We start from the raw sequence: 976,125 nt of genomic DNA on the forward strand, positions 1-976,125 counted from the left end.
CAAGGAAGCAGGAGCTCTGAAAACAACTCACCCAGAGCAAATCTCTTCAGTTCGTTTTCCTGCTTCACACATTTCCCCAAGCCAGGATCCCAGAAGCTGTGGGCTGACCTGGGGTTGCCCTATTAAATGTATTTATTTCTTAGAGCCGAAGAATATTTGCTGAAAGCTGGATTATCACTTGGTCGACCACCAGCAGCTGTTGAAAACCAGGGCATAAAAGCTTGTTTATGTCTTTAATGGCCCACTTAATGATGAAGCAAGTATGTTATTCATAATAAAATGCCAAGGAATAATCTTAATACCCAATGCATGGCGCTAGTGAATTAAGAAACATCTGCTATGTCATAAAAGGACATTTTATTTGGGGTCCACATTAAAAACATGATTCCATGGAGTTCTACTGATTTATATTGTACACAACAAATTATGATGTCTTGAAGTAATTATACTTTACAATTAAACCTACAAGGGCCACTCTTGGGAAAAAAAAAAAAAATCCTGCCTGGTCTTCTGCATTCAAGATCATTTCAGCAATACTGTGGTCTCGCCTTGACATATTTCACCAAAGCAAGGTTTAAAATATCTCTGGGCATTTGTGTCTCTCCAGGAAGATAACCAAGCTGAATGGTACTCCTGAAATCACCATTGCAGAATAAAATGACTATTTGGATTCAAGAAGAAAAGTGTTAAAAAAGAAAGTCTTTGCCACCTGTCTCTTGTCTGATTCCAACTTGGGAGCTTATTCTTTTTTTATTTTTTGCTTTTTAGGGCTGCATCTGAGGCATATGGAAGTTCTCAGGCTAGGGGTCGAATCAGAGCTATAGCCACTGGCCTATACCACAGTCATAGCAACACGGGATCTGAACCGAGTCTGTGACCTACAGCACAGCTTATGGCAATGCCGGATCCTTAACCCACTGACTGAGGCCAGGGATCGAACCTGCGTCCTCATGGATCCTAGTCCTGTTTGTTAACCGCTGAGCCACACAGGGAACTCCTGGGAACTTATTATTATTTTTTTTTTATGTTACCTGAGGGAGGAAGATCTGGAACGTGGGCTTAGTTGGGAGTGAAGAGGATGACCGCAAACCCCCGCTGGCTCTGTGTGTGTGTGTGTGTGTGTGTGTGTGTGTGTGTGTGTGGCGGGGGGGGGGGGCAGGGAGGTACACCCCCAGAGGGAGAGATGCCAGGAGTCGGAGACAGATGGCCCTAGAGATGTCCCTGGAGGGAGGAAGGTGCTGAAGGGACAGGGTGTGGCCAGCCCGATCCCAGCCCCCACGCCCTCCGCTCCAGATGGCGTCTGTCTCCAACACACCCGCTATCACACCAGGAAGCCGCGTGTCACCACCTCCATGCCCAACACCACTCAGGAGTCCAGGGACAAGTCTATTGCTTCCTGGAGCTGGGTCCTCGGAAAGGCATATGTAGCAGAGGAAAGATGGGTTATTTTAAAAGCTGGCTGCTGGTTGTCCAAAGACAGCGGCTCTTGATCGGGGCTGCTTTGGGGTATAACCTGGGCAAATGAGCTTTGCCAGACTCTATCCCCTGGGGTTCCATTTCACTGGTCTGAACACACACACACACACACACACACACACACGCACACACACACACACACACTTTCTCTCATATACACTGGTAGTTTTTTAAATGCTTCCCCTGCACCTCATTCTCATGGACTGCCAGGGTCAAAAACCCCTGCTTTAGGGAGATTTTTTTGGGGGGTGTGATGGGCAGCATTTTTGTGAGACCAGCACCTCCATAAAGTTTTTTTGGTTTTACAAAATGAGGCTGCCTGCTGTTAGGTGGAATATTAAACGTTAAATGGTTCTGTCACGGTAGGCAATAGTGCTATGGTTCCTCAAAAAAAATTAGATATAAGAGTTGCCTTCTAGCACAATGCGTTAAGGATCTGGCATGGTCACTGCCGCAGCTCGGGTTCGATCCCTGGCCCGGGAACTTCCATATGCTGTGGGTATGGCCGAAAAGAAAATGAAACCTAGAATTACCATAAGATCCAGTAATGTTTTGGGGTGGATTAAAAGCTGGGTCCTGAGAAGGTATCTGTACACAGATGTTCCCAGCAGCAGTATTCAAAGCAGCCAAGAGTGGAAGCAATGCAGTGCCTATCCTATCAGGGTCGGATGGGTAAACAAAACGTGGTCTATCCGTACAATGGAATATTCCTCAGCCTTAGGAAGGGAGGAACTGGTGACACATGTGACAACACGGATGAAACTTGAGGACATTATGCTGAATGAAAAAGGCCGGTCACGAGAAAACAAGATCCTGTGTGATTCCATGTGTACGAGGTACCTGGAGGAGCTAAGTTCACAGAGCCGGAGAGCAGAGTTGGTGGTTGCCGGGGCTCAGGGGAAGGGGGTTTTACTGTTCAATGCGGACCACTTTTCAGTGTGAGAAACTGGTGGAAAAGCTATGGAAATGGATGGTGATGCTGATGGCACAACAAGAAGGTATTTAATGCTGCTGAATTCTAGGCTTAAAAGTGGCCAGGATTTGGTTATGCTTATTTTACAACAATTTTACAAATTTTAAAAGCGAGGCTGCCGGGCTACCCAAGAGCTAAAGACTCCGCATAGTAAAGCAACACCAGTAACACAAACTTGGGTCTTGGTGAAGGGCCAGTTAGTGTTTCAGGCTTTGTCAACTGAAGATCTCTGCTGCACAGACTCACCTCTGCCGTGGAAGCACAGAAGCATCTAAAGATGATACATAAATAAGTGAGCCTGACTGGGTTCCAAGAAGACTTTGTTTACGGACACTGAAATGTGAATTTCATATCATTTTTGCAGGTCACAAAATATTTACTTTCGTGACTTTTTTTCTCAGTCATTTAAACACATAACTGTAAAAACCATTTACTTAGCTTGGCAGGCTGTACCCAAACAGGACTGGATTTGCCCACAGGTCATACCAACCACTTGCCTGGACTCGATTCTTGGTACCCAAGGCCCTAGAACTTTCCATCCAGTTGCCTAGCCTATTTCCAGGGCTGCTCAGACCTGCCCTCCCATTGTTGACGGTGCCAGGGCTGCTTGTGGGGAGTGTGGACAGAGACGACGGGAGGGGAGTCAACACACGTGCATGAAAACCCTTCCCCCGCACCCCCTCCCCCTTCCCCACTCGTGGGTGTGCAGGGGCTGAAGGAGGTGAGCAGCAGGTCTTTCCCAAGGAGCTAAGATTCTCTGCTAGAAGCTTCCCTCTGGAAAAAAATAAAAAAGGAGTTCTCGTTGTGACTTAGGGGAAATGAAAGCAACTAGCATCAATGAGGATGCAGGTTCGATCCCTGGTCTTGCTTAATGGGTTGAGGATCCGGCGTTGCTGTGACCTGTGGTCACAGACTGGCTCGGATCTGGCATTGCTGTGGCTGTGGTGTAGGCCGGCAGCTGCAGCTCTGATTCAGCCCCTAGCCTGGGATCCTCCATATACCACAAGTGCAGCCCTAAAAAGACAAAAAAAAAAAAAAAAGCTACCTTCCAGGTGGTTACTAAGTTCTCTTTGTCAAGGTGGATAGATAGAATGTTTTCGAATATATTGATACTTAATCTGTATAAAACTTTTAAGTCATAGGACTTGCAGTAAGTGAGCCTCTCTCTGTTTGTGTTCCAGGCTGGAGAGAGGTTAAGAGCAGGTCTACCCGCTTTGATTCTGAAGCTTGCAGCCGGGTCCATTTCTCAGAGCAGATGAGGTGATGGCACTTTGGAGCATGATGGGAACAGTTCTGAGATGGGAGGGGGATGTGGTGGCAGGATCCAGCCTGGCACAGAATGACAGGCACAGAAAGAGGGGGCTGTTGGCAGGAGCCTCAGGCCTCCTGGTCAGAGGCTGGCCTTACCTCAGGGGTGGGCGCTTAGGTCTTTGGGTTTGGATATTGAAGAAAAGGGGTGCCATGAAGGATGTGCACATGCTCAGGCCACCAGAAGACCCTCAGCATCTCAGCAGCCTTGTTGGAAGCTGCCCTGTCTGCAGCTGGCCAGGCTGCAAGCCTGGTGAGACACAGTCAGAAGCTTCACTCCGCATTCCCAGAACCACCACAGGTCTCTCTCTGGGCCGCTTCCAGCCTTTTCTGCCTAGCTCATCTTTTAATTCTTTAAGTGCAGTGAAAGCTTCTGTCCAACTGCCAACCTTTGCCCAGGTGGAAGCTGGCAACCAAGAGGGAAGATGCATCAGTAAAACTGCTCCAGGGACAGGTCCCAGCTGCATGGAGCGAGGTGCTCGGGGGACCAGACAGGAGTGGAAACATCCCAGTGGTCCCTTTGGCCACCCTGCCACCAGAGCCAGCATATGGTAGAGGCCGAGGTGGGACAGTTCAAGCAGGCCACTGCAAAGGTGGCCTTGATATACACCCATGGAAGAGTGGCCCATCCGTGCTAAATACATTGCAGGCATCTGATGGTTACTGAAAAACAAAAGCAAGCAAACAAGCAAGCCAATAAACTCACCTCCCATGCTACTCAGGTCTTACAGAATCCAGTGCACACTTCTAGCCTGTACTTGAGGCCTCTGTGACCTGGCCCCAATCCTGCATCTCCAGCCTCATCTCCCAGGAGGTCACCACACTCCTCCAGCAAGACTCATCCACTCAGTTTCACAACCCAACTGGGTGTAGCCCAGCCACTGTCCCTTGGTTCACGCTGTCCCAACCCCTTAGAATTCCTCCTCTTATTTTCAAGGTCACCTTTTAGAACATCTAGGCCCCAGCTTGTTCATCAAACAAGAATTTCATCTCTCCTTCCTTTGTTTGAACCTCAGGGTCAGCACTGTCTCATCTGCCTTGGGTCTGGCTGTTAAGCCAGACAGTGAATTGTGGCTGTATGACCCGAGGGACTTGCACAACCTGTCAGAATCGTTGCTTCCTCCTCTGTAAAATGGGAATGTTAATAGATGTACTAGCATCACATATTGTCTGAGGTTTCAGTGAGAGGATACAGTAGGTCTGGCTCAGTCCATGGCGGCCACCATCATTAATAGAGATATGTGGGTACCTACCAGGATTCCCACTAGACTGCCGGTGATTTAGGGCAAGGACTGAGGCTCAGGCACCACATAGATGATTCACATGGATGGGCCCTTAAGAAAAGGTTGCTCCCTTGAATTCCACTCTATATTCTTGAATGGACCTTGCCAGGTTACAAAGCCTGAGTCCTTCCACGTATATGACTCCTCCTGCTTCTCAAGAAAGGGCTCTGCGGCTTTCCCATCCCTCTCCTTTCTCCTCACTTGTGCCTTCTAGGTCAGTACTTCCCAAATCCAGTTCTTTGCATCCTCTGCTATGATTTTTGCCATATTCAAGTGCATTACTTAGATTTAAATTTATCTGCACTCAACAGCTCCCAAATTACAGTGTTTTTTGTTTGTTTGTTTGTTTTGTTTTGTTTTTTAAAAAGGGAACAAATGTTTCCATCATTTCCAGAAGTATGGAAATAGTCAGTCCAGGGCATGGTGTGGTGATAGGAAGCCAGGCCCCTTCTATCCTGTGGCTCCACCATGTATGGCCACCACTCCACAATCATCATGGCCCCTGGAGTTCCTGTAGAATGTAGGAGGCACAGAAAACAGGGCCCCTTCCTAAAGGACACATTTCAGAACTTGTATATGCAACTACTGCTATTTGTAATTGGTTGCCCAGAACTTAGTCATAACGTATTTAGTTACAAGGGACCCAGGATGACCTAGTGATTATTCTAGAAGGGCAAATGTCCAGGGGAAAATGGGCGCTGTCTTTCAGAGAAAGAAAGAATGGTGACTGGGGACAATGAGAAGCGTCTACACTATTGTGAAATACCTATAGTGTTATCTCTTTTACTTTAAGCTTATTATAAGTTTATTAAAGTAATACAGGTGCATAACTGAAATAGTCAAATAACGCTAAAAGGTTTATAATGGAAAGATAACATTTTTCGCTACTCACCCCACTCCACCTTTCCAGAGGCATCAATTTTAATTCTTTTAGTGGTTTCTTCAGGCATTAACCTCCACATTTCTAACATAATATGATGATACAGCTATCTCTGGATTCATTAATTTTAGGCTTTTTGTATTGACTTTCTACTTTGGTAAATAAGGATTTGGCTTTCTTTCCCTCAAACACACACACCACACACACACACTCCTGGCCTGCATCCTCTCCTCCAGATCTTCCCAACAAGATGATATAAAAATTTCCAGTTAAAGCAGCATCAATTTTTTTTTATTATTTTGACTGTGCAAATATCATTCATTGTGGAGCCTAATGGACTTTCATAATTATGTTTCTTTTTTGAAAAATGTATCTCTTCTTGGAATCAATAATAGATTTTTTTTCATTTTCTTAGTTAAAAAAACTATTTAAAATTCTTCCAATTTCCTCCATTAGCTGATTAATAGACTTATCTATGAATCACTATGTCAGATCATCTATTGTTTTCATTTTTCTTTCTTAGGGATCCTCCTTCTGGAGTCCTCTGTCTTCCTGCTCCAGTCTGGACCAGTTACACCATTCTGGTATATGGCTGTTAATATTACCTCATCCCAGAATTCTCTTTGCTTCTTGCATGTGTTACATTTGTTTGCTGGATCCTAAACTCCCTTCTTTGATGAGGTACATCTTCTAGATGTGGAAGTGACTAGAGGAGGTCACATGAGGTAAATGTTCTGTCTGTGAGAGGCCTTGATTCTACCTCAACACATGCTATTTGGGCTGGGTATAGAATCCCAGGTCGAAGATGCTGTTATTCAGTGTGTTGAAGACCATTTATTCTCTCTCCTGGTGTTAATATTCTGACTTCCTTATTCCTCCCAGTCTTTTGTGTATAACATGATTTCTTTTCTTCTCTCAGAAGGTCATAGGGTCTTTCTCATTGGTGTTCTGGGATACCATGCTGAGGAGCTTTTAAAAGGTGGACCTTTTCAAATTCACTGTGAACTCTGAGTGGGTCCTCTCAGTCCACACAAGAAAACTCATGTGCTTGAGTTCCACAGATGTCCCTTATGTTATTTCCTTGATAAATTTCACACCTCCATATTGTCTTCTCTCATTCTTTCTAGAAGATCAGATAGTCAGATGCTGGACCTCACAGTTAGAGCTCATAATTTAAAAAAATATTTTCTTTCCTTTTTTTTTACTGAAATATTTCTTCCATTGTACCTTCCAACCCATTAATTGTATTTATTATTTCTTCCACTATGCTTTGAGTTCATAAGAGTTCTTCTCTCTTCTTTGATTGAACCTTAAAAACAATAGTATCCTGTTCTTACGTCACAGGTACAATAAATTTTCATCTCTCTGTGAAAGTTAATTATAATATTGTGGCATTTTCTTTTATTCCTTGCATTATCTCTGATATTTCCAAATTTCTTTCCTTTTGGTTTCCGGTTTGGTCTCTGTCTTTCTTGGTGGGAGTTTTCTTTTACTATCTATGAATCTTTTGCAGCCAGTTTATATTTAAGGATACAGCACTAATATGGAGATCCCGTCATGGCACAGTGGTTAACAAATCTGACTAGGAACCATGAGGTTGTGGGTTCTATCCCACTCAGTGGGTTAACGATCCAGCATTGCCGTGAGCTGGGGTGTAGGTCACAGATGCAGCTCGGATCCTGCATTGCTGTGGCTCTGGCATAGGCCGGTGGCTACAGCTCCAATTAGACCCCTAGCCTGGGAACCTCCATATGCCACAGGAGCGTCCCTATAAAAGCCAAAAAAGACAAAAAAAAAAAAAAAAAAGAAAGAAAGAAAGAAAAAAAAGAAAAAAGAATGCAGTACTAACTAATAAATTCAAACTAAAGGTTTCAAGTACCTAGAGAGCTTGTTGATTGGTAGTTGCTTAGAAAGCAAACCAGCTTTTTAGTGTCTTCCTATGTGTTTTTTCTGGTTCCAGGTTCTCCAGAGAGGAAATTGACCACCCTTCGCCTCCAACTTTTACGTTATCAACCTGATGGTGCCTTCTGGGAGGTAGGTAAAGAAAATACACAGTGAAGATGCACTGTACAGCTAACCTGGCTTTTACTTGATGCACGTATTTCTATTACAGCACCTCATTATCATTCTAACTTGGTTATCACTTCTCTATCAGATTTCTATTTTAACATATTGTGGTTTATCATCACAGACGGCTTTAAGTTTCAGCTGAGATGGAGGCTATTGGGTTTCTCCTTCTTATAGACATTGGGGAGTGAGTCGCAAGAAGAGGAGGAGAAGAAAAGTACACTGTTGTTTTCACTCTGAAAAGTCCTATGCTATTGTTTAATTTATATTTGTCTTTGATTCATTGTTTTTGCTTAAATGGGAAATATTTAAATAGGAAATTTAGATCACTATTGCAAAATGGCAGGCTGGAAAGAAATTATAAAAATAAAGAGCAGGAGTTCCTATTGTGGCTCAGTGGTAACAAATCCAACTAGTATCCATGAGGATATGGATTTGATCCTTGGCCTTGCTCAGTGGGTTAAGTATCTGACATTGCTGTGAGCTCTGGTGTAGATTGTAGACACAGCTCGGATCCTATATTGCTGTGGCTGTGGTGTAGGCCTGCAGCTGTACCTCCGATTTGACCCTTAGCCTAGGAACCTCCATATGTTGCACGTGCGGCCCTAAAAAGCAAATAATAATAATAATAAAATAAAGAGCACATAATGTAATACTATTAATTCTAGCAAGGTACTATTGCTTGTGGAAAGTTTTGGGCTTGAGGTCTGCTCTCTCTTTGCTAAAGAGGCAGGCTAGCAAATATTAGGAAAATGTCGCTAATAGAAAGACATATGAATTAGAAAGAGATGCTAATGCCATAAAAAGAATGAAATAATGCCATTTGGAGCAACATGGATGGACCTAGAGAGTATCATACTCTTCAGTGAAGTAGGTCAGAAAGGAAGACAGAGATCATATAATATCACACATGTGGAATCTAAAAAAATGATACGAATGAACTTATTGACAAAATAGAAATAAACCCACAGACAGAAAACAAACTTATGGTTACCAAAGGGGAAAAAAGGCAGGAGAGGGATGATTATGAATTGAGGATTAACATATGCACACTCTTATATGTAAAACAGGCAACTAACAAAGACCTACTTACAGCACAGGGAACCATATTCAACATCCTGCAATAACCTATAATATATACATATACGTAAAACTGAATCACTTTGCTGTACCCTGAAACTAACACAACATTGTAAGTCAACTATACTTCAGTAAAAATAAATAAATAAATAAATAAATAAGAAAAAGGTACTAATACCAAATGTAGAGATTATCTTTTGTTAACCAGACTAGAAAAAAAAAAAAAATGGGAATAACTGACCTAATCCATAATTCAGGGTTATTTAACCCTCTATCCCTTACCTCTTCCCTACAGACCTATATAGCTTTCTTGTCACTGTTTAAATTTCAGCTCCAACTTCTTCTGAAGGGTCTTTCCTGGCCGCTCTCACTAATATAACCTCTGGTCATAACTCACCACCCTGTTTTATTTGACTTATTAGCCCTTACTGCTATTTCAAAGGACTGTATTTGTTTCCTTGTCCATATTCTGTCCCTTCCACATCCCCGCTGGAGTTTAAGTGTGATGAGAGCAGAGACTTTGTCTGCCGCACTTAGTCCATATAGCCACACCTAAAATGAAGTTGGAGACATAGTAGAGGGTCAATAAATGTCTATGAATTGGATAAATGCATGACTGAAAAAAATAAGAACTGCATTTGCTATTCAGTCTCACGCTTCTGCACATCCCCAGTGCCCTGAGAGTCCCTGCTTTCTCTTCGTTCCTCTCTTATCAACTCTGGTCCTTCTCTGTCATCAGTTTCAACCACTAGGCTCACTCCCATGGGCTAGGAAGAAAAGCAATTTTTAAATGGTGGCTGAAACCAAGTTGAAATGTGCCCACAGCCCCTCACACTGCCTCTCATCATCTCTCATGAGGGCCAGCATCTCACAATGACAGATGCTGGTCAATTAGGCAGAAATACTTTCATCCTAAAAAAGAGAGCAAAAAAGGACTTTAAAGACCCAATGGTATTTTTGGCCAACATAAGTGTAATTCATTTTTTCACCAGACAAAATGGATAGAAAATGAATTCCATTAAGAGCTGAGCTTTTAGGTTGCCAAACCAACAAGTCAGTTTAGGGAAGACAGCAAACTCACAGTTTTTCTTCTTCTCTCGTAGTTTATGTTTTATTTAAATTAAGTTAACAATGACAAGCAGAGAGAGTTTGCATACAATTTTTGATTTCCAGTTAGTCTTCAAGCATGGGATGACCTAGCTACCCTGGGACAGATTCCCAGGTGGATATCACCATGGAAACCAAGCAGTGTCCACCCCTTTCGCAGGGGCATCAGACCTTGAGTTTGCCACAGTTCTCACCTGGCCTGCATCTGGGCAAGTGCTAAGTGCTAAGTCTTGCTCCTCTCTGTGCCCCTGGCTCCTAAGTGCCAGGGACACAGGCAGAGCTCAATAAATAATTATAGGATAGTTGGATAAAGTACCTTGTCTTTGTAGTCAATCTATTGACTCTTATGCATTGGTCTTTTTAAAAAATTGCCATTTTCTCAGCATAAGGATTTTCCCTTAATCAATAAGATATCTCTCTAAACTTATTTATAAACAGCATCTTCAACCAGAAATAAAATAGTCATTATTTTTTTAAAAAAGGAAGCATTTACTCTGTTTTTCCATAACCAGATTGACACACTGCCTTGGATGCCATTTCCAGTGCAAAAAGGACTTTGTTTCCTTCCTGATGAGTAAACATAGGAACATATTATCTAATATAAGGTGTCTGTGTTCACCTGTAAACCACATTGCTAGAGCATCTGCATCTGGAGGTCAGAGGCCCTCCCAGGCCATGGAGAGCGCTGGACAAACAATGGCATTTCCATGGTGACGGCAGGGGGCTCTGGATTCTGTGTGTGCTTCCTCCACACAGGCCAACTCCTCTCTGAGTGATGGGTAGAAGGTTGGGTGGCCTTGAAGAGGTGGCTCAGAAGGAATAACTGCAGGGGATCCCAGGGCTTTTTTGAATATCACCCAGTAAGAACGTCAGCCGCCATCTTTCACCAGTAGAGTAAGTTCCAGCTATTGAGACACTGTATACATTCATTTAAGGTGACTTAAAAAAAACAATGACTTGGCAAACCTTAGAAGTGTCAGAGTCCTCTCTTTAATTAAGCGCCTTCTTGTGGAGGTGAACTTGCTCCCTATTCTTCTGAATATTGAGCTGGAATGGGGGAAGGCTTGTATCTACTTTGCAATTGTAGTATGTGGGATAAGGCATGACAATTAAACTAATAATAAACTAATAACAAACAATAATTAAACTAACGATAAGAAACAATTAAACTTGTGCCTGCTTTGCAATTGGGGTATGTGGAATAAGGCAGAATAAACTAATAAGTGCTAATAATAGCTTTGTGATTATAATATGTGGAATAAGGCATAACAAACTAATAATAAGTAATACATTTTGTAAGTGATTGACTCTTTTCTATATAAATAAGACTCAGTTCATAATAATCCATGGAACAGTCTCACTGTCTCATTTGCCTTTTTGAGCAGGAGAAAAAAGGATGTGGTTATGATATAAGAGGAATTGCCCACGACCCAAAGTCCAGCTTATCACTGCCAAAAAATGTACTGAGTAATTGTTCCCAAGGTACTATTATTAGTCTTGATCTGTTCCATTACTACAGAGATTAACTTCTCTGCCAATTTTTTTAAGGTTAGCCAAAACCCAGGTCCACTTGTGAAAACATGATATTCAAGAATGTCTTAACAGAAAACAATCCTAAATACCACTGCTCTTTTTCATAAATGGCAGAGTATTTGCCAGTTATCATTTTTGACATTATCCATTATGTTATTATGTCTCTTACGTAAAAATATATGCAAGAAATTTCTCCAAGAATTTAATGCCAGGAAAAAATGTTTCCCTCCAGATAAACATATAGCTCCTTCTGATCAGATCCTGAGATGAAATACAAAGTTCTTCTTGGCTGATTGAAGTTCAGAGAGGTGAGGAAACTTGCCCAAGGCCACTCAGCCAGCAAGCAGAGAACCAAGAGCTGTGGCATAGTTCGCAGACATGGCTCGGATCTAACATTGCTGTGGCTGTGGCTATGGCTGTGGCTGTGGCCAGCAGCTACGGCTCCAATTCGAGCCTAGCTTGGGAACCTCCATGTGCTGTGGGTATGTCCCTAAAAAAAAAAAAAAAAAAAAAAAAAAAAACCTTGGCAGCTGGAAGCTGGAATTTGAAACAAGCTGGAATTTCAAATTTCATATCAACTTATAGCTGAATGTGGTGAAATGAACACAAAATGAGGAACCTAAACATGTGACTTCTAGACATAGTTCTATCACTTATAAATTGCATGCACCTAGAAAAACTTACTTAACCTGTCTGAGCCTCAGTTTCCACATCGGTCCAATGGTAATACTAATATCTGCCACCCTAGGGCAGCCTTATCCGCCATCCCCCATTATTTTCTCTTGAAAGCAGAAGTCCAGCTCTGGAATCCTCTGAACATCTTGCTATAAACAATAGACGTCCTACACTCATAAGCCATCAATAGTGGAGCATTCTACTTCCGGTCATCATAAGTTACCTTAACTCTTACTGTGAATAATTGAACATCAAAACACTTTGAAAAACTAGAACACCCTACGATAATTACTATGTTTATTCCCAATCCGTCTATTTCTCCTTTTGTCTATAAGCATCTTGACTCCTAACTCTTTATTTCTGCTTCTCCTATACTGATTTAAGTGATTGTATAGAAATTCAGTGCTAGTAACTAGTACTATTATTGCTGTGGCTGTTGGTGTATACAGTATAGCTACTATTCATTGACAAGTCACTCTGAACTTAGCATCGTGCCAGTGCTTTATGTGCACGGTCTCCTTTCATCAACACAAGAACCCAACGAGGGAGACATCATTATCTCCATTTACCAATGAGTAGATTGAGGCTCAGAGAGGTGAGGAAACTTGCCCAAGGTCACTCAGCCAGCAAGCAGCAAAGAACCAGTCTGAATGGTGTTAGAGATCATTCTCTTAACCAACTTTTCAAATATCCCTCGTTTGGGAGCTGTAAATGACAAAGCAATCCATCTATCCATAAGGAACCCCCATATTCAGCACCAAATCCTTTTAGAACACCAGACTGAAGTGTGATTCATCCAGGGGTTTTATGAAGGCTCAGCCTGTCCAACTTTGCACCTCTGCCACGTCAAACACTAGACATTCCTACCACTGTGTTTCCACCATTAAAACTTGGCAGCTGCAGAGTCCCCTTATCATGGCTCAGCAGTCAGTGAACCTGACTAGTATCCATAAGGATGCAGGTTCGATCCCTGGCCTCGCTTAGTCGGTTAAGGATCCGGCATTGACGTGAGCTGTGGCATAGGTCGCAGACACGGCTCGGATCCAACATTGCTGTGGCTGTTGGGTAGGCCAACAGCTACAGCTCCGATTCGACCCCTAGCTTGGGAACCTCCATGTGCCGCGGGTATGTCTCTAAAAATAAAGCATAAAAAACCAAAAAGACTTGGCAGCTGACTGCACAGGTCAGGTAGAACCTGTACTAGTCAGGAAGGAAGAAATCCAGACTTTTTCAACAAAGCAAAGAAAAAAAAAAGAGAGGGGAAAAGGCAAATCAAGTTTGCTATTTTCTCACGAGCCCTAAACATTACAATCCAAATCTCAGAATTGGTTATGGTTAGTTAGCAATGAACTAAATTCCCACTATGCTGACATCCCCGTGATCCTTGTCTTGCATAGCTGATGAAGCCATCCAGCATAGACAGTTGTCAACAACCACTAGCTCAGATACCTGCTGACTTGACCAGAAACCCTTATCCTAAGCAGAATGACACCGGGATCCTCAAGGAGATGCTAAGAGAGAAGTTTTCCATCAGATTCATTCTTCTTCCTTTTCAGCAGGTCAGACTCCATTTTTTTTTTCCTGCTCTTTTGGCCACCCCCTGGCATATGGAGTTCCCAGGCTTGGGATCAGATCTATGCACAGTTTCAACCCATGCCACTGCGGCAACGGTGGATCCTTTAACCAACTGTGCTTCGCCGGGGATCAAACCTAGATACTGGTTCCGCAGAGATGTAGCTGATCCAGTTGCGCCACAGCAGGAACTCCCAGACTCCATTTGACAGGCGAAAAGGCGAAAGAAATAATCCTACTCTGTGAGTCTGAAACTGTCTACTTAGATACACACTAAGATAATGTTCTCCTTTTATATATATAGATAGATAGATATATAAAATGAGGGGCTGCTGTCACTGAGTGTGTCATCAACTGCCTTCTGGCAGAATCACCAGCCTCGAAGCAGTAGGGAGTCGGAGACTGGGGGAGTTGAGATTCAGAAGCTCTAAACAGAGGCGATGGGAGAGATTAGGCTCCTATGTCAAAAACAAATGTCAGGATAGAGGTTCTGGAAGCTCAGTCCCAAAGGCATGGTCAAATGCCAAGAAGGCTTAAACACCAAAAAGAGACCAGTGGCCTCTTGAAATGGGGCTCAGGAGAGTGTGGCCAGGAGCCGGTGCTGATAATATAACCAAGGCTTCCAAGGGTGCAAGGGAGACAAGCAGGTTGCCCGGGGAAGAAGTTCCTGGTAACAGCCCTTGTTCTAGGCAATAGTGCTGGACATGTGTGCTCTTCTAGAATGATTTAGTACTACCCAGGGTCTGTGTGGAACCTCGCACTGGGTGCTGGAGAGCTGAGAATGCTCTGGACAGCTTATAGGGAGACAGCCTTAAAGGAGCCCCCCAAATAGATCTTTGCACCTATTCTTGTCACCAGGCATCTCTTTGTCCAGCCATCATCATTTTGTAAGAAAACTCTTCTTACTTTGAGATGCAAAGCTCCTACCCTGACCCCCTCCTCTGCCCAAGCGTTTGCAGACTGCCTACCCCAATCCTTCCTGTTCCTGCCACATCCAAGAGCTGGAGAAGGCTTTGGCCAGGCCATGCTGCACCGGGGCTGGCCAGGCACCGTCCTGGCTATGAACAAGGATGAGACACCAGGGGGACCCATGGGGCACTAGGCCCCATGATGTTCAAAGTCGCTTCTGTTATCCCCCAGTTTAGGTCAAGCAAAGGAGCTCTTGTGAGTAATTCACAGAACGCCTGTACTCGGAGGCATTGCACAATCTCATTACCATTAATTTTTGCATATTTAACTACAGTTTTTAATTAGATGGTATTTTATTATTCATGCACATAATTTGAGTCCAAGTCGGGCTGCTCTCTTGGAAGAAAGGGGAAAAAAAAAAAAGTGGGGGTGGGTGGGTGGAATTCTGGTGTATTGGAAGTTGATCCTGGCATTCCTTCCTGACTGGTGAGCGAGCATGGCAGACCGTACGTCTGTAATGGTTCCCTTTTAATTTTGCTAATAGCTATCATGTTATGTACCTTTATAAATTTGTTAAATTCAGAGGGCTGGGAGTTGTCTCTGTATGCGGTAACTGTAAATAGTTTACTCTGTTTGGTTTGCACAGACAAACTGTTTGCTCAGGCTCCTTGATGTATTATTAAAATGGGTAATGGGCCCCTGGGAAACCATCTAGTTATAGGCCTTCATTTGCAGAATAAACCATGCGTTGTTTTCATCTTTACTCATGATTGTTAATGGCACTGATGATGAGATGGGTGGATTTTTTTTTTTTTTTCCTCCACTGCCTTTATCAGCCCTGTTTTATTATGCAGGCAAAATGGCCAGGCTGCTGATTTTGTCTGAGGTTTTCAATTAGTCATTTGACTGAACACATCTGTGCTGGCATCCACCCAGAGCCGGACTGCAGCTATTACGGGTTTACACCTGCTGAACCATGGCCATAAACGCGGATGAGAATAAACCTACAGTGGCCTTTTAGATATGGTTGAAAAGTTGTAATGTTGCGGTGTTTTATAGCAGTGTCAGGACAGTGAGATCTTCTCCACCTTTCAGGCCCAAGAACCCACCACGAAATTCCACCCCACTCAGATGACTCACTTACGAGTTGGTTATTAATATCGGGTTGCTGTTTTTGCAGCCCCGATGACTTAATCGGCTGACGTGAAGGAGATAAGATTCTATTTGTCCTGCAGTTGGGCATGGTCGGGGTTTAATTGTGTTGGTAAATAGAGTCTGGTGGCTGCTTTGGGGTCTCTGCAGATGCCTCGGAATTATTCCTCAGCCGTTTGGCTCGTGACTCGTACGTCTCCCACCGAAATGAAAGTCGCTTCATGGCAGAGCTGAGGCCTTGGGGCTGAAACGGGAGGTGTGGTAGTACTTTGAATACTCCAAAGAATCGGTCGTTTTTCATGGCGGAGGAAGCCAGGGCAAAATTCTGCAAAATAAAAGGCAATCTCCTCCCTGCTAGGCGCCCATGTATTTTAGGTGAGACATTACTGATTGCTAAATATCTAGAAGGCCTCTTGGCTCGGGATCCCCAAGGATCAGTCAGCCAGGTTGCAGAGAGCAGTTACCAGGTCACTGAGAGAAGGTTCACGGGTGGCCACTGGAGTTCACGGACATCTGCGGAAGCAGCGGCTTTTCTGCTGGATCCCACAGATGCGCTGGGGGCTGGAATAAAACATTGCCCTCACAGTGGGAAAATCTGGAACAAGGTTTCAGACTTTCAGGATGACAAAAGATATTGGCTTGGTAGCCAGAATGGAAGTGCTGGCCATGACACCATCTCTGTCCCCGAGGGATTAAGCTTTTGTTAGTCTCACTGTGGCCATGTCAGTATGAGGCCACTACATTTTACCCCTCGTAAGCATCTGTGCCACTGGGCCGAACCCCTAACACCTGGTTGCTACGGAAAGATCCTGCTACTTTATGACCCATTCCTCTCTCTCACCGTTTTCCTGACTAGGACTTGGTTTCATACCAGCTAAGTTCATTTCTCTGAGGTTTATTCTTTATTGTGTGTTTGTTCTACTTTTCCGGTGAACTCTGAGCCATAGCTAATCACCATCATCTCATCCCATCCCAAACGTACTGAGACTTCATAGCAAATGCTGTGCCACAAACACTAGGTAACACATAGGATTCTAGGAGATTTCCTTGCATTCATACTTTAAACCTTCCTAACAGCCCTATGAGTGAGGTGCTATTATTGCCACTCCCATTTCAGAGATGGGGAAACTAAGGCACAAAGAGATCAAGAAGATTGCTGAACATTGCTCTGTGAGTAAAGGAAGGAGCCAAGAATTGGGGCAGGCAGTCTGGGCCAGAAGCTATGTTTCTTAATAGCCACTATGCTACACAGTCACTAAGCGTTAGAAAGGTTTCTCAAGCTATGGGTTTGAAATATCAAGCCTAGATCTTCTTGCTGGAAAAGTACCATGGGTGGTTCGAACTGCCTTTTTTCACCCATACCCCTTATTGGTAGATAGTTAGATTGTCCCAGTTTTTCCAGTGTTCTAGGAACGTCTTTTGCATCTCCTTGGGCACATACGGACAGATTTAGGAGTGCATTTGCTAGGTCATGCACACTTGAATTTTCACTAGACATTGCCAAATCACCCTCCATGATGGTTGAACCAACTGGCACACCTCCCCGCTGTGTGTGGGCAGAACTCTTTCCCCACACCCTTGCCGGCATTTTGATATTATCAAAGTCTTTTAGTTTTGTCAGTCCGAATGCACTTGCCAAGGCTGACATTCTCAGCTATTTGTGAAAACTGAACCTTTGGATTTGCTATTTGTGAAGTTAAGCCGTTTCTTAGCCCCTCTATCCTCACTCCCACCTTGGCATCCAAAAAAATCAAGATGCTCTATGTTCTTTCAAATACAAGACCCCAAGTTTTTTCTCCTCTGGTTGTATAGATGCAATATCTGAATAATTAGTTGTATAGCAGCATTTTTCAGCCTCAAAACTTCACCAGTAGCAATTTGAGTTGGGAAGCAGTGTGATAGTTAAATGTGTAGGCTCTGAGAGTTCCCTGCCTAGCTCAGAGGTTCATGAACCCGACTCGGAACCATGAGGATGCGGGTTTGATCCCTGGCCTCACTCAACGGGTCAAGGATCTGGTGTTGCTGTGAGCTGTGGTGTAGGTCACAGACACGACTCTGATCTCAAGTCATTGTGGCTGTGGTGTAGGCCTGCAACTGTAGCTCCAAGTCGACCCCTAGCCTGGGAACCTCTATATGCCATGGGTGTGGCCCCAACAAGAAAAAAAAAAAAATGTGTAGGCTCTGGGCTTATGCCACCTGGGGTCAAATGACGTAATTTACTGCTTCCTACCTGTGGGATCTTGGTGAGTGATCCTTCCTACGTAAAATGGGAACGGTCATAACACCGCCCCCTAAAGTTGTTGCAAAGACTAAATTTAAATAAAATATGTGTAGTAAATGTTGTTTATAGTAAGTGTTGTTATGTCCATTATAAACTCTCTGCTTTATAGTAAGTGTTGTTGTGTCCATTATAAACTTTATACAACAAATGGACTTAATAGTCTAGTGAACAGAGAATGTATTTCTATCTCTATCTCTGGTTTGAGATCTTTATTTTTGGCTGCGCCCACAGTATGCAAAAGTTTCCAGGCCAGGGATCAAACCAGAACCACAGCAGCGACAACACTGAATCCTTAACTGCTAGGCCAGCAAGGAGCTCCCAAGCTATTTAAAACAGCATCTTTTTAAAGACTGCAGCATTTGAAATGGTAGGAACTGTTAGAGTTGTTGAACTCAACCCTTTGCAATAGCCACAGTGACTTGAAGACAGGCGCCATGACTTTTTCCAGTCCCCAGGGTCCAATCCAGTGCTTGGCACCTAGTGGGTATTCAGTAAATGCTGGCTAGATGGGTGGACAGACAGACACAACATGGCTCATTGGCCTCAGAAGGCAAAAATCTGTATTTGTTCAAAAAGCAAGTGCCCGGGCCCCATGCGTGACTCACTGGATCAGAATCTCTTGGGTAGAGCCCTGGACTCTGCATTTGACCAGCTTCCTCCATGATTTTGATAAAATCAAGTCTTGGGTTTAAGACTGGAGATAACCCTGGCTCTGCAGAAAATGATTTCCAGCATGATTCCTTCCCCGGCGTTGGTATTTGATAAACATTGTGGGTTGAGTGAATTAAACATCTCAGGTGGTAAATATAGGATTTTCACACTCACTGGTGATGGAGGCTCTTTAGATCCTTCCAGCTGCGGTTCCCGTGATGCAAGTCTCAGAGCCCATATCCCAATGCCAAGCTGGGCTCACCAGAGGGAAGGCCAAGGTCCCCTGTGGCAAGTTCACATCTCCTACTGTCCCTCCAGCCAGCCTCAGGCCATCTGCTATCACCCAAAGCTCTGAAATGACTTCCTGCCAATACCTGGGACCTCCAAATTTCACAGATACTGTTAAGCAGGCTCTAGAGTGAATTGTTTAGAGCTCAAGGTCAAGCTCATTTCAGCAGCTGTCCCATCACGTCCCCTGTCCTCACCAGACCCCCTAGATGGCAGACTGCAGTCTGTCTGAAGCTCAGGGTGGTTCCTCCCTCCTTGGCTGCATCCTTCTCTGCCCATCACTTTCTCCCTGGACTAAAGGCCCTGCCACCTCTGGCTTGGTTTGCATCCTTGGCATAACTCCTGCTCCTCCTTCTCCCTCTCCCCACCCTGAACCAATGCCCCTAGCTCCCCTCTGCAGACACTGCCATATCTTTGGGATTTTGAGTTCTTAAGAACTGCATCCCAGAGTAGGTCATTCCAATAAAAGGAGCAGAGTCCTCAGAAGTACAAGGCTCCACACACACTTAAGGGGTAATATTGGCCTAGCTGCCTTAATTTTTTTGAAATCACCATTTTGCTTAATACACATTTTCATTGTTGGAAGATCCAGTCCTTTCTTGAAGCTGTTTTTAAAATATTGAGGATTTCTGGATTGTGTTCAAATGAATATCAAATGCATGTTTCCAACAGTAGCTGGCAGTGGTAGAGCCCTTTCTAGCTCTAGGCAGAGCGGGGAGCGGTGGGTACATGCTAATGCCACTGGCTCTTCTACAAAAAAACAAAAAAAAACCCCAAAGGGTCCATACAGAGAGCAAACCCATTTTACAGAGGAAGAAAGTGAGGAAGAGAGTGATGCAATAATTGTTCAGTGTACGATAGCTAATAGGGAGCTGAGTTGGGTTCAAACCCACACGTCCTGGCTCCGTGCACCACAGGTGACAGTGGAAGGCACCAGCTGTCACATCCTCGCATGCCCTCGTGACCTTCTTTCCAAGGTAAACATGCCCAGAGCAGCAGAGACACAAACAGGGCCAGCCTTGCTGGGGAGGGAGGCCAGACCAGTTAGACTGGCCCAGGGAGAAAAATTCCCAGGCCAGTCACCACTGCAGTGACGGTGACTACAGGGACAGCAGATGGCCTCATGGAGAGGTCATTTTAGGCCCGCAGCCGCCCCTTCCTCCAGGTGTGGTCTGCGTCACGGCTCTCCATATGGCCTCGCAATACGCTCAGGTCCCCACATTGGGCTGCGAACACTGGGGTCCGGCGAGCCTTCTTCTCCCCGTGTGGCCATCCGGAGGTGCAGTCCTAGCACATGAAAGCAGGGGGCCCAACAAAGGGAAAGTGAAATTTCCCTTGAGCTATTTGCCCTGGCTGACTAACCCGAACCTTCCTTCTCAGGATGAAGAACAGCTCTGATGCTCTGATGTTGAAAGCATCAAAGGCTGATCCCCTCAGCTGAGCGGTGACACACAGTTGCTTGGCAGCGAGGCCTCTGGAGCTCCCACCCGCATGGTTTCCGAAGCCCAGACCTCCGACTCCACCCCTCGTCATTAGCTGCCAAGATGCCTCGATGTAGACAGCGGCTATCGGGGCTGCTTCCATCCGGCCCTCTGCCTCCCCTGCGGACCATGGTACCGCCCTCTGACCCTGTCACCTCTGACTAAAGAGGACACAGACTCTGGCCTTTCCTAACACCCCTGCACTAGCCATCAAGTTCAAAGCCCATGGAAGGAGAGCCTGGAGAAATACAGATCAGCTTCCAGAAGACTGGATTACATGGTTTCTTGAAAAAAAATTTTTTTCAACAGTTTCATCTTTTTTTTTTTTTCCTAAGGGCAAAAAATGATCCATGTTCACTGTTGACATTTCAACAATTCAGAAAAGTCTAAAGAAGAAGGGAGAGATGGCCGCAGAGCCACCATGAAAATAATCCCACTGTTACCTTCTGCTGACAATGGGCAGCTTAATGACCAAGAAGCCTGATGCGAACACTTAGCCTAACCTGCACCCCCTCTTTAGGTGGTCCCGTGATTTTCACCTTGCCCTCTCAGCGCCTTCCTAAGGCATCTCTCCTGATAAGCCATACATTCTGAACCTCTTCCAAAATTTCCCTTAAAATGCAAAGGGAAATGCCAAATGCATTTCAAGCTCTGCTTTTAAGCTAAATTGAATACTGAAAAGGTGGCTGGGAACCAACTTCGGACAGCCCCAAGCAGCTTTGTGGAACGAACGCCTACAGTTCGCCTAAAGCATAAGCATGACCACCACCACCACCCCCCCGCCTTCGTTTTTAGAAATTAATAAAGCTTTTCCAACACGCCCTTCGCCATTCCTAAGAGCGAAGAGTCAAATCACGGTTTTTATTCCCAGCTCACCACGTCAAGTAAATAGAAGCTTACAGGAGAGACCAGGAGACGATAAGCAATTCCCACTGCAGAGAATTCTTAATATATAAATTCATCTGGCAGCCGTTTAGTATCAACTGGCAAAACCAGGAACAATGGGAAGCAGCCAGGCCTGGCTCTGACGAGGTCAACCATCAAGGTTATCTATATTCAATTACTGGTATCTACAAACTTGCATAGCTGTCAGCTGGTCAGAGCCCCAATGAAAACTCACCATGCACTCAGAAAGCAAATATAGTTTCCGAGGAGAGCCTCAAATTAGCTCTGTGAATGACTTGGCTTCAAACGCGCAGAAGCCATCATCAGCCTTTGGGGACATTTCTGCCAGCAGCGCCTCAATGTCTAAATTTGGGCATCATCTTATAAATCTACGTTCCCGAGGTAGGAAGGGACTGGAATTGCTCCTTAACCCTGGGCAACAATAAATTATCTCACTTAACAATAGATAAACTTCAGACACTTTTCCTGTCCCTGGGACCTATTGTGAGGTAACTGCTAATCGCCAGCATCTCTTCTCCTCATCAGCCCCTGCTAAAGACCTGTTGGTGGTGAGGAGACGGAATAATTTGTTTTGCCACCCCTCCTCCGGAACTATATATCATGGGTGGAAACAAAGCTCCCCAACCACAGATAGGTATCTGTTTCCTTGATCTGAGTTCCTCTTCCCATCGAGGCGATGCCAGGGGAACGCACGTCCAGTGTGATGTGTCCACAGCCTGGAAGCAGGACCATCCCCCTCCCAGGGCTGCCTGGGATCAGGGCAAAGGTCTGCTTCTCTGGGAGGAGCATCAGCCACATCCTGCCATGGCTCCACTCACACCTCTGTTCTTCCTGGCAGGTGCCTTTCAAACTCAGGTCTCGTTTCAGGTCCCCATGGAGATTTCCTGACCAGGCAAGTCAGGGTTAATCAATGCCTAGGTCATTTCTAGATTAGCCTGTGGAGCCCATAAATTGTGAGCCTTTAAAAAAAAAAAAGAGATGTCTTTGATTTTATTCTTGGGCCAGGAACATTTGGGTGGTTACTCTTCCTCTCTCCATCCCATGCTTTGTCCAACATCTGCCGTCTTCCGGATGTGCATAGTCCCCCTTCCCTTAGCCCCATTCCCATTTCCTCCTAAGGCTGGAATGCCAGCCATGGGCTCACAAAGTCCCTTTAAGCTGCACAATTCAGGACTATACATTCATAAGCAGAATCTGTCTAGATGAATAAGACCAAGCTTTGAAACAGAGGTCAAAATATGATTCCTTTCATAAGAAACTATTTAACACTGGATCGTATAGGAAAGAAAAGCCTGGATGGAGCAACGTCAGTCTTGACTTTCAGTCAGACCGGGACATGATATGCTCCCCCCTCCAACTTGGGTGCCTGGGCTCAGTTACACAGAACTGGCACATGTCCAGCTGTGAAGGTTGCATACTGCACAAGAGCTCAGCTCTAAGGGGATGCCACTCACATACTCTTTGTAGAGTTCTGTATTCGTTATGACAGTTTTCTGGCAGATGACATAATGGATTTTGATCAAGCAAAATAAGTACAATATTTTGATAGATGGAAGTAAAGTATCTTAAGAAAGGGGACCTGTCTTTCACTGGCACAAAGGCACCAGTTGGGACAGTGGCCATTCTGCATCAAGGGACCCACTTCTTCCCCCTGAGGCTCACATGGCCCCTTATTTTGTGGCTCCCTTTCTACATGTCAGGGAGGAAATGTGTTATGATGAGTTGATCTGCTCATGGGTCTGTCTCCTCCCTGGGAATCTCCTTGTCTGTCCTTGTAACCCCAGCACAGAGCCCGGGTCCCAGGTTCATAAAAGCACCCAATACTCATTTGTTGAAAGAAAGAATGAATGAATGAATGGAATTCTGTATCCTTCTACTCATATCACAACGTCAGTGATACAGCAGAGGAAAAATAAAATTGTTTTCAAACCAAACTGATTTGAGCTATACCTCAGAAACCTCCAAGTTTGCCGAACAGAACCCGAGAATATTCAAAATGGAGGAACATCTTTTTCTTTCGTGAGCTGATGCTAGGAGGTTATCCGAAGGACATGTTTCATTCCATGTTGCAGGGGTCAGTAGGGAAGGGGGAGACAGACGCAACCCAGGGGACATGGACCTGTCAGAGTAGGGATGGCGGTGGTAAGCCTTCCTTTTTGATACTGGCACGCATTTTTCTTAAAGCATCGGGAGCAGGAACAACATTCTTTACAAGTGGTAACTTAGGGACGGTGCAGAAACTCCACACTGAGGAGCTTGAGATCCACTCCCCTCAGACAGTCGGCATGGAATGTGTGTGTGTGTGTGTGTGTGTGTGTGTGTGTGTAACCGAATAACTTTGTGAGTCTGTTTCTGTTCTGCCAATAAGTTCCCGGGCTGCTATACACCTGAAACTAACACAGCATTGAAATCTATACTTCAATAAAAAATAAATAATAAATAAATAAGACCCCAGGGAGCTCCCTTCCCCCTCCCACCATGCGAGGATACAGTGAGAAGACGGTCATCTGTAAACCAGCAAGCAGGCCCTCCCCATACCCTGAATCCTCCCTCTCCTTGACCTTGAACTTCCCAGCCTCCAGAGCTATGCAAAATGAATGTTGTTTAAGCTCCCAGTTTTTTGAATGAAATTGTACCTTTGTACTTTTATTACAGAAGCCTAAACAGACAAAGGCACCTCGTCTTCTTCGCCTTCTCCTTCTTCTTCTTTTGTCTTTTAGGGCCACACCCTCAGTATACGGAAGTTCCCAGGCTAGTGTTCGAATTAGAGCTGCAGTGAATGGCCTGCACCAACCACAGCCACAGCAATGCAGGATCCGAACCTCGTCTGGGACCTACTCCACAGCTCACAGCAACACCAGATTCTTAACCCACTGGGTGAGGCCAGGGATCCACCCACATCCTCATGGATACTAGTTAGGTTCCTTAACCATTGAGCCACAACGGGAACTCCCACACCTTGTTTTCTTTATTTGTTGTTTTTTCCTTGCACACAAGGGCTGTGATGAAATTCTTTTTTTTTTTTTTAATGACAGAGACAGGTGCTTTTATATCATCTTATTTTATTTCTTTATTTTTGACCAGGCACTGTAATGAAGATGCTGTGAGGGGGAAAACATGGAGTCCTGCCTCCAAGAACTCCCCACCTAGTTGGATCGAAAGGGAAGAAACCTCGCCTAGCGTGATCAGAACTGGAATGGGAACCATGTGACGCTCAGAGAGGAGGGTGGAAATTAATTCTGCTCCAGGGAGAAGGAACAAGCTGAGCCAGACCTGCCTGGACAAAATGGGTGAGAGTTTGCCAGGTCAATAAGGGAGGAGGTGAGAAAGGGATTTCCAGGAAGAGGACCAGCATTGGCCGCACTTGGAGTTCTGACACGGTGGCATGGGCGCTGGCGAAAACCTCGTGGGAAAGAATCAAACCACCTGTGTTTCAACAGCATCTTCGTAATTCATACCTGGAGGCCCTGACACTCATTACCTCACTTCTGAGAATTTTCATTTTCATGTGTACGTTGGATGTAGGATGATGCCAGCCCACAAGGGACAGTGCGGCAGGCAGTGAAGGGCTCAGAGGTTGGTGCCAGACTGCCCTGCTGACATCCTGACAGCACCAGCTTCTGGCTGCGTGTCCTGGGACAATTTCCCTGGCGTCTTTTTGCCTCATGTTCTCATTTACAGATAGTGTCATCTTGATACTTACTCACTGCTGTTATGAAGATGAACCGGATTAATACATGTCAAGCATTTAGGGTAGTGTCTGACATGCTTCTTATTTTTGTAAGGTTAGAAAAAAGTGCTTATGAAATGCTTCCTCTGATCCAGATTCTAAGTTAAACGTTGCTAAGTCCATGATACCCAGATCTGATAAAGTCCCTGCCTTCCTGAGGCTTAAATTCTAATGAGAGAGGCAGATCCCCCCAAAGGGCAAAGACTCAACCATTGTGAGCTGTGGCAGTTCTTACAAAGGAAACAAATGAAGAGTTCAGACAGGCCAGGGGGACCCACTTGAGACAAGAGGGCAAGGAAGACCCCTCTAAGACCGGAAGGAGGTTGGCTATCAAAAGAGTGATGGTTGGGGAGGATGGAGAGAACTCAGAGCAGAAGGAGCAGCATGGACGTCATCCAGCGGCAGGTGACTGGGGTGGAGAAGTCGAGAGAAAGGTGTCCAGACAAGGCCAGTGACCCAGACAGAGGCCGGGCATTCCAGGCCTCTGAATAGGGTTCTATCCAACCACCCTGAAAGGTACTGAAGGATAATGTAATTCAGGAGAGAGGTATGATCTGGCTCATGTGTTAAGATTATGTTGAATGTTGGGGACAGTGTCTTAATTATCAGATGCTACCATATTGCTGTGCAACAAACTACCCTCCAAGTTAGTGCCTTAAAACAATGCTATTTTTATGGGCGATGAAATGTGATTTATCTAGCCTGTGCTTGACCATGTCATGCAATTGACTGGCAGGTTGGCTCGGCTCGGTCTAGGGTGGCTTTGGCTGCGATGACTCCTCTCTGGTCCATGGGATCCAAGGCAAAGAGCAGATAAAGGTAAAGCTTCTTAAGACTAGCATCAGAACCCCACATCATTCTACTGGTCAAAGTAAGTCACGAGGTCAGCCCAGATTCAGGAGATAAGGAAAAAGACTCCCCCTTCTATGAAAGAAGCTGCAGGGTGAACATAGGCAGGTATAAAAAATCAGGACCATTTTTTGCCTTCAACCTACCACAGTGGGGAGTGGCAAGTCTGGGAGGGGAGAGACCAGCAAGGAGCCCGTGGAAGGAATCCAGGCAACAGTCAATGGTCCCTACCCTAGGGAGGTGGACGTACTGATGGACGAGGGAAAACTATCAAAGAGGAAAATAGAATCCACACGGAATCCTTACACCTGTTGGACACACAGACATCTCAGTAAATGGTTGCCTCCCTGGCTTTGACGTCTGGAGAGCAGTAAGAGGTCTAAGGTCAGGTGCATGACTTGTTTGTGGTTTGTGGTGGGGCAGGACAGAATGGCTGCAGGGGAGAGGGGCGTGGGCTGAGAGTGAAGGTGAGATTGGGATAATGGCACTTTCAATGAACGAAAGGTTTTTATAAACAACTCGGTCATAGAACTGAGGCATCTAGAGGAAGAAAGGGAGAGAGGGAGGGAGAAAGAAGGAAAGCAGGAAGGAAGGAAGAAAGGGGGGAGGGAGGGAAGGAGGGAGAAAGAAGGGAAGAAAGGAAATAAGAAAGAAAGGAAGGAAATAAGGAAGAAGGACAGGGAGGGAAGTGGAGAGGGAGGAAGGGAGGAAGGTCAAAGCCTACAATCTCCCTTGATACAGAAAAAGGCATCAGGAACAACCAAAGCTAAGAATTTGCTGTATTTCATCAAAAGCATTGCACAGTATCTTCTGTTCACTGAATGCTTGCTGTGCCTGGAGTGCTTTGCAGACATGATCTCATTGTAACTCATTTGTACCACATCACAACCCTCTTGGTCATATGCTGATACCAATACGGAGAACACGGTTGAGGAGCAGGCGTTCAAACCCATGACTGTCAAACTCAAAAATCTACTCCATCCTTGTGGGTAGTGTGGTGGTGGTTGTGGTGTTAATGGTAGAGATATTAGTGGTGGTGGTGGTAGTTATTTTGGTGATAATGGTGGTTGTGGTGGTAGTGGTCAAAGCGGTACAGTGGTACCATGGTGGTGTTGGTCATGGGGGTGGTGGTGGTGGCCATGGGTGGCAGTGGCAATGGTTTTATAATAATGCTGATGATACTATTTTTGATGATGCCAGTGGCTATGTGAATGATGACAGAGTCATTGGTTTTGGTGATGGTGATGATGGTGGTGGAGGTGATGGTGGTGAAGGGGGATGGAGGTGAGACACGAATAAAATGCTAGAGGTTATCTCTACTAAAAGACATACCAGGAAACTGCCAGGAAACACAATCATTTGGAAGAGGGACACCAGTAGGAAACTTCCAGCTTATGCTGCATTTCTAAATAATGGTTAGGACCAGGGAAAGGCCAGAGAAAACACAAGAAAATCACACTGGCTCTGGGGCTGTGGCCAACATCGTCTTTGTTGATTGCTCTTTCTCCACTCTAAAGAAGAACCACCTCACTTTCTGCCCCACCCAATAAAATGGCTCGGTAAATATAATTACTTGCACATCTAATCGATAGCGGATTGCTCCTGGCCCCTGCCTGTTCAATATCAGTGTCTGGGATCACAGAATCTTGATACTTCCCTCAAGATGCCAATTTCTGCTTAATGTTAGATAAACCACATCTATCCACCCCACCTGCTAATGAGATTTTATTGTGTCATTAATAATACACATCTTTTTAGAAGTGTGTTCCCGACGCATATAACGTGAAATATGAGGTTGCAACTATTCTACACTTCCCAGTCATAGAACTCCCAACTGCCAATTGAACAAGCCCAATCAATGTTGAATTAAGCAAGCTCAGAAAGTGATTATGGAATTCGAGAGACAACCAACAGCTAGGCCAAGAGAAGCTGTTTTTCCATTGATTTTTCTAAGAGAGAGAGAGAAAGAATTAAAGAGCCATCTCCATTCCTGTGAAGAGGCCTGTTAGCCTCTTGTAACAGCAGCACCCCCGGAGGAGGTTAGTTCTTTGCTCTGAGTTGGGTCATGAGGACCTAAGGCGCCCAGGGCTCTGAGGTCTTTGAGATGCTCTAACATATGAAAACCAGAGTTCAGACTTCTCAGTTCACCCTCCTCATCAGAAACACGTTGCTGACGGCCGGGGTGCCTGCTGGCAAAGTGCCTCTGGACACAGGACGTACACGTGTGAGCAGCCCGATGCTCAGGGCAACTGTCTCCATATCACATCCCAGGATGGAAAACACCAATTAAGTCCAACTGCACCACGAAGAAAAAACATCTGCAAGCGAAAGCAGGACACAGGGAGGGTATCACGGAGTGGTTAACAGTCCCAGTTTCCCTGATTCGGAAAATCACATTCATTTTAATGGCCTCGCTATTGTATTCATCGTAGCAAGAATTTGGCTCACTCTCCTGGGTTCCCTTGTTAGAAAAACTTTCACTTGGGGACAAGGCGATCATTAGTTCCATCTTCTCAGGATTTGGGGCTCTTCAGTGATTGACGGGCAGAGGCTTCATGAGGAGAGGTGGTCTGTAAATAGTCTGTAACTCACCCTGAACTCACCTATAGTTATTTCATTAGGAACATAATAACTAGCAAGTTTCTAGGCAGTTTGCAAAGCTGGGTGCCCCATATCCTAAGAGAGGTGGAGCATCCGTTCTGGGGTGGCGTGAATGGATTTGGGGTTCTCATGCACAGGACAATCTGGACTCTGGCAAGTACCTCTATGTGTTCTGATGTTGGAGCTGACTGTTCAGATCTTATCCTCAGAGAAAGGTCTAGGTGAATATACATATATAAATATGTATATATACACACACGTAGGCACACGAGGTGTTCCAGCCTCTTAGGTCCACAGCGAGATCAATGCCACTTTATACACAGCTACAGAATGAAGCGTGAGTGTCATTTCATGGGCCTCGGCTGAGTGTGACATAGGAGTGCATGTTCCCTGGTTTCCTGATTCAGTCTTTGCCAGACACTAAAGTCAGCTCTATACAGAGATCAAACAGCTGTTCAACTTCTCCACACTGGCCCCTCCAGGCAAGCCTCTCTTTCTAGGTCCATCTCTTTCTCGCTCTCCTCTCTTTCCCATCCCCTCTCTCCCTCTTTCTCTCAACAACAACAACAACAACAAAAAGACAGGCTATGTCTGCCCATTGACTGGCTCTCCAATTTCATGATCATTTTCTGAGATTGCTTAATATAACCTTGACTGGGGTCCAAGAGTCCCTCTACAGTTTGAGTTGCTATGGTTCAAGAATATTCTCTTTTTTATTTTGTTTTCCAATACATAGTCCCTTTTTTTAAATTCCCAATGGGTGAGCCATCCTCCATCTCTTTCTCCTAAATGACTATGGCCTTCTTTATTCTTTATCAAAGCCCTTTTTTCGGCTATTTCGTTGGCCATAGAAACAACTGTGGGAGCCTGGTAGGTATCATTTCAAACAAAAGCCATTCTTCCCAAAATGTGCCAGGAAAGTGAACTGTGTGTGTGAGCTGCTACCTTTGTGTAACAAATGGGAGACACAAGGCCATGTATTTGTATTTGTATTTGTATTTGTATTTGTATTTGTATTTGTATTTGTATTTGTATTTGTATTTGCAGAGAGGAAGCCTTTGGGCTGGAATGATCATTGAACAGGGATGTAGAACAAGACGCTTCACTGAATATTCCCTGTGGTTGGATTTTTGAGTATGGGACTATTAAAAAAAAAAAAAACAACTAATGATCATAAATTTTAAAAACAAACAAAAATGTATTGACTTGGGTTGTTCCATTGGCCTTTGGGGGTTGTTATGACCATGTAGAATACTTTCAGTCAAAGATGGGCAAAAATTTTAAAAGTGGGTCAGTATGTTTCGTGTTCTGCTAAACCCACAAATTAACTGGGGGACTTTACAGTGACCGGTTGGCTGCCTTAGAGTTGGGCAGATGCAGCCTGGGAGAAACCCATGAGAAACACATCTGGGACAATATTTTGTGCCGGGGAGTGGGAGAAGGTAGGAGGTGTTAAGGAAGCCACAGGATGCTGATTTTTTTTTTTTTTTTTTTTGTCTTTTTAGAGCCACACTTGTGGCATATGGAAGTTCCCGGGCTAGGGGTCAAATTAGAGCTGTACCTGCTGGCCTACACCACAACCACAGCAACTCGGGATCCGAGCTGCATCTGTGACCTACACTACACTGGATCCTTAACCCACTGAGCGAGGCCAGGGATTGGACCCGTGTCCTCATGCATACTCATCGGGTTCGTTATGGCTGAGCTCCAGTGGGAACTCCGGATACCTGATTCTGAGAACAGCACTTTGGACTCAAATTTGGGGAAACTGAGCAAGGGGCGTCGGTTTCCTCATTACTCTCAATGATGGCAAAATATTTCCAGAAGCGGGTGTGGGTCCCGAAGGCTCCTTTCAGCCAGGAGTCAAAGGCAGTCTATTCCACTCGCACAGGGAGGGCGGGGCAGGGCACTGCTGCTGGTCTCCAGGAGAAGATACTCGCCAAAGGCATAATTTAGCTGAAATTATGGATCTCTCCAAACTCCGGCTGTGGACCAAGCAGCCATTAACCAAAGACCGCCATTCCCTCTGCTCATTTGCTTTCCATCTAAATTTTTCCACACTTGTCCAAAACACTACCCCTCTAGTCTCCCATTTTATGTCAGGAATCCCACGTGGACAAGACACAGATTAGGAAAGGCATACAACTTGTGTTTTTCTTTCTTCCTTTCTTCTTTCTTAAGGCAAAGGTTCAAAAATGCATCTCGGTTGGTCTAAAAACAGCACCAGGATTGATCCACTTTGTTTCTGAGGGCTGCAATAAACACCTGCGTGAGGAAGGGGGAGGTGGAGAAAGTCAAAACAAAACAGCGGATTCAGCGGCCAGAGACGGTATTTATGTGTAAGTGATACTAAGACTAAGCCGGGTAACTCAATAGTAAAATGGGTAGGTTTTAGGGCTGTTGCCATTAAGAAAATAACACTAATATAAGACACATGTTGGTGCTGGCTGGGACACATCCCCAGAGCTCCTGCACAGCCCAAAGTGGGGATCAAGGCTAAGAGTTCAACTCCAGCTCACAGTCTCTGCTGTGATCCCAGGTCAGGATCTGGTAATGTAATTTTCTGCCAAAGCAGGGGAGCCCGTGGGTTCCCCATGACATACCGGGAGGTTTTGTTTTGATCTATTAGATCATGGAAGCACTGACTTCTAAGTCTGAGATTTTTAAAGTTTTGCCTGGTCCTTTTTTTACAAAGGTAGTCCAGAAAGGTTAAGTGACTTATCCAAGGTCACACAGTGAATCCATAGCAGAACCAAGACCAATCCCTAGATATTAAGAACTGTTTGGGAAAAAAAAAAAAAAAAAAGGAGCTGTCTTGCCATCAATGTGGCCAAAGAAATAAGGTAGACCATACACCATCTTAATTTAAGCGCCATACTTGATCTGGGTATCATTCTGATTCTGAGAGGTTCTTTTTTGAAGTCTTCTCTCTTTTTGTTTTGCTCATGTTTGGGGTCTCAGCTTGAAGGTCACCACTGAGGGGACTCTCCCCAGTCATCCAATCCCAAATCGCCCATCCTCCCCCACTCACCTTCTGTCATCTTCCTTGTTTGTTCCCCTCCCTGAAATTATCCTGTGTGTTCGTCTGTTTACTTATTGTCTTTCTCTCTTTCTAGAATGTAAGATCCATGAGGGCAGGGATCCTGGACCATTTTGCTCAATGCCTATTCCCAGTGCCTGGCACAGAGTAGGTGTTCCATATATTTGTCTGCAGATGTGAATAAATTCCACTAAGTGGTTGCAACTTTCCCTTCCTTAAAACCTCCATGCCTCCTTTTTAATACATCTTATGGCACCCACCCCACCCCGTCTACCCCCCAAAGTTTAGAAGGCCTTTGAAGACAGATATATTTATATCTGCAGAGGTGTTAGGACCGTGTCCCGCTCATGTTGGTTCTAAAATTTAATTGAGACAGGCACCTAGATCAAGCAGCTTTGGAGTCGGTCTGAAAATAAAAGTCAACTCACCATTTCTGGGCCGCTGAGCTAAAGGAAGGTGTGCATTTAAAGAGAGACTTTCCACTGCAACCAAGTAATATGTTTTGGTCTCTCCCTCTCTTCTGGACTTGAACCTGGGCTCAGCCAAAACAGTGTTGAACAAAGTTGTCTGGACCAAGTGCTTGTTTGTGTCTCCTAAACAGCTACTCCCAGCTGGCTTTATTTAAGGGATCACAGGATAAAATTTCATCACAACCTCCGGTGAACATGATGAAAGATTGCTTCATCTCTCGTCCCTGGGGCCTGGTGCTCAGAGGTCCTTTAGCCCAAGAAGGGACATAGGACATCGGAGGAGCTGTCACCTCAGCAGAGAGCCCCACCCAGAGGCAGCATTGACTGAGGCTGCCAATAAAGAACAGTGAGCAGCATCCTTGGAATCAAATGGATCTGGCTTCTAACCTCAGCTCTTCTTTATAGGATGCCTGACCTTGGGGGCCACTGGGCCTCGGTTTCCTCATCTGGAAATGGGAATAGTATATCACTTACAAGTGGGAACAAAAGGGTAAGTGTTGGGGGGGGCACTGAAGAAAAATAGCCACTTAAAGGGCAGTCATCACTGTTCTTAAGGCCACTATTAGTTCCCCATACTGTCTTTTGTATTTAAAATACAAGTCCATTTCTATGCCTACAGCTCATATAGCCTGAGCTTTTTCCTACCCCAGGGTCTTTGCACTTGCTGTTCCTTGGCCTCGGAAACCTGGTCCCACTTCCAACCCCCATGGCATGGCTGCTTCTTATTCCTTTATGCAGATCTCAGCTCAAACGGCACTTCTCCAAGATGCCTCCTCCAATGGCCTAATCTAACCCGTCTCTATAGCATTACCCTGCTTCCCCTCCGCATGCCTCCTTTTCCTCTGAAACTGCCCCATTTACTCCATTGTTGACCCTTTTCTGCATCAGCACCTACGAGCTCCCTGAAAGTTGGGACTCCACCTGCTTTATTCACCTCTGCATAATAAGTCCTTGCTGAATGACAGCCTAGATAAACAAATGCATCATAGAACTGAGAGGCAGACAAGCTATATGATGTGCGGACCCCAGTGTGGAATGAAAAGAGGAGTCCCTTATTTGAAAGTATTAAGAATTTTCCTACTATATAGCACAGAGAACCATATCCAATTTCTGGCCATAGAACATGATGGAAGATAATATGAGAAAAAGAATGTATATACATGTATGACTGGGTCACTTTGCTGTACAGCAGAAATTGACACAATGCTGTAAATCCACTATATTTTAATTTTAAGAAAAATTAAAAAATTAGAGTTCCCGTTGTGAACAAAATGGAAACGAATCTGACTAGCATCCCTGAGGACACAGGTTCAATCCCTGGCCTTGCTCAGTGGGTTAAAGGATCTGGTGTTGCCATGAGCTGTGGTGTAGGTCACAGATGCGGCTCAGATCTGGTGTTGCTGTGGCTGTGGTGCAGGCCAGCAGCTGCAGCTCTGATTCCACCCCTAGCCTGGGAACCTCCATATGCCATGGTTGAGGCCCTAAAAATACCAAAAAAAAAAAAGGCAAAAATAAAACTAAATGAAATTATTAAGAGTTTCAAGACTGTGATGACAGAGTATTAAACCAGGCTCAAGAGCTTCCCAACAATGGCCCAACTCACAAGCTCCTGAGGCCAGCCCTGCCCAGGAGGCCATGGCAGACAGCTGGAGGTCTTTACTGATGGGCACGACCCCTGGAGAATTCTCAGATCACACTGTAAAGCCAGGCCCAGCAGACACTCTCAGGTCTGACTTTCCCCACTCCTCCCCCAGCCCAACATCTTCCAGCTCTTCCTCCTTATTCCAGAAGGTTCATTCCCAATAGGGCCTATCTCTGCTCCCAAGACCTTCAGTGGGATTCTCCCTATTTCCAGGGCCCCCTGTGGGAGTGTTGCTTCAGAGTAGACTCACATAATGAGGAGCTTTGGAAGGACAACCAGTGAGAAAAATCATCCCACCCAGAGGGACAACAGGTCCAAAACCTCTGGGATGGCAGAGAATGAGGGAGGGAGGCCCAGGTATGGCACTGCCATGTACAGCTGTGCAGGTTGCTCACTGCAAAAGTCCCTTCAGAGTGATGGTTGAGAACTGAAGCCCAGCCTGTGCTACTGTTACCCAGCCTGATGCAGGGCAGCACTTGCCCAGAGAGAAGCTCACCCCTTTCTTTACACAAAGACACTGCCCCCCGGACGAGCCACATGACCGCCTGCCTGGAGGGGGTGTCATTTTCAAGTGTGCTCCAAAGCCCTGTAAAGTTTTGCAACTGTGTGTCCCTGCCTATGACCAGACAAAGGCAGCTCTCTGACTTGCCGAGGGAGCTTAAGAGTGAACCAAAGGCCGAAACCAAAAACAACCCCCCTCCAAAACACCCTGAGATCCTCCTCCTCTACACCCAATTAGGCTTTCCCCAGACACAAACAGACACAGACACAAACATGAAGATCGTCAGCAAAATCCGCAAACGGTGGTTATGGAGCTATGACGTCAATATAGAAATGTAGCAGACAGAGACCTCCCGCCTGCTGGCCGGCAGGACACCATATGTGTTCCTGGGAACCTGGCAAGGTCTCCAGTAGTGCAAATTGATGCTCTGTGTTTGGAGGTGAGATTAGAAGGAAGAAGGCGTCAGAGAGCTTTGGTGCAGGTTGAGATGGAAAGCTGACTTTTGGGGCTGTTTGCAGAGAGGAAGCCAGCGTTCACTGCCACTTAGCTCTGTGTGGCTTCCTGAGGATTCTCTAACCCCTGAGGCACTTGCTGGAAGACTTCTGTGCTCTCTTTTTGGCTGCGACCCTCTCAGGATGAGAGGCACAGAGGAACAAACAAGTCCTCACTCTGTTCCCTTTTTTAAACCTGGCACAGGGGACTCTGCTGTCAGTATGGTGGCGGGAAGTCCAGCAGTGACTTCTCAGGGCCTTGCAGGATTCCAGCACCGAAGGGGCAGGTCTGCTTCCAGTAGAGACCTGCAGCCTCTGCGCCTCCCATTCAATTCTCTTGAGAAAATACTACACCCACCCTTTCTTTAGCTACCTTTTTAAAGTCCCTGCTTTTTATTTTTATTATTTATTTATTTATTTATTTTTAGGGCCTCACCTGCGGCATATGGAAGTTCCCAGGCTAGGGGTCGAATTTGAGCTACAGCTGCCAGCCTACACCACAGCCACAGCCACGCCAGGTATGAGCTGCATCGGTGACCTACACCACAGCTCACGGCAACACTGGATCCTTAACCCACTGAGCAGGGCCAGGAATGGGACCCACATCTTCAGGGATACTAGTCGGGTTCATTACCCCTGAGCTGCAATGGGAACTACATGGGACATGTGCTCAGATAGTCAGAGCTGCAAAAACAGCCAAGGGGGTTATTGTATCTGACTTGATTTTTAAGTGCCCTGTTCCACAGTTTACAGTTGAGCAGGGAGGTGACCGTGACCTTTAGTGTGTTTGCGTCAGGAACTCTGCATACATGGTATCAACTAGTTCTTAGAGCAGTATTGTCAGATGGAGAGTGAACCCATTTTACAGATGTGGAAACTGAGGCCAAGGAAAAGCCTACGTATCAAGGGCTAACTCCCCTCTGGGCAATGTAATAACTTGCATATTTCATGTGTCCACAAACTTGTGAGATACAATTATTAATTCCCATTTTATAGGGGAGGAAACTAGCGTTCTAAGCAGTTAGGAATAGACTCAAGATTCATATAACCAAGAAGTGGTATTTCTGAGATTCGAACCCAAGGACCAAACGCTTTTGGTTCTGCCTCCCTCTCAAAGTGAGGGTATTATAAAGAGACCATTCTGGGCTAATCCCCTGAGGTCCAGAGTCCGTGCTAAGGCAGGGAGACTCTTCCCCCCTGCTCTGATTAAGAATGGAAGTGAAAGGAAAGTTCTTTCACTTGCCTGTTTGAAAAGTCAAGTGGTGACACTTCACGCGCTGCCATCTGGGTGGGAAGAGCCTACCCTCCTGCCCCGTCCACAGCAACGGGCGCTGAACAAAGCCAACAAGCCGACGGCCAACATGCTCCCAGCCCCTTCTCAACCCACACACACCCTGAACCATGAGATTTACAACTGCCAAGGGCCTCGCCTTGGACAGCAACCAGCCCGGCATCATGATCCAGGCCTCAGAGGCTAAACCCTCAGATGGGAAAAACATGCTGTCCTTTACAAGTCCATCCCCTCGCTCGGTTTTATTAACCAGAAGGCTGAGATCTGACTATGGGTTTGCAATACCAGTTACCAGCTGGTGGAATCACAGAGCAAAGCCCTTTCTCCTAGAACCAGCCTGAAGACCACGCCAAGCCACCAGATGGGCAGTAAAATCTTTTAAACAGCTGCTGTCTACAGCGATGCTACTACTGGAGTTGTGAGTTTCTTTTGTAGGGATCACGGGCATGCAGAGCCCTGCAGACTGAAAATTAAAAATTCCAGGTTACAAAGGCCGGGTCATCTTCCCAGACTCTTGGGATCATGGCTGCTTCCTAGAGTTTGGCTGGGAGAACCCTAGGCTTTGCTATATTCAGGGGCCAGGACGTGTCACTCTTTCTGGTAAGAGAGGATACCTCGGCCACTCTGACATTCATCGGTGCAACACTTGCCCTGCCTCAGCAGGTGTTGGGGCCATTGCACAGATGGGTATCTTGAGGCTTTAGAGAGGTTCAGGATTTGCCCAGAATGACACAGCTGGAGAGCAGGACAGATGAAATTCAAAGCCTGGGCCCTTACCTTTGGGGAAACTCTCCCTGCTCAATGACTCCTTCCTGCCCTTGGAACAGGTGTGGGGTTGAGCCAGTCCGCTAGGAAAGAGGACCTGTGCCTCCTGGGTCATCTGCCTTCACAGTAAATAGGCTGTCAGTTTTCCCAGCTGCAGAACAAGAATGGTAAAGAAGATCCCTAGTGTTGTACTGAGAAGCAACAAGATAAGAAATGCAAAATACTCAACACAGGGCTTGGCATACAGTCCAGATCCAATCAATGTTCTCGAGGCTCTTGCATTGTCTTATGGTGATGAGATATAAACGGTTGACGGCAGCTCCCGGTTCTGTCCTTGGAAGAAAAATCCCTGGGAAAATTCTGCCTTGCTTTATTTTTAGAAGCCACACTAGTCCCCTCTCTCTTCCACCGTCATTTGTAGAAAGTTCTTAATATTCAAACCAGATCCTGTTTAACCTTTTGCCCAACGTAGCTTTACTTACTTCAAACCCCTTCGGCTCTCTGAGGCCTGGCTTCCTTCAGGCTCAGGCTGTAAATGTTTGACTTTGATTTGAGATACATGACAATAAATTAGGGGACATTTATCAAAGCTGCTTTTTGCATAAATTACTGCATTATACAAATACACTTAGCAGGATCCTGCTTCTTTGATGTTGGGAGCAGAGATTTATGTGCGATGGAGTTTTTATTTATCTGCCCTGTTCACCTCTTACAAGAGCTGGACATAGTCTTCAATTAGTTCCATACTTCGCGAAATGACACGTATCTCTCGCAACTTGAGTAGAGGGAACAAAGACGCTGAAGCCCCATCCAAGTGGCCTTTTTAAGGAGATGAGAAGCATTATCTGACCCAGAGTGTCTCTAAATTCTTTCTCCTGAGAGTAGATTGAACAGCATTTAAATCGGTTGCTCTGGAATCTTTCTCCACCCTTTAAAAAAAAAGGTGAATAGAAGGAAAGGCTTTCTTTATTGTCATTAATAATATTATTTTATTATAAGAGCCACAGAAACATGAATACCTAGCCTCCAGATTCAAGGGGATAAAAGGACACGTGCGTCCCCTTGTCTCGGGCTTCTGAATTTCTAAATGTAGCTCCACTGAGTGTCTCCCATAGGAAGAAAGATTCATGTGACCTGGTGGAGTGTAGCTCAAAATTTTAGATTTCACAGGTTATTCAAATTTTCTATGCATTCATTGAGGTGACCCTAAAGTGACCATTTTTGCCCCTTTGGACATAAGATTATTATTTTTTTTAATTATTTTTGTATTTTTGGCTGTGCCCATGGCATGTAGAAGTTCCTGGGTGAGGGGTCAAACCTGTGCCAAAACAGTGACCTGAGTCACAGCAGTGACCTGAGCCACAGCAGTGACAACACCTGATCCTTACCCTGCTGAACCACTGGGCAACTCCTGACATAAGAATATTTTAGGAGTTCCCATTGTAGCACAGTGGAAACGAACCTAACTAGTAACCATGAGGATGCAGATTCAATCCCTAGCCTTGCTAAGCAGGTCAGTGATCCGGCATTGCCGTGGGCTGTGGTGTAGGTCACAGACAGGGCTTGGATCCCATGTTGCTGTGGCTGTGGTGTAGGCCGGCAGCTGTAGCTCTGATTCAGCCCCTAGCCTGGGAACCTCTATATGCCGCAGATGTGGCCCTTAAAAAAAGAAAGAAAGAAAGAAAGAAAGAAAGAAAGAAAGAAAGAAAGAAAGAAAAAAAAAAGAAAGAAAGAAAGAAAGAAAGAAAGAAAGAAAGAAAGAAAGAAAGAAAGAAAGAAAGAAAGAAAAACTACCACTCTTGTCACCATTCTTTCTTAAAAATGATGCACTAGTCAGAACTCAGGATTTGAAGTTGGGAGATGCTGGTGGAGTCATGACTCAGATGAGCAGCCAAGTCTGAAGGGAGCAGGACAACCCTTTGGAGTAGTTGTAGCTCATTTTTAGACAGAGGGCTTCGGGGCTCTTCCTAGCCCAATTCTGCAATATCGGGTAGGTAACCCTTTGCCCCCCCTCTGAGGCCAACGAAGGTGGGACAGACGTCTGGGGCGGGGCAGTTATGGGCGTGGCCCCACCCAGGCTGGGAGGAGCTCCCAACACAAGGAGGCGGGGCTGGCAGCAGCCAGGGGACGCTTCCAACAGCCACGGCACGAGTGTCCAAGGCCACCCCTTTCCACACACGGAAATTTTGGATTTGACTCCATTTTTTCACTGGGCTGTGGCAAAAATTCAAGGAGTTCATGGGGCAAAGGGTATCTAGCCTGGCAGCTGACGCCTAGTAGGTGCTCAAGTTCCACTCTTCCCAAGACTGTTCCACCTCCTAGGTATTGCTTTCTTATGATGATAATTTAAACAAATTTTAATTTTAGATTTACAGAGTTATTCCGAAGGTAGTTCAGAGTCCCACACCCTCTTTCCCTATTATTGTCTTCCATTATTAGCATGTCCATTTGTCATAGTAAATGAACTGATATGGATATGTTATTATTAACTAAAGTCCATTTTTTGTTCAGATTTTCTCATTTTCCTTGATGTCCTTTTTTCTATTCCAGGATCCCATTCCATACTATGCGACATGTACCTGTCACGTCTCCTTAGGCTCCTCGTGGTTGTGACAGGTTCTGTTTCCGTGACCTTGACAATTTCAAGCAGTACTGATCAAGTTTTTTTTTTCTTCTTTTTAGGGCCACACCTGTGGCATATGGAAATTCCCAGGCTAGGGGAGCCAATTGGAGCTGCAACCACTGGTCTACGCCACAGCCACAGCAACACCAGATCCAGGCCACATTGGCCACCTACACCACAGCTCACGGCAATGCTGGATCCTTAACCCACTGTGCGAGGCCAGGGATCGAACCCACATCCTCATGGATAGTAGTCAGGTTCTTAACCTGCTGAGCCATGATGGAAACTCTCTGGTCAGGTGTTTTTGCAGAATGTCCCTCCATTGGGATTTGTGTGATGTTTTTCCTCGTGATTAGACTGAGGTAATGTGTTTGGGGGAAGAAGACCACAGAGGTAAATAGCCTTCTTGTCCCATCACATTAAGGGTATTTACTACCAGTTCGACTTAACATCATTGACGTTGACCTTGATCCCTGGGCTTGAAGGCGGTACTGGTGACGTCATTCTTTCTTGTCTCCTTTTCCATACTGTTCTCCCTGGAATAAAACTACTTAAGGATTGGGAGGCTATGCTTTACCTCCTTCAGGGCAGAGTATCTACGTAAATCATGTTTAATTCTTTTGCACAGAAGATTCTCCCCTTGTTTATTTACTTATTCAATCATTTATTTATATCAGCATGGACTCCCGGGTATTTATTTTATACTTTAGGTTATAATCCAATACAACTCGATTTTGTTGCTTAAATTGTTCCAGCTCTGGCCACTGGGAATTTTTTCACTTGGATCCTGAGTTTCCATCATGCCTCAGCAGGTTAAGAACCTGACTACTATCCATGAGGATGTGGGTTCGATCCCTGGCCTTGCTCAGTGGGTTAAGGATCCGGTGCTGCCATGAGCTGTGGTGTAGGTGGTACATGTGGCCCGGATCTGGTGTTGCTGTATTGAATACAGTCCCCTCATTGTGGGTTTGGTTTTCTGGTTGTCTTTTGTTTTTCAGGGTTTTCTTATTTTTGGTACTAGAGATGTTCCAGGTTCATGTGGTATATTTCATGCCCTGGTCCTGGTGTCTTAGAATCAGCCATTTCTCCACATTCTGGTACATTTTGTTGGAGAGTGATATTAAAAATCAAGATCTGGGCACCAGCTATACATACTACTTTTGGGATGGCATTACTCCTAAGCCCTCTTACTTGACAGAACAAGGAGATACACACACACACACACATACACACACACACACACACACACACATCCTGAAAGCAACCAAAAGTTTTAATATATGTATTAAAACTTCTACATCTTATATTATACTTATCTATATTAAGCTAAACATGTGTTCATTCCAATGTCTCCAGCTCTAATCTATCACCCTATAGCTTATTCTAGTTCCTTCTAGATTCTTTATCTATAACCTACTCCAAAAATGAAAAGCCGGGCTCCTGCCATCTGTCAGCCAATTACTTCACTGTTCAGTTCTGACATACAATTCTGACATATAGGATTTCAGAAATCTTAACCCATGCCTTTGTGGGAAACAACTTTATCAGCTAGAGTTGAGTGCTCATATACACTTCCTCTGCCGGGAGCCTTTCAATTCTGCTAATTTCCAAAGTCATCATCTTATTCCCCTGTCCCCTTCAGTGAGATTGTTTCATACATTCATAATATTGTTAGATTGTAGTGTCATATTCTGCATTCCACTTCGAGATCCCTCAACCTCCTAAATTATTTTTTAAAGTATACATATGTTAAGGTTTCTCTGTGCTGCAAAGTTCTATGGGTTTTGACAAATGCATAATATTGTGTCTCGGCCATCACTACAGCTTTCAAAATTGTCTCATTGACCTAAAAAATCTACCATGCTTCATCTATTCAACCCACCCTCTCCCATGCTCAAAACCCTGGCAACCCTGATCTTTTTAAATATCTTTTTTTGTTTTTCCAGAATGTCATATAATTGGAATCATATAGTATGCGGCTTTTTCAGGTTGGCTTCTTTCACTTAACAATACACTTAAGATTCATTCCTATCTTTTCTTGCCTGACTGTTCCTTTTTTTTTTTTTTTTTTTGTCTTTTTTTGTCTTTTTAGAGCCGCACCCGCGACATAGGGAGGTTCCCAGGCTAGGGGTCAAATCAGAGCTGTAGCCGCCGGCCTACACCACAGCCACAGCAATGCCAGATCCGAGCCACCCACGTCTGCGACCTACACCACAGCTCACAGTAATACTGAATCCTTAACCCACTGAGCGAGGCTAGGGATTGAACCCACAACTTCATGGTTCCTAGTCGGATTCGTTTCCTCTGAGCCATGATGGGAACTATGATTGCTCATTTCTTTTTATTGCTGAATAATATTCCACTTATGGATGTACCACTGTCTGTGTATCCATTCACCTCTTGAAAAACACTTGGTGCTTTCAGGTTTTGGTGATTATGAATAGTTATTACCATGCGATAACATGTATTATAAAATAATTTTCTAGTTATTACAATGTAATTTTGTAAGAAGCTACCAACCCTCTTCCAAAGTGACTATAGCACTTTGCATTCCCACCAGAAATGAAAGAAAATTTCTATTGCTGTACATCAAGCTATTGGTACTGTCATTTTTTTGAATTTTAGTTAATCTAAGAAATACGTAGTGATATCTTACTGTTATTTTAATTTTCAAGCCCATGCCAACAAATCATGTTGAGTATTTTCATATGCGTATTTGCAATGAGCTTAGCTTCTTTGAAGTATCTGTTCAAATCTTTTGCTGATATTTAAATACGTGATTCATGTGTTCTCATTATTGAATTTTCAGAGTTCTTTTTTCTTTGTCATACTCTCTGGGCCAGCTCCATCTATGCTTCCCCCACTTCCCTGCATCTGCATCATCCTGAGTTCAGGACACATGGAATTTTCCATCCCCGCCCCCCAACTTTACTCACTCAACTCAGAAGAATAGGAAGGGCAGGGGCAGCTCTCCAACCATGACCAGCAGCCAGTCTGGGAGCCATGACTGAGTCTGAAAGAGTTCAGCCAGGCTGCATCCAAAACCCTCTTGATGTCCTTGGGTCCCTCACTGAACTTTGCCCGCCCCATTGCATGGGCACATGTTAGGAACACAGACTCTTGGGCTCCTCTCCAGACCTACAACCTGAATCAGATCCTCCATTTTAATGGGATCTTCCAAGTTGTTTGGAATGTTCATGAAGGTTGGAGAATACTGTCTTCACTCAGTGATTTCTCAAATCATGATGGAGCATCTACCATCTGGCAGGTGTGGTGCTGAGCGTTGATTCGTCACCAAACCGATCGTGCCTGCTCTCAGGAAGTTATTCTTGAGTGGCCACTCACATCATCAAGTGACTCCATTAATAATCGGTGGGTTGACTACTATCATGAGTTATACCATAAAGAAAGAGCGTATTTGGGAATCAGAGAGCTGAAGGGGAGGTAGGATGGAGCTAGGTTAGAGTCAACATGGATGATGAATCCATGTGCATGGTGGGTCGTGAGGAAGAGAAGATAGCTGGCAAAGATTCCCAAACTTGTGTGCTCTGAGCACCCTACGGAGCATGTCCAGGGGTAGATATTCTGTGTAAGACTCTGTCCTGGAAGCAACATGACAAACCCAAGACCCAAAAGGATGGCGAAGTGGGAGCCCAAACCCAGCTCTCCTGCCTGCCTCCCCAGTCTAAGCCCTTCCACCACTCAAGCCACCCCATCCTGGTCACCAGGAATCCCCCAAGATGACACAGAGAACCAGACCCTGGCCATCGGGCTGGCTGCCAGCCAGCCTGGACACACATGCAAGTTATTTTCATGGGGCAGCAAATTCTGGAAAATATGTGGTTTAGAAGCAACATAATTATCATCCTCTAAAATTAGGCTCATAGTCTAAACAACCCCCAGTCTTCCTTCTGCAAAAAAACAAACAATCGCAGGCAGGAAGCCTGCAGCGATGCGGGTCATGTTGGCCAAGAGGCCTGCTGGTCTCCCCACTGAGCTCAAAAGGCAAACAGCATGCAAAAATGTAAATATTATATTATTTTTACAAATACCACCTATTCCATTCTCGCCCCAGCTGGCTCTGTCTGTCCACCCTGGCGCCCTCTGGGTACCGCGCCCCGCTCCGGCTCCGCGCTTTGGCTGTGAAATACGTGGATGTGTTTTTTCAGAAGCCATTATCTAAACTGCTGATGTAATAAGGCCCTGGTATATGAAATTCACTTAATAACTCACGCTTCGTTATTTATTGTGAACCTGGGTGCCTTCTCCTCGATTCCATTTCCCAGCGAAATATAAGTGCAGCTTTCATCATGAGCGCCTGAATTTATGGCAAACAGACCAAGTGACATTAAGAAAGCCGCACAATCCCTTCATTCAGCCTTTAATAAGGAAGCCAAGGAAAAATTATCCTAGCTGGTTTGCGGGTGACAGCACAAGAACTTTCTGGAGTCCGAGAGTTAGCACCGCGCCTCCTTGTCAGCCCATTAAAAAGCAAAGCTGGCATGGCATGATATTAGAACCATGTGTGAGAAGGAATTTCTCCTCTGGTAAGACATTCCAAATACTGTCTCCGAGCCAAAGACTTTGGTGTTAGACTAATTTAAGCAGTATGTTGAAATCAGCGCTCCGAACTTTGATCATACGGAGATCGTTTGTTACAAATTGAACTAACCCAGTCTCTATTTCTGGCGGATCAGAACTCTGGATTTGTTGAATTAAATGCCTCATTTAGTGCCGTTTGCACATGAAAAGGAACACTGCGCTCAGGAATCTGATAGTGAATTTTTCACCTAACCAACAGGTCTACTTTTTTATTACTTTTAAACCTAATCCATACTCCGTCCACACTGTTCCTAATAACCCCAAGGCTGTTCAGAGTGAAGTTTTAAATCAACTCCCATGTCATTGGGGGCTGGAGGGGGTTGAGGGGTGGTGGCAGGGCAGCGGGGGTTGCTGAGCCATCCTTGAATTATCAAACCATGTAATAAAGAACATATTGGAAGCCGGTACCAAAATAAAAGGGAGAGGGGGGAAAGAAGGCAAAAGCAAAATAAATTAGTGTTCGGTTGTTATTTACTGTCTAAATAACCCAGTTTCCTTTCATGACAACTGTGGGCTAAAATAGCAAAATGATTTTGCAGACCTATGATTTTCGTACTGTCGCCCGTCTGGTCCAGCTGAAAACTGCAGGGACGGAGGTGAAAAGGTCACAAAATAGACCATTTCCACATATGGCTACACTTTCTTTTCATTTTTGAAGTTATAATATCTTTAACTGTAGATAATGATATTATAAACTGTCATTTAGTGCATTTTAAGTATATTACATACATGAAACAAAGATCTAGAAAGAACTGCAGCTGAAGTCTTAACAAAAACATTGTGACTCAAATCCGCCGCGCGGGAGGCAGGTATTGGGTTTGCTAAGAACATCAGGAGCGGATAATCACAAACCCAGACTGCGAGGGGGCTCCTGGGCGTCAGTCGTGATCCCCGCCAAGACTGGGCAACGAGGATTTAATAGCAATTAGCTGTTCATTGTTAACACTCGGGGGTCAACAAGATGCTTTGTAGTACGGTTTTATTTTTGCATCATGTGGTTCCTCCACAACCTGGTCTCTTAAAATGTCCCTCCTGTGGGTGGAAGGAGGGGAGAGTTTGCCATCTCTGCTTTGGCTATTAAAACAGCCCTGACATCTCAATGAGGGCTTAAAAAAAAAAAAAAAAAACCTACATTTCGGAAGATGATTCTTTCCTAAGCCTGGTGGGCAGTTAATTCATACATACTCTCTCCTCTAGGCTTAAACATCCTCTTGAATGAGGATGGCCTTCATTTACAAGAAAAATAATGAAAAAAAAAAAAAATCACGGCTCGTGTGTGCCAGAAAGATCAACAGATGCCTCCTTAGTTTTATTGGCATGAAGACGAAGTTGATTGGCCCACCCCTTCCCCTGCCCCCCAATTCTTTGGAGAAAGAAAATGGTTACGAAACAGATAACGATAATAAATGTTTTATTGGTGAAAAAAGAAAGATCAAATCTTTAATGAAATCAGGATGGGCTTTAGAGATGAACTCCGTCTGAACTCGCCAGGATTCATGGAACTTCAATTAAAACAATTTCAGAAGGGCAGCTGACAGCAAGGCGCTTGGAAGTGTAATTAAAATTGAGCAAGATTTTAGCACCGGGTTTTCCAGCAGGATCCTGAGGATGGGTGGTAGCCCAGGGGAGGAGGGTAGAGAGGATGAGAGGCTCCGTGAGGTGGGGTGAAGCGTCTCAGAAACACAGGTGAGAAATCCCACAGAGGCTAGAAGCCTAGGCATCAACTCACAACATGGAATTTTAATCTGCTATTTTCACCTTCATCCAGGTGGTTGTAGAAAACTGGCTTCTTCGGCTGGAGACTGACATTTTTTCAAGCTAAAAATAGCCTTTGATGGAGTTCCCTTTTGGTTCGTCGGGTTAAGGATCAGCCACTGTTGCAGCTTGGGTTGCTGCTGTGATGTGGGTTCAATTCCAGGCCGAAAAGAAAAAAATTAGTTAACTTTGGTGAACTCACATACAAAGACTCCAGTTAGAGGATCATTAAGACCACAATATATTGCAGTTAAAGCACAGAGTCTAGAGCTTTGGGTTCAAATTTTGCTTTTCCACATACCCCCTGGGTGACCTTAAGCAAGTTACTGAACCTCTCCAAGCCTCATTTTCCCAGCTGGGAAATGGGTTGGTGGTAGCATCCAGCTCTCGGAGTTGTTGAGAGGCTGTCCCATGTCAAGTGCTAATGCAGAGCCTGGTATCTAGTTACCACACAATAACGATGAGCAAATATTGTTATTTATTAGAGCTGAAAATTAGGGAGGTTAACTCCAGAAGTTCAGCCTCACCTTTTAAGAGGCAAAACCTTCCACCAGCTGTGGCACCAGCACAGCAGGGGCGAAATGAAAAGTCCAGGGGCTCCCATCATGGCACAGCAGAAACAAATCTGACTAGTATCCATGAGGACCCCCTGGCCTCCCTCAGTGGGTTAAGGATCCGGTGTTGTCTGTGTAGGTCGCAGACGCGGCTCGGATCTGGTGTGGCTGTGGTGTAGGCCAGCAGCTACAGGTCTGATTCGACCCCGAGCCTGGGAAGCTCCATATGCCCTAAGTGCAGGCCTAAAAAAGACAAAAAAAAAAAAAGGAGTTCCTGTCGTGGCGCAGTGGTTAACGAATCCAACTAGGAACCGTGAAGTTGCAGGTTCGATCCCTGGCCTTGCTCAGTGGGTTAAGAATCTGGCATTGCCACGAGTTGTGGTGTAGGTCGCAGACGCGGCTCGGATTCTGTGTTGCTGTGGCTGTAGTGTAGACTGGTAGCTGTAGCTCCGATTCGACCCCTAGCCTGGGAACATCCATGTGCCAAAGATGCGGCCCTAAAAAGACAAAAACAAACAAAAACAAAAAAACAAAAAAGGGAAAGTCCACGCAGTGAAATGTGGGGCCCCGAGATGCTTTGCACGTGGGACGTAGTGACTTGGAGGGAGACAGGAAGGGAGGACCAGAAGGAGGCAGGGAGGAGAGAGGGAAGAACGAGGGAGCTTTGGTCCAGGACACTCCGGCCCCAGCTCCTTTCTGTCGTCTTAGATGAGTGAGAATTCTCTTCAGACAACAAACCTTCCTCTGACCTGAGCTGGCACGAATGGGCTTCTCTTCCTTGACCACCCAGAGAGCTCTCCAATCACTCTCAAGAGTCTCATTAAACGTCAGGGAGCAGGTTCTCTGCCTGGCCATGGTCACAGATACCCAGTTCCATGTGGACCGTGGGAGCAGGGTTTGCATGTGGCACCCCCAGGGAGTCCTGAGAAGTGCCTAGAACAGACTAGCACTCACTAAAGCACCAAACCCAACAGGCAGCCCTTGGCCAAGGCTCCAATGTGTAAGGGATCCAGATAGCAGCTCTGCAAGGTGGGAAGAGATTCTCTATTTGCCCCTGAGTAGTGCGACCTGACTCAGCAGTTGCCCTAAGTTTTCTGTTTTGTTTTGCTTTTTAGGGCTGCACCTGCGGCATGTGGAAGTTCCCAGGCTAGGGGTCGAATTGGAGCTGCAGCTGCCCGCCTACACCACAGCCACAGCAAGTTCAGATCCTAAACCCACTGAGAGAGGCCAGAGATCGAACCTGTGTCCTCATGGATACTAGTCGGGTTGGTAACCGCTGAGCCACAATGGAAACTTCTGCCCTAAGTTTTATAACTCCCAGAGGCGGGAACTCCACGGTGGATTTGGGAAACTAGCTCTCAATTTTATGTTAAGTCATCTTTCTTAGTGGTATAGAGAATCCCAACCTGTGAGTAATAGAAAAAAAAATTTAATTACCTATCGTTTGGACTGTCTTCTGTGATTTTTTTTTTTTTAAATAGCTGCTGCAGCAGAATTACCCTCCAAATTATATTGAGCCCAGGTTATTAAAATGACTTTCGATTCCCTGAGAATGCACAGTGATAGACAGCCGGGCAGGATTGCAGAGGCGCTAAGATGCTTTCCCCTCCTTTTTCAAACTTCTTGCAGATAAGCCACATGCAGATAACTGAGAATTGACCATTTCCATCTCCAATTCATCCATGTCCTCTGGTGTCTGTAGTTCCTCCTAGACTTCCCCGGGTTTCCAGTACGAACCAACAGTCTTTTAATACTCCAAATCCATTAGTCGCTTTTCTTTTCCCCCATGAACAAAGGAGAAATGTTTTCGTGCAACTTTATGGAAGCCATCAATCTCCCTGAGAGGCTTGCTACGCTCAACAGAATCCACATTATAACTTATGCAAAGCAGGGGATGGAGGCGTGGGGGGGAAATCCCGCTTTCTTTGAGCAGTAGCAATGCATTAAAGAAAACATGCATTTCTGCTGAAATTCATATTGGTAAATGGATTTCCCATCTGAAACATTGTTTTTCACTAAGAGAAGCTTTTAATCCCCTTAAGTTCCTTTCTAATCTGCCTTGGAAGTGCTTGTCTCAGGAATATAACAGTGATGATATAACAGATTTAATTTATTAGAACGAGACAGCAGCCAGCCAGCAGAGTACACAAGAGTGCATGCCCGCAGCCGGCTGAGTGGAGCTGTCATTCCCGGATGGAGGAAGCTTGTCCCATCTCCCCTGAATCCAGCCCCCCTGCATGGCCACGCCCTAGTTCAGAACTCAGCTCCCACCCCCTTGTCCCCCGGCACCACACCCCCCGGCTGGCTCTCTCTAGAGCCAATAGCCATCTTAATGGGGCAAAGCCCTTTATTCTCCAAAGGCCAGAGGACGTTTGAAGACAAGCCCTTGCCTGCTTCTGCTGCCCAATCCTTGGGAGAGTAGGTGGTGGGGTGGGAGTGGGGATGACCCAGCCTGTAGGGTCAAGAGACTCAGGGAGATAGGCACCTCCCACTGCCTAGTCTGCTGGGTCTCCCCAGGGAGCACACAGCCCCAGTGAGCAAGAGACAGAAGGACAGGAAGTGCAAGGGCCACCATGACCACAACCCACCACCCCTCCCAACCAAGACAGGGAAGAAAATAATACTAAAGTCAACTCTCTCTACTCAATCCCAATTCGGCTTGATCTAGGGAAGCAGCCGGGGATCCATGCTGGTGGCTTGGCCTGTGGCATTCTCCACCCGAGCCAGCTGAGCTGAGACAGCTGGAGACATGGGCTGGCTGAGCCCACTTGGCTGGGCTGGGTCCAAACCATTGTTCGTGATGGCCCCGGGTACATCCATACAAACCTCCATCTCCTCTTCCTCAGAACAGAAGGTGGTTGATTGACTCACTCAAGTTGTGCTTAATAACACCCTCCAGAGCCACCTTTGACATGGCGGTAACACTCTTTGAGCCCCATGAGAGTACAGGTAATTTCAGCACAGGGCCTCAGCGTCCCTTTCTAAGTGACACTCAGCTGTCACACACACAGTTTGACACCACAGTGGTCAAGAGTATGGCCTCTGGGAGGTCCCACTGTGACTCCGTGGTAACAAACCCGATTAGTATCCATGAGGACGCGGGTTCGATCCCTGGCCTCGCTCAGTGGGTTAAGGATCCGGCATTGCTGTGAGCTGTGGTGTAGGTCACAGATGCGGCTTGGATCCCGAGTTGCTGCAGCTGTGGCATAGGCTGGCAGCTGCAGCTTTCGATTCAACCCCTAGCCTGGGAACTTCTATATGCTGCAGGTGCAGCCCTAAAAATAAAAAATAAAAAACAAAAACAAAAACAAAAACGAAAAGAGTACAGCCTCTGTAATCAGAAAGCCCTATGTTCAAATCCCTGCTCTGGCACTCATATGGTGGGAGATGGCCCTTAAGTCATTCGACCTTGCTGAGCCTCTGTTTTCTCCTCTGTAAAATTGGAGCAGGACCACCTACCTCCAGTGAGAAGTAGATGACCTCATGCTGTGAAATGCCGAGCGGAGCGCTTCTACATATTGAGCGCTGATAAAGTGTAACTAGGATTATGTGTATAAGTTTATCTATTGGCCTGTTCACCTCCTCTGTTCATTCATGAGCTTCTCCAAACCTTTCCTGAGCACTTACGATGTGCCAGAGTCTGCTAGACACTCTGAATTTGGGAAGGAGAAGTAGCAGGGGATGGAGAGATACCCAATAAACGTAATCCTTGATGGAAGTGCATGTTGCATTCATTCTTCTGTTTACAAATCACATGCCCACATTGCTATTCACGGCAGATATAATCACTTCCTTTGCACAGATGCGCAGGCAGATCCAGGGAGGTGAGGGGCTTTGTCAAAATGCCCGAGCTGTACAGAGCCAGGATGGAAGGGTGGCGCTAGGCGGAGAGTCTCAGACAAGCCTCCTCCCATATAGTTCTTTGAATAGGATTTTCCAGAAAATAAGATCCTGAACCTAGTCCGTGTAGAAGGGGGTAACACAAAACCACATGCACAGGCCCCCCGTGGACTCAGGACATACCCCATCCCGTGGCGAGTGTGTGCTTAGGTAGGAAACTGTATCCCATGCTCCGTGGGGGCTGGGGTCTGCTGTCTTCAGGCGATAAGAAGGCGGCCGGGAAAGAGAAGAAAACAGGGAACTTGACGCTTATTAAAAGCACTTGCTCACAAGCTGTGCTCAGGCCCACATGGTGCCCAAAGCCGGGAACCCAGCCTCAGCAGGGGTCAGTGCCCCGTCCTGACAGGCGTGAGCTGGGGAGTCTGGACTGAAGATGGATGGGGGCGTGAAACACGCCCGTGACAGCGGTAATCCACACGACCTGAGAATGCGGGCTGGTATTTTGGCCACTTCCCCACGCTTTTTATGGGCCCAGAGTGGGGGGAGGGGATTTTCATCATTTCAGACATAAATAACTCCAGGAACAGTGTCGAGATCAGACACCTCAAAATTAACCACTCTGTACAACACAAAGCCTCCGGATTTACCTCTCAGTTGCAGAGCTGCCTGGAGTCAGGCCAGGCTCCAAGGCAGGAAAACCAACCTGGCACTTCCATCACAGCTCCCTCCCCGGAGAAGTGGGGTCCTGCTCAGCTGGATGAGCATAGCGTTTGTATCACTCCCTTTGCCCTCACCCTGGGCTGATGGCCCTGCCTCGTTCTTTCTTTCGGAGGCAACAGAAATGACCAGATCCACGCTCTCTCACGCCCCACCCCTCACCCCCACAAACGTGCCTACACTTGACCTCGACTCCCTTTCTTGCTTCGAGATGTAATGGAAGACGACTTTCCTCCCGCCAGGAGCCACCTCCTGAATCCTCGTGGCCTGAATCCCTTCCCATCTCAGAGTCTGCCCTTCTGGCTCCCCATACTCACAGCATCCTTCTCACCTACAGGGACACTTCCTCAGGGTCACCCATCCACAAAAACCAAATCGAACCAAACCAAACATCTACCTCCATCCCTCGTCTCCACCCATCTCTGTCCTGTTTTTCGAATTCCCATCTTGGCAGAATAGCCTACAATGCTGCCCCCAAACCCCATCTCTGCTTCTTCAACCACGTCCAAGTTGACTTGGCCGTCACTCCACCGAGGCTGACGTCAAGTTTATCCACAACCCCCTGCTCTCCAAGGTAAAGAGGACCCATCTTCTTCTCTTCCTTGACCTCAAGGTGGACCCCTCGCTCCCTCCGGAGGCACGCTCTCGTCTCTCGACAGCTTCTGTTTCCAATCGCACCTCTCCCTCCCTGTTGCTCCTCAGTCTTTTGTGGGCCCTCCTTTCCCACCAACCTCTGGAGGCAGGAGCCCTCAGTTCTGTCCTCAGTCTTCGCACTGCTTTGTTCACTCCGTCTTTAGGTGAGCTCACCCATTCCATGGTTTTAAATACCATCACCCTCGATGTACTACTGACTTTCAAAATGACAGCCCCAGCCCAGAAAGTTCCCCTGAGCTCTAACTTACACATCTGAGGCCATCTCCACGTGGCCATCTCATCAGCTTCTCAACATCCCGTGACTAGGCAGCCACAGGACAAGAAAGACAACAGATCTTTTAGACAATAGATGTTTTAGACATATCAAAGATGTTCATACTCATTGAGAGTTAAGAAAATGCACATTAAAACATATATTTTTCAGGAGTTCCTGTCGTGGCGGAGCGGAAACAAATCAACTAGGAACCATGAGGTTGTGGGTTCGATCCCTGGCCTCGCTCAGTGGGTTAAGGATCTGGCGTTGCTGTGGCTGTGGCTGTGGCCAGCAGCTGTAGCTCTCATTGGACCCCTAGCCTGGGAACCTCCATATGCCTCAGGTGTGGCCCTAAAAAGCCCAACAAAACAAATCAAACATATATTTCTCACAGGTCGTTTTGGCAAAGAGAGGTCAAACATTAAAAGGCACACAGTTGATAAGGATTCGAGGAAAACGGTATCTTTGTGAATCGGTGGGGGAATATAAATGGGTATAATTCCTTTGCAGGGCAAATTGTCAATATGACAATTTGAAAAACACAAAATCCAAATAAAAAACACACATCCTCTTTGACTGAGCAATTCTACCTCTAGAAATTTATCCAATAGATATAGTTAATTCATACAGTTAAGAAATGTATTTATTTCTAGTAATATTTATCCAACAAATAGAGATATGCTTGCAAATGGAAACCAGCTAATACCAGCAATAAGAGACAGGCCACATAAGTGAAGCTAAGTTCCACAGTGTGATACCACTTAACTGTTGCAAGAATGAAAGAAATCATTTTTTTGTTTTTTGTTTGTTTGTTTTGTCTTTTTAGGGTTGCACCCAAGACATGTGGAAGTTCCCAGCCTAGGGGTTGAATTGAAGCTACAGCTGCTGGCCACAGCCACAGCCACAGCAATGCCAGACCCAAGCCACGTCTGCGACCTACCTCACAGCTCATGGCAACACCAGATCCTTAACCCATGGAGCGAGGCTAGGGATTGAACCCTCGTCTTCGTGGGTACTAGTTGGGTTCATTACCACTGAGCCACAATGGTAACTCTGAAAAAAATCTTTATAAGGAAATACAGAAGATTTTTCAAGGTATAATTCCAAATTAAAAAAATTAAGATGTATAATATGCTATTAGATGGTATTTTTAAAAGGTGATGGAGACAAGGCTTTCATAAATGCTTACATAAATACAAAATATTCCTGGAAGGAGACACACAAAACTTATAACAGGATTGTCTTTGGGGCAGTGGAACACGAGGAGACTAGTTTTTAAGGCATTGGGATCTTCGCCTTGACACTTTCTGTGCTTTTTGAGTTTTTTTTGTTTTTTTTTTTAACCATGATCAATTATTTCATTTGCAATTTTAAAATCAAGTTATTTTTCCTAGCTTGGCTCCTTCTCTTTTTTCAGCTCTCCGATGAAATGTCGCCTCTTCAGCAAGCCCTTCCAGACCATCTGAGTCAGTCTCCCCTCAGAAAAGCAGCTCCACTTTTAACTTCTTGAAATATTGGAGTTCTAGGAGTTCCCTTTGTGGCTCAGTGGAAATGAACCTGACTAGTATCCATGAGGACTCGGGTTCAATCCCTGGCCCCGCTCAGTGGGTTAAGGACCACATGTGGCCATGAGTTGTGCTGTAGGTCTCAGATGTGGCTCAGATCCAGCATTGCTGTGGCTATGGTGTAGGCCGGCAGCTGCAGCTCCGATTTGACCCCTAGCCTTGAGAACTTCCATATGTACAGCCCCAAAAAGACAAAATATACATTATTTATATTATAGGAAGATTTCAATCAACAAAGATCTCTGCTCCCCTTGTTGAGCTATTTCCCTGCACACCCCCATCTGAAATGATGCCTGCAACACCATCACTCTCATCCTCTATCCTGCTTCTTTTTTTCATTTATCACCACCTGAAATATTATTCCATTGTTTTCTTGTTTGTTTATTGGTGGCTTTCTTTCATTAGAACGTCAGCTCTAGAAAAGCAGGAAATCTTGCCCATTTTGTTTATGGCTCTATCCCCAGGGGCTAAAACAATGCCTGGCATCTCACTGATGTTCAATAAGTCTTTGTGAAATTAATGGATGGTTCTACTGTTAGGAACAAAACACACAAATAAAAAGAGGTTTAAAGGTCATCGATCTAGAAAAAAAAAACGTCTTAGGCCGGGAGTTTAGTGCTGGGTCTAGAATCCAGTTAGGTCAGCACTAGCCTCCCCCCACTCCCCTCCCATCTGTACTGACGTCAATTTGTGAAGCAAAGGCCCTGGGACAGCATCATACAGCACCGAGCGGCAGGGAGAAAATGAAGATGTCAGGAGTCGGTGACCTTTCAGAAAAAGCCCAGGAGTGTGGAGCAGGGGGAGAAACAGCAAGAGGAAAAGGTGAAGGAGGAGAGGATGCTTAGCAAATCCCCAAGAGGAAGTGCTTTTCCTTGTCAAGGAACGGCCGGGCTGCAAGGAGAAGAGACATAAGAGAAACTGGAGGACATTTCTATCACCTGGATGGACCCGAATTCCTGCTTCTCGTGGATGATGCACAGGTGTCAGAGCGGACGGCAGCCAAGGGAAGAGATGCATGAATCATTACATTACTCCCCCCCCACCCTCTGCGGGCCCCCCCCCCCCGCCAATCCAGCTAAAGGCAGGAGAGCCATGAGTCAGCAAATCCCTAGAACTCAGCAAGTTAAGTGGACAAGCTTGCGTAGCAGGCTGCGAGCCAAGGAGACTGGGGTGTGCCAGGGATCTGTCCCCTCCCCAGATCGGCCTGCCCCTGGGAACCAGCTCCTCTGGAAGAGGCAGCCGGCCCTCTCTGACCCTCTGTGCTGGAGATGGGTTTGGGGTAACGCAATGGCCCAAGATTCTCATTGACTTCAGAAAACCGTGTTCTCAGCCGTGGTGCGTGAGGCCCTGCATCGATCCTGCCGGGGCCTCCCCAAACCTCAGGAAACCTCATGTTTTCTAAATTGTACTTTTATGCTCAGCAAGCCCTCAGGCTACCTGGTTAAAAGTTTACATTAAAAAATCCCTCGTAATTGGTTCGTTTGAATGGTGCCCTCTGCAGAGTCATCAAGGCAGGCCGCGTTCATTAGCAGCCGTTCACATAAAATCCAGGCAGGAAAACGTCAGTCATGCTGGAGCTTCAAAAACCATCTCCAGGCTTTCTTGAGACCCACCAAATGCCACCACACATAAATCCAGGCCAAGATGAACTTGTGGTGGCAGCTTCTAAGCAAAGGTCTCTCCACCTTGGCACTCGGGCTCTTGGGGCGGGCTCATCCTTTCCTTTTGGGGCTGTCCTGGGCTTTGTAAGATGTGTAACAGCATCCCTGGTACCCACTAGATGCCAGTAGTGGTCCCCTGTTTATGACAACCAGAAATGTCCCCCTGGGGTGGGGGTGGGGGCACCCACCTTACTCCTAAGCTTCTATCCATCTGGACCACTGAAATCTGGGAGGAAAACTCACCAATTCAGCAAAGATGTTTCTTAAGGGTCTTCTCTACACTTGGTGTGATGCTAGGCATTGGATATGATCAAAATTAAAGGGTGTACTCGGCTCTAAGCATCTCTCTTGAAAGAAGGATAGACCAAACCTTTAGTTCTTTCTCAAGGACCAGGGGCAAGTTTTCCAGGGCCAGGTTTTCTGACAGGAGGCGAGGGCGGGGTGAGGTCAGGCTGTTTTCTTAGGAGAGGATGGGTGGGTGAGGGCTTGGGAAACGCCTCCGAAGGGAGGCCTCCGACCTCCCTGTTTTTAGCTCCTCCTGTAAATGAATGTCGCCAGCCTTGAAAAGAGTACAATGGGTGTAGAGAGTGAATCATCTAAGTTAATTATAGAGATCACTGCGGAGCCGTGCAAAGCCCGACTGAGCTTAGCCTGCAACACCAGGCAGCAGAGCAACCACCAGTGATGATGTGCACGTTAATAATTGGCATTGACACAGCCGCAAAGCACTCCCTGCTCCGGGCCTATGCCAGGAAAAATAGAGACCCAGTCAAGAAAAACACAGTAGCATTTATCACACCCTGGAGTGAAAGGCAGCCACCATTTCCCCCCACTGTGGTCTTTGAGATTGACTGGAGGGCCCGGTGGGGCGTTGCTGAGAGGATAGATGGATTTGGGGTGGAGGCGTGTGGGTGGGGAGGGGGAAGCCCAGGCAGGTGCGGAGGGCAAAGTGGTGCACTGAGATGGAGGAACAGACAGACGCTCAGACATGTATCTTTTTATTGCATGAAGGGTTCATTCAAGTGACAGTATGTGGCTGCAATCAGGAGTTGGGAGCCAAATGGGTCAAAGGGAGCTCCGCTGTCTCCTGGCTGCATGGCCCTATTTGAATATTCCAGCCCTCAGTGCCTTCGTGGGAATGGGTAAAGTCCCTACAGGACAGAGACATTGTGAAAATTAAAGGAAGTGACACAAGTAAAGCATTTAGAAAATTGCCTGGTATATAGTATGCACTCCACTGAACTATGCTTTATGCACTTAAAGTCATATTCCCTAAAATGAAACATCATCATTTAAATCAACTATCCTTGAATATTCAAGCTATCAAATAGTATAACACAACCCAAACGCTTGCTTTCAAAGACTTTATTTGCAACTCTCAAGCCTGCTAATGGCCTCCTAAAACCATCACCTGGTGACAGCCTACAGAGTGTTCAGTCAGAGACCCAAAAAGCCCTGCAGGGAGTTTTCAAGGGCTGTTCACTGTAGAGGGCAACCACAAGCACATATATCTGCATTTGTCAATGTGAGCTCAGCCAAAATCTTTCCATTTTAAAACATTTGGAATTCTGTGAAATCATATTTGGCATACACACTCTTTAAATAGTATACATCACTGTACACATGCTACAGCCATACTCATAGCTGATTGCCCAGAGTTATTTAAAAATATTTTCAATGGTCATTTTTATATTTATTTAATTGACTTATTTATTGTCTTTTTGCCTTTCTAGGGCTGCTTCCCAAGGCATATGGAGGTTCCCAGGCTAGGGGTCCAATCGGAGCTGTAGACACTGGCCTATGCCAGAGCCACAGCAACGTGGGATCTGAGCAGCGTCTGCATCTACACCACAGCTCATGGCAACGCCGGATCCTTAACCCACTGAGAAAGGCCAGGGATCGAACCCGCAACCCCATGGTTCCTAGTCAGATTCGTTAACCACTGAACCACAACGGGAACTCCTCAATAGCCATTTTTAAATGGACACAGTTCTTGCCTTACTTTCTTAATTAACTCTTTTTTTTTTTCCTGCTGTACAGCTTGGGGATCAAGTTACTCTTACATGTATACATTTTCTTTTCCCACCCTTTGTTCTGTTGCAATATGAGTATCTAGACATAGTTCTCAATGCTACTCAGCAGGATCTTCTTGTAAATCTACTCTAAATTGTATCTGATAACCCCAAGCTCCCAATCCCTCCCACTCCCTCCCTCTCTCTCCCATTGGGCACCACAAGTCCATTCTCCAAGTCCATGATTTTCTTTTCTGTGGAGATGTTCGTTTGTGTTGTATATTAGATTCCAGTTATAAGTGATATCATATGGTATTTGTTTTGTCTTTCTGACTCATTTCACTTAGTATGAGAGTCTCTAGTTCCATCCATGTTGCTGCAAATGGCATTATGTCATTCTTTTTTATGGCTGAGTAGTACTCATTGTGTATATATACCACATCTTCCTAATCCAATCATCTGTTGATGGACATTTGGGTTGTTTCCATGTCAGAACCTAATCTTCATTTAAGATGAAATCCACTGTGTCTCATTCTATTTTATCTTCCCAACAGCCCTAGGATATGGACATCATTGTCCCAGTTCATAGTCAAGGGCATTTTGTCTCAAGGAGATAAACTATCTGGTTCAAAGCTACACAGCTAATAAGTTACAGAAGTAGGATTCAGTTACTAGAGAAGTGCAAATCAAAATTGCATCTAGGTATCACCTCATACTGGTTGGAACGGCCATTATCAAAAAGTCTACAAATAATAAATACTGGAGAGGGTGTGGAGAAAAGGGAACACCCCTACACTGTTGGTGACATTGTGAATTGGTGCAGCCACTAAGGAAAACAGTATGGATGTTCCTTAAAAAACTGAAAATAAAACTACCACCTGATTCAGCAACCTCACTCCTGGGCATATACCTGAAAAAGATGAAAACTCTAATTTGAAAAGATACACGCACCCCAATATTCACAGAAACATTATTTACAGTAGCTAAGACATGGAAGCAACCCAAATGTCCACTGACAGATGAATGGATAAAGAAGATGTGGCATGTATACACAATGGAATATTACTCAGCCATAAAAAAGAGTGAAATAATGCCATTTGTAGCAACATGGATGGACCTAAAGATTATCGTACTAAGTGAAGTAAGTCGGATAGAGAAAGACAAATCTTATATCACTTATATGTTGAATCTAAAAATAGTACAATAAACTTATTTACAAAACAGAAAGAGACTCACAGACATAGAAAATAAACTTATGATTACCAAAGGGGCAAAGGTGGAGGAATAAAGTCTGGGACTGACGATACACAGAACCATATATAAAATAGACAAACAGTAAGGGTTTACTTATAATGCAGGGAGCAATATTCAACATCTTGTAATAACCTATAACAGAAAAGAATCAAAAAAGAGTCCCTCACTCACACATTTGTTGGACCAGGTCACTCATTCATTCTATATTGAGCATTCACTTTGTACTAAACAACCCAGGCTGGATTACAAGCTCCTTGGAGTGGCAAGCTTTACATTAACAGGAGCACAGTACCCTCCCTGAACCAAGAGCTCTACTCACGGAGTCATGTGTTAGCTGAAGATGACAGGTTGAGAGGGGAGAGAAAATGGTTTACTGGGTGGAGATAAAGGACTGAACAATGAAGCGAAAGTAGGATGTACCAAAGGCCAGTTCCAGGGCTGGCTGAAGGCTTAGGGATGGACGTTGGCCAGAGAAGAGCAAGGAACAGTAGGCTGAGGCCACTGTGAGGGTCATACTTATGGAGGATGGTATCTGCAGTGAGGAATACATTTTAGTTAAGATGCTAGGCTGAAAGAAACACACGAACTCAACTGAAGCTGACTTAAGTCAAAAAGACAATCTATTTGTTCTTGTAATTATAAAGTCTTCAGATATGGCTGGATCCAGAAGCTAAATGATGTCATTGGGCCTCAACCTTACTCTTTCTCCCTCTCAGCCCTGTTTTCTTATATATTAGCCCATCTCAAGCAGGCTTTTCTCTCACAGTGACAAGGTGGCCTATGGCACTCCACACTCCCCAATGGTATCCCAAGCCACCATGATGTCCTTCAGTAACCCCTATGGAAAGAGTGTATCTCTTTCCCCTAGATATTCCCACAGAGAGTTCTGGGATTGAATCTCTAAATTACCACTGGGTCCTGTGTCCATCTCTAAATAGTTACTGTGGCCAAGGGATTAAATATTCTGATTTGCCAGACCTCGGTCACATGGCCACTCCTTAACCAATCACTGAGCTGGATAGGGGCTACCCCTGAACCAATCACTATGAATAGCAGTCTTGATTGGTGGGCCCATGGGTCACATGTCCAGACCAGGAAGTAGAAAGTGTGGATTCAGCCCCTTGGACCCACGTGAACTGTGTGTGAAAGAGGGATAGGCAGATCTCTCCAAAAAAAAAAAAAAAAAAGCCTATAAACCTCACATGATGGGCAGCCATGGAAAGAAGACTCTGGAGCAGGTGCCAACATGCTGAAGGCAGCAATTTCCAAAGTCTCAATTAGCCAACCAGCCCCATGCTTCCATGTTCTCTAAAGAGAGGAAGCCCCCTCTGCCCAACCTGGAGCATGTGACTCCCACCTCAACAAGCTGCTGCCAGCTTTGACCACTCTTTGCCCAAGCAAGGTGATCCCACTAGCCTCTGGACCCCAGACCCCTTGGAAGCTCTGAGAGCCGAAACTGCCCAAGCCACCCTAGGGCCCTGACACCCTGGAAAGAATGCCCACTCACCCCCTAGAGCCGGGAGACCCAGGCAGGGCTGCCTACAGAGCTCCCACTGACCCCTGCCCCCACCCCCTCCAGCCCCACAGCCCCTCCAGCACAGCCTAATCTCTGGAACAGGTGGGAGGCCTGGGTCCCAGCTCTCAGTTTTCATGGCCAGGAGCACAGCAAGGGGAAACTCATTACATGGGTTTAACAGGGTTTAAAAGGCGTTAAAGAGTCCTGTGGGCCAAATTAAGGGGCCTCAACTTACAAGCCAAGTTATGAAGAGATCTAAGGTATGTTTAGGCCATGATCAGGAGCCCCAAGCTTGGTCTAGCAGAATTGCAGTGAGAAACATGTGCTCTCCAGGGGGTTCCCAAACAGAAGGGAAATAACAGGTGTTGGAAGCTGGGAGGCTGGCCTGGGGCCTGGGGGGTGGAGAAAGCAGAGGAGCAGCGCTTTCCCTTTCTTTTATGGTATGTAAAACCAGGCCTAGTCATCAAAGGGCAGCTGGTTAAATGAATTAAGGTATAATTAAGATCTGTCTTCAGTCTGGGATACTACACAACCATTAAAAAGAATGAGGTATAGGAGTTCCCTTGTGGTGCAGTGGGTTAAGGACCCAGCATTGACACCACTGCAGCTCGGGTCCCTGGACCGAAAACTTCCACGTGCCATAGGTGCAGCCAAAAAGAAAAAGGAAAAAGAAAAAAAAATTAGATAAGAATGCTATATGCCTGTAAGGTTAGGCACAGAATAGTTTCCAAAAAAACATTATCAGGTTAAAAAAATAAAGAAGATGGAGACTAATGTGTTAATAGGCTGTCATTGTTTACAGACACCATTCAGGTTGAACAGGATGACATTTTACTTTTGTAAATCAAAATCCTCATGTTATATGTGTAAAATACATTTAACTTCCTTGCTGGTATATACAGAGAGAGTATCTTTGGAACTTTACACAAGACACTGATAACCACAGATTCCTCTGGAGACACCCCATGGGACTAAGGTTCAAAAGTGGGAGAGAGAACCACTTCTCAGGGCATAGCTTTTCTAGTGCTAGAATCTAAGTTCTTTGCCTATTTTGTATGTGGGAAAAAATGTTCTCAGAAATATATCGAATGCTTGCGCAATGCAAAATATATGTACACTATGATCCAGGGCAGTCCCCACAACGCTCCTGGGAGGTAAGGACCATCAGCTGCCCCATGTTCCAGATGAGGAAACTGAGACACAAAGGGTTGGAGACTTTCTAACGTGGCCAAGCGGAATGCAGAGTCAGGTGTGTTGGTTCCAAAGGCCAAGTCCTCGATCGCGAGGAATGCCAAGTTTCCTCCCGCATGATCAACTCAGGCCAGAATCTCCTGGATTCTGCCCCAGTTCCCCTCCCTAAACAGCCTCTGCAAGCCCAACGATCAGCAAAGGGTTCTTCTCTCTTCCTCAGTGGTCAGTCTGCCTTTGGAAGAAAGGTCCCATCAGGGCCGAGGCCCTCCTGCAGCAGACGCTCATTTGAGGACCTAGCATCAGGGGTCTACACAGAAAGCCATGGGGGTGCTGAATCGGGGTCTCCTGAGACAGCAAAGGCTCCAGGTGGGCCCCCCCACCCCCAGTGACTGCTCTCCTCACAGACCAAATCCCAAAGAATCTTCAGACCGCTTTCACCTGCCCCTTATATGGGGAAACTAACAAAAAGTGCTGTGGACCACAGCGTTTGTGTCACAAAGCCCCGCCTACTTCTGATGTAAGCATGGGAAGAATATTACTGTGGGCAGGCAGAACCTTTCACAAAGACTGTCTCATTTCAGCCATGCCGTGGGCCCATGATGTGCATTCCAATTAACAGATAAAGAAACCAGCCCAGAGAGGCTGAGCAGCTTGCCCTGTGGTGGCAGAGCTCTTTCCCACCATGGGCTACTCTCTGCCAAGGCCATTACTTTGGAAGGCCATCTCATCACAACAGCTTGATGTGGGGCCAAGATGCAGAGTCTGGAATCAGTCTCCAGCTCTCAACGGCATCATGGAAGCAATAAAGCGATCAGATACAAGAAATAAAGGCCAGTCTGTTAGTTCCCTAAACCACGTCCTCTCCACGTACTTACTCCAAGCTCCTCTCAAGGAAGACAGTGGCTGATGGGGAGGGTGGCCAGGGAGCCTTCTGGTGGTGGCTTGTCCGATTTCTCTTTGGGGTTTAGGGAAGCTTAGGAGAACATTTCCAAAGGTTTGAAGCTGAAAGGCAGGTCTAAGGGATCAGTGTAGTCTCTGCTCTTGACTCGAGGACCCATCGCCATCATTATGCAAGTCCAGAGTGGGTGGGAGCAGCTATCTGAAGTTCTAAAGAAAGCAGCAATGCTCTTAATCTTTGATAAACCCATCTACTCACTCTTCTCAAGGTCCTTGGATGGAACAGGTGTCCATGAACCAGCCTGTTAAACAAATTCTTTCCACCTATGGGGTCACCTAAGATGCAGAATAAACATGTACTCAGGGCACCAGTAAAGCAAGGCACTAACAAGCACCCTCGCTAAAAACTAAGGCTTTGCTATTTGATTTTTTTTTTTTACCTTTTTTAGGGGTGCACCCATGGCATATGGAGGTTCTCAGGCTAGGGGTCAAATCAGAGCTGTATGCCACAGCCACAGCAATGCCAGATCAGGCTTGCATCTGGACCTACAACCACAGCTAACGCAACACTGGATCCTCAACCCACTGAGCGAAGCCAGGGATCGAACATGCACTCTCATGGATACTAGTCAGATTCATTTCCTCTGAGCTGCAACAGGAACTCCCTGCTATAGGATTTTTCTAAGGGAAAATTGGATGTTCATTGGATGCGTCTAGTACTTATTTTATATATGGCAAAGGACACAAACTCTTGTCACTGTAGGACTGAACTGCAGTATTAACTACGGTCATATCAACTGCTGTAACAAATAAACCCCCACAATGTATGATGGGTTCAAACACAAGAGAAAATTTTTTCTCACTAGTAGAGTCTGAAATGGGTATTCCTGGTCAGTGCATAGCTCTCCTCCAAGTGGTGACTCAGGGATCCAGGCTTTTTGTACCGTGTGCTCTGCTGTCTTCAACACACGGCTCCCAAGGTTACCATGCCCACTGACGTCAAGCTGCAGAAGGGGAAATTGTGGAGGACTGCATATGGGAGGGGCTCAGAGGCTGGGCTGAAAGTGGTACACATCCATTCAAATTCTAGTGGCTCAAACTCAGTTACATGACACACCTAACTGCAAGTGAAACTGGGAAATATCATCTAGGAGAACACAGGTTTGGGAGACAGCTGGCCAGTCTCTAAAACAACCTCCAAAGGTCTTAATTTGAGTCTAATCGAGAAGCTGGTATAGCCTCATATCTAGGCAAGAAGGTAGATGGGGAGAAGGAGCCATATCTTCACCTCCCTTCATCTGGGAAAAGTAACTCTTCAATGAAGAACGAATAGGGAATTCCCACTATGGCTCAGCAGTAACAGACCTGACTAGTATCCATGAGGATGAAGGTTTGATCCCCAGCCTCGCTCAGTGGGTTAAGGATCTGCCGTTGCTGTGAACCGTGGTGTAGGCTGGCAGCTGCAGCTCCAACTGGACCCCTAGCCTTGGAACTTCCATAGGCCGTGGGTGTACCCTAAAAAAATAAAAATTTAAAAAATAAACAATGAATGATAAAAACTACTCTAAATGTAATATATTGACCTAAGAGGAGGACAAACTATCAAAATATAAATTTAACATTAGACGGAAAGGGATTTTCCACTTCAAAATCCTTTCCTTTAAGAAGTCTTAGCTTGATACCTACTCTAAGCTAAACTTTCAGCTAGTCTTTGGACAGAGAATGTTACGCAGTCAAGGAGCCCACATTTTCATGAGAGAGGCAGGCATTAGGCAAATAATGCCTAGAGGTGTGGTCCCCTGTCTAGGTCTGGGTTCGTCCAGAAGCAGCTCTAGAGTCAAGTGTTCCAGAAAAGGTGATATGAGGAAGGCCATCCCAGGAAACACAGTTAGGGGAGTAGAAGGTAAGAAACAAGGCATGCATCTTCCAGACAGGTACCCCAGCGGCAGCCAGAGCTCAGTGCCATCTGCGGAGCTCTGGGCAGCCACAGAGAGCACACACCTGGAGTGTCCCCTCTAAAGGGGCAAGGGAGCTAGCGCATTGATACACCAGCCATCACCAGCCTTGGGGCACGCTAGCGTCTTGGAGCTTCCAGCCCATTGTGTCAATGGGCAGAGCAGACTCCCACAGCCCAAGGAAGGCGCCGGCAGTCAGAGGTTGGGCCACCCAGCATACCCTGACGTGGTCAGGGCCGAGAGCTCTGGGCGGGCACTGATGGCATCTGCTACGTCACCCAGGTGCCTGGAATAAGAAACACAAGTGCAACAAAATGAGAATAAGATGATCAGGCAGAGCTGCAGGGCTGGTGGGCTCTGGAGCCAGACCGTGTGGCTTTCCATCCCGGCTCTTGCACAGGGCAGCTCCGTGACCATGGGCAGGTCCACAACCCTCTGCCTCAGTGTCCTCATGGGTAACAGGGGCAAATGAGAGTACCTGCCTCCTAGGGTGGCTGGGCACGTGAAATGGGACAATCCCTTAGAGGGGCTTAGAAGAGCGCCCGACTCCACGCCCATCCATGCTCTGCCCAGCCCGCCGGCCTGGGCTCCCCTCAACCTCTCTCCCCAGCAGGGGGCTGCTTCTCTGAGTCGGTGGCCACACCACTGCAAATCAGGTGGCACTTTCAGCCTCTCCTCTGGAAACCAAACTTCCCATGACCCAGGGACTGGCAAAATCCCCAGCCTGGCCGCCCTCTGCGCTCAATTGATCCCGCCGGACACTCGATAGCCCATTTGAACGTGATGGCATTTACTTCTCTGTTTGTCGGATTCCAGTTTCAGGCCAGTTCTGAGCACCCGGCCAGGGGGAGAACAATGCCCCTCTGTTCCCCCCCACCCCACCCCCAACCATTCATGTCGACTTTTGTTTCAGCCTAAAATAACACCAAGCCAGAGGGTATTTTCTTAACACCACCAAGCCCTTGGAAAATGTGGCGGGTTGTGGCTGCTCGGGGTCCCCAGCTGATAAGGATGTCGTGATGTGTAGGTGAACTCCCGCTCCTTCAAGGGCCGGGGGTGACCCTGAGATGAGGGCCACGCTTATCTCCCAGGACATCTCGGAGTGACTGGGATTCCATTTCACGACAGAGGCCCTGGGGGCTGAAGTTATGTTATGTACTTATGAGCAAAGTGGACTATTCCTGGGTCGGGGCTGGAGTGGATTACGGCTGATCACTCGGCCTAAACCAGGGACATCTGAGAATGTTGAAGAAAGGAAAAGGATTCTGCAAACCCAAACAAACATGGACTTCAAGCAGTGGCTCAGGCACTCAACGTTTTAACAGGCCTGCCTGGGTGAACACAGGTCCTGTGAAAAGCGAGCTCCCCGAGTGGAAACCTCTTCAAAGTTTTTCGCCAACCTGCTGGGAATGGCTCTCAGCACAACCTCTTAGCAGCTCCATAAATCATAGACCAGCAGCTTGATGCCAAAAGGTGCTATTAAAAAAAATTAAAAATTGACTTGTCCAAAGGGCCTTTAAACAACGTCCCCAACCCGCCACTTTCTTTATTAAAGTTCACAGAAAATAAATATCAAATTTCTTTCAGCCTGAATTTTCTCTCCAACTAGAATCATAGAAGCTGGAGATGGAGGGAAAAAAAAAAAAAAGAAAGAAAGAAAGAAAAAGGAGGTGGGGGAAAGGACCCTCTTGGGTTACTTTTTCCATAATTTGTGTAGTAAGAGGTGTTGCCATGGTCTTTGCAAATTCACTTTCCCATCTGCTCTACAGAAAGCAAGCAGAACCCTGCAGACGGACTATTGAGCGCAATCCCAATTCTAGAAATTTCTAAGAATGTTGCAGAACCGCCCAAAAATGAAAGAAAAGCTTCCCTTTAATTACAGACAAGCTTTCTATTTAAGTTCAGCCCAGTTGTGAAATGGAACTGAACTTCCTTTCTGATTCACTCTTCCAAAACCTCATGTTGACTTTATCAGAAACAGATCTGACACCCTCATGGTGCTCCCTGGGTCAGTCTCAATCCTGGACCTGCGTCTTCATTAAAGCTCATCTGTTTGGTTTGCTTAGGAAGAAATCATAACAGATCAGGTTCAATTGCCTCTCTGCTCATGGGGAAAAAAAATGTACTGACCTTTCTCTTGACTTATTAGGGCAACCAGAGGCGACAAAAGTCACAACACACAATATTTTCTTCAAAGGGTCCCAACCCTCCCGTGGAAAGTCACAGCGCTGAAAGTTGCCAGGCTTCCCTGTTTGCTGGATTCTCAGAGCCCTGGCCCCGGGGATGTGTAAGAGAGTCGCTGGTTCCCATCAAGGCTTGCTCCTTGCCGTTGAAGATGCTGGGTGACAGCAGATGTCCCCAAAACTGAAAGAAACAACTCAGGTCCCCCACCCCCACCCCCTGGACCTTGGCATTAATGCCTCCTTTTCTCACTAACCTTAACTAAGCCACTTAAAAAGAAAAGTGGAGGGGGGGCATGGGGAAATCTTTATAGATCGCCATCAAAACCTGACCACAAATGGTTCCAATTTGCCGCAGTGATTAAATCTATGTGAGTTTAAGGGTTTTCATTCAGGTCATTTGCTACTTTGGAATTTTGCTGCTTGCCTTGCTAAGAAAACGAACTTATGAGTCACCGGTAAAGGTAAAAAGAAGGCAGGCAGTTACTAAACAAACTCCAAGCAGAGCTTAAGTGGATACAGAAAATAAAGACTCCGAGTTCTAAATATGGATCTAAGACGAGTGTAGAGGGGATTAGAGCCGCCTTTGTGCCTGGTGGGGCGGCCCGAAGCCGGCTCGCCTTTTCAGAGCCAGCAGCCTGGGATCAAAGTAACAGCCACCAGTTTGTCAATATGCTAAGCTGGGTGTTTACACAAAAGTGTCAGCGCGCGCTTTCCACCACAAAGAGGCTCATACATTCGAAGATTAATTACTTCCAAAACAGAGATTGTGGGTAAATACCAGGGCCTGGCCTCCTCAGGGATATTTGCCTGGTCCCAAGCTGAGATGTGCTGCCAAAGGCAGGGAGCTGGGGGCCAGCACTGAGAAGCTGATGGGGGCCAGCTTTGAGAAGCTGATGAAGGCCCATCTTCACCCAAGTCCTTTTTCCCAGCACACATGGTTTCTTGGTATTTCACGTTCCCTGGAATACACAGACAGGACTCCAGGTGGTCGAAAGCCTCATACATGACACTTCTCTTCTCTGCATCTTTCTCTCCTTCTCGTACACCTCCATTCTAAGGTAAGTTTTCTGAGTTGCTCCCCTCCCACTCTCTCCTCCCTCCACTACCAGCACATCGTTCTATAGGCTACCATGAGTAGCGGAGAAACTAATGGGCTGCAGAGTCTTTGTGAAACACTTCCCACCAAGCCATTTAGGCTCAGCTTCAGTGTCCTCCTCTGTAAAATGAGCCCAAGAAATGTGCTTGCCCCATCTGCAACACGACCTGGTTAGAAGATTTAAAGGAAAAAAGCAATCATAATAGAAAGCAGTAAGGTCATTGTGATGATAGCATATTTCTTCATCAGCATTCTGATAGGACCGTGTTTTATCAGACATTGAAAACTGGCCTGGATCTGGACAGCACACACACGCATATGTGCACGTGCACATGCACATGAACACACACACAAACACACACACACACACACACACACCGCGCGCGCGCGCACACACACACACACACACACACACACACACACACGGACACATCATTGATAACACCAAAAGCCAAGGCTGGGGTCCAGGATAGTGTCCTCAGAGTTTGGTTCTCAGACCACATACATTAAAATCACTGGAAATGCTTTTTCTAAAGGCAGGTTCTCAATTTCCAGTTTGATGTTTGCTAAATGAGATGCTTCCATCACTGGTGGGACAGGATGGCACTGGGTAGTGTGGGAGGGACTATCCATCATTTTTATAGCCGTCCATGTATTTTAAAGAGTATTATAGCAAACATGATAGCACAATAAGATTATGGGATTTCACAGTGTAAGTGAGTATAAAATTAGACCTATAAGAAGAAAACAGCAGTTGTTTTAAAGTATTGCCTAAGTAATTCAATTACAGGGAGAAGAAAATGATAAAAATCATGGATGTTTGAATCTGAAATCTCCAACTCTGGAGGTGAAAGAATCTGTATTTCTCAAATTTTCCTAGGCTAGGAGAACTCCCTTGATGTGAACTTCAGGGTCCATAAGCAGGTGGTTTCGTTATTAATTCATTTGTTAAAAGGGAAAATGACTTGGCAAGGGGCAGGGTGCCTTCCTGAGCTCCGATGATGTAGCTGATACACTGGGCCCTGGGTGGCTGCCCCCAGGACTGTGGGAGCTGCCAGCACCAAGAAGAACTTGCAAGGGAAGTATTTTTGAAGTAAAGGGGCAGGTGCAAAAGAAACCTTTCCCCAAACGCTCGCTGGGACCCCCAGAGCTCTGCTCTTCTGATCCCAGTGTGGACATTTGCGCCCTCCCCAGGGAAACCGAAGGTCTCCCAAGAAAGCCCACAGGGTCAGAAGACTGAGGAAAGGAAGGCTGTGTGCCTCTGAGTCCCACCCTGGGTCTCCAAATTCACTCATTCATTCATTCATTCATTCGTTCATTATTCAACAACAATTTACTGAGGACCCACTATTTGCCAGGCTCGGTTCCAAGCACAGAAGACTCTGTGAAGAACAAAACTGATGAGGTCCCTGCCTTCAGGAAGCTCCCAGGGTGAGACAATAGGTTGGCAGACAAACATATAAGCCTGCTAAGGAAAGATCATAACATCAACTACCAAGGAAATAAAAAGGGTAACTTGATAGGCAAGGGTCGCTGAGGATGGCTTTCTTCAGAAGGACAGCTGAAGAGCCAGACAGAGGGAACAGCAAGAGCAAAGGCCCAGAGGCGGGAAGAGCCAGGCTACAAGTGTGGCCACAGTGTAGCCAGGGAAGGAGCGGTGGAAGGAGATGGGGAGGATATTCCAAGTATGGTGAAAGCCATGGAGGGCTCTGGCTGGGGAAGGAAGGGTCCAGATTGACATTTAGGACATCTGTCCAGCTGGCTGGCTGGCTGGCTGGCAATTACACACTGGCCTTGCTTTGCCCCAAAGGCCAAAAACGAGTTCCTGCCTTTAAGCCTTGGCACTCCCTTTCCTCCTCTGGAAATTCTCTTGCCCCTGAGAGCCCCAGAGGGACCTCCTTCTGGTCTAGCCTCCAATGTCTCCCCATACCAGAGAGGCCATCGCTGACCACACGATCTATAAAAGCACGCCCCGTCCCCAGAGCTCCCTGTCCTCTCCCTATGCTGCTGTTTCTGTTTCTGTAGCATTTAGCCACACACAGCACACATATGCTGATATGTTTACCTTCCCCGGTCAAATGTAAACATGCCCAGAACATAGTCAGTATTCGATAAATATTGGCGGAAGGCATTGAGTGGCCAAGAGGATGGGGCTGAATAATTAACCGCTCAGCACCCTCGTTTCTCCTCTGTCTTCATAAGACCCACCCTAGGAGAGGTTCACATTCATTCATCAGCTTTCTTAGTTTCTTCATTCACTGAGAATGTAAGAGATATTTATTGAGCATCTTCTATATGCCAGGCACTGTGTTAAAATCAAATGAGTGTTGAACCCAAGTAGCTAAGGTAATTGATAATTTGTTAGGCTTCTTAGGTAATGGATTAAAAGAACTAAGCAAGCACCTACTCTGTGGTACCTGGAGTGATGCCCACAGAAAGAGGTAGCCAGCGGCATCATTCACAGAGCCAGTGGACTCTTCTGTCCCAAGGCCAAGCCGGATCTTGATTGTCAACTCCACTGTGCTTGATTGACGACTCTCTCCTCCCCCACATCCATTTCCTCCTTCTCTTCCCTGTCCTGGGTCTCGTGGTGCTGACCCCAGGTGTCCACGCTCTCTGGCTCCCAAATGGCCAATGGGAAGCACAACCAAAGGTCAAGAAGAGGACAGAACAACTCTTCCCTGCTCTCTTCTTGCTTAGGGCTGTGAGCTCGGGCCATAGCCCTGCCTCTCTGAGGTTGCATGCAGCTCCTGGTGGGCAGCTCCACCCCGTGGATCCTGCCCTGGCAGAGCTCCGATGTCTCCATGCCTCCCCTGCCCTTTACCCGACTCGTCTCTGGGGCTTGTCCTCCCTTAATCATGCCCTTAATGTCCCTGAACACAGGCCCTTCGCTGAAGACCCTTGAACAACATCAGAGTTGGTACCTCTTTCCTACAGGGACTCTGACCAGTAGACCCACTATAGCAATGAACAGTTCAGAAAATGGTCTGTGTGTCGGTCTGTTCAAGCTGCTCTAACAAAACTACTACAGACTGCGTGGCTTATAAACAACAGGAATGTATTTCTCACAGTCTTGGAGGCTGGAAGTCTGAGAGTGAGATGCCAAGATGGTCAGGGAAGGCCCTCTGCTGGGTTGCAGACTTATTATATCCTCATATGGCAGGATGGGTGAAGGAGTCCTTGGTGGTAGCGGGGTGTCTCTTTTAAAAGGGCACTAATCTAATTCATGAGGGCTCCACCGTCACGATTATGCTCCTCCCCCAAGACCCTACCTCCTAATACCACGACATTGGGAGTTAGGATTTCAACAGCTGAATTTCAAGAGGGACACAACACTCCGAACACAGCGCTCACATATATTTTAAAATACAGTGTGGCAAGTATGGAGAGATAGATACATATATACAAACTTTATGTCTCCTCCTCATCCCTCCCTCCTAGTATTGAGAAATAGCCCACTGGCTGAACTTTGGACCTACCCTGAAGGGCTCCTCCCCTTACCCATGGCCCAGCCTCATAGTTGTGCCCCCTTCCCCTCCTACCCACACTGCTGCTGCCCCAGTGATTCCGTAGACTGGCCTTAAGTGCCCGGTGCCCCTACAGCTTCCTGGAGGCATCTACAGCCACCGGCATGCTTGGCTTCCTGTCCTCCACTCACGGCAACAGCTGTACCCATACCTCAGTATCAAACTCATCTGTCTCCTTCCAGCTTATAGATTGTATCTTGTCCTTAGGCCTGTGGGTAGAATAAAAAGTAATCTTGCAAATCAAACTGTCATTTCCCAGTTGGGGGAGCAGGTGCTGGGTGCATTCATTCTTCAGCATTTATGCATTCAATGTTGGTCTCAGGTCAGCAATAGGCCAGGTGGACACAGTGCCAGCCTCTGGAGACCCAGCCATGAACTGGCCAGGCAAGGACTAGGACCTTGAGAAGCTCTCTTGAGAGTAGAGGGAAAGAAAGGGAGAGAGAGAGAGGTACAGATGAAACCAGCAAACCTGTTGGCTGAGACCATATTTCTTGGCAGGCAGAACTGCCCGAAGGGGAACAGCAGGTTCCCTCCATTCCAGGATGGGCGAGCCAGCCAGGGGACATTCTGCAGAAGGGGGACGGCCCTGGGCTGGTATCTGAGGACCATCACCATCCAGCCAGATCTTCATCACCCACTTGGCTGCTCACTCCTGGGTGTTGCTCCTGAGGGAGCCAGGGAGCTGGGAGCAATGATACTTCCGAGAATTACATTTGCATGTTTAATTCCAGGAGGCGGGGCAAGCGGGGGGGATGGAGCTGCATGTTGTTCACCAAGAAAATGAGTTGGAAGTCCTCACTGGTGGCCGGGAGCTGGTTCAAGGTTGCCCCACACCCATTCTTTGATTTATCTCCCATTTCGTGTCCATGATTGCGAAACAGGGACGGTATTATCGTTTCCCGTCTGCCCACGACATCTGATTAGAGCTAGGGCTGAACAAATCAGTGTGCTCAAAACCAGCCCATGCCTGGAAGCGTGCTTCTGGGTACAGGGTGCCCTGTGGCAGGGCGTCACCCAAAAGACTCACCCGGGCAGCGATCAGGAGAGCAGATAAGATAGTTGGGTCCTGCAGTCACAGTCTGTTCAGAAACCCCCCTTTGACAAAAAAATATGAGAGGGGTGCTAGGGGAGCACCCCTGGGACACTGGAGGTTGAAACCTATGCAGAGAGACGAGACGGGCATCTGTGTGAGGCCGAAGCTCCGAGTCCTAAACAAAGAGTGAAACAGCAGCCTCGCCTAGAACTCGAGGCCTCTGTCATTTAATTCCTGTAGCAGGTGACATTTCAGAGGCCACGAGGTACCTAAAGAGAGACAGTCAGGTGGGTTTCATAAAGATGCTGGCTTTTTGAGCCAAGGAACGGAAAGAGGGAAAAAATGATATTGACTCAGCCCCTGGAGGTTAAAAGTAAATACTGTCAGTGTAAATAATTAGGCTTTTAAAGGGAGTATTTCACACCATTTCGGGGGCACCCACAGGAACTGGGAAGGAGGAGTTAGGATGGGCATCCATCACGGAAGGTGCCGCTTCCTTTTCCACTCCATCTTTAGGGGAATTAAAAAGAGAATGGAGAGAGGTGGCTAGGGGTTCAAAGGCCCCCTGACTTTCTGCAAATTTGGGGCACCTTATACATAGGTGCATATTTCTGATGTGGGCAGGGGGTTGTGACTCTCCCTCTGAGGGTTTAGAAGAGCCCGTCTCTAATGTAAAAACAAGTAATTCGGAATGGGGGGAGATGGGTATTTAAGTCCACATGGGCTAGAACTGCACCTATCTCAGTTGCCACTGAATTCTGGGTAACACGGAGCCTGGCACAGAGAAGATGCTCTGAAAATGGTGGAATGAAAACCAAGAAACCAAGTGACAAACAGGCACCCACATTGGTCCACCTATCGCCCCGCACCATCCGCCAGCATCTCTCGGGCAGCTCTAGGGAAAAAGTATCTTTTGTCCCTTAACCCATTCCATCCTCCCCACATCGCTGCAAAGTCGGAGCTGTTATCCCTCTTTACAGATAAGGAAACTGGCCTTTCCGGAGGTGATGGGACTTGCCCAGGCCACCCAGCTGGTCAGGAGCATCGGTAGGATTTGAACCCAGAGCCACCTGCACAAATGGTTGCAGTTCTCCAGAGCTGAGGTAGAGGGCAGCACCTGGTCCTGTTCCAGAAGAGGCCCCATGGATGGGCCCAGGCCCAGATACCCAAATTGTTTGGCAGCATGGTAGCCTCAAGCCAAGGCCTGGAGGAAAAGCCTATCCCTTCTCCATGGGACCAGCCGCTTTTGGGAGAAAATGAAACCGTTTCTCCAAGTCCACTCCACATGTGCTAAAGCAACACAGGGCCCAGCTAAGGGGATTGGAACAGGCCCTGCAGCTTTCCACAGAGCAGCCCAGCTCTCCCCGAAGATGCTCCAAGGTGATCAGGATGCCACGGATGGTGGTGTCACTTTCAATGAAAACCACACAACAGGCGCTACACTGCTGTGCCTGCTGCCAAGGCCCCCACTCTCCCACCCTGTGGGCAGCTCCGAAGCCCCACCTTGAACTTCCTATTTGCCAGCTTAACAGAGAAGTCCTCAGGAGCAAGCAAGGCTAGGTGCTGGATCTCGAACCAAACAGTAGAGAAGTGGCCGGGACAGAAATTGGTGCCTTTGCATCTCAACAGTAGGGAGCAACTTGCTACCCTTTGCAGGATTCTCCGACTTGGCAAATGGACCTCCGACTTGCCTCCCCCGTCCCCCAGTCCCTGCCCATCCAATGCACTCCCAGCAGATCTCCTTGGTGGCTTGGGAGGGGGCCACTGGGTATAAACATCTGTGCAGCTGATGGAGCCAAGGCGGGCAGGGTGTGTCAGGAAGATGGTGGTCTTGCTGGTCTCAGCATCCAGGGGGACGAGCTGTCCCAGGTCCAGCATTGACGGAGCACTGTCATCCCTCCCGGGCAGCGCTGTGTCTCCGTGGATGTCCACAAACTGGGGATTTGCAGAAAGAACCAACTCATATACAGATAAACATTTTCTATGTCGATCCATGTATACATTCTTGGAGATTTATCAATGTGACTTGGGGGTGGGGGGGAACCAGCCTGGCCCATATTTGGCTCCTGATTTGAGAGGGAGCCTGTTAGCATCACCTAGGGTGAATGACTTGACTTACCGCTCTGTGGTCCAGCATCCTTAGGTTGCAAATTGAGTGGGAGTGAAAACCGATGGATAGTACCTACGGCAGTATATTTAAGTGCTTCTAGCAGGGCTGGCGCATCCTTAAGTCTTCTCTAGTGATGCTTACAAAATTGAAGATATTATTGTTCCTAAAAATGCTAAATTTTCTTATGGTAAAAGAGCATTGGGAGATGTTCCTGTTTTCTGGTTCAGTCTTGGGAGATTGTACCTTTCTAAGCATTTGCTCATTTCTTCTAGGTTGTCCGTTTTACTGGCGTATCGTGGCTTGTAGTCATCTGTTATGACCCTTTGTATTTCTGAGGTGCGGCTTTTAACTTCTCCTTTTTCGGTTTCTGATGGTATCGATTTGCGCCCTCTCCCTTTTGTTTTTTTCTAGGTGAGTCTGGCTACAAGTTTATCAATTCTGTTTATCTTTTCCAAGAACCAGCTTTTAGTTTCATTGCTCTTTTCTATTTTAGTTTTTAGTCTCTACTTCATTTATTTCTGTTCTGACTCTTTAGGATTTCTTTCCTCCCACTAACTTTGGGTTTTGTTTGTTCTTTTTTGAACTCCTTTAGGTGGGAGGTTAGGGTATTTATTTGAGATGTTTTTCTTGTTTCCTGAGCTAAGATTATATCTATCGCTATACGCTTCCTCCTTAGACCTGCTTTTGCTGTGTGTCCCATAGGGTTGAGATGGCTGTGTTTTCATTTGTGTCTAGATATTCATGAATGTGTACGTGGTGTGTGTGTGTGTGTGTGTGTGTGTGTGTGTGTGTGTGTGTAGAAAATATTAAGACCCGGGCAGGGAATGAAGGATACAGGAAACCTGGGGAGGTGGTGTGAATGCCCGTAGCCTGGGAACAGCAAAGTCCTGGCTGATTCTGTCAGTCTGCCTTCCCGCAAAGATCCCAGCCTCTCCTCCAGTGCCGACGGGCCTGGTGACACACTGTACCCAAGGGGCCTTTATGAAACTTAGCCACGCTCTCCAAGGGGCCTCCCGGCTGCTTGGAGGCACACAGGGGAGGCGGGGGAGGGGAAAGGGCACCTACTGTTTCCCCAACACGCTCCCCCAGCTTATCTCTGCTCTCTCGGCCCAACATCTCTCTCCTGCCTCCCACCAGAAACCTAGAGGGAGCTCGCTGGTGGGCGTGACCCGACCCAGCTGACATGAGACAGCAAGAGATTCATGGAAACCTCAGCCCTTCCCACGCTGCCCACACTTCTGGCCCTAAGAAAGCAGCCTGAAGTGCCCAGATCCCGTGAGACGCTCAGCCAGGGGCTCAGCACAGCCCTGCAGGTGTCACAGAAAGTCCCCGGGGCCTCACACCTGCTCACCAGCCCTGCATTGATGGGTCTGAGCTCTGTTCCTTCTGTGTCCTCACACAGCCCCTGAGAGGTGGCCCCAGCGGCATTGCTACACCTTGTTTTTGGAAATTTGGGGGATACCCTATCACTGCCTCCAGCGTCCCCTCAGACCCAGCAAGGATTCAGTTTCGCATGTAGCACCAAATGTCCTTGGAGGGGATCCAAGATGAACTTGCCTTATCTTGAAGTCTGCATGACAATCAACTGGGCCGTGGCAAAGTTCCATCCCACGCAGAGAAGTCAAGCCACTCGGGGTGCTTACACCCCCCACCAGATCCTTCTGAGGCAGGGGTAGGGACTGACCACCTGGGGCTGGTGGGGGTGCTCAGGTCTGCCCCACTGGCCAAACATGGCCCGGGGCTTCCTCACCCACACCCGACTGAGACCCCCTTAGGAAAGGAGAGCTGGGATCATGACAGAGACCATGGGGAGCCCCAAATCTCTGGGAGCCGCTGAAAGGCTGACAAACAGAAAATAAGCCTGAGAAAGTCCCTGAACTTGGGATGGGTGAGGTCTTAGCTTTCGAAGTCAAAATGGTGTGGAAACTGGGCATAGGAAGGAGTGAACAAACGGACCAGGGGAACAGAAAAGAGCCCCCCCCCCAAGAGATGCCTTTATGCATCAGTACAGTTTCCAGTAGAGATATTTATCAACTGACTGTGGGAAAAAAAGGGCCTCTGCCATAAATGATGCTGGGAGAACCAGTAAACCATGTGTTGGGAGGAATAAAATTAAATTATTACCTACACACACACACACAGAGAAATTCCAGGTCAACTAAAAATATGGTCTAAAAAAATGATAAAACCAGAGCATCGTGTTACATGAAAGAAGCCAGTTACAACAAGACAACGACTGTATGATTCCACTCATGTGAGGTCCCTAGAACAGTCCAAGTTAGAGAGACAGAAAGTAGAACCGTGGTGGCCCGGGGTTGGGAGGAGGCAGGAATGGGGACTTACTCTTTCATGAGGACAGAGTTTCAGTTTGGGAACCAGAACGCGTTCTGGAGGGGCTGGTGGTGACGGTGTCCAGCTGTGTGTGCCTAACGCCACCGAACGGCACACTTCAAAATGGTGACGATGGCAAAGGGTGTGCTATGCGTATTTTACGACGCAACATAATACATTTTAAATGTCGTATTTTAAACATCGTCCGATCAGGCGAGCATATCATCTCGGTTTTCATAATCTTAGGGTGAGGACGTCCTCCCGGGTGTCTTAGCCAAGATGTGAAATCTAGAATCCAGAAAAAAGACCCTCAGAGTTAAATTTACAATTGCATTAAGATAGGTGAAGATAGCTAAGGAATTTTTTAATGGCAGTGAGGAGAAGAACCAGAGGATAATGAGAGGTCTCCCGCTGGGGCGGGGAGGGGGCGAGGGGGAGTTCTGGTCCAGGTGCTCCTAACCCTTGGCCACCTTCACCCATTCGGCCTTTGCATACAAGCCTATTTTACTGTTTGCCTCTTTATCCTTTAAATTCTTAATCAACTTAAGCGAGGAATGCTTTACATACAATAAAACGCCCACACTCAAGTGTCCGCTCCCAGGAGTTCTGACAAGCTGAACGACGCAGGGAACCATCTATAGGTCAGGATTTGAACCCTTTCCACCATCCGCAAAGACGTCTCGGGTCCCTTCTCATCCAGCCTTTCTCCCCCATCCCAGGGCTTCCGTGCTGGCTTACTATTGCAACAATTTGCCTTTTCTGAGAAAAATCACCGAAATGGAACCAGAGAGTATGCAGCCTTTTGTTTCTGATTTCTCACACGTACAATGCTTTTGAAGCTCATCACACTGTGTGCACCTCGATGCCTTGTCCCTTTTTTTTTTGTCTTTTGTCTTTTTGTTGTTGTTGTTGTTGCTATTTCTTGGGCCGCTCCCTCGGCATATGGAGGTTCCCAGGCTAGGGGTCAAATCGGAGCTGTAGCCACGGGCCTACGCCAGAGCCACAGCAACGCGGGATCTGAGCCGAGTCTGCAACCTCTGCAACCTACACCACAGCTCACGGCAACACCGGATCGTTAACCCACTGAGCAAGGGCAGGGACCGAACCCGCAACCTCATGGTTCCTAGTCGGATTCGTTAACCACTGCGCCACGACGGGAACTCCCCTTTTCTTTTTTTAACCAAGTAGGTCTCCATTTGTATGGCGTTGCTGCCATTCCTTTATCTGCTCACCTGTTGATGGACGTTTGGGCTGTTTCCACCTTGGAGCTATTATGAGCCATACTACCACGAACATCTGCATAGAACATATGCTCTCACTTCTCTTGGGTAAATACCTAGGAATGGAATTGCTGAGTCATATGGGAAACGTGTGTTTAAAACTCGTTTTTAACTTCAATTCATTTTGAAAGAAAGCTCAACATCCCTCCTATTAATGAAAAGGCGGTATCCCTTGCCATAAAGCAAAACTTACCATAATAATAAACCCCTCAAGATTTAAATAGACACAAGGCTAATATGTTTTGTATGCAAAAGATGGGTCTGCAATCTTATGCAAAGCAAGGCTCTTCTTACCAGCCTAAGAGATCCTTTCTCCTCCAAAGGCTCTGGGCCTTAGGTTAGTCCTAGGCTAAGCTTAGGTTAACCTCAGGTTAGGTTAACCTCAAGTTAGGTTAACCTTAGGTTAGTCCTCTCTTTGATAAAGGAGGGAGCTAAAGCTGTTGAAGAGGTGTTAAAGATCAGGCCAGGTTACCTTTGAGGGAGGGAAGGACACGGATGCTACTTACTGTCACAGAGGTGTGCCATCTGTAATCACTACCTGAGCAGGAATGAAGGGAGAGCCAGTGATTTTGCTCACCCCTGTGTTCCAAGGAGAAAGCGCTTTAGCTACACATAGCTGTTTATTTAACAAAAAATTGTGAAGCATTTATGATGGGTCAGGCACTGTTGTGAACACTTTTTAAGTATTACCTCATGAATGAGAGAGAGGGATAGTAAATGCACTGATGAGTCCTGCAGTTAGTAAAGAAGGCTGCTTAGGAAGTTCTCGTCTTGGCGCAGTGGTTAACGAATCCAACTAGGAACCATGAGGTTCTGGGTTCAATCCCTGGCCTTGCTCCATGGGTTAAGGATCCAGCATTGCCGTGAGCTGTGGTGTAGGCCAGCAGCTGTAGCTCCGATTCAACCCCTAGCCTGGGAACCTCCATATGCCATGGGTGTGGCCCTAGAAAAGGCAAAAAGACAAAAAAAAAAAAAAAAAAAGCTGCTTACATTTCTTTAACTTAGGATTTCCCAAATGTATTTGATCTTGGAAAACTTTTTGTACATAATACCAATGAACATGCCATGGAGCGCCATGCAGATCAAGGACTCAAGCTGGGTCGTCAAGGATGGTGGACTTGGGGTGGTTTTTGTCTAGGAGAGCATCGAAAACAGGTCACAGGCTTTTGTGAGGGGCCAGATAGAACAGATTTTAGGCTTTGTGGGCCACAGGATCTGTGTTGCAGCTACTCAGCTTTCCCACTGCAACACAAAAGCAGCCACGGACAAAATGTAAATTGTCTGTAAACGGGCACGGCTGCATTCCAGCAAAAGCGTATTTCCAAAATCAGGGAGCTGGCCAGCTGTGGCCGGTGGGCCCTAGGTTGTTGACGTCATCCCTTATCTGGGATAAGGAGATTTTAAGGCAAAAGGCAAGGGGAGGGGTGATCCAGTGTGGAGAACAGGACAGAACGGGGAGCAGGCAGAGGGTCTGCGGGGAAATGAGGCGTCCGTCTGGCTGGAGGAGGTCCCAGGATCCGGTTCTACAGGTAGAGCAACAGAAGCTTGGAGGTCAAGCAACTTACCCAACTGGGACCCCAGCCGGATCACCTGATTCTGTGCAGGCTGCAAGATAACCTACCTACACGGGACAGGCGTGAGAAGACAGTCCTGCAGGCAGACTCCGCCCCCTCCGTGGACGGAACTTTATCCAGAGGCCTCTCCATCCTCTGCGGCCCACCCAGTTCCAGTGGCCCTCCTGGTCCATGCCAGGCTGCCAGCCTGTGCCGCCACCTTCCTCCTCGGCTCCGGGAGATGAAAGAAAACCTCGCCTCACCCAACAGGAAGATATGTGAATTAACAAATGCCAGTGCCTCGGGTGCCCACGATAGAAAAAAGAGATCCAGAGAAACACTGATATTTATTTATCTGGTGTTTTCTTTCAGATCTAGCAATGTGACAATAACACGTGTCACTGTCAGCCCAGGCCCTGCTGGCAACACCTTGAAAACTACGTGGAGGTTCAGAAAATAAACAGCAGTCGCTCTGATTCCAGTGATAAAATACCAGTGTAAGCAGAGCCTCCTGGGATCCATAATCTGGAATTGTCAGGGGATAAGAATTGTCTGTCTTTTTGATAAAAGATGTCAGCTACCCTTCTGGGTTTTAAACAGAGAGAAACACTTCTGATTATGAGACTGGTTGTATAGCGTGAAGTCTGTTGAAAGGATCCGTGAGTGCAAGGAAGGTGCTTCCTGGCCCATCAATGTCCTTAAAATTTCCTTACCAGAAGAAAATTCAGCCAAATCAGAGTTACAGAAAGTACACAACTCTTGTTTTGCCTTGTTTTGCTCTGAGCCCCTTGCCTCGTGAAGGCTGAAGTTTCCTGATTACTATTCAGTTCAAAACGCCTTCAAAGACTGCTCCAGAATCGGCAATTATTATTTTTTTTTTTAAGGCTTAGGACTAATTAGCTTCATGAAAGATTGTTTTGTTGTTTGCGGTTTGTGGTTGTTATATGGCTTGTTTTGCCTTGAAAAATGCTGCAATTGCTTTTTTCTTTCTCAATTGAAATTCAACAGGGGAAAAAATAGCCCAATTAGGAATCATCAGTGGACTGCCTCACACATAATAAGCCCGAATAAATAAATATTTATTGAATGAGTGAATGAGTGAATGAATATTAAACAGCCTCACATCCTGGGATGGACTAGGGATTCAAAATAAGAATTTAAATAGCCATCTGTACCTGTTGATCAAGGCAAGTGAGAGGATCAGTCTTATTAATACCGGTCAATACAGGACACTGTGAAAGGTCATTTATTCATTCAACAAACCTTCAAGGAGCATTCACTCTGCCCCAGACTTCTGCTAGCTGCAGAAGGGCGCCAGATGCCACAGTCCTTGGCTGCCTGGAGCTCATATTCTAATGGGCAAAGCACACAAACTAAGGAAAGAATTTAGGTTTAATGAAGTGCTGCATTGGAGCTTCACAAGCAGGTTAACTGCTGTGGTTAGGGCATCTGGGGAGCCCCAGTTCAGGAGATACCATTTAGTCTGGGCCATGAAGGATGAGAACGCACCAGCCATGTGAATCATGAATGTCTGTGGCATACGAAATAAATGTTACTCAGACTGTACTAGTTTTCAGTGGCTGCTGCAACAAATTGCCACAAAGTTGGTGGCTCCAAAATAACAGTCATTTCTCCTCGAATTTTAAAGGCCCCAAAGTCTAAAATCAGTACTGAAATTAATCTGAAAATTAAGCTGAAATATAAAAAAACTAGGCTGAAATTAAGGTGTGGGCAGGACCCTACTCCCTCTATTCTCTAGGGGAGAATCCTCGCTTGCCTCTTCCAGCTCTGCAGGCGGCCAGCATTTTTTGGCTTGTGGCTCCATTCCTCCAATCTCTGCCTCTGTCTTCGCATGACCTTCCCCTGTGTATGTCTCTCCCTTTTTAAACCCTCACCAGAAGGGACTTGCATGTCCATAGTTCTGCCAAGAGTCCAGTGAAAACGAGGTAGGCTTTTTCTCTCCTGTGCCTTTAACTCATGATTCAATGCCAAAGCCACTTCACCTGTTCAGATCTCTGTCACAGGCAGACGCCACTTCCTTGCTGCTAGCTAAAATCCTCTTGAGTTAATCAACATGCTTGTGGTAGACTCAGGCTTGGCTCTCTGCTCAAAGACCAGGTCATGATGGAACGTTTTTTAGAGGTCATGTGATATATTCCTTTAGCACCAATTTCTTTTTTATTTTAACTTTAATCTCTTTCATTTTAACTGTAATTTCTTTCTTATTTTATTCGTAGTGGTGGGGGGAGAGAAAGGGGATACACCTGCAATGTATTATGTTGTTCATCATTTTCCAAACAAATAATACTCATTATAATTTTATCTTTTCAGGATGGCCCTGGAGTCATTAGGATGAATTTCTGTTGTTGCAAGAGAGCAAGGCTGTACCCTAAAGATTTTGAAGTGTTGTCTCGGAGTCCCCACACTAAATGTTCCCCATCTGCAAGAACAAAATTGCTTCGATCATTGATTCTTTTCCCACTCGGGACTCCTCCTCTGCTCCATGCACCCAGGGTCCCAGCCTTGTGACTTCCATATTGGAAACACCCAGCCCTTTCTGGAAACTTGGCCATGAAGAGATGAGTTTGGGCCCCTGTGATCTGTGCCAAACACAAATGGATGTGTCACTGCCCTCTCTCCACAGTCACCCCCCTCTCCTATCAGCGTGCTTAAAACCATCTAATAGTTTCGCTTTAGTTCTTAGCTAAAGACTAACCCCTTCCATGGCCTTAACAGCCCCAGCCCGGCCCAGCCTAGTGAGGCCCCTGCTGGCTTCCTCAGACCTACTTCCTCCCCAGCCTCTTCAGGCCCTTGTATCTGCCCCTGGGCCTTTGCACCTGAAGTTCCCTCTGCCAGGAATGTTCCTCCTTCCTTATCTCTCTCTCGGGCAGTGGGTTCTTCTCATAATCCAGATCTCAGTTCAGCACCAGTTCCTCTTCCTCGGAGAAGCTTCTCCTGATTTTTCCACCTACAGGGTCCCAAAGCACTGGTCGCTCTCCGCTGCAGCTCTCTTCCCAGATGAACAAGTTATTCCCTCTAGCTGAGGTCACTCGCTCCTCAGGGACTTGATCTGTTCTCATCACTGCTGTGTCCCCAGTGGTCACTGTAGATCTGTTGAATGAGGGAGAGAAGGAAAAAAGAAAAAAAGAAGGAAAGAAAGAGAGAAAGGAAGGAAGAAAGAAAGGAAGAAAGAGGAAGGAAGGAAGGAAAAGGGAGGAAGGAAGGAAGGGAGAGAGAAGGGAAAGAAGGAAGGAAGGAAGGGAGGGAGGGAGGAGTGAGCTGCTGCAGTTCTAGATCGCTAATGTCAGATGACCTCTGAGAGCACTGCCTCTACTGCCCATAAAAGAAGATGAATCACCTTTCCTCCTGAAGTCTGTCTGTTTCTAGGGAACATGGGGCCCCATCTTCTACCACGCTCACAGATCTGTCCCAGCCCAGGCAGGCTGGGCCCGCTGTTCTGCAAGAAAATGATGGAGTCTTGCTGTCCTGTGCACGCGGGGCACTAGCCCCAGCCCATGCCAGAGGCCCTGCCCACTGGAGTCCCCAGTCCCAGGGGACAACCCAACGCTGTATCTCCGTTGACCAGGTTCCTTGTCCCTCTAGTTCCACAGGCCCTCTGACAAGGTCAGGTCCTCCCAGCCATGCTCCGAAGCGGATGGGAACCAAAGAGCCATCTGGTTGGATAGTGCCTACAGAACCACACCACCGCCCCAGCTCACCCAGCAGAGGGAAAAGGAGGGGCAGCGAAGTTGATGGCTAGAAGAGGGTTCCTCCCAAGGTGTTTGAGTCGCCATCCCAGAGTGCGGGGGCACAGCCTGATCGGGCCCGGAGGACCATCTCCCAGGAGCAAAAATGGGAGGGTCTGACCCAGTGCACAGGATGTGGACTCGAGACAGAGGCTGCCTGCATCCTATTGCAATGCTGTGACCTTTGGCATTTACTTAACCTCCAGAGCCTCAGAGTCCTCATCTGGAAAATGGGCTTTAAAAAAATAGCACCTATCTCATAAGGTTGATGTGAAGTTTAAATGCATTGACACAGGCAAAATACTAGGGCCCAACACATACCGAGGTGCTATAGGGGCTCTAAGAATAGCTATTATGGTTGTCATGAGCTATGACTGTTATTGGCAGAGTAGACGTGCTGCAAATTGCATTCTCCCCCTAAACATCAGAATGATCAAGGCATAAGGGGGGTTGATTCATCCAGTTTTCCAGGCTGGGAGACAATCTCTGTACATGCTAATTTTTAAACATTACGCTATTTATATTTTGTCAATATTTGCAAGCTGGCTCAACCCCTTTATGTGTCAAAAGGATGTTTCAGATCCTATAGGGTCTTTGAAGGGCCTGCCGTCTCCCATGACCCTGATGCAGGCAACACAGTGTGAAATGATCATTGCAGCTCAAGTTCCAGGCTCCCCAGGTTCAAGTCCCAGCCCCGCCCTTTGCCAGCCTCACTGTGGCCTCCCGTGGACCTTTCTCTGACCTCATTTGGAAAATGGGAATAATGTTAGCACCTTTGCCATGGAGCCATCATGAGGCTTTAATAAGATAATTGACTTGAAATCATTTAGCATTTGTCCCGGCAAGGAGAAAGGACGTGATAAATGTCTGCCATTTGTTAGAATTGGATAGACTTCGACTCGGCAAGGCACAGGGTCCACCCACAGCGGCTGAAGACGTAGAAGATGCAAACTGGATCTTTAGGGGTTTAAAACTAAAACCCCATGCCCTCTTGTCTTCCTACCCGTCACCTTGCTCATAAAAACCAAGAACTCGAAGAATACTGGGTGACAGGAGTCCGCTTGGCTGCCTGAGTTCTGGGTCAATGGGAGTTTGACAATATTGGAGCAACTCAACACTCGGGCTGTGGACAAAGCAGCCCTGCTTGGCCACAGTGAAGGAGATGTGTCATTTTGTTTGGAGTCAGAGGATGATATCCCCCTTTGCTTCTGGACCTGCATCGAATTCCGGCCAAAGCACACACCAGCTGCCCGCCCCCCGACTGGCCCAGCCATGCCTCTGTCCTGATGAGAGGCAATTTCATAAATTCAAACGGGGCACGTTTCCTCCGTCATCTATTTAGCTTAACAAGTTAATCAGAGCGCACGAGCCCAATTTGTCACCGTGCTGTTTTCTTTCGCTCGCCGCTCTAATTGTATAAATATGCCCAGAGGTTTGATGAAACTTCTAACATATCAAACAACAAATGGCCCACTTACGGAGCCTGCCGTGGCTGTTGTTGAAGCAGGACATTTCTCTCCTGAAGCTGGTGGCTCCTGCCCAACCTGACAGTCTGGGACAGCTGGGTTACCTGGTCCTTGGATTCAATCAGATCCTAGGGCCTGGACCACGGCAAGTGGGGGAGGGCAGGGCGGGGAGGGGAAGGATGCTGCCGAGCGCACTGTCTCTGGCTCCTGGGCTAACTCCAAACAAGGACCAAGTCCTCTCCCAGATCTCCTCTCTCTTTGGGATTAGGCAGAAGGATGATGGCGAGACTCGGGGGCTTGAGAGCTTTTGATTCCTCTGGGGTCCAGGGCTTTCCTCTCAGTTTCTCATCTGAACCGCTTTCAGCGCCTGATTTATTAAGAGCCGGGTGGTGAAGCTGTTTGGCTGGTCCCTGGAAACTGATAATAAATCTGAGGCGTGGATCACAGGTGGTGGAACTCTTTGCGTTGGTTGGCGGAGAGAAGTCTGCTAAACCGACATGGGATGTGTCTGCCTTTGGTCCTGGAAGTGTGACTTTTCGGGATTTCCTTTTTTATTTATTTTGATTCCCTCCTCTTGGATTTAAACCTTCTGTCTCCTCTCCGTTCGTGTTAACATTTCAACCTATAAATTGAATTTTAATAAAGGAGGTGTCTAGCAAGGAGATAAAACTTTCTTGAAGACAGAAAACTGCTGCCCATTTCCCCCCCCCCCCATCTTTCACACATTTTGTCTCCAGCCACAGATGTTTCCTCTGCCTTATCGGTGTGCTAAAAAGAAATCCAATACGCTGGGGCTTTCAAATTTTCTGCCACTGAAACAAAAGGCCACAGGAGGGGAGAAAGGCCTTGAGGGAAGTGGGGAAGGGCCAGGTGTCTGGGAGAGAAGCAGGGACTCCTCTTACCCTGGCTCACCCCCACCCCCAGCTGAAACCATTCAAATAATAAATGCTCCACCCACCTGTCGGGGTGAGGCTGCAAATGCCACCCTGATGTCACCTTCCTAATGTTCTTCCATGGCTCCGGTTACAGGCTGTGCTGGGACTGTGAACTTGGCCCCAGTGGAGAGCTGCCTTCCCGCGCTCCACTCCCCTGCCTTCCTCTCCAGCAATTTCCATTCTCCCCATGATGTTAACTGCACAGCCCTGGTCCAGGGCCCAGGGTCCTGAGCCATAGGCCTTCCTGCCACATCCAGGAAGTCCCCCAGAATCCAAGTGTTCTGTCCCCCCCATCCCACTATCTCTAATGTCACCGAACCCTCAAAGCGCTTTATTTAGGATGCTACTTTGAATGCAACCAGAACCTCTTGTGACGCTCAGACTCTCCTGTGTCACTAATCACATCATGAGTTACCCAGACCTCAGGCGTCTCGGAGGTGGCCCCGCCCCCATTCTAGCCACTCACTACATTGTCCTGTCACCAAAACTTCCTACATGTGTTCCCAAGGGCCCCCCTCCTTCTCTGGCTACTGCCACTACCTTCATTCACATGCTTGATTCTCTCATTAGACCCTGGCATGGGCCAATACTTTATTTTAACAGTCAGATGTGTATACGGTGTGTAGTAGAAAATAAATCACTTTTTCATTGATAATAGTCTTTTTTGAACAAAAGCATCAAAATACAGAAGTAAGTCCATCTGGATTTTGAAAATGTATATAGCAGAGACAGCCTACTCAGTGTGTGGATTGAGCAAACAGGTTAAGAGCACATGCCTGAGTCCAAAACCCAGCTCCTTGCTGTGTGACTTCAGGCAAGTTCCTTAACCTCTCTGTTCCTCCCAGGATTACAGTAGGATGAAGTGAATCGCTGCTAACCTTACACAAGGCGAGTGCCATACAGTGTTGCTGCATCACCAGTGGGAAAGTCGAGACTAGTGCCTGAGGCTCCTTGGTGCCTCCTGGAGTGATGCTTCTAAAAGCTGAGTCCCTTCCTGTTGCCTGCAGGATCCAGTCTGAACCTATCCCAGTGCCCCCCCACCCATCTTCCATGGCCTACCTCCCGCTGATCTCTGAGGCTCCTTCTCTGCTCTTTGTCATCTGTACTCAGAGATCTTGCAACGTCACACTCCTCACTGCCCCCAAACACAACTCATTCATTCATGCCTCAGTGCCTTTGCACTCAGTGCACCTTCTGCCAGCCATGCCTGTCTCTCATCCTGTCCCTTGGGCAAGCTTCTCCTCCTCATGTTTCGTTTCCTCAAGGGATCTTCCTTTCCACTTCTTCCCAGACAGGCTTAGACACTCCGAAACATCCGGGGGGGGGGGGGAGCCAAAAGCAACTCCTTTTAAAATCACAAAGCTGGAGTTCCTGTCATGGCTCAGTGGTTAACGAACCTGACTGGCACCAATGAGGACGCAGGTTCAATCCCTGGCCTCGCTCAGTGGGTTAAGGATCCGGCGTTGCTGTGAGCTGTGGTGTAGGTTGCAGATGTGGCTTGGATCTGGCGTTGCTGTGGCAGTGGCATAGGCTGGTGGCAGCATAGGCTGGCGGCTACAGCACCCATTGGACCCCTAGCCTGGGAACTTCCATATGCCGCGGGCACAGCCCTAAAAAAAGAGAGAAAGACAAAAAAAAAAAAAAAATCACAAAGCTAAAAATATTCACGGTTAAAACATCTAATTTTTAAAAAATCATAAACCAAATCATACGTTCATAACACAAAAGGGTTTGGTTTAGAATTTATCTTGGAAAAAAAAAAGAAAGGAGAACTATTTCCCATAAGTGTATCTGATGTTGAACCACAGGTAGGCTATCACTACAACTGCATGTCAGCTTTGAGAGCTCACACAAAGCAACTCATAGTTTGTAGTTTTCGTTCCTGTAAGATTGTGTGAGGAGTCAGTCCGAGAGTTTTCACTCCATTTTGCACTTCGCCAGCAGGATTACTTTCAAAAGCCATCTTTGAGACACATCAGAAGATTTCATTCATTTTCTCAAGAAATTCTCGATACCTTGCTATGCGACTCGGCCCTCTCGCCCAGCACGCACCCCGGCTTCATCTCTGTTCGTTTTCCTTTTTCTTTGGCCAACAGCTCTGCCTCTGCCGCCTGTCCTTTGAGAACCACGCCACGTGGCTCTCCAGGATCCTCTCCTCAGCTTCCTGAGCCCCTGCGTCGTTTACGGGGCTGCTGGTTTCAGCGTGGGGTTCATTTGAGGGCTGTTAGGTTCTGTGTGTTAAGACGTTTACGACACAGGGTTACTTGAAAGTGAATACGCAAGATCGCTGTCTCTCTTCCATTTCTTAGCATCCACTGTGTTGTACCTGGACATTGGTACCTTGGATGTGCACCCACAATATGCCTCCAGAGCCCCGTATCCCCCTTTCCACATCGGCTCCTTTGACTCCTCTCTTCTTTCCTCCAAGCTCCCCATCAGCGCTGCTCCAACACTCCAGCTACCCACACCCTTCCCTCCTCCTGCTCCTCTCCATCTTCAAAGGCTTGCTCTCGAGGAAGGCGTTTCTCCCTGACAAGGTCAGGCAGGAGCGACACATATATATTTAATCATCATGCTAAGTCTTGTCAATTAATGTAGCTGCCCCAGGGCCCTGGGACAAACGGCTGGGATCAAGTAATGCCTCCATTATAGAGCCTACCGTTGTGGGTGACCTGCGTCTGCCCCGAGCCCAACCCAAGGGGGTGGAGAATGCGTGATGTGATTTCAGATCTGGTCCAGGATGGATTTCAGACACATGGGAGCTTTCCTCATCGTGTTCAATGGTCTAGAAACCATCCATGCAGCCTCTTCTATAAGCCAGGGCTTATCCTAGAGCCCTGATGAAGGAGGAGCTTGGGCCCCATAAAGGAACCTCGAATGGTGGAAGCGGGTAGGGCAGGGGTGGCGAAGCTTCTTTCTCTGTCAGAAATACCCACTGCCCCAGGATGCCTCCCTCTACAGTCCTGAAGAAGAGTATGAACCACAGTTCTGACAGAGCCCATGGAGCTTTCGGAAACACCAGACATGGGTCATCAAGGGACAGGTCTCTAGTTTAATAGATCCTGCCCTCTTTCAGTGGAACAGCCTTTCATTCACTCATTCATTCATGTATTCATTGAGTCAGACCATCAGTCAACACCGCCCATGATAGAGGGGGGCCAAAGTTGGCTGGGTCCATCCTTTTTGTTTTAATTTATTTTCTTAAAGTATAGTTGATTTATAATGTTGGGTTAGTTTCTGCAGTACAGCAAAGCAGTTCAGACATATATATATACACACACACACATTCTTTTTCATATCCTTTTCCATTATTCTCCATTCACAAATATAGAATATAGCTCCCTGTGCTCGACAGTAGGACCTTGGTGTTTATCTGGTGGGGTACATCTTAAAGACAGAGCTGGGCACATCAAATGGACCTCTTACAAGGAGCAATATTTCTGTAAGGTAATCACTTTTACGACATCAAATTTCCTTTTGTCCTTAAATTTTTATTATGGAGAATTAGGGCAACTACAAAGGTTGATAGAACATAACCAACCTTCACATAGCCTTCACCCAATCCCATCGATAAATCAACTTTTAGTGACATAATAGCTCATGAGCACATCCACTTGTCAAAATTATTTTCAGACAGTAGATGTTAAGCACGATACCTCCTAACCACGTCACTCTATCCCACACCCTTGGCCAGAGCTAACTACCATCCTTAGTTTGGTGGGTCCCCTTCCTGACCTTTTTCTTTTTTTTTTTTCTATTTAAATTTTTTTTAGTAATGATTTTTATTTTTTCCATTATAGCTGGTTTACAGAGTTCTGCCAATTGTCTACTATACAGCAAGGTGACCCGGTCACACACACGTATACGTTCCTTTTCCTGACCTTTTTCTATAGATTTTTGTGCATCTATGTACCAATAGAAATACATCATATTGATTTGGGTCAGTTCTACAGTTTTGGTTGGTTGTTGTTGTTGTTGTTGTTGTTGTTGTTTGGCTGTGCCCATATGTGAAGGTTCCCAGGCCATGGATTGAATCCACACCACAGCACTGACCTGAGTCCTGGCAGTGATCATGTTGGCTCCTTAACCTACGGAGCCACCAGGGAACTCCTATAGTTTTGTTTATTGGTGAAGTGTTGCTTTTATATAATTTATTTCATACTTTTGGATCTTTCTGCATCTTGGTGTTTTCACCAACAGAACATCTCAGAGAATTTTCTAAACCTGTGCAAAGTGTTCTACCCTTTGGCTATTACTGAGAGCTCATGCTGACCAGAGGCGACCAGGGACATCAAGGAAATCCTGGGCTGCCACAGTGAGTCATTTAACCATTGCCTTAGGATGAATGTTCAAATTGTTGCTAATTGCCTATTAAACAAGGCTGCCATGAACATCTTTGTGCAGTGTCTTCAGTTCATGTGCAAGTACTTTCCTAAGTAGATAGACACCCAGATTTTGAATTGCTGGGTCAAGGAGCAAGGCCATACAAAATTTCTTTTCTTTTTTTCTTTTTCTTTTTTAATGGTTGCATCTGCAGCCTATGGAAGTTTCCATGCTAGGTGTTGACTCAGAGCTGCCGGGGCCAGCCTGTGCCACAGCCACAGCAACATTAGACCTGAGCCTCATCTGTGACCTATGCCACAGCTTGCAGCAACACCAGATCATTAATCCACTGAGTGAGGCCAGGGATCAAACCCACGTCCTCACAGAGACAACGACAAGTCCTTAACCCCCTGAGCTACGATAAAAGCCCCTAATTTAATTTTAGTAAATCCTGCCAAATTTCCTCAACCAAGTTATGATCTCATTGGAATAAAAAAATGCAATACTGAAATTATTAAACTTAAACACTCTTTGTGGAGTTGTTGTGACTCAGCGATTTACAAACATGACTAGTATCTCTGAGGATGTGGGTTTGATCCTGGGCCTCAATCAGCGGGTTAAGGATCCAGTGTTGTTGTGAGCTGTGGTATAGGTCCCAGACTCAGCTCTGATCCAGCATAGCTGTGGCTGTGGTGTAGGCCAGCAGCTGCAGCTCTGATTCGACCTCTAGCCTGGGAATGTCCAAATGCCACAAGCCCTAAAAAAAAGCAAAAAAAAAAAACCCCACAAACAAACAAACAAAAAATCAACTTTTTGCAATCTAGTAGGTGAACAAATATATGTAGCTGAAATTTTAATATGTATTTCCCTGTTAACATATGAGTCTGCGATGTTTTCTTGCTTTCTTTCTTTTGGCCATTTGTATTTGCTCACATTATTCAATGACGATAAGAACGTTTGAGGGAAAGACACAGCCTGTGGCAGCCACTACCTCCCCAGGGTTCATTTTGTGCCTGCTGTCCTCTCTGCTTACCATAAATCCTCTGTGATCCCCAGTGGTCCCACTGATTGAGCATCGTGAGTTCTGTGGTTGAGAGTAAAAGCAGAAACACGGGACATGGGCCCTGACTCCTGGGATCTGAGGAGAGTCCAGGAACCTGAGCGACTGCTCTGCCATCTTTAATCAGGGACAGTTTCTTGAGAGGAGAAGCTAGACTGGCTGTGCTGAGGGCCCAGACCAAAGTCCGGACTCCCAGTCCTGGTTCCTCGCACCTGCAGGGCCCTGCACGGAGCTGCCGCGCCCACCCACAGCCTCCTGCATTAGGCGGCTGCCTGCGAGGACCCACTCATTCCCCCCCCCCGCCCCCGAGAACTGGCACCAGCCCCAGAAGAGGGCACAGCTGTGAAAGAAGCTAATGTTACAGGTAATTTTGGCAATTAAGACGCATGTTCAATTAAATAGATTTATATCGTGTTACTTGGGAGGCCCAGCAATCTGGGGCAAGGCCCAAGTAGACTTAAGCACGGAGAACCCCAAGTTCCAAGCCCAACCCCTCCCCCACCTCTTCTGTCCAAAAATTACTCTCTCACTCCCTGCCCAAGAGCTGGCAGCCAAAAGAGCACTTGACCATGTGGCTTCCTGCCCGATGGCCCCATATGTCTGCACAGAGCTTGGCAACCCATCTGCTATGTGTCCTTTCCTTTGACACTTTAAACCACTTTTTGGGGTCCCCCCATTTTAGAGATGAGGAGACTGAGGCTCAGAGAGCTGGAGAATCTTACCCAAGAATGCACACGCGGTAACTCAAACACAGACGCGATGTTTTACCATCTACAGGTCTCTCCTATATACCAGTATTTAACATTTCTCATCCTATTTTTATTTTATTTTATTTTATTTTATTTTGTTTTATCTGTATGTCAACTGTACCATTAATTAATATTTTGCATCTACTCCCTTGGAAAAACATCTATACATTCCTCTAGGAGGACTATTCAGGAAATTGTGATTTGGATGTATCAGCTCTAAATGTTTGCTTATATGCCCCTGGTGGCTAAGCTCATACTGTGTGCCACCCAAAGTCTCCTGTGTAAGGCCAGGATGCCACCTTTGTGTCTCCTCTTGGACGCGCCTTCTGATACCGTGCTATTTTCTTGGGAAGGGCATCCCTCCTCCTCGGAGGCCGGCCTTCTGGTTGGGAGTTCGGGTGTAAGGGATGCATGAGGTCTGGTGTCAGGCAGATCTGAATTCAAATCCTGACCTTGCCACTTCACTAGCTTTCTGAACTTGGCCAGACTTCTTAGTCTCTCTGAGCCTCAGTTTCCATGTCTATAAAATGGGGCCAATCATCATTGTCTCCTGCAGGGCTGCTGGGGTAACTCAGTGAGATATCGCCCAAGATGAGCCCAGCACTTGGCAGCTCCCCTCGTGATCTGTGATCTTCTCTTCCTGCCTGTAAGAGGCGGGGGCAGAGTTCAAGTGCCTGATCATCTGCAAGGGCCAGGGTTCATAGCTTTGGGGTGATGGTCCCTCCAGGTTAAGCATGGGGAGTCTTTGGGCCATGCTGAGGCTTGGACTCTGACCTCTGCTTGGTTCAACTTTGAGCTCAATCCAGGCGGGAAAAGTAATGACCCAGCCCAGCTGCTTTGTCCACCTCCCCATAACCTGCCCAGTCTACAGGGCAGGCGAGACTGGGAGCTGTGGGTGAGCCCGAGAGAGACACAGGGTCACTGCCCTCCCTGTAGCACCCCACGCAAACAATCCAGAGCACAGCTACCCACTTTGGTGGTGGGCTCCATCTGGGGTTCTTAGGAAGCCAGCACCCCTACATATGCTTAAGAATAGAGTGTGCGGATAGGGCCACGTTATGCTGCTGTTTGTGTCTTTAGACTCTCTTGCCCTTGTGGGCCCCTCCCTACAGTCAATAAAAATATTAAAACTTTGGAGTTCCTGTTCTTAACCTCAGCAGGTTAAGACCCCGACTAGTATCCATGAGGATACAAGTTTGATCCCTGGACTTGCTTAATGGGTTAAGTTGTAGGTAGGTTACACACACAGGGCTCGGATCCGGTATTGCTGTGGCTGTGGCGTAGGCCAGCGGCTGTGGCTCTGATTCAACCCCTAGCCTGGAACTTTCCTATGCCACAAGTGTGGCCCTAAAAAGAAAAAAAAAAAAAAAACTTGAAACTTATTTTACAGCAAAGTTGCTATAAAGACAAATTGAAGTGGAGCTGGAGTAGTTATTGCCTGCTTATTACCACTATTTTCATTTTTTCCCCCTATGGAAAAAGAAACTAACCTGAAAATCTTTTCATGCACCCTTAGACGTAACCTGGACCTAGACATCCTGCCTACCTGAGGGATGAGCTGTCTCAGGGTGCCAGAGCATCAGGCTGACAGCATCCCGGAAGTGATCCCCTCAGGGTTGAGCCCAAAAGGCAAATGCCTGTGGAGAAGAGACTCCCAGCATTGCTCTCAGGTGCTCCTGGGTAACCCCGAGTTTCCCAAACAGTCTCCCCTAGATAGAGGGACCAGAAGGGGCAAATGCCCCACACTCAGTCTAGGGCACAGACCCCAGATTCTGGCTACATCCTCCCGTGTCAAGGATGGAAGGAGAAACCCAGCCAAGGGGAGGAGCTCAGGGGACACGCCAGCCCTAGGGACAAATCCCCTGCACCCAAAGCCAGGATGACCCTCAACAGATTTCCACCCAAGATATTTATATGGCCCCCCAAACCATACCCCCAATACAACTTCAGATGAGCCTTCCACCAGACTAGCTCTGTGCCAGGCTCTCGTGGGATTGCTTTATGCAGAGCTCTTTGTGGAAAAGCAAGTTGCTTCAGCCCAAAGGGGGGATTTGTGACAAGCTTCAGGGTGTTTCGGGGAAACCAAAGGAGGAAAGTATTGCTCCTTTGATACTGGAGCCAGAGAAACATCCAGAGGAGCATCTGTACTTCTATACATTTCATCCTGCTTCCTCTGCCATCTGGTCCAGTGGCAAAATACGGCCACCCCATGACTCCCAAGTCTATGAGTTGCTGTTTAGACACCCTCAGACACCTCTATGCTGTCTCTTTATCTCGAATTTCTCCAGGAGAGAGAAGCTGATTGGCCCGGTTTAGGTCTGGGGTCCTGCCAAGGAGTCAGGAACACCCAGGGTAAATAAACAGCACTTTTGAGTAAATTTGTCCTGTGGATGAAAGAGCAATTTCCATAGAAAGGGGCAGTAGGGGGTCACAATGAACTGGGAAGATGCCTCAGGAGTTCGATCAGGTTTAGTCCATCCATTTGAATCATTCAGTCCATGAGACGCAGAAGGAATGCAAGTTGAGTGGGTAACAAAAATGCATCCAGTGTGCTGGTTGAGTCCCTCTTGGCAAAGCCATTATCAGTGATGTTGCTTGCAATCCCTCAACCAGAGTGTGATATTTACCCCAGAGCTGCCCCTGGGGGCCCGGGCACAAACATGCAACCAGGACCAGCCCGCACATAGCCCTGGGGTGCGGGACCCTTTCCAAGCTGAGGTTGGCTGCCTTCCAGACACCCCTTCCCCGTGAGCCCCTAGGTGGGACGCAGCAAGAGGAGAGCAGATGACGGCTGGGTGGGCCTCAGGCACAGGCTGGAGGTGGTAAGTGCCATCCAGCACTGGGCAGTGGCTGAGCCTTCAAGCCAAGAGAGGCTGCAGCCAACATACCAGCATCCCAGACGCCGAGCAGATGACACCGCTCCTCTGCCATCTCTCCCAGGGAGGCTGCCAAGTCCCCAGGCCCAGCCAGTGCTGACATTTAAAGCAAAGTGTGTGTCAACCATATTAAACATTATACCAAGCTGTGGGTTATTAAGTACAGGGTAAATTGACCACAGCAATTAAACCGAGATTAGGGAGTGATAAAGCCAGAATCCCAGGCCACCAACACTGCAACATACGGAGGCCTGACTATGACAAAGTGTGAAAGCCACATCAGACACTTGGTGACACGGCCCTAGAAGAAAACTCACCCAATCGCCCCAATGCCGCCCTCCCCGTCTTGCCATCTTTGTTCGGGTCTTCTCTTTTCGACAGTCTGAATTGTCAGGAAGATGCAGCTTATACTCATCTTCCAGGAATGACGGGGGACTGCCAGGTAAGGCCAGGGGGACATGTCTTCAATGAGTGTCTGACCTGCTGTGGTTGGATGCTCTCTGCCTCCTCCCAGCCCCTCTGCAGTCTAAATGATACACAGATGTGGGGGTCCGCCCAGAGCACCAGAGGCAGGGAGGGTGGCCGTTCTCACCCCCACTGTAGGCTCCTGGCAGCCTCCGAGCAATACCTGGCGGACCCCACAGCAGGGCCAGCCAGGAAGGTCCAGGTAGGGCCAATCCTGTCCATTATCAAACAGGCAGATTGTAAGGGTGCAGAGAGGGTTTCCTGGCCCTGGGACCCAGACCGTATCTTGAAACAAGCATGCCCTGCCTTTTGAGTCACCCTCTGGGTGACAGAGCAGTGGGCTTGCCAACAGCCTCTTGGCCTGTTCTCCAAGCCTTTGGCCGGCCCCAGACATTTAGATGGTACTTGCCGTGTGTGCGTGTGTGTATGTGTGTGTGTGTGTACACATGTGTGTGCATGTGCGTGTGTGTCTTGGGGCGCGGGGGCGGGGGGGGTGCACAGTGCTGGGGGCAGAGGATCCAGGGAAGGCTTCTCCTCCAGGGCTGAGTCTGAGCCTGGAGCCCTCAGAGAGCTGCCTTTATCCCCCAAGGATTCTCCATGTCCCAGAGCAGACTTAGCTCCAGGAGCCTTGGTGGGTCAAGGCTCAGTGGTCAAGGCCATAGGACATGGAGTCAGACAGACTATAGTTCAAATTCTGGTCCAACCTCTTGCTTGACCTTGGACAAGTGAGTTATCTGCTTCCTCTCAGCCTCAGTTTCCTCATCCATAAAATGGCCCCAAACGGAATCTCTTTGGGTGAGGATGTAAAATACATATCCAAAGTGGGGGACGGATTCCACACCTAGAAGGGTCTCAGCTTGTGATGGTGGTGGATGATAATGACGATGGTTCCAGGAGAACTTGGCATTGAATTCTGTTATGACCCCTGACCACGAAGGTGTGTTTGTGTTCCAGGTTCTCATCTAAAAAAAAAATGTTGCGGGGGGCGGGGGTGGTTCCTTTCATGGTCAGAAGCCTGCTTGGTAAACTCAAGGATCCTTTGCTCTTTGTCTGCTCTACTCTATAACAGAAAGCAGGGAGTGCTCACTGCAGGCTGTCTGTGGTCTCAGACTCCTATAAAAACCAGCTTTTTAAGGAGTCAGTTAGCTGCTAGGAGGCCCTGGGGGAGCCTTGGGGGGGGGGTGAAGAAAGGGAAAACCCAGAGCGCTCTCTTTCTGCCTCGGCCGGATTTCAGGAGAAACTGCATCTTCTCTGTGACTCGGGCTTCCTGCAGGCAGCCAGCCATGGCTGCCTCCACTGGGTGACCCTGGTCCCAGGGCTCCGGAAACTCAGCCTCTGCCCTTTATCCCTCCAGCCTGGAAGGATGAGAGTGGAAGCTGCATCCAGCACCTCCCGATCTCCAAGTTACCATGCCACCCCTTGCTTGGCATCTCTGCTCTTCCTCTGGCTGTAGCTGATTCCTTGCATTCATCCCCCGCTGTTGAAAACACGTGAGAAGTTCATGTCTTCCTGGATGGATCCATTCCCTTCTCTGAAGTGTATTTGTTGCACTCAGAGAGAAGAGGGGCCTGGAGACCGTCTCAGCATTTCGACTTTGAATGGATCTTGTACCAAAAAATATACACTCAAGCTCTAGCGGGGGATGACCTGGGACTATTTGGTGGACCCTGCCACCCCCAAAGCCCAGAGAGTGCTAACACATAGTAGGCATCTTATAAATATGCACTACGTGGAGAAACTAATGATCCAAAGAAAGAGCCTATAGGGAGGCAGCCCCTCCTGAGGGGGAGGGAGTGGCCTGATCCTTGTTGGTTGATGGAGGGAACAGCAAGACCTTTGTCTCAGCTGCTTCTTTCTTAGTAGAAATAACGATGCTGGTGGTTAGACAGTTAAAGAAGCAGATTCCATGGAAGCTCCCAGAAAGGCCAAAATCAACCCCTGGGTGGAGTCAGATAGAGTCAACTGTTTAACAAGCTTTCTGAATCGATGCACCGCACTTGGCAGCCTCAGTTCTTTTTTTTTTTTTTCGGTTTATTGATGTATTGATGAAATCATATCAGAAGGAATGAAAGAAAATAGAAAACACAAGGCCTGTGTGACTGATGCCACTTGCTTCAGACGGGGGCTTTTCAGTAACGTTTTAAATTGCATGGTGTGGCCTTCTGAGTTGCAAAAATAGAATATTACACAGTAGGTCATTTGTGATGTCCTTGTAACTCAACTCAGAAGAAATGCAGACTAATAGCATCCGGAAAATTGTTGCACAAGATTAAAGGAGAGATAACAGAGGCGAATAGGAGTGGATTGTAAGGTGTAGCCTCAGGTCTATGAAACTTCTACCCCGCCCTTGTTTCCTTCCTTCCTTTGCTCCTCGAAGTGGTGGGGGGGGGGGAGTGGTGGGGACACCATCTTGTTTGATTTAATGTATCCCCATAAATTGCCCAAAGTCCTCTGCAGCTGGAGGCAGATCTAAACAAATGAATGTGATGATACCGTAACCCAGAGATACTGTGGGTTGGGGAAATGGTTGAACCCAGTGCACTGGGCCGGTTTGCAAATGGGCCCCTGTGGTTAAGATACCACTGGCCAAGCTTTCTGAGCATTTTTGGGTGCTGAGTGGTCAGGAAGGATGAGGAATCTCTGCCCCAAACTGAGCAGTTTCCAAATTATCAGAGCCTTGGCTCAACCATAAAGAGGTATATATTTGGTTTCCCCAGGAAGGGGGGAGGTGGGGCCCTCAGGCTCTGTCTGGCTCCCCAGCACCCCACTGCCAGGCACAGTGGAGGTGATTTAGAAGGGCTCCAGGTTGCATCTCTACCCTGAGTCACAATTTATCTGCCCTTTGACCTATCCAGAAGCTTCCCGCTCTCAGATAGTGATCATGCTGAAAATCTTCTGATAAACTAATTTATACTAAAGTGTGACTAGTCCCATATGAGCTTAAGGTATTTGCCTGTGAATATGAAAGTTGTCTTACAACCCGGGTCCTTTGAGTTGGACTCAGAGGACTCTAGAACACCACCAGTGGAGATGTAATCTGGGAGATTTCTAGAAAAGGGTTCTTCCCACTGATAGTCTGTTGACTTACCCTCCAAGATTTTTTCCTGATTACAGTTCAGCCACAGCAGGACCTTGAACAAGCTATATCTTCTTCCTGAGGCCCTGCTTTTCCTTCTGTTATTTGAGTGGGTTGAAGAAAATGGCCCTCCTAGGACTTTTGCCTCAAAAGTTGATTCCTTGAATCCAAATTTCTTAGCTCCACTTTTAAATCTTTCTGCCCCATGACCCTAAACTCAGCTTTAGTATCCATCACTCCTGGTACAGAAACCAGACAGGCCACATTAACAATGCTGTTAATAATCATATAGGAGTTCCCACTGTGGCACAGCGGAAACCAATCCATGAGGTTGCAGGTTGGATCCCTGGCTTCACTCAGAGAATTAAGGATCCACCGTTGCCATGAGCTGTGGTGTAGGTCACAGACTCGGCTCAGATCCCAAGTGGCTATGGATGTGCTATAGGCAGCTGCAGCTCTGATTCCACCCCTAGCCTGGGAACTTCCATATGACGTGGGTGTGGCCCTCAAAAGCAAATAATAATAATCATCACATAAAATAGCTGGTGTTTCTTGACTCCTTAAGAGCCAGACATCACTTTAAGTACTTTTTCCACTGGATCTTTACAACAACTGTAATAATATCATTCCCATTTTATAGATGAGGAAACAAGGGCTTAAGTCACTTGTTCACACACAGGAAGCAAGGGGTGGGGCTAGGGTTCAAAGCCAAGTGGTCCATGTCCTAAGCCAGGACATCACGCTGGGTAGATGAGTTCCCTGGACAAATCACAGGTACTCCTCTCACTGTACAGAAGTGAAAACTAGGTTCAGAGCCATTAAGTACCTCGATCAATGTCATACGAGCAGTAAGGGGCCTCGGAGCACTGCCCTTGGACTCGGTCCTGTTCCCACTTGATGCCAAAGGCTGCCCTTTGGCTTCTGCACAGCCCCTCCCCCATCACCCTGGAGGTGCCCCTCTCTCGTTCCCCCTCCCCCCCTTCTCCCCCCCTACTTCCTCCTCTCCCCTCCCTCTCCCTCCCTGCCCCCATTAGTCTACCTGGCCTGCCTTCCCATCGCTGACCTGGAAAAGCATCCGAAATCCTGAATAAGAAGGGGGGGAAAGAGGGTCTGGGAGAGTCAGCAAAAGCAGCTAGTTGCTCCTTTTCCATGAAAATACAAATCGAGAAACCCAAAGTCTTTTCATCTGACCCAAAAAATAAACTTCCTTTCTTCTAGGCTGGGGTGGTAGATGCCAAGTTCCACCTCAGGCCTTTAGAAAACAAAACCAAACCAAACACAACTAAGCCTTAAACCTTCTGTGATTCCGTTTATAATAAAAACACCGACTTCCCCTGTCCCCCTGGTGGGGCGAATTGCTGTGGTTAAGAGAAGCTGTTTTCACAGTCCGCTAATTACCCCCTTAAAGATGGCTGGTGATCTAACTTCCTGCCCGCAGCGTGGCCTGAGAGGCCCCCGCGTGGCTCCAGGGGGCTAACTGGAGGAGAAGCAGGCCCTGGAGAGGTGAGAAGCGCAGGACAGAAGCTCCCGGGACCCCTACCTCACAGAGCCTAGAGCAAGAGCCCCAGAGGCAGAAAATCAGGCTTCTAAACCCCTTCTGCCAGCTCCTGTCTGCACAAGTGACATTATCCTTCTGAGGCTCAGTTTCCTCATCTGTAAAATGGGGGCACCAATGAGAGAGTCGAGTGAAAGCGTAGGATCTGGCACAGGATGCCTGCTTAGTTGGTGCCTGATTAGTCATCTCTTCCTGTCCTGCTTTCCTCACCTGTCTAGATGACCCAACACTGAAAAGCCTGACTGGGCAGTAACCATTGCCAGCTTGTTCTTCCTCAGTCATAACAGCCATAATGAACATTTCATGAGCACCACCTGCCAGAATCGGTGTCTTAGTGGTTTATCTTATTTAATCCAAGGAACGACCTTATGCGACGTCCTGTTATTATGCCCATTTTACAGATGAGGCAACTGAGGCTCAGAAAGGTTAACTTACTCAACAGGAAGTGCTGCAAAAGAATTAAAACACAGTCATTGGTTCCCACCAGTCCCATGGGCGGGGGGCGGGGGTCCCTGTAGAGGTCAGAAGAGTTTAACTTTTGGCCTCCCTGGTGGTTGGAAGACTGGCTTGAAGAGAAAAAAACAAGACTTACTTTTCCCAAGGTCCAGGGCTGACCATCCCAAGTTGCTGTGGCTCTGGCATAGGCCGGCGGCTGCAGCTCCAATTAGATGCCTAGCCTGGGAACCTCCATTTGCCTCGGGAGCGGCCCTAGAAATGACAAAAAGACCAAAAAAACCTGATAGCAAATATTCTAGGTTTTATGGACCTTATGGGTGTTGGTTACACCTATTCAATTCTGCTGTTGTAATGTGAATATAGCCATAGACAATAAATACCTCAGTAAGAAGACCGGGCTGTCTTCCAACAAAACTTTATCAAGACAGATGGTGGTCCTGACTTGGCTTTCAAGCTATAGTTTGCTGACGCTTAACCAGGAGAATACAGACTAATAAAATAAAGGAAACAAAATTACCTGGTATCCTATCACCCAAAGATAGCTGATGTTAGTATTCGGCTGTATATCTTTCTGATTTTTCTCCGTGCATATTGATTTCATTTTCAAAACAGAATCATTATCTCAATACAGTTCTAATCTTATTTACCCACTTAATAGTTACAAGAAACTTTCTGCCACTAAATAGTCTTCAACATTATTACTTTCAATAGCTGCGAAACATTCCATCACACAAATGTATAAGAGTTTATATAACTTTTTCTATTGCATGATTTTTCTTCCAATTTGCATCTTTTCTACAAAGAATCAGGGCTGATACTTAATTGCCTTGGCATGAGTCTTGCCACCCAATGCTCTCCAGGATACATCTGCTCTGATTAGCTGGTGCCCTTGTCCTGAGAGTCATTAAATACTTTGAATCTCAACCCTATAAACAATATGCAAGTGACTACCAACAGAACTAAGTCTTAGTACAATTTAATAATTATTTACTTAGAATAAATTCCTGGAAGAGCACTCGCTACTTACTAAGTATTAGAGCTTTGGACATTTTTGACAGCCTTGTGAAATCAACTCTGAGAAAGGCTATGATAATTTTTTTTTTTTTTTTTGTCTTTTTGCCATTTCTTGGGCCGCTCCCACAGCATATGGAGGTTCCCAGGCTAGGGGTCTAATCGGAGCTGTAGTTGCCGGCCTACGCCAGAGCCACAGCAACGTGGGATCCGAGCCGCGTCTGCAACCTCTGCAACCTACACCACAGCTCACGGCAACGCCAGATTGTTAACCCACTGAGCAAGGGCAGGGATCGAACCCGCAACCTCATGGTTCCTAGTCGGATTCGTTAACCACTGCGCCACGACGGGAACTCCCTACGATAATTTTTAATCCTACCAACAGACTCGGAGAGTTTCTCTTTCCTACAAAGGATCTTTTTTACAAGTGAATTTCACAACTGATCATGATTTCTTAAACTCTTAAGTGACATCCAAAACCAGGGTGATCTAGTCTCCCTCTTGCACATGGCACAGAATAAACTCTCGTAACACATGCCAGGCATGCAACTTTTGCCTCAGCCTTTCCTCCACGTGGGCTCCATGGACACTCAGAGCAGGAGGCATGCTTAGAAAAGAGAATTCTATGGTCAAATAAATGTAGGAGATGCCAGGATTGTCATCCCTTTTTTGGAGACTCCCAGAGGTCACCAATGCATTACGAGCATTGAGAACTGCAGTCCATTGAGAACCAGTTACTTCCTTAACCTAGAAGTTCCCCAGACAAAATCTGCTCTTCAAGTCATGTCTTTTAAAGGCTCAAACAACCAGTTCTTCAGAACAATTTGGGGCAATCTTGTCCAATGTGGGTCTCAAAAGCATAACCCTCATCACTGTAAACTAGCACAGTGTTCACACCCAATAATTCTGCCACTAAACAGCATATGGTAAACACAGCAGAATAAACAAGAAATTACAATTATTAGCAAGGAAGAGAAAAAATGTCAGATGAGGACAAGCTTTAAAAAGTGAAGACCCCTGGAGGTTCCTGTTGTGGTGCAGTGGGTTAAGAACCCAACATAGTGTCCGTGAGGATGCTGGTTTGATCTCTGGCCTCACTCATTGGGTTAAGGATCTGGCGTTGCTGTGGCTGTGGCATAGGCTGGCCATTCCATCCCAGGCTTGGGAACCTCCATATGCTGCAGGTGAGGCCCTAAAAAAAAAAAAAAAATTAGAAATTCTAGAAAGAGGGATGGTGACGGGGACACACCTGAATGGGAAAGCAGCTTCCATAATCTGAAAAAAGGGGGCGGTGGCTCATAGAGCGTGAGGGACATCATTTAAGCCTCCCGGGGGACCACAAAATTGAAGGACTCATTACCCCACCAATTCAAGGAACACTGAGGCAAATTAGTGGATGTCAGGTTCAAAGGGGATTGCTTCAGGGAAGCTCAGGAGTTGGGGCAAGAAAACAGCTCTGCCCTTTGGCAGCTGACATCAGAGAAGGAAATTACCGTGTTCATCCTTGAGTCCGCCCGTCATAACTGAGTACTTTCCCCGAAGGTCTCCAAGTCCTTGCATCCCTTAATGACCCAGCTCATGCGCTTCCATCACTAACTGCTCAGAAAGATCCTCCTCACGCCCATGGAAGCCCTTCCTCTTCGTTCCTGCCTTGAGCTTAAAAATAATCCTTTAGAATTCCTTGCTGCTTTTATTTATTAATATAAAAGGAGGGGAGAACAGCTAGACTGTGTGGAAGATCCCAGAAAATCACTTTTTTTTTTTTTTTTTAGGGCCGTACCTGTGGCATATGGAGATTTCTAGGCTAGGGGTCAAATCAGAACTATAGCTGGCGGGCCACACCGCAGCCTCAGCAACATGGGATCCAAGCCACATCTGCAACCTACACGGCAATGCTGGATCCTTAACCCACCGAGCAAGGCCAGGGATCAAACCCACATCCTCATGGATGCTAGTCAGGTTTGTTACCACCGAGCCATGATGGGCACTCTGGAAGATCCCTCTTGATACTGATTTTTCAGTGATCTTCCCAGAGTAGCTTTGAATTTTGAAATTTTCATAAATGGTGTTTAGCATTCACTTAAAAAAGGGCAAAGCTGGAGTTCCCGTCGTGGTACAGAGGAAACGAATCCGACTAGGAACCATGAGGTTGCGGGTTTGATCCCTGGCCTCGCTCAGTGGGTTAAGGATCTGGCATTGCCATGAGCTGTGGTGTAGGTTGCAGACCAGACTCAGATCCCGCATTGCTGGGGCTGTGATGTAGGCTAGAGGCTACAGCTTCGATTCGACCCTTAGCCTGGGAACATCCATAGGCCATGAGTGCGGCCCTAAAAGGTCAAAAGACAAAAAAAAAGAAAGAAAGAAAGAAAAGAAAGGCAAAGCTTCCCAAGACACCCCGGTACTTCGAATGGTTCCTGAGTAAGTAAGTTTTATTAAGATGATATTCATTCAAGCTCATAGGTCCTCTCTCCAGAGGCCCCTTCCATAACAGGGCAGCTCCCAAGAACACCAGCACTGAACGAAGTTTCCAGGCACTCTGGCCGCATAGTAGATACAGCCACAGACTTCTTTCCAGAGGTCAGCGTCTCAAGGCCCCCTCCTGAACTTGCGAGCTTTCTCTACCTCAGCAGAGAAGATGGAGCATTTCGAAAGTCCTGTCGTTTTTATCCCAGAGAAGATGTCTCTTATCCAATCCATGTTGCTTTATCATGCAAGAAATGAATCCAAGATAGGAAGGCATTCACCTCCACATTTCAAAGTTAACGAGGAGCATGGCTGGGATTAGAAGCCTACGTCTCCTTCAGCAGAGACCTCTCTCCGTTCCCTCCTCTTCCTCCTACACTCCTCACTTTCGTCACCTCTGTCGGGGCGGTGGATGGGCCAGAGGATCTACGAGGATTCTTCTTGTGAAGATGCAATCTCTGGACGCTCGTCTGTAGAAACAATGAAACTCCCCTTCTAGGATTTTTTTTTTTGGGGGGGGGGTCTTTTTGTCTTCGTTGTTGTTGTTGTTGTTGCTATTTCTTGGGCCCCTCCCACTGCACATGGAGGTTCCCAGGCTAGGGGTCCAATTGGAGCTGTAGCCACCGGCCTACGCCAGAGCCACAGCAACGCGGGATCCGAGCCGCGTCTGCAACCTACACCACAGCTCACGGCAACGCCAGATCGTTAACCCACTGAGCAAGGGCAGGGACCGAACCCGCAACCTCATGGTTCCTAGTCGGATTCGTTAACCACTGCACCACAACAGGAACTCCCCCTTCTAGGATTTTTTAATGGTCCTTGTCTTGGGTGTGTTAAACCCTTTGGCTGGATGTGGGCATTTCTAGAACACACTCTCCAAATGCCTAACAAGCCTCTTCCAAAGATGCCCTCCTTAATTATGCAGAAAGCATCTTTCTGGCTCGCTTGCCAGATAACATTGCAGGGACTAAAGCAAAACCCGGGCTTGTTTCTCCTCGCTTCCCTTCACGGCACACCCTTAGCCTGGTTTTCAATTTCTCCCATCTCCACTGGTATTGGCAACACTGGATTAGTAATGCTAAAAAATTTATCTTTACAACCTATTGTCTTAGGTAAGATTGTATCAACAGCTCCAGATGGACCAATCTCTAAGAATAATTTCACTTCCCCTTATCATTGACAGGAATCACATTTACATATTCTACTGGTGGGCGAGATAATGCGGCGATGATTAATGTTCCCTGATGTACAGATACCTGTAGACTGTTTGATCAATGTCTCCCCAAGAAAGTGTCTTTCATTCTGGAAGCTCAAAGTCCAAAAACCGCGCTGTGATTAATGCAACTAAATGTTTGGGGTCGCCAGAAGCTGCAGGCTCTGTTCCTGCGTCCCCGTTGTGCTAAAGAGAGGTCACAGGAAACTGGATTAGTCATGCGGAGAAAAAGTCTGTGGGGCGCTGGTGCGGGAGGGGGCTTCGAATGTCCCCTGAAAGAAAGAAGCAGAATCGCCCCGGAATTTCTCCTCCGGGGAACAAGGACACACTCAGTCTTTTCATGCAAATATCGCTCCCTTTTTGAAAACCAAGTGGGTCTCGATGCTGTGTGGTGACTGGAGCTGGGAATCTAGTCTGATTTCTTTCACGCATTTGTGAACCAGAAAGATCTGGCTTCTCCAAGGTACCCCTGAGAGAGGCAGGGGAACCAGCGGACAGGAGGCAGACGAAGCATGAAGAGAGGAGTTAGATATTGTACGTTGTTCTCTTAATCCTCCAGACTTACTTCAGCATTTGCTCTGCGAGGCCTGGGTAGAGGATTCACAGCTAGGGGGCCAAGGACTAGTGTCCGGAGAGCAGGCAGATTAAACAGGGACTCTGAGGCCAGCCTGCATGGCCCTACATCTCACCCCTTCCTTCAGCTGGAGGACCTGATGGCAAATCCAAATCCTCCCCTGCCTCAGTTTACTCATCTGGAAGCTGGGTAGTCATGGGCAGTCCCCTCCAGGTTGCTGGCAAGCTTCCCCAAGGAAAAATATTCATGTGCTTTGTTCGCTGCCGGGCACTTAGCAAGAATTCAATAGGTTCTGGCTATGGTTATTGTCATCATTAATTCTAAAAATGGCTTGTTGAAATGTTTCTTGCTCACGCCTGCCTCATGCATGCTCCGTGCAAACAATGAAGTGAGGTTTTCTTCAGGTACTGCCTGGCTAGGCTCCTCTTGCAAGGAGCGCTATTTTCCATTGGAAAATATTTTTAAGGAAATTATATTCAATCCAAGTACATTTACATAATAATATGCAGATCTAAAACCTGACTAAGCCAGGCTGCCCCTAGCTGTGGGAGCTGAGAAGGCCATATTTAAGAATACAAATGACTTGAAGAATAGGTTTCTGCGCCCTGGCCCGCTCCCAAGGAACACACGTGGGTTGGTGATTAAATGGCAAGACTGGAAGATTCCAGAGGAATTAAGAAAGAGAATCCAGAATGGCACACTCTAGTCAAATCCAGAAGATGGAGTCTGGGAAGAATGAGCCTGAGATGGGTGTGGTGGGAATTTCTCAAAGGAGCGGGTATATCGGGGAACCCCATTAGACTCATTCTTTCATTCAACAAACATTTACTAAATGCCAGGAACTGTTCTAGGTGTTGGAATGATGTAGTAAACAGGTCAGACCTGGTTTCTGCTTTCATGAAGTTCACATCCCAGCAAGAGAACAGACAGGACCAGCAAAATAAAATAAAACAAAACAAAATAAAATCGAATAAAATAAAATAAAAATAAATAAGGTCACTTTGGCCAGGCATGAATGTGAAGCCCGCCTTCCTCCTCCCTCTAAGAGCAATGAGATGCTTCACAGAGAGGCTGCTCTGGGGCATTTGAGGAACCTGGATGCTACTCTCCTTTTTTCTGCCCTACATGACTTCGGAAAAGGCACACCCTTGTGGGAGCCTTCTTGTCTTTGTAACGTGAGACCTATAACTCCAAGTTTCCAACACAGAATCCTTTGAAAGGCAGGTCATTCAACAGTTACAATAATCCAGCCCAAGTTTAGCAAAACCCTGATTTGTCTGCTGCCCAGGCCCCCATCCTAAGCCCAAGGCAGGCATCACCAATCCATCCTGTATCACCTCAGCTACAGTCTAACTCTAGGCAGACCCTATCAATCAATAAGAGTGGGCACTAGCGGGCTAGCCCTCCGCCTTTACCGAGGATGAAATTACAGAAGTCTAAGAAGATATACGCTTTCCTTGCTCCCTGACACAGTCAGAGGATGTAGTTATATAGTTGCTGCATTACCCAAGAAAGGGAGAGATCGTTATATGATGGGGCACATCGTTGCCTTACAATAGCCATATCCCCTTCCCATGAGCAACCCTGCCTACCAATGGCAGGACAGGTCTCCCCAGATGGAGCCCTCAGGGACTTGAAAGGCTGGATACTGTGACCCGGCCTTCTCCTCAGCACTGCACAAACTCCTGCTCTGAACTTTTACCTCATCCGCAGCATTGGTGAGCTTTGGCGTTAGACCAACCTGAGATTAAATACCAACTCCATCCTTTGCCAACCAAGTGATCTTAAGTTCTCTAAGCCTTAGTTTCATCATACGTAAAATGAGAGAAATGACAGAATTCAACTAACAGGGTCAGCATTAAGTGAGCCAGTGCTTTCAAGGCCTCGTGCAATAAGGTATTTATCACTATCCTTATGATTGTTGTTATCTGTTAAGAAGAAAGAAGGAAAGAAAGGAAGGAAGGAAGGAAGGAAGGAAGGAAGAAGGAAAGAAAGAAAGAAAGAAAGAAAGAAAGAAAGAAAGAAAGAAAGAAAGAGAGAAAGGAAGGAAGGAAGGAAGGAAGGATAGAAAGAAAGGGAAAGAAGGAAGGAAGAAAAGAAAGAAAGCAAGCTGCAAGAGAGCTTCACTGGGACAAAAATGCCTATTGCCTGCTAAATAATGCAGCGTGTTTGCCCTTTCAGACTGCAGAGGTTTAGAAGAAGGTTTATGTAATTTTGCATTTTTCTCCAACAGGGAGAGAGAGCCAGGAGGGAGGGTGGCAGCAGGGGGACATGTCTCTAGCAAAAAGAAAAAAAAAAGAAAAAAGAAAAAAAATCCATATCCAATAAATGGGAAAATTATTTAAATAAGCAATCCTGAGGAAAAAAATACAGAAGCCAATTTTATTCATAAAACAACGGATTTACAGCATTCTAGCTAAGAGCAGCTTTTAACTCAAGCCTCTGAGATCCTATTTATTATTCAGCAAAATATTCAAGATTAATAAAGGTATCTTTAATACTAATATAGCAGCAAGAGCTAATATATGTAAAATAATTATTATGAAAAGTATTATCAATATTTGGGGGAATAATGTACATGCATAATGAATGAATTTTGCCCCTGGGTTTAGGCTTATATCTTGGCCTGATTTTGCATGGAGAAATTCTGCATTATAATGAAAGGCAAAATGATCACACATTATAACTGCAAGTTTTTTATCACTGCTTAGAAGGATCCTAAAACTGTCACCTAACAGGAAATATATGTATATATTCCACATAAGCTTGTATATGATGAGATGTATCATTCTTTGAAAGGCAGGAAACACCCAAACACTCAACTGTTTTCAAAACGACAATTATCAGCCCTGAAGAAGTAAATAAGAAAATTTTTTTTTTGTCTTTTTGTTTTTTAGGGCCACACTGGTGGCTTATGGAGGTTCCCAGGCCAAGGGTCGAATTGGAGCTGTAGCCGCTGGCCTACACCACAGCCACAGCAACGCCAGATCCTCAACCCACTGAGTGAGACAGGGGATCGAACCCATGTATTCATGGACACTAGTCGGGTTCGTTAATCACTGAGCCACGACGAGAACTCCAAGAAATTTTATAATAGCCAAATATCACAAAAATCGACCAAATATTAAGCAAAGAAAGTGCTGTTTAGATTTCTTTTTTAGTCTAAACTTTCCTGAAGCTGAAATCCTCAAGTATTTATCAAACAGCACATACAAACTAAATCAAATGACACATTTATTTTCATCTTCATGAGCCATTGAGGACCTCTCAAAATTGAACAGAAGCTCTGCCTCCACCTCCACCCTCATCTCTAAAGCAAAAACAAATTTTATCCAACACGCATCTGGGCCTCCCTCTTGCACCAAACCCCGTGAAAATGCAAAGAAAAACCTGGAAGTGCTCTTTTCCCTCTAGAGCAGAGAATCATAAAATCAAATATGAAAGGGGATCTTAGCGATTAGCTGCCTAATCTACTCCCTTATTTTATAGAAAAGGAAACTGAGGCCTAAAAATGGCAAAATTATGCAAAGCTATGTTTCCTTAAGCAGGAAAATTTCCACCACGCCCCTCCCCCAGCAAGTTCACCAGGGCAACCAATGAAGCTGCAGTGTCCATTGATGACGTCAACTGTGTCCAAGGGGGATCTACACCTCCTCCGCTGAGGCAGGGCTGGGGTACCTTGGGGGCCAAGTCGACGTTACCCTTCACCACTCTCAGCACAAGACCCCAATTTGAACAACAGATCAACTGACCTTTACTCAGAACTTGGCACAAAGTACGATGTTGGTTTTACCCAACAGCCTCTGGTCTTCCATTGACATTTCAGTCGTGAAGGCTTCTACCCTAAATGATCCCTCAGTCGAGGCAGACATGTTCACCTCATCTAAAGAAAACAAGTTTCCAAACATTTGCTAACTCTGGAATTTATGTGTAAGAACTTACGTTTGAAAGGTTTTATTTTTTATGTTAAATGACTACGCTATAAATCTCACCAACTGCATAAATCAGACTTGACGCCAGCCCCATGAGTGAGGCTGGGACCGATTTATGACGAGGCATGAGAGAGGAACAGTGTGTTTTATTTGTTTTACCACCTGGCATTTACACGCAGAGGAGCCCTGGGGGAGCTGGCCTGTAAGGGCCAAGGAACAGTCCACAGGGCTACAATAAATCCACCTGTGACTGGCAACCCACCTTGGGTTAAGAACTTGGACTCAAAGAACCACAAAGGTAGGCGATCTGGTGGAAGATTCTTGATTCTGAGTAGAAACACGGTTGAACTGGGAGTCCAGTGTGACAGTTGTCTTGCCCAGCTTCAAACACTGCTAATTACTGTTGCTAATAGGGAGAGTTCTTTATCGGCTTTTTCCATCTTTGTTATTGGGAAATTCAAGATCAATAGTAACATTTTAACAGACATATTATGAATTTTGAAATTATGAAAATTTGCCTTCAAGAGTCTCCAGTCTTGGAGTTCCGTCGTGGCTCAGTGATTAACGAATCTAACTAGCAACTATGAGGTTTCGGGTTCGATCCCTGGCCTTGATCAGTAGGTTAAGGATCCAGTGTTGCCGTGAGCTGTGGTGTAGGTCGAAGACTCGGCTCGATCTGGCATTGCTGTGACTGTGGTGTAGGCCGGCAGCTACAGCTCCGATTAGACCCCTAGCCTGGGAACCTCCATATGCCACTGCAGTGGCCCCCCCCCCAAAAAATGGCAAAAAGACAAAGAAAAAAAAAAAGAGTCTCGAGTCTTTAAAGGTCTCTCCGTGAACCCTGTCTCTGAGATAACAGCCATTTATGAAACAAATATTTAATGAACATCTACTATGTGACAAGCATATCTTCTTGTGGAGTTTACCTTCGAATGGGAGATGTGGAAAATAATAGAGTAATAAATCAGATGAGGAACTAAATTTTCCAGGGAAAAATAGAGAGTGAGGGGAGTGTTTATGGAACAGGATGGTAAGTGGACATTTCATGAGAGACAGGAATGGAGTAAAGGAAAGAGCCACAGAGATAACAGAGCTAAGAACATCCAGCCAGGGCAAAGGCGAGAGGGAGAAGCACGGGTGACATCTTCAAGGAACACCAGGGAGAGAGACCAGCGCGGCTGGCGAGGACCAGGTGAGAGCAGAGATTTCCTCCATATCTGTCTGAAAGTAGTTCATTCCCATGAAACTTTTCGTAAGTCAAAACAGCGTCTAAAGTGAAGAAGCAATTAGCTTAGGACACATCCTGCTAAGGGTTACGCTAAATAAACCAGGAAAAGCACAGATGTTTGATCAAAGCTCTGGCAGCTGGGTGCTGAGATGCCGAGTGTAGTTCTCAGGAAAGAAGCTTGGTGGCGCCACCCTCTCTCTGCTTTGGGTGAGTGCTTCCTTTACTATCGCTCCTGCAAAACAAATGCTGAAAGCAGTTTTCGCTTTTCTCATTTTTCCAAAAAATCCTCTTCAGATTTTCTTCACTTATCAAAAACAGTAACGAATGTAAAATCTTTTGTAAAATGGAAGTGGCATAAAGCAAACTTTCAAAAAGCAGGAGATGCTGGTAATACTACAAGAGATCCGAGGCCATTGGGGACCAAAAAAAAAAAAAAAAAAAACCATGGAAGGATTTGGACTTTACCTAACAGTGAGATGGGAAACTTAACATGATGTGACCTATGTTTTCTGAACACACCACTCTCTTGCTGGAGGTCAGAGCATCAGGAGGCAAGGATAGAAACCAGGAGCCCAGATAGCATACTATTGCAACAGTCCAAGCCATAGGTGATGCAAGGGTGACAAATTCCCTTACTCTACTTTAATCAACTTGCACCTCATGCCTATTTCTCACTAACCATATAGACAAAGTTCCAGATAAACCCAGAGTCTGAGAGCTCTGGATAATTTGGTGGAAAGGTCAGTTTCTGAAAACCAAGTGTTAAGTCCTTTTCCTTCTGAGACATATTAAGGAGACTGCAGTTCCATTCATGGTAGGATTTCACTCGGTTCAGGATGCATCCTAGGATTGTAGCATTCTTTCTGATGGTTTACCTGAGACCAAGTTCTTTGCCTGGTAGTTTCAGCTCTTCGGAGAAGTCTGCTGTAGACCTGTTTACCAATGTGTCAAGAGGATAGTACTAGAGACCTCACTGGACTTAATTAAAGCCAAACTAGACTTCATAGAAAGAGGAGAGAGAAAGAGCACTGAAGAAAGAGAGAGGGTGGGGCTCCTCTGCCACCTCCTCTTCCTGCAAATTGGTTTTTAGTCACGTGATCGTATTGGGAAGAACACTTAGGTGTGATTACTAAGGGGGGGGGTTGCACCGCCAAGACAGTGAAGGATGGGGCCAAATGGGAGGGAATGGGCAAATTAATGATTAAGGAAGATTTTTTTCTTCCAGGAGTCGTGTCCAGCCTGGCCTCCCAGATTTGAGCCATCGTTCACTGTCAAGAGAGGCTGGGAGATTGATTCAATTAAGATTAGCAGAGTCGAAAAAATGGCACGGGTTAGTTTTGATTAGTGATGTTTGTCTCTCATCTGGCGGTAGCTGGTGGCCGGAACACAGACGGAGTTCCATTCTATCAGGTCACGGGGGAAGGCGAGGCAGGCTTCTGAAGTGGGGTGCATGGACCAGACCCTGGGGTGGCGAGGTGGCAGTTCTTTGTAATTTTCTTCTGAGGTCTCTTCCATTTGTCCTTGGGGATGATTTTCTTATAATTAGCTCTGTTTTCTAAAGGAACCCGATGGAGGCGGGAAAACTCTGAAATGTGGGGGTCATGGCAGGGTACCATTCCTGGGAGCAAATGAATGTAATTGGAGCTCTCATTAATTCTGAGGCGATGCCCAGGTGCCCTCTTCGCTCCATCAGGAGGGCGGTAGAACGCGCCAGGAGATGCGAGCATGTTTGAAACAAAGAGGGGCAGGCGGCTCCCGCTTCTGCTGGCAAAAAAAAAAAAAAAAAACCTTCCCCGGGCTTGGGGGTCCCCGGGGTGAAGAGACGCAGGGGACACGTCATTCTCACCTCCTCCCACGGCCACACCAAGAAACCAAAATGCACCGGCACTGTTGGTGTCTGCCCCTCGGGTCTCGGCGTGAGAGGAGCAGCCTGCAAATGCCTAAAAAAAAGTGCCTTGCAATTTACTGCTGCCTCTAGATTCATATTCAGACCCTGTTGCTGGATAAGTTTAATGAAAGTGGTACTTTCCATGAGGTCCCTGGTGGCATTAGTTCACATTACAAAATCATTATACATAATTTGACACTATTGTGCACCGTTAGCTTAGAAAAGGAGCTTGTTTTACAGCTCTGGGGACAGAGGTCCCTCCAGATAAGGTTGGGCTTATGAGAGAGGGAAGAGGCAAGAAGGGCCTCCCTCTGGTTAGTAATGAGGGCTTTGATGTTCAATGCAGCTACTCCCTTTATGCTCATCAAGACAGATATTTAGTCCAAGGAAAAAAAATAGATCCAAGTTACTCTCTTAAAAGGAGCTGTAGACCATGCCCTAAACGCGACTCCTCTTAAAAGCAAATATTTAATCTGTGTTTTAAAGGCCTCTCCCAGGGCCATCAACCCCCAATGGATTTTGTGGTTGTGGTTGTTATTCAGAAAGCTCTGGTTCCTGGTGACTTGGCACAACTCCTCACACACTGTTCCACCCTGTTCCACGCAGCCACACAGGGCTGGCGTTCATCTGGTCTGTGCAGGTCAAGCCTTACCACTTGCTAAAAATATAGATGTTTCCAGGCCAGTAGGTAAATGGCCTCAGATGGAGTGCCTGTGTTCACGGCCTGGGGGACCCTAACCCTTCTCCTGGGTCTTCTAAGTGTCCTCAAGACCCTGCAAGGAATGGGCTAATGCCTGGGGACCTACCACGGGACATGCAGAATTATGCCCCCCATGCGTATGTTGATGTCCTAATTTCCAATGAGACTATGTTTGGAAATACCTTTAGGGAGGTAATTACAGTAAAATGGGGTCCTGAGGGTGTGACCCAAATCTCACAGCACCCGTGTCCTTATAAGAAGAGGAAGAGAGATGGCTCTCCAGTGAAAGGGCCGTGTGAAGCCCCAGTAAGAAGACAGCATCTACAAGCCAAGGAGAGCGGTTTCACCAGAAACCTGCCCTGCTGGCACCTTGATCTTGGACGTCCAGCCTCCAGACTGTGAGAAAGTAAATTTCTGTTTAAGAACAGCCTATGTTCTTTCTCTATGGCCGCTAGAGCAGACTAATGCACAGATTGTTCTGATGTGTTGTTCTCGTGCCTCCTACCATTTGGTTAATATTTTATCATCACATGCTAACACTCTTTCCTATATAAAGTCACCACTTTCCTTTAGCTAACTTCCAAAGGTGTCTGGTCCAGAATCAACGTTAGTTCACAACCCAACTGCCTGGAGGAAATTTTGGTCTCAGATATTATCTGGACTCTTCTCTCTTGTTTGAACGCCCTGGCTCATGGAGCTGGTCACCTTGTCCCCTGGAGCACCCCCTCTGATTGCTATTTATCCCCTGTCCCTTCTCCCCTCCTGAGCAGATGCACTCTGGCTTCTGAGAGCGGCCTCTCTTCCCCACCACCTCGTCTGACAGCCTCCTAAAGACTGGCCTTACTGCTCCTGGCTTTCTCCCTCCCACCCCGCCCTTTCCCTGCAGTCAGCGTGACTTTCTAAAACTCTGAGCGTTTCGAGGTCCTGCGTGAAACTCCGCAGTGGCTCTCCATCCGCCTCAGCTGGACTCTGACATCATGTGCAGGTCCCACAGGGTTGAGTTTCAGCTTTCCAGCTTCTGTGTATGCTTTTCCTTGTGCCTAAAGCACACTTCCATGCCCTTCCCCTGGCAGCTCTTCTCCAGCCTCCCAAGGAGGGAGCCCCTTGCACGAGTCTGCTGGGTTGTCCTTCCAGTGCCCTTGGACGCTTCCAGGGACATGGAACTCAGCCCCTCCCATGGACCCCTCTCGCTGGGATGGCTCCTCTGTGGAGAGGTCCAGCTTGTGATGGATCTGGAATCGCCTCCCCATCAACTCCCCTCACTGGTCCTCCTTCCTCATCTTCCTCATCTCCCAACAATCTTTCTAGCCTTTGAGGTTCTTTTAGTTCCATGGGGCTGAAACGTCACCCTCATTCGCTGCTGAATTCCTAGTGCTTAACATGCCTGACCAAGTAAACATATACTGAACAAATGAAAGAAGAGTTAGAATTGGATGGCAGAGCTAGAAGCAGCCTTAGGGAGGCTGGTGTTCCACTTCCTCATTTTACAAATGAGGACTCAGCCAAAGAAGGAGAATGGCCCAAGGTCTTAGGCCAAGAGAGTGGCCTGGCCAAGCTAGAATCTATAGGTCCAAAAGGACTAGGAGCAAACTGGCAAATTCCAGATGATTTTCAGATTATCTGAGTAGGGCGTGGATAGGTCCTTTCCCCAAAGTCATTCCCTGGGATCACGCAACCGTAAGACAAGGTCCATGCCTGGCCCACTGCCCTTTTTTCGAGGAACCAGGCTGTGAGATTAATGAGAGTTTAAATGGTGTCGTATCCTGGGCATTCATAACCTGGACTGGAGTGCAGGAAATCCTGCTTGTCTCACCCAGGGAGACAAATGTGCTCTGGAAAATTCCCGGAGGGGAGGAGGGCATCACAGGAATCTCCATCTCCACGGGCAAGTCTGGCCTAAAGCAGACAAGAGAAAGGGGTCCAGGGTGGTTCCTTCACATTCCAGAAATTTCCATCATGTGCTGGTGGAATGGGCATTTCTTTTTTCTTTTCTTTTCTTTTCTTCTTTTTTTTTTTTTTTTTTTTTTTTTTTTTTAGGGCATCACCCATGACATAGGGAAGTTTCCAGGCTGGGGGTCTACAGCTGCCGGCCACTGCCACAGCCACAGCAATGCAGAATCCCAACCGTGTCTTTGACCCACACCAAGCTCGCGACAATGCTAGATCCTTAACCCACTGAACGAGGCCAGGGATCAAACCCACATTCTCGTGGAGACAAGTCAGTTTCTTTACTGCTGAGCCATGACGGGAACTCCCCAGAATGGGCATTTCAAAGGGCGGACAGAAGATGCTGCCGACTCTCACCCTCCAGAGAATGGCTTTGCCCCCAAATCTCTCTCCCCTGCCTGACTTTGAGGTACAGCTCCCTCCAACAGAGGCCAAGCCAAGGCTGCCTTTGGAGACTCAAAGAAAATCTCCTACTTCCCAACCGAGTGAGAGGGAGGGCGAGTCTCGGCGTAAGAGAGAGAGACCGCTGGATCCCAAGAGAGACAGATGGACAAAGAGAGTCTGATTAACACAAAGCAAAGGAGTAGAAAGGGAGACAGGCGCCCAAAGTCTTTGGACTACAAATAGAGAGGAAAAATTTATTCCACGAAAACCTTAAAAAAGGGAAAGGTCAGGAGTTCCTGTTGTGGCTCAGGGGAAATGAACCTGACTATGATCCATGAGGTTGCGGGTTTGATCCCTGGCCTCGCTCAGTGGGTTAAGGATCTGGTATTGCCACGAGCTGTGGTGTAGGTCACAGATGAAGCTCGGATCTGACATTGCTGTGGCTGCGGTGTAGGCCGGCAGATGTGTTTGGTGCCCTCCTGGGTTAGCAGTGCCTACGTGCTCTCCACCTCACCCCTTTTTGTGCTTCCATTTCCATATTGTCAATTCTCATAACAGGGGAATAAGCATAGTATCTGCTTGATTCTGACGTGAGAATTAACTGATACAGCAAATGCCTGGGATTTAGTAAGAACTCAACAAAATGTAACTTTTGATGCTGCTCTGATCTTTACTTAAGAAAAAGAACTCCCTTTCTTCTTTCATGTTTCTTTCCAAGACCCGTGATGTTGGGAAGCTTTACAAGAATGCCTTTTATGGGAGTTCCCTCTGTGGCACAATGGGATCAGCAGCATCTTGGGAGCACTGGGATGCAGGTTCAAGCCCCAGCGGGGCACAGTGGGTTAAGGATCCCCTGTTGCCAAAGCTGCAGCTCAGGTCGTGACTGTGGCTCAGATCTGATCCCTGGCCAGGTAACTCCATATGCTTCGGGCAGCCAAAAATGGAAAAAAAAAAAAAAAAAAAAAAAAAGAATGCCTTCTGTAGTTGCAATAATATTCACCCATATCCTTGGGTTGGTGTGGGGCTGAATTAACACCTGTAAAGCACCTAGAACAGGTACTGGTATAAAGCAAACACTGGAGTTCCCGTCATGGCTCAGCGGAAACCAATCTAATTAGCATCCATGAGGACTCAGTTTCAATCCCTGGCCTTGCTCAGTGGGTTAAGGATCTGGCGTTGCCATGAGTCGTGGTATAGGTTGCAGACATGGCTCAGATCTGATGTTGCTGTGGCTGTGGCCTAGGCCATCAGCTACATCTCCGATTCAGCCCCTAGCCTAGGCACCTCCATATGCCACGGGTGCTGCCCTAAAAAGACACCCACACACATACAAAAAAATAAAAAAAGAAAGCAAACACTAAGAGCTGCCTCTTTCATTATAGAGAGCCAGGTCTAGACACATCTTGTATGCCGACTTTACTTCAATTAGCATTTATATATTTATAAATAACTTTTACCTCCGCATCCAAAGGCTTATCCCATCCCTCCAGGCTTCATTTCCTGCAGGGTTATTTGGGTGGTTGCTGCAAGTGAGTCATTTTTGAGAATGGAGGAGCCAGCGTTCTGGGAAGATGGCACCAGGAGAGCCATTTTTTTCTGGTGTCCCGGGGGAGAAACTTCTTAATGGAGACCTCGCTGACTTTTTCCCTCCCAGATCAGCTCAGAGCCCCTCTCCCTGAAGGCGGTGAAGGCAGGGCTCCCAGAGCCCTCTGGCTCCATTCAAAATCCCCTTTTCAGAGCCGTGGCAGTTTTATGGCCTTTAATGACCCCCTATTGTACCCTGATTGCCAATCAGGGCACACGTAATGACCAAGCAGCATCACTTAGCCCTTATTCCGATGACAATGGCCAGAGCGGCCAGCTCGCTGTTTTGACATGAGCGGGGTCACAGGGAAAGTTTGCGGGCGGGTGATTTAAGTTTGAGGCCGGACCAGCCAGCACCCTGGACTCCTCAGTTGCTGGGACTTGGACAAAAGAATGAACTCTGAACTTTTCCTTTGACGGATGGAGGTCATTAAAAGCATGATGGGGGCCCCTTCAAAGGCAGGTGTAGACCAGGCTGTCCCTCAAAGCGCCTAATAAAGAGAGAACAGGCGATTGTGTGGGATTCCGAGAAGGGGGACTTCTGAGAGATTCAGTCAAGTGGTTCAAAGAAATCAATGAGCCGCTCTGGCCGATTGACAGGGGCCAGAAGTGCCGCGACATTCCCTCTGCCACCCATTCAATGGGTGGCTGCCCCAATTGTTCCCAAACAGGGGCCCCCACAATAAATGCTTGGGGTCTTTTCACGGGTGCCCTGGGCTCTGGGGCCTTAGACCAGCCCAAGAATCCAGAGAAGTCTTCGCCACCCACTCCCATTTCAAATTCCATCCATTTTTTTTCTTTCTTTTCTTTCCTTTTAAACAGGAGTGTTCAGAGGACTCCTTATTTTATTTTTTATTTTTATTTTGTATTACTTGTTATGGCCACACCCACAGCAGGCATATGAAAGTTCCCAGGCCAGGGATTGAACCCTCACCTCTGCAGCGACCCGAGCTGCTACAGTCGGATTCTTAACCCACTGCGCCACCATGGGAATGCCAAATTCCATCCATTTTAATAAAGTATCGTGAGACCTCCAAACAGCTTAAAATATGAAAGGCTTCTTTTAAACATCTGGAAGATAACATCTAATTACTAGATGGTGCTCTAAGTTATTAACATGGAATCAGAGCTAATCCCACCAACACAAATAAACAGCAAACAAAAGCACTGCATCTAGAAGTATCATCTCCACAGAACCCAGAAAAGCCCCCAACACAGCTTCCCAACCACACTGCACCCCCCCCATCCCCATTCCCACCAGGGCACAACCAGCTGGGACCACATGCTGCCCCTGGAGGGGCAAATCCAGAATGGTTGACCTCCTGGCAGTCGGCAGGACAAGCCAGCTAAATAGATTGACTGCAAATGGCTCGAGTCATCGAAGTTCAACCATGAAGGGAAATGAAAGCTTGGGGAATTTCACCTCCCTCTTCTATTTTTTTCAAAAGGTGTTTTTGCTTTTCGCAAAAAGGGTCAGAGATGTTGATCCCAAAGGTCTGAGCGGGAATATAAATGGATCTGGAGAAGCTGGAAGCCAGGTCTTGGGGGAGTGGTGTGCTGAATGGCTCATTAGGATCTCTCGCCAGGCACCTTACACACACATGCACGCAGGAGGCCGAATTCGGCACCCCTTTCCCGCCAGGGCGATGCTCATGAAGGGTAACGCGATCAGATGAGAAGGCGGCACACAGACAACCGCAAATCCCAGAGGAAGCAGCTGTGCAGACAAATAAACGAAGGTCCCGCCTCCCTAAAATGTATCCACGAGGCAGAGCCACATCCTTTGCATTGTCCGAGGACAGATCATTGCGGGTTCTCCTGCAGTTGGCGGTGTCAGCAAGGCTGAAGGAAAAAGTGATGACTCGCAGCCCGGGGAAGAGGCACCGCCCGGAAGCACCCAGCCGATGGAAGTCCACTTTAACCCTCTCATCCCTCCTTCTCCAACAATGAAATTGAGACAAAAGAGCCTCACTGAGTCATAGAAAGAAAAGGCTCAAGAGCCTTGAGAAAGAATAAGCAATTTCCCTCTCTCCAGATCCCTAAGGAAAATGGTCTGATCCATCCTAGCAATTCCCCATAGTGTAACATACATCTTCTGAGCATCTACAAGCAGTAGCCTGGGTGCTGGGCTTAAGCGATGAACAGGATGGATAAAGTCCCTGTCTTCACTGGAAGATGGAGCATCCACAGATAATTTATCAAATCATGAATATTTTAAGAGCTACTACAAAGGGAAAAAAGGGATGTCTTGGAAGGACCTAAAACAGAGGTCGGTGCCAACCTGGTGGGTTGGAAAAGGCTGAAGGATAACCAGGGCTTGGATGCTAGCGGGATGCTGGTGTGAGCGGAGGTGGCTCTGGCAGAGGGAACAGTGTGTGCAAAGGACCCACGACAAGAGGGACAAAGTGGCTTGCGCTTACATGACAAGAGCGAAATGACCACAGGAACAGAGTAGCAGAGAACTTTCACCCCAGCTGCCTCAGTTCCTCCTCAAAGTCTAAACATCAGGGTCTGAACAGAAGGTGGGCACCCCAGGCAGGGAATAGAGGGACAAAAGCTACTATGGGCTGCTGAGTGTAAGACTCCACTGCAGAGCCAAGTTGAAGAAGTGGCAGGGGTGGGGGAGGGGGAGGGGAGGGAGGAGGGAGGGGGAGAGGAGGAGGAAGACTAGAGAAGCAAGTTGAGTTGTTTAGCAGATTCAATCTCCACAGAGGTCATGGCAGAAATATCTGGAAATATCTGGAAGGCGGTGGTCCATCCAATTCCTGGTCCTGCTAGGTCTGCACTGAGGCAAAACACCCACCCAAAGCTTCTGGCTTGAGTTCATCCCATCTCATCCTTTCAGGACTATCAAGAGGCAGTGCAAACAAACTCTGGTGTCACCTCCCTCAGTTTAGGGATAATCTAAAACTCTTGCTTCTAACCATCGACGGCTAAGCTGTTTTACCTAGTAAAAGGTAAAAGTAAAATCTGCTAACTTGACTTGTACTGAGAACTAACATTTCCTCACGGTTTTCCATGGATCAGACGCGTGGTGCCCACAAACTTTAGCCCCGTGTTCCACGAAATGGGAGGTGTGTATTGTTATCATCATACCCATTTTGTGGAGGAGGAGACTGAGGTTCCAAGAAGCTACTCGGGCAAAGTTATACACACACATACACACACACACTGCTGAAAAGAGTGAAGGCGGAATTTACACCCAGGTGCGCTGACTGCAGCATCCTCTCCTGGGACCGCTGCACCCTTCTGCCTTTCTCCTGGGAGACAGGAAATACTGGAGATTCGCCTCACACGCAACTCTGATGGTCCTTTGGATCAGGTTTATAGAGAGACACGGCAATCGGGCGGCCGGTTTCTGAGCCCCGCGGGGTGGGCATCATCCAGATCAGAGGACGAAAGGACCGCTCTGCGCCCACGGCTCTGCGTGGCCCTGCCTGCTTTGCAGGAAGCATCGCAGGGAAATATGCAAGCGTGTTTAATTGCAGGGGCTCAGGCAATTTGTTTATCTCCCTTAAACACGGCCAGGGTGGCTCCCGTTTGTTATCTGGGGTGTGAAATGGAGGCTGACAACAATTAATACCTCCTCCCTCTGACGGGAAGCTGTGTACTTCCGAGCAGGCCGCGGAGGAGGCGGTGGGCCGAGCCGTCACTCAGCATCGAGGGGGGGCGGGCGGGCGGCAGAGTGACAGCGGCAGCTGACGGCCCCTCCCTCGGCCTCCGGAGAGGCCCCCATGATAAAGCGTCCTGCTTTGTGGTGTAATCAACTTGCTATACATGCATTACCTCCTAATGAGCGCCGTGTTTAAACAAGTGTATAGAACACATCTGTCCGGGCCTTGAGACTCCAGGCTCTGTGACCAATTTCAGCATCTGAAAGTTAAATTAATGGTAAAGGGTTTAATTGTGAGTAAACAATACCGCATTAAGGAGCAGTAAACACAACAGTGGGGACCCACTGACCGGCTCTGGCATCACAGATGCGGCTGCCTCCGTGTGACCGTTAATAGTCGCCCCGCCCGGACTTTCTGACAGTGTCTCGAAGCCCATTTGTCATCTAAATGGTCCATCCCTTTCTTAAACATAATTTTGGCCCATGGTCCATTCACCCGGTCTGCAGGGTCTATGTTCTTCGGAAGGTGGGCCAAAAAAAAAAAAAAAAAAAAAAATCCCGAGGCCAGTGGGGAAGGCCTGGAGAAGATCCAGCGTCTACACTGGGGTGTAGGGTGGGGTAAGAGGGGGACCAACACCCCCTTATCTCCAGGCAGCCAGCGACCCTCCGTAGAACTGGGCCGCCTTAAACTCCAGGCTTCAATGGCAATGATTCCAAACCTGGTTTTAAAACACCCTAGGGTGTCTCCAATGAACAAAGGATGCCTCAAAAGCAAATTAAGTTCCCTTTAATTAAAGATCATAACATACGCCACAGAACATTCCGTCACGGTAGGGGAAGGAAAAGACTGTCACATGAAATAATGGGGCTCCAGCAACTCAGAAACACCAAGGAATACGAAGTGAGGGCTCGGCACCTTCCGCGTGCGTGAGCAGCTGTGGTCAGCGCCACCTTGGGACCTGAGCCTGGCCCTCCGTGGGCGCGGCAGGGTGGCCGGGCTCTCCCCACGGTGTTGGGAGCCAAGGCTTGGCCTCTGGAAGGAGAAGGATACAGGTCAGGTCTTCTTTGTCTGCCTTTCTCTCCATCACCTGCAACAGGTCAGGTGGGAGGTGTCTCAGGGGGCCGAGTCCCTAGAGGCATGATTTGGAGGCCACCAAGAGCCCAGAACTATGGTTTCCTGAGGGGCAGGGGGTCCTTCTCTGTGCACCTTTTGTCCTCCGCACCCCAGAAGGCCTGTGGCAGGTAAGGCAGCCACTGAGAACGTCCCTCCTGTTTGCCCTCCCTGAAGCCTGGGCAAAGGAGTGGGCCGTGTGCCACAGAAGACTGCATCAGTGGAGGTCCCACTGCAGCTCAGCGGGTCAAGAACTCGACTAGTAACCACGAGGATGTGGTGGGTTCAATCCCTGGCCTCGCTCAGTGGGTTAAGGATCTGGCCTTGCCATGAGCCGTGGTGTAGGTCACAGGTGTGGCTCAGATCTTGCATTGCTGTAGCTGTGGTGCAGGCCGGCAGCTACAGCTCCTATTCAACCCTAGCTTGGGAACCTCCATATGCTGCAGGTATGGCCCTAAAAAGGCAAAAAAAAAAAAAAAAAAGATGGTTGGGATTTGTGACCCCAGCCCTGAGCAGAGGCGCCCTTGGCGTGCTCTTAAGAGTCTTTCTCAAGGACCTTCCAGAAAGTGGGGCTGAGAATGGCCAAGATCAAGTGGCAAAGGCACTAAGCTTCGTTCTTGCTTCCTTTAAATGTAGACGTGCGTGGTTTCAAAGGCAAAATAATCTCATGGTTGCACACCCAGACTCCAGAGCCCGTCAAATCTGGGGTTCTGCCCCCTTTGCCTCTTGGAGCCTCCATGCCCTCCTCTGTGAAATGGGTTGTTGAGGGATGAATCCACCTGTACACACAGAAGGCGTCAAAGGGTATGTGGCAGAGAGTAAGCGCTTGATAAATGTTAGAAGCTGTTAGGATGGGGTGTGTGACGTGTACCCCTTTTAATGAGACCTAATCTAGCAGACATGTGGGAACGGCTGCAGGAAAAGTAGAACAGCCATTGTGTCTGGATCACCCTGAGCCACAAGGTCTCTAGCGGCCACTGGGTACGTGCACTTAGGCTTTTCCTCTGCACTGCCAGGCCCACTGCTCTCCGCAGCCAAGGACCCAGGGCAGCCCTGGCCCTCTGGCCACCAGCAGTGGACGTGGAGGTAAACGCCCTGCCTGCCCCGGGCTGACGCTTCCACACTGATCGGAATGCCAGAGCTCAGTGCCCCTGAGCTAGAAAAAGAGCTTCTTGCCTCCTAAAACCAGCTCCAAGTCAAACTAGCCCTCTAGCTCCAAGTCAAGCTTTCAGAACTAAATTCAGAACTAAATTTCTTAGAACGTTTTCCCAATGTATTGACTGTATTGAGTTACTTTGTATGTTCTGAATACAGGTAACTGGGAACCTCACATTTTTTCTTCTTCTTCTTCTTCTTTTTTTTTAGGGTCGTACCCATGGCATATGGAGGTTCCCAGGCTAGGGGTCAAATTGCCAGCCTACACCACAGCCACAGCAATGCCAGATCTGAGCCACCCATGTCTGCGACCTACACCATAGCTCATAGCAACATAGGATCCACAACCCACTGAGTGAGGGCAGGGATCAAACCTACAACTTCATGGATCCTAGTCAGGTTCATTTCTCCTGAGCCACAAAGGGAACTCCCATCCCATTTCTACTTCGCCAGTGATTTTTCCCCCCTTTATAACCCTTACTGGTTTTCTGTATTCGGGCTAGGCCAATCTGTGTACCTCTTGGAGAGCCTAGAATTTCTAACTATGAGTGGTGACAGATTCACTGGAAGAGGGCACTAGGGGACCTGCCTGCAGTGGCTTTGGGAGCAACAGATGGGGGGGAATGGAGCAGGGATGTGATTGTCTGTTTCTGCTGAAACCCTCTTCCCCTCTCTACCCCTCCCTGTCCAGGCCACCCTTTCAGTGCCAACCTACGGAAGCGCTGCTTCCTTCAAAAGAGGCCTGAGAAATGATTGCCTGGCTTTGGGGTACAGACTGGATAACAGAATGTCATCGCCGCTCAATCGGTGTTGCCATGTTTTTGCTGTGGGCTCTTGGTTGGAAATTATTCCTAGTTCAACATATGCCTCCTCTTGTTCCCTGTCTGACAACCAAGCCCATGACACACAGAGACAGAGAATGACCGGGCGGAGACGCCCCATTGGTGATGGCGGAGGCCCACGGTGTTTCCAGAAATAGTCAGAACCAGAACACATCACCCACCTGGCCTGGCCTCTCTCTACTCCTGCCAGTTTCCCCCAGTCTCTGGAAGAAGGTAGAATGAGTCCACGCGGAGGTTTCAGCACTAACCCATAGGCAAGCAAAAGATGTTTGCAGCCCCTGAAAACGTGGAAGGAAATTTGGAAACATTCTTCTTCAGCGATTTTTTTTTCTCTCCAATGTTGTCTCTGCTGTGAAATTCTAACTTGAGATGAACCCTTTGCAGAGATTAGGACCAAAGCCCTAATGTCCTTGACCTCGGTGTCCTCCATGATGCACCGTGTGGTCTATCTGTGTGGTTTCACACCACAGAAGAGGGAAAAATCACAGCGCCTGCTCTGACTCCATTTTCCGGTTGCAGCCCAGAGAGGTGCATAGCCTGGCAGGAAGTAACACAGCAATTAGCGGGCAGATGTCTCAAACATCACTGCGGTGGCGCTGGCGCTGCGGTGAAATATAGACCCACCCCAAACACCATCCTCATCATTGTCCTCTATACCCCAATCAAATGAAGGTCCCCCCCAACCCAGGTCTTGTCTGGAATATCTTTAAAAGGGAAATTCACTCATTTTCTCCCCTCTCTTTTTTGTTTTTTAAACACAGGCCCCAGACTCAGGTGCTCTAAGCAGGAAGGGGAAACGTACCCCACCCAGGCAGCAGATACCGTGTTCCTCCTGCCTCTGTGACTTCAGCTTGTCTTTCGAGACCATTTTCACCACTTATTGATTTTGTTTTCTGCTGGTCTATGAATGACAACTTGAATTAAGACAACGCAGGCTGAGAAGCCACAAGGCAGTGCTAAGTGTTGTCCTCTGCTTGGCGGCGAAATGCCTCACAGCGGCCTCCTGCCCACCCCTGCCCTCCCAAGGAGCTGGGGGCAGGCAGACCCCCGCCCCGGGGCCCAGGGGGGTCAGGACACAACTCTGAGCTGGAGGGAGAGAACTGACTTATTCAGAGCAGGGGCTGTGTTTGTAAGTATGTAATAAACGGCAGCTCAGGAAGAGCCCAACAATTCGACCCTGCTGCTGCCTCCACCAAGCAGAAAAACCAAGCATCCTAGTTCCAGTTGCTCACACTTACAGCGAGAAAACTCACAAAATCAGCCTTAAGTAACTCAACTCTCCCTTCCAAAGCTCCCCACCCAGGACAACCCTCAGACAGAAAGGCCCTTTAACAACACCTTAAAAGGTACATTGATGGTGTATCTTAAACCTTACTTTATATTGTAAATTTAAAAAAAAATAACTTTTGCTCTTAAATTCAGAAATTCTTTTTTTGTTTTTTGTTTTTTTTTTTTTTGTTTTGTTTGTTTGTTTGCTTGCTTTTTAGGGCTGCACCTGCACATATGGAAATTCCCAGGTAGGGGTCTAATTGGAGCTATAGCTACTGGCCTACACCACAGCCACAGCAGCATGGGATCCAGCTCACGGCAGCCCCAGATCCTTAACCCACTGAGTGAGGCCAGGGATCAAACATGCATCCTCGTGGATACTAGTCGACTTCTTAACCCGCTGAGTCACAACAGGAACTCCCAGAAATTCTACTTTCAAAAGTGCCTCCTAGGAACATCAAGTTCTCATGGGTAAGCTGCATCGGAGAACATGGTTTACAGTGCTCCTTACAATAAAAGCGGAACCCTCCAAGCACCCGGCAAGAGGGAATCGGTAAAGTGCTTTTGGCACATCTGTGCAATTAAATGCTGTGAGGATGCTGAACAAGAGTTATTTACATGGAAAGATATTTTCACTATATATGGCTAAGTAAATAAGAAAATTAAGTAACGATATGTATAGTTCAATTCTTGAAAACAAAAAATCATCATGGAACTTTTCTTACATGTTTTACATGCAAAAAAAAAAAAATGAAAATTGAAATAAGCCCAAAGATTCAGCCTTGAGAAGTTTTGAATTCTCAGAAATCTGACTGACTTCTGGGTGTATTCATTTATCATCAGGAAAAAATGATGAAGCAATTTCCTGCTGCATGAGCTGAAAGATGGCCTCAAATCGTGCTCCCAGCTTTCTGATGTCACCCTGAAGAGTGTTCCTGTCATGACATATTTGAAGCCCTCACCCCTCAAATAGCAGCAACACAACTAACATGGGACACTTGGCTGTTTTCGCACAACTTCCGACACCCAGTGGGAGACACTGCATGGGTTAGACTAATTTAGGAAGCCCATTCTCACAGTCAATTGGGAAAGAAAAAGACTGGAGTTTTTTCTCTTGACCATGTCTTCAGAGAAGACAGGCTGAGAGAGGGAGGGAGGGAGGGAGACATTGATTGATTGATTGATTGAATGATTGATTGATTGATTGAGTTGAACCCAACTTCAGACAGTGCAAAGCTCATCTCAATAGCTTCACTCTATCCCCAAAGCAAATACAAGATCCTGAGTGCGGGTCAGACTGATAAAAGATCTCCTCTCCACCTCCCATCCAAAAATCTCCCAGGAAGACATTTCCATGGGGTCATGGAAAAATTTGGAAATCTGATGGAAGCTGTAATCCTCTCCTAGAAAAATACACAGCTTTGCACACAGCTCAGGGGCTTAGGGACCATCCATGGAGCTTCCATGAATAACAATGGCCGGTAAGTGAGGGGAAGTTTCTCATCAGGGTGGACCTGTATCCACTTGAACCCAGCACCAGTTTTGAGAAGTGCTTGCCTACCCACTTCCCCCATCTTCACGCCCACCACCAAGTGCCAGGGACCCTGGGACTCCCCGAAGCAGGCCAGATGAAGGCCAGTGGGGACGGGAAGATGATGGGGAGGCAGTGAGCAGAGGAAGGGCGATGCCCCGCCCCTCTCCAACACCTCCCGCTCTGGTAAGGAGGGTGCCATCCTGTGACTCCACAGCTGCCTGGCAGGACTTCCCCCGAAGCAAGAGCCTCTTCTGTGTTTCGGCAAGGGTGTTAAAGAGAGCCCATTAGAGGGGACCACAAGTCAGACCTCACGCAGGCACCATCCTCCCAGATTGGAGACCCTGCCTTTCTGATCCTCTCTCTGCCGAACTGGGGCCAGCAACAAAAGGTGTTAATAGCCTGATGAGGAGCTCGTGCTGATAGATGACCCATTATGGTGATCGCTCTTGTGCGAATGGCAAATAGGTTTGATCAATTAGATTTTAATGTAAAGTGGGGCCTGGGGGAGAAAAACAGCAACCGGGAGAGGGAAGACCCTTTGTTACTAATGTGTCTGAAAAAAGCACTTAATTGAGGTCATAATAATATTAGCAGTTCTCATCATCAATAATTCAACCTTATTTATTACTAGCCGATAAAGTCCTGTCAGGTGGGGAATGTAGGGGGCTTTTGTTAAAGACAGGATACATGGGGTTTCATCTCTCCCTCTCTCTCACCAGCTGCAGCTGCTGGACCACAGAACATCTAACGCTCACAATGTTTTCTAGCGACGCCTTCTATATGTAGAAATGGGGAACGGAAAATAGAAGTTTTCCACGAGGTACAATTTCACCCTCTCCTGCATCTCCCCAACTCAAAAAAAAAAAAATTATTTTTAACCCTTTGCTCCTTAACAGCTAATAACAAATTCTGCTTCAGACATCTGTCGGGAGAAAAACAATTTCTATTTTCGCATGATTTAGGACCCTCAAGAATGACATAAACATAAATTCTGCCTTTTCACACACTTTTAGTCACCTGCGGTGTGTTACCTTTTAAAGCCGAAGAGAGAAAGCGCGTGAGAGCGGGTGCTAAATGAATGGATAATTGTACAATTAAAGATGCTAGCTCCAGTGTTAAAATTTAAAATGTATTAGTCTCATAAAACCGCCTCATTAGTCTCCGTGTCTTAAAGGACATACTTGTCCATAATGAGGCAAATGCAGGAAATGGCACAGGGGTGAGCGCAAGGGGAAGGAGGAGATATTTGAGCTGGCTGCCATTTCATTTTTCAGAAAGGGGGAGGAAAACACTTAATAAAGATAATTGGGCTGGTAGTGCCTGTTCCCATCTGGAATCTCAACACAGACAGACCCCAGGGCAGACGATCGGTCATTAACCAGGAAAATAACCTATTTGGAAGGGATCCGTTTGTTTTATAAATGATGCTCCACTTGAGAACAGCTTAACTGCAATAATAATAAAAGTTCCTCGAAAACCCAGCCAGGGGACGGTGCTGAAATATCGATCCGGCTTCTGCTGATAATGGCTGGACTTGGCTTCCGCTCGGCTTGCAGGAAACAGCTTTTGAAGTTTTGCTTTCCTTTCTTTCTTTTTTTTTTTTTTTTAAGTCTAAATAGAATTTACACTGCCCTTCAGTGATCAGTGGCTATTAGAGGCCCTGGTTAGGAGATACCCGACGCGTGGGGTCAGAAGAGGTGGCCCCCGGTTGAAGATGGAAGTGGGGAGGGGGCTCTGAGCCCAGGGGAAGGGAGGTCAGCCCTGCGCTCGGTAAGTGGGAAACGGAGGGCGGCTGTGGGGCCGTCCTGGCGGCGAGGCGGCCCGGGGACTAGGACTTGGAAGGATTAATTCCCCCCCAGCCCCAGCCTGGCCATTGTGCTCCCCGCAACACGCACGCACGCACGCACACGGCGCACCACACACACAAGGCAGAAGCAGTTGGAAAAGTTCTTCCTGGAGGCCAAACTGGAATCGTAGAGATCAAGGCAGTGAGGAGCAGCCCCGCGCCTGATCCCACTGCCCTGAAGGTGCAGCCAAGGGGGAGCAATTACTATAATTAGAAATAAGGGTTCAGTGGCAAAGCTCCTCTGATCCACCTATTTCCAAGGAAGGTTGCTTAGCTGCTTAGGAGGGCGTGTGAAAGCCAGGTCTTCTGAGACAAAGGAAAACGGAGAGGTGGGGAGGGGACCTACATGCAACCTGCCTTTCAAGCAAAAGGAGGCGTCTGGGCTCTGAAGGATCCAAGTCTGCATCACTGGTTCTCCAGCAGGAAGACTTTTCACACCCCAACCCTCCCCCCGAGGGACATGTGGCAATGTCCGGGGACACTTAGGGCTGTCACAACTGGGGGTGAGGCACTATTGGCACCTGTGGGGGTAGAGGCCAGGGAGGATGCTGAGCATCACAGAGCGTACAAGACAGTCCCACTTCCACGCCCCACCCACCTGTGCAACCACCTCACCCAGCCCGATGACAACAGTGCCGAGATAGAGAAGTGCCCGCCCCGCACCCCACCCCACCCCCACGCATCTATTTGGATCTCACTCACTCGGGGAAAAAAAAAAAAAAAAACGACTCTCCAGTTCACTCTGGCCCTGAGAATGCCAGCCTCTGCTGCATTCCCCCTCCCCGTGAGTTTCACTGATTAACTAGTTCCAGAACAAAACATCTTTCTTTGGAGTTCCTCAGGAGTCCAGTCCAAACATCACTGCAGCCTTAAGGTGTCGATTTCAGCCTGGCAGCCGAAGTTGGAAAGAGGATGAGGGTTCATCCGTGACACATGTTACCCACGTGCCCTCCATCTCAGGACATCGCGTCCTCCATGACCCGCCCCCCCCCAAGGTCACCGCTTGATGGCGCCATCTATGAAATGGGTATAAGAGTTGTGCTGCCTCCTAGTGTTGCAAGGAGGAAATGCAGAAACATTTAGCCCAGCATATAAGGTGCTCAAAAAAGAATGGGGGAGAGAAGGAAGGAAAAGAGGGAAGGAAGGAGAGAGAGGAGAGAGAGAGAAGGAGGAGGGGGGAGGAAGGAAGGGAAGGAGAAAGAGAGTGTTGTTTTCCAGCTGCTGTCAGGTACTGCACTGGCAAAAACCCCCACCATGCCAAACAGCCATGGGGTATCCATCACCCATCAAGGAACAGCTGCCATTTTCTAGTCATAAAGAATCAGCTAATGCACAAAGCTCTTTGGAATTATCATCCCCATCATCTGCAGAGCTTAAGTGTATGTCTAAGTAAAGCCCCGTTCACCTTTCTGCTGCTTCCTCTACCTTGATGCTAGAAAGAGAAGGGGGAGGGCGGGCCACGGCCTTACCAAATTTCTCCCTGCATGCCCGACTGTTTCCTCCTGACAGCATTTGACTGTGCTTATTATTTCCAGCAAAGCCCTTATCATTTTCAATGTGAATTTCAAATCACACTGATCCAGCCCTTCTTAGCTAAAGTCAGCTTTATCAACCACAAGAGATGTGGGATTTGAGAGAGATCTGAGTAAATTCACATTGTTTGGATAAACTCATTCAGGGAGCTCAACAAATCAAAGCCGAAATGGATATGTATTCCAAAGAGACTGAGAACTGCTGGGGGAAAAAAAAGAAGAAGAAGAAGAAAAAAAAGTTACTATTAACATTTTTATTTCTTTCCAAAAACAAAAAACAAACAAACAAAAAAAACAACAGAGTGGTCCCTTTATAATGAGTGTGTTCACAGACTCTTTTTGAACCATTAGTAGGATACCAGGTGAAGTCCTAGGAGCTGTGGGGCTTCTTGACAGGAGAGGCAAGATGCTGGAGAAAAATCATATCCCCACCCCCCCCCCACCGCCCCCCCCAACTTAGGTCAGCGAGACCACTATCAAATATGGTAATGGGTGAATTTATGCATTATCCCATAATTTAAGGAACTGTGTGGATCATGTATATTTAAAACTATTTCTCTGTAGTTTTAATTATCTCAGTCTGCAGGGGCAAAAAGAAAAAAAGCAGGCAGCTCCCTTGCCTAAGACCAAAATGAAAGCACTTGCCTGCTGACAGCTAAGACGTCTGTCCTAGCTGGTTGAGATTTCCTACAAAATTTGCATTGGAAAGGCAGCTTTAAGTATACTTAAAATAAAAAAAAGGGGGCATTTGCATCTAATTTGCTACACTTGCAGTATTAGAGTTTTATCTGAATAAAGACACGTCAACTGGATTTATATAGTTAAGCTGATAGCTGGGAAAGTCAACACCGAAAACATCAGCTAAATTCAACAAAGTTGGAGAGCAGCTAAGAGTATTTACAAGTTTGGGTTTTTTTCCCCTCCCCCCATCTACTGATGACTTTAAAACTGTAGCAATTATCTTCTGGCAATTACAAGGTTTTAATGAAAGGCATTTTTATAGGTGGACCCCCTTCTCTCTCCCCCATCAACACACCCAAGCATGTTTAGTAAATGTGGTGTTTCTAAAATGTGGCGTCATAGGGATCTCGGTGGCTTGGGGACTCAGACGGTTTCGAATCCTGACTTGGCCACTTCCTGACTGTATGACTTTGGGCCAGTACCTCCTTAGCCTTAGTTGCTTCATCTGTAAAATGGGGACTGCAATCGCTGTCCTTCGGGATCTCTGCCGTTGGGCAGTCTGCAGACTGCACAAACATGCTCTAGCAAGGGGCCGGTGGGGGCTGAAATCCAGCCCCCAGCCCCCATCCACTCGGCAGCCAGGCATGTGGCTGGACCACCTCATCCCACTTGGCCATTGATGCCTATGAAAACCAACTACAGGAGAACTCCCAGGAGCTACTGGCACTCCAGCTATTTGGGGTGGCTACTATTTTTTTTTTTTTTTTTTTTTTATGGCTACTATGGAAGTTCCTGGGCCAGGGACTGAATCCGAGCCACAGAATAAATAATGCAGTGTGTGACCTTGAAGGGACACTAATCCCATTCATGAGAGGGAAGCCCCCCTTAAAGACCCACTCTCCACAATACCATCACATTGGGCATTAGATTTCAACATGTGGATTTGCAGCGACCCAAAGAGCCTCAAACACCTCCAATTCAGGAATCCCAAGCAGCATAAATAAATAAGCATCTGTGCCTAGACAAATCTTCGTGAAAAAAACACCAAAGACAAAAAGAAGATCTTCAAAGCATCTTGAACTAAAAGAAATACTACCTACTAAAGGGCAGCAACAAGAATAATAACTGACTGCTCAATAACCGCAAAAATCATGACACATAATGAGCATTTAATAAGTGGAAGCTATCGTTAAGAGTGATCATAATGGTAATAACAGAACTAGAAATATTCAAATCGCAGCTCGGCTGCTGCCTTAAGTGTGTAGCCTGGAGTAAATCATCTAACCTCTGAAAGCCGTGGTTTCCTTGTCTTAAAAACAGGTTTGGGAGTTCCCGTCGTGGCACAGTGGTTAACGAATCCAAATGGGAACCATGAGGTTGCGGGTTCGATCCCTGGCCTTGCTCAGTGGGTTAGGGATCCAGCGTTGCCGTGAGCTGTGGTGTAGGTTGCAGACGTGGCTCGGATCCGGAGTTACTGTGGCTCTGGCGTAGGCCGGCGACTACAGCTCCGATTCAACCCCTAGCCTGGGAACCCCCATATGCCGCAGGAGCGGCCCTAGAAAAGGCAAAAAGACAAAAAAAAAAACAAAAACAAAACAGGTTTGGTCAAGATGATATAAATAAAATCATTGGCACAGTATCTGGCACTCAGTTGATATAAAATTAATGCCGGCCACAAACTCAAGCCCCCGTTGGGCTGGAGCAGGAGGAATGTGGGTCAAGTTCATCTCAAAGGACCCCTAGACATTACTGCCCGGGAACCTCATGTGAAAGCTCAGTTCAGCTCTCTACCCACAGAAAAAAGAAGTTCTCTGGGAAAGGCCAGCCCAAAGGCAGACATATCCAGAAATTCCAAGAAAGAAAATGTAGTGGAAACCATTCTACGGAGTGGTCCCAGGCCCTCTATCTCTGCAGGCAACACTCCCTACACCTAGGATATGTCCAGGAGAGGAAGGAACCCAAATTTCATCGTGGTCCTTGCAATTACATGCTGCTTGTTGGGTTTCCGAGGGACCCACAGTGATCACAGTGGGACCTCATAGAATCTTGGAGAAGTTAGCCGAGCAGGTTCAGAAGCAGAGACTCAGGAAGCAGAAGGCCTGTCCCTGGCCCAGAGGGCACATACGAGGTGGGCAGAGCTCGAATCCAGGCCTTCCAGCTCCTCTTGCTATCTCCCAGCTGGGCCCTGGCCATAGGCTCCAAAGCTCTTCCATCACGTCTTAGAATAAATGACTCTCATCTTTCAGGTCTCAGCTCAGATGTCCCCCCTGCTCCGAGAAGTCTTCCCTAACAACCACCTCTCATTTAACTCTCCACCACTGCACCCCTTGCACTTCCAAAACAGCCCTCTCCATCCCTCCTAGTCACATGCTCTTTGTGGTCGATTTGTTTAATGCCTTATTTGTCAGAGCATCACCCAGTGCTACCAGAGTGCGTGGCATGGGGTGCCCATTCAATACATGTCTGTGGAGTGAATGAATTTAAGTTGAGTGAACTCATTAAGTTAAGTGAACTCATTTATACTGTTATCTCTAATTATGTAAACAGCTATAACATCACTTAACAGGGGTCAAAAACTATATGCAATATTTCTTCTTACAGCCCTCTCCACCCCACCCTGAGCCATGCTCATTAGACAAAACAAAACAAAACAAAACAAAATTGAATGAATAAAGGAAACAGTTCATGAGTAGGTCCAGGTGCCATATGCCTCTCTTGCCTGCTGCCTTTTCTCATTCTAAGCCCCTCTTGGACTAGAAGAACCAAGACACAGTAGGAGTTAAAATAAGTCCCACCCCAGAGGCCACCTCTCACCTCCACATAATCATTCAATTAAGTGAATCAAATGAACAGGAGGATATCCATCAGATGCCCACCTTCTATAAACATCCTCCTGCTCATCTACCTTTGTTTTCTAGGAGTCCCATCCTGTCTCTGGATGGTACAGAGGAGGGGACGGCATGGAGGAGAGAGGAAAGAGGCGGAAACACATTGGAACAAAAAGAGAGAGAGAAGAGGGAGAGAATGAAACTGTCAGGTTGGTCACACATTTGTCATTAAGTCAAAGCCGAATCCCAGTGTTTGTGTGAGGTGGAATTATCTCATTCTTTTAGTCTGTGAGTCTCTGTGATCCACCAGTCAAGTATGTGATTGGATTTCAGCTCAACAAAACCTTAAATTACACACCTATTGTGCCTGGGCTAAGCCTAGTTTCACAGCAGTGGAGAAGGCTTCTCCCGGCCTCCGTGGCGGTGTTCGATCCAGCGCGGTTCTCATCCGCTGGTTGATGAATGAGTAATAGGATTAGAGTCTGATCTCAAGCAACATGGTAATTGTCATGTTGGGTGTGGGGACAAAGGCTGGTGATGGAGAAGGGCTGCAGAGTGGAGATAGGCCTGTGCCCCCCACATGTGCCCACTGACATGGAGGGACCAGCCAAGGGCCTCAGGGAGGGCGAGACCAAGCCTTGGGAAGATGCCAGCTATATTGACTGAAGGTCTACCAGGCTCAGTGACGGTGCTGGGCACCTGCACAGGTGTATTTATCTCATGGTATACTCAAAACGGCTCTCTGAAATGGGGGACGGGATATCTTTTGGATTTTTCCTATACCTACCCCCCACTTCTGGACACAGGACCCCCCCTTCCATGGGGAACCACCATCTCCACTTTCAGAGGAGGGTTCTGATAGAACTAACTCCACCCCCAGCTACCAGAGAGGTCACGTGACCACACCAGGCCAATCAGAGATGCTGGTGTTCGTTGCAGAACCTTTGCCAGGACCCCCAGGCCACAGGCAGGCATGATCTTTCCAAGGAGCCAGAGAAAGGACCCGGAACGATGCTGCCTGGGAAGGGGAAAATGCGGCCACCTGGGGAGATGACGTTAGGTAGTAGAATTTGGAAATATGGGGCCACGTTCTCGTTCTACTAACACCTCTAACTCTAAGACTAAAGCCAGATCTGCCCATTGACCTTTTCAGCCAAAACAACAACAACAACAAAAAGCCAGTCAGTGCCCGTGTAGGCTCAAGATAGTTCAATCTGATTTTTCTGTCCAAGTGAATTCTCGTACATTTTACAAATAAAGAATCAGGGCTTATGGAGGTCAGGCCATCTACCCAAGGTCACAGAGCTAATAAAGCAGCAGAGCTGAGATTTGAGCCCAAGCCTATTTATTCTAAGCCCTGTGCACTTTCCTCTGCACTGGCCATTCCCACCAGAGGGCCGTGGGCCTGCTTCGTGGAAGGACTCAAAGACTCTGATACCATGAGGGGAGAGAAAACTAGCAGCCTGGGAGACCCCGGGCACATTTTGGGGTGAAGAAGGTCCCTTTCTGCCTCTGTCTAGCCATTGTTCTCATTTTTTCTCACTCTGAGGCCAGAGTGGACAGATATTTGGAACAGTGAAGATAACAAAGGCTTTGGAGACTGCCTTACATTCAAACTCTAAATCAGCCATTTATTTTGGCTGTGTGACCTTGGACAAGTAACTTACTGTCTCTGGCCATAAATCTCTCATCTATAATGTGGAAATAAGTAAACTTGGGGCAATTATGAGTATTAATTAGAAAAGATAGGTGTTCAAGGAGCAGAAAATCTTAATTGCTGTGACTTAAAGAAGGATGTTTCTTGAATAACATGACATTAGGACTAGACACTTCCAAGGCGAGTCCCATGGGTCTGCAATCCACTTGGCTTTCTTTCACCTTTTTATAGTCACACGTGGGCTGCAGTGGCACAAAGGGCAGAACCCTCAGGATAGAGGACCTCCATCCCCACACCTCCTTTTTTAAGAGAGCACCCAGGACACTTCTCCTTACATTTCATTGGCTAGAACTAGATCACATGACCACCCCTCACTGCCCACCACAAATCTCCTTACATCTCATTGGCCAGAACTGGATCACATGGCCACCCCTGGCTGCAGGGGATGCTAGGAAGACACCTATTTGGGAAAAGGGAATGAGGTGCCTATCTCTTTTTATCTTCCGGTCCTCTATTCACAGGAATAAGGAGGAGGAGAGGATTCTCTCCTCCAGGGAAGTAATCAGTAGCAGTCGCCAGATGATACACAGCACTCTAGGCCGAATCTGACACATATAAAACACTCCGTAACTAGGAGTTCCTGTCGTGGCCAGCCGTAACAAACCCAACGAGGATCCATGAGGACGTGGGTTCGATCCCTGGCCTCGTTTGGTGGGTTAAGGCCTTGCCGAAAGCTGTGGTGTAGCTCACAAATGCATGTCAGATCCCACGTTGCTGCGGCTATGGTGTAGGCCAGCAGCCACAGTGCCAATTCTACCCCTAGCTTGGGAACTTGCATATGCTGCAGGTGCAGCCCTAAAAAGACAAAAGAATGATAATAATAAAACAAAACACTCTGTAACTGGAGTTATTCTTATTATTACATGCAATGTTCTGCCAATGGCATAGAAAGTGACCTTTCCAGCACCCTCCCCCTTCCTAGTGCCCAGCTTCAGGAGGCACAGCATCTGCAGGCATTCAGCCCTGCCTCTCCTCCTGCACCCACATAGCCAGCCAGCTCATGCTGGTAGAGGCTCAGCCGCAAGTGGGTACCCTCTCCATTGCCCCAGAATGCAACGATCATAGCACTTTCTGCAGAGAGAGATCTGAAGACAACAGAGAAGAGCTCTGAAGCTGAATGTTCCCACGGAAGGCAGATTTGGAAAGTCAGGTGCAACAGGAGAACAGCTCAGTGATCGCTGGAGCCTTTCTGGAGCTGTTGTCCTCGAGGTTGTTTTGAGCTGCAGTTCCCAGCCTCCTGCTTCTTTTTTTAATTAAAAAAATTTTTTTTTCTTTTTATTTTTTTTTTAAACCCACACCTGCTTCATGTATTAGTTTCCCGGCTAGGGGTCAAATCAGAGCTACGGCTGCCGGCCTGCACCACAGCCACAGTAACTTGGGATCTGAGACTCGTCAGTGACCTACCCCACAGCTCACGGCAATGCTGGATCCTAACCCACCGAGTGAGGCCAGGGATCGAACCTGCATCCTCATGGATCCTAGTCTGATTCTTAACCCTCCAGGCCATGGTGGGAACTCCCACTGCCCCCTGCTTCTGCGATGCAACCCCAGCCCCTTCCCACACCCTCATCACCACATCTCTTTGCCTTCTTTAAAAGAAAGATAGCTGCATCCTCCCATCCAAAAAAAAATACTGAGGACAAGACACTAAGGCGAGTCGTTCTCTCCCGGCATATACAAGCTAGAGACCCATCCCCTAGTCTCTCCATGCTCACTGGGTCCCCAAGTGACTGGAGCTTTCATTCAGTCAGTCATATACTCACGATTCATATGTTGAGTGCCTCCTAAGCATTGGCTTCATTCTAGGTGCTGGGGCTCCAGCCAGTAATAAACCATGCATGCTGCTTGCCTCACCTTTGATGGGACATGTCCCCAAATCTCCTAGGGATATCTCCAGGGATGCTCCCAACATCCCATTTCTCCCCCTTGGTTCATGCTCCAGTCCTTCTGAGCAGAAGCATCACTAGGGCTCCACTTCACATCCCCTAGAATGACTGTGATCAAAAAGATGGACCATGACACCTATTGGCAAAGACGTGGAGAAACTGGAACCCTCACATGTTGCTGGTGGAAATGTAACCTGATGCCGTCACATTGGAAACAGTTTAGAAACGACTCTGAAGGTTAAGCACAGAGTTATGCTACGACCCAGAAATTTCACTCTGAAGAGAACTCACCCAAGAGACTTGCAAGCATACGTCACCCAGAAACTTTACACAAGTGCTATTAGCATTGTTATTCATAAGGACCGAAAAGTGGAAACAATTGAAATGTCCATAGACATTTATTCAGAAGCAGGAAGCACGGCTACACCCTACGCCCTGGATGAACCTTGAAAATACTGTGCTGAGTAAAAGAAGCTGGACACAGAAGGCCACATATTGTCAGATTCTCTTCACTTGAAAGACCAAGAATAGACAACTCCATCAAGACACAAAGTAGATGCATGGTCAGCAGAGGCTGAGATGAGGAGGGGATAGGAAATAACTAAGTGGCGTGGGATTTCGTTGAGGGGTGATGAAAACGCTTTGGGCATGATGGAATCAGACAGTGGTGACAGCTCCACAAGCTTATTTTTTTTAATTTTTTTTTTTTTTGGTCTTTTTGCCATTTCTTAGGCTGCTCCCTCGGCATATGGAGGTTCCCAGGCTAGGGGTCAAATAGGAGCTGTAGCCGCCAGCCTATGCCACAACCACAGAACGCGGGATCTGAGCTGCGTCTGCGACCTACATACACCACAGCTCACGGCAACGCCGGATCCTTAACCCACTGAGCAAGGCCAGGGATCGAACCTGCAACCTCATGGATACTAGTCGGATTCGTTAACCACTGAGCCATGATGGGAACTCCACGCAAGCTTATTTTTTAAGAAAGCAGAGTTCCCATTGTGGCTCAGTGGTAATGAACCTGATTGGTATCCGTGAGGACTCGGGTTCGATCGCTGGAGTCACTCAGTGGGTTAAGGATCCAGCATCTCTGTAAGCTGTGGTGTAGGTCACAGACACAGCTCGCATCCCGAGTTGCTGTGGCTGTGGTGTAGGCCAGCAGTTGCAGCTACGATTCCACCCTTAGCCTGGGAACTTCCATAAGCTGCAGGTGCTGCCCTAAAGAGCAAAAAAAAAAAAAAAAAATTAAAAATCTAAAATAAAAAAGCACTGAGTTGTATACTTTAAAAAGGTGAATTTTATGATGCTATGTGAATTATATCTCCCCACCACAAACCCCCAAGCCCATCCTGCCACCCCCAGCCCTGATTGTCCTAAGATAATAACCATTTAGCTGGAGAACCAGCAGCTGCCCCATTTGCTTGCTGTCCTTGCTGGCATCAGCCCAGACTATGAGTCCTCCTGGAGGGGTCTGATGCTTCACACTAAAGCCCTCAGCCTCCTGCAGACCCTGCTGCCAAGGGCTTGCTGCTGGCAGCCAATGCCTTTCTGCCCACCCCACCACGACCCCCCTGCCCTCAGTCCCCTGCTTGACAAGGCTGCCATGGTGAACACGTGGCATGTCCTTGGAAAGGACATGGGATGGAGGCCGCGGTGGCATCCTGTCACTGACCAGCGTGGCCAGACTGTGTGATCCCAGGAAGAAGAGGAGGAGCATGGAACAGCCACCAATGCCCCCGGAGGTGACTTTTGTCACAACCCTCGCCCCCATCAGAGCCAGCGCACTTGCATGGAAGAGTCACCAGGGGGGTTCACATCAGTTCTTTCGCTCTTTTAAAATTATTCTAGTGAATCACACTGTCGTTAAAGAGGTGACCGGATAAGTTGTTGTTGTTGTTGTTGTTGTTGTTGTTTTTCATATACAAAAGCTGAGCTAGGAAGGCCAGGGAGTGCTCAGTCTGGTCAAACTTATAGGAAGACAGTTAACAAGACCCATCCTCCTTGGAAGTCGCTAATGCTTTTTAGCAGCATTTTCCCCTTCCCATTAGAAGTATTATCTTCATTTTTTATTCTTTAGCTGTCACGGCAGCTGAAAAAAAAAAAGCTCAATTCCCACATTCCCAAGGTTAAGGACTACGCTTCCCAATAAAACATCAGCTCATTTCCCTCTCAAAGACCCCAGGGCCCCTCGCCACACAATCTTCAGACTTGTGTGAGGGGCTCCCTCGCCTAGGAAAGGCTGTGAAGACCCGAGGAGGTTGTGTCTGGGGAGTAATTCTAATGACTGCCCACTTTCTTCGGGCACAACAGAATCGCTGAGTCTAAAGAGGTTGAGGTGGCCGCCATATTGGCATGGGGTGTTTCTGAACCTTGAAAACAATAGTATCAGGATGGACCCACAGGAATCCATGTGCCCCAAGCTCAAGGCTACTGTTCCCAAAGGGAGATCAGCCAAATGAAGGATGAAAGGATGCACACAGGCAGGAAGTTCTCCAGCTCCACGTCAGGAAGGGTATTTGCCCTTGACTCTGCCCTTCTCCCCGGGGTCACCACTAGGCAGCCAATGGAGAAACGCTTAACCTGGATGAGCACCTGTTGGCATCTCCAGCACTCTGGGTTGGAGGATGGGGCAGCCCAGGGTCCACACGGAGTCCATTAGTTCCTGTGACACTTCACTCTTGGTCTTGCATGTCCCAGTATCCAAGGGCCTCACTGATAAGACAGACACTTTTTACATCAGATTTACTTTGCTTCCTCGGCAGGTGTGAAGCTCGAGAAAGAGCACAAATGAGACCCAATCATGCTAATGTTCCAAGATGCCACGAAAACCTAAAGGAGGTACATCAAGAAGGAAAAACACATTTGTCAAAAAATTTTTCAACGATGTATGAAATGACCCTTGGTGTGAACTCAGTGCCTCCTGAGAGTCTGTGTGCATCTTGCATTTCCTCTCTTCTCTGGATATTCCAGAACAAGCTTCCAGATGAGAAAGCCTACAAATACTCCAACATCGAGCTGAGTTATTATGACTTTACGATTTCTTCCCGCTCAAACAGTTACTTAACATCTACACATCTCAGGCCCCAAGCCAGACCCTGGGCTATGGATGTGAAGATAACACAAGCCCTGACCCCCTCCAACAAGACACATAAACAGACATAAAAAAAGACATAAAAAAGATACATAACAGTGGCAGAGGCTCTGGAAAGATTTCAGGGTTTACTGGGGACACGACTATGTGCTGGGAAATGTGAGGAAAAGCTTGAGAGAAACGAGAGCCCGTTGCTGTCAAGAAACTTGTTGGGGGTCATACACACCTTGGTTTCAATAGCAATTTCTATGATGGGGTGACCCGGGGCAAATGAGTTAAATACTCCCGGCCTGGATTTACCCACCCGTAATAGAGAAAAGAGAGCTGTATCTACTTCACAAGGCTATTTAATTGGAAGAATTAAATAAGCAATACACACAAAGCATTTAAAATGGTGCCTGCCAAAACATGGAAACAACCTAAATGTCCATCGACAGAGGAGTGGATTAAGAAGATGTGGTACATATACACAATGGAATATTACTAAGCCATTAAAAAGAACGAAATACCAGCATTTTTTGCAACATGGATGGACCTAGAAATGATCATGCTAAGTGAAGTCAGCCATACAATGAGACGCCAACATCGAATGCTTTCACTGACATGTGGAATCTGAAAAAAGGACAGACTGAACTTCTTTGCAGAACAGATGCTGACTGATAGACATTGAAAAACTTACGGTCTCTGGAGGAGACAGTTTGGGGGGATGGGGGGATATGCTTGGGCTGTGGGATGGAAATCCTGTGAAATCAGAGTGTTATGATCATTATACAACTACAGATGTGATAAATTCATTTGAGTAATAAAAAATAAATAAAAATTAAAAAAATGAAATAAAATGGTGCCTGGAGTTCCTCTTGCAGCTCAGCAGGTTTAGGACCTGACATCGTATCCATGAGGATGCGGATTTGATCCCTGGCCTCCCTCAGTGGGTTAAGGATCCGGCGTTGCCACAAACTGCAACATAGGTCACAGACACAGCTCAGATCCGGTACGTCTGTGGCTGTGGTATAGACCGCAGCTGCAGCTCAGATTTGACCCCTAGCCTGGGAACTTCCATTTGCCACAGGTGTGGCTATGAAAAAAAAAAAAATTCAAAAAAGATGGCTCCTGCACATAGTCAGTGTGCAATAAATGAAATCATGCTATGTTGACTCTTGAATAATGACTGAATGTTCTCCGTGGGGTGGGAGAAGCGGGGGGATAGGTGGGTACGGGAAACACTTGTGGTCAAGAAAGACCCAGAAGCCTAGTGCCTTGGAGAACTGAGAATCGGAGAAGGGCCATTCCTTCCTGGACCCCACCTCACTGCCGCCCACCAAGCTTCTGTTCATTCTGTCCTCATTCGCTGGAGTCCCCAGGATGTCACCCACCACACTGACCTCCACCTAAAAAAAAGCCTCTTCCTGGCCTCACTTGAAGGAAAGCCCCTCCCGGGCAGAGACTGTCTCCTCGACCCCACTTGCCCTGGCTGCCCAGAAACCTGGGCCATCCGTCTCCTCCAACAGCTGGATTTAAGTCCAAACTGGTTCTGCCCCAGCTAAGTGGGTGCTCATACCCATTACGTCCCCACCCGACGGCCTCTCCTCCAGTTGATTCAGGGAACAGGTGGCCTGGAAGCCACAAAATGTGGTCCAACAAGTGATGTCCAAAGAATGTGACCAGGTCGGTAAGGGGAGCCTTGGGGGACAGCAGGACGCCGGGCGGCCCTCCTCCCAGAGAAAATGCCCCTTCCTCGCCGTCTTCGTGGAATGAGAGACTGTTGAGCTGGTGAATAACTTCCCTGAAGAAATTCTTCTGCCACATTTCGCCATCACCAGCTGGTGTTTCTTGGCAGCTGAAGCAAGATAATAACCGTGTTGAAATCGCACCCACCGCCTTGTAGGAACAGGGCATGACTTGTTAGCTCTGCACGCCCACGTGGCCACCATCTCGGCTGCCCCATCTCTTCCCCAAGCAGCTGAGGGGGAGCTCACCCCCGGGGGCAGTTTCTTCAGCTTTCCATCAGATAGGAGGGTGATGGCATGAGCCAGCCCTGAAACAAATGGCCATCAGCTGGCCACCAGCTCCCCCAAATACCAACCCCAGCTCCTCTTCCAGGAACCCCTCCCACCCTCAATTCCACCCCAGTGTACTTGGAGACACTTGAAAAAAAAATCTGCTTAATAAATTACCTCCTCTACATGACCTGACAATAGCCAGAGATAATCCAGGGCTATTAGAAGGCTTGTTTACAACTCATCTAATTCCAGGTTGTGCACATCCCAGCAAGTTAGGAAACGTGTCAACCCCCCCCCCCCCCGCGAATGGCACAACTTGTATTCACAAATTGTGTGTAATTGATCCAGAGACATTATAGACATTTAAAACAAAAAAGCCGGGCCTGCGCCTTCCCGACCTCTCCCTCTGGGAATTAATCCCTAAGAAAACTACAGGGAACCATGGGCAAAAAAAAAAAAAAAAAAAAAAAAAAAATTGCACAGGTCTGTTCTTTGCAGTGTTGTTAATAAAAACAAGAACTTTAGAAACAGCCTACTTGCACAACAATAAGGGATTAGCTAAACAAACCTTGGAACATGCATACAATGAGATACTAAGCGGCCACTTATAATAATATTGCAGAAGACAGCACGGTGACATGAGAAGGATATTAATTATCTATCATTAAATGAAGGCGCAAAAGCAGGTTACCGAGCACTAGCTACAGTTAATTCCACTAAAATATTTTATATAAATATATTTACTTGAATAGTGTTTGAGAGATGCGTGTCCTTAACAGGCGGACAGACTGGTTTGGGGTTTGAATCGGATAAGCTATGTGACCCTGGGCAAGTTATACAACCTCTCACTAAGCCTCAGCTTCTTCATCTGTAAAATGTTGAAACATCCTACTTCACAGAGCTATTGTAAAGATCACATAAAATCACCTATGTAAAGTGTTCAGCTCCATATCTGACCCAAAATAAACATTCCAGACCTGGTGATTCTTGCTATCATCTTTGTTACGTAAAAATGCGGGAGCTCCTCTCGTGGCTCAGCGAGTTACAAACCCCGCTAGTGTCCATCAGGATGTAGGTTCAATCCCTGGCCTTTCTCAGTGGGTTAGGGATCCAGCATTGCCACAAGCTGTGGCATAATTTGCAGGTGCGCTCAGATCCCACGTTGCTATGGCTGTGTCATAGGCCAGCAGCGGCAGCTCTGATCAGACCCTAGCCTGGGAACTTCCTTATGCCAGGGGTATGGCCCTAAAAAGACTGGCGGAGGAGCCTGGGGCGTGTCCCTGTAAAAGAGACTATGCTATGAATGGCTCAGAGATCGTGGAAGTCAGTGTATTTCAAAAAACCAAGATTTAAAAAAAAAAAAAAAAGAAGAAGAAAAGAAAACCCAGAATTGATGGCCATCACCTTGGCCAAGGGACCCCAGAAGGTCAGAGACATAATCTCAAAGCTCTAGATGTCTGGGCTACTTGCTACAGTGTTCGAACCCTCCTCACCTGGGCCACCGTCTTCCAGTCCACCTCAGAGTCCAAGGAGGCATCCTGGGCACGTTGGAGCCTCTTTAATTAGACCTGGCCTTCTAGGTCACAGAGGGTGGGGCCACAGGGGCTGGGGACAGGGGAAGGGCTGGGGAACTACTAAATCCAAAACTAGTCTCCCCACAGAGCAGAGTGGAGTCCAATGATGGGGCCAGAGGTTCCTTCTTCTCAAGACTGCTAGCAGCCCGGGGACCAAATGCTGAGGTCAGACCTAGACCCGTGTTGGTGTTGGGAGCCGGACTTGATTCTTAGACAGAGAAACCCAGAACCTAGGGAAAGCCCTGTGGATGGTAGAGCCGCCTCCCTGGGGCTCTGGAGGAAGGAGAGGATGCTGGGAGGAGGCAGGGACCCTTCCCATCTACACGACATTACCATATTGAGGCCCAGAGGTCTCTTCACTCCCCCGGACAGGAACTCAGTAGCAACTGACGGGAGACCCAGGAGTTTTCTACCTGAAACCCTGGCAGCTCCCCATGGCCCTCCACTCCACCCACCACCCTAGGACAGCGACATGGTATGAGGAAAGGAAGGACCAATCCCAGATTCCCTCCAGGAAGTACTTTTAGAGTCCTCAGTGGCCAGTGGAGCTCCTGGTGGCCACTGGAGCACACCTGCCTTCTAGAACCTCCACAGGGAGCAAATGTAGGCCATGCTCAAGAGCTGTTTATGGCTGATCAGCATTACAAAGCCATTTCTAAGGACCGCTCAGACTCCTCAAACCACCTCCCTCCATGCCACTGCTTAAAAATAAATCATAAGGACTTCCCATCATGGCTCAGCGGTAACAAATCCAACTAGTATCCATGAGGATGCAGGTTCGCTTCCTGGCCCCACTCAGTGGGTTAAGGATCTGGCATTGCCGTGAGCTGTGGTGCAGGTCATAGACATGACTCTGATCCCACGTTGCTGTGGCTATGGCTCTGATTTGACCCCTAGCCTGGGAATTTCCATATGCCGCAGATGCAGCCCTAAAAAGACAAAAAATTTTTTAAAAATTAAAAAAAAAAAATCACAAGATACACTTCACTAGGATGGCTGTAATCAAAAAATGGAAAATAATGTGTGTTGGTAAGAAATTGCAAACATCCTACCCTGCTGGTGGGAACAGAAAACGAAACCTAGAATCACCATATAACCCAGAAATTCCACTCCTGAGTAAATACACAAAAGAATTGAAAGCAGGGACTCTAGCACATGTACATAGATGATCACAGCAGCATCATTCCACAGCCCAATGGCTAAAACAACCCAAGTGTCCATCAGTGGACATTGTTTTAATGTGGTCTATAAAATGGAATGCTATTCAACCAGGAAAAGGAATGACCCATGCTACAAAAAAAAAAAAAAAAAAAAAAAATCTCGAAAAATCATGCTAAGTGAAAGACACCAGACACCCAAGGTCACATATTGTGTGATCCCACCTATACAAAATATCCAGAATAGGTAAATCCACGGACACAGAAAGCACATTAGTGACTGCCAGGGACTGGGGTGGGCGGGAGCTGGGAAATGACTGCCTCATGGACATGGGGTGATAACAATGTTTTGGAACTTGGTAGCAGTGATGGTTCCCCAACATTTGAAAGTACTAAATGACGATGAATTTTAAGTATGAAATTTACATGACTTTCAAATGTAAATTTCATCTAAAAAAAAACCCCCAAAAAAAAAACCAACCCCAGCCTGCAAGGTCTTCATGCTGGACCCTGTGTTTTACCCACACAATCTCATTTCATCCTCAAAACAGCCCCATGAAACAGATTTATGACCCCATTTTACTGATAAGAAAACCGAGGCTCCAGGAGGTGATATAATTTGCCCAAGGCCTCACGGCTCTGCTCGTAGCTCCCTGCATTGAGGCTGTCTCCAGAATTGCCTGGAAATTCTTCAGGGCTGAGTAAGAGAGCTCAGCAGGGTGCTGAGTCAGGCATCCTGACCTGAGGGGCGGTGAGGGGTCAAGCGGTCTCATGGATTCCCCGCAGCGCTGGGTGCTGGGATGCTGAGAATGACGGCCGGCAACTGGCCAAGGAGGGGCTCATGCTGCCTAAAGTGGAGCCTGGTCGGTATGAGAACTGTGGGGGGCTGGGGCTGGGGAGGAGGCTGGGGAAATCAAGACCCTGCCCCCGGAGAACCAAGCCTCTCGGCGGCGAACTGTCCTTGGTCTTTCAGACCAACTCCGCCTTCACCTCCAATCCTTGTCATGGAAACCTAACTCATAATAGGGGCCACCCAAGGAAGTCCTTGGATGTCATAGCCACTGAGTGCCCCCCTGGGTCTTTAAAAGGTGCATGTTCTCTTTCTCCTTCTCCGCTTCTTCCTCCTCCTTCTTCATTCTCATAGCTAAGAGTTACTGAGCTTGTACTGTGTGTCACATCCTGTCCCGAACACTGAGTGTGGATCTCAACCCTCTGAGATAGGCTGCTGGTCATGCTTGTTGACTTGACATCATCCAAACCCATTCCTTTCCACACACACCCCCAAGCCCCAGCCCACTCCACTTCACCCCTGCTGTGGTTAGTCTAAACCAGGTGAACCCATTCCTCTTGCTACCTATAGGATCATGGATATGGAGTTCCCGCCATGGCACAGTGGAAACAAATCTGAATAAGATCCATGAGGACTCAGGTTCGATCCCTGGCCTTGCTCAGTGGGTTAAGGATTTGGCATTGCCATGAGCTGTGGTGTAGGTCTCAGATGTGGCTCAGATCTGGCATTGCTGTGGCTGTGGTGTCGGCCAGCAGCTACAGCTCTGATTCGACTCCTAGCCTCCATATGCCACAGGTGCACCCCTAAAAAAGCTAAAAAAAAAAAAAAGGTGCAACCTGATTTCAGCCAATGAGGCATGGCGGGAAGACTGGGTCTTCTGAGAAAGGTGTCCTTGCTCGAGGAAGAGATGGTCCCTTCTCTTCTCCTAGACATTTTCACATCTGGATATGGTGCTGGAAGCTGCTGCCAAGCATCTTGGGTGCAGGATCTTCAGACCAGGATCCTTCATAGTTAGATCTCCAGCCTAAGGATGAAGTTAATATGAAGTCTGTGCTTTTCACTGTGAATCTGAGAAAGAAAGGAAAAAAAAGGGAAAGAAGGAAGGAATGGAGGAGGAAGGGAAGGAGGGTGGAAGGAAGGAAAGGAGGGAGAAAGGAAGAAAGAAAGGAAGAGAGAGAGGGAGGGAGGAAAGAAAGGAGGGGAGGAAGGAAAGGATAGAGGGAGGGGGGATGAAGGAAGGAAAAGCTGCATCTGAATCTTAGCTTCAGGTACTGTGACAGGCAGCCTGCCTTTGGGTCATTTGCAACAGCATCTCGAGAAGGGCCCTGGGAAAGGAAAACCCAGGGCATCTGGGGAGACACCGGCCCAAGCCTTTCCTGTGCATTCCCTGATAGAGTCAGGCAGTGCTGGTGCCCAGAACCCAGCACTCCCCCAGGTTTAATCTGGGGACTGAGTTTTGGGGCAAGGGGCAGGAAAATCCACTCTGAGTCCACTAGCTCTTCACAGTGGCAGCCACTGCTAGAAAAAGGCTTCATGCCAGGATGAGTTGGGTCTTAACAGCTGCTAATTGGTCATAAGGCAAATGGGGGAAGGTGTTAACGAGCAATCCATTTGGCTCCAAGTGAATGGACTATAACCCAGAAGGATTTGATGGGTCTGCCTCTGCTTTTTTTAAGAGTTTCCATTTCTGGAGTGGCTTGGTCCTAAAATGGTCTGCTGTGGCCGAGGCTGTGTGATCATGGAGGAAACACCTGAGGAGGCTGGGACTCAAGCACCTGCAGTCCACCCCTCCCATCTCCCTGTCTTCCAGCTGAGCATGGGCTCTTCCAAGACCTAAGTCCACCCACCCCGGTCAGTAGCATCTCAGGCCCTTCCTCTTGCCCACCCTACTTACCCTGGCAGCGGAAGTTATCCCACTCTCATTTCTGAGCATCCAGCCTCATTTCTGCCTGGGGCCTTATCCTGAACTCTTCAGAGAATGAAGAGTATTCTTGAACTGAGAAGGATCATGTCTAGCATCTAGAATTTTTTTTTCTTCCTTTCTTAGTGGTTCTTAGAGCAATATATACGACTTAAAAATTCAGCAGGAAGAAGCTATAAAATAAAAAATGAAATACCCTCTTCCCCATAATACTATTCCTCAGAAATAATCACCATTAACATTTTGATATAGAGCCTTCCCGATGCCTGGATGGAGAAATCTTACTTTTGCTAGTAAGTATTTCAGGGATGAATGTAATGAGTATCCAAGAAGGCACCACCCATCATAAGAAATACAACATTACAGACAAAATGAAAAGCCCCGGTGTCTCTTCCTTGTACTATTCCCTTCCTCCCTCCCCCAAAGGTAATCTTTGTCTGGAAATTATTTCTATACCCCTGTTATACTTCCACTACATGCACGTATCGTCTTAAAACAATATATAACACTATTTTATTCAATGCTACTCGTTATAGAAATAGCGTCATAATATATGCATCCTTCTGCAGCTTTTCCCCTTCTACATTGTTTGCGGACTCTCCATGGAGTTACATTGTGGCACTGTTTTATTCTTTTCTAACCCAGTATCATGTCTTATGAAGTCATGGTACCACAATTTATTTCACCATTCTCCTGTTAGGAAATACTGGTGTTCTTCTACGTTTTCCCTTCACAAACAGGGTTGCAGTGACAATCTTGTATCCATCTCCTTGTGCACATGCACATGGTCCTCCAGAGAACAGAGCTAGTGGACATGTCTGTGTCTTGGTATATTCCTCTTTATTGAACATCCGCAACTGGCTCGTCGAAATGGCTGAATCAATCCGTATTCCAACCACCAAATATGAATGAGCAGAATCACTTCAGAGAAGAATGTGGCAATATCCATTGGTGTATGAAAGTTCGCGTTGCTGCACATTCTCCGCTGCTAACATGGTGTTGTCCACACTTAAATTTTTGCTCAATGACTGGGTGTGAACTTATTATTTCATGGTTGTTTTCATTGCGTTTCCATGGTTACGAATGAAATTGAGGGAGTTTCCATCGTGGAGCGGCAGAAATGAATTCAACCAGGATCGATGAGGTTTCAGGTTCGATCCCTGGCCTCGCTCAGTGGGTTAAGGATCTGGCGTTGCCATGAGCTGTGGTGTAGGTCACAGAGCTGGCTCGGATCTGGCGTTGCTGTGGCTGTGGTGTAGGCTGGCAGCAACAGCTCTGATTAGACCCCTAGCCTGGGAACCTCCATACGCTGTGGGTGTGGCCCTAAAAAGACAAAAAGAAAAAGAAAAAAAATTTTTTAAACTACTGAAATTGAGTATCTTTTATATGCTTACTGGCTTTTCCTGTTTCCTCTTCTATGAATTGCCTTTTCATACTTTGTTCAACTTCAGTGGACAGATAGATGATAGATAGATGATACATAGATAGATAGATAAATGATAGGTAGAGATAGTTTTAAAAACAATTTTCAAAATAGCATGCCATAAAACATTTCCTGACATATAAGAAACATGTGTGCATAATCCATATTCCATATAATATTCTGCAACATGCCCTTTATACCCTTACTACAATTTATACACCTTACCAAGCTACTACTTTTTCATATTATTTTACAATAGCATAAAATGGGTCACTTCTCAGTGAATTAGTGATATATATCTATATATACATATATATAAGAAAGAGTAAATGTGAATTCAATCAAAATTCAATGAAATAAATTCAGCATTAAATCTCTTCTAGATTTCATTCCTCCGCTTAAAAAAAATTAAGAAAAAAGTAAAAAGTTTAACAATCACAAAAGTAACCTGAGAATAACCACTTTGGAAATGTTTGGCCAAACCTACTAAAGTAAACACGCCCCAATCTATGACTCAGCAGTTTGGCTCCGGGGAATCCACCCAACAAAAATACGTTTACAGAGCTGTGAAAAGACACGTGTGAGAAGGTTCACAGCGGCTTTATTTGGAAGTAACTTAACAGTGGATGTGACCCAAGTATGTACCAGTGGATACGTACAATAATGCGGATGAATCTGAAGACATCGTGTTGAACCGGAGACGCCAGACACAAAAGAGTATATATGTTCTAGCATCGCATTTATTTGAAGTTCAGGAACAGGCGAAACTAATCTACGGTGTAAGAAATCAGGAGTTTCTGTTGTAGCTCAGTGGTTAATGAATCTGACTAGCATCCATGAGACACAGGTTTACTCTCTGGCCTTGCTCAGTGGGTTAGGGATCAGCCTTGCCGTGAGCTGTGGTGTAGGTCACAGATGTGGTTTGGATCCCAAGGTGCTGTGGCTGTGGTATAGGCCAGAAGCTGCAGCTCTGATTCAACCCCTAGCCTGGGAACCTCCATATGCTGCAAGTACGGCCCTAAAAAGCAAAAAAAAAAAAAACCTATGGTGTTAGAAATCAGGATATTGATGATTTCTAGGAATGAGAGTATTGAACTGAGTCATAAATATATTCGTACAAATTCACGAAGTTTCATCTTTAAGAGGTGTATACTTTAGGATGGACCAAGAGAGTATTGTGCTTAGTGAAATATAAGTCAGAGAAAGACAAAACTCTGTTATCACTTGCATGTGGAGTCTAAAAAAATAAAACAAATGAAGGCATCGAAGAAAATAGGAGCAGACTCGCAGATATAGAGAACAGACTAGTGGTTAGCAGTGGGGAGAGGGGAAGGGGGAGGGCCCAGAAAGGGGACATGATGAAGAAGTACAACTACCGTGTATAAAATAAATAAGCAACAAGGATATGTTGAACAGCAAAGGAAAATAAAGCCATTATTCTTAATAACTTTAAATGAAATATTATCTCTACCTGAAATAAGTTTGTTATAAACGCTACTTCAATTAAAATTAACCAATTAATTTAACAGAACACTATAATAAATATCATTGCCACTAAAAAAAAGAGATTTACTTTAGACCTGTTATGCTATAATCACTTTTTTTCTTAAGGAAACCACCTTGTTATTTTAATTTAATGTTTGTTTGGATTAAGCCTCAAAAGGAAGGAAGGAAAGTAGTTTTATCGAGCGTCTGCTAAGTGCGAATCAATAAACTAACCATTTTTTATAAGTTCTTATAATTCTAAGTATAATTTTTAAAACTGCCTCCCAAGACACAGGTATGATTGTCCCTTTGTTTGCAGAGGAGCAAACCGAGGCATGAAAAATATAGGTAAATTGTCCAAGGTCACAGAGTCTCTGAGCTTGTTCGAATTGAAACTATAGCAGCTGACTCTATGTGAGGCATTATTCTAAATGCCTTCTGTGTATTATCTCATGTTATCTGCCATGTGATCCTACACAGTAAACACCATTACACATTCCCATTTTACAGATGGGGAAATTGCGGCACAGTAAAAAGACGTCCCTGAGGTTGCACAGCCAATAATTGGAGGAACCACGATCTTCTCATTCTGTGGGACACATGGTCCAGTTCTGAGTTTTCTAGCTCCAAGGCAGTGAGTGGAATTTGCCTCACTCTGGATGACACTGGGGATTCTCTCGCTTCAGTGACTCTGGCAGCTGTTTGCTTTGTTTCAAGATCTTCTGGTGGAAGCTTGTGTTTATGTGTTGACTTCTTTTTCACACTCACTCATCTGTTTAGAAAGTCAGAAAACAGACCCATTATGCATTGAAGCCCAAACATTCCAAGATAAATTAGCAGGAAGGTCCCCCCAAGGCAAAGGGGAATGGGCAGGGAGACAGCAGGAGATGGACAATCCCCACTGGCTGCCTCTGCACGGGGCCAGCCCTCACCACCCCAGACCCCAGGGACCCCAGCACAGATAATAAACTAGCAGCAAGAGGCTCGTGGCTACATGCTGGCTGCAGAATTGGATCGCACCTCGGGACCACAGTTTCCTGGGAGATACGGTTTGATGGAGGTAAACTTTGGGAGGTGGGGAGTGGTGGTGACAAAGAAGTGATCCTTGAGGTCAATGCGACCAGTCAGCCATCCTGGGCAGAGGGTGAGTGATAGAAACATCTCTCTCACACGAGGAAAGAAGGAAGAAGGGATCTGTGAGGGGGCGGGGAAGGAGGGAAGATGCTGGAGCGCCCACCTGTGCACTGGCCAATGAGCTATCCTGTTATACGGCCCGTGATCCTTGGCGCTGCTCTTCCCAAGCCACAGCATGCGGCTCTGTGACAGTGGTCCATTCTTTCACATTTCACATTTCACTCAGGGCACCTGTGCGCTTCTATGAGAACACGCCCGGGCCAGCCTCTTGGAGGATGAAAGGTGGAGTAGCACTGAGTCCACCTGCCATCTGAGACCTGTGAGAGAACCCATCCAAGCAAGCAGGCCCCTGCCAAACACAGTCCAGTGAGTGAGCACCTCCCCCCTCCCGCCACCATGAGCTCAGGGCAGTGGAAGCACCCCACATCCTCTGAGCACACACACACACACAAATGTTTCTGGGTCTATGCTGCTGGGTTTTGGGTGGTTGTTATGCAGCATCACTGTAATCACAGATAACAGACACACTCCTCCGTATCTCATCAGTCACCCATGGAAGCCCAGTTTGTTTGTTGGTTGGTTTGTCTTTTTCTTTCTTTCTTTCCTTCTTTCCTTCTTTCTTTCTCCTTCCTTCCTTCCTTCTTTTTTTTTTTTTTTTTTTGTCTTTTTTGCTATTTCTTTGGGCCACTCCCGCGGCATATGGAGGTTCCCAGGCTAGGGGTCTAATCGGAGCTGTAGCCACCGGCCTATGCCAGAGCCACAGCAACGCGGGATCCGAGCCGCGTCTGCAACCTACACTACAGCTCACGGCAATGCCGGATCGTTAACCCACTGAGCAAGGGCAGGGATCGAACCCGCAACCTCATGGTTCCTAGTCAGATTCGTTAACCACTGCACCACGACGGGAACTCCCCTTTTTCTTTCTTTCTTTCTTTCTTTCTTTCTTTCTTTCTTTCTTTCTTTCTTTCTTTCTTTCTTTCTAGCTGTCCTTCTGCATATGGAGTTCCCAGGCCAGGGGTCAGATCCAAGCTGCAGTTATGACCTATGCCCCAGCTGCGGCAACGCCGGATCCTTAACCCACTGTGCTGGGGCTTGAACCTGCATCCCAGCACTCCCGAGATGCTGATCCCATTGCGCCACAGTGGGAACTCTGAGGCCTGGTTTTAAGACGACATTAGAACCACGCCTCCTGCTTCCAAATCCCACCCCCGATCCTTATCTAGTCGTGTGAACTTGGGCAAGTTATTTCATCTCTGGGTGCCTCAATGTCCACACCGAAAACTGCTGTTGATGATGTAAGAACCTGCCTGCTAGAGCTGTGATGATCAAATGAGTAAACTGTGTAGAATGCTTAGAACGGCGCTTGGGCATAGCTAATGCTATAGAAGTATTTGCTCGTTAGAGTCCACTGTCTGCTAAATACATTATGAATCCATGTTACTCTAACCTCTACTGGTATCGCTCTAACCCAGGATGTTTACTGGGTGGTTTTCTGCCCCCATCCCAGTCCCATGAATCCACTCTTCAGAATGAAGCCAGAGAAAGCTTCCCAAAGTGGAGACCCAGTGATGTCACACGTTGATTAAAACCCTTTGTCCTTGGGGTCATCTGAACTCACCAAATGATTACAGGGAGGAGCCAGACCCAGATTAATTCTCTGGCCTCCTGCTTTCCCAGTTGCTCACACTTGTCCTCAGTAATAAGAGTCATGGGAGCCACAGTGAGCCCACTTACTCTATCCAGGCCTGATCCTAAGCATGCTGCTTACATGACATCATGGCAGCCTCATGAAAGAGGTTGTAACCACCTTGCATGATAGATATGATAACCCCTATTTACAGGTCAGGAAACTGAGGCTTGACATGGCCAGCGTCACCCAGCCCACAGCACAGAAAGGGTGCAAAGCCCGCCCCTGACTTCCCGCCCATAGGAGCCAGGCTGCTCTGGAGACACATCTTCTTCACAGGAGTTAGAAACTCTTGAGGAGACAAAACTCCTTTCCGTTCTGCCCTTGGCATTGGGCCCAGGCCCCACTTGGGCTTGACTCCAGAAGGCACCGGAGGATGAGGAAACATCCTTGTCATGGTTATGGATTTTCATTCCGTAAAGCGCAAGGAAGCTGGCAGATTCGGAGGCATCGCAAAGAGCAACAGCCGAAGAGCTGAAACGGCGATGCTTGCTGAACCCCCAGCTAAGCTGGCCTGTGACTGATTTTCCTCTGCACCTTGCAGCCTGATTCATCATAAGCCTTCGGTGCCACCGGCAACATAATTAAAGCAATGCTTATAAAGAGCTTACTGTGTGCCAAGCAACTTCCTGAAGCATATTCCATATGGACAATTTCATACTGGGAAGTGGGTACCATCATTGTCTCTCTTTTATAGAGAGAAACTGAGGGTCAGAAATGTGAGAACATTTCCTTGGGGCCAGACCCAAACCCAGGAAGTCTGGCTCTGGAATCTGTGCTCGTGACCACTGCACCACATTATATCTGGAGAGACTCCAAGACAAGTTATTCCAAAAGGGGGCTCCACGGAGACACTCCAGAGGGTGGGAGGGTGAGGGAGCCCCAAGGAGGAAGAAGACATCTGGGTTTGAGGAGACCCATACAGAAAGGGCCAAAAACCTGGGAGCGTCCATGGGGCACAGACACCAGGACCTACTTCTTCTCCACTCCCGGACACAGGAAGGATTATAATTCCTTGCCTCGAGGACTAGTCGAGGCCAATGAGACGTGAGCAAGCTCACTCTCCAGCCATCTCTTCTTCCTGTGCAAAGAACTCTGAAAGATTCTAGGGACGTAATTGGAGCCCCTCCCTCAATGTGAGTCCCTGAGTGAAAAACCACATGGAATAGTGTCCCCTCTCCGCTCCCCCCCCCCATTTCCACACCAACCCACCTCAGACATGAAGTGTGAGTGAGTAATAAACCTCCACTTGAAGCCAGGGACATGTGACATGAGGGGCTATTTGTTACTGCAGTGTAACCCAGCCTCTCCTGACTAGTATATAAGAGGGCCAGTCATGTGAGAAAGGAGGAAATTTCAGGTCTCTCCCACGCTGGCAAGCTTTAGGGGTTTATGTGTCACAAGGAGGGGGAGGGGGGAATTCTGAGAAACTGCCGGGTCTCCTTACTTAGATTTCAGTGGGAATAGTATGTTCTTTCTGCAGATGAGCAGACAGAGCTTTCCAATCTGACTGGAACACGATCCAAATGTTAAAATTAGAGACAAAACTTAGTGGCAGAGAAAAACAGCAAAACATGATCCTTCATTAGGCCAGGTTGAACTAGAAACTTCCCCTTGCTTCAGTGGTAACTCACTGGGGAGGGGGAGGGGAGAGAGGACAACAACATCCTATCAAACATGGAGCTGATTTGGCAGAACCAGGATGAATGCCCATTTCCCATTCCACCACCAGCCTCTGCTGGGCTGAACCTGTCTGGCCGAAATCTGGTCTCCTTTGCCCACCAGATCGGCTTCACAAATGCATTTCAACGTATGTCTTCCCAAGCTGAACCAAGTCCCAGAGAGAGTTTGGAGATACTGTTTTGAGGCTTATGTCCACCTCCTTAGTGGGAAGAGAGGCCCTGAGTCTTCTCTCCACCCCACCTAGATTCCCAAAGGTTCCTGGATACCCTCCTGTCAGCCAGGTTAGACCCCCAAACCCCTGCTTCCCCATGACAGTCAGAAGCCCCAACCACTGTTACCAGCAGAGCCACATTGGAAACTACGTGTGAAAAATAAGCCCTACAAGCCTGTGGAAGCTAAATTTTGCTTGTATTTAGGTTTCATATGAGATTCTGGCCGATGCCGGGCCTTCAACCTTTTATGAATTTGGTCCCAACTAGCTAAGCATCCGTGGAACCACCAACAGCTTCCAAGGGCTGCAAATCCAGAGGGAGAAAGAGATAAGAAATCTCTTAAAATGTGCCATCTCTGGACAATCAATGCCTACGCAAAGACACAGGTGCCACCATCATTGACTTCCTCTCTATTCCAAATCCTTCTCCGTTTCTGGGGCCAGGGCATACAAATCTGGGTCTTCTCCTGGTCCATGTTTTAATCAGATGAAGAGCTCAGCTCTGCCTCATATGGGGATAAGGAGAAGGAGGCTGAAGATACTGGTGGCCTTCCCAAGGCTTTGGGCTCCCAAACCACAGGAACCTGAGCTGCCTCTTCTTTAGAGGTGTCTAGGGAAGCATTTGTCTAAGGAAAGTCTAAGCATCAAGAGGCTACAGCCAGAGTGATTGGCGTGTGGGTCCCTAGCAGTGCCCTACACACAATGGGCTCAGAATCCATGCATCACCAGTCATGGCACAGGTGAGCTCTTTCCCTTTGAATGGTGTGTAGGCACCAGGTATAGCCACCATCTTGGATCTCATATGGATCTCATATGGGAACCAATCTTGACTCAATGCCGTTCCCCAGCGCCCCGGACACACTCTCCCTGGATATGAAATTGGAGGCTCAGTTCACTCCATCCTTAGAATGAAATGACATTAGAAGAAAAGTTGCAGCTGGAGGCTAGGATGAAAACCAAAAGTCAATAGTTTTTCATGGGAGTTATTCCAGCCCCCAAGCTATCCTGCTTCCCTGAGGCAAAGCTGCCTAAGAGGATGACACAAGACCGGAGTTCCTGTTGTGGCACAACGGAAATGAATCCAACTAGGAACCATGAGGTTGTGGGTTCGATCCCTGGCCTTGCTCAGTGGGTTAAGGATCCAGCGTTGCTGTGAGCTGTGGTGTAGGTCACAGACGCGGCTCGGATCCTGCGTTGCTGTGGCTGTAGTGGAGGCCAGCGACTACAGCTCCAAATTCAACCCCTAGCCTGGGAACCTCTGTATGCCATGGGTCCAGCCCTAAAAAAAAAAAAAAAAAGGCAAAAAAAAAAAAAAAAAGAAAAGAAAAGGATAACACAATACCTAAATCTTCACATAATCCATACTGAAATGAGCACTTGCTCTATGCCCAACGCTGTCCTGAAAACTGTTAGACACAACCAAATAGACTGGGTTCCCATGCAGGCTATGTGGGCACACTGATGTTAATCAAAGAATCATATCCATGAGATAAACATATAATTAAAAGCCAAAGTTTGCGTTACAAATAAACAAAGAATATGTTGCAATTAAAAATGAAAAGTGAGACGTAGCTCTAGGTGGCTGAGGGAGAGGGCATCAAGGCTGGTCCCTCTGCTGAGGCAGTGACGTTCTGGAGAAAGCCAGGCAAAGTTGGCCAGCAGAGGGTTTTAGGCAGAGAAACCAGCTTATGTGCTGATTCTGACATTAAAAAGCACCTGAGGCTTTAAAGCAAGAAAGAGAAGACCATGGTGGCGCAACAGGTTGCTGAGTTGGGAGAGAGAGTGCAGGTGAGACCGGGGAAATATTGGGAAGTGAAATGTTCAGAATCCTAAGAAGTAAAAATCTGAACTGTAGCCATCAAGGGCCAATGCAGGGCAGATCCTAGGGCCCCACACTGACCTCCAATGACGCTGCTTAGTTGCCCAAGTGAATTTGTTTCTTGGGGCTTTTGTCTCCTACTGAGTGTCTGAAACCAATCCATTTTTTTTTTTTTTTTTTTTTTGCTTTTTAGGGCCTCATTTGCAGCATCTAGAAGTTGCCAGGCTAGGGGTCAATTCAGAGCTATAGCTGCTGGCCTACACCACAGCCATGGCAATGCAGGATCCAAGCCACGTCTGCAACCTACACCACAGCTCACAGCAACACTGGATCCCCACCCACTACTCAGGGCCAGGGATCGAACCCGTATCCTCACAGATACTGGTCACATTCATTTTCACTGTGCCATGACAGAATTCCTCTTTAGCAAACATGTTGAATGCATATGTGCCAGGCCATGCGATTCAACAGGAAATAAGGCATTGTCCCTGTCTTCAAATTCCTCCTCAGCTAGTAGCAGAAGTTTTGTCCAAAATTCAGATAATTATAAGACAGTGTGTGAAGTGTGACCATCATGGAAGATCATGGAGGCCTTCCTGGAGGTGGTAATACTTCCACATTTTGGAATTTGCTCTGAGGAAGAAAAGGTCATTCCAGGCAGAGGGTACAAAGCATTTATAGGCATTTGGTTCTAATCTGTGGTTAGCAATCTCTCACACACTAAAATCACCTAGGAAGCTTTGAAAAACTGGGATACATAGGCTTTGCCCTGCAGAGAGTCTGATTTTATTGGCCTGGGCTGGAGCCTGGATGCTGATTCTAAGGTGCAGCCAGATTCGAGAACTCTGTTCCAATTAGTCCTTAATTATAATCACAACCTTGGAAGACATTGCCCATATGTCACCCAAGAAGCCTATCATTTTGCTACCAGGATGTTTGGGATCTGCCCCCAAGGCCAGAGCAGTCATGGGGTGACCTCAGGACAATTGCCCCCAATGCCCCAGGCTGGGGCAGGACAGTTTACTCAGCGATCTCATCAGTCATGACAAAGAATTTCTGGCTGGGACAGTGGAAAGTGAAGGCGGATCTAAAGCAAAGAATCCAAGGAAACAGGAGCCGGGCAGAGGGGGTGCCGAGGAGTCTTCTGGCCTTCCAGGCTGCAGGTGCCCACCTAAAGGCTGGTCTCAGCCACGGATGCCCGACTTCAGGCATTCCCATTCCAGATTGGTGATTTTGCCCTAGCCCTGCCCTGTGTTATTTACCTACTCTCTCTCACGGCTGAGTTAAGTGTATTTCAAGAGAAAATGTTGATTCAAGTGCATCTTGGGACATGAAAAGCCAGTATTCTCTCTCCTCCGTAAAAGGCAACCTTTAGAGTAAATCTGACACTTCCCACTACTGCTCTTCAAGTCTGCTGAGAGGCTATTACCTACCAGCACCCCTGTGTCTGAAGCCTGCTCTGTCCTTGCTTTTGTCTTGTGGTGTTTGGTTGTGGTAAGATGCACGCAACGTAAAATGTACCATCTTTCACCCCTTTTTCCGTGTCCGGTTTGTTCAGTGGCATTGTGTGCTCTTGTGCACCTGTCACCCCCCTTCATCTCTAGAACGCCTTCCATCTTCCCCAACTGAACCTCCACATCCATTCAACAGAACTGCCCGCGCCCCACCTCCTTCACCCAGCCCCTGGCAACCACCCGTTTTATTTTGTCTCTATAATCTGTTTTTGTTTAAAGAGAGAGGAAAAAGAGTTGGAAAGGTGGTAAGGGCATCTTAGCACCAAACTGAGATGCTCTTTTTCACTTCATTACAATCAAAAGAGGATTGAAAGGCAACGCAGTTGGCTCTAGAGAATTCTGTGTCCCAGTGTCACCCAGCACAGCCTAAACCCTTGGTATTCATCCCAAGGAGGCAAACACTGGTCCCTGTTTTTTTCTAGATCTGTCACCTTCCAGCAAACACACAATAAAATCGGAATCTAACTCATCATCGAGTACAGGGAGGAGAACGGTCCCTTTAAATGAACCGTCATTTCCTTTCCTGCTCCCAACGAGGTGGAGAAAAATGATTCCCATTTTCCCAAAGAGGAAACTATAGCTCATCCAGACAGTGACTTACCCAGAGAGACACGAGTAGCTGCGCCAGGACTTTCTGATCCGATGCTAAGCCTCTGTCCTTTCCACCTCATCATACTGATCTCCGTGGGCAAGTTTCAGGAGAAACCAAGCCAGAGAATGTGAACAATGACGGAGACCAAAAGCAGAGTGGCTGCTGGGAGGCTCTGTAAACAACCCTCACTCAGTAAGAGGACTCCTAACCAGCTCCTTAGACTCAATCAGAGCAGTGCATGCCCAAGAAAGGCTCTTCCTGATGCAGAAGCAGTGCTGTCACTTTCTGGCTATGGGGCCACCAAGCTGGCCCTTTGATGAATGCACCTAGGAGAGGCTGGCCACCCAAGGACGTGCCCTCTGCACACCCCCGAGGGCGCGACCCTGCTCCTTCAGGGCTGTGCATGCTCCTTCAGGGCTGTGCATGCTCGTTCTGCTGGCCTTTCTGCCCAGCAGGTTGCTGATGCAAGTGGATTTGACATAAACACAGCTCTCTCCCAGCTGAGCTCCCCTGTTGGCTGACTGCTTCCAACATCCTCCCTGGACCCATCACCTCCATCTTCTGTGTTTGTTTAAATAACAGCCAGGTAGAGACCTCAGTTCAATATCCTCCGAGATGCCAAGCCTGGAACGGTTTCCTTCCAGCCCGCCCCACCCCCGACAGCAGTTGCTGTGTTTGCAGTGTCTTCCAGATCAGTTCTTTGCCCAGGCTCCATTTATTTGCAAGGCTGGGATGGATCCATATGAATAAAGCTTGCCCATTAGTAGGGATCTCATGCATTTTCAGGCTGAGGGATGCAGCCAGGTACCTGGCCTGACCCTTCAGCTGCCTGCAGCCACTTTATAACCAACGCCCTCCCCAGCATGGGCTGGCTTGCACACATGGGCCTCCAAGCCTTCACACACACAAACCTCTCAACCAAGAGATCATGATCCTGTCCCTGATGCTGTTCTTATTTTTTCAAAACCTACTATTGCCTTCCATTCATCTTTTGGGAGGGACGCTCTCCTCAACTATAATAAAAAACTGACTTTCTAAAAATCAGTCTAAAATCTATATTTTGCACAAAGTCAGGCTCCAGTCTGAAGGCCTGGCGTGCCTGCTACACATGGGGCCTGGGACCATCTGTCTGCTGGTATATAGGGAGTGAGGGGAGCCTCTTTCACCCCCAACCCTTCCGGGGCTGTTCTGGCCACATATGTATGCCCTGGAGGTGGGGAGCAGGGACCCCGGGTCAAACAGACCTGAGTCCAACCAGAATCCCCTGTTCCTGGGCCCTTCTGAGCCCTAGTCTCCACGGTCCTCTGGCAGAGGTGAGAGGATTCAGGAAATTCTTACAAAGCCCTTAGCCGAACTCCTAACACACAGTAATCACCAGATACCATGGCCAACACTGGAGGATGTCTTCCTCTCACCATCCATCCCGCCCTCTCTCGCTGGCTGATCGATCTGATTTTGTTCAGGGTGGCCCTGGGTCCGCCACTCCACTAATCATGGCAGGCTGGGTGCTGGAGAGCTGTGCTCCCAGAATGCCTTGCAGCTGGAGGGGGTCATGGGATGTAGATCTGACCAGTGGTACAGAAGGGGGCGTATGCCGCCAGCTTTCTGGAAAACTCTTCCTGCTCAGCTCCTCCCCTTCCTGCCTTTAGGCTGGTGGCCGTGTGGTGACCAGAGTCTAGGAGTGAAAGGCCAGCACGCTGAGAGCAGCAGAAGGGAATAGAAAAAGAGCCTGGGTCCTCCGTCATCGGGTTGGACGCCTTGCCCAAACTGGATCTGCCCTTCTCCAGACCGCTCGTTATGGAATATGATTGGATGGTTGCATTGCTTCAGCCTATTGGTTGGGTCTTAAACTTTATCCTGCCATTTGCAGCCGAAAGCATTTCTACTCGTTGTTCACAGACCTCCTCATCCTTACCTTTCTGCCAGGGGATCTGGGAAGAACCTAGCAAAACGGATTTCCAAAGGAACGTACTCTACGTTTTTAAGATAATTTTTTGTCTTTTTAGGGCTGCACCCTCAGCATATGGAGAGTCCCAGCCTAGGAGTTGAAAAATGAAAAACTCCCATTTTTAAGATAACTATATTCGCGACTCAGTAGTTTCAGTGGTTCTAAGATACCAGCTTCAAAACTGAGAGTAAGGGAGTTCCTTCCCATTGTGGCTCAGCAGTAACAACCCCGACTAGTATCCGTGAGGATGCAGATTTGATTCCTGGCCTCGTTCAGTGGGTTAAGGATCTGGCGTTGCGGTGAACTGTGGTGTAGATCACACGCAGCTTGGATCGGGCAGTGCTGTGGCTGTGGTGTAGGCCGGCAGCTGTAGCTCCGATTCGACCCCTAACCTGGGAAGTTCCATATGCTGCGGGTACAGCCCTAAAAAGAAAAAAAAGAAAAAAAAAAAAGTAACCCCCAGCCTAGGCTGTGACCACTGAGCAGACAGGGGCTAGCCCAGGGCATCTCTGTGGGGAGGTGGCCTCCTTCCCACCATGATCTGCCCGGGATTCCAAGGCCCAGTGTGGTGAGCAAGTCCCTTAGTGTTTCCTCTATACACCTCTGTTCCCTTAGCTGCAGAAATGGGAATCACGCTACCTACTTACTAAGTTGCTGACAAGTACCTCCTGCTGGAGGAGCAATCAGCACCTTGCCTACATCCCTGGGTTCCAAGGCCCTCCTTCGCCCCAGCACCTGCTGTCCTCCTGAGCCTCATCCCTCTGCTTCTACTGGACACTCCAAAGCCCAGCCCCACGGAATTCCCTCAGCTGTTCAGACACACCACGCTGTCTCCTCCACGCCTTCACGAATGCCGTCCCTCCTGCCTGAAAAGCTTATTCCCCTGCCCCTCACCTGGCTGGTGCCTGCTCCACTTCAGACTCAGCTTAAAAGTCACTTGCCCTGGAATCTTTCCTTGATCTCCCCCCGCCACCCCCCCACACACATCCTTTTGTTAGGAACCCTCGCTGTGGTCTCACTGTCTACTTGACAGCTACCTTCCCCATGGTCTGGGTGCTAAAGGCAGAGATGAGATCCCCCAGCCTCACCATTGGGCCTCTCCCATCCATCACAGGCCTGACACATACTAGCCACTTCATAAATAAGTGTTTATTAAAGGAAGGAATACTCCCGGGAAATAACACATGTAAAAAAAAAAAATTAGTACAGTTCCAGGCACTTGACACATGCAAGCAGTAAATTCACATCTACTGAGAGACAGCACTCCAGCAGTTGGTAAGCACCCGTCCCATGAAGCGATCCTGCCTGGGTCTGAATTCCAGCTGAGCCATTTATGAACTGTGTGACACTGGGTAAATCACTTAACCTCTCTGAGCCTCAGCTTCCTCATCTGTCAATGAGAATCCCAGTAATAACAACTGTAGAGAATTATTGTAAAAATGAAATCGGTGATAAAAATTAAGTATCAGGGGAGTTCCTGCTGTGTCTCAGCAGGTGAAGAACCCAACTAGTATCCATAAGGATGAAGGTTCAATCCCTGGCCTCACTCAGTGGCTTAAGGATCTGGTGTTGCCGTGAGCTGTGCTGTAGGTCGCTGGTGCGGCTCAGATCCCTAGTTGCTGTGGATGTGGCGTAGGCTGGTAGCTGCAGCTCTGATTTGACCCCTAGCCGGGGAACTTCCATATGCCGCAGGTGCAGCCCTAAAAAAGAAAAAATAAATAAACAAGGTATCAGTACGTAGAAAGTGGTGGCTACTATTGTTATCATGACTGTTATTACGCCAGAGCTATCCAAATGAGTGCTGGAGTGGACCCATCTGCTAGGGAACCCCTCACCCGGGTTTTCACCATCACCCAGATTCTGCCACCTCCATGGCTGCCCACTCCACCCCCCTGTCACTCAGGCCACCTACCCAAGCCAAGGTTTGCCCTCCGCCCGCCCCCAGTCCTCCTGTCTGTCCACCAGCAGTCACAGACGCACTCGCCTGATTGATAAAGTCCCTATCTGGTCATTTACGATCTGGCTGCTGCAAAGGCAGCTCCTGCCAGCTCGAAAAGCAATTAATCTGCAAACAAGCTGGGCAACAGCAGGCCTGGGCATTGCAGTCTCGGGCCGCGGCCGCTCCGGAGAGCAGATAAGGCTGCAGTCGGCTATTTATTGTACATTTTAATTAAGTGCTTGTTAACGACAGTTATTTTAACAGTCATAAAATTACTGTTGTAATGCATTTTGTTGGAGGGAGAATGGTGGGGCCGCAGGACTTTATGAAAGCAACCACAGATTGCCTTCACTTTAAATCAAAGAATAAATTCTGAAGAGGAGGGACGGAACTGTGGTCCAGGCCGAGACGCTAATGGTTATTTAATGCCCTCATCAGTGTTTGTAAGTCCCGAGCATACGGCGCGGACACAACAGCCTCCAAACCCTCTTTAACACTTATTTGAGATGACAGGAAAAATGAAACCGTTTGTGCTTTCAATGGAAAAGCAATCATTGGTACATTATATTCGCCTTGCCCTATCATGCTAATGCATGGTAAAAATGTCACCAAATGTATTTAAGGGCCTGATGGACTGTTACCGTTGGATCCCTGGTACTGGACTGATTAATAAAAATCTTCAATTTGTATGTAAATGCAGCGAGGCCTCATATCATCCACATACCTGCACCCAGCGAAAATAATAAACTGAAGTTTAATGCAGCAATTATCAGCATTTATGGAACTCTTAAAGCAGTGGCGGCCCTTGGAAGCAGGCGTGGAGGGAGATGGCTGGGGGTGGGTAAAGATGTTCCTTCTAGGATGCCTGGGCGTCTCCCAGGGGCCAGCATAGGCTAAGCTGGTCATGTCACACCGTGGTACCCGGCTCTCATCTGAGGGGTGAGCCAAGTGAATTGAGGCTGAATTGAGGCTGCTGGCAAGACAATGTTCCCAGAGGTGGCTTCTGTCCCACTAACACCCCCATCTCGGGACACGTGTTTGTGACTTTATCTACTCTTATTTGGAAGAAACCCAGCAGAGTGTGAGACCACCTGCTGGGCCAACCCCCCTCTGCAACGCCCCCCCCACACCCCATGTGGTAATGAGAAAGAGATGCACCACATGTTTGCAGGGACATCATAACCCAGGTACAAATGGCAACAGTGACAAGAACAGCCAGGTAAGCCTTGCTCTGTGTCAGGTACAGCGCTAAGCACTTTACATAATTCTTAATTCTCACAATGTCTGTGCCAGAAACTGGGTCGCCAGTTCACCAGACCCACATCTTTCTCCTCCTGGACACACAGATAAACTACATTTCCCAGACTCCCTTGCAGTCAGGTGTAGGTATGGCATTAATTCGGATTGGCTGAGAAGCAGACATCATGATGGGATTAGACAGGCAAGGGTTTTCTTGGGAGGGGGTGCTTTCAGGCCACAGGAGGGTCTGATTCCTGTGGGAATAAATTAAGGAGAAAGGAAGACTGAGGAGGGAAAGCCTCAGCCTGCATCACACCTCCAAGAAAGTTTCTACCAGGCCAACAGGAGGTCTTCTCTTCCAGCAAGAGTTGCCCATTGGAGGAATCCCTGGTCTTTCCAGAATGGGCCTGGCTAAGTCCTCTGCCATGATTAGTCTCTGCCTGGGAGCATCCCAGGAGAAGCATGTCCTCCCTGCCCCAGAATGTGATAGAAAATCCAGAAGGACAACAGCTGGGGACACCTATGTTCGTCACATTAGGAGACTTGAAAGGTGCAGTTTCATGGCTGAGGAGGCATTTGGCTGAGTTCTAGCTAACGGAATGTGGGCAGGACTGCTGTGTATAACGCCACCCATGGGCCAGCCTCCATGCGCACTTCTTGTCCAGTTGATACACACAAGTATGGGAACCTTGGAACCACGTGTTGAAGAACCCAGGATGGGAAAAACTGACCCATTGCCTGCAGAAGAGCTACCCCCCAATCAGAAATACCCACTTAGGACATCACCTGAGTGAGAAATAATCTTCCAGGTGTTAAGCCACTGAGATTAAGGCTTCCTATTACAGCAGGTAGGTTAAACATTAACCGCATGAATATCACGTCTGCACAAAGCAAATATTCTGGTCTCCATTTTTCAGGCGAGACAAAATCTAGAGAGGTAAGTGACTTACCCAAACTTATACATTCCGGATAGGGCAGAGCTGGGATTTGAATCCAGATCTATTTGTTTCTGGATCCTGTTTCCTCTCTGCTTGGCCAGAAACACATAGACCAGGAATATGAAAATATTTTCAACACTTGTGCACCTTCCAGACATTGAGATGCTCTGTTCCCCCCTCACCAGGGTCCCCCTGAAAAAGGAAAGAGAATGAGCCCCTAAGGGAGCTTCAAGAGGCTGGAAGCCTGTGAACTTGAGAGTAAGGAAAGGGTAGTGGAGATGGATTTGGGGTGGCCAAGCTGTCTTCCAGCTTACCCCTCTCTCTGGCTCACGGCAGCCCTAGGATAACACCAACCTCCTAGCCAGAGAAGGAAAACCACAAGAGCATAAATCAGGATGATTATTTTGGAGGACAATTGGACAACAGCTACCAGTATTTTAAAGAGAGATTCTCTTTGAGCCAGCAAGTCCATTTCTAAGAGCCTACCCCACAAGAATGGCAGTACCAGGGTGTAAATACTATTTGCCAACAGACTTACTGTGCATAGTGTATGGTATCAAAAGGCTAGATAGAATCCAAGAGTTCATCCATAGGTCCTCAGCTATATAAAGTATTATCACTTCTCTTATTGATACAAGAAGCAGTTACTCAAAAGAATGGGACAGAGCTGTAAGGACTGCCTCGAGAAAATATACGTTAAGTGGGAACAGTTACAGAACATTATCGTGATTCTATTTTTTATAATAAAAAGAGTTATCTTTGTTAAAGCATGGAGAAGGGTATGGAAAACTTCCCCAAACAGTTAAGAAGAGTTCCAGCTGAAGGGGCAAGAGTCTGATAGCTAAAAGAACTATCATTTTTGTGACGTCGTCATCATTTATAATAAGCAAGAACCACTTCCCTAATGGAATGGTGTTTAAGAGTTCCCACTGTGGCTCAGCAGTAATGAACCTGACTAGTATCCATGAGGAGGCAGGTTCGATCCCTGGCCTCGCTCCGTATGTTAAGGATCCAGTGTTGCCGTGAGCTGTGGTGTAGGTCACAGACGTGGTTGGGATTCCACGTTGCTGTGACTGTGGCACAGGCCGGCAGCTATAGCTCCAATTCAACCCCTAGCCTGGGAACCTCCATGTGCTGCAGGGGCAGCCCTAAAAAGACAAAAAGGAAGAAAAGAAAGAAAGAGAAAGAAGGAAGGAAGGGAGGGAGGGAGGAAAGAAGGAAGGAAGGAATGGTATTTAAACATTATTTTTTTCAGGTCCAGTCATAAAAAGAATGAATGAATTTGTTTAAGAAGGCTGAGTAGACACCAAGATGCCAGGATCACCCCAATGCAGGAGTGGAAAGTGAGGCAGTAGATAATGGGTGGGTTGCTTCTGCGCAACCGGGACTTGATCTCTCCTGGGACCCTCTGAGAGCATGTGCAGAGCTCATCAGAGCTGTCCCACCGAGGGGTGAGGAAGCTAGACCATCTCTGCCCACCTCACCCCCACCGTCTCGGGGGTCGCCACTGCTCCTAGAGGTGTTAACTGAAGTGTACGGCAGCACTTATCAGCACGGATGCGACTCAAAGCGGTGGCAGCCCTTGGAAGCCTATCCACCCAGAGATGGAGATGCTCCTCCTGCCAGGAAGAGCCTTCAGGCAGGAAAGGCAGGAGCTTAAGATAGAAAGCCGTGGCCCCTGGAGGAGGCCCACGGGGGCTGCAGGTGACCTCCAGGGCAGGCTGCGGAAACCTGGATGGGACCCCAACAGCCTCTGCTCCAGTGGGCTTCCTTTGACTTCCACCATGTTCCACGTGGTTCCGAGGCCACGCTAGGACCCAGGAAGCATGTGGGGACTCCACTAAATATAAGCATACATTCAGTATATACATAAATTAATAATAGTATAATATATAATAATCATATAATAATAATAGCATATCACCTATAGAAATTTTGACTAGCTTAGGAATTCCCCCTTCCCCAAAAAGAGAGGGTTTTTTTAACCCTCAGTTCCCAATGCCCAATGACTCCAAACCAGAAACACTAATAGCATAACTAAAAAAGCGAATGACCATGCTTGGAGAGCAATGATTACGTGCCAGCCCCCTGCCAGGCATGATCTAACCCAGTCCTCAGAGCCCACGGCTGGCAAGCATGGTTGTGGTCTTGGCTATGGTCTGGCCTCTTGATGGTTATCAGTGAACAGGCTGAGCTGTGTTTAAGGGATGCGCATCACAGCAGCCCCTCAAAATTAGAGAACAGAGTTAAGGCATTTGATCGATGCTATTTTGAAAATCAGTGAGGCAGGCTTGAGAGTCTCCAAGCAGCCCTTGCTGAATTCTCTTAGGCTTTCAGTGCTGGTCGCATGCAGAATTCCATTCCCCTGTCTCTTCCAGAGTTTGGGGCTTCTAAAGGTGGATATGGGCACTACTTGGCACCCCCCCCCCACTTCTGCCATGGCCATGGAGCTTGGCTCCACGTGGACTTCCGCAAGCTCCATGCAGTTACAAGCAGACGGCCCCTCCCTTGACCCTGCCATATCCTTCTTGCTTCCTACCCTGGGACTTCTCTGACAGGGCAGGCCTTTCCCAGCCTCCAGGAACCCAGTATTTGCCAGGCTTGTGCTCCCCCAAAATACTGGGGGCCACTCATGACCACAGGGGTGGAAACTGATGGGAAAATAAATCTTCCCTTTTGGGAGTTCCCATCATGGCTCAGCAGATAAAGAACCTAATGTGTAGCCATGAGGATGCAGGTTCGATCCCTAGCCTCGCCCCGTGGGTTAAGGATCCAGTGTTGCCATGAGATGTGGTGTAGGTCACAGATACGGCTCAGATTTGGTGGCAGCTGCGGCTGGGATTCAACCCCTAGCTTAGGAACTTCTATATGCTGCAGGTGGAGCCCTAAAAAGAAAAAAAATCTTCCGCTTTCATTCCCACAGAGACAGTGCTGAGACACGGTCCATGACGTGTCCCTGGCTTGGCGTTCCCAGTCTCCTCTCTTCATTCCCACTCTGTCCTGGGCTCCTGTGCCCTGAGATTTTCCCAAATAAACGACCTGCACGCCAGCCTTTGCCTCAGAACCTGCTCTGGGCGTAGTCCAGGCAAAGACAAGATTTTAATCAGAAATAATCAGTTCCCAAAGGGCTACAGGTTGGACCTGGGTTTTTAAGTAGAAAATAGAAATAGCTTGGCAGAGAGAAATGGGATGAGGAACCCCAGAAAGACAGGGAGAGAAATTAAGCCAAGAGAGACACAGAGAGAGGGGGGGAAAAAAATCTCAATCTGCCCGTTAGCCCACTGCGTCCCTCTCCTTCCAAGCTCCAAATTGCCTTCACTTTCTCAGAATTCCAATCAAGCCTGCTCTTGAGGAAGCAATTTCTGCCAGGGTCTGGTCTCCCCACCTCCCAACCCAGGAGAAGATCACAAAACTTGAGTTAACAGAACCCCAGCGGACCTTAGCAATTTAGCTGGAAAAAGGAAAAAAAAAAATTCTACTCACAGGTCACTGTAGTGTGCTGATTCTGAGATAAAAGAGTCACTCACCATAGGGACCTGCAGGAGAATATAGCCAGGACATGGCTGGGAGCTTTGTGACAAAGGAAGAGATGGTCGGGTCTCTACATCAAGAGACCCTCACCCAACCAGTGGGGCAACAGCAAAACCACACACGATTGCTCCCTTTCCCCAGCGACGCACAAACAAGAAAAGAAGACTTCTTCCCCCGGATGTCAAAGTTAATCAATTGAAAAGACCCGGCTGCCTGAGCCACTGGCTCCATCAACCTCTCATATCCCTGGACCTTCTTCTCCAGCTTGGAGTGGGAAGGGGTCTTGGCTATGCATGGCCACTCCCAGCAGAAGGTCTAGGGCTCACCATTGTTGGTCATCACCGTTACCACACCACAGATTCAGAGTATAAGAGAGGTGGAGGAGTTCCCGCTGTGGCTCGGTGGGTTAAGGACCTGGCATAGTGTCCATGAGGATGCAGGTTTGATCCCCAGCCTCGATGAGTGGGTTAAGGATCTGGCATTGCCATGAGCAGCAGCATAGGTCACAGATGCTGCTTGGTTCCCATGTTGCTGTGGCTGTGGCATACACAGGCCGGCAGCTACAGCTCTTGTTCGACCCCTAGCCTGGGAACTTGCATAAGCTGCGGGTGCATCTATGAAAAGAAAAGCCAGAGTTCCCGTCCTGGCACAGAGGAAATGAATCCAACTAGGAACCATGAGGTTGCCGGTTTGATCCCTGGCCTCACTCAGTGGGTTAAGTTTCTGGCGTTGCTGTGAGCTGTGGTGTAGGTCGCAGATGTGGCTCGGATCCTGCGTTGCTGTGGCTGTGGGGTAGGCTGGCAGCTGTAGCTCCGATTCAACCCCTAATCTGGGACCCTCCACGTGCTGCGGGTGCAGCCCTAAAAAGAAAAAAAGAGAGAGAGAGAGAAAGATGGAGTCACTGACTGGGTGACTGGGTGACACAGCCCCCAGAAGAGCAACAATTTGTGGATTTTGGGGGGGGTAGTAAAACACACAGAACAAAAAATTTACCTCCACAACCATGTCTAAGTCTATAGTTCAATGGCCTTAAGTATATTCACATTGTCATGCGACCATCCTCACCATCCAGCCACAGCACACTTTTCACCTCGGAAAAATGAAAATGTGTAGCCATTGAACACTAACTCCCTGTTCTCCTCCCCAGTCCCTGGCAACCGGCACTTTGCTTTCTGTCTCTAAGATCTTGACTTAATTACCTCATATAAGGAGAATCATGTAGTAGTTCTTGCTTATGACCAGCTTATCTCACTCAGCATCATGTCTTGAAGGTTCCTCTGTGTTATCCTCTATGTCAGAACTTCCTTCCTTTTCAAGGCTGAATCATATTCCATTGCACGTACCTACCTTTTGTTCACCCATTCATCCATCAACGGACGTGTGCATGGTTTGTACCTCTTGCCAGTGGGAGCAATGCTGTTTTGAGCAAGGTGTACAGGAATTTTCTTTGAGACTCGACTTGCAGTTCTTTGGGGCATATGGGGAGGGGACATTTTTGTAACTACAAGAGGCCCCACAGGAAATCCAAAGGAAGCAAGAAGAACAGTTGTTACAAACACATACGTTGCTATCGGAGAGAACTGGCTTCCAAGCCAGATTCCACCTGTTACTCTATGTACCACAATATAATTGAAAACTTGCTGGGCACTTACCAAGGAAGGACTCGGAGCAAAGAGCTCGTGTGTTCTCCAACCCTTCTAGCATGTTCTTTTGACCAGAGCAAACATCAAAGGACATGAACATGACTCAAATCCCGCTACTCAAGGGTCATGGTCATTAACTACCACATTGGTGGGAAAAAAAGAGGTCCTCATTTTACAGATGAGGAAGCTGAGGCACAGAGAGGTTAGGTGACTTCTCCACAGTTACCTAGAGCAAGGATCCAGGTCCATCTGACTCTAATATCCCTACACTGAAACCCAACACTGCTTCATTCTCTTCCAATCTCTCCAGGGCTCCAGCCACTGGAAGCCATGCTCCTTCTCTGGCATAGATGGAGCAGGTGCTGTTAGCCTGGGAGGGCTATGCAGCAGGACAGCAATTAATTAAGCACATGCCCTCTGTCCAGGGCAACAGATCCCCGCACTCTCCTGCATCCTCACCCTACAGAGCACCTCCTCTCACCAAGAAGAAGAAAAGCCAGTGCCTGAAATGACTGCAGATTCACTGACCACCAGTCACGGCCCCATGGGAGGCAGAAAGCAACTCTAGAGGAAAGACACTGGAAGCCTGTAGGCAGGGTCTGTGAGGCTTCACTCCTGCCCTTACAGGAATTTACAAAGCTGTCTGGACAACCCATTTTGTTGTCATTGCTGCCATTTCAGGTTGTGAGCAAAGGACTTTGAAGGCATCAGGAGCACCTCTTCCCAAGAAGCAATCTGTCGGCTACAGCCCCATGTCCATGCTGTTCTGAGCATGGTCACCTGCCCCCAACATGCTTTCCAAACAGGTACTCCCGGGGCACTCAGCGTGACCCCAACCTTCCCACACCAATTTACACTGATGAACTCAGGACCTTGGGAGAGGGGCGTGTGTATACACACACGGAGACCTAAAGGACCCATGTCTATATCTGTAATATGTTATCACTGTGATGAACACTTGTTTTCCCCCCCTCAGCTGTGAGCTCCATGAGGACAGACATGGTGTCTGGAGTACCCAGTGCCATAGCTTCAGCCCTGAGCACAGATTGCACAGAGTAAGGTAGGAAGGAATAAGCAATCAACTTGCCTTGTCTCCATGTGCTTCCCTCCCTGCCTCCAACTCCCCAGGCCTTTTGTCCCTGGCTCACTATATCAACATTCTGCTCAGCCACAAGCCAACATAGACCTCAAAGCCTCCAGATCACAGAACATCTAGCCTGGTTCCTGCTTTGGGAGAACTTACAATCTGGTTGAAGAGGTAGAATGGAAAATGACATCAAATATTAACCACCTAACATTCGAAATATCTGTTGGTTGGGTGTCTTAGTTATAAGAAACAGAAATCCAACTCAAACTGACAGAAGCAAATAAGGAAACTCTATGGATTTCAGGCATGGCTGGATCCAGGACATCTAGCAGTGCACAATAATGTCATCAAGCTTATTCTCTCCCTCTCCCTCTCCAACCCTCCTGCATCATCTAAGTCTTCCCTTTTTGGTGGCAAGATGACCATCTTCATCTCCAAGCCTATCTCCCGAAAGTTCTGCTTCCCCTCACCCAAAGAGAATCTCTTTTTCTCAAGAGGTTCAGGGTAGAAAACAATAGCAACAGACTTTAGTAGCATGGGACTAAATGTGTGTTGTGCTCAATCTCAAACCCATCACTGTGCCTTGTGGCAATAAGTATACTTATTAGCAAGGTCTGGATCACACTGTCACCCTTGGAGCCAGGCATGATCTATACCATCCCTAAATCAGGCCTGAGGTTGAGAAAGATTGTTCCTTAAGAAAGCGGTGATGCTGACACCAGAAGTGGAAAATGATCTTGGGCTAACAGCAAATCCCCATTAGAGCAGAAGTCAACTCCCTGACGCCCCTCCCCCCCACCAGCTTCCCACACTCCCTGCATCCTTATTCTTTTGTCCACTGCCATATTGGAAAAGCAGAGACGTGGGTGTTATTAGCCTAATGCTATTCCACTTAATAGGTGAAAAATCTGGGCCCCTGTCCGGTAGGATGGTTTGCCTAAGGTCACAGAGCAAGGTTCCGTCCTTAAGAACGGACTTAGGCTGATGAATGAAGAACCTGGGGGGTGGTCCGGGAGCTCTGGGACTGGCACGGTAGATTGAGTTGCCAAGGCAGGGTCTTAACTTAGGTTCCCCAAAGTAGAAAAGCTGCCAAGCATGAAGAAATGCCAAGGGAAGGTTCAAGAGGACCCTCTGCAGCCCAGTTCCTGAGAAAAGGGCTGGGCTGCAGCGAGTCCGCTGGGGGGAGAGGAGGTGGCCAATCCCAGGAAGCACCAGGGGGAAACTGAGGACAGTCAGGAGAGGGGGTGTCAGGAGCAGAGAGGTCACCCCTGGGACTCAGCCCCCGGGGCCCTCACAGAAAACATGTAGACCCCCCCATTTGAGAATCACCCCACAGAGGGGAGAGAAAGCGGGGCTGCTTATCCAAACGCTCCTGCCCCTCATCAATCAGCTAACCAACTATACATAAAAATACATAATTATACATAAAAATCCTAACATAATGGCATTGTATGATATTCCGTATGCATTTTTTTTCCTCTTTTTTTTTTTTTTTTTTATGACCACACCTGCAGCATATGGAAGTTCCCAGGCTAAGGGCTGAATAGGAGCTGCAGCTGCCGTCTATACCCCGGCAACACCAGATCCAAGCCACATCTGCAACCTGTAATGCCAGATCCTTAACCCACTGAGTGAGGCCAGGTTTCGAACCCACATCCTCATGGAGACTATGTTGGGTTCTTAACCCGCTCACTAGGCCACAACGGGAACCCGCTGCATTTCTTAAATGCATTTGCTTGTTGGTGGCAAATGTCTACAGTGAACCGCAGTCCTCTTGAACCTCACCTTGGCATTTCTTCTCTCAGCAATGTTGGAGGGTCTCATGACAATAGAAGGGGCCTCCTCCCAGACTCTGAGGGGCCCATACAGCTGCCCTGGGCCCCCCCTGCCGGTGGGACTGGGACATAGGGTTTCCTAAGATGCTGGGAACATTCTGGTACACCAGGCCAGGATTTGGATCCTGCCAGAGTCTCAGGTCCTCAGCAGCCACTCTCTGGGCCTCAGGTGGACTTGATGGAGTGGCTGGATCATCAAAGCCAACCCAGGGTCTGACTCAGGGCAATAGCCCATCTGGCTCCCCAGAGTTCCCCGGGCAAGCCCTCTGCTGAGGGGCTCAACTTCCCTCCCTGGGGGCTTGAAGTCCAAGGACCCAGCACTTGGACACCCTCTCCTTTTAAAGTGCTCTTCCTTCCTTCCGGCTTTTTCCACAATGGACAAAGCCCCGTTATCATTAATCACCCAGGGGCCTCCAGGGACGGAAACTACAGGGTTTCTAAGCCTTGAAAAGCCCGCATCAAAAGCACCCCGATCCATTTGGATCCCGATTTGCTCTCATGGAAGCCTCATAGTCAGTTCAGAACTTGTAACGTGGGGAGAAATGAGAGGAGGTCAGTGGGCCGGGGGTCGGGGAGGAGAAGCTGGGAGCATCCTCCAGGCTTCACCATCAGGCTGTTTCACCTGCAGTTTCTTTGTCCCACATCTCAGAAGAGAGGGTGACCTCAACAGCCTGGTGGAATCAATTACACGATCCGCAGGACCCAGGGCAAAATGAAAATGTGGGCTCCTGGTTCATGGTTTATAGGACTTTGAGGAGTTCCTGCCATGGCTCAGCAGGTTAAGAATCTGACCAGTATCCATGAGGATGCAGGTTGGATCCCTGGCCTCACTCAGTGGGTTAAAGGATCCGGTGCTGCCACAAGCTGCAGCATAGGTCACAGATGTGGCTTGGGTCCTGCATTACTGTGGCTGTGGCTGTGGCCTAGGTTGGCAGATTCGACCCCTAGCTCAGGAACTTCCATATGCCCCAGATGTGGCACTAAGAAGAAAAAAAAAACAAAAACAAAAACAAAAAAGGAATTATTAGGACAGCAATAGTAGAGCATCACAGCTAGTACACAGATCTGCTGCCCACCAGGCCAGCCCTGCTCAACGGATATTTTTCTTTCTTTCTTTCTATTTGAATGGTCACACCTGTGACTTATGCAAGTTCCTGGGCCAGGGATTGAATCCGAGCTGCAGATCTGACCAATGCTGCAAGGTCAGATCCTTTTAACCTACTGTGCCAAGCTGAGGATCGAACCCCTGCCTCCGCAGCAACCAGAGCTACTGCAGTGGGATTCTTAACCCTCTGTGCCACAGTGGGAACTCCCCCAACAGATATTTTTAACCCAGTGACTGGCGCCCTCTCCCTGGGCTACCTCCAATGCTCCCCCTTCCCAATAATTGCCTTCCCATCTCCTTGTTTTCGTCTATTTTGTTTTTCATTTTCTTATGCCCTGCAAATACTTGTTTCAATTTGTTCACATCTGTGTTTATATATGGTCCCCCCGAAGAATGTAAGTTCAGAGAGGGCAGGGATCCCACTGACCTTGTGTGCCACATGTCCCTGGTGCCCAGCATAGGGTGGGCCACAGAGGGAGCCCTCAGTCGATATCTGGAGACAAGCTGGCTGAGCCACGCCATCATGATTGGTGGATTCCAGGGGCGAGGGGGGCTTGGCGCCAGGCTCACACCCTTCCTGGACAGTGTCAGCATCAGCCCTACGGCTGCTTTGCCGTTCAGCTCTCACAGCCGCATCGCAAAACCTGCACAGCTTGCCCTTTCAGCCGACTTTACAGGAAGAGGATATCCTGCAGAAATTAAAGAAATGTGGGATGTTTAACAAAACCCCATAAATAAGCCCCTGGCATGCCTTGATGACTGCCTGCCACTAGGTCCAAATGTCATGTTTTATTTCCACTCAATGGTCAGAAAGGGAAATCACCTACAAAACACCCAGCCCCCAAGCCCGTTCCCCAACACCGCCCTACAGTGCCTGCAAAACTTTGGCAGATTGTTTAGCAGTAACTACTGACGCTGAATATATGCTTATCCTAGGTCCCAGTCCTGGGTAGATATGAAAGAGAACTGCATACATACGGCCACCAAAAAGGTGTGTGCCAGCAGCACTGTTCATGAAAACTACCAAACAACAGTAGAGTAGATACATAAACTAGAGATGGGATCCTACGCAGTAATGAGAATAAAGAATCTACAGCCACAAGGAAAGGGTATGGATGAATCTTACAAACATGGTATTGAGCATAAGATACTAAGAAACAAAAAATATATGATGTGTGGTCCCGTTTTCATAAAGTAGAAAACTCGGCAAAATTAATCCCTGCTATTCGAAATTAGGCTGGGGGTACTCTCGGAGTGGGGGGGGGGAGTGGCAGGGGTAGAGAGTGTGACCAGAAGACCCAGGGGACTCCTGAGGGACCACCCTCTTCCTTTTCCTGATGTGGATGCTGGTTATGTGGGTGTTTTCTCTTGGTGAAAATAAATACATTGTACATTTATGATACATGCCTTTCATGTGTGTGTGTGTGTGTGTGTCTGTGTCTGTGTGTCTCTGTGTAATTTTTCAATAAGATGAAAATGTTACTGAAAAAGGAAACAGCCTACATGTCCAGCAAAGCATGAGTTATATGTATGAGCAGATCCCAGTAAGATTTGGCAGCTGAAGCCAGAGGCTTTGAGTGTGAATCTTTCTTCTGCCCCTTACTAGCTGTGTGACCTCAGGCAAGTGATTCAACCTCTCTGTGCCCCAGTTTCCTTTATCTATACAATGCGGGGAAACGACAGCCCCTACCTTAAAACATCATTTTGAGATTTTGAGGGAGGTAACTCTTGTAGAGGGTTTAAAACTGCATCTGCACATAGCGCGAGTTTCATACATTTGTTGCTTTTTATGGATAGAAATATGCTGATGGAGGTAATAATATATCCACACATAATAATAAATGGCAAAGATGTTTAAAATATGTTAAATACATAATGATAGGCCTAAGCACTTAAGTATGTGTTCTAAGCACTTTATATGCAGTAAGTCATTTCATTCTCCTCCTGGAATTTTACAGATGAAGAAACTGGGGCACAGAGAGGGCAAATAACTTTCCCAAGTTTCCTCAGCAAATAAGACGCAAGGCTGCGATTTGCGCCCACGCTCTTATCCAATAAACTGGGTAAAGATGGAACCCAGGTTATAATCCACAGCCACATGGGAGTGCCCATGGAAGACCCTGTGAAAAAAACCGAAGAGCCATCACTGGTGCCTGATGAGTCAATAAAACAACCCTCTCCACCAAGAGGTCGATTTAATGAGGAAAAGACACACGCTCCCAGAATCCTTTGCTGGTGAGAAGGAGGTGAGGCCACGGATCTGGGAGGAGGAAAGCCACAGTTACCTAATTAAGAACTCACTTTCAGGAGTAAACCCCAAATGCAGATGGCACAGGTGGGCACAAACCCTGCAAGAGCCTGGGTTTTGCTTTTTTTTTTTTTTTTTTTTTTTTTTTTTTTTTTGCCTTCCCTATTCCCTCAAAGCCGAGAGGAGCCAGGGACGGGGCGGGAGGTTGGAACCCACACGCATCCCAGCATGCCAGCCTGTGCCCTGCCGAGCAACTTGACTTGTCTACTGCTTCTAAACAGCTGGAAAAATGTCAAACTGTCATCAGTGATTAAAGTGGGATTTTTCCAAAGGTTTCAAAAATATTTCAGAATTCAAGACCTTATTCCTCTTCCAGACAATAAATCCGAGCAGCCGTCCCGGAACAGATGCATCATGGGACGTGGTTTCCCCGCTGGAGCGCCTCTCGGGGTTGCCAAGATGGAACCGGGCAGGCTCGGCCTGCACTGCGCTCTCCTGGGCAGCGTCAAGCAGGTATTCTCAGCTGTATCCACCCACCCTAGATGCGTGGGCACGCATGTGGCGCCCAACGCTTCTCCCGGCTGGGTATAACCCTGAGCAGTGACTGTGGTGGTTGCATCCGCCCACCCAGCAGCCCTGCAAAAAGCTCGCGAGGACCTGACCTGTGCCTTACCCACCTCAGTGCAAGATCAATCCGTAATCTTCAGGACTCCACGCAAAACAAAAACACGGGCCCGTTGTTCCACAGCGACTTGAGAATTTCGAGATGGCGTCAGCGGAGCATTAAACCAAGTGCTTCTACGCATGCGGCACTGGGCACAGGTCACAAGCCCGTGAAACCAGCCCTGTCTGCGTGCGTGGGAAGCTCCTCAGAGCTCAGTGCACACTGAACATACGTTTTGCCAGTGTCCTGACCTCCTCTGAGTTACTTCTTCTGGCCCGTGGACTTTTCTTCTAACATTTGCTGAGTGCTTACCAGGTAAAGTCTTATTCTTAGCACTCGTGTTAGTGCTATCCTTGTATTATTATATATAATTAAATCATGCATGTAAACATGTAATTATATCATGAATAATACAAATACAAATTATATCACATTATATAGTATATAGTATATCATATAATTAGTTATATACTATATATATACTATAAGTATATTATACATACTATAAATATATTAGGTATACTATAAGTATATTATATATTATACTTATATATACTATAAATATGCATAGTATAAATATATAGACTATAAGCCTATTATAGTATATACACTATAAATATATTAGTGACTTTCTCCTCAGTAAAATGCCATGAGGTGGGGAGTATTACGGTCACAGATGAGGAGACTGAGGCATGGAGAACTGAGTCACTTGCCCAAAGTCAGAAATGGAGTCTGATTGCAGCACAGGAAGTCTGGCTACAGACCCTCCCATGTCTTATTCTTTGCATCCTCTCCCTCGTCCACCCCAGAAAGGGGCAAACATTCAATGCACACCCCTAATTCCATCATGTGGACCACATTGCCGAGTGTCCCCCTGGGCCAGGCCCTAAGTCTGGCCGTGGAGAGCAGTGGTGATGGGCCTTCCTCCACACTCCAAGACTAAGGTGGAGCAGTGGCTGGCAGTCAGGGGTCCCTCTTGGGGTGACGTATAAATGCTCAATCACTGGTGTGACATAGAAACTGACCAATCAGAGAAGACCCCAGAGGCTTGGGTGGGGGTGTGTGAGGCCTGCTATGCCTGTCTTATGCTGTTTGGTTGCTGGATCCTGGGGCCTGAGAGAAGGGGGTCAGCTGGGGCAGCAGAAGAGCCCTGGGAGGCTAAGGGTAAGGTGATAGGAGCCTTTTTGTATTTTAATAGCCAACAAACCGTGCAGACACAAAACAGCTAAACATCTGCCTGCTTCCAGCTCATGGCCTCATGATTACAGATTTCTCCATTGTGTTCCAAAAAGTGTCCTTCTAATTCCAATCTCTAAAAGGCAATTTAAATCCATAGATGCTTAGCACACCTACGGTGTACCATCAGCTTAGGAGGTGCCCGAGGGGAAAGTAGATAAAGGAATAAATAAATTCTGGACTGTGATTGAGATTGGGCCTAGCACACAGTAGCTGCTCCGTTAACACCTGTTAGATTGAGCTACATTGAAACCAGAGGCCCCACTCCTCAACATACAAGTCCAGCTAGGACCATTGTTCTGGACCTGAAAGTCACTGTATTAGTTACCTATTGCTGTGGAATAATTATTCCAAAACATAGCAGCTTAAAACAAGGATCAGGAGTTCCCATTGTGGCTCAGTGGGTTTAGAACCCTACTAGTATCCGTGAGGATATGTGGGTTCGATCCCTGGCCTCACTCAATGGGCTAAGGATCTGGCATTGCCGCAAGCTTTGGCATGGGTTGCAATACGGCTTGGATCTGGTGATGTTCTGACTGTGGCATAGGCCAGTGGACCCCTGGCCCGCAGGGGAGTTTCCATATGCTACAGGTGCAGCCCTAAAAAGAAAAAAAAAAAAAAATACAAGGATCGGCAAACTTTTCCTTAAAAGGCCTGATAGTAAATGTTTCAGACTTGTGAGCCATACGGTATCCACTGCAACTACTCAACTCTCGGAGTCTGAAAGCAGCCATAGACAACAGGCATTCCTGTGGTCCAATAAGACTTTATTTACAAAAACAGACAGCCTGCCCACCTGCAGTTTGTCAACTTCTAGCTTTAAAGAGCAAACATTCAGAGTTCCTTTGTGTCTCAGCGGGTTAAGAATCCGACATAGTGTCCATTACGATGTGGGTTCGATCCCTGGCCCTGCTCAGTGGGTTAAGGACCTGGCATGGTCACAAGCTGCGGCATCAGTCGCGCATGTGGCTCAGATCCAGTGTTGCTAGCCCAGGAACTTCCATATGCCACAGATGGGACGGTAAAAAGAAAACTAAAAACAAACATTCTGTGAGTCAGACTCCAGGGGCAGCTTAGCTGGGCACTTCTGGCTCAGTGTTTCTGATGAGGTTGCTGTCAAGTGGTTGGACGGGATTACAGTCCCCTGAAGACAGTCCTCTCCAGTCAGCAAGGACTGGAGAACCCTCTTCCACCTCACCCACATGGTGGCCAGCAGGCCTCGGTTCTTTGCCAGGTGGCCTCTCCATCAGCTGTCTGAGCATCCTCACGACATGGCAGTTTGTAATTTCAGAGAGAAAAAGTGGCCAGGACAGAAGCCATCATTGTTTTACGACCTTGTCTCAGAGGCAGCATTCCATTACTTCTGGGGTCTTCTCTTCAGTAGAAGCAAATCGGTAAGTCTAGCCCACTCTCAGAGGGAGGACCCACCTGGCCATGAATCTCAGGAGCTAGGGATCGCTGGGGGCTGTCTTGGAGGCTGGCTGCCACTGCCCATCACCTTGCCCTTCATTCAGCAGCCATCCTTTTTTTTTTTTTTTTTTTTCTTTTTGCCTTGTCTTGGGCCACTCCCAAGGCATAAGGAGGTTCCCAGGCTAGGGGTCTAATCAGAGCTGTAGCCACCGGCCTACGCCACAGCCACAGCAACACAGGTATCCGAGCCACATCTGCAACCTCCACCACAGTTTATGGCAACACCAGATCCTTAACCCACTGAACAAGGCCAGGGATCAAACCCACAACCTCATGGTTCCTAGTCAGATTTGTTAACCACTGCGCCACAACGGGAACTCCTCAGCAGCCATTCTTTATGCACCTACCACCACACCTTGGCCAAGCACTGGGAATACAGTGAGATGAGACACAGGCTGTCCCTGCCTCCTTGGCACTGTCAGTATAAATTTTTTCCTAAAACTGTATTATTTGATAATACAAGAGAGAAAGAAAAACAAATAGGAAAAAAAGTTTAGGAAAGATCCCATTATGATTAAAAAAAAAAAAAATCCAGGAGTTCCCATTGTGGCTCAGTGGTTAACGAACCCGAGTAGCATCCATGAGGATGTGGGTACGATCCCTGGCCTTGCTCAGTGGGTTAAGGATCTGCTGTTGCTGTGAGCAGTGGTGTAGGTTGCAGATGTGGCTCCGATCCCACGTTGTTGTGGCTCTGGCATAGGCCAGCGGCTACAGCTCCAATTCGACCCCTAGCCTGGGAACCTCCATGTGCCACCAGTGCGGCCCTAAAAGACAAAACAAAACAAAAAATAAAAACAAAACAAAACAAAACAAAAATTCTATGAACACATAAATGTCCACCTAGCTCAACCAAGAATCCCTAGAATAGAGATTGAGTTCCTGCTGTGGTGCAACAGAGTGAGTGGTGCCTCTGCAGTGCCCAGACACAGGTTTGATCCTGCGCTCAGCACAGTGGGTTAAAGGATCCAGCATTGCTGCAGCTGCAGTGTAGGTCGCAGCTGCAGCTTAGATCTGGGGGGAAAAAAAAGAGAGGTTAAAACCCAGATGCCTACTGGAGCCAGCCAGGCAGCATGAAAAACTGAGCTGCTCCATGCAACAGAGAACGTGGGTCCCGTCTCAAGGGAGCTACTAATTCCATTCAAGTCCACCCTACTGTAGACCTGCTGGACTTTGGGTCTAATGCTGCCAGAACCGATTTTTTTGTGTGTGTGTGTCTTCTGAGGGCCGCACCCTCAGAGGGCAGCACACGGAGGCCCCCAGGCTAGGGGTCCAACCAGAGCCACAGCTGCGGCCTACACCAGAGCCACGCAACACTGGATCCGAACCGCATCCGTGACCCACACCACAGCCCACGGCAACGCCGGATCCCCAACCCACTGACCGAGGCCAGGGACCAAACCCTCAACCCCATGGTTCCCAGTTGGATTATCAGCCACTGAGCCACACAGGAACTCCTGCCAGAACTGATTTTTCAAAAAATGCTCAAAATTAGGATTTTATATTAAATCTAACTTTTAAATATGGGCAATAGTGAGAGATGGTATTTCCAATCACCTATTCCCTGTCTGTCTCAGCTTAGTTTTCCCCAATCTCGGGTCCTGAGGCAAAGGCTTACATGCAGGTGGCTTATACGAGAAATGATCCCAGAAGTGAAAGAGTGAGGAGAAAAGCCGCAAAGAGATGTACTCTAGGGCTGCTCCAGGGCTGGATGCTGCTGGGACTTTCTGGGGGCGCTGACAGCAGGCGTCTTGGAACTGCCGCTCTGGGAATGAAAGAGGAAACATATATCCACCCACTCCCTCCCATTTGGTTAAAGGTGGCCCCACAGGTGTCAGTTTTCCCGCACTTCTCAGTGGCATGTGTGTGGGTGCCGACAGCTTCCCGCTGACATCCCAGGCCCATCCATCAGAAAAGCAAGAGGTCCATAGTGGGGGCTGTCAGGCTTGTCAAAGCAGAGGCTGGAACAGGATAGAGCTGAAAGGATTGGAAGTGATGCACAAGAGGTATCCTCGGTGTGGCCCTCCTGCAGGAGGCAGATGCATCTTCATTCTGTTGAACCCAAGCTTGGTCACATGATTCCTTTGGCCAATTAATAGGAGCAGAAGTAACACAAGACACTTCCGAGCAGAAGCTTTAGGAACTAGCATGCAATTCCCCCTCCTGATCTCTGTCATGACATGCAGCAACACATGCAGCTCGGTCCCTTGGGTCCTGAAGTGAAGATGACATAGATTAGAGCCAGAGCCAATAACACATAGAGTGGTGACTCTCGGTCATTAGGGTTTGAGGATTGTTTGTTACTGTAACAAAGCCTAGTCTAAGCTGATGCATGCAACAACCAAGCATAAAAAGAATTTTATTTATTTTTATTATTTTTTATGCTCTTTTTAAGGCCACTCCCTTGGCACATGGAAGTTCCCAGGCTAAGGGTTGAATCGGAGCTACAGCTAGTGGCCTACATCACAGCAACTCAGAATCCAAGCCGCGTCTGCGACCTACACCACAGCTACGGCAACACTGGATCCTTAGTCCATTGAGCAAGGCCAGGGATTGAACCTACATCCTCATGGATACTAGTCACGTTCTTAACCTACTGAGCCACAATAAGAACTACCTAAAAAGAATTTTAAAACAACACAAAAAACAGCAAAAAAAAAAAAAAAATCCAAAAAATAACAACCAAAAAAACTATGCAAGATGATCAAAATATGCAGGTGTTAGACCAGGATACCATTTTGTCTTAGAAAAACAAAACTCTAGCTTGATAAATGGACTGACGTGGTCTTTGGAGTTCACTTTGCAAGCTGTGGGTTTGGGGAGGGTGGTCTCTGCTCTGTACCATCACATCTTGACCTTGGTGCCAGCCATCAGCAGACCAGGAAGCTTATGAAACGAGGCCTCCTTCCAACTCCTGCATGTTAACAGCATGGGGAGAGAGTGAGATGGATGTACCAAGCAGAAAGGATGGGTAAAATGTGTCCCTCAGGGGGGCGGAAAATGGAAGGGAGGCATCAGACTGAAGGGCTGAGTCTCATGACCTCTCTTTCCACCGAGAACAGAGACTCATAGCTTTACTCTTTGTAAATTCAATAGGGCTTGGTCAGCTCCCCAGGTTTAGCAACATCACCAAATAAATATCGACCCACAGGCTGAGTACAGAACTACTGACCACATGAAGCTCCTTCCCTGCACAGGGCCTTTGCACATGCTGTTCCCCCTGTTTAGAACAACACCACGCAACAGAAACATAATCCAGGCCACAAATGTAATTTTAAAATTTTCTGCCTGCCTCTAGAACGTAAAGAGGAGCGGGTGAAATTAATTCTAATGATAGTCTTTATTTAACTCAATCTATCCAAAATATCATTCCAACATGCAATCAATATTTTTAAACATGAAGGAGATACTTTACATTCTTTTCTTTTCAGACTAAGTCTTTGGAATCTGGTGGGTGTTTACTCTCTCAGCTTATCTCAATTTGGGATTTCAAGTGTGCTGCATTTCAAGTGTGCTATAGCCACATGCGGTTGGTGGCTACTGTATTGGACAGAGCAACTTTAATTTTTTTTACATTATATTTTTGATTGAGTTTGCTTCTTCTTAGGGCCGCACTAGCGGCATATGGAGGTTCCCAGGCTAGGGGTCCAATCGGAGCTACAGATGCTGGCCTATGCCACAGCCACAGCAATGCAGGGTCCAAGCCGTGTCTACAACCTACACCACAGTTCACGGCAACACCAGATCCTTAACCCACTGAGTGAGGCCAGGGATCGAACCCACCACCTCATGGTTCCTAGTTGGGTTCATTTCCACTATACCACGTTGGAAATCCCAGTGCAGCTTTAAAACACACCTCCCCCGGAATCTGACACCTGGCTCCATCTCAGCTAAAACATCACCTCCTCCTCACAAATTTGTGACTGTGCCTGTAAAGTAACAGTTCTTTTATTCCCCATCACATCGCTCTCTATATTCATTTCCTAAGGTTGCTGTAACAAATTATCACAAACTAGATGGTTTAAAATAACAGGAATGTATTCTCCCATAGTCCCTTTTTTTTTTTTTTTTTTTTTTTTTTTTTTTTGGTCTTTTCTAGGGCTGCTCCCACCGCATATGGAGGTTCCCAGGCTAGGGGTCTAATCATTGGCACTATAGCCGCCAGCCTACACCAGAATCACAGCAACGCAGGATCAGAGCCTGTCTGCAACCTACACCACAGCTCACAGAGATGCCAGATCCTTAACCCACTGAGAAAGGGCAGGGATCGAACCAGCAACCTCATGGTTCCTAGTCGGATTTGTTAACCACTGAGCCATGACGGGAACTCTCTCTCCCATACTTCTGAAGACTACATGTCTATAATCAAGGTGTTGAAAGGGCTATGCTTTCTCTGAAGGCCCCAGGGGAGAATTCTTTTGTGCCTCTTTCTAGCTACTGGTGACTGCCAGCAATCTTTGGCCTTCCTTGGCTTATAAAGGCATCATTCCAACCTCTGCTCCTGTCTTCACATCACCTTCTTCCCCTCTGCCTCTATCTCTATGTCTTTTCTCCTCTTCTCATAAGGACAGTGGTCTTATTGGATGACGAGCCCACCCCTACCCAGGAGGAGAGGCAACTCCAAGATTCATCTTAATTAATTACATCCGCCATGGCCTTATTTTCCAATAAGGTCATATTCTGAGGTTTCGGGGAAAGATACGAGGGTGGGAAAGACACCCACCCTCCCCTTCGGCCCACCCTGTATTGTTTGTGCTGTTTTGTAGAACTTAACACATTTGAATTTATCCTGCTGGTTCTCCTCTTTGGCATCTGATTGCTCCACTAAAATTCAAGCTCCACGAGAACAGGGCCCTAGGCTGGCCAGCTATCCCTCCCAGCACTTTGCACAGCTCCTAGCACATGGAAGGCACATGATGAAGAGCTGTTGCAAGGAGAAAAGGAGAGAGAGAGAAAAGCAGGATGGAAGCCGACTTTGTGGTTTGACATTTTTAAGATGGTGCATGGGAATCAAGAAAGGGCTGACATAAGGAGGGGGGAGCAAGGGGGTCCCCAGGGGGCTTCCTACCAGTGGCTATTCAGGGACCAGCCTTTCTAGTCTTCCCAGAAGCTTTAGAATTGGCCCGGCTGGGGCTCCTGGACTCTCTCCTCCGGACTCCTGAAAACCTGCCCTCAACCTGGTTAGCTGGCAAGGCCAGCACCAGGAAGAGGGGTAGAGAGAAAAGGGAAAGAAGAGGCATTTACAGCACCTGCCCAGGTCACATTCTGTGCCATTTTCTTCCCATTGGAGGATTGGCATCTCCTGCAAGGGTGTTCCATCCTCACGCCTGAGGATGCAAAAGCAGCACTGCCACTCAGCTGACTGTGGGTAATGGAAAGAAGTGGCCAGGTCAGGATCGGAGCAAATGGGAGTATACAGATAAGTGGGTCGCTGCTCATCTCGAGGTGATTGTGCTCATAAAGGAGTTTCCTATCTCTCAGTCCTCTGGTTTTTCAAACAAACTCTGAGATCTAGATTTTTAAAGAAAATCATCTAATTAGCAAGTGTTGGCAGGCAGTTCAATTTGAAAAAATTCTATGGGGGAGTCCCCACTGTGACACAGCGGAAACGAATCTGATTAGGAACCATGAGGTGGCGGGTTCGATCCCTGGCCTCGCTCAGTGGGTTAAGGATCCAGCGTTGCCATGAACTGGGGTGTAGGTCGCAGATGAGGCTCAGATCTGGCGTTGCTGTGGCTCTGGCGTAGGCTGGTAACAACAACTCTGATTAGACCCCTAGCCTGGGAACTTCCATATGCCAAGGGTGCAGGCCTAGAAAGACCAAAAAAAAAAAAGAAAAGAAAAGAAAAAGAAAAAATTCCCCCCACAATGCCTATGACCAGAAGTAACTGCTGATTTGCAACCCCTGGTGCAAGGCAATACCTGTTGGCCTTGAAGAATCTGAAATTTCCTAACAGCGTGGATGGCAACAAAGCAGAACGCTGGTCTGTGAACTCATGCAGGTAAACTGAAAGAAAAAAGGCAAGGAACATGTCCAACATCCACAGTTCAGTCCAGCAAACCAGAAACCTTCTCCCCCAGCTCCAGCCTGGTCTCTTGCAGGGGTAATGGGCCTTTGGCTGGCTGTATTTTCACCCAAGTCCTCTCCAAATATTTGCATGACATGTGAAGATTAAGGGAAAGGAAAAGCCCAGCAGTCTCATTGCCCTTTTCCTCCAGTCAAACCAGGGACCAGTCTTCAAGTATCCCCCTCCCAAACACCCAATGTCACCTCCACAAATCCCCCCAAAGACCCTGTTCTTCCTCCCAGAGGGAGGAATATCAGATGGAGTTCCAGACTTTGCCAAGCTCTCTAAGCTGCAGTTTCCCCTTCACTAAGATAAGGGCTAGGTCATACTCCAATTTCATGCAAATTAGAGAAATCTGCTTTTTCTCCACTGCTGCCCTGAGCCGAGGAACACAGTTTGATGAGCACAGAATAACTGAACATCAGGCTTTTGTAATTCCTCATCTAGGTTCGCTTGCTCAGTGAGTGGGTACTCTTGTTCAGTGAGCAGCCTGCACAACCATACATGGCCACCTTAAGCTAGTCTCTCCCTTATTGTGAGAATTAAATGATACTGTCCGTACATGCCACATTACCACAATTTTTTTGGTAAACAGTAAGAACTCAACATGTTATTTTTTATTTTGACGCAGCTGTTAAGGTCCTCGAATAATTTTAGATGGTGTGGAAAGAGAATGAATTAACATTATTGAATAGTGAGAAACATTCCTTTTTCAATTCTCTCATTTCTTCTAGAAAGATACAGTATTTGACACTCCCAACACTTGCTAATACACACGCACGCGCGTGCACACACAATCAGACCTCTAGAAGTCGTTTCCAAGCAAGCTACATGGATAAAGCATTTCTTGATTGGTATTAGCTGTGTTTATCTTTTAAAATATCCTTTTATGGTGAGAAATAGCACTTTAATTTACAGAGGTAGTATCAAGTTTTCTGTCCAAAAACATGGATCTAATTATTTTAAATAAGTCAATCTAAGGAGAAACTTTAAGCAAATAATAGTAGAGGGGGTACCAGAGGTTTTGAAGTTCTGGAGACTCTACACAATTCCAGGCAAGTCCAGGTCTTGACATTTTTACTTTTAAACCAAGAGCTCTCAACTTTCCCAGTATGAAGTTGGAAGAGAAAGCGGGGGTGGGGGGGGGGGAATGGGGATTTGTGCAAATATTTAATGGCCAGAGGTTCCCTACTCACTGTGTCTAGAAGGAGGGTTCCAGGCCCTTGCCCTTCTGGTTTCCCAGCAAGGAGTACGTCCATTCGCTCCCAACCCAACTCAAGAGTTTGCTCCTGCAGAGCTCCTGACTTTCAGAAACCCTCACCTCTCACCTCTCCTGAGGTGTGCCTGGCTCCTGGGTCCTAAGCTTTGCAGATCTTCCCAGGAGGGCCTAGAAGGACTGGGTCCTCTAAGTTCCGCTAAGCCCAGGCAGAAGCGGACTCGGGACACAGCCCAGGGGCCTGCCGGCAACTTTCCCCCACCAAGCACAGCCACTGCTCGCTCCAAGATTAACGAGGAGTGAGCGGGGCACCCTACACAATGCGGCTGTTTGATCCCGCGACTCTCGGAATCGCAAACAATTTATTGCCATTAGACGACGTTGTCAGGCGCTAATTTCCTGGTGGCGCTCTATCACAGGCCTCGATACACCAGGGCAGGGGGCTCCGAGGCCCGTGGGCTGGGGGCGCCGAAGGAACTGTCGCGAGCCAGGCAGGGGTTCCCCTAACGAGGCTTTAATGAGAGGAGAGCAGCCGGCCTTTGTGAAGAAGCCCAAGGAGGCGGCGGCCGGACCGGCGCTCTGCGAAGTCACTTCCTTCCCCAAGCCCCGAGCGCCATGAACCCCGCTGAGAGCCAGCTGCGGCCACCAAGCCGGCTGCCCACTGCGGGCACTCTTGAGCCCGGGCCACCCTCGCCGGTTCCGAACTGCAACTTCGGCAGGAAACGCAGCATCTCCATGCAACAATGCAAACGTGCTCATTACCATCTTGTCAATATGCATGAAGAAAATGCGCTAGGCTGGCCGAGCCCCATCGCCCGGCTCTGGCCTCAGCATCCAATAAAGGGACATATTCATCTCCCAAGATGGATGAGGAGGGGGCGCCTCCGGGAAGGCAGATCCACGAGGGGGAGGGGACAGAACCTGGAGAGGAAGAGCAAGCAGAGGAAATAGGCGCGCAGAGGAGAACCTGAGAGACTGACCAAGAAATCGTCGTGGATAATAAATTAGGATGCAAGAGAGGGAGGAAAGAAAGAATGAGAAACGAGGGCGAGGAAGAGCAACACGGAGAGTCAGGGAGAGGGGGAAAAAAAAAAGAGACATAAAATAAGGAAAGAGGGAGGGAGCAAAACTGAGAAAAGTGAGCTGTAAAGTGGTCCAGAGGAAAAAAGAAAACAGCAAAAGAGGGAACGGAAGGAAGAGAAGAAAAATCAGGGACCCAGAAATCAAATACAGTAGAAAATGGGAACACAGACGGATAGAGAAAAGCAAAAGACAGGGAGGGAGTGAAACAGCTCGGGTCAGGTGGAAAAGGATGATCCCGGAGAGGTAAAGAAAAATACCATCCCTCGCGCCGAGGGCCAGGTTTCCCGATCCAGGCCCTTCTGAGCGCTCCGCTCAATGGCTACTTGGAGACCCAGGGACGCGGGCCAGTTGCGGGAGGCGCAGGGGAGGAGTGGGAGCCAGGGGTCTGCCGGCCTGCCTTGCGCCCCTCCTCGGGCGGCCCGGCCCGCTGCGGGTGCTCGGGCCTGGCTGGGGGCCCACCCCGCCCGTCGCGGCCAGCCTCTGGCCTGGCCATTCCAGTGGCCTCTCCCTCACCGAGAGTAAAGTTGGCAAAGTTTCTCCCAAAGTTTTCCCGTCGCTTCTCTGCACGCAGGGAGGGGCTCCGAGGCCCCGGCAGCTGGTGGGGAGCGGCAGCCTGTTCCGGGGGCGGCTCTGGAGGCCACCGGCCCGCGCTTCCTGGGTACTGAGGTCTGCATTCCTCGCCAAATACATATCCCTCCCGGTGCGGACACCAGGCCACGCACTCGGGCGTCCACGCGGCTGCTAATAGCGGAGAGAGAGAGAGAACGCAGAAGAGAGAGAGGGAGAGAGAGAGAGAGAAAGAAAAAAATATTCTCAGCTCAATTTAAGTCTCATGGAAAGGGCTTACAACTGTAATTAAATCATTAAATTCTTGTCTACGCTTCACAGAGCGGAGAGAAATTAACTTCCCACCAACCTCATTTTCTATTTGAACATGAAATAATGATTTTCTGCCCGTCTAATTACAAAGCCAACATCTGATCAAGCCAGCATCCAGAGGGGATTATCGCATGCACGAGTATTAGACCTCATTACCAGCTTGAGTGCAAAATTATTACATCTTGTAATTGGATGGTGAGATTTATATACAGATCGGCCCGGTTTCTGTAAGATTGTAATTACAAGCTTCGTTGGTTAGCTACTTATCAGAACTTTGCAGGAAAACAAAACAAATGACTGAGGAAAACGAGCATTTCATTAACCTGTAACCCGAGCGCGGGGGGAGGGAGCGGTGGGAGCGTGCGCCGCGGCGTCTGCAGGAAGCGGAGGGATCGCGGGTCTGCACTGGAGCCGGGGGACTCGGGCCTGGAAGGGAAGGACAGAAGATGGGCCTCGGCGGGGAGACAGGGCTACAGAGGCGCCCCCAAAGACGGGCACGCGCGGGCACCGTGGGGCTGGGCCAGGAGGGTATAGGAAGGGGGCCTGCTGGCTCTTGCCTCCTGTACAGAGCGCGGCGCAGCCCCGGAGCCTGGCTGGTCACCAGCCCAGGACATACGTCAGGCCGAGGCTCCAGGTGCGAGACCGGGGAGCGCTGCTGTGTGAGCTAAGCGAGTGGTCTGAACACCCTCGCGCATTCCCCACGCTCTGGGCCGCGTTCAGAGAGTCTGCATCAAGGTTTCGAAGTGCTTTGTGCTCTGAGAATATTGGAAGAGAGCGAGATGGTGGAGAAAGGTTTGCACGAGGCGCGTTTTTTGCGCACAAGCCTTTCCCAAATCAACTTCCCATGCACCTGCCTTTCCTCCCTGTCTAAGTGTGTCACTTTGACCCCATCTTTTGAATTACAAATCCCTGTAAAAGCCTTGGCTGTCCTCGGATCCGAGATCTCAGACGGGAGCCGGCTTCATTGGCCGGATGGAGGTAGGGAGAGCGAGCGCCACGTCGGGGCTTGGCTGCCTAGGATTCTGAGTCCCGACTTGGGCCGCGGATTGCCCAGGCCAGGGCAGGGCTGATATCAGCTGGAGACTAGGACAGCGGAGAGGCCGCTTCTGCTCACGATATAGGATGCCTGGAGGTATCTAATTAATCGAGGTTCTTGGGTCAACATCTGGGTTGGAAGCTCACTTTCTGGGTCACGGGCCCCAGGCCTGGAGTGGCTAGTTCACTGAGAACAGCCTCGCCCCTTTCCTGGCCTCTTTCCCGCCTTCCCACAGTCCAGCGAAGCCAGGTCGATAGCTGGTTAATGCAGATGGAAGAAGCCTCTGCAGGGTTCATTGTTCTCTCTTTTACTTCTGGAAAAGCTGAGTTAAATAGTGGCCCAGTGCAGCCTCAGTTTCCCCACCTCGGAGTCTCCCTCTTAGCCCCACCCCGGTCAGGTGCCGCAGTTGGTGCAAACTCTAGTATTTCAGGGCGGTGGAGGCTCTGGGACTGACGTCTAGGAAACGCTCCAGGAAATAACGTTACCTTCAACTTTGTAATCCTGAGATTTTTCTCGAGAAGGTGAGCCCATGATTCTGTATGCTTTTTCACTGCAAACGAAATCAGACACCTGGGGAAATATTTCAAACCCAGAGCTTTCCCCTGATATCTGCCCTTCTGGTGAGACTCCAGCTAAGGCCAACGTCCAGCACCAAGAAGAAGCAGGTGGGGAGGGAATAAGAGAAACAGCTTGACCCAATTCGAGAAGGCCACCGCTTAGTTTCCCCAATCGAACCCCAATCCTAGCTGCCCCCAAATTTGTGTTCTCCCCAATTTTCTCCGACTCTCAAACCTCCTGGAGTCATGGGCTCGAGGGAAGAATGGTGGAGAGAGGCAGGGGTGGGGTGGGGGTCAAAACTGGGTGCCAGTGGGAGTTCATTCCGGAACGCAGCTCCCCAGAGCTGCTGAGACCGGAGATAAGTCAGGAACAAGGCTTTCCAAGCCCTCCACTCTGGTGGAATTCGGCTTCGATTCCTCTATCAATCAGCGCTCAGCGGGCCAGTTTCCGCCTCTTAGCCGGGGCTGGCAACTCCTAGGCAGTCTACGCCCCGGTGTTGTTCCCGGAGCGTTCCCGCTGCAGGCCTGGCCTCTGCGTCGTCGGTCGCCGTGGCGGCCTAAAGCGTTTAGCCCGGAGCCGCGGCAATACCGGGAATTTCAATCCCGCACTCCCCAAGCCGTGAAGGTGGGCGCCCGGATACGGGGATTTCAGGTTTGATGTAGGGAATATCCCACTGTAAAACTACAAGGCTTGCCTCCCATCCCCACCCAAGCGGGTGGGAGGATCCTCGCCGCAAGAAAACAGGTCGGTCTGGAGACCGGGGAGCAGAAGAAGGGGTAGTGTCGAAACGAAGAATCTCTACGGACCGAAAATTCCAATATACAAAGTTCTCCAAGCGCTCTCCAAAAGTTCCTGGGGCCTCAGCCACCCAGCTCCCTGCTCCGCCCCCACCCCACCCACCCCAGCTTTGGGCGCCCGTAGGCTCCACTGTCCTGACGTCGCTCCCCAGATCCCCGGGGAGTCCACCCTGCGGCGCCCACACCCGCGCCGGGAATCCGCCATTTCTAATGAGAGATTCGCACCCTGACAGCCGTGCGGCGTTAACGTGGTTAATTTCAAGGTTTGGTCCTCTGGAGTAGGGGGCTGCTTCGCCTCCCTGGGCAGTGAGATGGTCCTTGAAGACTGGACTAGAACGCACCCCGCCCGCGCACTCGGCAAGCTCCCACCCTACGCCTCTGAGAGTAGCCCGGAGTCAAGAGGTGCGAGCTGGAAAGGGGGCCCGGGCAGAGTAAAACCCCAGCGCCTGCCCGAGACCTGGTCTGGACCCGACCCAGGCCCCGCGCGCTGGAGCCGACGGAAAGGTACCGAGAGGCGGGAAGCTGGAGGGGCGAGCTGACCCTGTTCTAACCCCGTCCCCGCGCCTCTCGCTCCCCCTCCCGCCGCAGGCCAGAGGGGGCGGGAAGGGACTCTGAGAGTCCCTTCCCGCCCCGCCCGGCCCCGCCCTGCGCGCAGTATCCGCGGGGGTGGGCGGCCTAGCCTGCAGGCCGCCCAAGCGATTGGAGACTCGCGAAGGAGACGCAAGGAAAAGTCGAATAAGAGGGCGCAACGTCAGACCCGAGATTTGGGGAAGGGCGAGGGAGGGGGGAAGGGCGGAGACGGACACACGGACACAGATACAGACACGCACACCCCGCACGGCAGGCGCCCAAAGTGTCCGCAACTTTAGGCTGCCTTAGCTCAGGGCGCAGAGGCAAGGGACAGGGGTGCGGGGCGTGTAGTGTGAGTATAGAGAAATAGATTTTCAAAAGAAGAAATGGAGTGAAGAGAAGAGAAAGGGGAGAAAAGGGAATAGTAAGAAAAGGAAAGAGAAGGAGAAAGAAGAGTTTTGTAGTGTCCAGGAGCGCGAAAGAGCCCGAAGGAGCGGAAGCGGTCCTGGGGGAAAGAGGAGCGCTGAGAGGGAGGGGAGGGGAGAGGAAGGGCGAGGAGGGGGAGTGAAAACTAGAGGAGGGCGAAGGAAGCTCGGAGCGACACTGCTCAGGGAGAGGAGGGCAGTGAGGAGCGAGGCGCGGGCAGAGGCAGCTCCGGCTGCCGAGAGGAGGGAGCGCGGCGCAGAGAGGAGGGGCTTGCGGGCCCGTAGAAATGTCAATCAGAGCCCGGAGCCCCGGGAATCTCCGCCAATCTGTTCGGACCTGACCTGGCTCCTTGCCGCCGCCGCCGCCGCCGCCGCCGCTGCCGCCGAGCAGATCAATAGGCGAACGCGGAGTGCAGCGCAGCGCGGGAGGCAGCGCGGCCCCAGCCCGGCTCAGCCCCTGATGAGCGCCGAGCCCGCGGGCGGCGCTGAGCTGGGCGGCCCGGGGGGCCTGGCCCCCTCTCCGTCCGTGCCCCGCGGGCCACCATGTCCTTCCCCCAGCTCGGATACCAGTACATCCGCCCGATCTACCCGCCCGAGCGCCCCGGGGCCGCCGCCGGCGGTGGGAGCGCCGGGGCCCGGGGCGGCCCGGGAGCCGGAACCTCAGAGCTGGCCGCCTCGGGGTCCCTGTCCAACGTGCTCTCGTCCGTGTACGGGGCGCCCTACGCCGCGGCGGCCGCGGCAGCCGCCGCTGCCCAAGGCTACGGCGCCTTCCTGCCCTACGCGGCGGAGCTGCCCATCTTCCCGCAGCTGGTAAGTGCCCGGGGAGCCGCGGCTAGGGGGTTGGAGCTGGGGCGCCGAAGGAGGTGAGCCCGCGAGAGTAGATTAGCGGGGCCTGGGCCGGGAGGGTGGAGGCGGCGACTGCCAGCGCTCATCCGCGCTGCCTTGGCGCGTGTCCCTTCCTTCTCCTGTGCGTACAGGGCACGCAGTATGAGCTGAAGGACAGTCCGGGGGTGCAGCATCCGGCTGCGGCCGCCGGGTTTCCGCACCCGCACCCCGCCTTCTACCCATACGGCCAGTACCAGTTCGGGGACCCGTCCCGTCCCAAGAACGCGACCCGGGAGAGCACTAGCACACTCAAGGCCTGGCTGAACGAGCACCGCAAGAACCCCTACCCCACCAAGGGCGAGAAGATCATGCTGGCCATCATCACCAAGATGACCCTCACCCAGGTGTCCACCTGGTTCGCCAACGCGCGCCGGCGCCTCAAGAAGGAGAACAAGATGACATGGGCGCCCCGCAGCCGCACCGACGAGGAGGGCAACGCTTACGGGAGCGAGCGCGAGGAGGAGGACGAAGAGGAAGATGAAGAAGACAGCAAACGCGAACTGGAGCTGGAGGAGGAGGAGCTCGGGGGGGAGGAGGAGGACACTGGGGGCGAGGGCCTGGTGGACGACGATGAAGACGAGGAGATCGATTTGGAGAACTTAGACGGTACGGCCGCAGGGCCTGAGCTGGCCCTGACTGGGGCAGCGCACAGGGACGGCGACCTCGGCCTGGAATCCATTTCAGACTCCAAGAATAGCGACTCAGATGACAGTTCCGAGGGCTTGGAGGAGCGTCCACTGCCCGTCCTGAGTCTGGCCCCAGTGCCACCGCCGGTGGCCGCGGCTCTGCCATCTCCTCCTTCGCCCTCAGCGGGCCTGGACCCCTGCGCTGCTGCACCAGCGCCCGCCTCGGCCTTGCAGAAACCCAAGATCTGGTCCCTGGCCGAGACGGCCACAAGCCCGGACAATCCGCGCCGCTCGCCTCCAGGCGCGGGGGGTTCTCCCCCCGGGGCAGCCGTCGCGCCCCCAGCCCTGCAGCTCTCTCCCGCCGCCGCCGCAGCCGCAGCTCACAGACTCGTCTCAGCGCCGCTAGGCAAGTTCCCCGCTTGGACCAACAGGCCGTTCCCCGGCCCGCCGCCCGGCCCACGCCCGCACCCGCTCTCCCTACTCGGCTCGGCCCCTCCACACCTGCTGGGACTTCCCGGAGCCGCGGGCCACCCGGCTGCCGCAGCCGCCGCCTTCGCTCGGCCGGCGGAGCCCGAGGGCGGAACAGGTGACTGCTGAGCGCAGGATGCGGAGGGAGGGGGGCGAGTCTGGAGGTCGCGTCAGGGCTGGAGGAGTCGCACAGGTCCCCAGGGGCGCAAGGCGCCGACCACTCCGCGTCTGCCTCCCCGCGGGCCTGGGCGGCGGAATGGAGCGCTCTAAAAGCCCTCCTTTTTCTTCCCCGCTTCCCTTAGATCGCTGTAGTGCCTTGGAAGTGGAGAAAAAGTTACTCAAGACAGCTTTCCAACCCGTGCCCAGGCGGTAAGAGACCCCGTTCTGGGGAGGGGTGTTGGGACCGGCAGGCGGGGCGGGGGCGGGGGGGAGTGCAGAGGAAACTCGGGCTTTTGCCCGGGAGGGGTTGGTGGGGGAGCAGCTAGGACAAGCTTTTAAAAGGGAATGAAACACAACCCACCGTCGGCCCCGCGGGCCCAGAGATGTCTCCACAGTCCCAATCAGGCACCCGGGCTCGGCAACGGGTACCTCGCTTTGGAACCCCGAGTCCGGCCCGTCCAGCAGGCCAGGCCCATGGATCTGGAGCAGGCGGTGGCTCCCGTGCAGCCCACTTTCTTCTCCTCCCGGGACCAAGCGTCCTGACGCCTCCCGCCCATCTTTTAGTGAAACCGGGAGACCAACACCTACAGCTGGACCTCATTTCGCCTTCAGACGCCTCCCTGCCCCGGCCTCAGCCCTGGGTTGGGTCTCTCGGTCCTAGGCAGCTTCGGCGCCCCAACTCGCTTCCTGTGCTACCACTGCCTCTCTCTTGCAGGCCTCAGAACCACCTGGACGCTGCTCTGGTCTTATCGGCTCTCTCCTCATCTTAATTCTTTTTTTTAAAAAAAATTTAAATTGTTGTAATAATTGTAAAAAAAAATCGCTCTGTATAGTTATGACTTGTAAGCATGTCGTGTATGAATACCTAAAAAGAAAACTCAACAGAAAAAGAAAGAAAAGAAAACAAGTCCCCCGCAGCCCTCCCCCAGTGGCTTCTGTACCCCACAGTAGCTGAGTTTGTGAGGTTTGTTCGGTTGATTTGGGGAGGGGGGGTGGAGTTTCCGTGAGAATAGGCGTGTCTGACATTTTTTGTATATACAGAAAAAAGTGTACATATGTGTGAACCAAATTGTACAAGAAAGTATCTATTTTTGGCTAAATAAATGAGCTGTTACCACTTTGACTATATCCTGCCTGTCTGTCGGGGCTGGATCTGTTTGGTGTCTTTTGTCTTTTGTTTTGCTCCCCCCGCCAGCATGTTCGAAGAGTCTCTGGAAGCCGTGGAAAAGAGGGTCAGGCGAGAGTGGACCCCGTGGTCAGAGGAGAGCAGAGGCAGAGGAGAGGCAGCAGTGGCCCAACTACGAGGTGACGAGGTGACGCTGGAGAAAAGGCAGCTGGAGAAGTACCCCAAGGTGCAAGAGAGAAAGGGCAAAGGGGACAGGTGGGAAATGGGTCAAGATTGCCTACAAGGAGCTGGGAAACCGGGCCCAAGCCACCAGTCCACTGGAGCAACCGAGGGGTCTTGGGATCACAGAGCAGAAAGACTCAGAGAAGGAGCTGGATGCCCCCCCCCCACACACACACACACAATTGAGACACAATTAAGACTTTCTCAGTCTTCTGTAAAGGGCTGGGCATGCTCTGCTTAGGCCCCTGTCCAACCACATGGCACCCCCAGACTGCTTCCTATAGATGCAGGGATGGAGGATGGAAGTGATTTGGGAGGATATGGGGGAGCGGGAAACCTACAGGTACACACCCTTGCCTCTTGGTGACTTCGCCTGGACAGTATTGCCACTTGGGACATTTAGGTCCAGGTAGCATCTGTGCGTCCTGACACCCCCAGTGGGTTGAAAACCCAGTGGGTTTTCTGTAGGTGCCCTTAAAGGGTAACTGTCTGAGTTCCTGGCACTGCTGGGGGTTCGGGCTGCTGCACCCACCAGTCTGGCCTGGATTCCGGCTCCTGGCTGGACTAGGGTGGGCGGGCCAGGGGAGGGAGCCAGGAAATTTGGGACTGGAGCTCCCTCTACAGGACAAAAGGGCCGATTGGCGCCTGCCTTTGAGGCCTCTCCAGCCAGGCCTGACTTCTCATGCTCTCCACGCCTTCTTTTTCCTCTTGTGGTTGGCCAGCCTTGCCCACCTTTGCCTTGGAGAAGTTGTAGGGATGTTGGAAGAGTGGCACCTTTGAGTCCAAAGTGGGGGTATCATTTCTGCATCTCCCTCCCCACGGTGAGTTAGTAAATTCATTCATAGGGCAGCCAGATGCCTGGTGCTGCCTGGTGGGGCATGTGACAATCTCTTGGGTCCTTGGGGAGTTTGAGGAGAGCAGGCATGCAGGAAGTCACAAAACAAGGCATGACATTACACACCTTGAAGATTGGGTGGAAGTGGAGGGGGTCTGGCAAGGACTGGTCCATGCAGACACAGCACCCACTCCCCCAAGGTGACTCCCACTGAGGCTGGGGCAGGTGGGACGAAGGATCTGTGGGCTGGCATGTCCTTCCGCAGCCTGTGGGGCCCACTGAGGGCTGGTGAAGCAGAAGCAGACAACCAGCACAGACCCTGCAAAGATGAGGCTTGCTCCTCCAGCCCCTTCCCCAGAGGCCAGAGACGTTTCAGGGTTCGGTTTTGGCCCCTTCTCTGGTAGCAGGTGCAGACTGTGGCTCAGCCCTGGCCTTGGGTACAGAGCCCTGACATGGAGTCTGTTTCAGCTGCCTGGGCCTTGGGCCTTGGAGGCCAAGCCTCTGGAGCCGGGCAGAGGCCTCTGATTAACACGAGTATCTTTACACGGTCGACAGCCTCAGAGCCCCTCAGCTAGTATCTGACGAGCTCCATCAGCTTCATCAGAGCTCAGACCAAATTACCGTCTCTACCTCCTGGGAAGCTCTAGGCAGCCAGTTAGCTTCTCTGCACCCTATTTCCTTCTCTGTAAAATGGGAATCATGACTCTTCCCTGGCAGGGTCATTGTGAGGCTGAGACAAAGACAAAGCCTGGCCAGGGCTAGCATGGGGTAGGAGGGGTAAGTAGCTCTAGCCTTAACATAATTCCAGCGTCTCAGACCCCACTACTCAAACTCTGCACAACATTCTGCCCCGGCCCCTTCCCATCACCCATAAAAGCCAGGTGTCTGTGTTTGGGTATCTCGGGACCCAGCTGGACCAGGGAGAAAGGACACTCTCCAGGCAGGAGTCCAGCAGGGGAGAGGGTGGGGACAGAGGCCAGGAAACCTTTGATCGCCTGTCCTTGGTATCTCTCCAGGGAAAATCCTAGGGTTTGGTCAGTTTTTCAGGCCATCTGATTCTGGCGATAATGGTCCTTGAAGGAGACAAATCCCTGCCCCACTGCAAGGGCGGGATGAGTGATGCTGGAGGAGAGTTGAGGTTCGCCTGGGAGAGGCCCCCATGGGTGTGTATCCTCTTTCCCTTAGAACACACAGCCCCTTCAAGGAGCCTCAAGTTGACCCCAACAAGATACCATGTTCAAAACAAAAAGGACCCCCGTAGGCTTTTCAGCTAAAAGGCGGAAGGGGAGCCCACTTTTTTGCCCCATGTTCATTTCATCAGGGACCAGATTCTTCAGCCTTTTCCAAGGACCTCCTCCCTGAGTCCCCCCCTCATCACCCCCTCTTTCAGGGATCCTGGGAACTGCCTCCTCCATCCTTTATTACCTGGCCTTAACATCTAAAAAGGAAAAAGAAAGCTAAGGAAGATTGAGAGAGAGAAGGAAGCCGAGAGAGAATGAAAGAGAGTGAGAGAGCAAAGGAAGCCAGTGAGAGAGAGAGAGAGAGAGAGAGAAGGAAGCCAGAGAGAGATTCTCATCCTTGGTCCTGATGAAGCTTCAATTAGAAATAAAATGTCAATCACTCCTCCTGGAAGGGGTTCCTGCTGTCGGGGCTGGTTATGCAAAGCACCCCGAGGTGTGTGGGATAATCAATTAGGTCAGAGGGAAGAGTATGTGTCCCTGCTTCCCTCATTATCTGCATGGAGCTGGTGGTGGGGCGGGGGCGGGGGTGGGGGGTGCTCACGGGGCGGGGGAGCCTGAGGAGAATACAATTATCTCCCTAAGTGATGGCCCACCTCCGGGACCAGCGAGGTCATGGTTTCCCATGGAATTTATTCTTGGTGAATACAGCAAGGAGGAAGCGGGGTCCAGCCGGAAGGCAGCATGGAAGGGCCAGAGGGCTATGCAGCAGAGGCTTCGGGAGAAGGAGGAGATTCCTGGAGTTCCTGTCATGGCGCAGTGGTTAACGAATCCGACTGGGAACCATGAGGTTGCGGGTTCGATCCCTGGCCTTGCTCAGCGGGTTAAGGATCTGGCATTGCCATGAGCTGTGGTGTAGGTCGCAGACACAGCTTGGATCCTGCGTTGCTGTGGCTGTGGTGTAGGCCAGTGGCTACATCTCCGATTCGACCCCTAGCCTGGGAACCTCCATATGCCACAGAAGCGGCCCAAGAAATGGCAAAAAGACAAAAAAAAAAAAAAAAAAAAAAAGGAGAAGATTCCAGCCACTCACCTGCCCTAGGGGAGGAGTGGGGAGGAGGAGCCACCTCCTGGGCTGCTACTCTCTGGACACCTGGTGGGCAGGCAGGGCCAAAGGGTCCTCTTCTTAGGCTTTGAGTTCTGGAAGGTTAGAGCGAGGGATTGAATGCTTGGGTAGGAACTGGGTGTCAGACTTGTTCACTAGTTTGTTGGGACTTTTTCTGCCAGGAGCTTGCACTGGGCTTAATTGTTTATAGCCCTCTAGAAATGTCCTCTGCATGCCAGCATTCCTGGTTGTCAGCACCCTCTACCTCCATCAAATGAAAGTGGGCACTTGGGAGTTCCTGTGCTGGTACATCGGAAACGAATCCTACTAGGAACCAGGAGGTTGTGGGTTCGATTCCTGGCCTTGCTCAGTGGGTTAAGGATCCAGCATTGCTGTGAGCTGTGGTGTAGGTCACAGATGCGGCTCAAATCTGGCATTGCTGTGACTCTGGCGTTGGCTGGTGGCAACAGCTTGATGGGACCCCTAGCCTGGGAACCTCCATATGCTGCGGGTACAGCCCTAAAAAGCAAAAAATTAAAATTAAAAAAAAAAGAAAATGGGCACTTGCAGGTATGTAAAATTGGCGTCTGTGGTTAGAGCCACCTCCAGCTTGAGTGGGGGCAACCTCACCCTCCCTTGAGTTCCCACTTTCACCTTCTGCAACTTGGAGCGGATGGGATTAGACAAATTTATCCAAACTTTCTTGCAACTCCAACATTGTCTAGGATTAGGCATGAATGAATGAAGCGTAGACAGTTACGGGGATGCGGGGGCCCCATAACCTCTCTAGAGGCCACCTCTTGATCCTAACTGGCCACCGTCATCTGACCCAGCTTGACTGCATTAAACATGTCTGTCTATTGTGTGACGAGCTAAGTTCTGAAAGCAGCTGCCACTCCCCCTCACCCCAAACAGAAGCTCCAACCCCTCCAAGGCCATCCTGATGGTCCGGATGGAAAACCCCACAAGGCCCCTCTTCCTGAGCGCAGAAGAGGTCCTAAGAGCGGGTCTCCACCAAGGGGATCCCCTCACTTCCGGGACAGATGGTGATGTCTGGAGACCCTGGTGTCATGACTCGGTAGGGATGCGAATAGCATCTCATGGGGTGGAGACCAGGGATCCTGCTAAAGGTCCCCCAAGGCGCAGGCCAGTCCCTGCCAGGAAGAGTTATCCAGGTCAACACCGAGCCAAGATTGAGAAACACGGCATTGGGGCATGGGGAGAGGCGTCTGGGGCAGTCACCAAAGGTGTTTTCTCCCAGAAACCACAGCTTTGTGGAGGGAAGCATTAAAGCTGGGCGCTAAGTGGGGTGTTTTTGTTCCCTAAAAGCTTTTGGCCCTGGAAGGGGGTCATTGGGGTGAGGGAGCGCAAACAGGAAACGAGGCCGGCCTGGGAAACAGAAGGAGCCAAAGAGGAGGGGTCAGCTCAGCCTGGCTGCCCAGGTTGCCCCTGGAAGTGGGACTCTCTCGGGGCCAGAGGGACAGCGTCTGCCCCCAAGAGGATGTGTGTCTGGAAAGTTGGGGCCTTTCTCCCTGGATATTTATATCAGGAGCAGGTTCCGGAATGGTGTCACTGATGAAAGCCTGACTCCTGGGGGTTTTGCCTCACAGCGATTGCCACCTCTTAGCTGCTGCCAGCCCTTCCACGCCCATCAATACATCTGTTTATTTAATTGCTTGTGTTACCCCGGAGTGCGTGCGTGCATGTGTGTGTGTGTGCATGCGTGCAAAGGTATGTGTGTGGATGGGTGGGTGTGTGTGTGGGTCCCACATCAGGGAGCAGGAGGGAGACAAAGCCAGGGGAAGGTCTTACTCCGGAGCCAGAGCCGGCAGCTAGGACACGGGAAGGCGGTGATTTCATGGCTTTTGTCCTGCGTTCTCTCACTGCTCTAGGCCGCTAACAAGTGGGCCACGGCCCTCAGGGCTTTGGAGTGCACTCATCTGAGAGATTGTGCTCTTCTCAGCCGCTCAGATTTATTTTGCCAAAGTTACAGGGCAATTATGGAAATGCGCCCTTTGAAGCCGGGCTGATTTCTCTTTATTTCCTTCTCCCTGACAAAGCAGCTCGCTTCCCTGCCTCTTGTGGGCTTTTTTTTTTTTTTTTTTCTTTTCTCTCTCATCCTCTCCCTCTCTCTTCCTTTCCTTTTCCTTTCTCTTTTTTTTTTTTCTTTTCTGATAATTATTAGATAGTGGGAGTTTCCAGGGGGTAATTTACAAAGAATCTTTTAAACGGGGATAAAAATATGTACAGATGAAAAGAACGTCACTCTCATTAAATGTTATGTTGGGGTGTTTTTAACGGGATTTGACGGCCAGGAGGAAAGAAATGAACTCATGAGACGAAGACGGGACCTCTCACACCCAGGTGGTTGTGGGTCTCTGACACCCTTGCCAGCCTGAGGCCCACGGTGGCCTGGTAGGCCACCTGATTGGCCCATAGACTGTTCCAGCCACCTCCACCCCGCCGGGGCTCCTGCCACGCCCCTCGCCTCGAGCTCCCCAAGTTTCACAGGACAAGTGCTCTGCTCCCCTTTGCTCTCACCCCCATATGAAGAAGAGGCCCAGACTCGAGAGAGCTGTGTTTTCTGGGTTGTGTACACTATTCATCACTGTAGCTCGGAATCTGGAGTCTCTGTGTGAATTCACCCCACTCACTTCTCTCCTCCCGCCCCACTTGGTTCGATGTGACACTGGGGTGTGCAGAGAACGTGTCTGAAGCCAGATGGGGTCCACCTGGAGAGGTGGCCTGCTAGGCCTTGGGGGGGGTTGGGGGCCTGGGTATCTATTTTTTAGAGTGGCTTTGAAGCTGTCTCCATCCATCTTTTTGTTTGCTCCTTCCTTCCTCTCTCCCTGTCGTTGAAAGGAATGGCTCATCATCGGTCCTCAGACCCTAACAGGAAATCTCAGCGCTTTCAGGAGCCAGGACTGGGCTCCTCCGAAGACACTCTGGAGTGGGGGCCGATTCCACGCTCACTTCCTTTACCCCGATTAAATAAAATACAATTGATTAAATGGAGTGAAGTGCTTACTATTTGATAGGCCCCATGGTAAGCACTTCCCATGCATTTTATTTCATGTTCACACCGAAGGCACAGATGAAGAAATTAAGGCTTGGGGGAGAGGGAGGGAGCTTAAGAACCTCTTCTGGCAACAGGAGCCATCTCCACAGAGTGAAAAATGTCCAGGCAGAACATTCCATGTGGGCTGCTCCCATCTGAATCAGAAGGGGAATATACATGGGCTTGTGCAGGATGCTGGTAGGAGGACAGGCCTGGGCAGCTGGGAGTCAAGGACCTGAGGAATATTTTTCAGTTTATATCATCCTTTGGTCTTTGGGAACTCTGCGAATAGGTTATCTCTTCACAGAGCTTCCTTTAAATAACTGAAAGGGGCCGGAGGGAGGGAGGGAAGATGGAAAGGAAGGGGAGAGAGAGAGAGAGAGAAAGCCATTTCTCTGGACCTCACAGCAGAGCTGAGAATCATCCATCACTCACTGGACACCCACAGATACTCATGAAGCACCCATTTGTGCCGGACCATGCATTTCAGGGGTGGCCGCCCAGCGAGGACAAGTCCTGCAATCAGACCGCCTGGGTTCAAATCCCAGCTCTATCCCTGCCTAACTGTGTGGTGTTGGGCTACTGACTGGACCTCTCTGAGCTTTGCTGCCTTCATTTATTTTTTTTCCAGGGCTGCACCCGTGGCATATAGAAGTTCCCAGGCTAGGGGTCGAATCAGACCTGCAGCTGCTGGCCTATGTCACAGCCCCAGCAACTCAGAATCTGAGCCACGTCTGTGACCTACACCATACACCACAGCTCATGGCAATGCGGATCCTTAACCCACTGAGCGAGGCCAGAGATCAAACCCGCAACCTCCTGGATCCCAGTCGGGTTCATTACTGCTGCGCCACAGTGGGAACTCCAGCTTCCTTTAAAATAAAAAGGATTATACATTTCCCTCTCCCATTGACTGTTGAGAGAATTAAATGAGTTCATCCACACTTCGCACAATGCATCGCGCATAAGGATTTGCCTTGTGCATGAAAATTATTTCATACATTTCAAATATTATTTTCATCAATGATAGCAACAACCCCAGGCAATAGGCATGGTGGGCCCCAGTTTATGAATAGGGAAAACCAAGCTCAGCCACTTGTTCCCTTTGGCCAAGCTTTCTGACCCAAGCTTTGGGGACTCCAGGATGGGCAAGCAGCATTCTTCTGTGCTGGGGTCTGCCTCTTACTTGTGTGTCTGCCCTTGGGATGCTCTGCAGCTGGGGCTGCGCTTTGTTCCCACCCCACCCACCTACCTGATGCACTTGAACCTGACCCGTCTTGGAGGGGCCAATGTCCTGTGTAGCCCTGGCATAGGAGCTCTCACTGCAACCCACCCTCTCCACGGAAGGCAGCGGGATGCAGGGGCATGTGAGCGGCTGTGTCGGAGGGATAATGCTGAATCTGTTGCCTTCGATTTTATCCTTTTAAGTAAGAACAGGACAGGATGAGGTTCTCTTTTCCTGTCTCTAATCCTGGAGGAAAAGGCTTTCAGGATCGTTACAAACCAACATTTTGCTGTAAGAGGCCATCCACGTGAGTAGAAGGAAAGCGTGTCCTACTTCCAGATCTCTGCTACTCCACGCGTGTCACCAGACCAGCGGCCTCAGCATCATCCTGGGAGCTTGCTGGAAATGCAGACAGATTCTCAGGCGCCTCCCAGATCCACCCAATCAGAATCTGTATTTTCCTTGGACTCTCCGGGTGACGAGCGTACATTTTAAAGTGTGAGAAGCGCTGGTCTAGATGCTCTTCAGGAAAGCCCGGGGTCCTTTCAGAACAGAGATGGGAATAGGCTCTGAGCCATGGACCTCTGTGGGATGCCCAGGGTGGAGGATGCTGGAGGGAGGCTGTGGCACAGGGAACGGAAGGAAGGATGAGAGACGTCAGGGGAGAAGGATCCGAAGGCCAAGTGGAGGCTGATTTGCCAGGACCGAAGATGGATTGTGCCCAGTCCTCCACCTTCACACATGTTCCCTGTCGCTGAGAGTAGCACTGGCTTCCTCATGGCCACAACCCCTGCCCACATGCCCTTCCAGAGTCCACAGCATGGGGACATATGTAAGTAGGAAATGTGGGATTTTATTAATACCAACTGATTTCTTTCTTTTTTTTTTTTTAGTCTTTTTGCCTTTTCTAGGGCCACTTCCCACGGCACATGGAGGTTCCCAGGCTAGGGGTCGAATCGGAGCTGTAGCCACCCGCCTAGGCCAGAGCCACAGCAACGCGGGATGTGAGCCACGTCTGCAGCCTACACCACAGCTCACGGCACCGTCGGATCCTCAACTCACTGAGCAAGGCCGGGGATCAAACCTGCAACCTCATGGTTCCTAGTCGGATTCGTTAACCACTGAGCCACGATGGGAACTCCAATACTAATTGGTTTCTTACAGCCTACCTCACAGTTGATCCCCACTAAACCTGGGTCTGTTTGTGAAGGACAGAAGGAAGAGGAAGCAGGAAAAAAGAGAAAGGAAAAGAGGAAGGAAGGAAGGAAGGAAGGAAGGAAGGAAGGAAGGAAGGAAAGGATACTGGTCGGGCTTGTTACTGCTGAGCCACAAAGGGAACTGCCTTTTATATCTTACTTTGTATCTTAGAGAGGAGTCGGCCTCTTACCGCACAATATTCCCTGTTTGTCATGCTACAAAGGTAGTTTTTCCCATAAATATCTCCAGATAAAATGGACACTTCAGCACCCCTCTTTATCCTCTGGCCTGGATATCTCCTGGGACACTGCTGGGTATCTTGGAGGTCTGCTGCCTTGATTCAAGAAGCTTGGGCACATGGGTTGATAAGAACTGGACTCCAGGGAGTTCTCTTGTGGCTCAGGGATTTAAGGATCGGGCATTGTCATGGCAGCTGCTAGGGTTGCTGTTATGACATGGGTTTGATCCCTGATCCAGGAATTTCCACATGTCGTGGGCATAGCCAAAAAAAAAAAAAAAAAAAAGGAACAACACCCAAAAAAAGAACTGGACTCCAGTGTCTTCGGAGGATGACACAGGACAGAAGAATGGGCTCAGATTCTTGGGGACCCATGTTTGCTTAAAGTCATGTAAAGTCATGTTCCCTTCTCCTTAATTGTCCCTCTCCTTCCTTTTTACAACTTGAACCTGAGCTGGAGGAAGCATCTTTGGGCTGGATATTACCTTGGTGCCAGGGACATCCCAGGGCCTACAGTTGGTGAGTGCTCAGTAACTGTTCACGGGTTGCACGGCTGCTTTGGAATTTAGCAAACAAATGAGGTTTTCCTAAAAATGGATTTAGGTGGTTAGGAAAATCACTCACAACTGTTTCATAAAATAAGAAATGTTGGCCTTTCTTGTGGCACAGCAGGTTAAGGATCCAGCATTGTCACCTGGATTGGGTTGCTGGGGTTGCTGCTGTGGCTTGGGTTCAATCCCTGGCCCAGAAACATCCACATGCCGTGGGTGTGGCCAAAAAATAAAGAAAATAAAAATATTAAATATAATTCTAAACAGAATTGGGGGAATATTTCAATAGTCATCAAATACAACTTTTGGGGGAGGGTCTTTTTAGGGCCTCACCTGCGGCATGTGAAGGTTCCCAGGCTAGGGATATAATCGGAGATACAGATGCCGGCCTACACCACAGCCACAGCAACACCAGATCCGAGCCGAGTCTGCAACCTACACCACAGCTCACAGCAACGCCAGATCCTTAACCCACTGAGCGAGGCCAGGGATCGAACCCACAAGCTCATGGTTCCTAGTCAGATTCATTTCCACTGTGCCATGAATGGGTACTCCAAATACAACTTTATTTTTATTTTATTTTATTTTTTGCTTTTTAGGGCTGCACCCACAGCATATGGAAGTTCCCAGGCTAGGGGTCGAATCAGGGCTGAAGCTGCTGGCCTATGCCACAGTTCACACCAACGCCAGATCTTTAACCCACTGAGCGAGGCCAGGGATAGAACCCACGTCCTCATGGATACTAATCGGATTCGTTTCTGCTGCGCCACAATGGGAACGTCCTCAAATACAACATTATATACCATTACAAGGTGTAATCATTATACAAGACGAGGAAGAGTGACCCTTCTTTGGGATTCTCCATGTGTTGGGGACTTGTCCCATTGTGCCATATAAAGTCGGCATGAATGTACGGTTTGCAGGCAGCAGCCACTCCAGTGTTAGTGGTTCTGTGTCCTCTCCCTGCCCTGCCTGAGCACCCTAAATATGTACCCAGTCCTCCTGACCACTCATATCTTACGGTGCCATCAGAAGCTTTTATGAGGTCCGTCAGTGCGGTTGGGGCTGGGGTAGTCTGTCACACGCTCTCACTGATTTTCCTAGGATATCCCTTTATTTTCCACCTAACAGTCAGGCCAGGAGGTCCCCACACCGAAGTCTGTCCACCCGGCAAGGCCCCCGACCATCTACGTCCTGGAATATAGCCGAGGAACAGGATAGCGTGGCCCAGATGGAAATAGTACTTGGGCAAAGGCCATAGACTCAACCGCTTGCTCCACAGCATGCAGAAGGGCTCTTGCCAAAAATATAATTATCCAGAAATGTGGAAGGAAGACACTGCGGGAGAGAGGGCTGAGCAGAGAGGGCAGGGGAGGGAGAGACAGAAAGGCCGGCAGAAGCTCAGCCCGTCTGATGGCTGGGCAGAGTCCCTCTCCATGGCCCGGCCAGCTGCTGCACAGATATGGGGGCTTAGGAGGCACCGGGCACTTGACTGGTCCACAAACTAGAGGCCCCTAAGGATGTTGTGTCAACCATTCTGCCTTTTCAGAAAAGAGAGGGCTCCTTCCATCCCATGCAATTGTGGCCGGTCAGACTCACTCTGCAAAGGGAGGGAGCATCAGATGATCTGCCCCAAAGTGAGACAGAGGAGGAAGCCACCCCCAGCATCGCCCTGGACCTCAGATGGCACACTCTGACGGGAGCATAGCACGGGCTCCAAGTTGGCCTGCGGAGAAGCCACAGTAGAATGGTCTCTTCCTGCTGCCTTGGAGATCTTTGGCTCACAGGCTCTCATGCAACTGCTGAGCTCATTCTGGTCAGTGTCCAGTCTCGTCTAGTCCTCACTGGCATGCTAATGACAGAAAAGCTGGCATTTCTCTTTGCTCAGGCAACACCCCCTCGAGATACAATATGTGGTTATTAATGGCAAGTTACGGGACACGTCTGAATCGGTATTTGCATCGCCAAGCCAGAGAGTGCGTCACAACACACACCAACACGTAGGTGTAACATTTGAAGTATTTAACAATGGGGTTCAGGAAAGCCACATGGCCTTCCCGCCGGCTCATCTTCTGCACGGCTGTGCAAAACCGCTGCCATCACATCCCGCTACCACCTAACATCTGCTTTGATACACACCGAGGGCTTATATCCTTTAATCCTCTAAACCACCCAGGAAGGTCCATGCCATCATTGTGCCTACTCTGCAGGTAGGGAACTGAGGTCCCAAGGTCAGAATGAAGTAAGGAGCCCAGGTGCCCAAGGTTGAGTCCCTTCTGCTTCAAAAGCAGGCACTCTGAAGACAGCCTTACACACTTTCTTCTCTGGCTACTGCATTGAATTACCACCGAAGCTCTCGAGAAGCAACATTTCAAAGTATAAGGAGCATCGGCAGGGGAGTTCCCATTGGGGCTCAGCGGGTTACAAACCCAAATGCTATCTGAGAGGATGTGGGTTTGATATCTGGCCTCACTCGGTGAGTTCAGGATCTGGCGATGCCGGAAGCTGCAGCATAGGTTGCAGACGAGGCTTGGATCCTGTGTGGCTGTGGCGTAAAACGGCCGCTGAAGCTCCAATGCAGCCCCTAGCCCAGGAATTTCCATAAGTTGTGGGTGCAGCCCTAAAAAGCAAAAAAAAAAGCACTTAAGGGAACTATCCCTATCCAAGACACGGGGGAAGCATTACTGGGGAAGGATACATTACACTGAAAAGATCTTCCTGCGCGCGCTTAGGGAAGACAGGAGGAGCAGTGGGTGAGGAAGGAAGATGAGTGTGCAGAGCAGCCCCTCGAAGGCTGAGTCCGGCCCCCTCACCCATGTCCACACCAGGACCCAGACAGACACGGCCTCAGCTAGTCCTGGAGACATGGTCGAAGCCCCTGTGGAGGGCACCCCCTCCTCTTCTCTCCCCGGTGTGTGATGGACGAGGAGGTGGTTGGGAAACCCATTTGCCCAGCCCTGACCTCCACCCGAGCTTCCTCTGTAGATCCACACTCAGAAGGAAGAAAAGCCTGGGGAAAAAGAAAGAGAACCCTGAAGGCGGCCAGAGGACTGGGTTCCAGTCTCAGCCTCAACGCTCATGAGCATGTCGGCTGGCTTGGTGTCTTCCTTTTCATTTTTAAATTTTGACCCACTTTTAGATTTACAGAAAAACTGCAAGAATGGTACAAAGGGGTTCCATTAACCCTACACCCAGATGCCCCAAATGTGAATATTTTACCTTGTTTTTCTCTCACCAGATAGATTTAGACATGTACAAATATTTACCTTACACATATATAAATATATAGATTTGTCTATATTTATAATACCTCTGTATTTATAATATATACTTACAAATATATAGATATATCTATATTTATACATACATCTATAATTTTAACATATACTTTTAAATATATAGATATGCCTATATTTATACAAGTAATATCTATAAATACAAATATGTATATAAATATTTATATAATTACGTATCTACATAAATACACACCACATATACATGTGTATATAAAGGTATGTGTGTATGTATATATATATATAAACATTGTCCAATTCCAGTCCAACATGGCAGAGTTCATTAGATCTTCCTGCTTCTTTTTTTTTTTTTGCTTTTTAGGGCTGCATCTGCAGCCTTGTGGAGGTTCCCAGGCTAGGGGTCGAATCAGAGCTGTAGCTGCCGGCCAACACCACAGCCACAGCTACAGCGATGCCAGATCTGAGCCACGCCTGTGACCTGCACCACAGCTCATGGCAACACCGTCCTCATGGATACTAGTCGGGTTCGTTAACCACTGGGCCATGAAGAGAACTCCCATTCCCTCTTTTCCAAACAAAAGGGAGCAGCCTACTTTAACAAGATATCCTGGTAATCACCAGCACTAAGTCCATAGATACCAGCCTTGTCAAAATAGAACTTGGGTCCGATCCCTGGCTTCTCTCAGTGGGTTAAGGATCCAGCACTGCCGTGGTTTAAGTTACAACCTCATGGGCACTATATTGGATTCTCAGCCCACTGAGCCACAGTGGGAAATCCATCTTCAACCAGCTGTATAGAACTCCATCGGGTAAATGCACCAAAAGTATGCAGGCGGTCTCATATGTGTGGATATTCAGATGGTTTCCAGTATTTTGCAATTACAAAAAATATAGCAATGAATACACCTTGTGCATAAGCATTTTTACATTACTGGGATGCCATCCACTTTTTTTTTTTTTTTTTTTTGGCTTTTTGCTATTTCTTGGGCCGCTCCAGCGGCATATGGAAGTTCCCAGGCTAGGGGTTGTATCGGAGCTGGAGTCACCGGCCTATGCCAGAGCCACAGCAACGCAGGATCCGAGCTGCATCTGCAACCTTCACCACAGCTCACAGCAACGCTGGATCCTTAACCCACTGAACAAGGGCAGGGATCGAACCCGCAACCTCATGGTTCCTAGTCGGATTCATTAACCACTGCGCCACAACGGGAACTCCGCCATCCACTTTTAAGTGTTATGTATCAGTAAGGATAAGATCCAACTGCATGTAATAGAAAATCCAAAATAACAGAACCTACAATGAGTGATTGTTATACACATGAAAGAATACTGAGGTAAGCAGCCCAGGGTTGTCATGGTGGCTCCATGGTCATCAGGGACCCAGGCTCTTTCGGTCCTTCCATTCCTCCAATCTTACTATGTTGTTTCCATCCTCAGAGTAACCTCATGCATTAAAATGACTGCTGATACTCTTGCCATCACATCTATGCCCCAGAAAGGAGAAGGGCAAGAAATGCCTTCCTCAATGGTCATTATTTCTGGAGACATCCTGCAAGTCTCTCCCAACAATTTCTAGCTTCTCACTGGCCAGAATTAGGTCACAAGGAAGGTTGGGGAAAACGGTCTTATAGCTGCCCACTACCACCCTCAGTGATTAGGGTCTTTTGGTGAGGAATAAGGAAGACTGGGCATTGGCTGGGCAAGTAGCAATCTCTACCATGTGACCACAAGGCACTTTTCAGCCCTCCGTCTACCGTACAATCAGTAAATCTTTTGTGTGCAAGAGTGAACGAAAAAGTCACCTCTTTCCCTAGGGTACTTGGGACAATTTTAGAAGCATTGTCATAGCCCTGAGCCAGGGCAGGGCCCTCCCCGTCTTGGGGACCAGGAATGGTCCCCAGAGAAAGCAGCCTCTCGGGACCATCCCTGTTATCTGAGCCACTAGGAGGGTCAGGTGTTTTCATGAGAAGAGGAAATACAGTGATCCTTCAACAGGCCCAGGAGATAAGCCCAGAAGCCAGATGCCACTGTCTTTCACCAGAGGCGAAAGTAACAAGGTATTCGATGTTAGCCAGAGAGCCAAATGTATGACAGACATTAAAAAGCACCCCAGTTCATCCCAGGGGGATGGGGATGAGGGGGGGCAGTCATTTGAAGCAGCCTTAAGTACAAACCAAATACTGTCCAGGTGCCAGAAGGGCAGTGTTTGTGTGCAAGTTGGGGAGCAGAGGCTGGGGAGGGATGAGCTTAGCTGGGAAGGAGGAGCTGAGATTGAGCAACAAGACACAGCAAAGGGGGACCCCCGCCCCAGGGTGACACAGAGAAAGGCACTGGGGTTCTGGAGCCCAGTAGCACTGAATTCATGTGCCAGCTTGATGGGTAATGACCACAAAGTCACTTCCTCCCTCTGGGGCTCAGTTTTCTCATCTACAAACTGCTTGCTAGCATGGAGCAAGCGGCAGGGATTAAAAGATGGAATGAGGAGCTCCCGCTGTGGCACAACAGGATGGGTAGCATCTTGGGAGTGCTGGGACATGGGTTCAATCCCCAGCCCAGCGCAGTGGGTGAAGGATCTGGCATTGCCACAGCTGCAGCTTAGTTTGCGGCTAAGGCTCACATCTGTTCTGTGGCCCAGGAGCTCCATATGCCTGCGAGGCTGCCCCATAAAGAAAGAAAAGGTGGAATGAAAGCAAGGTGCTTATTTCATTAATAGTTACTATCACATCACTGAATGTGAAGGCTCTGGGTCGATCTCTCCCAGGCATGTAGTTGCCGAGTTCCCAGGATGGAGGACTCAGAGAAGGCGGGAGGGCAAGCCTGCCTGGGGAGGGGCTGAGCAGGAGGCCCCGGAGAAGGGCAGAAACCCACAGTAAAGGAGTCTCCTCTCACTTTGGTTGAGCCTCATCACCCCCACTCCGTAGGGCCAGAAAGATGGCCTCGGGGGCCACCAGAGGCCACTTTGCCTCAAGATCCGGGAGGATATTTTACGTTGCCTTTCTCACGTTTCAACATGTTGGGTCAAAAGGACTTTTGTCCCCAAGGTGCTATTCATTAAGAAGCCACTTTCCTCATTCACAGGCCTCCAGGGATGGTAACATATAATTTGGTATTGTCTCAATGTCCACTGGACGTGCAGCCCGGGACGTGTCTCAGCCTCTAGAAACATCCCTCCTTTCTCCCCTGAGGGCTGTTTTGAGAAGTTGATCAAAGGTCTGTTCTGAATGGTGAAAGAACATTTCTTTACGTAAAGAAGAAAGAAAGGAAGGAAGGAAGGGTGACCATTTATTGAGCAGCTACTATGTGTGTTTGCTTTACACGCATTGTCTCATCTCACTCCAATAACCACCCCATGGGTGTGGAAAGCAATAATATCACCCCTCTTTTCCTGGAGACGAAGTAAGACTCAGAGAAGGTAAGGGGCTTGTCCACGGTCATGGATCCAGTAAGCAGCAAAGCTGGGATCCAAACATGGTGCCAAGCAACTCAAGCCTAGGGTCTTAAAAAGTCAGGCCCTTTGGCAGAGGGCCTTTCAAAGGCTGAAAAGCAGGGCTTGAGTGGGTGGGCGTGGGGCAGGTGTCCTCAGAGATGGGCCTCCTTCAGGTCCCAGGAGCCCCCTTCTCCGAAAGACCTGGCCCTGTCCAGGGACAGCCTCGGGCACAGGGCAGCCACTGCTTGAAATCCAGACTCCCTGACTTTGCTTCTTAGCCACAGTAGAACCGGATTATTTTCATTCCCCCACCCCCACCCCCTGTATCCATGTTAAAGGAAAGCAGAGCCTGGGCCCCAAATTTCATTCAAAAGAAAGGGTTGCCCTGGGATAGTCCATGATGGAAAAGACTATGTATGTAATAGTCTATATATATATAACAGAGCGGAGTCACTTTGCTGTACAGCAGAAATTGGCACAACATTTTACAACTTACATCAACTATACTTTAATACCTTAAAAACAAATAAGGGACTGTTCAATCTAATTAAGATGACTTGGCAGTTTTGAAAGATGTATTTCACACGTGTGAGCGTGTGCGCACACACACACACACACACACACACACACACCCTCTAGGCACACCTACCAGATCATCCCCAGCCATAAGCTCTGAAGCCACCTTAGAGCCACAGCAGCCTCTGCCAGCACCATGGCTCCATCCCAGGGTTTGTGGACTGTCAGCATGTCCTTTCTGAAGTGGCTCATTCACACGTGGTAAGTGAGTCACTCAAGCCCTCTCTTTGTCCTTCCTGATGAGGGCCTTTTTGTTTTTTTGTTTTTTGGTGTTTCTCTTTGTCTTTTTGCCATTTCTTGGGCCGCTCCCGCGGCATATGGAGGTTCCCAGGCTAGGGGTCTATTCAGAGCTGTAGCCACCGGCCTATATACCACAGCCACAGCAACGCGGGATCCAAGCCACGTCTGCGACCTACACCACAGCTCACAGCAATGCCAGATCCTTAACCCACTCAGCGAGGGCAGGGATCAAACCTGCAACCTCATGGTTCCTAGTCGGATTCATTAACCACTGAGCCACAATGGGAACTCCTGAGGGCCTTTTTGGACTTCCACTGCTCCCTGGTTCCTTCTATGCTCCAGACAGGAAGGTGATTGCAACCTGGGAGCAACTATGAGTCCAGCACTAGGGATGGAGTAAGTGGGGGTGTGGACCATTTATAATACGTATCATATAAACTATGGTGATGATAAAACTGTAACTGCCCACGCTGCCCTGAAAATCCTCACGGCATCCCCCACGAAGATTAGCCAATTGAGGAAGGTGGTCTTTTCAGCTCTCCCTTCTCAAAGTGGGGTCCGTGGGCCACCTTGGCCATCCCCTGGGAGCATGTTAGAAATGCAGGCTCCACACTGACACATACATAATAAAGTTTCTGAAACTCGGCTCCAAGATACGGAAAACCTAGAGGTATCACCCCAGGTCCAAGTAGCTTAACTTTCAGGGCAGAGAACCTCGCAAAATAAATAAACAAACAGTTCTGCAGGAAGATATGTCTGAGAGATATTACACGCTATGTGCCTCTCCAGAGTACACAAAACACATCAGCACATTAGAGGTCCTGATAAGTCCTGCATTCAAGAAACATGTTTACTTTTTCATGTAACTGAACCCCTCCCAAATTTATCTGACCACAGAATATGCTTTTCACAGACCACCCATCGGTGGAATATGTTTTGAGAAACAACAACACCCTTCCTTGTAAGAAAGGCCACCACTATCCCTGACGTTGTCTTTAGGGGAAGGCAGATGGGGTGTGCATACAGCATTCCATTTTTAATAATCAGTTCCAAGACCTCAGGATGTATAAATCAGGAACCTATTTTGAAGGTGACAAGAAAGCTTACATCAGTTACCTTAACTAGGGCCACACCCTCATTGCTTCAGGACTCCAGTCTGCATTCCCACGGTCCCTGGAACTCCATGTCCCCAGTCAATTTCCTTACACAGCGAGCCTCTCTGCTAAGGACTCTGCTCTTCTCCCAGGCTCCAGAGCAGCGTCTTACCCCCTCCTCCCTTATCAATCCCTCCCACGCCCACTGCCACAAGTTCATCACCTTTTATCTCTGCTGGTTCAGCTCCTCACACCCTGCTCCTTCCCACTCTGACTATCCTGGCCTCCTGCCCTCTAAGCCCCTCCCTGACCTGATTTCTCCATAACGCATCCTACCCGCAGACCTAGAGGGATTTCTCAATGCACAGATTCGCCAGCTCACATCATAGCAACAGCAGCGTCCTTGCGGCTGACATGGATTAACCACTTGGTTTGCTCAAGTTCTTATTATTCCTATTCCGAAGACTTGGAAATCGAAGCCCAGGGAGGCTAAGTGACTTGCCCGAGACCTGGCGTTTAGTAAAGGATGGCAGGAGAACTGAAGGTTGGGCAAGACGGCGCCAGGAGCGGAGGGCTTCCCTCTCGGTCCCGCCTCCCTTCGGGCTACCTTGACCTTCCACCAGCCCTGCTTGTACCTTCTGTCCCAGTCACGCCAAGCCCATCTCTGAGGTGGAGGATGGCACGGAGACCCATGTCCACCCATCAGCATCATCTTGAAGTCTTTGCTCAAATCCGTTTCCCCCATCCCCCCACCCCCCCTCCACAGCTGCCTTTATCCCTGGGATCCTCATCACTGATACGAGATGGGCAACTTTGAGGCAGGGGGCCAGGTCTCACCCCTTTGTGTCTGCCTGCCCTGGACCACACACAGGGTCCGTGCGCCGTTTTCTCCCACAGCCCATTCTCCCCTCTGCTTTCAAGCATTTGGAGAGAGCTTTAAAACATTTTATTATGGACATTTTCTAACACACCACAAATAGTTCTAATAAACAAAATCAAATGGTTTGGTGAACCTCCATCACCCATCCTCAACCATTAGCAACATTTTGTCAGTCTTAACCCATCTGTTTATCCCCTTCGTTTTTGCTGGAGATTGGAAAAAAATCTCAAACGTCATGCCATGCCACCCACAATTTCCACAGCGCCTAGCTCTAACATATAAGCACGTTCAAAACTGTAATTATGATCCTGTTATCACTAACAAAGTAATACTAACATATAAAGGGTGTTGACAAGCTTTGGACCTTCAGCCAAATCTGGCCCCTCTGTTTTTATAAATAAAGTTTTATTGGAACTCAGGGACACTCACCTGCTTTCCTATTGCCTGGGGCTGCTTTCAAGCTGCAACAGCAGAATAGAGCAGTTGTGACAGACACCGAACCGTCCACACAGCCTGCGATTTGCTTTCTTGGCCTTATAGAAAGTTTGCTCTCCCCCATACATAAAATCTGGTCTGGGGAGTTCCCATCGTGGAGCAGCAGAAATGAATCGGACTAGGAACCATGAGGTTGTGGGTTCGATCCCTGGCCTTGTTCAGTGGGTTAAGGATCCGGCGTTGCCGTGAGCTGTGGTGGAGGTCACAGATGCAGCTCAGATCCCACATTGCTATGGCTGTGGCGTAGGCCAGTGGCTACATCTCCAACTAGACCCCTAGCCTGGGAGCCTCCATATGCCTCAGGTGCGGCCCTAGAAAAGACAAAAAAAAAAAAAAAAAAAAAAAAAAGTTGTATTTGATGACTATTGATCTACAAAAAAAAAAAAAAAAATGTGGTCTGCTTTGAAATTTCCCGAATTGGAGATCATTTTATTTTTTTTTTCTTGAAGCACAGTTGATGTACCATATTGTATAAATTACAGGTGTACAATATGGTGATTCACAATTTTTAAAGGTTATACTCTGTTTAGAGCTATTATCAAGTACTGGCTCTGTGCCCTGTGGTGTACATTACATCCTTGTCCCGTATTTTAAATCCGATAGTCTGTACTTCCCGCTCCCCTACTCTGCGCCCCTCCCCTCTTTGGTCTCCCCACGGCGAACCCTAATTTGTTCTCTATATCTGTGAGTGCGTGATCTTTATAAATCACAGATCTGATAGTATCGCTCCCCTCCTTAATTTTCACTGGCCTCTTGTTGCCCCTGGGGTAGAAGATCAAAGACCTAGCAGAACTTTCCAGGATCTTACTGTCCACTGCTCCTGCCTAGCCTTACGTGTCCTTCAAGCCCATACTCTCGCTCTGTTCCAGCCCGTCAGCCCTCATCCATTTCCGCAACGACCCCTTCTCAGGGCCTTTGCATGCACGCTTCCCCGGCCCAGAGTTGTCCCCCACTCCCCAGCCACCATCTTTGCTCAGTTAACCCAACTCTTCCCTGAGTTCTCAACTCACACCCACCTCCTCCAAACTTCCCTGAGTCCCCAGAATCCTCTTCCGTGGACAGGGCTGTTCTTTCGCTCCAGATCATTGGCGCACTTGTAACTATGCATTTCCTCTTCGGTTGTGTGACCCCAGTCTGTCTCCCCGCTGGACATTAAGTCTGGGAGGGCAGCTAGTGTCTTCTTTCTCATCCCTTCCCTTGGTGCCCACCCCAGAGTAGATGCTCAATAACTATCTGGCCACTGGATGAGTCAATCCATTTATATTTGTTGAAATGAAATGTCCCAGGATAAGGAGGCAAACTACTTGAGCATGCCTGGAAAATTTTTCCCATCTTCTCTCTCAAACACAAAGACAGAAGTGGGAAGACAAAGATTTGGGGATCACAAAACAAGAACATGATAGAGCAAAACTGTCATCCTGCGTCAATGGCTTCACTGGATATTTTTATGTTTTATTTGATTTTATGGTAATTTTTAGGGCTGCTCCTGCAGCATATGGACCTTCCCAGGCTAGGGGTCAAATTGGAGCTGCAGCTGTCAGCCTACGCCACAGCCACAGCAATGCCAGATCCAAGCCATTTCTGCAACTTACACTGCAGCTTGTGGCAATGCCAGATCCTTAAGCCACTGAGGGAGGCCAGGGCCCAAACCTACATCCTCGTGGATACTAGTTGGATTCTTAACCTGCTGAGCCACTACAGGAATGTCTTTATTTTTATTTTTCATTACAAAAGTAATATAAATGTGTAACAAATGACTAAAGAGCATAATGGCAAAGTGCCTCCATTCCAATTCTGAAATCACTGTTAGTGTATTTTTCCAGGCATTTTTATGCACCTATAAATGTACATATATACACATTACAGGGTAGATGCTACATACACACGTATATATACCCACCGGCGCTCGTACACACGGGGAGTCGTACAAATAGAGGAGTCCTCTATGCAGGTGCTTCTGAATATATGCTCTCTGCACACAACCATCCACCACTGCATTCTCTAGGATGGCCAGTGCACCTTGCAGTACAGCTGGAACCAGGGTAACACAAGAGAGGCGCCCTGAGTTTTCACAACCCCATGACCATCTTTTTAAATTTTGCACCCTAGGCATCTCATTTTTCTCACCCCACCCCTGGCCCTGGCCCTGCTTTGCAATACAACATCTTCTTATTTAATCCTCAGAGGACATCTGTGTTATAGGTAGGTATCCTTCTTATGATTCTTCCCATGTCACAAATGGGAAAACTGAGGTCAGAGAAGTAAAGTGATTTACCCAAGTGGATTCAAGATTGAACCCCAGGCTCCCCAACGCCAAAGCCGGGCTCTAAATCACAGAGATCTGTTGGATTCTCTGATGGCTGGAGAGCAGCACACATGAAGTCTGTACCTGGCAGACTGCTCCACCATCCACGAGAAGGGTGCAGCGGCAAGAACACATTCTGGGGAAGAAGGAAGAGCTCTGGGAGGAGGTGGCATTTGAGATCAGACATGAAGGATGGCTAGGATTTCAACAGGTGGCACTTTGGGCAGGAGGAGGAGGGGCAACCGAGAGGAGGACACAGGAGGTGAAGGGCCTGGAGGTGGGAAGGGCAGGGGCCCCTCCAGGTCACCTGCAGGGGAGGGAGTGGAAAGAGGCACCAGCTGAGGGGTGTGCCACCTGGGCTGGGGTGGGAGGGCTTCACCCAGCTGTGCCCAGGTGCACGGTGACTTCTCTTGGGGCCCTAGTCGGCACCAAGTCCCCACGGTGCCCGGCAGCTGCCCACATCTGTGGGCCTCAGACTGGAGCTGGCCATTGCCCCTTCTCCCTGGAGAAGCGGGAAGCGAATCAGGCAAGGACCCCCAGGCTGCCTGGAGAAATCTCTGTTGTATTTTGGCACCAAAGCATTCAGCTGTGAAGCATGACTCAGAAAGTTCTAGTGAGTCACCGGGCAAGGGCAGAGTCCCAGGGGGGCACCTGGGAGGAGGTATGAAGGGGGTTCGGGGGTTTCTGGGCTCGGGGGGAGGCACAACAAGGAGGCAGGGGTGAAGGGACTGAGAAGATGGCCCCTCTTCCCCCTTCCCTCTCCCTGTGCAGACGTCTTAAGGTCCCCCTCCCCAAAAGCTTAGCAACTTCTGAGGACACCTGGAAGGCCCAGGTTTCAGGAAAACAGGCTCTTTCTCAACGATGTGTGTGCAGAGTGCCCTCCCTATGGATCATCTGTGGAAAATAGTTAATCCCTTAATGGGCTCCAGAGCCACCCAGCTCGTTTCCCAGCTGACTCCCAGCGAGCACCTCCCAGGGCGCCTGCCCGGCGCGGCCTCTCTTTTGAGATCGGCGTCCTCAGCCCAGAGAAGCAGGTTGGAACCAGGGTAGAAGCAGCTGGGTCCACACGAGCCCCTTCACCCCTGCTCCTCAGCTCTGCCCACCGACTGCTTCATCACCGTCCCCTGGCCAGCAGGGGCCCCGGAGCAGACGTCATTGTGACTACCGGGCCACACTGCCTGGCACACAGGAGCCGCTTGATAAATACGACTTCCAGAAGTAACCGGACGTCTTTCAAATGGGACCTCTGCTGGGTCTCCTGGCACCTGATGCCTTGATCACCTAAGATTTCTCATGGGCACTTAAAGCCATTCAGTCTTTCCAAGAACCCAACCCAAGGACCATGTCTTCGTCATTATAATAAAATGCATATAACATAAAGTTTACCATCTCCCCCTAGAATGTGCAATTCAGTGACATCTCATACATCCGCGATGCTGTACAACCACCCTCACCTCCTAGGTCCCAGAATATTTTCACCACCCCCAAAAGAAACCCCATAGGCCATTAAGCCTTCCCCCCACAGCCCCAGGCAACACGCATCTGCTTTCTACCGCTATGCATTTGCCTGTTGTGGACACTCCATTCAAATGGAATCATCCACTGTGTCATCTTCTTGATCTCCCTTCTGTCACTTTAGCGTAATGTTCTCAGGGTTCACCCATGATGCAGCCTGTGTCCGCATTTCCTTCCTTTCTATGGCCAAATACTCTTCCATTGTGTGGATATACCCTAGGTCATTTATTCATCCTTAGTGGACATTTGGGTTGTTTGATAAACCTTCGGCTACTTTGATAGAGCTGCTATGAACATTTGAGCACAAGGTTTTGTTTGAAGGCCTATTTTCAGTTCTTTGGGGGTAGATACGGGGGGGGGGGGCGGGGGAGTTGCTGGATCGTATGCTAATTCTCCGTTTAACTTATTGAGGAACTGCCAAATCCAATCACCACTTCAGCCCCAAAGGCATAAACATCTTTTTCATAAGACATTCTGAAAACACATGCATAGGCAAGAAAAAGTTAAAATCGCCCCCAGTTTGGGCCCTCAAAGATAAGCATGGGTGAAATTTTCTGAATGTTTCCCCCCAGGATTGTTTAGAAGGCCTGGATCGATCCAGATTGGTACCTTTTTTAAACATTTTATTTTACTGAAGTATAGTTGATTTACACAGTTATGATAATTTCTGCAGTACAGCAAAGTGATTCGGTTATCGATATACATTTCCTATTCTTCCCCATATTTCGTATTCTGTTCCGTCGTGGCTTATCATAGGATATTGAATACAGTTCCCTGGGCTAGACAGCAGGGCCTTGTTTGTTTATCCATCCCATGTCTATATAATAGCTTGCATCTGCTTATATTACTACATGTTTCATTGACATTTACGCAATAACAGAAATGCCATTTTATGCCACTTTCTGGGTGACGAGCCTATTTAAAAAATGGCAGCCTTGCCCCCCTCCCCCCGCCTTCTTCCCTGCGGTACCTTATCCCCTAGCACTCAGCATCACCCGGCAAACGCTCTTGTGTTTATCAGAAACGCTGTCAATGTTGGGACTGCCAGTGGCTTTGTTTCCTGCCCTGCACGCGCGAGAGATGCGCTGAGTGTTTCCTCAATGAGTTAATGTTTGTGAATGAATGAAACATGGCTGCCACTTTAAGACCTAGACTAGGTTTTAAATACCTTTCCTGGAACACGCAGAAACGGCTGTGCCTTGCTCCCCATTGGTCACCAGCCACACCCCGAGTCTCTGCAGCCCTTGTCTTTGTGATGGAGGATAAGGAAGGCATGGAGGCCGTTCTTGGGTATTCCATGGGCTAGAACCAAGTCCCTGCTCACCGTTAAACTTTCTGCATACTATTTTTCAGGGAGGTCCCCTCTCCTTTTCATCCCAGGCTCTTGGAAAGGGCTGGAAAAGACAGTCCTGAAAATCTCCTCAAAGTCCAGAGCCCATTTGGTCCTCATTTCAGGACGGGTTTCTTCCGAACTCCAACCAAAGCCAAGGGTCCCCAAGGGGGACCATGTCTCTGCCTCCACCTTCCTGTCCACGTCAGAGCAATTCTCCCAGCCACCTTGTCACAAGCCCGCTGGCTGCTGATATTAGATACAGATGATGGCAATTAGAGGCCGAATCTCCCTGGCTCCTGGTAGAATATTGAGACAGAGCTACAGCTATTTTAAGATTTTAAGCAGATTTATACTTAGTGCTTCAAAGAAAGCCAGCCAGCAAGGAAAATATGGTAACTGTTGCTTTAAATTATAGCTATCATTACTTCAAAAGGAGATTCAATCAGAAACCACTGAAGACTAAAACTATTTACATCTCCTGACACTTAAAAGCAAGTGAGCAGTTTTAACATGTCAGCCTTGGACGGGTTGGCTGCAAAGGGAGAGGTACCTCATTGGCCTGCAAAGAAAAACATTTTCAAGGGAGCAGGAACTGAGAAGGGATCTTGGGGTTCTCCCAGTGGGAGCTTTTCTCCCATCTCTCCTGTGACCCAGAAGGGATGTGGGTGTCTGGGGTATGCGGCTCTGGCCAGGTCTGCAGACGGCAGTCTCCAAACCCCGGGGAAGCCTGACTCTCCCCAAAGCCAGAGGACTGCCATTCTCCGTCTGGCCTCTGGCTTTCAGGTCCCTGCCCTGGGGAAATCCTGCCATATCCTATTAATACAAGTCCCAGGATAGGACCGTGCCTTGCTTCCTCCGAGCTGGACCGCATAGACTGGACAGGAGGGCTGGGTCATATATCGATCAAATCAGAGCAGTAGACAGTGGTCAGAAGCATCAGCTATGGAGACAGACTTCTCTGGGTTAGAGTTCAGGCTCTTTCATTTACTGGCTGTGTGACCTGGGACAAGCCACTTAACCTCTCTGAGACTGAGCTTCCTGGTCTGTAAAATGAGGCTGATGCAATCCCACATTTCATAGGATTGTTGCGAAGCTTAAATGAGACTGTAGGTGTGACGCACTTCATTCGTTAGGATGATGCAAGATGCTGGAACAAAGAGTCATATAATTTCAGTAATGTAACAAAATAAAATTCTATTTCTCACATGACATTCGAGGTGTAATCCACAGGCAGCATTTCTCCCTGCGATGATCTGCAGATTTGGATCCCTCCAGACCATGGGCTTACCGTCTCCTAGGGTTACAGGTTCCTCTGCTTCTAGCCTCAAGAAGAGGAAGCAGCAGTGTGCCAGGTCCTGAGGACCCGAACACTTCACAGTTTACAGTTGGAAGATCACTTAAGGCAGCAATCACCCTTGCTCTCTGTGTGTGAGTCACTCCTTCTGAGAAGCATTCCTTTACCCCCTAGTCTGAACTAGAAGTCCTCCCTACATGCTCCCTATCACTTGTGCTTATCTGTATCTCCATCTGTCACATCTCCTGGCATGTAATTTGTGGGCAGAGCCTGGGCTCCTGATGTCATAGCCGCATTCCACGACTTAGCACCTGGCAGGCAAGAGGGGTTCAAGAAAAGTTGGTTGGAAGAATTTAGCAGTGAAAACCAGAACCTTGCCACACGACAGGTGGGGATTAGAAAATGTTATTAAACAGGTGATTAGTAAATGCTACCAACTGGCAAATCTAGAGAAAGGATATACAGGCATTCTTTATATCGGAGGCTAACTATATATGGCCCATGGGCCAAATTCAGCCTACCACCTGTTTCTGCAAATAAAGTTTTATTGGAACCTAGACCCCCTGTATGCAAAGGAGGCTGGGAAATGTAGTCTCTAGGTGGGTTACTGCCTCCTGGGAGAGGAACTCCACACTGAACCAGGAAAAGCTCTCAATTTTGATGGACAGGTAAGGGTCACCAGTCACAAGGACTTATTATACTAATACCCATTAATACTAATATTATTTTAATAATTAATGTTTTCAGATGCAATCTTTCAGTTATAAAAATGAGATCCAGGGAGATCTCTGACTTATAGGACATTACAGCGAGTAAGTGGCAGAGCAAGGATTGAAAAAGAACTCTCTTGGCTTCTGACCTTGGGAGCTGGGAGAGAGCACAAGAAGCTCCCACTCCAGGCTCTTGGCTTTAGATGGTAGGGACTTTAGAAGGTTCCCTCTCCAGGTTTTAGGAAGTTAACATTTCAGGGCTGATGACAATTTTGCAGGCTGGAGGAAGGTCAGCTTTGCTTTCTCCCTAGGTTCGGGAACCAGACCTTAGTACTGGGCACTGCTCATCTGGAGCCCCTAGCCCACCATCACCCCCTGCCCCCCATCCTCCAAACACTTCCTCCAGCAAGAAAGAGTCACAGCAGGCACAGGGCTGGACCAAGGCCCATGTTCTCTGGCTGAGACTTGGTGCTGGTCCATCCCTGGTGAGACGCTTTTAGAAAAAGGCACCTTCTCTCTGCTCTGACCCGTGGCCCAATCTGCCTCCATCCTAAGGTGGACGAGGCATGTTCCTGGTGGTCTTGGGTTCACTCCAGCCCTTCCCTTGCCAGGCAGGCCTTATGCGCACCCTAAAGTATTGTGGGTGAGGGGAGGACGAGGGGGGAAGGTGTTGGTACAAGAGTGAATTAGATGCTGTGTGTCACCTGGGCGAATCCCTTCCCTCTCCAGGTTACTTCTCCTCCCCCTCTGCCATAGAGATGATGCCAACTGTTCTACCACCGTCGTAGGGATATAGAGAGTGAGAGTGAAAATCTAGAAACATGGCAATGTCTTAGACATCTGTGGATTTTTCAACCTCCCCTAATAAATCCCATCTTCTTTTACTAACAACACCTTGATTTCCTTCCTTTGGGTGCATTATGTCTCCCCCACAGTGGATAGTCTTGGTGGGACCATCTATCAAGATGCCCCGCCCTCAGTGGGTGTGGACTTGACCCCAGCTCAACCAATCAGATTCTTCCCTGGGACTTTGAATCTTAAGTGGAAACACAGAGGATCGAAGCAAAAAAAGAGAACAGCTGGAGCAGTAGAGGCACCCTGCCCCCTCCACCCACCCATCCCCGCACACATGCCCCCACACACACTGGCGTCTGAATCCTACAGCACCTGCAACTCGTCCCTAAAGGGTTACCTTTTCTCCCCAAATAGACCTTTAGCTCTTGAGAGCAGGAATAATATGTTAGAATTCTGGGTCTTTCTTTGCCCCAGCCAAGCCTGCAAAGCAGGGATGGAGGTGGAGGAGTACCAGTTTCAGCATCAGGAAGAGCTGGCTTGCACTGCCCACTCCAGCATCACCAGGCTGTGCTGCCTCGGGCAAGTGCCAGAAGCTCTCAGAGCTCACTTCCTTACCTCCACTGACCCACGGAGCTGCTCTGAGGACCCCATGAGAAAACATAAATAAGTTACATAATGCACCAAAAGGGGCTACTGCTACTACCACAATTATTATTGACACTCAAGCCTGAAGGCAAATCAATGTTTTCTTAGTCACAAAATGGACTGTTCTTTTCCAGGGGCTGGTGGCATCAAGGGAGATCTTAGGGAGAACACCAAATTCAGAGAACTATCTTCGAGGCTTTGCCACTCCGATTGCTCTGACAACTTCTCAGCACCTGCTGTGTGCACAGCAACCCATCCCATAGCCTCATGTTTCCAAAGAAGCTTTTTGGAAGCGAGAAGGTCCAGGTAACAGATAAGTCCCTTTCGGTTCCAGATTTTTTTTCAAGAATGACGAGTGGGGCGAGATATCCCATCTTCTCAATGGATATGGTTTTCACCTATTTTTCTTTTTTTTTTTAATTTTTTTATTTTCCCACTGTACAGCAAGGGGGTCAGGTTATCCTTACATGTATACATTACAATTACATTTTTCCCTCACCTTTTGTTCTGTTGCAACATGAGTATCTAAACAAAGTTCTCAATGCTATTCAGCAGGATCTCCTTGTATATCTAAGTTGTGTCTGATAAGTCCAAGCTCCCGATCCCTCCTACTCCCTCTCCCTCCCATCAGGCAGCCACAAGTCTCTTCTCCAAGTCCATGATTTTCTTTTCTGTAGAAAGGTTCATTTGTGCTGGATATTAGATTCCAGTTATGTGATATCATATGGTATTTGTCTTTGTCTTTCTGGCTCATTTCACTCAGTATGAGATTCTCTAGTTTCACCCATGTTGCTGCAAATGGCATGTTGTCATTCTTTTTTATGGCTGAGTAGTATTCCATTGCGTATATATACCACATCTTCCGAATCCAATCATCTGTCGATGGACATTTGGGTTGTTTCCATGTCCTGGCTATTGTGAATAGTGCTGCTATGAACATGCTCACCTATTTTTCTGATGGGGCACCTTTGCTGGGGCGGGAACATATCTTCAGGGTGTCGAGAGGCCCTTAAACCCAAGGAAGCCTCACACTCTGGCTGGGTTCTGGGCATGGGAGCACTGATAAAATGTCATCACATGTCCCAAAAGGCAGCCACTGATCCCCAGAAGGCCAAGCCAAGCGTGAGACCCCAGACTGAGGAGAGCGCTGGCCCTGGTCTACACGGAAGAGAGTGGCAGCTCAGGGCCCCCAGGGGACAAAAGAGGCAAGGTGGGTGGATTCCCAAACCACAGGGCTCCAGGCAGAACCTGACAGTGTGGCCAGCTGTGTGCTCCACCCTCCTCCAAAGCCACCCTCCCTTCATCTCTCCCTGTCCTGTGGCCCTGGGGTCTGATCCAACCGATCAGGATCAAAGCGAGCCCATGCACTTCCTGCTCGCCTCCCTGCTGGGGAATTTATTCTCTGGTTCCCTCCCTGTGGGGCCATGGGACTGGCTGTGGCATTAACAGATGGCTCGAGAAGGCTCTTTCTTTTTTTTTTTTTTTTTTCTTTTTGGCTTTTTGCTATTTCTTGGGCCGCTCCCGCGGCATATGGAGGTTCCCAGGCTAGGGGTCGAATCGGAGCTGCAGCCACCGGCCTACGCAAGAGCCACAGCAACATGGGATCCAAGCCACGTCTGCAACCTACACCACAGCTCACGGCAACGCCGGATCGTTAACCCACTGAGCAAGGGCAGGGACCGAACCCGCAACCTCATGGTTCCTAGTCGGATTCATTAACCATTGAGCCACGACGGGAACTCCGAGAAGGCTCTTTCTATAGATCCTCTCTCCCGGATTCTGATCACTGCTCCCTCCCCTTGTCCCTATGGGCCTAGAGGTGACCATAGAGCCACTGAAAACCCTTGCCTTTCTCTGCATCCTTGCACACAGCGCTTTTCAATGGCCTCCTGGAATGATCCAGTTTCCTGCAGGGGGGGGCCTACCTGCTACCAGCTCATTCCAGGTCCTGTTGGCCATGATGGGGACCCCCCCTTCCAACCTCACCAGAGAGGTGACTATGAAATTGACTCCACTCAAGGAGGGCTTCAGGAGAGACTAGGGACCTCACCCCTGCCAGGCGGTCAGGGCCCCCAGGCAGCCCAGGAAAGCCCACTCTAGAAGTAGCTGACTGCCATAGATCTTTCTAGACAAGATTCTGCAAGTGTCTCAGCCACAGGGAAGATGGGGAGGGAGGAGCAGAGGTAGAGGCGGGGTCAGAAAAGGGCTGAAGGAGGCGGCTAGCCCTTACCTCATCTCCTTACCCCCCAGGGAATTCTATGTCTCTGCGATCGTAAAATACTCACCTGATTTAGGAGGCATCGGTGACAAAAGAAGTGGCGTTACCACAAGCACTTTGCACAAGACAGTCGTCTTCCTGAGACGCCGTGGCGGACTTAAAAGGTGGCTGACATTTTCCGTTACGTATCTTTTCATTAGAGGCAACTATCCCTTTAAGCAAATTGTTGCAGGGCCTGGAATGTGGCAATTAGTGATCTAATTAGTGTAGGGTGTAATTTGGGAAGGTTCATTATGTCACAGACATTGTGACTCCTGGGTATTACTAAAGGATTCATGTGTAGCCCTTGAAATGATTTTCTCATGAACACACATCATGTCACCCATCGAATGTGTGTGGAGCCTTAAGATGACTGGACAGATATGAAACGCCAGCTTTCCTGGGAACTAGGCTTCCAGACAGTAATAAACAAGTGAACAGAGAGGGGGAAATCCAGTTAAAAACACTGGACCCTTCCACTCTGTTACCCAACGTCAGAATAGTCACAGAGGACAAATGTGGCATTCGATGAGAACCAAGAAGCCTGTGACCCCTAAATATTTTTCATCTCATGAAGCCAGAAAGCCTGAGAAACGGTTGCCTTCGAGTTTTTATTCTTTTCTTTTGTACTCTCAGTCCCTGCAAAGGACGCGCACCTGCACGATGCACAGTCACAAAAATAAAACATGCTGCCGACCGAATCACCGCTTCATAAATGTGTCACTGGGGTACGGCAGAGACTAGCTGGTGGCTGTCCACCTACATTTTCCCCTTCCTCCTGGGAGCCCAGCTAGACTACATTTCCCAGGCTCCCTTGCAGTTAGGATGGCCATGTGACTGGGTTCTGGCCAGTGGGGCCGAGGTGTATCACTGCCAGGCCTGGCCCATCAAACCTCAGTACCATACACCATGCTTTCTCTTTCTGCTGCCTACTGTCAGATCCATGGGGGCTCAGCAGGTGCAGGGGATGGCAGAGCCACCAGACAGAAAGAACCTAGACTCTGAATGACTAGGGGAAGAGAGTCCCCTCCTATCTGCTGCCAGCAGGATAGGGCACAGGTGAATACTAAACTGTGTGCTTTAAGCCACTAAGCATCATGTGCTTTTACAGCAATAGTTAGACCTCTGACTAACACATGCTTATGGGGCTCCCCATTACATCAGTGTTTCTCAGCTCCATCAGCCAAAATCTTGAAGGTCTCTACTTTCCACAGTTAGTGTTAGAAAAGCAATGGGGGAGTTCCCGTCGTGGCGCAGTGGTTAACGAATCCGACTAGGAACCATGAGGTTGCGGGTTCGGTCCCTGCCCTTGCTCAGTGGGTTGACGATCCGGCGTTGCCGTGAGCTGTAGTGTAGGTTGCAGACGCGGCTCAGATCCCGTGTTGCTGTGGCTCTGGCCTGGGCCAGTGGCTACAGCTCCGATTAGACCCCTAGCCTGGGAACCTCCATATGCCACGGGAGCGGCCCAAGAAATAGCAAAAAAAAAAAAAGCAATGGGTTTCTGTTCCAGTCTTTTCAATATTTTTTTGAAAAGAACTAGAGAAATTTACTAGCTTCCAAAACTTTCAACTTACAAACATTCATGGACATGAATAAAGCTGAGTGCCAGAGTCAAAGATGTCAGGTCCCATGAATGTTAGTGGTAGATATGGTGCCAGGGAATTGAATTGCTTGGCTTCTGATTAGACGGGACTAATTGCTGGAGCTAGAAGAATGTACCATTCTGATTGGCCAGGCCTGGATCACATGGCCATCCCTAAAAGAAATCCACCTCCCTAGAACCAAAGGGACTGAGAATAGGGAAGAGATGGTTCCTCAGGGCAAACCAAGGGGGTGTTATCAAAAGAAAGGAAATGGATCAAGGCAGGTGAAAACTAGAGGTATTGGTTGGACACACATTCAGGCAAAGACACTAAGAAAAAATTCTAGGCACTTGGGTGGTTTCCATGTCCTGAACTGGTATAAGAATTTGTAATATATACATGTGAGATACACACACACAAACACACACGATGGAATATTACTCAGCCATAAAAAAGAATGAAATATTGCCTTTTGAAGCAACATGGATACAACTAGACATTATCATACTAAGTGAAGTAAGTCAGACAGAGAAAGACAAATATCATATGATATCACATACATGGAATCTAAAAAATAATACAAATGAATCTCCATACAAAACAGAAAGAGACTTACGGACATAGAAAACAAAATTATGGCTACCAAAGGGGAAAGGGATGAAGGGAGGGAAAAATTAGGAATTTGGGATTAACAGATACAAACTACTATATATAAAATAGATGAGCAACAAAGACCAGCCATGTGGCATAAGGAACAATATTAAATATCTTATAATAACATGTAAAGGAAAATAAGCAGATATGTATATATATATACACATATGAATTCATATATATATGAATAACTTTGCTGTACACCTGAAGCTATTATAATATTCTAAATTAATTATACTTCAATTTTTTAAAAGTACAAGAAAAAAAGAAATAAAACAATTCTAGGGACTTGGCCAACATCAAACCAAAGAGCATTCAAAGAGAACAAGTCACCCTCCTCTATGTCAGCCTCCCCCCGCCACCGCCCCTATGGTAGCACAGGACAGCCTGTCCACAGGGCAGCTGTTTTGGGTGCTGTGACCCTCAACCTGCCAGCAACTGTGGATAATTATAACCACAGAGCAACCGCGTTCCCTAATGCATAGGCCATAAACCTATCGGTTGTCCAGAGTCTGCAGAGGGATTTCTAAAAGGCCATTCATCTAATTAATAACTGGTCTGCTGCCAACTTAAGTGGTTTGGTGCTGTTAACCGTAAGCATGTTTTTAATGTAAGGAACTTACTCCCCTGAGCTGTCTTCTCTTTGGAAAATATGACCAAGTAAAAGGCTGAGATTTCACAAGCTGAGAGAATCACCTGGCATTAGCTGCCTACTGAAGAGTTTACCTGTGCTGCCAAGTTTATTTTCAATATCAAGCCCCAAAGGACTGAACCCATCTTTCATGGAAAACATGTTGGGGGGGGGAATCCGGACAGCACTGGTCCTTGGGCACTGTATTTTGTTCTGGCTCACAGCATCAGGGGCCGGGGGTGGGGTGGGGTGGGGTAAGACCTCCTGGGTGACAGGGTTGCCTACATCAGTGATTAGCACCCATCTCCTTTGTGCTTCTTAATAAAGAGGCATCTCTAGCAGGTATCATTTTGGGGAGGCATTAGTGTCTTGGTTTGTGGAATGTTTCGATGGTCTCAAGAGGTACCTTGGTGCTATGAAATAAGCTGTGGTCCTTTAAAATTCATATGGTGAAGCCCTGTCTCCCATTGTGTTCACATCTGGAGACAGGGCCTTTGGGAGGTAATAAGGTCATGAGGATGGAGCCCTCATGATGGGATTAGCGCCCTTTGAAGAAGAGACACAAGGGAAAAAGAGCTATCTTTCTCCACTGTGCAAGAAGACATCTAGGAGCCAGGAAGAGAGCTCTCACCAGGAACCAAACAGCCTGGCAGCTTGACCTTCTCAGCCTCCAGAACTGTGAGAAATGTCTGTCTGTTGTGTAAGCCACCCACCCAGCCTTTGGTATTTTGCTATAGCAGCACGAGCGGCCTGAGACACTTGGCTAGGTCCTTTTCTGTCTGCCTGTCACCCCTCTGAGCCCCACGCAGGTGGGAATAAAACTAGCCCTTCTTCCTTAGAGAACAATGGCAGTAACTTCTTCCCCAACCTTCCCCTTAGGGACACTTGCAAAATAGTCTCAAAAATGTTCTTCTGAGCCAGGCACAAATCAGAATTCCTCCAGCTCATGGTGATTTAAAAATATGAGTTATTGAAATGTTTAATTTGGTCCAAAACTTGCCTCAGCTGCTTGATCTGATAGATTAAAACAAAAGGAAAAAAAATTTTTTTAAATCCTCCTAGGACTTTTCCAGACTTTTTCTGCTTTTGCCAGGCTGTGATCTAATCCTAGAAACCTCTTAAGGACTGGTTGGGCCTAGTTAGAGTTATTTAAGGCAGGCCGGCCGCTTGCTCTGCAAGTGGCACTCAACACCTACGAATAATCAGATGCCTGGGCCCTGGGCGCTTATATTTAAATAGCAGCTGCACTTTATGACCTCGAGCTGGTTTAATCTGCCCTATAAACATTTGCAAGTTTCAGGAAAACCCTTTGCATAGACAGAATAGAGTTGGTTTGGGGAGAATCGATTCGGACAAAGGCTTTTTCTAAATGGAAATCAGCTTTATAAAGATGCTAAGCATGTTAGCCATTTTCCCTGAACCGTCCAGCTGTTTCGTCTAACTGCTTCCAGAAAAACCAGACCCAGAAATGCTCCAAGAGGAAAGATTCCAGCATGGCTGAAAAACAAACACAAACCCCGTCCTCCAGTCCCTCACTGGAGGGGCCGTTTCTGGTTGAGCCTTTGCGCAGCGAGCCGGCGGTCACACCTGCTCAGGTGTGCGGTCAGAGGGGTACCTGCCTCTTCCCGAGGCTAACTCGCCCACCGCCCCATCCCACTCACTCTCGCTGGTCCGCAGTCAGACCCAGATGTAAAAGAGATTACAGTGTCTATATTTTTTTAAGGAGAGGAAACAAAACACCCCCCTTTCTTCAGCGTTCCCTGCAGTGAAACCAAGCCGGTTAAAGAGAACAGAACCCAGGGGAGATTGTCACAGGAAGTCGGTGCCCAACAGCCCGCACGGGGCGATGATGGCTCTGCCGCGCTGGAAACATCTGGAGTGCGGGGATGTTTCTGTCTCTCCATGAGGTGGAAAAACACGCACAGCAGAGCCGGCTGCCAGGGACCGAGGGAAGGCTCCAGACCTCCCAGCTCACCCCAGACTTCCGAGGTTAATATTCCAAAGGGAAGGGCTTCATTGAAACACGGTGTTCTGTCATAAGCCCTCACTTTGCTGAATAACTCACCTGATGCTTTTTAGCAATTCTGAGGCTGGGGACAGACAAGGCCTGCAAACAGAAGATACTACCCCAAAAGCAGGGACTCTGTTCCTTTGTGGCATCACATACATGGACCAGTGCATCCAAATGCATGACGCTTAGATGATCTCTGTAATAAAGCTGCCCACGAGGGCAGGATAGTGACCCGCACCCCCATTTAATGGATGAGAAAACTGACACACAGTTTAAGTGGCCAGAAGAAAGACCTTCAGGGAAATCTCCTGCATTGGGCCTGGGGCCCCCATGACACCTCCACGCTCCTGGGATCAAGTAAAGGCACCTGGTCATTCTTGCTTGTTCCGTCACTTTCTAGGGATCACTTGTGTGATCACTCGTGATCACGTCTCAGGTACAGGTCATCCTGTCGCATGTTTCCATGACATGAAGCTATAATTATACTTGCCTCATGAGTCAATATAAAGTCAATTATATAATTATGTAAAATTCTTAGAATAGTGCCTGGTACCTAATAAGAACTCAGTAAATGTTACCAATGGTGATGAGGATTTTGAAATATACCCCAAGTTTCTAGAAAAGACTAGGCGTAAACCTGTCCATCAGAATCCCAGATAAAAGAAGGTTAAGATTAGATGCTACTATGGGCCTTTTATTTCTTCCCAATGTCAACTATTTAAAAAGGTTAGAATGTGACCTTCCCTCTTCCATTTAGAACAGACCGATCACATTGGAAAGAGTCAGAAAAGCTCTTCTGCTCTCCAAATGGCCAGTTAAAGAATCTCCCCCTTTGGCATCATTCAGAGCTAAGGCAAGTAACAGCCCACTTTCTGCTTAGGGAATAAAGAAAATCTGGAAGCCTTCGCCCTACTTCTTTCTCTTGGTATCTAACGTTTGACTGTTTCTTTGTGATCAAGAATTATCCAGAGGCCCAGTGGCAGAGGCAGCTGGCACTCCCCATGTCTGTGTTCTCCTTGTCTTCCTGGGCATGCAGCCATTCTCACTGGTAGCTGTGCCATAGTGCTGACTTCTGGCTGACAGATGTGAGCAGAAGTGATGCGTACCACTTCCAGACCTCCTCTATCCACCCCACATTTCTCATGCACCAGCAGAATGGAAGCACCCCCTGGACAGGAGAAAGGTTGAGATTCCAGATGGAAGGAACCTAGGTCCCCGAGTCACTACGTGGAGGAAAGCTATCCATCAATCAAGAGCTCTTATTTGGGGTCACAAATAACAAATAAACTTATATGACGCCCTTAAAATTTAGAATTGATGGTTTTATTTTTTTTATTTGACTTATCTCACATTAAAAATTTTTATTTTTCCAAGTACGTTATCAAGAAAGTGAAAAGAAAACCCACCATGGGTGAAAATATTTCCAAAAGATATATCTGACAAGAACACTTAGAATATATATTTGGAAGATACCAAGAATTCTTACCATTCCATAAGAGACAACCAGATTTTAAAGCAGACAAATGATTTGAGTAACATTTTTCCAAAGAAAATAGCCAAAAGACCAATAAGCTCAAGAAAAGATGCTAAACACCACTAGCAATCAGGGAAAGGTAAATCAAAACCACAATGAGGTATCATTTCACACCCACTACAATAAAGCAGACAGACAATAATAAGTGTTGTCAGGACGTGGAGAAATCGGAATAAGAGTGATGGTTTTAAAAGTTAGCCTGCCTTTGAGCAAGATAGCCCCGCAGTCGTGGCAAACTCTTAAAGCAGTGACTTTAGAGCCAAGGTCACAATGCTAACTGGGGATTTGGGCTCCAACTTTTTGTCCAAAGCTCTCACTGTAGAAAGCCTATGAAAAGATGCTATTTACCAGTGTCTGAAACATAACAGGCTCTCCAAAGTCAGATGGATGGAGGGACAGAGGGATTGATAGATGGATGGAGGGATAGTAGATAGCTGTAGGGTTGGGAGAGTGGCAAGGATTGGTGAGTGGATGGATAGATAGATGGATGGGGTTAGTGGATGGATGGATGGATGGATGGATGGATGGATGGATGGATGGTTGGATGGATGGATGGCTGCGTAGGCAATAACACTATGGTTACCTATCTGCTAAATTGTCTTCCGTTCACAGAAGAAATGGTCAGTGCACACCCCTCAGAGAGACACACAGTCCTGTCCGGGGCTGAGAGGCCTGACCAAGGGCAGTGGGAGACTTTGGAATCACTAGGAAAATTAACCTTTCAGACTCACAGGGATCCAGCTTCCGTCTTCCAGCAGCCACCCAGTCCCTCAAGACAAGACTGAACATACCCCAGTCTAGACAACAGCTTTCTAGACAGGCATTGGCCAAAGAAGAACACAGCGTCTTTATCACTGGCCCCCTCCCCACTGGCTCACCCCCCTCCCCCAGAGTGCCCGCCTGGTGCCCAGGTGCAGAATGCTGGGGCCCGGGATCCTCCCTGTGCAGGGCTGCAGGGGCTGAGTTCCCAGGTGTCCACAGGGACGGCTGGGCTTCCCTCCTCCCAGGGCCGCGCCAGCCTCTCTGCCTCTGGCAAGCAGGCCCTTGAAGCCTGTCTTTGTGTCCTTATCAGGGCTCCACGGCAGGCCCAGGTGCCAGGCCTCATTCACTCAATTACCGTCTGCGCAGGACACAATGCTCTCTTCTGAAAGCCTACACTGGGCGCAGATAGAGACACTTTCATGGCAAGTGTTCAGAGCTAAATCCTCTTTTGATACTGTCAGAAACTCCCTGCCAAGCTGACACTGTATGTTAGAGGGAAAGGAGCTCCCCGGTGCAGAAAGCCGAAATTAAATTAAACAGGATATTAATACCTAGTAGTTAAGGAAATGATATTTCCTTTTTTTGATTCCTCTCTCTGTCAGTGCCAAAGCCAAAAAAAAAAAAGAAAAGAAAAAAGAAAAAAATGCATCCTAGCTTGGCCGAATCAGCCGGGCCAAGGGATTTTAAAGGCAAAACACCAACATGATTTCTCTCAGGGAAGACTCTTCCATGAGTTCCTTCTCCACCCCACCCCCAGCCAGCCCCCCAAAATCCAGTTTCTCTATGTTCGAATGACATGCCCTCAATTGAATCCCTCTGAAGGAGAAGGAAATTGAAACTCGCTTTCAGTCATGGGATTATGGCTGGAGTTTTTTATTCTCTGTTTTCTAAATTTGAAAAATTGGGAAAATAAATAAAAAGTCAGGTCGCATTATTTTATGCTAGAAGTTGTGTTTATAGTTTAACAAAGAAAGAAAGAAAGCTCCCTTTGAGTCTGCAGTCCTGTGAAGTTTCTCCATCAGCTGCTGGACTACAGATCATCAATAATAATAACGGCTCTCCTGTTATTGCATCCATATTGAAGAGTGTTCTTTTGGCATTTTTCGTGTGCCAGGCCCTGCGCCAAGCGCTCGATGTGAATCATTTCATTTCATCCTCAAGACAATTGTGTCAGGTACATAACTACCTTCATTCCCATTCCCCCAACGATAGGCGCGCATTCATGATCACAGCAGCGTTATTTACACTAGTCCAAAGCAGAAACCCCCCAAAGGGCCATCGACAGATAAATAGAACCAAAATGTGGTCGATACATACAATGGCATATTAGTCCGCTTTAAAAACGAAGGGATTCTAACACCTGCTGCAAGTGGATGAGGCTGGAAGCCACTGGGCTAAATGAAAGGAGCCAGACACAAAAGGACAAACACAGCTTGATTCCACCTGTATGAATTACCTATAGGGTAGTCGAACCCCTAGAGACAGAAAGTGGAAGGAAGGCTGTCAGGGTTAGGGAGGGAGGGGGAGGCGGTTAGTGTTTAATGAGTCCAGGGGTTCAGTTTGGGATGATGGAGAAATTCTGGATGTAGAAGTGGTGACGGTTGCACAACATCGTGAATGTGCTTCATGACACTGAACTGTACACTTAAGAACGGTTAAAAGGATAGGAGTTCCTGTTGTGGCTTAGGGGGTTAAGAACCCAGCTAATATCCACGAGGACACAGGTTTGATTCCTGGCCTCGTTCAGTGGGTTAAGGATCCGGCGTTGCCGTGAGCTGTGGTGTAGATTGCAGACATGGCTCAGATCCCGTGTTGTTGTGGCTGTGGTGTAGGCCAGCAGCTGTGGCTCGGATTGGATTCCCAGCCTGGGAACCTCCCTCTGCAGCAGCTGTGGCTCTAAAAAGAAACAAAAAATGGTTAAAAGGATCCATTTTCTGTATGTACATTTCACCACAGGAAAAACATAAACAAACAAAAAAGAAAGAATACTCAGACTCAAAAAAGTGAAATGACTTGTCCAAGGGCCATGGTGAGCTCATCTGTGCCAAAGCCATGGGCTCGCCCTGCCAGGACTCCTGCTTGTCCGTGATAAAGCGCAGACGTGATCATGATAAGTCTCTCTTCTCCAGACCCTCCAATGGATTCCAGTCACTGCCTAAAAAACAATTCAAGTCAGAATACGGCTTAGAAATAAAAGGGGATAAACTACAGACACGAACTACGCCAACACAGACAAATTTCAAAAAACGCTATGAAAGAAGCCAGATGGAAGAGATTCCATTTGCACGGAATATCCGGAAAAGGCAGAGCTATGAGGACAGCAGAAAGTAGACAGTGGTTGCCTGGATCGAGGGTGGAGGGGAGGGGGGATTAACAGCAAATACACATAAGAGATCAAACCGGGGTGATGGAAATGCTTTAAAACAGATTTAGAACAATGGTGCCACCACTCGAGAAATTCACTTTAAAAAGCATTGAGTCACACACTGGAAAAGGGTGAAAGATACGACATGCGAACTATGCCTCAATAAAGTTATCTAGCGAGTTCCTGTTGTGGCTCAGTGGTAATGACCCTGACTAGCATCCACGAGGATGTGGGTTCAATCCCTGGCTTGGCTCAGTGAGTTAAGGATCCAGCGTTGCCATGAGCTGTGGTGTAGGTCACAGACTCAGCTCAGATCCCTTGTGGCTGTGATGTACGTCGGCAGCTGCATCTCCAATTCAACCCCTAGCCTGGGAACTTCCATATGCCATGGGTGAAGCCCTTTTTAAAAAGCAAAAAAAAAACAAAAAACAAAAAAAAAGTTATCTAAATAGAGTCCAAGTTCTATGAGGCCTTGCAGATGTCTCTCTGATACCTTTCTCCTACTTCCTTTCCCCTTGCTTGCTCCATTCCAGTCACACTGGCCTCTCTCTGTTCTGTGAATACACCAAGTACACTTGGGCCCCAGGGCCTTTGCACTGACTGCTCCCTGATTCTAAAATACATTCCCTCAGATAGCCACACTGCTTCCTCACTCCCTCAGAGGCCACCAAATCAGAGGGCCCTTTCCCAACCCCCTATTTAAAGCAGCCCTCCTCATCCCTTTGTCCCCTGAACCAGCTTCAGACTTTGTCGTTAGCGTGTATTGCCACCCCCCGACCTGTTATATCTATGTTTACTTGCCCCACGCAGAAATGTAAACTGCACAAGAGCAGAGGCTCTGTGTTTGTTCAATGCAGGATCCCCAGAGGCTAGAACAATGCCTGGTCTGCAGTGGACTTTCAATATACACATAAATATAAATATTTTGTCTTTTCAGGGCCGCACCTGAGGCATATGGAGGCTCCCAGGCTAAGGGTCAAGTTGTAGCTGTAGCCGCCAGCCTACACCACAGCCGCAGCAACGCAGGATCCGAGCCACGTCTGTGACCTACACTACAGCTCATGGCAACACCGGATCCTTAACCCACTGAGCGAGGCCAAGGATCAAACCCATGTCCTCATGGATACTAGTCGGGTTCACTAACAACTGACCACGACAGGAACTCTAACATTCAGTAAAATAGGCTGAATCAATGGATGAACTATCAATTAAGAAAAGCAACTTCCTCGATAAATAGCTCCATTGTGTTGGGAAAACCAGCTCCTTCCCTCCCTCCCTTCTCCCCTCCCTGGTCTGCCGGACTCCACAGTGCGGGGTGGACATCTCCAGTCACCCCATCTTTACTGAAATCTTGGGGAACTCATGGACATTAGTAGCTTCCCAGAAAGGCGTGGTCTTTCTGATGAGCCACCCCTTGGCATAACTTCCTGGGCATTCAAAGTCATTATCATCCTGAACATAGACCCCTGTGTTCAGAACTTGAGCCGAAAGATCCAAAGATTCCCCCAGGCCCGTCCTTATCCTGGACAAGCTTGCAAAGTCCACCACTGAATCTATCGGAAGGAAGCCACTGTTTCAGCCAGGGGATTCTCCCAGTCCTGAGGAACTCTGGCTGCCCCCTGACTTCCTGTCCTCTCAGGAGACCCAGAAATGAGCGCAGCAAAGCAGAGCTCATTGCCCCTCGGTGACCCTTGTAAATCACATCCAGGTATAGAAAGACTTTAGAGAAGGGGGGCTCCGAGGTCAGAGAGATTCCAGAAATGCTGAATCTATAAAGGCTCTGAGAAGTCCCGTAAGGGAACTTGGTTTGACTGTTTATCTCAACCTTTCCTAAATGAACTTGACCACAGGACCCTTCTCGCCTCTCCCTTTCCTGGTGAACCGTAAAACATGGTAATGTTCCTAGAACCTCAGGGCAAACTTTGACAAATGCTGGTTCCAGTCTAAGGCTCTCAGTTCCCAGGTGAGAAACCTGAGTCCCAAAGGAGGAGACGAGACCTGCCCAAGGTCACAGAGCTGGGACCAGAAGGCAGATTTCCCAGGTCCCCCTCCCATCCTTTCATGATTAACCTTTGTTTTTGGATGCTCCATAGTTACGAGGCATCCACAGAATAAATGCACCCAGTTTCCCAGAGTCCACCCTTGAAGATGGTGGAAACAGGGAAAGAGATACATGTGACCCTTCCTGCAGCACTGTGACCCTTCTGTATGCACCAGCATTTATTGAGCACTTACTAGGTACCAGGCATTATGCCTATTGCTTCACACACATCAACTCTTTTCCCAGAACACTAGCCCAGCAAGGAAGTACCACTTTACAGATGGGGAAACTGAGGCTTGGCAAGGTCCACTGACTTGCCCCAGACCACAAGGCTAGAGAGCCTTGGAGCCTGGCTTTACGCTCTGGCTGTCTGACTTCAGAGCCCACGTTCTCAGCTTCCTTGGGACCGGCTGCCTCTTCAGTCCCCACCGGAGCCTTGCTGCCCCCCCCCTAAAGTTAAGGTCTTTGTGAACAGCCCCTTTGTAAGCTCTCCCCCCTGCGTCTGCAAATGGACAGATCCGGGAAGCTACAGCTTTTGTAGCTTCACTTTCTTTTATGTGTTCCTGGGGGAGGGGGCTGGGGGAGAAGTCAGGTGCCTGGACCAGAGTTGAGGCTTGTTCTGAAAAGCCCGTCGCCTCGCTTGCGGCTGTGTGGCCATTAAACCGTCAACGGTACAGAACACTGTTCTCTGGACTCCACATCTGCAAGGGCACTCTCACTGTCTCACTGTTTGTTTTCTCTTTTCTAGTAAAATTGAGCTTCTCTGACAGCTTCCTGGCACGCCAGGAACCCTGCGGAACGGAGACCAGCAGAAAGATTGATCCCTCATAAATCAGTACGGTGCAGTCTAACAAGTAATTATGTGATTGCAACAAGCGCTGTCAGAGGGGGCAAACCGCGGCCAGGAGCTGCTCTGTTTGCCTGACACGAGCTTTGTAGGTGTTGCTGGAGCTGGTTTTTTTCAAACGAAAAGCAAATGATTGGAATTCATGAAACATAAAATAAAATACAGCCCCAAGTGGAAGGAAATGTTGCCTCACCTGCCTTCCCTTAGTCTCAGCTGAATGAATGCATTTGTCACAAGATGGTCAGTGCACAGGGCAGCCGGGCCAAATGCTCGGGTCAAGTGCACGGCTATGCTTTTACCACGTGCTTTGCACTGTTCTAAGTGCTGCACGTTCTTCGGCTTGCTGATCTCCTTATGACTCCGTGAGTATATACTCTACGCATGAACCTTACGAAATTGCCATTGACTGTTTCTGATCCACAGGCATGGCAATTGCATGTGGTTGGATCTTATAGCATTGGTCCCATTTCATTCATGAGTAAATTGAGGTAAGAGAAGGGAAGTCACTTGCCCAAAGTCCCAAGGCAATGGAGCCAGGATTCCAACCTGGGCAGTTTGTGGTTTGAGGCCCTGCTCTGAATTAACGCGCCCCCCCCCCCCCCCGAGGTCCATCTGGCTGTCAGAGTAGTTCTGTCCCTGGTCAGGCACCAGTGGGCTTTGTTTTGTTAGGAGGATGAATGGTCTGATAGATCAAAGAGAGCTGCCCAGGAGCCTGACCCAACGTAAGGCCAGCAGCCCAAAAAAGGAACTTCCTGATGCCTCTTCCAGGCAGCCTGAAGGATGAGTGGCCTCAGCTGGCTTCCTGACTAAAGAAACGTCTGGCTTCAGACCCCAACTGAAACCCACCAGCTTCTTTCCTACCGTCCTAGAGGGTTCTAGAGAGTGGATAACTCCAAGCTGAGCCAAGGCCAAACCCCCAAAACCACAGCCTTGAAATCCTCGGGCACCCACTGGCCCCAGATCATCCAAAGAGGGGCTGGGACCAGTACACTGGTCACTTTCAAATGCCAAGCCAGAGGTGAATGATGAACCCAGGCAGAGGACCAGGGTTTGCGCTGCGGGGGCAAAGGGTTGAGTGCTGGATAAACCTATTATTACTATTATGACTATTGTTATTATTATTTTCAACTCTATCAGCTTGGCAGTGACCATCAGCCATCGGTTCACTAGAAGCCCTGTGCTCAGCCCCTGAGGTGCACAAGAGTTCTGAGCAACCACATTGTCATCCAGGCACCAGCTGGTGACCACAGACCGTTCCAACATTCCTTCCCCATCCCCAAGGGACATCTGGGCCCAAGCACACTCTTATCTGAAGCATCTCAGGCTCCCACACCCACGCTCCACTCTTAACTATTTCTGATTTAATAGTTAACACGAGGCCTCCGAACGCAGCCCCAGTGGGCTGTCGAAAAGGAAGGAACTCTGAACCTCTTCTATTCCTCTTCGTTTTGCACTTTTCTCCCCGGTTTTGGCATCCAGGGGATGGGAGCAGGGCTTCAGGAGTTAATATTTGAAGCACCTTCTCTGGTAGCACCAGCGCCCCGCGTCTCTTTTGTGCAAGTTTAATAAAAATAAATTTCGAATATCAATAAAGTACGGCCTATTTTTCTTGGCATGTCCCAGCCCCGCTCCATCCTTCTCTTGCAGAAGTCATGCTACAGACAGATCCCTTTTCCACAGATCACTGATGTGGTGCCACAAGGACTGCAGATGATTTGCTAAAATGCTCCAAAGGTATTCAAATTTCTTTAAAGAAGAAATTCAATTTATGTGCATTTATATTACAATGTCTGTCAGGAAGAAAGGTTATAATCACCAGCATATTTTAGATTTACATTTTCTTCTGTACATGAGGTAATGGTATTAGAGGGAAATTCTGAAGCTTAAGAGTTGAATTGGACGCAGGGTCCTATTTTCATTGCTGCTAAAAGCAGGTTTTTGAAGTTCTTGAGGAAAGCATATGTTAGCATATGTTAGGGAAATAGCACGAACAGGAGGCTGGGTGGCTGAGAGTTTAAAACATTTGTCTTTCCTCCTGGCCTCTCCAGGTGGGGCACAGATCGGCTTTTTCTCTACGCCTTGAATTCTCGGGAAGCATTTGGAGTTTCAGCACCTGACATGGGCTCAGGAAGGCAAAATCAGGGCTGCATGTGTGTATTCCGGGGGCACTAACCTTCCTTACCCTGGGGGTGCTCAGAGAGCCACCACGAGTCTCCAGTGAGGACAGAAAGGAGTGAACCACTAACTTCCCCTGGGTATTTTTAAATTACTTCCAGGGCTTTCTCCTACATGCATCATAGATGCCCAGGAAGCTTCCGGCTTCAACTCTTTGACCAGCAGATGGACCAGTACAAGCAAAATGGCAGCTGGTCCTGCTTCACGTAAATAAAAGCCTGGAGTCTCCGTTTCCTGTCTGAGATCCAAAGCTGGTAAGAGACAAAATCAGGATTTCAATCCAAGAGGTTTGGTTCCACAAGCCCCTGGGTTAATCTAGTTGCCTTGGGCCATCCAGGCGGAGACCACATTTAGATTTCTTGAGCCATGCTCCCTAAACCAGCATCTGTGGAAGTGGAGTGTCCCTTAGTGATACTGACCTCAGTGACAGCAGCTCCTCAGCATCTCACCCTTCTGCTCCACAGCGGAGACTTGGATACCTGGCCTCACTGCTTCCAGATCATGTGTTGAAAATATTTCAGGGAGAAGTTCCCTGGTGGCTCAGCAGGTTAAGGATCTGGTGTTGTCGCTGCCGCAGTGCAGGCTTCATCTAGACCCAGAACTTCCATATGCCAAGGCTGTAGTCAAAAAAAAAAAAAAAAAAAAAAAAAAAAAAAAAAAAAAAAGAAAGAAGATTAGGCGAGGGAAGGAACATTTCTCCAACTTCTCTTCCATGATTAAAAATATGTATTTGGTTTGATATCTATTTTTATCTAGATATTATCCCTTCTTTTATTGTGTTTCCTCCTAAAACAAGAGTAATAACCATTGAGTGTGGAACACTTGGGAACTATGTAAAATATATAGATAAAAAGCTGAGGGGAGGAAGCTTAAAATAAATCCTAGTTCTATCTCAAGAGGTTAGCATTGTCAACATTTTGGAATATATCTCATTGCATATTTTATGTACATCTACGTTATAGGTATAACATATTTTATATAAATTATTTTGTAAAAATGAAATCATACTCAGTTGTTTTATTGATATATTGGTTCACAACAGATTTTGAGTATCCTTTTGTGTCGTTGAATAGTCTTCTGCAACAGATTTTTAACAGCTGGAAACCATTCCCTTCTATGGCTACACCTTAAAATATTTAAGGAATCCCCTCTAATTGGACATGTAGGTTATTCCCTATTTTTCACTAATACAATTGTTGCCATGACACATTTGTGGCTTATTTCACTCAGCATAATGTCTTCAAAGTTCATCCATGTTGTAGCAGGTGTCAGAATTTCATTCCTTTTTAAGTCCAAAAGTATTCCTTGTACGTAGATAACACACTTTCTTCATCCATTCCTCTGTCCTTGGACACTTGGGTTGTTTCCACCTTTGGGCTGCTGCGAATAATGCAACCTCATTTCTGCTACATTCTGGAGATGAAAGCCACCCCCAAGGCCAGCCCAGAGTCAAGAGGGTGAAGAAATAGAGCCCATCAACGGAGGGGAGGGCCAGCGACATCACCTTGTGAGGCCCATGGATGCAGGGAGACCTGAGTCCTCAGGGCCGTTGTGTAAGACGCATCAACCAGAGAGGCGGACACTCGCATTGACGGCCAGAGGGAGCTGGACAGGAGCACAGTGACATGTAACAGGTTCCGAGTGCGAAGTCCAGAATGGTTGGTTCGAAGAATAACTCGCACATGTGCAGGAAGGGGAAAGTGAGTGTGTTTGTGGCACGGAGATTTGGGCTGAGAGAACTCTGCTTCCCCCTCATTCGGAGACCTAATGAGTTTAGTGCTGTGCTTATGAGTTGAATAGAAACAACCTCTGTGTAATGAGTGAGCTGGTCTGTGTCGCATTTGAAGTGATGAGACAAGGGGGCTGCCTGGGAGCAGAGAGCCTGACTTCCAGCTTCCCCAAGTCCTAAACAAAAACTAGCCGAACTACCCATCCTCAATCAATCCCACCGTCCCTGTGCTTACGTTTTCTCAACAGTAAAATGGAAATCCTGACATCTAGCTTGCCATGCCTAGATGAACTAATGTTTGTGAAAGTCACTTAAAAAAAAAAAAAAAAAAAAGGAAAAACATTATTTTGTGTCGCTCCTTCCTCCGTTCCCCGGGTGATCGCTTTCAAGCAGCCACATGCTCTTTTTTGGTGTCCAAGTCTCCCTTTCTTCCCATCTGGGGTCGCTGACAATGGTCTGGTCTTTGCTTTATCTGATTTCTCTCTGAAGTATGGCCAGGTGCCCCCCAAAGACTCAAGAGCTAAGTTTACCAGGATGCTTCCTGGTACATTTCGATTTCAAAGTGCACGGCAGGTTCTGATGCATGTTAAACAGTAACGAGGACCACAACAGAAGTGGCCCGCGGCCCCGACCTCCTGTCTATCTTCCTGTTTCCCCGCCAGGGGGTGGATGAGCAGAGGCCCCCAGGAGGCCGTTCAGAGCAGAATGAAGGCCGCCTGCCTGGTTGCTACCCCTCAATGAGAAGGCCCTGGATGATAAGGCAGGAGGAGAGGCCGTCTCCCTGAACCTCAGTTTCTTCATCTGTAAAATGGGGGTGATGCTGGGCCAGGATTAAGGGTGAGGTGAGTGAGGCCGAGCAAGGACAGGGTAGAATGCTATCTTATTTAAAACATTGGGAGTTCCCGGTGTGTCGCAAGGAGACCTCTGGCATCTCTGCAGCACCAGGATGCAGGTTCGCTCCCCTGCAGGTTCAATCCTGGGCAGGGCACAGTGGGTTAAATGATCCGGCATAGCCGCAGCCACAGGGTAGGTTATAACTGCAGCACTGATCTGATCCCTGGCTCAGGAACTCCATATGCTGTGTGGGGGCCAAGAAATAAATAAAATTGTGATAATACGCTCATCATGAATTGTTTGCATTTGCTCTTTTGAAGTGGCATGAAAACACTCTCTTGATGATTGAGTTTGGGGCACCCCAGTCAATCGGGGGCCCTCTGTGAGTGCCTCACTCGCCTCACCTTAGTCTTGGCCCTGCAGAATAGTGCCAATCTCCTGGGGTGACTACAAGGATTAAAAGAGGTACTGAACGGGAATCGGTGACAGGCACAGTGCCAGAGAAAGGCGATCTGTGGTTCCAATCACTGTGTTCATTTTGTCCATTCCTCTGCCTGGACCAGCAAATTGTGAGGCTGAGAGAGATCACACAACGTCCAAGGCAGCCGGCACTTAACACTGGCATACCCGTCCTTTTTCCTCCCTGCAGACTGAGTCACAGAGGCAGGAAAGTCCTTTATTTTCTCAGTCTAGACAATGTTTTTCTTTTTCTTTTTTAGGGCCGCACCTATGTTATATAGAATTTCCCAGGCTAGGACTTAAATAAGAGCTGTAGCTGCCGGCCTACACCACAGTCACAGCAACCCTGGATCCTCAACCCACTGAGCGAGGCCAGGGATCAAACCTGCGTCCTCATGGATACTAGTGGGGTTTGTAACTGCTAAGCCACAAGAGGGTGTTTTTCTTTCTTTCTTTTTTTATTTATGTTTTATTTTTTAATTATTTATTTATTTGTTTATTTTGCTTTTTTTCAGGGCTGCACCCGCAGCATATGGAGGTTCCCAGGCTAGGGGTCAAATCAGAGCTACAGCTGCCAGCCTATACCACAGCCACAGCAACACAGGGTTTGAGCCACATCTGTGACCTACACCACAGCTCATGGCAATCCCAGATCCTTAACCCACTGAGTGAGGCCAGGGATCGAACCTAAGCCTCATGGTTCCTGGTCGGATTCATTTCCGCTGCACCAGGATGGGAACGCCAGGATGTTTTTCATTTCATGTTGCTGCTCCCAGAAATGGACTCTGTCCTGGGATAAGCAAGGCAGCCTCTCCCTACTGCCCCCAAATTGAGGTCAGGTACAACCACCACCATCCGGTCCCCTGGCACTAGGTGCCAATGACAGCAGAGGCCACTCTCATGGATCTGATGGGCTATACTTCCTCCCTCCAGGCCCCCACCAGGTGGGGCCCGGGACTTCTCCCCTGCAGGCTCCAGGCCCATCTCACTCTGTCCCTGCAGCCCCGAGCACAGCCTGGCACAGAGCAGGCCCTCCTAGAGCGCCGATGGGATGAAAGAAGTTTCAAGAGCTGGAAGGAAAGAACGAAGGCACACGAGAGCCTTGATTCAAATCCAGCTCTATCTTTTGAATATCACTTTTCTCCTCTGTAAGCTGGGGTCAGTCACCACCCCTAATAAGAGAATTAAATACTTCTCTTTAAATTATCTAAATAAGAGAAACACCAAATCCGGTGTACGGCACCTCAAAAATCCTCAGTACGTAGTCACTTGGACGGGTGTTTCTTTCACATTTGAGAATCCCAAAGAAACAGCTCAGGGTTTCACAATAGCAGCACTGCTGACATTGGAGGCAGGAGAATTCTTGGTTTGGGGGGCTGTCCTGGGCATCATAAGGTGTTTAACAGCATCTCTGGCCTCCACCCTCTGGAGACCCAGGAGCAGAGTCCCATGTGATCACCCCCAAAAAAAGTCTCCTCATGGAAGCAACCTCAGTGTCCATTAACAGATGAATGGATATGAATGGATAAAGAAGGTATGGTACATATATATACAATAGAATACTACTCAGCCGTAAAAAAGAACATAATAATGTCACTCCCAGCAACATGGATGGATCTAGATATTATCATACCAAGTGAAATAAGTCAAACAAAGACAAATATATTATAGTGCTTATATGTGGAATCTTAAAAAAAAAAGATACACATTATTTATTTACAAAATGGAAATAAACCCACAGACATAGAAAACAAATTTATGATTACCAAAGAGGAAAGCAGGGGCAGAGGGATAAGTGAGGAGGCTGGGATTAACATACACACTCTACTGTATAAAGGAGACCACCAACAAAGACCTACTATACAGCACAGGGAGCCATACTCAATATGCTGTCATAACCTATAAGGGAAAGGAATCTGGAAAGGGATAGATAGGTAGGAATGTATAACTGCATCACTGTGCTCTACACCTGAAACAAACCCAACCCTGCAAATCAACTATACTTCAATTGGAACAAAGTCTCCAGACATTGCCAAATGCCCCCTGAGAGGCGAACTTGCCTCTGGTTGAGAAAGTGATGTAGCCCACTGACCCAGATTTTTTTTAAGAGAAAAAGAGATGATTCTTATGATGTTCTCATTTTCTCAGGACTCGGCAACAGAAATGAATTAAGATTGGGAGTTCCCATTGTGGCTCAGGGGGTTAAGAACCCCACTAGTGTTCATGAAGATGTGGGTTTGATCCCTGGCCTTGCTCAGTGGGCCTTGCTCACTGGTATTGCTGTGAGCTGTGGCCTAGGTCACAGATGTGGCACAGAGGCAGCTCAGATCCGAGTTGCTGTGGCTGCGGTGTAGGCCGGCAGCTGTAGCTCCGATTCAACCCCTAGCCTGAGAACCTCCATATGCCACAGGTGTGGAAAAGAAAGAAAGAGAGACAGAGGCAGAGAGAGAGAGAGAGGAAGGAAGGAAGGAAGGAAGGAAGGAAGGAAGGAAGAGAAAGGAAGGAATTAAGGTCGAGTGGGAAGACACTAAAATGATAAGAAAAACAATAGTAACAACATTATGAGACTAGACAACATTATCTGAGTGCTCGGCAGGCTTCTAACCCGCTTGATGCCCTGTGGGTACATCACCTCTGAGACTGAGCGTGTCCCAGCAGGGTAGCTGTTATGATTCAATTTTCCAGATTAGGAGACTGAGGTTGGAAGGATCGGATGACTTGCCCAGAGCCACAGAGCCGTGAGTGGCTGGTCTGGAGTTCCAACCAGGTGGCACTGACTCCAGGAGATGCATCTTTCCCACAACTCCATTTTTGTGTCTTTCACGCGTCATTTTTTTTTAAATTCACTGTTTCTTAAATTTTTATTTTTTATGGCCACACCCATGGCATAGGGAAGTTCCCAGGCCAGGAACTGAATCTAAGCCACAGGTGGGACCCATGCCACAGCTGTTGCACTGGACCTGCAATCAAACGTGCACCTCCGCATTCAGGTTCTTAACCCACTAATGCCACAGCGGGAACTCCTCAAAGGTCTTTCAATCCGTGTTCCAATTCCTAGTTGAATAATCTCCATCTGACCGTCTCTCTCCCTCTCAGCCCCCCATCCCCCACCGGATGTGCAAGAATGAAAATATCTGGAGAAAAAAAAAAATGAGACGAATTTCTAAAAACTTCCAACCCAAAGTCTGGAAGGCTCTTGCCTGGGTGATTAAATTAAAAGAAAGTATGCTTCGCCAGAAAAGGCCCCCGCCACACTGAATTCTTGTTCATCATGTTGTTTTTGGATGAAGAGCAGGATCCTCTGAGTACGGTTGGAGCTGAGACGATTCTGCCCCCATGAATCTAGAAGCAGCACCCAGGCTCTGGGGGTCCCGGGGGACAGGAAACCTTTCTCTGCATTTAATTTCTTTTTCTCTTTCTTTCTTTCTTTTTTTTTGCCTTTTCTATCTTTTTAGGGCCGTAGCCACATCATATGGAGTTCCCAGGCTAGGGGTCACATTGGAGCTGTAGCTGCCGGCCTACACCACAGACACAGCAACATGGGAGCCAAGCCGCGTCTACAACCTACACCACAGCTCACGGCAACGCCAGATCCTTAACCCACTGAGAGAGGCCGGGGATCGAACCTGCGTCCTTGTGGATACTCATTAAGTTTGTTAACCACTGAGCCACAACGGGCACTTCTACATTTAATTTCTGAAGCTCCCTTAGGAAAGCATCCCTACTGGTGCCCTCCAGGGCCATCCAGCCATCACTCTGCAGTTTCCAGAACACACAGTGACAACCAAGAGGGGCTCGCCAACATCAAGAGTCCTGTCACACTACTCAGAGTGTGGTTCCTGGACAGGCAACAGCACCCGAGAGCTCATAGAAATGCAGATCCTCAGGCCCCAAGCCCACACCAACCAGATACTCCTCTGGCGGACCCCAGAAATCTGTGTTTTCTCAAGCCTTCCCGGGGATTCCAAGGCCACTGGTCTTGTTACACACCAGACTTCAGCCCCTCTTCACTTCTCAAAGAAAGAGTCCTCTCCATCTTGGCCAAGATGAAGAATTTGGGATCCGAGAAGGAGAAAGGAGTTATCTGAAACCTGGGAGTTCCTGCCATGGAGCAGCAGAAGCGAATCCCACTAGGAACCACGAGGTTGCTGGTTTGATCCCTGGCCTCACTCCGTGGGTTAAGGATCCCGCGTTGCCATGAGCTGTGGTGTAGGTCACAAACGTGGCTCGGATCTGGATCTGGCGTGGCTGTGGCTGTGGTGTAGGCTGGTGGCTACAGCTCCAATTAGACCCCTAGCCTGGGAACCTTCATGTGCCGCAAGTGTGGCCCTCGAAAAGACAAAATAATAATAATAATATTTAGCCAGCTTCTGGGTCAGGGAGCCCTTATTTTCCGTTGCCTTTTATAATGGGTCTCCACAATCTAACATGTCTTCAAGACGACATTTTCCAACTTTCCAAACCACAGTGGACGTCTGCCTTGTAGAGGCCATTCACTGTAGCCCAAAGGGGCCAAGCTTTGTAACACCAGGAGTCAGCCACTGACGGCAGAGAACACGTGGTCGTGGATGGCTCCTGATGAACAGGAAGGACCAAAATCCAGGGAAAGCGAACAGCAGAACCCAAATGGTTAAGTGGCAAGGGGGAGGCTGGGTCCCGTGCCAGCTCATGGTGAAGTGACACATGTTTTTGCTTTGCGTGATCAGTTTTTACTTTTAACATTGAAGATTAAAATTAAGTGCATTACCATAGATCAGTTTACAGGGATTTGGTACATCTGTTTTGGAAATGTAAAACAAGACTGAGTAACATCATTATATGTATTACCAGAATTGGGGAACGGTATCACTAACAGCCTGGACCGCCTCCACGCGCCACCTCTCCATTTCAGCAATCCTCACCCTTGGAAGATGTTTGCCCATGGCTGGTAGAAGAACTCCCCTCCAAAAAATTAAAAAAAAAAAAAAAAAAAAAGCATTGAGGCACCAATTCGCAGCCCAGACCCTCCGGGGGCCGGGCCCCCAAAGCAGCCACCTCCCCAGCAGAAGCCCCAGCCAGCACCCCACCCCCAGCCCGTGCCTGGCCTGACACCCCACACGGTGCCTCGGTTGCCAAGAGTTTGATGCTGACCTCTGAGGTCCGGCCCGAAGGGAGAAGGCTGGCAAGTTCGATTATTGCTTCAATAATGAGCGAATGGTTTCTGGTTTGCTATTTACACTGCTCTCCGGGAGAGAAAACAAGTCTTCCAACTGAAGTCCTCCAATTTCTACTATTTATCCAAGATTACACATCTAATCCCATAATAAAACACCGTTCCTGCCCAGAAAGCAGAGTGATTGCCTACAGATGTGCCCAGACCAAACACGTGCACATCCAAAACGGCCACCAGCGGGAGACCTTATCTACCCTGGGCCGGTGACCGAAATGGCTCATTAGCTTCTGGAACTTTCCGAGGGGAAATCCCAGACAGAGAACGAAAAAGGCAGGGGCAGGCTGGCGACAGAGGCCTCGTAGCTGGATGGGCTCCCCAGGGGATGGGAGGCCACACTCTGCCTGACTTCAACTAACACCTTGTAGGCTGATGAAGTTTGGCCCCAACTGCGTGCCTTCACTGACACATGAAAATAAAATACTTTCCTCACGCGCCTGGCCCAGCATCAGGAAAATACCTCATCTGAATTTTTATTCCGCTGACAAATGATGTGAGTCCCAGCCTTCATCTACTAGCTTCGATTCAATATCTGAGTATGGCCAAGATTTCTTAATTTGCCCATTTCTCTTGGTACCGTTGAGAATGAGAGCTTCGGAGGAAAACATACCAGGAGGCAAAGAGGGATGTCTACCTGCTCATCGCGAAGCCCGGGAAATTTCTGGATCACGTCACATAACCATCTCGCCTGCCCCTTGATTTGTCTCTCAATATGCTGTTTAAAAATCTAACCCAATCACCAAGCCCAACAAGCAGTGGGTTGATTATTACTTTTGATAGAAAGGTTCATAACATTCCGTAATGTGTATGCATTTTTTATTCCGTTTGGCTACTAGACACTGAAACCATTTGGGACTTTTATTAAAATGCATTCAGCTGCTCTTTAGGATGAGGTTAATGTGGGATTTATGCCTCTGTGGTGTGCGGTGCACAAAGCGGTAATAACGCTTGTTTAGTACTTAGTGCACGTACAAAAACAGTCGGCTATACACATCGAAGGAATATAAAGATGGGCTGAAAAAGCACAGAATAGGGAGGGATTTCTTCAAGTTGGGGGCTTGCCTAGGAAACCAGGCAAGGAGGGGGACTTGATTTTCATGGAAAATCGAATTCTCAGGTTCATGAGACAGGCTGGGGAGTAGCAGGTGGGGAACCCCAGAACGAAGCCCGGTTTGATAGACCCAGGCTTGTGAGAGGGACAGAGGGACAAGGGGCCAGGAAGCCAGGGGCCCAGGGACAGACCCAGTCAGATTTCAGGTCTCAGGCCCCTGTAGTCTCCAAACCAGATGGACCCAAGCAAGATGGGGATAAAAATTGCAAGCAACTTCCTAATGGTCTGCTGGGCATCTGGGCAGCAGGCAGAGCATGTGTGTTTCCTACAAGCATTGGTGACGTGCTGCTTCAAAGAGAGGAAGTGATCCGGAAAACCCCTGGAAACCACCCCCAGACTATGGGATGGCCAGTGTCCTGCTTCTCTGCAGGATCAGAGGGGTTTTGGGGACCTGTGGACGGGAGGGGTCCTCCCTCCAGCTGCATCTCAGCCTGCTTCCCTGAGGCCAGGGGGATGCCCGATGAGGATGATGGAGCCCATTCTTCAGCTGCTGCCACTGAGTGTTGGAAGGATTGGACTGGAGGCTCTGCTCTCTGCTTCCCACCCCAAGGGAGGGCAGGCAGGCTGAAAGCAGAGGCCAACAGGGGCAGCCAGCCGCCAGCATCTCCCTGGCAAGACCAGCCCTCTCGCTGGTCTTCCTTCTTCTGCTCTTGACCTTTGAGCCATCATCCCCCAGCAGCTCCAGGGACCATCCGAGACTAAAAATCAAACCAGGTCTCTCTCTCACCACCTCAGACTTTTCCGGGGCTTCCCGCTGCACACAGAACATCCAGCATCCTTCCCAGAGCCCACGAGGCCCCGCACCATCTGGTTCCTGCCTCTTCCATCCTTCCACTCTCCCTCCCGGCTCACTCTGCACCAGCACCCTGGCCTCCTCTCTATCTCTTCTCTGTTCCAGGCTCAGGACCTTTACGCAAGCTGGTCCCCTGCCCAGGATGCTGTTGCTCCAGACACCTGCATGGCTGCCTCCTCATTTCCTCCGCGTAAAGGTTTCCTCCTGATAGAGACCTTATCTTGCCACCCAGTCAAAAGTGAGTCCCATCCCTCTCTTTCACAGCACCCTATTTTTATGGCATTTTAATCAGTATTGCATGCAGTGTCACCTTGTTGCCTTCGTTCATTTAGTGCTGTTTTTTTTGGCTCTTTTTTTAGTTGAGTTTTTTATTAAAGTATAGTTGATTTACAATGTTGTGCTAATTTCTGCTGTACAGCAAAGTAACCCAGTCATATATATATGTATATACACACATTGCCTTTCTTTGGGGTGGGAGGTGAGCCACACCCAAGGCATATGGAGGTTCCCAGGCTAGGGGTTGAATTGAAGCTGTAGCCGCTGGCCTACACCACAGCCAGATCTGAGCCACGTCTGTGACCTACACCACAGCTCACGGCAACGCCAGATTCTTAACCCACTCAGCGAGGCCAGGGATCCAACCTGTGTCCTCATGGATGCTAGTTGGGTTGGTTACCGCTGAGTCCCAATGGGAACTCCTGCATTCCTTTTCTTATATTACCTTCCACCATAGTGCATTCCAAGAGATTGGATATCGTTCCCTGTGCTATACAGTAGGACCTCATTGCTTATCCATTCTAAATGGAATAGTTGGCATCTACCCAACCCAAACTCCCAGTCCGTCCCACGTCTTCCCACCCACTGCCCCCTGGCAACCACAAGTCTATTTTCTTACGTCTCTGCGTCTGTTTCTGTTCTGTACATAGGTTCATTTGTGCCAAATTTTAGATTCCACATATAAGTGATATTATTTGGTATTTGTCTTTCTCTTTTTGACTTGCTTCACTTAACATGAGCATCTCTAGTTGCATTCATGTTGCTCCAAAGGGCATTATTTCACCCTTTTTATGGCTGAGTAGTATTCCATTGTGTACATGTACCACATCTTCTTTATCCATTCATCTGTCGATGGACATTTAGATTGTTTCCACATCTTGGCTATTGTGACTAGTGCTGCAATGAACATAGGGGTGCATGTATCTTTTTGAGTTCCAGTTGTGTCCAGATGCATGCCCAGGAGTGGGATTGCTGGATCATATAGTAGCTCTATATTCAGTTTTCTGAGGACCCTCCCTACTGGTCTCCATAGAGATTGTTGTTGTTCTGTATTCAGCTTCTCTGTTCCAGGACATAAGCCTTTTGAGGGCGAGGGCCATGCCTGCCTTGTTCACGTCTGTGTGCCAGCTTCTGTGTGAGCGGGGGCCAGGCAAGCAGTAGGGCTTAGTAAGTAAAGAGTTGTTGGATGGTTGAAGGGCGGTGGTTACCATGCACCAGGCAGTACAAGTACTTTACAAACATGATCTCATTCATTCCTCATGACGGCCCTGTACACAGGCTGCTGGACAGTTACCACACCCATGTGCTGGACACATACCACACCTCATACAGATGAGGCAATAGATACAGCCAGACAGAGCATTTACCAAGACCACACAGCCTAGCAAGAGGGCTCGGTGAGGACTCATGCCAAGGGCCACTTCTGACCCCAGAGTCAGTATGCTTGACCCTTAGGCTATACGACCTCCATTTGTGGATGACCCCAAGGAGGCTGTTGTCTGCCGACTGACCCAAGTCAAGGCAAGGCTGTTTTATAGGAGTCCTCGAACCCCCTCCTCGCTTTCCCAAACTTGAGACTGGTCTGGATCCCCCGCTGCAATGGGTGCCACATATCAATTTAGCTTCAGTGAGATCCAACGAGGCGAGAGCGTGAGAGAGCCTTCTCCTCCCTGCCCCTCCCTCTGGGAGCCCCCAGCTCACCCCAAACCACCTCCTAGACCAGCTCAGGGGCCCCTCGCTGTACCTTCCATGCCCTCCACCCTCAAGCACGTGCTTCGTCTCTCTCGCCACGCCCATCCCCTCTCCCCACCCTCACCCCCACCCCCTGGAGAATGACTTTCTCTTCCAAACACACACAGTCCACGGCAGGTCAGGAGAAAGTGATGGAAAGGGAACTAAGCTTGACTGCCAATCAAACTTTTAAAAACAGGTCCTCTGGCTTCCAATGGCCTCCACTACGTGCCTGTGGCTCATCTGAGGAATTATTCTGGGGCACCATTTGCTCTCCTTGGCACCATATCTCCAGCGTGCATATTAGACACATCCCAGGGCGGGGCGTTTTGCTTGGTTGCACTGGATGACGGATGTTCCCATAGCTGCAAACAAGACACTTTTGCTAAGAAGTTGGGGCTGTCGGAGAAGCATGAGGACCTTATTACTGGTGTTTGAATGAAGAAAGAGGAGGAAGGCAGCAGGGATCCCGCTCGACAGCATCAGGGCAAATGGCATGTCTAAGAAAGACAAATAGAGTAAGCCTCGGCTGGTATCTTAACAGGCAAGGCATTTAACTGGAACTACACCAAATAATTAAATTAAAATTGGCAGAGCCCCGCTGTGTGCACCACTCTAAAAACAATGCTAAAAGCCAGCATGGATTGAGGGCTTGCTGTATGCCAGGTATATATATTCCTTCCCTCAATCCTCTGTGAATTTTTCTTTCTTTCTTTTTTTTTTTTTTTTCACTTTTTAGGGCCTATGGAAATTCCCAGACTAGGGGTCCAATCAGAGTCGCAGCTGCCGGCCTACACCACAGACACAGCAATGCTGTGGGATCCAAGCCACACCTGTGACCTACACCACAGCTCATGGCAACACCAGATCCTTTAACCCACAGAACAAAGCCAGAGATCGAACCCTTGTCTTCATGGATGCTAGTCAGATTCGTTTCCCCTGCGCCACAACGGGAACTCCAATCTTTGTGAACTGGTTATTCCGATCCTTACAGATGAGGACACCGAGGCAGAAGAAGATTAAGTTCCATTCCAGTGCTGGGAATGGAACCGGAGGGCCGAGTGACATCCATCGCGCTGCCAGCTCCTGTGCTAAAAGCCTCCATCCTTTCAGACGAAGCCATATTTTGAAACCCAACTGCCCCATCACCTGGGGTGCTCTTTAAAAAAAAAAAAAAACACCCCTGCCCAGACCCCTGCTCCAACAAATTAAACCAGAATCGCTGGCAGTGGGCCCCGAGGCATGGGGATTTTTCAAAAGCTTTCAAAAGTGATTTTATGAGCAACCAGTCTTGACGCCCACTGCTCTAACTGAGTATGGTCGTTCTCAAAGTGGGGTTCTCAGACAAAGCAGCAGCAGCAGCACCCAGGGACTTGCTAGAAACACAAACTCCAGAACCTACTCTAGACCCTCTTGAGTCAGAAACTCCGGGATGGGAGGGCGTGCGGCAACTGATATTTTAACCACCCCTCCAGGCAATTCTAAAACATGCTAAAAATAAACAACCGCTGCCCTGGACGTGGGTTAATATCTCTCTGGGATCCTGAATTCAGTGTTGTTGGATATATACACAGAAGTGTGACGGCCGGATCATACGGTAGCTTTAGTTTTAGTTCTTTGAGGAACCTCCACACTGTTTTCCAGTGCAGCTGCATTATTTAACATTCCCGCCAACAGTGCTCAAGTGCTCCAGTTTCTCCACATGCAACCCTTGGTGTCTTCCGGTTGAGGGGTTGTTGTTTTTTATTTTTTATAAAGTCATCCTGACATGTATGAGGTGATAGTTCATGGTAGTTTGGGTTTGCATTTCCCTGATGATTAGCAGCATCTTTTCACATACCTGTTGGCCATGTGTGCATTCCTAAGAAGTGGAAACAACCTCAATGTTCATCAACAGATGAATGCATCAAAAAAATATGCAGTAGCCGTACAGCGAAATACTATGCTGCCTTCAAAAAGAAGTGAATCCTGCAATATGTAATGACATCAACAAACCATGAGGAAATTATGCTAGTGAAATAAGCCAGCCACAGGAAGACACGTACTGCATGATTCCACATACATGAGGTATTTAAGAGTCAAAAATCATAAAATTAAAAACTAGAATTGTGGTTACCAGGGGAGGAGGCAAGAAGGGACAATGGAGAAATATTGATCAGCAGGGATAAAGTTTCAGTTAAGTAAGATGAATAATCTCTAGAGCTCTGCACAGCATGGTACCTAGAGTCAACAATAACGTACTCGACATTTAAAAATTAAGAGGGTAGATCTTACATTGTGTTATCACAATTTAACCAAACACTGCTCTTTCTTTTTTTTAAATTTATTTTATTGATGTATAGTTGATTTATAATACGGTGTTCATTTCCACTGTACAGCAAAGTGATTCAGTTATACATATATATATACACATTCTTTTATATACATCCATCTATATATGTACATTTTACCATATTCTTTTCCATTACAGCTTATCACAGGATCTTGAATATAGTTCCCCGTGCTAGACAGTAGGACTTTGTTGTTTATCTATTCTCTATATAACAGTTTGCATCCTCCAACCCCAAACTCCTGATCCATCCCTCCTCCAACCCCCTTTTCCTTGGCAACCACAAGTCTGGTCTCTCTGTCTGTTTCTAGTTCACTGATGAATTCATGGATCACTGCTCTTTCTAGACTATAAACTCCATGCAGGTAAGTTTGGTTCACCCCCGTGTCCCCAGCCACTAGCACCAAATTACAAAATGAATGAATGGTTACTTGCTACACGATGCCGATGATCCTCCCATTACATTCCGAAAACTTGAGCCGGTAAAGATTTAGATCCTATTTGCAAGGTTAATTAAGGATTCCCTTAGTTATCTGTATCGTTGCGATTGAAATCATTGCCCTCCAAAGTGCTTAGTGAGTCTGTGTATTTTTTTCCAAGCAGGCTACAGCCACGAGGAAAGGAACACTGCCCACGGGGGTCATTGCACAGGGATCTGGTTCCTGCTGCTTTAGTCCTGGTTAAGCAGGTAGATAGCTAATCTCCCAGGCTGTTTTCTTCTCTGCCATCATCACCCACGCCCCCGCAGAGGGTGGAGGGCCACACATTACTGACAGAGACAGGGGAATTTTTCCTAACAGTTGAGTCAATCCTGCCTTCTTCTGCCCAGCCCAGCCCCCAGACTGAGCCATGGCATCATGAGAGAGCATTAACTAGCCTTCCAGCTCTACTCATTAAATGATGGAAATGCGCCCTATCTTTGTGCAGTAGCCTGCGTCTCTCACAAGTCCCTTCCCATAGCCCGACCACAATTTTACTGGCTGTGAAAAATGACCTGGAATTACAACAGGACTGCAAGGGAGCCATGATTAAATTTGTCCCCACAATTAATGTGGCTGTGATTGGCAGGGGGAGGGGTGGGAAGGCTGGGAAAGGGGGTGTTTGGGAGCAATCAACAATCAATGGTGGGAAGGTGACCTGACACCAGCGTCTTCTGCAATTGTAATCAATAGCACTCTGGCTTCCGCCAGCGCCTCTCAGCCTCTGCTGCTTCATCTCGATAGAGTTTATTCTTGTATAAATACCTGAAATAAATAGCTCGAGGAGAACACCCAGGGATACTTTAAATTACATCCGTATCGTGCAAAGGCAAAAGCGAGTTCCACTGGGGAGACTCTGTCTCTCAGAACCAAACAAGCTTCTCCTTTAAAAACCTCGTAATTGGTTATTGACACACTCCGCAACTTTGCGGTTAGGCTGCATCCCGATTATCATAAGCATTTCCAATTTGACAGAACCCGACTACAGTGAATATGCAAGCTCTTCTAATTTCCGACGCGGTGCACTGGAGAGGGTGAGGAGGGATGGTTTCTCCGTTTGTGATTTGAATAGGACGGTGCCATAGCATCTCGCAGCCAGGGCTATTTTCCGGGATCATGGGCCTGCCCGAAATCCCAACTGATGATGCTCTTTAGGAATTGTAACAAAGATAAGGGCCAAGAGTTTCGGTGTTGCCCCGTTGTCCCCACCCCTGCATCTGGGAAGTGGGAGGGAGGAGGTTTGGTTGAGCAGTCGTGCTGTGGACAACAACGCGGCCCTGTGGATACGGGTCCGTTTGCAGATTGGCGAGAAGCAGCATCAATTACATGCAGATCAATTCAATCACAAACCCTACAGCAGATGGAAGACAAAGGCACTCCTGGAGAGGCTGGGGCCTGTGCAGGGCCTGCAGGGAGTGCCGGGCAGGCAGAACCCTTAGGGACCCTCTTGGAACTGCTCTTATTGATGAGCTCTGCCCTGCTGGGAAAGGATGCCGGAACTCCTGGCCTCTCCTGCTCCAGGGTGGGGTGAACTGGCCCACTGCTCACTGCTGCCACCAAGCCTGTGTCACCCGGAGCCCCAACTACTGGGAATCCTTCTGGGAGCAGCCTGGTCCCTCCCTGCTTCCTCTCTTGCCCACCCCGATCTGTCCTCCCCAGGACATCAAAATGGTCTTTGAATAGTTGTACGTCAGATCTAGGTGCTCCTTTGTTTAAAAACTCTTCCCGGAGTTCCCGTCGTGGTGCAGTGGTTAACGAATCCGACTAGGAACCATGAGGTTGCGGGTTCGAACCCTGGCCTTGCTCAGTGGGTTAAGGATCTGGCGTTGCCGTGAGCTGTGGTGTAGGTTACAGACGCGGCTCGGATCCCGAGTTGCTGTGGCTCTGGCGTAGGCCGGTGGCTACAGCTCCGATTCAACCCCTAGCCTGGGAACCTCCATATGCCGTGGGAAGCGGCCCTCAAAAAAGGCAAAAAGACAAAAAAAAAAAAAGAAACTCTTCCCATGGCACCTGGGGTGACAAGGCTCCTGAGGAAGGGGTCCAGCCCACCTCTCCCACCCGTCACAGGCTACGCTCCGATTCAGCCAGCTGTGCCCTTGAGCACACCAAGCTGATTCCTACCTCAGGGCTTTGGCCAAGCCTATGACCCCACTTGGACCACTCTTTGTGCCCCCCCTGCACCTTCACATGGTAGGAAGTAAGGTGATGTGATGTCTTATTACATAATATGCCATATGTGGTAAAATAATATATGGTGTATATACATAATACATACCATATATATGGTGTGCATGTGTGTATATTTATACCTGTATTTACCTCTGTAGATATCATCTTATACCTGCCTCAGCTCCAGTGTCACCTCTTCAGACTGTCACCTTCCCTGACTTCCTGTCTAGTTCACCTCCCAGACCTTCCCTCCATCCCCAAGTAGCCATTCCCATCACATCACTATGGCCTATTTTGTTCACAGCATGATCTCAGACTCTGCTCTCTTCCCACCAGAATGTTAGGTCCATGGGGACAGGGACTCCTCTCTCCAGCTCCTTGCTCTGCCCCCAGCCTCTTGAGGGGTGCCTGGCCCACCGTAGGTGCTCAGGAAATAGGTGGTGAAAGAGTGGATGAATGAATGAATGAGCTGTAAGAAGGAAGCTCTGTGACTAGACATGCATCTGGATGCCCTACGTCCTGCTTCTGCTCTCTCGACTCTCCGTTTCTCCACTTGCGGGATTCTGCCCCGCCTTCCATGAAACTCCCTGAGCAGAGATGCTGGCCATGCTGAGCACCCACTGCCAGGCCTTTGCTTCTGCTTGTTCCTTCCCCTGCCTCCATCCATCTCTTGAACCCTATGCTCTTTAGAGGCCCAACTGAAGACCCAGGAGGCCTCCTCTCTCAATTGCACCATCAAGGTGTGTCTGGTCCACATAAGAAGGTCTGAACCCTGATCTTCCCAAGCCCTACACAGAGTGGTCCCTGGGCCCTTCCATGGCCTCCACCCCCTCCAGCTCCTTCCAGTCCCTTCCATCCATTTGAGAAGAACCCTCATGGGGGGAGGAGAGCAGGGCTTCACGTTTCCCAGGGTGGGGACTCTTCTCCCTTCTTCTGGACTCAGCTTTCGGAGAGGAGAAAAAAGCAAGGATCGTCCCCAGAGTCCCTCCTGCCCAAGCACTGTCCCTGGAACCCAGGCTGGCACAGGTCTCGCAAGCTCCCGCACGACTCACTGCCCACTCTTCACAGACCCTGGGGACGACCTGTGGTCCCGGCCACCAATCACAGAGAGAGCAGGTAGCCTCGGCGAGCTCAAGAGAGAGGAGCAAAGCCACCAACCAGCACCTACTAAAGATGAGGCTTCACTGCCAAGGGGCTCTGAATGTGACCCGCGACCGCACTTCAAAAGAGAGCAAAGCAGGACACCCTCCCCATCTTGGGCTGCCACGTAGAACTCGAGCTCACGGGGGTCCACGCAACCTGGGCCAGTGCTCAGAGCCCCTGGCTTTTCCACAATTGGGAAGTCACCTCTTACACCCCTGGATGGGTCAGTCCCCTCATCCACCCCCCACAGCCTCAGAACCACCAGTCTCGTTCCCCAGAGTGAACACCCAGCTCTGGCTGGGTTGCTTCTGTTCTCAGGGCACCTGCCTATTGCCCTTCCTCTGCCTTTCTGAGGAGGCTACACTCCCTCAATCCAAAGGCATTGTCTGTCCCTGTGCCTGGAGCTCCTGCTGTGAAGAAAAGGGAAAAATACAAGTTTAATTCTTAGCAGGGCATCCTCTTCAAAGACAGGCAGCAGTGCAGATTATGGCAATGTGGGCTTGCCTTGTGAGTTGCAGGGGAACTTTCACCTCTCAAGAGATAAGCGTACCAGCACCACCCCGCCCCAAATACCACCTTTCCTATATTTCACCATTAGGGATTCATTCCTTTGTGTTGATCAGGTGCTGTATTAAAATACAGATTACCTGGGGGAGATCCATAAGTCATTCATTCACCCGCGCAAAGGGGAGGAGACCATGGATCAATAGTTCTCCACCCTGGCTATAAATTAGAATCACCGGGTCATGTTCCAAATTAATTGAAACTTCATCTCTTGGAGACAGGGCCCGGGCATCTGGAGTTAGAAAAAGCTGTCCAGGTCACTCTGATGCAGTGTGAGCATCAAGAACTACTTCCTTGGGCCAACTTTCACCTGCTGAAATGTACCAGGAGACACCCCATTGATCAGTGTTTGCAGTCTGCCCACCAGAAAGGCAGCTACTGTTCAGTCTGGGGGCTGCAGTGGTTTTTCCCCAGCTGAACTCTCTCTGCCGGCAGGTGTGAGATGGACGTCTAGCCTACCTGTGGTTTCTCAGTGCTCCCGGCATAGGGACGGGGGTCAGGACTCTGGGTTATATGGGGGGAAAGAGAAGACCTAGGTGGTGATAAAGTGAGCATGGATGTGTAGCCAGGACACAGAGCAGGAAAATCGCCAGCACACAGGCAAGATGTTCCAACTCGGGAATCGAGAGCAGGTGGCCCACACCTTGCAGTCCCACTGCCCCAGCCCACAGCCCGCCTGGAAGGGTCCAGGGAAAATGAAAATTAATGGGATGGGGAAGGTAATCAGCAGTGAGTCCCACTTTTGTTAATAACCTCCCTCCATCACAGGTAGAATGAGACAGAGCATCCATTCAAGGCCAGGGTCACCTTCGGAAGGGAGGGTGGGAGTCTTTGAAGGGTTTCTCTCCAGCCTGGGGCTCCCCAGGTCATGGATGGTCTCAGGAATGGAGTGTCCCTTTTGAGCTTTTGTGACTCGAGGGTGTATTCAAGATTGGCCCCATGAGGAGTTCCCATTGTGGCACAGTGGGAATAGAATCTGACTAGTATCCATGAAGAAGCAGGTTTGATCCCTGGCCTCACTCAGTGGGTTAAGGATCCGCTGTTGCCACAAGTTGTGGTCTAGATCGCAGACATGGCTCGGATCCCGCATTGCTGTGGCCGTGGTGTAGGCTGGCAGCTGCAGCTCCAATTTCACCCCTACCCTGGAAACTTCCATCTGCTGCAAGTGCAACCCCTAAAAAGCACGCGTGCGCGTGCGCGCACACACACACACACAAGATTGGCTCCGAGGACTGAACAAGAATGTCCATCAGGACCCAGCACTGAGAAGATGGCCCCACCTACCGCTCTGCCTTTGCTCCCTGATTCTTGCCCTCAAGTGTCTTTAACCTGTTGTTTCCAGCTCCTGCTGCCTCCTCACCATGGCCAGAGGCAGCAGAAAAACAGATGCTTTGGGATCAAAGCGGCTGCAAGCCGGTGGGGCGGTCGTCCGTCTCTAACCCCTGACACGTCCACCTAAGGCCCCCACATCCAGCCTGATGATGATAAATCTCACTGCCAACCACCTCTGCCCTGCCAGGTACCTCAAAGTCACAAGGCCTTGTAGACAAACACCTCTCCCAAGGCAGCTCTTTGTCTTCAAAACCATTTCCATTTCGCCTGTGCTTACTCAGCCTCCCCACAGCACCGTGTTGCTTGGTGATGGGTGAGATGGGCAAACAGGAGCCTCCCTCAGCAAGACTTTGATGTGTGCTGTTGGGAGCTGGGAATGGCCTGGGTCCTGCCATGGAAACTCTGCAACGCGGCTAATGCAGCTCTTGCGGGAGTCGGGGGGGCGTGATGGCCAACCTTGCCCATGAGGTCACGGAACACCAGGGAAAGGGAGGCACTTCCCTCATTTCCCATGTGCCAGGCACCCTGAGAAGCCATTTCCAAATAGTATCTCATTCATTCTGCACCCCAAGCCTTGACTAAGTAGGTAGAGTTTTCTGGTGAAAGCTTGGATTCTGGAGCCAGAGGGTCTGCTACTTATAAGCTGTGTGACCTTGGGCCAGTGACTTAATCTTTCTGGACTTCAAATCTCCATAGCTGATCTGTAAAATGCAAACAATCTTACATATATGATTGTTGTGATATTTCAATGAGGTAATATATATATACAGAAAGAGGATTTAAAACAAAGCCAAGTGGGAGTTCCCATTGTGGCTCAGTGGTAATAAACCCAACTAGTATCCATGCAGATGCAGGTTCGATCCTTGGCCTCGCTCAGTGGGTTAAGAATCCCACGTTGCCGTGAGCTGAGGTGTAGGTTGCAGATGCAGCTTGGATCCGGCATTGCTGTGGCTGTGGCAGCTGCAGCTCTGATTTGACCCTTAGTCTGGGAACTTCCATGTACCATGGGTGTGGCCCTAACATGACCAAACCAAACCAAACAAAATGAGAAACAAAGTCAAGTGTATTCGTCTGCTCAGGCCACCATAATAAAATACATCAACTGGGTGGCTTAGACAACAGAAATTTATTTCTCACGGTCATGGAGGCTGGGAGGTGTTAGGTCAAGGCAATGGCCCATTTTGTGCCTGGTGAGGGCTCTCTTCCCGGCCTGCGGCCAGCCGCCTTCTCACCCCCGCCCCATGGCCTTTCCTCTGTGCTCACCAGGAAAGACATGCAATGTCCCCTCCTCTTCTCGTAAGACACAAACCCTGTTGTGTTGGGGCCTCACCCTTGTGACCTCATTTAACTTTTACCTCCCCCGCGCAGGCACTATCTGGAAATACAACCATATTAGGGGTGAGAATTTCAACATATAAATGGGGGGTGGGGGGGGGCAGACGCAACTCCGTCCACAGCAGCAGGCACATAGCACGGTCTCCAGATGTTACCCCTCTGGGTCATTCCCGCCATTTCCCCAGTTCCCGTGAGAATGCGGCGGCCCAGAGAAGCTGCAATGCTTGCCCATAAAAACGGTGGAGTCCAGATCTGAACCCAGCCCTTGGCTGTAACCAGACACTAAATGCTTGACCCTGCCCCCCGAATCTCACAGGCTCTTGATCCCCCGAATTCTCTTCAACCAACGGCCACTCCCATGCACACTAGAGACACTGTCACGCCTCTGGGCCAGCAAGCCGAGATTGCCAGGTTGTGGGCATGGGCTGGGTGCCAAGCCCTGAGCCACCACCCTTCCTTGGCCACCCCCCTCCAGCCGCCCCCCTCTTTGTCCTGCTTCCTTTCCTGGCCCCTGCTTTGTCTGCTGGCCACAGGGTCCACGACATCTGGCAACCTGCTCTTGCTAAGTTCTAGCCTCACTTGACCAAAGTTTGTAAAAGGGCACCTGAGAGAAGAAACAGTCTTATCTCGCCAGAGCCCTGCTAAAATCCCAATAAGCCCCCTGCGAGCCGGAGATTGAAGTGCGATTTTGGCATCTCTCCTCTGGTGTGGAAAGAGATTACACTGAGTCATATTTCAAAAAGGCACGCCTGACACAGTATAATCTCTGGTCTTAACTCCCCCTGACCTTGAGAGAGCAGCAATAAAGCAGGGGGGCCGCAGCGGCTGGGAGCAGAGATTTAGACCATCAGGAAGAAGCCAGGGACGCGGGAGCATCCCCTCGGGGGTGGGCTAGCAATACTGCTGCTTGGGGGGGGGGCAGGGGGCACTCCTGAACCTGTTCAGAAGTGGCAGCTGTAGGATTTCCTCTCTGACTGCCCCCATCAGGGACGGCTGGGCGGCCCTGTCTTCCTGGGACCCCGGCTCCGCCCCTTCCCCAGCACCTCATAGAGTCAAGCCCGAAAGGACCCACCAGGAACCCCCCTCTCATCTTCCCCCACCATCTGCTTCCACCCACCCCACCCCATCCCCCCCAACTTTCTCCAGGGACAATACTGAAGCTGAAAATGTGGCCAGAACAGGCATCGATCTGTTTATCTATCACTTGCTAATCAAAAGTTTCCTGCCTCCTGTTAAAATACCAATGATTTCCTTTGCGGAATCAAACAGGTCTGTTCTCAGAGACGGAGCAGTGGGGACAGTTTAATTACCGCCTTTGACGCTCCTTCCCCAAATACCAGCCTTTCCTAAGTTACATGATGAACACACACCGGGGGAAGGATTAAATCAACAAGCAGGAGCTGACGGAGGCAGGGCGTCTCCCAGGGAGGCAGGCTTCCCCGTTATACTCTCCAGCCTTTCCTGGGTCCAAGGAGGCCCATCGTTTTACACTCTGAGTCCCTTTGACACATAGTAAATGCTGTGGTTAGACCTTGGGTTTTTTGTTTTTTGGTTTTTGTGTTTTTGTGTTTTTTTAGGGCTGCACCCGCGGCACATGGAGGTTCCCAAGCTAAGAGTCGAATCAGAGCTGTAGCTGCCAGCCCACACCACGGCCCCAGCAACTCGGGATCCAAGCCACATCTGCGACCTCCAACACAGCTCACGGCAACGCCAGATTCTTAACCCACTGAGCGAGGCCAGGGATTAAACCTGCATCCTCACAGATACCAGACAGATCCGTTTCCCCTGAGCCACGACGGGAACTCCGACCTTGGGTTTTAGAGTCAAAGGCTGGCCCTACACTCCCAGTCTTAGTTCTGGCCACTTAATTTCCAGGGGCCTCAGTTTTCCTGCGTGGGCAGTGGGACTATTAAATGTCCATATGAAAGCCTGCTGTGAAGATTACATCGAATGAAACAGGCCATGGATGGACTTTGAGGGTGTTATGCCTAATGGCATAAGTCAAAGACAGAACTGCCTAATATCACTTATATGCGGAATTTTAAAACTACAACAAACTAGTGAATCTAACGAAAAAGAGGGGAGAGAAGGAAAGGGGGAGGAGGGACATACAAGAGGCGAAGACAAAGAGGTAAAAACTATTCTGTGTAAAACAAGCTGCAAGGAAGTATCCTACAACACGGGGACTGTAGCCAACATTTTTAATGACTGTGAATGGAGACTAACCTTTGAAAACTGAATCCTTACATTGCACACCTGTAACTTAAATAGATTATATGCCAGCCACACTTCAATAACAAAATAAAAATAAATTTAAAAATCATTGGTAAGGGAGTTCCCCGCATGGCTCAGCAAAAACGAATCCAACAAGTAAACCTGAAGCTGCAGGTTTCATCCTTGGCCTCACTCGGTGGGTTAAGGATCTGGTGTTGCTGTGAGCTGTGGTGTAGGCCAGTGGCTACAGCTCCGATTGGACCCCTAGCCTGGGGCCCTCCATATGCTGTATCGTGATAAAAAAAATAAAAAAAATAAAATAAAATAAAATAAAATAAAACAAAATAAACAGACTGTCTCCTTTATGCATCATTGTATGTCCAGTGCCTAGAGCTGTGCTGCCCACAGGAGGTGCTCCAGAAAATTGGAGAATGAGCAGTCATGACAGGCACAGGGAAGGACACACAGGAACAGGAGAGGAGGCTGTTCCTGCCTGTCTGACTCCGCCTTGGAAAGATGAAATAAACGTGGTCCTTACAGGGGTGCTTGCATCTGCCTCATCCGGCCTTGAACTCCCAAGCAGCCCTGCAGAAGGAGGCTGAGTGCATCCACGCCAGTCACGGGCCCGCGTCACAGGCGGGACCAGAGGGGTGGCTCCTTGCTCCCTCTCCCACTGCCAAATGCAAGTGACAGCAAACCAAGGGCTATTGCATGATGCCATTTATGGAAAAGAATACACATAAAATTGATGCTTAGATTTCATATTTTCAGAGAAAAATCCAAATTATTTATAAAAATAGAGAAAAATAACTCCCCATTTCTGGCTGAAAAATAATAAGGTCCACGACCACCACCATCCCCCTGGTCTTCGTTTTCCTCTCTCTCTCTCTCTCTCTCACACACACACACACACACACATACACACACACACTCCTCTTCCTGTACAGATAATCTCCCACCTTCCCATGTGGATGGAAAGTGGATTTCCCCTGCAATTTATCACCTGCCCCTGATGCCAGGCTGGGCTCTTTAGTCAGAGAACCAGCTGGAAGCCATGTCCCCAAATTGCTGACTATCCCCTTTTGTTGTCGGTGACATCAGGAAACCTGACATTGTTTGAAGGTTAAACATGTCAAGCCTGAGAAAGGGGGCCTGGGTCAGCCTTGGTGACCATGATGGTGGCTTCCTGGTCTTCCATGTGTGTCATGAATATGTCAGCAGGAGGAAAAAGGTGCTCCATCTATGCCTGGGTGCTCCCTGCCAGCACCCCTGAGGCACAGGGGACAGGGACCACTCCTGCGGATGCTCTTCCAATCAAAATGCAACCAGAGGGAACCTGAGATTCAAGGAGTTTCTTCTCTCCCCACACAGAGCCTCCAGTACAAACTAGATGTCCCATTCCTCCAGTCTTTCCCCCAAAACATCACAACCCCCCACATATGAGAACAAGGAGGAAGACGCTTTTCGGGGACTCAGCGAGAAGAGATTAAAATGGTGCCACCCGGAATTCCTGTTTTAGTTCACCGGGTTAAGAACCCAACATAATGTCCATGAGGATGTGGGTTCAATTCCTGGCCTTGCTCAGTGGGTTAAATGTCCAGTGCTGGCATTGCTCGCAGAGGTGGCTCGGATCTGGCATTGCCGTGGCTGTGGCGTAGGCCTCAGCAGCAGCTCCAATTCGAGCCCTAATCCAGGAACTTCCCTACACCACAGGTGTGGCTGTAAAAAGAAAAAAAAAAATGGTGCCACCCAATTCAACAAATATGCACCGAGGGCCAGGCCCACATGTGTCCATACAGATGGGACAAGAGCATCCATGTAGGTGTAGTGACCCTCAGAGCAGGAAGTCCCGTGAGGGAGCAGACAACTTAAAAGGCAACTACAACATAGCACAAGGCTTCTGGGGAAGGCCGAGGATGATGCAACCCAGAGGGCATTTTCGGGAATCAGGTGGGGCTTTGGGAGAAGGTGGGAGGTTGGCCCCGGAACACTTGCCACTCAAGACCAAAGGGTCGGCAGGGCCAGGTCACCCAGGGCCTGGTGAGCCGCATTGAGAAGCATCCCCTGAGGTCAAGGGCAGTGATGTGATCTTATTTGCGCTTCGCTCTGGCTACCAGGTGGATTATTTGAGAAACGACTGTGAGGGGAAGATGGTTTGGCTCCAGCGGTGGGAGTGGCCTGCCTCTCTGCCCGTGACTGCCACTGCCACCCATCTCATTAGACAGCCACAAGGGGCTGCGCCGGGTCCCTCGAGGCTCTCCAATCCGCATCTCCCTGAGCCTCTTCCTCTTCCCCCATCTCTGGTTCTCTCCTTCTCAGCCCCCTTCTCCTTGGTCTATCTTTCCTGCTGCCCCCGCTCCAACCTCACTCCCCTCCAGCTCTGCCTCTCCCCCTCTCCAGCCACTGTCTCTCCCCTTCTTCATATCCATCATTTCTCTATTCTGAGCCTCCCTGGATTTCTCACCTTCTCTGAACCTCGGGTGGCCACAGACACAGCGAGCTGGATGTCATTTATTTGTGTGAGGTTCCCCCCTCCACTGTTAGCACACACACAATTCCCACCCAGCTCATAATGTAAATATGACCTTTCTGATACTCATTATCAATTAAAGGAACAAATCCTCTTCTCCGAGATGCTCCGAGCCTCACCCAAGACCTTTCCAGCTGAAGAGCACAAAAGGGCTTTCATGAGCTGCCAAAGCATCTCTCTCCCATCCCTCAGAGGCTGTGAGGCTGGGTGGGGAGGCAAGTGCAAACCACAGGCTTGTCAGACGGGGCAGACAAACAGAAACAAGCATGGCCCAAAGCCCTTCAGAAGTGCTTGTGCCTGTGGACTGCCCTGGGCAGCAAACCCCTGGGCCAGGCGCAAGGAGTCAGGGGACATGCGGAGAGTCAGCTTTCTGTGCCTTTTTCCCTCTGTGGCCCTCTGAGGCCCTCTGCGGCCCCACCAGGCCCAAGCCAGGCTTCTCTTCAGGTCCCTGCCTGCCAAGCTCCGACCACTAGAGCTCCAGGTGCCTCTCTCCGGCTCATCCCAGAAGTTCCTTCCTGCCCCCACTGATGGGCTGAGGGCCTACTTTCAGCCAAAGACGGTTCTCAGCCCACAGGACGAGCAGCTTCTGGCCCAAATTTGCAAGGCAGGCACCTGGCAAATTAAAAAAAAAAAAATTATACATTTTATATGTGTTTTGACAGCAAGACGTTCGACATGGAACTGTATCCAGGCAGAGCCGGGCAAAGCCAGGACAACCTGCCAGAATGGAACATGGCCTTTCTAGAAGATGGCCTCAGAGGTTTCCCATGGCTGCATCCCCAGAGCCTTTATCCCAGACTCCCTGACACCCCAGGCCCACTAACCACCCAGGAAGAAACCCTCCAGACACCTCTCCACTTGCTTTGCTGTTACAGCCGCGGATCAGTGGCTGCTTAGTGAGGGGTGACAATTCCCATCTCACCATCTGGGCCCGTCTGGGGCCATGCATTGTGCATCAGAGGCCCCCAGTCATGCCAACAGCATTGGGTACAGTGGTCGCCCAAGTCTGGTTCCCATTCCTGGAGCAAAGCTCCCACCAGCATCCAGAAGAAGCCGGGGGAGCCCAGACTGCTGGGATGAAGGGCACAGTCCTGATGCAGGCGGACGGAGGGAGGGAGAGGGCGAGAGAAAAAACTCACCACCCGCAAGCTGCTGGACAATTCGGCCTCTGTGTCTGAAACAACCCAAGCTGGCTTAGATTATTCACTCCTGGCAAGCAGTGGATTCTCAAAGCCTAAGCCATCCGAGAAGAAAGGAGGTGACCACTCGTGACCTTGAACCAAATGTCTTCCCGAGCTCTCCGAGGCCACAGCAGCATGGAGCTCCGTGCTCCTCCCATATCTGTCCCTGCCTTTCCTCCCAGGCGGACAGGAAAGCCAGGTCCACCAGGCCTTCAAGTGCTGCTTTCTAGAAAGGCCCATGGCTCCCTGCAGGTCTTCCGCTCTGGAGGGACATCGCCGGTCTGACCCCAGGCCTCCCTGCTCAGAGTCCAGCCTCTTCAGGTCTTCCCTCCAGGAGACATGCTCTGGTGACCCTGTAAGGCAGTGCAGGGACACTGCAGAGGTCAAGGTCAAACCAGGCTAAGAGGAGGAATGGATACGGGTGGGTACACAGTGCCTGGGGAACACACTTGGACACACACACACACACACACACAGGAGCAATGGTGTGTGGCTGACAAGCTGGCGGAAGCAGCATGGGCTCCCCCGTTGGGCCACACACTCCCCCAAAGCCCTTCTTTATTTAAAATGGGACATGCATCTGGGAGTAAATGGGGGAAAGAGACTCTGGAAAGGCTTTCCTCCAGCCCCCTGCCTCGGACCAAGATTTCCTCCTAAGGTGCCTACTGCCCGCCCTCCGGGTGCATCTCCCGCATCTCCTGCCCCGACAGCATCTCCCCACATTCGGAACATTAAGAACGAGCTCATTCCACGCAGAGACACACCACCAGGAATTTACCCCATGGACACACTAGATAAAAGGTTCCAAAATATATTCATGGCAGCATTACTTACAAGAGCAAACTAGCTGTATACAGCTTCAGAGTCTGTTACCAGGGTCTGGCCGAGTAGAAGGACATGGAGCCAAGGCATTACCACGAAGCAGGGACTGTGGCCATAGAAGCAGCGCATCTCAGCCCCACCTCCTCAGGGCTCTTATCGGATCTTTCCTAAGAAGGTAAGAGGAGGCATAGTGCAGCCATTAAAAATCATGCTGACAAATTTTAGATTGAACCCTAAGAGCAAAGGGGGGGTTACAAAAGGTGATGTGCAAACTTATTTTGAGGACGTGGGTGGGTACGTGCATCTGCACGTGAAAGAGGATTTGGAAAACACCATGAGAGGAGTAAAAGATATTTTTTCTGAACGAGTGAGACTGGGTTTGTTTTTTCTTTCTGCTTCTATTTAAAAAAAAAAAATGCTTTTGTAATAAAAGTCTGTTTTAAAACTAGTCGCATACCTAGCAAATGTCAGAAGTGGGATTTGAACTTATACTGCTTGCCTGTATCATGCTGCTTTCCATCCTGGCACCAAATGTCTTCCCTGGTCCTCCCTTTACTTAGAAAGCCTCCCCCCCTCACCTCCGGACCCACCATCACCCCCCACCTCACTGGGCGACCCACTCATAATTTCAAGTGCTTTAACAGGTCTAGGGAGGCATCTTAGGACTTGTAGGTTGATAAAACCTGAAGTTTCCTCTTTTTTAAAATGTTTAAATAAAAATTTATTTTTAAATAATTTTTTATTTTTTTAACTTTCTAATTTTTTAAAATTATAGTTGATTTATAATATTCTGTCCATTTCTGCTGAACAGCAAAGTGACCCAGTCATATATATATATATATATATATATATATATATATATATATATACGTATATATATACACACATTCTTTTTCTCCCATTATCCTTCATCGTGTTCCATCACAAGTGACTAGATAAGAGTTCCCTGTGCTAGACAGCAGGAGGTCATTGCTTATCCACTCCAAAAAACCCTAAAGTTTTCATCGTTCTGTTGGCTTCCTATTCTAAATGATCTGCTAAGCCAGCCTTAGCTTTTTTGCTTGTAGACACTAAACCTTAACCACCATATCACTCACCAATAAAAAAGCCACTCCCTAGCAGCACCACGCCTGCTCCGTGTCCTCTCCCGACTCCTTCCACGCATCACGCCTGCAAGAACCAAGAAGAGTGAGGACCAGTTAAAGCGAGATAGTCTCGTGTCAAATCTGTCAAGGTGTCTGGGCAAATTTCCTCTTGAATTTACCTAATTTCAGCCCCCCTCACTCTCCCCCAAGGGGCTTTTGTCTATCAAACACAAGCAGGAAATACGAGTCAGTCAGCTCACTTTGGCCCAAGCCCAAATGAAATTAAATTTAAAAAGTAATAAAATAAAATGAATGATGGTCATCACCTTGCCACAGCTATTTCCCAATAACCAGGTCTGACAAGTAAAAATTCACAGCGCAGTCGTAGCCATGCCCAGCCCATGCGAGGTGATCCTTACTTCTCAGTTCTATGGACTCAGAATGTCTTCATCCCCGTGAATCTGAAGTCAAGTCTGTGAAATGCGAATTGTGCAGTGTCTTCATGAATGAAATCCCACCAGGAAAGGGATTCAGAGAGATGTCAACTGATGCGGTGTTCCCCAGTAGCCTAGTGGTTAAGGACCCAACATTGCCACTGCTGTGGCTCAGGTTCGATCCCTGGGGACTTCTGCATGCTGTGGGTATGGCCAAAAAAAGTCAACTGAGGGATGGTTCCCCTTGGAATTTGCAGCTTTTAATAATAAAACAAATCTTATCACAAGTCTGGGAATACTTTTCCATAAAGAGTAGAAAGCAGAACCCTTGGAAAGGCACACACATCATGAAAGATGCTAAAATCCTGAAATCATTAACTTGAGGAATAACAAAGTTAATGTTTGAGGGGCAGGTCCTTTTCTGGCACAAACTCTGGAATTTCAAGAGGACCTCAGGTTGTAGAGCAGTGATACCTTTAGTTAGAAAACTCACTCTGGGTTCAGTACAGCAGAAAGGGTTATCTTTCCTGGACCTAGGACTTCCTGGGGAAGCTCATGCCATAGAAAATGAGAACCAATCTGCAGACCTATGATGCTAGAACAATGAAATGGGTCAATGTGGGAGAGGAGGGCTGTTGTCCACTCAGATGGGCATCCGGCCTAGCCAGGGAACTGATGCCCGAATTCTAGGAATAAGAAGCCAAATGAAAGTGTGAGTAAAATAAAAAGAGCTAAGGAGTTCCTTCTGTGGCTCAGCGGAAATGAACCTGACTAGTACCCATGAGGCTGTGGGTTTGATCCCTGGCCTCACTCAGTGGGTTAAGGATCCTGCATTGCTGTGGCTGTGGCATAGGTCGGCAGCTGAAGCTCTGATTCAACCCCTAGCCCGAGAACTTCCATGTGCTATGGGTGCAGCCCTAAAAAGCCAAAAAAAAAAAAAAAAAAAAGAAAGAAAGAGGAGTTCCCGTCGTGGCGCAGTGGTTAACGAATCCGACTAGGAACCATGAGGTTGCGGGTTTGGTCCCTGCCCCTGCTCAGTGGGCTAACAATCCGGCGTTGCCATGAGCTGTGGTGTAGGTTGCAGACGCGGCTCGGATCTTGCATTGCTGTGGCTCTGGCCTGGGCCAGTGGCTACAGCTCCGATTGGACCCCTAGCCTGGGAACCTCCATATGCCGCGGGAGCGGCCCAAGAAATAGCAAAAAAAAAAAAGAAAGAAAGAAAGATAACATTAGCTTCATTAGAAAGTTAATGAAGAAAAGCTTCTTAAAGCTTTGTAAGAGTTCTGTAAAATGTTGAAAGCATAAATTAGACCCTCTCTGTCATTGAGGCACAGAGTGTGGGGCAGGGGGAGGAGCAAATACTAGAGGAATGAAAGAACTTGGGAGACAGGATAGCTCGCATCTACAGTGGAAAAATGGGACAGGACTTCGTGTGGTGGCTTCAGCAGTGGCAGCGGTAGTAAAACCATCAAAAGTAGGAGACAAGGAAAATTGTGGACTCCTGAGGGTAGCTGGGAAGGCTGGGGTGTAAATACAGGTGAGGCACCTCTGGCCACTCCCGGAAGGAGCTGGAATGAGTCTGCGGGCAGGAGGAGGGTCCACAGAACAAGCAGAACCAGACTTAGAGCAAGAAGATCGTGGCCCTTCCTGAGGCCCTCTCGTTAGTACTCTCCTGGCATGAGTAGCCCAGGACCCAAGGGCGTTGGCTGAACCCACACACCTGCCCTCACTACAGGACCAAAGATTTGGTTGGGTTCTAGAGTTCCCACTGTGGCTCAGTGGGTTAAGAACTTGGTGTTATCTCTGTGAGGATGCACGTTCGATCCGCAGGCTCACCCAGTGGGTTAAGGGTGGGCATTGCTGCAAGCTGCAGCATAGACTGCAGATGTGGCTTGGATCGGGTGTTGTCATGGCTGTGATGTAGGCCTGCAGCTGTAGCTCTGATTCTAACCCTATTCCAGAAACTTCCATAAGCCGCAAGTGCAGCCATTAAAAAAAAAGTTGGGTTCTATGAGGAATTCATCAGTCAAAGAACCCAGAAGCCAAGCCAACCATTTTTAATGAAGCACCTCCTGAGACAGGTTAATGAGATTCTCTGGCTGATGAGTGAGTGCTGTCAGAATCACATGTGGGAGGATGTGGGAGAGGAAATAGAGGAGGGTTATGTGAAAGAGAACTCAGTCACATCAAGACACAAAACAAAATAATCCAGAACCCACCTCTTTCAGACCTTACCTCTTCCTTCTCAGGTAGGGATCTGGCCTGCTTCCCTTTGGTAAGGCCAAGTCTTGAAACAATTGGAACATAGTTTTTCTTTCTGTGATACCTTTTCTTCCATCCCCCATCCTCCCGAGACTCATCCCAAGCTGTCCCATTACCTGAAATATCAACTGGAATTTGCTAATTAATGGAAGATTCTAAATAGTATAAAATTTTTCCAGATTCAAAGGAGTGGCATTTTTAATGGTGGGAACTCACATGGGCAGGTAGCAGTGAGAACGAAATGAGTTGATAGGTGCAAAAACTTGAGGGAACATGTAAGGCAAGACCACAGGATCCAACCATAGGATCTGAACCTCCAGGACCTGTGACCTAAGGATTAGAAACAAGAGCTCCAAACACTTTGTTCTAGGTGTTGGTCTGTCCCGCTTTATAATGGAACAGATCTGAACCCAATCAGGCTGTGTCTTTCTAAGTAGGTGGCTTTTGAGCCTCAGTTTGCTTTCTGTAAAATGGGAACAATGAGCTTCTGAGAGTTGTTGGGAGACTTGAGAACACAGCCTAGTCCATAGCATTAGTCTCTTTATGGCTAAAATTATTCCCCTTCCCATTACTCTGACACGCACCATTCTCACTTTGCAATTCAAATAGCTTCCTAAGAGAGGAGGTGAAATCTTTCTCCTGGCCTTGCCCCTTTAGTGATATCAGAATATATATTTGTCAAAATTCTTTGGTGGCAACAGCCACCCAAATCAAGCTGGCCTAAGCAAAGCGGGAATTTACCAGTTCATATAACTGATTATTTTAGGGGCGATATGGCTTTCTTGCTTCAGGCATGGCTGGATCCAGGGGCTCTCATGCTATTATTAAGACTTAATTCAGAGTTCCTTGGTAGCCTAGTGTTTAAGGACTCAACATTGTCACTGCCATGACTTGGGTTACTGCTGTGGCTCAGATTAAATCCCTGGCCTGGGAATTTCCATATGCCACGAGTGTGGCGCAAAAAAAAAAAAAAAAGTTCTTCTATCTCAACCTCTTAACTCTGTTTTTCTCTGCATTGAATTTATTGTCTACGTAGTGGTTCTACTGGCAGCTCCTTAAGCTAAGAATCTCTGCATAAAAAGAAGGGTCCTTTTAAAAAATAATTGTAGAAGTCCTAAAACCAATACCTGTGGCCAGAGTGGTGGAACGCTCTAATTGCCCAGGCCTCAGTCACATACCCTCTCCCTCTCCGGGAGACAAATGGATGAAAGCACTGGGGGGGTGGGGCTCTCCCTAAGGAAATCAGAATTATGTTAACAGGAGAAGGGAAAGTGCTAGAGACATCAATAACAGAGGTGCTCGGTCAACCTCTTGAAAAGAAGAAAAAATCAAGAAATGAAGGAACTTCCGGATTTCCAGGCAGAAGTTGAGGAATAAGCCCACTCTCTCTAGGACGCGTCATGAGATACCAAATAGAAGGAACCAGAGTCAAAGTCCTAAAAGAGCATGATGTCCACCAGCAAGAACTACTTTTCTATTCCTAGGAAACACAGAGCTTAAGCTAAGACATCCAGAAGAGAAAATGGATTAGTCAAACACATCCCAAGGGAAGGCAAGAAAAAGAAAGCAGAAAGGTGGGAGAGAAGCATCATTAGGCACCTGGGACACTGGATTTGAGGCTACCAGCTTTTCCTTTTCTGGAGCCTATTAAAATGTTTCAGACCAAAAAATATATATTCATTGGCTCCAAAATATGAAAAGAAAACCAAAAAATTGAAATTAATAGGTATTTAATGAAAACGTCTGCAAACCCAAATATTATATCAACCTTATTAGTGGCTAAATTTAGCATTCATAAAAATTCCATTATATTTGGACAACGGTTTGAAGGTGTAGAGATCCTTCTTTCTTTGCAGGAATTCCTAGGTGCCCGTGATGACGGCCGAGGCAGCTCAGCCATCAGAAGTGGAATGGGGCACTCATAGCCAAATCATTTCAAAGGCAAAATGATTTTTAAAAATCTGGTCAACCGTCTTAGTGACCGAGGCAGGTGCAGTTGAATACATGTGGTGTGAGGCGGGGTCTCCGAGAGGGTGCCCAGGCGTCGAAAGAGACACGGGACACTGCAGAGCCAGCGAGGCAGCAGCCAGGGGAATTCTGCTCGGCACCATCCCCCAGTCCCCCTCAGGTGGCCCAGGTGGCCCAAGCCCTGCCCAGCTCCCAGCGCCTCCCTGGTTGAGCCCCCATCTCTCTTTTAAGCTTCGATCATAGCAACAGCCCCGAGCCAGACCCCTAATTGCCAGCTTCTCCTAAGTGCCAGGAAAAAAAAAAAAACAAAAACCCTCTCCAGCCCTCTGCCCCCTCCCCCTCACAAGCCCAGCAAAGGGGGTGGGGGATGGTCAGGCAGGTTCAAAAGGTGAAATAAATGAATCTTTACACATTATAAGGACCCAAGCAACATTCTCTGTGGCATTAGTGCCTGAAATGGCAGCAAGTAAAAGCAGGTGTGCCGGGCGCCCTGTCAGCTAACGACACTGATAAGCCTGCCATGCCCGGTTCTGCTTCATTTCAAACAGACTGCTGGAAAAAAAAGGAGGGGAAAGCCAGAGCAGAAATAATTGCTGGAGCTTCCAGTGAGCTGAGAGAGCCTGCAGGCAGAGATCAACTCGCCTGATTTCATCCTCTTCCTTTTATTTCTATAACCTTAAACGTTCTGCTATTATAAAAGTCATCATGTCGGCTTTCTCCCCAGCCTCTCCGGCTGCCCATTTTCAAATTGTATCAATTGGTAAGGCTTTGGGGCTCTAGGATTTTCATCTTGATTTATGGTTTCTGTGCTTTAAAGATGAAGCAAACTCTGTTGGCCTGATTTTGAGCATGGAGGCACACCGTCCTGGGTGAGTGTTGGTAATCAGATCGTCCCCAAATGGTGTAGAAACTAGCCTGGTATCTGTCTCTTCTTTCTTTTTTTTTTTAAAAAGTAATAGTTATTAAGGCAAATAGCAAGTGAATAGGTCATGAATCTTCGGCTAAAGTGGGTGAAGGGGAGTCTTGGATCCTGGGCAGTAATTTGGGGTTGGGACAGCAAGCTCTCAGGTCATGAGGCCATTGGTGACTGCTGGCTTCAAAACTGGGGAAATAGTGATGAGAGGTAGGCAGACAGCAGGGACCTCGCCATGGGGTCCTTCTGAACTGCCACTTTCTAAGTCAAGAAAGAAAGGCCCTGAGAAACAAGAGCCATGCTGGGCTTTTTAACCAGAGGAGTCCATAAACGGGAAAGAATAAGAAAATTAAAAAAACACAAGCCTGGAGAGTTCCTGTTGTGGCTCAGAGGTAACAAACCCAACTAGTATCCATGAGGATGCAAGTTTGATCCCTGGCCTCACTCAGCAGGTTGGGGTTCCTGCATTGCCATGAGCTGTGGTATATGTTGCAAACACAGCTCGGATACTGTGTTGCTGTGGCTATGGCATGGGCCGGCAGCCGTAGCTCCGATTTGACCCCTAGTTTGGGAACTTCCATATGCCACGGACGCAGCCCTAAAAAGAAAAAAACAAGCCCAAACTGCCAATTTCAGTAAGTTCATAGGCTGGCAGCGAGAGCTCAGGCTTTGCTGTCTAAGTACACATGCCAGGATGGGGGGTGGGGGCAGCGAGTGGGTTATTAAAATATTATCGGGGTGGGGTTCCTGTCGTGGCGCAGTGGTTAACGAATCCAACTAGGAACCATGAGGTTGCGGGTTCAGTCCCTGCCCTTGCTTAGTGGGTTAAATATCCGGCGTTGCCGTGAGCTGTGGTGTAGGTTGCAGACGCGGCTTGGATCCCGTGTTGCTGCGGCTCTGGCCTAGGCCAGTGGCTACAGCTCTGATCGGACTTCCATATGCCGCAGAGCAGCCCAAAGAAATAGCAAAAAGACAAAAAAAAATAATAATAATATTATCGGGGTACATCCTGGGAGGGCTGCTGAACAAACAGCAACTCCCACAGCCCTCTTCATGCACCATCCATCAGGAACTCTAGAAGCCACCACCTACTGGCTTGGTCATGCCCAAAAGTGTGCCCAGGTCTCACACACACACACACACACACACACACACCCTGGGGCAGCAGGCAGTAAACTAAAAAAGGAAACAGGAGGCGAGAGAAGAGGTTACCCGGATGCAGAGCAAGAGATGGAGTTCTCCACTGGGCTCTGACCCAGCATCTTTGGAGTGAGTTTGGAGCCTCAGCGAGCTGGGTGCCGTGCGGTAGAGGCACAGGGAAGCCTGCTGCATAGGGATCATGGATCAGATCTGGGTGCCACCTGGCCCAGATGCAGCCAGACACACCTATAAGTTAATCACAATGAATTATCAATGGGACTCTCGGGGATGGAGGTGGCAAAGACCTATGAGCCCCACCATGGGTGTCCCCAGGAACGGTGATGGAAGGTGCCCAGGGTCCCTGCCCGAATACTTTCCAATTAATCTCAGGGTGCAGACTGCAGGCCTATCGAGTCTCAGCATGGCCTTTCAGAGCCTCCCATGTCACGCTTTCCTGAGACTTAAGCCTCTTTCAAACGCTTGCTAACAAGGGAGGTGGCCCTCCCGGGTCCAGGTAAAGCTGTGGCAAGAACGAAATCTCAGTGCTACCCATGAGCAAGGAGAGAGATGGAGAGAGAGAGAGAAGAGAAAGAAAAAGGGAATGCTAATTGTGCCAGGCACGCTGACAGATTTGACAGAAAGTGTCTTCATTGAGAAACTGCGATCTGAAGTTCCCCCTTGTTCCTTCAGAAACCGGAGGAGAGAGGCGTGGGGGAGCCTGACAGGAAGTGCGGATTCTGAGACTTCAAATGCACGCATTAGAAAAAACAAGCAACACCTGCAAACAGTAAGTACTTATTTATATTTTATGGAGTGTGTGTGCTTGGGATTCTGACAGGGTTTTAAACAGAGCCCAGATTAGGCCCATTCAGAGGCGAGAATGTCCCTTTTAAAAATGCATTACCCCGCTGCCCGGGCAGGTCGGCCCTGGGCTCCGCGGGCCTCAGGTGAGCCCTGACCCCGCCCGACCCGGTCTAACAAAACACACATGCGGGGCGGCGCGGGGCGGGCACCGCGCCTGGGCCCCTCTCTCAAGGTCAGCGCTCACGGGCGCTGGAGGGTTAGTATTCCGCAGGCTTCTCCCTCAGCTGACAGAGCCGCTTTGAACTTTTCCCTTTTGAACAAATAGGAAGGGAAACCGCCAAGAAACAAGTGCCGGGAATCATAGAGAAAGAGCGTGTGGCAACTAAATAAATAAGCCGCAAATAAATAAATAAGTGGCCAGCCGTGCGTCCCCCGGCAAATAAAAGGCCTTTCCTCTCTCCGATTTCCAGTGTTCCCCCGCACTGGATCCCGACGAGAAACTTGAAAATAAAAACAATAGGATAAACCTGCTATCTTTTTTTTTTTCCCTCCCCTCTGAAGGCTGAACCCTTTCTTTTTGACAACAAATAAGAGGCAGTTGGCAGGTATAGTGTGCTGTGCACCATAAAATATTTAGTAAGGCAATAACGACTCCCCGGACAGCTTAAGAAAACCACGATTATATTCAGAGAGAAAGCCACGAACAAACAGAGGGGGGGAAATACAAAGAAAGATAAAGGAAGGCCTTTCATCCGGACTTCCTGTCCAATAAGGCAGCCAGGCTTGATCCATATGTTTTGAGAAAAATCAAAGTCACAACTATCCAAAATGTCAATTGCTCCGGTAAGGAATATTGTCTAACATTTTCTATTACACCGTTCGAGAATTTGCCTCCCAGCGCAATTTGGAAGAAAAAAACTCTTTTATTCCGAAAACACTCAAAGAAAAGAGGAGGCTGGGGCGGGAGGGAGGGAAAAAAAAAAAAAAAAAAAAACCCTCAGAACAAGGCGCGTTTCAGTACGGTGTGTAATACAATAATGCTCTCGGCTCCCAGACCATCCTGAAAGCCGATCCGCTGATGAAAGTGAGTTCTCCTCCACACCTCTCATATGTGCTGTCCTTTCTTTGCAGACACTCCTGCAAAGGCACTTCCTGGACAGTTGGAGGTAACACAGCCATCTCCGTGCAGCGGGAAACCCGAGAGACCAAACTTTTAGCAGCCTTAATATTTGGATAATCCTGCCTCATGATTTCAGGGTGGATCCTGGAACGCTTTACCAGCTCCTCCACGTGATAGGTACCTGGACCCTTGGGTGACCCCCTTTAGAAGGGGGCGATGGTAGGACGCTGGCATGTAAACAAACATTTGATTGCTGCCTGGGCAAAATGTAAACAAAAGCCAAGCACCTCACCCAGGAGATGGGGCCGGCAGTGTTTCGTTTGACAGAACTTGCCATTCGGCATCTCCTGGATTTGCCTCCTCCTCCACATCCTGGAAATTCTAGAGGGAAAAATCACGCCTGAGTGACTGCTGTCTGTGGCTTGTGGAATCTTAAATAGAATGAAACAGGCCTCCGACAATCAATATTACTGACATATTAATCTCTGCAAATAAACTGTTGTTTGCGTCAAGGCTGTCTCAGTCCCCCAAATCATTGTGTCACTGCAGTTGAGGCCTTTGTGCCAGTGTGGTGGTATTTTTTTTTTTTTTTGTCCGGGTCATTTACCTGTAGGTAGCACTCCGATTGCCCAGGGGGGATTTGGTTTCATAAAATAAAATCAGAGAGCAGGCCTGACCTTGCTCCCTGAATTCTCTGCTAGGGCTTTCTCTCAGCTTTGGAACAAACACTTGCCAAATGCCGAGAAGAGGCCCTTCGCCAATGTGGAGAGAGAAGGCCAGAGGAGGGCAGGTGATAGGTGCCTACGTTTTTGTCCCAACTCAGAGTTTATCAGAAATAGTTTGGAAGCACAAGAGAAGCCAGGCATTCCACGTCAAGATTTCCAAATTCTCCCCTATTTTTCCTTAAGGAATGGGAAGTGTACATGATACATCCAAAACTCTCCCAAGATTCCTAAAAGAGTGTGTGTGTGTGTGTGTGTGTGTGTGTGTGTGTGTGTGTTTATGGACAGACTCCTATCCAGGACTGAAATTCACCCAGTTTGCACCGGTATTAAATACTAGGATATTTTGTACCAGTGGATAAATAGCCATTTTTCCCGCAAGCCCTTTAATGCCCATCGCCCTGCCCTTTCCCTAGGGCCTCCTCCTGACCCTTAATGCAGCACCTAAGGGGTTAGCACCTGGCCAAGCAAAAGGACCTCCTTGATACCTGGCCAGGTGCTGATTGGTGGGGCCATTACCCACCGTTAGTAAAGATTTTGCTATCGCTCAGGGCCACCACATTCATCTCCCAGTCTGAGGTCATTCGGCCTGTCCTTGGCTGAGTTCCTGCAGAACTTCTTCAGCAGAACCAGAAAGGCATCAGGTGGGTAGAGCCTGTCTGAGCTCTCCCCTCCTTGGGACCAGGTTTCCGATTGCCCTCCGTCTGAGCCACCGCGCCTGGAGGTGCCGGACACTCAGGAGCCACAGAGCAGGCAAGCAAAACTCAACCACTCCTTTCCCAAGTCACAAGCAGTAAACAGCAGCAGAAATCAACAGCCACAAGGGTATAATTGTCATTAGTATGTAAATTTTAAAAGCTCGGTCAAAAATATCAATACCTCCCACTTAATTTATTACTATATAAAGACGGATGGTAGTGAAGCATGGCATTGATTTTCAGAGCCCTTTAAAAAAAAAAAAAAAGCAAGAAAGAAAATCGTCCAAGACAACTTAACACAAAATGCTGTGTCTCAAAATTAATCACCGTGCTTTTTTCAAAAACACACACTTACAAAAACACTGTACCCACAGCCTCTGCGGTTCAATTTTCTTTGATTGCCTCTCCTGAAAATGAAGCAACGGCATAGGGCGTTTCTGTAAAGAGCCCTCTCAGAATGGATTAGATGTAAAGATGGGTGAGCATTTTTACTGTATCGACAGCAAACCATTAGGCAGCCACACTCCAGCCCGGCCACTGAGAGGAAATCGAAAGGAAGAGTTCTCTGGCCGGGCAGGACAGCCCGCCAGCTCCCGGTCCCTCGCCAGCCCGAATGTCACTGCTCTTCCCCCCACCCCCCGCCTGCTGTAATTATGCCATCCGCCTCATATTTACCAAAGTGTTAGTAGGGAGAGTCATGACCACTAAATAAATAAGTGGATTCCTCAGCAGGTTTAAAACTGTTCTGGGGAGCCTGTAATCCTGGGAAATGTGTGTGTGTCTGAAATGACGCAGGGCTCAGAACATCGTCAATCGCTGCACCGTTAAAGGAGGAGTCGTGTCCCTGCTTTTGACAGGTGGAGGTGTGGGCATGCACACAGAGGGAGAAGCGGGGTGGAGAGAAGACGGCGAGGGAGCAAAAAGGAAAAGAAAGCAATAAAGACGTAGAGACGTATTGATGTGGGAATGTCTCTACCGTCAAGCCACTGGGGTTATTTTTGCTGTTTTTTTGTTTTGTTTTGTTTTGTTTTCCGGGAACCAAGGCTGCATCTTTGATTAAAATAGGGGTTGTGCTTTTTGCAGCCTAGATAGGGTTGTGCCTCTCTACCTCTCCTAGAGAGCTAAGATTTCTCAGAGAATGGGAACGTCCATGTTTTAAAGTAATAAGATAAGGATATTACTTGGCTCCTATTTCCTGAATGCCAGAGCTTGTTTGCTCACTCTTTTCAACAAACCCTGTGAACTACGGATTATTGTCTCCGGCTTTATGATGGCATCTGAGGGAACATTTTTTTATCGAGAGGTTCCACCAATAAGCAGGCTGCAAGCCAAGGGCTGTACCTCACAGTCATCAGACTAGAAATATGTACCTTTTCGAGAAGCATTTTGTCCAGAGAACCCCAGGCTCCACTAAGGACTGCTGAGCAGGGTCTGTGCTATCAGGCTGATATTTCTAATTTATCAGGACGCCTCCACCATCGTTCAGCCAGAACATAGTTCTCGCCCTCACTCTGCTTGCAAAGTAGAGGACTGTGGTTCCAAATGAACATGACGTTGCTAGCCGCCTTCCTGCCGTAATTGGATTTAATTCATTATCTTTCATTTCAGTAAAATCACAGGAAAACACAGGGATGCAAATGTGTAGGCTAATTGCTTATGGAAATGCAAGTGCCATCCTCACTATAAATTTACCCCTCGCATGAGGAAGACACAGTTGTGTCATTATCCTGGAATTTTGACAACAATATGTAATTATAGAGAGAAGCAGGTGTAATTAGCAAGTCTTTCCACAAAGCAGGTAGCATTCTTGGTTAAATATTTACAGCTGCGCAAACAGCCGGTAATAATGAGAGTTTTCTCAGCCACACGTTTCAGAGCATCCGACAAATATTATGAAAAGTGGTCATTATCAGCCTGGCGAGCACCGCTTTGCCTTCTTGCTTGTGAGCGATGCTCCTGCGCGGGTTTGCAGGACGGGAATCCAGGCTGAGTCGGCAGTGAGGTTTCAACAGTGATGAAAACACAGAGCTAAGACCGTCTCTTCCCTTGTTGCTGCCGAGAGGAGCAATTAGAGCTGCATATTTAGAGATGACATCAGCCAGGACTCCTGCACACACAGAGGGAACGCATCACGTTTTTTTCCCTTCTTTTTTCCTCCGTTCCCTTTTCTGTCCAAAGGAAACCCACGGCAAACTGCAGAGATGCCAAAAGCGGCGGGCTCGCAAACTCCAAACGGCTCACCAAGGGCCAGCCTGGCCTGCAGCAGGCGCACAAAATAAAATCAACGCAGCCCCCCACCCTGGGCAAACACCCTCTGTGGCTCTTTATTACCAAATGATTTGAACTTTGACCCCACCTGAACAAAATTAATATTTTCCTCCCAAATATTTAAAAAATTCCTTCTGGGGCTCTAGAGGAGTCAGGGAGTCTGCGAGCCGTAATTTGACATCCGCATTATTCTGAGGCTAATACGGAAAGCTATTCACAGGCTTATTTGGAGATGTGTCAATCAAGATATCGGGCGAGATGGACGCGGGCTTAGGATTGCAGAGAGCTTTCAGGGAACCACAAGATAAAAGGCAGGCAAGCTCTGATGAGTATGTTACGTCTTCATTCTTGATGACATTTTTTTTTTCCTTGAGAGGGGAATACAAACCTAGGAGATCGGTGTCCCAGGGACGGGCCGTTTTCCACACCTGTAAAAACCCTCTAACGTTTATTAAAAATGATAACCATAGACAACAAACATGGTGTCGAAATGCGCCTCTGTTAATTTCAACACGCTGATTAAGATTTTAAGCAACGCTTCTAAATTAGGCTGTCAGGCTGCCGTCCTCTACGCAGGGTTGAGGTTCTGATCTGGCGCGGGATTGTCTGAGCCAAACAGCCTTTCGGAGTGCATGGCAAGCTGGGCTAGCCCCGTTCCCTGTCCTTTTCATTCATTTTCGGTGAGGTGGAGGTGATTCAATTAGCCCCGATTGTCCAGGAGATGTGGCCCAAAATAACACGGCTGGGCTCTGATAGCCTCTTCCCAAGGTATTTCCCAGCTGACAAGTAACAATGTTAATTACCCATTGTTGTGATCTGAAAGACACTGGAATTTTAATTATGTATATTTGGAGGCATTTTGTTCATATGAGAAAAAAAAAAAAATCAGCTGACAGTGTTTTCCGCAGAGGGAACTGTCATCCTTGCTTGGAATCTCGGCAAACTTAATGCCTGTGATGTGACAGAGAAAAGTCAATTCCATCCAAGGCCTGAGCAACTTGGGGATGACTTCTTTTCTCAAGAGACAGAGAATAGGACTTCATCTCTGACACTCCATGTCCCTCAGCATCCTTCTCAGGAGGCCCTGATAGCCAGCGTGCTTGGCCATGTCTGCTCTGCTTAAGCAGAGGGGTCTGTAGTCACGGCAAACACACACCTCCAATTTCAATACCTATGAGGATCAACCCATGACCAAACAGAAGTGACATCAAGCACCTCCGAATGTCCCCCGGATAAGCTGGAAACATTCCCCGCTAGCTCCCCAAACTCGATTTAGAAAAATTCTGCAAGCTGGAAAAATAAAATCAAGTTCTCTTGGAAGCTGAGGAGAATTCAGGGACCCTCCCATTGCCCAGGAGAACTGTTTATTCCAGAAAGATGTTCTCTACGGCTATTCCTTCATCCCCCATCGCTATGAACCTGTCAAATGTCCAAGAGGCGCATGGTACCCCAAGGAGAGCCTGTGGGTGTTTATGGGGATCAGGTTGGACTTGATCTCAAAGTTGGACTCAGTCTCCAAGTTGGACTTGATCTCTCAGGGGGATCTGATGGTGTGTCTCAGAGCCTTGGGAAAACTAATGGGGTAGGGGGGAATCATGTAACTCAGCTAGGAAAGAATATAAAATTTTATTATGATGTTAAAATGAACAGTGATATATTATGGACTAGAATTTAAATTTATTGATGTTTAAAGACAACACAGGGTACTTGAAAGAAAACGTTTCCCTGGAGTAATGACCTCACCCTTGCCTGCATCCTACCCCAGACTCTGGGAGGATGGTTTCAGTTTACTCTCCTTTGCTTTGAAAAAGTCTTGGTCCTCAAAGAGTTTACAATCTGCTGCCTTTTTTTTTTTTTTTTCCCTTGCTTCCTAGTCTGGTAAAAAAAAAAAAAAAAAGAACCAAACCAAGTTGCAGAGGACCCAGGCCTGCCAATGGGGTAAATTTTAATGCAAAGAACCAGAATGATGAGCAAGAGAAAGCTCTGGGGTGAGAGGAGGGAGAGCGTATGCTTCACAAATAGATCATGGATACACGGGCATTCCTGTCATCTCTCAGAGGAAACAAATCCAACTACTATCCATGAGGATGTGGGTTCGATCCCTGGCCTCCCTTGGTGGGTCAGGGATCTGGCATTGCCGAGAGCTATGGTGTAGGTCACAGACATGGCTTATATCCCATGTTGCTGCGGCTGTGGTGGAGGCCAGCAGCTGTAGCTCTGATTCAACCCCTAGCCTGGGAACTTCCATATGCTGCAGGTGTGGATCTAAAAAGAGAAAAGAAAGAAACAAACCAAAACAAATAGATCACACCGTCAGCCTAGAACACATCTGGACAAACTGAATCTGCAAGGTAAGGGAGCTCCCAGAGACCTCACGCTCAAACCAATCCTATTTGCAGTAGGATTTCGGCAGCGTTGAGAACAGCCCGAATAAGCCCAACGACTTATTAACAAGCCTTATTAACAAGCCTGCCACAAGAGGACAAAGGAAAGGAAGAGAAGTAATTACCATTTATTGAGCAAGTACTACGTGCCAAAGTTATCTTCTCATTTGATCACAGTCACAAACCCATTTTCCAGATAAGGAAACCAAGGCTTAGGGGAATGGAGCCACTTGCCCAAGTGGACCCAACTAGCAGGTGACAGAGCCTGTGTCTCCCTCTGCCATACTGCCTGCCTTGAGAGCAGCTGCGTACTCCAGGTGCTTGAAATTTGGGCTGCCTAGAGGTCTCCTTGGAGAAAAGAACGAAAACTACAAAGAGACAACCGGCAATGTCACCAGTGGGTCCCATGGGATGAAGAAGAGGCCCCATTGCTTTATAAGTCATTCATTCATTCATTCAGTCACTGTGTTCATTCTTGCAGATCCAATAGCGAGCAGCAAAGATGCTTCCTACCTTCTGGGAGCTTACAGACCAGCCTCTTCATCAGACTCTGGGCTCCTGCCAGGGACCACATCTTTCACCTCCAAGCCCGGGCCTAGCCCGGAGCCTGGTCCACAGCACAGGTTCCATAAATGTTTTCATAGATAACAAAATACCATCTATCCCAATGCCTCGGGTCTCACATGAAAGCCCTTCCTAGCAGGTGTGCCCCATTCAGGCCTCAGCCTGGGGTGCTCACCTTCCCTCTTGCCGAGGCCTCGGGGGAGAGGGCCCGGCTCAGCCAGGGAGGTACCGGTTAGGCCGGCATTTGCTCAGGGATTACGGGGCCCCTTCCAGGAGAGGATTACCTTGTGTCCAAACCCACCGGGCAGGGGAACAGCCCTCCAAATATTTGCTGAGAGTTCCTGACCTTTACCTCCTGTCCCACAGGGCGGGCACGTGAGCTGGGCCGCTGGGGTGAGAGGCAGCTCCTCCCTCCCTCTCGCTGCCATCGCTTTGGTATTCAGACCAGGCCCAGCTGCAGGGGCAGGGCCTCTGCTTAGTCATCACTCCTATTAAATAGGGATGCCCATGATGCAGATCAAGGAGGATTTAGTTTTTCAACAAGTTAAACTGAAGAATCTGACCATGCTTCTGAAGACACAGCATTCTTCATTCAATTAAAGTTTTTTCCTAAAAACAACAATAATAATAATAATAAGGATGCCTAATGCCCCCCTGTTGACTCTGCCAGGACCACGAATGCCCTGAGTGGCCTCACTTTCATCTGTGCTCTTTAAGCAAACGTGCTGTCCTAGGAGCCCCTGCTGGGAGGATACTGCTTATGTTAAAGATGAGGGTGGAGGGGAAACCAGCTCTGACCTGCCACAGGGCAGCACGGGGGCTCCTGGCCAGACCTGCCCATCATTGAGCATCTGGAACCAGACACAGGATGTGGAGAGAGGCCCGTGGCTTCTGGAAGCTCAACATTTCCCCTCCCTCCTCCACCTCAAGATGAGCCACTCAACTAGCTCAAAGACATGCTACGAGGATGTCGGCCATGCTGGGGTCCTCCCAGCAAGCAAAGCCCAAGGTAGCAGGGCAACAAGGTCACTGCTGACCAAGAGGCACCACAGAAGAGGAAGAGGCCGGGCAGAGTCTCAGACAGACACCCGCATCCTAGCCTTCATCCTGCAGGTGAAGGGAGGGACCGAGCCAAAGGAGGAGGCCCCGGAGCTCCTGCAGCCTTAGGAACTGTGGTGCACCGAGACACAACTGCCCAATAACATACAGGATGCCCAGTTAAATGTGGGTTTCAGAGAAAGCACGCATCATTTTTTGACAACTTTTTTGCAGTACCTTTGATGCATAAAAATTGTGTACGTCTTCTGGCAGACACAAACTGCTATATACAAAATAGATCAACAACAAGGTCCTTCTATATATATATAGGGAAATGTATTCAATATCTTGTAATAATATATAGTGGAAATATATATATACATATATCTGTATAATTGAATCACTTTGCTGTGTATGGGGAACTAACACAACATTGTAAATCAACTGCACATCAATAATAAATAGTAAATAATTATATATCTCTTAGGTGGATAATTTATTTTTTATTTTAAAAAAAATTTTTTAAAGTATAGTTGATTTACAATGTTCCTTCAATTTCTGCTGTACAGCAAATGGACCCAGCCACATGGACATACATATTCTTTTTTTTTAATTTTCATACTATCTTCCATTGCATTCTCACCTAAGAGACTGAACACAGTTCCCTGTTCTGTACAGCAGGACCCTATTACCTAGCTGTTTTAAATGTCATAGTTTACTTTTAATTTTTTTTTTTTTTTGGCTGTGCCCCTGGCAGACAGATGTTCCCGGGCCAGGGATCAAACCCACACCACAGGAGTGGCCCCAACGCCAGATTCTTAACCTGCTGAACCACCAGAGAACTTATTTAATATTTTACTTTTTATTAAAGTATCCTTGATTTACAGTGTTGTGCCAATTTCTGCTGTGCAGCAAAGTGACCCAGTCATATGTGTGTGTGTGTGTAAAATTCCTTTTCTTATATTATCCTCCATCATGTTCTATCCCAAGACACTGGCTATAGTTCCCTGTGCTGTACAGCAGGACCTCATTGCTTATCCACTCTAAATGGAATGGTTTGCATCTGCTAACCCCAAACTCCCCGTCCATCCCACTCCCTCCCCTCTCCTCCTTGGCAACCATGAGTCTATTCTCTCTCTCTGTGAGTCTGTTTCTGTTTCTGTTTGTAGATAGGTTCATTTGTGCCATATATTTATTTACTCATTTATTTTTGATGTTTCCATATATGTAGACCTTGTGAAAAGATCACCGTAATCAAGTTCAATAACCTACCATCACCTCACAGAGTTACCATTTTTGTGTACGTTGAGAAGGTTTAAATTAGAATCTATCTTCTTGGCAAATTTCAAATATACAATACAGTACTGTTTTTTTGGTTTTTTGTCTTTTGCCTTTTCAGGGCCCCACCTGCGGCCTATGGATGTTCCCAGGCTAGGGGTCCAATCGGAGCTGCAGCTGCCGGCCTACACCACAGCCGCAGCAACGCCAGATCCGAGTTGTGTCTGTGGCGACCTACACCACAGCTCATGGCAACGCCGGATCCTTAACCCACTGAGCAAGGCCAGGGATCGAACCCACAACCTCATGGTTCCTAGTTGGATTCATTTCTGCTGCGCCACGACAGGAACGCCACAATACAGTATTGTTAACTACCATCACCATATTAGATCCTCAGAGTTCAGACACCCTGCATCACTGAATTATTGTACCCTTTGGCCAAAAGAAAATAGCAGTCTATCCATACAATGGAATATTATTCAGCCTTTTAAAAGAAGGAAATCTTGTCTATGTGACAACAGGGATGAACCTGGAGGGATTTCACTACGTGAAATAAATCAGACACAGAAAGAGAAATGCTGTGTGATCTCACTTGCCTGTGGAAATTCAAGTGGTAACACCCATAGAAGCAGAGACTAGAAAGGTGATGGCCAGGAGGAGGAGTAGGGGTGAGGCTGTAGAAATGAGGAAGTACTGGTCCAAGAGCACACCTTTTTTTTTATTGTGGTAAAATACACTTAACACCACAGTCATCACTTTAACCGTGTTAAAATATACAATTCCGTGTCATTAAGTGACGTTCACATTCTGAGTAACCATCACCACTTTCTTTTTTTGGCCGTACCCATGGCACAGGGGAGGTCCTGGGTCAGGGATGGACTCAAGCAGCAGCTGCCACCTATGCCACAGCTGGGGCAACGCTGGATCCTTAACCCACAGCATGGGGCTGGGGATCAAACCCAAACGGCTACAGAGACAATGCATGGGTGTGGCCCTAAAAACACAAGAAGACAAATAAATAAATAAACAAACAAACAAATAAAGGAATGAGATGTACCAGTTATCTAGCGCCGTGTAACAAATTACCCTAAGACCTAGCAACTTAAAAATAAGAACTATGTATTATCTCAGGTCAGGAATCCAGGCGAGGCTTAGTTGGGTCTCAGCATCTTTGAGAAGGCTGCTCTGGGGTATCAGCCTGAAGAAGACCCAACCTAGACTATTCATTGGGCCCCATGGAGACCCTTTCTCTAAGGTGGGATGTCTCTTCTCTCTGAAGAACAGCAGGCCCTTGTACCAATCTACCTCCCTGCCCACACACAACGGCCTTTCCCCTCGGGCCAGAAGCAGTGGACGTCTCTCTCCAGCTATGCTGGTCCCCCTTGTCTGGCCACCACCATGTCCCTACTGCACCCAGCCCGGGGCTGGGTGCCAACACAGGTGCCTTGTTTCTTCTTCCTTTGTACGCAGGTTACAAGAGGGCTGGAAGTCAGAGGCCCCGCCAGGGCTGAGGGCTCAGAGCCTCTCATAAGGGGAGGTCAAACAAAATGAAAACCTACCTCCCTTGCCCCATCATCTGAATTCCTACATTGGCTATGACATGGCTAAGGGGGAAATATTGGATTTATTTTTATGAGTTAGTCATCACCCTAAGGCCCTTAAGAGGAACCGCGCAAAGTGAATCCATTCAGAAGGTTGGAAGGTCATCGCTAACTTGTAAAAATAAATCCAATATTTTTCACTCTGTCTTATTAGATTTATATGATGCAGACATCCGAGGGAAGTTTGGTTCTTTTTTTAAAAAATGGTCATTTTCCAGGGCTATTTAGAGTATTTCTTTCTTGACTCAACCAAATACCCATTCCATCTCCAGGCAGAAGCTGATCGTTTGGCGGTCTGGCAATTTCTTGACTTAAAAAAATAAAAAAAAAGGATTTTGAAATGAGTACCTAAGAGTCTTTACATCTCTCCCTTCCATCACTCCACCTCTACAGAGACCAGCACAAATATTTCTAAGCCTGAAATTGCCAACCATGGAGGTTGGAAATAACTGAAAATAGTTGATGGATGGTACACCATAGGTTCAAAAATTCACTTTTTATCTGAAGAAAAAAAAAAGGCAGTCATGTAGGATCAATGGCCTCACTGTCATCAGTCAGAGAAACGAGCTGTGGTACCCACATGCTTCTCTCTCAAGTTCCCAGGCTGCTACTGCCTTGGCCAGCATCTCTCAAATGAGAATGAGGGGTTATTGGATGCTCAGGGGTTTGTGGGCAAAGTCCATCCTGGCTTCTGGACATTTGCTCAAGCTCACTCCCCTTCTCCTCTCTCCTTCCTCACTGCCCGAATATTTACTCGCTCTAGCAGGAGTCTGACATTTAATTATAACCATTTCCCACACCCAAAACCAGTCTCCTCTGTTTGCTAGAGCTGCCATGACCGAGTACCACAGGCTGGGCGGCTCACACAAGACAAATCTATTTTCTTCCAGTTCTGGAGGCTGCAAGTCCAAGGTCAAAATGTCGGCAGGTTTGGTTTCCTTGGAGGTCTCTGTCCTTGGTTTGCAGGTGGATGCCTTTTTGCTAGGTCCTCATGTGGTCTTTTTCTCTGTGTTTGCTTATATCTGACATTAAAACTTCCTCTTTATAAGGCAATCAGATTGGATCAGGGTCCACCCTAAGACCTAATTTTTTTTTTTTTTTTTTTTTTTTTTTTTTTTTTTTTAAGGGCCGCAAGTGCAGCATATAGAGGTTCCCAGGCTAGGGGTCAAATCAGAGCTACAGCTGCTGGCCTACGCTACAGCCACAGCCACACAGGATCAGAGCTGTTTCTGTGACCTACACCGCCTCTTGAGGCAACACCAGATCTTTAACCCACTGAGCAAGGCCAGGGATCTAACCCACATCTTCATGGACACTATGTCAGGTTCTTAACCTGCTGGGCCACAATGGGAACTCCAGGAAAAGTTCTTTAAAGGGAAAGAGAAAGACTACATTTTCTTCTACACATTGTCTCCCTAGATCCTAGCAAGAGACCTGCTCCATAGGATATTCCATCAGTTTTCTCTAGAATGATGGTTTCACCAGCCAGATACATTTGGGAAACACCAGATGAAAGCCAACAGCAAAGTTTTCTAACTCTGGGCCTTGGCAGCGCTTTGGTGAACTGACGTGTCTCAGGAAAGGCCCAGAGAGGGAGCTTCTCTGTAAACAGCTTCTCTGTATTTGTCTGGGACTAATATTCCCAAATGCAGGTAAGAGCCAGACTGAGACGCTCCTCTTCTCCACTGGCGTAGTTGCCTAGATGCAGAGCTTCCTGTGCTGTGCGGAGGAAGAAAACTACAAAAGGGCCTAAGCCTGATGACAATGGCCGGAGAAGCAGCTATGAAGATGGGGAACCTGGAGGTTTGCGAAAACTGTGGTCCCTCAAAGCCCATTTAAGGGAAGGGCTGATGGAGGGCTGTGTCACTAGAAGGCACCCTATGGAAACATGGTTGGGGAGTTCCCATGGTTCCTCAGTGGTTAACAAATCCGACTAGGAACCATGAGGTTGTGGGTTCGATCCCTGGCCTCGCTCAGTGGGTTTAGGATCCGGCATTGCCATGAGCTGTGGTGTAGGTCAGCAGCTGTAGCTCCGATTGGACCCCTGGCCTGGGAACCTCCATGTGCCATGGGTACAGCCCTAGAAAAGACAAAAAAAAAAAAAAAAGAACATGTTTGGGGAGTTGTCAGTGCTGTCACTTAGGTCGCTGCTGTGGTGAGGGTTCAATTCCAGGCCCGGGAATTTCCACATGCCACAGGTATAGTTTAAAAAAAAAAAAAAAAAAGAATGTTTTCAGTTACATTGGGGTGGGAAGTTAATTTGCAGGGGTTTGTGACTGGGTTTCCAGCAGATGTCTAGGGCAGGTAAATTGTCCTGGGGCGGGGGCATGAGCAGGAAGTGGGGAAGGACAAGGAGGGACGAGAGACTGTGGAGCAGGGAGTTGGGGCTGGCCGAGCCATAGTGGCTGGTGGGCCTGGGGAGTCAGGGCCCCAAGGAACCCTGAAGACCAGCTCACCTAAATCAGTTGTGCCCAAGCCTGCTCCTGCCCCTGGTGCCACCAGATAGACCCAACCTCATCATCAAGAAGCCAAATCCACTTTTCTCATTCTGGAAAAAGAGAAAGAGAGACGGAGAGACAGACCAGCTCCCATCTCTGCGGGCTTCATTGCAGCCCTCCCTTTGATGAGTGGCTGGCGAACGTGCACAAAAACAAGGGCAATTTAAAAGTCGGGGAAACTCGGCTTTCAATAATTCCCCGCTAGGTTTCCGGCTGCAGAAGAGTAAATAACACAACGGCTACAAACGCTGGGAGCGAAATCGCCAATAACGGCTCCATGCTTATGATAACTTTCCCAATTTTCTGCAATCTCCACCGTTTCTCTCTTGACTTGGGTCTGTATCCGATTTTTTTTCCTCTCTCTTTATTGAACATCTGCCTTGGGAGCCACTGTCACAAAAAGTAATAAACACATCAATCCAAAAGAAAAAGAGAGGATTGTGCAGTCCCAACTACTTAACCAATCAAATTGGCAGCCGGCAGAATGAAATGGGGGCGGGGGCGGGGGGGTGGCGGAGGGAAGAGCTAAGAGACCCGCTTCCCAGAGAACATTTCTAATGACGGTACCCACCCGAGGCAGAGGATGTACCCAAGGTGCACCGGGGCTGCCGAATAAGTTAATTGCAGTTTCTAACACTAATTATAGATTTCAACCTTTGTTGAGATTTCAAGCCCTGGGATTAATTTGTAAGTCTTTCATTCAGCCAAAATTTGACAGCTTTTGCTTGCTTCGCCTCTGCCTCCTCCCAAATATAAGGGAACAAGGGGAGGGTTTGTCTTGGAATAGAGAATGCCTTTCCTTAAAACAGAAACTCAAACAATCATATCACCTCTTAAAATCTTACCCGTGGATTCTGCAGATGTGTACTGGAGAAGGCAATTACAAGGTTCACTGTCCCGCAAGTTTCCCCCCCCTCCCCACCCAAATCACAACAACAAAAAATGATGCCTGAAAGGGAAACAAAAGCAATTTATGTTTTCTAGTCATCGTCCCAGAAATAGCCAAAGATTGCTTGCATACGGAACAGATGAAATCAAATCTTTCACTACTGCTTAAAGAAAAAAAAAATCCTATTACAAATTACATTTAACTCAGGTGTGTATAGTTTGCTAGTTCTTATCCAATTGTAAATTAGACCAGGGCTGCCTGTTGGGAGGGAAAAGTGGCTTTTGAAACATGTCTTATTGACTGAGTATAAATTACCTGCAGCAGATTTGTGAAGCAAATTTGAAGCAGGAGATGCCTCCAGGCAACATTGTATTGATTGTAGATTGATATTCAGCTGATTTTCAGGTGAAAAATAAATATTATTTTAGCAGCAATTTAATTAACAAATCATCGCCCAAATGGTAAGAATATGCTGTTGTCTAATACAGGGGTTTAAGCTTTTTGAAAAAAAAAAAACAATTATCTGATAAGTGCTTTGTTTCCCTTGTAGATTAATTGTCTTTAGTTATTCCTCCAAGTCTCTCTGTGAATCTGCATAAGGTAAAATCATGCTCATGGGCACTCTGTTCATTTTTCTTTAGACTCTAGAAGTGAGATTTTTTTGTTTCTTCCCTGCCCCTGAATGCAATGAACATGCTTCTCTGAAGCACTGGCAAAACCTGAGTTGTGCTGATTTTAGCAGAGCCCTTGTGGGACACTTGGAAGCTGGAGGTCCCAGCTGTCAAACCAGCTCTGTCCTCAAGCTGTCATATGACTTTGGGCAGATTCTCTTCATTTCTGCCAGCCCTGGTTCCTCTGTGGATTAGCTTGTCCCTGAAGTCATGGTGTTCTGATAAACAACCAGCTCTTGGAGGGGGAAGGTCCCTGACTGGTAGTGTCTGCCCATTCCCATGGTGTCAATACGCCCACTGTTGCTGATTTCAAGCTACCAGTTTGACATTACTGAATGCATAGCTGGGACGAGATGCCTCAAGCCACCTCAAGCCAGCTCCAGCTGACCATGGCCCATAAAATCTCTTCTGGTTCAAGAATTCCATCAGTTTACCCATGTGACATATATAGATGGCTCACCAGCTTTTTGAGAAGGAATAAAAACAAATTTTAAACGCACATACACAAGAAGAGGATTAGAGCTTTCTTTTCTGATAACTCGGGAATTATTTCAGGGTTATCATTACGAACATCAATGTGATTTCTCATCAAGTATGTTCAGAATATCCAGCTGTTCTCACTTCGTTCTGTTAGAGGGGAAACAAAGTCAGACAATAGCAAAATCATCTAATACGGAGATAATGTCTATAAGGGTTCCCAGAAGTTCTCTGATGAACTGATTTTCTTTTAACTATCTTTTTTCCCTTGATACCAAAGGACTATATATGTATTGAAGAGAATGCAAGTGAATTCAGGACAGTGAAAAGAAAAAAAAACATTTAAATCTCTGTAGTTAGCTCACCCAGAGAGTCACATACTGCTATGTTATTATTCAATTATTTCTGTCTCCTTTCTCTCTCTTACACACACACAAACATTATTTTTTATGAAAACAGCATCTAATAAGGTTTTGTGACTTTTTATTTACTAAACAATGAAAATATTCCCATGTCATTAAATATTCCTTCTTTACGTTTAAAGGCTGCATCACCAAGCTTTCATCCATCAATCAATCCTTTGCTTTTTGGACCTCTAGGCTGCTTCCAGTTGTATGGTAATGTAAGACCACTGTGTATTCAGCATCTTGGACTGAATCTTTGTACACAGCCATAATGATTGCTGATGAATCAATTTCAAGATCAGGAGATGCTGCATCTACTAATGTACTTGTAAAAAAAAAAAAAAATCAAACTCGACCCTGAAAGAAACCTGTTATCATGAACTCTGTATGAGATCAGAGAACGCCCATGGCCTAGGGAGAGGCCCCACATTGATTGAGTGATATTGTGTGGTGTGATTCTGTTTCTCCCACAAGGCAACGAGGAATCAGCAGAGTTGGTGGGTGGCATCTTGACAGGTGATATCACTGCTCTCCATAAGGATGACCATGGACATGAGGCAGGGTCCAAGAAGCCAGGTCTCCACTTCTCTTCCCATTTCAGAGCAGCCTGCCCAGGAAGCGGAGGAAACCTTGACAAAAGCCCACAGGACCATCCTTTCTTGGAAGGGCAATGTCAGCAAGAGCTGGCTTCCTACTCACAGGCAGAGGGCTACAGACACGTTAGAATCTCCTGCAGGCCCAAGAAAAAGACCACCTGAAAGGCATTAGAAAGTCCTCTCAGGCCTTCCCATTGTGGTACAGCAGTAAGGACCCCAACTAGGGTCCATGAGGACACAGGTTTAATCCCTGGCCTCACTCAGTGGGTTAAGGATCTGGCATTGCCATGAGCTGTGGTGTAATTCACTGATGTGGCTCAGATCCCATGTTGCTGTGGCTGTGGCACAGGCCAGCAGTTGTGTTGTAGCTCCAATTCGACTGGGAACTTCCATATGCTGCAGGTGCAGCCCTAAAAATACAAAAAAAAAAAAAAGAGAAAAGAAAGGAAGGAAAAAAGAAACCTCTCTCTTGCCATATAGGCTTCTCTCAAAAAATAGTCAGCTTTAGGACATTTCTGACTTGCTTTTTCAACAATATTCAAAGGACAATGAATCCAGAAACTAGAGCAAGCGGGACGGGAAAGAAACAATCTGAGATAAGGGAAGAGTGAGCAGAGAAAAAACACAATTGATTAATTAAAAACCATCATCCGAACAGCAGGTTGGATACTGCAGAAAATCAATTTAATGAGGTAAAAGACAAATTCAAGACATTTTCTATTATACACATGGGAAAGTTTGAGAGATACCGACTTACAGTGACAGAGAAAAATGATCAAAGATGTGTTTGAAAAACTTAAAAATTTGCCACTACCAGAAGACAAATGGGGTATCTCTCTCTAAATTTTTTTAATAGAAGGAAGAAATTAAACATTGTATTTTTTTAAAAAAAGGAACAAGAGGAAATCAACAAAACTTAAAGCAAAATAATAGAAAACCAAACATTAGTCATTATACCTAAATGGATTATTAAATACAAAATCAGATAAATGAGTTAACTCTATTAAATTCAGAGATTCTCAGAGTAAAAAAATATGCTATTTAATTAGATAATTCGAAGACAAAAGGACTCAAGAATATTAAATAAGCATATAAAAATTTGAATAATATAATAAGGTGGACTTAATATATATATATATCAGGGAGTTCCCATCGTAGCACAGCAGAAATGAATCTGACTAGGAACCATGAGGTTGTGGGTTCGATCCCTGTCCCTGATCAGTGGGTTGGGGATCCGGCATTGCCGTGAGCTGTGGTGTAGGTCGCAGACGCTGCTCAGATCTGGCATTGCTGTGACTGTAGCTCTGATTCGACCCCTAGCCTGGGAACTTCCATATGCCACAGGCACAACCCTAAAAGACAAAAAATAAAACAAAATAAAACAAATATATATATATATATATGTATCAAATTATATTCCCTACAAAGAAAGACCATAGTCTTTTAAATTTTCCACAGAATATTTGCAAGAATTATCTTTCAGCTATTAAAAATGACCTTAATCAGTTCATAAACAAATGTATGTAGCTCCTGATAGGTGGTTTTAATATTGAGAATCAAGCCCAACAGTGATCTCCCCCTCCTTTCCAAAATCCCAAGAGAAATTTTTTTTTAATTTTTTGGCCACCCCACAGCATATGGAGTTCCCAGGCCGGGGATCACATCTGGGCTGCGACCTATGCCACACCTGTGGCAATGCTGGGTCTTTAACCCACTGTGCTGGGCCAGGGATTGAACCTATGTCTGCTCAGCTGCAGAGACACCACTGATCCGGTTGAGCCACAGCAGGAACTCCCCAGTGGAAATTTTTGAAGTTAAATAGCTTTCCCCAGAGTCAGAGTGGTAGAATTGACTCTTGAGTCCAGAACTCTTTTTTTTTTTTTTTTTTTTTCTGTCTTTTAGGGCTGCACCAGCAGCATATGGAGGCTCCCAGGCTAGGGGTTGAATCAGAGCTGTAGCTGCCGGCCTATGCCACAGCCACAGTGGGATCCGAGCCGCGTCTTTGACCTACACCACAGCTCATGGCAATGCCAGATCCTTAGCCCACTGAGCGAGGCCAGGGATTGAACCCATGTCCTCATGGATGCTAGTCAGGTTCCTTAACCCCTGAGCCACAACGGGAACTCCACTGAGTCCAGAACTTCTAAGTCCAGTGTTTTTGTTCCTTCACCCATGACCGTAAAGCCTTGACCTGACTAATCAGCTTTATGAAGGAAGAGCCTTGGCCATATTCACGGGAGCTGAGACTGTTCTAAAAGACGGAGCAGAACTAACAGGAGCAGCTATTACACATGAACTTTTCTGTTGGGGGCTCACCCTGGTCTTTGACTCATTCTTCTCGTTAATTAAACCAGAGAGCAGTGGGAGCTGTCACTGCTCCTGCCCTGTCCCAGCCCAGGGAGCCTGCCTCCTGGTCCATCCACGGGAGCCGAGGAGGGTGCAGCAGGCAGCCCATCACTCAAGCAGGGGCAGCCCAAGTGATGTCACCATGCAGGGGCTTGGAAATGGGTGGGCAGAGGCCCCAGGGAGGGAGGGTGTGTGCCCTCTTAATGCACACGAGGTCTCCAAACCTCTCCCGTGTGACTTGCCTGCGGCTGAGGACGAGGCTCTCTGAACTCCAGAGTTGGTTGGCTTTTTAGTTCGGGGGCTTGGCACAAAGATTTATGTTCCTAGTGTGACCGTACTCACCATCCATCACGATTAGTTACAATAAAATCTCTCTTCGTGTTTTTAAAAGCCCTCTGAGTTACATTCCATTATGCAGTTAACATATCGCAGATGGTCGGGCCATTGTTCAACCAGAGAACCATTTTTTGATCTCTGAAAAGGAGGGCAGGGAACCAGCACTTGACCTCCCCAGAGGCCCTGGAAACCCTGAGCCTGGCGTAGAGGAGAGAGAACAAAGAAGGGGGGGGGGCTGGCTCACCCCCGAAGACCCGGTGGTCGGGCTGAAATGAGTGGCTGCACAAAGCAGAAGGGCTTGGGTTACCGGCCTTTTTCTTGAGGGAACTTAACCTGGATGCCCTCTGGTCTCTAGAATATCGAGTCTGTCTTCTCCAAAGCAGCGCCGTGCTGCCTCTGAGCGAGGCTCTCCCAGGCTGGTTCATATCTGACTCATTCAATTAATGTGGGATCAAAGACCCCACTGGGAACTGAAGCGACAGTTATATGTTGGTGAAGGGACAGTTATATGCTGGGCCCCCGCCCCAAATCACTCCCTACCTCCTCCACCGCGGCCCACCCTGCTCTCAACAAATGGCATGAGCTGCAGGCCCAGACTTTGTGGTGCATTGTGTTCTGCTCCCAAATAATCACTCCTCTGCAGTAGCAGGATTCTTTGGTCCTGCTCCCCCTGTGAGACTTGCAGGACATCTGTGGGAGGAGAATGAAACCTCCCCTTGGAGTTCCCGCCCTGGCTCGGTGGTTAATGAATCTGATTAGCATCCATGAGGACGCAGGTTCAATTCCTGGCTTCGCTCAGTGGGTTAAGTATCCCGAGTTGCCGAGAGCTGTGGTGTAGGTCGCAGATGTGGCTTGGATCCCGAGTTGCTGTGGCTGTGGCGTAAGCCAGCGGCTACAGCTCCAATTCTACCCCAAGCCCAGGAACCTCCATATGCCGCAGGTGCGGCCCTAAAAAGCAAAACAAAACAAAACAAAAAAAAACTGCCCTTGACAGGAGCTTGGCCATGTACACAATGATCCAATCAAATAACGCAAACTCACAAAACACCCAGAGCCCACACTGTGTGGCACACAGTAGGCCATCCGATGGTAGCTACAAATAGCCAGGAGGCTCCCTGTCTTTGGGCACAACTGCTCATTAGAAATAACTGCCTCGGCTCAACTCCCAAGCAGCCAGGGATGTCAGAGGCTCCTGAGAAAAGTATTGATCCACTAACGACCCACCTAAATCGCTAGAAAGCCATCTGCAAACAAAACGCACTTGAGAAGTCAGTTGTCACCAGCTCCTTAACCTTTCTGGCCGGTGGGGTCAGACGGCAAACTTCATTCCCTAATGTTGTGGTCCCCTGCCCCCTTCCTGAGCCTCTGAGCTTGCTGGTTAACAGCTTTGGGGACAGGCTGCTAACCTCTCCAGACCCTCCACCTCCCAGCTAAAAAGGAATAGAGCCCGAGGCGACCCTGGAGAGCTCCCAATCAGATTCATTTTCTCTACGTCCTAACAAATGAGAGGGAGGCAAAGGGCTTCATCTCCCGCTTATCAATTGCATGATCCATCCTGGGGATGCGGCCATGAGGCTGGGAGCGTGACAGATCCATTGCATTAGGCGGTGAATTCATCACACCGTCCATTCAAGCCCAGCCCTGCTCTGCCTCCCAGTCTCTAAGATCTACGCGAGGCCACATCCACTGGCCGAGCCACACAGAAATGGACTTGAAGGGTCTCACTTGAAAAACCTCCGGGGTCCCTCCTTGAAGGCCTTACTTTTTTTGTTCCTATCACAGATCTGGAAGTCTGGCTGTGCCCAGGTTGCTGGTTAGAAGCTGGTTGGAAGCTGGGAGAGGGAAGTGGGCCAGCAGAGACGGAGGAAAGCAACAGTCTAGCTCTAGATTCCACACATCGGCCGTCAGGGATCTTGGTCATATGAGAATAGCACGGTCTCTGAACAGGCCAGGGAATCGCCCACATGCCAGAGTGCCACCGTCTGCCCAGCACTCCTGTTGGGTCCTTTCTGCTCTGGAGCAGACTGGGCTTCTGAGGGACCCTTTGAGGACTCCAAGTGGCTCTATCCGTGAATTCCATCAGAGCCCAGAAGCAGGCTTTGTCAGAATCCCAAGCCTCTCAGAGGGCAAAAGCTGGTCATTCAAAGAGACGAGGGCTGCTGTGGCTCAGACCATCCACCCTGCGGAGAGCAGACAGAGGGGCTGCCCCTGCGGCATCAAGACTAGAAGAACCCAGCCCAGGCCTGGGTGCAAGGCCAAACTGGGAGAGTCCTCTGCCACCCAAAGCCCAATCTTGATGGAGGAGAAAACTATCACTCAGTCTAACCTTGACCCAGAAGCCAAGAGGCCAAAGGAAGATTTGAAAAAGCCCACAGAGGAGTTCCCACAGTGCTCAGCCGTAATGAACCTGATTAGTATCCATGAGGACACGGGTTTGATCCCTGGCCTCGATCAGTGGGTTAAGGATCCAGCTTTGCCGTGAGCTGTGGTGTAGGCTGCAGATGCAGCTCAGATCTGGCGTTACTGTGGCTGTGGCGTAGGCCGGTAGCTGCAGCTCTGATTCAACCCCTACCCTGGGAACTTCCATATGCTGCAGGTGCAGCCCTAAAAAGACCAAAAAAGAAAAAAGAAAAGAAAAAGAAAAAGCCCACAGAGGAGGACTGAATATGTATCTCTTTTTTAAAGAGTTTTTTTTTTTGGGGGGGGGTTGGTTTTGTGGTTGTGGGTTTTTTTGTTGTTGTTGTTTTTATTTTGGTTTGGGGTTTTTTTGCTGTTTAGGACTACACCTATGGCATATGGAGGTTCTCAGGCTAGGGGGCAAATCAGAGCTCCAGCTGCTAGCCACAGCCACAGCCACAGCAACACAGGATCTGAGCCACGTCTGTAACCTACACCAGAGCTCACGGCAATGCCAGATCCTTCACCCACTGAGTGAGGCCAGGGATTGAACCCGCAACCTCATGGTTCCTAGTAGGATTCGCTTCTGCTGAGCCATGACGGAAACTCCCAAAAGAGTTTGAAAGCAAATAAGAACTAGTTGCTCCTCTCAAGTAGGTGAGAGGAGCCATAACTGGCTATCGCCCTGACCCAAAATTTATCCCTTGAACGTCTTCCCTCCCCACCCTTGGAAGCGGTTTCCCCGCTGTGTTCTCAGTGTGAACCCTCCACATCCTCCCTCAAGACAAGAGCATCTGGAGAGCCTCAGTCACCTCAAACAGAAAAAGATCACAGGACTTCCAGAGTTCCTGTTGCAGCTCAGCAGAAACAAGTTTGACTAGTATCTACGAGGACATGGCTTCCATCCCTGGCCTCATTCAGTGGATTAAGGATCCAGTGTTGCTGTGAGCTGTGGTGTAGGTTTCAGACACGGCTCAGATCCCGAGTTGCTGTGGCTGTGGCATAGGCCAGCAGCTGGAGCTCCGATTCAACCCCTAGCCTGGGAACTTCCATATGCCGAGGGTGCAGCTCTAAAAAGAAAAAAAATATAAGGATCACAGGACTTCCCATCGTGGCTCAGTGGGGTAAGAATCAGACTAGCCTCCATGAGGATGCACGGGTTCGATCCCTGGCCTCGCTCAGTGGGTTAAGTATCCGGCTTTGCCACACGTTGCAGCGTAGGCCACAGATGTGGCTCGGATCCTGTGTTGCTGTGGCTGTGGTGCAGGCCAGCAGCTGCAGCTCTGATTCGACCCCTAACCTAGGAACTTTCATATGCTGTGGGTGCGGCCCCAAAAGACAAAACAAACAAACAAACAAATAGCAAGGAGATACTACTTCATACCTCTAAGGACAGCTATCCTCCAAAAGATGGACAGTGATAAGTGTTGGCAAAGATGCGGGGAAACTGGAAACCTCGTCTCATAGGCTTCGGATGGGGACGTAAAGTGGAAAACACTTTGGCGATTCCTCAAAACGTTCAACATAGAGTCAATCTATGAAGAACAACTCCACCCCTGGGTCTATGTGCAGGAGAACACGAAACACATCCCCACAAAAACTTGACCACAGAATGTTCCAAGCATCATTATTCATATGACCCCCCAAAATGGAAACCAAAAAAAAAATCCATGAATTAATGTATAAACAAACAAAAGGGGGGGTCTATTCGTATGATGCAATATTATTCAACCATAAAAATGATGAAGCATTGATACGTGCCACACAGAGGAGCCTTGAAAACATTACGCTGAGGGAAAGAAGCCGAGCACAAAGGCCACATGCATATAATTCCATTGATATGAAATGTCCGGTGAGGGTAAATCCATAGAGACATAAAATAGATGCGTGGTTGCCCAGAGGCTGGGTGAAGAAGAGAGGGGGTGTGACTTCTAATGGGTACAGGGTTTCTTTTTGGACTAATGAAAATGTTCTGTTAGTGGTGATGGTTGTACAACTTTGAGAATGCAGTAAAAATCACTGAATGATACAGTTTCAGAGGGTGAAGTTTATGGTATGTGAATTGTATCTTAATTAAGAAAAACACTTTGGCAGTGATTGCAAGGATTGAAGTCAACTTAACCTAGAGAAGGATGCACCTGCTCACTTCCGCAGATCCTAAGACGGTGATGGGAATTACTGTAGGAGCTTGAGTGAGGGCGTGGCCCTCTGGCAGAGCCGCCTCCTGGACCTGGCTTTCAGAAAGAAGACCCAGGAGTTCCCGTCGTGGCGCAGTGGTTAACGAATCCGACTAGGAACCATGAGGTTGCGGGTTCGATCCCTGGCCTTGATCAGTGGGTTAAGGATCTGGCTTTGCCATGAGCTGTAGTGTGGGTCGCAGGCTCGGCTGTGGCTCTGGTGCAGGCCGATGGCTACAGCTCTGATTAGACCCCTAGCCTGGGAACTTCCATATGCCACGGGAAGCGGCCCTAGAAAAGGCAAAAAAAAAAAAAAAAAAAAAAAAAAAAAAATCAAACAAACAAAAAGAAGAAGACCCAGAGTTTTAAGAGCAAATAGATGACCGGAGCTGAGGAGTCCAACCTTCCTGCAGTCCCAGTGTCACTGGCTGCAGTTCCAGGCTGTACCTCCCAGCAGTGGCAGGAGGTGGCACCCCCAGTGTCCAAGTCCAAAGGCATCCTGCTCAAGAGCCACAGCACCCCTCTGGCTGTCACTTGGGAGCACTGCCAGAGCCAGCAGCTGGCACACTTGAAGGGGGAATCTGAAAGGCCTGGCTGACCAGGCAGATAATTATGATGTGGACCAATTTCGAAACCTTCCTCACCCACAGGTTCTGTGGTCTCCATCACAGAACCTTAGCCCCACATGAGTCCTCAAAGATTCAGACCCACCACTTGGCAAGAGTTCTCAGAACATCTCAGAATGTTAAGACTCCATTTCGGCCCAATTCAAGGCTTAGTCCCAATAAAGATGCTGAGTTTTATGGTCAAGCTTTCTGTGTTAACTTCTGGATAAAGTCATATAATCATGCCATCATTGAAAGAGCTCATGCAAAAGAATCAAACTCCAAATCCGGTAAAGAGAACAGCAGCACAGTGACTTGATGGAGCCGTGATTCAGGATGCGGCTTGTGGGCGCGGGGCCCTCTTTCTGTGAGGCATTCCTGTCTGTGTGATTTCAGGGGTGCCCCACCCCCAAGCATTTTCCTCACTGACTTTTGTACATGTGCCATCAGCAGTAGATTTCTCCGGGTGAGCCCCTCCCTGTGTTTAAACAACAAATACTCCTGGGAGGTCTCCCTCTCTTGTTAGTGTAAATGAGCCCTTTGGTGGGGAAGGGGGGTTGTCAGAAGAGACATTTGGAAAGGGGCATAAGACACAGGAAGAATAAGCATAAAAGACTGAATTCAGCCATATCATAGCTTTGCTAAGGGCTGTCTTCATATCTACAGCCAAGCTGAATGCATTTTTTCTGATCTGCAGGGTCAGTGACTTCATTCTCCTGCAGCAAAGAATGGGTCAAGAAGAATTTGGGACCACTTTATACCCATTAAGTTGGCTAATGTTAAAAAAAAATAAACAACGGAAAGCAGTAAGTGTTGGCATGGATGTGGAGGACTTGGTACCCTGTCTGTTGCTGATAGGAATGTAAAATGGTGCAGCTGCTGTGCGAAATGGTATGATGATTCCTCAGAGGTAAAATTAGAACAACTGTATGGTTCAGCAAGTCCACTTATGGGTATATGCTCAAAATAATTGTAGTCAGGTACTGGGACAGATATTCGTATACCAGTGTTCATAGCCGCATTATTCACACTATCCCAAAGGTGGAATCAAATCAAACATTCATCAATGGATAAAGGAATAAACAAAATATTATTCACCCTTAAAAAGGAAAGAAATTCTTTTTTTTTTTTTTGTCTTTTTGCTATTTCTTTGGGGCTGCTCCCACGGCATATGGAGGTTCCCAGGCTAGGGGTCGAATCGGAACTGTAGCCACCGGCCTATGCCAGAGCCACAGCAATGCGGGATCTGAGCCGTGTCCACAACCTACACCACAGCTCACGGCAACGCCGGATCGTTAACCCACTGAGCAAGGCCAGGGACCAAACCCGCAGCCTCATGGTTCCAAGTCGGATTCGTTAACCACTGCACCACAACGGGAACTCCAGAAAGAAATTCTGACATGTACTACAACATAGGTGAACCTTGAGGACACTATACTGTGTCAAATAAGCCAGTCACAGAAGGACAAATACTATACAATTCCACTTACATGAGATATTTAGAATAGTTAAATTCATAGAGATAGAAAGTAGAACAATGGTTGTCAAGGCTCAGGGGAAAGGGGGATGGGGAGTTATTGCTTGATGGGAACCAAGTTTCAGTGTAAAGAAGATTACAAAGTTCTGGAGCTGGGTAGTACTGATAGTTGTACATCAGTGGGAATGCATGTGATGATACTGAACTGTATACTTAAAAATGGTTAAACTCATAAATTTTATGTGATGTGGTGTGTTTTGCCACAAAAAAAAATTTTAAAGGAAAGAAAAAGAATTCAATAGGATAATATCCAAAATATACAAAGAGTTCCCAGAAATCAATAAAAAAGGATGATTTGGTTTTTTTAATGACAAAGGATAGGAACAAGCTATTCTCAAAAGAAAACACTGAAATGACCAGTATGCATAAACAAATGTTAAAAATATCCTTCCTACATTAATGTCTTAGAAGCAACACTTATTAAAACTTCAGATGCTTGAAAAAAAGAAATCCTTCCTAAACCCTCTCTTTTCTTCTTTTGTCATGCAGATTATTTGAAACAGTAAAATGGTCTACCCACGGTGTTTCCTTTGTCTTTACTCTTAAATCCACGGCAGTCACTCTCCAGTGTAATCTCTCTGGCGAAGGTACCAATGGAATCCGTTGGAAGGACCGGGTGGATGTGGAAAACAGGAAGCGCCATTTGATTGGAACCAGAGGTTTGGCGGGTCTCAAGGAGGTGAAGGGTCCAGTGGAGAGATGAGAGATGAGACTAGAGGGATGCTTTGGGACCTGATAGGACTGGATGTGTGTTTACTCTTTAAGAGAAAGCTAGTGCTGACCACTGCTGTGGATAACAGGTTACAAGGACCAAAACTGGAAGAAAGGCTCATGGGAAAGCTGCCACCATTGTCCCAGGGGAGATAACAAGGAGCAGAAATAAAGGGTTGGCCAATAGATAAAGGATAGGGATTGTGAGGCTATTATGAAGCCACAGACTCATCAAAAGGAAGGATGGAGAGTGGGGGGCAAGGACCAAGAAAGGGCAGAAGACAAGCCCCAAGGAGTGCCTCAGAGGAGCACGTGGTCAAGCCAAGGAGAGAGAGAGAGATGGGGAGAGAGATCTAACCTACGATGGCCAAGGTTAAAAGACACTTTATCCATTCACAAGCCCTTCGTATTAACCCCGGGTGATTTTCAGGTTTTGAAAAAAGACCAAGAAAAGAAAGCATTGTCACTAAATAGCACGGTTTTTTTTCAAGGGTCTGCCTGCCAATATGCTACAGTACATGAAAAGCTAGATGCCTAAACAGTATTATTTGGGAAGCTATCTGACCAAAAGAGAAATCCAAATGAACTCTCTGATGCCCCATAAAATAAGTCGGTAAATATTTTATGGGATCCCTCTCCCTTCAAACATAATCTTTATAAGCCAGACGTCTACTTGGCTCCCGACCTCTGTAGGAAACAGTTGCTCAGAGATCACGGCTTGTCTTTGCTGTAGCCTGAGTCCAGTTAATTGTGGATTTGATTCAAATGATAGCATTGCTGTGGCAGAATGAACCTGTCTTCACCACATTGATTCCCCCCACCCCACCCCTTTTCAGCTGGGAGCCCTCCTGAAAGAACAATGGATTTATAATATGAGCAAAACAAAGGAGTCGGGAATGAACAGCTCTTGGAAATAAGTAGGTCAAGACACAATCAATTTCCAAATCTAAAATTATGTTTGAAAAATGTACCTTTAATACCGGAGTCAGCTTCGGCCCTGTGGGGCAAAGCATGTAAAGTTTAAAGTTCCTGAGCGGCTGCTTTATCAGGTAGCCTGAAGTTTACCCTGGAGGTTAAGCAATAAAATGGAAGCAAAAATAATTTAACAGTTTTGCAGTTAGTTTAACCCAGCAAATGGCATGCACCTTCCTGGAGCTTTTGCCATGCTCATAAAGCTGCAAGATGCATTTCAAAGCTATGAATTTGCTAAATAGAACTTCATTTCCTCTTCTTATTAGAGGTAATTAAATTTATTAGACGTCAGTAAAAGCCTTGTAAACAGAAAATATGAACGCTTATAAAAGTCTGCCCTCTCTTTTCAGCCTAGTAATTAAGATGCAAGGAGAAAGCAGCTAATAACAGCTCGTAATTTATGAGGTGTCATTCACCCCCCCAAAAAAAACTGAGACATATTGTGGAGGTATTAAAGACTGAAATGAAAATAATACCCACTGAAACACATTATTTATTAAATACATAACCACTCAGAGAAATAAACACATCACACAGCGAACTTGATATTTCTGATGGAAACAGTATATACATCACCTCCTGCTTTGGATATATTACCTATCAAGTCAAATCCTTAAATCAAAGTCACAGCTTGTTTAAATGCAAACGGCCCGTGGCAGCCCAGCGAGCCCCAAATTTCCACGAGACATTCACCTTGATGTCAGTTTTCAAAGACTGAGTCACTGTGAAGGTTTTTCATGATGATGGTTTTTAACATTCGCCACAGAAAAGAAATCCCCTGGCAAGCATTAGAGAGAGAGACACAGGAAGGAAGACAAGGAAAAGATTCTAAACAGAAGAGCAGGACTGATCAATTAACAAAAACGTTTCCCACCCTCCAGCCCAGATGAACTTAGAAGCCACTGCAGGATCAGTGCTCCCTCCAAAAGCAATCTCTTTCTATTGCAGCTTAATAATGTAATTTATGTCTTCATCAACAAGTCCAGCCGAAGCCTGTACTCTGAGCTCCTTGGAATAAAAGGTGATGGGAACTTTAGATGCCATAGTTCATCAAGGCAAAGATGCCCTTGGTGCATTATTTTACGTACGGCTACGAAAGAAAAAAGTAAAACACTGCTCCTTAAACGGGCACGCCATCCTTGTAAGATGCATCCTGATGTCAGAAACATGAAAACGAGGCATTTTAGAACTCACTCAGTACAATCCATAAAACCAGAGGAGGTAAAGATGAATGTCTTTAAAACTAGTATCTTGGTTATAGTATGTGAATTCTAACTCAGTACAGCTGTTATTTTTCAATGTGAGTTTGGAAATGCTGAAAATCCAAATGCTAAATGGTGTAGAAGGTGGTCAAGAAAGGCCTCACTCTGAAGGTGACAGTGGAAAGAAGGACCTAAAGAAGGTGAGGGAGCCATGTGGGTATCTGGAAGAAGAGGGTTCTGGCAGAGCCAAGAGCATGTACAAAGGCCCTGGGGTAGGTGGGTGCTGTTGCTGGGAAGCCAGAGTGAATGAAGCAGAGTAAGAATCAGAGGTGGGGGTGGAGAGCGTCATAGGAGATGCGATCAATGAGGCAAGAGCAGAAATAAAAGTTTCCTCCAGGGGAAAAATGTTTCCTCCAGTTTTCCATGAAGTTGAACACAACCTTTTAAAGATCATTAAAGAATATTAAGATCCCACTTGGAGTTCCCTGGTGGCTCAGTAGATTAAGGATCCAGCATAGTCTCTGCAGTAGCTCGGGTCACTGCTGAGGCTTGGGTTCTATCCCCAGCCCAGTGCAGTGGGTTAAGGAGCCGATGGTGCTGCAGCTGTGGCATTGGTCGCAGCTGCAGCTTGAATTCAGCCCCTGGCCTGGGAACTTCTATATGCCTCAGGTGCAGCCAAAAAAAAAAAAAAAAAAAAAGGAAGAATTGTTTAAGAATCAGGTAAACTGATTCTTATCATTCTTATCATCCCTGCCATCTTTGCAGGTGGTCCCATCCAAAGCCATTGCTGACTTTGTTCAGAAGGGACATGCTCATTGGACCAGCTCCATGCTACAAAGTGCTTGAGGTCAAACTGCAGGATCCTTGAGAGGTGCCTTTGCTTTTTCATCAGGGATCAGAAGTTGCTTTTATACAATAAAAAACAACCTGCTCCCCTTTACTAATTATCCCCCAGCACCGAAGAGCAAGATTTCTCCCTTGAAAACCTAGGTTTCTCTTGTTTGAGCAACTACTCTTGTGCTATGCTTTGTGTGCTTTCTCTACTTTTTTTAGCCCTCAGACAATCTTCTGTCACAGCTGCTGTTAGATGTCACAGGTGCTGTTAGTAGTCCCATTTAATTGAAGGGAGGCTGGGACACAGAGAGGCTAAGCAACTTGCCAGTGGTCACACAGCTCTGTGTGTGTGTGTGTGTGTGTGTGTGTGTGTGTTGTGTGTGTGTGTGTGTGTGTTGGAGGTCTGCTGGGACTGGAATCTGTCCCCAAAAGCCCAGGTATCTAATCATTCCGCTATAATGCACGGCTCTTATGCAGCTGTGTCTGGAAGTAACTCTGGCTCCTGCATTTACCAGATCTGGTATCTTCTATGTTTGGTGGAACCAGTAATTTGGATGGCATTGAGAATGGTGCTGAGGTCAAGCTGGAAAAGCGGTGGAGTGCCCAGGCTCTAGATCTACACTCCGTTGGTTCAAACCCCGCTTCTGCTAACTACCAGCTGTGTGATCTGGGGCAAGTGACAGCCTCTCTGTGCCTAAATTTCCTCACCTGGAGAAGTAATAACTGCCAGATGGGGTTGCTGTGAAAATGAGAGGTATTTATGGGAAGCACTTAGAACACTGCCTGGCCCTTATGGTTGTTATCGTTTTGTCCATGGGTTTTAAAGGACACTTGGGAGTTCCTTTCGTGGCTCCGTGGTTAACAAACCCCGCTAGGATCCAAGAGGAAACGGGTTCAATCCCTGACCTCGCAGTGAGTTAAGGATTCGGCGTTGCCATGAGCTGTGGGGTAGGTCGAAGATGCAGCTGGGATCCAGTGTTCCTTTGGCTGGGGTGTAGGCTGGCCAGTATAGCTCAGACTCAATCCCTAGCCTGGAAACCTCCATATGCCACAGGTGTGGCCCTAAAAAGCAAAAAAAAAAAAAAAAAAAAAAAAAAAAAGGACCACTTAAGACCACTTAAGAGCCCGGTTAGGCCACCGTATCCCAACTAGGTTTGGTTGAGAGGTCATTTCAAACGAGTGGAGATGCAGATGGGATTAAGATGGCGGAACAGAAAGACGGGAGTTCAGCTTCTCTCAGAAAAACAACAAAATTCCAGCCGAATGTGGAACCACCTTCACCCAAATGGACTGGAAATGTTCAGAAAGAGACCCTACTCCAGAAGACAAAGAGGAGGCCACGTCAAGAGGTAGGAGGGGCGATGACGCCATAGAAGCAACCCCATACCTTCCGGGGGGGAAGCCCACAGGTTGGAAAGTAACTGGGTCACAGAGACTCACCTCCGAGAGAGTTCTGAGCCCCATGGCAAGTCCCCACACCTGGGGATGTGGCACTAGGGGCAAGAGCCCACGGAGCATCTGGCATTGAAGGCCATTGGGACTTGGGCGCAGGAGCTCCCCGGTACTGGGGGAGACGGAGAGCCCACTCTTGAAAGGGGCACACGGACTGGCAAGCAACTCTATTGCAGAAGTTCACCCACGGGCGTGAGCGTTCTGAGCCCCACATCAGGTCCCCACACCTGGGGACCTGGCATAGGGAGAAGGCGCCCCCAGAGCATTTGGCGCTGAGGGCCAGTGGGGCTTGTGTGCAATAGCTCCCCGGGACCAGGGGAAATGGAGACCCCACTCTTGAAAAGGGCACCCAGGCTTTCACGTGCACTGAGTCCCAGGGCAAAGGGGAGTCTCCATAGGAACCTGGGTCGGACCTGGCTGCTGTTCTTGGGGGCCTCCTGGGAAAGCAGGGGTGACTGTGGCTTGTTGTGGGGGAAGGGCATTGGAGGCAAAGCTCTCGGGAATATTCCTCAGCTGTGTTTCTCTGGAGGCGGCTATTTTGGGAAAACCAGGCCCCACCCATTAGCGCGGAGAAGCCCAGGCCAAACTAATCCACGTGGGCTCCCAGCCCCACGCAGCAGTAAACAGGCTGCCTAAAGACCCCCCCAGGCACACAGCCGCCTCTCATCTCACCCAGAGACAAAGCCCCACCTACCAGTGGGCAGGCACCAGTCCCTCCCATCAGGAAGCCTCCTGCAAGCCCCTGCAGCAACGTCAGCCGCAAGGTGGGCAGATATCAGAAGGAAGAGAGGCTACAGCTGTGTTGGCTGCAGGTGACTGGAAATGCCTGTGACCTTGTCTGAAAGCATTTCATCCGATGGAGAGCAGTCTCCTTCGGGTAGGATCCTTGAGGACACGGCGGCAATGCCCAGGGGAGGCTGGGTCTCGTGGGATGGGTGCGGTTCTAAGCCACAAGCATGACGGAGCTCTGAGTTTCAAGAGGGGTGTTGCCTCTTAGATGTGAGAAATCATGGACGGGGACCTGAGAGTTTCCGAGGGATGTGGCACGTTGGGAATGGGCACAATGTCTTGATCTTTTGTCCAGCCTATTCACGTCTTAAAAACTTTTCCTTTGGGAATAATTAGGGATTCCCTGGGAGTTGACCCCCAAACTGTACAGCGAGGGCCTCTGTGCCCTCCAGCCAGCTTCGAGGGACAGTAACATCTTAGAGAACCAGACTGCAATAGAAAACTGTCCTATGGTATCAGAACCAGGAAACCTCAACTTGCTACCTTCCATAGAGCTGATTCAGATTTCCATAGTGGTGTGTCTGTGTGTAAGCAGTTTTACACAATGTTATTTTGTGTGTAGATTCATGTGACACCCCCCCCCACAGCTGCCCCCAGTCAAGATGCAGAACTGTTCCATCCCCGTGAGTCTCCCTGTGCTCCTCCCTGAAGGCCACTTCCCGTCCTTGACCTCTGGCGACCACCCCTCTGCCCTCTGCACTGTTGTTAGTTCAGGGGGAGCAGGGGAGTGGTAGATGCAAACTATCACATTTGGAAGGGATAAGCAATGAGGTCCTACTCTACAGCACGGGGGACTCTATCCTATCTCTTGGGGTAGAACATGATGGAAGAGGGTATGAAAAAGAAAAAAAAAAAAAAATATATATATATATATATATATATCTGGGTCATTTTGCCATACAGCAGAAATTGACACAACACTCTAAATCAGCTCTACTGTAATCAAAATTGAAAAAAGAAAGCAGGGAGTTCCCATCTTGCTGCAGCGGAAACGAATCCGACTAGGAACCCTGAGGTTGCAGGTTCGATCCCTGGCCTCGCTCAGTGGGTTAAGGATCTGGCGTTTGCCATGAGCTGTGGTGAAGTTCGCAGATGCGGCTCGGATCTGGCATGGCTGTGGCTGTGGTGTAGGCCAGCAGCGACAGCTCCGATTAGGCCCCTAGCCTGGGAACCTCCATATGCTGCGGATGCGGCCCTAAAAAGACAAAAAAAAAAAAAAAAAAAGAGAGAGAGAGAAGCAAGAAAGCGCAGGAGTTCTGTTGTGGCTCAGCGGTAACACCAGTGTATTTGTAGAGTGGCCTTATGACCCCAGGGTCAATGGGATGTTAGTCTTGCCAACTCAAATCCATGTCCACTGAGCCCTTCCAGTCTTCCCTCAGCGTCCATTGGCCAAGGCAGTTTGTCTTTGGTGATCTTGCTCTTGGAGCTGCATGGGGCATGGACCCCATGTGGACGGTTTGTCTGTTCCTTCCTAGGGGTGCTCTCTGCTTCCTTTAATCTTAGGCAGAACCTCTGTAGTCCCTGTTGCCATGCCCTGGCCACCAGCTCAGATGCTTGACTATGGCATCAGTACCCCCTTGGTCCAATGCCCCTTCATGACACCATCTTGGCTGATCAAATACTCCCCAGCTTTGGAGTTCCCATCGTGGCGCAGTGGTTAATGAATCCGACTAGGAACCATGAGGTTGCAGGTTCGATCCCTGGCTTTGCTCAGTGGGTTAAGGATCTGGCGTTGCCGTGAGCTGTGGTGTAGGTTGCAGACGCGGCTCGGATCCCGCGTTGCTGTGGCCCTGGTGTAGGCCGGTGGCTAAGCTCTGATTGGACCCCTAGCCTGGGGACCGCCATATGCCGCAGGAGCGGCCCCAGAAAAGGCAAAAAGACCAAAAAAAAAAAAAAAAAGTGCTCCCCAGCTTTATCCTTGTGTCTACTGCTAAGTCCCACTGTGATCAAGGCCAGCTCACCTAGACCCAGGGCCAGAGCCATGAAAGAATTCAGGACTCGCTGCCAACTTAGGCATGGCTGCAACAAGGTGAGAAGTAAGTTTTGGGAGATAAGTTGGAGAGACGTGGCAGGTCAATTTCAAACAGCCCTGGAAGCTGTGGCCAGGAAATCGTAGGGGCAGGGGGCATAGGGGAGATTTTAAAGCAGGAGGTGGCGATCATGGATTTTCGCTTTAGCGAGCAGCTAGCCAGCAGATGTTTATTGAGTATCTATTATGCGTTCCATTTAGCTGGATTGATAGCTAATACATATTAAATGCTTTGGGAGATATGAAGTGATCTTCCGCGTATTATGAAATACAATAAAGTGGAAGTAAAGATGGGATCTTGTGAGCTCTGCCTTCTGGTGTTTTCTAGTCCGATACGGAAACCGAATTTGACAAGTGAAACAGTGTCCATCAACACTCTGCTGTCAGCACAAATGAAAATGCTCAACAAATGAAAACAGAGTGACTCACAAGTGACTCAGGGATTCAGGCAGCAGGTGAGGCCGTGTGACAGTAAAGACCCAGGGCGTTCCTGGAGAGTTTGGATGTGGTGGGGGCGGGGGGGGGGGGCAGAAATCATAGGCTTTAAGGAGGTAAAACAGAACTGGTCAGCATGCTGCCTGACCGAGAAGAAATCAAGGGACAGCCAGGCTCACCTTGCAGCTTGTTACAGTGATAACGTTTGACCCTAAATGAGCTGTTGGGAATTCCTTCATAGAAACTCTAAGAGCCAGAGGCTTCTGGGTGGTAAGTCAACCACAGAATAAGCTGCAGCTGTGTTTTACTGGCCCTTTATAATGACACATTAGTCAGCCCTGTGAGGTAGAGAGCTTAGAGCATCTGCCATCTTCCTGCCACCCACCTTCAGAAAAAGAAAAGAAAACAAAAGGGAAAAAATCAGAGACCAGATCTTCACCTCTCCTAATGAGGCATTAGAATAACGTTAGGATCATCTTAGCGCTGTTAAAGGAGCAGGAAGCCTCAGGAGTGCTCAGAAATGATTCTTTGCCTGTCTGTTCAGGGAAGATCATGCTTGCAGCTCACTCCCCTGCACACCTGCCCTCTGTCCAGAGATGCCTGAACTGGAAAAGGCAGGCAGCAGCTCCACCCTCTTGGGACGGCTCCCCCTAATCCCCTCCCTGCATCACTCAGGCTCCCTTAATGCGAGAAAAGCCATAGATTTTGCTCCTATTCCGTTTGCCCCATAATGGTGCTGCCCTCGAATGCTTTATACCATGATGCCATATTCCGTGGTCTTGGCATGGGTGTTGGGATTGTGATACCATAATAAGATTTATCATTTTTGTACGTGTGGCGTAATTACGAAGTACTAGACATGATGTGAATTGCTTAACACGAAGGATGGCTGGTGATGGATACAGCAATCCTCTGAGCTGGGCCAGGGGTCAGCAAGCCTTTTCCGAATAGGGCAAGATAGTAAATATTTTAGCTTTTGTGTCTCTGTCACAATTCCTCAACTCTGCCCTGGGAGTATGAAAGCAGCCATGGGCAATGTGTCAACAAACAAGTGTGGCTGTGTTCCAATAAAACTTTATTGACAAAAATAGGCAGTGGACTAGCTTTGGCTATGGACTATAATTTTCTGACTTCTGCACTTGAATTTACTATTGTGACTTTTGCTTGACCCGCCAGTGTTTGGCATGATGAATCTTGGCTTCTGATTTGAGTATTCTACACCACAAATTCCAATGGCTTGGTTGAGTAATTATAATCACCAAAATTTTGTGGACCTTCATGGCTTGAAGGAAAAGGAATTAATGGCACACAAACTGTTTTCTAGACTCACACAATTTTTCCTTTCTGGGCTGCAGTTGGAGGGATAAACCATTCCTGAACTTGTAAGCGATTTGGAACCATCGTCTTTTTCCACATACTTTAAGTTTATTTGGGAGCTGGGTTGAAGAAAGTTCATATTTTTCCCAGATCTCAAGATATACCGGAAACTTGAAAAACAATTTCTGTAATTCTTAAATAGCTTAATTTCTTCTCTCCAGGATTTAATTGCCCCATCTGTAAAATGGGTGCAATGCATCCAAACTTTTCTTGGGGATACGTGTCTTTGCAAATATGGTAACAAATGCTTCCTTAACTAAAATACTCTTATTCTTGGGCTCTGTATTAAAATGAGCAAGGGGGCTGAGGCCAGAAATCCGGAAGGAATTCCCACTGTGGAGCAGTGGAAACCAATCCGACCAGTTTCCATGAGGATGTGGGTTCAGTCCTTAGTCTCTCTCAGTGGGTTAAGGCTCCAGCATTGCTATGAGCTGTGGTTTGGGTCACAGATGTGGCTCGGATCCTGTGTTGCCATGAGCTGTGGTATAGTTTGCAGACATGGCTCAGATCTTGTGTTGCTGTGGTGTAGGCCGGCAGCTGTAGCTCTGATTAGACCCCTAGTCTGGGAACCTCCCTGTGCCACAGGTGTGGCCCTAAAAAGAAGGGAAAAAGAAAAAAAGAACAGAACTTGGAGGACGGGAATTTTGTGTTCCCAGCACCGAGTATTTAGGTATTTAGGAAGGAATCTGTGAATGTTGGAAGCACCCATTTTAGCTGAAGCAGCAGAAGGGTCAAGAGAGGGCAATATGGCAGCTAGAGGCGGGCTCTTTCATGTTCCACTCCACAAACCATGCCCCAGCAAGAATGCCCCAGACACAGCCACACTTCTGTTGCTTGGTGCCAGACAGGGACTTGCGCGGGCCCAGGGCTGTCACATTCACTTCCATGTTGGCCTCAGCTGGGGCTTCATGCTTTCAGAAAAATTTCCCCCACTGCCTTCCACTTGAGGTCCTTGGCAAGGACGCCTCTCCCATGCTGCACGCACAGCTCACTTAAAGAAATGGGAGAAAGCTTGGTCTGGGTTGGTGGGGGGAAGTGGAGAAAACCCAGAAAAAAAATAAACCACCCAACCCAGTCTAAACCTTGGGAAATGTACCAGGGTCTGCATCTCTTTAAAAACGATATACAGACATTTCTCGTCGAAGTGAAACCATGCTTTTCACAGAGAACTGGAGACAGCGGATGAAGCCATAGTCATACACAGTTAGTTTCAAACTTATGTTGCCGCTCACAGGGAGAAATCAATGTACAGTATATTAAAAACAATCACCGCGGCCCTTCAATGATCCAATAGTTTAGCTTTGAATGCATTCAGGCTAATGGGGGCTTTAATGGCTTCTGACAGATCATGCCATTGATCAAGAGGCATGTACGAGAGACGCTGCCTCCTAAACTCGGTTTTGATTTTGAGAAAAGAAAACGAAACGTCCATGGTAAACAGGGCTTGATTGTTCTGTGTTCAGCGAGAGCCCTCTCGGCCTGACCCTGGCCGAGGAGCCGAGGAGGAAGGACAGGGGGAAACGGGTATACCTGGCTTGCATCTTCCTTGACTCTAATCAGGGAGTAATCATCGGGAAATCTCTGTCTGAAGAGCTGGGGCAGGGGGGTGGCGAGGGTGGAAGGGTGACCAGAAATACTGTTTTCTGTGTTGGATAAGTTATGAGCCGAGCATTAGCTGCCCTGAGACATTGACTTGGCCCTTTTGAGGCTGTGGGGTTGGTAGGTTAACTGTGCTTGCTCCAAAAGAGAAACGGAATGTCCTGTTTGAAAGGATAGGAGGAGTCTTCAGGTGTGGGACGGTAGACCTCTCAAGAAACAAAAGACAACTGCCTCCCTAGATCCGGGTGTCCTCAGCCCCAAGGTTACTTTAGCAAAGGCTGAATATTCCTCTACTCCGGAGAGGTATTTCTTCAGGGTAGGTGGTGTCCAAAAAAGTACATAATATATATAAATGTAATATATATATTATATATGTAATATATATTATTACATATATAATATATAAATGTAATATATATTATTACATATATAATATATAAATATAATATATATTATTAAATATATAATAAGAGGCTTAGCCATATTCTTTGAGGCAATTCTTGGGCAAGAGGGGTCTGCACTTCCCCGTGCTCTGGCTGCTTTTCTGTGGCCCCAAAAGGGAGCCAGATGTCACCGTGTGTCAGACTGGCCTGGCCTAATCAGAACTGATAAATGTATGGAGGAATTCCCATAGAGGCTCAGCGGGTTACGAACCCGACTAGTATCCACGAGGCTGCAGGTTCGATCCCTGGCCTCGCTCAGTGGGTTAAGGATCCAGGGTTGCCTTAAGCTGCAGGGTAGGTTGCAGATGCGGCTTGGATCCCCCGTTTTGTTGTGGCTGTGGCGTAGGCCGGCAGCTGCAGCTCCAATTTGACCCCTAGCCTGGGAACTTCCATATGCCGCAGGTGCGGCCCTAAAACAAACAAAAAAGAAGTGATAAACGTATGGAAATGAAAATTAAATAAATAATAACCATCCTACTTCTTTGGGTTTGCCTAAGGCTGTGGCGTTTAACAAAGTCCTTCCATGTGTTGTCCCCTTGGAGAGGTGCTGCCTTTGCAGCGCTGGTGGGTCTTTCCTGTCAACTTCATGCCGCTTGCAGACCCCCTCACTCCCTCCGTGACTTGGAAGCTGAAGGACAAGCAGGGGACCTTTGAAACTGGCACCACTAAAGGATGCCCTGGGGTCTCTATTTAATCTTTAGGACAAGACCCGGGACCAGCTTCCAGGGGTGGTCACTCAACCAAGCAGGTTGGAATGGCTCTGAGCACATGGGCTCCAGAGCCACTGAGCTTTTCTTAAACTTCCCAGAGAATGGCCTTGACCTTTTGGTCCCCTACTGTGGGGCACAGTGCTGTCCTAAGCCAGCACTTCCCATCTCTCAGCAGGAAGCTCCAGCACTTTACCAGATTAAAAACAACGGGAAGATCCGCCTGCTTGAAGCTCTTATTTGTATTGGTGCCATGTTTAGTCAGTGGCTTTTGTAAAATTGATGAATTTTGTCTAAAGGCAAGTGCAGACAGGCAAACAGATCTGTATCTGCTGTTATCCATTTAGCTTGACACACATGTGCAGGGGAACTATTTTACCTCGATTCTTTCAGGACTGATGAAAAGAAAATGCAAGCAAAGTCACGAACTGCATCCATTGGAAAAGAATCACTGAATCTAATGCTGGGAGTTAATTAATGCTTCCCACCCCTGGAAATAGACTGACCCTGGTACTTAAACATTCAGAGTCAATAAACAATTGTTGGACACAGATCATCCATTAAAAGGTGATGGCAAGAATTTTTTTTTAAAGCAAATCTAAAATTGCAAGGGGTGACCTAATCCTGTTTGTAGTAATGGGGAGTACGGAGGGATCATTTTTCATAGTATCTCATTTATAAAAAGGTCCACGCCATCTGCCGAGAGAAAAATGGAAGCTGTGAGAGGCAAATGGGATAGAATGGGGCGGTAACATATTGTTCTTCGACTAAGTAGGAGACAGGACGTGCATCATTAATATGTATGATGGTGGTGACGGACAGGTCGGAGGAGCTAGGCATTATATAAACAAAGACTGGATCACAGAGAGGTCAAGTGCCTTGCCTGCCCGAGTCACAGCGCTACAACTGTTATCACAGGAAACTGGGATAATGGCCATCAGAGCTGGGATTTTACTGCAGACCCCTAGATGCCAGGTCCGCCTGGAGGCATCGCCATTCATATGCACATCAACCTAGTTCATCTTCGCAACCCCCTTAGGTGGTGGTTACCCACGCTCATTCCCATTTTGCAGACAGGAAAACAAAGGTGTGAGGGTGTGGCCCTCGGGTCCCACCTAGAACCAGGACTCTGCAGTCCTACCACTGGGTAATCAGAAGATTGCAAAGTGTTGATCAATGGCAACAGGACAGATGGAGCAGGGGTGCCAAGGGGACTAGCTTTCAGTTTCGGGAGGAGGATTTGGGCATGAAAGCTGGACTTTTGTGACGCCTCTACAGGAGGGCGCAGGGAGAAAGGAAGGGGGCACGAAGGGGCAAGAGGTGGGGGGCAGCCCTGTTCAGAGGCCAGGTGAGGGTGAGGTCCAGTCCTTCTAGGCTGCAGCATGGGGCCAGGGGCGCTCACTCTTTCTCCCTGTTAATGAGAGAGAAACGAGAAACAGACCCTTTGCACACTTTCCTGGAATTCCCAGGCAGACTGGGAATCTACCGGGGCCTCTTGGGTGAGCGAGACAGCCAGGTGTACCCCTTTTCCGACCACCCCTACAACCGCTCCCCCAGATGCAGGAGCAGGTTTGCACGGGCACCCTGGCCATCCTGCAGGAAGTCATCCCTGGCTGCCTCTCTGGCCCCTCCCCTCCTCCACCTCTCCTCAGCCTCTTCAAGCTGCCTGGCTCTCCCTGCAGCCGCAATCATTACAACACTCCTGGGCCTTCCCTCCCCCTTTATGGTTGTCAAATTGATTTCACCACCGAGATACCTATGGCTCCCAATGAAACTTAATTAAAAATACCATTTAATCACAAAGTAACAAAGGCAAACTGGATAAACGGCATTACCACTTCAGCGCATTTTAATCCGCACTGCTCCTCTCCTTCTCAATCTGTTTGGATGAGAATTGCCTTTTCAAATAAGAATTCCCCCTGTCTTCCATGGGCTTGCCTCTGACAGATCTCCAAAATAAACAGTATTTAGCATGGCAAGGATCCAAATGTATGCAATTTGCCCAGTGGTAAAATCAGCCTTAACTAGAGCAGGAGGAAAAAAAAAAAGTTGCATTCAAAAATACCTTCCCTCGAAACACACAACAAAACCCAAGCGTGGGGTGTCCGTTAGACAAGGATGATGGAATCTCATTTCCAGCATCCTTCGATTTAGTTAGTGATGGATTTGGGAGCTTATTACTAAAATTGTGTCACGAGCGATGTCATGACCCTTCCTCCCTTCTCTCTGGCCAATTCCCCTGGGCTGGGGCTGCCCATGAAAGCAGGAGGGGTGGGCACCGAGCTGTGGGGGCTGCAAAGCAATGGGAGGATGGGGTTCCGCCTCACACTCTTGGAGGAGCCGACAGCACTTCCTCTCCATCTCAAGATCTGGCCCCAGGAAGCGTGGACTCCCTGGTTAGAAAGCTGTTCATGCCTTTAGACTGGGACCCTTTGGAATCCAGACAGCAGCCAGAGCCACCATCTAAAAACATAGGAATCTCCTATTAAGTTACTCCGCCCTTCTGCATAGAGCGCTCTGGTGTTTCCTGGAAACTGGACATCAGCGCCAAAGGCTGGTGCTGCCTCCTCTCCAGCTGCATCTCCCTCACTCCCCTTAGTTTGGCCATAGAGGTCCTTTTTTTCCCCCTAGAGCATCCCACTCTAGCACCTTCATCCCCTGTTCCCTTTCCTGGGTAGCTCTTCCCTGCTACCCCCTTTCCTGACTTCTAATCGAGGCTGCCCTTCCTCAGTCCTCAGCCAGACTCCTTCTCCTCACCCAGTGGATCCCCTTCCTGGCACTTACAAGAATCTGACACCATCCTGCTATTTATTTGCTGGTTTATCATCTGTCTCTCCACTATAGTTAAGTACCTATCAGGTTGCTGTGTGCCCTGGCATTGGCATGGGGGTGGGCACACAGGAGCCCTGGGAAGCCAGGGACCTGTTCTCCGATGCCCAGGGCTCACCACGCCACTGCTGCAGTAGGTGGTCAGGGAAGACGTGTGGGAGGGGAAGTTGGCAGCATCTTAGTGCAAATGGAGCTGTCTCTACAGGTCACTTTTCATTCATTCTTTCCCCCCTTCCTCCTTCCTTCCTTCCTTATGGCTGCACCTGCAGAATTTGGAAGTTCTCAGGCTGGGGGGGGGTGTCAAATCAGAGCTGCAGCTGCAGCCTATATGGCAGTTTGCAGCAATGCCGGATCCTTAACCCACTGAGTGAGGCCAGGGATCGAAACCACACCCTCACTAAGACTACATCGGGTCCTTAACCCATGAAGCCACAGTGGGAACTCCTCTTTTCTGAAGAAAGTTGGGACTCGGGGCAGGGGAGACTCAAAGGAAGTAATGGGGGCTACAGGGTGGTCCTGGGGGCAAAAACCTTCCTTTTCATACACACACACAGCCCATGTCCCCTGGAACGTCCTTTCCTAGTTCACGGGGAGGAGTAGCCCTCCCGTTGGCCCTGCAGGAACTGAGTTGTCAGCACCCCTAGAAGCCACCCTCACCCCCAATCATCTCTTGTTTCTCCTCCTTCCACCTTCTTGAAACCTCCTGGGAGAGCAGAGCATATGTAACCCTCAGACACACTGGTCTCAGGCTCACTGAAAGCCATGGCCTCTTCCGAGAACACATGGTCCTGACAGGGCTAGAGTAGGCACAAGGGGTTGTGGAAGTCCCAATAGGGGATCATAGATAAGGAGGGAAACCTGGGGGATGTTGGGAGACCACTGGTAAGTTCGAGAAAGCCATCAAAACTAGGCAGGCTTGCTTGACTAGCAGAGGTGCGAGAATTGCCTCAGGTCATTTGGTGAGGGATGGGATGAGGCCTGCATTCAGATTCAGACCAAGGGCAAGAGTTTGAGGACAGCTGTTCAGCTGATTTGAATACACTTTACTGGATACTAAGGAGGAGCTACTACTCCCAAAGGAAAGGAAGAGGCAGGCCTTTCAACCCCCTCTCCCCTTGGATGTTAAAACTGGCCCACTGGATCCTTTTGGCAGAAGCTTCCTTGCCTGCCGCTTGTATCTCTCACAAGCGTCCTATCCTAATAAGTTTGTTTCTTGCCTATCACCTTGTCTCGCTGAATTCCTTCTGCATGGAGGCACAAAGAACCTGAACCTTAGTGAGTCCAGACACAGGGTGAGTAATTCTCATTTAAAACCGTGGGTTTAAGTCCCAATCTGGCTTTAGGTTGGGTTCGAGTCCTGGCATGTGGGTTCAAGTCCCAATCTGGCTTTAGGTTGGGTTCGAGTCCTGGCATGTGGGTTCAAGTGTGTGTTCTGGCTAGGTTTAGGCTGTTAGGGCTGTCAGTTTCAATCTCACATTTCGTTTCAGAGGCACTCCAGGGAATAGTGTCACCAACTCTGACCACTCCCCCAACAGGAGGACTCTGAGAACTCTCTCCCCTGGGGGCCCCGCCCAGGCTGAGGACGCAGGCCCACCCACCAGGGTGCAAGGAGAAAAATCACAGGACTTCTCTTGGTTTGTGTGTCCTTATAATATTTTTATTATTTATGAATGTTTTACCATGTCCATGACACATGAGTTACAAGCAGTCACAATATAGCTCCATAGTAACACACAGATAATGGGGTACGCACGAAACACTATCATTTTTTTCTACACTAGGGGTGCAAGCGAGCAGGTTTGGAGCTGACGTGAAGGGGTAAAGCCAATCAGGTTCACAATAAATGTAGAAATAGGGAGAAAGGGGGGCCACAGAGAGTTCATACCTTGCCTGAGAGAGACAGGATGCTACTAGCTCTCTGCCAGGCCGGGGTGGAGGGGTAGGGCTACCAGGTGTTCTGAATTCTAAAGAGAATGCACACAGTTTTCTTTTGTATGAAATCTCCCAATTTTAAAATATTGGTACCGGATGAACTAGAACAAGGAACAAACGTCGTGGGGGTTAACTAAAACACTAGGCTGCTCTGCCCTGCCGGTGACCTCTCTGTGCCCCTTACGCCTTATCTACATGATTTCATTTTTTCTCTCCAACGATCCTGCGAGGCAGTGCTTCATTTTGGCAGCGCCCATGGCACGTGGAAGTTCTGGGGCCAGGGATCAAACCCGCACCTAGCCGTGACCTGAGCCACTGGGTCCTTAACCCGGTGAGCCACAGGGGAACTCATCTCTCTTTTACTGATCCAGAGATGGAGGCCCAAGGACATCGGGGAATTTATCCAAAGGTCTCAGAGTCTCAAGTCACACGATGATGAAACCTCAGCTGCTTTGCATAATGTGATCTCTCTGGGGCGAACTCCACGTGAATGACTGACTGAACCTCTCCTTGAACCAGTGAGATGCTGACGGTGGGAGAAGGAGTCTGGCTCTCTGGCTTCCCAACTATGGCAAACAACTATAGGAGGAGGCTGGGGAGGGGGGCTAACTCGTCTCAGGATTTCTGAGGGTCCTCAGAGGGTGGGAGTCAGGTCCAAAAGGGAGTGATGTGTTCATGGCATCACAAGACAAGACTGGCGCAAGGATGGAGGAAGGGAGGGGAGAATGCCTACCGCAGCTCAGCTTACTGATAGATAACAATACTAATATTTACTGGGTATCTAACTACGTGTCAGAAGTTGTTCTAAGTCTGTAGCTAAGTCAGAAGCCATTCCTAAGTCTGTAGATAGGTTATTTCGTTTCCTCTTCACCTTGCGAGTCGGTGGTGCCTGGAGTATCCCCATTACACAGATGAGGAAACCGAGGCACGATGACACAACAAAGGTCACAAGCTAGTGGGCATTTGGATCCAGGCACTAGAAAACCAAAGCCCAATGAACCTCTGTATCGTCTCTCTGCTGCTCCAACATCATCGGGATGGGGTACGAGGGTTCTTCCCGCCTCAATTCCACCTGTCCTTATGTGTGACCGGGGGAATTATAGAAAAATACATGGTATGCTGGCTAAATCCCAGAAGCCATGGAAATAGGGCCGTGTCTCTTCTATTAAGTAGATCATGGAAGCTTCCATAAGACAGGAGGTCAACTTTATTTTAATTTTCAACACCTCTCCATTTCTGTGTGTAGGGTACAGGACTCAAAGCCCAGGCTTCTTACTGGGGGCTGTCTTAAGAGAAAGAGTTCACTCTTCCATGAGGCAGTTCTCTTAATTTATTTCACCTGTGGGGGGAGCAGCTCCAGACACGTGGAAAACAATCTCCTGCTCTCAAATTTTTGATAGAAATACTGCAGGGAAGACTTTCTAGAATGACAAAAATGTTCTGTTTCTAGCATGGTAGTCACTAGCCCATATGCAGCTCTTAAGCATTTGAAATGTGGCTTGTGTAACTGAGGAATTGAATTTTTTTTTTTTTTTGGTCTTTTTTAGGGCCACACCCATGGCATATGTTAGTTCCCAGGCTAGGGGTCGAATCAGAGCTGCAGCTGCCAGCCTACACCACAGCAACAGGGGATCCAAGCTGCGTCTGCGACCTACACCACAGCTCACGGCAACCCCGGATTCTTAACCCACTGAGTGAGGCCAGGGATGGAACCAGCATTCTCGTGGATACTGGTCAGGCTCATTACCACTGGGGCACCACGGGAACTCCTGAAATTTTAATTATAATTAAAATTGAATTTAAATTCAAGAAGCCACATCTACCTAGTGGCTGCCATATTGGACTGCATAGCCTCTAAAGGGTGTGGTTGAAAAAAATGGGCTAAACGTCTGAGTTCGGACTTCCCTTCAGTGACTCCCTGCCAAGTCTCTGAAAAGGCCTGAGAAGGAGGAAAGTAGGTTAGGTGCCACCACAGGCTTCCCAGGCCTTGCAAGCAGAGTGCCTCCCATTTAAAAACTAAGTGGGGAAGAGTTTGCGGGGAGATTTCTCATTTAATACCAAATCACTGTCACACTGGGTCACTCTTTAAGCATTTGAGTATTCACGGGCCCCGTGTGCTAGCTGTTTGCCACTGGGTCTCATGTTCTGTAATCTCAAGGCCGAGTCTACCCACACTGCCCTTGCCTAAGCCCCGGACAAGGTTGGAGGAGAGAAGCCAAAACATACCCTTTCCTCCTCCACCTGAGACTTGGGCTCTTTCTCTAGGGTTTGGCTTCCAGAAGCAGACCTCTGAGTTCAGCCACAGTGTCTGTGAGATCAAACGGCAGAGGCATGGAGGGATCATCCTTTTCCCAATACGGCCGGCATTCTGGCTTCTGGTCCACAGGCAGAGTTCGGGCAATTCGGGACTGGCACCTGGGAGAGTAAGAATAGGCAGTTAATCCCTTGGGAGGAAATGCCCGGAAGACCCAAGCCCACGGGTAACTTGGGGCCACACTGGCCGACGCACCAGGGACGATCCGCCTTGATGGTGGTGGTGATTCGGAGGGATGCGTTTGGGAAGCGAGAGCAGGTGTGTTTATAGGAAGAAAGACGTGTTCTTCATGGCGCTGGAACTTGTTTTTCTTTCTCCCCCCAATTCCCAGATTTGTATTATCTCTAATGGCTTCGCAGAAGCCAATCATCGCAGAAATTCAGTTACTCTGCCTTTAAAATGGTGAATTATTTTTTCATTATCTCGACTGTTATTTAAAGTGTGTGATTAAGCCATTATCAGATTTAAATGTTTGTGGGATTTCCATGTATTACTAGATTACTGGGAAAGATTAAATTGAATTTACTGCATTAAAACGTCCAAGAATAGATTAAACAATATTACAGACCTGGGATTGACTTTGGAGATTCTGGAGATTTACAAGTGTCCCAGCTTGCCGTGCTCAGAAAAAGGCACTCCAAGGAGAGACCGATTTATAAGGATATATGCAAATAGAGGTTAATAATCATTTCCACTGATGAATAGGTGGGGAAAACTTCCACAAAATTAAATTAAGAGGCTAGCCAGAGTTACTCCCTAAGGAAAACACTTAAATCACGGTTTTTATTAAATGGATTATTCATCAATAGTAGAGAAATTAATTATCATATGCAAGTAAATGATAGTCTCGCAGGAGAAAAGTTGGGGCAACATCACGGCACCTCGACAGGCATCTACCTCTCAGAGAGACCAGCTTAGTGCAAATCGGTCTGGGAAACCCCAGTGGCTTCGGCTTTACTTTTCTGAACAATAAGGAGCAGTGCGCGGAGAACAGGAATTGCAAGAAGAAACCAAGAATTTCTCTATCATCTTGGAGCACGGGGCGTGGGCTCCAAGCACCTCTGGAAGAGCTGCGTGGTCCTTCCCCACCCGCACGCCCACCTTCTCAGCCTTGTTCTCCAGAGAAAGTGGCCATGCCCACCGTCTGTCCTCTGCGTGGGACAAACCATGGAGAGACCAGAGGATGGACTCTCCGGGCCCTCTTTCCAAGCCTGATGGGGGAGAGGGCGCCTAACGAAGAGACATCCTCTTCTCTGGGGAATTATTAATGGTGAGCGGATTCCCCACGGGAAAACATACTTCAACTTTACACCTATTTTCTCGGGTGGTTAATTGCTCTACCGGCATCCTGTGCACTCAATCCGTCGTACATTACACATAACATTCCAATATATCTTCAGCTCTCCGCATCAGGCCCTGATAATAGCGTCTGTTAACATGCACTAAGTACTATTATGTAGCACATCACTTCATAAATAATAAGATTAGCTGACCTCAGGGCCCCAAGAAGAGTAATGTGTTTAAATGTTCTCATTATTTATTTAAAACAAGAATTAAGGCAACAGAAGCTGCTTTTGACAATCCTCTTAGCATAAATATTAAACTGTTTGCACTGATAAGCCCACACAGCACCGGAGAACAGAGGGGGCGTTCTGCAGACGACTTCCTAATCCTAGGTGTTCGAGCCGCTGCCGTGGTTCTCCGCGGTTCTAGAGGCGGCCTCTAAATCACAGGAAAGGCACGCGGGGAAATTAATATTCAAGGGAAGCTGCGACTCATTACAAAGGAACTCTGCAAAGCTTTTACACTGGTGCTTTCTCTCTGCCTTGGGGAGTAATGCTCAATTGACCAGGTAGGGAGAGTTATTCCAAATTGAGCATTTCCAGCTCGCGGTGGATAAATGATCTGTGCACCCATTATCCTGGTTGGCAGATTAAAGGGCTATGATAAGTGTTGATCCACCTCGGATATCATAAGGTTTGTCAAAAGTCAATAGAGATGCTTTTTCACCTGTCGAGTGGGTTTGGCCCCCCTCATTTTGAGAGAGTATTAAAAATGTGAACCCAGAAGTTTGTGTTTGCAGAAGTTTGCTTACGCTGTACTGGACAAGCTTCTCGGTTTTCTTTTGGGTGAAGTTGCTCCGATTTTCTGCCACTGATCTTCCATGGAAGGACTGGCTGGGGCAGGGACTGGCCGCCTTCTCACACAGGCCCTGAGCGGCTAGGAGTTGCCCATACCCACTGCCTCGCTCCGGGCTTACAGCTAGAACCCCGTGTGGGATTTCTTCGGGGTCTTAATTCAGATCCTTCTGGATCCCTTAAAAAAACTCTTCCTTGAGGCCCAGCCTTCACTGCCAGACTCTCACTGGTCATGAACGGGCCCGAAGGGGGCTCGCTGTTAGAAGAAATGTATTCACCTATGAGAAAGGATAGTCACCCCCCAAAGCAAATCCTGGCGTCTGATGCCACATCACGCCACATGGTGGGACTGAGAGAGAAAGGCTGGAGAATGACCTGAAGGCATATCCCCCTTTGAGCATTTCTCTGGCTCAAACCATTCTGCCTCTCTTCCATTGGAATGTTCTCAGGTGGAAAAGCACAGTGGTCAAGAGTGGGAGCTGCGGGTACCCTGGGCAAGTTTGTTTCTTTCTCCCTTCCTTCCTTCCTTGTTTCTTTTCTTCCGTCCTCCCTCCCTCCCTTCCTTTCTCTCTTTCCAGGGATCGAATCTGAGCCACAGCTGTGACCTGAGTCACCGCAGACAACGCGGGATCCTTAACGCACTGCGCCCCAGCAAGCGGGAACTCTGGGCAAGTTTCTTATCTGTCCAGTGGGAATGAGGAGCAGGAGGGGAAGGATGATCATAGTACCTAACTTACAGGCTGGGTGTGAAGGTTAAATGAATGAATGCATGTGGAGTGCTTAGCACACTGCCTGGCACACGGAAAGCCCTCAATAATTATTAAAAACAATTGTCACCACTGTTACTTCTTCTGCGAGTCCCAGTGACCAAGGGAGGCTGCCTGACCCACCTGTGGCCATCCCCTCCCTTCAGCTCTCCAGAGCCAGTGGCTTCTGGACCGGTCCTTGCTAGGGGAAGCGCTGCAGGTAACAGAAGCAGCTCTTTCCCACTTGAATCAAATTGAGTCTGCAGCCGAATCCCATCCCAATGTGACATTCCAGGACGCCGATGCTTATATATTCAAGCTGCTACAACTCTCCAGGGACGGGCGAAACGGCTCAGATTCAGAAAGACCTAGCAGTTGTTCCCAAGACCCAGAATTCATAAAAGGCGCTGTCGTTGGACTTTCTGAGTGGCGGGCGTTTCAGACCGACTTGGGATGAACAGGAAATAAAGGTGCACTGTTTCTCAGCACACATACTCCTCAGCTCTCGGTAAAATCAAGGGGCTTCGAGTTGTCTTTAGAAATGTTTTAGGAATCCTGGCAGTGGAGGCCATTCACTGCCTTGTGTCTATTCCCCCTTTCCCAAGGAAGATTCTAATTTTCCCATGGAGGATCCATCCCGTCCCCAAGCTTAGCCACAGGGTTTGGGTGGGACTGGCTCCACCTCCACAGCCAGGGGGAGAGCCTTGACTAGTTTCACCTCATCAGCAACCCCATTCTCCCAGCCCCAGAGAGGGGTTGGGGGGGGGGCACATGACCCAGTCTGGGGCAAGACTGAGGGAGTAAATCAAAGGACTGGTCTGGGAGCTAAAGGAAAAGACCTCCTTATCCTATTAGCATGTGGGATCTGGAACCACCACAGTCACTTTGCTACCACGCAGCAAGGAGCTGGGTTCTGGGTCACAAGGTTTGAATAGCTGGATTGAGCCTCCCCTGAAGTCAGGTAGGCTTACTTTTTCATTTATTTTATTTTTTTGCTTTTTAGGGTCACATCTACAGCCTATGGAAGTTCCTAGGCTAAGGGTGGAATCAGAGCTGTAGCTGCCAGCCTACACTACAGCCACAGCAACGCGTGATCCGAACTGCATCTGCGACCTATATCAGAGCTCACGGCAACACGGGATCCCTGACCCATTGAGGGAGGCCAATGATGGGACCCACATCCTCATGGAAACTAGTCAGATTCGTTTCCACTGCACCACAATGGGAACTCCTAGATTTTTTTCCGTTTCACGAGCTTGTTATTGTCTGCGTCAGGTTCTACCGGCACTTGCAACCCAAGGTGTCTTGGCTGATATGCCAGCCATTCATCCCATCTCTCCATGACCTCTCACCTTTTACAGCATCCATTGTCATGGTCCTGCCTGCCAAGTGGATGCCGATGTTCCTGCTAATGTGGCACTACTGCTGATGTGGTGCAGTGTGTGCAGGGATCATCTGGGTTGGAGACATCAAATCCCTGGCCTTTGTTTTAGGTTGAGATAGTATTTCTATTGGAGACAAATTTCTACCCAGAAAACAAGAGAGTGCTGGCATCATCTACACTGGCTTTTGCATGAAAAGAAGCCAGTTTTTGGTTTGTTTCTTTTGGCTGCACCAGCAGCATGCGGAAGTTCCTGGGCCAGTGATCAAACCCAGGCCACTGCAGTGACAGTGCTGGATCTCACCCGCTGAGCCACCAGGAAACTTTGAAAAGAAGACAGTTTTAATGACGAGAGCTGTATGATCTTTCTAAAGAAAGCTAAAAAAGCTTTTCTAAACTCAGTGTTCCAAGGATAGTAGATCATTCTGAAGCCGACTAAACAGTAAGAAAACTCAGCTAAACATTAAGACAGTTAAAGTTTCCCTCTTTCGATCTTGTCCTTTCCACTCCCATCCTGAAGAAAAATCCTCTTGCGAATGCTTGGGGTTAGCAAATAAACTTGGATCTACTCAGAAAACTCTGCTTCTTTTACGGAATATTACAAGGGGAGCAGAGGCAAATTATATATACTTCTTGCTCCTTCCCAAATTCACATTATTTTTTTAAATAATGATTTTAATTTTTTTCCATTATAGCTGGTTTACTGTGTTCTGTCAATTTTCTACTGTAAGCAAGGTGACCCAGTTACACATACATATATGTACATTCTTTTTTCTCACATTATCCTGCTCCATCATAAGTAACTAGATATAGTTCCCAGTGCTATACAGCAGGATCTCATTGCTTATCCATTCCAAAGGCAATACTTTGCATCTGTTAACCCCAGATTCCCAAACCATCCCACTCCCCACCACTCCCCCTCGGCAACCACAAGTCTGTTCTCCAAGTCCATGATTTTCTTTTCTGTGGCAAGGTTCATTTGTGCCGTATATTAGATTCTAGATATAAGTGATATCATACGGTATTTGTCTTTCTGACTTACTTCACTGAGTATGAGAGTCTCCCGTTCCATCCATGTTGCTGCCAATGGCATTACTTTGTTCTTTTTAAATTTACATTATTTCAACTCAAAGGACTGTAGAAGCCACCCTCCAGACTCTTGCTACTTAGGAAAGGTTCTCCCCAAATGACCTAGCAACGTAACAGGAAGCAACTGAAAGGTGTCACACTGGCTGGCCCACCCCTAGATTGCCCAGAGGTCCTCGTCTTCTCCCACAGGTGTCACTCCTGCCGGGCCCCACTGCCGGCTGATTTCCCCAGGGCTACACTTCTGTTTGGATGGTCGGGATTGCAGCCACATTAGTGAAGGACAGTGGCCATGCTGAAATTAACCACTTTAGCTAAAGTGTGTGTTAATTATGGGTATGCAAGCAGTCAATAAAAGGTTAATGCAAGAGTCAAAGGATAAATTTCTCCCCTTATTGCATCACTTCACAGCCTAAATGACTAACATTACACTTTGTGTTTTTAATCAATAGGTTTTACAGTAATGTGCTGGCCATTGATTTTAAGAAAACACATACGGGCTTCCTCCTTGTCCCTAAATTTTGCGACAAATAAAGGACAGGTAACCTTTTCATTCCTCTTGAGGAAATGATACAGATTCGGGAGAAATGGTTCCTGCTAAAAGACTCATGGGGATAAGCAAGCTTAATAAAAAGGACAAAAAACCAGAACTTGATGGAGAAAGATTACCAAATGCAGGCCACAGAGGCGAGAAGAAAAATTAAACGCCGGAGAGAGAATTCTTTAATGCTAAAGAAGAGAGTAACTACTGTTAAAATAAGTTCATTCTATATAAGCATCCCGAAGAATCTCAACCCACAGCACTGTTTCACTCAATGTGCCCAAGAAACTGAGCCAGATGGGGAGGCAGAGGTATCTGATTCTCATTTCTTGTGAGGGCTGCCCTGCCCCGGCTTAATCCAATGGCAGGTGGAGCTTGGGGGAGGTGGAGGGGGGGCCCTGGATTCCTGGCTGGCTGCCTTTTCCACCACATTCCATCTCTCCTAGATTCCTATTTGGACCCAAATGGGCCCTGTCCCTTGACTGCTCAGCTATTCTTGCCAAGTTCAGATAAACCAGGAGATTCCAAACCAATTCAAGGAAGAAGGGAGCAAAATGGTTCTTCCCCCGCCTCCCCCAGCACTTTTAGGACAATTATTCCCACAAGTGAGGGACAAAACTTTTTCTTCTTTGCATTTTAATGACTTTGAGGTTCTCAGAGCATAAGTACCTATTGTCTAGAGGCATAAAAGATACATCTTCATCTCTTAAGAGCATAAACTACTTCTAATTAAACAGCTGGCCATTGTTGTCCTCAGGGCATCAGTTTTAGGAATCCCCTGTGGGTACCAACACCCATGGGAACTCCAGTCCCTTACAGTTGGCCCCCTGTAGCCTCAGGTTCTGGGTTGACAGGAGGGCCAACTGTGTATTTACTGAGAAAACACTCCATCTATAAGGGGACCTGCTTAGTTCAAACTTTTTCAAGGGTCAACTGTATTCTGGGGGGACCTTGAGACAAATCCCTCAACCTCTTAGTTTCCTCTGCTGTTGCATGAAGTTGATGTTTCACTGCTTCACTAGATTATATAAAGATAAAATTAAATAATGTATACATAGAAGCCCTTTAAAATATGTAAACTACCAACACAAATGCAGCATCATACCTCAAGAGCCCCTTCCTATGTAACACAAGTCCTATTTTTATTTCTTCCCTTTTTTACGGTCACACCTGTGGCATATGGAAATTCCCTGGCTACTATGGGTTGAATGGGAGCTACAGCCACAGGCCTACACCACAGCCACAGCAACACCTGATCTGAGCTGCTTCTGTGACCCAGGCCATAGCATGTGGCAACACAGGATCCTTAATCCACAGGAGTGAGGCCAGGGATTGAACCCGCATGCTCATGGAGACATCAAGTCCTTAAATCGATGCGCCATAATAGGAACGCTACCAGTTCGATTTTTAAAACACAGCCGATTAGGCAACACTGGCTAGGGGGAGCCTGTAATGGTTAAAAATAAGTGTGTGTGGGGGGGAGAATCAACTACATGCATCCAGATAATAGAATACAATGCAGCCATTAAAAATAATGTATCAGTGGAGTTCCCTGGTGGTTTAGTGGATTCAGGATCCCGCGTTGTCACTGCTATGGCTTGGGTTGCTGCTGTGGCATGGGTTCCATCCTTGGCCCAGGAACTTCTGCATGCTGCAGCCAAAAAGAAAAGAAACTTAAAAAAAATAAATGTGGAAGACATCACAATTCTAAAGACTAGAACAATTTAGACTCACAACTTCATCAGAAGATAACCAAGGACTGAAACATGGCACTCTTCCTCAAGTCAGCATTTTTTTCTGGAATTTTAACGTGTGAGGAGGAGTTGACAGTCAAGTTACTTAGGAGCCTCTGTTAGGGTGTCAGAGAATACATTCCCCCAAACAGTGTCAACCAGCACGGAGGCCTCACTCGGGCAGAAAAGCCTGAGGTGGTATCACATCAAGTTGACCTTTGACCTGCAAAACCTAACTGCCGGGAGAAGCATGAAAAGAAAGGGGGAAAGAACGATGTTTTAAAGGGACAGCACTCTCCTCAATGGCCTTCCGTGCTCTGGAGGGAGCCGGAGACCACATGGGACCTGGTGTCCTCCAGTCTCCGTCTCTCCAGGCCCAGCAGAGTCGCAGCATCTTGCCACGCGGAGCGATCCCAGGGTTCAATGAAAAGTTACTTTTTTCATATAACACCGGATCTAAATCCCTGAGTGCTTTATGTATGATTTCAAGGATTCCGCGAATGACTCTGAGTCTCCATAACATCTACTTTAAACATGACATTTCAAATCTCCCCTTCAGAGGCCACTCCGCTGCACCGTGTTCACGGTCTCGCTATGCTTCCCCCACACAACCTGTCTGAGGGCTGAGAAGGGCGTGCAGTCCTGTTTATAATCATCCACCCTGGACACGCCAAATCCTTTAAGAGACGAGTGAATGGCTTTATCGTTTGTCTTCTTGGACTTTTGGTTACTGCCGTCGTGGCTCTGTGGACAACTTGGCAGAGAAAGAGCCATCCTGTCACACCTGTCACCATGGTTTACTCTGACAAAGCTGCTTTTCTAAAATCAGCTTGTGTGATGTGTATACCTCAGTTTACCTACGGCAGAGCCACGCAGCAAAACCAACTCCTGAGAGCTCCAACAAAGGACACCCTCGCTTTCTCTCTGAAAGGCTTTTCACCGCTTGCCTCTCTGCCACATGCTCGTGTTCCCAGATCAGTAAACTCAACACACATCAGAGTGGGGAAAGACCACACTTTGGCCCATGGGTCAGCTGGTCAGCTTTTTTTGGGGGGGGCGGGTGTCAATACACCTTTTTAGCAGGTAGTAGTTTTTCAGCCATGACCACTTGAGAAGCCAGACTTGACTTTCGGTTCTATAAGGATCTGCTTTTGGCCTCGCATTTCAGAGAAGAAGGGAGAAGGCTTAACATAAGATAGTTTGCCTAGATGCTCTAAGAACCAAACATCCCCCAGATGCTTTTGAACACAGGATAATGCCATGCGGTCACCTGGATAACCAGCCATTTTTGCAACAAACCATTGCGCCCATTCAGCGTGGAGGACCTGTGGTCCAGACCTTAGTCAGTCAGCATGTTTACGGAGTACCTACTGTGAGCCTGTACTGTCCCCTCAAAAGGAGGAAGAGGGAACAGCCCTGGGAAGAGCTCAGGCAAAGCCGGGCTGTGCAAACAGCTGTGTTCTCCACATTTGTTTGGAACCCAGCATTTTCTTTTTCTTTTTGTCTTTTTGCCTTTTTTCTAGGGCCGCTTCCCGCAGCATATGGACGTTCCCAGGCTAGGGGTCCAATTGGAACTGTAACCGCCGACCTACACCACAGCTCACGGCAACGCTGGAGCCTTAACCCACTGAGCAAGGCCAGGGATCGAACCCACAACCTCATGGTTCCTAGTCGGATTCGTTAACCACTGAGCCACAACAGGAACTCCGGAACCCAACATTTTCAACGTAAACAACAGTTCTCCCAGATCCCAATTCTTCTTGACACCAAAAAATATCTACCATTTCTCTGAAAGATAATATTACTATACTATATAGCCCCGGAACCATGAAGAGCAGGGCGTTTGGTTTTGTTGAATGACAATATTTCGAGTTTCAACTTGGGATCCAAGGAGAAATTTCCTCTGACAAGGGTTTTTTCAGTCATCCTGCATATGGAACCAGGGCTTCGTCGCACTTCAGATCACCGCTAGGAGCTCCTCTGATCTAAGGCAAAGGCTCCCCCAAAGAAGAGAAGCCCCTGGGGTGAGGGATGAGGGGCTCAGACAGTACCTCCAAGAGGTCGGGAGAGGAAGAGACAAAGTTGAGGGGCTTCTTGCTGGTATAAACAGCAGGGACACTTTTTGGCAGTGGAATGGCTCAAAGGCATCGCTGCTCTGGCAGGGGCCGGGAGGCTGCCTCTCCGCTTTCCCCATCATCTGTACTATTTGCTGCCTCCTCTGGGGTATCTTCCCAACCCACGTGACGGTACTGTGTGACCCTCACATCCCCTCACCCCTCTCCTCGTTTCTCAGAGGTTTTCACTGCTGCAAGTGTCAGGCAGTGTCTACGTCTTCTAATCAAACAGAAAAGGAGGCCCAGAGGATTGACTAACTTGTCCAAGGTTTCACAGCTAAAGAAAGAATAGGGTCTGGATTCAGCAAAATGGTCTGATTCCAAATCTTGAACCCTTTGCACTATTCCAAAATAAAAGCATCAAAAGAATCATTTCCGGTCCTTGCTATAAACAGTTTTCCAAGGGTATCTAGCCCCAAGCTAGGCTCCCCCAGGGAAGTTCCTGTCCATGTGAATTTTCACAGGTGACTCTTCATGAATACATTTTTTTCTTTTTAGGGCCGCACCTGCGGCACATAGAAGTTCCCAGGCTAGGGGTCGAATCAGAGCTACAGCTGCCAGCCAACGTCACAGCCACAGCAACACCAGATCCAAGCCATGTCTGAGACCTACACCACAGCTCACAGCAAACACCAGATCCTTAATTCACTGGGGGAGACCAGGGATCGAACCCTCATCTTCATGGATACCAGTTGGGTTCTTAAACAGCTGAGCCAAGCAGGAACGCCCACAGGTGACTCTACATACTGGACCAGTTTGCAAAAACGCTGCACCATCTTAACCTGCCACAGAGGACCACGAGGTGCTGCAGGTGGAATGTGGGGGTTGGTGGGGGGCATCTTTGGGTCCATAGAGAATTCACATTAAATTCACCTCCATGTCAGAGGATACTGGAGTTAGGGTCAGTTCTTGTAGATCCTCAACTTGACCCCCTAGGCAGGCAACTGGTGACTTTGCAGGGTCTGGCATGGAGATCAGGCCCCCTGGAGTCCTTCCCCCATCTCAGGCATATGCCGGTAGGCCCGGGGAGCCACTTACCACGTGCGACTGCTTGGCCCACTGCTGCGGTGTAAACCCAGGAGGTGGAGGGTTGAGGACAACTTTATCCCCGGCTTCATTTGTCGGCTTGTCAGTTACATAATGAGAGTGATGAATGGGCTACCTTGACAGCTGAACATTTAGGAGCTGCTGACCTTTGATCCCTGGTCACATGATAGGGTCACCTGAAACTTGCCTGACTTCTACCTGGCCCAGGGTAACAATATAAAGGTCAAATCAGCTGGACTATTATATGAATCGCGTCTGAGGCAGCCTGGTTGGGAGTTTTAAGAGAGGCCGGGTTGGGTTCCCCAGCACACAAAGCTGTGGAACCACTGCAGAAATGTGCTCGACAAAAGATATACAATTTCAAAGCAGTCTAGAGTAACTTTCCTTGCAAGGGAATAGAATGAACTCATTATTTTTAAAGGGCAACAATGAAAACAAACACTTTGGAAGAAAATATATTCTGCCGGTGACTCTGCCATTGGGAGAGAAAGCATACAAGCATGTGCCTTAATGAGTGATATTAATGCTATACCTGCAACATGGCAGAAGGTCCAATTTGATGCAATTACGGGAACAAAATCCCCACCGGGTAGTATCAAGCCCTCCTTTCAGCCATGGAATATGGTCTCTCTGCTGTCCTCTGTCAGCACAGTCCCCCACAAAGGACCCTGATGTGCACCAAAGATAACCCTTTCCAAACTTCGTGACTTCCCCGTTGCTTGAAACTTAAGTTTGCACGGGACGGTCGCAAACTTCAGAAAGACTCCAGAATAACTCACGGGCAGAAATTCAAGGCAGCTGTGATTTTCAGATGTACACCAACGTTTTAAAAAGTGTTTCTTCTCGCAGACCTGAAGATTTTGCTTTTTGACTCTCTGGTTAAATTCCATTTACTGAGCATCAGAGAACAGCCGTCACCGAGGTAATAAACACGGTTACGAAAACGAAAACTCAAAGGCCAACGCCATTGATTTCCAGCAGTTAGAAACGTCATAACCTATGGAAGAAGCAGACATTACAGGCGAATCTGATTTACATCAAGAGCTTGTTTCCTCCAAAGGATTTCTCCCTGCAAAATCAAAGACCGACAGACAGACTGCCATCGCAGTGTAATCCATTCATACTCTTGAGAGATGAGCAAAGCAAAGGACAATGGCTTACAGAAGAAAAGGCCAGCTGTTCTGCCTTTGGAATGCTCATTTGAGTTGTAAGCTGTGAAATAAATTTGAGTTGATGGTTCTCCCATCTGCTCACCTGTCAGTCTATTTCCACTGTGCTGCTGTTTTTAGAAATACTTCCGTGTAACCTGCCTAATTGGTTTTTGGATGCCGAGAAACATTTCCCAAGTTTATTTTAACCTTAGACAGTACACGAGGCTACTGGGCCTTTGCTTCTCTTCTCTTCTTTAAGAACATTCACTAATAGGTCAAGAGCACTTACACAGAAAACTCGGTGGAGCCCCAAACCAACAGTCGGAATGCAGAATTACAGAGAAGATGGTGAGCCAAAAGAGAATGCCAATTGATCAAGGGCATCCCAGTCTTCTGATGAATTTATGCTTTGCGCTGGTTTGAAAGCTGAGTTCAGGTCAAAATTCTTACAATGGAAGGCAGCTATGCTCACCACTATATCATACTAAGTGAAGTAAGTGGGACAGCAAAAGAGAATCATATGATATCACTTATGTGTGGAATCCGAAAAAAGATACAAATGAACTTATTTGCAGAAAAGAAACAGACTCACAGACTTTGAAAAACCTATGGTTACCAAAGGGGACAGGTGGTGGGGGTGGGAGGGATGGTCTCGGGGTTTGGGATTGGCAATAGGCACGCTGAGGTGGATGGAATGACTGGCCAACAGGGACCCGCTGTGCAGCGCAGGGAGCTCTACCCAATAGTCCGTGATCATCTATGTGGGAAAGGAATCTGAGAGAGAACGGATGTGTGTACATGGATAACTGAGCCACTCTGTGGTACAGCAGAAACAATCACAACGTGGTAAGTCAACTCTGCTTCAATAAAACTTTATTAAAAAAGGAAGAAAAAAAAATATCTTAGGATGGTCCATGCGTCCCCGCATGATCCACCCCTTTTCCCACCCCTATGCCGTGACCTCTCTTTCCACTTCGCTGTTCACTTCGCGCAGTCCTACTGGCTTATCTGCTCTTCCTTGAACAGACAAAGAACGGTCTCGGGGCTTTCCTATCTCCTGCTTCTTCAGCCTTGAAAACTCTTCCCCTAAGATAACCGTGTGGCCCGCTGCCCTACGCCTTCAGGCCATACTGCCCCAACACCATCCATCCAGTGAGGCCTTCCCTGACTGTCCTACTTAAGTCAGCGACATCTCCCCTTCCTCCGCACCCAACCCCCCACACGCCCCGCTCCCCACCTTCTCCTCCTGCCCCATTTCCTTCACAATACTTGATACCATTTGGGGGTATGCGTGTGTGTGTATAGAGTAAGCTCCCTGAAGGCAGGGATTTCTCTTTAACTCATTGCTGCTGTATCCTCCAAGCCTAGAGCACTGTAGCCACAGTAAACACAGTGGGATGCACAAATGGCTAAAAGCAACTCACATGCTTCCTTAACACAGAAGTCATCTCTCCGCAATATCACCAATTTTACGATAATGACAATATAAGTACAAGGCACCATCAAAGGAGAAATAATAGTATTGTTATTACCCATTGACAAGGGAGACGAGACTGTAGAAAGAAAATCGGTCTGGGAATTCAAGACCCAGCTCTGCCACTACCCTATCCTGTGACCTTGGGCAAAACATTGACTTTCTGCTCATCTGAATCAGATCTATAAAATGAAGGGTTCGGTGAGACAAAACCTAAGGCTATTTTCATCATTAAAAGATTGGGATTTTATATCTAAATATTATGGTTTACCTGCACATACTTTATCTCAGGTGACCCTCACTCCTCACTACTCCGGAAGAAAATAAAGGTGTCCCAGCTGGGTAGATTAGAACACGGAAGCCTTGCTCCAGGTCACGTGGCTGGTAAGTCACGTTGCTGGGATGGAACCTTGGGTCATTTGCTAGTTCAGTGTTTTTCCATGAAACTGTGCTTCCTCTGTTTGTAGAACTGGAAGAATATCAGTCACTGTTAACTCTGATTCAAAACCTATTTTTGCAGGCAAATTCTAACCCCCTTGAGATAACACATATGTATCAAAGATCCCACTGGGAACTATTCTACTCTAGCCCAAGAATCCCTGGGTTCTCTAAGCTGCCATTTCATTTCAAGATTAGCCATAATAAACGGCTCCATCTGCCTATGGATGTTTTATGACAGGAACAAAATTATATTTCACTGTAGCTCTTTGGCAGAAGGGTAAGAAGTCTGAGCAACTAACTGTAGCATCACGACTGTTATGCTAACAAGGCCCCTGAACTCCAAAGACATCAGAAATGCCCTCATCTTAAATCCAAAGCAAATCTGCATTTTACACCCCTAGGAACTGAATGACACTGTTTCTGCAGCTAACGTTTAGAAATTAAAATGGTGTTTCTTGGAGTTCCTGTTGTGGCACAGAGGAAACGAATCCGACTAGGAACCATGAGGTTGTGGGTTTGATCCCTGGTCTCGTTCAGTGGGTTAAGGATCCGGCATCACTGTGAGCTATGGTGTAGGTCACAGATGTAGCTCAGATCTGGTGTGGCTGTGGTTGTGGCTGTGGTGTAGGTTGGCAGCAACAGCTCCGATTAGACCCCTGGACTGGGAACCTCCATAATGCCGTGGGTGCGCGGCCCTAAAAAGACAAAAGACAAAAAAAAAAAGTGTTTCTCCCATATAAATATCTATGCTACTAGGTTCAGTGATCAAGGAGGACAATTCCATAAACTATAATGAAAAGGATTTTTTTTTAAAGAATGCGTATACACGTATATACATATATATTTATATGATAACAGAATCACTTCGCTGTACACCTGAAACGAATACAGTATTCTAAATCAATTGCCCTCCAATTTTTAAAAAGGGATGACAATTCAATGTAGCTCACTAAGGGCCTGCCTGCTGATCAAGCCAGGATTGGGGCAGAAGAGGTTTGGTTATTGCTACCTGTGCACATGCGTGCAGGGGTGTATTCATTCATCTGCTCATTCATTCAACAAATGTTTACTCAGTACGAAGATCTATAGATACTGGTGTCCCAAAGTTCCAGGTTTGGTGGAGGGTACATTCTAGTGGAGGAAGACACACAATAAACATGTGTATTAGTTATAAACTGCTTTGAGGTGCACGCAAAAGGGACTAGACATTAACAGTGGCTGATGAAGATGGAAGCTTATTTTTCTTTTGCATTAAAGAAGTTTGAGGAGGTCACATGACAGCAATCCACAGACATCCGAGACCTGGGTCCCTCCATCTATTTTTATGGCTCTGCCATTCTTAGCCGATGGCTGCCATCCTTGAGGTCACCTTACGTTCGAGGTGCCTGACCACCTCACCTGGAAAAAGGAGAGAGGGGGGAAAATACGCCCCTAGACCCTTTTTCTAAGGAAGACATCCAACCAACCTTCACCTTTATCTCACTAACTAGAACTCAGTCCCTGGGCTGCAGAAGAGGCTGGGGTGTGTCAGATTTTTGCTTTAGTTATGGTTTTTTTTAGGACAGTGAATCAGAGCTGCAGCTGCCAGCCTCTACCACAGCCACAGCAGCGTGGGATCTGAGCCATATCTGTGACCTACACCACTGCTCGTGGCCATGCCAGATCCTTAACTCGCTGAGCGAGGCCAGGGATCGAACCTGCCTCCCTGTGGATACTAGTCAGCTTCGTGACCAATGAGCCGTAAGGGGAACTCCAGGAGTGTCAGTTTTTAACTGGATGTGCTGCTCGCTTCTCTCCTCCATCAAAGCTGGGATTCTATATTCAGGAAGAGGAAAGAATGGCGACAGGATGAGAAACTGGTATTCTCTCCACACGATGTAAGCAAATCGATATTAAGGTAATTTCTGCTAGAGATAAATGCTCTGGAGCAAATCAAACAGGAAATGAATAAGAGGGAGATTGGAGGGTGGGGGAGGGCTCTGATGGGCATCTATCTGGGGGAAGAGGATTGTAGGTGACAATGAGTCAGGCATGGTCCAGGGACAGTAGGAAGGCCACTGCAGCTGAAGGATGGTGACCAAGGGAAGCAGGACCAGGGTCTTGACGCTACTGCACAGACTGATTTTATTCTAAGTGCGGCAGCAAAGCCCTGCAGGGTTGATTCAGGGCCGTGATGGGATTTCGTCCCCTGCTCTGCAGAAAACCCCTCACTCCTTTACGAACTGGGTCATTTCATGAGAGTGAACTTGTATGTTCAACCTCCTTGCAGTGTTCGGTTCAGGAAGCAAGATACCCTCCTTAAGACCCTTCCCTGGCTTGATGGGCCCTCCCCAGGCTGCGGGGGCGGGGGTGTCGGGGGAGGACACTGAACTTGACCCTCCTGATAGCTTTGCTGGCTTTGTTCCTCTTTGTGCTGGAAGAGAAATGCAGAAATACTGCCAAAGCCTCCCTGTGTTCCTACGTTCACCGAATGTGAATCTTTGGAACGCAAGGCAACGCAACACGCATCCAGTGTCTGCTGTCCTTTGCCTTGTGGGGGCCGTGGATTCAGCCTGGGGAAGGGTAATACTAGAGGCTGTGGGCCATGGAAGACGGGGCAGGCCTCTGAGTCCACGCGGGGATGGCTTCTAAAATGACTGGGTTGGAAAGAGTTTCTGAAAAATGGCACTTCAATAGAAAGCCGACTGAATTCTGAAATGCTCCAACTGAAGTTGCTGCTGGGCTGCGGGCAACGCCACCGTGGACAGAGCCCACCGGCGCCTCGGAGAGGAAGGATAAGTTGCCCAGAGACTTGCCTTAGGGCTGCATGTGGCCTCCAAACCACAGGTTAACTGGGTGGGTTGATTCATTAATCATCACAGCCATGGTGCTCCCACCCGGGCGTCTGCACGGAGAAAGCAGGCAGAGAGACCGGCCATTATCTATTTATCGCTTACAGTCTAGCACGTGCTCGTCTTCCAAGGGCTGGCGCATCCTCTCCCGCTCCAGGGCTTTGAAAGCTTGGATCTGGAGTTCCCGCACTGCCTGGGAGGAGCGCATCCCCCCAGCATGAGTGTCTGCTGGTGGGGTGACCTTGGGAAGGGCACTTGGGCAGCATTTTGTCATCTGTCAAGGCGAGACAGTCACAGAGCCCTGGAGTCACGTCTGGCAAATACTCACGCGTGGACCAGGGCTAGCTGCCTCATCTCAAAGCCCCTTGGATCCGGGAAGAAGGCTTTTCCCAACGGGGAAAAAGAGCGAGGCCATGTCCTTGCCTGGTGCCAGTGAGAGATGGAGGAGGAGTGAGGGGTGGAGACAAGTGTCTCTTTGCAGGAAAGACACCCTTAGGCCCTGGAGGCGGATCCCGGGCCCTTTCTCATTTGCCAAAATTCAGAAGGTCACAGGGAATCAAAGGACGACTCTGCTTGTGCAGAATGTCATTAGAGAGGAGGCTGGGAACCAGAGGCCTGTTACAAGTCACCTTTCCGGCGCCTGCAAACAGGCCGATTAATGGAGAAGTTCGGCTCCTGACTGAGCGTTACAGGAGCAGGGTCAGCTGGGAACGGGCCAGGGCTCGGCGGTGAGTCAGGACGGCGCAGCAAGGACCTGATTAGCGGCTGTCACCTCCTGCCCCCCGTGCCTGGCCTGCCAGGGAGCCAGGCTTCTCAGCAGACTGCTAAGTTAGAATTTACACTTTTTGGAAGAATGCTGCTGCAGTCAGGACCCACATGGGAGCTGGCACAGACCACAGGCCATTATGCTTTCTCGGCAGCCTGAGCTGATAGGTGAGCTCAGAGCGAGAGGGAAGGAACTTGCTGTTCCTAATTTAAATGGCTCTTTCTAGCTGGAGACTGACTTGCCCGGGTCCTAGTGCCCAAAGGCAACCCCCAGTAAGTGACGGGGCTGGGGTCCTATGTGTAAAGTGCCCTCAGCAGCTGGCCTGCCCATGTGTCATGAGGGGACAGGTCTCAGACAGCCTTCCCTCCACAAACAGTTCTTGCTCTGGCCTCCAACCGATGCCACAAAGTATACCATTCATTCGTTTTGCTCAAGTATATGGTGGAAAAAGAGGAAAAGGGCATTTGAAAATGCCAACTGCTTCAGAGTTCCCATCGTGGCTCAGCAGTAACAAACCTGACTAGCATCCACGAGGATACGGCTTTGATCCCTCATCTCCCTCAGTGGATTAAGGATCCGGCGTTGCCATGAGCTGTAGTGTAGGTCGCAGACACGGCTCCGAGTTGCTGTGGCTGTGGCGTAGGCCAGCAGCTGCAGCTCTGATTCATCCCCTCGCCTGGGAACCTCCATATGCCTCAGGTGCAACCCTAAAAAGCAAAAAACAAAAAACAAAACCCAACAAACCAGGTAACTGCTTCTGGGAGGAGAATATTTTAAGTCACTTCTCGGCTAGATCATGCTGCTTCCTGATGGGGCAGAGGAGCACGGGACATCTGCCTTCCCGGGGGGGAGGAGGGGGCGGTCGTCGGGAGCCCAGTTGTACCTTCTTTACTGGTCCACACAGGGTTGACCACGTGACTGGCCTTCTGGGAGAGATTCGTTCAGGAGGCCAGCAAATACAGACTAGAAGCAATTTAATTGGTTCCAAGTTAATGTCCTTTTCCACTTGGTCTCCTGTAAGCACCTGGGAGTTATGGCCACTAACTTAAAATGATTTATAAAGTTCTTTCCCAGGAGAAAGGTCTTTGGACAGGCAGCGAGTGAGGCTGTGAATTATGCCTCCAGAGCGGGTATAGTACAAGGATGAAGGAACAGGTTCAGCTGTAAAGAACCCGAAGCTCTCTCTTAAAGAGGGAGGGGAGTCTCGTTTTTCAGCAAAGGGATTTTTGACAGTCACGGCTAGCTCTCCTGGACTTCAGATTTGCCAGAACCTCTGTTTCCAGGAACTCATTTCAGCTCATACCTTCTCCATTTTAACACACTTGCTCAGCATTCGTGGCAAAGTTAGGAGACTAGAATCCGGGTCTTGGGGTCCCTAGTTCACTGCAGGTTTGCTTGTTTTTTTTTCTTAATGTGATCATTGCTAACCACCATTTTTTGAGGATCTGCTTTGTGCCGGCTGGCATGCTAATAAGGGCTTTATTGTAATCCTCATAATGCTCTGAGGTTACAATTTTGATCCCCATCTTACAGATGGGAACACTGAGGCACTGAGGGGTGATGTAATCTGCCTGAGGTCACAGAGATTGTGAGTGTTGTGGCCAAGCTATGAACTTGGCCCTGTGCTACAGTTCAAACCACCGCCATATATATAGCTTTTTAGAGCTGAACCCACGGCATATGGAGGTTCCCAGGCTAGGGTCGAATCGGAGCTACAGCTGCAGGCCTATGCCACAGCCACAGCCACATAGGATCTGAGCCACATTTGCCACCTACACCACAGCTCATAGCCACGCGGGATCCTTAACCCACTGAGCAAGGCCAGGGATCGAACCCGCATCCTCATGGATCCTAGTCGGGTTCGTTAAATGCTGAGCCATGAAGGGAACTCCACTGCCGTATGATGTTATTAGAACAGTACACACTCACGGTCTTAAATCCAATGATACAGAAGCGTTTGTATGATGAAAAGGCAAGAGTCTCCCACTCTAGTTCATCCCACTCCTGGCTGTGTTGCCAAGGATGGTTACCTTCTGTCTCTCACCAATGCACACATACCGCCATTCCTTGAATTTCCAACTTCACGTATTATCTGTTAGCTTCCTGCAATGTTACATAAGCCTTCAATGTTCCTTACTCTGTGCACGGGCAAACAGTGTTTGCCATAACTAGCCTCCAAACAGACCATGCCTTCTGCATGCATCCACATCCTAAAGCTCTGCTGGTCCTCTTTGGCATTTGCTTTATGCAATAGATTGCAGCACAGGTGACACCAGCACAGTTCCTTTAAAAGGTCCGGCAGCTTCTGCTTTTGTGCTCTTGGGAGTCTTGAGCCTTAACGGAAGGAGTCTGGGTGTCCTTCGGGAGAGGCCACGCAGAATGGCCACGTGGAGAGATGGAGGCACAGTGATCCCAGAATCCCCAGCTGAGCCCAGCCTTTTTGCTCCAGCCGCTGCCTGACTGCAGTCCCAAGTAAGACCCTCAGCGAGGCCAGCAAAAGAAACTCCTCTCCAGATGAGTTAACCCACAGAAGACCAGGGTGGTATGTAAGAAGTAATAACGACAGCTGTTTTAAGCTGCTAAATTTGGGGGTGATTTGTTAGGTAGCAAATAAAATTAGTGTTTGCTGTATTTTCAGTTCCTTCATTGGACACTGTTGGAACTTTAGGATGTGCTTAAATTCTATATCTGGTTCCATTAACTTTTGTTACCGTGGTCAAAAAATATAACATAAAATCTGCCATTTTACTCATTTTTAAGTATACACTTCGGTGGTATTTACTGCATTCACAATGTTGTGCAAGCGTCACCAGTGTCTATTTCTAAAATTTTCTCACCGCCTCAAACAGAAATTCATTAGGCAATTTCCCATTCCCCCTTTCCCCAACTCCAGTCACCTCTGATTTATTTTCTGTCTCTGAATTTTCCTATTTTAGATAGTTCATATAAGCGGAATCATAATGATATTTGTCCTCTGTGTCTGGCTTAGTTTACTTGGCATGATGTTTTTAAGGCTTGTCTAGGTGATAGCATGTATGAGAATTTCATTCCTTTTTATGGCTGAATAATATTCCATTCCATGTATATAACGCATTAAGTTTATCCATTCACCTGTTGATGGATACTAGGGTTGTTTCCACCTTTTGGCTCTTGTGAATGATGTTGCGATGAATACTAGCATACAAGCACCTCACTCCCAGTTTTCAATTCCTTTGGATACATACCTAGGAGTGGACTTGCTGGGTCATATGGTAATTTTACATTTAATTTTTCAAGGAATCGACAAATTGTTTTCCAAAGGCACTGTATGATTTTACATTTCCACCAGCAACATACAAGGGTTCTGATTTCTCCACATCCTTGCCAACACTTCTTGTTTTGTTATTTAAACAAAAATTATTACAGCTATCCTTGTAGGTGCAAAATAGTCTTCTCACTGTGGTTTTGACTTACATTTCTCTAATGACTAAGGATGCTAAGCATCCTTTCAGGGGCTTATTTGCCATTTGTATATCTTCTTTGAAGAAATACCTAATCACGTACTTTGCCCAATTTTTAATCAGGGTTGTCTTTTGGTTCTTGAGTTTTAGGAGTTCTTTGCATATTATGGTATTAAACTTTTATTAGATATATGATTTGCAAGATTTTCTCCTATAGGTTGTCTTTTCACTGTCTTCTTTTTTCTTTTTTTTATGGCCTCACCTGCAGCATATGGAAGTTCCTAGGCTAGGGGTTGAATTGGAGCTACAGCTGCTGGCCTACACCACAGTCACAGCAATGCCGGATCCGAGTCACATCAACGACCTATATTGCAGCTTGTGACAATGGTGGATCCTTAAGCCGCTGATCAAGGCCAGGGATGGAAGCTGCAGCCCATGGACACTATGTCAGGTTCTTAACCCACTGAGCCACAACAGGACCTCCCTTTTCACTTTCTTGACAATGTTTTTTGACGTACATAAGTTTTTAATTTTGATGAACCTATCTATTTTTTTCTTAGGTTCTACTAACTTTTGGCAGAATCTCTCAACTCCTCCTTTTAGAAGATAAGGATAAGAGTGCCCAGTATAGAATGAAGAGACTGAGCCAGTCAATAACCTGAAACGAAACTACAGGAATAAGATACCCATTCTTTCATGAACTCTGGCGGGATCTTTTCTATCTACGTGCCATGCCTAAGTCAGTTGTTGGTTTCCACCCAAGCAAAACCTCAACCTGGCAACACTGTCAACCCAATTTTGAGTTATTCCTAAACCTAATAGTAATCAATCTGAATTATTTCAAAAATATTTAGAATCTTTACATTCACTCAGATTGGAAGTTTTCATTCCGTTCTTCTACAAATGCATAAAATCTGACCGTGTATATGCCTTACTTCTTCCATTAACCCAGAGGAATCTGGTGGGCATCTCAACACCTATCCAATTCTGGTCCAGAAGACCCAAGTATCTGAGATCCTTGGTAAAAATGTTCATGGGACTTAGCCCTCAAAACTTCTGGCAAATTTTTTTTTTTTTTTGTCCTTTCAAAGCATTTCCTGCTATTTTCTATTGGATTTGTAGTAGGCACAGGAAATGGTTGTTAAGACCATGCACGCAGGCACATCCTAATTAGCAAACCATCCTTTTCATAATCACTGACACCTCTGTATAGCATGAGTGTTGGCGAACAAGGCAAAGGGAGCACCCAGTACCACTCAGGAGAATTTCCCAGGATGCAGCTGCAGCTCAGGGGATGTGGTCTGACCTTCAGTATAATTCAATCCGTGTAACAAGAAACACACCATGATGACGGTCTCCTTGCATAACAAGCTTTCCTTGGGCATTTCTGACAGCTGATTATCATTCTTCCCCCATTGAAAACATTTAATCCACTGCCATTTGGGATGTGTCTTTATTTGCAGGGCACTTCTGATACCAAATGTCCCATAATTGTTTTGGTCCTTAGCATCAGAAAGGAAACGTGGCTTGGCAGAAAACATTTTTAAAAACTCTTTTGAGCTATCAGGTCATTATAAACATTCTCAAAACTGTATTTGCAAAAGCCAGAAGGCTGATAAAAAAAATGACACGCTCCATCTCACTTCTAAACAGATAATGGTGTTTTGCAGAACTGCTTATAATTTGAAAGACTGGAAACAACCGAAATGTCCATTCCTATGGGAAGGATACTCTGGTACATTCAACCTATGGACATCTCTGCAGCAATGAAATAGAACAGATTTATATTATACGTTCAAACTCGGGAAGATTTCCAAACCTAAGATATATTACTGAGTAACGAAAGGAAGCTGGGTATTGATTGGTAGAGCCAATGGTTATTAGCAATAACCATTTATGTAAAACAAACAAAGAAAACATTTGTCTACAGTCCATATATATGTCGATACATGCAGGGAATGTTTGGAAGGGTGAGAAGGCCTGAGATTGAGAGTAGTGGTCAAAAAGCACTTTATAAAATTTTAATTTTTTTTAACGAAGTCTATGTGTTTGCATATTCCTCATGTAATTTAAAATAGATAACGACGCAAACTGATGGCGAAGAGAACAAAGCACCTTAGAGCTCGGGATGTGAATCAGCTGTTAAAGAATCTAACTGCCTTCAGTTCTAACTTCCTTTCTACCAGTCAGAATTCTGGGAAGTCAGCAAGAAGTAAATTCCTGGCTTAGTCAATGGAGGCGTTTGAAGTCAACCAGGTAAAACGATTCCTTTGCATCTTAAGGGAGAATTGACCTACAACATTCTTAGCTGTTTGAGTGAAGGTAGGGTCCTTGGAGGACTGGAGTTGGAAAGAGATTTCTTTCTTTCTTTCTTTCTATTTTTTTTTTTTTTTTGGCCGCACCCATGGCATGCAGAAGTTCTGGATCCAGGGATCGAAGCTGCGCCCCAGCAGTGACTCCAGCCACAGCAGTGACAACGCCTGATCCTTAACCTGCTGGGCCACAAGGGAACGCTGAGAAGGGATTTCTACAAGACTATCTCATCTTCCCCCACACTTCTGCCATCCCACTGAAAGTGAAGCCTGGCAAGGGGGAGAGGAAAAATAAAGGGCTGGTGGCTCTACTTAAACACCTAAGCTTTAGAAAACTTCTTTCATCTACGTGTCTTTTAAGAAAACTGTCAAAGCAACAAAGAAGCTGAGTGGAAACAGATGTTCTTCTACCCCAAATGCTCTCAGGAATGGCTGCAGATATTCATGTTTGTTTTCTGAGTAACTGTACCAACCAATCCTTCCGGTCCACCATCACAGCACCTGGCGTGTCCCTCGGGCCCCTCTGGGCACACGTGCTGGGACAGGGCCTCGTCCCCGCAGCAGCGGAGGTTTCCAGCAAGCCCTTCCCACAGAAGAAGGCCCGGGGCTCCCCGTCTCTACCTAGCTTCAGAGCATCCTGCAAGAGCAGCCCCAAGAAATGCAATGGCATCTTATTCTCTGGCTGATTTCACTTTTCTTTTTTTTTTTTTCCTCTTTGGGGAAAGGGCAGCCCACTTGAACTCCTCTGGGACATGAAGGGTCTCGGGAGCACAAGCTCTCCCCCCTTTCAGTTCACGACCCCTCCCCGAAGTCTCTGCTTTTAGGCACCTTAGTTGCTAAAGGCATTTAACTTTAATTCCATTTGACTTCAATTGTGTCCAAATTACTGTAAAAAGGAAGAAGACAACAAGCTGTAAATATGAAGAGAGACAGAAAATCATTGAGAACCCTGCCTTTATGAATATTTGATGAAGAAAGGTTAGATCCATAGCTGGTAAATTATAAGAAATTATGTCCGTCATGTGACTCTGTCAGCAAAGGTTAATACAAATGGGTTGGGACTTAGTTGGGATGACAACGCAGATTAAAAAAGATTTGTCCTGTCCTCACTGCAATTAGTTTTTCTCCTATTATTAGTGTAATAGAGTTGATCATTAGGATTATGGCAACAGAACAACTGCTCGGCGAAATGATTTTGTTTTTCAGACCAGCATTGCATTTTCACAATAAATTTTTCATCTCTGCTAATCTTGCCCTTAATTGTGTGGTTGCTGTGGGCAGGATCCAATTATTAACTCTTTTGATCCTACAATGCCCTTGCCATCAAGTACACTGATGACATGCAGACTGAACGGGTGATCCTACATTTTTCTGCAGCTGGATACATGGCTCTCGTGGTTCATTTAGTGCAAGCAGAAAAATGGTTATTTTTGCTCGAATAACAGCGCCAGTCAAGTGTGAAATTGTATATAATTGTGTTATAAGATTCTGCCCAGGTTAAAGGGCTTCTTGGGGCTTCCATGATGAACCTCGTTTCTCAGGTATTTATGATTCGTTTTCCACTTTGAAAAAAAAATCTGAATTAGGCTTAGCATTCTCTGCTTGGAGGAGGCCTTATTGTCGTCGTCGTTGTTGTTGTCATTTTGCAAAGGGGATTAAAGGCATCATCCTGCACTCCTGGTACCGAGGCAGAGAATGGAATTGATGTCAAGCACAGTAAGCTGGGACACTGAACAAATAGCACCGGAGACCCCAAGAGCTGAAGCAGTGGCTTGGGTTTCCAAAGGCACCGAGACGCCCTTTCAACCAGGTTGAAGAGCTTGGAGACAGAAGCCAAAGAGAGGATGTGGTAAATAACAAGTAAAGAAAGACAAACCAGAGGGCAGTCAAGTTTCTAGCTATTCCACACCGGGCTCTAAATAAGCAACTGATAGACCAGCTGCAGTGACATGGTGCTAGCTCAAGGTACCATCATCCCGCTCCTTATAGAAAACTCCAGTGCCCTTACCTTAGGTCCCCCTGCCTTGTGACACCAACACACTGTGCATCCCATACCTTTCATTAAGGTGCTGTGTAGTTTTCTTAAACGAGGGATATGGCTGATGGAAGGTTTAAAGATGGGGACAGGGTGAGGAGGAAGGCGAATAGGATTTTTGCCAGGGAGGGCGTGTCAAGGAGGGTAGATGTAGAGAATGAAGGGTGCTGACCACAGAAAAGGAAACAAAAGAAATTAAAACCTCAACGTAAACATGGGATAAATGCTGATAAATCAAGAGACCCTAGAGGCCTGATGCAGAAGCCAAAGTGTTTTTGCAAGTCGAGAGTAAAGCTGGAAAAAAGCCATGGATGACGAGGGGAACGTGGTCTTGGGAAGGGTTAAGTGTGACAGCCAAAAGAATAATCGACCTGTCATGCCCGGAGCAATCTCACTGTAGAAGCTGTGTCGAAGCAAGGTCCACCGAGACCTCCCCCCAACCAGAGCGTACACTCTGCCCACACTTACAGTCATCCCAAAGTAGGAAATTTAACACATCAGGGAGCTGGCCGGATTATCAGATCAACTAATCAATAGCATCGACAATATTTCTGCCTAAAAGCATGGGGGAGCAGTAAGGAAGGCACCAAAGCAGACAGGATCTTTGCCAATACATTACCTTGGACCTTTGGCTTCTGCCAAGGGCTCCAGAGACACATGACTTTTCTTCCCAAGACCCGGGATTTTCTGCCTAAGTGACTCTGACCTGCTTGAGTTGAGTCCATTGCATCCTTCAGCAGGAACGGGGACCCGGGACGTCTGCAAACGGCCCAGACCCAGTCTCCCAGGTCTCTGAAGCCGCCTGTCGGGTCATGGCTCTCGGCACCCGCTTCTGTAAATCTCAGCTGTGTGTATGTGTCACGTCGCGGGACTCGGTGGAACAAATGGCTTCTCCGCGTATCTGGATGGCTCCTGAGACTTGAGCCACCTGAAGGGTTCTCTTCCCTCTGTGTGACCTACACCTGGCGGCTCTGAAGAGACATTTTGGGCTCTCTCAACGCACTGGATTTAATGCTCCAGAAAGTAACCAGATTTCACTGAGCATGAAGCTAACTCAGACAGACAAAGAAAATACACTCTTCACATCCCCGCGTCTATAAAAGAGCACACGGGGCCATGCAGAATCCAACTCGCTGAACTCATGCCAAACATGCGCCGTGGCATCTGACCGTCTCCCCCGAACCACGGCTTTTGATGTACCAATGTGGATGCCAGCCCCCAAATATCAGGAGGATACTGAGAACCCCAAACTGAGAAAACACAGATGGAGCTGATAAAGACTTAGAACAGGACAGCCAAGGGAAGGGGACTGAACATGTACGTCTTTGCTATGGACCAGCTACTTTATTTAATTTTCTTAACTCTGTATAGTCATTCAAAGTTTACTAATGAGGAAGCTGAGGCTTCGAGAAAGAGGCGAAGTAACTTGTCCAAGGACACTGAGCCCGTCCATGAAAGAGAGGGATTTAAATCCAGGCTTGCCAGGCTCCCAACCACTCCCCAAAAGTCTGTGTACCACCCATCCAAGGAACAAAAGACAACGTAGCCAGTGCAGGAGAGGCAAATACAAACTGCCACACACACACACACATGAAAACTTTCCAGAATCCTAAAGAATAAGATGGCTGGGCAGTGGCATACTTTGGAAGAAACACTGCTTTTGCTGTTTGTTCTGATCTCCGACGGGACATCTAAATGGGATGTAGACATGGGGCTTCGAGAGGTAAAATGCAGAACGTATATGGACACGGAGCCCTGGAGCCCACGTCTGTATCAGTCACTGGGCTCTCGAACTCTGACAAAGCCAAGGTTTTCTAAAACTGGCATATTATTGTAGTCTGCCCGGCTGCGCTGTAACTATTTCAAGGACTATTAAATTAAACCCTGGAGACAGTTTCCCTTAAGATAAAGAGCATGCTTTTTTATTGTGCCATCAAAGGAGACCAGAAAACCTGAAGCTTTCAGCTTTAAAGACAACATAATGAGATCAGAGATTTTGCTTGCAAAGAAATTAACTTTCGGTTAATTAATGAAAGTAACCTTAAACAGCGGGAGTGTTGCCAACAACCAGGACGCTATAATAAAAAGGAGGCGGGGAGATAATGGACTGCTTTCAAGGGGCCAGGGCTCAGCAGCCCAGAAAAGAAATTTGATGAGGATGCTGCTTGTAAATTTGATCTCAAATTCTTAAGATGAACAAATAATAGTCTTATCTGTAATAAAGTCTGCTACAAATGCTTTCTTTCCCCCCATAATTTTCTGTTCAATTTAGATAGAAGATTTAATTAGATGTTGGTGAAACACCAGTTATTTAATAAAACCCCTAATAAAAATCTAATCTATGGTACATAGAAACCACTGTAATGTAATCGCAATTTAAAAAAAATACATCTTAGAGTATTTATTTTTACACTTAAGGAAATATATGTATGTGACATGTTCTGTTTTCCACTCAAAATAAGGGCGAAGAAGACAAACCCAATTAAAAAAAAAAAAAAAAAAGCTCCCCAAAGGGAACTTTCTTCCTTCTCATAAAGTTTGTTTTAAAAGGTTTTCTTTTGTCTTTTGCAACCAAAAAGGGTTCCTGGAGCCTGAATGAAGAATGGTCCCTCCCACCTCATAAAGTTTTTAAAGTAAAATTTGCTTATCCTGAGAAACCAACTTTTAAAGATTCCTAAAATTGCATGGGAAACAATACGGGCTTCTAGACCTGTGACATCTAATTGTAATCTTACTGTTTAGAGACTACGGGAATCCTGAAATTTCCAAAAGAACGTGTTCCACTAATGGATCAAGAATCACCCACCGCACACAGGAAGGTGATGTTGAGGACATTTTGAGAATATGCCTGAGCTTCTAGAACCTTCACCAGAGGCAGAATTCTGAACTTGGACACCCGAGGCCCCCCCGAGTTTTCTACATAAAACTCTTACATCGGTGGGAATGTTGGTTTCCACGTGAAGTTGCTCCTATAAGGTTCCAGCCTCTGCAGCAAGGATGAAGTGGTATTGGAGCCAACGTTTTTGTAACGCTGCTGGCCTGCTTTCTAGAGGTTTACTGGAAGGAGCTGGAGAGCCTGGAGGGAGTGAACTCAACAGTTCAAATCGCATTTCCTATGCACCGTGTCTTTTTACCTGATGTTGCATAGATGTAATTTCCCAGATACGCACAGTGGGTGGGGATGGAGTTGAGCTGAAGGAGAAGCTCGAACTCCCCCATCTCAGGGGGCACAGAGATGCTGGTGGAAATCAGTCCTTTTTCTGCTGTGTCTCTAACTGACCCCGCACCGAAACTCACATGCCTTGGCAATGAACTCTCTGTGTCCTTGGCCAGCGCCATGTGGCATCTCTACTCATGTCTGATTTGAGAAGGTTGCCGTTTAATGCATCTGGATGTTGTGATCATCCAGATTTAATCATCAGGATGGGGTTCCAGTGGCTTCCGCTGTATATAAATTTAAGTAATGGCCCCTCCTCTTTCAAAGGAAGGAAAGTCCATAGAATTTGCCCATCTGTTCTGCAGGGCTGCTCATTCTGAGTTTCTGATTAGATGCCTCCTTCTATCCTAGGCATGCCATAATCTCCCAACAACGCCGCAGTGTTCGGGGGCATTTCCTGATTGATAGTGCTTGTTATTTTTGGTTCAAATCTAATTCCTCTTTGGCTACTGACCCCGGGGCAGGGGGTGGCAGGGACTGAACATGGTCAGCACTTATTTCAAAACACTGTGCATAAGAGGCAGTCAGTGGGGGCCTGCAGGGCACTCTGGGGCACACAGCCACTCAAGAATGTGTCCTAATAGGGTGTCAGACTGGCTTGTTTTTTTTTTTTTTTTTTGGTCTTTTTAGGGCCGCACCCATGGCATATGGAGGTTCCCAGGCTAGGCATCGAATTGGAGCTGTAGCCACCAGCCTACACCACAGCCACAGCAATGCCAGATCCAAGCCTCATCTGTGACCTACACCACAGCTCACGGCAATGCCAGATCCTTAACCCACGGAGTGAGGCCAGGGATGGAACCTGCTTCCTCGAGGATACTAGTCAGATTCGATTCCACTGAGCCACCACAGGAATCCCCTCAGAGTGGCTTTCATTTCTGTGTCTGCCACACTGATACCTATGGCTGCCCCAGGTGCTCACACAAGCCCCGCCCCAGACTGGACTGGAGCACAAGGGCAAGTGGGGACCTGCCACAGGTTTCTGGAAAATGGAAGGAAGCCATAGGGAGAAAACGATCTGAAAAATATCTCATTGACTCCTTTGGGAAGGGGGCACACAGGACAGCCCCACCAGCCCCTACGACTGTGTCTTTCTTTCCAGTGGGCCCCAACTCCCATCATGCACCTTCCTCCCCTCCCCTCCACAAGCTGCTTCTCCTCCTCTGCCGCCTTGCCATACCCAGAGACAAGAGACGCATACTTTTGTTAGAAAAAAAAAAAAAAAATGTTGATGTGCTTCCAGGTCTAAAAAAGCAGAAGAGGGGGAGAAAAAAAATCTCAAGCCCTTTTTAGGTAGAAAACACAGAGGCCTTTCTGAAGCTTTCTTAAATATTAACATTATAATGAGGAGACATGGCGTTTCGCTCCGCTTGCAGGTTTCACACAACATCCTGCCTCAACAGGATCTTTTGGAGCCTGTGACGCCTCCGAGCCTGAGCTGTTCTTCCAGAGGCATGATGGCTTTTGTGGTCTAATAAGCAAACAATGCATAAGTCAAAGTATATTCTTGCAGGAGAAAAATGACGCAAGTGCTCCAGGCCAAACTGCACCGAAGTCGGTCCCTCGTCCTGTGGATTTTGTTAAAGAGACATCTCCTAACAGGACAAGGGTGATGGCCAGCTCTGGTGTTCAAACAATTACTGCTCAGGTGACAGAAACCACAGTCTCGTTGTCTCTGTGTTGTCCGGGAAGCGGCTGAGGGCCCTGGGTGATGGGCCTCTCAGACAGACAGTCAAGGCAACCCGGCTCTGGTGTTTTGGCGTCACTAACAGACACCCCTCACTGCTGGCAGCTCAGTCTCTGTGGTTGAGACTCTGAGCTTTGACGGCCAAGAGAAGCGTGGGGTGGAGGCCTGACCGTGTGACCGAAGTTGGGAAAATGTCGAAATCTTGCCGAATGTCCTCATCTGCACGTGGGATTCGAATACATCTTTGTCATGGAGCTGCAGGGAGGGCTCAGTGAGGTCACGGGTGTAAAGAGTACAGCGATGCAATGCCTGGCACAGAGTAACCAGCTCCATCAGCGACAGCTAGTCTTCGTAGTGTAATATCTACCCTGGCACTTGGTGACTGCGAGCTCTGACTGATTTTTGTTTGTTTGTTTCTTGTCTTTTTGCCTTTTCTTGAGCCACTCCAGAGGCACATGGAGGTTCCCAGGCTAGGGGTCGAATCGGAGCTGTAGCCGCCGGCCTAATCCAGAGCCACAGCAATGCGGGATCCAAGCCACGTCTGCAACCCACACCACAGCTCATGGCAACGCCGGATCCTTAACCCCCTGAGCGAGGCCAGGGATTGAACCCACAACCTCATGGTTCCTAGTCAGATTTGTTAACCACTGCGCCATGACGGGAACTCCAAGGTCTGACTGTTTTTGTGACAGTCATTCCATCACTGTCAAGTCAAGAGCACTTCGACTCCCTGAAGCATGATTAGCAGCCCTGTGCCCTATTCCGAAGCATGAGGACCATCCTGTGGTTGGCCGGGAGAGCCACATGAGATGGCTTAAGGCTCTGGCACAGAGGGGACAAAATAGTGGGTCAGGGGTGATGTTTTGCTCCCAGACATTTGTTTTGGCCCAAACAGTCTTGGCTTTTGTAATTAAAAAAGAAAGAAAGAAAGAAAGAAAGAAAGAAAGAAAGAAAGAAAGAAAGAAAGAAAGAAAGAAAGAAAAAAAGAAAGAAAGAAAGAAAGAAGAAATATAGAAATTTTTGCTCAACCACCCAGATTTTCGGCTTTGTCTGAAAAAACTGAAAGATCTGCTTATCTGGGTCAGTGTTCCCCCAGGACCATAAGCGGCAGAAGCTGAGTAGCAGCTGCCCCCCCCCGCCCCCGCTTTAGATGGGACAGGCGTGCTCAAGTCTGAAGTAAATCCCACCTCTCCACGCCTGGCCGGCTTCATTCATCTCTATTACCAGGTCCGGCTCCAGTTCACCAGGCTGTAAAAGAGTCAGCCTATTTCTCTGGCCATTAGTCACCCACTGGTTGTCTGTCTGGCTTTTCCACCAGGCTACCATTTTGTTTTCTAAATTGTCAGTTTAGAAGGGCCTTGGACTTGTGGTTGCCGAGGAGGGAGGGATTGGGAGTGTGGGATTAGCACGTGCAAATTCTTATATGGAGAATGGGTAAATCATAATGTCCTACTATATTGCGCAGGGAACTACAGCCAATATCCTGAAATAAACCTTAATGGAAAAGATTATAAAAAGGAATGTGTATGTGGGGTTCCCGTCATGGCGCAGTGGTTAATGAATCCGACTAGGAACCGTGAGGTTGCAGGTTCGATCCCTGGCCTCGCTCAGGGGGTTAAGGATCCGGCGTTGCCATGAGCTGTGGTGTAGGTTGTAGACACGGCTCGGATCCCGCATTGCTGTGGCTCTGGCGGAGGCTGGCGGCTACAGCTCCGATGAGACCCCTAGCCTGGGAACCTCCATATGCTGCAGGAGTGGCCCAAGAAATGGCAAAAAGACAAAATAAAATAAAAAATAAAATAAAAATAAGAATGTGTATGTACGTATCTGAATCAATTTGCCATATGGCAGAAATTGACACAACGTTGTAAATAAACTATACTTCAATAGTAATAATAATAATGAAAGTGCCTTGGTTCCGAAGGCACTTATTATTATTATTATTATTATTATTATTATTATTATTATTATTTGTCTCCTGAGTCGCCCCGCTCCGCAGGGGTTCCTTGGTGCCGTCGACATGCTTTTCCCAGGGTGACCATCAACAGTTGGCTTGCCCATCAATTGTTTTCATTCTCTACCTCCAGTCAAACTGACGGCTATATTTCCTTCCGTGGTGTCAGCCCCGGCTTCACCTGAAGGCCAGTTCAGATTCCGAGAATAGAGGGAGATATCAGATCATAAAGCCCAGAATCAAGTTCATTCTTGGTTTGGTCATCCTGTGCCTATATTTCCTTATTATCACTGATTACATCAGCAGGCACCGGATTTGCCAGGCACTCATAAGCATTACTCCGTCTCCACGGACACACTTAGCATATCCGACAGCCGAAACAGATCACGTTTCACACCCTTGCCTCTCTATCAGAAAATGTTCTCGATAACAATCATATAGAAATCAGCAATAATAATTTGCTTGATGTAGCCTTCCATTTAAAACAATCAATGAGCCATTAAAGCATACACTTCAACTTCGGACTATTATTCTAATTCAGTCAAATATGTTACATAGGGAACGAAAATTTTCATTTACCAAACAAAAACCATGACACAGAGCAGTCTAGAAACTATTTCACCATTTTGAATTTTAAACAAAAATAACAACTTCGAGTGGTCACATGACAGGGGAGAGGTGAAGTAGGATGAATGTTTGTCTTAATCACAGTCTAAGGCTGTTCATTTCCAATCTACTGTTTAGATGGAGGAGTATGTGGCACCATGGTGATGGGAGACACACAGCACACGTGAAGCCAGGCTCATTCAAGGCCAAATGGTAATGAACCAACTCCCGAGATGAGCAGGTGCGGCTGAGTCCGTGTGTGTCAGCTGCTGACTGTACACCTGAGAAGTCTCTGAATGAAGGTCTATGCGGAAGACAAGGTTTGTTCAAGGATATGTTCAAATGTGCTATTTTGAAGCTTACGTATCTGTGGGTAAACTTGAGCCGTGATGCAGACATCATACGGATGTTTAACTAACAACATTTTCTGAGACCGGAGTATTCTATCACTGCTGCTGTTTAGAATGGACAGAGAATGGGGATAATGGGCAGCAGAATGACTCTTGCCCATTTTATTACTGTTTTTTGATCTTCTACAGACAGTTCAGCCCTTTATTGTCGGCACGGAAGGTGGGGGGTAGTGGGGTGAACTGCTCCTATGGCCCCCCCTTGCTAGGTCACGGCCCATCTCTTAACCTGCTGTCTGCTTTACACGGTTCAGGCATTCTGCTCTAGTTTCTGGATCCTTTTTGGCCTAGAACCTTGGCCTGAGTCTTTGTCTTTGATCTTCTCTTCCCAAATCCACTCATCTGGATTCTTTTTTGTGCGTGTGTTTGTCTTTTTAGGGCTGCACCCATGGCATATGTAAGTTCCCAGGCTAGGGGTTGAATCGGAGCTGTAGCTGAGGGCTTACACCACAGCCACAGCAACTTGGGATCCGAGCCACGTCTGCAACCTACCCGTGGCAACGCTGCCTCCTTTAACCCACTGAACAAGGTCAGGGAAGGAACCCGCATCCTTACAGATACTAGTTGGGTTCGTTACCGCGGAGCCATGATGGGAACTCCCCCTCTCATCTGGATTCTTGATCCCACTGCCTGCCCTTCTGACCTCCCGTCCTTGTCTGCCTCTTCCTCCCGACCCAGCTCCCCACACCAAACCCCTCACCCACCCGTGCCCTCGCTGTCTGCTTTCCTCAGCTCACCGTCCTTTGCCCTTCATGATTTCTGTGAACATGAACCCACACCCGACTGAAGGGCCTTGGTGAGCTTTTGTTCCTGGCTAGCTGAACTCCTGGCTCAAACTCCACAGGGTCTCGCTACGGCCTACATCTCCAAGTGGGATCCCATGATAAGCATCATTTTGATGGGAGTAGCTGTGGGGTGGGGGTGGAGAGGGGGCAGCTAGGGATGCACCCTTGGCCCCAAGCCTGACTCTGTGGTGCGGACAAACTGCCCAAGGGTTGGATGGGTTACAGGTAGCAGCCGTGCTTACCAATGTCAAGGCTAAAAGAGGGGACGACCCTGCAGGTGCTGGGCTGGGTCTGGGATGGAATGCTCTGATTCCACACTGTGAGGACGGGGCTCCCAAAGGCGGCTTTGGCATTTGTGATGGCCATTTCTTAGGAGAGTATATTGCCCGATAGCAGAATTTATGGTCTTGGGTTCTGAGATGTCAATAAAATCACCTAGCCACGTGAGGGCTTTCTCCAGGACAGTCTAATATAGAATGCTTATCTTCATCGGGCACAACAGCAGCTTTTAATATCCCACAAAATCTGCAAATCAATCCATGATTTTTAAGATTTCTTGGGGGGAAGTCTTAGGCAACTTGCAGTTCCTGTGTAAATGCTGGCAGGGATGCTCATTAACCTTATCAGTTAATCACACATGTCAGTAGCCACACAAGCCAGTCACCTGAAATTGTTTTCCTGGGCTTTGGCTTCAAACTTTGACCTATTACTATCAGAAACAGAGCTTTCCAAGAGGGTAGTGGTTGTGCCTCATCATTCTGGAGAACCAAGACAGAGGTTCAATACTTAATTCTAAATCCTCAGTAGCCAATATTAACATGTGGGCCCTCACTCACATGCAATAAGGAATAATAATGCCAGCGTTCATCCCATTTCAAATAATACAAAGGGAGCATTTTAAGGTGTAGCTCTAACAGGCTGCAGGACGACTGTATGCTATTTATTTAGCTCCTAAAATCTAACAAAATATCAGCATCCAATCATATGTGCTAATGCCACAAGATAATTTATATGTACATAATATATACATGGCACACATATACACACACATGGGTTTTATATATATTCATAAACATATGTATATATCAGGACAGAGTTTCAATGGGGGGGTTTACATCAGTGTGTTTGAAGAACAGTATTCAAATGATTTTTTTTAATATTCTTTTCCACACATACTTATTTTGTGCAATTCCAACGTCACGCAGTTCTGTATAGCTGTTACTTGTTTCTAGGATGCTGCTTTGAAAAATCTGCGCCACCTTCCAAGATGTTATGAAGGGACTCCTTTATTCTCATAAAGAGGAAAAAGGCAGGTTAATCATCTATTGACTCCTCTGTCTTATTACTGGCATAAAGCTCGGGCTTCGGGAAATTTCCGCTTTTTAGTTACCTAACAAACATACATCGGCAGGAGGTGCAGATAAAGATCGAAAGATTAAGCTTTGTCACTCAAATGATAATTAAAAAGAGTATTTTAAACACACTGTAAATATACACAAGCCATCATAAAATCATCAAAACCCTGCCAGAGCTCACCACCTCCAGAGTATATGGATTATCAGGAGAGGGATATTGATGTTAAGTCCTGCTTGTCTTGGAAGATTGTCATTAACTGTCCCAAGCCTGCACTCAGCCAGCCACCTGAGCTGGCGGAAGACGGGGAGTCTGGCTTCACACATTCTGGTGGCAGATTAGTGGGATTTGGGACAAGCAGTTTAATATGCATTTAATTGTGATCCTTTTCTATTCCATTCCAAGATGCCTTAAAATAGATTATTCCAAGCACTTCAACCACAGAAATCAAGATTCTGTGGTCCTGCTTTTTTGAAAATAATTTCAAATACAGGAAAGATTCGGTAAAGCAGATTAATTTCTACTAAACATTTCATTTATGACATGTCATAAAAAGACACATGAGCCCATGTATATTAGAAGCATGCAGGAACATCACCTTTCATAAAAAGAAAAGCTTGTCATCACAATCTTATTAGGATGTCATGCATTGTTAAACTGGTAAAATATTTCTGTATATTCCAATTAGTGCGACCATTTACTGGCACAGACATTACAGAGAAAACTATCTTCTTTAAAAAAAAAAAAACAAACTCCTTTCCATTGGGACGAATCCTTTGTTTGACAATTCAGAGAACGTTATTTAGAGATTTTAATTGCTCAGTTGATCTGTGGCTGCATCTCAATAATCAAAACAATAAAATTGTTGGGGTTTTTTTTTTTTTTTTGACAACTGTAATAAAATGCTGGTAGTGTCCTGGGATAGTTAACTCGAGCTGGATTGACGCTGTCAGATTCTCTTCCATATATCTTTTTTATCAGAGGCCAACAGCCATTTTTTTAAAAAAGTACATTAATAACATTGCCATAAATAAGATACACCAAATACAACGTCTACATGAACCATCTGATTATCTATAAAACCTCACTTAATTATCTAGGAAAAGGGGCGAGATGTATATATATTTTTTTGGGGGGGGGGCTGTACCGTGGCATATGGAAGTTCCCTAGGGATCGAATTTGAGTTGCAACTGTGCCCTATGTCACAGGTACAGCAATGCTGGATCCTTAACCCACTGTGCCAGGCCAGGGATGGAACCCATGCTGCTGCAGAGACAATGCCAGATCCTTAACCCACAGTGCCACAGAGGGAATTCCCAAAAGGAGCCATGATTCTTAAGGAAAAAGAAAAAAATTCTTCAAATCAATGAGAAAAGGCCAAACATTTCAATAAAAATGAGTAAAACACCTGGGCAAATATTTCATAAAAGAAGAGATGTAAATAACCATGTAATAAACAACCTAAGAAAACACATCTACTTCATTAGTAAGCAGAACCATGTAAATGAATCAAGGAGACGCTGTGTTCCTAATCTACTGAATTAAAACAGTTTAACCACCCCCCCCACACACACACAGACACACAATTGCCTGTGTGGTTGTAAAGGTACAGGAAAACAGGTAACCTCATAGACTCCTCAGGGAGGCTCTATAATTGGTTCAACATTTTGGAAGAATCTTTTGGCAAAATGTGTCAAAAGCCTTTAAGACGCGCATATGCTTTGACTCAGTAATTCAATTTCTAGGAATTTATCCTAAGGTGATAAAAACTCACACAAAATTTTTAGCTAAGGATACCTATCCTAGTGTTTTCTATGAAAACGAAGAAAATAGGCAACAACCTAAATGTTCAATGGCAGGAGAAAAATTAAATAAACATGGCATATCTATATAAGAGAATTCTCATCGCTCTTAACAACCATGTTCCCGGGAATGTTTAAAGATATGAAAACCTACTTAAGATAGTAAGTGAAAAAAATTCTAATTGCCCTTTAAAAAGTATATGCCTAACAGCAAGGACCTACTGTACGGCATAGGGAACTATAATCAATATCTCGCGGCAACATATAACAGAGAAGAATCTGAAAAAGAGTGTGTGTGAGAGAGACCGAATCACTTTGTTGTACACCTGAAATTAACAACACTGTAAATCAACTCTAATTCAATTAAAAAAAAAAAAAAGTATACGGCATTGCCGTGAGCTGTGGTGTAGGTTGCAGACGCGGCTTGGATCCCGTGTTGCTGTGGCTCTGGCGTAGGCCGGTGGCTACAGCTCCGATTGGACCCCTAGCCTGGGAACCTCCATATGCCGTGGGTGCAGCCCTAGAAAAGGCAAAAAGACAAAAAAAAAAAAAAAATTAAAAATTAAAAAAATTTTAAAAAGTATATACGTGTGTAGGTATGCACTGAAAAAAGATTGGGAGAAAATACACTAAAAATATTCATAGCTGTTATCTCCAGGTGCTAGGATTACCGGAGATGTCTCTTCTGTTTTATCCTTTAAATTAGAAAAAAATGATTTCAATGAGTGCAGATTATATGCTAACTTAAAACATGGTCACTGAAAAAGCAAACTCAGAAATACTGTGTTTATTTGAAACTGTTTCTTACCTTGTTTTTGAAATAATTTACCTTACGGAAAGTACACATAGCTCTTCTTTTTTTTTTTTTGAAGAGCCTAGGCTGTCTACACCGTGGCGAATTTTACAGATATGTAAAAATAAGCCATTGTGAAAGGCTGGCAAGGGTGTAAGTGGCTGTTTGGATTGTCAGGTCTCAGGTCTGAGAAAACGATTTGTTCATGACACAATGTTAAGCGTGCTGGACGGAATGTAGGACGCCCGAAACGTGACATTTGGTGCCAAGGAAACTGAGCATTTGGTTTGGCACAAACGACCAGCTACTGCAACAGCCGATAGCACAAACAGAAATCAGCAATGAATGTGCACTTCATTTTGATTTAAAAGTTGTACAGCGGGGGAAATGCTTATTTTAAATACATTCAAAAGAAGAAGAGTTCTTCCCACCACCATCGGCTTCCCCACTCCTACCTCTCGACCCCCAAACCCACAAACGGTCCTGACTTCCTTTCTCAGGGGCCACAGAGCCCTGGCATGAACTTGGGGACCATACGCACCGCTGAAATCCTGGGCCAAACTTGACCGTGAAGATGAAGACCGTTAGGACCTCGTTTAGGTGAGATGTTTCAAAGTCCTAGGATTTTTGCTGCTCTGAGAGTGCAAAATGCATTAATTGGCTGGCTAGAGAGTCAGAGCAGAGAGACATCCTAACTTAAGCTGCCTCCTGGCCAGCATCCCTGCTTCGACATTTTTTTCTTGTCTGCTGGATCCCATTTGGGAAGAAAGGCATCTTGGCCCTTGAGAAGGCCCTCTGTTCTGGTCGATGTGAAGGATGAGGAGGCAGAGAATACATATATGCGAGAGGGACTAGGACATATACCAGAGGAAGAAAAATGAAGCTGAAGCAGGTCAATGGTTATTGGTTGATTGGCTGAGCACCTACTATGCGCTCCGTGCTTTCTCTCATTTGGGTGTTCTCTCATTTGATTTCGCATACCAGAGAACATCCATCGCCAGCCTCCTAAGGTCCTTCTCTCCAGAAACTCCAGCCCGGAGAGTTCTTTCTGACCATCCATATCAAGGCATATTTCAAAACACACCGTTTAAGACCGAGCTCAGCCACAGGATTCTTCATTTGTAATATCAGGGAATGGTTTAGACCAGCATCCAAGCAGAGGGTAAAAGGAGCCAGCTCTTCCTTCTGACCTAAAGAGGTGGGAAGCCCCTCTACAACAGGAGACCCATTGTGGCACCTCCTCCAGCCAGTCTGGCGAGGGGGCTGATTCACGGGTGGGAGGGGGCACGGAGCTACAGCCCGGGCAAAGGAAGATGAACAGCCCGCCTCTGAGCCATGCCTCGTGCGCGTGCACGAACCGGAGACTTCTGAGTTGCCTTTTGTTTCAAAGCTCAAATTTCCAAATTCAGATGCAGAGCAGAACCTGTCTTTCCCTTCCCCCACTGGAGTCTGCCAGTCCCCCCACCCCCCGCCCCCAGCTCGCTAAGCGGCTGCAGTATAAATGACTAGAAGGAATGCTTTATGCTTGGCCACCCCTCCAGCAGGAGACAACTGGCTTTCTCCGTGGTGTTCAGCGAGCCCCACAGAGCCACCGCCGATGCCTCATTAGAACGCAAGACACTCCCGCCAGCCCTGGGCGCTGGATGCTGGCCGCCTGTGGTCTGCATCTGTAGTCATGACAGCCGGCCCAGACTGTTGCCTTCCACTGAAGACCAAGTACATGATCCACTGCAGTTAATCAATAGGATAATGGAATGAATCAATAGGAAAGATTTTTAGAAGGTCTTAATTAAAGAAACACTTGCAGATACAAATGATGTCTTCAATCTATTGATAGTGCCAAGGTGAAGGGTTAAACACAAACAAAACCATCAACTTTATTTTGCCGGCATGCCTTCCACCGGAGAACAACCCAGCAGCCTCCTGGCCCCAGGGTCGGCCCATTAATCAGTCCCTTGTCAATTCCATGGCCACACTGTATGGGAAAATTAGGCTATGATCAAGAATTTTAATTACTAAACAGCGGCTCAAAACAACAATGAAAAATAGATACACACCCCGTCTGGCCTTCCTTGGCCCCTAGAGTAGGCGCAGCATTCCCCCAGAAAAACCAGTTCTGCAGGCAAACTCCCCTTCTGATGGGAGGCACAGAATTAGAATAATTAAAGAAGGCCTAAATTGATGGATCCCATTTAGGCAGGGGAATTCTCCAGTGAGCCTTCTGCTCAAACATGTTACATCAATATTTTTGATTCCCTAGACGGCCCTGCACTAGGTACTGGTTTAAAGAGACATCAATCTGTGATGTCAGCATTTATCTAATGAACCTTCAAAAATCAATGTCCAGGATGGCCTGTTACATGCCGGCACCCCATTTGTCCACTCTCCTAGCCTTGCTGGCGAAAACCTAAAGCCGTAGCAACAGGAATCATGGACTTCAGTGGTCAGGTGGGCTGGTTAGACCCGAAAAGGCTGGGACTATAGAATCGGTTTCAACCCCGAGACCTCCAAGGACACGGGAACAAAACCAGGAAGACGAGAGGCCCTTCTAACCTTTCCCCAGGCCTCCCGACTCCAGCCAGGCACACCCGAAATCCATCTGCTGCTTCAGATCATTTCTCCCTCGAAACGGACCCTTCCCTCGTGTCGTTTCCGTTCCCTTTACGGTTGCCTGACAGGATTCTGGTCCCATTTCTGACAGCTCTGGTAATGTTCTGCTTTTTGGGTTACTCGACTGGGATTGCATTTAGCTCCACTCAACAGGAGGCCCGTGCTTAGTTCTTCTCTTGTTAGTGTTTATGCTCAACTCATCCTCACCCTTCTGTTAGCAGGACGCCTTGACACGGATATCTTGACACCCTAACAGGCAGAAGAGAGGGCCTAAGTTTGTTGCACTTCTTTTCGCCTCTTTAAAATAAATTGGCCTGTACGGGCTGCCACGAGGCAGAGCTATTTCAAGGCCGTAACTCCGGGTGACAGGTATGCCATTCACCAGGCCAGCATCCGGCTTGCCTGATCATCTCTGCTTTTATTCGCTGCGGTTCTCTCTCTCTCCTGACCGCCGGAGTCAGTCCTGAGAGCCGTGTGGAGCTCAGAGAGTGGTATGATGCGTTGTGTGGGCTGAATTCGCTGGTGCACGATTCCTGTCTGTCTCCTGGAATCCAGCTTTCAGCAGCCCCCCTCGTGCCAAGTTTGAGTCCAATTAAACTACAATGAGAGGTACCATGATTTCATTTGCTTGGATTGTCACATTTCAGAAGTTCAGTAGCCTGCAAAATGTTCGCTGTCTCTCATTAAGCCGGTTCCAGCAACTGTGTAAAGTCTCTAATTTAGCTGCTTTTTATACTCTGCTTTCAGCCCTGAAGATGGCTGCCTGCAGGGACGGAGTCCTCCTCCCATCCGTGGTATTAGAAAGTAGTTCGGACCACAAAAACGGAACAGCAAAACTCACCCCCTGACAACAATGAGATGATGTGCTCAGAGTTCCAGTTGCATTTTCCAGCGTTTCTCTGGGAAGAGTTCCCGCTTTAGGGAGGAGGTGTGTGTACCTGTGTTTGGGGGAGGGGTACATTCTACGCCAAAGGACTCTCTGGTATGGTGATCATATTTTCAGACCCACAAATAAAGACCTGTAACTTTTTTTTTCCTGGTACGAATGTTCGTTTCTTTAAAAATCTTAGCAAGGAGTTCCCTGTGGAGCAGCTGATTAAGGACCTGGTGTTGTCCCTGTAGTGGTTGGGAGTTCAGCCCCTGTCCTGGGAGCTTCTACATGCCGCAGGCATGGCCAAAAAAAAAAAAAAAAAAAAAAAAAAAAATCCTGGAAAAATATAAAAACAAAATTTAACTCAGATACACATTTAAAATAAATTGCCTTTTTTTGGCCACACCCATAGCATGTGGAAGTTCCTGGGTCAAGGATCGAACTTGTGCCACAGCAGTGACAATGTCAGATCTTTAACCTGTTAAGCCACAAGGGAACTCCCCAAAATGAATTGCCTTTAATCAAAGAGTGCTCTAGGAAATCAGGTTTGTTTTGGAAATCTGATATGTATTAGACACTGACTGGATAGATCTCATTTGAGTCCTGGTTGGGCTTAAGAGGGAAATAAAAAAACACCACTCCGTGCATTGTGAGCATGCTAATTTCCATGATGACTCTAGTTTGATAAGGAAATTGCTACACAGATGCCAAATTGCTATACATAATGACATTTATGGTTTATTAAATTGAGTACTAGATGCCAGGCATTAAGAGCTTACAGACAGAATCCCATTTCATCCTCTCAATCACCCATTTTCCAGATGAGGAGACTGAGGCACAGAGAAAGTCAACTTTCTCAAAGCCACAACTGGCAAGAGAGAGAACCAAGACTCAAACCCAGACCTGTCTGACCCCAAAGCCCTTCTTCCCAACCATTTTACACTTTCACTTCAGTGGCAAAGGCCAGCTCAACCCCCCATTGATTCACAGAATACACACTGGCAGGTGCGTGGTGACAGGAGTCACGTCTGTCCTACTTCCCTTGGAGCAGAGATTAGCACGGCCACTGAGTCAATTTCCCCCTCGGCTAAAGCACACACTTTGATGGACAGGAATCTTCCTGAGTTCCAATCCTTCAACTAACCTTATCATTCTGAAAAATAACACCTTTGAGTAGGGTTCCTTTTCTAATTCCAAAAGAAAATTTAGAAAACGCAGAAATGCCCAAAGCAGAACATTTAAAGAACCTACAATTCCACCACCCAGATATAATCACTCCTGGTGCAAATTCTCTATGTCCCTCCCCCCCTTTTTTGGGGGGGGGTCTATGAAACTTATGATTTCCAGTATTATTTGCTCAGTGTTCGGCGTTTATCTTAATGAATACACAAACCCACCCAGATTACACGACATGACTTTCCTATGGATAGATGTGTTTATAATCACCAGATTAAGTGAAACCCCTGCTTCTTTTAAATGAGCTGCCATCTCAAGTGGCTCCACAGAGGCAAAACGTGGAACTTTTCTCTTTAGGCCCGGTGCTGAGAATAGCCCCAGCTGGCTGAGAACCGAAGGACCCAGAGGCCCTGGGTCTGGCTGCGTGTGCCAAACTCTGAATCCCAGAAGCTTAAAATGTAAATCAGAGTCCCTCCTACCAGCTCAGGGACCCATGGATCTTCTAATATTCCTTAAGAAAAAAAAATGATGGGAAAAGCTCAACCTAAAACTGAAGAGATCAGTTTAATGATGTATGCGTAGAAAAAAAAATCATCCGGATCAAAAAACGCTTTCATTTTCCTGGGTAATTTTTTTTTTGAAACATATATGGTTGATATTCTTGCTTAGACGATGGAAATGATACTTCAGCCTACAGCCGTCAAGGGTTTACAGAAATGGGGGCTGCTGCTCTTTGCCTGGCCCCGGGAAGGGTGTGATGAACACAGTCTGAAATCAATATCAGGGAACAGTTACTGCATCTCAATATTATTTGCCGAGATGGGCTGTTGGAAGAGGATGGAGGAAGAGAGAGGTTTGTCGATAGCTTTAACGAAGCACTCCACAGCCATGCACAAAGGGAGGTCAAATAACTATCAGCAGACCAATCCCCATTGTAAGTAGTAAAAATGATAAAATCAATATTATTAAATAAAAAGTTAGCACTGCTATTGAACCCTCTCACGATCTTGGCAGCGCCTGGCTGAAAATGAAGGAGGCTATTTTCCAATCTCTTTAGGGGTAAATGTTTAGGATCTTAAGCATGTGCAAAATGTTGGGGGGCCCGAGAGGTGTATTTTTCACATATCACCTGAGCCAGGGGAACATCTGAACAATAGGCCCAGGTAACTGTCACCTCAGAAGACAAGGATTCTTCTCACCCAGGGGAACATATATACTCTGAGGGCCACTAGAGGCTACATCCTTTAGAGCTGGGACTTTGCTCCTCTGTCCTTCAGGGGGACAGAGGTCAGGCTGGCTCAAGGCTTTCCGGGAGAAGAGAAAGGTCTTCTTTGCTGTTCTTTCAAGTCTTGAGATCTGGAAATGCACCAGAAAAAAATCATGGAGGAGAAAAAAGAAAAAAAAAAAAAAAAAAAAAAAAAAAGAAAGAAAGAAAGAAAGAGAAAAGGAGAAGGGGGAAGAAAACAAGGGCATTCAAGAGCAGAGGACTGACCCGTTCTTGTCAGCCCAGAGGGCTGTGGGGAAGCGTCTCGAAGCCAAGGAGGCGTTCTTTGCTGCTGGCACTGGGTGGTTTAATTGTGTAAACTGAAGGCGGCCTATAGCAGGTACCGAAAAAGATAAATTTAGACGAAAGATAGTCCAGCCAAAAATTCCTGTGAAAGCAGCAAGCTCCAGTCATATCTGGAGGAGGAAATAAAAAAAAAAAAAAAAGAAGAAGAAGAAGAAGAAGAGGAGGAAGAATGGGTAAAACGGAGTGACAGCCCGTCGGCAAGACTGCATTTGCTGCTCTGACCTGCATTTAAACACAGCGCTGCTTTGAACACCTAAAGTTGGCTCCCTTGTTTGCATTTCATAGAAACTACTATAGAAAGTAAACAAGAACCTTTGGTGAATTATTTAGCATACAAATAAACTGGCAGAGAAGGCTAAGTAGGCCTATATGAACTAAGTGGATTGAAATATTCATCTGTAAATAACCCTCCAATCTGGTGCTTTCACGTACAAATACTACATGGAACATTAGACACAACTAGCTTCTAGGGATATTTAGGCTCACTAGAGAGCAATTTTTATGTCTACTGGCATCTGTGGGTAGTGATATGGACTGACTGTTAATATAACCTACATAAAATTTATGTGAACACTCACGGAAATAAGAACACACTGTCAGACAGCTGGTGTCTGATGCGAAGCACATGCGGATTTTATATGCACTGCGTAAACTAACCTTTGCAATAAAGATTTAGCAGGTTTATTAGTTTAGGAAATCGCTATAATTAAGGATAATTCATAATGGCCGCTTATCCACTCTCCAGCAATAGCTAGCTTAATTTAGGCTCCATTTCTTTGAGCCATAAATAAGTGAGCTGCTATCTTCTGCACAGATGTGGCATTCAACCTGTTCATGTTGGCTGGTTTTGGCTTGTGTTTTAATCAAAAGCATTAGTAGATAAGACTCTAAAAAGCCCAGGGTTTGAAATAAATTAGCAAGAAATGCAGAGGCAAAGTTTTTTTTCCAACTGCTCAAAAAAAAAAAAAAGGGGGGGGGGGACCTCTCCCTCCAGAGGTAAAACAATTAAAAATAAATAATCCTTTTAAATGTCCTTAAAGGAACTTTCATTTACAAACCCAAGGAGAGAGAAAGTGACGGAGCAATAACATTAATGAAGGCCCAAGAAATATGAGTGTGAGCTCTCTACAGTATTTCCATTTAACTGTGCATGTAATTAAAGCCTGACCTTTGCAAATGCAGCACACTCTGCCTTGCTGCAGCTTCCCCCATTCGAGATCCAAGCAAGGGCTCCGGGGATGGGAGCTTTCCACGGTGCGCTAGCCTGCCTTCAGAGACTGCTCTGAGGGATGGCTGCATCTGTGATCTGTCCCTAGTGACAAGGACCCCTTTCCTACCGGTCCTTAGCAACACCTGACCCTCTTCTTCCATTCATCCACACCTCTTTGCGTTACAGCCCCATGCACTCCGCCAATACTCAGGGTATGAGTCAGCAAAAGGCAAGCAGCACCAGAACGTGGGTCCAGATTATCAGCATCCCCAAAGCCAACTAGTCGGTGAGCATGCCCTAGGCGTGGGGCCCTCTGCTAAGCCCTTCCTGGTCTGGTCTGAACAGCCAGCCGAAAGAGACCTTCTTCTTGCGAGATGTCCCCTGGGGCACAGCAGCTTGATTGACGTGGGAATTTGGAATCCAATGAAGAGTGAAGCTCTACGGAGACTTAAGAGGAGCTTTGTTCTTGAGAATTTCTAGATCGAGCAGTTAATCCTGGTGTCATGGAAAGGGTGTTGGTCTAAGAGTCAGCAGGTCTGGGATGTATTTCCCAGCTGTGTCACTTGTCATCTGCGGTGTCCCCAAGACAGCCAGTCAGCCTCCCTAAGTTTCAGCCTCCCCCTTTGCAAAGTGGGTGATGGGCACCTGTCCCTCCTGCTGCAAGGACCGCTATAGGGACTCTGGGAAACACTGGCCCATTAATCTCCTGTGACAGCAAAAATGGTGAATGCCAGCTCAGCCACTTCGAAGTTGGACCTCTCCATCTCTGAGTTTTCCTGTAGGAAAGCAGAGCCCATGAGAGCTGCTTGGTCACGTCACCAAGTTAAGAGGAGCAGGAGAAATCACTTGCAAAAGTGGTCAGTCGACTGTGAAGTTCAATGCTTTCCAAGTTATTTGAGCCAGGTCTCCTCCTGATGGTTTCCAAAGGTGCCGCTGGTCCGGAGCTCCACATATACCCACGGCCCCTCAGGAGCCCTTGGCCAGAGGGGGATGGGGAGGACGATTTGAGGAGGCCGAGGTAATGCCAAGGGTTTGATAGGCACGGTACAACACACGTGGGCTGGGCACATCAGTTTTTAAAAATTATATCTAAATATCAAAATAATTTAATATCAAAATAATTCCGACAGGAGGTCCCATCATGGCTCCATGGTTAACGAACCCGCTAGTGTCCATGAGGATGCATGTTCGATCCCTGGCCTCACTCAGTGGGTTAAGGATCTGGCATTGCTGTGAGCTGTGGTGTAGGTTGCAGATTAAGCTCGGATCTGGTGTTGCTGTGGCTGTGGTGTAAGCCGGCGGCAGCTACAGCTCCGATTCGACCCCTAGCCTGGGAACCTCCATATGCCGTGGGGGTGGTCCCAAAAAAACAAAACCAAAAAAATCAAAAAAAAAAAAAGAAAGAAAAGAAAAGAAATTTCCGATTCGTGGGAAAGACCTAAAGGCGCCTGAGCTGCCCCTGTGAGTACTGTGACCCAGTGAACCTGGGGAAAGCCTGTGATAAGGTCAGTTTAACTCTTCAGGAGAAACTTCTCCCTTGAAGACTCTCCTTGAGAAGTTGGGTGTGGAGCTAAAACTGAGGAAATGAGCATATCGGATACATTTTTACCGACAAATTCTAGTAGTCAGTGTCCTGCCCATGAAGTTGGCATAGACACAAAAAAGCAGCAAATACGGAGAACAGAAAGGGGGCCTGGGACAAGCGTTCGAACACCTCAGCTATTTATGGCCTTGGTGCCCCAAGGACAGTGACTGCTGGGGCCACCCCCTGAGAAGAGGCGGGCAGGAGCCAGCCGGAGAACTTGCAGGGGAATCTGTACAAATCCATGTGAGGAGATCTGAGCCAGGGAAGGGCCCCTGGCTTCCACTTCATGGCCAAGACCCTGAAAAGTCATGTGACCTTGGCTCCCAAGTTAAAAAGAGCTGAGAGTTCCCTTCAGTCTCCTGAGCTCTGGGTATCTGGCAGGCGCACCTGCAGCCCCACGATGCTAAGTGCCCCATCCTCTTTTTTATTCACGTCCAGGTCTATTTAATCAGGTGTGGGTGGTGAGATTTATATCCCATTATAAAAGTGATGTTGGCAAAAATAAAAATCGAATGCCCTGGGCTGTAAAACAGCCCTGGATCATAGGAGGGGGGAGCGAGCGGGGTCAAAGAACGGGCTGGCCCTTCCCCATACCAGCATTCAGACTGAAAGTATTAGCCCAAAATGAGGAACATATTTATCAGGAAAATCTTTTATTCTTTTAAAATAGAGTTTCCTTGAGGAGTCAAAGTTCACAGGAACATTTACCATTCTGGGGCACAAATTGACATCTTTAATAAGGCTTCTGGAAATTCAGAATTTAAATCATGGTTAGAATCAGAGGGTCAAAACCTGTCACACTGAGAACCTAGGGTCAAAAAAAAAAAATGTTTTCATTATAGCTGAATGGCTTTTAAACCTTTTTAGCCTCCAAAAAATTACAAACCAAAATAAAGACTCTTCAAACCAACAAACAGGCCCCAGGGTTTTCTAAAGAAAATATCTGGTTTCAAGGGCTTGCCTGGACAGGAGACTAAGTGTTTAAATACCGAGAGCTCAAACAGAAGGAGTAACAATAAAAAGTAGTAGCAGTGGCATTAATAGCAGGAATGGTTTCAGCGACATTAACCACTTTTGAGGGAACAAGAATTGCAGAAATACCAAGACTCTGTATTAAGCTCCTGAAGTCAAATTAGCAGGGGTGGGTAGAGCTGAGATAAATCAAGTCCATTTCCACCCAGGACAAGGGGAGGTAGCAAAACATGACAGCAAAGGAATAGAGCACAGGACTCATTTGGGGAAAAAAGAAAGCATATTATTGTAATCCTTTCCATTAAAAAAAAAAAAAAAAAAAAGCATTACGTTAAAACAGAACAAGGACTGGCTAGGTGAGACTCCATACCTGGAATACAACCATCGTACGCATGCCAGCAACTCTGAACAATGTCACTGAAACATGGATGCTCAGTGACGGGTTTTCATCCCTCCCCCGCCTCCTGCCAAAGTGCACCTAAGACATGGGACCCGCTCTGTCTGAAGCCTCTGGATCCCCAGTATGCTTCTGCCCATCCCTGGCGTCAAAACCATCCTTCTAGAGAAAAGAAAGGAAAGAGCTCGAAATGGCTTCTGTCCCGAGCCCGGATGGTGACCGGAGGAGGTTTTTACGTGTGTCCTACGTACCATGTATGCTAATTTTTCACCTCAACTCTCTTGCAGAACTTTCCAGGAAGATGCGCGGGCAGAGCCAGGCACTCATGACCTCACGAATAATTAAAGCAAGGACGGCATAACCTGCACGGTAACGACCACGGAGTGAGAACCGTACAACACCGAGCCGTTTGCACCTCCGGAGCAGTCCCGGCACAGAGCAGCTTCTTTTTTTTTTCAAGCGATTCCCTCTGCGTTTCCTTCAGTGAAGGAAAGCAGATTCCCCACCAGCAATAACAAACCTCTCCGGCACAAGAGATAAATCTGAGGCCCTGCTTCCTCCTGCCCTCTGCCTGGTGCCACTGACACCCGACGGCTTTGCAGTCATATTTTGCCAACTATCAACACTTGGCTTCATTTGATTTGCAGATGGGGACCCCTATTGGTATGAAAAAAATTCCAGGGAAAATGGAAAAAGGAAACAGCCTTCTTAACCAAATATGCCTGAACTTACCAATAAAAAGACTCAACATCCACAGTTGCATTTCACCCAGAAAAATACCGGCAGAGGGTTGAAATCCTCTCTCCCCACATGGGCCAATGGGTGCAGCAACGGGTCCGCCAACAGGCGCCCCTCTGGGAAAAGCCTCGCCCCCTCCCCAGTGAGGCTCTGAAAGTCAACCTCCTGGCACAGCCCACAGGGGCGCACGTGTGCACACGTACGCATGCATCCTTCTAGCGGCCGGTGTCACCAGGGCTGCCGTCCATCTCTTGGCTGACAGATCTCCGTGTTGGGCAGGATTTCCAATCCTTCATGACTATCTATTTGTCACTGCAGGTGAGTGGTGGCACTCAGCCTGATCCCCAGCCACTTTCACAGTTACTTATCTGTCTTTATGGATTCATCCTGTGTGTCAAGCCGGCGCATAACAGCATTACTGTCAGGGTGACAAAACTGTCCCCAGAGTGCCACAAATGATTCTCTCTCCTTACGGCTGCTGGTGGGGGGGTGGGGGGGAGCGCGGTGACACTACCTCGCCTTTCCTGTCCTTCTCTGCCCGAGCAGCCTGGTTCCACACCTCCTCCTGTGGGGAGAGCTGGCCAAGGATGGGGTGAGCGGCTTGTGTGGTCTCTGGAGATTATAGGGAAGGGGGGGGCAGGGCTAGATGTTCACCCCTTCGGGCAAGGCACCCATGTTCTTGTCACCTGCTCAGAGATGAGGCACCCAAGGGTTCAACACCTATCACTGCAGAGGCCTGAGAGGGGACCACCCCCACCCCCCAACCCCCGTCCCCCAGCACCTTCAATTCCCAAGGCCTGTCACTTGGCCACCCGCCCCAGCACGCACACAATCCACAGTGAAAGAACCACAAGGCTGTTTGCTGCCAAGCCTGGAAATCTGAACTACCAGGGCACGCTGAGATCTGAACGCTGTCATTTTTTAGGGCAGAAATATTAACTGGAACTAATAATAAATAAGAACTTCAAGGGTACGCTGGATTTGCCAAATGATTTGTAATCATTTTCGGGAGCTGACGGCTTCAAAAATAACATCTCATTTCTTTTCTGTTTTGAAATGGAGCCCCGGTTCCATTTTCCTCCCCACGCTTCCTTCAGAATGTAATTTTGACAGCAACGTGGTGCCTGTGGCCATGTTAGTCGGAAGGAAGGTTTCGGCTTTTCCTTTATTTTAATCCCACACCAGCGTGCCAAAATTAATGCAGCAAGGGGAACACGGAATTTTTATTGCCATCAGGAACTTGCCCGAGGATCCCACGTTAAGTTATGTGAGTCCTAACCCAGGCCCACGATCCTCTCACTGGCCTGCCTAGTGACCTTCTAGTGCCACCCAGCAGTTTCGCAGATCCCTCCAACATCAAGGTCAGTGGGGCCTCGCTCTGATCACCAGGGCAGTCGCCACCCTTATGTGGGGGCTTCCATAGGTGCCACCGAAAAAAAAAAGTCAACAAGATACTCAACTCACCAGGTAGGGTCGGCGATGAAATCTAGTTGGAAGGCTTTGCTTTCCCACTGAAAGGTCAACCGAAATACAAGTGCACGGGGGCGGGAGGGGGTGCGTGCGTGTGCGCACTTGCACACACACACACACACACACACACGAAGGCAGGGCCAGTTCAGACGTGCCTCATGCTCGGCTTTGTTCTGACCCTGATGAGCGCTCACTGTCTTGAGGGTTTTTTTTTGTTTTTCGTTTTTTTTTTTTAAATAAGTTCAATCTGATTTCTGACACTGGAAAAACAAACCTAAAAGCAATTTAGAAAACACCTGCCCGTGAAGTCAGATGGCAAAATATCTAAAGCTTCTCTCGAAATCTGTGACCTCAGAGGCTGACATGGTTTGATGGGAAATTTAATGTAATAGGCTGCGAAAGCCAAGAGGCCTGTTGTCAGCAATGAAGTCTGAAAGTTAGCAGAATTAATAACACTGTACAATGGAAGAGCCCTCAAGGGACAGGGCTGTGCGAACCAGGGCAGTGGGGGAAAAAAATGACTTTTGAAGTCATTTCACTATGACATTCTGTCATCACTGCTAAACGGAAATAAAAAATCATCCGAATCGCCACATGTTTCTTTGTGTGTCCTTCCCTTATCTAATATAAAGTAATAACACCCCACCCAGGCTGGGAACGGACCCTGAGGGATGCCGAGCGCTCCATCTTGCATCGCTAAACGCAATAAGAATAAATGCAAGTGGGAGTCTGTTTAGCAGAGAGTGATGCCTGGTCCGCTGCCCATCGAAAGCCAATAAATCTCAATGCTTCAACAAGAGATGAAAATAGTTATCTCATCATTGCAGTGCCAGGGCGAAATTTTCTCTGAGCCAGAGTATTTTTATAGATGATTTATGTCCGGGAAGGATAGTTATTTAGCAAAATGGCAGATAATGATGAATAGAAAGTAAATATGAATAGCAGCAAGGGAGTGGGGCTTTGCCGCAGTGATAGACCAAACAAAATACCTCCATAAAGTACATGCCACAGATAATTGCCATTACACTGGAACGAGCATCCCTGGCTGGCTGGCTGGCGGTGAAATACAAATGAGCCCATCTGATTGAGGAAGTGATGGGGTTTTTGTTGTTGTTGTTGTTCTAGAAGACACGCCCCAGGAGTCTGCTAATTTTTCCTGAAAGCGTACTTGGTGTCCTGAGGGTAGTGAGGCGCACCAGCTCCCAGCTAGGTTGACTGGCTTCAAATCTTCCTACTTGTAAGCCTTGGGTCAATTGTTTACCCCTTCTGAACCTCAGTTTCCCCATCTGTAAGATGGAGAGAACAGTAGTGACCTCTTAGGTGTGTCGCAAGGATGAAACTAGGGATTCTTGGGCAGAGAATTAATATTACATAAATATGAACCATTAGCTGGGGACCAGCCACCCAGAGAAATATCACGCTTTTAATTTTATCCCATCTTTTCCAGTCACTGACTCTCCGTGGAACCCAGAGTCAGCTGGGAAAAAAGGAGAGTTATCGGGGGGAAAATCTGCCCTCCAAAATTTCCAAAAATCACTCCCCTGATTGAGGGGAGGCCAACATTTTTCCAGCCCCTTTTGGGGGTCCTTCCGCCATCACGAGCCTTAATTCTCAAAGCATAGGAAATGGTCACATCATCAAGTTGAAAGAGAAGTAGGGGCACAAGAGAAATTATTCATGGGCTTACAACGGAAAGGAAGTCTATTTGAAAAATAAACAGAACTGAATTTTTGGAGCCTTTGAATAAAAGATAAGTTGACTGCACGCAGAATGTCAAAATGGAACGGAAGGTTTTTTTTTTTTTCAACACTTCTTTTCTGTACTGAAGCACTACACGAGGAAGGAGAAAAAAAAAAAAAAACCAACTAATTATAGTTTTAAATGTCCAAAACGCCATGTCCACCAAAAGCCCGATGCTCATTAGTAGTAGTAATTAACTTTACAACTGTCAACACAAACAGCACACGGGCTGACAGATAGAGAGGAGCTCTGAGGGTGCTAATAAATCCGGAAATAACAACTTGACACACAGATGCACAAAAGGATGCAGGTGATAAAGAAATGTTGACATCAAATCTAATTATCTTCCGAACGGCCAACTACAGCACGAGCCCCAGTAATGCTCTGTTATTGCTGGTGATGAGCCCCACTGGAACAGGGCTTAACCACTGCCTACAACCCGGCTTTTACAGCCCTTGTCAGAGCTGGTGAGGACAATATCAAACAGGAAATTATGAGTGCCATGACCCCTCCAAGTCAAAAATCCAGTGATGAATATGGGCTCGGCAAGGCATAGCAGATTACCCCCTCACGAGTTCTAAAGCTGGGATGATATATGACATTTTTATCAGGCACTTTCTCAGGAATGTCACCAAGAGGGAAAATAAAGGCCCTGCAAAGAGGCGACTAGGTGAATTATGCAACTGTAATTGCCGATCATAACCTGATATGAGTTGAAATTGCTCTGTTTTCATATTGAGATAGCATAAAATTGTCGGGAAATGCAATGGCTCCTTAATGTGGGCTAGATGAGTCTAATATTCTGATCATTTTTCACTCGGCTGCAAGGTAAATCGAGCTTCCTTAACACAGCCACTGTGGCCCAGGGCAATCGAGGGGCCCAATTTTACACTTGAATTGAGCAAATATGTGTAAACTACGATTTTTCATATTTTCTGCATGCATAAGAAGATGAAACATCTTTATCATCCGTATTGTCTGGCTGAGCTTATACAAAATATTAGTTTATCTCTCCTACTTTGGTTCATTCCATAAGCGAGACACATAGATCTGAAGGACAGGCAATATCCCATATATAAAACAAGTCCATCTTTCATGCAGTCTCATTTCACAAGTTCTTCTATTTAAAACAACAACCACCACAACGAAAACAGACACTGCCACAGCGTACAAAGGAAGAAATTTTTTTTTTAAGAAGAGGAAAATTATCCAAATAAAGGGCCTACACACAACCAACCGTTTCTTCGTTCTCCTGTTTGTGTACAGGAGGTGGGAAGAGCCCAAATAACCCTTGGTTTCTCTCTTAGACCTCTTCCCTTGCCCCACTTAAATCAGTTACACCTGCAAGGGGATGGCATCAGCGTTTTATTGCTTTCCCTGCTGTGGCCTGTGGCAAATGGAAAAAGAATGTGATGGCTTTCTTCCTTCTCAGGGTCATCCCTACACCTGGGAGCATCTTGACAGTATTATTGGGGTTCTCTGGTGCCTCGTCCTCTTCCTTCTCGTTCCTGAGCCCCAGGCCCTGGAGGGTAGAGGACCCAGGCCTAGCAGAACTGCTGCTTCTTTATTGCAATGCGAATTCTCAAAAACAAACAAAAAATCCCCCCCCCCCAAACCAGGGGAGTTCCTGTTGTGGCTCAGTGGGTGACGAACCCATCTAGTATCTAGGAGGAGGATGTGGGTTCCCTCCCTGGCCTGGCTCAGTGGGTTAAGGATCTGGTGTTGCTGTGAGCTGTGATATAGGTCACAGCCACGGTTTGGATACCACACGGCTGTGGTTGTGGTGTAGACAGGTGGCTACCACTCCGATTTGACCCCCAGCCTGGGAATTTCCGTAAGCCACAGGTGTGGCCATAAAAAGAAGGAAAAGAAAGTGAATTCTTCCCTCCACCTCTGTTACTCATCCTCAGGCCCTGGGCCAGCCAGACACACCATCTAGGTGCCAAATGAGCTGGGTTTAGCCTCGAGGGTGAGGTCCTGGAAATGGGGTCTCGTGATGAATCGGCCATTCTAAGGGCCATTAGGGAAACGTCCCCATGGAGCCGGGCTCTTCCCATTGTGATTTAGTACTGACCATCAGTACATTAGGGCTTTGTGGAGTTCCCTGGCGGTCTAGCGGTTAAGGGCTTGGCATTGTCTTTGCTGTGGCTCAGGTTACTTCTGCGGCTTGGGTTCGATCCTTGGCCTGGGAACTTCTGCATGCCAAGGGCACAGCCAAAAAAAAATCTATCTTAGGGCTTTGTTGGCTGATGTCTCTACGCTCTTGTCATTTGCTAGAGGTATGACACTGGCAGACCCAAGACACGACCCTTCCTCCTGCTGTGTTCAGTCTCAAGCCACAGCGACACCAGCATTTACACACCCAGCAAACATACAAAGCATTAACATAATCTCGAGGTTTGGGGTTCTTTCAAAAATCATCAAACCATCTGTTTCTAATCCAGAGACCCCTGGATAAAAGAGTGTTAGTGACAGATCACAGAGGGATGAAGAAAACTGACGGACTGGGAAGAACCATTCAAAATGCGTCAATTCAGCATGGGATGCTGGTACCCCAGGGCCGAGAACTTATGGCACTTCTTCGGTCGTGGCTGACCCACTCTGAAATGGCTCAAGGCTCTACGCATCAATGCTGAACAAGGTTTGCTGGAAACGTCTAAAGGGAGGCTAAGCTAAGGTACAGTTGGGAAAAGATGTTTCCTGGGCTGAGCTTGTGTGTGGATGAGGCCGCTGTGTGCATCCTGGGTGCTCCCCTCCGCCCAGTCCCCACCTGCTTTATGGTAAGCCCACTACATCTGTGGGGACGGCACTTCAGGGCACCCTGTGCACACGTCCATGCCCCTCTCCTAGACTGGAAGTCCTCAAAGGCAGGGACCTTGCCTTATTTGTCTTGCTATTCCCAGCGTCTAGCATGGTCCTTGGCAGAGTTGGCATCCACGAGTACATACTGAACACGATGCCCATGCTAATTGGCTAGTCCACTCAATATCTATCTCTGTGTAGCCAATTACCCCTTCAATTAGGGGCTGAAGACAATAAGCATGATGATCTCAGAATTTCCGATGATCCAGACTTTGGTTGAGAGTCTCTCACCCACTGTGGTCAATGTATCAGTGGAGGCTCGATTTGGGCTAGGAGATACACTTCTAGACCCTGCCATGGCTGTTGGCTGGAGGCCTCAGTTCCTCACCACGAAGCCTTCTCCATAAGGCTGCTCACAGCATGGCAGCTGGCTTCTCCCGGTGTGAGTGGTCCAGACAGAAACTGAGAGGGACCATGATGCCTTTTAGGACCTTGTTTTCCCCTTTATTCTGTTGGTTAGAAGCAGGTCACCAAGTCGAGCCCACACTGCAAGGGAGAGGATCACATACGCTGTGAGCACCAGGAGCACTGGGGGGCTGTCCTGGACGTCGGCTACCACTGTTAGATTCTACGGTAACAACGGATTCAACCAACATTTAGTGAGTTCCCTCTATGTAACAGATCCTGTGCTAGGGGCTAGGGATGGGATGGTTATTGGAAAGTATATGGCTCCTGCCCTCGCAGAGTTTACGATCCAGGAGGGAAGCTGGGTGTTAAACAATCATGTCCCATATGGGAAGTGAGGAACGGGGATATGGGAGCACAGGGCACCCTCAGCTTAAGATACTAAGCTGGAGCCACAGGCCATGAGACAGACTGTGTTATCATCCATGCTATTAGTATGCCCTGGCCATCATGTTGGCTCCTTCCCAAATAATTATACATTGTCTTGAAAATACAGTGCTCGATTATGAGGGCAGGGGAGCCCCTCACAGGCAGCAGGCAAGAATCTGAGATGGTTATCAGCTCCCTCTCTCCGGCGAGGAACTTCGGGCCAGGAGGGCAAAGACTTGCTCAATTGCGCCGTAATAACTTTATATCAAAACACCTTCATTCTTCAGAGAGAAGACAAGTCACAGGTGGAGAAAGAAAATCTGCTTTCTGAGCCCTATAGATGCCCCTCTAATCACGAAATAATGGGGGATCGCACTGTGCCTGTAAGTGATGTGAACTCAACTAAACTGAGGCAAAACCTTCCTGTGTCACCTACATACTATTTGAAATTTAAAAAAATATATATATATATATTTTTCAAGTAATAGAAGGACAAGTGAGTGAAAGTTATTTTGGGGGGGAAGGGGGATTCTGTTTTTCTTGTTTTGTGTGTGTGTGTTTTTTAATCCAAGGATCGACTTCCTTCTTCCCAGGGAATCTTTATTGAATTGCAACTCACTCGATATTATTAAGAATTCTGATCAGAGGTAAACATGCAAAACACTCAGCTGAGGGGATTAAGACTCTTTGTTAGTGTTTACATTATCTGTTTTTAATTCCTATATATCCTTTCTTTATCTCGGTGTTTCAACACTAATTGCAAAACAGTCCTCACTTGCAGTAATGAGTTCCGGACCCGGGCAGACCTCCACACACAGCTCTGCGTGTAGATAAGGCGGCCCCTTAACAAGGCTCCGTATCTGGATCAAGGTCTTTTACTGCTTTTCCACCTTCTTTGGCTCATCTGGCCTTCCCGTGGCGAAGCCAGCTCACTAAATCACCGAGTTCAGGGTGATAGCTTAGTCTGCGGAGTCTCTAAACTCAGCGGACCCTAATGAAATGGAGGTGCTGTTCCTGGCTTCTTGAGATACTTCCTGACTTCAAATGGATCAAGACAGAGCGGCCGCATACAAGAGTAGGGATTCCACCTGGTACCACAGCAGGGCTGAATCAAAACCGGACCCTACCCCCCGGCCCCCTTAATCCCAGTTCCCTGGGAGGAACGAATGCTAAATTAGGCTTGTCCTAGAGATCTCAAGACTCAAGCAAAACGGAATCTCCATCTCTCCCTTCCATGAATTTTCATGCGGCACTTTGGGTAGATCACGCTCCCCGAGTTCCGCCTGCATTGGAATCAGAGTCAAGTGCTGAAGAAAGAGGATGAGCTTTCATGTGAATCGGGTTGGTTCGACTGCCACCTACTTTTCTTTTATTTAGCAAGAGAGGAACTAACTTCCGTCGTTTCCCTCCGCTCAGCCACTTCGACGATTACAAATGTATTTTCCTCTTTTTTCATTACCATCTCACCTGCACACTGAAATGGTACCTATTCCATCTTCCTGTCTTGTCTCTTCCTGTATGCCCCTTCCAGGGACTTAATTCAGAGACGGTTGCTAAGCAACTATACATCATAGCAGCCAGTCACCAATTACTAATTGTCCTCAGCACTTTAGCCTTACAAACCTGGACCATCTGTGACAATGGCAAGGAGTTTCAATGGCCACAAACACACCCAGAGGTTTCTTGGCTCAGTGAAGGCAGAAGCACTGAAAAACGAGGTACCAACCTCACGGCAGTAACACAGACTTCCGGCCACCCCTATCACCAAAGCGCAGAGTTATAAACCCATCAGCTTGGCACTGTGCTCTGGTTCTGCTCAGGAAAGAAATGGGAAGTACAGCTGGAAATATCTGAACACAGGCACTGATGGAAAAGTGGCTACCGGCGTTTCACACTCACTCACCTTCCTCCCCATGGCACCACCCCGGTTCTACAGTTTCTAGTGGAACGGAGGGTCTCTCAGTAATCAAATTTCAGCCTCAATTTTATGGTGAGTGTAATGGAGTTAATTTCTCTAATGCTAGCAGTTCATGGAAGGGGGTCTCTTGTGGCCGCACAGACCTGGGATTCGCAGCAGCTGTCAGAGACGCCGCTAAGGAATTCCTTATTAGCTAAGATGCAACCAGGCAGAAAACTCATTACGCAGTGCTAAATATACTTAATCACATCTATTAGAGAAAAATGAACTTGATAATTACAACAAATAACTAAACTGCAGAAAGTGTTCAAGGAAGGGGGGAAAAAAAAAACCCAACAACAACCCACACCAGGATCTAGGTATACAGGGAGTGTGAGCTGTACAAGACTAAAGGGAAACTGGGAACATTCAGCTTTGTGTTGAAGGAGAAACCAGTCTCAAGGTAGGTGGAGCTGATTTAAGTTGCCTACGAAAATGACAAATTTACATTTCAAACGTGCCCTTGTTTATGGCGTATATGTAAAATTTTAATTAGAAAGAAATCCTCCGAGGGTAACTGCTTTGTGTGAAGACTGGTTCCTGGTGCCCTGGTGGAGTGGGCAGGGCTGTAAGGGAGCCCACAGTAAATTCCCTTTGACAAACAGAGATCTAAAACATCGCAGGACACACTGGACTGCCCCAGAGCCTCACCCATGTTGAGGGTCAAATCCGTCTTTTCTTCTGATCACGAAATGGAAGTCCCCGAATTGGGGGAACATTTGTCATCCCTGGCTGAGGAGTCCACATGAGGAGACCCAGGGGAAATATCATCTACCCATTTTCCAAGTGCCTGACTCCACTCAGGCAGTGTCTACCACCAGAGGTGGTTCAGGGCATGACCACGGGACCAAGGTAACACTGAGCTGAGACCCAGCAGGAGATAATCTTTGAAAACCCAGAGAAGGGAGTTCCTGTTGTGGCTCAGCGGTAACGAACCCGACGAGTAACCCTGAGGATGTGGGTTCGATCCCTGGCCCTGCTCAGTGGGTTAAGGATCTGGCGTTGCCATGAGCTGTGGTGTTGGTCGCCGACGTGGCTCAGATCCCGAGTTGCTGTGGCTGTGACGTAGGCTGGTGGCTACAGTTCCGATTCGACCCCTAGCCTAGGAACCTCCATATGCCGTGGGAGCAGCCCTAAAAACCAAAAAGCAAAACGAAAGCCTGGATAAGACGGTAGGTAGACTTAGGAAGAGGCAGAAGAAAGACAAAACAGGGGCTCTCCTGTCCTAGGGTTAAGGAGAGCCCTAAGAATGTGTGACAAGTGAGGATCAAAGCTGGCTGAAGCAGGAGGAGTCCCTGACTCTTTTGCAACTTCCTCTCTGCAGAGGGGCAAGGTGGACGCAGTTCTTAAGCACAGATGTGGCAGGATGGTTTCATCTCCCTCAAGTACGCTGAGCAAAAATACACCTCTGTGACCTTTGCCGCTGATGGCTGCAGTAGCAGAGACCCACCCATTCTGAACACAAGGACAATCCAAAGTCAGGGCGGTTCATCCACACGGATAACTGAGCAGCTTCTTATGATTCACCTTTTAAAGGGAAGGAAACAGAAGCAGTGAATGTGATTCCCCTGCGACACTCAAGTGTCGCCATCACAGAGGCCTGCTTCCCTGTCTTACGGGGTTGGTGCACTGGCCTTTGGCATAGAGGAGGGATACTCTTGTTTGGGGGCATCAGCTCAGTCTCTGACCTTGTCCTAGCTGCCGTCCAGGACAGGTCTCCATTCCAGACGCTTAGCCGAGGGCTTCCCGTGCAGCCCACCCTAGACTCTTAGCCCCAGGGCTTCCCTTGCAGCCCACCCTAGCCCTGGCATCATCCCACTCCCCTCGCTTTCATCAAGGCAGCCAGGCTAGGGACGCCCCCAAGGGATGTGCGAGCTGCTGGCACCATGTGGTGACCAAGAGGGGAGAGTCCGACTGACCACGAGACCAACACTAAGGAGGCAGAAGAAGCACAGGGAGCAGAGGAACACGGTCACGGCCACGGCCACCTCACTGGAACCCAAGGTCATCCTGGACTAAAGCCAGATATTCTTGACCTTTCCAAAGCCATGAGCCACTGAAGCGTCTTCCCCGTGACCTCTCTACACATCTCAGCTGGGCTTTTCCCCCTGGTTTTAATGGAAACCCTGATAGAGCATCACACACCCACTCTGAACCACCATGGTTGCCACGGACTCAGTCTGCCCTTGACCGAACAGACGAGGGAGAACCACCTGACTTAAGAGGAAAGACTGAAGCCAGGTGACTGAGGACTCTGCATTCGGAATTCTATGTTCCAGATGCCCTAGGAATGAGCATTTTAGAATCTGGGTCCCTGCCCAGTGGGGTCACAGGGCACCAGCCCTTGGAGCTGGTAGAGAGCTCAGAGCATGTGGGAGCACAGCAAAAAAACACCAGCCATCCAGCCCCACTGCGTTTCATCACATATCAATTTTTACTGAAAAGAAAACCATACAAATTTAATCAGCTCTTCATATGGAAATATTTAACTTTTTTTTTTCCCCTGGAGTCGTTTGATATTATTGTTTTAAGAGTTAGGATTAAAAAAAATATCAAGATGTGTGATAGTGGTGGACACAGAAAAAGCATCCATGGCTGGCAAGAATGCAAGTCTCATTTCCAGTAGACTCAAGTCTTAAATGCACTGGCGTCTCCGTCAATTGCCTGGCTCAATGAAGAACATATTACATGCCCATAACCATGAAGTTTAAGACAAGAATGATCCATCTTGCACAGCCCTCACCCGCGGTCAAGGCAGAATGCTATTATCGGTGAGAATAATATGATCTCAGCAAAGCTCCCGTTGCCCACAAGTTTAGGGAGTATTCTGTTTTGGCTCTGAGGTTTCTATTTGCTCCTTCGCCCTTCAAAGATCTTATCAAACAGCCCTGTTCCAGAACTTCTAATCTCCAAAAACCTATAACATGGAGCGCTCTTACATACGTACCTATTAAAGAACTATGTTCTCTCCCAGTAGTCATAAAATGTAAAACACCTCTTAAGAGACTTCCTTTGTTTCCCAGCCAAGGGCACAGGAGACGAAAAGAGGCTGCCTTTTAAATCTAATTTTAAAACATTCTATTAAATACAATGAAGTATGGACATACAGAGTGACTGAAAAACGAGCATGGCTTTTGAGATCCCGGAGCATTCTTAAGTGCAAAAGTGATGTAAGCTGTAGGCCAAAGCCAAGAAGGTTTCCATCTCAGAAATGGGTCATCAGAAACACAGGGGTGAGGACGATTGACTGCATTGGGAAGATCGGGGTACCATCTTCAAATGCACTGGGTACATTTGAAGACCCTGCATGACTTGGGCCAGTTCGTGAGAAGGGCGAGTCGGCTAACTGCAAAGCCCAGCCCGACCCCAGCTGGGACACCTGTCCAAACTGACCTAAGCTATTCCCAATGACAGGTTCTAATCCTTCGAAACATCCAACTCTGAGATGCCTGCAAAGCCGTGACGTGTGCTGGAGATGCAGCTATCAGACCACCGATCCACATGCTGATTTATTTTCTCAGTGCTGTTTTGCCCGATGGCAGGGGGACTCTATTTACTAGATGCCATGCTATCTGCCAGGTAGGCAGAGTTCATCTCACAGGCTCCTGCGAAGATTTCTTCTGGCCTTCATCGTGTTAGTGACATTGACCTCTGCCCTTGAAGGAGAGGTGGTGAGAACTGTTAGGAATGGAAAAGACAGAAGCCTGTTCTGGAGAGGAGGAGCGTGGGGAACCCAAAGCACAGCAAATTTTATGTCAACGTTATGGATCACGCTTTTTTCGGGGGGAAAAGAAATCCCATTTCTATTATGCAATCAGGAAATTGAAGATGTCTATCTCCAGATAACCCGCTGCTTGCGGTGCGATTTCAGTTGGAAACTTGCACGTAGCAGAATGTTTTCCTACTGTCTGTCTTGGTGTTTCTGTCACTTCGCATTGACTTTTTTTGCTCTCTGTAGCAAATAAATCAGAAAGTTAATAGTTGTGTTGATTTGTTGGAGCTTTTTTTTTTTTTTTTTTTTTTTAACCTTTAAAAAAATAAAGAGAGAAAAAGAATAGCTTTAAAGGGGGGAAAAACTGATCCCAGCGTGTTAACAACTCCATCGCGGTTTCAGGCTGCGGTCATGCCAACTGTCTAGTAAAAAGAGAAATTCCACTGTAGCAGAAGTAATAAAATCTTCTTTTAAAGCACAAATACCATGCAGGGAGGAAACGTAAACCCTTGCCCTGGGACGAGGAAGATGGGGGTGGTACCCAGGAAAATATGGACTGGAGTACTGGGGATTCGCGGTCAACGCATCGCTTTGAAGACTCTTTCACCAAAAGCAGCTGTTTCCCTGACCCAGGACCTTCTCTTCCTCTTAATCCATCACCCAGAGGGCTGTAGAAAGATGCAAGCTATTATCTGAAGCTATCTTCATTGTTATTCATATGACAAAATATTTATCACCCACTCTGCTTTTTCAAAGAGGCTCATCTCTGAGAGGGATAGCTGGGAGAGTCCCATGAGCAAGGCGGCGGCTTAGGGCAAGCCCAGTGTGACTGCCCTGGGAGAGGCAGGAGGGGACGGAGGAGAAGAAACTTCTACTTCATAGTCACCAAACCACTATCATCCATCCCCAAACCAGAGCACCGAGAGCACTTAACCAGAGTCTCCTATCTGGATTTCTAGATCTCATAATTGACAAATAATTGACTTGCCTTAAAATCAGGGTCAAAGCTCCCCCAATTACCACCCTCGGTGATGAACACACTGGGCCACTGTTCCCCAGGCAGCCTGGAGGAATCCTGTCCGCCCCACAGGCCCCCACTCAGTTACTCCAACAAAAGGCAGCAGTTGAATGCAGAGAAAAAGTCAAGTGAAAAGAGCTGGGATCCTGTGACATGAGGCATTCAGCAGCCAGATTGCTTTCACACAGTCACTAAATATCTCTGATGATGGCCAGACTTAGACGGAGGTAGGGGGTAGGGTGGGGTGGGGTGGGGTGGGGTGGGGTGGGGTGGGGTGGGGGGCGGGGAATCCATTTGCCAGGTACCGCTTTGACGCCAGCACGCTGGAGGCAGACGGCAGGGCCAAATTCCTATTTCCCGATTCAGGCTCTTCCTGACAACACCCACATCCCCGATGCACCACAGCAGAATCCTGGGGAAAGAGCAGGCCGAACAAGAAGGGATCTCTAACAGTCTCTCCCCCCTGATGGACCTACCCTCTCCCCTCTCCCGAAAATTCCACCGGCGGGGAAGGAGGGGCAGCTCCTGCGGAAGCAAAATGCAGCTACAGCAGCAGCAGCAGCGGTGGCAGCAGCCCCGAGCCGCCTGCTTCACACGGGAATGAATTAAACGCCCAGATACAAAGACGTGTATTTCAAGTCATCTGGTCTTTCCTTCCAGCCCTCCCACCGCACGGGCTGTATGTAAACATTACAATTTCCCCCCCTCACCACTTTGGATTTAATTGTATTCCTAATTGAAAATGAAAATTAATTTGCTTTTGATCAATTCCAGGTGGCAGATCAGCCGGCAATGGGAGCAGAGCGGCTTTTTTTTTTTTTTTTTTCTTTTTTTTTTTCTCTCCCGCTCCGAGTGACCACATGCACGTGCCCATCAACGCCGGCCTGCGCAAACAGGCGGCGGCCTCTTTTTGCCCAAGATCTTCTCGTGTCTCCCCTCCCTCGGCTGATTGGCACCATTCAATTTTTAATAAAAGATTTACCAAAGTGACGATACTCGTGGAAATAAACTGCTGACAGACTTGCCGAGTTAAGTACATAATTAAGGCTGTGGAGGTACAGATGTTGAACAATGGCGGCCTTACAGCAAGATGCATGCGGCGGATCACAAATAACCCGGCATCTGGTTTCTTTATCTAAGTACCTTTCTTACGGTTTGGATCTTAATTTTTTACAGTTGACAGCAGTGTTATTTGAGCCCGTCAGTGGCATCTGGCTGCTGGGGGAGGAAAAACGGAAAAAGAAAGAAAGAAAGAAAGAAAGAGAGCAAGAAAGGGGGGGGGGAGCCCCCTCCATGCACTTTAATTAATTGTGGAGAAATTACATGGTCCTTCAACCGTGTAGTTTGTCATCAGTACACATTACAGATTTATATTAGATGTTTCTCCACAGTGTCAGGAATAATTAAAAGGGGGTAGGAAATGATGCCAACCAGCAATGCTTTACATCAGTGGTGAAAGTTTTATATTTATTACAGCCAAACAATTTTAGAAGAAGATGTCAACTCAGAGGCTTGACTGTGCGTGGAATACATATCAGGCTGGAGGGGAAGCCAAGGCTGCTGGAATAATGAGAGAGGGCTCATGTTTAATCCAACAGGCCGACCAGAATTGGTGTGGCGTGCCAGAGTTGTTAATGACACCGCGTGCCCCTTTTTTCTCCTCACAACATTCACCCCCAACAATAAGTAACATAATGCTTTTTCCCTTGGCCTGAAATGATGTTCCTCTAATTGTTCTTTCTGATCCTAATAAGAGGTACCAACTGTACGCAGGTTACTTTTTTTTTTTTTTTTTTTTTTTTTTTGGCTCGATGAATTTGTGCCACATGCAGGGCTTGGGCAGCGCGGGTGGAATTACTTAGTAAAAAGATATCAAAAGGACCTTGGCCTTCGCTGAGGATGCGATTACCACATCCCTGCCAGGGTCTTCCATGGAGGGGGCCAGACCCAGACGAGGGTCAACAGGAAGGGTGATCACCATCCTGCAAGGCCCCTCTGAGCGTCCTTATTCCCTGGGCCATTGAGCAAACCTGGGACACGCTCATTTACCTTCTCCAGAGATCACAGTCAAGGACAACATTTAGAAACCAAAGGTCACCCAGAAGCTCTTGGGAACATTCTATGTCAAAGGGAACGGTTGTCCTCGAGACATCCGTCTTCCAGTGAGCTCTTCCCATGGAGCAGATTCCCTTTTGCATCTCGAGCTCATCAGGCAGCACGTGACGGGGTGATGGTTAGACGCCCTCAGCCCTCAGCCATTCACCGAGTGTCTTGCAGGGGAGTCAAATCATCCCCTAATATGCGATGCCTGTCACTTCTCATTTAGTAGCTCCTTGCCCTGGATATTGTCATAATTTCCATTTAGCTTGCGTGGCCCCAGAAGTGGAGACGTCTTGGGAATCACAGCCTCAGAACAGTCTCCCCTTTGCTCCCAGGGACTCAGAGGAGAGCAGAGCGCCAGACCAGGAGTCCCTCCTCTGCGTCTGTGGGTCTAAGGGGTGGGAATCCGCTTCCTTGGAGCCCTCATGAGATGTGGCAAAGAGCAACGGAGGCCTGCTGGCAATGGAAGCCTCAAGGACGTGCCAGGTGGGTCTAACCTGGAGCATGTGCTTCTACCATAAAGTGATAACACCCTCAATTATGTAAACGGTCTAATAATAATATCCTTACATTTACAGTGCTTTAAAATTTTCAAAGCACTTTTGTAAGTACAATTTGATTTTACGAGTATCTGCGTAACTCCACGTGGAGAGAAAACTTTTTTCCTTCAGTCTTTTTTTTTTTTTTTTTTTTTTTTGTCTTTTTGCATTTTCTAGGGCTACTCCCGTGGCATATGGAGGTTCCCAGGCTAGGGGTCCAATCGGAGCTACACCTGCCAGCCCACACCACAGCCACAGCAACGAGGGATCCAAGCCGCATCTGCGACCTACACCACAGCTCACAGCAACGCCGGATCCTTAACCCACTGAGCAAGGCCAGGGATCGAACCTGCAACCTCATGGTTCCTAGTCGGATTCGTTAACCACTGAGCCACGACGGGAACTCTTTTCTTAAGTCTTAAATGCAACACACCCGTCACAAATTTCCCCTCTGCTGATGGCTTAGCAAAAGTCCATGGGAACGTCTCTGGGGGCCCCGCCCTCCTCTCTGACTAGTCCCATCGCCTGTCCCTCCACCTTGAACGTGGCTCCCGCCCTCCTCCCGTTCTTCTCAGACGTCCAGCCCAATCCTAAGAAACTGGAACACTAGCTCCATGTCTTTACGTGGCTGCCTTTTTGTCTTGGAGATCTCAGCTTAAATGTCACCTTTCTGAGGAGCGCTCTCTGACCTCTCTATCTAATATTACCCACCCTTCTCCCCCCATTTCCCAAGTCACTGCCCGAAATGATCTGATTCGTGTATCTGTTTAACATGGGTCTCTCCCGTTGACATGTAAGCACCAAGAGAGCGTGGAGACACACAATGTGAGGGGAGATTTCTCTATGTGCTTTAAATGATTAGTTTCAAATAATCTAGGTGTCAAATTTTTCTTTAATTCAGCAGAAAGTCTTTAATCTGGTTAGGAGAACTGAAATTCTGACCATATAAATGATTTTTCTTCATCCCATTTGGGTTTCAAAGCCACAGATGGAATCCTCCCTTGGGGAGGGGGGTGAGCCTAACGGAGCTGCCCAAATTTAAAGAGATGCTGACCTGAAACCATTATTATTGGAAAGAATAGAATCTGAATGAAAGGTCAAGCCACTGCATCCTGGGTCCCTAAAAGGATTATTTTCAAGTCAATTTTTTTTCACTGTTAGTATTAAAGCCGTTCACTTGCTAGTCATGAGGTCTGAACTCTGATTTGGACTGAGCTTTGCAGGGGCTCAACCACATCCCTGCTACAGGCAGCTCCAGGGAGGAGCAGCTGAGTGCAACTGTGGCCATGGTCAGAGCTGCTGGCTCCCGGCGCTCCTGCCTCCAACAGCAGGTACCAGTGGTCATCGCGCACACTGAGGTCTGGCTGGGATCCGAAGAAAGCAAGTTGAGATTAGAACAGGTGGATGGGAGCCTAACGGAGAAAACAAGTTCATACAGGAAGTGAGAGGCCTAATAAGTTACTAAGTCTCCAGAGAGAACCTGGTTAGGATCCATCTTCCCGACACCTGCACTTCTTTTTTTTTTTTTTTTTTTGGGGGGGGGTTTATTTTTTCCATCTGAGCTGGTTTACAGTGTTCTGTCCATTATCTACTGTACAGCGTGACCCAGTCACACATACATCCATACATTCTTTTTTTCCCACATCATAAATGACTAGATATAGTTCCCAGTGCTACATAGCAGGATCTCATTGTTTATCCATTCCAAAGGCAATAATTTACATCTATTAACCCCAAATTCCCACTCCATCTCCCTCCCCCTCTCCCTTGGCAACCACAACTCTGTTCTCCATGTCCATGAGTTGCTTTTCTGTGGAAAGTTTCGTTTGTGCTATATATTAGATTCCCAGATATAAGTGATATCACATGGTATCTGTCTTTCTCTTTCTGACTTAACTTCACTTAGTATGAGAGTCTCTAGTTGTATCCATGTTGCTGCCAATGGCATTATTTTGTTCCTTTTTATGGCTGAGTAGTATTCCATTGTGTGTGTGTGTGTATCTCACATCTTCTGAATCCATTCATCTGTGGATAGACATTTAGGTTGTTTGCATGTCTTGGCTACTGTGAGTAGTGCTGCAATGAACATACGAGTGCAGGCTGACACCTGCATTTCTTGAGGATGGTGTCTGGTTCATCTCTGTGGCTCTTTTGAGTACCTAATACACCCAGCACTCAAGATATATGTAGTGGAGTTTGGAGGACAGGTCTCCCTTGTCAGCTCCACGAGGCCAAGGCCATGTCTCTCCACTACCCAGAACAGCAGGAAGGTTTGCTGAATGAAAAATGTCAATCAGTGAATAAAATCAGTCAATGAATGAATGAGCCAGGTCACTCCTGCAGGGCTAAGAGGCTTGATAATCCGGTACAGGAAGAGATGCTTCTCCCTTGAACTTTCCATGGTTTCTTTTCAGAAAGCGAGGTGTTTTTCCTTCTCCACCCTCTCTATCAGCTCTGACCCAAAGATTCTCCTGCTTTTGGAGTCGTAGAGGAACCTCAGAGGTTGCTCCTGACAACCTGTCCTCCTCATCAAAGTCATTAAGCGTTACCTTCATTAAGCCACAGCCACACAGCACTCTGTTACGAGCTGGACAAGCAGCTAGAAATAGCAGGTTCCTGAGGTCTGGGAGCTAATGGCTTAAAGGCACCTGACAGGTGTGGTGCATGTAGTGTCAGCTCGGCTCTTGATCCCTTTCCTTCACTTCTCCTGCTCCTTGACAAACCAGTTTGCCCTTTTCAAGCGAAGGAAATGAGCAGTATAAGCAAAAGGCCCCCCTTTCCAAGGTGGGCCCTTCTGCCCTAAAAACCCTGGTGGCTGCTCTTTTTGTTGCATGGACCAGTTATACCTGGACTGTCATGAGGGTAGATTAAAAATCGGACGGTGCCTATGGGATTTCTCCTCTAGTTTTGCAGACAGGAGTAGATAATGAGGTTTGGGGGCTACAAGGCAACCGAGAGGGTGGGGAGGAAGGCACTTTCCAGGTGGAGCATGACCTTATTTTTTTGGCCTCCCCTGCGGCATGCAGTAGTTCTCAAGCTAGGAATCGAACCCGCGCCACAGCAGGGACAACAAACCACAGCAGCGACAGTGCTGAATCCTTAGCCCCTAGGCCACCAGGGAGCTCCCAAGTGGAGCACAATCTTGATGCATCCAGTATCACTGCAGAAAGCACTGCAGTGAGTCCACCATCTGGACTGTAACCAAACTGGTGCCTGTAAAGATCTGAAATGTTCCATGCTTCTGTCACAGGCTCTGAAGCCGACAGGGGTCAAGTTACATGCTGTGGGGTTCCCGCCAACTCCTAGATTCTGATTCTATTCGTGCTTGAAAACATCTCATCCTCTGATGGACTCTGCTGGGTCATCTTTCTGGGGCCGAGTCTCAGCTTAGACCCTAATTTAGTAGAGCTATAGCCACAGTGACAAGGATTTCAATTTTAATGTGTTCACTAAAGGTCCCAGTGGTGCCTAAAAAACCAAAACCCAAACCAAAAACCAGGCCTTATATTGGAGCAAGTTCACTTTCGTGAGCAAGAACATTAGGTACACAGGTTCAGGAAGCTCCAAGAGAAGAAGAGGAGTAGGGTGTATTCTTAGTAAATATATTTTCCAAAGTTCTAAAAATAACTTAAGGCCAGTTTTAAGGATAATTTAAAAGTATACATAATATGGAGTTCCTGTTGTGGCGCAGCAGAAACAAATCCAACTAGGAACCATGAGATTGTGGGTTCGATCCCTGGCCTCGCTCAGTGGGTTAAGGATCCGGTGTTGCTGTGAGCTGTGGTGTAGGTCGCAGATGTGGCTTGGATCCTGTGTTGCTGTGGCTGTGGGGTAGGCTGGCAGCTGCAGCTCTGAATTCGACCCCCAGCCTGGGAACCTCCATATGCTGCGGTGTGGTCCTAAAAAGAAAAAAGGACAAAAAAAAAAAAAATTAAAAAAAAAAGTCTACATAATAACATACATAATAACAAACCTCACTGACATTCCTGTGCATTTTACATTTTTCTGAACATAAAGACTATATAATCATTAAGGGGCTGTTTTCCTTTCCTGGTACATCATAAGCATTTCCCCATGTTTCCATGTTGACTTCATAAACAGTACCTATGTTTTTTCTAGAGGAGAAGAGTCTATAAAACCTGAAGTAAACCATCTAAATAAGGGACTATAAATATAAATCCCTTGTAATTCAGAAACTCCTAGGCAATAGGAAAAAAATTAACATCTGAAGTGTGTCCCGCCGTGATGCAGAGGGAGAAAACCAAGTAAAGGATATATTAGATGCTTTTACCTAAAAGCAGGAGCACGGGACGCTATTCCCCAGCTTTAGGAGTTCCGGGAAATTAATCGCTTTCCCTTTGCCTTCGTTTCCTCAACGAGACACAGAGGGTAGGGTTGGGTGAACTTGAAAATCCTTTCCTGCTCTAAAATTTTTCATGCATGCCTTAAAGCAACTTTATTTGGAGGAATACAAGGAACTTTAGGCACGTTAACGCGCTCCTGAAAGGAGTGGTACAGTGGAAATACAGTGGGTTGTGCCCCTCGTTCCTCCTTTATGGGAACTGACCCCTCCAGCGTGCGTGGCTTCCGTGGCGGGATGCTGGCGGCCGTGTTTGTTCAGGGTGACCTCGCCCTCCCACCCTCCATCCCAGCCAGAGTGGACTGTTCCAGAAGCGGGAGCCACCTTCCTGCCGTGTGGGCAGAGAAGCAGCAGAAGTGGGTGTGCCGAAAGAAGGGAGCACACAGACGTGGCGAGATGCAGGCGTCACAGGCGGAAAACTCCCCGTCTATTCCTACGATCAGGTTTAATGAGACATTCGGTATCGCGGACAAAAGTTCGACCGAAACAATCGCGTCCCTTATTTCCCTGGTATATCTCACCCAGCAAAAAAGCACTCATGGTTGACCGTCTTCATTAAGTGGCCTCAGTATTTCTACACATCTATATACCTCTTGTTAGTTTTAAAAAAGAAACAAAGCCGTATTATTTGCTCCATCCATGGAAGAGAAACAGAGGCAATGAGTTTGTAAAAACCCAAATAACTCGGACATGTACTGGCTGAGCGAGAACGCCATCCAGAGACTTGCTCAGCACAAAGACTGTTTGTTATTTTTTTCTGATCTCCATAGCTTAACTTCTATTTTACAGGATGGCCAACCATAAGAAAAGGAGCTAGAACACTCCAAACTGCAGCAGTTTCAGAAACGAATTCATTTCTGAATGAGCTTGGAGTTCTGGGCAAAAAGAGGCTCAAGGTTTTTAGCTCTGACTCTCGGATTTATCTTCATGACCCAGGGAGCCTCTCAAATCATTCTGCCGTCAATGCTCGGGACGTGGATTCCCGGCCCCAAGAAACGGGGTCTGGCCTCTTGGTGGTATTTGCTCGGTCCGGCCCTAATGAGTGCCCTCTTATGCATGCAGAGATGTTAATAGAGATAGGCAATGTACAAGCTGGGAACCGAGTCCAGCCTGAATGTTGAAAACATTAAAGAGCTAAATATTAGATTAGGACTAATGTGATAAATTCAGAATACGGAGGGGCAACTGGATCCTTAAAATAGGATAGACAGCTGAAAACACGAGCTTTGCTTGTGCTTCGCCTTAATCTACCAATCCATCTGAGGGTTTAATCTATCAGGTATTGAATCCTATACCAGAGATACTTCCTTCAGTCCTCGGGGGAAGGAGGCAAGGCAGAATTGGCTCCATATGGAACACGTGATCTTTGTCATGTTTCCAAATTCAAGCTTTGCAGCTCCTGGATGTGATAATTGTGTTTGTTCATCACGCCGTCTCCATCACCACACATCCCAACCTCCAAACAAAGAAATTGGAAAGGGAAAGATGTAATGGCCACATGCCTGGCACCCGGGTATCTACATACGACTGAGTTCGGATTTAAGAAGAGGAAGTGAGGTGAAGGCACAAAAACCTCTGATGATCCCAGGTATTTAATTTAAAAGCACGAACCTAAACAATGTACTCAGGTTTGTTGGCCTCAAAACTTGCTCAAGGTCTCCCATTAGTGGCAGGAAGCTGCTATGTCAAAGACCCTGAAAAATTCTTGCAACGCACGGGGACAAGGGTCTACAATTAAGTATTCTCCAGTGGGCCTCAGCATGACAGACCATAATGGCTCCCAAGGAACCCTTAAAACCGATCACGTCAATGAGCTCCCCCAAGTGTGGGGATTAAGAGTTATGGATTAGACCTCTTAACCCTTCTCCTCCCCTCAAAATATCTTAAAGACCCTTAGTTCCCAGGGGAGGGGCTGTTAGAGCCAGCATGTGGTTAAGAGATCTTTGTGAAAGACCCCATGCAGACATAGCTACAGGTCATTGGATGGAGACTATGCATTCAGCTGAGACCTCACCCGCCCCCCTCCACCCCGACCATGTACCATTAGCCAGACAGAAGGGCCAGAATCACAGTGACCCCACCAACATGAAGAAGAGGCCTCGTAGGTAGGGGGGCTCTCATGTCCTTTCTGGATGTGAATAGCTCGGTGGTCTTGGAAAGGACACCTGTCTTCTTGGGGTTTTCATTTTCACATCTGTAAAGGACTGAGGTGGCGAGTCACCTTGCAAGTCTGTATTCCAGAACACCGAGAAACAGAAACAGAGGATTTGACCAAAGAGAATTATCTGTTTTATAGGGACAGGAACAAAACTGACAAATCAGATCCTATCCCATCAATCAGGCCCTTCCTACTGATTATCAGTTCCTTTGAGAGAGGTGTGAATTCTTTCAAACCACAAGGAAACACGTGTCTCAACTCCATGGTTACAGTAACACACAAAAATGCTATCAAACAGATGATCCCAAACTCTTATATACAGAGCTACAGACACCAGCTTACTAGTGAAAATTATCTCAAGCCAATTTATGTGAAAATGTGAAGTCTGTTTGTAAAAAAGTATATACAGCTCCAGAAGAATTAAAGAAAATTTAGTGGCTAGAAAGCATTAATGACTTTCTTGCAAGATCCTAAAACTACTAAACTAGCTCTGATACCTGGTCTTATGTCCACACCATCCTATTGGTCTCAAAAGCTCAGTTCATTCCCCACCTGTGGATGCACCGGTTCCAGGGTACAGGGCTATGCACAGCACAGCGTTTGGGAAACTTCTGGGATAATGACTGTAACAGAACTGGAAACATTTATTCCCGAATAAAAGCTTCCTTCTCCCAACGTATGCATGCCAACAGGCTACACTGAGACTGCAAAGTGAGGTACATTTTTTCCGGGGGGGGGGGGAATTTTCCATCACCCTTTTTCTTCTGTAGCCAGGGAATTCTTTTCATTTCAGAATCATAAAGCTCTTATACTCTGGTTTTAAGATGGAAAAGCCATGGGATCTTTTATTAGACAAGTGCTGTCGAGAGCGGCTTCATTTCCTTGTTACACAAACATCTGCCTTCCCAGAGAGAGGAAAGCCAGTGTTTATTGTAAAGTCTATTTAAAAAGGTGATTTCCCATATACCACTCAGCAATAGGGGAAATAACCACCTTTACTTTTTTTTTTTTTTCTTCTTTTCAGATTTTGAAATGGTTTCAGAATTTGGCGAGCATTGCTACGCCTCCTCTAAGTGCCAGGGGGCCCTTGCAACACAGCTTTTTACCTTTGCTGAGAAGAGAGGCTGAGATGGCTCAAATGCAGACAAGGCAACACAATACTGGACACACTGTACGTGAGACACCTGGAAAGTTGTAAGGACTTGAAAGGCGGTTCACCTATTAAAAGGTCACACCCCTCTGGGCTCACAGGACTCAGGTGTTTCTGACCAATATGGAAGCTTCCCAATATCCTGGAATGGGATGAATGCAAACTTCATCAAGACAGTTTTATACTGGTGCCTGCACTCAATTCAACCTTGTGCCCAGCTCTAGATTTCTTAGATCGAGGCAATGGCCTTGGCAGGAGGTACAGGGTTTTTCCGCTCCATTTCTCCTCGCTCTCACGCTTGAGGGTGTTGCCCCAGAAATCCCCCAGCCCCACGGCCTCGACTTCATTTCTGTGGTGTACAGAAAGTGGCCAATTCTTCCAAGATGACATAAGCTTAGTCACCTCCCTGAAGAAAAGCTCTAGTTCTTGAGAGACAATAGCATCTCTGGGAACAGGTGACAAAAAGCCAGTCGGGAATGGACAGGCCATTGGCCAATTCATCAGTTTCTGAAAAACAAGGTGCCAGGAGAACCTTTTAACCGAAATAGGAACAAAGAGGGCATCTGGCTGTTAACTGGTAGGGGCATCGATAAGCTCTGAATCACAAGCCCTGGTAGGAAGATAGAGACGGCAATTACTAACCCATAGTAAAATGTCACCATCACACAAACATTTGGACATCTGTTTTCTTTCAATTACTGGCTTTGGACTTTTAAGTATTCTTCTATCTCAGGTTGCTGAGTTGACATGAAGATTAAAGTAATCCTTCGTGAGATAATGTCATAATTTTTTCAACCAGGAGAATGTCAAGGCAGTGCTTCTTTCTTTGCATTCTAGGTCTTACCAAGAGCTATTTCGGATTTTTAATTAAGCCTTTTGTTTTGAGATAATTTACATTCGCCTATAAGATACAGGATAGTTATACCCTATATTCCCTTTATCCAGATCCTGCCGACACCATAATAACATATTGAAAACTTGACAGTACGGTAAATGGAGATAGAGAGACAGTGGATAAATGGATGGTATATTATCAATCACGACCGGGATATTGACATTGCTATCGCCAAGATACGGGAGAGTTCCATCACCAAGGAGAATCCTTCCTATTGACCTTTTCTTACAGTATCAACCTCTCACTCCCTCCTCCACCCTTGGAAACCACTGATCTGTTGTCCTCCATTTCTGTAATTGTGTCATTTAAATAATATTAGATAAATGGAGTCACACAATATTAACATTTTAAGATTGGAACTTTTTACTCAGCCTATATTCCTTCGCATCCATTCAAGTTATTGCACATATCCGTAATTTATTCTTTAGGTTTTTTGTTTTTTGTTTCTTTTTTTTTTTTTTTTAGGGCCACACCCTGGGGATATGGAAGTTCCCAGGCCAGGGGTTGAGTCAGAGCTACAGCTGCTGGCCTACACCACAGCCATAGCCACGCAGGATCCAAGCCATGTCTGTGACCTACACCACAGCTCATGGCAACGCCGGACCCTTAACCCATCGAGCGAGGCCAGGGATCGAACTGCATCCTCGTGGATACGAGTCAGGTTCGTTACCACTGAGCCACAACGGGAACTCCTCTTCTTTTTTTATTGCTGAGTAGGGTTCCATGGTATGACTATACCACAGTTTGTTTAACTATATGCGACTTACATAGCTGTATCCTTAAAACGTCTCCCTATCCTTAAACTAGTGTCAGAGTACACAACCCCCTCCCTCTAAATGTCTGTTTACTTCCAAGTTTAATATCGAGAGTCACCCTTGACTCTGTCCTCTTCTTCACCTCCATATCCAATTGGTTAGGAAGTTCTCTCACAGTAGAAGTCCTTTGATATTCATCTCTCTCTTCTGTTCTCACTGCTCTGTCCGCACCCGCCCCCCCCATCTATGGCCACATCACCTTGTTTCAGGAACACTGCTTTTCTCCAAACGCAATCCACTGTACACCCCGCCACCAAATTACTCTTCCTAAAATATCATCAGCATCATGTCATTCTCAGCCTTGAACACCTCTGAAGTCTTCCCAGAACTCAGCCCTCTCTTAGTTCCTCCTGCCTATTTGATCGAAGTTTCCTAGACATTCTATTTCAATCAGGCAGCCCAATATGCTGAACCTGATTTGTACTATCTTATCCTGACCCTCTTAATGAATTCTACCTAATTGGCATGATCTCTCCCCATCTGTCTACATCTTACCCAACCTGAAATTCACCTTTGCCAAAACACCTTTCCTATGTGGCTTGAAAGGAACCCGCCCTTTGAACTTGGACCTCGATAATGAAATGACTGCCCATCTTCTTGGGTCTGTGAGGCTCAAGGGCACTTTCTGTGAGTTTTATGAGAATTTTTAAATCTTATGCCTTCATTTTGCCAGTATCATTGGACCAGATTTCTCTTTCGCCCCGAAATTCTGAACCTGAAAGGCATTTTTATGGAATAATACTTCTTTTCTGAACATTTCAGGGATTCACAACTGGCATCTATAGGAGTCTACTGTTAGAAAGGTCTAAGAACATCTTTCTTCTAAGAGAAATCTATAAATGCACCTGACAATCATGTACTGTCACGTGACATATCTTCCCTAGTGTTGTCCTGAACTGTTCTTTAAATCCTTTATTAGAGTTTACTTTTCATGTTCCTAAGTCTTATCTTCCCAAACAGATGGTAAACTCTCTGGGGACAGGGATTATGTCTTAGACGTCTTTGGATTCCTGATGCACCAAACATAATCTTGCAAAGAGCAAGTGCTTGGTCAAAACTGGCTGCTCTGGTTTGACTATGGAGGCCTGGATGCTGGAGGGGAATAAAATAACGAGGACACAGTTTCACTGATACCCAAGTGAAAACTGTGGAAAGGGAGGACTCAAATTGTCCGAATGGGTGGGAGCCTCGTGGGCATTGCTGTATCGCTGTGTTGCTCGGAAGTATTTCCTCTAGAGTCCCAGGACTCCCAGGTGATTGCCTTTTTATACAACAAAGGTTTTCATTATGCCTTTCTCCCAAGAAGACAATAAAAATCAAGACCATTTATCAAAACCGAAGCCCTTCTTTCTCCTAACTGGGAAGAGGTACCAGAATGAGAAAAAAAGGTGTTGAATCTGGTAAATCCTTAATCTGTGTTAATGTCCTGCTAGGGCAGAGAGAACCCCAGAAGTACCGTTCATCTCCCATAGGACCAAGGTGGTCCTGTGTGTCATCCTATAGACGTCATTAGTAGCAAGATGAAGCCAGAGAGAGATGTCAAGGAGACAGGATTAGACGGAGCAGAGAACCTCAAAATGGGATTTTTCCCACTTGAGAACTGCGAGAGGAGTGGAAAATTAATTGGCCACCAGCCATCCACAGTGCTTCATTGATTACCTGAAATCTTTCCTCATGCAAGTATGCAGAGTTGATTTATATGGATTCGGAGAGTGTACTTTATTGTGTTAGTTATGAACTTGGGCAGCCATCGCCAGCACAAACGAAGCCAGAGGCTAATTTACCAGAAGAACGAATATTCTTTAACCAGTGCCTTTCCCGTTGTTATTACCTAGAGACAGGAACAGGATCAAGGGAGGAGGACTCTGGCACAGGCTGCCAAGGGGACGAGAACTAATCCTGTGCTTCAGGGACTGTCATTCGTCATCACAGAAAGGGCCCTGGCCAGGGTCACCGAGAGTCAAAGATCAAGGCTGGAAATCGCTAGGGTTTTACACACTGGTAACAGATAAATATGGAAGTAAATACAGTCACATGTTACTTTGTCAAAGATCATTCCAGAAAATGTGCCGGGGCTTTGGAAGAAAGCCGGGAGGCAGTTAGAAGACCAAGGATGAACTTCTTGCAAAATAGCCTGCCCTGATGCCTCGCGTCTCAGTTAACCAAAGGAGACAGGGAAGGTAGCTTTCATAAGAAAATAACTCAAGCTGGGGCAAAGGGGAGAAGCTTTTCTTCCTCCGCAGACTGTTCTTTGTTCAAGGGCTCCTGCATGTTCAGCATGAAAGTTAATTAACACGCAGCACACTGCTGCCTGGAACGCCTTCCGTAATTACACCCGGAGTCTAATTAGGTAACTCTCCACTCTCCCTTGTCGAAATCACCCGGGCCACCCTCTCTCGAAGGGTGGCCTGCATTCATCTAGCGAAGCTTGCAACAGTGCCTGTGAAATTGAAAAGGCGTCACTTTCGCCGTGTGAGATACACTAACAGCCTCAATGAGTTTCCCCTGTGCCTTTGGTGTAGAAGCGGAAACCTTGAGAGAAAGGTGCATCTTCCTGGATTCCTTTGGATTTTCTTGCGGTGTTCCACGCTTCGAGACGAGCATGCCAGGGAGAATGACGTGTTACTGATGACAGCGTCAGGCCATCACTCATTGAGGTACCTCCCTGTGCTGTTATTTACTTAACTTTCATAGGATGAGATACTGTTAATATTAACTCTGTTGATGGAATTATGAGAGATTTACATGCACTCCTTAGACTTCTGGAATTTTCCAAACATTTGATAACAAGGAACTATTATCTCTATGCACCCAAAAAGAGAGGAAGGAAAAGAAAACTGGTGAAGGACTCTTCCCCGAAATGCTCCCCTCCTTAATTTCTCCACAGTAATGTACGAATGACTACACAATATACTGAGTGTAACGTATTAGTTCGAGATTTAATCCAGACCTTAAAATACTATGTACAATGAAACACGAATCTCCAACAAAAGCTTGCATTTATACTATCAAAATGAACACAACGTGCAAGCTTTGCTGGGAATCACCCTAAGAATGGACAACTCAGTCGAACAGGGTACAGACTGCAGTGACATGTGACACGACAAGGGTCATCACCAGTAAAGGTTAACAACAGATGACGTTTATTTTCCTCTCTGATGACTATTTGTAAGTGACACTATAAACCACCCTTGGGATTTGTCACTTGGCTTGGCACACCTTTGTTCTCACGTGAAAAGGCCAAAGGGAACACCACGTCCTCAAATCTGTTGATCCCACGAATAGGAAGTTCACAGAAGCTGAATACCACCCAACGTATTGTGGAAACTGGTGGGAGGGGAGGGAGGATGCGGGGTAGTGAGAAGCAGAACTTAATTAGCTGCAATGCCTGGGTCCAATGGAAGGATCAGCCGTGCTACCCAACTGGTGGGCCAAGTCAAAGGGATCGGAAACAAGTCTACTGTTGCCAAGTTCACACTCTGCCCGAAGCGACTGTCACCTAATGATAGATTAGACAAATCTGATTGCTCTATCAAAACATTCATCTCAAATCTTGATTAGTAAGCCTATTGAATTATGATTAATTCACAAGGGTGCTGCTGACAGATAAGATACTTTATCTGACAATGTGTACTAGTTGCTTTGCCTGAAGCCAAAAAAGAAACACACACAACAAAACACAAACTCCTGAAGTTGCTGGTAAAATAAACAGTACCGAGGACGGCACAGTAAGGATGAGGAAGAGATGGTGCACTTTTAATTTAGTACAGAGCTTGTTTGTGAGAACCCAGCCTTGACACCAAAAAAAAAAAAAAAAAAAAAAGAACAAGATGGACTGGGAGGCTGGTGGTTCGGCGGGTTAAGGACCTGGCATTGGCACTGTTGTGGCTCAGGTTGCTGCTGTGGCGCTGGTTCGATCCCCAACCCAGGAACTGCTGGCACGCCGTGGGCACAGCCAAAACAAACATGAGGGATTAAGGGAGAGAAATATTCTGGGAACAATATACTGCAAACAAGAGAACCCCAGGGAGCCCTCTTGCCTTTTTCAGTGTGTACGAGCTGGGAACCTGGGGTTGCTAGAGGAGGCATCACCCTCAGTTGAGTTAGTGATATCCCAGTTACGCAGGCCAGAGGCAGAGCAGAATTTGCCAGGCTTTTTCAACGCTACCATCCAGCGACTCTCCTTGTCTCTGAGAGGAAGACCCCTGCACACAGAAATCTTCAGCAGACCTGAACTCTTCAAATGTTCAGAAGGTGGGTTTGCTGTTGTTGTTATTGTGAGGGTTTGAAGTGATGAGGCGGGAAGGGACTAGTACTTCTGCGCTCTGTTTTCTTAAGAACGAGTGCTCTCACGTAGTTTGCTTTCTTTTTCTTTGAGCTTTGTCTGCGGCAAGGAAACCCGCAAACCAATATACGCTCAAGTTTGCGTTTCGTACTTGATGACGAAATGACTCAGGAAAACCTCTAACAGTATTTCTCATGCCCTTATCAAGCCAGCTCATCCCAAGCCCAGACCTAAACATCATCAATCAGCCCCCGGCCATACATAGCTCTGCCAATCCCCCCAATTCAGCTGTTGCTCGGGGATGCGAGGTACATCGTAAGAAGATGCTAAGTATTCAAAATCTCGTGTAACTTTAGAAGGTATCATTATCTTATCCCCACCTTAGGATTTTTCCAAAAGCCTAATGTCCTATAATCATGTTTCTCTTTAGCTAGTATTAACCTTTCGGTGACTTCTCTCTGTCTCTGTCTCTCTCTGTCATAACTACCCTCTGTTAATCAATTTGGCACTGCAGATGGGGTCAAGGAAACCTACTTCCTCCTTTGATAGCCTCCAATGTTTCTACTCTTGGGGATAAAAGTGCTTTAAATGGAGTTATATTCTAGGAAAATCAATATATGATTACTGCAAAGATTTGTATTGATTGTCCTGTTGCATTGCAAAAAGGCTCAAGAAAAATGGCACGGCACATTTGCCTTCGATTCCCGTTCCGCGGAGTTTGTTGTGAATGTTCTGGGCCAGAAGAAAATGTTGGAACTTTATTTAATGACTTAAAGTTTTCATCATTCAACTCACTTACTTTTCTCTCTACCTGAGAAAACGCTTCATTATAACTCTCCTGGCTTCTCGTCTATCACAACGGGTGACATCAGGGACTCTCAGGAGAAAGCTGAAGAGTGGCTACTCCCCAAACGGGGTTGTGGTTCCCTTTTTGGCATCCATCCTCCTCTTCACCTTCCCTTACAGCATCCGACTTTTGCTGGGCGCAGTGCCGTACTCAGCTGAAAAATATTTCTGTTCTCTTTATCAAAAGGTGTGACGGTGTGACTAAGTTTGGGCTAATGGCATCTAGGTGGAGGCTGCTGGGTAAGGGCTTATTGAGGAGGTTCCTTAAAAGGAGGATATGAGGTGACTCAACCGTCAGGCACATTTGTTTTCCCCGCTTTCTTCCTTCTTCCAACCTGGAATGTAGATGAGATGTCAGGAACTGGAGCAGTGCTTTTGTGACCATGAAGAAAACCTGAAGATAGAAGCTACATCAAATGTCTGGCAGAGCAGAAAGACTGAAGGAGCTGTGAACACTGGTGATGTGGTGGAGCCTCCATAATTTGGGGATTTCTCTCACACAAAGGAAATACATAAATCCCTTTTTGGTTGAAGCTATTGTCTTTCAGGTCTGTAATATCTGTGGCCTAATATGAGTCATTTCTCCTACAAAATGCCTGATTATGTGAGTCCTTAATGTCATAATGACCAATAAAAAGGTAGTTACATTTATCCTTAGGGCCGTTGACATAGGCAATGGCTACTGGGTGGTCCAAATATTTCCTGGTGTCTCTGGACCATTTAGCAGCTTTTTAAATCATCAGTGTTGAGGAATTACTATAGTAATAGTCTTTAAAAAGTTCAGTATACCTTTGCTATTTTTAATACACTAAAAATAGTATACGGTGCAGCCTCGATTTCTTATTTCTTCTTCCCAGTTTTCTTTTGGGAAATTTCTTCCCCAAGTAGTGAGCAGTCTTAGTGGGACAGTCTGTCATCAAAGTTGTCTGGCCTCTCCTAGCCAAGAAGCAGGCACAAGATCCAGCCTGGGCCCCGTGAGACTTTGATTCTTGAGTGGAGTAGAGTTTATTCCTTCCCCATGAGTGTACACACTTTCCTGCTGCCTGGATCCTGCCCCTTCTCCTATCTGCATTATTTTTCCATGGGTGCTATAAACTACCCTGCAGCCTTTAAAAAAAAGAACCTCTCTCTCCTGCCCCCCACCTTTTTTTTTTTGCTTAAGTTAGCCAGTATTCGCTTCTGTCGCTTGCATCCAAAGAATTCTAACTCAGAAATTATCATCAGAAGGGAACTAGATGGAGTTCCCACTGTAGTGCAGTGGGTTAAGGATCCGGCATTGCCGCAGCTGTGGTATAGATGACAGCTGCAGCTCGGATTTGATCGCTGGTCCAGGAACTTCCATATGCCATGGGCGTAGCCAAAAAAAAGAAAGGGAACTATGAGGCAGCTGCCTTCCTTTTGTTTAAAAGAAAGTCTCAAGAAAGTAACTTCCAGCCTCTGCCTTAGGTAGGTAATACCCAGGGCAGAGTCTGAACAGGGGCTCCGTGGTCACACAGGGCAAACTGCTCTGACTCCCTGCTTTGGAAGGCACTGTGCTCAAGTCTCAATAAGATGCAGCAGATGCACCGCATCAAAGCCATCCCATGGAATACTAACTATCCATCAACAGAGGACTGGATAAAGAAGATGTGGTACATATATACAATGCAATATTACTCAGCCACAAAAAAGAACAAAATAATGCAATTTGCAGCAACATGGATGGACCCAGAAAGTATCATACTACGTGAAGTCAGAAGTCAGACAGAGAAAGACAACCATCATAGGAAATCATTAATACATGGAATCTAACAAAAAATGGTGTAGGGGAACTTGAAGAATGGAGGCAGACTCAAGGATTTTGAAACTGGATTTGCAGTTGCAGGGTGGGGGAGGGATGAATTGGGAGGCTGAGATTGACATGTACATCCTATTATATATCAAGTAGATAGGTAACAAGGATCTACTGTATAGCACAGGATAATCTACTCAATACTGTGTAATAACCTCTACGGGAAAGGAATCTGAAAAGAAACGGATATATGTGAATGGGTAACTGACTTACTTCACTGTACACCTGAAAGTAATACAACTTTCTAAGTCAGTTATATTTCAATTAAGTTTATTTTTAAAAAAATACAAAAAAATTAAAAAATAAAAGATGAGATCTGTTCTGTTTCTTTGAAAAAGAAGGAATGTGAAACCAATTTTCCAAAATTAAGGGACCCAGGAACCCAGCTCTTGTCTTAATTCAAAACCAACAGACACCTGACATTATTTAATCAGAGCCCAATACTTCAAAGTAGGAAACTTGGGTTCTCACTGAATATAAGAATCACAGAATCAACACACCCTAACCTTAAGGTTTCAAGGCCCATTTAGAGAGTTCTGGAATAAGAGGTATTTTATTATTATAAATTGAGAGAAGGAGCTTTCAAAAGCCTCTTCTTTATAGACAGAATACTCATTACTACCAAGTTCTTCCTAATGGCTCATCGCCTAAGCAATGTAAATTTTTCATTGAATACAGACAGAGTTGCTGATTATGGAATCTACTGATGACTTAGTTCCAAAGGACCACTGCAGCATTTCCTTTAAAAATGCAGCTTAAATAGAAGGTGGTATGAAATAAGGAGAAAAGGGTAATTTTAGTCATAATAATAGGAATGCTCATAAAAGGTCCACCTTGACTGGAGGTGCTTCTCCTGTTCCACATAACCCTTGGTACTGTTTATAGACCTCATTGATCTAAGTATCGATATGGAATATACCAGAATGCAACAACCACGACTAAAGTAATGATAATAATCCATGAAGCAAACACAACACTATCCCCTTTATTCAGGTGGGGAAAAAGATGTTTAGCTGAGGCAGAGAGGTTCTGTAACTTCCCCAGGGTCACTGAGTTTGTAAATGGAAGCACCAGGAAAAATCTCACTACTACTGCGGTAAAACTGAGTATTTCTCCTACACATAACTAGTCTAGGAAGCTATTTGGGAAGGCAAAAAGCCACACACATTTGCCAGCCAAACTTCACCTACCTTGATTGGATAAAGAGCCTGGCGTTAATAAGTACACCTTTGTAGTTAATAAGTACACCTCTAATAATATTCCAGAGAAAGAGTCTGAGTGAAGAAAATACCTCAGGAGATTTTTCTTACAGCATTATTTACAATAATGAAACCAAGGAGAAGTAACCCAACTTTTCAATAATGGGGCATGATTGAATAAAATACACTACTTCAATTTTATGGATTATTACTGTCATTAAAACGCATAATAACTATTACAGCCTCATGCCACATGGGAAACATGGGTGTTAAATCAAAAAGCAGGATACAAAATTATGCGTATTCGACAACGATACCGAAATTAAACACTGTAGTCATACAGCTCATGGCTGAAAAGTGACTTTCCAAACACAAATCCTTGTGTGTTCAGAGAGTTCGGACCCTGGCTAAGTCCCAGCCCTCAGTTTTTTCTCTGTCATTTACACACTCTCAAGAAGGGTGAAAAATGACGCAGGAAAAAGGCTTCCCAGAAAGGAGGAGAAGCGGCACCCCGTTTCCAGGGCCCCGGGATGCGTCTGGGTCTGGAGTGGGCAAGCCTATCATCGCCCCTTCGCTGTAGATTAACCAGAATGCTCCAAGAAGGAGGGGAAGCTTAGCCACGCCAGGCTCTTTATCCAGTCAAGGTAAATGAAGTTCGGCTGGTCAGGAGAATAAATAAGATTAGTTATGGGCTCCAGGTCATCCGCTCATGGAGGTCAGCGAGTGTGAGATTATTATCCTTGGTAGAAGAGCAGCAAAATAGCATTAAGGAATAAATTAATGAAAAAGGTAGGAGATTATTTGAACTAAAGCCCTAATCAGTTTAGAGATTTCACTCAACTGCTCTACTGGCCATCAGTCAAGCTCACAAAACAAATATGCTTGTTCTCTTAAGTAATGCCAGGAGATCTCCCTTTCTGGCTTCAAAGGCATCCAATCTAAGACAAGTCATGAATAAAGTTACGCCAGTTAGCTGTTACACCTCATACAAAACCCACCGAAGCATTAAGGTGCATGCTCCTAAAAACAGTAAAGCCGACTATTTATCCTAGACGCATAATTGCTAGTCCTATTCGGCCTCTGATTCCAAATAGAACATCATTCTCTATCCATTCAGAAACAGCGAATTCACCAATGTGCAAACTGCATATTTTATTAAATAAACACAAACTGGGAGATAATGACATACATTTGTTTTCATTACAAGGAGTAATGCAATATTTCTCCAAGGCTTACTGCATTAGCATTTCTTGCCACGTTTCAAATGCCTTTGAACTTTCTGAAAAGCTACATCTGTTAGCTCCCGTGTATACAGCCGAAAGTTACCGAGTGAATTAAGTTTTAATATAAATGGCTTTGTTCACTATTAAGATTGATGTTGGACACACTGTACTGTAAGTTGCAAACTGCAATTACAATTCGTTGCAATTATCTGTGGTTGTTAATAGCACAAGATAGCATGTCACTTTCCACCGAGTGTATAATTTATCATTTGTGTGTTTTTTTCCTTCGTGAACTCTTGCGGTATTCCAAATGTATAATCTTGTTGTATTTATTTCCCAGTGGTCCAACAAAATGCACAGCAAGTGCTGACTAGAACAAACTAAAAAGCACTGCTATTGACAAGCCGTCACTTGAGCGGTAATGAACATTCGGCCTCCACTTTCACCTCAACAAACCGGCAGCTTTAATTTATGATAAAGCAAAGGAGAGGCAACCTCTAGGTTTATTATACCCTCAGTGCTGTTTCAAATAAAGTAATTAGAAGGTCAAGAGACAGGTCTGGAAAGCCAAATATAAATGCAACCCTTCTGTACCGACATTAAAAAAAAAAAAAGCCTAGTGTGTTCAAAGAGCATTTTATCCATCTTTCTTCTCCAGAGCGGGGAAAGTCAATTTTTTTTTCAAGACTACCGTAACCAATCAGAAACAGTGGCAACTCCGTTCTTTCACTCTCTAATTTACTCCATATGGACCACGAGCAGCACACCTAAGAGATGCTGGCCTTGGGAGAACACGACTAACTAGTCCCCCCAAACTGTTCTGAGCTGTGGACTTAGGACAGGTGATTAGGAATTGTATTCTTTTAAGTAAAGAAAAACTCAATAGGTAAGATGATGGGAAGGTTCTGGAGAAACCCTAGTAACAGGAGTGCATGTGCTCGTGTGCGCACACACACACACAGACACACACACACACACACACACACCCCTTTAAAAATTGATAGAAAACTATTTGCTTAAATTTTTTTTCTGGGAAAAAACATCTGCGGGAAAGGAGTTGACGTGGAGAAAAATTACCCTTTTGATAGAGTTCGTTTTCAGCGATGGATGAAACAATTAGAATAAAGCAGCAGGCTGTTTCTAAGGCATTGTCTGTAATGCCATTTTTCGTTTTAAAGGCTCCTAATTCTACATACATCGTAGTCTGTTTACCTTCCTCTCTCTACCTTTTTTCTCCTATATAACAATGACAGTACCCTAAAAAAAAAAAAAAAAAAAGAAAAGGCTGTGAGACCCAATGGACCTTGACTTTACAGCCAGTCTCCCCTCTGAGGAGTAAGTTAGAGGATGTTAAGGACCACACTCACTCTTCTAAGCCAGCTGCTTTCAAACATCTTCATCGGCGCATCCCTTTGGTGAGAGAGAAAGTCCTGGGAATCTATGCCATTTCTGCCCATTCGCCTACCGTTTCAAACACTTCTCCTGGCCCCTAAGTGAATGGAAGGGGTAGGGAGAAGGGAGGAGGAGGGACGGGGAGGGGGAAGGAAGTACCAAGGGAAGGAAAGAGAGACGGTGAGGGCAAGAGGGAGACCAAAGCAGAACCCGACCAGCTTCTGTACAGGTAGCTACAGCGCAGCTACCAAATGATACACATCATTCTCCGTGTCATAACCTATAAAAACTCTACTAGCTACCTGAAAGCTATCAACACTCATCTTGATCCACCCCCCTCTTGGGGGACTGTGGAGCATACACGCTCCCAAAGCCTTTCTGGAATAGCATTTTGTTGTGTCATTTTTGCTTCCAGGACTTTTTTTTTTTTTTTTTTTTAACCATTGTCTGTTCAAGGAGTTAGGATAATTACACTTGATTACGTAAGTGGTGGAAATGTATGTAATCTCATAATTAGAACATGTAATTATGTGATAAAAATCCTTATGAAACTGTTAAACAAAAACAAAAAGTGCATAAGAATAGGAGCTTCTTTTCTTTTTTCTCTCTCTCTTTTTTTTTTTTTTTTACCTCCACCCAGAAAAAACAACTGAAGCAATGACTTCCATCATGGTACAGGAGGAAACGGGTAGCTTTGGGGCCCTCATCTACCTGGAGGAAGGAATGGGCAGCTTTGATCCAAGATCACCTTGCTCTCCCTGGTGCCAAGTAGTATTTGCAAGTCAGGCACTAATACAGAGACAACATCTGTATCATATGATCCAACCGTATATATGAAATGCAAAACAGTACTGAATTTCTGAGGCATAGAGCATCTAGGCTGGTTTCTTCAACCCAGGGACATGTTTTCTTCTGCCCTTGCCTTTCAGAATTTTTTTACTCATTTCTTTTAGACTATAACATACTGTTCCTAAATAATCTATACCATTATTGGGGAGAATGTGTGTAGAAATAAACTAGATTATTTTCAAAGTACTCTTTGAGGCAGGAATTTCAGCCATTTCTGCCACGAGCTAAAATAAGAAGTGTGCGACTGGCCCGAATTCCTTGTTCCCCCTCTTCTTCCCTGGTCTTTCCCTGGAGGTGCTAATGAGCAGTGAAATGTTCACCACGCTGAGCTGCGCGGCGGAATAAGATGCTCGGGGCCTGAGTGGTTTGGACTGTAGGGCAAAGCTTGTTTCATCGGGCTCTAAACCTACAGTCTCAGCAGAAGCCCTGACTACGGTATTACGAGATGTCAAACCTTCTCTCAAACAGGAAATTCTCCAGTTTCTACCTCTTCCCCATAGGAGACCTCAGCATCAAAGGCATATAAAAATAGAAGAGTTACTGGTTTCTGTCTTAGGGGCCCAGGACTGAGGTGGGTTTTTAAGAAAATGTAAAGGAAACACAGAGCATAATCATGGTACCTGGGGACCTTGCGAGTACTGCCCAGCACAGGTCAAAGCCCAGGACCTGCATATATTTTGCATATATCCATTAAATGCATAAACTGTTACTAAAGCATTTTTAATGGTTCTGAGAGTGTGCCAGAGACTGAGGAAAGGAAATCAGGGTGTCCACGGGAGGCACTGTTGGTTACCTCCCCAACAACCACTTCCTACTTCTTCCTTGCTAATAGAACCTCTATTTTATTCAGGCATTCAACACTCAGAGGAAACGGACTCCACTGCCTGCTCAGGAAGAAGTCTTGGTTAATTAGCCAATAATGGTGTTTCCACATCCCTTGCCAGTTTTCGGTTTAGACATTGACCCAGATCTGGGGCAATGAGACCAGAGGGGAGGTCAGGGGGGAGTTCCTATGAAGGATTCTCTCCCTCTTAAGGAGAAACTGGAGGAGTTGATCTCTTTCCATTGCTGTTGCTTCTACATCTGGATGTGATGCCTGGAGCAGCTGCAGCCATTTGAAACATGAAGGTAAGCCGGTATGAGGGTAAAGGTTACAATGGCAGAGCTTAAAAGAGAAGAATCCAGATTTTCAATGACACCATTGGGCCTATGATCATCGCAACCTACAGCTGTCCTACTTCTGGACTTCCTGTAACGTGAGATAATAACCGCCCTTGTTTAAGCCGATATAAATCAGAGCACAATTTGATACTGTACCCATTTGTCTCTTGTGGAAGGCTAGCATTTCTATTTGCCAGCACAAGGACAGATCTGAATCTGCATCTCGTTCACTAAAACTAAACTGGTATCTGCACATATTACTAGCGGTTTTTTAAAAATTGGTATCATGCTTTAGGAGAGCAGTTTGTCAATATGTACCAAGAGTTTCAAAGAGGCTTATATGTTTTGATACAGTATTTCTTTCACTTTGGGCAATTGATCTCAGGGAAAACATCGAGACATGCATACTCTCTATTTGATAGAGCATGATCCATCCATTAAATATGATGATGAAAACTGCTAGTAAAGTGAAAAATAACTATGACAAATGAAAAAGAAAAGACCGCAATAATAATAACACTAAAACCGCAACAACAAAACTCAACATGTGTGTAGGTTTAAAAATGCAAAATCTACCAAAAAATGGTTACAGAGTTGATGTCGTGGTGGGCGATCGGGGGGGGGGGGGTTATTTTTTCTTGTTCTTTCATTTCCAAATTTCATATATATATTTCCACTCTGCATTATTCAGCTGCTTAGTACAATTTGTGGGCAACGCTGATTGAAAACGTCTGGAGAGGGAGATTGGGCTAGCCTGGGGAAAAGACTTGAGGCAGATGCAGAAAACTCATTAGCACTTGGATTTCTTCACAACTGGTTGGATTTTTTTCCTTTAAATTGTAACTTTTCTTACTTCCTTTCTTTCTCCCTTCTCTCTCTCCCTTTCTTCCTTCCTTCCTCCCTTTCTTCTTTTTTTTTTTTTTTTTTTTAAAGGAGGTGATTATTCGATGATTTAGGTAAGGTGAACAAGGATAGCTAACAAGTTACGGGATGGTGAGCTAACACACCATCACTGAAAGAGGCCCACTGGGGAAAATTCCTATTTCTAAATAAGGGAAAGAAAATGCCAACTGCTTTGATTCAAGTGTTCTGCTTCAGAATAAATTTGCCCAGAAGCACAGCGAGGTACAAGGTGGGGACTGGGAGGTAGGAGGGCATTTTTAAAAAAATAAAAGCAGGGACATAGATGCTTCTTCTGGTTTAAGCCAACAATGGCACTATTGACAGGCTCCCAAAGAAGCTCACAATATTCCACATAATTAAGAGAGATTGTTGGCATCAGAGGGACCAGAAATGTTCTGCAGATTAACTGCTGACTTCATTGCTAATGACTGCCCGATTTCTTTAGACTAATTGGTGCAATCTACATTTTTTGCAGCAAAGATGAAGTATCAACTTGATTTGGTGTCGATAAAAAATTGATGGATGCTTCTGACTGCTACTTCTCAACAATACACGGATTATTACTACTATAATTATCATAAATGACAAAACATGGGCAAGTGGTGATTACAAGTCTAATTCTATCTTGAGGTTTTAATGGCATAAACCACTCAGGCTTTACACTCATGATTTACTGCATCATCAAAATCCCTGAAAGGATTACCCTTGGGTGAATGGCACTCATTATCTTACCAATAATGCACTGGTTGGGCCCAACATGGAACAAATAATCAAGACAGTTCTTGGAAAAGCCCATTTAAAATATTTAAATCTCTAGTTTGAGAAGGAGGTATGTACCTGCCAAAATCTGCTCTTCATTTCTGGATGTTCTAGTTGTACTTTGCTCTGACATGTATAGAGAGGGACTGGGTACCTCCATGTCCCACAAGAGCCTACTAATCTGTGTGCCAAAGCCTGGAGATGCAGTTATCACCTCGGTTATTGCCAACCAAGCACCACCAGAGTGCCATCGACCAGGCACAAACACTGAACCTGCAGGAAGGGTTTCGGGGGGCGGGGGGACGGGGAGGCGGGTATTTGCTGTTATTTGGGAAAAATGCACAGACATCTTATGCTACAGTAAAAGACATTTAGGCTGCTCTGCAGAGACAGCTCCAGTACTGAGGAGACTGTAGCCAGGAATTGCAAAATAAAACGCCCCAAAGCCCACGTGGGCAACCAAAGAGTAAGCACAACGAAAGAAAGGAGCAGTGGCAACCAGGCAAGAGATAATTACTGCCAAGTGATGGCTACCAGGCAGAAAGTGACCAGTATTGTCTAATCTTCTGTTGTTGTTGTTTCCCCAAGAAAAGTCAGGTGTCTTCATTTGTATGTGAAAAATCCAGGTTTTAAAATGTTGGCAAACAACTGCCTTTTTAAACACAATGGTTAAGAGATTGGATTCTGGGACCAGGCTGCCTGCAGTCAGATGTTGGCTGTGCTAAGATTTGGGACACACTGCTTAATCTGAATGTCACTTTGCCTCACATGTAAATGAGGACAGTAACTGCCACCCACTTCATGGAGTTGTTTTGAGGGTGAAATGAAGGAATAAAAGAAGGTTCATGACACCTGACACACAGTGATTGCTCAACAGCTCCTATTGTACCCGAGGCTGGATTTGGCTTCCTGGTTCGTAGTTTGTGACCTCTGCTGTAGGAAGAAATGATATGCGAGGCAAGATAGAAAACCGGCCAAGAGCAACCGCTTGAGGCCAACCTCGTGAGCTGGAATTCTGTTTTCCCTACTCGCTGGAGGCTGACCCTAAGTCACTCCGTGAAGCCTCAGCTTTCTCATCCGGCAAATGGGGATGACAGAATACTTGCTTCAGAGGCTTGTGAGGATAAAATTTAAGAATCTACATAAGCATTTAATATAGGATCTGGCACACGATAAACAGCCAAGAAATAGGAAGAGTCGTTATTCACTTTTTTTAAGTTGCATGTTTCCTAAGTCTTAACATCTTTTAACCTTTTGTTAAAAGCTCGCCCGAACTTTCTGCTCTTGTCCTAGTCCCTGGGTTATGGACAGAGCTTTATTATTTTATTCTTAGTTACCAGCCACAAGAAATTCCCTTTTGAAAATAAATGTCTATTGCTTTTTAAGGTGTTACCTCAGTGATTACAATGGTTACCAAGTGCAAAGAACTGCTCTGTGTGTAAAACAGAGCAGGGGATTACAAGTTCTTGGGAGTGGAGGCTGCTACAACACTTTACATGAAACATAACTGTCTCTGTAATATGGAAATTTCTGACAGCATCCAGTTCAAGGACCTCTGCAGGTGAAATACCCAGGACATGTCTCTCCACTGAAAAATGCCTGAAAACTGGAGTTCCTGTTGTGGCTTAGCGGAAATGAATCTCACTAGCATCCATGAGGTTGCAGGTTCAATCCCTGGCCTCATTCAGTGGGTTAAGGATCCAGAGTTGCCGTGAGCTGCAGTGGAGGTCACAAATGAGGCTCAGATCCAGCATTGCTGTGGCTGTGGTGTAGGCTGGTAGCTGTATCTCCAATTGGACCCCTAGCCTGGAACCTTCATATGTGGTGGATGCAGCCCTGAAAAGACAAAAAAAAAAAAAAAAAAAAAAAAAAAGAAAAAGAAAAGAAAAGAAAAAAAGCCTGAAAACTCATACGTATCTTAGAGCACACACTTCATGCAAGCTAGACTTGGGCCAATGTCATGAAAATGGCATCCTCTAGCTGAGCCATGGGCGTAATGACTCATTTCGGTCAACCAAAAACCTCTCACACACCACACTAAAGGAGGTCCCTCACCACCACCCCGTTTGTCTCCTGGTGCAGCTCACATTGGGGGGCCCCTATAAATTTCCTCTCTAAAACAGAGTTTCAACCGAAGCACTGCAGGCCCCTGAACACCAAAGCCCATCTATCACTAGCAAAGACTAATAAATGCATTTCCTTTCAAATACTTGTCAAATACGATACAGATGATTCTGGAAGTGTCACCAGGTGCACACGGCCCAAAAGCGGACATGCTTCTAGTCACCACAGTCCACTATCACTTCATCATGACTTTGAAATACCCTCGCCAGAGCATCTTATATGTCACAGCTATTTGGGAAGACACATTACGGATATGATCTGGTATCCTAAGACCCACAAGGCTGTCAGGTATAGACTTCTTCCCGATAGCAAGTTGGGCTCTGTGACTCACCTGGAAACCTGTGGGCCTCTCCAAATCTCAAATCATTGAAAGTGAGTCAATTTAAAAAAAAAAAAAAGTCTGTGTTGTGCAACTGAAAGTTATTGGAGAAAAGGATATATATATATGTATTTGTATTTATACAAAACCGAGTCACTTTGTGGGTACAGCAGAAATTAACGCAACACTCTGTAAATCAACTATACTTCAAAAATGTTTTTAAAGGAGAAAAACAAATACCATATGATATCACTTTTATGTGGAATCTCAAATATGACACAAATCAACATAGCTACAAAACAGAAAGACTCACGGACACAGAGAACAGATTTGTGGTTGCCAAGGGGAGGGGGTGGCGGGGGAAAGTTTGGGATGAGCAGATGCAAACTAGTAGACATAGGATGGATACACAACAAGGTCCTACTGGATAGCACAGGAAACTGTATATTCAACATTCTGAGATAAGCCACGGTGGAAAAGAATCAGAAAAAGAATATACCCACGTCAAACCAAGTCACTGCTGTGTAGCAGAAATTAACATTGAGAAGGAAGGAAGGAAGGAAGGAAGGAGGGAGAGAGAGAGAGAGAGAGAGAGAGAGAGAGAGAGAGAAAGAAAGTTAGTTATTGGGAAGTTTCCAAAAGAAATTTCTCCTTTAAGTAACAATCTCCGTAGCTTTCTCCTTGTTTTATATTCCTAGTCCTGGCTATCACAACTGGGTGTAAGTTCACTTTGTTTTCTTGGAGATCACTGAAATAGTAAATGGAGTCATATGCAGAGTGTCATCCTCAGTGACGTCAGTGTCATCGCCTTGTGAACGTGGAGATCGTCTGACAAGGGTCAGAGGTGAGTGAGATTAAAGGGAGGTTTCCTCTGGACATACTCTACATACTCTAACCATCCGCCCGCCTTCCTTCCTCGCTCCCTGCTCCAAAAGACTCACGACTTAAAAATGCCCCAATCCAACAAGAGATATCGCTTACTGTCGGGGATGCACATACCAGAGGAAGTGCTGGGGATAAAGGAAATCTGTGAATCAGAGAAAGATGTTGGTATGCAAGATTGAAGATATACCAGCTGGCCCGCTGCTTCAGCTGGTTTCCAGAGGCCAGGAAGAAATTAGTCTCACAGTTCAGTGGAAAGAACACCTGGCCATTCACCCAGAGGCACAAATTCACTCTTGAACAGGGTTATCTTTGTTTCCACACCAAACACACCTAGGAATTAAGTTATTTAAAATCTCGTGACTCTCCCTGTCCTAAATCGCTTGCGTTCATAAAACGCAGGAGGTGGGGAAGAGGGGGCAAGGGGTTGGTTGTAAAAATATGAGTGTCACCAGGACTCATTTTTAAAGGCTAGGATGGGTCTCCCTCTGACCATTACAACTGGCTTGGGGCATGTCTTATTGATTTCCCATGTCCATTTCACTGAAGATTTACAAATGTGAAGAGCTAGGGCCGAAGGAATTGTATGAAAGCCAGAGAGTGGGCACTCTGCCTACAACCAAAAAGACATTTGAGCCACTGAGGCTGAGAGGGAGGGGGACATTAGCTCAGGGTTCCCCTTGTCCTTTGGGGTCTGTGCAAAGCTCACAGGGACAGTCAGAAATAAACTCAAGTTCCTCAATGGCGTATCCGGGTGGGAAATGTCATTTTACAGCTGAACCTTCAACTCGGACACCGACTCTTCTTTCTCCAAAGAAGGGTCAGGTTGAGTCTTGCCGTGAAGCGCTGAGCAGCATCGCTGGTGGGGTGAGTCATGGAGGAAGCTACGTGTTGGTGGAGATTGCTGGGCTGGACGCACAACAGAAAGGCCAGATGTGTATGTAGGAGGTGGGGGAAGGGGGAGAGGAGGGGACAGGGCGATAGCGGAGGAGGTGGCAACTTGTGAAGACAGAATGTACTGGCAGATTCCACTAGCAGACCCAGATTCCCTGAGCAGACCCGAGGTGGAAGGCAGCCGGGGCACTGGGCTCTTGGGAGATACAATCTTGAAACCACTATCAGGTGCTGATCTTGGAGAAAATCCCAGCCTGCTGAGTTTATTGCTTATTTGTTCTTCTTCCCAGTAAAGTTCCATCCTCTTTTCTTGACCTCTTTGTTTCTTTGACCTCCACTTTCCTTTTTGCTCTTATCTCTCAGGCTCACCAAACCTTGAAATCTGTGGGGTTTTTAAATAATTATCAAGGTTGAATTCACACCCTTTAAGAACAGTTTGCATTGAATTTTAAAATCTGGAAATCTTTTTGTTTTGTTTTGTCTTTTTTAGGGCCACACCCATGGGATATGGAGGTTCCCAGGCCAGAGGTCGAATCAGAGCTGCAGCTGCCGACCTACACCACAGTCACTGCAACGCCAGATCCGAGCTGCGTCTGCGACCTATACCACAGTTCACAGCAACACTGGATCCTTAACCCAACCATGGATTGAACTTGCGTCCTCATGGATAACAGATTCTTTTCCGCTGAGATGGGAACTCCTGGAAATCATTTTTAATGTGCAGAAGTTACAAGAACACACCCCCAAATGACCATCTATTCTGTATCTGAGCCCATCTATCGTTAGCATTTCTCCATAACTGGGGGGGGGGGGGAATTCTGTGGTCAAATACGCTGGAAAATATTTATTTAGACAATACTTATCAAGTAGTTTCCTAAATTGCAGTTTTTCCTCAGAGCCTTTAGTGGGCTCTGCTAATGGGCTTAAGCTCCAAGAAAGGGGAGGGGAGGTATAATTCCCCGTTGCCCAAATGACACCAGATTGGATCACAGGATTAGCATCCCAGGGAACATCCTTTGGAAGCGTGAAAAGAGCTCGTACTCTCAAAGAAGCTAGAAGAATCTTTGAAGCAACATGCAAACAGCTGCAAAACATCATAGCCCAAGTCCTTAAGTACTGATCTGGTATTAAGTAAAAGAGTTAGGATTATTAACCCAAGAAAAATCAGAAAATTTAAGAGGAATAGAGCTTGAGCAGAGTGTTTCTGCAAAAGTGTTAGCAGGTTCATTATTACCCAGAAACCTAAATTAGCTCCCAAACACTCGCTGGATCAGGTCTAGGCTTATCAGCAGTAATCAAGCTGGGAGTCTAACATTTACTGAGTATCTATTAAGGGCCAGGTGCTGCTATCTCTTCAAAAACCTTGTATAATCTCCTTGAAAAGTGTGTAGGGGCCTCAGCTCATTCACTTTGGCCTCCACCGTAGCCTTGGTACCAGCAGGTACCAGCATAGCATCGGACACCTAGTAGGCACCCAATGGACCTTTCTGGAATCAGAATGAATCTGTTTCATAATGTGACCATAAATTCCTCAGATGGGTGACATTTAAATGTTTCATTATTCGACCAAAGAGATCATTAACTGCGGGCCCACAGGCTGCAGACAGTGTTTGATTTGGCTTGTACAAGGTTTGAAAATAAATTGACAAGAATGAGAATTTCCCATAAAAATCCAGATTTCCAGTTTCCTCTTCTGAAATATCAGAAGAGAGGGCAACATGGGCACTTCCATGAGGGCAGCGCAGCATGGCGGCTGAAGCCGAAGGACAGTTTGCCGCTGTCCCCATCACCCTCTATTGTCTCCATATCACTAGGCCCTGTCTCTGGTGCCAGGGATGCCTGTGCTGGGACTCCTGGGCATTGTAAGCATTTGAGCTTGTGACCTCTGATCTATAATAATAATGATAATAATAATAACCAGCTTAGGTGGGGCTTATTGTGTGCCAGACACCGTTCTCAACACCTTCAATTCATTCACAACACCCTTACGAGGCGGGGTACTCTTACCCACTCTTATCGTCTCCATTTCACCGCTGATGATCCAGCAGAGAAGGGGCAAATCTCTGCTCTCGGTCTCAGACGTAGGACGTGGCCGTAGCTCAGCGCGCAGGCATGATGAGCAAACATCAATGTCAATGGGATGTGGAAGAGAGTTCTAGCCAAAGGATAACCCATCATGGGACACGGTGCTGCTTTTAGCGGCAGAGTGGGCTCTGAACTCAGACCATGTGACTCCAGAGTCATGCCCTTCACCACCACCATCCACTTGCCTCTGTCACACACACACATATTTTATCACGCAACGGTTTCCGCATTTTTCAATGCGAATTGAAATGTTCCTCTTGTATTTCCACGCCCCCCACGCCAAACTGTACTGGCCTCAATGGTATAAAAGGCATCGTATTACTGCTGTGTTTTACTTTGGCAAATTTTTTTTTTTTTCAAATGCCCTTTGATTTCATTTGCTCAGGATGATCTGCGTGAGTAAATATATTTATATTTCATAATTCCCCTCACCTCCATTAGGAAGCGAGCCAAAGTCTGGGTCCCGGAAAGCAAGCCCAGGATTGGCCAAAACTGCCACCAGCTGTCAGCCCCTGCGCGGCTGAGGATGGATGTCAGCCTTCACACTTCTCACAATGGCCAGCCCCGCGAGCTTGCGTTACACAGACTGTAGGCTGATGGCTGGAGTGCACACGTATTGGGTTTCATTAGTTCCCGCATTCGGTTCAGTGTGGCTTTACCCACACAGCTGGCTGGGAGCCTATCCTTTCACTTAAATTAGTTCTAGTTCTCCGCAGTTTTGATTTACTGACAAAGCCCTCTCTTTATCTAGCAGTGGCATAAGGGTTTCGTCTGGGTGGTAGAGACACACTGTGTTTGTCTGAGTGTACAGAAACCGTGGTTGGTACAATTGGGCCAGTTGGGTCACAGCATTTCCACATGGGGCACTGACTAGAGAAGAGCATTTTAATTCCAATTAGTCCATATCAGCAAAAGAGATGTATGTTCCATTATTTCTTTACTGGGGTTCTGATTCATAAAATATCTTAAGGAAAACACACTTTACGTTAGCACGTCTTTGATTTCTCAAGGAAACTAATAAATAATCAACAAAAATATGATTAAAGACTGCGTGAACTACCATCCAAAAAGGAACTCTAGCCGGCAAAGAATCTTTCTGATCCAAACCTTTTTACTCCTAGAAACAGAATTCTTACTTAGCCTTTCAAAAGCCTGATGAAGGCTTTGGCTAAGTTTTGACATAAGATTTTCATATTCAAAATATCTGCTGAAATAAGGGGAGAAGGGATATGAATCTTGAAACTGCATTAGTCTGAAAGAGAGCTTAGTAAGCTAGAAAGGGAAATTACTTCTCTGTAATTGGAATTCTCTCCTAAAAAATCCCTTTGAAATCATGTTCAGCCACTTTCCCATCATGGGTCCCAGAGATGCTGACTTTAACCCTTTCTGGAACTACCCATCATGAAAATCATTCGATGTTTATAAACTGCTCTGGGAAGACATTCCTGAGCAATGGTCTCTGTCATCAAAGAACTTCATGATGAAGGAGCAGTTCCCAAGAGTCCTAGACACATTTAATAAAATTTCCTCCATGATATCTTCTCCCACTAGGACACTGATGCTTACATATACGTATCACATTTATCTTGGCCATAGAGTTCTAGGACAGATCCAGAAAACTCCCCAATTTGAGTGCCTTTACCTTTGAAATGACATAACTAAATTCTGCTCCAGCACAACACTGAGCGAGGCCAGGGATTGAAGTTTTGGAAGGCAGGGATTGTGTTTGATCCTTCTTTGTGCCTGTATGTAGTAGTTGCTCGATAAATGCCTCACAAATCACGAATGTGAGAGCTAGCTGGGCAAGCATGGCATGTTATTTAACTTCTATTCTTTTCAGGTTTTCTCATCTGTAAAATGGTAATAACGTCCTCCTCAAAGAACTCTCACAAGGACTAAATGAGTATGTATACGAGTAATATGCACTACAGGTATGATATTGGTACAGTGCTTGGGAAACAGCTATGTCAAATAGCAATTAGTATATTAATATAGCTAACAATGTAATATAGTAATTACATATACAACATTGTATGTGTGTGTATATCTACTTCTATCAATACATTCTCCTCCTTTTTACAACTACCTTGATGTGAAGATAAGAAATCTGGTTCTGCCTGGAGATAGCTCTAAATGCTAAGCAGCCACTGAATTTCCATTAGGCAACATAGTTTCAACACATTGGAGTTGGTGCCTGGTATCAGAACCAAATGAGTGTTCATCCCACCCATGAAAAATTCTCATACATGTATGTGACATATCCCTTTTGTATGGTCCTCTCTTGTTAAGGATGCAAATTCATTAAATGATATGTGGTGCCTAACATGGATGTTTCATAATGATTTAATACTTCTAGCCTACTTCCATGCAGTGGCTCAGTTCATAGTAATGATATGCAAACATCAACTTCCATTTGATGTGGAAGATAGTTCTAGCCAAAGAAAAACCTAACATGGGAAATTCTGCTGCTTTTACTCGCAAAATTTTTTAATAGGGTCATTTCCTTACCTGTGACATGCAAAGTAAAGATAATCAAACACTTTCTGAGCCTATTTCTTAATTATATTTATTGAAATATAATTCACGTTCAATGTGACTTACCCACTTAAAGAGTATATTTCAGTGACTTTTTTTTTTTTTTTCTTTTTAGGACCACATCCATGGCATATGGAGGTTCTCAGGCCAGGGGTCTCATCGGAACTAAGCTGCCGGCCTATGCCACAGTCACAGCAACGCCAGATCCGAGCCACGTCTGCGACCACCACCACAGCTCACGGCAACACTGGATCCTTAACCCACGGAGCGAGGCCAGGGATCAAACCCACAACTTCATGGTTCCTAGCTGGACTCACTTCTGCTGCGCCATGATGGGAACTCCTATTTCAGTGACTTTTTGTATATTCCTTTCTGCCCACTCGGGCCTGATAACCACTAATCTACTTACTCTGTCTCTTACAGCTTAGCCTGTTCTGGACATTTCACATAAACAGAATCTCACTGTATGGTATTTTGTAGCTGACTCCTTTCATTCAGTATGTTTTCATAATTCACCCACACAGCGTATAGCATGTATCAGTACTTTACCTTTTTATTGCTGAGTAATATTCCATTGTCTGGATAGACCACATTTTGATTACCTGTTCATTATCTGAGGAACACCTGGGTTGGTTCCATTTTTCGCCTTTAAGAGCAACACTCCTCTGAATACCTCTGTGCAAATTTTGTGTAGATGTATGTTTTTATTTCTCTTGGCTAACTCTGAGTGAAACTGCTGAATCACATGGTAACTCTATGTCAACAATTTAAAGAATTCCTAGACTGTTTTCCAAAGTGGCTACACCACTTTATATCCCCGCTAGCAATATACAAGCACTGCAATTTCCCCCCTATCATCAACACTTGTTATTATTTGTCTTTACGATGACGTGTGTTTTTTTGAGAGATCACGGCAAAATTTTTGTGAAGTATCAGTGCTTTAAAAAATAATTGTAAAAGTCACTGTTTATTAGGAGTTTTAAAGATCCGAAGTGGTTCGGGAATTGTAAGGGGTAATGCGAAAATCAGGGGAAAGAGAAAACCCTTTCCATAAACAGCCACCAGGGGAACAGAAGGATGAAAAAGTTAAAGTGGAGTACATGCTTTTGCTTAGAATTTGTTAAAAAATACAAGTAGTTCACAACCACATGAAGAGACTATAATACTTCTGTTGGTGTCTTCTCCTAGTCTCCTTCCATTTGTTTGCTTTTAGGTGGTAAAAAGGATGTATTCAAGTAGAAATTTGTTGTCTTTTCCCTGAAGTATTTGGAACACAATGTTACCAATCATGTGGTCCCAAAGAAACCCTTCCCAAGGCTAAATGCTACTAGGGTTTGAAGGCTGAGCATGAAGCTGGTGGATTATACATTGTCTGAGAGCACAACCTGGTTATCACACGCTGAAAGGCAAGTTCCCAAGGGACACTGAGAAAGATTAAGTCTTGGGAGGCTGGTTCAGATAAAAGTCATAAAGAACAGTGGGTTGGATTAACATGCTTTCCCATTCCTAACTCCAATTTCGTCATTTCACAGCCAAGTGGAAGAAGGGGAAAAGCACAAAATCTAATGGTCTTCAGAGATGAGTCTTATCTTATGCCTTGGGAGCAGGGCAAAGGGCAGGGCTATCAGATTCTATAGTCATCAGAGAAAGCAAAGATGATGAAGAGTCAAAATTACACTCAAAAATCCATCAAAGTTGAACTCAAATATTTACCTGTCACTTCTAGGTCAATATACCATTTTTCAGCAAGTCCAACACAGCTAGCTTTTCCTCCATCATTGGAACTGATATGGTTCAGTTAAGCACCAAATGTTCAGTTAGGCAACAAACAGTTGCCTGATGTTTTGGGGGCCACATTGCACCAAAAAATGCATAACTTCAAGGTGTCAGAATAGGAGGATCTGCATCCACTGAGAGGCAGGCACAGATTCCTGACTCCTGTCTCATACTTACTCCAGGGCATGTGCCTGGAATGGGATGGCAGGGGAAAAACTATTTATACTGCCATTGCTATTTTTCTTCTCTCTCTTGTTTAATATAAGCTAGTTAAAGACGGGAATTGAAATTAGTTGCAAAAATCCACAGTTTAGACAAAAGTCATCTTTTTGTCACAGATTGCAAAGGAAGAGACTCCATTGCTAAAGAGACTTAAGATCAAGAATTTAGTAATAAAATTCCAGAGTCCAGAAAAGGCTCTGGACTTTTTCAGAAGTGGAAGACTATTTAGATTTAATCTAACATAAACCCCTCATTTTATAGCTGAGGAGAGTGGGATCCAAAGGTATTTCGTGACTTATCCAAGGTCACAAAGCTGATGAGTGGCAGAGCCCAGCTCAGCGTGCAGACGTCCTGACTCCTATTTTATGTTGGTAGAAAGTCTGATGAATCAAAGAAACTGCTCAAAGGTAAAAATATACCTAGTGGCTCCAACTTTACTATTCATCACACATTATACCAATTAAAATGCAATATATGGGCGATTATTGCTGTGCTTTAATCATATTGTGTTGTCTACAACATACTGATGGACATGTGTTTTGGAAAATCAAATAAAACCACAGAGTTGGTTGTCACCGGCTCTATTTCCTTAATTTACATAGTCTCAGCTTGCCTTTGGGGAATTTATAGACCAAAGCAAACCTGTCCCCTAGAGACGCTGTGGAAACAGTTCTTAAAGCAGAGTTATTCTCTTTGTTGTTGCGGAGTCACTTATAATCAGAGAAATCGGAATGGTAGCATGATTCTGTAGGATTACATGGCAACTTCAGTCGGACTAGAATCTCTCCTGCTTAGCAGTCCCAGGAATCACCAGTAGCTGAGAAAAACATCCATAGTCCAGGATCTGACTTGGGCCCCCAAAGCTAGGAGGATTTTTTCCCCTTGTAAGTCTATCTCTCCTCCACTCTCTCCCCAACCCCCCTTCCTTTTCTTTGAAATTTGAGTATGACTTCTACGCCTGGTGACCTGTTGGAATATACTTGCTTGTTTGCTTTGTCTTGTGTTTTTCTTAATGCAATAAGTTGAAATGTCAACATGAGGTGACAAGTAAATCCTCAGTCAAAATAAGTTTGCAACCAAACAGGAGGAGGAAAAGAGAAAAAAGCATATAGAAAGCTGGCTGTAGAGGCTGTTGAGTGGCGGCCAAATACATGGCCAAAGCACTAATAGAGCACAGTATTTATCACACAAGATCATTCCTGTTCACTGTTCAGTAGGCTGCGCTCTGGATCTTTTCCTTTGAGATTCACCATTTATTCTGACATTATATCTAATGCAACAAGTAGGTAATGAGCGATCATGGCACACTGTCTGGATATAAACTCTGGTGACGTTTCTTGAAGCCAGAGGTACCTCTAGGAAGAATGTCTGTCAATCCGGAGCTGGGGTCGGGTGGGGGGAAGAGTCTATGTCTTGGTTTTTAAAATTTCCTTGTGAGGCAGAAACTTAGCAAAGTAACGACGCCCTCTAGAATTCAGACATGGAGAGAATCCAGACACCCGTTCTAACCTGCCCCAGAGTTGAGGAGAATCCAGCCAATTTATGGCCCAGGCTCTATTGGAGAGAAACAAAGGTCACAGAGTTGTTGGAGTTCCTGCTGTGGCGCAATGGGATGGGCAGCGCCTTGGGAGCGCTGGGACCAGGTTCGATCCCTGGCCTGGCACAGTGGGTTGAGGCTCCGTTGTTGCCACAGCTACAGCTGTGGCTCAGATCCGACCCCTGGCCCAGGAACTCCATGTGCTGCAGGGTGGCCAAAACGGGAGAAAAAAAGAAATCAAGAAGGTCACAGAGTTGAAGGTCACAGAGAGGGGACAACACCCGTCACCCAGTAACCAACTGCTTTCATGGGGTCTTTAGCCAAAGCTCAAGAACTACCAAGTGTCCTGAAAACAAAAATGCGTCCAGTGCCAGATTATGAAAAAGTCACCCCTTTAAGGAGTTTCCCCATTGTCATCATAAATTCTGCCTCTTTCTTCCTCGGTTTGTTTGGTTGTGTTGGTCCCATGGCAGCTATGCTGAGAGGGATGAGTTACAAAGCCAAATCCCAGTGTTTGTTAAGGGGATTTATGCATTAGGTTCTCTGAAACTTTACCCGGAAAGTCTTCCTCATTCCTCTGTCGGGTTTCCGGAAGAGAGCAATCCCCTCGGCGTAGCTCCCTTTGACTCGGTGCTGGATGTGGGCACATATAAATCCTGCTAATGACCGCTGCCCGTGGCTGACAAGTTCTGGTCTTTGGTGAAAGCTGGTTTCTCAAAAACTGCTTTTTGTTTATTTCTGAAGAGGATTTATTGCAGGACTCTTTCAGTAAACATCAGTCAGCGTTCCCCATGAGGGCTGTCAACACCCTTTGTTTGATTGGGTGCTCCAACTAGAGGGATCTAAGTCACACCCGCAGATGTGGGATCCTAAACATTCCAAGATTTAGAATTTAAAATCATCCCGGGTAAAACCTAAGGGCTCTGCTTTGGAAGTTTCCTTTCTTTGGAGATGGGAAGGAGCTACCTTTTTAGCATATTCCGCTCTTGAGACACAGAAGTCTTGGTTTTCCTTTGGGATTTAACACCGTGTAGGGGAAGGGGGCGATGAGGGTGCTTGGGCACTGGCTGATTTAAGTATAGGCCTTATCTTCTGGCTCTAGAGATATTGATTCAGGGATGAACACATAAATCACTCAGACTACGGAGGCACGGTAAGGGGCTGGGGCTTCTGAGAAAAAAAAATTTTTCTTCTTTTGTAGAATCAGTGGTGTGACAGTGGATGGGAAGTCTTGGAGTTGCAACCAGAAGAGGCCAAAGCTGCCACGAGGAACCTGAGAATGCAACCAACTAAGAACTTAAAAGAGTAGAGAGATGGATCTTGATGATAGGGTTAATCCCTGCACTAAGCTATGCCTGGAGCTAGTTACCAGGCACTTTCGATGACATGAACTACTAAACTCTACTTCAGTAAATTTGAGTTGGGTTTTCTGTCTCTTACAAATGATACCTAAATTCAGTAAGTAGACTCAGGCGTGCGTGTGTGTCTGCGTGCCTGTGTGTGTGTATAGATATAGATAGAAAGAAAGATTAGATGATAGATAGATAGATAGATAGATAGATAGATAGATAGAAAGTCTCTGATCTAGAGCCCTACCTGCTCCTAGAACATGGAACACAATGCTACAATAATCTTGACATTCTGAACAGAGATCCTGGCAGAAGTCTTTTAAGATTCCACCCTCCTTGTAATCTCAAGCACACCTTGCTTGCCCTCCTATTACCCACGCCTGCTTCTGGACCTAAATCCTCCCTCACCTCCGCCTTTCACCCTTGGCACATACACATGCTCTTGACTTGCGCATCTTTGTGAAACGTCTCCCTTTACTCAGACCTCCTTCTAGTTGCCACCCTCTAACTATACGCTCTTTCTCAGGCAAGCTTTCTGAAGGACTAGCCTCTATCCACCCTTCCCAGAGCCTCAGTTCTGCAGGTGGTTACATCAAAAAGAGGGTCTGGTCAAATATATCGTGGAGAATGCTCCAGGCGGTAGCCTCCTTTTGCATAGTTACAATAACACGCACATATGAAGGGCTCTGGAAATTCTTGCAGGAATGAAAACGATTCAATTTTATATAACCCAATGTTTCCCGAATTTCTTTGACCATGGTAATCACCTCTCCTCCTTTTATTCTGCTTAAAATCATTTAATATCCCAAGGATCTAGAGTTATTAGGGACACACACTGGGGAAATTTTGTTTTATACTTATTGCTTTCATCACTCACTTCCCATTTATTCACTTAAAATTTACTGTAAAATATTTTTAAATACCAAAAGAATACAGAATACGTGTAGCTATCACTTTTGCCCAACCTTAATGAAAAAGATCTAGATCAAAGGTGGCGAAGGACATGGTTTTCAGATGTTCCATTTCTCTTGTGCCTTTTCACCTTAGCACACGTCCCCTTTGTCCTGAGTGCCCCTTCTCTCCTTTCCCCACCCTTCTTCACCTGCCAAAATCCTACTCCTTCTTCAATACTCAGCTATCAGTACTTCCGGGCAACCCCTCCTGACCCCTCCTGCTCCTCAGCCTGTCATGGTTCCATGGTCTCCTCTGAATGTACCCCTATCAAAAGACAGCAATGCCATTCACAATAGCCAAGACATGGAAACAACCTAAATGCCCATCAACAGATGAGGAGATTAAGAAGATGGGGTACATGTACATAATGCAATACCACTCAATAAAAAAAGAACAAAATAACGCCATTTGCAGCAACATGGATGCAACTAGAGATTCTCCTACTGAGTGAAGTAAGTCAAAAGGAGGAAGACAAATATCATATGATATCACTTACATGTGGAATCTAAAATATGGCACCAATGAACTTATCTACAGAACAGAAACAGACTCAGGGACATAAGAGAACAGACTTGTGGTTGCTAAGGGGGGCAGGGAGGGAGTGCGATGGATGGGGAGTTTGGGGTTAGTAGATGCAAACTATTCCATTTAGAATGGATAAGCAATGAGGTCCTGTTGCACAGCACAGGGAACTATGTCCAATCACTTGGGACAGAACATGATAGAAGATAATATGAGAGAAAATAATGTGTATATAACTGGGTCACTGTGCTGTATACAGCAGAAATTGACAGAATTTGTAAATCAACTATAATAAAATTTTTTTAAAAAGATAGCAATGGTCACAATTCTTATCTCATTGCCTGCTTACTCACCAGACTCCCTTACTAGACTCAAAGTTCCTTATGGATAGAACCTGTCTTTTATTTTCATATGCTCAACATCCTGCCTAGTGCCAGGAGGATCAGAGATCATACTTCCCTGTCTTTGAATGATGACTGTTGCAGGTCTTCTGGGGGTCTTCCCTGCACTTAATAGAAGGGTACAAGTCAGTCACCAAATTTCTTGACTACGAGGTTGTCAAGAGTTCTCTGTATTCCACCCAATCATTGTCTTTTCTCTTAGGATGCTATTTCCATTTTTATTATTCCCTCTAAAATCAACTGAATCAGCCAGGGTGTGCGCTGCTCCAAGTAGCAGAAAACTGACTCTCAAAAGCTTAAACCATCAGGATACTTATTGATTTAAGAAGAAGCCTGGAGGTGGGAGGTTTAGAGGTGGGTTGTCCATGGATCCAGGCTCTTTCTGTCCATCTGTTCCACCAGCACTAGTGTAATAAATAGCTTTTGGGCCTCACACTCATCTTTTGCGGTTGAAAGCTGATTGCTAAAGCTCCAGCACCGTGTCCTCTCGCTGGGTACCAAGGCAGGAAGCCTCTGACAGTGCAGAGGATAAGGCTCTTTTTCCCAGGAAGGAAGTCCTTCCTAGAAGCCCCGGCAGACTCTGCCTTACATCTCCTGGGTTAGAACTTGTCCCCTGGTCTCCCTATTTACATGGGAGGCTGGGAAAATGAACAGGTAATGCCTTATTTGCTTAACCCAACTCTGACTTACCCTGGGTCTGGCAGATTGGCTGATCATCCCTGAAATTAAGGGCCCTCTATCCACCAGCGGAACAAAATTGGATTCTCTTAGTGGGTAAAGAAGCAGGAAAAGAACAGGGGATTGGCTGCTGGATGGGCAATTGCCGGACAGAACAACACTGGTACAGTGGCCAGGGGATCTGGCTGTGAAACCAAAAGACTCACATTTCTAAGCTGAGGCTTCTCACTGGCCAACCACGGGTTCTGGCACAGCTCTTGATCATCCCTGAGTTTAATGTTCATTAGCTCTAACATGAGGTTTCCTCAACAGTATCATGTGGGCTGATTAATGACTTTTAAAACAAGGGGAGAAAAAGAACTTCTATCCACCTTTTTTTTTTTTTTTTTTTTTAATCTCCCACAGCATGTGGAAGTTTCCCAGGCCAGGGATCAAATCCAAGCCACTGATTCTTAACCCTAGTGCCACAGCAGGAACTCCAATCCACCCAAATTCCTGTGAGGCATCTCTTGACATTTCTTTCTTTCTTTCTTTTTATGGCTGCACCTGCAGCATATGGAAGTTCTTGGGCTACGGGTTGAGTCAGAGCTGCAGCTGCTGCTGGCCTACACCACAGTCAGAGCAACGCCAGATCCGAGCCATATCTGTGATGGCACGAATCCTTAACCCACTGATCAAGGCCGGGGATTGAGCCCGCATCCTCACAGAGACTATGTTGGGCCCTTAACCCACTGATCCACAATGGGAACTCCTCTTGACATTTTTTTCTTTTGTCTTTTGTCTTTTTAGGGCTGCACCCGTGGCATACGGAGGTTCCCAGGCTAGGGATCTAATCGGAGCTATAGCTGCCAGCCTACACCACAGCCACAGCCATGCCAGATCCGAGCTGCATCTGTGACCTACACCACAGCTCATGGCAACGCCGGATCCTTAATCCACTGATTGAGGCCAGAGATGATGGTTCCTATTCGGATTCATTTCCACTGCGCCACCATGGGAACTCCCTCGACATTTCTTAAGGCAAAAAAATCCCACGTGCTCTTGTGTTCATTTGAGAGTTCCTGTGCATCTCCCTTGCGCAGTTTGGGTCACAGAGATCATTAAGACAATCTCTGCCCTCAAGAGGCTCACTTTTGGGTGAACGAGACAAATATGGACACAAATGGCTAAGCTTAACGTGATAAATGCAAGAATTAAGAACTGTAGAAAGTTCCATGGACCAGAGAGGAGGCCAGTTTGCTGGTCAGAGAAAGGATGCTCTCCAGGTGGCCGTGTGCCGCTGTGCAGGCTGTGTTTTACACACACGGCATGGGTGCAGGAGGAAGCCCTAAATACTGACGCCAAAGGGCCCTTTAAAGGAGAAAACCTCTGCATTGGAGGCAAAGAACAAGTGCAGTTTGCTGGTGGGGCTGGGAGGGGGGGTGCAAGGTAAAGCAGGAATGAAGGGATGCACAGAGCGAGGACATGAGCGGAGGAATGGATACCTAAATGTACAGGAGATGGAAAATCTGGGAGACGGTAAATGCTTGGGAGCAGACTTACCATTGAGGGAGGGGGGAGGGTAGCAGAGGAAACAGAGAGGAGGCTGGAAGGCAAAAAATAGCTTTTAAAAACCTGAACCTACCTTACCCCTTCGTTGGCAACTGAAAGTCAATGAAAGTTTTAAAGCATTAAAAGTAACTCTTCCCTTCAAAGGTTAGAGAGGCCAATCCCATTTGCAAATTACACAGCTACTCAACTGCAGTACTCCTAAATTATTACAAACCATGTTTAATAAACAAAGAAGTTATTATAATGTGAGTGAAATAACTGTCCACTGCGTTTCTAGGTTTTTAAGAACCACTGCTGAAAAGAAAACCTGTATTTTGTCCTTCCATAAAACTGAACAGGTTAGGGATAGACCCCATAAATCCTGCAATTATTTCAAGCACAAAGCCTCGCTTTACTACATTATCGCTTTTTAAGTAACACATCACCAGATTCTGGTTCCCAAAACCACTTTGGGGGAAAAGGCTTTCCTAAGTGACATCATCCCATTTTCCAAATAAAATGAAAAACTAAAGGGTCACATTCAGAAGCAGGAGGATTGCTGCACCTTAAGAGCCCGCTCTGGAGCCCCTTATGGCTCTGAGAGAAACAAAGAAATAAATTAAAAATATAAAAACCCCCACCTACACATCGTTGAGCTTAAAAGAGGTGGGCTGGTTTTCCCCAAATCCATTAATAAAATAAATCACCGCATTTCATATTCACAGTCATCTCAGAAAGTTCTCTTCTTAATTGCTCTATGGCATCATGTTTTATTTTAGTAAAGTTCAGGTTTTATGGCCAGGGACTAATGGGCACGGAGTCCCTGAAGAACTTGTTTTAAAACATCGACCAGTCATCCATAAAAGGGATATTAAAACAGCTACAGAGGCTAAATAAGAATTAAAAAGTATAGCCACTTATTTTGAAATTAGAATCCTCTTTCACATTCAGGAATATCATAAAACGTGTCATAAACTTTCTACCTTCATTCCAAAGTATTGTTGTAAGAATCAACGGTGAGGCAGATCTGACCCTTCTATGGTTTAAGCAGTGCTCATTAAAATCGAGTGCTGTTTTTAGGCATTAGGAGAGGCATTTTAAAATTATAAAGGATTACAGCGTCATGAAAACCTTCCAGGAAGAGAAAAAGAAAAGAAGAAACAGGGGAAGGATCTAAATGAACAAGGCTGTTAATAAACTTATAGCATCGGTGGATCAAAACCCATAAGCTAGGCAGGCTCAAGTCCTAGCACAGATAGGGGTGGAACTTGCGGTCCAACCGGGGACTGTAAAATGTACTCAGATGAGAGCTGTGTGGGTCTCTGGGGAATCATTTTCTGTCCGCCCTCGTCGGATGGATTCCAATCTTGAACCTTTTTTATAACCAGGTAGCATCCTTCACTTAGTTACTAATATACTACGGTCTTGACAAAGGCTTGGTGTCAATGATTAGTGAAGTAGCCCCATTTCGCAAGTGGGAAACTAGCCAGGGGAGAATAAGTCCAGTCTCGGTCCAGTGCTCGGATAATGGGTTCCCGTCCATCTCTTCATCTGGTGGCCCAGAGAAGGGGAAGGACTGTTCGCCCAGGAGGGAACATCCACTCTGATAAGCTGTGCGGGCCCATCACACACACAATGTGGAAAGGACCTTTCAGGCTCCCTTTTGAAAGAGGGCACAAAGAGAACGAGGAGGGCTTTTCCCAGCGGGCGCACTCTCTGGCCAAATAGGACACACACAGGATGTGCGACAGAAAGGAACCATCTTTTAGTCAATGTGATCTCTGAAAAGACTGGAAACAGAGATGGCAGGAGAAACCCAGGTGAGTGCCAAGAGCGAGAGACAGACAGAGATCCTCGGGCCAGACAGCAAGCTCAGCGGCAGGGCGGGCAGAGACCCAGATGCGACTTTCTTCCTAATTCGGCAGCACCTTCCGTTCCTCTAAACAGTTTTCAAGAAAAGCATCTTGAACTGGTTTAGATTAGTCACCACCAGGCACATTTGTAAAGATAAAAAGAACATGGTTGTTTTCCTTCCTCTAAAGGGGGCTGGGGGGCGAGGACAGGAATGCGCAGCCCGGTCTCAGGGAGGAGAGACAACAAGAGGCGTCGGGCTGGTTCTCATGCCCACGCTTCCAGACGATCATGCCAGCTGGCTTGGAAACGTCCAACTCTCCCAGGGGTCCTCCTCTTAACCCTTCTTGGTCGCAGAGACAGCCAAGTGGGGGCTGGGGGGGACGGCGGGTGGCGGCGGAGGGAAGGGTGTTTTTCTGCCCCAATCCTGCAGGGTGTGGCTGCCCATGAGCTTGTGTCAACCTTCAGTAGCCCAGCTGAACCCTCTGCTTTAGAACAAAACAATTTCAGTTTTAAAGTGTTTGAATGACTTTAGCTAAATCTGAGGATTTGCCTATTGAATCTGGAGCTGTTCCCTTTCAACTCTGAATGAAGGAAGAATTATGAGACTGGAGTGATTCAATGAGAGTTATCTGTCCTGGCACTCAATCAAAGGGATTAGGATTTGGAAAGAAAAGCCTACAGGTGATCCTCCAGGAAGCATACCAAGCAGTTATCAAAAACATACAAGTTCAAAGCAGCTCAATTTTCATATGTTAAATGTACTTGGATGCAGCCCCAGGCTCCTTTCTAGGTTAAAAAAAAAAAAAATTGTGTTAAAGCTGTTTGTACTTGCATACTTAGCAGACGAGGGAATGAAAAAGCATGTGGTACGGTAGTGCCGGGTCCACCTTGCCCTCGTGTAACACAATAAATCAATCTTGTTCTCTTGGCGAAACATGATCTGATACTGTGTCCAGGCTTCCCAGACTCATCCCTGACTCCTGCCATCATCGCAGACGCTCACCTACCTCATCAATGCAAATGAGCTGTCACAACACAAACGCCCGCCAGCTCAGCCACCCGGCATCAGCAGCTTAACAATTAACAGTGCGGACCAGTCACGAGTCTTGGGCGTTGTTTTCCCAAGCGCCATGATCTGGGTTTAAGAGCGTATTACCTGCCTAATAGCTTAGCTTGGGCACAAAAGGAGAAAAAAAAAAAAAAGATACATACTGAGATTTAGGTTACATTTTGGGTGGCCTTCCTGTATCAGCAAGTCATCGAGAGATACAATTTGTATTGTTCATGAATGTTCTGCAGGGCACACACAGAAGGATATGACCGCCTTTGCTGTACCCCAAAGACTCTGGAAAAGTGAATGCCTAATCTCTATAAGAAAGTAAAGGGAGAAAATATTCACTCCCAAGAAATGTAGGCAAAACATGCAACAGACCCATAATACATGCTCAACAAATGGCCATAACGGGATGAGAAGAGACAGCGCCTGATTCTGCTGTGTCCATCCTCTATGGAAGGGAGGGTCAAGGTCAAACCCCCACAAGCCTGACACTGACTAATGGGTGGGCAGTGAGGGGCAGGACAGAGCCCGGCACCAAGAGGCAAGAGCATGGGTCTCTACTCCCCCTGCAAACCCTCACTGAATGAGGACTTTGGAGAGTGACTCTGCCTACCCAGACTTTGGTGGCCTCATCTATAAAATGGGGACAAAAGCCTATTCACCTCAGGTAAGAGGCTAGTAACTGGTCTTTATTTAATGTGCACTATGAGGCATTGTGCTAATAAGCATTCTACAGGTATTAGCTTTTCACCAACAACATGACAGGTTAAGGTGGGGTTTCCCTGGTGGCTCAGTGGGTTAAGGATTCAGCATTGTCAAGGCTATAGCTTGGGTCACTGCTGTGGGTTTGATCCCTGGCGCTGGAACTTCCACATGCCACAGGCACAGCCACAGATTTAAAGAAAAAAAAAATTAAGAAGACTAAGAAAATAAATAAAAATAAAAAGATATTAGAGGGTAAGTATTAAGACTAGTTCCATCTCAGAGATAAGGTAGCTGGGAGTGAAACAAGGAACCTGCTCAAAGCCACCATGCCAGTAATGGGCAGAGCAGAGAATGAGACCCAAGACTCTTGGGATAGAGGGTCACGTTCTAATGTTCTACCCAACTGTGCCTCCCTAACTAGAGGAGCGTTTCTTGAATGCGAGTTGCCTTTTATGATGACCACTGCTTCTAGCCTCCTGGGCCAGAGACGCCCAGCACCCTCCTCAAATTCACCCTCTCCCTCCCTCTTGGTAGTGGATTGCAAATCTCATCCCCCTGCCTTTGCGAGGTCAGCCTGGGTCCCATGCGGTCTTCCCGCAGGTGCCCAAGTTGAGGCTTCCCTCCTTCTGGCTTTAACTCTTGCAACAGGCCACCTTTCATGTTGTTTTTCCACATCTTTGCTCACTCTTTTCCTGAAGCTTCAGATGCCACCTGTCTCCCTGGCTTACCACAATCCTCTACATTTCTCCAGGCCCAGGTCAAGTGAAGCCTCCCCTGACCCTGATGGCTCTTTCCGTTGTGTTCCCACAGCATATCAGCTGACACTTTATTCAGTATGTATTCCATTTTCCCTGCCATTCTATTTCTCCAGAAGAAATCCCAAACCCCTCACGAACTCAACTATAAGTACTGTCAAGCACCATGTCTCGTTTATTTTTACATGTGTGGCACCTCGGTCTTTCAAATACAGTCTTCCTTTCCTCCTTCTTTCCTTCCTTCTTCCCTCCCTCCATCCCTTCCTTCTTTCCTTTCTCTTGGCAGCACCCATGGCATGCAGAAATTCCCAGGCCAGGGACTGAACCTGTGCCACGGCAGTGATCCTTAACTGCTAGGCCACCAGGGAACTCCTCAAATGTAGTTTTCTGGACTGGGAAAAAGGGGATGTGGGGAGGAAGCCTATCTTAAGAGTCTTTTTAGGTCACAGGTACTTGATTCGAATGATAGAACAAATAAAACAGAGATAACAATAACAGCAAAATCCCTGGTATATGAGCCATGGAGAAGTCCAGTGGGTAAAAATCTAGGCCTTGGTGCCAGATTGTCAAGGTTAAAATCCTAGCTCTACCACTTATTAGTCATATAACCTTGGACAAGATTCTTAGTTTCTCTAGACTTCAATTTCTTCACTTCAAAAAGGGGGGGGGTAGGGGGAGAGATAAATTAGGGATTAAGTATACACACTACTATATATAAAATAGGTAAACAATAATGACTTAATGTATAGCACAGGGAACTATCAATAAGGGAAAAGAAGCTGAAAAAGAATCTGAAAAGGTGTATAACACTTCACTGTACATGTGAAACAACACAACATTGTATTAATTTCAATTAAAAATCATTTAAAAAATGAGGGATAACAACAATATTCCATGAGTTTTCTCTGCATTTAGAACAGCACCTGGCACACTGTAGGTGCTTAGTAAGTGGTACACAGATCATTGCAGAGATGGAAGCTTTCCTCTCCTTGCCATCTCAAATACTAACTTCTTAAAACAGACATGAGAGACGTGTGAGCAATATAACCCATGCTCCCTCTTTCAGAATCAGAGAAGAAAAATCTCTAACAAGCTGGACATTGCAAACTCCACCTGACTTTTTTTTTTTCCTTCATAGCTCAGCTTAGGGCCCCCACGTAAAAGAGCAGGGCCATAAAGCTGGCTCCTCCTGGCTTCTTATTGTCTTGGCCCTGAACAATCAATTTGAAAGTACATTAAGTTATTTAACAGGTCACCAAGTAGCAGGAAGCTAAAAGTTTAACCATATTTACAAGGAAGAATTATATGAAAATATTTTTATGGATGCTATAAAAACCACCATTAAAAATGACTGCATTGAAAAGCTGAACATGCATGCAACAAATGGGCAACTCTTAAAATATTACCTGGTTCCAGACAGTCCAAATTTTGTGTCTCGTTAGCAAATAAGATAAATGACTTGTCTGAAATGATGTTTTATAAATCCTATTAACAGGCTATAAGGGAGGCAATGGCTCCCAAAACAGGAGAATTAATTTCTGAGTTCAATCCCCACTGTACACACAAAAGTGCGGGGGGAAGGGGGGCACTTATTGTTGATACTGCTTTCAGACTAATGTGCCAATAACGCTCTCTAACAATTATTTTTTGGTCACGCCCACGGCATGTGAAAGTTTCTGGGCTAGGGATCGAACCCACGCCACAGCAGCAGCCCAAGCTGCTGTAGTGATAACACCGGATCCTTAACCCGATGTGCCACAGGAGAGCTAACAACTACATTTTACACTTTTCAAAATACTCGTGCTCTCATGATCTCACTTGATCTTCGCAAGAAGCCTATGAGGCAGGTTGAGCAAATATTATTACTCTTGGGTTTTTTTTTAATGTATATAATAGAGAAGGGTAAAGTGGCTTCCCCAAAGTCCGTTAAAGCAGTGCTAAGTTAGAGGCTCGCAGCTCCCTGACTCTTTCCACAGTACGTGGCGTTCTAAGAGCCAGTGTTTACGAGGTGGAGGTACATGCATCCCTGTCTGCTCAAACCCACAGAATGGGGGAAGCTCTATTGTCATTTTAAACTCTATATCCAGATAAATTAAAAGGCATTTGGTTGTTCTTTTACTTAAAAAAAAAATTGAAGTGATGTACTCTCACCAGCACATAAATAATGGCACAGCGCTTTGTATACATTATTTTTTTTATTTTCTTATTTTAAGAGCGAGACGTACTCCAATGATTGGGGCAATTTTGTTTTTGCCTTTTCTTGCCAAAAAGAAAATATGGCTTTAATAGAAGTTTACATCTGCGTGGTATTACATGCATGTAAAACAGATGTAACCTAATTACATTTTCATTTAAATTGCTAAATAGCTACTTAAGTAAAAAGCTAAAATAACATACAAACAACAGTTACTATAATAACAAGTGTACTTAGAATTAAATGAAAAGGATCAAAGCTACAGCATATAAAATTTGAGTTGGTCTTTCAAAAAGACAGTGACATAACAACGCTGCCTTCATTTACTCAGTAATTTAATGTCTCTACAGCTCAGCCTAAAGACACAGCACAGCTCAGCCTAGACCCGTGGAAGAAAATCCATCGAGTTTTTACAAAGGCTCTGGGTTTCATGAAGATTAGACACACTCTACTAGAGATTATATAGCAAAACCCTAAATTGGAAATTAGAATTCCAGGGCAATACAATCAGCCTGATTATAGTTTTAAGCAGACCTGTGTAGGCTAAAATCAGAAATCAGCTCCCAACTTGGAGACCAGAGGCCCTTTTTGTATTTTTAAAAGAAGACATTACATAGCAGGCATTGCATATTCATGACCCATCCCTTCCGTGTGCCACACAAAGGCTCCAGAGAAGGAGCCCAAGCATTTGGGATAATCCTCAGCTCGGGGAGGGGAACACAGGATCACTCTTCACAAAGGAGTAGAGGAAACACCACGTGTCGGTCTGGGACGGCTGAAATCCTAAACGGTGGACTCTGGAAAAACTCAACCTGGTTTAACCTAGATTTGCTGGGTAATGTCCATGCCTAGCTTTTCCTTTTCAATTTCAATCACATTTTTAACTACAGTGAATTTGAAGCCTTTGGAGATGGTGGTTGTTATTTTAAGCAGCCAGGGAGGAAAACTGAACTTTTAGAGTGTTGGAGCAGTCTAAACCTATTTCAAAATTAGAACAGTCTATCCCGAAAAGCAAAGGATTTGGAGTAGGGCTGCATTTTTCAATTACTCCCCCATTAGCTTTCTTCTCTAAACTAGACCAGCCAGTTTTTCTGAATTTTGCTCAGGAGTACAGAAAATAAAAGACTTAAGATCCAGTCAGCCCTTTTTGATCATGGGTCTAAAATGTTTAAGAAGAATTTAAAAAAAGAAAAAAAACACCAAAAACCTAAATGGAACGTTCCTGCTAAAACATGAGACTCTTCAAGCTGAGAACTTCCTTATCAAAAGCAGGGCCAAATTCATTTTAAAGTGAGCTTTAGGAAGTTCCCACGTGGTGCAGTGCATTAAGGATTCAGCATTGCCACAGCTGTGGTGAGGGTTGCAACTGTGGTGCGGGTTTAGTCCCTGGCCTGGGAATTCCCACATGCCATGGACATAGTGAAGAAAAAAAAAAAAAAAAAAAAAGAGCTTCAAATTATAATACCCCAATATACTGGACTTTATTAAACACATAATTAGCTTCTGGCTCCCTTTTGCATTTTATTCAGCAAATATACTCTCTAAAGGTGGGAAAGAATGGGAAACCAAGGGTTAGAGGTGACAAACTGATAGGAGGTGTGAAAAAAAGAAAAGTCATCCAGGGCCGACATGTGGCGTCAGCCTTGGCATTTATTTCCTCTACACCACCTCACACATTTCAGTGGGTGAAGAAAGCCCTTACGAACATGCATACTGTCTCTTACGTTCTACAAATGCCCTGTACTTGATCTTTGTTGTTTGTTTGTACTTGAATCTTAGCAAAGACTTAAAAGGACTCCCATTCGTTTCACGTTTAGTGAGAAAGACAGTCTTTTGCTTTTCCCTCGCTAGGCCTACTACATCCACACTGAGGTGGCCCCCTGTCTGAGGCTCCAAAGTAACTGTGAGGTGTGTTTGTGAAGAAGACGGGAAACACTTGGAGAATCTACTTGTTCCATGGCTGTTCCCCAAAGCCGGTGCACTGGCTTGATCTTTTCAGACAGGCTGCTGGTTGCTTTCTGCAAAGAGCAGTTCATCAAGTTTCACAATGTGTTGAGAACAGGTTTGCGAAAGGCAAGTGAAGGCTTGTCATGGTTTTGTAACCAATTATTTCATTTGTATTTTATAAATCGGTCATAAATGTCACTGACTAATTGCTGCCCTTTCCCCCTTCCCCTGCCCAGACATCCCGTGGAACAAACAGGCAACCTTGTATCACTCTTGCCAGAGGCCAAGAATTAATGGCAGGTTTTAAACTAAACTTCATCTGTTTGGAAGGACATCAGTGGCAGCAGAGGACACACTATAATTTCTCTGCTCACCACCACTCCTCCCTGCCCTGAAAAACAAACATATTTCCATCGCTACACCCTCTGCCCAAGAAACTCAGATGCCAGCAAGACACCCCAAAAGAAACAGTATTAAAATAATCGTCTCACAACATCACTGAATTAGCCAAGGTCTTTTCTCGTCTATCTGATCATTACTAAACCCGCCATTACTCAAACGCACGCATTAAGGGATGATTTATCTGTTTGACTGTGGTACAAACACTCTCTTCTGTTGATGTTTAGTGGCTCTGGGAAAGGCAATGTGAATAATGTCCTGCCTCTGAATGAACTCTCAAGAATAACCACATTCCAAAGGTTGATGGGCGGGAGTAGGAGAGAAAGTAATTACTTTGCGATGGGTTAAAAGTCAGTAAGAAAAGAAAGCTGAGGGCAGCTCTGCCCTATAAACATTTCTGGAACGATACTCTCTTAAGTCAGTCTGGACAAAAGATCTATGTCATTAAAAAGAAATGACATGAATGTGACAATCTGCTCTCAGTCTCAGAGGAACTCTGCCTTCTGCACAGAAGAAGCCACCGAACAGTCACAATTCCAAGTGTACCAGCCTATAAACGCCTCCCGGAAAAGAAGAAGGTATTGCCACTAAGCCTCTAGCTCCACCTTTTGCAATTTTTGAAAGCTGAAATCACAATTGTGTGGCTTGCAGATAATTCCAGCCTTTGGCACATTTGAAAACATTTAAAAAAAACGAGGTACCAAGATTTTTCTGTAAGTCCATTTCATATTTTTAAAAATCTGGATTTCTGGCATCTTTTGGAAAAAAAGAAATTGGACCAGTCCACAAGAGTGGGCCTGCACTCCCTCAAGGCAGCTGGTTGTCCTACTGAAACCGAAGGTGTTATTCTTGGCTCTGTCACATGGCACAGGACTCCCTGAAGCATGGCACCTAGTCTGCTTCGCTCCCAGACACTACCTGTTGGTTCCTGTATGGACCTGAACTTACCATTTCCGCTCTTTCGAGTGACTATTAATTAACTGCCCAGCAACTACAACTTTTCCCTACTTGAAGGCAGAGGAAAAGGGATTTCAGAAGCTCTAAGTCCTATCTAGCAATTCCAACTGTGACCAAAATTCCACTCCACTGAGTCAGTGTTTGAGTTTCGGAACAACGTGCCACAGCCCCTGTATGCTCGCCTGAAGACATCCCTGGGCCCTGATCCACTCAGACTGGCTGACCACCAGGCCAGCAGCTCCTCTAAAGAGCACCTAGTTCCCCAGGGCTCTGGAGCATGTTTTAAAGGCAAACTATGAACATGAACCATCCTAAGCTCTAATGGAAAAAAGACACTGTATTCTTATTTATTCTTATTACTCCAAAATTAACTTCGTTCAAAGTTGAACTATCCGACATGCATTTTCAGCCCAACTCTTCTAGAGTTATGATGGAGAAAACCCCATCATTCCTCAGGTTATATTTTTTATAATGAGGGCCACAAGAAATGCAGAGAGAAATCTCAGGATCTTTGGCTATAGAAATGAATGTACATATTTTGCACTAGCTAGCAGTAATTACTTTACCATGTGAGGCTCAGGGTAGGTAGTAATATGCAATACCTTTCAACTTGGAGCCATCTCAAAAACAAACAGAAAAAAAACCTGACCTCTGACCCTGTTTTGAAGCATCACTACCCGCTTGGGTAGTGTTTGCATGTTGAAATATTTATTTCCTTCATAAAAAAATCTATGTGAATATCCAATCTCTCAGCAGTAAAGAGTCTGATTTCCATGTTAGCAGAAGCCTTAAGTAATTTGGGGCTATGATCTAAACACTACAAGCTTTACCCACCTAAAACTTTGCCAGCTCTGAGCTGCATATTTTTCTTACCGGCTCCTCATTTGCAAAACATAGTGGAGACGCAGGTGAAAGGTGATGAAGTTTCAACAGCTGCAAAGCCCAGTTAGAAAACTCTGTTTCCTGGGCAGAGCTTCCAAGAGAGTAACATTTCTGAGCCTTCTGTCGCTTGAAGACATGAATTTGTACCAGTGAGGATGAACAAGTTCTCGCTAGCAGGTGTGATAATAGTAACTTCTAGATATGCAGTGGCGGAAAATGAAGCCTTCTGACCCCAAAAGGCAAGCCTTTTTTTTTCACCGAAACCCCTCCGATTATAACCCGAGCGCACTCGACTACCGTGAAGATGAGTTTGACGTCATCTGTTCCTAGGTTACGATGCTTGAAGAAAAAGGTCTAATAAAAATACTTCATTTCCCCCATGGAAGAAGGAAAACATAAATCTCACATAAAGCACTCTACTGCATCATATTCACAAACTTGGATGGACAAATGAAAAATGGGGCTACCGAGGGGCGCCATGCCCTTTCATAAGAGTGCAGCCCTCAAGGTTGCTCAACAATAAGGTTGAGCTTAACCCCAACACCTCCTTCATCATGCTTTCTAATAACGGAGGGTAGTGGCGTGAGCCTTCGCTTCATTTCTCAATGAGGTTCAGGACTGAAGTATTGAAATGAAGCTCAGAAGGGCTCTTAAGAGCAAAGGGGCTTCAGGTTTTCCTTCGTGTCTACTGACGTTATTCAGAGGAAAGTGGCTTCATTTTTCTTGGTGCAACGATTTGGGGAAAACAAAGGGATGTAGACCTTCACCTGTAGATGCCTTTAGAACTTGACCTCCAAATTTAACAGTAGCTCGCCAGACCGAAAACACTGGGGAATCCTGCCTGTCTCACTGTGAGTAGAACTGGTTACACTCTGTTTAGACTTGTGTAGAACATAAATCTGTGGCAGCTGAGAATTCTGTAATTCCAAGATGTAGCAGAAAACAGTTTTCGCATCGAATCCTGTGTTAATTATGGTCGCTTTAGGAAACAAACAAAAACCAATGTGGCAATAAAAAAATATATACCAATTCTATCTTCAGCTATTTAAATACAGAAGTTTCTTAAGAAATTTTCTCTTTAGAACTTAAGAACTTTCTATTTAGCCATACTGATAAGAACACACCTAAATAGCAGTTCCCGTCATGGCTCAGTGGTTAATGAATCCAACTAGGAACCATGAGGTTGCGGGTTCGATCCTTGCTCTTGCTCAGTGGCGTTGCCATGAGCTGTGGTGTAGGTTGCAGACACGGCTCAGATCCCGCGTTGCTGTGGCTCTGGTGTAGGTCAGTGGCTACGGCTCCGATTAGACCCCTAGCCTGGGAACCTCCATATGCCATGGGAGTGGCCCAAGAAATGGCAAAAAGACAAAAAAAAAAAAAAAAAAAAAAAAAAAAAAAAAAAGAACACACCTAAACAAATATTAGAGCAAAAGTATGTCCTCAACAGACGGTATTGCCAGTGACTGCCTAATGCCCACTTTGGGTTTACAAACAAAAGGCTAAACCGACAGCTTGGAAGCTTCCTAACCTGCTTGGAAGGAGAGGCCCTTCCATAAGTGGCACAGGCTGTTGATCAGGACCTCAAGGAGCCTTCTCTGGACCTTTGGGCAAATTAGAAAAAAATGCCCCCTATGGGCAAACAAAGGGTCCAAGTTTCTCTCTCCAAAGAGAGGGGAGTGTGCCTCGCATTTTAGCACACACACACCCCTCGCTCATGTCGGTGCCCCCGCCTCCCCTTTGCTGGGAGCCTGTAAGCAGCATCTAGCCCATCTGCCTAGTGCTGAACCTGAAAACAGCATAAATAGGCCTCTTTCCAGACACTCTGGTTTCCAGGTAACAAAAGTCTTATCAAATAATCTCACCAGAAAGCAGAAGTCAGTGACTATTTCACAACTGTTTGGCAAAATGACCCCAACAGCACCACGCTGGCAGAATGAGGACTAAATCCAGGGATTCTATTCAGAAAAAAATGAGCAGACACAACAGAAAAGAGCAAAGTCATGTGGTTTCACTTCATGACTAACCAGTTCTTCTTGACTAAAGGGTGGGACTGGTTCTATCTTCTTCATATTTTGACTCATGAAGGGCACACACGGAGATGAGATCAGCAGGTTTGGTTCTTTCAGTGGCACAAAGGGAGTCATATGTGCATATCGTCAACCTAGAAGCCAGGCTTCAAGGTCCCGAGATCAGACTTAGGGAGGCAATATGCTTTGGCCAAACGCTCCCTTTGGAAGCAAATATACTCCCAAGGAGACAGCACCTGAAGGCCTCGCAGAAGACTGCGAGCATGGAAGGAGCTTTAAAATTTACAGAAAGAGCTGGCTAGGAGGCTACGATTACTTATTATAGAATTATTGTTTAGGGACAGTGAACGCTCACTGGATCTACAGAGATGCTTTAGTTCTTTTCTTTACCTCCATATCGGGATTTCCCCCGAGATGAGCTCCAATTGCGAATTATATACCAGCACCTTGATAATGCGTTGAGAGCCATCATAACTATTTACAATTGACAAGTATGTCTCAAAGGGAAGGAGAAAATGGGCAGAAGACACAAGGAATTTGCGCACACACAAACATGGCCAATAAACATGAAAAAACATTCAACCACAGTGGCAATAAAAAGATGAAATAAGAGGTTACTTTTACTCGAAAATTCTTTCAAATGGCACCATTCCATGCTCCCAAACATGAGAAGGGAGAGGTAGTCTCAAAAGCTGCTGATGCAAAGATAAATCGGTACATCTTTTTGGAAATCAAATTGGTCATGTTTTATTCAAAAATTCATTGCACACATACTCACGACATACTGTGATTTATTAGGGACTTAAAATACACATTTCCTTCCACCTTGTAATTCCATATCTGCAAATCTGTTCAATAAAGGACCCAAGATTTTTATAGAAGGACATCCTTCATGATATTTGAAAGTGAAAAACAAAACATGAGGTTAAATAAATTATTGTAATTTTTGAGGGAAATTATTCTTGAAGTGCAATAGTGAGAAAATGATGATACAATTTGTTCTGTGAAAAAGATAGCGTACCCAAATTTAAAAACAGAAACATTGCTAATCATAAACCAAATGTTAACAGTTCTGGATAGTAGACTTATGCAGGACTTTTATTCTCTTCCTGTGTGTTTCTATATTTTTGGAATTTTCTATGATAAGCATTTATTACCTTCAAAAGTAATAAAAAGTACTAAGCAACAAAAAAGGAATTAGCTAAAAAGCAGATGTATTTAGAGTCTCAAAAACATAACTGAACAAGAAAAACAATAAAACAGTGGTGTCAAAATTACAGTAGTACATGTGGGTGAAGATTTCCAAAGCCTCGAGATATATACATTTGAAGGCCCTGAAACAAAGTTCAAACCAGAAGGTCCATTAGAGATCACCCAGTTTAATCTCTCCATTGTACAGTTGTGGAAACCAAGATTAAGTATTGCCATGGCTAGACAGGGCACTGCAAGCTAGAGACTAAAAGCCTAAGACTTCTGCCTTCCAATCTATGCTGTTACCTTGATACTAGGACTGCAAATAGGTTTCATCTAAATTACAAGTGCCAGTAGCGGCTGTTTGATGTGTTGTGTTGATAAAGCTCAGGAGGAAAACCAGCATTAATATCAGGGATATCAGCCATGGGCAGGAAAGAGATGGTGGGGCTAGGTATGACAACTGTTTGACCTTCCTGCAAAAAACTACATAATACTGTCCTCTCCAAACCAGGTGTTTGTATCCATAAAATAGGAAATGTCCATTTCTAGGGAAACATTTGATATAAATTAGGAATAAATAAAACTATAGCTTTAACAGGGAAAGAATGAAGAAAAAATAAAATTTCTATTTTCCAACTGAAAAGGGGCAATTACCGGTTTCATAAAGGTGCAGCATCATACTTCAAGGAAATATTTATACTCTCCATAAAGAAGCTGGGAGGGAAAAGCAAAAAAAAAATAAATAAATAAATAAATAAATAAAAAAGTTGAAAGAGAAAACTCATGCCTTTCCTCTGGAAAGCTATAAATAGAAATAAAGTTCAAAGACACAGGGACGTGGCATGCAAAAGCCTTGATGCTAAAATAGCCAAAAGCCAATCAAGCCTTGGATAAACTTCAAAAGGGTCAACTTCACAGAAAGGTTAGTAAGGAATGAGTTCTCCTGAGACCTGTTAACTAGGGTCTCTACAGGGGAAAGCCATCCATAGGGAACTCTCACCTATGAAAATGGATATAAAACTAGTAAATACCAGTAAATCAAGTCCATCTGTACACTTACGTCAGAATCAAGTAAGGTCTATTCCAGGAGTGCAAGGATGGTTCAACAATGTAAAATCTAATAATGTCATCTACCACATTTGCAAATTAAAGGAAACAAATATATGACCATCTCAATAGACAATCTCCTCAAAAAAAACAAAACAAAACAAAAATAGATCCAATTAAATGCAATACCCATTGAAGAGAACAAAAGTTTTGTTACTTGATTAAGGATAATTACCAGAAATCTCAGCAAATCTCAGACTCGTAAAACATTAGAACTATTATTACTACCAACAACAAAAATATAAAGACACCTACTATTCCCACTACTATTCAATATTATTCTGAAAATTTCAGCTGAGACAGGAAGAAAAATCAATTAAGTATTTCTGCTGGAAAGAAAAGGGCAGCATTATATTTCAGATTACAAAATTCCTTATCTAGAAATTCCAAGGGTATCAACTGAAAAACTACCAGAACTAATAAAAGCATTTAGTAAGCTAACCAAATAAATATAAAAAGTCAACAGCTATCTTACATACTTGTAAATCCACCACAATAGTAATAAATACTATGAAATATCTAGAAATAAACTTAGGAAAATGTGAAGAAAAATTTTAAAACTCTACTTAAGGACACAAAAGATGCCATAAATAAAAGATACATCATCTTAATGGGTGAGGAAACCTAATTTTTTAGAAGTTCTTTAACATATAAATTTATGAATTCAATGCACTCATAATAAAAATGCCAACAGAATGTTTTCAGATGGAATTTGACTGATCCTAAAATTCATCTAGAAGAAAAAGGCATGAGAATGGCAACAAAAGTGTTGTGTTCTTTTGTTTGTTTTTAATGCGGGGGAGGGGGAGAGCAGGCCCTATAATATATCAAAGCATAAATTTGGGTAACTAGGCAAAAATATAAATCAACTAGAATTGACAGTGCAGACATTGATAAATACATTTATGGGAATTTAGTATATGAAAAGTGTCTTTTCAAATTAATAAAGAATGGTTTATTCTAAAAATGTTGTTGCACCAACTGGCTTCTCCATTTAGGAAAAAAAAAAACAATAAAGTTAACTTTTACCTAACAGCCTATTATTTCACAGAAGTGAAATTTACGTAATTAAAGAGGTAAACATTAAAAGCAAAACTATAAAAGCACTATAATAAAATAAAAACAAATTTATTTAAAAATGATGGAATAAGAAATGTCGTCTTAAGAAAGATATAATATACAAAGACTATAAAGGAAAAGATTAACATATTTGATAAGAATATCTGAAAAGAATAACACATTAAGACACATTTAAGATAAAAGATATAATAAAATCTTCAAAATTAAATAATAAGCGTCAGACTGAGAGAATACATTTGTAATATAGAAAATAGAAAAGAATGATATACAGAACATATAAAGAGCTAAAAATGAATAGGAGAAAGATATACAATAGAAAAAAGCATCAAGATTATGAACGAGAAATATGAGAAGAAAATTTAAATGTTCAATAATAATGTGAAAAGATGTTCTCCAGTGATCAGGAAAATGCACACTAAAACCACGAGATAGGAGTTCCTGTCATGGCTCAGTGGTTAAGGAATCCAACTAGGATCCATAAGGTTGTGGGTTCGATCCCTGGCCTTGCTCAGTGGGTTAAGGATCTGGCATTGCCATGAGTTGTGGTGTAGGTCGCAGACGTGGCTCGGATCCCGTGTTGCTGTGGCTCTGGTGAAGGCCGGTGGCTACAGCTCTGATTAGACCCCTAGCCTGGGAATCTCCATATGCTACAGGAAGCGGCCCTAAAAAAGACAAAAAAAACAAACAAAAAAAAACCCCACGAGACAGAATTTTTCACCTATCCAAGTGGCAAAAATAAAATAATCAAGATTGATATATTGCTATCAATTCTTTGAACACGGTGGGAATAGGAATTGGTACAGCTCCTTCAGAGACAATTTAACAGTAACTAAAATTTTAAATGTGTATACACTTTAACCTATTAATACCATTTCCTAAAATCTATGCTATAGAAATTATTTATACATGGACCAAGAGGCATGAAGAAGGGCATTCATTACAATATGGCTTGTGATAGCAAAAAAAAAAAAAAAAAAAAAAAAAAAAAAGAAAAAAGAAAGAAAGAAAAGAAAAAGAAAAAAATTCATACATCATCAATAGCAAGGTAGTTAAATAAGGCAGACTATACCATCCATATTATGGAATATTGTGCAGCAGTCAAAAGGAATTAATTAGAATTCTATTACTAATATGAACAGTTTTCTAAGTTAGTTTATACTGAATAATCACAAGCTGTAGAACTACATGGTTTGCCCTATTTTGTAAAAGTGAAATGAGAAAGAAGGAAGGAAGGAATAAATGGGGAAAGGAAGAAATAAAGACAAGACACTGCACAGGAAAGAATGAAAAGAATGAGATAATACCATATATTTCCTGTTGCCACATATATGTGTGCGCAAACACAAGAGGCAGATCTAGAAGAGTACACACCAAGCTGATTACGTGACGTGTTGCAGGAGAAATGAATACTTTTGGTGGAGAAAACCAAAGGAAGTTTGCTTTCGGAAGAGACAGCATGGAGCAAGGATTACAGGCAGACACTGGAGCAATCAATCTGTGCCTCTCCTATTTCATCTGTAAGTTGGGGTCATAATAGTATCTACTCATCCAATGACTATAATCAGTAAATGAATTAATATACCCCAAGCACATGTCTGGCATTTAGCAACTACAATAGAAATATTAACAGTTAGAGTGAGTTGTATAAAATTGCTGACATGAGAATGTTTTAATGCATAAAAACAGTAATTTTATATGGTTCAACTTGATGCTCTTATTTATATTTTTTGATTCTTTTAAATACACATCACATGCCTTTTTTTAAGGACTGCAGATTAGTAGAGCACCGAAGAGCTGGAGGGAGTCACTATGTAAAGACATATTAAATAGTTTCAGTATCTCTGTGTAGAAAGATTGCATCTTTAGGGAAGAAAACCAATATTTAGACTAACTTTGCCAAGTAAAGCTTGAGATATGCTTCAAAATCTACTTTGCACATTTTTCCATATAAATCGATTGGACCAAACCCTTATACAAATGACTATCTGCTATGTAGTAATAATTTGATTAAACCTGGAATTTCAAAGAAATATTAAAAATTGAAATAATGCATAAATCAGCACAAAATAAATAACATATTTTCTTTTGTCAAAGTATTAGACACCACTTTATCCTAAATAAACAGCATGTTTTAAATCTGTTATGATTATAACATCCATATAATATTTAGGACACAGATGTAACACACACACAGACACAAAAGAATGTTTACAATACTTGAAACCATACGAAGTGAATCTTTATATTTTAAAAAGGTTAGACTGGCCTTAGTTTTAGTTTTCCAATGCTAATATCAACTTTTCAATGCACTCTCCATAAAAAACTTGTGAAACCACCTCAGCTGAAGTCAATTTAGAAGGAGGAAAATATCCATAAATATAAAAACAAATCTCTAGTATTAAATACACAAACAACTCAAGGAGAGGAGAGATTCCTAGGAAACGTTTCTATAAATAGTTTGACATTATTACACAATCTTCTCTGCATATCTGGTAATGGAAACATTGCTACGGGTGATTGAAGAAATAAGCAACTTTGACATTTCTGGATGTAACTTGAGGAGATTATTTCATCATAAAGGATTGGTATAGAATATACTAACCAACAACTCAATATCAAAACTCTCCTTGCAACTCTAAAACAGTGCAGAATGACATTTAAGATAATCCATTTATCACCATCCAATACAGGCTGCTTGTTCACAAAATGTCAGTGACAAGATAGAGCATTCCGATTCCTGGGCAGTGGAGTGCCTGCGACGAGGAATCCTGAATACAGCAGCCCCTGCATTTCCTTACATGAGACTGCCAGACCTTGGACGGCAGCTCTCAGGGTTTTTGCAATTTATATGAGCAGCTGTACAAATGAAATGCTTTCTCTTTTTGTCACACTGCAGAAACAGTCCCCTCCAAAGAAAATGAAAAGTCTGCGTGTTCATTTGGAGGCAAGCAATTGACTTGTGGTGAGTTCTCGGTGTTTTTTTTTTTTTTTTTTTTTTTTTGCTATTTCTTGGGCTGCTCCCTCGGCATATGGAGATTCCCAGGCTAGGGGTCGAATTGGAGCTGTAGCCACTGGCCTCCGCCAGAGCCACAGCAACGTGGGATCCGAGCCACGTCTGCGACCTACACCACAGCTCACAGCAACGCCGGATCGTTAACCCACTGAGCAAGCGCAGGGACCGAACCCGCAACCTCATGGTTCTTAGTCGGATTCGTTAACCACTGCGCCACGACGGGAACTCCAGTTCTCGGTGTTTTTATTAGCCATCCTGAAAAAGCTCAATGCTTCAATTCTCAACAGGAGCAATGCTAAAAACTCCTTATTCATGTTTCGGAGTGGTTTTGTGCAAGGTACCTACCTCTGTGCTTGTCACCGGGTCCCTCTACGATCAGCCAGGAATTATCAACATTTTATTGGTGAGGAAAACGGAAGTTTAATTTTCATTTTTTAATTTAAGGTTTAATTTTTTTTGGTCAAGGTCTCATAGCAAAGCCAGAACCGTTCAACATTGGAGCTCAAATGATCCTTTGGGGTAAAATTAAGAAACCTCTAGTTCAGAGAGCACGAACTGATGATCTGCACGCCCTGAGATTTTCTAAAAAATATCTGAATTTCTGACTGTTCTTGAGAACGCAGCCTCTTTGGGCCCACCTTCGGCAGAGAAGCAGCTGGCTGGAGCTCATCACTGTTGCCATTAAATAAATCATGTGTTCCCAGCTTAGGACATCGTCCATTTCACTCATTTGACACTTACTTTATCTACAGCAACAGGCATAGATCTGAAGTAATAAGTGCAATGAGTTTTGAAAAAATGGGGAGCTCCGACTGTGGCTCAGCGGGGTACAAACCCGACTTGGATCCCTGGCCTCCCTCTGAGGGTTAAGGAGCGGGTGTTGCCGTGAGCTGTGGTGTAGGCTGCAGATGTGGCTCGCAACTCACACTGCTGCGGCTGTGGCGTAGGCCGGCAGCTGTAGCTCCAAAGCGACCCCTAGCCTGGGAACCTCCATATGCCACAGGTGTGGCCCTAAAAAGACACAAGAAAAATGTATATGCCTGTGTAACCATCACCTAATCAGGATATCCATGTCCACCCCAGTCCCAAGTTCCCTCATGCTTCTTTCCAGTTACTTTCTTCTTTCTCTTCCCTTCTCACTCAGGTTTGTCACCTGCCCGTCAGCATCTGACTTGGAAATTCCCGACCTACATCAAATCTCTTCGGATTCCATTCAGGGAAACTAAACCCTAAGGAAAGGCAGGGCCAGAAGTAGAAGCGAGGTTCCCAACCTCCTGATTTCTATCTGCCCCATCTTCAGAACGAAGCCCTCTCAACCTGTTGCCCAAGAGTTGACCTGAAAGAAAATGCCAAGATACCATCGTCATGGGCTGTAAAGATACACGCGAGATGAGTGAATAATGAAGGCTGTTACTTCACTGGGAATGAATCAGGTTTGGAAGTAGCAATTAAGTAGCAAAGGGGAATAAGTTTAGACAGAGACTCTTCTGGGAGGGTTACTGTGACCTAGATTTGAGCAAGTTTATTCCTGGCAGTGGCAATGGGTCTGCTCCATCCCCACCACAGGGAGAGCATCTGGGGTCAGCCTCCTGCTGTGTAGCCTTGCCACTGTGAGACTCTGAAATGGCAGGAGCCCAGAGGCAAAAATAACCTCTGCTCTCTATGCCAGGCCACCTGCCTCTCGTCTAGGGCTGATGATCTTTGTTTAGGAGGCTAAGTGCCATGTGGGTTCTTGAACCCTGATTTTTTAAAAGAACGACATGGATGAAATTGAGCCTGAATGCATTTCTGCGTGGAGTTGACTCAGTGCCTGTCTTTCTTCATTAATCACTTTGGTTAATTAAGTTTCCACCTGAGGGTAAGGTATATGCAGAAAAATAGAAATAAGGTATATTCTCACTTTAATATTTAAGAGGTCATAGCATCCCCAGGGCCAAAGTAAGCAGTTACATTTGGCTTTAAAATAGCCAGTGGATACCAGTATCTCAACTGCCCCATTAGGAGACTTTTCCTGCACTCGCCGTGTACCTCCAGAGTGAAATTCCTCCTTTTCTTAAAAGTCTGCAACTCCTTCCCAAGAAAAATGGCTCAGAGGGATGGACAGCCCTGGAAGGCAGAGCTGCCTTCAGATGCCGTCATAAGCACAGCCCGGAAGAAAGACATAGGCTATTTTTTTCTCACCAAGATTTGAGTCTATAGCCACTGAAGAGATGCTGGAGCTGAAAGTAACCAATGAAAGTAATCTGGTCCAGCTCCTATGTTTTATAAATGAAGACACTGAGGGCCAGAGAGGTGAACTGGTTACGAACTATACTTTTTTACACGTCCTAGATCTGAATATCCAATGCAATTTAATAATATAGAGGACATTGTTTTGGTCCCAGGCAAAGAGGTGCAACTCCATTTTGCCGATGAGAAGACTGAGACCTTGCATAATGCAAAACTCACTTTCATCTAGAAAAATGAAGTCTGATGTGGGAAAAAATACTTCACCTCTCTGAGCCCCCGTTTCCTCATTCGTGTGGGAATAATAATATTTTTTCCTAGTAGGACTGTTCTGAAGATTCAATACTATGTGAAGAGTGTCAAAAAGTATTTTGATAACCGATACAGTTTTGTTGTGGTTTTTAAGCTATTTTTTTAAAGGGCAGAGCCAATAACAGCACCCTTGTCTCCATATGACTGGTCCAGGGCCCCTTCCATGAGGTGAGGCTCCAAGAATCTCCTATACTGTAGTTAGAACATGCACGAAGCGCAGCAGTAAAGGACAGAAGGGGGGAGGCGACAGACAGAAACCCTCTAAGACATGGAGATTAGCTGTTACCAAAAAAGGGCACCAGAGAATCATCATTCAAACTGGTGACTGCATTTCATCATGGAGGAGTGCGGATGGGATTTTATTAGCGGGCTCTGCCAAAAACACATTGGCAGATACAGCCCTGAGCTTGTGGTTCACCAGACACACAAGAGCCCCTCTTCAGGAAGGGGACCCTGTTTAGGCCTTGGCCCAAATCCAAGTTAATGCACAGTTAAAAGCAGCAGTTGCAGCAGAGCTGAGATAGGGGGTCCTCTGGAGGAGGGGCCGGCCAAGAAGGCTCTTCCCAAACTACTTATCAATTGTTAACAGAGACAACTTTAAACAACACACACAAAAGCAAACGAAGCCTCGACAAAATGTAGCCTCAGACACTACAGATGTTAGAGAACAAATACAATTAGTCAACGGATTCATGGGAAAATCTAAAATAAATGCAAATTCAAACACCAATGGGGTCTAATTTTCACCGACCAATTGGGGGGTGGGAGGGATTTCTAAAACAGAATAATGCTGGCAAGGATATATTGAAAACTCATATACTCCTATTTTGCTGATTGCAGTGCAAATTGGTGCAACACTTTTGGAAAGCAATTTGGCAACACATACTGAAAGCCATAAAAACATTCATATCTTTTGATTCAGCAATCCGCCTTTCAGATTCTAAGAAACTAATCCAAAATAAGGAAAAAGTAGTATGAGTAAACACATAATGGCTACATTGCTTATAATGGTGTCAGGCCAAAAGCAACTTAAACGTCCAACAATAAGGAATGATTTTGCATATTTAATACATTTCCTTGATGGAATAGCTTGTAGCCATATAAGGAAACTGCCTAAGTGAAAAAAAAATAGGGTCCTATGATTGCAACTTTTTTTTTCTTTCTTGGCTGCCCCATGGCATATGGCATTCCCCGGCCAGGGATCAGATTCAAGCCACAGTGGTGACCTACGCCACTGGTACAGCAATTCCGGATCCTCAACCCACTGTGCCGGGCCAGGGATCAAACTTGCATCTCAGCACTCCAGAGATGCCATTGATACCGCTGTGCCACGACAGAAACTCAACAACTATTTTTTAAATAAGCATATAAAATGCATATCTAGTAGACAAAGACTCAAAGGGAAACACCCCCAAAACATTAGTACTGTTTGTGGCTGAGTTTCCTTCTATTTATTATAAATGTTTCCATGTGGTCAATGTATTAGTTAGGATATATCCACTTTGATAATGTCACTGTATTATGTCCATCTATGTGTGCAAACTAGCTGCCCAGAAAGCACATCTTACTAGAGAGGATTTTATCTGGCCGATACTGTGTTTTTTGTTTGTTTGTTTGTTTGTTTGTTTTCTGTTTTGCTTTTTTGGGCCACACCTGTAGCATATGGAAGTTCCCAGGCTAGGGGTTGAATTGCTGGCCTACACCACAGTCACAGCAACATGGGATCCGAGCCAAGGCTACACCACAGCTCACAGCAATGCAGGATCCTTAACCCACTGAGCGGGGCCAGGGATCAAACCCATATCCTCAGGGATAGTAGTCAGGTTCATTTTCACGAAGCCACAACAGGAACTCCTGGTGGATACTGTTTTAAAATGGTGAATTACCTGCTGATATTAAAAACGCCAACAGTTTCACATCCATGGCTTCTACTGAAAAACATCTGAGGATTCTCTATATCCCACAAAGTAGAAACTGGTCAGAGTGAAGAAGCAACTGGCCCTCAAAAACAGTGTAAGCCCTGGCCTGTTTGTCATGGCTGCCACAATTCCCATTTGCCCCAAGGCTGTTTCACTCTATCATGTCACCTGCCCAATTCCTAGGCCATATGCCTAAGAGAAGAAAAAAAGAAAAGAAAAGAAAGAAAATGATGATGGAAAATGGTACCTAACCTGCATCCCCTTTTAAAGGTGAGTCACCGCACGGTAAGCTTAAAATTTGGCTGGACCATTACATTACCTGAAAATCACAGTCCAATGTACTACTCTCCCCTCCACGGCACAGGCAATTCCGGAGCCTTACCTACCAAGAAAGAGATGGTTGGACCCATCTCATTTTTCACGCCCGGCCCTGTTCCCGCCCCATCTCCGCCACTGCAATTGGTCTCCTTTTTTCCTTGAAGCTAGTCCCTGGCAAGACCCTGGGCACCCTCCTTCTCCAAGCTTAATAGGACTACAGAGGCTGACGCACGTTTTAGACAGAAGTTCATAGCCACGCTGCTTTTCCACATTACAAATCCAAATTATTTTCTGAGTTTCTCGAGACAGAGAGCCAGCAGGCTAAAGAAGATGCTTCCTCTCCCCCTGTATGTATTTGAGCTGTGATCTGACAGAACTCTGGCTCTTTCTGCTGCAGGCAGATGTTGGCATTTTTCTTTTCCCAGGGGCAGAGGGCATAGGAACAGAGCCTGTGAAGTAAAATAGAGAAGTGGCATCGGAAGATATAGGTGCCATCATATCCACTGCCTGCAACTATACACACATACATGCATACAGCATGATGAGATCAGGAGCTTGCTGTTTGTACATCTCCACCGAAACGTCACAAATTACCACTAACACGACATGTCACACTCACTTACAAAAGCCTCTGCCAAACCTGTGATCTGCGTAGATAAGTTAATTAGAAAACAAACAAAAATTTTTAAGGCGTGTTTTACTATTTTACGTGTCTGATCAAATAAAAGCCGAAGGACTAATTCTGGACCGAGGTCAGCAAACACGAGGACTCCAGGCAAAATGTCCTTAACTGTTTCCTAAAGCTCAGAAAACTCTTCTTCAGGCTGTAACAGAGAAGATTTATTTCAGAGAAAGGACAAATGCTGTCCTTTAATTAACAACATCTATCTCTGGGACAAGCTCATCAGGTATACAATACAGAAGATTCTTTGAATATAAAAGACAGATGGCAACTTCACTCCTGGGACTTTCAAGGCTGCCCCAGAAAAACACACAATTTTAAAAGGCTTTGAGAATCCTCCAGGGAGAGCCAGGCAGGAGACACGAACGCTTCATTGCCCTATTTACAAAGTAAAGCAGAAAGTGTCGCCGAACCATCCAGAAACACTTGAAGAAGAGCCGGGCAAAGCTGAAGGAGGAAAATAAGCATGTCTGCCAGGCAGTCAGGCTGTGAGTCTCGTGAAAGGTCCCTTTCCTCTCAGCCTGAATGGCACCTGATGAGAAGGGGTTTTAATGGGAAGGGCTGACAGACACGCTGGCCACGTGATCACAGACACAGCAAAAGGCAACTTTCAAAACTCCCCCTTTCTTTTTGTTTTTTTTTTTTTTTTAATTGAAGTACAGTTGATTTACAATGTTGTGATAGTTTCTGATACACAGCAAAGTGCCTCGGTCACGTTGAGAGTATAGTTTTTTCAGAACCTTTTCCATCAGAAGTTATTACAAGATATTGAATATCTGATGCCCTGTGCTATTCCGTAGGTCCTTGTTGTTCACCTGCTCTATATGCAGTAGTGTAAATACGTTTTGCTGAAAATGCCCAACCGGGCCGTTTCTACCCAGCTGAGCACCAGGTTTGCAGGGTAAGAAAGGAGGCTCGGATGAGGTCCCCAGCCCGAGTGGAATGTCTCTCCTTTTATGGTTCTCATTAATCTGACTCCACACACACATGTGTCGGTACAAGATTCCTACAGCATGTGTTAGACCGGCCTAACTGGGTGCTAACATTATAAACCACACATCAACACGTCCTGCCCGGGTGTTAATGTCTATTAATGTCCTGCTGGGGAAAAGGCTCTTAGAGCCATTTCAGAGCCACAATTCAAGACGGCCTGCCACAAGTTCTAGTCTCGGCCTGCTGACGTTAGACGGCGTATCTCATTAACAGAATTTCTGGAGGAGGGGGGTTGTGAACCGCGCTGTGCTGGGTTTCAAGTTGCTGAGATGATCGCCATAAAAAAAAGCTTAAAAAGACACATAAATCTGAAGGAATTTAGGGTTGAGGACTTAACCATGTGGAATTTGGCTACGGATACCCCAGATACCAAATTAGGCTTCTCTTCTGCCGAACTGTGATGGCTTATAACACAAGGATACGGGGAGGGAGAGAGCTTGCCAACGCCATGGTGAGTTTCCTTGTCTGCACGTTTTCTATGCTGCCTCTGAAATGGTGTACATTTTCTTCACATTGTATTTCCTAAGTTCCCAAGAGCATATATAATTTGCTTATATATGCAATATGTATATATGTACACCACTGACGGAGGTGAATAAAGTGTATGCTGTGGATTTCTTTTATACAAGGTGGTAAGAATGCACGCACCCATATACACGTTTATGTGAAACCAAACGAATTAAATGACAATTTTAATCATTTTGTGGCATTTCCTCAAGCTTTGCTTGCCATCACATAAAGTGCATATCTAAGCCACAACTCCATTCCTGGGGAGGGAAAAAAAAAAAAAAAAAGACATACACACAAGCACAACCGTCAAAACCGGATTTGCCCTTCTCTAAATTAATCCAATTATTCAAATGTCAGTTATATCTGTCACAGCCTGGCTCCTTGGGCCGAACCAAACTGTTAAAAATTAAAACTGTTTTACTTCGTTTAGTCTTTCTGCCTTTTTAGTGTAAAATCCACGGTCTCGACAAAAAGTTGTGGGATTTGACACCCAGTGCAACACAACCCTATTGCTGTCATCCATGCATAATTCACTTTGGAAATATGCACTTGCTTTAAAATATTACTAAAATATACATGTAACATATGCTAATTTCACTGCGTTGGCTTGTAAGCTCCAGCCACTAGGTTATATGTAAACTTCGCCAAGTGCATACACTGTACATAAAGGGATTATAAATGAAAGGAAATATCTGTGTCCCTAGCTCTCTGTCTCCAGCCTTGGCCAAACTGACAGCCCCAAATCCCAGCACCATCTAACATGCCCTTCCCGTGGAGAAGACAGCCTGTTCTCAGAGTCTTAATTACATCCCAGCTGACTGCCCAGCATTGCCAAAATCAGGCAACAAACGCTGGCCCTTCACTCACAATATGGTCGGCTAAACAGACTCCTGGTCACACAGAAAGAAACTTTCACAACATGGAGAAATAAAGGGACAAGCAGGAGATCAAGGGAGAGCATAAATAGTAACCTAGGGGATGGCAGAGACAGAAACAATTCATCCCCACCACGCAAAAAAAAAGGGGGGGGGAGAGGAAAGAAAAAAAAAGGAAAACCTTCTCTTCCCAGAATCCTTGGGCACCACCGAGCAGCAGAATTTTAACAAAGCTATCCTTATTACAATGAAATCAAAGCCCTTCTCGTCCAGCCAAGTACTGCTGCTCCTCAAGATGGGCTGCTGATACCAAGACTCAGTAGATTAATGATTGTGAAGCAAGACTCACCCGCCCCACACGGATCAGGCCATTATAATTAACAGAAGAACAGCATGCAACATTCTACCATTGCAAATGGTATCATATGTTTTCCTGGCTGGCTTTTGGGGAAGGGTTTAGCTCATTTGACATGGCCAGAAGGTACTAGCATCTTATGTTCATAGCTACCTCTCCCTCACATCGACCTAGCATAAAATGAAGTTTCTTTCTGGTTGTGACTACATCACATGTAGATGACAGCCAGGACGATCACCAAACTTAGATGCTCCTTCTGGTTTGGTCCAACTCTAACTATCGTCTAAGGGCATAACTACAATTTGCTTTAGGAAGCTTTGGAAGGCAGTTGTTCTCCAAACCACAGACATCAAGACCAACAAAAGAGTTTGAAAGAGGGTTAACAGAAAAAGCTCTGCCCTATGTATTAAAATGTTGTATGCTGAGAAAACAGTAATTTCAAATATGAGCTGCAAATCAGAAATCACAGAGGCAGGTGCTTGGAATTTGACTCATTGATTTGAGTACTGAAATTGTGTTTTGGGGGGTACCATGAGTTCAACACAATGGGAACAGTGCCCCCCCTGGCATCCAGTCATGTAGCAACCCTGGTTGGTCTGCAATTAAGCTGCTTCTCACAAGGGCAACTCCAATGTAGTATGTTGCAAGAAGAATAGGGCTATGGATTTAGCCATTTAAAAGACAGAGGAGCCTCCTGAACAAAGGAGGGTCAGAGAGCTAGTCAGCCAGTAAAAATAACTCATATACGGTAAGTACAATTTCCAAAGCACTTCAACTCACATCTTTACGAAGTTTCAACTCTGCAAGGTTGGTATTATTCTTCTGGTTTTACACAAGAAAACACAGAAGGTCAGATAAGTGAGATGCTCATCCAAGAGAATGCGGGTTTTGACCACAAAATTCATACTTTCCCAATGCCCTGTGTTATTGCTCCAGAAAGTACAGAAGAAAGACAGAAGGAGGATAACTAAATATTTCAGATGTATCGTGTTGGGTAAACGAGGAAAACACAAGTAATTTTACTCTACAGTAAGAGTAGGAGTCAGCAGGTATGCACTGCAGGCAGGTGGCAAGGAAGCTCAGGTGTTGAAATGCAATCCTTTCTAATACCGTCCCTCCTTCCTACCACAGCTGCCCTTGGGTGGGGAAGATGAGGACACCCCTGATGCCTTTATTAGGAGTTTCAAAGAGAATAGCTAACTACCCAAGCATGCCACCAGTTAAATAATGCTACGGCTATCACTAGCACCACCACTAACTCCCTCTTTGTAAAAGAAGTTGATACCACTAATCCCTATTATATGGTGACAACATGATGGGATGTTTAACAAAAAGGGATCATTATCACAGAAAACAGTGTAACAACAAGGAAACTATTACAATTGTTAGGGTAAATGATTCTGGGACTCAACAGGATTTTTCAGTTGTTATTTATTTTTAGTTTTACCTTATGGAAAATGCTTAGTTAAAAAAAGAAAAAGCTTCATTATAATAGATCTGAATTCAGCATGGCGTAGCTAGAAATCATAATCTAATGCCTCCTATGCAGCCCTAAAATTAAATCTTTATACTGTTTTATCCTTTGAGCTGGTCTAAAGCTATAAGACAAGAAAACAATGGATTCAGTATACCTGAACAGTGCTGAGTAACAGCCATTGCATGATTCATGATTTTCTATGGAACTTAAACGCAGATTTGGAATCCTGCTTCCATTACAGAAACAGACTACATTCAAATTGCATCTTGAGAATTGATACCAAACATCCTTTGGGGATAAATTCACTGCAATTTCAAGTCTGGGAAGGCAACCAAGATATTTAATGGAAAGAACATGGACACATTTAACATGTGCTTCGACAAGAGATTTAAAAAAAAAAGAAAAGAAAAGAAAAAGAAAGAAAGAAAACAACTTTAAAACCCAAGCCAAAGGGAAGGATTTCCAATTATGCTGAGAGGAGGACATCTCCCTCCCCCCAGCAATCTCCGTATCACTAATAAATGAAAAGAGAATAAAACATTTGTTGTGTTCTGGTTCCCTTAAACATAAGTCTTCCTCAAGGCTCAGGCCCAGGGTTGGCCAACTATGGCCCATGGGCTAAATCCTGCCACCTGTTTTAGTAAATAAAGTTTTACTGGAACACAGCCCCGCTTATTCATTTATATATTGTCTATGGCTGCTTTTGTGCTTCAACTGCAGAGAAGAGCAACTGTGACAGAGACCATGTGGCCCACGGGGCCTAACATATTTACTATCTGACCTTTTACAGAAAGTTTGCCAACCCCTGGCCTTGACAAAGGCCTACTGTGAACCACATGGCAGGGAGCTCGACCAATCCCAAAGAACTCACCCTATGAAAACTGGTTTAAGTTGAAATGGGAAGAAATACACTTTGTTTTATATCCTGGCAGGGTCTCATTTTCTTCACCGTGGCACACAGTGACCGAAGGCCTAGCACGAGTGGGCGTTATTATCAGGAACAGCTTTGGGGAATCTCAGCAATCTGCTTGAAGGTCCTTGCTGAAAGTTCTACTACTTTCCAAGATAAGAGCAATTCATCTCAAAGAGGCACACATCTAAAACTGGCAACCATGGCTTTAGAGGCAACAGGTCCGGGTTTGAGTCACACCTTCTGAAATGACTAAAAAATGTTAAATGGGAATCATGACTTTGGCTTTCAGAGACCCAGTTTCTTCACTGGTAAAGCGAAGAAAAAAAAAAACCTCTGAATTAATGTGTGAACGGCATGAGTTACAGTGTTTGCAAAGCACTTAATGCAACGTCTGACGCTTTCTCTAAATTGACTGTATGAGAGAAGAAAGGAATTATTTTGGGATTTGCAGAATCAACTTCCAGGAGTCCTTCCTTTTTATCCAGGATTCTCACCTCACCCAAACATCTGCCACCTTGAGATTCTTTTTACTCTAGCGACTTTGTCTAGAGGTGTCTGAATTCCTAGTACAACAGAAAAGAGGCTCTGTTGTCCTTTCATTTTGCCTTTTGAGAGCCCAAATCTCCGGCATCTTCTCCGTTGCCCTCGTCACAGGAGTCATCCACATTCTGACTCTTAGTTGATATATATTGTTATAATAACCAGCTGCCAAGCAAGCTCTTATGTAGGCTCACTGGCTCAGCTCACTGCCATGTTTTCCATGCAATCCACACAAAACAGGTCAAACAATCTAGGCCCCCAGCGTAATTCAAAACATATAGAACAAGAAGTCCAGGTAAGATTTGGAGAAAGGAGCTTATCACTCATGCTAGTGAGATACAGGGAGAAGTATGAAGCGAATTCTGGATCTGAAATGCACGTGTACAGCTATTATATAACATCTTTTATTTGTGTCATTGTGGTATCATTAGGATCCTCAAATACCAAAGACAAGAATAAATGTGATTTGGAAGGACCTCTGAGAGCAAGACAATGTTTGCTTGCTAATATATTGCTTAAAAAGACCCCAAGCTGTTGTAGCATACATTTGGTAACTTAAGAAAATACAACAAAGATTAGTCTTGGTTTGGTTCTGATAAAAATGCTAATTTTTCCTAGTGGATTTGAGGCTAAGAAAATAAATCTCCCAGAATTAAAAAAAAAAAAAATTCTATACTTAATACTGTACACGTATTCTGTACACTGCATATACAAATGAAAGACCAATACTTTTTTCATCCTCTCACTGGGGAAAGAAAATACATATTCTTTTCATGGTGTGCTTTGCTGTCAAATACAGTTAACTCAATTTCAGCAGATTTGAATTTTCAAAGTAGCTTTTTTTTTTTTTTTGGCTGCACTTTCAGCTTATAGAAGTTCCTGGGATCCCAGTATCAAACCTGAGCCACAGCAGTGACAACACCGAATCCTTAACCTCTAGGCCAGGGGGAACTCCTCAAAATAACAGATTATTTAAACAAAGCTTATGAATATCTAAAATAATGTGGACCGCCATGCACCGAGTATGTCTGAGGTCCAATGAGCTAAAAGGTCTTGAACTTGCAATAAGTTCTCCACCATAGACAGTATGATACTGGCCATCAGCAGTCAAAGGACAGATGTTACATGAGCAGTGAAAGCACCTGATAACTTTTCACGGGCTTCCCAGGTAGACTTGTATCAGGAGACCCATGAACCAGTCTGCAGACTATCCCCAGGAATGGGGGTAGGATGATGAAGCATAATCACGATAATCACAAAGCCCTAGGTCCATCTTCCAGCACTCTGGGTTCGGTCTTCTCCCATTTGCCTTCCATGAAAATATGCCGTGGAGCCTGATTACTGCTTCCTGGTGGGGACAGTGACAAACCCTTTGGATGCTACAGAGGTGACTATGTATACATCTAAAAGAGGCTTGCTCTGTCATGGTCTTCAGGAAGAAATTAAAGTGACAACATCACCAGGGTCTCTGTCCCCCCAAAGCATTCACTTGAAGGCAAGCACAGGACTTCCATGACTCAGCGGATCCCAATTTTCATTTTGGGTCCCGTCTGAAGCCTTCACCATTAGCTCTGACCCAAAGCTAAGCAAGGAAATGCTATAGAAAAAATGGTCTCCTACGTTAACTACTACAGAAGCGGGGGCCTGAGAGACGGGGGCACGAAACCCTGAATATGGTTTATATGCTATCACAGCAAGACGACACGTAAATGCTTTCCCCTAACTCTGGGAAGAGACCCAGTGAAAGAGGTTAACAGAAATAAGGAGACAGTGAACATTAATGGGCGGTGAGGACCAGGGATGCAGATGCTTTGGGAGGCTGACAGGCATCATACCACCACCCTACTTGTCCCGGTAAGTTCTCATGGAAGTGGCTCTCCTTGGGGTGTTTGAGAACTATCGGCTCAGAGTGGTAGATTCCAAAGGTGCCCCGTGAGAAGTCTGGTCCCACCCTGCCCTTTACCAAAGTGTACATGATTCAAAAAAGACTCAATGATACCACCAAGGATGTGTCACGAATCAAACCGGTGCAAATCACTGTCAACATCAGTCATCATAACTGGATTCCCCAAGGCCCGTTCCAACATATGCTAACTGAATTAATAACAAAAGATTGAAAGACAGATTTCAGGTAAAGCTGATAAATGCCCCAACCAGACCTAAAATTGGCATGTCTCTGATAATAATGAAACACAAGCCAGTGCATCTGGCTAGCAAAATCCATCCTCCCGGCCGCGAAAAGAAGTTAGACTCTACCTTGGAAGAATGCACAATAGGACTCCCATGAATTAGCTCAAAGAATTTAATACCTGTTGCAATTTTCTCCAATTTAGTCTATGAAATAATAACACAGACAGCAATTACCATAAAGAAAAACTTCAGGTGCAACAGCATTAGTTCAACAGCTGGGATCAAGTGTCAGCCCAGAAGAACCAATTTCATTCATTTTATCTCCAGCTCTGGAGACATGCTGCTACTGGCTTTAATAGTCAGGAATGTCTGTGGGCTAAATGACTCTGCTGAGCTAGTCAAGTGAGGGCAGCCTGCGACAGTTTAATTGGGCTGCTTGCTAGAACTCTATCTGGGGGTTAGAAGCGGTGGTATACAAACAGGCATAAAGCATAAAGCATCACCCAACGCTGGGCAGGGCCACCTGCAGGAGGAAGGCAAAAGTGGGGAGCTTCTGGCCAGCAGGATCTCTCCTTGACACTGGCATCGGCTTGGCTAAGGTGCGCTGGCACCGCGGAGCTGCTGCCGCAGGAGAAAAGTGGGGTTCAGAGAGCAAGTCATCGTTGGTCTTGTATTGATTTCTGGACACTGTGTCCTAGATCCATTCCAAGATAGCATGACAGGTGTCGGTTGTGTGCTTGCGAGAGACACAACAGACTAGCGCCAAGCCACCCCACTGTGTTCCGATCGGATTTCCTCCCAGATTTTTTTTTTTTTCCAGACAGGGTGATCCAAACAAGTTTATCATCGAAAAAGAAGGTTAGGGGCTGGTTAATCAGCCATTTGTCTGGCCTGCTCTGCATCTGGGAGTCAAGGGGTTGACATCAAGCACAACTGGGCCCTTTGGTTTTATCTCAGGTAACCCCCCGTCTCTGGTAATTGAACCCATTCCTCGCGGTCAGAGTTCCTGTCACTCATATTCAATGTCTGTCATTACTGAGAAATGCTTCCTGTCATATTACACTGACAGAACCACTACGGCAAGGCCAGCGCGATTCCCTCAGCCCCAGAGCCAAGACAATGGGAGCCTCTTTCTCAGACCAGTGATGTTTAACATTTTATGCGCTGACACCGGGTCTGTAAGCACAATATAATGAAAGTCGAGTCAATGGGAGATAAAAATTCATACTTTCCCCTCCTTCGGGGGCTGCCAGGCGAGATCAGAAATAAAACAAGTTGGCAGCTCCGACCAAACCACCGCACCGGTGCCACGGCAGGCGTCTGCGGAGTGCGCCATGTGGATTTGCACAGCGGCACACTCACAGCCGTGCACACGTGCGCCCGTTTGTCTCTGACGTGGCTGGTGTAAAAAGTCACTTGTCCCTTGGCGGGCAGGAACCACTGTCGAGGGGTCGCTAACCTTCGAAATCCAACTCTTCTCGGAAGGTATTGTGACACTATTCATGCTCTGAGGGGAGGCCGGGCAGCAGGTTGAACAAAGAATGGCTCCATCGCTCTGTCTGGAATCTCGGGATGGGTTCTGAGGACGAGGGTACCCCTGACGAGGGCTCTGCAGCTCCCGGTTCACTCTGGAGTGCCATCGACTCCTGGTTTTCAAGGCCTCCAACCTGCTTTTCCAGCCTTGCCGTGTTGCATTTCTTCCCATGCAGTTGACACAGAAATCTCCGTGTTACTCCCGCCTTATCACACTTTGTGCTGTTAGGCCCGGCCTCTGCACGTTGCCGTTCCATTTGGGAAGTCTTTTCCCCCACTCCCTCCCCCTTCGAGCACCCCCTATTCACCCCCCACCTCCTGCTTCCCCCTCCCCCCAGCTCTCAGGCTACCTGCTCTATGGCGATGGCTCACACCCCTCAGATGCTCATCACCCTCTTGTGGTTAAGAGCTTGGGCGCTGAAATGACACTGGGGGACTCTGACTCCTCCTTCTGGCATTTAAGCAAGTGTGTACATTGTGCCTCAGTTTCCTCAGCTGTGGGATGGGGCTAACGGCAGTCTATCTCACAGGGTTGTTGTGAGGATTCAGCAAGAGAGCCCCTAGTAACAGCTACAGTGCGCGTACATGGTTTCAAGACACCGCCAGTAAAGAGCAAACACTCAGTGAGTCCCTGCTTTAATGACAATAATGATGCTGGAACAACAATATGGGTATTCTCCAGGCAGTCTGTTTACATTAGTAATACAATATCTCATTTTCCTTTGCTGGTTTCCCGTGTGCTCTTCCACTTGGCAGAGAGCCGTGGGCACCAGCATCATCTGAGAGCTTGTTAGAAACGCCAATGCTCAGGCCCCACCCGGAAAGGGCTTGCAATCTGTGTTTTACATGCTTGCAAGGTGATCCTGATGCTGATTCTGAGAACACTGGCCCCGGGCTTGGGCTTGGGGACCTGGCGTCCCAGCTCCTCTCTCTGCCAGCCCTGTGACCCTGGGAAAGTTGCTTGACATCGTATTGCCTTGATTTGCCCTCACTAAAATTAGAGACGCAGAAAAAAAATACTGACCATTGTAAGAGTTGCACTAATTCACGGAAAGGAGTTAAAAAAAATTTCGTGCCAGGCACAGAGAAGCCCTCAGTAAGAACTAGCTAGTACTATTTTTCACTCAGGCTGAAACAGGTTACTGATATGCGTAAAGCACTCGGACGTTTTCGTAGGAGTTTGATGAGTTATTTCTGGCAGTGATATTCATCTGATGCCAAGCCTCCTGAGGGCAGAGACCCTGCCTTATTCATCTCGAACTCCCAGGACCTCCGCCCAGGCTTTGCTCCCTGGAACTCCGTGGTGGATCCAGAGGCCTAGGCGGTGGGCTGGCTGTTTACTTGGGGTTGGTGCTCTGCGGGCCAGAAGGCAGAGAAACAAGACATTTCACTTTGGCTTCAGCGGCTTTCCCGAGGCCACCAGCCTGTGGGCCAATTGTCGTTTGCACAGATCTTTCCTTCCCGGTTCAGGAGGCTGCTTTCACTAAAGGTCGCACCCCCTAAGCCTAGTAACTTTGGATTTAAAAATCATTTTGACTTGATATTTTACAGGGAACATGGCAGGCTTAGTGAGTTTAATCTCTCGCTCTCTTTTAATACACCGGAGGTGGGACACCTTTTAACCTATCTGACAAAGCTTTAAAAAAGCCTCTGCTTAGAAACTGACTGCAGCCTGAAGCAGAATGTAAAAGCTGGCCGCGAGCTCTCCACGCTGGAGGGGGCAAGCCCGCAAAGTCACAAGCACTCAGCTCTCCTCTGGCATAAACCAAACTGCACTCACCAGCTCCTCTCCTCCTCTCCTCCTCCCTGGAGAAAATCAAAACCGGCCGAGGAAAAGAAAGCGCTCTCCTGCCAGGGAGCGGGCCGTCTCTGAATGGTCTGCTTCACTGATCTCTTCAAATAGCCAGGTACGAGCTACACCAAGAGGATTAAGAAAGCTCGTTTTGCAGCAAAGGGATGAACTACCTTGCTTGGGGAAAGTTCCCATTTTAGACGAGTGCCAGGACCGTAATAAATAGTAAAGGCTGGCTGTTGTTTATTAGGAAAAAAACTGTGCTGCTACACTTACTATAAATAGGACTCATATAGCCTGTCCGATAGTGAACCCTGTAAATATTAAGTCTATGAAGATCTGCTATTTAGCTAATAGAAGAGTTCCTCAAACATAGAATCATAAGCTAGAAGCCATGAGCAGTTAGCAGAAGGAAGTGTTTCAGCATCTCTCCAGAAGGCATTGCTCATCATCCAGACAACAAAAAGTAGGTAGTGGGGTGTTTTTTTTTCAACAGTTACATGTATCTAATAAATAGATGAACAAACGTCATATCTTGATGAATGTTTCTACTATCATTCCTTGTAGCAACAGGTTAGTGGTGACTCCAGATTTTTTCTCCTACCCCCAGGAGTGGAATTGAGGGGGACATGAGAATGGAAGAAGCTATCTATTGCTCTCTGGAAGCAACACCAGCTAAATCCTGGCAATGGGGAGAAAGGCTGAAATGACCATGGCAATAAAAAGCATTCACGTTTCTCTCCAAAGGCATTACTGCTATCAAATTGGGCCCAATAATATGTCACATGCAATCCCAGCAGCAGCGTCCCACACCCTGTTCCCTCTGCTGTTCTAGAGCCAACCTCCAGCTAGAGTCTTAGATTCTGCCTCCTCCTTGCACAGCCCAACAGTAACCATTTCTGGAGCCCTACAATGAACCACGAAAAATTCACACAGGACAGCTTCAGACCTCAAAGCGCCACGCTCTGAAAAACAAAAATGAATTCCATTCACCAGACCAAGTGGGGGCAGGCCCATCACAACGATATTTCTAATGCTGAAATATTCCATTGCCAAATGTTCCTGTCAAACCATGGTTTAATTACCTTGGCCCCCATGCCTCTTATAATCACCTGTCATTAGCAACAATGCTGGCATCTGTTTACACGGCTGTCAGAAATGCCAGCCCAGCTGAAGCCAGGGGAGAAGAAAACTTTTATGGGGCTATTGGCCTCCGTTGGGCAGGGGGTGGGGAAGTCCCCTTAAGGTTGACCTGTCTACACCCAGGGCGATGATCGACCCCTCAACAGATAACCTAAGGACAGAACCCCTGAAGCAAATCTACTTCGGATAGACACACATTTTAAATAGGGTTGTTTAGCGATTCTCAGACCAAAGAGGAAAATGTTGGTGATTCACGGCTGTAGGATGTGTCCTTTTATGGCCTTTCTGGTTCCCTCCAGGAAATAACACCAGAGATAATGTGGTCTCCATCCCCATGTCTTGGGGCTCTTTCCACCCCTGTGCGTGCCTCAACCCTACAAGGTCACACCTGACACCTCCTTCTTCCATTAATTCTCCTTTTCCTCCTCCGGGGACAAGGTCTGCCTTCCTGACCACTTAGTCGCTGCCACGGCCTACTCGATTTGAGAGGATTTTTCTCCCAGAGACCGCCTGCATCAGAGGCCACCATCTCCCCAGAGTCCTCTTTCTTCCCCACATCCCTAAAAACAAACACACGGCGCCTTTTTGTTTTGACATTTTAGCACATCAACAGCGAGCGGGCGAGGGAGGCAGCGAATGAATCTCTCATAGGGCTGCTCAGAAACCCGTCACATTTGTAGGTAGCGGTTAGTGGTTTTCAGGTCTTGATGTTCTTCTAACGGGTTACGCTGGTTTGAGGTGAAGGTCTGTGGATAACCATCTTTATTTCATTTTCTCTGAATTCAGTTGCATCACCTCGAAAATGGACACGGGGGCCCTCTGCCTCTGGATGACTTCTGGGAGAAGAGACAGGAAAAGACACTCTACAAAGCACCAACACACAGTAGGTGCTCAGTACCTGCTGAGCTCCATTCTGATGCCCTTTCTTCCCATTAAAAACCTTCCCAATGCATATGATTACTTATTTCAAGGAGCTCATGATTTAGTTAGAGTTGATGCCATTCCACTCGGCATTTATCTCACAATCGATTGCATCTGCTTTCTGATAACTACAGTAAACCTTGATTCGAAGACCTATCACAGCCCTGGACACAGGGTGGGGCACTTTCAAAAGGCTTTGTAAGTGGAATTTGGATTCGTTTCTGTGCTCAGGATGGAATGGAATCGTTGCCCCACCCTAAGGGCTGACCCCTCCTGCTTCTCCAGCCCCATCTTACGTTCTTTCCTCGCTACGAGGTCAAGTTTCCTTAGCTGCCTGAACATTTGCCCCCGCCTTCTCCTTGGTCCACTAATTCTCAGAGCTTGGCTTTAAGCAAGGCCCCTGCTGCCTCCCTTCAGGCTCGGCATCCTGTGAATTCCACAGTGAAGGCTGCGGGAGGCCAAGCTGTACGCCTTACCCCAGCCGAAACAGTGGAGGCTCTTTAATCTGCCTGCGGAAATTTTCAGAATTTTAGCCCCTTCTTTAACTCCTACCGGGGCCCTTCCTGGCCGCACACTCTCTCTGGAGTTCCGAACTTCCTTTTTCAGCCTGCCTCCCTCGACCTTTTTTTCTTTTTGGCTTTCATGTTCACTGATCAGCACGTTCACTGACAAGTATCTCATTACCCCAAGTTTCACGGCTGGGCAAGGTGCATCATCTTACCTTAAATGACAAGATAACATTATTTTGTTTCAGGAAAAGATTCAAAATCCTATCCCCAGAGGTTAACGAAAAAAAAAAAAAAATCATGCTTCTTTTCAAATGAAAGTCCCCTCCACACATTGCTACAATTCTAACAACTCCCTTAAAAGAAGACTGTTTCAGGAGTTCCTGTTGTGGCACTGCAGAAACAAATCCAACTAGGAACCACGACGTTTCAGGCTAGATCCCTGGCCTCACTCAGTGGGTCAAGGGTCCAGTGTTGCAGTGAGCTGTGGTGTAGGTCGCAAACACGGCTCAGATCTGGCATGTCTGTGGCTGTGGTGTAGGCCGGCATCTGTAGCTCCGATTCGACCCCTAGCCTGGGAACCTCCAAATGCTGCAGGTGCAGCCCTAAAAGGACAAAAAGACAAAAAATAAAAATAAAAATAAAAAAAAGAAGATTATTTCAGAGGTCCCTGATGGCTCAGCAAGTTAAGGATTGGGTGTTGTAACTGCTGTGGCTGTGGCGTGGGTTCAATCCCTGGCCCGGGAACTTCCCCGGAGAACTCTGAATTTCTCTTGACAGTGACTTTAACCAGTCTAGTTACTGACTCCTAATCCTAAAATGCGGTCACGTAGAACCGTACCGCCGCCCCCCGCCCCCACCCCGGCTTTTCCCTCATCTCTTTTATATTTCAAAATGGGTTAGAGAGAAAACTGGGAACCTTCTTCACATAGATCAACAATCTATGAACCCTTTTCCTTGACAAGGATTAGAGCAGCTCCTGGGCCCTACTTTCGACAGGACCCCAGCCTTGTTATTAAGTTTGACGCTTTGGGTGAAGGAAAAACAGGCAGTTATTTTACAGATGTGCACGGGGGGAGCTACGAAAGGGCATTTTACTAGCTCAATATGGCCAAAGAAATCAGCCATAGCTGGCACCATCACACGTTGTTGTTTCAGAAAAATGTGCTGTGGAGAATTGACGCTGTACCTATAATTTTAAAAGATTTGCTCATTTAAACCAACCGGCAGCATTTGCTGCCACATAATGGAGAAATTCACAGGACGCTGGGCCCCCTCATGGCTTCTGTGGCTATAAATGCCCCTTCATGCTGGATTTTTTATATTTTAGTAAATTAATAGTTTACTGTTCCAAGATTCCTACGTGTTTATATTATTGCTTTTCTAACATAAAAGTTTGCAGTTGTTATGGAAACATATGGGAACATTTGCTGCTAAATTTTAAATGCATTTTCTACCCCTGTTACACACCTGAAATGAAGCCAAAAACTCTCTTTGCTTTACATTAGAGTGAAATTCAAACGGGTCTGGATGACTATAAATGGTTACTGTTTGTCTTGGCTCCTACCTGTATCAGATTTAGACGGAGGAATCTTAGGGAAGAAATTACACGGGATAAAATGGATATTTCTAAATTACAAGGCCTGCAATTCCAGTGGCTCCAAATATCAGCTTTCTGTTTCATCTCAGCCTGCCAGAAAGAAAATGGTGGGGCCAGACAATAAAAGGTCGACAACATTGACTCTCCAGAGCCAAATGCTTCTTGTTCTGATTAGGCTGCCGGAGGAGGCGGCCGATCCTGATCAGCTCAGTCTTGTTAGCAGATTGAATGGTTGTAGATGACAATGGTCCAAGGCATGAGTTTTAGCCCGTGGCTTCAAATGACCAAAGCACACATTCTTTCCACCCATTTTCTTCTGCAATTTTCCTCTTCGAGCACCTCACGATGCTCAAGTAATTGCTCATGATGACTCTTGGCCCCTGGGGAGGATGGCTGGGAGACACGTATTGGACAGTTTTCTAAGTAGCCCAATTACCCTTTTTGCCTTCATACCCTAACACTTTACCCAAGTGAAGTTTCCTCTCGCAGGTGGGACGAGTCATAGATACCACTGAAAAAGCCTAGGCACTTTGGTCCAGAAAAAATATCAGATGAGAATTCTTGCCTGTTTGAGCATTTTTTTTTTCCCCCTGCAATTTCCAATCAAGACAATCCAAGAGTCATGGAAGAACTTCAAGTGTGTGTACTCCGTCTTGCTCTGGGACCAGGAGGCCTCCTTCCCACCTCTGTCTTGGCCCTGTGGGCTTGATCGTTTGTTCATTTCATTTGATAAGAGTCAAGATTCATTTTCACAGGGGCACGCTCTTTTCTTTCTGGGACTATAACGAGGCTCTTCACTCTTCTTTTTTCATTAACTGAAAAAAAAAGGGGTAATAATCTCCCAGCCCCCACCCCTTTTTCATTAAAGTCAAATAAAGACTTTCAAGTTCTAAGGCATCTGTTCTAACATCCAGGATGCTAGCTGAACCAAGGGCTGGGAATATAGGCAGAGCAGCACAGGTGAGAACCCTCACAAAACATGGATAGTGACTGCATTATTATATATATCATACATATCATAATATGTAAATAATAAATACAAGTTAAACATCATTTATATTATGTATATAATTATATACAGTGTTTCGTGTTTCTTGACCTTTCTTCTTCTTTTTTGTCTTTTGTTGTTGTTGTTGTTGCTATTTCTTGGGCCACTCCCACGGCATATGGAGGTTCCCAGGCTAGGGGTCAAATCGGAGCTGTAGCCACCAGCCTACGCCAGAGCCACAGCAATGCGGGATCCGAGCTGTGTCTGCAACCTACACCACAGCCCACGGCAACGCCAGATCATTAACCCACTGAGCAAGGGCAGGGACTGAACCCGCAACCTCATGGTTCCTAGTCGGATTCGTTAACCACTGCGCCACGACGGGAACTCCTGACCTTTCTTCTTTACTGAACAGAGGGTACTATTTCTTATCCCAGCAAGATGCAGAAAAAAGCAATCATTAAAAAGAAGACACCAGAACCTCACTCAAGGGCTCAACTCCTGCTTTGGCCACTTACAACCTGTGTTATCTCGGGTAAATTCCCTTGCCTGCCTTTCTGGGTCTTAGTTACCTTAACTGAGCTGGCTCCTTAGTTTTACGATACCCCATAAGGGGGTTCCTGTCATGGGTCAGCGGAAATGAATCCAACTAGGAACCATGAGGTTTTGGGTTTGATCCCTGGCCTCGCTTAGTGGGTTAAGGATCCGGCGCTGCCATGAGCTGTGGTGTAGGTTGAAGATGTGGCTTGGATCTGGCATTGCTGTGGCTGTGGCATAGGCTGGCGGCAACAGCTCCAACTGGACCCCCAGCCTGGGAACCTCCATATGCCACAGGTATGGTCCTAAAAAGACAGAAAAAAAAAAAAAATACCTCCATAAAATGGAGAAGAAAGCAGTACTTCCATCCCTAGGTTGGCAAGAAAAGTAAGGAAGGAAATATGGAAAAATTAGAATAGTACACGACATACATATAGTAAAGATTTCTTAGAGGGTAGCTGCTATTATTAACGATGATGATGAGATAGCTGTTTCTTAATCCCTTCAGTTTGCAAGGCCAACACTTCCTAAATTTTGATAACCTGATCCGCCATCATGATTTTTAGGGCTATTCATGAACCCACCTACACTACTGTATTTCCAGCATTTTCATTTTATTTATTTTTTTGGCCACACTGACAGCATGCGGCAGTTCCTGGGGCAGGGACAGAAATCATGACACGGCAGTGGCCCGAGACACAGCAGTAACAGTGCTGGATCCTTAACCACTAGGCCACCAGGGAACTCCTCGGCATTTTTCTTTAAATCAAGTTAAAACAAAACAAAACAACAAAAACTTGTTAGTCTTGTTTTCAATGTGACTTGGGAATCATGGATCCAAATGCCAATCATACTTTTCTAAATCTAAAGCAAAATACCTAATGTCTAGAAAGAAAAGTAGTTTTTGGCGCATGACAAAGTCGTTCTGTGTGCCACCAGTGCACTCTGTGTTACACTGCAGGGGCCTCGGAGGTAGGCCTTGGTACATTTCGGAAGGACCTACCTATGCATGAAGTAGGAGACGGTTCAGATTGGACAGAAACCCACTATCACCACTATCTGTGTAGACAGTCCACAGACTTGTCAAGGGACCCCATGTGGATGGCTGTCACTAAGCTGACTTCACCTAATACATATTCAGGTCTGAAACATGTCTCAGTGCTGAAGGACTCAAAAGGATCCCCTTTCATTAGCCTAAGTTCCTAGTAATATGTTGGCAGGTGGTCTACAACAGGAGAGGACCTTCTTGGGGGAAAAAAAAAATGATACTATATCCAGAGGTCTTGTCCATTCTCTGCAGACCACATTAAATGTAATTTTGGCCCATTTTCCTGTGATGCATTTGGTGCAGGAAAAGATTAATTACTTATGAAAAATGAGCAAGCATCTCTATAGGAAATATATTATTGCAGTATAGGATGGGACATAAAGGTTTACACTTGCACCGTCAGTTCAGCTATAATAAATGAGATGCTCTATGTGATGTATAATATGGTAAAGAAAACACAGCTGTTTGCTTCTGGAAGAAAGGGCATAGGTGCATCGCACCCGAGTCTGCAAACGCCTAATAAGCCCTCAACAACAAAGCTGCATCCCTCAGAACAGGGATGGCTAAAAACCATTATCCATGGGTAATTAACTATGTCAGGACATTGAGGTCCTAACATGAGGTCCTCATAATTCCCCACTAAGGGAGAGACAGTAAAACATTATTATAATATATAGCTAATATTTAATAAGAAGACTGTTCTATTTGTGTGCTATTAATGCAAGCTGTAAGTTACAGCAGCATTTGAATTACTATTCGTTCTTCTGGGCATTCAATCTTGAAGGGCAAAGCAGCCCTTTGAGCTGAACCGTAAAGAAATACTTCCACTGGGGATTAAAAACATTTTAAGTATGTTTATAATTTGTTCGGTTTATTTTCCCCCGATCTTATGACGATCTCTGTGATGGACAAAAGCCATCACTAAAATAACCAGCGTTAAGGAAGTTCAAAGCTACACGCTGGTGAAACATCTCCAGTGTGTTCCTTTGAAATCTGGAGAAGAGTCCTCCATCCTTTTGCTTTCTCCAAGGATCCTGGTCATTTTGAGACTCTCCCCTGTAACACAAAGTATTTAAATTTCTCTGTAACAAGGCACTTTGACGCTTGAAGACAAAAGCCTCTTTCCATTTATTAAGATGACTTCCTACTGTGTGGGGCTGTTCTTTACCTCATAATTAAAATAGCACCTGAACATGACCATCTGTGAATGTGAATTAAGTTTTTACAAAATGTGAAGATGCTGTTCTTTTCCTGCCAAATGCCTCTAAACCTCATATATAATTCGTGTGACATACTCCTCCACCAAAAAAAAAAAAAAAAAAAAGCTTAAATAAACTTTTACTCCAAAAAAAAAAGGGAAACGAAAGGAGGGAAAATAGGGTAAACATTTTGCCCCTCACTGAAAGCATCCACGTATCAATAAGACCAATACATTAATGCGCAGCTCTGTAATTTGCTCAAAGAATGAATGAGCTGTCAGGCTTTGCCGTTTCTAGGATTCTGTCAGTTTATGGCAACCGAGAGACACAGTTTGCCACTTAATTTTGCTCTTCCTTTTTCAAATACACACATTTTGGAAAAGACATTATTTATACAAAAGGCTGCCAAGATACTGGGTTAGGATGGATGTGGATATACAGACTATTTCACAAGCTAGTCTTACTTAACCAAAATAAAGTCTCTTTGGGGGTTTTTTGCACAAACTGCAAATCCATAAATGTGGAGATTATAAACACTGATACAGACATTTCTTCCAGAGGGTTTTCTGACCCGATGTTAACTTGACATTAGAAATTCATGTTTCTTTAGAAATGTGGGCTTATTTTAGTGAAATGGTTCCTCTGGTACAGTTGGGGCTGTGAGGTCAACAGGGCTCCATTCTAGTAACCCTTATGAAATATTTACAATGAAATCGAACCACGCATGCGTCGCGACTGATTTTCACAGCCGCCAAGGTGTAGGCTTCCCTTTTTCTTTTTATTTAAAGGAAAGAAATCCTTTTTATATTTTCCTCTTCTCTAGACGATCAAGCCCGCCTGTATTTAACAACTTCCCAGGCCACACCTCCGTGTGGCCAGCGGTCTGAGCAAACGAGCCCGAAAGATGATGCTGACCACATGACACCCTTGCGCCATCAAAGAACAGCTGGGTTCCCCCACGGCAGAGTGGGCAGAAGGCCCAACCCCGGGGGTGTCCTAGGAGAAACGGTGATCCCCAGCTTTGGCGTCCCTGCCCCCGCTCCCTGGGAATCAAACCCTTCATCAGATTCAAACCTGCCGACATTTCTGCAGACACCCTTTTTATAGTGACAGTGAGGACTGTATACACCTCATTCACTTTTGAAAACGCCCACATGTTTCCTCTGTAAAAGGAAAGATGAAAGACTGCCAAGCTAAAGGCATTACAAAAATAAAAAATAATATAAAAAAAAAACCCCACAAATATTTCCTTGAAACAAGAACCAATATGGAGGAGAATAATATTACAAGGACACAGGAGGTGGTACCCAGTCTGCATCCTGGAGGCCTGGATTCACTGCCTCTATTCTCGAGACGGGGGAGATGGTTGAGAAGATTTTTCACTCGAAGCAGGCAGGACTTGTGTTCTGTATCAGCATCCTAGCGGCCACCAACCAGTCTGCACACATATATTGATTAGCATGAAGGACAGGTACAGCTCTTTGAGTGACTGCTAACATTCAGATCGTCAGGGAACGTCATAAGCCTGCACGCACAATCGGCATTTTCCCCTTCTCTTGCAAAGCAGGAGACCTAGCTAGTAACACGGATCTAGCCTCCCTGCTGCCCACTTTAGACTGGGTGTGAACTTCTCTGTTCAGCTCAATCCCACCTCTCCATCTTCATTCATCCAGATTATCTGCCAGGCCCCGTAGACATCTGAGTTTGCAACCTCTTGTCTGAATGCACTAGAAAACTCACAAGCAGCCAAGACGCAAGCCACTGTTCGTTGACAGCTCAGAAGAAGACTTCCTTGGCAAAGCCCAGTGGCTCTTTGGGCATGATTTCACCATTTCATATGGCCTTCTAAGCCCTTAAGACCAAGTCTCCAAAAAAGATGAAAACTCTAATTCGAAAAGATCCATGCACCCCTGGTGTTTATAGAACCACTCTTGACAATAGCCAAGACAGGGAAGCAACCTAAGCATCCATCAACAGATGAATGGACAAAGAGAAGGTACATATATACACAGTTGAATACTACTCTGGCATAGAAGAGAACAAAATAACGCCATTGGCAGCAACACAGATGGACCTAGAAAGTCTCATACTAAGTGAAGTAAGTCAGAGAGAGAAAGACAAATACCACATGATAGCACTATGTGGAGTCTAAAAAATATATGATGTAGAGTTCCCGTTGTGGCGCAGTGGTTAACGAATCCGACTAGGAACCATGAGGTTGCGGGTTCGGTCCCTGCCCTTGCTCCGTGGGTTAACGATCCGGCATTGCCGTGAGCTGTGGTGTAGGTTGCAGATGCAGCTCAGATCCCGCATTGCTGTGGCTCCGGCGTAGGCCAGTGGCTACAGCTCCGATTTGACCCCTAGCCTGGGAACCTCCATATGCTGTAGGAGTGGCCCAAGAAATAGCAAAAAGACCAAAAACAACAACAAAAAAAAGATATAAATGAACTAACTCATTTATGAAACAGAAATAGACTCACAGACATAGAAAACAAATTTATGGTTACCAAAGGGGAAAGGCGGGGGCGGGGGGAGGGTGTAAATTAGGAGTTTGGGATTAACAGAAACACACCACTATATAGAAAGTAGATAACCGACAGGGATCTACTACACTGCACGGGAAACTATACTCAGGATCTTGCAATAACCTCTAATGGAAAAGAATCTGAAAAAAAATATATTTATTTATAACTGGATCACGTTGCTGTACACCCGAACTAAAACAACCCTGTAAACCAACGGTACTTCAGTGTAAAGCAAAAGAATCACAGTAGCTTAAAAAAAAAAAAAAAAAAGCAACAAAATAAAAAACTCGGTCTCCTCATAGTCACACAGCCCAGGTGTGATGGTCTTTGCGGCCCTTGGTGCAAAGGCTGGCAAAATATGCTCTAAAAGTACACAGGGAGAGAAATCTCGGGCTCGGGAAAGGCCCGCTTTACTTCCAAGCAGAGGTGCCCCTCTGTGCCCAGCCGGCACTGAGTGTGTTTGCCTCACTCAAACTCGCCCTCAGATCTCCTCACACGCACACGTCCTTTTTTCACCCACACTCTGACTTTTCTGCCACCGCCCGTTTCCAGGGCTGCGGGAAAGAGGCTGCGCTTAACACGGCTCCCAATTCTCAGAGGCCCCCTCAAAGCTTTTAAAGCGAGCAGAACATGCAGAATTTCAAATGAAGAACCAACAGCAGAAAGATCATTTACAGTAACTATACAAACAAGCTAAATGAAAGACTTGTGTTCAGTCATTAAAAATAATAATGCCGAAGCCCCGAGGGCTGCAATGTAAAGCTTCTGCTACTTCGTGTGAGGAAACAGAGAGGGAGGGTGTTGATCACGCCGGGTAAGATAACCTGCTCATTTATTTAGCAGGCGATTTGAAGAGGACGGTCCCGCGCAGGCGCAGCTGCGCAATCTCACGTTATCAGACGAGAAAAAGCCACTGCAAATAAAATGCCTGTTGAAGCCAAGGGCTTTTGCCAGACGGGAGTCCCTCGGAAAGACCAGCACGGAAGGGCGGGGAGGCCCGGCCCCTGATAACTTCCGCCCCTCTCCTCCCTGGGGTCTCCAGAACCAAGCCCTGTAACTCCAGTTATAGAGTTCTCATCTCCCACTTTGCAGATGATGCCTAATATCATGACAACAGAGCAGAGGCAAGGTCTCCGGACCTGCCTACCTACCACAAGTTTCTGTAAAATAATGAATACAGACAGCTTAGGGCCCATCCACCTGTGCGGCTTGCCGCTTCCTGCCTGCAGAGGGAAACCACCAGGGATTGGCAGAAGGTACTTGTCTGACAGGGCCAGGACAGCCTTCCTCCTCCGTGACAGCCTGGGCCTCCCCTCTTAAACTTGACCCACCGTAATTCCTTCACAATGCGGCAGCCAGGCAGCTGACAGTAGCAGCTGCAGCTCCTAAGCGAGATGGATGGAATTTTCATAACTAGTTCCCCAAGTTACATTTTACCTTCAAGATAATTTATGAGCTGCTCCGGAGCCTTGAAGAGACAATATGCTTGCCATAAAATTAACTGTAACAGTCTTGTAGGTTATAATTAACACTGGGAGGGTAGCACCAACTGGATGAAACACATGGCATAATTGATGGTGAAACTGGAAAGGGGGAGAGCTAACAGTATCATTACAGTGCACGCCGCCTTAGCAAAAACCCTCTGCTTTCCAGGGGTTAATTACAATTGCTTTCCAGGGCCCCTGTTCTGGTAGGGAAGAGGCCAGAGCTGCCCAGGGCGGGGTGGGGATTTTGCTGGCAAGGCCACGGGGCACCTGGACCGATGCAGAGGCTGGGAAGAGAGGCAGGACCAACCAAGAGGAGGAGGCTGGGCATCTGGCAGGGTGCTCCCCGGGGTTCAGAACCAAGCCTGCCTCCCAGACAGGACTTCATTTTCTCAGTAAACCTCATCTCTTTCTGGTGAAGAAAAACATCTGGATGAAAAGAAGGGAATCAGAACTTCCAAAACGCCCTCCCAAGGTTAGGCTATCCACTCGGAATACGACAGAATGGCAGCCTTCCAACTTAATGCGGGCCTCTCTTCGTAAAAAATCAAGAGGATCCATTTAACCTCAGGTTTAGGAAACCATAAAGTCGCACCCTGTCCAGAAGAGAGGATGGGGAGGAAGCTAATCAGAAAAGCCACGTCAATCATTGTCCTCTTGGAAAGAAACACTCAACCCTTCCTTTCCTGCATGGATACTGAACAGCCTGATCAATACCTGCCACACACACACCCCACCCCACCCCCCGCCGCACCCAAACACTAAATATTCTAAACATACTGGAATCACTTAAATGATTTCAATAAGCGATGTTAAGGTGATTGACCTATTTTTGTTGTTTGGTTTGTTTGTTTTGGTTTTTTGTCCTGGGACAAGAGACTGAAAATCATGCTGATAAATGATGCAACAGTGTCCCCTACAGGCCAACAGAGCTACTCATCACTCCCCCCCCAACCCCCAACTTCCCTAACTGAAAGCCGGAGTTAAACTTTTATCTATAACCTGGAATATACAGTACAGAGGAAATTTGTAAAATCCACTGGGGACACCCCTGAGATAAAATAAAATTACTGCTCTTCATGTGCGGTAAAATGTTTCCTAGATATAAACATACTGTACAGTGGTGATTAACCCATTATAGAGAAGATAAATGCTACCTGCTTCCCCTAAGGGAACCTACTCCAATCAGCCTTGACTAACCCGGCTCTGAAATTACTCCACTTTAGAGGATTTACAGATTCTTGGAGGCTAAACTTTGATGTTCTCATCCGTGCCCCTACGCCTCCACTTTCTGAAAGATTGTAACCAGTATAAAGGAGATGACATAGCTATAAAGGTAATCACTTCCCTTTAAACGATTTATGGTTGGAGACTTATAAAGTATGAGCTGGAAACTACTTCCTTAGAGAGAGACCGAGGCACCTACACTTAAAAAGCCTGAAACCCGTTTAGGTACCAGAGGAAGTAAACATTTACAGATACACGCCCGCCTATCTCCACACCAGGAAGGATCCTGGAAGGCCTCTAACCCTTACTTCGTGAGACGCAGGTCAGGCACCACGAGAACACGTGAGTGGTGGACCACGAGGGAAAGCCTGGTTACTGCTCTGGCTGCGGCCGCACAGCAGAGGTCTGAGCTGGGCTGTCTTGGCTCAAATTCCGTCTGGACTGCTTATTAGCTCTGCTACCTTGGGCAGTGACTCTGCATCTCTGCCTCCCTTTTCTCACCTCTGAAAGCATTTCAAACTCTTTCTGGCACTTAGTGAGTTCTCAATGTTAGCCGCTAATACTGCTAAACTGAGCGCCACTACAGATTTCAAGGACAGAGGAGGTGGAAAGGTGAAGCCATTGGGAATGACACCTACCCTCCCCTGGATCTAATTCAGAGGGTCCTGCCTTGTCAGAGCTGGAAGACGCCTTCCAGGCCACCTGGATGAAGCCTCTTCTTTTGTAGATGAAGTTGCTGAGAATCAGTGTCTGTGTGATGCCGAGTCGACTATCACCTGGAGACAGGATTCAAACTGGTCTCCTGGCCTCTGTCTGCCAATTTTAGGTGACAGTCCTTACTCAGGACAGGGCCTGACACGGGATGAGCTCTGTCTATTGTACCTTCCCATACTACCTCGGCAATAGCAAGACCCTCCCATGAGGCCAGGATTTTCCATGGGGACACTCTCTCAAAGGGACAGGCCAGTTTGGATACCTCTGGTGGGACTGTGCTTCACATTTTTGTTCTGATCTGAAGAGGCGGGGTACTTTGTAAGGAGCACTTCGTATGCACCAGGTATTTGCTCCAGGTGTCCGAACTGGAGTCTGGGCATCAGCCCTACGAAAACCGGTTCAATGCTTATTCCCTCAGGCAGGTTACAAAGGAGACAACTGGGGTTCAGAGGGGTCGAGTGACTTGTCAAGTTGATTGTAACTTGCTGGAGTCACAGAAGTGGACCCAAGATTCCAACCCAGGCCATCTGACTCGGAATCTATGCTCCCAACTTCTAGGCCCTATGAATACAATTTACTCTGAAAGAAATCATGTCTCCCGCATGCAACACTGAGAACTTGATCTCTGTGGAGAGAAGGCAGCCCAGATTTTATCCTATGACCCATAACCACAGATCAATTTCTCCCCTATTTCTTTTTCTTTTTGTTAGGGTTGCACCATGGCAGATGGAGGGTCCCAGGCTCGGGGTTGAATCGGAGCTGCAGCTGCCAGCCTACACCCACAGCCACAGCAATGCAGAATCTGAGCCATGTCTGTGACCTGCACCACGGCTCACAAGGCTAAGCCACGCCGGACCCCTAACCCACTGAGCAAGGCCAGGGATCGAACCTGCATCCTCATGGATACTAGTCGGGTTCATTTCCACTGCGCCACGACGGGAAACTCCTCTCCCCTATTTCTCACTCACACTTGGAGTCAACACAGTTTCATAGTGGAGCTGCATTCTTCACAGCGGCCGGGCATTCAATGACTTGCACGAGAGCGCTGCCAGAGAACCTGCCACGTTCACCCCTGGGACAAGGGTTTCCCCAGAATCCCAGCTTACCCTCTTTCGGTGCATCATGATAGTCTATTGTATACTGTATTTCCCCAAGTCCGGTGTTACTCATCTCTGTAACCTCAGGGCCTACACGAGTGCCTGGCACCAGGCAGGCACGAGACAAATATCTGCTGAATGACTGCATGACAGACAGCTCGCTCACAGCACCCATAACCACCATCTACTAAGGGCTGGCATGCAGCATCACGCGTACCCCCGCCCCCAACCCCTGGGAGATACGCAGAGCTTCCCTGGTTCACTTTTAAGAAGTATTTAATGAATCCAATGTGGCCTGAATTTAAGCCTCCCTTAAAGTGAAGGCCAAAACACATACTCTGTTGTGAAGTCCCTGGGACGCAGGGTGTGGACTATCTCGGGAGAAATTAATGCTGTGGACTCTACAGGATGGGGATTTTCAGATTACTGATATTCTACGGATATCTCACAAATCAGGCCCCCCACAATGAGAGCTGCAAGTTTTATAACGACTGATCATCTGATGATGAAGATCAGAAGAGAACATTTTACCTCTATCTCAACCGAATGCCTAGATTTTGGCTCTGCTCAGTGTTACTGAATACACAGGACATGGCAGCTACATGTATTTTTTTAAAAGTTCGGAAACACTTTTTCTCTGTCGTTCCACTAGAAGAGAAGCTCCGTGAGTGGAGAAGTCTCCTCCGTTTTCTTCACGGCTGTGTTTTCAGAAGCTGAAACAGCGTTTGGCAATTAGCTGGCCCTTAGTAGGTATTCGTGGAACAAATAAATGAATGGATCCATGTTTTCTCAAAAAAAAAAAAAAAAGAAGAAGCACTGCCTTTAGGAAGCAGTCAGCAACCAGTCATGGTCAGCAAGCTGCCAGGAGCAGGGCTCACCCCGAAGCCTATGTGTTGATTTTATAAATAAGCTGTGCAGAAGTCAGTTGGCTTTTGTCCCCCGTAAAACTGTTCCGATAATGACAGGAACAATGGTCATAACATTAACAACACTTGCCTCCTTAAGATAAGTTGCTGTATCTTGGATAAAAAGGTAACCCTATATCTAGACGTGTTTAATCCTTGCTCTAAATGTATACAATGTTTCAATGCCAACACATTTATGAGGAGGTTTTATGGAGTTATTGGATTTTATGGAGTAATCTGGTTCAGAGATACAAAGGACATTCTTCTGCTCAGGGCAGCAGAAAGCGGGAACTGCAATTATTTAAGGAGATGGGACAGATGCATTAAAAAGAAAAGACATGGATGGCAAGGAGGCGGCTGGTGCCTCCCTGCTGCTCCCCAGAATCGCCTTCCTTGACACCTCACCCCACCCGGAATGCTGCACACAAATTCAGCCCACTGCAGGGGACAGCTACCTACCGAACTGGAGAGGCCACACCTTGCAGTTTCCAACTAATAGGGCCAGAGGCAGCAGCCGCGCTCTCTAGCATGAATGAGAGCAGCTGACATGGAGAGATGACTCAGGCACGTGCTGTCTTGGAAGATCACGACCTCACTCTCATCATCCCATAGCCCATCCTAAAGTTAGCGGTTCTACTCTTGGGACCACAACTTCCTAGGGTGGGAACACAACCTAGGGTGGAAAACAAATTCTGGACCCATGCCTAGCTGCCCAGGCTGAGCTCATCACTGCACTGATACCATCAAAGCCACATCAGGACATCAGCAGATACCCGGCAAAAAGCAGCCACCCTCTGAAACGTGGGCTAGAAGCCATATTTAGCTCAGCTTTGCCCCTCTTGGCCTGAAATCTATCTTTTTATCCAGAGGAAGGTCTCCAGGGAGGCCCTTTCCCCTCCCTTTGTTCTTCCTTTCTCCACCCATTCTATTTCACTTCCAGGGAAGGGCAGGAACTCAGGAATGGCTTGATCAGGGAGGAGACCATGCCTTTTTGTCCTGGTCCCAGCTCAGTTCCATGCTGTTCACTCCTGGGCTCTTCCTCAGGTACCCAAGTCAGCAGGTACACATGGCACCCTTCCTCTCGCATGCTGGAAGCAAGGGTCAGGTGTGCTGTGCTGAGAGTGAAACACCAGAGACGGACCTATCAGAAATCTCTCCTGATATCCAATTTCCAGGTTTCCACCTCAAATATAACCCCTCCCCCAAAAAAAGCAACAGGCCAATATCTCAAATGGTCATCCCTCTTCAAAATTAAGAAGGAACACATACATACTTGTAAATACAGGAATGGGTTGAGAAGAAAGATTTTTTTATTCAATCAGCCACTGAATACATGTAAGTGCCAGGCACTATTCCAGATGCAGGGGATATGAGATGAACAGGCAGTGAGGACCTGGGTTCACACAGGGCACTGTCCTAGCAGGGGAGACAGCTTCAAGTTACAATGACCTGGGGTTCAGATTTTACACTTGGTGAATAGACAAGATACCCTCCCTCATGAAGTCTACATGCTGGGACCAGAGAGGAAAGTATAAACATAGAATCAAGGGCATATATAATCCATGTGGGGTGACTCCTGGTTTTTTTTTTTTTTTGGTCTTTTTAGGGCTGCACCTCATGGTATATGGAAGTTCCTAGGCTAGGGGTCAAATCAGCACTACAGCTGCCAGCCTACGCCTCAGACACAGCAACACCAGATCCAAGCCACATCTGCAACCTACACCACAGCTCAGGGCAATGCCAGATCCTTAATCCACTGAGTGAGGTCAGGGATTGAACCCGCATCCTCATGGGTATTAGTCCGGTTCGTTACCACTGAGTCACCATGGGAACTCCAGGGGGTGACTCTTTATAAGAAGAACTGCAAGCTCCTTGGAGCAGACTCCACTGGTAACTCGTCCATCAGTTTCCTACAGTACCCCACACAAAAAAGAAGGAAAGGTGCATGCAGCCCCTGCGTCCTTATTAAGCCCCCCTCCTTCCCTACATTAAACTACACACTGTCTCAGAGCTGAGACTCTTCCATAGCATCTTGCATTTCCCACAACATCAAACAGGTGACTTTTACATAACAGCACTCACTAAATCATGGTTTATCATTGCTACACTGGACTGGGCCACCTTGGCCTCGTGTTGATCCCACGAGTCAAACAGTTTTACTTGTTGCACCCAGATCAGAGTTCTGAAGTTGGTTCGCTTAGAAAAACAAATTCTATTCCTTACAAGATCTGGGTTATAACTAGATTTTGGAGTCCTCACAAAGATGTCCAAAGAAGATCCATCCTGGAGGTGAGTGGTGATGGCTGGGGCTGTGGAGGATACAGGAGGATGGTCCATGGAAGGATGTTTGGTGGTTTTACTTGTCCAGAAACATGCACACTTGGCAGGTTCTGGAGACGCCCAGGTCCAATTTGGAGAAGACGAGTATATAAAGACATGTAGGTCTAGAGAGTGACTTTGAACTGGAAGTAATTCTAAAAGCTTTTCTAAGAAACTGTCATCAACTTTTCTGTCTTTTTTAAACTGTCCTCAGAACCATTTTAAGACCATAGAAAGTGGTTGTCAAGGACTGTGGGGAGAAGGGGACTTGGAGAGGGGTTGGTCACAGGTCCAGGGTTTCATGCTGTGGTAATGAAAATGCTTTGGAATTGGATAATGGTGATGGCTGTGCAAAAGATGAATACACTAAAAAACAAAACGCAACAAAAACCTTTAACTGTATACTTTCAAATGACTGATTTCATGGTACATGAATTACATCTCAATTTAAAAAACCTGAATGATCTAGCTTTCATCTGATTTTTTGTATTTGCACCTCACTCGGCCAAAATTTAAAGGGAGTGCTTTCAAGCTAAAGCTCAGTTCATTCTAGAAGCATTCCTCATCTCCCGAGTTATCCGTCACCTAGCTTTCTGCTCACCCTCAATCCCCATGGACATACAGTCACGTGAAAATCCTAAGAAATACTAAAAATATCCTAACAATATGCTCACTTCGGATGATGTATAGAAGGTTTTCATCTCTATTTTATTTTATTTTATTTTTTTTGTCTTTTGTCTTTTGCTGTTGTTGTTGTTGTTGTTGCTATTTCTTGGGCCGCTCCCGAGGCATATGGAGGTTCCCAGGCTAGGGGTCTAATCGGAGCTGTAGCCACCGGCCTATGCCAGAGCCACAGCAACTCGGGATCCGAGCCGGAGTCTGCAACCTACACCACAGCTCACGGCAACGCCGGATCGTTAACCCACTGAGCAAGGGCAGGGACCGAACCCGCAACCTCATGGTTCCTAGTCGGATTCGTTAACCACTGCGCCACGACGGGAACTCCTCATCTCTATTTTAAATGTTAACTACTGGGTGAGGCGTGTAGTACGTTGACAGTATAGTTCAACATAAGGGGTTTTCAGCAGCACAGCGATCCTAGACCCCAAAGACAGCGACAACTCAATACTCCCTGGGAGGCCGGAGCACCACGCCGCCCTGTCGTGGTAACAAGGGCGCCACCGCTTTCCTTCCCACTGTCTTCCACAGCTCTTTCTAGGAACTTGCTAAATTCTCACCCCCAGATCAATTCCCAAATTGGCTGCCGAGCACAATTTAAGAATTTATCTCACGCACAGCACCTCACACAGTATTTTGTAGAAAGCAGGCATACAAAATACACAAAAAATGCTCCTGGAATAAAATCATTCTCCTTTCAGAAAGGAGCGGCATGGGATGGATGTGCCAACCGTCTCTGCAGAAGGGCACAGAGACTGGTGAACGCCAATGTCACTGGTCAGAAACCAGGACACTCAATGCCCACAGGAAGCGGGGACAAAGCTTTAAATAGACGACGCTTATCAATTAACACGGAAGGGAACATACAGCTTGTGACCTACCCACTGCTGGCACTAATTCACATCGCTATGATGTTTCTTTGAAAAAGCAATAAAGGAAGGAACACACATATCTACTCAATGAACGTGAGGGCGTTCTTATTTTTACAGAAAAACCTCCAAGTAGCTGTGAGAATAAACCAGCGCCCAAGAGTCATGTGTTTAATTCAGTATCAAAAGACATGAATGCAGGGCGTTCCATGGCCAAATGCTGAAATGGATCACAACTTTTTTGTAAAGCATTTTTGTTAACGCCTGACTGAGTTACATTCTCTAGACTAAGCACGCAAGCAGGAAAAAAAAAATAATTTGCTTCTCCTTCGGACAGGGTCAAGGCAAAGGAAGCCCCTTCCCTGCCTTACGCTGACGACAAATAATTATTCCATAATAAACATGCCCTCAAATTTTTCAGTCATCTAGGAAAGACGCTGGGGATTGGTGTAAAATAAACAAAGGCACTGATTCCTACGATTTTTTTTTTTTTTTTTTTTTCCACTTAGAGCAACAACTTGGGCCTGGACATTGAACTGTACCTTTTCTTCAGTGCACTTTTCAAATGATAATTTCTTCCACTGTCACCATTAAATCTTAATCCATTCCAGCTCCTTGCATGGGTCATTGAGTCTATATGTACTGCTGTTATTTTAAAATGTTTCCCCTTGGTAGGGAAAGAGGGGGAGAAAAGATGTTGAGGGCCAGATGGGCCTCTTCACAGTTCATTTATCAAACCTAATACGCTGGGCTCCACCCTCCTCTCACTCACGACTGCGGTTAAACTTCCATATAATTTGGTAATCATTTTCATTATCAGAGAGTGACCCTAAAGCAGCCTATCCTGGGACACCCGGCCCCTGCAGCTGCTCTTTTTCTGCCTTTTCCTACAGTAGACCCTAAGAACCTCCGAGTTTATTAGCTGCAGACTGACCTTTGGGCTGCAGAGGTCAAGAAGGGGTCAGATCAGAGGGCTTGCCCAGTTCTTTAAAAGCTATAACAAGCTGTCCATCAGGCAGAGTGGACTGTATAAACAAAGCCCAATCTTCAGAAATTCTGTACCACTTCTGTTAACACTTACCCTGCATTCACACGGCTTCTCCCGACGTCCTGCGGATCATTCAACTCCGGGGAAGTGAATAGACAGCCCTAATAAGCCTATTTGGAGAGGGTTGTTTATGGGATTACCGGGCTCGGGGAAGGAAACCCGCAGCACTCAGATGTGCCTCTAGAATCCCAGGGTTGGGTGACACTGTGACAAACTCGGTTACCCCCGAGTCAGGCAGAATTGACACTTTCCTCCAAAAGCGAAATTACAGGGAACATATGCTTTCAGTTTAAGAGACTTCAGCGGGTCCCACATAAGGGCTCGGCTCCTGGCCTGAGCGCGAGACAAATATTTTAAAACCAAGTTACAAGTTTCGCTTAAAATCGGCTCCCTAATGTCATTAACATAAATGACCCTGCTGAAGGGGGCCGGCGGGGCGGGGGGGGGGGCGGGGGGGGGAGCCTTTATTACCGCAGACGCATACTGGAGTTACTGCGGGCGGCGGTGGCGACGGCGTCTCAGGTGACCTGAATTTCTCGAAGTTGTACTCCTAATGCATTCTCTAACGTGCAATACCGGGTAATTAGAGTCATCTGTATTTAACTTGCAGAGGAAAAAAAATGTCTATTATCTAATCTAACTGATCCCCTGATAGCTTTGATGAGAGTAAAATACTGTAACCCACTGCCTGGCCCTGGGCGAGCGCTAATTATTATCTGTCAAAGCACATTTTTCCTCGTGTAATTCCAGAGTACACACCAGGCCAACCTCGGCAACACAGGCAGCTCGGTGAGCGCTGCCGGGATGTTTTATAACTTTCACCACCGCGCGCCTGATGGCTATGCGAGGCGATGCCTGATTCCAGACGGCCAGAGGAAGCTTTGATGAGGAAAAGAAAGGTGCATGGTAAGCCTCTGTTTATACAGATCATATGGATGGGTCTTTCAGCTGGGTCACCGGGATGGGAAACATCAAATGGGGCTGGGGAAGGATTATGGTTATTTAATACGCTGAGGACACTTCTCTTCTGAGCTCTCAAGACACCACCCTCTTGAAATTTGCTTTCAGGTGTTTAGTTTTAAGGGGGTCTGTGCAGTGTCAGCTGCTAAGCTCCTTCTCGTCTCCTCCTCTGCCACAAAGGGCTCGAGAAGTTGTGTTTCAGATGCTAGACTACATCAACTTCAGCCCTGGCTCCAGCTCCTGATTAAATTGTTAGCAGTTAAGGGCCAGAGAGGCTGAAACCAGACTCCTTTGAAACAGGCCGTCTTGGCCATGCTGTCTGAGGCGCTGGTGTATTAGGAAATTATTGTTACCAAGCCAAAGGCACTCAACAGAAAACATCCATTCTCAACCCTTCATCTGGCTGTGCTGGCTCTGGAGGGGGTGGGAGAAAGTTTACAGGGGAATTCCTTTCTTTCTTTCTCTCTCTCTCTCTCTTTCTCCCTTTCCTATTTACTAAGAATCGCCAGGGGGAAAAGCTAGAAAAGGTCAAAAAGAGAGAGCGAGAAGCCTCTCAGATGTCCCTTCACTGATACTGTTATTTAATGAATATACATACGTCCAATGGCAACACAAAGAAAATTTAATTATTAAAACTTCGACTGAAAATCATTTCATTACTATAGTTAAAACTATCATTTACCCCGAACCCCCTAGAAAAAAAGGGGGCAGGGGGAGAATGTCATTGGGAATTTTTAAATTATGGTTTCAATGCAAGTCTGAATTTAGAGACAACACACGTATTTGAAAAAGCAGCTTCCCAATACCCAGTCAGAATGGATGGTCCACACGCTGAACTGCCCCCTTTCTTGGAAAAGACTCATCTTCGGCCTCGTTCAGGCCAATCTATTTTTATGATAATTGTCACTAGTAAAGCCATCAATTATTGTAAATTCTGTTGCATGAACTCATTTGGAGACTATTACGGCTATCAATAAACGTTCTTAACTCCCAGGCACACAGAATTTTTGAAGCATCATGCTGACAGGAAACCCAGCATCATTTTCCTGATTCCTCTCCCTCTTGCTTAGAGACAGATGGTCATTCAACAATGCACATGACACACCTAAAGGGTAACTTTAGCATGCGAGGGAACTAGTTCCAGGCTTCTACCCATCTACTGTTTTTCAAAGAAGAGCAGCATAATAGGATATTTAGTCTACAAGCATAAATTCTGTAAAAGCTGATGATCTGGAAAAAGTTGCTACCCGTAACAGCTTTCTAACCACAGGTTAGAAAGTCCACGTGGAAAGAAACTAGGTGGAAGCCAAAGTCACGTCTACTTGGTCACTTCTAAACATGAGGTTGATGAAGAGACTACTTGCCAGCGATCTGCCTCCTGAGAGGTGTGACAGCACTGCGTGGATTTCCCAGACACCTGCCCCAACTAAATGGCAATACTTGAATTCTAGACTGTCAATGAGAAGGTGCTTCAGCATCAGGGTCTTATGTTACCCGATGCTCCAGATGCAAACACTGATGCTAAAGGTTAGATTCAGGGATCAGTTCATATACACACACAGAGGCCATCATGGATGGTTACAACAAAGGAAGGTACCACGTTCAGGAAAGCTACCTTTGGCTGAAAGCATCTGTACCACGCATCTTTCTCAAGGCCCCTCCGATGAGAGGGATGTGACCGGCCCTCAGGACGGGCTTGGCCACATAAAGCTGTGGTTTTCCAGGAACAACAAATCCCGTTTCGTGACAGAACTAACCTGGCATGCCACTCCCTCCTCAGGTTCTGGCGAGTGGTGAGCACGGCTAGGATGGCAGTCAGGATGTCACTGCTCTGTTCCACAGGGGCCCCCTCTCTTCTAACTTCACGAAGCACAGCATGGGTCTGGAAGAAATGATGCCCCAAAAAAGAGAGAGAAAAAGTGAAAAATTAATAATAAAAAAAGCCCATAAGCAAATAAGGACAGTAAATCAATGGCTTTTTTATTACAGTTCCCCTGCTAACAAATCAATACAGTAAATGATGGTCAAAAATGGCCAGCATATATTTTGTATGTAATCAATGTACATGGCACATAAGGTAAACTCTAAAGCTCCATTGCCTTAAGTAACACATCAAGGTACTGTGCATTCCTGCTCTCATTTTCCCTGGGAATTGCCGACCAAGAGCTATTGTTAGACATGATTTTCACGTAGGCTTCACTGTGTGTTGTTTGTTTGGCCTTTTAAAAAAGGGCCGTCTCTGACTTTCCCTCTCTCTGGTTCCTGCCACCCAGCTGAGGCTTACTGACTGCACTGCTTCTCTTATTTGAATCCTTAACTTCTATTTCCAACCATGTCAGAATTTTTTTTCTTTTTTCTTTCTTTTTTTTTTTTGGCTCACTCACTTGCCTTGCTTGTTGCAAATCAAGAGTTTGCAAAGAAAGAAACATTAAGAGCAAAACAAAACAAAATCAAAGAATAGTGCATCTTCCTGCATATCTTTCCAGCTTTGAAAAGCCACTGCATATTTCAAATATGTACAGGGATTCTTGTGCACAGTAGACTTATGATTTGAGGAAGAATAATTTATTCTACAGTGAAGGCTATGGTCCCTGAAAAAAAACTTAGGCTCACGGGTAAGTACAAAAACACTCATGCCTCCACCTAGCCCTGGGACATGTCAGATGCTGCTTTTTAGAAGCAGTTGAAATCCAAGCATATCCCACCCTGCTCACTCTAACAAGTAGCACTGCATCAAAACTCAAATCTGCAATTGTCATTTCCACTTTATCCACAACTCACCTCTGCAGGCGTATTTTAAACATACAAATTTCTGCAACACTAGAAAAACAATTAAGAAGACAATGGAAAGGACTCTGCTGGGGCTTGAAATCTAAGTCAGAGTTCCCTTGGGGCTCAGCGGGTTAAGGATCCTGCATTGTCACTGCTGTGGCTTGGGTTCGATCCCTGGCCTGGGAAATTCCACATGCCACAGATGCAGCACGTGAAAGAAAGAAAGAAAGAAAGAAAGAAAGAAAGAAAGAAAGAAAAGGGAGGGGGAGGGAAGGAGGAAGAAAGAAGAAATCTGAGCCAGCAAATGCCTTTCAAGTTTTGATCACGGAACTTTCCATCACATGTATTCATCTTTATGTAACTGGAGTAGAAATCTTTAGGCTTTCTATATGTTTTCTTGTTTAAAGAGAGCAGGGCTTCTTTGGAGATGTTATAACAAAACCAAGGTACTAAAGGGAATAAAATCGCCACTGTCTCTGGTTGCTTGGTGTCTTCCTTATTTAACTGATGCCAATGCCTTCATTTACTTGAAAAGCAGACACAAAAATCTGATTGTCACGTATCCTGAAATGCTCCTTCTTTACTCCTTCCTCTCTGCTTTTCCGCGGTGTATACCTGATACCTTCGTGACAACCTTGAGAAGAGGTTGTGGTGAGCGTTTGCTGTTCCGATTACCTTCCATCCATACCCCATCACCCTCTCCTGTAACCACACCCAGATCTCCTCGTGGAGAAGTCTTTTACTGTTTGTAACCTTAGATGGACCATCAACCAACGTGCCCTGCTCTCCCCTCATCAAGGATGTGGACCAGGCCAACCTAATTGTCTTTTCCAGGATTTAGACACTTAAGAATGACAAAGTGGCACAGTGGAAATGAATCTGACTAGTATCCATGAGGACGTAGGTCAGATCCCTGGCCTTGCTCAGTGGGTTAAGGATCTGGCCGTTGCCATGAGCTGTGGAGTAGATCACAGATATAGCTCAGATCCTGCGAGGCTGTGGCTGTGGTGTAGGCCAGCAGCTGTAGCTCCAATTGGACCCCCAGCCTGGGAACCTCCATATGCCTCAGGTGCAGCCCTAAAAAAAAAAAAAAAAAAAGCATGACAAAGAACAGAGGAAAATGTGGAGGCAATTTATGGATTTCCTTAGTTCCTACCACCTGTGGTTCTCAAAGTATTCCCAGTTTCCTGACCTTCCCGAGTACAGATCCTTCTTTCTTTTGATACCTTGAGTTATCCAATATCCTTTCAATAAACTCCCATTTTGTTCAAATCCAGCGGAATCTGTTCCTGGTTGCTTAGAGGCAAACACCCTGATACAGATAAGCCTGGAATTGGTATCTCCATGGTAAAGGATCCAAGAAAGCCTGACGAGCACCAGCCAGGACAAGGACCCTGGTCTCTGCCTCCAAGGCCCAGAATTACAGTCTCTGTACCCGCAATATACCTAGTTGGACACTCACTGAGTTCCTGGGGCGATCACATTTTTGGCCCTCCAGCACAGGGAGGAATGAATGCTGGGGTTTTCTAGGCGATTCTACTGCAAGAAGCCCAAGCTCCAAATGGCTAAAGCAGGAGTTGCAAGTTCCAATACCCTTGAGCACCAGGAAGGTAACATGAACGAGTTAAGTAAAATTCCTGAAAAGAGCACACGCTCTGCCTAAAAAGACAGCTGCTATTCAGCACCCACCAACTCTGCCGTTCCAAAAGCTGTTTCCGTGGTGCCAGATTCATGAGTTTTCAAAATAAACAAGAAATCTAGTTGTTGTTGTTGTTTAATGTGAAAACTCCTGATAAAATTTTAAATGTTAGATGGAGTTCCCACTGTGGCACAGTGCATTAAGAATCCAACTGCAGCGGCTTGGGTTGCTACAGAGGTGTGGGTCCAATCCCCAGCCATTCGCAGTTAAAGGATCCAGTGTTGCGGCAGCTGCGGCTTGGATTCAATCCCTGGCCCAGGAACTTCCATAAGCCATAGGTGTGGCCGTTAAAAAAAAAAAGTCAGAAACAAAAATGTTTTATATTTTACTTTCATAGAATTTTTAAAGGTTATGTTCCATTTACAGTTATTATAAAATATTGGTTATATACCCTGTGTTGTACAAAACATCCTTGAACCCATTTTGCACCCAGGAGTTTCGCTACCCCATGTTGGCCCCCTTAAATTTTTACAAAATACCGTATGGGCTAGACAAAAAACAACAGTGGCTACACAGAACTCAGGCAGCTGCCAATTTGCGACCTCCACTGTAAAAGATGCCTAATTTCAGAGCGGTCCTGCATCAATGGGTAGCCTGATGATACCCCTGCTCCTTGCCTGTGATAACCTACTTCGTGTACTTAACGTCCAAAGGGACCTCAAAAAGTCATGCTATTTATCGCTACGTCTGCAGGTACCCAAACACGCTTCAGATAGAGAACAAAGTATGTATCTAGATGGCTCCAAAAACACGATGAAAATAAAATTATTTCTCCATTTGGCCGTATGAAGATAACTTTAAGAAAAGTCATGTATCTTTTCTTTGCCTTTCCAATCGTTTCAGTTTTATCCAGAAGCCCTTGTTTTCCATGGATCCTGAACAGCCTCTAAGGGGGAAGGAGGAAGGACGGAAGAAAGAGAGTTTCGTGAGAGCAGGAGACCGTGTCCATTTGGTTCACCATGGTATCCCCTCTTCCCGCTATTATTAATAATAAATGCTTGTCGAATTAGGAATAAAAGAAGGAACTTGGAGTTCCTGTCGTGGCTCAGCGGTAATGAAACTGACTAGCATCCATGAGGATGCAGGTTCAATCCCTGGCCTCACTCAGTGGGTTAAGGATCCAGCGTTGCCATGAGCAGTGGTGTAGGTCGCAGACATGGCTAGGATCTGGCATTGCTGTGGCTGTGGCACAGGCTGACAGCTGTAGCTCCGATTCAACCCCTAGCCTGGGAACCTCCATATGCTTGCTGCAGGTGCAGCCCTAAAAACACCAAAAAAAAAAAAAAAAGGCACCTGAAAAACAAGTATTACAAAAACTAAGGGCAATAGAGGACGGTCTTGAGAGATTATTATTACATAAGGTTAAAACTCATCAAATAGATACACTAAGAAACAGTTATGTGCTCAGTCAAGAAGCCCTCTTCACTTCACAAAAGGATTCACTTCGGGGTCTATTTAAATAACTCGGTTCCTCCAGTTGAGAGTTTCCCAAACTTCAGTCATTTTAGCTCAGTCTCATAAATCTTGCTGGATTTGTGTGTAAGGTATATAATACTTAATATTTTTCTTTGGGAAGTTCCCCGATGGTTTCTGGTTAGGACTCAGTGCTTTTACCACTGCAGCCCAGGGTTTAATTCCTGGTCTGGGAACCAAGATCCCACATCAAGTCGCTGCATACAGCCAAAAAGTGCGTATTTTTTTCTTTAAATTGGTCTATATTTTAAAAGAGAAAATGGAGTTCCCATTGTGGCTCAGCAGTAAGGAACCCTGCTAGTATCCTTGAAGATGGGAGCTCACTCCATGGGTTAGGGATCCAGTGTTGCCATGAGCTGCGGTGTAGGTTGCAGATGTGGCTCAGATCCTGTGTTGCCATGGCTGTGGTGTAGGCTGGCAGCTGCAGCTCCATTTCGAACCCTGGCCTGGGAACTTCCATATGCCCAGGTGCAGCCCTAAAGAAACAAAAAGGAAAAAAAAAATAGAAAATGAATTCTGTTCAAAAGAAAGATGACAAACCAGTGTTACTGTTCATAAATGAGACGATAACCATAAAAATAATATATTAAAAACAAAGTTATATGTTTATTTCATTCTAGATGGATATGCTTGCTTGCTAAAGGTTCTGACTAAAGCTTGCTTCCTCTTTGTAAAAGAAGACACTGCCAAGTGCCAGGAGAATGTTAGAGACATATCAGTCTAAATGAAGACCCCCTTGACATAATCGCAGGGATCCAGGGACTGAAAAGGAGCCGAAAGAGAGAACGACTTTCTCCCTGCGCAGTGTCCTAGAGCGCCACCTAGCTTCACCCCAGGTAATGCCGTAGTCCACGTCCCAGGCTCTGGATGCACTCTCCTATAGCAATGGCTTTCCAACACTTCACAGATAAACCTCTCTTCTCCCTAAATGTATTCTTAAATAAAACTCAATATACAAAACAAACTGGAGCAGCTGTCACTGAATCTTTGAAGCTATGGAGGACATGGAGGTTCTCCCTCTGTCACGGGGTATCTCTGCAAAACCCCAAGGAGCTGAGAAACATAATTTTCCATCCTCAAGCCAAAAGTCTTTAAAAGAGCAGACAAGTTTTTAAAAGTTTATACACTGCTGGTGGGAATGCAAAAGAGTGCCATTCCAGTAAAGAGTCTGACAGTTTCTTATAGAGTTACATGCGCACACTTAATATATCACCAACAACTCCATTTCTAGGGATTTACCTAAAGACATAGACTTATGTTCATACAGAAACATGTATACAGATTTTTTTCCCCCCTTGGGGCCGCACCCACAGCACATGGAAGTTCCTAGGCTAGGGGTCGAATCAGAACTGTAGCCACTGGCCCACACCACAGCCAACAGCAACGCCAGATCCGAACCACGTCTGCAACCTACACCACAGCTCACAGCAACGCCGGACCCTTAACCCACTGAGCAAGGCCAGGGATCGAACCTGCATCCTCATGGATACCAGTCAGATTCATTTCTACTGAGCCACAACAGGATCTCCTATACAGAGGTTAATAGCAACTTTATTCGTAATCGCCAAAAATTAGAAATAACCTAAATGTCCTTCAAAGAGGGTAGGGATAAATTCAGTGATTCAGCCATACAATGAATCGCAAAGTCATTACGCTGAGGGAGAGAAGCTGGTCTCCAAAGATAAAAAACTGCATGACTCCATTTATCTGACGTTCTGGAAAAGGCAAATTGTAGGGACAGAGAGCAAACCAGTGAGGAAATTTTTCAAATGATGGAACTATTCTTGTATCCTGATTGTGGTGATGATTACAGGAGTTTATACATATGTTAACACTACAGAACTGCATATCCAAAAAAGTCGGCTTTATCGTAGGTAAATTTTATGAAATTTAATTTTTAAGATTCGTTTTCATCACAATTTTAGGACAAGAAAAAATTAAAGAAAAAGTTGTCATAGAAATACATCTAAAAGGTAAGTGGTTATTAAAACTACAGGAAAACGCATCTGGATTATAAAACAAATTCTGTTGCAAAAAATTTTAAGATAGTGGAAAAGGATGGGTGAAATTAGATTAAGCATTCACCCTACATTGAGAATGGACCCTAAAATATAAATTATATATAATTTAATTAAAGGAAAGATTAAATACAGATTATATATAATTAATCTAAAATATAAACATATAAAATATAAATTTCATAAAACTTAGAGTCAAAAGAAGTCCTCACACAAAAGGAAATTTGCCAGCACCAAAGAGCATTCTTTTTAATAAGTATTACATATTTATATATAATAAATATAATATATATGCTTAAAATAGTGTTGGCTCCTCAAAAGTTGACTTTACACAGGAAATGTTAATAGCTCATCTTCCCATCAGTGGCAATGCAGAACTGTCTTCAAAAAAGTACCAATTTTTAAACAGTCTCCTATGACCAAAAACACATTCTCCTCCTCCCCCCAAAAATATAGGGAAAGTCAACCACAGGTTTAGGCGTCATGCTCTAGAGGTTAAATTTCACTTCACTAGTGATTCTTTTTCAGCCAAAATCTATGGAAATGCTGGCTTATCAGGAAAAGACTAAGGCTACTCTTAAGAGAGCTAGCTGTCCAAATCCCAGCTGTCGCCTCCTAGTTAGAGCCTTTTCTACACTGCAGAATGAGATGACCACAGAACCTGCCAGTGTGTGTGTGTATGTGTGTGGGGGGGGGGATTCCTGAAAGGCCTTGTTCCCCAATACTATGCCACTATGATGGTGACTTCATCTTAACTCACTCACCACCCTTGTGCCAAGCTGTGTGATTTTAGCAAGAGGATTCCTGAGAATGTCTATGACTTTAAATGAAAACTTTCAAAAGGAAATCGGGCAACCATTGGAACAGCCACAACCATAAGGAGCTTCTACCAAAAGCCAGAGGCATCCTCTTTTGCCTAGCCCCAGTGGGAGAAAAGCTTTATCCTTCGAGGTTGGGTTTTATTTTTAGAATCAGCCCTGATTTTACTGGACTTCTCTCCATTAGGAGACTCTCTCTTAAGTGACCACCCAACACCTGCCCTATTTTGTTTTGGTTTGGTTTTGTCTTTCTAGGGCCGTGTGGCATATGGAAGTTCGAATCGGAGCTGTAGCTGCCAGCCTATGCTACAGCCGTGCCAGATCTGAGCTGCGTCTGCGACCTACACCACAGCTCACAGCAATGCCAGATCCTTAACCCACTTAGCAAGGCCCAGGATCAAATCCGCATCCTCAGGATACTACTTGGGTGTTTTCTTTCTTTCTTTCTTTTTTTTTTTTTGTCTTTTCTAGGGCCACACCCTCGGCATATGAAGGTTCCCAGGCTACGGGTCTAATCAGAGCTATAGCCAACGGCCTATGCCACAGCCACAGCCACGAGGGATCTGAGCCGCGTCTGTGACCTACACCACAGCTCACGGCAAAGCCAGATCCTTAACCCACTGAGCGAGGCCAGGGATCAAACCCACAACCTCATGGTTCCTAGTCGTGTTCGTTAACTACTGCGCCACGACAGGAACTCCACTTGGGTTCTAAACCTGCTGAGCCACAACAGGAACTCCCTGCCCTGTCATTCTTAGTCTCCTATGAGGGTTCCTCATTCCGGGACCCTCACCTGTGGTTGGCCCAGGTCTCTGCCCTTGGTTCTCCTCTCATCTCTCCTGCTTGCTCTCCCTGTGGGTGATCTGCCCTACCAACGGCTTTATGGGTATCTGAAGACTGAAGACGTCCACCAGACGTCTACCTTCAGGGCAACCTCTCTGCCCAGCTCCAGCTCCTCAGAGCCTACGGCTGGCTAGCTCTCCTCCAACAGCCACCGCAAACATGGCATCTCAACCTCCACCTGTCCGCATCTCAACTTCGGTTTTGCTCTCAATGACCTTCGTCTTCATCAACCTGGTCCTTCTCCTTCTACTGCCCTAGAATGACACACGACACCACGATCAGTGCGATCACCCAACCCAGACATCTAGAAACCGTCCGAGGCTCCTCCCTTTCCTTCCTCTGCACTCCCTATACCCCAACATCAGCTCCTGTCATTCCTCTCTTCAATGGCTCCGACTTATTTCTTCCCCGCTGCCACAGGCTTCATTCAGGCCGTCTCTCACCTGGACCATGAAATGGCATTCAAACCAGTGTGTCTGTGTCAATCTTACCTCTTTCATAAATTTGGCTGCTACAGGAGAAGAACATCAAGGTCAAAAGAGACAAAGAGCTGAGTTCCTGTCATGGCTCAGGAGAAACGAATCCACCCAGCACCCATGAGGATGCAGGTTCGATCCCTGGCCTTGCTCAGTGGGTTAAGGGTCCATGTTGCCATGAGCTGTGGTGTAGATTGCAGACATGGCTTGGATCTGGCGTTGCTGTGGCTGTGGTGTAGGCCAGCAGCTACAGGTCCGATTCGACCCCTAGCCTGGAAACTTCCACATGCCATGGTGAGGTCAGAAATAAAGAAAGAAAAAAGGAAAGAAGGAAAGAAAGAAAAGAAAAGAAAAGAAAAGAAAGAAAAGAAAAGAAAAGAAAAGAAAAGGAGACAAGAAGCTTCAACCTCCAAAACCCCACCTAAGCCAGAGCAGCTCTGTTTATATATCCTTCAGTTATTGCATTTGAGAGACCCCCCAATTTTTTTTTAAAAGTTCATATTCCTTAATCTGAAAAAAAAAAAACAGAATTTTTTTTTTTTTTAAATCTTAACATGGCCCTGCTTACTTCTCAAATCTTAGTTCCTCCTAGCTTCTATTTCATATAAAACTAATTTCAGTTTCCTGAAAATACATGGCTAATCTATTCTATATACTTACTTGTACCTGGATGGATAACTTACCAGTAACTACCAATTCTTTAAGAAACATCTCAAATGACACCTCCTCTGTGAAATCTTCCAGGAACCATGACCTTCCACCAAATTAAGTAGAGTGGATCACCCCTTCTTATGTGTCACCCCTAAGCATCTCAAAAACCATGGCATATTCCACTGCAATTATTCATTCCTCCCCCAGCGTCTGAACTCTATTAGAACAAATAGTTGTCCATACCTATTTCTCCTTAATATCTTCCAAGGTGCCAAGTTTGGCACCATGTCATTGAAAGCAGACCCTGGCTAGATGCTTGTTGAACAAATGAATGAATAAATGAAACCAAATGACGTGTCAGAGCATGTCTAGTGAAAATGATGACAAACCAGTCACAGTACTATTCAAGATCAAAAACAGTATGTGAAACAAGCTTTGGTTTAATTCAAACCGTTCCTGAAGATAAGTCTAAGATAAAAAAAAAAAAGGTTGTAAAACCTGTTTTAAACAATGGCATCAAGAAAAATCCAGTATATGCAATCAATCCCTAGGTGACGACTTAGATGGGCAATATTCATCTGGATGGATGTCTCTGAAAACATGTAATTTTACTACACCAGGATCACATTTAATCCATGCATACTCTCCTAATAAGCCAAAAGAAGAAGACTCACTTTGTCCATTTCAGTAGAGAAAACTAGTTTGGACTCTGGCAACCCACAACATTCTAAGGACTTCCCAGAATTCCACAGGCTCAAAACTTTAAGCATGAAGATGAAGTTAAAAAATCCAGAACTTCGGGGGCTGGGGGTGGGGGGGAATGAGATATTGAGAATGAGGAGAAAAAAAAATCAAAAGCAAAATTCTCAGGTTCCAGGAAGCCTTGAATTTTAAGTATAAGTTTCGCATCTTTCTTGGGGCAAAATCTCCCAATTCTGAATTCATTCAATTAAAACAAATTAAAGCAATTCACCGAATTCTCGTTGGTTCTATTTTTACATTCAATAACTTTCAGTACGGCCTATTTCTAGGGCACCAGAAAGCAAGCATATGTGGACATATGTGCCACACCCAGAATGTGTAACCTCTAAGGTTTTCAGACAGGAATCACTTTGAAGTAAAAGCAGAGTTACTGTAGTTATTCACGACTAGTAATGGTACATAAGTCTTCAATTCTTTTGGTTCCTTTGTGATTTGGAGTAACCGCTTCCCACAGGTCTTCAGCTCCAAAACCTGGACTTCATTCATCCTTTGTACAAATCAGAGAACTTGGTCTAAGCGAATGCCTGCAAACAGGGGGCAGTCCGCAAATCCGGCTGGTGGTCCCTCCGCTTAGTTCACTGGGGGGTGGGGGTGGGGGGGAATCTGCTGCTGTTTTGCCAAAATCCACATAAACACCAGGATGCCAGAAGTGCACACCTTTTCCACTTTTCCAACATCTCCCGACCCTCAGCCCCACCAAAAAAAAAACGTCCTACAGTCCTGGTGGGAAAAATGCCATTCCTAACACTTTTTATGTGCAGAGCTGCCTCATGTGAGGGTTGTATTTCCCCTCTACACACACGAATTACAAAGATATGCTCGGACTGATAATAAGGGCTAAAGGTTCAACTTGTGAAGAAACTTGGTTTAAGATGTTATCAGCTGGGAAAGCTATTTCCTCACATCGGCATTGCCACGGGCTGTCAAAAACCCAACCCGGGCTCCCCTCTTCAAAAGTCCAGGAACACGTTTTTTTTTTTCTTTTTTTCTTTCTTCCCCTCCCCCGCCTTTTTTTTTTTTTTTTTTTTTTTTTTTTTTTTTTTTTTTTTTAAAAGAAGAAAGGCACAGAACCCACTGAGATAGCCTTAGTCCCATCAAAGAGAGGTCGATCCCGGGTCTTCCTTCATTTACTGATTGTCAGTTTAGGATGGCCCTTTTGTGAGGCCTCCGCAGCGCAATGCTGAGTGATGCCTTCACATTTTCTAAACTGGACTGGGCACCGCCGACGATTTCCAGCGTGCCTGGATCCACAGCCCAGCAGAACAAATAAACATTCCTCCCAGCCTTTGTGCCTACTTTATCTCCCTCTCCGGGAGCAAGAGGGTTTGGGGGTGCTAATGTTTACACAATGTGAAAACTTTCTTCCCCCTGTTTCCGGAATGTGAGAAGACACATCCTGGATGACCTCGGCTGAGAGATAACACCAAGTCACCACTGGGTGCCCGTCTACTGGACCACTTAAGGCTGCCGTCTTCAACCCTCCCTCCCCCATGCCTCACGGCCTTACCAAGGAGGACGGGAGATAAGCTGGGCTGTCTTGCAAGAGAGGCACAAAGGCAGAGGTCTCCAAACGGCTGCCAAGAAAGCAGCCTTTTATTTCCACCTACAGAGATGTTTGGTCTGTTTATCGCCAACACCCACTTTCTGTGAATGAACATCTCAGCAGAGTTTACCAAATGCATGCTCAAAAATATACCCACAAGACATATTTTGGTGTTTTTCTCCTGTGTCCTATTTTTTGTTTCTTTTTAGGGCCACACCCGCTGCATATGGATGTCCCAAAAGCTAGGGGTGGAATCGGAGCTGCAGCTGCCAGTCTACACCACAGCCACAGCCAAGCCAGGTCAGAGCTGCATTTTCAATCTATACCACAGCTCATGGCAATGCGGGATCCTTAACCCACTGAGTGAGGCCAGGGATCAAACACGTGTCCTCATGGACACTAGTCGGGTTCATTACCGCTGAGCCATGATGGGAACTCCCCGCCTTGTATCCTACCGAGTTGAGGGAGCTGGCTGAGTGGAATCGAGAATGTCTGTGGGAAAAGAATTCAGGGAAAATGTTCCTTTGAATGGTTTCCTCACCTGTCGAAGGGTATGTGTAAGCACAGCACCTAGAGCTCTTGTGACAATGACATGAGATCATCCAGCGAGAGCACTTTGCCCAATGCTTGGCACATACAGAATCTCAGCACATATTAGAAACTGTTATGACTCATCAGCAGCATTAGATGTTGAAAAAATTGGGGGAAAAGAACACCGAAGGTAAGGGCTACTGATTTTTTTAAACCCTGACATACCACAGCCATCAATGTGAATAATTACTTAATGTTTTTCCCAAAGCACTTTCATAGTTCTTTCCATTTTTCACCTCCTACCAGTATAGAAATCACTATACCTGATGGTTTCACTAAAAGCTACAGAACCACAGCCACCTGCCTGGCACTGCGAGAACTCTCAGGACAGTCGTGGGAGTGACCACTGGGATGGCGAGGCCGCTGGAGGAAGAGGCCCTGCCCCAGATGTTGAACCTGGGGTGTCAGCCAGTGAGCTGAAGGGTCTGAGGCCTAGACCCTCAGAACCGAGTTGGCAACTTTGATGTGGATGAGGGTGAAAAATGACCCACGTGTGCGTCAGAGAAGGCAAGAAGGGAGGGAGGGAAGGAGAGAGGGAGGGAGGAAGGAAGAAGGAGGGAGGAAAAGAGGAAAAGAAAGAAGGAAGGGAAGGAGGGAGGGAGGGAGAGAAAAAAGGAAGAAAGAAAAGGAAGAAGGAGAGAAAGCAGGAAAGAGAAGGGAAGGAAGAAAGAGAAGTAACGAGAGGAAAAAAGGAAGCAAGCAAGAAAAAAAAGAACAAAGCAAGAAAAAAGAAAGAACAAAGACAAAGGGAAGGAGAAAAGAAGAGAAAGAAAGAAGAAAGAACAAAGCAAGAAAACAGAGAAAGAAGGAAAAAAGAAGAAAGAAAAAGAAAGAGGGAAAAAGACGAAGAGGGAAAAAAAAGCGTTGTTTATAGAAGCCAGCTGCTTGGGCCCTGGCGCCAGCAGCCCCTCATCCTGCTATTTTACGCCTGCAACCCCACTGCCCCACTGGCACAGGTACAACTAAATGTTGACTTCAATGCTTCAGAGAGCACTCGACTGATTTTGAACATGATTAATTGCCAAAGACATGGCTGGCCATATGGAACAGAGAAAGCATCAAGTAATTCATACTTCTGTATGTGATCGCTTGGCCCCTGTTGTTTTAATGTACAGGAAAGAGCTAGTATAGCACAGCCCTGGTGTCTTGCCCCTGACAGCCCATTAAGAAATCTCAAAGCACCTAGTCGAAGTTATGCTGTTGGCTTTTCAATAGCAGCCTAATAAAACAGAAGCCAAGCTTTCCAACCAGTCTTAAATCTTTCACATACAGTACATTAACTAGTGGGGCTAAAACAACGGGCTTCTTATGATAGGAAATGGGATTTGATTTCTAGGCTCTGCATACTTACTGAAAGCCTCTTTTTGACCTTTATGGAGTTTGCAACATCATTGTTCTTCCCCCCCCTGTTTTCCAAGGAGCCTAATAGATGCGTGCGTTTCAGCGGCGTCTACACTTAGTCACTATTACATGCAGCCTCTGTAAGAAAGCTGATTCAGAGAGGTGAAAGAAACAGCGTAATTATTCCTGCCCAGAGAGCCCGGGAATCATTCTGGCTTCTGAAGCGTGTGCTTTCTTGAGAAACAAGGAGGAAAAAAGAAAAAAAAAAAGAAAGCTCTCCAGGAGGGGGAAAAGCCCCACAAACACACCCTCACCTCCCTCTCCCATCACTCTGTGAAATGAATCCCTTCGACGTGGGAAAGAGTATCCATTCATTTTCCAGTTGTTCCACTGCTGGCTCTGGGTGACACTCCACTCCCGGCAAAGGGGGAAGGTGCCAGCCACCTCAGGTGCCATTCTATCCCACCTTACAGCCGCTTGGCTTTACCTATTACAGAAATCTTTGCAGACTGTTCCGTTCTGTCTATAGGGAATAGATATACATTTCCACAATGTTTTCCTTTCAGGGATTTCCAAATGACAGCACGAAAAACTGTAACACCCTCAGTAGTTTCCTTTGTCAGTTCTGACACGGGTTGGTGGGGATGACTCTGTTGGCACTTCTCATTAGAAGATATTTATATAATGTCTCATGTCTCGGGATTTTTAGGTGTTGAAATTATTCTTGCACCAGAAGACCCCATATATGGTCAATTCCACTTGACTGCCTATTCATTAGCAGGGCTGTAATTGCCTCTACTGCTGAAATGAGCTAACAGCCCACTGAGAGCTCTAAGCCAATGGGAAATTCGCTGCCTCCCAGCTACCCTGCCCTGCCTTCGAAGGTGCTGGTGCTTTCCAGAACGAACAATCCAACTGATGAACAATACCGTGAAACACTGAGCCTGAGCAGGACTCTTGGAAGAAAGAAGGAGCAAAAGCCTTGAAAGGGACTCAGTGATGTGGCGAGGACACAACAGCAAGATTTCTACAAAGACAAGAGAGTGTTTCCATTGACTGCTGTCTTCTGGGGATTTTGTTGTTATGAGAGCATGCTCTCGAAGGTATGAAGGTAACGCGATTCCCATTTCACAGACGGGAAAACTGAGACTGGGAAGGTGAAATGAGTAAAGGCACATTAGTGGCAGAAGTCCTAACATACCGATTCTTTACACTTCTAGCTGACTGCTCCCCTCAATAGAAGCCCTAATAGGTAATACATAAAAGGGCTATGGATAATATTTTATATTACATACATACACCTAATAAAAACTAATAACACATAGAAGTACCTTTCTCAAGTCTTATCCGTGGAAACAAACCTCCCAGAGCTGCAAAAACTTCAATAGAGAAAACAGAAAGGCTTGACGACAACCACGGCACAGAGCGGCACCACTTGGATCTAGAATTAAGTTCGGCCATACATATACATCTCACATAATGAATACGACGATGACAGCCAACCTCTCTCTGGTGACTTCCACAGGGCCTTGCCTTATCTCGGTCTTTTCATCAAAAGCTATTCACCCTACAAATAAAAGCAAGAACCCTCCCGATGCCGCCACGACACACACACACACACACACACACACACACACACACACACACACCACACACCACACACACACCACACACACACACACACACACACACACACACACACACACACACACACACACACACACACACATGCCCACAGTTCCCAGCCGCCAGGCCTCAGACTCTCACTGCGCTCATCTATTCGTTGTCGGAACTGTTCACTGACGGTGAAGAATGACTAGCGACACCAAGCGCTAAGTAATTGAGCCACGGATGATGTTTGGCCTCAAAGTGGCTCAGCGCCTTCCAATCCTTGGGCCAGTGAAAAGTTACCCAAGATCCCCATCGGATCAGCTCCCTCCCTCCCTCCCCCAAACATCAGCAGCACAAAGGCCCAAGTGGTCTGTCACGCACACTGGATTATATGAAGTGTAAAACATTGGGGGAGAAGGGGAGGGGGAGGGGGAGGCCTTTGAAAAGGGAACCGGGGCGGGGGGGAGAAAGAAATCACACTTGCAAGGGGATCCAGCTGACAGCTCGGTCCCTAACAAGTGAGACAAGTGAATATGTTTGGGAACTTTGTGATGCAGGAAGAGTGCGGGCCTTTTGTCTGCAGCCCTACAGTGTGTCTTTAACCCAACTGCTGCCTGCATCACTGAACATATGTTTTCTACACAGGAACTGAAGCAGAAAAGGCTCTTTGTTATAATTCACTCCTTTGTAGATATGGGCTCCCCCGCCCCATCAGCCCACCCCTTCTCAGTAACATCCCAACCGCAAGCCCTCGGGAGAGCACAGCCCGAATGCCCAGCTCAGACCCTTCGACGGAACCCAGACCGAGAGCTGCTCCCCACAATGGGAGACTAAGGGCAAGAAGTGCATTTAGTTCGTGTTCACTATGTGTCCGGCATCTCGACGAGCGTTCTATCAACATGGTCGCATGTCATCCAAGACACAACCGTATAAGCGGCACCTTTCTTTTTGACAATGAGGTAACCGAGGCATGGAGAGAGTAGAGGACTCGCTAAAGCCCCAAGGGAAGGGTCCCATCTTAGACATGTGAAGCTGGAAATGCCTGGGGGACATTTAGTGGACAGGGGTCTGGAGCATGAGAAAAATCTATGTCGGAAGGGAAGATCTGGGGAAACCACACACACACACACACACACACACACACACACACACACACACACACACATATGCGTGCACGTAGGCACGCGTACACACCAACCATTCTGCACTTTATTGGTTTCTTTGGCTGTGCCCCCAGCATGTGGAAGGTCCTGGGCCAGGGACTGAACCTGCGCCATAGCAGTGACCCGAGCCACAGCAGTGGTAACACTGGATCCTTAATCGCTAGGCCACCAGGGAACTCCGATTCGTGCTTTAAATCGTCGCTGTATCTGAGTTGGGATCTGGATGGCACAGAATTTAAGTGAAGCATATACAGCAGGTAACGAAGGAAATACCACAGGTGGAGAATCAGGAGGCTTCTCTTCCCCTGTGGATTTTAGGATGAGGAGAAAGAACGCAGGTTCTGGAGTCCAACAGTGTTTGTAGCTGAATCGGCCGTGGGCAAGGGACATACCCTCTCTGTACCCATTTCCTCAGCTGTAAAATGAGGGTATTTCTAGCCCCTGGTCAAAGGGCTGACAGGCTTCAATTTTTACACACGAGGCCCTTATCGAATACTGTCTGACAGGCGGTGAACAAGTGATAAATGTTAGTGACTTTAGAATACGACTCACTCAGAGCCACGGTAAAGCTACCAAGATTGTCATTTTTCTGCTACCTCAGCCTTTATTTTTACCTCTCTCCCTGCTCGATGGGAACCACCTCTACCATGTAAGCGGGCACCTCGAACCCAGATGCCTTCTGGGTGGTGACAATGATGGGGATGGTGATGAGAGTGACGACGAGGAAGGCGATGATGACGATGGTGCTGCCGCAGCAGCTCACACTACTGAGCACTTGCTCCATGCCACGTACTGCTCCCATGCATTATGTCCCTGAATCCTAAACACAAGTCTCTGAGATAAAAGTATTATCATCTCCATTTTATAGATTAAAGAAAAAAAAAAGTGAGATCGAGAAACATTAAGCAATTGGCCAAGTTTTACACCAGGAGGAAGAAAAAAGAGCCAAGTCTAACCCAGGCATCCAACTCCAGGGACCAAAGCCAACCTGTGTGTAAACTGACTTGCACTTTACAAAGTGCTTGCATGAACATTATCTCATGTAATCCTCATAAAAATTATGTGAGTTAGGCACACCAAGTACTATCAACCACCTTATTCCAGATCAAAGCTCTGAGGCTCGGCTACACTAGATAACTCATTCAATATCAAAATTAGTATAGGAAGGCGTTCTGTCGTGGCTCAGTGGAAATGAATCAGACTAGCATCCATGAGGATACAGGTTCGATCCCTGGCCTTGCTCAGTGAGTTAAGGATCCGGAGTTGCCATGAGCTGGGGTCTCAGACATGGCTCGGATCCCACGTTGCTGTGGCTGTGGAGTAGGCCGGTGGCTACAGCTCCGATTCAACCCCTAGCCTGGGAACTCCATATGCCACGGGTGCAGCCCTAAAAAGAATAAAAAAAAAGTAGTATAGGAGTCAAACTATGACTGGAAATCAGGAGTTCCAATGCCAGGCCCAATACAATTACACATACAGAACACACTTGTTCTGAAGGCTAATTCCCACATAATAAATCAATCGATCTGCGTCTCAGCTATAAGGCAGCCGTCTGTAAGGCCCTAGTACCTGGCCATCGGGAGCTTGTAATCCAGGTAGGGAAATGAAATATATACATGGGTGGAGGGTGACCAAGGGAGTTAGGTAAATTAACTGCCGAATTGAATAAAGCGCTTGGAATTGATGTTGATTTATAAACCAGTTACCCTACTAGACTGTCCTGCTCATGGCCTAGCACAACCTTAACATGATCATTTAATCCTGATCTGCTAAGTACTCTTATCCTTTTCATTTTGAGGCGATGAAAACTAAAACGTGGATCTGTGAGGAGAAAGCCATAGCCAGTACATTTCACCATATACACCTGCCCACCCTTTACAAAAAAATCATATTTTTCTTAAGATTCCTCAGGTCAGAGCTACGTCTCCCTGAAAGGGAGGAGCTCATGCTATTGACAAGGTGACTATTAAAACTCTAAATGAAGTAACAATCTGGTAGGGGAGAGAATTCAGTGACGGTCACATGGGCGGAGGCGCTGCGCTTGTCCTCAGATAACATCGACCTGAGACAAATGCGACCCCGCCGGGGCCCCTCTCCGCAAACACCACTGTCTGCCAAGGCTTCCATGGCAGCATCACTTGCTAGTTGGCACATACCTACTCAGCACGCGCACACACACACACACACACAATTTAGGGATGTAGTTGTCAAATAGAAATTCAGGACCTACTTAAGTGCCTACGAAACCAGCACTTTAAGTACATATTAACCGAAGCATTACTGGTAGCTATGAAAAGGAAAACACCTTTCAGTGGCCATGTTAAAATATCATCAGAAAGGTATCAGTAACAATAACGAAAACAACAGCAAAAACTACTGGGATGTTTTTACCATGTGCCAAGCAAGCCCTGTCCTCATCACTTTTCATGGAGAGTCCGCATTACATCCTCAGAACAGGTCGGGGAAGCAGGTTTTATTGCCATCCCAGTTTATATAGAAGAAAATTAGGGCACACAAATATTAAGTAACCAGTCTCAGGTCACACAGTTAGCAAGTGGCAGGGTCAGGATTCGGGCCTAGGCGGTGTGGGGGCAGAGTTTACCCCTTTACCCATGAAACATAAACACTGACATAAATGACCTGGAACACTTTCTAGGCTACAGCATCTCATTTAATTCTTCCAACAACCCCACAAGGGGTTGCTGGTATACGAGCAAACTCATTTTACAAGCGCTCAATCACTGGCCTGGAGTCTCATTGCCGAGGATGGCAGAGCAAGGGTGGTTAGGGGAACTGGGGTGAATGAGACTAAATTTTGGATGATGATTTCGTAACAGACTAGGGGGTTCAGAGAAGAAACAGTAGAAGAAACAGTGGCTCACTTCCTGACTGTCTGGAGTCCTACTTGGACCTGAGGTCACATGGAAGAGCATCAGTTTTTTGTTGTTGTTGCTGTTTTTTGTTTTTGTTTTTTTGTTTAGGGCTGCACCCGCGGCATATGGAGGTTCCCAGGCTTGGGAGGTCCAATCGGAGCTATAGCTGCCAGCCTACACAACAGCCACAGCAACACAGGATCCAAGCCACGTCTGCGACCTATACCACAGCTCACAGTAATGCCAGATCCTTAACCCACCAAGCGAGGCCAGGGATCGAACTCGAAATCCCATGGTTCCTAGTCGGTTTTGTTTCCGCTGCACCACGACCGGAACTTCAAGAGCATTGTTTTTTGAATACAGAGGAAGAACAACACATGGGTGCCAAGCCTCGTCTCTATCAAACTATCTTTCCACCCAGATCTGGCTCAGATATCTCAGACCCTTCCCAGCTATGGTGGCCACGTCAAGGAGGAAAATGACAATATCATTTAGGACTTTTTTCACCCTTTCTCACACTTATGAATATCACATATGAAAGGAATATAAGTGTCAGATGGGGACAATAACTTCTGAATGCTCATCTTATCTAGAAGGTTCTTGACAAAAGGCCTCCACTGAGTCTGGCAGATGTGATCCTGTTGACACATCCAGCCGCCACTGACAGCAGCCATCGTGAGACCTCACGTAGGGCTTAAGCAACTGAAACACAGTTTCTTTCTGCTTAGGAACTCACTGTTCACGTCAGCAATGAGTGTAAGAACATGACTGAGGAAGTTCCCTGGTGGCTCAGCAGGTTAAAGATCCAACATTGTCACTGCTCTGGGTTGGATCACTGCTGTGTGGCACAGGTTCAATCCCCGGCCCGGGAACTTCCACGTGCCTCGGGCACAGCCACAAAAAAATGTTTCTTAATTAAAAAAAAAAAAAAAAGAATATGACTGGAGAAGCATCTACAAATTCATCAGAATTTGTGCCTGAAGGTTATGGAAACGAGATTTTCAACTCCAGACTTCTCAGGACTTTTAAAAGAAAACTATCAGTACACTGCATTCCCTTTCTTAAAGCATTCCGACTCTGATTTGGAGTAAAAGAAACAATCAGGATAGCGCAACACAAATACAGAGGGACACAGGCATGGGGCATCTGGGACCCACCATCCAGCCAGTGCAGTCATGGGAACCTGGGCAGTGAGTACTCCGCCTTTGCCCTTTACCTCATCTTTTAGTGCCTCCCGTTTAGAGAATTCTGTGTTCTAGAGCTATAAGCTACATCTCACTCATTTTTAGGGAAAGAAAGCAATTATTCCACCTTTGCCTATTCACACCTGGTAAAAAGCTACGCCCTCAATGAAACAGGTATACACTGTGAAGCGTTTAACCTTAGCTTTAGAAAAAGGTAATGCGGTCACTACAAAGTGGCTCTGAGAGCCCCAAGGATAACAACAACAACAACAAAAACCCCACATTTTTGTCTCGAGTGATACCATCTCAAAACCTGCTAATACGACTGCTGTTGGCATGAATTCCTACTGAACTCTAACTGGCTGCGCTCACAACAGTTTTATGCTTTGATAAGCAGATATTATTGGCTCATCTTATAGAGATAATTGCCTCTCCTGCCTTGTGTAGTGGTTATACATTCCATACCCAGAGATTAAACCGTTGTAGAAAACCCGTGATGGGCACAGTCCTTTCATGCTGAAATGGTCTCCGTGAGACTGAGTGGGGACACTTTAACTTCGGGGGTGAGACAATGGGTTTTCTGAAAGGATTAGAAAAATGGGCAACAACTGAACCTCCTCCTCCCTCCTGTTCAAGTCTACCACCTGCTGCGGCATTTTTGTTTCAGCAACAATGAAGCCTTCATGTTGGAGGCTCATATTTAATGTTTGCTGAACTGGCCCCTTTCGTTTTGGTTAACTCTTAAGGAGCAGAAAAAGAAAGATTTCTTGCCTACCCAACAAACAGACCCAACAACGGCCTTTCCTGATTGGCCCCCCAACGCATAAAGGGCCAACGAATACATAAACGTGAATAAATAGACATGGGTCTTCAGCCCGCCTCCCTTCCTACGCCACCCCAGAGTCAGGAGCTACTCTATTTATATTTAATAAAGTATTATGGGTCACTAAGAGCTGCATAACATTTGTGATTTCATGGTCTACTACAGTAACAGGTGCTGCGGTCAGCAGGAATGTAAAGTGTTAAAAAAAAAAAAAGGTTGGGGGGGGATCATTTCAGAGACATTAAGCAGCTTTCAACACTGACAGCAGAAAGGGAAAAATTTTAAGCAATTTGGTCGGGTCAGTAAAAAGTAACACAGGTCACAGGAACAAAATGGTACCCCCAAATTCTGCCCATTGATAAATGGGCCTACTGTCTCGTGGTTGGGTGCACAGGCAAAGGCGGAGCAACTGTTGTATGAAAACGAAAATATGCTTTCTTTGTGGCCCTCTGACAATAAGTTACTTCAGCTGGGTGAGCGCTTGAGGCCCCCATTCTCCCCGTGTGCGCGGCTGGGGTATACATTAATGAAAACAAAAGGGTCCATTTTCATTGTAACCATGCAGAAGGGTTAAGCATTTGACCTTCAAGTATGGTGTGCTTGTGCTCCGTGGAAAGGTTCTTGACAATATCAACAAGAATTACTGCTGTTCGAGAAAGGGGACACAATTAAAAACAATCTCAGATGCTTGTTGTACAGCTGTTCAAGTTTCAGCTCTGCCTGACCTCTAAGGATGCTTACATGTTTAACGGAGACAATTTAAGATATTTTAGGCAGTCCCTTAACCATTCGCCATCCCCATCGTGCCACTTGGGAGCACCTATCCTTAACCACAAAGCACTTTTCCAGGAATGAGATTTTACGCTGTGGGGTTTACCCTGAAAGCCGTGCGCCTCCCCGCTCTGTCTTCTCCTTGCTATCTGACCACCCTGAGAAGCAGCCAGGCCAGATCCTACAGGGGACTTGGCAGGAGGCCCAAATGTTTGACTCCAGAGGACATAATTCCTTTAAAAGAGTTGGTTGGGTTTTTTTCATTCCAAACCTTATCACCCTTGACTTTCCAAAAAAAAGATGTTACCCAAGAAGAGTTTTCTTGCTAAGCCATGGGAACACAAAGTATAGTCACCGATTTCCAATCAGCACGAGAGAGAGAGAGAGAGAGAGAGAGAGAGAGCACGGAGGCATCCCCAACACGGCGAGAAAGAGGTCAAGAGAAAAACAAACCAACAAAATGACACGGGCACTTCTTCCCAGACAGCGGAGAAGAGGGTTTGAAAAGAAACGGCGAGGTGAAAGACGAACGCCTTTGTCTAAGCTCAGGGAGACCACTCTCTTCCTGCTGTTTGATCCTCTCACAGGCGGCAAAGGGCTCTGAAAGTCCCCCACAAAGAAGGGGGTCCCTGGGAAGTGACCGCGAGAGGGTGGTGTCCACCGCTGGGCAGGGACAGCGCTGTAGAGATGAGAGCCCGCTGCCAGGACCGACGCCCACCCCAGCCCCGGGCCAGCTCCAGACCTGGGGAGGTGAGAGGGCCCGCTTCTCCGGAGGAAAGGAGGTCCTACGGAGGTGAAAGGAAGGCAAGAGACAGGCCAAAGCTCAGCAAGAGCCGGGGACAGGCAAAGTTTTGTTTGTCAAACACCCTCTAACCTCTCAAGCCTCTGGGCTTTGCTGTTGCCCCCCACAGAAAACCTACACGGTTTGCAAAGATTTCCAACATTTCCAGTGGGAACAGTTTCACGGGCCAGGGTTTTTCCTTCAGAGATTAAGGTTTATTTTATCCCTGAGGTCACCGGCTCTGCGTGTAAGGGCCTCTTACAGTCACATCAGACACAGGGACGTGGTCCTGCCCTCTGACTCACCCGATACACCCAACTTGTATTCGTCAAATCAAGTCCGTTTTTTTCAGAGAACAGAGCTGCTGGAGTCTTTCCAAACTGTGGGGTAATAATCACTGTCCTTCTGACAAGACAGACGTGTTTCTTTTGCAGAGTCAGCTCCGAAGAGAGATCACAAAAAGAGACTGAAAAACGGCGGCGCTAATCTTTATTTTCTAAAAGGCCACACAATTCAGTTCTTCAGTTGAAATGAGGAGACGCAAAACAGACGGGGAAAAGAAACAAATGATCACCTCAGCCCATCCACTAGAGCCACCCACCACCAACCCTAGCCCTCGAATAATGATAGGTCACACAGTCACAGAGGCCAGAAGCGGTTCCAAAAGAAGCTTGAGGTGCAGGTCCCTGGAAAGAACTCAGCATTTCCACTAACTCTCCTTTCTTCTGGCTGGATCTTATGCTTCTGACCTCAGTGGGAGACCTGACCTGTCAGGACAGAACGTCAGGATGTACTAGGCCAAGAAGCTGGTGGGAAACTTCAACTGGATCATGCATCACACTTCATCCCAGCTTGACCTAGGAAAATGGCAGGTAGGATCACAGAAGGCATCCTTGCCCGGATGTTGAGATAGCATCTTCTCACCACCGCACTGTTGCCAACATTTGGACCCAGGGGCAGGTCATTTCCTGGCTCTCAACAAAAGATCCTACCTTCTGCATCTGCATTCAACCTAACAGGGTCCCTTGCTGATGGCGCTTTTGCCCTGGCAGGCAGGGATCATTTGCTTTTACCAAAACAAAAGGCACAGCATGGAAATGAATCCCTCCCACACACTCCCTAAAGGGACAGGCTTAACAGAAAAGAAGTATATTCCCACTTCGAGGAATGGAAAACGTAAACAAGCCCCTTGGGTGTCTTATTCATAATGATGCTAATGAAAGACACTCCTTTTCCACTCAAGTATGTCAATGCATCTCTAGAAGCCCTAACATGTAAAACCACAGAACACACTGGGGAGGGCAAGAGACTCATCCTAAGAAAAGCATGTGATTATCGGAGGCTAAAGCATAACCCAGGTATCCTGGCTTCTGGCTGCTCAACCCTTCCAGAAATTACTAGCTGAGGTTTTCCTCGAAATTGCAATAATCTGATCCTGCTGCTAGTAGCCCAGCTACACTCTAATAACAGCCAACCCTTTTCCTTGGCTTTTCCACAACAGACACGTATTTGTGCAATAATGAAGATATGTCTGTCCCTTTGGGGGTCGGTTTCTTCCACGCAATTTGCAACAAAACGCACCCTGGATTTTAAGAGCACGATCCTGTAATTTCGGTATTGATTTTTCGTTTTGCTCCACAAATACTATCACAACTTTCTAACGGATATCCAGCATGAACAGTTTCCTTGGCCTCAGAGACCAAATTAATCACGAAATCAACAATCCGTTTTTATGCCATAGAGTTCAATGTTCCTTTCCAACATAAATTGCAAAAGCCACAGCCGGTGCCCAGTGCCATTCTGGAGATGCATGGCCAGGTTGCCTCTCATTTGTGATTGAATACAACAATGGCTTGGCAAATTAGAATGTTTATGGCTGTCGGTCACCTTTTATTTAGTCAAGCTACTGGGCAACTGAATGTTTACAGGCGGACTGCTGGAGGAACTCAGGAGAAGGCTAACTGTGACGCCCCCATCTGGCTAAAACATGCCTCTTCTCAGGCACCTCAGGTGGACCTGTAAAGTCCCTGCTGCACAGAACTGCTCTGAGAAACTTCTTTGCACATCAGATCACAAAAATGTACAGACAGGTCCATCTGTCTTCTCCCACCTTGTCCTCCTGCCCTTACCGTCCTGCTGGAATTTTCCATGCTGAATTCAACAGGAGGGTCAGGAGGGGTGATCACTGTCCTTCTTGACAAGGCAGGAGTGTGACTTTCACGGAGTCAGCTCCTAAGTGGGCTCACACTACTGAATTCTCTGCGGGGTTTGACACGAATGCTCCTTCAGTTCTCCCACCTCCTCCTGGTTATCTTCAAACCTCTCTGCCGACTCTCCGGGTGTTTCACTGGCGCTCCTGTGCTTGTCTTTTATTTTTTTTAAATTTTTTTTTTTTTGGTCTTTTTTTGGTTTTTTTTTTGCCAATTCTTGGGCCGCTCCTGAGGCATATGGAGGTTCCCAGGCTAGGGGTTGAATCGGAGCTGTCGCCTCCGGCCTACGCCAGAGCCACAGCAACGCGGGATCCGAGCCGCGTCTGCAGCCTACACCACAGCTCATGGCAATGCCGGATCTTTAACCCACTGAGCAAGGGCAGGGACCGAACCCGCAACCTCATGGTTCCCAGTCGGATTCGTTAACCACTCAGCCACGACGGGAACTCCCTGTGCTTGTCTTTTATACCGGATCGGCCCACACTCTGCCTGTGATGCCCCTGACTCTTTCATCCGCGTTCTCTGTCCCTCACTCCACTTACTTCTGCTGTCTCCGTGTAGACGGCTGCCGCGTGCCAGGAGCTTTCCAGCATGGATAAGCACATGGGAGAACTTCGCCTGGCACACGACAGGCATGGCAGGAATGTCTACTGAAGACATGCATCCAAAGCCCAAATTACCACTTGGCTCTGGCATCTCTACCAAGCTCCAAACCTGAGATTTCCAGATCTTCTTAGATGCTCTGCTGGCTCCTCAAACTCAGTATGTCCCTAAACATCCTCCTCTTCAGTTCCTTCGCTTGGGAAGTGGTGTCATCCGCCGCCCATCTAGTAACTAACACTAGACATCTTGTAAAACTGCCCGTGACTCTTCCTTGTCTCACATCCCTAACAGCCAGTTAGGAAGTGCTAGGTACCTCTTTGAAAACAAAACTCTGGAATTCATCCTTCTTTTGCATTTTCTCCATTACTGCCCTGGGTCAGAACCTCATTATTGCTCGCCAGAATATCTGCAATAGGTCTCCATGCCCCCAGCCTCTCCTCCCTACCATCTACCCACCGTGCTGCTGCCAGTTGTTGTTGTTGTTGTTGTTTTTCATTTTTTAAGTTTTATGGAAGTAGAGTTGATTTACAGTGTTGTGATCCTTCCTGCTGCACCATAAAGTGACTCAGTCTTACCTACACACACATCCCTTCTCTCTCAGATTCTTTTCCCACACAGATAATCACAGAACGCTGGGTAGAGTCCCTGAGCTATGCAGTGGGAACCTGTGGGCCACTCATTCCACAGACCTCAGAGCGCACATGCCAATCCCGAACCCCCAGGCCACTCCTCCCCATCCCCCCACCCCCCCACTCTGAACCACTTTCCTATTCAAACATCTTTGAAACCAACTCCCACCATGATCTCCAGAATAAAAGGCAAATTTCTCAGCACGTCATGCAAGGCTCGTCATTTGTTGGCTCCCTTCGTTCCTTTTCACATGCTCTCTAGATCCTAGGTGCCTGCCCCTCACTCCTCCATCCCACCGCAAACGGGTAGGGGAAGCACGGGTGACAAGGCACTACATCACTTCTGCAAGCGTGCCCTAGTATTCTAGCGCTGTGCCCGGGTGCCTGTGGTTGGCCCTGCCTAAAATGAGACCCGTCCCTCCTCGTCACCCGTGAAAACGCTAAGAAAAGTCAGTTCCCGCTTCAAGGTACAATTGAAAGGCACCTCTTCCATGAAGCCTTCCCCAGCTTTCCCAATCTGACTTATTCTCTGGGGCGTGTGCATGACATTTTGTTTCGACCTCTCATTTGACAGTCCACGTCATGCCTTATGTTTATGTGTGTCCTTAACATGCATGTAAACTCCATGGGAGTAACAACTGTTGATTTTCTCCAATGCCTGACACATTAATTTTTTTTTTTTTTTTAGGGCTGCACTCGTGGCATATGGAGGTTCCCAGGCTAGGGGTTGAATCGGAGCTACAGCTGCCAGCCTACCCCTACAGCCACAGCAGTGTTAGATCCGAGCCGCATCTGCAACCTACACCACAGTTCATGGCAACGCCGGATCCTTAACCTACTGAGTGAGGCCAGGGATTGAACCCGCAACCTCATAGTTCCTAGTCGGATTTGTTTAGCCGTGCCATGACGGGAACTCTGACACATTAAATCTTTAAAAAAAAAATTCACTTAGATTGAACTAAAAGCCTTACCTGGATTTTGCACCCCTCTAGTAGATGCCAGCTGAAAACTCTACTAGAAAAGGATGGAACAATTAGGAAATGGCAATCTGGGCACCATCCCAGGCGAGCCGGTCAAAGCAAGAGGGATACGGGTCTCTCAGAGAGGGACTCGAAGTTATCTTAATTTTAGCCCATAGAGAAAACAAACAGATACTCTCCTGGGGGCTCGAAGGTTATCGCATTTCTCCCTCATGCTCGCGACATGTTTATAAACACAGAAGGCTATAATAAAACTCACATGAGAGACAAAACTCAACTCCAGCGAGTGTTTACATTCTAATCAGGACAACAAATCACTTCTCACCAGGAGATTCTAACTCAGTCAGCAGGACGATTCTTGTACCTGCGCCAAGGATATGATGGGCCAGGGAGCCTCTTGGTCCCTTCAAGCTGGATGGTAACTCTGGGCATCCACACGAGAAGAATAAGAAAGAAAGGCATCTCAGTGACACTCCTTTTTTTTTTTTTTTTTTTTGTCTTTTTGCCTTTACTAGGGCCGCTCCCGCAGCATATGGAGGTTCCCAGGCTAGGGGTCGAATTGGAGCCGTAGCCACCAGCCTACGCCAGAGCCATAGCAATGCGGGATCCGAGCTGCATCTGCAACCTACACCACAGCTCATGGCAACGCTGGATCCTTAACCACTGAGCAAGGCCAGGGATCAAACCCGCAACCTCATGGTTCCTAGTCGGATTCGTTAACCACTGAGCCACAACGGGAACTCCTCTCAGTGACACTTCTAAAACCACTGTCCAGAATCTGCAAGAGGAAAGATGGATGGACCCTTGATATTTCCTGATTTATCACATGACTCTCAATCCAGACAAGCATAGGGTAGTGCCAAGAACAATAGCCTTTGAACCTCCTGACCAGAAAAGGATGGTGGTCAAGGTTCTTGGAATTGCTAATATATGGCAAGGGAGAGAAAAATGTGACCACCCCCTAGGAGCCCTGGCCCTTCTTAAAGCCTACGGTGAATGATTTTGGAAGATAGTGAAATTAGGAAAGGAATATTACAGGGGGTATAACTGAGGTTCAGAAGGCAGCCTTATTGCAGAGAACAGTACCCAAACTAATACTATGGAACTGGCCTGGATTCCAATAACTGGGAGGAATCTGTACAAAGAACTGCATGGCTATTCACATTCTAGTTGACAATATGATCAACAGTTCCCAGTTCTTTGTCAAAGGATGATGGTATAGGAGATACACAAATCAACTACCAAAAATCCCTTCCACTCTTTTTTTTTTTTTTTTTTTTTTTTTGGTTTTTAGGGCTAAAACCTGCGGCACATGGAAGTTCCCAGGCTAGGGGTCTAATCGGAGCTACAGCTGCTGGCCTACACCACAGCCACAGCAACACAGGATCCGAGCTGTGTCTGCAACCTACACCACAAAAACACAGCAACACCAGATCCTTAACCCACTGGGCAAGGCCAGGGATTGAACCTGCAACCTCATGGTTCCCAGTCGGATTCGTTTCCACTGTGCCACAATGGAACTCCAAAGTATTTTTATCTTTATCCTAAGAGCAACTGGAACCCATGAATGAGTTGACATAGGAGGGGGCATGATTAGATCTGCAAGGGAAACCATTGCCCTGGCAGCTGTAGCTCCAATGCGACCCCTAGCCTGGGAACCTCCACATGCGACCGATGCGGCCCTAAAAAGACAAAAAAAAAAAAAAAAAAAAGAAGTCTCGAGTTCTCTTTGTGGCTCAGCGGTGACGCACGGCTCAAAGGAAAGCTCTCCACCCCTCCTTTACTTGGAAATAGAATTCTAACCACTCCCTAACCACCTCAAAGTCCTCCTGGAATAATAACCTCTGACCTAGGAACTGTGTGGGCAGGCAAAAGGCTTCAACTCACAGTTTGATGGCCACGCAGAAAAGGGCCCAGGCCAGACAATGAGGCCCTGTTTCAGTGACCTGAGGAAAAAGACTGACAGGTGAAGGAAGGACAAAGGTGAGCAGGAGACGCCAAGGAGGCTCATTCATGGAAACTCAGACCAGAATCCAACAGGAATGCAACTTTAAACAGAGAATCAGGCAACATGCCATGTCTCCAGGGACAAGGAAAACCACCCCCACCTTCCCCTTCCACTGATGAAAAGAGCCATAGCATTGGGCCCTATGACTTGGCAGGATAAGGGGCCACCTACCTCTCGTATAAAACTCAAGTCCACTGCAGGATGACATCACTGGAGGCCAGAGTAACTGCTCGGATCACCCGGACTGACTCAGCTGACTTGGCACACAACTCCATGGTGAAAGAACAATTTCCCACATTTACCAGCCCAGGAAATATGAGTGCTCCTTGCGTGAACCTCTAAATCTGTCAGGGTTCTTTGGTTTTAAGTACCAGCAGAGAGCTTAAGTTAAGATTCTTATAGGGATTCAGAGGGCAGACTCTGGCCCCAGACTGCCCCTGCTCACTGCAGACCCCAGCTCTGTCGCTCACTACTTCTCTGACCTTCACAATGTCACTTCACCTCCCCGAGTTTCAGTTTCTTCACTGGTGATTCTTCACCCATCACATTTGCAAAAAGTCAAAAAGTCTGTTAATACACTGTGCTGGTGAGCATGTGCGGAAAACAGGCACAATGTCCCACGGACTCTACCTATGAACACATAACACATAAACATACATACATACATATACACACACATATATAAACTCTGCTACAAACTCCACCTATGGAAAGCAATTTGACCATCCTCTTACCTGAAAATACATATTCTTTGATCCAACGATTCTATTCCTAGGTATCACTACAGATGTTATATGTGAAAATCTATGTACAGGGATAGATACCTCATTTTATTGCACTTCACAGATATTCTTGTTTTACACATTGAAGGTTTGTGGCAATCCAGCAGCAAGCAAGCCATTTTTCCAACAGCATTTGCTCACTTTGCATCTCAGTCTCATATTTTGGTGATTCTCTTAATATGTCAAATATTTTTATTATTATATTTGTTACAGGGTTCTAGGATCAGTGATCTTTGATGTAATTACTACAAAAAATTATGACTCACTAAAGGTTCAGTTGATAGCAGTGTTTAGCACTAAAGTACTTTTTAATTAAGGTATGTACACTCATGGACATTGTTTTAAAAATATTCACATAACAGGAATTCCCGTCATGGCGCAGCAGAAATGAATCTGACTAGGAACCATGAGGTTGTGGGTTCGATCCCTGGCCTCGCTCAGTGGGTTAAGGATCCGGCGTTGCCGTGAGCTGTGATGTAGGTCGGCAGCTGTAGCTCTGATTTGACCCCTAGCCTGGGAACCTCCATATGCCGCAGATGTGGCTCTACAAGCAAAAAATAATTCACATAACAGACTATGACAAACATAACTTGTATATGCACTGAGAAAACAAAAAATCTGAGTGACCAGAGTTCCCGTCGTGGCTCAGCGGAAAGAAGCCCAACTAGTATCCATGAGGATGAGGGTTCGATCCCTGGCCTCACTCAGTGGGTTAAGGATCTGGCATTGCCATGAGCTGTGGTATGGGTCGCAGACGCAGCTTGATCCCACACTGTTGTGGCTGTGCCACAGGCCAGCAACCACAGCTCCAGTTCGACCCCTAGCCCAAGAACTTCCATATGCCATGGGTGCCACCCTAAAAAGCAAAAAGCAAAAAAAAAAAAAAAAAAAAAATTGAGTCACTAATTTTACTTCAAATTCACTTTATTACAGTGGTCCAGAACCGAACCCCCAATGTATCCGAGGTATGCCTGTATTAGGATATTTATTATAACATTATTTACAGAAGCAGAAAAGTAAAAACAGCCACGGGCTGGTTAAATAAATGATATAACCATACAATGAAAAGCTATGCAGTCATTTAAATGAAAGTGCAAATATGAAAAGATCTCTAAGATACAGTGTTAATTCATTTTTTTTAAAAAAGCACATAAATATCTGTCAGTATATAGACAGTCTCTGGAAAAGTACAACAGACATTTGCAAATAGTGCTCATCTTAGGGGGAGAGGAAATGAGGGGACGCAAAATGAGGAGAGGAAAAGACTTACTTTGCACTGCATATGCTTTTAGACTTTCCGAATTCTCTACTGTGTGCTTGTGTCAGCAAACAGTCCTGGGAGAGCTGGGCTCAAGGATCTAGCTCAGGTCACATGCTGGTGGAGTAGCCAGACTAAGGTAAAGCACCCCCACCTGTAGCCACTAAAGGAAGCTGGTTTCCAGGAGACCCCTAGAGGCTCTCAGAGAAGGAGGAACAGATACTGGATTAATGAATACAATTGTCTAGCTCAAATGAAAGAGCCTAATATTGACATGCCCGGCTCAAGCACGGGGCAGAGAAAAAGACTCCAGAGAAACACTCATCTTATCATAGGGTGCTACCAGCATCCAGCTCAAGGTTGGTGCATGCGTCAGAGAAGGCCCAGCCCCTGGGAGACTTGGCGAAGGGTGGACAATACCCAACGGGGAACTGGGAAATCTGGGTTCTATGTCCACCACTATTTGGCTCTGCTGGCCCTAGACAAGCATTTTCTATCTCTGGAGCCCTTCCTGAGCCAAAAGAAAGAGAAGGCAGTAACCATCGCGGCGGTCCCTTCCATCTCAGACGTTCCAGGAGTCCATGGTCGTTGACCTCAGCTTGTCAGAGCCTGGCAGCGAGGGTACCACCAGCACAGTCAATAAATAAAGAGCGCAGGCTAAATGCTCCAGCCTGGAAAGTCTAGGACAAATATGAGTACATCTCTGCTGCCAGCTTCCCTGGCATTGTGAGATATGAAAGGAGAAGGCATTCGGAGAAGCAGCAAGTCCACGTGTTCTCTGGGAACGCGCCACGGCCTGGGTCTGCCTCTCCTACGGTTCTCTGGTAACGTGAAACACTAGCCCCAGAATATCATTTCTCCATCTCACTGATCGCTAAGGTGGCCTCTACATTAACTCCAGACCGTAGGTTCCAGAGCAGAATCAAAGTTACAGCGATCTTGCAGGAGATCGCTGAACAAACGCACACGCGTGTTATTAATCACTTGAGAATTAACACCTTGCGCCTTGGAAGTAATAAAACCAGTCACTGGAAAATAGCAACATCGCAGAGAGGGGAAACGTGAGCGTCCCGCAGAAATCTCTGTAAAAAGGTGGGAGAGACCGGAACGAAGCCACCCGCTACATTCCCACCAGTGACTCAGCCTTTCAGGTGGTGTGACCGGCATGGCAAAGTGCAAGGGCAAACACAGGACGGCGTGGGGCACACAGTCACTCCCGTGGCGCTATGAGCGAAGAAGGGGGAGACAGGCGTGGGAAAGAAAACGCTCTTTTTTCAGCAGTGGAAATGACAGATTACCACACCCGCTCTCCTGAACCCAAATCAGATCACTGGCGAATGACACTTTGGCTGCTTTTCAAAATACTTTCATGCAAGTACTTAGGTCCTCACGACTGTGGCCTCTCTGAGAGGCAGTAGAGATGTTATTTCCTCCAAACCACAATCCCAACCCCGAAAAGAAATAAAGAAAACGAAACAGACCTAAGGTTCCCAAACATGGAAGAGAATCACAAATGGTTCACACCAGAGAAGACCTGCCCCCTTACCGAAACCCAAAATTATTAGGCTGGTGTTCAATTTTTGAGAAAAAAAAAAAAAGAAAGAAAAGCGTTTGGATGGAAAATGCCGCAACACATTTGTCATTTGCCATCTGAAAATGGAGTGTTGCTTGTTTGCTGTATTTAGGATGCGGATAGGTCTTGGAGTTGCACAAATAATACCTTGACTTGTTTCCCAAGCAAAATCTTGGCCAATGCGAGATAATCAAATAGTTTCATTTCATTTCTAGTCGTACATGTTTAGCGCTTTGCTTCCCAGGACTTTGATAGGAAGCCAGTCAGTAAAGGATGAGAACATCGTACTTTCTAGAGAAATGTATTAGAAAAAGACAGTCCTTGCAAACCTTCCCAGTCATGTCTCTCAGTACTGGACTCATCCCAAGCACACTCCATCAAGTCCAAGCAAATCCGTGAGCAGAGCCTGTGTTTCCCACGCCAGCATCTCTGATTCTGCCATCTTTGAATATTCTCCACCCAGATCTAGCTCTCAAAATCCTCCGCATCCCCAAAGGCCTCTGTCGGAATCCAATTTTGTCCTTCGTTTTCCCTCCCTCTGAATTACCAACGGCTTGTGCCTTAGCAACTTGGGAGACATAAGTCTTTGCTTTTTATATAACGTCCCACTCCCTGCCCAAAGTGGAGCAGATGAATGATTAAACGACGCAGGTGAAGCAAAAACATGCTACTGCTGCTTCTTCACTCTCTTAAAAAAAGTTTTCAAAAATATCATTATTGTCCAATTTTCTAAGGTATCTTTCATAAAACTATCTCAGCCTGGAGGTATAAAAACTAAAATGCAAAAGGGGGAAAATTCTGAATTTCTAGATTTAAAAGCTAGGAGAAACTGTCTTCACACACCGCCCTGTTTATGAGAATATTCAATCAGGTTTTCCAGAACATTCAGCAAAAAGGTCAGGTTCCTTCAGAGTCTTATTTGCCCTCCAAAATACATTCAAGCCTAGTCCAGGCAAGAAAGAAAACAACCCTGCTTAATTAACTCAACTACTAAGCCGGATTCTTTCTCCCATTAAAGAAGAAAAAATTAAAACATGGGACTTGACCTAGAGATTTTCATACTAAATGAAGTCAGAGAGAAAAACAAATATTATACGATATCGTTCTTATGTGGAATCTTAAAAAAAAAAAATGATACAAATGAACTTAACTACAAAACAGAAAATAGACCCCTAGTCATAAAAAATAAATTCATGGTTACCAAAGGGGAAAGGTGGCGGCGGGGGTGGGGGTGTTGGATAAATAGGAGCTTGAGATTAGCAGATATATAATATATAGTCATACTAGTATATATAAAATAGATAACCAACAAGGACCTGCTGTATAGCACAGGAACTAGATTCAATATTTTGCAATGACCTGTAAGGGCAAAAAAATCTGAAAAAAGACAGACATATATGTACGTATAACTGAATCACTCTGCTGTTCTCCTGAAACTGACACAACACTGGAAATCGACTATACTTCAATTAAAAAAAAAAAATCAAAAAGAAAAAATTAAAAAACAGGTCTTGAGAAGCCCAGCAGACCACCCTGTGCTGGGTCTACCTGGCTACATGCACACTCTCTACGTTTTTCCTGTCTCGAGATGAGCACGAGATGGGGCATTCCAGAACAGCCAGCCGGAAGACCTGAGCATTGGCAGCAAATATAGACCTCAACAAAGGCAGGGGAGGAGGGGGATGGAGAGGGGAATTTTCCACCCCCAGTGGCAGGCACCCCTAAATGCTCAGTACGACTTGCATCCCCCAACTCCCCATTTCACCCAAGGAGCCAGGTCAGCCTCACGGCCTCGGCAACAGCACTTCTGCTGCTTATAAAATTATGACCAAACTTTTCCCTTTGTTCTGGCAAAAGACTTCCTGTGAGAAAGCAGTCATCCTTTAAAGCTTTCCAGTCCAAAGGTCTCTCCTGGTTTGTATTCCCCCCCCCACCCCCAGCCCGCCCCCATTCCCATCCCCCAGAGGAAAAGCTCAATCACATCACTAGGCATTTTTTTGGTTCCAAGCTGCACTGGGTCTCAAGGACTCCTGGTGAGTCAAGAAAACTGGTCATCTGAACATCCTTTCCTGGGATCTGTCTGAAGTGTAGACAGGCAGCAAAGATGAATATTAATATGCTTTCCATCATCAAAAGCTATTGCATACCCAAAGGATGATAAATATTTTAATCAGTTTTCAGCTTGTCTAGCGGAAGTCAGTTTACTCCTCAGAGATTTCCCTAGTTCTGTGCCCCAAACCTGTCCGGTCTGGGGCGCTTTCCCTATCTTACTTGGGAAATTAGGCTTAACAAGTCTAAGCTTTCTTAGGGAACTCATTGGATTTTATGACAATTGTATTCTATTAAGTTTGTCAAGAATAGGGAAATTTAAAATATGAAGATGGTCAACAAATGAGACAAAAACCCCATGATTCTAAGTTTTAACAGCACTGTTTCTTGGGAAAACTTAATAACCTACTTATGTCTCTCATTTAAAAAAAAAAAAAAAAGAGTTTTCATATTTGCATAAGTCGTCTGCCTATGACTGCTCCATCTTCTCAGTGCAAAGGCCAAGAAGGCATGAAACAGGACGTTCTGGTGCATCCTCTGTGCTCTTGATATTATTATTTCTTTTTAATGTTCAGGATGTTTCAGGGGTATCGCTGGGAGGGTTATGTTGGTTTAAAACTAAAATTAACCCCCCAATATTCCTATAAAGCAGGACCTAACATTTGAGGAAAATGTACAGAGTTAAAAAAGAATGTGTGAAAGCCCATGCTGTTTAGCCTGAGAACGAGGAAAGAGCAGGGCTGGGACCCCTGACCCAACATGAATTCATTTCTTTTTTTTAATCTTCTTTATTGAAGCATAGTTAATTTACAATGTTGCGTTAGTTCCAGGTGGATAGCAAAGTGATTCAGTTATACACGTGTATATATGTATTTGTCTATATGTATATATATTCTTATTCAGATTCCTTTCCATTATAGGTTATTATAAGACACTGAATCTAGTTCCCCGTGCTCTATGGAAGGTCCTTGCTGTTTATCTCTTTTATATACAGTAGTGCGTATCGCTTAATACCAAACCTCTACTTTTGTTAACAAGTTAAGTGTGGAGCACCTACTATGTATCAGGCACCGTCCTAGGAGCTGCGGAAATAACAGTGAATAAAAACAATGTCCCTGCCCTCAGGAGGATTATAGAAACAGAGTCAGACTGTAAATACATACATGGTATTATGGCAGGTGGGGGAGAACAGCAGGAGGCAAAGTGGCAGTGCCCTGCTCTGTCTGCAGTCAGAGAGAACTTGGTTAAAGAAACTCTCTCCAAGGAGGGACAGGAACAGAGAGATGGGAGGGAAGTGAGTCAAACAAATAACAGAGGAAAGAAAGTGCCAGACAGGGAAACGAATCCGACTAGGAACCATGAAGTTGCGGGTTCAGTCCCTGGCCTCGCTCATTGGGTTAAGGATCTGGTGTTGCCGTGACCTGTGGTGTAGGTCACAGACATGGCTCGGATCTGATGTTGCTGCGGCTGTGGCATAGGCCAGCAGCTGTAGCTCTGATTAGACTCCTAGCCTGGGAACCACCATATGCCACAGGTCAAGGCCCTAAAAAGCAAAAATAAATAAAATAAAATAAAAGAAGAAAAAAGAAAAAGAAAGTGCCCTACAGAAGCAACAGCAAATGCAAAGGCCCTGGGGCAGGAGGCAGCGGCCATGTTCTAAAGGCAGTAAGGAAGGTGAGTGGAGGAGGGGGAGGGCAAGACTGGGCTGGGGGGAAGGGGTGGACAGATCCTAGGGGGCACTAGGCTGTTTACAAAGAAGCTGGATTTCTGAACCTGATAGTGAGTTGGGGCCAAGGGACTGAAATAACTGGACATATTTGAAAGGAACACACGGATAGAGGTAACGTAAGTGGTAGAAGCAGGGAGGTTATTTACACTAAGGTGGTAGCAGAGAGGGTGGTGAAGGGTGGTCAGATGGTGAATCTAGTCTGAACATAGAGCTAACTAGATGCACTGATAAATCAAGAGAACACCAAAGTTTTCAGCTGGGCATCGAGAGGCTGCAAATCATGGAAATGTGCAACACCGGGAGGAAGGCTAGGGGGGAACCAGGGACTCGGTTCAGTTTTGGAATTGTTAAATTTGCAGTACTTAGTACTGATGGCTGAATGGGGCATACCTTTCCCAACCAGGGTTCAGGTGCCCCAAGATATGAGATTTCAGTACCAAGAAAATACTGTTATTATAGACACTGGCATATCCCATTACTTTCGGCCATTAAACAAATTCACTGTTAACTGCAGGAAAAGTTGATGACATTAAATAAAATACAAGCCCTCTTAATCCCCCAGTATCTGTTAAAGGAGACCTGATGCCTAAGTCTGGGCATTTCATAATGGCTCATTTAAATTAATAACACCTGGAGTTCCGTCGTGGCGCAGTGGTTAACAAATCTGACTAGGAACCATGAGGTTGCAGGTTCGATCCCTGCCCTTGCTCAGTGGGTTAACGATCCGGCATTGCCATGAGCTGTGGTGTAGGTCGCAGATGCGGCTCGGATCCTGCATTGCTGTGGCTCTGGCGTAGGCTGGCAGCTACAGCTCCGATTCGACCCCTAGCCTGGGAACCTCCATATGCCGCGGGAGCGGCCCAAGAAATGGCAAAAAGACAAAAATTAAAAAAAATTAAAAAAAATAAATTAATAACACCTAAGTCAAAGGGATACATATTATGAAGTTACCACCTGTTCCAGGTCTTTATAACCAGAGCAGGTATGTCTTAAACACTGAGAATTAATTTTGACTATGGCCCTAAGACTCCAGATTTTTATTTGACAGCTAATTTTGTCAATCAATCAAAACCAAGCTGGAGACGATCTGAGATGTTTATACACATCAAGGAAACCTTTACAAATGAGACTGTCACCGGTGGTTCCAGATGGACTGAGACCAGATAAAGAAATACAAAAAAAAAAAAAAAAAAAGTCAATCATAATTTACATGTTAGGGAAAAGATGGTGTTAAAAATATCATCTACAACTGATCACACAGATATTTCTAGGAAGAATGAAAAGGCAACAGATCAGTTTCCTTTTTTTTTTTTTCAAAGGTTATTTTTTTGCAGATGTCGAGGAGAGCAGGACCATGGTTATATTATCCTTATTGCATACGTTCTGTGTTCCCAGAGCTCTTTGGTAAGTCAGGTTTTTGGCACTTAGAGCACATTTCTCCATAGAGACATCTTTGCAAAATATGGAAAGAGTCCCAGGCGCACACTCCCAAAGTATTTAGCCTTCAAAGTAAAAGAGAAACGTTACTAGAGAGCCCTGAGCTCCAAACCATGGCGAGTCCCTTTTGCTTCAGGGCTGATCCCAGTTCTAGAGGGATGGACATGAGGGCTGGGGGGGAAGCGGAGGGATGCTGGCACTAAGGGAGACATCAGTCCAAGGACCTCTAAGTAAAGGGTCCAAAATTGAGGACCTTCCTTCTAAAATCACTACTGGTGATGCCTGGAGTGTGTATAGTATTTTTTATATACATAGTTTACAAACTCTCTCATTTGATCATCAAACCACTTTTCTTCAGAAGCTAACAGTTTCAGGGACCATTCAGTAACCAACGCGGGAAATAAGATCCGAAGATCTTAAAAACATTCTCAACAGCTGGCATACATCCTTGGGAAATCTTGCTTCCCTTTCAAAACTGTAGGTTTGTCGTTTTGTTTAAAATGTGATTTCACTCATCTAGACGGAGATTCTTCTAGAATATTTCAAAGATATTTATAATAGGATGACAGACTGGAGCTGAATTTAATGTCTCATTCCCCACCCCACCCCACCGCCCCAAAATACTGGAGGAAATAAAGTAAACATTTGTTTTAGGCTGTGTCTTTTCTAGGAAAAATGGTAATCTTTACCACCCCAATCTGGCACAAAGGTTTCTGACTTCACATCTGAAATGCTAGGATGGTCTGCTAGTCGAAGCAGTCGGAAATAAATTCCAGCAGCCAAGGCTACACAAGTTCCCCAGGGAAAACTAGCAGAATCTTCATACGTTTACATCAATCTGTTCCAACGTAGTTAAAATCAAATAAAAGCACAGGATGTATGTGAAGTGTGTGTATGTGTGTGTGTGTGTGTGTGTGTGTGTGTTTATTAACAAAGGCTAGCAAAATTTAGCCAAAATCTGTGAAGCCAGGCGAAAACAGAAACCTTGACTATTTATTCCAGTTTTCTCACCACACACAAACAAGAGTTAAGAGAGATGGCCGGGCTCTCGCTTGGAATTTCCTAGCGCCTGTCACTTTGTCTCACCATCGTCTACATTTTTAGCCTTGTTCCCATTGTGTGCTGAGCAGAGGCACTGGAACAATGCTCTTAACATTCCTGGAATGTAACAGGCACATCCTAGTACTTGGTGCCAATAGAGCGCCACTCTCACACTGCTCACGGAAGGGTTAAAAACAGAAAGTCCTACCCACTGGTTTGCTCTGATGTTCCTGGAGATATTGTCACTGGATGTATCCTCAGTAGAATTCTATTCAACACCTCTGTCTTTAAGTACAAAGCTGTAGGCTGTAGCAGCTTTAAGAAACATAAGTATCCCTTTTTTCTGCTGCACAGTATCTGTGTGTGAAATTCTCTAAAGGGGTTTAAGTATTTACCCTGAACACTATCAGACGGTTTCTAAAATTTTCCTTATCCAGTTGCAAAAACACTTCAAAGAGAATCATAAACATCATCCTTTGTGCTTTCCATGCACATCCTGTTTCTAAGGCTGAAGCTTGAATTCTCTTGGAATTGTAAATTTCTTCCCAAAAAGACAGGATTCACAACACTTTGGTTTTTTTCTTCTTAATTCATTATTAAGGCTGCGGCAACACCAGAAAAAATTGGAAAAATCTGAGAGAAATCCAGAAGGCAATCAAAGGAATCAAAATCTATTAGACATTCATTGCTAGATTATATGTAGAATTCTACCCCCCAGATATTTTACTCTTAATAGAACCCAGTGATGTGGAATTGGAGGGGGGTGGGGTGGGGAGGGAGGAACATGGAAAGAACCAACCTTCAGTTAACATGTTGAAGATAATAAAAAATGTGAGCCAAGGATGTTTAGCCACTGTTGCTGAAAAGCAACCTTTTTTCCCTTTTCTCCAAATTTCCACAGAGGGTCCCAGAGCTCATCTCTGATGACATAATTTGAATTTTCGGGTGCTTGGGACTCTTCACCGGCCTCCAATCTGTGCTTCTCCTGAGTCATTCACTGTCCCAGTCATAAAAGGGAATAGGGAACTTAAATTTTCATTTAAAACCACTAGACATACAACCACTATGGAAAATAGTATGGAGGTGCCTCAGAAAACTAAATATAGAACTACCATATGACCCAGCAATCGCACTCTTGAGCATATATCTGGCCAAAACGTTCCTTGAAAAAGATACATGCACCCGTATGTTCACTGCAGCACTAGTCACAATAGCCAAGACATGCAAACAACCTAAATGTCCATTAACAGATGAACAGACTAAGATGTGGTACATAGACACAATGGAGTACTACTTAGCCATAAAAAAGAACAAAATAATGCCATCTGCAGCAACATAAATGGAACTAGAGACTCTCACACTAAGTGATGTAAGTCAGAAAGAGAAAGACAGATACCATATGATATCACTTATATCTGGAATCTTATATATGGCACAAATAAACCTTTCCACAGAAAAGAAACTCGCAGACTTGGAGAACAAACTTATGGTTGCCAAGGGGGACGGGGAGGGAGTGGGATGAACTGGGAATCTGGGATTAATAGATGCAAACCATTGCCTCTGGAATGGATAAGCAATGAGATCCTGCTGTATAGTACTGGAAACTATATCTAGTCACTTGCGATGGAGCATGATAATGTGAGAAAAAGAATGTATATATGTAGGTGTGATTGGGTCACTTTGCTGAACAGTAGAAAATTGACAGAACACTGTAAACCAGCTATAATGAAAAAAATAAAACTCATTAAATAAAAAAAATCAAAAAATGTTTTTCATTATTACAGAATAAAAAATAAATAAATAAAACCTCTAGACATCTCACACCAGATCCTAAATTACTATAATATACTCTGCTCCTCTATCAGACATGCTGATTCTGAAAAATAGGAGACAGGATTATATTAGCAAATATAATTCAGCATATACATGAACACTAAAGAGGAGAGTTACATAAATATAAAATATATCAATATAATACATATACACATACAGGAAATGTTGGTGACTTCACCACTAACATGGACAAAAATATACATATATTTATACCACTCTCTTCCTCACATCCCCCCAAATCTTTAATCCTGGAAGAAAGTTTAAAATGAACTGAGCTAACTGAACTATGATAGCAAAAACCAGGGTAGGGTCGTATGGATTTTAGCGTAGGAAAAAGCAGCCTTCTTCCTCTACTCAGCTACAAAGAATTTAATCTAAAGCACTGTGATGATAGCTTCATTAATCTCTCCAAAAACAAACAAACTGCTCTTCGTTTGGGCTCCGTCATTCCCCACCTTAGTGTAACTCATACGAAGAAGGGCTCAGCCAGACGGCTACGGGCAGGCCCCCGGCCTGAGCTTTCCCAGATGATTTGCACAGGCCAGAATGACAAGCGAAAAGGCGTGACTCATCTTGAAATTCAGCTATTATAACTAACTTGTAAAGGACAACTTTTACCTGCCTAAGTACCCTTCTCTCTTAAAACTTCAACAACAAGAAACTGGTAACCGTATTGAGCAAAACACCTACGCATTTTCCACATCTCTCTGCTCTCTGGTGCCAAATTTTAACATAAATGGGTAGAATTAAATGTAGCCGATAGCTTGCCTGACATAATTACATGTTGTGTTTTACACTGCTTCAAAACGGATACATTAAAATAATCCAGTCTTGGCTCCCACCCACTAAAGTCAATAAAGGTTATTAAGGCCAACTGCCATGTAAATGCACCCCATCCCAGCGTGAGGAACTGTCAAGACAGGAAATGCAATTCAAAACGTTCAACAGGACCAGGAGCCACCTTTCTCTTCTAGAAGAAAGCAGCAGCAGCAGCAACAACAACAACAACAGCAACGAAAAAAGCAGGAGGAAATTTCTCTCCAGGATAGAAATCACCCATACCTCTGAAAATGTTTATTCTGGAAACTCTTCTAGAATATTTCTAGTGGATTATACCAAATTGACCTTTCCTTTCTTAAGGCCAAAAGGAAATGAATAAATGCCATCAATTTAGAGGACATCACACCTAGCATTCTTTTCTGTATCTCTGTGAACTGGATAGTGTTCAAACATTTTTATAGGTAAAATAAATGTCAGTTTTGCAAAGCGCGATATCAGACCCTAAGAGACAGATGGCCTATCCGTTGCATCTCTGGCTACAGCAAGCTTCGTTCACCTCACAGGACAGTTCGGCTTTTCATATATATTTTTTTCTACCCAGAAAGCAAAGCTCATACAGTTTCTTTCAAATGGTAACGCTCTCTTACACTAAGAGTCTCCTCATCCTATGCTAATCCTGGATGTGGGGTGGCGGCGGGCTGGCTTTAAAAATAAAATAAAGTAAAAGAAAATACAAATATTTGAATAGTGTCCTCTGTTCTAATACCTTCCTGAAGAGAAAGATGAGAAGAAAGACGAGGCTAAAGTCCTGGGTTGTACGAAAGGGTTATGTTGCTTTGGGTTTGAGAGCTCATAAATTCATGAGGTAATATTCAGGGAAAATGTGATATTTTATCAGAATGTCATTCAAATATAAGGTTTAACATTTACATCACAAGAGCCTGCCCAGGGTAAAACTATCCTCAGGGAGGGAAATGGCAAGAATAAACAGTGTGATAAAAAAAAAAAAAAAAAAAAAAAAAAAAAACCATGGTGCTTGCTTGGATCCGGGGTGGGCAGTAGAGGCGAGGGGAGTTTCAGACAGCTGACTAAACTTTTAAAAATATGTGACTGGTTATGACACGGGAAGCAATTATCATTAACAGAAGAGCATTTTCCGTTCTTCTTCTATATCCTACCTGAGACTACGCTGTCCGACCACAAAGGGAAAAAATGAACACAAAGACAGAGAGAAATTACAACCCAAGTCTCTTCCCTGGTACCAGGGCTGTCAAAGGTTGCTTTAATCATAAGCAAAAGGTGAAAAGTAATGTACATATTGCCTGAGGTTTTTTTGTTTTATTTTCTCGCCAAAAGAGATCGATGCTATATTGCAGAACAGACAAACTACATTCATTAGAGAAGTCGTTCCACCACACACACATACACACACACACACACACGATTTTACAATTCAAAAAATGGAAAACGATGGAGAAGAATCATTTGTCTAAAAGGATAATAATTCTGAGTCATGTATTCCCTGGAAGCAAAGTGAGTACACTCAGAAAGGCCTTTTGGATTAGTCTAATTCTTCAGAATCAAAATGTGCACCAAACACTGCACTTTTTTATGTTAAATTGCTGTTGAATTTGTTAACCCACAACTGATTTCCTGTGTTATGGAATCTTGGAGATTACAGCTAACTTGAAGCAACAGGGATAATTCTTGACAGTTAATGGTAGATTTGTCTGCATTTTCCTGAAAGGCTTAGCATTTGGGGGCCTCAAACTGGTAGCTCAACATTGCCCCCTAATGGTTACAACTGAAAAAAATAGGAGGTGGGCTAGTACCAAAGTAGGAATTTAACCAGCCAGGGCCAGTGCCACCCCCCCGCCCCCACCCCCCGAGTACACAAATACCAGATGGCACTGCAAGAACAGCCACGGAACTGTGGACTTTTCCAATGATTATTCTCTTCTGTCTCTTCCAACAGCAAAAGTAAATTATTATGAATTTGTAAGTCATTAAAAAAACGCTTGAAGCAATGCTTACATTTAATTTAGAAGTGCCATTCTTTTTATCTTGGCCCAAACCTTCACTCCACTGATAAAGATCATCCTGAGACTGGCTGAGACACTAAGGCCATTGATTTCACTCAGGACACTTAGTAATGCCACACCACCCGCAAGGAAACTTGCTCTGGAGAGTTCCCAAGACTGCTCTTCTTTTCAGTCTTTTTACACAAGAGTTATAAAGAGAAGATATTCTATCTAATATGCCATTGCCATCAAATTAAAAAAATACACATAACAAAATCTTTTACGGGCATTCATAATGAACATCACTGGTAAGCTCCCAAAACCAAAGATTTTGCTTAAAAAAAAAAAGAAAAGAAAAGAAACCCTTGAACAAAAGCAATTCACAAAATAAAAATGTTGACAATATCAGTGAGGTTCCTTTCTTATTTGTTTGCCAATTCTAATTCATAGGATTGTCAAATTATAATCCCAAAGTCAAGCTGCTGTCAACGTTCAGCAAGTAAAGAAGTTCTAACTTAGGTGTCAATGGATGAGACCAGAATTACACAGTGAAAAAGAAATTCCATGGAACTGAAGCTGTCTTTATGTATCCATCCCATACAATGGAGCATACTCTACATGGGCTAATTTTAGGAACCGAGAGGAAGTTTCAGCACAAACTTTTTGTTACCTCCGACCCAGTTTTACGATGTCCAGTTTTTCACTGATTCATGTCTTTAAAGAAATCCACTTTTGTGATACTATTAGTACACTACAAGGATTAGAACATTCTTCCCCCTGACATATATCCATGAAAAGCCACAGTTTAAAGATTTGAGGAAGTGTCTGGAAAGCAAGGACTTCTGGATTTCTTGACCCAGACGTTCAAACTGAGGCCCCTTCAAGGTTGTGTCTTGCTATTTTTATTATTATAAAATAGGGATTAGCCACCCCTACCCATTTTTGCAAATTAGTTCCCTGTTCTCAGCACATCTTCAAGTCTGTGCAGTGGTCCTATCCCAAGAGTTTAGCAGGCTTTTATCACTTTTCCACTACTATTTAAAGGAAGAACGGTGAGGTGGTGCAGACCCCAGAGCCAGTCTTCCTGAGTTTCAACCCGAGCTCCCCTACTTTGTTGTATGACCTTGACGAAGTTAGGTAAAGCTTTTGTGCTTCAGTCTCTTGCCGTGTAAAGTGGGGGGGGGGGGAATACCTACTTTATGGAGTTGGCATAAAAGTTAAAGAAATATACATACATTTATATATGGTTTTATATATGAACATAACTGTATACATTATACATAGTTATATATAAACATATGTAAACATAACTATATATGTTATATATATATAACATATATAAATTACATATCACATTAGGAACAGTGTCTGGTACTTAGTAAGTATTTGCTATTATTACTATCATTGAAATTGAGATTTCAATCAAGGCCTCCAAGTGGCCTCAACTTGCCTTTCTACTACATTTCCCCTGAATTCCATGCTCAGGTCACACTGCACTTTCCCTCTTCTGATCTTGTTTCACAGTTCCTAGAGCCTAACGCTTCTCTCTGGATGCCTCACCTGACCCTCCTCTCCCTACCCGAGGGCCCCAAAAGTCACATCTGCTGTTGCACGACAGCCCCAGCTTCTAAATTTAACACTCCCTCCTCTGAAAGGTGCCCTTTTTTTTTTTTTTAAATCTCCATTACAGGATTTCATTTTAGCTAATGTAACACCTGGCTATGTTCATGCTTCTCTCCTTGTTCAGCTGAACGGAGTGGTTAAGAGCACAGGCTACAGAGCCAGACTGCCTGGGTTTCAATCTCGCTCTTGCACTGACTCTGTGACCTTGGGGGAGACATTTAATTTCTCCAGGCCTTGGTTTTCACGTCTATAAATTACGGTTCCTAACAGGTTCTGGACCTCATAGGACTGCTGGAAGAACTTTGAAAGTTAATACAGGGAAAAGCCCTTAGTATAATGCCTGGTACATATAAAAATGCAAATGAAGTTTAGGGATTCTTGTTGCATTGTTCGCATCTTCGCTTCCCAGCCCTTGTCCACACAGCACCACCCATGCAGGAAGGAAACGCTCAATAAATGTTCTTTGCATGGAACTGAGCTGGTCCTGACAAAGTCCTGGCTGTTCCCATTACCTTATCAAGAGTAACCTGATGCGATAATTTAGAATAATTAAATATGCATTTACCTATGCAAATTAGGCAGCCGAAGCTTAACAGAGCCCACTACCTGGGAAAATCCAGTCCCCAACCTCCCGTACTTACCGCACCTTCCATCTTCTTCCAAAGCTCTTCCAGCTGAGTCATGGGTTGACACCACCAATCGGTGCACTTTTTGTATCGATTGCCTTGAAACCAAAACTGTCTCAGCCACTCAAACTCGACCTGGGGATCATAAAGACAAGACTATGGTTAGACGCCCCCGTGACGGACAATCGAGGACGATACACTTCGTCGCTCAATTCTCCTCCAATTAACTTCACAGCCATAGGATGAGAAAAGGTGAGAAAAGCTCTGCCTAACCAGTTTCCAATAAACCTTGGAGTCTCTGGAGCCTTTCTGCAAAGTCAAGAAGAGAGTAGTCTGAAAGCTTAGTGAGACAACCCAGGGCAGGAGGGGGAGGGGGCTTCCTGTCACTTTCATCCCTCAGACGTGAGAAAACTATAAGTCAATCGACAACAAATCCTGAGATCCTAAAATATACAGCAGCCTGCACTGTATATGATGGGAAAGATATAATTAAACAAAATGTGTTTTCATGAAACATCTTTATTATAGGCTCGTATTAAGAGAAAAGCACGGGCACATATCAATTTTAAGTTTCTTAGATCTAACATAAACAAAGAATTTACCAATGGGCCAGGGGGAGCTGGTGGTCATGTCAACTTATATAACTGTACAACATAAAATTAATTATGGAGGTACACATGAAAACTACAGAGCCATTCAAATTGTCATTTTCAATTCAGTCAAGGCCAATGACAATAGGTGAAAAGAACAGCCAAGACACTAATAATTTCTTCTCCTTCCTATAAACCGACTATGGTAAACCTCTATTGTTTGCCTCCCTAGCATTTGTCCTGCCTTTCTAGCCAAACCCCACTATTCCTTTGGCAACCCATTTCCTTCCCCAGTCTCAGTCCATGTGGTCTGGGTAGAGCTCCAGATCTAATGCCTGGTTGGAACGTGCAACCCAAGTCTGAGTCAACCAGCCTATCACCTTCTTTAGTCAAGAACTGGATTTAGTGGAAACAGGCGTATGTTCAATCAGAATAAATCTTGAGTCTGTCAGAAGATACAGGAAGAGGATTCTGCAACCATTTTGCAGGATGGGAAAAATGGAAGCAACACAGTAGGAAGCACTGCAAGACGAACAGATAAAAACCAGGCCCTGGTGACATCAACTGACTCTTTATCAAGCTATTCCTGAAGTCCATTTTGCTTAAGCCAATTCAGACTGAGTTTTCTGCTTCCTGAAACTGAAATAATCCCAACATATGAAGATGAGAGGCTGAGTAAAGCTTTGAAAGAATACAAAATCATTTCCTGTCTAGTCTCTACCACTCATCCTTGACTTGAAAATACAATTGCACTGTCAAAGTAGAACTTCATTCATCCCAAAGCTCTTTTTACCTCTGCCCTCTAAAGAGTTTTCACAGCTTAATGTTGGGTCAGTTTAATGTTCGGTCATCTGGCTTTGCTAAAGCAATCATGTTCCATACACAGGCACAGAGCTATTATAATCTTTACCTGTTACCACAAAGAATTTTCTGGTTTATTTATCCATATTGAACTTTCTTCAGGCAAACAAAAGCAACTTGTGAAGATTTAACAATGGTGAAAATGGCTCAAATAACTAACCTGAGAACACCAAGTCCTATGAAAGGGTTTTAGTTTACATTAACTAAATGTTTGTTTGATATGTAGAACTGATTGCAGTTAAAGCTGTTTAAACAAAACAAAACAAAAAGGAATGTGGGCAATATTCAGACAATGGTTGTTAAACCTTATCTATGGTATTAAAAGACAGTGGTTAACAGAGGGAAACTTGACTGCTTTGAAAGGAAAATGAATACGGGTGTAGTTCAACTTCTCTGAAGATACAGGTTTAACAACATTATTTATTACAAGGGGAAAAAAGGAGGTCTATTTAATAGATTTCACATGAAATGTGTTCGCACTACAGGAACAGCCTCTCAGCAAAGCATCAAGCCCTATTTAGAGAGAGTTGAAAATGTTTTTCTGTCTTTGGGCTGGTTATTTCCTTTATGAGAACAAAACACATAAGCCTTGGCAACCATGACACCCCAGGAAATGAAACAGATTAGCATATGTAATTAGCTCACTCAGCCTGTAAAGGTACCACCAAGTCTGAGTTTCAGTAAATGAAAACTCCGAAGCAAGGAGAGGGCATACTTGGAAACCTGGCAATTGGGCAAAAGAGCAAAGAAAGACTCTCTCATTTTAATACATTATGACTTTATCGTCCTCCTTAGATGCCCAACTCTCTTGTGAGGCAGAGAGTGTCACAATTAAGATTAAGGGCTCTGGGAGATCCCTTCATGGCTCAGCGGTAACTAACCTGACTAGTATCCATAAGCACACAGGTTGGATCCCTGGCCCCATCAGTGAGTTAAGGATCCAGCATTGCTGTGAGCTGAGGCGTAGGTCGCAGACGCGGTTCAGATCCTGCACCGCTTTGGCAGCTACGGCTCCAATTGGACCCCAGGCTGGGAACTTCCATATGTTGCAGGTGCGGCCCTAAAAAGACCAAAAAAAAAAAAAAAAAAAAGAATAAGGGCTCTGGAGTCAGTTCGGAACTGGGCTCCGTACTGAGGAGCTCTGGCATCTGTAAAATAAGGATAATTACAAAATAACCACATAGGTTTGTGGCGAGGATTAAGTGGGTTAATAATGAACAGCCGACCATATGCCAGGCACTTGCTAGATGCTAAGAATACAGACTGAACGAGGCCCTGAGGCCCAGCACTTATTGTCCTGAGGAATCGCACAATCCTATGAAATTTTCTGAGCCAGAAAAGTTTTAAGATCCATGTCAATACATGTTCACCCCCGCCGGAGGCCAGTGAGAAAAAGTTCAATCCTGAAGACTTATTCCCAATGGAGTTGTTTTTTTCTCCCCCCATGCGTTGGGAGTATTGCCCACGAGATACAATCTTTGTGAGCATCAAACCCCTGGCATGCATTTCAGTCAACTCCATAATCTGACTTTTTCTTTTCAATGTCGAGGGCCAAAAATATTTACAGGATTTTAATCAAATGCTATCCTCCCCAGCTCTCCCACTGCCAAGAGAAGCAGTTGGCTCCTTCCTTAAAATGAATTAAGGAAGCAAAAAATATTTCCAGCTGCTTGATTCAGTTTGAATTACCAAAAAAAAAAAAAAAAAAAAAATGTGGTCCACTCCCCTGGCCCACACTGTGGGGATGGGGGATGGGAAAGGAAAGCTGGAGGGGCGGATGCAGCACAAAAACCTAAGGGTCAAGACGCCAACAGAATGGAAGCCTTATTACTTCAAAGCTTAAAAAATAAATAAATATAGGCGTTCCCATCGTGGTTCAGCAGAAAGGAACCTGACTAATATCCATGAGGACGCGGGTTTGATCCCTGGCCTCGCTCAGTGGGTTACGGATCCAATGTTGCCATGAGCTGTGGTGTAGGTCACAGATTCGGCTTGGATCTGGTGTTGCTGTGGCTGTGGTGTAGGCTAGCAGCTGTAGCTCTGATTCGACCCCTGGCCTGGGAACCTCCATATGCCGCGGGAGCGGCCCAAGAAATAGCAAAAAGATAAAAAAAATAAAAAAAAAATAAGAAATCAAGTTTTTAAACAGAGTCTCGCCATACTGACTGACTGATAATATTCCAGCCCTGACATGGGAGGGTCTTCATCCCTTCTCCAGAGTGTATACCTTCCCAGGAAGCTCACAGCTTCTGGAGTTCTCTCCAGGTGCTCTTGGCATTCCTGATGCTTATAAGCCAAACTCCCAGATTTCAGACATGCACCTGATGGAAATCCACAACTATTCAATCTTTTGCGCCATGACCATCCAGAGATATGTAATGGTCAGGGGTGAGCCGAGAGAGCTTGCAGGATCTTAAGGGTCTTCTGAACCATCCGAGAGAAATGAAAACATGTTGGCCATAGTGATAGTTACACAGCGGTGACCCAGAAAGACGTCTCTAAAACCAGCCTAATTCACCCGCCCCTGCCTTCTTCACGGAAGAGTCAAAAACGAGGTCAGTCAAGAAAAGCGTTCATTCTAGAAATGTCTAGAAGGGGAAGCACAAACAGAATGCAGCCGCCTACCTGAACCTTCATCACTGAGGCACTGGGCAGCAAAGCGCTAACGATTCCAATGTCATATTTCTGAACCAACACAGGACCATAGAGTTGGAAGTCGTTTCTGTCACTCTTACAGGTAAGCAAATGCCACCTACTTCTGCCAAGTTAGTCTGGGTCCTTGATTTGGTCCAAGGTCAGTGTATGCATTTCTCTTGAGATGTGGGGCTAATACGCCCACTGAGGTCAATGTCGCGCTGTAATAACTGAAATAAGTTATTTCGCAGGGAAAGACATTAGACCAGGAAGAGATGTGAAGGTCCAGTCTACAAAGAGCTAACCTATGAAAGCCCTTTCGCAGTAGCTCTAAGGAAGAGGCAGGTCTGATCAGAACCAAAGGAGAACCAAATGGTGACCTCAAATAGGACATTCTCCTGGGGGAAATTTACTAGGTAACAAGACTGAATTTGACTCTTTTTAAAAAGAAAAACAGACTATTTAATAAACACAGAGGAAGATTCTGCTTATACCTGACCAAAAATCTTTTAAGCATCTTAAATTGGGGGGAAAAAAAAAAAGTATCTTCTTAAGGTACCCAGTTCTAATCCTCGAAGTCCCCAAATTGCTTGGTTAGAAACCATCTAAGATAAGGAACACCAGCTACTTCTAGAGCCACACTGCCCCAAAGTCTGCAGACCTAAACCCAAGGGCTTCATCCTATAACTAGTCCAGCAAAGGCCTTTAAGAAAGAGGAAAGCAAACAGTAAGAACCGCAGGAACAATTATGAACATTCCCGTTCTCACTCAACAAGAGAGCAGAGAAGACAGTGACTGTGCCAGCTTTTGCGGCGAAAGAACTGTATCTGATGATGTGCCCTGACATACAGAATGGCATTCAGTCTTAAAGGAGCTGACCTTGAAGAATCAGAGATGTTCAGATGACAATACTCTCCTGTCAGATACGCAGTGTGATTTTACAGATGTCCCCCTGCCCATCACAGTCAGTGACCAAAGAAGGCCAGAAAGGACAGGGGAAAAAAACTGCCCATATCCATGCTGAAGAACACACCCATTCTGCGAGCCTGGCTCTGAAACCTGCACGGTTCATCCAGAAGGCACAGCAGAGTAATAAGGCAGAACATTGTTAACCATGTGAGCTCGCGGGGCCCACACATGCTTGTCTTTTCTCAGGTTCTAGCTCTCAGCAATGTCTCCAGCAGGGACTGATGGGAGAGAACACGGGACACGTACCAGGCACAAGGAAGGGAAGTTAAGGCAGGGTCCTGGGTTCAGCTTCGCATCGAATGGGATTATTAGTTCCCCGAAAGGCAGAATTTCTTTGCCTTTGGTTCTGGAGATGAGGGCGATGTTTCACCAAGTGGGGAGCAGCTCATTACATGATGAGATGCCTTTTTATGGATTTGTACATGATTTGTACTGGGGGAAAACCACGCTCAAAACCCTTCCACGGCTCCCCGTGACCCTCAGAGTAAAAAGGACAGTCCTCGTCCTTATGGACACCTCCAATGACCAGTACACTCTGTGGCTTCCCAGCCCCCTGGCACCATCTCCGTGACCTCATCTCTCGTAACTCACAGCCACACTCCCACCACTTACACCAGGCTGGCCCTGAACTAATCCAGGGACACGCGCATTCTCCCCGCCTGCCCAGCCTTTGCAGGGGTTTTTCCCTCTGCCTGAAACGCTGTTCCCCGGATACCCACGTGGCTCCCTCCCTCACCTTCATCAAGTCTCCGCTCAAAGGACATCTCATCAGTGGGGATGTTCTCCACTTACCTCCATCTCCATTACTTTGCCCTGTTTGGTTTTTTTCGACAGCTCTTATCAACTTCTCACATACTATAGAATTAACTGATGTAGTCTGTTTATTAGATATGGTCATCTCCCCGGACTAGAATGTCTACGTAATTTACCAACGCATCCCGAAGCACCCAGAAGAGTGCACATGCCAACAATTTATTGAAAGGATGACTGAGAACGTTTTTGTGTTCCATGTTCTCCATCCATCCTTCTAATTATATCAAAGAAAAGTCTGTGATTGAAAATAATCTTCAATAACTCTCCACTACTTGGTAATCTCTTTTCTCCTTTTAATGTTTTTTTTTTTTTTTTTGCTTTTTTTGGGGGGGAGATAGTATTTACCCACCATAAAATTCACCCATTTTCAGTGTAGAACGCAATGGCTTTTAGAAAGTGTATGAAGCTGTACACTCATCTCCCTTCTTAACATGACGAACAGAGACTGTAGGCTCAGAGCCTTCTCCAGCCAAGAGCATTTGCTGGAATAGAATAACGTTGCTGTTTTCACTGACTAGAGTTTTCCGGGTACTTTTTCTTTTGAGCTAGTGGTATTGGCTTTCCACTTAGAGTGGCAATAAAAAGCTTCTTCTCTTAAAACAAAAATGTACATAAAATATGAGTTGATTCTTTAAAAAGTATTGAAGAGGAGTTCCCTCGTGGCCTAGTGGGTTAAGGACCTGGCATTGTCACAGCTGTGGCACAAGTTCAATCACTAACCTGGAAACTTCTGTACGCCATGGGCGCAGACCAAAAAAAAAAAAAAAAAAAGTACTGAAGAGATAATAATTTACGTAGCCCAAAGATAAAGCAAAATGTGAAAGGGTAATAATGAAAATATCAAATTTGTGAAACACTGACACATGGGATCCACACCCACAGACTCTAGAATCACAACTAATTTCATAAACAAAAGGCAAGGCAACCTGCTCCTAGGGTCTCCCCTCAATTACCATCAGTACTTGCTGGAAGATTATCCCTCATGGGTCTCTTTTTTTCTTTTTCTTTCTTTTTTTTTGCATTTTTTTTTGTTTTTGTTTTTGGTTTTTTTTTTTGTCTTTTTAGGGCCACACCCATGGCATATGGAGGTTCCCAGACTAGGGATCAAATCGGAGCTACAGCTGCTGGCCTACGCCACAGCCACAGCAACACAGGATCCGAGCCGCATCTGCAACGTACACCACAGCTCACAGCAACACTAGATCCTTAACCCACGGAGCGAGGCCAGGGATTGAACCTGTGTCCTCATGGATACTAGTCAGATTCATTTCTGCTGAGCCATGATGGGAACTCCAGGTCTCTTGTGTTTCGATGAGTCTTGCCTTTTGCTTCAGACTCTCATTGCAAGGATGTCTCTGTAGTGAACACCCTTGAATGTTAGAGTTTCTCCCTCCAGAACAAAGGGCAGGTTTGCCAACAGACTTCAGCATCAAGATATGTCTTGATCTGGAGCAAAGGACAGGCATTCTTACTACCTATTATAAAAGAGTCAGGTTCCCTCAGCCCAGCCAGGCTCCTCTCCTAGAATGCAACTCCTCCACCTGCACAGACTATCTGACCCATCACCCTGTGAAAACAGAAGCTTGCAGAACTGGCACAAAGATGTGGATGCCCTGGCTACTGCTACTGTTGTAAGTAACGAACTGTCCTTTGCCTCTGGCCGAGAAGCCTCGTGACTTACAGTCACAATGCAAGGTAGCCAATTAACTTGTCAGCTTGCCAGTAGGATAGAATCTCTCTAGTTCTTGAAAGCCCTTACCTCGTTGTGGATTTCTTCTCCTTGTTTCAAAACCGCAGGCTCCAAGGATTTCAAAGAGACTTCACCACTGTCCGCCTCATCACGGACATTCTGCAGGGCCAACTGGCAGCGCTGTAAGATGTAATCCAAGGTTCCCGTCGAGCACTGCAGAGACACAACCAGCCCTCAAGATGGTAAGCGGACTCCAAGTGCACCGCGCCTCTCTTCCCAAGGACGTCTATCCCCCTTCCAGGCACTCACCAGTTGCCCTCAGCTCATAACTTAAGAATGACTAGAGTAGCTGTCTCCATGGGCTCTGTGCTGCCAGCCTGGCCTCACCTGGGCTACTCACCTTGCTGCTTTTTATTACATGGGCCTCATATCTCTAAAGCCCAGTTTCTATATAAATATATACTCAATACAGCACCCAGAGCTGAATCCTACATATAAAAGAAATGTAATAAGTAGTTATTGGAAGAATATCTAACGAACCAAAAAGTCAAAGACACTGACATGATCTCAAGCGCCTTGCACCCAACAATGGGAGAGAAAGGTAACCGGACTGTGGAACTGGTTCAAAAACACACAGAAGAGCAAAGGCAGAAAGAGAAAGAAGTGGAAGTTAAAAACACAGGGCAAAGGATTCATTTTCCTTTTCTGCAAAAAGCACACACCAGACAGATCCAAGCCCTTGGCAGAACAGATTCTTTAAATAATGGAGAATATGGGGCTCATGCCCTCAAGGCATGTTCAAAGGCGTAACTTAGTACCTGGGTATCAGCAAAGGCACAGATAACTAATCCATCCTTCTCTGAGTCTGTGGGAGCAAAACAGAGGTCAAATGGACAAAGTCCCTCTTTGAATGAGCATATGTCAGAAAAGAAGAGGATGCAGGTGGAGCGTGCATCCGTTTGTTTGGATAATGACATGATTTCCTAGAATGATAAAAAGCAAGCTATAAATACCCTTTAGACCCAATGAGGGAAATGTCTCCCCAAAGTACTTTTATTTTAATATTTAGAATTTAAACGGATCCCTTCAAAATAACCTTGAAGGCTAATCCCCTGGTACAAAAATTCTTTGCACAGTTACTGCCACTTTATACAATGTGACCTGAGGATGCCTGGGGAGAAAAAAAAAAAAAAATGAACAGTTTTGGTGCCAAAAACAGAAGCCTGACTAATACGTATTTTCATATGAAGATCCCAAAGCACTAGGAGCAGAAGGGCAGCCGCTCCGATTTGCCACAAAGAAAAAATTAAAAAACGGAATTGAATTACCACTTGCTTTTGTCCCACAGGCACCCTTACATTTTTTTAATGACATGCTGTCCAGAAACATTTTCTACTTGAGCCTTTACTTTCCCAAGTATGGAATTACCTACATAAGAGGTAATTAATTGAAATGATATCTACCATAACAAAACACACACACACATACACACCCACAAAACCCCCACAAATTTTCCCACTAAAAAGGGACCAGTTACATGAACAATGGTGGAGCCATACTTGCAGCCAAAGAAAAGGAGGAGGGGTGGACACATTCTTTTTCACCTGATGTAAAGAACCTAAAATCAGGCCTAGGGGTTTTTTTTTTGGGGGGGGGGTTCTTGAGATATAATTCACGTGTCGTAAAATTTACCCACCTAAAGCATAAAATTCAGTGTTTTTTGGTATATTCATGGAGATGTGCAATCATCACTACAGTTTATTTTAGAATATTTTATTACTCCAAGAAGAAGCCCTGTACCTTTTAGCGGTCACCCCCTCCCATTCTACCAGCCTTCCCAGCCCTAGGCAACCACTAATCTGCTTTCTGCGTCTACAGGTTTGCACACTCTGGATGTTTCATAGAAATGAAATCAAACAATATGTGATCTTTTGTGACTGGCGTCTCTCACTTAGCATATTTTCAGAGTTCATCCATGGTGTACATGTGTCTGTTCCTGGCTCCTGTTTATTGCCAAGTAATCACTCAAGTGCACGGATTCGCTGCCTTTTGCTTACCCAATCACTGGGGGATGAATCTTCGGGCTGTTTCCATTTTTCAGTTACTATGAACACATGTAAGTTTTCATTTCTCCTGGGGAGATACCTAGGCATGGACTGACTGGGCAATATGGTAACTCTGTATTTAACCTGTAGAAGCAGCAGACTATGCTCCAAAGTGGCTGTACCATTTTACATGCGCTCCAGCAATGCATGAGGCTTCCAGTTTCTGCACACCCTCACCAAGCTGTGATTCTGATTACAGCTATTCTAGCAGGTATGAAGTGGTATGTCACTGTGGTTTTGATTTGCATCTCCCCGATGACTAATGATGTTAAGCATCTTTTCATGTGTTTATTGGCCATTGGACTATCTCCACCAGAGACATGTCTATGCAAGACCCTTCACCTTTTTAAAAAGTTGGATCATTTATCTTTCTAATCACTGAGTTGTAAGAGTTTTCTAGATATTTTAACTATGGGCACCCTGGAGGATATAGGATTTGCAAATATCTTCTCTCATTCTGTGAGTTGTCTTTTTCACTTTCTTGATGGTACCCTTTGAAGCACAAAAGTTCTTAACTTTGACGAAGTCCAATTTATCAATTATTTTGTCTTTTTAGGGCTGCACCCTCGTCATATGGATGTTCCCAGGCTAGAGGTCAAATTGGAGCTGGCCTATACCACAGCCACTGCAACGCCAGATCCGAGCTGCATCTTCAACCCATACCACAGCTCACGGCAACGCCAGATCCTTAACCCATGGAGCAAGGTCAGGGATCGAACCTGCGTCCTCATGGATACTAGTCAGATTCGTTTCCGCTGAGCCATGACAGGAACTCCTTTTTTTTTTTTTTTTTTTTTTTTTGATTGCTCATGCTTTGGGTATCATATCTAAAAAAGGTTCCCTACTCTAAGAATTGCATATTGATAAAGTAATTATCATCAAGGCTTACTAAAATAAACAAAACAAAAAGTGCAGACTAGTATGGAGACTACCATTTATATTAAAATTGTTAATTACATATATGTTTGCTTACATAGGTATTAAATGAGAACAAAAGGAGAACAAAAACCTGCTAACACTGGTTTCCTCTGGGGACCTCACATTGGTTGGCGTGAGGAAAAGGAGACGATAACTGTGTACTCTTGGGTCCCTTTTGAATTTTGAACCATTTGAATAACTCTCTATTCAAAGTATAATTACGTATACAATTAATTTTTTTAAAAACAGATATTCTGTGTTGAATCTCAAGCACATTCCGTCACAATCAGAAAAAAACCTAAAATCAAATAAAGGTCATGAGTCATCAGGCATAATCTAATCACATGCAACCAAAACCTGAATAGATTGCTTCTCTGATTAACGAAGATGAAATTTAAAACATCATTTCCTTAAGACAATCTGTTTCCTACATATTGTGAAGAGGCAGAAAATAGAAAATCATTTTGTTTGGCACAGAAAAGACATCTAATTTAATGCTGTATGAAGAAAAGGACGTTTGTAGAATAAGTGAAGACGATAAAGTTGCATGGATTTTTCTCCTCTCAATATTGAGGGAGCCAGTAATGTTAACTACAGTGTTGGGAAAAAATCTTTTCCCTCTTCTATTATTGAAAATAATAATATAAGATGAAATTTAAAGTTTTAAATAAGATAAAAACATAACCCTGCCACTCTATCCTATTTAAATTATTTTTATTGCATGTGATTCTTCATCCACACACAACTGTAATCAGTATACACGTATCAATAAATATGCTGTTTCTCACTGTTTGTAGATAAGTACTCAAAAAACTATCACTTTCAATGCTGCTCAATGAGGTAATAACAATTTAATTAGCAAGTCCCATAATATAAAGGCATTAAGGTTCTATCTTATTTTTCATTGCTATTAATCATACCAGATAAACAACTTTTTATATCTAGTTCTTTTCAATTATTTCCCAGGTGTGATTCCCTAAAACTGTTAGGAGATCAAAGATAGGAATATTTTATGATGTTTTATACATAGCTCCCCATAGAGATCTCAAAAATATATATATACCACTTAGAAAAACTACCAGAAGTATATAAATGTACGATTTCACTATAACTTTACTGGCAATGAATATTATCATTTTTGAGTTTGGGTAGAAATATTTTGGAAATATAGAAACAAAAGTTAACCCTAAATGACGATTTTTTTAAAAAATTACTTTTGGAGTTCCCGTCGTGGCGCAGTGGTTAACGAATCCGACTAGGAACCATGAGGTTGTGGGTTCGGTCCCTGCCCTTGCTCAGTGGGTTAACGATCCGGCGTTGCCGTGAGCTGTGGTGTAGGTTGCAGACGCGGCTCGGATCCCACGTTGCTGTGGCTCTGGCGTAGGCCGGTGGCTACAGCTCCGATTCAACCCCTAGCCTGGGAACCTCCATATGCCGTGGGAGCGGCCCAAGAAATAGCAACAATAACAACAACAACAACAACAACAACAAAAAAAAATTACTTTTAACTTTGAGATATTTTTAAAGCCTCTATGCACAGGATCATATATAACAGAGTCAGCAAACATTTTCCTAAAAGGCCAGATAGTATATATTTTAGGCTTGCAGGCCATAAAGGTCTGTGTTCAACTACTTAACTCCACCATTATAGCTCCAAAGCAGCAGCCATAAACAATATGTAAACAAGTGAGTGTGGCTGTGTGCCAATAAAACTTTATTTACAAAAACAGCTAGCTGATCCACAGGCCAGAGTTTGCTGATCTATAATACAGAAAGCAAGACAGTTGAATCATTCACATTTTATGTGTCTAATTAGCAAAACATCACGTAGCTTAAACTGAAGCAGAGATGATATAAAGAATACAGATTTGGGATAATGTTTTTCTCCTAACAGCATCAGTATACATATCTACCTCTTTATTAAAAGTTAATTAATGCTCAAAAATTTGCACAAATGTTAGAAGATGCCAATACAGGTGTGACTAAGCAGAGAAAGCTAAATCTCCAGATAGGTTGAGAGCATCGCTACTCTAGTAATGTTGGTCCACTTGGAAAAAGGAAATAAGGCCAGAGGGGTTCTGTTCAACCCGCATTCTGAAGGGCTCCCTAAGGGAACTGCCATGTACATGGGTATTTATTAGAGGAAGTGGAGAAGGAAGAGTTTCCTGATATCTCACATGTTTTAGTTCCAAATTTCCATCTGTCTGCTGGACCTTTCCGCTTGGCAGCCCCAACTCAGTCTGTTCCAAACTGAACAAACTAGAGTTCCTGTTGTGGCTCTGCCAGTCAAGGACCCCATACTGTCTCTATGAGATGCAGGTTCAATCCCTGTGCTTGCCCAGTGGGTTAAGGATCCAGCATTTCTGCGAGCTGCAGCAGAAGTCACAGAGGTGGCCCGGATCTGGCATTGCTGAGGCTATGGTGTAGCTGCAGCTGCAGCTCTGATTCCACCCCTGGCCTGGCAACTTCCATATGCCACAGGTGTGACCATAAAAAGGAAAGAAAAAAAGAAAAAAAGAAAAAAAAAAAACCTGAACAAACTACTGTCTTCCTTTGACGTCTTAGATCCCTGTTTCTCCTTACGGTGATGTCTCTCCAAATCACCCAGGCTTGAAACCTCAGAGTCACCCAAGAGCCTGGCACATGACAGGCATCCAATAAAGAGTCAGTTGGCTACTTTGTTCATTCATTTGTTCATCTATTCATTTATTCATCCACTCATTCATACATTCTTTCAGTTCTCCCTCCACTTCATTCGGGTGCCAAGTATGACACCATGTTTCCTGCATTAGTCAAGGGAATTTCTTCTTTTTTTTTTTTTTTTCCTGTTGCTATCACCTTAGTTCAGAATGGCAGGTTTAATTGATGTCTCTATCATTTTCACCTTCCTAAAGATATAATATGTCCCTACCATGATAAATAAATCATCAATAACCCCAAGCTGCCAAACTGAAGTTAAAACATATCGAATCTCATATCTGAGATCTTTCACAATCTGGTTCCATTCAGGAATCAGCCTTTATCTGCCAACACTCCCCAGCCGGCATCCTGGAATTCAGTCAAAGCACAACCACTTGCTATTCCCCTTGTTTCCCTGCCGCAGCCCAATCACCAGATTTTCACCTTGAATCCTAAAACTAAAATGTTCTAAAATCCTCAGTCTAGAGTTCCTATTGTGGCTCAGAGGGTTAAGAACCCAGCACTGTCTCTGTGAGGATGAGGGTTTGACCTCTGGCCTGGCATAGTGGGTTAAGGATCTGGCATTGCCCCGAGCTGTGGCTCAGAGCCCACATTGCTGTAGCTGTAGCATAGGCCTGCAGCTGCAGCTCCCATTCAACCCCTAGCCCGGAAACTTCCATAGGCCATGAGTGTGGCCATAAAAATTAATTAATTAATTAAAATAAATTCCCCCCATCCCACATGTTCACATCTTCCATGAAGCCTTAATGCTGTTTTCTGCTCTCCTTCTGGCATTCTACCTACGCTCAGACTATAAGCATTCCTGTTCACAAGGGCCTAAAAGAATAACTTCAACATCAGGAAGTTCAACACAAGCTTGCAGAATGAATGAATGAACGAAAATCCCTCCTTCTTATAGTAGCTTTCAATCAAGAGCAACTCTTCCCATGAAGACCCTTTGGCGGCTCCATGCCTCTTGCTTTATTACAAACATTCAAGTGTATAAATGGAGACCGAACAGCCTTCCACACAAAGAGCTTTGGTTTTTCTGAACTGAAAAGAAAGTCACTACTAGCAGTAGTAACAGTAGCAGCAGCAGCAGTAATAATAGCAGTGGTAGTAATTTAGTAACAGAAGTAATGGCCAACATCCTTGGAACGCATACTCTATACCAGCCCCTGTTCTAAAGGACTTATGTGTATTAATTCATTTAATCCTCACAAGAACTCTCCGAATTAGATTATCTTCATCAAATGCATTTTCCCAAACTTCTTATTCAGCATTTGGCACCAGCCCTTTGAACACAGCACTAATCATCCTGTCTACTCTTTCGGCTTGGATGAGGAAACACACAAGGATATACTTCAGTAGCCACGTGCTCGAGAGAATTCTAGCTAGAACGACAAATGTCTGTATCATTTTGCATTATACAAAAATGAAGTCTTTTTGCGTACACTACAGAGCACACATTAGATGCTCTACAAATGCTTGTTCCCTCCTTCTTGCCTTCCTTCACTCCTCCCTCCCTTCCTAACAGAATTCACGTTTAGGGCTCAAAGATAATTATTTGCGTTTTTATTGATTTCGTACCTTTCTCTCAAACCCAAAGGGAAGCTCAACAAAGCCAGTGGCCATAACTGTCATGTGATGGCTTTCTCTCCCTCTCAAGCCTCTAGTACTGCTGGCCACAGAACAGGAACTCAAATATGTAGATGAACAAGAGAATGGGAGAGAAGAAAGAGAAATAAGAAGAAAGGGGGGAAGGAATGCTTGATGGGCTTGTTGGCATCTTGATGTAGACACGTGTACCCTCTCTGCCATCTAGCAACATGACCAGTCCACTAGAAAAGCTACTTAAATACGAAAAGACACGATACTGCCATATAGACTTGCATGGTCTCAGGATTGAAAAGGTCTTGTGCTTGTGTTTCCTGCCACTTTATTGTATCCCTTCTGCCCAACTTTCACACGCTGGTCCCCCTGTGGTACGATGAAAAGTCAAGCTATAAAAGTGAAGCACAGATAACAAGCTTGGACACAAGATCAACCTACCATCCTTTTCATGATCAGTCCCCTGCTCTCTGGAACCCTTCTTAACGGAGCACACAATACTCCAGGGTGACTACTAAGGGCTTTCCTCATCTCTTAAGTTTCCATTCTAAACCAGTCTAATCAGCTGACTATCAGCCACTGCAAGTGGTGGCAGAATTTAGCAATAAAGCCTGGGTTAGAAACATGATTGTGGAGCTCAGAAATTCCTTGGCACCGCTGTAACTTTCTCCTTAATTTACATTCACATGCCCAGAAGCCTGACCCAAAAGTTAAGGGAAATGTAAATTCTCAACCATCTGAGCCCAGTCACAGCGAACACGTGCACAAGCACACAAATCTACCCCATTTCCTTCTGGCCATACCCTGCCCTTGACCTCAACAGATACAAACCCCTTAGAAAATCTCTAACCAGCAACACCTGCCCAGGTGCCCTCGCGCTGGCACCTTCTTCAAGAAACATAAATCCGAAGAAGCAAAATATACTTATCCCATGCTGTGGGCACACTTTTTAAAACTGGATCCAACATAAGTCAAAGCGAAAAAAAGCAAGTAAATAGAGGCTAAAGTCTAGTTAGATGGAAGCAATTTTCCTATCAAATATTCTTCCAAAGTTCTATGATAAATTGCTCATTCAACCACTTCTGTCACATCCAATTAAGTTTGAGTCACATTTTTATTTACACTTACCTCGGCCACTCGGTGGGTGGAACTAAACCGGGGTGGTAAACCAGCCAAAACACAGTGTTGGTGGGTGGCATTGAGATCATCTGCAGGAAAAATACCAACAATTAAAAGGAAAAAAAAAAAAAACCCACCCAACATGCACGTACTATTCACTAAATATGATTTAACCAAAATACAAAGTAAACAGTAAGCCCACCATTCAAGATGAACAACAATAGCCAAGGAATTAACAATTGCCTGGTATTCTTTAAACCATTCTTTGTAAGTAGGATGACTTCATACACATACATATAGTCACATAGTATAAAACCAATGATGATATAAAACCATCAAAAACCATGACCTCTTTCAATAGCGAAAAAGGATGTTATTAATAATTATTCCAGGATAAGAGGTTTAAACCAGGATATATGGCTACTCTACTTATTTGTAGTCTTATGATACCCACTCACCACTATTTATGGATTGAACTTCTTTCTCATGATATATTGAATCCTATCCATGCCTTTAAAATGAGCCAAAAATTCTTTCACATTATTTGGTGTTGAACATCTTTCATCTGAAAAGCTACTCTCTCTTTCCCCAATCAAAGTATCAATTTTGCCCTAACAATTTTCCAGGCAGCAAACCAACCGATTCAGCATGTTGCAAAGCCCTGGCTCTCAGAACAGAATTCAAGCCTACAGATTCACAACACAAGAATGGAGTAGGTGGTGAATTCATCAGCTGAGGAATATGCCTAAAACCACATGCAGTGGGAGAAAAACCAATGGCCAAGTTCTTGTGTATTCTAAGAAATGATGACACATGGGAGGCAAAAATCTGTATCACTTTGGCTTAGGACATCACTTCCTCTCTTAGAAGAGAACTGAACTGCTCCCAGAAACACAAGATTTCCTATATAAGTAACAGAGGCTTCTTAGCAAGATGCCAAGAAAGACAATGACTTAAACCAGGAGGCAAGATGACCATACCCACTACACATCTTCAAAAACAACCTATAAATTTATCTCTAAACACAGGAAAGGAAATACAAAATGCCAACTGCAGGACTCCTGCTTATGGACATTACAGAACAACCGTGACAAAGTTTTCCTTCTTACCTTAAATAAATACAAAACAGACCAAAAAAAAAAAGAAAAGAAAACAAGGATTTCTGACACAGGAAAACAGAGCATGATATGACCCCAAAGAAGGGAAAAAACAGGTGAGCCCTACAACTGCCGTAGCTTACTAGCTGAAACAGTTTCAAAGCCTCAAAGCAGGGAAGGGGAAGTCAGAACTCAAGAGTTCTCAATGTTCCCTCTTGCTGAGTTGTGAAGACAGAGATTAGAGTTTAGGGAGGCCAAGGTAACAAGGATTTGTCAGGCAGAAGACTGGAGCAGAAGAACTTGCACATGGAGAGTACAAGTGGACATCCCAGAAGTGTTCCTTCAAGCCTTTGGCTAAGCACTGATCTGTGCAAATGTGAATGACAACTTGCCACAGGGAGGAAGATAAGTGCCAGAAAGCTGAATGCTGGATGAATCTCAGACCTCACATGGGGCCAGGAATTCTTTGTGTTCTCAGCATCCAGAAGAGCTCCTACTACCAGAAACAATAGTTAGAATCTTTAGAAAAGCACCATCTTAGTAGTCGGGCTAAATAAATCCTACATTAAAGGTTGCCCTGGATCCACCTAAAAGCTTAAAAGTAAGCCTCAAGAGGACCCAATGATTTCAAATAATTTAATTATTCACTAGAGCAAAGTCCAGCATGACTCAAAAGAATATAATAAAATCAGGCACCAACAAATAAAATTTGCTATATCCAGATTCCATTCAAAAAATAACAGAGAGAAATGAAAGATATATAAGATATATACATATCTTTCTTTTCTTTCATACATATATCTTTCATATATTATAAATAAACAAAATGAAGCTTCTAAAGATGAAAACTATAGTAAATGAAGTAAAAAAAATCACACTGAAAAAGAGTAACAGCACTTTGGACACTGCAGAAGAAAAGATGAGTGAACTAGAATACACAGAAACAGAAATATCCAAAATGAAGTGCCAAGAAAAAAAAAAACACTATAAAAAAATAAAAGAGCATCCATACACTATGAGACAATGTCAAGCAGTTTAACATAAATGTACTTTAAGTCTCAGAGGAGGGAGAATGACAGGAAAAAATATTTTTTAAAATGATGACCAAAGAGAAAAAACAAGAACAAAGAACAAGGGCAACAAATAGGAAACAAGTAAGATAGATATTAACCCAGATATATCAATAATCACTTTAAATGCCAATAGCCTAAATATACCAATTAAATAAAGAGACAGGGAGTTCCCATTGTTGCTCAGCAGGTTAAAGGAACCGCCATTGCCACAAGCTGAAGGTAGGTCACAGACGAGGCTCAAATCGCGCATTGCTGTGGTTGTGCCATAGGCCAGCAGCTGCAGCTCTGATTCGACCCCTAGCCTGGGAACTTTCCTATGCAGTAAGTGCAGCCCTAAAAAAAAAAAAAGAAAAGAAAAGAAAGACAAGTAGATGAAAAAATAAGACCCAACTATATGTAGGCTCTAAGAAACTTACTTGAAATATGAAGACACATACAGATTAAGAGTAAACGGATAGGAAAGATATATTATGGAAATACTAATAAAAAACAAAGCTGGAATACATATATGAATTTCAGATAGAGCAGAATTCAAAGCAAGAAAAATTATCAGGGATATAGAGAGACATTACATAATGACAAAGGGGTTAATTCTCCAAGAAGATGTAACAATCTCTAAGGTGTATATATCTTAAAAATAAAGCATCACAACTTGTGAGGCAAAAACCAATAAAACAGCAAGGAGAAACAGAAAAATTCAATATTATAGTTAGAGACTCAAACACCCCCTAACGTAAGTGAACAGATCCACTGGGCAGAAAATCAGTAAGGACATAGTTGCACTTCTTGAATCATCAATCAACTAAATGGACATCTATAGACCACTTCACCCAACAACACCAGATTACACATTCTTCTCAAGCTCATGTGGAACATTCATCAAAACAGATCACATTCTTACACAAAATTCACACCTTAACAATTTTTTAAAAAATAGAAATCATAACAATGTTTCCTCTAAGACCACAAAGGAATTAAACTAAAAATCAGTACTTGAAAGTAGCTGGAAAATTCCAAAAATACTTAAAGAACAAATAACACAGTTCTAAATAACACATGCTCAAGAAGAAAGCACGAGACATTTTAAAATATTTTTAATCAAATTAAAATAAAAATATAACACAAAAATTCATGTGATGCAGCAAAAGCAGTGCTAAGAGGAAATTTCACAACATTGAATGCATATGTTGGAAAAGAAGAAGGATCCAAAATCAATAATATAAGCTTCTACCTTAGGAAACTAGAAAGAGTAGAGCAAATTAAATTGAAAGTAAGTAAAATAAAAGAAATATAAAAATTAGAGCAGAAATTAATATAATCAAAACCAGAAATCAGTAGACAAAAATCACTGAAATAGAACTAGTTCTTTGAAAAGATTAATAACTTCAATAAGCCTATATCCAGGATAAGAAAAAAAAAAAAAGACAGAATATACAAATTACTAACATCAGGAATAAAAAAGAGGATATCACTATAGAACCTATGCATTGTTAAAAGAATAAAGTAATATCATGAACAGACCTATGTTCACAAATTTGATAACTTACATAAAGTAGACCAATTCCTTGAAAGACATAATCTGCCAAAATTCAGACAAATAGAAATAGACAAACATTCAAGGTATATATCTACTAAAGTAATTGAATTAATAAGTAATAGCCTTTCGAACCAGAAAGTTCCAGGCCCAGATGAGTTCACTGGTGAGTTCCACCAAATATTTCAATAAGAAATTATACCAATTCTTTACAATCTCTTCCAGAACGTAGAAGAAAGCACTTTGACAGTCTTCAAAAATGGTGCTGGAAAAACTACAGCACAACCACATGCAAAAAAATGAATCTGGACACAGAACTTATACTTTCAATAAAAATTAACTCAAAATGGATTATAAACCTAAATTTAAAAATACGTAAGTTTAAAACTTTTTTTTTTCCCACTTTCTTAGGGCTGCACCTGCAATATATGGAGGTTCCCAGGCTCGGGGTCAAATTGGAGCTATAGATGCTGGTCTACACCACAGCCACAGCAGCTTGTCTGTGGCCTACACCAAAGCTCATAGCAACACCAGATCTTTACCCCACTGAGCAAGGCCAGGGATCAAAGCCTCCACCTCATGGATACAAGTCGGGTTTGTAACCCGCAGAGCCACGACAGAAACTCCTAAAACTCTCTGAAGACAACATAAGAGGAAATCTAGATGACCTTGGGGGTGGCAATGACTCCTTAGGTTCCACCAAAGGTAATCCATGAAAGACAGAATTGATAAACTGGGACTTCATAAAGGGTATTCTTGTGAAAGACACTATAAAGAGAATAAGAAGACAAGCTTTGGCCTGGGACATAATATTTGTAAAAGACATGTTCAATAAAGAACTGTTATGTAAAATACACAGAGAACTCTAAAAACTCAACAATAAGAAAACAAACAACTCTATTAAAAACTGGGCAAAATCCTGAAAAGACACCCTACCAAAGAAGATACACAGATCGCAAGAAGTATATGAAAAGATGTTCCACCTCGCTTGTCATGGAATCACAAATGAAAACAAATACCAATTACACACCTATTTGAATGGCCAAATTCTGGACCACTGACGACACCAAATGTGGGTGAGGCTATGGAGCAACGGGAACACTCATTCATTGCTGGTGGGAAGGCAAAATAGTACAACCACTTTGGAAGACCGTTTGGTAGTTTCTTAAAAAACTAAACACGCCCTTACCTTAATTAGGCCCAGAAATTGTACTTTTTGATATTTGCCCCGACAGATTGAGAACCTGTCCCCACAAAAGCCTGCAAATGGATATTTTACGGCTTTATCTATAATTGCCAAAACTTGAAAGCGACCAAGCAAGAGTCGTTCAAGAAGTCTAAATGTGGTTACATTTAGACCACGGAATATTGTTCAGCACCAAAAAGAAATGAGCTATCAAGCTATCAAGCCATGAAAAGATATTTAATGCTAAGTGAAAGAAGCTAATCTGAAATGGTACACATTGTACAATTCCAACTACAGGACATTCTGCAAAAGGCAAAAGTATGGCGACAATAAAAAGTCGTCAGGAGTTGGGGTGGAAGGAAAAGGATGACAGGAGGATTACTGTGGGGTTTTAGGGCAATGAAATTATTTGGTATGACCTATAATGTTGGATGCATGTCATTATACATTTTCAAAATCTATAATTTACCACGCCAAGAGTGAACTCTAATACAAATTATGGACTTTAGCTGAAATGACATGTCAACTGATTGTAACAAATGTCTCACTCTGGTGAAGAATGTTGAAAGTGGGAAAGGTTCTGTGTGTGCAGGGCAGGGTTATCTGGGAACTCTACATTTTCTGCTTAATTTTGCTGTAACCTAAAATTGCTCTTTAAAAATAAGACTTTTAAAAAATATGTCAACTGAAAAGTCTTTGGAAAATTCTTTAAGACTGCCTAGCTCAGAGTTCCCATCGTGGCTCAGTGGTAACGAACCCATGAATGAGGATGCAGGTTCAAACCCTGGCCTCGCTCAGTGGGTTAAGAATCTGGTGTAACTGCAAGCTTCAGCACAGATGGCAAATCTATTGGATCTGCTATCCCTGGCTGTGGTGTAGGCCACCACTGCAGCTCCAATTTGACCCCTGGCCCAGGAACTTCCATATGCCACAGGTGTGGCCATAAAAAGAAAAAAAAAATTAATGGGGGTACAGAGGGAATAGAGCACCACTTTATATGGAACCATCACTAGTGACACTGAAGCTGAGAGAGATCTGAATGGTGAGGAGCCTGCAATGCCAAGGTCCAGGATAAGCAGATCCAAGCAGAGGAAACAACTAGGGCCAGGGCACTGCCCAGGAATGAGCTTGGTGTAGGTGGGGAAGAAGAGAGGCCAGTGAGACTGCAGCCTGGTGAGCAAGGTGGAGCAGGGAAGGAGCCCAGATTAAGGAGGTCTCTGTTGATCATGGTAAGAATTCTGGCTTATATTCTAGATACAATGGTAAATCTTCAGAAAATTCTATGCAGAGAGGGCTAAAAGGGGGATCTAAATTGGAATAAACCACTCTGGTGGCTTTCTAGAAAAAAGAGAGGACTGAAAGGGAGTAAGAAGCAGGAAGACTAGTCAGGAAAGCTACTCAGGAAGTTGTGGCAGCCAGCCATGCAGGACTTGACAATGACTTGGTGACATGAGGGGAGGTGGTGAACAGTGATCAGATGCAGGATGTGTTAGGAGAAAATAATAGGATGTGCTAATGGATAGGGTAAGCGAAGTGACAGAAAGAATGAAATTAAGACGACTTTTGGAGTTTTCACAGGAACAACAGATGACAATGAGTAAGTCACAAAACACTAGGACACCATATGAACAACAGCACAAATGCAATGAAAGGTGAGGATAAATATAGCAGTGACACATGAGGAGTACTAAAGGCAAATATAAAGGCAGTAAGGAAAGCTAATATAGCGGGGAAAAAACCAGATCCAACCTCTGCTGACTTGGGTTCAGAAGTGTGGCTTAAGGCCTGAAGAAGACCCTATGTGGCCATTCTCTCTTCTCCTTTGCTTCCTTGGAGGATTCTGGTTAAGGACACAAAATTTCTAGTTGATCTAAACTATTTTATCTAAAGGGCAAAGCCAAACAAACAAGCAAGCAAAACAAAACAAAAAACAAAAAGCAGACAGTAGAGGAGTTTCCCCAGGCCAGATTCCCATAAAGGGTTAAACAATTTCTAAGAAATACAGAGATGTCATTCTCATTAACCCAAATAAAGCTTTACTGCTCCCAGGCTATTAAGGATCGGAGTACCTACTGTGGTTCAGCAGGTTAAGAACCCAACATAGTGTCCATGAGTATTCGGGTTAGATCCCTGGCCTTGCTCAGTGGGTTAAGGATCTGGTGCTGTTTCTTTCCTTCTTTCTTTCAAGGCCATACTTGCAGAATGTGGAAGTTCCTAGGCTAGGGGTTGAATTGGAGCTGCAGCTGCAGGTCTACACCAAAGCCACAGCTACGTGGGGTCCAAGCTGTGGTGTAGGTCAAAGAAACAGCCAAGAAGGAAAGAAGGAAGGAAGGAAGGAAGGAAGGAAGGAAGGAAGGAAGGAAGGAAGGAAAGAAAGAAGGAAGGAAGGAAGGATAAAAACATCATAGGGAAGAAAAAAATCATCTTAACAGATTTGTTAACTGCTTTTGTTTAGGGGCAACTAATGGGAGGCAGGCCAAGTGGCAAACACAACATTAGAAGTAGTACTCAGAGGCTGGTACCTTTTTTTAAATCCTTGGCAACTCTCTAATCCACTCTTTTGAAACTGCTCCCGACTGTCTCTTAATCCTTTATGACTTAGAAAGAACCCTGTAATTTTCATTGAAGAGCTTCTAATTTATCTAAAACTCTTAAGTCTAAAAAAGTGGCTCAAGCTTCATGATTTTACCTCTCAAAGAATATACTAAAGACATGCCCAGCTTTAAAGATTAATACTAAATAATTTTTAGAAAGAAAACATTAAAGAATGCCCATTTGCCAGAGCTATCTCAGAAGACAGAGAAAAATGGACTCTGCATTCAAGTGGAATCAGAGTTCGCAGAATTTATTCAACAAAACAAATGGAAAAGCAGCTCTCCCTCTTTGCAGGCTAGATGCTGTGTGCTCTATCAGCGGGTGAAGAGAACTCTGGACATTCACTGTAGCATGAAATCTCATCTCATATATAAGAGACCAAAGATGCAAAGGCATAATTTACTCTAGGGGAACCAATTCATGCCCAGGCCATTCCTGGTTTTAACACCGAAGTCCCAAATCTTGAGATCCCCACCCCCATCCCCGACAAACTGCGACAGTTGGTCACCCTAAATTTAACTCAGACCTTATTTCTTTGGTTTTGTTGTCCAAGGTGTCACCAGGGCTACTGCATCCCAAGTTTCTTAAAGTAACAATCAGGAGCTTTGCTCAAGGCACTCCTGAGCTAAATAAGCCCAATACTGAAATCCAATCTCCCCACTTTCACACAATCACTGAAGCTTTTCATTCTGACTCACCTGTCCATTCTCATCCCTCAATCTTAATATTTATGACCTTATTTTTCCTTGACATGGGGACATCCATGACTGAGAACATTTTCAGAATTTAATACCCAATGAAAGGGGGGAGGGGAGGCTTCCCAGCAAGATGACAGCAGAGACCCAGGCCTCTACCTACCGCCATCCCAGATTCCCGATGGGATCATCAATGGAACATTAAAGCAGAGTTAAGACTTCCTTCAGAGCTAAGTATCAGGAAAAGGTGTTCAACAGGCCAGAAACTGCAATGAATTGTGCTGGATACAGTATAAGTGGAATGAGATCAAAGAAGAGAAGCATCCTATTGTAAATCAACTATATATACTTCAATTAAAAAAAAAAAAAAAACAGAGTTCCGTTGAGGCTCAGCAGGTTAAGAACCTGACATCGTCTCCACGAGGATGCGTGTTTCATCCCTGGCCTTGCTCAGTGAGTTAAGGATCTGGCGTTGCCGCAAGCTGCAGCCTCCGTCACAGATGCGGCTCAGATCCAGCATTGCTGTGGCTGTGGTGTAGGCCATGGCTACAGCTCTGATTCGACCCCTAGCCTGGGAACTTCCATATGCCGTAGATGCGGCCCTGAAAAAAAAGAAAAAAATACCAACACCCTAACTCAGAGCAGATTAGCTTCATCAGATTTCCAGGTTGAGGCCCAGGCACTGTATTTTTGAAACTTTCAGGTGATTCTCATGCAGGGAGGATTGGGGGCACTGCCCTTGGGTAATGCTGAGCCATGCAGCTGCTCACGTACCATGTGGGGACTCTCATTCAGGAGCACTCATTTGGCCCAAATGCATTTAATCTGGCATCTTTTATGGCAGAAGCTGGTCTGTGTTCTGGAATGCAGCGCTGAATGATGTGATCTTGTCCCAAGGATTTTACCATGAGGTGCGTGAATGGTGAGATTGGTTACATGTTAGGACAGAGCTGGGCACAGAACACGGTAGAGAAACAGAGGGGAACTTTAACGAAAAAAAGTGGGGGGGGCAGCATCCTGATCAAGGTATCGAAGTATCAGGCCAAGCCTGAGAGAAGCACACCCCCTCTAGCTCAGAAGGTGAAGAGCAGGACAGGAGAGGCTACCGGGCAGCCGGAGGCTTCCTGCCTCTGCAGAGCAGCACTGAATGCACACAAGCTGTGGGACCCCCAGACTCCCAGATGTGCTGCTGGTACAAGTCGCCACTTTGAGAAGAGAACCAGGCATCGCTGAGGTAACAAACTGGAATGCCAGGGCAGGACCAAAAGCTGCCATGGATTGCTCATGTACATGCATCTATACCCCCCACAGACGAAAACAAGTTATTCAGTACGTTCCAGTTTCTCAAGTCTCTCATCTGCCCATGTAAAGATACATTTCTTCCTTCCTCCTTCAAGTGAAGGATTTGGCCAAGAATCTATATTAAGTTTTCACAGAACCAATCTTTCTCTCTCTTTCTTTTTTTTTTTTTTTTTTTTTTTTTGGCTTTTTGGGGCCGCCCATGCAGCATATGGAAGTTTCCAGGCTAGGGGTCGAATCAGAGCTAAAGCTGCTGGCCACGGCCACAGCCACAGCAACACGGAATCTGAGCAGCTCTGTGACCTACATACACCACAACTCACGGCAACACCGGATCCCCAGCCCACTGAACGAGGCCAGGGATAGAACCCACATCCTCATGGATACTAGTTGGATTCGCTTCCACTGCACCATAGCAGGAACTCCTCACAGAACAAATCTTAACATCTGCGTGCCTTTCAGCCAGTGCTAGTCCTTTGCTATAAAGGAAAACAGACAAGGACAAATCATCAGACTCTGGCAAAAGTATTACACTTCTAAGGAAAGGAACCAGTTTGACTGAAACGGTCTCTTCTGAAAAAGTGTTACTCAAGTGGACAGGAAAACATTTTAATAAAATTCTCAATATTCCAAGAAGCCGCTTGATCCAAGGCGGCACTGCACCTGTGAAAGTGGGACAAGCAGCCAGGCGGATGGAACAGCATAAGACTGGGAAAGACTGCTTGGAGTTGATTTGTTTTTTAATAAGCACTGCTTCACTTAAAATGATAATAGATGGAGTGAATAGCAATGCATGCTGTAGAAAAATCAAATTAGCTAAGTGAATGAGAACTCAAGAAATTCTCCTAGAACTCGGAGGGAAAACAAGAATCAGTGACAGGAGTTCTCATCGTGGCTCAGCAGAAACGGACCTGACTAGTATCCATGAGGATGCAGGTTTGATCCCCGGCCTGGCTCAGTGGATTAAGGATCTGGCGTTGCTGTGGCTGTGGTGTAGGCCAGCAGCTGCAGCTCCGATTAGACCCTAGCCTGGGAACCTCCATATGCCGCAGGTATGGCCCTAAAAAGCAAATAATAAATAAATAAATAATTTAAAAAATTTCTATGTTCAAAATCTAAGTCAAAAATCTAACCGTATATTAAAAATACCCGAATGGGTGAATGGGCAGAAGGTTGAATAAAGTAAATGTAAAAAAAAAACACTCACACATCAACAGAAAAATGCACAAAGATGATCAGCCACAAACAGTAATAGAAACAAGTATTCCAATGGCCTGAAATATGGGAAATGCTCAACCTCTTCAATAAATAAGTGCACTTTAAAATGGCAGCATGTAATCTTCACTCACTAAGCTGGCAGAAATATTCTTCAGTTGTAACGCCCACAGTGTTGTCTAGAGAAAGATAAAGTCGGCTGGTGGAAGTAACCATAAGTGGGAAGGTAAACTGAAAATACTCTTTCTGGTTAACAGTCTGACAATACAATACATACTTCAAACATCGACTCTCTCATCCTGACCCAGGTCTCCCACGTCTAGTAATTTTTCCTAGAGAAGTAATCACAGATGCAGACAAAGATGTAAGTACAAAGATGTTCACAACAGTGATTATATGGTATCAAAAATCAATTATATGACAAAAGTCAGGGGTTCCTATTGAAGGTATTTTTAAAAAATCAGTTTTAAGGAAGATTTAAATAGGAAAAATACTCAAAATATAAGAGTATTGGAAAAACAAGATACAAAAAAATTATATCTAACATGACATTAATTTTCTTTAAAAACAAATAAACACATATTTCCAAGTATAGAAAAAAATAGCACTAGAAGTAAACTAAAGTTATGAATAGTATCTGTGTATGGTGACATTATGATGTATTTTTGTTATTTAATTTACCTTTCTTATAGCTTGCAAATTCCCTATAAGCATCAATTTAGAATTGATACTTTTTTTAGGTATATATTTTTTTCTTCACCTCTAACATCTCTGAAATTGGAATATATCTTAAAATTGATAGCCTCTTTGACTGGATATGTATTACTACTTTAGTACTTAGCAATCAAAAAATAAAACAAGAGGTATGATTATTTTTAAAAGATACAAATAAGAGAAGACGAGATTCTCAGAAAAGAGATATTCATTCCCCCCACAAAAATGACAGAACAATGCAATCAATAGGGCAAGAAGGGCTTTGGTTAGGTTTGTAAATTTTCCCCAATATAATTTCCCATGGGACTACAAACTCTTTCATAAAAACAAGTTCAGAGGTGACGATGACCTCAGAGTACACATCTTCCTCCTTTTTTTTTTTTTTTTTTTTGAAATTACCTTTTATGGAATGCTTAGTTTGCGGTTGGGCTGTGAAGAGAATAGATTCTTGAGGTTAACAACTCATTCTTGCTTTCTCAATTGGCAAATAGAACTTGAATCCCATGGAGGTAAGGGCTGCCTTTACTCTTCTAGGTTGCAAATTTTCCCAGAGACAGGAGCGCAGAAGAGTTGCAGAAATGAAGAGATGAGAAGGGAAGGAGGTTAGGTTAACAGAAAACTTGAATGAAGTCATTTTCTTCTTTTCCTCCTTTGGATAAACAGAGCCATCGCATCCACCAAGGTTCCAATGAACTGTGGACGCCAGAACTTCCCGAAGCTAATGAATGAAACAGAAGCAGCCACTTAAAGCTCTCTGTTCCTGCATATACCTTCTTACTTCTTTCTTTATTCACTCCTATCCCACATCTGGTTTCCCACTGGCAAGTGTGGAAGACCGCTATGGTGAGAAAGAAAGACGGTTCTCTCCAGATACTTGGCAAGTTCCTATTATATACAAGGCACTAAGTGCTGCATGCAGTACAAGAATATATATAATCCCAGCTCTGAAGAAGCTCACTCTAGTAGATAAGACTGCTATATCAATCGCCACAGTCCAGAGGGAAAAAGAGAATTGTGGCAACCACACTGATGGTTGGTACTCTTGCCATTGTTTGTATTTAATTTTTTTAATGCTACCTTAAATAGCTGAGTTATACATGTACCTAGATGAAGGGGACAACATGACAAGATGGAAGGAATAGTATGAACAAATATAAGAAGAAGGGTTTGTGCTGGGACCAATTTTAGGGTAAAGGCACTATGATGAACTGACTAAGGACTATATATCTTTTTAAAGATTTTTAGGGAGTTCCCACTGTGGCACAGCAGAAACGAATCCAACTAGCATCCGTGAGGATGTGGGTTCGAACCCTGGCCTCACTCAGTGGGTTAAGGATCCGCGGTTGCTGTGAGCTATGGTCTAGGTCGAAGACATGGCTCAGATCCTGCATGGCTGTGGCTGTGGCCGACAGCTGCAGCTCCAATTTCAACTCCTAGCCTAGGAACTTCTATATGTCGCACATGTGGCCCTAAAAAAACAACACAAAACAAAAAATGTAAATGTTTATTGGTCCTCACAAAATCATCCCAGAGGAAGAGTTGAATGAATCTTCCATCATGGGGTATATAGTCTGGCCTTGAAATCTGTTGCAGGGACTCACCGATTCAGTCAAACTCATTCCTTGTCTAGTTCTGAGCTCGGTCAACCAAAGTCAATTAAAAAATAAACACATTTTTTTAAGGCTTCATTCATGATCATTCTTCCACTATCCTTACAGAAGCGGTAATGAGTACACAGCATCAAATTAAAAGCCTGAAAAATTCCTTCCCACAGTTCATGCTTTTAGGAGTCATGGAAGACAGAGAGCCAGAAAGGGCATGCTAAGACGGCCAGCCAAAGGGGAAAATTCCACCTACCCAGCTCAGATGCAGAACTACCTTCATACAGCATGACCGACTGAATGAAACATAAGAGAATAAAACGACATGACAATTCATGGTAACACAACCATCCGCAGCTTAAAAACACACAAACACACATTTCCTTATCCTTTGGTAGTTTTCTTATAAAAAAAAAAATGTGCAACAGAATGTATAGATGGATCCAGACACTGTCATTTAGGAAGAACCTCGGATGTCACAGGGTTATCTGGATTAGCTATGAGGACAAAAACTGTGGGTCACTGAGGGAACAGACGGTCGTGGAAGATTCGGAAAGCTGAGCCTGGAGATCACAGAGTATTAGATGAATGGCCATCTGTTTTGAGGAGGACCTTCAAACTCTTTTCCAGCCAGAAGCTTTCAAGGATAGAATAAATATTTCCTTTTGCCCACATGGCCAAGACATACTGCCATAAAGTAAGAAGAGGATAAAAAGCCAATCCTTGGTTTGTTCAATAATTGATTCACTCATTGATTCAACAATGATTTATTAACGCACCTACCATATTCAAAGCCTATGTCGTGTTCTGTAGAGGGTACACATTCTCAGGAATCTAAAATACGGTAGATAGAAGGCACTTTTTAGAAAATTCCAAGAAGGACCAAGATAAGGGACCCAAGTAAAAATGGAATCCGAAAGGAGTAAAATGAGAGCAACCTCAGCAGGATAACTGTGCCAGGGGGGCTTGACAAAGCTGGTGTTTACCAAAACATTAAGCACGTGGTACGACACAACATCCAGTGGCACAGAGCTATCACTAAAGCACGAATCTTCAATCAGTAAGAATAAAGAAAAGACCAATTATGAATTCCAGGGGGAGAGAGAGAACGACACAAGAAAGTCATGGTTCAAACACAAAGCTAGCTAAAGAATGCAGCATGAGTCTGAGCCTTTGACGCGGTGTAAAATCTTGACCTGACATTTGCAACATGCCCTTGCCACTGACACAGGTTTTAGTCATCACAGAGGATGAGGACATCTTCTGTATGTGAATCCAGTCACTCTGTCTGGCTCTACGCTTACTAACAAACACCTAAGCACGGTTCAATGCTGGTTTTCAGATTTCAGAATCAATGAATAAAACTGACTGTCTTATCAAAATTATAGACTGGTATGTAAACATTATGAACTTCAAAAATGTGAAAGCAATAGTATGGTTGAAATACTAGAAGTCAAGGGAGAGCATCTACATCTTGGCCTAAAGGTAATCAATTAAGAAAAGAAAAACAGGAGTTCCCACTGGGGTGCAGTGGGTTAAGGATTTTTTTTTTTTTTTTTTTTTTTAGGGCACCCATGGCATATGGAAGTTCCCAGGCTAGGGTCAAATTGGAAGTACAGCTGCCGGCCTACACCACAGCCACAGCAACATGGGATCCAAGCTGCGTCTTTGACCTACACCACAGTTCACGGCAACACTGGATCTTTAACCCACTGAACAAGGCCAGGGATCAAATCTGCATCCTCATGGATCCTAGTCAGGTTCGTTAACTGCTGAGCCACTAAGGGAACTCCGACGGGTTAAGCATCTAGCATTGCCACAGTTATGGCATAGGTCACAGCTGCAGCTTGGATTCAATCCCTGGCCGGGGAACTTCCATTTGATGCAGGTGTGTGCCCCCCGCCACCCCCCCCCAACAAAAGAAGAAGAAAACTAAAACCAAATGTAAACTAACAAAGTTAGCAAGAGTGTGAGAGTGTAAGAGAGCCGATTCCACATTTTTTTTTCAGAGAAAAACTGATAGTGCTTAAGGTTGTTGGATGAAAAACATAGAAGTATTAAGCACATTAAGAGATCACTTAGCTGGAACTCCATATGCAGAGCGAAATAGCAAAAAGAGAATCACTTACAGAATAAAATGCAAACACAGTGAAAAGTAGTTACTTATAAGAAAGAGACCTTGGGGGCAGAGGGCGAAGGGTTTTTCACTTTTCATTTTACATGGAACTCAACTGTTTGAATTTTTACTTCTTAACACATGTATTTTGTGTATAATAATAAAAACAATAATATGAATGAAGAACTGACATGAAAGATCTCCAGGACATATTATTAAATTTAAAAAGAAGGAGTTCCCGTCATGGCTCAGTGGAAATGAATCTGACTACCATCCACAAGGACACAGGTTCGATCCCTGGCTCGCTCAGTGGGTTAAGGATCTGGCGTTGCGGTGAGCTGTGTGTGTAGGTCGAAGACGAGGCTCAGATCGGATGTTGCTGTGGCTGTGGTGTAGGCTGGCAGCTGCAGCTCTGATTCTAACACTAGCCTGGGAACCTCCATATGCCGCGGGTGCGGTTCTAAAAAACAAACAAACAAAAAAATAGAATATATGCGTATTCATCTATTAACTGCTCATATAGTATCCTTTTTTCCACATTTTTCAAGAAAAAAGATCCCATGACATTAGTAGAGAGAGGATAGTTTCGAGGGAGAAAGAACAGCTCTGGTCTCAGAAAAACCTGGATTCAAACACAAGCTTCATAAGAAGGTATGTCGCCCCGAACATGTGATTTTTTTTTCCTCTCTGAGCCTCAACTTCCTTTTCTAAAAAGTTTTATTGAGATTTCATTCGCATACCAAACAATCCACTCATTGAAAGTATACAACTCACAGTATTTTATTATGTTCACGGGATTGTGCAACCGTCACCACAGACTAATTTTAGAGTATTTTCATACCCCCCAAAGAAACCATGTAGCCACAAGCAGTCAGACTCCATCAATTTTCCTTTCTGGGAAGAAATGGTGATCCGAAGGAGAAGACTGCCTACCTCATAGGCTTGTTATGAGAAAGAAATAAACTATATCAAATCCTCCAGCACAGTGCCTGGCCCTCTGTGGGTGCTTCATCACACGCATTTCAAGTCAAGTTCACAATCGAAGTAATACAGAAATAAGCAAAAAGACTGGATATGATGAGAAAGTATGTGCAAGAGGCAAATCCTTCCAAGTACCTAGAAAGACACTCAGGTTCCTCTCCCCGGCACCTATTCCACCAGCCATGTCCTCTCCCCCGTTCAACTAAATACCAAAAAAAAAAAAAAAAAAAAAAAAAAAAAAAAAAAAATCAGGTTTCAAGACAAAAAGCCCATGCTGGAAAACGTCAGCATTTAGGAGCATATTTAAGTGCAAAAGTTTCCGGAGGAGACACACATCCCCGACCCTGCAGAAAGTGAACAGCAAGAGGCGAATCTTGCAGTTGCTGAGCAGGTAAGAAGAAGACGGGAACTTCACGCTGGACAAGCGGTGGAAACTATCCTGTCATGTTCCTACTTTTCAAAGTGAAAATAAACATGACAGGTGCTCATTTGGCTGTTCAAGCACTTTCCACTTAAATGGCAATTCCTCAAGCTTACCGACGGCAGCCTCAAGTTATAATTTATTACTCTTTCTGTGTTATTCCCTGGCCTTGGCAGAAAGCAGAACACAGCACCTACATTTCAAGACCCGTGAGAGGTAATAAAGTATAATTATTTAGAATTTATGATGAAGCCATATATTATCGGCACTTTTGACTTTCCGTTGGTCAGTCAGAGGTGGGGGGGAGGAAGGGAGTGGGGTCAGAGGAAGAAATAACAAAAGGCTTTTCCTTTGAATGAAATGTCTAAATCCGGGCAGGAGGGAGGGACCCCTGGGAGACTGGCAAAGCTACCACAGTCCCCAGGTGAAGTCCCACAGGAGCCCCAGTGAAGAGACTTGAAACTCCTGGAGGCCTCCGTTCTTCCTGCTCAGGGAGCTACAGACTCCAACGAGAGTGCTCGTGTTCGACCCCAAAAAGAGAAGCATGGCGCATTTTCAGGTTAAACCACATCAAATGTCCCTAGGGCGCTGGGTCTTACTGCCCTAAGCCATAGGTATTTCAGAGAAGGTGCATCTAATCTGTTTAAAAACCACGGGCCAGGTAAACCTGGCCTCCACCGAGGTTACCGCTCGGATCTGACGATGGCCAGATGTCGACTCTTCTCGCCCTCAAGGATCAATGGGGGAGATTTCCCTTGCCTGTCGCTCCTTGATGTGGCCACGGAAACATATACCTGGAACAGTTAGGTGCAAAGCTGGCCCACGTCAGGGCACGCAGCAGGAAAGAATACAGCACTCAGCACTCCCCTGTCACCCCCTCCCTCACTGCTTCTCCGATCCGTCACAACCCAGCTCCCCGCCTCCAGTGAGTCCCGATGTTCAAGTCGTACTTTGCACCAGACTTGCCCGTATCCTTTCTGATTTGGCCTTGGGAAGCAAGCATCATGTAGTTTGCCAGGGGAAGCAGAGGCTCAGAGAGGTGCCAACAATGCATGACCAACGAACAAGAGGGGCAGCTGGAATCTGGTCACCTGACCCGGACACGGCCTTCCCATTATTCTACCCATTGGGGAGGGCAAACCGAAGCGAAAAAGAAATGCTGAGCATTTCAATGTATACTGCTGTTTTCTCTTCTTTTCTTTTTTGTTGTGGAATTTTTACTTGGCAACTGAAGTTTTGAAAGAGCTGACTGCTATAGTAGCGAAAGATAGGTGAAAACAGAGATGTAGCTGGACCTAAGGAAACCAAAGAGATCAGACAGAACAGAATCATGAAGAGGACGTGTCAAAAAATCATCAAAATAAATGAAAGGTGGGGGAGGAGACTCTGCCCAAAATGTTTACCCGGCACTCACCTTTGCCCTGAACCATCCCACCTCCACACTCAGCTCCTGGTTAATGAACATAATTTGGTTGGTGTCCCTTGAACTGTATCATCTGTTCCCCAAAAAAACAAACCCCGAAGTTGGTCTCCAAGCCACTTCCAAGTCCCTAAGTCCCTGGTTGCATTCAGTCTATGGAAAACATCTGTGGCAAAGTAAATCATCCTACTCTGAGAAAGACCAGAGTGTAATTTTTTTTTTTTTTTCTTCTCTAAGTGCGTTTTGAAGTCCTGGTTGGAAAATTAGTGAAAATTGTAAATCTGTTTGCAAATCTGGTCATGTCTAACCCAGAGATTAGGGCAAAGATTCCAATTTAAAAGTAAAACCGTGACAACCCCAGTTAAGCGTGTCCTCAGGCACTGCCAGCAGGGCCTTCACTCAATTCCACAGGCAGTGGATTTATTACAGGCACCCGACACGTTCCCCATCAGACACCCCTGGAGTATTTACTTGAGACAGCAGGGTTCAGTCTGCACTTCCTCTGCAGACCAATATATTATTATAAATTGAGCTAAACTGTTTCCTTTTCATAAGTGCTATGAAGTTCAGATTTCAGATATCAGCACAGGGTTGGGGTCCCTCCGCACAGCTCTTGATAGTATTTGGCTTTTGAAAAGTAAAGAGAAGAGGTAGCTTCAGACCATGGTTGCTTTTATTTTTGTTTTGCTTTGTCTAAGAGGAGATGGAGGAAAATTCATTTTAGAAACTGAATATATATGACCTCTTAATAAGAAAATGTATTCTCCATCCCCAGCTCAATAGCTTATCAGTAATTTCACCTACATCTGAAGGCAGGAGCTCAGAAATCAGGACTAGATATTACGTCTTGGATGTCAGCTCCGATAAAATAACAACACTCACTTGTCCCGTTTATCACCTACAACAGCTAAAGGGAACCAATGTATATCTTAATATGTATATTCATTATAATGTATAAGTCAAAAGGACAATGTCATTATTCAATATTTTCATTACTGATGTATTTCTGAGCCAAGAAAAACATAACTTTTAAAAGAAATGAAGAATGTGTGTACATATTCACACACACACGTACATGGGTTTGTATATTTATACACGTATGTATGTATGTGTATATATACATACACACATACATATGAATGATTAGGTCACTTTGCTGTACAGCAGAAATTGACACAACATTGTAAATCAACTATACTTTAATTTTTTTTAATTTAAAAAATTAAAAAATGGAGGCTCAGTGGTAACAAATCCAACTAGCCTCCATGAGGACAGGGGTTTGATCCCTGGTCTCACTCAGTGGATTAGGGATCTGGCATTGCAGTGAGCTGTGGCACAGGTCGAAGACACAGCTCAGAGCCAGCACTGCTGTGGCTGTGGTGTAGGCCAGCAGGGTAGCTCCAATTGGACCCCTAGCCTGGGAACTTCCATATGCCGTGGGTGCAGCCCTAAAAAGCAAAAAAAAAAAAAAAAAAAAAAAAAAAAAAAAAAACCTCAACAGAAGAAAAAAATGGGAAAACAGAAGGAAACGACTACATCGTCATACTTCTTTTCTTCCTTCTGAACAACTTAGTCCTAGAGCCTTAGGGAAGGCAGAAGCATTGAGCTGAGGGAGGGATCGGAAGGCACAGAAGCCCTGAGCTGGGGCAAGTGCCCACGTGGGGTAAGGAGGGCACCCATGTGGGGAAAGGAGGGATGGCCTGACATGGGTGTCAGAGCTCAAGCGGATAAAATGACAAGTTCCAATCCACGCTTCTTTCCGGCTGTGCAACCAGTGCTAAGGAATGACATCAATCTAAACTTCATTTTCTCTTTCTCAGTAGAGCTAGTATCTACCTCTCGGGGTTACTGGGAAAATTCAAAGAAGGCCTGGACATGGCATTAGTACCCAATAAATGTAGCTGTTTCTTTATATACCACTATGATTCCGAATACATATATCTGTGCACATAGGAAAGACTGACAAGGACGGTCCTAAAATAGCCATGAACCTGATTTTTATATTCTTCTTTCTGTTTGTACTTTTCAGTACTGTTTCTTTTCTCAGTAATGAGCATGCATTACTTTTACAATCAGAAAAGAGCATGATGGGGGAGGGAGTGGGAGGGATCGGGAGCTTGGGCTTATCAGATACAACTTAGAATAGATTTACAAGGAGATCCTGCTGAATAGCATTGAGAACTTTGTCTAGATACTCATGTTGCAACAGAAGAAAGGCTGGGGGAAAAATGTAATTGTAATGTATACATGTAAGGATAACCTGACCCCCTTGCTGTACAGTGGGAAAAAAAAAAAAAGAAAAGAGCATGAGATTTATTAAATAAATGGAAAGTAGCTGAGCCTTTACGATGTGTATTTACCACTTTTATGTACAGAAAACTAATAAAGCTATGCCCAAAAAGCACCATTCTGACTCTCACTTCTTTTAAAGATGCAAAATGAGAATAGAAACGTGAACAAAATATCCAAAAGGATATGATGGAAGACAGGAGAAAAAGAATGTATACACATGTATGACTGGGTCGCTATGCTGTACAGCAGTAATTAACACAACACTGTAAATCAACCATACTCTCATTTTTTTAAAAAATGTCCAAAAGGAAAGTGGTTTATTGGCTGAAATTAACACCCATTTACATTCATGGTAAGTATCCACATCCGGGTGGTATATTAAACAATGAAATAATAGTCTATTTACCTACAAATGATGCTCAACGGTGGGGCAAAGACTTCAGAACAGAAACTTAGAATCTGAAGCAAGAAGGGGAGGGGCAGGTGAAGAGACAACCTTCACCCCCAAAGCATCCCCACGTGGAGATTTCAGCAACTCGGGTCAAGTCTAAAAATGGCCCCTATAAGATTGAGAAAATCATCATATATGAAACTAGCAACCCACACTGGTCCCTGTTCTGTCTCAACTGAGTGACCATGGCCAAATTAACTTAAGAACAGAACGGTCCCTGCACCATGTCCCTCGCAAGGCTGTTTGGAGACTGAATGAAATTGCTTATGTGAAACCATACTGTAAAGCGACATGCAAAAGGAAGGCAAGGTTGGGGGCTTACTGAGATCAGGGTTCAACGAATGCAGGACTCACCTATGAGAAGAATTTAAGAACTCCCCACTGAATTGCACCGGTGAGAAAGTAATTGCCTACCTCATGCTCTTCCAATCTTCCCACTGACATGAAGGAGAAAGTCAAGATTGGCCCCAACTGATACAGTTAACACCTCTCTGTAATAGTTCCTAAAGACAGCGCAGGGCTCAGGCTCAGGAGCCTCAGCAAATAAAAGCAGCAGGCACTTAATCCTGCTGCCCTTTCTCTCTCTACAACACTTCCTATTGGTCGAGTGATACTGGTTTCCCCATTAAGATGGCGAGATAAAAATCCCCTTCTAAAATAAATTCATTCATGACACTGTAAATTAACGATAGTTTCATTAAAAATTTTTTAAACTTTTAAAAATTTTTTAAAAAGAAAAGAAATTCATTTCAGTGAAAGAAGAGAAGAGAGTTTATCTAGAGAGAAACATTACATAAGTAGTAACAGTACAGGTAGCACATGGATATGGCAAGAAGCTTGAAGCTGATGTGTAAAATGACTGAAATCTGGAAAACACTGAATGAGGTGCTGGCCAAAAGGGCTCTACCAAACCCATGGTTCCTCCAAGAAAGGACCACGTTTTATCCATCTCTAAAATCTTCTCCAGAACTTATGCAGCACACAGAACTCAGTGGGCCTCCACAAACAATCCATTAATTGTTTTTTTCTTTTTCTAGGGTTATACCCACGGGCACACGGAAGTTCCCAAGTGAGGGGCGAATCAGAGCCGCAGCTGCCAGCCTGCATCACAGCCACAGCAACGCAAGATTCAGACCACATCTGTTCCCTAAGCCACAGCTCACAGCAATGCCGGATCCTGAACCCACTGAGCAAGGCCAGGGATCAAACCCGCATCCTCATGGATATTAATCGGTTCTTAACCTGCTAAGCCACAATGGGAACTCCCCAAACATTCTATTAATTGGGAAATAAGTCTTATTGTATATACTGGGTTTGAGCCTTGGTGCTTCCTGGCTCTAAAACCCAAGACATGAGTAAACTCCCCCAGGCAGGTAAGAGTGAGCGCAACCCTAAATAATCAGGAGTCAGAGCCAAGGATGGAAGAAACCATGAGAAGAAGCTTTGTGAGGAACAAAAAGGATATTGTTTGCACATTGCGATCAGAAAACAAACAGAAAGTCTAAAAATAAAGCCAAAAACGTAGAGCAAAGAAGCAAAAAAACCAAGCTCTACAACCTCCACAGCCTCAGTCAGCCTGACCACAGCTGAAATACTGCTTCCCAAAGAACTAAATGAGGGAAATGAAGGAAGCTCCCTGTGAGGCAGGGGAGGAAAAGGCTGGGTTGTCAGGTCAGCTCTTCCTGCGAAGAAACTCAATCCAAAACCAGAAAAAAGTTTCACTAAAAACCTAAACAGATAGGGACATAGTTCTAAAACGTCACATGGATAAGCTGATTTAGATGATGTAGTGGCTCTGGTATTTAAAAAAAAAAAATCTTGAACACGGTTTAGCACATTCGGGGAACTCCATAAACTCTTTTAATGCAAAGAAGAGCAACTCTGGAAGTTGGCAGTAACCTGGAGTTCCATGGCGGCTCAGCAGCGGAGGAGCCCAGCTAGGATCCATGAGGATGCGGGAATACATAAATAAATACGGTTGGTAGTATCTTTAAAAAGCAAATCCTGGTTACACGTAGAAATTTCACTGTCACTATAAAATAACTAAAGAGTTTCTTTCAAAAGACATATTCAAAATATGTAGCCGATTATCTAAAACTGAGACACCAGAGCATCACTAAGGCTTAGATCCAACCAATTACCCAGCATAAAGTAGCAGTCTCCTTGGTGAAGGGGTATCGCCAAACCAGGGGTCTCTATGTCCCATGAGATCTTAAAGCCAACATGCCACACATCGGGATCTCTGCCTTCGAGCTGGGGATCATCCTCGCTTTCCTCTTCAGGGCCTGTCGAGAGAGAAGGGAGTGGTCAGAAAGGAAAGGACCATCTGGAGTTCCGGGTTTCATAACACTTAGCGCAGGAACAACTGAAGTTTTAATAAAATACGGAGAAGTGAACGATACGCTCCTTTTATACCCTATTTTTAAAAATGCATTTCTTAGAATATTTTTTAACATGCCATTTCTTTTGGGTTTGTTTTATTTTTGTTTTTGCTTTTGTTTTTTTTGGTCTTTTTGTCCTTTAGGGCCACACCCGCAGCATTTGGAGGTTCCCAAGCAAGGGGTTGAATCAGAGCTATAGCCACTGGCCTACACCACAGCCACAGCAATGTTAGATCTGAGCCGTGTCTGTGACCTACACCACAGCTCATGGCAACGCCGGATCCTTAACCCCCTGAGCGAGGCCAGGGATCGAACCCCCGTCCTCATGGATGCTAGGTGGGCTCGCTAACTGCTGAGCCACGACGGGAATGCCTGTCATTTCTTTTTGAATCAAAAATGCTGAAAATTGGTGAGACAATAACCCTAGACAACAAGAAAAATAAAAGAACCTTGATTATTTTGTTCAATTCCATGTAACTAAATCAGAAAATCTGGATTAAGTGGATAGGTTTGCAGGAAAATATTAATGGCCAAAACTGACCCCAGAAGATGTAAAAAAGCTAAACAAGCCACAAAAGGTAGAGAGGAAGGTGGCAAAAGACTCTCTCTCAGGAAAACACAGGCTTAGAGAAGTTGAGAAGGAGAATTCTTACCAAACAATTAAGTGGGTAATTTCGATGCACTTTAAACTGTTCAAGAACATAGAAAAAGAAATGTGTTCAAATTCTTTTCACAAAGACAGAATAGATATCAAAATCCAACACACACACACACACACACACACACACACACACCAGTCTCACATCTAAAAATCAACGCATAATTCCTAAATATAGATAGTCCCCTACTTTTCAACTTTACAATGGTGTGAAAGGGATATGCATTCAGGTGAAGCCATACTTTGAATTTTGACTTCTGATTCTATGCTGGGCTAGCAAGATGTGGTACAATACTCTCTTAGGATGCTGGGCACCAGCAGCTCCCAGTCAACCACGCATGATGGTGAAGAACCGATATACTTAACAGCCATTCTGTACCATACAACCACTCTAACTTTCACTTTCTGTGAAATATTCAATAAATTACATGAGCTATTCAACACTATTACAAAATAGGCTTCGTGTTAGATGACTTTGCTCAACTGTAGGCCAATGTAAGTGTTCCGAGCATGTGTGAGGCAGATTAGGCTAAGCTATGATATTTGGTAGGTTAGGTGTATTAAACGCATTTTTGACTTATGATATTTAAGTTTACATAAGTTTTGACTTACGATATTTTCAGGCTTCATTGGGAGGTAAACCCACTGTAAGTCAAGGAAGGAAATAGAACTACAGAAGGAAAGAAAATTCAAATCGAGCAGCATATGAAAAGAACAACACTCCATGACCAAGCAGAACTTATTCCATGAGTACAAGGAGAGTTCAATACACAAAGGCTTATACTTAAAATTCATCGTATTTACAGACAAAAACAACCGAAAAAGTATTTGATAAAAATACATCCTTTCATGATAAAAACCTCAACAAGAGAGCAACAGGTGGCTAGTCCCTTAACATGATATAATACAGATCTACCTTAATTCCAAAGCCAGCATATTTTAAGAAGGAATCATTAGAAATAGCTTCAAAGTTGAGACAAAGCCCTTTAGCCTCACAATGACTCATTTAAACAATGTAAAGACATATTATGTTCTTTAGAAACAAGACAAAACATCATGGACATGCCAGTTCTCCCTAAATCATCTATAAATTTGACACGAACACAATAAAAATATCAACAGGATTGATTTTCAGGTGAGTGAGGCTGGTCACCAGACAAGCTGATTCTACAATTCACAAAGAAATATGAACAAGCAAGGACATTTATTTATTATTATTTATTTATTATTATATAAAGAGCTTCAGTGTGATGGAAGGGGAGTTTGGGTTTAGTAGATGCAAACTATTCCATTTAGAATGAATAAGCAGCGAGGTCCTACTCTATAGTCCAGGGAACTATATCCAATCTCTTGGGCAAGACCATGACGGAAGATAATACAAGAAAGGGAATGTATGTATATTATGACTGGGTTGCCTTGCTATACAGCAGAAATTGCCACAACACTGTAAATCAACTACACTTTAATTTAAAAAGAAAAAAGAAAAAAGAACAATAAAAAAGAACTCCTACACATCAATAAGATAAATCAATAATCAAATAGAAAAACAAGCAAAGGTTACATGAAAGAACACATGAAATAACATGTGCCTGTAAACATCTAAAAAGATGTTAAAACTTCTTCTTTTCTTTCTTTTTTTTTTTTTTCTTTTTAGGACCACACCCATGGCACATGGAAGTTCCCAGGCTAGGGGTCAAATGGGAGGCTATAGCTGCAGGCCCACGCCAGCTACAGCTACAGCAACACCAGATCCAAGCCAGGTCTGCGACCAACACCACAGATCAGAGCAACGCCAGATCTTTAACCCAATGAGGAAGGCCAGGGATCAAACCCTCATCCTCATGGATATTGATCAGGTTCATTACCACTGAGACACAACAGCAACTCCCAAACTTACTTCTGTAAGAGGAATAAAAATTAAAGCCATAATAGATATTTCTTACTTCTCAGATCAGAAAAAAAAAATCAAGCAATTTCATAAATCCTGGTTAGTAAGAGTAGCAAAATGGCACACTCATACTCTCATAGAAGACTACTTGGCAGTACTTATCAAAATGACAAATGCATAAACCCTTTGGACTTACAGAAATTCCACAATTCCACTTTTAGGTATTTATACTAAAATTACTACTTGCAGAGGTTGCAAACTGAGCAAAGGATATTTGCTGTAGCACTGTTTACAAGAACAAAAGAACAGAATAACCTAAATATTCATCAATAAGTTTCTGGTTAAATTATAAAATGTCCAGTCAGTGAAACATTATATACCACTAAAAGTAATATGAGTGTTCACTGATCTAGAACTATCTGATACATTAAGAGAAAGAAAGGAATAGGTTATAACTTGGGTAAAAATACAAACACATACACATACATGTGTAGAGGTATATATAACACTTCTGAAAAAACCTCAAAGACTGATTTTTCTGAGCAAAAAAGTGCATGACTGGGTAAGGAGTGGAAAGACACATAAGGAAGTGGAAGGCACACACTGCAATTTGCCCTTACTAACAGTCCTGCACCTACTTAAAAACTTGCAAAAGTTCGTTTAAGAAATATTTATTGAGCAGTTACTATATCAGGCACTGACCTGAGCCCTTGGGATCCATCAGTGAATGAAACAAAGACCTATGCCCAGTGAAGCTGTCCTTGCAGTGTGGTACCTGTTCATCACTGATTACTAAAAAGGCAACATATTTTTTTTTTTTTTTTTTGTCTTTTTGCTATTTCTTTGGGCCACTCCTACGGCATATGGAGGTTCCCAGGCTAGGGGTCAAATCGGAGCTGTAGCCACTGGCCTACGCCAGAGCCATAGCAACGTGGGATCCGAGCCGCGTCTGCAACCTACACCACAGCTCACGGCAACACCGGATCCTTAACCCACTGAGCAAGGGCAGGGACCGAACCGGCAACCTCATGGTTCCTAGTCTGATTCGTTAACCACTGTGCCACGACCGGAACTCCCAAAAGGCAACATTTTAAATTCCATTGGACTTCAATCCCTGGTCTTCAAGGGTCCATTTTTCTGTTCCACCCACACTTAGAGCCCTAGTAACTGGCATATAAAAGCCATCCAAAGACATGGGTACTAAATTGCTTGCTTCAAAACAAAATGTTCTTTCAATTCACACCATTCTTGGCCCTCACTGTGCTAGGTGGGAGGAAGGGAAAATGCTAATTAAGGTGGGTAGGGAACCGCAAATTAAGTCAAATAATGTAATAAAGCATGACACTGCTAAATCAGAACAGTGCTCAATATTCAACAGGTCTAGAGGAGAAACAGGATCGCTGAGGGTTAGACTAGGTAGAGTAGAATTTTCACAGAAGATCAAACTTGAAACAAGGATGGTTTAGACTCACAAAGGGTAGAATACAAAAGATGCAAAATTTTATGTGATCAAAATGGACAAGAAAGACATTTTACTGAGGCTGCAGGATCTGCAAGCCACATACACAATCCCAAAGTACACACATCTATACACGGAGGCCCTAAATCCTGAACATCTTACTCTCCTGTAACTATGCACCAGAGTCAGAGACAGTAAGAGAAAGGAAAAAAGGAACACTCCCCTTTATAACTATTCATTTCCATTACTCTGTTCAGCCATGGTGAAAAAAAAAAAAAAAAAAAGGCAACAGAGTTCCCACTGTGGCTCAGCAGGTTAAGAACCTGACTAGTGTCCATGAGGATATGGGTTTGATCCCTGGCCTCGCTCAGTGGGTTAAGGATCTGGCACTGCCGCAAGCTGCAGAGTGGGTCGCAGATGCAGCTCAGATGTGGCATGGCTGTGGCTGTGGTGTAGACCGGAAGCTGCAGCTCTGATTCGACCCCCAGCCTGGGAATTTCCTTATGCTACAGGTGCAGCCATAAAAAGAAAAAAAAAAAAAAGGAGAAGAAGACTAGAAATCTGTTTATGGTCTCTCACAGGAGGATTGCTACTAAAAGCTTTAAGGACACCATCTAACCATGAATATTCTTTAATTCCTTAAGTGTGATTCTAAAGTCTAATACAGCCATAGAATGGAATCTTACCTTTTGTCATACATGTTGTTATGTCTGATACATATTTTCTCAAGTACTCTTTAGGGAAGAGCAATCATTAGCTAGATTTCTTTGAGAATAAGTCATAAAATTAAAAAGTCCAAAGCTATAGGTTAATCCGAAAAACAATTTAAAGAGAATCCTCTGGGACAGGGGTGACAAAGACCTTACATACGAGAAGACAAAACTAATTCACTGGTTGTGACCTTTTCTGAGCCCTGATGGAGAATCACTCTGAAACTGTCTCCACGCTCAGCAGGAAAGAATGGTAGGGCTGATTATTGATGTCTGTCTCAGGCACTAGAAGGGGTAGTTAGCAAACTAGATATTTGCTGTCCATGCCTGATGACGTTCTCCAGTTAGTTCTCATTTACACTTAATACATCATTATACTTGAAAACACCAGGATTTGCAAAACTAGATCCTAGGGACCAGGAAAAAAAATCTTACAAAGGTATACAGCTTGACGTGTAGTGTATTTTTTGAACAAATCTAAATGAGTTGCCCACTGATAAAAGTGCTTTGAGTAGAAATACAAATTTCCAGCTACTCTTTTTTTTTTTTTTTTTAATCTTTTTAGGGCCACACCCGCAGCATATGGAGATTCCCAGGCTAGGGGTCTAATTGGAGCTATAGTTGCTAGCCTATGCCAGAGCCACAGCAACGCCAGATCCTAGCCATGTCTGTGACCTCCACCACAGTTCACGGCAATGCCAGATCCTTAACCCACTGAGCGAGGCCAGGGATCGAACCGACGTCCTCTCGTGGATGCTAGTCGGGTTGGCTAACCACTGAGCCACGACAGGAACTCCTCCAGCTATTCTTGAATTGCAAGATCGAGTATCACTGGGCTAGTCACAAGTGGCTGCAGGTAAGTAGGTGTCCCTTTTAGACAAGGCGCTAGTGGCAGTCCCCAGTAAGCCACTTGACTGACTCCTGTGCTACACCTGCCTGGCCCCTACAGGCATTCAAATCCATGAACCTTGCTCTAGCCTACAGGCAAATCAGGCCTATCACCTGCTTTTATACAGTTTAGCTGGTACACAGTCAGGCCCATTCATTTATGCACTGCCCATGGCTGATTTCACACATAACAACAAGGTTGAGTAGCTAAGACACAGACCATAAGGCCCATGAAAATCTGAAAATCTTTATTATCTGGGGCTTTGTACAGAAAATGTGTGCCAACCCCTGCTCTAGAGTATTGATATTTGTGATTTGATGGAGATGCCTATGGCACATATTAGTGAGGAAGCCGAGGCTGAATCAAATAACGATGATGTAATGTGATTAATACCTACTAATGCCATGTGACTAATACCAGCACACAACATAATAAAGTAATTCATGCTAAATTATTTAATAAGCAGATCAATTCAGCAAAAGAATATTGATATTAGAAATCAATATTTATATCTGTTATAGCCCAAGGCTTTCAGGCTGCTTCAATCAGATACAGCAAGTACCCCGAGAAAAAAAGAATAGGAACATTTTAAGAAAGTTCTTCATATGTCCCTCTCTGGTCAAAGCAACCACAACTTAACTTGCAAAAGAAATAATTTTTAAACTACAATGACTTTTGGGTGTTTTAATGCCACTTAAGTATGGTGTCCTTATAAGGGATCTTTTTTTTTTTTTTTTTTTTGCTTTTTAGGGCCGCACTCACGGCATATGGAAGTTTCCAGGCTAGGGGGCGAATCAGACCTAGAGCTGCCAGCCTACACCACAGCCACAACAACGCAGGATCTGAGCCATGTCTGCAACCTACACTACAGCTCACGGCAACACCAGATCCTCAACCCAGTGAGGGAGGTCAGGGATCCAACTCACAACCTCATGGCTCCTAGTTGGATTTGTTTCCACTGCGCCAAGATGGGAACTCCCTAAGGGATCATGTTTATAGCCCAGCGGGCTGGTTGACTACATTGCCTCTAACTTTCATCCTCTCACTCTTCTCAATGTGGCATCAATAAAGTCTGGGATGACAAACAGACAGTAATTGCAATCAGGGTTGCCTGATGCCTCCCATAAATCCAGCACCTTTGAAATGTGCTCATTAAAATAATGTTTTGCTGAAGGTTTGTTTCCTCCATGGGCTGGGGTAGGGAGGAGGGAAGCTGTACTGTCTGATAAATTTTTTATTGCATAAATACAGTGTTGCTCACTTTCCCAATAAAAGCACCTTGTAATTCTCGATAGCAACTGCAATGGATTACAGTTGTCCCGTGTGTTATTTTGGAAACAAGCAGAGGCAATAGGCTCCTACTTGCCTTTAAACCCCAGTAACTTTGAAAGGATTTTAAGTGTCTCAAGGTGTTTGGTGCACTCCCAACTCCTGCTAACCACGCTGCTAAAGAAGTAAAAGATGTGACAGAAATACAAAAGAATGCGAAGACTAAACATTGAGTTTATAATGTCTAACACGTAACCCCCAAGTTAACTAATGTGATGTATTTATGCTAACATTAAAAAAATTATATTATTATTTTAGCATAAATAAATAAAATTTTGAGAAAAAATTAATTCCATTTGCTAAAAAGTAAATGCCATCAAATATTTTGTTTGCATTCTTAAAGCTGTAGGCAAACACTGTTAACATAGAAAACAAAGCTAGAAGCCTGAGCACAAGAGGAAGAGATGCCAGTTCTAATCGAGTAAAATACATCACTTGAATTTTTTCATCAGATTTAATAGCATATACCACTAGTACTGTATTCAATAATTTCCCTGATATGTAAGTATTTATCATCACCACACATTATAAAACAGCCCTATTTCCTGTTCCCTATTCACTTAGCCAAGTGCCAAAATTTCTAAGACCTGGCTCTGGCAACTATTTTCTATCTGGGTTTCATTAACCTCACATCTAGAGGGGCTTAAGTAGCAGGTCCCTTCCCATCTATGTCACAGATTTTGAGAAACCCAGAAGTTGCAGATGGGCAGCTGGTATACGGAGCCTAATGATGCTATCTCTGTCTCACACTAATCTATGACATTCCAGTATCTAGGACAAGGAATTTTTTTTTTTTTTTAAATGGAGAATAACAGGAGCTCCTGTTGTGCTCAACAGGTTAAGAACCCAACATACTGTCCGTGAGGATGTGGGTTCGATCCCTGGCCTCGCTCAGTGGGTTAACGATCCCTCACTGGCTCAAGCTGCAGTGCAGGTCACAGATGTGGCTCAGGTCCGGTGTTGCCATGGCTGTGTCCCAGGCCTGCATGTAGCCCAGGGACTTCCAAATGCCACAGATGTGGCCATAAAAATAAAAAAATAAAAAAAAAATGGAGAGGAGTTCCCATCACGGCTCAGCGGTTAACAAATATGACTAGTATCCATGAGGATGTGGGTTCGATCCCTGGCCTCGAGGATCTGGAGTGGGTGGGTCGGGGATCTGTCACCTATGGTGTAGGTCACAGACACAGCTTGGATCCCATGTTGCTGTGGCTGTGGTGTAGGCCAGCAGCTCCAATGGGACCCCTCGCCTGGGAACCTCCATATGCTATGGGTGCAGCCCTAAAAAGACAAAAAAAAAAAAGGGGGGGGAAGAAGAAGAAGAGGGACAGAAGGTGAAAGGGAAGGTACAAAGGAAGACACACTCTAGAAGGGAAATGGCACAGTGGTGTATAAGAACGTAACTGACTCTGGGTTGCACGAGTATTGCATGAATGACGTGGATTTATAAGAGAAAAGGCTGGAGAGGTGGGGAGAGGCCAGGACACAGAGGGTCTATAAACCACGGTAAGAAATCGAGGCTTACAATGAGGGCAACAGTAGATACTGATGACAACCCTTCCATAGATCAGATCTGTTTTTCACAATGATCCCCCGCAAGGTAGACACTTCTATGTGTAGACTTTGGGTAATTTTCCTGGATAGGTTTGCAAAGTAATGGCAAATGGCATAAGCCCGAGACCATTTGGGAAACACCCTTGGAAAGAAGGGTTAGCCCAGAAGAAGCCTTCCTGGAAGAGCTCCACCATTCAGAAATGCGGTCCATGGGAGTTCCCAGTGTGGCTCAGTGGGTTAGAACCTGATTAGTATCCATGAGAACATAGGTTCAATCCCTGGCCTTGCTCCATAGGTTGGGGATCCAGTGTCGCCATGAGCTATGGTGTAGGTCACACACGTGGCTCCGATCCTGCATTGCTGTGGCTGTGGCGTAGGCGGCAGCTGCAGCTCTGATTCAACCCCTAGCCCGGAACTTCCATATGCTGCAGGTGCAGCCCTAAATTTAAACAAAAAATAGCAATGCTGTCCTTCGTTGGTTGTGAGGAACCAGCAGTCAAGCCAGCTGCTGACACTGAGCACACTCCTCAGCCACCAAGGAATGAATGGTGTGAAGAAACAGAGTATTCAGAAGTTTGAAGGGAAAGAGAAAAAAAAAAAAAATCCTAATCAGTCTCAGCTCAGAATCTATAACAAGCCACTCTCAGATGTCTTGAAACAAGCAATTCAGAACCAACGAAGTTCCCTGACACAGATAAATGATAAAATTAATTATAAGTTTTCTGGGATTTCGGAGGAAATACTGAAAACTCTTTACTGAAAAATCTAAAGCCTTTCAACATGATGTCTGGCTCTGTCAGCTTTCAATTTAATCATTTGAAAAGAAATGTAAGATATAAATATTCACATCCATAGGAGAACCTCATTATATCATGTTTCATGGTCTTAGGGGAGTGAAAGTGAGAAAAGGAGAGAAATATTGCTCTGGGGACTCCTGGCTAAAGCTTCAGACCACGACATTACCTGAAAGGAAATATGAAATGAGAAAAGGAAATAGAGCTACTTCTCAAATAATACATTCTCTGAAGCAGAGCTTTGAACAATAGGGGCTGCAATTCTGTGGGCAACCTCAGGAAAGTACAGGGAGAGTCATGGAATCTTACAGGAAACCTTGATGTTGTAAATAGCATAGTAGACTTGATCCAAACTGGCTTAATCAAAACAGAACAATTATTTGTTCATCTAGCTTCAGGCAAAGCTTTATCCAAGGTTCACAACACAGGTCTAAGACCCAGTTTCTCTCCTTATCTTTTTAAAGTAAACCTGTTTAAGCTCAAGTATCTGCTATTTCCTATCAAAAGAGCCTAATACTAAACAGAGACTGTAGTTGCAGAAATCAAAGAGGTTTTGGACAGTGGCCACAACGGAGTTGAACAGCACAAACTATTCAAGAACAGGAGATACCGATGTGGTGCGGGGAAAAAAAAAAAAAAATTATTGATTTTGCATGACATGCACTTGCAGAGAACAATCAAGACACAAACCAGACCTTGAAAGAGCTTGCAATTCTAACTCAAATATTTGTAAAACTCACTACTACAGATAGAATAGATGGGTAACAGGAACCTACTGTATAGCACAGGGAAATTTACTCAGTACTGTGTGGTAACCTCTATGTGAAAAAAAAAAATCTGAAAAGCAATGGATATATGTATACAAAGTATGATTTACCTTGCTGTATGCCTGAAATTAGCACAGCTTTGTTAAGTCAACTATATTCCAAGAAAAATTTTTTTAAAGATGATGGATGTTTACTGAACTTATTGTGATAATCACTTCATGATGTATATAAATCAAACCACTATGCTGTACACTTTAAACTTACATGGTACTATATGTTAATTATACCCCATAACTGGAAGAAGAAGAAGAAAATTTTAAATTTAAAAAAATGTGTAAAACTAAGGTATGGCCTTAGAACTGAAAATAGTGGTTACTGTTGGGGGAAAGAATACACTGGAAAGGAGCATTTCTGAGGTACTAATGTAGTTTACGTACTGATCTGGATACCAGCTACGCAGATCCACTGGCTCTATGTTAGCTCACCAAGCTATATGTTTACAGTGTTTGTAATATTTCAGCAATTTAAAAAAGATAAACCTCGGTAGACCAGCTGGAAGACAAAGTTAAGGAAATCTCTGAGAGTAGATTTTTAAAAGACAAAAAAGATTCAAAATAAGAATATGCAAGAAAATTTGAGGAGCAGTCCAGAAGGTTCAACAACCAAACCATACAGAGTCTAGAGAGAAGAGAAAATTAGAGAGGAAGAAATAATTAATGAACTAATTCAAGAAAATATACCATGTTGAAGGACATGAGTTTCCAGATTGAAAGGACCTATCGATTGCCAGTATAATGGAAGAAAAAAATATCACTGTGAAATTACAAAAAACTAGGAAAAGATCCAACCCAGAAAGTCTCATAAAGGATAAAGAACAAAATCAGAGTTCTCAACATGAGCACTTGGAAGATAAAAGACACTGATGGGTAAAATGCCCATAAAATTCTGAGGGAAAATTATTTCCTGCCAAGATTCCCATACCCAAAGTACTGACACATGTCAAGGTAGAATAAAGAAAATTTAAAACATTCAAGGTCTCGAAAATGTATCTTCTAAGCACCCTCTCTCAAGAAGCCATCAGGAAAAAGAGACATGGGATGCAGGAATCTGAAACTCCAACACAGGAGACTAGATTACAATGAAGGGATATCACCAGATGGGACATCTGGGCTGGTTGTTTCTGATGAGCCACCTCAAACTGCATACCCCACTTATAATGTGGAATAGATACGCCATGGAATATTACTCAGCCATAAAAAAGAATGAAATAATGCCATTTGCAGCATCATGGATGGACGTAGAGATTATCATACTAAATGAAGTAAGCTAGACAGAGAAAGACAAATACCATAAGGTGGACGGAAGCTCATTGGTGGGGCTACAAGCTGAGAAAGACAAATATCATATGACATCACTTATACATGGAATCTAAAAAAAATTATACAAATGAACGTACAAAACAGAAATAGACTCACAGGGAGTTCCCGTCGTGGCACAGTGGTTAATGAATCTGACTAGGAACCATGAGGTTGAGGGTTTGATCCCTGCCCTTGCTCAGTGGGTTAACAATCCAGCGTTGTGAGCTGTGGTGTAGGTTGCACACGCGGCTTGGATCCCACGTTGCTGTGGCTCTGGCGTAGGCTGGTGGCTACGGCTCCGATTGGACCCCTAGCCTGGGAACCTCCATATGCTGTGGGAGCGGCCCAAGAAATAGCAAAAAGACAAAAAAAAGAAATAGACTCACAGAAAACAAACTTATGGTTACCAAAGGAGAAAGAGGGTGGGATAAATTAGGAAGTTTGGGATTAACATATAAACATTACTATATATAAAATAGATGACTGACAAGCACCTACTGTATAGCACAGGGAACTATACTCAATGTTTTATAATGATCTATAGTGGAGGAGAGTCTGGAGGGGAGAGTGTGTGCATGTGTGTGCGTGCGTGTGTGTGTGTGTGTGTGTGTGTGTGTGTGTGTAACTAAATCACTTTGCTGTACATCTGAAATTAAAGCATTTTAAATCAACCATATTTCAACAAAAATTTTTTAAAAAGATCAGTTGAAACCAAGTATGAAAAAAATCTCACTTATAAAACCGCAGACTTTAAATATATACAGTTTATCATATGTAAATAACATCCCAATAAAATTATATAGAGTTGGAGTTCCCGTTGTGGCTCAGTGATAATGACCCCAACTAATATCCATGAGGATTCGGGTTCAATCCCTGGCCTTGCTCAGTGGGTTAAGGACCCAGCACTGCCGTGAGCTGCAGTGTAGGTCACAGACGCAGCTCGGATCTGGCTTTACTGTGGCTCTGACGTAGGTTGGCAGCTGCAGCTTCGATTTGACCCCTAGCCCAGGAACTTCCATATGCCACAGGTGCAACCCTAAAAAAAAAAAAAAAAAAAAAAAACCACAACAAAAAAGGATTATTTAGAGGGGGAACCATCCAGCCATTGCTGTTGGCCTAGCCTTCTCTTGACAACTGGCAGATATCACTGCTGGCCTTCCTTTCTCACAACCACTGGACACGGCCACTCTTTTCTTGTAAAAACACCTAGGACTCCGTATAACCATCTCTCATCCCCTCTGCCTCTCCCGGGTCCACCATCTTCATGCGGATGACCCAACAGCCTCCTGCAGCTCCGCTGCTTCCCTTCTACTCAAAACTGCAACGGCTCCCCATCTCACTCCAAGTACCAGCCCAGTACTCTGTATTACAGCAGCCTCTCCATATCTGCGGGTTTGCTCTTGGGAGTTTCAGTTGCCTGCAGTCAACTGCTGTACGAAAATATTAAATGAAAAGAATCACAGAAATAAACAATCTGTAAGTTTTGAGTCACACGCCGTCCTGGGCAGAGTGATGAAATTATGGACGATCTAGCTCTGTCCCTCCTGAAAGGTCACTCGCCCCTTTATCCAGTGTAGCCTGCTGGTCACTCCGTAGCCTTCAGGTACCAAATCGACAGTCCCAGTATCTCAGTGCTTGTGTTCAAGTAACCCTTATTTTACTAACTAAAGGTCCCAAAGCCTGAGAATAGTGATGCTGAGACAATTTCAGTATGCCCAAGAGAAGCCACCGTAAGGTACTTCCTTCAAGCAAAAAGGTGAAAGGTCTCGACTTAATATGAAGGAAAAAGAACTGTGAGGCTGCTAACATCTATGGGAAGAACAAATCTTCTCTCTGTGAAACTCTGAAGAAGGATAAAGAAACTCATGCTAGGTCTGCCATTGCATCTCAAACTGTGCAAGTTATGGTGATGGTGTGTGATAAGCATTTAGTTAAGACAGACAAGGCCTAAGTCTGTACAATAAGATATTCTGAGAGAGCCCACATTCACAGAACAGTTATTACGGCATAGGTATGGCTGTTCTATTTTTAGTTATTGCTGTTCATCACTTACTGTGTCTAATTTATAAATTCGACGTTATCATAGGTGTGTAGGTATAAGAGAAAACGGTCTGCATAGGGTTTGGTACTGGCCGTGGTTTCAGTCACCCACTGGGGGTCTTGGAACACATCCCCTGTGGACAAGGGGGACTACTGCACAATATTAAAAGACCCTAACTTCTGCCTCACCCCACCCTAGTCTCCCCTGTCGGTCATCACCTCTGCTACCCTCCCTCCTCTGCAGATGCGGCACCGATCTGGCATTGCTGTGGCTGTGGCGTGGGTGAGCACCTGCAGCTCTGATTCACCCCCTAGCCTAGGAACTTCCATATGCCGCAGGGCCCTAAAGAGAAGTCCCTGCCAAATCTGACATGTTATCATTTCATAATCACCAGAGCACACCTTACCTCACCTATTCTTTCCAGGCAAGAAGGGCATCTGATTTACCTATGGAGTCTCCATACCGCCTAGGATAGCTTCCTGAACTGCCCTTAGCAACTGTTCCACAATCACATTCAAGGATGCAGAAAATAGTATATTGTCTGAAATTTCCATTTCTGTGCTCCCTTTGGGCCTTTCCCAAGCCCAATCATGATTTGAACCCACATGGCCCCCTTCAAGCCCACCCTTATATCTCTGGCAGGATTAGAAAGAGGCCAGAGAAATAAACATGTACCTTGTCATCTGGAAGAAATGCACCCACCGAAACATTTCCAGGCACCTGCTTGGTAAACCACGGGACTCAACATCACGCACACAGCCAGAGAGGTTCCCTTTGGTAGAATAAGCTAGTCTCATGCAACTCTATCATCTGAAAGGAGCAGAAAGCTGTGGCAGACATTGTGGGAAGAGGATGGAGAGATGGCGGGGTGAAGGCAAGGTATTATGACCTGCGAGTAAGAGCAAGAAGAACATTCCCTTAACCTTTCCAGAGATGGTCATTTTAAAAAACAAAATCCCACAGGTAACAGTACTGTAGGCACAGGAAATACTTGTTCATAAGGCACTTAGCTGTTAGGACTCTAAAGCCAGAAGGCCTGAGTTCCAGTCCCAGCTCTGCTCATTCATATCTGTATCACCGTAGAAAAACTCCATCATTCTCCCTGCCTCAGTTTCCTCATCTGTAAAATGAGGATAACAGTAGATTTTTGTTCCTACAGTTGTAAAAATTGATGGGTTGATACACCTAAAATGTTTCTACCAGTGCCTTGCACATAGTACGTGAGCTAAATGGGAGCTCCCAGTACTGCTATTATTTATTTATTTTTTTGGCCTCACCTGTGGTGTATGCAAGTTCCTGGGCCAGGGATCAAACCTGCACCACAACAGGGACCCAAGCCGCCGCAGTGACAATACAGGATCCTTAACTCACTTCACCACAGGAGAACTCCAGTGCTGCTATTATTATGAGATAAAGTTCTGGGAACCGCAGGTGGTTAAGAGAACAAAGGAATTATAGTGCTCTTAGAGATTCAAATTCCGCAGTTCCCTCGTCTAGGTGATAGCCCTGCAGATAAACCTTTATATATTTAGGTCTATTTGTATACTAAATCAATCTTAACTACTCCCAACCACAGAAACTATTCATTAAAATTTTTAATCCCTTTCTGCAAGATACTCTAGGTTTCAAAAACTACTTGATCACCCACGCTCTGGGAATACAATAGGACTATTAAACTGAAGGGCCGAGAGTCTGGGGGAGCACAAAGACATCTTTGTAGCTGTCGGAGCTATCACATGCCACCGCCTCGCTTTGAGAGAGTTGCCTCCTTAAGAAAGAAACTAACAAACTCTATTGTGCGTTCACATCAGAGTTCTTGGATGTGATAGTTCTTAAATCCCTGGCAAGGCCTTATTAAAGATCAGAGGATTGCGGTTCTTTCCATTAGGACAGCATCAAATCCCCTTTAGGCAATTTTCTTAGGTCAGCATCATTATTTGATGGTGAAATTTCCAACTGCTAAACTAGTTCCCTATTTCCAAGCCAAAGACATAAGGTAAAGTTAGAAAACAATTTACAGAATTTTTGAAACTGGGAAATGCTAAGATATTTAGAGAGCAACATGAAAACTGCTTTTTTTTTTCTCTCTCTCTTTCTCTATAGCCACACCTGCAGCATATGGAAGTTCTCAGGCAAGGAGTCAAAGTGGAGCTGCAGCTGCAGGCCTACACCACAGCCACCGCAATGCTAGATCTGGGCTACATCTGCGACCTAAGCCACAGCTTGTGGCAATGCCACATCCTTAACCCACTGAGTGAGGCCAGGAATCAAACCTCCATCCTCATGGACAATATGTTGGTTCTTAACCCACTGAGCCACAACAGGAACTCCAGAGAGTTGCTTTTTTAAATCTCTTTTCCAAAACAGTCATTTTAGTAAATAAGAATCAAATAACAAGATTCAATTTAAAAAACGAGCTTTCAGAAAACAATGACCCTTGAAAGTTTCAGCTGATGCCTTTGGATATCTAGAACTCTGGTTTTCCAGGCATCTTTCGATAAAGAAGAAAAGATAAACGGGCAAGAGGGCTAATACTACATTTTCCTGTGCCAAACAAGCAGGCAGAGAAAGTCGGCAATGGTCACTCTGTCCTCAATACGTCCACCTACTTTTTTTATAATCCTATTCTGAAAAGCAATGGGGACGCTAAACACACAAGAACCTGAAGAATCAAAAAAGGAAAATTTGGGGAGGCCATGAAAAAGGCAGCCTATGATCGCTGATCCAAAGGCATCAGCCTTCAGAAACTCCAAGAGCAGGCTGGCCATGGCAGCCCCTCTCGGGTTTACAACTGCAAAACGGATGGACAGCTGGGGAGTCTCCTGAAAATAAAGGCCGGTCAGCTTACAAAGCCCACCTCAGCTGCTTCTGGTGGGGAAGGACAGTAGTCAGAACCGTAGGAAGCCAAGAACAAGTCTGTATTTGAGAAATCACTCCCTTCAAGACAGTGATGTCAACGAGAATAAAAAAAAAAAACCTTTTTTGGCAAGCCTGGAAATGTACACCTGTGGGAACCTGGAAAGACTTGACAGACTTTTGTTTTCCCGGCCCTTTATCGGCAAGTTAATTATAGCAACTGTACGATCTACTCTGAGCTTTAGAGAAAGGCAGCTGGCTGTGTGAAACCAAAATGCTGCTCTCCTGGGCACAGGAAAGACAATGATAGTCGTGCTTATGCAGGAAAATGTTCTGAGTACAGTGCAACTAATGATGAGCCAGACAGCACAGATGGATGAGAAAGAGGCAGGTTCTGCACTTATATGGGTGTGGCGAACCTAAGGAGGACACACAACACCTGCCTACACAGGCACATGCATGCACACACGTGCCCCCCCCACACACACACAAGCACATGCACACACAAGCGATCACATGTATCGCCAGAGCCCACGTGACCCTGGCCATGTTGTGTTCCGGGCTGCCTCTTCACACAGCAGACTGTACCTTCACAGCTATAATTGTACACTGCCACCGCTGACCTGTCCACCAGATTTTCATCGTGATGCCAGCTCACAGCCATCTTCCCCATGCCAAAGTAGGGCTCCTCTTTCAGGTACGGCATTTTCTGGGGATCCATGAAGTTCAACAAAGTTAGGTTGTACGCGGCTCTGCTCTTCCTGTCCACCTCGTCATGGCCGTCAAAGGATGACCCCATGCCGACCCTGGGGAAATCTGGACCTATACACACCGGCACGGTGTCGATATTGGCTTTCTCCTTGGCAGCGAGTTCCTCCAGCGCCTGGATGGTCTCAATCTGCAGGTAGTCGTTGAGCTTGAGGAAGGTCTGGCAGGCGGCGCCTATCTCGGCCTCATTGTACTTTGCATCAGAGCCCTTCACTGGCCAGGGGACCGTGAAGAGCCTGGTGTTCAGGTACTTGTAGGTGCAGCCGGGGTTACCAATGAGGAGGCGAGATACTGGCGTGAGCAAATCTTTGCCTTGGATCCTGACCAGGTCCCGAAATAAGCAGCCATGCTTGTGCAGCGCGAGGAAGGCTTCTTGAACCTCTTTGTGGAGTCCCTCAGGGACGCTGCCTGCTTCTCGGAGAATTAGCTTAGGGTATTTCAGCTGCCACTAAAACAAAACCAGAGCAAGAACATGCGTTTAATGGATAGCCGTAATTTTATTATTTCCAAAAGTATGTCTTTCCTTGGAAATTTTAGGACCAAAAAAAAAAGACGGTCGGGGGGTATTTCTAAACAGGATTCATACCTCTCTTGCCTAAAACAGAAAACAAAATAAAACGAATGTCGTCCACTCTCCAACAAAGAGTTTCAAGTCCAAGCTCAAACAATTACCAACAATTATATTATACACAAAATAATAAATTTGTGCTTTAATCTCCCAGGCTCCCTCTGTGACCACCTGTCCCCACCCTCAATCTCTCAATCTGTCTCCCAGCCTCTGGCCCTCCAAAAAAAACACCCTCTGATTAATTAACTGCTCGATATGTATTTTTTACTTTTTTTAATTTATTTTTTTGTCTTTTTGGGGCCATACCTGTGGCATATGGAGGTTCCCAGGCTAGGGGTCAAATTGGAGCTATCGCTGCTGGCCTGTGCCACAGCCACAGCCACGCCAGATCCAAGCTGCGTCTGCGACCCACACCACAGCTCACAGCAACGCCAGATCCCCAACCCACTGAGCAAGGCCAGGGATCAAACCTGCAACCGCATGGCTCCTAGTCGGATGCCTTTCCGCTGCGCCACAACAGGAACTCCCTCGATATGTATTTTTTACATGCTTCCTAAGTGATGAGAGCTATTCTAAATGATTTACATACACTAATACATTTATGTCTCACAACTTGATGCGGCAGTGCTATCATTAGCGTCAGTTCACAGATGAAAATACTGAAGCAGAGAGATGTTTTAAAAACTTGCTCCAAGTCGCACACAGCTGATAAGCATCAGAGCTGGAATGTGAGGCCCTCAGAGCATGAGTTCATAACCACGAGACTGCATGGCCTCTCAATAAATGACAAACTGGTTTCTGCCTCAACGCGTTCACCGAGAGAGAAACCCCTTCGCTTTGCAAGGTAGACACTGAGACCCATGAACGCAGGCGTGTGAGAGTTTTGTTCCCAACGACACTACTCATGTCCCGCAGGTACTCCAAACATTGGATGAAGGATTGAATAAATGAATGAAGGCATGAGGTATCCCACTGCCACTCAGAAAGTCATAACAGTGTTACGAGTGTCCCTGGAGAGTCCTACAAGATAACGTCCTCCTATAATACAGAAACACAGGGATTTACTGACGCCGCTTAGGACTTCGGGACCTTTTTAGTCACCAGTTCTGGCTCTGACACATGAACTGGCATCAGGTCAGAGTTCCCCGACTCTATACCCTGAAATTGACCTGTTTAAGATCAAAGGACAAGATTTTACATTTACCCCCATGACGTGGCATCTGACTGGTTCCTTCTTAGTAATGCGCTGCTCAGCATTTTCGATGCTTTCCTCCTCCGTCTTGATTCAATAATTATCATTTATATGATCAACAGGACAAGACCAATTATTCTTCCATACATTGTTTTTTCATTCAACATATTTCTATAGAGTACCTACCAAACACTAGACAGAGGTAAGGTTCCTACCTTCACAGGGCTTCCTACCAAATCAGGTAAATCAAGAAAAGCAATCCCAAATTGTGTTAAGTACTGCGACAGAAACAAACCAGCGGGAAATCTGTCATTAGCGTAAGACTCACTTGCAGCTGGTGTAAACACCAGCCTGAAGGCGGAGCTCTTCAGGAAAAGGAGGCACCAGCCATGTGATAAACCAGAGAAAGACCTTCCAAGAAGAGGGACCAAAAAAAAAAAAAATACAAAGTCACTGAGGATGGAGATCAGCCAATCTAGAGACAAACAGAAGACCAGTTTTAGCAGAGCCAGAGAGCCGAAGGCAGAGTGACATGCGAGAAGGATGAAGAGGAAGGCGGGGAGGTCAAAGCCAGGCATCTGGGTTTGACTGTTAAGTACACTGGAGGACTTTGAGAGGCAAAGAGCAATTTGATTGAAATTTTATAAACATCACTCTTAGATAAAATATTGGGCATGATTTGGAAAGAGGCAAATGTCGAAATGGAAAATTCTACAAGGTGCTACTACCACGACCGTCCAGGAGAAAATCAGTGATGGTCTGAATCAGAGACAGAGATAAATGGAGGTAAAAGACACATTTTATAGGCAGAACGAAAGAATGCGCTACGGATTAGATGCAAGGGATGAAGAAAGGAAAAAGTTAAGGATACTTCCAGATTTCCGGATTTAATAGCTGAATAAACAATTTACTATTATTTAAATAAATAAGACAATACAAAACATGCAAACAGGAAGGAACGAGGAGCTCTCATTTTGGAAACTGGGGCCATGGAGATGGCAATGAACTTCCACAAGAAGATGAGGAAGCACCTGGCTGGGCACATCGGGGGTTCAGAGCGGACAGTGGGGCCACGGAAATCAAGGTGGGAGTCGTCAGCACACAGCTGGTCTTTAAGAACCTGGAAATGGAGGCGATATCCTAGGGGAACAGCACAAACCTGGAAGGGAGTCCAAAGCCATTTCCTGAGTCACAGAAGGCTCAGCAAAGGAGACCTTTGAGGTGGAAAACCAAGAGAGTGTATTAATACAGAAGCCAAAAGAGAGGAGCATTTCAAGAAGGATGGGAGCGTCAACTATGGCAGCTGCCCCTGCGAGGCCAAGTGAGATGAGGACAGAAATGATCTACCAGCTTGGACAGCATGGAAATCACTGATGACAACGACAAGGGCAATTTTGGCAGGGGGATGTGTGGCGGGTGGGGAAGGGATGAGAGTCAGATGGGAGTCAACTGATGATGGAACCAAAGAGGAGGAGGTGGAGACAGCATGTCTGAACATCTGTTGGCATGGTTTCTCTGTGAAAGAATAGGAAAGTGGAGCTGTTGATGCAGGAGAATCCTAGATCAAGGGGCGATTTTTAGCAAGGGAAGATGGATGGGTATCCTAGTGTTTGTCAGCATACTCATGGAAATGATACAGGAAGAAGAGGTTGACAGTGCAGAAGAGATGGTGATTAACTCCAGGAGCAAAGTCCTTCAGTGTCTAGACCAGGAGAGCTATATGAGGGTGGAAATTCAGGGAAAGTTTCTTTGAGAAAATGAGCTGAGGGATGAGACGGACCTGCCAGGTATGGAGGGGGGGAAGAGCCTCCATGAAGGGGAAGGATTCAAGTGCTGGGGGTGTGGGGCCCTTGAGGCCAACAGGAAAAGGGGCAGATGTGATCAGAGGCAAGAGGGATGTGAGTTATCAGTGAAAAAATTTCTTTCTGAATACTTTCCCATGTCATTATCATTTTATTTTTAGAAAGTTGTTTTTAATGTCAAGGTATTTACATGTGATGTTTATATGGTTCTGTGAATTTCCCAGATTCTCAGAGCCATATATAAAAATATCTTCACTAGTCTCCAGTCCCAGCCTCTACTGAAAAACAGCAGCAGGAGTGTATTATATGTGTGTGTATTATTTCCAGGCTTCCTCCTCTCTCAGTCCCAGGGCTCTGGGGAATTATCTTACTTCTCTTTAATATTGTCTATTAAGGATTATTTAAAGAACACTGGAAATTGTTGAGAAAGCACAGAGAAAACTCCTTGTTAATCACTGCTGCTAGTTAGATGTGCTTCAAGTATACTGAGGCCTCAGGGACCAGCTCAGAGAATAGCTGGTTTAGTGATAAATTTAGAGTTACTGCTCACGGCTCCAGAATGTTCTGTCTCCTGCTCCCTAGATCATGCTGCACTCTTCATGAGCTGTGTAGACAGACAGGATGGTATTTCCGTGTCTGCTGTTCTGTGGGATAAATGAGGTATAGAAACTAGAAATCCTAAATGGGACCCCTGACAGTCTCAATGATAAGCCATAGTGGTGTCACCTCACTCTGCTCTGTCACTTTATGGTTACACATCTCACATGGGCACTCTGCGAAGCAGGACAGTCCTGCTGTGTTCTCTTAGTAAAGCCATTTCCCCATATTTGCACTTGACTCATTCATTTTTCTTCCCCGTATTTCCTCAAACTTACTACATCCCCTCTCCCATTTCCTGCATTCTAGATCAGGCAGGATAAGGCAGATACTGCTGCAGTAACAAATAACCTGCAAATCTCAGGATCTCCGCCCAACAATATTTCTTGTTCATTTTACACATTGTTTATGGGTTGGCAGAGAGTTGATACCCTTTAGAGCAGTAACTCAGGGGTCCTAGCAGCCATCAGGTTCTGGAAGGAAAAGGAATATTCTAGAGGGTCTGGCACTGGCAATGAAATGCACCAGGTTAGAAGTGGCAGCCAACATTTTTCAGGGAACAGGAACAGTCACTATTTCATCCAGTATGAGAAGGCCCAGAAGTGTAATCTCACCTTAGGCCCAAAAAGCTGGGGGGTGGGGAGGGATTGGGAACCATTTGGTAAACAGCCCCAGTGACTGGCACACGCTGTTTTAGCTGGTGAGGCATTTTATATTTTTCTGAGAGAAACTGAAGTGCCCTCCCTATTGCCCTCCCAACAACCCCCCTCAAACTCAGTCATCTGCCTTTTATCAAATTTACAGTCTTAACTGAATGTATATCTGTTTTCCCCTTCCAGTCTATTCCAGTATAAGAAGGCTCTTTTTTCCTAACCAGATGGTTGTCAGAAACAAATTTTGAGCATATACAGTGGTGTCCTAATAATGTTCAGCAATTAGCTCTCTCAGGAAAAAAAAAAAATTAGCCTTGATATTTAGTGTTTCCTGATACCTGTGATATAAATATATACATATATAATATTTATATCTTAAACGTCCATATATATTTAATACATATTTATAATTAAAGACTATAAGGATATTCACCATATTGTTATTTAAGTCAATTAAAAACTGGAATTCCCTGATGGCTTAGTGGTTAAGTATCTGGTGTTGTCACAACTGCTGTGGCGCAGGTTCAATCCCTGGTCCAGGAACTTCCACATGTAGTGGGCACAGCCAAAAAAAGGGAGGGGTAATATCGAAACATGTGTCTTTCCCTGTGGCCTGTTATCACTAAGAAAGCTGACTCAGTTCATCCGAAGAAAGGAGGAGCCTATAACCTAACAACTTTGGATGTTGAAATCTTGGCTGTTGGTCACATGTCATTTTTCACACCATCTTTAAATAGACATAAACTAAGAATGATCTTCACTTAATATCTACTTGTTAATGAGGGATATTAAGATAAAAACATAAATAAAATAAAATAATTAGAAAATGAAAACCACCAAAATGCCCAATAGGAGACCAGATGGGGAAAGGGTACATTCATGTGATTGAACACTAATGCAACACACTTTAGAAGGATTTTTATAATGTTTTATGGAAAACAGTAAGTAGCAAACTACTGCTACACAAGAAATCAGTAACAAGATATTGAGACAATAGGATCATAATTTCATAAAAAGAAAAAATATATATATATTTAAATACAGAAAGAAGATTTGGAAAAAAAAAATATTGCCAAAAGTTTACAGCAGTTATCTTTATGTAATGAACTTAGGTGTAATTTTAATTTTCTGCTTTAGACATCTGTATATTTTTCAAATTCTCCAAAATAAATATAAAACACTTTTTAAATCAGAAGAGACTGTCACTTTTGAGAATCCTTAATTTTACAGCATCTGTTGTATATATCAGGAGATTCTTTTTAATAACCCTAAATTTTCAAATATTTTCTAGACAACTTCTGGTACTATATAAATCTGATTTGGAATGTTGCCCAATGCTCTAGGAAATTTTGATTTTACCATAATAAACACAAATAACAATAACTGGCTAATTTTGTCATTATCTACAAAAAAAATGCAAGAGCGAAAATTCCCAAACATAAATGCCCTCTCTTTTAAAGTAATTAGATTAGTGCCTGACACATAAAAAGGCCACATATTGTTCTTTAAATTTTTCCAGGTAACTCTGGACAAGAAATGAACATTAAATAACGTAATATTAATTCATTTTGTCAAACAAGTTCACTTTCCATTTGGGACAGAAACATGGAGAGCATCAGATATCACACGATAATTTGGAACAGCCGTTGGCAGATCTTCAAATATGTTAGAATTTTTTTGTTGTTGTTTAATCCCATTAAAGTTTTTCCAGGGAGTATACAGTCATGCAATTATATAAGTAGTTGTCTGGTTACATAATACATTTCTTAAGATCAACAAAAGATTGTATGACATAAAGGACAATTATGAAGTTTAATAAGTTGTAAGAAAGGTGTTCTTTTTAATTGAAGTATAGCTGATTTACAATGATGTATCAGTTTCAGGCACACAACACAGTAATTCAGATTTTTTTTTTCAGATTCTTTTCCCTTATAGGCTATTACAAGATATTGAATATATAGGTCCCTGTGCTATACAGTAGGTCCTTGTTGGTCATTTATTTTATATCTAGTAGTGTGTACATGTTCATCCCAAACTCCTAATTTATCCCCCTCCTCCTCTTCCCTCTGGTAACCCTAGGTTTGTTTTCTGTGTCTGTGAGTCTATTTCTCTTTTGTAGACTGGAAAGATATTTTAGATATAAAGTACATGCATGCCAGGCCCTTATCAATGGCTAAAAGATACAGAATGTTAGGTCCTCTGGAAAATAAGCTTTATTTAGTACCTATTTTAAACCATTATATAAAAATTCTACTTCTTCCTCTGATATCAAGGGATGAGTCTGAAAGAACTTCATCACACAGGGAAGTCAGACACGGTGCTAAATGAATAAGATACCAGTTTCCAGGAAACCCACCTAAATGAAGCCCAATGGAACTCAACCTTCAGTAGAATGAAACAAAATTTAAAATCTTCAAATGATCCCAGTATTTAAGTGCTAGGAAACTGATTTCATAGGAGGATATTTCTAATCTGGCTGATAATAGATCTTGATGGTTAGTGCTTTACATTTTGCACTCCACAGAAATTCACACTGTATTAGTCATAATATGTTCTATATGATTTTCACTGTAAATTGCTTATGACTTGGCAGCCATCCCAAGACAAAGGAGCTAGACACTTACTTGGCCCAGCCCCCAGCTGCAAGATGCTGAGCCGGCTCCCAAAGGAGGCAGGCGCTGTTCTCAAGTCACTGCCCAGACCCTGCTACAGCTCCCACAAGGAGTCTTGCAACAACGTGTCGTGTGCTACAAAGTGACACACAACGTGTGTGCATTCATTCCTGCGATAGCTCATTTTTGGTTCTTTTATTTAAAATTTTACTGAATATCAGGAGTTCCCATGATGGTGCAGGGGATACAAATTCAATTAGTATCCAACAGGATGCGGGTTCAATCCCTGGCCTCGCTCAGTGGGTCAGAGATCCAGCATTGCCATGAGCTGTAGTGTGGGTCACAGATGCGGCTCAGATCCTGCGTTGCTGTGGCTGTGGTTTAGGCCAGTAGCTGTAGCTCCAATTCAACCCCCGGGGGGACTTTCCATATGCCACAGGTGTGGCCCTAAAATTAAAAAAAAATTTTTTTAAGCAAAAAAAAAAAAAAATTTAAATTTACTGAATGTCCATTTGTACCGAACACTGTATAAAGTGCCATAGATATAATAATAAAAAACAAGTTAGGTCCTATTTTACAGCCATCTCATAGTCTAAGAGTATAAACAGAAATAAGAACCAGGAGTTAGAAATCTAAGACCTCTCACAATAGAAGTATGAATACACTACTATGGGAGCAGGGAATGAATTCCTAGGGAGGAAGTCTGGGACATTCTTATTTACTGAACACATATTTATTGAGCACATACTACTTGCAAAGCACCAGATGCTGGGAATACAGAGAAAGCAAAACTTCTCTACGTTCTCTGGGAGCTCATGGGTATACATATGTAGTATATGTGGCTCATTCTATATGCAGTGTTTTACTTATTTATTTAGTATTTACTTATTTATTTAGCAAAATACATTTATTTCAAATTTTCAATTGTCTATGGTGGTATTACCATGTATTGATGTATTTGAGATGGTGATACGTGCCATGGAGAAAAACAAATCCAAATAAGCAGGATAGGCGTGCCAGCGGGGGTGGGGGAATGTCGCTATTTTACCCAGGACGGCCTCTGCTAAGGTGACATTAGGAAGGTAAGAAATGAGCACACACGCCCTACAGATACCTGGGAGGAAAAGAGAGCGCCAGGCTGAGCCAACATGAAGTGCAAAGGCCTCGAGGCAAGAGTGTACTTGGTTTATTCTAGGAAGAGCAAGAAGGCCAGAGTGGGAAGAGGAGGGGGTGGGGAGAAGCCAGAGAGGAGGGAGGGAGGCCGCTGGGATCTGGATCTTGTCCTGCTCTCTAAGTGATGCCAATGGCCTAGGCTTCTCCTCTGAATAAGATGGGAAGCCATCAAAGGGCTTTGAGCAAGAAAGTCTAACGACCTGATTTATGTTTTAATACCGCAGACGCCGTGTTCAAACAAATGGGAGGTGAGGGCAGAAGTGAGGAGTTGCAATTACTGGAGAAAGAGCTGGGGGGAGCTTTGGCCAAAGTGGACACAGCAGAGGAACCGAGGAGAAGGCAGGTTGTTAACGTATTCTGAAAGCTGTCCAAGTGGGATTTTCTGTAATCTTCACAGGACAGTGGGTATTTAAGCAAGGTCTGTAAGGTGAGTAGACACTCGCCAGACAGAAAAGGGGATGAGGGGACCTGAGGCCCTGGGAACAGCAGGCATGGAAGCATCACAGGATGAAGGGGCACCTCGGAGCCAAGACGTAGCAAGAAAGTCTGTGTGACAGGTGTTTGAGGCTGGATGCTGAGTTAGGCAACAGGCGGAGACTAGACCAGAGAGGTAGTCTCGGGCCATACAGTCCGTGACCTGGTGGGATATGCCGAGGAGTCTGAACTTTACCTTAGAGGCAAGAGAGACCCAACCAAATGTACAAAGCGAGGAGTACTCGGTCTGCCGTATTTGTAGGAACACAATTCTGCTGGCACTGGGGTGGGCGCAAGGAATGCCCACTAGTGACTAGTAAGACTGTCCTGGTTGCGAATTCCCTTTGTGGCTCAGCGGTTAATGATCCCGACTAGGATCCAAAAGGATGCGGGTTCGATTCCTGGCCTTGCTCAGTGGGTTAAAGATCTGGCGTTGCCCTGAGCTGTGGTGTAGGTCACAGGCGAGGCTCAGATCCTGCATTGCTGTGTCTGTGCTGTAGGCTGGCAGCTGCACCTCCAATTCTACCCCTAGCCCGGGAACTTCCATGTGCCTCAGGTATGGCCCTGAAAAAGCAAAAACATAAAAAATGAATTTAAAAACCCAGGAATAATGGTATGTATCTACCTTAAGCACTCCAAGCCTGGAGAAGAGTAGCTGCTGACCACAGATCTGTGGAAGGAACAGAATGAGGCTGCTGGGGGGGAGGATGAAACGTGACAGTGTTCATAAAACACTGAGCACAGTCCCTGGCACACTGAAAGAGTCAATAAACAGACCTGGTATGGAGGCTGCAGAAAGTCTTGTTTTCATGACTGGCAGCTGGGTTGACATTCCTGTGGCTAGGACCTGTTTAAAGGACCCAATGTCAAGTCTAGACTTTCTATTTATTCGTGTCATTAAAAAGTATTTTCACTTCATCTTTGATGAGAAGAGATTTACTTTACTAAGGATTGGTTGAAGCACTTCCTTATTATATGATGCACTTAAAGTGATTAGATATTGGTATCAGGTTTGCTGTGGGTCTTAGCAAGATAAAAGTGAAGCCTTGATAGCTGTTCTGTTTGCTTTGGAGTCTCCTTTGGCGGCTCAGCATATGACTGGCTCAGAGTATCTGGGCTAACTGTGGCGTTTAATTCTTCATGCACTATTTAGCCATACAAAAGCTGAAATGAATTGTTGCAAATGATGCAACTGACAAGGGGGCTTCACCTCCAAAATATACAAACAATTCATGCAACTCAACAACAAGAAAGCAAACAACCCAATTGAAGAATGGGCAGAAGACCTAAATAAACATTTCTCCAAAGAAGACATATGGATGGCCAGGAGGCACATGACAAAATGCTCAGCATCACTAATTATTAGAGAAATGCAAATCAAAACTACAGTGAGGTAACACACTGGTCAGAATGGCCATGATTAATAAGTCTACAAATAAAAAATAAATACTGGAGAGTGTATGGAGAAAAGGGAACCCTCCTACACTGTTGGTGGGAATGTAAATTGGTACAACCACTCTGGAAAACAGTATGGAGGTTCCTCAGGAAACTAAATATAGAACTGCCATATGATCTAGCTATCCCACTCATGAGCACATATCTGGACAAAACTTTCACTGAAAAAGATACATGTACCCCTATGTTCACTGCAGCACTGTTCACAATAGCCAAGACATGGAAACAACCTAAATGTCCATCAACAGATGAATAAATTAAGATGTGGTACATAGACACAATGAAATACTATTCAGCCGTAAAAAAGACCAAAATAATGCCATTTGCGGTAACATGGATGCAACTAGAGATTCTCATACTAAATGAGCTAAGTCAGAAAGAGACAAATACCATAGGATATCACTTACTGTGGAATCTAAAATATGACACAAATGAACCTATCTACAAAACAGAAACAGACTCACTGACATAGAGGACTCATGGTTGCCAAGGGGGAGGGGAAGAGAGTGGGATGGACTAGGAGTTTGGGGTTAGTAGATGCAAACTATTACATTTATAATGGATAAGCAATGGGGTCCAACGCTATAGCAGAGGGAAGTATATCCAATCTCTTATGACAAAACATGACGGAACATGAGAAAAAAAGTATATATATATATGTGTGTGTGTATATATATATATATATATATATATATATATGACTGGGTCACTTTAATGCACAGTAGAAAAAGACACAACATTGTGTTTTTTAAAATGTTTTTTAAAACATTTACAATGTTTTTTAAAAACTGAAATGGCTCAACAGTTGCTATACAACAACATGTGTTATCATGTACCAGAAAGCTTTCATCTATAAAACTATTAGCATGGTTTTAAGAACTGGTTGCATTTGGAGGGAGTTGACCTGTTTCAAGGATACTTTTTTTTTTTTTTTTTTTTGCTATTTCTTGGGCCGCTCCCGCGGCTTATGGAGGTTCCCAGGCTAGGGGTCCAATCGGAGCTGTAGCCACCGGCCTACACCAGAGCCACAGCAATGTGGGATCCCAGCCGCGTCTGCGACCTACACCACAGCTCACGGCAACGCCGGATCATTAACCCACTGAGCAAGGGCAGGGACCGAACCCGCAACCTCATGGTTCCTAGTCGGATTCGTTAACCACTGTGCCACGACGGGAACTCCCGATACTTTTTTAAAATTATTTTTTCCCTGATTACAAAGGAATACATGTTTAGTTAGATAATTGGAAAACTAGAAAAGCTCCAAAGAGAAAACTCTACCATTCTAGCTTATAACATTTCGGTATAAATCCTGCAGATTTTTCTAGAGGCCACCGCCCTAGGGAGGATGGCATGTGTGTAAAATACGATTTGAATCGCACCAAATATTATCATATGTCTTGCTTTTTAAATGCACTAATGCATGCATTAATCCATTCATGCATTCAAGCAAACTATTAAATACCAGTGGGTACCAGATGCTATATACAGTATGGAGGACCAGGGAGAGGAGTCTGCAAAGCAATCATTACCTGGGATAATTCAGGTACCAAAGAAGTACTACAGGTGCACAGGAGGGGGAGCAGAGACAACCCTCTGGGCTGCAACAGTGTCAGGGAAGCATCCTACAGGAGATGACATGTGAGCTGTTACTACCAGGTAAGCCAGTTCACCAAGGGAGGGAGACAGAGGGGTTGTAGCAGGATGGCCCAAAATGTAAAACTGCACAGCTAGTCAGAGGAGGTACCGCCAAAATCCAATGTGGGCAAAAAAGTGAGGGAGTAGGGGAGATGAGGCTGGAAATGCAGGAACCCAGCAACGGACAGCCACCATGGGTTTTGAAGCAGGAGGCTCAGATTTTTTGTTAAAACAAAACACACAAACAAAAAGGTATACTGCCGAGTGAAGAATTAGGAAAGAGGGGAAAGAGGAAAACTAGAGCGATCCATAAAAGGACTGATCAGGTGAAAAGTAGTGAAGTTCTAAGGACAACGGAGATGACGGGCGATGCCCTGGAACTGAGAGGCACTGGCAGTCAGGAGACCTGGGCTCTGGATGGGTAAGTCACCCCTTCCTCTTTCTCTCCATGGTTACTGCGAATCGGTATATGCATGACAAGCATATGCTGGGTGTGGAAGAAACCAAGATGATGGGGCCCCATACTTACACTCCGAGAACTAGCATTTTAGTGGCAAAGAAGGGTAAATGGAACTATTTCCTGCCCAGCATGCCTTCCTCTCCTTCCACAGGGCTCCCATTTTCCTTTGGGAAAACCATCCATCTCTGAGTCACAGCCCACGCAGTGGGACTGGGAATGGGCATATTCCAACCTTACCCCACAAGTGGGTGCATGAACTAGTCCAGACAAACAGGAGCAGCTCACCCCTCTGAACACAATGACTGGCTGGCACATAACTGAAACCAGGCCAGTGAGACCACGCCTGGGAGCATTAGAACCAGGACAAAAGCAATCACTGGCTTCTTTTAAGATCCCATGGGCTACAAACCACGTCACCCCCTGGCCTGGCAGAGTTCTCCTGTACCGTCAGGTGAGACCCTATAGAGCAGGAAGTCACACAGAGAAAAGCCAGGCCAAGAAGCAGAGGAAAACAGTCATCAGAGGGCCTCTTTGGAAACTGGATTCCGCCACGTACTCCTTGACATCGAAGTCAGTAAATTCTCTTTTTTGCCACAGTGAGTTTGCGTGTGATCCTGCTGCTTGTAATTGAAAGAGTGCTGACTAATTCAGGAAGAGAGAGAGAGAGAATCCCATCGCTGCAATACAATGTGATGGGCACATCGGAGGCACTTACAAGGTACACGTCACACAGCAGAGAGGGCCACCAACTCTACTTGTAGGTAAGGTGGGTCGTAGAAACGTTCGTAAGCATGGCGATGTTTAAGTGAAGCCTTGGAGAATGAACCATCTGGCAACAGGATAAGGGGCCAAAGAATACCGCATGCAGAAGAAACAGGATGAGCAGAGGTAAGGAAGTAGGGAAAAAAGTCTGCTGTGCTAAAGCACTAAGTTCACAGCAGGAAGCAGATTGTGCAGGAGTTTACATATTCTGGGAGTGAGGAGGAGTCACTGGAGGACCAAATCAGACCCTTTCACCTCTCATTAAACCTCCCCAGACCACAGTTGCTTGCTTCATAGGTAAAAATAACATCGATCAGGAAAAAAAAAAAAATGCAAATTGACAAAAATATTAAAAGACCTTACCTGCTGATAGAATTCATCATCTTTGGGGGTCAGATAAGGAAGCCAAGTGTCTTCCAGCTCTTCAAGAAGCCTCAGTTTCTGTTGAAAAAGAATGGTGATTATAGGTGACTGAATATAAAACGATCCAAAACAGAAAACAATGCCTATTTTTCCAGTAAGAGAATACCCCCCAAAACTTAGCCAGCTTGAATGTATGAACTTTTCGAGTGAGAAATTTGTTGAAAGTCAACTACAGAATGTATTCATTTAACTACACACATTTAAATTATGCATCATAAAAATATTAAGGTAGAAATAATACTTTATCCGCTCTCGCATTTCATGAAGCAATTTGCTTCACTCTTGACTTGGACCTTTAACATCAGGAGCTTTTTTTTTCAATCACGAGAGGCACCTTTTGAGTCACTCGATATAGTTTTTTCGGAACAAGTCTTCCTGTCTGTATAACCTGCTTGAGACACAGCAGTTTCTGAATCCGATCTATCACTAGAAACATCAAACAAGCCACAAGTATCCTGTATGCATAACGCCGGGGTGTTTGGAGTATTTATTCATCCTGTAAACACTTATTTGAGGTCACATCCACCTACAAATTACTTTTTTAAAGTGATCGTTTATCTCTAGAATAATTCCTAAATCGATGTTGAGCATCTCTGCTTCTTTTCCAATTTGATGAAGAAATCTTACTAGCACTGCCTGAGGCCATTTCAAGATACTCTACCTTCCAAAGAGTACCGTGCTGTTCAAACAAAGTAACTAAGAGAGGACCCCATATTATAAAGTACTTTATAAGGAACCAATACATAAATACATATAAGGTGACTGCCCCCTCCTTCTAAGGGATTTTTTTTTTTTCAAAGAATATCCGACCTTATATCCAAGCACATATGATGTGTATGTATGTGTGTGTCTGTGTGTGGTACATAACTGGCGGATATGTACGTATATAGACACACACACACACAGAAATTATCCATGTACTATAGAAATTTTCTAAAAGAAAAAAAAAAACAGAAAAGGCAGAAACAATTGATTTTCAAGTAAAACTGCAAGACAATGCATAGCCAGTCTGTTATCAGCCACTGAGGCATTTTTCTAAGAATTAGAAAATAGTGTGCCTTACTCTAGATCGATGCAGCCCTATTTCCCAGTGTGACATGGAGAATGCACATTAGATTTTAGCCATTACCTGCTCCATGGGCACTGTGTTTATGCAATGAACAACCTGCTCAACCAGACATGGTGAGCCTGAGTATTATCCTCCCCCATCTCTGGGCAGCCTTCTCTCACCACCCCATCACAGAGTAGTCCACAGCAAACATTCTTTTGGGGAGAACTCAAGTTTGTTTCTGGATCTTTTGTACAATTATCCAAAGTACATAAAGAAAAAAGGGAATAGAACAAGAGCAACTGGTTTACCTAAGAGCAGCAAAAGAATAAATTTTACTCTCTAGCAAAATTGTAGTCTGTTTATTTAAGAGAGCTTTTTGTCTAAAGATACTTTCTCATCTGTACTAAGATTGGCTAACCAGTTAAACTATGAAGAGTTTTCCTTTATGAAGGACCTATAATATGAATACAAATCACTGGTTTAGATAAATCATTGGTTAAGGAGTTGATCTGTTTTCAACATTAGCCATTATTGGGGACATAGAAAGAACTAATGCTATTTCCACGCCTATACTTGCACATTTATACGCTCCATCAAGAATTTAATCAAAATCTATGCCTCAGTTTTCACTTCAAGCTCAGGAAAGCCTGCATTTTCCTATGAATCTTTTACAAGTCCTTTCTACAGACAGAATATTTAAATGACCCAAAAAAAAAAAGTTTTAACCCACTGTTAAAAGCTCTGAATAATTGAAATGTGCATGATATCTCAGACCTTGAAATCACTCCACCTTACAAATACCCTTAAAATCTCTTCAGGAAGAGTCCACAAAGCTAATCTGTAGATAAAAAGGAGCACAAAGGTCCAGGTTCTCATTAGGAATCACACATTCTGCCTTGCCAGATTAAACAGTAAGAGACTGTCCCACAGATGAGCATGCGCCAAGGGAGGCTGAAATTCTGTTTATAATTAATAGTTCAGCTAAATTATTACCATTTAAGATAACTACTTAGCTCAGTTGAGGTCCAGGGTAGCAGATAGATATAAAGCATTAGAACTTGGAAGGCCATATCGAAAGGATAAAATTCTACAAGAATGTTCCCACCACAGAGCAAGCAGACTATACGTGGTCTTCCTCCACTGGGAATTTTAATTTTAATACTGGGAGCATTGTTATCTCTCTAAGACATCAAAGAACAGGGTTGGGAAGTCACTAAACTTAAGGCCACACGGATGAAATCTGCTCTGTACGTCAACCATCACAACTTGCAATTCTACCAATGAACTAACCAGATCAATTATAAATAACGATACCCACCAACTTAAAAAGAACGTTTGGTTATATGTACTTTGGTGAAATCAACCAGGGATGATTATTAGGTTAAAATGGTAGCTCATGAACATAATGCATTTCTTTTTTTTTTTTGGCTATTTCTTGGGCCGCTCCTGCGGCATATGGAGGTTCCCAGGCTAGGGGTCGAATCAGAGCTGTAGCCACCAGCCTACACCAGAGCCACAGCAACGCGGGATCCGAGCAGCATCTGCAATCTACACCACAGCTCACGGCAACGCCGGATGTTAATCCACTGAGCAAGGGCAGGGACCGAACCCGCAACCTCATGGTTCCTAGTCGGATTCGCTAACCATTGCGCCACGACGGGAACTCCCATAATGCATTTCTTCACAATTAACAATGTTTTATAAAAAGGCCAAGTCGCTCTGGGCGTGCCGAGGGAGAAACAAGCCCTCTCAAACTCAGGAGGGCAAGAGCACAGTTTCAAAGCAGAGCAAGCGGCAGCACGAGAAAATTCCCAGACCAGGGACTGCATCTGAGCCACAGCAGTGACAACATCAAATCCTTAACCACGAGGCCACCTGAGAACTCCTGACGGCTCTTATTCTTTATCCATTTTTCATATTCTACATAATTTTTAAACTATGTATCCCATTTTGCAAGGTTCAGTGAAAATTTAATTTTGTTGCCTGAGTCATCAAAACACAATCACAAATAAAGGCTTATGCATGTTAGTATAAAAATAATCACCTGTTTTCTTGAAGGTTTCAAATAATAAGTGGGAAAACTGACCTAAGTGTTTAAGGACCCAGTCTTTAAGCAGGTCATGAGTGAATAAGGAAAACCTCCCTGAGGAGTTCCCATCACAGCACAGTGGTTAACAAATCCGACTAGGAACCATGAGATTGTGGATTCAATCCCTGGCCTTGCTCAGTGGGTTAAGGAGCCGGCGTTGCCGTGAGCTGTGGTATAGGTCACAGACGTGGCTTGGATCCTGCATTGCTGTGGCTCTGGCGTAGGCCAGCAGCTACAGCCCAATTAGACCCCTAGCCTGGGAACCTCCATATGCCGGGGAAGCGGCCCTAGAAAAGGCAAAAAGGCCAAAAAAAAAAGAAAGAAAAGAAAACCTCTCTGAGGAAGACACCTCGAACCTAATACCAGAAAGATGAGTGAGAAGCAGCTAAGCCAAAAGAAGTATAAATAAATATTTCATATATGATATGCCATATTTTCTCTAAAAAGAAAAAAAAGCCTATTTCAATAAAACAGCATTCGCTTTGCTATACCCACTGAAAATACAGCATGATTAAAAAAGAAAAAAAAAAAAACAGAATTTGGAGAGAAGAGTAGAATTTGCATCCCAACTCTATCACTTCCCAGATGAGGTACCACACCTGAATCAACCACTCCAAACCTCAGTTTCCTCAACTGTAAAACCCTGTTTCACAGGGTATTGTGAAGATTAAAGAAAATTAATCGTATCTCCATGCATTTTATAAACCTTAAAGTATTCAGGTACTGGAAAAATGGCATTCAAATGGAGGGAGGGGTCTATAATAAAGCATGAGCTAGGAAACTGAACTGTTCGTTCTAACTGCAGTTCTACCAGCCTAGATATATGATTTGGACTAGTTTCTTATCTCCCTGTGACATATAAATGAAGCAGTATATAGAGAGATCTAAGAACATTGCTAAGCACATAAGAAAAACCCTCAATACACTTTGGTAATCACTTGCTACCATCATTTACCCTTTCTGAGGACAGTTTTATTTACTAGTTATGAATTACCTATAAATAGTCCAATGGTGTAACCCATCAAATTATACTTTATGACATAGATAATACGACCTAAGAAATTCAGATATTAATTTGCCTGGGTGAACTAGAGTAGAATTGTATAAAAACTCTCCATAAAATTTTATGTATATAAAAAGCCTAGATTAACTATACCAGTGATGAAAATAAAAGTTATTGTGAAATTTTAGGACAGATGAAGAAAGAATGGCCCATCCAGAATACTAAGTGACTGGCAAGAAATTACTACTGGTCACAACTCATAATCTCATTTCCTGTACTCTACCATACAAGCCTGAGGCATGAGAAATCTGATCTTTCAAGAATTGTTCAATTTTTCACTTTAAAAAACATATATAAATGCAATCATTTTAAATAATTTAATTAAAATCAATCTTATTTTTACCATTTAAAACCAATGCTTATAACCACTACTTTTGGACTCTTAAGTCCTGGCTGCTTTGGTAGCTCTACAATGCTTTCAAGATTTTTTCTTCGGTCTTTTTTTTTTTTAAGGTGCACCCATGGCACATGGAAGTTCCCAGGCTAGGGGTCAAACGGGAGCTATAGCTCGCCTATGCCACACCACAGCAACGCCAGATCCAAGCTGCATCTGTGACCTACACCACAGCTCATGACAACGTGGGATCCTTAATCCACTGAGTGAGGCTGGGGATCAAACTTGCATCCTCATGGATCCTAGTCAGATTTGTTACTGCTGAGACATAATGGTAACTCCACCTTTTAGTATTTCTTCTTCAGTTTCTAATAATGTGAGCCTATGCTGCAGTAGACCAAAGATCCAGCCAGAGTAAAAAAAAAAAAAAAAAAACCTCACAATCCACAAATCAGGAAGAATTCTCAGGAGTACTCTGTCTCAATAGTGGTAGAAAATACGCCCTGGATCAACTGCTCTATTCCTTCATAATAAAGCTTAAAAGTAAGACTGAAAGGATCAAATCAATCACACACTATAAGACATAGATAGAAAGACAAGGCTATAAGGCAAGATAATATGACTGATAATGAAGAGGAAAATCAATCAGTTGGAACTGGCTCCAAAATGACAGAGATGGTATAATTATAGCAGACAAGCACATTAAAAACTATAGTTCATAATTTCAAGAAGTTAGGGAAAGACTGACATGTTAATAGAGAAAAAGAAATAAATAAAATTAAATCCAACTTCCAAACAGGAAAACCACCATGTCTGAGATGAAATATATATTGGCTAAGATTCAAAGCAGATTAGATACAACCAAAGAAAAGAATAGTGAACGTGAAGATACAGCAATGAAAATTATCCAAAAGGAAACACAGGCAAAAAATAATTATCAGAGTGTCAATGAGGACGCAGGATGTCTTTAATTATTAGTTTATTAATACATATGATTAGAGTCACCAAAGAAGAGGAGACAGAATGGCAAAAAGAAAAATACTAGCCAAGAATTTTCCAGACTGATGAAAAATATAAATCTACAGATTCAGGTTGTTCAAATAACTCCACACACCACGTGCGCGCACACACACACACACACACACACACACACACACACGCCATAAGGAAATAACACCAAGGCACAATGTAATCAAATTACTTAATATCAGTATAAAAGAGAAAATCTTAAAAGCAATCAGAGAAATATAAAGAGTAGGTACAAAGGAACCGATCATAACATGAAATATCTTGTTGAAACCATGTGACCCAGAAGACAGAGAAGAAACATTCTGAATGAACCGAGAGAAAAAAAAAGTTGCCAAATTAGGTTTCTATCCCATGCCAAAATATCTTCCAAAAACAAGGCAAAATATTTTGTTCTTTTCTATGGTTGAGTGGTATAACTGTACTCTGATAAAAATAAAATTTTTAAAAAACACAAAATATTTTGTCATCCCACACACACACACACACACACACACACACACACACACACCCCCCAAGGCAAACTAAATTCTTTTTCAGAAGTAGAAAAGTAGAAATCCAACAACAGCATAACTTCACTCTAGGAAATGACAAAAGAAGACTATTAGGTAGAAAGAAAATGACACTAAACAAATCTGAGTCTTCACAAGGGAATGAAAAGCATCAGATATGGTAACTACAGGGGAAATTTAATGAAAATAGTCCAAATGATTCAATTAAAAGGAAGACTGTCAGATTAAATTTTAAAAATCAATATCCAACTATAAACTGCCTGTAAGAAATTTACTTCAAATATAAAGAAACAAATAGGTTAAAAGTAAAAGGATGGGTACAACAATGTGAATGTACTTAATGCTATACAACTGCATGCTTTAAAATGGTCAAAAGAGTAATTTTATGTTATGAAAATTTTATGATAAAAAAGACTTTTTAAACTAAAAGGATAAATAATATTTATCAATGTAATTCTGACCAAAAGAAAATTGAAGTAGCTATATTGATATCAGACAAAACAGATCTCAGAGCAAAAAAGGAGATGAATCCTACTTCAAGTGCAAGACAGCAGTATAAAACTTCAAGGAACATGAAAAATCAAGGAAATATGACACCATCAAAGGAAAGCAATAATTTCCCAATACCTGTCTCCAAAGACATGGAGATCTCTGATTTGCCCAATAAAGAATTCAAAATAGTCGATTTAAGAAAGGTCAACAAGCTACAAGAACACACAGAAAGACAATTCAAAGAAGTTAGGGAAACAATTCACAAACAAAATGGAGTCCAAGGAGGCAAAGAGGAGAAGGGGCTGAAAGTATATTTAAAGAAAAAATATCTGAGAACTTCCCAAATAGGGATGGACTTGGCCATCCAAATTCATAATGCTCATAGGTCCCCAAACAAATTCAACTCAAAAGATCTAACTCAAAATGAATTATAACAGGGAGTTCCCACTGTGGCTCAATGGCTTATGAACCCCACTGGTATCCCTGAGGATGCCAGTTCAACCCTGCCTTGCTCAGTGGCTTAAGGATCCAGCATTGCCGTGAGCTGTGGTGTAGGATGCAATGCAGCTCAGATCCACATTGCTATGGCTGTGGTGTAGGCTGACATCTGGAGCTCCTGTTGGACCCCTGGCCTCAGAACTTCCATATGCTTGGGTGCAGCTCTAAAAAGAAAAAGAAAAAAATTATAGCAAAACTGTCAAAAATCAAAGACAAAGAGAGAAATCTTAAAAGCAACAAGAGAAGCCTATAACCTAGAAAGAAGCACCCACAAAGCTGTTGGATTTCTCAATAGAAACTTTATAGACCAGGAGAGAGTGGGATGATATATTCAAGGAACTGAAAGAAAAAAAAAAAAAAAAAAAAAACGGCCAACCAAGAATACCAAGAATATTTTATCTGGCAAAGTTGTCCTTCAAAAATGGACAAAAAATAAAGACTTTCCCAGACAAACAAATGCTGAAGAAATTCACCTTCACTAGATCTACTTTACAAGAAATGCTGAAACGAACTCTTTAAGCTGAAATAAAAGGACACTAAATTAGTAACACAAAAATATACAACACACTGGTAAAGAGTAAAATTTAGAACTCTAACATTGTAAAATGATGATGTGCTAGCCACTTATCTCTACTAAACAGACTAAAATAGTTCAGTAAAAAATAAAAATATTTTTAAAACTATAGCTACAATAATTTATTAATGAATAAACAATATAAAGAGAAGTTATTATGACATCAGAAACATAAAAGGTGAGGAATCCAAGGGTAGTTTCTGTATGCGACTGAAGATAAGTTATCAGCATAAGAAAGATTGTTACAGCTATGTTTTTTTTTTTTCTTTTATAGGACCGTACCTGTGGCATATGGAGGTTCCCAGGCTAGGGGTCAAATCAGAGCTGCAGCTGCCTGCCTACACCACAGCCACAGCAATAATGGATCCAAGCCACATCTGCAACCTACACCATAGCTTGCAGCAATGTAGGATCCTTAACCCACTGAACAAGGCCAGGGATGGAACCCACATCCTCGCAGAGACAATGGTGGGTCCTTAACCTGCTGAGTCACAATACGAACTCCTACAAGATGTTTTATGTAAGCCTCATGTGAACCATAAAGCCAAAACCTACAGTAGAAACACAAAACTAAAGAGAAGGGAATCCTTTACAGAAATTAAAGGGAATCACCATTACAGAAAATCATCAATTCACAAAGGAAGACAGCAAGACAGGAAGAAAAGAACAAAGGAACTACAAAACAGCCACAAAACAATCAAAAGATGATGTAAGTCCCTTCCTGTTAATAATCATTCTTAGGGTAAATGGATTAAATTCTCCAAACAAAGACACAGAGTGGCTGAAAGGACTGTTAAAAAAAAAAAAATACACAACTTTATGCTGCCTACAGAGATTCACTTAAGATTTAAAAACACACAAAGTAAAAGGATGGGAAAAGATACTCTATGCAAGCAGAAACTAAAAGAGAGCAGGCGTAAATATACTTAATGAAAAAAGACTTTAACTCCAAAGCAACAACATGAGATAAAAAAGATCATCATATAATGATAGAGGGGTCAATTCATAAAGAGGAGATAACAATCATGAATATATATATACACCCAACATTGGAATATCTAAATATAATAAGCCAATGCAGTCATCCCTTAGTATCCACAGGAGACTGGTTCCAGGACCCATCTCAGAAACCAAAATCCAAGTATCCCCAAGTCCCATAGTTGGCCCTCTGTATCCATGGGTTCCATATCCACGGATTCAACCAACTGCAGATCACAAATACAGTAATGGAGCCATGACTGGTTGAATCTGTGGATGCAGAACCTGTGGCTATAGAGGGCTGACTGTATATATTGAAAAAAATCTATGTAAAAGTAGACCTGTGCAGTTCAAACCCATATGGCTCAAAGGTCAGCTATACTAATAGATATGAAGAGAAAAACAGAAAAGTCAAAAATAGTGTTGTGGGGGGAGAGGATTAAGATGGCAGAATAGAAGGACTGGAGCTCAACTTCTCTCCTAAAAACAACAAAATTCACAACTAAAGGCTGAGCAATCTCAACCCAAATGGACCAGAAAGCTTAAAAAAGATACGCTACTCCAGAAGAAAAAGAGGAGGCCACATCAAGAGGTAGGAGGGGCGATTTCACGATATAAACAACCCCATACCTCCAGGGTGGGAAGCTCCACAGACTGAAAACTAACTGGTTCACAGAACTCACCTACAGGAGTGAGAGTTCTGAGCCCCACATCAAATCCTCGCATGCAGGGAACTGGCAGTGGGAGAAAGAGCCCTGGAGCATCTGGCATTGAAGGCCAGTGGGGCTTGTGCACAGGAGCTCCACAGGACTGGGGGAAACGGAGACCCCATTCTTAAAAGGCACACACGGACTTTCACGTGCACTGGGTCCCAGGGCAGATCGAGGTCTCCATAGGAATCTGGGTCAAACCTGACTGCAGTTCTTGGAGGACATCCTGGGAAAACGGGTGAATGTGGCTTGTTGTGAGGGACGGACATTGAAAGCAAAGCTCTCAGGAATATTCAGCAGCTGTGCCTTTCTCTGGAGGTGGCCATTTTGGGAAAATCTGGCCCTATCCATCAGTCAGTGCTGAGAAGCCCCAGGCAAACAACAATCCAGGTGGGATCACAGTTCACCCCTCAGTAAACAGGCTGCCTAAAGACCCCTCAGGCCACAGCTGCCCCTAATCCTATCCAGAGACTAAGCCCCACCCACCAGAGGGATTAGAATCAGCTCCACCTACCAGGGGGCAGGCATCAGCCCCTCCCATCAGGAAGCCTACACCAAGCCCCCATACTGACTTCAGCCACAAGGGGGGCAGACACCAGAAGTATGAGAGGCTACAACTCTATTATCTGTAAAAAGGTAACTACACCAAAAACCTATAAAAATGAAAAGACAGAGGACTATAACTCAGATGAGGGAGAAAGGAAAAACCCCAGAAAATCAGCTAAGCGATGAGGAGATTCTCAGCCTCCAAGAAAAAGACTTTAGATTGCTGATGCTGAAGGTGATGCAAAACATTGGAAATAAACTGGAGGCAAAGACGGATAACTTACAGGAAACACTGACCAAAGAGATACAAGATATAAAACTTAAACAAGAAGAGATGCAAAATACAATAACTGAAATAAAAAATTCACTAGAGGCAGCTAACAGCAGAATACAGGAGGCAGAAGAACGAATAAAAGAGGTGGAGGACAGATTAGTGGAAATTATGGATACAGAACAGAAAAGAGAAAAAAGATTGAAAAGAAATGAAGAGAGTCTCAGAGAACTCTGGGACAACATTAAATGCACCAACATCTGCATTATAGGGGTACCAGAAGGAGAAGAGAGAGAGAAGGGGACAGAAAAAATATTCCAAGAGATAATAGCTGAAAACTTCCCTCACATGGGAAAGAAACCACTCACTCAAATCCAGGAAGCACAACGAGTACCATATAAAATAAACCCAAGGAGGAATACACCAAGACACATATTAATCAAACTGACCAAAATCAAAGACAAAGAGAAAATCCTCAAAGCAGCTAGGGAAAAGAAACAAGTAACATACAAGGGAACCCCAATAAGGTTATCAGCAGATTTTTCAGCAGAAACTCTGCAGGCCAGAAGAGAGTGGCATGATATACTTAACGTGATGAAAGGAAAAAACCTCCAACCAAGATTACTTTACCCAGCAAGGCTCTCATTCAGATTTGTTGAGAAATCAAAACCTTCACAGATAAGCAAAAGCTGAGAGAATTCAGCAACACTAAACCAGCCTTACAACAAATACTAAAGGAACTTCTCTAGGCAGAAAAGAAAAGACAGCAACAGGAAACAAAATTCCACAAATGACAAGGCTCACCAGTAAAGGTATATATACAGTAAAGATATGAAATCATCCATGCACAATTATACCACCAAAATCAGAAATCATGAGAAGAGGTGGGTACAAATGCAGGACACTGGAGATGCACTTACAATTAAGAGAACAACTTAAAACAATCTCATATACATATAGACTCATATCAAAACTTCAGAATAACTGCAAACCAAAAATCTACAATTGATACACAAACAAGAAATCTCTGGAGAAGAAATATATCTCATAGTAAATAAGTGCATAATCTACCATGAAGGGGGTCATATGGCATCATTCTTGGAATGCTGAAGTCTTCTTACATCTGATTCTGATTTTCTCTCCATCAAAGAATTTATGATAATTATAATTAAATAATGCAACTGTACAATTAAATAATACAGTTCTACAATTGTATTATTAATAACCACTTCTCTCCATGGTACAATGTAAGGTCTAAATGTCTTGTTTATCACATCACCTAGAATGGTGTAATGCCTATATTGAAGAATCAATAAGATGTAACAAATTGTGAGGACATATTTATATACTTACACTGTTTTTTAACCAATTTATGCATTTTATATTTTACTTATTTTCAGGGGGTGTATTATTTTTGTTATTCTTACCAGTTAAGTTATTCTTTTTATTATGCTATATAAAATATTTAATGGTATATAAGGCTTTCTTCTTTATAAATTTTAGTTGCATAATATACACAATTTCAATATAATGCAAATTTTTAAAGAAAAATTGAAATGTAATAGATAATACTAAATAGTAAAGATGAAAGCCATACAAAATGGGATAAAGTATAGAATAAATTTCCTATTTGTCTCAGCATATTTTCCATTCCAGTTCTCCAGAGTCACTTAATCTGTTTCTTAAGATCCATGATATAATAATCTGTGTGAATGTAATGTGCTTAAATATATGTATTTTATTCTGTAAAAAATATAAAAATGAAATTTCAAAAAAAAAAATAGTGGGGACTTCAGTACCTCACATTCAACAATAGATTATCCAGACCATAATTCAATAAGAAAACGCTGGAGTTGAACTATACTGTAAACCCAACAGACTTCATAAACATTTACAGAGCATTCTATCCAGTAGCAGCAGAATACACATTCTTCTCAAGGGCACAGAGACAGGACAGGTTTATGTTAGGCCATAAAACAAGTCTTAGCTAATTTAAAAAGACTGAAATCATACCAAGTATCTTTCTCAACTACAATGGTAAGAAACAGAAGGAAAACTGAAAAATACACCCATATGTACAAATTAAAAAACAGACCCCTGGACAGCAAATAGGTCAAAGAAGCTAAAAAATTTTAAACATCTTGAAACAAACAAAAATGGAAACTCAACATACCAAAACTTAGGGATGCAGCAGAAGCAGTTCTGAGAAAGAAGTTTATAGTAATTAACACTTATTAAGAAAACAGAACTATCTCTAATAAACAACCTAACTTTACCCCTAAAGGAGTTAGAAAAAGAACTAAGCCCAACTTAGCAAAAAGAAGGGAATAACCAAGATTAGAGCAGAAATAAATGAGAGTCCAGAGGGGGGGGGGGAGTTTCTAAATCAACAAAACTAAGAACTGATTTTTTTTTTTTTTTTGGTCTTTTTGGTCTTTTTGTCTTTTCTAGGGCTACACCCGGGCATATGGAGGTTCCCAGGTTAGGTATCTAATCGGAGCTGTAGCCACCAGCCTCCACCACAGCCACAGCAACACAGGATCCAAGACTCTGCCATCTACACCACAGCTCATGGCAACGCCAGATCCTTAACCCACTGAGCAAGGCCAGGGATCGAACTGGCAACCTCATTGTTCCTAGTTGGATCTGTTAACCACTGAGCCACGACGGGAACTCCAGAACTAATTTTTTTAAAAGACAAGCTAAATTGACAAATATTTCACTTACTAAGAAAAAAAAGATTCAGTAAAACTCTAAGTGGGATCTAAAGTTCACCTCATCTATTGAGTTTATTATTTCTATGATGATACGTTTCATTTCTAAAATTTGTAACTTGCTCTTTTTCATGTAAAGCTGTTCCTTCTCCATTTCTGCATATTTAGGGGCTTTTTTTTTTTTTTTTTTTTTCCTGCTTTTCAGTGCCACACCCATGGCACATGGAGGTTTCTAGGCTAGGAGTCCAGTTGGAGCTGTAGCGGTCGGCCTACACCACAACCACAGCAACACAGAATCCAAGCCGAGCCTGCAACCTACACCACAGCTCATGGCAATGCCAGATCCCCAACCCAGTGATCAAGGCCAGGGATCAAACCCACATCCTCATGGATACCAGTTGGATTCGTTTCCAGGGTGCCACAATGGGAACTCCTGGGGGCATTTTTAAATTTCATTTTTATCCATGTGATGCCTTTTCTCATCCCTTTGAATTTCTTGAACATGACTGTTTCAGCTTTTGGCTGACTTTTTTATGAAATTAATCTCATCCAGAATGAATTTTCACTCACATTGTTAATCCTATTTGCACTTGTTTTCTTTTTTAATTACGCTTTTCTTCGAGCATTTTGGTATTTTGTTTTGAAGGCTAATTCTGAGTGGATAGCTTTTTTTTTTTTTTTTTGGTCTTTTTTTTGCCTTTTTCTAGGGCCACTCCTGCGGCAATATGGACGTTCCCAAGCTAGGGGTCGAATCAGAGCTTCAGCTGCCGGCCTACACCACAGCCATAGCAACACAGGATCCGAACCATGTCTGCGACCTACATACACCACAGCTCATGGCAACGCTGGATCCTTAACCCACTGAGCAAGGCCAGGGATCGAACCCGCCACCTCATGGTTCCTAGTCAGATTCGTTAACCACTGCGCCGCAACGGGAACTCCCGTGGATAGCTTTTTTGTCTTTACTTTTTTCCTCCTTTTTTCCCCTCCTCTCTCGCAGGTGCTCACCTGTAGCCTCCAGGGTGGATGGTTCAGCAGTTTCCTCCACAAGGATCCCTGTACCCCCAGGCCAGGACCAAGCCTCACAGGATGGGGACTTGGAGCATCACAATCTCTCTCTTTCCTCCACAATCAACCAGTCCAATTCGATTTGTCCTCTACTCTTCACGGTCTTTTCTGCCCCTCAAAACCCATAGCTCTGTATAGGCTATGCTCCTCACATGGTCCATTTTCAGTCTCCTTTTATGAGAAGTACAATTTCACTCCTCTCCTGGCTTCACACAGTAAGCCTAGTTCAGGTCCCATCTCAAAGGGTAAACCTTAGTCTCTATTACCCCAGAGGACCTGAATTCCCATTCTGTTTCCACTCCAGAAGTCCTTGCAGGACCACAGTGTCAACCCAGCTTATCCCTTTAGGTATTATTCTCTATCTGGTCCACTACAATGTCTTCCCTGGAAGCCCAGCTATGACTCTTTTATTAACTTTCATTCTTTTAACGTGTTATCTGTTATTGACAGGTGTTTGGAGCAGAAGGCAACACAAACTGTGAGCTTCACGGCACCATTTAACAAGAAAGCAGAGATGATTTCTTGATGATCAAAAAGTCTTAGCCAGAGCTTCACTAGGTCAAAAGGTATGCTCTTTTAAAACCTCTTGATTCACATTGTGAAACTGCCCTACAGGAAAAAAAACAGTAACCACTTCATCTCATCAACAGACAATACCCATTCTTCAAATACTCAAATACCACTTACTATCAAACTTTTAAATCTTTAGCAAGCGGAAAAATGAAAAAAGTCCCATTCTAATCTATATTTCTTTGTTACTCAGGTTGAGTAACTTTTCATACACCAATTGTCTTTTGCAAAAGCGCTTTTGTGAAATGCTTTTTCATGGCCTTGTCCTTTTTTTTCTTTTCTTTTTTTTTTTTTTTTTTTTTGCTGTTCTAAATCTAAGAATCCATAAATGTGAAGACATGAATCTGGGTTTTATGCAAGCTGATTAATTAGAATTCATTTCTCCTCCACTCTGTATGACCACCCTTCAACAACTGAGTTAATTACTAGTGGAGTTCACTTCTCTTGCATCAATTATAACACGACATTTTACAGCACTTTTTAAACATCCTCCCTTACACGCTACCTTTCCCTACACAGCAAACTTTGCCAAGCAGTCCACAAAGTTAGCCTTCCTTGATCTCATAAATTACTCTTTCAAGGGAAATTATTACAAATAAGTAAAACCATAGGTATAAAATATATATTCTAGCTTCTCGGATAGTAATTTGATATCAAAACCTATTTCCTCACCAACTTGATCATAAGTTCACACCTACAACGGTCAATTTTAAGAATGTAGCCCAAGTTTCAGAGCTCCTTGGTGGCTCCACAGGTTAATAAGGATCTGGCGTTTTCACTGTGGCTCGAGTCGCTGCTGTGGCGTGGGTTCAATTCCTGGTCCAAGAACTTCCACATGCTGCAGATGTGGCCAAAAGAAAAAAGAAAAAAATGTAGCCCAAGTTTTAAAAGGGAAAGAAAACGTCCTGAAGAGAAAAATTTCCATGATGCAAAGCAGCTAACAGGATCCAAAGAGAAATAAAGGCCAGGGATTCCCTGGGGAAATGACTGCAACTTCCAGGGAAGGACAGTTTACACATTTGAAGAATATTAATATCAAAGCAATAAGTATCTTTGATAAAAAGGTTGGATTCTTTTCTCAGGGGTAATGACTTAGAAGAATTCTCTATTCTTTTGACGTCTCTATTCTTTTGACTTCATATGGAGTAACTGTCTTGTAAACTATAATTTCCTTGAACCACCTCCAAGTGTTCAGCTGCAAACAGAGACAATCACTTACTCAAGAGTCTTCTCCACAATCAAACTACTGCCCATGATTTTGTAAATGAATGCAAGGGCAAGGGCAATACCGTTCCAAACCATTAAAGAGAGATACCAGATTAATTAAAACCTCGTCATTGCCTACATTCTACTCCAAGGACCTCATAATGGACCCCTCACATTTCCAAGAGGAGAAACACTCTTCGGTGGGCCACACATGTTTAGACAATAAAGTCAAACCTTCTCAATCATATTTCAATCTTCAGGGAAATTTTCCCCTGGAAATTTTATACCTTGGTGTTCTATTCCAAGGTCAGAGGATAGAGCTCCGTGAGATTTCACCATGTGTCTTGCCCAGCATTGGTCTGATCAAACTGAAGGCTGTCCTGCCAGCAGTCCAACTGTAAATAATAACACTTGAGACTAGTTGGATTTTGACTTTTAGGTAATTTTACAAAGCTTTAACCACTAAACCATGATCAAACAACCTGCCATGGGAAAGCAGAGTGTACATGGTGCTGCAGCAAAGACATAAGTAAGTGACCTCAGTGACTGTCCATTTAATTATCCTTAGCTCTCCACTGTCCCTCTCTGGCTCTCTGCTGTTTCCACAGCATGCTGCATAATCAAACACTAAACACTTCCCCTTGTGTAGCCACCACAACTGGATTACATAAGATGTGAAATATGACCTGAACAACAACAACCACAATAGAAATCCCTTAGCTGCTGACACAGCTATATCAACTATTAGTTTTGCCTAGTGGGGATGAAAAGTTCAAAAAAAAATACCTGAAAGGATAAGTTATTTAATAACTATTTTAGATGTCTATAATACAAAGTAGATATTTCTTTTTGTTTTCATTTATCCATTCCCAGGATTCTGGAAAGTCAATACATACTCTTTATTACCAAAATTTCTCGACCAAGGCATTGAGCAAAACTCTATAAACTCAGCGGCATATTTTGAATCTTATTTCAATATGTGCATTTTATGTTTGAAAGTTTCCTTTTTCAATTACATCTCTAGTGAAAAATTACCACTGCTGGCTTGTTGGATAAAAAGGAAATAATAATTCTAATGAAGTTATTCTTTTTCTGCAAAAAATGCTAAGGCTGGCAACCTAACCTAATCATCACATGTGCTAATTTCATTGTGCTATAACATATAAAACTCCAATTTGACATATAATAAGCAGAGGACCAGTCTTCCCACTTAGTTATTCAGATTTTAACTTCAGACATACAGGTAATTCTTTAAGTACCTTCCAAATACAAGACAAAAAAGGTGGCAGGCACGGCCTAAAATAATGGTTAAGAGCAGAGGTTCCAGACCTTATTGGTTCAAACTTTGCCCCTGCCAATTACTAGCTGCATGATCTTGAGTAAGTTACTTAATCTCTCTGTGCCTCAGTTTCCCCATCTATAAATAGATACAGTAATCATACCTACCTCACAAGGTTGTTATGAAGATTGAATTAAATGGGTTGCCTGGGAGTTCCCGTCGTGGCGCAGTGGTTAACGAATCCAACTAGGAACCATGAGGTTGCGGGTTCGATCCCTGCCCTTGCTCAGTGGGTTAACGATCCGGCATTGCTGTAAGCTGTGGTGTAGGTCGCAGACACGGCTCGGATCCTGTGTTGCTGTGGCTCTGGTGTAGGCTGGCAGCCACAGCTCCAATTAGACCCCTAGCCTGGGAACCTCCATATGCCGTGGGAGCGGCCCAAGAAAATGGCAAAAAGACAAATAAATAAATGGGTTGCCTGAAGTCTGGGAGAGTTATGCCTTCTGCTTGGTTTTTGTTCCTCAGGATTGCTTAGGCAATTCTGAGTCTTTTATTGTTCCATATAAATTTTTGGATTGTTTGTCATAGTTCTATGAAAATGTCATGGGTAATTTGATAGTGATTGCATTGAATCTGTAGATTGCTTTGGGTAGTATGCCATTTTTATGACTATCAGCAGATGAATGAATTCAGAAGATGTGGTATATATACACAATGGAATACTACTCAGCCATAAAAAAGAACAAAATAATGCCATCTGCAGCAGCATGGATGGAACCAGAGACTCTCATACCAAGTGAAGTAAGTCAGAAAGAGAAAGACAAATACCATATGATATCATTTATATCTGGAATCTAATATATGGCACAAATGAACTTCTCCATAGAAAAGAAACTCACGAATGTGGAGAACAGACTTGTTGCCAAGGGGGAGGAGGACAGAGTGGGATGGACTGGGAGTCTGGGGTTAACAGATGCAAAATATTGCATTTGGAATGGATAAGCAATGAGATCTTGCTGTATAGCACAGGGAACTATATCTAGTCACTTGTGATGGAACGTGATGGAAGATAATGTGAGAAAAAGAATATATACATATGCGTGTGTGTGTGTATGACTGGGTCATACAAAAAAAATCCTGTCGCCTTAACAAATTAATTGTTAATTAATTTGTAATTAATTAGTTAAACACTTGCTTGTCTCTTCCTATTTCCCACCCCAGCTACCATCCCAATGCATTCTTTCTTTCCCTACCAAACTTCCTGAAGAACCGTTTAAGATAAATGACCCAAATGCCCACTGTCTCCTTTTGCCCTAATCCCCATTACAATCTGGCTTCCACCACTGCCATTCTACTAAAACAATTCTCCACAAGGTCAGTGATCAACGCAGCTTGCTAAAACGCAGCATCATCCTCTCAGTCATTTGGGAAGTTCTGGGTAGAGGTTAAGTACCTGCATCTCTTTCTCAACATCCTCTTTTCCCTTGGTTTCTAAAACATCCCTCTCTTTTCTTCCTCTAGCCTAGACTCCCTCCTTCTCAGTCTCTGTTTCAGGTCTTTCTTCCTCTGCCCTGAGTAGCAGACATTCCTCACCCTTCTCCTTCTCCCTCTATAAAACATTCTTCCTGTAGGCGATCGCATCTTCTTAAAACGAGCTCATTACAGATAACACTCAAATCCTCATCTCTAACCCCAGCCTACATCTAAACTATCTCTCTCCAGGATATTACATGAAAGTCCCCATTAGCATTTGAGATTCAATAAGCTCAAAATCAAAGTCAGCGTTTTCCCTTTCTAACTTCCTGAATTCTGTTTCTCCTGCTTTTCATCTTAATGTCAGTGCCAGCAAGAATGAGCCTCTTGGAGTTCTTTTCCCCTGCTTCGCTCATGTTTATTGGCTGTAGTATGTGCTTGTACCTATGCTAACTCATAATCATTACATTCTTATGAGGATGAAGCGGACATCGTTCCCCCTATTTTAAAGACGTGAAAACCAAGACTTAGGTAAAATACATAAGATCTCAAAAAGTCAAAAGCTGAGATCTGAATTCACATGTTTTATCTACCAAACCCAGGCTGCACAATAGAATACCACTGGGAATACTTATTTAAACTTAAAGACGTACATTCCAACCATTGCCTTTACTGAGAGCCAGGTTGAAGGAGACAATAGCGATCATGACAGTTCAAGACAGACATTCCTGCCACCACGGAACCCAACACAGGATTAAACAAGCAAGCTATAATCAAATACAGAAAGTTCTATGATACAGGAGGCAAAGATTGAAGCATCTAACTTAAAAGATAGTATAGGGAGCTCTCAGGGAAGGCCTTCTAGAAATAACATCTGCGTTGAGAACCGTAATATTAGCAGGTGTCAGCAAAGCAGAGGGAACGGTGGTCAAATGCGTTTCAGAGACAAAAGCTATTGCAAAATAATAATAATAAACGTTGGCATAAATGCAGAAAAACTGAAACCCTCATACACGGTTGGTGGGAATGTAAAATGGTGCAGTCCTGATGGAAACCAGTCTAGCCATTCCTCAAAAATTAAAAATTCAATAACCATATTATCCAGCAATTCCATGTCTGGGTACTGAAAACTGGGTTTTAAAGAGATATCTGTACACTCATTTTCAAAGGAGCATTATTCACAACAGCCAAAAGATGGAAGCAACCCAGTGTCCATCAGATGAATGGATAAAAAATGTGGTCTATTCATACAATAGAATATTATTCATCCTTAAAAAGGATGAAAATTCTGATACGTATTATAACATGAAAGACCCTGAGGAACCCTATCCTTTTGAGAACCAGTCCAAAAGGACAACTACTGTATGGTTTCACTTCTATGAGTTACTTAGAAGAGTCCAATTCATAGAAAGTAGAATAGTGGTTTCCAAGGTGGGGAGGAAGGGGAAATTGGAGTTACTGTTTAATGGATACAGAGTTTCTGTATGGGATGATGAAAAGTTCTACAGGAGTTCCCGTCGTGGCGCAGTGGTTAACGAATCCAACTAGGAACCATGAGGTTGTGGGTTCGATCCCTGGCCTTGCTCAGTGGGTTAGGGATCTGGCGTTGCTATGAGCTGTGGTGTAGGCCAGCGGCTATAGCTCCAATTAGACCCCTAGCCTGGGAACCTCCATATGCCACAGGAGCAGCCCTAGAAAAGGCAAAAAGACAAAAAAAAAAAAAAAAAAAAAAAAAGAAGAAAGAAAGAAAAAGTTCTACAGACGGATGGTGGGTGGTGATGACTGTTGTACAACAATGTCAATGAACTGTACACTTAAAAATGGTGAAGATGGTGAATTTTATGTCATGTGTACTTTAACCACAATTTTTTAAAGTATTCCAGACACTATGAACAGTAAAGTGAAGATCAGAAAGCAAAAGAACGAACCTAGAGAATCTGAAGAAATCAAAAATTCAGGAAGGCTGGGGGCAAAAAGACCAAAAACACACATTTGCAGTTGACATGACTTCTCAACTAGATACGATCTTTAAGCGTCTGAGGCCATGTACTGTTTTCCAAAGAGAGCAACCATATGTGAGTTTTTGGCATCATGGTATTAGGTCAGGAAAAAAAAAAAAAAAACATGTTAACAATTGCCTAATCAGAAATGAGAGCCTTCTCAAGCTTCAAAGTTAGGAAACTTTCACCAAATTCCAAGAGCCCTGTAAAGTCTTTCTAGGCTGAGGGTGCAGAGGAATCTTACTCCCATGAAGCCTAAACCACAAAGAGTCTCAGGGCGCCCTCACGGCTCTCGGAAAAGACAAGTAGTACTTGTTGCTTTTGGAGGGCAACCTAGCTCATGAGGGGGAAAAGTGCTTTCGCCTGTGTTCTCTGAATGTTTTGCACATCTTGAGCTTATGTTGCTGATCATTACGGCTCTGCCTGCGAGTAGGATTATACGCAAGGTTGTGCCAGTGGTTCCATTTTCAGGGTATCTCTCTCATCCGTAAAATTGAATTCAGGCTAAGAGCTGGCACACAAAGTCCTGGCTCACAGAATATCTTCATTGATGTACTATGTAAATGAGCATATTCATACTCACACATTGGCATGTGCATACATAAGCATAGACACACATAGGCACATACATACAAAACGTGGGTAATAATGAAAATTTTTAAGGTGTATAGCTATAACGGATTTTAAGAAGCTTTCATCACTGCCATATATCATAGCTTTACAAAGGTACTGCAGTCTTAAACTAAAATAGTTCATTTCCAATATGAAATTTGGCGTGTGATTAATTTATTCGAGCACCTGGTTCTTATTACTTACTCAATAGGCTTGAATAGGAAAATACAATGTGTTCGCACACTGACTGAGAGAGCAAGCACAGTGTATGTACCAGTAAGAGACACATACCCATCTCTCCCTGCTCCCCAGGAGGTAACTGCTCCCATGAGACTAAAGAAGCACCCAGCACCTAGTATTTTCCAGGAAGACAGGGGAATGAAAACAGAGATTTAGCCAGAAAGAAGTCAATGTCGTATCAGAAGTAGAAGAGCAGACAGCCAGTGAAGTGGACAGAAAGTCAAGGGTAAAGAGCAAAGATGAAAGAGGAAGGATTTACAAACTTTAGTTACAGTTTAAATTTGAAGAAGACCCATCAGATTATAATTTTCTCAACTCAGGAATCTGTACAGTTTACTCCTCATGCAGTGAATGTATTCTATAAATGTTGACAGAAACAGGGAGCTCCCATCGTGGGCGCAGCAGAAACGAATCCAACTAGGAACCATGAGGTTGTGGGTTCAATCCCTGGCCCCGCTCAGTGGGTTAAGGATCTGGCGTTGCCATGAGCTGTGGTGTAGGTCACATACGCAGCTTGGATCCTGCACTGCTGTGGCTGTGGTGTAGGCTGGCAGCTGTAGCTCCAATTTGACCCCCAGCCTGGGAATCTCCATATGCCTCGGGTGCGGTCCTAAAAAGCAAAAAAACAAAAACAAAAACAAAAACAAAAAAAACGTTGACAGAACATCACTTAAAAAGAAGGAAATGAGGCCCACTGTGCTTCTTGTTGATCTTCATACCAATCCCTTTACTCTAAACAAAATCGTGGCATGTCTGAATATTCACAATTTATGGGTCAGGAAAGCAAGGAGATTTGTGTGGGGCAGGAAGCAAAGGGTCCAGCCCTAGAATTACCCAATCGAATGGAATCAGCCTAACACATCTCTGGATTTGCTCTGTCACAAACCGGCAACAATGAATAATTCAGTGTCCTTGGCTGTTTGAACCTCCACTACTCAACTATGGAGCCTAGACTCAACTGCCTTCTCTCTGATGATATATTTTTTGGCTTGACTGAACTATAATTTCGCTTGACTCACTTAGTCTGCTAGGGACACATTATACAGTCTAAGATGAAAGATGTTTATCCGATTAGTTAATGTATCAGACTTGCAGATGAACTAAAAGAGGAGGGAAAAGAAAAACTCAAAAGCTTAGGGGGAAAAAAAATGTCACCTGCCAACATAGCATTAATCTCATCCATTCTTCCAGTATCATTCCTCTTTGTATTCAACAATAGGTCTCAAATTTCATCTGCTGAAACTCTGTATGAGTCAGCCTGAAATGAACAATCAGGTTTGTGTGAAATCTAACACAAAAGAAAGTTAATTTTGTTTTTAAATTCTATTTGCTCGATTTTCCTTGGGCCAATGGGTACGTCTATACTTGACGGTCAATGTCAGGCTAACCCTCAGTCTTCTTATCTGTAAAATGTGTGGTAGTAGAGGACCTCTATTTAGGGGTGCTTCTGGGGTGATCTTTTTCTGTTTTTGCTTTTGAGGGCTGCACCCGTGGCCTATAGAGGTTCCCAGACTAGAGGTTGAATTGGAGCTTCAGCTGCCGGCCTACACCACAGCCACAGCAACATCAGATCTGAGCCACGTCTGTGACCTACACCACAGCTCACGGCAACGCCAGATCCTTAAGCCACTGAGCAAGGCCCAGGATTGAACCTGTAGCCTCATGGTTCCTGCTGCGACATGCTGGGAACTCCTGGAGTGATTTTTATGATCACAAAAATTCAAATAAGCTAGCAATGGAGTTCCTTCGTGACTCAGTGGTTAACAAACCCGACTAGGATCCATGAGGATGTGGGTTTGATCCCTGGCCTCGCTCAGTGGGTTAAGGATCCGGCGTTGCAGTGAGCTGTGGTGTAGGCCAGCAGCTGTAGCTCCTAGCCTGGGAACTTCCATATGTCCAGGGTGTGGCCCTAAAATAGCAAAAAATAAAATGAAATAAAATAAGCTAGCGAATATTGGTTGCATCTTCCAATACGAGGAGCCCCCGGTCTGGCTCTGCCTCCTCCAGCAACACTAGGGCCGTTTTCACCATTTCCCCTTTGAGTCCTAAGGTGACAGTGTGGGTGGTCGGCTCCACCCCAAAGGCATGCAGGCTGTAAAGCAAAGGCTGCTGAGCTGGAAACTGAAGGTGTGAGTTTCTTCTGAGGATGATGTTTCTAAAGAATCTGTGCCCAAGTGATACGCAGCCTCTCTGCCATCTTATATTCCCAGATCGGGTCAGAAAGAACCGGCTTAAAGTTAATGGTTTCAGAGCACCAGCTATTAGCATTTCAGTTTGCTTTTATGTGCTCCCCCTCTGTTCCTGACTGTTACCTATTAAAACTTCACAGTAACAGAGACTATCCAAATGGATCACTGACTTCACAGCAGTCAAAAGGAATCCAGAAGAAGAAATCAGACATTCTAAATGCATAACCAATGTCTGTGTTTATAAGAGAGCACATTATCTCATAAACTAGATTTAAGATAATCTGTTCTGAATCCTATTTCCTTTAAGAGGCAGGGTTGAATTTTCTGATTTTATTTTCATTATGCTCCGATCTGCCAAAAGATACACAGTGTGTGTTGCCATTCTGCCTCGAATCCGCACTGTCAAAAATGCCTGGGACCGCAGAACCATAGCCATGTACCTCCCTGAATGCTTTCTGCTCTCCTAGGATGCCTCATACTTCAAAAATAGGAGTTTTCTCCTTTATGGCCAATATCTTCTAATCGAACAAATGCTTTTTAAAGAATGTTCATCATGAAAAGAGAGAGAGGGTGTACGTTTGTGTGTCAGCTTTCTCATGCAACGCTCTGAGACCACGGAACAATTTTCTCTATTGCAAAGACATTCCAAATCCACCCACTTCTCTCCATTTCCACTGCTACCCCCTGGGGCAAGCCTCCATCACCTCTCGCCCACCACACTCCCTAAAAACAGCCTCCTTCTGGTCTTCCTCTTATTCCCCGCCTATGGTCTATCTCCACAGCAGTCAGAGGAACCTCTTCACATAAGTAGATCAGATCATGACATTTCTTTGCTTAAAACCTTCTTCCATCTTCCTAATGGGCTCCCAGTGCACAGAGAATAGAATCCTAATTTCTTATTGCAATCCAGCCCCTGCATGTCTTTTCCAAGCCACAGCAAGCCACCCTGCATTCACAGTTCTCCACTCCCCTGGTCTTCTTTCTGTTCCTTAAAAACTTCCTCCCCAGCTTTGCAAGTCTGTCGCTTTCTCATCAGTCTCTTCCCAAACCAGCCCACCCCTGGTCATCTTACCCAAAACAGCTCCCTCATTCCAGGCACTATCGATCATATATTCTGCTTATTTATGTGTGCTTATTTTTTGTCTGTAAGCTCCATGAAAGCAGAGATAAAGAATATCTTCCTTTCAAACCCTCCTACATTGTTGGAGGGAATGTAAATTGGTGCAGCCACTATGGAGAACATAGTATGGTAATTCCTTTAAAAACTAAAAATAGAGCTCCCGTTTGATCCAGCAATCTCACTGCTGGACATATCTCTGGAAAAGATAAAAACTCTAATTTGAAAAGATATAAGGACCCCAGTGTTCATCACAGCACCATTTACAACAGTCAGGACACGGAAGCAACTTAAATGTCCACGGACAGATGAATGTATAAAAAAGATGTGGTACATACATACAATGGAATATTACTCAGCCATAAAAAAGAATGAAATAATGCCATTTGCAGCAACATGAATGGAAGCAGAGACTATCATACTAAGTCAAACTAAGTGAGTCAGTCAAATATCATATGATGTCACTTTTATGTAGAATCTTTAAAAAAAACATATACAAATGAGCTTATGTATAAAACAGAAATAGACCAACAGACACAGAAAACAAAGCTGTGATTTCCAAAGGGGAAGGGGGGAGAGATAAATTAGGAGTTTGGGATGAACATATACACACTACCAGATATAAAATAGATAACCAAAAAAAAAAAAAATAATGACCAACAGGGACCTGCCATATGGCACAGGGAACTACATTCAATATTTTATAATAATCTATAAGGGGAAAGAGTCTGAAAAAGAGAGTTCACGTTATGGTACAGTAGGTTGAGACTCCAACTGCACAGTGGCTTAAAGGATCTGGCATTATGTCACAGCTGCAGCTTGGGTTCAGTCCCTGGCCCAGGAACTTCCATATCCCATAGATGTGGCCATAATGAAAAAAAATTTTTTTAAGAATGTGAAAAAGAATAGATAACTATGTCTGTATAAATGAATCACTCTGCTCTGCACCTGACACTAACACAACATTGTAAAGCAACTATACTTTTTTAAAAAGTCTATCTTCTTTTCTTCTTTCATTCAGCTCAGATCTTCCTCAACTTATAATGGGAGTACTAAACCCATTGTTAAGTTGAAAACATCATGTCAAAAATGCACTTCATACACCTAGTCTCCCAAATATCATAGTTTAGCCAAGCTTCCCTTAAAACGTGCTCAGGAAACACATCAGCGTACAGCTGCACAAAATCAGCGCACACAAAGCCTATTTTATCCTCAAGTGTTGAATAGCTTATGTAATTTATTGAATACCGTACTTGAACGTGAAAACCAGAATGGCTGTCTAGGTGCAGGATGTAGGTGTAGCGGTTATCCACCCTGGTCGCATGGCTGACTGGGAGCTGCAATTGGCCAGCATCTCAAGAGACGGCCAACAAACCACGTAGGGCTGGCCTGGGAAGAGATCCAAGTTTGAATTCGAATTACAGTTTCTACTGAATGAGTATGGCTTCAGCACCCCTGTCAAAGAGGCTACCTAACAAGTCCCAGGAAAAAACCTGGCTTACCCAGTCTCACCTCTCTTACAGTTTCTCCTAAGTTACAACCCTTCTTTACATCGCTCCACTCTGCCACCCCCACCCTGACAGAGACAAGTGAAGCGAGTTTAACGGACCGTTTTGCAACAGTTTTGAGAGGTGTGGACATGTCTACAACTTCTGAATTCTAACTCTAAAGAAAGTCTAATTTTTTTTTTTTTCTCATTTATCTACTCCCTGGCTGGTAATGAAACCTGCTTGGCAATTAGCTGTTAGATTTGTCACACCCAATTTAACACTTCCATTAATTATAAAAAGTAAAGTCCAAATGTGAAATCATTTAAGCCTCATCTACTTTTTGCTGGTAGGATGCCCTGAGTCCCACTGGGTGGAGCCTAGCACTGCCAACACCTTGACAGCTCACCTGCTGTCAGGTCTGCTGAGACCGGCCTGACTATCTTTCTGCCAAGTCAAGGAAGAGGCATCCTGGAAAACCAAAAATCCAGCTCCTTTGTTCCACAAAAAAAAAAAAAAAAAAAAGATTCATTCTTAAAAGTCGCCATGTAACCAAGTATATTCAACTCATATCCCGGCATCTAGCCAAACAGAAACAGATTCAAGGACACAGAGAATAGACTAGCGGTTGCCAGGGGGAGGCGGGAGAGGTGGGATGGACGGGGAGTTTGGGGTCAGTAGATGCAAACTATTACATTTAGAATGGATAAACAATGAGGTCCTGCTGTACAGCACAGGGAACTATATCCAGTCTCTTGGGATGCACCATGATGGAAAATAATATGAGAAAAAGAATATGTGTGTGTGCGTGTGTGAGACTGGGTCACTACACTGTACAGCAGAAATTGACTCCATACTATAAGTTAATTATATTCTAATAAAAAATGAATTTAAAAAAAGAGATAACTCTCCCACATGAAAAGACAAGGAAAGTCAACTGGGGCTATCACTAGTTCAGATATTATTTGTTGGCTGTCTCAGAGTGTAAGTGCACAGACAGCAAATACACTATTTGACTCTTCCAGAGCCCCCTGAAACAGAAGCATGTACGGAAAAGAACATAAAAATCTCTGAAGAAGAAGAAATGTCAAATATCAGGTCTGGGTTCTAAGACAAGTGCTGATGCTCAATGCTCACCTGAAAAGCAGAGGTTTCTGGCTAGATTGTCTGGTCATTTCAACAGCCAATGGAGTTACCATTTTTCTGTACAGCTTCCACGGTTCCAGCCCAGCCCTACTGATTCCAAATCTCCAGGGTTAGGGTCTGGATGCCTCTGTGTGTGTGTTGCTTCTGAGGTAATCAACCACACTTAGAAACTACTGATCTACAGAACCTAAACCTGAAATCAAATACTCTCAGAAGCCAGGCAGTTCAATGAGCAAAGCAGATGAGTAAAAGACACAGGTAGTGATGGCGCATGCATGCAAACTGTATTAGAGAAACAAACACTGCGGGCCACATCTGATCTGCTGCTCTTGACTTTGCTGTTTTTGTATTTCGGTTATAACTTCTTGAAGCTGGGCACCAAATCTCATTCATTTCTGTGCCTGGTATAGTGTGGAAGAGACAGTAGGTTCAATCAATGTTTGCTAAATTATTGACGAAAATGAGGGGAAATCCCAACTCTTCTGACGTGATTAAAAGAACTGCCAGGGAAACGCTTTCTCATTCATTCATGCAACCAACATGAATTACACACCTACTACGTATATAAGGCTCTAAGGACACTGAATTGAATAAGATAGACAAGACTTCTGTCCATGTGGGGTTGGCACTGGGACAGAAGAGAAAGAGACAGGTAATAAAGATGCATAAATAAGCCAATTTCAGACAGTGATGTTATTCAGAATTAAAATAGCTGCATTTAGTCTCACAGGTGGTTAAGCCACACAGAAGTCAGTGGAGCTGAAGAATACCCACTTGATGGGGGGCAGAGGAGGCGTGGGGGTTGAGAATTACATCACCTGAGCTCTGCCACCATGCCAGTGGAGGGACAAATCATTTAATCGATCTGGAGGAATTAGGTGAAATGGTCTCTAAGACTTCCCAGCCCTAAGATTTTATATTCTATTAGTAAAGACACAGGAGCCAGCATTTCACATACCGGGATGGTCATGCCCAGTCTAGTGTCCAAATACTTTGAGGTCCCGCCCCTTCATGGTTGGCTCAAGATGTTTACACGTTATTATAGACTGAAAATATCTTCCAAGCGTTTCACGAGTCCACCTCTACAGTTGACCTAAGGCAAAACCACAGGCTCAGATATTTACTGCCACAGTGCAATGGCTACCGGCATGCCCAGACGATATTATGAAGCTGGCAGAGTCGCAGGCCCTAGGGCAAGGGAAACCAAATATCAAGTTCAAGGTGATTAAGGAATCCAGAAATTAGTCAAATTCCCTCATTCAACAAACATTAATAAGAGACTGCAGGAAACACTGGTCTGGTTCCTAAGGAAAACACACACACACACACACAAACACACACACACACACACACACACACACACACACACACAGTCTCCTCCCATAATCCTAAGCACTCGGGTCTGGAGCAGAGATACTGAACCTGGGTTTCAGCGGCTCCAGGAACCTCATGCAATTAAATGCCAAATTAAGGAGAGTTTTTATTAAATTCCCAACAGGGTCGATGATCCAAACTAGAGACATTACACAAGACACCTGAGGCAAGGACTCTCTTGACTTATGCGAATCCCCATTATATAAACAAGGAAACTGAGGTTTCGGGAAGGGAACATGCCAAGACGCAGCCAAGAAGCGGGCCCGGCAAAAACTTGAACCTTGATCTGCTCAACTCCACAGTCTGGTGTTTTTCCCCGTGTGCCACGCCCTCGCACACTGTTTTCATGACTTACCAAAAATAAAAATATTTGTTGGCTCTCTGTTCTGTTCCATTGGTCTATATGTCTGTCCTCTTGCCAGTTTCATATTGCCTTTTTTTTTTTTTATGGCCACATCCACGGCATGGGGAAGTTCCCAGGCCAGGGAGTGAACCTGTGCCACAGCAGCGACAACACCACATCTTTTTAACCAGCTGTGTCACAAGGGAATTCAAAAAAATAAAAATAAAATAGAGAAAAAGGATGTTTAAAAGTATGAGTCAGCTGGAGTTCCCTAGTGGCTCAGTAGGTTAAGGAGCCAGCATTGTCACAGCTATGGCTTGGGTTCAATCCCTGCCCTGGGAATTTCCACATCCCATGACTGCAGCCAAAAAAATAAATAAATAAACAGACCCAATAAGTCAGTGAAGGCCCCGCAGAACAAGAATCACCCTCGTGTGCTGTCAGGACCAAAGGCAGAGTCAAGCCCTCTACTTCTAGAAGCTGCCGAAGCCAAAATCTCCATTTCTCAATTTCTGCCTCTATCCCACTAGGACAAGATGACAGAAGAAGTACAAGAGCCCAAAGTAGGGGCTTATGACTTCAGAGATTCTTTCCCCAAAGAGTCAAAGCACATGAATCTCTTCAGGCAGCCCAAGACCAAAGTTGCTGTCCTACACATTCCCAAGGCCGGAGTTGGGTAACTTTTTTCCACCCCTAGATTTCAGTGGGTTTGCATACCTTCCACTTTGTGAACTTCCCTCTGGTTTTAATTCTTGGCCTTGACCCCTCGTATTCACACAAATGGTTGTTTCCATTTCATGAGTCATAGTGGGATTTATATAAAAACGGCAACCCCCAAATTATGCATCAAACATGACAGAATTTTGAGTTAAAAGATAAACACATATTGTGGTGTAATGGACAGAACACAGTCTTTGGAATCAGGATCCAGTCTAAATCCTAGGACTGCTATTCAGTGACTGTATAACCCCGGGTAAGTTACTTTCCCTGTCAGAACCCTGACTATACACTTTCTAAAAGAGGGACAGTGATGTTTCAGATTCCAATAATCAATGAATTTTTGGTGAGTGCCTCCTTTGCTGTTCTCGGCTCTAGGGGTACATTGGTGAATGTAACAGCTAAGCTTCCTTCCTTCATAAGGCTTATATTCTAGGTAGAAGAAACAAATGGCCCAATAGATAAATCAGAAAATAAAAAAATCATTTTAATAACACTAATCGCATGAAAATAATATCTGGAGTTTCTCTTGTGGCTCAGCAGGTTAAGAACCCGACATGATATCCATCGAGGATGTGGGTTCAATCCTGGCCTCGCTCATTGGGCCAGGGATGGGGTGTGGCTGTGGCTGTGGCGTAGGCCTGGAGCTACGGCTCCAATTCAGTCCCTAGCCCGGGAACTTCAATATGCCACAGGTATGGCCACAAAAAGGAAAATAAAAAGATAAAACAAAATAAGGTAAAGTAACATAAGATAAAATATAGCTAATGGCTCAGAAGCATATACAATATGCCAGAAACTATTATGATTATCTCATACTATTGACTTAATTCTCATAATGAAGGAAACTAAGGTCATTATAACCATTTTATAGAGCAGAAAACTAAAGACCCAAAAGGTTAAGTAATGTGCTCAAAGTCACACAGCCAGTAAGTGGCAGGGCCAACCAAGATTGAAACCCAGACAATCTGACAGCAGAACCTCACCCTACAACTGCACCAAGTAAATTAACAAAAACAAAATGAATGATACAAGAGTTCCCTTTTCAGTGCAGCGGAAACAAATCCGATCAGTATCCATGAGGATGCAGGTTCGATCCCTGGCCTCACTCAGTGGGTTGGGGATCCGGCACTGCTGTGAGCTGTGGGTTGGAGACCCAGGTCAGATCCTGTGTGGCTGTGGCTATGGCGTAGGCCAGCAACTGTAGCTCCAATTCGACCCCTAGTCTGGGAATTTCCATATGTTGTGGGTGAGGCCCTAAAAAGCAAAAAAAAAAAAAAAAAAAAAAAAAAAAAAAGAATGACACAACAGAGGGAGATTGCTATAGCTTGGTTGGTCGGGGAAGCTACACTGAGCAGGTGTCATTTTAGGCAGGACTAAAATTACAAGAAAAAGCCATTCCCAGGGTAAAGATCTAAAGAGAGTGTTCCAAGCAGGAAGAATAGCTGGTACAAAGGCCCTGAGGAAGAATCAGGCTGGTGGCTTCCAGGGACAGAAAGAAGGCCAGCTGGTCTGAGCACAGTGGACAAGTTTAGGGAAGTACATTAGATGAGTTTCCAGATACAGGCAGAAGCCAGATCCTTCAGGGCCTGCTGGCCAGAGCACAATAATTTTTTTTTTTCTTTTCCTTTTTCTTTTTACAGCCACACCTGCAGCATATGGAAGTTCCCAGGCTAGGGGTCGAATTGGAGCCACAAGCTGAGGCCTACACCACAGCCACAGTAACACCAGATCTGAGCTGCCTCGGTGACCTACCCCACAGCTTGTGGCAACGCCAGATCTTCAACCCACTGAGCAAGAGCAGGGCTCGAACCTGCATCTTCATAGGCACTAAGCTGGGTCCTTAACCCACTGAGCCTCAATGGGAACTCCAGGGCACAAGGATTTTACTCTGTGTGTGCGATGCAGAGTCGCTGAAAGACTTTAAGTGGAGAGGTGATTCAATCTGCTTTCTATTTTTAAAGTCTGAGTCCAACTGACGTGTGGAGAATGGATTATGAGGAGGAGGGGGCTGTGCAAAGCTGATGCAGGGAGACCAGTGTGGGGGCGCAGAAGTCCAGGCAAGAGAGAGACGATGCCTTGGCGCATGGTGGTCGTAACAGAGGTGGGGAAAAGTGCAAAGGTCAGGAGGTGTTAGAGAGGAGACACGAGGATTGGACGAGGATGGCCAAACACCTGGTGGCATATCCGGCACGCAGCAGGCACGTGCAAATGTTCCCTGCCATCCCCGTCCAGCAGTACTGAATAAGAGGCTTGGGATAAAACTATAAATCATAGCCCACATGACTAAGCCTCTCTGACGCCCCCCGCCCCAGTTCCTCCAAAGAAGCCCAGTGCTTCAGAGAGACACTGGGAAGGCACCAGGTTCAAAACACAATGGAGAATTGATCTATTAAAGGAGCTGGACTGTTAAATTAAACCCGTTTCTGTGTGCCAAGCCGGAACACAAAGGGACCAGTCTTCTTCAACAATAAAGACCAGTTAAGAGGAGACTCCGGTTACACAATCTCCTCCTCTTCACCGTGAGGCACTTAGATGGAATTTTTTTTTTTTAATAGAAAAGACAAACTCTTGGGTAAATGTAATAATTGTTTCAATAATGTGCCCCAACCACCCAAGACGTTTAAAACAAGAAAGAAAGGCGGGGGGGGGGGGGGGCAGAAACTAGAAAATTGGGATTCTTCTATTACAGGATCGGTTCATTGCGGTCTCAAGTGCAGGTTCGATGGGACCATGGGACGATGCTGTTGGGGAGATCTGATGGCCTGATAGCGACTCAAGACGCAGAAGGAAGATTATCTGCCAAGTATTGAAAAAAGAAAGAAGCAAACAAGCTACCAAAATAAAACAATCAGAAGCTCCTAAGTTCATCAATGAAACCAACTGAAATAATTTTTCACAGGTTTCTTCTTAGGGCCACACCTGAGGCACAAAGAAGTTCCCAGGCCAGGGGTCAAATCGGAGCTACAACTGCCGGCCACAGCAACAGCCACAGCAATGCCAGGTCCAAGTCATGCCTGTGACCTGCACTACAGCTCACAGCAATGCCGGATCCTTAATCCACTGAACAGGGCCAGGGATCAAACCTGTGTCCTCTTAGACACTAGTTGGGTTCATAATCCACTGAGCCACAACAAGAACCCACCAAATAGGTTCTTTTTAGAGAAGGCTTTCCTCAAAAATGTCCCAAACAAACGGTCCTATGGTGACCTCAATCCTCTCAAAAACAGCACTTATCATACATTTTTTTCTAACAACAAAAAAAGCCAATTGATCTGTTACACACTAATAATCACCCAAAGCTGACAGAGAATCTCCTTGTGCTTCTTAAACTCAATATAACTGCAACAACACAACCAAAAGAAAAGATAAAAAAATAACTCAAGCCCCAGGAATCAGACCCTCGGTTGAGACAAGCCCAGAATAGGAGAGAAATGTCCTTCTCTCCACGGCCTCACTCAGGCAGTTCCAGCGTGAAGAGGAAATTACCCGTGAAGCTAAAACCAATGAAACTCTTATTCCAGTCTTTGGATTTTTAACCATTCAGGTCTTCCTCATTGTTCTAGTGCTGTGGTTTCACCAAGGATCTTCAAGATCAGTAATACTATTTTCATAATAATGCTATCATTTGCTTTTTTCACTCTGTTGACATTTGCACTGATGGCTTAAAAGAATGGCAGGTGAAACCGCAGGTACCTTGGCCCAAATCAAGTCAGTAGCACCAAAGTGCACTAGGAGTCACCATACATGCAGTCCAGTAAAAAAGAGAAAAAAGACAAAAGTTAATCTCATTTGAGAACGTCCCTGATACGGTTCCCATTGTGGCTCAGCGGTAGCGAACCTGACCAGTATCCTTGAGGATGCAGGTTCAATCCCTGTCCTCGCTCAGTGGGTTAAGGATCTGGCATTGCCATGAGTTGTGGTGTAGGTCACAGACACGGGTGGGATCCTGCATTGCTGTGGCTGTGGTATAGGCCGGCAGCTGCAGCTCCTATTGGACCCCTAGCCTGGGAAATTTTATATGCTGCAGGTGCAGCCCTGAAAAGCAGGAAAAAAAGAATGCCCCTGATAAAGCAGTAAAAAATATTAATGCTATTAAATCGCAAACATTTCTGTGAGAAAATGGGCAGTATACTTAAAGCCCTTCAAAGTAAAATGGCTTTCTCAAAGAAAAGCACTTGTGGGACTGTTTCAGTTGGAGACTCCAAGAGCCCCTTTTTTCATGGAACACCATTTTTATATGAGAAAATGACTGGCAAAACACGGTTCATCAGACTTTGTACTCAGGCAAACGTTTTCTCAAAAATTAATGAAGTGAGCCTGTCGTTTCATCTGTCATTTGCTGCCAATGATGAAATTTTGAGTTTTCAAGCCAAAATTGGAAATGCTGAAAATCTGTATTTGCCACCTTGGACTTGACAGCTTCCTAATACTTAAAGACTCTTCTGATAAGATGGGTGGTGATATTAATACATGTGACTTTTGACATCATGTAATATGTGTCCACATGTGGAAGAACTGTATAACTCAATGAAACAATAATTTTCCAAAAGACTAAAGCCTGATGTTACAAAATCATGCATGAGTAAGAGGTCCATCCCACGTGTAAAATAGATCAACAGGCAATATAACGGAATAGGAAAAGACAACTAATAAGGACTCAGATTCCACACTGAACTACCCTTTTAAAAAGTGTGACATCAAATCTGGTATAATATCAAAGAAGAATATTTACATTTCATAGCTGAAGAAGCAGTTAAAATACCTCCCTCTTCCATGAGTACCTGTGAAAAGGCTGGATTTTGTTCAGATACTTCAACCAAACCAATACATGGCAACAAAACACTCTCAGTGAGAAGACAGCTTCTCTGCAGACATCAAAGAGATGTGCAAAAACAGAAAACAATGCCACCCTTCTTGCTATTTTTTTGTATAGGAAACATTTATTTTTCATAAAAATATTATGTTACTGTGTGGCAGAGTTTTTGCTATTTTTAATGAACTAATAAATATTTCTAAATTCTTCCATTTTAGTTCCTCACATGGTAAATATTAATAGATATAGCCCATGTAAACAAAAGCTTTTGGGGATCCTCAATAACTTTTAGCAGTAGATCAGCCCTCCATATACATGGGTTTTACACCCATGGATTCAATCAATCATGAATCCAAAACACTGAGGGGGGGGGAATTCCAGAAAGTTCCAAAAGGCGAAACTTGATTTCGCCACATGCTGACAACTATTTTACGTGGCATGTACACTGCATTTACAACTACTTACATAGCACTTACACTGCAGAAGGCATTATATACTCTAGAGAGGACTGAAAATACACAGGAGGATGTGGCTAGGTTATAAACCTACTCCCTTTTGAGAAGGACTTGAGCATCCTTGGACTTGGGTATCTATGGGGAGCCCCTGGAACCACTCCCCCACAGATACTGGGGGACAACTCTAAGTCCAAAAGGGTCCTGAAGCCAATACATTGAGAATTTTGGCTTAGACCAAATATATAATAGCTGCCTTTTACATACACACACTGCACAAACAAAAAACAGAAAGAAGACAAACTGATTTCTTTGGATTCTATTGTGCAATTTACTTAAGGCCCATGGGCCCTGCTAATTTGCATGTCTGATTTACTCCAAATCCTTTCTTCCTCCTCCTCTCTGGCAAGAAACCACAGACAAATTCCACCGCTATTTCACAACCCCCTCTTAAGCAAACTGCGATGTGGCGGTATAGACATGGAGCTCGTCCAGCCTGGCAAACAGGGAGAAGGAGTTCAGCTCCAGGGCTTCCCAGCCAAGGGCCCTTTTCAAACATTAAATCCACAAAACACAGCATTAGCTTGCTCAAAGCAAATAGTTAATTTGTCCTTTCACTAGAAATCAAAAGGACAAAATCACACAGCTAGAGTGTGGCTGTAGCCCCCACACTAACCCTTCACCATCCGCCTTTCCTCAAGTAAGTAAATGACTAAACCATGAAGAATCAACAAGTCAGTCAATCCATAACAAATATTTATACTGTCTACCTGGAAAAAAGGATATATATAGTGACAAATAGAAAATTAACAATACAGGCAATAAAAAAAAGTCTGAATAAACGCTGCTATGTAAGAGTGAAGAAAGGACACAGAAAAAAAAAGACATATATATACTTATGCACTAACATGAAGAAAGGCATGAATAAATGAGAAGAAAGTAGAAAATTAAACACAGGTATTAAGGGTAGCAAAGCTGAAAAATCAGTAAAGGGACAGGACATTCTCAGATATCAGTGATTGGACCTTTTGGCTAAAATTCTGTTTCAAAAGGGAGAAAATGGAAGATGACACTAGAATGATAGATTGTACTCAGGTGATGGAAGGTCCTGAAAGTACCTTCTAGGTAGTCTAGAGTCAACCTAGACATATAATGAGGAGTCAAAAAAGCCTTTTGAAAAGGACAGGAACAAAATGGAAGTGTGCTATTTTATTTGCTGTTTTGGTTTTTAAACACTATTAACAATTCTGTCAAGTTAAAAGAAATCAGGAGTTACTATAGCGGTGCAATGTAGGAGAGCTGGGACACATTGGATCCCCAGCTGGACACAGTGGGTTAAGGATCCAGCATCGCCGCAGCTGCGGCTTGGGTCACAACTGTGTGGCTGGGATCCAACCCCTGGCTCGGAAACTCCATATGCCACGGGCAGCCAAAAAGGAAAAAAAAAAAAAAATTCAGTACTAGAGGCCAGGGGACCAGGTAAGGAAACAAAAAGCACAGACAGACATGAACTGAACTAGAAGATGGTGATGGAAATGAAAATGCATCCAGAGCTACACTGAGGCACAGAGATCTAGAATTTAACCTGGTGCCAAGACTGTAAAAAAAGATGGGGTCAGGAGTTCCCGTCGTGGCGCAGTGGTTAACGAATCCGACTAGGAACCATGAGGTTGCGGGTTCGGTCCCTGCCCTTGCTCAGTGGGTTAACGATCCGGCGTTGCCGTGAGCTGTGGTGTAGGTTGCAGACGCGGCTCGGATCCCTAGCCTGGGAACCTCCATATGCCGCGGGAGCAGCCCAAGAAATAGCAACAACAACAACAACAACAACAAAAAAAAAGACAAAAGACAAAAAAAAAAAAAAAAAAAAGATGGGGTCAGACACAGAAATAAAGAAGTCAAGGTCATGAACACATCTACTGAAAGCCTATTAAACTTCTTACTGTGCTAGACTGTACATGACATTCTGATCTGAAGCTAAAAAGACTTTAGCTTCAGCATGTGACTTTAAACATGCTGAGGGAGAGGGGTATGGAGATGATGGACTGGCACTGAGCATCCTTTCAATCTCCTACTATGGCGCCTTCCTATGCTGCAAAGGATGGAAAGCTAAGAACTACATTTCCCAGACACCTTTGCAGCCACGGTTCTGGATGAGGATATGGCTCTACAAATTACACGGCTCCATGCGAGATTTAGACGGCAGAGAGAAAAGGGTGGCCATCTTCTCGCTGTTTTGACTTTTTCCAATAGGCAACACAGTCACAGAAACATTGAAGATTTCTGCAACAACATTCCAGGATCTGACCATTAGTTTTGAGGTTATCCAATGCCAGCCGTAATGGTGGTAACTTTCTGTTCCAGGATTGCAGCCACAGCCGTGTGTTTGTAAATATTGACAGTTCTAGTAAATGCTTCCTGATTCCTGGCCTTCTGGAGTGTGAAAGAGTCACAGCCCAACTGGCAGGCCAGTCTGTTTCAACAGCCCACCTCCAGAGGCTCAACCTCGAGGCCATTTCTCTGGTCTTCTCGAAGACTTTGTAAGAATATATTTCCCTATCTTATATAGTTTCTATTTCCTGCAACTAAATGCAGACACATAAATAAAGGCAAAACAACCAAGTGAAAGTATTTGATACACAGTTAAAAAAAAAAAAAAAGTATGTAAAACTTGGGAACAAAACCCGGCAGAGCTTAGAAAGGGGGGATTACTGCAGAGATGCAGCATTAAAGACTCCAAACTATGTTAATCCATTCTCTAAAATTTCCACAACTCATCTTTGGAATCAACAAAGAAAAACTGTCTTAGCTTTCTTAAGGAATTATAACATCTTACATTTATCTGGACTCCGAATGTGAGCAAAGGTTTTTGGGAAGAGTTCTCACTTCATTTTACCTGACAGAGGATACCGAAAGGGTGGGTATCATTGTTTTAATTAACCAAAGCACAGAGAAGGTAAATAGTCCGCCTAAGGTCACAGAGGCGGTAAGTTATTTGGTCCAACTCAAGTATTTCCTGCTTGAAACCTATTTTCTCTTGTTTGGTCTTCTGTCAGTTAACTATAAACATGTTCTAGAGTAAATGTTAAAATTGTTGGTGTAGAAATATTAGGAGCCTAAGAGGACTTGTAAAACCACCAAGAATTCAATGGGGCCTAACTGACAACCATGGAAAAAATCAAAAACGCCTGTGTAAATTTCTTTTCCAATTTTAACCTAAAATGTGGTGCCTGTGGCCACCCCACTGTTCCCATGACATGCTTCCAACACACACAGTCGGGGTAGCAAGTGTCATCCAATCATTCAGGCAGCTATTCATTTATTTTCCTATCATCCTAAGAGTTGGAAAATTAACAGTGTTGTGTTTACAAACCTTCACTGGGCTATTACATAAAAGCCCAAATCTGCTTACCTTCCTCACAACTCTGGTTTGAAGAAGCTCAAAAGCAAGTTAATATAAACCTCTTATGGGCAAACGCGCAGAAAAGTGGCCCTGTTAGAAAGAGGTTAGGCTCTGACCTTCCCAACTTTTCCCGCAGAATGTACAATCCGTCACGTACAGGGAAGATGTGAGGTGTTGGTAAGTACCTCTGTTAGTGAGAAATTCTGCTAATTATTACACCAAATAAGCATAGTTAACAGGCCGTGGCCACAAGGGGGCCATGTTTCAGGGCATTAAATAGCTGCCTAGGGTGGAGACGAATATCTTACACGATGCCCTCTACCAATAAAACAATTTCCCTGACACCTAGGAAGCTGGTGGGCTGAAGCAAGAAAACAAAAGTGTGCCAGGGCTTTGCTGTGGGAAAAACGGTGCTTCAGTGCCACCTAGTGACTGGTGCCTTTTAACTCTACAGACCTGGGGCGGCTGGCGGTATCTTTAAGCTTGGAAATAGAGAAAGGAAACAGGAGTTGAAGAAATGGCATTCTGAGGACTTCTCAAATGAAAGCCTTGCTTTTTATATTTTTTCTAGGACGTTCTTTTTAAAACATGTATATTCTTCTCGTTTTTTTTCTTCACCTCTGAATTTCTAAATAACCACAAAGCAGGAATAGCTCCACATAAACTCCTCCAAAGCCAAATCAAAGCTCCAAAATAATCAACTGCTTTCCAGAAATGTATTTGATTTTGCCAGTCACCTTCTGGCAGATAAATTCTTCGAAATTAAACCTTAAGAATGTCCAAAGAAAGAAAAGATCGCAGAGGGGTGGTAAATTAAGACTAAATAAAACCAATGGTCTTGAACCCATATTTCATATATGAAAAGGAGCACACGCTGCATAATATATTAGCATAATGCAAATGTTTTTTAAAAAAGGTAGGAAAACTTACCAGTCTATAGCAAGAGTTATCTGAGCATAACTTTGAGGCGTTCCATTCTATCCTTTGAACCAAAATTACTTTTCCCACAGAGACTGTTCCCAGGCTGTTAATTTCAGTGTATCTACTACAGACAGATACACTGAACATTCAATACAAATATACTGTACTCTCGAAATAGTGCCACAGAAATCCATGCCCTTCTCATCCTAATGGTTTGGTGAAAAGAGAGCTGGACTACCTTGCTGCTTATACAGTAATGAACAAAGCAAAGCCACCGTCTCCCAGAGTTCACATTTTATTTATCTATTTATTTATTTTTTGGTCTTTTCGCCATTTCTAGAGCCGCACCCACGGCATATGTAGGTTCCCAGGCTAGGGGTCGAATCGGAGCTGTAGCTGCCAGCCTACGCCAGAGCCACAGCAATGCGGGATCCGAGCCGCGTCTGCAACCTACACCACAGCTCACAGCAATGCCAGATCCTTAACCCACTGAGCAAGGCCAGGGATCGAACCTCATGGTTCCTAGTCAGATTGGTTAACCACTGAGCCCCGATGGGAACTCCAGAGTTCACGTTTTAATAGAGGATGATAGAGAAACAAAAACAAGAAAATATGTGCTACATCAGATAATGGTAAGGGACATCGAGTAAAATGAGACAGCGTAAAGAGAAAAAGGCTAGCAGGCAATGAGATGAAGACTGCTTTTTTTTTTTTTTTTTAATTTTAAGGCCCACACCTGTGGCATATGGACGTTCCCAGGCTAGGGGTTGAATCAGAGCTACAGCTGATGGCCTATGCCACAGCCACAGCCACAGCCACTTGGGATCCAAGTCGCATCTGCAACCCACGCCACAGCTCACAGTAACACCACATCCTTAACCCACTGAGCAAGGCCAGGGATCGAACCCACATCCTCAGGGATACTGGTCAGGTTCATTTCCACTGTGCCACAACAGGGTCTCCGGAGAGTGCTCTTTTAGGGTAATCAGAGAAAGCCTCTGGAGAATGAAAGGCTTAAACAGAGACCTAAAGGAAGTGAAGGACCCAGCCAGGCAGGTATCTGGGAGGAGAGGGTTCTAAGACAGAACAGCAAGGACGAAGGCCCTGGGGCAGGAAGCAGTCCTCTTGTCTGACAACAGAATAGATGGGGGACAGATTAGAAGGAAGGTCAGAAGGTTTTGTTTTGTTTTTAAACAGCAGCTTCATTGAGATATAATTCACATACCATATAATTTGCGCTTCTAAAGTTTACGATCCAGAATATATACACACAGAGTTGTGCAATCATCACCACAACTTAATTTCAGAACATTTTTATTACACCAAAAAGAAAACCTGTACCCATTAGCAGTCACTCCCCATTCCTCTCTCCCCAGCTCCTGGCAACTGCGAATCTACTTTCTGTCTCTATGGATTTGCTTATTCTGGATATGAAATCATAAGCCCTTTGGTCACTGGCTTTTTTCACTTAGCATAATGTTTTCAAAATTCATCTGTGTTGGGTAGAGTGTCTCAGAACTTCATTCTTTTTATTGCCAAATATTCCACTCTATGGATATATCACATTTTGATTATCCATTCATCATGCGATGGACATTTGAGGTGTTTCCACTATGGGGCTATCATGAATAATGCTGCTGTGAACTTTTATGTGCACGTTTTGTATAGGCATGGGTTTTCATTTCTCTTGGGTAACGAGGAGTGGAATTTCTGGATTACAGAGTAACCAACCCCATGCTTAATGTTTCGAGGAAGCATAAGAAAGTATGAGCAAAGGAATGATAAGGTATGAATTTTATTTCAAATACTTGCCTTGGTGGCTGCAGGTAGAGAGAGGCAAGGAAAGATGCAGGGAGGCGAGTTAAGAAGACATGGCAATGATGCAGGAGAAGGATGCAAGTAGCTTGGAGAAGCATAGCAGAGGTAAGGGTTCTGAGAAGTGGCTGGATTCTAAAGACATTTTGAAGACAGAGGCGATAAGATGGGAATATAAAAAAAAAAAATGGGTTAAGGATGTCTCTGAGACTGTTGGCCTGAGCCACTGGAATGATGGATTTTCTATGCACAGAAGTGGATATGACTGTAGGAGGAAGGATAAATATGAGTCCCTCCCCACTTCCTTCCTGGAGCGAAGCTCCCCCACACTCCATTCTCAAGGGTCCCTGCAACGCCCCATCGGAAACAACTGTCATATTTCTTAGTTTGTCTATCTCTTTCCAGAAAGTCTATACCGTAGCCCCAACCTACATCAAAGTCTCTTCAGAGCTAGTGTGGACATTTTGCTTTTGGAATTAATGAAGCAAATTCCAACTGGCAGGACTAAGCCAATTAACTGAAGAACCAAAAGCTACATAATGAAACAATCCTCCACAGGATCCATCATAAGAAGTAGTTTTTGGAAAAAAAAAAAAACAAAACCTCCCAGATGCCCATCCAGTAGTGTCTCAGTTGGATGGGTAGGAAAATTCAGAAGAGGAAACTACGGTCCAAGGATGACTCCAAAGGAACATCATCAAAGTCTATCCTTCAAATATGACCAATGAAAAGGGAGGGCACTTGTCTTCTCTGACATCTCCAAAACCAAGAACCTGGGTTATTAAATGCAGTGTAATTTACGATCTTAGATATCACAGCACAAATGTCTTAGTGGAAATGAAGAGGAGAGAAGAGAAATAAAAACAAAAGGAAGAGTCAAAGGAGGAAAACATGAGTTCAAAATGCAACGTGTGGTTAGTCACCCCATCACACACATTTTCAAAGCAACCAAAATGTGTCTGCATACACTGAGACTCAACAACAGGACTGTGTTATGACCACGTAAGCCATGATGACTGCTACTTTTGAAGGTCCCACCTCAACACTGAAATAAATATATTAAGCTGTACCCATATGTCACATTAAAGTTTCTTTTTTTTTAATTACTCAATGAATTTATTCCATTTGTAGTTGTACAATGATCATCACAATCCAAAAGTTTCTGTTTAATAGAAAAAAACATGAACGGATTTTTTAGCATTTTCCATTTGAATTTATTGGTCTTGGAGAAGCTCATTGATGACTGACTATAATTTCTCAGCAATCATCAGGCATACTTAGGAATTCTTGAGAAATCAGAAAATCCAACTTACAGCTTAATTTCAAAGGTAAGAACATGTGATGACCACTAAATGGAACCACTTAGGGAGCTGACAGACATTTTATAAACACTGAATTAAACATTTATTCACTTCAATTCTGCAATTTTGTGTTTGGAATTTGGAGTCAATACGTATTTTTCAAGTCTTATACATTTTTACAGACCCCTAAAAAACTGGGGGAGCCGAGGCTGGTAGCTGCCAAGTTCCACCCAACAGAATGTGAACAGAGAGGATGAGTGCCATCTCCAGGCCTGGTCCATACAAAAGTCCTACGCACTTTTCTGCAGGCTCTCGTCTCCTTCTGATTGGCTGGAGCAGAGGTAACCACAGGTGACCTTTCAGGCAATGTACCAAAGACGGCAGAGCTCCTTCAGTTTGTATCCTTAAATGAACACATGCGGGAAGCCATCCCTCCAACCAGCTTCTCTACTTATTACTGTTACACACCCAAGAGATAGATTTTTATTATGTTCAAGCCATTATACAATATTTTGATATGGTTTTTGTTATAGCAGTAACTTACCGTAATATAAGTTTGCGAGGCTAGACACAATGCCGATAGGTCCCGTAGATAAATGGCCCTGTTTAATGATGTACACCTTCATCTTTTTTATTTGTGCAATTACTGATTCCTAATAAAAATAATAGCTAACACGGTACAGCAGTTACCATGTTTTCGGTTAGGTTTTAAATGCTTTACACAAACTCACTCATTTGATCTTCATAACAACCCTCCTTAGAGTTACTATAATTATCCTCACTTGACAGATAATGAAACTGAGGTCAAAAGAAATTAAGTAATCTGCCCAAGGTTACACAAATAGAAAGTGGCAGAGCCAGGACTCAAGCCTAAGCAGTATATGGAAGTAGCTACCCATGCTTTTAATCAGAATGCTAATATACAAGGGGAAAAAAGGTCAAAACTCGCATTCCAAAGTAGTTTTCTTCTCTCTTTTGCACAAGAAGGTAAGAAAAATGGACATAACAGAATATTCAATACCACTTCTCCATGTTTATCCCATATATGTTCATTATTAACCTTCAAGAGGACTTCATTTAACTCAGGATGGTTAGGATTTACTCCGTCTAAATCCTGCCTTTAAAAAGGCATCCACTGCATATGTGGGTAGATGGGTCCAAAAGTCAGTGGAATTATATATTCAGTTGCGTGAAAATGCAAATGTCTCTGAAAGCAGCTAATAAGTAAATCTGTACTTTTCCAAAGAAGCAAGGATTAACTTCTTTGTGGGTTAAAAATGAGCTGAACATCAGAAAAAGGACATCCAAAATAAACAGTCGTGTACTGGTGGCGGCCAGGGGTGATGTGACCAAATGCACACTTGAGGAGGAATTCCAAATGTGGTCGTGAACATTTTCCTGATTCAAAGTAAACAAAGGAACAAGGCAAGTTTTGACATGGACAAGACATTTGAGATCATAAAAAAGCAGCAGCCTCACCAGCAGGCCACAAGTCTAGATTAAGTGCATATTTCGGATGACTCACGAACCACCCCCAAAATGCTTCTGCACTCATGAGCCAAACAGAGGCCACTTTCTCCACTTAGGAAGCCGCCCATCCCTTCCACCAAGGCTGTACAACAGAGTTGCTCCTTTGTGCAACAACCAGGTAATTGAAAAGAAGCATCGGACTCCCTTGGTACCAACTACTAGGATAAGAAATAACTACTTCAAAGTTCAAGGTGAATTTAAAAATAAATCTTAAAAATATATAGTCTTGGGCTATCAAGATAAAGGACAATGACGTTAACACTTGACAAAAATCAAAAATAAAGCAAAAAGGGTAGTTTTATTGTGAACATGTGACTGTGCTGCATTCAAGTGTGACCATGTTAATGTTAGAACTCTATTGTGACAACTGACAGTATAAACACGATAAGACCATAGACCAAGAGAATGCATTATTACGCAAATATATTATAAATATAATTCATCATGAAAAGGCCAACAACCCAGTAGAAAATGTTCTAAAGACTATGATTAGGTAACTCACAGAAGACTAAATGGAGAGCAGACTTGAGGTTGCCAAGAGGGAGCGGGAGGGAGTGGGAGGGCCTCGGAGTTTGGGGTCAGTAGATGCCAACGATTGCGTTTGGAGTGGATACGCAATGAGATCCTGCTGTAGAGCACAGGGAACTCTATCTAGTCACTTGTGATGGAACATGATGGAGGATAATGGGAGAAAAAGAATATATATATATATATATATATGCATGTGTATGACTGGGTCACCTTGCCACACGGCAGAAATTGACAGAACACTGTAAATCAACTATAATAGAAAAAATAAAAATCTTTAAAAAATTAAAGATGCCAAGTATTTGGGGGAAAAGAAAGAAATAACTATTTCACCTTCTGCCTCAAAAGGAGCCACAAGCCCACTGCCTAGCACTGTTTCCCTACAGGCGGAATTGACTAGCGGCCACGATGCGAAGTCAAACGGCCTTTACCTAGTCTGTGCCCAGTACAGCACTGGAAGTGTCAAGTATCTGCTCTAACTGCCAAGAATGTAAAACCTGAGCTCCACCTGCCATCCACCAAAGAAGCTATCGAAACGGTCAAAGTTCATGCAGATGCTTTGGTGAGTAACCAGGTGAAGGGTCCAAGGAGGTCAGGTACTCAGGTCTCTGTAGAAAAGACACACAATTGGCTGTGACACTGCAAGTGTGGAAGGAAATCCCAAATGTTGGGGACATCAGTCAGTCACGGAGCATCTACCCAAGCAGTGTTGACTGTGTGCCTAGGCCTGTGCCAGGTGCTGTGAGTGACAAAAAAAGGGCTCTGCAGCGAACATCTCATTCTGGCAGCTAATAAAGCCAACATCAGTGAACAGTTAGTGTCAGGCCCTATACTAAGGGCCTTAGCCTGTATTAACTCATTTCAACTTCAAATCAACCCTGTGAACAAACCAGCAAGAATTTCCAGACATGGGAGAAAAATAGATGTCTTATTACAGTAGAAAGTCAAAACTTTTTAATAATTTATCCCTTGACGGTTATTAAATTGTTCAATATATCCTCAGAGCCTGACTTGTAAATATTATAAAACCTACCCTGTAAACGGAGTATGCTGAATGTACCACATCACAATAACCACAAGGAAATTACTTTCCTTGATGCAACATGAAAATTGAGGAATCCTGTGGGCTTAATAAAGGCATCTGTAAAAGGGGGACCTTCTCCTGTTTTTTTTTTTTTTTTTTTTAATCCATAAAGATAAAGTAAGCCTTACACCAAAGTAGCATTAAGAAAAAAAAAAAAAAAGAGGAAAGTCAGATTATAGCATCTGAATAGGAGGTTTCACAGCAGAAGATTCAAACTGAAATCCACTGCTACTGACAAGAAAACAATTCTAAACAGGGTCCCAATTAGTCTTCATTCCTACTAAGAACAAAAAGCGTTCCTATCTTGAAGGTCAGATTAAAGTAAGAGACGAGCTGGATTAAGCCATCCATCAGGTGAAATAAATGCTTCTGGACAGTGCCTAGACTAAACAGGGCCAAGAATTCCTAAGAAAAACACCACTTGTAACAGGGGAGGTCAGTACAGGGGCCTGACCCAGTAGGGAGACGCCCTGTAGCTATAGGGCTGGAAGGCTACCCTGCAAATTCTCATCAGACGCCTAATCAATATCACGCCTTAGGACTTGAACTGCTACTCCTAAAATCAATATTACCTTTATTTTAAGTCGCAGGAGGAACAATGAGATTATCTTGTTCTTTACAAGTCTGTCATGGAAATTCTGGTTCATGGTGTGTGTCATCTGCTTTTGCCTGGGAGGGATGCGTTTGTTGGGCTTGGAGACAGTCTGGCACCGCAAGCCAGAGACAGGAAAGGTGAAGGGCTAACCCGTTAGCTCAGAACAGCTGGGGCCTCAAAATTCATTACGACCTAAGCAAGAAGCAGGATGCAGGAGGAGAGGAGTTCCCAGGCTTGGCCCCATCGGCTCTATGATGCTGACTCTCAAAATGTCCCTCTCCGGCCCTGACCTTCAGATTCTCCCTACTGCACAGCCTCACGGTCGCCCCCGTCCTGTGAAGGTCCAAGGTGGAGCTCCTGATTTCACCCCAGAGGCTGCTTCTTCCTCCCTCTTCTGATCTCCGTCCATGGTCACGATCCAGTCCATCAAGTGAAAAACGTGCAATTTATTCCTGACTCCTCTTTTCTCTCAAAACCCTTTCAAACCCTGTCAACGTGGCCTCAGGAGTATCTTCTAAATCCTTCCGCCTTCTCTCCACTTCCTTAATGAGTACCTGGGCCAGGCTATCTGCTTAGCTCTCCCTCTGATTCTTCTCTGTGATTCTACTCTGGCCCTCCAGTGTTCCCCACCCAGTGGCCAGGGTGATCTCTACAAAATGCTGATCAGATGCGGCCACCGCCCCCCCCAACACACACACACACACACACACACTCCCTCTCTCTCTCCATCTTCAAACCCTCCACTGGGTCGCCATCAGGCTTGGCATAAAACCCAAATCTTTACCACAGTCAAGGGGCCCTAATGGGATCTGGCCTCATTCCTTCCCCCTTTTGTCTCTTTCTCCTTAAGATCTGGCCACTGAGCCTCTGTGTCCCTCCTACGTGGCTCAGCCACGTCCCTGCGGCTGGAATGAATGCCCTCCTTATCCTTCAGATCTCATATCAAAAGCCAACCTCAGACCACTCTCCCCACAGCGGGCCCCTCCCCGCAGTTGCTGGACCATACTGCTTACCTAGGAGCAATGGTCTTATTTATTTATCATCTTAAATAGTGTGTACTGCCTCTCTTCCTCTAAAAATGTTAACTTCCTTCAGAGGAAGGACTTCGGTCTGTCACCCCTGACTCCCCAGAGTCAGCGCTGAGCATATATGGTCAGAGAATTGAAAAACAGATAAACTTCTGACTTGCCCTATATGGGATCAAACATTGCTAACATCTTGTATTTGAAAAGAGCAAGATGTTCAAAAAGATGCAGCAAGAAATAAATTCTCAACGGTGCATATGTTTTCTAGCCTAGTTGTGAGCAGCAAATAATGACAGTGGAAGTTCAGGTGTCGTCTCAAACTACCAATATCACATATGCCTCTACAAATTCCATCTTATCTTTTCCTATCTGTCCATCACAACACACACACACACACACACACACACTCTTCTCACCAATCTCACATAGTTGTCCACAGGCCTGGAGTGCCCTTCTGGCTCACTGCTTCGCTCCCTCCATCAGTCAAGAGCTTCTGGAAGTCTCACTTCCTCACTTTCTAGATAAAACCTTTCTGGCTGAGCTGAAGAGGAAGGGAAATGGAGCTAGTGTTTATGGCGTAGCTCCCACGTACTGAGTGCTATGCTGAATGCTTAGAAGCTTTTTTTTTACTGATATGTACATTATCTTTAGTCCCATGTTTGGAGATGAAAAAACTAAGTCAAACAAGTGATAAAGCAGGATTTAAACCCACATCATTCAGACTCTAAAATCCCAATTCCTGACAAGTCACTTTAGCAACAAAAATAATAAATATGGTGATATTAGCTCACTTCTACTGTTTCAAATTCGGGGATTAATACGTGCTTTCGCAAAGAGGTCCACACCACATTTCACTGATAATGGATCCTTAAACTACAAACTTTTTGGTATGACATGGATTCCTGCATTATAAACAGTAAACTCCTCTACAAGTTGCCTTCCTAATAATTTATGGACAAAATACTACAGTTGCAAAGGAAAGCCTCACCAAACTTCCCTCTAACTTTATTGCCTTGACTTTACAAGTGACAGAAATGTGTCCATTTTGGACAATGTGACCTTGGGGACGGATAATTTTGTTTAGCGTAACTCACATCAAACATCCAGGGAGCTCATGACAGGTACCAAAGCCAGGTGATCCCCTTGAAAGGCCAGTGTCTGTGGTCAATCTGAGCTTCCTTATTAATAGGTGATTTGATTCTACTACTGCGAAAAACCAAAACCACTGTATTACAATAACTCCCAAATACAATCTGAGGTGAGGGTGGTTTTTTTTAACATACGAATAAAATTAAAGGTAATACATCCAGTTACTTCTTGTCAACATTTATTCATCATCAACAATAAATATTTTCAATAATACTGCAGAATACTGTAAAATCTAAAAAGATTTATCACTATAAGAAAAATCGACATACAAAATGCTGGCAGAGAGGCAAAACAAAATAGGCTGGCATGTTCATTTTTAGCTCTTTACTACCCTGGAAGTTGTCTGAAATTCTCTAAATACATCAGGTCAGATAATTATCTTCCAAATCTTTCCCAAGTAATCAGACACTTCTTCCACTATATTAATTTTCGCTGTGGATCGTTATTAAATAAATACAACACAAGCCAATTTAAAATAGCATTGCATTAAAAAATAGACAACGCACATATTTTGTTTGAAAATAAGAACATATGAGGCTATTTAATTCTGTGCTCTTCAAGTCTCTGTTTTACAGACCATAAAATGAGGGGTTTTAAGGCATGTTAAATCATGAGGTATCGATTAAATGAAAACCTTCAATGTGTGGGAGCAAGAAGCCATGACTTTTCAGTCTCTTTTAAGGGCCGGTTAAAACTTGGCTCTTTGTAAGGTTACTGTCTACAAAAGGAGTCTTTGCTTTTGTGAAAAGCTACTGCAAACAACAAAATATTGCCAAATCCATACTCTTCTTTCCCTTCTCTATTTTCTTTCTCCTTTCTTCCTTTCTTTCTCCTTCTTTTCTTTCTGTTTTGCTTTTAAGATCATTGAGTGGTGAGTTGTAGGGCATCAGGTTCAACCCCAAACGATCACAACCCCCACGCTCTCCTTCCCACCCGAGCCTGCTCCCCGGGTGTAAATATTTCATGGTATTACCATCATTCACTCGATGCTTATATTGTCTGATCAAGCCTCTATTTCTGTCTGTGAGATACTCTGGAGGATAGCGTTTTTTCATGTCTGCTGCTCAGTCACATAAAGCCCTTGCTTCTCAAAGGTTCTTCAAAGTTCAATAATTTATTAAACACTGTGCTGGGGTCGGGAAGCACTCACAAGTAATGCAAAACTACGGCACACGAGCAACTATTAAAGAGTTTCCTTCATAAAATAAAATAAAAAAAAAATGGGACTTTGGAGAAAATGACAGCATTGTTACTTACACTGGAGGGGCATCCTCTCAACAACTGAAGCTCTCCGGCAAAGAGGTGAGGGCTTAAAATGAACAGGAGAACCTGGTTACAGGTAACAGCCATTAAGCAAGCCCACCGTGGGGGAGAGCGCCACCAAGTTTAAAACCAGAACTCAAGTCGCAGATTCCCCCTTCTTTAGTATAATGACTAGTCAGGTCTCTCTTTCTCCTCCTTCTAAATACAACTGAAAACTTGAAATTTTATGGAAAATACTTTTATTTTTTTTAAGGCCGCACCTGCGGTATATGGAAGTTCCCAGGCTAGGTGCTGAATTGGAGCTGCAGCTGCCAGCCTATGCCACAGCCACAGCAACACAGGATCCAGGCCCCATCTGTGACCTACACCACAGCTTGTGGTAAGACTGGCTCCTTAACCTACTGAGCGAGGCCGGGGATTGAACCCGCATCCCCACAGACACTATGCCAAGTTCTCCTGAAAATACTTTGGGAGGTGTAGGCCGATGATATCTTTAACGATATTACTCTCCAAGTCTACTCATTATGGTTATTCCTTTCTTCTTATCTCTGGGAGGACACAGAAACAGAATCATATAAAAGTGAAGTAGTAATAATAATAAACACTGAGTAGGTACTTAAAGCAACAAGTTCTGAATTCAAATTCATCAGGAGCTATAGGCAATATCTACGCAGACCGTGACATCACCCTAGGTTCACAGGCTACAAAACCTAGGAGGGTGACAAAGCACGCGCTGAACGCCTCGAGTAAGAACCGAAACAGTATGAAATCCACTGCTAAACTGGGTGGGAGTCTTTGAGGGCCATAAAACTTCAGAGAAGTGGACCCAAGCCAATAAGAGGGACCGTAGTCAAAAAAGATGTGAAGGAAGAAACTCTGTTCCATATATTAAATTTTGTTTCTTAATATGATGTCCAATTAAACCTTAGGAAAAAGACACTCTGATACCCAGATGAACGATGAACACAACAAATGAACTTCCAGTTAAACATGGCAAAACATGCACTTAGCCCCCTCCCCAAATCTCACTAAAATGCCTGTAAAGAAAGTGAAACAGACCATGTTAAAAAAGCAAAATCTGGAGTTCCCATCGTGGCGCAGTGGTTAACGAATCCGACTAGGAACCATGAGGTTGCGGGTTCGGTCCCTGCCCTTGCTCAGTGGGTTAATGATCCGGCGTTGCCGTGAGCTGTGGTGAAGGTTGCAGACGCGGCTCGGATCCCGCGTTGCTGTGGCTCTGGAGTAGGCCGGTGGCTACAGCTCCGATTTGACCCCTAGCCTGGGAACCTCCATATGCCACGGGAGCGGCCCAAGAAATAGCAACAACAACAACAACAAAAAAAAAAAGCAAAATCAACAACAACTACAAAATCTTCAAAGATAAAGAGAATGAGAGAAAAGATAACAGCGGAAGAAAGATGTCAGCCCCACAATCGGGAAGGTGAGAAAAGAGTGTTAACTAAGGTAACAGAACAGGACAATGTGAAGCCTCCTGGGAGGGCAGGGGCTGAAGAAGGAAAGGGGAAGAGAAGGAGGGAGCTGATTCACGTCAGCTCCTGGAGCACCCAGCCCAGTGACAGCTGCATGCCAGCTCTTAGGACCTTCTCTTTTTCTCTGGGCTCCCATAATCTCAAGAAGTGCCATGGTGTGCTAGAGACTCAGTGGGCCTTTCTGATTTCAAAACTTATGTCTCAAAGATCAAGAAAATTGCCTTGGATCATTTCTTTGATAACGTCTTCCTTTCTGATATTTTGGTTCGTACTCTATTCTTGATAGAGTTAGACACTAGACCACTTGCAATGACCCTCTCATTTTGTATTCCTTCTCTAGTTTTCCATTGCATTATCTTTTCATTCTTTCTGAGTTCTACTTTATTTTCTAATGCTATTAAAATTTTTACTTTTGCTATCATGTTTTTAATTTTCAATAGCTCGTTCTTGGCCCTCTAAATGCTCCCTCCTTTTAACATTCAACAACGGAAATTTTCAAACACATAAAAGCAGAGAGAATTATATAATAAGCTCTCATGTACTCATCACGCAACCTCAACAATTATCAACATTTTGCTAATCTTAACTCATCTATTCCCTTACCCTACCTTTTCTTCTGAATTACTTCAAAGCAAACTTCAGATAACATATTTCAACTGCAATTCTTGGATATGAATCTGTATTAAGGACAGCCTTTTTTTAAAAAAATATAATCACAATACATTATTCACTACTAACAAAATACTCTGGATGTTCCTTTTTATTAACAGCTTACTCTTGTTTCATGTACATAGTATCTTTCCTTTTCTCTTTAAGACTATTAATCATACTATGGAGAACAGTATGGAGGGTCCTTAAAAAACTAAAAATAGAGTTAACATATGGTCCAGCAATCCCACTCTTAGGCATATATCCAGAGAAAACCATACTTCAAAGGAATACATGCACCCCAATGTTCCCTGCCACACTATGTACAACAGTCAAGCCATGGAAACAACCTAAATGTCCATCAACAGAGGAGCAGATAAAGAAGATGTGGTATACATGCACCATGGAATATTATTCAACTTAAAAAGAATGAAAGAATGCAATCTGCAGCAACATGGATGGACCCAGATTATCATACTAAGTGAAGAAAGCCAGACAATGACAAATACCACTTATGTGTGGAATCTAAAAAAAAAAGATATAAATGAACTTATGTACAAACAAAAATAAACCCACAGATATAGAAAACAAACTTACGGTTACCAAAAGGGCAAGGGGGGTGGAGGGATAAAGTAGGAGTTTGGGATTAGCATATATACACTCCTATATATAAACTAGGTAATCAACAAGGATCTACTATATAGCAGAACGATACTCAATATTTTGTAATAATGTATAAGGGAAAAGAATCCAAAAAAGAATGTGCGTGTGCATGCGCACGCGCGCGTGTGTCTGTGTGTGCACGTGCGTGTGTAACTGAATTACCATGCTGTACACCTAAAACTAATACAACACTGTAAAGCAACTATACTTTAATAAAAAATTAAATATATGAAAACAGTAATTATAGCAAAAAAAGAATATGAATCATCATTTGCTTTGAAGTTTTGTCTTCTGTTCTCCATGGTGTCCTGTTTTCTCTGGGATCCTTTCCTTCTGTTGTTTCTTCATATGCTGTCACTCTTGCTGGAGGGACTCCGCAGTGTTTGGTGATCCTTGCCTCTCAATCCATGATTTCAAATGAGGCAACACAGTTGAGATCGGAGGCTCTATGTACAGAAACTGAGTTGGTCAACCAGTGGGCCTGGCTCTACAGTGCTGTGATGGAAACCTGGCCTTTCTTTCTTTTTCTTTTGGCCCTTTCTTTCGACTTTCCCCCCACATGTCAACCTACGTCTTTTTCTTTGGGCTGGTCAGTTTCCTGGAAGAGGAATCCTCACATCGCCTCCTCTGGTGACATTGGTCACAGAACCTCCCTAAGTAACAGAGATCACAAAAGGCAGACCTCGGCTGCTTCCAGTCTGAGGAAGTAAATATGGGACCTTTGGACTTTACGGGGTTTAAATTTCAATTAGTAGACTGCTCTTTAAAAGAAAGAGTTCCCAATAAAAAATCCACATCTTCAGCTTCTTTCAAGAAATGGGAGTATCTGCAAACACTGGGCCCACGTTTGCACACCAGAGCTAAGTTACAGCTGGCCCCTTTAGGAGGTACACGTACTTCTTACTCCACCACTGGCACCGCCAGACCCTGCTGTCCCTCCTCGGTAGATAAAGGGTAAGTTTCTTGCTATAACGAGATGTGACTGCATAAAAGGAAAAACACATTCAATTTATTTGATTTGGAGTTATCCTGGAAAAAGGCTGAATGACCCAATGGAACAGCAGTAAGACAAAACAGACCCCAGCACACAGCAACAACAGGCAAGTGAAACCTTGTATACTTTGTACTCAGAAAATAAACCTCATTCCAAGATCTAAGTGCCTCACTCACCACAACCAGAAGAAGCTCTTCTCAAAGGGCCAAAGATCTGGATTTCAGCTGCACCAGAGGAGTGGGGGGTGGGGGTGGGGAGAAGGCGAGGGGAGGGCGAGAGAGGCCCGAGAGAAAGGAACAGAGGTTTGTGCTTTGAATTCCTAGAGGGAAGGGAAATTTTCAAAATATTTCCCTCTACCAAAAGGCAGAGAGATCATGCTTTATAGGGGTAAAGACAGAGCAAGTTTTGAATTCATAGACTTATAAAAGCCCTAAAGTCTCTTTCCTTAGATAACATATTTGGTATAATTTTATATCTTAACATGTCATATTAAATATGAATGCATATTTTTAATATAGTACATAGATGAATGACATGACCAAGCTTTGAAGCATATCAGGAAAACTCTTAGAAGTTTCCCAAGACAGTTTAGCCGTGTTCAAATAACTTTCGCAACCCAAAATGATCATCCATTACAAATATCCAGTGACATCATTTTTTTTTTTTAAACTTGTTGGAAAACAGGTTTGACTCAGTTTCAGACTTACAACTCCTCCCCGTGACTGCTGGCTATATACCTATTAGCTAAAAACAACAATGCGACAAAACTCGCTTTTGGATTAACAACCCTGTCATTTATCCTTTAAATGTTTATCTCCTTTGGTCACAATTTTATTGTAGTTAAACAGCAACTAGTGTGTGACCAAAAGCATTCAAATGCTCTGAGCACACAAAGAGCGCACTGTTCTGTTTTCCAGCTGGATGGACTTTTACTTGAGTGAACAAAAGACAAGATCCTGCTATTCTTCAAATGAAAAGGCAAGAAACAGCAAGGAAAAACATGGCACAGAAAACCTCTCTCTGGGTTCACTTTGCAAATGGTAATGAGAACAAGTGAACCAAATAGCTGCGGTTTTTTTCTCCTCCAAAAGTTTTTTAAAAATCGTGAAAAAAAATGATTACAGCATCTCTTTTTTAAGGGTTGTATTAATAATCATTTATGACCCACGATAGCAAATCTAGTGCATGTTATCTGATATAGGTAATGTTAGAGGAAGGATGGCTACATGCAAATATTATGGCCTAAAACCAATGTGTCAGGCAAAATATAAACAGCGGTCTCAGACAAGGGAACTGAAAGCAACAATGAGACTTGACATTGGCCACCTGAAATCTTGAAAATCTCCCCAAGCCCTTAAGAAAGCAGGTGAAGTTGCAGCCCTAACAATCTAAAAAAACAAAAGCTGTTGCTGCCACCAACACTGCAAAGTGGTGAGGGCTCCCTGATAGGACTCTTACAAAAGGTCCTTAAGATCAGCCCTCATTATCATTTTCCTGAATTAGCTACATTCTGTTCCAGCCTTTGTATGAACCTATCTCTCATATATCTTTCATACTAATGGATCTCTCCTGTCTTTAGTTCTTAAGTAAGTTAACATTATCATTGTCGTAGGTTGTTTTAATTTGTAGGAGTTGAAAGAAAGAAGAGTGAGGGATCTGTTGGAATTCTGACATTAATACTCAGGATGACAGAAGGAAATCTACGGGCTTGGGACTGACTTTCCTCTTCCGCACTGTGTAGAAACTGTATTATCTAGGATTAGGTTAGGCTGCAAGGGACAGAAAATCCAAAATGGCAGTGGCTTCACCAGGCTGGTAGGGGGGTTCGCGGGCTGTCCTCAGAGACTCAAGCCCCTTCCAGCTCACCTCTCTTGCTCCCCCTAAGGACTGGCCCTCACTCTCAAGATCCAAATGCAGCATTTCCACTCCAGGCAGCAGGATAAAAGCCCTGAGAGGAAAAGGGCAAAGGGCACACACCAGCTTTCTCTTAAGGAAACATCCCAGAAACTACCACAGGTGACAGCCTCTTAGTCACCCAGTCACACCTAACTGCAGAGGGGGCTGGGAAAGTCTGTTCTGTCTATTCTGGGTGGCTAATGGCCCTGAAAAGAAGGGCTTTGGGAGTTAAAGTGCAGTCATGACTACAAAGAGATTTCCTAGTTTTATAAAACTAGAAATAGTTGACAATGTCAGGCCAAAAAAAAAAATCTTCAGAGTAAGGAACTTGCAAATGCTCCCAACAGAAGAGCCACAGAAATACATGGACTTGACAACGAAGCCCTGGAACTACTCCCTATAATCTCTTGAGTACACCTCAATGATCTGGATCAGAGAGCTGAATAATCTCAGGTCCTTTTCTCCCCCAGGAGTGAGTGTCCTTGTTCCTGTGACCCCCACAGACCTGGAAGTTTCTCTCCTGGGTCATATCAACTGTCCCAATTCCTCAGCCTCGCAGCACAATCACCTCCCATCGTCAAGAATGAGAGGCCTTTCACATCCAAGGGGCAAATTTCACACAAATGACATTTGGCTGATGCCCAAAGGTGACAGGGATGAGAGCAGGATAAATAAAGAATAATGTAGAAGCCAGTTGGGGCAGCCTTTCATTATAGTCCTTTCAAGAGCTATTAATCTTGGTCATAGTCAGTCGGCTAAAAATAATTACTTCTTCTAACACATGTTGTACACACCAACTAGCAGTAGTAACGGGCCAGCCCTTTTACCCTAGGAAAGATATGGCCTCTGACTTGCCTAGAGCCATCTGAGGTAATGGCTGCACAATGTTCCAGCCCAAGTTCCTCTTCAGTCTTACCTAAGAATAATATCAAAAGAACCACCACCAGCAATATTGTCAGACTATCATCGTTAAGTTGTAGAAGTACCCCGAAGAATAAAGACTATTAGAAATATTTTACAAGAAGATTTGTCACTCCCTTTGTTTATAATGAAAGTAAATAACATTTTAAGTACTTAAGCATCATGTTTCCCCCAAAGTATTGCATTGCCGAGGTATTTAAATGAAGTGCTGATTGTCCTAATTCACCATGAATTTCCAGAGTTCCCCCCCTTAGGGTTTCTTTGAACTTGTAAGCCAGTTTAGCTAGTAGAAAAAGCTCAGGATCTGGAATTCTAGAGATGCAGCTCTGGAATCAAGCAGTTTCGTCATCTCTAAGAAGCCAACAATCTCTGAGTTTTACTGGGCTTCAGCTGTACTATGGGGACGTTTGACTCAAAAAAAGCCATGCAGTTCTTCAGAGATTCAACAGTACCATGGATGGGTTTGTATAAACCCACACTAAGTGATATCACTTAATAATTATCTTTCTAAACATAAAATTCATCAAGAGGACCTACCCAAAAGAGGGATGATAAGAGGATTCACAGCAGGGTTTCTTTGAGTCATGGACACTTCCAAACCCAATTCACTAACAATACAAAAATCATATAAAAAGTAAAGACATTGATGGCATAAAGGAAGGTGCCCTGTCCTGCAATTAGATCAACTGCAGCAGGAGGAGCCTCTAGCTGTAGGTCAGTAGGTAGCAAGCAGCAGCAACAAAGAAAGTGGACTATCTTTTAAATGAACGCACAGCAGCCAGAGCTCCCACAGTGGAAAAGCCAGTATGCAAACGCTAGCCTTATGTGACAGTAGAAAGCTTCTGATGTAGGGAGGAGAGCAGCTTCTGCTACGACCCACTTGCCAGCTAAGGAAATGGTGAGATTGACTCCAATGAGCTCTCTTTCAAAGAGACGTCTAAATTATAGTCGTGGGCACTCTGGCAATACTATGGTGAACAGACACCCTCAACTCTGAAGACGGCAGTCTTACCAAGCACGTGCTAAGAGGGGTCCGCTGGAGGAGCTACAGTAATTAGGAAAGACATGAATCCAAGTGGCACCAAGTAATAAAAAGCAGGAGTTACAGCCAAATTACAGGATCTCCTAGGACCAGGAAAAAAATCCCAGCAAATACTTTGTAAATGACATGAATTTAGCGCTATAAAGCATGCACACAGATGCGAAACTTGGAAGAACTTTTTCAATTATACCAACAACCAAAAGGTGCTAAATTCCTAGAGGAGCAGCTATAAACCTTTTAACATTTTCACACTTTATTTATCCTTTACTGGCTTCATCAAATAAATGCCTACATTGAAAACCTATTGCGGGTTTGTCTGTTTGTTTAAAGCCCTCAATGAAGGATGCTTAAAGAAAACATCCTATCTGACTACGAGAATTTTCCTTGCAAACTCTTTATACCTTAGGGGAACTGGGTTTACTTTTATTATAACTGTAAACTTCATTTATCATTTCAGAGGAGACATTAAAATAACTGTGGGCAATCTGATATTGTCCCTTGCAAGCCACATTCCTGCCCTGCAGATACACAGCTACCCCACAGCTGCGTTAGAAGATGGTGTTAAAATTACTCTGGAACCACATAATTGCTCCATCATTAGTGGCTGGGAGGTGGGGTCGGCAGGGGAGTGGGGGGGATGAGTCTTAAAACAAATTATTCCACATGGACTGAAAAGGGACGTACACAAACAAACATGAGACTGGTTGCTGAGCTGCAGCAGAGAAATCAACTTTTTACAAAATTTTATGATAATATTTATTCTCTTTTTTTTTTTTTTTTGGTCTTTTTAGGGCTGAACCTGCGGCATATGGAGGTTCCCAGGCCAGCGGTCGAATCGGAGCTGTAGTTGCTAGCCTACACGATAGTCACAGCAACACGGGATCCAAGCCATGTCTGTGACCTTCACCGCAGCTCACGACAACACTGGATCCTTAACCCACTGAGCGAAGCCAGGGATTGAACCCACGTCCTCATGGATACTAGCTGGGTTCATTAACTGCTAAGCCAGGACGGGAACTCTTTATGATAATATTTCAACACTACCCTCTTGAGTAACAATTCTTAGAATCAAAACCAATCTATATTCAAATCCCCTTTGACCCAGGACATGCCAACACGGATATACCACAGTTTGTTGATCTGTTCATCAGCTGATGGACATTTGCGTCTTTTCCACTTTTTGGCATTATGAATGATGCTATGGGGGGAAGTATAAAAAAGTCTAACCCTGCCAAAGGCTGTCTCGCTCCTATTACTGAGACAGTCAAACTTGCCCTCCTCTGTTGAATCTTTCCAGAGATATTCTAGCTTCATGTAAGCATATTACACAGAGTAATATGCTTTTTTTGTGTGTGTGTCTTTTTTTTTTGTTTTTTTGTCTTTTTTTGCTATTTCTTGGGCTGCTCCCGCGGCATATGGAGGTTCCCAGGCTAGGGGTCAAATCGGAGCTGTAGCCACCAGCCTACGCCAGAGCCACAGCAACGCGGGATCCGAGCCGCGTCTGCAACCTACACCACAGCTCACGGCAACGCCGGACTGGATCGTTAACCCACTGAGCAAGGGCAGGGACCGAACCCACAACCTCATGGTTCCTAGTCGGATTCGTTAACCACTGCGCCACGACAGGAACTCCATGCACTTTTTTAATTTAAATATCTTGAAGACTGTTTCATATTGGCCCATAACTGTCTCTTAATGGTACCAGAGGTGCTCATTGGCTGCATCTTCCTTAATATTTTTAACGTGTGCCCTATGGATGGGCATTTAGATTGATCCTTATGCTTTACCACTACAATTATTGCCACATTGAATATTCTTGTGCATGTGTCTTTGGACACATGTGCCAATAAATAAAGTGGAATAAATTCATGTAAGTGGAATAGCTGGGTCAAAGGGGATCAGAATATAAACCAATCTAGCTTCCAGGAGACTTTAAGTCAAGGCAGTAAAATATAAGAGATGCAAACCCTGACTGTTGTAGAATCAGCAGCATTACTAGAAAATGAGCAATCAGCTGCATAATAATTTTTATTAATATCTTTATTGAGATATAATTCACATAACATAAAATTCACCCATTTATAATGTACAATTCAATGGGCTTTAGTACATGCACAGAGTTTTGCAACTTTATCACAATCTAAATTTAGAAATTTGTCACCATACCAAGAAGAAACCCCATATCCTTTAGCAGTCATGCCCAACTCCCATCCTAGCCCTAGGCAATCACTAATCCGCTTTCTGTTCTTTATAGTTTTGCCCATTGTAGACATTTCATATAAATGGAGTCCCTCAATATGTCATTTTTTGTGTTTTGCTTTTACTTAGCATAATGCTTTCAAGGTTCACTGATGTTGCAGGATATACCAGTGCTTCATTCCTTCGTGTTGCAGAATGATACTGCATCCCATACGGCCACACAACATTTTGTTTATCCATTCATCAGCTGAGGGTCATTTGGGGTTGTTTCTATTTTGGGGCTATTACGAATAATGCTACTATGACCACTGGTGTATAAGCTTTTGAGTGGACATATGTTTTTATCTCTCGTGGGTATGTATCCATGAGTGAGTAAATGAGTGAAGGAGTGAGTGAACTGATAAAAGCTCGCATGAAAAGAAATTTTTTTAAATGTGAGTATTGCACAGGGAAGAAGAGAAAACAAAGCATTGACACCTAATAGATTAACAAGAAGATTCTAACAATACTTGGATGCCAGACTACAAGTCAGTATCTGTAAAATGACTTTCTTTTTTTTTTTTTTTTTTGGTTTTTTTTAGGACCACACTCGCAGCATATGGAACTTCCCAGGCTAGGGGTTGAATCGGAGCTACAGCTGCCGGCCTACACCACAGCCACAGCAACTCGGGATCCAAGCCGTATCTGTGACCTACACCACAGCTCATGGCAACACCGGATCCTTAACCCACTGAGCGAGGCCAGGGACCGACTTGCATCCTCATGGATCCTAGTCGGGTTTATTAACCACTGACCCACGAAGGGAACTCCTTAAATGACATTTTAAATAAGATGGCATTTATTTGAAAGTGAATATGAAAATTAAATAAATGTCCATACATATTAGGTTTAAACAAACCCAGAAGTGTCACCAGCCAAGTGATCAGAGGAGGTAAAGTTCTATTCCTTCAGATCTATGGCCTTCTGTGGTTTCTTCTCAGTTCTCATCCTCTGAAATGCTTAATGCCTGTGGTTCTGCATACAATTCAATAAAGAAAACTTGTTCTGAGATTGTACTATGTTCCACACACCCTGCTAGGCAGAAAGACATAGAGATTAATAAAGCCCTTGAGTTCTCATTCTCCAGGAACTCACATTTTAATGAGTGTGACACTTCTGCATAACAGCATGCAGAGATTTTAAGGGCACAAACCAAGGGAGCCCAAACTCTTTCCTTAAAGGGCCAGTCAATAAATATTTTAGGCTTGGTGGGACACATATGACCTCTTTTGAATATTCTTATTTTTCTTTTTTTTCCCTTTACGATCTTTTAAAAATGTAAAAACCATTCTAAGCTCCAGAGCCAGTCCCTGGTATAAACTATAAGCAAAGAGAAAATGCGCTGGTTTACTATCTTACCAATCAAACGTGCTGGATACAATTTAAAATTCATTAATGTGGAGTTTCCGTCCTGGTGCAGCAGAAAGGAATCCGACTAGGAACCATGAGGTTGTGGCTTTAACCCCTGGCCTCGCTCAGAGGGCTAAGGATCTGGCGTTGCCATGAGCTGTGGTATAGGTCGCAGGCTCGGCTCTGATCTGGTGTTGCTGTGGCTGTGGCATAGGCCGGCGGCTACGGTTCTGATTTGACCCCTAGCCTGGGAACCACCATGTGCTGCAAGTGAGGCCCTAAAAGGACAAAGCCAAAAATAAAATAAAATAAAATTTAAGGTGAGTTATAGTAGCTTCAACTGAACTCTGGCTCTTCTTACTACTTATTCTTTTATTTCCATGACTCTGTTTATACCAATATTTTTTTTTCTCCCACAGTTGCCTTGGTAATTGACAAAATAAAATCTTTTCCAAATCCTAAATTAGATCAATCTTTCAATTCCCAACTGAAATTACATTTTGCAGGAGTTCCCATTGTGTCTCAGCAGAAAAGAGCCAACCAGTATCCATCAGGATGTGGGTTCGATCCCTGGCCATGCTCAGTGGGTTAAAGGATCTGGCGTTGTCACAAGCTACGGTGAGGGTCCCAGAGGCAGTTTGGATCTGACATTGCTGTGGCTGTAGTGTGGCCAGCAACTGTAGCTCCAATTCAACCCGTAGCCTGGGAACTTCCATATGTCACAGGTATGGCCCTAAAAAGCCAAAAAACGAAAAGAGAAACTACACTTTGCAGAGCTAGCTGAAATCTTGTTGAATACCAGACCCTATATAACACATACATACACACACACACCTCTTCCTGTACTAATCCCTCGGTGTTAGTGAGAATGGTCTAGGCTACACTGTGAATAAACTCCCAAATCTCAGGGACTTAATACAAAAAGGTCTTTCTTGCTCAAGTTCCCTGTTCAATGTGGGCCAATGAGGGCTCGACTCCACAGAGTCATTCTGGGACTCAGCCTAATGGAGATCACACCACCTGGAACACATAGCCCCCAAGGTCACCATGACAGCACAAGGGAAGGCATGCAAGTAGCACACCTGTTATTAGATGTCTTGACAAGGAAATGACACCCATTACTTCGATTGCCATTTCATTGGTCAAAACTAATTATATAATACCTCCAAACTGCAAGGCAGCCAGGAGCTGTGATCTTCTAGCGCAACTTAGAAGAGTAAAAACTAGGAGTTGAATGGAAAAAGCTGAAGCAGATACAGGATGCCAGAAACCACCTCACCAAGGCTGGGTGTGCCTCACTGATCCCAGTTACCCATTATGCAGTAGGACTGCTGAGGTACAGTATACAGACTACTCAGGCATAAATAAATCCCCATTTGCCACCTTCAAAATCTCTAGGCTAGTAAAGCCAGGTTGTAAGCAGAAATGAACAAAGGCCATTTGTCTGTTGTTTCTGGGGTCATGTTGTAGGGCGGTTCCAAGACTAACCAAATTTTAGACGTATCCAAAGCAATAAAACCTTCATACGACACCATCAAGAGCAAATATGCACTGAAATCCACCTCTGAGAATAGGATGAGAAAATAGTAACTGATCATTTGGACAAAAAGAGGCTGAGCATCCTCCTCTGGGCCTCCATCCCTCTCCTATATACCCTCTGTCCTCTCTGAAGTCACCATACATAAAATCAACCTTTCCTTGGTATACACACAATGCCACACCCAGTACTTTATACTGAGTAAGATGCTCAATAAACACTTCATTTGAATGAAACGCTGAAGGGATTGAATCCGTAAGAGTAGAGTTGAATCCTGTGACAGCACTGCCTCTTTCACAGCCACATGTGGGAGCAGAAAGGCTGGGACAGAAAGAGCTGCACGTTTCCCAGAAGAATCAGAGAAGGTCTGTGGAGTGGGTAGTCAAGTTGGACTTTGGCTCACAATGCCCCAAGGACACTGACAAATAGCCCAATAATAACCCATCTGAGTCTCAGAAGTCACTCCTTAGAGCTGCTCTATAAAAGCCAAAAGGAATTATTCATTAGCAAGTGTGAATAACACGAGATGCCACCAGCAGATTGTGTTTGGCCTTGCTGAATTATTCATTAGCATTTGTGAGAAACGTACAATCCAAAGAGTGTTAAACCAATCCAGATTGCTCAGCAGTGTTTGTTTTCCTTTAAAAACATTTAAAAAGAAGGAAAAAAAAACAAAAAAAAAAACCACCTCCAAGCTACAGTTCTTATACTGGAGACCGGTTATCAATCTGGCTAAACAAGTAGGTGAGGAGTAGAAAGTTGAGTAAGAAAGGGATCTCTGCGATCTTATTTAATATTCATCATTATAATGACAGGCGGTAGACTGAACCAATGTTTGTTTACCTGTCCACATCCTGCCTTTTTAGATGTTGTATGGTCAAAGACAGGAGGAGCTCTACAATGAGATTCAGATGCGGAGGGGGAACAAACTCCTTTGAGTCCTGTCACAGAGCGGATGCAAATTTAATTACTGCGCGTTAAGCTTGCCATCTTGTCTAGGTGTCCTTGGAAAGCAACTGTAAACAAGAAGCACTCAGCAATCAGGTGTCAGGGGCTCATTTGATCTGCTTGGAAAGATGTCACAAATCCCTGGCAGGAAGTGAGTCGGGAAGGGGAACAAAGAGAGAGGGCTGACAGTGTTGGAGGCAGATCTTGGGGGAGCATCTGTTAGTGCCGGGGACCGCTCCCACTCCCAGCTCCAACTTCCCGGAGAAAGTGCTCCCTGCCTGACAAGGCTCTCTCATCTCACATTTGTTATACATTTTCCTGTGGTCTGCAGAAATCACCAGCACAACTCGGGAGTCAACTGCAGCCTACACGCAATTAAATTATTTGAGACTCAAGGAAACCTTAGCATGAGCTGATTTTTCTTTTTTAAAGACAATTGCAGAAATCTGGAAATTAGTACAGAATCTAAACTCAGGTAAAAGAAATCCTAATTACCCAGGAGTCTCAAAGAAAACCCTAGGCCTAGCTGCACTCCCATCTTTTCAGCATGCCCCTAATTGAATAGGAAGAATGGTCCAGCCTATGAAGCTCCAGGTCTGAACCTGAGCTGTCAAACACCCAGCTGTTTCTATGATAATGGGTGCTGCCTTTGTAGGCAATTGCAAGGAAGTGATCCCTGAGTGCACTCGATGGGTAATTCTGCAAAGAGCCTGTAGCCTACCTGAAGGGAGCCCACATTCAGAGCACGATGCTCACCTTCTCAAGACAACTGCAGAAAATGGCTTTCTGCGCTCACAACCGAACCATGCTTCCAGAAGTGCTTGTGGATGAATTATTTTATAGGAATTTTAAATTCTAGTGCTAAGTCAAACTCTCCCCACTGCTATAATGAAGTAACAACTTACAGATGGAAGGCCAAAAACAAACAAACAAACAAACAAAAAAAACCAAACCAACCATAACCAAGCCCTATTAAAGTTGGAGTAAATTAACCAATCTCTCTAAGCGTCAATGGTCTCATCTGCAAAATCAGGGGGAAAGCACAACCATGGAGGGAGGACAGATAATACATGTAAGTTACAGCCAGTTTTATTAAAGAATAGGGAAATTAATATTAATACTACAATTATTATTTGCCTAGTAATACAAGTAGTCCCCTGATACTAACATTTCCTCAAAATTCTCTGCAAACACGTTACAATTATTTTATTAGCTGACATACCCAGATGAGCAGAGAAGTTCCCCTCTCCCCACTTTAGTACTTTTATAAATGAAAGAGGCTCATCTCAGCTTTCCAAGAATTAATCTATCACCTAACCATCAGCCTGAGAGCAAGAAGGAGCAGAAATAGAGAGGAAGGGCTGAAAAGTAAAAAGGCATCTGGGACCAACAGAGTGCAGGTCCCATGCATTTCTGAATCTTCGTGTTGTCTAATCTTCCTTATATCCATTTCAGGATCCTTCTTAAAGAGTGTGACAACAGAAGAAACAGAACCAGAAGAGACACCTAGTGGCCAAGTCAGCTTCCATTCAGACAACAGAAAACAGAAAATAATGTTGAATTTTAGAGCCCAAGAAAGCCTCTTTTTCCTATGTGAGATGGCAAGAGATACATTAACTCTGAAAGAAATATAATAATCTATGTACTAAACAAAGCTGCACTTTAACTCCTATTTCAGCCTAACTAAAATCCACTGCTTCTGTAGATTGGGAGGGACGCAGGCAAAGAAAGGAGGCAGGTTTCTGAAGTGATACACGCCTGGGTTCAAATCCCAGCCCTGCCATGTACATGTTGATTGAACAATACTTTCTAACCTCTTCCACATCATGAAGCATGTAGAAAATTCTATTTGCAAGGCACACTGGAGTAACCAGAAGAGGCTGCCAGGGCCAGAGCTGAAAGTCCCCACCTACCCACTCCCAAAGCTAAGGGACCATTATCTCCACAACCGATAACCCATTCCAGGCACACCAGGGGGATGTGCTCCTTAAATAATCTACTTAATACCACAGGGCCTTAGTTACCTCATCTGTAAAATGAGGCAAATAATATCTCTTTCACAGATTTATTCTGTGGATTAAATCAGATCATATGCATTAATAAAATACCTGGCACATACTAGGTACTCAGTAAATGTTCTTTTTCTTCATTCTATGCTACTTCTTTTCGTAGCCATGCACAAGGATCCCACTGTATCAGCAAGGTAACTTCCAAAACTATATTTTGCAGTTTACAAGGAGGAATAATAATCACAGCAAGTGTCTGAGTGCATGTTATGAACCAGACAAGTGCTGCTGGGTTACCTCACTGAACTCTTACGACCACCTTAGAAAGCATGTAGAGTAGGTATCATCTTTTGCCCACCTCGTACCTATTCTGACAATTTTTCTCATTAACAAAATCCCGATTTTGACTGGGGCAACAATGGGTCCACCCAAAAAGCTTGCTTTTCTGGACTTCCTTGTAGCTGAGGTAGCCATGTGGTACCCCCTTAGTTGATAAAACTGAAGTGCAAGTCTACTATTGATTTTTTTAATGATTTTTATTTTTTCCATTATAGTTGGTTTACAGTGTTCTGTCAATTTTCTACTGTAGAGCCAAGTGACCCAGTCACACACACATACATACATTCTTTTTCTCACATTATCCTCCATCCTGCTCCATCATGCGTGACTAGATACAGTTCCCATTGCTACACAGCAGGATCTCATTGCTTATCCATTCCAAAGGCAATAGTTTGCATCTATTAACTCCGGATTCCCAGTCTACTATTGATTTTAATATTTTTTAATCCTAAAAGTTTACTGACGTATAGTTTTTACACCATTGTGTTAATTTCTGCTGTACAACGTGATTGAGTTACACATGTGCGTATAACCATTCTTTTTGATTCTTTTCCCACGGATTATCGGAGAATATTGAGTAGACGTCCCTGTGCTATACGGCAGGTCCCTGGTGACCATCCATTCCGTATACAATAGTGTGCATATACCAATCCCAAACCCCCAATCCACTTATTTTTTTTTTCCTAATTAAAAAAGCCTTTCTCCCCTCCCCTTTCAGCCTGAACCAATGCCTGAGGGTCTATCCATGACCTTTAATGAAATGCAGAATGATGTGAGCATCCGCTAAGAAGGGTCCTAATAGTCCCTGCCCCCTGGTGCTCATACTCTCACACAGTTCTTCCCTCTGAGTGTTGCCTGGGCCTAGTGACTCACTTCAAACAAAGAGAACACTACCAAAGTGATGGGGTTTAACTTCCAAGATGAGGTTACCAAAAGCCTGTCATTTATGTCTGTCTGTCTCAGAGACACTCGGGGGGAAGCTAGCTGCCATGTTAAACGCTGCCCTATGGAGAAGCCCATGTGGCAAGGAACTGACATCTCCTCCAGCCAACAGCCAGGGAAGCTCTGTGGCCTGCCAAGGCCATGACAGTGAGCTTGGAGACAGATCCCCTCCACCCCTAGTAAGTCTGAAAGTAACTGCAGCTCCAGCCAACATCTCGAGTGTTGCCTTAGGAGAGACCCTGAGCTGGAGGCACCCTGCTAAGCTGTGTGTGGATTCCTGACCCACGGGAATATAACTGTAAGAGAAGACGTATTTGTCATTTCAAGCCGTTAGGCTCTGCAGTCATTTGTCACACAGCAATGACAGTCGAGGCACCAGCTTTCAATGAGATGATAGGCCGAGAAAGGCAGAACAGGAGGCTAAACAGATGCTGGATGCTCATGACCTTCAAGGGCTGCTCCACACCACCAAGCTCGTAATTCAGGAGAGAAAAGGAAATCTTTATTTCAGTAAATAGTCAAAATCAATTCTCAGTGATACAGTAAGAACTATTATTATTGCTGTTCCCTGGTAGCATCTAATGGGTTTATAGAACACAACGCGAAAAGAAAAAAGCAGTGGTTCTCGGATTTTATTTCAGTGGAATAAATAAACAAACAAACAAAAAAAAAACCTCAGCAGAAGTTACTGGTCAACACGATACTCTGTCGGAAGAGCAGACCACAACGGCACACAGAATGATTGCACTGTTTTAAACACTGCACACACACTGGAGTTCCCGTTGTGGCTCAGTGGTAACGAAGCCGACTAGTATCCTTGAGGATGCGGGTTCAATCCCTGGCCTCGCTCAGTGGGTGACAGATCCGGCGCTGCCATGAGCTGTGGTGTAGGTCACAGATGCAGCTCAGATCCTGCATGGCTGTGGCTGTGGTGTAGGCTGGCAGCTGCAGCTCCAATTCGACTCTTAGCCTGGGAACCTCCATATGTTGCACACACAGGACAAAAGACCTGAAGGTTATAGACCAGAATCAGCAAATGTTTTCCTATAAAGGGCCAGAGAGTAAATACTTCAGGCCTGGGAGGCCTTGGATTTGTCACCACACTCAACTCGGCCGTCACCTGAGAGCAGGCATGTACAGTATGAAATGACTGGGCATGGCTGTGTTCCAAGAAGGCTTTTTGTAGGCAAACTCAGTTTCAAATTTCACATTATTTCACATGTAACCAAATCGTCTTCTTTTGATGTGTTTTTCAACCATGTAAAAATATAAAGACCAATCTTCACTCAGGGGGCTATACAAAAACAGGTGGTGGGCCAGATCTGGCCCATAGGCCATAGCTGACTAACCCATTACAGCCTAAAGGAGTCACAGGGCTTCCGGCTGCGTGGGATGTAAGATGAAAGAAGACTTTGACTTTCGTCTTGAAACTGTGTGGCACTGTCTGAATATAAGATCATGTGTTAGCTAGTTAAAATACACAGGGACATTTTGTTCATTTGAGGTGCGTAGGGGAAGGGGGAAAAAGTTTCTCATGAGACACTGGGATTTTGAGATGCCCTGAAAAAGTCATCGACCCCTGGTCCCACCAGATCAGCAATAAAAACTATCAGCTAAGCCAACATTTTAGAGACAACATTTTCAGTGGCCCTAATGATGAGACGGAGAACTGAGAGGGACTGCGGGCAACTACCATGAAATGTGCACATGTGCCCACAAAACAAAAAACGCTGCCACACTGAGAAGAAACACAAGGAAAAACCTGGAAATATAAAGCTCTTCTTCAATCCTATGTGCACTTTAGAAGTTTCTTAAATTCAGAAAATATTCAATTCACTTAGCAAAAACATGGCAAGGAAATATAATTTATGATACAATTCGGCTTTGCACTTTTGGTCAAACTATATGTAAAATTCTTCAGGACTATAAAACAGATGTAGCTGGTGCCACCCAGTCACTATGCCCAGCTCTTAAAAAAAAATACACTCTAGACCTACCCAGGTAGTTATACATGTAACATTGAGCTTTGTAGGCAACATGTCATAAAGCCATTCTAACTGTCACCATTCCTGAAGAAAAACAATACAGTGGGGAAAATACAAGTTCTGGTGTTTTGAGGAGGGGGGCGTTCTTTGTGTGTTTGTTTTTAGTTTTTTAGGGCCGCACTTGAAGCATATGGAGGTTCCCAGGCGAGGGGTCAAACTGGAGCTACAGCTGCCGGCCTACGCCACAGCCACAGCAATGTGAGATGCGAGCCGCATCTGCAGCCTACACCACAGCTCACAGCAACGCCGGATCCTTAACCCACTGAGCGAGGCCAGGATCGAACCTGTGTCCTCAAGGATGCTGGCCAGGTTGTTTCTGCTGAGCCACGACAGGAACTCCAGGTCCTGATGTTTCTTGTTAACATTTACCAGACGTTCCTGGGGTTAGAGATGACGCTGCTAAAAAGTCATGGCAGGACGCAAAGCAGGCATCTCTCTCTAATTTTGAAAAGGCTTCATCTAAAGTATGGAAGAAAGTCAACATAATTATCTTAAATTATTCAGAGCGGGTGACTTCTGCTTGCTTTCTGGTCCTTCTATTCTTGTTTCTTCTGTACATCGAGGATGGCTCCCTGGAGATCAAACTTTTATTTCTCCCTCTTTTTATTTTTAAATACAAAAAGAGGTATTTTTAACTATATGCAAATATTTTTCAAGACAATATAACTATGAGAAGCACTAAGAAAAAGGCAAAAATAAGTCATCATCTCATATACCTTTAAATGGTAACTTTATGGACTTTCCTGGTGGCCCAGCAGTTAAGGACTCGGCATTGCCACTGCTGTGGGTCAGGTTCACTCCTTGGCCTGAGAACTTCCACATGCTGTGGACGTGGCCAAGAAAAAATAGTGAATTTTATGTTATGTAAATTATCCTTGATATTTTCTTAGTTCAGGCAAAAGGAATAAAACCATACTGATTTTTTTAAAAAGTGATCTCCAACCTAAGTATCTAATTCAAAAACTTCTAAATTCTTTCTGGATGATTCACTGTTTTGAAATATCCATGCCTTCCCCCCACCCTCACCCCTCATCTATTCATACACAGACTAGGCATTTCATTTCATCTGTACTTTGACTTGGCAGTTTTCACCCATAAAATAAGAGTAAGAATTTTTTTTTTTTTTTTTTTTTTGGAGTTCCCATTGTGGCTCAGCAGAAACAAACCCAACTAGTATCCATGAGGATGCAGGTTCAATTCGTGGCCCCACTCAGTGGGTTAAGGATCTGGCATTGCTGCGGTGTAGGTTGCAGACACAGCTCAGATCTCCCATTGCTGTGGCTGTGGTGTAGGCTGGCGGCTACAGCTCTGATTAGACCCTTAGCCTGGGAATCCTCCATATGCCATGGGTGCAGCCCTAAAAAGAAAAAAAAAAAGAGTATTTTCTTTGGCCAACTCATAATATTATGGAAGTTGAATGAGAGGTAAAAATTGGACAATGACAGAGTTCCCGTTGTGGCGCATCGGAAACGAATCCAACTAGGAACTATGAGGATGCAGGTTCGATCCCTGGCCTCACTCAGTGGGTTAAGGATCTGGTGTTGCTTTGGCTATGGTATAGGCCTGCAACAACAGCTCCAATTAGATCCCTAGCCTGGGAACCTCCATATGCCATGGGTGCAGCCCTAAAAAGACAAAAGACAAAAAAAAAAAAAAAAAAAGCTTAAAAAAAAAACAAAAACAGAAAATGACAAGTACTGGCAAGGATGTGAAAAAATCAGAACCCTTTCTACATTGTTGCGGGGATGTAATAGGTCATAGTTGCCTTGGAAAGTAGTTTAGCTTTTCTTCAAAAAGTTAAATACAAAATATTGAGTTACCACATAGCTCAATAAAATCCACTCTTAGGTATACACCCAAGAGAAATGAAAACATATCTATATGAAAACTTGTTCACAAATGTTTACAGCAGCATTACTCATAATGCCAAAAAGTGAAAAGAACAAATGGCCTTTTCTAAGAACGCATGTCCATTTATTATCAGGTGATAAATGGGTAAATAAAATGTGGTACAGCCATGTAATGGAATATTATTCAGCCATGAAAAGAAATAAAATATTTCTATTCTAGCCATAACTGAACCTTGAAAACATACAAATTATATATAGTAAAAGAAGCTAGTTACAAAAGACCTCATATTACATGATTTCATTGGGATGGTAATGCTCTAAAATTGGGTTGTGATGATCGTTGTAAAACTATAAATGTAATAAAGTTCATTGACTCATTTTAAAAAAGACTAAAAAAAATCAAATGTCAATAATAGGCAATCTCTAAACACAGAAAGTTGATTAGTATTTGCTTAGGGCCGAGCATGGGTGGTGGCTGGTTGATAAGAGCGAATGGGGAATGACAGCTAATGAGGATAGTTTCTTTTAGAGAAGAAGAAAATGTTCTAAAGTTGGATTTCCATGATGAACACTGCACAACCTTGTGAAGAGACCGAAACAAAACACTGAATTACATACTTTTTTTTTTTGGTTGTACACTCATCACATGGAAGGTCCCAAGCCAGGGATCGAACTTGTGCCACAGCAGCTATAGTGACAACATAAGATTCTTAACCTGCTGTGCCACAAGGGGACTCCTGGACTGTACACTTTAATGGGCAAATTGTACATACGCAAATTAAATCTCAACAAAGTTAAAAAAAAAAAAAAAAAGAATAGTCATCTCTAAGTGGGCGAGTTGGGGAGGAATAAGGGAGAGAGTTGTTATTTTCCATCACAATCCCTCTGTACCACGTGATTCCATTTTACCTGTGAATGTTAGCAATGTGATGAAAAAATAAAAATAATTGTTGGAAAAAGTACATGCAAAAGTGTACAGACATCATTGAGGACAGATTCTTTCATCACAAAGTCAACCCAAGAGAACCAATATCTGTATCCCTAGAAGGCATCGCACAAGTCAAATTAATGAAGGGTCCAACCGCTGCTAGGTAATAGGGAGCATCATTATACGTGTGTGTGTGTGTGTGTGTGTGTGTGTGTGTGTGTGTGTGTGTGTGTGTGTGCGCATATGAATCTCCCTCACACAGAGTAATAAGTGAAAATAGGCCCATCATGCAAAATTGAAAATACATTCTCAGGACATCATATCACCGTATCAAAATAGCCCTTCCATTGGCAAAACTGCACTGTGCTCTGTAGAAACACACACTGATGGGGTTCCTGCTCCCAGGGACTCACCATCAAAGAGCCACCACCACGCAATGATGGTGAAGTACAAAGTGATCAGAAACGGAACTGATAAGCAGGCACACAATGGAAGGAAGGATTTGCAGAGGCAGCAACTTTCAAATTAATCTTGAGAAGGTGCTGGATTTTCCCCCCAGTTGAACTGCAGAGGTGGGGTTGGGAGAGGACAGAGGGTTGGAGGGATGAAGTGAAGCTGAAGGGGGCAGCCCTGACAAAACAAACCGTAACTAGATGGGCCTGGAAGAGGGAAGGCAGAGAGGGGCAGAGCTGGGAGGGGAAATTAGATTGTGACCTGGAAATAAAAAGATACACAGCCACCCACGACACTTGGACTTCATTCTACCAGCAAAGGAATGCATTTAACAAAGACCTACAGTGAATTAAGACCAGAGTCAAAAAATAAGAAATCATGGGGTTCCCTGGTAGCCTAGTGATTAAGATTCCAGCACCATCACTACTGTGGTTCAGATACCCACTGTGGCTCAGGTTCGATCCCTGGCCCAGGAACTTCTGCATGCTGCAGGTGTGGCCAAAAAAAAGAAAACAGGGGAGTTCGAGTCGTGGCACAGCAGAAACGAATTCGACTAGGAACCATGAGGATGCAAGTTCGATCCCTGGCCTTGCTCAGTGGGTTAAAGGCGTTGCTGTGAGCTGTGGTGTAGGTCCTAGATGCAGCTCAGATCTGGCGTTGCTGCGGCTGTGGCAAAAGCTGGCAGCTGTAGCTCCGATTCAACCCCTAGCCTGGGAACCTCCATATGCCGTGGGTGTGGCCCCAAAAAGCGAAAAAGAAAAAAGAAAGAGAAGCTATTCTGTTAGTTACGTAAAAGATGGACTGACAAGAAGAGAGGAGGGATGCTGAAAAGAAGGGAAGGAGAGAGGTGAGAAAGCCAGTTAGGAAGCTTCCAGCCATTTTGCTGGAAGGAGGTATTTTGAGATCATCTAAACTACAGCAGCAGCAGTAGGAATGAGCGAGGGTCAGATTTTAGAGCTGCTGACAAAGTGAAAGACCATCAATGACTGAGGATAGAGGCGAGAGAAAGAAAGGGTAACATAAGACTTCCCAAAGGGAAGTAATACTGGCTTGAGGAAGCCCAGAAATTATTCACTGGCACTAAGTTAGGAGTCTGACTTGATCTGCCCACTACGGCGGAGTACAGAAGAGTGTACAACTAACTTCTCAGGTCCCAAGTAGAGCAGAGAGTTCAGGAGCCAGACAGCCTGTGTTCAAATCCAGTTCTGCCAGCTACTAGCTGGGGATCTCCGTGCACATGATTTAATCTCTCTGTCCCCAGTCTCTTCATCTGTAAGACAGAGATAGTGATAAGACATTTCATAAGGATAACGTATTTTTTATTTGTTTTTGTTTTGTTTTGCTTTTGCTTTTTCAGGCCACACCCGAGGCATATGGCGGTTCCCAGGCTGGGGTCGAGTTGAAGGATAACATACATTAAGTGAGATCAAGTGTTGGGAGAAATGTCTTGCACGTGTCAAGTGTCATATTAGCGCTTGCTATTTCTACTACGGCATCTATACAGCAATGTATATCCACTCCACTCTATGGAATAAGAAACTGAGGCTCAGAGAAACCTTCTTTTTTACACAGCTAGTTGGAGGCAGAATCTTTTATCTGGCTGGCTTCGAAGGCGATGCTATTTCCACTGTGCTATGCTGCTTTCAGAGCTGCTGATTCAATTGCCCACCCCCAAGAAGTGCAGGCGATTCTCAAATTCGCAAGAAGAGTGGACCGGTTGGTGCCTTGATCGGCAAGAGAAGGCGATCGGTTCATCCGTTTCTGAGATGATGGGAGTCCTGCACTTCAGGGGAGGATGTGACCTCCTCTAAGAAGCCTGCCCTGAGCCCCTGAGTCTGAGTGAGCTCATTTCCACTCACCGCACAGCAAACTGTGCTGTCCCCTCTTCTGAGCAGTCATGGCCCCATTTTGGAATGATTTCCTAATCTTTCTGTCCTACTCACCTGCGAGCCCTGTGAGTTCAGAGACCATCCATCTTATTTGCTGCAATAACCACAGCTTCGAGCCACAACCTGCAACACCCTGACAGTGCTAATTAAACGTACCCAATAATTATGCAAATTTTCAATCCTGGTTTTATAGGTATTTGTCTCAAAAGGTTATACGGTAACGAGGGCCACATTCCTTGGCCATTCTGGAATAAAAGATAAGTCTTTCCTACACACAGTCACTGAGTGTGGCAGAAACCATGGCTGGCCTCTCACCAGCTCATCCTTCTCCTCACCCCTAACAGGGCAGCAATGACCGCAGTTCCAAGGAAGGGGTCATGAGTGTTCCAAGCCAGGCTTAGCATCTTAGCTTGGGCTGCCATAACAACATACCACAGATGGGGTGGCTTAAACAACAGAAACTTATTTCTTAGGGTTCTGGAGGCTGGAAGTCCAAGACTGAGGTGCTGACAGAGTATAGGCTTCCTCCTGAGGCTTCTAAGCAGCCCCATCTCACTGAATGCTCACACGACCTCTTCTCTGTGTGTGCAGAGAGAGAGAAAGAGGGCGCTCTCTGAGATTCTTTTTTTTTTTTTTTTTTTTTTGGCCATGCCTGCAGCATGCAGAAAACCAGGAATCAAACCTGCACCATAACACTCACAGCGAGGGATCCTCAACCTGCTGAGCCACCAGGAATTCCTGATTATCACTTCTTATAAGGGTTCTAATCCCATCATGAGGGCCACATCCTCAGGAACTCATCTGACCCTAATGACCTCCTGCAAACTCCATCTCCAAATACCGTCCCACTGGAGGTTATGGTTTCAACATACAAACATCGAGAGGGAGTTCCTGTCGGCACAGCGGGAAGCGTATCTGACTAGGAACCCTGAGGTTGCAGGTTCGATCCCTGGCCTCACTCAGTGGGTGAAGGATCCGGTGTTGCCGTGAGCTGTGGTGTAGGTCGCAGACATGGCTTGGATCTGGCATTGCTGTGGCACTGGCGTAGGCTGGCAGCTGCAGCTCTGATTTGACCCCAGCCTGGGAACTTCCATATGCCTCGGGTGCAGCCCTAAAAAGACAAAAAAAAGACCAAAAAAAGACCAAAAACAAAACCAAAAACCACTGACGGAATACAAACTTTTACCAATAGCACATGGAACTATCATTCCCTTTTGCTAGATCCTAGATGTCCCAGCCTCCAAGGCAAGCAGGAATGGCCAGGCAATCCAGATCTGGCCAAAAGGACAAAAATGAAGAATTCTGCTAGGAGCTTTGTCACAAAGGTTTTCCACCTAAAATAAAAACTCCCTTTTATCTTCCCATCCTCTTCCTGCCTTGAACAATTACATGAGGACATGATGTATAGCACTACAGCAACCGTCCTGTGATCACTGAGTTAAGCCAACAGACCAAAAAGTCCATGTGCTAGAGATGGAGAACAGAACACTGGAAAGTACCAGCACTCCTTGGTTATATTATTAAGTCACTGCTCCAGATGAACTTCCTTCTTTCAGAAAGTTTATGTGAGAAAAGTCATGTTTAATCCACTGTTCAATGGAAATTCCGTTACTGGCAGTCACCGTTTTTCAAATTCATACTGAGCAAATTGCACAAAACTTTAATGCACATCTTCTCTAATGTGATATTGGCCACTCAACCTGAGCTGTAGACATTTGGGAGTTACAGTCAAGTGAACAGCATACTCATCTATTCTAGGGGGAAAGAACTGTCATTTTGGAAACATTAAAGAGTCCCTACATCACCACGGAATGTCTGCTCCTCTCAGATTTTGTATGGAAGGTTCATAATATGCAGAACAGAATAGACAGGGCTCGGAATACAAATTACTTCCTTTAAAAAAAAAAAAAAAAAAAAGACTGAATTTCGTATTCATAAGAAACCTAAATAAATAGATCAGAAATCAGGAATCTGAAGTTGCGGTATTAGCCGGCATTTTCACAACTTGAAAAAAGACCTTAACAAGTGTAAAACTCCAAAGTCTTGAGAAAGAAAGGGTAGGGCAGGGGGCTTCATTGTTAGATGTGACCAGGTAATATCACTACCCTAAAAAAAGGCGTTTTTAGTATTTTTCCGTTCTGCACACCTTAAAAAAAAAAAAAGTTTGTCATGAGTTGATTCAAATGAGGGAATTAAACTTCCAAAAATACCATCGGTTTGTAGAATCCATATGCTTATACAATGCGGCTTAAGTACTGTTTGTTTTATTGTTGTTATTGTGTGTTTTCTACTTTCTTCTCAAACAGTCTTCCATTAATAAAGACTCTTTTATTTTGGCTAAAGTAAGTTTCATTTTAAGATTGAAAGTTCTAGAGGAAATCCTTATATAACATGCTCAGTAAACCCCAAGAGTTTGCCATGATAGACAAGAGACAAACTCAACCTACTTCCCAGACACCTAAAAAGTGTCACATATCACTTTTTATGTAATCTCTATATAATTCACATTTCAAGATGACGGGTTAAACCACATAATTACTGTCTAAAAAAAGCCCTAAATTACATCAAACATCTCAAAATAACTACAGCTTTTCCCAAGCGTCCTCAGACTCCCCTCAAACTCAAGTAAGTAAAATACATTTAACTGGGGAGAAAACCCTCCACTGAGCAGTGGGTAATTCGCTGTCTAGTTTTCCACAAGGGCATCTCCTCCGAGACCACAAACTCTACAGGGAGTCCTGCATTGAGGTCACCTTTAGAGAAGTCAGCCAAGCCATGTTAGAGATTTTGGCTCTACACAAATGAAGGTTAACTAAAACACAGACTGAAAGAGGAGCTCCCTCTACGGCGTGAGGTCCTAAGACTCTGCCCACAGACCACCACCGGGCTGGGCTTTAGCTCCTGTAGAGTCCTCAAGTCTCTCTTACGAAGCCAGAGTCCTTTCTTGCCTTTTTATTCACTTCTTCCACCACCACAATGGTCCCTCTTCCCCTCGACCCAGCACTATTTCATCAAGAGTCAAAAATGTCAAACATTTCCATGGGAAAACAGAAATCTGCTGGCTTTTTTTTTTTTTTTTTTTTTTTTAATGCCTGCTGTTATTACGAGAGGTGACAATGTGATCTGCCTCAGGCACCTCTCTCTCCATCCATGCCAGGCAGGTCACTTTCCTTTTATCAGAAAGGAGGGTAGGTCATCGCATTTCAGTGCATGTTGACACCACTGCTAATAAAAGCAAGAAAAGAAGTCGTTGCCCTTAAGATGCCTTAACCTCTCCCTTGCCTCAAACAGGTATTTCACAGTTCCTCCACGGGATTTGGGACTGGAAAGTGATTTGATCCCACACTGCCTTAACCACGCAGATCTGAACCAGATAACAGGAGAGCTGTGAAGCGCAGGAGAGTCCCTTCACTCAGGGTACCCCCTCTCCTTGGGCTACAGCAAGATGGTTCCTTTAAGAAAGCAACAGTGGGGAGTTCCCGTCGTGGCGCAGTGGTTAAGGAATCCGACTAGGAACATGAGGTTGCGGGTTCGGTCCTGCCTGCTCAGTGGGTTACGACCGGCGTGCGTGAGCTGTGGTGTAGGTGGCAGACGCGGCTCGGATCCGCATTGCTGTGGCTCTGGCGTAGGCGGTGGCTACAGCTCCGATTTGACCCTAGCTGGAACTCCATATGCCGGGAGCGGCCAAAGAAATATCAAAAAAAAAAAAAGAAAGCAACAGTGAGGGAGTTCCCTGATGGTCTAGTGGTTAAGGATTCCACGCTGCCACTACTGTGGCTTGGGTTACTGCTGTGGCTGGGTTCAATCCCTAGCCTGGGAAGTTCCACATGCCACGGAGTGGGGGCAGGGGGCAGGTGAAGAAAAGAAAGAAAGAAAGCAACAGTGAGTCAGGACAATGACTTCTCAAATAGCAAGAAGTGAACTTAGAGATCTACTCATCTAGCTTTCAAACTTTTTACTTTTGTTTTTTCTCTGTTTTCTTTTTAGGGCAGCACCTGCAGCATATGTAAGTTCCCAGGCTAGGGGTCGAACTGGAACTGTAGCTGCCAGCCACAGCCACAGTCACTGCAAAGCGGGATCCGAGCCACGTCTGCGACCTAGACTATAGCTCACGAGATGCTGGATCCTTAACCCACCGATGAGCGAGGCCAGGAATGGAACCTGCATCCTCATGGACACTGTGTCAGGTTCTTAACCCTCTGAGCCACAAAAAGAACACCAAACATTTTATGTTTTAAACCATTACTTTGAAAGAAATCTTACCGCAAAGTATAAACATAAAAAATACATAAAAAGAAGCCAACCTATTTGCAGACCTCCACTCCTACAGCCGGGTTCTGGGAGAGCCCAGGACAGTCTGCCAATCAGTGCACCAGAGCCTACGACCATTTGAAAGGGGCAAAACTTGAGATTTTTGTTGTTTGTTCTTTCATTCTATCTTCTTCCTCTCTTAATGGCCATAGAGAACTCTCTTCTAGATGACCTCTTAAATTTAAAACCCCCAATGAGATTTCCCAATTCACGTGCAGGTAACCTAAGAAACACACTACAAATAAGATATTTTTTACACCTTATCTTGACAAAGTTTACGCACCTTTTCCAGAAGGTAAGCTGGCAAGAGGCATCAAAGGGCCTTAAAAACAGTCTGATCTTTTGACCTAGTTGTTCTATTTCTAGGAATTTATTCACTAAAAAATAAATAAATAAATCACACATAAGGGCATCTGAACAAATCAGTCAATGCAGCATTATTTATGCTAATAAAAATAAATAAGTTGAATGGTCAAAAATAAGAAACTGTTTAATTTTTATAGTCATATGATAGCTCCAACATGCTCTGGCATTAAAATGCCTCTACCATAACAAAAAATGCAAAAATTGGTGCCAACTCTTTACAGTATCATCTGGAAAATGTAAAGATAAATGGATGGATAGACAGACTATAAAATTTACTTACTGACTGAACTGGATACTAAATTTATTACTATCTTCCTTGGCAAAAGACACACAGGCATGTTGGATTATTTAAAAAGGCAACATAAAATTTTATCTGGAGCTACCTTGCTCACTGACACTATATCCTAGTATAACTGTAATTATTGGGATGCCGATAAAAATATTCTATTTCCTCATGTGTTCATGCTCTACCCTCCTCTTCCTTTAATATGATGTGCATGATTGAGGCAGGTGTAAGGAAAGACACGCCATTAACAATAATGAAATATTTTGACCTACAACATCTTCAAAAGGCATATCTCCCCTCTGATTATATTTAACCCCACGATAAATCTGTCCCAAAACATGTGCATAGATTATGCCACAACAGGTGACAGTTTACTTAAGCGTCTGTTTTGTTCCAGACACTACGCCAGATACTGAAAATACAACAGACCAACAAAAACACAACCCTTGTGAGTTCCCATTGTGGTGCAATGAAAACCAATCCAACCAGTATTCGTGAGGATGCAGGTTCAATCCTTGGCCTCACTCGGTGGGTCGGGAATCCTGCATTGCCTCGAGCTGTGGTGTAGGTCCGTTTAGTTCATGGCTGGGTTCCAGATCTGAGAACACGGCTCAATGCACAGTAAGAGCTTAAAAAATATTTGTGGAGCGAGAGAAGGAAGGAGAAGCAGGCCGGCAGACCACTCAAAACTGTGGTTTGAGGGCTTGACTAAAACGTGGTATTATGAACTAAAATCTGTAATGGTGGGGGAGGGTGTGTCGAAGAGCTGAAACGCAAAGACTGACTGTCTTGAGTTCTAGAGTATGTTATCTGCCCAGACAGTGCCTTGATAAATCTTTTCTGCTCAGAAAAGGATAAAGAGGAAACCAGGAAGTGCCTGTGGAGGGCCCAGGGTACTGCACAAAAGCAAGTATTTCTCAAACAGAATCTCTCCTTTCGTCCTCACCACAGGACGGAAGTACCCCTACTTCTGCACATGAAGAAACTGAGACTAAAGGGTGAACTGACTCACTCAACGTGACACGGCTGGATGTGGCAGAAGCCAAACTGAAATTCCCACCCCATCCACCACACAACACCAGAAGGAAACCAAGTTTAGTCACCAGAATTTTTCATATACTTTAAGAATATGGTTGGGCTTTTCCTCATCCCTTTCTACTTTGGGATGCTTCTGCATTCAGAGTCTCAGATTTACACGGAGAGATGGCTTTGACGGCCATATTTCTGTGTATCTAAGAATCTCCTTGCCTAAGCTTGACCTCTGAAGTCTCTAAAACTTGATCACAGCCAATTAAACTCCTTGTGTTTGAACTTCTTTACCATGAAAAAAAAAAAGTCTTATCCTCCCTTCATTATTTTAAATTTCCCCAATCCCTGCTTTACAAATCGTACAAACTGACCTCTCCATTCCTTTGCAAAATCACATAAAAACCAAAGTAAATGTTTCATCTTGTCAGCTCATCCCAGGTACCACTGGGATCCAGTCCCTTAAACCACCCAGTCCCTTAAACCAATGGCTGAAAGCTGAGAGGATATGCAAGACAAGCCTGAGAGTTTTAACTGGCAGACCTGCTCAGATCCTCATTGTGCTGTTTGAAACTCGGACCACATGAGACAACAGTTCACTTTTTTCACCGTGGCAACAGATTCAACCTCTTGGCCCTGTGAAAGTCATCGGAATATATTCAACCAAAAGAAAAATGAAAAGAGAGAAAGAGAGAGAGAAAGGAGGAGGGTGAAACTTCCTATCTTCTGACTGAAGATATATTCAGCACTCTGATTTTTTTTTATGCACATTTGATCATGCTGTTGACAGCCCTGGAAGTTAAGGAATATGGACTGTTGCACAGAGGTTTCAAACCTGGATGGAAACCAATGGCAGGCTCCTTTTGACAGTCGAATAATGACAAGCACGTTGCAGGCCAATGCCCGTCATTCACCAACATCTCCGACCTGCTCCAGCCGCTGCACAGCGACTAAGTGGAGGGTCAGAGGTTAAGCTCCAAGAAACCAGCAATGAAGGGCAACTGTCATGCACCGCTGCCCATTGTGAAGCAGCAAGGAGTGGCTGTCTCCTCCAGAACATGCAAAACGTTCTCATTCTGTCCAGGCAGAGACACATCTGAAGGTCCTAAATGAGACCATTGCCAATTCATGAAGCTCCAAACTGACAGCATGCCATTCAAGCTGTCTCCGATTTGACTTTTTTTTCCCCTATTTCAAATCACAAATGCATGCAAAGTATACAGTTAAGCATAACTCTTCAGCCATGGTTTTAAGCATGCTAGGCTTTTAGACACCTACATAGTCTCAGACACATACACACTCTCAGAGCCTAAAAAAAAAGGAAAGAAAATGCAAAATTCATTTGGTCTTCTTTAGCGAGTTTCTAATAAAGGACATCATTCAAAATGGCACAGAGGAACCCAGGTGTCAGTTTTCCAGGAAAGTTCCTAAGTGTGTGCAAAACAAAATAATCTTAAAGAGGAATTATGTCATATTAATATCATATTAACTATAAGAACACAAGAATGTAACTGTGTATAGAGAGAATTGTATTTAGTGAAAGCCATTTGGTTTTAAGGACACGGTAACTTATCTATACATTTTATAATTTTTTAAGATTTATCCCAAGAATATAGTTCACAAATGATTCAGAGTTTAGCACACGACACAAACACATCCTTCTACAATTCTACGTTTGAGATCTTATTGCTTTTTTATACAGTGAAATTGAGTGATCTCCCTTAGATGTGTGTATGAACATATATTAACGAAGAGTCTTCTTCATCTTTATTGAGTAAAAAGAAATGTCTCATCTTATCCAGAAGCCAAAAGATTGTCACTGCAAGTGACTGGCCAGGATGGAGAATTAAGGTAAACAGGACTTCTTATACCCTTTTCAGCAACAATAGGATTTCTATCCACAAATAGAGCCATAAGTGGCCCTCATCAGGGACAGCTTTAAAGGTATGAACTCGAAAATGAACCTTATATAAAGCTGTTGGTCTACACCAACTGCGGCACTAAAGTCTCTCTTTAAGCCCTGATCACTATCACCCAACCTTCCTTAAGGAAGCCTGGGGAGAGGAGATAACCTATCAACTCTAAGGAACAAAGCTTACAAAGACACCCCATTATTAAAGCTTGTACAGACAGAGGTCAACTAATTGCCCTTTGCTCTAGCAACAAGAACATACAGAGCTAGTCTCCAATACAGAGCTGCAGATAACCAAACATGTTATTTTAAGTAATGTATGAGCATGCGTCAACCTCCCACTCCCAGGCAAAACCAGCAATTATAATAAACTTAGATTATTATAGGTAGCTGGGGTCAAGAAAAATATTTCAAGCCACAAATACCTATTGTTTTTGAAATAAAGTAACCGAGTGAATATTCTGCAATACAAGAGACCAGATGAAAATTTTAATATAAAATGACTTCTCTCTCCTGAGGGATAACTGAAAATCCCTTACTTCATATTCAGGCATGTACGGTACACAAAAAATCACAAAGACGCAATTCGGAAACAGGAACGCCTTCCCCAAATCCTTTTCTTTTGGACCTGGGTTGCAAACCTCAAAGTTTAATGTGAACCAACACAAGACAAATAAAGGAAATACGCCTTGACATAACTACAGAGTAAACCAACGGCACGCATATTCTTAACAGATAACACAGAACAAGAACTTAAATGGCTTCAAAAACAGATGAGCTGATTTATCCGTCATAGATTCACAACGAGTAACAGAGGTAAACCAAGAATTTAGGAGAGGCAGATCCTTGAGGAGATCCCCCAAAAACCTCACATGGAAAAGTCCAAAGCTCAAGCTACTTAAATATCAGCAAAGTCAATACCGTAAGAAAAAGAGGGTCACTGCCAAGCCCAGATTCAGACGGCTGGGCTAAATTCCCTCCTCAGGCCTTCCTGCTCTGTGACATTGCACAACGGGGGCCCTACTTTTGTGCGGATGACACACAGGATACCCACCTATGGTCCTAAACCGATCATTCATTCCCTTCTTCAAATATCTTGGAGGGGGCAGTAACGGCCGTTGGTAGGGGTAAGGCTGGTAGACAAAGGCTGGCAGACACATTTCAGGTGTGACAAAGCTGGGCGTGACAGTTCTTCAGGAATGTTCAAGAAGAAGGGCTCACGCGCATATCAATCACTCTACCCCGGACATAGTAGATACGCAATAGACACCTAAAGAATAAATGAATGGACTCCTTGTCAAACTTTCTACCGGGTTGATGGACAAAGGAATGCACTCAAAAGGCAGGTTCTTGAAGAGACTTACATTCGATTCATAACCTCAAAAGAGCAGGCTGGCAACTGCTGTGTTCCACTTTCCCCATTCCCTCCCCATTATTCCCCCCTCACCTTTCCACATATCCCAAATTTCAACAGCTAAAAGGGTCTTTCATACATATCTATAGAAGATTCAAAACAAAATGTTGCCGGATTCAGCAATAATCAGCAGTCAAATTAGAGATTCCTGCTATTTCAAAGCTCCACAGATCAGTGAGGGTGAGTAGAACTCCCACAAGTAGGATAAGGGCTGAAGGATGCGGCCTCAGCAACAGTGTCCTGGTATTTGTTCCAGGTGAGGCGAGCAGCAAGAGTCCCATGAGACCTATAGACCAAGGGGACGCTCCCTCTTCTGACTCTGTGCCTTTTTGTTAGGTCCTCAGTGACACAGTGACACAGCAAGGAATGTCATCTTTCTTCTGTAAATGAAAGCAAAAGCCTAGATGCGTAAAGCTCACATAATTTTAGAAATACTGCTACAAGCTGGGGGAGGGGGGATATTAAACTAAATGGAGGCACTGCTCTTTTCTGCGTCTGATTCTGTGTGGAGAGATGCTTCACTGAAGAGCCTAAATGCTTTGAGATCATTAGTTTAGACGATGAGCTAACCCAAGCCAGCGCCCTGCTTTTCTCCTTCTGGCTGAACAAAAGCCAGACACACTCATTCTACCCAGTTCGGTGTACACTGAACTGCTCTGTGCAAGGAGTACCAGTTGCCTCTAGGTCATGAAATAATACTAAAAACTTTATAATCATTCATTGATTTAGTTTTCAGCATACTATATCATTTGAATCCAATGGGAGCATAAAGAGCTATTTGTGAGGTCAACCACGGTACAGACAGATGCTGACATGCTATTGATGGCAAGGTGGAAAGAAATTGCTAAATACAGCAGATCAATACCTCGTTTCACTGTTACAGCCTTCTGCAGACATAAAATATATATCTTTACAGCTACAAAAATAATAATAATGAAAGTGGGAGATAAATGCTTCCCTCAAGGTAAACTATTTGATTAGCTAAGGGCAAAGGTGACAGCAGCAGTTACACTAAAGTAACTTTATAGTCTTAAATAAAAACAAGAGGAAGAGCAGTAGATGAAATGGCAAAGTGAATCGGGACACATAGCTGGTTCAGTTATAACTCTTTTAAAAAACACAGTGATCAGTAAAAGGGCCACCAAAAATCTAAGCTTTTTCCTACCATCCACAAATCCAATTTCCTGAGGTCTATCCTATCACACGGTTTTACACAAAACATTTCTAAACAAAATCTTCTCAGTTACTGATGGAGAACAAATCGAGAGCTGATGATAAATAAATGCTCTGTCAAGTTACAAACAAAAACAAAAACAAAACCTTCTAGTTATATCTGTTCCATTTGACCCAAAATGTTGAAAGCCAACCCTCTCTTTAGTACCTTGTTAGACACATCCAACAAATGTATGGTTCTGGGCCAGAGGGAACTCATAATCTCCCCAGGAAAAAGAGAATTACATACAACACTGATATAAACAATAATAAAATGTCAAATGTAATACAACCAAATGCCAAGCTGTCAGGTACCACAGGCCAGAAAACGTACCAAAACGTTACCATACGTTTGGACGAAGGAAATGAGGTCATTGAGGGAAGAGATGAAAGTAATGACCCTCCAAAGCTCCACGCAAGGGTGGGAACGTGACACGGTTCCTCAGGGGCTGGCCGACTTAATACATCATCATCACCTTAGCTTTTGGTTCTCCGAGATGAAACTCTTTTTTTTTTTTTTCTTTTTCTTTTTTTGTCTTTTTAGAGCCATACCCATGGCATATGGAGGTTTCCAGGCTAGGGGTTGAATTGGAGCTATAGCTGCTGGTCTACACCGCAGCCACAGCAATGCAGGATTCAAGCCACGTCTGCGACCTACATACACCACAGCACACAGCAATGCCGGATCCTCAACCCACTGAGCGAGGCCTGGGATGGAACCTGCGTCCTCATGGATGCTGGTCAGATTCGTTTCTGCTGAGCTACAAGGCGAACGCCGAGGGAAACTTTTTTTGTACATCCTCACAGTGTGAGCTTAAAAACAACCAAACAGAATTTGCCATCAATTATTGGAGATATAAAGTCTCATAGGAATCTTTAAAAGTTGACTAAAGGGTATCTGTGTTTTTAAAGTTATACCACCTTTTTCCAGCTGCAATGAACTGTTTTTAAAAACGGGGAGGGAGAGATTGGGGGGGGGGGCACAGGAGGGGTACTGCACACTCACACACTCTCCCAGAAACACAGAACTGAAATGTCAGTGGTCATGTGAAGCCCTTCAGTGAGTACCATTCTTAGAATATTTAACAATTACACAGAAAAATACCAACACTGTCTTTGGAAGGCCTTTAGCACTTTTTAAAAGCGATCTCCTCATCTAAGACAGACTTAGACGGCATTCACTTCCCCAAAGAACATGTGAAGTCTTAAGTATAAGAGACAGTGATATAGTATCACTCCTCCAAAGCAATACACAAAATAAGTTTAAAATAAAAATAAATCTTGGGGCAAGGGAAGCAATGCAATTGTAATTGTAATGGAAAGGGAAGGAATAACCGTTTATTTCTTTTGCCTTCAAATAATTTTTTTAAAAAAACTGCTCTCAGACTTCTGACAATGGAAGAGAATTTTATAATTTGTTATCAAATGAGTCTATATGTTGGGAAGAAAGTTATGTCTCCAGCTTTCCTCTGTAGAGAAATAGGAGTGTCCCAAAAGGTTTATGTCCTCAAACAAGGCATATCCATTTATTTTTTATTTTATTTTTTTGCTTTTTAAGGCCACACTTGTGGCATATGCAAGTTCCCAGGCTGGGGTTAAATTAGAGCTGTAGTCGCTGGCCTACACCCCAGCCACAGCAAAGTGGGATCCGAGCCTCATCTGCTACCTACACCACAGCTCACAGCAACACCAGATCCTTTACCCCCTAAGCAAGGCCAGGGATCGAACCCATAGCCTCATGGATCCTAATGGGTTCGTTAGCCACTGAGCCACAAAAGGAACTCCACATCCATTCCATCAACTGCATGTTGATGCAGCTGTCTAGGTCATCGAAAGTCAACTAGAAGCCTTTTTTCACAGTAAACTAGAAATCCCATGGTTGGGTACAGGGGGCCTAGGTCTTGGAAAGCTTAAGGATCACTCGGTAGTGAGCATTTGAAAAATGAGTCAGGAAATAGTCAGTCAACAAATATTTACTGTGTATCTGTCAACAAAGTTCTGTGGTAGATATTTCAAAGGACACAACTTTATACATACATATTTTTAACAGTTTCTGCCCCCCAAAATTTGATAATTTCTATATTGGGAAGTGGAACTGGTGAAGTGGTAGATAAGAGAATACTAAAAGGCTTTTATTTTATTTTTTAATTGACTTTTATTTGGCTGCACTGCAGCACATGGAAGTTCCTGGACCAGGGATCAAACCCGCAGCATAGCAGCGACCCTAGGTGCTGCAATGACAATGCTGGATCCTTAACCCACTGTGCCACAAGAGAACTCCAAAAGCCTTTTATTTTAAATCATATTTATCTCTATATAGCTTTTGTTAGTGTTCAAAGGTATTTTACATTCATTATCTTTTGACAAGAATTCAGACGAAAGCAGAGAGGGAAAGCGATGATCACCCCGATTTTACAGAGACTGAGGGACCCATTCCAGGTACTGAATGCCTAGCAAGTGACAGATGTAAGACCAGATGTCTAGCCTCCTAACTACGAGTGAAGTGCTCCTTCCACTAGGGCAGCTAGTACCTCACAGGAAGAGCTATAGAAGTCTACACGATACAAAGAAAAGTTTGGGATTTGGTTAATTTCCTGTGCAGGGTGTGTATATGTGTGTGTGAGGAGAGGGAGGGACTGATATTCATGCAAGAAACATTATTTAGGGAGTTCCGTTGTGGCGCAGTGGAAACGAATCTGGCTAATATCCACGAGGATGCAAGTTCAAGCCCTGTCCTCACTCAGTGGGTCAGGGATCCTGCGCTGACATGAGCTGTGTGTGTAGGTCTAAGATGCGGCTTGGATCCCACATTGCTTTGGCTGTGGTGTAGGCCAGCAGCTACAGCTCTGATTGGAACTCTAGGCTGGGAACTCCTATATGCTACAGGTTTGGCCCTAAAAAGCAAAAAAAAAAAAAAAAAAAAAAAAGAAAGAAACATTTTTAATCCATATGTGTTCAAGACTCTACATGAGCTGGAGTACAGAGGCAAATAAACTAAGGAGGGAGGGAGCAAAGAGATTAACAAAAAATCATTATAATACTGAAGGATAAGTGCTATGAAAACATGCACAAATCGCTACAGAAACACAGAAAATTATTTTTAAGATTTTGAAGTGCTTTCTGTATTAAAAAAAAAATGACGAACAAGCCTTCGTCTCAAGAATTTAGTGAAATAAAAACAAAAGACTTTCAAGCAAAGCAGAAGGAAGGAGACGGTAAAAACAAAGGTAGAGATAAATGAATGAGCAGAAACAAATTCAAGAGCTCGTTTTGAAACAGGCAGAAATAATTCCTGAAGAGAATACATGTATACAGAAAATTACAATTAAAAGGAATACAAAGAATGAATATGGAATTTTACATTATGAAAAGATGCACAACTCTGAGTAAACCGGAGAATGTTATGTTCAATGCCGTGACTACAAACCTGAAACCTCAATTTCTAAGAAAACATAATGACCAAATTTACTCAAGAAGAGAAAAACAAAATAGACCATTAACTAGAAGATATTGAAAAAGTTATCCAAAAATTCCCCAACATCATATGAAGAGCTTTACAAGTTAATTTAGCTTAAACTTCCAAGGACAAATAATACCGATGTTCTGTAAACGGCTCTAGAGCACAGAAGGGGGTAAATGGTGCAATTAATTTTGTGACACAGGCTTACCTATGTATCAAAACTTGAAAACAAAGCACAAAAAGGAATATTTCTCAATATTTTTACCTCCTTCCATGTTAGCCAAAAGAGCTTAAAGTTTTACTAACTCTAGTATGAATTATGGCTGTAACATGTATATTAAATACTCCTTAGAGCTCCCATGTGGCTCAATGGGTTGAGCCAGTGTTGTCACCACAGTGGCTCGGGTCACTGCTGTGGTGTGGGTTCAATCCCTAGCCCGGGAACTTAGCCAATCAAAAAAAAAAAAAGCCTCACGGAGGTTCCTGATATACCCCCTAGGGGTGACCACCCTCCAGCTTCCTTGGTAATCACTGCTACAGACCCATCTCATTTTCCTAATTGAAATAAAAAAGGCTGAATTCAGCAATCTGTTAAAGGCCAGTATAACATGACCAAGTAGGATTTATCACAAGGAACCAATATCGGAAACTATATTAAGAGATTATATCCTATTGGTAGCTGAGAGGAAAACATTACCATCTAAACAGATGTCAAAAAATGTTCAATAAAAATTCAACTTCAGTCTTTAGGGGTAAAAAAGCCAAACTAAGAGTCAAAGATTATTGCCAGCAACTATCATTATACTTAATACTAGAATCCCAAAGCATCACCACTACAGGCATGACTATCTGCTATCCCCACTATTTACAGGCTCTGGCCAATGTAATAACACAAGAGGAAAAAAGGACGAGTGTATAATTACTGAAAGGAGAGAGACCAAATTATATCTATTTACAAATGAGTGAATTATCTACCTAGCACACACCTGGAAAAACCAAGAAAATCAACTGAAAAAAAAAAATGTTAGATTGATAAGGATACAGTCTGGATTGTGGCCAATTATTAAAGGGGCACACACAAAAAACCTTTCTCACATTCCACTTAAAAAATTTAATGGAGGAGTTCCTGTTGTGGCTCAGTGGCTAACGAATCCGACTAGGAACCATGAGGTTGTGGGTTCGGTCCCTGCCCTTGCTCCGTGGGTTAAGGATCCGGCGTTGCCGTGAGCTGTGGTGTAGGTCACAGACGCGGCTCGGATCCCACGTTGCTGTGGCTCTGGCGTAGGCTGGTGGCTACATCTCCGATTGGACCCCTAGCCTGGGAACCTCCATATGCTGTGGGAGCAGTCCTAGAAAAAGGCAAAAAAAAAGACCCCCCCAAAAAATTTAAAGGAATAAGAAAATCTACTTACCATAAATATCTCAGTTCTTTCCATATTAAGTTAAAAATTGAATGCAGTAACAATGAAAACACCAAAAGATTGGTGGGATACACAGAAGACCCTGAAAAGTGATTTTTAAGCTTCTCTGGAATAAAATTTAAGTTTTCTTCTCAGTGCAAGAACCAAGGAACTTCTGAAACAAAGAATAATCATGGGGGCCTTGCACTGCCAGACACTGAAAGGTGTCACAAAACGCTAGTCATTAAAATGGTGTGTCGAGAATAACAGACAAAACAAAAGAAATAGAATAAAAAGCAGATCTGAGTATACTGGCAATCAAGCTAATCAATAAATGCAGCAGGAAAACTGGTTAACCATTTGAGAGAAATGAGACAAGTACTCCATATCATACACCACCTAAATTCTAGATGCTTTACAAGAATTACTGGGAAAAAAGCTAAAATATAAAATAGTTCGAAGGACATATAAGTGACTATTCATCAGCTATTTAGGTGGGAAAAGTTCCCCTATACACAAATAAAGGAAAACTTGAATAACAAAAATACAAAAGTAAAAGGCGGGCAATAAACAAACTAGGAAAAATATTTGCAGCACCTGATTAACCCATAATAACATCCCTCATCTATGAAGAGCTCTGCCAAGTCAATGAGAAAACACATACAGAAGCAAAATGAATGAAAGCTACATGAATAAACAAATCACAAAAGAACTATATTTGGCCAATAATCATGGTAGGAGGATATTCAACCACGCAGTGCTTAGCAATTAAGGAAATACAAATTATTCTCCATGAGCTCCTACTCATCTCATCCAACTTGGCAAATATTTTTATCTCATGACAGTTCCCAGGGATGAGGAGGATGTACCAAATATGCATTCTCGTGCCCTGCCTGTCAGAGAAGAACGGGCATCAGCCCTCTGGGTGGCTATCTGACAACGCAAACCAAAAATCTTTACAGACGTTAACTTGACAATTCGCCTTCTTTTAATTTACCCTATGGAAAATACCAGAGATTTGCACAGAGATTTATGTGCAAGAATGGTCACTGGAGGATAATTTATAATGGCAGGGGAAAAAAATCCATAGGATGAAATATAATACCATAATTGTAATGACATGGAAAAATATTCACAATATACTGGATTCTGGTAAGTTGAAAAAGAGCCGGGTACAAAATGTGCACATCATGATTTCAATTTTTGTCTAAAATATCTCTTGTATATATGTACCATAAATATAATCTAGATAAAATTAGGATCATACTGCATACATCACATACATAATAGGCAGAATTATAATATTCTAAGAAAACACCAACACAGTAAGTAACACGGTGGTTATCTTTGGAGAATTAGAGATTTTTTTTTCCCCCTGCTTGGTATTTTTCGATATTTTTATATTTTTCTAAGATAAAAATAATGTAATCGGGAAAAAATAATATTTTAAATAAGAAATGAAATGCTTCACTGCTTACATGCCCTACCTATTGTGGTCACACACAAAGTTGCCTTTCATAACCCACATCTGGAACATACTTTCATTACCTCCAATCACATCCAGGGTACTAGCAGCTAATTCTTACATACACGGCACTTACACATGGCCACCACTATTCTAAATGTTTTACGGATATTAAACCATTTAATCCTCACAACTATTATTACCCCCATTTTATAGATGAAGGTGAGCTCAAGAAGATTTAGGTGACTTACCCAAGACTGCTCAGCTAGTAAGAAGGAGCGCTAAGGAAAAACAAGCAAAACTGGCCAAAACCCACACTCTTAACCACGGCGGGCTACTGCCTCTCCTGATGAACTATACTCTAAAGCAACACGACTGGCTTACAATATAATGCCAGAACGTAAGCAAACAAATAAGCACTATCTCCCCTTAAAGTAGTCCCATGGGAAACTCTATACATATCCAAAGATGTGGTCACTGATCATTACGTTTTTGGAAATCCTTCTTTTCACCATCCCCAGGGGGCAGTAAACAAGCCTGCCATAAGAAAGATGAGATTTCTTTCCAACAGCTGGGAATCATTCAGATGCACGTCTTAAAGTGTGATTAAATTGCACAATTCTGCTTGTGGTCACACCACAAGAAAAATCGATGAGGCTGATTTTGCTATTGTGCCCATAACTTGTATCTGCTCCCAGGAACTACATTCACAAGTGGATTTTAACACTGACTACACTGCATTATTGCAATTATTTGTTCACATGCCTAACTTCCTACTGAACTAAGGTCCTTCATGGCAAAGATTAGGTACCTTTCTCATCCGTGAGTCTCCCGTCCTTGACACCCACAATTCCTGGCACAAAAAAAGTATGTATTGTTTCTGAATGAACTTTATGAAGAATGCCAGACAAATGCTTTGAGCAATGACAATACATTAGAAAAAATAAAAATACTGCCAAGAGGGCATCTGAGTCTGTGTACCAACATAAAACGTGCATCTTTTTTTTAAAAGGTCAAAACAAACCCAAATGTTTATTTCACAAATTATGTTAAGAAGACAATCACACTGTGCAACTTCCCTTGGCCAGGTCTGGGAGTTGCCTCTATTGAGACCGTATTGAAAAAAAAATTAAAGTTAAGGAATAATTCCTAAAATTCTGAATATGAAGGAAGCCAGACCTCAGTTTGTAATAAGCTTTCTTAGAATATGATAATACTAGCTATAGTCATTTCTCACAAAACACAAGGGGGGACTACATATGCCTCATTGCCTGAAAAGCAATCTACCAAACCAAGGATGCAGAAATAACCATAAACTTTCTCAGACAACGATGCAAAAACACATCTGCTACGCAGAAGACACCAGGATGCAGCCTGCCTATGGGTTCAATCGACAAAGCACAACCTGGTGCCTGAAATATAAATCAAAGAACCTTCCATCCCTGTTACTTATGGACGTCTGCTACCTGCAAATTTCTAATGTGTGCAAGATGGGCCTATTTTTATTTACAGCACCAACCACAGACTGAATGTAAAACAAGATGCTTAATAAATCCAGGAGAACATAAAACACCAGCATAACTCAGACAGCAAGACAGACACTCACTCCTTAATTAAGTGGGTGATGTTCTGTTTAAAACAAAAAGACAACCCTGGGCCATGGCTAAGATTAAGCACTCAGTGTGGCGAGGGAAACGCCAACCATTTTCAGGGCAGAGGCTTTAAATCATGAAAAATAAACCATCTGATAGTCTGTATTCAATAGTAAGTAGACAGTCAGGACACAGACTGATTTGGATTAACACATTTTCAGTTATAACAAGTAATTTTACAGAGGATTAGTATCTTGATGGGCTGATCAATATGAAGCACGGCTGCTATTACAGATGAAAAGAAAATTGCCCCTCTGGTAATAAAGTGTGCGTGTCTTCGTTCCCCTTCATTTGCTGAGTCCATTACTGTAATGGTTCCAGCATTAACAGCTGGGGCAATTTAAGGAGCAGGGGTCTGATGAATTTAAAAGCTGGGCACCCAGGCTACTCATCCTTTCCTTGCGGGCTGCATATGCAACTCCGCTGCCTGGATGATTCCAGCAATGGAGTCGGGTTTTATGAGAACAATGACTATGATTTCCCAATTATTTGTCTCATTAATAGTGTTCCTGGCCAATAATGGGACTGAAACAAAAACTGCTCGAAGCATATTGGCTGTGGAGCCGGTGAAAAAAATTGCACACCATTTACCTAAATAACAAGATTGAAGATTGACATGACAACGGGCTGGAGTATATAGACACTGTAATGTCTGCATCGCTTTGCCAGGTGCTATTCTCAAGCAAAAAAAAAAAAAAAAAAGAGGCAGGACGTTCATGCAGACAGAAAAAAAAAAAAAATCAGCAGCAAAATTTTTCCATCTCTGCTTTCAAAAACTGGCAAACATGGACCACTGTCCATAGAAATAGAAAATCCATATTAATGCAGTCTTGAGACTTTAATCATGCCCAGTACAGCAGAGTGAGTTAGGGTTGCCACATCAGCCCATTTTATATTATTATTGGAGAAATGCTAGCCCTTGAGGCTCAGTGTTGAAGGCTTGAATGATCTGGTCGCTAAATGAGGGTGCCAAAGGGCAGACTCAGGGCTAATGCAGAAATCAGAGCTCTGAATTTTCTGATCACAAACAGTTATGGAAACACTCATGCACTGGCAACAGATCTCCCCCCTCAGAACCGATGCAACACAATTTGGTCCTTTAGACTGAGTTTTCCACGTGGTTTCTACCAGCTGATCTCAACCCTGACACTCACCGACGGGGGCGGTTCCTTAACATAAAGGAAGGTGCATAACCTCACAAGCAAGTCACTTCCAAAACTACGGGGCAAATACATGATGGGCAGGGCAACGGGCCAGATGCTTGCAGCATAATCAAAAATGCAAGCCTATATAGCAGGTACTCAAGGTTCAGCTTCCAAACATGTGCTGGCCTTGCAGAGAAATGCAATGCCAAGGACAAATGTGTGGAGAAAAGTAGCTACCAATGCAAATCTTAACATGTTCTGACCCCACCCAACAGCCCCCAAGATTCTTCCCAGCTGACACTGGAAAATCAACTGCTGAGACTATTTTGTAAGATAACCTTACAACCGAAGGTTAAGTGAATGAGGTTAGCAGAACTCTAAATTCACCTTCTTCAAACTGTGCCTTCTTTTTTTTTTTTAGGTTCCAAAAGTACCATCTCAACTATAAAGTTCTTTTCTTCTACAAGTTAGAAAGTCATACTTTAAATATAACTATAATCAAGAAATCTGCCATAAAGAACTAACCTCCACAAAACACCCTCAACCTGGAAAGAAAGCTAGCATTTTGAATTTGAAAGAGAACACTAGAAAACAATTACAGACAGCTGCCTGTGCTAGAGAGTTTTGATTCCCCAAATTAACACCAGTATCTAATGGTATGTTAAGTAATGTGAAATCGAACTGGTGGCCTAGTGGTTAGGATTCAGTGTTGTCTTTGCTATGGCTCAGGTTCAGTCCCTGGCCTGGGATTTTCCACATGACATGGGCATGGCAAAAAAAAAAAAAAAAAAAAAAATTCTTTCTTTAACCAAAAAAAAGGAATTCCCTGGTGGCCTAGCAGTTAAGGAGCTGGTGTTGTTCACTGCTGCAGCTTGCGTCTTTGCTGTGGTACAGGTTCAATCCCTAGACACAGGAATTTGCACATGCAGAAGGTGTGGCCAAAAAAAAAAAGCAGCAGCAGCAGCTAATGGTTATTTGAAGTGTCTAGGACTTTTTTCCCAATGACATATTTAGTTTTCAAAATCAACACTAAGATGGTTAAGAAACAGACCTTGATACACTTGAAACTATCACAACAATGTAAATCAACTACAACCAAAAAAGAAAGAAAAGAAACAGACCTGGAAATAATAGCAAGTAACAGGAACTCACTGTGACTCAATGGTTTAACTAATTTTCAAGGAAGATCAAGCAAACGATAAAGATGGATTTGGGGGAAAATACACAGAATAGAATCTATCAAGCAAAGCTTTGATTTTTTAAGCTTCCTGGTCATTGGTCCACCACCAAAAATGTCCCATATTTATTTTTCTAAATTACCCTCAGATAAACTGGTGAAATAACACAGGATGGCCCATGATAAAGGTAGGGGCCAAAAGAACCTTCTCAGAACTTGTCTAAAAAAGCCAAATTGCAAAAAAGAAAGAAACAAAGAAAGAAAGAAGGAAAGGAAAGAAAGAAAGAAAAAAAAAAAGTACCCAGTGGGTACATATATAAATAACAAACTTCCTTTTATTGAGTTATTATAACTCATTAGACCTTATGACTTTAAGGTTTATCTTATTAAATATTAAGACAATTATCACCAAAAACAGAAGAGGTTTTAAATGACTTTTATTTGAAATAGGTTTATCTCTTCTGGATATATTCCTTCACTGATAAAAATGTACTTTTTATCATTTTTATTGTTTTATTATGAATTAAATCAACATGACTTGTCACCACTAATGATGTTTACCTTGGTCACCTGGCTGATGAAGTGACTGCTAGGTTTCTCCACTGTAGGGTTAAAATGCACATTTCTTAAACAAAATTATTATGCTCCCTTTAAGTATATAGCCCTCTCGGTAATCAATTTAAACTGTTTCTATTCTCCATAATTTAAAAAGAGATGCTGTCACCCACGCCAGCCTGTGAAACCTTTGAAGCTACCCTGGAATTCAACATCCACATGTTTTCATTCCAGAGCTAAACAGTTCTAACATGACTGAACAACCTTAAAGGAGTCCTGGGCCTCTCATAAGCATACACCCTTAAAAACATCTTAAAGTGTAGGTTGCAGACGCAGCTCGGATCCCGAGCTGCTGTGGCTCTGGCATAGGCTGGCAGCTACAGCTCCGATTAGACCCCTAGCCTGGGAAACTCCATATGCCGCGGGAGCGGCCCAAGAAATAGCAAAAAGACTAAAAATAAATAATAAATAAATTAAAAAAAATAAAAGCTTCTATAAAAAAAATTGGGTTGTGATGATTGTGGTAAATGTAATAAACTTCATTGAGTAATTTAGAGAAAATAAAATAAAAACAACAACAACAAAAAAAAAACATCTTAAAGACTCCTTTCCCCGCCATGGCACAGTGGAAACGTATACAACTAAGAACCACGAGGTTTCAGGTTCGATCCCTGGCCTTGCTCAGTGGTTAAGGATCTGGCGTTGCCATGAGCTGTGCTGTAGGTCACAGATGCGGCTCGGATCCTGCAGCTGTAACTGCAGTTTGACCCCTAGCCTGGGAACCTCCATGTGCCTCAGGTGTGGCCCTAAAAAGCAAAAAAAAAAAAAAAAAAAAAAAAAAAGATCTTAGGAAGGAATTCCATGACCCCAAACCAGGTTAAACAGACCTTCCTGAGGAAGGAATTAAATGACCTCCATACCACATTAGTCCTCCCTGCTACCACATCCTGGTCCCAGGACCAGGAACACGTCTCCCCTGATGCTTAATTATCTATCTTCATTCATGGAGAGGCAACAGGTTCCATGGAACCAATTCTGCATCTTTGCCCACTGTTCCCAGGGCTCAGGACCCTACTTGGCACTTAACCAGGTCCCTCATCTGAACCAAAGAACACAGAAAATGGTCTATTTTCTCCATTCTTCCAAGGGCGGTACGTAACTACTACCATTTGGAATGAAAGAGAAAGAAGTTAGTGGAAGCCCAGTTGAGAAAATCTACCCATTAGACACTCAATATCAGTTCACTGAATAGCTACTAGGATCAGACAGTGCTGATGAAATGTTTATTTTTACTGCGTGCCAGCAAAGTTCTAGGTGCTTTACCTATATCTCAGTTAATCCTCACTACACGTGTAAAGAGTGAAACCCCCACCATTTTCAGATAAGGAAACTGAGGTACAGAAAAGCTGCTTTCCCAAGCCGGTGACAGAAAAGGATTCAATTCCAGAAGTCTGCCTGTAAAACTCCATATTCTCCAACTGGGACTAAGTGGGTAAAGCTGGAGTGCAGCATTATGGAAAATACATTCCCATCATTCTAGCTCTAGTTAGTGAAATGCATGCCCAGGGTTTCCAGATAGGCCTAGTTTTTCAGGAAAGCCAGCCATCCAGATTTTTTTTTCTAATGGCTGTCCCCGTGCCATAAGGAAAGCCACAGGCCAGGGATTGAAACTGAGCCACAGCTGCAACCTATGCCACAGGTGTAGCAACATCAGAACCTTTAACTCGCTGCGCCGGGCCAGGGATCAAACCTGTGCCTCCACAGTGACCAGAGCCGCTGCAGTCAGATTCTTAACACACTGCATCACAGGGGGAACTCCAAGTTTTTAAATGAAATCTCTCAACTTTTAAAGATTAGGAAAGAATTCGGAAATTTTCAAACACGGTTCCTTTGAACTAAATAAAGCACATTTATGGGCAGGATGAACGTGTAAATTGTAAATTTGTGATCTCTGGTGACCCCTATCTTTCCTCAAAAATATACACATGCCGAAAATGCATAATCTGAATCTGATCATAAGGAAATATCAGACAAATAAGAGTGCAGGGGCAAACGACAGAACAAACAGCCTGTACTCATCACAAATGGTAAGGTCTTACTCATTACAAATGTCAATATCTTAAAAAACAAAGAAAGGATGAGGAACCAATTTAAAGGGGATTAAAAGAGACTAGCAACATGACAATTAAAGGTAATGTACAATTCTGGATTGAAGCCTGGACCAGGAAAAATATGCTATAAAAAATATCACTGGGATATGGAGTTCCCGTCATGGCTCAGTGGTTAACGAATCCGACTAGGAACCATGAGGTTGCAGGTTCAATCCCTGACCTTGCTCAGTGGGTTAAGGATCTGGCATTGCCGTGAGCTGTGGTGTAGGTTGCAGACGTGACTCAGATCCCATGCTGCTGTAGCTCTGGCATAGGCCGGTGGCTACAGCTCCGATTAGACCCCTAGCCTAGGAACCTCCACATGCTGAGGGTGCGGCCCCAGAAAAGGCAAAAAAGACAAAAAAAAAAAAAAAGATATTACTAGGATAATTGGCAAAATTTATATATGGACATTGGATTAAATAAGAGTACCTCATCAATATTAACTTTTCTGAAATTGATAATTGGCTACGTTTATATATAGGAGAGTGTCCTTGTTCTTAGTACATACACGCTGAAGCAGGGGTAAAGAGGATTGGTGTTGCCAAATTTACTCTGTGGGGTTCATAAAACATAATAATAGTTCATGTAAATATATAGGGAAAGAGAAAGAAAGAGCTCTAAAGCATTTGTTGCAAGAGGTGAACAAGTTTTTAATCTGGATGATGGGTCTGTAAGGGCTCTCTGTTCCATTCTTGCAGCTCTTCTATAAATTGTAAATCATTTCAAAACAATAAATTACATCATCTGCCCCAAACAAACATGGTGGCAGCCTCACTGTCAACAACCGGTTCTTTGGGCAACCCTCAAACAAAGCCATACCGGCTCTGTCCTTGGCACAATGGCCAAATATAATCAACTAGATTCTCAGAGCAACTCACGGAAGCAGCTATTTTTTTTTTTTTTTTTTTTTTGTCTTTTTGTCTTTTTGCCATTTCTTGGGCCGCTCCCGCGGCATATGGAGGTTCCCAGGCCAGGGGTCGAATCGGAGCTGTAGCCACCGGCCTACGCCAGAGCCACAGCAACGCAGGATCCGAGCCGTGTCTGCAACCTACACCACAGCTCACGGCAACGCCGGATCATCAACCCACTGAGCAAGGGCAGGGACTGAACCCACAACCTCATGGTTCCTAGTCGGATTCGTTAACCACTGCACCACCACGGGAGCTCCGGAAGCAGCTATTCTTGACTCCATTTTCTGGCTGGACAAACTGAGACACAGGGTACCAGCTCTCCATCCAACAGCAAAACAACTGTAGAGGGCATGGTTCTAATTCAGTCTATCAAATGCTCATCTGGCCTACTTCACTATATGCCTTATAAAACATTTCATTTTAAAAATGTATCCTCTTAGGCTGTAACACAGATTAAATAAATGTTATCATAAAAAGTTAACTATTTACTCCAACCTTTTTATTCACCCTTCAGACTTGGAAATTATATAAAAGTCTATGGCATAAGCAATCACAAGGAGAAAACACAATCCAAGTTATTTCGAAGAGAAAAGGAAAACCAAAAACAGTTACCCATTATGGGGATAAAAAGTTTAATTCCCTCTGTGGCTCAGCAGTTAATGAACCCGACTAGAATCCATGAAGTTGAGGGTTCGATCCCTGGCCTCGCTCAGTGGGTTAGGGATCCGGCATTGCTGTGAGCTGCGGTGTAGGTCACAGATGTGGCTCGGATCCAGCCTTGCTGTGGTGTAGGCCAGCAGCTGTAGCTCCAATTTGAGCCCTAGCCTGGGAACTTCATATGCCACAGATGTGGCCCTAAAAAAACGAAAAAAAAAAAAAAGAAAGAAAGAGAGAAAAAGAAGACCCCAGCCAGGCAAAAATGACAGATGTCCTCTGCCAGGATAGACAGGCTGTGTTTAGTTACACTAGGATGGATGATCAACTTGTTAAAAATAGATTCAGAATTCACAATTTTCACTTTTATCATTTTAGGGGAAAACTGTGAGAAATTAGGCCACATTAAGAGAGAGTGTGACAGAACAGCTTAATAAATATTTGGACCCTGGAACCAGATTGTGTGGGTCTGAATTCAGCTCTTCTACAAAATTACAAACATCCTGACTTTGGGCAATTAATTAATTTGAAAAATACCATATCCTATACCCAAATACTAAAGATTTATAATACCACTACTTTAAAAGTTCTGAAAATCTTTTCACAAATAAAATTAAAAATACAAAAATAAAAGCAAGCAAGAAATCTTTGTGATATTGGGATAGGTAAAAACTTCATAGATATGACACAAAAAGCATGAATCATAAAAAGAAATAGCAATACATTGGATCTCTATTGAAATTAAATACTTTTGCTCTTCAAAAGACCATTAAACAAACTACAAGAATGAAAGACAGTAGTCACAATACATATGTCTGAAAAAGGGCTTATATTTAGAAAATATAAAAAACTCCTAACATGATATTAAGAACACAAATAGGAGTTCCCGCCGTGGCGCAGTGGTTAATGAATCCGACTAGGAACCATGAGGTTGCGGGTTCGGTCCCTGCCCTTGCTCAGTGGGTTAACGATCCGGCGTTGCCGTGAGCTGTGGTATGGGTTGCAGACGCGGCTCAGATTCTGAGTTGCTGTGGCTCTGGCGTAGGCCGGCGGCTACAGCTCCGATTCGACCCCTAGCCTGGGAATCTCCATATGCCGCAGGAGTGGCCCAAGAAATGGCAAAAAGACAAAAAAAAAGAACACAAATAATCCAAACAAACAAACAAAAAAAAAATGGGCAAAAGATCTGAACCGAGACTTCACAAAAGAAGATATATACCTGGTCAATAAACACAGGAGAAGCAGCTCGGCATCATTAGACATCAAAGAAATGAAAACCAAAACTACAATGAGATATCATGTCACACCCACCAAGATGGCTATTATCAATGAGACAGATGATAACAAGCCTCGGCAAGGATGCTAAGGAATTGGAGCGCTCAAACATGAATGTTGAATGGTACATCCATACTAAGGGACTAATGTCTTAGTCCACTCAGGCTGCTATAACAAAAGACCATACACTAGGAGGCTTATAAACAACAGAAACTTACTGTCACAGTCTGAAAGCTGGAAGTCTAAGATCCGGGTACCCGCATGCGCAGGTTCTGGTAAAGGCCCTCTTCCAACTGCAGACTCCCGGCTTAAAGCCTGTATCCTCACATAGCAGAAGGGGTGTGGGAGCTCTCTCAGACCTCTTTTAGAAGGGCACTGATTCCATCCCCACCCATCTAATCACCTCCGAAAGGCCCTACCTCCTAATACTACCATCTTGGGGTTAGAATTTCAGCAAGAGAATCGGGGGGCAACACAAACATTCAGACCGTAACAAACAATACAGCAGTTCTTGAAACATGAGACGCAGTTTACCATGTGGCCCAGCAATTCCATGCCTAGATATCTACCTACAAGAAATAGAAATAGGAGTTCCCTTGTGGCTCAGTAGGTTAAGGATCTGGTATTGTCACTGTTCTGGCCCAGGAACTTCTACGTGCTGTGGGTGTGGCCAAAAAATTTTAAATAGTTTTTAAAATAAAAAGGAAAGAAACAAATATAAAAAGTTGAACACAAATGTTCATAGCAGCATTATTCATAATAGCTAAATAGTGGAAACAACCCAAATATCCATCAACCAGTGAGTGGCTTAAACAAAATGTGGTACATTGGGACAACGGAATACATTATTCAGTAACAAAAAGTCATGACACACGCTACAACATGGAAAAGAGCTTTTTTTTTTTTGTCTTTTTAGGGCCGCAAGTGCAGCATAAGCAGAGGTTCCCAGACTAGGGGTCAAATTGGAGCTATAGCCACTGGCCTACACCACAGCCAAAGTGACGCAGGATCCGAGCCTCGTCTGCAACCTACACCACGGCTCACTGCAATGCTGGATCCTTACTCACTGAGCAAGGCTAGGGATGGAAGCGGCATCCTCATGGATGCTAGTCAGATTCGTTTCTGCTGAGCCACAATGGGAACTCCGGAAAAAAGACTTTTAAAAGAGATATTCACCCTCATTAGTCATCACTGAAATGCAAATTAAAACCACAATGAGATCCCACCACATGCCCACTAGAATGGCCAGAATGGCCAAAATTTAAAAGACAGACAAGTATCGATGAAGATACGGAGCAACTAGGACCGTCACAGCTGACGGAAATGTAAAATGGTGTAGTGGGTTTGAATAGCATCCTCCAAAAAGATAGGTCCAAGTCTTGACCACTGGTGCCTCTACCCTTATTTGGAAAAAGGGGCTTTGCAGATGTAATTAAGTTAAGGACCTTGAGGAATACAAAATAAAGAGCACCCTGGATTTAGGGTAGGTCCTCAAATGCAATGTGTTGATTGGTGTCCTTACAAGAGAAAAGTCAGAGACATCTGAGACAAAGAGAATGTACCATGGGAAGACAGATGGGAACAGAGGTTCAAGTTATACAGCCCAAGCCAAGGAATGCCAAGAGGCATCAGAGGCTGGAAGAGACAAGGAAGCATTTTCCTCTAGAGCCTTCAGAGGCCCTATTGACAGCCTGATTCCACACCTATCTCTAGACCTATGAGCTAATACGATTTTGTTTTAAAACATCCAGTTTGTGGTAGCTTGTGCCAGCAGCCCTAGAAAACCAATATAAATGGGAGAACCACTTCAGAAAATTGTTTAGCAGGGTCTTATAAGGTGAAACACAGAACTACTACAGGACTCACCAATGGGCTCCTGGGTATTTATCCAAAAGAAATGAAAACTTAGACTTATCCATGAAGGTCATAGCAGCTTTTTTCATAACAGCCCTCGGCCAGAAATGATCCAAATGTTCAGCAACAAGTAAATAAATAAACAAATGGGGTCAAGCCATACGGTAGACGACTTATCAGCAAGAAAAAGGAATGAACTATTGATACAAACAACATGAAAAAAAATCTCAAAAATTATGCCGAGTGAAAGCAGATACATACAGTATACTTCTATCTATATAAAATTCTAGATAATACAGATTCATCTACAGTCATAGAAAACCTACCAGTAGTTGCTTAGGAGCCAAGGTGGAGGAAGAGACTGACTACATATCAGCAAGAGGAAACTGCTGGAAGAGACTGAAATGCTCTCTACATCAACTGTGACAGTGGTTTCACAGGGGTATACATCTGCCATGACTCATCAAATTGGGTCCTACAAATGGGTGCAAATTACCACACGTAAATTACACCTCAATAAAGGTGATTAGAAAAAGGAGAAAATGGAGTTCCCGTCGTGGCGCAGTGGTTAACGAATCCGACTAGGAACCATGAGGTTGCGGGTTCGGTCCCTGCCCTTGCTCAGTGGGTTAACGATCCGGCGTTGCCGTGAGCTGTGGTGTAGGTTGCAGACGCGGCTCGGATCCCGTGTTGCTGTGGCTCTGGCGTAGGCTGGTGGCTACAGCTCCGATTCGACCCCTAGCCTGGGAACCTCCATATGCCGCGGGAGCGGCCCAAGAAATAGCAACAACAACAACAAAAGACAAAAAAAAAAAAAAAGAAAAAAAGAAAAAGGAGAAAATAATGCACGTGTAAATGAATATCTTATATTTAAGATTTAAAACTTTATTTCCTGGGAGTTCCTGTCGTGGCTCAGCAGAAATGAATCTGACTAGCATCCATGAGGACGCAGTTTTGATCCCTGGCCTCGCTCAGTGGGTCAAGGATTTGGCATTGCTGTGAGCTGTGGTGTAGGTCAAAGGCTACAGCTCCAGTTCAACCCCCAGCCTAGGAACCTCCATATGCCACAGGTGCGGCCCTAAAAAATTAAAAATTAAAAAACTCCATTTCCTATACTTTGTTCTAGCCAATAATGTTTCATAAATAAACAAATTTTAAATAAAGATCACAGTCAGACAATTAGATATATGAATTCAACATGTTTCACAAGTAGAAGATAGAAAAAAGCTTTGGAGTCTGGGCCCTAGTTTTGCACAGCAACCAAGTGGCCTTGGGCAAGTTAAAAGGTCTACAGCCTTGGTCTCAAAATCCATTAAATGTGGATGATATATTTTTTCTTTTTTGCTTTTTAGGGCTGCACTTGTGGCATATGGAGGTTCCCAGGCTAGGAGTCAACTTGGAAGCTACAGCTGCCAGCCTGCACCACAGCCACAGCAGCGCAGGATCATCTGCAGCTCACACCACAGCTCACAGCAACACCAAATCCTTAACCCACTAAGCGAGGCCAGGGATCAAACCTGCATCCTCATGGATCCTTGGTGGGTTCATTAACCGCTGAGCCACAAAGGGAATTCCTGGATGATATTAACAAAGACTGCACGGGCAACCGTTATGGTTTCAATAGAGTAAAAGCTTCTTTGTGCAGGGATCTATCTTAGCCAAAATCATAGTCACGTGTCTGGCAATAATAGGTGCAAAATAAATCTTTACAGAAAAAAAATGAGTAACTTTAAATGTACACCCAAAAGGTAAGAGACATCATGCACAGTACCACTGTGTGACATTTCTTTGCACTGCTGCACGTAGACTAACACAAGAAGATCTTCCCCCTTCATACCCACCTTTACATACTGCCCTTATCACATACAGACTCAAGCGTGGAAACTTCAGGTCCCTAGTGAAATGTTGCTATAACCTGGGTCAAAATAGACGCTTTTTTTTTTTGCTGTGCTTGCAGCATGCTGAAATTCCCAGACCTGAGATGGAATCTGAGCCACAGCAGTGACAACCCTGAATCCTTAACCCCTAGGCCACCAGGGAAGTCCTATAATAGAACACATTCTATATTATATATATGTATGTGTGTATATATACACATATTTTTTTTTATAGGCTACACCCCCAGCACATGGACATTCCCAGGTCAGGGACTGAATCTATACTGCAACCTATGCTGTAGCTGCAGCAACACTGAATGCTTTAACCCACTGTGCCAGGCCAGGGATGGAACCTGCGCCTTTACAGCAACCCCGGCTGCTTCTGACAGATTCTTTTTTTTTTTTTTTTTTTTTTGTCTTTTTAGGGCTGCACCTGAGGCATATGGAGGTTTACAAGTTAGGGGTCAAATAGGGACTACACCACAGCCACAGCAACACCAGATCCGAGCTGCATCTGCAACCTACACCACAACTCACAATGCCGGATCCTTAACCCACTGAGCGAGGCCAGGGGTTGAAACTGCGTCTTCATGGATCCGAGTCAGATTCGTTTCCACTGAGCCACAAGCGGAACTCCATGCAGTCAGATTCTTAACCCTCTGTACCACAGCGGGAACTCCCACATTTTATATTTTAAATCCATAGAGGTGTTACCCTAAGATAAAGTGAGTTCACTTGTAGGACCCTAAATTCTATAAGAGTACAAACGGTGTCTGCTTCACTTACCAATGCTTCTCACTTCCAATAACTACCTAATACAGAGTGAGCAACAAACAGCATGTGTAAAGACCCTGTAACCAAATAAAGCACAGGAAAGAGAAACTTCTAAGAAGGCCAAAGTGGCTGATGGGCAGAGAGCAGGGAGGGTGTCACATCCCTTGAGGTTGTGGATGATGCAGGTAGGTTCTACACCATGCAAAACACTGTGGGCCATGTGAAGTTTTGTCTTTATCCCAAGAGCAAGGAAAGCCATGAAAGATTTTTAAACAGGTGGCTGGCAGAGGAGTTAGGAAGGAAAGAGTCATGATTAGATTTGCATTTTGAAAAGCTCACACACTGCAGTGTGGAGAAGAGACTGGTTGTGTGGGAAGAGCAACAGAAAGGAAGCAAGGCGTAAGGTGAATATGGACCAAGAGACGACTGGAACAGTCCATGGAAGAGGTAATTGTAGCTTGGTCCAAGGTGGTAAAGATGGAAAAAAGTGAACCAATGTATTTAGACAAATCACGACTTGATTTGGGGAATGAGGGAAACAGTTCTTCTGAGGCTTAAGTCTTCTTCTGTAAAACAGAATTGATGTTACTCCATCTGTATAATATCTATCTTGCAATCTGCTGTGATAAAAAAATATGAAATAATACAAATATTATGAAAACGCAGAGCCTGACACTAATAAATGATTTTTAAAAAATTCTATTACTGTGACTACTGTCATCCCATGGAACAAGCAACTGTTACAGGATGAACCCCAAAAGGAGAAAATAGGAGTGTAGTTAAAGATCCTATCCGCTGTGATGAAGACACAGAACATACACTGTTTGAAAACAGCACAGCTGAATACACAGATATTTCACCTACATCTACCCCAGTCCTCAGAAATCATTACCGAAGAGGAAGCACAACTGTTACGATCACAGGCATATTCGAGTCCGGTAAACTGAGGCACAAGAGTAGCTACAAATTTAATCAAGGAATTAGATGCAGAAGCAGGACAAGGAAAGGGGTGTCTAGATTCTCATGTGAGCTGATCCAACGGGACTAGGCCTGCAAACAGCACGAATTTACAACCCCCAAAGTCTCTGGTTCCCTTGCTAACAAGGCCTTGTCATCCCTTGGCTTAAGATCGTGGGTGCGCTCGCCATCCAACCAAGTCCTTCGGGTTCCCAGCCCCCATTACAAGTGCATGAAAGATCCCAGACTCTGAGGAGCCCAAGATACCTTAGCTTCGCGCTCTCGTTCCTCGGCGGTTGGGGTTCGCTTCATGCTGCTGCTATAGCCTCCTTCGCCACTGCTAGCCGCGTAGATTCCGCGCCCTGGACCCCGCCTCCTCTGTGTAGTTCTCTCGGGATCTTGCTCCCGCCTGGCGCCATTCGCTCTCGGAGCCGCGAGAACTACCACTCCCAGAGCGCACCACGGCTACGCCGGAATTAGCCTCGGGGTTTGGAGCAAGAGAATTTCCCAGGTCCAACAGCTGGGTGATCGTAGTCCGCAGCGCAGCGAGCAGGAGGGCCACGGCCCGAGGAGAACTACATTTCCCAGGAGTCAACGGAGCCTGCCATGTTTTTTCCCGTGCTCCTCTCGGCCAGCCGCCCCACTTGCCGTCGGCGCTATAGCAACGGTAACTAGCGGCTGAGAGAGAGTGGCGGTGAGTATTCTGGGGGAGCACAGGGGAGGAAGGGGGCAGATCTGCAGCACGGGCCACGGTCCTGGGGTCTGCTCTACCATCTGGAGAAGACCCTGGAGTTCTGCTCGCGTGAAGAGCAGCCCGGCCCGAGACACCACTTCCTCAGGCCTGAATCACAGGCAGCCTATATTATTCCCACGCCCCGCACCGGTTTGAAATTTTCTATCCTAGCCCTGAAACCTAGCTCTCGAGAGCTAATGCTAATTGCCATGACTAGCTAGGTCCTTCTTTAAGTAGGTCCCAGAAACAGTATGCTTATTTGTCCTGGGTTAGGAGTTCGTTGGGAAACCCTAATAAGCCTCTTGAGTGACATTTTGTTTGCTCAGTTATTTACAATTATTTGTTTATCGTGATTACCCCATAATCTATCAAGGTGGGAGTCTTTGTTTACCATTTTAGTCTTAGTGGCAGGTATTCAATTATTCATTCCATAAAACAATGTAGGTGCCCACTCTGTGCTAGGCACTGTTCCGACCAGCTATGAACAGGACTGATGCGGGTCTTAAGACGCTTATACTTTATTAGTGAAGATGAAATAGTAACGAACTAGTAAATAAGATTATTTCATATCGAGCTGATTGCTATACAAGAAACAAATGGTGCTGAACTTGGAAGGAAGGGTACTCTAACATAGGAAGATCAGGGAAGGCCTCTCTGAGGAAGTGATATTTGAGCTGGACACCAAAGAATGAGGAGCCACCTCATGCAAAGGCCTTGGGCAAGACAAGGATACTGTGAATTCAAAGAACCTAGAGAATAGTGTGAGTGGTGCATAATGAGCCAGGAGGGATTGCCTGAAAAGATATTGGAGAGACATTGCAGCCCCGTGCAGGGTTTCTCAACCTTGGCTCTATTAACATTTGAGGCCACATAGTTCTTTGTTGTGGTTCAATGTTTAACATCATCTCTTGACCACTAGATACCAGTATCACTGGTGCCCCCCACCTTCCCAGTTGTGACAACCAAAAATAGGACCAGACAGCTACTTGGAATATGTGTGAACTTGGGCAAAGTACCTAAGCCTTGTCTCAGTTTCTTCATTAGTAGCAAACGTAAGTAACAACCTCACAAGCCTATTGTGAGATATTTCATTAATTTACACAAGCAGAGCACTTAGGAGAGTGCCTAGCACATTTTAGCGAGAATTCAATAAATGTTAACACCATCATCATCGTTATTGTTATAAAAGTACCAAATTCTCTCAGGGAAAAGTTATCATTTTCGTGGGAGTTCCCATTGTGGCTCAGTGGGTTAGTAGCCCAATTAAAATTCATGAGGATGCAGGTTTGATCCCTAGCCTCGCTCAGTGGGTTGGGGATCCCACTTTACCGTGGGCTTTGGCGTGGGTTGTGGTTGTGGCTCGGATCCTGTGTTGCTGTGGCTGTGGTGTAACCCGGCAGCTGAGCTCTGATTTGACCCCTGGCCTGGGCACGTCCATGTGCCACAGGTGCAGCCCTAAAAAGACAAAAAGGAGAAGTTATTATTTTCACAAGTGACCTGTGTTTAAACATCTTGATAATTTGGTTCCTAATTGACCTTTCCTGTAGCAGTGTTTCCAAATGAAGTAGATGATCTCCCAGGCATATGTCTGTGAGCTGTTTATGTCACAGTAAAATGCAGTTGTTCTCAACTTTTGACAAGTTATAATAAAAGTTATTAATCCTCTCCCTAAAACATAATGTATTTCCCCATAATGCATACAAGATTTTGGAAACCATCTCTGGATCCACAGACCCTGAAGCCCCAAGGACTCCATTCATCCATTCAACGACTATTTAGTGAATGCCAGCAATGTGCCCAGGGCCCTGTGTCAGCCTCTGAGAGTACAGAGGTGAACACGACAGACCAGCTTGCTACTCTTTCAGACTTTACAGTCCAGGACCAACATGCTAGAGACTGGGAACCTCCGCCTTAGGCATCTTCATTGTTGATTTGCATTTGGCATTCTGGGTGGATTGAAATGAAAAATTTTTTTTTAATTTTTGGCATTACTAACCGTTGTATGGACTGCTACATTCACTTATAAGACTTAAGTTACTGGGATGCATCTTTGTAAAGACCAGAAACTGTAAAAATGCCAGAATTAGCTGGACAGCCTCTCTATGGAGGTAGGAAGCCCTGGGACCTAGGCCTCATGGCAACAAAGGACACAACAAAAACAAATCCAGCTGATGAGTTTATGAACCCTCTTTGATAAAATTCAGAGCTACCCACTCCTTTTGTGCATCAAGCTGACTATTAATATTCACGCGATATTGACATCCCAGGCAAGTGTGCTAAATGCTTTTAATTTACCATTTCACTAACCTTTAAAATACTCTGTGAGGTAGTATTGTTTTCTGCATTTTGAAAAATTAAGTAACTACAACTCAAGAGATTAGGTGACCTGACCAGCCAGTAGAAACAACTGTTTGAATCAAGTTCCTGCCTTGAGTGTTTTTTTAAGATACCTGCTTTTCTTTGGGGAGCAGAGAAGAGGATGGAGGATGGAGAGGGGGTACTTCTTAAATTTGGGGGAGTTTATTTCGTTTCACATAGAGGAATAAGAAGAAGAAAGAAGGAAGAATGATAATCTTACCTCATTTCCTAAGCAAACTATAGGAAATACACTGTTGAAAGGGACTCTGGCTCCATGATTGAATGTAGTATTACTTTTAAAATAGAAGCTTTCATCTTCTTCAAGCAGCACATGTGGGCAATAAGATATCCATTAAAGTTCTAGTGCCTTATTCGTTTTATTTGGTTCATTCCATTGCATAGTTAATGTTACAACTTGGAAAGATTTTATTTGAATTTTCTTTTCTCCACAGATAGGCAATGTCTGGTCCAGCTGATGAGACTGCAGGAGACCTGCCTGTGAAAGATATAGGTCTAAATCTCTTTGGAATGGGAAGGTTACAAGGTACGGCCAGCTGTTCTTTATTACAGTTATGAACTTTGATCAGTAACTTCTTTACTTTTAATTTAAAGTATTTCTGATATTCATACAAACAGAGCCATTTAAGTAACTATATAGCTCTTGATTGGACTAAACAAGAAGATGGAGAATTTAGAACAACATATGGTATTTTACTACATGCATCAATTATCAACAGCTCATAGAAAATGTAAAATCCTTCTCTGTTCTGATAAAGAATTGTGATAAATCATCTTTTTAAAATTCCACACATCAGTAGAAACTACGCAGAGAGTATCAAGCCTCGAAACCAAATTGCCTGGTTTAAATCACATTCACCATTAAAATGTTTCTTTATGCTTGAATTTTATATGGGAGGAAATACCATATTTAAAATTTTTTGCCTTTCAAGTAGAGTAGCTCAAAATGGTTTGTTTATCCAAGTGATACTGGCTTTGTTTTATCAAATTAATACACATTAAAGGTTTTCTTTGTCCTTTTATCACTTAGTGGTTGCTCTAGAGCTAAAAAAGCACTTTCATATTGAGAAAGTGCTGCTTTAAGAAACAATTTAGAGTATAGAGCTATGTTTTTGTTTGTGTGTACAATGTCTCTGTTATGCCATAGCATTTGTCCCTGAAAAGACTGTGATGCGAAATATATTCCACTAAGACTTCTTCATGCTCTTGTTAATCAAAACCCTACAAGTGGTCACCTTGGACTAGCACAGAAAGGTGGTCAGAAGTGGTTCATTGAAAAAGATAAATTTGATTAAAAGTGAAAAGAACGTATAAGATTTTGCTTTAGATCTTTGGTGGAGTATCAGAGATTCAAATACAAATAAATTTTAAGTGGGCAAAGCTATTTTGGGGGGCTTGTTCACCCTAAGTTCCATTCTTGCCTTAAGTAACCCCCTCATAGGGCTTTCATCTTTGCCCATTTGTTCTTTGTCTTTTTTGGAGGGTTGTTGAAAATTGACCAGCTTCACAGGAAAATACCAAACTTATGCATATGTAAGAAAAAAAAACGTACACACGTGCTAAAAGGTGTAAAAGTTCTTTAAAAATACATGATAGCTTATAAATGGTTTGTGAAGGTTTTTATTTATTTGGTCTTACATATTTTATAGTTTATTTTCTATAACCCTATATGCATAGCTCAGGAAACTATCTTAATCATATTGTTGTTGCTATAATTCCTACCTTTGGGGGGAAAAAAATGCTTCCAGATACTCTGACTTTCAGTCTTTTCAACATTCAGCATATAAATTGAAGAATTTATTGACTCAGAGTTCCATCTTACATTCTTAAATGTGGTTATTTGAATACATTTCTGAATGGATACTACTGTTGCTCAGATCCTTAATACTGCATAGAAAGTATCAATAGCAAAGATCTTTTTTGTTCTTACTTCCAATCAGTGAACAATGCTGTAACATGTTCTAAAGTGGTCTTAAGGATGGGTCACAAAGAAAAAAAATCTTAGAGGAGTACATCAGAGATCATATTAATATCAACCGTTACTGTTTTTAGAGACTATTTTAAGTAATCCTTCTATTAATTACCTTGGCATTTTTACAGAAACTTCAACAACACGGACAATGAAGTCTCTCCAGGCAGTGTCACGTATCAGTCGTGAGGAACTGGAAGACAGATTTTTGCGTTTGCATGATGAGAACATTTTACTCAAACAGCATGCCCGCAAGCAGGAGGATAAAATTAAAAGGTTATGATAAAAAGCTTTTAGCTTTTTTGTTCCTGACGCTGTAAATTTTGGGGGGTGTGCTTTTCTGTAAACTTAATTGAAAACCCCACCTTGAATCTTTTTTGGAACAAGGCAGGTTGTTCATAAATACAGTTTTTAAAAATGGAAAATCTTACTAGAATAATAAACCAAAAAGATGATGAGTTTTAGTATGTCTGAAGTTGCTATTTGAAAGAAAGAGCTAATAGCTCTGAGTGCCATGAGTATATCATATCTCTAAATAACTTTCACTTTAATATTTATAGTTTAATAAGCAAATAGCCAAACCATCTGTTTTTTAAATGTCCTGATTTTAAAAATGAATGTTTTAAAAAGTAATTAGCTACTCTAACTTGTTAGAATGCATATTCCCCTAAGATTTGGGGTTTCCTGGTGAAAATGTCGCTATCTGGAACATAGATAAACTAACTTTCTAGACTAATTTTGGTTTAGTCTAGAATCTATATATCTTTAATTCAGAGAGTCTACTGTTCTTAAAAAAAAAAACAGCCACTTTTGTATGCAGAATATTTCTGCAGGGATTATGTCTTAAGAGTAGATATCTTGAATTCTTTCCAGTTCAGAAATATTGTGACTATCTCCTGAATGTGTAGCATTAAAAGTTCATTCTCGTTTGTAAGCGTGACCAGAAGCAGATCTGTATTCATATTCATGTTCTAGGTTCAATGGTAAGGTGAGACAGACGTTGAAGAAAGAAGATAGGGGTTTTTTTTCTGCTTAGAATTTAGCCTATAAAGTAGTGATTCTAGTCAATTCCTACTCTGAAGACTTTAAACACCCACTGACCTTCTTTGTGTGGGACTTTTACTTTGAGTTGGTTTTTGAATCATGGTAACATGATTTTTTTTCAAGACATGTGACTCACCTACCTGATTCCTTTTCTATCATCTTGTCTGAATGAGAAATTTAGTCTGTGACCACTAACAGTTTTGTTTTATTTTTCGTAAACCTAATTGGTCAGTAAAAGAATTGAATTCACAACCTTGACCTCATTAGTAATTTGTCCTAGCCAGAAAATGGAAAACAACTTAATGATGAGCTATGTTGTTTAGTGGGAAAAGGCCTGGGCTAGGAGTCAAGTTGTGTGCACGTGTTCTTTTATCTCTCTGCCTATGGTATGTTCAAGCCATTTAACCTCCTGGGATTATATTTTACTCAGCCCTGAGAGTGGTGATCCAATGACCACTATAAGCCAAAGCTCTAATTTCCATCTTGATTTCACATCACTGACGCTACCTAGATGCACGGGTAAAACTATCTTTAAATTTACCCTTAAGAATAATTAGAATCACTTTAATAAAAATGTGCATTTGATAAACCACCCTTCAAAAGAAGCACTCAAACTTTACCCAATCATTTATTTCATTAATATCATGAATAATCAACGAAAATTGATTGTCTATTGCTAGACAAAACAAATGCAGTCTTCTGTTTCTTGACAAAGTTACTTGACTCTCTTTGAAGGATTTTCAAGCCTGTCTATCAATGTGTTCTTCTTGCCTTAAAAGTTAGGGTTGTTTATTTTTCTCTAGATGTTGACTGCTTTTTCACATTAAATCTGTGTCTTTCTTTTGAATGTCATTTCTATCAATGTGTCTAAGTCCTTCCGTAACAGAAGATTGAGATAATCAGGTTGACAGCTCGTTTAGATGGCTACCATCTTGCTATGGATAAGCCATTTGGTGGGGTTCAGGTCTTCAACTCATTCATGGGCTAGGTAGAGTGTGGATCTGGTGGGCTGTGATACCTGCCCCAAATTTCCCAGTGATACATCCTTCTCTGGATTAGGTGGAAAATGAACTAATCCATTGATTATTTTACTAGGGTGTTTGTGGTACTCTTGGATCTTGGTTTTTATTATCCTATATCCCTTATAAAGCATGTTTAATGGATGTGCCTCAAGGGAAAGAGAAAACAATCTTAACTGATTATGTTATGCATAGCTCTCCCCGATGCCACATGCTGTAGGCCGAGTAGCCAGAAGTGTAGATAGACATGTATTACTACCGCTTTTACAGAGGACTCTGCTTAGGGCAAAAAAAGGTTGTTCTATGACATCCCAAAACTATTAAGGATTTTTTTTTTATTTCACTTTTGTTCTCTTAAGTAAAAGCTTCTGTCCATAACCATGCTAAAATAAAGCAAACCCCGTTTAAAGTAAAATGAAGTGTGTTTTTATTTTCAATCTCCTGTCTGGGTCTTTATAAAAATAGATTCACTATAAACTAGAATCAGCTATTGAAGATGTGCGACCAATTTTGTAAAGTCTTGAACTTGTGTCTCTCATCAAAGCCACCTTTTCTTTCTTGTACTGCCAAGATTTTTCCATTCACTGTCAAGCATGTTTTCTGTACGTGTATATTACATCACCCCCATGTGCCCTTTCTGTCTTTTGTTCTGTCTAACCAGTTTTTATCAAAACTTAAAAGAATCAAAGGTATAAACTCCTGAGATGTCAAAAGCACAATGTATGTCTAAATTTAAAAGTAACATGAAATAATATTTTTTCTATCTAATTATTTTCTGCCATTAAACACGCATGTTTCTTGAGCACTAAGCAACGTTTAATGGTGCATTTGGGTTTCTTTTGGCTTTTTCATTGGCTTTTAATGTGTGTGTCTCTACACATTCTAACATTTTGTATTTGTAACCTATCTTAATTCTAGAGAGACTGAAAATAATACATCACCTAAATGCTGCATAGTCTTAATACACTTTTGAAAAGTTTTAACTTACTGTGGCTTGCAGATATAACCCACCACATCCACAATCTGTAGCTACATTTTAAGTGCATACAGCATTCCTACATAAGGTCATGCGTTAAAAATTGCATTTGAGGAACATATGGAGTAAATATGTGTCCTCTCTTTACTAACCTTAAATGATAAGCCTTAGGAAACTGTTATTTGTCAGTGCTATAAAGCAGATTGTTGCCCAGTGGTTTCAATTATCATCAAAGGATTCTTCACAGGCAGTAATAGTTACATCAAAACCTGAAATTTATTATTCAGGTTCTGCACTGAAGTCTTCACAGTGATTATGTTCCTTTCAACAGAATGCATTTTATGCTGACTTCTCACATTCCTTTTCATCTTTTTATTATTTCCCTAGAATGGCCACCAAGTTAATACGGCTAGTTAATGACAAGAAAAGATATGAGCGGGTTGGTGGCGGCCCCAAGCGGCTGGGAAGAGATGTGGAAATGGAAGAGATGATTGAGCAGCTGCAAGAGAAAGTTCACGAGCTTGAAAGACAAAATGAAGTCCTCAAAAACAGACTAATATCAACCAAACAGCAACTTCAGATCCAGGGTCACAGGCACACTCCGTACAATTATGTGCAATCTCGTGTTAATACTGGACGTAGAAAAGTGAATGAAAATGCAGCCATACAGGAGTGCCCCAGGAAAGGTAAAATGAAGCTCACATTAAATTCTAAATTTAAGTCTTAGTAGGTTGTTTTACACACACACACTATTATTTCTATATAATGCATGTTTTTAAGTATCTTTAGAGAAAAGTTTTTTGACTTTTTGATGAAATCATACTGACTTGAAGGTCATTTTTTTGTAAGAATCACTAGATTACTCTCAATTTTGTTTAGAAAAACATTGAACGTAACTATCCGGATAAAAGAGGCAAATATGAAACTACATAAAATACGAGTTTAAGTTGGTTTTTATATTACAGACGGAAATCACATTGACTCAGGCAAATGGAGAAGCCCCTAGTTTGCTTCTATGATCATACTGTTATTCTGTGTGATCACATCCAAGTTCTTCGTACAAAGGCCTTCTGTAAATTGTACAGAATTGGTTAAATCTCTATCAGTGTATGGAGGCAGCTTGGCAGTGGAACGTGCACATAACGAGGGGTTTAAAAAATTGGGTTCTTGCTCCTTTACTTACCCTCTGATGACCTTGGACAAGTCTAATCATTCTGAACATGAGTTTTCTTTACATGTAAAATGAAAGGATTTAAGCCAGTGACCATAAAAGGTCTCTTCCATTTCCAAAACAGTGATCATAGGTCAACCACTTTCCTCATCTTGAAAATGAACCACCTAAAATCTACCCAGCTTATAAAGCAATTCAGTTGCATAGAGGAGACTCAATGCTATAGATAGAACTTAAGTATTTCTAATAAAAATTCCTGGTTCTCCTCACCACAAAGTTTATATAATGAAGCACAAAGTCAATAAATATTTTAAGTAATTTTTTCTCAACAACTAGGGAAGGAAATCAAATTTTAGTTCTAATTCCTCTTGGTTTGGAATGTGCCTCACATAAAGACCAAACATTTTTAGGGAAATAAAAAATCATGTAAAACTTTCATTTCAATTCATTGAGGGAAGCAAAAACCCCATCTGAACAGAAAGAGAAAGATTTCTTCTATTTTTTTTTCTCTGAGCCAAAATGTTAACACTGTCTGTTCCCTGGACAGAGTTCCTTTGAAGTCAGTAAGGCCTCTATGCAGGCAGGAGGCAGCTGCAGGATGAAAGGGTTTGGCTACTCCTAGCTGTGTGAGATTGGCACTAGACTTTAAATATAACCAAAATAACCATAATGAATTATGAATCAGCAAGTACATTCTGTCGTGAATTAACTTTGTACATGGGAGAGAGTGCTTGACCTCCCAGAGCCTCATTCTCCCCATCTGTAAAATGGAGTGATAACACCGGATTAGAAAAAAGGTCGGGAGATGATAGGTCCACAATGATGTATTTTGCCTTTAAAATTTTGCCATTCTTTCTGCACCTTAAATTTTGTCATCTGTGACTGTAGTTGGAGAAATTGATCTCCGTGGTCTGCAAGGTCTTTCATGCTAAGATATATTTTGAATACAAATAGTTTTTTTTAAACTCTGGTAGTGATGTTTAGTTTTTCCATAATTTATGTAGGAAAAGCTTAAGAATTAGTATTACTGCCAAAATAATATAATTGGCAAATTTTTACTCAGTAAACTATTGTAATGTTTTAAGCAGAGCCTGTTCTGTTCTTTAGTCTGGATTATAGCAATAAATGTTGAAAATTTGGGAAATAGCAAATAGTTCCACTATTCTTAATTAAAATTCTCATTTTTTAAAAGTAAACTTTTCAAAAGAGTATGAATTTTTTTCTGTACCTTTATATCTGGGACTGTTCTCCATTTAAAAAATCTAAATTATTTGCCATGTTTTACCTTAAACTGATGCTTAATTATTTCTATTTTTTAACGTTTTCTATAATGTAACTCCTATAATTAAAAGTGTGTCAAGGAGTTCCCATTGTTGCTCAGCTGGTTTTGAACCTGACTAGTATCCATGAGGATGTGGGTTTAATCCCTGGCCTTGCTTGGTGGTTTAGGGATCTGGCGTTGCTGTGAGCTGTGGTTTAGGTCGAAGATGCCGCTGGGATCCTGTGTTGCTGTGGCCTAGGCCAGAAGCTGCAGCTCCAATTCAACTCCTACCCCAGAACTTCCATGTGCTGCAGGTGCACCCCTTGGGAAAAAAAAAAGTGAGGAGTGGGGAGAATGTCAAAGTTCCCTTGTAGTGCAGTGGGTTAAGGATCTAGCTTTGCCGCAGCTGTGATACAGGTTGGAATTGTGGTGTGGGTTCAATCCATGGCCTGGGAACTTCCACATGCCACGGGTGCAGCCAAAAAAGAAGAGTATGTCTCATTTTTAACAATGGGACCAAGCTTGTAAATTACATGTAACTATATATTTTTTTTAATTATGTTTTAAGTGCAACAGCAAAATGCTTCATTTAAAGGAATCCTATTGATGATCTCATCTTCAACTGCCTTTGTTTAAATATGAATTTTCTTATTGAGGTATATTAAAGTACAGGAAGCATTTTGACTTATGCTCATAGGGCCTATGAATCACACAAATGAAGATAAGTTTTAAAATATAAGGTCAAGGGGTATGAATGAGTAATTTAAAAACCAAAAATCCTTTATAAAATCAAAATTTTAAAACCTTTTTCCTTCATACCTCAGTTTATATCGTAAAGACCTGAATTTTAAAATGTTTGATTCTTTCAGAATTTACTTCAAGAGTTCTAAATCTAAGTTGAATAAAACTGCATCTGGGTAATGGTTTCCATAGTAGCATTTGTTTTTTGTTGTTGTCAGGGTTTTTTTTGTCTTTTTGCCTTTTCTGGGACCGCTCCTGCAGCATATGGAGGTTCCCAGGCTAGGGGTCTAATCAGAGCTGTAACTGCCGACCTATGCCAGAGCCACAGCAACGCGGGATCCGAGCCGCGTCTTCGACCTACACCACAGCTCACGGCAATGCCGGATCCTTAACCCACTGAGCGAGGCCAGGGTTCAAACCCGCAACCTCATGGTTCCTAGTCAGATTCATTAATCACTGAGCCACAATGGGAACTCCCTCCATAGTAGCATTTGTTAAATGACTAATACTTGGTCCTATGTGCTGTGTTTTTTTTTTAATGCCCTTGATGGCTGAGGTCTAACAGTTCCTTTGGGAGTGGATTCTCTGCTTGTAGAGCACATATCTATGAATACTTAAGAAACTTTATTGTATTAAAAATGTCCTGATTATAGCAAATCAAGGGTCCTTCATTTTTAACTTCGCTTCTAGAATCTTATTAATTTATTTTTAGGTATTAAATTCCAAGATACAGATGTAGCAGAAACTCTGCAACCCATGCCTGCTGCAAAATATGGCAACAGTTTACTTGAAGAAGCCAGAGGAGAAATAAGAAATTCGTATGTATTCTTTTTGTGATCATTTTCTTTTTTTTTCTTTTGTTTTGTTTCTCTTTTTTTTTTTTTTTTTTTTTTTTCTCTCTCTCTCTTTTTTTTCCTTCTCTTCGGCCATGCCCATGGCATGTGGAAGTTCCCAGCCAGGGATCAAACCCATGCCACAGCAGCAACCGAAGTCACAGTGGTGACAACACTAGGTCCTTAACCCTCTGAGCCACAGAGGAACTCCTGTGGTCATTTTAGAACATGGTATATTGATCATGTCTTTTTTGATCCTTCCCTTTCCTTTATTTTAAATAAAATTGCTTTGTGCTTATAATTTGCTTCATTAAAATACAGCTAGATCTGTGAGGTAAGAACAGGTGTTATGTAACATTTCCAGTAAGGTGAGGAAAATGAACAACGTAACCAACTGAATCAATGGAAGTATTTAGAGAACAGACTTCTTTATTATAATTTCCGCCCCCCCCCAAAGCAATGGCCTAAAGCCCAGTCATTCAAAATAGTATAAGCTTTAGAGGCAACATTTTCATTCTCAGAAGAATTACAGGTAGTTTTTTTTAGGTATTAATTAGTCTTTTTGTGGTTTAAAAAAAAAGGAATTGGAAGGAGTGGCTTTAAAGTTTGGAGCTATCAAATACATATGGATTTCAGATTTTGTTTCACTGTGATCCTGCAGTACTGCATTCTTCATCATACTATGGTTTCAGAAAAGTTACTTTTGCCACATTTAGCTTACTTTTCCAGTTAATCAAAGCCTCATGGTGACTCAGTGTCTGTAAGTCACACAAATGAAGATAAGGTTCTTCTACCTTATCTACAAGCCTCCTCCTGGATCATCAAAAAGTGACAATTCTGAATAAGGAAAGAAAACATGAGATAAGGAGAATCATACTTTAGATAGCTGCTTAAGAATAATGTGAGCTGAAGTTTTTTTTTAATATTTTAAATGCCTGTCATAGTAACAATTGCCTGTGAGAGAATAAAACTTAAAAGACTAGACCCTATTACCTGCTAGTTAGCAGAGAAGCCAGGGTTCTGACCAGTTTCCTGAGGCTCATTAATTACAGTGGGAGGTTGCCAGACATGATAGAGGTAAAATATAAGCTTGAGACCATGAAGTTATGTTCTGCAAATTTCTTGGCATTTCTCAATGAAGTGTAATTCGGGTGCTATAGGCAAATGTACATGCGAAAGAACAGAGGCACATAAATTATCTGAAGATGGCCAGATCATAGAGTGCATCATAGGTGACCCAGAAACACTGCACTGAATTAGCCAAAAGTCCACTCCATTGCCTAGGTCATTATTTTCTATAAAGGAAACCTCGAATTCTTCCATATGTACTTCCAAATCCTCACCTTTAATCTGCTAATGTCTCACTGTGTGCAGAGGTACTTAAGCCAAAATTTTTAACTTTTGCTTGTTCTTTACTATGAAGCACTTGCTTTGTACTGATCTTAAATACTGCAGATTTTTCCTCAAACTACAAATTCTTGTAAAGATTCTTTATTTCAGAGAAAATGTTATTCAGTCTCAGAGATGCCGGATAGAAGAGTTGGAGGACTTGACTGAGCTTCTGAAAACCCAGTTGAGGAGAAAAGAAAATGAAGTTGAGTTATCTCTTCTTCAGCTTCGGGAACAGCAGGCTACAGATCAAAGGTATGTTAAAACAGAAATGTCACTTTGATAAGGTCAAAATTAGTTTAAAATAATTTATCATGTTCTATGGAAGGATAAGTCTAGTCGTTTTAAAGATCATGGGAGTTTTTTGTTTGTTTTTTGCTTTTCACGGCCTCACCCACAGCACATGGAAGTTCTCAGGCTAAGGATTGAATCAAAGCTATAGCTGTAGGCCTACACCACAGCCACAGCAATGCAGGATCCAAGCTGTGTCTGCAACCTACACCACAGCTTAAGGCAATGTAGGATCCCCTAGCCACTGATCAAGGCTAGGGATTTAACCCGCATCCTCATGGATACTAGTCATATTAGTTTATGCTGCACTACAACAGGAATCATGTTTTTACTTAACATATTTCATATAAGCTTTCTCTAGACCTACCAACAACTCAAGTCTAAGGGCATTTTTCCTTAAACTACTCTGCCTCATCTAGTTTCCTCTGCTCATTTGCCCCATTTAGCAAGCCTACAGTAAGTTCAGATACTATTTGATTGTATCTACCAAGAAATATGTGACCAGCACTCAGCTGTTGGCCTGCCATGTGAAAAAGTTTTTTTTCAAGCTTAAAAGGTGGTAAGTTCCCTAAGTACACATTTTTTCACCCCATAAAGATGTTACCTCTCCTGGTATTCAAAATTGACATCAGCTTCTGCTGATTGATTGGGTGACAGCAGGCCCCTTCAGTAGTCTCCTTGCTGACTCTTCATTTTTGACATTTGATTATATAGTATTTTCTTTCCCATCCTTCTTTGTCATCTCTTGGTTGCTAATGCCTCTTCTTTCATTTTGTGCCTCCAAGTTGTGCTTCCAAGACTTTATCTTTTTACCATATTCTTTCTTGAATTATTTTCTTCCTGTAGGCCCTTTTTTTTTAATTTGGACCAATCATACCCCAAAGTAGAGTAGAATATTGAAATCCCATGCACTCAGCTTTAACAGTTATCAACATGTTAACCAATCTTGTTTCATCTATCCCTTCACCTTCATTTTCTTTAATTAACTGGCCTCTGCCAGACATCATGTCATCACACCTGTAAATTCTTCAGTATATATCCCTGTCTGATAAGGAAATTTTTTGTCTTTTTGCTGTTTCTTTGGTCCGTTCCTGCGACATATGGAGGTTCCCAGGCTAGGGGTCGAATCGGAGCTGTAGCCACCAGCCTACACCAGAGCCACAGCAACTCGGAATCCGAGCCGCATCTGCTACCTACACCACAGCTCACGGCAACGCCGGATCCTTAACCCACTGAGCAAGGGCAGGGACCGAACCCGCAACCTCATGGTTCCTAGTTGGATTCGTTACCCACTGCGCCACAACGGGAACTCCTGATAAGGAAATTTTTTTAACATAACCATGCTATTATCACACCTAATGATTAACAGCAATTCCTTGATATCATCTAATAACTAGTTCATATTCATGAAGATATCTTTTTTCTTTTTTATTTATGAATTTTATTACATTTATAGTTGTAAAGCAATCATCACAACCCAATTTTATAGCATTTCCATCCCAAAACCACAGCCCATCTGCCCACCCCCCAACCTGTCTCATTTGGAGACCCTAAGTTTTTCAAAGTCTGTGAGTCAGTATTTGTTCTGCAAACAAGTTCATTGTGTCCTTTTTTTAGATTCCACATGTAAGTGATAGCATTTGATGTTGATGTCTCGCTGTCTGACTAACTTCACTTAGCATTATAATTTCTGTGTCCATCCATGTTGCTAAAAATGCTGGTATTTCATTCCTTTTAATGGATGAGTAATATTCCATCATGTACATGTACCACATATTCTTTATCCACTCCTCTGTCAATCAATAGACATTTAGGTTGTTTCCATGTCTTGGCTATTGTATATAGTGCTGCAATGAACATTGGAGTACATGTATCTTTTCGATTCATGGAAGTAGAAGGAGTAGGATTGCTGGATCAAATGGTAATTCTATTTTTAGTTTTCTGAGGAATCTTAATCCTCTTTTCCACAGTGGTCACACCAGTTTAGAATCCCAGCAACAGTGTAATAGGGTTCCCTTTTCTCCACACCTGCTCCAGCATTTATTGTTTGTAGACTTTTTGACAATGGCCATTCTGGCTGGTGTAAGGTGGTACCTCAGAGTGGTTTTGATTTGCATTTCTCTAATAATGAGTGATGTTGAACATCTTTTCATGTGTTTTTTTGGCCATCTATATGTCTTCTTTGGAGAATTGTCTGTTTAGATCTTCTGCCCATTTTTTGATTGGGTTGTTTGTTTTTTTGGTATGGAGCTGCAGAAGGTGTCTATAAACTTTGGAGGTGAATCCCTTGTCAGTCGATTCATTTGCAAAGATTTTCTCCCATTCTGTGGGTTGTCTTTTCACTTTGTTTAGGGTTTCCTTTGCTGTGCAGAAACTTTTAAGTTTAATTAAGTCCCATTTGGTTTTGTTTTTATTGTCCTTACTCCAGGAGGTGGATCTGAGAAGATATTGCTGTGGTTTATGTCAGAGAGTATTTGGCCTATGTTTTCCTCTAAGAGTTTTATGGTGTCTGGTCTTATATTTAGGTCTTTAATCCATTTTATTTTTGCGTATGGTGTTAGGAAGTGTTCTAATTTCATTCTTTTACATGTGGCTGTCCAGTTTTCCCAGCACCACTTATTGAATAAGCTGTCTTTTCTCCATTGTATATTGTTGCCTCCTTTGTCATAGATTAATTGACTGTAGGTGCCTGAGTTTAATTCTGGGCTTTCTATCCTGTTCCACTGATCTATATTTCTGTCTTTGTGCCAGTACCCATACAGTTTTGATGACTGTAGCTTTGTAGTATAGTTTGAAGTCAGGGCGCCTGATCCCTCCAGCTCCACTTTTCTTTCCCAGAATGGCTATTCATCACTGAATATGGTGATCTTAATAAATTGTCAACAGCTGTACTTAAAATTTTTTGTTTTTGTTTGTTTTTTGTTTTTTGTCTTTTTTTTTAGGGCTGCACCCACGGCATATGGAGGTTCCCAGGTTAGGGGTCGAATCAGAGCAGCAGCTGCCGGCCTACACCACAGCAACAGCAGCGTGGGATCTGAGCTGCATCTGCGACCTACACCACAGCTCACAGCCATGCCAGATCCTTAACCCACTGAGTGAGGCCAGGGATCAAACCCGCAACCTCATGGTTACTAGTCGGGTCCGTTAATCACTGAGCTATAAACTCCTAAAATTTTATCTAAATATAAAAATTCTGCACTTAGGCCAAGCCCAGCCCTCAACAGTTGAGGACAGAGTTATCAGACTACTTTCTCTGTTGTATTTCTTAAATGCCAAAGAGTAAGATGGACCCTGTGTTGGCCATTCCTTCTTCCAAAGGGATGTGATCATCTAAGAAATGGTGTGTTCAGTGATCCAAAGATTCTTCAGTCCTAGGACTAGAACAACAGAAGAACTAGAAGGATAGGCAGGTCCACATATTTTCTACTATAAATCTTGTTGACAGGAAATGTCAGCATATACTCATAGAAGATTTTACCTTAAAAACTAAAGTACATTGTTGTGGCTGTAGTGTAGGCTGGTAGCTACAGCTCCGATTAGACCCCTAGCCTGGGACCTTCCATTTGCTGTGGGTGCTGCCTTAAAAAAACAAAAAAGAAAAAGAAAAAAAGGGAGTTCGCATCATGCCACAGCAGTAATGAACACAGTGAGGATCCATGAGGACAAGGGTTCTATCCCTGACCCCACTCAGTGGGTTAAGGATTTGGCATTGCCGTGAGCTATGGTGTAGGTCGAAGACACAGCTTGTATCTGGCGTTGTTGTGGCTGTGATGTAGGCTGGCAGCTATAGCTCCGATTCGACCCTAGCCCAGGAACTTCCATATGCCGTGGGTGCAGTCCTAAAAACACACACGTAACACACAAAAAAAATTAAACTAAGGCCTTCCTGGGAGGGGGTATATTATTTACTCCATAGCAGTCTATTTTTTGTCACATCCAGAATTAGAAGTAGGGAAAGAATGAGTATTACATGTAAATAAACTTTTGTTACAAAGGCCAAAGAAATAAATCAACTTGTACCCTACCTTATAGATTTTATAAAATGGAAAATTACAGGTTATTTGCTTGGAATGAAGGGTACCTATGGTGAATAACTTATTATTTCTTGAAATACAATTGTTGAAAACTGAAGAAATGACTTTTCAAATAAGGGTCTTCAGGACTTTTTTTCTTATGTGTTTACATATAGCTCAAAATTTTATGTGTAACAGCAATTTTTTGAGACTAATGGAAAACTGTTGAAAAATGTTGGGGAGAATATAAAACTTGGTATAATTTACTGTAGAGAAAAATCACAAAATGGAAAACATATTTAAACTTCTCTTTCACGGATACATTATTTCAGATTTGAAATTCTAGAAGTCTGATCTGAATGTTGGACTCCTTGTTCTCAAACATGAACCTAACGTAGTTGTAATCTTAAGAGTGTGGTGCTTGATATTTATGGCAAAGAGCCTTTTCATAGAATATTACAGAAACTCTTCGTAGTATGTGTTTAATAGACCAGTTTGGTTTGGCATCAGCTCGACATAAACTTTTGGTTATCCAAAGCCCTTAATTGCTTTGAAGTAAAAGCCCAGTGCTGCTCTTTTTTATTAAAATCATGTTTTTTCCTGTTATTGTGGTCTATTTTGGAAGACTGAGTTGTGATTTTTGCATATGTTCTACATAATGCCTCATTAGCAAAAAATCTTGTATCATTTACAAGTAGCCTGAATGTCTGTGTTGTTTTGAACAAAAATCCATATTAAAATTTAAACAATATAAAAATGCACATTTTCTGCTTATTAAAAAGCCCGTCTTAAATTAAATGCAAAACAGTAACCAGTGAACACATGTACATGAACATTAAAATCAGGATGATTTTACCTTTTATTGACTTTTTCAACTCCAAAAATATTTATACTCTTACCAAATGTGTAACCAGTTTGTACTGTTTTCTTAAGTAAATGTTAGGGTGTTTACCTTCTTAATTAAAGATCATGTAAGTGCCATAATGTCCCAGTGGAGGAAATTTAACCCATAAATATTTCAAACGCTCTGACTTGCCGTCTTCCGTTTGGTTGACAGCACACTGTCAAATCTTAAAATACAGAGGCCTTCTGCAGCCACGCAGTATACACAGCAGCTTGGCTTTACAGGCTCCATCTTTCCAGCTAGGCACAGATGCCGATTACTTCCTGGCACTCTTAAGTTCCTCCCCAGCTTTTCACTGTGAAAAATCACAAACCTACAGCAAAGTTGTTAGAATAGTAGTGTGAACACTCACATACCCCACCTCCCCGGCCTTGGCATGTTTATGAATGACACAGCCCAGTCAGGCACAGGCCTGTCTCCTTCCCTCTTCCTCTTCCTCTCGCTCGCTCTCTCTCTCATTCTTTCTCTCTCTCTCCCTCTGAGAGTTAGGTGCACTTATCATGTCACCCTCTCTATACTTGTAAGCACCTCCCAGGAACGAGGACATCCTCCTGCATAGCCACAGTACAGCTGTCACACATTCAGGACATTTCACAATGAAAGGTATAGCTGCATCATCAAAGTACACAGTCCATATTCAAAGTTCCCAGTTGTCCCAATAGTGGCCTTTATAGCTGTTTTTTTTTTTTTTTAATGCTATTTTTGTTTTGTTTTGTTTTGCTTTGTTATGATCTCATGTCTAATCAGATGTCATGTATTGTATTTACTTGTCATGTCTTTTAGGTTCACCTTATTCTAAAGTGGTTCCCTAGTCTTTTCCAGGCCGTTTGTGATAGTTGTTTGCAGAATGCCCCTCAATTTGGACTTGTCTGATTGCCCAGCCCCCTAATTTAAAGGGCACATCTGGTTCTCAGACAGAAGGGTAACTGGGGCCAGGAATAACCATGCAAACACATTATTACACCCAGGGAGATTATCTGTCATTTTTTAAAAGTACATCCAACAAGTTCTTCCTATTCTTTTCAATACCTTAGAATTTGTCCAGGGAAAAATATCACACTCAAATATTATTTCTTTTATCCCCATGTTTTTTATTACTAATGTTATCTAAAAGGTTTTTGTGATAGCTGCTTGACCTATTTGCCAAGCACTTTATTTAAACCACAGAAATTATCAAAATTAATAGAAATTGGTGTGCTCATGTATATGTGAGAGTGGATAGAAAACTAAAATGTAGGAACATCTCAGAGGAAGAAAGCAACTTAGAAGAGGAGGAAGAATTTTCTCTCTTAGACCTGGCTCCCTCACATATGGACTCTGGTCAATTATTTACTTCTCTAAGCCACAGTTAGCTACCTCCGCTGTGAAATGAAGAGATTGAAGTGAGTAAGTGGTCCCTACCCTTTGAACAACAGCTGCTTTTATCCTCAGGAACCTTATGATTCTGAAAGATTTTTGTCTACTAAGTAAGCAATATGGATTAATTTAATAAATTTGTGCTTTTTTTCCCCCCCATCTAAGACCTATATCACACTAACCATTGCTTCTGATAATTGTCAAACAGACTATATTATTGCACTGCTTTGGCCTAATTCTATCAAAAAGTAAAATCAGTATAAAACTTTTAATTCACTTTTGTAGCTTAATTGCCAGTCATACTTCCCATTGAGCTTTTTGATGTGAATATAGTTCTCAGATTCCCATTACTAGTTAGAGTTTATTAAACTGGATCTTCAAAATGGTTCCCTTAAGAAGATGAGCTGGGATTGGGGTTCTTCCTGTCCCCAAACAGCCCAACAACTGTTTACATGTATCTGCACGTCCATAATCACAAGTGTGGTTATGTACATGTAGAAAGCTCTGCAGAACTGTCTTCCTCCATTACTTGTAGGTGTTGAGCATAAGAAAACACTTAATCTTGAGAGTAAGATTTATATTTTGACCCAACACCACAAGAAAGATGCAATCCAGAGGCAAATAAACATACACAAATTTTTTCCTTTATGCATTCTTAAATCAGAGAGCAGGACTTCCCGTGTGGCTCACAACATAACTACTCGGCGTTGCTTCTACAGTGGCTGTGGCTCGACCCCTGGCCTGGGAACTTCCATATGCCGCAGGTGCGGCCACTTGTTTAAAAAAAAAAAAAAAATCAGAGAGCATTGTTTTCATCTATGAACTAAAGAGTTTTGAGCAAAGTTGTTACCTTTCATATAGTCTTTGCTATTTTAGTGAAGCTTATTTCTTTTAATTTACTAGCAAACTCCTGTAATCTCATTCAGAAGTGATACATTGGTTGTTATCTGTGTATCCCTAACAAGAGCTATGAATCTATGAATAACCTACGCTTCTTTGTTTGTTTGTTTGTTTGTTTTTCCCCTGCCTGTGACATGTGGAAGTTCCTGGGCCCCAGCAGTCACCTGAGCCACTGCATTGACAATGCCAGGTTCTTAACCCTCTACACCACAAGGGAACTCCTGACCTATACTTCTTTCAACAATATACTTACAGTATGTCTGCCACTGTTAAAAAAAAGAAAAGAAAACGGTTTTTTTTATAATCCTAAGATTGTTTTCAATAAACTTTTACTCAAAAAGAACCTGTTTCTTCTATCTCGTAAATCTCTTACCTAAAAACTTAGGAGAATCATAGCCTAACTTGTATTCTAAAGCCTTCTCCTCTAAATGGTGTTTAGTACTATAACATTTTTGCCTCAAAAAACCAAAGGTTTTTTTTTTTTTTTAAGCATTTATAGTCCTTACTGCAACAAAGAATGAAATATCAGTCGGGTTTGGGGAAGGTGGCGTGTTGTGTGCTTGGGAAATGAAGTGTAAGAAACTTTCACTGAAGCAAAGATTTTGGCTTCTTAAGCTTTCATATTAGACTATACATTACATAGCACCACTGAAAGTTTTCCCTTCTCCACTATATCTGAGGTTTTAAGTTTCTGAATTTATTATGGCACCCAGTAGCAAAGCTGGAGTCAAGTGTTTTCAAGGCTTCCATTAGAAATTCCTCTTTCAGAGTTTATTGCTTGACTGTTTCAAATTATATGAGAGAAACTTGGCACATAGGTTTCTGAGCTGGATTACTTTTTTCAACATAAAATCTAATTTATTTCAGTTTGTTTTTAATCCTAGAGATGGGCCAACAGCTCTTCTCATAGTTCTAGAAGATTTGATCATAATTCTAAATGGTGTGTCTATTAAAAAAAAAAGAAAAGAAACCACATTTTACAACCTAATTTTTTATAATTTTTTTTTCAAAATCCTTGTTGAAAAATATGAGAAATTTATTTTTACAAAGCCCTTAATTAGTATGCTTGATATCTGTTTGCAGATTATTTCATCATGTGTAATGCAGCATGTATGAATTGGTGCATGACTGTCAGGGTTCATCTGAATGTTTTTACTATGCCTTGTTCTTGCTGTCCAAATGTCATCATCCTGAAGATTTGATGTTCCCTTCATAGTGCATGAGACAGGGTAGAAAATCTTAGGTGAAGGGCACTTAAAATATTACTGATAGAATTAGCACTGTCTCTGTTCTTGAAAGGGAACCAACCTGAGGCCTTGTTCCACATGCAGAGAGGTCTAGGGCAGGCCACTTAGCAATGACTCTAGCTCCCTCTTGCCTCCAACATCCTTCTCACATTCCTTGCACACTTTCATGACATCTCCTTCTCCCCTTCCTCCCCCACACACACCCTCATTCTTTTACTGTATTTCTTCTGTGTTAAAAGTGTTAATTGGCAGATTTGAGACGATTTTTTCATTGTGTACCTTCCCAAAGACCAGACCCCATTCATCACAATATTACTTTCGATTTTTATGTACTATATTATATCATTGACTCAATACTTTTAGCTTAACAGCACATCATCCCTTCCTTCACATTGTTACCATTGAAAATATTCAACGTTGGAGTTCCCGTCGTGGCGCAGGCGCAGCGGTTGACGAATCCGACTAGGAACCATGAGGTTGCGGGTTTGGTCCCTGCCCTTGCTCAGTGGGTTAAGGATCCGGCGTTGCCGTGAGCTGTGGTGTAGGTCGCAGACGCGGCTCGGATCCCGCGTTGCTGTGGCTCTGGCGTAGGCCGGTGGCTACAGCTCCGATTAGACCCCTAGCCTGGGAACCTCCATATGCCACGGGAGTGGCCCCAAAAAATAGCAAAAAGAAAAAAAAAAGAAAAAGAAAAAAAAAATATTCAACGTTAATAGTGACTGTTATGTGTAGAGCCCCTAAAATTAACACTTTAAAATAATTATCAAAGGCTTGCAGGTGTTGTATTGTCTGTCGGAGAATAGATATTCTCTCTAGCAAACTGACTTCTTATTTAAGTACCACATTGTTATTGCTGTTTTCTGAATACTGCTTCTGCTGTATTTGTGCTTACTGGTTGGGCATCATTAGTATAAAATGCAAAGTCACCTTTCTTGGCAGTATTTTGGAAAGGTTAAACTCCAGGGACTTCAGGAAAATATTGAAGAACGCAACCACCTGTTAGACCACTGAAGGTTTTTGAAAGATACTTACTGGCCTTTGCCTTGCAAAGAAAATTCAAAATTGAAGCCTGCAGTTTCTATGCCCCTATGCAATTGAATGGGTTGTTGGGACTTACTTTTTGTTAATGCCATTAAGTCATAGTTATTCTTCAAACATATCTCATATATAGATCTATATCTTCTTGAAAATATTAACATACTTAAAAACAAGTAAAATGCCAGGTAGAGCTGAAAATCTAAGAAGAGATTTAAAATTATGTGAATAGTATTCTGTCCTCCTGTATCAATAAATGTCACTCACTGTGGAGCAGTTAAACCAGTTGATTCTGGGGAAAACGCATAAATTCTTTTTGGGCTTCTAAACATGAAAAAATATGAATATTTTCTTCAGACTTATTCAAAATATTTTTTTCCTTCAGATTTTTTTTTAAGTGAGTAATAATAATATTGAGGCGCGTACTGGTGACTGGACCGTTGAATATGTGCTCAGAACTACTAGATAACATGTTTTAGACACATAATTATTTTAACATTGTGTTAAGACTGTACCCTGGGCAAGATCCAGTTTCTTGGACTTGTTTATCTTCTGTGTGAGGACAACTAACTGTCCGATGCCAAAATACAATGAACTTTCAAATATCAAAGAAGAAAATTAAGTATTTCAAGTCCTCAGCTGGTTTACAGATGTGTGAGCTTTGTAGTCCATTTTCTGGTTCCAGTAGGGCATTGTGACAATTTTTCCAATATGTGTATACTAGATAAGTTTTGGAAGTAAAATTACTTACTTTAAATATTGAAATAATTTTCTGAACTTAAAGTTTTTGTGTTTATTTTTCTTTAAAAAAATGAAGTCTGAAATCAAGCTTTACAATTTTTAAAATGCTTTGAATGTAAAACATTAAATTAAGGAACCTTTCTCTGTCAGGAAAACAAATGCCTTTTGAAAACAGGTATTCATTTAGATCTATGATTAACCTTTAACAAGATCTTCCTGTTAAATTCTACATTGGCTTTAATCTCAGTAGGAAAAATACAAACTAGTATTGCAGCATATAGAGTTTCTCTATACCCTGTGGATGTTAAGTGATCTCTTACAGCTAAAGGCACATCTGCAACATATTTAAATGCCAGCTTTGGGCATTATTAGTATAAAATGCTAAGTCACTTTTTTTGGAAATATTTTGAAAAGTCTGAACTCCAGGAGGAAACGCCAATAAATGGTAATCTTACGATACCATTTGTTTCAAGGGAGTGGTGGAGGATGAGCAGCTGAATTGCATATTTTTCATTTTGTGAATAATAGTGTGATAGTCCTCCTCAAAATGTCCCTGAAATTTGGTGGTGGAATGACGGCTCTGCTAAAAGACTGTCCTTTTGCACCATCTTTCCAGACACTGTAAAAGATTTTAAATTCATATTATCAGTCATGGTAGAAGTGGCACACATCATCACATTTGGGACTCCCTTTAAACTCTGAGAGTCTGTGAGTTTATGGAAGGTCAAGAATGAATATTTGTCGATTTTAAATAATAAATCTATCCTAAGTATATAATAAACTAAAAACCTCAGTGACTGATATCCAAGTGTGTAAATTTTTTTCTAAGTAGCATTCAATGAAAAACTAGTCCCACCACAGATTTTTTTTTTCCTTTTGTCTTGCATATTTTATTCTCTTTCTCTCTCTTTTTCTTAAATACATCATTGAAGGTCAAACATTCGGGACAACGTAGAAATGATTAAGCTTCATAAGCAACTAGTGGAGAAAAGCAATGCTCTTTCAGTAATGGAAGGAAAATTTATTCAGCTTCAAGAGGTAATGTGATAATTTATTTTATTATGATGATACATATATAAAGGTTTGAAAGTAGTATTCAAGGTTTTTTTTTAGTAGAATAGTCTAACACTAGAAAGTAATATTAAAGTTTTTAATGTTATCTTTATTCTTAAGTGTGTATAATTTTACTTCCTATGTCGTCAGTTATTTATAACATAACTAAAGAAATAACTAGCTGCTTGGACTTTATACCTATCTGTGTCATCTTAAAATAAATAAGCACATTTATCATAAATCATCTCAAGATGATTTATATTTAACTCCTTTTATCTGAAATCATATGGGCACGTAGCACTGAAGGTTTGGATGTATTTGCATATAACTTCAGTTGGAAAGCATTTATGAAATATCCAAGATAGATCAATGTTATGAATAGGACAATAATCAGGGTTTGTTAAATCTTTTTTGACATGTGTTATTTTTTCTATTGTCACTGCCAGTATCAGAAAATATTTGAATACCCATCATGCCTATTGTCAGCATATTTATTTTCAATCCTAAACTTTCAGGTTGGCAATACTTGGGACCCTTATCCCCGTGGTTGTTTTAACAAGGACTGTGGCCCCACAGAAATGTGCCATCAGAGGGCTCCTATTTATTGGCACTGCATAATTAACAATAGGTTCTGGAATTAATGAACTCCAAAACATTCCAGATGAGCAGAATTCATATTAAGCAGTACTTTCTTTGAAGTCCTGAAACAAGGAAAGTAGTAAATTGATGCAAAGCATAGGGTCATCTGTAGCCTAAATTCACTATTGAATTAGATAAATATTTTTAAACTATACTCTGGGTAGCGTTTTCCAAGCTGCAGGAACCTCCTCAATGTCAAGTAATGCACCACCTTCCACATAAATATGAACATTTATAAAAGAGAGATTAATTAGAGAGTGGGAATGATAGTTCTATCTGCAGATAGATAGAAGAGGGAGATTAAACATACATTTGGTTGAAAGCCATTTCTAAAGGAATGAAGTAAGAAGGGAATTAAAAAGTGATTTGGGGGAGTTCCTGTCATGGCTCAGCAGAAACAAATCGCAAGCATCCATGGGGACGCAGGTTCGATCCCTGGCCTTGGTCAGTGGGGTAAGGATCCGGCGTTGCCATGAGCCATGGTGTAGGTCGCAGATGGGGCTCAGATCTGGTGTGGCTGTGGCTGTGGTGTAGGCCGGCAGCTACAGCTCCAATTTGACCCCTAGCCTAGGAACCCCTATATGCCATGGGGGCAGCCCTGAAAAGCAAATAAATAAATAAATAAATAAAATGTGACTTTGCATTCTTTTATCACTTTGACTTTGGATTTTCGTTTAACATTTATTCCAGGTATTTGTTTAAATACCACAAATAACAAGTGTCTTTGATGACGCAGTAGCTCTTTTGGGATTAACAGTGAGTAGAGATTTGAGAGGTTCAGGCAAACAACTTCAGAGAGGTAGGAAGCCCAGGGAAAGCTGGTTAAAGATAGTGTCCTATAATAATCCCAAAATAAATAAAAATGGACTCAAGTAGCTCCACAGCCATGTTTCTTTTAAACAATTGAAGGAACCTCTGTAGAATGTTAGTGATTTTAAATAGCAGATAAGGCATTATTTTGTTATGGTCATATAGACTCTATGCAAAGACTTTATTTAGCGTAATCACCTTTTTTATTTCTAAAAGTATGTGGTCTGTAAGTATATACTATTGAATTTAAAGCATATTCATAAATAGGTCAATTTTTTAAATTAAGAAAACTTCAGTAACTATTTTCCCGAATTGAAATGTTTAACTGAATTGTATTAAAGTTAGAAGTTAACCTTCCAGGCTGTTTATATGGTATGGTGACAGATCTTTTCAGTTGGATATCTGTGGTCGGTATTTATTTTTAACCTATGCTGCAACCTTTTTAGACAGCATGTCCAACCACCGTAGCCACAGCAAAAAGAAAAAAAAATTATTTGCTAAAATTAAGTTACTCACTGGTCACTATCAATCAAAAAGCTAGGAAGAAATAAAGGACAAAAGCAGTCTGCGTTATATGACTCTGTGCTAAAATACTTTCTTCCTCATGATACACTTGGGTCAAGAGTGTCTCCCATGGAGGCATTATACATTGTATAATAAAACCTTAATTCACCAGCACTTATATATTGTGAGGTAAAGAATAACTGTATAACATGAACTTCAGGAGGGAATTCATTTATGGAATGATATTCATTCAAAGCAGAATCCAAAAAGTTTGGAAAGGATTTTCTTTTTGTTTTTCAGAAGCAAAAAACTCTCAGGATCAGCCATGATGCCTTGATGGCAAATGGAGATGAGCTAAATAAGCAACTCAAAGAGCAGCGTTTAAAATGCTGCAATCTTGAGAAACAATTACGTTCCGTGACATTTTCTGAAAGAAGAGTAGAAGAGGTAAGCTCCCAAAGAGTTGAGCCATCCGTTGCATTAAAACTTCTCTGTAACTGTTCTGAAAAAGTAAAATGGAGACATTTCAAATATTATATTGATTTAAAAGTCCTAGACTACATGCATGGCACTTTGAGCCCAGCAAAATATATGTGATATGTGCCTAGAGAATCAGTACTTAAAAATAGTTTCAAATGTGCTGAGTCCCACTATTTATCTAAAGGATTAAGGATCCTTGAGGAAAAAAAGAACCTATAACATTTTTAAACAAATACCACATTACCTGTGGAACTTAACTGTCTCAACCTTAACAGCTTATTAGTCCTTTGAGATGTCAAGACAATTAAAGGAATATATCTGTTTCTATGGAGAAGGATGTTCTGCTCTCCAACATCAGCAATTTTGAGAAAAAAAAAATTTCTAAGAAATTGTTTGAAAACTCATCTCCCTATTTATGTTGCTTTTCGTGTCTCCAGCTAGCACGATCTTTTTCTGTAGTCTTTTAAACTTGTCCTTAAAGACAATGGAAATGCAGTGAGATGCCCACATTCTATTCTCATCTTGGAAGAGTCTTTTACACTTTCTCACACTAGCATCAAAAGAGAATTTTGAGAATGGAATGAATTTTAAGATTACTCTGATCCATGGGAAAAGGTTATAACAACAAAATATATAGGTGAATGACTCTTAAACATAGATGCTAGAAATAAATACAGAAGGCTACATTTTAGTCATAACGATATAATTATTACCCCAAATTTATTTCTAAAATAGTATTGTTATTGGGCTGAAACAAGGTATATAATTTTATTTGTTTATTCATTTAAAGGATGTGGTTCTTTGTAAATTCCAGGTAACATGAGAAATTGTCTTCAGAGTAAATAGAGGTTGACACAATTTGTTCGAACCATGATCCTAAAGAAAAGTTAATGCTTTTAATTTGAGGGGCCAATTGGAAATTAATACAAAATGAATATATTGATGGAATTCACCAGAGAGCAAAGTAAAGAAACATTATGTTTCCCCAGACTTAACAGCAAGTTTTTAACACATTCTTTATTGAGTTTTGGTACATACTGCCATAAAGCAGCACATACGTTCCTACTAAATTTAAACAGAAATATTAATTTCATGTTTACTCAGCAACTTGGAAAAAATCAATGCTAAATTAAATACAGACAATGTAAATGGACTAGTTCACAGCTGCAATTTAGAAATCAAGACTGACACATGTTAGCCTCCTCGCATATTTTTTTAAAAACCCCGCATGATTTTTTACACCTGATGTGTGATTTTCTTCTCATTTCAGCTGCAGGATAGAATTAATGATTTAGAAAAGGAACGGGAACTTTTAAAGGAAAACTATGATAAACTTTATAACAGGTAAATCATGATTTCACATGCTGTCTCCTCTTATTTGAGATCTCCTCAAAGCATTGGATGTCAGACTAACATTGATTAAGGAATTAGCAACAGATGATCGCAGGAAGTCTACATATATATTATCAAAGAAAAGTAAGCTTTTTTGTTTTGGGTTTTTTTTTGTTTGTTTGTTTGTTTGTTTTCATTTTAGGGCCGCTCTTGTGGCTTATGGAAGTTCCCAGGCTAGGAGTTGAACCAGAGCTACAGCTGCTGGCCACAGCCACAGCCACAGCAGCTTGGGAATCTAAGCTAAGTCTGCAGCCTTCACCACAGCTCACAGCAACACCGGATCCCTGACCCACTCAGGGCAGGGGTCGAACCCACACCCTCATGGATACTATTTGGATTCTTAACCTGCTGCACCACAACAGGAACTCCCCAAAGTAAGCTTTTTTTGAGGCATCGGTATAAGTCCTTTTACCTGTGCCGCAGTCTGTTTTACTAAGAAAACCATGTCACTATGTTGCCAATAACAACTGCTGTCTTTCATTGAACACAAACTGTAAGCTAGGAGGCATTATGCTAAATACTACATACATTGTTATAATTCTGACAACTCAGAAATGTAGGTATTATACATGACCTTTCTGCAGGCAATGAAAATAAAACAGAATTAAGTAAATTTGCCTATGTTCTTAAAGCTGGAAGTAGTAGAGCTTGTATTTGAACCTCTTTTGGTCTCTCCAAGCATTTGTTTCTTCCACTGTGCTACCCAGCCTACTAGCTGAGTGATTCTGTTGGCAGAAAGCAAAGGTGTTCACCTAACAATTGTTTGTTTCTTAAAAAGAGAAACACAAGTATCTTTAAGATAAATTTTAAAGAGCTGCTTCACTTTTCTTTTTTTACCTCCTTCATATTTATGGTATTTTAAAAAATTAATCTCTTCTGATAATGTTAGAAACAATATCCTACCCCATGGCTGAGTTTACTTAAGTGATACAGATATGTGTGTGTGTGTAAATCTTTTCAGTGTATGATAGTGATAAATGATAAATACAGGTTTACGTGACAGTAACATATATATATGGAAATATATATGTGAGAGCTGGATGGTCATCAGTTGCTTCTAATCATATTCTGAAACATAAGAAAATAGTCATCTGATCTACAGGTATATCTTTAATTTTTTTTTAATTGTCTTATGTTTGGTATGTTTTGTAAACTAAATTTACGCTTTATAAATTGAACAAATCGTACCTAAAGAAGGTAGGCAGAGGCTTTTATCCTGGTTTACTTTGAAAAGATAACTAAATTAAGCATCATTCCAGTGGTCTGTATCATCCATGTTGCCAATACCAGCCAGGATGATCTTTCTTTGCACAGTAGTTTATTATATTAAGGGTTACAAATATCAGGTTCAGGACCCCTAGCCTGGGAACCTCCATATGCCACGGGAGCAGCCCAAGAAATGGCAAAAAAAAAAAAAATCGGGTTCAGACATAGGTTAAAGTAGCATCTGGGGCTCTCCAGCAAAGATATGCTGGCTGAAATTTTTTATGCAGAATTTACCTTGGACCTCCTTCCAGATCATTTGGCCCTGGTGCTTTGTTCTGGTCTCTCTCTTATCAGCCCTGATTAATTTTACCTAAAGCATTTATTATGCCTCCTGTTTTAGAGTATTTCCATCTCTGTAGATTAGAGCCTAGGTTTATATTGATATATACCTACGTTTTCAGTAGTGTGTGTTTGAAAATTTTAAATTCATCATATTAATCATACAACCACCATATTATATGACAGAAAATAATGTTATCTCCATACCTTGTAAATGAGGAAATTGAGACTTGCACGGAGTCACACAGCATTGTTGAGACTCTAGTACAGACTAAAACTCAATTCTTTTGACTCTTAAAACTTGAAATTTTTCACCTGTGTGTCACTATCGCTCGGATTTTAACTGCAGTGGAAAATGTGTATGTGAAAGGGAAACATTCATGGGGTAACAGAACTGTCATACATTTAGAAGTTTTTATTGATTTAATACTTAATTTCAATATCTTGTAATTCTAAATAATTTAACATGGTCTTAATACATGAAAATAAGTGCCCTTTGGCCATTACTCATACATTTCTACTTGCCCCCAATTTGAGGATTAATTGAACATACTCTCTTGTAATTAAAAAAAAATTAAGCTTAGGTGGGAGTAATGCATAAATGAAATTTTAAGAAACATATTTTTCTCATATTTACCACCATAAAACTTTACCTTTACATATTAGAAGATGATCTAAGAGCATGGGTCTGACTTTGAAGGGTGTTTTTTTTTTTTTAATGTTTGATGCTTGAGAAACCTTTTTTTTTTTTTTCCCTGTCACATTAAAAGCAGACTTTTTTATGCTGCTTACCCTTGAGTTTTATGTGAGGTGTATGGAAGTAAATGTGTATAATGAGTGTCAAAACATTTGTCAAAAAAAATGTCACTTAGGCATAAAACCCAGCAAGCATACATGATAGTAAATAGAACTATAAAATTCTCTAAAACAGTTTTAAACACATAATATGTTTTCAGAAGCATGGTTGGAAAAACTTTACAAAAATCAACATCCTCCCCAAGATTCTTTATAGCTCTTGTGTTTCATGGCAGTGTTATTAATCATTGCCAATAACTAATGCTCATCACAAACTACATGTATTCCCTATTTGGTTAGTCATAGTGATAGCATGTTTTCAAAAGAAGAGCATTTGTTTGTTATTCAACATTGGCTAGTTTTCAGGAGAGAAATGTGATTTGCAGATTGCACTCTCATCTTCCTTTTTCAAACAGTATTTTGAATGTGTTTATTACTTGACAGATGACATATTAGAGAATCATCTGGTAAGATAAAATCCTCATGTTAGTATTTGGTATGAGCCTTCTTTAATAAGTTAAAACATTTTTGATACAGTGCCAAGACCTAACTGTAACTTTAAGAAATGTTTGTTTTAAAAGTTCACAATAAGTTTTTTGCAATTAAATCTACTTGGTCAGAGAGAAATTCTGTACTATACTGTACAGAGAGCTTTGTCCCATTTTGGAATTAGTATAGAGTTTTAGGGGGATATGGCAGATGAAGGCAACAGTCCTTCTACCGTAATGTATACCAGTAATCTGGAAAACAGTAGAACATAGGTTTCACCAGCCCTCTGAAACCTTCCCACCTGTCCTCCCCAGATCCCCCAACAGCAGCCAGTTCAGGTTCAGTCAGTTTGAGTTTGACTCCAAAGACCCTTTTAAAGATAATTTTAGGGTATTAATTCCCTGACAGACAGTAATCTAATGCATTTTTTTAAAAAAGAGTTGGTTCAGTTTTTAAAGATGCCAGTAACCATTTTAAGACTTGGTTGACTCAAGTTTTTACTAACTACGTGAAAGTCATGTAATATCCAAAATTTAAAGGGAGCACTGCTGACCAGCCATGGACTTTCTGTGCCCCATTTCTGTAAAGCAAACACCTGTGACCTGCAGTCTTCTAGGAAAGGAAGCTCATATGATCCTAATTGAGCCCTTCATTCTTCCCAGAAATCAAACAGTACTTTTGGGGTGTCTTTTTTCCTTCAGTGAGCGAACTATCCCCACATTAACACACATTTAATCTCCACTAGGCCTAATTAAAGTACCTGTGGATTTCTTTATGGATAATTAGAGCTTACTCTTCCTAATGTGTCTCTCACATTAGGATGCCCTTGAACGTTAAAATAAAAAGGAATTCCGTCTGTAAAGAAAAAAGACCTTAGGGTGGAGATGGATTCTTCAGCTGTTTTTTTCAGTCTTATCACACTGTTGATCAAGGGTGTGTATTTACATTAGGCTGACCCGGGACTACCAGTGGACATGCCAGCGCCCACAGGCTCCAGTGGGCATTCTACCGCAGATTGATACTTTATCACTCCAGCAACATAATGTAACGGTGCCGTGTGCACAAAGACCAGCTATGATCCCCCCTCAGCTGTCACTGTAGGCAATGTACAAAAACATTTTCATGAATAAAAGGTTCTCAAAGACTGTTCTCATATGCAGATTTAATCATGTACACAGCCTCTACAAAGAAAATGGAGCCAGATGTGGTTTACCATTTATAGTTACACAGATGGCTCCAAGCATAGAGGAATACAGTAAATTCAAAAGGAATTCCTCATGAAACTCCAGTGGAATGTAATCCTAAATTTAGAGGGAAGATAGCAGTGGACTAAATTCAGAGTGACTTATGCTGATTTACACTAGTATTTTGTGGGTTTGGAAAAACCAGTCTGCTAAATTGTTCTTAATTTAAACACATACAGCTTCTGATGTTTCTGCCAGATTAACTGGTGATCTTTTTGCTGGTACTAAATGCTGTTGGAACACTACTGTTTCTAATTTTTAGTGGCTGATACAATGTATGGTTGTGCCTATTTCATCATGCTAATTTTTTTTTCCGGGTAGTACATGTTTTTAATATTACGAGACACACACACACACACACACACACACATATACACTCACATATATGTATATGTGTGTATATGTTTGGTATATATAATTTGACCAGACATAGAAATATATTTGTTCTTTATTAAAATATAAAAATGTAAGGGAATATGCTTTACTTTAGTATTTCAGGTACATGTTTTATTTGGATTTCATTTAAACCTAGGTAACTCTCCCTTTGATAAAATTAACCTGAAATATTGATATATCAGATCCACGCATTTTTTTAAGGTTCCATATGTGAAATGAGAACATTGATAGAAGAAACAGATGTCCTATTTATAGAAACTTCTAGAATTCCATTTATTTTTAAGGTCATGTTATTTTGAATGCAATAAAAAGTCAAACTGTAAAATAAATACACACTTTTGTTCTTTTGAAAACTATGCCTCCTAGAAAAGTATCTCCTTTGGAATAAAACCTCAGACTAGCTGGGAGCAACATTAAGGGCAATTTTCAATAACAAGTTTCTTTTCCATTTATTTCACCATCAGTACGAAACCAGATTTTGTAAATTTCTGCTTTCTTCACTGAGTTTTAAATAAGTAGAAGGGCCAAAGCTGCTGATAATTATTCAGTCATATCATGCTTCACAGATAATAGTTTTCTGCTGAAATGCAGATCAAGATCAGTTTTTCCAAAACCTGGCTATCACCTGGGGAACATTATGAAACTATGAACTCCTGGGCCCCAGGATCTTCGTTTTTAACCTAGGACCAGTGTTTCATTTAGGCTAGCATTTGGGAACCACTCACCTAAACAAATGTTTACCATTTCCCTACTGTATGCCATTTAGTTATTGTCCGACTGGTTCCTCCGGTATCCTGGGTCTGATCATTAGTTGATTTTAACGATCGTTTAAACTGCTACACTTTTATTGAGGAATAATCATTCTATCTAAATCATTCTTATCAAAATGTTCTTATTTGGGTTTTCAACCCAATCTTGTGTTACAATGAAACTGTTCTCAACCTTTTGCTCTTTGCTTTATAGGCAAAAATTGCATTATCATTGCTGCTTAGTATCACAATCACCATCTTATAGTTCAACATGCTTCATTTTGTGGCCAGTATTTTGTAAATATGTTATTATCACAGACTCTTTAAAAGATTCAGATTCTAGAATTAAAGATCAGGTGGAGAGTTCTTTTTTCTGTATTAAGAGGGTTTATTCGTGGGAGAGATGGTTTTGTCCGATGTCTACTGCTGAGGTTTGGAATTGTGGATTCCTCTGGAGTATGTACAGTATCTGAATTCCTTTACTAGTCCCACAAAAGCTGCACACTGCCAACTTCTCTGACTTTAGAGCTCTAAATTAAGGCCAGTTCCTTTGCTCATCCCACAAACTCTTTCATGTTCCCTAACCGCAGCCTGAGAAAGGCGCCTTGGTTTCAACAGCAGCAGACCAGCATATGTTTACTTAATTCCTAAGACATGATGACAGTGGTCTCTGTGCCACTAAAAGCTTTTCTCTTTATTATTTTCGGTTGAAGCTGATTTCCAAGCTTTCCTTGCGTGTCACGTGTGTTTTGCAGTGCCTTCAGCGCTGCCCAGGAGGAGCAATGGAAGCTGAAGGAACAGCAGCTGAAAGTACAGATTGCTCAACTCGAGACTGCCTTAAAATCTGATTTAACAGACAAAACTGAAATCCTTGACAGACTAAAAACTGAAAGAGGTACAAATAGAATGACTACTGACTTATTCGTTTCAGACATGCATGTTATTCCTTGTTATTCATTGATATGATAAGTACTTACTGTGGTGCCTGCTGTTTTGCCAGACACCTTACTGCAGGAGACATAGCCTGGATTAATAGCCATCCACTTTAATGGGTTGACTGATTGCTCAAAATTTTAAATTTCCCTTTACTCCACTTACAGTATATGCCAAAGGAATTATTTTTTCTCAGCTTTATTCTTGTTTAGGTTGTCTTCAATTTGTTTAATTTTCCTAAATTTATTCAAAAGTCAACAAGTGTTTATTGAGCATCTGTATATGCTAGGCACTGTTCTAAGTTCTGGGGATTCAGCAATGGATAAAACAAAAACCTGGTCCTCATGCAGCATAAAATTGATAGGGAGAAACTGACAGTAATTAAATAAATATGTGATACATTAGGTGGTGGCAAGTGCATTGGGGGAAAAAAAGGCAGTGTAAGACAGCAGAGGGTAGCAGAAGTCTTGCTTGGCTGTTTTTGACTTAGCAAACAAGGAAGATCTGATACTGAGATGCCTAATTCTACTCTGTGACAGAGAACTTAAATACAGAAGCCTTGTCAAGATGTCCCTGCTAAAATAATAATCATTAATAAGTTTCATGTCATGAGTCCCAGATCTCACCCTTCTTGTCTGATAGGAGTAAAATAGTTATAATTAAAGTAGATGCCTGCTTTCCTATATTATACACACATATACACACGAATGCACAACCAGGAAAGTGAATTATTTGCTTCAAGTGTTGTGTCTGTTTGTTCATCCACTAGATAAACCCAGTGATGTGGTAATACTCTGCTCCTTTTGAAAATTCATAATTCAGTTGCATGAGAACATTTAAAAGTTTAAAACAGTCTCATTAAAAAAAAAATTCACATCTAGTCAGTACTCTGTGCATGGATTTAGATCACAAAGCCATATTTCATTAACTCTAAGAAAGATTTTTTTCCATTTTAATATGTCTGAAATTACGAAGCATCTCACAGTGATAACATTTTAAAAATTATGGTCTTGACTTTTCTTAACATTTTTAAGAGGTCTAAAGTTGGAGCACATCATAATCAATGGAGTCTTAATTTCAATGAAATATGTGTTCAGTATTTATTTACCAAGTGGTTAATTTTGACAGATGGTTTATGAATTTTTCTCTAGATGATTGTGACTAGAATAAAATGGTGACATGATTTCTGACTGGATGGATATTTTAAAGTTTTTATGTCAAAGATAACATAATTCCAGATTTTAATGTATAGTATTGAATACCTAACAGAATGCTTTGTTTAGTAGTTGCTCAATAAATTATTCGACTGAAGTCAAAGTGCTCTTTATTTCCTTTCTTTTCTTTCTAGAGGAAAGAGAACTGAAACTAGCCTCTCTTGTTTCTGTGCTTTCTCTACTTCCCTAGATATCAAGAATTCCAAAAGTCTTATCTTTACACATTTGTATTAATCTCTGGAAAGTCTGTCCTCTTATGAGGATAGAATCTTGATGGTCTCTTCTTTAAACACCTGTTTACTGCTGCTGGATTAATTCTGGGGGTTCTTTTTAAGTTATTAAAACTACAGTTGCTAAGTTATTTTAATGCAACTAGTCTATTAGTCTATTCCTCTTTTTCTTTTTTTTTTTAAACTGATTCTTATGTCTTTTTCAGATTTTTTTGAATAATGAAAATAACTCAAAAAAGAGTCCAGTAAACAAAAAAACCTCAAAAATCACCTAATCCAGTAACCCTCAAGATAATTACTATTAATGTTTTTATGTGTGTCCTTCCAGAGTTGTTTCTATGTGTATACATATAATTTTACAACGTGTTTTTCTGTTTACTATATTAAGAAATCGTTTCTTGAGTTATAAATATAAGTCCACATCGTCATCATTTATAACAGCCGACATAGTTTTCCAGTGTGAGGATGTACCATAGATTATTTAGCAATCTTCTATTGATGAATTTTTAAATAACTTCAGTTTTTTCAAGTATCGTGAACGTTTCTACACAAATCTTTACACATTTGTCCAATTATTTTCTTAAGAAAAATTGCTAAAACTGAATCTTTATTTTTTAAAGCAACCGTTACTTTAGTTATTTTTGCTTGAATACCTAAAATTTACAGACCTCATAATTTAAGTTTCTGTATCTTTGTGAAAATGTTACAATAGATTGTAAGAAAATTAGCACAGCCTTTAACCAGTTTTTCCAAGGGAATACTAAACAAAAAATTGAAACTGTCTATTTAAGGAAATCTTTTACTATTTAGAAAGTTCCTTTTTGTATTACAGATTTCGAAATTGTTTAATTTTACTTTGAAGCCTCTTCACACATTAGCTTTTTTATGTATCAAGTGTTCTCTGCCAGAAGATGTTTCCCCGGCTTCTTGTAGTCATTCATCTAACTGGCAAATTATTTTTAGAGAATACTCACCTCTTTATTCAAGGTACAAATTAGTTTCAGATTGTGTGAATATGCAGGGAAGGATATGTAAATGCAGTTTGCATTTGGTTAATGCTTAAATTAACTGCATGTGTTTAAGGGCTTGCCTTTGAAAGTTCCTTTCTATCTTTAGCTGAAATGCATAATTCAGCATAATGCATATGGTTATATTGATCACAGCTGAAGATATTAGCACAAAGGAGCTCTGAAAATTGTTTAGTTGAATTGTTCTCTGCACTCTGCTTATTAATGCTGTGCTTGAAGAACATAATTTTAAAAGAGTGAAATGTTATCTCATTTGAATAAAATGCTGTTTAGCTTAACCTGATTTTTGTCAAATCATAAGGTAAGGAGTTATTTTTCATCTTGTACAGGGGTGCTTTGATTTTTCATATTATAATTCAGCAAGTCATTTTCCTCTTTGAACTGTAATGTCTCTGTACTTTTTAAAGACCCAGGAATTATATCCCCCAATAAGCAGTTTAAGAAAAATATAGTATGTAATTCTACATAAAATTCAGTAGAGAGAAAGTTACTGGTATTCAGTAATATCTTCTGCCATTAATAAGGTATTTTTCTACTAATAAAGTCCTAGTTTAAAAAATATCAGTGAAATGGGGACATAGTTATTAAAAAATCAGTAAAGGAAGAAACATTTGAATAAGTTTGTTTTTACCAGTAGCATATTCGTCTTAGGACCCTGCTCTGAAAAACTGAAAGAATAGAAAAACAAGCGTGTAGAAATAATAATCAAAATACATTGCATCTGGATGAAAATGAGCACTCACGTCCTGAGTCCTGACCGTTTAGGTCCCCCTCAGAACTCCTGAAAGTTTCACTGGCCAGAGAAGGAATTTATATTACCCTCAGGACCTTGGTTCTACATCTTTCAGACTATATTTACCTTCTTTTCATCACTTAATCATTCTATCTAGATGTTGTTTTAATCTAATCAACATAAAACAAAGGATTTCACTTTCTTTGTCTTTTCTCTAACCAAAAAAGCAAATGTATCTCAGGAGGATACATATTCATTATTAATCCTAATTTAATTCAGAGACAAACATTTGACCTTTACCTTCAAAATGTCCAAGTATTGTTCACACTTGGAAATTCTTCCATTCAGTTCACTGAATGTTAACAATTTATACTCTGATAACTTTAACCTTTCACCAATAAGAAAAATATTTGTATGTTTGATATGAAAATGGCTGTACATACGTTAGGTTGTTTTTTGTTTTTTTTTTTTTTACCTTTTAGTTTGCCAGAAAATATGTGATATTAAAAATATACAAATTTAGTCCATTTCTTCTCAACCATGTGATTTACACTTTTTACTTACACATAGCCTTTATGGCTTAGGAACACAAAGCATTATAAATGTCAGAAACATGTTTTTGTATAAAATGCAGGGTGCAAACATATAAAGACTTCTGGCAAATGTGTTGATTTCCTTTTCTTTAAGAAAACAAAAATGTACAACTTGAATTGAGGACTCTTAATAATCATAAATCTTTGTGAGCAGGGTGAAATTAGTGGAGACATTTTGGATGATGTGGTTGAAAACTAGTCCACTGGGAGCCCACAGAGAAGAATCCTTGACCACCCCAATGAACTCTAGTGAAGGGTACCCATAAGAATATGGGACTAAAGAATAGATTTATTAGCTAGCTATTATGCTTTTCTTAAGCATGTTGAATGCAGAGAGTGAAAAATTAGTCTCTATGGATTTGCCGTCTTCTGTAGCTCTTCTCTATACTCTGCGTCTGGGTCATGGCAAATGAGCATATAGGCAAACGTGACCTATTTCCATTCTTTACTGATAGCTCTGGGTCCATATCCTAATTAATGGCATAAACTCAATGAACAAAAAGCACACGTGAATTACCATTGATGCTGCCATGCACTGGTTGAGAATCCGTTTCTCTTACCTTAACAGATTTATTGAAAGTGGGGTTGATTAAAATTATGGATCCAGAATTATTAACAGAGAAATTATCTTGTTTCAGTAAAAAGACTTTATGCCAAATTGAGAGAAGACAATTCAAGGAACTCAATTAAAAAAACATTAAAAGACAATTTTTTTTTTTCCACATGCCTTTCAGGACCCTTAATAAGTAAGGAAAAGAAATCATAGAAACATATTTTCTTAGGTATTTTAGGTAGAATGTTCCTTTGAAGTCCCAGAGCCACAATTTCCTCATATTAATACTGTGAACCTAAGTCTTAAGTTTTTGATAAGCAAGCGAATCATATGGTAGACACATGATAGTGTTCCTTTGTTCCTCTTTCCCCTGCTGCCTTTGTCTAGGTGCTAGCTCAATTTCCTCTCTGGCCAGAACAATACTAGATGGAGCTGGGTGTGTATCCTGAATTAAGTTAATCTAAAATGTGTTCTTATACCTCAGTCTCACTTACCTTTCTAATTGGTGTCGACTTTATTTTTAAGACCAAAATGAGAAAATCATTCAAGAAAATAGAGAACTACAGTTACAGTACCTGGAACAAAAGCAACAACTTGATGAACTTAAAAACCGCATGAAGTTTTACAGCCAGGTGAACTATTTTCTTATTTAGGAAATGAAACTCCCAATTTTTATCTAAATATTTTGTACATAAAGAAAACACTATAGCCCAAAGCAAAAACTACCAATATGTGACTTAGTTTATTAATTCATGTGGCGGCCGATGTTCCGTAGTTGGAATGTCTCTAGTACTTTCCATTAATATCTCATTGTGAGCTTTTACTTACTCTGTCTCTTGCAGGAGAGTGATATTAATGCTGATGAATTGAGTGAGGCTCTCCTGCTTATAAAGGTAACTTTCTGAACTTCACCATGAATTTCATGTCTGCATATAACTGTTTCAGCATAATAATGACCCTGATCTATAACCTTTATACTTGGAGAATGAATTATTCAGGAAAGTGGTCAGGTGACATTTAGTTACAGTATATACATATTTCATAATGACATCAAAATTACATTAAAGTAGACCTCAAAAAACTCTTATTTAAAAGCACTTTCTCCACCTGTAACAAACATGTTACTTTTATATGCCCCACCATAAAACTAATCAACAATTTTCTGTCCTGAGAGACCTTGGTGCCCCTATTATCTTAAGTAAAATATTGAATTATATATGTCATGAGAAAGGTATTTTTCAATTCTAGGATATTCTGTTATAAGACACAAAAAAATACATTTCTTTTAGATCTTCACAGTGTAGATTTTTATCAAATGTAGAAATAGAAATAAATGTACATGATTCTTTTTTATTTCATGAAGTAATAAACTTTTTTGTTTCTCTGTTTTTATTCCAAATGTCTATCCAAATATGTATTCTGTATTAGGACTGCTTAATTCCTGATGGAAAATGGAAATATATCTGTTTTCAATTAATGATTGTTCCTTGCTATATCCGTATTAATTCACATTTAGAAACATTTATTTTAGAAACTCTTATTTTGGCAATAAAACATGTTTTTGTTTTAGGATCAAAAATCACAAAAAAATGGAGACCTTTCTTTTTTGGAGAAAGTAGACAATAAAATTTATAATAAAGATCTAGAACGCTCCATGAAAGAGCTGCAAGCAACTCACGCTGAAACAGTGCAAGAACTTGAAAAGACAAGAAACATGCTAATTATGCAACATAAAATTAATAAAGATTATCAGGTAATATAATACGCTAAATTCAGAGGGTAGGTTTCCTATAATATTCTACCGATGATTTACATTTCTAAGCAGCATTATGTGTTATCATCTGTTATAATCTATTATCATGTTACCGTAAGCCTGGAATTTAACCTTAGAGCTAGATGCTTAGAATGAATAGTTTAAAAACAAATCATCTTTTTAAATCCCTGGTTTTAGAGAACAAGTCGTGGCAATGAATTCCCCCTTTACTAGCATGAACTCATTCAGCGACTGGGTTAAAGTTCTCCTGATGTCCTGCCGCAACCACATGTGATATTAGCTTTTAACAAATGGGAATATCACCTCCTTAAAAAGAAATCCAGAGTTTTGTGGATTTTACTTCTGACTTACGAACTTTGCCAAGCATAATTTTCTAAACTATAAGCTCTTTGAAGTCAGGAAACAACGGTTTATAGCTCCTGGCATCCCTGGGATCTAGAAAATGCTTGAATCATAGTTGCTTTAAAGAATGAAAATGGAACTAATCAGTCATAAGTACTGAAACTTACCTCTATTTTTTTAGATGGAAGTTGAGGCAGTGACCCAGAAGATGGAAAATTTGCAACAAGATTATGAACTCAAAGTGGAACAGTATGTTCATCTTCTCGATATCAGGGCTGCACGCATCCAGAAACTAGAAGGTACAACGTGCCCAATTCTTTGTCCACAGTAACTGGAGGAGTGGATTTTTGTAACAGTTGAGAATGTCATCCAAATGTACACTCATCATTTCTTTTTGCTCTTTTTCCCCCCAATTTATTAACTAAAATAGTAATTTACCAGAAAGGCTGTTTTTATCTGATACTTTTCTACTCAAACGTTTTCACTAATTTTCCCTACTGCTTTTTTAATTCGGTATTGCAGGCAAGATTTCAGAGTACTTCATTAAGTACCAGAGAATAAATTTAACCACCTCGTTTCTAATTTCTAAGTAAACCATGTATCTCAGCCCAATAGGTCTGGTTGCTCTTTGTGAGATTTCTCCTGCTCAGACCCATCACCAGGCCTTTGTCGGCTCCTTTCTACTCTGACTCTGGGATATACCCTCTCTCCTTCAGAGTCTAACCAAATGCACGCCCATGCCAGGAAGCCGGCTCTGATTGCTCCTGGCCATCTCTCTACTTTAAATGCCCTTACAGTGGTTTTTCAGACTTTAGCAAGCCTGAAAATTACATGGGGAACTTGTTTCAAGGGTGGCTTCCTAGCCGCCTGGCTAGCTCAGTCGGTAGAGCATGAGACTCTTAAGTGTGGCTTCCTAGGCCCTGCCCCTGGAGATCTTGGGGCCTGTGATTCTGTATATTTAGAAATAATTCCAAACAATTCAGATGCAGGTGCAAAACTCTACTCTGAAAAACCATATCCCAGCACTTACCGCTTTTACTCTCGTGTACTCAAACAGCATGTTTAGAGATTGTATTATGTATGTGTTCCTCACTATTGGAGTTTTGCATAGTCTCCAAGACTACACTGTAAGTTCTGCAATGCTGAGTGCTTTGTCTCTCTTTCATGCTCTCTGCCACACAGTGCCTAAATTCTGTGATCTGTGCCAGCAGTAATTTTTCACTCTTAAAAATCACTGAGCATCCAAAAGTTTTTTGTATTTATATGGATTATATTTATGATAGTTATATTAGAAATTAAAAATGAGAAATTTAAAACATGTAAGTCATACTAAAATAATATTAATAATTTAATAACACTAATGAAATAATACTATAAACATGTTAGCATAAATTGCAATCTTTATTTTTTAAAATAGTTTTGACCTCACAGCCCTCTAGAACCACTTCAAGGACCCTCAGAGGTTCCCAGACCACACTTTGAGAACCTCTGCTCTCAGGAGACATGTTCAATAAATATCTTTATCTGACTGAACGGGATTTTCCAGAGTCCTAAAGAGCTGTGTGTTCCTTTTATTTTAAGTAGTACTCAATAAACATTTGCTTAATGAAATTTTCCAGAAAAACAAGAAGATCACATAGTTTGAGATTTTCATTCCTTTCAAGTCTAAGTCTTTACCAATATATTTTATCTGTCTCCTAAATTCATTGATTCATTCCATAAACATGCTCAAGTTCCTAACGTATCCCAAGCCAAGTGCTAGTCAGTGAGAATACAAATAGGAAAAGAATCTCAGACAACACCCTCCAGGAACTCATAAGATGTGAACCAGTAAGTAGGCAGTTATACTTTACTGTGAAGAGTGCGAAGCTAGGAAAATGCAAAAGCCAAGGAAACGCTGAGGAGAGAGTGCCTGTTCATACCTGAAGATTCAGGTAAGACTCCACCCAATAGGTTTGGAGTCTTTAAAGATGACAGAATTCACCACTAAGTAAAAGCAGTGGAAGGCGTTCCAGGCAGTAGATGAGGCAGTGCCCTCAACATGAAGCACTGTCATTCATTTGACAAACTGCGTGTGGATCCATCATCTCTTTGGACCTCAGGATTAGTAAAGGGAGGAAAACCTGGAGATAAGCCTGAAAAGAACCAAATCCAAAAGGCCCTGTTTGCCACCCCGATGAGCTTACACCTTATTAACCTAGAGAAGCACCAAGGAAATTTTAAATGAGGGAGTAGCACATCCAAAATTATGTTTTGGAGATTATGCTATAGATACTGAGAAGAATGAGTCAAAGTCAAAGGAAACGGTTTGGGTTCCATTAATAATCTATGTAATAAAAGCTGGGGGGTGGTAAGTAAGATAGAATCAGTGGATGTAAAAAAGACAGGGATACGTTTGATAAAGACTTCGGAAATAGTTTTAGTTGTAGTATCTAGCTTAGGCAACTGGATGAATGCTAACAGCATCACTTGAAATTCAAAGTACAGAAAAAACAAGAAGAGAATATGAGCCATTCTGCTTTGGGTATACGAATTCGATGTGCCTAGGGGATATCTAGATAGAGGACTCAGCAAGGTGTGTGGGCCTGGAATTCAAGAAAGAAATCTGAATTAAAAATAGGAATAGGGAGTTCCTGTGTGGCTCAGTGGTTAACGAATCTGACTAGGAACCATGAGGTTGCAGGTTCGATCCCTGGCCTTGCTCAGTAGGTTAAGGATCCAGCATTGCTGTGACCTGTGGTGTAGGTTGCAGACGTGGCTCAGATCCTGCATTGCTGTGGCTCTGGCGTAGGCCAGCGGCTACAGCTCTGATTAGACCCCCTGGCCTGGGAACCTCCATTTGCCGCAGGTGTGGCCCTAGAAAAGGAGAAAAGACCAAAAAAAAAAAAAAAAAAAAGAAATAGAAATAGGAGAGTCTTCAGTATATTGATAGAAACATAAGTCATAAAAGAGGATAAGGGAGTTCCCATCGTGGTGCAGCAGAAACAAACCCAACTGGTATCCATGAGGATGTGGGTTTAATCCCTGGACTAGCTCAGTGGGCAAAGGATCCAGCATTGCCGTGAGCTGTGGTGTAGGTCACAGACATGGCTCAGATCTGGTGTGGCTGTGGCGTAGGCTGCCGACTGCAGCTCCAGTTTGACCACTAGCCTGGGAACTTCCATATACTATGGATGCGGCCCTAAAAAAAACAAAAACTAAATGAACAAAATAAAAGAGGATAAGATTACCCATGAGAACATGTAGACTAAAAAGAGGATAAAAACAGAACCCCAGCAAACTAGCAGAAAAAGAGAAGCCCTTAAAGAATGAGAAGAGAGGTAGGCAGAGAAGTAGGGGAGACAATGATGTGGAAGCCAAGGTAGGACGGAAGTTCACAGAAGAGGAAGTGGTCACACTATCAAGTCAGCAAAGAATGCAAGTAACACGAGGACCAAAGTCCATTCCATCTAGTAATCAGTTGGTTATTGGTGACCTTTTCTGGAATACTTTTTTCTTTTTTTTATTATTTTTTTTATTTTTAGGGCAGCACCTGCGGCATATGGAGGTTCCCAGGGCAGGGGTTGAATTGGAGCCACAGCTGCCAGCCTACATGACAGCCACAGTAACACCAGATCCTTAACCCACTGAGCAAGGCCAGGGATCAAACCAGCATCCTCATGGATACTAGTCGGTTTCGTTAACCAGAGAGCCACGACAGGAACTCCTCTTGTGGAGTACTTTCATGAGAAAAGTAAATCAGATGCTTTTTGCAGGAGTCTGAGAAGTGTCAGGTAGATAAGGAATTGGAGACACAGTACATTACGCTTTTTAGAGATTTGAATGTAACATGGGAAATGTGTATCTAGAAAGAGATATATCTTTTTTTATTTTTATTTTTTAAAGGGCTGCACCTGCAGCATACGGAAGTTTCCAGGCTAGGGGTCAAATCAGAGCCGCAGCTGCCAGCCTACACCACAGCCATAGCAACACCAGGTGCAAACCGAATCTGCAACCTACACAGCAGCTCACGGCAATGCTGGATCCTTAACCCACTGAGCAGGGCCAGGTAGCGAACCTGCAACCTCATGGATACTAGTTGGGTTCATTACCACTGAACCATAACAGAAACTCCAAGATAAATCTTTTTATTTTATTTTTTCATTGAAGTATAGTTGATTTATAGTAGAGTAGTTTCAGGTATATAGCATAGTGATTCAGTATTTTTGCAGTTCGTTTTCTCTATCTATGAGTCTGTTTCTGTTTGGCCTAAATATTTGTCTTATTTTTAGATTCCACATATAAGTTATATTATACACTATTTGTTTTTCTCTGACTTATTTCACTAAGAGTAAAATTATATATGTCTATCCATGTTGCTGCACATGGCAGAATTTCATTCTTTTGTATGGCTGAGAAATATTCCTCTGCGTGTGAGTGTGTCTTTGTGTCTGTATATAACACATCTTCTGTATCCATTCATCAATGGAGGGGCAATTGGGTGGCGTCCATGTCTTGGCTGTTATAAATAGTGTAAATAGTGGCTGTCAACATTGGGATGCATATATCTTTTCAAATTTTATTTACATATATTCTACCCCAGAGTAGAACTGCTGGATCATATGGAAGTTTTATTTTTAACTTTTTGAGGACCTTCCAAAATGTTTTTTATAGTGGCTGCACCAATTTACATTCCTACCAACAGTGTACAGAGGTTCCCTTTTCTACATCCTCTCCAATATTTGTTATTTTTAGACTTTTAAAAAATATTTTATTAAATTATAGTTGATTTACAATGTTCTATCATTTTCTGCTATATAGCAAAGTGACTCAGCCATACCCAGTTGTGTGTGTGTGTGTGTGTGTGTATTCTTTTTCTCATATTATCTTCCATCATGTGCTGTCGCAAGTGATTGGATATAGTTCCCTGTGCTACACAGCAGGATGTCCTTGTTCATCCATTCTAAATGTAATAGTTTGTATCTAATAACCCCAAACTCCCAGTATTTGTAGACTTTTTGATGATAGCCTTTCTGACAGGTACGAGATGATGCCTCGTTTTGATTTGCATTTCTCTAATAATCAGCAGTGTTGAACATCTTTTCATGTGCCTGTTAGCATCTAAATGTCTTCTTTGGAGAAATACCTGTTCAGGTCTTCTGCCTGGTTTTTCAATATTGAGTTGTATGAGCTGTTTATATTTTTTGGATATTAACCCTTTATAGGTCGTATCATTTGCAGACATTTTTTCAACCATTCAGTAGTTTGTCTTTTCATTTTATCGATGGTTTCCTTTGCTGTCCAAAAGCTTTTAAGTTTAATTAGCTTAAATTTTCTTATTTTGGCTTTTATTTCTTTTGCTTTAGGAGGCAGCTCCAAAAAAATACTAATGTGCTTTATGCCTATGTTCTTTTCTAGGAGTTTTATGGTTTCTGGTCTTACATTTAGGTCTTTAAACCATTTTGAGTTTATTTTTGTATGTGTATGAGGATATGTTCTAATCTAGAAAGAGACATGTCTTTTTAAAAAGCAGCTTTATAATAAACATACTTTAAACTGCACATATTTAAAATGTACAGTTTGGTGAGTTTTGGCCTATGTATATGCGTCTGAAACCACCACCATAATCAAGATAATAGACATATTCCTAATCCCCTCAAAGTAGAAAAGTATATTATTTTAATAAGCTGAAGGGAAGAAGCCAGTGGAAAGAGAAATTGACGTCATGGGAGAGAAGATAATAGAGCAGAGGCAAATGAGCAGATGGGATCTAAATGTTTAGCTCAGCCTTTCATTCATAAAGGCCGTTTTCTTTCTTCTCTTTCCTTTTCCCTGGTAGAGCCTGTATTACCCCTTAAGTTGTAATTTTGTTGTTTTAATAAGTGATATAAAAGTAAATGATGAGTTTCTTTATAAGACAACATTATCTACAGAAAAAAATGTGCAGTCATAGAATTTAAGATTGAATCTATTCACCAAAAGCACTCAGAGTTCCCACCACTTCGAAAGGTGGTTTGTATCTTTATATGTCAGTATTTAAAAACCTCTAAACTGTGTGTCTTCTCTTGCAGCCCAATTAAAGGATATTGCCTATGGCACCAAGCAGTATAAATTCAAACCAGAAATCATGCCAGAAGACTCCGTTGATGCATTTGATGAAACCATTCACTTAGAACGAGGCGAAAATCTATTTGAAATCCATATCAACAAAGTAACCTTTTCTTCTGAAGTTTTACAGGCATCTGGAGAAAAAGAGCCTGTCACTTTCTGTACCTATGCTTTCTATGATTTTGAACTACAGACAACTCCCATTGTGCGGGGCCGTCACCCAGAATATAACTTTACTTCTCAGTATCTTATTCAAGTTAATGACTTATTCTTACAATACATTCAGAAAAATACTATCACTCTCGAGGTCCACCAAGCTTACAGCACAGATTATGAAACAATTGCAGCGTGTCAGTTGAGATTCCATGAAATTCTAGAAAAAAGCGGTCGAATATTTTGTACAGCAAGTTTGGTTGGTGAGTACAGTCTTAGAAACTTAGGATGTTTGAATCCCTGATGGGTTTATATATTGACATGGCATTCCACATTAGTATCTTATCTTACAGATTCAAGGTGCCTTTAGGGTAAGGACATTGTTCTCAGACTTAGCTGCCCACAATTAATTGGACTGTCTTAAATGTCATTGATAATGTCAGTACAATGGCTATTAATTTTTTAAAGGCTTATTAATGCAGATGTTCCTTCACCATACTGATAGCTTTGTTTGATTAAACACTAATTATGGTACATTTAGCAATTTTTTAAAAGAGCTTATCATGTTATTCCTATTACTAGGCACTAGGAAATGCTGTGATCAGTGGTAAATAAGACAGACAAAGCCCATACCCCCATATGCTTACCTTCCGGAGGGGAAGACAGGCTGTAAAACAAATATATATGTCATCAGATATGTAGAACAATGGGCAGGGCAAGAGGCTAAAGAGAGAGATAGAAGATTTCTAATTCAGTTAAGGGCTTCCCTGAGGGGTGGCGTTGGTAAAGACCCGAATAAAAATCCATGCTAGGATCCAGAAGAAGGATGTTTCAGGCAGAGGAAACAGCACCTACTAAGGCCAAAGGGAGGAACAGACCCAACTTGTTGGAGGAACAGCAAGAAGGCCAGTGGCTAGAGCAGATATGGTCTTAAAGCCATCGGATCACACTGTAGAACCTTGCAGATCATCATGAGGAGTCTGGACTTCTGTTTTTCTCTGAATGATGCAAATCATTGGACAGTTTTGAGGAGGGAAGTAATGTGATCACACATAGGTTTTTAGAGAAACCATCCCGGGTGCAATGGGAATAGCCTATAAGGACCCTGAGGGAAAATAGGACCATTATCAGGCTATTGCATTCATCTGTGGAAAGATGATGGTGGCTTGGATTAGATGGTAATGAAAGTGATGATAGGAAGTGGTTATATTTGGTGTATATTTGATTAACTCTTACTTAAAGATTTGCTCATCAGTGAAATGTAGGATAATGAGGAAAACTGAGGCAGTGAAAATTTCTGGTGTGAACAACTAGGAGATCAGTGAGGCCATTTATTGAGATAGACCTGGGAAAGGAACAAATTTGAGGGAGAAAACTAAGAATTGTGTTTGAACAAGTTAAGGCTGACCTTACAGCCAAGTGGAAACATCACCTAAGCAGTTGGGTATACTAGTGTGAAGGTCAGGGAGAGAACTACAAAAGTGGGAGTTATTAGCACACAGAATATATTTTGAGCCTTGGGCCTAGATAATATCATATAGAGAGTGAACGTGCATCAAGAAGAGAAGGTGGCCAAGGCCTGAGCCTTGGGAAACTCCAAAATCTAGAGTTCAGGGGAAAGAGGAAGAGCCAACCAAGAAAACTGAGGAGTGGCACGTGAGGTGGGAGATAAACCAAGAGTATACAGTGTCCTCGAGGCCAAATGAAGAACCCTTTTCAAGAAGGAAGGAGGGTGACCTAGGTTCCAGGGAGGGATTTTGTTTTATTGATTATCTATATTGTAGATAATATAGTCACATGGTTCAAAAAGCACAGAAATGTATACCATAAAATGTCTTCTCTCTCCCCCCGTCTCCCACCCACCTTGGGTCCCCTCTCCAAAGGCTACCAAGTCTTCCAAAGAAATTTTATGCATATACAAGCAAATATATGTGTGTGTCAATATTCTTCTTTTAGGACTTTTTTTAATGATGTTAGATTTGAATCATGTTTACATGTTGATGAGCATGATCTACTGGCGAGAAAGAAATTGATGAAGTAGAAGAGGATGGGGTAATAGCTTTAATAATATGGTGTATTCAAGAAAGTGTATGTATATGAATATCCTCTATCCGGCACATACTGGGTACCCATTGTGTACCAGTCCCCCTGGTAGGGATGTATCCATGGAAACTTGGCCCCTGCCCTCAAGTGTGGTAGAGAAATAGACTGGTGAACAGACCGTGATGCCAGAGCAGTCAGTGCCCGAATGAGGACATAGTCTTCCTTTCTGTGAAGGAAGCGCAGAGCCTGTGAGTCTCCTGGAAGCCATAGAGGAAATGGTCACAGAGGGTGATGAAGAGCTGCCTGAACCCTAAGGAGTGCTGAGGCTCTGCCGGGCCAACACGCCAGAGTATACGTTTGGCATCGCTCTGGTGTTTTTCCCTCTACTTGTGGCACAGTAGAAAAATGGGAAGGTGCCAAAGATTCCTTGAAAGTTAAAGTATAAGATGGAACATCACATTTATAATTTTGAGGTTTCGTATTGTGTCTATCGGACTACATTGAGTGCAACTTGTTAAATATTTGAAAAGTAGCATCAGAAAGGATCTATGGAGTATCTGGTTCAGTGTTGAGCTTTTTCTTTATGTTTCAGAAGGATTGAAATAGTATAAACTGGACTACCTCAAGTCGTAGTTTGACATAGTTCTTTAATAATATTTAACATCCACAGTGGAACTCATACTTGCAGAAGTAACTTTATTTTCTTTATCTCTGTTATTTGCCAATCACACGTCATTTGTGTGAGTCATATACTATTTGACTCAATATAAAATTTATAGTTTTAATGCATTATACCATTGATGTGTTTTTTTGCTGGTATATATTTTGACTTATGGGACTGTTTTAACAGTGAGTTATGTATTGGTTTGTAGGAACTAAAGGAGACATCCCAAATTTTGGGACAGTGGAATACTGGTTCCGATTAAGAGTTCCCATGGATCAAGCAATTCGACTTTATCGAGAACGGGCAAAGGCTTTGGGATATATAACATCAAATTTTAAGGGGCCAGAGAAAATGCAATGGGTAAGCTTGTTTGACTTTAAGACTCTTTCATGACACAGAAATTGTACAGTATTTCTTTATGTCATCATGCTTTAAACTGAAATCATTTTTTTCACAACCATCAAGTGGCTTTTTTAAACTTTTTATTCTGAAATAATCATAGACTTACAGGAAGTAGCAAAAATAGTAAGAGGTCCTGTGTAGCTTTCACCCAGTTTCTCCCAATTGTAGTATTTTATGTAACTATAGCACAATATCAAAACCAGGAAATTGACATTGGTACAGTACTATTAACTAAGCTTTTGTAAGTTTTTATGTGCTTTTATCCTGCATGTGTGTGTGGGTGTGTAGAGGAAGAAGCAGGGAGCTATGCAGACTTATCATGTGTACATAGCCGTATAACTACCACCAGGTGGTAGAATTGGTTTCTCACCACAAAGGAACTCCCCTGTGCTCTCTAGGACACTTTTGAAACAGAACTGCAGTGCTATTATTATTCACCAAGTGACTTTCATTACACTTTCTACTGTTAAGGAAATGAATAGCAATTTTTGGACTTTCAGTTATTCTCCTTCTTTCCAACTTCTTCCCAGCTGTTTCAAAAACTTTTAGATTTCTGAAATGCAAAGTGAAATATAAAATAAATATTCTTTTGCTATGAATTGAAAGTTTAAATGCAATTCCTCAGAGCAGCATTTTCCAAACTATGTCTCATGGAGTCTGAATAGCCATATTTCCAAACGAGTTTCATGATCCAATAAATGCAGAAAACACTGGATTGAGCAAAATTAAATAGGATCCTTGACGTTAAGACTTCTCATGTCTAACATTAACCTCAAGAGGAAGTATAAAGTGTACACTTATGTTAAGTAACAAAGGGATGCAATAGAGTAGAAACATTTTGGAATGTCTGCTCAAGTTATCATTCCCTTTCTTCGTTTAGAACTTCCCTCTCTACTAATCCACGGGGCTGGGCTCCCAGTGGCCAGCTTTACATTTGGCGATCTTGTTCTTTCCCACTCCACCCAATTATAATCAGCAATTCTACAATATCTACCTGCCCACAACTGAGCCAGTCAAATTCTGCTTTCTGAATCAAGAGAAAGCAAGACTTTCCATGCCTGGAACGTGTAAAGTTGAGTTTTTATGGGATAGCTATCTTCTACCATGTTAAACAGCAGAGGAAAGAAAATGGGACTGGAAAGAAAATAATAAGCGAGCATACAGAGAAAAATGAAAACTAGATGGAGAGTAAATTCTGGTGGTTTTCCAGCCCTTTTACCTTCCTATAACCCAACCATATTTCTGCTGTCAAGTTCTAAGAAATAACCCTATAGCCTTATATTAAAGTCTCTTTTCATTGTATCTGCTGGGTGGAATTAGTTTCTATAACTTTGACTTAAAGAACCATGACTAATATAGCATTGATTCCCAACTAAAGAATGGCACCTGTTTTGCAGAGATCGTCTTTCTGAACTAGTATTCTACAGAACACACTTTGGGAAATGCTGCTATGGAAAAGGAAATTCGAAATAGAGAAACCACAGTGTTTACTTAGTTTTGTAGTTTAAAGGTTTTTAGCCTCCCAGTTGATGGCTTTAATTAGTCGTTTACTGTTGGAATTTCTGATTTTGTGAGTGGACTTAGAAAGAGACACGGTAGGGGTATTTTGTAAATCATTCCACTCAGCCTTCTGCAGCCGGATGCAAACTAGCCCTCGGGAAAGCAGCATCGTGATTCCCTCCCTAGACTTCCCATCTCCACACCACCAGATGTCTCCACCAAGGAGACTATGACTACAGTTCTAGTTGTCCTTCTCCAGTAAGCTTCTCTAGAATCAGAGGTTCCAGATGGTTAATCCAGATTCAGAAATGCAGTGAAAGAAGGGTTCCTCTGTGGAGGAAAAAAAAAAAAAACCCTAACACCACATGGCATGGCACTACATTCTTTGTCCCAGATTCCATCAGCTATGGTAGGCTTAGCAGTTAGTGCAGTTGTTAGCTAGAATGCTTATATACTTACTGGCTACCTGAGTAACAGTTCCAAAAGGGCCATAAAGTAGTTTCTGACACTGCCTGATAACTCTTTGCTTATCACTGTTCTGAAATGTCTTCCCAAATCAAGGTTTTACCCCTCCAAGTTTTGTCTCTCACTCTGTTCTCCTGTTCTTATAGCAGTTAGACTTTGATAAGCTAATTGCCTTAGTCTCAGGTATCTGCTTCCCCAGATCCCATTGGTTCAGGTTGAGGGCCAACCCAAATATAACAGAAACATTTCTGTGGGTGGGTACCATCGAATTATTTGGATTCTCATTTAAGAATGGGATATGGGATGGAGTTCCCATCTTGGCTCAGTGGTTAACGAATCCAACTAGGAACGATGAGGTTGTGGGTTCAATCCCTGGCCTCACTCAGTGGGTTAAGGATCCGCCGTTGCCGTGAGCTGTGGTGTAGGTGGCAGACGCGGCTCGGATCCTGTGTTGCTGTGGCTCTGGCATAGGCGAGCAGCTACAGCTCTGATTAGACCCCTAGCCTGGGAACCTCCATGTGCCATGGGTGCGGCCCCAAAAAAGACAAAAGACAAAAAAAAAAGGGATATGATCAGAATAAATGGAATGATTGAAGGATTAACATTTAATACATTTGTGAAATGGGGACGTTTGTCTTTGAACCCATCTGCTCACTTTACTTGCTAATTACTAGATTGCATTAAAGATCATCAGATTAACTATTTTTTTGGCTTTATTGGTTTTAATAGCAATCTGTACATGTATGCTCAATCTTCTGTGTTTGCTGCTAATAGCAGTTGTGACCCATGTTCTAGAGAATATTGGTTTTGAATATGAATCAAGAATCTTACTGATATTGGGGAAGTAACTATTGAAAAATTTTTAAAAATTGAAAAAAAAGAATCTTTTACTGAGAAGTTCACTGTGAAGTGAAAATATGCAGCTTTTTGTCCATTTACAAAATTATTTTGTTTGGGGGTTGGCAGCTGCTGTTTTTCTTTTCATTGTGCTATTACTATAATATAAAATATGTATGTTTTCACAGTTAAGTCAGCAAGCGCCCAACCCTGCTCAGCTCAGTTCTACTGATTCCACAGATGGCAACTTAAATGAACTTCACATTACAATAAAATGTTGCAACCACCTGCAGTCCCGAGAAAGCCACCTTCAGCCACACCCATATGTTGTGTACAAGTTTTTTGACTTTGCAGACCATGATACAGCCATCATTCCCAGTAGCAATGATCCACAGTTCGATGATCATATGTGTTTCCCAGTGCCAATGAATATGGATTTGGATCGATATCTTAAGTCAGAGACTCTGAGTTTTTATGTGTTCGATGATAGTGATACCCAGGAGAATATCTACATAGGAAAAGTCAGTGTGCCGCTGATTTCACTGGCACATGACAGGTGCATTTCAGGTAAGCCTATTTCTTGAATGCATTAAATTGAAAAAAAAAAAAACAAAAATCAAAACACCCTAAATTATACCTCAGTGTTCCAGATATGATCTGTTTATAACTAACCTTCCTAGCCTTCTCAGATAATCTTAAACTTTGGGCCTACAATATTATATATATTTTTTTATTTTCTTCGTAGTTATTCTAGCGATTATAACATGCACTTCAACTTGCCACAATCAACTTAAATTTAAAACTAATATCTTTATTAAAATTTAGAAGCTGTGTTCCAATACAATTCCATTCCCTCCCTCCTCCTTTGTGATACTGTTGTCATATATGAGCATGTAGTATGACTGTATATGTTATAAACCCAACAGATACAATGTTATAATTATTGCTTTATATAACCTTATGTCCTTTAAAAGAAGGGGGGATATATATAATTACAGGAAAATACACTATCTCTGGTATTCTTTATTATTTCATATGGATTTGAGTTACTGTCTGGTGTCATTTTATTCAGATAGCTCCATTTCCTCACCAACTTTTGTGCTATTTTTGTCATTTATCTTTACATATTACAAGTCCCATATTATCATTTTAAAGTTACTGTTTTATGCAATTGTCTTTTAAATTAGTGAAGAGAATAAATTAGGAAAAACATATATTTATACTGTCTTTTCTAATTACCTATGTGATGATCTTGATTCATATCTGTTGTTTCATGTTGACTTGAGTTACTGTCTGCTGTCACTCCTTTTAGCCTGAAGAAATTCTTGTAATATGTCTTGTAAGTCAGACCTGCTGGCAGTGAATTCACTTAGTCATTGTTATCTGAGAGTGTCTTTTATCTAACTTTTATTTTCCGAAGGATGGTCTTGGTGGATATCATATTCTTAGTTGTCAGGTTTATTTTCTTGAAGACCATGTCATCAGACATCTGACTCTGGCATCCATTGTCTTTTCTAATGAGGAGTCATCTGTTAATTGTATTATGGTCCCTTTGTACAAGATAGTTTTCAAGATTTCCCTTTGTTTTTCCTTTTTTTCTTTTTTGGCTTTCAACAGTTCAGCTATGATGTGACTAGATATGGATCACTGTGCTTATTCTGCTTGGTATTTGTTGAGCTTCTTTATGTGTAGTGTATGGTTACACACCAAATCTGGGAAGTTTTGTACTGTTTCTTCTTCAGTTATTTTTCCTGCCCTTTCTTCCCCTTCTTTGACTATCATTACACATATGTTCATAGTTTAATGGTACACTCAGGTCTCCGAGGCTCTGTTCATTTTTCTTCACTTTTCAAACTCTTCACATGGGATAATCTCTATTCATCAATCTTCAGATTCATTGATTCTTTCTTCTGCCAGTTTCCATCTCTCCTACCAAACTCCTCTATTAAATGTTTTCATTTCAGTAATTGTACTTTTCAACTCCAGAATTTCTATTTTTTTTTAATTGAGATATGGTTGATGTACCATATTATATGTTACAGGTGTACAGTATAGTGATTCACATTTTTTTTTTTTGTCTTTTTAAGGCCACCCCCACGGCGTACGGAGGTTCCCAGGTTAGGGGTTGAATCAGAGCTGTAGCTGCCAGCCTAAACCACAGCCACAGCAACATGGGATCCGAGCCACGTCTGCGACCTATACTACAGCCTAGGGCAATGCCAGGTCCTCAACCCACTGTGTGAGGCCAGGGATCAAACCTGTGTCTTCATGGATGCTGGTCAGATTCATTTCCACTGAGCCAGAATGTGAACTCCATGAGTCACAGTTTTTTAAGGGCCATACTCTATTTATAGTTATTATAAACTATTGGCTGTGTTCCCTTTGTTGTACAATATATTCTAGTTCTCTTTTTTATGATTTCTATCTCTTTATTATATTCTGTATTGTATAAGTTATTGTCATCACACTTTGTAATCCTTTAAATGTGGTTCCTTTTAGCTCTTTGAACATATTTATCATAGCTGCTCTGAGGTCTTTGTCTACTAAGTCTAAAATCTGGATGCCTCAGAAGGTATCTGTGGATGACTTTTTGTCTGTGTGTATGTAGCACGTTCTCCTGTTTCTTGGCATACCTTATGAATTTTTGTTTTTGCTGTTTAACACTGGACATTTTGACACTGTTTTGCAGGAACCCTGTATTCCAGCCCTCCACAGGGTTCTACTGTTGCTGCTGTTGTTTGTTTGGTGACTTGCCTGGCCTAGTTCTATAGTTTCTTCCCCCTCCCTATAGCCACTCATGTCTCTGCTAAGTTGTTTTAATTTTAAGCCTGAGCATAGTTTAGTGGTCAGCCAGTAGTTATCGAAAGTTGTGTTTAAACACCTTGAGCTAGCAGGCTTCTACCCTGTGCCTATGAGTCAGTGTGTGGTTTGGGTAATACATTCAAAGTTCAGACAGTCTGCAGGTTTCACAGTCAGCCAGGGTCTCTTCTGACTTCTGCTGTTCTTACTGAGGTTCAGTAGGTTTTCTTGAATAAATGCTTCTCAATTTGTTATATACTTTGATCAATTTTCAGAGTTCTTAAGAGATTATTTTTGATCACTTTATCCAGTTCTATCACTGATTTTTATGGAAAGGATTTACTGATCTCTTCACGCAGCCATTCTGTAAATCCCATCAGACCTATATTAGAAGTTTTTCATCTTCCTATATTCCACCTATACCTTTTTTTCTATCTGAAGTCTAGAGTGGTTTAGTTTTTTCTTTCCTGGCCAGCCATTAAAAGAAATGTCAAACATTTGGGAACCAAGTGAAGGATACCCCTAAAGAAAAGCTAGCTTAAAGTGTAGGTATTTTTTTTTCAAGTCAGGAATTTTCATGCTAAAAACTCTAGTATAATGATTAAAATGTGTGACTCGATATTATAGATTCAGCTAGGTAATACTTTTCATGAACACTATATATTTTGGATGGTTTGTTTACTTAATGGACATATTTTTTGCTGTGCTACTATTAATTTAGAGTAATTTAACAAATCCCAGTAAAATGTATTTAAAATTATAATAGAATTATATCATAATACAAGACTTCTTTAGATACCTAAATTATTTGAAATGTTGAAGTTTTAATATATTTTTCTACAAAGACACGAGAATATCAAGTCAAAATGGAGATTGTTATTTGAGCTATAACCCAGATAATATCTTAGAGGAAGGCTAAGAATTCTGAAGAATCTCTGAACTTAATTTCAGTAAATTAAAATATTTATAAATCAATTTTCTCATCTTTGAATGAATACTATCTTTGAGGCTTTAACTTCTGAAAGCATTCTGCTTGACAGATGAACCTATCATAGACTTTTGTGCCTTATTTTCTTCTCTTAAGTCATTTGAGTTGTAAAAGCCAAACTTATTTTTAAAGTTGTGGGTAATTGTCTTTGCTTTTCTTTAAGTCTTATAGCAATAAAACTTCACTCTAGCATTAATTACAATTACTTTTGTAATTTGACAGGAATATTTGAGTTAACAGATCATAAAAAGCATCCAGCAGGAACTATCCATGTTATACTTAAATGGAAATTTGCTTACCTTCCACCAAGTGGAGCCATAACAACTGAAGACTTAGGAAATTTCATACACAAAGAAGAGTCTGAAGTTGTTCAAAGACTACCTCCAACATCCTCTGTTAGCACATTAATTGTAGTGAGTAACAGTGACTTTGAATTTCCTATAACACTTAATAAAAAGCTAAATAAAAGAGAAATGTATCTAAAAGCTATGCTTATCACACTCAGTTTGACGTATTGGTTTATCTTAGGCACCAAAACCTAAACCAAGACGTTTAGCCCCTAAAGATAAGAGGGTGTCTTTTGTGGATATCACACCACATCAGCATTCTGTAAGTAGTAAACACTCAAAATACTGATTTTTCCCCCATAATAAATATTTGAAGTGAACAATATTGTATACCTTACCTGATTTAAGTGGAAACGAATGAAATACTTCTTCCTCCTTTAAAATGTTAACTTTGTAATTTGGCACTGTGAGTGTAGGTGTTAAGTGTTCTTACTCTTTGATCTAAACCCTCCTTTGGCTCCATATCTCTCTCCCGGTACTGTCCCAGTACTCTTCCCCCGTATACCAAAAAGCAAAACAGAACAAAACTCTCCAAAAATTTGCCTTACTGCTCTCTCTCTTTCCTCATACTGTTTCTTGCTCCCTCTAGTAAAACGTAACCACTCTTGCTAAGGTCACAATGATGTTTACTGTGCCATATACAGTTGTCATTCTCAGTCCCCATCTTAATCTCCCAGTGACTTCTGACACAGTGGAACACTTGCTCCTTTTTCTCTTGGCCTCCGGGATAGCATACCTACAACGCTACCCGGTCCATTCTCCTGGACCGTATCTCTAAGTGTTGAAGTACCTCAGACCGAGACCTCTTCTCTTTCTTGATCTGTAACTATGTAAAGAGATCTTGTCCAGAAAAACAAAACAAATAAACAAACATAAGGAAACAGAAACTGAGATGCAGAGACAGAGTACAACTGTGGTGGCCAGAAGAGAGAGAGGTTGGGGGAGGAAAGAAATAGGTGAAAAAGATCAGGAGGCAGAAACGTGCAGTTGTAAAAGAAATGGGTCGTGGGTATGAAATATGGGGAACATAGTCAGTAACTGTGGAATACCTTCGTGTGGTGACGTAACGAGACTTACTGGAGTGATCATTTTGAAATGTATAGAGATACCAAATCGCTGTGTTATGTAACAGGAACTAACATAGTATTATAGGTCAGTTATACTTCAAAACCAGGTAGGCTCATAGAAAAAGAGATAGGTGTGTGGCTAACAGAAGCAGGGGGTGGAGGTGGGAGAACTGGATGAAGGTGGTCAAAAGGCACACTCCTCTAGTTATAAAGTAAGTGCTAGAAATGTAACATGATAAATATAATTAACACTGCTATATGTTATGTATGAAAGTTTTTAGGAGAGTAAATCCTAAATGTGTGTGTCTGTGTATATGTAAAAATCTTAGGGTGATTTGAGATTTAATAATAAATACAAAGTAACATACATGCCTGTTTTCACATTAATATAAGGAGACCTCTACTCCTCCTAAAGATATGAAGGAAATTTCACCAGAAGTGGAACATACACCAGAAATAGAAATCAGTATGCCAACTGTTTCACATATTCCCAAGGTACGTGTTTGTATTAAAGTGATATTGGGAGTTCCCTTGTAGCACAGCAGGTTAAGGATCTGGCATTGTCACCACAGCAGCTTGGGTCCCTGCCATGGCACAGATTCAGTCCCTGGCCAAGCAACTTGCACATTTCTGCAGGTGCAGCCAAAAATAAATAAATAAATTTAATTAATTAAGTTATTTTGAAAGGTTTTTTAAAAGACTTTGTCTTTGCATTGACATGGATCAAGAAAGCATATCATTGGAGTTCCCTTCATGGCTCAGTGGTTAACAAACCCGACTAGAATCCATGAGGATGCGGATTTGATTCCTGGCCTCACCTAGTGGGCTGAGGATCTGGCGTTGCCATGAACTGTGGTGTAGGCTGACCGCTGTAGCTCCAATTCGCCCCATAGCTTGGGAACTTCCATATGCCACAGGTGCAGCCCTAAAAAGCAGAAAGAGAGAGAGAGAGAGAGAGAGAGAGAGAGAGAGAGAGAGAGAGAGAGAGAAAGAAAGAAAGAAAGAAAGAAAGAAAGAAATCATGTCATTGATCCTATTTTTGTAAACGACTTCCTTGGAATAGAAAGGTCAAAAAATATGAAAAGTATAAAAGCTACAATTATGAAGATATTAGTAGGTAGTAAATACATGTGTGAGTTAAAGTATAATGTAAAATTTATTTTGAGATTATGCTGTTTTATTCTCAGTTTATAATCAGATTTTAATTTATGTACATATTTTCATTTGTACAGCTTATGTGATTATTTTCTAATGAATTATATTTATATTGCATACTTCTATATTTATATGCCTTAATTATCATTCAAGTGCTTCAGCTAGTACACTGTAAATGTGATCTAAATAATAATATATCAGTATGCTTTTGTTTCTTCAGGTTTCTCAGGAAAACAGTATCGATCAGCTTAAAGAGAAAACTGAGAAAATGCAACAAGTAAAAGATGATGTGTCTTTACTCTCTGAGGGTCAGCTTGCCAGAAAAAGTTTGACTTCTTCTGAAGATGAAACAGAAATAACTGAAGAACTAGAACCAGGAGGTGACTTTCTTCATAAAATTAACATATATCTGCTTAACTCTGCTTTATTTAACCTGTTAGAACACGCATGTCTCATCAAACATCTTCACTTAATAGTGACCCTACCTCACGATAGCTGTTTCGTGACAGAAATGATGGAATATGTCTCAGTCTGGTCAGCTACAGTCAGGTGGAATTATTGCTTTTCTTCTTATTTCAACGTGGCATACCACAACAAATGCAAGTTATTATTGCTCACCATGTTCCCAGTTTATATTTTAAATGGCTTTATATTCTCTTTGGACTCAGTACTATTATCTGAGTTATTCTAGAAGACTTGACTCTTTAAAAATTTAAAGAACTCAGACCAAAAAAAGATAACTTAAAAACACAGTTTAGGAGTTCCCATCATGGCTCTTTGGAAATGAATCTGACTCGTAATCATGAAGACGCAGGTTCGATCCTTGGCCTCATTCAGTGGGTTAAGGATCCAGCATTGCCATGAACTGTGGTGTAGGTCGCAGACACAGCTCAGATCCCGCGTTGCTGTGGCTGTGGTGCAGGCCGCTACAGCTCCAATTCAACCCATAGCCTGGGAACCTCCATATGCTGCGGGTGAGGCCCTAACAAACAAACAAACAAACAAAACCCACAGTTTAATTTATATAAATATATAGAAAAGGCAATTTCTGTCAGTATTATGACAGAAAGCATTTAGATGGTTGCCTGGAAAAGGACAATTGAGAATAGTAAACTACAGAAGGAAAAAGATTACAAGGGGGCATAAGGAAATTCGGAGAGTGATAGATGTGTTCACTATCTTAATTGTCATGATGGTTTCACAGAATTATATTTTTGTCAAAATACGTATTTTCAAAATGTAGATACAAATTTGTCACTTTAAATTTGTGTGGTTTATTATTGTATGTCAGTTTACCTGCAATAAAGCTGTAAAACTTTTCAAAATGTTTTTAAATAATAGGTATAATTTTGCCTTTGCACAGTAGTATTAAGTAAGCTGTTAGAAAACGTTATTACCATGTTCTCTCTTTTAAAAAATTGTTTTTAATTTTGGACTAGAAGCAGCTGTATTTTTATTTCCTTTGTTTCTACTAAAGCTAAACTTGAAATTTTCTTTTTCCTCTTTTCTAGGATGTAATCTAAATGTGAATACCTTTGCTGCTTAAAAAAATCCAGACATGAATATCATATTGTTCTTTTAAGGTTATCCTTCGAATGTATGCTTATTTCTCTCCATTTCATAGGGTACAAATACAGTTGTATATTGTAATGTAATTTTATTTTTTAACAGATGAAGAGGACAAATCAGCTTCTGACAGTGATGAGTGTATTATTCCAGTTCCCATCTCTAAGAACGTCAGACAGGTCAGTAACCTGATATGTTCTGAAATAAAGCTGCTTTTCATTTATAATATGTCACTCTTCATATATGAACATCTTTTGTGTGTGTGTGTGTGTGTGTGTGTCTTTTTGTCTTTTTAGGGCCACACCCGCAGCATATGGAGGTTCCCAGGCTAGGGGTCTAATCGGAGCTGTAGCCACTGGCCTACACCACAACCACAGCAACATGGGATCCAAGCCACGTCTGCGACCCACACCACAGCTCACAGCATTGCTAGATCCTTAATGCACTGAGCAAGGTCAGGGATCAAACCTATAACCTCATGGTTCCTTAGTCAGATTTGTTTCCGCTGCGCCATGACGGGAACTCCCCATATATGAAAATCTTAAGGCAAGATATTTCTAGAAAAATTTTAATGTATTATGATAATCTTAACCAGGTAATCATCTAGTACAAGAAAATTTTCTTTACAGTTTCATTATGTAATGGGCCATACCATGTAAGCATTATTTTGAGTATATGTTAAGAGTACCTAACACCACTAGCTTCAGCAGTTACTTGCTAAAACCAAATGACTTGGCCAACTTCTTTTCAGAACCATTGTACAAAGATGTATTAAATCTAAACTTTAAAGAACTCAAAATGTGAGACTTCATTTAAAACTATAATAACTTACATATATGAATTCATAGACTATTCATATCTATATATGTCCAGTGATAAGCTATTAAAGTTATTTTATTCTGCCAAAAAAATAAACCTTCTTAGGAGGTAATTAATTTCATATAGATATACTGTGCTTGTTTTACAGTGCGTTGCTGAAGAGTAGTGTGTAAATTGAAATTTTGAAAATTATATTTTAATTTACAAAGGAAGTATACCACTTACCAGAGCATTTTTCTTTGTAAAGAGGGAAATCATTTTTGTAAAGTAAAAAACCCTAGTTTTTTCTATTCATCTATATTGTTTCTTGAAATGATTAAGTGTAATTCTTTTATTAGAATCTCAACTTTATTTAAAAGAATTGCAATACTTATTTCAACTCAAAATCTTACATTTAGATTTCTTCTGTGGCAGCAGAATAAGGATCTGGTGTTGTCTCTGCAGTGGCATAGGTCGCAGCAGCAGCTGGGATTTGATCCTTGGCCTGGGAACTTCCATATGCCACAGGTGTGGCTGAAAAAGGAAAAAAAAAATCTTACATTCTTAGCGTTCTCCACAGAACAGACCCACAGAACGAAACATTTCAGTTGTCACAGATGCCTCCACAAAATAGAGAAACCCATTGTTTCTGTGGTAGATAAACACAAATGATTAATAAATACAAACAGAACACTTCATCTGTCCAAAGTTTTATTATCATAATATGATTATTATAACATCATCAAACCTATAGCCTCCTGATATATGGAATCTTTATTGTTCAAAACTGATAAATCAAGGAAGGAATCTTGCGTCTAAGACTTGTAATTGTAGCATTTAGTTCAATTCAGTTTAATGCTTTTGCTTTGTCAAAGCTGAAATTGTCAAATTATTTAATCAAAATAAATTTATTTATTTCAGTGAATAGAAATTCTCTACCCTCTATTAGGAATTTTGACAATGTAAATCAATAGGAAAATGAGTACCTTTATGAGATTTAGCTTTCTAGCCATTCGTATTGGAGTTTTCCCAAAAAAGCAGACCCAATAGGATAATATATATGAAAGAGGCTCTTTTATAAGGAATTGGCTCGCATGATTATAGAGAGTATTAGTTTCTAAGACCTGCAGTCTATGAGCTGGAGACCCAGGAGAGCCAATGGCTTAGTTCCAGTATAAGTTGAAAGACTTGAGAACTAGGAGAACATATGGTGTGAGTTCCAGTCCAAAAGCAGGCAGACAGGAGACCTAGGAAGAGTAGATGTTTCAGTTCTGTCCAAAGGCCAGAGGTAGGCAGAGATCAGTGTGCCAGCTTAAGGCAGAAGGGTTCCCTGTTTCTCAACCTTTTCAGTTCAGGCCTTCAACTGATTAGATCAAGCCCTACCTATGATAGGGAGTATAATCAACTTTACCCCAATTCAGATGTTAATCTCATCCAGAAACACCTTCACAGACTTAGTCAGAATAATGTTTGACCAAGTGTCTGGGTATCCTGTGGCCCAATCAAGTTGACACGTAAAATTAACCATCACATCATTTTACTAAGACTCCATTCATTACATCAAGAAAGAATAGTAAGCCTGCAAGCCTGATTCAGCGATTTCGTTCTCACATAACTCACGTTTCTTTCTCATTAATTCTTCTGAAAGACTCTTTGCATACTTTGTCAGGTTTTTTTGAAACCTTATATGATTTAGCCTTTTGAACATACAAATGTGAGAATTATGTACTGAATCAGTCCTCAGGTCTAAGGGATAGCAAGCGATCCCTCCCTAAGATCCTAGGACCGGTACCAAGGGATATATTTGTCTAGTCAAGCTACAAACAGCACTCATCTCTCTTGTTGTAACTCAGTGATTCCCAGGAATTCAGTCTGTGGTTTGTGATCACTCCTCCCTAAGGAAGTAAGCATGGTATATTCTGGCCCTGTCCTCAGGGAACATCACATTAATTGGAAGATGTGATCATGAAAAGTCAGGTAGTAATTCAGCAGTTAAATTACAGTATAAAACAATGTCAGGAGACTGTGCCAATAATTAATAGTCAGATATCTGAGCTAAATAATAAAGCTGTTTTGGGCCCATCCTCCTCATTTTCCAAATGAGTAAACTGAGATCTTAAAGTAACTTGCTAACAGTCATGCTACTAATTAAGGAAGTTCAGAAGAAAGAGTGACTTTTTTAATAGACTTCATAGAGGATATGCCCATGAGCTGAGCCACCCTCTTTCTCATGAGTTTCATGTCTGCTTTTTCTCATTTTAGGCCGACTCTTTCTGTTTCACTTGCTTATTACCCAAAGATAGCCACATAGAATGCCCAGCATCAAGGAGAAAGCTCTGATTAGCCACACCCAGCCTCTGGATTGGGTCTGTCTCTATCAGTGGTGCACCCTTGACCCATTCAGCTTTGGTCAGTCACATATTAGAAAGGAGTGTCCTCCTTTAACAGTGAAACCTCCAAAATGGGGAGAAAATAATGTACATTTCTAGTAGTCAGGGATGCACATTGTTTCAGAAATCAAGAATACATTAAGTGTAATGGCAAAGAACTGAAACATAATACATATATACACATATATGTATAACCGAATCCCTTTACTATGCACCTGAAATCAACACAAAATTTTAAATCAACTATCCTTCAATAAAAATACAATTTTACTTCAATTAACTAGAACAGCCTTCTGTATAAAAGAATTGAAGGCTTCAGTTACAATAGAGAAGACCAAATGTCTTGGATTTTATGCAGGAGATACTAGGGAAACATTGCAACAGTTAACTTTATTTTCCAAACATGTATTCATCATCTAAAAGTAACTTCCAAACTATGGGAAGATGTTATCTAAATATATCATCTTAGACCAATGATTTTCAACTGGGTGCAGTTTTGTCACCTAAAGGACGTTTGGCCCTGGAGACATTTTTGGTTGTCACACTGGGGGGGACTGCTACTGGCATGAAAAGTCAGGTAGTAGTCAGTTTCTGCTAAGCATGCTGCAAAAGACAGGACCCACAACAAAGAACTATCTGCCCCAAAATGTCAATAGTGCTGAGATTAAGAAACCCTATATCAGACTTTCAGCAGAATCATGTGAATGTTGACAGCATTGCTAGATCTCAGTGGAATTGTGTGTTACTGTTAACGAAGAATAAAGAACTTTGATTTAACAAAGAAGTTTAGTGAAAGAAATATTCCTTTAAAATGTTCAACTAATTCTGATATACACATATATTTTTCCTTTGGTGTAAACTGGGTTTTTTTCTTATTACTTCCAGAAAAATAATTTATGTTACTTTGCTTCAGCCTAATACAGCCTTCACTGTCATTCAAAATGTGGTTTCCTATAGTGGTTTTAGATGCTGTCTCAATAATGTGACTATCATTTAAAGCAAGCACCTGTTCTAAGCAGTGCTTTATGCCTTGGTAGCCACTGATCAACTCCCATGTGCTTTTAATTTTTTTATTATTTAATTAAATTAATTAATTGTCTTTTTAGGGCGGCACCCATGGCATATGGAGTTTCCCAGCTTAGGGTCGAGTCGGAATTGTAGCTGCCAGTCTACACCACAGCCACAGAAACACGGGATCCAAACCGCATCTGCAACCTACACTACAGCCCACAGCAATGCCAGATCCTTAACCCACTGAGTGAGGCCAGAGATTGAACTTGCGTTCTCATGGAAACTAGTCAGATTCATTTTCGCTGAGCCACAATGTGAACTCCTCAACTCCCATGTGCTTTTAAAAATTCTACTTTTTACGAAGTTTCTGTCACGGCTCGGCGGAAACGAGTCTGACTAGCATTCAAGAGGACACAGGTTCCAACCCTGGCCTCACTCAGTGGGTTAAGGATCCGGCGTTGCTGTGAGCTGTGGTGTAGGTTGCAGATGCAGCTCAGATCTGGCGTTACTGTGGCTCTGGCGTAGGCCAGCAGCTACAACTCAGATTCGACTCCTAGCCTGGGAATCTCCATATGCTGCCTGGGCAGCCCTAAAAAGACAAAAATAAATAAATAAAATTTCTACTTTTAGTAGAACATACTGACCAGTATCTCATGTTAATAGGTGAAATTTAGTTTTGTTAAATTATATAGCAGATATAGAAAAATTTGAGAGAATGCAGTGTGTGGCTTGTCCTAGGAATCAGAATAATTTTAGGATGGGCCAAACCTATGGCAAAAATGGGCAGCCCCAGGAGAAAATGGTGAAAATATAGCCCTGTCCAGAACATTGAGGCCCCTGTGCATCAGCTGAGGAGGTGGAAGCCCATCCCAAAGTTCTCTGAGCAGCCAGTGAGAATTTTTAAGGGTGAGGGAAGAAGACCACTCATTCATTAAACAGGTAGTTAGTGAGTATTTACCATGTCCCAAGCCTTAGTCTGGGACTGGGATTTAGCAGTGAATGAGAGAAATAAGTCTCTTGCTTTTATGGAGTTTACACTCTTGCATCACATTTTAAAAGATCATGCTATCAGTCATGTCAAGAGTAAATTAGAGACACAGAGACTAGTTTAAAAGTAGTTAAATAACTCTACTCTGTGGTTATCTCCATCTTGTAGAAATTTTTTAAATTGCCTTTACCAATAGCTATAATGTCACAAAATTGAGACTAGAAGTAGTGTCCTAGATAAATATCATTTATGCCAATTACACTATGAATTTGAATTATCTGCTGCACTATGTAAGCAATTTAAGATCATCCCATTTCTTTTTTTCATGTTATAGACTCTGACAGCTCATAGTAATTTCTGAGAAATGTTGATCCTTAAAAGGAATCTAACGGATTTCCCAGGACTTAGACATATTACTTGGTTCTTCCTCTTTTCTTCGTGTCTGTGATGTATAATTAATCATAGATTACTTCATTTTGTTTCATTTCATTTACAACATTTATGAGCTTCACTTTGTCAGAATGAAATGCTTGTCCCCTCCTTTCCTTTCCAAAGTGGCATAATTAGTGTTAGCATCTTTTTTAACAGGCTACATAAAGTTTAGTGGCTGGATTAAATCAAGTCATTAACATAATGTGCTACCCAATTTGCCCCTATCTCTCTTCTTTCCAGGACATCAAAGTGCCACAGAGCACCAGTGTAATTGGGCCTTGCTGGCCTGTCAAATTCCGTCAGCCTGATGACTGCTGCTTTTACTAAAAAGCTTCTAGGCATGATAATTAATGGGGGGGGGAGTCTGAGAAATGTAAAACTTTGGACATTTCTCTATGAATATTTTATTAATTCGAATAATCAGAAGTTAACAGTATCAATTTGATGTATAATACATTGATTAAAACCCTTGTTTTAGGTCCTCAAAATAGACATCAAAACCAAAAATTTGCATCTGCCATGGCATAAAAAAAAGAATTAGCGATCTTCCTTTCACATTATCTCTAATTTTACCATTTAAGCAATGCAGCTTTCAATTTTCAAAACTAAACATATTGCCTTCAAGTCACAGATTCCTTAAAGTGTAGCCACAGGTAAGAATGGGAAATCACAGGCTGAAAGAGTAGCAGTCTTTTTTGAGCACTGCATGTTTACATCTTCCTGTTTCACTATTCCCACTAACAGCAGTTTTGTAAGGGCTGCCATATTCAACTGGACTAAAAAGCAATTCTACCTGGAAGCCAAGTTCTTTTGAACAACATGAGCTGGCATTCTCAGGTGATTGCACTAATGATGCTTTGCAAAATATGTTTTAAAGTTTTGAAAGGCAAAATGCATAAAGCAACTCACTGCTTTTAGCATTCATGTATTAAAAGTTATTAAATCGCTTCAGAATCAAACATGATATTCTATCAGTGGGTAAAGTAAGCCCCTCCCACTCTTATATATGGAAATGTTTTAACCAGGAATGTCCAGTTACTCTCCTGATGCTGAGAGCTTTTAAAACTATTTTTTATATTTTGCAACTTATCTCTCACTGATATACCACAGACATTTTTCCATAGCAGTATACTCTATTTTAACATATGCATAATATTACATTGTATATCTATATGATATTTATTTATAGAAGTGCCTTTTGATAGACCCCTTGACCTGTATTAAGTTTTTGCTAATACAAACATTTCCAGTTGGAATGTTTTAATACGTAACATGTGGAAATTAGTTTCCTCACATCATGCTTTTTGCCAAACTAATGGATAAGAAATGATCTCACTGATGATTCTATTTTAAAAGAAGCAAACAGAAACGCATATTTGTACATACATAGTATATTTGTACACACATACATGTGTATCTTTTATATGAGCGTGCAGACATAACATTTAGGTTTACGCAAGCAAAGAAGATGTCTGGAAGTATATTATCCGAACATTGTGAGCAGTGAGTATCTTTGGGACATGGGTCAGGACAAGGATCAGCAAAATCCAGCTCTCCACCTATTTTTGTAAATAAGGTTTTATTGGAACACACCAAACCCATCGTTTACATATTGTCGATGGCCACTTCACTCTACAGAAGCAGAGTTGAGTACTTGCAGCAGAGACTGTAGAGCCCGAAGTGTGAAAAATATTTACTATCTGGCCTTTATGGAAAAAAATTGCTAACCCCTGAGTTAGGGAATGGAAGAAAACAAGGAACTTTTATATTTTACTTTTTAGGATTTATATTGTTGTATTATTTTTAGGGATGAATATAGATTGCTTCTAAAAAGGAAATAATTTTTTAGCTAATTCTGTACTAAAATGTTAAATAATAACTAAAAAAACAGTTTAGTAAATTGTAGATGGCTTTCTATAAATATCTTAGAAGGGGTCAACAAATACAGGGTGAATCTTCTCTGGTCCTCAGACCATCAGCATTAGCATCACCTGAGACTTTGTGGGAAATACAGATTCTTGAGCCCCACCCTAGACCTAGTGAATCAGAAACTCTGAGACGGGAGCCCCGCAACCTCTGTGTTCTCAGGCCTTTCAGGTCATTCTGGGGTTTGAGAACCACAACTCTAGGGAAAGGCAGTACTTCTCACCTTGGCTGCAGGTTAAACCACCTAGGGAACATTTTTAAATGCCAGGACTGAGGCTCAGTTAAATCAGAATTTTGTTTAAAGCTCCTCGAGTGATACTAGCCTGCAGCCAAAATTGAGGACCTCTGTATTATAACATCAGTTGTCAATGATAGTGAAAGCAGAGCAACATATCAGAATACCTGAAAATTAAGGGTCGTTTTTTAAAAAAATTCTCTCCTTCTTTCAAAGTACTGCCATAGTAACCCACAGTTAATGATGGAAATGTGTCATATCCCTCGGCTCTATTAGTACAAGAAAAAATATTCCCAGTGCTTGAGAACATGCAGTAACAAGCTTCTATAGTTTGCTGATGATAGATGTAGCAATGGACACGGTATGTAAGGGAGACAATGTTCTAAAAATAAGCACTCCTAACCCTAGCACTGTTTTGATTTCCATCGCTGAAGTTTTCCCTATTTATAGTATTTGTTCTACACAGGACCTTTTAACAGAACATATGAGAAAAGAAAGGTTCCTGCCGCCAGTGAACACTGGGTTGGATTTGTTCTGTTTGTTAAAAACATTATTACCTCGACAGTTTGAGTTTCTTTTGACTCTTATTCTTCTCTACACTTATTTTTTTAAAAAATCAAAGACTTTATATGAAGAGTAGATCTGATTCCTAGCCAGAGGAAGCTTTGGCGCCTAGTGTGATGTCTAGGGGACCTTTTTGATTCTGAGATGACTCTGCCAACCCTCAGCCTGAAGAAGGGAAGTTGTAAGAATCACCATTAATCATTATCATTCCTACCCTACTTAATATGGCTCCGTCAATGCAAATGGGGAGTTTGGCTTTTGGAACCAACATTTGGAGCTTGTGTTAGCGCTCGCTTCAGTTAAACTTTTGTTCTTAAAGGGCATAGATGTGGACCATCCCCTTCTATTTCCATTTTGTTATAAAATACCAAGTTCTGCATACCTTGGCTCCTATACCTAGGCTTTATATGTATTTATTTGTACACAAGACATTTTTAATACCAAGTTCTGCATACCTTGGCTCCTATACCTAGGCTTTATATGTATTTATTTGTACACAAGACATTTTTACGGTAATAAAAGTAATATTCATATACGTTTATATAACCATTTATAATCCTATGAAGTTGATTTTTTTTTTTTTTTGTCTTTTCACCTTTTCTAGGGCTGCTTCCCGCAGCATATGGAGGTTCCCAGGCTAGGGGTCGAATTGGAGCTGTAGCCACTGGCCTCCGCCAGAGCCACAGTAACATGGGATCCGAGCCACGTCTGCGACCTACACCACAGCTCACGGCAACGCCAGACCGTTAACCCACTGAGCAAGGGCAGGAACCGAACCCGCAACCTCATGGTTCCTAGTTGGATCTGTTAACCACTGCACCACGACGGGAACTCCCTGAAGTTGAATTTCTCATACCTATCACCCAGCACTTCTGAGAGGACCACTCACATGCATAAGAAAACATAAAAGGATATTCAATGAAACATTATTTATGATAGCAAAAAATTTTAGACAACTTAATTGTTCGTTAGTAGAGAAATAACTATAGAGTGTATATGTAATATAAATGGAATGCTATACAGCTAGTATTAATGAATTAGATTTTAATTATAATCATGAATCTCGAAAATATCGTATTGAGTGAAAAAATTGCAGAATGATCAATAGAGGATGATACCATTCATATAAAATCTAAAGACAAAGTAATATGTTTTTCATAGATATATACATATGTAGTAGAAAAGATAAAAGCATGTTTGGGAATGACACACACCAACTTCATGATAGTAGTTACCTCTGGGAGAATGAGGAATAAGGAAAGGAATTGGGAGATGAGAGCTTTTCCCTGTATCTGAAATAGCTTATTTCTTCCATAATAACAACAAAAAGATTTGAATCAGATACAGCAAAACCGTAACATCTGTTTAAGATGTTGAGTGCTTGAATATGCCAAATTATTTTCTATGTTTCATAGTTTAAAAAGTTAAAGACTTATTCACTGTAGAATTAAGAATGAAATAAAACTCACATGCAATCTCACCATAGTGAGATTTAAATCTAACTGACTGAAACAAGTTCCAAACCTTTATCAGAAGCCATTCTCAGTTAAGCAACACTGTATTTAAGAGCTGTCAAATGGAATTAGTTTTTAGAAGCCTAACAGTCTAACCTTAGTGTGGCTACTATGATGGTTGAAACCAGAGGAAGAATTCAGCCTGCTCTTCTAAAGTAAAACATAAAAAATTTAAGCATGCCAATAAAAGCCCAAGTAAATACCATAGAGAAGTATGTCCTAAAATGTGAATTATAGCATCAGTCAGGAAGCAGTAGTGGAATTGAGCCAAAATCATGAGAACTCCTAACTTTTTTTTTCTCGGAGAGTAATACAAGCTGTCATCACATTTCTAGATCATTCAGTCATATAAAGTGTAGTGTCCATCTATAGAAGCAACTGAAAAGAAGTTACACACAGTTCTTATTTGAGTGACTTCTCTTACTGCTGTTCGCTACAACCAGATTTCAAATCCTCTTTTTATATGCTGATGCTGACATCTTGCTAACTAGCAAAGATAACAGGGCAACTGGTGAACAAGATAAAAAGTACTGAGAGGTAGCATCATGCCTAATGACATGTTCCCACACATAGAAAAGAAACAAAACAGGCACAGCCTAAAGCCTATACCAGCTGGTCAAACTACGGTATATGCAGGGTGCTCATACAGAGATATGACTGGTTATATTGCTCTAGGAATTCTGAACAAACATTATTCAGCATCCATCTGAATGGCTTTGCTTCAGTCACTGTCATTCAAATCAGTATATTGTCCAACTCTCCTAACTGAACTTTTTTTCATTGTTTTATTCTGAAATTTTTCAAACAGAAAGAAAAGTTGAAATAGCAGTACCCTACCACCCAGATTCTACAGTATTGACCTGTCTTTGAAATAGTACTATTCAATTAAAATCTAGAATGACAAGATTTCGACAGTTAGTAATCACCAACTTCATAAAATGTAGTAGCCACAATAAGTATATGTTTAAAAAGAAAACACTAATAATTGCAGCTTCACATATTTCCGGCAACATATGTATAAAGGATATTCTGAATACATGGAGATACTGAGCATCCCTTGATTCTATATCATTAAGTATTTTTTGACAGCCTCCTATGTGCCACATCCTGGAGAGGATGTAAAATAGCACAGGATGAATAAGGTAGGGTCCTGGCCTCCAAGAACTCCAGTCTACAGAGAGAGGCAGATATGGAAGCAAATCTGTGTGATACAGTGTGACTGCAAAGTGCTGTCAGGGCCCAGAGGAAGAATCACCCCAGTCTTGGAAATCAGTAATGGTCTCAGAGAAAGAGTGCAGAATTTTTCCTGATAGAGAAGATTTCGGATGTAAAAGCTCAGCAATATAAACAGTACTCTGCAGGCCCGGGGAAATGGCTAGAGGGTAAGTTTTCAAGCAGAGAGGTGCCAAAATAAAATTAAATTAAACTAAAAAGAATTCCCTAGAGGCCTAGCAGGTTAAGGATCCATGTCACTGCTGTGGCTCAGGTCATTGTGGTGGCATGGGTTTGATCCCTGGCCTAGGAATTCCCATATGCCATGAGCATGTCCAAAAAAAAAAAAAAGAGAGAAAGGTGCTATCTTACGTGTTTGGGGTTTTTCTTTTTAGGGCCACACCCGCAGCATATGGAAGTTCCTAGGCTAGGGTTCGAATCAGAGCTGTAGCTTCCGGCCTACACCACAGCCACAGCAACATGGCATCCAAGCTGCGACTGCAACCTACACCACAGCTAACTGAACTTTTTTTCATTGATCCTTAACCCATCTTAACCCATCTTCGTGGATACTAGTTGGGTTCATTACCGCTGAGCCACAACAGTAACTCCTGATTTGTTTTTAAGAAAAGAATTCTGCCACAGGAAGAATAGTTTAGGCTGTAGGCAAGGCAGAGGGGGCAGTAGTGCTTCACCTTTCTTATAGCCATGAGAATAGAGCCACTTATTTTTTGAGTGTATACCATGTACCACTCTAGTGACAGGTGTTCCCCTCGTAGCTCAGCGGTTAATCAATGCGACTAGCATCCATGAGGATGCGGGTTGGATTCCTGGCCTCCCTCAGTAGGTTAAGGATCCTGCATTGCTGTGAGCTGTGGTGTAGGCCAGCGGCTACAGCTTTGCTTGGACCCCTAGCCTGGGAACCTCCATATGCTGCAGATGCAGCCTCAAAAAGACAAAAAAAAAAAAAAAAGGCATGACAATAGTCCCTTTGTCGCTGAGCTTACAGCCTCGTCCCACCCATCTGTCCACCTACAGTTCTACCAACCAGTTATGCTTCATAATTCTCTCTGGTTTCTTCCTCCTTATTCTATAAAAATACTTTCTTTAAAAAACAAAACAAAAACTACTTTCTAATATTAGAAAGCATTGTCTTAGTTCCTTCCTCAGATCATATGAGAACATAAAGGAGTTTCTCTTCTTTGTGGGAAAGAAACCACATCTTGTTTTGTCTCTATATCCCCAATAGCTGACAATATTGAAATATCATAAGCTTTCAGTAATTCAGTGAACCGTTGAAATATTTAAGAAGTGAAATGAACAGGAACAAGGGATCTGTGGGGTATGGTGAGTGTGAAAATGGAGATGTATAGGAATGGCTCTAGGGTCTCCTGGTTGTAGGTGACCAGGTGGACTGTGGTGTCATCCCCTGCGGTAGCAGATGTCAGAGGATGAATGAGACTGGGTGAGGGGAGCGGAAGGAGGAGAGATCATGAGTTCATTTCTGACACTGAATCGGAGTTGTATATTAATGCAGTTGATGGGCTCCCTAATCTTCAAAAACTTCATATATGATCTAGTTGAACTTTTGATTCACAGTGACATGAAAACAACCAGAATGATTCCAATGTTGAAAAATGAGTTGGCTAGCCCCACTGGGCCAAAACTTACAATATTTGGAAATTCTTTATTCAGGATATGCTTCCGTAGATATGTCCTGTTGAGAACTTAACTCTTTTTGGATTTATTTTGATTGTTAAGTTGTACCATTAAAGGAACAAAGAAATGACAACTAGTAACTCTGTCAGTTAAGTTAGAAAATTAAAAAGGACATACAGAGGTAATGAGGCTAGGGGAGGGTGTGGATAACTGAAAAAAAAAAAAAAAAACGGGACCAGAAAGAAGATAGACATCATAAAAAGAATTTTAAAACTTTTTTTTTTTTTTTTTTTTTGGTTAATATAGGGTTTTCTTTGGGTTTATTTGGTTTTGGTATTTTGTTTGTTTGACTATAACCCAAGTATCTACATTTATTTAGAGTTATATATTTGGATATAGCCTTATTTGACAGCCTAAGTTCATTCTTACAATAATGCAGATTTTCATATGGGGATTGTAGAGTTAATATATTATTAATTTCGAAAACCATTTAAATAAATTTGATTTCCCCTGCTATTTAAAAGTTCATTTGTCTCATCATTGGCTTCTGTGATAAAAAAATGTTTAAATTCCTCTCTTCGCAATGTGGAAATAACCAAGTATACCTATTTTGCCTTTTTATAGCTATTTTCTCTTAGATGTTTTATACAGAAGCAGGAATGTTTTATGTTATTGTCGTAACAATTCTAAATTTGTCAAATTACAAGTTATGTAAAAGACTTAATTATGCATTGTGCTACACTTGAACCAGAATTATAAAATATGCGTGTGCGTGGTATTTTGACAACCGCAGTACATTTTAAGAAAAAATAATATCATTTAAAATATTTTCTTTACATATTAGTCTTCAGCAAGCAGAGAAGGGCTTTTCTGAAGTGAGATTAGACAATAGAGCCAACTTCATTTTTTATGCACGTGAACGGAGAGGGCTTGAGGTTATTAGTTGAAACCGAGTAACCTTTCCAGGCTTTCATCTCTTTCTTTTCAAATTTGAATATGAAAAGCATATTCAAGTCAAAGACCATCACTTTAATGACATTTGGCAGTCATTTGATTTATTAGGTTTTAGAAAAAATTTTCCTTTAAATATTTCATCATACTATGCTAATCCTAGTAATATTGCCAGCTGCAGCCTTGTACCTGTATTAGTGGAGACAGAATGGTGTGGAATTTTCTCTGTCATCCTAGTAAAATTTCCATGAATCTACTGAATAATAAAATAACCTTATTGAAATATTCAGATTTGGGTTTTTAGTTAAAGTGTCTTAGAATACATAATAAAAGAAAATGTCTTTTGAAAGAAGGGGGTAAAATTACTTCATCAAATATTGAGGGGGTTTGACAGCAATGGAAATTGTTCTTTATGGGAATATTTTTACAATAGGGTACTTATGCTTTTCAGTTTGATTAATTATACTATATACTTTGAAATATCTAAATGTAATCACTATGGTGAATTTACACATTGATTTATGTTTAACAATGAATTCCTAAAAATTGGTGATATAAGCAAGTCAGTATCAGGATTTGTAATTATTATTTTATCATATAATTTATAGCAGCATGCCTCTGAATTTAATAAAGAGAGATTTAGTTGGGGGAATAAAGAACAAATTTTAAATTGTAAGCACAAACATTTAACTAAGGAGTTATCTTAGTTCTTAATTTTTAAGTCATGGTCTATTATTTGTTTTAAATGATTACCCAAGGAAACTATGATTAGCATATGTCTGTGACACCAAAATCTATTAAATAAGGATTGTAATGAAAATTATACAAATATATATTTTTAGTTATTCTGTAAAGATGAGATAAAAATAAATTGCAAGAAAATATATGTTAAATTATATAAAAATTTTGTTTCTTTTGTTTGAAAACTTATTACTGAATGAAATATGTTGTGGCAGGATATATAGGAGAATGAACGATAGCCCTAGTTAATATGGATTCATATAGCCACATATATTAGCATCATAGCTATAAAGTATTCAACAGGCTTTGATCTCTGAACAACCGAAACTTTCTCAGGTACCATGCAGTAAATAAAAGCAGTGATAAACATGTATTTCATTACATAGTTTGAAACAAGGCCAGCTGATAACATGTCATTCTGAAAGCAATTGGAAATGAAGATCTCACAATTTTCACTCCTGATAGACTACTAGCAGGGTATTTATAGCCTCAAATGTAAATCAGGAGACTATTGCCATGACACTGTTAACTTCAAACCCTGGGGCATTAGAAGCTCATTCTCTCTCACTCTGTCTTGAATAATCTATCATGTGTAACAAGACAGTAGTGTGCGGTGCCTTCCAAAAAAGAAATCAGTGAAGGCCAGTGCCTTCATGTTTTATTTAAAATTGCTAGTGAGGGAGTTCCCGCTGTGGCACAGTAGGTTAAGAATCTGACTGCAGTGGCTCAGGTCACTGAAGAGGTGCAGGTCGGCTCCCTGGCCCAGCGCAGTCTGGTGTTGCCACAGCTGCTGCTTGGGTCACAGCTTGGCCCAGATTCAATACCTGGCCCAGGAGCCGTGGGTGTGGCCATAAAAAATATTTAAAATTTTAAAAAATTGTTTAATAAAATAAAATTGTTAGTGAAAAAGAGTAAAGAATTCTTTGTTCATTTTGTTTCTTTATTGTTTTTTGGTTTTGTTCTTGAACAGTCATCAGAAAAAATTCAGATTGAGATCATAGCTCTAAGCCTTAATGATTCTCGACTAACTGCAGATGACACTATCCAGCGGCTGTTTGTTGAGTGTCGATTCTACACTCTTCCTGCTGAAGAGACACCAGTGTCACTTCCAAAACCCAGGAGTGGGCAGTGGGTCTACTATAACTTTAGCAATGGTATGTACAGTTCATTCGTAATGTAATGAAGGAAGCCAAAGGAACGAGAAAAAAGTACAGTCCTCTAATAGTCATATAAAATCATGAAAGTATTGTCAGAATAGATTAATAAAAGTCAAAACTGTCACTTAAGGATTAAGAAATTAAATTTATGGAGTTCCCGTCGTGGTGCAGCAGAAACAAACTAGGAACCATGACGTTGCAAGTTCGCACCCTGGCCTCATTCAGTGGGTTAAGGATCCGGCATTGTTGTGAGCTGTGGTGTAGATTGCAGATGCAGCTCGGATCTGGCATTGCTGTGACTCTGGCGTAGGCCGGAGCTCTGATTAGACCCCTAGCCTGGTAACTTCCATATGCTGTGGGTGTGGCCCTAAAAGACCAAAAAAAAAAAAGAAGAAGAAGAAGAAGTTAAATTTAGTGTACACCTAGCCCTCTGTATCCACACATTTTGCTTCTTTGGATTTGACTAAATACAGATGGAAAACACGGGTGGGGGGGAATTCCAGAAAATTCCAAGAAGGAAAAGTTGTATTTGCCATGCATGGGCAACTATTTCCATAGTATTTACATTGTTTTACATTTATTTACATAACATTCACAATGTATTGGGTTTTATAAATAATCCAAAGATGATTTAAAAGTATCCAGGAGGATGTGCACAGGTTATATGCAATACTGTGCTATTTTATATAAGGGTCTTAAACATCTTTGGATTTTGATATCTCCGAGGGTCCTAGAACCAACCCCCCTCTGATTCTGAGGGACAATTGCAATACTAAAGTTAAAAGAAAACAAAACAATGGTTTTACATGTTCCTGCTATATCACAGTATCAGTAGAAAAATGCTACCTAGGTCTACAGTTGAATTTAATCGAAAAATATATTTCAAGGGAAATAAAAGTACTGAATATTTTTATCATATGATTCAAACAAATTAATAGCTTAACTTTTTCTATGTTTCTCTTCAATGTCATTATATAGATGTTTATGTATATCTCTCCCAGTGTCTAGATGTTCAGGATTTGAATTGAGTGATATATGTTTTGACAATATCTTTTCATTTTTTAGTTCACACATCCCTTCATAGCAGGTGGGTTTTCTCTTTTAGGGCTTTATCTATCAGCTAGTTGACATGAAAGCCTGCTGGACCAGTACAGACCCAATAGGCACCCAGTAAATTCTTAGATCAACCAACTCTAAGATGTTTTTAAGTATGGTATGTATCAGTGTGTACTTAGAGAAGAGTAAAAAAAAAAAAAAAAGTCATATCAAGCTGCCATGACTGTAAGTTAAAACTGCTTATTAAATCTTCAAAAGCCCTATATTAAAACAAACCATAAAGAGGGACTGTTGGATCATCTTTAGAAAGCAGGCCATCTCATGCTAATTGAACACCAGTATTTTTTTATCAGCTTTATGAATTGCATTTTAATAACATATATAATCATGCTATTGTACCAATTGGATTACAAATACTCATGGTTACTTTGTTTTGCAGTTGGCATTTTTAGAAATACATTTATTACCTGAGATGGTCATCACAAGTATCTAGAGACCTGGTCTAGTCTGTCCCATATCCACAATTCTGACTACTTACAAAAACTTGAGCAAGGTGTTTAAATTTCATGGTTCCCTGTTTTATCTGTTGAGTGAGGTGCTAAGAACTCTTCCAGCTCAGCTTCTATAATTCTGTAATAACAAGTAAGTTGAGAAGTCATATGGAAAATAATTCATGTGGTCAGTTCAAGAATCTGATTCCTCCTTCCTTTCTTTGACTTGATCTAGCAAATATTTCTAAAAATATTTTCTGGGAGTTCCTGTCGTGGATCAGCAAGTTAAGAACCTCATGCTGTCTCTCTGAGGATGCAGGTTCAATCCCTGGCCTTGCTCAGTGGGTTAAGGCTCTGGCGCTGCCACAAACTGTGGCGTTAGGTCACAGATGCGGCTTGGATCTGGCGTTGCTGTGGCTCTGGCATAGGCTGGAAGCTGCAGCTCCAGTTCAACTCCTAGCCCAGGAACTTCCATCTGCCATAGGTGTGGCTGTAAAAAGGAAAAAAAAAAAAAGTGTTCTTTAAAAAATAAAAATAAATATTTTCCCAAGCTTCCTAGAGATCTTTTAACTAACTGCAAAATATCAGAAAAGGAAGCCATAATTACAATGTTATTAGTAATGAAAGAACTGTGTAGTCAACTAATTTTAATGAACGTATCCCCAAGAAAAGAGACGATCTCTTCTGGCTTTGTATTATTCATTGTAAAAGGTCAGCACTAGACTGGTTGGACTGACAGCAAAATTGTTTCTTAGAGATTGTACATTGAGAAACTTGGCCAGGCAGCAGAATAGATGTTTCTGTTTCCTTCAGGAGCGATGCAAATCATCGTTTGGATGAAACCTGTGGTAAATGTTCAAGTATGCTGAATTTTGTACATCCTCACATGGTAACTTAGGTCTGTTTGGGGCTTTTTGTTAGTTAATTGGTTGGGTGGTTGCCATTGATTTGTTGTTGTTGTTGTTTAATTTTTTCCTTTCACTGCAAGATACACTACTACCTAATTGGTATTTTGAGTTGCTTATGTTTCTGATAAGTTAGTCATTTGATAGCAACAAGAAAACCAATAATCCACTTGAATCAAATTTATTCGATGTCTTATATACCTTTCTGCAGCTTCTTTTCCTACCTATTTAGATTTGACTATATAGAATTTTCAAGATTAATTGAAAAGAATTTTAAGGATATTTATCTGATGAGAGGGAGAAGAATGTACTTTGTGCTTAGAAGCAAAACAATGCTGTTTTATACCTACTGTGTCTGAAAAAATGAAGTTCTACCTCATCAACAAATTTGAGAAATAATTAATATTAACCTTGTAGAAGGTTTATTTCTCATTTAAGTAGGACATGTTGAAAACATTTATTTTTTAATTATTATGTTTGCATCTCCTTTATTGCAGGGGAATCTCCTTGAATCTTTGGTTAATAAGTAACTATTTCACCTAATTATTGTAATGATTTACAATTCACTTGTTACTTGATATAAAAGGTCAATATAATATAGGCTTACATCTTCCAAATCTTATTAAATGTTAATGAAATTGATTTTATTTCCAAACAGACTTCTTAATTGAGATGGAAAATTTAAAGAACAATTAATACATTTTATCTCCTGTTTGAACACCGTATCAGTCAAAAGGTTAAGTGAACCTCACAGTGATTTTTTTTTTTTTACCCTGTATTATTACTTGAATCTATTCAAAAGGGATTTGTATACTGAGGCCTAAATTAGGTACATAAAATGTGAGGTTTAGATTAGTGATCCCCAGGATTATTCACAGCCTAATTCAGTCTTTATTAAGAGATGTTAATACCAGTTTTACCTACACAAAATATATATCCTCTTAGGGCTACTAACACTGGCGAAGAAAAAACCTAACTTGAATTCACTTGCTAGACATTGGTACAAGAACAAAATATTTGTACTTTATTGGGCTTGAAAAATTTGCTTGAAGAATGCTGAGAAAGCAAGAAAATAGTTTGGGGGAAAAAATAAGATTAATGGTAGGTCTAAAGAATGTTGTCTAGGGCTGAAAAAAGCCTTCTAGGGAAATGACAGTGGAAGAAAAAAGATTAATGAAATCATCAAAAGTTTTTATGAGACTTAGACGGATCTAGGCCTTTAGTCTCTGAGCATTGAACAGTCTATTCTGGAAAAATTAAAGCTTAATTCAGAAGATGAAAAGGATGCAGAACTTTAGATTTGTTACTACTGGGAAGAAAAACTTGGCAAAGATAAGGGCCGAGGGGCTGATAACACTTTAACACAGAAGTTATTTGAGATTCAAGGTTATCAAACCTTTATATGCTTAAACCACCTGCATTTCTTACCTCTGCCAAATGACATTGATAAAGAAAATAAAGATTTCTCCAACCTGCAGAAGGGAGGGGTATGTTTTGTTTTTGTTTTTGCTTTTTTCATTTTTTTAATTTTTATTGAAGTATATAGTTGATTTACAGTGTAGACAATTCAAGACAACTTGAATTGTCTCATGGTAGACAATTGAAGAATCAACTTAAGTATTAGGACTACTGGTTTGCATCCTTTTTTTTTTTTTTTTGTTATTCACTTTTTGGTATCATTTTTAAGACATATACTTTCCATAAATTTATATCAAAATCTAACAAGTCCTAAACAAATGTGATTTCTGATGAGAATGAAAGGTAAATAGCTTAACTTTTAGAGAGTTCTGATACATTTTATAATCACTGAATCGCTTTTAAAGGATGCCTTTGAAGTTTTGAAATGGTAGATTTTTTTTTTTTAACCATCTAATTTAGAACACTCCACCCTGGACCACTGAATTAGAAATTAGAAATTAAAGGTAAACTCAGTAATCTGCATTTTAATAAGTCCTCCAGGGATTCTGATGCACATTAAAGACTAAGAACCATTAGGCTAGATGAAGATGCCCCATCTCCACCTTGTTTTTGCAAGCAGGAGAGCTGTGGCACTTTTGGAGAACTAAGCTCTTCAGTAAGTAGTTTGAGTTTTTTGCAAAAAAGAATTTTTGAGAGTACTCAGTCAAGAGAGTTGTAAAGGCACCTGAACCAGTTGTAACCAAACAGCACCCCTTTAAGAGTGAAAGGAGAATGAAGTGGCTTCTCTTGGCAGCGTGATGGAACTCTCTCACGTTCCAGTCTGTGCTAACAAAGTGGTTGCAGCTTAAATGGCAGGAAGAATTCTGGCCTCATGTGAAAGAAGAAGACAGTACAGCGCAGAGGTTAAGAAGGCAGGCCATGGAGTAGACATTGCAGGATTCAAATTCTAGCTCTGCTACTTTTCTGACCAGGTGACCAGGGGCAAATTACTTGCCTTCTCTGGGTCTGTTTAATCCTCTGTAAAATGTGGGTCAGCATGGTTCTTAACATATGATTTGCAGTAAGGAGAGTATTGAGTACGGTGTGAAGTACATAAATAGCACTCGGATAGTGGCCATCTCTGTGTTTATCTTTGTTAAGAGAATAGCAAATACAGTGTGCTGATCAACTGGATGAAGCAGAAGGAGACAGTGTCCCAACTATATCACTTTTTACCAATTTCAGTGGTAAAGATGATTTTCTTCCTGAAATTAAATATAGAATCACCAAAGAGCAATTCTACTTTTGGAAACACACCCAAAAGAATTAAAAGCAAGGACTATGACAGATGTTTGTACACCCATGTCCATTCACAATAGCCAGAAGATGAAAACAGCCTAAGTACCCATCAAAAGACAAATGGAGAAACAAAATGTAGTGTGTGTATATGTATGTGTGTGTACATATGTATGTATATACACATACATACACATACATGCACAGGTGCCTCATTCAGTCTTTAAAAAGGAATGAAGTCTTGCATACCACAGATGAACCTTGAAAACATGCTCAATGAAAGAAGCCACACATAAAAGGACAAATATTACACGGTTCTACTTAAATGGAATATCTAGGTAGTCACATTCATAAAGACAGAAAGTAATACAGTGGTTCCGGCATGTTTGGAGGAGGAGGGAGTGAGAAGTTACTGTTCAGTGGGTGTGGAGATGATGATCAAGTTAGAGATGATGATAAAATTCTGGAGATGGATAAGTGGCGATGGTTGCAAAACCTTATGAAGGTACTTAATGCCAGTAAACTATATGCTTAAAAAGGTTAAAATGGTAAATTTTGTTACATATATTTTCCTACATTAAATTTTCAAGCCGTTGAGATTCATCAAAACTAATCTAATTTAATTGAAAGATTCTTTATTTGGGTGTTAGACTTTGTTTTTGTTTTGTTTGTTTTGTCTTACTTTTTTAGGGATGCACCCTCGGCATGCAGTAGTTCCCAGCTAATCATAGCTATAAGCTGCCGGCCTATGCACAGCCACAGCAGCACAGGATCCGAGTCACATCTGTGACCCGCACCACAGCTCACAACAATGCAGGATCCTTAACCCACTGAGCAAGGCCAGTGATCAAACCTGAATCCTCATGGTTCCTGGTCAGGTTCATTACCACTGAGCCACAACAGGAACTCCCTGGATGTTAGACTTTGAATTCAGCACCCCCCCCCTTTTTTTTTAATTTTTTTCATTTTAGTTGATTTACAATGTTCTGTCAATTTCTGCTGTACAGCAAAGTCTCCCAGTCATATTTATATAATACATTCTTTTTCTCACATTATTCTCCGTCATGTTCCATCACAAGTGACTAGATATAGTTACCTGTGCTGTATACCAGTATGTCATTGTTTATCCCCCCAGTCTTTTTTTTTAATCACTGAGATTACCCTTGTCTTCAAGCAATATAGACCACTATAGTTAATAATACTGTAGCGTATATTTACAAGTTGCTAAGAGAGTAAAAGAAATTATAACCATGTAAAGTAATAGATGTTAACTTACTGTGATAAACATTCTGTAGTATATACATATATCAAATGATTATGTTGTACACCTAATACTAGTATAATGTTATATGTAATTTATATCTCAATATAATGGAGAAAAATTATCCCCCTCAAAAGTATAGACCAGAGTTCCCACTGTGGCACAGAGGGTTAAGAATAATTAGAGCGGCTCAGGTCACTAAAGAGGCATGGATTCAGTCCCCATCCCTGGGTTCAGGGATCGAGCAATGCCACAGCTGTGGCTCAGGTTCAATCACTGGCCCGGGAACTTCCATATGCCACAGCTGTGGCTATAGAATTTTTTTTTAATTTTCAAATTGTAGACACTATGGCTTAAAAACTGTACACCTCTGAACTCAAAGGATATATTCTACCATATCTTGAATGGTAATCAACAGCAAATGCAAAAAAAAAAAAATAAAATCCCATTTGGAAAAAGGATCAAATTTAGCTTGGTGTATTGGTGGCCAAAATGAGGTCCCCTCTCCTAGCATTAGTGGAAAAGCACGACTTTTTAGCATTGATATGTGCTAAAACACTCTATTTACAGAATTTACAAGAACCTTTGTCTTTTTCAATTCCTGAATAATTGGTCACGTTATATATATTCCATATAATTGGCCACATTTACTAATATGGTACCAGGCAAAGAGTGATAAGCGAAGAGATGCTGTTTGACCTTGGTTCTTCCTTCTCTGTGACTGCTAGCACACCCCTACACAGGCCTTTGTGCCTCTGACCATGCATGCCTGAATCAGAGCCCAGCATGTGCCGTCTTTGGCCCTCAGTTAATATTTGCTCAACTCAGCAAACGATTAAATGAGTTGATAGCATCATAATTTGAAACTGAACTCAAACTATCCAGGGAAAGATTGTCAGTGTGAAATATGTTTGTTCCCAGCAGACTCTGGCTTTAGAATTGTCATGGTATCTTCACTCTTTATATATTTTTGATCAGGGATAATCTCTAAATTGAGATCTGGTCACAAGAGAGACTTGAGCTCCAAAAATGGCATCTGGCCATTTTGAAGCTCAAGAAATATCTTCAAAAGCTAAGGCATAGCTGAAAGGCTGCCAGGCTGAGAAAAAAATAATCAGGATGAGAACTGGAGTGTTCACACACTTGAGATGCCTTTTTCCCGAAGTGCAGACACTTATTTACAGTTCCACGTGTTCGCCGCCTTCTTCCTGGTGGGAAGAGTGAGTCAGTTATCTTGTATTTCAGCTAAGTAAAGTCTAGCCACATTCCTGCATGCCAACACGTACCTTCAAAATCCAAAGACAAACTTCACACCCTAAAAAGCCTTTCTCTCCCTTCCGCCGCATTTTTCTCCAATAGCCCCCACCCAAACACCAGCAAACGTCAGCCTGTGGGTTTCCTCAACCCAGTGCTGTAGGATGCCTCTTTTATTGCATGTTGTGGCAGGAGAGAAGGATTAAATTACTGGGCTGTCAGGGAGGACAAGCTCTATGCCATATATTATCATTATCACTCGCTCCTTGGGTGAAAGAAAATGCAGTAAATCCCTCGAATACAAAGCAATAAAGACCGCTGGCTTCTGCTGTCATGACTGCCACTGCCATTAACAGGCAGTGACAGCGATGTGGCACTCTTAGATGTTGCTTGTATCCTTTCTGACAGTGTGCACATAAACCTGCCAGTGACATGACATTAGATCACATGACTATTCAGATTTGATTCTGGTTTCCAGTGCTGCTTTCTTTTCCCAGGCATACAAGTGAGGTGGCATGACTTGCGTCTCTAAAAACAGGTATTTATACAAATACAGAATGGTACTAATGTAGCATTTTCCTCAGTGACTTCTTTTTGTGGATTTTTTTTTTTTTTTTTTTTTTTTGGTTTAGTGATCTACGTGGATAGAGAAAACAACCAAGCAAAGAGAGACATCTTAAAAGCTATTCTGCTAAAACAAGAGATGCCAAACAGAAGGTAATTTTAAGCATTCTCAATTACCTAATGGTTTATATAAAGTAGATCTCCACAGTGTGCTATGGTGGAAAAAAAGCCTGATGAAGAAGTGGAACACCTGGCTTCCCTGTGGCATTCTATGACCTTGAATAAGTATGTGGCTTCTCTGAGTCTTTTTCCTCCTAGAAACATAGTCATCCTGCCTACCATACAGAGTATGATCCTACAGTGCTTTGCAAACCAAAAGATAGTACAGTGTAGTATATCAAGTATCCTGTTAGCATTGTAGTGTAACTGTGGAGCGCCTAATAGTGTGCCAGGAGGGGGCGCTCTGGACTCAATGGCTGGAATATAAATTGTTCCACCAGCTCCTAGCTATCTGACCTCAGACAGCCACCACGTACCTCACTTTCTGCATCTGTAAAATGGAGACGATAATACCATATAGAGTGATTGTGAGGGTTAAAGAAGATGATAAATGTAAGATGAATAGAATAGCACTGGGCATGTAACACTTGCACAGCAAGTATTCATAACAGTCATTTTAGGTAGTAGTAATATTATTTGTAGTAGATCACCAGCCTTTCAGACTAATTTTACCATACATAACAGTTTAATAATTGATCACTTCATATTATTTTTTAATGCTTTGGAGAAGGTATTTGAACAGGACACTTGCACACTTGGCTGGTAGAGAAATTATAGCCTTTTAAGTTTGTGCTTTTGAGTGAATCCCATCCATACAGTCTGAGGAGTTATCTAAATGCTGCCTGTTAACCCCTGAGCTGGGCTTTGCCTGACACCCCTAGGCTGGCTCATCCCCCTTGGCCTGGGTGGACCCTTTATCTTTCTGTTATCCTCTTCTCCTTGCCTTTATGGCCAGTAGATGACATAGCCTCTCACTGCCTCAATATCTTTCTATTATCCTCTTCTCCTTGCCTTTATGGCCAGTAGATGACATAGCCTCTCACTGCCTCAAAGATGAGCTTACCCCACCACCTGAGAAAGAGACTCAGCTTCTTTTCCCCCCTGCAGGTTGTGAAATGAATGTTAAAGACATTATAGAAGTTCCCATCACGGCTCAGTGGAAACAAATCTGACTGGCATCCATGAGGATGCAGGTTCAATCCCAGGCCTCGCTCAGTAGAAGGATCCAACGTTGCCGTGAGCTTTGATGTAGGTTGCAGATGCAGTATGGATCTGGTGTTGCTGTTGCTGTGGCATAGGCCGGCAGCTGTAGCTCCAATTCAACCCCTAGACTGGGAACCTCCATATGCCAAGAGTGCAGCCCTAAAAAAACAAAAAGAAGAAAAGAAAAAAAAGACACTATAGTTTTCGAAAGAGTTTCCAAACTAGCATTTAATGTTCTGTTTCATGAAAGAAGACTGCAATTCTTAGCTCTTAGGATCCGATAGTAGGTTTTTCATTAACTCCCTGAAATGTATGTAATATTTCCTTGGATCTTACATAATTCTGAAGAAAGGATGGGAAAACCCTGTTCATTACCTTGAGGTTCTGTTTTTCCCTGGTTGGTAGATAATCACTCAAGTTATACTTACTTTGTAGACTTGAGCTTCTTTCAAGGCTGCCTCGGATACCACCAGTCCCCCGGGGTATCCCAGGTCACTAGTGACTAAACAGCACTGGCCATGTCATCTGCTTCTCTGCGGCCAGCAAACTGGGTCACCACTATCCAGGTCTGAGGTGTAAAATTTTTTTTAAAAAATGTAACTGTAATGAACCCCTACTCTCTCATCACTGTTTCCCTAAAAATCTCAACACTCCACAGAGACACAAATATTCATGTAATTTTAGAGAAACACTGCAAGGGAGTGACTGACTCAGGGCCGATGACAGTTGCATGAGTGCCAGCCGTGCTCCTGTGACTGCCATGGCTGGGATGGGGCCCTCGCGGGAGAGAGAAGCCCTGTCCCACTTCTCTCTCTTGACAGTATCATTTCCTTAAGGAAAAAAAAGGAATTTACATTTTTCCACAGCAAAAGACAATTGTTATTCCAGTGAATGTTCTCACCTTTTCTAAATAGTCCAAGGTCACATTACGTAAAGTACCTCCCAGTTTATAAGAATTCATTTTCTCAGAAAGCAGCCCTCTTGAATATTGGTGATAACTTGTAGAGCCACCATTAGCGAAGCCTGGCCAATCTTCCCTCCCCATAAAATTATGTGCTTTGTATAGTTCCTTTGCATTCTACCCCCTGGCTATATTTGCAAATATACACGTGTCACTTTAAAAGGGAGTCAACACATTGAAATAGGAGTTTAAAAATTATTTGGAATGAAGTATTTCAGGAGTCCCCGCTGTAGTGCAGTGGGTTAAGCTTCCAACTGCTGCGCTCAGGTCACTGTGGAGGCACAGGTTCGATCCCCAGCCCAGCACAATGGGTTAAAGGATCCCACATTGCCATGCTGCAGCCAACGGCCACAGCTGTGGCTCTGATTCAATCCCTGGCCTGGGAACTTCCATATGCTGTGGGTGCAGCCGGCCATTTAAAAAGAAAAAGAAAAAATGAAGTATTTAAGAATAAGGAAAGAATAAAAAATGTTAAGTGACCTACAGAGTTCAGTTCCTTGTGGTTTCCCAAGTAACTGCAAGTGACGTTTGAGGTCTATATCGTGAGGCCCAGCACAAGACCTGCCTCCTCCAGTCAGCCATCCCCAAATGAGCCAGCCTTTAATGAGGACCTCTGTTTTGTAGTTCACATAATAATTCTACACATATTTATGTTCCCTACATAAGTATCAGGAGCTACACTGCTGAACAGAAGGATGTCTCTGCACCCCTGGAGCTTACATCCCACTGAGGGAGACAGACAACGAGTAAACACATAAACCAATTCCATTTTACAGTAGGTACTAGAAGAAAGCTGAACAAGAAAAAATAAGCAAAAGGAAAGCTAGAATAGAAAATTGCAGTGAAGGCAAACCTCAGGCGATGACAGGTAAGCTGGTTGAATCAAGTTATGAGCAGCCCTAGGAAGGTCGTTCCAGGCAGAGGCAATTCCAGGCAGGACGGAAGATGGAAAAGTGTGTTCTTAGGACCTGGCGGGGGAGACCTGCAGGAGGGAGAGGTGGGATGCAGAGGGGCAGCAGCCCGTGGGGCACTTTCTGTGGAGACCTCCATCCACCTGGATGCCAGGCATCCACCGTCTGTGTATGTCCAGGTCCACAGACTGTACGCCTCAGCACGTAAAGCAAGGTTCTGCCTCTGTGTCTCCGCAGGGCTAAAGGTAAGATAGATGCGCCTGTGTGTCTGTGTGAGTATATGTACAGTTTGGCCTAAGCCAAGCTGTAATTTTTTAGGTTTGTTTTTTTTTTTTTTTTCTTTTTTTTTTTTTAGTTATTTTAATGTACCTTTCTCCTTTTGCAGCTCAACTTCAGTTTCTTAATTTTGGACATCTTATTTTGTTCTCTAAACAATTTAAAGCCAGAAATAAATTGTATCTTCTTGTGTTTCGCCCTGTTTCTGGGCATTAGAAGGGTTTCCCCCCACCCTTTTTTGCCAGAATTCTCATATATTCAGTGGAAATAATAGCCTGCATTTGTAAAGTGATATAGATATGATCCTTAGGGAGTTCACTTCATGACTCAGCAGTTAACAAACACGACTAGGATCCATGAGGATGCAGGTTCGATTCCTGACCTCGCTCAGTAGGTTAAGGTTCCAGCATTGCCATGAGCTGTGGTGTAGGCCACAGAGGTGGATCAGATCCTGTGTTGCTGTGGGTGGTGTAGGCCAGCAGCTGTAGCTCTGATTCAACCCCCAGCCTGGGAACTTACATATGCTGCAGGTACGGCCCTAAAAAGCAAAAAAAAAAGATATGATCTTTAGATATGAAGACATTATATAAAGATAAAATTTATTATTATTACAGTCTGTGTAGCCTGTATTTTTTTCTGGAAGCCTTGTAGGTGTAATTGCATCAAAGATCACTTCCAATTCCTGTTCTTTTAAGTGTATTCATTTTAGGGCAGTTTCTTTCATCATTGTTCTTCTTGATTAATTGACTGATAGAGTCATTGTATAATTTGGGTGTCTCAGTTTTCAACTGAAGGAAGCCTTTCCCATGTCATTATTATCTCTCCCCTTAGAAATGTGGAACCTGAAGGAGCCCTACCTAGGTTAAAAATAGTCATAATAAAAGAGCAAATATTTACTCGATGCTTACTGAGTTCCAGGCACTGTTTCCATGTATCATCTCATTTGATCCTCACAAGAGCCTCTGAATTGTTCCTATTTTACAGATAGGGAAGCTGAGATCAGAGAGGTTAAGTGATTTGTACAGGGTCACATAGCTAATTGGTAGGAAGGCAGAAATTTGAACCCAGAATGGATGCCCTTAACCACTCCATCTTAATCCCTCTATTTTATGCATCATATAAAATATCCGTCTTATTCACGTGCAGCACAGGATCTGCACTCTTCCCAATTACACAAGTATTGTGTAAATAAGCATTACCTTTGGTTTCAACCTAAGGGATTTCTATTTTCTAATCAAAATGTATTGCTAGCTAAAAACAAGTACTTAGTTAAGGAATGAAATGTTGACTACTTATTTTTAGCAAATTATTTTAAAATGCTGTCATGTTTACCGGTAAGTGCTTGAAGGATTTTACTTGTGCATATTTTTCAAGGCATGATGTTCTCAGAGACTTAGATTTTTACCTAAGAATGTTATCTAAGAAGCAAGTTTCTTGTTTTGTTTCTGATTTGGGATGGATACATTTTGAAAATGGTTAAAATGGTAGTTTACAAGCATTCATGGTTTAAGCTATGCTGCCAAGACATATCAAAAGAGTACTTAACTGTAAATTCCTGTCATTTGGTCAATCCAAATGTGTTTGGCCTGAACACAAGCCACTAATTCAAATCAGTTCCATCATAACCCTACAATTATGTGTCTAAAAGTAAAATAAAACTTGGATGCTATGATTGTAAGTTAAAAGATTGCTGAAGTAATACAAACATTTCATATAGCTGTTGGGCAAAGCTGTAACATTTATCTAACATAATTCCGAATATATAGAACACAGTTGGAAAAATTGCTTAGTAGTCACTCCAAAGCTGTGCATTCATTTCTATAGAAAATGTTGCATTTAGGTGGAAAATGCTTCCCTAACCTCCATGGTCTTTTTTCACTTGATCCTTTTAGCCTTAGAAGTAGACGTGTCAAAATACGATCAGATAGTGCATAATAGAGTGAACATCTGGTTCTTCTCTTTGCCTAGTAATTTTCTCAGATTCTAGACTTAAATGGTAATCAGTGCTTAGAAAAGTGGATTAGTGTTCATGTGAAGGCTGAGTGTGCTATAATAATTCTAATAGTTCATATAATAACTTATCTAACCTAATATAATTTTCTTTTTATTGGAATAATTGGAAACTTGGAGATTTCACAGTTAGAGATAAAAACCCATTCGGGGGTTTTGTTCCGTGGTGATTTTTTTTTTCTCACTTTGTAGTGATGTTCTCTGTCCTTCCCCTTCTCAGCGTCCGCTTCACTGTGGTCAGTGACCCCCCAGAGGATGAGCAGGATCTGGAGTGTGAGGACATTGGCATGGCTAACATTGACCTCGCTGACATGTTCCGGGAAGGGAGCGACATCATCGAGCAAAATATTGACGGTACGGGTGGAAGTGTTGCTCAATCTGTACAACCAGCAATTGCTGAAATCCAAATTCTTTATTAAAACCTTTCTGCTGGCTTCAGAGATTTCGAGTCACACATTAGCTGAATCCTTTGCAACGCAAGCTGTCTTTTTGCAAAGCTGGAGTCCCCTCCCTACATCCCCCTCTGACCCTCCCCTTCTGCCTTCCCTTGAATCAACAGAAATTTAAAAATAATTTATTGCATTTCACAAGGAATTATTCATTGTGTGAGTATGGGGGGTTGTGTGTGTGGCAAAAATTCAGCCATTGGATTTTTCTAATGTTGTTTATGGAAGCCTCATGCTGTCAAGCCTTGCTTCAGCTAAGGCATGTTATTCTGAGTGATCATTATAGTGTCTTTTGCAAGGCTTCTCTTTAATTCAGTTTTACAGTTCAGCAGTACAGTCACTGCAAATAACTGAGTGGTTTTAGCCACTTGTTTCCCATTGGGATTCAGGGAGGAGTGAGGGATTCCTGATAAAAAGTGCTCTCCTAGGTTTTCACATCACCAGGTATGCGTCCCAGCAATGCCTGATTTCCACTCTTTATCCTTAAGTGCCATATCTAGAACATGCTGAAGGAGTTGTACTTTACGGAATCAAGACAAAAAAAAAAATCATAATCAGGGGTGGCCTAGGCTATACAGTAAGTGGAGAAATGAGACTGAGTTCTCCTCTCATTTGTTAAGTCAGCAGAGCCATCCACCACCGGGAAAATGTACACGGTTTGTTTACTCATTTATCCATGCATTAAATGAACACTTAATTGAACATCTCTTAAGTGCCAGGCACTCTGCTCTCACCGTAGTTGGGTAGTTGGCGTAGTTCAGATGTTAAGCTGCTTGTCAAGCTGGATATGTATCCAGTGCTCCAAGGTTAGGATCAAGCCAAATAACTAACCAAATTAGACCAAGGAACCAAATTAGGAACCTATTCTGGGAAATTTTATAAATGATACATATCACATACACAATCACAACTTTGGCAGGCGTAGAAGTAGAAGATGAGAGGATTAAAATATTAGCCTAAATCCTATTAAAGACACCCAGAACCAAGAGAGTCTGACAAAAATGATCAAAATGATCTATGCTTTATATTCTTAATCTTTTCTCCAGTCAGTCCTCTTTGGAAACCCATCTTCTCTTTCTGCAAGACCACATGGGACTACCCTGATTTGATATAAACAGCTCTTGTGGCCTTGTTCTGGGAAAGAATCAGAAAATTAAACACTGGTCCCATCAAGTGTTTTATGCTTTGCTCCATGCCAGATGTAGAAGTGAGATGTCCCAAAAAGAGGCAACTTGGCAGTGTGTTGGGGACCACTTGTGCCCCTGCAATCTTCTTGCTTGCTCATTTATCCACCTAAGTCATTGTATACTACATTTTATCTGAAGGTTTCCTTACAGATTTTCTTGGAATTAAACATACACACAGGCGTTCCCTCCATGGTGTAGTGGGTTAATAATCCAGCCGCAGCGGCTTGAGTTACTGCAGAGATGTGAGTTCGATCCCAGTGGGTTAAAGGATCCGGCATTGTCGCAGCTGTGGTATGGGTCACAGGTGTGGTTCAGATTCAGTCCCTGGATGAGAAACTTGCATATACTGCAAATGTAGCCAATAAGTAAATAAATACACACATACACACACACACACACACACATTGAAAGTTCTAGGAAAATAAAGAAGACACTATATGGACTCATAAGTGCTATCAGACTTAACAAAGTCGAAAATTCTGGCCTTGAGTCACTAGTGGGTATCACCGTTCCCAGAGGGATGGGATCCCAGGTACTGAATCAGCGTCCCATTCGGCCCCCAACATAGTGCTCAGAGGATTATCAAGCAGTCGGCTTCGATACACAAGTTGTGCCCAGAAAAGCCCACAGACACTCAAAATTTTACATCTATTTTCCTGCAGCCTCATTCATAGACCCTCAAAGCTAATCCATAGACCTTAAAGTGTGGGTCTGCCAGTTTAACTTTTTCTAATTTCACATGTAATCTATTTTAAATGGAATGTTTTCCTTAGAAAGATAAATAATCATTCCCAATTACGATCATGTACCTTCTTTACAGGAGGTTGCCACTGTGCTATTTGTGTTTTTGTCTTTTAAGGCTGCACCCACGGCATATGGAGGTTCCCAATCGGAGCTGTAGCCGCTGGCCTACACCACAGCCACAGAAACTCGGGATCCGAGCCATGTCTGCCACCTACACCACAGCTCACATCAACGCCAGATCCTTAACCCACTGAGGGAGGCCAGGGATCGAATCTGCATCCTCATGGATGCTGGTAGGGTTCGTTAACCACTGAGCCATGATGGGAACTCCTGATATTTATTAATAATGCTGTTAGAACAAATTCTTCATTGTCCTATCTTGATCCCTTTGATCCCTTTTAGACTTTATTTCTTGCTAAGAAATTCTGATTCTGTGTGGCAACCATTATCCCGTAGCCTTTCCACTAGATAAACTTTTGGATTAGGTCATTAGTTTTAACTCTGCAGGCAGTATGTATACACACATGCAGTGCATCTACAATGTGTATCTTTATACACACACGGCAAGCTTTAGGTTTTAGATTTCTGAGATACCAGTGAATTTTGGACTTTTATAGAGCTGTTTTCATCCTTTTGACTACTGTTGCAGCTAGGCTATCTGAAGAAAAATCTGTTGAATGATATTAACACTTGTCTGCTCTTGTCTCCCTAGTTTTGGACACTCGAGCAGATGGTGGAAGTATTGGCAAGCTCAAGGTAACAGTCAGAGCACTCGATGCCCTACGGTCTGTCTACGAGCAATACAGAGATGACTTGGAGGCTTGAAAGAAACTGGTCCAGAGGCATCGCCTACTCCTGAGTAAATGCTCACATGAAAGCACTTAGACGAGATTTTTGTAATTACTCTGGTGTATATAATCTATAATTCATGGGGAGCTGGGAGGGGGGAGGCCTGAGTTTGAAGTGTTCAAGTTTTGTGTACTTTTTCATTTGTTTATTTTTCTAGTCCCTCCTTCCCAGGACTGCCGACCCTCAGGACTTAAGTTCTCCACAGTGGGCAGCACCTTCTCAATAATTTATACCTACATGATAGCATGAGAAAGTCTATTTGCATTTTCAACATTCTTATGAAGAACTGAAATGCAATTCCCATTTTTATTTTTAATAAGCAAAAAAGCATAAATCTTAGAAAACCGATGAAAAAGAAATACTTTTATGTTATCCCTAATTGTCCCCCTAAATGGAATGTCTGTGATTAGCCTCATTAAGAGTTTTATACTGTGAAGATTTTATTAGAAGCAATATATGAAAATTACTTGGATTAATGTGTTAATCTTCCTCTTTAAAATGCTAATATCCATTTTATGCACATTAAAGCTCAGTATGCATTTTCTTTGATGCGTGCCGTTTCCATCAATTAAATATAAAGAATGAGACTTGGCACCAACTTATTAAATTACTGCAAGTTTTTTTTTTGTTTGTTTTTCTTTCTTAAAAAGTACAGTTCTTATTTTTATTATTTTCATGTATTGGTAATGGCAACATAGGGTCCAGGAATGTGTGTATGTAAAGAAGAGATAGATATATACACATGAAACTTACAGTTTGAAAACCTAGCTTATGATGTAGAAAAAAAAAATTAAAAATAAGGCTCAAATTCTGATATGCTTCGTTAGACCTGAAAAGGAGTATCTTTTTATCATTTTTTAAAATTTACATCAAGCTTATACAATGCTAGGATGTATCTGGATAACCAGATCCTCGAAAAGCAGCTCAGAAAGTTAATTTTCTAGCTTTTTCTCAATCTCACTGAAGGATTTAATTGATATTTTTAATGGAGCTGTGAATCAATGCTGCAAAGGAATTGTCTCTAGAGGTCTAGGATATAATGCATTTCATTTTTTAATTTACTTTTTTATTTGTCATTTTCTTCAAAGGATTTTTATAGGCCGTAGGTTTTCGCTGTTTGCAAACAGGCTATGTTCCTTCTTAAGCATATGTAAAGTATTCAGGGAGATAAGTAATTTATTAAAATCTACCTAATTTGCCGTGATATATTAAATCTCTGCTTCAGTGATCACAGACCATTTCATTTAGAGAATTAGGCATTCTCTCTTTGTGTGATTAAAGCTCTGGAAAATGAGTTCTTTGCTCCTATTTGTGAACATTCAAAGCCTGCTAATGGCAAGAAGATGGAATAGATTATGAGACAATTCATTACAGTTCAACAGAAAAAAAAAAGCAGCTATAATGCAAAAATGCAAGTATGAATATCTGCATATAGTTTGAACCATCTGTGCTCTAATGGCTTCAATAATGACTCTCGTCTTTAGGAGACTTTGAAATGACATCCGTACAATATTAATTTGTTGATGTACATTGTGGAACCAGTAGAGTATGATCTGACCACAGAAATCTATAAATTCTCTCTCTACCATTGGGCCTCCCTGTCTGGGGCCTGCCATCTCCGAGAAGAATCTTGCTCTCGTCAAACTCTGCAAATCTTCACAGCAACTCATTCCTCTGGAACCTTCTAGAGACCGCAAACATCTGCAGACTAAACCTCTCCAATCCTAGTAAACAGCCACATGTTTGTTGTCACTTCAGCTGGCTCTGAGCTCATCTTTTTGGCCTCTCTTTCTAGCTTTCTTTGGCTTTGAGCAGTTACAGTGTCATTAAGGCCCGTAATATTCCCTGCAGTAATTTAAAACAGCCCGATTATACCCTGGGATTAACTGAGTGGTTTTTGAGACATTTATTGTGGTCTTCTCCCAGGAGGTTTGTGTTATTGTTTTAAAACGTTACATCCCAAACTTAATACCCTCTCTGCAGGGAGAAGACTGGATTGTGCTGACTTCTTATGATCTTTGAGTGGAAAGAGCAAGTTTTTATTAGAAAACTTCTGCGATCTAGTCAGTGGTGTAGCATGTACACCTCCGGTAACATTAGAGAATTAGCCATATTTCTGTCATGTTCATGTGGACCATAACAGGTTATTAAAGATTCCTTTTCTAGTTTTAAAATACTCGGCTTCAAGCTACATGAATTTTCACAAAACTAATTCTCATGAGTAGTTGAAGAGCTGCTGACACATTTTGAAGGGGATAAGCGGTGTTGGATGCTTCAGGTGGGTTTCGTGATCTGGTCTGAGAAGAGTTTTTCGTTTTGTTTCATGATGACCTGAGCTCATTGACACGTTCACCCCCTTTTAGGATACAGAGCAATGGCTTTCTCTTGGCCATCCAAGCCTGATCCATTAAATATGGCTTAAGGGTGGAGGGGGCCTTGCCACACAACACCCCAGTTTAAGGTAATTGCTTATGTGAACATACAGCTGTTGGTGTAAACGTACACTCAGAACTTTGGGGGGCTGAAATGCTTTTAGTTTGGAAATATAAATAGAGATGTGATGTGGTATGTGGGAGAGTGTATTTTACATGTTTTTTGCCTACTGTAGTAGAAATGTTGAATTCCTAGCCACTGTCATGAGAAGCAGTTGACAAAAATAAGTTTTATGGTTTCCAGTGTGGTTTACGCAGAGAACATTTCTCTTCACTCTCAGTTTCAACATGTTTTCTAAATTATCATGGTTTATTGCCATTTAACTTAAATTAGTTTTTTTTTTTAAGAATAAATAGAGAATATGTTTAATCAAATAAAGAACAGCCACGGTGAAATTCTGCTGTTCCTGCCATTCACTCGTTACCACAAAACACAAATAATTTCTGTGTATTATGGAGAAGTGTGGGCTGAGACGTAGTCATGTGACGGTGGAGGGTCAGCATGCCCCCACATTCCCACAACAAAACATAAATTATTTTCGTAATCTGACATCAAGAGCTGTGACAATGAAAACCACTTCTTACACATGTTCTAACAAGAATCTAATTAACATTTTTGTGGATATGGAAAATAACTTTTTTTTTTCAGCCAACCTGGCCCTACTGCTGAATTGAGAATGATTTCCTTATGCTCCGATAGCAACATGTGAATCGTGTCTGTGAACAAATATACGAATAAAATGTCATCTTTGGGTAGTACAGAGCAACCAAGAGAGAGCTTTGGGGGTATAAACATTCTCAAGCGGCTGACAGTACCAGGATGATCGTTCATCCCCAACTATGAGAGCCCATTTGAATAAGTCACTCATGCCTGAAGGCCTCTGCCCACCTTAACAAAGGAAAGCTACACCCATGATTTATTAGAGATTGCACAACCTGCCTAATTAGATCCATGAATGGGAGCAAATGCAGCTTTACATCCCCTTTGTTCTGAACAAAAACAACCCCCAGGTCAGCCAGAAAGAGAGCAAATATCAAAGCCGTAGAAACAAGTGTTTTGAAAACTGGAAATACAGAATTAGAAACATCCCCTCATCCTAATCTCTTTGATCTTGCAAGATAGACATCTCACTTCCATTTCAAAGTGCCACCGGTGGACCGCGTCTTCCAGTCTGACCTCCTGGAGAAGTGGGCCCGTGTTCCCGGGATCATTGCACCTTTTGTTCTTGCCCTTTCATTTTCCATATAACATTGACTAATGTATGTAAACCATGTTTCTCCTTCAGTTTTTCTAAAGTAAAATCTGGTTCCCTCCCACTTAGAACATGGCCTCTCTTCTGTGGTGGATGCCTTTGGGCTTTTCTCTGCTTTTCGCCCTTTCTCACTCTTTGTGGAGATTCGCCTTTCTCATCCCTGTTAACAGCGTCACCTCCCTCCTCCCTGAATATCATCCATTTGCTTTTAAACTCAAATGTACCTCTTGATCTTTACATTTCTGTCATCTGTTCTCTTCATATCTATGTTCATCTGTGGCGTCTCCTCCCACCTGTCTATCCCCTTACTCATTTTCACTTAATTGAAGCACTTTTTTTTTTTTCCTTTCTCTTTCCTTGGTGCTACAACCACTTCTTCAAATGCCAGCATTTCTGACAATTCCAGTGCCCTTCCCCAAACATTCATTTGTGTTAAGACCTAATTTAATATGACAGGGGCACCCTTTGTCAGCCATTATGAACCTAAAGAAACAGCAAGCTAATTTTTGTGTCTTTACTTCTTGTACTTTTTTACAGTGAAGTAACAGAGGCTGACACTCCAAAAGCTCTCAGGAATCACGGGTAAGGAGCTGAAGCATAAGGAGTTTTTAAGAAATCTTAAGGAAATGTGTCGTTAAAATCAAGCTATATTTGATGTAAATGTGTTTTGTCATAATTACATGTCATCATTAACAAAAGAGAAAATAAGAGAAGTTTTGGAAGAAAACTTAAGAGTCTACAATACAGCTTAGGGTTTGGGGAGCCTTTTTGTTTGTTTGTTTGTTTGTTTTTGTTTTTTAGGGCCGCACCCACGGCATATGGATGGAGGTTCCCAGGCTGGGGGTCGAATCGGAGCTACAGCTGCCAGCCTACAGCACAGCTCACAGCAACACGGGATCAAACCCGCCACCTCATGGTTCCTAGTAGAATTCCTTTCCATTGCGCCACCACAGGAACTCCTGGGGAAACTTAATTAACCAAGAGAAGAAAGACAAGTTGTAAAACAAGAAATAGATGTGTTGAATATGTAACAGGGTGACAGTTTCAATATCAGGCCAAATAAAATCCAAGGTGAAAAACAAGAGACAGAGATTTTATACTGGTAAAGGGAACAAAAGGTCAAAGATGTAGTGAACTTTGGAGTTCCCGTCATGGCTCAGTGGTTAACAAATCCGACTAGGAACTATGAGGTTGCGGGTTTGATCCCTGGCCTTGCTCAGTGGGTTAAGGATCCGGCGTTGCCGCGAGCTGTGGTGTGGTCACAGACACGGCTCAGATCTAGCATTGCTGTGGCTCTGGTGTAGGCTGGTGGCTACACCTCCAATGAGACCCCCAGCCTGGGAACCTCCATATGCCACGGGATCGGCCTTAGAAAAGACAAAAAAAAAAGATGTGGTAAACTTGAAGATATATATACCTAACAGTATAGCCTCACAATTCATGAAGTAACAACTAATGGCACTATTGTGACTATATGGATTTTAATAGAATTTAATTGTCCGAGAGTGATAGATCAAAAAATAGGAAGAAGTCTAGAAGATTTGCTTGTTTTGATTACTAAACTCAAATGAGTACAGAACACATGTAGAACCTTCAAAGAAAAATTAACCATGTACTCAGCCACAACAGGCGTGTCAATTTCCAAAGAATCAAGATCTTATAGATATGTTCTCTGAGCAAAACGTAGTGAAATCAGAAATCAATAGTAAAGGCTAGCTGAAAAATAATTGTATCTAAACGTTAAAAACATGTGTTTTTATTGTTCTGGGTTCTAGTAGGACAAAAAATGGCCCACTCCTACAACTTAACAGGACAAGAAATAACCCACTCCTACAACTGGAGACAAAAAATTCTACAAACTTCACTTTAGGTAAAAGTGGGAAAAATAAATAGACATCAGCTCAGAAGCCCACACCAGAGAGTGAGCAAGACAAGGGCTAAGCACAAGGGAGGAGCCTGTGGCAGGATTCTAGTGGTGGTAGAACACAGATAATATCAACTAAGGTTCTACCAAAAGGAGAAAGTACCCCCCGAGTGAGGAAATACCGAGAATGGGTCTGAGGCCTGGTGATCAGAGTATCGGCTACTAGGGAAGTGAAAGGAAGGTGTTTGGAAATAACATAGGACCAGAGGTAGCAGCCTAGGAAAGACACTTTCTTCTGGAAGAAAAAGGCACATTTTGGAAGGAGGAGGTCTCCCTTGAAGGTATAGTAGTGAAATGAAAGAAGAACCAGCTGAAACTCTGGGGCCCAGAGAAAGAAGATTGTATCATTAAATTGTATCACTATCATAGAAGATCATTTATTAAAGAAACTGCACTCTAACAACAGAAGAGGACCCTCTCAAGCTAAGAAACCTTATAAGCCTCCCCCACCCATATGATTATCTGCCCTGGCTGGTCCAGGAAAATCCAAAATAACTTTTAACTTAAAAAAGAATCTACATCCATATTCCATAAGAAAACAAAGTCAGAAACCTTTTCAGCAGGCTGCAGTTCTATCCTGGTAATGGTAAACTTGATAGTTTGGATTACCCTTCCGGTTAAGAACAATTTGGGGAGCTTCTCTTGTGGCTCAGTGGATCACAAGCCCAACTAGTATCCATGAGGATGCAGATCCAATCCCTGGTCTCACTCAGTGGGTTAAGGATCCAGCATTGCCGTGCACTGTGGTGAAGGTCACAGATGCAGCTCGGATCCTACGTAGCTGTGGTTGTGGTTTGTTAGGCCGGCAGCTGCAGCTCCAATTCAACCCCTAGCCTGGGAACTTCCATATGCTGCAGGTGTGGCCCTAGGAAGAAGAAAGGAAGGAAGGAAGGAAAAGAGAAGAGAAGAGAAGAAAAGAAGGAAGGAAGGAAAGGAGAAAGAAAGAGAAAGAGAGAAAGAGAAAGAAAGGGAGTTCCCGTCGTGGCGCAGTGGTTAACAAATCCGACTAGGAACCATGAGGTTGCAGGTTCGGTCCCTGCCCTTGCTCAGTGGGTTAAGGATCCGGCGTTGCCGTGAGCTGTGGTGTAGGTCGCAGACGCGGCCCAAGAAATGGCCAAAAAAAAAAAAAAAAGACGAAAGAAAGAGAACGAACAACTTGGAAAGCTGATTTTTACCTAGGCTGTAAGAAATTACAGGAGCTAACTCTGGGAACAGAGGAAAGCCCAGAAAGTGAGCTAAGCTTGAAGGCTGATTTTCTCCTAGATATAGCTGCCATTCTGAAAGTATGCATAAGAGGCTCAGAAGCTGAACAGAGCTTCCAACAGCCTCGCAGGAATTTGAAAAATAAAAAGCGTAATTTAGGGTCCACTGAAGACTAGGAGCCCCAGTAAATCCCCCAGGCTCAAATTATTCCTACATTTTTTTATGTGCAGTGTTTGGTACACATAAAATTATCTAGGCACTTAAGACAAGACCGCATAACTGAAGACTAAGACAACAGACAAATGAAACACTCATAGGTAATTCAGATAATGGAATTATCATCTATGAACTTCAAAAAAATGTTTAATATGTCCATAAAGATAATCTTGAAAAATTTGACATAGAATTGAACATAATTTTTTTAAAAACTAGGTGTACATTTTATAAATGAAAATTACAGTAACTGAAATTTAAGAATTCATTAGGTGGGTACCCAACAGCGAATGTGACACAATTGAAGAGACTTAGGAAACTGAAATAAATCAGGAAAATACCAATTCAGATGCATCGAAATAAAAAATGGAAGATACTGAAGAAAAAAAGGAGGTAGTTAATGAAATTGTGTGGAAAGTTATACAGGCATACTTTGGAGATACTGCAAGTTCGGTTCTAGACTATCACAATAAAGTGAATATCACAATAAAGCGAGTCACATAAATGTTTTGGTTTCCCCGGTACACATAAAAGTTACGTTTACAGGAGTTCCCATTGTGGCTCAGTGGGCTAAGGACCCAGTGTTGTTTCCATGAGGATGTGGATTCAGTCCCTGGCTTTGTTCAGTGGGTTAAGGATCCAGCATTGCTGCAAGCTTCGGGGTAGGTTGCAGCTGCAGCTCAGATCCAGTGCTGCCTTGGCTGTGGCACAGGCCTCAGCTGCAGCTCTAATGCAACCCCTAGCCTGAGAACTTTCATATGCCACAGGTTTGGCCTTAAAAAAAAAAAAAGTTATGTTTACAGTATACTGTAGTCTACTAAGTGTGCAATAGTAGTACGTCTAAAAAAAAACCTTATTTATGTCTAAAAATACCTTCGTTAAAAACAATTTATTACTAAAAAATGCTAGCTATCATTTGAGCTTTTAGTGAGTCATAATCTTTTTGCAGCAGTAACATCAAACATCACTGATCACAGATCACCATAACGAATATACTAATAGTGAAAAGGCTTGAAATATGAAAATTAGCAAAATGTGATACAGAGACATCAAGTGAGAAAATCATGTTGGAGAAATGGCACTGATAGACCTGCTCAATATAGGGTTGCCACGAACTTTTGATATGTGAAAGAGAAAAATCTGCAAAGCATAAAAAATTGAAGTGCATTAAATCTAGGTAGGACTATACACATAATGGAAGTCCCAGGAGGGGAAAAAGAGAATTAGAAACAATACTGGTTATGGGTAAGAATTTTCCAGAATACACATAAGGCACAGATAATAATGTGAGCCCAAGCTGGATAAACACCAAATTACTTAAGGCACATCATAGAAAAACAGTTGAAAACTAAAGACAAAGAGGAAATCTTAGAAGTCAGAGACAAAAGACAGTACCCAGGTATCGCTGACTTAACGGAAACCACAGAAGCCATTAGAAAATAGTACGAAACAGTTCTTGGGCCCTACCTCATGTTCTCCTTCTCCCAGGGAAATCTTGACCAAAAGGAGTTAGGAGCCAGTGAAGAAATACTCCCCCTTTTCATCCCTCTGATGGACAGCTCTGAAGTGCACTGCTCAGGATTCAAGCAAAAATAAGCCCCATCACTCATAGAGATGAACAACCTGATAATACAACTTTGCATTGCCCTTTCCTTCTTCCACTTGACTCATCAAAGACTCTCCTTCCTCTCTGGGATCATTTCCCAAATAAAGTACCTTCATGCAACCCCTTGTTTCAGACCCCGCTTTGGGGGAACCCAGGCTAAGAGTAGATACCAGAAGTGGCCCTAGAAGAAACATCGGGATGGGACCCTGAAACTGGGTCACTCGCTAATCAAATGGCAAAAAGGATGACATTATTCATGGTAAGTGTTGTGATAAACCCCAATGCATGATAGATTCTTAATGATGGTGGATTAAGGTGGTGGGGAAAAAGTGAAGCAAGGTTATCAGCTACTTACTTTTCTGAATTCACAAAGTATTTCAATTATTTTTAAGTTTAAGAAAAACTTTTAAGTAGATTGCAAACCCCAGGAGCAATAAATAAAACCAGCCCTGCTGCAAAAGAAAATGTTATTCCGTACTCCAATATGAATTAAATATAATTTAAAAAGCAATTGCAGGGAGTTCCCGTTGTGGTGCAGCGGAAATGAATCCAACTAGGAACCATGAGGTTGCAGGTTCGATCCCTGGCCTCATTCAGTGGGTTAAGGATCCAGCATGGCCATGAGCTGTGGTGTAAGTCACAGATGCCTCTTGGATCCTGCACTGCTGTGGCTGTGGTATAGGCCGGTGGCTACAGCTCCTATTGGACCCCTAGCCTGGGGACCTCCATATGCCGCAGGTGTGGCCCTAAAAAGACAAAAAAAGACCAAAAAAAAAAAAAAAGCAATTTGCACATAGTGGGAAAAAAACACAGGTCAGGAATTTTAAAACTCAAAACAGACAAACCAGAACTTCTAAAAAGGGAATTGATGTTGGGAAAGAAACTGAAGACAAAATTAATCTTGAAATTGTAATGTACCTAAGAAAAAATAAATTTGGCTGCAAGTAGACTAAATAAGATAGTGGATGGGAATGAAAGGAGCCAAGAAATGGAATTAGCGAAAGAGGTAGAAAGAGTCAGTGAGAAAATGATAGCTATGATAGGCAGACAAACATGAATAAGTTTTCCTTTTTTTTTTTTTTTGTCTTTTTAGGGCCACACCTGCAGCATATGGAGGTTCCCAGGCTAGGAGTCGAAATGGAGCTGTAGCCGTTGGCCTACGCCACAGCCACAGCAACACCTATTCCTTAACCCACTGAGTGAGGTCAGGGATCAAACCTTCGTCCTCATGGATGCTAGTCAGATTCATTTCCACTGAGCCACAGTGGGAACTCCCAAGTTTTCCTGAAATAAAAGAAGATCTGAATCTACATATTGAAAGGTCCCACAATGTATGAAAATTGCTCAAAATAATCAACTCTGAAACATATCCTAATAAAACAATGAGGCATTTAGAGTTAAAGAAAAAACATCCTCTGGTCCTCCAGGAAAAAACCAAAAAAAGTTATTTTCAAAAAAAAATCTGGTTGACATTAGATTTCACAAGAGCAACTTACAAAGCAAGACAGAAGTGAAATACTCATCAAAAACCTCAGACAAAGTGTGAACCAAGGCTTTTTAAAATCCAACTCGGCTATCCTTCAAATATCAAGGCTCGACAGAGGATTGGATTCGGAAGATGTGGTATATATACACGATGGAATACTACTCAGCCATAAAAAAGGATGACATCATGCCATTTGCAGCAACATGGATGGAACTAGAGAATCTCATACTGAGTGAAATGAGCCAGAAAGACAAAGACAAATACCATATGACATCACTTATAACTGGAATCTAATATCCAGCACAAATGAACATCTCCTCAGAAAAGAAAATCAATCATGGACTTGGAGAAGAGACTTGTGGTTGCCTGATGGGAGGGGGAGGGAGTGGGAGGGATCGGGAGCTTGGGCTTATCAGACACAACTTAGAATAGATTTACAAGGAGATCCCGCTGAATAGCATTGAGAACTATGTCTAGATACTCATGTTGCAACAGAAGAAATGGTGGGGGAAAAACTGTAATTGTAATGTATACATGTAAGGATATCAAGGCTCTAGAAAACCAATTTTTACTATGATGAAATTCGCATAACATAAAATTATTTTCAGTGAGCAATTCAGTGGCATTTAGCACATTCACAATGTTGTGCAATCACCACCTCTATCTAGTTTCAAAACATTTCCATCAATATAAAACCCTATATACATTAAGCATTTATACCCTATTGCCCTCTCCTCAGCCCTTGGCAACCACTAATCTGCTTTCTGTTTCTATGGATTTACCTGTTCTGGACCTTTCATAGAAATGGAATCATAAAATATGTGAGCTTTTGTGTCTGGCTTCTTTGACTTCTCATAGTGGTTTTGAGGCCCATCCACATTGTAGCATGTATCAGTACTTCATTCCTTTTTGTGGCTGAATAGTACTCCATTGTGTAAATAACCACAGTTTGTCTATTTATCCATTGATTGACATTTGGGTTGTTTTGACCTTTTGGCTAATGTGATCATTGCTGCCATGAACATTTTGATACAAAGATTTCTTTGAGTACCCATGATCAACTCTTTGGGATATATATCTGGAACTGCAATCACTAGGTCACATGACAATTCTATGCAACTTTTTGAGGAACTGACTGTTTTCCCTAACAACTGAACCATCTTACATTCTCATGTTCAAGGGTTCCGATTTCTCCACATGTTTGCAACACTTGCAAGGATTTAAACTATTCAATGTTTAACAGTCATTCTTGCGAGTGTAGGGTAGTATCTCATTATGATTTTGATTTGTATTTCCCTAATGATTAATGATGGTGAACATCTTTTCATATGCTTATTTATAGAAAACACTTTTAGACAAGAATTCAGGGATTATTGTACTAATGAATCCTTCCTGAGGAATCTACTAGAAGACCACCTTTGTCCAACTAAGAGGTAAATGAGGAAACTTTAGAAAGACTGGGGTAAACGCTAACTATATTTAACTATAGATTTAGACCAACTAATGGTGGGGATAAGATGAAAAAATAGTATGAAGGTGTTCTGTGCTCTGATAAAATGGATACGACACTGTTTTTAAAGAAGGGGAAAGAAATGGGAAAGTAGAATAAATTTGTTTCTGTTTCACATAGATTATAGATGAGAGTCAAGAATATCATTTAAAGCAGACAAATCAGATAGTAGAAGCCTAAATAATGAAAACATGGGCGTTATATGAAGATATTCGTGGAAAGATAATTACAGAAACAAGAACCACAAATCATTCTAATCACCAATATTTTTTAAAACTAAAAAGCAGTGAAAACAGATCAGTGAATGAAAAACACACAGTAAATATAACATAAAGTTATATGACAGCTGAGATCAAGTATTTAAGTTGTAACAATAAATGTAAATGGTCTTAACTAAAGAAAAGAGATTTTCAGATTGTCTTACAAGGCAAAATTCCACCCTATACTGTAAAGGACGCTCCTAAAACAAAGTGCAATAAAATTAAAAGAATAGATAAAACTCTAACCAGGTAAATGCACATAAAGAAATCAAGGATTGTAAACTTGATGTCTGACAAGATGAAATTCATGGAGGGAATAGGGCTTAATGAGACAAAGAAGGACACTTTGTAATACTAAAGACCATAATTCACTTTATAATATAATACTAAAGACCATAATTCACAGTGAAGATGTAAAAGTTACTAATAACTATGCATCAAAAAATATAGCAGCAACCTCCATAGAGAATATAGAAAAGAAATACATGGAAAGACATTTAGAAGAGACTTATAAGATCCGATCTTAGTTCAAGACAGAGAAAATGGGCTAAATAAGTAAATAAAAATGTAGAAAATCTAGACAACACAATTCCAAGGTAGAGCTTATAAATATATATTGAACTATTCACCTTTATTGAAGAGAATATTTCTTCTTTTCAAATACACATGAAACATTCATGAAAATTGACCATATCTGAGGTCATCAAGAAAATATCAGTAAGCTTTTTTAAATAAAAATAATGTAAACCAATATAATAGTCATCACAATACAATAAGACTAAAAAAAAAAAAAAAAAAAAAAAAAAAAAAAAAAAAAAAAAAAAAAAAAAAAAAAAAAAAGACTAAAAATAAATAAAATCAAAAGGCATAGGGTCTTTTCTACCTGGAAAAATTTTAATTATTAAACAGTTCTTTAGTCAAAGAGGAAATATAAATTGAAATTGAACAAATTCTTTTACAAATGATTATGAAAACACTACATATCAGAGTATTTGTTTTTTTTTTATTACTCAATGAATTTATTACATTTGTAGTTGTACAATGATCATCACAATCAAATTTTGTAGGATTTCCATCCCACAACCCCAGCCCATCTCCCCACCCCCCAAACTGTCTCCTTTGGAGACCATAAGTTTTTCAAAGTCTGTGAGTCAGTATCTGTTCTGCAAAGAAGTTCATTCTGTCCTTTTTTCAGATTCCACATGTCAGTGAAAGCATTTGATGTTGGTGTCTCATTGTATAGCTGACTTCATTTAGCATGATAATTTCTAGGTCCATCCATGTTGCTAAAAATGCCGGTATTTTGTTCCTTTTAAAATAGCTGAGTAGGAGTTCCCGTCGTGGCGCAGTGGTTAACGAATCTGACTAGGAACCATGAGGTTTCGGGTTCAATCCCTGGCCTTGCTCAGTGGATTAAGGATCCGGTGTTGCCGTGAGCTGTGGTGTAGGTTGCAGATGCAACTCGGATCTCACATTGCTGTGGCTCTGGCGTAGGTTGGCGGCTACAGCTCTGATTAGACCCCTAGCCTGGGAACCTCCATATGCCATGGGAGCGGCTCTGGAAAAGGCAAAAAGACAAAAAAAAAAAAAAAAAAAAGGCTAAGTAATACTCCATTGTGTATATGTACCACATCTTCTTGATCCACTCTTCTGTCGATGGACATTTAGGTTGTTTCCATGCTTGGCTATTGCAAATAGTGCTGCAATGAACATCGGAGGACATGTGTTCTTGCGAGTCGTTTTCTCTGGATAGATGCCCAGGAGTGGGATTGCTGGATCAAATGGTAGTTCTATGTTTAGTTTTCTGAGGCATCTCCATCCTCTTTCCCACAGTGGTTGCACCAATTTACAATCCCACCAACAGTGTACTAGGGTTCCTTTTTGTCCACACCCTCTCCAGCACTTATTGTCTGTAGACTTTTTGACGATGGCCGTTCTGGCTAGTGTAAGGTGGTTTTATTTGCATTTCTCTAATAATGAGTGATGCTGAACATCTTTTCATGTGTTTTTTGGCCATCTATATGTCTTCTTTGGAGAATTGTCTGTTTAGATCTTGTGCCCATTTTTTGATGGGGTTGTTTGTTTTTTGGTATGGAGCTGCAGAAGGTGTCTATAAACTTTGGAGATGAATCCCTTGTCAGTCGATTCATTTGCAAAGATTTTCTCCCATTCTGTGGGTTGTCTTTTCACTTTGTTTAGGGTTTCCTTTGCTGTGCAGAAACTTTTTAAGTTTAATTAGGTCCCATTTGTTTATTTTTGTTTTTACTGTCATCACTCTAAGAGGTGGATCTGAGAAGATGTTGGAGAGTATTCATCCTATGTTTTCCTCTAAGAGTTTTATAGTATCTGGTCTTATAGTTAGGTCTTTAATCCATTTTATTTTTGCGTATGGTGTTAGGGAGTGTTTTAATTTCATTCTTTTACATGTGGCTGTCCAGTTTTCCCAGCACCACTTATTGAACAAGCTGTCTTTTCTCCATTGTATATTGTTGCCTCCTTTGTCATAGATTAGTTGGCTGTAGGTGCGTGGGTTTCATTCTGGGCTTTCTATCCTGTTCCACTGATCTATATTTCTGTCTTTGTGCCAGTACCACATGGTTTTGATGATTGTTGCTTTGTAGTATAATATGAAGTCCGGGAGCCTGATTCCTCCAGCTCCATTTTTCTTTTTCAGGGTGTCTTTGGCTATTGTGGGTCTTTTGTGCTTCCAAACAACTTTAAAATATTTTGTTCAAGTTCTGTGAAAAATTTCCTTGGTAATTTGATAGAGATTGCACTGAATCTGTATATTGCCTTAGGTAGTATAGTCATTTTGATAATAGTAACTCTTCCAATCCAAGAGCATGGTATATCTTTCTATCTGTTTGTGTCATCTTTGATTTCTTTCATCAGTGTCTTATAGTTTCAGAGTACAGGTCTTTTGTCTCTTTAGGTAGGTTTACTCCTAGGTATTTTATTCTTTTGGATGCCATGGTAAATGGGATTGCTTCCCTAATTTCTCTTTCTGATCTTTCATTGTTAGTGTATAGAAATGCCGTTGATTTCTGTGTATTAATTTTGTGTCCTGCAACTTTGCCAAATTTGTGGATAAGCTCTAACAGTTTTCTGGTAGAGTCTTTAGGATTCTCTAGGTATAGTATCATGTCATCTGCAAATGGTGATCATTTTACTTCTTCCTTTCCAGTTTGGATTCCTTTTATCTCTTTTACTTCTCTAATTGCTGTGGCTAGGACTTCCAAAACTATGTTGAAGAGTAGTGTGAAAGCGGACATTCTTGTCTTGTTCCTGATCTCAGCGGGAATTCTGTCAGCTTTTCACCATTGAGAATGATGTTCGCTGTGGGTTTGTCATATATGGCCTTTATTATGTGGAGGTAGTTTCCCTCTATGCCCACTTTCTGAAGGGTTTTTATCAGAAATGGGTGTTGGATTTTGTCAGAGGCTTTTTCTGCATCTATTGAGAGGATCATATGGTTTTTATTCTTCAGTTTGTTAATGTGATGTATCACACTGATTGATTTGTCAGAGTCTTTGAGATACAGCTGAAGTGAAGTTTAAAAAATAAAGTGCATGCATTACATATTTATAAGAATGAAAATGAAAGTATAACAATAAATGAATTAAATGTCTATCTCAAAAATTAGAAAAGAGACAAAAAGGAAATCTAGTAAAAGTAGCGAGAAGGAAAGAGCAAAGCAGAAATTTCTGAGTTAAAAAGCAAATAGTAGAAGTAAGAAATAAGATCTTTCTTTGAAGAAAAACCCACGAAATAGCTTTAATCATTAGAAAGGAGAGAAAGCACAAGTACAGATTAAAACATGACAGTTGGAAATTAACAATTCTATCAGTGGATACGCTGAAATATCAGGAATTTAAGTTGTATATTAAAATACATTTGAAATCCTAGATTAAGTAGATGCTTTCCTAGAAAATACAGCCTATCAAAATTAACCCTATTAGAGATAGGAAGTTTAAAAGATCAATTTCCATAGAAGAAACACAGTTATTTAAAGAGTTAATACTGGAGTTCCCGTCGTAGCGCAGTGGTTAACAAACCTGACTGGGAACCATGAGGTTGCGGGTTCAATCCCTGGCCTTGCTCAGTGGGTTAAGGATCTGGCGTTGCCGTGAGCTGTGGTATAAGTCGCAGATGTGGCTCAGATCTCACTCTGCTGTGGCTCTGGTATAGCCCAGCGTCTACAGCTCTGATTAGACCCATAGCCTGGGAACCTCCATGTGCCACAGGAAGCGGCCCTAGAAAAAGGCAAAAAGACAAAAAAAAATTAAAAATAAAAAAAAATAAAGAGTTAATCCCCAAAAGCACTAGGCCCAGAAAGTTTTACAAATGAATTCTAATAGCCTTCAAAGACTAGTAATTTTAATGCTATTCAAACTGTTTCAGAGATCTAAAAAGAAGGAAAATTTCTGTAATCTTATAAAGTGAATATATCATTTTGCAAACCCAATAAACACTGTGTAAAAATACTCAAAAGAAAATTAGAGAATAATCTCACTTATGAATATTGAAGCAAAACTCTTAAGTAAAATATTAGCAAATAGACTTGAACACCACATTATATATGTAAAATACACCATGATCAAGAGACAGTATTGCAGAAATTCAGTGTGACTCAGAATGTCTAGAAACAGACTCAAATATATACAAGAAGATGGCACAACAAAAGTGGCTTATTAGGGAGTTCCCGTCATGGCTCAGAGGTAACTAACCCAGCTAGTATCAATGAGGATGTGGGTTCAACCCCAGGCCTCTCTCAGTGGGTTAAGGATCCAGTGTTGCCGTGAGCTGCAGTGTAGGTTGCAAATGTGGCTTGGATCCCATGTTACTGTGGCTGTCGTGTTGGCTGGCAGCTGGAGCTCCAGTTTGACCCCTGGCCCAGGAACTTCCATATACTGCAGGTGTGGTCCTAAAAAGACCAAAAAAAAAAAAAAGTTGCTTATTAAATTAATGGCTTAACTAATTCAGCAGACTACTTAGTAATGCTGGAAGCAATAAAAGAGCATCGAGTAAAAAATTAACTGGATTTCTACTCCTACCTTAAAGCAAAATAAATTCTATAAATATTTACATATAAAAAATGAAACCATAAATGCACTAGAAGTAAACAGATGATTATTTTTAAAATTTCAAGTGAGAGAGTTCCCGTCGTGGCTCAGTGGAAACAAATCTAACTAGTATCCATGAGGACGCAATTTCAATCCCTGACCTCACTCAGTGGATTAAAAATCTGTTGTTGCATGAGCTGTGGTGAAGGTCGAAGATGCAGCTCAGATCTGGCATTGCTGTGGCTGTGGCATAGGCTGGGAGCTACAGCTGCAATTCAACCCCTAGCCTGGGAACCTCCATATGCCCGGGGTTCAGCCCTAAAAAGGCAAAAAGAAAAAAAAAAATTTCAAGTGATGATAGTCTATGACATGAAATCCAGGAGCTATGGAATGAAATAATAATAAATTTGACCACACAAAAATAAAATTTTATTCATGGCAAGAGAAAAAAAAATCATAAAGTCAAAAGACAAATGAAAAACTTGGAAAAATATTTGCTAAAAACAGGATAAATAGTAATTTTCTTAATATATAAAGAGCTTCTGAAAACAATAAGAAAAAGAACAACAGGGAGTTCCCATTGTAGCTCAGCAGGTTAAGAACCTGACTAGTATTCATGAGGATGTGGATGCAATCCCTGGCCTCACCCAGTGGGTTAAGGATCAGCATTGCCTCAAACTGCAGTGTAGGACACAGATGCACCTTGGATCCCATGTTGCTGTGCCTGTGACTGTGGCCAGCAGCTGCAGGTTTCATTCAGCCCCTAACCTGGGAACATCCATATGCCACAGGTACAGCCCTAAGAAGAAAAAGAAAGAGAGAGAGAGAAGACGGAGGGAAGGAGGGAGGGAGGGGACAACAGCCCATAGAAAAATGGGTAAAGGTTATGAACAATTTATAAAAAAGAAAATTCAACTGACTTAATGAAGTGAATATAACATTATTGGGTGTAATGATATTGATGATGGTATTAAACAGAGAGAAGATACTCAACATTCTCATCATAACAAAAATGCAAATAAAAAACACAATGAGGCATAACTTTTCAGCTGTCAGATTGACAAGATCAAAAATTTTATGATATATGGTGCTAGCAGGGCTATGGAAAACAGGCACATTCACATATTGCTAGTGAGAGCACATATTTCCCACAAACGCTGTGATGATCCATTTCACAATTCTATCAAAATTTAACGTACATTTATCTTTTAATCCAAAAATTCCACTTAGAGGACTTTATCCCAGAGAAATTCTTGCAAATGTAAGAAATAATGTTGGACAAGTTTATTTCATCATTTGTTTAAAAAAGCAAAACTTGGAAATATTTTAAACACCTAATTAGAAATTCATCCAATAAATCATGGATGTTATGGTCATGAAGCTGAATACTACATCCTTATTTGAAAGAAGGAGCCTACCTCAGATAACTTATATGGACTAATCTCCAAGGTATATTTTTGTTTGATTTTTGGCTTAGCACAACAGAGATTTATTGAGAGTTCTGGAGGGTAGAAGTCTGAAACCAAGGTGTTGGCAGGGCCCTAGCCCCGTGAAGCCTCCACAGAAGGATCTGCTCCATGCCAGTCTCCTAGCTTCTGGTGGTTACTGGTAAGTTCTCGGCATTCCTTGGCTTGTAGACCCATCACTCTAATTCACCCTTATCTTAATAAGGCGTTCTCCTCTCTGTGTGTATGTCTCCAAAATACATTTTTAGATGAAAAAGTAAGCTAAGAACAGTGTGTGGTTTATGCAGTGAAAACACATGTATGCATGTGCTTGAATATAAATAAAATATCTTTGGACGCTATCTAAGAAGCTGGTAAGTAGTAGCTTCTGGGAAAGGAAAATGGGAGCTAGGAGAAGAGGTAGAAAAAAAGCTTATTTTGTACTGCATTTCCATTTGTGTACTATTCATAGCTATATTGAGATTTTCACAAACCATAAAATTCATGTACTTAAACTATGCACTTAAGTGGTTTTTAACATTATATTATAGAGTTCTGCAATGATCGCCAAAATCAAATTTTAGAACATTTTCAGCACTCCCAAAAGAAAACACAAATTCATAGCAATCATTCTCCATTCCCAGCTTCCCTACCCTCAGCCCCAGGTAACCACGAATCTACTTTCTGTCTCTATGGATTTGCCTATTCTGTACATTTAACATAAATGGAATCATAAAATATGCGGGTTTTGAGACTGGCTTCTTTCACTAAATAACATAATATTTTAAAGGTTCCTTCACACTGTAGCATGCATCAGTATTTCATTTATTTTTGTTGCTAAATAATATTCTAGGAGTTCCTGTTGTGGCTCAGTGGAAACGAATCTGACTAGCATCCATGAGGATACAGGTTCAATCCCTGGCCTTGCTCAGTGAGTTAAGAATCAGGCATTGCCATGAGCTGTGGTGGAGGTCGAAGATGAGGCTCGGATCCCGAGTTGCTGTGGCTGTGTCGTAAGCTGGCAGCTGTAGCTCCGATTCGACCCCTAGCCTAGGAACCTCCATGTGCCACACGTGCAGCCCTAAAAAAATAAAATAATAGTAATAACAATAATTGCGTTGTATGAATATACCACATTTTTTAAATCCACTCATCAGTTGATAGATGTTTATTTTTTTTCCACTTTTGGTCAATTATGAATAATGCTGCTATGAACATTTGTGTACAAGTTTTTCTGTGGATGTTTATTTTCATTACTCTTGGGTATATACCTAGCTGTGGACGTTCTACATTATATGGTAACTCTATGCTTAACTTTTTGAGGAACTGCCAGTTTTCCAAAGTGCCTACACCATTTTACATTTATTACTTTTAAAATTTTGAACCACATTCTAGTATTACCTCTCCAAAACAATTAGTAAAATATCATTAAATAATAAATTAGACTTTTACCCATTAACTTGGAGAGATTTTTTCTTTTTCCTTTTTTACAGCTGCACCTGCCTCCTATGGAAATTCCTGGACTAGGAGTCAAATCGCTGGATTTAGTCACATGGCTACCTCTAGCTGCAAGGTAAGCTCGGAAATATGAGGAAACGATTATCGTTTTGTGTTGGGTTAATCATGACCCCTTGCCAGGCTAAGCCCATGGCAATGCAAATAAAATCAGGATTCTACTAGCCAGGAAGAGTGGGAACACTGACACTGTATCTATACAAATGAAAGATTATAGGAGCGGGGAGAAATGTATGGAAGGATGCGAATCAGCGTGTAAACAATATTTGGAAGGGTGAAGGGAGAAGACAAGGGCACTGGTGGGTGGGAATATACTAGTGATGCATTAATTAAAGCAACAACTAAGGACTCCGATGAACGGACTTGTGGTTGCCGAGGAGGGGGAGGAGGGAGAGGGATGGACTGGGAATCTGGAGTTAATAGATGCAAACTATTGCCTTTGGAATAGATGAGCAATGAGATCCTGCTGTGTAGCACTGGAACTGTATCTAGTCACGCATGATGGACCATGATGGAGGATAATATGAAAAAAAGAATGTATATATGTATGTGGGACTGGGTCACTTTGCTGTACAGTAGAAAATTGACTGAACGCTATAAACCAGCTATAAGGGAAAAAATAAAAGTCAATAAACAACCACCACCACCACCAGCACCACCACCACTAAGGACTCAGAAACAGAGCCCAGCAACTAGGACACATTCTAGCATATACTGAACAAAGCCAGCACGAGAAACACTAAAGGAGGATTTATAAGTTATCTCTTGATAACATTGGTTTAGAGTTACCAGTTTCTTAAGAATGAGGAATTGGAGACTTGGAGACACTGTCCTTGGATTTATATTGATAAGTAAATGGAAGAGATTTCTCAATTTTAAAAACATCAGTAGGAACTGCAAAAGGGTACACTTTGGAGCTCTGAAATCATTCTATAGGAAGACAAGAGGGGATAAAAGTGGGCATTTATATATTAATAAAAGCCTTAAAAGTTGAGGCCAAAGACAACAAAGTAAAACTTGTCTAAGGGTTTTAACAGAGGGAAAGTATAATAGGTGTCACATGATTTCTCAATGGCAAGAGATCCTCGGAGGCCTCTTGGTCTGCTTTCCCCATCTGATCTTTGTTTTCTCTAAAAGCTGAGAGAGTCAGGGGCATGAGTTTTGGGTGACAGAACCAAAGCAGATGGGGGTGCAAAGACATTGGATGCCTCTGGGCCCCACCTGATATCTTCCCTTCCACATCTCAGATTCCAGCTCTGGGTTTGGTGGCTGGTTCCCTGACAGCTTCAACTCACCTCACTCTTACAGCATCCTGTCTCAGGTGTATACCTGATCCTTTGGTGTGTGCCCTGGGACTTCTCTAAAGCCGTGCATACCAGTAGGAGTTTACCTAGCCTCTACACATGCTACCGCAATCCGCTGTGTGACAGAAATGGCACATTCAGGATTAGGCAATCCAGAGAGTGCTGAAAAGACCTACACACAGATGGACAAATTCCCAGGCCACCTGACGGGGTTAGACCAATGCTTTGTCCTTCATTCAAACCTGTGATCCTGTGGAGAGGGGCCTTAGATACCACCAGATATCAGGAAAAAAATTATTTAGTTATTTATGTATGTATGTATTTTGTCTTTTTTGTCTTTATAGGGCCGCACTCATGGCACATGGAAGTTTCCAGGCTAGGGCTTGAATCAGAGCTGTTGCTGCTGGCCTAGACCAGAGCTACAGCAACTCAGGATCCAAGCTGTGTTTGTGACCTACACTACAGCTCATGGCAACGCCAGATCCTTAACCCATTGAGCGAGGCCAGGGATGGAACCCACGACCTCATGGTTCCTAGTTAGATTTGTTTCCGCTGCGCCATGACAGGCATTTAATATCCCACTTTGTGTTAGTCTTGTTATTATCATTGCTTTTGTTATTAAAACCAGCGATACAACATCAAATGAAAGAAATAATTGATAAGCTGGACTTCATTAAAATTTAAAACTTCTGCTCCGTGAAAGACACTGTCAAGAGAATGAGAAGATAAACCACAGACTGGGGGAAAATGTTTGCAAAAGAGCTGTCTGATGAAGGACTCTCATCCTTCAAAATATAGAAGATACTCTTAAACCTCAACAATAAGGAAATAAGCAACCCAATTAAAAAATAGGCTGAATAGACATCTCCCCAAAAGAAGATAGACAGATGGAAAGTAAGCATATGAAAAGATGCTCTCCATCGTATGGTATTATGGAATTACAAATTGAAACAACGAGATACCACTCTACACTTATCAGAATGGCCAGAATCTGGAATCCCGACAGCATCAAATGCTGACAAGAAGGTGACATGAGAGCAGCTCTCAAACGTTTCTGTTAGGGGTGCAAAGGGGTAACAGCTACTTTGGAAGACAGTTTGGCAATTTCTTAAAAAGCTAAACATATTCTTACCAGACGCTCTAGTAGTCAAGCTCCTTGGTATTCACCCAAATAAGTTAAAAACTTATGTCCACACAGGAGTTCCCGTCGTGGCGTAGTGGTTAACGAATCCGACTAAGAACCATGAGGTTTCGGGTTCAATCCCTGGCCTTGCTCAGTGGGTTAAGGATCGGGCGTTGCCGCGAGCTGTGGTGTAGGTTGCAGACTCGGCTCGGATCTCTCTTTGCTGTGGCTCTTGGCATAGGCCAAGTACTACAGCTCCGATTCGACCCCTGGCCTGGGAAACTCCATATGCCGCAGGAGCAGCTCAAGGAATGGCAAAAAGACAAAAATAAATAAATAAATAAAATTAAAAATAAAATAAAATAAAACATCCATGTGCTGATTTGTGCGTGGACTAAGTTTAAAAAAAAAAAAAACTTATATCCACACAAAAACCCACATACGGATGTTTAGAGGAGCTTTATTTTGGCATTTATATGCCAAAACCTTAGGAAAAACCAAGAGGTTCTTCAGTAGATGAATAGATAAATAAACTGGTACATTCGGACAATGGAAAGTTATTCAGCACTGAAAAGAAATGAACCATGAAAGCCGTAAAAAAGACACCAAAGAAACTTTAATGCATATTACTAAGTGAAAGAAGCGAATCTGAAAAGGCTGCAGGTACTGTATGATTCCAACTACATGTCCCTTAAAAGACAAATCTAGGAGTTCCTCTCGGGTCTCAGAGGTTAACGAATCTGACTAGTATACATGAGGATGTGGGTTCTATCCCTGGCCTTGCTCAGTGGGTTAAGGATCCGTGTGGCCCTAAGCTGGGGTGTAGGTCACAGAGTCAGATTGGATCCCGTGTTGCTGTTGCTGTGGCTGTGGGGTATAGGCTGGCAGCTATAGCTCCGATTGGACCCCTAACCTGGGAACTTCCTTATGCCGCGTGTGCAGCCCTAAAAAGACCAAAAAAAAAAAAAAAAAAAAGGCAAAACTATGGAGACAGTGAAAAGATGAGTAGTTACCAGCTGTTGGTGGAAGGAGGTAGGGATGAATAGATGGAACACAGAGGACTATTAGGGCAGCAAAATTGCTCTGTATGATACCGTCATGGTGGATACGTGTCCCTGTACATTTACCCAAATCCATAGAGTGTACACCACCAAGAGTGAACCCTAACTGTGGACTTAATGATGTGTCAATGTAAGTTCACCAAATGAACCAGGCAGGGGCTGAATGTGGATCGCAGGGGATCCCTACATGTGTGCCAGGGACAGGGAGTGGGGGAAGGCAGGAGAGGATGTACTCTTCTGTACTTTCCACTCATTTGCAGCAAACCCACAACTGCTCTAAAATATAAAGTCTATTTTTAAAACTACAAAAGAGCCTTATATTTTACCCTCACATTCAGCTTCTTTGAAGCCCTGGAGCTATTTAGATATTAAGGAGCTCTTTCCTATAAGAGTCTTGGGTGACAGTAGAAAAGTACAGCTGCAAACCAAGTGAAAACAGACAAATGAGTCCACTGAATGAGTTCAACACTTCTGCTCCTAACCGACCATATGTCCAAAATTAAGCCACCTTCCTAGGGCCTTTCGCTTCAACCCGAAGATGAACATATTGGACCAGATGGTTCTAAAACCACCTGCACCTTGAAGTTGTGAGTCTTTCATTTTTTATTTTCCATTTTTTCTTTCTTTCTTTTTTTTTCTTTTTTTTTTTTTTTTTTTTTGTTTTTTCGCCATTTCTTGGGCCGCTCCCATGGCATATGGAGATTCCCAGGCTAGGGGTCGAATCAGATCCATAGCCGCTGGCCTGCACCAGAGCCACAGCAACTTGGGATCCGAGCTGCATCTGCGACCTACACCCAGCTCACAGCAACGCTGGATCCTTAGCCCACTGAGCAAGGCCAGGGATTGAACCCGAAACCTCATGGTTCCTAGTTGGATTCGTTAACCACTGAGCCACGACAGGAACTCCTCCATTTTTTTATTTCTATAGTTAGAAACTGGTAAGGTTTCAGGGCCAGTGTCACAATGCACCCAATTAATCTAGAGAGGACTTAACTTTGGAAGTCAGGCAGTTACTTGTACTGGATAAATAAGAGGAAAGATGTTGCAGGACCAGAGACATCATTGCTGTCAACTTGGCAGCACTCTCCTTCAAGGAGGAGAGATTCAGAGCTGATAGAAGATCCGCTGTGATTTACACAGAGAAGTTCTCAAGCATAGACTTCTCCCCCATAAGGGGAGAACTGAATGATTCACTATGGGTTTTCTGAAGGAATACAGCTAGAACACAAGACACAGAGAGAAGATCTTTGCGAAATAGAAGGAAAAGGCACTGTGAACATTTACCAGATTTTATATTCTTAAAAGGTAAGAAGGATTACATTGTGGTGATGGCGGAATAAAAACTAAACTAACCTCTGGATAAAATATAAAAAACAAATATCTGAATGCACTGGAGAAACCCAAAGCAGGTAAAACCCGAGAACTATCTCTCTTCTCCCTCCTCCAACCCCCAACACACACACAGCTTTTTGCCGGAGGGCAGGCCTTAGCTACCGTGCAGTTGGCTAATACTCAAACCGTCAGTCTCAAAGGCATGAATAATCAGAGGAGTTTAGGGTGACCAGAGCAGTTAGAAAGCAAAAAGGTGGGAGAATATCATGAAAAGAGATCTGCCGAGGGGAGCCCTAAATTTAGTGTATAAACTCTGCTCGGATCTCTGGCTGTCTCTGACCTACACACGCATGGGGTAGATTTCAAGCAATCCAACTAAGGATACAAGAACTGAACTGAGATTTCAGTTGCTGCCCATCACAGAAGAGATACAGTTTGGAGTTTGAATTCACCCAAATTAACTGCTCATTAAGCAAACAAAAAAATCAAGAATCTTCAGAGAAATAGATTGAATCCAGGGTCTTTACACCATATCATTCGTAAGATTCAGGCAATTATCCAAAATTACTAAACAACTTACAAAGACACAGGAAAATGTGATCCATATTAAAGAGAGAAGGTAACCAATGGAGATACAACCCCAAGATGATCCAGAAGTTGGGATTCTCAGACAGGATTTTAAGGCGGTATTATAACTATGCTCAGTAATATAAAGAAAAATATGCTTGTACTGAAGGAACAAATAGGAAATCTAGGAAGAGAAATAGAAACTATTAAAGAGAACCAAGTGGAAATTCTAGAACCAAAAATTAAAATCTGAAATTAGTTAAAAATGCAAGGCTGATTGAAGAAACAAAAAAGTTGGTGAGAACAGAAATACATCAACAGATACCACTCTGTGGGAACACAGAAGGGAAAAAAATTCAAACGTGAACAGAGCCTCAGTGATCTGTGAGAAAATATGGAAAAAAAATCTAGTATACATGTAGTTGGTACCCTAAAAAGAGAGGAGAGACAAAATGGAAAAAGAAATTTTTTGAAGAAACCAAAACAGGATATATAAAAGTAAACTACACAGGGAGTTCCCATCGTGACTCAGCAGAAACGAATCTGACTAGTATCCATGAGGACACAAGTTCAATCCCTGGCCTTGCTCAGTAGGTTAAGCATCCAGCATTGCCATGAGCTGTGGTTGCAGACATGGCTTGGATCTGGCATGTCAGCCTCTGGTGTAGGCTGGAAACTAAGCTCCAATTCGTCCCCTAGCCTGGGAACCTCCATATGCCTCCGACACTGCCCTAAAAAAAAAGTAAACTACTCATAGGCATATCATAGTCAATCTGCTGAAAACGAAAAATAAAGAATCTTGAGCAGCCAAAGATAAATGCGTATTACATGTAGGGAACATGCTACAAATGATCTCTGGCTTATCATTAGGAAAAATGGAGGAATCAAATCTTTTAAATACTGAGAGGAAAAAAATGCCAACGCATAATTCTATATCAACAAATATCCTTCAAGAGTAAGGCAAAATGAACATTTTCCTCTAAGTAAAGGTAAGAGAATTTCCACCAGCAGAACTGCACTACAGAGCATCCTAAAGGAAGTTCTTCAGGCTGGAGGGAAACAATGCTGGATAGAAAGTCTCCATTAAACTTGTCATTAATGATGTAAAAGACTTGACTGAACATCACCATCATGGATGTAATAAAATATTACATAATCATTGGTGCTGCTCACCAAATATTTCTGCTTTTCCTCCTTTTAGAATTGCCGGTTCCCCTTAGTGAAGTTGGGTGTAGTCATATAACTTTCTTCAGTCAACAACATGTGGCAGAAACTTTATCAAAGTGTATAATTTGCCTCATTTTTTTTCCAGCCCTAGCAGTCATGAAAACACAGAGATAGCATAGACCCAACCAACCTTCAATGGACAAGTAGTATGAATAAGATTTTGGGGGTTGTTTGTTACCACAGCATAACCTAGCCTATCCTGACTGATACAGAAATTAGTACCTAGCAAATGCTAACAACACAAAAGAAAATGCATGGCACTGGCTTACAGGCAGGCATTCAACTGTATAGAAACTGTATAATTGGTGCCTTGAAGGTTGATGTGGATTGGCGTGGCTTGCAATGACAAAACATGGTAACACTAGCTCCTGTGATAATGTGGAAGGTGGATAAATTATCTAATGAAAACTTTTTCCTTCTGACATGGAAACCAGCAGGCAATTTTTAAGATAGTGGTCAAGCTATCAGCACAACCTAACAGTGAGGGTATGTGAAACCTGACAGACATGAGAAGTAAACTTTTTTTAAAAACACTGAGATTTGGGCTTTTTGTTATTGCAGCAGAAGTCAACCCATTCCAGGAGTTCCCATCATGGTGCAGCAGAAACAAATCCGCCTAGGAACCATGAGGCTGTGGGTTCCATCCCTGGCCTCACTCAGTGGGTTAAGGATCTGGTGTTGCTGTGGCTGTGGTGTAGGCCAGCAGCTATAGCTCCAATTCGACCCCTGGCCTGGGAACCTCCATATGCTGCAGGCACGGCCCAAAAAGGAGAAAAAAAAAGGCCAACGTAGTCTGACTGTTAACAAACAGAGAAACAACAGTTGCCCCCTTGGATCATTTACCCAGTCATGCTCAGGAAGATCTGCTCTGAGCGGTGGGTAAACCACTCCGTGTTCTCCTTCCCACCAATGGAGCAGAGGCAGGACTGTGGGACCATCTATCGCTGCTTGCAAATTAGAAATAATCTCACTTCCAACAAAAAGCTGAAAGCCACATTCAGGATTATCCTGGATAAAGAATGAAAGGCAGAGGAAAATCCACCTGACAGGTGTCCAAATTTGATATCTTGAAACTTCTTTTCTCTGTGTTGACAAGAATGAAAATAAGAGCCTACCCCAACACATTGCCCACACTGGTAGGTTCCAGAACAATGATACATTGTGTGAAAAGAACAGACAGGACAGGAGTTCTCATGGTGCAGTGGAAATGAATCCAACTAGAATCCATGAGGATTTGGGGCATCTGGCCTTGCCATGAGCTGTGGTGTGGGTCGAGATGCAGCTGGGATCCCAATGTGGCTGTGGCTGTGGTGTAGGCCAGAGGCCGTACCTCCAATTTGAACCCTAGCCTGGGAACTTCCATGTGCTGCAGGTCCAGCCCTAAGGAAAAGAAAATAGGCAGTACAATCGCATAAACCGTGTGATCCCATCTTTGTTGTTAAAATATACCTCTGTACAGATTTATAGTCTTGAAACACACTCTGAAATGTCAGCAGTTGGCTTCCTCTAGGATCATGGGTGATCTCTATTTTTTATTTTATCTGTACTTTCCCAGTCTTCGAAAATCATTGCATAGTATTTGTGAAATAAAAGCTTTAAGAAAAACCAAACAAATGCAACCAATACAAAAGGTTGGAAGGGAGGAAGTCAGAAAAGTCAGGAATCAAATGAATGTTATCTAGGAAAAAGGCACAACCGCCCTTAGAGCCTGGCAACGTTTTGTGAGTACACAGGTAATGACTTTGCCTTCTCTGGTCCTGTGCAGCTACCAAGAGAAGGATATATGTTATTATGAATTATTGAGCAGGACATTTTCAAGATTCAACAGTGTGCAAGACAAACATTTCTGGAGTTCTGTCAGCCTCAGGTCTCTGGACAGCAAGATAGTTCTACCTTAACTTACCTTTTAGTGGCACATAGCATTTTAACACCCAATGTGAGCATTCTTCTTAAGGTTCCCACCAGCCCTGTGCATGAAGTTCAAGTACTTGAAAATACAACGCAGCACTAACCTGGGAGAGGCCAACTTTGGAGGGAAACAAAGATTTGAGTGCTCCTGGGTATTTTATGGGTTATCATCAAAGCCACCTCTTTGGAGTTCCTGTTGTAGCACAGTGGTTAACGAGTCTGACTAGGATCCATGAGGATGTGGGTTCGATCCCTGGCCTTGCTCAGTGGGTTAAGGATCCAGCGTTGCCGTAAGCTGGGGTGTAGGCCGAAGACGCAGCTTGGACCCTGTGTTGCTGTGGCTGTGGCATAGGCCGGTGGCTACAGCTCCAATTCGACCCCTAGCCTGGGAATCTCCATATGCCGCAGAAGCGGCCCTAGAAAAGGCAAAAAGACAAAAAAAAAAAAAAAAAAAAAAAAAAAAAAGCCACCTATTCAGTACTCAATGAACATTGTTCTTTCCAGACTTCAGGAAAAAACTAAAGCAAAGAAACCAAGTCTAGAATTCTAGGTCTTGAGTCTTCCTACGGAGCATCTCTTAGAGAAGAGTTCATTTTCACCACCAGCCAACTGTGATCGTGCCTGAACTCCTTCCCCTTAGTCTCAATTTCTTCCCCATAAATGGAGGGGACAGAAGATGACCAAGGAGGGAGTTGGCATGTTGCACTAGTCAACCTTCAAGATCTCATCTGGCTCCAGCATTCTGCACTTTCAGGACCCTGAGAAGTACATACACATCCCTTGAGTTGCCAATCCTGGAATTCGTGTGTGTGTGTGTGTATGTGTGTGTCTTTTGTCTTTTTAGGGCCGCACCTGTGGCACATGGAAGTTCCCAGATGAGGGGTCCAATTGGAGCTGTAGCTGCCGGCCTACTGCAGCGCAGATCCGAGCTGCATCCACCACCTACACCACAGCTCACGGCAATGCCAGCTCCCCAACCCACTGAGCAAGGCCAGGGATTGAACCTGAAACCTCATGGTTACCAGTTGGGTTCGCCAACCACTGAGCCATGACGGGAACTCCCAGTCCTAGAATTCTCTTTCATAGTTTGCTGGCTAAAGAGGGCTTTCAAAAAGCTGCAGTAGGAGTTCCTGTCATGGCTCAGCAGAAATGAATCTGACTAGTATCCATGAGCATGCAGGTTCGATCCCTGGCCTTGCTCCCCAGATCTGGGATCCCGCATTGCCATGAGCTGTGCTGTAGGTCGCAGACACAGCTAGGATATGGCATTGCTGTGGCTGTGGGGTAGGCCGGCAGCTGTAGCTCCGATTCGACTCCTAGCCTGGGAATTTCCATATCCTGAGGGTGCGGCCCTAAAATAAAAAAGCAAAAAATAAAATAAAATAGAAATCTGCAATATGTGATGCTCCCAACACAAGTCTTAATAATTAAAAAGTGAGGCGGAGCTGTGTTGACCAAGATGCAAAACAAAAATCCATTTGTAAAAGAAATGGGCCCCATTCACAGACATAAATCATGCTTCCTGCAAATATATTTCCTGCTGCACTTTCCCTCCAAGCTTTGTTGTTCGTTTTTCTCACCATCAATAAGCAAGAATTGTTTGTTACATATGTAATAACTTATAAGCCATTGTGCTCTCTAGTTAAGGGGCACATATTCTTTCCACCTGTTCTGATTGTCATTGGTGTTACTAAAGGGAAAAAAAAAAGGCTTTCCACGTGGGTTTATTCAGAGAGAGTTAACATCTGATTTTACATGGAACTATTTAAAAGAAAAAGAGCAACATGGCCTGAAGCGCTTCTAGCATAGGGTGTGGAAGTATTTGATGTCCTGGTGCTTGTTCATGAAAGAATGTTGTTTTGAAATGAGCAGTGAAGTCGGAGATGGGGGGGGGGGAGAAATCCAAAGAAAGTTCCTGTTGAGACAAAATCAAATCAACCCACCACCACCCTCCCCAAACACTTCCCTTTGGAACACTGGCCGCCTTGGCTCTCTGCCCACCATCTGTGCCCAGGGAGGTTCCAGCCTCGCTGCCTGCAGTGACGTGTGACCATGGGCTTGTCCGAGTCAGGGCACTGAAAAAGGTCATTCGTGTATTGGGTACAGAGGCCACCCCCTGTGGCCTGGAACACACCTCCCCGTCAGGGCAACCGAACACAAATCACAATCGTCCAACTCAGCTTTAGCTGACCCACCTTGCCCCCCAAAATAGGACCCTCTCACCTTAGAAGGAACCCCCCCCACCGCCGACCTCCTAGCCAGCTGTGCCCTGTCGCCTCTTCTAACCTCTATAAAACTCCCCTGTTGTCCAAAACCCCCTGGGAAGGGTGCCCCACTGCTGGTGAGGCACTGGACTCCCCCAGTCCATGGATTGTTTTTCCCTTGAATAAAGGATGTCCACCTCATTACCAAATTGTTCAACGTTTGTCATTTCACAGCACGGATGGGTAGGAGGAGAGGCGTTGCTCGGTGGCAAACCAGTCACAGAAGGTGCTCTGCAAGATGGCATCACCCAGGTAACAGGGCTTCCCTGGGAAACCACAGGTCTGTGGGTTATTTTCCTTAAAGCCAAATAAAATGTCTTTCAAGCCCCTAGGTCCGGCTGGGACTGAGACGAAGTGAGCAAGGCACTCCCCTGGGGCACATTTCAGGGTGTGCCCAAAACTCAGCCAGCAAGATGATTCCTATTTTAATGCAGTGTTTTAAGAATCATAAATTAAGGCCAAGCAAAAATCCATGATGAATGAATTATCCACATTTTAAATAAAGACAGGATCCGTCACAATGCACTGGCTCGGTCATGCTGGAGCCTGGGGCAAAAGGAATCATCAGGAATATACCAGCTCTGTTTTTATTTCAAATCTTGGTACTTTGTTCATCATAGGTTTTTGTATTTCGATTGTTTACATCTTGCATTAAAATATGATTTCTCTTGATGCGACAGTTTGGGGCTCATCCTGAAATGAGTCCGAGGCAGGGCCTCACTCACCTCACCCTGTCCCAACCTTGAGTTCCACGCTTTGCACTCACAGGATGGGCCTCCATCCGCCCTGCCACACTTCCAGGAGTCACCTTTCCCAGATGCCGGAGGAACACAGGGCTGTGAAGAACCTGTTCCCTGGTCAGTGGGCACTGCAGCCTGTCCCTCTGCTGTTACTTATCTCCTGTGTGTGTCCGGCCCAGCCTCAGGCCTCTCTTGAATGCCGCAGCCTGAAATCGCACTAGGTTTTCCCAGCCACAGTATTTTTTTTTTTTTTTTTTAATGGCATCACCCTTCACATATGGAAGTTCCTGGGCTAGGGGTTGAATCGGAGCTGCAGCTGCCAGCCTCCACCACAGCCACAACGCCAGATCCAAGCCATATCTGCAAGCTATGCCACTGCTCATGGCAATGCCAGCTCCTTAACCCACTGAGCCAGGCCAGGGACCAAACCCGCATCCTGATGGATACTAGTCCAGTTCTTAACCCACTGAGCCACAACGGAACTCCCCAAGCACACCATTGTATGCGGCCAACTTTTACTTACTTAAGGTCTTGGGCAGAGAAGATCAGGGAGGCAGGAGGTGATCACGGTCGATAATTACTGCACTGGCAGGAAACAACTTCATACTGAAAATTTCTCATCCTTAGTTTTCCTAGATCTCAGCTGTTGCCTGCCTCGGGCCTCCACGGGTCCTGGCAACGGTAGACATTCCTGGCGGCGGGAGGAGGGGTTCCTTCACTCCCATCTCTTTCCAGGACTGCAAACTCCTCCTCAACGTCTCAGCAAGTAAGTCCGGACATCCTTTCACTTGTCTACGGTGCACAGCTGGCCTCCTCTTGTCTCAACCTCTTCATCTAGGTCTATGCCCCAGGGCCATAGCCCTTCCCCATAACGCAAGCGCATTTAAGGGGTCTCTCCAAATACAAGAAGCTTTTCTCCTCTGTGTGGAAATCTCCCAAGGGGCCAGCTGGCTGCCACCACAGCAACTTTTAAGCCCACCTTTCTCCCCTCCCATCAAATATAGGTCTTAATGGCCTGTGCACAGGCCTGAGAGTCATGTGCAGTAGGGGCTGTGTCTAGTTCATCTCTGTCCTCAGCTCCACCGCCAGGCCTGGCCTGGGGCAAATGATGGAGGAAGGGGCTCAAAGCTGCCGCATCCATTGCTGCCTGGGCAGGCAGGCCAGGGCTGGGAAGTCACACCCAGGCACACAGCTGCCATGCTGCTGATCCTAAGTTCCCCATTGTGGCAGAGGGGAACCAAACCTGACTAGTATCCATAGGGACTCGGGATCAATCCCTGACCTCGCTCAGTGGGTTAAGGATCTGGTGTTGCCGTGAGCTGTGGTGTAGGTTGCAGATGAGGCTCAGATTCCATGTTGGTATGGCTGTGGTGTAGGTGGTGGCCGTAGATCTGATTGGACCCCTAGCCTCAGAACTTCCATATGCTGCAGGTGCAGCCCTTAAAAAACAAACAAACAAACAAAAAAAAAAAAACCCTCTCTGGTTCCAGAGCCCCAAGGGGCTTCCTGGAAGAATCTAGTTCCAGCCCCTCCTCCCTAAATATTGCTTGTGCCCCACCCCCTTCTGCTCCCCCACATCAAGGCTCCTCCCTAGAAATTGCTCTTGATTCCACATCAGAGCCGTAGCCCTGAGACTGCACGGGCAGAGAAAGGAGTGAGGAGAACATGTATTGGAATCCCAGCTCCCCTTGTGCCCAAGGGCCAACCTGTGTCCGTTTCATCTCCCCAGGCCTCAGTTTCCACCGCTGCGGAGTAAGGAGCATAATAAATAGTACCCCCTCTGATGTCCTCGCTGTGGGGCTTAAGGGAGCCATTCCACGCTTCGCACTCAGCGCAATGCTTGGCACACGGTAAGCACGCATGCACGACAGTCACCTCTCTGACCCCCTGGCCTGCGGGGGCGGGGGGGGATATTTTTCTGGATGAAGAGGACAGACGGAGCAGCTGGTCCTCAGATTGTGCCTGAGACCCTGTGCTGGGATCCCATTGACACTTGGTTGCACAGGGCCTTTCCATTCCCAGCAGCACGAGAGGGACTGGAATCCCTCTGCTCAGAGAAGGAGAATCTTGAGGTTTTCAAGTGTAAATGACCTTCAAGGCTGGAGCAGTCGAGTCAAGTGTGCACACACACATCTCTTGAAACAGATCCCTGTCTCAGAGGCAAAGCCCCAGCTCCCACCCCCCAGCCTGGGCCCGGACTGGAGTCTGTGTAGTGACAGTAATGCAAAGAGGCAGAAAGCCTGCCTTCTTAAGTGTTTGCATAAAACTTGGGCTTTAGAGCAGTTTTAGTTTCCAGAAAAAGAGCCTTTGTGGATGCGCTGGGTCATAATGCTGTTTCAAAACATGCCTCACACCCTGTCTGGAAGAGCGCCCCCAGGGAGGGCGAGGTTCCTGCAGGATACTTCACAGGAGGACGGGAAGGGGAACGCTCTGTCCTCCAGGTTGGTGAGAATTCCTCGATTTACTTAAGCCCCAGGGACCAGCTCCGGCTGTTAGACCCACCTCGTGTTCTATCCCCAGCCCCACCTTCCTGCCCCCCCATCCTTTACTGGCTCGAAAGATGCTCTCAGAGTCCAGAGCCTCCACGTGGGTCCCCCAAGGAACAGCTGGGACTCAGCCAGCCAGCACCATCACTTCCCAGGCAGCAAACAGGACCCCAAGACGCCGACTGACATAAGCTTTCCAAAACTCTCCGGAGCCAGCTGGCCTTCCCTACTTCAGAACCAAATGCCAGGAAACTCTGGCTGGCCCGCCAAGTCCCCAGAACGGCGGGATGGAGGACTTGCTGACATGTGCCTTCGTCCTTCATTGGTCTGCTCCCCTCGCTCCCCGCCCTCCCCACCTGCACCAAGCACCGCGGCTCAGCAGAGCTGGCTGGGTCCATGCAGCGCTTAACACGAGGCTGAGAAAGCCAGCTCTGGCAGATTGCTGGATTCCTGCAAGGCCCATTCTCCACATGTGGCTGGCAATACACTGGATGGATGGTTCTGCATCCAAGCAGCCATCCCACATCCCGCTCCTTGTCAAAAAGGCAAGGCCGTAGCTCGTGGCTTGGTGAAAGCCGTGCTCCGTAGCCTCCCAGGATACACTCTGCTTCTCTGCTCCCTTCTTCCCAGGGCTGCACCATCACAACCTCCATGGCCCAAACAGATCTGGAACACCTTAGGCCCCGCTTCCATCTGTGTCACAGCCCATCGGTGTCACGTACAACAACCAAGAGCAATTGAGAGGAAAGCAAAGTCTTCCTCGGCGTCTCCGAGGAAATCGCCGAGGAAATTCCAGGCTTATCGGCGGCAACACTTCTTGACACTCATTCCTCCATCTTTCACCCCACTTCTCGCTTCTCCCTCCGTCTCTCACACCAAAACAGCTTTAAGTTTTTTTCTCCTCTCTCTATACTCTCCAAACCTCCCCTGCTACCTTGCCTGATCTGCTTCCACGGATCCAGTCTTTCCTTCCATCCTAAGAATCTTTCCTGCAAAATCTCCCTAGTGAGGGCCGCTCCTGCAGCTAATTCTAATCCCCATATCAAAAGGCTCAAGAGCCTTGACGGCAGGCTCCGAATTTTCCAGCTCCCCACCCCGTGACTCCCAATTTACATGAACAATCTCGCCTGTCTTTACTGCTGTCACCCCTTAACCTGTCATGTACAAGCATGTTTTTCTAATGATGCAAAAAGAGCCAAACACCTCCTTTCTAGAAACTTACGGAAGGTTAAGCATTTGCTCAGCCATTAAAACTGTGTGTTAGAGCAATTTACATTTGTACTTGCAAGGACAACGTAACTAGCCTGGTAGAGATTTTACAGCATTTCTCCACTAATTCAAGCAGGCCAAAAGGAAGTACCACTGGCCATCTAGAACGAGTCTCCCTGATCTTTCTCCCTCTACCAAAGAAAAGGAAAGAAAAGAAAAAAACAGAAACAAAAAACACCTCTACCATCCCAGTCCCAACCTCTGGCTCAGGCTCACTTTAAGCGTCTGGGGAGACCCAGCCTCAGTGAGGAGCAGGGACATCCCAGGACTGAAAGCTTGCATGGCTCACATCGTCAAAGTCTGGTGTTCCTGTGAGTTTTGACTTGAGCTGAGGTCAGTGCAGGATGAGGGTGGGAAACATGCGTAAATGCTGACTGCCTGGAAGGTCTTTTCCATTTTGTCGTGTCGGCCGTGGGTCAGAGCGTCTCAGGGAATAAGCTGTAAGTGGAGGTGAGTCTTTCCATATGTCTCGCATGAAAATTGAAAATGATCAGCTAATGTAGTCCAGAATCCCTGCGAAAGATTTTTATTGTTTTGAAAGAGAAAAGGAAAAATGTAAGCCAGGTTGAACGTCACGGGCTTTCTAATCCAAATGAGCAAAGGAGGAGAACAAACTCACCCCTGAAATTTTTTTTTTTTTCTTTTGACTGCAGCATGCAGTGGCTTAATGTGGGACCTAAGTTGCCAGATGAGGGATCAAACCCAGGCTGTAAGAGTGAAAGCACTGAATCCTAACCGCTAGACCACCAGGGAACTCCCCTCAGCCCTGAAATTAAGTCGAAGAGAGAGCTCAGTGGGCAATAAGTGGGGCTTTGAGTCCAAGTTAATAAGCACAATCGGATGGGGGAATAGGAATTCCAAAGCTTCCCTTTGACGGGAAGAGAGGGCTGGTGAACTCCTGAGAGACCATTTGAAATAATTTTCTCAGTACTAGGGAATTTAATGTATATTGTACAAAAAGGTTGGGGAAGCCATTCTCTACCAGGACTGGCACTTCACAGTGGACTAGCTGACGATATTCCCCTATTCACCAGCAGAATTCCTCCCACAGATATATGATATATTCCACTGTTAGAGATTCTTTCCTTTGGAGTAAACATTGTTAACAATCATGAGTAGAGGAGTTCCTGCTGTACCATAGTGGGTTAAGACTCCAACTGCAGTGGCTTGGGTTGCTGCAGTGGCTTGGGTTGCTGCAGGTTTCCATAACAGACCAATCCCTGGTCTGGTGCAGTGACTTAAGAATCCAGCATTGCTGCAGCTACAGCATAAGTCACAGCTGAGGCTTGGATTCGGTCCCTGACCCAGAAACTTCCATATGCCTTGAGTGTGGCCAAAACAAAAAAGCAGTCTTGAGTAGAGAACACATTTCTTCCAAATCCCCCAAAGACTAAGAGTTACATTTTATTTTCAGCCTATTGTGGTGCCTCTACAGGAGCATAAGGGGCTATTTAGTTTCAGAATGACTCGGGTAATTATTTTTATTTCTAATTACAAGTGTGATACATGCTATACTGAATGAAATGATGTACTGTCTTGGATTTGCTTTAAAATAAGACAAAGGTGAGAGAGTAGGTGGGGATACAGATGAAACAAGACTGGCTATGAGCTGATAATGGTTGACGCTGACTGATGGGAGTTCATTATTCTATACTCTCTACTCTCGTAATGAAAATGTTTGCAATTTTCCATAACAGAAAGTATATTTTTAGAAAGGAAGAAAATAAGACCACAATACAAAATACACTTTTGTTGCTTATCCAAAATTATTAAAAATTATTGAAAATGTTTTAACCTGGAATGTTAATCATCTATAATACTATTTCCCCTCCCCATCCAGAGATTACTGCTGTAAATAACTAGTATCTGAAAAAAGATTTTTTTTTTCAATCCCAGAATTCTAAAGTCAAAAAGAGCCTTAGGGAATTCCTGTTGTGGCTCAGCAGGTTAAGAACCCTACTAGCATCCATGCGGATGCGGGTTCAATCCGTGGCCCCACTCAGTGGGTTAAGGATTCAGCATTTGCCTTGGGTGGCAGTGTTGGTCACAGACACGGCACAGATCTGGTGTTGCTGTGGCTGTGGCATTGGCCGACAGCTGCAGCTGCAATTTGATTCCTAGCCTGGGAACTTCTATAGGCTGCAGGGGCAAAAAGAAAGGAAGGAAGGAGGGAAGAAGAAAAAGAAAGAAAAAGAAAGGCAGAAAGAACCTTAGAAGCTATCTAAGGATGACCAGCATCTTCACCTGTGAGGGAGCCGAGGGCTAGAGGTTAGGGTAGATGAGGGTGAGATGGGCTCCAGAGTGGAGTCCAGGTCTGCCGCCCTGTGCCCAGTCTCCCCTGAGCCTGGCAGAGGTGGTTTTTCTCAAGCCCACACTTGGCTACTTCCCTAGCTCACAGTCTTTCTATGCTAAGCAGCAAGAGACATACATGACAGTCAAGCCAAAGGATGAGGGCTTTGCATCCCAAACAGGAAGTAGATTCCACAGAGCCCTGTGATGAAGGCAGGAGACCAGCTCCCATTTTCCTCCATGTGGGGGCTAAAAAGGCTGTTTATGCTCTTTGCAGAGATCAAAGTGTGAACTCATATCCCCACCACAACCCCTGGACACCCGTGAACAGTTCCATTTGGCAGCTGTAGTGATCGTTAGCATAAGACCTGTTGAAACCGGGAAGTTTAATTGGGAAGGAAAAGCAAATCCCAACCCTTTGACTCCAAGTGTCCTGATCTTGGGTAAAGAGGAGGAAAAGAGCTAAGGTAAACCTCAGGGTCACCCCACCTGGATGGAGAGACCCAACAGCAGGGGTGCCATCAGTCTTGCTCCCCTGCCACTTCTTAGGTCCACGCGACCAGATTCCAGGGCTGTATCTGCCAAAAACCTGAGATTTCAGTAAAGTCGGAAAAGAGCTATCAAGCTCTATGATATAAAGGCCACCCCAGAGGTCACCTTGTGCCCCACCTCGCCCCCACGTCATACCAAAGCCAGCTAAAGCTCCCCTCCAGATACGCACCCATGTCTCGCCTCTTAAGATCCAAAGGAGCCCTTCATTCAATTATCCTTAACTAGCCATCCTCATAAGAAGTTCACATGCGACCTACAGGCTTTGCAGGATGGACAGAAGCACGAAGGGCAATTGCTCTAGAGATTGCATTTCAGCATTTCAGTCAAAGTTGCTACAAACAGTAGCACTCACTGACCATGATAATGTATGTATTAGTTTCCTGTTGCTGCTGTAACAAATTATTCCAAACGTAGTAGCTTAAGTTTATTATCACATAGTTGTAGTTATCTACTACTTCTGGTGGGCTTGACTGGTTCTTCTGCTTCACATCTCTCAAGGCCATAGTCAAAGTGTTGACCAGCCTGGGTGCTTATCTGGAGACTCGAGTTCATACAGTTGTTGGCAGATCAGTTCCTTGCAATTGTAAGGCTGAGGTCCCCATCTCCTTGCTGGCCGTCAGCTCTCAGCTCCAACTTAAGGCTTGTCTTGTCACATTGCCAGGTGGACCAAATCTGCTGCACCAGCCTCCCTGGCAGGAGACACTGGTGGATGGGATGCCACAAGCTGAGCAAGGCCCATTCCCTGCCTTTAAGCGGCTACCATGGAGAGGGAGGCAGACAAAGAGAGGGACACAGATGGAGGTGGCACCTGCAAACCCAGATGAAAAGAACATGCAGTTTTCCTCTTTCAGCAAATAAATTGAATTTAAAGCATGGTCCCCCATTCCCTTTCTTCCTGGTGCTTCTGAAGTCTTTTTGTGGGGGAGCTTATGAGACCCAGGCTCTGAGAAAGGGGGCATATCAGGTCCAGGGCATTACCTGCTTGTGATGGAATCACCTGAGAGCGTTCCACTACCCCACTGGTGTCAGTCCCTGTGGCTTCCTACTGAATCCTTCCTTGTTCCTTCCCAAGAGCCTCTTGTGAGTTTGTATTGATTTGGGTTTCTCCAGAATTAGACCACACGATAGTTTATTTGGGGGTGATCCCCCAAACCACTAGGGGAGTACAGGAGTGAGACAGAGAAGGGAAGGAAGCTGACACAGAGTGTGTTATCACAGTGCCTGGTGGGCAGGTGGAGCTCAGTCTTGCCAGGGAACCCTGGGAAACCTGTAGAGTGATTCCACCTAAAGGGCAAGAGAGCTGGGGTATTGATCCACCAGCTCCATCAGTCATGTGGTCAGGGCTGCTGTGGTATCAGTTTCCTGGCACACTGACCTGCCATGTGCATGGGCAGAGCCACCAGAGCAATCCCTCTGGCAAAGAGACACGGGGGCTGGCAGCTGGCAGTCATGCCAGCAAGCAAGGAGAAGGTACACCCAAGGGCCCCAGGGGCTGGGGGACGCCGACTGCTTCTGCTTCAAGGCCGAATTCTGTGTGTCCCCGAGACTGGAAACTAACTCTGCAAGGCTGTCTAAGGCCTCTTCTGCTTAGACCCTCCTGCAGCTGGTCTGCCACCGGGCTCTCCAAGCTCACCCAGGACGCCAAGCTCCAGAGCCCTCTGTGTGGGGACCAGAAGTTTCCCACCTACCATGGGGCAGGACCACGGCCCCCTCTCAAGGGCCCATCAGCTTCTACACTTCCATCTTCATCATCTCTCCCTCTGCCTTCCCCCGACCTGGCCTGAGGACCTGCCATCTGACCGCAGGGATGCCAAGACATCCGCTTTCCCCAGTGCATAGTCATCTGAAGCTATTGCTTTTGCCAGGGACCTGCCCATCACCCCCAGAGGTAGGCAGTCACCTCGGCAACTCAGGACCCAAGTAGCCAGCCCTCTTTCTCCTGAAACACAGAGCTTAGGAAGCATGTACAAGGAAATACAGGAAACCCTTTAGAGGACGTGCCCCCGAGTAGCCAGAACCCAAGGCAAATACATCGTGCGCCACTGCGAAGTCAGTCCTTCCAGGAGAAGAGTTGAATCCCACGGAGGCAACCAAAGAAAGCTGCGGGGAAAGAGGCGGGGAGGTGCCGTGGGCCTGGAGGGATGCGGGAACGCCCAGCCCTTAGAGCTAGAGGTGCATCAAGACAGGCGCATCAAGGCGCTCTCGCCCTCTACACCCCCACCCCCAGGCCTGTGCTTAGGGCGCCAGGGCAGGGGGAGCGAGAAAGGAGACCCCACACGCCTGGGAATGTCAGGCCAAGGTCGGACTTCCCAGAATGACGGCAGGGCGGGAGCCATGGAATATTTGGGAGGAAAGAAGTGATGTGATAAGATACAGTAGGCCAGTGGGATGACACAGCGAAAAGGCTTTTGTCCCCAGACGCTGGCTCCAAGGAGCTGTGTGTGCAAAGGTGGGGGGGGGGGTGGAGGGGGGTGGAAATGAAGAGAGAAGACAAAAATCAGAAAGAAATCTGAGAGATCAACCAAGCCAGAGAGGCTTTTGAAGCCGTTTAGGGGTCCTCCAGTTTCTCAAGTGACAAGGAGGAGGGGGCGCCCGCCCCGCTCACGGAGGCCCGGGGCGCGGGTGCGGACCCCGCGCTGAGCTCCGCTCCCGCGGCCAGGACGCCAGGTGAGGCCCGCGCCCCTGAGTGAGTGGCTCTTGTGAAAAGATTGTAAGAGATCGCGAAGAGCCCGACTCGGCCGGCTGTTCTAAGTGAATTCACCCTCCCAGGTGGGACTGACAGCGCTGGGATGCCCGCGAGCGGAGAAATTGTCAGAGAGGGAGGTGAGCGAAGGTGATAATTGCTGCGAGAATGGAAGCGGAGTCCGCCCCAAAGCCGGCATCGTGGCTTCGGAGAAAATAAGAAGGTCTGAGTTTGCTGGTTGTTCACACTCAGAAGGGAAAGCCAGAAAACTTCCAAACATCTGGCTCTCAGCGCACAAAACCCCCACCCGGCTCGCGGGGACCCTATTTAGTAATGTTCTGGCTCCATCTACAGCCTGCAGAGGGATCCTCGCCGCGAGACTCAGCAACAGCCGAGCCTAGGAGCCTCCCTCGCTCAGGGCAACGCATGTTAATCAAGCCTTTGCCTGTCTGTGCGTTTATTCAAGGCAGACCTGGAACGATGCTGGAAGTTATTTATTTCAGGCTGCGTCTACAACAGCAGCTGTTCAGATTATTCTAGAGCCCTTTCAGCCAAAATTGGTTTGGAGTTTCTATTTTAAACCACTGTTTGTTATGAATTGAGTTTTTTGTTTTTACTTTTTTATCCTATTTTAACAATGGACCGCGTAAAAGCCCTCAAAATAGCAAGAGCACATTTTCTTTCATTCATTCAACAAACACTCAGCCCCTCCCCTGGGTCAGGTTCTGTGATAAGCACAGGATAAGTCAGGTCTGAATATATCCCATAATTTGCTCATCAGAGAGAACTTTTGCTGCTTCCTCTGAAGTGTTTCTACACAAGTCAAGGAAGAAGAAGAAGAGCCAAGGTCACCAGTGGATGATGGAACAACTTTCGTACAACAGGGAAAATAAAATCCTTTGGCTCATGACAAAATGGAGGCTGGACGTCAGTTCTGTAAAAGTCAGTAAGGTTTTTTTCCCCCATTGGAAGTGTAATTAGCTTTTTTCTTATTAAAAAAGTAATAGGGAGTTCCCATCATGGCACAGCGGAAATGAATCTGACTAGGAACCATGAGGTTTCAGGTTCGATCCCTGGCCCCGCTCAGTGGGTTAAGGATCTGGTGTTGCCATGAGCTGTGGTGTGGGTCACAGACCTGGCTCAGATCCTGCATTGCTGTGGCTGTGGTATAGGCCAGCAGCTGTAGCTCCAATTAGACCCCTAGCCTGGGAACCTCCATATGCTGCAAGTGCAGCCCTAAAAAGCAAAATCAGCAGCAGCAGCAGCTTTGTGTAGAAAACTTGGAAAACCAGGAAAAAAGGAATAGAAAAATTGAAGACATTCAATAATCCCATTAGCCAAAGATCACCACGGTCACTGTTTAAAGTGGTTCTGCTCTACTGCTATCTTTATAAAACTGGTACTGAATTTTCACTAACCCATCGGAGATAAAGTCTCCTGTGTCCCCCTGCGTGTTCTTTGGACATGATTTTGAATGGCTGCAGGTGGTCTTTCATAGGAATGAACTGTAATTTACTGGATACAAGATTTCCAGTTTTTCACAATTATAAGCTTTATACACCTGTTCCTTCAGATGAAACCCTAGCGGTAGAACTTCTGGATCAAAGAAAGTGTGAACCTTCCAGGCCTCTGAGACCCATCCAGCATCATCATCCTCCCAAATTTCATATCACATCTGAACCAAAATCTAACTTCAAAGACCCTGAGTGTTGGCCATTCCAGAACCAGTGTGGCGTGATTCTGAGGGGTGCTCCTCTGGGTGAAGGGGGTGCTTAGCTGAGCATCCCAGCTGTAGGGATTGAGAGTGATACGGAAGGAATAGTTCTTGCTAAAGTCCTGATCTCATGCGTGATGTAGGCTGGGATGCCTCTGGAAGACAGGCAGCAAGATATGTTTTGGAGCTGGTCCCTATGTGACCAAAGGCTCGGATTAGGAAGATCGGATCACTGTGTTCCTCTTCATCACCCCAGTCCCGCCACTTGCCATGATTTATCATCACCCCTGTTTTGTTTTGCCTTCTCCCGCATCGTGTCCACAGTTTCTTCCCACAGATGCTTTGCCTTGTCCTGCCCGTCTCATCAGGCTGAGCCGGTTCCTCTGGAGGCCTCAGAACAGTGTAAGAGGCAACTGCATTCAGCAGGTCTTTGGGGAAACCCTGCACCCCTCAAACATGAGGCACCACCTGCAGGGTCAGTGCCCCGGCTTAGAGAGGACTTGCAGACCATTTTCCTTGGAATCGAAACATGCTGCTTTTATCCCTCGAGTCACTGGGTTCCCATAGGGTGGAAACAATTGGAGGGAAGGTGAAAGGCATCTCTTAGGAGCTGGGAGTGCACAGCCCAAGTTAATTGGGGGTTAATTTGGGAACAATAGGGGGCAGAAACAACTGGCCTCAGGTGAAAAGGAGAAATTAAACTTTGGTTCTTTGATCTTAGGGCTGCCTAATGGACACCTCAGTCACCAAGAAAAGGGAACAAGCTGGGAACCCCAGACCATCAGAACCAAATGTAACGTGAGTGGAGGGCGAGGCAGAGACAAGAGCTGCCCAAGGTTGTGGCCAGAGATGGGCTGGAGGGAGACCTACCTTTCTGACTGCAGGCCCAGTCATTCCATGTTGACCGAAAGAGGGTGCTTTTTACTCTGGAAGTAAAATGCGACTGCCCTGGGTGTTGGTGAGTGAGAAGACACCCAGAAAGGGAGGTGGAAAGGGGGAGCCAGGAGCAGCAGAAACCGGTCGGTGCTCTTTTGCGTTGATTCATGCTGCTGGTGAACAGGAGGCGAAGGTGAATGGTTGCTTTCAAACCCACAGTTCCTGACCTGCAGAGCAGGGTGGCATGGGCGTCACCCAAACGCTTCTGTTTTTATTGACTGTTCTTATCGCCTCGACAGCTTTACAGTTTCTTTTTTTTAGGGCAGCATGTGGGGCATGTGGACGTTCCCAGGCCAGAGGTCAAATCAGAGCTACAGCAACACAGGATCCAAGCCATGCTGCGACCTACACCACAGCTCATGGCAACGCCAGGTCCTTAACCCACTGAGCAAGGCCAGGGATCGAACCCACATCCTCATGGATCCTAGTTGGGTTCATTACCACTGAGCCACAATGGGAACGCCCACAGTTTCTCTATGATGCACGTGCATCGTGCAGAGAGTGAGGGTGAGGCTCTGAGATGGTGTTGCATCTGACCTGCCGTGCTGGCCAGCCTCTTCCATGAGTCCCCTTTGCCTGTGGTGGAGCTGGAGGGGTGGCTGGGGGACAGGGCTGCTCACCTGCATGGTGCACCCCTCCTCCCCCTGGGGGCCGGGCCCTGAGGGGTAGAGCTTCTTATAGGCTTTCAGTTAATCACTCTCTCTTTTTCATCCCAATGGTGAAACCACTAGGGCGGCTTGAGGTGGGGATAGTGTCCTTATTACAGATGAAAAATCCACACCTAAGTAGCTCACAGGACTCCTGAGCATAGCAGACAAAACAGCAAAGGTCGTAATTATGCTGATAGAACTAACTTATATAGTCACACACCTTCTACCAGTCCATCTCTAAGCCAAATGGCTTTGTACTTGAGGCAACGATGAAATAAAATATGTTGAAGCTGGCATTTCAATAGCTTCAAGGTTCTGAAGACAGCTGAGCACTCCCCCACTTTTCTGAGCTATCATTTCCCCAGCGGGGAATGAAGGGGAATCATTTTGCCTTATTTCCCATGGTCCATCACCACCTGCTTCTCAGGGATATTGTGCCAAGAGGTATTCGCAGTGTTTCCCAAACTTGTCTGATGCCAAGCCTCACCTGGGAAACTTGTTGAAATACACACTCCCTGGACTTGATGAATCAGCAGTTCTAGGATGGCCTGGGTAACTGTAGTTTAAGGAAAAAAAACTCCCAGCTGATTGTTGTGCTTGGGTGATTGGGCACGTTTGGGAAATATTGGGACAGTTCTTATCAAATCCTTTAATGTTTCAGAAGACGCTAAGCTTTATTATCATTATCATCGCAGGCTAGGATCACCAGCATTCACAGATAAAAATGCCGATGTCCAGTTAAATGTGAATTTCAGATAAACATGGAATTTTTTTTGGTTTTTGTTTGCTTTTGCTTTTTAGGGCCAAACCTGAGGCATATGGAAGTTCCCAAGCTAGGGGGTCAAATCGGAGCTACAGCTGCCAGCCTACACCACAGCCACAGCAATGCCAGATCTGAGCTGTGTCTGCGACCTACACCACAGCTCGTGGCAGCGCCAGATCCTTGACACACTGAGGAAGACCAGGGATTGAACCTGAGTCCTCATGGCTACTAGTCGGGTTCATTTCTGTTGCACCACAGCAGGAACTCCCAAGGAATGATTTTTTTTTTTTAAGTATAAGTACCACTCAAGCAATATTTAGGATATACTTATGCTAAAGCTTTATTTTTTATCTGGCAACATGGTCTGGTGCTGTGCACCTCATTTATTGTGTAATATGGAAAAGTCTACTTTTTAGAAAAGTCTAATTTTCTCAAAATTTCTTAGAGAAAAGTCTAATTTTTAAAAAGAGCAAACACATCGGTGATGGAAGTTGGTCTCTTTTGCATCGCTCTCTCTCGCCTCTCAGCTCATCATTCTTTTTCCTTGGTCCCAGCTTGCCTGCCTGCTAGGAAGAGGAAGCCCTAGCAGCTGGCGCTTCATCATTCTGACCAAAAAAAAAAAGAAAAGAAAAGAAAAAGCTCCTGTTACTGATGAAGACAAAGAAACCGCTGCTTTTAAAGATAAAATACAGAGGATTGAAAGCACAGCTTTGCATTCTGCTTGTTTAGAGCTAATGAGACAAGGAGGCAGGTGTACCTGTTAACGCCATTCACTTGCCAGTGAATTGGTTGATTTCAAAATATTTAAGTTCTTCAAAGCTAAACACATTTTTTTTCCTCTGGCAAAATTTCCCCGGGGCCACCTAGCACCCCCATGGGGTGGAGGCTGCCTCTGTCAGATGATGACAAGGGGGCAGGTTCTTCCCAACACAGATAGATATGTCCTCACTCTGCAGCTGGAAAGGTTTCCAATGGCACCAATTTGGAAATCCCACTGTCAGTTATAACACAGACCCCCCCCCCATTCCACCCAGGTGAGAGGAGGAGGGAAAATGTAGAGATGAGTCTGAAAATCCCAAGGACTGTATGGTCTAAGAATGAAATGTTTTCTAAATCAAATTAAGCTACCCGGAGAAAATTGAGGAGAAAGTCCTTAAGGTGACTTTTAAATGAAAATGAAATGTCTGCTAGTAAGTTACAGAGGTGCATTGATACCGAGTGGCAGTCTTGTATCTCATTAATTTCAAACATAGATTTTTATGTGAGGCTATTTGATTATAATTTGATTATCTGACCCTGTAATTAAAGTTTATTGCCAATTTGGAAGCTTACATGTAAAATGAACTGGTTTTCTTCAAAGCAATATACAATCCTTCGGACTCATTGACTTCTGGTTTTGCATTTAAATGGAAAAGTCAGTTATAACGTGACAAACAGGTTGGGGTTTTGATCATTAATCCTGCTAAAGCAATATTCATAAATTCAATTCTGAATCAGTTGGAATACTTTTCTTTTATTAGTTTCTGTGTTATTAAATGAGATTGTTTCTGACTAATATATTTCTGGACTCAAACTGTAGCTCCGAGCTGTTATTCAAATCAAATAACATGCCCCTTACTTGTGCCTCGCACTAATAAATGCCAACTTGTGATACATTTGCAAGAGACTGTCAGCAATATTAAAGGAGGCAATAACGCCGTGGAGGTCTCGAATTGAGCTGATTTTTCTAAGGGCTGATATTCGTCATTGTTCTTAAAAAAAAAAAAAATAGATACCCAAACCTTTTAGTCTTAAAACCAAAAGCCTGCTTTGATTCATAGACATATGATTCTCTCATACTTAAACAGCCAAGATATTAGAATTAGAAAATTCATAACTTTGGGGTCGTAGGTAAGAGAAGTAGGGGGCTGATTTCAGAGCAGAATCTAAACTATATTGAGGAAAAAGAGTGCCACTTAACCAGGGAAACAGCTGGCTCTTTCTTTCCAATAGTTAAATGAGGAGAGGCTGTGTTGCTTTTGAAATTAGAAAAACTACTCACAAGTCTTTGCTGGGTTTTCATCAAAAAGAGGTCTTGGAGCCCCTCTTTTCTGGTCCCATGGTACAGATGAGGAAACCGAAGCCCAAAGAGAGGTCAGCCCGTCAGTGACACAGCAAGTTGGGGGGCAAATCCCAAATGGTAACCCTCTGCAATTTTCCCAACGCACTCCCCACCATCCACCCAACCAAAGGCTCGCAAATATTTGTGGAAACTTCACAGCAGCTGGAATCAGAGGCCCAGCTCTACCACTCCAGCGTTTTGACCTTCAGCAGATCAATCACCTAACACCCTGAGGCTCCGCCGTCCAGGCGGAGCTTACACCTGCCCTTTCACCCTGTTTCCAGAAGGTAATGAGACCTAATAAACACAAAGCTCAGGGGACTTATAATCCTTTTTAAAGTTCAATGGCTTTATTGAGATATGATAGGCAAACAATAAACTGTGCATATTTCAAACTTATTATTTTGGACAATTCCCTCCTTCCTGTCTTTGGGCCTCAGATCATCCTCTGGACTGAACAGGCTGTTGGCTGTTCACTCCCTTCCTCTCTCTGGAGACCCTACATATTTGCGTTGTTTTCTATAGTTTGCCCATTTTGCATCAGCTGTTCCGGGGGCGGGGGGGACTCGGGGTGGGGTTGCCCAGTTTCCTCCTGCCCACACAATCACCACCCGGCAGGATTGTCCTTCCTGCCTCAGGAAGACATTGGTCAAGCTGGCTCCTAGAAACCCAGAGTCTGCGTTTCTAGAAACGGGAGATCTTTCCTCTACTTGCAGCTCCCCTCTTTCCACATCCTACCACGGGCTTGATTTCGCACCCACTGCGCCAGCTGGGCTCCTGGATCCCAGGCTGGGGCCGCTGAGTCTCCAAGGCAGGAACTACCTGCCCAACAGGTGCCAGGTGTGGAGGGGCTGACCACGCAGGCGCACCCCCGACAGTGCCCGTGGCCTCAGCAGGTGCTGCCCACTTCTCAACATCAGGAAGCAGGTGCCACTACTGAGCATTTACCCCGGGGCCCGCCTCCCACTCCCAGGGATCCACGTCGTCCCTCCCCTTCCGGTCAGGCTGCCCAGGCCACTGTTGTTAACCTGCAGCGCGGTAAACCAAGGCTGGGAGAGCTGCTTATCGCCGTCTTCCTCCATCCTTCTGCTCTGCAGATTTTGACCAAGGTGAGGAGAGCTTCCAGGAAGGGGGCGGCGGGAACGCTTGAGGCGGTAGGTGTGACGCGTGGAGAGGAGGGGTCCGGATGGTGGATTTGGGCTGTCGGTGAACCTGCGTCTACTTGAGCACGAGCCTCTTCTGCAGGGCCTGTGGGTCTCCCTGGGGAGACCCAGCCTGCACCCTTCCCACTCGGTGGGCCACTCAGGAGCCAGACCAGGCTGCGCCCCAGGCTGTGGCGTGGCAGCTTCAGAGAGAACAGAGGTGACTGAGGTTCCAGGTCCAGCCCCAGCGGGTCGCTGATACCAGCAAGGCGGGGCCTCTTCCAAAGAGCAGCTGCAGCGTCTCTGCCACGTGGTCCTCATTTTGCTGCTTAGGAGGAATGTATTTCCGACACTCAACGGTGTGTCTACCTTACTCTGCGATTATGCACCCTGCTTTATTTTATACGCATATAATTGTCTATAAAAATTCACCATTTGACAGTGTACAATTTAGTGGGTTTTCGTATATTCACAAGATTGTGCAACCATCACGGCTATCTACTGCCGGCCCAGAGTCAAGGTAGACACAGTAGGTCTGGATAATAATAATGATGATCATGGTGATACCAGTGCTACCACTGAGCACTTACTGTATACCAGCTACTGGGCTGAGTACTTTACCTATTATTTCATCCTCGGCTCCCACCCCACCCGAAACAGGTGGCCCTAATTGTCATCCTCCTTGTGTGGCTGAGGGAACCGAGGTGCAGAGAGATGGAGCCGGCAGCTCTTCATCGTTGGGTTCGACCCCAGGGCGATGCCTGCTCTTCCCCTCCACTGCTTCTAAAGGATCTCTTTCCTGTGGAGTTTGGAAAGACCTCCCAATGCCTGCCATTGAAACTGACTTTTTTTGGTTCTTAATTGTTAAGAACACAAAAGTTATCATTTTAACTAAAGTAGGTAATTCCATGGCATTGTGTACCTTCAGGGTTTTGTGCAACCATCCCCACCACCATCCATCTCAAGAACTTTGTCATCTTCCCAAACTGAAACTCTGTATCCATCAAAAATAACTCCCCGGCCCACCCCCTTTCCCCCAGCCTTGGGTGACTGCTTCTACATTCTGTCTCTCTGAAGTTGCTCCTTCTAAGTAGCTCATGAAAGTGGAACCATACAATATTTTCCTTTTGTTTCTGGCTTGTTTCACTTAGCACAATGTCTTCAGGGCATGTTGTGTAGCATGCGTCATAATCGCATTCCTTTTTATGACTGAATCATATTCCATTGTATGTATAGGCTGCATTTTGTTCATTCATTGGTGGACAATTCTACGTCTTGGCCGTTGTGAACAATGCTGCTAGGAACGTATGTATACATAGACTTGTCTGAGAAACTTTTCAGTTCTTCTGGATGTATATCTAGGAGTGGAATTGCATTCCTTGGTTATATAGGAATCAAAGTTAGTTAAACTGAATCAGTTGGAATAGTTTTTTTAGCTTCTGTGTTATTAAATGAATCAAAGTTATATAGGAATCAAAGTTAGTTAAACTGAATCAGTTGGAATAGTTTTTTTAGCTTCTGTGTTATTAAATGAGATTGTTTCTGACTAATACATTTTGAGGAGCCGCCATACTGTTTTTCACGGTGCACCATTTTCCATTCCCGCCCACACTGCAGAGGGTTCTAGTTTCTCTACCTCATCGCCAGTATTTTTTCGTCTTTTGATAACAGCCGTCTTAATGGGTATGAAGTGGTATCTCATTGTGGTTTTGATTTGTATTTCCCTAATGACTAATGACTGTCAAGAATGTAGCTTCTGGCTGATTCATTTTTAAATATCACAAAATGGAAAAGAGGGAATTCGGGGGGGGGGTGGAGACAGGGCGTTATCTGGGACAAAGGGTCCGAAGATAGTGGGACCAGACTGAGTGCCAATCTGGCCATGAGTAAGGGCATGCATTGGGCTAAATCTACCTCTTTATTTGCCATTTTCCTGAGCCAGTCTTCCCAGCCTCGGCTGCCTCGCAGAATCACTTGGGGCTCTTTCAAAACCATGAAGGCCACCTGCACCCCCCAGAGCTTTGGATGTGAGCACAGGTGGGGCCAGCTTCAGTGGTTCCAGACACTACCCCTGGTGGTTCTCTTGGGCAGCCAGGACTGAGGGCCACTGCCCTAAGAAAACCTTAGCAGAAGGCAACAGCCCCCCCACCCTGGCTTGTTTACAAAGCTATGTTCCCTCCAAGCCTTTTTTTTTTTTTTTTTGGCAACAGCTTTATTATGATATTACATGCCACATCAGTTTTAGAATATCATCATCACCTCAAAAGGAAACTCCATCACCCCTCAATCCTATCCTATCCTGCCCACCCCTGGCAGCTGCTAATCTGCTTTCTATGAATTTGTCTCCTCTAGACATTTCATATAGATAGTCATACCACATGTGACCTTTTGTGTCTGCCTTCTTTCATTTAACGCAATGTTTTCAAGGCTCACCCACATTGGAGAATGTTCCTTTTTAATGGCTAAATAATATTCTAGCAGATGAATAGACCACAATTTCTCTGCCCATTCATCAGCTGATGGTCATTTGGGTTGTTTCCATTTCTTGGCTCTGGTGAATGGTGGGGCTCTGAGCACAGCTGTACGAGTTATCCTGTGGCCCCTCAAGCTTTTAAGGCACCTCTTAACCTATGATAACCCACTGCAGGGGAGGCTCAGCTCTAATTTTTCATTAAAAAAAAAAAAGGAAGCCCTAAACCCTATGTCTTTGCATTTAAAAAAAAAAATCCACCCCAAAATGTTCACTGTTTAAGTGTCTGCTTTGTGTAGCTATTGTTTTGTCTTTTTAAAAAAAATTAAAAATTATAGTTGATTTGTGATGTTAATTTCTGCTGTAGAAAAAAGTGATCCAGTCCAAAATATATATATATATATATACATTCTTTTTCTCATATTATCTTTGTCATATTCTTTTTTTTTTTTTTTTTTGGTCTTTTTGCCTTTTCTAGGGCCGCACCCGCAGCATATGGAGGTTCCCAGGCTAGGGGTCTAGTCGGAGCTGTAGCCGCCAGCCTACACCACAGCCACAGCAATGCTGGATATCAGCTGCCTCTGTGATCTACACCACAGCTCACGGCAACGCCAGATCCTTAACCCACTGAGTGAGGACAGGGATCAAACCCGAAACCTCATGGTTCCTAGTCGGATTCGTTAACCTCTGAGCCACGACGGGAATTCCTATCTCTGTCCTATTCTGTCACAAGAAATTGCTATACAGTAGGACCTCATTGCTTATCCGTTCTAGGTGTAGTAGTTTGCATCTACTAACCCCAAACTCCCCATCCATCCCACTCCCCCATTCCCTATTTTACAAATTTCAATCTACAAGGAGACTCAAAACATCTCTGAATATGACCTTGAAACAGGACCTGAACTTGGACCAACTTCTCCTTTGGTCCTCTGTAGAATTTCAGACAAATCTCTTGAAGTAGTGACAACAGTAACCTGGACTCAAGTACCACTCCTGGCTGGTGGTGGCAGCTGCTCGCATCTCATTCTCACACCCCCTCGGGGCTTAGCCTGTGTGTGCCAGGTGCCATAAGGCCACGGGAGGAGGCAATGGGGGGGTCTTTGTTAGGGATGCAGAGATGGATAAACTGGAAACTGACTGGTTTCTGGGAGCTTGGTCAAGGAGGACAAGGGAACCAACCCTGAAATAAGGCATGCCGATTTCAGCCTTTCCCAAAGGATGGAGGGCATACTGGTATGCAGTGGGAAATGGTATTAGATGGCACACAGACAGGGCATTAAATAACACCAAATCACCAAAGAGCCAGGTTTATTCCCCTTCAATTATCTTTTAAGCTTTTAGATAAAGCACAGTGAATGTCTTAGTTTGGTGCTAATAGGTCCTTAACTCTTCAATCACTTTAAAAATTGAGCATAGACTCCCCCCTTTAAAAAATAAAAATAAAAAAGGTCTTAGAACCAAGTTTCCAGCTGCAATTGATCACTTCACTTTGGCTTCACTGAATTTATTTTACAGTTGGCTTCTGCTTGACTAGTCTCACTGATTTTTTTTTCCTCCCACTTGCTATTGTGACATAAAGTTTACTTTTAAAATAAACACACTCAAATTGAAGTTTTTAAGAAGCAAGTTCATTTGACTGAAGAGATTAAACAGTAGAGCAGGTGGCCAGCAGATGTAGCAGGAATCATGCAGGTGGTACCCAAATGGCCCTGGGAAAACTCATGGATATGCTAAGGGGATGCAGGAGGCCCCAGCTCTGCCTGGGAACGTGGGAGAGAGCATCACATGTGAAGCAGCGTGTGCGTGTCATTAAATCACAAAATGATGGCTAATAATTTACGGAAGGAAGGAGCCTTAGAGAGTGGGTCCTGGACACAACTTTGAAAGGGAAGGAACCTGAGGCTCTGAAGCCTTGAGGGTCAACAGTCCCGCAGATGTCAGTGTGGAACCAGCACTGGGCTATGTCCCTGCTGCCACGGGTCATGTCAGCCACATACTGTCTCAGGTGGATCACAGCTATGTCAGTTCATAGGATGGTCTTTTCCCAGCTGACCCGACAAAATAGTACACGTTGCTTACAGTAACATGACTATCAAGAACCATGCATTACCTGACTCTGTCTCTGCTGTTTTGCAAACAGCCACAGGAGAAGCCTACTTGTGAAGAATGGTAGAACTTTCTCTTTTTCTCTTGAGGTGAAATAACATAGTTGCAACTTCTGCTACGGGCTGTTGTCCCACTCATTCAATATTTCCAATTTTCCTTTCTGAATGTGGTAAGATTATACTTCTCTGCCCCTGCTGAATTTGGGGATGATTTGTTACACAGCAGTGGTAATGAATACACTCAGCATGGTGCATCTGAAGTGCACCTGTCTTGTTGCATGGATTGGCCGTCTAATCCTTTTTATTGCTGAATAGCGTGGTTTTAAATGGATGTGCTGCAGTTTATTTTTGAGGAACACGTGAGTTTTTCCCTATTTGGGAGCAATAATTATTTGTTTACTTTTTTCTTTCCTCTACTGGAATGTAGATTCTAGGAGGAGAAAGGCTTTGTCTGTCTTGCCAAAGTCTTAGCACATATTCTGGTACTTTTGAGGTATTTTCTTTTTTTTCTTTATGTTGTCTTTTTAGAGCTGCACCCACAGCATATGGAGATTCCCAGGCAAGGGGTCCAATCGGAGCTGTAGCTGCTGGCTTACACCACAGCCATAGCAACACCAGATGACAGCCGAGTCTGTGACCTACACCACAGCCACAGCAATGCGGGATCCTTAACCCACTGAGCGAGGCCAGGGATTGAACCTGCATCTGCATGGATGCTAGTCAGTTTGTTAACCACTGAGCCATGACGGGAACTCCTTGAGGTGTTTTCTTAAGAAATGATTGAATGAGTAAATAAGATTGGGAGAGTCTTACATGTTTAACTTAGATAAAGCTTGAGTGCCAGGTTACAAAATTTTCTGTGTGTTGGCCATGGGGAAATAGTGTTGAAAACAGTACCTTGGGAAAATTCTGCTCATTCCAAATAAAATTTTGGTTACTGTGGGCCGGAAAGAAAACAGAAATTAGTGTACATATATTTTATAGACATTAAATATCCTTAGGGTTGGGTTCCAGTTCTGTTAACAGAAGAACACAGGGAAATAGCAGTTAACATCTAAGATAGAGCTGACTGATTTCATCTTTTGGAATGTCTCAGAATTTAAAGATCTATTATCCCCCAAAATAGATGACCTTGTTTTTCCCTCAAACCACTAGTCAAAGTGAAATGAGGAATGGTGTTATCAGTGTGTGTATTTATGAAGAGAAGGGCATAAAATATGATGGGTGTGGATCTCACTTTTACTAGCAGTACTGGTATGTGTATAAAGACGCAGAATGAAAAGTCATACTCTGGTGTCTTGCCCTGTGAGCTAAACATTTATTTTATTTTATTTTATTTATTTATTTTTTTGTCTTTTGTCTTTTTTTTGTTGTTGATGTTGTTGCTATTTCTTGGGCCGCTCCCGCGGCATATGGAGGTTCCCAGGCTAGGGGTCAAATCGGAGCTGTAGCCACCAGCCTACGCCAGAGCCACAGCAACGCGGGATCCAAGCCGCGTCTGCAACCTACACCACAGCTCACGGCAACGCCGGATCGTTAACCCACTGAGCAAGGGCAGGGACCGAACCCGCAACCTCATGGTTCCTAGTCGGATTCGTTAACCACTGCGCCACGACGGGAACTCCCCTAAACATTTATTTTAAATGAGCTCTTAAAATAGACTCTTGGGGAGTTCTCATTTTGGCTCTGTGGGTTAAGAACTACTATCCATGAGGATGAGGGTTCAATCCCTGGCCCCCATTGCTGTGAGCTATGGTGCAGGTTGAAAGACACAGCTGGGATCCCGCATTGCTGTGGTGCATGCCCGCAGTTGCAGCTCCAATTTGACCCCCAGCCTGAGAACTTCCATGGCCCAAGGGTGGGGCTGTAAAAGAAATAAAAATAGACTCTTCTAGAACAACAACATATAAGAGTGATAATGTTTTATTAAAAAGGTTAATAGACAAACCAGAAAGCACTTAATTTGTCTCGGAGGCTTCTGCCTGATTAGAAAATCCACCCAAGGACATAACAAAAAGTGTTTTTGACTTAATACAGTGAGGTGACGTGGTCAGATTAGCCCACTAACAATACTCCCTGGAGCCAGTGCTGGAAATGTGTTGGGATTAGCAGAGGCAAACTATGCTATATCGATCGGATCAACAACAAAGTCTGTCGAGCACAGGGAACTATATCCAATATCCTGTGATATTCCATAATGGAAAAGAATATGAAAAACAATATATGTTTAATTGAAGCACTTTGCTGTACAGCATAAGTTAATGCAACGTTGTAAATCAACTATATACTTCAATATTTAAATATAGATATTTGTAAAAGAAACACTAGAAGAAATAAGGAAGTTTGGCATTTCTCTCACATAAATCCATACTCACTTACTGTATACAGTTTTATCAAGGGCCTGCCTTGTGCCCTGGACACTCTGCTAGGACCTGGGACCAGCCTTGGGTACAGCAGGTAGGTCCTCTGCTCTCTTGGAGCTGAGTCTACAGCAAAGGCAGGGGTAGCCCCCGCCTAGTCTCAGAGGAAGGCACCGCCACGCCTTTGACTTGGTTTGGCTTTTCTATAATCTCACATGGACTTGCTCATCAAAGCCAAACGTGGCTCCCTTGGCATCGGGAACCAGGATGTATCACCAAGCAGATTGCTTCAGCTCTGGGTAACTCTTAAAGTGTGTAGCTCAGGCCCATCGCTACCTGCAGGCGGCTGGCTAAGTGAGGGGAGGGCTTAGATGGGGGGACTCGGCCAAAAAGCAGCCTCTTTGACAATTGGCAGGTGACAGAAGTGCCTTTAGAAATACGAACCACTTCTTTGGCTCGTCCGAATGTGATTTTCTTCCTAGCAGGCTACAAGCATCAATCTTAGGGAGAGAGGAGAGGACCCAGCTGCTTCTGGAAGGAATGCGAGAGAGTTATGTGCAGGGTTTGACATGCAGACATGGTTTTGCCTGGCCAGCCAGACTTGGCTTGGGAAGATTTTCTGGGCTCTCTTTATTCCTCAGTTAGCGTGTCCGGAGGCAAGTTTGGAAGTGGAAATGCCTGGCGATCTCCCAGGGCAGAAAGGACGCCTGTGGTCCTTGGCATGTGTGGCCTGTTGCTCCAGGACAGAGGAACAGAGGGCAGAACTGGGGCTCCCGACATGCTCTTCCGTGACATTTTACGTTTTAACCAGAACACACACACGTGCACATGTGTGTATATAATCAAAACAAATTTCAGGAAGTTCCTGTTGTGGTGCAGTGGAAGCAAATCTGACTAGAATCCTTAAGGACACGGGTTCCATCCCTGGCCTCATTCAGTGGATTAAGGATCTGGTGTTGCCATGAGCAGTGGTGTGGGTCACAGACGTGGCTCGGATCTGGCGTGGCTGTGGCATAGGCTGGCAGCTGTAGCTCCGATTAGACCCTTAGCCTGAACCTCCCTATGCTGAGGGTGCGGCCCTGAAAAGACAATTAAAAAAAATTTCAGGATGCGCCCATCGTTGTGCAGTGGATCCATGAAGATTCGGGTTCAATCCCTGGCTTCATTCAGTGGGTTAAGGATCCAGTGTTGCCATGAGCTGTGATGTAGGTCACAGAGATGGCTTGGATCCTGTGCTGCTGTGGTGTAGGCTTGCAGCTGTAGCTCCAATTTGACCCTTAGCCTGGGAACTTCCATATGCTGAGGGTGTGGCCCTAAAAAGCAAAAAAAAAAAAAAAAAAAATTACAGAACAACTTTTTGCCTTGGTATTTTCTCACTTTCAAAATTCTCTTTGCTTTTTTTTGGCCTATGGATGTTCCTGGGCCAGAGATCAGACTCACACCACAGCAACGACCTGAGCTGCTGCAGTGACAACACCAGATCCTTAACCCACTGTGTCACAAGGGAAATCCCTGCTTTTGTTTTTGGATTGATGCTGGTCACGACCCACTCAACTTTGTTTCATCCCCCATCGATGGGTCATGACTCAGCATTTGAAGAACACAGAGGGGGAGGCATTGACCTTGGCAGGTGCAGAAGAAGGAAGGTTTTTGTTTTTTTTTTTTGTTTTTTTTTTGTCTTTTTGCTATTTCTTTGGGCCGCTCCTGCGGCATGTGGAAGTTCCCAGGCTAGGGGTCCAATCGGAGCTGTAGCCACTGCCCTACGCCAGAGCCACAGCAACACAGGGTCCAAGCCGCGTCTGCAACCTACACCACAGCTCACGGCGACGCCGGATCATTAACCCACTGAGCAAGGGCAGGGATCGAACCCGCAACCTCATGGTTCCTAGTCAGATTCGTTAACCACTGCGCAGGAGAGACAGAGGCAGGAGACAAGCAGTCTGATGTGTGTCCTTCCGTCTCTGCTGCATACTTTGGCCTAGAAAGGGGAAAGAGGGGGGGTGGTATTTCTCCCCCAAGTCCCCTTAAGACCCTGGAAATCCCCCCCATCTCCCTGCCTCTGTATCAAACCAGATGAGGCCACAGCAAGGGGAGGCAGGTGGTGTGTGGTTGGGCAGAGGACTACAGCTTCCCGGAGCTACTTTTTTTTTTTTTTTTTTTAGGGGTGGGGGGAGGGCCACACCTGTAGCATATGGAAGTTCCAGGCTAGGGGTCGAATTGGAGCTGTAGCTGCCAGCCTAGGGCACAGCCACAGCAACATGAGCTCCAAGCCATGTCTACAACCTACACCTCAGCTCAAGGCAATGCTGGAGCTTTAACCCACTGATCAAGGCCAGGGATCGAACCCCCATCCTCATGGATACTAATCGGGTTTGTTACCACTGAGCCATGGCGGGAGCTCCTGGAGCTACCTTCTCTTCCATCCCCACCCCGTGTGGATGCACCAGGAGCGTCCCTCATCCAGGAGGGACAAGTAGGTGCCACAGCAGAAGCTGAGAGGCCCTCGGGTTGAGGGTGGGAGGCTGGTTCTACCTTCCCAAGATGAGGGTGTGGGGGGGAGACTGATCAGGCCTAGGGGAACCAGAGCTCCAGTCCCAACACTTTAAAATGCCAGGTGGGGAGTTCCCTTCATGTCTCAGCAATTAATGAGCCCGACTCGGGCTCTATCCCTGGCCTCGTTCAGTGGGTTAAGGATCTGGCGTTGTTGTGGTATAGGCCGGCAGCTCTAGCTCTGATTCAACCCCAAGCCTGGGAACTTCTGCATGCCATGGGTGTGGCCCTAAAAAAGCAAAAATAAAAATAAAAAATAAAATGCCAGATGGGTGAGCAGGAGCAGCTTCCTCGAGATGGAGGCACTCAGGACACCGACCTGGGAGAGGACCAGCTGGGCAAGGGGAGGAAGAAGAGGTCAGAGGCCCAAATTCTGTTCTCAAAACAGGGAGAAACTCAGAGTTGCTATTGTGGCCCAGTGGGTTAAGAATCTGAGTAGTATCCATGAGGATGCAGGTTCGATCACTGGCCTCACTCAATAGGTTAAGGATCCAGCGTTACCGTGAACTTTGGTTTAGGTCGCAGATGCAGCTCAGGTCTGGTGTTGCTGTGGCTGTGGGGTAGGCTGTCGGCTGCAGCTCTGATTCCACCCCTAGCCTGAGAGTTTCCATATGCCGGCCCTAAAAAGACAAAAAAACAAAACAGGCAGAAAAGTACCTCGAGAGGTTTTTCAAATCATCATGTGAGGTGGGGCTTAATCTAGCCTTGTCCCCTCTCTGGCTTTGCACCAAGTGGGGTTTCCCCAAGGCTAGATATCTTCTACATAAGAGATACTATGTTTTACCACTCGGCCATAAAAAAAAGAAAGAAATTTTGCCATTGGCAGCAACATGGATGGACTTGGAGGGTGTTTTGCTAAGTGAAATAATTTGGAGAAAGACAAATACTGGATGATCCCACTTATATGTGGAATCTAAAAAATACAAAAAACTGGCGAATATAACAAGAAAGAAGCAGACTCACAGATACGGAGAATAAACCGGTGGTTACCAGTGAGGAGGAGGGAGAGGGCAGTGAAGACGTAGGGGAGTAAGAGGTACACAGCATTATGTATAAAATAAGCTACAAAAATATATTGTACAACATGGGACATACAGCAGATATTTATAATAACTATAAATGGAGTAGCCTTTAAAAAATGTGAATCGCTATATTGTATACCTATAACTTATATAATGTTATAAAGCACATGACAGTAAAAATAAATTTTTGGAGGCATACTACAATAAAAATAAATGTTTTAAAACTATATTAGAATGTTCCCTGGTGACTCAGTGGATTAAGGATTTGGCATTGTCACCTCCGTGGTGTGGGTTCCACCCCTGGCCCGGGAACTTCTGCATGCCGCCAAAAAAAAAAAAAAAATGAGAAAAGGAAACATGTCCTATGCTGGTAGGAGCCAGTAAACATAGAAACAACCCAGCTACTGGTGGGAAGGGAAGTCTCCCCATGTGTTGCCCTGAGTCAGCCAGCGGATCGCTGCTAAAATGTTTACAAACTGGCTGGTAGAGGGAGAGCCCTGGTTGATAGCGTTTGCCAACTGCCATGGTGGCAACGCTCCACGGGTGGCTGATTTCAGGCTGCCGAGGAGGTCAGGTCTCTGGGACATCAGGTTCTCTGTCCCCAGGACCTGTGCCTCTGCCCCTGTGACCGGGGGCCAGCCAAACTTTCCAGCAACAAACACGTCCTTTTCTGGACACTGGCTTAGCTCTCTCTGTGGAAATGGCCCTCTCCGCGGTGTGGACAGCCTCTCAATTTTGAGCAGATGTCCGCCCCTGCACCCAGCCACCCAGGCAGGCCAGGATGCTCCAGAGGGAGCCAGCCTGGCGGACAGAATCAGAGCACGTCACCCCCTGGAGGGCGCTCCAGAGGTCATCGCAGCCAGCCCCCTGCCTCCAGGCAGGTCTCCCATAAATCGTCCTCGACAGAACCTGCCTGGTGCAGGGCCCTTTGCTCCGAGCGCCCCGAGCAGAGCAGCTGAGGAAAGTTTTGTGCTGACTCTGTGGAGCCGGGTCGGTGGCAGCGCGCGCAGGCAGCTCAGAAGGGAATCATTAGTGAAACGCAGCCGTGTGCGAGGGCCCGAAGGCCTGTGGCAATTAATCACCTCTCCTCCCTGGCAGCCCCAGCTGTCTCAGATGCAGCCATCCTCCAGGTAGCCCTTTAATTGTCCCCAGAGAAGGCAGGTGGGTGAGGGGCCACCTGAGCTAACGTCAGCCAGCAATCTTTCCACCAAAAAAAAAAAAAAAAAAAAAAAAAAATTTCTGGAGTATTCAAATCTCTCTCTCTTACTTTCCAGAGTCTGTTATTGGTATAAAGGTTGAAGCTCAGGCAGCTTAACTGTTATGTGGAATGACCTTTAGTTTTAATATTAATATATTATCGTAAAGTCTATGCGAATCATGAATGCAATTTTGGTATTCATATAAAATGCCATACGCTGAACCCGTCGCAACTTTTTCCCCCCCTCTCGTCCTCCGGTAGGCTGCAAACGGGCTGAATTAATATGCGTCATCTCCTTCTCCCCTTTATTTACCTAGAGAGGGTGGCCGGGCAACTTTATCAAGAGTAACATTATCAAGAGCTTTCCTGCAAGCTTCTTTATCATATTCACATCCGCGTCTGCTCGACACTTGTCAGTGTCAATCAAATCGCAATAATACGCAGATGATTTGCTCATTTGGTTTAATAAAATCTTTCTGCTTATTTGTGCTGCCTCCATTACAGCACATAATTGCTGAGCCGCGGAGGTGAAAGGCAGCCAGTTGCCTGGGGGATAAGAGGAGACGATTGCTATATGAAGGATTTGTTTCTTTGCCTCTGTCTCTCCCCAGTCACTCATATTCCTAAAATTAATATTGTATTTGAATCCAGCCCTGCTATTCTTATGCAGCCTAACATTGTTATTACTTATTATTTGGATGTGAAGTCATTTATTTTTAGTTTTATGTCCAAGCTGTCAAGCTAAATTTCATTGTGAACTGCCACATACAATTTTTAACTGCCATTTAAAACGAGATTCAAACTCTAAATTATGGAGTGAGCTTGTTCAAAGGGCCGGCCTGACAGCAAGTGCATTAAGAAGACCCGGTTTCCTTGCAAATCAAAGGGGCTCCCGGTGATTATTTTGGTGGAAAGGGAAGCACACAGCCTTAGGACTCAGTACCCAGTGGCGGCCGGACACCCAGTTGGGCATGCAGAGCACAGAGCCCAGAGCTGCCCTTGGACTCCCCTGGACACCTGCCCTGAGCTGGTGCCTCTTGCTGGAGAGAGGCAGTGGGGACCCTGGTGGCCAGCCGAGGTAGGCTCGCAGCGAGGACGCCCCCTGCTGAAGCCAGAAAGTGACTTGATGTTGGGCTGGGAGGTGCCGTGTAACTCCCCCTCCACCCGCCAGGGGGCAGGGCTCTGCACTGTTTTAAAGTTGTGCGTGCTTATGCTTTGGTAGTCCCACAAAGGACACAGTTTTTTCATGGAACACAAGCAAGCATTGGGCGCTTTATCTTGCCGACTTTGCTAGAGCCTGGTCACGTAGGCAGCTGTCATCCCGGGGACCACTTGCCCCTTTGCACGCACTCACGTCCAGTATAACATCTAAGTGAGGAGAAACTGCCCACAGCAGCCTTGCAAGGGCAAGAACTTCTTAAGCCCCCGTGGTTGGTGTTTTACATGAATCTGCTCATTAAATGTCTGTGAAGACATCATCTGGGGTACGTATCATGTTTGTCCTGCTGATAAAATGAAGATGCCCTGATGGCTGTGATGAAGGCTCTGGAAGTACCACATCTAGCCCACAGAGGGGCAAAAGAAGGGGCTTTGCCAGGAGGAGACCCCGAGGGCGAGCCAGTGCAGGGAGAAACAGGCAGCTGCCAGCAGCAGCTCTGCAGCCCGAGTCTTCTCACCATGTTGCTAAGAAGGCTCAGCATTCAAGGAAGCCAGTTGTAGACCAGCCCCAAAGACACCTGCCATCACCCGGGTCGATAGCACTCGAGGGCTCACAGTTGAGGCCTGGGACTCCAACAGGCTTTCTCTGTCCTTTGTTAAAAAGTGTTGGTGCTTGGGGAATTCCCGTCGTGGCTCAGTGGTTAACAAATCCAACTAGGAACCATGAGGTTGCGGGTTTGATCCCTGGCCTTGCTCAGTGGGTTAAGGATCCGGCATTGCCATGAGCTATGGTGTAGGTCGCAGACACAGCTCGGATCCTGCATTGCTGTGGCTCTGGTGTAGGCTGGGCGGCTACAGCTCTGATTTGACCTCTAGCCTGGGAACCTACATATGCCACAGGAGCGGCCCAAGAAATGGCGCAAAAAAAAAAAAAAAAAAGTGTTGGTGCTTAGAAATAGACCCAGGAGGGAGTTCCCACTGTGGCTCAGCACTAATGAACCTGACTAGTATCCATGAGGACTCTGGTTCGATCCCTCGCTCAGTGGGTTAAGGATCTGGCGTGGCCATGAGCTGTAGTGTAGGTTGTAGATGTGGTTCAGGTCCCATGTCACTGAGGTTGTGGCGTAGGCCAGCAGTTCTAGCTCCAATTCGATCCCTAGCTTGGGAACTTTCATATGCTGCAGATGGGGCTCCAAAGAAACCAGAAAAAGAAAGAAAGAAATAGACCCAGGAGATTGCAACCCTGCTGAGCTGGGTTGTCTCAACCAGACCACGTCCCTCAATTCTGGGTCCTGTCCAGTTTCTGGATTTCTGGCCCATGCTCTACGATAACCTTAAGGTAGCACCAGAGAAAGAGCAGGTATTAGGAACACACAGGACTGCACCTGCTGAGTGTGGTCAGGGCAGAGTTGGTGGCGCAGGTGCTATACAGGTGAATGGCTTGATAAGCTGGGATTCAACTTATGTCCATCAAGGTGGCCACTGGGAATTCTGCCTTTCCACAACATGACACAAACTCAAGGAGGTCATCAATCACTACCCAGATAGCCAGCCAAGTGGGTAATTAACTCATTCAATAAATACTTATTGGAGTTCCTATTGTGGTGCAGTGGGTTAGGAATCTGACTAGTATCCATGAGGATGTGGGTTCACTCCCTGACCTCGCTCAGTGGGTTAAGGATCCGGTGTTGCCGTGAACTGTGGTATAGGCCACAGATGTGGCTCGGATCCCACGTTGCTATGGCTGTGGTATAGGCTGGCAGCTGCAGCTCCAGTTCGGCCCCTAGCCCGGGAACCTCCATATGCCACAGGTGTGGCCCTAAAATAAACATTTATTGAGCATCTATTATGTATCAGGCCCTGTTCTGAATTCTGAAGACAGAGCAATGAAGAAAACAAAAATCCCCTGCCCTCATGGAGTGACATTCAAGAGGAGGAAAGAGAGAATATGCAAGACAGATAAGTGAAACCCGTGGTTTATTAGATGGTGAGAAGGGTGATGGCCAAGCAGGGGAAGGGAGGGTGTTGGTGGCGGTGGGGAAGGAAGGGCTGCGATCGCACAGAGCGTGATGGTGGTGGTGGAGGTCACCAAGGAGGTGGTGTTTGCCTAGAGCCCTGAAGGAAGAGAGTTGAGCCACACCGATGGCTCTGTGGCTTCTGTGTCGAGCCACAGAAGATCTTTCCAGGCAGAGGGAAGGGCAAGTGCAATGGCCCCATGCTTGGCGTCTTTGAGGATGCATGAGGAGGCTTGCTGTGGCTGGAGCAGCCCAGGTGAAGGGGAGAATGGTAGGACGTGAGGCCACAGTGATGGGACGGGGACAGGAGATGGTCCCCCCTAAGGGACCCTGCAAGGACTTTGGCTTTTACTCTGAGATGAGAAAGTGCTGAGAGTTTGGGGCAGAGGAGTGACGTGCTCTGTTAGGTTTTAGCAGAGTCACGTTGGCTGTGTTTGCAGGGCCAACAGGGAGAGACCCATTAGAAGGCTTGGCCAACAGCACGGGTGAGGCCCGTGTGACATCGATGAGGATGGACCAGGTTGATGAAGCTGAGAAGCCATCAGTTGGGTTTAGGGTATGGTTGAAGCAGGAGTGACCCAGGTTTGCTGACAGGTGAGAGGAAGGGTGACTCCAAAGTTCCGACCGCTTGTAACACGGAAGCCCGTGGAGGACTCCGTGTGTCACAGCAGGTGAGATGATGCTTCTGGGTAAAGCTATGGAGCAGAAGTTGGTGGCAGGAGTCTGGAGCCCAAGCGAGAGGTCCAGGCTGGTTCCATCAGTGTCTCCACTGGATGTGGTCATCCAGTGAGTGTCAAAAGAGAGGAGGTCCTGGGCCTGAGGCCAGGGACTTGCGGTGAAGACGGTAGCAGATTGGAGGCCACCGGGGTTAGACATTGTTCCCCATCTGGCTTATCTTGCACAGGGAGAAAAGCAGGGGAGAAGTCCTGCCAACTTATTAACATGACTGAAGTACAAAATTTTCTACCTCTTAACGACAGTGGTGCCGAATCTAGAGCTTAAACTTAAAATTTTTTGCATGGGAAAAAGCATAGAGAAAAGTCATCCTCTTACCGTTGTCCCTCGGCTTCTTGACTCCTCACTCAGAGTCAACCAGGTCCCTGATTTCTTCTTCTTCCTCTTCTTTTTTGCCTTTTTAGGGCTGCACTTGTGGCATATGGAAGGTCCCAGCCTAGGGGTTGAAGCGGGGCTCCAGCTGACAGCCTCTGCCACAGCCACATCAGATCCGAACCACATCTGTGACCTGCACCACAGCTCATGGCAACACCAGATCCTTAACCCACTGAGCAAGGCCAAGGATTGAACCTGCGTCCTCATGGATGCTAGTCAGGTTCATGACCGCTGAACCATGACAAAAACTCTGAAAGTGTCTGTTTGGACACAGTATGTCCCCAAATTATTCAATCTTTTTCAATCTCAGAGTTTTAAAAACAGAGTTTCTGTTTATATTGCTCTTATTACAAGCAAGATTACTCATAGCTCTCAACATAGCAGCCAGAAATGTCACTCAGTAGAAAAATTACATGAGCAATGTCTGTACCTGGTTTTCGTTTCTTTGCTTGGCCTCTTTGGATGGGCCAGGCTCTCCTTGGGCCCCTTTGCCCAGGAGGGTATCAATTGAGAAACGTCTTCCCTCCAAGGTTTTAGTGCCTGGAAGAGGGATCATCCTGAAATTATTTACTTTTGAAACAAAAACAGAGGAGCCATACTTAGCAAAAAAAAAAAAAGAAAGAAAAAAGTATCTGATTGATGGTAGTATCTGAGGCTCTCTCCTGGTCATTCATTTATTCAACTCAGCTGCTGATGGAGAGCCTGGAATGTACCAGGCACTGGGCTGGACTCTGAGGAAATGAGAGCCTTGGCCACACTCAGGGAAGCTTACGTCCTCGCAGGGGCCCGGATGATGACTAAGCAAACACATGAGGATTTCAGGGGGCTGGTGGATCCTGCAAAGCAAGCAAAGTAGGATGCTGTAGCTGCGTGATGAAGCTGAGGTCGGAGACGCATTTCGTGAAGGCCTGAAGGAGAAGCATCTGGGAAAGGACTTTCCAGGCGGAAGGGACAGGCTGTCCAGAAAACATCCAAGGAGTAGGTGTCAGGCCCGTGGGCTGGCGCAGAGCAGGCGCAACGGGGAGAATTGGCACTTGACGGTGGGCAGGATTGCCTCTGGTTGCGGTGTAAAGTGTCAGAAGCTTTGTAGCAATGGTGTGCTGGGGCACATGCAGCCATCCGCTGGGGCTGGGGGCTGATCGATGGTGCTGGCAGATTTAAAACAATTTTTATTAGACTATAGTTGATTTACGGTGTTGTGCCAATTTCTGCTGCCCGGCAAAGTGACCCAGTCATATGATATGTGTACATTCCCTTGTGCGGGCAGATTTCAGTGGTAGAAATACTCCCATGGTGACCGATTCCAAGCTACTAAAGTGAGGTCCCTGAACCTGGGCCCGGAAAGAGCCGTGTTCACGAAAGACCGTCCACCGGGTGAAAATGATGGTCCTTTGCATCTCAGGACTCATTTTATTGAAAGTATTCTCCTTTTTACACATTAAAGAGTATTTCATAAAACATAGCTGGAAAGAGGGCGCTCCAGCACATGATTGGCTCAGCAGGAGAGCAAGATGCTTTGATTCAAGTCAAGAGTATTCTGGCTGCTGAGGGGATGGGGGAGGACACGCCTTTGGGAGTCCTTGAAATCCAGCCCCCTACCCCGTCTATGCCACCTTCACTAGTAGGGCCACCCTCCTGTCACTCCCTTGCACTTCCTCGTCCTGTCCCCTCCTTTTTGCAAAGGTGCGTACCATTGCCTGAGGTCTTCATTTTATTTCAAGGGTGGATCTCATCATTTCGGGGAGGCTGATTCATTCCAAGGTCAAAAGCCACTCCTCTTGGACTGCGGTGTGGAGCACGTGCAGAGCAGCAGTGCAGCCCCCTCAGACTCTCTGTGGGAACCGCTCTCCCGCCACGTGCATACACAGGGGTTCAGGGAGCACCGGGTGGGCTGCTGCCTCCCCTCCCCTCTGCTCCTGGACCCCATCAGACGCTCCTCTGAATATCAGCCGACGGCCTCTGTGCCTGGAATGTCACGCGTGGGGACAGGAGGCGCCTTTCTCTTTCATCTCCATGCCGGTTCCATGTCTAATTTCAGGAGGGGGTGAAAAGTGTTAGCGATTTTCCGAGGTCCCGCCATCCTTAACATTCTGAAATGACTCTGGTCTTTGTTGGTCAGCAAAGAAATTAATTTTCACTTGAAGAGACATCATTTTTAATGCCTTTCACTCCGGCCGGGCCTCATCCCACGGTCCAATTACCGAGGTAACTATCACCAGTGAGGAGACTGCGGGGGCCCGTAGATCAGAAATTGTTTACCAGGCTTGCAGGCATCGATTGAGTCAAGCTTCCTGACACAGTTGATCATGTGTTATTTGCCCAAATCTTCTCTCTCAAATTGATTTTTCAGAAAGTTTTTAATGCCGGTTTATTCACCTGGCTAATCCATTTATCTTCAGTTCCACCTGTAAAGTCCAGAAAATCTCGGGGGTGATCTGTGCAAGGAGAGAGATGTTCTGCCTGGGCTTGGCTCTCTGCTCCTACCCTCCCTGACCCTTCCCTGCACGTACACATGTACACACACTGCACACACGCTCGTGCACGCACACCCGGACCCACGCACCACCACATGTGCAGCTGATGAGCTGGGAGACGGTAGACCTCACTTCTCCTTCCCGCGTCTCCATTTCTTCTGCAAAATCGGAGGGCTGCACTATTTTATCTTTCATCTTTTTTTCTTTTTTAGAGCTGCACCTGCGGCATATGGACGTTCCCAGGCTAGAAGCTGAATCAGAGCTGTGGCTGCTGGGCTGCGCCACAGCCATAGCAACTCCGAATCCAAAGCCATCTCTGCGACCTACACCGCAGCCTGCAGGGGCAACACCAGATCCTTCACCCACTGAGCGAGACCAGGAGTTGAACCCACATCCTCATGGACGCTATGTCCGGTTCTTAACCCACTGAGCCACAACGGGAACTCCCTGTTTTATCTTTAAAATACTTTCTGACCTGAGATCTTTAACACTGACAAGTTGCGACCTGGAAGGGGTGAAGGACTCGCAGCCTGTCTCCCTGGTTCACAGTGGGGAAAGCTGAGGCACCTCCTCCAAGAGGTAGGACCCCCCTGTCCCAGCTGATGGTGACAATCCAGCAAGATGATGACAGGGATGGATTTCTCGTCCACAGCTCCCCCAGCGCTCACCTCCCTACAGCCTGGGGTTATTTTTCTGTTTCTAAGGAGTAGATACCAAGTGGTAGAAGCAAAGACCTTTCTTTGGGGACACTCAGGCAAGTGGCCACACTCTCGGGTGTCCTATGGTGGCAGGACGGTGGGTCAGGTGGAGAGACACAACTAAGAAACAGTGTGTCTTGAAAAGTAATACAAACGACACATGAGGATGGAGGCGGGTATGTGTGCTCTCACGAAGGGCATGACCCTGGAGAATCAGAAGCCTGGCTCCAACTCTGCCAGGCTCCTGCAAAGGTGGGTGCTAGGGAATGCCTCTGAGCCTAGAGTCCCGTCCCTCCCCCCCAACTTCAGTAGGTCAAGCTGTAAAGCCACTAACCTACTGGCCCCGGCCTGAATTAGGCAGAAATCAGGCAGGAACTCCGCGGGTGGCTCTCTGGAGCCAGGATGGGTCCGATCTGTCCTGATCCTATTGCAGGTGGGGCTGTTCCTCTGACACACAGCCCTGCCCCTTGGACTTCTTGGGTGTGTAGGTAGCAAAGGAAGGGGATGAGCAGAAGTGCTTGCTGTCGTGGAAAAATCCTCAGTGTCCTCTGTGGCTGTCAAACCAAATGCAGTGTCACCGAGGGGCTTGTCGTGACCACTGTTTTGTGCTGAAATCATCTCTTTTATGCCCCTCCTTTCCCCACAAGCAGTCAGCCAGCTCCTGGGTGAGCAGAGAGAAGGGCGGTGACCTGCCAACCAGAGGAAGGCCCTGGCAGGCGGAGGCCTCCCTGAGGTGCCACGGTGCTCCTGTGAGCTCCTCCCAGGTGCTGACTCAAAGAAGCATTCATTAGGATTCTCCCAGAGATCAGGAAGAGGTGGCAGAACTGCAAAAAAAAAAAAAAAAAAAAAAAAAAAAAAAGAAGATAGAGGCACAGAAGGCCACAGCTGATTGACAGACCCTCTTATTCCTGGCTGGGCTGTTCTCTGGTCTTTTTAACTTATGCTGTAAGTCCTGACAATGGAACCTTCCCCAGGGAGTTGATGTGCTAAGTCAAAATAAAACATGATCCTGGAGTTCCCCCTGTGGCTCAGCAGGTTAAGAACCCAACTTGCATGCATGAGGATGCAGGTTCGATGCCTGGCCTTGCTCAGTGGGTTAAGGATCCAGCATTGCCACAAGCTGTGGCATAGCTCACATATGTGGCTCGGATCCTGAATTGCTGTGGCTGGGTGTAGGCTGGCAGCTACAGCTCTGATTCGACCCCTAGCCTGGGAACCTCCATATGCCATGCGTGAGGCCCTAAAAAGAAAAGAAAAGAAGTAATCCTTCTCCTGAGTAAACTAGAGAGTAGTCAGGATGCCTTCAGGGGCCACTCAGCCAAACCCAGAGGACTGTGGCACAAATCCAGGGATGCAGGACATGTGTCCTCATCAAAGGGACGTTTCTCTTTCCTGTCCTGGGTTTCTCACCAGTGCAAGATTGCTGTGCCAAACCATTAAATCTGTGGCCATCCACTTCGGGTCTCTCCAGCACCTTTGGCAGAGCCCAGCTTGGCCCATCCAAGGAAGGGACCTGTGCATTGGCCACTTTCTCTCCCATTGATCCTCTCTCTCTCTTGACTAGATTGCAGGCTTTTTTCTTTTTGGCTGCACTTGCAGCATGTGGACGTTCCCCAGCCAGGGATCGATTCTGCGCCACAGCAATGATCTGAACCACAGCAGTCATTGTGCCAGCTCCTTAACCCACCAGGCCACCAGGGAACTCCTAGGTTGCAAGCTTTTTGAAGTCAAATGCTACACTTACTACTCTTTACTTAATTCCTCACACACAAAAAAAAGGTTTTCTTGGTCTTTGTTTCCTTGGTGTTTCCAGCACCCAAAGGCAGAGACTGATGGCTGCTCAGTGGCCCAGGAGTCCTCATAGGAATCTATGCATCTAGACCAGATGGACAATTTTGTTTTTTATCTTTTTAGGGCCACACCCGTAGCATACGGAGGTTCCCAGGCTAAGGGCCCAATTGGAGATGTAGCTGCCAGCCTACACCACAGCCACAGCCATGCCAGATCTGAGCTGTGTCTGCGACCTACACCACAGCTCATGGCAATGCCAGATCCTTAACCCACTGAGCAAGGCCAGGGATCGAACTCGCAACCTCATGGGTTCCTCGTCAGATTTGCTTCTGCTGCACCATGGCAGGAACTCCCAGATGGACAATATTTAGCTGTATGTAGGGATTGCAAACTGGCAGCTTGCATGCCACTTTGGGTCACTTGTTCTTTGGCTTAGTGTTGTTTTAGATGCAATATAATGAGACAGGTGTGTGGCCCGGCTGTGGCACCAGAAGATTTAGATCTATTGGCTTAGACCTGGCTTGATTCATGCAGTTATGTTCCCTGTGGGGCCATTTGCCTGTGCCCAAAGCTTAGAGAAATCTGTAAACAGCAGAGTCCATCCAGGCTGGAGCTGGGTGAGGAGGAGATGAAGTCAGAGGAGGAGCTGGGGACAGGTGAGTAGTGACAGGGGCTAGATTACCTGGGATCTCTTAGGCCTTCAGTCTGCAGGAGATGGGAAACCATTGCATTCTTTTTTTTTTTTTTTTTTGGAGCCGCACCCGAGGCATATGGAAGTTCCCAGGCTAGGAGTCATATCAGAGCTAGAGCTGCTGGCCTACGCCACAACCTTAGCAACGCCAAATCCAAGCCACATCTGTGACCTACACCACAGCTCACAGCAATGCCAGATACTTAACCCACTGAGCGAGGCCAGGGATCGAACCCTCATCCTCATGGGTCCTAGTCAGATTGGTTACCGCTGAGCCACAATGGGAACTCCCCATTGGGGGTTTGAGCACAGTGACGTGGCCTGACTTGAAGATACCTTGCTCACTCTCCCTGCCAGGTTGAGGACAGACTGAGGAGGCAGGGAAAGCCAGAGGAAGCGAGGAGACTGGTGCTGTCATCCAGGTGAGAGGTCAGAGGTCATGGTGGCCTGGACCAGGATTGTAGCCATGGAGGCCTATGCGTGACTCCGGGATCATCTGCTTTGTGGCGTACTTCTTTGCCCCCCCATCCGCTGCATGTATACATGACCCCGCATTCTTCCGCTAAGTGATATTCCTGAGCAGGAAGCAATAGCCACACACCCTCTAATCAGCCCAAGGGTTGCATTTGGCACAGATGGCTAAGTGTTAAGTCACCGTGGCTATTCCAGAAGGAACGAGGAAGACTCCCCCAGGCACTGGTAGCCAGGGCCTCCTAGCACACCCCAGGCTGGGATTTAAGGTAGAAAGACCCAGGTAGGAGTTCCATTGTGGCTCAGTGGTAATGAATCCAACTAGTACCCATGAGGATGTGGGTTCAATCCCCTGGCCTTGCTCAGTGGGTTAAGGATCTGGCATTGTGTGGCTGTGGTGTAGTCCTGGAAACTTCCATATGCCGCAGGTGCGGCCCTAGAAAGATTAAAAAAAAAAAAAAAAAAAACCAGGTAAACCAGGTACAGGTTGTGAAGATGTGGGTGGATGGTGGTTTGGGGGATGGGGACTGCAAGTTTTCTCCCAAACCCGCTTGGAAGCTGGGATTTTTCCCAGCTGATCCCAGAGCACTCTTTACCTGCGTTAATCTGCTTTCCAGAAGGATCCTGCTGACACCCTCAGACCAGTGCAACCTGTGCTGCTTCCACTCATCAGTGATTCATGTAAATATTTGTCCTGAGAAGCTGGATCACAGGATCCTCAGGTGCTGGTCTACCCACTGAGTGACTCCATCACCAGGAGTGCTGCCCCTGGCTGGGGACACCTCCACCCCCTGCATTTTCACCTGAACACAGACTTGGTCAAAGATACCTGGTGAATCAACCTTTTCCTTATTCATGTGGGCATTTGGGGGGCTGGCCTTTTTCTGGGCAACCCAGTAGCCCTCTTAACACGGCGTGGGTGTGGAGCCTTGAAGCGGAGGTGGGTGAGAACCTGTGCCTCCGAGCCCCTAGCCTCTCTGAATCCCTCCCTTCACCACGTCCCCTTATTCCCCAGACCACAGACTCGGTCGCCGTGCTCTGGGTCCGTGCTGGAAATGTTTCCAGAATTTGGCCTTTGCTCAACAGTGCCGAATAGAAACACGGAGACAGAGGTTTTGGCGAAGGAGGAAAAGAGAGCTTTATTGCTTTACCAGGCAAAGGAGGCCGCAGCAGCCTAATGCCTTATTAAGACTGGGCCCCCTTGGGAGAAGTTGGGAGGTGGTTTTATAGTTTGGGAGTGAAAAATAGGGCCACTGATAAGGATCAGGCTAGATGAGAGCTTGCATTGTTTTTCAAAGCTGGTGTCTAGGTGGTCCCAGGATTGGGTCTGAAGGTCCTTCTTTTAGAAGGAAGACTGCTTCATCAACACCTTCCATTTGTTGGGGAGGGGGGCCCAATTCTGTGGAGGCCCTCAAAGATATTGTTATGCATATTCCTTGAGGAGGAACCAGGACCCTGCCCCAAGGCTGCACTGTTGTGTCTGGACGGCTCCTCTCTGGTCTCTGCATCCCCTCATTTCCCTGATGGGCAACTGTCTGAACCTGCTTTTTGCAACTTGGGGAATGTCATGGGGGCTGAAGCCCATTCCCCAAAAACCAGAAACGGGAGACACAGAAAAGCTTGTGTGCCCAGGAGCCCCACAGGGCCCTGCTCAGTTTCAGAAACTCTGCTGTTAGTGTTACCTCTCTTTCTTTAGGTTCAAGCTTTGGGTCCTAGAGTGTGTGGAAGGGTTAACCTTTAGTCATCACTCCTGTTCTAGGGAATGAAAATTCTAAGTTCTGGGTTTGATGGAGGTGGGAGGGAGTTGGTTGAAAGGGATAAAGCCAAGTGTGAGAAGAATACCAGCGGGGAGCTGCACAAGGTTAAAGGCATGAACTTTCTTAGGTGGGGCAGCCCTGCGGGATGGCTTCTGAGATAATACTTACAGCGTGTTTAAGGTATCTTAGGTGAAAGGCTCCGCAAAAAACATCTTTCTTGAATCCATTCTTCATCTCGGGGTACTTGAACCCCTGGGGGCGATGCTGCCCTGCTTGAGACTCTTAGGTGCTTTGTGTAAGAGAAATAGAGCTCTTTTAGCTGTGAATTTTTTTCCGGAATGCAAGTGTAGGCTCAGGGTTTAAAGCGTGTGGGTCTATTTAAAATGTACATTTAGGAGTTCCCGTCGTGGCGCAGTGGTTAGCGAATCCGACTAGGAACCATGAGGTTGCGGGTTCGGTCCCTGCCCTTGCTCAGTGGGTTAACGATCCGGCGTTGCCGTGAGCTGTGGTGTAGGTTGCAGACGCGGCTCAGATCCCGCGTTGCTGTGGCTCTGGCGTAGGCTGGTGGCTACAGCTCCAATTCAACCCCTAGCCTGGGAACCTCCATATGCCGCGGGAGCGGCCCAAGAAATAGCAACAACAACAACAACAACAAAAAAGACAAATGACAAAAAAAAAATAAAATGTACATTTAATATTTTCTATGAGAAACATCCTTGGGTAAATTAAGTTCTCCTCTGCTCCATGCATTCTTCCCATTGCCCACCAGAGGGCACTCGACCCTGCCTCAGGAGAAGTCAAAATCCACTTCCCTTGGGTTATTTACTCAGCCTGCGCTTCTGCTTTAGACACAGGAGGGCAAGGTTTGCCAGTTCGCCTCAATTCAAAGGGAAGGGCCATAGAAATGGGGTCAGAAGACACGGCTGCCTGTTACTGGGAAAAATACAAATACATTCATACGAACCCATCAGGATATCCAGTAATCGTCTCTGCTGTCACATTTGTTTAGAGTCGCATTGCCAAAGAAAGCAACTGTGCACGGGGCTTTAATAATCCTTTAAGCAGTCTCTATTTTCTCTTCTTAACACATTAAGGAATGTCTGGTACCTTGTCACATCAGAGAAGGGAAGAAAAAGTGATGGTCCTTAATTACAATGTAACAGCTGCGCCCTGAGGCTGGGGCTGGGCTGCAGGGGGTGGTGTAGCAAACATTCAAGTGTGAAATGCATAAACATCATCCTTGAGACCCCCTCCCTCCCCCACTTCCGCTTTACTAGCCCACCACCCACTTTCTCTGGTGGTGTCTTCTGAAGCACGTTCAGTTTTGTTTTTCCAACTGGATTCAACCTGACTGACATTAAGTACCCAGCAAGTGGCCACTATAGTAAGTCTAATTGATGGTCTCTATGCTATTGGCGAGGTCAAAGTCATTGACAGGAAGTCAGCCTTAAGAGTGGGAAGTCGCTGCACCCAAAATACCCAACTGGAAACTTCCAAATTCACCACTATTTACAGTGCCAGCTAGTCAAAGGGCCTTGTGTTAGCCCAGACAGTATTTCTGCTTTTAATTGTTGATGCACAACCATCAGGATGCAGTTCTGCTAAATCAGTAGTTCAAGGGGTCAAAATAAGCTCCTCCCCTGTGAGGTACACCTGCCAGAAAGGCTGGATCTAATCAAGTGTTAAGACCTCACTGTACACAAGAAATGCTGGGATAGAGGAGCCACCTACACAACATCACAAGAAATCCCGCCTGGTCTGTTCAAATGGTCCATGTCGTAGGGGTGGGGGAAGGACTGGTCTATGACAGAGATTAAAGAGACGTAACAACGACATGCAGTGAATGACTCATTTGGATCCTGGCTTTGGAAAATCCTAACTATAAAAGCTTTTTATGATGTGTGACAATAAGAGCCTGCAATGAGGCTGGGCATTTAGAGCATTTTCTCAAGTGTGATGGTGGCCCTGTAGGTAGGGGAGTATTCTAGACCTTAGGAGACAAATGCTAAGGTATCCAGGGGTGAAGTTCATGATGACCCCAACTTGTTCTGTCTGTCTGTCTTTTTTTTTTTTTTTTTTTCCCCTTTCTCTCTCTCTTTATGGCCTTGACTGTGGCATATGGAAGTTCCTTGGCCAGGAGTCAAATTGGAGCTGCAGCTGCCACCCTATGCCACAGCAATGCCAGATCCGAGCCTTGTGACTCACACCTTGCGGCAATGCCAGATCCTTAACCCACGAGCCAGGCCAGAGATCAAACCCCCATCCTCACAGACACTTCCGTCATGTTCTTAACGCACTGCGCCACAACAGGAACTCCATAACGTGTTCTTTTTAACTGCAGTATATTTTATTTACAATATAAAAGTTTTAGGTGTACAGCATAGTGATTCAACGTTTCTATAGATTATACTCTAAAGTTAGCACAAAATGATGGCTGTATTTCTCTGTGCTGTACAGCATATCCTCGGTGCTTATTTATTTTATGCACAGTAGTCTGTCTTAACCCCCTACCTTGACCTTGCCCCTCCCCACTGGTAACCACTAGTTTGGTTTCTATATCTGTGAGTCTGTTTCTGTTTTTTAATATTCATTCATTTGTGTTATTTTTCAAATTCCACGTATAAGTGTTATAGTATTTTTCTTTCTCTGTCTGATGTATTTCACGAAGCATAAACCCCCCAAGTCCATCCACATTGTTGCCAATGGAAGTATTGCATTCTTTTATGACTGAGTAGTATTCCGTTTATATACACCACATTTTTCAGTGAAAGCATCGTTGATATATACTACATCATCTTTATCCATTCATCTGTTTTCTGTTTTTGTTTTTGTGCTTTTTAGGGCTGCGCTTGCGGTATATGGAAGTTCCCAGGCTAGGGGTCAAATCAGAGCTGGACTGCCGGCCTACACCCCAGCTACAGCAACACAGGGTCCAAGCCACATCTGCAACCTACACCACAGCTCATGGCAACGCCAGATCCTTAACCCACCGAGTGAGCCCAGGGATCGAACCTGCGTCCTCATGGATGCTAGTCAGATTCGTTAATTGCTGAGCTACGATGGGAATGCCCATTCATCTGTTGATGGGCACTTGGGTGGCTTCCACATCCTGACTCTTGTGAATAATGCTGCTATGAACATCGGCATGTGTGTATCTTTTCAAATAGGTGTTTAAATTTTTTTCTACATATATACCCAGGAGTGGAATTGCTGGATCAGGTGATTGTTCTATTTTTTTGTTTTTGAGGAAATTTCATTCTGTTTTCCATAGTGGTGACACTGATTTACATTCCTACCAACGGTGTACAAGAGGTCCCTTTGCTCCACATCTTTGCCAGCATTTGTTATTTGTAGACTTTTGATGATAGCTATTCTGACAAGTGTGAGGTGATATCTCATTGCGGTCTTGGTTTGCATTTCTCTGATGATTAGCACTATTGAGCATCTTTTCTTGTGCCTTCTGGCCGTCTGTATGTCTTCTTTGGAAGAATGTCTATTAAGGTCTCCTGTCTTTTTTTTTCTTTTTTTCTTTTTTAGGGCTCACCCACAGCATATGGAAGTTCCCAGGCTAGGGGTTTAATTGGAGCTGCAGCTGCCAGCCTACACCACAGCCACAGCAATGCCAGATCCGAGCCACATCTCTGACCTACACCACAGCTCTCGGCAATGCTGTACGGATCCTTAACCCACTGAGCAAGGCCCGTGATCAAACCCACATCCTCATGGATACTAGTCGGGTTTTGTTTCCACTGAGCCACAATGGGAACTCCACCTGCCCATTTTTAATTTGAGCTGTTTGTTCTTCTGATATTAAGTTGTCTGAGCTGTTTATACATTTCAGATACTAATCCCTTGTTTGTCTCATTTGCCAGTATTTTCACATTGGGTAGGTTGGCTTTTGTTGGTGGTTTCCTTTGATGAGCAAAAGCTTTTAAATTTAATTAGGCCCCATTTTGTTTTGTTTTGCTTTTGTTTCTTTTGCCTTAGGAGACAGATCCAAAATCCTATTGTTATCTTTGACATCAAAGAGTATTCTGCCTGTTTGTTTCCTTTTAGGAGTTTTATGGCTTCAGGTCTTATATTTAGGTCTTTAATCCATGTTGAGTTTATTTTTGTATATGGTGTGAGAAAATGTTCTAAAATCACTCTTTTACACGTAGCTGCCAGTTTCCTCATCAACATGTATTGAAGAGACCTATCTTGCCTCCTTTTTGTAGATTAATTGACCATAAAAGTATGTGGATTTATTTATAGGCTCTCTATTCTGTTCCATTGATCCATGTGTCTATTTTTGTGCCAGTACCATGCTGTTTTGATTATTCTAGCTTCGTTGCATAGTCTAAAATCAGAGACCGTGATACCTCAAGCTTCCTTCTTTTTTCTCAAAATTGCCTTGGCAATTCAGGGTCTTTTGTGCTTTTATATAAGTTTTAGGATTATTTGTCCAGTTCTGTAGAAAATGTCATGGGTATTTTGATAGGGATTGCTTTGGGTATGGACATTTTAATTATATTAATTCCTCCAGTCCATGAATTTGGGATAGCTTTCTGTTTCTTTGTATCATCTTCAATTTCCTTTATTAATATTTTATAGATTTCAGACTATAGGTCTTTCACATCCTTGGTTTAATTCGTAGGTATTCTATCCTTTTTGATGTGATTTTAAACAGGACTTTTATCTGTTTTTTTTTTTTTTTTTCTTTTTAGGGCCACATCCACGGCATATGGAATTTCCCAGGCTAGGGGTCCAGTTGGAGCCACAGTTGCCAACCTACACCACAGCAACCTGGGATCCCAGCCATGTCTGCAACCTACACCATAGTTCATGGCAATGCTAGATCCCTGACCCACTGAGTGAGGCCATGGATCAAACCTGCATCCTCATGGATACTAGTTGGATTCGTTTCTGCTGCACCACAATGGGAACTCCTCCTTTTTTCTTTGTTTGTCTTTTCTTTTTTCTTTTTTTTTTTTTTTTTAGTAGTATGTTGTTTAGTCTCCACAAACTATGTTGTTCAGTTTGTGTTCTTCCCATTTTTCTTCCCATAATTGATTTCTAGTTTCATACCATTGTGCTATTAAAAATGCTTGATGTAATTTCTGTCCTCTCATCTTTGTTGAGACTTGTTTTTGTGGCCAAGCACATGATTTATCCTGGAGAACGTTCCATATGCACTTGAAAAGCATGTGTATTCTGCTGTTTTGGGATGAGATGTCTCATAGGCATCTAATAGTCCAGGTGGTCTAAACTTTCCATTAAGACTGCTGTTTCCTTATTGATTTTCTGCTGGATCCTCTGTCCAGGGATGTAAGTGGGATGTTAAAGGTCTCTACTGTTTTTGTGTTATTGTTGGTTTCCCCCTTGGATGTCTGTTAATATTTGCTTTATGTATTCAGGTGTTTCCGTATTAGATGCACATATGTTAACAAGTGTTATATCCTTTCCTTGTATTGATCCCTTCATCATTGTACAATGACCTTGTCTTTTGTTATAGTCTCACTTTGTTTCAAGTTGATTTTGTTTGATGTGTATATTGCTACTCCCACTGTCTTCCTGTTTCCATTTGCATGAAATATCTTTTCCCATCCCTTCACTTTCACTCTCTGTGTGTCTTTATCTCTAAAGTGAGTCTCTTTGTAAGCAGCATATAAATGGGTCTTAGTTCTTTATCTAATCAACCACCTTATATCTTTTGATTGGAGCATTTTTGGTCCATTGACACAGTGATTATAGATAGGTATATACTAATTACCCTTTTTGTTACTTGTTTTCTGGTTGTTTTGTTGTTCCTCTCTGTTCTTCTTTTAGTTTCTTCCTTTGTGGTTTGATTTGTTGATTTTGTTGTTGTTGTTGTTTTGTTTTTGTCTTTTTAGGGCTACACCCATAGTATATGGAGGTTCTCAGGCTAGGGGCAGAATTGAAGCTGTAGCTGCTGGCCTATGCCACAGCAACGTGGGATCTGAGCCCCATCTGCGACCTACACCACAGCTCATTGCAACACTGGATCCTTAACCCACTGAGTGAGGCCAGGGATTGAACCTAGTCAGATTCTTTCTGCTGAGCCATGATGGGGTACTAGTCAGGTTCTTTCTGCTGAGCCATGATGAGAATTCTCTGTTGATTTTTCTTTAATGGCATGCTGGTATTACTTTCTCTCTAGCTTTTGTGCATCTGTTGTAGGTTTTGGTGTGGTTACCATGGGGTTCATTCATATATGTTGACCTAAAATTATATCTACTTGTTTTAAACTGATAGTCATTTAAATTCAAGCACTTTATAAAGGATCTACACTATTTACTCCTCTCTCACACATTTTGTCTTTTTGATGTCATTTTAAACCTTTATGTTTATACATTACTGATTATTATAGTTGATTTTACATTTTTTGCCTTTCAATCTTTGTACTAGCCTTTTTAAGGGGTTGATCCTTTCATGTATATTTGCCTTTACTAGTGGGATTTTCCCTTTCCTATGGGTGTTTCTTCTTATAGCCTTTTCTTTTCTATTTAGAAGAACCTTTAACTTTTCTTTTAGGGTAGGTTTAGTATTGGTGAACTCTTAGTTTTCATTTGTCTGAGAAGTTCTTTATCTCTCCTTCAGTTCTAAATTATAGTATTACTAGGCAGAGTATCCTAGGTTGCAGGATTTTCCCTTTCAGCTCTTTAAATATATCATGCCACTCCCTTCTGGCCTGCAAAGTTTCTACAGAAAAAAACATTTATCATTTTATGTGGGGGTCCCCTTGTATATATGACTCTTTTATTTTTCTCTTGCTATCTTTAGAATCCTCTCTTTAACCTTTGTTATTTTAATTATGATATTTCTTGGTGTGGGTGTGTTTGGGTTCATCTTGTTTGGGATATGCTGTGCTTCCTGTACCTGGATATGTTTCCTTCTTCAGGTTTGGGAAGTTTTCAGCCATAATTTCATCAAATACATTTTCCACCCCTTTCTCCAGAGTGTGCTGTTAGCTATCACCTTGGTAGGGGGTGAGCTGGAGTTGAAGGGGCTAGAGCCAGCACCAGGTTTGAGCCAGGGCTTCTCTTGTGCTTAGGGGCCAGCAAGTCCCAATTGCTGGAGCAGAAGCCCTGAGAGCCAGGGCTAACTAGCTCTGTTTCCTTTAAATATGTTCTCTCCACTATCCCAGCACTGATTCCTTTTCCCAGAGGGGAGCGAGCAGTGCTGGAGCAAGAGGAACTGGTGCTGGTGTTTGGCATGAGCCAGGCTGTGGTGGCCATGACCACAGTCAGGGCCCCAGATGGCTTCTGATGCACTACCTCCATGAACTCATGTTCATGGTCTCCCCCTCCCCACTCAGAAGCCATTCCAGGTCCAAGCCACCATCATCCCTCACAGCTGACTCTCCCCTTGGCCAGTGCAGCCCTCACTCACTGTGGCTCTGTGCTGCAGAGCAGGCAGGGCTGGTGCAAGCACTCAGCTCAGGCTGGCTTGTGTGCCAGGGCAGTTGCAAGAAACCTGCCAGAATCCCAGGCAGTTTCAATCTGCCCCCTCTCTGCCTTGTTTTGGGAGTAAGCAAGCATGTACATGCTCCTCACAGGCAGAGTACAGGCTTCCCACATTCCTCCTGTTAGTCCTATTGGCTTTCCAGACAGCCTAGGGGATTTATCTTCCCCATGTCAGACCCTACCCAAGGGCTGGTGTGGTCAATACATGGCTTGAACTGCTTACTCCCCAGGGGGGATCTCTGCCCATGTAATCCCCCTCCTCTTCTGAGTCCCTTCCCTGGGGCTCAGGTCAATCAGGTCTTGACCTGATTGCTGCTTCTTCCCTTCCTACCCAATTCTGTATGGATCTTTCTTACGGCCTTGGTTCTACAAGAGTCATTCTGTCAGTCTCCAGTTAGTTTTCAGTGAAAATTGCTCCACATGTAGAGATGTATTTTTGATGTATTCATGGAGGGTGCGGGGAGGGGTGAATTCCTCATCCTCCTACTTCACCATCCTGATATCTTTTTGCAATTTATTTTTAAATGATACAGGAAGAAAAAAATAGGAAAAAAACAGCAAGACCATTACACCATTATAACCATTATGGAATCTGGGTGATGAGTATAAGGCTGGTTGCTATACTCTATTTCTTCTGTATGACTGAAAATTTTCATAGTAAGTAGTTGGAATAAGTGATGGTGAAGGTGTCATTTGCTTTGGGTGGCAGCCTTTCAAAATCACTGGAACTTCTTGTCTCACTATTTACCTGCTGTGACAAAGGAAGGTGTCTATGTCAGGAACAGTGCCCTGCCTACAGCATACCCTGAATTATTTATCAGTGGATGAATACTGCTTTCTCTCCTTTTGGTTTTCTTTTTCTGAATCTGCCGCTCTAGCTAAAACTAAGCTGAAACCTTTGTCATCCTTCCAAATGCTCAGAAACTGCAGAGCGAGGTGATTTTGCAAAGAATGCCAATCAAAGAGATGGTAGCTCTTGTGGCTGGTAGAAGAGTTAGCCACATGCTAAGAGAGCGGGGGTGGTTATTTGTCATGTCATGCCATGTTCAAAGCCCTGTTTGGTTATAAAAGAAAATCAGCTCTATTCTGGCCTTCTATGAGCTGCAGTGTTGTGTGACACTTCTTTTCTTTGAGACATAATAACTTATAGTAGCCCATCAGCTACTCGGATTTAGATGTGAAATATGCCGTAGTCTGTAAAAGTCATCTTTTCATCTATCTATCTAATCACCCAACCGTAACTCACTCATTTACTGGAGAGTCAGGAGTTAGAGGAACTAGGTCAGGGAAGAAAATGTGATGCAATCTAAAACTGGAAGCACATCTGCGATGTTGTAAGCAAGAACTGCAATGATCATTGAGGATGTAGAAAGGATAAAAGCCCCATCATCCTCTGTAGTGGTGCTTCTCACACTTCACGCATTGTCAAAAATTCATGATTTCTGCCATATCTGAGGATTTTTATTAACCAAAAGATGAGTACTTATTTAATATCCTTCCTTAAATCCATTCATTAAACAAACAGGGAATTCCCTTTGTGGCTTGGCGATTAAGGAGCCCAACTAGGATCCAGGAGGATGCAGGTTCGATCCCTGGCCTTGCTCTGTGGGTTAAGGGTCGGCATTGCCATGAGCTGTGCTGTAGGTTGCAAAAACAGCTCGGATTTCACATTGCTGTGGGCTGTAGTGTAGGCCAGCAGTTGTAGCTCCAGTTCAACCCCTAGCTTGGGAAACTCCATCTGTGCAGGTCCCTAAAGAGCAAAAAACAAAAACAATTTCAGTGCCTACTTTAGTATCATTCTAAATATTACCATCCATAAAGAAATGCTTGTGATGTGTTGCTTCATTTTTCTCTCATGTATAAAATAAATGCAGAGCTTTCTAATCATCTCATGTGTCTTGAACAATCGGTATAATCAGTGATACACTATATCAGTATATAAGAATCTACCTTTCAGAAAAGAATTTAGGAAGCAAATGGATGAAGCTTAAAATACTGGCTCAGGTGTGTGCAGGTGTATGAAACTTAGCATCATTTGTCCCCTTCCTTCTCTTCAGTCCTTCCTTTAGTATTAAATCAGTGATCTAAACTGCTTTGTACAGGTAATTTTATCAAAGACCCAAAGGATGGATTCAGTTAATGTTTTTCTGGTTAGAACATGAGCAGGAGTCTTTAATACTCCTATAAATCACATATCTGTTATGTCCTGATGCAAGAAGAATTCATCTTTTGACGCAAATATCAGATGTGCTCCAAAAACTTAAAATAATGAATATGAAGTGGTTGAAAAGGTTTTTTATAGATAAGGTTTAGTGTCAGGAGTTTTTTCCCCAGTACTTAAAAAAAATTTTATTATAGTTGATTTACAATGTTCTGTCAATTTCTGCTGTACAGCAAAGTGACCTAGTTACACATATACATTCTTTTTCTCACATCCTCCATCATGTTCCATCACAAGTGTTTAGATATAGTTAGGATCTCATTGCTTATCCACTCCAAATGCAATAGTTTGTACTTACTAGCCCCACACTCCCAGTCTATCCCACTCCCTCCCCCTCCGCTTTGGCAACCACAAGTCTGTTCTCCATGTCCATGAGTTTGTTACTTTTCTGTAGACAGCTTCCTTAGTACCATATATTAGATTCCAGAGATAAGTGATATAGAATCTTTCTCTCTCTGACTTAACTTCACTCAGTATGAGAATCTCTAGTTGCATCTATGTTGCTGCAAATGGCATTATTTTGTTCTTTTTTTATGGCTGAGAGTATTCCACTGTGTATATATACCACATCTTCTTAATCCATTCATCTGTCAGTGGACATGTAGGTTGTTTCCATGTCTTGGATATTGTGAATAGTACTGCAATGAACATAGGGGTACATATCTTTTTCAAGGAAAGTTTTGTCCAGATATATGCCCAGGAGTGGGGTCACTGGATCATATAGTAGTTCTAGATTTAGTTTTCTGAGATACTTCCATACTGTTTTCCATAGTGGTTGTACCAGTTTACATTCCCACCAACATTGCAGGAGTGTTCCCTTTTCTCCACGCCCTCTCTAGCATTTGTTATTTGTAGACTTACTAAAGATGGCCATTCTAACTGGTGTGAAGCAGTACCTAATTGTAGTTTTGATTTTCATTTTTCCAATAATTAGTAGTGATCATTTTTTCATGTGCCTGTCAGCCATCTATATGTCTTCTTTGTAGAAATGTCTATTCAGATCTATCTGCCCACTTTTCAATTGGGTTGTTTACTTTTTTGCTGTTGAGTTGTATGAATTGTTTGTATATTTTGGAGATTATGCCCTCGTCGGCTGCATTGTTTGAAAGTATTTTCTCCCATTCCATAGGCTGTCTTTTGTTTTCTTTATGGTTTCCTTTGCTGTACAAAAGCTTGTAAATTTGATTAGATCCCGTAGGCTTATTTTTGTATTTATTTATTTTTTGGCTTTTTAGGGCTGCACCTGAGGCATCTGGAGGTTTCCAGGTTCGGGGTTGAATCAGAGCTACAGCTGTTGGCCTACACCACAGCCTCAGCCATGCCAGATCCGAGCCGTGTCTTCGATCTACACCGCAGCTCTCGACAACACTGGATACTTAACTGAGTGAGGCCAGAGATCTAACTCGCAACCTCATGGTTCCTAGTTGGATTCATTTCCATTGTACCACGACGGGAACTCCTATTTTTATTTGTATTGCTTTGGGAGACTGACCTAGGAAAACATTTGTATGGTTGACGTCAGAGGATGTTTTGCCTATGTTCTCTTCTAGAAGTTTTATGGTGTCTTGTCTTTAGGTCTGTAAGCCATTGTGAGTTTATTTTTGTGCATGGTGTGAGGGTGTGTTCTAGTTTCATTGATTTACATGCACCTGTCCAGTTTTCCCAGCACCACTGGCTGAAGAGACTTTTTCCCATTTTATATTTTTGTCTCCTTTGTTGAAGATTAATTGACCATAGATGTCTGGCTTTATATCTGGGTTCTCTATTCTGTTCCATTGGTTTGTATGTCTTTTTTTTTTTTTTTTTTTTTTTTTGGTCTTTTGACCTTTTCTTGGGCTGCTCCCGTGGCATATGGAGGTTCCCAAGCTAGGGGTCCAATTGGAGCTGTAGCCACTGGCCTATGCCAGAGCCACAGCAACGTGGGATCTGAGCTGCGTCTGCAACCTACACCACAGCTCATGGCATCGCCAGATCCTTAACCCACTGAGCAAGGCCAGGGATCGAACCTGCAACCTCATGGTTCCTAGTTGTATTCATTAACCACTGTACCACGACAGAAACTCCTGTATGTCTCTTTTTGTACCAGTACCACACTGTCTTGATTACTGCAGCTTTGTAATAGTGTCTGAAGTCTTGGAGAGTTATGCCTCTTGCTTTTTTTTTTTCCCCTCAGGATTGCTTTGGCAATTCTGGGTCTTTTGTGGTTCCATATAAACTTTTGGATTGATGGTTCTAATTGTGTGAAAAATGTCATGAGTAATTTGATAGAGATTGCACTGAATCTATAAGTTGCTTTGAATAGTATGACCTTTTTTTTTTTTTTTTTTTTTCTTCTTTTCAGGGCTGTACCTGTGGCATATGGAAGTTCCCAGGCCAGGGGTTGAATGGAAGCCGTAGCTGTCAGCCTATGCCACCACAACATGGCATCTGAGCCCACATCTGTGACCTACACCACAGCTCGTGGCAACGCTGGGTCTAAGCAAGGTCAGGGATCAAACCCGCATCTTCATGGATACTAGTTAGGTTCTTTACTGCTGAACCACGACAGGAACTCTAAGTCTGGCCATTTTAATATTAATTCTTCCAATCTAGAAGCATGGAATATCTTTCCATTTCTTTCTATTTTTTATTTTTTGCTTTTTAGGGCCACTCCCATGTCATATGGAGGTTCCCAGGCTAGGGGTTGAATCTGAGCTGCAGCTGCCAGCCTACACCACAGCCGCAGCAAGGTGGGATCCAAGCTGCATCTGCAAACTACACCACAGCTCAAGGCAACACTGGATCCTTAACCCACCGAGCGAGGCCAGGGATTGAACCACAACCTCATGTTTCCTAGTCGGATTCGTTTCCACTGCGCCACATGGAGGACTCCTCTTTCCATATCTTTGAATCTGCTTCAGTTTCCTTGATTAATATTTTATAATTCTCAGCATATAAGTCTTTCACCTCCTTGGTCAGGTTTATTCCTAGGTTTTTAATTTTGGGGGCTGTGATTTTAAGAGATATTGTATTTTTACATTCCTTTTCTAATATTCCATTGTCAGTATACAGAAATGCAACTGATTTCTGAATGTTAATCTGTGGTCCTGCTACTTCGCTGAATTCCTTGATAAGTTGGAGTCCTTTTTGTGTGGAGTCCTTAAGGTTTTCGATATATAGTGTCATGTCATTTGTGGAGAGTGGCAATTTTACCTCTTCTGTTCCAATTTGGATACCTTTTGTTTCTTTTCTTTGGTTGCTGTGGCTAGGAATTCCAATACTATGTTGAATAAAGTGGTGAGAGTGGGCATCCTTATCTTCTTCCAAATTTTAGTGGGAAGGCTTTCAGCTCTTCTCTGTTGACTATTATATTGGTTGTGGGTTTGTCATAAATGGCCTATATTATGTTAAGATATGTTCCCTCTTTACCCACTCTGGTAAGAATTTTTATCGAACCCGCAACCTCATGGTTCCTAGTCGGATTCGTTAACCACTGCGCCACGACGGGAACTCCCCCTTTTCATTTCTTATTTTCTTTGAGTTCTTTCTCTCCTCTTCTTTGTGAGTCTTTTTTTTTTTTTTTTTTTTGGCCATTATCTTTGGTATATGGAAGTTTCCAGGCTAAGGATAAAATTGGAGCTGCAGCCGAATCCTACACCACAGCTTATGACAATGCCAGATCCTTAACCCACTGAGTGAGGCCAGGGATCCAACGCACATCCTTACAGTGACTTCAAGTCCTTATCCCACTGAGCCACAGTGGGAACTTCTCCTTAATACTTTATATTTCAATCTCAAAGGTTATCTCAAAGCTGCCTCCTCATTTGAATAAATCATCCTCATTTTAATAATCAGCTACTTTCTTGGTGTAGAGCTGGGGTTGGCAGGTTGGTACTCTAGTTGCTTCTGTCCTTCATTTGTCAAATATTTGTTGCAGACTTACTACACCCAGCATTAGACTGGGTGCTGGGGAGGCCACAAAGAACAAGACAGACATGGCTCCTTCCTCATGGACTTCACTGTGTAGAATGGAGATATATATATATATATATATATATATATATTTTTTTTTTTTTTTTTTGGTCTTTTGTCCTTTTAGGGCCGCACTCGCGGCATATAGAGGTTCCCAAGCTAGGAGTGGAATTGGAGCTGTAGCCATCAGCCTACGCCAGAGCCACAGCAACTCCAGATCCGAGCCGAGTCTGCAACCTACACCCCAGCTCACGGCAACGCCAGATCCTTAACCCACTGAGCGAGGCCAGGGATTGAACACGCAACCTCATGGTTCCCAGTTGGATTTGTTTCCACTGCGCCATGATGGGAACTCCTAGAATGGATAGATATTAATAAGCCATCTCCCAAATAGAAAATTGTCCAGAGGAGGTGTGTTTGAGCAGAGATCTGTGTAGGGGTGGATGGTCCAGGTAGAGGGAACACCCAGTACAAAGGCTTCCTCTTAGGGTGGGGCAGAGTGGGAGAGCCTGGGGCTTGTGGGGGTGGACAGGTGTGGGCCCCCATGCTGGGCCCACAGCCACAATAAGGAGCTTGGACTTTGCCCCAAGAGCAATAGGGAACCAGGGAGGGTCTGGACTCCTCCGCAAAAATCAAGGCTCTGTTAGCAATGAAGAAGCGGGGGGAGGGGGAGGGAGAGCCGGGGAATGGTTATTAGGTACACAAGCAATAGTGCTTATGGAAACCCCCCAAACGTTGCCTGTCCGAAAGAGACCCTTCTGCCATCTCCCCCATTCCCGCAAACAGTATGGCTTACTCTTTCTCATCTCAGTGAACAGCCTCACCATTCAGCCAGTAGCTCAGCCAAAACCTAAACTTCATCCATGATACGTGCCTTGTCTTCATCCCCTGACCCTCCCTATCTTATCCCTGGCGGAGTCCCATCCATTCCACCTCTTCAGTATCCAAATTCATTCACTTCTTTGTCTCTACTATCAAATTCACGTGGTTATCTCTCACTGCACTACTGCAGTGATATCCCGAATGCTCTCGTGGCCCTATAATCTGCTCTCCATACAAAGCAGCCTTTGCAAAATATAAATCCAAGCATGTCACTCCTCTGCCCAAAGTTCAGGGATCAGGGTAAATCTTGCTGATCCCTAGCCCGATTGTGGCAGACTCAGTCCACTTGCCCTTGACTGGTTTCGCCTTGGGCAGAGACCCAGTGATTCACTTCTGGTCATTGAAAGGTGAACATTGCTTCTGGTGAGTTTCTGGGAAAGGGTATTTTGTTCTTCAAAAAAGACCCCCAGTGTTCCCGCTGTGGCTCACTGGGTTATGAACCCAACACATCGTCCGTGAAGATGCGGGTTTAATTCCTGGCCCCGCTCAGTTGCTTAAGGATACAGCGTTGCCCCAAGCTGCAGCATAGGTCATAGACATGCTCAGATCTGGCATTGCTGGGGGTGTAGGCCAGCAGCTGCAGCTCTAATTTTATTTTATTTTATTTTTTTGTCTTTTGTCTTTTTGTCTTTCTGTTGTTGTTGTTGTTGTTGTTGCTATTTCTTGGGCCGCTCCCGCGGCATATGGAGGTTCCCAGGCTAGGGGTCCAATCGGAGCTGTAGCCACCGGCCTACGCCAGAGGCACAGCAACGCAGGATCCGAGCCGCGTCTGCAACCTACACCATAGCTCACGGCAACGCCGGATCGTTAACCCACTGAGCAAGGGCAGGGACCGAACCCGCAACCTCATGGTTCCTAGTCGGATTCGTTAACCACTGCGCCACGACGGGAACTCCTGCAGCTCTAATTTTAAAAAGACCCCTGGAAGAAAAGGATCCTTTTTATTTTGCTAGACATTGTCATATCTGAGTGTATCTGGAATGGCAACAGCCATCTTGCTACACCAGCCTGAAAATTCCAGGCACTAGAAGGAAAGCAGTGCCAGAGCCCAGGGTGCTACCACTGTAACCTGCCCTACCACTTGAAGCAAATCCCCTTGCTCTGCAAGCAGGTTTGAGTTGGGTTTTCCAGCACAGGCAGCTGTAAGGATTCTAATAATGTGTCTGAAGGATCCGGTGCTAAATGGGCAGTTTGGTGTAGGCATCTGACACTCAGTGGAGAGGTCTGAGCTGGAAAAATGATGTGAGTCCTTGGCGAAGCTTAGGGAAGGGATGAGATTGCCAAGGAGGAGAGCAGAGGGTGAGATTGGAAAAAAGTTCAGAGGATGATGAGTCTGCCAAGGAGGTTGGGAAGGATTGGGTTAGAGAAGTGCCAAGGGAGACCACCTGTGGCCAGGAGAAAGGATTTCCTGCTTATCTTCCTCTTCATAGTCACTGAGATGAATATTAAGGGCATTAGAGCATTCCTAAGTGTATTCAAACTGGACAAAAGGAAATGGCTCAGGAATGTTTTTCGCTAGAAGAGGAAAGTGGATCTCAGAACCAACCCTTGGGATTAGAGGCGTTTAGCTGCCTGCCATTTCACAAAGAGGTGGTTTTACCAGAATGTTAAAGGCAACCAAAAATTGAACAAGCAACCCGATCAGAGACTATTTGTCCTTTTCTGGGTATAAGACAGAGTTAGGTGGAGACTGGAAGGACATCCCAAGAGACGAGACCATGGTAAGAAAAGGCTTGTAGGTGTGAAAGCCAAGGGCAGCCGTCACAGAATGAGGCTGGAGAGAAACGTGGGAAATGAAATGGGAGTATGGGAACGAGGCCAGCGTGGGGGGTGCCTTGGAAATCAGGCGGGGTGTAGATCTTATTCGTCTGAAATGGCTCCCGTGGAAGGCTTTTGAGCGCCTTTCTAACTTTACAGTTAGCGTGGGTTAGATGTGGTAAAAATATTCCAGATCAAAGAAGGGGTTTGCGAGGTAAAAATAAAAGTTAAAACTCAGAGGACCGGGAGCTATGTTACCACGAGAGAGGGTCTTTAAACTTCAGTGCATACCAGGACCACCAGAGGAGCTTGTGACCAAGGTACTTTGTTGGTACTTCTCCAGATTCGGGTTCTAGAGATTGGGTCCGATATGGACTTTACAAACGCTCTTCTGGCAGTGCTACTGCCAAAGGATGACTTAGTAAGTTTAGCTCCCCATCCTCCGTGTCCCTTCACTCCTCCATTCCTTAGAAACTGGGCGTTTCTCACGGCACACCTGGTGTTCTACTAGGTTCTCCCAACCTGACAGAGACCCCAGCCCCTCCCACTGCAGGACGTCTCAACCCAGGTGGGCAGGACGTGGCGGTCTCCGGCTGCTTGGAGCAGGGGAGCGAACAGGGCGGGCGGCCAGGATGTCGGGAGACTGCCCCGCCCCCAGGCTCCTCTCAGAGGGCTCCTGCCCCGCGCTCCTCCCCGCCCCAGGCTTGGGAAACACCCCGTCACAGCCTTCTTGAAACGCAGTGCGGGCCAAGAACAAACCTTGGGGCTGGTTTCCATGGTGACTGGCGGATGCCGTGACCAATTATGTCCAGGCACTTGTTTCCGCCGCCTCCCTGCCCCCAGGCCGAAACTTCTGTGAGTAAGGGTTCCCTGTTATGTAAGGGGAGGGTCAAGTGCAGCCCCACCCGAGCCGAGCAGATTTGATTGGCAGGCCCTAGTGTCGCCGCCCCAACGCCCCCGGAAGAACGTCCTTGGCGGACAGGTATGGGAGCCACTCGGCGCTGTGAGGCTGGGCGGAAGCTTCCGGGCCCGGGGGTGGTGGGGAGAGAGGGATGAGGGGCGGAGCTCAAGGCCAAGAGCCGGGCGGGGCGGGGAGTAGGCAGGGTCCGGGCTCGCGCTGCGGCCAGAGATGCTGTGGGGCCGCCACGGCGCTCGGCAGCCGGGAACACTGCGTTAAAAGCACCAAGGTGAGGGGCATTGTCAGAACGGTGGTAGGTTCACGAGGGCCGTGGAGCCCTCAAACCCGGGCCACCTGCGTCCCCGGGTCCGGCATTTGCCTACCGTATGGGGGGCTCTCGACTCGCTAGTGACGGAGGCCGAGCTGGGACACGGGGGCGGGGCAGGGCACCTGTCCGCCTTTGCAGATACCTGATGCCCCGGCGGCTGCGGCGACCCGGACTGGCTTTGGGGGCTCTTGGGGAGCTGGGCCGGGCCGGCCTGAGGAGGGCAGGCGGGCCTGACTGGCTCGCCCCGTCCGGGGCCTACCCTCCTCGGGGCCCCGTCCCCACGCCCGGCTCCAACCCGCTCCCAGGTCGGGGGTGGGGGTGGGGTCCGAGTCTCGAGCCCCCAGCTCCCCCGTCCCCGCCAGTGTTTCGCGGGCCTGGGGCCGGCTTCGCCCTATGCTTGCGAGTAGGGCTTTGGCCCCTGCCTTGCATCATCCCGAGACAGGTTTGTCCAGATTCCCTGCATGCGCAGAGATGGGTTTCCGCCCCAGGCGAGGGTTCCCGTCCCGGGTGTCCCAAGGGGCCGGGGTCAAGGCTGTTTTCATCTTTTCCCCGGGTCCTCCTCCTTCGCCCCTTAAGAAAGAATTTAGGGCTGTTCGGGGTCTTGTGCCTGTGTAGGGTCTATGGTACATAGGAGGAACGCACCGCGCATCCCCTAAGTTTTGGTGCGGATCATTCATGTAGGGCTAGCCAAGATAGGGCTTCTCAGCTTTACGTTGTAAAGAAAGGCGCTCGTGTTGATGTACGACCAAAGCAGCACAAAGTCTAAAATTGTTTCGAATGACTAGGACTTGTCCTGTGTTTTCTTCTATCTATGTTACTCCTTTTAGAAACTGCAATACTGCGCCTGGGTAGGGTAGACATCTATTAAGTGGTGAGTTACTCCTGAAAAATGTTTTAAAATTCTCCAGGTGGTTATGTCTTTGCTGGATACATAGGGAGCAGTAGACAGTACCTCTTTTTTAAAGACAGGAGAAGCTGGAAGTCAGTTTTATTTGCTTCTTAAAGGCAAACTTGTTGAATCATTACGTGTTCGACTTGGAAGGGACCTTACAGGTGACTGATCCACCCCAGTAAATTTATATGGTGGTGCACAGTGTATCCCAGGGGATAGGTTCCCCTGTTAAATCAGGTCTGTCCTAGATGTCAGTTGGGTGCTTCATATATTACTCGGGACCTGAGAACCACTGTTGTTTTCATACTTGCCCAAAAGGATTATCTATACCCCCACCCAGGTTTTGATGTCCCAAGCGTTTTCACCTGTATCATAGTCACCTTTAAAGGCAGATTTGCAGGGAGCTCTCAGTAGCAAGTTGCTACTTATTGAATGTAAGTCATCAGGTAAGTGGAAGAACAAGAATCCTCCTTCCTTTGATTTAATTATTGGGTGGCATTGTATCTTGGAAAGCAAAACAGCTGTAATGGGCACTGGCAGGTTACAGGGCCCACCTATGATGTCAAATGATTGGCCCAAAACAAATTTCTGCTGATTAGGGACATTTGGTACATGCTTCTCTAATTATTTGCTTCTCATGAATTTAGTAAAATGTTGCTTAAATTTTGACTCTTTCATGCTCAGACTTTTGATTGTTGCAAGTAGGAATCTCAAGGAGCTCTGCCTTAAACCTGCTGGAGCCTGGAGGAAGTCACCAGGGCAGACAAGCTGCTGTTCTTACAGCTCCACTTGCTGCTCTTCCTTTGTGTTTTTAGTAAATGACCCACTGACTTTGTGACCTTTGAGACATGCTGTCTTATCCACTTCTCGAAGCTTTGGTGTTTGGAAGACTCGTGTTTGTGAAATCTCTTGTGCCCTCCTGTGTTGCATTTTTACATGTTGTTTGGCAGTACCTTAAGTGCGTAATCATGAGGTTTGCACACTTGAAGCAGTTAAAAAATATCATTTCTTGTGGATGGTCCCAAGAGGACCCAGTTCTCTGTCTCATATGTTCTACCTTTGGTGCTAGTTTTGCTGAGGAATCATTCAGTACTTAAGATGGCTCATTTAAGACACCCTTAAATCGGCCCCCTTGGATATTTAATTCCCATAGCCCTGAGAACTGTGCTAGACCCTCTGTGTATGTGGGTACAGTGCATTCTGAGCCTGGCTTTCCCAGTAGTCAAATGCCTAGATATTCTGCTAGTAGCAACTGTTATAAGTCCATATCTTCGGCACTTCTGGCACCAGAGCTGAACTGTGTCACTGAATATTTTGAATCCTGTCCAAGGACTCCATACACAGATTCCTGTAGGCATTTAAAGATGGGGAAGAAATTGGAGTCAGAAGAGGGAGGGGGTATAGAAAGAAACTTTCTAAAGATTCTTTTCCTCTAAAGTTTTTTGTTTGTTTTAGGGCCACACCTGCAGCATATGGAAGTTCCCAGGCTAGGGGTCAGATTGGAGCTCTAGCTGCTGGCTGCATCGAAGCCACAGCAACTCGGGATCTAAGCAGCATCTGTGACCTAAACCACAGCTCACGGCAAAGCTGGATTGCCAACCCACTGAGCAAGTCCAGGGATCGAACCCGCATCCTCATGGATACTAGTCTGATTTGTTTCTCCTGCACCACAACGGGGACACCCTCCCCTAAGTTTTTATAGCTACATGTTATATAATATTATATTGTATTTCTGTTTAGCGCTTTAAGATTTAGCTCTTAACTATTTCAGAAGTCTTAACACTTGGTGTTGGTATATTTCTCTGTTCTCCCATCTCATTTTAAGGTAAAGTGAATTCTGAGGACCGAAGAGTTTGATGACACAGACCACTCAATTTCTTTGTTTGGAATACACGTTATGAACCCTTTCTGGAGCATGTCTACAAGCTCTGTACGCAAAGTAGGTATAGTTGATAAATTTAGTGAGGAAACCCATTTGTGTCAGAACAGAGGCCTAAATAATCATACCAAGGCTGCTCAAAATCTTAACAAAATTACCTTGTTTTTCTCATTTCGATTTTACTTTTGAGAAGTAATTATTTCATTGATTAAAGTCAGTTTCTGAGACTGAGATCACATCTCAAATAGAAATCATTCTGCTAATCACAGTTCTGTTATTTTGACTTAGGCTATGTTTACACATGATGACATTTGTGACACATTTCATTGTAGTAGTTTGTCTACAGACTGAAGGATTCCATGATTCCATGGTTAGAGAAATGGTCAGGTGAGACCTGAAAGCACTGGTTTAATTTTTCTAAATAAAATACTTGTTTAAATAAAACACGTTTTAGGAGAGCTTAACACACGCAAACAAAAATGTAGTCTCTAATTCTACCTCCAAGAGAACACTATTAAGTCTTTTTTTCTGTACACGATATTTGTATACTTTTTTGTGTGTGTGTCTTTTTTTTGCCTTTTCTAGGGCCACTCCCGTGACATACGGAGGTTCCCAGGCTAGGGGTCTAATCGGAGCTGCAGCCTCCAGCCTACACCACAGCAACGTGGGATCCGAGCCATGTCTGCAACCTACACCACAGCTCACAGCAACGCCAGATCCTTAACCCACGGAGCAAGGCCAGGGATCAAACCCGCAACCTCATGGTTCCTACTTGGATTTGTTAACCACTGCGCCACGACGGGAATTCCTGTATACACTTTTTTTTTTTTTTTGTCTTTTTTTGCTATTTCTTTGGGCCGCTCCCATGGCATATGGAGATTCCCGGGCTAGGGGTCGAATCGGAGCTGTAGCCACGGCCTATGCCAGAGACACAGCAACGCGGGATCCGAGCCGCGTCTGCAACCTACACCACAGCTCACGGCAACGCCGGATCGTTAACCCACTGAGCAAGGGCAGGGACCGAACCCGCAACCTCATGGTTCCTAGTCAGATTCGTTAACCATTGCGCCACGACGGGAACTCCCCCTGTATACATTTTTAATTACAGCTAATTAACAGCCTTTGACTGTACTTGAGTCAAGGGAGTACCTGTGAGATGGTAATTTAGTCTCTGACTCATGTAGACCTTTGTCTTTGACTAAGGATGACAGTTTACGCTGGTGACAGTCCAAGTGTGAAAACATACCCATTACAGACGAGATCAAAATCAGACCCATGTGACGGAGAGAAGAGCTTCATTCTTAATTTCTTAACTCAAGTGCTGACATCAGGTCATAACTAATTTCAGTCATTTGCACTATTTATTTTGAGATGCTGAGCACCTGACCTAAGTTTCAGGGGGGACTTTTCTTATCTAATTGCATAGTAACCCCCTGGCCTCTTTCTGGGGCCTCCAGGAGAAACCACTTTTCTCTGTTTCATGTAAATCCTGTAAATACTGGCTTTATAAGATGCAGCAAAGGAATGAATGTTCTTATAGGTCAGTTTTGCTTCAGCTTGTTCTGCTCTTTCTAGTATCCTGCCTGCTCAAAGGACTTTCAGGTCATCTTGATCATGGTGCTAGAATGTCCTTGTAAGAGAGTAATTCCAGCTTTTCAGTCAAGGGCTAAGAGTACATCACATGTACTCTTGTGATTTAAGAGTCATCCTGATAAATGTTCTCACCCCTTCATCTTGAACAGCGATCTGATGGTGAAGAGAAGACATTAACAGGGGACGTGAAAAGCAGTCCTCCTCGCACTGCTCCAAAGAAACAGCTGCCCTCTATTCCCAAAAATGCTTTGCCCATAACTAAGCCTACATCTCCTGCCCCAGCAACACAGTCAACAAATGGCACACATGCGTCTTATGGACCTTTCTACCTGGAATACTCTCTTCTTGCAGAATTGTAAGTTCTTAAATTGTCTGGTTAAATTTTGAATGACCCTTGAAAGTGATGAACAGTATTTATTCTGATGGACCCGGTAAACAGCAGCCATTTAATCCTAAAGCTCAGACCTATCCCTCTCCAGTACTGGCCTTAATGTAGAGTGATGGAAGCTGTTGCTGGCAATAATTTTTAATCAAGGCCTAAGTGGTGTTATAGAAATATCCTCTTTGAGAAGGAATGATTCTTATTCAGAGCTTGGGTAAATAAGATTTAAAGGCAAATATGTGCTCTAATTGCCATAGTCTGTTTTGGAGAGCAGGAGGAGGAAGAAACTAAGATTTATTAGTAGGTCAGTTACCTCATTTTGATCTACCTTTTATAAGAGGTGAGGAATTCACCTCCTGAAGAGGTTATCGTAGAGGCCGGACAGGGAGGACGGCCTTCTGTTCCTTCCTGGGTCAGACCCAGCTGGATGCTTGGGCCCCAGTCTGGTGATCATTCCTTAAGAGGCATCCAGACAGACTAATGAGGAGATGGTCCCAGCAGGCAGGGGCCAGAAGCAACTTGAAGGAACAGGAACTGCTGACTTGGAGAAAACCTAGAAGGTACTTGATAGACCTGTCTTCATGTATTTGAAGGTCTGTCATTAGAAAGGGAATTTGACTTATTCTTGTGACCCCCAAAGGCAGAATTAGACAATGATAGGGAGGTTATGAGTTGGGCTCCATGTGAGTAAGAACTTGGCTAGTCATAGACGTCAAAAATTGGACTGAAGTTACACATCATCAATAGAGTGTAAGGAGATCGATGCCTCTGCAGAGCCTAGTAGTGAGGACACAGCGCCTGGCCTGTCAAAGGGGCTCAAATAGTGAATGAATGCAGATGGCATTCGATTTGACCGTTTGTTACAAGGGCAGGAAGTCTGAGAATTAACGCTTAACTTCATGGACAAAAGAATTTTTAAATGACTGAAATTATTTTAAAAGCATCCTCCTGCCCTCCCTCACTGTACTGATGTGAGGGTCTGAGGCCCCAGTGTAAAGGGCTGAGTTTGATACCAGCGGTCCCTTGAGCTTTATAGTGGAAGCCGGTATTTGAGGCGAGGCAGTGAGTTGGACAGGCTTCTATTGTGGCATTAAATTTGCTGTCTGTGTTAGGACACAAAATTGCCCTCTGGCAAACCTCATTGTTAGAGATTCATCTGCCAGCCATGCTGCTATTGACATGCTGAATTTTAGTAACTTAAACATGGAATAACTATTTTAAAATGATTAAAAAAAAAAAGTGTGGTTGCAGATAGGCAATAAATGAAAACAACTAAAGTCTATTAAGCTACTTCTCAGCAGAATTGAGGATTGGCAGGCTAATGTGTTTTAAAGGCCCTTGGGCAACATTATTCAAGGTCTGGACAGCCTTGTTTAGGCTATAGCTCAGCTACAAGAACAGAGCAGAGTGGCTCTCAGGTGACCGGGTCCCAGAAGAGCCATTGCAGCCTCCGAGCCAGTGCCCTTGTCTCCCCTTGTTTGAGTACCCACCACTTCCCACAGCAAGGCACCCAGAGGTCGGGTGTCTGGGAGTAAATTCAGGAGCAGTGGGCAGTGTGAGCACTTCACGCTGCATGCCTTCAACCAAGAACACTGCCACACGGACTGGTTCCACACTTAAAATGACACCCATGGAATTTTAATGTCTTAATTACCTAAAATTGTACTTTAAAATAGTTGCTAAAAATGTGTGAGATCTATTGTCCATGATCATAAAAGCAATAATTTTACAGATAACTCTCACTGACTTAAAATTTAATGTCCAGAATTACCTTCAGGTTGGTTTCCAAGACATTGTTTTGGGGAAGCTGATTTCTGGGAGGAAAACTTAATTGTATGTCCTTGTTAGTTTTTTGGGAGGGTTTTTTGGTTTGTGGGTTTTTTTTTTTTTTTTTTTTTTTTTTGGTTTTCTTAGGGCCGCACCTGCAGCGTATGGAGGTTCCTAGGCTAGGGGTTGAATCAGAGCTACAGCTGCTGGTCTGTACGACAGCCACAGCAAGACGGGATCCAAGCCAGGTCTGCGACCTACCCACAGCTCAAGGCAATGCTGGATCCTTAACCCACTGAGCAAGGCCAGGAATTGAACCCACAACCTCGTGGTTGCTAGTGGGATTCGATTCGTTTCCACTATGCCATGGCGGGAACTCCCCTTGCTCGATTTTAATTTCTTCATCAGGGGTCTTTTTTGGCTGTGTTTCTCTGTGAGCATGTGTTATGAAGCTGGTAAACGGGCAGCAGTGGGGGCCAGGTGAGAGATTGTGATGTCTCGGTCTGTGTGGTTAGGGTGTGGCTCCCCTTCGAGGGACTGTTCCTTCTCTCAAAAAATGAATGTAGGTGGTTTTGCCTGTGTTACTTAACATCCATACACTCCCTCTTGTGCTGCTCTGTTTTAGCACCTTGGTTGTGAAGCAGAAGTTACCGGGTGTCTATGTGCAGCCGTCTTACCGCTCTGCATTAAGTAAGGAGGATTCACTCTTTATCGCATCGTGTATTTGGTTCCTCTGTCACAAACTTAGCCCTTAACAGTGTTTCTTTTTTCTTACAGTGTGGTTTGGAGTAATATTCATACGGCATGGACTTTATCAAGATGGTGTATTTAAGTTTACAGTTTATATCCCTGATAACTACCCAGATGGTGACTGTCCAGTAAGTTGCAGGCATAGTCAGGTTTCATTTCTTGGTCAGTGAAGACGGCTTAATGGGCTTAAAGATTTCTTGGTTCTTTTCCTGACCTAGTACATTTTATGATTTCAGTTTCCAAAAACATTTTGTCTACTCAGTGGTCTTTCAAGGGGATTTTCGTGCTTTGTCGCATCTTTTGCCATGCTAGCCCCTGCCTTTAGCTTAACTTGTTTCTCTGCTCAGGGTGTGCAAAAGTGAGGCTGGAGGCCAGAGTGCAGCACTTGCTCTGTGAATGGCGACTGCTGTGCTGTGGTAGAGAAGAGCAGCTGTTGCCGTGTCACTGCACAATTTAGTGTCACAGGAACATGGTGAAAGTAGTTCAATGTCCCTCTTGCGGCAGCTCTTTAACTTTAAGCCACATGACTGCCGTGCCCTGAAACTCCTTTTACAGCTGACTGTGTGGGTCTAATGAGCTTCACTGCTTCCATTAAAGGATGTGTCTCTCTTTAAATACAGCGCTTGGTGTTTGATATTCCCGTCTTTCACCCGCTAGTCGATCCCAACTCTGGTGAACTGGATGTAAAGAGAGCATTTGCAAAATGGAGGTGAGTAAATGAGTTGCACAAGGTGACGTAAGCCAGCAAGAGGAAGCCTCAGTAATCCTGCCGTGTTTCCTTTTAGGCGGAACCATAATCACATCTGGCAAGTATTGATGTATGCAAGGAGAGTTTTCTACAAGATTGATACAGCAAACCCCCTAAACCCAGAGGCTGCAGTACTGTATGTTACTTTTGCTTTGTTATTTAAGATAAGCTTGAAAAGATAAAGTAGATTATGTTGGTGGGTGACTTTTTGATTTCAACTTTTAACACAGGTATGAAAAAGATGTTCAGCTTTTTAAAAGTAAAGTGGTTGACAGTGTTAAGGTGTGCACTGCTCGCTTGTTTGACCAACCTAAAATAGAAGACCCCTATGCAATTAGGTAAGTGGTACCTTATCCAGATAAACTGCACTTTGTAGTACTGTGCTTCCATTTTCCAAGTGGTCTCAGAACAGGGATTTAAAAGGAAAGTGTATAATTTGTTAGCCTGCAACCTTGCAAACTTGGTATCAACCTGATTTCTGCTTTACCTGGAACTGGCACATTGTGCCAAGAGCAAGCTATTTAGTGAGTTTGGTCCCCTCAAGATTCCTGTACTGTGTTCACAGCTGTCAGGACTTTTCTTTCTAGCCGGAGCTCCTCTTAAACTCCCAAACCCCATTGATGTGGTGAAAGGAGTGAGTGCTGGGAAAAGTGGGTTCCTCGAGCACTGTGATACTGGGTCTCGGGAAGAGTGTCTGGGGAGTACTAAGAGCTGAAGAGTTGGTGATTTATTCTTGGGCAGCGCTGCTGTTGCTGGGAGGCAGCATAGTGTAGTGGTCAAGAGTTTGGGCTCTGCGGTTAGACTGGGGGACTTCTGCACTTACTGGCTTTGGTGACCCAGAACAATTGATTTTACTGTAAATTTCTTCATCTTTAATTAATAGGACTTCAGCGTGGTTTTGTGCTCATGCATGTAAAATGCTCTATATGGGATGGTTATGTGAGAAAGTCATTTAGGTAATGTCTAAAACTTACATACTGACAACTGATTAAGGACTATTCCTTGTTAAGTTTTGTGAGGGGATTTAAAAATGTAAAAATGGATGTTAAATTTAGTGAGCTGTTTTTAAAATATTTTTCCTGAAGCTTTTCTCCATGGAATCCTTCTGTACATGATGAAGCCAGAGAGAAGATGCTGACTCAGAAAGTAAGTAGATTACCATTTTGGAAATAGTTAACTCATTGTTTTCTAAAATGTTTTCACTGGAGACGATTGAGTTTATACAAATAACTTTTTGGGAAACAAGTTTGTACAGTGCTGAAATCTCACCAGTCATTTTTTAATGTCTGTTTTTTGTTGTGCCCAGAAGAAGCCTGAAGAACAGCACAATAAAAGTGTTCACGTTGCTGGCTTGTCATGGGTGAAGCCTGGCTCAGTACAACCTTTCAGTAAAGAAGAGAAAACGGTAGCAACTTAAGAGCCAGTGAATCTGGTGCACCATGCACTTTCCTGCTGGACTTGGGCTGGTTACAGCTGACCAGTGGCAGAGGACTGCGTGCAGAGTAAAGCGGTGTGAACGGGGACTGGTGTCAGTGTTGTCCATGTATGCTTAGGTTCTAACAGCAAGTTTTGGAAACCTCTCTTTACGTAATGCATTACTTCTGTCAGAAGTGTCTTTAAGGTGGTTATCTAGTTCAGTACTCCAAATTATTGGGGACCTTGAGGCTTAAAGTATTTTTCTGAGTATAATGCTAAAGGTAAGTTGCATTCATTTAAACTAATAGAGTAGACAGAGTTCAGCACTATCTAATGATTTTTAAATCAGCGGTTTTAGTTGTACATGGAGAGGAGAGGTAGAGGGGAGCAGTTTCCATAGCTAATAGCACTTTTAAGCGGAAGATCCTTGGAACCTCAGTCTTCAGCCTACTGTGTTACTGATACACAGACACTGTCACTGAGGGACATACTAGGTGAGTGAGAGGAAACCAGAACACTTGTTCATAGCTTTTTTTTTTTTTTTTAAAGCAAATCACTCACTGTATTTTTATGGCTGGAGGGAGAAAAAGTGTTAAAATGGTTTCTAATGAAGTCAGATATTTAAATGATGAATGACTAATGTGTTTTGTAGAGACAATAAACCAATAAATGATTGTTCTTTGTCATTTATCCAGGAAACTGAAACCCTTTTCTCAATATAACTAAACAAAGAGTAATTTATAAACGCTTTATTGAAAAATACACTTATTTTCATATAAAATTACAGTAGCAGTATCTTGAGAGGTTTTTATAAATATTTTTGCAGAACACTATTCTAGGTGAACAGTGTGAGTTCCGTATTTCTTTCAGAGCAATATGAAGTTACCTAGTAACTTTGTTTATACTGATTCAATTTACAATTGAATTTTCTCCCTAATAAGATTATTCAACTTGAAAACTGCTGGAATAATAATGATTAATAAAGGTGTGTGTGTATATATATATGTATATATATATAATTCAATAGCTGTTAAATTAGCATTTTCTAATTTGTAAAAACGGTACTATGTACTAATAAAACCCCAAATTCTCCAACCTATTTTATTTTTTTAACTGCCAGGAACACACCCAAAGATATTTAAAATATTTCACCGTAATAAAGACACGTGTCTTTTGGATAACTACCTCCTAAAGGAAGAGGTCATAATTTTTCATAATCCCTTAATTCAACTTGATTTAAAATCTTTACTTAGCCCGTTGATCCTTATTAACAAAAAACTGGAGAATTTAAAACACATGTCCAAAAGGTAGCTACTGGGGCTTTAACAGTTTTTAAAAAAAGTACAAAAGCATCAAAGAGGACACTGAATTAAGTTCAGCCTAGAAGTTTTGTACTTAATAAAGTTCACATTGTAGAAAGTGCCATTGCAAATATACAGCAAAATCTGGGTTACAAAATCATGCTTCTTACAGCCCTAAAGTGCCACTTCTTATAGGTTCACTCACACATTGCACACAATCAAGCACTTGTCACACTGCACCACACCTAATGGGGAGAGGAAAGAAATTACACAAAGGGAATGGGAGACTTGGACTAATAACCTAGGACCTCCAAATCGGGCACTATCTTGCTACCTTTTAGGAATGCAAAAATCTTTCACTCCTACCAAATTTTTTCGGACAAAATACCTAGTTTTTGTTTGGCTTTTCATGAGGGCTAGAGCTGACCACAAAACAGGTAGGAATGAATTAAAACACAGTTTCTCTGCTGGAACATGTTAACAGAGACCTCTCCCACAGATATCTGAGTACACTCTGTTCTCTGCGATACTTGTAATAGCTTTGCCAAAGAGTTAAAAAAAAAAATCCAAGTTTGGATTCTCAGCAGCCTTAATGGCAAGCACTGAGTGGTAGGAAAAAAGGCAGCTGGGATGAGTAAAAATATCCTAAAGATACTGGAAGGATTAAGGAAAAGAGCCCTACATTCTAGCATGCATTAAATGATGCTGCTAAACAGAGTTTGTGAAAAGACAGGTTCAATACAACAGACTAACCTCAGTGGGAACCTCGGTCATTAGCTACATCTTGGAGACGGCGTAATAAGGCAGAATGATTTTCTGGGCAGATTCTTTTTGCGGGTGATTCACTTCCATCTTCCAAAAGAATCCCTCTCTTTTTGGTTGGAGTTTCTCCTGTCCGTATCATACTGTTAATTTCTCTCAGTCTCTGGGGTGGGGATAGATATAAAAATATTAAAATTCTAATATACATAGTTCAATGTTAAGTCAAAGATCCTCCAATGAGTTAAGCAGTTTACCTTGAGGAGTTTAGACATCTTTATAGAGGAAAGAACTACTAAATTTAATATCCTTCCAATTTCACCTCTCAGCTGGCTGAGATTGATAACTTGGATAGAGGCAGAGTATTCGTTTTTTAAAAAAAGCTCCAGAGGTGATTTTGATATACACTTTACCACAGTGCAAAAGTTGACAAATTTGTGGGGTTTTTTCCCTTTCACAAAAGTTAGAGGATCACACTGCTATGCCATATTTAATCAATTTCATACACCTCCATTTTCATTTCTTTAAAAATAGCATGACTTTATACAGTATTATGCCCACCCAATGTTAACTCATTTTTAAAGCAGCCATGGAACTTCACAAGAGAAGCCTTAACTCAAGTATGTGGGGTTAGTAAAGGCCAAGATTTAGATTAGGCTCACCTTTGAAGGACTGTTGCTGAAGTAGTAGAAAATCTTTTCTCGAGGAGAAAGCATTGCTTCACTTTTATGTGGGGAAATGTAGACAGGATGATTTTGAGACAACTGTATTCGGCGAGGCGAGCCTGATCTTATAAATGGATAGGGAGAGAGTGGAGGAGCATCCATCTGTTAAAAAAAATTGCAATTTTTAAGAAAGGTAAAGTTTCTAACTAGTTTTTTTAAAATGGTTTTTAGTGTAAGTGTGAAAAGGTGTAATAAACCCATAGCTTTATGAATGGTGGATAGTGATGTATTAGCAACATTTAAAGCCCTACCAGTAGCAAACATTTAAGGGCTTACTTTGTGACAATCACTGTTTTAAGCATCTTTAACGCATTCTGTCATTTAATCTCACAACAACCCTATAAGCAAGGAACCTCCATCTGTTCCCATTTTATGTATGAGGAAACGAGAGGCACCAAGAAAGTTAAATAATACACAAGGTCACCAGAGCTGGTAAGTTTTGGATAATTTCTACTATACTTTGAGAGAAGCCAAATAAACCCTGTTACTCTTATTTATTAATGCTTCACAACAATAGAAATTGTTAGGCAAATAATTTCTGTTAGAGACTTCCTTAGTCTTAACAAAAGAATTATATGTAAAACTAGTTTACAGAGAAGCAGCTCAAACATAAATGATTCCTCAAAAAAAAAAGGTGATTCCTCATAAGTGAAAAAAGTATGAAATAATTCTCAGTATACTTACTACATTTGCCTGTGAGTACTTCAGGGCAAATGTTTTAATTTGTTTTATGTAGATGCTGTTGTAGAACTGAATAAGATCTCCCCTCTCCTCCTCTTCCATGTCACTGTTGGCACCTGTGAGGCGAGTAGGTGTAGGAGGGGCACTGCTGGGCTGTGGAACAGGCAAGGTGCTGCTTGACCTCATGACAGGACTGGAGTCTCTACTGGCTGCAACCGGTAGAACAAAGTGTTGAAGACTGCTAATGCAGACTATTTTTTAAAAAATTCAGTCAGGAGGTCCTGTTTTGGCTCAGGAGAAACGAATCTGACTAGTATCCATGAGGATGTGGGTTTGATCCCTGGCCTTGCTCAATGGGTTAAAGATCCAGCATTGCCATGAGCTGTGGTGTAGGTCACAGACATGGCTCAGATCCCATGTGGCTGTGGCTATAGCAGGCAGCCACAGCTCCCATTCGACCTCTAGCCTGGGAACCTCCATATGCTACAGGTGTGGGCCTAAGAAGCAAAAAAAAAAAAAAAAAAAAAAAAATTTCATTTAGATACACTACCTGCTCTACCTGTTTAAATGGCAGCAGGTGGGTGCTCTATTCTACATACCAGGGAGTGAAGCACAGATACTATTAAGTACTAACTTATACTACCATGCTATTACCACAGCAAAGGTTTACTGAGTAGTTTTAACTTGATACCAAGTTTTTTAGGACCTGAGCTTTGCATTGACTGGTGTCAACCAACAATTAAGGATGGTATTTCCATAGCATGGTTTCAGTGGACATGCCACATTTTTCTGGAACTCAGGTCAAAAAAATGCCTCACTTCTCTAATTTCCCAGGAGAAAAATATTATGCACAACGTGTCTCAAAGCCCTGGGATAAAGGATAAACAACTTTGCTACTAAATTTAGAGTTTGGTTTATTGTTCCAACAAATCTTTTGCCAATAAAATACTTTCATGGCTTCCATAACAGTAATTTCATTTAGTAATCCTTAGTCTTCTAGGGCTAAAACAAGAGAAACTCCTAATTTTTTATAAGTTCATAAAGATCCCACTTACTTCTATCTTTGTTCAGTTCTGTTGGAGAATTCTGATGACTTCTACTATCACTGCTGCCAGAATTTCTCCTTTTCCTTTTCCCTTTTATCAAAACGCTTCTATACACCTTTAGAAAGATTATAAGAAAGGAACTGAAATGAGTATTTATCAAGCACATTCTAGACTATTTGATATTAACATGTTATTCAATTCTCACAATTCCATATAGTAATCGTTGTCCTACTCATGGGAGGTTAATAAGTACACTCAAGGTTATATATCTTAGTAAATAACAGATATTGGATTTATACCAGGGTCTATCAGGCAGTACTTCAAGGTACTGCCTACAATACAGTAATAGTATCCAACCATAAAATCAAGTCATTCTAAGTCAAATGCAAAGATCTCACAGTCTTAGGTGTTTATTCTGGAGAAAAGGCCATAGAATCAACTGTAGTTAATTTTTTCATATTCATCAAAGACTTTTATCTTTATTTTCAGCTCTAAAAGAAAGTGTAGTTACCTGGCTTCGGGCTTGTGGCTGAGTCCTATAGCAACGCATAATATTCTGGAAGGACTTGTCTTCTTTTGTGACCTGACAAAGAATAAGAGTATTCTGAGAAATAATTTGATTTTTCGCATAATACTTACTATGAGATGTTCCATGAAATGGGTGAAAATTGTATTTAAAACAACCATTTAAAGTGTCTGGAAGGGTACATATAGGATTTAAGATTTGCAAGATGAAAAAGTCCTGGAGATCTGTTTCACAATAAAGTGAATATACTTAAAAAATAGTGTCTGGAAATGGCCCTGAAGGCATACAACAAATGAGGAAAAAAATATTCAAGAAAATCTACTAAAATCCAGTTAGCAACAGAAGGAATTAACGGTATGTGAACCCAGATCTAGAATAAAAAATTACAGTAACAAAAAATTCACTGGAGGATAAAAGAGATTTGAATTTGCAAAGAAAAAAAAAAAAAGCAAACCTGAAGCTAAAGTTGTGCAATCCAAAAGAACAGAGAAAAAAAGTTAACAGAGCTTCAAAGAAATATGCCATGCCACTAAGCACACCAAGATACACATAATGGGAGTAACATAAGGAAAGAGAAGCAGAAAATAATTATCAAAGGCCAAAACCTTCCCAAACTTATTTTAAAAATAATCTACACATAAGTAGGATAAATGTGAAGAGGTTAATGCCCAGATATAGAGTAAAAAAGCTGAAAGCCAAAGAAAGGGAGAAAAAATCTTGATGGCATCAGGAGAAAAGCAACTTTTTGCTTTCTAGGAAACCCCAGTAAGTAACATCTTTTCATTAAAAACTATGGAGGCTATGATGGAATTCCTGTCATGGTGCAGCAGAAATGAATCCACCCGCAACCACGAGTGGCAGGTTTGATCCCTGGCCTCGCTCAGTGGATTAAGGATCTGGCATTGCTATGAGCTGTGGTGTAGGCTGCAAATGCGGCCTGGATCTGGCATTGCTGTAGCTGTGGTATAGGCCAGCGGCTACATCTCCCAATTTGACCCCTAGCCTGGGATCCTCCATGTGCCGCAGGTGTGGGCCTGAAAAGACAAAAGAAACAATGGAGGCTATGAGACAACGGACAAGGTAAAACCTAAGAATCTAGCATCCAGCAAAGTTATCTTTCATAACTGAAAGTGAAATCTCAAAGACAGAAAATGTGCTACTGGCACAACCATCTTGCATGAAAATACTGAAAGTTCTTCAAACTAAAAGTGACCCCATACAGTAATTCGAATACACATGAAAAAACAAAGGGCAATGGTAAAGATAACTGTGTAGCTGGAAAGACAGTAGAAAGTACATATTTTCAACTGACATTTTAAAAATTATATACATATAATTCATACATATATGAATGTGATATATATTTGCCAAAAACAGCACAAAGACAATGAAGAGCAAAGCTGTACTGTCCTGAAGGAAATGACTATAGACGACAACTCAAATCCCCATGAGCCAATAAAGAGAATCATAAATGGTAAATAAGGTTAATGTAACAAAAGCTATAAATGAATATTTGTATTCATTTTTTCTCTCAGCTCTTAAAACTTATAAAAAATGTATTTTTAAATTTATAACGTTTATGGATAAATGTGTAGCAGTATTATCACATAAATAACAAAAAGGAAAGTTACATAGGAGGTACAATTCTATGTACCACTGAATTCAGTATACATTTGAAGCTGGATTTCATAAATAAAGATTATATGTGGCAGTTGGAGGAAGTGGGGAGATTGATCAAAGGGGACAAGCTTCCATTTATAAGATGAATAAGTTCTGGGGATCTAATAAGCAGTATGATGACTATAGTTTAACTGTACTGTTTGAGAGTTGATCTTAAATGTTCTTACTACCAAGAAAAAGCTGGGTAATGGATGTTAACTAACCTATAGTGGTAATCATAATGCAACATACATGTGTATCAAATCATCACACTGTACATTTTAACACAACGTGGCAGGTCAATTATATCTCAATAAACCTGGAGCAAAAAGAGCACAAAGGGGAAAAAAAAAAAAAACATGCAAGCCCTAAAGAAACCACTAAGAAAAAAAAATAGTTAAAAAGTCATTACTCGGAGTTCCCGTTGTGTGGCTCAGTGGTTAACAAACCTGACTAGTAACCGTGAGGTTGCAGGTTCGACCCCTGGCCTCACTCAGTGGGTTAATGATCCGGTGTTGCTGTGAGCTATGCTGTAGACTGGCAGCTGTAGCTCTGATTAAACCCCTGCCCTGGGAACTTCCATATGCCACAAGTGTGGCCCTAAAAAGACAAAAGACCAAATAAAAGTCATTACTGAAATTAAAATGCTTCATTATTTACCTGTAGTAAGTGAAAGTAGTAAAGGAGGACTAGAGTATAAGACATAAGACATGCATAAAAAACAAAAAAATGACAGATGTGATAAATCCAGTTAAAACTAATGTTGAATGTGAATGGATTAAACACCACAATCAAAAAGCAGAAATTGTTAGATTGGATTTAAAAAAAGAGATATAACTACACTCTGTCTATAAGAGACACCCTTTAGATTAAGATATACAAAGAGATTTGAAAGAAAAGGATGAAAAGATACATTATGCCCAACAGCAACCTCAAGAAAGGTGGGGTGGCTATTCAACTATCACACTATAAAATAGACTTGAAAACAAAAAAAACTCCGGTTGTGGCTCAGTGTGCTAAGAACCTGACATAGTGTCCTTGAGGACACAGGTTTGATCCCATCCTTGGCCTCTCAGTGGGTTATGGATCCAATGTTAACTCAGCTGTGGTGTAAGCCAGCAGCTGCAGCTCAGGTTCAACCCCTAGCCCGAGAACTTCCATATGCAGCACATGTGGCCACTTAAAAGAATTTACTAGAGATAATGAGAAACATTTCCTAATGATGAAAGTATCAATCTATAAAGAACCTCTAACAATTAAAAACACATACACCTGATAACAGAGCGCCAAAATACATGCGGTAAAAACAGAAATGAAGACAATTCAATAATAGCGTATTCAATACCCCATTTTCAAAATGGAAAGATCAACAAAGAAACAGAAAACACTAGAACACAATTAGACCTTGACATCTGTAGAACAGTGTATACAACAGAATATACATTCTTCTCAAGTGCACACTGAACATTCTCTAGGAGAGACCATATGCTAGGCTATAAAATAAGCTTCAATACATTTAAAAGGACTGAAGTAATACAAAGTGGTTTTTGACCACAATGGATTGAAATTAAAAATTAACAGAAATTTGGGAAGTTGACAAAACATATATAATTCAAAAACACACCTAGAATAATCAATGACTCAAAAGAGAAATGAGAAATACTTTGAGATGAATGAAAATGAGGATACAACACACCATTAACTAATGAGATGCAGCTAAACATGTTTAGAAGAAAATTTATAGCTATTATGCCTAGAGTAAAAAATAAGATTAAATTACCTAACCATTTTATTTATTTTTTTGCCATTTCTTGGGCTGCTCCTATGGCACATGGAGGTTCCCAGACTAGGGGTCGAATCGGAGCTGTAGCCACTGGCCTACACCACAGCCACAGCGACGTGGGATCTGAGCTGTGTCTGCGACCTACACCACAGCTCACGGCAATGCTGGATCCTTAACCCACTGAGCAAGGCCAGGGATCGAACCCGCAACCTCATGGTTCCTAGTCAGATTTGTTAACCACTGAGCCGTGATGGGAACTCCTACCTAACCATTTTAAGGCACTGAAGAAGAGCAAAATTTAAGCCTAAAGCAAGCAGAAAGAAGGAAATAAAGATGGGAGCATGTAATAATACAAAACCCTAAAGCTGGTTCTTTGACAAGATCAACAAAATTGATAAACCTTCAGCTAGACAAAGATTCAAAGATTGTGGGAGTTCCCGTTGTGATTCAGTGCTAAATCTTACTAGCATCCATGAGAACACAGGTTCAATTCCTGGCCCTAATAGGTGGGTTAAGGATCTGGCATTGCTGTGACATGCAGTGTAGGTCACAGACAAGATTCAGATGCATGGTTGTGGCTGTAGCAGAGGCCAGCAGCTGCAGTTCCAATTAGACCCCCAGCCTGGGAACGCCAACATGCTGGAAGTGCAGCCCTAAAAAATATAACAAAAAGGAGTATTATGAACAACTGTGTGCCAACAAATTAGAAAGCCCAGAGGAAAGAGACAAATTCCCAGGAAGACACACTACAAAAACTGATTCTAGAAGAAACAATCTGAATAGACTTACAACAAGAAAAAGAATCATCAATAAACTACCCACAGTGAAAAGCATAGCCCCAAATGGCTTCACTGCTGAATTCTACCAAATATTTAACATTCTACCAAATTCTTCACAAACTCTTAGAAAAAATAGAAGAGGAAGAAATACTTCCTTAAGGCATTAAATGAGTCCAATGTTACCCTGATAATAAAACCAAAGCCATAACAAGAAAACTACAAATTATTCTTATGAATAGGACAAAATTCATCTATAGAATACAAGCAAACTGAACCTACTAACATAGAAAAAGAATTGTATACCACGATCAATTGGGATTTACACCAGGAATGCAAGGTTAGTTTGATGTGTGAAAAATCATCTAATACACTATCAACAATAAAAAACAAAACCCACAACTATCTAAACAGATGCAAAAAGATCATTTCCAATACCCTTTCATAATAAATGCTTAACAAACTAGAAAGAGAACCTTCTCAACCTGATAAAAGTGTCCTTAAAAAAAAAATAGCTAGTATCATACTTTAATGGTGAAAGTCTATATGCTTTCCTCTTAAGGAACAAGGCAAGAACTTCTGCTCTCAACATTTCTATTCAACTTTACCAGAGATCTAGTCGGAGTAATTAGGAAAGAAAAAAAAAAAAAAAAAAAAGGCATTCAGTATGAACAGGAAGAAGTAAAACTATTTCTATAAGCAGATCACATAATCTTATTACAGGAGTCCATTGTGGCTCAGCAGTCATGAACCTGACTAGTATCCAGTGGGACAAGGTATTGCTGCAAGCTGTGGTGTAGGTCGCAGATGTGGCTCGAATCTGGTGTTGCAGTGGGCGTGGCGTAGGCCGGAAGCTGCAGCTCCGATCTGACCCCTAGCCTCCATATGCTACAAGGTGCAGCCTTTAAAGCAAAAAAAGCAAAAAAAAAAAAAAAAATCTTGTACACAGAAAATCCTAAGGAATCTACTAACCCAGAACTAAAAGTGAATGCAGCAGGGTTGTGGGATATGAGATGAACATACAAAAATCAATTGTATTTCTATATACTTGCAATGAATACATCAAAAATGAAACTGCATTTATAATAGCATCAAAATAAGAATAAAGTTAACAAAAAAGTATAAAAGTTATACTTGAAAACTGTAAAATATTGCTGAAAGAAATTAAAGAGAACTGGAGTTCCCGTCGTGGTGCAGTGGAAACGAATCCGACTAGGAACCATGAGGTTGTGGTTTCGAACTCTGGCCTTGATCAGTGGGTTAAGGATCTGGCGTTGCCATGAGCTGTGGTGTAGGTCGCAGATGTGGCTTGGATCTGGCGTTGCTGTGGCTCTGGCGTAGGCGGGCAGCAACAGCTCTGATTAGACCCCTAGCCTGGGAACCTCCACATTCCACAGGTGCGGCCCTAAAAAGACAAAAGACAAAAAAAAAAAATTTTTTTAAGGAGAACCTAAATAAATGGGAAATATTCTGTGTTCATTGATAAGAAGGTGAAATATGGGTAAGATAGCAATACTCCAAATTGACCTTCAGATTCAACAGAACTCCACCTGATTTCTTTGTGACATGATGTCAGAATCGACAAGACGATTCTACAAGTCAAAGAATTTCAAGGGATTTAGCCTAGCCAAACAAACCTAAAAAAGAAAAGTTACCAGTTTTAAAATTTAAGCTGTTTGTTTTTAAAATGGGGAATGTTATGTGAGTTTCGCCTCAATAAATTATATTAAAAAACAAACTCACATAATAAAATGTATTGGTGAGAATGTGGAGAAATCAGGACCTTCAGACAATTCCAGTGGAAATGTAAAATGGTGCAGTGATTTTGGAAAACAGTCTGGTAGTTCCTCATATAGTTAAACACAATTTACCATATGACCCAGCAATCTGCTCCTAGTTATATACAAAATATAAATGAAGACTTCCATGGAGAAACTTGTACACAGATGTTCATAGCAGCATTATTTATAACAGCCCCAGAGAGGAAATAATCTAAATGTCCATCAACTGATGAATGAATATCATATATTCATATAATGGAGTATTATGTTCTAAAACTGTGGTGACAGTCACACATGTATAAATATACTAAAATCCACTGGACTGTACATTTTAAATGTGTGAATTATATGGTATGTGAATTTTATCTCAATAAAGCTGTTAAGTAGCATATTTCCTTTTTCCTTTCCTAATGGTACTCACTTTTGCCATCACATAAATGGCACACATTAACAACTGGTCCAGATGTCTGTCCATCATAAGTTCAGGACACTGAATTATGGAGAATTCAAAGCAGGTCCAGATTTTTTTCCTCAGTTCATCTGAAATATCCAGTTTAGCACAAAGATCTCGGAGGCGGACACCTGCTAAGTGGTAAACCTAGTAGATAAACAAAAACATCTCAAACTTTATGTAACCCTTATATTTCCCAAGCTCTTATCCTGGTAAGGGTATGTGAAAAATTACCTTTCTAAAGAAAAGCGATAAAGAGCTTGTCTTCCTGGGTCTTACACTGCTGCTGGTTAAAGGCAGGCCTTGTTTCTGCTGTTGTCCACCTGGGGAAATCTGTTGAATGGCCACCTGACCAGGGACTTGCAAGGCTGTTCCTGTCACCTGTTGAGAGCTTAAACTTCCAGCCAGGGCCTGAGCACTGAGGGGCTGGATGGAGCCAGTCACAGCTTGCGCCTGCCCTCCAACATTGACTTGCACTGGAAAGAATGTTATTCCTCCATTTTCATTGGCAATGCCTAAAGTTTGAAAAAAAAAGAAAACACAAAGAAAATTTTTCCCTTCTCAAACCTCTGTTCTCATATTATTCCAACCAAATCTCAGGTAACTTTCTAATAAATGCCACAGAGAAAGAACTCAATATCCAGTATTGACTTCCTTACCTTGTACAGGAATGGTCACTGTTTGTCCATTGTTGGCTGTGACAGTGGCTGTTGCCATGGTGACCAAAGTCTGTCCAGGAACTGGTGTGACAGAAACTGCTTCTCCAGATACATTCTGCACAGGGACAGTATTGACGAGAGGCTGTGGGGGAAGGCGCCCAGGGGTCCCTCCATCAGTGGGGCTATCATTCTCAACAAATAACCGCCTTCTGGTAGAGCTGGCTGTTGGAGAGCTGTACCTATCATATAATGTGGTTGGAGATGTTATGCCTAGGATCAAAAACAGAAAAAAAACTATTTAACTCAAGGAGACAGATCTAACTTCCATCCAAGCTGTTATGTTCAAAAATAGTTAAGTGTTTGAAATACTATAATTCATAAAATTATAGGAGTCACATCATAGCTACATTCAATGAATGAAAATGCAACTAAATACTATTGTGCAAAATTTTATTTTTATTTTATTTTACTTTATTTTTGTACTTTTAGGGCTTCACCCGTGGCATATGGAGGTTCCTAGGCTAGGAGTCAAATTGAAGCTGTAGCCTCTGGCCTACGCTACGGCCACAGCAATGCCAGATCCAAGCCATATCTGTGACCTACACCATAGCTCACGGCAACACCAATAACCCACTAATCGAGGCCAGGGACTGAACCTGTGTCCTCATAGATACTAATCAGATTCGCTTCCACTGAGCCACAACAGGAACTCCCTGGGCAAAATCATAATGAAGAATTTTTCTCTGTCTCACAGTGCTCCTTCTTGACTCCTCCTTCTGCTAAATCTACCTGGACCTTGCTCTCCAATACCACAGGGCCTTGATGATTCAAGGGTAATTTAAATAATTTTCTATTTTCCTATCATATTCAATTTCTACCTAACACTCATGTGAGATGTGATTTCACTGTAAAGCCATACCTGATAAGAAGACTTGATGAACTTGATATTACTAAGGTATCATCTGGAAGCACTTACCCCATTTTATGCATTTTCATCTTTGTCACTTTTCATATATAGAAAATTACTAAAATTCAATAACGTTCTTCAGTAAAAATGGACATAGATGTTTTGGATTCAATTAACGTACTTTTTTAAACAACTTTATTGAGATGAATCACATATTTCACACATTTATACAATTCAATGGTTTGGGGTATATTATACTATTAGCTGGTTTTTTTTGTTGTTGCTTTTTAGTGCTATACCCACAGCATATGGAAGTTGCCAGGGTTGAGGTCGAATTGGAGCTGCAGCTGCCAGCCTACATCACAGCCATAGCAACACGGGATCTTGAGCCGCATCTGTGACCTACAGCACTGGATCCTTAAACCCACTGAGCAAGGCCAGGGATCAAACCTGCATCCTCATGGATTCTAGTTGGGTTTGTTACCACTGAGCCACGACAGGAACTCCCTGGTAGATTTTTTAAATTTTAGTAAAAAAATATATATATATAAAATTTTATTAAAATTTATATTAAAATTAATATAAATAATAAATTTTATTTATATATATATATCATACAGTTAACCATTTTACCCTTTTTAAGTGTACAATTGAGGTGCATTAGATTCATAATGTTATACAATCTCCATTTATTTCTAAAAGTTTTTCAACATCCCAAACAGAAACTGTTAACCATTATAGCTTAGTCTATTGTACTTAACACCACAGTACACATTCACACCAACGTTAATTGTTAAGAAGCATTCCTTTCCCTCTCCCATGTCTAGCTGTAAAAATTGCACATCAGTGGGTTTTAAATACTAAAATACATAAGGAAGTCCAGAGGATTGATAGGAATAGTTCTGACAGTCTGTGGGCTAACATTTGAATTTCGTGATGATACAAAAGCAAATAAATTTACTAGATTTATATTTGAAACAAAGCTGCAGTTAGAATACATTGACATTATCTCATAAAATATTAAAAGACTTCATCAAAATGGAGACGTGATAAGTGCAAAAAAATGAAGTTTAAAGTCAAGTCCTAATCCATAGATTAGGGAAGGAAAAACTCTACAGAAATAGAGTTGAGGAAGACCAGTTATCAGATCTATGGGTCTGAGTGGATAAAAAGCAGAAAAGCAGTTGAGCCATTAAGCCACTATGCCTCCTCTTTCAAAAATGAGTAAGTTTTCACATAGATCATCCATATTCTGAGTATGCACTGACACAGAGTGATTCCTAATTTTAAAACTGATCTTGGGGAGTTCCCGTCGTGGCTCAGTGGTTAACGAATCTGACTAGGAACCATGAGGTTGCGGGTTCGATCCCTGGCCTTGCTCAGGGGGTTAAGGATCCAGCGTTGCCGTGAGCTATGGTGTAGGTTGCAGACTCGGCTCAGATCCCGCGTTGCTGTAGCTGTGGTGTAGGCTGGTGGCTACAGCTCTGATTCGACCCCTAGCCTGGGAACCTCCATATGTTGCGAGAGTGGCCCAAGAATATGGCAAAAAGACAAAAAAACAAAAAAAAAAACAAAACAAAACAAAAAAAAACTGATCTTTCTTCTATAGCCAGTGCTTATCAATTTTTTAAAGTTCATCTGGGAGTTCTCACTGTGGTGCAATGGGATGGGCAGTGTCTCTGCAGCACCACAATGCAGGTTCAATCCCTGGAGCAGCACAGTGGGTTAAAGGATCTGGTGTTGCTGCAGCTGCTACGTAGGCTGCAACTGTGGCTTGGCTCTGCTGCCTGGCCCAGGAACTCCATTAGTTGATCTAGAAACAAGAATTTGCTTCCTTCTAATGGGATCCAAGGATTTAGAACTCTCTGGATTTACAGACATGCAGTTTTTGGGGTTTTTTTTCTTTTTAGGGCTGCACCCAAGGCATATGAAAGTTCCCAGGCTAAGGGTCAAATCAGAGCTGCAGCTGCCAGCCTACACTACAGCCACAGCAATGCCAGATCTGAGCCACATCTGTTTCCTACACCATAGCTCAAAGCAACACCAGATCCTTAACCCACCGAGCAAGGCCAGGAATCAAACCTGCATCCTCATGGATACTAGTCGGGTTCTTTACCACTAAGCCACGAAGGGAACTCCTAGAATTTCTTTTTAAAAGGTAGTTTTATCTTAATTATGTGAACTTAAACCTTGTACCTGGCAGATGTTATAGAGAGCTGCCTAAAATGTACCCAAATGAATAGCAAACTTCCCTTTTCGGTACCACAGGGCCAGTAATGCTGTTATATTAACCAGGTTAGCACAGCTCAACTGACAAGAATCAAAGCTGAACATGCTCAGGCCATTCAGTCCTCTAAACTCACTGGCTCATCTAATTAGATCATACATTCCATCTTTAAAAAGTTTTTCGACCCCCTTGCTGTACAGTGGGAAAATAAAAAAAAATTATTAAAAAAAAAAAAAAGAAAAGGAAAAGGAAAAAAATTTTTTCTGTTTATTTTGATTTTAAAAGAAATAACAAAAAAATAAAAGTAATACGTGTTCTGAATGCTAGTCAGATTTGTTAACCACTGAGCCACTGAGAACTCAGTAATACATATTGTGAAGTTCCCCTATAGCCTAATGGGTTAAGGAGCTGGCATTGTCACTGCTGTGGCTCAGGTCACTGCTGTGGCATGGGTTTCATCCCTGGCCTTGGAACTTCTGTATGCTGTAGATACAGCCAAAAAAATTAAAAGTGATATATTCCCCCAAAAATTTACAGAAATCACTTGGAATTCTATTCCCAACAATAATCCTTTTTCAAAGCTGCATGTGCAGTATGTCCAGCATGTCCAGCAAGTTCCTGGCTCAGGGATTGAACTCAAGCCACAGTAGTGACAATGCTGAGTCCTTAACCACTAGTCTACCAGGAAATTCCCAACAATAATCAGTCTTACTAGTTTGATTTTTTCCATTTTAGCCCTTTTGTGTGCTTACAGATAAAAATACACTTAAAAAATAGAAACTACGAGTTCCCGTCATAGCACAGTAGAAATGAATCTAACTGGGAACCATGAGGTTGTGAGTTCAATCCCTGGCCTCGCTCAGTGGGTTAAGGATCTGGCATTGCCATGAGCTGTGGTGTAGGTTGCAGACACGGCTGGGATCTGGCATTGCTGTGGCTGTGGTGTAGGCCAGCAGCTACAGCTCCAATTAGACCCCTAGCCAGGGAACCTCCATATGCCCCAGGTTTGGCCCTAAAAAGAAAAAAAAAAAAAAAAAAAAAAAGGAACTGCATTAATATATAGCATTCTATTTTAAAAGACTTATCATACATTTTCCTGTATTCTTTTTTTTTTTTCCTTTCTCCCTGTCTTTTTGCTATTTCTTTGGGCCGCTCCCGTGGCATATGGAGGTTCCCAGCCAGGCTAGGGGTTGAATCAGAGCTGTAGCCACTGGCCTACACCAGAGACACAGCAACTCGGGATCCGAGCCGCGTCTGCAACCTACACCACAGCTCACGGCAACGCCGGATCGTTAACCCACTGAGCAAGGGCAGGGATCGAACCCGCAACCTCATGGTTCCTAGTCGGATTCGTTAACCACTGCGCCACAACGGGAACTTTTTTTTTTTTGTCTTTTCTGTATTCTTTAATATTCTTCAAAAGCATTATTTTTAAGTGATCCATGTGACACTAAAACGGCACAGAATACTTTCTTGTATATATACTAATTTCATTTTGTACTTTTAGATGGAATTTAAATCTCCAGATGCCAGGCCCCAAAACCGTTCCCCTAGCATCTTAAACTTACTTCTTCCAAGTCCTCCAGTATCAGCACGAACTTCACTCACCCTTCTGGGAGTCAAAGGGGAGCCAGCAATACAGATTTCATCTGCTCTTTCCAGGTTCTGAGGTGGCATGACCTAGAAAGAGATGTTTACACAAAATACCATTATTCAAAAAACATCTCAATTAGAAATATAATAATAATCTACGGCAAAAGAAAACTATCCTGGCTTTAGTTATTTCACCTAAATAAACACCTGTTTTTTCCACTTTCATACTGAAGTTATAAAAATTCTGGCAGGATTAAAATAGTCAAACCTAATAACTGGATACTAAATATAAATTGACCTTCATAATTGATTTGGAGAATTAGACAACCAACTATTCTATGGTACAGAAACTTGGCTAGGAAATCAAGACAGAACACTGAATTCTTATTCTGTCACTGAAACTTTGGAGGTGTTACAAATTATTTTTGACTCTTGTTTCCTCTTAGATGTAGGGGTGATTTCACCATGTTAAACCCAGCTGTTAACCCTTCCGTATGCATGAGGAAGACCCTAAGTTTAACTGCAGTCAGTGAAAGAGTATTCTGAATAGACTAGATAATTTATTTTGTCACAGAAAGATGTTAAGAACTTTTCACAAACCTCTTCACATGAAGGAACTCTGTTTTCATTGTCTCTAATTCTGTCCCAGAGTGGAGACTCTGGTTTCCATGCCAAATGATCCAAGATCTGTTCTTCAATCTGATTAAGGTGTTTTACCACCTCTCTACAAAGGCCATCTTCTGCTCTGATGAATACTTCTATCACCTGAAATTTTTTAAAATGTCATGGTTTGTTTAGTAATAATTTTTTTAAGGAAAAAAACTAAGGGAAAAAGCAAAATGGGTAAACTTAAATTTCTTATATAGTTATAGAAACAACAATTCAATTTATAAAAAAATCACAAGAGTTTAAAGACTAGTATTATTTTGAAACAGCTGCTCTTCCTTTCAACTGTCATCATAAATCAACTGCATATATGGAGTTCCTATTGTGGCTTAGTGGTAACAAACCTGACTAGTACCCATGAAGATACAGGTTTGATCCCTGGCCCTGCTCAGTGGCTTAAGGATCCGGCATTGCTGTGGGCTGTGGTATAGGTCTCAGACGCAGGTCGGATTCCGTGTGTTGCTATGGCTGTTGTGTAGGCTGGCAGCTGCAGCTCAGGTTCAACCCCAGCCTGGGAACTTCCACATGCTGCAGGTGTGGCCATAAATAAATAAATAAATAAACTGCATGTATGAATTATATAACATCCTTTGTTTACTGATACATTTCAAAAATCTTCAAATTAAAAAACATGCCTTATCTATAAAGATTGAAAAATATTACTCAGAGTTCCCCGTCGTGGCTTAGTAGTTAATGAATCCGACTAGGAACCATGAGGTTACGGGTTTGATCCCTGGCCTTGCTCAGTGGGTTGGGGATCCAGTGTTGCCGTGAGCTGTGGTATAGGTCGCAGACATGGCTTGGATCCTGCGTTGCTGTGGCTCTGGTGTAGGCTGGCAGCTACAGCTCCAATTTGACCCCTAGCCTGGGTGGGAACCTCCATATGCTGCAGGTGTAGTGCTAGAAAAAGACAAAAAAAGACCCCCCCCAAAAAGAAAAATATTACTCAAGCAGTTTCCACTGTGGCTCAGTGGCTTAAGAACTGTGCATAGTGTCCATGAGGATGAGACTTTGATCCCTGGCCTTGTTCAGTGGGATAAGGATCTGGCATTGCTGTAAGCTCTGGTGTAGGTCATAGATGCAGCTGGGATCTGGCATTGCTGTGGCTGTGGTATAGGCTGGCAGCTGCAGCTCCAACTCAACCCCTAGGCTAAGAACTGCCATATGCCACAGGTGTGGCCTTGAAAGAAAGAAAAAAATAAATAAAAGAAAAACGTTATTCAAAACTTCATATTTAAAAACTCTGTCATTAAAAATATTACTTTTGACTACTGTGTGAAAATTAAATTCATATATTAAGTCAATTATCAAGAAGGAAAAAATTAACAAATCAATGCTGTAACTCTGTGCCTCTATACAACATATAAAAGCAAAGCTGTATTTTTTTGAAAGATACTTTAATTTCCATAAAATAAAAGAAGAAGGTTGCTGTCATGATTAGTTAGTGACATATTTGCTACTTTCCTAAAACTTTCTTATCTCATAAAAATATTCTAAAAGCCTTTATCAGATAAAAACAGGAGTCATGTGAAAGTTTTACACAAAATAGGTTTACATACTACAGTGAAAGAATATATATAGTTCTTAAGACTCTTCTTTTTTTTTTTTTTTTTTTTCCTTTTTTTGGCCACCTTGCAGCAGCATATGGAGTTCCCAGGCCAGGGATCAGATCTGAGCTGCAGTTGTGACCTAAGCCACAGCTGTGGCAATGCCAGATCCTTAACCGGCTGTGCCAGGCCAGGGATCAAATCTGCATCCCAGTGCTCCAAAGACACCACCAATCCCATTGTGCCACAACAGGAATTCCTCAAGACTCTCCTATTTCTTCTCTGCTCCTTATGTGGAGTGGAAATTATTAAATATTTAATTAGAAATAGAAAAAATATACATTAAAATGAGTTAAGATGGCTAAAATAGGAAGTTTATCTTATCTACAATTTCCTCATCAGTATCAGATTTTTAATAATACCTTGTAAAAATGATAAAGTGGCACATCAAATATTTCAGTAATAAATGGAAAATTCCCAGGAGGCTTATAAGAAAAAGTAACGACCTCCAAGCAGCAGGCCAAGAGCGATCTGTGGAATGCATCTTGTTCCAGAATGCCCTATAAAATAACAAAGTTATTAACCTTTAGAAATAGTTATGTATCTATACCTTTCTATATATGTTTCAAAGTAAAATTTGTCCTAAAACAGCTTTTTTACATTTTCTTACAACCATATGCAGACATATTATTTTTACTGAAGTATAGTTGATTTACAAAATTATATTAGTTTCAGGTATCCAACTCGCGATTCAGTGTTTTTGTGGGTTATAACCCAAACATAAGTTACTGCACGATAATGGCTATAATTCACTATCCTATATATCTTTGTTGCTGATCTATTTTATACATAGTAGTTAGTATCTGTTAATCTGAGACTTCTAATTTGTTCCATGCCACTTCTTCTTTGGTAACCCCAAGCTTATTTTCTATATATGTAAATGTGTTTCTATTTTGCATATTTTTTAGATACCATATGTAAATGATATACAGTATTTGTCTTTCTTTTATTTCACTAAGCATACTATTCTCTAAGTCCATCCATATTGCTGCAAATGGCAAAATTTCATTCTTTTTTATGGCTGAGTAATACTCCATTGTATACACAGCCATATTTTTATACAGAATAAAAGAAGTATAAATAGTTATGAGGAATTAGAATAATTTGCCAATTTTATAGTTTTGTCCAAAATGTCATTTTAAAATTAATTTTTAAAAATTATCTGTATTGATGCCCATTAAAAGTAAATACCACTGCAGCGCAGCAGGTTAGGAATCTGACTAGTATCCATGAGGATGTGGGTTTGATCCTTGGCCTCCCTCAGTGGGTTGAGGATTCGGCATTGCCATGAGCTGTGGGAAGGTTGCAGATGTGGCTTAGATCTGATGTTGCTGTGGCTATGGTGTAGGCCAGCAGCTATAGCTCCGATTCAGCCCCTAGCCTGGGAACTTCCATATGCTGCAGTGGGGCCCTAAAAAGCAAAAAAAAAAAAAAAAAAAAAAAAAAGAAAGAAAGAAAGAAGTATCACTAGAATAATCCAGGGAAAACAATTATCTTAGCCAAAGATTAATTGTTGAATATTTATATTAAAGCTCTATATAGTCATTACTCAATTTATTCTCTATAAGGCTTAAATTAAAACTCTATTTTATTTAAAAACCTCAGTCAAGGTTAAGGGCAGAGGTAAGAAGACACAAGACACAAGTTTCCTTCAATGCCAATCTTATTTCTCCAAAGCCATTTTTTTGGTAGGTGGGGCTGAAAATGCTTTTTTTTCAGTTAGGTGGGGCTGAAAGGAAACTACATTTTATTGCGCTATTCAATACACTGGTTATTTACTCACAGATAAATCCATGTCTCCCAGTCTTTTTTGTTCCTGCTCAATAACAGATTCTAATACTTTATAGTAAAGCATCTCTGCAAAACGAAAATGTTTGCTGGCAATTTCTGCATAGATAATAAAAAACACAAAAATCATATGCAAAGAAAGTAAATATATCTTATGAAAAATAAGGGTCCATTCCATCTCCTACCTGCAGAATAAAATTTAAAAACCAACCCAACGCTTCATATAAATGCACTTCTATAGTTGCTTTTCCAATCATCCCTAAGATTCCTTAATTTTTTCTTCAATGGTAACACTAAAATTTTCCTAAAATTGTGAAATGAAATTTGCACATAAAAAATGATGGCATTCTGGAGTTCCCATGGTGGTTCAGTGATAATGAACCTGGCTAGTATCCATGAGGATGAGGGTTCGATCCCTGGCCTCGCTCAGTAGGTTAAGGATCCGGCGTTGCTGTGAGCCACAGATGCAGGTCAGATCCTGCATTGCTGTGGCTGTGGTGTAGGCTGGCAGCTACAGCTCCGATTCAACCCCTAGCCTGGCAACTTCCATATATCACAGTGCAGCCCTAAAAAGACAAATAATAATAATAACAATAATAGCATTCCATCAAGATTTCACACTTTTTTTGAACAGAGCAGCTCTATGCTAATAGGAATAGAACTGGTTTACTGTTCCACTCTTACTTGGCACTTGCACTTCATGACCTCAAACAACTCCAAGAATGGGTCTGGGCATGTAACAGCTTTACCTTCTGTCCTTGTTCGTAATATTTTGAAGAATCCCTACAGTTCAACACTTAATATCAAGTCTACAAATAAAAACTACAGATTCTAAAAGTGCCAAAAGTCCAACATAATAAAGATTATCAGTCTAAAATTTCTCTGAGAATGGTCTGACAGAAAAGCTGGACATCCATATTCTAGCACTCAGTCTAAAGTCACAGATCTTTTCTTCATATTTCTGACTCAGCTTCCTAGAAGGGAATCCATGGAGTTAAGATTTCCAAGATGGGAACAATATAGACAATATTAAGCCTAACCTTTAGCACAATTACTAAACTCCTCATCTGGCTGGGAATGCTGAGAATATATTTCATACATTTCTTTCAATCTGTTGGCAATAGCCTGGGTTGGATCTCTGGAACATGTCCTAAAAAATAAGAAGAAATTATCTGATTTAAAGGTCTTGCCAAGTCACAAAGTGATAACCGTTTACAACTCTGTAATTTCAGTAATCTATAAAATACTGCGAACAGAAAAGATATACTTCCCAATTAATCCAGAAAGATCCCATACTTTCTCATCAAAGTCTCTAGTATTATCATTGAATGAAAACAATATTTATTCATGGAGCTGTACCTTTTACTACAGTAAAGTTTAGCAACTTTGACTGATGCCCATTTTAGGTACAATGACTGACCCCCGCCTACCCAACACAACTTCAGTCCCTGATGACAAGCAAAATTGCCCTCAATTGTTTCCCCAGAAGGCAGTACAACTCTTACTAAGAACTCCTGGAAAAAAACAGAATGAAGGGGTATATGTATATATACAACAAATTCACATAAACCATTACTGGCATTCTACATTTTTTCCTCTAAAATGAAGTTGATTTTGTTGATTTTTTTGTTTTGTTTTATACTCAAAAGGCAGTATCTTTTCTTTTCTTTTTGTTTTCTAGGGCTGCACCTGCGGCATATAGAAGTTCCCAGGCTAGGGGTCAAAATCAGAGCTACAGCCACTGGCCCGCAACACAGCCTCAGCAACTCAGGATCTGAGCCGTGTCTGCAAACTACACCATAGCTCACGGCAACACCGGATCCTTAACCCACTGAATGAGGCCAGGGATTGAACCCATATCCTCATGGATCTTAGTCGAGTTCGTTAACCACTGAACCACTAAGGGAACTCCTTGAAAGGCAATATATTTTCAAAGCAGAAGCCTAATATAAACGATCACCATGTGGGCTTTTGTAACAACTATGTTTTTGTCTTGATCATAAACATACATATTCATTCTAAGAATGGAGAAGTTTAGAAAAATTTAAAGAAAATGAAAATCAATTACAAACCTGGTAGAGGCAGCTAATGAACATCACATGGAAGCAAAATTTTACTTAAGAACACACACACAGACACATTACAAAACAGGCCCTTTCGGTTTTACCTAGTATATAATGGTTATATTTAACCCCAGTAATGGTATTTAAGATTAAAGAAGCTGCTACTTCTAGTTAGAGACTATAAAGAGATCTAGAAGACAAAGAGTTTAAGATAAGCTTCTAAATAGTATTTATAAAATGCTTCTGAATTCTAAGTAAACAAGGTCCATCTGAAAAATATAACTTAGGAAGAAGCCATACAGAAATGTGTTGGCTGTCAGTCACAATCAAGTTTATGAATAAAGTAGCCTTCATGAAAGTGTAAAGGAGAATTAGCCTTCATATTTAATGAGTCTAACTATGAGTGGGAAATTACTGTATGTCTATAAAGGGCTTTCTGACACCATACCACCCAAATTAAAATGGGTTCTTATAGGGTCTGTCATTAAATCATAAACTTTTAGGAATAGGAGCAGTCTCGGAGGTAATTTTGTCTGATATATCTGCCAAAAATTATGCACAGGTAATGATATTCAGTCTACTTTGTTTTTCATTAAAGTTCACTGATATACCTACCAGTCTCAGATCAAAGGAACTAAGGCAGTTAACTTCTTATTCAGGCTAAGAGTGTTTTATAGAAATTATAGAAGTTACAGAAGTTTTACAGTGATCATGAATCTAAGTAGCTAACTACAAATCTGTCCCACCCTTCAGAAATTTGCTCAGGTCCAATCCTCTTCCTGAAGTCCTTTGACAATGCCCATCTTTACTAATCCACCCTCACCCCATTCCTTGAAATCGTTAAGACAGAATAGTTGGTAATAGTTCGGTGCTTTAGTCCACAGTATCTAGTGTCCTTAGTTCCTGTCTCCTATGCCATGTTAAACAAATCTGAGTGCTATGGACTAAACGTTTGTGTTGTCCCCCTCCTGATTCCCTGTCCCAAGCTCATGTTGCAACCTAATCCCCAATGTGATGCTGTATGGAGGTGGGGTATTTAGATGATTAGGTTATGAGAGTATAAATCTTTATGAATGGGATTATAGCCCTTATAAAAAAAGACCCTAGAGAGAGCTCCCTTGCCTCCTTCTGCTCCTTAAGGACACAGCAAAAAAGACACTATCTCTGAACCAGGAAGCAATCCTCATCAGACACAATCTGTCAGCATCTTGATCTTGGACTTTCAGCCTCTAGAACTGTGAGAAATTAATTTCTGTTGTTTACAAGCCACTCAGTCTACGATATTCTGTTATAGTAGCCCAAACAGAGTAGGATACTGAGAAAAAGGATTGTTTTTCTATTCATGCGTTTTATAGTGTTATGTCCTAAGGACTAACAACAGAATGGAACATTCAATTGATATAAAACTGTCAATGGGTGAATTAAGCACTGACGGTAAAAAATTAAAATAGAAAATTGAAAATAGTCAACAATCAAATTTTAAAGGCAAGAAAGGTTCAAACTAACCTTAGAATCTGTTCCAATTTCTCACTTGGTGCATTCCTGAGGCCTGTGAGCATGGTGTGAAGACGACTCAAGCTATGTGTAGCTGTAGAAACTGGAGTCACACAAGGGCTGTTATCCTTAATGTACCTCACACCAGTAAGTGGTGTGGAGATTCTAAGTGCTTTAGACTAAAGTGGAGGGGAAAAGAACATTATTTCAGATCAAAAAGACTTTTAATCACCTCACAAATGGAAATTCAAGCCAATCGGACTCTATCTTTACATTATCAATAAATATTAGTGATTCAAATGTCACCATTCTTGGAATTTAAACATAATACCAGCAAGAGTCACCACTATCCATGTGAAATAGTGTGAAAGAACAATCTGTACTTTAGCCAACTAAGAAATTTGTCTCTTCAAAGTTAAATGTTTAAGATAAGGCATTGTTCCCTATTATTCCTCTGTTAAAACTGAAGCTTGAAAGGCCAAAATAAGCATTAAAATATTAAGGCTACATTTGAGAGAGAATTTCACAACTCTTATCTACTGCTATTTTTGTAATTACTCAAAGATGACAAAAGAAAGCTGTGAATTAAATCTGGCCAAATGAAATCCATGATTTAACAAAAGGTCATCTAAATAATCAAATTGGCTTCAGAGAGTGGATAGAATCAACATTCCTAGATGAAGAGTACAACCTGATGCAGAGCAGCTTATTCAGTCTTCTTGTCCCTCCTTTACCTTTAGTTACTAGACTCTATCACAGTTTCCCCCCCCACCAAAGTAGACAGATCTTCAGAGAAATAAGTCAAATTCTTGACCAAGAATATGAAAAAGACATAATAACTTCATGTCAAAAAGTTTAAGCATGTATACATAGGCTAATAAAATATCCTTCTAATTTGTTCAACAAACTCTGAAAGGCTATGATAGATTAAGAGTGTTTTTAATATTTATAATACACCATATTTCTCCATGTGTTAAATGTGCTTATTCTACAGAGAGTTGTAAAAATTTTCACCTGGCAACAGTATTATTTAAGTTTCATGAGATGCTGAAAAACACAAAAATTCACCAAACAGAAATAAATCTATAATGCTTTCTCTGTGACTTACACAAGAGTAGAGCCAAGACTTTCACTTTGTTTCAAAGAAATTAATTCTATAATTTTTTTAGGCCAATGAGATGATTTAGATAGATTAACTATATTCAGAAGATTTCTTCCTGTACTTGGCAGCTTTTCTTGCAGCCACCTTCTTCCCTGTACATGACCTGGTACCTTGCTGGGAGAAGCAGCAAAAGCAGCGAGCAGCATCTCACCACACTGCCCACAGGCAGCAGTGCTTCCACAAAGGAAATGAGGTGTGACGACCACAAACAACTTCCTGCCCTCAGCCCTCAAGGTCGGCAAGGGCTTCTTTGAACCCTGTTCAAGTCCTTAGCTTAAAGCTTCCTGTGCACTCTGATCAAGAAGAGTATTTCTTTAACTCCTTAGACTTCTTTCACTCTCTAACAACTCATACTACTAGGTAACCTCTCTTCATTCCACGGCTTTAAAAGCCATCTGTTTCATAATGACTCCATAATACATATACACAGCCCTTACCTACTGTGAACTCCAGGCTTGTATCTCTAAACTGCCTACTCAACTTCTCTACAAGAATGTCTAAAAGACATCTCACACTTAACATGCTCATATGCCAACTTGATTTTTCCCCCTAGACTTGTTCCTTCTCAATAAATGTCAACAGTAAATATTTATGGACTGCCTACTATGTGCCAAGCACTGAATACAGCACTGGTCACAGACCTCATGAAGCTTATGTTCTAACGCAAGGAAACAGATAATAAGCAATCTATCTATCCTTCCTTCTTTCTTCCTCCCTCTATCTCCCTCCTTCCTTCCCTATCTATCGATCTATCTCTATTTTCAGACACACAATTCCTTTTTTCTAGCTACCATCAGACAGTCATAAACACTAATGGGCAAACTAATTGCAGAGTAAGGGGGAAAGGAAGTCCTGAGGGTAGGGGAGAATGTTGGTGGTTACTACTTTATATAGTAGTCAAGTTATCAGAGACCTGATGAAGTGAGGAAGTAAATCATTTGAGTATCTTGAAGAAACACGCTCTAGGAAGAGGAAACAGCCAGGGCAAAGGCTTTGAGTTGGGAGTGTGCTTGGCATATGCGAAGAATGAAAAGCAGGTTAATGTGGCATGAGTGTAATACGTGAGGAGAAAAGCAGTAGGAGATTAATTGAGAGAGGTAGCAGGGCTAGATCACTGAAGACCTCGTAGGCATTTGTAAGGACTTTAGCTTTTATACACTTACCCAACTGGAGTCTTCGCTGTGTTCTTTCTTCATACCCTAGATCCAAGTCATCAGTAAACCTTGAGGACGCCATCCCCAAAATACCCAAATATCACCATTTCTCTGATCCAAGCCACCATAAACTATTACTAGCATGACTGAAATAGCCTCTTGATTCCTTACTTCCACCCCTGTCCTCGTGCCACTTCCCACAAGACCTTTAAAAATGAAATCAGGGTATGTCAATCACTGTTCTCTATAATACTTTCCTAATGGCTTTCCTCTCAATCAGGCTGAAAGCAAAAATCTTTTTCTTCCTTCTTTTTAAGGCCACACCTATGGCCACATATGGAAATTTCCAGGCCAGGGGCTGAATTGGAGCTGTAGCTGAGACCAACCACAGAAACAGTGGGTCTGAGCTGCATCTGTGATCTACACTCCAGCTTGCGGTAATGCCAGATCCTTAACCCACTGAGCAAAGCCAGGGATCAAAACTGCATCCTCACAGATCCTGTGTCAGGTTCTTAACTTGCTGAGCCATAAAGGGAACTCTGAAAAAATCTTTACTCTGTCTTCCAAAGCCTATATGGTCTGCCCGTCCCTTGCATCTACCCCCCTACCCCCTGACTTCTTAATCACTATTTCCCTCCCTCATTCAATTCCTACCTCACTGGTATTCTCACTATTCCTCCAAAAAGCCAATCATGTTCCCACCTCATGGCTTTGCACTTGCTGTTGTCCTGGCTTCCTATACATTTCCCAGCCATTCACTCTAACTTGCGTCCCCACTCCCTTCAGGTCTCAGTTAATATCACCTCCTCAGAGACACCTTTCCCAACCACCTCCCTACTCCCAACAGCTCAAGGCCCACCCATTCTCTCTTCTCCCCAGTACTGCCTTCTACTACTCTATTTTTCTTCATATATCATCATCAGATATACTATGTATTTACTTGTATGGTTAATGTCCATCTCCCCACACTAAAATATTAAACAGGGTTTTCATAGCTGTTTTGTTCACTGAGGTAGCCCCAGTGTCCAGGACACAATCTGGCTCATAGAATACCTTGAGAATATTTGCTGAATGAATAAGCAAACCAGTCTTAAGTCTGGTCTTATATGTGAGCTTTGCCCTGGAATTAGCCACAATACCTCTGGAAGGCCTGTCAGAAGTTGCTTATTTTTCTGTGAACACCACACAATAGAAGGGAAACAGTCTCCATCATTTAAGCACCTGCATGAAGTAACTAACACATGATCCTGAAACTCAGTTTAACAGAATTTCCTTAAAGACTACAGATTCTCAGTTTCTCTAGTCTCTTAGATGAAGGTACCAATCCAGATCAATCAACATTTTCTAAAAATCTACTATATTTAGTATGTAAAGGCTGTATATTACTGGCCCATCTTTTGAAAACCAACAATTATCAGCATGATACATTTGTTTACATTTATATTAAATCCTTATCACAGACCTAATCAAAAATTTTGAAAGTTGATGTCAACAAAAATTAAAACAGTAAACACAGAGACAGACTCTCTGACATATCTGCTTCTGTATTTCTACTCTCTGGGATGGCTCAACTTACTTTGTCAAAATGCTGCTGCAAGATGTTTTTCATCTGTACCCTTTCAGCAGTCTCTGTTCCTGAACCACTGTTCAGACACCTTGAGAGAGTCCCAATTTCCTCTTCAGCATCCTCTCCAAGAAAAATCCGTTCATCTAAATTTCCAACAGATAAAACATACTCCTCATAGGCTTTATTGATGGCTTTACTATAGGAAAAAAAAATAGGCAAAATGTACACTCAAAGAACTGCCATTTCCAGTTGTTTTAGGCTACTTAATTGTTTCATTTTTTTTATTTACTAAAAATTCTAATAATTTTGTGAAAGTTAAATTTTAGTGGAATCACTATTAATTATCAAACCTGAGGAGTATAACATGCAAGCCTGCTCCACTATGTGTATCCATTGCACAGTAAGTATATTTTGGTGACAGTTTTTGAGGGTGGGTACCCTGTACCAAGCCGCCCTGTAGGTACAGCTTCTGGTAAGAAGCTTAATTATCTTTCCTAGCTGCTCCAGGCACCTTTGAACTACATCATCATTCTTTACTCATGTAGTTCCAAAAGAAGTCTTTATTTCAAAAATTATAATCCAAAAGCTTAACTATTAAAGCTTTAGAGAACATCCATAAAATTTTCTATATGTTAAAAAAATATGTGCTTAGAGTAAAGTTGACAGGAGTTTTTACAGCATCCCTATATTCCCCCACAAAATAGTCTACATTTCCAGCATACAAACAATAAAAACATGAAACTCTGAGGTCTCCTAAGTACATAATTTAAAATATTAAAATATTTTTATAACAGAAGTACTCACAAACTCTCTCCAAAATTCCCAGGTTCTAAAAAACCAGTAAGATTTTCTTCTTTTCCCTTAAGGAGCTACGACGAAAGAAAAGATCCATAAGACATCATGTTAAATAAAATCTTTGCCAAGAAGATATTTTCAAATTATGTTTTTACTACTTACAAACCTTTTTTTCATAAAGTTTCCTAATATAGGGTTTCCAGAAATGTTCCTTTATTCCCTTTGCTTCCAAAACAAGGCCATCATGAAAGGAACAGAGTTTCTCAATAACACAAGGTGGGTCGGAGGAAGGTTTAAAATCCTTAGCATGAAAGTCTTCGGATAGGCCTATGATGCAATCACAGAACAGAGATAGCACTGAATAAACCAAACTGTAATAAACTAAAATATAAATAATAGAGTCTAATCAACATGTGAGTTAGCATATGAGTATATAACAAATAGTATATAAGGACCTAATTTGACTCTATTTAAATAAACGTCAAGGAGTTCCCACTGTGGCTCAGCAGGCTAAGAACCCAACACTGTCTCTCTGAGGATGACGGTATGATCTCTAGCCTTGCTCAGTGATTTAAGGATCCAATGTTGCCTCACGTTATGGCGTAGGCTGCAGGTGCGGCTTGGACCAGTGTTGCTGGGGCTGTGGCATAAGCCTCAGCTGCAGCTCTGATTCCACCCCTAGCCTAAGAACTTCCATACTCCACAGGTACCGCCATGGAAAGAGAAAAAAATACATATATATATTTGGTATATACACCAAAAATAACAGAGGCAAAACATATCACTACTTAGAAGATTCCAATTATTTAATTATCTACCTGGTAACAGTTAAAAAAGAATTTAGTATATTGCCCTAAGATCTAAAAAACACAAAATTTTGCAAATAAGCCTTACATTCCAATAAAAAACTTTGAAAAAAATTACTATTCAAAGTACTTTTTTATACTTAGATTTAATTATATTAATTCCATATTAGATGTGTTTACTAATTTATAGCCATCCCTGCCCTAGACTCAAAGCAAGAGGATAAAATAAATAATAAATAAAAGAAGAGGGGAAAAAGATGAAAGGAAGCAGCCATACAGAAATATGAAAGGGAGTTAGGAAGAAAATAAAAGGACAGAATATGGAGAACACTAAATTTACCAAACCAGGGAGTTCCTTCGTGGCTCAGTGGGTTAAGAATCTGGTGTTGTCAATGGAATACTACTCAGACATAAAAAAGAATGACATAATGCCATTTGCAGCAACATGGATGGAACTGGAGATCTCATACTGAGTGAAATGAGCCAGAAAGACAAAGACAAATACCATATGATATCACTTATAACTGGAATCTAATATCCAGCACAAATGAACATCTCCTCAGAAAAGAAAATCATGGACTTGGAGAAGAGACTTGTGGCTGCCTGATGGGAGGGGGAGGGAGTGGGAGGGATCGGGAGCTTGGGCTTATCAGACACATTTAGAATAGATTTACAAGGAGATCCTGCTGAATAGCATTGAGAACTTTGTCTAGATACTCATGATGCAACAGAAGAAAGGGTGGGGGAAAAAATGTAATTGTAATGTATACATGTAAGGATAACCTGACCCCCTTGCTGTACAGTGGGAAAATAAAAATAATTATTAAAAAAAAAAAAAAAAGAATCTGGTGTTGTCACTACTATGGCATGGGAACTTTCACACACCATGGGTACAGCCAAAAAAAAAAAAAAATTTACAAAACCAGTAACTAATTCCACTAATATTAAACATCTACCTTGAGAGCCAGACAAGCTGAAATTCTAATTGTAACCACTCCAAAACTGACAATCACTCAGAACCCTACCAAGATATTATTCAAATAGCAGCATTATATTCTAACTCAATCAATACTTTTTAATATTAGCTTCGTAAATCATAATCTGGTCTCAGAGTATGTCATTCACAGAAATTACATACCTTAAGGCCTATTAAATGCAATGCCAAAATAATTATCATTTCCACATATCTTTTAGAGTTGAAAATTCATTTTACTCATTTCAGAACCATAACTACTCATATTCTGTAGAAAAGATTTGAAATGGAGATTCTTTCAATAAATCTGTTTTGACCTCGCCGTGTGTGTCAGGCACCAAGCTTGCCAAATACAGAAAAACACCATCAGCTTTAATGTCTCTTTGCTACTCCAGGTTTCTAAATTCCTTCTTCTTGTTGAGTATATATTTCAGAAGCTTCTAAAGTTGTCATCTAAGACTTTAAATTTTGTGATATTTGCAAGTGCTTTTTTTCATAAATATTTTTATGCTCAACTCCTAGTTATAAGTACTCTGAATAACTATGATAATGAATCCTGTGAAAAGCATTTATGTTCCCTAATGCTAGGAAATCTGTACTGTGTATACAACTCCCAAGAGTAAACAGAATGTAGAAATGTGAATTGTCCAACAGTCTTTTTTTTCTTTTCCAATAGTCTCTGATTTACAAACTTACCTTTAAAATTAGGGTTTACCAGTTCTTTACGATTGGAACACTGAAGGGCATTTCCATAAACTAAGTCCAAAGCACACAGCAGAAGATGATAAGAGTTAACCAAATCATCACTAATCATGGGGAAATTACCTACAGGAGTATGAACAATTCTAGAGTTAAATTTGCATCAGCTTTACAATATTTTAAAACTTTCTTCCTTTAATTAAAACATTATGCTACAGTATACAAAGCTGACTCAAGAGCTACAGAAAGTGTTTAGGCAAATTTACATTTTGAAATATTACTCTTATTGTTTAACAAATTTCCAAAAATTTAATAAAACCCAAAACTTTACCAAAAATGCCATTCATTTAATATTCATTAAATAAGCATTTATTAAATGCCTAGAAGCTGACCAAAATTTTATCATCATTGGTTTTCCTTTTGAAAATTCTAAACACAAACATCATAAATTACCTCGAACAATTAAGAAACTGTTTTTTATTAAAGTATTTTTCTGTCAAGAAAGCTGGTAGAAGAATGTATATATCTGTATGACTGGGTCACTTTACTGTATAGCAGGAACTGGCACAACACTGTAAACGACTATACCCTAATAAAAAAATAATAAAGTTTTAAAAAATTAAAAGAAGAAAACTGATAGAAACACTTAGATGGGAAAAGCTGAAAAAGTGATTATTTTTTCATGTAGGTACTTTAAAAAGACCAGAAACTATTGTCAGATTCCTAATAGTAATATTTTAAACAGTTTTCAATATAATACAAGCACATACAAATGAAAGCAACAGGACCACAATTAAAGGTATTTCAGCTCTAGAGTTAATATCCCAGGAATAATTACTAATGCTTGGTAACAGAAGAAAAAATAAACCAAAACTTAAACTTATAGAAACATGCTATTTCTGCAGTGCTGGTTTACTCTAACACTGAAAGCAGTTTTTACAAGCAGTTAAACAGTTTTATTATTCTTAGAAATTGAAATATTTCCAGATTTGTCTTCAAACATATCCCTTTCATTAAACACTGAATATATATGCTTCATATTGATTTTACATTCTTAGCATCAGATGAATTAAATTTAAGTAGCTAACATACATCTGAAGAACTATTTCTAAACTTTAACACTGTCACACTAAATGTGTACCCAAATGCATACAAAATGTGCAGGCGCACACACATACACACACACACACACACACACACAGCTTTGTTTCAGGCTTTTTTCCCTCCCTTCCTCTAAAGAAAGTTACCCCTTACCTCAGCATATCAGGATAAATGATTCTTTTTTTTTCATAGATGGAAACATTCAACAAATCAATTTCCACAGATTAAAGAGAAAAAAAATTTTTCTGTTGCCAGAAAGGCAAATAATTAGGTTAAATTTTGCATTGATAAAACCAAACTACCTTGCTTGGTTTCACTATAAAGATGCTTAATATTAAAATAGACTCAATTCCTCAAATGTAAAACAGGAAGTGGTACCTACTGGTTTCAAGCTACAAAGCCCATCACACTGACAAGCCTAAACTTGTCACTGGTGTGTACTTGCCATAGAAGGAAAAAACCAGCAGCGCGGTTACTTGTAACAAAAAGCTGAAATGCCCCTAAAGATGGGAATCCAGTTTAAACGCGAGGACTCTCCCAACGTGACATGCTTTACCTCTCAAATCCTGACTTTAGAAATAAATCTCACTTTGTGAGATATTTTCTTTCAATCAACAAAGATAATCTGTTTAACCTCCAGAATTAACATATTTATCAGGAATGAGAAGACTTGGGATATCAGGTAAAACAGGAAGTGGCACCTAACGGGTCCTCAGGCCACAAGGCCCTTCATGACAACAAGTCCAAACTTGTCACTGGAATGTACTTGCTATAGGAAGTCAACAAAGACAACTGGGAAAAGTTAGCTTATTTATCAGGAATAAGATAATCTGGGGTGCCCATTACTGCAGAGAGAGTCACGAAAAAAGGTGTCTATACAAGAGTACACCTCCTCCCACATAACTAAATCAAGACCTGAATAAAACCAACTAAACTACTGGAAAAGATCCTAGTGAATCATAAGATCATCGTGTTAGACTGTGAGTAGACAAAGGCTCTTCAGATCAAATAATTACAGCCTAAATTAATAACAGTAAGGTGAAACTCAAACACTGAGTTAACTGCAGAGCTAAAAAAATGCCACCCCCATTGACCGAATGAGACCAAAACCTAAGTGAGGACAATACACTTCTTTTTAAATAATTTATATAGTACCAAATACTTACTTCCCAGGTATACATACGCCATAAGACATGAAACAGATAAAAATCCTAGAAGTCAGATATACCTGTCCAAAATCTACTGTCAGGATTAGTATCACACATAAAACGAGCCACGGTAAGTCAAGGAACAGCAAGCATCCCAACCACCATGAAAATAGTTCATATGCTCTTAAATCTTTCTAAAGTTCATGCCACTGATCGCACCACCTTCATCGCCACTAAAGAAGCATCCATTTGGGGTTGGAAAATAAAAATAACTAAGAGCTTATTTCCGACAGAAGATTTTTCTTTTCAATCAAATATGTAGCTCTGGGAAGGAGGGATACGTTCTAACTTAACTAGCTAGAAAAGACCAGCTACAATCAGACAAATCAAACTCCGACAGCAATGGAGTGACACATCCCTGCCAGAGCGCCTACACATCCAGAATGAAACCAAGGGCTAGGAGAGCAGGATTCAAATCCTAGCTCTGTTTCCAGCAGCTAGCTCCTGGGTCTCAGTTACTTAATCATTAAAGTAAACAATTGGGCAAGTTTATCTGATAATGAGAATCTCATATTTATGAAACACTTTCCAGCTCTATAACTCTTTGTTCACAACTTTGCATTTTACTGGGCTACCTTAATGGCAGAGGCATTCTACATAGTCTAAAGAAAAAAACCTATGTAACTAAAGTAACTATACTTTCTTTAAATTGCTAGAATAATTTCTGCTTAGAAATACAGTAATAAAAATATATTTCACTGAATGCAGACCTTGGGCAGGTTAAATGAGAAGGTAGAGAAAATGGCATCTAAAAGCATTTGATCGGAGTTCCTGTTGTGGCTCAGTGGTTAACGAATCCGACTAGGAACCATGAGGTTTCAGGTTCGATCCCTGGCCTCACTCAGTGGGATGAGGATCCAGCGTTGCTGTGGCTGTGGTGTAGGCTGGCGGCTACAGCTGCAATTCGCCCCCTGGCCTAGGAAACTCCATATGCTGCGGGAGCGGCCCTAGAAAAGACAAATAAATAAATAAATAAATAAATAAATAAATAAATAAAAGCATTTGATCAAGTGTATTTATCTGAACAAGTTGTAAAAAGTAATCTGAACTACTCTGAGAATGATCCATTCCATTCAATTAAATGACATGTCTTGTGAAAAGTACAGCCCAAGGTATAAGCATAGATAACACTAACGTGTTTTTAGTCCATAATTCTGAGCTAATATGTTTTAGAAAAGATGTTATATAAGAACAAAGTTAAAAATTTTTCCATTTAATAAAAGAATTTTGGGATATTGTAAAGAAGTTCAAAATACTCTTTTATGGAGTTCCCGTCATGGCTCAGGGGTAACAGACCTGACTAGTATCCATGAGGACATGGGTTCGATCCCTGGCCTCGTTCAGTGGGTTAATGATCCTGTGATGCTGTGAGCTGTGGTGTAGGTCGCCGATAGGGCTTGGATCTTGGATCGGGCGTTGCTATGGCTATGGCGTGGGTGGGCTGCTGCAGCTCTGATTCGACCCCTAGCCTGGGAACTTCCATACGCCTTGGGCGTGGCCGTAAAAAGGGGAAAAAAAAAACCCTCTTAAGAAAAGGCAATACTTAAAAAGAATCTGAGATTAAAACACTTGAGAAACTTTTCAGTGAGAATCTTTTCCTGATACACATTATAGGTTGACAAAAATAGTAGCTGAACTTTTAAATAAACTAATATTTAAATAAATATTACTCTTTCCTTACCTTTTGCATATATAAAAAGCACCCAACAAAAATGGAAAACTTCAGACACGGTACAGGGTTGTCGCCTTTGGGGAGAAAAAAGTCATGAGATAACAGAAGAATCAGAAAAAGACATGACAAATGACTGTAAACTAGGTTAGAAACAAAACCCACAGTTAGAGGGAGTGACAGCAGATTCATTTCACATGGAAAATGTATAAGTTGTGCTCCAACCAAATACCAGTACGGAAATAGCTAGGAGCAAGGGAAAGCACTTATCTTAGAAGACAATTCTGAAGAACTGTAAAAGCTTTTCCGGGTGAAGATAGGTAAGGTAGAAAATAAAACAAGTAACAATAGTTCTTTTGATGACATCAATAAGCCTAATGCTGCTCTAAACCCATGTATGCAGTCAGATATTCCTCCAATTTTTCTCCTATCACAGCTGATGAACTGCAAACTCTCTTTCTCTAAAGACATTCCAGATTATATCAAGTCACAAAAGGACATGTTAAATTCTGGGCTTCCTATAAGTCCTTATACTTCTATCATTAAGAGTATCTGTTGCAGGGAGGAGGGGGAAAAAATAAGAGTACCTGTTGTATTCTGCTAAGTCATCTGCTAAAGGGAGTTTCAGACCAATTTTAAGCTTGGTTTTTTTACCAAAACCTCTGCCAATGTTTAGACATCTGTTAGCTCCATATCCCAGTAGGCTTCTTCTAACAAGGTGCTTTGAAGAGAAGAATCTGAATACTGGGGTTTAGTCCAGCATTGTCATTAGCTAAGTACCCTTGCTCTCAATGCGCCTTAGTTTCTTCATCTGCTAAAAGACTATTTACTTGGGTATAATACCGCATTTAATTCACCAATCGATGGCAAGAATTAAATGTCAGTGCTTTGTTTTAAAAAGCAGTCTCTTGGGAGTTCCCATTGTGGCTCAGCAGGTAACGAACCTGACTGGCATCCATGAGAATGCGGGTTCAATCCCTGGCCTTGCTCAGTGGGTTAAGGATCTGGTGTTGCCATGAACTGTGGTGTAGTTCAAAGATGTGGCTCAGATCTGACATTGCTGTGGCTGTGGTGTAGGCTGGCAGCTGCAGCCTTCAATTAGATCCCTAGCCTGGGAACTTCCATATGCCACAGGTGCAGCCCTGAAAAGCAAAAAAAAAAAAAAAAAAAAAAAAAAAGCCATCTCTCCACTATAAGCATATGATTAATGATCTAGTTTTGATGCCTCCCAAGATAAAAATCAAACTTTTCAGCTTAAACCTGAAAAGGTTAAGCTGATAAATAAGTACTAGGGATATATGATATATATGATAAATAAATACTAGGGATATAATGTACAACATGATAGATATAATTAACACTGCTGTATGTTGTGTATGAAAGTTGTAAAGAGAATAAATCTTATGAGGTCTGATCACAAGGAAAATTTCTTTTTCTTTTTTTTTTTTCCAGCCATGCCCACAGCATGCAGAAGTTCTGGGACCAAGGACTGAACCCGCAGCATAACAGCAACCCAAGCCACAGAAGTGACAAGGCCGGGTGCTTTATCCGCTGCACCACAAGAGAACTCTATTTCTTTAATTTTGTATTTCCATATGAGATGACAGATACTCACTAAATTTAATGTGGTAATCATTTCCTTTTGCTGTACATGTTAAACTCACACCATTCTGTATGTCAATTATATCTCTATAAGAATGGAAAAAAAAAACCACTCAAGCAATTCTAAAAACTGGTTCTATAACTTGAGAACTCTGGGAGAAACCTAAGCTACTCAGCCAAATTTCCTTTTGCTTTGGTACCTTCATGCTTCGTCCTCTGCAGAGAAGGCTATCTACATCTCCAAAGTCACCTATCAGAATCCTACCATTCCTTCCAGACCTATTTCCTCTTATTCCATGGAACCTTAACTAACTGGCCCATCCGCAGTGGCTTATTTTTGCCTCAAAAGTTCTACATTCCTATTATCTTTTGTATATACTTGCTGACTATACTAACTGTAAGCTCTCAAAAGACAGTGACTGTGGGTTGTTTTATTATTTTTTTTAATATTTGTGTTCTACAGAATACCCAGCTAAGTAGTTCATACAGTGAGCTCTCAATAAATATTACTCAGTGACAAACTTTCAAAGACTAGTGTGTGAAATCAGTTCTGAGTCGTGGTGAATCACACGGGTTCTGCAAGGCAGACTACTTAAATTTCAGTAAGAGCTTCACACTCACTGTGTGACCTTGGCCAAATTACTTAACTTCTCAAAGGCTTGTTTCCCCTCACCTGTAACAACAGTATCAACTTCATAAAGCTGTGGTAGTTAACACATGTTTAAGTCTTAGAAGAGTCTCTTCCCCATAATAAATGCTCAGTAAATATACAACATTATTACTCTTACTAGCCAGAGTACTAATACTAAGTACGCAGGGTGAGAAACAACACTGTAAACCAATTATATGCTAATAAATTTTTTTAAAGTAAACAGGGTGGTATAAATGTAAAATTTTTAGATAAAGTTCTCTTATAATTTCCTTAATTAGAATTAAGTGGTATATACTTCTTTGTACTGAAATAATTTTCTACAACGCTCCAAAGATATCCTCTATCTTTCTATAAATGATATCAGCCTCACTCAGATTCAGAAACAAGCCTCTATCCAAACTTTAGAATACTTATTTCTAAATGGACAATTCCCCCAAAAACTGCAAGAAAACTAGACCAACTGCTTCCATATCAATGGGGTCAACTACATAAAAACATACAATATTTCTTTTCTTTTCTTTTTTTTTTTTGGTCTTTTTTTTGCCATTTCTTGGGCCGCTCCCTCGGCATATGGAGGTTCTCAGGCTAGGGGTCGAATCGGAGCTGTAGCCGCCAGCCTACACCAGAGCCACAGCAACTCGGGATCCAAGCCGCGTCTACAATCTACACCACAGCTCATGGCAATGCCGGATCGTTAACCCACTGAGCAAGGTCAGGGATCGAACCCACAACCTCATGGATCCTAGCCAGATTCGTTAACCACTGCGCCACGATGGAAACTCCCAATATTTCATTTTTTAAAGCTGTTCACTTACTGTAAACATCCTTCACAATTTGGAAACATTTTTATATTGAAAGAGAAGCAAACATTTTCTTCAATTACAATGACTCCTTTTCCCCTACCTTTTTTTTCTTTTTTGGCCACACCTGTGACATGCAAAAGTTCCCAGGCCAGGGATCAAACCTGAGCCACAAGAGTAACCAGAGCCACAGCAGTGACAATGTCGAGTCCCCAGCCGCCAGGCCACCAGAGAACTCCTCCCCTACCTTTCTTGTCAACATTTTTCTAGTTCTATTTTAAGAATAAATTTCCATTTCTACTTTATGAAAAAACTTTTTTTGATAAAGGTAGAGAATTTGAATCCCATAATTTCCCTTTTCTACCAGAAGAGAGGAAAAACATTGAGCCAGAGTAGTTTACCGCCTTTGCAGACACAGAAGCACAATTTCGTAACAATTTCAGTTCCACTTCTCCCCCAATCCAGTTTCTTAACTTTCACTAGTTGTAAATATCAAAATACAAAGAGATGCCTTTTCAGGGGAACTTTTTTATTACTCAATTTGACATGAAAGTCAAATAAAAAAATAGTTTAGGAGTTCCCGTCGTGGCTGCAATGAGGCTAACAACCACAGAAACGGTCTGGCCAGCATCTACGAGGACATGGGGTTCAATCCCTGGCCTTACTCAGTGGGTTAAGGATCTGGCATTGCCATGGCTGTGGTGTAGATCACAGATGAGGCTCGGATCTGGCGTTGCTGCAGCTGTGGTGTAGGCTGGAGGCTGCAGCTCCAATTCAACCCCTAGCCTGGGAACCTCCATATGCTGTGGGTGTGGCCCCAAAAAGACAAAAAAAAAAAATAGTTTATATGTATTATGTACAAAATAACAGAAATAATCAATATAGTCAATAATAGGAAATTAAGCAGTCAAATTCTATACCCAAGGTGGCTAGTTGGTGAAAGTATCTAAGGTCTGCTTTTGCATTTTTGGTTGTTTAAATGAAAAGGGAAAGTTGATATAAGCAAAGATTCCACACATTTTGAAATATTAAAGAAGCCAAATTCTTCAGAGCTAACATACAATGAGAAGCAAGAAATTTTATTAAAAGAAAGATACTGGAGAAAAAGTTTATTTATGAAATCAATTCTTTCTTCAGACTGGCAGAATAAACTGAGGGATCAAAACTGCAGCAGAGACAGACACATGCGCCTTCCTGCTTAATAAATATAAAAACATACCGCTGTTTTCTTCCTCTTTGTTGACGAGGCTGCTCCTCTTGGGGATATTTAAAAATGTCCTGAAAAATGGGTTCATACTTCTTAAAAATTACAGCAGAAACAGTGAAGTTTCTTTCTAATCTCTCAGTACGTTCTCTGAAATGTGGGGGTAGATTAGCCATGTCTTCCCACTTCTTCATCTTGTTAAAAAATTCAATTAAGCTGTTATTAAAAATAAAAAATGCTATGTTTGTAATTAACACAAAGGTAAAATATACAAATATAGATAATAAAAGCAAATCAAAACTAACTCATTAAATTATATTACTTTTAGAAAGTGATATAGAATCACAGCTCATGCCTCTGACTAGCTTAATCTCACAGGCTGGTTGATTTTTTTTTCTCATCTTCCAAATCTAATTTTCCTAATCTCTTTTGCTCAGTTTACCTGAAAATTTTTTCAAAAATTATTAATTGTATAATACAAAATAAGTAATTAGAGAACATAACCAACATTCAGGTACCAATTGCCAGATTTAACAAATATTAACATATCAAATAAATGTTGACATACTTGCTTTAGATTCTATAGAAACGGCCAGAGTTCCCATTTGTACTTTTCCCCAATTCCATTCCCCACTCTTGTTCCCCAAAGACAACCACCATTCTACAGTCTGAGTCCTCTTTATCCACGTTTTTACACTTACTATGTGATTATATCTCCATCCCCAAACAGTAGTATCTTTTCTAATGTGTGGTTTTAAAATTTTATATAAATGGTACCATACTGTAAGGAGCATTCTACAACTGGCTTTTTCATTCAATGTTTATAAGATTAATGTTGATACACTTAGATCTAATTCATTCATTTTAATTGCTAAAAATATTCCTTCCTATGAACTGCCACTTTTCGTATTCATTCTCCAACTAATGGAAATTGAGGTTTCTGATTTTTCATTTTAATCAAAAATGTGTAATTAACATGCATGCTTGAGTTTCTTTAAGAAATACTCCAAGAGGTAGAATTGCTGAGTCAGAGAATATGCATCTTCAACTTTACTAGCCACTGCCAAATTTCCCACTAAAGTGATTGTGCCAATTTACACTCTCCCCAAGGTACACTAGCAGTACAGAGTCCTTGTCTCTCTACATAGTGACCAAATTTGCTATTATAAGACTTCAAATTTCCCCAATCTGATGAGAATGAAATATTATCTTAAACTTCCTTGGTTATTAGCAAGACTGAACATCTTTGCCTAGATCTATTAGCTAGGTGAATTTAGATCTTTGTGAAATCGTACACCTTTCCCATTTTTTAGCAGCTATTTGTCAATCACTTAACTATTTGTTAGTTCTTAACATAATTCTGGATACTGATCTTTTGTTACATTGTAAATATCTTCCCCCAGTGTGCTCTTTGTTTTTAATCCATTTAGTCCAGCAGAAAAGTAAATAATCTGAACCCATAGGTAAAAATTTTAAAATAAAAACTGAGCTTTTGAAATGGAAATAAAACTGAAGTCTAAGACATTACTTATATTAAAACATTAGATAAGTTTAGTTTACTATAGCTGAAAATGATGATTCCATAATTTGACTTTTGCTTTTAAAGTTTCTTATCTGGAGTTCCCGTCGTGGCGCAGTGGTTGATGAATCTGACTAGGAACCATGAGGTTGTGGGTTCGATCCCTGCCCTTGCTCAGTGGGTTAATGATCCTGCGTTGCTGTGGCTCTGGTGTAGGCTGGCAGCTACAGCTCCGATTCGACCCCTAGCCTGGGAACCTCCATATGCCGAGGGAGCGGCCCAAGAAATGGCAAAATAAATAAATAAATAAATAAAGTTCCTTATCTGTCACTTGACTGGATTACTCTGCCTCTACTTTTCTTTTTCATAATGATTATACTTTTGTACCTTATTAAAGTCCACTTCTGGGAATTCCTGTTGCAGCTCAGTGCGTTAAGAACTCAATGACACTGTCTCTGTGAGGACATTGGTTTGATCTCTGGCCTTGCTCAGGGGATTAAGGATCCCACATTGTTGCAAGCTGCGGTGTAGGTCACAGAATCAGCTTGGATCCACTGTTGCTGTGGCTATGGCACAGGCCTGCAGCTGCAGCTCCCAATCAACCCCTAGCCCTGGAACTTCCATATGCTATATGCTGCAGGTGCAGCCATAAAAAAAGAAAATAAAAGAAAGACCACTTCTCTTTTGCAGGTTTACAGCCCAGGTGTTCAACTCTTTATGTACTCCCTCTTGTTCTTAGGCCTAAATATAACTCAGGATGAAGTTCAAGGTTAATAAATAGACTAGATGAAGTTCCCACTATGGGGCAGTGGGTTAAGAACCCAACTGCAGCAGCTCAGGTTGCTGCAGAGGCACAGATTCAATCCCCAGCCCAGTGCAGTGGGTTAAAGGATCAGCACTGCTGCAGCTGCACAGGTCATAGTTGTGGCTTGAATTCAATCCCTGGCCTGGGAACTTCCATATGCCATGGGTGCAGCCATTAAAAAAAAAAAAAAAAAAAAAAAAAAAAAAAAAAAAAAAGGCCACAGCTAAAAGATTATAGTTCTTGTAATTTATTTTACAAATTTATTGTAAAATATTTTAATAGTGATTTTTTTAAGCCATTAGGAAGATAAATTTTGGTATTTCCTCCAAAATGCCAAACATTCTTTTTCCACCAGTCTTTAATTTGAGAAAATTAACTCAAAAGGCATAAATGATAAATGTAATCAATCAACAGAAAAAGCAGTTTCTACCTCCTCTTTAAAACACCATTTGAACTTTTGTATAATTGATTATAACACTGTTGCTTATCCTCCAAAGAGGAAACTAAGTATTTACATGTTCCATATATAAGATACAAGTCTTGTGTACGTAGCTCTAAATTTAACACCATATAATATTTTATTACCTTTTCATTTTAGAATATCCTTATTTAGAATTCTCCCAATATTACATAAGGATGAGTCATAACCTTTAATAGTAAACACTTTATACAAATGCCCAGTACATTAAAATTTAAGGAGTTCCCATTATGGCTCAGCAGTAATGAACCCAACTAGTATCCATGAGGATGTGGGTTTGATCCCTGGCCTTGCTCAGTGGGTTAAGATCTAGGGTTGCTGTGAGCTGTGGTGTAGGTCGCAGATGCAACTCAGATCTGGCATTGCTGTGGCGTAGGCCACAGCTCCTATTTGACCCCTAATCTGGGAACTTCCATATGCCACGGGTGTGGCCCTAAAAAGCAAAATAAAATAAAATAAAATGTAAATACTTTTTGACAAATAAATAACATATAATGGATACTAACTTAGATGTGGTAAAGGAAAACCATGACCTAGCTTCTAAATTTAGCACTCCATAGGTACAAATGCTCAGAAAATAATAAATAAAGAGAATTCTCATGGTCACTGTGATTTATAAGCTTTTATATTAGTCACACTACAAACTCTAATATAGCTGAGTTACCTCTGCTCTGAACATCTCAGGATTCTGGTTAAAGATACATAGTTTCCCTCAACTGTTCCTTTGCTTACAGTTGGCACAGATTTTCTGCAAGCCACGTATAAGGCACATGCTAACCAATGAAGATCATTTCCCTGTAACATAAAAGAAAACTGATTTTAGTTAAATAACACCTCAGTTAGACCTTCCCATTCTGAGCCTATTCGCCTACTTGCCATAAACTATAAAATAACTTAAGAAAATCATATGGCCTCCTGTTTAAATACCACTCAAACAGGCAGTCAAACAGCAGATAAACAATGTAGACTTCCGTGTCACTTCCCATTGGCCCATAAAGGGGAGGTGCCTACAGAGTAGAGCCTCACTGGCTAGAATGGCCATTTTTCTCCTCTGCAAGCCCCGTCCAAAGAAAGAGACAAAACACACCTTGATCACAGCGACTATAAGAGTCCTGTGCAATGTCTGGGGGGACCAAAAGGTCCCCAAGGTCGCCCCATTTCTGACTTCCTAGAGACGTGAGTCTATATCTAGGCAGGCAGAAAGCTCGTTTCTTTTGCTCTACGGAAGATTCGTCTTTGTTTACACATACATAAACACAGCCCGAAACGTTAACAATGTACTCAAACGGATACACTGCCTGAACGAAAGCAATTTGCTACAAGAGGAAAAGAACTGAAGAAGCCTGGAAACGCAGGCGCTAAAATCGGGTTAATCTCGGTGCGAACGTAGGCAAGTCCCTGCACCCCACCCCCACCCCCCCGAGTATGGTCTTGATCTTGACAACTGCACCTGTTCATTCTGCCAACAAGGTGGTTGTGTTTTTGTAATTGGACTCCAGCCCAACCTCAGCCTCGCAGTGCTACTTTAGGGCAAGGGCTGTTCTCCCTTCGGAACCGGAGAGGGAAGAGCAGCGAGTCAGGGTTCACTTTCCGGACCGTCAAGAGTTTTTCAAGAGCCAGGTTTCCAGAACGAAGCTGCGCAGAGAGGTTTCCCTCCCGGCTCAAGGCTGGGGTCGGCCCGGGGGATCCCCCCGCAGGGCGTCCTAGCCGGGGTGAGATGGGGCCCCGTCCCCGGAGGCGAGGCGCGACCACTAGGCCCAGAAAGCCGCTGGTCTCCTCCCCCGGGCTCACCTCCAGCGTGTAGCTCTCGCTCATGCTCCGGTAGCTGTCCCAGGCCTCCGCCCGCGCCGCCTCGTCCATGTTCAGTCGGCTGCACAGCTCTTCAAACCGTTGCTGGGTCTGAGGGGCTGGCGACCGAGAAGGCTGCGCGGCGTCCTCCGCCTCGCCATCGTCTTCCTCCTCCTCGTCCGAGGCCGCCGCCGCCGGAGGGGGAGGAGGGGGCGGCGGCGACTGGTCGCCTCCCGACGGCATAGTGCACACCTGGGCGGCCGGTCCTCAGGTGAGCCGAGGGCCCGGGCCCGCAGCCATTCAAACCGCAAAGCGCCCGCCTGTCCGCCGCCCGCTTCAAGACTGCGCCGCCGCCAACGGCGCTAGACCTCACGTCGGCACCCGTAGTTCCGAGTGAGGCCTGCTGGGAAATGTAGTCCAGCCCACGGGGATCAAAAATCATATTTTAAAAATCATCTCGTGTCGTCTCCCTCCGGGTTAAATAAAAGGGACTTTTGTATATTTCAGGTACCTCCTCATAGAGAGACCATTTTTGCAGGGCTGTATTGAAGAGAAACCATCCAAGAAACATTGACTTGAGAAGGTGTAGTGTCCAAGATGTCCCCAGAATACCCATCACCTGCGCGTCCTTATCTAAAAAATAAATATTATAGTAAGAGTCTGCCTAAATTCAAATTTAGGGGTCTCTTTTAGTTTTTTACTGTTTTTAAATTTCATGTGAGACTTTCAAGTAATTATTGGATTTTTTTTTTAAGTATTAATTCTTTTTTCCCCATAGGGTGAATTTATCTTCACCTACAGGTGACTGTATTTGTACTATTCTTAGTCACTCCGTTGCTTTAAATTCATTCTTTTATTTTCATTTTGCTATCTCTGTTCAAATCTTTATGAATCCCTATATTTCCAATCCTTATGGATTTACAGGGGGTACAGTATAAAACATTTTCATGCACTAGGAGTCTTAAGGCATTGAAGTTTTGTATGGGGTCACTTCTCTCTCTCTTTCCACTGAATCTCTAAACCCAGCCACCATACTGTGAGGAAGCCCAGGTCCCTTGGAGAAGCCTCTTCTCCAAGAGGAAGCTTTCATCAGTGAAAGGGATGAAAATATTTTATTCCATCACTACTGACATTAGGGGGAAGAACTGGGTTCTGTTTTGATTTGTGCAGAGATGATTGAGGTTTTAAAGGAGAGATGAAGGAGAAGAGATGGTGCGAGAGCAGAGCTCAAGAAAAAAAAGTAGGAAGGATTGGTGAGTATGAATGTGATTAGGCCACCAGGTTCTGCTAGTTGTCAGTTTGTTGAAGTTAGAAGACAGCCCTCCCTGGAGTTCCCATTGTGGCACAGTGGGTTAAGGATCCCTGGCCTTGCTCAGTGGGTTAAGGATCTGGCGTTGCCATGAGCTGTGATGTAGGTCGCAGACACGGCTTGGATCCGGAGTTGCTGTGGCTCTGGTGTAGGCCAGCAGCTACAGCTCCAATTAGACCCCTAGCCTGGGAACCTCCATATGCCGAGGGAAGCGGCCCTAGAAAAGGCAAAAAGACAAAAAAAAAAAAAAAAAGAAGAAGAAGAAGACAATCCTCCCACAGAGACTGGGAGATGAGGCCATATCCTTCCTGATGACTACATTTCAAAGGAATATGTACAGGTCATTAAGAAAAACACCCATGATATGTAAAAGATGCAGTGGGCCCTCAGTCTGCAAAGGTTGTGCATCCACAGGTTCAATCATTTGTGGATCAAAAATATATTTTTTATGAGTTCCTGTTGTGGCGCAGCAGAAACGAATACGAGTAGAAATCATGGGGTTGCAGGTTTGATCCCTGGCCTCACTCAGTGGGTTGGGGATCTGGCGTTGCCGTGAAGTGTGGTATAGGTTGAAGACTCGGCTCAGATCTGGCCATTGCTGTGGCTGTGGCTTAGGGCAGCAGTTGTAGCTCTGATTTGACCCCTAGCCTGAGAACTTCCATATGCCGTGGGCGCGGCCCTAAAATATATATATATATATATTTTTTTTTATTTTCAGAAAGTTCAGGAGTTCCCCTGGGGTATAGTAATTTAAGGATCTGGCATTGTAACTGCAGCAGCTCGGGTGGCTGCTGTGATATAGGTTCAGTCCCTGGGCAGGGAACTTCTGTGTGCCTTAGGCATGCCCATCTTAAAAAAAATTCCAGAAAGTTCTAAATAGCAAAACTTGCATTTGCCACTCATCCTGGCAACTATTAAATAGTATTTACATTATATTTACAACTATTTACATCATATGTACATTGTATTAGGTTTTGTAAGTAATCTAGTGATGATTTAAAGCTTACACAGAAAAGAGTTCCCACTGTGGCACAGGGGTAAATGACCCGGCACTATCCCTTGGCAGCATGGGTTTGATCCTGGCCTGGAAACTTCCATATGCTGCCAGCGCAGCCGTAAACATGCAAACAAACAAATAAGTAAATAAATTCTACGTGAGGATATACATGACTTATATGGAAATACTATCACATTTTATATAAGAGGCTTGAGTCTCAGCATATTTTGGTATTTTTAGGACTCCTGGAACCAGTTCCCACAGATACCAAGGACAACTGTACATCTCAAAAGGACAAAAGAAAGAATTATAATTGAAAGCCCTTGTTAGTAAATGCTGTAAGAAAGGGAGGTCTGGGGCCTCTCATCAGGCATTGGCAAGAATTTAAATTCCGGCAGCACTGACCTTTCTCAGGCAGGTCGTTTAATGGGGTCTGGAGTCATTCGAGGACACAGCCTTATGCTGCTAGAAGCCATGCTAGAGTTTGAGCATCTCTGAGTACAAGAGTTTGAAGGAGATTTCTGCTGTTCTCATCAGGCACATAGGACCTCGGGCCCCTGGCTCTCAGCCCTCAACCATGCAGAATGAGCCAGTTTGGAACCAGATCCTCCAGCCTCCAGTCAAGCTGTCCCAGCTTATTCAAGAAGGAGCAGGCATGAACCATCCCACTGATCTCTGCCCAGCTGCTGCAGATCTGTAGGCAAAAGAAATGGTCACAGATGCGGCTCGAATCAGGTGTTGCTGTAGCTGTAGAGTAGGCCAGCAGCTGTAGCTCTGATTCGACTTTTAGCCTGGAACTTCTATGTGCCATGGGTGTGGCTCTAAAAAAAAAAAAAAAAGAAATGGTTATTATTGTCTCAAGCCACGAAGTTTTAGGATGGCTTGTTATGCAGGAATAATCACGCACCTGTTAAGTGTAAGATGCATCTATCAATTCTCGTGAGAGAAACAAATTGCTTAGTAATTGAAATTTTTTCTTGGTAATATTATATGTCTTCACTAGTCTCCCCAAGAGATTAAAAATTTTAAATTTAAAAAGCTAAAATTACTTCATATTCGATAGGAACATTCCTTTTAAGAAAGAGCTAGAATTTAAGTCACTTTTTTTTTTTTTTAGAGCTGCACCTGTCACATATGGAAGTTCCCAGACCATGGGTTGAGCTGGAGCTGCAGGCCTATGTCATAGCCACAGCAACCCCAGGCCTGAGCCACAGCCACAGTAACACTGGGCCTGAGCTGCATCTGTGACCTCTGCTGCAGCTTCCAGATCCTTAACCCACTGCCAAGGCCTGGGATGGAACCCACATCCTCACGGACATTATGTGGGGTTCTTAACCCGCTGAGCCACAACAGGAACTCTGTGGTCCGAGCCACTTTTGGTGATAGAGATGAACAGATTTGGCCATAGTTTTTGAGCAAGTTGTCAAGAAAAGAGGTGAAATTCGATGTCTAGACTATGCATATCAACCTTGTATTCCCCTTATCTCACCTCCTTCTCCTCCTGGAAGTTGGAGCAGCTGCCTTAAAAACCAGTTCTGCTCACCTCTTTGCCCTGTTGTAATGGTTTCTTGCTGCTTTGAAGTTGAAACCCTCCACAGCCTTCAGCTTTGCTCCCACCTGCCTCTTTATCTTCATTGAGCGTCACTCCCCCCACCTCTTCAGTCACTCCTTTCCACCAGTCAAGTACCACCTTCAGTGTCAATTCTCTTTTTTTTTTTTTGTCTTTTTGGGGCCACACCACAGCATATGGAGGTTCCCAGGCTAGAGGTCAAATTGGAGCTTAGCCGATGGCCTACACCACAGCCACAACCACACCAGATCCTTAACCCACTGAGTGAGGCCCAGGATGGAACCCTCGTCCTCGTGGATATCAGTCAGTTTAACCGCTGGGCCAAGACGGGAACACTTCAATGTCAGTTTCTCAGATTTCCCTATTAAATATTGCAATATCTAAAAATAAATTTACCTTTACATTATTGATATCACCCTAAAAAGTATGACTTAACAGTGAAATTTCACATAAACTTTTTATACAGTGAAACACATGGTCTTCAAACTTTTTGGTTATGTCCTTCTAAAGGAATTACCTTCTAGGGAGTTCCTGCTGTGCCACAGTGGGTTAAGAATCTGATTGCAGTGGCTCGGGTTGCTATGGAAGTGCCCATTTGATCTCTGGCGCCACACAATGGGTTAAAGGATCTGGCATTGCCACAGCTGCAGCATAGGTCGCAGCTGTGGCTTGGATCCAATCTGTGGCCAGGAACTTCCATATGCTGTGGGTGAGGTGTTAAAAAAAAATACCTTCTAGAATATTTTAAAGTTGGCAGCTAAAATTTTTCAGAGTTCCTTGGTGGACTAGTGGATTAAAGATTGGGCATTGTCACTGCTGTGGCTCACGTTGGATCACTGGCCCAGGAAATTCTACATGACGTGGGAAGGGCCAAAAAATTTTGAAAATTAAAAATTTTAATTTTAATTAAAAGTTTGATCTGGAGCAGAAGATATAATATCCCAAATATAACTATAGATCATTTAAAATAAAACTGTTAGTAAACTTGAAATATATCCAGTGGACACTAAATGTCGTAGCAAATACTATCATTGATATATACAATGGAATACTACTCAGCCATAAAAAAGAATGAGGGAGTTCCCACTATGGCTCAGCAGTTTATGAATCTGACTAGTATCCATGAGGATGTGGGTTTGATCCTTGGCTTCACTCTGGGTTAAAGGATCTGGTGTGGCCATCAGCTGTGGTGTAGGTCACAGATGCAGCTTGGATCTGCTGTTGCTATGGCTGTGGCTAGGCTGGCAGCTGCAGTTCCAATTAGACCCCTAGCCTGGGAACCTCCATATGCTGTGCGTGCGCCCCCCCCCCCGAAAAAGAAAAAAAGACAAAAAGGAATGAAATAATGCCATTTGAAGCAACACGGATGGACCTAGTGATTATCATACTAAATGAAGTCAGCCAAAAAAAGAAAGATAAATATCTTATGATATTACTTGTATGTGGAATCTAAAACATGATACAAATGAACTTATTTACAAAGCAGAAAGAGACTCACAGCCATAGAGCACAAATTTATGGTTATCAAAGGGAAATGGGGGGGAAGGGATAAATTAGGAATTGGAATTAACAGATAAAACTGCTACACGTGTAAAATAGATAAATAACAAGGCCCTACTGTATAGTACAGGGAACTATATTCAGTATCTTGTAATAAACCATAATGGAAAAGAATATGCATAAAACTGAATCACTTACCAGAAACCAATACAACATTGTAAATCATTGTACATCAACTACACGCCAATAAAATTTTTTTTTTTTTAAAAAGAAAAGGACCTTTTAAGGGCCTTCAGGATTTACCACATCGGCCCACTTCCTTAAGTACATCCAGGGAGTTCCCGTTATGGCTCAGAGGTAACGAACCCAACTAGTATTTATGAGGATGCGGGTTCCATCCCTGGTCTTGCTCAGTGGGTTAAGGATCTGACGTTGCCATGAGCTGTGATGTAGATCTCAGACACGGCTCAGATCTGGTGTTGCTGTGGCTGTGGTGTAGGCTGGCCTGGGAACTCGACCCCAGGCCTGGGAACTTCCATATGCCGTGGGTGCAACCCTAAAAAAAACAGACAAAAAAAAAAAGCTCATCCTCTGTACCCGCCCCCCCCAACTCCCACTTCTGCCTCTTTAGCCTCTCCACATAAAAACACAGTATACATCCATTTGTGATGTGTCTGCATAGAGGTGGTGTTTTAAAAGTCTCACCTTGGTGTGCCGTCGCCAAGGTGGTGAGTAGGGAAAGAGGGGAGGAGGATCAGGGTAGACACGGAGGAGTGAGGCTTGATGGTGGAGAACCAAGCAGAGAGGTGTCCTGGCCTCTAAGCGAGGAAAACCCGGCAAAGAGGAGGGAGTGAGCCGCTGCGTCCACTGATAGCGGTGATATAAGATGACTTAACAAATGACTGTTGGATTGGTGCAGCCCCAGGCGGCTCTGTATTTCAGATGACCTGGGAAAGCCTGCCGTGCTCCGCCTCGAGGGTAGATGGGTTGCGAAAGACATCAGTTGCCTGACAGCACGCTCTTTCCCTTGCTTCCCATTAACTTGAGTCTACATGCTCCTGCCCCGGAGATCCAGGGACCTCATCTCTAAATCCAGTGGCTCTGTGTCTCTCTTATGCACATTTGTCCTCAGCAGCCACCAACGTGTACGACCACTGTCTCCCACTGTAACGCTTCATTTTTCCTCCAGCTTCTGAAATCCCATCCTCCCGGTTTCCCTCCTGTCTGTCTGATTTCTCCTCTGCTGTCTCCTTTCAGCCTCTGTCAGGCCTCTCCCTGGACCTTTCTTTTTTTTTCGCCTCTACCTTCTCCTGCTAGACAATCTCATCCATTCCCCTGGCTTTGGTCACTGGACTCCATGCAATTCCCAAATTCCTCTGCAGGTCAGACCTATCTTCTTTCTGCATTCCAGCCCCAAAGCCTGCTCAGCATCTTTTCCTGCCTGGCTTGTGGACACTACAAAATAAACATGTCCAGAATACACGCATGATCTCCCTCCCCCAATCTGCTTCACCTCCAGCCTCATTAAATCTCATTACTGGGACCACCACCATCTCACTTAGTTGTTTTGAACTGGAAACCTGGGTGCCGTCCTTGAGCCTTTCATGCATTAAGTCTCCAAGCCATCCAGTGGCTTCACTCTCCAAATACACAGTGTACATACTAGAGTCTGTTCTCTTAACAGTGACAAGAGAAGTGCTTCTTCTTCTTCTTCTTCTTTTTTTTTTTTTTTTTTCTGCTTTTTAGGACCACACCCAGGGAATATGGAAGTTCCCAGGCTAAGGGTCGAATCAGAGCTGTAGCTGCTGGTCTACACCACAGCCACAGCAACATGGGATCGGAGCCGTGTTTGTGAACTACACCACAGCTCATAGCAATGCCAGCTCCTTAACCCACTGAGTGAGGCCAGGAATCGAACCCACAAACTCGTGCTAGTGGATTCATTTCTGCTGCACCACAACATGAACTCTTCTGTTTTTGATTGGATGACCAGAGGAGGAATCGCTGACGAAGTGACATTTGAACTGAGACATGAGTGGACATTTTGAGGATCATTTCATGGAGTTCCCTGGTGGCCGAGTGATTACGGACCCAGCATTGTCACCGCTGTGGGTTGGGTTCGATTCCTGGCCAAGGAACTACCTCAGGCCTTGGGCATGGGCAAAAACAACAACAAAAAAATCATTTCAGGAAAGGAACTAGTTCATACAAAGGGCTTCAGGTGGAAGGGTGCTTGGTGTGTTTGAGAAATGACAAGGAAGCTGGTGTGTCTTGAGCAGAATGACAAGGGCAAGAGTGGCAAGATCTGACATCAGAGAGGGGGTGTGAGGGCTGGCCTTGTGGATTCTGACAGCCCAGGTGAGGCTGTTGGCTTTTACTCCAATTGCAGTGGGACGCCAAGGGAGGGTTTTGAACAGAGACCTGATGAGGTTCAGCTTATGAATTTAAAAGATCACTTTGGGGAGTTCTCTAGTGGTGCAGCAGGTTAAGGATCCTGTGTGGTCCCTGCAGTGGCTTGTGTCACCGCTGAGGCATAGGTTCAATCCCTGGACCTGGAACGATCACATGGCTAGCGTGTGGCCAGAAAAAAAAAAAAAAAGGATCACATTGTTGCTGTATATAAAATAGATGGCAGGAGGACTGAGGGTGGAGGTAGCCACATCAGTTAGGAGGTTTTACAATAATTCAAAGAAGAAATAATGGTGGCTGGCACCAGAATGGTGATGGCAGAGGGGTTCATGAAGTACCCAGATTCAGGAAATACACACACACACACATTTTACTGTGAAATAATTTATACCTACAGAGGTATATAAAACAAAGTATTTATAGGGAGTTCCCTGTTGGTCAAGTGGTTAGGAGCCAGTGCTTTCATTGCTGTGGCCCAGGTTCAAGCCCTGGTTTGGGAACTGAGATCCCACATCAAGCCACTGCATGCTGTGACCAAAAACAAACAACCAAACTGTATACAAACAAAGACGTGAAAGAATGATAAATAATAAAACCAATACTCATGTAACCATCACCCACGTTAAGAACTATAAAGCATCTTAGAATCTGATGGGCCATCCATGGTAATATCCCAATTGTCCAAGAGGTAAACACTCCCTGGATTTTCTCTGTAGTTTAATTGACTATGTGTGTATCTATAAACAAGACAGTGCCATGTTTTAAAAAACTGAGTAGCAAGCACAAACATAGCTGTGTCAGGCAAAGGGAGAATCACTTGCCTTCCTGGATGAAGACTCCTGGGAGCAGGGAAGCTGAACAGGGTGTCAGGGATGTGCTCTGGCTTTACCTTCTCTGGGGGTTTCCAAAAGTCCATCTGGGGTGTCAGGGTGAGTCCTGGAAATTGCAGGTCTTATCACTGCTGGAGGAAGGCAGGTGTGAGTCAGGGGCTGGATGTCCAGCAGGAGTATGTTCAGAGGAAGTGGACTGCTCTGGATGTTCAGTTGTAGGCATGCCAAAGGCTCTTCCAGCTCTCAGGACCAGGGCCAGGCTAAACACTCTGTGGGATGGAATGAGTGTCCCAGCTGGTGGAGCCAGCCGGACACAGCATGGAGAGCAGGAACCTGTGGGGTGGGGGTGGGGGTGCAATAAAGATAAGCCAACTGCAAAGAAGAATCTTAGGTACCTTACCAGGTCATCATGTCCCACAGGTAAAAAGGGGGTAAAATAGCTCGGAGAGCTTTGTGATGACACACTGGGTTCTGGAGTCATATTCCTCTGAATCTGTCCCTCCTGCATGTGCTCACCACACCTGGAAATATTCTGCCCAGGGTTCTGAAATTACAAGAGGATGTGTTTTGGTGTAAGTTTATTTTCATTCATTGTGCTAGATCTTCAGAAGTAATTTATGTCAAGTTGGGGCAAGGGGTGGAATAGGACTTAAGGTCACCTTCTCTCATGAAAACGCCACAATTAAAACCAACCACTGAACGGCCATAAATAAAACAGACTGGAAACTACCCAAAAAAGATATCCCATACCCAGAGACAAAGAAGAAGCCACGTCAAGATGGTAGAAGGGGCACATTCATGATATAAGCAATTCCATCCTCGCTGGGTGGGCGACCTGCAGACTGGAAAAATAACCACATCACAGAGGCTCTCCCACAGGAGTGAGAGTTCCGAACCCTTGTAAGGTTTCCGGAGGAAATGAAAAATACCTAGAAGCAAGTAATAGCAAAGACACAACAATCCAAAAGCTATGGGATGCAGCAAAAGCAATTCTAAGAGAAATTTATAGCAATACAAGCCTACCTCAAGAAACAAGAAAGAACAAAGGGTGGGGGAAAGAAGAAAAAAAAGAAAAAGAAAAAAAAAGAATAAAAAAAGAGAAAAAGAAAAAAGAAAAAAATGTATACATGTAAGGATAACTTGATCCCTTGCTATACAGTGGGAAAAAAAATTAATTTAAAAAAAGAAAGAAACAAGAAAGAGCTCAAACAATCTAACTTTACATCTAAAGCAACTAGTGAAAGAAGAGCAGACAAAACCCAGAGTTAGCAGAAGGCAATAAATCATAAAGATGAGAGCAGAAATAAATGAAATAGAAACAAAGAAAACAATAGAAAAGATCAATGAAACTAGAAGCTGTTCTTTGAAAAGATCGACAAATTGATAAACCCTTAGCCAGTCTCATCAAGAAAAAAGAGAACTTAATCAATAAAATTAGAAATGAAAAAGGAGAAGTTACAATGGACATCACAGAAAAACAAAGAATCATAAGAGAGGACTACAAGCAACTATATGCCAATAAATTGGACAGCCTCAAAGAAATGGACTAATTCTTCGAGTTCCTGTCATGCCTCAGTGGTTAACAAACCAGACTAGTATCCATGAGACCTGGTTCGATCCTTGGCCTCACTTAAGGTGTTGCCATGAGCTGTGGTATAGGTCATAGACGTGGCTTGGATCTGGTGTTGCTGTGGCTGTGATTCAGCCCCTAGCCTGGGAACCTCCATGTGCTGTGGGTGCAGCCCTTAAAAAGAAAGAAAAGAAATGGACTAATTCTTAGAGAGGTACAATCTTCCAAGACTAAACCAAGAAGATATAGAAAAGATGAATGGACCAATCACAAGTACTGACATTGAAACTGTGATTTAAAAACTTCCAAAAACCAAAAGTCCAGGACATGATGGCTTCACAGTTAAGTTCTATCAAAAATTTAGAAAAGAGTTAACACCTATCTTTCTGAAAATATTCCAAAAAATTTCAGAGGAAGGAACACACCAAAACTCATTCTATGGGCCACCATCACCCTGATACCCAAGACAGATAAAGATACCATAAAAAAAAAAGAAAATTACAAGTCAATATCACTGATGAATATAGATGCAAAAATCTTCAACAAAATACAAGTGCAATGAATCCAGCAATACATTTAAAAGATCATACACTGTAATCAAGTGGGATTTATCCCAGGGATGCAAAGATTTTCAATATCTGCAAATCAATAAACTGAAGAATAAAAACCATATGATCCTCTCAAAAGATGCAGAAAAAGCTTTGACAAAATTCAACACCCATCTCTGAAAAAAACCCTCCAGAAAGTGGGCATAGAAGAAACCTGCATCAACATAAGAAAGGTCATATATGACAAATGCACAAGTAACATCATTCTCAACAGTGAAAAGCAGAAAGAATTCCCCTTCAGATCAGGAACAAAACAAGGATGTCCACTTTTGCCACTTCTATTCAACACAGTTTTGGAAGTCCTAGCCCTGGCAATCAGAGAAAAAAAAGAAATAAAAGAAACCCAAATTGGAAAGGAAGAAGTAAAACTATCACTGTTTGTAGGTGACATGATTCTGTACCTAGAAAATCCAAAAGATGCTACCAGAAAACTGTGAGAGCTCATCAGTGAATTTGGTAAAGTTGCAGGATACAAAATTATGTAACAGAAATCAACTGCCCTTCTATATACTAACAATGAAAGATCAGAAAGAAATTAGGGAAACAATCCCATTTACCACTGCATCAAAAAGAATAAAATACTGGAGTTCCCCTCATGGCTCAGTGGAAATGCATCCAACTAGGAACCATGAGGTTTCAGGTTCAATCCCTGCCTCGATCAGTGAGTTAAGGATCGAGCATTGCCATGAGCTGTGGTGTAAGTCAGAGACGTGGCTTGGATCTGGTGTTGCTGTGGCTGTGGCATAGCCGGCAGCTGTAGCTCCAATCGTACCTCTAGCCTGGGAACCTCCATATGCCACAGGTACAGTCCTAAAAAAAGCAAAAAAAAAAAAAAAAAGAAAGAAAGAAAGAAAGAATAAAATACCTAGAATAAACCTACCTAAAGAGACACAAAAATCTATACTCTGAAAATTATAAGATGTTGATGAAGGAAATCAAAGATGACAGAAACAGATAAACCATGTTCTTGGATTGGGAGAATTAATATTGTCAAAATGAGTGCACTGCCCAAGGAAATCTACAGATTCAATGCAATCCCCATCAAATCACCAATGGCATTTTTCACAGAACTGAATCGAAATTTTTTTTTAATTTGTGTGGAAACACAAAAGACCCCGCATAGCCAAAGCAACCCTGAGAAAGAAAAGTGGAGCTGGAGAATCATGCTCCCTGACTTCAGACTATACTACAAAGCTACATCAGAACAGTATGGTACTGGCACAAAAACAGAAATATAGATCAATGGAACAGGATAGAAATCCCAGAAATAAAACCAAGTACTTATGGTCAATTAATCTATGACAAAGGAGGCAAAAATATACAATGGAGAAAAGACAAGTCTCTTTAATAAGCAGTGTTGGGAAAACTGGACATGCAAAATAATGAAATTAATTAAATATTCTCAAACACCATATAGAGAAATAAACTCAAATGGATTAAATACCTCAATTTAAGATTACTTTGCTATAAAACTCTTAGTGGAAAACATAGGCCAAACACTCTCTGACATAACTGAAGAAATATCTTCTCAGATCCACCTCCTAGAATAATGACGATAGAAAAACCAAAATAAACCAATGTGACCTAATTAAACTCAAAAGCCTTTGCACAGCAAAGGAAACCATAAACAAAACAAGACAACCCACAGAATGAGAGAAAATATTTGCAAATGAAGCAACTGACAAAGGGTTAATCTCCAAAATACACAAACACCGCCACAGCTCAATATAAAAATAAAAAATAGGCAGAAGATCTAAATAGACATTTCTCCAAAGAAAAAATATGGATAGCATGGAGTTCCTGTCGTGGCACAGTGGGAACGGATCCAACTAGGAACCATGAGGTTGCAGGATTGATCCCTGGCCTCACTCAGTGGGTTTAGGATTCAGCGTTGCTGTGAGCTGTGGTGTAGGTCGCAGACTCAGCTCGGATCTGGTGTTGCTGAGGCTGTGGCATAGGCCAGTGGCAACAGCTCAGATTAGATCCTTAGCCTGGGAACCTCCATATGAGTCAGGTGCGGCCCTAAAAAGACAAAAAAATATATGGATGGCCAAAAATACATGAAAAGATTCTCAACATCAGTAATTATTAGAGAAATTTAAATCAAAACTACTATGAGGTACAAACTTATACCAGCCAGAATGGCCATCATCAAAAAGTCCACAAATAAATGTTGGAGAGGGTGTGGAGAAAAGGGAACCCTCTTACATGGCTGGGGTAGGAATGCACATTGGTGCAACCACTATGGAAAACAGTATGGAGCTTCCTTAAAAAACTAAATATAGACTACTTTAAGATCCAGCAATCCCACTCCTGGGCATCTATCCAGAGAAAACCATTATTATAAAAGATACATACACACCAGTGTTGCATTCATTGCAACACTATTTACAATAGCCAAGACATGGAACCATCCTAAATATCCATCAACAGAGGAATGGATAAATAAGAAGTGGTACGTATGTACAATGGAATATTACTCGGCCATAAAAAAGAATGAAATAATGCCATTAGCAGGAACATGGATGGACCTAGAAACTATCATACTGAGGTAAGTCAGACAGTGAAAGACAAACATCATATGATACCGCCTATATGTGGAATCTAAAAAAAAAAGTATGCAGGAGTTCCCGTCGTGGCGCAGTGGTTAACGAATCCGACTAGGAACCATGAGGTTGCGGGTTCGGTCCCTGCCCTTGCTCAGTGGGTTAACGATCCGGCGTTGCCGTGAGCTGTGGTGTAGGTTGCAGACGTGGCTCGGATCCCGCGTTGCTGTGGCTCTGGCGTAGGCCGGTGGCTACAGCTCCAATTCAACCCCTAGCCTGGGAACCTCCATATGCCGCAGGAGCGGCCCAAGAGATGGCAACAACAACAACAACAAAAAAAAAAAGACAAAAAAAAAAGTATGCAAATGAATTTTTTGCAGAACAGAAACAGACTCACAAACTTTGAAAAACTTATGGTTACCAAAGGGGACAGGTGGAGGGATGGGAGAGATGGACTGGGGATTTGGGATTGGCATATGCATACTGAAGTATATGGAATGATTAAGCAGTTCTGTTGTGGCTCAGCGGTAACAAACCCAACTAGCGTCTCTGAGGATGTGTGTTCAATCCCCGGCCTCACTCAGTGGGTTAAGGATCTGGCATTGCTGTGAGCTGTGGTGTAGGTCGCAGATGTGTCTCATATCTGGCTTTGGTACGGCTGTGGCGTGGATCGACTGCTGCAGCTCTGATTCTACCCCTAGTCTGGGAACTTCCATATGATGCAGGTTTGGCCCTCAAAAGTCAAGAAAAAAAATTTGAGTTTCCACTGTGGCACAATGGGATCAGTAGTGTCTTGGGAGTGCTGGAGCACATGCTGGATCCTTGGCCAGCAGAGTGGGTTAAAGTTAAGTTGTGGCATAGGTCAAAACTGTGGCTTGGATCTGATCCCTGGCACAGGAATTCCATATGCTGCTGGGCGGTCAAAAAAGGAAAAAAAAAAAAAAAAAAGGAATGATTGGCCAGTGGGAATCTGCTGTAGAGCACAGAGAACTCTACCCAGTAGTCTGTGATAATCTATGTGGGAAAAGATTTTTGAGAGAAATGGATATGTGTGTATATATATATATATATATATATATATATATATATGTCTGGGTATTTGTTGTAAAGCAGAAATGATCACAACCTTGTAAATTAACTACACTTCACTAAAACTTTAAAAAAATAAAAATGCCCATATCTAATTAAAAAAAAAAAAGTAACTCATGTCAGAGTTTCCTGGTGGCTCAGTGTGTTAAGAACGAGCATTGCTACTGCAGCAGTGCAGGTCACTGCTGTGGTGCAGGTTCAGTCCTTGACCTGGGAACTCCCACACGCTGTGGGTGAGGCCTAAAAAAAAAAAAAACGAAAAAAACCAGTGACTCATTTCTGCAATTCAGAGAAACTGTCTTGATTATTTAGTTCATGGATATTCTTTTTTCATTTTCTCTATTGTCTCTTCCTGGGATGCCAGTTATCTGAATATTGGACCTTCTAAATTGCTCTTACAGTTTTTTCCCTTTTTCTTCTTTTTGCCTTCTTTCTGAAACATTTTCAAAATAATCCTATTTAACATTTCTACTGAGTTTCCATGTTGGCGGTAATGTTTTACTTTCTGACCCTTTGTTTTCTGAATTATATTTGTGTATATTCTATTGTTATCCATATATATATATGCTAGTCAATACTTTTCCTCTTCTTTTTTCTTCTTATGGATGCAATGTGTTCTCATCTCTTTGAAGACTTTTGGAAAAATTTCTTCTCTCTGCTAAAGTTTTGTTTTTGTTCCTTTTCATTTGCCTGTTTAGATTTCTATTTTCCATGTTAAAAGCTTTCCTCTGATGTCTGGTAGATCTTAGCAATCTGTTTATAATTAAAAATTGGGCAGTAAAAAGCTGACAGATGTAAAAGGACACAAGGTTTCTTTTTAGGGTAACATAAATGTTCTAAAATTGGATTGTGGGAGTGCCCGTTGTGGCTCAGTGATTAACAAAGCAGACTAGTATCCATGAGGACCTGGGTTCGATCCCTGGCCTCGCTCAGTGGGTTAAGGATCTGGCGTTGCCATGAGCTGTGGTGTAGGTCGCAGACACAGCTCAGATCCTGCTTTGCTGTGGCTGTAGCATAGGCTGGCGGCTAGAGCTCTGATTTGACCCCTAGCCTGGGAACCTCCATATGCCATGGGTGCGGCCCTAAAAAGACCAAAGAAAAAAAAAACCCACAAATAAAATTAGATTGTGGTAATGATTATACAACTCTGTAATATACTGGAACCATTGATTTCTACATGTATAATGAATGGATTTGTGGTATATATATATCATACATCATAAATCTGTTTTAAAAAAAAAAGCTAATAAGAAACTGAGTCGGACTTGATGACTGTAGGGCAAGGTTTTTCAGCCTCGGGACTATGACATTTTGTACCCGATAATTCCGTAATATGGGGTGGGAGATAGGGACCGTGGATTGTAAGATATTTAGCAGCATCATAGGTTATCTACCCAGCAGATGCCAGCGGAACACCCTCCCCCCAAGTTGTGACAACACAAATGTCTCCAGACATCACCCAGTGTCCCCTGGGGGAGAACACTACCTCCCACTGAGAACCATTGCTGTACAGTCATCAGAATGTGTTATTTGTTTGGAAACCATGAAAATAGCTCAAAGTATTTTCTCAGGAGAAAATTAGTCAGGCTCCCCAGGGAAGTGTCTTTTAGTTTCCATCTGCAAAACAGGAGTTTGGATGCCAGCATTCTGGGAGTAAGTAGGAGAGAAATCGTTCAATATCTGCATTAAGCTTTTAGTTTCAATTACTTCTCTTTTCAAATGATACCCATGTCCTCGACTGTGCCAGGAGTCTCCCAATCCCTTTAACTAATGATGGACCAGTAGACCTCTGCGAATATGAAAGGGGAGAGTCAGTGCAGTGAGTGGTGAAGGGCTCCTGAGATTTCCACGTTTTCTGTAAACAGCCACCCTTTTGTCCTCACTTGTAGTGAATTTAGTTGTTTATTCTTAGAGCTTTTCAGAATACAGAGAGGTAACTTGGACTAGTTTACAGAGTTTCTTTCTTTCTTTTTCTTCTATCCCCCCCTCTCTCCCTCCTTCCCTCCCTTCTTTCCTTCCTTCCTTTTGTCTTTTGAGGGCCGCACCTGCAGCATAAGGAGGTTCCCAGGCTAGGGGCAAATCAGAGCTGCCGTGAATCAACTGACAAGGGATTAAACTCCAAAATTTATAAACACCTTCTGCAGCTCCATACCATAAAAACAAATAACCCATCACAAACTGGGCAGAAGAACTAAACAGACAGTTCTCTAAGAAGACATACGGATGGCCAAAAAACACATGAAAAGATGTTCAACATCACTCATCATTAGAGAAATGCAAATCAAAACCACTCTGAGGTACCACCTTACACCAGCCAGAATGGCCATCGTCAAAAAATCTACAAACAGTAAGTGCTGGAGAGGGTGTGGACAAAAAGGAACCCTATGACACTGTTGGTGGGATTGTAAATTGGTGCAACCACTGTGGAAAAGAGGGTGGAGATGCCTCAGAAAACTAAACCTAGAACTACCATTTGATCCAGCAATCCCACTCCTGGGCATCAATCCAGAGAAAACCACAACTCACAAAGACTCGCAAGAACACATGTCCTCCGATGTTCACTGCAGCACTATTTGCAATAGCTAAGACATGGAAACAACCTAAATGTCCATCGACAGAGGAGTGGATCAAGAAGATGTGGTACATATACACAATGGAATATTACTCAGCCATTAAAAGGAATGAAATACCAGCATTTTTAGCAACATGGATGGACCTAGAAATTATCACGCTAAGTGAGGTCAGCCATACAATGAGACACCAACATCAAATGCTTTCACTGACATGTCGAACCTGAAAAAAGGACAGACTGAACTTCCTTGCAGAACTGATGCTGACTCACAGACATTGAAAAACTTATGGTCTCCGGAGGAGAGTTTGAGGGGTGGGGGGATGTGCTTGGGCTGTGGGATGGAAATCCTGTGAAATTGGATTGTGATGATCATTATACAACTACAGATGTGATAAATTCATTTGAGTAATAAAAAAATTAAAAAATAGATAAATAAAAGTCCATGCTTAATAAGGAAAAAAAAAAAATCAGAGCTGCAGCTGCCGGCCTACACCACAACCACAGCAACACCAGATCTGAGCCTTGTCTGTGACCTAGATCACAGCTCATGGCAATGCTTAACCCACTGAGCGAGCCAGGGATTGAACCCACATCCTCAGGGATACTAGTCAGGTTTGTTGCTGCTGAGCCACGAAGGGAACTCCAGTTTACAGCTTTTCTTACTGACGATTTGGGACTCAGCTTTTAGGAATCATTTATCAATTTTCACTAGTCTGTTTTCTTTTCACTTCCGGAGATTCTGCAATTGTTATGTATTTATTTACTTATTTATGTTTCCTATTCTCCCTGTACTATGGGTTTGTACAGGGAGAACAGGAAGTATTTTAAAAAGTCCCTTTATGGAGTTTCCGTTGTGGTTCATTGGGTTAAGAACCCAACTAGCCACCATGAGGATGCCAGTTTGATCCCTGGCCTTGCTGAACACGTTAAGGCTTTGCTGCAAGTTGTGGCATAGGCCACAGATGTGGCTCAGATCCAGGGTTGCTGTGGCTGTGGCATAGGCCGGCAGCTGCAGCTCTGATTTAACCCCTGGCCTTGACCCTTCCATATGCTGCAGGTGCAACTCTAAAAAGAAAAAAAAAATCCCTTTACTACAATTTTGTGGAATATGGGGAATGCAGAATGATGTGCATATGTTCGATCCACCATTCATCCAGAAAGTGGGGATAGAGAATAACCAGGATTTGGAAGGACAAGAGAGGAGAAAGGTGCTAGGTCTGAACAAGTAAAAGTATGGAGGGGAATAAATGACAGCCTGGTTTTAAACAGATTACATTTGGACTATCTCTTGGATATCCAAGTCTAGAAGGCATATAGTCAATTCGATAGTAGGTTAGAGTCTAGGTGGAGGTCCGGGATGAGATATAAATTTCAGAGTCTCATCATCCAGATGAATTTCACGTCAAAGACTGGATGCGATCACCTTGGGAGTGAATGCACAGAGGAGGAAAAGAAGTTCCAGAAGTTCCTTTTGCTTTTGGACCGCAGGGACTGCTCTTAGTCGTAAGAGCTGCTAACGAGTTTGAGCCTCATGGATCAGCAAAAGGGGTAGGTGGAGGGGGCAGAGGTTTCCACGTCTAAGTAGGAGCTCCAGTAGAGGGACAAAGCAGGTATTTATACAGGTTAACAATCTGAATATTTTACATTCACTTTGTACATTTTACTTCCAGTCCGTTTGTAAAGAAAACTTCATTGTGATATAAGCCATATACCATACAATTCACCCACTTAAAGTATACAGTTCATTTTATTTGAGTGTATTCCCAGTTGCGCAATGAACCCAAATCTGTTTAGAACATTTTCCTTATCTCATAATTAAACCTCATACCATGAGCAGTTCAATGCCCCAGGCCAGGCAACCACTAATTTACTTTCTATCTCTATAGATTTGCCTGTTCTAGACACTTCATATAAATAGAATCATACGATATGTGGTCTTTGTGACTAGTTTCTTTCCCTCAGCATAATGTTTTCAAGGTTTATCCACGTGTGGGATTACCAGTACTTCATGCTTTATTACTGCTGAATAATATTCTGTTATGTGGATATATGACATTTTATTTAGCCATTCATCATTTGAGGGGCTGTTTATACTTTGGGGCTATTATGAATAATACTAATATGAATATGTGAATACAGGCTTTTGTGTGGACGTATGTTTCCATTTCTTTGGGTATATAACTAGGAACAGAATTGCTGTCATAAGGCAATACCTCAGGAATTGCAAAACTGTGTTCCAAAGAGGCTGCACCATTGTGCACTCCTTTCAGCCTGTATGACAGTTCTAATTTCTCTACACCTTTGCTAACACTTGTTATTGTCTGTTTTTTTTTTTTTTCTTTTTAGGGCTGCACCCCCTGCATGTGGAGGTTCCCAGGCTAGGGGTCTAATTGGAGCTACAGCTGCCAGCCTACACCACAGCCACAGCAATGCCAGATCTGAGGCGTGTCTGTGACCCACACCACAGCTCACAGCAACACTGGATCCTTAACCCATTGAGCAAGGCCAGGGATAGAACCCACAACCTCATTTCCATTCCTAGTTGGATTCATTTCCATTGCACCATGATGGGAACTCCACTGTCTGTCTTTTTGACTCTGGCCATTTTGAGAAGTATGAAGTTGTGTCAACTCTGGGTTTAGATTTGCATTTTTCTAGTGGCTAATAATGTTGAGCATCTTTTCATGTGCTTATTGGCCATTTGTATATCTTCTTTGGAGAAACGTCTGTTCAGATCTTCTGCGCATTTCACAATTGAGTTTTTGTCTCTACCACTGCTTTGTAACAGTTCTTTATATATTCTCATAGAAGTGCTTTATCGGATACATGATTTGCAAATACTTCCCCCAGGTGTGTGGGTTGTCTTTTCACTTTTTTGATTTAGCCTTTGAAAAACTAAAGACTTTAATTTTGATAAAGTCCAAATTATTTTTTCTTTTGGTGCCTATGCTTTTGGTGTTGTGTCTGAAAAGATTTTGTCTGAATTAAGTTCACAAAGATTTATTCCTATGTTTACTTCTATAAGTTTTATAGTTTTATCTCTTACATTTAGATCTGTGCTCTGAGTTAGTTTTTGTATATAATACACAGAAAGAATTTAAAACCTCACTCTTTTGTATATGGATATTCATTTGTTATGAATACATTTCCCCGCACTGAATCTTCCTGGCACCCGTTTCAAAAATCAACTGGCGTTCCCGCCGTGGTTCAGCAGAAACAAATCTGATTAGTATCCATGAGGACGCAGGTTCGATCCCAGGCCTCAGTCATTGGGTTAAGGATCTGGCATTGCCATGAGCTGTGGTGTAGTTCGCAGACTTGGCTCAGATCTGGCATTGCTGTGGCTGTGGCATAAGCTGGTGGCTACAGCTCCGATTCCATCCCTAGCCTAGGAACCTCCATATGCCATGGTTGTGGCCCTAAAAAAGACCAAAAGATAAAAATAAAAAAAAAATTAAAAATTAAACCGACCTTAAGTTTAAGGGTTTATTTCTTCTCTTTTTTGACTGCCCCATGGCATATGGAGTTCCTGAGGGTGAGGTCAGATGTGAGTCACAGTTGCAACATTCACGCTGGATCCTTTAACCACTACGAGGGACCGGGGAGCAAACCTGCATCCTGGCTCTGCAGAGACACCACTGATCCTGTTGTGCCACGGCAGGACATCCTAAGGGTTTATTTCTGAAGTCTCATTTTTGTTCCATTGATCCGTATGTCTACTCTAACTGCTATACCTCACTGTCTTTATTATTGCAGCGTTTTGCTAAGTTTTGAATTCAGGAAATGTGAGTCCTCTTAGTTCTTCTTTTAAAAAAATTCTTTTGGTATTCTGAGTCCTTGCATTTCTCTATAAATTTTAGGATTCAATTGAAAATTTTCAGCAAAAAAAGCCAGCTGAGATTTTGATAGGAATTGCGTTGAATCTGTAGATTAATTTATGGAGTGTTGCCATTTATGTGCATCTTTAATTTCTTTCAACAATGTTTTGTAGTTTTCAGTGTATGTTTTACAATTGCATATGTTTTGTATGTTTTTTATTAAATTTATTCCTATGTATTTTATTCTTTATGATACTGTTATGAATAGGATTGTTTTCTTAATTTCAATTACTGATTTTTCTTGCTTGTGGATAGAAATACAATTGAGTTTTCTATATTGGTCTTCTGTTGTGCACCCTTGCTGAACTTGTTTATTTGTCCTAAGTTTTTTTTTTAGGCTGCTCCCATGGCATATGGAGTTCCCAGGCCAGGGCTCAGATCCAAGCTGCATTTGCTACCTATGCCACAGTTTCGGCAACACTGGATCCTTTAATCCACTGTGCCGGGCCAGGGACTGAACGTGCATTCTGGTGCTGTAGAGATACCGCTGATCCCACAGTAGAAACTCCCCCAATCCTTTGTTGTTGTTTTTCTTGTCTTGTTACTCTGGATAGAATCTGCAGAATACTGTTGAATAAAAGTGGTAAGAGCAGACATCCTTAGGAGAACACATTGTCTTTAAACACTGTGTTTGATATTAGTTGTAGGTTTTTCATAGATGACCTTTAGCAAGTTGAGGAAAGTGTGTTCTATCTCTGTTTTTTTAATTATGAAATGTTGGGTTTTTTGAAATGTCTTTTCTGCGTTCACTGAGATACTCTGAGATACGGCCCCCCTTCCATTAATAGTACATTGTTTTGTATATGTTGAACCAATCTTGCATTCTTGAGATTAAAAACTAACTTGGTAATTGAATATAATAATTTTCATATGCTGCTGGATTCAGTTTGCCAGCAATTTGTTGAGAATTTTTTGCATCTATAATCCTAAGAGATATTGGTTGGCAGTTTTCTAATGATGTTTTTGTCTAGTTTTGGTATTGGGGTAATATTGGCCTCATAAAATAGGTGGGGCATATTTCCTTTTCCATTTTTGGAAGAGTATGTGATGAATAGGTGTTCTTTCTCTCTTTTACCCTTAGCGAAGCTGCCTGATCTGGGGATTATGTTATAGTTTTTTTAAATTTAGTAATTCAATATTTTTATTAAACTTTGGTTTATTATCGTTTCTATTTCTTCTTGATTGTTTCACTAGTTTGTATCTTTATTGAAATTGCTCCACTACATCTAGGTTATCTGATTTATTGGCATATAATTTTTGATAATATTTCCTTATAATCATTTTTATTTCTGTAATGTTGGTAGGAATGATGTTCCCTCGTATTTATTTGGATTTTTGGGGCTCCACTTGTGGCATGTGGAAATTCTTGGGCCAGGGATCAAACCTGTGCCACAGCAGTGACCCAAGCCACTGCAACGACAATGCTGGGTCCTTATCCCATTGCACCACAAGGGAACTGCCTCTTTTATTTTTTTAAAAGGTTTTATTGACGTATAGTTGATTACAATGTTGTGATAATTTCTGCTGTACAACAAAGTGATTCAGTTATACATATACACACCTCTATTATCTTCAGATTCTTTTCCATATAGATTAATCACAGACTATGATTCCCTGTGCCATACAGCAGTTCCCTGCTGGCCAATCATTCCTTATAACCCAGCGTGCATATGCCAATCCCAAACCCCCAATCCATCCCTCCTGCAACCTATCCCCATCTCTCTACTTTTAATTCTAGTAAAATGTCTTTTTTTTTCATTGTTTATCAGTCTACCTAAAGGTTTGTCAAATTTGTTGATCCTTTTAAAGAACTTCCTTTTGGTTTTATTAATTTTCTCTATTTTCTATTTTTAGCAATTATGCTATAATCTTCATTTCCTTCTTTGGGTTTAGTTTGATCTTTTAGTATTCTTCAAGTTAGGTTGATTTGTGGGTTTTTTTTCATAATATAGACATTTACAGCTATATATTTCACTTTATGCACTGCTTTAGTTAAACCACATATGTTTTGTTTAATTCTGTGTTCATTTTCGCTCCAGTTCATTTCCAAGATCTTGAATCGTCTTTACTATCATTAGTCTAAAGGAAGTTGGTAATTTCCAAATCACTTAGCTGTTTTTCTTTCTTTCTTGTTCCCTTATCTGAGTCATAATTCTCTGCCTTTTCATTTTATATAATTTTTTTTTGTGGTCTCCTTTTTTGCAGGCAATAGGGTGGTAGCCTCTCTTGCTTATGGTGTCTGCCCCTTGTGGCTGAAGTTGGTACAGGGGCTTGATGCAGGCTTCCTGATGGGAGGGACTGGTGCCTGCTCACTGGTAGGTAGAGTTGATTCTTATCCTTCTGGTGGGTGGGGCTTTGTCTCTGGGTGAGCTTAGAGTGCCCTGTGCCTGGGAGTCTTTAGGCAGGCTGTTTGCTGATGGGTGGTGCCAGATTTTTTTTCAAAATGGCCATATCCAGGGAAGTTCACACTGATGGTTATTCCTGAGACCTTTGCCTCCAATGTTCTTCCCCTACTACAAGCCACAGTTGCCCCAGGTTTCCTAAGAGATCCTCCAACATCCACAGGCAGGTTTGACCCAGATTCCTATGGAGTCTCTACTTTGCCCTCGGACCCAGTGCTCACGAAATCCTATGTGCACCTTTCAAGAATGGAGTCTATGTTTCCCCCAGTGCTGTGGGGCTCTTGTGCACCAGCCCTGCCTGCCCTCAAAGCCGAATGCTCAGTGGGTTCCTTCCAATGCCAGACCCCCCCAGTTGTGGGAACCTGACATGGGACTCAGAATTCTCACTCCCATCGGTAAGCCTCTGTGATATAGTTACTTTCCAGTCTGTGGGCCACCCATCTGGCAGGTATGGAGTTGCTTATATTGCATAACTGCCCTTCCTATGTTCTAAGTGTGGCCTCCTCTTAGTTTTTTGGTGTAGGGTATCTTTTTTGGTAGTTTCCAGTCTATTTTGTTGGTGGTTGTTCAGCAGTTGATTGTAAATTTGTTTTTTTCATGAGAGAAAGTGAGTTCCAGTCCTGCTCTGCCATCTTAATCCTGTCTGTTACTGATCTCTAATTTCATTCCATCATGGTTGGAGAACATACTTTGTATAATTCAATCTTTTTTTTTTTTTTTTTTGGCCACGCCCATGGCCTGTGGAAGTTCCTGGGCCAGGGATCAAACCTGTGCCACAGCAGTGACCCAATCTGCTGTAGTGACAATACTGGATCCTTAACCTTCTGTGCCATAAGTGAACTCCTCAATCTTTTAAAATTTGAGACTTGTTTTGTGATCCATGCCATGTGTTCCATCCAGGAGAATGGTCCTTGTGTGTATTCTGCTATTGTTGGGTGATGTCCAATTTCTTATGTCTAGTTGATTTATAGTGTCATTCAAATCTGTTTTCCTACTGCCCCTTCGCTTGCTTGCTCTATCCATTAATGCAAATGATCTACTACTCTCCAAATACTATTATTGTGTATTTTTTCCTTTCAATTTTGTTAGTTTTTGCTTTATATGTTTCGTGGGCCTGTTGTTAGGTGCACAAATGCTGGTAATTGTTATATTTTACTGATTGATGCTTTTTTTTTTTTTTTTTTTGTCTTTTTGTCTTTTCTAGGGCCACACCTGCAGCATATGGAGGTTCCCAGGCTAGGGGTCCAATCAGAGCCATAGCCACTGGCCTATGCCAGAGCCACAGCAACACTGGATCTGAGCTGCATCTGCAATCTACACCACAGCTCACAGCAACACCAGATCCTTAACCCACTGAGTGAGGCCAGGGATCAAACCCACAACCTCATGGTTCCTAGTCGGATTCATTAACCACTGGGTGATGATGGGAACTCCTACTGATTGATCCTTTAATCATTATAAATGTTCTTTATTTCTAGTAACATTTTTTTGGCTTGTTTTAAAGTCTTTTATACTTTTAAAATTCATTACTTAGTATTTATTATTTATTCTTATTTATTATTGCTAATATTATTTATTACTCATTTATCACTTTTATTAGTATAGCTACTTCAGCTTTCTTTTTTTTGCCTTTTCTAGGGCCGCACCCGCGGCATGTGGAGGTTCCCAGGCTAGGGGTCTAATGGGAGCTGTAGCCACTGGCCGATGCCACAGCCACAGCAACACACGATCTGAGCCGCATCTGTGACCTACACCACAGCTCACGGCAACGTCGGATCCTTAACCCACTGAGCGAGACCAGGGATCGAACCCACGACCTCATGGTTCCTAGTCAGATTCGTTAACCACTGAGCCACGATGGGAACTCCAAACTTCAGCTTTCTTATGACTACTCCTTACATGACATATCTATGATAGATATGATCTAAATAATCATACATACCTAAATAATTCACATATACATATACATGTATGAATTATTTAGATTATGATCAATGCAGGCATGTCAAATTAGTGGAGAGATTATATATTACATGATGCTGGGACATTGCATAACTCTTTGTAAAAATTCAAACTAGGATTCCTGTCTTATATGTTACCAAAATAAGCTAAAACAAGAGTCTACTTTTTTATCAATCAAATTGACAAAGAGTTTTAAAAAGTTATTTTGCCCAATATTGTTAAGGAGACACAGGGAAGGAAGTAGTTTTATATTCTGCTGTTGGAGTATAAAATAATACAATCCAACTGGTCTTAAAATTTGCACATAATTATTTCATGCCTAGGTATTTATTCTAAAGAAAAAAATCATAGGTATATGCAAAGATTTAACTATAAACACATTATTGTTTAAATAGTCCCAAACTGAAAAATACCTAAACGCCCAATAATTGGGTATTAAATTATAATGCATATACATATGTATCATATAAATATATACATAGAATGAGAAAGCCCTCAAAAATGTTGTGAAATATTCTTTAATGACATAGAAAGATTATTATGATATAGTAAATAAAAGCTTACAAAATTGTATATACATTTTAACTTCACTCATTGAAATAATACATAATATGTATATGCAAAAAAAAAAAAAAAAAAAACCCAAACCCTAAGGTTAACAATTATGTTTCAGTGTTCAACATTATGGGCTTTTTGTTTACTTTCTTTTTTACTAAGCAAAGTAAGAACAGTTAAAAATTCATTAAGATGTTAAGATTATATACACACACACATACACACAATGTCATATTACTCAGCATAAAAAAGAATGAAATTTTGCCATTTGCAGCAAGATGGATGGACTTGGAAGATATTATGCTAAGTGAAATATGTCAGACAAAGACAAATACCGCATGATATCACTTACATGTGGAATCTAAAAAATACAACAAACTAACAACAAACAAAGAAGCAGGCTCATAGAGAACCAACTAGTGGTTGTCAAAATGGGAAGAAGGAAGAGGGGAGGAGCAACATATGGGTAGGGGGCTAAGAAGTACAAACTATTATGTATAAAATATGCTACAAGGTTATATTGTACAACATGGGGAATATACCCAATATTTTATAATAACTATAAATGGAGTATAACCTGTAAAATTAAAAGTCACTATATTGTACACGTGTAATTTACATACTATTTTACATCAACTATATGTCAATTAAAAAAAAAAAGGTGTCATTTTTGCCTGTTAGTAGAGGCAGATTACTTCAAATGCAATACACAGTATTGGTAAGAATTTGGTGTAAATGAGCATGCACAAAATGTATGCGGCTAATGGTAGTATGGATTGCTACTAACGGCATCATTGTCAACTTGGTAATGCAAACCAAAAGCCTTAAAGACAGAAGTAGAGTTCCCTGGTGGCTCAATGGGTTAAGGATCCTGTGTTGTCACTGTTATGGCATGGGTTCGATCCCTAGCCCAGGGAACTTGTGCATACCATGGGAGTGACCAAAAAACAAGCAAAAAAAATTATTTCCTCTTCTAGGGACTAAGGAAATCATTAGAGACGGATGCAAAAATGCACATGAGAACTCAAATGTCCATTTTTAGGTTGTTAAATAAATTACATCTGTATGAGCCAATATATGTATGAAAAATTACATTGCAAGATACTAGGCCAGTATATTAAAGGCAAAACAGCAAGTATTATGTCTCCTATAATACTGACTTAATATGAAAAATATTTTAGTTTCCCTAAAGTTACCACAACAAATTACCACAAATTGGGTGGTTTAAAACAACAGAAATTCATCCTACCACAATCGAGGCCAGATGTCCAGAATCAGGGTGTTGGCAAGGTAGGTTCCTTCTGCGGACTTTGGAGCATCTGCTTCATGCTTCGCTCCTAGATCCTGGTGGCTACCAGTATTCCTCGGTGTTCCTTGGCTTGAAGCTGCATCACACCAGTCTCTGCATATTGCCTCATGACCCTCCTCCCTCTGTTTCTTATGTCCTCTCCTCTTCTAAGGACACCAGTCAGTGGACTTAGGGCCCACCCTAATCTAGTAAGACTGCATCTAATTTTACCTGCCAAGATCCTATCTCTAAATAAGGTCACCTTCAGAGGTGTTGGGTTGACTTGAACTTTGTAGGACACTATTCAACCGACTATATGTATATAACATACAGATAATAAGACTGGACAGCTATATGAACAGTTATCTCAGGGCGGGTTTATGGATGACTTAAATCTTTTTTTTCTGCTTTTTAAAGTAAATAGCTTATGTACTGGAGTTGCATTTATGTAGAGATTGAGTTCTGAATTTATTGTATGAGGTGAACATTACTTGTAGTCAAAAATCACTCTTTTCCTTCCTACAGCTCAAAATATACAGAATACATCATTTTAGACAAAGTGATCTTCTTTCAAACACGTCCAGCACGGGCAATTCTCTCTCCAGTGCTGGAACATATTATTCACCCTCTGGGTGAGTGCCAGATGAAGCAGTTGGCTTGTGTTTACTATATTTTATAAAAAAGAAAAAAGTCTTCTAAGCTTGACAGTGTAGTTGAACGAGTTCAAGTTAAATGAGTGTGTGATGAGACTCCACTGTGCTACTTTTGTAGTCTGA

At 44.0% G+C, this 976,125-nt stretch overlaps 6 protein-coding genes and 2 long non-coding RNA genes across 19 annotated transcripts; 4 read left to right on the top strand and 4 right to left on the bottom strand.

Annotated features, from left to right (window-relative positions):
* Positions 182,395-192,948, bottom strand: LOC110261350. Its single transcript, XM_021097536.1, has 6 exons — positions 192,934-192,948; positions 192,746-192,860; positions 189,341-189,610; positions 188,652-188,879; positions 185,694-185,778; positions 182,395-182,685 (listed from the first exon to the last, which is right to left on the bottom strand). Exons 1-6 carry the CDS (start codon positions 192,946-192,948, stop codon positions 182,616-182,618), a joined length of 783 nt encoding a protein of 260 aa, XP_020953195.1. The 3' UTR covers positions 182,395-182,615.
* IRX3 (iroquois homeobox 3) lies at positions 191,521-195,669 on the top strand. 2 transcript variants are annotated; one of them, XM_021094166.1, is made up of 4 exons: positions 191,521-193,213; positions 193,381-194,500; positions 194,685-194,751; positions 195,106-195,250. In XM_021094166.1, the coding sequence occupies exons 1-4, from the start codon at positions 192,947-192,949 to the stop codon at positions 195,200-195,202; spliced, it is 1,551 nt and encodes a 516-aa protein (XP_020949825.1). In that variant the 5' UTR covers positions 191,521-192,946; the 3' UTR covers positions 195,203-195,250. The 2 variants fall into 2 exon arrangements, with proteins under 2 accessions (XP_020949825.1, XP_003127029.3); XM_003126981.4 differs by lacking the exon at positions 195,106-195,250 and adding an exon at positions 195,257-195,669 and having other exon boundaries at positions 191,524-193,213.
* LOC110261429 lies at positions 275,225-279,177 on the top strand. The gene is made up of 3 exons (XR_002345512.1): positions 275,225-275,557; positions 277,432-277,528; positions 278,677-279,177. It is a non-coding gene; the product is annotated as an uncharacterized LOC110261429 (long non-coding RNA).
* Positions 323,714-711,276, bottom strand: FTO (fat mass and obesity associated). Its single transcript, NM_001112692.1, is given in 9 exon segments — positions 323,714-323,877; positions 489,823-489,947; positions 535,456-535,575; positions 543,067-543,210; positions 551,439-551,518; positions 574,261-574,404; positions 591,392-592,019; positions 605,318-605,395; positions 711,218-711,276. Coding segments are annotated over 9 exon segments (1,518 nt in total). The 5' UTR covers positions 711,263-711,276; the 3' UTR covers positions 323,714-323,723.
* On the top strand, positions 711,539-807,142 carry RPGRIP1L (RPGRIP1 like). 4 transcript variants are annotated; one of them, XM_021097099.1, is made up of 26 exons: positions 711,539-711,644; positions 714,494-714,585; positions 716,160-716,304; positions 719,455-719,753; positions 722,953-723,058; positions 724,574-724,717; positions 735,882-735,987; positions 738,256-738,402; positions 739,706-739,779; positions 745,801-745,940; positions 750,855-750,961; positions 751,172-751,222; positions 751,900-752,082; positions 752,627-752,744; positions 758,496-758,948; positions 761,601-761,752; positions 764,785-765,163; positions 768,606-768,796; positions 768,912-768,992; positions 770,191-770,292; positions 771,173-771,332; positions 772,624-772,697; positions 787,910-788,093; positions 796,390-796,474; positions 801,963-802,096; positions 804,832-807,142. In XM_021097099.1, exons 2-26 carry the CDS (start codon positions 714,501-714,503, stop codon positions 804,942-804,944), a joined length of 3,813 nt encoding a protein of 1,270 aa, XP_020952758.1. In that variant the 5' UTR covers positions 711,539-711,644; positions 714,494-714,500; the 3' UTR covers positions 804,945-807,142. The 4 variants fall into 4 exon arrangements, with proteins under 4 accessions (XP_020952758.1, XP_020952759.1, XP_020952761.1 ...); XM_021097100.1 differs by lacking the exon at positions 796,390-796,474; XM_021097102.1 differs by lacking the exons at positions 787,910-788,093; positions 801,963-802,096; positions 804,832-807,142 and having other exon boundaries at positions 796,390-796,459.
* LOC110260953 lies at positions 850,062-852,074 on the bottom strand. The gene is made up of 2 exons (XR_002344597.1): positions 851,788-852,074; positions 850,062-850,351 (listed from the first exon to the last, which is right to left on the bottom strand). It is a non-coding gene; the product is annotated as an uncharacterized LOC110260953 (long non-coding RNA).
* Positions 852,855-904,480, top strand: AKTIP (AKT interacting protein). Of its 3 annotated transcripts, none has more exons than XM_021093426.1 (10): positions 852,855-852,956; positions 897,081-897,194; positions 898,877-899,082; positions 901,502-901,566; positions 901,654-901,754; positions 902,247-902,335; positions 902,412-902,510; positions 902,605-902,712; positions 903,460-903,520; positions 903,681-904,480. In XM_021093426.1, exons 2-10 carry the CDS (start codon positions 897,153-897,155, stop codon positions 903,789-903,791), a joined length of 882 nt encoding a protein of 293 aa, XP_020949085.1. In that variant the 5' UTR covers positions 852,855-852,956; positions 897,081-897,152; the 3' UTR covers positions 903,792-904,480.
* Positions 904,320-948,649, bottom strand: RBL2 (RB transcriptional corepressor like 2). Of its 6 annotated transcripts, XM_021094167.1 has the most exons (23): positions 948,268-948,619; positions 947,141-947,271; positions 943,690-943,890; positions 939,429-939,493; positions 935,436-935,564; positions 933,127-933,287; positions 932,970-933,034; positions 932,175-932,361; positions 930,608-930,643; positions 928,295-928,461; positions 925,766-925,875; positions 924,721-924,824; positions 923,300-923,437; positions 921,265-921,429; positions 920,640-920,751; positions 915,938-916,207; positions 915,513-915,793; positions 915,249-915,425; positions 908,814-908,885; positions 908,312-908,417; positions 907,260-907,465; positions 906,513-906,677; positions 904,320-906,016 (listed from the first exon to the last, which is right to left on the bottom strand). In XM_021094167.1, the coding sequence occupies exons 1-23, from the start codon at positions 948,505-948,507 to the stop codon at positions 905,846-905,848; spliced, it is 3,459 nt and encodes a 1,152-aa protein (XP_020949826.1). In that variant the 5' UTR covers positions 948,508-948,619; the 3' UTR covers positions 904,320-905,845. The 6 variants fall into 6 exon arrangements, with proteins under 6 accessions (XP_020949826.1, XP_020949827.1, XP_020949828.1 ...); XM_021094168.1 differs by lacking the exon at positions 930,608-930,643 and having other exon boundaries at positions 948,268-948,649; XM_021094169.1 differs by lacking the exon at positions 923,300-923,437 and having other exon boundaries at positions 948,268-948,610.

This window comes from Sus scrofa, chromosome 6, assembly GCF_000003025.6.
Source record: "Sus scrofa isolate TJ Tabasco breed Duroc chromosome 6, Sscrofa11.1, whole genome shotgun sequence".
Lineage (NCBI taxonomy): Eukaryota > Metazoa > Chordata > Mammalia > Artiodactyla > Suidae > Sus > Sus scrofa.

What these genes read in the sequence shown, in the direction of transcription:
- IRX3 (XM_021094166.1), top strand. Translation starts at nt 192,947, where the DNA reads ATGTCCTTCCCCCAGCTCGGATACCAGTACATCCGCCCGATCTACCCG. An exon ending in TGCCCATCTTCCCGCAGCTG is followed by an intron (nt 193,214 to 193,380) that starts GTAAGTGCCCGG and finishes CTGTGCGTACAG; the next exon opens with GGCACGCAGTATGAGCTGAA. An exon ending in GGAGCCCGAGGGCGGAACAG is followed by an intron (nt 194,501 to 194,684) that starts GTGACTGCTGAG and finishes CGCTTCCCTTAG; the next exon opens with ATCGCTGTAGTGCCTTGGAA.
- LOC110261350 (XM_021097536.1), bottom strand. An exon ending in CGGCGGCGGCAAGGAGCCAG is followed by an intron (nt 189,611 to 192,745) that starts GTCAGGTCCGAA and finishes GCTGGTGACCAG; the next exon opens with CCAGGCTCCGGGGCTGCGCC. An exon ending in CCCCCGCGCTCGGGTTACAG is followed by an intron (nt 188,880 to 189,340) that starts GTTAATGAAATG and finishes CTCCGCTATTAG; the next exon opens with CAGCCGCGTGGACGCCCGAG.
- RPGRIP1L (XM_021097099.1), top strand. Translation starts at nt 714,501, where the DNA reads ATGTCTGGTCCAGCTGATGAGACTGCAGGAGACCTGCCTGTGAAAGAT. An exon ending in CTGAAAGAAGAGTAGAAGAG is followed by an intron (nt 738,403 to 739,705) that starts GTAAGCTCCCAA and finishes TTCTCATTTCAG; the next exon opens with CTGCAGGATAGAATTAATGA. An exon ending in TCTCTAAGAACGTCAGACAG is followed by an intron (nt 772,698 to 787,909) that starts GTCAGTAACCTG and finishes GTTCTTGAACAG; the next exon opens with TCATCAGAAAAAATTCAGAT.
- AKTIP (XM_021093426.1), top strand. Translation starts at nt 897,153, where the DNA reads ATGAACCCTTTCTGGAGCATGTCTACAAGCTCTGTACGCAAA. An exon ending in AACCCAGAGGCTGCAGTACT is followed by an intron (nt 902,511 to 902,604) that starts GTATGTTACTTT and finishes CTTTTAACACAG; the next exon opens with GTATGAAAAAGATGTTCAGC. An exon ending in AGAAGATGCTGACTCAGAAA is followed by an intron (nt 903,521 to 903,680) that starts GTAAGTAGATTA and finishes TGTTGTGCCCAG; the next exon opens with AAGAAGCCTGAAGAACAGCA.
- RBL2 (XM_021094167.1), bottom strand. Translation starts at nt 948,507, where the DNA reads ATGCCGTCGGGAGGCGACCAGTCGCCGCCGCCCCCTCCTCCCCCTCCG. An exon ending in CCATTTATGTGATGGCAAAA is followed by an intron (nt 908,886 to 915,248) that starts GTGAGTACCATT and finishes ATTCTTTGTCAG; the next exon opens with GTCACAAAAGAAGACAAGTC. An exon ending in TCAGCAACAGTCCTTCAAAG is followed by an intron (nt 906,017 to 906,512) that starts GTGAGCCTAATC and finishes TCCCCACCCCAG; the next exon opens with AGACTGAGAGAAATTAACAG.